General features: G+C 41.0%; 6 protein-coding genes across 15 annotated transcripts; 3 read left to right on the top strand and 3 right to left on the bottom strand.

Moving 5' to 3' along the window:
• Nucleotides 1-5,151: 5,151 nt before the first annotated feature.
• Nucleotides 5,152-110,506, bottom strand: LOC127570908 (uncharacterized). Of its 4 annotated transcripts, XM_052016830.1 has the most exons (8): nucleotides 105,399-106,568; nucleotides 95,986-96,057; nucleotides 88,967-89,038; nucleotides 51,469-51,540; nucleotides 42,455-42,526; nucleotides 38,166-38,240; nucleotides 14,176-14,300; nucleotides 5,152-6,827 (listed from the first exon to the last, which is right to left on the bottom strand). In XM_052016830.1, exons 1-8 carry the CDS (start codon nucleotides 105,770-105,772, stop codon nucleotides 6,292-6,294), a joined length of 1,398 nt encoding a protein of 465 aa, XP_051872790.1. In that variant the 5' UTR covers nucleotides 105,773-106,568; the 3' UTR covers nucleotides 5,152-6,291. The 4 variants fall into 4 exon arrangements, 3 of the variants coding, with proteins under 3 accessions (XP_051872790.1, XP_051872791.1, XP_051872793.1); XM_052016831.1 differs by lacking the exon at nucleotides 88,967-89,038; XM_052016833.1 differs by lacking the exons at nucleotides 38,166-38,240; nucleotides 42,455-42,526; nucleotides 51,469-51,540.
• A 137-nt stretch (nucleotides 110,507-110,643) lies between these two features.
• Nucleotides 110,644-127,694, top strand: idi1 (isopentenyl-diphosphate delta isomerase 1). The gene is made up of 5 exons (XM_052016834.1): nucleotides 110,644-111,227; nucleotides 112,676-112,845; nucleotides 116,516-116,608; nucleotides 119,912-120,042; nucleotides 123,798-127,694. Exons 1-5 carry the CDS (start codon nucleotides 111,073-111,075, stop codon nucleotides 124,113-124,115), a joined length of 867 nt encoding a protein of 288 aa, XP_051872794.1. The 5' UTR covers nucleotides 110,644-111,072; the 3' UTR covers nucleotides 124,116-127,694.
• A 94-nt stretch (nucleotides 127,695-127,788) lies between these two features.
• gtpbp4 (GTP binding protein 4) lies at nucleotides 127,789-150,653 on the bottom strand. The gene is made up of 17 exons (XM_052016829.1): nucleotides 150,530-150,653; nucleotides 145,612-145,782; nucleotides 143,418-143,521; nucleotides 142,468-142,604; nucleotides 141,462-141,562; nucleotides 139,602-139,694; nucleotides 138,860-139,051; nucleotides 137,750-137,815; nucleotides 137,400-137,489; nucleotides 136,392-136,502; nucleotides 135,721-135,795; nucleotides 135,589-135,640; nucleotides 134,686-134,786; nucleotides 133,065-133,265; nucleotides 132,185-132,250; nucleotides 130,737-130,880; nucleotides 127,789-129,569 (listed from the first exon to the last, which is right to left on the bottom strand). The coding sequence occupies exons 1-17, from the start codon at nucleotides 150,575-150,577 to the stop codon at nucleotides 129,417-129,419; spliced, it is 1,905 nt and encodes a 634-aa protein (XP_051872789.1). The 5' UTR covers nucleotides 150,578-150,653; the 3' UTR covers nucleotides 127,789-129,416.
• A 33,188-nt stretch (nucleotides 150,654-183,841) lies between these two features.
• Nucleotides 183,842-263,266, top strand: larp4b (La ribonucleoprotein 4B). Of its 2 annotated transcripts, XM_052016826.1 has the most exons (17): nucleotides 183,842-183,985; nucleotides 207,903-208,033; nucleotides 216,231-216,366; nucleotides 218,532-218,696; nucleotides 220,034-220,127; nucleotides 221,004-221,140; nucleotides 221,224-221,327; nucleotides 222,790-222,900; nucleotides 224,201-224,254; nucleotides 224,339-224,545; nucleotides 235,715-235,824; nucleotides 240,271-240,525; nucleotides 240,944-240,989; nucleotides 246,224-246,400; nucleotides 252,157-252,290; nucleotides 255,545-255,656; nucleotides 259,179-263,266. In XM_052016826.1, the coding sequence occupies exons 2-17, from the start codon at nucleotides 207,953-207,955 to the stop codon at nucleotides 259,470-259,472; spliced, it is 2,217 nt and encodes a 738-aa protein (XP_051872786.1). In that variant the 5' UTR covers nucleotides 183,842-183,985; nucleotides 207,903-207,952; the 3' UTR covers nucleotides 259,473-263,266. The 2 variants fall into 2 exon arrangements, with proteins under 2 accessions (XP_051872786.1, XP_051872788.1); XM_052016828.1 differs by lacking the exon at nucleotides 240,271-240,525.
• A 63,231-nt stretch (nucleotides 263,267-326,497) lies between these two features.
• LOC127570339 (disco-interacting protein 2 homolog C) lies at nucleotides 326,498-830,837 on the top strand. 2 transcript variants are annotated; one of them, XM_052015786.1, is made up of 38 exons: nucleotides 326,498-326,753; nucleotides 603,273-603,344; nucleotides 611,940-612,050; nucleotides 626,327-626,452; nucleotides 633,212-633,424; nucleotides 641,356-641,487; nucleotides 661,416-661,535; nucleotides 667,756-667,953; nucleotides 677,779-677,870; nucleotides 679,880-679,990; nucleotides 699,742-699,865; nucleotides 704,498-704,607; nucleotides 708,022-708,124; nucleotides 710,279-710,343; nucleotides 712,794-712,887; nucleotides 713,111-713,230; nucleotides 716,851-716,965; nucleotides 719,052-719,191; nucleotides 722,626-722,762; nucleotides 727,953-728,161; nucleotides 731,172-731,286; nucleotides 732,311-732,512; nucleotides 732,859-732,968; nucleotides 734,594-734,674; nucleotides 735,592-735,715; nucleotides 735,992-736,113; nucleotides 746,918-747,029; nucleotides 753,268-753,377; nucleotides 758,017-758,115; nucleotides 759,374-759,504; nucleotides 768,991-769,159; nucleotides 771,995-772,165; nucleotides 798,986-799,047; nucleotides 814,846-814,903; nucleotides 819,118-819,192; nucleotides 821,236-821,410; nucleotides 827,455-827,578; nucleotides 829,373-830,837. In XM_052015786.1, exons 1-38 carry the CDS (start codon nucleotides 326,669-326,671, stop codon nucleotides 829,623-829,625), a joined length of 4,770 nt encoding a protein of 1,589 aa, XP_051871746.1. In that variant the 5' UTR covers nucleotides 326,498-326,668; the 3' UTR covers nucleotides 829,626-830,837. The 2 variants fall into 2 exon arrangements, with proteins under 2 accessions (XP_051871746.1, XP_051871747.1); XM_052015787.1 differs by lacking the exon at nucleotides 758,017-758,115.
• A 19,620-nt stretch (nucleotides 830,838-850,457) lies between these two features.
• On the bottom strand, nucleotides 850,458-990,559 carry zmynd11 (zinc finger, MYND-type containing 11). 5 transcript variants are annotated; one of them, XM_052016510.1, is made up of 15 exons: nucleotides 990,205-990,559; nucleotides 939,028-939,163; nucleotides 919,616-919,775; nucleotides 915,204-915,365; nucleotides 902,097-902,174; nucleotides 890,781-890,873; nucleotides 888,367-888,454; nucleotides 886,724-886,779; nucleotides 884,919-884,996; nucleotides 882,411-882,529; nucleotides 871,837-872,044; nucleotides 869,974-870,039; nucleotides 866,895-867,167; nucleotides 863,526-863,711; nucleotides 850,458-852,204 (listed from the first exon to the last, which is right to left on the bottom strand). In XM_052016510.1, exons 2-15 carry the CDS (start codon nucleotides 939,141-939,143, stop codon nucleotides 852,082-852,084), a joined length of 1,806 nt encoding a protein of 601 aa, XP_051872470.1. In that variant the 5' UTR covers nucleotides 939,144-939,163; nucleotides 990,205-990,559; the 3' UTR covers nucleotides 850,458-852,081. The 5 variants fall into 5 exon arrangements, with proteins under 5 accessions (XP_051872470.1, XP_051872469.1, XP_051872472.1 ...); XM_052016509.1 differs by having other exon boundaries at nucleotides 869,974-870,042; nucleotides 990,205-990,557; XM_052016512.1 differs by lacking the exon at nucleotides 990,205-990,559 and adding an exon at nucleotides 929,140-929,252 and having other exon boundaries at nucleotides 869,974-870,042; nucleotides 939,028-939,149.
• Nucleotides 990,560-1,144,136: the final 153,577 nt, after the last annotated feature.

Here is a 1,144,136-nt window from a genome sequence, read left to right as displayed (position 1 = left end):
AAAACCAGCGGTTATTGTTCGCCTTTTCTTGCCGCTGAGTTTCTAGTGCGTTATTTTTTGTCTGGTAAAAGTTGAGGTAAGTTGCAGAAGAAGGTAAAGACAAATAAGTGAAAGTAAAATGAGGAACAGACGCAAAAAGAGGAACGTGAAAATGAGGGAAGATTGAGAAGCAAAACATCTAAACGAGGGAGGAGAAAAGACACAAAACCACGAATGCTGGAAGAACTAGGCCGGTCAAGCAGCATCTGTGGAAAGCACCTCTGGGTTGCAACACAAAAGACTACACGACATACGTTAATGGAGGCACCAGGTGATGGAATCTGGAGCACAAACAATCTGCTGGAGGAAAACTCAGCGGGTCGAGCAGCGTCTGTAGAAGGAAAGAAATCCTGATGCAAGGTCTCGACACTAAACGTCAGCAACTGCTTTCCCCCTTCAGATGCTGCTCGACCTGCCAAGTTCCTCTTGCTGATTGTTGGTGGAGCTACGTTATGCAGATCAGGTGATGAGGACTATGAATACTGACCACCAGCGAGGCAAAGCTCTGCTTTAAAAACTATCACCCCTCCACTCTTCCTCTAGTTCTGATGAAGAATCCCTGACCTAAAACATTATTTTTCCCCCATAGATGCTGCTTGACTACCTGAGTTCTTCTACCATTTCTGTTTTTGTTTCAGATTCCAGAATCTGCGGATTTATTTGTTTTACATTACTGAGGAGAAACTAGTAGAACAATCAAAAATAAGGGAAGGAGAAGTAGCAAGGGATGAAAAATGAAATAGAAATTGGTAATTGGTTTAGTATCATCACGTACTGAGGTACAGTGAAAAACTTTGTTTTGCATGCATCCATACAGATCACCACATCATTACATTGAGGTAGTACAATGGAAAATCAATAACAGTGCAGAATATAGTGTTATAGTTACAGAGAATGTGCCGTACAGGCAGACAATAAGGTGCAAGGGCTATGATAGGGTAGATTGTGAGGTCAAGAATCTATCATGTAATAGAAATGCAAGACAAGGTGATTACTATTGGGACTGGTTGATGTAAGTAACAGGAGCATAATCATCACAGAGAATTTGCCGCATATTGAATGAGAGTGTAAGTAACAGATGTTTGTGATTAAGCTCCTCAGGCTTCTACATTCAAATACGTCATGATTGATTGGTGTATCTAGTAAAAATATGTCTATCAAGAACAGTCCAATTTTTCCAGCATCTACAGCCATTTGGAGGATGCAGTTCCGACTCCTACTAGCTTCTGTCTGTAAAATAAAAAGTGTTTCTTGATTTAATTCCAGAATGGCATACTTCTAATTTTATGATGAACTCTTGATTCCCCCACTGGAGAACAAGGTTTCTCTATGTCAACCTTGACAATTCCTTCTTGACATTTTAAGCAACCCAAATGGATTACCCCTCATTTTCTTGTACACCAGAGAATACAAAGTGATTCTATAAACTAATCCTCCTAATCCATGATTTAATTATGGATAATCTGCACTGCATTTTCTCCAATACCAACATATTGTTCCTTCGATGTGATTCCAAAATTGAATGTAATACCTAGATGGGATGTGGTAAGCTTCATATAATTTAAGTATAATTTGCTCTACTTTGCCCACAGATAAAATGTCACGAACCAGCAACAAAAGAAACACACTGAGCATGATTCAGTGTTAAAAACTATTTTATTAATCACTACTTATGACCATACGTAAAATAAAAGTAAAAATGTTAGTATGTTAGAATTCAAAAATGTTAAACCTTCAACGTTAACCCCAAAACTAAACTCTTCATGTGTGTGTGTGACAAAGTCCCAAACTCCAAGTTCCGGAATGGTTCTTAAAGTTCAGTTCCGCAAGCCATAAGGTGAAACATGAGCAAGGGCTTCTTCAACAACCACCGTTGTCTGAAGATAAGACATAGATGTAGAGAACGTAGGGAGAGTAATTACGAAATCCAAATGTTCCACGATGGAACCCAAGCGACACTCCAGTGTTTACTCGGTAGTGACTTCCTCACCCCGAAAAGCATCCGAGTCGTGGTCGTCCACACACAAATACCTGTTTCCTTCTACAGGTCAGCAACAAAGTGAACTCCACCGGATTACTTCCAATTTCCATACATGGATTTCAGTGGCAGACACAGTTATTGTTTCTCATCCATCCATAGAGAAAACTAGCAGGCTGGTGTCTCTCTCCCTTCTCTCTCTCTCTTCTTCTGACTTCTTCAACAACGTCATTATGTCCTTTATCTTTTATTGACGTAAGCATGCCCCGCACACGCGCGCGCACACACACACGCACACGCACACACTCTATCTAAAAGGGACATTCACTGAGTCCGTAACAAAAAAAACATTAGATCAACCTGTTGGATTGCTTTTATGTTATAACAGCCATTTGACCCGTCAAGCTATGCCAGGTCTAAGTAGAAGAATTTGCGAACCCCATTCCCCTATAGTCCTGCAAACTATTCCCTCCTAAATGCCTGTCTAAATCCTATCTAAATGCACTGATGGATTTGTGAGTTCTAGATCATAACTACACCCTGAGCAAAAGTTTCTTCTCATATCCTCCTTGTATTTTTTGCCCAAAATTTTAAATCTCTGCCCTCTGAACCATCTATCAATGGAATCAGCTTCCCATTGTTACTGTAATGCAATCATTATTTTGCATACTTCTATCAAACCTCCTTTCATCTTTCTGTGCTCTTAGTCCCAGTTTCTTCAATCTAATCTTACAGTTGAAATGCATCATTCCTGGATTCTTTCCAGTAAATCCTTTTTGTACCCCTTGTAAACCTTCACATTTTTCCAATAATTTACTTTCTTGGATCTAAAGTGCATAGTTTTGCCCCACAATAAATCAGTTTGCTGCAGTTTTATATCGAATTTTATCATGGCCAATGAAAGCGCAAAAAGATAACAGCCATTCACTCCCTTACCATAGCTCATCTCAAAAAAAATCAAATAGATTAAGCAGACATAAAATCTTTAAGTTTCTCTTATCAGATTATGTTTGGTCAAATCTTAGACACTCTGTTCCTCATCTTTAACAATGTGGTGTGAACATTTGTGAGTAGTTTTTTTCTGATGTGTCTCAGCCATTTAGCAATGCTAAATTTGGAAAAATTGAGAATTAAACTCTCTCACTAATAAAATCTTTTGTGCAATGATAAAGCTCCTAGTAATGCATAATTTTGAGTGGTTATTGTTGAGCAATCAGATCCCAACATCCTAAAAAAAAGATTGTGGAGCCATTCCATAAGAATTGTTATGGTCAATACACATGAAAAAACTTTGACTGAGAAAAGAAAGAAAATATTGACTAAATGGCACAAATATAAGAAGAGTTGAGGAACATAAGGATCTGGATGTTCGTGTACATGAATGTGTGATAGTGCCAGGACATGTTGAGGTGAGATTAGAAAAGCCTATGGCATCTTTGGATTTTTAAACAGAGGCACAGAGTACAAAAAACGCACAGGTTACATTACATTACATCCATTTCTTATCATCTCACTTTAAGAAGTGAAGGTACTAGAGATAATGCCATAAAGATTTAGTGGAATGATTCCAGGGAAGAATAATTTTGCATAAAAGATTCAACTGAAGAACCCGAGTTTATTCTCCTTAGAGCAAAGAAATTAGCGAAACTTGTTGGAGATACACAGGATTATGATGGATTTAGATAGTGTAAATAAAAGAGAAACTGTTCCCATTCACAGATAGTTCAAGGAACAGAGGCTACAATTTAAAATTGATGAGCAGTAGATATTTGGTAGAGGGGTTGGGGAGAATGTGAGCAAAAACCTTTTTTTATGCAGTGTTTTTATGTTCTGGAAGGAAACGACACTTGGGGGAATGGGGGGGATAATCTGCAGAACTATAGGGAAGGAGCAGGAAATAGAGCTGACTGGATTACTTTACCAAGTGCCAATGAAGACTCAATGGGCCAGAAAGGTGCACTCTGTAATACAGAATATTCAAGAAACATTCTATGATTCTTTGTTATTATGAAAGCACTTTCTTGTAAGTGTGTCCATGATGAGGTCATTAAATAACCAATTACCACTAATTAAGTACCTATTAACTTTAGTGCATGATTGTAAGCCCAACACAATGAAAACTAGTCGATGTGGTAAATGAAAATTTATCTTGCCAAAAATGTAGAATGGATTCTATTCACATTAATTAATCATAGAGACTAATTAGTTGATCAAATGTTAACAGAATCATATTAAACTCAGATACTGAAGTTGGACAAAGCATCTAATGGTTATAAAAAAGGATAGATTCATGGCAGATTAAATTCTTCCACACTGAAAGAACAAGTAGTATCAAACGTGGTTGGAAAAAGTCTGAAAGATGTTTGGAAGTCATGAGTGACTTGATGATGGCCAGGAAGCAACAAAACAAACAGAATGCTCAACCAAATTTATGCTCCTGATCCGTTGCAGTCATGCTAAAGTTATATTGTGGTCTTGAAAGCATGTGGAGCTGCCCATTTTGATGATCAGGTCTCATTTCCTTTTTTTTGGTATGTTGGTATTTGAAAATTGCATTAGGGTCACATTGCTGTCATAGGTTGCCAATTTTCATTACAGTGACGGTCTCATTTGTTAGTAACGTTTGGCCATCAACATGGAGGTTCCATCCTAACCTGAAACATTGGAGCAGTTGATTTTCCACTGAAATTCTAAGCATGTCACCACCCATTTCCAAAAACAGGAATGAAAATTGGGACCTATATCCAGAATTCTCTTTCAGATGTCGGAGCAAAATCTATGGAATCGTTAAGTGAGTGGCAACACAACTAATATTGGAGAATGAGCTGATGGCCTTCTTTATATACTTGCCTTTAATGCTACCTTTAAACTAGGAGCTAGAATTTTTGTCTGCTATGATGCTGAAACCTATGAACCCAAAACATATAATTTTGATTTACTTATCCATGCAGTTCTTTATTTGATAATTTGATAATGAAAATAAAACAAAGAATTCAACTGAGTTGAGAAATTCAGTGTGGGAGGTAATTTATTTTTAACCCAAATGGTACAAAATTTGTTTTGGTGAGATTTGTATTAAAGAAGCAGTTGCAAAGCCAGTGAAAACACAATGTACTTGCTGCTGTTAAAATTTATTAGTCTGTTTAAAAGTACAAACATCACTTACCATGATGTGTGCAATGTATGTATAATAAGTTACTACATTTACAAGCAGGCGTATATTGTGAACAATATTTCCTCAGCATTTAGAATGATGTGTAGTGACATGAAAAATTCTGAATCTGATGTTTACTTGAAAAACAGAACACAATTAAATCCTTGAACGGTGTAACAGGAAGGAATTATTGATCAGTCCTTCCATTATTTCCTTTCACAAACAAGGAAACAGATTTAATACAAGTGTAACATTTATGTTTCAAACTGATAACAATAATTTGATTAGCAGTTGAGCAGACTAATGTTTTTTTTGGAAATTTATAGCTTTAGTTTTAATATATATTTTAAATATTAAAATATGGGCTTCTGATAAATCTATTTAAAATTTTAACCTTTTTCTGATATCAGATGCCCAAACTCCTTCTGCAAAATTAAAAATGCATTTTCTGTTATGGATTTATTAAAGTAAATAAATCTAGTGTGCACAAATGTTTATAAGCACACTTCATCTACATGCATAAATATATTTCCCCTCTGTGTCATAAACAATATAAATAGAATTCTAAAGGTCTTTTTTTTTCATCTGCCAAAATTTCATACTTCCTCCTTGTTTCTTTGCTTACCGTTCTCTACCTTATTTGTTTCATTGGGAAGATTTCATGTCTCTCGGTTTTAAACATTTTGAGGACACATCTGATTTTCCCAAGTGAACCTTATTTCCTTGATGGAACTGGAATCCTTGATAAATTTTCTATGACAACAGTGAAACATTTTCAAGCATTTTACTTTATTGCACTGAACGGGAAGCTGATTGTAAGCTTCTAAATATGTTGATACATTTTGGTTTAAAAGAAAATGCTACAATTAATTTAGATATGAAACAGCAATATATTTGTCATAGAGAAAAACCTTAAATAATGTTGCAGTCTTGTATGGGCTGGCAACCATAAAGTATAAAAGACATTAATTTACCTTAACTGAAATATTGGCCCCAATTTATTTTTGGATTATTTCACAACCACAATAACTGAATTATTTTGTATTGTGTTAATGACTGTATCACAATTTAATATCTGATTTTCCTGTTCTGTCAAATTCAAACAATGTTTCTTTCTGTTTTAAGACTCAAGTTTAACTCGATATTGTTCATAACTGTTGTTTGCAATTCGATCAGAAGCATAGTGATAGAGTGACTTCAAGGCTTCTTTCAATTTATGCAATCTGCCTAAAGTATTCTCTTCATTTCCTCCATCAGGCAGTTCTGGTCGTTCTGATTTTGAAGATAATTTAACCAAGTTGATTTGCTTCAGGTTCTCTCTTTGTGTATTCCTGGCTGATTCCTCACTCTTTAATTTGTCCTTTAACATTGTGTTTTTCTTCAACAATTCTTCTTTCAGTTCCTCACTCTGTTTCTCACCCAGTTGTAAATCCTTATTAAGAACTTCAAGCCCTAATTCTGGTTGTGATTGGGTGGAATTCAGAGCAAGTGCACCAGAATTTCGAGAGCGTTCCAATTTAATTTGCTTATTTTGAGATCCTTCACCACGTTTGTCTCCAGGTAAAGATGAAACTGTGCCAGCTTTAACTGCCTCCATTTCTTCAATAATTCTCTCTTTATCTTTCAATACATTGGTTTTCTTTACTTCCTTTGTATCTGTAATTAACATTGTTAGTACTCATTAATATCTACAATCTGGGTTAAATAAGATTCTGCAAACATCTTAAAAGCAGAAATAAGTAAACGCTACGTGCAATAAATACCTTTTATGCTTAGAATGATAATTAACAGTATGTTTTAGGTACATTTGTTTTCAAAAATAACATTTTATTGGTGCTACAAGTTATGCATCCAAAAGTACATTAGTATTGAAAATAACTAATACCTGAAATACACGTTATTGTTTATGGTAATTAACAGTGCACACAATAAGCTGGCATTTCTAACATTGTTAATGCATGTAAGAGTTAAAAAAGAATTGTATTGTACTGCAAATTAGGGATGCCCATTTGGGGTGGTTACAGCCTTAGGATGACGTCAGATCAGTTACCAGCCATGTTAGTTGATGTTTGGTTGTTACCATCTTGATTAAAGTACTGAGCAAGGCAGCTCAAGTACTTGCCACCTGTTTCAAATGTGAAATCAATATATGCAAATTGACATTCTATAATGTTCACAGGACTTCAATTGCCATTTCGAGGTATTAATTGACAGAAATGTGCACCTTGAACATTCTGTCATTTGTACATAATCAGATTTTCCTTGGGGCACAAGCTAAACAGGAAGAAAGAGCTGGAATACATCACCTGGACCCATCAAAAAAAAAACAAGTCCACTGCCACCCTGTGCAAGGTGAATTCTGTTTGGGATCACCATACCTTCTCCACACTTCCAATGATGGCCAGCTCAATTTAGGAGCAACACACAAAAAGCTGGAAGAACTCAGTAGGTCAGGCAGTATATGTGGAGAGAAGTGGACAGTCAATGTTTTGGGTCGAGACCCTTCATCTGGACTGAAAGAGCGGTGAGATAGCCAGTATAAAAAGGTGGAGGGAAGGGGAAAAGAAGTGTTTTGACCTGAAACATCGATTGTCCATTTCTCTCCACGCATGTTGTCTGACCACTTGAGTTCCTCCCGCTTTTTGTGTGTTGCTCCAGATTCCAGTATCTGCAGTCTCTTTTGTCTCAGTTTAGGAGCATGTTGATTTCCTGCTATCCCCAGTTGGTGACCTGCCCCAAGCCAGCCGCAGTTCAGATGGTGAGATCAGATGGTTTAGATCTAACAATGGCTCAAGCCTCATAATAGTAATAGAAGGTGGTAACAAGCCCACTCCACACTCACCAAGTTAAATACTCCAATAATACTTTGCCTGCAGGTGTCCGTGATGATCTCACTACCTGAACCATTTAGTAAAGTTAGGTTTCCATCAATGTCACAGCCCTGATTTTAACTTGAGGCAGAAAACAAACAGGTAAGGGCTGAGGTAGGAGGCCAACCAGTTTGATCTTGGTAGTATAACATCCAAGGCCAATGTGCATCCACTTCTTCTGCTGCCAGGCATCCAGCAGCAGGCAGCAACAAGCTGTTTCTAAACTGAAGTAACAGTACATGCAGCACTGCAAGAAGCTGAGGCTTGGGAGTTTACATAAAGCTTGTGATTAGGAGCAGGGAGCAAAACTTTACTGTGACTTAAATGATTCTACATTTACCCTGGAAATTATCCATGTAAATTTGTCACACTTAATTCTGCAAGTCACACTGATCTCTGGCAGTTCTAGACCTGTGGGAAGTCTGCCCAGCACTGACCTCACGAAGCAGCTGGAGTTGGAACTGGACGCACTTGGGATCATCTGAGATGCTGAGAGCATGATAAGAGATTAAGCGAGGTGGTCACATCTGAGGTATAGGCAAGAACTAGTTGGATGACTACCAAGAAAGATAAAGGGAGTAGGCAGAGTGCAGGAATCCAAGTGGCCATTCCCCTCTGAAACAAGTATATCATTTGGGGGGGGGGGGGGGGGGTAACCATTCAGGAGAAAGCAGCAGTAGCCAGGTCCGTGGCACCATGACCTGCTCTGGAGTGCAGCAGGGAAGGGTGACGGCAGACAGGACTTTAATGATGGGAGGGGGACAGACAGGAGATTCTGTGGCCACGAAAGGGACTCCAGGTAAGGCGGATGCACTCAAGGCATGGACACGTGGGACTAATATTATAGCCATTACAGGAACATGGTTAAGGGAGGGACAGGACTGGCAGCTTAATGTTCCAGGCTACAGGTGCTTTAAATGGGATAGAGGTGGAGAAAAGAGAGGAGGGAAAAAAAGGATACCAAAAGTTTTTTCAGACATATAAAAAGTAAAAGGGAGATAAGAGTGGACATTGGACCACTGGAAAATGATGCTGGAGAAGTAGTAATGGGGAACAAAGAAATGGTGGAGGAACTGAATAGGTATTTTGCATCACTCTTCACTGTGGAAGACACCAGCAACATTGCCAGAAATTCAAGAGAGTCAGGGGGCAGAAGTGAGTGTAGTCACTGTTACTAAGGAGAAGGTGCTTGGGAAGCAGTCTTAAAGTGGATGTCACCTGAACCAGATGGACTACACCCCAGGGTTCTGAAAGAGGTAGTTAAAGAGATTGTGGAGGCATTGGTAGTGATCGTTCAAGAATCACTAGAGTCAGGAATGGTTCCAGAGGACTGAAAAATCGCAAATGTCACTCCACTCTTTAAGAAGGGAGGGAGGCAAAAGACAAAAAAAATTATAGGCCAGTTAGCCTGACTTCAGCAGTTGGTAAGATTTTAGGGTCCATTATAAAGGATGAGGTTTCGGGGTACTTGGAAGCACATGATAAAACAGGCTGAAGTCAGCATGGTTTCCTTAAGGGGAGATCTTGCCTGACAAATCTGTTGGGATTCTTTGAGGAAGTAACAGGCGGGATAGAGAAAGGAGAGTCAGTGCATGTTGTTTACTTGGATTTTCAGAAGGTCTTTGACAAGGTGCTGCATGTGAGACTGCTAAACAAGATAGGAGTCCATGGTGTTACAGGAGAGGTATGAGCATGGATAAAAGATTGGCTGGCTAGCAGGAGGCAGAGTGGGAATAAAGGGGGCCTTTTCTGGTTGGCTGCCGGTGACTAGTGGTGTTCCTCAGGGGTCAGTGCTGGGTCTGCTAATTTTCACATTACGTGTTAATGACCTGAATGATGGAAATGAGGGCTTTCTGGCTAAGTTTGAGGATGATACAAAGATAGGTAGAGGAGCAGGTAGTGTTGAGGAAACAGGGAGTTTGCAGAACAACTTGGACAAGTTGGGAGAATGGGCAAAATGGCAGATGGAATACAGTGTAGGGAAGATATACCTTAGAAAGGGAGGGAAGTTCAAGGGAGACGTCAGAGGGAGGTTTTTCACCCAGACAGTGGTTGGTGCATCGAATGCGCTGCCTGGGGTGGTGGTGGAGGCTGATACATTGGTCAAGTTCAAGAGATTGTTAGATAAGCATATGGACGAATTTAAGATAGAGGGATATGTGGGACGAAGGGGTAAGGTAGTCTTAGGAGTGGTTTGAAGGTCGGCATAACATGGTGGGCCGAAGGGCCTGTATTGTGCTGTATTGTTCTATGGAAGTGTACGATCATGCACTATGGTAGAAGGAATAAAGGCATAGACTATTTTCTAAATGGGGAGAGAATTCAGAAATCGGAGGTGCAAAGGGACTTGGGAGTCCTAGTGCAGGGTTCTCTAAAGGTTAACTTGCAGGTTTAGTCGGTAGTAAGAAAGGCAAATGCAATGTTAGCATTCATTTTGAGAGGACTAGAATATAAAAGCAAAGATGTAATGCTGAGGCTTTATAAGGTGTTGGTCAGACCACATTTGGAGTATTTTGAGCAGCTTTGGGCCCCATATCTAAGGAAGAATGTGCTGGCATTGGAAAGGGTCTAGAGGTTTATGAGACTGATCCTGGGGATGAAAGGGTTAACGTATCAGGAGTGTTTAACGGCAGTGGGCCTGTACTCACTGGAGTTTAGAAGGATGGGGGGGGGGGGGGGGGGGGGGGGGGGATCTCATTGAAACCTACTGAATATTGAAAGGCCTGGATAGAGTGGACGTGGAGAGGATGTTTCCAGTAGTGGGAGAATCTAGGACCAGAGGGCACAGCCTCAGAATAAAAGGATGTCCCTTTCGAATAGAGATGAAGAGGAATTTCTTTAGCCAGAGGGTGGTGAATCTGTGGAATTCATTGTCACAGACGGCTGTCGAGGCCAAGTCATTGGGTATATTTAAAGCGGAGGCTGATAGGTTCTTGATTAGTAAAGGCGTCAAAGGTTATGGGTAGAAGGCCGGAGAATGGGGTTGGGAGGGAAAATTAAATCGGCCATGATTGAATGGCGGAGCAGACTCGTTGGGCCAAGTGGCCTAACTCTGCTGCTATATCTTATGGTCGAGGAGGGGCAGTTGCATTTTTGATTAAGGGGAATATCATGGCAGTAGTTAGGGATGAAATTACTGAAGGATCATCCAGTGAGGCTTTATGGGTGGAGCTGAGAAGTAAGAAGGGGATGATCACCTTGTTCAGGTTGTACTTTAGGGTTAGGGTTAGGACCCCAAATAGTCAATGGGAATTAGAGGAACAAATGTGAGGAACAAAGAGAGAGTTGCAAGAGTAATAGGGTTGTCATAATAGGGTATTTTAACCTTCCTAACATGGACTGGACTGCCATAGTGTTAAGGGCTTAGATGGGGCAGAATTTGTTAAGTGTGTTCAGGAAAATTTTCTCAGGCAATATGTAGAGAGCCCAACTAGGGAGAGGGCATAGCTCGACCTACTCTTGGGTAATAGGGCAGGGCACATGACTGAGGTGATAGTGGGGGAGCACGTTAGGACTGGCATCCATAGTTCTATTATTTTAAAATAATTATGAAAAAAGACAGTACTGGTCCACAGGTTCAAGTTCTCAATTAGGGCAAGGAGAATTTTGATGGTATTAGACAGGACCTTGCAAAGGTTGGTTGGAGTAGGTTGTTTGTGGGCAAAGGGACCTCTGGCAAGTGGGAGGCTTTGAAGAGTGAGATAATGAGAGCTCAAGGTCTCCATGTTCTTCCAGAGTGAAGGGCAAGGCTGGCAGCAGTAAGGAACCCTGGATGACAAGAGATATTGAGGCTCTGGCCAGGATTAAGGAGATGGCATGGATCAGGTACAGGCAGCTGCTATCAAGTGAATCTCTGGAGAAGTACAGGGGATGAAGGAGTATACTTAAGAAGGAAATCAGGAGGGCAAAAGGGGGCATGGGATAGCATTGGCAGAGAAGATTAAGAAGAGAATCCAAAGAGATTTTATAAGTATGTAAAGGGAATAGGGCCCCTCAAAGACCAAAGTGGATATCTTTGTGTAGAGCCGCAGGAGATAGGCGAGGTCCTCAATGAGTATTTCTCCTCTGCTTTCACCATGGAGAAAGACATGAAGTCTTCACAACTAGAGAAGGTTAATGGGGCTGTCTTGGGGATAGTCCGCATGACAGTAAAGGAGGTGCTGGACATATCAAAAGGTTTGTAGACAAGTTGCCAGGGCCTGACCAGGTATATCCAAGAACACTGTGGGAGGCTAGAGAAGAAATTACGGGAACACTGGTAGAGATATTTGCATCATTGTTAGCCACGGCTGAGGTGCTGGAACACTGGAGGATAGCAAATGTTGCGCCTTTATCTAAGAAGGGTTGCAAAGAAAAACCTGTAAGCCTAACATCTGTGGTAGGTAAGTTACTGGTGAGGATTCTGAAGATACACATGCATCTGGAAAGACAAGGGTTGATTTGGGGTAGTCAGCATGGCTCTGTGCATGGGAAATCATGTCTTACAAACTTGATTGAGTTTTTTGATGAAGTGACCAAGAAGATCAATGAGGGCAGGGTGGTAGACGTGGTCTATATGGATTTCAGTAAGGCCTTCATCAAGATTCCACATGGTAGGCTGTTCTGGAAGGTTAGATCACATAGAATCCAAGGAGAGCTGGCTAATTGGATACACAATTGGCTTGATAGTAGGAAACAGAGAGTGATGGTGGAAGGTTGTTTCTTGGACTGGAGGCCTGTGACTAGTGCTGTGCTTCAGGGACCGGTGCTTCTGTTTGGTATTGTTGTTTGTCATCTATATCAACGATTTGGATGAGAATATACAAGGCACGGTTAGTAAGCTTGCAGATGACACTAAAATGGGTGGTATCATTGACAGTGAAGATGGTTATCAAAAATTACAGGGGGATCTTGATCAGCTGGGTAAGTGAGCTGAGGAATCGCAAATGGAGTTTAATTCAGATAAGTGTGAGATGTTGCATCTTGGAAAGTCAAATCAAGGTAGGGCTTTCACAGTAAATGGTAGGACCCTGGAAAGTGTTGTCGAACAGAGGGACCTAGGAGTTCAGATACCTGGTTGCCCGAAAGTGGCATCGCAGTTAGACAGGGTGGTGGAGCAGGCTTTTGGCACAATGGGTATAGAAGTTGGGATATTACGCTGCAGTTGTACAAGATGTTGGTGAGACCGCACTTGGAGTATTCTGTACAGTTTTGATCACCCTACTATAGGAAAGATGTCATTAACCTGGTAAGAGTGCAAAGGAGATTTACGAAAATGATGCCATGACTCGAGGGACTGAGTTATAGAGAGAGGTTGGATAGGCTAGGACTTTTTTCCTTTGAGCGTAGGAGACTGAGAGGTAATCTACAGAGGTGTATAAAATTATGAAGGATGTAGATAGGGTGAATACAGTCAGTCTTTCTCCCAGGGTTGAGGAATCAAGAACTAGAGGGCATAGGTTTAAGGTGAGAGGGGAAAGATTTAATAGGAACTTGAGGGGCAACTTTTTTTACACAGTGTACACTTATGTACACAGAATAGTACATACATGGAATGAGCTGCAGAGGAAGTGGTTGAGGCAGGTACAGTGACAACTTTTAAAAGACAGTTGGACAGGTATATGGATAGAAAAGGTTTATAAGTATATAGGCCAAACGCGGGCAAATGGGACTAGCTTGGATTGGCATCTTGGTCTGCATGGACCAGTTGGGCTGAAGGGCCTTTTTCCATGCTGAATGACTCGATGACTCTAATTACAACCTCCTAGAAACTCTAGTTCTGAATCTTCCAGTCTTCAGCCTGAGCAGCAGAAAGACCCTAATCATCCAACCAACTCTGTTTATCTGCTTTTCAAACTGCCATTGTTCTGCTGCTTAATTACTGATAAGACCTATTACATGTAAAACTGTATAACGTTAAAATGAGCAGAAAAGTAAGTCTCTCTGCCCCGGTCCGACTGCATTCTACGTTCCTGTACCGTTTTATCTGCACACAATGGGAGGCTAACTACTAATAACTGATATTTTAAACAAAGAATAAAGTTGTGGAAAAAATAGAATTAATTTTGTAGACAATGTGTTTATAAACCAATAATGCGTAGGACAAGTTCTCTATTGTATAAACAATTGCAAAAAGAGCAGTCATGACAACTTACAACATTGAATCAGCGATACAGTGCAAAATATATTCTTGCAGTTGATCTCCACATTTCTTGTAAGAATAAGCTTGTCCAGATGTGGAAACTTGCATAAGCAACATTTCAGAGTATGGGATATATAACTGCAGAATGAAAAAGTAATCAAGGTTAAAACAAAGAAGTTTTGAATCAACAGCTAAATCTATCTTATGCTTTTCAGAATAGTAATACTGTTTTGTAGAAAATCTGCACCAATTGTTCTAAGTTGTTCTAATAAGGAGCATGAGAAACAGGACCAGGAATAGGCCTTAAACTATCTTGAGCCTATTCATTTACCTCAACTTCACTTTCCCATTCTGTCCTTACATCCCTTGATTCCCTTGTGGTCCAAAAAAATCTTTTGATCTCAAACCTCAAACATGATTGAGCAACCACAGTGCCTTGAATGAATGTCAAGATCACCACTAGTGTTACCTATGATGGAATGTTAGGAGATACAGGAGTTGATTGTTGCTTTCACAGATTATTAAGGAGGATTGTGTCAGATCTGCCATTCAGTAATATCATGGTTGATCTTATCTCCACATAACTCGTGATTCACTTTGTGTCCAACCCATATCCAAAAAGAAGATGGCAAGGAGCAGGGAGGGGAACATTTTCAAGCTCGCACAGGAGATTTGAGCCCTCCTTCGTCAGGGATTGACAACAATCCCATCACCCAGTGCCTCCCCTTTCAGATGACGGTTGCTGTAGAGGCCACTCAAAGTCTTTCTGCTTCCACGTGATCTCCCCCTGACCAAATACAGGTCAGCTGTCTGCCACATAGGAGGAGATTGAAGCTCTAAAGGACCTGCAATATGCCACCAGCGGGCAGCCTGATGACCTCAACTGAAAAGTAATGCCATTCGTAAGCAGATCACTGTTCTCACTGAGCGGTGAGATGCCATTTGTGATCAGATTCCTGTTCCCAATGGATGTAGGGAAGTACACTCGGAGCAAAATGGTGCTGCCCATTGGTATTTTGCTATTCCGCACAAACAGAAAGATGCTGATTGCTAGTAGACAATTCTGAACTGAGCAGACATGTCACATGTAAGTAGATCACTCTCCTACAGGAACAGAAATATGAAACAGGTAGACATCTTTCTTTTGCAAGTCATGTTCCTGTCACTGCCCTTCACGGTGAGCAGAGTCCTGTTCAGATTGCGCAGAAGGGACCAGATCCATGTATTCAGGGTTTGTTAGCTGGCTTAACTACAGGTCTGGTAGTTGAAACAATGGTGGAACAGTCCAAGTGCTAGTAGATAGTTGCACCATTGTTTACCCAGTCCACAGAGTGGTCATCTGGTGTACAGAATGCCCCCTTCAAGAGACACCTCCCACCATTGACCATCAGGCAGCTGTCTCCACCTGTGCCCCACAGCCAGCCATTCCCGATTGTTCTTTAAGTAGCCGTTCCCATCATTCTAAAATTTTGCAAGTCAAGGCCATTCAACCCTTCGAGCTTAATCCCTCTAGCCCAAAGAAAACTGTCAACTCCTTCTTAAACATATTTAATGATTTGGCTTAAACTGCTTTCCATGGTAGAGAATTCCACAGGTGCACCACTCTCTCAGTGAAGAAATTTCTCATCTGTCTTAAATGGATTTCCCCTTATCCATGTACTGTGACCCCTGGTCTTGGATTCCCCTGCCATCAGGAACACCTGTCCTGCACCTAATCTGTCCAGTCTGGTTAGAATTGTGTAAATTTCTATGAGATCTCCTAAACTCCAGTAAATATAAGCTTAATTGACTTGATCTCTCTTCATACATCAGTCCTGACATCTCAGGAATCAATCTGGTAAACCTTCACCGAATTCCTTCATCAAAAAGAATGGAAGCAGCCAGGCTGCAGCCATATGAGGGACATCCTTTTGCCACGAGCACTAACCACATGTGCCCCTTCACACCCAAGTCCACCCACATGGTTGTGAAACAGGAAAAGTTCGAGGCCATTAAAGGTCAAACCCAAATGTTATGATGTTCAATTCTAGTATCATTTGATTTTTTTTTGTTTTAAGCAAATCTGAACAAATCAGTGCTGTTGAAATGTATCCTCATTTCGGACAAATAACATCCTTCATACAGAGATATATAATACTGATGTGGCAGCTCTGGCATTGTTGCAAACCCCACCATGCCTCACCAAGCAAGGCTGCCAATGGAGTACAGCCAGTGGTGAGACACCCATTAAATGATAGCTGAATGCTGGAGAAAGCAGTCCCTAATAGTTTTGTCATACTTCATTGAATTTGGAAGATGCTTCAGCAATCTGCACTGAGTTCTAAAGCTACCTGGTCAGGTCTCCAAACTGCAACTGAGCGTGTCTTTAAATAACAAGAAAAGTTGTAAAGTTGCATGATGTAATCCTAGTGGTACTGAGACTGTGCCAAAACAGGCATCTTTGACTTCCAATTCATGTCACTAAAGACGAAAATGGGTCATGTGCAAATCGTGACATCAATAACAAAGCATCTGATGCTAGAGAAATGTCAGACAGACTAAAGCGAACAGTACAGTCTAATTTTGCGATGACCATTTTCACCAGACCGCGAGCACAATCTATTCCAGGTTAAACTAATTTATGTGATTTGTCTGTAAAAAAAAGATGCTAATTGATCTGATTTGAAGTTGAAGCAGTTGAAGCATAGCCATCTTCAGCTGCTTCCTTAATGACCTTCCCTCAATCATAAGGTCAGAAGGAGGGATGTTCGCTGATAAGTGCGCCACGTTCACCACCATTTGCGATTCCTCAGATAATGAAATAGTCCACATCCAAACGCAGCAAGACCTGGGCGATATCCAGGCCTGGGCTGATAGGCGGCAAGTAACAATTGTGCCACACAAGTGCCAGGCAATGACGATATCCAACGAGAAAAACCCAGTTATCGCCCCCTGACATTCAATGGCATTACCTTCACTGAATCCCCCACTATCCTAGGGGCTGCCATTGACCAGAAACTGAAATGGAGTAGCCACATATACAATGTGGCTACAAGAACAGCTCAGAAGCTAGGAATCCTGCGGTGAGTAACTCACTTCCTAACTCCCTAAAGCCTGTCCACCATCTACAAGGCTCAAGTCAGGAGGGTGAAGGAATACATTCCACTTGCCTGGATGTGTGCAGCTTCAACAACACTCAAGAAGCTCGACGCCATACAGGATGTAGCAACCCACTTGATAGGCACCCCATTCACAACCATTCATTCACTCCACCACCGATGCACAGTAGCAGCAGTTTGTACCATCTACAAGATGCACGACAGCATTTCACCAAGACTCCTAGATAGCATCTTCCAAACCCACTGCCTTTACCAGCTGGAAGGAAAAGGACATAAAAACATCACCACCTGGAAGATGCCCTCCAAGCCACACACTATTCCTTCACTGTTGCTGCGTCAAAATCCTGGAACTTCCTCCCCAACGGCATTGTGGATATACCCACAACTCAAGGACCGCAGCAGTTCAAGAAGGCAGCTCACCATCACCTTCTCAAGGGCAATTAGCAATGGGCAATTAAATGCTGGCTCAGCCTGCAGAGCCCATATCCCTTGAATGAATAATAAAAACAAATTCCTGGACATATTTTTTGTTAATTTACTTTTCAGGATGTGGGAATCACCAGAAAGGCCAGCATTTGATGACCATCCCTCTTTGCTCATGAGAAGGTAATAGGAAGCTGCCTTCTTGAACCAGTTCATTTTCTTCCTGGTGAGTGTAGAGCCACAGTGCTGTGTGATAGGGTATTCCAGTGACAATGAAGGAATTGTGACCGATTCCCATATCTGGATGGTGTGTGACTTAAAGGAGAACATGTAGATGATGGTGCTCCCATCCACTTGCTGCCTTTGCCCTTCTTGGTGGTAGAGATCATGGGTGAAGATACTATTGGAGTAGCTGAGCTAAGTAACCAAAGTGCATTCTGTCGGTGGTGCACACTGCAGTCACTTTGTGTCAATGGTGGGGATAATGAATGTTTAAGGAGGTAGATGGGATGCCAATCAAATGGACTGCTTTGTCCTGGATAGCGTCGAGCTTCTCGAGTGTTGTTGGTGCTACACTCATTCAGACAAAGGGAGATTATTCCGTGTAGTCTTATGATGGAACAACTCTGGGATGTCAAGAGATGATCCCTGGGATCATCTCAGGATACCCAGTTTCTGACTGCCACAGTAGTTATATTGCTAGTCCAATTGAGTTTCTGATCATTGGTGACCCCCAGATGTTGATGGTGGTGAATTTGGCAAGTACATGGAACTAGGATGTGGTGGCCATTACAGAGACTTGGCTGTCACAAGGGCAGGAATGGGTTTAGATGTTTCAAAAGGGATGGTGGGGGAGTGGCATTGCTAATCAGGGATAGTATTACAGCTGCAGAAAGGTAAGACGTCCTGGAGGGATCGTCTACTGAGTCAGTGTGGGTGGAGGTCAGAAACAAGAAGGGAGCAATCACCCTACTGGGAGTATTCTATAGACCCCCCCCCCCCCCCCCCAATAGCAACAGAGACACTGAGGAAGAGATCAGGAGGCAGATTTTGGAAAAGTGCAAAGATAACAGGGTTGTTGTCGTGGGTGATTTCAACTTCCCTAATATTGATTGGCACCTCCTTAGTAAAAAAGGTTTGGATGGGGTGGAATTTGTTAGGTTTATTCAGGAAGGACTGCTGACACAATATGTCAACAGGCCAACTAGAGGAGAGGCCATCCTGGACCTGGTACTAAACAATGAACCTGGTCAGGTGTCAGATTTCTCAGTGGGTGAGGATTTTGGAGATAGTGAGCACAGCTCCCTGACCTTTACCCTTGCCTTGGCGAAGGATAGGAGCAGACGGTATGTGAAAGTATTTAATTGGGGGAGGGGAAATTATGATGCTATTTGGCAGAAACTTGGGAATGTAAATTCCCAGATGTACTCAGGGAAATGCACAATGGAAATGTGGAAGTTGCATGGGGTTCTGGATAGGCTTGTCCCATTGAGGCAGGAAAATGATGGTAGAGTGAAGGAACCATGGTTGAAAAGAGATGTGAAATATCTAGTGAAGAGGAAGAAAGAAGCTTACTTAAGGTTTAGGAAGCAAGGATCAGACAGGGCTCTAGAGAGTTACAAGGTAGTCAGGAAAGAGCTTAAGAATGGACTTAGGAGAGCTAGAAGAGGGCATGAGAAGGCCTTGGCGAGTAGGATTAAGGAAAACCCCAAGGCGTTCCACTCGTATGTGAAGAACAGGAGGATGACTAGAGTAAAGGTAGGACCATTTAGGGATAGAGGAGGTAACATGTGCCTGAGGTCAGAGGAGGTAGGGGAGGTCCTTAATGAATACTTTGCTTCAGTATTCACCTGTGAGAGAGACCTTGATGTTTGTGAGGACAGTGTAAAACAGGCTGATAAGCAAGAACATGTCAATGTTAAGAAGGAGTATGTGCTGGAGCTTTTGAAAAACATTAGGATAAGTAAGTCCCAAGGGCAGGACGAGATATATCCCAGGATACTACGGGGAGCAAGGGAAGAGATTTGAGCCCTTGGCAATGACCTTTGTGTCCTCACTGGCCACAGGAGTAGTACCAGATGATTGGAGAGTGGCAAACGTTATTCCTTTGTTCAAGAAAGGGAGTACTTGGAGAAGCATAGTCTGATTAGAGATAGTCAGCATGGCTTTGTGAGGCGCAGGTCATGCCTCACAAGCCTGATTGAATTCTTTGAGGATGTGACAAAACACATTGATGAGGGTAGAGCAGTGGATGTGGTGTATATAGACTTTAGTAAGGCATTTGATAAGGTTCCCCATGATAGGCTCATTCAGAAGATCGGGAGCTATGGGATCCAGGGAAACTTGGCTATGTCGATTCGGATTGGCTTGCTCATAGAAACAGAGGGTGGTTGCAGATGGAGCCTATTCTCGCTGGAGGTCGGTGACCGGTGGTGTTCCGCAGGGATCTGTTCTGGGACCCCTGCTCTTCATGATTTTTTTATAAATGACTTGGATGAGGAAGTGAAAGGGTGGGTAAGTAAGTTTGCAAATGACACGAAGGTTGGTGGTGTTGTGGATAGTGTAGAAAGTTGTCAAGGGTTACAATGGGACATTGATAGGATGCGAAGCTGGGATGAGAAGTGGCAGATGGAGTTCAACCTGGAAAAGTGTGAAGTGATTCACTTTAGAAGGTCAAATTTGAAGGCAGGGTTAATGGCAGGATTCTTAGCAGTGTGGAGGAACAGAGGGATCTTGGGGTCCAAGTCCATAGATCCCTCAAAGCTGCTGTGCAAGTTGATAGGGTGGTTAAGAAGGCGTATGGTGTCTTGGCCTTCATTAGTCAGGGGATTGAGTTCAAGAGCCACGAGGTAATGTTGCAGATGTATAAAACTCTGGTAGACCCTGGTAGAATATTGTGTTCCGTTCTGGTGGCCTCACTATAGTAGGATGTGGAAGCTTTAGAAAGGGTGCAGAGGAGATTTACCAGGATGTTATCTGGATTGGAGAGCATGTCTTATGAGGATAGATTGAGCGAGCTGGGGCTTTTCTCTTTGGAGTGAAGGAGAATGAGAGGTGACCTTTCTCTTTGGAGCAAAAGACAATGAGAGGTGTACAAGATGATAAGAGGCATAGATTGTGTGGACAGCCAGAAACTTTTTTTCCCAGGGCAGAAATGGATAATACAAGGAAGCATAATTTTAAGGTGATTGGAGGAAAGTACAGGGGGGATATCAGAGGTATGTTTTTTACTCAGAGAGCGGTGGGTGCGTAGAGGAAGATACATTAGGAACATTTAAAAGACTCTTAGATAGCCACACAAATGATAGAGAAATGGAGGGGTATGTGGGAGGGAATGGTTAGATTGACATTAGAGTAGGTTAAAAGGTCGGTACAACATCGTGGGCCAAAGGGCCTGTACTGTGCTGTAATGTTCTATGTTATTACCAAACATATTTGTGGCACAGGTGCTACTTGGCACCTCTCAGCCCATGCCTGAACATTGTCTTGATCTTGCTCCATGCAGGCATTAATTGTGTCATGTGCCGAGGAGTTCCGAACAGAATTGGACATTGTGCAATCATCAGCAAACATCCCCACTTCTCGCCTTGTGAAGGTAGGTCATTGATGAATTAGCCAAAGGTGATTGAGCCTGGGACGCTGCCATGAGGAACACTTGCAACACGTTAGGGGCTGGGTTAATTGACCTGCAAAAACCAGAACCATTTTACTTTAAGCAAGGTCTGACTCCAACTACTGGAGCTTGTTTGCTTTGATGCCTACTTGCAGTTATACCAGAGCTGCTTGTTATCACAAGCAACAAACAATCTGCTGGAGGAACTCAGCAGGTCGAGCAGCATCTGTAGAGAGAAAGAAATTGTCAGCGTTTCAGGTCGAAACCTTGCATCAGGTCCCAAAACAACAATTCCTCTCCCCTGACAGATGCTGCTTGACCTACTGAGTTCCTCTAGCAGATTGTTTGTTGCTGCAGATTCCAGTATCTGTAGTCTCTCGGGTCTCCTGCTTGATACCACACTTGGTCTTGAAATCAAGAGAAGTCACTCTTACCTCACCTCTGAGGTACAGGCTTCTGGATTACTCATCTGGTAAATTAACCTCTGTTCCACCATCATCCCATGACACATTTCTTAAATGCTTCCAATTATGTTTTCCAAGTTGGACAAAATCTTACCTCCGGTATGTACCACTGCTTATGTGTACATAACTAAATCTTAGCAGGAAAGACTTGTGTTTATTCTCCACCACCAGAAATAGAGCTAATGCATACTGGAACTCACAAGTTGCTTCACGGTACTGATTACCAATATCCTCACCCATTTAAAGCTGGAAACAACTCACAATTGGTTTTGAAATATTGGGGGGGAAATTGGCCAAGGAATGGACAAAACTAATATGGCATTAAGTAATCTATAGATGGCCTAATCAAGCTTCATGCCTCAATTGGGCCCCAAGATTGGACAGATGCCACAGCAACCATCGCGGCCTCAGCTTGCAACAAGTAATGCACAGGTGCTGCGATCTTCATCAGTTCTGCCTGTCTGCTAAACAGCAGCATTTGTTAATCAACATGGCTAAATTGATATCCCAGCCAGAACCCTCTGAGTCACACATGTTCTCCAATCTTCTGTACACTGTATCACTTGTTTTTCTGTTACAATGAAGATCATAAACTATTGATCCAATTTCTGTTGATGTCATCATGTACGTAAATACAGTGTAAGATGAATCACAATGGGAAATGTCATGTCCCAATTCTCCGGTGGTCAGGCCTTCCACTGGAAATGGCTGCAAGTGCTTCAACAATAGGCAAAATGCTCTTTTATGCACAATTTATGCTTCTAAAGGGCACACTGCTTTTTTTTCTAATCCTGTTTTATTAGCTAAAGTATTTTGGTATTGGTATTGATTTATTATTGTCACTATGTACCGAGGTACAGTGAAAAGCTTGTCTTACAAACCAATCGTACAGGTCAATTCATTACACAGTGCAGTTACACTGAGTTAGTACAAAAGTGCATTGATGTAGTACGGTAAAAACAATAACAGTACAGAGTGAAGTGTCACAGCTACAGAGAAAGTGCAGTGCAATAAGGTGCAAGGTCACAACAAGGTAGATCGTGAGGTCAGAGTCCATCTCATTATATAAGGGAACCGTTCAATAGTCTTATCACAGTGGTGTAGAAGCTGTCCTTAAGTCTGGTGGTACATGCCCTCAGGCTCCTGTATCTTCTACCCAATGAAGAGGAGAGAAGAGAGAATGTCCCAGGTTGGGTGGGGTCCTTTAATTATGCTGGCACTACACCAAGACAACAAGAGGTAAAGACAGAGTCCAAGGAAGGGAGGCTGGTGTCCGTGATGTGCTGGGCTGTGTCCTACAACTCCCTGCAGCTTCTTGCGGTCCTGGGCGGAGCGGTTGCCGTACCAAAGCCGTGATACATCCAGACAGGATGCTTTCTATGTGCATCGGTAAAAGTTGGTGAGAGTCAAAGGAGACAAACCAAATTTCTTTAGCCTCCTGAGGAAGTAGAGGCGCTGGTGAGCTTTCTTGGCTGTGGCATCTGGTGTGATTTAACCCAGGACAGGCTGTTGGTGATGTTCACTCCAGGAACTTGAAGCTCTCAACCCTCTCGACCTCAGAACCATTGATGCAGACAGGTGCATGTACACCGCCCCCCTTTCCTGAAGTCAATGACCAGCTCTTTTGTTTTGTTGACATTGAGGGAAGGTTGTTGTCATGACACCATTCACCTAAGCTCTCTATCTCCTTCCTGTACTCCGACTCATCGCCTGTTTGAGATACGGCCTACAACGGTGGTATCCTCTGCAAACTTGTAGATGGAGTTAGAGCAGAATCTGGCCACACAGTCATGAGTGTATAGGCAGTAGATTAGAGGGCTAAGGACGCAGCCTTGTGGGGTACCAGTGTTGAGAATAATCGTGCCAGAGGTATTGCTGCCTATCCTCACTGATTGCGGTCTGTTTGTTAGAAAGTCAAGGATCCAGTTACAGAGGGAGATGTTGAGTCCTAGGTCTCGGAGTTTTGGTGAAAAGCTTGCTTGGAATTTTGTATTGTATTTGGTTTTATAGTATTTAATCAGAATTGTCAAGCTGTGGTAGGAAGACAGTTCTCAGTCATCATTCAGCAATCAATCCTGAACACAATGCAATGCACGTAACAAAACTGAAGCTCAGCAAACGCCATAAAGTTTCCCCTCACCAACACTGCAACCCCGTCCACAGATTGACTCAGTAAGTTTGTGAATCGAATAGCCAAGCCACAAAAAGCGGAAAGATCCCAGGCTCAGTCCTTTGTCTGTTCTGAGTTGGTCTGAGGTGGTGGCATTATGCCCATGAGATAAGCGAGAAAAAAATCAATCAGGATTCCCATTTCTATCTAAGAAGTACTTGCTTGAAATGTACAATGCCAAAATTAGGTTAGGAGTGTGTTGGCTTTACTGGGATAAAAACAGAAAATGCTGGAAAAACTCAGCAGGTCAGGCAGCATCTGTGGAAAGAAAAAGTTAACTTTTCAGGGCAAGGACCTTTCACCTGAAACATTAACTGTTTCCCTTTTCATGGATGCTGCCTGACCTGCTGAGTTTTACCAGTAATTTCTGTTTTTTATTTCAAATTTCCAGCATCGGGAGTTTTTTTATCTTTATCTAGCTTTACTGGATTTCTATGGGTCAATTAGGCTATCAATGGTCCTGGTAAAGAATCAGAGATATATATTCTTTGTACGCAAGCTTAATGTATCATCATTAATGTTCAGAGGTATTGCTTCAGCTAACCAGCTGTTTAAACTACTATAAAAGCTAATCTCACAGCAGACGGTTTATGTCATGATTATTGCATAAAATCTGCTGAACCAAAAAATCCTGTGAAAGCTGATTTTTTTTTAAAGTAAATTTTACTGGCCTGCCCAATTGCTTTTCACATTTACATGATTACTGACCAATTGGTGAGCTATATTTATATTAAATATTCACAGTAGCAAGCAGTCAGTGAGACTGCACCAGGGGATATGGCTGGTTGCCATTCAAAATCCTTCAATTTCACAAGGTGACAGCAGGCAATAAAAATACCCCTTCCTGTTACAAATTGAAAGCTGACATTGCATCCTTCAAGGATGGTAACTTTCCAATTAAAGATCACCAGTGTATGTAGGAAAATCAAAGGCAACCAGTCATGATTTTTGATATCCCTCATGGAAATCATTCCATATATTTATTTTTCTCTTCATCTTGTTTGACCAGAATGCTGTAATTGTGTTGCTTTTATCTTTATGCCCCTAAGAAGTAAATTTATTTCAGATCTGAATGTCAACATTTTGACATAAGGAAGTTTTTGATAAGCCCACTTCTTGTAACCTTTTATTCATGAGCAGAAAAAGATAACAAAGAAGTATTAAACTGCAGCTGAGGATTAACTGCAGTATGTTGAAGACTGTGGGATAGAAAAGCAAATACCCTGTTAATTACAATGTCATACAAGTATCAAAAATGACAAATTCCATTAGCCTGATCTTCATTTCTACTGAACACAAGTATATGAGATCATGTTTTTTTAATCATCTATAATTCTTTCACTATATAATTTACATTTTGCATCTCTCCTCTTCCTCAATTACCCATTGTTATAATCATATGAGGGAAGAAAATGAGACTATAGCAGGTAGTTCTAATTCAAGAAAAGGATGATTGAATGCCTTGCACTGTATAATTTCCATGATTCATTCCAACCATCACACTGTGCTTACTAACCCACAGTAAGTCCCAGCTAAGGAACTCAATTTTAAATTCTCAGCCATTGTTAAATCCCTCCAGCACTGGCTACATCACTACTTCTGAATTAGACGATATTCTGAATTAACACTATATTCTGCAATCTTTTTTTTAACTTTTGTTCTTGTGTATGGAATGATCTATCTGGATGGCATGCAAACAAGAGCTTTTTACTGTATCCCAATACATGGTGACAATAGTGAACCAATTACCAATATAATTATTCCACTGTTCCTGACCATGCTTTCAGTCACCAAAGCTCTCTGTTCCTCAGCTCTGTGCCTCCTTACATCCCATTCCTCCTTTTGCTTCTTAAAACTTCTCTTTAAGTAAGGTTTCAGTTAGGTGCCCAAGTATCTCCTAATGTGGCTGGTGCCAAGTACTGTTTGACATCGTTCCTGTGAATAGCCTTGAGGAGTTTTGCCATGTTAAAGCTCCCGCATAAACACAAGCTGTTGCTGTTGCTGTTGTGCAACTTTATTTCTATCCTTTGTTAATGCCACTTGTGCACAAAATGGAAATGTTATTTTCCCTAAAGCTTCTGGCTTCTGTTGCCTGCACAGAGGTTGACACTATATGAAGAATGATGGTCATAAACCTCCTTCATGATCATATTCACAACAATTTAGTTCGAAAAAATTATGTTTTTTTAAAAAATGTTCTTCTAAAGATGTTGCTGGTGGTTTCACACCTCGGGAAAGCAGCCAACATAATCAAAGACTCCTCCCACTCCAGACATTCTCTCTTGTACGCCCCTTCAATAGGGCAGAAGATACAAAAGTTTGAAAACACGCACCAAGGATAGCTTCTATCCCGCTGTATAAGGCTATTGAACGGACCTCTTGTACGATAAAGATGAACTCCATAATCTTCCATAACCTCGTCATGGCCTATTGTCGACCTGCACTGCATTTTCTCTGTATCTTTAACACTATATTCTGCACTTCTTTATTGCGTTTCCCTTGTTACTACGTTGTGAAATGATCTGTATGGATGGCATGAAAAACTAAGTTTTTCACGGTATCTCAGTACATGTGATGATAAACCAATTACTAATTACCAATTACATGTTTTGGGAAGGAATGTAGATTACAGATCATTTTGATTGGAGTTACAATCAATCCTTAATCTTTAGGTATCAATCAGAGATGATCTTCATTAAAAACACCATATTGCTCTACAAATAGGATGAATTAGTCTTTGGTGATCACTTGAAATCATTTGAGGGAATTGGGAGCCTATTTTATACCATACTGTAGATATGTAGAAAAAGGTACATTATCTAATTCCATGCCTCAAAATCAGAAAATAAACTGTAACTGATGATGGCAAACTTTATTCCAGGCAAAGCAGATCTTTCTCAACTCCAAAATGTGCTACGTACCTAGGCCAAATTCATTCATTACTGGGTGTTAAGACGTCATTACATATCTCCTTAATGCTGTTTTGTAAAACTCTTAAAAGACTGTGAAACTTATTAGCACCAGTTGAAATACATTTTTTTGAGCTGCCTTGTGTTTTGTCATTGTTTCAGGAACAGTGGGATGTTACTGGTACTAGAAAGGCTGAAGAAGAGATGTACTAGAATGGCTGCAGGGATGAGAGACTTCAGCTGAAAGGTTAGAGTGGAAAAGTTGAGGTTGTTCTCCTTGTATTCACCAATTACAGGCACAGGAGATAAACAATTATGTAATAATAAATCGACCTCTGGTATCTGATGAACTGTGACTGACCAGATCAATACGAGCAGTGACTTTTAGTTTCGAAGATTTGGTTTCACACCATTCTATGATTTATCTTCATGATGTGAATGGAAAATAAATATTTGCATGGTATAAATGGGTTCCCAATTTACTTATGGTCATTTCAAGTGATCACCAAAGACTAATTCATCCCACTGTAGAGCAATATGGTGAATGTTTCCACGAAAATTATTCTCTGGTTTGTAACTAAAGCAGAAATGAAATGCTTAAAAAGAGGGAACTTTGGAAAAAGGCTTGGAATTAATGGAAAGTGGTGCAGTGAAGAACATTAATACCACTTCTAGGAGCATTTTCTATGATTCCAGCAAATTTCTCCATCACAGAGTGATAGAGTTATACAACACGGAAACTGGCCCTTCAGCCCAACTGGTCCATGCCGACCAGGATTCTCATCTAAGATAGTCCTACTTGCCTGTATTTGGCCCACCTCCCTCTATACCTTTCCCATCAATGTAGCCTTTTATGTGTCTTTTATACATTGTAATTGTACCCACCTCTACCACTTCCTCTGGCAGCTCGATCCACATGACCACCACCACCTGTGTGGAAACAATTGCCCCTCCAATCCCTTTGAAATCTCTCTCCTCTCACCTTAAACCTATGCCCTCTAGTTTTAGACTCCCCTACCCCAGGAAAAAGATAAGGTGAATGGTCACAATCTATGTCTCTCATGATTTTATAAACCTCTTTAACCCTCGGCCTCCAACACTCCAGGGAAAAAAGTCACAGCCTATCCAGTCTCTCCTTATAGCTCAAGCCTTCCCAATCCTTTAACATCCTCGAGAACTTTTTCTGCACCATTTTTTGTAAATTCAGGGAATGGTTTTAGCACTGAGCTAAGACAATGTGCACTCAACACAGAGCCAGCTAACTTTTGGCCAATTTTAAGAATTAACATGTCCAATAATTCAATTTGGTAAGAGTCTTTAAACATGCAATTGACCTCACTTATTATCTATTCACTGCTTTCATGCAATTAACCAGGATGTCTAAAAGCCACTGATCCAATATAACAAGTGCACTTACAAGGTAAATGAACATGGGAAATCATGACCCAAAATTTACAGGCCGGATGACAACAGGGAAAACAGGACTTTTTAAGTCAACATGCTGGAAAGGATCAGAAAAAGAGCACATTGAGCTTAAATCTAAATTCAATCTATGCGGCATTGAGGGTGCTAAAGGAATTATTTTTCCAGTCGCTTTTCATCAAGCGGTAGATAAACTTATGTTACTCCTCTGAGCCTTCATCAGAAGGCACAGATAGTAATACTATACTGCACATTTATATAAAGCTTAATTTCAAGCACAGATTGCAAACCTCAAATGAGATCTCATTTAATTAATTATCTGGCATGAACCAAACATTTTCCATTGTCAGCTTTATCAATGAATTAGCCCTTAAATCTCATTATGGTCTCAGGTAATTTAGTGAAAATCTCTTTCATGAATCCAGCAGAATCCATTTAACCTGGGAGTAAAATTAAGCTAATACCATTCAGCTATGGATCATGTCTAATTGAACCAGACAAAGAGAATAATTCTTGCTTTTTGAACCCTTCGTCTTTTTTAATGTATTGTTTGGAATGCAGGAATCACTGGGACGTTCAATATATTTTGCCCATCCCCAATTGCCCTGGATAAGTTAACAGTGGGTCACTACCTAGAGCCACTGCAGTACCTTACAACTGAATGGTTTGCTTGGCCATTTTGGAGGGCAGCTAAGAGTCAACATGTGGCTGGATGTCTAGAGTATTATACAGGCCAGACTGGGTAAAGACAGCATATTTTCTGTTCTGGAGAACATTAGAGAACCAGATGGATTCAGGAGTTTCATGATCGCCATTAATAAGATTTTTTTTCAGATTGATATAGAGATCAATAGATTTTTTAAATATTAAGGGAATCAAATGATGTGGGGTTAGGGCAGGAAAACTGTGCTGAGGTAAAAGATTAGACTTGATCCTATTGAATGACAGAGCTGGGACAAGGAGCCAAATGAGCTCCTTCTCCTTCTGTTTCTTCACATTCTTAATTTCCACAGCTATCATCATGGGATTTGAACTCATGTCTCAGGCTTTATCCAGGTCTCTGGATTACCCGTGCTGTACCTTAACCATTGTACCACCACTGTACCTGGTAGTATTTGACAAACAATGAACAATCTACAAAATGTAATTTGTCCACCGTACTTCCAAATGGTTTTAAAAGCACAAGGGTAAACAAGATGAGCCAGCAAAAATCTGTGAAAAGCAATAAAGGTCAGCAAGCACAAGGATGATGGGTGAATGGGACCTGCTGCCAGCTCGAACCTGGGCAGGAAAGGGGACAAAGGAACAAATGAGAGTTTCAGCAACAAATAAACTGAGACAGAGGTAGATTTGGGAGATATTACAGAAATGGAAATAAGTGTTTTCAGTAATAGTGTCGATGTGTCATCTAAATCAGAGTCAAATATAACACCAAAGTTGCCAATGAGAGGGATGGAATCAGTGGACAGGGAATGGGCCTTTGAGATAAGAATTGAAGATAAAAGCTTCAGTCTCTACCATGCAAAAGATGTACTAATTGAACTTTTTCAATATTTAAGCATGTGAAAGGGGGCTTGAAATAAAAATTATGACATTGAGAAAATGAAAAACATGGAATGGTTAACAGACTAATTAAAAGTAATAGTTGTGATTAATAGATTGAATTGTCAGAAGGGTACACTCCAGAGATTAGTTTTTGGTCACTACTTTTGTTTCAAATATACATCTTAAGTAGTCCAGAGTAAGCAGTAAATCTCCGGCATTTGCCGATGATGTGCAGCATACCATGATAAAAGCAATTCTTCAGGATATCAGACATATGGTGAAATGGATAGATCTTTGAAGGAAAAAGCAAGGAATTGGGAGCATGAAATCGTGGAAGGTACTAAGGATGTTTGTGAACAGAGAGAATTATCAGCTCAAAAATATATCTCTTTGGAAGCTCAAACAATGATTGATAATGCCATAAAAACAGAAATCACAAATGGGAAATTGAGTATAAGAGTAGGAGAAACTATAGCAAATGTTCATCAATAATAATTACTTTATCAATATAATAAAATAACAATACTATTAGATTCCTATACGTATATAAATTGGATACCCCAATATGGAAAGAATATTTGAGCCATGAAGTCTTTGCACCATGGATCTGCAAAGACGCTGTCAGGGATAAGCAACCGCAGTAATGGGCTTAAATGAAGATTTTTTTCCAGAGTGTGTGGAGTTTCAATAGCATGAATAGGAAAAGATGATTTCTTCTATTTGAGTGAGGTCAGTGAAAGTGGATCACCAACTTAATATTACCATCAAGAGAACAAAGTAGAGAAATTAGAAGTCTCTTTTCCTAGAGAATCTTTGAAGTGTGAAATCCATTGCCAAAGGATCTAATAAAGAAATGAACCTGCATTTATATATACCTTACATTACTCCTGAAGTTTTAGAGCAGAATTTTTCTTATAGTTATTATTGTAATACAGCAATCAATTTTAGCGGAGGATACTCCTACAGACAGCAATGTGGCAATGATCAGGTAATTTATTTTAGTAATACTTTCTAAGGGACCAATATTAGCCAGGTCACCAGTAATAATATGCCTCCTCTTCGTCCCAAACAACGCTGTGGGATCTTTTATGTCCACTCAAAAGAAGATAAAACCTCTGTTTAAATCTCAACCAAAGAACAACACCCTTGATAGTATACAATTCCTTCAGCAAAGCGCTGTAATAGCAGCATAGAATTTGGTACAGGCTTTTAACCCATACTATAATCTGAAGAAAGGATGTTATAAATTAAGCCACAGGTGACCCAACAATAGCTGAAATGGATATTTGCATCCTTTCATGAAAAAAGGAAATAAAATTTTGAAGCAGATAAAGGCAATTGTTACTGAGAAAGTAATTCTCTAGTAAATGCTAGCACGTATTCCTGGGCGTTCTGGAAGTTTCAGCTTCCTGGGCGTTAACATTTCAGATGTCCTGTTATGGGCCCAACACATAGTTGCAATCACGACGCAGGTGCAAAAATGCTCTACTTTCTTAGAAGCTTAAGGAGGTTTGGCATGTCACCAAATACTCTGAGAGACTTCAACAGATGCACTGTTGAAAGTATCCTGACTGGTTGCATCATGGCCTGGTACAGCAATTCCAACGCAAAGGAAAGCAAGAGGCTGCAGAGAGTAGTGGACGCAGCCTGGTCCATGACAGGCACAGCCCTCCCCACCACTGAAGGCATCCACATGAGGTGCTGCCTCAAGAAGGTAGCATTTATTATCAAGGATCCCCACCATCTGGGTCATGCCCTCTTCTCACTGCTACTGTCAGGCAGGAAGTACAGAGGCCTGAATTCCCACACCACCAGGTTCAGGAACAGCTACTTTCCTACTACCATCAGGTTTGAGAACAGACCTGCACAACTCGATTCCTACCTCAGCAACATAACACTATGGACCACCTCTTGCACTACCTGTACTTGTGGTTGTGTTCATTCATTCCCACCCTCCCCACCCCCCAAGAACTTCCTTAATTCAACAATCAACTCAATCAACTCTTTCATCATGCTGAAGTTAAGGCTAGGTTGTTGTTTTGTTGTTGAGGTAGATCAGCCATGGTCTTCTTGAATGGTGAAGAAGGCTCAAAGGGTCTGACAGCCTACTCCTAATTCTTGTGCTCATATGTTCAACTGACCATAGACTCAGAATGACCAGTTGGCTGAGTTTTAGGTCCAGATATGTGCAAAGTTGTCAGGACTGTCAGGCAGGCTATCACGGTCTTGATGCCGTATGCAACAAGTTACGTATATGATGTTCTGTTGTATTGCCATCACTTGTAGACTAAAATAAAAATAATACCAGATATGACTATCCCTATCATTCAAAACATCATATTCTAATCTTGCCCATTACATTAACAACGAGTAGTCCTATTAACCATTATTTATGTATAATTTGAATACTTTAGAAATGCTTGGACATGAACCAAGTTAAAGTACATTTTTCCTCCTAGTGGGTACAAGGGCAGTAGTAGATCTGAAAAGTTTAGGAACTGAATGAGTAGAAGGATGAGTAGGCAGTGAATCTGTCACTTCAATCAAAGATTAAATCAGCATGACTAACTTGAAACACTACGTTCTGTATTCTATTCTTCCTTTTATTAGCTCAATGTAATTATCTATGGCATGATCTGTCTGGATGGCATGCAAAACAAAAGCATTTCACAGTATCTCGGTAGGTGACAATAATCAACCAATCCAAAAGTTTGGCAGCTGGGGTTCTGCATCCAATAGCAAATCTTTCACTTCACTACTACATTAATCCTATAGTCAAAGCTTCTAAATCTTCGTTCAAATTTATGCCAGATCTGAAAGACAATAAGGTTACAACCAGCAGAGCTGGGGTATGTGGTAGGGTGATGGTGCTGGACCAGTAAGATACTGGACCAGTGATCCAGAGACCTAGCCTAACAATTCAGATACCCAAGTTCAAATAAGTTGATCTTCATTTTTTTAAAAAATTCGTCATTAGAAATGATGATCACAAAACTACCAGGCTGTTGTAAAAACTCATCTGGTTTGCTAAACATGCTGCAGGAACATGCTGCAAGATACCTCTTCTGCTTTTTCTTCTTGTTAGGGAGTTCCTTAGAATCAAAGATGACTTCACACCAGTTTTGTGGTTCTGAGGTGACTAATGAGGCCAATGTGAAAACCACAGACTCTTCCACAGATGGGCCAAGGGTTGCCTGACAGGGGAGAAGAGTGATAGTTTATGAGGTACTGCACTCCTTCCGTCCCTTCTGCAGGGTTCCTGTGTGCTCCCAATGCGTGTTCCAAATACCATCTTGAATGCTCATGTTCCACTTTGAGCAGTCATGCATCAGATTCCCAGGAGTCAGCTGGGATGTAGCATTTCTTCAAGGAGACTCCAAACACGTCCTTGAACCTTTTCCTCTGTTGACCTGGTAATCTCTTCCTGTGACAGAGCTCAGAATAGAGTGCCTATTTCTGGAATCTGTTGTCAGGCATGTGAATCGTGGCCTGGTAGCAAAGTCACTGTAGGTTGAACAGCTTCTCATTAGTTCCGAAAAGTAGCTCCTCTGCTGTTAAGGGGGTTCGTTGGAGGAGAAGTGCAACACTGCAGTGAGAAAGATTGAGAAAAGTGCTGAGGCAACAATGTAGCCAATGTAACTAGGGTCTCAATGCTGGGGATATTGGCCTATGAGAGGACATATATGTTCTTTTATCCTTTCAGTGAATTTAGAGGATTTTGTGGCGTCAGATCTCAGAAGTATACAGGAGGGCAGAGATCACGGCTGCCCATTGTACCATAAGTTTTGTGCTAGGTCTGATACCTTGATCTTAAATACCTTTTTCCACAGTTGACCAAAGGCTGTGCTGGTACATCAAAGGCAATGGTGAATTTCATCATCAACATTTACCTTCACTAGGAGCTGGCTCCTGAGATATGGGAACCATGTGTTCCAGGGTCTCAGTGTGAATCTTCATTGTTGGAAGGCTGTGCGGTGCAGGGGCAGGTGGGAAGAAGACTTTTGTCTTGCAAATGTTGAACGTAAGGTCCATCCTCTCGTATGCTTCACTGAATGAGTTGACGATGGCTTGGAGCTCGCCCTCTGAGTGTGTGCAAATGCAAGCATTGTCTGCACACTGCAGTCGACCTTGGTTCTGTTGTGAAATTGCTGTAAGTTGAATAGCTTCCCATGAGTTCTGAAAATAGCTTCCCTGTCATAAGAGCTTAGTTGGAGGCAAGGTGCAATGCTGAGTCCAGAGAGCACAGAAACAGGCCCTTCAGCCACTGAGTCCCCACCAACCATCAAGAATCCATTTACACTAATCCTACATTAATCTCACTCCCTCTACATTTTCATCAATTCCCCCAGATTCCACTTCTTACCTACACACCAGGAGAATTTACAGTGGCCAATTAATCTATCCACACACCTGTAAGAGGTGGGACGTAACCGGAGCACTAGGGAAGAACATGCAAACAGTAATACAGACAGCAGGTCTCTGGCACTGAGGCAGGGCTCTACTTGCTGTGCCACTATGCTGCCCATACCACTATACCACTCTGCAGTGAGAAAGGTTAAGAAAAGTGCTGGGACAATAATGCAGCCTTGTTTTACACTGGTCTTCGCTAAGATTGTTTCTGTTGCATACCCCATTGATTTGTATCGTGGCTTGCACACCATTGTAGAGCAAATGAAAAATGGAGACAAATTTCTGCAGGCAGCCAAATTTGAGGAGGGCATGCCACAATCGTTCCAATCAACGGAGTCAAAGACATCAGTGAGGTGAAACACAGCCTTGCATTATGACCGGTGCTACTCAATGCATTTTTCTTGATATTCTCACGGTATGAAGATCAAGTCCACCATGTCTCCAGGTGGACAGAATCTACACTGTGATTCTTCGAACAAGTCTTTGACCACCTGAAGGAGGTGGTTGAGGAGGACCCTGGCAATAACTTTCCCTGTGGCAGACTCAGCAGAGAGACACCTTTGTCACTACCACAGTCAGACTTGTATCTTTTCTTGAAGATGGTCATGATTATGGCATCTGAGGTCCCCTGGTATATCTGCCATGACACAGACATTCTCCAGATATAGACAATCAGATTGTGGATTTGTGAAACTCTTCACTGTCCAGTTTTAGGATTTCAGTGAGGACACTGTCTGCTCCTGAAGCCTTATGACTTGTTTAGTTGGGATACAGTCTTTGAGATGTTGTTGGTCTGAATAGTTTGCTGCAGGTTGAAGGCAAAGGTGCTCAAGAGAGTCACGGTTGAGATCTTCATAGTGCTCCTTCCAGCAGGCATTATCTGCCTCTCTGTCCCTGAAGATTTCACCACTGTTCTTGGCTCTTATTTGGGTGGAGCCCTGGGGTTTGGCCATGGGTGACTTTTACAGCACTGAAGAACCAGTACATGTCTTGATTGTCAAAGTTGTAGAACCTCCTGGGTTTTCTCCATCCCCCATTTTTTCCTTCGCTCCCATATTTTCTGCTGGAACTCTGTCTTCAGATGTCTGTAGAGCTAGTTCTTTTCCCTTGAATAAAGATGGAGCTTCATGGGTTTCCTCCGGGTGCTCCTTCCACATCCCAAAAGATGTGTGGGTTGATAGGTTAATTGACAATTGTAAATTGCCCCTAGTGTGTCGATGAGGGTTAGATTCTGGGGGAGTTGATGGGAAAGTGAGGGGAATAGAATGGGCTTAGTGTAAGATTAGTATGAACAGGTACTAAATGATTGATATGAATTCATTGTGTGTACCAAATACAACAGACCAGGTTGAAGGAGGTGCACGTGAATCTCTGCCTCACCTCGAAGAGCTGTTTATGTCACTGGAGAGTGGTGAGAGAGGAGGTGAAGGAACAAGTGTTAGACCTCCTACGGTTGTGGGGGAAAGTGCCAGGGGACAGGGACGGTAGGGTGGGAAGGGATGAGCACACCAGGGAGTCACAGAGAAAGTGGTCGCTTCAGAAAGCAGCGGTGGGGGTGGGGGGAGGAAAATGTGACTGGTAGTGGGATCCCATTGGAGCTGACAGAAATGGCAAAAAATGGATGCAGAGGCTAATGGGGTGAAAGGTGAGGACCAAGGGAACTCCATTTCTATTCTGTCTGGGGAGAGGGGTGGGTGAGAGCAGATGTGCAGGTATTGGAGGAAATGTGTGTGAGGGTTCCACCAACTACTGCAGAGTGGAAGACAAGTTTCTGGAAGAGAGCATTTCAAAAGTCAACAGAAAGCATCATCTTGAGAACAGATGCAATGGAGATGGAGAAACTGAGAAAAAGGGATGGCATCCTTACAGAAGACAAGGTGTGAGGAGGTGTAGTCGATATAATTGTGGGACTCAATGGGTTCATAGTTGATACTGGTGCTTTGTTTGTCTCCTGAGATGAAACCAGAGAGATGCATAAAAGGAAGAGAAATGTAAGAGACTGTCCATGTGAATTTGAGGGCAGGGAGGAAGCTGGTGGCAAAGGTGAGAAAATTGACAAGTTCCACACGAGTGCAGAAAGCAGCACAGATGTAGTTGTTGATGTAGCAGAGAAAAAGTTGGGGAAGGGTGCCAGATTTGGAACAAGGACTGTTCCACGTAGCCATCAAAAAGACAAGCATAACTGGGGCCCACGCAAGTACTCATGGCTATACCATTGACTTGTAGAAAATGAAAGGAATTGAAAGAGAAGTTGTCGAGGGTAGGACCAAGTTTTTCCAGGTGGATAAGAGTGTTAGTGGAGGGGAACTGGTTGGATCTTTGTTCCCATAAAAGGCGAGTCCATAAGACCTTCCTGATGGGGGATGGGGATATATAGAGACTGGTCGTCCATGGTAAAGATGAGGCGGTTGGGACAAGGGATTTGGAAGTTAGCAAAATAGTGGAGGGCATGAGAGATAGGTGGGGAGAGTCAAAGTATTAAGGGGTAAGTTTAGTGGGGCAAGAGCAGGCAGAAAAAATTGGTGTACCAGGGCAGTCCTGTTTGTGGAACCCAGGTAAGAGATAGAAGCAGGCACTGTGGGGTTGGGCATTATCAGGTTGGAGGTTGTGGAGGAAACATCTCCTGATGTGATGAGATCTGTAAAAGTCCAGGAGACAGTGGCCTGGTGTTCATACGTGGGGTCATAGTCCAGGAGAAGGTATGAGGAGGTGTCCAAGAACTGCCCTCTCCTCTACAAGGTAGAGGTCACTGCACCAGACCACAATGGCACTGCCCTTGTCTGCAGAATACATCTGCCCATCACCAATATACCAATCCACCTGGGTTTCTTCTCCCTTGGTTCATATTTCCCATCCGCTTCCCCACATTCCCCCGCACCCGCCCCCCCCCCCCACCACGGTTCCATCCGCTCATCATCCCTCTCTTATTCCATCTTGTTCCATCTATCACCTACAAGCATCTCTACCCTCCCTGTCTGATCTTCTACTCATTGCTGCCCCCACCACCATCACCACCACCATATCTATTTCTACCTATCATCTGTCAAACTCTATCTCAACACTCCACCGTCCCCCTCCCTCACCTGGCTCCATTATTTAAACAACCCCCCCCCCCCACCATCCTCATTTGGTTCTACCTATCACCTCCCTGCCCCTGTCTCATCCCTCCCTCTCACTTCTATATAATGGCTATCTTCCCTCTACACCCTCTGTCCTGGTGCAGGATCTGAACCTGAAACATTAATCATCCCTTTGCCTCCACAGATGCTGCCTGTCCCATTGAGTTCCCCCAGTAGATTATATTTTGATCCAGATTCCAGCATCTGTAGTCTCTTGTGTCTCTTAGGCACTACGCATTTTGACGCTGGAAGGTCAGGCACACTACCATGGAAATGCCAGGTTCATTTTCTCAACTACCACAATTTCACCTGAAAATAATCACCAGTAAGATCTTCTCCAGATAAAATTGAATTTTGCACACAATGCTTAAAATGTGGGCACTTCACCATCTAATTTCTATGCTCTAGTTGTCATTGATCTGAATGGGGAACTACTCCCTGGTGCAGGATCTTTATGTAGGTTTCCCATGATACAAGAAATGTCAATAATTTTGTTGGCAATTCTCTGCGAGAAAACCCAGGCCAATATCTTTTCTGTACCAAGTGCTAATGGATTATTATCCAGAATGCATATTTCACAATTTTGAAATGATTCTATGTTAAAACTTAATTCCTAAAATATTGTAGAATATTCATCTATGACAGTACATGATTTCTTAACTTTTATGAAACTGTTTGACCTATGCATTAATATTTAATAATGCCTCAAAAACTCATAACTCATGAACAGATAATTATAAAGACTTGAATATGTATATATTAAATATTTAACTAAAAATGCAGCATTCTGTAAAATCGTTAGATGTACGTTAGGCTACAGATATACTTACAGATTGACGATATTTGTTGTGCTTTCTAAAATACTTTTGAGTATATCAAGAGAAATAGAAGTTGCACGAAGGTCCCTAAAAATGAAAAAAAGGCTATTAAACTTACAAATTTCTGACAATGTTTTAAATATAAGTGACCTGAGAAATATCTATTACATCTATCACATTGATTTTGTGCGCATTCTGTACGTATGTGTAGGAATGTACATATTTTATATGTACATACAATTGTATATATTGTTTCAAGACAATAATGTTATATACTCCCATATCTCTTAATTCTTATTTTTCTTTCCAGTTCTGCAAGTTTCCAGGCAATTCAGTATCTTCAGACAGTATCTGCAGACAAGAGTTACGGTTGGCAACCTGTTCCATTAATATAACCTGAACAGCAGGAAATGCATGACTGCAATGCAAGATACATTTTCCTCAATCCACTTGACATTCTTTCTCTCTCTTGTAACAAAGTCTGTTTCATGTTTTTCAGAGTAACACAGCAAAAATTAGTAGATACACAAATCTATTTTTGATCTTTCCTCTGCAATGAATCACTTCAATTTTAAAGTGAAATAGCATGTGCATATACAGGTGACCCCCACGTTATGGGGGGGGCATTCCTAATGCACAATTTCCCATACTGCAAAGCCACATCATCTGTGCATGTATCAAGAAATGAGAGTTGAAAAAAATGAATTCTGTGTTAATTTACTTATGTTTTTCTACACACAAATTCTGTAACAGCAAATTTTATTCCATATCTCAAATTTTTGGTTCGTGATTTGTGAATCCTGTAAGGGTGAATTTCCGTGAGTCAAATCAGGGGTTGCCCGTACAATTAATCCAGAGACCTGTTTCTTCCCCTGAATAAAGCTTATGTGATTTGCTGAACGAATTACATAAATCCATCTCATTCATCCTTTGACTTTTCACCATGAACATAGAGTAACTTCTTTTTTCAAACTTGAATGTCATTTGCAGTTTTCCCATTCCAATATAAAATTCTGGGGTTTGAATAAAGAAGACAGGAAAGATGAGATGTTTCAACTTGAATACATTTATTCAGGGCTGGTCCAATGACATAATTGTCAATGACATGGAGGGACAGGTTTTAAAACTGTTAATGGTGTAACTGACTTTAGGCTATAGTGTAAAACAAACAATATTAATGCAACTGCCTGTTATAATTTTTTGCCATTTTCACTTCCATTACGTTCAACGGTGCAATGGATTAAGATGGCTGAATCCATATAGCCCATTTTACATCTTCCCCCAAAGTCAAATTCCTTTAAAAGCTACTATACCCTCTTTTCCGACACCTTACAAAACTGAAATTACGGAAAAAATTTTAGGTCTTAATCCTTATCAGAAAGGCTTGATAGCAATAATCTATGATTTAATTATGAAAATACATCCAGAATCACTGGACAAAATTAAGAATGAATGGGGAAACGAACTCCAGACATCTTTACCTACAGAGACATGGAAGAAAATTCTTCATTTAGTTAATACATCTTCAATGTGTGCCAGACACTCTTTGGTACAGTTTAAGGTAGTTCACAGGACCCATATGTTAAAAGATAAGCTAGCTCGTTTTTATCACCATATAAATCCTATATGTGACAAATGTAAATCGAATGTGGCTTCTTTGACACATATGTTTTGGTCCTGTCCTCTTTTGGAAAAATACTGGAAAGACATTTTTAACATTATCTCAAATGTATTGAATATTGATTTACAACCTCACCCTATCACTGCAATTTTTGGATTACCAAGGATAGAGTCTGGCCATTTATCTGCTTCCACTAACCATATGATTGCCTTTGTTACATTAATAGCCAAACCATCCATTTTGCTTGAATGGAAGGATCCAATACCCCCTACTACTTTTCAATGGTTCTCTCAAACTATATCATGTTTAAACTTGGAAAAAATTAGGAGTGGTAATGTTGATCCTTCGCTTAAATTTGAAGATATTTGGAGTCCATTTATTCAATATTTTCACACGATATAGATCCCCTTTCAATAACTTTCCAACTTAGAGGAATGGAGTTGATGACATAATATTGCTCTGTTTCTACTGAGAAATTTCAGTCCAGTCTTTTTTTTCTTTTTTTTGAAATGTTTCTGTTTAGTTTGGTTTGATATATTGTTTATAATTTTTCTTATTGATTTGGGGATTTTTTTCTTCCTTTTCTTTTATATATATAATAAATCTTTTTATTTCCTCTCTTTTATATTATATTCATTTACTAAGAGATTGTGGGATCTACAGATTTTTTTTTATATTTTATTGTTTCTTATGATTATCTATGCCATGATTGTTCTCCTGATCTCTTTGTATTACATGTACAAACATTGATGTTATATATTAATCTGCATTAATTTGAAAACTAATAAAAAGATTGAAAAAGAAAAAAAAATTCACCTCCAGACATTTTTGATCTCAGAACTCCCTCTTCATTTCCGGAAAAGTTTACATTTTAATAATAAAAGTATCCCACTATAAAATATCACAGGTAAATTAATAAAACCTCAATAAAGTATCAGTAGAAAAAGATTTCAATAAACATTGAGGCACAGAAATAGAAGTGGTAATGGGCCACTACACTGTGAGGAAGGCGATATCAGCAGATAGGCATATGTCACACGGGGGAACATTTTGCAGATCTGAATTTACTTATTCATTTTGTTTGGGACAAAATATTTATGTCCTAATTAAAAAAGCTTTTTTTTAGTAGTAAAATGTTTCCCTAATTTTCCATAAAGCACTGAGTCACATTACATGTGTGCCAGCATGTTGCCTTCTATGTGAGCCTAGACAATGAAATATTACAACTTGCAGATGTCATGAAAATTGGCAGTGTTGTTGACAGTGAGGAGAATAGTCAGAGATCACAGGATAATGTTAATCAGTTGGTAAAACAGGCAGAATAACGCCAGAAAGAATTTAATTCTGGTAAGTGCAAGGTGATGGGAGGACTAATAAGAGTAAGACGTACACAATGAGTGTTAGGGCCTTAGGGAATATTGAATAGAGGGATATGTCCTAGAATTCCAGAAAGTGGCAGCACAGGTAGATAAGCTAATGAAGAAGGTCTATGGGATACTTGTCTACATTAGCCAAGGCACAGAATATAAGAGCAGGAAGGTTATGGTACAACTTTCTAAGACGTTGGTTAGGCCACAGCTGAAGTACAGTATACATTTTCGGTTGTCATACTATAAGAAAGGATTCCTTTGGAAAGTGTACAGAGGAGGTTCACCAGGAGGTTGCTTGCGATGGAGTGTCTCAGTTACGAGGAGAACCAGATAGACTGGGGTACTTACCTTGCAGCAAGCTGAGCGAGTGGGGACCTAATAGAGGGATACAGAATAATAGAGGGATACACATTAATAGAGGGATACAGAGGGCATAGATGGAGTAGTTTGGAAGAAACGTCACCATAGCAGAAGTACAGTATCTAAAACTATAAAGCATAGGTACAGGGTAAGGAGTAAGAGGTTTGGGGTGGGTGAGCTCTTTGATCATGTTGGCTGCCTTACCGAGGCAGCGAGAAGTGTAGACACAGTCCATGGAGGGGAGGCTGGTTTCCGTGATGTGCTGAGCTGTGTCCACAACTCTCTGCAGTTTCTTGTGGTCCTGGGCAGAGCAGTTGCCATACCAAGCCGTGATGCATCCAGATAGGATGCTTTCTGTGGTGCATCAATAAAAATTGGTCAAGGTCAAAGGGGACGTGCCAAACATCCTTAGCCTCTTGAGGAACTAGAGGTGCTGTTTGGATTAGTACAGATAGGTACTTGATAGTTGGTATAAATCTAGTGGGCTGAAGGGCCTGTGCTGTATGACACCATGGCTTCATGATTGTGATTCTATGTAATCCATCCAACCCTCACAATAGCTTTCCACATCAGCCACCAGCAGTCATTACTTAATGATCAACAGCAGGAATTTTGATTAAATTCATTTTTCCAAGTTTCAAAATGCTGAGATGAGATTTATCTTCAATTTGATCAGCTAATTCAACCCAGGCCTTTCTGCATTATATGGCTCAATACAGACATCACATGCAATGCATTTATCTCCTAAACCACAGAATTACCAAGTTCAAATTTAAATTTGAAACCATTTAAATATTAAAAACTACAACTTAATACCTATAAAAAGTTAACATGAAAGCACAAAATTGTAAAGAAGAAATTGTTTAAAAGTAATTCACATACATATTTAGAGAATTTTTTAATTAACATTTAATCATGAATTTTAGTAATAATAACTGAAACATACTTACAAGTAGATTACTGAATTCAAATGATCAAAAGCTCCTTCACCTATTAAGCTTAAATAGTTATCACTTATATTCCTGAAAGAGAACACAAACAGTTAAATGTTTCCAAAAACAAAAATTATGGTGTGAATTTCTCCATATTCAAGCCTTATACAATTGTTTTATTTACAACTACATTTATGTAGAAATAATCTATTAGAAGTATGGATTTCATGTAGCGATGATATTATTCAAAACAACCTCTGTTCATTTTACTTGTCTTTAAGTCTTGGTTTCTTGCATTTATCACTTGTAAAAGTAGAGGAATATTCCAAATAGACTCTTCTAATTTTCAATAAAGGTTTAAGGGGAAAAAATACATTATGGAAGAACAGAGTGAACTAAGATGAGTGGAACTTGAGGAGTGTATCCAAAAATTCCAGCAGCAAGGGAAGCCATATTGTAAACTTTGAAGCTGTGGGGAGGATAATGCCAGCATACCAGAGGAATGGAGAGATGTCCAGTGTGAACGGAAAGAGAAGGTGGAAGAAGAAGTAGGTGCCAAAATTAACACGTTGGGATATATATGTGAGCTGGCTGGAAGATGAGAAGACTTGGGATGGGAGTCCATTTCATCCATCATCCCAGTGCTCATTGATTTACATTGGATCCCCATATGTCATTTGAAACTTCTCATTCTTCTTTATAAATCCCTCCATGAACTTGGACTCCTCAACCTTTGTAACCTCTGGAAACCCTGGGAACTCTGCATTCCCTCAAAGCAGGTGTGTTACACCCCCCACAACCCCACTTCCTTTCTTATAACAATGGGAACACATTGTTGACTAACTTTACAACAAAAGGGATAGAGTATAAAAACTGAGAAGTTCATACAGCTATATGACATCAAAATTGGTGGTACAGTGGACAGTGAAGGTTGTCTAAGGTTACAACAGGATCTAGATCAACTGGAAAAGTTCGCAAGGGAAATAGCTGGTGGAATTTAACTCAGACAAGTGTGAAGTGATGCTTTTTTGCAAGTTAAACCAGGCCAGAGCATACACCATGAATGGCAGAGCCCTGGGGAATAATACTGAACAGTAAGACCTTGGGGGTACAAGTAACTGAAAGTGGCCACACAGGTAGACAGAATGGTGAAGAAGGTCTATGGTACACTTGCCTTCATCAGCCAAGGCATCTGGCATCAGAGATGGATGTCATGTTACAGTTGTACAAATCATTGGTTAAGCCACACTTGGAGTATTATGTGAAGTTCTGGTCGCTATGCTATAGGGAGATTGTGATTAAGCCTGGGAGGGTGCTGAAAAGATTCACAGGAACGTTGCCTGGACTGGAGGGCTTGAGTTATAAGCAGAGATTGAATAGGCTGAGAATGTTTTCCCTAGAGCAAGGGATGCTAAGGGATGACCTTATAGAGGTTTATAATATTATGACGGGTGCAGGTAGGACAGATAGTCACAGTCTTTTTCCAAGAGTAAGGGATTCACAAAAGGCTAGTCTAGAGATTCAGCATGTAATTAATAAGCTTAAGAGAATGTCATTTATTACAAGGGGAATTAAATATAAATGTAGAGAAGTTACATATTAATTTATATAGGTTATTGGTGAGACCACATCTGGAACACCATATAAATGTTCCTTACTTAAGGATATTAAATCGAATCTTTCAATTCAGAGCAGCTTTATATCCAGAATAGGTGGGCTATCTTCTATGGGTGAACAGACTAGGCTCGGTTTCTGCTAAAGTGTAGAAGGTTGAAATGGAACTTGACTGAAACATTTAAATTCCTGAGGAGTCTTAACAGGGTGAATGTGGAGAGGATGTTGCCTCTTTGTGGGATAATCATGAACAAGTCACTGATTAAAAATAAGGGGATGCCTATTTCAGACAGAGCTAAGCTGAACTTTTTTCTCTCAGAGGGATGTGAGTCTTTGGAGTGTTTGGAACTCTTTTCCCCAAAGGTCAGCAGAAGCAAAGTCTTTGAATATTTTTAAGGCAGGGGTAGATAGATTCTTCATAAGGGGTTAACTCTATTGTCTAACAGCTCCAGGGACCCAGGGTTGTCCCTGACCTTGTGTGCTGTCTGTCTGGAGTTTGCACATTTGCCCCGTGGCTGTATAGTTTCCTCCAGATGTCTGATTTCCTTCCACATCCCAAATCCCAAAGACATGCTAGTATGTTAATTAACACTGTAATTTTTCCCATTAATATTGGTAAATGGCAAAATACTCAAAGGGGAGTTGATGGGCACGTGAAATAAAAATGTTGCAGTGATAGAGGGAAATGAGAAATGGGACTGATGGGATTGCTCTGCTGGGGGCTAGCATGGATCCAATGGTCTGAGTAGCCACCTTCTATGTTATAACAAATAAGAGATAGATTCTTGATTGGCAAGAGGGTGAAAGGTTAATAGGGTAGGCAGGAGTGCAGAGTTGAGGTCAGTCATGATCCTATTAAATGGTGGAGAAGGCTCATGGGACTCAGTGGCCTACTTCTGCTCCTAATTCACATGTTCATACATGGTGCTTGTGAGTCTCAAATGTCTGGCAATTATGGGTAATGTAACAAAATAAACAACTATGATGACATAGTTAATACTGGAGGAACTCAGCAGGTCAGGCAGCATCTATGGAGAGAAATAAACAGTTGACGTTTCCAGTTGAGACCCTTCATCAGGACTGCTGGGTGAGCACACGGTCGAAGAGCCAGAGAGCAGCAGAGATCACCGCGAAGGAGCAGTGAGAGAGGGCCTCACAAAACTCCCTTCGAAGAGAGGAGGAAAACTTCTTCAGGGTAGGCATACCTCAAAGAGACTTCACAGGGGAGCAGCAAAACAGACACACAAGAGATTCTGCAGATGCTGGAATCTGGAGAGACAGGTTCTCGACCTGAAACATCTCTCCATAGATGCTGCCTGACCTGCTGAGTTCCTCCAGCATTTTGTGTGTTTTGCTCCAGATTCCAGCATCTACAGAATTTCTTGAGTCTCCACGATGACATAGTTGTTTATTTTGTTGCATTGCCCATAAATGCCTCATGATCTGGAGCTGGTAATTGTCGGTAATTGTAAAGGATTCCACAGTATTTATAATCAAGGTTTAATGAGCACAAATTTGATGAAATAATGAAAAACTTAAATATAGAAGAATGCTAAAATTTAAATGTCTATGTACTTTCCTGCTGGTTATGTCAGATGTGTGTTCAATACAGTGTCCAGATTATATTTCCCTTCAAATGATTGAATCATTTATTGTTTCTTCACTTCCATGATTCTTCAGTCTCCCGGTTTGTCTATATCTTTTCCAATCTTGTTTTAAGAACATAAGACAGAGCTAAAGTAGTTCATCTGGCCCTATTAGCCTGCTTCCACCATTCATTAAGATCATGGATGATCTTCTGTCTCAGAGCCATTTTCCAGCACTATCCCCATATCCCTGGATTCCCTTAATTTCCAGAAATCGATCCTGAAACAATACAATGACTCAACCTCTGCAACCCTCTGGAATAGAGAATTTTAAAGGTTCCGAATCCTCCGATTGAAGAAATTTCTCTTCATTTCAGTCCTAAATGATAAAACTGTACCCCAGTCCTAGAAACATCAGGCAGGGAAAACATCCTTCCCACACTGAGCATCTCAGCTCTTTAAGATTTTAGATGATATCTCTCATTTTGCTGAACTCTACGGAATACAGCCCCAATCTATTTAAACTCTCATGCAGCAAACTCATCATCCCTGGAACCAGTCAAGTGAATCTTCAATGGTATGTCACATTGCAGCTGTACAAAATGTTGGTTAGACTGCACTTAGAATATTGGGTATGGTTCTGGTCAACATACTGCAGGAAGGATGTTGTACAATAGAGAGGGCGCAAAATAGATTCACCAACTTGTTGCCCGGAATGGAGGGCTGTAGTTTGAAGAAGAGATTGCATAGGCTGGGTTTATTCTCACTGGAACACAGGAGGCCGAAGAGTGCTGTACATTTCTATGATTTTATACACTGTACACCCTTTCTCAGGTATGAAGACCAAAATTGCCCATAATACACCCGGTGCAGTTTCACAAAACCATGCCCTGAAGATAGTTATACTCCAAGGTTTGCTGCCTATTAACCATTGCCTATTTCTGAGATTCCCTTTATAAACACCCAGCTGCACTAGGTGAGTCACTGACTACAGTACTTTATTTGAATTGAAATGTTTCCCATAGTAACAAGATCCCCAATCACAGTTAGAATGGCAACCCAGTTTTCACTTCTAAGAGCAACTCTCAAAATGCTAACTTCTCGTTTCCCTTCATAGACACTGACATATTCAACGCTCTTGTTTTTATGTTCTCATATTTCCTTATGAGATACGAGGAGGCCATTCTGCCCATGCTGGCTCTCAAAGAAATCCCATCCCTCCACCTGTTTTCCAGATAACTATTCTCTTCCAATTGCAGTAAAACCACACTACCACACGGGGGGGTTTAAGCTAGATTGGCGGGGGGGGAGGGGGGGGGGGGTGGTGGTGGGATTGCAGGGAGAGTGGGATCCTAAGCAGCAAAGCAGCAGAGAGGCAAATGAGAGGCTAGAAAGTAATACAGAAGTCAGGAAAGTTTCCTCATGCAATATATAGAGGACCATACTAGGGAAAGGACAAGGCTCAACCTACTCTTGGGTAATAGGGCAGGGCAAGTGACTAAGGTGACAGTGGATGAGCACTTTGGGACCAGTGATCATAGTTCTAGTAGTTTTAAAATAGGTATGGAAAGGGACAGAACTGGCCCATAGGTTGAAGTTCTAAACTGGGGCAAGGCGAATGTTGACAGTATTAGACAGGAGCTTGCAAAGGTTGATTGGAGTTGGTTGTTTTGGGCAAAGGGACCACAGGCAAGTGGTAGCTTCTAAAAGTGAGATAGCAAGAATTCAAAGTCTACACATTCCTGTAAGAGTGAAGGGCAAGGCCGGCAGGAATAGGGAGCCCTGGATGACAAGTGATATTGAGGCCCTGGCCAGGAAAAAGAAAGAGGCATGGGTCAGGTACAGGCAGTGGGGATCAAGTGAATACCTGGAGGAGTACAGGGGATGCAGGAGTACACTCAAGAAGGAAATCAAGTGGGCAAAAAGTGGGAAGAGAAGATTAAGGAGAATCCAAAGAGAGTTTATAAATATACTAAAGGAAAAAGAGTAACTAGGGAGAGAGTAGAGCCGCTCAATGTGTGGAGCTACAGGAGATGGGCAAGGTCCTCAATGAATATTTCTCCTCTGTTTTAACTGTGGAGAAAGACATGAAGACTTGGAAACTGGGGAAAGTTAGTGGGGATGTCTTCAGGATAGTGCTGGACATCTTAAATGTAAGAAGGTAGACAAATCTCCGGGGCCTGACCAAGTATATCCAAGAATACTGTGGGAGCCTAGAGAAGAAATTGCAGAAGCCCTGGCAAATATATTTGCATCATCATCATCCATGGATGAGGTGCCAAAAGACTGAAGGGTAGCGAATGTTGTACCTTTATCTAAGAAGGGCTGCCTGGGAACTACAGACCAGTAAGCCCAACATCTGTGGTAGGTATGTTACTGGAGAAGATTCTGGAGGGACAAGATATACATGCATATGAAAAGACAGGCATTGATTAGGGGTAGTCAGCACAGCTTTGTGCGTGGGAAATCATGATTGAGTTTTTTGACGGAGTGACCAAGAAGGTCAATGAGGGCAGGGCAGTTGATGTGGTTTATATGGACCAATAAGGCTTTTGATAAAGTTCCAAGGCTGCTCTGGAAGGTTAGATCACATGGAATCCAGTGAGAGCTGGCTAATTGGACACACAATTAGCTTGATGGTAGGAAGCAGAAGGTGATGATGGAAGGTTGCTTCTCGAACTGGGGGCCCAAGACTAGTGGTGTGCCTCAAGGGTTGGTTCTGGGCCCATTGTTGTTTGTCATCTACATCAATGATTTGGATGAGAATGTACAAGGCATGGTTAGTAAGTTTGCAGATGACACTAAAATAGGTGGTGTCATAGACAGTAAAAAAGATTATCAAGAATTAAAGTGGGATTTTGATCAACTGGGTAAGTGGACTGAAGAATGGCTAATGGAGTTTAATTTAGATAAGTGCGCGGTGTTGCATTTTGGAAAGTCAAATCAAGGTAGGACTTTCACATTAAAAGGTTTGGCCCTGGGGAGTGATGTAGAACAGAGAGTCCTTGGACTACAAGTACATGGTTCCCTGAAAGTGGCATCACATGTAGACAGGGTGATGAAGAAGGCTTTTGGCATGCTGGCCTTCATTGGTCAAGGCATGAGTATAGAGGTTGCGAGGTTATGTTACACTTGTACCGGACGCTAGTGAGGCCACACTTGGAGTATTTTGTTCAATTTTGGTCACCGTGCAATAGGAAAGATGTTATTAAACTGGCAGTAAAGGTTTACAAGGATGTTGCCAGGACTTGAGGGACTGTGTTATTGGGAGAGGTTGGACAGGCTAGGACTTTTTTCTTTGGAACGTAGGGTACTGAGTGGTGATCTTATAGAGGTGTATAAAATCATGAGGGGCATAGATAGGGTGAATGCACTCAGTCTTTTTCTCACGGTTGCGGAATCAAGAACTAGAGGGTGTACGTTTAAGGTGAGGGAGAGAGATTTAATAGGAACTTGAGGAGCAACTTGTTTTACACAGAGGGTGGTATATACATGCAATGAGCTACCAGAGGAAGTGGTTGAGGCAGGTACAATAACAACTTTTAAGAGACGGACAGTTATATGGATGGAAAAGGTTTAGAAGGATCTGGGTCAAGCGCGGGCAAATGGGACTAGCTTGGATGGATGTTTGGTCGGCTTGGACCAGTTGGGCCGAAAGGCCTGTTTTCCTGCAGTATGACTCTATGACTTTATGATCTACCTGCACTAGTGCAACTTACAGTAGCCAATTAACCTACCTTTCAACCTGTGCATCTGTGGGATGTGGAGAAAACAAAGTACTGAGGAGAAAGCCAGGCAGCCACAGGGAGAACAAACACCAAACACACACACACACACACACACAAACACTGAAGGTAAGACTCTAGCCCAGGTCATTGGAGCAGTGACACAGCTGCACTATCTGCAGCATTGCTGTACGATCCACATTGACACACCATGTACTTCCATAACCTTCTGCTACTGTTCAAGATTTCAGTATCTTCAATCTCTTCTTCACAAGGTTACTGGATCTAATTTAGATGACAGGTGGATTGTACTGAACCCTTATGAAAAGAACTAGGGCACTTCTGAATGACAATTAAAAAAGTAACAGAGAGATCCCGTATGCAGTGTTAAGTAATGGCAGTTTATTAACTGTAATCCCTGGCTATTGATCTGTGATTCTCTGAGACTAAGATGTTGGGTCACAAGCAATCCAGGTCCAAAACCTAAAATAATTCTCGAAACGTTAAATATCACAATATTTCTCCTGTGCTCTTGTGCCAAAGTTAGCAATCCAGCAAGCGCTTGCTTGTTGCAAAGAAGAATTGCGGTTATACATGAACAATATCTAATTATGTAATGCTTTGCAGAAATCAAACAGTTGATAGATTATTCAATTATACGTTTCTGACCACACGCATTCAAGAAATGTGGTATGGACTCTGATCCAAGTTTTGTGTTATAAGCAGGTTTAATTAAGCAGTACATATTGTTATTTTTGCAGCTGAGAAAAGAGCCTTAAAACCTGTATCAATGATCGAAAAATCTGCATTGCTCTTTGTTGCCTAAGCTGTAAATTTCATTAAAGTTGATTTGTCATCCACATCCTATATTGCATCCTAGAAGCGTTTGTCCTTTCACTTGTATGGATGATCACAAGAGGCGGTTGAGGATTTGTTTCCAGCAAAGTAAACAGAATTTCTGTTTGACCTTTGTAAAACACAACGTCTGCATATATTTTCTATACGAAGTCACAATTTCGGTTTAAAACAGCAATGGCTTGATCAAGGGCTGACTTTGCTGCAAAGCACATGAGATTGGAGAGATGAAGCTTAAATTTGCAAGAATTATAACACGTTTTACTCTTGGATCTCTTGTGACCCAACATCTCAGTCTGCAGTCAGGGATCAGGGTTTCTCACCACTACTCAATATTGTATAGGGGATCTCTCGATCTCTCACTAGTTCCTTATTTAACGTTTCCAGGCTAATTGTTTCATTGTCAGTTTGAAGTGCCCCAGTTGCTTCCATGTTGAGCCAGTAGAATCTGCCAGTTACTTGAAACTCTAAGTAACCTGATGAAGAAAAAAATCTGCCAATGCTGAAATCTAAAACTGAAACAGAAAAATGTGGGAATAGAATGACTCAGTCAAAGGGAAAACAGAAGTTAGCATTTTGAGGTGCCCTCGCAAGTGAAAACTGAAAAATATGACTGAATAGATACAGAAGAACGGGGCAGTGAAGAAAGGAATAAAAACACAATCGTTGAGAATTTACTCTTTTTTCAGCTTTCAAGTATTTGTTTTCTCTCACATGCCATTAATAAGATATTTTTTGGTTTAATAAACTCTTAATTGAATCACCTCCAAAATGTCAAATGTATTTTGCATTATTGAAGATAAGGTTAAACACAACATTGTGGTTTTGTTTATTTGCCAAGAGTTACAAAAAACATCTCTTCAAAAACTCAAATCCACTGTTCAAGATTGTTATTAGTTATCAAATGTAACTACTTTAGTGCATTGCTCCACTGATACTAGTTAAGAATCAGCAATACCCATGCAGTATTTGTTTAAAACAAGTAATTCAGTGAAACAACAAGGAAAAAATAGAAGTAAACAAATATCATTCTACAAATAAAGTTATAAATGCATACTGTGATACTGAGTGTTTAAATAAGATTCAGTGATAATCACAATTTTAAGGTCATGCTACTGAGCACAATATTTGGTTTAACAATAACATTAAGTTTTTAACAATTCCAACATAAAACTAGTGGAGAAATAGAACACAGAACATTACAGCACAGTACAGGCCCTTCGGCCCACAATGTTGTGTCGACAATACTTACAAGAAATGTAAGCTTGATAGCTGTGAAAAGGCACCAGGACCCAAAACCAGTATGTTATTATTGCTTAGATCCCTGGTAAAAATCATAAACACAATATGTCATTTGGCAACAAAATATTCATTAAAACATCTTTCTTGGCTGCATAATGAAAATAAAGTCATGTGCCCAAATGACTCAATGTCAATGTAATAAGTGGCAAACATTAGCTTGGCAATGTATGAAATACTGATCTTTCTCATTGTATGCCTGCCCATAAATATGTTTCATTGCTATGTAAAAATAATGACAGCAGTAATATTTTATGCTTTATTATTACTTTTCCATAGCAATTTCTAAATTCCAATCAGCAAATGTCAGTTAAGAAAACACACATTTCAAGGCTTAAAAGTTTCCATTTCTTTCCCACATATGCTGGATGGAATAGGTCACCAACCCAGAGATTCCAGAGAGAGCGAGTGTCAGCCAGCTTACATGCAATATCAAGCCCACAATATTTGAGTGGATTGGCACATTCATCATATCGATGACAGACACTCTGTACAGTGAAATGGCCACCAGTCGTGACCTGTTAGACATCCATATCTCCATTACAAGAAAAGCTGTAAATGAGACATGAAAATGGCAGACAGAGGCACAAACAAATGAGGGATCAGAACTCCTTGAGGCTGACTGTTCAGGACATCAAATGAAACAAGAAGAAATGAGAAGAAAACCAGAGAAAACAGAGGCCAGCAAGCCCTGCACCTTCTTAGCCCGCTGCTTTTGCCTGCAGCAACTGCAGCTGAGATGGCCACACTACAGTGAGGTTCCTAACCCAACCAGGTGCTGTTCAAAGATGACCACTTGATCACATTTGATCAAGCATTCCTCATTCTATGGAACTAGAGACAATACATTCTACAGAGGCAGGAATTTCAGATATAAAGCACCACTTTATGCTAAATTTGTAAGTTATGAGATTGTCTTCTAAAAATAAAGCCAGATTAGTGCAGGCTTTCTGGATAATAAAGTGTTCTACTACCTTTATTGGCGTAGCATTAATCAAAAAATTGCCAATGCATTCTGCACTCTTTATTTTCATGGGTTTTATTTTGTCAATTTTCTGCCCTTTGCTCTTAAAGGGCACTGGCACTTGCTGGAATCTGATTTCAGAGGTACTCGTTCTTAAATGTATGAACATAATAGCTAGTGATGGCATGCTGACTGGCTGCAGGGCTAACAGAGGTGAGTCTGGCCTTATCCTGATCCAAAATATATAAATGAACACTTTCCAGTATATTTCATGGGCTAACCATAAGAAGCAGGTCAATAATCCCATTCAAATTTAAGGACACTGAGATCAGTAAGTTCAGTATAGACTAATTGGTATCCAAATGATGTGCATGGATCACATTCTACATTTTTGGCGAAGAACAAATTTCAGTTTCATGACAAGAGTCTATTCTTTGAAAACATAGCTCAGTATTTTTTAAGATTGCACAAGGAAACCATTATAGCTCTATGCTACTTGTATTGAAAAGAGTTCAAGTTGCTTGACAGCCAAGTGCAACATAAGGCATTAGTATTTCAGGTTATAGAGGAGAAAATCAGTTGGGGTTCTCAACCATGTCACAGCTTAGTGATTATTAATGAGAATTTATCAGAGTTTTGATAGAGTAAATAAAAAGAAACTACTTTCACCAGTGGGTTGCTCACCTGTGTACAGATAATTATCAAGAGAACAAGAAAGGAACTGCAAATAAATATTTTTACCCAATAAATTGTTGTGATCTGCCTGAAAGTGTGGAGGAAGGTGACTCAAATATAACTCAAAAGAGATATGACGGACTAAATGATCACCTTCTGTGCAGTTTCAATCTATGATTCTATTATAATTAGTAAAATGTGTCGCAATTTTATTCTCAGGAGAATAGGTGAGTGTATAAATTTCTTTGGAGGTCAGTTAGCTTTGCAGTAACGTGTCTGGCAATGGACAGCTGGCATCAAATCAGACTCAGTAATCCAAAACCTGAGTCAAACTATTGTTACGGACTCAGTGAAAGTCCCTTTAAGATAGAGAGTGTGTGTGTATGTGTGTGTGGGGTGTGCTTACGTCAATAGAAGATAAAGGACGTAATGACGTGGTTGAAGAAGGCAGAAGAAGAAGAAGGAGGAGAGAGAGAGAGAAGGGAGAGAGACACCAGCCTGCTTGTTTTCTCTATCGATGGATGAGAAACAATAACTGTGTTTGCCACTGAAATCCATGTATGGAAGTTGGAAGTAATCCGGTGGAGTTCACTTTGTTGCTGACCTGTAGAAGGAAACAGGTATTTGTGTGTGGACGACCACGATTCGGATGCTTTTCGGGGTGAGGAAGTCACTACCGAGTAAACACTGAAGTGTCGTTTGGGGTTCCATCGTGGAATATTTGGATTTCGTATTTACTCTCCCTATGTTCTCTATATCTACGTCTTATCTTCTGACAACGGTGGTTGTTGAAGAAGCCCTTGCTCATGTTTCACCTTATGGCTTGCGGAACTGAACTTTAAGAACCATTCCGGAACTGGGAGTTTTGGACTTTGCCACACACACACACGAAGAGTTTAGTTTTGGGGTTAACGTTCAAGGTTTAACATTTTTGAATTCTAACATACTAACATTTTTACTTTTATTTTACGTATTATCATAAGTAGTGATTAATAAAATAGTTTTTAACACTAAATCATGCTCAGTGTGTTTCTTTTGTTGCTGGTTTGTGACACTATAAACCAATAATGACTGATCAATGATCTAAGCTGATTGATGGATCCTGGGGAGGAATCATCATTATTAGTGAGCCAAAATCTTTCCAAAATGCCTCCAAACAATCTTGCAAATAATGCCCTAACAGGCATAAAGTTCTCCTCGCAAAGCTTTCTGCAAAAACATCACACTCATTAAAATTCAGCATTACCCTAATGAATATTTGGCTTTTGGCAAACTGCATGCAAGTTTTATCAACTAAATGACTTTTGTCCATATAAAAATAGCATTTATTCCTCATGAAATAAATAGAAACTTTCGAGATGGATTTCGATAGTGATTCTTCCCACTTGTCCACTTGTGCACGAGGTGAACCCAGAAATGGCATAAATAACATTAGACCATAAGACCATAAGATATAGGAGCAGAATTAGGCCATTTGGCCCATTGAGTCTGCTCCACCATTCAATCATGGCTGATATTTTTTCAACACCATTCTCCTGATCCTGATATTTATCCTTGGAATTTGTGTTTTTTCCACTTCAGTTATAGCAGGCATATGTGAGGACGCCTGCAGAAATTCACATTTTACTGTGCCTGCTCAGTAGTTTGGTTTGGTGACTCACTAGTACATGAGTTGATGAATTTCCACATGATGAGCATCCATTTTGTGTAAAAACAAAAAATGATTTTTTTCATCATGTTTGATAAGTAAAAGGTTACTAAATTCTATGGTCTTTTTCCATGTTTTCCATGTTAGTAATGTTAATATTATTGCATGCCTATTGAACAGCTACTAAAAATATATATATTTGTGTATATTACATTTTTGTACTCATCATGACTACAATTTGACTTCTTTAAGTGTCACCCAAAGGATCTCATCATCTTAGCAGAATCAGCAGATAATGAATGAAAACACCTTCTGGACGAGCACATGATTGTGAACTCTGAATCAAGGTTAAAGGGTTTAACGCAAATGTATTTTTGGTATAAGGGAAGAAATTAAACAGTTGGAAGTGTCTTCATGACCTGGCTCCATCTGCCCTTTTCTACTACTTGTCTGCTTCTACCTATCACCCACCTATCTGCGTCTCCCAACTCCACCTCTCCCCCTCACCCACTTGGCTCCTTCTGCCCATCATCCTTAACCCCTCCTCAGTGTACCAATCACCTCCCAGCCCCAGTCTCACCCCTCCCCTTCTCCTCTCTTCTTTATATCAGCTATCTTCCCTCTCCACTGTCAGTCCTGATGCAGGACTGAAACAATGATAATTCCTCCTCCTCCCCCCCCCCCCCCCCCCCGCAACACAAATGCTGCTTGACCTGCTGAGTTCCTCCAGCAGTTTGTTTATTACTCCAGATTCCAACATTTCCAGTCTCTTGCGACTCCATAGACCAAATAAGTGTTTTTATACCAAATGTATAGGAGGTATTATAACTGAATGAGCTTCAGGCAAAAATTGAACTTCGAAGATACAACATCTTAGATGTTACAGACATATAGCTGCAGGACAGTCTGAAATGGGAACTACATAAGGTCTGCAAGAAATATAGCTTATCTATTTGGCTTGATATTTCACTTCTAGACATCAACCCACTTCTGCCAAATATCTTAACAGGGCAGATCTTTTACTTAATAGCCAGCTCTTAAGCTGGGAAGACTGCCTGCTGAACCTGCACCAGTTCCCACTGAAATGATCAATAAGATTGCTGGGGAAATGGTAAGTATACTTTTTTATTTGATTTAATAGAGTCATAGAGTCATTGATAGATAGAGCATATGTCTCAAAACAGAGCTCAGGTTTCTTTTGATTCCTCTTGAGCGACCAAATCAGCAATGAAAGACTCAACTACACAAATAGTTTGATTAAGTAACTTTATTCAGCTATTGACTAAAAGAACAAAGAAATTAGCAACTCAAGTAATTTTGGTTAACTCTTAGCTACAGATCTAATTTACCTTTTGTAACTATAGCTACAAACCTAGTCTAACTGAAATAAAAGAACAAAGAATCAGATTTCTTTATTTGATTCTCCACTAATAAATCAAGCTCAAGGTTGCATGTAATTTATAGTGATAATTATCAGTAATTAACAATTAGCAGCACTGCTTGTGTAATCTTAACCACTCAGTCTTTAGCCACCGGGGAGCTCCAACACTTCGACGAGACATGAAGGGGTATCAAGGTCGCCAGGCACTGGTCGTGATCCAGCCCATGGAGAAGCTCTAAAACATCCCTTGTAAAGGCTTATTATTATACAATTCATGGTCTCCCTTATCTCCCCTACAAGTAAATAACAACTCCATAATAAGGCAAGACCACCAATACGCAATTTACTGGGAACCACCACATGATTTCCAATAAATCTCTCAGACAGGCCTACCTGTGTAACCAGAGCCTAAAATGAAACTTAAGTCAGCCATCTGGTTGACATATTCGGCCATTATATAGCTATTGCAACAGGGAAATCACTAATCCTGTTTCATCTTACCACAGCACAGAAACAGGCCTGTTAACCTGCTGAGACTATGCCAGCCATCAAGTACCCGTTCATTAATCCTGCCATAATCCATTTTATTCTCCCCACATTCCTATCACTCCCCCCCAGATTCTGCACATTAAGGGGAACTCTACATTTTATTAAAGGGTTTAAAGCAAATATAAATTCTTGATATAAGTGACAGATAATGAACCTTGTGCCTGGCCTCAACAACTGTCAAAGTCATTCTGGGAGTATTGCTGGAGGAAAAGCCTAAGAGATGCCAGACTTCACCCATCACCTGGAAAAACTGTGCCCAGAACTTGCAGTTACAGCATGGCCCAAAGGCAATAAACTGGCAAGTCCCGGCAGCTTACCAGTCAGAAGAAGATTGGGCCCAATCTCTTTATTGTTATGATTCTGTTGATAGTTATTAACTTTATTGTTTTTCTGTACTTGTTCTTTTTCATCCTGCATATCCATGCTGATTTACACACCATTTCTTCGGCAGGCATTTTTACTGTATTAACATGAATGAAGAACACTATTCTTTCCAAATGCATTCATTCCCAAAATTTCAAACTGTGGCTTTCCAACTCATCAGACGAACGTAGTGTCTTCATGGAGGCAAATGCCCTCCATATCATGTAGGGAGGGCAGGAGAGGCGGTTATCTCTGACAGGGTAAAACCAGGGTAACAGGATTGAACCATGTTTATATTTTATCTCCATGATCACCCTAGTTTTTGCCCTATCAGAGACAGGACCCCTTCCACCCCCTCCATGCATCTTAACAAGCTTCTTTGGTTTCCTTCCCACTTCTGATGAAGGGTCCTCAACCTGAAACATTAATTCTGTTTCTCTTCCATCTGCTAAGTATTTTCAGCATTTTCTGTTTTTATTTTGTGGTATTTTTGATTTTCATTCCAGATTTTAGTCCAGTAAACCTTCTCTGAACTGCTTCCAATGCATTTACACCCTTCCTTAAATAAGACCGATACTGCACACAGTGCTTCAGACAGGGTCTCACCAACGCCCGATATAACTGAAACTTAACCTCCCTACTTCTGTTTTCAATAAACAATAAAATTCTATTAGCATTCTTAATTACTCTGTACCTGCATACTACACTTTTGAAAATCATGAACTATGACACCCAGATCCCTCTGCAATTTAGTTCTCTGCAATCTCTCATGATTTCAATAATATGGTTCTCTTTTATTTTTCCTGCCAAATTGGATAATTTCAAATTTTCCACATCAAACTCTAGTTGCCAGATCTTTGCCAACTCACATAAACTGTCATATTGGTTTATAGCCTCCTTATGTTCTCTTCACAATTTACTTTCCTACTTATCTTTGCAGCTTCAGCAAATGTAGCAACCATACCCTTGGTGCCTTCAAACTGTAAAAATGTTAAGGCCTGAGTACCAGTCCCCATGGTACACCACTCATTACATCTTGCCAACCAGAAAAATACTCATTTATGCCTACTCTCTGCTTTCTGTTAGCCTGCCAATCTTCTATCAGTGCCAATATGTTATTCCCTACACCATGAGCTTTTATTTTCCATCATAACCTTTGATGCGGCATTTTATCAAATACCTTCTGGAAATTTAAATACAGTACATCTACTGGTTTTCCTTTATGTTATTTCTTCAAAAAAACTCTAATAAATTGGTCAAACATGATTTCACTTTCACAAAATGTCATCTGATTACCTTGAGTTTTTCTAACTGCTTCGCTAAAATATCTTTCATGATAACATCTGTCATTGGAAAAGTAGCTAAGTTATCTGCTTGCAGATATGTGTTTTGCCTCCCTCCCTTTTTGAATAAAGGAGTTGCTTCTGTGCCTTACGTTTTCTGTGATTGCTATTTCTGTGATTTCTACACAGAGATGCAAGTCTCCGATACCTAAGGGTTTAAACAATGGGAATTCTGTTGATGTTACCTTTGTGAACTATATGGTGTCGGAAGTAGCTTTCCAACTGGATGAAAATATTTTGGAAGGTGGGAGAAAAATGTGGGAATGATGAATGTGTATTCAGGCAAGACGAATGTGACAACTGCTGTTCCCAGATCTCAATTTTCACCACATTTATTAATGATTTGAATGAAGGAAAAGGGTTTTGCATCCAGGTTTACTGATAACTAATATAGAGAACACTTGGTGCAACTAGGAGGTAACTTACGGAAAAGCTTTGACACATAGTCTAATTTGGATATATATCAGACTACTTTAGAACCATAGAACACTACAGCACAGAAAACAGGCCGTTCGGCCCTTCTAGTCTGTGCCAAAGCTATCCAAGAAGTGATACAAAAAGATTCTGCAGAATGTACAAATCCATTAAAGTTGGTAGAGAGATACAAAATGAAATCAATGAAGCTAGTGGATACAGACCTCCACATTAAGGGGACTGGATTATAAATGGGACAAAGCTATGCTTTAGATACTTGGTTTGTCCCCAGATTGTCACAACCGTAGAGGAAACTTGACCCAAAAGCAGAGCAGCAGAGACAATTTCTCAGTGAATGATGACTTTAATAATAGACCACAAAATAACAAGCGACAAGGGGCCCCAAAACAGGAGGGAGAGCAAGGCAGGGAGACCTATTAGCTGGGTGGAGACTGGGAGAAGCCTGCATGTGCAGGCTAGGAGGTGTCCGTGGGAGTAGGCCTAACACAGGTGGACTATCCTGCTACACTTTGGGTACAGCACCTCAGGAAAGACAGAGCCATTAAGAGTCATACAGCACGGAAACGGGTCCTTTGGCCCAACTGGTCCAGGCCGACCAAGATTCCAATCTAAGCTAGTCCCATTTGCCCGCGTTTGGCCCATATCCCTCTAACCCTTTCCTTTCCATGTACTTGTCCAAGTACCTTTTAAGGATTTTTAATATACCTACCTCAATCACTTCCTCTGGCAGTTCATTCCATAAATATTGAATTGCCAGGGAGTACAGTACAGGTGCAAAAGGGTATTACAAAATTTTGAGTTATATTTTGAAGATTAGTTGCATAAATTTGCTTTATATAGAGAAGTAAAGGCTGGTCTGATGGAGACGTTAAATGATTTCCATAGGGCAGAAAATATAATCTCTGGTGGGACATTAAGAAGGAACAGAATCTTAAAACTGGAGCATGGTCATTAAGGAGAGATGTCAGGAGCATTTTCTTCATAAAAAGCTCACAGCAGTGTGGAATTATGTCATACAAAGGCATGTGAATGCTTATATCACTCTATTTTTAACAGTAAAGTTTCAAGGGACATGGACCTAGAATATGGTCAATCGAGTTGAGGGACGGAAAGCTGCCATGTAATTGAACAGTACAATAATCTCAAGGGGCAATGTGGCCTACTTCAATTATTATATTCTGCATTATGAAAAGACATTGCTCCAGATTTTAACCTATAGTTGAGTTCTTTGCTATTGTGATATAGGACACTAGATCCAATGGATTTCCTGAAAACCCAGCAAAATTTAATAGCAGGATTCCTTTAAGAGGGGTTCATGTGAACAGGCAACCTGTGACAGGCAGTAGGCCTGTTGGACAGCAAGCCTGCTTCAAAAAGCTATAAAGAAGAAGGTAAGTAAAACAGACATCATTGGCACAGTGTGGTTTATGTCATCGTGATGATGAAAACCGTATATTGGGAGGGAAGCAGCTGCTGTTGGTCAGGTGTCCAATGGTGGCCAATGATAGTAGGAAGAAGTAAAAAGGCGGTGGGAAATTATTTATTAGGCTTGTTGGACATGGAGGAAACATTTCTATTAATCCATAAGCGTCACTGTTAATCTTTAAATTCGATTCACAACTCTTTGTCCCTTCTTGCCTGCTTTTAACTATTAAGTTTCCCATGATCAAGCAAACATGGCTCACTGTGGTTAAAAATAAAATTATCATTAAAGCAAAGGCAATATAATATTTAAATTATAAGCCTACTTGTTGTGAGAATAGTTCCTTGAAACACCACCATTTAAACCATAAACCAGCTGGTTCAACATATGTTTGGTTCCAAGTTCAGACTTTTTGAACTGATTAATGAAAAGTACAAAAATGAACGTTTCTTTAGAATAAAATCAACTCTTCCAAGTCAAGTTTATTGTCATGTGCACAAGTGCAGTGAGGTACAGTACAATGAAAAACTTGCTTGCAGCAGTGCCACAGGCATGTAGGTACAGACAACACAGAATATAAATTATACAAAACGGTGAAGAGAGAGAGAAAAAAATACTGCAAAAACAAGACAGTGCAAAAAAAAAGACACAGAGACAAGTCTATATTGGTGCAAGAGGTGGTCTGTAGTGTTTCATTGCCAAAGTAGGGTTAGGGTTGTGCAGGTTGGTTCAAGAACCTGATGGTTGCAGGAAAGTAGTTGTTCCTGAACCTGGTGGTGTGAGACTTCAGGCTTCTGTAACTTTTATGTATGATTTCATAATCTGGCCTTTTCTTAAATTGCTCAAGATGCCAGTAAGGAAATAAAACACCTCAGATGTGTGAGAATGGGAAAAACAAACACAATAAACAGAAGAAGAACAGAAAATGCTGGAGAAATTCAGCAAGTTAGATAGCATCTGCAGTTGTTTTGATCACCAACACATGAAACATCTTCAAGACAAAACAGAAGCCAAGGAACCCATAAAGAAAAGTAGTATTTCATTGACCCGACTGCACAATCTCCAATTTTTTTTGCAGCAAGCACCTGTTCAGATTGCCACATGTGCAGTCGAAAGCATCCTTTTGGCAGACCCGCCAGAGAATCAAACTCAGCAACAAAGAAGGAACAGCAAGATATATCTATGCCAGGGGAATTCTGAAACTGCTGGTCACTTGTGCCTGCTGCTCTTGTCTTTCTGAGTTGTGAAGCTGGAAAGTTTGGAGGGTACAGTCAAAATGTCTCAACAGGTTGTTACAATGCATCGTGCAGATGTGCTTGTGGTGGAGAATGCGAATGTTTAGGTTGAAGGATAGGGTGCTGATCAGTTAGGCGTCTTTGTCACCAATGGTTTATAGAGTCGTGGAGACACTTGGCTCAGAAATGGCCCCTTCTGCCCAGCACATCCATGCCAACAATCAAATAGCATACTGATCCCATTTTCCAGCATTTGGCCAATAGCTTTCTATGCCTTGGCAATTAAAGTGTTCATCTAGATGCTTCTTAAATGCTGTGAGAATCTCTGCCTCCACCACCCCATCAGTCAGAGCTTTCCAGATTCTAACCAAGCTCGGGGTGAAAAAAGTTCTTCCTCAGATCCCCAATAAACCTCCTACCCATTCCCTTAAACTTATGCCCACTGGTTTTAGACATCTGTTATGGAGAAGTATATCCAACTCAAGGTTGAAACTCTCTAGACCGGCACCCTTGGGACTTGACTGGTGCTGGACCACAGAAATTGCCCCCGATCATCTTCCTCTGAGCAGAATTGTGCCGCGGGTTGTGTAAGGGTTCAGAGAACTGTCTGTAACCCAAAGTTTCCATAAGTTGGGATCGCTGTCAGCTGGAATCGCAAAAGTAACACTGGTAGGTTAATTACCTACAGATTAGTACAGATCTTAGTTTATTTTAGATTTTAGTTAGGACTAGTTAATTAGTACAGATCTGTACTACAATTCAAAACATGCCGGACCACAGGAATTGCTGGACTAGAGAGTTTCAACCTCTCTGTCCTATCTATGCCCCTCATTAGTTTGTACACCTCAATAAGGTTCTCATTCAGTTTTCACTGCTCCAAGGAAAACAAATCCAGCTTGTCTATTCTCTCCTTATAAGTCAAGGTCCCCATCCCATTCACATCCTGGTGAATATTCTCTGCACTCTCTCCAGACCAATCTCATCCTTCCTATAGTGTGGTGACCAGAATTTTACATAGTACTCCAGCTGTGAACATAGAACATGACAGCACAGGAACAGGCCCTTTGGCCTACAATGTCTGTGCCAAACATGATGCCAAATTAAACTAAATCTCTTCTTCCTGTACATGATCCATATCCCTCCATTCACTGCATGTTCATATATCTGCCTAAATGCCTCTTAAATACCAGCCCATGGCTGAGCATGGATCGGCATGTGGAATTATGATGTTGTAGCCATTAGAGAGCCCATTCCAAGCACCTACCACTCTGTGTAAGAAAAACTTACCCTGCGCATCTCCTTTAAACTTTCCTTCTCTCACCAACCTCTCCTTCTAGCTCATATCCTCTAATCCAGGCAGCATCCTGGTAAACTTCTTCCTCACCCTTTCCAAAGCCTCCACATCCTTCCTGTAATGGACCTAACTAAAGTTAGAACAAGGAAAGAGGTTCTACTGAGGAACTTTGAGCAGCTAGGGACTAAATTAAAAAGTCAAACCAAAAAGGTGGTAATCTCTGGATTGCTACCTGAGACTCATGCAAATTGGCACAGGGTAAATAAGATCAGAGAGTTAAATGCATGGCTCAAAGATTGGTGTGGGAGAAGTGGGTTTGAATTTGTGGGACATTGGCACCAGTATTGGGGAAGGAGTGAGCTGTTCTGATGGGACGGGCTCCACCTGAACCACGCTGGGACCAGGTCCTGGCGAGTCCCATTAGGGCTGCAGATAGGGCTTTAAACTAAATAGTAGGGGGGTAGGTTCAACAGATCAGAAAAGTATGGATGAAATAAAAGGGAAGGAGAGTGCAGGAGAAGTTACTGAAGTCTCCAGAATAAAGAATAAGACAAAGTTGAGAAAGGGATAAGAATTTAATTTCAGGTAACATGGAGACAAATTTGAGAAGGGTGGTGAATACAGGATTGAAGGTGTTATATTTGAGTGCACACAGTGAACAAAATAAGGTAGATGACCTCATAGCACAGTTGGAAATTCGCAGACATGACGCTGTGGGCATCACAGAGTCGTGGTTGAAAGAAGATCATAGCTGGGAGCTAAACATCTAAGGATGCACATCCTAGCGAAAAGACAGGCAGGTGGGCAGAGGGGTTGGGGTGGCTCTGTTGGTCAAGAATGAAATCGAATCCTTAGCAAGAAGTGACAAAGGATCAAAAGGTGTAGATCCTTGTGGGTAAAGTTAAGAAACTGCAAGGGTAAAAAGACCCTGATTGGAATTATATACAGGCCTCCGAACAGTAGCCAGGATGTGGGGTACAAATTACAACAGGAGATAGAAAAGGCATGTAAAAAGGCAATGTTACGGTGGTCATAGGGGATTTCAATATGCAGGTAGATTGGGAAAATCAGGTTGGTACTGGATTCCAAGAGAAGGAATTTGTAGAATGCCTACGAGATGGCTTTTTAGAGCAGCTTCTGGCCTAGCCCACCAGAGAAAAGGCAACTCTGGATTTGGTGTTGTGCAATAAACCAGATTTGATTACAGAACTCAAGATAAAGGAACCCTGAGGAGGCACTGATCATAATATTATCGAATTCACCCTGCAGTTTGAGAGGGAGAAGCTAAAATTGGATGCATCTGTACTACAGTTGAGTAAAGGTAACTACAGAGGCATGAGAGAGGAGCTGGCCAAAGCTGATTGGAAGGGGACCCTAGCAGGGACGGTGATAGAACAACAATGGCAGGAGTTTCAGGGAGTAATTCAGAAGATGCTGGATCACTTCATCCCAAAGAAGAAGAAGCATTCTAAAGGGAAGATGAGGCAACTGTGGTTGACAAGGGAAGTCAAAGACAGCATAAAAGCAAAAGAGAGGGCATACAATATTGCACAAATTAGTGGGAAGCTGGAGGATTAGGAAGCTTTTAAAAACCAACAGAAGGCAATTAAAAAAGCAATAAGGGGAGAAAAGATGAAATATGAAGGTAAGCTAGCCAATAATATAAAAGAGGATACCAAAAGTTTTTTCACATACATAAAGAGTAAAAGAGAGGCAAGAGTGGACATTGGACTGCTGGAAACTGACGCTGGAGAGATAGTAATGGGGAACAAAGAAATGGCAGACGAACTGTGAAAGACATCAGCAACATGCCAGAAATTCGAGAAAGTTATGAGGCAGAAGCGAGTGTAGTCGTTATTACTAAGGAGAAGATGCTTGGGAAACTGAAAGGTCTGAAGGTAGATAAGTCACCTGGACCGGATGGACGACACCCTAGGGTTCTGAAAGACGTAGCTGAAGAGATTGTGGAGGCAGTAGTCATGATCTTTCAAGAATCACCAGAGTCAAGAATGGCTCTGGAGGATTGGAAAATCACAAATGTCACTCCACTCTTTAAGAAAGGAGGGAGGCAAAAGATAGGAAATTATAGGCCAGTTAGCCTGACTTCAGTGGTTGGTAAGATGTTAGAGTCCATTGTTAAGGATGAGGTTTCGGGGTACTTGGAAGCTCATGATAAAATAGGCCAAAGTCAGCATGGTTTCCTTAAGGGGAGATCTTGCCTGACAAATCTGTTGCAATTCTTTGAGGAAGTAACAGGCAGGATAGACAAGGAGTCAATGGATGTTGTTTACTTGGATCTTCAGAAGGCCTTTGGAATGTGCTACACATGAGACTGCTAAACAAGATAGGAACCCATGGTATTATAGGACAGGTACTAGCATTGATAGAAGATTGGCTGACTGGCAGAGGGCAAAGAGTGGGAATAAAGGGGACGTTTTCTGGTTGTCTGCCGGTGACTAGTGATGTTCCGCAGGGGTCGGTGTTGGGTCCGCTACTTTTCATGTTATATGTTAATGATCTGGATGATGGAATTGAAGGCTTTGTGGCCAAGTTTGAGGATGATACAAAGATAGGTGGAGGGGCAGGTAGTGTTGAGGAAGCAGGGAGTCTGCAGAAGGACTTGGACAGGTTGGGAGAATGGGCAAAGAAGTAGCAGATGGAATACAACATAGGGAAGTGTACGGTCATGCACTTTGGTAGAAAAAATAGAAAGAATAAAGGCATAAACTAGTTTCTAAACGGGGAGAGAATTCAGAAATCGGAGGTGCAAGGGGACTTGGGGGTCCTAGTGCAGGATTTCCTGAAGGTTAACTTGCAGGTTGAGTCAGTAGTAAGGAAGGCATATGCAATGTTAGCATTCATTTCGAGAGGACTGGAATATAAAAGCAAGGATGTATAATGCTGAGGCTTTATAAGGTGTTGCTCGGACCACATTTAGAGTACTGTGAGGAGTTTTGGGTCCCATATCTAAGGAAAGATGTGCTGGCGTTGGAGAGGATCCAGAGGAGGTTTATGAGAATGATCCCGGGGATGAAAGGGTTAACGTATCAAGAGGATTTGAGGTTCTGGGCCTGTACTTGCTGGAGTTTAGAAGGACGAGGGGGGATCTCATTGAAATCTACTGAATATTGAAAGACCTGGATAGAGTGTTTTCAGTTGTGGGAGAGGCTAGAACCAGAGGGCACAGCCTCAGAATAGAAGTACGTCCCTTTAGAACAGAGATGAGGAGGAATTTCTTTAGCCAGAGGCCGGTGAATCTGTGGAATTCATTGCCACAGACGGCTGTGGAGGCCAAGTCATTGGGTATATTTAGAGCGGAGGTTGATAGGTTCTTGATTAGTTGCCGGGAGAAGGCAGGAGAATGGAATTGAGAGGGAAAATTAAATCAGCCATGATCAAATGGTGGAGCAGACTTGAAGGGCCAAATGGCCTAATTCTGCTCCCATGTCTTATGACCTTCACCAATTTACAAATTTGCCCCATTTACTGTGACCTGTCTCTATCCCATTCCTTAAAGTCAGCCTTGTCTAACCTAGAATGAACAGTTCTTTCCCAATACTCCCTTTCAAACACAACAATGAAATCAATCATTATATGGAAATTATTAAATAAATGTTTGTACAGGCTGTTAATCTGACTTGTTATTCATTAATGAATTTTATTTGGAGGCTAGTCCTTTACTGTTTCAAGGACATACAGTTTAGAAAACAATACTGAACACATGGTATTTATTACTTTTCAGCATTGGTTTGTCTGTTTATCATAATTTAAATGGAAGTTAAATATTCACCCCAAAACAAAATCACATGCCATCTCTTTTCTACATTAATACATTCTCCCTGATCTAAAAACTGCTAAAGTTGGCAAGCTTTACAATTCATTGAATGTGAATCTAAATCAAACATATCATGCACAAGTGCCTTCAAAAGACCTTAAAGAAACTACACAAGTAGAGAGGTGTCAATTAGAGCTTTCATTTTTGATAACCACTGTTCCCATCACCAAGGCTGAAAAAAATAAACAGATTGCCCATCTCGTGAAAGTCTAATTCATTCTTTGAACCATTTATATCCTCCACAGTAATGCACGGTGTGACAAACTCCTGAAAGCCACAGAACATAATTCCATGGGATTCCTTCCAAATATCTACTGCAGCAATGACCTTTACAATATTTTTCCAAGATAGCTGCTTGTTTTTCAACTAAATTTATGCAGTCATGGGGAGATAAGTATATCCCCCTGAAAGAACTATGTTTGTTAGGCATAATCCCCAATGAAGGTTATGCCTAACAGCACCAATTCACTTAGGTTTGAAAAAGATCTAAAATTTACTAATTGTTAGTTCCAAAAACACAATTACATAGCCTAGGGAACATTCTGTATAGATAATGAACATGAAAAGAACGAAGAAGCCTCCATCCTCACAAGGATCCACAACACATCAAAGGAGCTTACAAGTATAATACAATCAAAGCAGAATGGCAGTTACACAAGAACTGCAGCATTGGCTCACATGTTAAGCTAATTGCTGTGTAGAAGATCAACAGCAATATTTAGTAATATTACTCTGATTAATAATCAATTAGAACCTGGCTGATAGATAACAATGGACCCAGTATTAAATCTCTGCAAGATTAAAAACTGATTTCTCCCTATCACTACAAGGTTTATAAAATAAATTTGACATATATAACATCATATCCTTTAAGAACATTCCTAAACCAGTTACTATCTTAGGGTCAGTAGCAATCAATGTGAAATAGCTGACAACACATCCAGGATGTGAATTCAAGGCTCATTCCAGCGCATCATCACGTGATCTAGGTTAGCACTTTGGGTGCAGTAGTGCATTGTCAAAAATGTTAACTTTCAGACAAGACTTTAAACTAAATTCTTGCCTCCTTCTTCAATGGATTGAAATGATTCTATGGCACTCTGGTGTAGGGATGTAGGAAGTTCTTCAAAGTCTTGGTTAATATCTTTTTCTCAATATCATCCTTATGTCCTGGCATCACAGCCATTGGCTCCCACAGTTGTTTACAATGCAGTGAACACTTGATAAAGTAATTTTCTGACATAATGAAATCCTGGGTTTACTACATACATGTTACCTTTTCTGTTAGTTTTCTTAGTTGCTCTTTCTTAGAAACCATCTAGTTCTACATAACATTTTCTTTTCTCTATCAACATTTATTACCTTGATTCCAAATTAGATATTTATCTTGCTATATTTAAGATATGATAACTGACAAAGCACAATTAAATTTAAATGTGATCATTCACTATGTAACCAGCATTCAGAACTGCTATAAATGGATATTATGCAATTTACCTCAGGGCAATATAGGATTATTTTATCCCAAGTGATACAACAAAAAGTTCTAACCATGTCTTGACTTGGTATCAATGTGACCAATGTGTGCTTCAAAATTAAAATTGGATTAATCATAAATTTATTTCACCAAATTGTGGCTCTTGACTTTTGATAATTGACTTTTCATCTTGGTGTCAAAAATGCATAGAAACTCAAAACCGATATAACATGACTACAATATGTAACCATTCCTTCAAAAGCATTTGATAAAGTACCACGTTATAGGCTTTTCATCATGTGAAGCTCTTGGAATAAATGGGCAGTAGCAACAAAGAAAAAAAATTGGCTATTCAGTACCTGGAGGTTGGTGCCAAGATTATTGCTTTTCTTGAAATACAGTAAAGGCTTGGATTTGAGTATACAGTTCAATTCAAATTTACAGATGACACTAAAAATTAGAAGCTTAAGTGGAGGATAGTAATTGTCATCAAGAAGATACAGACAAACCATTGGGATGGGCAGATGTAACTTAACGTAGATAAATGCAAAATGTTACATTTTAGTGTGAAGGTGTGAACAAGGAGAGGTAAAATAAACCAGAGCACAATTCTAGGAAGTGCAGTAAGCAAACAAAAATGGGATATGTGCACAGAAGTTATTGAAAGTGGGAGAACAGGTACAGAAAACGGTTAAAAGAGCATATGGGATCCTGGACTCTATAAAAAGGATGTCACAATGGCCATTTTTAAAACACTGGCTCAACCACATCTAGAGTATTGTGTCCAGTTTTTTTTAGGAAAGATGCGCAGGTCTTTGAGAAGATACAAGGGATGTTTACCAATATGATTCAGGAGAAGAGAAACTTTAATTACATGGATGGACTGGAAAAGCTAGTGTTTTTCTCTTGGAACACAGGAAGTTAAGATGGGGCCTGATAGAAATTATGAAAGGTATATGGAGAGAAATACATTGCAGAAGGGTCAAAAACCAAAGAACATAGAATGAAGGTGATTGCAAAAGAATCAAAAAGTAACAATTTTTTAAAGCAGTGGTGGGTTGGAGTCTAGAATGTGCTGTGAGGAAGGGGAGCAGAAGGCAGATTCAATTAAGGTGTTCAAAAAGGAACTAGATGAGAACCTTGTAAAGAAAAAAAATCATGGCTAATATGGGGAGTGGGATTGCTCTTGCTTAGAAATATCATGGACCTGTTGGGCCAAAAGGTTTCTTTCCATGCTGTAATTTTCTCAAATTTTGTAACTAAATTCATGCTAATAGAAAAATGTTATTTTTGTTATGAATGTGATATGGGTTATCCTACAAATTATGTAAATATTTAACTTAATATCCCATGAAAACTGAAAATATTGAGAATACATATGTAATCAATGTTCAGAAAGGAAATGACTGTGCTAAATTCCTCATCAAATGTCCTGCTATCTAACTTCACAAAGAATGGTTTACTATACTAGAGAACAGGAGAGCTGATGCTGCCTCTGAAATTATATTCTTGTCTGAGTCACTATTTTTGGAAGGAGATAATTGGAATATGGCATAAAATACAGTCTATAAATTACTTACAAGACTTTCAGAAAACGTAATCCATGTTTTGTCCGAAAGAGATCCCTTTGTATTGCAAACAACTTGTTGTTGCTTATATCACTTTGAAAGAAAGGATGCATTTTAATATATAATTTTTCCATACCTTAATATGATTTAAATTGATTTTAATATTTTAATTAAACTTACATCAGTTCAATTTCTGGTGTAGGCTGGAACATATAATCTGCAATAAACCTAATCGAATTATAAGATAAAAACCTGTGATATAAACAGAGAAGAAAAATGAAGGTATACGAAGTTCCATTAAACATGTGGCCCTTCAGTCAACTGGATAAACAAGAAGCATCGTGATCAACAAACACAATGGCCTGCAATGTCCCTCACTCAACCCCAAAAATAGTGCTGTACAGATGCACGTGAAAATCAGCTTAGACCAGAATGGAACATTATTACACACACTTCTGGAGGTCTTTGCGCAGGTCAGGAAATTCAACTCCTGGCTTTTTGGTGGGGTTTTCATTTGCAATATCACACTTTCCTTATTATAAAGCTCCCCCTGATAACATGCTGCAGTGCCCAAAATCAGTCTCAAGTCTGAACAATCAGATTTTGCTAACCCCATTTTCCCCAAAACCCTATTTAAAGAGCCAACATTCAAATTGTATTATTTGTCATTACTGAGATCTGTGACCTCCTATAACCTCAAATGCAGCCTCACAAGTATACATGGCTTTACACATTTGGGACAAGGTCACAGTCACTCTCAGTTTCCTGGAGTCAGGATCATTCCATGCTGCTGTTACTGACCTCTGCCGCACCTCACAATTTACTACTAACTGCAAGATTTCATCTACTATTTCTTCAGCCTGCAGAAACAGGCAGTGGGACTTACCATTATCCAGGCTTTGCCAAAGCACAGGCATTCATTTACTGTAATAATCTAGGATTGCTCCTTACAGGCACCTCTCTATCGACTGCATGCTGGAAATGTCTGGCTATAGCCCTGAAAGGTAGTCCCCACTCTGATCCCTGCTCAACTGATATACCTGTACAGGTGCCTCTGAAACCCTGCAAGCGGTCTCACTCACTCCCACTCCTATCATTGCAGCATCTGTCCACAAGTACCATCACTACCTTATGATTGGAAGAGTGCTGCTTGAACTCCAGTATAGTAAACCTCCAATAATCCGACTGTTTGAAAATCCTAATGGTTCAGCATTTGGCTCACCAGGTATTAACTCCGACGTTCCCATTGACACACCTATGCCCTGGTTCCCTCCTCCCTTTAACACACTGAGCCTCTGGCTCTCATTGAGGATCCTTAGGTTGATACAAGAGACACTGAGGAACAACTTCAAAGATGAGAATGTGAATTATACACCCTCGCCATTCATTATCCCTCAATATCATCAGAACAGATTAGTCATTCTCAACTGCAATGTGTGGGAGTTGCCATGTGTAAAATGGATGGTGTACTTTTTTACAACCTCAAGTCAAAAATTAAATCATTAACTTCAGGAAGTGGTAACCTTTTCAAAGGTATAATGGAAATGCAAATCATTCTTTTTAACCAGTAGCTAATAAATCCACCTAGCCACTCTGATATAGAGGAACATACCTTGAAATCAATTACAGATGGAGGCTGCTATGGAAATTGTTCAAGTGGCATCTACTTTAAATGCTCTTGAAGTGCCCTGAACTACTGAGATAGAGCAAACGTTTTTCAAAAAAAAATCATTTGGATGATTTGTTGATGGCTTGGAAACATTTACAAAACAACCAGGAGGAAAGGTGATATATTATCCATAAGTAAGGCTTGAATTATTTGGTTTAAAATGATGGTAACTAATAAAAAAAAATCAACCCTGAGAACCAAATGAAAAATATTTTTTGAAAGATATGATAAATCTCCACATTGACAATAGATTTTATAATGTTAACCAAGCATCTTGCAAGTTGCAGATGTGTGAACAGACTGCTGTTCAATTGAACAGGGACAAGAAGTTGACACAAGTTTTTTTTAAATGAACAGAAATCCAAATTCTGCCAAACAACAACTGATAAAAAGCACCCTTCAGATTATCAAAAATAAAAATTTTTAAAAATCAAGCCATAATGTATATACAATGCCTTCAAGTGGCATCACACAACAACAAACTTTTATAAATACTTATGCAGTCACAAATCTTGCATGGCCTTGCTTGAAGTTACTTTGTATCACACATTGTTCTGGCAAGAAGAAACTAATTAGCTTTTATATTTTTTTTGGCTCTGATCATTAAGTTTAAAGAAATACTGTATACGTGCCTACAAGCTTCAACACAACTGTATCCATTCCTATAGGCAAAACAGAGGTTGATATTTAATTTATAAATAAAGATAATTTCTATAGCTATGTCGGTAGACAGCAAAAACTACTTTCATTTTCTAGTAGATTTTGTGAAGATTGACTAATATGCTTAGAATTAATCCCCATCAGAAGAACTCTTATGGCATTCCCTGCATCTTTATATATATTCTAGAAAGATTTCATTGAGAGATGAAATTTTGATTCCTTTGTTCCAAATCAAACTTCACAAGAGTACTCAAAAGTAAAAGTGAAGCTATGTGCCTGCTGAGTAGTCTCTTATGAAGAAGGAAGAGATAGGCAAGCTGAATCTGTGGGAAAGACTTGGACAATTTCATGCAGAGATCTTATTAAGAATGCTATTCCCTGACTCTTCTAGTATTCCTGTACATCATGCAATGGGCCATTTATTATTTTCAGTATCTGAAGCTGATACATACTATAAATTCTATAAGATACTTGATATATTTTTTTCATCAACTAGAACCATAGATTGCAAGATGACTTTTAGCATCTCTTCAGTCCTTAAGACTTGCTCTTTATGATATTTGGGATTACAGAGTTTATAAAGGTTTTTAGGGACATAGGGAGCAAGGGTTCAATTAATGGCAAGTGGCCAGCCGTGAACCTGAGAAGAATGTTCCATGAACTTTGGTTATCTGTTAAAACTTCAATCATGGAAACAAATTTACTTCATGTTATCAGATTTATAGCTCGAGCGTTTTAAATTAAGAAGATTGTGAGGGCTACCAAGTTTATTTTACACAGGAAAATTATGTGGGATTTTGAGGATATGAATTTAGAAAAGCTGGGTGAAAGAAGTCACCTTTATTAAGATATGCTTCTGATATGGGCTACTGTGATGGCATTTATTCAGCATTAAATGCAAAGGTTAATTAATCATATAATTTTATCAGTTATTCTGCATTTTCCTCAGAAGTTCCTCCAGGCAGTGAGCAAGATCTAGGCAACATTTTAGGCAAGGTCTGACAAATGGCACAACATCTGCCCATCAAAGGTGGCAGGCAGTGACCATCCGGCAAGAAAAGGGCAAACCACCTACTCTTGACATTGAATTGCATTATTGTTATTGAGTATCCCACCATCAACATGCTGGGAGACCACTGTTGACCAAAAACTCAAGTGGACTAGCCACATTGGTACCATGGTTACAAGAGCAGTCAGAGGTTAGGTAACCTGTGGCGAATGACTTACCTCCGGACACCAAAGCTTTTTCACTATTTGCAAGGCGCAAGTCAGGATTGTGATGGTATACTCTCCACTTGCCTGAATGATTGCAGCTTCAACAACTCCAATGAAGCTTGACACTTTCCAGGAAGAGACAGCAATGCACCGCCCTAAATATTTATTCCCTTCACCACCACTGCACAGTGGCTGCAGTATGTACCATCCACAAAATGCACTGCAGTTACTTACCTTAGGATACTCCGACAGCTGCTCTGAAAGCTCTGACCTTGTACCAAGGAAGACAAGAGCAGCAGGCAATGGGAACAGTTTCACCTCCAAGTTGCACACTGTCCTAATTTGGAAATATACCATATTCACCCGCAGTCGATGGGTCTGAATCCCAGAACTCTCGACCCAATAGCACTGGGAGTACCTTCACCAGAAGGACTGCATGGACTAATAGGATGGACAATAAATGCTGGCCTTCCCAATGATACTCAGATCGTGAAACAAAAATGTAAATGTTTCCCTGCTGTGATGGCTTAGCAATTCATTCGTGACCTATTCTTGACATGTGTTTCTTTGGATCACATTGAAGTACACAGGCAAACGACGTGAACATCCCAGTTCATGTCAGAAGTGGGTACTTGTGTGATATACATGTGTAGGTGGGTAAAGGACAGTATGAGTCAACCCTCAAAAAGCAAAGCTCAAATTCATTTCAGAAACAAATATAACCACTATATCCAAGGTGGTTATAAAGTGCAGACCCAAATACACAAACACTGAGAACACAGAACAGCATAGGAAGAGGTCTTTCAACGCACCATGTCTGCACTGATCATGATGCCAATCTAATTAACCTCATCTGCCTGCACAAGGTACGTGTCCCTCTATTCCCTGCCTGTTCATGTTTCTGTCTAAATGCCTCTTAAAAGTTGCTATTGTATCTTCTTCTACGACCTCCCCTGGCAGTGCCCCAGACACTGAAAGAGTGTACAATTTTAAGGGTGAGATATCATTGCCGAGTTAGAGGTTTACACGAGTCAGACTGAGCCAGTTAAACATCGTAACAATATTTCAGAGAAGTCAGAGATATACAACAAAGCTATTCAAACAACAAGAAAGTTGGGCTAATTGGGCATTTTTGTTCAATGTAACAAAGATTTTGCAGTAATCTTTCAGTCTTCTTGAGATAATTGATCAGAATGATCTGTCCAAAGAAATTATTCTCATGAAAGGTTAGAATTGCATTAAGATTTCAGACTTAACTTTCTAATTAGTCAAGGAGCTTACACTGTACACTCCTGCCACATGTAGTCTTGGACAATGGTGGAAAGATAAAAAAAAATTATAGTGAAATGCAGGTTCCCTAAAAATCCCCACAATCAAATGACAGCACAGCCCAGCACATGAAAAGCAAGTAAAGCTTGGAATATTTGCTACTATTTTCATATAGACATGCTGAATGGATCTTTTCCTCTTCCTCATGTTCTTACTGAAGCCAGTCTTCAACTAATATGATTGATTCCACATGATAGTTAGAAATGGCTGAGTGCACAGGATATAACATGGACTGTGACAATATCATAATGGTCAAGCTGCAGTCCAGAACTAGCTGTGCCTACAGCCTAGACACTCCAGTGCATCTAAAACATAAGCATCTACACCATAAAGTGAAAAAGTACAGTTATCAGTGACCATGAGATTAAAAGTGGGAATATCTGCTGATTGTTAAACAGTGGATAATCTCATTCACAACCCTTCAAATAATGAAGCAGACCAAGCACATAAAATTCAGATGCAGGTTGGCAAGGAATACTTGTGCCACTATTAGTTTTCTTCCCTCACACCTGCTATCTGTATTTGGCCCGAAACTTTCTTCCCCTGTCACAGCCTCATGTTGGGCACCATGCTGTGGGTAGACTTTGGGATACCTACTATCTATGTTCAGTCCTGACCCTGTCCGGATCACGTAAAGCTAGTCAAGACTCATTGAGCAACAAGTTTCTTGTAACTAAGTAACACCATTTATAATATAGTGTAAAATATTACAAATAATATAAGGTATTATAAGAAATTACAAAAGACCTACTCAACTTCAGATTATATGATAAGAAATGTTACTAACTATAATAAAATGCCATGCATTGCTACAACTTCTGTGCTCTATCTTACACAGCTTTTAACTCTTGATGAACTAATTCAATCCTATGCATTAAGCTTTACCTCTGATTCCAGATACAACTCACCCTGGTGCTGGCCTCCATCTGTACAGGTCGATCAGACCTATCAGAAGTTTCTTTGCATAACTGTTCAGGTTTGCCTTCAACCACCCCTTCCCCTTTTTATAATACATAGGAATTACAGCCCATGACAACTGAGTATTGTAAATCTCTCCTGTTGTGATTGGTCTTACCATGCCCAGTTTGGCAGGCATGGTAGTGTAGGGGCAGGCACGGTAGTGTAGCGGTTAGCGTAACACTTTACAGCGCCAGCGACCCAGATTCAAATCCGGCCACTGTCTGTAAGGAGTTTGTACATTCTCCCCATGTCTGCGTGGGTTTCCTCCAGGTGCTCCGGTTTCCTCCCACATTCCAAAGACGTACGGGTTAGGAAATTGTGGGCATGCTATGTTGGCGCTGGAAGTATGGCGACACTTGCGGGCTGCTGCCAGATCACTCTAAGCAAAAAGATGTATTTCACTATGTGTTTCGATGTACATGTGACTAATAAAGATATCTTATATCTTGTTCCTTATAAGTCTGTGCAGCTAACCCCAATTAGAACATAGAACATTGAACAGTACAGCACAGGAACAGGCCCTTTGGCCCACGATGTTGCGCTAAACTAATTAAACTAGTAATTAAATGCACAACTAACTAATCCCTTCTGCCTATACAATGTCCATGTTTCTCCATTCTCTGCATATTCATGTGCCTAAGAATCCCTTAAACGCCTCTATATTTGCCTCCACTACCACCCCTGGCAGTGCACTACAGGCAACCACCACTCTCTGTGTAAAAAAACTTGCCTCACACATCTCTTTTGAACTTACCCCAATGATACCACCGTAGTGGGCCATATCTCAAACAACGATGAGTCAGAGTATAGGAAAGAGATAGAGAGCTTAGTGACATGGTGTCATGACAACAACCTTTCCCTCAATGTCAGCAAAACAAAAGAGCTGGTCACTGACTTCAGGAAGGGGGGCGGTGCACATGCACCTGTCTACATCAGCAGTGCTGAAGTCGAGAGGGTTGAGAGTTTCAAGTTCCTTGGAGTGAACATAACCAATAGCCTGTCCTGGTCCCACCATGTAAGCTCACCAGCACCTCTACCTCAGTAGGCTAAAGAAATTTGGCTGGTCCCTTTTGCCCCTCACCAATTTTTATCAATGCACCATAGAAAGGATCCTATCTGGTTGCATCACAGTTTGGTATTGTAACTGCTCTGCCCATGACTGCAAGAAACTGCAGAAAATCGTGGACACAGCTCAGCACATCACGGAAACCAGCCTCTCCTCCATAGACTCTGTCTACACTTCTTGCTGCCTCGGTAAAGCAGTCAACATAATCAAAGACTCCACCCACCACAGACATTCTCTCTTCTCCCTCCTCCCATCAGGCAGAAGATACAAAAGCCTGAAAGCAGGTACCACCAGGCTCAAGGACAGATTCCATCTCACTGTTATAAGACTATTCAACGGTTCCCTCGTATGATAAGTTGGACTCTTGACCTCACAACCTACCTCATTATGACCTTGCACCTTATTGTCTACCTGCAGTGGACTTTCTCTGTAACTGTAACAGTTTATTCTGCTCTTTGTTCATTTTTTATCGTGTACTATCTCAATGCACCATAGTAATGAATTGATCTGTATGAACAGTATGCAAGACAAGTTTTTCATTATATTTCGGTACATGTGACAATAATAAACCATTTTACCAATTTACTCCTCTCACCTTAAATGCATACCCTATAGTATTAGGCATTTTGAGTCTGGGAAAAAGATACCAGCTGTCCACTCTACCTCTACCTCTCATAATCTTATAAACTTCTATCAGTATCTTGGTTAGCACAAACATCATGGGCTGAAGGGCCTGTTCCTGCGCTGTACTGTTCTATGTTCATCCTGGCATTCTGCCCACTCTGGATCTCTTCATCTCTAACTGCTGATGGGACATTAACTGTCTCAACTTCACCACTCCCGTTACCTATTCCAACCTCACCCCCTCTGAACGCGCTGCCCTCTCCATATTAATCCTAATCTTACTATCAAACCCACAGACAAGAGTGGTGCTGTTGTAGTCTGGCCAGATGTCAACTCTCGGACACCTTCCTCTTACTTATCCCTTAACCAGGACCCCACCAAGTAGCATCAGGCCATAGTGTAACAGTTAGCATAACGCTTTACAGTGCCAGCGACCCGGGTTCAATTCCTGCCGCTGTCTGTCGGGAGTTTGTACGTTCTCCCCGTGTCTGTGTGGGTTTCCTCCGGGTGCTCTGGTTTCCTCCCACATTCCAAAGACGTACAGGTTAAGAAGTTGTGGGCATGCTATATTGACGCCGGAAGCGTGGCGACACTTGCGGGCTGCCCCCCAGAACACTATGCAAAAATTGCATTTCACTGTGTGTTTCAATGTACATGTGACTTTTAAAGATCTTATCTATCATTGACCTCACCACCTCTGGAGATCTCCCCTCTACAGCCTCCAAACTCATTGTTCCCCTACCCTGCACTGCCTGTTTCTACCTCCTACCCAAGATCCACAAACCTAACGACCCTGATAGGCCCATTGTTTCTGCCTGCTCCTGCCCCACTGAGCTCGTGTCCTCATATCTTGACTCCATTTTGTCCCCCCAGTCCAGTCCCTTCCCACCTATGTCCGTGACACTTCGCATGCTCTCCATCACTTCAACAGCCCTGACCGCCTCATTTTCATCTGTCCCTGTACACTTCCATCCCCCATCAGGAAGGACGTAAGGCTCTCCACTTCTTTCTCGACAACAGACTCAACCAGTTCCCCTCTCCACTTCTTTCTCAACAACAGACCCAACCAGTTCCCCTCCTCTGCCACCCTCCTCCATCTGGCAGAAGTGATACTTACCCTCAACAACTTCTCTTTCGGCTCCTCCCAGTTTCTCCAAACCAAAGGTTTGCACTTGCATGGGCCCCAGCTATGCCTGCCTTTTCGTCAGTTATGTGGGACAGTCCATGTTCCAAGCCCAAACCAGTAACGCTCCCCAACTCTTATTCTTGTGTCTCCATTTTGCTGTTCTATGTTCCATAAGTCTTTTCTTACTTCTTATATATTATATGATTTGTAATATTTTACATTAATAAGAGCATTACTTAGTTTCTGAGGTGGGCTGCTCAAAATCTTGGCCAGCTTTACCCAACTCAGAGGTTCAGGGCCAATTGCAGATAATAGGTATCAGGGAGGACTACCTACACTAAACATGTGCTAAGAAATTTCCATATTCCCTTATGACATATCAGGATGCCACTTTGGCCCATTAAGTGCATGCCAGCTCAAAGGGCAATCCCATTTCCCCACTAATTACCCTGTAGCCTATCCTCCCCACATTCCAAATTGAGAGCTGAACAACCTTTCCTTTAACTTTAATGGCAACATTTCAGTGTATATGTTTGCACCGCTCAGAAACCATTGACTGTGTATACCGATCATAACCCATTGGTGTTTCTGAGCCGAGTCAAAAACAAGAACAGAAGGCTGTTAAACTGGAGTTTAATTTTGCAAGAGTTTGATCTCATGATAACTCACATTAAAGGCAAGGATAATGTGATTGCTGATTGTCTTTCTCGATGTTAAATGGGAAACATGTATCTGTACTAATCTGATAGTCTGTAGTTGTGTAGCATGATAATTATTAACATTACTAACTGTATGCGCGGTTAAAATTTTCTTGGGAAAATTTTTTTTTAGGTGGGAGGTGTTACGGACTCAGTGAAAGTCCCTTTAAGATAGAGAGTGTGTGTGTATGTGTGTGTGGGGCGTGCTTATGTCAATAGAAGATAAAGGACGTAATGACGTTGTTGAAGAAGTAAGAAGAAGAAGAAGGAGAGACAGAAGGGAGAGAGACACCAGCCTGCTTGTTTGCTCTATCGATGGATGAGAAACAATAACTGTGTTTGCCACTGAAATCCATGTATGGAAGTTGGAAGTAATCTGGTGGAGTTCACTTTGTTGCTGACCTGTAGAAGGAAACAGGTATTTGTGTGTGGACGACCACGGTTCGGATGCTTTTCGGGGTGAGGAAGTCACTACCGAGTAAACACTGAAGTGTCGTTTGGGTTCCATCGTGGAACATTTGGATTTCGTATGTACTCTCTCTATGTTTTTCTACATCTACATCTTATCTTCAGACAATGGTGGTTGTTGAAGAAGCCCTTGCTCATGTTTCACCTTATGGCTTGCGGAACTGAACTTTAAGAACCATTCCGGAACTGGGAGTTTTGGACTTTGTCACACACACACACGAAGAGTTTAGTTTTGGGGTTAACGTTCGAGGTTAACATTCTTGAATTCTAACATACTAACATTTTTTTTAACTTTTATTTTACGTATTATCATAAGTAGTGATTAATAAAATAGTTTTTAACACTGAATCATGCTCAGTGTGTTTCTTTTGTTGCTGGTTTGTGACAAAATGCCCCACCATCAACATCTTGTGAGTCATACTAACTAGAGATTTAAGTTAATAGTGTGATTGCAAGTAGAAGTCAAGAGAATGGGCACTCATCGACTAACTCCCCAAAGCCTTTCCATGACTTACATGACAATAGCCACAAGTTTGATAGAATAATCCACACTTACCTAGATAAATGCAGCTCCAATAACAACTTCTATTCACTTAGTGCCTTTAATATAGAAAAAAAATCCCAAGTCACTTCACAGGTGTGTTGTCAAGCAAAAAAAAATACTGAGTCATATAAATGAGATATTACAAGAGATGATAAAAAAATTCATCGAAGAGATAGGTTTAAGAAGTGTGTTTAAGGAGAATAGAAAGGTTGAAAAGTAGAGAGATTTAGGAGAAAATTCCAGAGCTCAACGTCTTGACAGCTGAAGGCACAGCAGTCAACAGTGGAGAAATTAAATTTAGCAACGACCAAAATTCCAGATATCTCTAAGGGTTAAAAGACAAAAGGAGACTGCAGAGAAAGCTTTAAACATCAAGATGTTGCTTAAACAGGAACCTTTATAGGTCTACAAGCACTGGGATGATGGGGAACGGGATGGTGCAACTAAGGACCTGAGTTTTAGATGACCTCAAGTTTATAGAGAGCAGAATGAGGGTGTGCATTGGAAGGGTTACATCTGAAGGTAACAAGGGCATGGAAAAGTATTTCAGCAGGTGAGCTGAAGAAAAGCCAGAGTCAGGTGAAAATAGACAGACTTTGAGATAGCAGACAGACAAGGTCTGAATCAAATCAAATCAGGATCACGCAGGATCAAATATGTCACCAACATGATAAAAGCAATCTCCTTCATTCAGGTAGTTGCCGGGGAAAGTATGAGTTGATGGCAAGAGAATGGTTGGGACGGGGCGCTATCATCTTCAGTCTTCCCAATATATAATTGGAGGAAATTTCTGCTCATACAATCCTGAATGTTGGATAACAGTCTGACAGTTCAAAGGTAGTGATGGGGTTAAGAAGTTTGGTGATAAGGCCAAGCCATTTGTCACCACTGTTTCAAAATTCCATCACATGGGAACTAATGCTTGTTTTCAGATGATGTTGCATGCATCTGAGAAGCAGGAGTGGAGCAAGTTTAGCTCCTTGGGGAACCCCAGAGGTAATGATGCGCATTTGAGAAAAGCCATTACTGGGATTCTCCAGCTACAGGCAGACCGATAAGCAAAAAAACTGCAGATATAGGAAATTTGAAATTTACACAGAAAATACTGGAAATGCTCAGCAGGTCCTGAAGACAACACTTTCATGTTAGTGGTACAGGGATGACTTCCTTTTTTCTTAATGATGGCTTCCTCGCCACTATAATTGACAGAGTTCACAACTGCATCCATTCCACTCCCTGTTCTTCTGCTCTCATCACCTTGCCTCTTAAAGAATAGGCCTCCCATTGTCCTCACTTCCACCCCACTAGCCACTACATTCAACAGATCCATAATTTCTGCTGTCTTCATTGCAATGCTACCACCAAGATCATCCTTCTTTCTCTCCCATTTCACCATTCCAAGCGGATCACTCACTCTTCCATCCCTACTAATATTCCTTCCACTAATCATGTCATTTTCCTTCCGACCACAGGTAATGCAAGACTTGACCTTGGACCTCTTCACTTTCTACCATCCAGAAATCCAACACTCCTTCCAGGTGAAACAGTGATTCATTTGTTCCTCATCCAATTAAGTGTACTTCATTCAGTGCTCAAAATGTGTCCCTCTCTGCACTGAAGAAACCAAATACAGACAGGATGACTGCTTTGCAGTGCGCCTCCATCTATTCTGAAAGGGTGACCCCAAGCTTTCCTGCCAATCTCCTTAAGTCACTACCCCATGTCAATATCATATTTTCATATCTTTTCATATTTTCCTATGACATAGAAGGCAGTATTTAAGTGTCCTGTTATAACATCTTTTATGTTAGCTTCCAACATCTTCCCAATGAGAAATGCTAAATTAACTGGCCTGTGCTTCCCTGCCCCACACATTTTGAATCACAGAGTTACAGTCTTACTTTTCAATCCAATGGAAACTTGCCCAAATCTAGAGAACTTTAGAAAATTAAAACCAACACATGAACCATCTCACTAACCACTTTTTAAAATGCTCTATGATAAGTGCATTAGGACCCAGATACTTACCAACCTGCAGCTCGAATACCGACCCCTGTGGCACACCACCTATTACATCTTGCCAACCAAAAAAGACAATTTATGCTGAGTCTGTTTCCAGTGAGCTAGCCAACATTATATTCATGCCAATTTGTTACCAATGATTTCTTAGGACCACTTCCCTGCTGATTGTAATTTTCCAGAGTTCCTCGTCCCTTTCCAATTCTTGATTTACTGGGACTTGTACGTGTATCAATAGTAAAGAATAATGCAAAATAACTCTTTAATTCATTTACCATCTCTTTATTTTCCAGTGTTAATTTGTCAGAGTCGCTTTCAACAGTACCAACATTCATTTTGTTAACTTTTTTTTATACACAGTATATCTACAGAAACTGAATATCTGCTGCTAGGCCAGGCCATAGAATATAAAAGTTGGAATGTTATGTTGCAACTTTAAAAAGCACTGTTTAGACTGCTCTTGGGAGTACGGTGTGCAGTTCTGGTCATCACAGTATAGGAAGGTTGTGGTTGCGCTGTAGAGAGTACAAAGGAAATTCACTAGGATGTTGCCTGGACTGGAGGACTTTAGTTGTAGGGATAGATTGGATAGGTAGGGCTTGTTTTCCCTGGAGTGAAGGAGGCTGACCTTATAGGAGTATATAAAATTATAAGAGGCATAGACAAAGTAGATAGTCAAAATCTTTTAACCATGGCAGAGGTATCAAAAACAAGACTGCATCAATTTAAGGTGAAGGAGTTTTAAATGGGATTTGAGGGGAAAGTTATTTTTTTATACAGAGACTGCTTGATATCTGGAACATGCTGCCAGACTTGGTGATGGAGTCAGATACAATCACTGTGTTTAAGAGACGTTTAAACAGACCCTTAAACAGGCAAGGCAAAGCAGGATACAAACCTAATGCAGGCAAATGGGATTAGTGAAGATGGGCAAAAAGGTTGGCATGGATGTGGTGGCCAAAGGGCCCATTTCTGTGCTGTACAACTCCATGACACAACTTGTCTGCAGTGTGTGGTACCTACAAAATGCACTGCAGCTACTTGTCTAGACTACTCCAACAACAACTTCCAAACTTGTGACCCCTCCATCCAAGAAGGACAAGAAGGTATGAAGGAACATGAGCCCCTGCAGGCTCCCCTGAAATTCACTCATCATGTTGACATGGAAACATAACACCATTATCGTTGCAGCGTTTGAGTCCTGGAACTCTCTAGCCAACGACACTCCAGAACACCAGTGGGACTGTGATAGTTCAAGAAGAAAGGTCACCTCAAGGATAAGAAGGCAATAAATGATGACCTTGCCGGAGATGCCCTCTTTGCATTAATGAATAAAAGAAACATTTAAGTTTTCTCCAGAACAGTGTCCTTCTTGAACTCCATGTAAAATTTTCTCATATTGCAATCAATTCTCACCGGACAATGCCTAACCAGAGGATTAATAAATAACCCTATCTAATATATTTGTCCAAATATACTTATCGCAGCACGCCCACCCATGTGTCATCAGCAAACCTGGATACATTACACTCTGCCTCCTTCTCCAAGTCATTAATAGACATAGTAAGTAACTGAATGCCAAGGAATCATCCTTGGGCATTCATTATGTCTTTCCAGTCTGAAAAATACCATTTATTCTGACTTTCCATACTCTGTGTGATAATCAATCTTCAATCCATGTTAACACGCTTACCCCCATACCATGAGTTCTTATCGTGTGCACTAACTTTTTATATGGAACCTTATCAAATGCCTTCTAGAAATCCAAATACACTTTATTGCCAGATTCCCCTCTATTGATGCTGCTTGTTGTATCCTCGAACAACTCCAGCAAATATGTCAAACGTGCTTTTCATTCTTTCTTGATTACAGGCTCCAGCTACTGATGTTAGGCTAACGGGCCTATAGTTTCCTACATTTTATCTACTTCCTTTTTGAACAAGGGTGTCACTTTCGCAGTCTCCAATTCACTGGTATCCTCCCAGAAGTTTTGAAAAGGTGTAACCAATGGCTCTACCATCTCTGCAGCCACTTCCTTTAAAACCCTCCGATGCAGGTCATTAGAATTAAGTAATTTTTATGCCTTGAATACCATTAGTCTTTTAGATACTTTGTCCCTTGTGATAGGGATTGTTACAAGTTCTACCCTCCTATTTAAAACCAGCCCATCTGTTATCAGTGCAGTGTTTGCAGTGACCCCACTGTGAAGATTGATGCAAAGTGTTGGTGTAAATTGTTTGCCACTTCCTTGTTTCCCGTTATTAATTCTGTAGTCTCACTCTCTAGGGGTTTCACATTCACCTTAGCTACCCTCTTCACTTTTCATATATCCACAGCTCCCACTGTTTGTTTTGATGTTGTTTGTCACTTTACTGTCCTAATCAATTTTCTCCTCCATAGAACATACAGCACAGGAACAGGCCCTTCGGCCCATGATGTCTGTGTCCTTCATTGTTAATTTTTTGGGTCCTTCACTGCTGGTAGCTGAAAATAACCCAATCCTGTGGTCTACACCCAGCTTATTCCATTTTGTATGCTTTAATTTTTGATTTACTATTTTCCTTGACCTTTGTTAACCACAAATGGTTCATCTTTCTCATTGAGTTTGTTTTTCTAATTGGGATAAATTTCTCCCACTATTCATCACTGACTTTACCTTTAGCCTATTGCCGTTATTTAAGTTTGGGAGTCAAGGTGTTCACCCGCAAATTGTATCTGGAATTCTACCCTTTTATGACGATACTTCCTGGAGGATCCTTAACTATAAGATTTCTTATTAACTCTACCTGATTACACATGACCAAATCTAAAATATCTGTTCCCAGTTATGTTCCGTTACATTGCTCTATAAACAATCACTGATGCACTCCGCAAATGCCTCTTCCAAAGCATCTTGCCAGTTTGATTCGTCCAATTACAGATTAAAATTACCCATGATAATTTTAGTTCCCTTTTTAATATATCTTTGATATTTTCCCATTCATGCTTTGTCCCACTGCAAGGCAATACCATGGAAGCCCACAGCCTACTCCCATCCATGTCTTTTCCCTTGCTACATGCATATTTCCACTTAAACCAATTCAACATCAGAATCCACTGTATCTATTTCACTACTCACAATTGCACTGATACCTTCTTTGATACTACCCCACCTCATTTTCCTCTCTATTTGTTCTTTTGGAACATCAAATACAGGCCGTCCCCAGGTTAAGAACACCTAACTTATGGACACCTGTACATACAAATGAGCTAAATTCGAAAGTCTGATGTATGCCCATACATTCGATCCTACGAACGGCAGAATTAATTTCCTCTGTCTCTCTCTCTCTCGCCACTTTTAATACTTGTTCTCTCTTATCAGTCTTATATGCTTTTAATGCCATTCTTTATAATACTGAGGAGGTGTAGTTAGCATATCGAGTGTTTTTTGTGTATTTTCCAATTTACAGACAAAATTGACTTATGGACATCTGTAAAAACAAAACCCATTTGTTACCTGGAGACGGCCTGTAACCTGAAATATTGATTTCCTAGTTGTTCACCCTGCAACCACATCTCCGAAATGGCCATTATATCAAACTCATTTATTTCTGTTTGTGCCATCAATCATCAATTGTTACTTACTCCATTTCCAATTTCTGCTGCACACCTCTGCTTCTATTTTCTGCCCCTTCCTTCCACTCTTTTATTTTCATTCACACTTTCACTACTCTGTGTCACTGCTCTCTCATTTCTTTGTGATATATTAAATTTTCTGTCACTAAAACTCTCCTCTCCTCTGATCAGTTAAAAGCCTATTAACCATATACACTGGAATACAACATTCCCAAAATACCACTTCTCCATAATGCCTATTATTTCGAAACCATTTATTAGCATTTGTACCAATAGTTTGCTTTAAACATTCAGATGCATTTCCTTTAATATTAATGTTTCACTTTATTTCCTTGATTTGACTTTTTTCATGCTACTCTAATACTGTCAAATTCCATTTCTTCCTGTCATATTCCACTAATCATTACCCAAATTGCTACTTTGTTCTACGAGGTTGGCTTTATCATGTTTCCCTTATCCAAATTCATCCTCTTTCCCACCACCATCCCACAGCACACGCCACCATTTTACTTCATTTTAAACCCTACTCACAACTTGATTCATAAGGAGTTTAACACCAGCCAAGTATAAGTACAGCCCAGCCCACTGGGCTGTACTTTTTCTATTTCCAGTACTGTTGCCAGTGCCACCTCAACAGCATTGGCCCCTTCACCAACAGGGCCTCCCATACCAACTAAAAAAAATCAAAAGCATCCATACATCCCTTTTTTTTTACTCTTTCACTTTTTCCTTATTTGTAATAAATTTGAATATGTAGGATTATTCGTGTTCTTCGGCAATAACTTCCTGAAGCATTATTGAACTATTGTCTTTGAATTCAAAAATGTGACAAAAAATTAAATGGTAACACATTAAAATGCTACTTTTAAAAAGTTGCTGATTATTCTGGTGCATCATTCTAATGAATCATCCTAATATTTGAATAAATTACAGCAAAAATATTTAAGTTTTTTTGTCAAAATTTTCATTGTTGTTCATAAACTTGACTTTGATGTTTGTATTGTTCCAGTGGTCATGCATTCTCATCTCTACTTCTACTATTCGTGGCAGGATCTTTAGCCATTTTATAATAAGATCCATATTACATTGAATATATATAACACAGAAACAGGCCATTCTGCCAAACAGGTCAATTTTGCTGGTTAATCTCTATCCCTCTTCCAGACCTATTAGTATAATCTTCTATTCATTTCTCCTTTATCTAGCCTTCTACTTAAAGCTTTATCCTATGGGCCTTACTACTCTACTAAGTGGAGAGTACCACATTCTACACACATTCTACCATATTCCATCACACTATTCTGTACATATATCAAATTCTTCTTCTTTTGTGAGGAGATCAAAACTAGGGACTACAAAAAGTTTGTCATTAGTAAGTCCAATGAGAAATTTAGGAGTACCTTCCTTCCTCAGAAAGTGATTAGAATATACCATCTACCATCTAGAGTAATTGATATACATAGTAGATAAATATTTTAAGGAAAGCTAGATAATGGAGGAAGGAATAGTGTATACTATTGAAAGAGCAATAGAGAGTAAACACCAATATTGCAGAATGTTTGGCAGAATTGTCTATTTCTGTGCTGTATAGTCTATGTAATCTGTGTAATATTATAAGATGATTGTATTTTGCAACTGAAACCTGACTAAGTTGTGACAGTATCCACTTTGATTTTAAAAAATATTTAGAGGAGCTAAATGATAAGCTCAATTTACAGAATTGTCCTTCTGCATTAAATACACTTGAAAATTTTGTTTTTTTTAGGTTTACACATATAAAGATAAGGATCATGAGTAATAGAGGAAATAGTTTTGTTGTTTTATAACCACTGCTATCTATCTCTAGAATGGCCATATATTTTGTACATACTGCTGCAACAATGGACCAAGGACTCCACACATATTGTTATCAAAGTGACCTCACATGAAACAACTGATTTAGTGTCATTTAGTTTGGAATTACTGATTCAAAATTATTGAAAGTATTTAGTTAGTTCATAGGGTGTAGACATCATAACAAGGACATGATTACAATCTAAAACTAAATGCTCCCTAAACTGCATGGGTTTCCAAGTCATTTCAAAGGGTATTTAAGAGTGAACCATCATAAGGGGTGTGGAGTCAAATTTGGCCAGGCTATGTCCAAATGACAGATTAACTTCCTTTTGTAAGCCAAATGAGTGTTTCTTACAATCCAGTTATTTCATTGTCACCATTACTAATGATAGTTTTTAAATCTAAGTTTATTTGAATAATAATTTTGAGGACAGCATGAAAAGTGCAGCAATTAGTGCAGCTGCCTCACAGTTCCAGGAACCCAGATTCAATCCCAACCTCAGGTGCTGTTTGTGTGGAGTTTGCTTGTTGTTTCCATGACTTTGTGGGTTTACTACGTCCCAAAGACATGCAGGAAGGTTAAATGACCCCTTAGTGTAGGTTAATAGCTAAAGGAATCAATAGGGGTGCTGATGGGTTTGTGTGAGAACAAATAACTTATATGGGTACAGGAAAATAAGGAGAGGGGAAATGGACTTAATGGGATTACTTCCCTGGGAGCCGGCATATGGATCCAGTACCCCAAATGGCATCTTTCTGCATTATTAAAAGTGTAAAAATTGTACTTAATTTCCACGGCAGATGTGGTGCCATTCAAATTCAGGATGCAGTACTGTAAATGGAATGTAGTAGCACTACAGAATTATGATCACCAAAACATTGGCTGTAAGTTGTCAAATATAAAATCCTTTTGTTACAGCTCATAATGAATTTACCACAGCTTTTCTTAAGGTTTTCACTATCATCACCAGGCTGTTAAATTTGCACTTGATCACAATCAACCACAATGTATCCTCAAACCTTCATTATTCATAGCTTCTTCTGATATCACTATAGATAGATTTTCTCATCTATTTTCATCTTTAATCCTCATTCAGTACTTCAGTTCAAGTTTACCTCTTGCTACCAGTAAATCAGGTAATCTGGACTGTAATAACTCAATTATTGTTAATATTCTTTGATAATTAACCAACAGGAGGTTAAACTGCAAAATAACATGACAGACATTATTCTCCCTCTTCCCACCTCATCTTGGGATGAAACAATCTAGTAAAATGACATATTTTGTCAAAAATCAATGAAACTCCACTTGCCTGTAAGCAAGCAGATTTAAGTAGCATAGATAGCCACCTTCATCTTGTTGTAAAGCAAAAACCAAATATCACTATAGTTCATTAAACATTAAAAGCAATAAATAAATTGTGAAACTTACAAGTATTTCAATCGTGCAAGACCTTCAAAGGATTCTGGAATCAGATCTGTTAAACGATTTCCCTTTAAATTTCTGAAAGTTGATATATTTTATAATAAGCTTCATGTAGTCAAACAGCATGATTGTTTAATTATCCTAAAAATTCACCTGTGGCCTTTACCATTACATTGCTGATCTTTGACTCAACTGAACTATTTTAGTCACCATAGCTCACAGGAGGTGAAGTCAATGGTGTGATAATTAAGGGGTTGGCTAATAAGTTTAATTGCTAAACTCTATGTATTAAGCTCTACCAACCTTACTGCTGTGAAATGCTTTCATGCAACTTATTTTAATATGTCTGACATTTACTCCTGAACCAGAAATTTAATTGGGGATGCTCTAATTAACTCAGACAAAAGTTACTTAATAGTATTAGTAGACCCAAATTAGAACATAGAACAGTACAGCACAGAACAGGCCCTTGGGCCCACAATGTTGTGCCAACATAGCTATTCCCTCCTACCTACAGAATGCCCATATTCCTCTATTTTCCTCTCATTCATGTGCTCATCCAAGTCTCTCTCCACTACCCTATCGGGCAACACATTCCAGGCATCCACCACCCTCTCAGTAAAAAATGTACCCCTCACGTCTGTTCTGAACCTACCCCCCTCACCTTAAATGCATGCCCTCTGGTATTGGATCGCTCAATAATGGGAAAAAGATATTGCTTGTCCACCCTATCTATGCCCCTCATAATTTTATACACTTCCAACAGATCACCCCTCAGCCTCTGCCGCTCCAGAGAAAAGACCCCAAGTTTGTCCAGCCTCTCCTGATAGCACATGCCCTCTAATCCAGGCAGCATCCTGGTAAACCTCCTCTGCACCCTCTCTAAAGCCTCAACATCCTTCTTATAATGAGGTGGCCAGAATTGCACACAATACTCCAAATGCTGCCTAACCAGAGTTCTATGGAGATGCATCATAACTTCTTGACTCCTATACTCAATATCCCGATTAATAAATGCAAGCATTCCATAAGCCTTCTTGACCACCCTGTCTACCTGTGTAGCTACTTTCAATGAGTCATGGACTTGCACCCCAAGGTCTCTCTGCTCTTCAACACTGTTAATAGTCTTGCCCTTAAGAGTGTACTGTCTCTTGACATTAGTCCTACCAAGGTGCATCACCTCACATTTATCCTGGTTAAACTCCATCTGCCATTTCTCTGCCCTCATCTGCAGCTGATCTACATCACGCTGTATCTGCTGCCAGTCTTCTACACTATTCACAACTCTCCCAATCTTGGTAACATCTGCAAACTTACTAACCCATGCATCAACATACTCGTCCAGGTCATTTATGTACATCACAAACAGCAGAAGTCCCAACACAGTTGCCTGCGGAACAACGCTACTCACAGGCCTCCAGCCCGAATAAGTCCCTTCAACCACCACCCTTTGTCTTCTACGGGCAAGCCAGTTCGGGATCCACACAGCCAATTCTCCACTGACCCCATGCATCCGAACTTTCTTGATTAATTGATTATGTGGGACCTTGTCAAATGCCTTACTGAAGTCCATATAGGTGACATCAACAGCTCTACCTTCATCACAAGATCACAAGATAAGGGAGCAGAAGTAGGCCATTCGGCCCATCGATTCTGCTCCAAAGAAAAGGGGGAGAAAAATGAGAAATGGGGGGGGGGATGGAAAAAAAACTATTCTAACCCCAATTTCCAGCCTTATCCCCATATCCCTTGATACCTTGACTAATTAGCTATCTATCTATCTCCTCCTTAAATGCCTCCAATGATCTGGCCTCCACTGCTGTACTTGGCAAGGAATTCCATAAATTCACTACCCTCTGGCTAAAGAAATTTCTCCTCATCTCTGTCTTAAACCTGTACCCTCTAATTCTAAGATTGTGCCCTCTGGTCCTGGATTCACCCACCAAGGGAAACAGCTTGGCCACATCTACCCTGTCCAGTCCTTTCAACATTTTAAATGTTTCTCTGAGGTCCCCTCTCATTCTCCTGTACTCCAGTGAGTACAGTCCAAGAGCTGACAAATGCTCGTCATATGTAAGCCCTTTCATTCCGGGAATCATCCTCGTAAATCTTCTCTGAACGCTCTCCAACGTCAGCACATCCTTCCTAAGATATGGGGCCCAAAACTGTACACAGTATTCCAAATTAGGCCTCACTAGTGCCCCGTGGAGCATCATCAACACTTCCTTACTTCTATACACTATACCTCTTGAAATGAATGCCAACATAGCATTCGCTTTCCTTACCGCCTATCCGACCTGGTGGTTAACCTTTAGGGTATCCTGCACGAGGACCCCCAAGTCCCTTTGTACTTCTGTACTTTGAATTTTCTCCCCTTCTAGATAATAATCTGCCTGTTTATTTCTGTTTCCAAAGTGCACAACTGCACATTTCTCAACATTGAATCTCATCTGCCATTTCTTTGCCCATTCTCCTAAACTATCCAGGTCTCTCTGCAACCTTCCTGTCTCCTCAATACTCCCTACTCCTCCACCTATCTTGGGGTCATCTGCAAAGTTAGCCACAAAACCATTTACTCCATCATCCAAATCGTTAATGTACAGAGTAAAAAGAAGCGGCCCCAACACCGACCCCTGCGGAACACCACTAGTAACCGGTAGCCAACCAGAACAGGATCCCTTTATTCCCACCCTTTGCTTTCTGCCTACCAGCCAACACTCCACCCATTCTGTTATCTGAGCTGTAATTCCATGACCTCTCATCTTATTAATCAGCCTCTTGTGCGGCACCTTGTCGAAGGCCTTTTGAAAGTCTAAATACACAACATCTACCGCCTCTCCCTTATCCACCCTACCTGTGATTTCCTCAAAAAACTCCAATAGGTTGGTCAGGCAGAATCTTCCCTTCACGAAACCTATCTTGCCTTGCACCTCTAGGTATTCCATAACCTCATCCTTGATTCTAATAACTTTCCCACCACCGATGTCAGACTAATTGGTCTGTAATTTCCTTTATGCTGCCTCCCACCTTTCTTATACAACGGAATATACAGCATCAATCTCTCTCGTCACCCTGTCAAAAAACTCAACCAGATTTGGAAGCACGACTTGCCCCGCACAAAGCCATGCTGGCTTTCCCTAATCAAGCCATTGGATTCCAGATGCTTGTATATCCTATCTCTAAGAATTTTCTCCAGCCATGTCCCTGCAACTGACGTGAGACTCACCGTCTATAGTTCCCCGGATTTTCCCTTGTTCCTTTCTTAAATTGAGGAACAACATTAGCCACTCACCAGTCATGCGGGACCTCACCCGTGGTCAAAGAGGACACAAAGATACTGGTCAAGGCCCCGACAATTTCCTCTCTCACCTCCCTCAGTAACCTGGGGTATATCCCATCGGGCCCCAGGGACTTGGCCACCTTAATATTGTTTAGGAGATCTAACACTACCTCCTCCTCGACCTCTAAATGCCCTAACATGTTTCCGCCCTCAGTTCCAATTTCTGTGTCGTGCATGTCCCTTTCCTGGGTAAATACTGAAGAGAAATACTCATTCAGAACCTCACCCACGTCCTCTGCATCCAAACATAGATTCCCTTCTTTATCCTTAAGCAGTCCTACCATTTCCCTCGTCATCCTCTTATTCCTGACGTAGGTATAGAATGTCTTTGGATTCTCCTTAATCCTACTTGCTAAGGACTTTTCATGGCCCCTCCTGGCTTTCCTAATTCCTTTCTTGAGTTAATTTCTAGCTTCTCTATAGTCCTCACGTGCTTTGTCTGATCCTAACTTCCGAAGCGCTACATACTTGTCCTTTTTCTTCTTGACTAAGTTCATTACTTCCCTGGATATCCAAGGTTCCCTTATTTTCTCATTCATGTCCTTCCTTCTAATCGAGACATACCTATTCTGTACTCTGTGTATTTGATCCTTAAACACTTTCCACATGCTTGACGTGGACTTACCAGCTTTACCTAGTTCCTGTCTTATGTCTTCATAATTAGCCCTGCTCCAATTTAAAACCCTCCCGCTAGCCCCATACCTATCCTTATCTATAGCTATCCTGAAAGTTAATGAGCTGTGGTCACTGTTCCCCAATTGCTCACCCACTGATAGGTGAGTCATTTGGCCAGTCTCATTACTCAACACCAGGTCCAGAATAGCCTCTCTCCTTGTTGGACTGTCAACATATTGATTTAGGAACCCCTCCTGGATACACCTAACAAATTCTGCCCCATCTAATCCTCTTGCATTAAAAAGGTCCCAATTTATATCAGGGAAGTTGAAGTCCCCCATGACCATAACCCTGTAATTTCTACACATTTCCATAATTTGTTTGCATATCCATTCCTCAATGTCCTGGTGACTATTGGGAGGCCTATAGTATACCCCCAAGAGAGTGATCGCAACCTTCCTATTCCTGAGTTCTACCCATATGGACTCTGTATCCGAGCCCTCCATTATATATCCCTGGACTGCAGCTGATATATTATCTCTAATTAGTATTGCAACTCCTCCTCCTCTTTCACCCCACCCCTCTCGATTCTTCCTAAAACTTCGAAACCCTGGTACATCGATCACCCATTCCTGTCCCTCCCTCAACCAAGTCTCTGTAATGGCCACAACATCATAGTTCCATGTACTGATCCATGCTCTAAGTTCATCACTCTTGCCCATAATACTCCGAGCATTAAAGTACAAACACTTCAAACCATTCATCCCATCACATCTGTTATCAGGCATCTGCCTAATACCACATTCCCCGACATCAGCCCTCTTGCCCATTACCTCACTTACTGACCTGTCTTTCCGGGTCCCATCCCCCTGCAAAGCTAGTTTAAATGTTTCCCAGCAGCATTAACAAACCTCCCTGCCAGGATATTGGTTCCCCTCCAGTTCGGGTGCAACCCGTCTCTCTTGTACAGGTCACCCCTTCCCCAGAAAAGGTTCCAATGATCCAAGAACTTGAAACTCTGCCTCCTGCACCATCTCCCCAGCCACTCATTTGTCTGTACCATCATCCTGTTCTTTCCTTCACTAGCTCATGGCACTGGAAGTAATCCAGAGATTACCGCCTTGGAGGTCCTGCTCTTCAGCCTCCTTCCTAACTCCCTATACTCATTTTGCAGGACCTCTACCCCTCTCTTGCCTATGTCATTGGTACCAATATGCACCACTACCTCTGGCTGCTCACCCTCCCCCTTCTGCAACCGCTCCGAGACATCCAGAACCCTCGCACCCAGGAGGCAACACACCATCCTGGTGTCTCTTCGGCGGCCGCAGAATCTCCTATTTGTCCCCCTGACTACCGAGTCCCCTATGACTATCACTCTGCCTGACTTCTCCCTTCCCTTCTGAGCCTCAGAGCCAACCACAGTGCTACTGGCCTGGCTGCTGTTGCCTTGCACAGATAGGTCATCTCCCTCAGCAGTATCCAAAGGTGTATACTTGTTGCTGAGAGATATGGCCACAGGGGGACCCTGCACTGACTTTTTTCCCCCCTACCTCTCTCAGTTCTCACCCATCCACTACCTGAATCCTGCCGTCGGGGTGTAACTACCTGCTCAAAAGTCCAAGCTATGATTCGCTCAGCCTCCCTGATACTTCTCAGTTCATCCAACTCCAGCTCCAGCTCCTTAATCCAGTCTTCCAGGAGCTGAAGTTGGCTGCACTTCCCGCAGGTGTAGTCATCAGGGAGACCATCAAATTCTGCCAATCTTCTGCCTAAATCACATAGATTCAACAGACAACTGAGAGATTTTCTGCACAGGTCTTTATACCGGAATTGTTACTGCACAGGATAAATACATGATAGTAGTAATTACATATTTCACATAGTCAACTAACTTCCATTTTTGAAATAAAATCCTGCTTCATAGGAATTATGTAGCCAGCAATAATGAGACATCTCAACATTCATAAGACTAACTTATCTACGTGGAAGTTCATAGAAATTCTGACCAGCATCACAGATTGACATATTTATTACTGATAATTATAGAACATAAAACAGTATAGCACAAGAACAGGCCCTTCAGCCCACCATGTTTGTGACAACCATAGAAGCAATCTAATTAATCTCATCTGCCAGCACACGGTCCATATCCCTCTCTTCCCTGTTGTTGATGTGCCTGTCTAAATGCCTCTTAGATATTGCTATCATATAAGCAACTCCCTGAAAGATGCATAAATATTCTTCACATCCTACTTTGCAGATAGCTTACACTGAGAATCGAGGACTAAAATGAGGACTGCATTTTTCTTCACAGTTTAGCACAGCTTTCAGACCTTTGCCATGCCTTTTCTACATTCACTTTTCCCATGATTTTCAATAGACCTCAGTTTGCCTACATCTTCCGTCCTGTTTACCCAATATTTCTCCTATCTGTACTGAGATGCATGAACTCCCAAACTCCCATTACATACACTTAAAATCCTCATCTTGATATCCCTCAGCTTCTTATTCTATCCTATTTCCTACCTTTTGGCCTACTAGCCTTGAAACACTTTCTCAAAAGCTGTCATTACAAACTAACTTTTTGTCACACCCCTAATTCTTATATCATTTGGATCTACTCTTTTAATCTTTCTGTCTAATTATTCTCTCAATTAAAGATCTTTATAATGTTTTTTAAATTAAAGCTGTTATTGGAACCCAAGAATTGAAATTCTGAGTGAATGTCAAAAAGAGCAAAAATATCACTCGACTGAAACAACAGATAGCTTTGTGACACAGAAACGATTGAATCAGTACTAAATAAAACAGTATAAACTATAGTAATGCAAGGGTTGACACATTTCTCAGTAACTGCTCATTGTGAGGATAGGAAAGTCAGAGCTCCCTCGTGTACTTCAAAATGATCTTATATGGCATTTATGCTTTAATAAACAATCATAATGTTCTGTTAATCATCTGAGAGTTTGCATTCATTTCTTAAACTGACAATCAGGTGAAGTTAGGGAACAATGAGTAGAATATAACTTCTACTAAATACATTGATATTACGAATCACAAACATACTTACAGATATTCTACACTTGGATAAACAAGCCAGCTGTCTTTCCATATAAATGAAATGTTGTTATCACGAAAATCCCTAAAGTAAAAATAAACACTGTAAAACATTATAGCTCAAACTAAACATCATTAGTGAAGAAAATTGTTGAAGAATATATTTTAATTACATTTCTCTCATGTCAGTACTCTCAGTTATCCAATGAGATTTTTTACATAATGTGCCTTATTAGCCATGTAAGCCACACATGCATGCCAGGGTACCAATTTCACAAATAGCAATGTAATTCTTAGTGTGTGAACTGGGACAATGTTTGTTCATAATCTATTTCATTACTAAGCAATTCTGTCAAACTCGACCCTCTGTAATAAAACATCCACACACATACACTTCTGCAAGGATGCTTGGATAGTCATGAAGATCAAATATTCAAGCCAATTCCCTTTTCCTCTTCATCCTAACTCACCCCAATCTAGGACCATTCCAATAAATTGTAATGCTCTGTCATCGCAAATGAAATGAGCTAATAGTTTTTTTTTCTTGGTTGCTTGGCTCGTTATAGCACTATTTGACTTTTCTATCTACCAGGCCACCAGGTAATGAGATGTGTTTCAAAAATGAGAAGAATTATTTAATGTGGCAAAAGTGTCTTAAAAAACAGAAAACTGGTCTTATATGTTATTGCTTATGGCTATATATCAAGACTAAAGGCCTATTTGCCCTGCCCCAGCCACATCACAAAATTAAATTGGTAAATTAGTTTATTATTTGTACCGAGGTACAGTGAAAAACTTGTCTTACATAGCATTCATACAGATGAACTCATTACAACAGTGCATTGAGGTAGTACAAGTTAAAACAATAGCAGAATGCAGAATAAAGTATTATAGTTACAGAGAAAGTGTAGTGCAGGTAGACAATAAGGTGCAAGGTCATAACAAGGTAAATTGTGAGGTCAAGAGTCCATCTTATCATACTAGGGGACCGTTCAATAGTCTTAACAGCAGGATAGAAGCTGTCCTTGAGCCTGGTGGTACTTCCTTTCAGGCTTTTGTATCTTCTGCCCGATGGGAGGGGGAAGAAGAATGTCCAGGGTGGGTGGGTGTGTAGAGTTGACAGAGTCCATGGAGGGGAGGCTGGTTTCTGTGATGTGCCCTGTGCTGAGCTGTGTCCACAACTCTCTGCAGTTTCTTGCAGTCACGTGCAGAGCAGTTGCCATACCAAGCCATGATGCATCCGGATAGGATGCTTTCTATGGTGCATCAATAAAAATTGGTGAGGGTCAAAGGAGACATGCCAAATTTCTTTAGCCTCATGAGGAAGTAGAGGTGCTAGTGAGCTTTCTTGGCTGTGGCATCTATGTGGTTGGACCAGGACAGGCTATTGGTGATGTTCACTCCTAGGAACCTGAAGCTCTCAACCCTCTCAATCTTAGCACCACTGATATAAACAGGAGCATGTGCTGTAGGCTCCACTGTGAGCATTAAAACCATTTCCCAGGCACCGGTGAAAAAACACAAGAAAAAAAGGTTCTCTGATTTGTACATACTTTTGTTTAAATTTTCTCATTCGTATAATTTCTACTTAAAACACCACTGTCTGAGTTTTGAGTGATTCACATTTTAGCTCCATCCTTACCCGAAAAACGATTCCCGCTTTAATCACTCTCTAAATTATTGGCATCAGTCCCACTTAATGTTACCTTGTCCAAAGGTTAGGGAAAATGCAAAGGCATGGGATATGTGCTGGGAATATGGCAGTCTTCTGAGTGGGTAGCCAAACCCCATGTGACTGTCTGAGCTGATAGATGCCACTATGGAAAGAGGATGACCAATGACGCAGAGAACAGCATATAGTTCTAATATTTTAAAAGGCTATAATTGATTATGGCACAAATAGTGACGAGGTTTCAAACATCTTTTGTAGTGAAAACTGGCACTGGCAGATGTATGTGTAAGACCCTTGTGTTGCCATCTCATTGGCTAGTTTTATAGGAGGGTTCAATGAAGATTGTACATTGACCCAAAAGTTTCAACTTCCATTGGTAACGGAGGAAATGTACAGTGACATCCTTAGGTATGCCACCAATGCCAGGAAAACTTCAGATGTGTTAAGCTGAATATCATATGGTGGTGCCCAGGGCAATTTCCCAATGGATACATTTTCATCCAGAAATGATCACTGGCATAATCTAACTTAGATTTAATTGCTTTCATTTATGCATGATAATACAAATGCGCCAATTTCTACACTACAATGTTACCAAACCAGCTTGATCACCATTTGTCACAGACCTTTAACCAAATGATCAATGAAACATTAACTCTTCCTCTTATGCAAATTTAGGAGCAAATAGTCAGGATCCCAGCACCAATCTCTCTGGTACACCACTGGCCAAAGATTTCCAATCACAAAAATAACCTTCCACACCCTCTGCCTCCTATTACTAAGCCACTTTGGATCCAATTCTCTGAATTGCCCTCAATCCCATTGGCTCTAACCTTTTGGAACAGTTTCCCATGTTGGACCTTATCAAAAGTCTTAATGAAGTGCACATAGAAAACATCAACCACACTACCCTCATTAATACACTTTGTTATCTCTTCAAAATTTCAGTCAAACTGCTTAAACAGAATCTCCCCCTGACAAAGCCATGCTTACAACCTTTGACTAATCCATGCCTTTCCAAGTGTATATTAATTGAAAATTTTTCAATAACTTCCCTATTACTGACATTGTAGACTCACTCGAATTACATGACTTATCCCTGCTGTTCAACATTTGTTGTCCTCAGTTCGTTTGGCACCTCACTTGTGGCCAGTAAAGAATTAAAAATCTCTATCAGGGGCCCAACAATTTCCTCCCTTGCTTCCCACACCAATTTGGCAACATCCCATCAGGCTCCATCCAACTTTATGCTACTAAGACATCAATTCCTTTTCCAGTTCTTCCAGATTGCACCATTCCTCCTCCTCAATTCTCCAAGTACAATGACATTCTCCTTAATGAATATAATTGAAAAGTATGTACTTAAACTCTCACCTACATCCTTTGACTGCACACACAGATTGCCCCTTTTGTCCTGAAAGTACCCTACTGTTTTCCTTGGTTAAACTCTTGCCCTTAATATCTTATAATTTGCTTTGACATTTTCCTTAATTTTGTCTGGCAGTGTTACTTCATGTCCCTCTTTATCCCCGCCAGATTCCTTCTTTAAGTACCACCACCCTCCAACCCACCCCACCAATAATAGCAAGACTATCTACATACTGGCTCATAAGGCTCTCTTGGACACACTTTAAAAGTTTCATCCTCAATGTTACTATTAAAAGGCTTACTATTTACCTACTTTTCTTCCAATTTTGTAAGGTCAGAAGTACGGATGTTTGCTGATGATTGCACAATGTTAAGCACCATTTGCGACTCCTCAGATAATGAAGTAGTCCACAACCAAATGCAGCAAGATCTGGGCAATTTCCAGGCCTGGGCTGATAGGTGGAAAGTCACACCAAACAAGTGCCAGGCAATGAATACATCCAACAAGAAAAATCCTACTATCACCCCGCAGACATTGAATGGCATTAACATCTCTGAAACCCCCACTATCAATATCCTAGAGGATACCATTGACCAGAAACTGAACTAGAGTAGCCATTGTCACGAACCAGCAACAAAAGAAACACACTGAGCATGATTCAGTGTTAAAAACTATTTTATTAATCACTACTTATGACCATACGTAAAATAAAAGTAAAAATGTTAGTATGTTAGAATTCAAAAATGTTAAACCTTGAACGTTAACCCCAAAACTAAAGTCTTCGTGTGTGTGCGGCAAAGTCCCAAACTCCAAGTTCAGGAATGGTTCTTAAAGTTCAGTTCCGCAAGCCATAAGGTGAAACATGAGTAAGGACTTCTTCAACAACCACCGTTGTCTGAAGATAAGACGTAGACGTAGAGAAATATAGAGAGAGTAAATACGAAATCCAAATGGTCCACAATGGAACCCAAACGACACTTAAGTGTTTACTCGGTAGTGACTTCCTCACCCCGAAAAGCATCGGAATCGTGGTCGTCCACATAAATACCTGTTTCCTTCTACAGGTCAGCAACAAAGTGAACTCCACCGGATTACTTCCAACTTCCATACATGGATTTCAGTGGCAGACACAGTTATAGTTACTCATCCATCGATAGAGAAAACTAGCAGGCTGGTGTCTCTCTCCCTCCTCTCTCTCTTCTTCTGACTTCTACGTCATTACATCCTTTATCTTCTATTGACGTAAGCACGCCACACACACAAATACACACACACTCTCTACCTTAAAGGGACATTCACTGAGTCCGTAACACCATATACACAACGTGACTACAAGAGCAGGTCAGAGGTGAGGAATCCTGTAGTGAGTAACTCACCTCCTAACTCCCCAAAGCCTGTCCACAATCTATAAGGCTCAATTCCAGAGTGTGATGGAATACTCTCCTCTTGCCTGGACAAGAGCAGCTTCAACAAGAAGTCTGACACCATGCAAGACATAGCAGCCAGCTAGATGGGCAGGCCAGCCACAATCATTCACTCACTCCCACTGATGCATAGCAGCAGCACTTTATACCATCTACAAGATGCATGCTGCAACCTCCCTAAACTCCTCAGAGAGCACCATCCAAAACCTCAACATCTACCAGCTAGGACAAGGGCAGCAAAAGTATGGGGACACCAGCATCTGGAAGTTGTCCCCCAAGTCACACACCATCCTGACTTGGAAATAAACCGCCATTCCTTCACCATCGCTGAGTCAAAATCCTGGAACTCTCTTCCTAACGGCATTTAGGCATACCCATATCTCAAAGGCTGCAGCAGTTCAAGAAGGCAGCTCACCACCACCTTCACAAAGGCAACTAGGAATGGGTAATTAAATGCTGGCTCAGCCTGCGGAGCCCACATCCCTTGAATGAATACAAATAAAATTAATCAGTATCTCAGCACTCATGAGGCTCTGAACAAATTCAATTAATTTGATAATAATTGTTCCAGGAAAATCTCCCTATCAGCTGATGACCAAAAACTCTAACGCCACAGACACAAAGTAACCATATATTTTTAAATAACTATAATGCATTTCCATGAACAAATAACATGAAAACAAACAATAATTACTATGTTTAATAAACATTCAGCTCCAACAGAACATCAATTGTTAACAAAACAAGTAGGAAGCCCAAATGGTGAGTGGTTTGTGCTGTAATGAAAAATGGAAATGTTAAATAAAAGGGAAATGAAAGCTGAGGATTTTCATTTAGGAAAATTAGATGTTTATTAAGTACCTTTTTTGTCGTGTGAAAGGCTTGGCACCACTGTGATTAGATCTTGATTATTTTCAGAGATAGTAAAATGATTAAACCATTGAATAGAGGATCCAAATCAACACCATATGTTGCATGATGATCCAGAAGGCTAAAAGTCTTTATGAATTTTTGAAAGCTAAGATGAAGCAGAAGTAACTTCTGTGGCAAGGTGTTGGTGAGATCATTCGTTACATGTATTTGGCTGAACAACTGCTTAACTGTAGTGAGACTGGGCGATTTTACAAGGAAATGCCACATGGCACATACAGTGCAGAAGAGAAATCACACTCAGAATAATTATAATGAACACTCAGGCATTGAAAGAGATTTAGCTGTATGAATGTCTAACTGGAGGACCTGGGTCACAATCTCCATATTCGTGGTTTAGTTTTGGCACTACTTAATCCATCAGTTGAAGGAGTATTGCCAAGCCAAAGGAGTACCCTTAAAAATCTTTGATTCTTAACAATACCCCGGGCACCCTGCATATTTGGATGATTTTCTCCCAGATGTTAATGTTACGTGCATGCCACCAAACACAGCATCACTGTTACAACCAATAGATCAAAGAGGTTATTGCAACCTTCAAGGTATTTTACCTGCCTAGGACATTTGCTCAAGCTATCCAGTTATGGAAGGGGAAAATGGAAAGACTTTGAAGAAATTTTCGAACAAGTACAATATCTACAAGATCATCAATATCAATCCTGCCAGACATTAAGTTAACAAATATGAAAGGGAGTTGGAATAAATTATGCAAGGGAAGGGTTTTAAGGAACAGTTGGTGCAGTAGCCAATAAAGTTGAGCTGGTTATCAACTTGACCTTGAAGCAGAAGTTAACAACATCAAAATCTTGGTGGTATCCATTCTCAAGAGCTGGACCATGTGGACTTAATGGAGTTGGATACTCAAAAGATCACTGAAGAGACCCAAGCAGATGAGGCACTCAAGGTTGAACCTCAAGATTCACAGCAAAAGACTTGGCTGCAGCATTCAGACACAGCAATTTGGACTGCAACGTCATGAGAAGTTGGACCCTATTGCCAGCAGGTTCATGGAAATCAGCAGAATCATCCAAGGCTACAAGGTCATCTACAGGAAAACTCTGATAATCTGCTATCCAATGGTTGATTAATGTTTCTTGGGCTCCCTTGAAGCTCATTTGAGCCCCATTTCTCATGGTCCTCATAAATTCACTGGGGCCCTATTTTCCACACTGTCTTTAAACTTACTGGGTTTACTGGAACACTTATTACACCAGTGTGTAAAATCTAAGAAAAAGTGAATTAAAAGTATATTGGGTTATTAATAGGAGTAACAACCTGAAAATCTGCCAGTCCAGCACTACCAAAATCACAAGCATGCCGGATTAACAGAGTTTTACTGTATGATTAAAAAAAGACCAACTTGCAGTCCTTCCTGAACAGGTTCTTAAGAAGACTGTGTCACCAGTACTGACACAACAATCCCCAGTCCCATTATCCTCTTCCTCTACTTGCTCATTAATTAGCCAGCATCCTACCACCACCCCTTTGTACAAGCAAGCCATCACTGGGAATTAATGTTAAATTACTTTCTAGTTCATCTTTTATTATCTTTACTTCTACAAAATTTACTTAATCCATGATTTTTTTTCCATTTTACTGCAGAGTACAGTGCATTCATACTGTGCATATGATAGGATAGAACCTAAAATATTAATGGTGCATATTGCCCTTAATTAGCAGCTTCCAGAACCAAACACATCTGTAAATTGAGGACTTCCTATATCATACCTTAGGAGGCAAAGATTGGCTTTGGAGGGAGTAAAGGATAAATTTTACCAGAATGACGCCCAAAGCATTCAGTTATAAAGAGGGATTACACAAATTAAGGCTTCCATAGAACATAGAAGGTTAAGGGTTGGCTAGCTTTCAAGATATTAAGCAGAACTGATAGCATAGATAGAAGCTGTTTCCATTGGTTTGAGATTTTAAGCAGTAATTAGGGATGAAGTGGTGGTGATCAACTGCTTTTCTAAACCACTGCGCTTCTTCAGGTAAAGACATCCCCACGTGCTGTTGGGTAAGGAGTTCCTAGATTTACCCCAAGCAACAATGAAGGAGCAGCAATATATATTTGCAAGTCAGGATAGTGAGAGACTTGGAGGTGAACCTGTGGGTGATAGTCTTCCCATGCACCTGCTGCTCTTGGCTTTCTTGGTGTAGAGGTCACAAATTTGGGTGGTGCTGTCAGAGTAGCCGAGATGAGTAACTGCAATGCATTTGGTAAATTGTACACACTGCAGCCACTGTGGTGCAGGGACTGAATGTTTTGAGTATTGATGGGGTACCAGTCTCCTTTGTCTTGAATGGCATCAAGCTTCTTGACAGGTGTAGGAGCTGCACTCATCCGGGCAAGTGGAGAATGTTCCAACACACTCCTAACTTGTGCTTTATAAATGGTGAGAAGGTTTTAGAGTGCTGGGAGGTCAGTCACTCACTACAGGATACACAGCCGTTGATCTGCTCTTGCAGCCGAAGTATTTCTGTATTTGGTTAATACAAACATACGAATTAAAAGCAGGCGTACGCCACTCAACATACTCCACTCAATCATGGCTGATCTGCTTGTAATCTCAGCTCAGCATTCCCACCCCTTATAATCTTTCAATCCTTTACTTAACAAGAATTTATCTACTCCTGCCTTAAATATTCAAAGACTCTGCTAGTTCTCTCTATTTCTACTTCAAATACACAAGTATTTTGCTCAGATTTAAGGCTGGAGGACTTCTCACAAAAAGTCATCAGGAACACCACCAATGTATCTTTTTTTAAATGAGCAAAGAATCCCTCCTTCTGGTCTCACATACCAATGAGTTTATGTTTGCAGATGCTTGATAACTGGAACAAATGAATGCCACTGGGTCTGACTTGTACACATTGGATTCCTCTTGCCAGAAACAAGTTATTTGGAAATAAAAAGAGGATTTTCATGCATCTTGATGCAGAGTGAGAGTCTTGAATTATATACAATATAGTTTGGAAATATTAAAATAAAGAACTTAAAAATAAATCACATAAGATATAAATTAAATTCAATGTTTAACTTTATGATGCTTCTGGCATACAATAAATCACCACGTTGCGTAAAAGATGACAAAACAAAAATGTTCTTGGTGAATTCAAATTATACGCTGGGGAAGAGTAAGTCTTGCACCTCAGGGCTTTGGCATACTACACAATTTTCAGTGCAACATAGCCACTTTTGTATCCTATACAAAGCCATTACTCACTGTCATAAAAGTGACAACAAAACTGATAATGGTAATTTTATTTACATTTTGAACTGCAAGGAAATCAAACATTGAAAGGGAATCAGGCAAAAAAGCAGACCCAACCATCAGATTTGTCATTATTTCAGTGAATAACGGAGCAAGCTTGAGGGGCTGTTTGGCCCAATCCTCCTATTTCTTATGTTGCTATGCTCCAAGATTTTTTTTATTTTTTAATCCCTATGTGATTTGGGAATCGGTGACAAAGTTAGCACTTTGTCCCAGCCCTAACAGCTCATTGCAGTGATGGTCAGCCACTTTCAGCTGCTAGAGTCCTTGTGGTGGAGGCACTCCCACAGTCCTGTTGGTCTGACAATCCTTGCAATTTGGTATGCCTGCAATTCAGCTCGCTGTGCCAATCGAAAGGATATTCACAAATCGACCATGTTGTGAATCTGTATTTCAAATCACCCAGAGGTTGGAATTTCTGAGGTTTCTGTTATTGTTTTACTTTGTACGACCTCAATGCACTGTGTAATGAATTGATTTGTATGAACAGTGTCAAAGACAGGTTTTTCACTGTACATCGGTACATGTGACAATAATAAACCAATTTACCAAGCACACCATCTACTAAGAAATGGGATGGAACATGTGTACTGTTGAAAAGGGAATGGATGGGGTGGGTGGGGGTTGCTTTTTTATTCTCAGGTCCGAGGTAAAAAAATAATTTAGCTGTTAGATTTAAGAGAGACTTGTTCATTAACTTGAATATCCTGATTATTTACGAACTGTCAGGGGAAAAAAACAATTATTAACACCTACAGTACGGTGAAGGGCGTCAGGACATTGCCGGACATGGTGCCCCGGATTCCTGTGGGCACTTGCGTGAGGGTGTCCGTGGCGTTCTCCGTGTGGTTCCTGGACCCGTCGTGGGGCGACCTGCTGCTCTCGGTCGTCGCGGCCGACTCGAAAGTGGAGGAGGACTGGTCGTGGGCGTGCGAGCCCACCGGCCCCTCCGGGTGGCAGGAGAGGATGTTGATGTAGCAGCGGCACATGGTCGGGCAGACGGCGTGCTGCTGCTCGGCCTCGCTCGAGTCGTTGTGGTGCAGCACCACCATCGTCTTCTTAGGCTCCGAGCAGCCCGACAGCACCAAGAGGCACGAAGTCAGGGTCACTAGGCCAAGGCCTCCCACCATCTTCCTTCCTCCCCCCCGTCACCGAAATAAAACATTTAAGAGACCCCGGCCCCCCCAGTTGGGGCGGGGTAGGGCAGCTCGGCGTCCTTCCCCGCTGTAATTCTTATTCCTTTCCTCCTTTTCTTTCCCCCCACCCCCGCCGGACCGCGAACGCTGGCCGTCGCCGACACTGGATCAATGGAGCCCAGCCGTTGCCATGGTGAGTCCGGCTGCCGGCCACCCTTCGCTTGCCGCCGGGTCACCGACCCCCTGCCGCCGGTGCAGCCCCCCTCCTCCTCCTCTTCCCCTTTGTTCGGGAGGCTCGTCGCCTAGCGACGGGCGCCGCGTCATCAAAACAAAGGGAACGCCCTGCCGCCCGCGCCCCGGCCACGTTCCAGGCCGGGGGGGGGGGGGGGGTTGGGTCTCATTTTGGCGGGAAAGAAGACCTTGCAGATTAAATGTCGTTTCCTTACAGCTGCCACGCCGGATTGCGTGCAAAAGAAAATGTATTTATTTTACGAGCACTCAGCATCAGTTCTGGTCAAGGTTTCTTGACCTAAAATATCGAATGTTTCTCTCCCCACGAATTCCGCGTGACCTGCTCAATGTTTCAAGCATTTTCTGTTTTTGCTTTGAATTTCCAACGTCTGGAGTTTCTTATTCCTCTCGCTACAATCTGTATACTGTGATTCGATTGAATGATACCTCTACTAAATATACTTGTAATAGTATATTCCTTTCCCGTTAACAAATTTGACCAAAACCAGAGACACAAGAGACTGCAGATGCTGGAATCTGGAGCAACGAACAATCTGTTGGAGGATTTCAGCAGGTCGAGCAGCATCTGTGGGAGGAAAAGAACTGTGGACGTTTCGGACCTGTGCAGGATTTCGACCCGAAACGTCGACAGTTCCTTTTCCCCCATAGACGTTGCTCGACCCGCTGAGTTCCTCCAGCAGATTGATGTTGCCCCAATACCGGGCCACGTCTCACTGTTGTTAGGCGAGGGAGTCAGTGTGGAGGTTCTTTATCACCTTAGGGACATCGTGGCTGACATTGATGCCATTTCCCCACATTAGCCATCCATTCGGGAAATGGTCAAAAGGAGAAGATGAAAATCAGAAATAATCAAAAGGAAGAGTGTTTTTCTAAAAGCGAAAGAAAAATGTAAGATGCCGGAATTGTAAAATAAAAACAGAGAATGCTGGAAAGACTCATTATACCAGACATCATTTGTGGAGAGAGAAACAACGTTAAAGGTTCAAGTTCATGACAATTCGTCAGAAACAGAAAAAGTTTGAAAATGAATATGTTTTAAGGTGCAGAGAATGGGCTGAGGGGTGCAGAGAACAAAAGGAATATCTATAATAGGCTACAGACCAAGAGAGATTGAATGACATAATTTGTGGTGACACCATTGAAAAACAGTGGTGAAGGTTTGTTAATTGCGGCTGAGATGTCTGGAGGAGATGTAAGTGGAAGAGAAATGAAAACATGGTATATAGTGCAAATGAAACAATCCTGCAGCTTTCAGGTACTAACCCTGAAGATGCCAGATATCTGAAATAAAACAGAGAATATAAGTATACAGAGTAGCAGCATCTATTGAGAGGGAAAACTGAATTAATGTTACAAGTTGATGACCTTTCATCAGAACCAGCCAGTTCTGATACAAACCAGAAAGGCTGGTGATCTGAAACCAGCATGTTCCTACTCTAACCTAAATAATCCATGTCTAATCCTAACAGCAATTACCAATATCATAATGTCATATGAACTCGCAACTTGGCGCAGAGGTAAAACTAAATCTGAATGTTCATAGTTTGTATAGCTGATAACGGCTCTCCAGCCAGTAATGCTTACATTGCAATGTGAGTAGACACAGGGCAGATAGCTATATAACACACTTAAGTAAATGGAGTAGTCATTGGAATGGAAAACAAATATGGGCATGTGAGAGTGAATGGGTTGTGGGAAAATGGGTGAGGAAATGGGACTGATGGAGTTGGTCTGTAAGCAAATTGACCTCCTTCTACGACATAAGGTAATATAAGCAAATTCAGCAGCAAAATATTCTACAATGAATGACTCAATGTTATAATAGAGCATTTATGGAAAATGCTCTATTATAACATAGGATTCCATCCACCTACTACACACACATTTCACCCACTGTATCCCGTCACTCATCTGGTTCCATCTCTCCCTTAATGGTTCCCATTATCTCCTTCCTTATTTATCAGATTCCAGCACTTGTAGCCTTTGTGCCCCTGCCAAATCATGCTGTCGTCATTTATGGCAATATTCATTGGTATGAAAAGATTGGTCATGTCAAATCCAATTACAAGATTCTGAAGAATGTGTTGTTCTGTGAATTTCATAAAGTGCCTAAAAAATGAGGCCAGACTGCAACATGAGTTCAGGATATATGCAAAGTCAACTTTGTATCCCCATGGATGATTGGAAAAAGGAATTCTGCTCCAGTTGGCGAAGTCAGCTTACTGATGGAGTGATGCTGTCTGAACTGGACTGGGTTGGTTTTTGTGAGACCTACATCAGAGGAGGAAAATATGTGCTGCTCAATTTCAGACTATTACTGGTGGATGGATGTGGCCTCACACATGGACAGCACATCTGCTGGAGGAACTCAGCGGGTCGAGCAGCATCTGTGGGTGGAAAGGAATTCAGTCCTGAAGCAGGGTTTCGACCCGATACGTCGACAGATTGAATATTCTCCCTGTGACTGCATGGGTTTCCATGGGTGCTCCAGTTTCTTCCCACGTTCCAAAGACAAGCAGATTGGTGCTTAGTAGGCCACTGTAAATTGCCCCTACTGTGTAGGTGAGTGGTAGATTCTTGGAGGGGTTCATGGCAACGAAGGGAGAATAAAAATGGGATTAGTGTAACTGGATGCTTGGCAGTTAGCACGGACTTGGTGAATCAATGCACCAGGCGGTATAAATGCAAATAACACCATATCCATTGGTTTCCTCGTCTACAATAGTTACATTAGTTCCATACTGAAAGAACTTCATTAGAACAGAACAGTACAGCACAGGAACAGGCCCTTCGGCCCACAATGTCTGCGCTGAACACCATGCCAACTTGAACTGAATCTCTTCCGCCTGCACAAGATCCACACCCCTCCACTCCCTGCAGATCCATGTGTCTATCTAACAGCCTCTTAAACACCACTATCGTATCTGCTTCCACCACCACCACCCCTGGCAGCCGATTCCAGGGACCTACCACTCTGTGTAAAAAAAACTTGCCACGCACATCTCCTTTAAACTTTCCCCCTCTCATATTAAATGCAGGTCCCCTAGTACTTGACATTTCGACCCTGGCAAAAAACGATTTGACTGCCTACCCTATCTATGCCTCTGATAATTTTATTATTCCTTTCAGATTAGTCCAACATGATTTCCTTGTCTGCTTAATCATTTTATTACTTGCCCAGTGTCTTAACATCACACCCTTCCCTTATTATACATTCGAGCATTTTCCCACCAATTACCACCTTCTCCCCTTTCCTAAATAGTGAGGTTACATTTATTCCCCCTCCGATCTGCAGGAACCAACAGCATTTTGGAAAGATCATAATTACAGCATCCACTATCTCCAAAGCCACCCAGTCCAAAATCTTGGGATGAAGATCCTGGAACATCAGTTCTCAAGCTCTAGCAGTTCTTTTCTCGAATCCTGATTTCTTTTACTTTTCATTTGTACTGAACACTTGATTCTCCGATACTTTTGTGTCTCCTTCTATGAAGACAGACATAAATGTTTGATTCCTCCACCATTTCCTCATTCCAAATAGGCGGGGAGGGGGGGAAGAGGAGAGGGGGGGAAGAGGGGAGGGGGGGAAGAGGGGAGGGGGGGAAGAGGGGAGGGGGGAAGAGGGGAGGGGGGAGTTGGGAGACAACGGCCGATGAGTGATAGGCAAAGACAAATAAGGAGGGGGGGAAAAAAGCAGATGGAGCCAGTTGGAGGAGGTTCGGGTAGAGACAGAGGCTGGAAGGTGATAAGTGGAGACAACAGAGACCAGAATCTGATAAGTAAGGAAGGTGAGAGAACTTGGGTGGATCAGAAGGAGAGATAAATGAGGGGGTGGGGTTACCTGAAATTGGAAAATTGGGTGTTCTCATGCCATTGTATTATGGACTACCCGGGTAGAATATGAGGTGGTGTTCTTCTAGTTTGCGTTTGGCCTCACCCCGGCCGCAGAGAAAGCTGAAGGCAGGCAGGTCGGTGCAGGAGCGGGGAGTTGAAGTAGCATGCAGACTGCAGGTCCTGGAATCTGGACCGAAAAACCAAACTGCAGGAGGAACTCAATGGGTCAGGCAGAGTCTGTGGAGGCAAATGGACAGTCGACATTTCTGGTCAAGACCCTTCATCTAGTACGGATGGCCATTGCAGACAGAGTGCAGGTGTTCCGCAAAACGGCTACCTAGTCTATGCTTGGTCTCCCGAAGAGACTACATCGAGAGCATCGAATGCAGTTGACAATGTCGGAGAAGGTGCACTCTGATGACTCCGGCTTCTGCCCTCTTCCCTTCCAGTCCTGATGAAGGGTCTCGGCCTGAAACGTTGACTGTTTATTTCGCTCCGCGGCTGCTGCCTGACCTGCAGCAGTGTGTGTGCGTGTGTTGATCCACATCCCAGCATCTGCAGAATCTCTTGTGGGCACGCAAATCCTCGCCTCACATGGAAGAGCCGTTTAGATGGTAGCGAGGGAGGAAGTGCGGGGACAGATATTGCACCTCCTCCGGTTTGTGGGGGGGGGGGGGGGGAGACAGGGACGAACGAACCGGGGAGTGGTTCCGGTGGAAAGCCGGAAGGGTTTGGGCGGGGAGATGTGACTGCTGGTGACATCCCTTTGCAGCTGGCGGAAATGACGGCGGATCCCCGGCCCCGCAGGCGACGAGCCGCTGCTTTAAGGCGTGAAACGTCAGCGCGGAAGCAGAATGCGGAGGGGTTCAGCGGCAGGAGGAGGAGGACAACAACAACAACAACAACAACAACAACAACAGAGTGCGGCGGCTCCAGGCCCCGGCAGAGAGCGGCAGCGCTGACGTAGGTTCAACTCGATACATTGGTCCGAACGTGACCATTGTTGCCGCTCACCCGGGTTCCATTCCAGAACGCGGCTGCCGCGGGTGGTTGATTGACAGCCGGGTGGGTTGGGCCAGTTCCCTCCCAGCCCCCCACCCCGCCACCTCGGCCGGTGACGAACCCGGAGCTGATTGGCCGGCCGATCGGACGATCGAGGGGAGCCGAGCCGAAGGGAGCGAGCTGATTGGTCGGGGTGGATTGGGGCGATGCTGCGGACGCTGCTGACTCGCTGGCGTCACGGAGCCACCGGGCCCCTCCTGCGGGGGAAGCGGGTCGTGCCGGCTGGTGCCGCGGGAGCAGCCGCTTGGTGCCGACGGCCTCTGCAGTGTCGCCGCAGCTCGGTAACAACCCAGCCTTCCGGGTAAGTATCGGTTTCATGGACGGCTTGCATGCAGTGGGCTTTTTAGTAGCCCGTTATTTCTTTTGCTCTCTCCATTTATTTCAGTGGGCAAATTTATAGTTTCAATTGATTTGTGGGGCTGGGTTGCTGAGACTTGAATGTGGTGCATGAAGTCTGGTGCAGACTAGGTGACTGTTTCGCAGAACACCTGTAACCGCGATCTGCATCTCCCCGTTGCCCGTTACTTCAGTTCCCCCTCCCACACTATCACTGATATGACGGTGCTCGGCCTCCTCCACTGCCAAGAGAATTCCAAGTGCAAACTGGAGCAACAGCCCCTCATTTTCCGTCTTGGAACCTTGCAGCCTAATGGCATGAACATTTGAGTTCTCCCACTTTAAGTAATCCCCACACCCCTTCTCCACCCCCCCCCCCACCCCCACCCCACCATGCTTCTTCCCTTTCCTATCTCTTTTTTTCTTACCTTTTTTTCCCCTTTCTCTCCTTGCCTTTGACCCATTCCCCCAGGGGATCTGCTCTCCCCTCCTCCCCCGCACCTGCCTCTCACCATCTCTTACCTGCATCTACCTGTCACCTCCCTGTGCCCACCCCACCTCCCTTTTGTCCTCCTATTCACTTCCCTGCTTTTCCTTCCTATATATTGGGCTTCCCCTTTTCCTATCTTCAGTCCTGAAGAAGGGTCCTGACCTGAAACATTGACTACCTGCTTTTCTCCATGGATGCTGCCTGACCTGTTGAGTTCCTCCAGCATCATTGTGTTTTTCATCTAGATTCCAGCATCTACAGCCCTTTGTTTCTCAAGTGTGATAATATTTTCAGTGCAACTTTGATCTAACAGATCATGGACGACATTAGCTGTGGAGAGAAAGATGTTTTATTTTGAATTTCCAGCATCAACACTTTTGTTTTCCAGAAGACATGACATCCAGTCTAGATAAATGGATCTTCACTTGTGATGATTATTGGCCATCTGGCTCGCTGTTGTTGTCCTTTCAGTTCTAATCAGAATGGAAATAGGGTGTGAATGCTGGATCCCTGATTACACCACCAGGGAATGGAAGCTAGCTCATTAGTATTCCTCCCCTAAAATCTGAGGGGGTGGTGAAGTCTTCACCTGTGTAAATTTGGTTGCAATTTAGGCTAGCTTGAATTTGCTGTTATTGGAAGGGTAAATGTAATCTTTGTAACCAGCCACAAAACTATTCCTGGGCACTTATTTTCGAGGAGCTTGGTAGCCATCTGATATTTTAGTTGAAAATAGATGGTTGCAGTGAGAAGATTGTTGATCCTTAGTGCAATATCACTTTTGTCAACTTATCTCTGGGTATCTACATATTGTAAAGAAAACCTTGATCAATTATGGGTAGATATTGCAATTGCAAATCATTAGAAGACTGTGTAACATTGAAGTAAGTTCTCCTTGATTCTGTTTCTTCCTCTGACTTTAGGTACATTGGAAAAAGGAACACAGCAACCATGCCAGAAATCAACACTGACAACCTGGATGCAAAACAGGTCCAGCTCTTGGCTGAAATGTGCATCCTGATAGATGAGAATGACTTAAAAACTGGAGCAGACACTAAAAGAAATTGTCATCTTAATGAAAACATTAATAAAGGTGAACTTTCATGTATTATTGAATGTAAATACAAGGTGTCGATCAATAGGTAAGTGTGGTTGGAAAGATTAGCACTACCATTTGTGGAGGCAAGCTTTGTGGCACTGCTGGGAGGGATGAGAGGATTTTTAACCTGGACAACCTATTGTCATTGAAATGTGGGTTTGTGTACATCCAGGTCCCTTTGTTCTTGCATGTCTTTTATTACTTTACCATTTAGTCTATATTGTCTCTTTATTCTTTCTGCCAAGCAAAATGGTTTACACATGGTACCATTTGTGCATCTTGCTGTCTTGAACTGTTCACCCAGCATTTTGCAGTAAAATGTTGTCTCCAAGTTACTTCACTAATACGAGATAAATGGGGGAAATTGGCTAAGTTGGAGGAAATGCATGGGCACAGATCTCCTGGCCAATTGTTATCCTTTCAGGCTAATCATTCTGTATTCACTGTCTTCACTATTGCGGGATCCACATTGGACCCAGTGTTCCCTTTTTGCAGATGGGGGGGGGGAGAAGAATAATGCTTTTTTTCATGGGAGAGTGGCATTAAAGCCCCTGTTTCCATATTGCTGTTAAATAACTTAGTTGCTTGTTTAAAGGCCTTTGACAGGTTTGTTACTTGGTTGAGGAGATAGACATTTCTTTTAAGATTATACAGCCTTGCACAATCCCCATATTGTCACCATATGTAGGCTAGCTTCAGCTGATGACTGAGTCGATGAACACGAATTGCTGCAAAGCTTGTGCTCCTGCTTTGCCTCTGTAAATCCTCTCTTCCACCACACTCCAAAATGGTTCATAATCGAGTACCAAGCAGTTTGTTTACTCTCCTTCCTTGATGGTTCAATACACAAAGAGGCTTATTTTACAAAGCCTAATGTACTTAGAAACAGTGAGCAAACATTATCAGAGATGTATTTCACTGCCAAGAAGTTGAAAGCCTGGTGGAAATAAAGGAGACTATCATTAATATTGAATTGAAAGGGAGGAAAGACAATTTGCCATTTCATTGACCATTGTGGATTGATAATTAAAGGAAAAGATGGTAATTGGGGCTTGAAAGTGGATAAATCCTCAGGACCTAATGACATGTGTCCCAGACAGTTTTGGGAGACTATGATGATTACTGGAGCTCTGAAAGATGTTTTTTCTGGCCAAAGAAGAGGTGCCAAATATGATATGATAGTCACATTTTGTATTTTATAGCAGGTTTGATATAGTAATTTGGTGAAAGTGGACTCCAAAAAAAGTCAGAATGAATTTGATCAAAGCTATTGTCAAAGAGTTTGGCTTTGAGCAGGCTTTTGAAGAGAGAAGTCTTCAGGTTTATGAAAAGCACTGTGAGATGGTGTATGATAATGATACCATAAGAAGAGAGTAAATCAAAGCGGTTCAGAGGTAGAGATAGATAGTGGGGTAGGGCAAGTAGAGGGTTGCAAATGAGGCAGAGTTGGAATGCATGAAGAAAAAAGACAGGTAAGGAATTGATGGAACTTGCTGAAGAGAAGGGTGTAGGACAGGATGTGAGACCAAGTTTTGGATGAATTAAAGTTATGGGCAGTGGAACTCAAAGCACAAAGCCTTTGTAATTCAGCCAGAATTCAGGGCATTTGTGTGTTAGTAAAATGACACGCAGCGATTTACCTTTCAATGCATCTCCATTATCTTTCAAGTATAGTGTCAAATGATTACTTATTTTTTTTTTATTTTGAATTCTGTAAAATGAAACATTGAAAGAAATGAGGATAATTAAAATCTGGTTCTCCTATAACAGCAGGCACTATAGTATAGGGGCAGGCACCATAGTGTAGAGCCAGCGACCCGGGTTCAATTCCAGCCACTGTCTTTAAGGAGTCTGTACGTCTCCCCCGTGTCTGCGTGGTTTTCCTCCGGGTGATCCAGTTTCCTCCCACGTTCCGAAGATGTACGGGTTAGGAAGTCGTCGGCATGCTATGTTGGTGCTGGAAGCGTGGCGACCCTTGCGGGCTGACCCAGAAAACTCTGTGCAAAAAAAAAATGCATTTCACTGTGTTTCAATGTACATGTGACTAATAAAGATATCTTGTATCTTATAAATGTCTGGAGGGCAGTGAATGTGGTGTCTTTATTCAAGAAGGGCAGCAAGGATAAGCTAGGTAATTACAGGCCAGAGTGCCTAACATCAGTGAAAGGGAAATAAATCCTGTCCCCCACAGACTTTCTTCCAATAATCTTTAACCACAGCCTTTTTCAGTTGAAGATGTCATATGGCTCTGAGAAGAGGTCCTGTCTGCCCAATTTGATTGAATTTTTCGAGGAGATGGATCATGTAATTGTAGTCTACATGGACTTCATAAGTTCACAGGGGACACAAAGATTGGTGTTGATGATGAAGAGGCGGGTCTTTGACTACAGAACAACATTAGTCCATTGGTAAGATGGGCAGAGAAATGCCAGGTGAAATTTAAGCCTAATAAATATACTGTCACACTTTTGGGCACACTAGTAAGGCAAGGATATACCCAATAAATGGTAGAACCCTAGGAAGTATTGAGACACAGGGGGACCTTGGTCTCCATGCCCAAGGATCCCCAGAGGCAGCAGCAAAGGTAAATAAGGTTTTTAAGAAAACCTACAGGATACTTTCATTAGCTGGGGCACAGTATATAAGGGCAGGGAGGTTATGGTATAACTTTACAGATCGTTAGCTGAAGTGCCATATGCGATTCTGATTGCTGCTCTAGAAGAAGGATGTGATTGAAGTGGAGATGATTCACCAGAATGGGGCATTTCAGTTGTGAGGAGAGACTGGGTAGGCTGAGTTTGATTTCCTCTGAGCAGAGAAGGATGAGGGGGAATCCATTTGAGGTATGCAAAATTGAGGGGCATACCTCAAATGGATTCTCCCTTGGCAGAGGGCAAAGGTTAAAGGTAAGGAGATAAAGGGAATATGAAAGAGAATCTTTTCACCCCCCTACAAGATGGTTGAAATCTGGCGTGCACTACCCAAGAGGGAAGTGGGGACAGGTAGTCCGACAACATCAAAGTATTTAGATGAGCACTTAAAACACCAAGGCATAGAGGGCTAAGTTGAGTCGTCATAAATGGGATTGGAATGTGATAAAATTCCACTAATCCATCATGCTTGGGACTTTGGTGTTGGACTAGCAGATTTTCTGTACGCAGTAACATTTCAGTGAAACCTGTAAATTTTAAGGGGGTACAGGCCAACACAACCAGGTGAGTTTCAAGAGAGCATGGGAGCTGAGGCTGTAGCTCATGGATATTGCAAATGTCATCCGGTGACCCAGATGCCAAACCATTGGGATTTCCAAATGGTTTGATGGTGGATTGTTGGAATTTTATTGCAGCTGACAGCTGGTGTGGGCAAAATGGGCCAGTGCTCTGACTCTAGGAGTTTAACAGGATCTCCAACTTCATGACAAAGCATTATCTTCAAATTCTACTACAAATTATTAATCTCACCACAAAATTTAGGTTACTTTCAACATGTTTTTTCTCTCTTTTCCCACGTCCCCATTCTATATGGTGATGTAACTTTATTTCCACTGGGAATGTCAGTGTGGCACTGTGGTGATTTGGTTTAGGCTGTTGGGACCAAGGCCATGCTGTGATAGAAGTGCAGTTGTTAAGGATTACCAATCTCTTTTTTTATTTTCACTTTCTAGGTTTGCTTCACAGAGCCTTCAGTGTTTTCATCTTCAGCAGTGAGGGGAAGCTTCTGCTGCAACAGAGATCTGATGCAAAGATCACTTTCCCGGGTGTGTAAGCATTCATGTTTTTTCTTTCTTTCTTTCTTTTTCAATCTTTTCATTAGTTTTCAAATTAATACAGATTAATATATAACATCAATGTTTGTACATGTAATACAAAGAGATCAGGAGAACAATCATGGCATGGATAATCATAAAGAACAATAAAGTATATAAAAAAAATCTGTAGAACTAACAATCTCTTAGTGAATGAATATAATGTAAAAGAGAGGAAAGAAAAAGATTTATTATAAAATATAAAAGAAAGGAAAAAAAATCCCCAAAATAAGAACAATATATCAAACCAAACTAAGCTAAACAAAAAAAAATTCAAAAAAAACTGGACTAAAATTTCTCAGTAGAAATAGAGCAATATTATGTCGTCAACTCTGTTCCTCTAAGTTGAAAGGTTATTACAAGGGGATCTATATCATGTGAAAATATTGAATAAATGGACTCCAAACTTCCTCAAATTTAAGTGAAGGATCAACAGTACCACTCCTAATTTTTTTTCAAGTTTAAACATGATATAGTTTGAGAGGCATTCACGTTTTTTCAGGTCCATTATTTTGTGCAACACACAGGATATTGGAAGAATACAGCAGGTCAGGCAGCATCTATGGAACGTCGACAAATTTTGGTCAAGACCCTGCATTAGGACTGAGAGTAGAGAGGGAAGATGGTCAGTATAAAGAGGTTGGGTTGGGGGGTTGATGTTGGGAAGGGGAGACAAGAGCCTGAGGTGATTTGAGTGGTTACTTCATATCCTTGGCTTACACTGGTGTCCTTCAGGAAAAGGAAAGACACCGAGAAGGCAGATGATGAAAAGCGTATTCCCCTGCCTGTAGAGTCTGGAAAGAGTCATGGAACTATTGCATAGTGGATAAATTCCTAGATTAGTCCAGAGGCTTGGATGAAAACTTCAAAAAAAAACTGATGCTGGAAATGGTCAGCAGACCAGGCTGCATCTGTGGGAAGAGAAACGGTTAACATTTCAGGTCAAAGACCTTTTGTCACAATTAGGAGGGAGACAGGGCGGCACGGTAGCGTAGCAATTCCTGTCACTGTTTGTAAGGAGTTTGTACGTTCTCCCGTGTCTGCGTCGGTTTCCTCCCACATTCTAAAGACGTACGGGTAGGTTAATTGGGGGGTTTAAAATAGGTGGCGTGGACTCACTGGGCCGGAAGGGCCTGTTACCATGCTGTAAATAATTTTTTTAAAAAAAGCTCATTAAGCTTCAGGTAGTGTAGGGGAGTGGATTATGTGATAGGGTTTTAAAAAAAAGTGACCGTGGGGATGAGCAGTAAACAAGGTTGTCTGGCCAATGAGTGAATGGGAGCAATTGGAGAGTGAGAACATCGACAAAAGAATGAAGGATCTGTGAAATGTAGAGCAGGAAGATGTGCCTGTCTGGTCAGGCTGGGCATGACCCCAACTCCCAGAGGGGGAAATAAGACGGGTGAATAAAAGGCATTCATGCTTCTTGCTCTCCGTTCTTGCTTTTTCCATTTGATGGCAGAGGAAGTTTTCTAGTTTATGTTCTGTTACGTAATAACGTAGGGGTGATTTTAAGAATGTGTGTTCTATGCCTGCCCAATATTGAATGGCTGGGTTTGAAGAACAATCAACATGAGGCTTAACACGGGAAGATCTGAATAAGGGAGAAAAAAAATCATCCTTTTGCAGTGTTCGGTTAGAGGTACACTTTAGTCATTATCTATTGTCACCCTCGCTGGATGTGCTGGGCTATAGTATCCACCCTGTAGTGTATGCTAAATGGTGCATTCTGTCCAAAAACCAAAAGCAGGGGATGTTAAGCATAATGGATTATCGGTGAGGGATTTGCAAAGTTGTTCCAGGTGAAGGTATTCTGAGAAGAAAAAATAGGTTCTGATCTGAAGGATGTTGTCTGAAAGTGAATTAGGTAACACTATCTAAAAGGGGATTGGATTAATGGTCACTGATTTAAGGCTGTGAGGGATTGCCTTCTGCATTGTATTATTCTAATTTAGAAGATGTATAACAAAGTCAACACCTTTTGACTCTTGTTGTATGTTTTTAATACAGAGGAAAATTTTCTAATTCAATGAAGCAAATAGTTAATTGACTAACTTCCTAAATGTACAGAACAATTAAAATTGCAGGGAATATTTACTTGTCATTGATTCCTTTTTCCACTCTGGTTTCTAGACTATTGGCAGCAGCTTTTAAATTGTCTGCTGCACTCCCCTGTGATCAGTACTTTCAACGTAGGTTGATGAATCTCGGGATATTCTAATTCAGGTGGTGAAATACAGATGAATGTGTCTATGCTGACGGTTTAATGTCAGGGGGCTGAGGATTACTGATTGTGTATCCTCCGGAAATAAAAACATTTTCTTCATTATCCGTTTATTAATTCAAAGACGTACAGGTGTGAACTCTACCATTTTTCAACAGTTACTTTATTACTTGTGTACCGTACAAGACAACCAATCCATTAGTCATCTATCAAAATATTGCTGCCTTTTCTTTCACATACAAACATACATTTAATTTGAACTATCTGAAGAAAGAACTTGTATAGTACCTTTGATGCCTTCAACCTAGCTTTGTAGTTTTTAATAGTTCTCCTGGTTTCACATTTGTAGTGAATTCTCACTGTGGCAAGATGCCTCAAGTAACTGTATGGGAGGGGGAGAGAAACTCTCCAGTGCTGTTAGCATCACTGAATGATTGGCTAAGGAAGCCCATCAGGCCTTCAGCATGCATGTGAGATGGTAACAGTAAAATGTTTAATGTTTCAAGTTGAAAGGTGCAACCTGCATCCCAGTCCTACTCTTTCAGTAAGTATCGATGTTTGCTGGGATTGTGTGTGCTCAAATCTTTAATTGGGTCTTGAACCTTTCTAATTGAAACCAAAAGTACCATCAATGACCAAGATGCCAAACTAGATGGTTTTCTTTCCCCAGAGATGTACAGTACAAAAGAAATTATTGAACAATCTGCATGCAAGTATTCCAAATCCCACCAAGTGCCCATCATTGGGTTATCATTACAACTTTGAGCAGCTTTTCCTGTGACCCAGTGTTTATCATTTGCACATATCTGATGAGCCAGTGGGTGTAACCTGCAGTATCTCCATCTTTCCCCTCTTCTCTCCTGGTAATGGCAGAATGAGATGCTGTTGGAGAGTCCATACTGACCAATACCTTGGACTTGCTAATTTTTTTGTTTAGAATGATTGAAGTTTGAGGTTGGGCTGCCAGGCAGTCATGTAGTGAAGATTTGGATCTTTGGTTAACAATACATTTTGAAATCTTTTATTTTCAGGTTGTTTTACAAACACTTGCTGCAGTCATCCTCTTAGCACTGCAGCAGAAATGGAGGAGAAAGATGCAATTGGTGTAAGACGAGCAGCCCAGCGCAGACTGAAAGAAGAGTTTGGCATACCTGTGCAACAGGTGAGATGCTGCAAAACTTTCTGCATCAAAACTTGCAAATAATCAAAATTTAAGGCTGGAAATCTGAAATTAAAAATAAAAATGCCAGAAAACAGTCAAATCAGGGAGCATCTGTGGAGAGAGGAACAGTTGAGGTTTTGGGTCAGACCTGCTTTGTTAGAATTTGTGACAAAGGATCTCGGACCTGAAACATTTAACTCTGTTAATAACATAGCTAGGATATCAACTGAGCAGTTTGTCAGAAACTACCTGTTCTACCTGTACATGAAACCTTCAAGCCCAAACTCTTCCTTGTACTTGACAGATTTCCTGTCAGGAAAGTGGGCTGATTGACAGGTTTGTCTTCCAGTTGGAGGAGGCATTAAGTGTAATCTCTTGGGAGGCAGGAGAGAAGCACTCCTGCATATCCAAGCAGTGCCATAACGCTGACACGTTTCTCAAAGTCTGGGGGAGCCAGCTGACTAATGCTTCACCTGTGAAGCAGGTTAAAATAAGCTACTCTCTCAGTTGACAATACAGAAATCTCACCTGGAAGCACATTACCTGCCTATCCTGCTTGTTCTGCCTCAGTTCCTTTTGTTAAAGGAGCCTTCTAAATGTGTGTTTCCTTTCCTACACTTCCCCTCACTGCCAGCACCATGCTAGGGTTCTGCTACCTTGGCCTTCCCTCCCACCAGGTCACTCCTCACCACATCAATGCAATCCCACAACTTTCTATAAAATCAAAAACTGGAAACTAAAGACCAATTCGTCAAACTTTAGTGGGGAAAGGGACTCTTTATAAAGGATGATTTAGTGGGACACTTGGAAAAATATCTATATTGTTTAAAGTCAGCATGGATTTCCAGAAGGGAAATGGGGTTTGAGAAAGCTCCTGGAATGCTTTGAGGATGCAGCTCGTAGATTAAGGAAGGGAAAACAAATGGACTTAGTGCATTTGGATTTTCAAAAAGCTTGTGACAAAGTCCCACTATAAAGTTTAGTGTGAAATTAGGACACCTCGGTGGACATTGTGGTTAGCACTGCTGCCTTGCAGCGACCCAGGTACAATCCAAACCTTTCAGAACATAAAACAGAATGGACCTTTGGCCCATAAACCTAGTCGCCATTCAATCTATCCCCCCTCTCTACTTCACCTCCTATAACCCTCTTTTTCTTTCATCCATGTGCCTATCTAAGTCTCTTAAATGACCCGATCATATTGGCCCCTACCACCACCCCCAGCAGTGCATTCCAGGCACCCGCTGCTGTTTTTTTATATATAAATATAAAACAAAATCTACCTCTGACATCTTCTCTGAACTTTCCTCCATGCACCTTAAAGAGGTGAGCTCTAGTATTGGCCATTGCCATCCTGGGGAAAAGATGCTGGCTGTCCACGCCTCTCATAATCTTGTATACTTCCTATCAAGTCTCCTCTTATCCTCCATCACTCCAAAAAGAAATCCTAACTCACTCAACCTCTCCTCGTAAGATGTGCTCTCCAACCCAGGTAGCATCCTTGTAAATCTCCTCTGCACCCTCTCCAAAGCTTCCACATCCTTCCTATAATATGACCAGAACTGAACACAATATTCCAAGTGTGGTCTAACCAGAGTCTTATAGTGTTGCAACATTACCTCTTGGCTCTTGAACTCAGTCCTGTCTAATGAAGTCCAGCACACCATACACTGCCTTAACTGCCCTATCCACTTGTGAGGCAACTTTGAGGGATCTATGTACTTGAATCCCAAGATCTCTGTTCCTCCACACTGCTAAGAATCCTGCCATTAACCATGACCTCTGCCTTCAAGTTCATTCTTTCAAAGTGTATCACTTCACACTTCTCTGGATTGAACTCTATCTGCTGCTTCTCTGCCCAGCTCTGCATCCTGTGTAAATCCTGTTACAACCTTCTCCACTATCTACTACACCACCAACCTTCAGGTCATCTGCAAACTTGCCAACCCATCCTTCCACTTCCTCATCCAAATCATTGATAAAAATCACTGTCTGTGGGGAGTTTGCATGTTCTTCCTATTTCTGCATGTGATCCTCTGGCATCTTAGACAGGCTATTGAGTCAATTGGCTACTGTAGATTGACCTGTGAGGTACACAAGTAGAAAATAAAGGGCAAGGGCAAATGAGACAAGGTAGGTTGCAGGGCTATGAGGGAATAAGAGAAGTTGAACAGATGAGATTGCTCTGGGAGCTGGCAGGGATTTGATGGGCCAGATGACAGCCTTGTGTTGTAATGAGCATCCTCCTTTTGGGGAAAAAAAACGTACAATAATATTGACATGGATTGAACATTGGTTTGCGCATAAACTTTTGGAACAAATGGGTCTTTATCAGGAAGGTGATAAATGGGAAATCCACAGGGATCAGCTCTTCATGACATCAATGATTTGTATGAGAGAACAAATGTAATATTTTCAGATTTGCCAACAAACTGGGTGGGATAAATGAGAATGCAAGGAGCCTTCAAGGTGACTTTTGACGGTGAGCAAGTTGGGGGTGGGGTGTGGAATACAGGTGTGGTATTACATGGACAAATGTGTAGTTTTGTTATAGTAGAAAAGTGCATTATTTAAATAGTGTTAGATTAGGAAGTGTTGACATTTAAAGACTTGGTGTCCTTGTACACCAGGCACTGAAAGCAAATACGCAGGTTCAGCAAGCAGTTAAGGCAAAGGGTACACTGACCTTCCTAGAAGGATTTGAGGACAGGAATGGGTATGGACATGCAAGAAACTCCAGATACTGGAATCTGGAGCAACAAACAGTTGGAGGATCTCAGTGGGTTGAACAGCATCTGTGGTTGGGGGTGGAGGGGGAGCGGTGGTGTGGAAATTGGAGGAATTGTTGGTATTTTAGGTGGGGACCTTGCTACAGGAATAAATGTCTTGTTACAATTATACAGAGCCTTTGACTCCACAACTGGAGTATTGTGCAACTTTAGTCATCTTATCAAAGGAAGAATATGCTTTCCAAAGGGGGAGTGCAGTGAAGATTCACAAAACTATTTCCTGGGACTGCCATATTTGGAGAGTTAAGATCAACTTGGCTAAATGAAAGGGGATTTAATTGCAACTTGCAAAATTCTGCAGAAGTAGATAGATCAGACAGGGAGGTTGTTTCTCTTGGCTGGGTTGTCGAGAACAAGTGTTCAGTGTCAGTATATAAGGCAAGATATAAAACTGAGGAAATTTCTTCACTGAGTGAGAACTTGTGGAATTTACTACCACAGGGCTGTTGAAGCCATGTTGTTGATGATTAAATCAGGGAGGGGGGAGGAATTTTTAGACACAAGGCATCAAGGTTAGAAGACAGCAGGAATTGTATTGAGATACTGATCAGCCATTGTCACACAGCATGGGAGCAGTGTTGAAGGGCTGAATGGCCAACACTTGCTCCCATTTGTCCATGTTTTTCTAACCCTCCCTTTCCATTGTTCAGTCCTCAAACTTTCTTTACTGTTTGGTGATTCCTTTACTGGGCAGATCACCATTCAGCTCACAAACCTAATTCTGCAGAGAATTAACTAACTTAACATGACTGACTTTATTGCCCAAATGAAGAGTGCTGTGTAGTTTGTTCCCGCTGATTGTGGCAGAACCTAATCAACAAGTAGACAGTATAACATTTATCTCTGAACTAATGTTTTTGTGATGAACACTGTTCATTAATTCAGCAGGTCAGTGTGTGTATACCAATGACTTAAAATGCTGCCTCATGTAATGTGTTTTCTTCTGTATTTAACTTTTGACACCAGGTCCCTTTAGAAGAGATGAATTACTTGACCCGTATTCACTACAAGGCTCAGTCTGATGGGATCTGGGGAGAACATGAAATTGACTATATAATATTTATACAGAAGGATGTAACTTTGAAACCTGACCCAAATGAGATCAAAAGTTATTGCTACGTAACAAAAGAGGAACTGAAGGATCTGTTGAAAAAAGCAGAAAACAAGGAAGTGAAAATCACACCATGGTTCAAACTCATTGCTGAGAAGTTTCTCTTTACATGGTGGGACAGTCTGCACAATCTGAAGCAGTTCATAAATCATGAGGAAATTCACCGAATGTAAAATGCATTTTACTTGTTACTAAATTGCCTTATAAAGAACTAATCAATGTGTGTAGAGCCACTGATCTTTGTAAATCATTCAAATTGAGTTCTGAGCAGAACAGATGCTTTTCCAGTGTGTGCAGATGTAATGAGACTGGGATACTGCTGTTCCAAAAATGTGCAATAACTGTCTAAGGTAATGATCCTAAATCTGCTGCAGTTGAGGTGAAGCTTCTAACAGGCAGATGATAAACTTGCAAGTTTCTAAGTTTTTTTCCCCCACTGTCTAATTATGAAAGGGGTATTTCCTCAATTTATGAATATCCTTTGCTTACAATTAAAATGCTACAGAAAAACTGACAACTTAGCTCAAACTGTTTTATAGAGGAATAAAAATGAGTAGCAATGTTCAGTGTCATGATTCTGTCTTCATGTCACAAGATAACATACAGGTTGTCATCTTCAGAAACAATAGCCAAATATGTAAAAATGCTAGTTGCTCTAACTGGTACATAAGTTATTTATTCAACTAATCCATTGAATTTGATTTGTTACTGAAGGTATTGTAATGGTACAAGGTACTTAAAAGGAAAATCAAAATCAGTTTTGAATATTGACAACAGGTAAATGCACTTCCAGCAGGTGAAGGTTACTGGATGCATCATTGAATGAGCTGTTATTTTATTTAAATAGGTGATAGTATGTAGAGCAGTTAGTACTACTTTCTCAGTTCCAGGCACCTCAATTTAATCCTAGCCTTGGCTACCAGTTGGAGTTTGCATGTTCCAGGTAGTTTGGTGAGGTGCTTCTGTTTCCCCTCACATCTAAGCTATGCAGGTCAGTTAACTACAGAGGGTAAATTAATCCTTAGTGTGGGTTAATGACAAAAAGCAATGTTAATCAGTATACTAGACAAAGTTACAGGTTGGTAAAGGAAGGCTCTCCAGGAATCCAGTATGGAGCTTATAAAAGACCATTCTGATTGTGTTGGGATAAGTGAGAAGAAATGGCCTATTCATTTGCAATTATAAGCAGAGTTTTATGCACACAGCATGGATTACTACAAATCTGTACTAAATTTGTATGTAGGTCCAAGTTCGAAGTAAATCATTACACTTTTTTTTATAGAAACTTCAGGTGGTTGTTGGAAATCTGGAACCAAGATGTATACCTGTTACTAAAAGGGAAAATACAACCTAAGGATTTAAGGAAAAAAAAATCAGTGATTAAAGGATTCAATGCTGGCCTCTTGTAGAGAGGTACAGCACAGAAACAGGCCCTTGCCACATACAGTATACCACAAAACAGAATTAAACATTTGCTTAAAATATTGTGTACTTAAAGCACCAGCAGAGTTTATCTAATACTATCTACACACTTGACCCCATTCCCACCAAACTATCAATTCCCCATTACAGCTGCTACTGTGGTGTTCTTTACTCTCTCAATTCAATCTTAATCAAGCCTTGAGAAGAAATCAGGCTTAAACTCGCCTCTCTCTAATTGATACTGCTGAATTTCAGACAGAAACTGCTGTGCTTAAAAACAAAACCCATGATCATCCTGTCCCAGAGATACCAAGCAACAGCTTACAGGAGATGCACAAATTCATGCCTTTCAGCCAATTTCCAGAACTCCATCACAATTAGTGGTACATCCTGGTCCATTGACAAGACAGACTCACCAGTACTAATCATCAATTCAAAACCTGGACCTCTACCTCTCTCTACAACTGGATCATTGACTTGATTGTCAGGAGACCACAGTCACTGCAAATCAGTAACAACACCTGCTTGCTGACAACACAGATGCACCTCAAGGATGCCTGCTCAGCCCACTGCTCTACTCTCTACACTCATGACTGTGTTGCTCAGCACAGCTCAAACACCATCTATAAATTCAGCAATGACACAGCTGTTGGTAGAATCACAGGTGGGGACGAGGCAGCGTACAAGAGTCAAATAGATTGTTATTGTGACACCACTCAACCAGCCAATCTCACACTCAACATCACCAAGACCAAGGAATTGATTGTGGACTTCAGCAAGGGGAAGTCAGGAGAACACACACCAGTCCTCATTGAGGGGTCAGCAGTGGAAAGGGAGAGCAGCTTCAAGTTCCTAAGTGTCAAAATCACAGAGGATCTATCCTGGGCCCAACACGTTGATGCAGTCACAGAAAAGGCATGCCAGTGGCTCCACTTCTATAAGACTTTGAAGAGATTTGGTACGTCACCTATGGATGTACGGTGGAGAGCATTCTGACTGGTTGCATCACAGCCTGGTATGGAGGCTCCAATGCACAGGATCGCAAGAGGCTGCTAGATTCAGCCAGCTCCATCACAACCGTCCCCACCATCAAGGACATCTTCAAGAGGTGGTGCCTCAAGAAGGTGGCATCCATCACTAAGGACCTTCCCCATCCAGGACATGCCCTCTTCTCATTACTACCATCAGGGAGGAGATACAGGAACCTGAAGACCCACACTCAACAATTCAGATATAGCTTCTTCCCCTCCACCATCAGATTTCTGAACAGTCCATGAACACTACCTTGTTATTCCCTTTTGTTTGCGCTGTTTACTTTTGTAATTTTAAGTCCTTGCACTGTACTGCTGCCGCAAAACAACAGATTTCATGTCATTTAAGTCAATGATAATAAATATTCTGATTCTGAGAAGTGAGAACAAAGACCAAGAAAAAAAAATATCAGGAAAGAGTAGCCTATGAAATCCTCAATACTAACTCAGGATCACTGAGGCCACATTGCATCTCGTCAACAAGGCAAGGAAACCAGCTGATCACCACCTACAGAATTCCATGTTAAACAACATTCAGCCAAAGCTGTGAAGGGCAACAATGCATTCTGGATGAAGATTTTAAATGCCCATCAAGAGTGGCCAGTTCAGTGATCGTGCTCCCATGTCTTGAAGGACAAACTGCCAGACCAGGACATGGAAGAATTCTAGGACTCTTCAAAGAGGTTGCAAGGTGCCTGACAGAATCTAGCTTTTAAAGCCATCTCAAAATATGGCACCTCTGACTGCTCCTGGAGGGCTGCGCTGTTCAAGTATATTGGAGCTGAAAGCAAAACCCCTGACCACAACTCAAAGACATGAGTTATCAGTGAGCAACGGGCAAAACCTAATGCTTTAGGTATTGACCATATAAGATACCATGAATATTATTGCAGGTACTTTTTCAAAATTCATTAATCATTTGCAACTCCTCAGCAAACAAAACAGCAAGACATAGACAAGATTTACGAGGATGATTCCAGGAATGAAAGGGCTTACGTATGAGGAGCGTTTGTCGGCTCTTGGACTGTACTCACTGGAGTACAGAAGAATGAGAGGGGACCTCATAGCGACATTTAAAATATTGATAGGAAAGGACAGAGTAGATGTGGCTAGGCTGTTTCCCTCGGTGGGTGAGTCCAGGACCAGAGGGCACAATCTTAGAATTAGAGGGTACAGTTTCAAAACAGAGATGAGGAAAAATTTCTTTAGCCAGAGGGTGGTGAATTTGTGGAACTCCTTGCCACGTACAGCAGTGGAGGCCAGATCAGTGGGGGCGTTCGAGGAGGAGATAGGTAGATATCTAAATAGTCAGGATATCAAGGGATATGGGGATAAGGCTGGAAATTGGGATTAGAATAGGTTTTTTTTCTGCTTCTTCTTCTTCCCCCATTCCCCATTTCTATTTCCCTTTCCTTGGAGCAGACTCGATGGGCCGAATGGCCTGCTTCTGCTTCCTTGTCTTGTGGTCTTGTGATCTGGACAACAGTCAGGCATGGGCTGATAAGTGGCAAACAACATCCTTACCACAGAAGTGATCATCTCCACAACAACCTTTCCCTCCGTGTCAGCAAAACAAAGGAGCTGGTCATTGACTTCAGGAAGCAGGGTGGAGTCAGTATCAATGGTGGCGAGGTGGAGATAGTTAAGTGCTTCAAGTTCCTGGGTGTAAATATCACCAACAATTTGTCCTAGTTCAGCTGGGAAAGCACACTAGGAAGGCTAAGGAAATTAAGCATGACCCCGATGACTTTCACCAAGTTTTACAGATGCACCATAGAAAGCATCCTATCCAGGTGCATCACAGCTTGGTATGGCAGCCACTCTGCCCAACAGCGTAGGAAATTGCAGAGAGTTATGAACGCAGCCCAGTCAATCTCCCCTCCATTGACTGTCTACACTTCCTGCTGCCTCAGGAGAACAGCTAACACAATCAAGGACTCCTCCCACCCTGGTCATTCTTTCTTCTCCCCTCTCCTGTCAGACAGAAGATACCAAAGATTGAGAGCACAAATGTGTGGCACGATCTGTCTGGATGGTAGGAAAAACAAAAGCTATCTTGGTACATCTGACAATAATAAACCAATCCAATCACCATCAACCCTTGATATTCAATGTCATTACCATCAACATTCTGGGAGATGAATCCTGACCAGAAACTCAATTGGACCAATCACACACAAAAAAAATCACAGCCATGACCGGGTGAGAGACTGGATATCCTGCAGCAAGGGACTCAATTCCTGACACCACAAGGCCTTTTCCAACATCTACAAGGCACGAATGTGATGAAATACTCTTCACCCAAAAGTACAGCTCCAACAATTCTCAAGAAGTTCAACACCATCCAGAACAAAGCAGCCAGTACCCATATCTGCAACTCCAAAGCAGGGAAAAACAAGATCCTCCAAAATAATCAGAACAACAAAAACTGTACTGAAGTTAATACAAAAGGTACCTTGTAAATATATTGTAATCCAATGGATGGGCAAAATTATTTAATAGCTTTACTTCTGATCATTAAACTAACCCACTTTGAATAGCAGGTCCATTCATTCAACACAAGACATTTTGTTAAGTTCATAAATGCAAGAATTTATAGTCATGTTTACAATGTACATTAAGAAAAAATTATAGGCAGGAAATCAAAATCCCATTAAAAGTGATCACTTGATTCTACTTGGCATACTTCAGAGTAGAGTTCTGCCAGTTCTTCCCAAGTTATACTTTTAGTTTCAAAACAGACATTTGCTGTCCTAATCTTTATTTCTTTTACATACTTTATATTTTTCTAAGAAATATTACATATAATGCACATCATCTAATAAAAAGTCTTCAGAATTTAACACTCAAATTCTTTTTATATATGAATCATTAAAGGCACAATTATGTTCTGATGAGCAATCGTGACTGAAAGACTCTAAATGATGTAACATTCCACCATTTTATCACAGGTTATTTGAGAAGCTTCCGATGCATTACGACCAAACATGAAAGTCCTATAATTTGATGCACAATGTTAATTTATCTATGGTCTGTTTTGCCCATTTTCCGCTTGCCAATGAAAAGATGCTTGGGTTTAAGATCAAATACATGTCGGTCGGCCTCTCCTTTCTTGCCCATGCGATTCATACCCTGCTGAGAGTTCTTCATCATCTTCCTCACCTTATTCAGCATCTACGTAAGCAATAAAGATATTCAAAGTCAAAAAGGGGAGAAAACGAGTGGGATAAACAACATTGTCAAAGGCATAACCTATGAGGAAAGATTTTTAAAACATGGAGCAGGGTGGGTTTTAATCCCTAAAGCATTTTATGTTTAAAATGATCAAATTTTCAATTCACTGTGTTCCTCTGAAAAACAGTGATTTTGAACTTTCAGCAGATGCAAGTATTTGGATTTGAGGAAAGAGCAAAATTTCATGTGCAGGGTGGGTTTAAAACCAAATAACTAACTTCTCAATGCACTGCTGAAAGGGAGGGAAATACAGCTCCAGCTGGACAGGATTCAGTGGTGCAGTGGCAGGGGTCAGGTTACCAAAGTGACACCCAGATTGACAATCCAAAGATTGAGTGCAAATATCACCATGGCAGCTGTGGAATTACAATCACTCAACTGGAATTTAAAAAAAACAAGGATCAGAGTCTCAAAATATGGGGTATTTAGCACTGAAGTGAGGAGACATTTCAGCACAAAAGGAGGTGAACTTTTGGAATTCTATTCACTGCAGGCTTAGTTATCGATTGTATTAAAGATTGAAATTGATAAATTGCTGGATATTAGACGAAGCAATGGATACAGAAATAGGGCAGGAATATGGTGCTGGAAATAATCTGCCATGAAGTTGCCGCATGGTGGAGCAGGCTCAAGGGTTGAAGAGCCTATTCCTGCTTTTTTTATTTTCTTATGGGTGATTAAAGCCCACAAAACAGATGCTGAACTGAAGCAGAAGCACAACACACACAAAAATGTAGATGAGCTATCTCATTGACAACATCCTTTATCCTATCTCCTGAAACAAGGGTGGAGATTGTTTGAGCAATTATCGATAGTCCTAAGACGAAAGCAGCTGAGACTTCCTCAAAGGAAACAAGGCAAAATAATACCCAAATCTTCAGGAGGCAAGTCAATCATGCCAATCTGTGTTCAGGAATGCCAAAGGTACATGAATCTTGATTAGTCACCACAGTTCTCGAGCACATCCCCTGAAGGATCAGTTTTTCACATTTTCTCTTGCAGATCACTGGTGGCTAATTCAATGATGTGCTCACTTCTGCAGAACTGATACCAACCACTTTTGCTTCTCTACACTACAATCAGTTTGCGTATGAATTGGGAACTAACCTTTCCATCACGCACACCAGAAACATCACGGGGAGTACGAGAAGTGCTACGACTGCGCGCTTTAGACGTTGGTGGCTGAGATTCTTCACGCTTGCGCTTCCTGGTGACACTTCTAGACCGCCGAGCTTGCTGTGCGTAGTGTGTCTGAACAGTGTGCAAACAAAAATGAATTTTATCCATACTTCAGTAACTTTCAAACACTCAATATAAGAATGTCATAAAGGATTAACAACTAAATTTGTTACCTCCATTAAATATGCAAAATCCAATTTAAGAATATTCTAATTTTAAGCAACTTTCTGCAATGCACAAAAATATTAAATCCCAAAGAAAATTAATTACAAATTGGCATTACTTTTAAGGGATGGCATAGTTTGTGACCTTCAAGGCACTGAATTTCAAAACAGACTATACTTTGTTTCCTTTCAATACCTGCAGTATATTCACCACTAAACAGGAACAAAGGGAGGAATAATCTCAGGAGTTTCAACTAAGAGAAGCAATAGCTCCAGCTCTCAGCATAATTACTGGTCACATTAACTTTGCATTATCTAGTCTTCACTTGGGTGTCAAAATGGCTCTGTTACACTGATGTGTTGACACATAACGGAAGCCATCATATAAATAAACAAACCATATTACAACATTTTGTCAACTCAAAAGTCATATTGACTGATAGTAAATATAAATTGCTATATTATTCTCACATGTACAGAGGTACAGTGAAAAACTTTGTTCTGCATGTTGTCCATAGAGATCATTTCATCACATCGGTGCATTGAGGTAGTACAAGGTAAAACAATAACAGAATGCAGAATAAATACATGCCATATAATCTGGATAGAGTGGCTCCCCAGGTTACAATGATCCAATTTACCAAAATCTGACCGTATGCAAATTCTCCCATACACTTTTAAAGCACTTGTCAAGCTAGTAATAAGTAATGTTTCAAGGCTTAATACACTAATCACTGGATACAGTATATATTCAGTTAGTTTAATGATAGGTAGTGTTAGGGTGATTCAATGAAATGAAATTATGGCAAGTGTACATTGAGCAATATACACAAGTTACTATAGAAAATGGAGGCTTCAGACTTCTGGCGAAATTGGCTTATAGACAGTTCTCAGGATCGGAACCCTTGCCTAACGCAGGGACCACATGTACAGTTATTTCAAATGCAAATTTTAGGCAGGCGCCACAAGCTATTTGTTAGTCAAGAGGATACCTATTCTGCGAGATTTTCTAAAACAAGTACTTTGAGAATCAACAAAATTGTCTTTGTAATCAAATACCAAGGATCCTTCATTTTTTTTGTGATGCATCCCCAAAGGGCACTTTTATACAAATTTCACCAACAGGAGATACCAATATACAGCAGCTTTGACAACAGAACTAAAATTTTGTAAATACACAGTTTAAATAATATTCATTAAAATCAACTTTACCTCATCTTTGTTGGCCATATCCAAACCAAGGGATCCCATCTCCTTTTCCAAAGTTTTTCTTTCAATCTGTAAAATATTTATAAAGAAACAAACTCAAAATAACTAAAAATTTGATCAGGAAACTCCATTGTCGTATACATAAAGCTTCCATTGTTTAAAATGATCAAACTTAGTCCCTACCAAATCACAAGTGTTTCCCCGAAAAATATTGGCTTTGAACTTTCAGCAGATGAGAGTATTTGGATTTGAGGAAAGTGCAAAATTTCACGTACAGAGTGGGTCTAAAAGCAAGTAACTAACTTTCCAACGTACTGCTGAAAGGGAGGGAAATACAGCTCCAGAGAGGAGACAGGAAAAAATGTCATATTCTAATTTTTATAAAAACCCTAACATATAATTGAGGGGAAAAGACTCCACACCTGTAAAACCTTTCAGTGGTAAAAGATTTTGAGCAATAATTATGCTATTAAAAGCAAAATTCCTTCAGACACAAGTCATTCATAGAATAGAACTGATAAACAAGCACAGGGAATTCACACTACTGCAATTATTTTGCAGAGTTCAACCGAGGATTGCAACAGTACACAACATGGAGCATCAGGTATCTGTTGCCAATTCTGATTTTTACATTTAACTGTGCACGTTTAAAGTTGCTGCCGATTCACTTTGGAATCACACCAATTGTATCACTATTAGTAATAATGCAAGGGTAACAAACGGAATGAGAGTCCTACTAGTCCCGTAAGCTCAAATATTACTTCGAGGTAGGAAAAAGAAATTGACCACCAGCACCCTGACGTGCACAAGAACTTCTACACATGACCTACAGTAAGAAAATATTGTTTGAAGGAAAGTCATGTAAAGACATTTAAGTACTTGCCTTTTTAGCAGTTCTGGGCATTTTGGGACCTTTTTTGGTTTGTTTTTCTCTGGACATCAATATTCGCATCTTTTTCTTCTCTCGTATCTGAGCAGCCAACCGTCTAATGTCTCTCATTTCTTCATCCTCACTCTCAGAATCTGAATCGTATTCCCCTGCTAATTGTTTCAATTCTTCTTCTTTTTCCAGGTTTTCAAGTTTCTGAAAAGTTACAGTTACACTATTTTTGTTTTGAAAGAACTGGACCTCAAATCTGAACTAGTTGATAAATGACACACAGGTTAAAAATATACACTAAAACAAACTTTCAATGCTGAAGGTATTTCATTACAAATTGATAAACCTTTTTTTAAACCATCCTATTCCATACAAACATTTAGATTAAATCAACATTCACAAAGGTTGTTTAATTCAGCTAAATATAACAGAATCAATCTGCATCAATAAGGTGGAAAGAAGCATAATCCCAGTTTACAAGTAGTGAAGTGTTGACCAATACTCCAGAAGCAGCTACTGGACGAAAATTTCAGCAATTGGAAGAACCAAGGGATTGGACAAGTGGTAGGTATCGATTATTTATTCATTTGATTAGCCACAATTAAAGAGAAACTGTTTCCTTTGGTAGGTGGGCTAGTAATCCAAGGGCAAAGGTTTAAAATATTGACCAAAGAATCCAAGGGGATTCTCCCAAATGGCTTCCTCTGCCCTACAAAATTCTAACAATATTATCCATTTAGAATGAGGGGCCAGCATAGAACTAAAAGTCTGAAATGTATTCTTTATCCATGAAACCTTTACAATACTGAGAATTGTAAAGAAACTTATTTTTTCCCCCTAGTGTTTAACATTTCATTAAGAACTTTAATGACTGAGCATTGATAAGTACTTAAGAATTCTCTTTCCATCAAGGATCAAACCACTATTCCCTTTTATGACTGCACTGCTGGAGTAAATTAATACATTAAACGCTCAAGGAATTTTCAAAGATATTGATAAAACACACAGTGTAATTGTAATTAAGAACAGAATACCATCTCCATGTATTAAAATTCAGAGTAGGCCAGCCAAGTATTATCATTTTGTGATGGTATTTAGAGTTGAAAAGATCAATAAAATTTGAAGTTTAAAAAAAATCTTTTGAGGGACTAGAAGTCACTGGTAAGACCAGCATTTATTCTCCATCCTTAAATACGCAATTACATTGGTGGTTGACAATTACAAATCAGCCAGACCAGATAAGGATGAGGGACTTCCTTCCCTGAAGGACATTGGTAAACTAAATGCATTTTTCTTTTAGAAACACAGCAATCTAATAGTTTCATGATTATTATTCCTAATACTAGCTTTTCTATTGCAGATTTAGACAATTATTCGATCTTCAATGCTTTAACTTCCATGGTAGGAGTCAGGCAGGTCCCAAGATCAACAGCCCAAGCCTCTGCTTCATTAACTTAACCACAATGTCAACACACAAATATAATTTTGATAGTATGTCCAACAAGCTTCAATTTATAGCACAATAAAACTACAATGTTGACATTATCTTTGGAAATTTTAATTGACCTACAAAATAATCTTGACAAAATACCAAATTAAAATGAAAATGCAAAACTTAACTCACCTTCATAATTTCAGGGTCAATGTAATCAGCCACATTATGACCTTCCCATATTTCAGGTATCAGATCTTGTTTCTCACACTCATTCATCAAATCCCAGTATTCTAAATGAAAAAAAACAAGGTGTAAAGAAACTTTGGTACATCAGTGAAAATCTAGCTACTGCCAACGAAAAGACAAACTAAAGCTTAATTTCCAGTCATTTGGGTACTCGGTGTTTGACTGCAAAGTAAATTTTGCCATTGCTGCTGGAAACTTCTGGAAAGGACTCTGGCTCAAATTGGCTTCCCTTTGAAGTAACGAACCACAGTCAAAACTGTATGCCAGGTCTTCAAATATGCACTACGCTTACAAATTTTTTTCTATTCACACAAATGTTATGGAAGTGTCAAGCTTTCAAGTTTGTCAGTGAAAGGAGAAGCTCAAAATATCACAGAACAAGAGACAGCTTTAGCCATGATGCCAGTCTAATGGATAAAAACATTAACAATGGACACTCAATCATGTTTTGCCTGGCAATTCCACATGAAAGGAGCTCACTGCCAGTTCAGACCAAGGTCATGCACTTTGACTGAATTTTGTTATTATTATCTGGGCATTTTAGTGATCGTGTTCTACATATAAGATGCAAAAGCTGTCTTTATGCTATCCCTCCTCGATCCTCTATTACAAATTACCATAAAAATGTAGTTCTAAAATCACTGAATAATGATGTTCATATCTGCTTCTAATTTAAACTTTTGTCACTTGGTTTAGGTTACCTTGTAACAAAAACAATTTACATATTTTCATCAGAATAAAGTCTCTCAAATTTGAATAAAGTACACATAACTTTTTATAAAAATGTATGATTTTAGTCTGCTACAGATCATCAGAAAACAGTGATTATTCCAGAAAAGTACTTACTCTGGAGGTCCAGAACATAATCATCACCCATCTCCAACTCCAAGTCCCGTTCCTGTCAGAACAGAGTGTCTTACATGAAAATGTAGTTGCAGAAACTTGAATCAACTGTTTAAGACCTAAAATCATACCAACCGATTTGCGCTTTGGCACATCCACCTCCATTTTTCTGCGTGTGGTAGCTCCTTCAGGTATCCAGGGTGGTCTCTCCTGGAACAGTACAAGACAAAACCATCTTTAATACCAACTTAACACAAGATGTCAGAAGATACTAAATTTATGTAGTGCAAATTTTCAAAGTGGTGCTTTACATGAGATAGATAATCAACCCATTAATTTCAGGTAACACAATCATAAAATAATAACAAGACTAAATAGCTCCTGGTTCACCCACTCATCTGTAACAATTCAACCTGGGTAAAAATCTCAATTGGTCATATTATTGTAAAAGGTAGGCAAGAGACAAAATAGAACGCAAGAATAATTCCTACAATTTCATATACAGTGCTTTCTGCTGGAAAATCCCTACCTGACCTGCCTCATAATCTCCTTTAAACCTTTCCCCCTCACCTTAAACCTCTGCCCTCTAATATTTAACATTGTTAGAAATTAAACTAAAAACTTATCTATTATAAAAGTCAAATAATAGAGCATAATGACCTCAAACGCAAAGGGTGGTAGGAAGATGAAATTATCAACTGCAATCAAGTATATATATATTTTTACAGAAGTATTACAGAATTGTAACTCAACACGTAATTAACAAGTCTATATTATAGCAATGGCAGGGAAGTGTTTTAACTCACCTTATGATCCCTCTTTGTTGGGACAGCTAGATGGAGTCTGTTTAGTAAATCATTCACCTTTTTACCTTTCATCTTGGTATCAACACGATGAGCAAGCAGTCTGTCACAAGCCTGGCAAAGAATACGTAGACCAATTTTAATAAGGCATAAATATCTAACATAAATAATAATTTAAAAAATCATAAATACAAACATAGCAACATAAAATATTAATCCTGTGGACTAATTTAAATTAACCTAATCAAGGAGGGCAGCAGGGTGGTGCAGTGGTAGAGCTGCTGCCTCACAACTCCAGTGACCTGGGTTCAATCCTGACCTGTGTAAAGTTTGCCTGTTCTCCCTGTGACAACAGAGGTTCCACTTGTTCTCTGGTTTCCTCCCATTTGTGGGTTGGTAGATTGCAAATTGCCCCTAGGCTAGGTGAGTGGTAAAATCTGGAGGGAACTCATGGGAATGTGAGGGAGAATAAAATGGGATTATTGTAATTTAGTGCTGATGGTCAGTACAGACTCAGTAGGCCAAATAGCCTATTTCTGTGCTGTATGATGCTATAATTCTAAGTAGCTGTAGGCAGATTCCTCCATTTTCGAAAACAAAACATTTTGCTGCAGAACTTTTAAAACTTGCTGCCACCTTCATGCCCCTTTCAAGATTAACAATTGCGGGCTGGTTAACTTTAACCTTCTTCTAAAGGGCTTGGAGGGACTGAGCAATGGACAAAATATAAGACTACAATACAGGAAATAAAACTAATTACCCAAGTATTCAATTGCAATTTAATGGAAATATCCAAGTTCCTCTGAATATATTTTCATTATGACTTAAAGATTAGTTTTAAAATATAATGATGCAGAAAAGACTCAACTATAAACCATATCAAATGCAGAAAGAACTATTCACAGAGGCAAGAGGTTCTGCAGATGCTGGAATCTGGAGCAACACACAAAATGCTGGAGAAACTCAGCAGGTCAGGCAGCATCTGTGGAGGAAAATAAACAGTCTATTCACCTCAGTTTTAACTTTAATGATACCCTCCTCTGTCAAAGTACTCGTCTCTGTAACAGTGATTCCTTCTGCCATCAAATCTGCGAAGATTTTCTGTAAGGATAAAGTGTAATTGTGATTAAATTGTCACATAGTTCAAACTGAACAATGAAACAAAAATACCAAAGTGTTCTCAATTCTGTCTTCAAGAAATGGATGGTGTCAAGCAGCATTTCATTAAAAATAAAATTGAATACAAATATGGATGACAGTTTCATAAAATGATTTTTAAAATTCTTAAAATAGAGATCAGATAAGCCATCTGATGCGACGCTTGGCTTTAATGCTGAAATATGATACTCAAACCTACTTACCTTCTGTTCTTCAGAAAGTTCATCTATCCTCTTTATATCAGATTTGTTTGCAATAATAATCAAGGGCTGAAACAAAGAAAATCAATAAAATTAAGAACACCAATTTTTCTCAATTGCAAGATAGAACCATAGAACACTACAGCACAGAAAAAGGCCATTCAGCCCTTCTAGTCTGTGCCGAAACGTTATTTGGCTAGTCCCATTTACCTGCACCCAGTCCATAACCCTCCAGACCTCTCCCGTCCGTGTATCTATCCAATTTATTCTTAAAACTCGAGTGAGCCCGCATTTACTACATCAGATAGCAGCCCGTTCCATATTCCCACCACTCTTTGAGTGAAGAAGTTCCCCCTAATGTTCCCCCTAAACTTTTCCCCTTTCACCCTAAAGCCATGTCCTCTCGTACTTATCTCTCCTAATCTAGGTGGAAAGATCACAAGTAAGGTTTAAAAAGACCAACACAAATGAACAATTCAGCTTAACAAAGCCACCATTGTCTTCACTTTAAAAAGGAAAGGGTATGCAAACTTGTGGAAAGCCATAAAGCAAAGAAACACCGTGTTCACTTTTCCACTTCCAGCATATGTGGTTTTTTTGCTCCAACTGGTTTATGTAATGCCTTTCATAACTTTGGTTCAATCCCCCAAAATGCTTTACAGCCTGCAAATTGCTTTTAAGTGTGGTCACTGTCATAAATCAGATATCCACCAGCTAATTTGCATTCACCAATAGCCTCACCAAACAACATTGAAATAAAACACCGGGTAATCTGTTTTAGTGATGCTGGTTACAAGATAAATATTTGTTAGAATTTGGGATAAATCCTTTCTTTCTTGCATGCTGTTGGGATGCTTTTCATTCAAATTACCCAAGTTAGACTTTGTACATTTTCATCCTTTGTATACCATTTTAAAAACTGCATATACTTTTCCAAATTAAACCAATGGAATTAACCCAGATACAGATAAGGCATTCTCTAATTTCGGCAAAAGATGAAGTGTTTTATTCCCATCCAATTTTTAGTGAAATTACAGTGCGCACAGCCTTTGCATATGCCATCACAACTAAAATTTCCAACTAAATGTTACACATTCAAAATCAAAGCTTTACCTTATTGGCAAAGAGAGGTCTAATGTTTTTGAAGAGATCCAGTTGCTCTTCTACAGTGTGGCCACACTGCTCAGACACATCCATCACATACAGAACAGCAGCACGGAGATGAGCCAGTGCAGTGATTGCCTGCATCTCAATCGTATTCCGCTCCTCCAATGGATGATCCAAAATACCCGGAGTATCAACCACCTGAAGCAGAAGGATTATCACTCAGTACCAGCCTGATCTCTGATTATTTTATTTTTCATTTAAGAATAGAATGCAACATAAATCATCTCTGAAAACCTCCCACCACATTTACTGAATTAACTGCAAATTGTTGATTCTAATCCAGCTGGGGAAAAAAGTCTTTTCACCCAGTTCTATTAATGTGACATTACTTATTCAGAACTGTACCATATCAACCAAATCTAATACATTTGTCATTTGATCAAGGTGTCCCTCTAAGACCACATGAATTAACAGCAGCAAACAGCTACATTCCAAAGTCAATCAAAGAGCCAGCATTTCTCTACATACTGGCAGCCTTTGAAATTGCTGATAATTTCTTGGGTCAGAAAAGCAGTAGAATTCAACCATCATTCATAATACTTTGCAGTTCAAAGAACAAACTCAAAATATATTGATGTGTGGACTTTTATGGTAAATTTTGGAGGTACACTACGCGAGTCGATTCCATGCTGGACCAGGCCTATAATTTCTACCATAAAATTAACGAAACAAGTTTGTGAAAACGAACCTGCCAGCGCAAATACTTGTAATCCATGTGTCCCACAAACAATGACTTTGTGGTAAATGCATATGGTTGCACATCAACATCCGCTCGAGTAATCTGCAAGTAAACTTTAAACTAGTTAACTTGTATCTGCAACTTTTTAAAACATGAAACAGAAATTGGAATTTTTAAAAAATGCTAAGGATATATTTATTGCATGAAAATAAAACTTTGTTCAGCTTTAAAAAAATGTGTAGTTTACATTATGAATAATCTTACCCATTCTTATTACAGAATCTGCAAATCTGGCATTGTCTCGTGACTAGAATTATGGTCCAAACAATCCAGTATTTACTTAACGCAAAATAATCACAAACTAACAACATTTCTCAGACACAAAAAAAAACATAAGAAACATTTGCACTTTATGGCTTCCTTCATCAGAATCATGTGTGAAATATAGTTATTAGCTTAAAGCATTTTTCCCTTAAAACTTAACTTTTTAACCACATACCAATTAGCCCAAAACTCTTTCAGGAGTATAAAAAAAATATTAAAAATATCACGATGTGATTTTAAAAAGTTCTGATTTCCTGGAAAGCAGACTGTCCTATGAAAGCTGTTCAATATCAAATTCCTGAAAGTCACGAGGCTAAATGCTCATGATCAGAATTCTGCTTTCCCTAACATCACAAGACATAAAAAAGGTGTAACAAACTTCAAAAAGACATTACTAGAATGCCATTGATCAGAAATGATGCATGAACATTAAAGCAGCCTTGAATTTATGACTATGTTGAAGTGGCTCAAATGAGATAAATGTTGGCATTGTATATCCTTGCTATCTTTTGTACACATAAATGAAAGTTACATGGATATTTTGCCATTAACGTTTACCACTTTATTTATGCTTGGACACATTAGACTTTTAAGAATTTGCCCAAACTAGAATTTTGAAACTGTGAGGCATATGTTGTTAAAAAACATTTACAAAACACCTTTTAAATAACAATGACTTAAGGTGCAGTGAGTTTAAAAATGACTGACTAAAGGTAAAAAAAAAATTTAAAAAGTTAAGTTAAAAACAGGGTTACCAGTTGAAAAGAACCATTGTTCCCCAAACAGCAAAACAGATGAAATTACTGTGTTTTTCCAGTGAGTATTTATGGGAAATATCAAGGAGAACTCTGTTCTTCCTCACAGGATGTTTTACAAACTCCAGAAGAGGCAAAGAGGTTCAATGTCCCATCTATAAAAATAGCAGGTATATACTGCAATATTCCCTCAACTCCACAATGAAGCAATACTGCAAATTAATGTGCTCACTTAAAATTGGAACTTGTACATGCTACTTTCTAACTTGTGGGAAATGCTGTAACTGAACCAAACTAACATTGTTTTTATTTTTGAAAAGTGATCGATCAAGAGTAGAAAAGGATATATGTTGGGATACAGTACTAGAGAAAAATACAGAGGGAGAGCAGCATGTGGCCAATAGGAGTGAAAAACAAGTAGTTGACATTCCTATCCAATGATACCTAACATTAAATTAAATCTGCTTGGGCTACAAATGTCTGCGTGTAACCCAATAGCATTTCTTTACCGCTACCAGCTTTGGATAAGACTGGGTGCCAAACTTAGTTGGACAGTGTTATCTTAGGAATAATTTAGTTACTGCATTGAACAATGGGCAAATTAATCATCAACAAACTTAAACAGCTTTTCAAATACTACTACTGCAAGGCATTCATCAAATCAGTAACTTAGATGTTGTACATTCTAAACATTTTTGCAAATTATGTAAATGTACTTTTCTTTTAAAATCAAACTGTTTTAACAGATGATGAATGATCCACTAAGATTTTTTTTTTGAAAAGCACACACCTTGTTGATAAAGCTGGATTTTCCAACATTAGGGTACCCACAGAGCAACAGAGTCCTCGTGTTGGGATCAATAGATGGCAGACGAGAAAGATGCTGTCGCACTGAAAGAAATATTAATGCACTTAACAGAAACTAAGATACTGGACATTCTATTCACTAAAATATACAAAACTGTTTGAAACAAAAGGGCTCAAACTAATCCCGTCTTATAAATCGTGTGTGTCTGGGTAAGAAGCAATTACTTTTAAACAAATGAAATTCTATTGAAAGATGTAGGTAAATCCATTGACATGAATCTTCAAAAGGTGGCCAGGAATAGAACCATCACAACAAGATAATTTCACCTACAGGTCTGATGGCTGTAGAATTTATTCATTTGCATAATTTTAAGAAGTACTGTCACACTATTATTACTATTACTTGAGCAAGTAAATGAAATACGAGTTAATCTTTGTGAACATTGTAACATCAATGCATTTCATATACGAATTTACTTTTGATAATATGATGACTTATCATTTAGGCTTGAGCAGTTTACAATAATTATTTTGCAATAGTAACATTTTATGAATTGCAATACTATAAAGAATTACAGTGTGGTTAAGAGAAAAGCAACTCTTCTTCAACCACTGCTAATAGGATACTTGAACAGGCCTCAACAGACAAACAGGATAAAAAAAAATTTGCATCTCATCCAATGGAGCTCATCTTGGATGACAAAATTATCTGTACTGAACACCATGATCAGGAGACTTAAAAGGGAAACCGACGGGTTAATATATTGAAATTCCCTGCTAGTTGGGAGTCCAGAACTAATGTACATATTAACACCTGGGACAAAGTGATGGCAAGGAAATTTGGCCCAAGGAACCAATAAATTCAGCTTAAATTTATTCCCTAAATGTTGAAGTAAGGATGCTACAACGCTTAATATCATCCCAAAAATCTACCAGTAAAATGATCCCAAGCCATAATAAAAACAAGTACAAGAAAATCTGGCACTTACCCTGCTCTAAATATTCCAAACTTTGCTTCTGCCTTTTGAGGATAGTGCACATGCGCCCCAGCGCCGCACGCTTCAGCTGTTTACAACGGTACAGTGAATCGCCATATTTCATCAAACGTACATAGTCCTTAGCAACACTAATTGAAAATCAGGTTTTTCGTTAAGACTCAGTTAAACATTTATATAATATAATCAAAAACTAGTAAGCAGATAAGCTATAGACCATGTGCAGCAGATGGGATTAATTTGGATTGGCATCACGGTCGGCACAGACATTATGGATCAAAGGCTCTAAGACTTCAATGTACTTTGTCAATTATGTTTGCTGCAACATCCCATTTACTTACTTATTATATACATGTCTTCCACTGACCGTAAAGTAGCCCACCTTTTTCCAACCTCAAAACTTTGCCATCAATCTTCTTTCCTCTTGGCTCCCACATATTACTTATAAGGTATTCTTAGAAAACCAACCAGGTTTTCATTGGCATACTTGAAAGACTCATTATCTCATGACACTAAAGATAAAAGTGGCATCACCACTTTAAAGATGCAACCCAGTTAACTCCTGATGAGTTATTAGATAAAATATTACATTACATAAATCAATGGAAGAATTAATTTTAAAATGTTTGATCTTATCTTGTCACTTTGGTCTTTTTAAAAAACAAATCAATTATATACTTTGCCACAACCATCAGACCATATGGAAATTGACAGAACAACAATTTAATTGCTTGAATGGGCAAGGCAAAAAATATTTTTTTGTAAATATAAGAATGCAAATTCACTTGAATTAAGAAATGAATCTTTCAAGCTGAAATTGCAGTATAGCACTGTCCTACTGCTTATAGTAGTCCAAATCCTTTGGTTTTCAGAACAAAACAATTATCTTGTGTATGAAGTCTAAAATCATTACAATAGTTCTTGTATGAAACAATAGATCTTACTTGTCAATAAGGTTCTTTGCGATGTTAATCTGTCCTAATGCCAATTTGTAGTGATCTTTGTCATACAGCACATTCATCAAGTCAGCATAGAAAGGGTGTACATCCTATAGAGAAAGAAGTTTTACAATTCCTGACACGAGTTCTTTGAAACAGCTGCTATAAGTGATCTACAGATTTAAATTTGTTATACAAGTTATTTGATTGAAATTCCAGAAATTTCAAGCTATTGCTCACATTATTTAATGATGAATTCTTAACGTTGAAAATGGAATTCTTGAATTTTATAATCCACACTAACACAAGCATATCGTGGGATTACTGTAGATGCATTAAAAGAAACAATTACTATCAAAAGATACTTCTGCCAGATGTTCCATTTCATTGACATTACACAAAGTAACCTCTGATTGATTTTAGGATTAAAAAGCTTTAACAGCAATGATTGTAAATGCACGTTTTTAATAAGAGAACCCATACCCAAAATGTACATTGACAATCGACCCCTGAATAATACAAGTAACACACTCCTGAAATAAAAACTAAGTTGAAACCATGCAACTCAAGCATCAAGTCTAGTGAAAAGGGGGTTGGGTGGGTGGTTGGGGGGGCGGGGTGGGTATGTGTGAAAGGACCTACGACCAAGATTTGATAACCTTTTTTTGTAATAAAAGGATACTTAAAAACAGAGTAATGGAATTTGTAGTCTTATTAAAACCTTTACACTGCTACCCCACAGAGCACTGATTATAGTGCTCCTGCTCCTCCAGTCACAGGTATGTAACCCAGCCATACATTTTAATAACCACTCAGGTTGCATATGGCAGTAGTGGGAACATGACTTGAATCTCTGTTGTCCCAATGCCTGTTGGTAATCTGACACGAATCCCTGCCTTCCCCACGGCAAGGAAACAGTGCACATCTTTGCTTTCTATAGGCACACCCATAATGAATCATCAAAACCCATTGTAGAACTTGTTACCACAGAGAAATCTCCAGACTGGAGAAGAGCTGTGCAGCCAAAGAGGGGGAGATAGTTGTTTCCACCACATCCAAGAGAAGGTGATAGTGAGACCATAGGATCCATGTGGTACGTCAACACATACCCAGCAATCACCTGCTCAGGGTGCAGTCACAAGCTCATCAGCATTGAGCAGCCACACCACTTGCTCTGGCCCATCCAATACCAACCCTCATTGGCAACAAACTGTGGGATGATTCATTGTCGTGGAACTGCCAGTGGAGAGCAGGAACCTGTACCAGGTTCACAACAGCGGAGAGGTACTGGTAAACAACACAAAAGCGAAGCAGGGTACTGCACAAGTTGAAACGTTGGTCATATTGATTAAAGTTTATATACATGAATCAGTGTCACTCAAAACCATGTAACTGGGGCTCCAATTGTACCATGTTCACACAGACTGCATATTAACATTACACTTGAAACACAAATGGGGTCATTTCATCTAATTTTGGTACAAATCCTTAAGTTTGGCCATGCATGTGGTCTAGAATACAGGAGCTCAGTGTAACATTACAAATTTATGAGCAGTGATAGTTATCAGAAGTATATAAAGATATTGGAAAGGGTCCAGAAAAAAATTATGTGAATGGCTCCCAGAATGAGGGAGCACATTTACAAGGGTTTGGAATAGCCCTGCTGCCTAACTGCTCCAGTGATCTGTGTGAAATCTGCTTGTTCTGTGATATAGCACAGAAGAAGCCATTGGGTACATCAAGCCCTCTCTCAAAGAGCCGTCCATTAGTTCCCCACAGCTCTACAAATATTTCCTCTTCAAGCAATTAACCAACTCCCTTGCAAAAGGGATTGTACAGTTTAGATGCCTGCAACTGATCAAAAATTCCTTAAATGAGTCAAAGGAGCAAATAATCCTATTACTGGAATATTGGAATTATCCTGTGCTGCTTTTCTTGACTTGCAGAAATTAAAAACCAAGTTTTAGGCACCCTGTATTCACCCTCCCAACTTTTTGGATGGAAAAATTCATTTTTAAACTTAATGACATCCAGAAAAAAAATCATTAATTAAATTGGACATTATTACATAAATGTGTACTTAATAAGTATTTTAAAAAGATACTTACAATTTATTTGCTATTAATCTAAACTTGTTTATACTTGCAGAAAAAAAACATTCAACACAAATGTGCCAAATTCACAACAATGAGTGACTTACATCAAGTTTTGGAAAATCAGTTAGAATTTGAGAAAGACGGTCGTGATAGTTTTGTTGCGTAAACTTGATCTTTCGCATGTAAAAGTGACGAATTCTGTTAATTTGATAATGTTTGTGAATCACAGTTGGCGTCTTCCGTTGGGTTTTTGACAATGTCAGGTCAATGAAGTCCTAATGCAAAGAGAGAAAAAAAAGTTGGACCACCAGCAGCAATTCCAATTGAAACTACATTCTATATGTTTGCAAGCTATAAATCTGTTATTTGTAATAACACAGAGGTTCCTTTGAAAGATTACAGCAATTTTAAATTTTCACCATGTTGCACTTGAATATCACATTAACTGCATTATCAGATTTTTACAATACATTTATTTGACTTTTGAACTGTATCCATTACAGAGGAATGCTATACTATCATATCTTCTATATAGTCATTTAAAATGCATGTTGCCTGCAGCCTCTCATGTACTATATGTTATGTATTCAAGCGCCTTTCCTATGGCATGTCATCTGCTTCAAATCAGAGTCAAAGAAAATTTACGACACATGAATCTTCCACTTGGCCCATCGAGTTCATGCCAATCGAGAAAGCCGCACAGCTGAATTAGATTTTCGGGTGCCTAGTTCAAGCATATATCCACATACGCCTAAGTGTGATGAGGATTTCTGTCTCTACCTCACTTTCTGGCAATGAGTTCCAGAGCTCTATTGCTTCTTCTGGGCGAAACAAAATGTAGTTGCTTCCCACCTGCAAAATCCTCCTATGAAGTACTTCAAATATATGCACCCTGTTTTTTGAATGCTCTGCTAAGGGAAACAGGTCCTTTCTGTTTACTCCATCTATGCCCCTCATATTTTTATACCTCTTAATTTAAAAAGACACCAACTCATCCAATCTTTCCTCGGAGGTACAATTTTCTAGCTCTGGTAGCATCCTCGTGTTTCTGGAGGTTATTATTGTTTCACCATCCCAAAGTGGCAGAATCTTGATGTGCAAGTCCGAAGGTCCCTAATTGTGGCAACAAGGTAGGCAAGATGGTGAAGGCAGCATTTTGGAAGCTGGCATTCAATAGTTGGGGCAGAGAATAAATGAGTGTGGAGGTCACTGTAGAACTTTATAAAACTTTGGTTAGGCCACAGCTGGAGTATTGTCTGTAGTTCTGGTCTCCAATTAAAATTTTCAAAATTAAGAAGTATAAAAATACACAAATTATGTGAAAGTGCTGGAGACTTGAAGATTTACCAGGATGTTGCCTTGAATGGTTTGTTTCAATTTTGAAGAATGATTAAATAGGCTGGGTTTGTTTCCCTTGGAGCAGAGGAAGCCAAGGGGGGACCTGATAGAGGTATACAGAAGTACAAGGGGCAAAGGTAGGATGGATGAGAAACCTTTCCCCGTGGCACAATGTCCAAGTTCAGAGGGCAGAGGTACAAGGTGAGGAGTAAAAACGTTAGAGGGGATCTGAGGGGGAAAAGAAAATCACCCAGAAGTGGTTGCAATCTGAAGTGAAGTGTTTAGAAGATCGAGGAGGCCTGTACTCTCAACATTTAATCAGTATCCAAGTGAACACTAAGGCAGAGAAGCAATGAACCAAATGCTGGTAAATGGGATTAATATAGATGGGTTCTTGATGGTTGGCATGGATATGGTGAACCAAAGGGCTTGTTTCTGTGCTGTATTACACTATCACTTTCAGTGCATCAGAAATTAATGCCAAAGGAGAAGTTAGAAGGGTAAACGATCAAGAGAAGAGTTGAGAAAAGGAAGCAGAACTTAAGAAAATTGAAGTAATGTATTGAAATGAAACGGCCGAATCCGCTGGAAAATTGATGTGCCACCCCTGGACCACCCTCATGGTTTTCTGACACCTCGTGCTGCGAGAAGGCCTTTTTCACTCTCTCTCAAAATGTCTACAATCAGAAAGTGGAAATACATACAACTAAAAACTGCAGAAAAAGAAATTTAATACTCATTCAATTTATGTGAATTAACTGAAAGCATGATTACTAAACCTAACATAATATAAGCTTATCTTTTTAATGTAGTAATCTGAGTACATCAGATCGATAAGATTAGGAATTACACTTGGACTCAGTGACAATTGAGACACAGAGCAGGTCAGACACGCAGGCTACAGTGCACAGGTGAGCAACTCTAGAAGACACTGACCACACTGCAGCTTTCATGTTTCTTCACGGAACCAAATTGCCTGTGTAGGTAAAACAGACCTCCATACAGCCTTAGGGCTCAGCACACCATCTTCCCATCTATTCTCCACCAGCCTCCAATGTGTGGGACCAAGTCCTGTTTACCCACATCACCTGCTTCACATGATGCTATCACCAGATAGTTTCTCTTCCCCTTCCACCATTCTTAAATGAACATAACACCTTGGTTTATTCTTGTCTCCAACAACACCCACTCCCCCTCTCACAGCAGTTCTGTTTGAAGCTGCAGGAGATGCCACATCTTCCCTTTTACCATCTCTTCTCACTATCCAGGGACCTGAACACTTCTTCCAGGTAAAGCAGTAATTCACTTCTTCCAATTTAATATCCTGCATTTAGTGTTCAATTTATTTTCTTCAACATCAGAAATAAAACACAGGTTGGTGGGTGACTGGTTTGCAGAGCACCCCACTTAGCCTGTGTGTGACCCTGAAGTTCCATTTGCCTGTCATTTCAATTCTCCATCTCACTCCAACATCTCTGCCTTAAACCTTTTACACTGTTCCAACTAGGCCCAACTCAAGCTCAAAGAAAAGCAAATCAGCTTCTGACTAGGCAAATTATAATTCTGGACTCAAAATTTAATTCAACAATTTCAGAAATCCAGCTGTTTTCATTTGTATTAAAAATGACTAGTTCAGTATTCACACCCTATTGCTTTGGAATTACTTCTCTAATATTTCATCATTTACTCAATAAGACACTTTTAAAAGTCAATTCTTTAACCAAGCTTTTGATCCCCAAGCTCATCACATTTGCTTTGCTAAAACTGCATAGCATCCTAGATCAGTTTAGTCCATCGAAAGTACTACGTGAACACAACTTTCTGGCAATAACTTCAAATTCGGATAATTGACGTAAACTTAACAAGTCAACTTTTTGTCACACACCAATCCTGATGTTCAATTTGCCACAGAGTAGCCATGATTAAAATAATTTTAGAAGCCATAAGCTTGGTCAAATTAAAATCAAATATGCATCAAATATCCTACCACAAAAAGAAAAATTTATAGTTCTTCTGAATTAACAGTATTGAATTGAGAATGGACTGCACAACCAACTCTGGCCTAGAAGTGCAAAACAAAATTACTAGGCTTACCCATAGCCCTCTATTTTACTCCATGTACCTATCCAAAAGTCTCCTAAATGATTATCTTAAAAGTAATTTCTAAGGTCGGGACATGTTCGGCACAGCTTTGTGGGCCAAAGGGCCTAAATTGTGCTGTGGGTTTTCTATGTTTCTATGACACTCTTGATACAAATCACTGATAAGTCCAAACACAACATTTTTTTCCAACAAGCCTGTCCTATGAAGATAAAAGACACTGGATCTGTTTCAAAACACTGGATGTTTCCCTCCCTACAGATGCTGACTGATCCGATTACTTCCAGCCTTATTTTTATTTCAGATTACTGCATCTACAATAAAATATTTTCTTTTGTATAATGAAGCTAAATGATGGAACAAAATTATAATTGCTGCCTGGATATTTCACATTGCTAAATAACTAACATTCATCTACTATAATAAAAAATCCCAGAACAGTTTAGAGAAAATCCAGACTCAGCAAACTTCAGATTATTGTGGCAGCAGAGACCTTTAAACACGAGGGTGTCATGTGACAGTGCAGTTGCCGTTTCTTAAACTGGTTGTGGGAGCCTCAGATCCAATCAAAGTACAAACTGATGGCAAATGATTAACATAAAACGTCCAATATTGGCAGACGAAGGAGCCAGTGAAATGAAGTTACTCTAAGCATTATAAATGCCCACTGCAATTGATGACAGGATACTATGAAGAGTTGCAATAGTTTTCTAAAATCCCAAAGTGAACGGGGCCTTTGCAGCACATGGGATCCAAAAGCCCACCTGAACCACAGATCAGTTCACCATCCCCGACATGGCATATGGAAAGAATGTGATCACCTTCCCCAAATCTTCACCTCCACCAACTGCCTCCCAAGTGCCCACCACTCCCTCTGACTCCCGCCCAAGTGCCCACACCCCACTGACCACATTCGTGTGCCAACCTCACACTGACTGCTACCATCTCACCAGTACACCCCCGTACCACCTTCCCTCCCTCCATCAGCCCCCCCAATCCCTCTACCACCTACATCCCCCCGACCATCTACCACCCCTGTCCCCCACCACCCCCTGTAGCCCCATCCCTCTACCACCCGTCCCCCCAACAGCCCCTTCCCCCAACATCCCTCCGACACCCCCGTCTCCCCCACACCCCAGTCCCCCCGACACCCCCGTCTCCCCACCGCCCCAGTCCCCCCCCCGTCCCTCCGACACCCCCGGCTCCCCCACACCCCCGCCTCCCCAACACCCCAGTCCCCCCGTCCCCCCGACACCCCCGGCTCCCCCACACCCCAGTTCCCCCCCTCCCTCCAACACCCCAGTCCCCCCCACGTCCCTCCGACACCCCCGCCTCCCCCACACCCCAGTTCCCTCCCCCGTCCCTCCGACACCCCCGCCTCCCCAACACCCCGGTCCATCTAACCCCCCCCCCCCCAAACCCCGGCTCCTCCACTCCCCCGTCCCTCCCGAGCACCGCACTGAGGAAGACACACGTGTCCGGCGCCTCGCAGCCCAGGCCCGGTGCCCTCCGGGCCAGCGAGCAGCCGGTCTCCGTGCTCCCCCTGCGCCCAGCCCGCTCCCTCCTGCCGGCCGCGACCCACACCTTGGCGCTCGGCACCACCGTGATCTTCTTGAAGTTGTACAGCGCCATCGCCGCTCCACGAGTGCCGGCCCCGCCGGGACGGCCAACGAGCTCTGCCGGCAAGATCGGCCACGTGCCTTCCGCAGCTCCTCCTCCGCTCAGGAAAACCAGCGCCTCCGTCCTCCAGCGACCAGCACATGGGAAGTGCAGTCTGTGAGCTTCGCAGCGAGAAAATGAAATACAAAGTCAATCTGGGGATTGACCAGAAAATGGGGTGGATTCAAGAAATCCATCCTTGACTGATGGAATGAAACGAATGCAGAAGGTGCTGAAAGATCATTAACCTGAAATATATTCTCTGTTTTTCTCTCTCCGCAGATGCTCCCCAAATTATTGAGTATTTCCAGCATTTATTTTCTTTTAAATCTAAAGTCTTCTTGAGCTGATGTCAAAATGCTTCTTAGTAGCAATCCCGTGAAGTAGAATATAGAACAGTACACCACAGGAGCAGGCCCTTCAGCCCGCAATGTTGCGCCAAACTAATTAAATGAGGAACTAAACTAATCCCTTCTGCCTACAATCTCCATATCCCTACATTCTCTGCGCATTCAAATACTCATAACCTTGAGTCATTTTACAACTTAGAAATCCTTTACAAATTCGAAAAGCAAATTTTCATTTTGAATCTCTGGGGAAAACAGTTATTTAAAATGATTCAGCTGTCTTTTCCTCTTAACAAATTTATGGTTTTCACTGACAGCCCTCTAAAGACTGAAAAAGTTACAAATGATCTACATCTCAGAGTTTTAGGGAAATGTTTATCGAGATAAGGAGTGCTCTGGTTATCATCTTCCATAACTATTAAACTGGTTCTTCCAGACTAAGAGGCAGCAAATGTGACCCTACTATTTAAGACAGTAAGAATAGGAAACTTTTGACTTTGTAGTCTTAAGTAGTTTGGAGAATGTTGGCATTTACAATAATGCAATATTCACGTAACTTAGCAAATAAAAAGTGAAAATCAATAAAACTGCAGATGGTGGAAATTTGAAATAAAAACTGAAAATGCTGGAAGATCTCAGAGGTTATTCAGCAGCTGCATAAAGAGAAACAGTTAACGTTTCAGTCTGAAGACCCTTCATCAGAACTGAGAAAGAGAAAGCAAGTAAATCTAAGTAGCAGAGAAGGTGAAGGAGAGCAGTGGACGAAACAGAAGGAATGTCAATATTAGGGTGAAATGACGTAGCCATTGAATGGACAGTTAAGCTCTTTTGTCGGTGAAATATGTTGCTAATGTTGTGAGGCCTGGATGATGTTGCATAGTCTGTCCTACTGGGACATGCCGAGCAAGCCAGAATATGCAAATGAAAGCAAAAAAAATGGGAGAGAGGGATGACAAGCACGAAGTCCTGATACAAACAGAAGGAAAGAGCAAGTTGCTTGAAGATTTCTCAACTTCTCTTTCTCAATTCTGAAAGGTTAGAAAATTATAATAAGATTGTACGCATTCAATATGGATTTGTTAAAGGGAAATTACACTTTATTGAGTTCTTTGAGGATATATCTAGTAAAGTAGATGAGGAACCAGTGGACATGGTGTATTTGCATTTTTGGAAAGCTTTCAATAAGCTTCCATACAGGAGGTTGCTAAACAAAGTTCGGGCACATGGAATTGGGGGTGATATACCAGAGCAGATTAAGAAATTATTAACAGACAAAAAGCAAAGAGTACAAATAAATGGGTCTTTTAGGGCTTTGCAGGTTGTGACCAGTGGGTACTGCAGGAATTGGTGCTTGATAAGGCAGGGCAAGGGACTGGTCCAAGTTAATGTCCTAATTTGGAGCAAGGTAAATTTGATGGTATTGGACAAGAAATTTCAGATGGTCTGGGCTGCATTTATCCATGAATCTGTATCATCAAGTGCGATTATCTGAACATTTATTTTCGCCACAGCTTGTGGGACCTTGCTGTGTACACAATTGCCTGTCAAGTTCCTACATTACAACAGAGACCACATATCAAAGATATTTCATTAGCTGTAAAGTGTTTTCAGAAACCTTGAATGCACGAAAGGTGCTGTATAAATTCTCATTTTTCTTCCACAGATTTTCAATTTGGGACAAGACTTTTGATTAGGGGCAAAAAAATCCCAAAAGCGTCTCTAAAAATGTCCATACCTGAGCAAATAGAGAGAGGATTTAGACTTGCTTTCCCCATTTAAATGCTGCCTCAGTTATACTAAGGAGTCTTTTATTACTATAGTTAAAAGGGAGATTAGAGAGTCATTTTAAAGATAGAATGCAAAGTATGGAGACATGAGCCCAGAAATTCCAGTTTGGCAGCTATACTGCCGGAAGCCAGAGAGGGTGGGACAACCATCCACACATCTCTTCTGGCAGCTACCAATATCTTTGGGAATTCCCATGCTACAAGGATTTCTATTTTCTTATCACAGAGCACATTGGGGTGGTGGACAAGTCAGTCACTCCAATAAGTGAATTCTGGCTGCCTATTGCAAGTATGATTGCCATCAGCACACAGTAACGTAGACCTCACCCAAGGCCATTGCATGCATGAACCATGAGGTGTACTCTGTGGCATCCCAGATCAAAATATGATGCCTAGTTCCTCCTCCATCAAAAGCATTAGCAACCACTGAAACAGGTCCACAGCAGACACCATCTCCCTGGCCCTACACTCATCTCTGGAGCATTTGGATAATAAAGACACCTACATCAGATTACTATTTATTGAGTACAGCTCCACATTCAATACCATAATTCCAAGCAAACCCATCTCCAAACCTGGGACTCAACACCTCCTTAGCAATTGGATCCTTGACTTCCTGATCAACAGACCGCAATCAGTAAGGATAGGCAGCAACACCTCCACCACGATTATCCTCAACACTGGTGCCCCACAAGGCTATGTCCTCAACCCCCTACTTTACTCCCTATGACTGCATGGCCAGATTCTGCTCCAATTCCATCCACAAGTTTGCAGATAACACCACTGTAGCGGGCCGAATCTCAAATAACAATGTTGGAGTACAGAAAGGAGACAGAGAGACAGAGAGCCTAGTGGCATGGTGTAATGACAACGACCTTTCCCTCAACATCAGCATCAGCTGGTCATTGACTTCAGGAAGGGGAGCAGTGCATATGATCCTGTTTACATCGGATGATGCTGAGGTCGGGAGGGTTGAAAGCTTCAAGTTCCTAAGAGTAAACATCACCAATAGCCTGTCCTGGTCCAACCATTTTCTTGACCACACCATGGATAAGAAAGCGCACCAGTGCCTCTACTTCCTTGGGAGGCTATAGAAATTAAGCATGTACCAGTTGACCCTCACCAATTTTTATAGATACACCATATAAAGCATCCTATCCAGATTCATCACAGCCTGGTAAGAGAACTGCTCTGCCTGAGACTGCAAGAAATTACAGAGAGTTGCGGACACAACTCAGCCCATCACGAAACCAGCCTCCCCTCCGTGGACTCTGTCTATACTTCTTGCTGCCTCAGTAAAGCAGACAGCATAATCAAGGACCACCCCCCCCCCCCCCCCCCCCCCGGACGTTCTCTCTTCTCCCCTCTCCCATCGGGCAGAAGATACAAAAGCCTAAAAGCACGTACCACCAGGCTCAAGGACAGCTTCCATCCTGCTGCTATAAGACTATTAAACGGACCTCCTATACGACAAGATGGACTCTTGACCTCGTCTCTAGCTCGTCATGGCCTTGCACCTTATTGTCTGCCTGCACTGCACTTTCTCTGTAACTGTAACATTATATTCTGCATTCTGTCATTGCTTTTCCCTTGTACTACCTCAATGCACTGATGTGATGAAATGATCTGTATGGACAGCATGTGAAACGATTTGTTTTTACTGTACCTCGGTAAAAGTAACAATAATAAACCAATTTACTAATGTAATTTACTAATTTACCAAGCTATGAAGGACAAATGAGTTCCACCCAAAATTTTAACATTGTCCCCCACAATCCTGCATCACCTAATTCCATCACCAGTGTTCATGTAAGCCAATCTCAGGTGTACACATTGCAAAGGAAGTACAATCTTTTGGATAAGACACTTGGCCGAGGCCACATCTGGCCCCTCAGATGGATCCTGTGACACTATTTGAAGGAAGTGTATAACTGAGGAGCAGGGGAGTTATCCTTCATGCCATGAACAATATTTATCCCTCAGCCATCCAGGGCAACACAAGGATGATCCAACATTCTCAGAATTGCATTCAGGCATGTGTTACACATCACAGAGCTGAACTGCACATGTCCAGACTCATCTGTTCATTATTTTACAGATTCATGGATTTATACAAGGAAACACGTCCTTTGACCCAACTCACCCATGCCGACCAAGATGCCTATCTAAGTTAATCCCATTTGCCTGCATTTGGCCCATATCCCTCTGAAGCTTTCCTATCCATGTACCTGTTCAAATGTTTTTTCTTAAACAGTGTAATTGTACTCAGCTCTACTACTGCCACAGGCAGCTCGTTCCACACATCCACACAGTCTGTGTGAAAAGTTGCTTCAGGGCCCTTTTAACATGTTCCCCCTCACCTTAAACCTATGCCTTTTAGTTTTAGACTCCCCTACCTTGGGAAAAAAGACTGTGACCATCCACCTTATCCATGCCCCTCATAATTTTATATATCTCCATAAGGTCACCCCCTCAGCCTCCAATGCTCCAGGAGAAAAAAAAAGTCCCAGCCTATCAAGCCTTCAGTTACCCTTCTGATCCCCTTTAAGTTTTTCCCCTCTCACCTTAAACCTATTCGCTCCAGTTGTAGATTCCCCTTCCCTGAGAAAAAGACTATCTATGCCCCTCATAATTTTATAAACCTCTATAAAGTCACACTTCAGCTTCCTTCGTTCCAGTGAGAATAAACCCACCCATCCAATCTCTCCTTACAACTCAAGCCCTCCAGTCCTAGCAACATCTTTGTGAATTTTTTCTGCACCCCCTCCAGCTTAATCACATCCTTCCTATAGCACGTCAAACAGAACTGCACACAATACTTCAAGTGCGGTCTCACCAATGTTTTTGTGAGGACGACATCCCCTTCTCCCAGTTCCTCCTCCTCTGCTGCATCTGTTCCCATAATGAGGCTTTTCATTCTAAGACATTGGAGATGTCCTCCTTTTTCAGTAACTGGGGTTTCCCTTCCATCATCATCAATGCTGCCCTTATCCGTATCTCCTCCATTTTCCACATGTCTGCCCTCACCCCCTCCCCCTGCCGACATAACAGGGGCAGGATTCCCCTCGTCCTCGCCTACCACCCCACACACCTCCACATCCAACACATTATTCTCCTCAACTTCCGCCACCTTCAACAGGATCCTACCACCAGGCACACCTTCCCCTCACCCCCTCTCTCTGCCTCCGCAAGGACTGCTCTCTCCGCGACTCCCTGTCCACTTGTCCCTCCCCATTGATAACCCCCCCCCCGGCACTTATCCCTGCAACTGCACCAACTGCTGCACCTGTCCCTACACCTCCTCCCTCACCATCATTCAGGGTCCCAGACAATCCTTCCAGGTGAGGCAGCTCTTCACCTGTGAGTCCGAGGGTGTCAGTTATTGCATCCAGTACTCCCAATGCGGCCTCCTGTACATCAGTGAGACCTGATGCAGATTGAGTGACCCTTCATTGAGCACCTTTGCTCCGTCCACTGCAACAGCCAGGACCTCCCAGTGGCCACCCACTTCAATTCCACATCCCACTCCCATTCTGACATGTCTATCCATGGCCTCCTCTACCGCCATGTTGTGGCCAGACGCAGGTTGGAGGAACAACACCTTATATTCCATCTTGGGAGTCTCCAACCTGATGGCCTTAACATCGATTTCTCTAACTTCCGGTAACCCCACCCCCACACACTCCTTTTTCCCTCATTTCCATGGCTCCCTTTCCCCACCTTGATGACCTGCCCATCTCCTCTCCTCCCCTCTCCATCCTTTATTCCATGGTCCGCTGCCCTCTCCTACCGGATTCCTCCTTCTTCAGCCCTCGGCCTCTTCTACCTATCACCTCTCAGCTTATTACATCTTCACCCCCTCCCACTACCTTCTGCCTATCCCCTGCCTGCGTGTACTCCTCCCCCCACCTTCTTATTTTGGCTTCTGCCCTCCTCCTTTCCAGTCCTGATGTAGGGTCTCAGCCCGAAACATCGACTGTTTATTTCCCTCCATGGATGCTGCCTGACCTGCTGAGTTCCTCCAGCACTTTTTGTGTATTGCTCCAGATACATCCAGCATCTGCAGAATTTCTTGGGTCTTTTTTGTACAACTGTAACATGATGTCCCAATTCTTTAACTCACTGCCACAGCAGATGAAAGCAAGCATGCCATATGCCTTCTTCACCACCTTTTCTACCCGTGTTACCAGTTTCAGAGAACTATGTACTTGTACCCCTAGGTCTTTCTCTTCAACAATTCTTCCCAGGGCCCTGCCATTTGCTGTCTATGTCCTGGCCTGGTTTAACTTCCCAAAATGCATGATTTTGCACTGAGATCTGTGTTAAATTCCATCAGCCATTCCTTTGCCCACCCTTCCAGTTGATCGAGATCCTATTGTAACCTTAGACGACCTTCTTCACTGTCCACTATAGCACCAGTGTTGGTGTCATCTGCAAACTTACTAATCATGTCGCCTGCATTCTCATCCAAATCATTAATATGACAAACAACAGGGGACCCAGCACCATTCCCTCCGGCACACCACTGGTTACAGGCCTCCAATCTTAAAAAAAACCTTCACTACCACCCTCTGCCTCCTATCACCAAGTCAATTTTGTATCCAATTGACTATTTTGACCTGGATCCCATGTGATCTAACCTTCTGGATCAGCCTACCATGTGGGACCTTGTCAAAGGCCTTGCTAAGGTGTACATTGACAACGTTTACCACTCTGCCCTCGACAATCCTCTTGGTCACCTCTTCAAAAAAACTCAATTATTCATCGGTCGGGGCATTGAGTATAAAAGTTGGGAAGTCATGTTGCATAAAATTCAGTTAGGCCACATTAGGAGCATTGTGTGCAGTTCTGGTTGCCACACTACAGGAAGGATGTGGAGGCTTTGTAGAGGATGCAGAAGAGGTTCACCAGGACATTGCCTGGATTGGAATATATTAATTATGAAGGAGAGGTTGGACAAAGTTGGATTGTTTTCTCTGGAGTGTCAAAGGCTGAGGGATGACCTGACAGAAGTACATTAAATTATGAGGGGCATAGATAGGGTAGATAGTCAGAGTCTTTTTCCCAGGGTGGAAGTATCAAATTCTAGAGGGCACAGGTGAATTAAATTGTTAAGTTGGTTTATTATTGTCACATGTACCAAGGTACAGTGAAAAACTTTTGCATGCCGTCCACACAGATCATTTCATCACCTCATCGCTTCGAGGTAGCACAAGGGAAATCAATAACAGAATGCAAAATACAGTGATACAGTTACAAAGAAAGTGCAGTGCAGGCAAACAATAAGGTGCAAGGCCATGACGAGGAAGATTGTGAGGTCAAGAGTCCACCTTATCATACAAGAGGTCTGCTCAATAGTCTTATAACAGTGGGACAGAATCTGCCCTTGGGCCTGGTGATACATGCTTTCAGGCTTTTGTATTTTCTGCCCGATGGGAGAGGGGGAGAAGAGAGTATGTCTGGGGTGGGTGGGGTCTTTGATTACATTGAAGGTGCAAGGAGGAAAGCTTTAAGGAGATTTGCGAGGGAATTTGTTTTTACACAGAGAATGGTTGGTGCCTGGAATGCATTGCCAGAAGCGGTGGCAAAAGCAGGTATGATAAGAATGTTTGAGAGACATTTAGACAGCCACATAAGCAGGAACAGGCACGAAATTGAAGTTGGTATATTATTGTCACATGTACCAAGATACAGTGAAAAACCTGGTTTTGCAAGCCATCCATACACATCATTTAAATAGATAAGTACATAAGTAATCCAGTTCATGAGCGAGCAGATGGGATCAGTTAGAATGGCATCATTACTACCATCGGGGAGGAGCCTGAAGACCCACACACGCTTTAGGAACAGCTTCTTCCCTTCTGAAATCAGATTTCTGAACAGTCCATGAACACTATCTCGTTATTCCTCATTCGCATTACTTATTTATTTACTGGGGGGGGAGGGTAACATAGCAATTTTTATGTCTTACACTGTACTGTTGCCACAAAATACATATGTCAGTGATAATAAACCTAAACCTGATTCTGAGCTTGATTCATGGTTGGCGTAGACATGATGGGCTGAAGGGCCTGTTCCTGTGCTGCTGTTCTGTTTTATGTTAAATTCATGAAACATTGTTTCCCACGCACAAAGCCATGCTGCCTATTCCTAGTCAGTTCTTGCCTTTCCAAATGCACATAAACCCTGTCTCTCAGAATCCCTCCCAAAAACTTTCTTAGCACTGATGTAAAGCTTATCGGCTTGTAGTTTCCGAGCTTCTCCTTGCAGCCTTCCTTAAGTAAAGGCACAACATTAGCCATCACTTAGTCTTCTGGTACCTCACCTGTGGCAAACAACGATACCTAAATCTCTGTCAGAGCCCTAACAAATTTCTTCCCTTGCTTCCCACAATGTTCTGGGATACACCTGGTCAGGCCCTAGGGATTTATCCGCCTTTATGCACTTCAAGATTGCCAACACCTCCTCTTTCGTATTGTTGAAATGTTTAAGGATATCATTGTCCTCTTCCCTGAACTCACTGGCTTCCATTTCCTCCTCCACAGTAAATATGGACAAGAAGTATTCATTTAAGACCTCACCAATCTCCCATGGCTCCACACATAGATTTCCACACTGATCCTTAAGGGTACCCACTCGCTCCCTAGTTACTTGCAGAATCTTTTAGAATTCTCCTGCATCTTATCTGCCAGGGATATCTCATGGCCCCATTTTGCCTTACTAGGTTCCTTCTTAAGTGTACTCCTACATCCCTTATATTCAAGGGACTTGCTTGATCCCAGCTGCCCATTTCTGACTGGAGCCTCAATATCCCTCATCAACCAAGGTTCCCTAATCATGCCAGCCTTGCCCTTCACTCTAGCAGGAACATGCTGATCCTGAACTCTTCCCATTTTGCTTTTGAAAGCCTCCCACTTGCCTTTCCCTGCTGACAGCCTCTCCCAATCAACCTGTGCAAATTCCTGTATAATGCCATCAAAATTAGCCTTCCCCCATTTAGGACTTCAACGTTTGGATCAGTCCTATCTTTTACCATAACTATTTTGAAACTAATAGAATTATGATCATGTCCCAAAGTGCTCCCCCACTGTGACATCAGTTATTTGCCCAGCCTCATTTCCAAAGAGGAGGTTAAGTGTAGTCCCTTCTCTAGTCGGGCCATCTGCATATTGCTTCAGAAAACTTTCCTGGACAAATCTAACGAATTCTGTGCAGCTAATCCCTTAACGCGATGGCTGTCCCAGTCAATATTAGGAAAGTTAAAATCACCTACTATTACATCCTTATCATTCCTACACCTATTGTTCGATATACAGGAGGTCAGTAAGGAAGATTGTGGACATCAAGGAACTTGCAGTAAGTCCAAAATTCCCCTTTGCAAATGAACTTTTATTTGCATGGAATCATGGGTGCACAATAGACTGCTGTTCATGGGAGCCTGCAATGCACAAAGTGGCTGCTGTCCTGAACAAGAGAATACACCCTAACCAGCCTTCCCAGGTGAGAGAAGTGATTTGCTTGTGCTTCTATTAATTATGTTGGTCCTTACATCCAGCAGATTGTGAAACTGAATAGTGCCTGTTTTGGGGCAGTGGATCAAGGAGTGACTTGGAAATAATTTTTCATTGAAATCAAATTTTGTGGGGTACCAGAACATGGCATTAGCCAGTCTATGTGGGGGGAGGAGGGGAAGGAATTGTCGATGTGTCGGGTCAAGAACCTGCAATGAGGAATGAGGATCTCCCAACAGGTGCTGCTCGACTCACTGAGTTCCTCCAGCAATTTGTTATTAGCTCCAGATTCCAGCATCTGCAGTCTCTTGTGTCTGTACTATGTTGTCTAATTTCTGACCAACTATCTCTCTTTAAAGATTAATTATTTCATTCCAAGTTTTGAAAGCAAATTTTAAGAGGATCTCACCTTTTTTTAAAAACCTATTTTGAACTGATTCTTGATGCTTGACTTTGTACATATTCAGTCTTTCACTCATAAGCATGCTTCTCTGTAGAACAGTTCATTATAAACTCCCCATGTTTGAATTATCTGGTGTAACTTAAATCATGCAACCTGAAGTTCAGTGAAATGGCAAAAAATGAATTAATTGTTTGATTAGAAAACACAATACTAAATTGCTTAATACATAAGATCTTAATTTGTCTCATTGAGATTGAGAATTTGGCTGTGGCTTTGAGGATATAGTATTTTTAGAAAGAGTGTGAATCCAAACAATTTTGTTTGGAATTTTTTCCATGCACCCTATGTTATACTGAAGATTGTGGCATATTTGTAGATTATATCCATGATTCTATCAAAAAATCAAAACTTAAAATGTTAGTTTATGTGAATTCATGCTGTTGTGAATAAGTTTAGATCACTCATGAACTCCAATTTCAATGAAAAACTGCATAAGCAAAAGTGTAGAATGTGAAGGTATTAATAAATACTTACAGTACACACCGTCTCACGTTGAAGATTTTTGAAGAACTTTGAAAGGTATCATCCATACTTGTGTAAGCAGACACTGCAGCTGCTCTGCACCACCAACATCCCATAGATAACAAAGAACGTCAAACTTCTACAGATGTACTGTTGAAAGTATCCTGACTGGTACGGCAATTTGAATGTGCAGGAACACTAGAAGCTGCACTCTGCCCAATACATCATGGGCACATTCCTCCCCACCATTGGTAGTATCTGCAGAAGGCGCTGCCTCAAGAAGGCAACATCTATCATCAAAGATCTCCACCATCCGGGCCATGCCATCTTTTCACAGCTACCATTGGGCAGGACGTACAGAAGCCTGAAGTGCTGCACCACCAGGTTCAAGAACAGCTACTTCCCTTCAACTATTTGGTTCTTGAACCAATCGGCAAAACCCTGATCACTACAGTTTAGCAACACCATGACCACTTTGCACTAAGATAGACTTTGTTTCTTTGTTCCAGTTGTGTTTTCTTGTAAAAAATCGGGTATAATTTAGGTTTAATTTATATTTTTCTTGTGAATGCTGCTTATATGATTCTATGTGCCTGTGATGCTGCTGCAAGTAAGTTTTTCAATACACCTGTGCATATATATACTTGTGCATATGATAATAAACTCAAAGACTTTTGTTGCTAATAGATATTTCGGACAGGAACTCAGGAGAAACCTCTGATCTTTTAGTAGTGCCTTGGTATCTTTAATACCCCAGCACAATCACAACCCAGACAGATTCTGTGCTAAATTTGAAGATGTTTACAATTCTTTTTCCGTTATTGTTACTTTTCTGTTATTTCCTGAAAATTGAAATTGGTTTAAAAGGCTGGTTGTAATTTTCCTCTTATCCATTCTCTGCGTCTGTGTGCGCATCTACAGAGCTTCTTACCATTTGTAATCATGCTAATACCATTTCATTTTTAAAATATGTTCACACATTTTTCCTTTTGACTCAGCCTTGATAAGGAGAAATTAGAGCCCAAAAATCTGGAAGAGTTTCCCATAGTTAAGAAGACCCGATCCATTGCTTGCATGTTTGAGCTCAACTAAATTTGATCGATTGAGGACTTTTCTCATTCATCCATAAGAAAGTGGACGTCGTTGGCACTGCCAGCATTATTGTTCATCCGTAATTACCACTGAACTGAAGAGACAGTTCAAAATTAACCACATTCATAGATCTGAAGTTACATAAACTTGGTAAGAATAGTAGAATTCATTTCTTGAAGGACATTAATGAAGTATGTGTGTTTTTTCAATAATCTTGTAGCTTCGTGGATATTGTTACTACAACCTAGGTTTTTGTTTAATTTCAAATGTATTTAATTTCTTGAAATTGAATGGTGCCTGTTTCAGGCAGTGGACTAATAAATGACTGGTGAGGCCCTCCACTTGGAAATGATTTTTTCATTGAAATTGAAATGTGTGACGCACAACAACATGACATTACGTGGTCTAATATCTAGGCAACTATCTAAAGTCCAGATCTTTGGCTGCTGGTCTTGTAATTTAACCACTGTGTTACCAATAATCACTGGTATACTTGCAATCTTGTCACCTGTGTGATTTTTGCGCAAGATCCAATCCACAGGTTGGAATTCAAATCAGATCTCCAGGGACACGGGTTTGATCCTGAACTCGGGTATTGTCTGTCCAGAGTTTGCACGTACTCTATGTGACTGCATGGGTTTCATCCAGCTGCTCCTTTTCCTCCCACATCCCAAGGATGTGGTAGTAAGTTAATTGGCTACTGTAAATTACTCTTTAATGCTGATTAAAGGGAAAAAAATGAATCAAAGAGGAAATGAATGGACATACATGAGTAAATTGCAGGGGTACAATGAGATGAAGGGGAAATAGTACAAATACAATTGCTCCCCTGAGAACAGCCATAGACATGAGGTGCAGAAGGGCCTCCTCCTATCCATTATAAATCAGAAGGTTTATCCCCAAAAATGGGTACAGGATCATAATTCATGATTAATGCACCCACTGATTGAAATTTAGGCAGAACTCTTAATTAGTTCTGCTTCCACATTTGCAAGATATCCTCAGACAACACCTCCTATGTGGTTCATTAGCTGTCTGCTTCGACAACGTCATGCTTGTGTAATACTAATTAAAACTAATCTGAACCTTTCAAATTTGATGTATACCATCCTTGCTATAGGATCTGAAATCATTGAGGACAGTGTGTTTTTGCAACTATTAACAATGAATGATCATTGGAAAATGTGGGTTTCCTGCACTGGAGATCTTAGCTGAAGGACTGGATTATTATGTGCCCAAAAGAGGAGGCTTTGTAGGCACTTAGAGAGCCATGGGTGCCAGTGTTAGAAACATAGCCCCAGGATTTACAGAGTGAGTGCAAGAATAAGTGTAATGAGCCCTCACAAGTGTGCAAAGTCAGTGGATGAATCCTCAAATCCCATTTTACACTGCTAGCATCAAGCTACTGCTCAATTTGCCAAAACTCCATCACCAACAATTTCTGCATGTCAGGACTCATACCCAACAATTCATTAGTTTCATTTCATCCTGCACATACCCATTACCATGGCAGGCCTTAACCCACTACACACAATGAACGTGAATTGAGGCGATTCAATCATGAAAATAACATCACCAAAACATTTTGCTTGATACCCACTGACACTCTTTGACCTACCTTGCAGGAAAAGATGGCACAAAGCATGAACTAACTGCCCCTGAAGAGATGGCATTCACCATAATGAGAATGCCCAGAGCTGAAGCCCTGATTACTGATGAGACTGATCCATGAAGATGACTAACTCTCACTCATAATCCCTCCTTCTATCATCTCACTTCTTTCTCATCTCTCAGTCTCTAATTACTTCGTAGCAGCTGAGGATACAAGACATGATCTTCTCACTTTCTTCTATCCTTTCATTATCTTGCCTCTTTTCCCTTTCAGACACTCAAGAACTACAACCTTGCCTAGTTGTGGAGGAACAGCAAGGTGACAGCGCAGATTTAGAAACACTCTCACTCAGTTTCTCAATCACAGCCACTGGTTCCGATGTTGACCCTGCATTAATTTAGACATCAGGCAGAATGTACAAGTGGTAATACCTGGAACTCTTGTGCTCTGAGATGAATGTGCCAGCTCACTGGAGGATGGGGACAGATGATGTTATGTGGCTAGAAATATTAAGAGTTTTTGAATGTGAGGAACATTCAGAATATCCAACTACTTTGACAGCTGGCTAAGTCAGGGACAGGTCTTGTGATCCCATTATGTTGTGGAAGGCCCGCTGGGAAAAAAACCAGCTAGCATGGACAGCTCATAACTGATTTAAAGTCTGCATTATAATAACTAGTAGCTGAGATAAAGTTGGCATGCTGCATGCATTCTACACAGTGGGCATGAGTTACTTGGGCAACACGTTCTGACATGCTTTGGGAGCTCACCATTGCGAACAACATAGTCATATAGAGTCATAGAGCTATACAGCACGGAAATAGGCCCTTTGGCCCAATGCGTCCATGCGACCAAGTTGCCTAACTGAGCTAGTCCAATTTGCCTACGTTTGGCCCATATCCCTTTAAACCTTTCCTATCCACAGAACTGCTCTGATGGTTTTTAAATGTCATAATTGTACCCGCCTCTATCACTTCCTCTGGCAGCTCATTCCATATACTCACCACCTTCATGTGTGAAAAAATTGCCACTCAGGTCCCTTCAAGTCTTTCCCCTCTCACTTTAAACCTACTCCCTTCTAGTTTTGGACTCCCCTACCCCAGGGAAAAGTCTGATAAGAGTTCTATGTAACCAATCCTCAAAAGCAAACAAATGGAAACTGACAAATAGTCACAACGCACATCCACTTTGATGACTAATTTCAGCAAAAAACATCTGAAAAGACTGAAGTCCAAATAAATTTTGGGATCATGGTACACTGATCATGTCACCTTTAATCAGAATTTGTGCTTTTCAATTTTCCTCATACGATGTCTTATACTCATACAAAAGCTTGAAAATTATAGTCCCAATTCCAGCTGAGTGTTTTTGTGTGTGGGTGTGGAGGAGATAGGAAAATGTTCCCAACCGTGGCAACTTGAAGCTGGGAGGATTTGCGTGCAGGGCCTTATCTGTGTAGACTGTGTAAGGCTCCCATTTGAATGCAGAGAGAAATGATATCTGGTCAGTGGGCTGAAGCCAAACTTTCCTTTGGAACCTGCATGATTCTCCTGCCCCACCCAGCTGCACAAAAGGTTTGCTTTTTGGGTCTCTTCTGGTTCTGAATCCTCTTGCAGTTGGTTGGCCTGCAGCAAAGTCAAAACAATGCCTCTGGGCAGGCCTCCAGTTAAAATAATAGATGGGCCTCCACAATTTCAACAAGGTCAAGTCAGCATGTTTAAAGAAGAACCCACTGGTTTCCAGCAATTGTCTATCCTATATGCTCGAAAGAGCAAACTAACATCAGAAAGTGCCAGAAGAACTGAGAACCTCAGTGATTAATCCCATGGTTATTGTAATGGTCTGTCTACTCCATCAATTTCCGAGGACAGTCAGGATTAAAAATGCCAAGAGACACAAGAGATTGCAGATGCTGGAATCTGGAGCAAAAAAAACCAATCTGCTGGAAGAACTCAGTGGGTAAAGTAGCACCTGTTGATGTGGGTGGTCAATGTTTCGGGTCAAGACTCTGTCCTCAGGACTGAGAGTGGAGAGGGAAGATGACCAGTATGTAGAAAGTGGGAGGGAGTGGTGAGACAGAGGCCAATAGGTAATAAGTGGAACCAGGTGAGGTGGGGGATAATGGGCAGATGGAGCCAGGTGGGGGAGGGGTAAGGGCAGGTGTTGAGACTTGGGTAGGTGATAGGTGGAAACAGATGAGGGAGGGATGATGGGCAGAGCGAACCAGGTAGGGAAGGGGAGGGGATAGCCAAGGTGAACCAAGGGAGAAGAAAGCCAGGTGGATGGGTGATGGGCAGATGGAACAAAGAGGGGGAGGATAACAAGTCTTGGTAGTGGGGGGGGGAGGGGGAGGAATGGAAGAAGTGAACGAAAAGAGAAGAGAACTTGGGTGAATGTGGGAGTGGGAAAGGAACACAGGGTTACCAGAAAATGGAAAATTCAATGTTCATACCATTGGGTCAGAGGCTACCCAAGTGAAATACGAGGTGGTGTGTCTATACGGGGAGGGGTGGTTGGGAAGGGATAGCGGACCAAGGAGTCATAGAGAGAGCAGTCCCTGCGGAAAACAGAGAGGGGAAGATGCGGGTGGTGGTAGGATCCCATTGGAACTGGAGGAAATGGCAAAGGATGATATGCTGGATGTGGAGGCTAGTGAGGTTCCATCTACTACCTACCGGCCTCTTTCAGATCTCTCCCTTTCACTACTATATATTGGCTATCTTCCACCCTCAGTCCTGAGGCAGAATGTCAACCAGAAACATTGACCTTCCCTTTGTCTCCACAGATGCTGCTTGACCCGATGAATCAGCAGTTTATCTTTTGCCCTTATGTTTTTACGTTGACATTCACTTAAAATAGCCTTATAAAAAAAAGATATCATTGGAACAACCAAAGGCCTATGCTTTGGATAATTATACAAAAATACAAAGCAATAAACAAAGATACATTGTAGTTCTGGCATCCACAGTGAATACGCTGACAAGGTCAGAGTTTAATTCATTCAACTGACACAAAGTCCTCAGTTAACCTCGCAGCGACAAATACTATTCACATTGCAGCTTGCCACTGACACAGTAACATTGCTAAAAACACTGGCATGGATAGGGCCTTTCATCACTCTAAGCTATCCCAATATGCTACACAGCCATTGAAGGATATTTGAAGTGTGATTGCTGTTGTATTATAGAAAATACAGCAATCAATCTACACACATTTCCACAAACAATTGTGATGACAATAGAGGAAAATATATTGACCAAGGAATAACTTCTCTACCCTTCTTCTAAATAAGTCTCATAGGCACTTTTATGCTCAGCTGACAAGACAGATGAGGCCTCAATTTAATATCTCCAATGTTGCACTGCAGTGCCCGTGTGGATTTCTCTGTTCAATTCACTCCTGAACCCACAAATTCTGAGACAGAAGAAATATGCTACCAACTTTGCCACAACTTGCAAACTACAGAATGAGGGAATTTCCATAACACGTCCTATTACAATAAACAGCAACACACAAAAAGCTGGAGGAACTCAGTGGGTCAGGCAGCATCTATAGAGGGAAAGGGACAGTTGATGTTTTAGGTCAAGACCCTTCATCAGGACTCGACCCGAAACTTCGACTGTCCATTTTCCCTCTATAGATGCTGCCTGACTCGCTGAGGGCCTCCAGCTTTTTGTGTGTTGCTCCAGCTTTCCAGCATCTGCAGTTTTGTGTCTCTGTTAAAATGAACATCTGGTATTAGATTGTTTTGTCACAGCAGGTTCTGAATGGTGGTGAACAAATAAACAGCCAACTAGAGGAGGAGGCAGTGAGGCTCAATATCTAAGATAAGATATCTTTATTAGTCACATGTACATCGAAACACACAGTGAAATGCCTCTTTTGCATAGAGTGTTCTGGGGGCAGCCTGCAAGTGTCGCCACGCTTCCAGCGCGAACATAGCATACCCAAAACTTCCTACCCCAACGTCTGAGTGCAAGGGACAAGGCTGAAGCTTTTGCAACCGTGTCCGGTCAGAAGCAAATGGACGAAACATGTTATTTTCTTCCAAAAATCCCAATGTCACAGAAGGGAGTCCTCAGCCAATTAGATTCATTCCTTATGATATCAAGAAACAGTTGAGCAAACTGGATACAGCAAAGGCCATGGGACCAGACAACATTCAGGCTATAGCACTTAAGACCTGCACTCCAGAACTAGCCATGCCTCTAACCAAGTTGTTCGAGCATTGTTATAACGCTGGTATCTATTTAACAATATGGAAGAGTGCCAAGATGTGTCCTGTTCACAAAAATCAGGACAAATCCAATCCAATCAGTGTGCTCTGAATCATCAGGACAGTAATGGATTCTGTCTTTGACAGTGCTATCAATAGGCATTTATTCACCAATAACCTACTCATTGATGCCTAATTTTAGCTTTGCCAGGGCTACTTGGCTCCATACTCCTTTGCAATCTTGGTCTAAATATGGACCAAAGAGCCTAATTCTAGAGATGACTTGAAAGTGACATCAAGGTAGCATATGACTAAGGCATCAAGAAGACCTGGCAAAACTGAAGTCAATACGAATTGACATCGTGCCCCACACAAAGGAAGATTGTTTTGTTTGTTTGAAGTCAATCATTCCAGCCCCATGGCATCCCTGCAGGAATTCTTCAGGGCAACAACTTTCTTCCATCATTAGGGCAGAGTAGGATGTTCACTAATGATTGTACAACATTCAATTCAATGAATAACTCTTCAGAGAATGAAGCCTGTATGCAGCAAGACCTAGCCAACGTACTGGCATGTGTTGAGAATTGGCAAAAAATGTCCACAATAAAGAAGTGTCAGGCAATGACAACAAACAAAAGTCCAAAAACCATGCTAAGTGTCACACCCGCCCCTGCACCTCCTCCCTCACCACCACTCAGGACCCCAAACAGTCCTTCCAGGTGAGGCAGCGCTTCATCTGCAAATCTGTCAGTCATTTATTGCATCTGGTGCTCCCAGTGCAGCGTCCTCTACATTGGTGAGACCCAACACAGATTAGATGACCACTTCATTGAGCACCTTCACTCTGTCCGCTGCAACAGTCAGGATCTCCCGGTGGCCAGCCGTTTTAATTCCACTTCCCATTCCCACACTGACACGTCTGTCTACGGCCTCCTCTACTGCCACATTGAGGCCAGACGCAGGTTGGAGGAGCAACTCCTTATATTCCACCTCGGTAGTCTCCAACCTGATGGCAACAACATCGATTTCTCCAACTTCTGGTAACCACTGCCCCTGTTTACCACCCCCCCCCCTTTGTTTTCCCTTTTCCTGTGGCCCCTTCACATTCCCCTCACCACCTGCCCACCTCCTTCCCTTTATTCCATGGCCTACTGTCCTCTCCTATCAGACTCCTTCTTCTTCAGCCCTTTGCCTCTTCAACCTATCACCTCTCAGCTTCTCACATCATTCTCTTTCACCCCCCCCCCCCCTCATTTGGACTCACCTATCACCTACCAGCGTACTCCTCCCCCTACCCTTTTATTCTGGCTTCTGCCCTCTTCCTTTCCAGTCCTGATGAAGGGTCTCGACCCGAGACGTCGACTGTTCATTTCCCTCCACAGATGCCGTCTGACCTGCTGAGTTTCTCCAGCATTTCATGTGTGTTGCTCCAAACACCTACCCTTGACATTCAATGGCATGACTATTGCTAAGCTTCCCCACCATCAATGGCCTTATAGTCATCATTGACCAGAAACTCACCTGGACAACTTGCACAAGTACTGTGACTACCAAAGCAGGTGAGAGACTGGAGCCCTGCGAGTTGTTACTCACCTCCTGACATCCTAAAGTTTCCCACCATCTATAAAGCACAGGTCAGGAGGGTAACGGAACATTTTCCACTTGCCTGGATGAGTACAGTTTCAATAACACTCAAGGAGCTTAATACCATTCAAAACTAAAGAATCCAGTTGGCTGGCAGCCCATCCATGACCCAAAACATTCAATCACTCCACCACTGCCACACATTGTCTACAGTATGTACCATCTATGAAATGCACTGCAGTTACTCATCCAGACTACAGGACAGCACCTCCCAAACCCACAACCTCTACCACTGTGAGGTTGTGGGTTTGGGAGGTGCTGTCCTGTAGTCTGGATGAGTAAGGGAAGCAGGCACATAGGAACACCACCACCTGTGGGTTCCTATCCACGTCATCCTGACTAGGAAATATATAATCGCCAAACCTTCATCGTCACTGATTCTTAACCGTGGAACTCGTTACTCAACAGCATTGAGTATAGGCGACCCCACCCCCCACCCCCAACCCCGTTACAGCCGTTCTGCTAACACAAATTTGCCCTTACAGAATTCTCAAATCACTACCCAAGAACTTGAGATATGGAATATAATTAGCTTTCACAGAATTTATCTGGGGAAAAAAGTAAATCAATAAACACATATTTTTCCCCATCCTGTTTCTTCATGTATCTGCAGGTGACACGGCTTTGCGTTGTGGAAAATCATGATACAGAACACCCACCCTCCCCTCTCCCTCATCAGAACTGCTTCAGTTCAAGTAAGTGTCTCAACACCTAAACACTGCAAAATGATTATTTAATTGTATTTTATGGAAGTGTAAGATAGAAATTGAAGTCTATTTGTTACATTTTGGACCAGTGATACTTCTTTATTGTGATTAGTCTCAGTAACTGGGTATCATCTGAATCAATACACCTCCAGGGAAATTGCTCAAGCTGAAAATACTATTTATTTTACTGCTTCCATGTTTAACAAAGATGTCCTGAAGAAACAGTTAAATTCTCAAAAAATTGTAATTGTGCGCCTTGAGAATCTGAATTATGCAGTGGAATGAACATTCACTGGTTATAGCTGGAAGGTAGTTCCAATCTAACTGAAATTGATGTGCCTCCTTTTTCATCTATAAATGAAATGTGTTCAGTCAATCCTATTCAGAACAGTAACAACTTCAGAGTGGAATGAACTTTCAGATTTAGCATTCGCCATACACTGTTCCCATGAATAGGAATTCAGATCCAGAAGTTGATGGACTCCATTCATGTTTCCTTCAAATCTACCTTATCGCATGTCTGCAACAAAGACGGCACATATATTTCGGTTGCGAAATGGGAATGCGGGAGTGGGCAGGCCGGTATTGAGGACAGGCTGCAAGGATTTTTGAAAGCACTAATTTTAAGCAGCTACGTTTTGCACCAGAAAATTATTAGAGATGTGTCTTGTATGCCACATCGGTCGGGCAATAGTTAGACATTCTGGCAGCCACTTCTCACTGGCATTCTTGCTGAATTTTAATGAGAAGTGTAACATCTGACTCCATGACCCTGTTCTGAAATTGAACAAAATGGATAGAAGGATATGCCAAGCATGCTCGCTTTGTCTCCACAATAACCAGCAGTCTATAAAATTACCAACAAAAAGGAGTCTGGGGTGTTTTGCAGAGGTTCAGAGGAGAGAGGCTGAAGAGATCTTTGAACAGAAGTCTAGAACTCATTTACTGTGTTATTGAAGGATTTCAAGGTTAGAAGTAACCATCATCATTTTACTTGGAAAAGTAGTGCGAAGTGCTTTAAGATATTTCAATGTGACATTTCAAGTGAAAAAAAAGTTGTTAGAGTTACAACAAAGATATGAACAGAACAATGTTTATCTTATTAATAAAAGGTAATATAAATTAGAGTACAGTTAATTATTTTCAGATTAAGTCACCATAATCTTATCTGACACGTTATATGCAACCCTTTGAAAAGTAACATTCTGTTATTCATGTCTATGTTGTGGACATCTTTGGCCAGCATTCAATCCACGTACCTGATTGTCCGTGAGGTGTTGGTGAGCTGTTCACTGACCACTGCAGTCCTTTTATGAAAGTACTTGTTGTTAAGTGGAGAATTCCAGGTTTTTGACCCATCAATGTGAAGAAACTACAATAGACTTCCAAATCAGCAATGGTCTTCCCATATGCCTGCTATCCGTCTTGATAGTAGACGTTATGGGTTTGGGAGGTGTTGGCAAAAGAGCCTTGGCAAGTTGCTGCAGTGCATTTTGTAAATGGCATAAACCGTAGGTACAGTGTGCTGAATGGATGTATAGGATATAGATGGGGTGCCAGTCAAGCAGGTTGTTTTGTCTTGGATGATATTAAGCCACTTGACAATTGCTGAAACTGCATATATCTAGATAAGAATATATTCCATCTCACTTTTGATATGCCTCACAGATTCCACAAATGTAAGTTAACTTCAAAAGAAAGTTTACTTTCCATTTACTTGACTTTTTGTCCCATTGGATTTTTTTTTAATAATACCAAAATGAAAATATTGCAGATAAGAAAATCTGAAATAAAAACAAAGAATGGTGGGAAGACTCGGCTGGTCAGGCAACATCTGTGGAGAGAGAAATAGAGTTAATGTTTCAGGTCAATCAGCTTTCATGAGAAATGGGAAAAGTTAAAGATGAGCATAAAGGGGGTGGTGGGAGGAAGAGAGAACAAAAGAGAAAGTGCATGAAAAATTAAATAATGAAAAGGTGAAAGAGGACGGTAAAGAACTGAAATGTTGGTCTGGAGGAGGTGTAAGTGGAAAAAGCAGTAACATTATCCAAAATTACCCAAGGAGGATACTGTGAATGCTGGAAATCCAAATAAATGGTGACAATACTGATTATCTGAAATTACTGAACTTGGTGTGGCGCCTGGAAGACTGTGTTGTGCCTCATTGGAGATGCAGGTCCTTGAATGAGTGCTGAGCTTTGTTGGCACGGTGTAGGAGTCAAACAAAAGGACTGAGAGTTGGGTGGAACACCAAGGTGACAGGCAACTGAAAGGTTAGGATCACCCATGTGGGCCAAACAAAGGTAGTCCACAAAACAGTCATCCAATCATCAATGAATCTATTCAATGTAGAACTAACCACATAGTGAGCAGCATATAAACTGCACAAAATGGGAAGCATTGGTAAATTACTGCTTCGCCTGCCAAAAGTATTTGGAGAAAAGGGAGGAGGCAAAAGGGCAGGAGTTGCATCTCCTGCAGTCACATAGGAAGGTGCTGGAGGTTGGGAGAGGTGATAGTGGAAATGGAAGAATGAGCCAAAATGTCTCAGAGAGAAGTCGAAAATCAAAACAGAAAATGTTGGAAATATTGAGTTGATCAAGCAACATCGATGGAGGTCTCTGATTTCTGCATTATCATAACTTCAAGAAAGCAGTATTGGCACAGTTAACCCAGTGCTAGACTTCTTCATTGATGGTAGCCCATTGGGAAGGGTGGTTGCAGAGACAGAAAGAGCTCCACCTACTCCAAAGACAACCTATGTGGATGGCAAGAGAGAAGTTCAGCAGGTCTGGGGAAGGTTTGCAAGGGCAGGCATTGAAGAGATCTAATGTAGCCTACAGGTACTGTGCAGAGTGAACCATCACGCAGCAGTCATCTGGATGTCATTAGTGATGTTTTATTTTAACCCAGAAATGACAAAGATTAAAAGATTTCTCATCCAGTTGATAATGGATACTGATGTTGGCTGGGAGGCAATCTCAGTGAGATGGATGATGACAGTCAGGTAGATGGTGAACAAGGTGGGGTGATCACGTAACCTTGTTTGACTCCAGTCCAGATGTGGATGGCAACATTCTCACGTCCTCCATTCAGGGCACTGGCATTCATAATGAGCTGCAGAAGTCTCAGCATGGTGACAAATTACAGTGGGTTACTAAGGTATTAGAGGCGAACCTCAGAGATTCATGATTTAATGACTCAAACACCTTGATTGTGTCAATGAAGGCAAGGAACGATGATTTTGTTCCCTTCATTTATCTTGGATCTACCTGGTAAAGAAGAACTTGTCCGCAATACCGCTGCATGTACAGAAGCTGGAATGAGTTTCAGGGAGGATCTTGTAAGTGATAGGACAAAGACGCAGGGCAGGATCTAATCTGCAATGGATAGGAGGGAGATCCCCTATAGTTCCCACAGTCAGATTTGTCCACCTTCTTAGAGATTGTCATGACAGTCATATTCTTGAGATCATCAGGCAGAGGATGAACTGGTGAAGTTGTGACATGAGTTATAGAGTAAAACAGCAGAGAAACAGGCCCTTTGGCCCAACTGGTCCATGCCGACCACAGCATCTTCCCTGCTAATCCCAGTTGCCCGCGTTTGGCCCATAATGCTCCAAGCCCCTCCCCTCAATGTGCCTATTCAAATGCCTCTTAAATGTTGCAAATGTACCCGCCTCGACCACTTCCTCTGGCAGGTCATTCCAGCTACTCACTACCCTCTGTGTAATTACCTTTCAGGTCTCTTAAATCTCTCCCCCTCTTACCTCATATCTGTGCCCTCTAGTATTGGACTCCACAACCCTGGGGAAAAAGACCATGATCATCCACCTGATCCACAACCCTCATGATTTTATAAACTTCTATGATGTCGCCCCTCATTCTCCTACGCTTCAAGGAATAAAGATCCAGCGTGGCCAATCTCTCCCTACAACTCAGGCCCTCTCGTCAGGAAGCATCCTCATGAATCTCTTCTGCACCCTCTCCAGCTTGATAATGTCTTTCCTATAATGGGGTGACCAGGGAGTCAGAAGCCATCAGTATGACAGACCTCTACAGCTAGTCTGTATGACTTATTGAGTTTTCATCTGTTGGGTGGCCTGCTTCAGCTTTCCAATGGTTGGTGGATCGCCAAGGAAATCTTCCATAGAATGTCGTGCGAGTCCTCTGAACATGGTGGACTCGTGATTGAAAAGGAGTTGGAAATGTTCCTTCTGATGCTTGCAATGACATCATCTTCACTGAGATTCAGAGGGGCTTCCTTTGTTGGAGTGGGGTCCAAAGGCTGTCCTGGCTGATCTGCCTCAGGCCTCACCTCATCTTCTGTGCCATTCCTCCACAGCCCTAAATTCTCTAATTCTTCAAAAATGTATCTACTTCTTTAAATACCTCCAATGATTTTGCTTCCATAACCTCCAGGGTAGAGAATTCAAGGAATTTGCCACACTCTGTGAGATGTGTGAATAAGAAGCAAATTATTTCCATGAACATCCTTCAATTTTTCTTCTGAAGTGTAGAGATCAGAGTAGGAAGAGGTAAAGTCAATGCAATCTTGATTTGCTGCAATGCATCTCTAGACAGCATTAACCACAGCCACCAATGAAGGGAGTGGATAGTTCGTCCAATGTGCTTGATGTCAAAGTAATTGCTTTGTCCTGGGTGGTGCAGAGTTCCTTGTATGTTTCCTTGACTATAGGAGTGGCAATTATTCCATCACGCCACAGGCTTGAAGCTTGTAAACAGTCGAGAAGCTTTAAATGGCAAAAGATAAGCCACCCAGCACAGAGTATCCAACCTTTGCACTAATCCTGTTGATGATACTGATGGTCCAATTAAAAGTATGATCAGTATTGGTCTCCAATATTTAAGGTGCAGGGACATGACAAAGGTGAAACCAGTGAAGGCAAAGGAACAATGGTGAGGCTTTCTTTCACTCAAGGTGGCACTTGCACAGCAGGGAGATTACTGGTCACCTTTCAACTGAACTCTTGATATTATCCACATCCTGGTATAAACTGCAACAAGTTTGTTTATCAAGGGAGGAGTTGTAAATGAGGCTGAACACCATGGTATTGCTTGTGAACAATGCCTTATGTTGGAGGGTATGGCTGAGAATGTTTCCCCATAAAACTCCTGCAGCATTATCCTGTGGCTATGACAATTGGCCTCATCTACCCTATAACAGGCTTAAACACTTCCATCACCTTACTGGTGATTAGGAATTGTCACATTGGACAGTGACTGGTTGAATTGGATAGATCCTTCTTTGTGCTCATTCCTGGGTAATTTTCTGCTTTGTTGGGAAGATGCCAGTATCAGAGAAACAGCTAATAGTGATACATGGGTCTTCAGTGCTACAGCCAGGACATTGTCACCATCCAATACCTTTATTGTGGCCATTGTATTCAGTGATTAGGGATGGTTTTGCTAAATATTGGTAATGATGATGAGATAGGGAGTTGGTGACAGGAGAAGGAAAATTGCAAAATAGACAGATTAAAAAAAATCACACACTTCTATTGTTTTGGCGAAAATGTCTGTAAACATTTCAGTCTTAAGACTTACATTCACACAATGTGCTCCATCATGGTTAAAGAGGGGACAGAGATGTTCATAGAGCCTACGCTTCATCCTGTTAATTACCTCACTGTCCAGCATTAGTCATGATAGGATGTGTTACGACTGGAGATCTTCATTCTGATTAAACATTCAGCAGCTTTACCGCACCTCAGTCTACCATAAGCTGGGTTCAGGTTCAGCTATGCACCTCTCAAGTCCCCAGTGCTTGGTACTTTGCTTTGTCTTACATAGGCACATGAATAAACATGGCAACAAACAAGGTGGATCAGGCAGCATCTATGGAGGGAAATGGATAGACAGCCTTTCGGATTGAGACCCCTTATCAGTGGAGGAGGCCAGAGTCAGGCTAAACACACACGAGAGGAACAGCACCTAATATTCTGCCTGGGTAATCTACAACCTGACAGCATGAATGTTGAATTCTCTAATTTCAGATAAACTGCTCTTCCTCAGTCCCTTTTCCCCTCTCTGCCTGATCTACCTCATTCTTCCTACACTCACCCCAGCCCCACATCACCTTGTTTCTTGCCCGTCCTCCACCCACTCCATCTGCCCATCACCCACACACTCCTCTCACTGGTTCCCCTCCACCCTCCCCACCTCCCTTAATTGATTCCATGCTCCACCTTCCTCTCCTATCAGATTCCATCAAGTTCAGCCCATTGTTGCCTCCACCTATCACCTCCCAGCCCCTGTTGCTGTTTCCACTCTCCCCTTCTCCATCCACCAACCACCGCTCCTCATCTCAATCCACGTATCGCTTGCTAGCAGCACCTTCCCTTCTCCTTTTTATACTGGCTATCTCACCTCTATCTTTCAGTCCAGATGAAGGGTCCTGATCTGAAACATTGACTGTCCATTTCCCCCAACACATGCCGCCTGACCTGCTGAATTCATCCATCATCTTGTTTGTTGCTCCAGATTCCAGCATCTGCAGTTCCTTGTATCTCCACGTGAATGGACATTCCTCTCATTCTCGTTTTGAAAATAATCCCAGTGGAAAACAAGAGGAAATGATTTGAATAGTTTGAAGAAACGTCATAGATTTGAAATATTAACTCTGCTTCTCACTTCAGATGCTGAGACAATTGTGAGCATTTTCTGATGTCCAATTTATCGTAGATTTATGTGGTTTATTCTTAGAATTCTTGAAAAATAAGTTTAAAGCACAATATTCTTGTACACCCAGCATAAGAAATGTCTAGAATAAGAGCAAACCTGTAGATAAATCCTGTTCATTATTTTGCAGATAAATGACTTTTCAGGACTTTGAGCCAGATGGAACATAGACCAGTACAGCACAGGAACAGGCCCTTCGGCCCACAATGTCTGCCAATCCAACTAATCCCATCTGCCAGCACATGATCTGTATCCTTTTATTCCTTGCCTGTTCACACATCTGTCTAAATGCCTCTTTAATTATCATACCTGCTTCTATCACCTCCCCTGGCAGCATTTTCCAGACACCTATCACTCTCTGTGTAAAAGAACTTGCCTTGCACATCTCATTTAAACTTTCCTCTCGCACCCTAAACCTACGTCCATTAGTAGTTAATATTTCCACTCTGGAGAAAAAAAAAGACTCTGCCTATCTATCCTTCTCATAATTTTATATATTTCTATCAGGTTGTTTAGCCCCTGATGCTCCAGAGAAAACAATCCAAGCTTGTCCAACTTCTCCTTATAGCAAATGCACTCTAATCCAGGCAACATCCTGGTGAATCTTTTCTGCAGCTTGGAAGCCTCCACCTTGCTTCCTATAACGTGACAACCAGAACTGCGCACAATGCTCCAAATGTAACCTCAAAGTTTTATACAGGAGCAACATGACTTGCCAACTTTTATACTTGATGTTTCGACCGATGAAGGTAAGCATACACTTTCTTTACCACCCCATCAGTCTGTGTTGCCACTTTCAGGGAGCCATTGACTTGCACCCCAAGATCCCTCCGTACATCAATGCTCCTAAGGGTCCTGCCATTTATAGGCAATCCCCCAGTTATGCAAGGGTTACATTCCTGAGAACTCACCATCACCTACTTTTTCAGTAAGTCAGTGCATGTCGTGGGTACAGAAGTTATTGGCAAGAGGAACTTTGATGCGAGTTGGGATATGGATGGCAGGATTTTGGTTTATCTCAATCCTATGGCATTGCTATATTTTATACCATATTTAACGATGTAAAATGTCTCTGGGTGTATATAGCTACAGTCAATCTGTTCCTTAATGTATTAAAAAAGGAATTGTTATTGATATTAATGCAGTAGATTTCTGCAAGGCCACCCAATAATTCACCCACAAAACCTGGTTCAACAAAAATCAAATAGGATTGGGAACTGGAAACTATTATCAGAATAAAATTGCCCCATATTATTGAATAGTATCCATTCATTAGACTACATAATTACCTAAATCATATCACTCTGCATATATTTCCTATAATTCTATGTTCACGCCAACTTCCCATAATTAAACTATTTGTTAATGAATACTAATTTGCATTTCTGTAATAACTTTCCTACCTTGAAAGATTTTAAAATTTAAGTCAGGTCTTCTGTAACCCAGGGGGCCCCTGTACTGTATGCCTTCCTCTTGCATTTGACCTCCCAAAATACATCATCTCACACTTATCTGGATTAAACTCCATCTGCCATTTCTCTGTCCACATTTCCAACTGATATATTGCTGAATCCTTTGACAACCTTCCTCACTCTCCACAACTCCACCAATTTTTGTGTCATCTGCAAACTTACTAATCAGACCATCTACCAAATAATTTACATACATTACAAACAGAGGTCCCAGCACTGATCTTTGCAGAACATTACTGGTCACATACCTCTAATCAGAAGGGCACCCCTCCACCACTACTCTGTCTTCTACGACCAAGCTAATTTTATATCCAACTTTCTAAATCATTGTGGATCCCATGTAACTTAATTTTCTGGACCAGCCCACTATGAGGGACCTTGTCAAATGCCTTAACTAAAGTCCTCACTGACAATATCCCCTGCCCCATCCTTATCAATCAAAAAGTCATAGAGTACTACCACACAGAAACAGGCCCTTTGGCCCATCTAGTCCATACCGACCTGAACTTCTACCTAGTCCCATCTATCTGCACCCAGACCTTATCCCTCCAAATCCCTCCCATCCATGTACCTATCCAAACTTATCTTAAATGTTACAATTGAATCCGCATCTACCATTTCCGCTGGCAGCTCGTTCCACACTCACACCACCCCGAGTGAAGAAGTTTCCCCCTCAGATTCCCCTTATATATTTCACCTTTCACCCTAAACCTACGTCCTCTGGTTCTAGTCTCACCCAATCTGAGGGGAAAAAGCCTGCATGCATTCAGCCTATCTATACCCATCATAATTTTGTATACTTCTACAAGATCTCCCCTCATTCTCCTGCACTCCAGGGAATAAAGTCCTAATGTATTTAACCTTGCCCCATCTCTCAGGTCCTCAAGCCCCAGCAACATCTTTGTAAATTTTCTCTGCACCCTTTCAAGCTTATTGATATCTTTCCTGTAGGTAGGTGACCAGAACTGCACACAATACTCCAGTTCGGCCTCACCAATGTCTTGTACAACTTCAACACAACATCCCAACTCCTGTACTCAATGCCCTGATTTATGAAGGCCAAAGTGCCAAAAGCTCTCTTTACGACCTTATCTACCCGTGACGCCACTTTTAAGGAACTATGGATCTGTATTCCCAGGTCCCTTTGTTCTACTGCACACCTCAGAGCCCTACCAGTCACTGTGTAAGTCTTACCATGGTTTGACCTCCCAAAGTGCAACACCTCACAATTGTCTGCATTAAATTCCATCTGCCATTTTTCAGCCCATTTTCCTAGCTGGTCAAGGTCATACTGCAAGCTTTGATAGCCTTCCTCACTGTCCACTACACTGCCAATCTTGGTGTCATCTGCAAATTTGCTGATCCAGTCATCTTTTGCCGATGACTGATCATCTTTTACTTACGATTTGCTGATCTTCGTCATTTCCTCAAAAACTCAACCAAATTTGGACCTCCCCTACACAAAGTTATGCTGACTATCCCTAAAAAGTCTAATACTTTACCAAGTGCAAGTAAATCCTGCCCCTAAGAATCTTCTCCAATAACTTTCACCACCACTGATGCAAGACTCATTGACCTATAATTTCCTGCATTATCCCTTTTGCCCTTTGCAACATTGGCTATTCTCCAGTATTCTGGGACCTTGCCTGTGGCCAAAAAGGATACAAAGATCTCTGTTAAGGCTCCAACAATCTCCTCCCTTGCCTCCCTGAATATCTTGGGATAGATTCCATCAGGCCCTGGGGATTTATCCACCTTAATATTTTTCAAGACACCCAACAACTCCTCCTTCTAAATATCGACATACCCCAGATCATCTACATGATCCCTCATCTCACCATCATTCACATTCTTCTCCTTGGTGAATACCAATGCAAAGTATTCATATAGTACCTTGCCCACTTCCTCCAGCTCCACACAAAAATTCCCTCCTTTGCCCTTGAGTGGACCCACTTTTTTCTTTGCTACCTGTTTTGTCCTAATGTATGTATGAATGCCTTGACATTCCTCTTAATCCTACTCACCAAGGACATTTTATGGTCCCTTTTAGACCTCCTAATTCCTTATTTAGGTTCTTCCCTGCTTCCTTTATATTCTTCAAGGGCAGCCTTGTCTGATGTCAGCTTCCTAAATCTTACATATGCTTCCTCTTCCACTAAACTTACAATATCTCTTGTCATCCAATATTCCTGAACCTTGCCACCCTTAGCTTTCATCCTCATAGAACTATGCTGGCTCTGAATTCTAACCAGCTGGCCTTTACAAGACTCCCACACATCAGATGTGGATTGAATCTCAAACAGCTGCTCTCAATCTACTTTCATCAGTTCCTGCCTAAAACTGTTGTAATTAGCCTTCCCCCGATTTAGCACTTTCACCCTCAAACCAGTCTTATCCTTACCTACAGAATCTTAAAACCTACAGAATTATGATCACTGTTCCAAAAATGCTCCCCCACTCTATCTTTGATCACCTTTCCAGGGTCATTCCCCAGAACAAGGTATGGCTCCTTCCCTAATTGGACCATCTACTTATTACTTCAAGAAACTCTCCAGGATGAACCTAACCACCTAAGTTCCCAGACCCTGTAGAGTCATATGGTCTTTCAGCATGGAAACTGGCCCTTCGGCCCAACTGTTGCATGCCTACCAAGACTGGTATTGGTATTGGTTTATTATTATCACTTTTACCGAGGTACAGTGAAAAACTTGTCTTGCAAACCAATCATACAGGTCAATTCATTACACAGTGCATTGGTGTAGTACTGGTAAAAACAATAACAGTACAGAGTAAAGTGTCACAGCTACAGAGAAAGTGCAGTGCAATAAGGTGCAAGGTCACAACAAGGTAGATCATGAGGTCATAGTCCATCTCATTGTTCAATATTCTTATCACAGTACGGTAGAAGCTGTCCTCATGTCTGGTGGTACGCGTCCTCAGGCTCCTGTATCTTCTACCCAATGGAAGAGGAGAGAAGAGAGAATGTCCCGAGTGGGTGGGGTCTTTGATTATTTGATGTCTGTCTAAGCTCATCCAATTTGTCTGCTTTACCTAAAGAACGGTAAAGATTTAGCCAAAATAGTGAAGGCTTCTTAGATTCCTTGTTAAGTTTTGCCAAATCCAGTTAAAGTTCTCTATAAAGCAAGTTTGAAATAAGAATGTTGGCTGGCAATTCTGGTGGACTTTCCTGTTTGAGACAAACAGGGCTCTTACATATCCGAAAATAACTTTACACAAGCTTTATATCTTGAAATCCAAAATAATTGAGTTGTAATGATAAAGTCCACTGACATTTAAACATTTTGTCAGTGGGAAACTGAGGCATGATTGTTATTGTTTTTACATGAACAAGGTTTGTGTGTGTTTTGGGATATAATCATTGATACCCCTGTGAAAGATGGTGTATTTATAGAAGCACCAATTCATATTTAGATATCAGGTGTAGGTTAGCCAACAACCTAACCTGAAGAGCAAAGTTCTCCCAGTGTTCAAGGGTCAAAGTCAAAAATAAGCAGTACACTATTTAAGGACTTAAATGAGGAGAAATGATTCACCACCCTATGATTGAAGACTTTGGAATTCTCTACAAAAGAGAGCAATGGAGGCTCAGTCATTGCTTACATTCAAAACAGTTAAGAGATATGGGGACAGGAAAATGATGTTGAGCTAGCTAAGTCGTGATCTTGCTGAACAGCAGAGTAGGCTCAAGGGGCCAAATGGCCCATTTCTACGTCTATTTCGTATGCCCTCTAAGGCATTTGCCTTTCGACCAACTCCACTAAAACAAAATATGACATTTCCCTCACTGTTGCGTATTATTCATTCCTGTGGTCAGAACTCGCTAAAAGTAACACTAAAAATGAATTAAGTATTTGCTTTTTTTCCCTTGAAGGGTTATCAATAATTTTCTCCCTCCCCTGGCACTTTAAAAGCTCACAGCGTATTGTATGAATAAAATTGTATCTGTAATCTTTTAGCATTTGGGCTTAATGTGAAAGAGCAACACACTCGTTTTACTGTTTAGCAGAGTGCTTTCTAGCTGGGATAAGGTTTGCAGCCAAGACTTTTCCTACCACTAGACGCGGTGCAATCTCTTGAGCCGGAGCAACCAACGCACGCGTACAAGCGCGCTATGCCCGTGACGCAACTCGAAGCCCTCGTTAGATTCATTGGTACTGGTGTGGATTAGTAATAGGTCAGAGGAATGCAGCCTCATGCAATGATGGCTGAAAAGAGCTGATTTCATTTCCAGGTGCACTCAAGCGTCATTTACGCACTGCGGCACACGGGAAGAAGGCGGGAAACTCTGTACAGGTCCAAGAGAGACAGACCGAAAAACGCACATATCCTGTCTCCGATATCAATATGTTTAAAGAAGCCGAGCATAAGTAGGTTGTTTGCAGAAAAGATAAAATAATTGCTTCGGGTTTTCTGCTTTGCATCACATGAGAATGAATGGCAAATGGCTTTTGTTTTGCACTTGTGCTATTTAGTGATTATTGAACGCGATTAATAATGATACCTCGGGTGTCTTGAGTTTGGAAGTGGGGCACAAAACAGCTGTACGGGAGTTCCATGAGCAGTGAGGGCATGCGCACCACCACAACCTCCCATCCGCTCTGGACAAACCATCATTGATCTTACGGTTGGACTTCAAAAAACGTGCACCGAAAGCGATGCAAAACAAGTAATACCAAAACACACACACACACACACACACAATCATTTCTTTGCAAATCAAGGGAGGTGCAACGGCGTTGGAATCCTGACCCACCGCCGCACTCGTATTCCGCTAGGTTCCCATTAATTAAAACGAAAGGGGGGGGGGGGGGAATGAGAGAGAAGAGGGCGGGAAAGCGAGATGATTGACAGGCAGAGCCGACAATGGACGGCGGCCGGCCGTGCGGAGCAGCGGAAAGAGGCAGGACTTCCGGCGCTAAGTTTGCCGGCCCCGCCCCTCCCCCTGGAGCTGCCCGTCCCCCCCACCCCCCCCCTCCCTGCCGAGGCGAGCGATCGGACGACGAGTGCTTTTTCCAACCGGACCCGAGTGGGATTAAAACGGCGAAAAGCCCGGCGCCCAGGCCCCGAAACGTGTCGTCGAAGGCCTCCTCTTGTTTTCTTTTCGTCTTCGCGGGATCGGTTAGCGGCGCAGCGCCGGGGGGTCGGGCACGAAAATCCGTGCATGTGTGCGTGTTTGTGAGGGGAGAGTTGGTGCGAGCCGTATCCAGGGCCCTGTCCTCCTCCTCCTCCTCCTTGTTGTTGTTTCCCCGCCGCCGGGGGGAAGGGAAGGGAAGACGCGCACACGCTCTCGCACTGCATCAACTCGGCAGCCCCAGGAAGTGCAGGCGGAGACCGACCGACCGGCAGGTGAGAGCGGCCGCTCGGTGGGTGATGGCTGGGGGAAGGGGAGGGGTGAGCGTGGTGGAGGGGAGGTGGGGGTTGGTTCGGCTGTGAGGGGAGGGTGGGGGGGGGGGTGGTGAGGATGGGGCCTGAGGCCCTGGTGGCGGGAGACATGGCGGTCGCCATGTTTGCTGGCCCGGCCCGGCCCGGCCTCTGGCCCCCTCGGCCCAGTTTTCCGACTCTAGCCCTGGGGCTGGTGAGCACTATTCACTAGTCCGGGCCCGTGGATAGGCCTCGGCCGGCGCAGGCCCTTCCCTCTTCTCCCCCCACCACCCCGTCTTCGGCTTGGACTCCCTTCCGTCTGCTTCGGTCGGGGTGAAGCTGAATGGGTGGTGGGGAGTGGGCTGTGCAGCGAGCTGGTGGAGAACATGTGCTTCCCTCTAATGAATGGCGAGGGCTCAACCACACACACACACACACACACACACAAAGCAGAAGAGCCCTCGCCGTGAGTGATTCTTTTTATTTGCACTTCGCTGAAGATTTCTGGCTGTGTGAGTGACACGAGTATCACCCATATGTTTGGAGATTACCCCCCCTCCAAGGTCTCTCAATGCAACCTGAAGGGTTCTTGGGTACTTTTGTACCCACTCTAACCCCGGTCCATAAGTTCCCATTTCTTTTAGGCAACAGTTATTGTTACGCCCCACTCTTCCTCAACCCCCAGCCGCCCTTTCTGTTCGGATGATGGGCGAAGAAATCCAACCAGCGACGCCGTTTTGATTGCAGGCTCGCTGAATCTTGTGCGATTTAGTGATTATTCTACGTGTCTGTAAAGGCCGCTTGTCAACTTGAGGGAACGAAGCTTGCCCTTTTGCCCACTTAAAAATGTCAGCGAGACTCGTAGCTGTGTCAGCTAACTACCAGACCGCACTGCGTCTGTTGCTGCCAGAGGTTTGCTGCGAAAAACTTTTCTAAGGATATTATGTAGGCTTTGGCCTACGAGAGCGTTTAAACTTTATTTTTAAACATCGAAGTCCAAAAGTGCCTTAAGCTTTCTGCTGAATATGTAATTAAACTAGGCCTTGTTTTTTCTGTTTTGATTGTCCTTAACGTTTCAGCTGTAGGCCCCAAAAATGGATATATCATCAGCAGGCAGACGTGCACTAAAAAAATGTTTTCTGAATCGTATTGATGTTCCTCTGTTGGATGTACAATGCCAGAATTCAAATTGCAACTTTTCAGGCACGGCTGATTTGATGAGTTTGTTTTAAAGAATTGTTTTAAATTTAATTCTTTGAACTTTGTGCCATTCTAATTGTGGCTGAATATTTCTGATTAGGAGTAATTTAAGCTTGACTTTTCAGTGTACACCAAGCTCACTTCATTCCCTTGTATAGGAGTAGCTGGTATTTTGTCATAAAAATACCCAAACAGCGAAATTCAATTTGATAATTTCTCTTGTATGGCCTTGGACCATTTTGCGACTGAAAAGATGTTATTTGATAAATGTATAAGTAAGCAGTTTGCATGTTATTGCTGGGGCAAAATTAAAGCTGATCAGGATCTCATTTTGAGTGTTGGTCCTGCAATGTACTAATCTAAAATTATGGAATCTGATTGTTTCACAGAAGAGTTGTGTAGGACACGTGGTGTACAACTTCTCATGCTTCCATTTGTGTATTACCCAATCATCTACATTCATAAAGTTCACAGTTGTGTAAATAGTGGGGGATTCTTAATTTGCCCTTTTTCATTGGAAATACAAACCCCATCAATAATCCTTTTATCTAGAAATGAGAAATTGAAGGACTGAAAAGTGTAATGTGTGCAAGATGCCACTGTTGAGGGAAAAGGGAAGAATGAAATGAGGAAGTACTCATTTAGTGACAGGTTTTAACACTATCTGATGGTGAATGAATGAGGGAGACTAGGATCGTGTTTGAGCAACAGAGTTTAATTTCAAAATAGTGAAAAGGTGGGGCAAGAAAGGCACACCACACTTTAGAAGCATTAAATGTGCTGGGATGAATTTAAAGATCTGGTTTACAAGCTCAAAGTGTATTAAGGATAAATAGAATGCGGGTTGCTCCTTTCCTGTTATAAAACTTATGCGGTAGCATTCATCAAACTGAGACCAAACCCCATCAGTAGATAGGAGGTATGGTGATCATAATCTTGGTAAGAGGGTGGCTTTTGACAGATGTCTGGTATTTTTAGGGAGTAAACTTCAGAGCTTGGGACCTTGACATTTGAAGACATGGTTGTCCTCAAGATGGAGCAGAGATCTCTGAAATGTGTAATACCAGAGAATGTTGGAGGTGGGGAGGAGTTGAGGGCAAGGTTATGATCCCTATCTTGAAGCTTGGTCAAAGAACTGGATTTTAAGAGAGTCGCTACTCGAGGCTGTGGTGGCTCGGTCATTAAGTATTCAAGCAGAGATACTGATGGTGTAATGAGTGGATGTTAAAGGTGTGTACAGCTGGAAGGGCTTGGATTTGAAGAGGCACCACTATATAATTAATTTTAATTATGAGAATTTATATTTTTTTGGGTGGAGTAAGGTGAAGGCACATCAAGTGTGACCATGGTGCAACTTCACTACAACTGTGAGAAAGGTGAAGACAACAGATGGGTGGGTGGGCAGAAGGAGCCCATGTAAAATTTCTGTTTTCTTTATTTTCTTCGACTGTGTCAAATAAGTGAGTACTTCAAAGGTAAGCAAAAAAAAACTGCAGATGCTAGAAATGTGAAATAAACACAAGTTTGGGAAATACTAAGGCACGTCAGGTAGAATCTATGGAGAGGAAAAAACAATGTTCACATTTCTCGTTGACCTTTGATCACAGGAATGATAAAAGCTTGTTGAAACATTAACTCTGCTCTTTCCATAGATTTTACGTGACCTGCTGAATATTTCCAGCATTTTCTGTTTTTACCTTTGTAGTAGTGATATCTGTTAGATTTCATAGTGCAATTAGTTATTCCTCAATTACATGCAAATACCTTCCATGGCAGAATACATTTATATCAATGTGCACAAAATTGATGACAAAGTCTTAACTAGATCATAAGACATAAGAGTGGAATTAGGCCATTCGGCCCATTGAGCCTGCTCTGCTGTTCAGTCATGGCTGATTTATTATTCCCTCTCAACCCCATCCTTCTGTCTACTCCCCGTAACCTTTGACGCCCTTACTAATCAAGAACCTATCAACCTCCACTTTAAATATACCCAATGACTTGGCCTCCACAGCCGTCTGTGGCAATGAATTCCACAGATTCACCACCCTCAGGCTAAAGAAATTTCTCCTCTTTGTTCTAAAGGGATGACCTTTTATTCTGAGGGTATGCCCTCTGGTCCTAGACTCTCCCTCTCCACGTCCACTCTATCCAGGCCTTTCAAAATTCGCTAGGTTTCAATGAGATTCCCACCCCCCCCAATCCTTCTAAGCTCCAGTGAGTACAGGCCGAGAGCCATCAAATGCTCCTCGTACGTTAACCCTTTCATCCCCAGGATCATTCTCATGAGTTTCCTTCGGACCCTCTCCTACAGAGTATAATTAAGAATAACTATTATACTTGATAATATCGACAATTACAAGATAGTAACGTACGTGGGTGGGGTTCAAGACTTATGAACTTGTGAATCTAGGGCAACATTCACTTGCTACAGGTCCAGTGCCAAAATGTTCCTGGCATAGTTCCTGTTCTAAGCTTTTTCATTACTGTTGCAGATATACAGAAACAGATGTCCAATGAGGACAAGATAAGTTATGATGCTGGTTAATCAGATTCTTTGAATAACAGATTCAATGACTGGTGTTCTGGAAGGCTGCTAATATGTGCTGTGGTTCTGCATCTTCTAATGGGTTGACTGTCATGTAGACATTGAATGTACTGAGATATTTACTCATTTGTTCTATAGTACTTGAGTCAGTACGAAAAAAAACGGAATGTCTGTCCAATGGCTCTGTGGACCCAGTTTTTATGTAGTAAGGTGCTAAAGTACCGATTGTGGAGCTTGTTTCATGTTCTGGGCCTCAAGTATTTTTCATTCATTCCAAACCCATCGTCACAGTCTCGGATTGGTGATGATATTGCCATCTGGTCAAAGCAGAAATTGGGAACAACTGCTGCAAAACTATTGAGCATTTTTTTTTGAATGATTGAGAATGAACAAGCATTTGTCAGAGTTGTACAGCACAGAAAACAGTATTTTGGCCCAATTCGTCCATGATCGTGATGCGTATCCACACCATTTGCCTGTATCCCTCTACTTTCCTATCCAAGTACCTGTCCAAATATCTTTCTAAATGCTGTAATTGTATTTGCTTCTACCACTTCCTTTGGTAGCTTATTCCATATAACCACCACCCTCTGTGGGAAAACTTGCCTCTCAGATCTCCTTTAAGTTTCTTCCAACTCACCTTAAAACTATGCTTTTCTAGTTTTAGACTCCCCCACCCTAGGGAAAAGACTGACTATCTACCCTATCTGTGCCTCATAATTTTATAAACCTCTAAGGTCTCCCTTCAATCCACCTTAATGTGTGCCAATATATCTAACACTTCCTCTTGATACAGACATATCAGTGCACCCCTCCGCATCCTCCTCCCTTGGAATACTGATGAAAAGTATTCGTTAAGGACCCCACTCATCCCTTGGATCCACACACTCCCTAGCTACCCTCTTCTAATATACAGTACTTGAAAAGGTTTTGGGATTCTTTTAATCCTGCTTTCCCATGCTATTTCATGCTCTCTTTATGCCCTCCTAATTTGAGTTCTGTTACTCTATATTCTGTTATTGTTTTTACCCTGTACTACCTCAATGCACTGTATAATGAATTGATCTTGTACGAATGGTATGCAAGACAAGTTTTTCACTTTACCTCAGTACAGGTGACAATAAACCAATACCAATGTATCCCCAATAAACCTCGAAGGACTCGGTCAATACCAAATGCGTGGTGTGCTTCCTTATTTCTGATCGAACCTTCAACTTCCTTTGTAAACCAAAGTTCCCTAATGTTAGCATCTTGCTTCTTGCTTTGCAGGGACATTCTGACTCTGAGTTTCTATCTGAACTTTAAACACCAACCCCCACCCCTCGACAACTTATTTATGTTGTTTTTCCCTTGAGCAGATGCTCGCAATCATCTTTTGCCAGGTCCTGCCTTGTGCTGTTGAAATCAGCCCCCAATTTTAGACCTTAATTCTAGGGCCAAACTTTTCCATGAATAGATTCAGAATTATTAAATTTTGGTCACTGATTCCAAAGGGTTCCTCCACAGACATGTCAACTACTTGCCCATTCTCCTCTACTAATCCCCCACTACTACAATCCTTCAGTTTTTTTACCTCTACTATGATTTGCCTACCTATTTGGCAAAGTTTCGAATTTAAACAAAAACTTGAAAGGTTGCATTTATTGTTTTGAGATTGAAGATTAATACAAGTCTATCTCAATGCTAAGACTCCTTAACTTGTGTTTTTTGTGAATAAATTTCTAGCAGTATTGGTGCTGCCTCAAGGGGTTAAAAGTAGTCTTATGAATTATCAATGGCAACTCTGAGATGTTACTACTTTAAAATGTGTTTCTTTTCAAGTTCTACATTTTGTAGCTAAATCTTTTGCATTTAGTTCCTTTATGTCTTGATTAGTTTCGGTTACAAAATTGTATTTAGAATTTTGCCTGTAATAAGGTGTATGTACCCAGATTTAACAGATAACAAGAAATGGAGACAGGTACAATTCATTCAATCTTTTGAGTGTAATCTGCCATTCAAAAGGTCCTGGTTGATCTACCTCAACACCAGTTTCCTGCACAAACCCCACGTTTGATTATGTTACTATCAAGAAATCAATTGATCTTGAATCTACTCAGTGACTGAGCCTCCAGCTCTATTTCCATCTCAACCCTGAATGGCTGCCTTATTTTGAGACTGAAGCCCCTGGTTCTAGTAGAGGGAAAACATCATCCCTGCATCTAACCTGTCATGCCCCATCACAATATTGCTTCAGTGAGATCCCTTCTTCTAAATATGAGTACAGGTCCAATAATCTCTTCCTGAGGGACAAATCCACTACTCTAGGAATTGATCTGGGTAAACTTTACTGCAAGTATATCCTCCTTGGATAGGGAGACTAGACCTGTGCACATTCCACATGGAGTCTTGCTATACCTTAGTAGAAATGGGGGTAGACATTTCGAGATGCGTCCAGAGAGAGACAGATTGGAAATGGGACCTTTGGCCCAACTGGTCCATGCTGACCAAGATTCCTATCTAAGCATTTCTGCATGACAAGGTCATGGTGTCAAAATTGGCCATTCAGAATGGCTGTAAATTGCTTCACCCAAAAGTAGTGACCCAAGAGAACTTTGGAGACTTGATCATTGAGTAGATTGAAGACACAAATTAATGTTGAAGTAATCTTGGAATATGGGATTGGTGCAGAAAAACTGCAGAGCTACGTTCAGCCAAAGAGAAGCAGGCATGAGGAGTGGAATGGCTCACCGTGAGCCATTCAGCTGCCCCCAAAACTGTAACTCGTGTTTCATGTTTTGAAGACTGTAACCTATAGTTGCAGTCCATTTTCTTCCACTTGGTTCCTGACTGCTGCATTTGGGTAGATTTAATAAGGATCAGCTTGTTCTCTGGTATAATTTTGAGAGTTTTGCGAAGACTAGGCATGAAATTGGAGGATTTGGGATTGCGGCTATTATAAACATTGGAATATTTACGAATTGGGATAGATTACACTTAAGAATTTAAAACCAATTCTGAATGTGCTGGATGGTACATAATAGAATGTGGGCAGTGGAGCTTTTAAGCTGGTTTAGAGTGCATGATAGATGTCAGAATGGAGCATTGAATTATTATGTTTCAAGGTTTCACTATTGAATGGTATACTGTGGAGGTGAAGGTGTAAGTTGTGGAAATTGGTTTGATCAAGTAGGAATGCAAAGTTGTGAACAATTTAGCTCAACAATCAGAAATTTGACAAGTATAGAAGACCTATAGTTTGGGCGTTAAACTGGAAGAAATTATAAGTGAATTCGGCTGAATAAACAGTGTAAGATGGGAATTTATAGTTTGGGAGTTGATGAAGAGTTGAGAGTAATTTGTTCAATCTTTCCCTTTGGAAGGGCAATGGGTGGATGCTGAGAGGATCAAAGATCACCCTAGGATTAAGGTGAGTGGGGACTGTCAGTATTAAAGCTGGGACTCCTTAAGCTTGGTTCCATGTTTAAAGAACTTCTGTAAGATTTTTTTTTAAACAGCTTGCTGATAAAACTGCAGCAAAACTAATGAAATCTGAAGTTTATTTCTGTGGAATGCTTTAATGGATAATTAAATTGGGACCATTTCTTCAAAGGAGACATTGGTAAATGTTATGACATACAGTAACTGTTCAACTGGTGTGCTACTGAAGAGCCTAATAATTATATTTTGCTGTGAATTAAATTATACTGCTGGTGTTCAAACTTTGGACATTGCCTTTTCCTGAACACTTGCAATGTCTAAATATTGTCAGTCCAGCAAAGCAGCAAAATGATGAACGGCACTCATCTACTGCAATGGCCTATAGATAATTTAATAGATCAAATGTGGTCTAGTCAGAATGTTGCATATTATTGAGATGGAAGAGTGGGTAGGAGAAATGCATTTCATAGTATTTTGCATATAAACGTGCAGTTAAGCATGGCCAAATGTGTTGTATGAAAGTGTGTATTTATTTTTATCATTAAACAATTCACTGATAAAAGGATATTCTAAATTCAAGTCTCCAGTGAGAACATCAAGAACTTTGTTCAGCAGCAATATTATTCATGTTGCTCAAGACTCTTTAGAAGTGCACACTATATTGTGTATATGATGTTTTCTATTTGCTTTTTGACTTTAACATTGCTGAATTAGTATTGAACCTGCCTTCCAGGATTGAATGTTCATTGCTCTTGACATCTAGATAACAGACATGAGACTCCATTAAATCCATCTATACTCAGCTATGGATCATTCACTCCCAGACAGTCTCCATATGAAAATTTCTTTCTGGATGGCTTCTACCCTATAATGCATTGTGTACATTTGTAGAGTACTGTGTAACTTAATGTGTTGTTACCATGTTGCATCAAGTACTATGGGTACAAGGCAGCTGACTGCAGGGCAATATGTGCCATACATTGGCACCACGTTTATAGTAGCTGCTACTATACTGTTCATTGCCCCGACAGCCACTTTAGTGGTGTATTGATATCTTGGAAGACTTGCAAATTGGTGCAGATCTAAAATAATTTGAATTCAATGCAAACAAACCAAATGAAGCAGCACCAACACTACCTTAAAGATGCCTCGGTCCAGAATTCCACTTCATTTGACACATTCAGTTATTCAACAAAACCTGCCTTATTGAATATGCCTAGATTGTTATAAAAATGGAAGTTGCTGTAGCATGATTAGAAAGCTTATGATAAAATGAGTTGTAAAGTTACAGGGGAACAAACACATCTTTGATTGTTTTATTTATGCAGCTGCAAGGATATTGCCTACCAATTACAGTTGTCTCTTACTATTGGCCTCTATTGACTTCTGGAATAATGACTGGCAAATACAACTGGCTGATACATTTGGTTCCGTTAAATGCTACTGAATGAAGACCATTTTGCCACACATTTGGACTCTTAAGGAGTAATATTTTTGTATCACTACAGCATTCTGTAGTGTTGACTAAACTTGAAAAGTGCAGGTTTCTGCTGACCTTTGTTCTTGATTAATATAAATCATGGATAACTATTTGTGGATCTAAAGACATTGATTACCCACAATCTTTACTATTTGTCTACATATAATTGTAAATACTTCTGTCATTTTCTCTAACCCACGTACTTCACTCCACCAGTACCACCTTTCTTTTAAGGAACCTCTGGAAAATTGTAGCTTGAGGCAATGGAACACTCTTACAAATGATTTGTAGAGTGTGTTCCTGACACAAACTTGGTAGTCCTTGCAACTATGTAGTGCATGAGTAAGGTAAACTTTGAATGCTTGAATGTTTAAACTGACATACTGTGTGGCAATAAGCAATTGTGTACAAGGAAGCACAGTGGAAGTATTATCGCTCAATTATTAAGTGGCGAATCCATTCTTTATAGTTTTCATAAATTTATTTTAAGGAAAACAGCAGGCACATCTAAATCAAGACTGCTCTCTAAGTTCTAGGTTTGGTCTTCAATTTCTTGGGTAAGATGCTGATTCATGTCAGTGCATGATTTGCTTTGAGTTGTGTTCTGTTGAACTTGTAGTTAAGTGGGTAAAATAGTGATGTTATGCTAGTCTGCTGTATGATACCTGAGATGATTTAAGTGTGATTAAATTGAGTGTCTATTTTCGTGCAATATTGAATATTATTACATTTTCTTTTATTTCTTCTGTTAATGCACACCACTCTGCCTTATCAGTACCACCTATTTTCAGGAGCTTTTGGAAAATAATAGCTTGAAGCTAATTGATTAATTTTCTAATTGGTTATTTTCCATCTTGATTTACTGGTTTTGTCAGTTCTTTTCATCTGTTGTGTTTCAGCAAAATAGTTGTCTTCCCATTGCTGCTACCTCTGACTCTGCAGGAATGTAATTCGGGTGTTTATATAAAAAAAATCATTTCCAATTTGGGTATTTGAATTAATTACTGACTAATCTTATTTCCACATAGAGAACAGAATGAAATAATTTATCAGATTTGGAGGCAGAGTGACATCTTGTGTTCAAAGGATATGACTGTCGTATAATTATTATAGATATGGACTGTTAGCAGTGGAAATTGTGGTAAGTGAAAGGAGCAATGATTACGTAACGAAAATAAAAACAGATGACGCAGTTTCTGGCAGAATTGCCATGGATAGCATAGTACAAACATTTGGTGAAAACTGGAGTGTGTTAGTTACCGTAGCTTGCAGTAAGTGACTGAGGCAGCGATACAAGGACAAATACTTGCTGTGGCATTGTTGTGGAGCATTGAACGCATGGTCTGATGCAAAAGTGACTGCAGTGGATATTTTGGCACTAAACATAACGTAACTTATTATGATCAGAAAGTCTGGAGTATCTCAGTTACCTTAAATGTAGAACTTGTAAGTGCCTACATGTGATCATCCTATTACAAAGTCTGTATGGATAGAGCTAGTCTGCTTATAGTTATGCATGAAGCTAGAATTTTTGATTTCACAGTAGGGGTTTGTACTGTGATTGGTGTATCATTCGATGTGTCAGTTTTCCATTGGTGCGATGATTCTTCAGGTTCATCTTTTGGTGTATCTGTAAGCTGAATAGTTCCAGTTTCTCAATGTCTAATTTTTTTCAAACAATAAAATTGTATTGGAAGAACACATATCTGAAAGGTTTCTGGAATTTTCACTTTTTGCTTCCCGATATTGTGCATGTACTTCGTTACTGAAGCAGCTAAACTGATTCTCTTGGTTTGGTTGGCTTTGCTCATCTGGCAGTATTACCTAGTTAAGTCCACTGCCTAAAGCATTAACTTGAATGGCATTATTTATGGAAAAATTCCATAGCCCAGGGATGGCAGTTTGGCACTGAAAGCTCTCAACTTTGTTTGAGGTGATTGGAATCCTGACGGAGGATAATATCCATGTCTTTAGATCAGAAGGAAGCCTGATAATTGTAATTGCAGATCTGTGATTGAGGATTGGGTATTTTCCATAAAAGAGCACTGGCAGATCTGGGATACATCCTTGTCATCTCTGAAGAGAAAGGGTGTCAAAAGCTGGGTTTACCCCTGTTGGGGGTGGGGGGGGGGGGGATGGTGGGGGAGACATTTTGCTTCAGTGTCTACTTTGTGAACTCGCTTCAAATCTTCTTTAAATCTCCTTGTTTTACTAAACTCATGAGAGTACAGACATCGTTTGCTCAGTCACTCTATATAAATCAATTCTCCATTCCACTGGTGATAAAACAAGTTGAGATGGTATTTTCTAAAATTAGATTTTAATAGAGAAATGCAGTACAGGCTCTTGTTTGATTCTGAGCAACTGTAAGACAATTGTCAATATTTTAAGGGGTTCCTGAAGCAATTTACCAGAAATAAGATTGAGGCAATTCAGTTATACAGAGGGATCATAAAAAGTGGGGTTGTTCTCTTTGGAGCAAAGTAGGATGTGTAGATTTGAGAGAAGTGTTGAAAAGTTGTTTTGATGGAGTAAATGAGGAAACTTACTTCTCTCCCTTTCTCCCCAACCACCACCAGAGTAACCTCAGGGTAGACATTTCTGGTAATGTTTAAGAAAACATTCTTTGTGCAAAGTTGTCACTTCAATCTGGAGTAGGCTACTGAGAATGGATTAAGTACTTGTTCAAAAGTGAATGACATAGTACTTTGCAGAGTGCAGGTGAAAATGCAGAAGTGAGATTTAATCAGAATATTCTAAAGCACAGGTGAGATGGGTCAAGTGGGCTTCCCTGCTGTATCATTCCATGGTGCTGGTCTGCACAGGCTTGGATGTCCTGCAGTTAGATCTGTTGTTGGTCAGTATTGTTGCTCTTAAATTAGCCATAGGAGTCTATTTTGGGATTCTGATCCATTGCAGTGCTTTCTGGAGCATTTTTGTTGAATTAAAGACTAAAACTTTGTTAATCCAAAATAGGCACCATATTTGTTCTCTGCCTGTTGATTAAGATGTCTGCAGCAACTTTGACAGTTTTTGAGTTTGTGTGAGATTTGTAAGCTGCCAGGAGCCTTATGAAAATGTGCTATTATTGGGTAATGTAAGTATTTTCAATGTTTCCAGTGGCTTTGCGTCACTGCTAAAGTTGGATGTTTGGGCATTATTTTTCCACAATTCTCAAGTCTTTTTTCAATTTTAATTTTCACACGGCCCATCTTCCTCTTGCAAAGCTCATCAGTCTACTATTGAATCTGTTGCTTGGGAGGGGGAGTAAATTTAACAGGTGGGGCAGGCACACAGGCACATCCCTGGCAAAACAAAGATAGCCTTAATTTTCAGTTAATTGGTTTCTGATTGCAGAAGACAAAACTAATCGTACATTCTGCATGTTTTGTTTCCAGTGTCTTCATTGACATCAGATGCCCTTCAATTATCAGCTTGACAGTTTTAATTGAGTACTGTAGCGGTTGCTACCGCGGAATAAAACAAGACTCACTCGGAGGATTGCCAAACAGAACTGGTTTATTTTCCCGCCTTGTGCGGGCCCTTTAAGGGAGAAAAACTCCCGCCCAAAAAAACCGGCAATGACATAAGTCCTACGTCATCAGGACTTTACCGCGCGCGGGTTCTCCCCGTCGCTCGGAAAGATGAGGCCCGCCGCCATCTTGGGCCTCGTCGCTCCGACGCCGCGCGACCCGACTGCCGAGCCGGTTCGCCCGACTAGACGGTGAGTCGCCACAGTACTGAGATTTTGCAGTGATGGTTAACTTACCTGTGCTACTTTTGAAATGGAATGCCAGCCCACTGACTTATTCTGTGTGGCAAACGTTTTGCATATTATGTTATGTTTAATATAAAATTATATAATTTAATACTATTTTAAGAAATTATCTTTGGTCAATCATTATTTACAGCCATAAGTGCCACACACTTGCGATCAGTGAATGATTCTAGTGAATCGCTTTTCAAAACAGTAACCTTGTTTTGCCACAGCTAATTTATGCATTTGAACTTTTAATACAATTCTGCAAAGTTAGTAAAAGTAATAATTTTGTTATCTTTTAGATTATTAAATCTAGAGGATACCAATTTTGTTCCCATTAACCCACTTTTGTGTTAATGGGAACAAAATGGCAGCAAATATCCCAACTTCATATAACCTAAAATCGTGTTTTCCAATGGTAAGTTATTTAGCACAATAACTACTTTAATTCAGTATTTATATCCATCAATGGATAGTCCAGAAAAAAAATCTGGTTTGCCAAAACATTGAGTTTTAATGGAGCGATTAGAATAAAAAATACTATCTGTACTACTTGGAATTTTAAAGTCTGGATCATGTTCTACTTGCTCTTCACCTGCTTCCATCTATCCATCACCCACACACTCCTCCCACTGGGTCCCCTCCCCACACTTCCTATCTGCCTACCACACCTCTTATATGGTTCCTCTTCACCATATCAGATCCCATTATCTGCAGTCCTTTATCACCTCCATCTATCACCTCCCAGCCTCTTATCTCCACTCTTCCTCCCACCTGACTCCATCTTCCAATCAACCCCTCCTCACCTCGATCCACCTATCACTTGCCAGCTTTCATCACAACCCTCTGCCCCACCTCTTTACTGGCCTTCTACTCTTTGTGTCCAGATAAAGGATCTTGACCTGAAACGTCAACTGCCCATTTGCTTCTATAGATGCTGCCTAATCCACTGAGTTGTTTCAGCAGCTTTTTTCTTTGTTCCAGTGAATCATGCATTGGAAAATATTCTCAACCCTCTGTTAGCCGTGCGTTGCTTCCACTTCCATGTTATTCTTGAGCGATTTCGGCTTTGTTCAGTTGGCACTTCAGTCAGTGGTCTCGGACAGGATGTAATCAATTCAGTTATCATAGGAGTAGTGGAATCTAAATGAATGCTACATTATTAGAATTGGAAAAGCTTGGTATTTTATTTATAGCTCAGAACCAGTCCTGAAAGAATTAGTAGGTCCACAGCTGAATGAGTAGAATTATAGCTTTGACAATGATTTTAAGCCACTACTCCATATTAGTTTGATCAGATACAAATGGCTGGAGGAACCACTATAATTTTCAGTGAAAGTTGTCAATTTAGATATGATTTAAAAAAAAATTTGAATGCAGAACAATAGATTGGAAGAAGTGCAAGTGAATTGCTGCCTCGTGTGGAACATCTCTTTGGGTCACTGGATAGTGCAAAAGGAAGAGGTGAAGGAGCAGTTGTAAGGGAAGGTGTCATAAGAAGGCAAGTAGTTGGTGAAGAGCAGGCAAGGGAGTCAAAATGACGTGCCTGTTAATTGCTGAGAGGAAAGTGGGGGAGGATAGGACCATCTGCCTTTCTGTCCTCACCAACCACTCTCAGACTAGGTGATTACTTTGCAAAGCAACAAGTTCAGTCCACAGTAGTGAAGCTTCCAATTGTCCTCAGTTTAATTCTTCATTTCACTCCCACAGTAACCTGACTGTGCCTTCTGCACTGTCGCAACAAACCCTTGAGCAAGATGGAGGAGCAGCACCTCATTTCCCTTCTGGGCAGGTTCTAGCCTTCTGGATTTCACTGAATTTTCCAGCTTCTAATAAATCACTTACTTTGTATTAGAACTGGTCAGAGATGAGTTGTGCAATATTTTACACTATTATCACCCTCTAATTGTCCCGATTGACAGCTGACTTCTTATTCCCATATCAAATGGCCTCGGCATGCCACTGATGTTCCCTTTGTCGTATCCAACCCTCTTTAAATCTCTTCTACCCCCCCCCCCCCCCCCCCCCCAACTTCTCTGCAACTTAAAACCAACTTGTTTTCTCTTTCCTAGCTCTGAAGACTCTTTGACCTGAACTATGGATACTGCTGAATGTATTCTGTTTTCACTGAGATTAGTTGGCTGGGATACTAGGGAATTCTCTGCTGTTAGTGATATAGATGTTCTTTGGCCTCTTTTTAATCTTTTCAAACAGTTGACACATCCAGAAATGTTTGTCCAGGATCACAGTGCAATGTATAGATTATATTTGTGAAATTCAATGTGGAAATCGTAGTTGCTGTTTGTGATTCCAGCTATAGTCTGGCTGTTCCACTTGTAGCCATTTCAGATGTTTTAAAATAAAAAGGAAATCTGAGAACAAAGGTTGACAGAGAAACAAGGTGATTGGCAATGATTTTACAGGCCTGTGTACTGAGAAACGGTTACAAGAGCTGTTGTTGGTGGAAGACAGAAGAATCCACTCGGCAGTGTCCTAGGCCCAATTGGTTTCAGTTACTTCAATGACTTTCCTTGCATCCTAAGGTCAGATATGGGAATGTTTGCGACAAGGTTCAATTCCATTTGCAAACTCAGCAAACGAAGCAGGCCATGCTTGTTTGCAGGATGGGATGGTGCTGGACCTAATCCCAAGGAACAAAACCAGGTAAGTAGATGAAGTGTCAGACAAGCTACGCTTACATTCACTGAAGTTTAGGAAAATGAGGAGGTAATTGATTGAAATATAAGATCCTGAGGGGTCTTGCTAGGGTGGAAATGGAGATGATGTTTCCTCTTGTGGGAGAATCTAGAACTACAAGTTACTTTTTAAAAATGAGGCATTGTCCATTGAAGAAAGGTGATATTTTTAAGTGTTTTGGGACTCTTGGAAGTAGAGTCTTTGAATAGTTTAAACGTAGAGGTAGATTCTTGATAAAGAGCTGAAAGATTACTGGAGTAGGTGAGAATGCAGGGTTCGGGTTTCAATCAGATCAGCCATCCTTTCATAGAATGGCAGAACAGGCTTGAGTTGCCAAATGACCTGCTCCTAGTTTGTTAATGAAAAACGCTATGATGCCGGAGGAACTCCAGCAGCCAGGCAACATTCATGGAGAAAGCAGGTGGTCAACATTTTGAGTCAGGAACGTTTGACCTGACCCGAAATGTTAACTGCCTGCTTTACTCCCCGGAAGCTGCCTGGCCTGCTGAGTTCTCCGGCATCATGGTTGTTTTTCATCTAGATTCCAGCATCTGCAGTCCTTTGTTTCCCTAATTTGTTAATGTTTTTGATGCTTGATGACACAAGATGTCACAATAGGGTGGTTGTCGACCTGTGATCACTAGTTCTTATGTCGGAGCTTTCTTGATGAATTTGTTTGTTTTGCCACTGACCCTAGCTTAGAATCATAGAGTAATACAGCGTGGAAACAGATCCTTGTCCATGCTGACTAAGGTGCCTTTCTAAGCTAGTCCCACTTGGCCTAAATCCCTCTAAACCTTTCCTATCCATGTACCTGTCCAGAAGTCTTTAAAATGTTGTTATTGTACTTCCCTCAACCACTTCCCCGGCAGCTTGTTCCATATACACACCACCGTTTGTGTCCCTTTTGGAAATTTTTTCCCCTCTCACCATAAACCTATGCCTAGCTTTTGATTCCCTTTCCCAGGTTTAAAAAAAAATCTTATTATCAATACCCCTCATGATTTTATACACCTCTATAAGGTCATTTCTCAGTCTCCTGGGCTTCAGCCTCTCCTTGTAACTCAGGCCCTGGCAACGGTGCTGAGGTCAAGAGAGTTGAGAGCTTCAAGTTCCTGGGAGTGAACATCGCAGTCATCTGTCCTGGTCCAACCACATGGATGCCACAGCCAAGAAAGCTCACCAACGCCTCTACTTTCTCAGGAGGCTAAAGAAATTTGGCATGACCCTATCGACCCTTGCTAATTTTTATCGATGCACATAGAAAGCATCCTATCTGGATGCATCACGCCTTGGTATGGCAACTTCTCTGCCTTTGACGGCAAGAAACTGCAGAGAGTTGTGGACACAGCTCAGCACATCATGGAAACCAGCCTCCTCTCTATGGACTCTGTCTTTACTTCTTGCAGACAGCATAATCAAAGACCCCACCACCCTGGACATTCTCTCTTCTCCCCTCTCCATTGGGCTGATGCAAAAACCTTGAAAGCATGTACCACCAGACTCAAGGACAGCTATCCTGCTGTTATAAGACTATTGAGCAGTTCCCTAGTACGATAAGATGGATTCTTGACTTGCAGTCTACCTTGTTATGACCTTGCACCTTATTGCCTACCTGCTCTGCACTTTCCCTGTATCTGTAACATTTTATTCTGCATTCAGTTATTGTTTTACCTTATAGCACCTCAATGCATTATGCAATGAATTGATTTGTGTGTGTGGTATGCAAGACAGGTTTTTCACTGTACCTTGGTACATGTGACAATAATAAACCAATTTACCAATTCTCGTAAATCTTTGCACTCTTTCCAGCTTAATGATGTCCTTCCTATAACAGTAACCAAAACTGCACAAGGCTTTTGGGTTATTGTTTTCCTGCACAGTCTTAAAATGTAGCTTGAATTACACCAGAGTTAAGGCAGTGATCTAAGTATTTGCATTCTTTAGAATGTATATATAACTAAAACAAGTCAAGTTTAAACCTGGAACACAATGTAGTTTACAATGCCTTAGACATTTACAAAGCCACTCCCCAAATTTCCAGAGACAGCCATTTTGAGGGCAGAGCAAATGGTTGCAGATTATTATTGCACTTGAGTTTGGTGGGCCTCTACAACATGAGGAATGTTGCATTGTTGGAAATGCTATCCTTTGAACTGGATATTAAAGTGAGGATGCTTGCTCCAGAGCTATTTGTAAAGAAGCAGAATACTTGCTAAGAGGGGATTCTCTTAAAGATTAACTGGAGTTAATTTTTATCTTGGAATGTTATTGAGCATAAAATAACTCAGATGTTTCATGGAAAATAGAAATTTGATAATCTGGCCACTTTGTAGAGCCCTCTGCAGTAATGTATCTAAATTGCATTTATTGCCCTGATCTGCTTAAGAAATACTGAAATTGCTTAAGGCACTCCTTTATGACTAAACTGACCACTTAAGAATTTTTGATTCTGCCAATTAACAAAATTACTAGTTTAAAATTTGATTCTTCTACTGAGACTTGCACACTTGGCAGTTCTGGGCTTCAGGATAGGTAGCAGAAGGAAGTGTATTTCATTCACCAAAGATATTTGAATCCAAAAATGCTTATGCAGATATTCACTGACCACCTGCAAAATTGAATGTGGATAATTAAGAACAGCATGTTCTCAACTCCATTGTGTCTGATTCTATCTCTTTTGGCACATCGGACTCTGTATTGCGTCACAAAATTCAAAGTATTTGCACACGTTAACAAGTAATGTCAAAACTATTGTTCTCTTTAACTTCAATACCCAGTCTAGACAAAAATGACATCTTAAAAGCAAATACACTTGCAATTTTTTTTGTTTTAGGGAGAGGGGAGATTCGGGAAGTTGTCCTTCAAAACCACAGCAAAGCCAATTTGTCATCTGTCAGTTCCTTCAACATTCTGGACCGAAAGTGTTTTGATCAGACTGCCTGAGCTCTGTAGTACAGCTACTTCATTTAAAGATTCTTGGTTTTAGAGTCCACAACAGAGTACATTGAAATCTCATTTCAATCTGCACTGCTGCAGCTTCCAATGGTTGAAAGGTAAATACCTTGGCCATGGTGGCTGTGACTATATTGTGACAATCCCTACTTTTCTTTGAACTATTTTAGCCACAGCTTTGTTTAAAAGTCATGACATTACAAATGACTTTACTTCTGCTGACATTAGCTTCTGTGTGCTGCTTGTGTACAGGCTCTAGATTATCACTAATATTGTGAATGCTCCCCCACTTTGAGCAGTCAAGGGTCTTGGATTCCCAAGAGTTGGTGAGGATGTTGTTAGTTTTTGAGTAGACTTTTGGTACGTTCTTGAATTTTCTGTTTGACTGGTATTCCCTTTTCAAAAGAGTCGGAATAAGATGTTTCAGCAGTCTGATGTCAGGCATGTGAACAATGTGGTCTACCCAACAGCTGACTGAATGTAATTGGTGTAGTGGAGACTTTGGGCTGAAAGAAGGCATGGTGGCACGTTTACTTTTCCTTCCAGTGACATAGAATTTTAAAGGCAACCTTTTTAGTGTATTTCAGTTGCGTTGGGTGTTGTAGAAATGTAATGGACTGCTAATGGTACTGGTGTCCATGACATTGCTAGATCATTGGAAGAAAACAAATCTGTATGGTTTGCTATACCAGAGGAGGAAAGGGATCTGTTCTTTTCCAGATCTGGCTAGTATAATGTCAGACATATCTACCAAGTTGGCTGACTTTGAATCATAAAATCAGAAGGTGCATCTAACATTTACCTTGGTTCTTGATAGGACAAAAGCACAACCTGATCAACCTTGTATTTGTCCCTCACATACCAAAATGGGGAGAACTGTCTTGCAGACTAATTCGGCACAGACACGTATTTGCAGAATTTAACCTTTCAACCAATGTGTCAAGGGGCTGCATTGAGGTTCATCCTACAGTCATTAGAGAATTCTGTGATACTGCATCCCAATGAAGCCACATGGGATCTGGTCAAAAAGACGAGAAGCTTGATGGGTGCTGCTAGTGTTTTAGCTGAATCATCCATTTATCCATTGTTTTCAAGTTCACGCTTACCTTGGTTAAATTTGTTAGATCTTTCAGCTATATTGATAGCCTTCATTTTGACTACATTGATCTTGCATACTACTTTTGAAGGAGTATCGAGTGTAATGGGCATATTGCTTTCTACAAAGGGGACATGAATCTTATTCTTTGGCTGGTTGCCTCACTGCTAACGAAGGTTGGCAAGTTTGAAACGATATGACTGTTCCTGCAGCATCTGATGAGAACTGGGGGGGGGGGGGGGGGGGGGGGGTGTAAACTTGATTTCTACATGCTGTAAATATTTCTGTTGGCAATGACTATCACACAGCCCTTCTGGAAATAAACTCCTTCACTTTGGATGAGGATGTCTTCCATTGTTTTGTGGCCATACCAACATGGTAAATGAGGGAGATTGCAAACATAGCAGTTCAAAATCAGACATCCTTGAGTTGATATAAGCAATAATTAGAATTGTATACTACTGCAGTTTAACTTTGTGGCTTGGATATCCTTCACTGCAGAATAATCATATCAGTCTCTGTTCAGTAAGTGTAGAAGAGCAGCACTATCTACCAAAAAAAAAGTACCACCGTGGTCTAGTAACAAGGTGTAAGTGTGTTATACAATAGAAGCAACGTGCTGCAGACAAGGTTCTGATCCCACAGTCTATTTGGATTAAATCTCTGCGATCGTGCCATAGGTAGTCATGGGTGATGTTGATCAGTTGAACAACAATGGGAGGAGGCCTCCAAGAATATTTTCATCAATAGCATATTCCAGTCTAAAGTTAAAATGTTTTTCACCCAGCAGGATCCATTTAGGCCTCTTTTTGAGCTATCAAAGAAGCCAATCTTAGCAAATTTGATGCATGCCACATGCTGTCCAGAAACCGCATCACACTGGATAGAGCAAAGACTTAAAACCCTGTTGTGTACTTCACACCAAGCCACTCCTCTCATTGAGTGGCTTCAGTGCTTCTAACATGGGCATATACTGAACCAGATGGAAGATTGCCAGCCCATATCTTGTTCCCAAACCAGAATGAAAACAACCTGACCAATTACTGACTGACCAGCCTAGACTTTAATCTGCAGTACTATTAACTGATGCTCAACTGCAGCCTGCTAATTGATAAACTAGAGCCATTATTTTCAAGTCGGGGTACAACTTGGTCAAATTCCAGAATCCTCTATCTAATGACTGTAGGGGACTTGACTACACTGATCAGGATGGCCATTTGCAACCAATTTCAGAAAGAACTTTTGGGGTTGGTCAATAAATGCTAGGGGTTTTGCAAATGGCTTTTGTTCCATAAATAGCAGAAACTATCTGTCCTTGTTCTAACCACTTGTTTATTTTGTAACTTCTTTGGCAGTTACTTTTCCTGAATTCAGTCAACCTGTGTTCTTGTATAGATTAGAAATGCTGAGGACCCTAGGCTGCTTTTGGCATGATACTCAATACGTGCTGCATTAGCTCATTAGTAGCACTTTTATGCAATTCTTTATTCGTGTTTCCACAGGCAAGGTGGACTCATTTAGCACTAAAATAATTTTTAAAAGGGTATTTGTGAGATGGGTTTTAAAGTGAGATTACTGATGTGGGAAAGGATGGGTATATTCATAACCCATCAGAAATGAGGGTAATGATGCACCAAAGTGCAAATGTTAACCATTGCCAGATAGGTGAGACCCCCCCCCCCCCCAAAAAAAAGGTAAACATGGTAGAAAAGGAAAAATACAAAAAGAGCTGGAAATGCTCACTTGCTGCAACGTACCTAGCCTCTGATCTATTCTTGTATACATGCTCTTTATATGGCTGGTCTAGTTGAGAGTTTGGGTGATAGTGATTAACCTACAGCCATCATCCTCTGTGCGAGCTATGAATTCAGTCATGGGAGTGTTTTCCCCTTGATACCCATTAATTTTTGTTTCATTGGGCTTTCTTGCTGCCATAATTGGTGGTCATGATGTCAGGGGTAGTTGTACTTGCCTCACTTCTGGAACTCTGCTCTTTGGTCTATATTTGGACCAAGGGTCTAGTGAGGCCTAGAAAGGTCCTGATCCAAACTAGGTCATTGAAGTAATGCTTTTTTTGAAAAGCACTACATATGTCACCTTTGAGAGTAGACTGGGCAATATGTGCTCCTGTTGGTAGAAAGGTTGAAACCCCCTGCTCATGTGAAATAATACATTGTCTTGATTTTGATCCTACCACATAATGAAGGCTGTCATTTATCCATGAATACCAGGAAAGAAGTAATGTTAAATACAATTTTTATGCAGCTTTTGTTATTTCATGTGATAAAGTATCTCAATTTCTTGAGGGCAAGAGTTTTTAAAATAAAAATTGATTGTACCATTCTGGTCACTTCATTATGGGGAAACGTGGAGGCTTTGGAGACAGTGTGGAAGAGGTTTGCCAGGATGTTACCTAGATTAGAGTATGAGCTCCAAGGAGAGGCTGGACAACTTTAATTTCTCCGGAGTTTTACACGAGGCTGTGGGTGATGTGATGGAAATATTTAGAATTATGAGAGGCATAGATGGGGTAGGTAGTCTTTTGCTTTTCTTCCCTCCCCGCCCCACCTCGTAAAAACCTCTGGTTGTATTTCTAATGTCAAATCTTTGTTGTTAACCCTTGTCATTCAAACCTGTGAACTCCTCTGACCAGAAGTATGACATGAGAAGGGAGTAATTCATTAAGCCTGAAGCACTATTGCGGGATGCAGGTTGATCTTCTACCTCAAATATACCTTCCTGCATTATCACCTTCCAGAGTGTGGTGTCCAGGATTGTGGACAGCATCTAATCTAGGTTTAAGCTATGGTTTCATACGTTTTGCATAACATAGCGTATAGGTTTTGCTTCTGTGCAGTGCCAGGTTCCCATATGCTTTATTAATTGCTTTGATATTCTGGGCTGTCATCTTCTAGATATAACGAGGCCAGTTTTTTGGCACTGGCTTGAAAATTATTTAATCTACGTGGCTTCCTCCAACCAAAATTTTAATTTGCATTGAATTTGACCTATATATGGAGACAAGGCTCCTTTCCTGAAGAAGGGTCTTGACCTGAAATGTTGACTGTCCATTTTGTTCCATGAATGTTGCTTGATCCACTGGATTCCTCCAGCATTTGTTGTGTGTGTTTGGCCATAAAAAAAATATACTGGCATTCCCTGGGCTACGTAAATGTTCCCTTCCTGAGAACTGTCCGTAATTTCTCTCAGAGTAACATCTGTTATCTTCAGTTACCTGTATTGTATTGCTATAACTTCATTCACACTTCCTATAATTTCATTTCATCAAATTTTCACCCTAACATTTCCCATAACAAATATATACTGAATCCAGTTATTAATGAACACCACAAAACATTATTATCACTATCTTCAAAATTGCTTTAAAAAATGTATGGGATAATTTGCATAGTTGGATTTACTTAAGTCAGATCATCTGTAACCTGGGGACTCCCTTTATCATGTAACAAGCCAAGTCCAGTGTTTAATATTAATAGCATTGGTCTTAATTGAATCCACGGGAACATCCCTTAAATACCTATCTTCTCCCTTGGCTAGTTCTGTCGTGTGGATGCTCATCCATTTACTCCCATAACTTCCTTAGAAATTATATTTACAAAGGTGTCTGGGTATTTTTAAGAAACCGGTGGAAAGATTTTGCAAATTGAAACTAAGAGTCAAATCTTTGACTCTAACTACATTAGTAGTTCTGGTGAATGCCCTTCAATCTAAAATGTTATTTCTGGTTCTGCAGATGCCTAACTTGCTGAGTTTTGGCAGTTTTTATTTATTTTGCATTAATAGTTTGTGTATTTTTGTCATTTAGTTCTTCTGTACAATATGTTTGTACGAATGCAAGTAATTACTTTTTCTTAGTCGGGTGGGAAGTAAATGTTGGTAGTGATATCCATATTTCAGATTTAACTTCGAAGGGAGCATATTTTACAAGTACTGCAAAGGGAAAAAAAAATTATTTTAACATTGCACAGGACCCTGAAGAGAACTTTTTTATCCCTGAATATTAGTTTAATTCCTTGATATAAAGCTAATCATAGTAAGAGGATTTGCTAGTGAACACAAAGTGAATTCTTCTGTTATGAGCAGTGCTCCATAGTTCTGCAGTTCAAATGGGGTATATGCAGGGTTTGTGAAACAGGAAGGATTGCTAAATGTAGAAGGGTATAAGTGAGTGTAGCATCAGACATGTTTAGTTCCATTTGAACCTTTCTCTTTATAAACAGGTTCCTCTTATAAATCGTAGATTGTTGCAGGTCAGTCACTGGATATATTTAAGTCTGTTAACTCCCTTCTAGATTTTTTTTGCTGGTGCCAGTAGAATTCTATGTGCTGATTGATTACTATACAAAATTTATGGACACTGCTTTAGTAGCTTGCCGCAGAGAATTGCACATTGCAGCATGATTTTTCCACTATCTCCATTAATTCTGAATATTTTAATGTTACTATCTTATTGGCAAGTTTAAAAAAAAATTCACCGCTACCTAGTTCATTATAACTCTTTACCCTCACATGATTTAGTGGTGGGGAGATGGGCGGCGTGGGGCAAGGATTGTTCTGTTCTCAAATGTTAATACCAGCAGTTTCATGTCGCTGGTAATGTTTGATTGAATCCACTCTGTTTCTCTTTTTCTGTCGTATAGAAATGGAAAATAAAATGGGATTGATTCTTGCTTTGAATGGACTCGTAAACTTGAGAGAATTGCTCATGGATATTTTAATTCACAGGTTCTTTGACGAGCAAAATTCTCTCTACGGAGCCAGAAAGCAGACGGCTCATGACTTCTGACCAGGACACTAAAGTTGTGGCTGAACCGCAGGTGCAGCAAGTCCAAGAGGTTGTTGACAGTACCCCACTGGTAAGTTGCAGGTGTTGCTAATTATGCTACTTAAATCACTTGGATCAGTATGTTTTTGTTGGATCAGTTATAAATCTTGAGCTTGTTCAAATAACTTCTGCAGGTCTTGTGAAAGCAACATTAGCTAGAATCAGCTGTGGTTTGGTCCTCTAATTTGACTAATAACTTGGTGGTGGATGTCCAACTGCTTTTATATAATATTCTTCCCTTGATAGCACATCTAATGTCTTGGATACATTGGGTCAGATGAAAAATGAAACTTGCACCATTATCAGAATTCACTGCCCTTGTGCATCAGAGATCAAACCTGACACTCCTCTGCAGCATTGAGGGAGCATGTCATTGTGGGAGGCATCTCTTTCCAATGATTCTAAACTGATGTCTTGAATTTTCTCTCAGGCATTAGAGTTATGCTTGGTAACCTGGCCAATATTTATCCTTAATGTTACTAAAATTAAAACATTATTTGGACATAATGCATTGGTTGTGGGAACTATTTGATTGCCTTGTTTTTCTGCATTATAATGGTAATCATAATTCAAAAGATGGCTCTAAAGCACTTGGGACATCCTGAGAGGACCTGCAGAAATGAAACCTGTGTTTTTGTTAGTGGTTCAAAATACTTTCTTAAAAAAAATTCGGGTTTGTTTTCCTTGAGGCCTGTTTGGTCAATTAAACCTGAGTTTTAATCTGGCAAGAACTATGCCATAATTGTCAGAGGGCTGTTACTAGTTGGTAAAGGCATTTGTTCCTGCTGAATTTAAATTCTGGTTCTAACTCATTACAGATAATTTCTGGTGAGCATTCTAATGTATTTGTTTTCGCAAATAATATGTTCTTTTACTTGAAACCTAAAACCAGGGCTCATTTTGCTTCCCATCCTCCATGGAGATGAAGTCCCAAAGCATCAGTTTGAAGATGAGTGAGGGTGGTGGGAAGTGTTGAGGTGATAGACAACGTTTATTTCCTCTGCTAATACCTGAAATGATGAAAAGGACTATATTAGTGCAAGGTTAGAGATTTGGGCCTGGATGCAAGCGCATATTCTTGCATTATTACTGCATTTACAGAGAAAAGCATGAGCTTTTACGTTTGTGTGGAAACTATCACATTCTTGTCCTTTAAAGTAATGCGCTTTGAAATTGTAAAGAATACAAATGTGATAGTCAGTTGTGCACACCAACCTCAAATGGCATTGAATTAGACCTTTGTGAGACCATGTTATCGAAACCATGGTCAGTTCCCTTGCTGCCTGAGTGTCCTTAAAATCTACCTAGAACAGGTGGGTTGTTGACGTAAACTCTCATACAAAAGTATGCAGTACAGTGGCTCAGAACTCTCACTACTACATTCCAATGTGATACTTGAATATTTTGAAGTGGTTTTGATCATCTTGTACAGATAAGCTAAATTGGCTGAGAGCTAAACTATTGAGTTACACTGATCCTGGCATATTATTTGAATCATTCTGTATGGAATAATTCTGAATTTATTGATCCTGGTTTACTTTGACTGGAGAAACCTTGTGCTTATCTTCGGTAGGGAAATGCATTATTTCTTGTTCCTTGTAGAGTTAATTTTAACTTTTGTCGGGTGCCAGATTTTCTGATGTTAAGCAAAATGATTTGGTATTTAACAGAATGCTTTCTAGGCTTCTGCAACCTAACCACCCCCACACCCCCCCCGAAAAGAATGCTCTTGTCAGATGAATGTTTTCTGCTTCTTGGAAAAGATGTTTTCGTTTGATTGTAATTTTCTGTAAAGTGAATTGCTTGTTCAGCTAAGGTACTACTTTAATCAATTGCCTGTGATCCATGAATAACTCGTGTCCATTTTTAACATTTAAATCTGATGGAGTTGCAAACTTAAAAGTTAGTCTGCATGCAATTTTCCATGAAAATGTTACCTTAAGTTCAATAATGCACCATTATAACCATTTGGGGCATTTTGTAGTATTTGCCAAATGGGGGCACTTAGCACGCTGAGCTGTTTCATGGAACCTGAAATACAGGTTCTTGTCAATTTCCAATGTTGGGTGTACTGTCTTTTGGGAACAACTGGTTATTTTCAATTACCCAAGGGCATCAAGCTGTGACACTGACATTTGAAAGTGGTGATCATAAGAAGCAGTAACCACTTCCCATGGTTAAGTTCCACAAGTGAATCCACCAATGGCTGCATTTCTAACGGTTGACTCCCGAGAACCTTGGCGAATTAATCATTATTTAAATCTGGAATCCAGGTGGTGTTCAACTTCATCCTGCTTCTGACCTTATTAGAATTTTATGTGGATTTACTGGTATCTGTATTACAAAATCCATTAGCAAACTGGGAATTAGTAACGTTATTAATTTTGGAATGTTAACTGAGTAGTGCTGTCAAGATTTGAGTGGCAGGAGCATATGAATCTTTAACTGTCTTAGAAGTGTTAATTTTAGCATATGGGTGATTGCTAGTCTGCTTCTGTTGGAAGTTTGTTTCACAGCACATGGCTTTAAAGTGCAGCATTTTTGCAGTGACTGCTCAGCATGGTTTGCTGCTTCAGTAAAGAGATTGTTGGTTAGCACTGTTGGAGGGAGGGTAGAAATGCATTTTGTCAAAAATTAAAGGTGAATTAAATATTGAAAAGTGAAATGAATACTGAAAGCTGAATCCTGGGGTGACACTTAAATGACTGAAAATGGGGACACAGATTAACAAACTCTCAAAATAGTAAGCTGAATGCTGTACAGACTGCAAATATAAGTATAAATGCAAAGGATAGTTGAAGAGCAGGCACACAATCTGGGTCTTATTAATATTTTTTTTAAACCACGATCAGTGCCTGGTCCAAGCTGAAAATGCTGCAAGGAAGGTTGGTGAAGATTTCCTGATATGATTTTAATTTGAGTCTGGAAGCTATTGGTCTATGAAAGGAAATTACTGGCTGGTAAACAAATCTGAGAAGGGAGCAGAGAAAGTTGCAATGATAAGATGGACGAAAAATGTATGGAGAGTTGGACACATGAAAATCTTACAGTAAGTGGTCTCTGAACCATTGTGCAGGAGAAAAATTAAACTTGCACCTTGAACAAGAGGATGCAAATGGCAAGAATATGCTTAGTTGCCAGATATCATTGGCAATTTGTACTTGCAGCAGCAAGCAATTGAGTGTCACTCGAGGTTAATGTTGGAGCACGTGGTGGAAATTGAATTCTGTCAGTCTTGGGTATTACTAAATAACATAATGTGAGAATCTTTCTTAGATTTTTTTCTGACATGGATATTAAATCTAAATCCAATGAGTTAAGTAATATTTGTGCAATATATCTGGTAGATGTGGAAAATGAAGGGGCATCTGCTTCAGATTTGGGCTGCTCAGCTGACTGAAAGCCAAGCCTAACGTGGTCTGTTGATGATCCTGTGGCCTTTTAAAGATACTGCTCTAGTTGGAGCAGCTATGGGAAGTAATTAGCATTATAGAATTTAAAATAAAGCTGTATGGTTCCCCTGAAGTGCAGAAAATGCTGCTGTTTTATTGATTTCTGTAGTATGAAATGACAAAAATGATTTTTAAAAAGTCGATACGCAACTGAAATGTAGAATGGAGACTTAATGGAGGTGTTTGCTGCTTTACAAATGTTCTTTTCATGAATTCTTAAATCTGAGCAGCAAGTAGTGAAAGTAATAGGTGCTACATTGCAGTGACCTGCATTCACTTTTGGCCTCCAATGCTGTCTGTGTGGAGTTTGCTCTTTCTCCTCGATGCTGTTTGTCTCCCTCAGGCGATCTGATTTCCTCGCATATCCCAAGAAATGTTAGTTGGTTAATTGCTCCAGCTTAACAAATCTGGGTGTCAAGGGGGTTGATATGTGAGAAGAAAAGGTTAAAGGGAAAATTGGTGGGAGATTGGGATTGTTCTGTGAGCTGGCATAGACTGTAGGTCAAAATAACATCATGCTATAAGGAAATATAGAAATTAACCATATGGACTTTTGAGTATGAGTCTTTGATTTGTTATTCTATTTTACACTATAAAAATAGCATTCTACTCTGAAAGAATATACTGAACACTTGACCCAGCCTTTGATGAACAAAATCTCGAAACCATGCGTGTGTTTTTTTTCAAGAATCCAACCTTTGTTTTTAATCAGAATACCTTGTATTCACTATGAAAACTTAATTGAGATAAGTTACTTAATTAGCTTGGGCACATTTGCTTCAAAATATTCAAATGTTTACAGCCTTGTTAACTTTCAGTCAAAGTCCCCCTGCAAAATCTAACACTAAATGCAAACTTTATATTGGAATTTGAAAGCTTAGCTGTACAGCAGCATGATGGGCTAAGAAATAGGGGGGAAAAATTACCTCTGGCCAGAAGGAAAAAAAATGATGAATGCTACCAAAATGGAATCATTCATCATATAACTTGATAGTGTAAGGGCTGTTGTTGTTGGTGTTTAGAAGGTAAGCTAATTTTTGGCCATGTAGTCAGTATAACATCTAATATGCTGGAAACAATTTCCCAATCAGAAGAATGAAACTAAATTACAGCATAATTGAGCTGCTGATTTAGGTAATGGACATGTATATGTGTGATCTTAAACAGATTATTTGAATTTTAATTTTGTTATCCATACTTGGTATTGGAAAACAGTTTGAGAGTATGACAGTTGAAGGGATAGAGATTGAATTCTAGTTCTTGTCTGAAGATAGATGCTCAAGTGTGTAACAGTGATTCTACCAGTGAGAAGCAGATGCTTGGAGAGGCTGCGATGAGCAAAGCATAGGAAAACTGAGATTAGTGTGCATTGTGATATTGCAAGGTGATTTCAAATTGACTGCTTTGCGCTTCTGAAGAAAAAATGGAAAATGCAGGACTCTAGCTGACTAAGATGCTGTTTTTTGGCGCACATGTTGATAAATGATGTCCATACTATTTGACATTGGCTGCAATACCTAACTTTTTAAGAGTTGGGTGAAACTAGGAAAATTTCTTATGAAATTACCAACTGTTGAAACAAATGCCAAAAGCAAGGCAAGTATGTTTAAATATTTTCAGCAGTCAGAACAGAATTGAAATAACGAAATTGATTTTCCCACCCACTGGCAGTCTAAAAGATGAAGAAATGTGTTGAATAGATCTTTGGGATTCAAAATCTTCCTTTTCGGCATCTTTCATGTGCACTCAATGTAGAATTTGGAAGTTTAGAAGTGCTGCAAAATGTCCATCCACAGATTGGGGACATGACCAGCTTTGCAAATGGGCATTTCCCACGCCCCTTAATTTTTTTTTCAGATTTTATTTACATCGTGGTAACAGCCCTTCCGGCCCAACGAGTCCGCACCGCCCATTTTAAACCCAAATTAACGTACCCGTACGTCTTTGGAATGTGGGAGGAAACCGGAGCACCTGGAGGAAACCCATGCAGACACGGGAGAACATACAAACTCCTTACAGCGACGGGAATCGAACCCCGATCGCTGGCGCTGTAATAGCGTCGTGCTAACCGCTACGCTACCGTGCTGCCCTGATTGTAGTGGAAAAGTTGGAACTTGAAAGAAATGTGATGCTGACTGGTTAAAAATGACTGCTGCAGACATGCTTGACACAAGTTGCAAAGCCATGCATTTGGAGGAGTCCACTCATCTTTGAAATTGAGAGAAAATGGTATTAATTGGCTACTTTTACTGGCACTTCAGAAGTTGCAGATCATTGTTAATTGAAAAATTGTGAATAGTTTTGGAGATGATAGATTAATATCTGAGACAAGAAATTCTGCAGATGCTGGATGTATCTGGATGGAGATTAATATCCATCGGGTTCATATGAAGTAACTAAAAGCTTGGAAGAAATCTTGAAAGGGAAAGATTGTTCATTTGATGTGCTGTGCAAAAGCAGTGTAAGTATCAATGTGACGACAGTCATTTTGAGAGAGTCTGGCGATGAACCTCGGAGCACGTAAAGGGTGGTGTAGGATGACCATGGATTATTAATCCTCAGACCTGACTCCCTGCTTGAAGATGTAACTAAGCATATATTTTCTGAAAAGATGAAGATAAATGTAGACAATTTTGGTTACATAGGGAGCTCAAGTTTCTCTGGAATTATCAAAGGGATTGTCCTACAATAAATTAATGAGACAACTCGGCATAGCAAAGAATATTGTCCTCAAAAACCGTTGCCCTCTAACCAGTTCTGAAATAGTCTATTCTTGGAGTCATTTCACTGACAGTGACGAGACTATATGTATTTTTCAAATGATACTTAATCCCTCTGACTTGGTGAACTTTGTAAGGGGCAGAAAATTTGCATTTTTGTTGAACCTTTAGAAAGAAGACCATTTCAGCTGTAGCTGAATTCTGGTCAGAAAACCATGATGGCATTAGCGGATTCGGAGAGACTTGAAGGCGCTGATGCAGAGAGGCTTAGTTAACGATTATCCCAGGCTGGTGTTGATATCTTAAGAAATAGAGGTGAGATTTAATCAGTACATAAAATTGAAAGGTCTAAATAGATCCTTTCCTCTAAAGAGAAAATAGGGGAAAGAGAGAACAGTAAGGAGGGAACATAGATTGAAGGGACTAGGTAGAAGGATTAATGAAGAGTTTAATCACAGATATTTTTCATTTGAATGGAAAGGTGATACAGGTGCATCTTGGACTTTAAAAATGATCTGAATGAGCACTTGAGATGCTGTGATTGAATGGAATGCACAGAGCTTGGAAGTAGGATCAAATTTAAAATATTAAACAGAAAATGCTGGAAGCACTTAGTACGTCAGACAGAATGTTTGAGGAATGATCTCGGATTTTAAAACTCTTCATCAGCATCAGCTAGCATGTATCTAGTGGGCCAAATAGTCTTGTGCAATAAACTGTTATGGTTCTTAGTCATGACTGACAGATGAGTTGACTTCTGTGGCCAGCTTACTAGGGCCTTCTACTGTGTTATTTGATCTAAAGGTGGACTTAAACTTGTGGCCTCCAAGCCAATCCTAGCATAACAGCATAACCACTCAGATTTTTATCTCATTAAAAAGCACTGCTTATTTGGGTTGATTTCAGAAGCACTGAGAATGGTATTTTCATACTGTCCAAGAAAATTTGGTGCTTGAAGAAATTATATTTAAATTTGATCTTGTATTGTCCTTTATTGCAAGAAGGTTGGAGTTTTAGAAATGGGGTAATATTGTTACAATTGTACACAAGCTGATGAGGCCACAACTGGGTGCATGGTTTTGGTACCATATTTAAAAAGGGTTATGCTAACAACACAGGCAATCCGAAGGAATTAGGCTAATTCCTAAAATGATGGGGTTCTATCTTGAGCAGCTGAAAAATCAGATTTATATTCTTTGGAGTTTAGAAGAATGAGGAATAATATTGAAAATAAAAGATCCTAAGGAAGCATGCACAAGGTAGATATTGGAATGTTTCCACTAATAGGAGAATCTCAAATAAAGGGACAAAGTAACAAGATGAGGGGTTGGTCATTTAAAATTGAGATGCTTAGAAACTTGTCTGGAATTCTCTACTCCAGAGGGTGGAGGCTGAAAGCTAGATTATTGAGGGTATTTCAAGAAGAAAGTAGATTTTTTTTTTTGGAAAGATCTGGGAATGGACGACTATTGGGATTTCAGCCATGATGAAAATGGCAGGCGAGGCAGGCTTGAGGGCCTGAATGGCTTCCTCGTGCTTGTACTTTATTTTCATTTGAAATGAAAATAATATCTAATTGCCTGCAGATCTGGAGCCATGCATATATTGAACAAAATAAAAACTGTTCACTGAAGGATGCACCAAGTCGGCCAGTGTCGTCTGTTGCCAAATGCGCTTGCTTCTGTATTAAATTGTTTTCTGTGAATCTGTTTTCCAGTTTTGTATTTAATTCTGTAGAAATTTATTTAACTTTTATGTTGGTTTTGGAGCACTGAGAAACACTTTTAAATTTATCTTAAGTGGTGCTCAAATATGATTTGAGACTTTACAATCAGTGAGTTGGATCTTCCTGCACTGGGTCTGCTCTTTGAAGTCTCTGCTTCCATTTTCCATGCTCTGCTTCTCCCCAACTAATCCCCAGTCTTATGGAATCTTCAGCCAAGGTTTTGGTTGGCCCTCCTCAAGTTTTAGTGTCTGTTATATCTTTTCTCACTTTGCTTTGCAGATATTTTCTACCTCAAGTATGAAATGTAAAATAAGTTGTTTGTTTTGACAGGAGTCTGTGAAGGTTTCAGAGTTGAATCCTAATGCCAAAGTATGGGCAAATCATATGCTAGAACTGGATGCTGCTGCAAACAATGCCTGTGAAGTTTGGGAAGAACAACTGGGGGCTCCGGAAGCTTGCCCAGAAGGTATGGCATGCTCCAGTTTAAAAAAAACTCATTAGGACCTATACTCGTACATAATTGGCTGTCATTTTTTAGCATGAAAGCAGTTAACTTTCAGTTTGTCATGCTGATTGTTAAATAGCCAGCACTGGTGGAGCAGAAATTTCATTTCACCTAAATATTGGGAATTTTGAAACCAAGGGAATTTTGAAACCATTGGCATTGTCGTCTTCGAGATTCCCCAGCACCTCCCCTCACTTTTCATCCCTCAGTTCCCTGGGTAGAGGTTACCTTTGACCATAAACTCATCCAGCCACAAATTTCATGGCTAGAAGAGTGGATCAGAGGCTGGGTGCCATGCAACAAGTGATTTGTCTCCTGATATCCAAAAGCTTTTCGCCACATGTGAGGCACAAGTCAGGAGAATGAAGGAATATGGAGATGCAAGGGACTGCAGATGCTGGAATCTGGAGGAACTCTGGGTCAGGCAGCATCTACAAAAGGTTTTGTGTTGAGGCACTTCATCTGGACTGGAATCCAGTCTTGACCCCAAACATGATGGAATATCCTTCAGTTGGCTGGATGAACAGAGCTTCAACATCTTGGAGTTTGATGCCAATTAGGACAAAGCTGCCTGCTTGATATTAGTACCAAATGCATCACTCTAAACATCTATTTTTCCACCAATTGCATGTAGTGGCTGTGGTGTGTGTGCGCGCAATCTGCATCATGTATACAAGTGTAAAAATTACAAGCAATCGGCCACTTAGACTCTTGAACTTGCTCAGCCATTTAATAAGATCATAGCTAGACATTGTATAAAGGATCTGCCATAAAACTATTCAAAGACTCTGCTTTTACTCTTGGAGGAATAAAATTCTAAAGAATTGTGACCCTCTGAGGAAAAAACTGTAACTCGTCTAGCAATTGGCTGCCCCTTATTTTTAAACAGAGTTCTAATTTCTTCTACGAGGAAAAGCATCTTCTTGTCTATCCTGTCAAGACATCTCCCAACTCATGGATACAAGCATGGCCTTTATACCCTTTTCCTTTTGTTACATACCAGCAACAATAGAAACACACCGAGTCATGTATAAGTGTTAAAAACTATTAATAACTAGTGATAAGAAAAGTAAAAATGAAAAGATATTAAACATTAACCCCAAAACTAAACTCGTAATGTGTGTGTGGCAAATTCCCAAACTCCAAGTCCAGGAATAGTTCTCAAAGTTCAGTTCAGCAAGTCATCAGGTGAAACGTGAGCAAAGGCTTTTGCAAAACCACCGTTGACTGAAGAGAAAATGTAGAGAAAAATTACAAAATCCACATGTTCCACAATGATTATCTTAATCCTTAATCTCCAGTGATCTCCATTGCTTTGTTCCGAAGTGTCTGCCACCCCGAAGGCACTTGAGACGTGGCCGCCCACAGAAATACCTGTTTCCCACTGCAGGTTAACGACAAAGTGAACTCCACTTGCTCCAAAAATCCATGCATGGATTGTAGTGACAGATAGCTATTGTTCTTCATCCATTGTTACAGAGACCAGCAGTCAGTGTCTCGCGCCCTCTCGCGCCGACTCACTGAGCAAAACAGCCAGCCCATTGTTATAGTTTTGATAACACCACACACATTCCCGCGCCATCACCCCTCCCCCCCCCCCCCCCCCTTCCAGGTGCCTTAAAGGGACATTCACCAAATAGCAACCTGACTCGTAACACTTATAAGGAATTCCCTGGGTCAGTCTAGTGAAACATCTGAACTGCTTTCAAGACATTAACATCCTTCCTTCAAATATGTAAACTACACCTGCAGCAGTATTTCAGATGTCTCATAAATATTGTACATAAGTCTAACCTCTCTATATTCAATTCTCCCAGCAATAAATGATAACGTTAGCTTTCTTAATTACTTGCAAACTAACCTTTGACAAAATGTGCGCTGGTTTATCCTGATTCCTCTATATTCTTGAGCTCTAATGTTTAGAACATTTAGAAGTTTGCAGAAAAGTGGAATTAAATGGATAGCTCTTGAAAGAGCTAATGTAGCCAAAATTTTGTCTCCCTTAGTGCACAGTTCAGGAAAATCTTGATCATTTGGGGAAGAAGTTGGGGTGGGGGGGGATAGCTGCTTGATGTAGGTGATGAAAATGTCATGCCTTTTATGTCATACAATATTCTATTTGACAGGATTTGAGACCAATGGTGATGCTGGCAAATCGTTTCAGAGTCCACCACAGGAGTCCTCTTTGGCTGTTCCTTCCTCGGAGCAACCTGATCTGGATGCCGTTACACTGCAGTGCTCTGAATCTTACTACTCGGAGTATGATGCTATGCATGGCACCAGACAAACAGGTAACAAATGACACTGCAATTTAATTATTATCCATTTGATTCTCTTGGGTTCATTTCATAAGTAAATTTCCACTGATGTTTTTCATTATTCTCACCCCTGTTTGGGAAAAACTGCCATCTGACTTCAATTTTGATTTTTTTTTTGGTCATTTTATTGGGCTGTGAACTTCCATAATGTGCAAGCATGTCTTGGTTTCTTTTCACTTTGAAGTTATAATAAATGCATGAAATGCATTGGCTTCATTGTCAACTTTGGTAAATTATTTTGTGCCATTTGTGTACACGGTGTAGTTGTTTGAATTACATTCTTGTCAGATTGCAATCCAAATTGAAATTTGAAAGTTTTTTGTGATCCAAGATTTCCTGTTTGCATGGTTGGATTAGTGAAACGCAGCTGCTGAACAATGGGATTATTTAAACTCTGTTTGTAGTACTTCAAGGTTGTTAATTGGACGTAATTGATTCTATTATGAGTATATTTGATTCTGATGGATATGGCATAAATAAGAAATAAAAGCGGGAGGCCATTAGACCCTTTGTCCCTGTTCTGCTGTTCGGCTTGATCATTGATCTTTTGTTTCATATTGAGAGAATCAAAGGATGTGGGGTTAATGTCTGAAAACCTGTAAACTTCAGATAAGAACAATTAGTGACTTGACCCTTGACAGTGGCTGTGGGTAGAGAAGATCAACAGGCTTCCTGGATGAAGAAATGCATTCTCAGCTTGGTTCTGAATGGCCAACCCTTAATATGTATCTGGACTCCCCAGCCAGGGAAAACATTGGTTGTGCATCTGACCTCTCCAGTGCCATAAGAACTTTGTATGTTTCAGAAAAATCCTCTCATTATTCAAAACCCAAGAATATAGGTCCCATTCGGTTTAATCTTGCTTTGCACTACAAGCCTGACATCCTAGAAATCTTCTCTGCACTCTGTCTATTGAATGTCTATCCTTTAGGTAGCAAGACCAAATCTATACACACTATTCGTGATCTAGTCTTATCAGGACCTTGTGTAATTGGACCAAGGCATCACTACTTAGAACATAGTTTGTCTTTTGTCATTGCTTGCTGTTGGCATGTTAACATTTTTCCCCTTATAATGACCAATAGTCTGCTAATGAGTTAGTGCTAGCCATTTCAGATACAATTCCATTTGCATTCAGTTTTTATATTTGAAGGAATCTCTAAGTTTCTCAGGTTGGGTAGGAAATTAAACTCCCTCCACTTACCAATGCAAAGCCTGCCATAGTTAAGAATCTGAATTATTGATTTAAAATGTACTGGATGTGACCTGGCGTACGTATCTGCTAATGTACCAAATTTATTGCTTTGTAGGAGGAGGAGATCAATCTCTATTGGAAGCTCAGACTGTTGGTCAAGAAGACCTGAGGGAATTGCTGAAAAAGACACTGGAGTTCTGTTTGTCTCGGTGAGTCCTTAATGGTAGCTTTTCAATGTTGCTTTGACCACAGGAGAATTTGATGTTCACTGTAGATTTGAGTGCTTTTCACTGTAGCTAAAAACCATTTGGATGATAAATTCAACAGACAATTTTTTTTGATTGGGTAGTTTCTTGTCAAATTAAAGATGTTATTACTCCCTCAGCTCCTACAACTCCTCCACACCCAAATAGGGTATGATTTTTGAGTATCGTTAAACATCTGGCTAAATTTTGCATTGAAAGCTTCAGTGAAATATTCTGAGCTCAAAACTATAACTGGTGCCTGTGTGTGTTCAATGTCCTCCATTGATTGTGGACAAATTGAAGTCAATGAATCAAAAAAAAAATCCTATCAATGAACCCTGCCCTCAAGTTTGCTCTTCTCCTTTGCTGATTGCTTTTGAAATGAAGAATAAGTTATGCAGTTTGAAATGTGTGTGGAAGAGTATTGAGAAGACTGAGGTCAGGGGCATTGTTGATTAGCTAACGGGTCTAATAAATTGACAAAGAATTTTTCTCTTCGATAAGTGGCTTGGGTTGGAATGTACTGATGGGGAAATGGTGGAAGTAGATTCAAACATAGTATTCAGAGGGGAGCTAGGTAAGTATCTGAAAGGAAAGAATATATAGTGCTGTGAGGAGTGGAGTGGGCAACCAGATTACTGGGCAGCCCTTGTATAAAACCATTGTGGACTTGGTGGGACAGATAGCTTCTTTCATGCTGTAACCATTCTGCTTCTGTGACATTGAATGGGTACTTAAATACAGCTTTCTTAATTTGCAAACTTGATATTAATCAAATGTTGAAATGGACACAAAATTAAAATGTTGGTTATTCATACTGAGTGTAATTATTTTCTGCAGTGAAAATCTGGCCACTGACATGTACCTAGTCTCCCAAATGGATAGTGATCAATATGTGCCAATACTGACTGTAGCAAATCTTGACCATGTGAAGAAACTGAGCACAGATGTGGACTTGATTATTGAAGTTTTGAGATGTAAGTATAACTATGTTCAATGGTTTTTTAAAAAAAAGTATTTTGTAAAGGGTTGTTACTGAAGATATCTGTAATTCATTTAGCATTGCCTTTGGTCCAAGTTGATGAGAAAGGAGAGAAGGTCAGGCCAAATCAAAACCGCTGCATTGTTATTCTACGAGAAGTACCGGAGTCGACACCTATTGAGGTAAGAACAGGTTTACACCAGAATTCAACAATTATGAATCCTCAAACTATCAAAAATAATACCCAGACATTAGTGTATGATGGGGTGTCATGACTGGTAAGTATGTCCAATTATTTTCAAAATCTTCGGAAACATGAGAAATATAGCTAATACCTAGGCAACGTGTACTAGATGAGGATCTAGATCCCTGATGTTGTATTCCCCTCCAAAGATCAATCTTGGGAGGGGAATTCAATGTCACTAATAAATTGCAACAGTAGCATTGTACAAAGGTTTTAAGTGAATTCAGGCTGGTAAATATTCCTAAATGTTGAAAATGTTACTAGGGAATTCCACTAGCTTCAATGGAATAAATAGTGATCCCTTCAGCTTATTACAGATGTGTTAAGAATGCAGTCATCAATACTAGTATGTATGGAAGGTCTAATTTAAACCTCACACATTAAGACAGGAAATATAGTAATAGGCCATTTGGCCATTCAGACCTTCTCCACTCATTTCACTACCCTGCTACCACTTTCTCCCCATTTCCTTTAATCCCCTTGGCAAAAATGTATGTACCTCCTTTGTGAATGCATCTAAGACTTGGCCTCTACTGCCTTCCACTGGTTAACTGCCTCTTCAGGTGAAATTTTCTTAGTTCTAAATGGCAAATCACCAGTTACTGTAACACCTTGTTCTGCTGAAGAGCATCTTTCCTGCATCTAGTCTGTTATCCTGTTAAAATTTATAGACTTCTATGAGATCCTCATTCTTCTGTACCCAGAGAACACAGGCCCAATCAATCTAAATTCTCAGTGTACTTCAGCCCTGCCATTGCAGGAATCAGCCCAGTTAAACCTTTGTCACACTCCCACCATAGAAGGAATGTGCTTCCTCAGATATGGAGACTAAAACTGTGTGAACGTCCAGATGGGATCTTGCCGAAGCCCTGTACAGCTACTGCTGTAGTGAAATGAAATTTGTTGGTCAAATGGGAATAAAACAGAAAATACTTGGTATATCAGGCAGCATATGTGGGGAGAGAAATGGTTAATGTTTCAAATTAAAGGTTCTTCATGAATTTCTGAAGCTTTGCTTTTCAATTTGGCCAAGATGAACTTTTTTCACTTCAAAAGCATATTTTTCTTTTGTTCTCTATTGCCATTTAGCAATTCTAAATAAGCTACGTGTTTTTAGACCATAGAACAGTCCCTTGAATAGAAGGCATTTGCCCTGAGCAGTGGCAGAAAGTTATCTCTTGTTTTTTTTATTGTAACTTCCAGGAACTCTTGTGCATATATGCTTATCCCTGGAGTGATTGGGTTAAATAGGTGTTGCATGTTTTATGAAATACTTGCACAATAACAGTATCTCTTATTTGTACATGAGAATTTAATTTTTTGACAGCAATGCAAAAAAGTAGCTAGAAATAGTCTGCATGGAATATTTCAGTAACCAGCCATCTTTTTATTTCCCCCAGGAAGTTGAAGCACTCTTTAAAGGAGAAAATTTCCCAAAATTCATGAGTTGTGAATTTGCCTACAATGACAATTGGTTTATCACCTTTGAATCAGAGGCTGATGCACAACAGGTAAAGTCAATTATTGTCGCTGAGATTTTTGGAATTTTGACAGGTGCAAAATTGTTCAGTTTTTATGCAGAAATCGAGCTAATTCACTGACTTAACACAAATGCTGGAGGAACTCTGTAGGTCAGGCAACATCTATTGGAGGGAAATGAGCAGTTGATGTTTCAGGCTGAGACCCTTCCTCAGGACTGCCAGCCCTGAGGAAGGGTCTCAGCCTGAAACGTCGACCGGCCATTTCTCTCCCTAAGGAAGGGTCTTGGCCTGAAATGTTGACTGTTCATTTCCGTAGATGCTGCCTGACCCGCTGAGTTCTTGCAGCATTTTGTTGCTTCAGATTCTAGCATCTGCAGTCTCTATTGTGTAACTCATAGCTTAAGGTCTGGGAATTGGTATAGTCTTAAAGTAGTTTTGTATCCGAGGTGCAGTGCATCAAGCACACAGCCTTTACTACTTAACCTTTGTTTAACTTGAGCCCAAATTGGAAGCCTGACTGGCATCTGTTCGTAAGTATTGAATTCTTCAGGCATTGTCTTATTCAGTTTGATATGTCCTATGGATGTGATTTTCACTAATTCAAAGAAGCTGCATTTAGAAGAAGGCAGTGCCAAATTGGTGCAGTAGAGGGCGACTTGGGCCTGAGATGGATTGAAGAGCACTGTGGCTGAGCAAAGGTTGATACTTAGTACAAGGTTGTTGAAATGGATAGTCTTCAATTTCGTAGGATTAACCTTAATGACAAAAAGGGAACTAAGTATAAATGTCCCACTTTGTCATTGAAGCAGCAACCATATTTTTGAAGATTGTTATAAATTAAAATCAAATTATTAATGAGCTTTGAACTGCAAGCAGATCATTGAAGTTGACAATTTTTCAATAGAAATTGTGACAATTGTGAATGCTGCTTGTCAAATCCCAAGCAGTCGGTCCCTTTTTCCTGTTAGAGACTTGAAGGTTTTTTCGTCATCTTCAAAGGAGATGTATATTTTGTTAAATTATATCCCTGCTGATATGTGATTATATTTTAAGGGGAGTAGTTATTTATTCAGCTTTTTGGCCACTAAACAGGAATTAATGATATCAGTGCTTTCAGCAGTGTAAATGTTTGCATAATTGTTAGTGCTCTGCCAGTTTCATTTCTAAATAGCAAGTTACTTGAAACTTGCCATATCAAATGGAATAGTATTCTTAAAGTCATAACTGAGCTGGCATTGTTAACTGAAAATTTTCGTTCTTCACCTTGAACATCATGCACGATATTCTGTTAAATGGAGTAACCGTTTGTGTTCTGGCTTATTTTGGTCAGGCATACAGATACCTTCGTGAAGAAGTAAAAACCTTTCAAGGGAAGCCCATCAAGGTAAATGTTTCAGACTCATTTGGTTAATTCTCTCCTTCAGTAATGTGAAGTATGAACTTGAACTTGGACCTTTTTATTTTGTAGGCAAGGATAAAAGCAAAGCCAATGGCTATCAATACTTTTCTACCAAAGAATGGTTACAGACCTCTTGACATGAACCTATACACTCAGCAGAGGTACACGTCATTTTATGTGCCTCCTATCTACAGCCCTCAGCAGCAATTTCCACTTTACAGCCTTCTCGCTCCACAGTCTTGGTCTACAACCCACAGCTACCTGGATCCAACATTGGTAAGCATGATGCATTTGGAATTTTTGGATATTCGAATTGGCTTTGTATATTTGAATTACTGGGCGTTTGGAATTCCCTAGAATATTGTTTTTGTTTTACAACAAAATAAGTATATCAATTCCTTGCACATTGTTACCTTTGGCTTTTACAAACTTCATTAATATTGAGGAATATTACAGAGAAACTATTTGGATCTCTTTGAGTTTCCATTGGAAGCAAAGGCATGTGATTGTTTTTAATACAAAATGAATCATTTACCAGTGGTCAACACTGTGGTGCTTTCTGACTTTGTTTACACTTCAGGGGAAAATGTTTGTTTCCTCACTTTTTTCCTAAGAACCTTTTGGGCTGTTGGCAGCTTCTATTTTCTTACATCAGGTCTGGAAGAATTGGGATATGATCTGGGGTGAAAGTGGATGGTGCGGACAGCAACCTCCTGGGATAGAAAGTAGCTAGAGTTGCCCTAAATTTTGCCCATTTGTCTGTCCCCTTTGCCAGCTGTGTGGGAAAGTAATAAGATAGGAACATCAAATTAGGAGACATCTACCCTGGCATTTATCAAACTCCTTGCTAATCATCTACTTCAGCTCCATTTTTCTGCACTATCTCCATATCCCTGGATTCCCTTGATGTACAGAAATCTATTGATCTATTTTGAATAAACTCACTGAGCCTCTGAGGTAGAAGATACCAAAGATCCCTCTCATTCTGAGGGAAGAGATTTCCTGCTCATCTTGGTCCTAATTGGCCTACACCTTTAAGACCATCTTTTAAGACCATGACTCTCGTGGTAGACTCCTTCAGTGGGAAATGTTTTCCCTCATCCACCTTTTGGAGCTCTAAGAATTTTGTAATTCAATTGCCTAAATATAGGCTTGGTCAGTCTCTCTTTGTACAGTACTTGGTTTTTATTTATATATATATATCCTTTTGAGTATGGAAATCAAAACTTGGTGCTCCAGGTGCAATCTCACCAAGGACCTATGTGATTGCACCAAGATATTTTTACATTTGCACTGTACCATTTGCCATTTTTAGTGCTTACTCCTTCAATGGCTTGTGTTCAAGGACACTTGGATCCCTTCAGGCATCAATGTTTGCCACCCTGCTATTTTAAAAAAAAGACTAATTTTCTGTTTTGTGCACCAAAGTGGCCAATTTTTAAAGGTTACATTACAGCGGTGTTAACAAAAAGGTTTCCTGCAAAGGAAATATAACATCTGGATTAGACTACAAATTAGGATTATTTCTTGGTTTGCCAATTTTTTTTATCTGGAGGACTGTTAGGTGCCAGTTTTGCTTAGTTCTTTAAACCTACTTTTGCAGATGTTGGAAGATGCCCATTGTGCTGGATACAGGAAAAAGTAGTACCTTGCTATAATGCATTAGTTTACATTGTGGTTTGAAGGGGGACTTAATTGAAGTCATAAGTTTTCTGAATAGATGCTTAGCTTGAAGCTTTGTTCTTTTGAAATGACTGCAGATCAGTGACTTATTGGTAGAAATCTGAGCATTTTGACTTGTCTACAGTATCCAGAGGAAAAGCTGCTTAATAGTGCGTTTCTACCTATTATTTCAGGATAGAACTGCAGTTGCTTTGGCTGATGGTGACTATTAAACCAAGATTAGAATAAACTGAGATGGAAGGATTTGCCATTGAAAATACCAGTATTATTTTGGTTAGTTTCAGAAGTCTTGCATCAACTTGAAGCAATAAAATCAGCCCTTTTCTCTAAACCATAGACCTCTTAGTAGAAGTTTTTGATTTTAAAGGGTCAAAAAAGAAATTTTGGGTATTTAATGCAATTGTGTGAAATTCCAGAATACAGACCTAATAATAAATCTAGTTTAACCAACTATTTACCACTGGTACTTTTAAAAATGCCCAACAGCAGTATTCTGTTTGGAAGATTGCCAGTTTTAATTCCTTGCTCTCTTTATACAGCATCTCTTAACTATAGTTTTATGATAGGTCTTCACTGTGACCCTATTTCTCAAATGGCCTGCTCTGAATCTCTAATCCTTAAACTTCTGAACTTCTGTTTCTACAGTTTATCCAATTTTTTTTCAAGGCTTGGAGAATCTTAGTTGTATGCAATATAGATATGTTCTTTGAATTCTCCAGCTAAAATTGGACATTGTTTATCCACATTGCTTTATGATCTGTGGCAAAATGTGCATTTGAGGATTGAAGACCCAAAATGATCACTTCGTTACTAATCTGCTGTTGCAAATTCTTTAGTTCAAGAAGGTGTGGGTGACTAAAGAGGCCTTTGTGGAAACTAGTTCTTGCCTTTTTAAATAGACCTTTCCAGTTTATTGACTGACATTGCCACTGTGCTAAATGAGTGATTCAGAAGAGATCAAAATCAATGGTCCATGAGGTGAGCTAGCAGTGTTGTATTCTTCTGTAGTCTATACAACTTTTGCTTCACTTTTAAGCTGGTGTACGTTACCTGGTTCAATGAAGACTGTTGGAGCAGCAGCAGATGCAGGTAAAATAAGGTGGCATGTGCTGAAGCTCCAAGGCTTTAATAGTTTTGTAAAAGGACAATATACATTTCAAAAGAATATTTTGTATGGCACAGTTGTGCAGCTGGTAGAGCTGCTGCCTTGTAGCTCTAGCAACCCAGATTCAATCCTGACTGGTGCTGTCTGTGTGGAGTTTCCACCTTCACTTGATTGCATGGGTTTCCTCCAGGTGCTCGTTGCTAGGTTAATAGCTACTGTAAATTGTCCCTTGTGTAGATGGGTAGCAGAATCTGGGGTGAGTTGATTGGAAATGTGGGGAGAATAAAATATCAGTGTAAAATTAGTGTAAATGGATACTTCATAGTCAATGTGGACTTGGTAAGTCAAAGGGCCGGTTTTGTGCTCTGACTCTGAACTCCAACAAATTTGCTGGGGTTCTTTGAGGATGTGACACTGGATAAAGGGAACCAGCTGCTTAATGTGGATTTTGCTAACCAGTAAACTTTTGATACATTGCCAAGTGAGAGGTTATTGCACAAAATAAACGTTTGAGGATTGGATGTAATAGTATGGATAGAGGAGTGACTGAGTAAAGTAAACGATGTTGCTTTTGGGTTGGCAAACAGTAATTAATGGGATGCCACAGAAATCAGTGCTGGGCCTCTACTATTATTACTATATTAATAACTTTGAAGAGACTTTATCTACTTTTATTAGTAGCAAGTACATTAACAAGTTATGAGGACAGCCTGCAAAGGGAAATGGGTTAACTGGGCAAGAATTTGGCAGATGGAGTATTAAGTGAGAGAATGTGAGATTATCTACTTAGTACCACAACAATTTGTTGTTTCCCTGCAATTAAATTTTCCATTTTCCTTCCAAACGGATGTGGGGGTCCTAAGGTGTGAAAATAATGATTGGCATGCAAGTGATTAGGAAGGCTAATGGAATGTTGCCCTTTATTTGCAAGTGGTGGAGTGTATAAAATTAGGGAAGTCTTTTTGCAGCTCTACAGGATGCTGGTGAGACCACCTGAAATGCTGCATACAGTATTGGTCTCCATTAGTGAAGGTTGTGCAGAGGAGCTTCACTGGGTTGATGTATGAAGATATTTAAGAGTTTACGTCAATATTTGGAGTTGAGAAGTACGAGAGGGTGTTATTGAAGCACACAATACTTTGGTATGATTACAGGGTAAATGTTGAGGATATTTTCCCCTTGTGATGGCATCTAGAATTAAGGGGCATAGTTTCAGAATAAGTAATCACCCATTTAAGACCAGATGAGAAGTTTTCTTGATGGGTGACGATTGACTGGATTCTTTTGCCCAAAGCTTGACAAAGGTTTAAACTACAAGGGAGTTGTGCTATGGACTCAGTGAAAGTCCCTTTAAGATAGAGAGTGTGTGTGTATGTGTGTGTGGGGCGTGCTTACGTCAATAGAAGATAAAGGACGTAATGACGTTGTTGAAGAAGTCAGAAGAAGAAGGAGAGAGAGAGAAGGGAGAGAGACACCAGCCTGCTTGTTTTCTCTATCGATGGATGAGAAACAATAACTGTGTTTGCCACTGAAATCCATGTATGGAAGTTGGAAGTAATCCGGTGGAGTTCACTTTGTTGCTGACCTGTAGAAGGAAACAGGTATTTGTGTGTGGACGACCACGGTTCGGATGCTTTTCGGGGTGAGGAAGTCACTACCGAGTAAACACTGGAGTGTCGTTTGGGTTCCATGGTGGAACATTTGGATTTCGTATGTACTCTCTCTGTTTTTCTACATCTACATCTTATCTTCAGACAACGGTGGTTGCTGAAGAAGCCCTTGCTCATGTTTCACCTTATGGCTTGCGGAACTGAACTTTAAGAACCATTCCGGAACTGGGAGTTTTGGACTTTGTCACACACACACACACACGAAGAGTTTAGTTTTGGGGTTAACGTTTGAGGTTTAACATTCTTGAATTCTAACATACTAACATTTTTTTTAACTTTTATTTTACGTATTATCATAAGTAGTGATTAATAAAATAGTTTTTAACACTGAATCATGCTCAGTGTGTTTCTTTTGTTGCTGGTTTGTGACAAAATTGGGGGCTCGTCCGGGATAGTTCCCAAGGTTAACGAGTGTCGTCTGGGATTGTACCCCAGATTGACGAGATTTGTTCGAGATTCAATCCAAAGATTTTTGAGGGAGGTCTGATAAATTCTTTGTAATTGGCTTGTGTGTGTGGAAACCAGCAGCAATGGATATTAAGGCATTTTTGGAGTCACCAACCCAAAAGGGATTGGAGGTGGCGAAAAAGGATGATTTGATAAAGATTGCTACAAGGCTAAACCTTACAGAAGTAAAGCAGTCTATGAGAAAGGCAGATATTCAGAGATTGATAGCTGGCCATTATGTGGAAAAGAAAGTGTTTGAGAAGGAAGTGTTAAAACAGTTTCCTGGCAGTGAAATAGCAATTTCTGAGGCACAGGTGCAGCTGGCAAAGATAGAGGCTGAACGAGAGCAAAATAAATTAGAAGCTGAACGAGAACAAAAGAAATTAGAGGCCGAACAAGAGGAAAAGAGATTAGAGGCTGAACGAGAACAAACCCAGTTAAAGATAGAGGCCGAACAAAAGCTAACTCAGATGAAGATAGAGGCTGATCTAGCAATGAAGCAGATGGAATTGAGGAGGATGGAGCTGGATAACGAGGAGAAAAAGAGGCAGCATGAGTTACAAATGAAGCGTAGGAGTTCGGAATCTGATTCTGATGATGGTTTTTCAGCCAGCAGGGAGGTTCGATTAGTCCCTCCGTTTGAAGAAGATCAGGTTGATCAGTATTTCCAACATTTTGAAAAGGTTGCTGTGAGTTCAAACTGGCCAAGGAAAGGATGGGCTCTTATGGTACAGAGTGTGATTAAAGGTAAAGCTCAAAAAGCTTATTCTGCTTTGTCTGCTGAGGATGCAGCTGATTATACCAAGGTAAAACAAGCTATATTGAAGGCCTATGAATTGGTCCCTGAGGCTTATAGACAAAAATTCAGAGACTTGAGGAAATCTGCAGATCAGACTTATATGGAATTTGCCAATGGAAAGAGAATATGTTTTGAACGATGGTGCCTGGCTAAAAATGTAGATGGGGATTATGATAAATTGACAGAATTGATACTGGTGGAAGACTTTAAAAGATGTGTTCCAGCTGAATTAACAACATTTAAATGAAAAGGCAGTGGAAACTTTACAAGAAACTGCTAGGTTGGCAGATGATTATGCTTTAACCCATAAATCCAAATGGGGACAACCTAAAACCTTTCAAAAGAGTTACAAAGACAATCCAGGTAAACCAGAGATTAAATTGGGAGGTAATCAAAAAGGAAAAGATGAAAAGAAGCCAGGGCTGGAGAAACCTGTTGAGCGTACTTGTTATTACTGTAGGAAACCTGGCCACGTGATATCTAATTGTGCCCTTTTGAAGAAAAAGAAGGAAGCTGGGCCCAATGCTTGCTTTCAGGCAATTAAAAATCAAAAAGGTTTAGGAGATGCTGTTAAAGATCAGTCCTTGCAAGAGGGAAAAGCGGAAAAGTTGGAGGAGGTGAGAAAGGAATTCCGTTCGTATGTATCAGAGGGTTTTGTTTCACTGAATGATGAGTCACCCCAGGTGCCAGTGAAAATTCTTAGAGATACTGGGGCTAGTCAATCTCTCTTGCTGGACAGTGTTTTAAATTTTGGTGAAGAAAGTGACACTGGTGAAGTAAATCTAGTACGAGGCGTTACAGGTGAGACCATGTCTGTCCCTTTTCACAGGGTGATTTTAAAGTCAAAGTTCGTAGAAGGACCAGTCGAGATAGGGATAAGACCTAGTTTGCCAGTGGAAGGAGTTTCTTTGTTATTGGGAAATGACCTTGCAAATGGAGAAAGTGATCCTGTGGTACGGTTAACAACCAAACCAAGGATTGATGAGTCTGAGAATGATCCAGATGTTTACCCATCATGTGCGGTGACTCGAGCTAGAGCTAGAGAATTAGCCAAGACAGACAGTCCGGTGCAGTCTGATGTGGTTCCTTGTGACAGTCCTAAACAGGAAGAAAATTATGATGCCTTATCTGAGACTTTTCTGTCTTCACTGGAGGATCAACATCCTTATAGTGAGCCTGAATTTAAAGATTTGTCTTTGTCAAGGAAGGATTTTATGGTGGAACAGACAAAGGACCCTGAGTTGACAGAATTGAAAGAAAAAGCTCTCTCATGTGAGGAGATTGAAAAGGTGCCAACTGGATACTATGTCAAAAATGGAGTGGTAATGAGGAAATGGAGACCTCCTCATGTTCCTGTTACTGAGGAATGGGAAGTTATTCATCAGGTTGTTGTTCCAAAAGTTTATAGGGATGAGATTTTAAACCTGGCCCACAGTATGCCTTTGGGTGGTCATTTTGGTGTGAATAAAACTGTAGGGAAGATCTTGAAACAATTCTATTGGCCTGGTTTGAGAAAAGATGTGGTGATGTTTTGTCGAACCTGCCACACATGTCAGATGGTAGGTAAACCAAATCAAAAACCCCCTGTGGCTCCTTTGAAACCAATTCCTGCTTTTGGTGAACCCTTTTCGAAGGTGATTGTGGACTGTGTTGGTCCATTACCAAAGTCTAAGACTGGAAATCAGTATTTGTTAACCATCATGTGTGCCACTTCTAGATTTCCAGAGGCAATACCCCTTAGAAATATTAAGGCCAAGACGGTGTCAAAGGCTCTTGTAAAATTTTTTACCTTGTTTGGTTTGCCAAAAGAAATCCAATCTGATCAAGGTAGTAATTTTATGTCAAAAATTTTTCAACAAATAGTCTATGAGCTGGGAGCAAAGCAGATTGTATCATCTGCATATCACCCAGAATCTCAAGGAGCTCTGGAGAGATTTCATTCTACTCTCAAAAATATGCTGAAGACTTATTGCTTTGAAAACACCAAGGATTGGGACGAAGGTATCCATTTACTTTTGTTTGCCGTTAGAGAATCGATCCAGGAGTCAATAGGATTTAGTCCGTTTGAGCTTGTGTTTGGACATCGGGTGAGAGGACCTTTGGAGTTGTTAAGAGAGCAATGGGTTAATGAGGAAGTTCACTTGAGTCTGTTGGACTATGTCCAAAAATTTAAAACTCGGTTGGAAAGAGTCTGCCAGCTAGCGAGAGAGAATCTGAAAACAAGCCAGATAAGAATGAAGACATATTTTGATAGACGTGCTCGGCCTAGGACATTCGCAGTGGGGCAAAAGGTGTTGGTATTTTTCCCTAGCCAAAATAATCCCTTGCAAGCTCGTTTTTCTGGACCCTATGTTATTGAATCTCGAGTGACTGATCTAACATATATAATCAAAACACCAGATAGACGCAAGAAAACCCAACTCTGTCATGTAAACATGCTAAAACCTTATTATGAGAGGGATTCAGTGGTGGCCTTGGTGGATGATGTAAAGGTTGTTTCTAGAATGCCTGATGTTGATGTTGAGGAAGGCCAATTTAGACCAAATATTGTTCCATCGAAACTAAAAAACCAAAATATCCTGGAGAACCTTGAAACGAAGTTGGACCATTTACAAGTTTCACAAAAACAACAGATGAGAGAATTAATTTTAAAATTTAAAAATCTGTTCCCAGATGTTCCAAACAGAACATCGATAATTACCCATGATGTTGATGTTGGGGATGCAAAACCAATCAAACAACACCCATATCGAATGAATGTGGAAAAAAGTAAACTTGTTGATCAGGAAATAAAATACATGTTGGAAAATGATATTATTAGACATTCTACTTCAAATTGGAGTTCGCCCTGTGTTATTGTACCTAAACCTGATGGAACTGTTAGATTTTGCACAGATTACAGGAAAGTGAATGCTGTAACAAAGTCAGATGCTTACCCTATTCCTAGGGTGGATGATTGCATAGACAGAGTGGGAAAGGCAAAATTTCTTACAAAGATTGACCTATTAAAAGGGTACTGGTGTGTTCCATTAACAGATAGAGGAAGGGAAATTTCAGCCTTCGTAACCCCTTCTGGATTGTATGAATACAATGTTTTGCCATTTGGAATGAAAAATGCTCCGGCAACATTTCAAAGAATGATTAATTCAGTGATTCATGGGTTAAAACATACAGATGCCTACATTGACGACTTAGTGACTGGGAATGATACATGGGAGGATCACATCTCTGCGTTAGAAAGGTTGTTTGAAAGACTTTCCAAGGCTAACCTTACAGTTAACTTGGCTAAAAGTGAATTTGGCCATGCCACTGTGACGTATCTTGGTTATGTTGTAGGTCAAGGCAAGCAAGCTCCTGTTCAGGCAAAAGTTCAAGCAATATCTGAGTTCCCTATTCCCACAGGTACGAGGACTGTTAGAAGATTTTTGGGAATGGTTGGATATTATCGAAAATTTTGCTGATATTGCTCTTCCCCTAACTAATCTTCTGAAGAAGGGAGTAAAGTTTGTTTGGACAGATTCTTGTCAAGAAGCATTTCAGAAGCTGAAAGCCATTTTATGCTACCATCCTGTGCTCAAAACACCTGACTTTGAAAAGCCATTGTCATTAGCAGTAGATGCCAGTGATGAAGCTGCAGGAGCTGTGTTGTTGCAGAAGGGTGACCTTGATGATATTGACCATCCTGTAGCTTACTTTTCAAAGAAATTTAATGAGCATCAAAAGAATTATTCCACCATAGAGAAAGAATTACTGTCGCTTGTTTTAGCCTTGCAACATTTCAGTGTATATGTTTGCACCGCTCAGAAACCATTGACTGTGTATACAGATCATAACCCATTGGTGTTTCTGAGCCGAGTCAAAAACAAGAACAGAAGGCTGTTAAACTGGAGTTTAATTTTGCAAGAGTTTGATCTCATGATAACTCACATTAAAGGCAAAGATAATGTGATTGCTGATTGTCTTTCCCGATGTTAAATGGGAAACATGTATCTGTACTAATCTGATAGTCTGTAGTTGTGTAGCATGATAATTAACATTACTAACTGTATGCACGGTTGAATTTTTCTTGGGAAAAATTTTTTTTAGGTGGGAGGTGTTATGGACTCAGTGAAAGTCCCTTTAAGATAGAGAGTGTGTGTGTATGTGTGTGTGGGGCGTGCTTACGTCAATAGAAGATAAAGGACGTAATGACGTTGTTGAAGAAGTCAGAAGAAGAAGGAGAGAGAGAGAAGGGAGAGAGACACCAGCCTGCTTGTTTTCTCTATCGATGGATGAGAAACAATAACTGTGTTTGCCACTGAAATCCATGTATGGAAGTTGGAAGTAATCCGGTGGAGTTCACTTTGTTGCTGACCTGTAGAAGGAAACAGGTATTTGTGTGTGGACGACCACAGTTCGGATGCTTTTCGGGGTGAGGAAGTCACTACCGAGTAAACACTGGAGTGTCGTTTGGGTTCCATGGTGGAACATTTGGATTTCGTATGTACTCTCTCTATGTTTTTCTACATCTACATCTTATCTTCAGACAACGGTGGTTGCTGAAGAAGCCCTTGCTCATGTTTCACCTTATGGCTTGCGGAACTGAACTTTAAGAACCATTCCGGAACTGGGAGTTTTGGACTTTGTCACACACACACGAAGAGTTTAGTTTTGGGGTTAACGTTCGAGGTTTAACATTCTTGAATTCTAACATACTAACATTTTTTTTAACTTTTATTTTACGTATTATCATAAGTAGTGATTAATAAAATAGTTTTTAACACTGAATCATGCTCAGTGTGTTTCTTTTGTTGCTGGTTTGTGACAGTTGAACGTTTGGGGGGCGGGGGGAGGTGTGGGGAGAGAATGGGAAAGGCTCGGAGCTTGTTGGCCTATTCTGCTTGGGCTAAATGTTCTAAGGCAGAATGACTTAATAGCTAAATAGTGTGCTGGTCACTAATGGATCCAGTAGGTCAGATAAAGCTCTTCAACCCAGCTTTCTCCAATGACAAATGGAGTAATGCCCCTAATGGGGTGAGGCTGCTTGTTGAATGTTGTCAGTCAATAATAGTAACATTGTTTAAGAAAATGGACTAAAGTACTTACAATTGCCTTTGGCTGGAAATGCAAAATGGATAATCTATCTCTGCCTTTAGTCAGCTTGATTATCAAGAATGCCATTGTGTAGTTGTGATTTTTGGGTGGGGGGTTGCGTTTGGGGTAACTGGAAATTTGCTACAATCTGGTGTTATAATTGGCACACAGCAAGACAAAAGTGGTTCTTGAAGGTGGGCAACTCAGACCCAGGGCACTATTGTAAGAATCTGAAAATCAAACTAAATTTATTTACTTGCCTTTTCATGATTTTCAATGGATTTGTGCAATGGGCCCTATGTTTACAAAGCTACATCAATTTGTCTTTATAGTTTGCTTTACAGCTATTTTTAGTTTAAGGTAGAGGATATCATGCAAAAGCATCACAGCTTTTTCCTCAGTATAACTTCATAATTCCTGTCTTTACTGAACACCAAGAATAGAGTTGTCCTTTACATGATTGGAGTGAACTGGCCTAAATTAATACCTTGAAAGCATCATCAACAGACGAATCCTTAAATTGTAAAACAAAATACTATAGTTGTTTAAGTTCAATACTTTAGTTGTGGATTGTTTATTCCATATTTATTGTTTCTACACCCAATCTATCTTTTTTTAAATGTACTGTGCATTGAATTTACTAAGTGTGTCTTCAACTTGTTGGGTAGGTATCTCCATTCCCAAATGCTGGCTTCATAAATGGATTTACTGCAGCCCCGAATTTCAAATCTGCGACAGCTCCTTTGACCTCACTCAGACAATATAATCCTAGAAACAGGTAAGATTTCTTGAATATATTTCTAAAATTATTGCAAAACTAAGATGGAAGCAAGCATAGCATGTAATGAAAATAGAAAGGTGCTGGTAATAGCCTTGTAGTGATGGAGAGAATTGCAGATGGAATGTGGGCTGCCCGAGACGCGCATGAAGAGAGCAAATAGTGCTCCATAATGTTTGGAAGCTTTGTGCCAATTCCTCTCTTTCCACACCACCCACCCCCCACCCCAGTGGATTCAAGTTAATATTTACAAAAAAAAGCTGGAGTTCATTTGAATTGGGAGCATGGGTAGACAACTTAGACCCTCAAGCATACCCTGCAGTCTAACAAGATGTTGGCTGATCTGATTGTAACCTTTCACTCCCTTGCATTTCTGTTTTCCACTGCCTTAAACTATTTGAAGACTGCTTCCACTCCCTTGGAGGAAGAGAATTCCAAAGAGACAACTCGGAGAAAATTTTGCCTCATCTGTCTTAAATGGCGGGTACCTTATTTTAAACAGTACCTTCCAATTCTAGGTTTTCCCACAAAAGGAAATGTTCTCTCAACATACACCCTGTGTCGACTCAGGATTTTGTTTTAATCAGTTTGCTTCTTAGCAGATACAAACCAAGCCTGTCCTACCTTATAAGCAACCTTCTTTTTCTAGGTGTCAGTCTGGTAAGTGTTTGAAAACTTCCAGTGGTTTAACATTCATCCTTAAATAAGGTGACCAATATTTTACACAGATGTCTTGCCCAGTGCCCTATATAACTGAAGTATAACATCCCTCCTATCGTCTTCAATCCCCCCCACCCCACCCCCAAGCAATAATCATTAACATACTTCCAGCATTAATTATTTGTTATCAACATATTCGTGTTTTGTGATCATGCACTAGGACTCAGATATGTCCAATCTTGTTTTGCATTCTCTCAGCATTCAGATAATTTTATTTTCCTGCCAAATGAACAAGTTGGCACTTTGCCACATCATACTCCATTTGCCAGATCTTTGTCCCGAGTTGTTTGTTCCTTTGTGGTACTCTTCACGAATTTTGTTCCTCCTTACCTCTTTTGTTTCAACAGCAAATTTAGCAACCGTGCCTTTCATGCCATGCAAGTCGTGTAATCATAGGCATTAAGCACTGAAACAGGCCCTTTGTCCCAACTGGTGCACGCCAATCAAGATTCCCATCGAAGCTAGTCCCGTTTGGCTCATATCCCTCTAAACCTTTTCCCATCCATGTACCTGTCCAAGTACCTTTTAAATGTTAATGTACCTGCCTCAACCACTTCCTCTGACAGCTCATTCCATATACTGACCACTCTCTGGGTGAAAAAGTTGCCTCTCAGGTTTCCATTAAATCTCTCCCCTCTCACCTTTAAACCTATGCCCTCTAGTTCTTGATTCCCCAATCCTGGGAAAAAGACTGCCCTGTCTATGACCTTCATGACTTTATACACCTCTGTAAGATCACCACCCCCCCCCCCCCCCCCATTCTCCTATACTCCAATGAAAGCAGCCCCAACCTGCTCAACCTCTCTCCATGACTGTCCCTCGAGTCCCAGCAACATGCTCATAGGTCTCTTCTGCATTCTTTCCAGCTTGATGGCATGAATTTAACAGTCATTTATGTAACTTGTGAAAAGTTGAGGCCCAGCAGTGATCCCCATGGTACCTTTTTGCTTTGCATCTTGCCAGCCAGAAAAAGGACTAATTTATAGCTACTCTGTCTTACTGAATAGATTTCCCATTCATGCCAAAATTTTACCACCTACATGATGAATTTTAATTTTTCAATCTTTGATATGGCACCATCTCCATAGTCCTTTGAATATCTAAACATAGTACATCCACAGCTCATTATAGTGCCATACAATGCAAAAACATGCCCTCCAGTGCACTGAGTCTGCACTCAGTACCAAGCATCCATTTATAGTAAAATTATTTTATTCTCCCCACATTCCTTATCAGTTTCCTCTAGATTCTAGCGCACACTTGAGAGCTATGCAGTGGCCAATTTAACCAATTTGCTCATCTTTGGGATGTGTGCAAAAATCCTCCACATTCACAGGGATTACGTGCAAACTCAACACAAACAGCACTTGATTGAACCTGGGGTTGCTGAAGCTGCAAAGGAGTAGCTCAGTTAGCTGTGGTACTCAATTGGTCAAACCATAACTTCCATGTTGCCTTCAACCAGATTAACTTGAATTCTGCTTAGTATCCTGCCATAATGTCTTTCATAATAGTTCAGTGACGCACACCAAGTTTACTTGCCTATAATTTCCTGCTTTCTATCTTCACTTCTTGATTAAGATGTATTTCCCTACAGACATTTCTGAACATCTACTTGTTATTACTTTGATTTCATAACTTCAGATTCCATACTGGAATATTTTGGTCATCATTAAATGTGTCCTTCATTTTTCCCATTTTCTTTGCCTCCACTGTAATAAAATTCCTAAAACACAATTTTGATCAGAGTGTGTACTTTCAAAATTTGTGGTGTACAATTTTCATGCAAAATCAGTAACCATTCTAAAGAATTGTGAAGTATTGCTGACATTTCTGGAGTTCACCCTATTTGTGTTACCAAAATATTTTGCACGGAAGAGAATAAAGATCAGAAGGCTAACCCCATTTAAAGTTTTATTTTCTTTATGGTTTCCTATGTCCTGCTCTAGTTTTTAGTTTGGAATCTTATGTTGGTATTTATTTGAAGAAAAAAATTGATCAAAGCAATAGTGACCACTGTGTTTATATTTTGATATTTAATAAAGTAATGTGCGTGTAATATGCTCATTATGGCTACAGAGCTCCCAGTGCATTTTGTCTTTTAATGATATATCTGGAAAACAAGTTGATGTATAAACTGCAATTTTAATGATTTGAAGTTGTCACTAGGCTTCAGATCCTATCTGAAATCTGGAGGTTTCTGGTTCAAGTTTCCTGTAGTACATTAATATTATAAACAGGTTCACACATTCAGTTTATTTGACCTGGTATCTTTGACTTAAAATGGGTGTACAAAAAAAATGGTGCAACAATATATTTACATTATTAATGATGGTAACAAACTTGCAATGTATCTTAACGTTGCTGCAGTGAAAGTAGTAACTTTCATATAATTTCCAAATATGTCATGTGACAGAATTATTAGCTGCCAATTTATATCTGGGATTCCTAATCTGTACTTTTAGTTGTATTAGTCAATACAAATAAAAGGATGTCAATTAGTTCCTGTTACATCTATTCACCTACAGTGCAAATATTGAGGCAGGGATGAGAAGTAGTCATTCAACATCTTAAAGTATTGAAAGATTAGAATGTTTGAAGGTATGACAAAGACATGGTAGCAAATGATCCAGTGGAAGCAAAGCTGACTATCCTGTCCCAGCTGGGCAATCAGCTATCAGACGAATTGAGGGATTAACCTGAGCAGGAACGGATTTAGACAGCAGATTTTTTTTCTGAAAGGGAATGAATGCATCTCCTTTCAGTAATTATTGCATGGGCTGGAACTAAGTGACCCTGGGGAAGCAAGTTGGAATGGCAGGCAGCCATGCAACTCTGCTATTGAAAGTGCATCTAGGTGCACCAGCCATTTGACCTCCTGGGATGACCTGAACTGAAGTATATAATGAATATATTGTTTTTTTTAAAGTGCACTTTATTGTGCATGCCAAATCTGCAGTGGTTAAAATCTTGAAGAAAATGGATTACTGCAATTTGCTTGACCTGTAGTATCTTTATGCGGTGTTCAAATGGAAGAAATGTTGCTATTTTGGAGAATTTTCACACATGCATTCAGTTTGCATATGCCAATCCAGCGTATCAGTTTAGCTAGCCAGTGCCACACTGTCTGCTCCACCTTGCATAGATTTTTTTTGTATTAAATACTGTCCTTGAACCTCGGTTTGGTATACCTCAAATTTTGATAAGTGACTAGGTTGCAGATACATTCCCCTTCAGGAAAGGGTCAAATTTTGTGAGGCTGTTCAATTGCTTTGGGTGGAGTCTTGCACTTCAGCCTCTTCAGCTGGTTGCAAACTTGAGTTTAATTGGGATGGTGTGTGTTTCTATTCTGTTATAGCGGGTGATTTTTTTTTTAACCTGTTTCTAACAACAAATTATGCAAAAGTGGTCTTGATCATCCTATTGCCAATCATGTCCATAATAGACTTGTATCTGGAATAGTTAGTAATGGAACAATAGCCAGGACGTGTAGGAGCATGGTACCTGTACCATCTCCAGTTCTTCCCAGACATGTTTTCTATAATGAATCCTCCTGGTCACCCAGTGTTGTATGGCCTGCAGTTGTTTTTCTTTCAGTAATGGACAGAAAAATACTATAACTGAGGAAGAATGATTAGTTATTAAATATTCTGCCTTTGGTTATGTGGTCTGAAAACCAGTAAGATCACATTCTAATAAATCACCCTACATTGAATTTATGATCAGGAACCACAGCAAATCTCATCTCCGCCCCACGTTGCCGAACACAGATCGTGGACCGGGACTTTTAGAGAGCCCAACGATATTTAATTTTTCGACGGATCGTCTGTTGAACGGTGTTCGAAGTCCTCAGATGCGACCGACTGGGCCCAATAGGACACGGATCCATAGCAATGCAGCTTATAATAAAAGAGATTTTGGAATTGCCAGGTCAGCGGAGCAAATCAATGCTGATTCATCACCCAGCATGGGTCGAGGAAGGTGAGTTTGATTAACCAAAATAAGGAAGCATCAATATCAAGTTGACCCCCTTTTTGTTTCAAACATGATCTGTTTTTAGTCAGACAAATAAAATGTAGATATTCCTCAACCAGGAATGTTGAACATCCTCCAGGTCAGCCTATAGTGCCACCTTCTTTTCATTTTTAAACCTGTAATTAGCAGCTGATAATGATTATGCTCCACGCACATTGCAAATTGTATTCATAGCCAAAAAGACCACAAATGTTTGAGTGATTTTAAATATTGCAATGAAACAGTTAAAGAAATCGAGCAGTGTCTCAACAGATTTGCATTGTTATGCAAAGTAAGCCTTGAAGGTAGACCATCTTATGAATTGTCATGTGGAAACCAATGTTTTGTCCGAATAATTAAGATTTTATGGAATTGTTTTTTCCAGGAAGAATTCGTATGGATACAGGAAGAAAAGGGAAGACAAATTCACGGTATGTTTTTTTGTATTGGAGTTTTTGACTGTCATTGAGTTTCAGTGAGACAGGATTGCCTCTTCATGACAGCTCGAATTTGCTTTTGTGTACCTTGCCTATCCTATCTGACGTGCTCAAGCTGAAAGGGCTGGAAATGGTTTGAGAGCATTAACAAAGTTTTCTCTCTAATTTGCTGTGCCAGAGGTTCACACCAGAACTCCAGCTTTCATTCCAAATAGCTTTACTGTAGTATGACACAACCACGCTAAATGTGGAATTTTTAAAACTGGTATCGGACAAGTTGTGTTGCCACATGGACTAACTCCTTGCAGTTGAATGCTTCCTTCCATTCTCCCAATGAGAGAGAAACCTAAATGCTTATTAGATATTAACGCAAATTTGGAACATACTCAAATGATCAGCTTTTCTTCTGAAGCTTGTTACTGTTGGTATGTATGTGCATAACTGGCTGCACTTGTTGTCATTTATGGTTGCCATGACAACTGACATGATCAGCCACTGAAGAAAACCTTAAACCTGCAACAAAGGGCTGAAATAGCATCGAGCAGACCAGGCAGGAGTGAAGGATGCCAGTGTGCCAGCTTCAGTGGATATTTTCTGGTGGTGGTTCATATGATTTGAATAAATGTTTGGGTTAACCCAAACGCATTAAAATGTTTGGGCAGTTAACCAATAGTGCCTCGATAGCAAACGATGACCATGTTTTTGAATCACTTTATATTCTCTTCACCCACTTCCTTTTGTCCTGTTGCTTGTAGTTTTGCCTACAGTTGTCTAGGCTCTAAGCTAGTGTCCCTTTCTTTGAAACTTCTTCATCTCTATTTAACATGTGCCTTTAAAGGCTTTGCTAAAACATTTGGTCACTCATTCCAGTGTGTTTTTCAGGCACATTTCCAATTAACTAATGACTTAATTGTGAAGGACTATTGGATGTTTCACAATCTGCTATAAAACTACATAATCTAATTTGTTGATCAAGTGAACATCATATCTACTCAGCACTTTTAATTTGAAAACGTTATGTGGGAGAGAGGAATCCAATGTTAGTGAGACTTGATTCAGCTCATTTTCAGCTAGGGTATAACTAAGGTGATTTTGTTTTCGCTCCACACAACTTGCTCTAATCCTTCAAGTTAAAGAGAAAATATATTGCTCTCTCTGCAAGGAAAATAGATAAGGTGAACTCATAGTACCTAAATATATTGTATAACATCACTTTCTAGCACTTGGCACTTTGTTGCTTTTAATATCACATTTCAATGTGTTACTCCTTTAAGAATCATCTATTGTTGCTTGGGTATCCTTTCATCTATCTTGTGGCATTGATGGTAGATTGCTAACTTGGATAACTTTGTCTCTAATTTCTAATATTCCACGATGTCAAGGTAAGCCATGGTCCTTTCATACCCTTGTTTATTAGTGCAATCTATTTGCATGGTATTCTAAAGTCCTTGTACTTCAGACATATTTGCTTCAATATCAGACACTTACAACACAGAAGGAAGCTTTCCAGCCTTTTTTTTCCCCACGTTGGCCAAAGAGAGGATTAATTCCACTTCGCAGATCTTGGTCCACATCCTTGGCCTCCAACCCCACCCTCCCACCCCAAAAAAAATGACAACTTGCCCTATTCCTTTTGCATATTAACTTGCAGATGAAATTTCTTATTATTGACCCTCTGCTGAGGGAAATTGGTCTTTCCACTTCACCCTGTGGCTCCATTTTATCAACTAAATCTTCCTTTTATTCTTCTGTTCCAAAGAAAGCAATCCCAGCAGCGTCTCCTGTAACCAAACTCGTGGCTTGTCTACCTTCTTCAGCCTTATTTTAGTGCCTTCCCATTGCACTTGATGTAATTACAACGTCTGCCATTGACTTGGAGAATATGGTTCTTTACACTTTTGCAGTAGATGTATAATGTTCCACTTTTCCTTTGTTTTTGCAGGGTCTGATTAAAGTTCATAAGTATGTTGCCATTTTTTGATTAAATCAATCTCAGATGTTTCATTATAATATGTTATTACAAGTAATTAGATTCTCTGGTGACTGCACATTGAAGAATTTGCATAGAATTTTGTGATCAACTTTTTCCATCTACTTTTTAGGGCAATTTTTTGTATCACAAATTATGTTAAAATTGAACATGTTGGATGGTTTAATGGCATTTATTCCCTCGAGTGCTCGACAGTTTTACTTGGTTTCAGTAATTTGACTTCTGATAACATCAAATGTAGGCTTAATGTTAACTGAATTATCCAGACTTTCCCAAAGTTAAATCCTGTGGAAGACCCATACTGTGGGCTTAGTTGTACCTGTTGAAAGTTATTCTACATCAAAATAATATGGACCCAGATTAAATTTGCATTTTGGTGACTGAATTTAATTCCAGGTACTGGAGATAAAAACACAGCAAACTTAAGATGAAGAAGCTGTATCTCATTTCCTGTGCATTTCTCGAGAAATATTGAATTTGCAGAATATTCTGATTGGATTGTGGGCATCTTTAAAGATGAAAGAATGCATTTTATTTGAACTTTGTCTGACAATGCATGACAAACTTGTAACACAGAAGTCATTCAGTCTTTGTGCAATATTTAGCTAGACTGAACCAAAACAGTTTCACTCTCCCTTTGATTCTGACAGTCATCTTTGCTTGAGAACATTTCTCTTTCCATTTAAAAGTTGTCATGTTCTCTCATTTATTCCATGTTGCAATGCATTCCATGTTCTAGCAATTACAGAAGCATTTAAATTGTTGCTCTGATCTTTCATGAGTGGTACAGTCGCCAGTACTGCTGTCTCACGGTTCCAGGGATGTGGATTCTATCTTGATCTTGGGTGTTGCTTATGTAGAGTTTGCCCATTTCCTCTGTGACTCAAAGTTGAGGTTATTATATGCAGCAGCATCACAGGCACCTAGCATCAAGTTGTTCATTACACTTGTGCATATGACAATAACCTCAACTTTGAGTTAGAGAAAACATGCAAACTCCACATAAGCAACACCCAAGTTCAAGATGGAATCCACATGGTTTTCTTCTGATAGATTAATTGGCGAAGTGTAGGAAATGGCAGAAAGAATCAAAGGGGACATGGGTTGCAGGGAAATGGGACCTGCATGGACATGATAGGCCCCTACATTATTATTAGACATGAGTAACAAGTCACAACATCTTTTAATTTTCACTTTTGGCTAAAACCTCCACTCTATGCAAGGAAGTATAATTATGGAGCCTGATGAAACCTGTTGCCAATCAAGGGCATCAAAGGCCCAGTCAATCTTTTTCCTTGAGAGGAGAGATACTGAGGCACAGCCAGTCAATGAATTATCCTCCAGATGTGCATTTGCTTTATTTTTGGTCTTGCAACTCCTTTTGACTCTCCATTATTAACTAAAAGATAAGATTCCTCCAGTGTATTTTGATTTTTGAGGGTTTGTAGGAATAAGCTAAGTTGAATACAGCTTGGATAGTTTTGACAAGCTTAGTCTTTTTGACTAAGGATGACTGTGCCCATGCCTAATTGCTGTTGATAAAGTGGCAAAACAGCATCCTGAACCACCAGAAACTAGTTGAAGATGCTCCCACAGCTCTGTTATATAGTGAATTCCAGGATTTGGAGCCAAATTGAATGTCAATAGGGAAATCACTTGAAACATGAGCACTTCATGGTTGTATGAAATCCAATAATATCTTTGAAATACTAAACGAAGCATTAAGGAATTAAATTGTGAAATCTTTTTACAAAGCAAAGCGAAGTAAGCAATAGACTGACAATAATCGTGCAATGCAGATTACTAAGTAGTTTCACTGTGGAAAACGAAGTAGAGCAGAGGGTAGGTTATTAGTCACCAGAAAGAAGGAAGTTGAAGCCAGGATCAAGAACTTTTCAGCATGCTCACTATTTTGTTTGGGGGGGGGGGGAGGTGAGGTGGAGAACAATGATACAGGTGCAATGAAAAACTTGATGCTATGTGCTCGTGATGCTGCTGTAAGTGTGCATATGGCAATAACAAGGAAAAGCAATGAGTAGAATAATTAAAGAAATTTGTGACATTGAAGAGTTTACAAGTTAATGTTTGGAATTGATGTTGTGCATTCAAGCTTTTGTATTTAATTGGTTGAAATCTCAAAGGTTGGCTAAATATATCTGAGGTAGTACTTGTTTGAGGATTTCCTTTCTGGTTGCAAGCTGCCTGTTGTTGCTTTGGACAGAAATGCAACATTGGATTTCTGGAGGATCTTTATTCTGCTCCCTTTGTATCAAGTTAATTCAGTTCATTTCTCAGAGCATTTTACCGCCAAACATGCAACGTACTGCTTTGGCATATTTTGCTTCCTTCTAAAATGAATAATGCTGCGAGGAGGAGGATAATGCAACTGATTTTGAGCTACTATTGAGTTGAAGTTTTAATGTCATTTTTCAGCAGTGCATTACCACATTATCTGATCAGCCTATTGTGAAACCTTGCACTGATTAAATTGGTGTCCATTTCCTACTTGGTAGCAGTAATTAAATTTCTATTATATTTCCAAGGCTGATTAGAACTTTGAGATGTCATAGTGATATGTCCAGAGGTTGATGATAGAATAACCTTATTAACACCTTTCTGTGGTTGCATTCAACCAGATTTGGTGACTTTGCTTTCTAAAATCTTGTAACTAATGTTGTTCACAGTCATAGAGCACAAAAACAGCCCATGTTGACCGCCAAGTATCTCATACCATTTACCAGCATTGGTCCATCACCTTATCAGATTGGTTCAAGTGCTCATCTGGATACTAAAATGTTGTGAGAGTAGCTGCCACTGCCACTCACTCGGGCTCTGTGTTCCAGATTCCAACTACCCTCTGGGTGAAAAGGCTCTTCCTCAGATACCCTCTGAACCTCTCTTATATTTGCCCTAACCCTATTCCTTCTAGTTTTGGATAGCATTGCAATAGGGGGAAAGTATCCTAATATCTATCCTATTTATATCCCTTATCAATTTGTATACCTCTGTCAGGTCACCTCTTGGACTCTTGCTGAGTTGCAAGATTTGGAAAAATTCTTGACACATTGTACATGTTCGTGTTGCAAATAGTACGCAGTTACCATGTTTTTCTTGAATTGATCTGGTTTTAAGGCTTAGTGGTTTTCTTTCTTGGACGGTTTAAATCAGGACTCGTTTTAAGTGTCTCCTTTCTGGGGAAAGGTGCTTATCATTTGTAACTAAATTTTTATTTTGGCAGAGATCCCAGACTCAGTCCCCTCCTCCACCAAAGCCACCATCACCCAACTTTGAACTAGGTTTGTCCAACTTTCCTCCTTTGCCTGGTGCTGCAGGCAATCTGAAGACCGAAGAAGTTCTTGAGAACAGGCTATCCAATGTCAAAATAATTCCAAAAGAGAAGACACAGATATTACAGGTATTGTGGTAATTGCTTTTGCAGAACATTTATATTGAGATGAATTATAAGTATTGTTTAAAAGGAAAAACAAGTTTGAAGTAAAGGACTTTCTGAAATGTGTTGATGGGAGCAGTCAAGTGATGGTAATTTTAATAAATGCAGCTATGTTGCATTTCACCAGGACTGTGGACTCAATATTACAGGTTACTGAATGTTCCAGAATTGGGGAAAGGAAAGGTGGGTTGGCATTTTTACTCAAGGTGTCCATGTGGTGGTGAGTAGTGAGATACATGCAGTGGATCATGAGCTGGATTTGTTTGGGTGGAAGTAAGATGGGAATTGTCTATAGGACCCCAAAATCTTGCAGGAGGGCAAAGTGTAAATTGAGAAATATCAAAAGGAGGTAAGAAGAGAACTCTAATTATCAAGGGTGATGTTTATCTGCATGTTCATTAGACTAATCAAAAATAAAATTCTTAGAGCCATACATTACGGAGGCCACCTGGGACTGGGCTATTTTAGATTAACTCATGTAATGAGATAAAATTAATAAGAAACCTTTCACTTAAGCATCCTATAGTGATCGCAGATTGGCAGAATTCCAGATGCAGCATGAAGATGTATCTGGTCTGAAACCAGTGTTCTTAATTTAAGGGCAATTATAAAAGTACAAAGGAAGAGTTGTTCAGAGTGGACTGAGAAAATAGGCCAAAGGAAAGGTCAGTTGATGAAAAGTAGCAGGTATTAAAGCAGCTTTGTCACAATGCTTAGGAGAAATTTATCCCAATCATAAGGAAGAGCTATTCGTGGTTGAGAGGAAGTCAAGGAAAATATTAAGTCATGATCTAAAGCATACAAAGTGGAAAAAGTTAGCGGTAGATCAGAAGGTTGGGAATCTTTCAGGAGCTAGCTGCAAGCAATTTTTAAAAAAAATTAAGGGAGAAAATTGAGAGAGTAAACTGGTGAGTAATATCAAAAAAAAAACAAGTTTCTATGCATATAAATGAAGAGGGTAGCTAAAGTAAATGTGGCATTCCTGAAGAGTGAGACTGGGGAATTAAGATCAGGAAACAAAGAAATGGCAGATAATTTAAGCCAATATTTTGCATTAGTGTTCATGGTGGAGGACACTACAAATGTTCCAAGGATAATGTGGATAAGCTTCAAGTAGGAGGGAAGAACTTGTACCAACTATCACAAGGGGCAATTTATAGAAAAATCTAATGGATCTCAAGGCAAACAAGTTGCCAGGGCCCAAGGGTTTGCACCCAAGTGCTTCAAAGAAAGTGGCTGCAGAGATGGTAGAACCATTGGTTGAAGTTTTTCAAAACTCACCAAGTTCTTGGAGGATGTTTTATTATACTTTATTTCTTAGAAATGGATTCCAGAAAGATTAAGTTCAAATGAAGTCATTCCAGTCTAAAATTTCTGAGCAACTACGGGTTACTGAAGAATTTGCACCATTATTGAAGAATCTTTGCATTCTAGAGCTACACAGCACGGAAACAGGCCCTTCGGCCCAGCTCGTCCATCCTGACCAAGTTGCCTACCTGAACTAGTCCCATTTACCTGCATTTGATTCATATCCCTTAAACCTTTCTTATATGTACGTGTCCAAAGGTTTTTTTAAACTATGTAATTGTACCTGTGTCCTACCCCTTCCTCTGGCAGCTCTGCCCTCTGTGTGAACAGGTTGACTGACCCTTTTGGGTCCCTTTTTAAAATCTTTCCCCTTTCTCCTTGTACCTAGTCTTAGACTACCCTACTCTGGGGGAAAAGACGAACCATTCACCTTGTCTATGCCCCTTGTGTTTCTATATACCTCCTCTATGGTCACCCCTCAGCCTCTTGCACTTCAGAGAGGAAAGCCACAATCTATCCAGTCCCTCCTGAAAGTCAATCCTGCTGGTTCTGGTAACATCTTTGTGAACCCTTTCCAGCTTAGGGACATCCTTCCTGTAGCTAGGTGACCAGAACTGCACACCATACTCCCAAGTGTGATCTCGCCAACCTCTTGTACAGTTGTAATACGTCCCAACTTTTGTACTCAATGCCCTGACTGATGAAGGCAAGGATCCCAAATGTCTTCACCATCCTGTCTACCTATGTCACTACTTGCAAAGAACTATGTAATTGTAAGCCTAGGTCTGTATGTTCTACAACACTTTCCAGGGCCCTGCCATTAACTGTGCAAATCCTGCCCTCATTTAACTTTCCAAAGTGCAATACTTCTCAGAGGTAAATTCCTTCTGCCACTACTTGGCCCACTTTCCCAGTTGATCTAGAGCCTGTTGTAATCTGAGATAACATTCACTATCCACTGTACTACTATCGTGGTTTCATCTAATCGTACTAATCACACCAGCTACATTACTATCCAAATCATTAAATGAAAGGATGAACAACAGGACCCAGCACCAGTCACAGGCCTCCAATTTGGGAAAAACAGCCTTCCATTACAACCCTCTGACTCCTACCACCAAGCCAATTTTGTATCCAGTTAGCCTGCTCACCATGGATCCCATGCAATCTAACCTTCCAGACTAGCCTACCGTGCGGCCTTTCTAATGTCCCTGTAGATGACGTTTTCTGTCCTCCCCTCAATCTTCTTGGTCACCTCTTTCAAAAAAAAATCTACCCCGAATCAGTCCCTGCTTTTCCAAATGCAGGTGGCTTCCATTTCTCAGAATCCCCTCCAGTAACTTTCCCACCACTGTAAGGCTTACTGGCCTGTAGCTCCCTGGCTTGTCCTTGCAGCCCTCCCTAAATAAAGGCACAACGTCAGCCACCCTCCAGTCTTCCAGTACCTCATCCATTGTTAACAATGATACAAATATCTCTGCCAAGGCCCCAGCAATTTCTTCCCCACCTTCCCACAATGTCCTTGGATACACTTGGGTCAGGCCCCAGGGATTTATCCACCTTTTATGTGCATTAAGACTGCAAGCACTTCTTTTGTAATGTGGAAATGTTCCAAAACATGACTGTTTTCTTCCTTAAGTTCCCTGGCTTCTATGGCCTTCATGGTAAATACAGACAAGAAATACTCATTTAAGACCTCGCCTGTCTCCCATGGCTCCACACATAGATGGCCATCTTGATCCTTAAGAGCCCTATTGTCTCCCTGGTTACCCTTTTTGCCCTCAATATACTTGTAGGATCTCTTGGGTTTCTCCTTATCTTACCTGCCAGAGCTATCTTGTGTCCTCTTTTTGCCCTCCTGATTTCCCTCGTGTATTCCTACATCTCTTGTACTTGAAGGATTTGCTTGATCCCAGCTGCCTATACCTGATGTGTACCTCCTTTTTCCTGACTTGTGCCCCAATATCACTTGTGAATCTGGATTCCCTTATCCTGTCAGCCTTGCCCTTCACTCTAACAGGAACGTGCTCACACTAAATCCGCATTTCACTTTTAAAAGCCAGACATTTTTTTATCTTCAAACAGCTTCTCCCAATCTACCTTTGTAAGTTCCTGTCTAATGCATCAAAATTATCCTTGTCCCAGTGTGGGACTTGTGGACCTGTCCTATCCTTCTACATAACTATTTTAAAACTAATAAAATTATGGTCACTGGTCCCAAAGTGACATACTAGACCATTGTCCAGCCTCGTTTCACAATAGGAGGTTGAATGTTGTCCCCCCCTCTAGTTGGGCTATCTACATATTGCTCAAACTTTCCCGGATACATTTAACAAATTCTGACCCATCCAAGCTCTTAGAACAACGGCAGTCCAGTTAATATTAGGGCAGTTGAAGTCGCTACCATTGTAACCATACTGTTTTTACAACTATCTGTGATCTCCCTACGCACTTACTCTAATTCCTGCTGACTAATGGGGGGCCTATAGTACTATCCCATCGAAGTGATCACTCCCTTATTTCTGAGTTCCACTCAAATGGCCTCATTGGGCTATTCCCCTGGGATATCCTCTCAAGTACAGCCGTGATATTCTTCCAAATCATTATCACATCACCACCACCTCTATCACACCTGCAGCATCTGTACATGTGGAATGGGATAAAGGAATTGAGATTTATTGCAGGTTATTGTGGAGTGCTGCTGTCTCTTAAAAGTTATTTGCTGGTCACTGCCAGCTTTCTCTGCAAGAGAACCAAGTTTTACAGTCACAATTGGTAAATTGGTTTATTTACTGTCACATATACCAAGGTACAGTGGTGAAAGTTGTCTTGCATACCATTCATACAGATCAATTCATTGCAATAATGCATTGAGGCAGTACAAGGTAAAACACTAATGGAGTGCAGAATAAAATGTTGCAGTTACAGAAAGTGCAGTGCAAGAGAAAGTTTTACAGCCATATTTGGTAAATTGGTAAACCTCTGTGTATGTGACAATAAACCATAAGGTGCAAGGTCATAACGAGGTTGATTGTGAGGTCAAGAGTCCATCTTAACGTACTAGAGAATGATCCAATAGTCTTATAACAGTGGAATAGAATCTGTCCTTGAGCCTAGTGGTATGTGCTTTCAGGCTTTTGTCTTCTGCCTAATGGGAGAGGGGAGAAGAGAGAATGTCCAGGGTGGGATGGGTCTTTGATTATGTTGGCCACTTTATCAAGTCAGAGTGAAGTGTAGATAAGAGTCCACGGAAGGGAGGCTGGTTTCCATGATGCACTGAACTGCGTCCACACCGCACTTTCTTGTGGTCATGGGCAGAGCAGTTGCCATACGAAGCTGTGACATTATTCCATACCATTCAAGAATATACATTACTTCATCAGTCACACATTGAGAGAGTTTAGATGATGGTCAAGGTCAAAAATACTTTCTGAGCAGGATTGCAACACATTGAAGACGCAGCCAAAGAAAATGGTCTTGAGGGGGTTTTTGAAAGTGGAAAGATGACAAATCAAGGGAAACAAAACGGGGAGTTTTAAAAGGCATTGTAGCTAAGTAAGCATCTGCCATTACATAATCAGTGAGCAAGGACAAAGTTTGGCACTGCAGAAAAAAAGTGTATGGGCACCTTTAGGATAAGTGGAGGGAAGGTGAGGCAGGAATGGAAAGTAAGACAGCAGCTTTTGAAAATAATTCGGTAGGGAACTGAAAGCTTTAAGAATATTGAGGGTAAATTGGTTTATTATTGTCACATATACTGAGGTACAGTGGAAATCTGTTTTGCATGCCATCCATACAGGTCATTTCATTACAACAGTGCATTGAGGTAGTACAAGGGAAAACGAGAGTGCAGAATAAAGTGTTAAAGTTACAGAGAGCGTGCAGAGCAGGCAGACAATAAGGTGCAAGGCCATAACAAGGTAAATTGTGAGGTCAAGAGTCCATCTTGTAATAGGAGCTGTTCCATAGTCTTATAACAGCGAGATAGAAGCTGTCCTTGACCTTGGTGGTATGTGCTTTCAGGCTTTTGTATCTTCTGCCTGATGGAATGTTTGGAGTGTGTGGGGTCTTTGATTACGTTGACTGCTTTACCATTAAAGTCCTTCACATGAGATGCTAAAATAGGGTACTGCCTGCTTTTAGCATTTGAGGAAAATGGAGTTCTCCTAAGCTCTGTCCAATATTTATTCCTCAACCAGCATTACTCAAGCAATTGGTCTTGTGCTTGTTTATAGAGGTGACTGTATTTCAAAAGTAATTGTGCTCTAAAGTATTTTGAGAGGTGCTATGTAAATGCTTTAACTAAATTGCCAGCAGAAAGATGAGAATCGTATTGCTGCTTGACTGTTAACTGACTTTGCTATTTCCTGTGATAAGTATTTTGGGCCTAAATAGGATTATTTTTTTTAAAGTGTGTAAATGTGGATGCAAGTACTAACACTATACCTTCGGGAATACCACGGGAGACGTTACCACCCATATCTCCAACTGCACTGCCAGTGAGTTCTGAGGCTTCTCCTTCACCACCTCATTCTCCAGAAATCAAGTAAGTTATTTAATTCCTCTCAACTTGTTGGTATTGATAATTCCAGTAGCAAAGAATGGTTGTGTACCTACTTGTGATGGACTTGGTTAAATATACTTGAGCAATAATCTAGTGAAGCTACACTAATAGAAATTATTGGAACTGTGTAGATATCTCTCGCAGAATTGTACATGTGAAATAAAAATTGGTTGGGCATTATAACATTGAATGCTGTATATTAGTAACCTGCGTAATTCTTCCTTCTGAAAAATGCTAATTGATGTGTCTTTGCTTACCTAAGTAAATCTGTGACCTAATGTGCTAGCTACTGGAATTTTTCTATGGACTGTTGATTCTGAAACCTGCTTGCATTGTGTCAACCGGAGGTTATGCAGAATGAGATTAATGTTTAAAAGCTCTAGAAATAAATTCTCTTTATTCCAGTGTTTGGAAAATACTGTAATATATAAGCTGTGTGTTAGGCTTAGCATTGAAGGGGTGGCAATAGTGAAACAAATATGCATTATAAGCTCAAGTTTTTAATTGATCTTCCTAATTATCCATATTTCCTTTTGTTGATTTATTCCCTTGCTATATACTCCATCAACACTTAATGTTGAATTCTCAGTTGGAGAAAACAGTTGTGAGTATCATGCTCTGTTAATGTGTGGCCATCAGGGTTATCTGCATAAATGAGTTCTTTAATTCTTCTGGAGAATACTAAGCAGTTCTGTTTAATTGGGTTTCCGTAATTTTTAACCCCAACTGCTACACCCCAACCCCCACCCTATCTTTCTCTCTGTTCTATGTTTGATTGTAAAATCTGTCCTAACTAACAGCTGTGACAGTTGGTGCCATTCTTATGGCAGGTAGTTGAGAGTTCAAGCCCCACTCCAGAGAAGAGCATAACAATTTAGGCTGGCTCTCTGTAGAAGCACTGAAGTAATAGTGCACTGCTGGAGGTACTACCGTTTGGATGAGATGTTAAATGAAGGCTGTGTCTTTCCCACCTGATGCAAGACCAGTGGTTCTGAAGAATGGCAGATTTATCCTTTGACCCATCCAGTATTTATTCCTCGATAAACTCCTTGGGGGGGAGGGGGGGTTGTGGGGGCACTGTTTCAGGGGGAACAGGGAAGAACATAATCTGCTCATCACTTTATGGCTGCTTTCCTACACTTCGACAGTGTAGAAATGAACTTTAATAGCTATAAAGCACTTGGGCAATTTAAGATCATGGTGCTATGTAAATATGAATTATATTTGTCAGATTGAATTATTCATGGCAAGTTCCTTCATACCACCATAGTTTAATTTGCTCGAATTGTTAGAATTGCCCAGCTTTTTTGAAACTTATGACTGGAGTTGTGCTAGGTGACTGGTACACATGTCATCCATTTTCACCACTTATTGCTCCTCCCATGTCCCATGCTTTAGAATAATTCTTTTGTCTCAGTGAGACTTTATCTGTCAGCCATTATGTTATCTGCTTGGGCCAAATGTACAGTTTGGCACAACCTGAACAGAACCAAAGATACTGTGTGGAATTGTACTGGAAGTACTCAGCTGATTGGGAATCATCTGTGGGGAGATGGACTTGCTTGGCTCTGCATTTTTTTTTATGGAATATGCCTATTGGTTGTGCAGTTGTCTAGATTAGGAATGTTTCCAATAGTCTTTGTAATTTATCTTTTGGGATGTGGGTATTCCAGGAGAGACCAACATTTATTGCCCAAGCTTAATTAGCCTTCAAAAAGTGGTGAATCATGTTGAACCACTGTACTCCAATGTGATTCAACCCCTTGATCCATTAAATAAGGTCATGGCAGATCCAACCTTTGCTCAACACTACTTTCCCATTTCTCACTCCATACCTATTGACTTCCTTGTGGTTCAAATCCCATTAATTTTTCTTGTACTTCGTGTATCTTGTGTTAAGGATTGTTGCAAGATCTTCCCTCCTATTTGAAACTAATTTGTTATGTTTGGTCTGTGTGCAGTGTCCTCCACCATAAAGACTGATGAAAATTATTGGTTTAAATTAGCTGCCATTCCTTCCACCAGTATCGCTCTCCAGAGACGCTTCACACTTGGCTACCCTCATCATTTTTATATATTCATAGAAGCTCTCGTTTGGTATTCTCTCTTTCCTTATAAGCTTCTTCGTCCTCTGGTTCCTGAATATTCCTGGTCTAGCACCAGCTTTTGTCACTTCACATGCATTTTTTTGATTTAATATTTCCTTTGACTTTTTTTTGTTAACTGCAAATGGTTTGTTTTTTTATCCCGATTATGAAGAGCCACTCAATTGCTGCTGAGCATATAAAGTAACTGCTTAAATGTCTGCAGTTCAGATTCTGATCTCTCTTTTAGCCTATTTTCCCAGTCCACTGGAGACAACTGTTCATAACTTTGCTATTGCCTTGCTTTAAATCGAGGGCACTGTTGATGGGCCAGAGATATTCTTCCTCGCATAATTTCTGGAATTCTTCAATGTTGTGATCACTACACCCTGGAAGACCCAAAACGATCTCTTAATAATCCTACCTCTTTACGAATGACCAAATCTAAAATGGCCTGTTCCTGGCCAGGCCCTGTAACATATGACCGTATTCCACAGTACCCTTGCCAGTTTCATTGATCTAAACAATATGTAGGTTAAAATCACCCATCATAATTGCAATTCCCTTCTGATTGCCATTGCTATCACCCCTTTATACTTTGTTCTCTCGTGGGCCTATAGACCACCTGCTCACATCTCTAGCAACACTACAGTCCCCAGCTCCAGATTTTGGCTGCTGCTCTGGGCCCTGTTCCCTCTAAGCTATTGGAATATAGTCAGGAATGGTAGCATTAGGGTTAATGGGAGCTGCCACTGGTGCTCAGGCCTTGCAGTGAAGAACACTGACGTATCAGGCAGGAACACAGTGTAATGTTTCAACTGAAATTTGGTAGTTCTGGCAGTACTGCACTGGAGATTAGATTACATTTTGTTTCTGCTTAAATCTACGGAGTGGACTTTAACCTAGAACTTGTTATTTCTAGAGCGTACGCAGTTGCATTACTCACAGCTAGCTTTTGTAGCTTGAATTGAATGGTGTCTTGTGTACCTTGTACATCTTGCTTTATTGAATCCCAAATGAATGGTTTGTGTTTTGCATTCTGCACTGGTCACTTTGTGGCTCAGATGGTAGCCTGCATGAGCTGCAATAGTTTTTTTAGGGAGAGGATTTATTATTGGTTATTACAAAACTTTAAATGTGTTATTCTTGTAGTGAAATGAAGAATCAAGAAACCAAGCAGAGAGAAACACAGACTCCCTTAGAAAGACTGACCACACCTCTTTCCACTGCAAGTAAATCAGTACAAGTCAATGGAGCAGCCACAGTAAGTGTCCTAAAGGAAGGAAGTTGATATTTTGCATCATTATATAGTATAAAATGAAAATGCTTTTTTAAAATTGCAATCTATTTTGTTCTGATGAGTTGGTTCCAGTGTTGGGAATGATTGTACATTGGCAGAATGAAGCATAGTATTCTGATGTTTCATTGGTGTCAGTAGACTGCATGCATTACACAAAGTCCTGATTGTAGCACAAAAATGGCAGTGCAAAGTAGAATCAGGAAATGTCCCACATTTCCTTTTAGTTTTGACAGATTTTGGCTTTAACATGGCTTTGAAAACTGGCATTAAAACCATATTATAGAAGTGAAAGTTCACATTTATCCTCTAATTGTCGAGAGAATCATTTCACACAGAAACTGCCCTTCAGCCCACCATGTCCATGCCTATCGATACTAATCCCATTTACCAGTACTTGGTACGTAGCCTTATATTGGTTTATTATTGTCACGTACTGAGATACAGTGATAATCTTAGTTTTGCAAGCTATCCATACAGATCATTTCAAAACACAAGTACATCAAAGTAGTATAAGGGAAAAGCAATGATAGAATGTAGAATATAGTGTTACAGTCACAGAGAAACTGCAGTGCAAGTAGACAAGATGATGGGGTTGATTGAGATCAAGAGTTCATCTTTGATGTACAAGAGATCTGTTCAAGAGTCTTCTGTCTGGGATAGAAGCTGTCCTTGAACCTGGTGGTGAGTGTTTTCAAGCTGTTGTCTCCTGCCCAATGGAAGGGAGGGAAAAGGAAAGATAATGTCTGTGGCGGGGGGGGGAGGGGAGAGGGGGTTGATTTTTGTGATGGACTAAGCTGTGTCCACAACTCCCTGAACAGAAAATTCCAGGAGTTAAATTCAGAACACTGCATAGGTGCAGATCTACCATATTGGCTTAAGTGCCATCAGTGAGTAACTGGTAATATAAACTAAACTTAAAACAAACATTGAGGGAGCCTAAACTGTGTTTTGAGATGAATTGTGTATGTGGTACCTCTACTGAGGTGAACTAACTAGGATAGTTTTAGTGAAGTGGTGAAGGAGATATTTGTTCATATTGTACTTTAGAAGCCTGCAATGAATTCAGAAGGCATATTTAGTGTGAAATGAACTGCTGTAAGCCTATTGGAAGCAAAATGAACCTTCATGGTCTACCTACATTCTGTGAAGTCTTGCGTGTGCCCATATATATTACAGCCTTGCACATGTTCAATATAGCATCAAAAGGCCCAAACCTGCTACTGTTGTAACATTGTTCACCAATAGTAGATTTTGTGAACTAGCCGACTTCCACCAACCTTCAAACTTTGAACTGTTATGAACTGTTTTCCATCCCCTCCCTACACAAAATAAAGACAATGCTGGAAATGATCAGCCACATCTGCACAAAGAGAAACTGTTAATGTTTCAAGTCAAACACCCTTTGTCAGAACTGGGAAGGAGAGAAGAATCTTGATAACTAACAGTGGGAGGAGGGGAGGTGAAGAGATGAGAGTGACTCTGCTAAGGTAATACTGGGTTGAACATGAGGATAAACTTTAAACAAGGTTATCTGATCGATGGGAGCAGACGGAGAGTGAGAACAGATAAAGCAGGAGTTTGAAATGCAGAGCAGAATGATGTACAAGGCTGGGCCTGTGCTCTACTTCCACACAGGAAAAATAAAGGGAGAATAAAAAAATCAGGCTGAGCCATTAACACAGATGGACGACTGACAGACAGAAATCAAGTTACTTGAAGTTGTAAAATTCGGTATCAAGTCCAGAAGGCTCTGTGATGCCCAGACAGAAAATGAAGTGCTGTTCCTCCAGCTTTTGTTGTGCTTACAACCGTACAGAAAGCCACAGACCGATAAGTCAGAGTAGGATGGCAAAATAAACTTCACCTGTATTATATGCATATTTTGGATTCGGCACTAGTTGATCAATGAAAACCAATCAAAAAAAAGTTACAGATGGGCAGTTCCCATTTTCAGTAATGGCTCTGTGGAAAGCAGTTTTTAGAATCTCAATCAAAAAGTCTAAATCAACATTTTTTAAAAAACTTGCCATGCTCAAGTAGTGAAGAATTTCATTATTTCAAGCTGACAATATAATTTAGTACTTGAGATTGATTCTCTCCTCTGCAGTCAGTTGTATTGGGGCAACTAGGACTAAGCAAGTTTGACATTGCCATTGAAATGTGTGTCCTGACATTTTGAAATTGCCCCTTATTGGCACTTATGGATATGACTCAGACCTAATGGTCATTACTGTTTATCTATAAAACTGCACGGGGATTAGTGGCCAGTTGTGTTTGGGAGAGTAGAAAACAAATTAACGTGGTAAAAGTACAAATTTGGCTTATTATTCCTTTGTGTTGAGAGCTCAATCGTATGAGCATTTCATGAAGCTACTTAATTTGACATGCTGCTTCACTAGATTTTTAACAGTAAATTCTAAACTAGTAGGAGTTGGCACAGTATCTGGTAGTTGTTTAAGCTTTGTTTTATTAAAAGAATCTGTTAAGAGTGATATCTTTGGTAGGGTTTGAACCCATATTCTGAATTGAGAGTCTTTCACGCTGTTTCCAACAAAATATCTTGTGAAGTTGAGCAGACATGGAATGGCTGGAGGCAACATGGGATTTGACATTGAAAGAATGTGCAATAAAGGTTGGTTATTTAGACATCCAACAACTATTTTGTGATTCATAATTGCAGAAATGGAATTGGGTGTGAGCATTATGGTAGATTCCTTCAGGAATGTGGTTATTCAGGAAGGTACTATTTGCAATTTACTTTGTTACTGGAAATTGCACACTTCATGTTGAAATTTGAAGAGAACCTTCACTTTAAGTATCCTCCTTGTTGGCATAGCTGAGGTAACATTCTCCCCAGAGTTGGGTCAGAAGTTCAAGCTCCATTTCTAAACTGAAGCTCAAAATCTTGACTTGCACACAAACTTGAGTGCTGCACTGTACTTAAAAAATGAAAAAAGGGTATCTTCAAATTTCAACAAGTTGTGGGAGTTCCATTTCAAGCAATTATAATTAAATTGCAAATGGTACCTTTTTAAATAACCATCTTTTGGCTGAGGCCATAAATCAAGGCTCCAGTCGATCCTTAAATATCTTTTTTAAAATGCCCATGACATTCAACAAAGTCAGGGAGTTCTCACAGTATCTTGATCAATTTTCTTTCCATAACTTGAATTTTTAATATTTGTGTGACCTTACTATAATATAATGAAACATGACAATAGTTTTTGCAGTTCAAATTGGCTCTAATTTACTCTGAGCATTGAAATTATGAAATGCCCTGTATGGCTACAGGTTCTTGGCATGAGTTGCAAGCTGTTGAGAATGTTCTTCTATCTTCCCTGTGGAAAGAAGAAATTTGGGCCACTTTAATGTGCTAAACTGGAGATGGGGAATGCTTCAAAGAAGTATGCTAACTGTTAATGAATTTAAATTATGCTATAAATAATGCAAATTCATAAGATTGATTTCTCCTTTGCAATTCTACAGGAACTTCGAAAGCCTAGTTATGCAGAGATATGCCAGAGAAGTGCTAAAGAATCTTTAACACTACAGCCACAGAAGGAGCAAAAACCCAACACTGCAGTCAACAACAAAGATGACAAAAAAGCTCCAGAGGAACCAGTTGACAAAGAGTCTAAACACAAAGACCTACCTGTTGGGAAAACAAACCCAGGGAAGCCCAGAGACCAGCGAAGACAATCGGGCCGAAGAACACCCCCTCAGGGCATCAACAAGCGTACAAATAAAGAGCAGCATACTCCCCCAAAATCACCCAACTGAAGGTGCAGAAATTGTGGCATTGATTAAAGGGGCTGGTCTGTTCAAGTGTAATTCCCCCTCCCCTCCCCAAGTCTCCCAATCAGAGCACCGAGGTTGTTGAAATAATGGGTTGCTGGAAAAGTGGTTGAAGGCAACAAAAAGCACTTTTTTTTTATTGGGAGTGAGAGTGTAATACTACTTGCCTTAGGGTGCCACTTTTCAATATTTGGTGAAACATTGTGTAATGTCTACTGTAACTTAATCTCTTGCTCAGTAATAGATTGGGAAAGGATTTTTTTTACCAGTTGAAGGCAGGGGGAGTAAATGGAACCATGATCAGCAAACTGGCTTGAACATTATGCTGTGGGCCAGAACGTGGTCTTTTATGTTAAGTGTGGTTTGTTTTCTGTAATTATACAGGGATAAAATATGGGGAGCAGTAGACGTTGGGTCTGCTTTCATGGTGTTAAGCAGTGTTGCAGGTGGTTTTTCTATTCCACAAATCTATTTAGCGCAGAATGTGATCAGTGTGCGAGTGCTGACATAGAATAAAATTATTTTTTTGTTTCTACATAGAGGCTAGTGGCTTGAAGTACAAAAATAAAATCTCAAACCCGTTAGGCATTTGTGGGAATTAATTGGAGTAATAACCTGGATGGTAGATTTAACAGGGAATAAAATGATGTTGAATTTTTTTTTTCTGTTATGGCTGAGTTTCCATTGTTCTTGAAGCTTGAGTTTACTTTTGCACTGTAAGTGGGCAGTTGATTTTTGGATAAGGGTAGGCTACTGTCTAATGTGTAACACACAGTGATTATGAATCACTGCAAAAGACTGGTTTGTGTACCTCTGTGCTCTAACATAGGTGGTGACAATTGTTTATTTTTAATGCTCTTTTCCAAGTGCTTTTTTTAAAAAGAAACTCCCAGTCAATACACTGGCACCTTTCTAATTTGGTACTTGTGGAGTACTTGAAATGGGGTGAGGATTAAAGTTTGGAGTGGAATTCCCCTGAATTTTCATGTTTTTGTCTTGCCAGTTTTTTTTTCTAATAGCGATTCATCTCTGCTGTGTGTAAAATGTTAGATTAGTTGCTGAGTTTTTTTAAAAAGAAAATATAATTTTGAAGGATGAGTGCACTGAGTCTACTGCCTTCTACTAATGTTGCAGGTGATATGTGGATGCTTGTTTTGCTACACAGGAGTATTGGCTTTTTAAATTCCTATGGCTAGTGGTCATAGTAATCCAGACTAACTTAACTGCTTCCAAAAGAGAGCAGTACCGCACTAGGCACAAACATGCTAGTCATAGGAGAAAATGGGTAAGTTATTCCATAAAGGTTATTATTATTTCAACAACTGTGTTCTTTTCATGCTATAAATTAATTTCCATCCAGTGTCAAAATAAGAAACTTGAATTTCATTTTAAACTTGAAAATGACTTTGCCTTAACTTTTGTACGAGACAGATTTAGATGTTGCTATAACTGACCCAGAGGGTTGGAATGGGCAAGATAAGGTTACTCAGTTACATCTACTGTCACTAGTCTTACTGGGTAAATCAGATGTGTGCAAACTAGCAGTAAATAGCATTTTTTTGTAATATAATTTATGAAAGATCTTAAAAGTTGGGATCCTTTTTTCAGATTGTTAAAAACCCTGTAAATGCAAAGATAGTCAATACTGTATTAAACTTGTGCACTTGGAAGTGTGTGCTTTGCTTGTACAGTTGTAAATAATCAGAACATATAAAAGGTACCTTTAAAAACTGATATAAAATATTGATATTGTTAGCATATCCTCAATGTTGCTGTTGAGCTGGATGTAGCAAAAAAAAATTAAGTGTTGTAGTCTGGATTTTTTTTTTCCTGGTGTGCTAAACTGATCCTGCGCTCACTGCAAAAGGGGAAGTTGGGGAAAATCAGCAGTAAGGTAATTGGCCTTTTTCCATTTAATTATCTTTCCTCTTTCACTTTCCTCCACCCATCCCCAAAAAAACTAATTAAGCAGGTTCAAAACATGGCCTGGTAATTTGCATCATTATTTTAAATCATTAACATCTCAGGTAATTGTTTAAAAATGCACATGTCAAACAAGATGAAATTATGTATGAACTTAAAATATATATATAATTGAATGGTAGAAATTAATTCAAACATTTGTGCCATTACATTTTTTTTTGCTAAACGTGCTCTTTCCCCTGGGGCCAGTGTGTGCAGCAGTTTGACAACTTGTATAGGTTTAAAGTCAACTGTGGGTTAATTTGCTTGGCTGCTGAAAGTATGGTGATCAACAGCTGCATCCAGTGAGAACTGCTAATAACACAACCAATTCATTATCTTGTAGCCAACTGGTACATTTTTATTGTGATGTTCAGCATCCTGCTATAAGTGTGAGTGCACTATTAATTATTTGCTGTTTTTTTTAGTGAAGGGCACACAATTACTTGATTTCTGTTACCGGAGCATGGAGTTTTGATTGTATCTGATTAGACAGTTGTAGTGGGTACTGTTATTTTCATAACAGCAGCTGAAATTGAAATTACATTGTTTAACTGTCACGGCTATGGAGGCTTGCTGTGTTAACGCACACGGGCATAAAAATGATCGAGGCAGGATAATCGAAACAGTGGATAAAGCACTAAAATTTAGTAATCCACCAACATGAAACAGCTACCTGTTTGTGTTGCACCTCAGTAAAGTTAGATAAAGATATCAAAACCACATGATGTATTGTGAATGCCACAATAGTACTGTTCAATTGATATGTCACTGAGCTGGTAACAATTAGTTGTTGCAGCCAATCATAATGACCCCTTTTGTCTGTCTGCATGTAGTGCAGTTTATAAATGCAGGAGATGGCCATGATGCCTGTTGCTGTATTTACTTCAGCTTGTTGCAATTTTGTGTACTGTAACCAATTACACTAACAGTGGACAATTGAAGATTTTAAGGGGAGGTAATGGCAGAACCTGCTTTGGAGGAGAAATATATTGGAAGCATTGAGGGTTTTTTGTTTGTCTTTAAAATGCTGCAATACAAACTGGAATCAAGCTTACATGTAAACTATTGGTAATTTAATTTTTCTTTGTGTCATACAATGCAAAACTGTCTCATTTGAAAATGTAGCTTCTGAAAATAAATTGAGTTAGCAATTGTAAAATCAATTTCCTGTGTTAGTGTTCTCTGCAATATGAATGATATTGATCCCTAAACTGCAACTGTCCTATTTCATGCTATCTTACAACAATATAAATGTTGACATTTTTAGTAGTTTCTGCTACTTTAGGTTTACATTACATAGAGCAAAATGGACTGTGGTAATTCAGCACCCAAAGTTGTGTGCATTAAGTGTGCACTGAAGTTCTTGAGCTTTAAAATTGACTTCATTAAATAATGGGACTTCTGCCATAGTTGATAACAAGTGGTAAAAGTGATAAAAGATAAATCTGAACCACTAGTTCAAACAGCCTAACACAAAGCAAAACTGAAGGCAACTTTTGGACTGTTGTAAATTCATTATTTTTAATTAACACTTGAATCACTAGATTAAAGTTTGAAATAAGAGTCATTTCTGCAAATTGAGAGAAGTTATTCTAGAGATTGTTTATCTGTTTCATTATATGGGGAAGATGATGGGAGGTATATGGCGTTCTTTTCCCAATATCAAATTCAAACTGGTTTCTTGAATGCTGTTTTGCATTGACTATATTTCTAACTTGGAAATGAGTTGACTTTTTGTTCAATGGTCCAACTAAATATGGTGCGCTTAGACTGGCACATATGTTGTACTAAATAATTAAATGTTTAATGTCTGACTGAAATGGTCTCTTTCATCCTCCACTTATTATTGAATTTTGTTGCCAGGAATAATTGGGTTTGGTTTTATGGTAAATCTTGTTCCTTACAACTTTGTATCATGTTTATGAATTGGGGCTTTTATTTTGCACCGTGTTGTGAAAATAAAAACTGATGGAATTGCCTGTATATTGTGCTTTCCACATTAGGCTCACTGACGTTGTCCTCCCTCACCCACCAAAACTAAGCTTTTAATTGCGTAAACATTTTTAGAATTTAATAACTGCTTGATCTTAGAATCCTCATGAATGCCACTTGCCTTTAAGTTGGGACCTTAACTGGCTCGTCTGAATTAAACAGTAAGATTGGTTAATTAAAGCAGTAAATGATTGCATAGGAATGGTGCAAGCCCATAGAAATGAAAACCTTTGTAGAAACAAAACCAGAATTTCCCTTTGACAACTTAGAGCACCTACATGACTTACCAAAGTCTGCACTCCAGTATCCTCTTCTTCTTAATTGTCCAGTCACAACACCATCCTTCTCCCATCTTCTCCCCTTTTTCCCCAAACCTGAAGTAGGAAAAGGACATGCTCCACAAACTAAATTTTCCACATTCTAAGGTTATTTGTTTGGAGCCACATGTGAGTGAAGAAAATTTCTATAGTCTGTCAGGCAGAAGTTCATTGGGTTGTAGTTGAGTTCCTGGCTTCAGCTGGTATCTCTAAGTATTAGAAACCTCATCAATACCCCTGCCTTCTGCACCCAGTGAAGTGAATCAAATTTAAATATACAAGTGAGTATATGAAAAATACTTCTAAATGAGATTTTCTCCCTGGTGTGTGTTGCCACTGCAAGGAATTGACCTCTGGGGTAGCTTGCTTTACTGTTTTAAAAACAGGCTTGTGTGTTTGCAGGATCAGTCATTTGTATATCCATATGCACATTGTCACATCACCTTAAGGAACTAGTTTGGGGAATCTGCGTCTTTTTACTTGCAAGTGGGTCTCTGCATTCTGTAGTTGAAATGGACAGGTCTGTCCAATGGTTAGAAAGGGAAAGCTATGCACTGAGCTGAGCTGACCTCTCCTGGCAGGAGGTAAGTTAGAAGTACATTTGCTATGGCTCGTGGCTGCCTTTTCTCTCTGACGCGCATGCACACACTTTTGTGCAGTCATTTACATACTGCCAATCACTGAATGTAGCAATGGCCAGTAAAAGTGGGTGAAGATTTGAAACTCATTTCCATCTACCTTAATCTCTTTATATTTGAGTGATGTCTTGATCAAATTTGAGTAATGTAGGTGTAAATGAGTTTGTCATGAGGATTAGCATTTTAAATCTGGCAACCTTCCAGCGATAAAATCATGAAGATCATTTAACTAGAAAATGACTGCGTCTTAAGTTAGCATGTCGTTATCATCGTGGTTTTTAAATGTGTTGAGGGTTTATGCCTTCAACATCTTCAGGTGGTGAGTTCTAACTGCCTGCCAGCCCTGGGTGACTGCAGAGTTGATGGACATTTGATGGATGGCACAGTCGTTCAGCTGGTAGAGCTACTGCCTCACAGCTCCAGCAACCTGGGTTCAATCCTGACTTCCGGTGACATCTGTGTGGAATTTGCATGTTATCCTGGTGACTGCATGGGGTTTCCTTCCACATCCCAAAGACATGGATTGGGAAATTAACTGGCCACTGTAAATGGTTGCTAATGTACAGGTGAGTGGTTGAAGTTGAGGGTTGATAGAAATGTGAGGAGAATAAAATGGGATTAGTATAAATGGGTGCTTGATGGCTGGCACAGACTCTGGCCTGTTTCCATGCTGTATGACAATCATTTGTGGGATGTGCATAATTGACAAGGTTGGATTTATTGCCCCTTAAATATTGCTGTAGTTGCTAAATGAAAATTGGATCCCCTCTGATTTAAGTGTCATAATGGTTTCATACCAAGACTTGCCTATTTCTTCACTGCATAGAATGAGGCCATTTTGGCCCATCAAGTCTATGCTGGCTCAGAACAATTCCATATCCCACTAACTTTCACGATGAACTATTCTCCCCATGTTTTAACTCCCCACACCTACAAAATGAGGGCAATTTACAGCAGCCAATTAACCTTCTGACCCCCCCACATCTTTGGGATTTGGGGGGAATCCAGAGCACCCAGGGGAAGCCCATGCAATCACAAGGAGAATGTGCAAACCCTACACAGAGCCAGAGGTCACCGGAGCTGTGAGGGAGCAGCTGTTAGCTGTGCCACTGTGCTGACATACAGTGAAAGTTCAAAGTCCATGCAGAGATGATTGGGAACTTGTAACCAAAGTGCATGAGGAACCCTGATGTTCAGTAGTTAATAATGTTCAAGTCACACTTATAAACAAACAGGAACTCGTATTTATCATCAGTAGGTGTTTCATACTTGTATCCTATCTCTTATCCAGTAATCTTATCACTTGCTGGCTACCCAGAAGCTACAACTGAGTACACCTCAGAGCCCTTTAGTATTGCAGCCATGTCCTCCAGTCAATGCCAACTTTTTATTTTTTGCGAAGTACCTTTCTTCTTGGACTGATGTTCAATGTGAAGTTGACACTGAACTGGGAGTGTCGGATAAATGTACTTGTTGAAGCTGGTCCAAGAGTTTGGTGGCAGCCTGTGATATCCTCTTACTGGGACAATGTCTGGTGCAATGAGAAGTTCCAAGGGCAGCTGCACCTGGGAAATTTATGCTCTCATTTGAAGAGATCTGGACAACCTGGGCGTTGGCAATTTTATCTGCATGCCCAGTGTCATTTGCCTCCTCTCACTATGTTCCTGCCCCTGGAGTTAAATATTTTGTTTTCCTTTCTGTTCAAACCACTATTTTATCTATTGAATCCTCTTTATTTCTCATTATTGCTTCATTTTTCCCATTCTGTCATTGTTTAGCATTTTAAGTGTAATTTCCCTTTCTTACTCTGTAATTTTGCCTCTGCTTCTCTAGGCATTCATCTGTAACATCTCCCAGGTCATGATATGAAATACTAACCTTCTCCTTCCAAACTCTCATCTGATTGGCTGAATGTCACTAGGAGGTTTTCTTTTTGGATATGCTACCCCTGCTACTGTGCCAAGTTAAATTGGAATCTTGCTCATTATTTATTCCCCTCAGTTTGTGCATTAGTAGTTTAAAGTCATCGATTTATTTTCCAGTTTTGAAGCAGGCATCTCATTTTTAAAAAGTCTATTTTCTATTTTGGTTCTTGGTATATTATTTGTAATAACGTTTATCAATTTTACTCTTTCAGTTATGAATTGATGTGCTTTTCGGTCAAAATTCCCGAATAATTTGACTGCTCTGTACCAAGATGTTGCCTTCCTTGGTGAGCCAGTAGGGGGTGCTCAGAACCTGCTTCATGGGCAATAAACATAAAGAGCTCGGGCAATAACTATTTTAAAGAAGCTGTCTTGATCATGGCTGTTTTCAATAATACAAGGGATTTACAATAAACTTCCAGCCCTTTCCCCATTTCATATTTGTCAAATCTTATCAATTCAATCTTTGGGATGCTTTTGCAAGTTGAAATATTTCTGCCAAACTGACAATCATTCATTTTTCTTGGTGTCCATTCTCTACACAGGACCCTCAACAATGAGTGTTGGCAGGCTGTCAGCTCACTTGGAGATGAGGAGAGAGACGCCAGCCAATTGTTTGCTTAACATGGTTTGCACTCAAACTCTGGATGGGGATCAAGAAAGATCAGGAGGATTACAGCACCCCTAGTGACTACAACAATTGAGTCATAGTCATACAGCATGGAAAGAGGCCCTTCATCCCACTAAGTCCATATCGACTATCAAGCACCCATTTCACTAATCCCTTTTCCCACATTTGTCCACTCCCACCAGATTCACCTACACCGGCAATTTAATTACCAACCTATAAACCTTTGGGATATGGGAGGAAACCCATGCAGACAGAGGAAGAACATGCAAACTCCATACAGTGCCTGAGATGAGGGTGGAATGTGACTTGCTGGAGCTGTGAGGCAGCAGTTCTTCTAGCTGTGATACTGTGCTGCCCGGTGTCATCTCAAAAATGGGTCTTCAAGCTTGTAGGTCTGTGCACCAATGGAACCAAATGGAGATGTGAGAAAGCAGCACTGATCATCTCTCAAAGTGAAATATTACTAATAATGGAATGGTGGATTTAAATCTACTGCTGTCATAATGTGTTGAAGCTCCCACTTGCTAAATACAACACAAATACTACTTTCAGCTGAAGTCTTGATAGTTATTCGCGTTGTTAGAACTTTAGAACATAGAATATTACAGCACAGTATGGGCCCTTCAGCCCACAATGTTGTGCTGACATTTTATCCTGCTCTAAGATCTATCTAACCTTTCCCTCCCATATAGCCCTCCATTTCTTTATCATTCATGTGGCTATCTAAGAGGCTCTTAAATGTCCCTTTGATGCATATTCATCCTTTTTCAGAGCAAGCTGGAAAGCTAGTGTCACCCCAGATGTGAAACTAGAGAAACAAAGGCAAGTTTCAATTGTAAAAGGCAAGGAAATCTTTGAGTATTAATTTGGAATTAATTCTTATCCCTTGGCTTATCCTGGACTAACAATTTGAAGTGTGGCAATGATGAATACAAAGTACACCTAGGAAACTAGTTATAACTCCACAGAAAAATGGTTGACTTGACTGCTTTTCAGCTTTAAAGAATGTTTTGTTTTGAAAACGTTCAAGAACGAGTTGATTAGGTTTATTAAATTGTGCAGAGATGTTCATCCTGTTAGTCTGAGCAAGTCCTCAATGATCCTCCCCACCCCACCCCACCCCACCCCAAGTTGCATGAAGGACCATGTGGTTAACACACTGCATCCTTCCCTGTGCACATTGACTACAGTAATATCCCATGACTGCAATTCCTGTTTTGCTCAGGTCAGTAAGTTATTGGTAGCACGCTTGTTTTCCAAATTAGATTGTTCAGTTCCTTTCCCTAGACCAAGGCTTCAGCCAGCATTTCGGTTCAGTGATGAGGGAGTGTTGTACTGTTGGTAATGCTTTGTGTTTGGAACTAAACAGAAGTCCTCCCTACCCTTCAGTGAATGTACTACATTGTGCTATTTGCCAAAGATGTGGCAGTACTTTGTCCTAGTCAATATTTGATCATCATTCAACTACTGCAACAGATTATTTGGCATCTTATTTCAATGTGGTTTATGGGACCTTGTGTCTAAACAATGTTTCCCATGTTACAACAGAGACAACATGTAATGAAGTACTCAATTGCCTTGGGATGGCAGTTCTTTTATACAAGTACTCATTGTTAGAAATACACCACATTACTTTACAATAATTTTTAAAGATCCAAATGTCACACCAAACTTTTAACAGGTGATAAACTTGGGCTTGCTTAGATCACTTATCTCTTTCCAATTAAGAGGTAGGGCAATTTAAGGATGCTGTCAACGATTTTGGAACAGCTGTTTCCCCTCTGCCATCAGATTTCTAAACAGTCCATGAACACTACATTATTCCTTGCACTATTTACTTTGTAATTTATAGTACTTTTGCATCTTTGCACTATACTGCCGTAGCAAAACAACAAATTTCACTACATACAAGTCAGTGACGATAAACCTGATTCTGATTCAGAGAGTGGGGTGAAGGGACGTGCAATATAAACTAGCAAAGTGACTGAGGGCCGAGAAAATGGGGCTTAACATGTCAAGATAATGAGGGTGCAAGGGTGGATGTTAAATTCCAATGTGTAAGCACCAGTGTTCCTTAAGTGACCTGTGCTTTTTCAGACTGACAAGGAGCTGTTGAGCTTAGTGGTGACAATGATGTCTGCGTTATTTTGAATGAAATGAGCAGTATTTATGTGAAAGTAGCAGCTTTGGTGATATTTTGCATTTTGGTTCAATTCTGCGTGGGAAGGGATGTCATGGGTGGATGAAAGAATTAATACAATACTGCTTTGTGGTCTCGAAGTTCAGCTGAAAAAAAATTGTCTCAAATCCCTTTTCACTGGCAGTCTGACCAGCAAGGTTTGTGATGGAGTTTGGTATTTCCACTCTGCATTTGAATGCCTACCTATGTGGTTGACTCTGGAGCAATTAAAATAGTCTTTAATAGTGATAAAAATGTCATGTGAAGCCAGTCACACACAGATGCATGAATGAAGGGATAATGTACCATTTAGTGATGGAGGTATGGTCTCGATACTGGGTTCTGTAAAATTAAAGTCTGGAGGGGGTAGATGATTTTAAGAGGCGATGGTGGATTTGTAAAGGTGTAGGGCTTTATCTAGTCAAAAGGAGAGATTTGACAGAAAATTGGGGGTAGGTTGAGAAGAAAGGAAATAGTGGAGGCAGCCACAAAAGACAGGCATGTATTTTGCAGTAATGCCAATCTCTTTGCCACTGATTCATGTGTTCTGAAGTTGCTGTCAAATAGTTCTGCCTGTTTGCAGCCATTCCCAATAGTATTGTTTGTGTTGGCATGAAGTTGAATTTGCTATGAAGTCTTGCTGTTAAAAAAAATATTTAAAGTTACTTGTAGTCTGAATTAATGGTATAATAACTCATTAATGGAATCTGGCAAACTTTTGAGAAAAACTTGCATATATGTATTATCATTTCATCATATTTCAAAGCATATTGGAATATAGATGTTTTATGATTTCAGCTTTTTATATCCAATCTTAGCATAGAATATATTGTTTAAAAATTAATTTAAAGTTGTTCATTAATCCTTGCTCCCTGGATGCTTAATGAAATTGGATATTTAGCCAACCTGATGTCATCACAGCTGCTATATTGCCAGGGATCCCTTTGAACTTTGCAGCAGATGCCAAAAGAGCAGTTGTTCTTGACACAGATTGCAAGATTTATGTGGGCAATTTTCTTCCAGATTAGCAGGAAATGCCGTTGTGTCAACATGGGCTACAAATTCTCGGAATATCTGCAAGTGCTATGTATTGGTTTGTCACGTTGGGTGGTGGGAGAGGCCATGGAAAGTTTAATTGGTGATGTATCTTATGAGACGTGGGCCTCCAGTTGTCTCTTTCCAGAGGTAGTTTGAAGATTTAGCCAAGGGAAAAAGAGACATAAAACAATGGCTTTATGATGCAGACCAATCTATTCATGATCAATGTGCACAAATTTATGATTCATTTTGACTTTTGGAAGTGGTACTGGAGAATGTAATGGCAGAAGATAGCGATTTGCCAAGAGTAAAGTAGGTGGATAAACAGTTAGACTAACGGTGTGTATCCTGATGTGCGTGACTGGAGAGGTTGTTGAATGAGAGATTAAATAAATGGTATAACTTGGATAAGGGGTGCTTTGGAGGGTAGAACAAAATGAGAACTCCAAGAGCCGTGAGATGTGGAGATAGCAGTAGTGCTGTGGAGTAGAAAAAGCAAGAGGCAATTTGACAGCAAAGGAAGGACTTGGGGCTGTAACACAAGGTCTACCAATTGGATAAGTGGTTGCCCTTCGGGGAGAAGGAAATGAAACTCGATCTGGACTTCTGTCAGGGCTAGAATGTTGATGGATGACGTTGTCTGTTAATGTGCAGCAGCCAGTACTTAAGTTCAAGTTTATTATCATAGGCATACGTACCCAGGGTATAAATGCCATGAAAATTAGCTTTTTGCGGCAGCAGCACTGTACACTACAGACATAATCGCTTGTGTGTTTACCTCACTTTTCGATACCCTGCAATTACAAAATTGAAATGCTTATCACTGATTGGCCGCCTTTAAATAAAAGGAAACACTCAACATTGGTGAAACAATGTCTAAATTAGGCTAAAAAGATTCAGAATGGCAGAAATTCACTTGTATAAAATTCACTGAAACAGTGCTCTTTTACACAGATTAAAATTTGCATAATTTGATTTTTGGACTGAGGAGGCAAGTCCATTTCAACAAGTGACAAGCCATCTTCAACGCTTGTCTGGATTCTGACTTTGACACTAAACACTGGTAATTTTTAGTTGATGTGGGGTAAAGCTGTTCTTGATTTTGTTCAACCAGCCATAAGATGTAGGAGCAGAATTAGGCCATTCAGCCCATTGAGTTTGCTCTGCCATTTGATCATGATTGATTGATTTTTCCCTCTCAACCTCATTCTCCTGCCTTTTCCCTCATAATCTTTGGCACTCTTACTAATTGAGGACCTATCAATCTCTGCTTTAAATGTACTGTCTGTGGCAATGAATTCCACAGATTCACCACCCTCTGGCTAAAGAAATTCCTCCTCATCTCACTTTTAAAGGGACATCCTTCTACTCTGAGGCTGCCCTCTGGTCCTAGACTCTTCCACTGCTGGAAACTATCCTCTCCATGTTCACTCTATCCATAGGTTTCAATGAAATCCCCCCTCATCCTTCTAAACTCCAGCGAGTACAGGCTCAGAACCATCAAATGCTCCTCGTATATTAGCCTTTTCACCTCTGGGATCATTCTTGTAAACCTCCTCTGGACCCTCTCCAACACCAGCACATCCTTCCTTCGATATGGGGCCCAAAACTGCTCACAATACTCCAAATGTGGTCTGACCAACACCTTATAAAGCCTCAGCGTTACATCCTTGCTTTTATATTCCAGTCCTCTTGAAATAACTGCTAATATTGCATTTACCTTCACCTGCAAGTTAACCCTTAGGGAATCTTGAACTGGGACTCCCAAGTCCCTTTGCACCATCGAATTTTGAATTTACTCCCTGTTTAGAAAATAGTCTACACCTTTATTCCTTCTACCAAAGGGCACGGCAGTAGACTTCCATACGCTATTCCGTCTGCCACCTTGCCCATTCTCCCAACCTGTCCAGCTTTCTGCCGACTCCCTACTTCCCCAACACAACCTGCCCCTCCACCAATCTTTGTATCATCCGCAAACTTGGCCACAAAGCCCTCAATTCCATCATCCAGGTCATTAACATATAACGTGAAAAGTAGCGGACCCAACACTGACCCCTGCGGAACACGAGTCACCGGCAGCCAACCAGAAAAGGCCCCCTTTATTCCCACTCTTTGCCTTCTGCCAGTCAGCCAGTCTTCTATCCATACTAGTACTTTTCCTGTAACGCCATGGGCTCCTACCTTGTTTAGCAGCCTCATGGCAGGGCCTTGTCAAAGGCCTTCTGAAAATCCAAGTGAACAACATCCGCTGACTCTCCTTTGTCTTTCCTGCCTGTTACTTTCTCAAAGAATTCCAAGAGATTTGTCAGTCAAGATCTCCTCTTAAGGAAACCATGCTGTCTTCGGCGTATTTTATCATGAGCTTCCAAGTACCCCGAAACCTCATCCTTAATAATGGGCTCTCACACTTTACCAACCATTGATGTCAGACTAACCAGCTTATAATTTCCTGTCTTTTGCCTCCCTCCCTTCTTAAAGAGTGGAGTGACATTTGCAATTTTTCTGATTCTCCGGAACTATTCTTGACCTGGTGATTCTTGAAAGATCACGACTAATGCCTCCACAATCTCTTCAGCTACCTCTTTCAGAACCCTGGGGTGTAGTCCATCTGGTCCAGGTGACTGATCCACCTTCAGTCCTTTCAGCTTCCCAAACATTTTCTCCTTAGTAATAGAGACTATACTCACTTCTGCCTCCTGACTCTCTTAAATTTCTGGCATGTTGCTGGTGTCTTCCACAGTGAAGACTGACGCAAAATGTTCATCTACCATTTCTTTGTTACCCATTACTATCTCTCCAGCATCATTTTCTGGCAGTCCAATGCCCAATCCTGCTTTTTATATATCTGGGAAAAAAAACTTTTTGTATCCTTTTATATCATTGGCTAGCTTACCTTCATATTTCATTTTTTCTCCTCTTATTACTTTTCTAATTGCCTTCTGTGGCTTTTAAAAGCTTCCCAATCCTCCAGTTTCCTGTTCATTTTTGCAATATTGTATACCCTCTCTTTTGCTTTTATGCTGTCTTCGACTTCCCTTGTCAGCCACGATTGCCTCATCTTCCCTTTAGAATGCTGCTGCTGCTGCTTTGGGATGAACTGATCCAGCATCTTCCGAACGACTCCCAGAAATTCCTGCCATTGCTGCTGTACCGTCATCCCTGCCAGGCTCCCCTTCAATCAACTTTGGCCAGCTCCTCTCTCATGCCTCTGTAGTTACCTTTACTCAACTATAATGCCAATACATCCGATTTTAGCTTCTCTCTCTCAAACTTCAAGGTGAATTCTATGATCACTACCTCCTGAGGGTTCCTTTACTTTAAGCTCCCTAATCAAATCTGGTTTATTGCACAACACCAAATCCAGTATTGCCTTTTCCCTAGTGGGCTCGACCACAAGCTGCTCTAGAAAGCCATCTTGTCGGCATTCTACAAATTCCTTCTCTTGGAATCCAGTGCTAACCTAATTTTCTGAATCTACCTGCATATTGAAATCCCCCATGACCACCGTAACATTGCCCTCCTTACATGCCTTTTCTATCTCCTGTTGGAATTTATACCCCACATCCTGGCTACTGTTCAGAGGCCTGTATATAATTTTCATCAGGTTTTTTTTACCCTTGCAGTTTCTTAACTCTACCCACAAGGATTCTACATCTTCTGATCCTATGTCACTTCTTGCTAAGGATTTGATTTCACTTTTTTACCAACAGAGTCACCCCCACCCCCTCTGCCCACCTACCTGCCTTTTCGATAGGGTCTGTATCCCCTTGGATGTTTAGCTCCCAGCTGCGATCTTTCAGCCACAATTCTGTGACGTCCGCAATGTTGTATCTGCCAATTTCTAACTGCGCTGTAAGCTCATCTACCTTGTTTCGTATACTGCGCACATTCAAATGTAACACCTTCAGTCCTCTTCTCAAATTTGTCTCCGTGTTGCCTGAACTTAAATTCTTATCCCTTTCTGTACTGTCTGTCTTGTCTTTTTTATTCTGGAGACTTCAGTAACCTCCACTGCACTCTCGTTCCCTTTTACTTTATCCATATTTTTCCATTCTGTTGAACCCATATCTTGGAGTGTCTTGGTTTATGATTCGTTCACCAACTCTATCAGTATAGCCTGCAGGGTTGTTCCTTTTTCAGTACACAGGGAGTCTCCACGTTTTAATTGCTCACATCTCTAGTGTTAGTGTGATGGATTGTCATATGCCTCGTTCTTGCTCCTACTAATGCCGCTGCCTCTCCGCCACCACACCAACCATTAAGATATCTTTATTAGTCACATGTATATCGAAACACAGTGAAATGTGTCTTCTGCGTAGAGTGTTCTGGGGGCAGCCCACAAGTGTTGCCACGTTTCTGGCGCCAACAATAGCTTGCCCACAACTTACTAACCCATACGTCTCTGGAATGTTGGAGGAAACCGGAGCACCCAGAGGAAACCCACGCAGACACGGGGAGAATGTGCAAGCTCCTTACAGACAGCCATAGGAATTGAACCTGGGTCACTGGTGCTGTAATAGCGTTATGCCAACCACCGCATTCCGTGGATTCTGAGTCTGTTCACAGTGCCCTGTTTAGGTGATTCTTGTGTAATCAATGATTCGAGAACAAACTATCAATGAAGGAATTTCCAAGACTTTCAAGGGCAGTGGTTGCAGTATCTTGTAAAGCAATAACATACATGCCAACTGCATATAGGTTACCTGGTTCAAGTTGATCAGTTTTATGGCTGAAAGAGGATTAAACAACAGTTATGATTCATTTCTCCCCTGTCCCCATCCCCACCTCTGGATGGATGGCTGGCAGTTATCTTTAAGCTTTACATTGAACTGAGCACCACCCAGGATGGATGCCCTTCTGCACTCTCTTCCATGTACTGTGCTTCTGTGACCACGGGCAAAGCTTTCATATCTTGATAAAACGTACAGTTACACAAACTATCTTTCAGGTGATGAACCAAAGGAAGAGGTTCCACCAAATGTATCTAATCAAAAATTTGTCCTGATGTTGCAGTTTTCAAGATGCCTGCAAAGCTTCTGTTTCCTGATCATTGTTTCATAGAACAGAGAACAGAGTACAGCACAGTACGGGCCCTTCAGCTTATGATGTTGTGCCGACCTACATAAACACCTACTCCCTGATCAATCTAACCTTTCCCTCCTATACAGCCCATAACCCTCCATTTTACTTACTTCCATGTGCCTATCTAAGAGTCTTGCATCAAGAGAGTTGATGGCCATTGTGGTATTATTTACTAACTATGCTCCTGTTAACTGATTTACATTTGTTCTATTTGCCTAACTTATTATTTTCTCACATGTTGTCATTACTAACTGATCTTACATGTTCAGTTTACCTGTAGTATCTTACAAGTTAGCTTAATACTCTTGTCTCATTTAGGCTGGTGCTTCCTAAGGAATCAGCTTCTGACCCTTCTGGTGATAGTTTTCCTTTTTTAAAAAAAATTCTGTTTATGTTAAACTATTTTTGAAAAATATTTGCAAAGCCAGGGAGAATTAAGTGAGTAAACATTTTGTCACATTAAATTTTACACCAGAATTAAATCTTAAGTGTACAACTTTTTAAAAATGCCAGCTTGTAAAATTTTCTATAAAACTGAGAGACTATTAAAAATAAACATAGAATATTTGAACTGAATACCTGACAAACATAATTATTTACAAAGAGCTGATCTGCTTGTTTCCTTGTGTTAAGTTCAGGCTTCCCTGCCACCCTCTGACTGGTTTCAAGTGTAACTCATCAATCTACACATTTTGGGGATAATCTGAAATGCTTGCTGGAAATTATCACAAATTAATTTAGTAAATGTTTGCTTCATTATGCCTTCACTCTGAAAGCAAACTGCTGACCTACCATTGATGAATAGAGTGGCAATGTTTAATTGATGACTTTTCGTTTTTATTGCCTCTGGCTTGATTTAAGTCATGCTGTGACTTAAGTCACCTAGAAGATGAAGTATGTGTCACAGTTGATCTGCATTAGCTTGGTGAACCAGATATGCACATAACATTGTACATCTTGTCATAGTGCCTAAGTGGGAGACAGGACTTGCACAATGTGATGTCTGCGGTTATGTGGCTCACAGGAAGTGAGGCATTACTGTAAGATGATTCCATAGCAGTTATGTGTGTTCTCCAACACACATGCCTGACCTTGTACAGTCTTGCACTTTGCTCCTCCTCGCAGCTTCGCAAAAGTTGTTCAGCGTTTAGGCAGTATCAATAGCACAAAGCTTTACATGTGTACTAACAAGGCATCCTTGATTTGCAGATATAAAACAAAGTTGTTTGATCTCTAGAAATTGTTGCCACTAGTAATGTTACTTTTATAGCCTTGTTGCCATATTGAATGTGGTAGAACCTCTGGTTATTACATGGAATATATATATATTACACGGAACAGTGGTGGTGGGGATTCCATGACCACTGATAAGAAAAATGCTGATGTTTGTCCAAACTGGGACAGTATGCCTTTGGCTGATAGCATTTCCTTTATTCAACATCCATATAAGGTCACTGTAATGAATAAGAGCCAGAATCGCTCTTTATATTGCATTACCAAGAATGCTTATACAAACCTCAGCGGAGAGTGTATTTTCTTTCGGTTTGGTGGACAGGCAAGATGTGTTGGTTGTTATCAGCGTTTGTGAACCACTCCCTTTTTCCATAATTTGTTGGTGATCAAAGTTTGTGGTATTCAAGATAATCTTCCACATTAACATCAGTTTCATTTGCAGAAAGATTTTTTAAATTGACAACATTTTAATAGTTCTTAAACACTTCTTAAAAATATCTTTGCCTTGTAGTTTAGGACAATGATTTTGCAGCCATCTTCAAAGAAGGCTGTTGAGATGATGCAAATGTCAAAACGTTTGATCTAATGAAGTTTGTTTTTTCCTTGCTTTCACAATGTAGCACCACTCACTGGTTGTGTCACTATGAATGAATACTGTAATGTATTATTAGTGTTATTTCTTAGTAACACTAGAATATTTTTGCACAAAAAATTAGTTTTGCCTCAAAGAATTTATTTTTCAGAAAATTGAAATGTTGCAATTATTTGAATGAACATTAATCAAAAATATTGTTTAAAAAGGTGACTGAGGTACATTTTAAAAAAAACTGCTTTTTTAAAAATCTTGTTTTAAAAGTTATCCTTAAAGCCTAATAATTGACAACGTGATTTGCTAATAAAACATCTGAAAAGTTAACTGTTTCTTTCCACCAATGCTGCCTGACCTGCTTGGGGTTTCTAACAATTTTTGTTTCCAATTTACAGCATCTGCAGTTTTTTGTTAATTTGTATTTGGAGAGCTTTGTTATTCTTGTGCATAGAATAGTTGTCTGTCTCAGCAAAGGACCCTCCGTTATAAGTTTAACTAATTTTAAAGACTATACCTGTAACATTGCAGTCTTGGGTCCTGGAACGCATTGGAACCCATAACCTCCTGTTTCAGGAAAGTTAGATCATTGGGTTGCTGCCTCCTACTACTATTTTCTTGTGGGTAGTGTCTTCCCAATTGTCAATAGACATAAAGGATTCCTTGAGACCATACTTACTCTTATCACTGTATCTAATCTGTGGCCTTGGTCTGCACAGTGGGCAGTTCAGTCAGTCAGACACAGTCTTTTGCAGGTACAGGCTGTGTCTCAGCCACTGAAATCTGAGTGCGTCATGTAATCTACATAGATTTTTAAGCCCATTCTCCCAAGGATTTTGCTGTTCATAAGTTGTTGGTCTCGAGACTTTAAAGGTGGAAGGTCCAACTTTGAGAGTGTAACCAAAATTTCACAGCCTTAAAGAAGGCAGAAAGACAATTTTTTTGTTTGGGTTAGGGGTTGTGGTGAAAAAAGGGGAGGCAAGTTTGCCAAATGTGATGGAAGTTTTTTTGGGTGGCATAATACAAATGGAAATCATCAAATACTAAACACTGATGGGGTTTGTGCTAGAGTATTTTTTCCCTCTGGGCCACCTGACGTTAGATACATTTATGCTTAAGAGCTTGATTAAAATGCTTGAAAGTTAAATGTAGTGTGTCCTGGTAAGTTAATTACAATTTATTTTTAACTCTAATTTCTGCTTAAGCATGAGTGACCAGCAAAAATTAACAAATTTGAGACAAAAGGCAAATTGTAGCCTCAAAGTTGATGAGGATGCAAGATTGGAGCCAACATTCGCATTAACAAACCACCACCTTTTCTTATATTTTAAAAACAATTATGTTAGCTCTTGTACTTTAGCTTAAGGCAATTCAAGAGTTTGGCCCCTGAGTGTTTCCAGTCTCTCCACTTGACTGAAGTCTCTCATCCTTGAGCCTTTCTGTTCTCTTCCCAAGGTCTTGGCATCCTTCTGAAAATGTGGTGCCCAGAATTGGACATAATACTCCAGCTGCAGCCTAACTAATGTTTTATAATGGTTTAGTGTGACTTGCTTTTGTGCTCGCTTCCTCTATTAATGAAGGCAACGATTATTTTTATCCACAGGCTTAATTTGTTCGACCGTGCACCCTGCAGACCTGTTTCTGTAGCTGCTTTCAAATGGCACCATTTACTTTGCCTGTCTGCCTTCTCTTCCCGAATGTAACATTTTATTAGTAGTCTGCATTAAAAATTTTATCTGTCATGTGGCTGCCTACTTCAATATTCGCACCAACTTTCCACACCAATGCCTTTTGAGATGTCTCCTTTTATCCTTAACCATGGGTTTCCCTGTACTGTAGTTGACAGGGCCCCCAATTGCATGTCCTCTGTTTCCTGCACATTTGCTCTCGGCCCTTGTCTGCCCAGCCTGAACACTCCACCAGCCTCCCCATTTGTTCTCCCCTCTCCTTTCAGCATGCTGAAGGGATTGTTCCCTTTGCAACTCCTCGGTGCACTCTTCTGTCTCCAGCCCCTTTGCCTTCCTGTCTCCCATGCAACCCTAGGAGATGCAGCACCTGTCCTTGTATCTCTGCCAGGACCCAAACCGTCCTTCCAGGTGAAGCAGCGATTCACTTGCATTTCTATTGACTACAGCTCTGCCTTCAATAACATAATTAAAAAAAAAACTCCTCTCCAAACTCCTAGACCTGGGACTCGACACCTCCCTTTGCAACTGGATCCTTGACTTCCTGGCGAACAGACGGCAATCAGTCTGTTTGTCTGCCTACACTGCACTTTCTCTGTAACACTATATTCTGTATTCTGTTATTGCTCTTCCCCTGTACTGCCTCAATGTACTGATGTGATGAAATGATCTGTATGGATGACGTACAAAACAAAGTTTTTCCACTGCCTCAGTCCATGTGATGATAATTTGGTGTACTGCATTTGAGCTTCACGATATGGTGGTCTCTGCATCGGGGAAATCAGATGCAATTGGGTGACTGCTTTGTAAGGCTTATCGTTCAGTCTGCCAGTGTGTTGCTGAGCTTCCAATTACTAGTTACTTTAATTCAATGTCCCATTTCCACTTTGTATTTGGCCAGCTAAGTTGTTTTAATAACGTCTAGTGTAAGCTTAAGGAACGGGGGCGTCTTCCATCTGGGCATGTTGCGATCGGAGAGAGAGCACAGGAACAGGCCTATTGACCCATCAAGTTCATGCCAACTGTCAATCACCCACTTACACTAATCTGATCCTATTTTCTTCATGGTCTCATTGACTCCACCCAGATTCCATCACTAACTGGGGGCAATTTACAGTGACCAATTAATCTATCAACCCACAAGTCTTGGGGGATGTAGAAAGAAACCCATGAAGTCACAGAGAATGTGGGAACTCCACACACACACACACACACACACACACACACACACACACACACACACACACACACACACACACACACACACACACACACACACACACACACACACACACACACACACACACACACACACACACACACACACACACACACACCAGTGGAGGTTAGGATTGAACCCAGGTCTCTGGCACTGTGAAGCAGTGACTCTACCAGATGCACCATCATGCTGTCCCTAGGGATTCGATATTGATCACTTTTCTTCCCTCTCTCCACAGATGTTGAAGGTTTCAGTGTCAGTTTATTCTTTTGCTTTTCTTTCCTGTCTTTCATTACTGGTATTTAAATAACATTTACCTTGAGAAACATTATCAAACAAAGATCTGCACCTTATCCCAGGTAGTCCCCCTCTTCACTCCTCTCCCTCTTTGCGACTTGAAATACAGTTCTTGTGTTTCCAGTTCCGATGAAGGGTCATTGACCTGAGGCATTCTCACCCCCCGCACCCCCCCCCACCCCCCATGGATGCTGCCTGACCTGCTGAATGCTAATGACATTTGCTGTTTCTATTTTGCAGATTTTTAGCATCCACAATTTTTTGCTATTTTTTTCTCTCTGGTCGCTGTGGACAGCACTTGCTGCTTATCAGAACAAGTCTTGATGTTGGGGTTCTGAATTGAGCAGAGACTACTATTATTTGAAGAGCGGTGAGTGAAACAGCCTACTCTGCAATCATTGGTTTACACCCGTCGTCCTGACTGTATGATGGATGGAAGGGCATTGATGCAGCTTTGATAGTTACGGGTTAGGATACTGCCCTGAGGAACTCAATGCCTTGGGGGTAAGATGATTACCCTTCAACCACTGCAGCTACCTTCCTTTGTGTTAGATATAACTCCCAGCCAGTGGAAAATGGCCCCACTTGTCAATTTTACAAGGGGCAGTTGATGTAGAGAGCAATCACTGATACATTAGAATTGGTTTCTTATAGTCACTTGTACTGAGGTACAGTGAAAAACCCATCTTGCATACCATTCATACAGATCAATTCATTACACAGTGCATTGAGGTAGTACAAGGTAAAACAGTAGAATGCAGACTGAAGTGTCACAGCTACAGAGAAAGTGCAGTGCAGGTAGATTGTTAGGTGCAAGGTCATAACGAGGTAGATTGTGAGGTCAAAAGTCCACTTTATCGCACTAGCGGTCCATTCAATAGTCTTATAACAGCAGAATAGAAGCTGTCTTTGAGTCTGGTGGTACGTGCTTTTAGGCTTTTGTATCTTCTGCCCAATGAGAGAGGGGGAGAAGAGAGAATGTTGGGGATGGGTGCGGTCTTTAATTATGCTGGCTGCTTTACCGAGGCAGCAAGACTTCACGTCTGGAATTCAGCTCAGTCTATGATTCGACCAAGACTTTAGTGAGGTCCAGTGCCAAGTGGTTTTGGAGGAGACCAAACAGGCTATAGGTGAGCAGGTTAGTGGTGAGTTATGTCTTCGATAGATCTAATGACATCTTCCATTGAGAGTAGACGGACAAGGTGGTTATTGGCTGGATTGGATTTGTTCTTTCCCCGAGATAATAGTTCTAATTTAGAGGAACCAAGGTGCCATTATAATACATCCCTGTAACCTGACCCCTCTGGTATATGGTCACAGGAGAGTGAGGAAGTTCTTAGTTAAGCTGAGGCTTGATGCACAACATGAAATTGTTTCATTTCACAGCGAATGACAAGGCAGAAAAAAATGACTTCAAATAAAATTTTATACTTTAGATGTGAAAAGGCAAACAATTTTAACAAAATGAACAGGAGTGAATCAGTTGCCCGTTGCACACCCTTTTGTTTTCCATTTGAATGTTCAGGTCTCACTTCAAAAATAAAGATGAACCTAATTGTATGTATTTTATCAGCTTGTTCTTCATCCGATCAGCTTCATTGATATTAAAGTGGTGGTCACTCTATAAAGTTAGTTTTGCAGCATTTCCTCTCCTTATCCATTGTATTTTGAAGTAACACATACTTGGTAAAGTGGAGGGAAAAAGAAGACAAAAAATAAGGTGGATGATTGGTATAAAGAAGCCACGGTATGTTTCTGCAGTACCCCCAGGCTCTATCCAAAGTAAGTCTATTGAGGTAGCGGGCATCCACGCTCTCTCAATGACACCAGAAAGATATGACTAAACATGTACAAATATTGTGATCAGATTCCTTTAGTTCAATTGGCACAACGTGTCTTTATATACTGTATTGCTGTAAAAAGATATCAAGCTACACCTTGTTACTCCCTTCCCTTGCCTTCTACATGTTTCAAAAGGACTATCTAAACCCATTGCAATGTTTATTTGGAAAACTGGTTGCTTATACACTTCAATAACATCTTCCTGACGGACGAGACATTCCCCTGTATTTTCCCCCCTTCTGAAGAAAAGTGAGATCAGTAACTTTTTTGCTTCTCCACATATTCTTTGAAAATCCTCCAAACAAAATCCAAATGTGCACATCGTATTGAAGGGTAACTACTTGTTGAAGTTGGGGGGGGGGGGGGGTGGGGGGGGGGCGGAGTTGATTACCTGAAGAGCTGATTAATAGAAAGAAAACAATTGGGGTAATTTTTGAGCAATATTCTGCTGGAGGAACCCAGTGGGTTGAGCAGCAGCCGTGGCGGGGGGGGGGGTTGAAGGAATTGTTGACATTTCGGGTTAAAACCCTGCATCGATAATTTGAGGTGGAGATGCGAATGGACTGATGGAAATCAAAATCGGGTGGGGGTGGATAGTTTTCCCTGTAATCCATCTCTGTATTCCCGTCAATTCTCGCTAGATTCTACCACTCTAACTACACACTAAGGGCGATCCGCATATCAACTTGCATGTCTTTGGGAAAATCCACGCCGTTCTTGGGGAGAACGTGCACCAGAGGTCGGGATTGAACCTGGAACATATGTGGTGATGCCCACATTATTTCAGTTGCTCTTTCAGACTTTTTTTTTGCCTGATTTGGCATGTGGTTACAGGCTTGCTTATTCCTCCTGATCATACCCCCTGTTGCTGAAAGAACTTTGCAGAACAGGAAATTTGAATTAACATAAATATCTTCATGCAGTGGCAGTAGTGATGTGGATTTAAAACTGGCAAAATTCTAATGCAAGTTGAAATGATTGTTGTGACTGCTAGTGATCTGAATAGCATGTAGGAACACAGTGTAATGTTGCTCAAGCCACTGGACCACCTGCATATATTGAATCCTCAAATATAGCCATGATCATCAGTTGCTATGGCAATTTGCACTGCACTATGCATCACAGCAGTAAGCTATCAGACATTGTGGCATTTACACTCCAGCTTTACTGAGCTTTGGGAAGAAAATGTGATGTAAACACAGCCTGATTGGAACATGGATTTACTCTAGCCCAGCACTGATGTGAAGGGATGTACAGTTTGCACTGACCTTGCAGTGGAATTCTTGCTGACTTGGGCCATGCCACTGTGGAAATACATGAAGTATTAATGATTTAAGTTGCATTACTATTTGTGATCCAGTTAAATTTCCCATGTAGGATAACAAAGATCAAACTGGTGGACACCATGTTTAACACTAATGAAATACAATTAATTGGCAGCAGCTAAGCATGAAAATCAGACAGTACATGAGTGCATCTATTTTAAGGAGATAATCCTGGTGAGTTGAATTCCCCTGGAACTGACTGATCCCCACTCAGATGAATTAACACATTTCCAGGGCAGAGTATTTGGCGTGTTCTAAAACTAGCCTCTGATCTCTTAAGCTACAAAGAGGAAGATCAGCTAAAGGTCCCCACTCAATTGTCTCTTTGTGACCCCTGTTTGAAAGTGCAGCCTTTGAATTTGCTCTGATAACTCTCTTGTTTTAGAACATGGACATGTATAGCACAGAATATGTACATAGATCCATTGTGTCTCTGTTGGCTCTTTGCAAGAGCGATACAGGTAGACCTCTTTTTTTTTACCTGCAGCATTGTGAACTTCTCATTATTCTAGTGTATGTGCCCCATTGGGAAGTTACCAATGAATTTAATTTCTCTATCCACTCAGGCAGTGGATCTGTTTTTATTTACGATCTGAGCTTTGATGGAAGGCCAGTATTTGCTACCCATCCCTCTTGTTATTGTCCATAATTGTCATGTGTTTTGCAGATGGGCCACACCTCAGCCCTTGTCTGCTGGTGGTGGAGGTAATGAATGTTCAATATGACTGGGGTACCAACGGAGCATAAGATATAGGAGCAGAATTAGGCCATTCGGCCCATCGAGTCTGCTCCACAGAATTGCTCACTATGTCTAGTGTTGTCCCACCCAGGAAGGAGGAGAACGTTCCATCACACTTCTGATATATGGATGGTTAAAACACAAAAGCAGAAAATAAGAACAGGAGTAGGCTACTTGGCCCTTCACTTCCTATCCACCATTCAGTGTGTTCATGGCTAATCCTCTATCTCAATGCTACTTTCTCCCTATAACCCTCAAACCTATAAATCTATCTCACGCTTTAAATACAAATACATTTGACCTCCGCCTCTTCCCCAGCAGTGTACTGCACAGGTTCACCGTGCTCTGAGCAAAGAAATTTCCCCTCACCTCAGTCTTAAGTGCCTTACCTCATTATCCTGAAAGTGATCCCTCACTGCAGACTCGCTAGCTAGGGGAAATGTCCTTTCCACATTCAATCCATTTAGTCCTGTTAGAATTTTACATGTTTCAATGAGATTGCCTGTTGTTCTGCTAAACCCCAGTAAATACAGACTTGGTTGACCCAATTACACCTCCTTTGATAGTCCAACCCTCCCTCTGCTAGAGATTTTTTTTTAGGATGTAACTGGTAGAATATTCCCTCTATGGCAAGTGTATCTGGTCTTGGGTAAAGAGATCAAAATTATACACAATAATCCATGTGTGGTCTCCCTAAGGCCCTGTACCATTGTAAAAAGATGTTCTTGCTCTTATACTCAAAATTATTTACAATGAAGGTCAACATTTGTTGTCATAATTGCTTGCTTCACAAGCATGTTTGTTTTCAGTGATTCATTTCCCAATCTCTCAACATTTACATAATCTTCTCCCTTTGTCTTTCCAACTGAAGTGGGAAACATTTGTCCACCTCGTACTGCTTCTGCTGTGCATTTGCTCACTCACTCAAAGACTAAGTCGCCTTGAAGCCTCTTTACATCCTCCTCAGAGCTCTCAGTCCTACCCAGTTTTGTGTTGTCAGCAGACTTAGGAATGTTACATTCTGTTCCCTCATCCAAATCACTGATGTATACTGTGACCAGCTGGGGCCGAAATACTGATTCCTGAGACATCCCACCTGTTCCCTGAGAAAATCCCATTTATTCCGACTTGTTTCCTGCTTCTCAAACAATTTTCAATCCATGCCCATGTATTACCTCCAAACATGTGCTTTTTAATTTTGTGCAGTGATCTCTTGTGGGACTTCATGAAAGGCCTTCTGAAAATCCTCAGACGTCCCATCTACTGGTTACCACTTATCTTCCCTCGATGGGAATTCCCTCAATGACCTTTCCCTCAATGTCACCAAAACAAAAGAGCTGGTCGTTGACTTCAGGAAGGGTAAGGGGGTGGGGTGGTAGTGCACATGCTTCTGTTTGCGTCAATGGTGCTGAGGTCAAGAGGGTAGAAAGCTTCAAATTTCTTGGAGTGAACATCGCCAATAGCCTGTCCTGGTCCAACCGTGTAGGTGCCGCAGCCAAGAAAGTGCACTGACACCTCTACTTCTTCAGGAGGCTAAAGAAATTTGGCAGGTCCCCTTTGACCTTCATCAATTTTTATAGATGCACCATATCTGGATGCATCATGGCTTGGTATGGCAACTGCTCTGCCTGAGACCACAAGAAACTGCAGGGAGTTGTGGACACAGCTCAGCACATCATGAAAACCAGCCTCCCCTCTATGACTTCTGTCTATACTTCTCACGGCCTCAGTAAAGCAGCCAGCACAATCAAAGACCCCACCCACCCTGGACATTCTCTCTTCTCCCCACTCCCATCAGGCAGAAAATACAAAAGTCTGAAATCACGTACCACCAGGCTCAAGGACAGCTTCTATCCCACTGTTACAAGACTATTGAATGGTCCCCTTGCATGATAAGATGGGCTCTTGACCTCAATCTATCTCATCATGGCTTTGCACCTTATTGTCTGCCTGCACTGCAGTTTCTCTGGAGCTGTAACACTTTTTTTTAAGCTTTTTATTTATACAGCACGGTAACAGGCCCTTCTGGCCCAACGAGCCCACACCCCTAATTACACCCATGTTAATCTACTAACCCGTACGTCTTTGGAATGTGGGAGGAAACCAGAGGAAACCCACGCAGTCACGGGGAGAACGTACAAACTCCTTACAGACAGTGGAAGGAATTGAACTCCGATCGCTGGTGCTGTAATAGTGTTACACTAAGTGCTACACTACTGTGACGCCCAGTTCTGCATTCTGTTTTTGCTTTTCCCTTGTACTACCTCAATGTACTGATGTGATGAAATGATCTGTATGGATGGCATGCAAAACCAAGTTTTTCACTGTACCTTGGTAAATGTGACAATAATAAACCAATTTACCAATTTTATCTGTTCTACCTGTTACGTCTTCAAAAAGCCTCCAGTAGATCAAGCATGATTTCCCTTTCATAAATCCGTGATGATGTTCTCTAATCACTTTGATAGCCTGTATCACATCCTGTATAATAAACTCCAGCATTTTCCCCACTGATGTTAGGTTTTAGGGTACGTACTTAATATGACACAGAAGACAGCCTTTTGGCCCATTGGGTCTATGCCAGTTCACAAAAGGACAATCTCATCAGTTCCATTCTCCCTATCCTTATTTCCTTGTACACCTGTTTTCTCTCTCTCACTTGCCCAACAACTGCCTTTCGATTATTTTGCCACTTGTCTACATTGCTAGCACATCTTTGGCATGTGACAGGGAAACAGAACATCCAGTAGTGACAAGTGTGGTCATGGGGAGTGTGTACAAACTACCTGTATCAAAAGGTGCATTGCTCGTCACAGGACCCCCACCTTCTGACTTGCTGTTGTTGATGATATTTATGTGGCTTTCAGATGAGTTCTGGTCATTGGCGAGCTCCAGAATGTTGAGAACAGGAGTTGGAACATCGTGTTACAGCTGTAAAAGATGTTGGTAGGACCACATTTGGAGTACTGCATGCAGTTCTGGTTCTCCTGCTGTAGGAAGGATGCAGTTAAACTGGAGAGGGTGCAAAGAAAAATTTGAGGATGTTACTGGGACGGGAGGATTTGGCTTATAAGGAGAGACTGGTAATTTATCCCCCTGGAGCATTGGAGGCAGAGAGGTGACATTATAGAGTTTTATAAAAATCATGAGGGGTGTAGACAAGGTGAATGGTCACAGTCTATTCACCAGGGTAGAGGGGTCCAAAACTAGAGGGCATGGGTATAAAGTGAGAGGGCAAAGATTTAAAAGGGACCGAAGGGGCAACTTTTTCATACAGAGGATGGTGGGTATCTGGAACGAGCTGCCAGAGGAACTGGTAGAGGCAGGTACAATTACAACATCTAAAAGACATTTGGACAGGGATGTGGATAGGAAAGGTTTAGAGTGATTTGGACTAAATGGGACTAGCTCAGTTGGGCAGTTTGGTGAACATGGATGAATTGGGCTGAAAGGCCTGTTTTCTGTGCTATATAGTTCTATGACTCGAAGAGGGTGGGAGACTTATCAATAGTATTGCCATTGAATGTTAAAGGTAGTTGGTTAGATTCTCTCTTGTTGTGCTATCATCAGTTCTGGCCTTATGATGGAAAGAAGGTGATTTGTGAAGTAGCGAAAGTTGGTTGGACTTTAGGGTTTCTCAGGGCGATGTCCTGTGGTGATTTCCTGGATATGATTGACTGTCAAAAGGTGTCTTCTATTGGGTGAGGTAAGATAAGATATCTTTATTAGTCACATGTACATCAAAACACACAGTGAAATGCATCTTTTGTGTAGGATGTTCTGGGGGCAGTCCGCAAGTGTTGCCACGCTTCTGGTGCCAACACAGCATGCCCACAACTTCCTAACCTGCACATCTTTGGAATGTGGGTGGAAACTAGAGCACCTGGAAGGAACCCACGCAGACACGGGGAGAACGCACAAACTCCTTACAGACAGTGGCCGGAATTGAACCCAGGTCACTGGCGCTGTAATAGTGTTATGGTAACTGCTACACTACCATGCCTACCACCAACCATTGGAGTTTGTTCACATTGATGCCCATTGTATTCACTTTTATCAGACTTCCTTGTTGTCAAGGCTGGTCACTCTGACAAGGTGAGATTGGGTAGCATAAGTGACAATGGCCCGGATGATCTTCATGCCTTTCATGCCCGCTTTGATAGGGAGACTGTGACACACCTACACGAGCCCCCACGCCTCTGGATGACCCTGTAATCTCCGTCTCTGAGGCTGACGTCCAGGCATCCTTCAAGCGGGGAGTCCACAAGAAGTGTCTGGTCCAGACGATGTAGCTGGTCGAGTACTAAAGATCTGTGTGGAACGACCGGCTGGAGTATTTACTGACAAACTCAACCTCCCACTTCTACAGTCTGAGGTTCCCACCTGCTTCAGAAAGGCATCCATTGTACCTGTGCCCAAGAAGAGCGTGGTGACCTGCCTCAATGACTACTGTCTGGTGGCACTTACATTAACCACAATGAAGTGCTTCGAGAGGTTGGTTATGGTGCGAATCAACTCCCGCCTTGGAGATGACCTGGATCAGCTCCATTTTGCCTGCCGCCACAACAGGTCAACAACAGATGCGGTTTCTCTGGCTCTTCACTCTGCTCTGGACCATGCGGACAACAGGAACTCATATGTCAGGCTGGTGTTCATCAGCTTGGCGCTCAACACAATCATCCCATCCAAACTCATCATCAAGCTTCAAGACCTGGGCCTCTGTGCCTGCCTCTGCAACTGAATACTTGACTTCCTCATCAGCAGACCTCAGTCAGTGAGAATTGGTAACAACATCTCCTCCTTGATGATCATCAACATAGGTGCACTCAAGGCTGCATGCTTAGCCCCTGCTCTGCTCTTTATACACACATGACTGTGTGGCTAAGCACAGCTCCAGTGTCACCTTCAAATTCGCCAACAACACCACGAATCGCAAGTGGCGATGAGTCAGCCTACCGGAGCGACTTAGGACGCGTGGTTGAGCAGTGCCGCAACAACAACCTCTCACTCAACGTCAGCAAAAAGAAAGAGCTGATTGTTGACTTCAGGAAGGGGAACGAGGGCGAACATGCACCAGTCTACATTGGGGGATCGGTGGTGGAGAGAGTCAGCAGCTTTAAATCCTGGGCGTTAACATATCAGATGACCTGTCCTGGGCCCTGCACTTGGATGCAATCATAAGGAAAGTGCACCAGCATCTTTACTTTCTCAGGAGATTAAGGAGGTTCAGCTTGTTGCCGAACACTCTAATAAATTTCTACAGATGTACTGTTGAAAGTATCCTGACTGGTTGCATCATGGTCTGGTATGGCAATTCCAATACGCAGGAATGTAAGAAGCTGCAGAGTAGTAGACTATCCCCACTACATCACAGGCACATCCCTCCCCACCATCGGTAGTATCTACAGGAGATCCCCACCATCTGGGCCATGCCATCTTTTCGCAGCTACCATTGGGCAGGAGGTACAAAAGCCTGAAGTCCTACAAGACCAGGTTCAAGAACAGCTACTTCCCTTCAACCATTCGGTTCGTGAACCAACTGGCAAAACCCTAATCACTGCAGCTTAACGACACTTTGACCACTTTGCACTAAAATGGACTTTGTTCTAATTGTGTTTTCTTGTAACAATTATTTATGTTTAATTAATGTTTTTCTCGTGAATGCTGCTGATGTGATGCTATGTGCCTATGATGCTGCTGCAAGTAAGCTTTTCATTGCACCTGTGCATGCATGTACTTGTGCATCTGACAATAACCTCGAGTTTGACATCTAGAATGTGGCTGTTGTATCTTGATTTGGACCAAGGCTGTAATGAGGACTGGAGATGGGCATCTTTGAGCAGCTTATTGCTGAGTTGGTGCTGCTTGATAGCACGGTTGACAATGGTTGCTATTGATTGATAGTTGACTGATTTGGATAGATTGAGTTTATTTATTTGTTGTGTGTAAGGAAAAAAAAATCCTCTCATCTTTTTCTGGCAATTGTCTTAAATTGGTCTCTTCCAGTTATCAACACTCTTGCTAATAGGAATATTTATAGATTATATCTATACAACCATTACTAATTTTGATCACATTTTGTCGAAATTCATGCATGAAGAGCGGCATCTTGGTTGAGATATCAAAGAGCAGTTGGCATGTGTGGAATGATTGTTCTGCATCTTTGGAACAGAAAATTGGTTTAAAAAAAAGGTAGACTGGAAAGGCACAAGTGAAATGACTTTATTTTCTACTTCACATGCACACTTGTGTATATTTGTCTTAAATTTGCTGCTACTTCAGTAGGCTGCCTCTATTATTTTATACTTGAATGAGTAAATGTTTCATGAGTGGGTTACATCCAAACTGTGCCCATTTTAATTGGTATTTACTTGTGTGCATTGCTTTACTGAAGAAAAAAACACATTTTTTAAATTAATGCTGACCTGGAGGCATTAATGTCATGTTCTTATCTGTTACTGGAACAATAGGCAGCTATAACTTTCTTGGTATTTAGAGTAAGCACTGGGTAGTATGCCTTGGGGAGTAAAGGGAAATAAAGTCAGTTTATACTGTACTTGTGCCACATGTCCAATTGTTCTGTGATAGAGCAGCTTTGGTGCAATTCAGTGAAAGAGACATGCTTTGTTTTTGGATGTGTGATGGGGAAGGAAAAAGTCTATCAGATTGGAGAAAATAAAACAATTTGACAATAGTTGCATTCTGCACATGGTTTAGAAAAGAAAACATAATTGGAGAATTGTGTCATGAACTAACATTTGCACTGCACCTCAGCTCTTTACAGGCAAATGATTTTTTTTTTTAGTTTAATTCCGGTTGTAAGGTAGAGAAGTGCAGCAGCCAGCTTATATAAGACAATTTAGTCCTGATGATTCTTGTCAGAATCTGGAGCTTTTTAATGCAATAATTCACTAAATCCTAGAAAGGGATCAACACTTAAAACCTTTAAAAACTTCCCTACTCACTAAATTCCCCAGTTTTCATACTCTGTAGAAGCGACATTCTGAGGCACTAGACTCTGTGCTGTTTGCTCCGTGCTGGTTTAAGATGGGGAGATGGGAAATAATCCATTTTGGTTGGAGGAGTAGAAAAATGGAATAAAATGGAGAGATGACAGAATGTTCTGGTACAAATAGATTTGGGTGTCCAGGTACGTGAGACACCAAGCTAGCATGCAGATGCACCATGTAATTAGGAAGTCGAATGGAATATAAAAGTGATGACATCTTGCTACAACTGTGTGGGTTGGTGGGGTCACGCCTGGTGTAGTTTGTACAGTTTTGGCCTCATCTAAGGAGGGATACACGTGCATTCGAGCAGTTCAGAGAAGATCCACTAGGTTAATTCCCAGGGTGAAGAGGCTGTATAATGAAGGAAGGTTGAGCAGGTTGCGTCAATAGACATTAACACTGGAGTCATTAGACAACATGATTGGAGTTGCAAAGAATAATACGTCATCTTATTGAAATGTAAGAGAGAACGTTTCCTTTCATGGGATTATGTAGAACTGGGATATTAATTCACTATAAGGGAAACAGAGGAATTTCTTCTCTGTAGGATGTGAATTGCTGAAATTCTCTACATCAGAGGACAGTAGAGGATGAACCATTAAATATATTGAAAGCTGTGATGGACAGATTTTTGGTGGATAGGGTGAAGGGTTTCGGGGAACAGGCAAGCAAGTGAGTCCTGAGACCAAGATCAGGAGATATAGTCGAGGTCTACTATTTGTATGTTCAACAGTAGGCGAGAGAAGGAAAATTCAATGCTTACTCTCACGTTTGACCTGGAAACAGTTCCTTGATTAACCATCAAGAAGGCAGGTGCTGAATAATTAGGGTAAAAACCTATTAGATAGACAGTCCAATAACCTGTAAAGGTATGCATAAACTTTAACATCCCACTAGGACTGAGAACATCATGGTCATAAATGCATTGCAACTAAGCTATATAAGACTGTTGTCTAAAGGTAATTAATGTGATTTTTCCGTTCCTTGAGTTGGTTGTATTTTCTTTTGTATGTCAGCCAGACATGATCTTCATTTCAAAGGTGTGCGAGTCACCAAAGCCAGAACGCTCCCAATTCAAGGCCTCAACCTGTGCTGTTAGATGATCTCAACTCGGCTGACAGCAGGAGGCCAAAAATGGTTCTTGGCACCGTCGTACTTGGGAGTTCCAGGGCCTCAGTCTGGAGAGCATGCATGGGTGGACAGCAGCCAAGGCCTGGAGAAATCTTGACTGTGATGTGCCATCCCTCAATGCCAAGACTAGTACATGAATAAAGTGCCAAAGGACAACCAGTGGGCATGGGGGCCAACATGGACCTGCTTGATTATAGACCTGGCAGAGTAAGGACATGAAGAAGGATCCCAAAACTGGAGGCAATACTCCAGGTGTGATCTCACCAACACTGTGTGCAGGATTTGTTTACTTTTATTCCTTCCATATTGCAGAGATGTTGAAGGCAATGGCAATGCATTTTCAGCTACTCTGCTGGGATCAGATAGTGTGAGGCAGGGAGTGGACAAGAGAGCTCCTGAGGTGGACATGATTCAGAGACTTGTTGGCCTGGATTTTAACTGCCAGTGTGTTTCTGATGAGAACTTGTGGTGGTGAATTAACATTTCAGCTACAGATTGAGGCCCTGATCATTTAGTTAAGTTTAAATTCCACTGACCGAATAGTTTCTGCTCCCCCACTAGGGGAAGTGTTTAAAACAATCATTCGAGGAGGAATGAGGGCGTGGACCGCCCAGAAATCATAGTCATAGAGTCATACAGCACGGGGACAGGCCTTTCCGCCTGACTGGTCCATGCCAACCAAAATACCCATCTACGTTAGCCCCTTTTGCTCCTTGAAGTTCACCTATCCAAGTACCTGTCCAAATACCTATTAAATGTTGTTAATGTACCTCCCTCAACCACTTCCTCTGGCAGCTCATTCCATATACTGACCAGCCTCTGGGTGGAAAAAGTTGCTCCTCAGGTTCCTTCTAAAACTCTTCCCTCTCACCTTAAACCTATGCCCTCTAGTTCATGATTCCCCATCCCTGGGATAAAGACTATGCACATTCATCCTGTCTATGTCCCTCATGACTTTATACATCTCTGTAAGATCAGCCCTCATTCTCCTGTGGTCCATTGAAAAATGTCTTAACCTGCTCAACCTCTCTCCATATCTCAGTCCTTCCAGTCCCAGCAACATCCCCACAAATCTCCTCTGCACTCTTTCCAGCTTAATGACATCTTCCTATAGTATGGTGATCAAAACTGAAAACAATATTCCACATGTGGCCTCACCAACGTCTTGTACAAATGCAACATAATATCCCAACTGCTATACTGACTGATGAAGGCCGGCATTCCAAAAGCCTCCTTCACTGCCCTGTCTACCTGTGATGCCACTTTCAGGGAACCATGTACTTGTACCCCGAGGTCCCTCTGTTCTACAATGCTCCCCAGGGCCCTACCGTTCACTGTGAAAATCCTACCCTCATTTGTCTTCCCAAAATGCAACACCTTGCACTTATCCAAATTAAACTTCATTTGCCATTCCTCAGCCCACTAACCCAGCTGATCAAGATCCCTCTGTAAATCCTGATAACCAGCTTCATTCTCAACGACACCATCTATTTTAGTGTTATCTGCAAACTTACTAACCGTGCCTTGTACATTCTCATCCAAATCGTTAATATAGGTGATAAAGCAATTGACAGATCATCAGAGGAAAGCTAATAGTATCACCAAGGATGCCTGCCACCCTGGCCATTCCCTTTTCTCTCTTTTGTCTTCTGGGAGAAGATACAGAAGCTTGAAAGTCCAGACAACCCAGACTGAAGAACAGTTTCTTCCCCACTGCTATCAGACTCCTGAATCAATCACCTCTTTCACATCCCCCTCCTGGTGGTGCTGCCACGCTCTTGAACTCTTAGTCTACCTCTCTTGGTTATTCCGTTGTTGTCACTGTAGCATTTCTTTTTGCACTACTTCAGACTCCACCGCATCTTTGCACCATTCTGCTGTTTCATGCTCATTGTTGTATTTATGATTACAATATATATTGTTTACTCTGTGAGCTTCACACAAGCAAGGAAGTTCATTGTGCATTGGTGTTGATGACAATAGACTAACCTGAAGCTGAATCAGAAGGAGTAAAGAACAATGGATGTTGTAACTGCTGACCCATTTGTACTACTACTGGTGGGTGGGACTAAAATCTTCTCCAGCTGAGGTATCAGAAAATCTATTCTTCTACTCCTATATTTTCCAGCATTGTTGAATGGAGTTTTTAGGGACTGATTGGCATTTAGCTCAGAAATACGTAATGGTCTGTGTATTCCACTCAGAGAAGCGATGGTGCTTGCTGCAACTTGCAGAAAAGCTTCCCACAAAGAGAAAAGTAAAACATTTAATTTGTAAACATATTAGAGTGCCAAATATAGATTGTAAAATACAAATGAGATAACAGTAGAAGGTGAATTATAGACACATATGTATCCTTTTTCAAATCCAGTGTACTTTGAAGTATTTATCTGAGGAAATGACAATGCACAAAAGCAAAATGAGTAATTTTTAGGACCAGAAAGTGGCAGAGATTGGAGGCTTATGACTGATAGGCAGCAAACAAGATTTGATGGCGTAATAAGGATCAAGTCTCCTGCTTCCCGAACTAATGCATGATTTTTTTTCACTGACTCTTCCATTTTACGAGCATTAGGTTTCTTTGTCTGCCCTTCAAAGGCAGCAGTGCTGTATCCCTAACTTCCATCCTCCTTTCTCAATAGATGCCAATTTGTTTTCCTCTTGCAGGCATCAATTTAAACCTTTGACAACTTATCCACGATTCTCACAGAAACAGGTCTATGTCTGTGTTGGCCATCAAGTACTAATAAACTATAATGATAATACTGTAAGTAATAATACTAATCCAATTTTCCAGCACCTGGCCCATGACCTACTATACCTTGGCATTTCAAGTGCTCATCTGAATATTTTTTGTGTGAGAGAACGTGCCCCATCAGCCTTGGAAACAGTGAATTCCAGATTCCACCCACACCAGGTGAAAAGTATTCTACTTTAAATCCCCCACCCCTGACCTTAAGTCTATTCTCTCTCTCCATAAAACAACTCTGCTCAAGGGAAACACTTGTCATTATCTATCATAATTTTGTGTACTTCAATCAGATTGCCCCTCCAGAAAACTCTGAAGAAAAAAAATACAAAGTTATGAAGAGCATAATATAGGACAAGTAGTGAGAAACTTTCCTCCATAACAGAGGTGCATAAAACCAGAGGAGATAGGTTTAAAGTAAGGTGTAGAAGGGATCTGCTGAACAATGTTTTCGCCCAGATTGTGGCTGGAATCTGGAATGCAGTCTCTAAGGCTGGTGAAGGCAGCTACTCTCACAACATTTCGGAAGTATTTCAATGAGCACTTGAATAACAAATGGAAGGTTATGGGCTAAGTGCTGGAAAATGGGATTAGTATAGATGGGTATTCGATGGTTGGCATGGACATGATGGGCTGAAGAGCTGGTTTCTGTGTTGTATGATTCTATGGTTCTAAAGTAATCAAATTAGGTTAATCTCACAGCTAAAGCACACTATCCCAGACAGCATTGTGGTGAATCTCCTCTACTCCCTCTCCAGTGCAATCACATCCTTTCTATAAAATGGCGGTCACAACTGCACACAAATCTCCATTTGTGGCCTAACCAATGATTTCAAAAGTTGTACCGTAACCTTCCTGCTCTTATCCTCAATGCTCTGCTTAATGAAGGCAAGTATGCCCTGTGACTTCTTAACCACATTATCTATCCATGCTTCAGTGATTCTTGGATGTCTGCACTTTGTTTTGCAGTGTTCCCTAGAGTCCTACCAAAGAAGGATATGAAGGGTCCTAATGTGGTCAAATGAGATTGATGTAGATGGTCAAAAACTTTGGGGTGGATGTCGTGGGCCAAACAACTCTATGACAATCAACACACAATCTCTTCCTCAAAAGTTCAATCAATTTAGTCAGAAAGGACCTCTCCTTAACAAAACCATTTTGGCTGTCCTTGAGATTACTCCAGATTGGTTCTTTCCCTCAATTATTTTCCAATAATTTCTCTTCTGTTGGAGGTTAAAAAAATCTTTGTCACTAAGCTTGCTTTGGGCTACTTATGGTTGTATTCTCTCATCACTTGACAGTGCATTCTGCGTCTACCTAGTTTCACCTCTGTAATATCACCAGTTTTAGTCTCTTCCCCAATATTTAACACAGCCAAGGCAGCTGAGCATTCATCTACTTGGGCCCTAGCTCTGGAACTCTCCCCACAAATTATTTCTCCCTTCTCATTCAACCCTACCTCACTGACAAAGCATCCCTAACATTTCCTTGTGACTTGGGGATCTGACTAGGTAAATAGCCCTGTGAAGCATCTTCAGATCGTTAATTGTGTTAAAGAAGTTTAAATAACACAAGTTGTTGACACCTAACTCTTCGTTTCCAGCATTCTCTGCTTATATTTCACTTTTCTTCACCCTGTCACAGAGATCATAAAATGCAATTGTATTACTATCGAGGTCCTGTTGTATGGTTCTGCCTACTCCTTTAGATCACCATTAGTTACTTCCTTCCAAAGCGAACTGTTCGTCTTTATTACCATTGTTTTCTGTAGGTCAGTTCTCAATCCACTTTGACATTTGTCATCTGCCCCATGAGCCTTAAACAATCCTGGTAAATCTTGAATAAAAAATTATGTCTTCTGAAAATCCAAGTTAGCTACTATTTACTGAATTTCCCTTATCAGGACGATTTAACTCCTGAATGAGTTCCAGTAAATTTTCAGGATGTGATCTATTATTTCTGAAACTGCACTGACTGCACTGTCTGATAGCTGTCCACTCTGGATGTTCATTTATAAGATCTTGCAGAATGCCCTCAAGCATTTTCTTCACTATGTATTCTGTGAAATGATCTGTAACTATCAGATTCATGCCCTACAGCTTTTTTTTGAATACTTATGCTATATTTTTGGTTTTTCAGACATTATGATAGTAATTAAGGAGTCAAGTTTTAGATTGTCACAATATTTAAGGAGGTCTGAAAAATATCAGAATAAAAACACATTTTGAATTTTCATTTCTTAATTCTGTGTGATTAATTGGTCATTGAGGTTGTGCTAAGAATGTGGGTTAAATTCCCAGTGCAAAATTCCCAGTCTCCGCTTTGGAGACTGCTGAGGGAGATGACCTGGCGGGGCTAGCAGCAGTAGCCAGCTCTGCGGCACTGGGACCAGTCCTGCTGCTCAGAAGGGAAGGGAGAAGAGGAAGGCGGTAGTGATAGGGGACTCGATAGTCAGGGAAACAGGAGGTTTCTGTGGCAGTGAGCATGAATCTCGGATGGTATGTTGCCTCCCAGGTGCCGGGGTCCGGGATGTCACTGATTGGGTCCACAGGATTCTAGAGCGGGAGGGAGAACAGCCAGAAGTCGTACATGTTGGTACTAGTGACATAGATGGGCAGAGGGATGAGATCCTGAAAAGGGAATTTAGCCAGCTAGGCAGAAGGCTTGACGGACAGGACCTCAAGGGTAGCGATCTCAGGATTGCTGCCAGTGCCACGCGATAGTGAAGGCAGGAATAGGAGGAGATGGCAGATAAATGCGTGGCTGAGAAGTTGGTGCAGGAGGGAGGGTTTTAGATTTTTGGACCATTGGGATCTCTTCTGGGGAAGGTGGGACCTGTACAGAGAGGACGGGTTACACCCGAACTTGAAGGGGGCCAATATCCGTGCGGCCAGGTTTGCTACGGTGGTTCAGGAGGGTTTAAACTAGATTGCGAGGGGGAAGGGAACCAAAGGAGTAGGTCAGAGGAAGAAGGGGATGGGGAAAAGTCAGATCTGACAGGTAGAGAGGCTTTGAGGATGGAGAGGCAGAGTACAGGCTATAAAAGTAGTAGGTGGAGGGCTGAAGTGCATGTACTTGAATGCGAGAGCATCAGGAATAAGGGAGATGAACTGAGAGCTTGGATAAGTACATGGGACCATGATACTGTGGCTATTACAGAGACATGGCTGACATCGGGGCAGGAATGGATATTGAATATTCCTGGTTTTCAGTGTTTTAAAAAGGGATAGGGAGGGGGGATAGAGGAGGAGGGGTGGCGATACTGGTCCGGGACACAGTTACAGCTGCAGAAAGGGTAGATAATGTAGAAGGATCCCTCTCCAGAGTCAATATGGGTGGAAGTTAAGAATAAGAAAGGGGCAGTTACCCTTCTGGAGTATTCTATAGGCCCCCGGTAGCAGTAGGGATACTGAGGAGCAGATTGGGAGGCAGTTTTTGGAGAGATGCGAAATAACAGGGTTATTATAATGGCAGACTTCAACTATCCAAATATTGATTGACACCTACTTAGTGCCAAGGGTTTAGACGGGGCGCAGTTTTGTTAAGTGTGTCCAGGACGGATTCCTGATGCAGTAATGTTGACAGGCCGACTAGAGGGAATGCCATATTAGATCTAGTTTTAGGTAATGAACCGGGTCAGGTGACAGATCTATCGGTGGGTGAGCATTTGGGGGGCAGTGACCATTGCTCCATAACCTTTAGAATTGTCATGGACAGGGATAGGAGCAAAGAGGACAGGAAGGTATTTAATTGGGGGAAGGTGAGTTATGAACTTGGGAGGGTAAATTGGGATGACATTTTTGAAGGGAAATGTACTATGGAGATGTGGTCGATGTTCAGGGATCTTTTGCAGGATGTTAGGGATAATTTGTCCCGGTGAGGCAGAGAAGGAATGGTAGGGTGAGGGAAACGTGGGTGACGAGAGAGGTGGAACAACTAGTTAGGAAGAAGAGGATAGCATACATATGGTGTAAGCAGCAAGGATCTGACAGGGCTCATGAGGAATATAGAGTAGCAAGGAAGGAGCTTAAGAAAGGGCTGAGGAGAGCGAGAAGGGGACATGAAAAGGCTTTAGCAAGCAGGGTTAAGGAGAATCCCAAGGCTTTTTTCTCATATGTAAAGAGCAGAAGATGGCTAGGGTAAAGGTAGGTCTGATTAAAGACAAAGGTGGGAGGATGTGCCTGGAAGCTGTGGAAGTGGGTGAGGTTCTCAATGAATACTTCTCTTCAGTATTCATCAAGGAGAGGGGTCTTGATGATGCTGAGAACAGTGTAGGTGAGGGTAATGTTCTGGAGTATGTAGATATTAAGAGAGAGGATGTGATGGAGTTGTTAGAAAATATTAGGACAGATAAGTCCCCAGGGCCTGACGGAATATTCCCCAGGCTGCTTCGTGCGTTGTCAATGGGGATGGTACTGGAGGATTGGAGGGTGGCGAATGTTGTCCCCTTATTCAAGAAAGGTAGTAGGGATAGTCCAGGGAATTACAGACCGGTGAGCCTTATGTCTGTGGTGGGTAAGCTGTTGGAAAGAATTCTAAGAGATAGGATCTATAAGCACTTGGAGAACATGGACTGATTAGGGACAGCCAGCATGGTTTTGTGAAGGGAAGATCTTGCCTCTCAAGCCTGATAGGGTTCTTTGAGGAGGTGACCAGGAAGATTGATGAGGGTAGTGCAGTGGATGTGGTCTACATGGATTTTAGTGAGGCGTTTGACAAGGTTCCGCATGGTAGGCTTCTTCAGAAGTCAGAGGCCAAGGGATCCGGGGAAGCTTGGCCGTGTGGATTTAAAATTGGCGAGACTGTAGAAAGCAGAGGGTTGTGGTGGAGGGAGTGCATTCAAATTGGAGGGGTGTGACTAGTGGTGTCCCGCAGCGATCGGTTCTGGGACCCTTGCTTTTTGTGATATTTATTAATGACTTAGATGAGGGGGTGGAAGGCTGGGTTAGCAAGTTTGCAGATGACACAAAGATCGGTGGTGTTGTGGATAGTGTGGAGGGCTGTAGAAGCTTGCAGAGGGATATTGATAGGATGCAGAGCTGGGCTGACAAGTGGCAGCTGGAGTTCAATCCAGAGAAGTGTGAGGTGGTACACTTTGGAAGGACGAACTCCAAGGCGGAGTACAAGGTAAATGGCAGGATTCTGGACAGTGTAGAGGAGCAGAGGGATCTGGGGGTTCATATCCATAGATCACTGAAAGTTGCCTCGCAGGTGGGCAGGGTAGTTAAGAAAGCTTACGGGATGTTAGCTTTTATAAGTCGGGGGATCGAGTTTAAGAGCCGCGAAGTAATGATGCAGCTTTACAAAACTCTGGTTAGGCCACACTTGGAGTACTGTGTCCAGTTCTGGTCACCTCATTATAGGAAGGATGTGGAGGCGTTGGAAAGGGTGCAGAGGAGATTTACCAGGATGCTGCCTGGATTAGAGAGTATGGATTATGGGGAGAGATTAAAGGAGCTAGGGCTGTTCTCATTGGAGAGAAGGAGGATGAGGGGAGACATGATAGAGGTATACAGGATGTTGAGAGGAATAGATAGAGTGGACAGCCTGTGCCTTTTTCCCAGGGCACCAATGCTCAAAACAAGAGGACATGGCTTTAAGGTAATGGGTGGGAAATTCAAGGGAGATATCAGAGGGAGGTTTTTCACCCAGAGAGTGGTTGGTGCATGGAATGCGCTGCCTGGGGTGGTGGTGGAGGCTGATACATTGGACAAGTTCAAGTGATTGTTAGATAAGCATATGGAGGAATTTAAGTTAGAGGGATATGTGGGAGGAAAGGGTTAGTCATAGGTGTGGTTTGAAGGCGGCACAACATGGTGGGCCGAAGGGCCTGTATTGTGCCGTATTGTTCTATGGTAAGACTTGAGCACTAATATTTGGCATCCCCGTGTAGTGCTAAGTACTAATCAGTAGGTCAGGCAGCATCCATGGAAAGGGAGGCAGGTTAACACTTCAAGTCAAAGACCCTTTGTCAATTTTGAGGTCCTGTCTCTGGTTCAGATGTTAAAGTAAGGCCTCATCTTAAGTGGATGTGAAAGATCAAAATGTACTGTTACAAAGAAGAGCAATGAAGTTACCTTTGAGTCCGAGTTAATATTAAAAGTCAGATTAACTGATCTTGATCACAATGCAGTAGGTGGTAGCTGTTTGCACTTTTAATTGCCTTATTTCCAAAAGGACCATACCTCAAAAATATTTTATTAATTGTGAAATATTTGACAGATTTATTGAATGGATTCTTTACGTTTTCACATAGGACAACTGAAACAATTTCCATTTCAAATAAAAGGCAGGTTGAATAAGGAAGTAAAATCCCAAGGTACGCAAAGGAATGTGACAAGTTAGATGAAAAATTATCTCAGTGAGAGAGAGCAGGTGTAATGTTCAATCAAAGTTTCAGGTTTATTATCACTGACATATGTTGTGAAATTTGTTGTTTTGTGGCAGCAGTACAGTGCAAGACATAAAAATTACTATAAGTTGACCATGAGACTGTGCAATGGGATTCCACTTGTCTGAAAACTAGGTACCCTATTTTTTAAAAATGCGACTAGCAGTTAAAGAAGGGGCAAGGTTATTATCAACGTGTCTGCATGGGTTTTCTCTAGGTGCTCCGGTTTCCTCCCACATTCTAAAGACGTACAAGTTAGGAAGTTGTGGGCATGCTATGTTGGCGCCGGAAGCGTGGTGGCACTTGCGGGCTACCCCCAGAACACTATGCAAAAGGACGTATTTCACTGTGTGTTTCAATGTACATGTGACTAATAAAGGTACCTTATCTTAACTCTTTCAAGAGGACCAAAGTATTAGGCTCAATACACTGGTTAGGTAGAGACAAAACTGACACACAGACTTTGCTCTGGAAACATGAGGTCATGTAATTGGGGCAGGCAAACAATGAAATGAATACACAATCAGTGGTTGGGTACAGACCAGTGTAGAGGAACTGAGGGGTCTTGGAGCCCATACCCAGACAACTCTGAAAGCACCAAGCCAAGTCAATAAGGTAGTTAAGAAGGCTGACAGAACTCTTGCTGAGGCACAGAATAGAAGAATAGGGAGGTCATATGAAACAATAATTAGGAGTCAGACTAATTGTGCAGTTCTGGTAACCATACTGCAGGGAGGCAGTGACAGCACCAGACAGGGTCCAAAGAAGGTTTGTAAAGATATCGCCAGAGGTAAAAAGTAAAACTATGAGGAGACACTTCTTAGGCTGTGGCTGTTTCTTTTGAAATAACAGAAACTGATGGGACATTTAATTGAGATACACAAAATTATGAGAGACTCAGGCAAAGTGGACAGAAAGGATTTGTTTGTGTCAAGTAAACGTGATGACCATCTACAACACCGCACTCCACTCTTGACAGGCAATGGCAATATCACTAGTCTCTCATCATCAACTTTATACGTCATCATTGAACATGAGTTCAACTGGACCAGCCACAGTAATACCATGCCTACGAAAGTGGGTCAGAGGCTGAGTATTGTGTGGCGAATGACTTGGCTCCTGATACCTCAAAGCCTTCCCACCATCTGCAAGACAGCATGATTGAATCTTCTCCATTTGCCTGGATAAGTGCAGCTCCTGCAAGACTGAAGAAGCTCAACACGATCCAGGCCAATTAACTACCAATTCACCCCAAATATCTATTCCCTCTAAGTATAGTGATTGCAGTGTACATTATCAATAAAATGTACTGCAATTACTCACTCGGCTACTGCCACAACACTACCTCTACAATAAGGAGGACAAGGGCAGCAAGCACATGGGATCTCCAGCCTGCAGTCATCAGGGAAGCAGTATTGTTGGAACTGTTTCCAGGTCCCGACGGATTTTATCTTAAGCTCTTAAAAGAAATGGCCTGAGAAATGGTTGATACATTGGTTTTAATTTTCCGAAGTTCCCCAGGTTCAAGGAAAGTAGCTCCTTTGATGAAAAAGTGAGGGAGACAGAAAGCAGGAAACAACAGGTCAGTTAGTTTAACCCCCTGTCATAGGCAAAAGTTAGAAGGTATTGTTAAAGTCAGGAAAAGTTTTTGTGAAAGGAAAATCAGGTTTGAAGAAGCAACTTGTGTTGAGGGAAAAGAGGAACTAGTGGATATACGTTACTTAGATTTCCAGATGGTGCTTGTAAGGTGCTGATCAAATGTTATTGTGGAAAATAAAACACTTTGATGCATGTATTGACCTGAATAGAAGATTAGCAGGCTAACAGGAAACAGAATAGGCATAAATGGGTCTTTTTCTGGTAGGCAAGATGTAATGAGCGATGTGTCATAGAGATCATCACACCTGGGTCCTCATCTTTTTACAATTCATATAAATGACTTGGATGAAAGCTTCAAAGGTATGGTTGCTATATTTGATGATGACACAAAGGACGGGCCTCTTGGCCTAATTCTGCTGTTTATCCATAATTTTGTCTGTTTGTAAGATTCAGAACTATTCATTAGTACCTGTGAGGATCTTTGTTTTCCTGGATGTTACCTCGATCTCTACGGTGACCCCATTACAAAAATGAAGGAATTGTGAATGTATTGAATCCTTATTTTCTTAGGACTGGATTTGCTTGGATTGTAAATGTTAGAATAATCAGGAGATTTCCCCGGGCAAGTTATTGAACCAAATAACATTCAAATGGCAAGATTGCTGGCCCCAAATTAGAGCACTGCTCTCACTGTCAGATTTAATATTTTCTCTAAGTCAATTCTCCCAAAGACAATTTAAAACAACGGGGCAAAATGTAACAAAGACAATGACAAACATTTTGAAATCTTTAATGTCCAAAAAAAAAGCAGAAAATTTTACACCATGAGGTTCTGATACTGAAGCAATGTTTAGAAGCCAGACTGTGTGTCAATGCTGCATTTTTGTTTATCCTTGTCTGTGACCAATGGCTTGTTCTTGTCTACCTGTCTAAGTCTGGGTTTCAATTTCTTTTAATTGTGAGAACCCAGCTGTCTGGTAACCGGTGCCGACAAGTAAGCCTCAATTTACAAATGTTTGATTTACAAATTTACACTATAACTCCATTGACTCTGTGAGCTATGTGTCTTTGATTTATGATTCTACTTTTTCACTATAATGAATAGCATGCCATTTATAGGTGTACACTGCATCAAAATACACATAATACATTTTACCCAACCTTCTTGATTTACAAAATTTCACTGAGCAAAACATTTTTCAGGAATGCGTCCCTTTTGCAAAGTAGGGAATCGCTATAATCCTTTCCAAGAACAATTTTGTACCAACTTCCAGTTTGAGAGATTTTTCTGCTCCCATTCTAAAGGTTAGTTCCCAAAAGACAATGATTCAGAAACTTTTCATTTACCCAGTTTGCCTGGACTGGGGCCTTTTGTAAATGCAAATTATAAATAACAGAGTAATACTACCTGGAACTTTCGAGCTCCCCCCAGCTCACACTACCTCCTGACTTGGACAAATTTCTGCAAAGCCTTTGCGTCAAAATCCTGGAACTTATGGAGGCCCGAACACCGATCCCTGTGGCATTGGCTAATAGGTCTCTCTTCATTACTGTAGATTATTTGATCAATTATCTCAGGGTTATTTGTGGAACAATGCCCACAGATTAGCTGCCACATTTCCCTACATGACAATGTGGCTATATAGAACATAGAACACTACAGCACAGTACAGGCCCTTCAGCCCACAATGTTGTGCTGACATTTTATCCTGGTCTAAGATCTAACCCTTCCCTCCCACATAGCCCTCCATTTCCTTATCATTCATGTGTCTATCTAAGAGTCTCTTAAATGCCCCTAATGTATCTGCCCCCACAACCTCTGCCGGCGGTGCATTCCATGCACCCACCACTCTCTGTGTAAAGAACTTACCCCTGACATCCCCCTTATACCTTCCTCCAATCACCTTAAAATTATGTCCCCTCATGTTAGCCATTGTCACCCTGTGAAAAAGTCTCTGACTGTCCACTCAATCTACGCCTCTTGTCATCTCGTACACCACTTTCAAGTCACCTCTCATCCTCCTTATCTCCAAAGAGAAAAGCACAAGCTCCCTCAACCTATCCTCATAAGACATGTTCTCCAATCCAGGAAACATCCTGGTAAATCTCCTCTGCACCCTCTCTAAAGCTTCCACATCCTTTCTATAATGAGGCGACCAGAACTGAACACAATACTCCAAGTGTGATCTGACCAGAGTTCTACAGAGCTGCAACATCACCTCGCGGCTCTTGAACTCAATACCCCAACTAATGAAAGCCAAAACTCCATACGCCTTAACAACCCCATCAACCTGCATGGCAACCTTGAAGGATCTATGGACGTGGACCACAAGATCCCTCCGTTCCTCCACACTGCTAAGAGTCCTGCCATTAACCTTGTATTCTGCCTTCGAATTTGATCTCCCGAAGTGTATCACTTCACACTTATCGGGGTTGAACTCCATCTGCCACTTCTCAGCCCAGCTCTGCATTCTATCAATATCCTGTTGTAATCTACAGCAACCGTCTACACTATCCACAACACCACCGACCTTTGTATCATCAGCAAACTTACCTACCCACCCTTCCACATCTTCATCCAAGTCATTTATAAAAATCACAAAGAGCGGGGGTCCCAGAACAGATCCCTGCAGAACACCACTGGTCACTGACCTTCAGGCAGATTATGCTCCATCTACCACCACCTTCTGTCTTCTATGGGCGAGCTAATTCTGAATCCACACAGCCAAGTTTCCCTGGATCCCATGCCTCCTGACTACTCGCCAAGGACTTCTCATGCCCCCTTCTAGCTCTCTTAAGTCCATTCTTAAGCTCCCTTCTGGCTACCCTGTAACTCTCCAGAGCCCTGTCTGGAGGGTTACTAAACTTCGGGTAAGCATGCTTTCTAAACCTTAGGTAAGCTTCTTTCTTCTTCTTGACAAGATATTCTACATCTCGTGTCAACCAGGGTTCCTTCACTCTACCATCCTTGCCCTGCCTCTATGGGACAAAGTTATCCAGAGCCCCATGCAAGTATTCCTTAAACAACCTCCACATTTCCACTGTGCACTTCCCCAAGAACATCTGTTCCCAATTACGCTCCCAAGTTCCTGCCTAATAGCATCATAATTCCCCCTCCCTCGGTCAAATACTTTCCCATATCATCTGCTCCTATCCCTCTCCCTCTGTTCATATGTAATTCATTAACTATAATGTATTATAGAATATTTAGAGTCATACAGGAGTGAAACAGGCCCTTTGGCCCATCAAGTCCACACTGACCCTCTAGCATCCATTTAAACCAATCCTACACTGAGAAGTTGCCACGTAAGAGGCGGGTGCATAAATTAGGAGCCCAAGGTAATGGAACAAGTATGTTACCATGGATTGAAAACTGGCTGCCACATAGAGTTGGAATAAATGAGCAAGAAATAAACTGTTGGAAGAACTCAGCAGGTCAAAGAACATCTGTGGATGCAAAGGGATGGTTGACATTCTGGGTCGAGACCCTGCATCAGGGTTTCAACATGAAACGTTAACTATTGCTTTGCCTCCACAGATGTGGTTTAACCTGTTGGATGCTGCCTGGATTAAAGGGCAGGTACTGTAGGGAGAGGTTGTTTTCTCTGCAGCAGAGACCTGATAGAAGTTTGTAAGATTACAAGAGGCATAGATAGAGTAGACAGACTGTATCTGTTTTCCAGGGTTGAAATGTCTAATACTGGAGGGCATGCATTTAAGGTGAGAGGGGGTAAATTCAAAGGAAATGTGCAGGGCAAGTTTTTTTACACAGAGAGTGATGGGTTCCTGGAATCCACTGCCGGTGGTGGTGGTGGAGGCAGATATGATAGAGGTATTTAGGAGGCTCTTAGATAGGCACATGAATGTGTAGAGAATGGAGGGATATGGACCATGTGCAGGCAGAAGGGATTAGTTTAATTAGGTGCCATTAGCTTAATTAGTTCAGTACAACATCAAGGGCTGAAGGGCCTGTTCTTGTGCTGTACTGTTCTATGTTCTATTTCCTCTCATTCTTCTAAACCTGTGCCTGTGATGCTGCTGCAAGTAAGATTTTCATTGCATCTGTGTATGCATGTACTTGTGCATGTGACAATAAACTTGACTTTGACTTTGAACCAATGAGTACAGATTCAATCTGCTTAATTGCTTCTCATAAAACAATCCCTGATCACATGAATCAATTTGGGCAACCATTTTTGCATTCTCTCTGTTGCAAGTATATTTTTCCTTGAGTAGGAAGACCAGACCATTAAACAATATTCCAGTTGTAGTCTCACTTGAGGCCAATAACCAGAAGAGCAAACACAGAGCAGGCAGTACTGATCAATCTTCCTCTTAATCAAATGTCACAATGAAGTCAGTTGTACCATCTCATTTTATGAACCCTTGTCCTCTGAATTTACAATGATGCATGGAAATCCCAACTGACTGGACTGAGATAATATCAATTGTTGATGAATACATTATTTGTTAAAGCTGATATTCCGTTATGAAAATCATTGGTGATAATTTGAAAACCAGGTCACCATCACCTCAGGTTACCAGCTTCTCCTTTTCTCTGGAAGAAGAATCCACTTGATTCCGAATGACCTAAAACTCTACTGGGTTCATTGCTGATGTAGACAGCGATGTTAAGCTCCGGAATAGTTTATCTGACACTTGCATTAAAGACAATCTAATTCAATGTCAAAAACTAACCAATGCAGATGAAATGTGTATTTTCTTATTTAGGATCCTACTCTCCACAGAGTTTTATTTTGCTATGATAATGAAAAATCCAATGTTGGATTGAAAACAAAGAAGCTCAATTTTGAAAGGTGTGCAGACCTGATTTACATACAGTATATCAAATGACCAAAAATTCTATCAGTTCATGGGAAGACTGTAAGTCATATAATTTTTGAATTCACTTTGACATTCATTTGAGAACTGAGGCAGTTATAGAAAGTAAAATGTGATGATAAAATAGGTGAAAATAGCTTGTGATCCTAGACAGATTTTTTTTTACATCTTTTGTTCCTCACATAATTAAAGGTTGCTTCTTGTAGTACGTTTTGTTGACAATGCCAAAGTTTGAGAGTTAAAAAGATGAAAAGAACTTTAAAAAAATAAGGGCGAAACAAAAGTATAGATTTTCAGAAAGCTGTGAAACTAACTTTTGCCCATTGGTTGAAGAAACATTAATCACGCACACAGCATGAAGAGATCTCCAAGTGAAAATGATTTGCAGAAGTTATTCACCATTCATTGAAATGAAGAAGTCAATGTAATGGGCCAGTATTCAAGTGTATTTAGCAATAACTCAAAACAAGTAATTCTGATCTTACTTGGATTGTCAGTGAGAATGTTTTATGAGTTATTGGACAATCTATCTTCGAGAGGATTTTGATAAATTGGTGAAGCTTTATAAAGAGGTGATGGATGAGTCCAGGATTTGTGGCTGTAATCTGCAATGGGAAGCTCAAAGAAATGAACAATTATTACTGAGGAATAAAACTGAAAAAAAAATCACCTAGGATTCTCAATTAATTCAAAGATTGCATTTTGTAGGAATGGAATTAGTTGACATGATTATAAAAGTTCCTTGAATTTTTTTAAGTTGATTGTTTTTGAAGTTCATTTACAGATTTGACATTTATTGCCCATCTCCAATTCCTTGTGAGAAGGTTTGTGGTGAGTCACCTTCTTCAGTCACTGCAGTTTGTATGGTGAAGCTACTCCCACAGGTTATGAGGCAGGGAATTAGAGGTGGCCAAGGCAAAAGCAGCACCACAGTGGTTAGAAATGCATAAGTAGACATGTTACAAAATGGAGAATAGTCACACATTACATCACAAAATGGAGAATTTACGAGGTATGGTGGGATTTGACCACATTTCATTTTGTGGTCTCACAGACAGATCTGATCAGCTAGGTCTCCTTTACCAGCAAAGGGGTTGTTCGAGCTGGATACACAAGGTAACTGAATACTCGCCCATTGTTCTGGCTCAGAGCATCACGGGATGACCCAGAGCTGTCTATTGTCTGTCCTTAAGATGGTTAAACCTTCCCCTTGTATCTTATAAGGCACCTGGTTTGGGTATGCATATAATGAATGTAATCAATTGTTGGTATTATTGTTCTACAGCCAGTTGCGAATGAATTGGATAAAGAGATTAATAGATGTTTTCCTTTGCGTGGGTATTGTCTTCTGAGGATCTATGCTCTCTAAAGTTTAGAAGAATTACGTAATCTTTTAGAAACAAGTAAAGTCTTCATGGATTTGACAAGAAAAATGGAGGAATGACATTGGGGTGTCAAAATAAAGGATTGGCTGTTCAGGACAGTTAAGAATAAATTTTCTAAGTATATGTAGCACAGAGACTGAGGACATTAAGGGAATCGAGGGATATGGAATTAATGGAGAAAAGTGGCACTGAAATTAAAAGTCAGCCATGAATGACAGGGCAGGATGGAGGGACCAAATTACCTCCTCCTGCTTCTATGTCTTAGGTTCTTAGGTGCTGGGGAATTAGCTCAAATGGGAGGGAGTTCGCTTAGCATGCAAGAGGTAGTAATTTTGATGCCCATATTCTCCATTCCTCTTTTGGCCGGGTGGCATGGTAGTGTAGCGGTTTAGCGTAACGCTATTACGGCACCACCGACCCGGGTTCAATTCCAGCCACTGTCTGTAAGGAGTTTGTACGTTCTCCCCGTGTCTGCATGGGTTTCCTCCAGATGCTCCAGTTTCCTCCCATATTCCAAAGATGTATGGGTTAGGAGCTGTGGGCACACTATGTTGGCACTGGAAGAGTAGTGACACTTGCAGCCTGCCCCAGCGCATTCTCAATAACGCAAAAAGATGCATTTTACTGTGTGTTTTGATGTACATCTGACCAATAAATAAATATCTTAAATATCTTAATATCTTATGACATTTGGAATATTGTCGAGGCCATGGTCTTCCCTGCATTCATTGTGGCTCACCACTTCCTGACACCTTGTGGAGTGAACTTATTGGCTGAAAGATGGATTCTGTGATGGTAAGAACCTCAGGAGACAATTGCTCTTCCTACTTTACAATAGGGGCTACAGTTATGAAGTAGTTTATTGGCTGCAAAGTGCTTTGGCTGTCCTGCATACGTGAAAAGCATAATTTAAATCTGAATCTATACAGGGGCTCCCTGAGTGATGGAAGACATGACTTACAGAAATCCACCTTTAAGCAACTTCTCCCCATAAACTTTTAAAGGATTTTTCAAAGTAGGAAAGTTGGTACAGAAACACAAACGTCTTCAGGAGTTATAGAATAGGGATAGCAAATAGTTAATTCAAAAAACAATCTTCAAAAATAAAATGTGTAAATGTACCTCCCCGCAGTAATTAGACACCATTATCTTTAAGAACATGGGATGCCAGTTCCATGCAGGAGGCCACTTCAGAGATTTGCTTTGGAAACTGACAAGGCAATTTCTTCTATTGACACTTGTAAAGTACTTCATCAAAGTAACATCCAATGATACTTTAAGGCCATCAAAACTAGCTGTTGGATATGGGCAATTCTGATCCTGTACCATTGTAATTACACAGGGGAAGGCAATAAATAAATGTTCATTTTAATTGCCCCACATTGAAATTGTTCATTTCTGACGTATGAATAAATCCATTTATGGACCATTCTCAGGAAGGGAACCAGGGACTGCTGTATTCTCTTTTTAAAAAAAATTCTCCTATACACTTCATTTTGCCATAGAGTTTAGAGAAGGCTGTGATGGGATAACGGGTGGAAGAGATTTAATGACAGAAGTGGTGGACATGGGTGGGAAAGGATAGTGAATGACAAATGGCCACTGGACAGCTGCAAATAGGAGGCAAATACAACATGAAATACAGCATTAAGTCCAACCATTCAGATAAGCAGCCATTCCAAACATGGCCCCAAACATAGACAATTCCTTTCCCCCCATTAGGGATTATTCTGGAGTTAGAAATTATGGATAGCAGATATTAATTAAAATGAGAACCAGTCTTCAGAAAATAAAAACTCTTCACAATTTAACTTCAACTGATACTTCAAGGCTATTGAAACCAATCATTGGGTGTTGGGACAGTCTGAATCTGTCCCATTGAAACTACGCAGGGGAAGACAATAGACGAATGTTCATGTTCATTGATGGTCATTGAAAACTTCAGGATGAGATCAGGAAAGGCATTAAGTGGCCATATCCTGTATTAACACATCATTAAGGACATATTCTGCCATTTAATTCCACTTCCCATTCCCACACCGTGTCTGCCAAGTTGACGCTACAAGCAGATTAGAGGAACAGCACCTCATATTCCACCTTGGTAGTCTCCAACCTGATGGCATGAACATCGATTTCTCTAACTTCTGGTAACTACTCCCCTCTGCCCCTTTTTCCCTTATCCCACTGGCCCCCATCACCCCATCTCTTTGCCTTCCTCCGCCCTCTCGATCTGACCATCACCCACACATTCCTCCCTCTGGTTCCCCTCCTCACCTCCTTCTCTTTATTCCACGGTCCACTGTCCTGTCCTATCAGACTCCAGCCCTTTATTACTTCCACCTGTCACCTCTCATCATTCCCACTCTCCCTCTCCCCCACCTGCCTATCACCCCCTCCCCCCCCCCCCCCCCCCCACTTGCTGGAGACACAAGAGAGACTGCAGCTGCTGGAAATCTGGAGCAATGAACACAAAATGCTGGCGGACCTCAACAGGTCAGGCAGCATCTATGGAGGGAAACGAGCAGTCGACGTTTTGGACCGAGACCCTTCAAGGGTTCCTCCAGCATTTTGTGTTCGTTACTCCCCTCACTGGATCCCTCTGTACTGTACTACCTCAATGCGCTCTGTACTAATTCAATGTAACTGCACTGTGTAATGAATTGACCTGTACGATCGATATGCAAGACATGTTTTTCACTGTACCTTGGTACAAGTGACAATAATAAACAAATACCAATACTTATTGCCTGCTAGCTCTTGCTCCACCCCTCCCCCCCACCTTTTTATACTGGCTATCTCCCCTCTCTCTTTCCAGTTATGATGAAGGGTCCCAACGCAAAACATGACTGTCCATTTCCTTCCACAGATGCTGCCTGACCTGCTGAGTTCCTTCAGCCTTTTGTGTGTTGCTCTAGATTTCCAGCAGCTGCACCTCCTTGTGTCTCCTGCCACTTAATGCTCAGTTCAGGACATGCCTGTCTTGTCACTCAATATTCTGGCTAGTTGTCTATTCAGGGAACCATCCCTCAACACTGAAACAAAACAGGTACAGTATATTTTGGGTGTTTGGTGTTTGTGCTCAGAAGCTCTCAGACCAGCCACCAGTATTTGAATTTTCAAATGCATTCTGCTAGTTAGGATGTGCTATCATTGTAAATATGTAATTCTGCATAGTTACCTGTCCACATTCAAAATGTTAAAGTAGGTAATTATAGCCATTGGAACTGCGGATAATCATTTATTGTTGTCATTGTATTTAAAAAGTATAAATCATTGTGTGAGGAGCAGAGAAATAGATTCTCTCCAGAAGATCTGCTGTGTTGAATAAAGACCTTTTATATCTCCCAGCTATAGCTTCCATGTGGCTCATTTCAGCAGTCACAACACCCCCCACAGATGCTGCTCAGCCCGCTGAGTTCCCCCAGCAGTTTGTTTTATTTGAAACACCACCTTTATCATTAAATCTCTCCTGGTCTCCACCCGAACACAGACCTTCCCTTTTGTTCTCTCCAGCCCTCCCCACTTCCTCTGCAAAGTAATTCTTCACCTTCAACTTTTTCCCACTTTAATGAAATTGACCTGAAACATTGACTGTTTTTCTCTCTCAACAGATACTACTTGCCCTTCCGAACATTTCCAACTTTTCCTGTTTTACTTCAGATTTGCTTCCAGGCTTTTTGTGTGGGGATAGCAGGAATTGCCAAAATTATTCGCTCTTTGTGCGGGAAATGTGTGCATTTTAATTTCTTAATCTTTTCTGAATAACTCAGGTACAACTAACCCTTTCTATCTCTACAAAGTTCACTCAAAATCCTCCAGAAATTATGCTCAGATTTCTGTCTGTTGGAACTTAACATTCTTCTTGTCCAATTTTCATCTTCTCTAGTTTTTGTACTTTTTTTTTTTATTCCAGTAAAAAAATATGGAGACCAAAGCAGCTCTCTATCAGTTAAACTCATTAATGGAGTAGTAAGATTCCACAATTTTCATTTTAATTCTGTAGAGACAAGGTATTGGTATTGGTTTATTAATTGTACCGATGTACAGTGAAAACTTGTTTTGCATACCGTTCGTACAGATCAATTCATTACACAGTGCATTGAGGTAGTACAGAGAGCATTGAGGTAGTACAGGGTAAAAACAATAACAAAATACAGAGTAAAGTGTCACAGCTACAGGGAAGTGCATTTCAGGTAGACAATAAGGTGCAAGGTCAAACAGGGTAGATTGTGAGGTCAAGAGTCCATCTCATCGTATAAGGGAACTGTTCAATAGTCTTATCACAGTGGCATAGAGGCTGTCCTTGAGCCTGGTGGTATGTGCCCTCAGGCTTCTGCATCTGTCTGATGGGAGAGGAGAGGAGAGAGAATGGCCCGGGTGGGTGGGGTCTTTGATTATGCTGGCTGCTTCACCAAGGCAGCAAGAAGTATAGACAAGAGTCCATGGAGGGGAGAATGGTTTCCGTGATGCACTGGGCTATGTCCACCACTCTCTGCAGTTTCTTATGGTCCTGGGCAGAGCATTTGCCATACCAAGCCGTGATGCATACAGATAGGATGCTTTCTATGGTGCATTGATAAAAATTGGTGAGTGTCAAAGGGGACATGCCAAATTTCTTTAGCCTCCTGAGGAAGTAGAGGTGCTGGTGAACTGCTTTCTTGGCCATGGCGTCTTGTGGTTGGACCAGGACAGTCTATTGGTGATGTTCACTCCTAGGAACCTGAACTTCTCAACCCTCTCGACCTCAGCACCATTGATGTAGACAGGTGCATGTACACCACCCCCTTTCCTGAAATGAATGACCAGCTCTTTTGTTTTGCTGACATTGAGGGAAAGGTTGTTGTCATGACACCATGTCACTAAGCTCTCTATATCTAGGCTGAAGGTTTCCCAACCAGAAGTGCCAAACAGATGATTAATTTCGGCTTCCTCCTGAGAACCCCACCATTGTAGAAGCCAGTTTCCAGTCAATTCTGTGTGATATCAATAAACAGCTAAAAGCACTGGATATAGCAAAAGCTGGGACCACAGTCCAGCCGTGGTACTGCAGATTTGTGCGCCAGACTAGCTGTGGTCAAACTGTTCCTGTACAGTCGCAACACTGGCATATACCCAACAATTTGGAGAACTGTCCAGGTATATCATGTCTACAAAGAGCAGGACAAAACCAACCTGGTGGAGTTCTGCCCAATCAGTCTCCTCTCAGTCATCAGCTAAATGCTATCAAGTGGCACTTCCTCAACAATAACCTGTTCACCGATGCCCAGCTTGGGTTTCGCCAGGGCTACTCGGTTCCAAACCTCATCGAAACCTTGGTCCAAACATGTCCCAAAGAGCTGAATTTCAGAGGTGAGGTGAGAGTGACTGCCCTTGACGTCAAGGTAGCATTTGACTGAGTGTGACATCAAGGAGCTCTGATAAAACTGGTCAATGGAAACTCACACAAAGGAAGATTCTGATTGTCAAAATCATTCATCCCAGCCCCAGGAAATCATTGCAGGAGTTCCTCAGGGCAGTATCCTAGGGACAACTATCTTCAGCTGCTTCGTCAGTGACCTTCATTCCATCATAAGGTCAGAAGTGGGAATGTATATGATGATTGCACAATGTTCAATTTCATTCACAACTTCCCAACAAATGAAACAGCCCATGCTTCAAGCAGCAAAACCTTGGCAAAATTTCAGGTATGGTCTGATAAATGGCAGGTAGCATGTGTGCCACAAAAATGCCAGGCAATGACCATCTCTAACAGGAGAGAGTCTACCCTTCACGTTCAATGGCATTACCACCATTAGGTCCCCCACCATCAACATCTTAGGGCAGCATGGTAGCAAAGCGGTTAGTGTAATGCTATTACAGCGCCACCGAACCGGGTTCAATTCCGGCCACTGTCTGTAAGGAGCTTGTACGTTCTCCCCGTGTCTGCGTGGGCTTCCTCGGGGTGCTCCGGTTTCCTCCATTCCAAAGACGTACAGGTTAGGAGCTGTGGGCATGCTACGTTGGTGCCGGAAGTGTGGCGATACTTGCAGGCTGCCCCCAGAACACTCTGCGCACAAGATGCATTTCACCGTGTGTTTCGATGTACATGTGACTAATAAAGAAATCTTATCTTTTCTTGGGGATCACCATTGACCAGAGACTCAACTTGGACCAGCCAACTAAATACCATGGCTACCAGAGCAGGTCAGAGGTTGGGTTTCTTGCAGAGCCTCTTGATGCCCCAACATATTTCCACCATGTGCATGGCAGGAGGCTGATGGAATACTTGCCGCTTGCCTGAATGGTTGCGCCCCACAAATTTCAAGAAGCCTGATGCCATCCAGGACAAATAAAACTATTTCTAATAACGCATCTGCTCAATGCCATACCCAAGTGTGGAAACTTTGGTTGAAGACTATTGGGCACAAATATTGTAACAACATTTAACACTACCGTGTCAGTGTTCGGCTCATTCACTCTTTCTATCACATGTTGATGCCGAGACACATTTAAGGGTCTGCACAACACATTCAGTGCAGTGCTTCCATTTAACTTCTGGGATCAGGAATATAAGTAGAATTTCTTTATTTTCTTTTCCAAATAATGAAGATGTTTCAAACCTCTAGGAAATCTAGTAATTGAAGAACTTCAACAGATCAGGAAGAGTTTTAAAAAGAGGCTGATTGAAATGGAGCTCTCAGAACAAAAACTTTCACAGAGCGACAACAGATCCCAGCCCAATGGCATTGAGTGACTGATGAGATTGCTTTTTCAGTGATCCTTTCTGAATTTTGAAGTTGCAGTAATGCAAGACTTCAGAAAGACTGAAGTGGTTCAAGAAGGCAGATCCATGAGAGGATGCAATAAAGGGCCACGCGTGCCTGACGTTTACCACCAAATATGTCTGCAACACTGGCTCACTTAGGTAGTAATTATCCAGGACGACTCCCTTTGTAGGCTTGAAGTTTGCAGAGAATCAGATGTGATCTGTGCCATCTACTATGAGACCTGGAGCCAATCTGCACTATTGTGAGTTGCAGTCAAGTTTATTCCTACTGTCTACTTCACTGTCTTTTTCTGTGTTCGTTTTCATTATTCTGACTTCAGTTCCTTCCTCACATAACCATAATCTGCAGCATCACCCTGAACTCAACGATTCAGGAACAGCTTCTTCCCCTCCGCCATCAGATTTCTAAACAATCGATGAACCCATGAACACTACCTTGTTATTCCTTTTTTTTGCACTACTCATTTATTTTTGTAATTTATGGATTTTTATGTCTTTGCACTGTACTGTTGCCACAAAGCAACAAATTTCACATCATATATCAATGATAATAAATCTGATTCTGATGCCTTGTAATGCACAGAGAAATTGCATGCCTACATGTATCTTCCCCATAGCAATATCCTGAATCAACTGCAGACAGTGAAGTATTTTTGAAATGTAGACTTTCAGCAACCAATTTCTTCACAACAGGTTTCCATAAATAGCAATTCAAATGTAAAGTACTGCAGATCCTGGAAATCTGAAATAAAACAGAAATCCTGGTCTGCCTAGTCTGCGTTTGGACTCGCCAATGTAGAGGAGGCCACACTTGGAGCACCGAATGCAGTAGGTGATATTAGGGGAGGTGCAGGTAAAACTCTGCCTCACCTTAATGGCTGTTTGGGTCCCTGGATGGAGGTGGTGTAGGGGCAGGTGTTGCACCTATGGCGGGGGCAGTGGAAAGTCTCTGGGGTGGGAACGGGATGGGTGGGGAGGGAGGAGTGAACTAGGGAGTCATGGAGGGAGCAGTCTCTGCGACAGGCAGAAAAGGGTGGGAAGGGGAAGATATGGGGTCCCGTTGGAGATGGCGGAAGTAGCGGAGAATGACAGAGAGCTCCGAGTGGGTGTGGGATGGAGAGTTAAAGGTTCAGGGTCACACTTGGTGGACTGAATGCAGGTGTTCTGCAAAGTGGACATGCAATTTATGTTTGATCCCCCACAGTTGAGGAGACGAGATCATGAGGACTGAATGCTGAATACTAAACTGAAAGAAGTACAAATTGCAGTTTACTTGGAAAGAGTAATTAGGGTGCTGGATGGTGGGAAGGAAGAAGGTATTACATTTCATAGAGTAATAAAGTCATATAGCATGGACATTCAGCCCATCATGTCCACACTGACCAGTGGGCACTGATCCGTATTAATCCCATCTTCCAGCACTTGGCCCAGAGCCTTCTATGCCTCGGCAATTCAAGTCCTCGTCTCAACACTTCTTAATGCTGTCAGCCACTCTGCTTCCACCGCTCTCTCAGGCAGTGTGTTGCAGATACTCACCACTCTCTGGTGCAAATGGTCCCCCTTAGATCCCCTCTTTGCTCCAGGCACTGTAGGGAGTGAGTATCAGTGGAGGAGTAAACCAATGGGTGCTGGGTTTTACTTTACCCTGCACATAGTCACGCGATAATGACCAGATGACTATCATCTTTGCTGACACTTCTGCCATTATTCCAAAGAATCTCATCCACGACCATGTGAGAATTTGAATTCAGTTTAAAAGAAACTCAAGCAGCTTTAGTGACCACAGAACTGTCAGAGTGCTGTAAAAATCTGACTGGTTCACTGACATCTTTTAGGGAATGAAATTTCTGTCATCCTCTAGTCTGGCCAACACACCACCAGATCCATACCGTTGTAGTTTGACTGTTAACCACCTTTTTGAAGTCAGTCTCACTTTATTCTATGTCAGTATGTTAATATTTTTGTGAATATGCTGCTGATGTTAATTTAAAAGTCTAATTTCCTCCACCATTCCCTGTTAACAGCAGTTCTTCAGAGAATCTTGTGCAGAAGGGGATTTCTCCTCACTTGTTGCTCCAGAGTTATCTTGAGACATGTCTGCTTAGACAGTATCTGTTAAATGCAATTTTCAAAGAGAATGCTTTAGCATATAAAGGAGACATCTTTATAATCTTATGTTCTACTTAGCGAAAATCAAATAGAAAATGCTGCAAATATTCAACAGGTCAGCAGCCTCTGTGGAGGAAGAAACAGAATATCTTGCACAGTCATCTTATTTCACTGTCTGGTATAATTTATGTTCTGTGTATTGTCGGAACCTGTGTGTCTGTGATGCTGCTGCAAGCAAGTTTTTCATTGTACCTGTACCTCAGCATACTTATACACTTGACAATAAACTTGACTTGATGATTTGGGTCAGATAACCTTTTCAAGAGAAGAAAAAAATCTTGAATGCTGAAAATGTGAAATGCAAAAAGATTGATATTGCTAATTATCTGAAACTAACAGTTGAGTTTTAAAATGTTTAATGTAACAACATGGAAGATGTGTTGTTCCTCAGGCTTAATGTTGAGCTCTATTGGTCCACTTAATTCAACTTTTCCACAGGGCACAAGTGTCAGTTTGATGTCCTTTCATCTATTTACTAACCTGCAAGCAGGAGGTGCGAGAAACATCCAAGGAGATCAATCATGTTTAAGTTGTTAATGGAGCTATAAAAATTATGGCACTGTTTATATTTTTAAATAGCTAACTTTGTATTTGGAGAAATTTGATTATTGTACTATTAGAATCTTAATGATCTTTTTGCTTCTATGTATTATTGTAAACCATAAATAAGTAGTGTTGAGCTGCACACTGTGCAATATTCTCTGTTAATTTTCTGACTAATGTATGGGGCTCCTCATATCAACCCATTTACAGGAACTGTAGTCTGGTCATGAACATAAGATTCAAGATGGGGAAAATAGACAATGCTGTTACATTGACCTCTTCTAGAAGACCATTTGGACATGATCCTTCCCTGCAGGTTGGCATCAATGGTAACCAATGACAACCTCACGCCTTTGTTCCCTTGTACAGTTCAACAATAAAGGACTCCTTCCATTTCACTGTTCTATTCCACACACCATTATATACTGTAGTTGTGTAAAATAATCTCATTCAGCTTCTCACAAGTTGCAAGTGTCTATGTTTTTATGTGGCCTTCCCTTGTAACTCAGTCCTGAAACATAAAGGATTACAAGTTAATCCATCTGCTGGAAGGACATGTATTATCCATTCAGAATTGAACTGACTGGCTTGCTAGGCCATTTCAGAAGACGGTTATGAGTCAACCACACTGACCAGTCTGGAATCACATAAATGCCAAACCAAGAGAGGAAAGCAGATCTCCACCTCTGCAGGACATCAGTGAGCCAGGAAGGTTTTGATAACAACCCAATCGCTGGTCACCATTACCAAAACTACTTTTGCACAGAACTCCAGATTTAATTAACTGAATTTTAAATTCCCCGGCTGTCAGAGTGGGATTCAAACTCACGTCTCCAAATCAATGTCCCAGGACCCCGGATACTAGTCCAGTAACCTAATCACAAAGCTGCTGCACACCTAAGCAGTCTTTTACCACCAGGTTAGATGTTTTCCTCACTTTTTGGTGATCAGAATCCAAAGGGCCATTCAGTTATGAGTTTCCAAGTGAACCTCAGGGGTCATGACATAACAACTTTAGAATTGTGTTTTACTGATTCGAAATACATTTTATTGTGTTATTGCTCACTGCTCTACATTGTTCATTCAAGGGTTGATTTTACTGTCACCTCTGAATCTCCTGTAGTTTTGTCTTCAGTGATTTCCCTGATCTCCATACTGTACTGGTATACAAGTTCCATTCCATCCTTCAAGCTTTTACTTCTGCATTCTGCACTTGAGCTGAAATCTGGGTTATTACTTCAGTGCTGATCTGTGGAAGTGATTGGTTGAGACGTTGAACAGGGGCTACGTTTGCTTGGGCAGCTGGGCACCAAAAGATCTCACAGCACTATCCGAAAAAACAGCCCATCCCCAACACTCTACCCTCCCCTGACCCCAGCTCCAACCCCTGCCATGTCTTCACTCTCCCCTCCGACCTTCCCTTCCTCGAGGTGGAACGTTCTGTCCTCAGCAGGGGCCTGACCTTTGTCCCCGTGTCCGCACCTCAGTGAGTTCTGCGTCCGCCACGACACCGAGCTCTTCTTCCGTCCATCTTCTTCAGCCCTTTGCCTCTCCCACCTTTCACCTCCAAGCTTCTCACATCACGGTAGCGTAGCGGTTAGCATAACGCTATTACAGCGCCAGCGACCCGGGTTCAATTCCCGCCACTGTCCATAAGGAATTTGTATGTTCTCCCCGTGTGTCTGCGTGGGTTTCCTCCGGGTGCTCCGGCTTCATCCCACATTCCAAAGATGTACGAGTTAGGAAGTAGTGGGATGCAATGTTGGCACTGGAAGAGTGGCGACACTTGCAGGCTGCCCCCAGCACATTCTCAGTAATGCAAAAAGACACATTTTCACTGTGTGTTTTGATGTACATGTGACTAATAAACAAATATCTTAAAAAATTATCTCTTCACCCCCCCCCCCCATTGCTCACCTACCTACCTTCCTCCTCACCTGGACCCACTTATCACCTGCCAGCTTGTGTTCCTCCCCCTCCCCCTACTCTTTTATTCTGGCTCTGTCCTTCTTTCCAGTTCTGATGAAGGGTCTCGGCCTGAAATGTCGACTGTTTATTCCCATCCATAGATGCTGCCTGACCCGCTGAGTTCCTCCAGTATTTTGTATGTGTTAGCCCAGGCTAACATTTTACCCCTCAACATTACCCATTGCAAGACCCCCTTCCCCTCTGTGCAATGTGCATTAACTAGCAACCTCTCAGAATGTTGTTTTTGGGACTTTATTACATACAAAAGGTTGCGTGGTTCGACCTTCTGTACTATTTACTTTGCTTGAGTGATCTGAATTGAAGAAGCAATCCTTCATCATCAAATTGTTTTTTCTATGGTAATTTGATGTGAGGAGTGAAACATTTTGCTTTACTGGGGTTCTCCTGCTGTTTAGGGATTTCTCAAGGGCTATCAGCAGACAAGAACCATGGTCTTTCAATAGGTTTGTTTTCAGTGACCTTTCAAATAATGAGAAAATCATGGATACTAAACACTTCATGTATTCCTCACTATAACGTTTCTGTTGGTCAGACCTTGCTCCACCATTAATTAAAGGTGGGGACATGATTAGATGACAGGAAAATTGGCGGTGCTGTGGGCAGTGAGGAAGGTTGTATAAGGCCACAGCAGGTTATAGGTCAGTTCGAAAGTTGTGCAGAGCATTGCCAGATGGAATTTAATCCCGACAAAGGCGAGCTGATGCATTTTGGGAAGCCAAAGAGGAGTAGGACAAGTTTTTTTTACATAGAGATTGGCTGATATCTGGAATGCACTGCCAGAGGAGGTGGTGGCATCAAATACAATCATTACATTTAGGAGATATTTAGACAGACACTGAAGTAGGCTGGCATAGAAGGAGCAACAAACAATCTGCAGGGTTTTGACCCAAAATGTTGACAATTCCTTTCCTCCCACAGATGCTGCTCGACCCGCTGAATTCTTCCAGCAGATTGTTTGTTGCTCTCAATGGAACTTGTTCCCCCATATCAGGTTTGCTTGATTCTAACTTATCTCATTTAAAGCATTAAACTTTTTGGAGCTAACCTATAGCTGCAAATGTATTGCCCTACCGTACTTAGTAAAACTAACCACGTTTCTGGGGTTCAGAAGGGAATGTACCAAGGAATAGTAGATATCATAGAAATGTACAGCATAGAAATGGGTTCTTCATTCCATCTTGTCCATGACGACCATGACGTCTTTCCACACTAAATCCCACTTGTCTGCAATAAGCCCGTATCTCTCTACTCCTTTCCTATCCATGTACCTGTCCAAATGCCTTTTAAATGTTGTGATTGTATCTGCCTCTGCCCCTTCCTCAGGCAGCTCATTCCATATGCCCACTGCCCTCTGCGTGAGAAAGTTACCCTCAGGTCTTCTTTAAATTTAATTAGTGTTGTTTAATTTATGTTTTTCTTATGAATGCAGCTTATACGATGCTATGTGCCTGTGATGCTGCTGCTGCTAGTAAATTTATCATTGCACCTGTGCACACATGTACTTGTGTGTGTGACAATAAACTCAAACTTGACTTTTCTCCCCCTCACCTTAAACCTGTACCCTCTAGTTCTAGGCTCCCCTGCCCTCAGAAAAATATTCTTCCTATTTCTTCAGAATTTTATAAACATCTGCAGTGTTACCCCTCAGCCTCCTAGTTTCCAGTGAGAATGAACCCAGCCTATCCAATCCCTCCTTATAACTGCAGCCCTCCGTTCAAGGCAACATCCTGGTGAGAATCTCTCCTGCACTCTCTCTCTACTGCTACCACATCCTTCCTGTGGCGTAGTGACCAGAAATGAATACAATATTCCAAGTGCAGTCTAACCAAGGTTTTGTACAACTGCAACATGACTTCCCAACTCTTATACTTAGTCCCCTGGCCATGGAGCTAGCCTGAATTGCAATGATGGACAGGAGTACAGGATGGAGTAAGGGCTGGTGTGGAAGAGGCCACCTGGCAGTAGGAAACCAGCATGCTTTGTCCATTGTCAGCGGTCACACTTTGCAATTGATCTGGTTGCGGGGCTGACCAATGAGGCGGACAACATTCAAGACATTGGCCTTGCCAATGATGCTATATAACTGAAAAACACCATGATGCTGGAATTCAGCAGGCCAGAGAGCATCTGTGGAGAAAAGCAGACAGTCAACGTTTTAGGTCAGGACCTTTCTTCAGAATGATCCTGTTTTTCATCTAGATTCCAGCATCTGCAGTCCTTTGTTTCTCCTGCTGTATAACTGTTGAAAGTGACAACACACAAGCACTGGGCGGTACAATGGCACAGCTCCAGAGACCCCAGGGCTTGATCCTGAGCTCTGGTGCTGTCTGTGTGGAGTTTGCACATTTTCCCTCAAAATGCAGGGGTTTCCACATTCCAAAGACACATGGATTGGTCAATAAGATGGCCACAGTAAATTGCCCCTATGTGTAGGTGAGTGGTGGAATTTGGGGAATATAAAATGGGATTAGTGCAGGATTGGTGTAAATGACTGGCACGGATTGCAGGACGGTGCCCGTGAAATACGAAATGCTACAGTTATTCCTCCTCATGAAGGACTTTCTGGGGAAAGATGTGTTGCAACCTCACTGGGACAAGGTCGCCCTTCACCAGTTCGATAGCCGCCTGCACGCCAGATGTTTCCTGCAGAGTAAGACTGAGGTGTGGAAGGTGCCGGGCTCCAACTCCCGGTGCAGCAGGCGACCTGGGTCAGTGACTGCCCTGGGTCAGATCTAACACAATGCTCCCCCTCCACCATCGACCGTCCACCAGCTGCTGGGGTTCCTCTGCCCCTGGAGCAGGTGCGTGTCCGTGAGCCCGAGTTTGCTGCTTGAACTGGCTCTCCGTTAATTCCCATCTGCACAGATACTGGCGAAAGTCAGCACTTTAATATGAAAACCATTTTAAACAGCCAAAAGGCTTTAAAACTTCACAACAGGCAAAAACAAACACCCCAAGGCAAAGTATAATAGATTTGGGGAATCTCCACCTGGCCCTGCTTCTTAAGGATTTGCATCACAATTTTTGTTATTTTATTTTTCTGGTTGGTTTGAGAATGAGTAAAACTGCGGAAAAAAATAGTTGGTCATGGAAGACCTCTAACACAATGGCCTCTGATCAAAGTCCTGAGACATTGTCTCAGATCCTTCACAGATGCACATGACCAGTTGAGAATTTCCAGCATCTTTAGTTTTTTTTTGAATTTAAGATTTCCAGGATCTGTGGTATTTTGCTTTGCATTAATGAGGCTGGTCTCCATCTGAGGCGAGGACTATAATACCTCTACCTTACTCATTGTGGCGTTTGGCAAAGGATGTCCAACGGTGAGACTGGAAATTGAAGTGCTGATTTTGGGCTGGAAAACCAGCTGCGCAACAAACAAGTCTGAATTCTAAATTGTTTTCTCTCTAATTTTCAAACATTGATATTGTTTTATATTTCCATCCCATATTATTTTCCCACCTTGAGTCACTTTCTAGACAGATTGTTTTTCTTTGTCTTCTCATACACAATCTATGCTTATTTGCCTATTTATACTTCCTCTACCTTTCCCAGCACTTGCTCTTACCTTTCCCTATTGTGAGTCCGAGGGAGTCATTTATTGCATCTGGTGCAGCCTCCTGTACATCGGTGAGACCCGATGCGGATTGGGTGACCGCTTCGTCGAGCACCTTCGCTCCGTCTGCTGCAACAGCCAGGACCTCCCGGTGGCCACTCACTTCAATTCCACACCCCACTCCCATACTGACATATCTATCTACGACCTCCTCTACTGCCATGTTGAGGCCAGACGCAGGTTGGAGGAACAATACCTCATATTCCACCTTGGGAGTCTCCAACCTGATGGCCTCAGCATCGATTTCTCTAACTTCTGGTAACCCCTCCCTTTTTCTCCCCCCCCCCCCCCCACTCCTTTGTCTTCCCTTATTCCCATGGCTCCCTTCCCCCGCCCTGATGACCTGCCCATCTCCTCCCCTCTCCGTCCTTTATTCCATGGTCCACTGCCCTCTCCTACTGGATTCCTCCTTCTTCAGCCCTTGGCCTCTTCTATGTATCTCCTCAGCTTATTACATCTTTTCCCCCTCCCACTACCTTCCCCCCCTCACCTGGACTCACCTATCACCTGAACTCGCCTATCACCTGCCTGTGTGTGCTCCTCCCCCTCCCCCCACCTTCTTATTCTGGCTTCTGCCCTCTTCCAGTCCTGATGAAGGGTCTCAGCCCCAAAACATCAACTGTTTATTTCCCTCCATGGATGCTGCCTGACCTGCTGAGTTCCTCCAGCACTTTTTGTGTATTACTCTGGATTCCAGCATCTGCAGAATCTCTTGTGTGTCAATATATTGTCTGACTAGGTTTTGTATAAACTACATACTCCCCCTCTTTCATGTATTTCATTTTCCCTCATGTTTTTTTTCCACATTGGGGCCTTGATTCTTTATCTCTTATTGTTTACTTTTCACAAGAGACACAATTTTCCCTTTGTTTCTTTATCTGAAATGAATTGTTACTCTTTCACATGTAAGCATTTTCCTCGCTTTTCCATAATCATGCCTGTTTCTCATCCATGTCCCTTTATCAAATGTGTAACTTTTTTGTATCGTGCAGACACTTTGCATCTTGCCTCTTACACTCACACATATATCTTTATTTTTCAAAGAGAGAAAACATTTCTCAACATATCACATATGTACACATTATTTCATTACTCTGAGGGTCACTAGTACACAGTCACTTACCACACATTTGGATGAAGGCTTTTGTGGCGGATTAATATAAGGTTACTGCTTTTGCTAGAGCAATGAAGAATTCCAAGCCAACATTTTAAACCTTTGCCTCCTTTTAGTTTCAGGGCCCAAAGTACCTTTCTTTGTCTGAGAGGTATTGTTGTTTTCCTTCTCACCAAATACAATGTCTGCTCTCACAGAGTGGCTTATTTCTTAAGCAACATACAAAACACTGGAAGAACTCAGCGGGTCAGGCAGCATCTATGGAAGGAAATGGACAGTCAACGTTTCGGGTCGAGACCCTTCATCTGGACTCCAGCTTTTCGTGTGTTGTGACAGATTCCAGCATCTGTAGTCTTTTGTGTCGGCATATTTCAGGGAAGATATTTCCCCTCTGATTCTCCATCTAATTTCTGTTGTACGGAATGATCTGTCCGGACAACATGCAGACAAAAGCATTTCAACTGTATCTCGGTACATGTGGCAATAATAAACCAATTACCAATTTATACAATGGATATTCCTTTCTCGGGTGCATTGATTATCTCGTCCTTGGCAAACGAACATACCAGTTGCATTATGTTTCGATTATAGACACAAATATTTTCTTTCACGCACCAGGCTCTCATGCAGAGACACACTGTATCTTTCTCAGACAAATTATCTTTCCTTACAGCAACATTGTATCATTCTCTCACTGCATCGTTCTCCCAGACAGATAAATGGCATCATTCTCCCACAGATACACTGTAACATTGTCTCAGGCCGCTACATTGTATCTTGCTGCCACTCTAAGTCACACATTACCTTTTATTTTGCCCTGCTTCCTCACGCCTCGCACTCTGCACCCTCCGCCCTCCGCACTCACTCGCCCCCTCTGGTGGCGGACTCGCTCTGCGTGAGCGCGCCCGGCGTCCCGTCGCGTGCTGCGCTGCCCCGGGAACGCGCGGGAACGCGCTCTCACCCTCTCCTCCCCCCCCCCCTCTCTCTCTCTCTCTCACACACACACACACATATACAAGACAGAGCCGGAGCAGACATGGCGGTGGTGTGAAGTGGTGGAGATTCCTCCCCCTTTGACCAACACTAGCACCCCTCCCCTTCTGCATAATATCATGCATCTCTTTTACCTCGCTGCAAAGTGCTGAAGTGTGGCTTCGACACTCGGACACAAAGAGAGAGAGAGAATGGCGGATCGCAGCATTGATAGTCTGGTTCTTCCTCTCGAGGTGAGGGCGAAGCTGGCCGAGCTGGATTTGGAATTATCCGAAGGTAAAAGCCGATTTTTCCCCCCAACCCTTCTCTCCCTCCATGGGGCTTCTCTCGTCTGCTGCCTCCGTGCCCTCTGTCTAAATCTGCCTGCCTTATCTCTTGTGTTCAATGCTCACACCTTCACTTTGATTCTCTCTTCCCCCCCTCCCCTCCTTGTTGCTCCACGATGTATTAATGATACCGTGTTGCCTTTCAGCTGAAGCTGTGACACTTCATTGAAGGCGAAGGAGGTGAAAAAATAATATTAGGGCCGGGCTTTGCTCTGTTCCTCGGCTAACGGTTTCTTTCCTCTGATCTGCAGCTGTTGGGGCTGTTATTTTTCCTGATTTTTGAAATAGGGAGAAGTCAAAATCGGCATTTTAAAAAATGCAACCCGTGGCGTCAATTCGTATTGTTTTTCATTGGGTGTAACGATTAACGAGCATCAATTTATCCACCAAACTTAAGATCGCAGCATTAAAAAAAATCATTTGACTCGAGAGGCGTGTTAATCAAGTGTGTGTGTTGTGTAATGCACAACAAAGAGATGTTCGGTTTAGGAATATATCTCAACTAGTACATTGATGGCAGACGGTATAATTTGACTGTAATAGCGGGAGACATGGCACAGTCCCGTACTGAACCCTACATGGTGAAAACAGCTGAAAGTGGGAAGATAATTAGTGTCACAGTGTACTTCGAGGTCGATGTGGCATTGTGTTGGATTTGATGCTTGCCGGTTTGTAACCTCAATAAATACTGTAAATAATGAGTACAGTTTTGATTTTCAAATTAAATCGGAGGCTCCCGTTGTCTTGCTGTGATACTTGGACAGCGGTACCCGTAACACATTGGGGGTAGGGGTGCGGGGGGGTGGGTGGGTAAAACCCCTTTCTTCCATTGAAGATACATTTAATAAGATCTCGGTTCCAGATCGACGGTTCCGAGCAGTGTCAGCTCATTGATACTTGCAGGTTTCGAGTTCCTCCTTATCGCCGCGGTGCTTTGAAATTGCACGGTTCTAGATAGGCAATTCACTGAAGGTGGGTTCATCTTTCACAGTCACCACGTTCTCCCCTCGGTTGGCTTTGTACAGACTTCCGAAACAGGAATTAATAGAAACCAGCAGCCGGCGGCAGAGAAGCTTTGGTGAATTGTTAAGGATCAAACTGGCAGCGGCGGAGTGACCGATCCAGTTTAACCCTTTTGTGTCCTGCCCTTCCCGCTGATTAAGACGTGCACCATTCATTATGTACTGTCATGTATTCAAATCTAACCGTCTCAGCAGGACATTGTGAGCAATTCGCGCTTGTTTTAGTCTTTTAAAAAAAACGTTCTGTCTGCTCACTTATTATAAACAAACTTCGTGTGTTTTGTAAGGTTTGAGCTCCAGGAAAATCCAAAGCTGTTGACAATTTTCGCAGAAGTGTAAACGCGCCGGATGTTTTTTCTAGTCGAAATCTGATACTTTAAACGACGCGCCCTTCATATCAAAGTGTAACATTGTGATCTTTCCTGGAAACTTTTTGCGTTCACGTGTTTGTGCGAACGTGTGTGGAGGGTGTGTGTATGTAGGCTGTGTGTGCGTTTTCACCGTGTCACTTTCGGTAACTTTTGGAGCAGCAGTGATCGGGAAGCAGGACTCTGATCCAAACCTTTTATGGGTTGTGTGGTTTTGACAACGCATTGGTTGGATCCGTCCCAACCTTTGCAAATTAAATACTTAACGGTTGATTGGGCGCAAGTAGGAAGTGAAGGGATACCAAATGCAGCGCTTTTTTTTATTGCAAACGCGGAATCTCGTGACATAAAGTCGTTACAAGTGACGACCATTCTGCAGTCTGATTAGTTGGCAGTTTGAAATTGTCCATATGTGACCTCCACACTACGTCTCCCCACACTGCCTGCGCAGACTTAGAATTTTATAAGTGCGGAGTTTATGCCATGAAGGTTCTACATAGGCTGATCACTTGATTTTCAAGTGCACCGCTAATGGATGTTAACATTGATTTTTCTTCCTGCTTTTCAGATTTTGCATTGTAAAGTTATTTACTACGCACTATATATTTGAAGCGAATTTAACCCTTCTTCAACCGCGTGCAAAATAGGTTCCAGCTTAGCTTGGCATCAACCTTGCATCAACAATGATGATAAGTAATTATTTAAAAAAAGACAAAGATAACATGAGTAGGTGAGCAGTTCTACCAGAAGATAAATTCAGGTATTGTGATTCAGCCATTGAAACGTAGTCATTGAACTGGTCACTGTTATGGAATAATTAATTGGTTTATTATTGTCACATGTACCAGGGTACAGTGAAAAACTTTTGAATGCCCTCCATACAGATCATTTCACCACATCAGTGCATTGAGGTAGTACAAGGGAAAACAATAACAGAATGCAGAATAGAGTGTTACAGTTACAGAGAAAGTGCAGTGCAGCAGACAATAAGGTGCAAGGTCATAACAACGTAGATTGTGAGGTCAAGAGTCCATGTTAGCATACATGAGGTCCATTCAATAGTCTTATAACAGCAGGATAGGAGCTGTCCTTGAGCCTGGTGGTATGTGCCATCAGGCTTTTGTATCTTCTGTCTGATGGAAGGGGGGAGAAGAGAGAATGTCTGGGGTTATTTGGGTCTTTGATTATGCTGGCTGCTTTTCCAAGGCAGTGAGAAGTATAGACAGTCCATGGAGGGAAGGCTGTGATGTGCTGAGCTGTGTCCACAACTCTCTGCAGGAACGAGATCACCAAAGTGAATGCAGGGCCTTTGGTATTTTAGTCAAATGCAGAGATGAATATTCAACAGTGTTAATCCAGTGATTAATTTTCAAAGTCAGGAATATTCTTGACACAAGAGTGCAGAGAAAAGTGGCTTGCTAGTGGGATTGGAAAATCTCTGCACTGTCTTTAGAAATTGTTGCTTAAATGGAAGACCCAGATCACTAAATAATCCTCTCTAATTAGGGGAAAAAGTGAATGGTGGGAGACTGGAAAAAAAATTGCAGTGTTAAGTCATGTCTTCTCAAATTCTTTGGTTAACATGCACAGGTGTAAAGTTAACATTTTGGAGGATTGCTTATTGATTCCCTACCCCAGTCATGTTAGAGTGACTGCATTAGTTCAGCAACTATCCTATTTGCTTCTCTAACCCCTTTCACTGTTTAGGCTGCAAAACTGGGACTTTATTCCCTGTAGTGAAGGAGGCTGACGGGTGACCTTGGAGAGGTATATAAAATCATGAGGGGCATAGATAAGGTGACCGGCCAAAGTCTCTTCCCCAGGGTAAAGGCATCAAAAATTAGAGAGAACATAGGATTAAAGCGAGAGGGGAAAGACTTAAAAGGGATCTGAGGATCAGCTGAGAGTCTGAGGGTTCACGTAGAGGTTGGTGGGTACGTGGAACGAGCTGTTGGGGGAAGTGGTAGAGGCTGGAATAATTACAATATTTAAAAGTTACATGGATAAGAAAGATTTTGAGGGAAATGGGCTAAACATGGGGAAATGGGACTAGCTCAGGCAGGCAACTTGGTTGGCACAGAGGAGTTGGGCCGAAGGGCCTATTTCTGTGCTGTGTAGCTCTGTGATTCTATGAGACACAACCACCGTGATGTGTGAATAGTCTACAGTGATCAGAGTGGTGGGAACTCCTGACTTTGGTCCTGTGGAGTGACAGAAATTGCCCATTTGGCACTCAGCTCACTGCACATAGTCAGCTTCTCTACAACTAGAGGTGCCACTTGCTCTGCAACATCTGCACTTATCCCAAGTCCAGTGGGTTACAGAACCAGCTGAGAGTATTTAGAGAAATGTTTGGATCCTTGTTTAGGAGTTGAGAAAATGGAGAGAGTATATATACTTTTGGAGAAATTCTTTGATTTTTTTTTCCATTCTATTATTCTTTACAGAAAGAGGTTACAATTACCATGACTATCAAAAATATTTTTAACTTCACATAGGTTTTTTGAGGTCATAGTAACCATTGTGTACCTTGTGATAATTTATTTAAAACCTCTTGCAATTTGGGGTATTTTGTTTTCTGTTTCCTCCTGCAAACAACTAGTTTTTGAATATGATTAAATTTCAGGTGTTACTTATAAAATTTAATAAGTTGTTGATTATCACTTAGTCCACTGAATTGTATCCTTCACTTTGGACCATTTCACACTATGGAGTATCCTGGTTCTGCATAACTCTCATATAATGATCATTGATCCCAAATCTGCCAATGTCTGTCTCCTGCACTCTCATTCTCAGAGATTGCTTCATGTTTTTGATGTCTCTGATCCTCAGAACCACCATGATTAAGAAGGCCATAGACTGAATCTCTGCACTAGTCTTTTTTTGATAGCCTTTTGTCATAGTGATAATGGTAAGTGAACTGCAAGCTGGTTCTGACGTCTTTGGAGAAAGGGGAAAAATAATGAAGTGTGTGGATCTTGCTGCCACATTCGTTGTTTCTAATGTTACTCATCCCTGTTGTGGCTTCATCTATTTGCTGTTATGTCAGTGTGCTGGCTAGCTTTCCATCCTGAAACCTCCCTAAACCTATTCAAAGCCATTGCATTTTCCAAACCTGCATGGACATCCTACTCACCGATACCCTTTTAGCTCACTGATCAATATTGGCTTCTGATTCCCAAGTGGCTCCCAGTTTAAGGTTCCCATCCAAGTTCAAATCTGTGCCTGCCCCCCCCCCCCCCACCCCATGGTCTAGCTGTATATCCTTAGAGCTGAAAAGGACTCCTCGTCCATTCTTGGTATTAAGCTTTGGAATATCCCCCATCACCCTTTCCTCCTCTTTTTAAGATCCCATTTTACACCTAACTAGAGTCATACAGCATGGAAGCAGGCCCTTCGGCCCAACTCATCCATGCCAACCAAAGTGCCCACCTAAGCTAGCCCCATTTGCCCACATTTGGCCCATATCTCTGTAAGGCCATGTACCTGTCCAAATGTCTTTGAATTGTTGTTACTATTGTTAACACTGACAAGCCTTTAGTCACCTTTCTGGATGCCTTCTCCTTTGTCCCATTGCCCTTCTTGTCTGTGATGTGCCTTGATTCACTTCTTGGTGTTACAGCCACCATATAAATTCAGTGCAGTTGCTGTTTGTGGATTCTGAATAAGGATAGAGTCATGGTTTGATTGTGTTGTGACTAATGTCAACCAGCCATTTGTTCAAGATACCAAAGAGTTGACAAAGGTTTTGGAGTTATAACCCATCAGCAGCTATTGTGATCATCAGAGGAGATGAGAATAATAATGGAGCAAAATCCATTCAAGGGAGAGATGTCCAAGCGGTGATTTTATATTAGAACCTTGCAATACACAGCTTTCTGGGGATTCAACATTTGCAATGCTGTTATAATTGCTTACTGGCTGGATAATTGTGATCATGTGCTGTGGATTCTCCTGAACTCTTTTGGTTTGGGAAATTAATAGAAAGAATAAATCTATTAATTCAGCCAAGATATGCATTTGACAAAACAGTTCAGATAACTCATTTTGACAGTGACATAATTGCAATTTAAAGTTCATTAGTACTGTGCAATCAATGTAAATCAGTTCAATTCTGGATAGGGATTTGAATTTAATTAAGCAGCATTCTTAAATTTTAGTTTGGATGCTTGCACTTCAGGTTATTGTAACAAGGATCTCTCTTGACCTTGTTATGCTGCTCAGTTTAGAGGAAGAGAAAGGGACACAAATGCATTAGTAAATTCATGCACCATCAGAAGCAAATCCACTTATGCAAAAGTATCATGTTAACACAAGAACTTTATATTGGATTGTTCAAGCAACTAAAATCTGTAAACTGTCTTTCACAGAGATGTTGAAGAATTCGAATAGCTCACTCTATAAATAGACACATGATAATCAATCCAAAAGAGGGCCTTAATTTTAGTTAGTAATGCACCGTCCTGGAATTAATCTGTTCAGATTAATTGGTTGCTGTTTACACATGGTAGGGAGGAGTGAAAATATTAGATTTACTACTTTAATATTCAGGTACTGCCTCTCATGGAACATGACTAGGTAGGCTAGGGTAAAGCTGAGTTGCCCCAGCAGCCAGTGCCCCTGTTTATCTGAGTAATGGTACATGGATTAAGAGTCAGATTGGTATTGGTTTTATTATTGACACATGTACCGAGATAGTGAAAAGCTTTTGCTTGTGTGCCATCCAGTCAGATCATGCCATACATAAGTACATTGAGGAAGTAAAAAGAAAACAGAATGCAGAATATAGTGTAGCAGGTACAGTGAAAGTACAGTGCAGGTAAACAAATAAAGTGCAAGGGTCACAACGAGGTAGATGGGAGATCAAGATTTCATCTTAAGTGAGGTCCGTTCAAGAGTCTGATAACAGTGGGATAGAAGCTGTCCTTGAGCCTAGTGGTGTGTCAGGCTTTTGTATCTTCTGCCTGATGGGAGAGGGGAGAAGAGAGAATGTCCGGGGTGGAGGCTCTCAGGGTTTCTGCTTTCAGGGAGGGAGAGGGGGAAAATAAGAGGGAAAAGGTAGATGGGTTGTATTTTGATAAGAAAGGGAGGTGAAAAGTGGTAGACAGGAATGCAGAGTGAGGTTGCAGTAAGATTGGCCATATCTCCTTGAACAATGGACCAGGCCTGAGGGGCCCATTGCTTGTTCCTGCTCCTAATTTGTATATTCATATTTGAAAGAAGTATTTTGCATATTTATTACTCTCAGCAGCCTGGAAGAGTCCAACTGGCGTGAAATGTGACTTGTGACTTGAGCCAAAGCGAACCCACTTGCCAAGACCAGGCATTCCTGTGGCTGTCTGAGTTTACATTATTGTGGTATTAAAGTCAGGATGTAACTTTTTGTCAGATCAACGGTTGTCAATAAAAGCTTGAATTAGGATCTTCCCCTGGAAACTGCTTTTGTGCACTCTGCCGTATCTGAAGGAGCTGCATACTGTGAGGATTCCTTTTGTTTTTACAAATCCGTACGTTCCTGTGGAAATAGATACCTTCTAATACCTAGGCCTGATGGAAATGGATGCAAGTTCACCCTTCTGGATGATGCACGAGTGCTAAAAAGATGTCTAATCTCATACCAATGATTAGAAATGTAATCACATGCTAACTATATATTTAGATTAAAGAGGGTGCTTTTGTCAGAGGGTTGACTCTCCATTCTATTACACACTGACCTTATCATGCTTTGTGTATTTGCCAGAGATTTGATTGATCAAGATTTATAGCAGTTTTATGTGAATAGAATAAAATTTCCATAATGTCTAATACTGTCCATCAGCACATTTCAGTGATTGATGGTTTTGCACCATCTTCATTCAGATGTTCTCTTGAAATTTCTTGTAATAGCAATGGATTTTAAATTCTGCTATGTATGAACTCACATTCATTTGAGGTGCCTTGATCTGTAAATAAACATTACCTCCTAATTAATCTAGTTTTCTGTTTGGCAGTCTGCATATTCATTCTTAAATAGTGCCTAATACTTAGAATCTTCTGCGTTACTGCAAATCTGCCAACACACAAGCAACCCTTCATATATGCACTTTGGCTTAAGGTATTTGTAGGATTATCAGAACTAAATTGCTCCCTTTTGTGGAAAAACATAACATTTTTGAAATATATTTTCAACTTGGGTAGGTACAGTCTGATTATATGATCCCTCAGCATTCCCTTTATCCAATTTCAGCTTTCATCCTCTCACTAAGCCTTGGATATGGATGCTGGAGAAATAGGTAGCCCCTGATATATGTATTGAGGGGTTTTTTTGTGTGGCATTCTGGTTAGATAATTTTAATTCTGGGCCAGTGGAGTATCACTCTCATAGCCATTGGAGAAATTGTACACATGGAATTGGTTTGCCATATTTCCTGAGGAGAAACAGGAAGCTGCAGAATGTTGTGATTCTTGATGTTGGCGATGAGGTGGGGGTGCAGTTGCAGAGAGAGAGTGAAAGCAGGCAGCCTTCGGAATCAATCACTTGATAAAATTTTAAGCAGGATGCTCACATTTCTGCCCAGTGTGTTCTGCAGTCAATCAAGCTCCTGATTCAGCAGTTGAAAAAAAATTTGGACCACCATATGGTGTGCAATTAAGAGCTAAATTATTTGCTTTTGTTTTTTTTTGGTTCAGTTCGGGATGTTTTATTCAGTTATTGTTATAGTTTGGCAAAATTAGGTATTTCTAATTAATTTTAAAAAATCAAGTAAATGTGTCAACTTTCAGTCCCTATAATAAATTGAACTAAATTCGTAACAGTATTAATATTACCTGCACATTCGGTTAGCGTAACACTATTACAGCGTCAGCGACCCGGTTCAATTCTGGGCCTCTGTTTGTAAGGAGTTTGTACGCTCTCCCAGTGACTGCGTGGGTTCCTCTGGGTGCTCTGGTTTCCTCCCACATTCCAAAGATGTACGGGTTAGGAAGTTGTGGGGCATGCTATGTTTGGCGTTGGAAGTGTGGCGACACTTTGTGGGTTGCCCCCAGAACACTCTACGCAAAAGATGCATTTCACTGTGTGTTTTGATGTACATGTGACTAATAAGATATATTATCTTATATTCATTTTGTTTTACTAACCTGGGTTTCACCGCCACATCCCCCAGTGATGTGACTGGGTATTATGTGTTCACAAACAAATGCAATTGGCGAGTAATGTGTGTGCACTGAGTTTCAGAATCTACATTCTTAAAGCAAGAAGGCTAGTTGGCATCATAAACTATATTGTCAGCTCAGTTTTATCACTTACATTTTTTTTAAGCAGGTTTGAGGGTGTTTTTTCTGACCATTTATGAGAAACCACAGAAAAACTAAGGCCAGAGTATAAAATTTAATTGGCTGGTATGGTTTTGGAAGAAGATGGTTGAAGTATCTTGTTTTATGACTGGAAGGTACTTATCTATCTTCTAGACTTCAGTGATAAGTTGAGCTGTAGTTTTATTGGTTCTTGGCCAAATACTTCATGATGATGGAGATGCATTTTCTTCCAAAGGAAATTGCATTGAGTTATGTGTATGTCCTGCTACAGGTTGCAGTAAGATAGATTTTCTTTGCCTCCTCATCTGCCATTTTCCTGGGTAAATTATGGAAGTTGAAGTTGAGTTAATGTTTGAACTTTGAGATATAGGAAAACACAGAAGTTTCTGCAGACATATTTTGTGAAATATTGTGATATTTTGTAAAACGTTTGTTTAGAGCTTTGTATTTTGAGATCAGTGAACAAGTATTTACCTCCTTATCAATCCATGTTTTGTGGTATTATAGAAAATGGCCACGCAGCAGTTCAAACCAGTTTGTTCCTGTGCTTTCAACTGATCTATTGACAGAGCAATACAGCTGAAACCGAAGTTGCCTCTGGCTAAAGGAACTTTAAGAACCTATTTAACATACAGATAAATTGGAGAAGTGTGTGGATATCCTCTGTCAAGTTGTGAAAAAGGGTTAACTGCATTGAGAATTACTTGAGTGCTGCCTGCGTATTTTTTTTGTTGTAACCCTGAAGACACAACTGAATTTAAACAGACCCTGTCATAGTTTTATTCAATTTTAATTCCGGTGGAGGTTTCCTTAATTTCAGTTGTCACTAGGATGTCCAATCTTTTCAAGCCGTGATAAACCTTCCGAAACAAAGTGCATTGAATTTCCCTTGTAGGCCACAGTTGGTAAGATACCTTACAAAATAGGCCACCGTGTATTTTTAAACAGTTTTCTAGTGCTTTCAGTTCACAAACCAGATGAATTTGGATAAAGTTCATAACTGGAATGCTCTTAAGTAATCTGCAAGCCGGTGTATATTTTGTTGGTTGGAGATGGAGGAAGAGGTCATGTGTTTGTGTGTTCCATATGGCTCTCTTGTTTATCATGCATATTAGTCACTGTGTCTGAAAGGCCTGCTGAGTAAGTGGTTGGCAACATCTGCTAGAATTGTGGATCATTGGCCTACATGGTTCTCCCAATGTGGAAACAGACAGGGATTCAGTTTTTAATTTAGTGGGGAGGGAAAATATTTCATTCTGTAGCTTTTTTTAGACTGTGCCTTGATTTGACTGCTGTTCAGTGTAGTGCTGGCAAATATGACATGAAACCATTGAATAAGCACATTTTTCTAAGGATCAGCATGCATTGCTAGAATAGCAGTTTGAGATGTGATGTCTCAGTTGGGCACCTCACTGGGTTGAGTTGGTTATGGGAGAGCTCTGGAGACGCACCTTAATCTGCCTTTGAAGGTGTGAAGGTCAAATGAAAATGAAGCTGAATGTTTGCTGTCTAATGACATGGATTTAATCCAAGCTGCAAATTTCTTCCTTAATCCATGTAGCATTTTATGTGGCTGAAGTGACACAGCTTGTTCAAGTGTGTGTGTGTGTGTGTGTGTGTGTGCTTAGTACAAGCAGGCTATGTGGCAAATAACACAATGTGTCAAATTGGTGGTTTCCTATGTGACAGAATGTAATTACTGCTTCCCTTTGAGCTGCCAAACAGGGCAAAAATATCCTAAGTGGTTGTGTGCTTGGTTTCATCTGCACTGAATATCTGAAAACCAAAGCTCATCAATTGCTTTCCTCTCACCTTTGTAACACAGCAATCACTGCATTTCAGAAGAAATTCATTGGTTGTAACCTTGGCAATTTATAAACTTTTTTTCTCTTTTTTTTCTCCTTGTATTCATTCAGATTGATTATTGCCAAAGATTCTTTATGTATTTGTATATGGATTGGTGCTTTCTAGTTGGAGCAGGCAAAATGGGTCTCCCTTGCATTGCATTTTAATCAGTTGAGGTGTGTTGTTATTAATGTGCCATGTATGGGCATATTATCATAAATGCCTCCTAAATTTGGAAAATTGGCCCAGCCACTATTTTCTTTAATTAATGCAGAAACGAAATACTGTGGGTTCGATAAATCTGAATTATTTTTATTCATTTTTTTAGGGTATGGCTGACACTTGTAAAGGCATTGTACATCCTGAGTTTATAACTGCAGTTCTTTTGATGACAATACTCCCAAGGTAGTGTTGGGTAGTATGTAGATCCAATGGTGATGAAGTATTGGGGATGTATTTCTAAGTCTGAGTGTTGTGTGACTTGCAGAAGTGGTGTTCCGTAGTGCTCCTTGGAGGTTAGAGGGCACGGGTTTGGGAAGGGCTGTCAGAGTAGCCAGGGTGAGTAACCGCAGTGCATATGGTAAACACTATACAGAGCAGCCACAATGCACTGGTGGTGGAAGGAATGTATGAATAGTGGACGGGGTGCCAATCTACCTACTAATAAAATCAGTAAAAGCTGGATAAATTCAGTAGGCCGTGCAGCATCTGTGGAGAGCAAAACAGCTGATGTCTCTTATTGATGACAGTCTGGCAGAACTCTGCTATAGGTTTGTTTGCAAGTCATCGAACTGAAATGCTAACTCTGCTGCTCTCTCTGTATATACTGCCTGACCTGCTGAATATTTGTGTCATTTAATATTCCCAGCATCAGTACTGTTTTGCTCTTGTATGTTTTTCATTATACTCGAATGCTACCATGTTCCCCAGAATCAGTCCCGGCATCACATATAATGAACCTTGTTTACTCTGAAGATGGCAATAAAATGGTCAGTGTAAGAAAAGATGCACTTAAGAAAAGCCTCAAGGCTCGTAACCTCACTCAATAAAATGGACTAAAACAGAAGCCATTTCTGCTGCTTGCTTTGTGATGGTTGCCTTGAGTGCTTTAACATATTACTTAATGCACAAAAATCAGGTGTAACAGCTAATTGGACTGAAGTGGTAAGGAAGCAAATGCAATGGCTTTCAATGATGGCAGCAGATTGCACAATATGTTTCAGCTGTTACGTGTATTAGGTTGTTGAAAACTTTCCGTGAGTGAAAGACCTATACAAACAATTAGCTTTGCAGTTTTTTGCAAAGAATTGCACAGCTCTGAAGAAGGCCATTTGGTCTAGCAGGACCATAAATGGTGCTGATTCTTTACTTCTTTACCTCTTCCCTCCCCTTTCCCATCAACTCTCAACATTTCCTTCTCCCTTCTATTTATTTGATTTCTTCTTAAAAAGCAATTCTCTCGACAAGGATGATTCTGCTGAATTCCAGACTCAATTTCAAGCCTCTGGGTATTTCTCTTCCTCAGGGGAAGAAATGCTCCCTCTGTCTTTCCTGTCGAGCCTTGTCGAAGTTTCAAGGTCACCTCATGGTGTTCTCTTTTCTGTGGAAGAAAGAGCCACTCACATCATCCTTTCCTAAATCAATAACCTTGGAGTCCCAGGATCATCCCTGTTTTTTTTTGCATTTTTCCCAGTGACTTGTTATACTATGGCAATTGGAATTGAGCACAATTAACCCAGTGGTCCAACCATGGTGTGATACAAGTTTGCCATAATTTGTCTGCTTCTAGTGAATAATAGTTAACTTCCACTGTGGCAGACCATCTATGTGAAGCAATAGTGACCCAGTTTTGATCCTAGATAAAGCTTTGAAGGGTAGCTAGTTAGTAGGCAGGTCAGTCTGTTCATATGAAATCTGCATTATTAACTGTAAGTAATGAGTGAACATGATTTTGATAATCCATATTAATTGCACTTTGAGTGTGTTACTAGTATTGATGTTACATTTGGTCATGCCCATGCCACTTCTTTAGAAACTGAAACTGAATTGTGGGGAAAAGATGGGAGCTTTTTAAATCTGCAAATGAAACCCTATTTTTAGAAAACAGATTTGAAAGCTGCATTTCTCCACGATTCCATTTATGAGCCATTAATCATAAAGTAGGCATTGTTTAAAATTTCAATAAAAATAACTTTTGCTCTCTATCATTTAATTGCATATGCATTCAGTTGCCAATAGCTTTTTGAGGCGAGGTGTTTCACAGAGATTAAATGTTGTGAAAATGCCATGTTGTTGTTTAGGTAGAAAATATTGTTCTTTTTATTTACATTTCCCACCTTATTCTTCTGCTCTCTCAGCTTCAAAGAGAATGAATGGGATTAAAGACATTGAAGTTGTTAGGAAAAGACCTTGTGTAATGCAAGATCAAATTTACAAGTAATGGAAATTCATACAATCATAAATTTATAACTGGGAATTATTTCTTCACTTTAACGTTAATCATGTCAAGATGAAAAGTAGAAGTTTGTGCTGAACCTTTTGCAAATTAGTAATGCGTCCTCAGCTTGGGGTAAGTAGACCACATGCAGATTTGAAGAATAGGCGTAAACAGTCTTTTTTTTGGAGAATGCCGTATAAATCCAAGTAACCACCAGGGAGTACTTCTGAAAGGGGGACATTTTTAGCAATTATTCCTCACTATAAGAGTGCAACTGGTAGGAAACTGTCCTAGTGGGGATTTACTCCGCAAATAAACTAGGTCGGACTTGCCAGTCCATTTTTGTTCAATAATTTGGTATTTAAAAAAAATAGCATTATGAAGAACCACCTTGTGTATATTAATTCCTGTTCATATTTGTAGAATTAAAAAATATTAAATGGAAACAGTGCAGAGAATGCACACTGTTGTAGCTGATTCCACACAAGTTGTATATTTTTAAATTATTATTTCTGATGGGCACGAGGATCCTATAGAATAATGCCTTTAGTTATTGTGTTTTATTGTAAGTATAAAAAGTGGAAACTATTACATAATTATGCCAAGTCAAAACCTTTCAGACTTCACTCTCTTATGCGGCAAGTTATCCTTTGGGCAGAAGGTAGATTCCAATGTAACGTTTGGGGAAAACGTTGTTAATACTTTCCACGAAGAGTGACCTGTCTAATATATCCTCCGTTGCTGCAGAATACTTCCTGGGAAGAGATTTATATTCTAAATGGCTTATTTCAGAACAGTGTGTTTTGTGCTCATGTTTGAAGTATTTTTTGCTTGGAATTAAATTCTGGAGTTCCTCCCACTTAAGAGATGTCGAAACTGTGTTGGTGCTCTCAAGATGTTGTGGAGTGTTTTAATGTAAGCTTAAACTAGGCTAGGCATTTAATATAGGCTGTTTCTAAGTTTCTGGTGTTGGAACACTTTCATCTATGATTTTCAGTGACTACTATTTTGATATGAACTTTTTAAAGTAGTAAATTTGAACTACCTTCAGAAACTTTATTGATACTATGTGAATAAATAGAACATCTGTAAAACAAAAGTCTTAAAGGAAATGCAGTTTTGACCAGTTAACATTTTAAAAAATCCTCCCCCCCCCCAATAACAACATATTCTCTCAAATAATGCTATTGCATTTTAAAGAAATATCCCCAACCCTGAAATTTAATGGTAAACACGAGCATTTCAAGGTGATAACTTGGTGTATTGAAAACCTGATAATCAGACAAGCTAGTAAGCAGATAACCTGATCTGTTGTTGAAAGAATTAAAGTTTACAGCTAAAATTGAAACTTAGTTTGCCAGATTTATGAACTGAAACTTGTGAACAAATAATTAGCAGACCACATTTCCTTTCAGGATATGGATTTAGTATTTCATTACACTTTTCAATATAGTTAAGGGTTATTAACAGGTCTGTGTTTCTGATGGCGGAACTATTCACCGACTGAACATGGTTAGTATTTTAGCTCGGTTTAAAACTTAGAGGAAGTTTTAAAAAATTATTTTAACAGGATGTAGGTGGTCCTGGCAAAGTCATCATTTATTACCATATGCTGCAGAATATTCAACCTCCTGACCTGTTCTGCAAGGTATGTTTGGATGCTTCAGTTAAGGTTCTAGTCCCACCCAAATGCTTGCTACAGCATTTCTCCCCCACCCCTTTTCTCCCCTCCTCAACTCAACTCCAGCTCCATTGATTGCTTAAACTAGTAGGTTTGGTCTTGAAATGCCATTGATTATCAAAGGGAGCTGGTTAGACTCTCATTTGCTTGAGATAGTTAAGTGTCTGGTACTCATGACATGAATGTTACTACCTACTTATCATCATAAGACTGGATGTTGTCCAGGTCTTATTGTATGTGGGCATAGACTGTTTCATTATCAGGCTGAGCTTCCAGCTCCTTAAGTCTTTGGAAATAAAAGTGCTAGACAACTGGTTTACCTGTGGGTATGGAGATTACACTGGCGTCTATCTATATAATAATAAGCAGATCAAAAATAATTGGTTGGCTGTGAATTAGGCCGTCTGGTCTATGTTGATTCTTTTGTAGAGCTAGCAGGTTGTCCTTGCGCTGCACTTCAATCTGGAAGTTTCTCCCCTCAACACTTTACCCAGTTCGCATTTGAATTTGCTTTTGTGTTCTTTTAGTCACTGCTTTCTAACATGAGCTGTTCATATAATCTTTATTCTCTGTTTCTTTTGCCAATTAGCATAAATTGCATCTTCTGCTTATCAGCTCTTTCTAAACAGTTTCTTATTTATTTCATGAACACCCCTGTCAAATCTCCTTTTAAACAACTCCGTGGTAAGGAGAACAACGCAACTGGTACAAACTACTAAATCTCATAATTTCCTCCAAGACCTTGACATCCGTGCTAATTTTATGCAATGCTCCAGATCAAGAAGGCTAGTGAAGATTTATAAAGATTTAACATAACTTCCTTGCTTTTGTACTCCATGCATCTATTAATAAAGCCAAGATCTATTTGCACTTTAACAATTTTATCAATTTGCTCTGGCACATTTGAAAGATTCACAATAACCCAAATTTCTCCCCCCTGCACCTGTTTCAAAATTGTACCATTTAAATTCTATTGCCTCTCATACTTTCTCATGATTTTTGTTCTAATTTGACCTTTTTTGTCTTGAAAAACAACAAAAATACTGTTTAGTGGTTCAAGCAGCATTTATCGATTTTTTTTTTTGTTTCACATTTTCAGCACTTGCATTTTTAAAAAATCTTCATCTTCTGTTTGTCATTGTTTTGCCACCTGTCTTCACAATTGACCATCATTCCCTGCTCCTCCAGTGATTTTCCACATGTGCCAGTAATTTTTTTTTATTTTCAATTTAAATGATGCACTGAGCCATACTGCATTGAGAGGGACTGGAACTGTGATGAGGTTTTCTGTTTTGTAGTCCAAGCAGAATCATTAAGTTTTGAACTTAACTTATCAAATTTTGTGGTAGATTATGTTCCTTTGGTATACTCGAGTTCCTGTTTAGGAAATAAACTATTATTAAGATACAAAATTCTTGAAGTGAAATCCCTTCTCCTTCTTACCCTTCATTATTTCTGCATGAATAGAACTTTCATTGCTCAAAGTTCAGGCTCAAACATTTCTGATTAACATTAAGAGACAAAATACTGATTGTAATGTTAATGTCTAGGTTAGTGGAAGTGATAAATATCTATTCATAACTGTCTTGAGAGGCATTTCTATTGCAGAAAGCTTCTATTTTCCCATCATATGCTGGCTTCATTGGTGCCAAATTGACCAATTTATCTGGAGTTGAATTTGCAACAGAGATGTGAGAAAACCAATATTTATGTCCATAAATCATTCAAGGTCATTTTCTATGCTAGATATATAGCTTTCTCACTGTTAAGCTTCAAGTGTTTTGTAAAGTAGGTCTGAGAACTCGTGATGGGACTGATGCAAATAATTTGTTGGGCACATATTTTAATTGTTGGTTACCCTTTGCTATCGGCAGGGCATGATGAACCCTTTATTTAGTGAAATCTGCCCCTTCCACCTTCACTGATACTGTGTTGCTAATAGTGGAAATGCGTTCTTCCTGTCAAAGGCAAACTAAATTATACAGTGGATTAATCCTATTTATGGAGCTAATCTTCAGAACTAATGGGAAACTTCTCAACCTACAGTGACTGCATTTCAGCATCAAGGTCACCCGAACATCAGTAGATGAACTGCAGTGTGCAGATGGCACTTGTGTTTGCATGAGTTCAGAGGCAGAGCTTCAATCTATTGTTGACTTGTTTAGTGAGGTATACATGGGCTTTATACTCAATGTTGATAGGACAACTATCTTCTACCAACCTGCCCCAATCATCACGTTGTCCTCTGCCAATAAAGGTTCATGACGAGACTCTGGAAAACGTGACCACTTCCCATATCGGAACCACCTCCCAGCAATGGCGGACATTTCGTATTTTCTTGATGATGAAATTCACCACAGATTTCACCAGCACATCCTTTGATCAATTGAAGAAAATCATGATTAATGATCAAGTTATCAGATCTACCAGGGAGCAGTAATTTCCACCCTTGTACATGTACCTTGTACCCTTCTGAGACTTGGACTGCCTAGAGCAAGTACCTCAATGCACCAATATCAGTGTCCTCTCCCAGGCCAACATTCGCAGCACTGAGGCTCAAGTTACACTCCGTTGGGCAGACATGTGTGACTCCTGAAAGAGAGACTCCATTTGGAGCTTTGTTGTAGGAATGGGTTACCAAGAAGACGGGAAATGATTCAGGGATGTGCTCAGTGTCGTCTTGGAAAAAAATGCAACATCCCCACTGATTCCTGAGAATCTCTGGCTCATGACTGCTCAAAGTGGAGAAAGAATGGTATTGAAGTCCTCAAATCTGTGCACTGGGGCCACACGAAGCCCTGCGTAAATGGTGGAAGGAGGGTATCACCTCAGTAACCATGCTGCTACCTGCCCCATCTGTGGAAGTACCACACACACACACACACACACACACACACACACACACACACACACACACAGCATATATATGAATTATATTTATTTATCTTTTATTGAGCTTATTTCTGAATGTAGTAGATATTATTTCAAAAATACATTGATCTTAATTTCTGCAAAAGAAAGTAAATATCAAATTTTATAAGATTATCTACTTTCAGCCCTGAAATTAAAGACTTGTATTTTGTTAATACAGTGACAATAGCTCCCAAACCTATGACTTTCATTACCTAGAAGGACAAGTTCAGTGAGCCCAGGGGACCATCCTCTCCAAATAACACACAGTACCCTGTTATTCATCATTGCTGGGTCAAGAACCTAGATCCCTACTTGAAGAACCTGGGGGGAGAACCATCTTCACAGGAACTGTAGCTATGAAACATGTCCATCTTTAAGGGCAACTGGTGGGTGGGCAACAAATACCCACCTTGTTAATGATGCTCATGAACCAAATAAAGATGAGATATCTTTATTAGTCATATGTACATTGAAACACACAGTGAAATACATCTTTTGCATAGGGTGTGCTGGGGGCAGCCCGCAATTGTCACCACGTTTCCAGCAAACGCTAGACCATAGAACCTGTGTCCTGTTTTAATTGCTGTTATCCAATACCACTGAAATGCAGATACTCCCAGGGTAGAAGAAGTATCTTGCTTGCCTATTGACTGGAAAATACTTCAATGCTAAGTTAAATTGAACATATTGTAGGGTGATGGTCTGGGCAATGCAAATGCAAGTCCAAGAGCAGTACAAGTTCAAATGCAAACTAGGAAATTGAATTCAATAAATCCAATTTGTGCCTGATATGTATGTAAAACAAAATGATGCAGAAGCTGCTGGATTGTCAAAGAACCATACTGTGTTTCGTGACACTCCAATCTCTTGTTACACTGTTGATTCCTATGATCCCTGTTCTATGTTTATTCCTTGTTCAAAATTACTTAAAACAGCTTATCTGATCACTGTCACCTTGCTCTCTCTGGGAGCTGGCTGCTCATAAATTGGCTGCTGCATTTTCTACGCCTACCATTGTGATTACTCTTCATTTTCTACAATGTGCCTTGAGAATACCTGCAAAAGTGGTGAGGGGTGTAATTGTAAGCAGTAGTCTGTACTTCTTAACACACACACAGTTACACACACAGAACATTACAGCACAGTACATATTTGCTCCTTTGGTAGCTGTTACTTAATCAGCTGCATTTTGTGCCCTCTGAACTGGATTAACAAGTCGGTGCAAATAAGAATTGGTAATGAACCTGATCTTGCTGGTATTACTCACATTTTCAAGGTTTTGGTTTGTCGGTCAATTCATCCTCATCGAGGTCCAGACATCACTGATCGATCTCCGTACAAGTATATCTATTCCTGTTCCATTTTCTTTTGTGGAACTGAGAATAAATTGCATCTGAATGCTGTGACAGCCGAAAATTAGCTGTTTCTGCACCAAATTTATCTTTCTTGTGTAAATTGTCTTAGTTTATTGAAAGGATGAATTGCCTTTCTCTCTACAAAGGGTTGAGGGTTTGCTTAATCAGAGGTGTTTGAAATTAAAGAAGGGTTTGATAGTGTGGGGAAGAGCAATGCTGAAACCATTGATGTAAGATTATCACACAGAAATCAAATTAGGAGTTCAGGAGGAACCTCTATCTAGAAACTGGCAAGAAGGAGGAGCTCGCTACAAGAGAAAGTAGGTTCAGGTGAATACTATTGATGCATGCAATAGGAAGTTAGATAAATATGAAGGAGAATAGCAGAGAGGACTCTGTTAGATGAGCTTGGTTGGAAGAAGGTCGGATTGAGGCACAAATGGGGTGAAAAACCAAATGCCCTGTCTCTATTGTATTTTCAGTATAATTCTGTATACGGTATCTTTCTCATCTAGCTCTAAGAAATTTGCATCATGAGGATTTGCATTTTAAGATGGATATGATTCACCATCTTCGTTTTGCCCTGGTTATGGGATGAATGGGATGTCATTGCATCAGTTTTATTTCAGGGTTAAACGCTCCCATCTTTTCCATTCTGTATTGTCTGGTGCTGTAAAACAGAACGTATGTGTCAGGATAGTTTGGTCAGCAGATTGCTACGTTCTGAAGATCAAAACCCAGTCCATGTGCCAGGTGGGTTATTTATCTTCGCGTGTGAACTGACTTGAGAAGGTTCCTGTCGTTAACTCTGAGGGATCATAGTATTTGTGTCTATTCATCTTGATCTAAATTGAGTGCGATGTCAATAGATGAACAAAGGAATAAGTAGTTTTGTCAATGTGGACGCTTTATGAAGGAACATGGTCCACTACTCCTCAAGTTAAGATTTCCCTGCATGAGAAAATGGATCTGGTTATCTTTTCATGGAATTTTGCAGCAGTAACATTGGTAGTTTTGTTTAATTACCTGAGATTTGATGTACAAACAAGTATTTAATCTGTTATTTGGGGGGGTGGGGGTGGGAAGCTTTCTTCAAAAAAAATAATTTTCAAAATATTCTTCTTAAAGAACTTGTCACATCATGTATTATGTGAAATATTGTGCTCTATGGAGTTTTTGAATTGCTGCTCTTACGTGGCAATTATAAGCTTCCAGGAGCCTCTGACGCTCTGCTTTCTTCACAATTACCTGTCTTTAAATTGCTCTTTCGCTGCTTGCTGGATGGGAGCTTTTTTTTAAACTAATGAGTCATACCTGCCTACGCTGCAAGATGCCATGCCATGTCTGGAGCAGTCAGAAGCTCTTAAAGCCCTGTTGCAAATGACTGTAGCAGAAAAAATTGCCTTTTCCTTGATTTCTTGTGGGGGAATTGTGGACGTTTATTGCTACTCTTTTTCACTGAATCTAATGGTGAAACAGTTTCATTGGAATTTCAAATTCAACTTGCAATCCCTCCTCTGTGCCCTGTTAAGAATAATAAGTTCCATCTTCAATTATATGAACCTTCACCATCAGTTCCTTGTTTGTAAAAACCATTCCTCTTCAGCTGTCTTTTCCTCCTACCTGCTATTCCCCTGATTCCGTCCCTCGCTGCCACATTTGTTTTCCACCAGATTTTACTGTTAATCTAAGGGCTTGCTGGAGCCTGCTGTCAATAGGGAACCATTTCATCTTGAAGTTACTACCTCCAGTCATGAATTAATTACCATGCTGTTTAAACTGGGCATCGGGTGAGGGACCAGTCTGGGACTGGAGCAGGGTTCTATTCCCTGAGGTAATATGAAGTTTTACAAATAAAGGTAATCTGAACCAATAGTCCTGCATACACGCAGCAGGCCAGGCAGCATCTGGGGAAAGAGAAGCAGAGCTAATGTTTTGTGTCAGAGACCCTTTGTCAGAACTGCAAAAGAGAAATTAAAAAAGGGTGGTTTTAAGTTGCAGTGAAGAGGGCAGGAGGGATAGGTGGAACTATGGAAACATCTGTGGAAAAAGTGAGACCAGGTCAAATGGGTTAATGGGGGCAGTTAGAGGATGATCGTGCTTCTTGGTCTGTTATGTGCTGCTAATAGCCGGGCTATGGATCAGGTTGGGGAGAAATGGAGAGAGAAGACTGAGCCTGTATCACAGATTGATGACTTACAGCAGAAATAGCCAGTTCTGATGCAGACAAAGCGAGTTACCTAAAATTGGAGAATTCAGTATTGAGTCTGGCAGGTTGCAGTGCTCCCAAATGGAAGATGAGGTGTTGTTCCTTAAGCGTTTGTTGGGCCTCATTGTAACGGTGCAGGAAGTCAAAGACAGGTTGGAGTGGACGTGAGGCGAAGAATTAAAGTGACAGGCGACAGGAAGGTCAAGGTTGTGCCTGGGTTCAGGTGCTCTGCAAAGCAGTCACCCAATCTGTGTTTGGTTTCTCCATTGTAGAAGAGACCACATTGTGAGTGCTGAAAACTGTACACTACATTGGAAGAAATGCAAGGGGTTTGTTGCTTCATCAGGAGTGACTGTTTGGGTTCCAGGAAGGTGGGAAAGGAAGAGTTGAAAGGGTAGGTGTTGCAATTCTCACAGTCGCATCGGAAAGTGCTGTAAGACTGGGCGTGGTCGGTAGGGACTGAAGTGCAATCCAGGGAATCGCCAAGGGGGAAAGGAGGGGAATATACGTCTGGTTGTGGAATTTTGTTGGAGCTGGTGGACATCGCGAAGTATAATCCATTGACTGCAGAGGCTGGTGGGGTAGGCAGGGGAACTCTGTTCTCGCTCTGTCCAGGAGGAGAGGCAGTAAGAGAAAAGAAGAGGTGCAGTCAAGCTCTCCATCTAGAGTGTTGTTTGCCTTTGTTCAGATTTCCAGCGTCTGCGGTTTCTTGATTTCCAGTCACTCTGCATTGGTAGGTCACAACCTCTCCACCCTTGACCATCTCTGACAGATAGATCAGTCTGGTCTGTCTTGAAATGGGTCCAGTTACTTGATGGATTTATATTTTGCTCTTGCCATGATTTTTTTATTCCCTGATCTGTTGACCATTTCAATGCCGTGTGCATGTATTTCATCTATCTATGCACAAGACCATTCAGTATTGATGGAAAGACGAGTGGACCTAGACAGGAAAACGTTCTTCCCTGTAGTTGGATAGAGTGAGGGGAATTTATCCAAGATCGAATGCGAACATGGGCAGCCTCGTGCTGTATGCATGGCTTAAAATAGAACTTTAAGTTCTGTAATGGTATGCTGTCATCTATTTAAACTGGAACATAGGTCTCTGCAAGTCTGTGAATCCTGTTTCCCTGGAGATGCCCAACTTGAAAACCACATACGTTTTGAGTTGCATTCTATTCTTAAATTAGAAACTCTCCAAGACCAGCTGCAAGGCTGTTGTATGAAAAAGTGTAATCTCAGGCCATGGCTGAGGCCTCATTGAGTCGGTTCAGAATGTGTAAAGGATTGAAAGCATTGCTCTGAGGCTTCACAATGGATAGCGTTGGTGCCGTTTGGGGCTTTGTCAGAGCAGGTGACAATGCTGAGTGATGAATAAAGCAATTATCTGACATTGCTCCCATTGTGGGGAAAAAAAACAAGAGACTGCAGTATTCCTGTCACTGAGTGGAGTTTGCTGATAAAGTTAGCTTGGTATATTGTGTGACTTTTTAAGGATGCGATTTTTCTTGTGGCCCTATGGAGTTCTTAAACATTTCTGTGGAATTATTTTCAAGCAGCTGTATGATGATGCAGAAGCCATAAGTTTATTAGATTTGTCATCTCTCGTACCTTAAAGGGAAGTGAGAATGCATTACCAGCCATGAAAGCTAGCTCAATAAAGACTGAACAATCTTGCAATGTCAGACATAAGGGGCCAGCCATTTAAACCTGAAGTGTGTAGAAATTTCTTCTCTCGGAGGATAGTGAATCCCTGGAAGGTTCCACCCCAGAGGGTGGTGGAGGCCAGATCGTGAGGTATGTTGTGGAGATAGATAAAGGAATTGCAGATGATGGGGAACTGGCACAGAAGAGGAGTCGAGGTCGGCATAGATCAATCATGAGGGACCCTGTGGCACACTCCTACTCCTATTTTCCTGTGTTCTTGTAACACCTTAACTCATTGATTTAAAAAAAACACTTTGCAGATGGGCAAATCTATCTTGATTAATTGTCTATTAATTTGCATCTGTTGCTATAAGACAAATGCAAAACCTATTGTTCAAGGAATGGAAAGGAGGCGATGAGCTGGCTTGGGCACATGTGTCATACGTACCAGAGACGCTACCCCAGAGCAGCCTCGCGCTGAGCACCAGACGGGAAATGCGAAAGGAATGGTAACAAGGGGACAGTTGAAGAATGACAGAGAAAGAAATGAAGGCATGCAGCTGACATGGGATGTCCTCATTAGGCAGCCCACAGACTGGCTGCAATGATGCACTCTTGTGAAAGCCTTACCTGCCACTTGAGGCACAAGAGAATTAAAAGAATGAGTTAATGCTCATGTCTAAATCAAAGTAAGCAATTACAACAAGTTCATTCCTATGGGACAACTTTATATCTGTAGAACTTTCAACTAACACCTTAAATACTGAGAATCTCATTCTAATGTAACTAATTTTAATTGACAGGCAATTGTAATAGAGTGAAATAAGCTTATGGTTTGCCTCTGGTAGTTTTGATGATTCATTAAGCAGTTCACTGTGTGTACTGTTAATGTTCAGAATAAACTCTGTTGCTTCTAAGAGAGAAAACAAATCTGGGTACACATCCAGCTGCCTCTGTTATTCTTCAACTGTGTCCTTGGTATGAATCCTTTTGCTTTTCCTGTCTGAGATTGGATGTTGTTACTTAAAATGGACGGATATTAGGTGTTGCGGCAGATGGAGCCTTTTGCTTTGATTTTGATGGCCATGGTGATGTAGAAATTTCTTTTTGATGCTTTATGTTCGTTCTTGCTGCTTGTGTTAGTGTGAAGCACAGTTTGTGTTAAGCATCGAACAAAGCCAGGGCATTTGGGCTATTGAATATATTCTTACCAGTGCATGAGGAATTTGTTTAATCACTGCTCCAAACTCTTCATATTCCTCTGCAGCAAAACATCTTTCAGGTTTCTGTCTAAGCTTACAACTCATGATTCACTCTCAACTAATTGCTTTTCTTGGCCTGACATTTCTGTTTCGCCAGCAGTTGACAAACCATCATTTTTTACATTGCATTTTCTCATCTAGGTCTGTATTTCCAACCTTGAATCCAATTTCTATTTTTATCAAACTCTCTTTGAAGAATGATTAACTGATTTTTCCTTTGAATCTGCTCACATATGGGGAAAATGGTTCTAACTGCAAACTCTGCTTTGTTAATTTGCTCTAATATTTGCTAGCCTTGTATGTCGACTTGTAGGCTTTAATGTTTGCCATAATTATTGATAAGTATCACTTCAGATTCACTGAGTTTGGAAAGGAAAGTGAAAATTTAATTTGATTTATTGATTCATGTGATCAGCTTTGCAGCCTGTCCAACTTCTGCATCTCCTTTCTCTCTCAATGAAGAACTGAACAGAGTGAATTAGGGCACTGAGTGGAGTACACCAGGGGTCAGTTCTTGGCCTTCAATTGTTTACAATTTAGAATCAGAATCAGATTTATTATCACTGACTTAGATGATGTGAAATTTGTTGTTTTGCAGCAGCACCACAGTGCAAAGACATAAAATTACTATAAATTACAAAAATAAATAAATAGGGCAAAAAAAAGGAATAATGAGGTAGTGTTCATTGTCTATTCAGAAATCTGATGGCAGAGGGGAAGAAGCTGCTCCCAAAATGTTGAGTGTGGGTCTTCAGGCTCCTGTACCTTCTCCCTGATCGTAATAATGAGAAGAGGGCATGTCCCGGATGGTGAGGGTCCTTAATGGTGGATGCCACCTTGAGGCACTGCCTCTTGAAGATGTCCGCGATGGTGGTCCTGGGGGGGTGGGGTTGTGCCTGTGATGGAGCTGGCTGAGTCTCCAACCCTCTCCAGCCTCTTCCGATCCTGTGCATTGGAGCCTCCATACCAGGCGGTGATGCAACCAGTCAGAATGCTCTCCACTGTACATCTGTAGAAATTTGTAAGAGTTTTTGGTGACATACCAAATCTCCTCAAACTCCTAACAAAGTAGAGCTTCTGGCATACCTTCTTCAGTTTTTCTAATGACCTGGTGAAGGGGGCAGAATATAGGGTATTCAGGTTTGTTGATGACATGGAAATGGGTGGAAGGGCATGTTGCGATGACGATATTGTGATTCTGCAACAGGATATAGATTGAGTGAGTGGGTGAAAACTTGGCAAATGGATTTTCATATGGGAAAGTGTGAGGTCATACACTGTGGTAAGAGGAATCTAAAGGCAGATTATTATCTAAATGGAAAGAGACTTCCAATGAGTGAAGTTCAGGGGGATCTCCTTGATCTTGGGCATGAATCATTGAAAGGTAGCATGCAGGTGCAGCATATAGTTGTGAGAGCAAATGGCATATTGGCCTTTATTACAAAGGGGTTGGAGTTTAGTCATGGGTAAGTTTTGTTGCAACAGTACAGGGTATTGGTGAGAACACACCTGGAGTACTGCACACAGTTTTTGTCCCCTTCCCTTTGAAAGAATATAGTAACGTTGGAGGCAATCCAAAAGAGATTCACCAGGATAATTCCTGGGATGAGGGTTGACCTATCAAGAGGGCACAAGTTGGGACTGTATTCTTTAGAGTTAAGATAAATGAGGGATGGCATTATTAAAATACAAGATCCTAAGGTGAATGATGGTTGACATCGTGATGTTTTCTCTAGTGGGAGAGTCTTGAATAAGGGGGCATACTTTCAAGATAAGGGGCTGGTCATTTAAAACTGAGTGTGCAGAAATTTCTTCTTGCAGAGGGTAACAAATCTCTGGAGTTCTCCACCCAGAGAGCTGTGGAGGCCAGATCATTTAAAGTGGCAATAGATAAATTTTTCAATGATCAGGCAATTGAATGCTACGGGGGTTCTGGAACAGGAGGAATTGTTGCATGGGGTGGATCAGCCATGATCGTGTTGAATGGCAGGGCAGGCTTGAGTTGTACTCTACTTTGCCTTTGCTTCTACTCCTGCTACTTTCTTGAGTTCTTCTTGTGTACAGTTCGACCCAGGCTTTCTCACTACATTTGTGTTCTGCTGTTTGGGCCATGTAATTCAGCAATGCAGCTTATTGCTGCTTGGTGTTGATTGGGTGTCAAGACCTACTAACTCTCTCAACAGCACATTTTTTCCCATTTGAACACCATAATTAACAGCATTAGTGCAGGCAGGGTTGTGTAGCGGTTAGCATGACGCTCTTACAACGCCCGTGACCTGGGTTCAATTCCTGCCGCTGACTGTAACGAGTTTGTATGTTCTCCCCATGTCTGCATGGGTTTCCTCCCACATTCCAAAGATGTACAGGTTGGGAAGTTGCGGGCATGCTATGTTGGCACCGGAAGCATTGTGACGCTTGCGGGCTGCCCCCAGAACACTCGACGCAGAGATGCATTTCACTGTGTGTTTTGATGTACATGGGACTAATAAAGAGATCTTAAATATTAAGTACCACCATTCTGGTCACATTTTGTTTTGTGCAACACTTGCTTCATGAGACATAGCCAGAAAGGCCAGCATTAATTGCCCATCCCCTGTCTTTTGAGAAAGTCGGGAGTGAGTAGTCGTCTTAAACTACTGTAATCATTCCGCTAAAGGTCCTCCTGCACTGCTGTTATGAAGGAAATGGAAGGATTTTGACCATGCAACTGTAAAGGAGTGGATTAATTTCTGAGTCAGGATGGTGTGTGAGTGGGAGGAGAAGTTGGAGGCAGTGGTCTTCCTTTATCTTTATTTCCCTGTTGCCTTCTAGATGGTGGGTGTGTATTAGGGAGGAGGTGTCAAAGGAGTTGCAATTTCTGAGCTGACTTCTGCTATTTAATGTAGTTTCATTGGAAAGAGTAGTCCCCACACCACCCCATTCTCCTGAAGGGTACGCATAGCTCCTTAAGTAAAAACCTATTGTTTCCTACTCTCCAGGCTCTTCTATCTAAAATCTAATTCAGAACATAATCTTATTACCTCCACCCCAGCTGGGTGCAAACTTTGATAATTTCACATGGGCTCCTTCAGTGAATTAAAACAATTCAACCCCCTTTGTAGAAACGTCCTTGGAGTGTGGGCACCTGCTTAATTTCTTCGAGTTGATGCGATAGTGGGGACACACCATGAAGTTAACCACTTCAATTAGGGCACCTCAGACACACCTCAGAACCCACCTCTGAATCAACAGAAATCAAATTTAGTCTGATGTTAGAACTTAAATTCACTCACCCCTCCCCCAGAAAAAATTATTCCACAGCAATCTGGCAAATCTTGAAACATAATCCATTGTGCATGAACAGTAACAAGTTTTCAGTTTTTTATGTTTTGTCCTTTCCTGAATTAAACATTTAAGACCTTGTTTTGATCCTTGAGCTGTGGGTTAATATGACTCTGCAGCACTGAGAGTTAATCTTGGTGTGCAAAAACAAGACCTTAGTGCAGAAAAAAAACGTCTTCCCTGTCTTGTATAATTTATGTACAATTTGTATTCTGTGTGTTGTCTCTACCTATGTGCCTGTGATGCTGCTGCAAGCAAGTTTTTCGTTGTACCTGTACCTCACTGTACTTGTGTACATGACAATAAACTTGACTTAATCATTGTAATCTGAATTAAAGCTGGTATTTCCAGTGGGTTTTTTTTAATGGTTAGCCTGGTATGTCAAACAGAAAAACACAACACAAACAAGACCGGAACAATTTGTGGTGAAGGCCAATCTGCATGTCATACTGTATGTTAACATGAATCTGGCTCAGAAAATGTTCCTCCCCAGAAAGGGAGTTCCAGACACTTGTGTTTGGGAAAGTTTTCCACAAGTACATTGCTTTTGGAATTGGATCATCATAGAATGTTGCAAAACAGTTGGAACTGTTTTTTTTTTGCTTTGGTTTGAATATAACTCTCAAATCCAGTGGTGTTGCTAAAATTCTGTAGCGACAGCTGTGCCCTATTGGTGATGGGATTAGGCCATTTGGTTCATTGAGCCTATGATAACATTTAGTTGGCTCGATTCTATCTTTTTAATTCCAACTCTCTGTTCTTTCTCCATTTCTAATGTTAATAGTGCAGTTGGGTGACAGGAGAATCAGTCGGTGGGGGGGGGGTGGGGGAGGTGATGAGCATATCAGAGGCAATAGATGGGGAAATAGGAATGCTCAGAGCTGGCAGACACTCGATGGGCTAAATGGCCTCCTTCATGTCATAAGAAAAAATGAAGTAATAGGGAAGATATAAAAGCAAAATGGTAGAAATACGCTGCAGGGAGGAAAAAAAAGTGAACACTTAATGTCGGTGGCTTTCTGTTACAACAGACAGCCAAGTTATTCATCTGAGGTACTAACTGTTGCTCTTTCTCTGGCTGCTGCCCGAGTTTCTCCAGGACTTTGTTTTGTCTCAGCTTTTCATCATTTGCACTGTTTGGCTGTGGAAATGAGAGAACCCCACATAATTTATATAAAAAAAATCATTTGAGGGCACTGGATACAGCAAAAGGTTGTACCTGGTCTTGCTGTACCTGTATACTAGCTTTTTGCGAATCATGCGCCAAGATACTCACATCTCAGTGTGTCTCAGAGCTCTGCAATGGATTGATCTCAGGATATGAAGGGAGTTGAGGGATGTGTGGATAGCATGGCAAAATGGCTTTGAGGTAGAAGGGGTCCAACGTAGAGAAAGCTACAGAGCAAATGTGGGTAAATGGGATTGGTATAGATAAGTACAATGGACAACATTGACAAGGTGGGCTGAAGGGGCCTGTTTCTCAGCTGTATGATTCTATGAATTGGAATTGGTTTACTATTGTCACTTGTACCGAGGTACAGTGAAAAATGGTATGTAATACCATTCATACAGATCAATTCATTACACAGTGCATTGAGGTAGTACAAGGTAAAACAACACAGAATGCAGAATGAAGTGTCAAAGTTACAGAGAAAGTGCAGTGCAGGTAGACAATAAGGTGCAAGAGTCTGCCTTATCGTACTGGGGAACCGTTCAATAGTCATGATAGCGGGATAGAAATATCCTTGAGCCTGGTGGTACGTGCTTTCAGGCTTTTGTATCTTCTGCCCGATGGGAGAGGAGAGAAGAGAGAATGTTTGGGGTGGGTGGGGTCTTCGATTATGCTGGCTGCTTTACCGAGGCATTGAGAAGTGTAGACAGAGTCCATGGAGGGGAGGCTGGTGTCTATGATGTGCTGGGCTGTGTCCACAACTCTCTCCTGCTTGCAGTCATGGGAAGAGCGGTTGCCATACCAGGCCATGATGGATCCAGATAGGATGCTTTCTGTGGTGTATCAATAAAACTTAGTGAGTGTCAAAGGGGACATGCCAAATTTCTTTAGCCTCCTGAGGAAGTAGAGGCGCTGGTGAGCTTTCTTGGCCATGGCGTCTGCACGGTTGGACCAGGACAGGCTATTGGTATCTACCTCATTATGACTTTACACCTTATTGTCTACCTGCAATGCACTTTCTCTGTAGCTGTGACACTTTATTCTGCATTCTGTATTGTTATACCTTGTACTACCTCAATGCACTGTGTAATGAATTGATCTGTATGAACGGTATGTAAGACAAGTTTTTCACTGTACCTCGGTACAAGTGACACTAATAAACCCATTCCAATTCTGCTGTTTATCTCCCATGTTGCACCATTGTCTTCTGTGCCTACAGCCTTCAAAGCCCTGTACTGATTCTTAGTCTAAACCTCCATACACTCATTTTCCTTGTCATCCTTTTGAGATTCCCTGAAAGTATGCCCATCCCACCTCACACAGCTTCCTTTGGCTCAGTTTTCTTTGGATGGTTGTATGGGATGGCTTTCTAGGGGCAGAATGTAATTGAAGAGTGTGTTAAGTGGACAGTTTGCTAATTAAGGAGTTTGCTTCTGGGTTAACCAGTATTTTCGATTGAGAACTGTGACCTTGAGAGACTACTCCTAGGTATTTACTGACCATCTGATTCACTGAACATATGTTCTTACATTAGCAACCAAAGAAATGGGAGGAGGACAATAACATTTGGCCCTCCAAGCCTGCTCTGCTGTTCATCAAGGTCATCGGTGACATTCTATGTTAACACCAGTTTTCTGTCCTACGCTCATATCCTTTGATTCCTTTAATATCCAAAAATCTATCGATCCCTGTTTTGAATGCAGTCAGTGTCTGAGCCTCTTAAGACGGACAACATAGAGTATTTCAAAGATCCACCACCCAATGAATGGAGAAATTCTTTATCATTTCAGTGTTAAATTGTCTACTGTTTATTTTGCGACTGTGACCTGTAGTTCATGACTCTTTTAGCTCGAGGAGTATCCTTCTTGCATCTATCCAGTCAAGCTCTCTCTTACATTTAACTGGGTTGCCTTGCATTCATCTAATCACTAGAGAATAGAGGCCTAGTGTATTCAGTCTCTTCTCCAGGACAGACTCTTCCATCCCAGGAACCAGTATGTTAAATCTTTGCTGCACTTCCAATATAGCAAATGTATCTTTAGGTAAGAAAACCAAATTGTACACAATACTCTGCATATGGCTTCACCAAGGCTCTATATTAGCTGTACAAGGATTTGCATTCAAGTCCTTCTGCAATAAAGGCCAATGTATCACTAGCCTTCCTAATGGCCTGCTGCACCTGTATGTTATCTTCAAGTGATTTGTGTGCCTTCAGGTGTCTTTTGAACATCAACATTTCCCAATCTCTCACTATTAAGAAAATACCTGGGATTTCTACTTTTTTTACTGAGGTAGACACCTCACATTTTTCCACATTGTACTCTATCTGTCATGTTTTGCCCACTCGTTCAACTTGACTATATCCCCTTAAAGCCTCTTTTCATCTTCATCACTGCTCACGTTCCCATTTAATTGATTTTATATCATCAACAAACCTGGAAATGTTACATTTTATATCCTCAGCTAAGCGTTTCGATAGATTGCTTGGGCTGCAACTATTCACAATGACCTCTGAAGTACTCAATAGTCAAAGCCTGCCCCAACCTGAGAACCTCTTGTCTGTTAAGCCCAGTTCCATGTGTTTAACCTCGTTCTTCGAACTTCAGTGTGGGACTTTAGTTGCTGCCTTCCGAAAATCCAAATAAACCACATTCACTGGTTTCCTCTCATCTGCTCAATCAGATACATCCTCAAAGCACTCCAATAGATTAGTCAGACATGATTTCCCTTGCTGACTCTTCTTAATCTCTTATATAAGAATCTGCAACTTCTCCAGTGCTGGTTGGTTGATGTATGTTATGTTAGTCAATGTGAATCATGTGGCCAATTTCTGGAGCTGGGTTGGAAGCCCCAAAATCAATGTCATCAGCTGAGCTGATCTGAGATTAACTTGTTTCATGTAACAGTTTCCAATCTTGACAGTAAATTACTAAGGAGCATAAGAAAACAAAATTGCCACTGGGCTAAAGGAGATGATGTGACCAAAAGCTAGTACAAATTTTTGAGAAAGAAGTCGAGGTGATTGTGGTCCTGGCAGCTGAGGGCCCTACTATCAGTGGTGGGGCAAAGAAAATCAAGACTGCATAGGAGGTCAGAGAGTGGAAATCTTGGGGGATTGGTATGGTGGGAAAGATGAAGGCTATTCAAAAACCTGGTGACATATTTTGGATTGAGAACCTGGGACGATGAATGAATGAGAATTGCTGAGAGTTAGAATTTGGATAATGTGAACAACTTGCATTAAACAAGTGCTTTTAACATTGTGAAACAATTGGAATCAAAATTGACACCAGACAGGTGTTGGGGATATTGGTAATTGGTTTATTGTTGTCACATGTACCGAGATACAGTGAAAATCTTTGTTTTGCATGCCATTCAGACAGATCATTTCAAAACATAAGTATATTGAGGTCATACAGATGGAAGAGCAATAACAGAATGTAGAATATAAGTGAACAAAGTTCAAAAGAAGAATTGTGAGCCGCATGATGCTCTACTTGAGAAAAAGCCTGAGAAATAATTTTATTAATCAAACTATGGGGAAAGAGCCAGACGTTAATCACCACCAGAAGTTTCAGTTAGTTGCCTTTGACAAGCTAAGTATGCTCTACTTTGTTTGGCTGTTGGTGATTGTGGTTATCCTTTGCTTTTCAGAAATGCTGCCACTAATTCATCATATTTTACTTCAATAAAGTGGTAGTTAGTAGATTAGCTGCATTTTATCAATGAGGCCAGTTGAATGGTTATTTATTTGTGTCAAAAGTGCATACTCTCAAAGTAAATCTGGATGATCAAAAGTAGTATAAAGGAAGACTGTTAACAAAAATAATCTTTCTTCCCCCTGGCTGACTGCTAATGAATGTTCCATTGTTTTACTGTGGAATGGGGACTCTGAGCTATTTATCGCATGAGGTACATGAGCCTCAATTTCAGCACTGAAAGCACTTCATTGTTCATTAAAACCAATTTTTCTTTTTTTTTGTTGTTGCTCAGATCAATGACAAAAACTTTGCAATAAAATCCATCTCTTTATTAATAAGAATCAAAAGTTCCTCACTGGTGTTCCCCAAACAAAGTTTTCTCAATAAACATATTGTAATTGTTGCAATGCTGATTGTGTCCAGTATTTGCAAGTTATTTCATATTATTAAAATGTAGTGAAAAATACTGAATTCCCAAATCATTTAACAATAAGTTTTTCTTAAGATGTGAATAAAAATATTGAAGATTCTTAAGGTTTTACATTATCAGGCTGAAAACAACTTAAAAGATAACTTAATAAATAATATCAAACAGTGTCAATTCCATCAAGCAAATCTAATCTAATTGAATGGTCTTCTCCAAAAGTATTTGCATGTTGGCACATCATTGACTCTGGTACATAAGCAAAGCTTGATCACCTCAGCACTGAATGATACAATGATAATAAATAAGCACATGGCCATTTGTTAGACATGGCCGACAATTGTTACTATGCCTTTGGTTCATTGATCATTTTGACGTGTTAATTGTGAACACCATTTTGAGCTAAATTACAAGAACGAGATAAAGTCTTTTATCTAAACTTGCTAAATGCACAGTCTTGACTGACATTAGAAAATTGCCATACAAAATTGATTAATACCTAGAATTGCTTTCTTGGCAAGTAGGAGTGGCAAAAATTCCAAGCTTATTCAAGAGACACTTGGGTGCTGTGATGGGGGTCGGTAGGTTTTTACGGGGATGATGGACGAATTACTCTACCTTATTTATACCTACTTCTGTACTTTATTAATACTTCCAAATATTCTTGTGAGTTTAAATAACTAATATATTGCAAGTACAGTCCTTGGTCTAAACCTTGGCAAATTATCTGTTGAAGGAAAATGAGGTAAAACTTAATTGGAGAAAAAAAGCTTCTTACACGCACAATTTAATTAATGGTTAGAATGAACTCCAAGTTTATTCAGTCTCTTGTATTATTGTATCTTGCCAGTTAATTAAACAGTTTAAGTAGGCACTGCCAACATTCATGGATATTCACTTTGTTAAGTCAAAGCTTGGTTTTAGAAATGGGTTTGAAAAAATTGCTGTCTTCACAAAGTTTCTGGCAAACCTTTCTTCCTTTCACAAACTTGATGATGTAAAACATGCCAAAGCACATTGTTATGCAAGTTGTGCGTGGTAATGGGATGATAAAAATTATTTATTTGACTTGTTCATTCCCTGTTCCTCTCAAAGCAGAGGAAAGTTGGCACTGCTTTGAAGAGTGATGTTTTAACATTGCTAAATACTTTAAATGTAAATGTATTTATTTGTTATGATTTCCTTGTGAATTTATCCAAAGTTCTATAGCTGTTGGCCTAGGCACCTCTTTGCTAACTTTTAAAAGAAACTGTTAAAATCGGTCTGGTGAGGTGGGGTGACCCTCTTATGCAGGTCATTGCAGCTAAAATTGATATTGTGCTCACCCAAGAGGATATTGGACAGGATCATGCTCAATTCATTCTAGGGCCCACACTTTTTCTTCCCACACCCAATGCCTTTCCAGCAGCTGAATGAACCAGATGAAGCTTGGAGGTAACAAATTAGCTTGAGTTCTAGCTGCCGCGGAGGTGGAGTGGGCTGTGATTCCCAACCAGGCCTTGGGCAGTGGATCCTGAGGCCTTGCTCCAGAACAGCCTGATGGCCTTTTAATAGCTTGCTCTTGTCAAAGGCTTTGTATAACTCTTATGTGTCTTTGGTAATCAGAAATATGCAAGAAGTTCAAATAAATATAAAAGATTTAAAAAAACGTTAAAAATATAAAAAAATATTAGCTTAAACTGAAATAAGAAGAACTAGCTTTTTATCAAGGTCAATGGCCCCATTCAATGGAATGTTTTGTTGTGCTGCTTATGCCAGCCATCTGTGGCATAAAGTGCCAGGCTAGATATGAAGTGCATTTGCCCCTCAGGTTAGTATTCTTGTGCACAGTCTCTGGGCTTAGAGAAGCTGACTGCTGGTCACATCCCTGACTCCCAGTACAGGTGCAGATGTCGGAGATAAGCTGACCAAGGAAGAGGTGATTGCTGACACAAGAGTCTGCAGATGCTGGAATCGAGAGCAACAGACAATCTTCTGGAGGAACTCAGTGGGTCAAACAGCATCTGTGGGAGGAAAGGATTGGGAGGAAGAGGTGCTTGCTTTTGTAGTTCTATACACAAGGATCAAGGTGTTCCAGTGCATGAATTGCAAAACTGTAGCAGGCAGTTGTTGCAAGTAATTAGGAAGACAAATGGCATTTTGGCCTCTATAGCAAAAGGGGTTGAAGTTTAAAAGTAGGGAGGTTCAGTTACAGTTGTTGGTGAGGCCACACCTGGAATACTGTGCTCAGTTTTGGTTCCCTTGCCTAAAAAGGATATAGTAGCATTGGAGGCAGTCCAAATGAGATTCACCAGGATAATTCCTGGGATGAGAGGATTGTCCTGTCAAGAGAGACGACATAGTTTTGGGCCTGTATTCTTTGGAGTTTAGAAAAATGAGGAGTGACCTTATTCAAACATATAAGATCCTAAGGAGGCTTGACAGGATAGATGTTGAGAGACGCTTTCACTAGCAAGAGAGTTATGAAGAAGGGGACATGATAAGGGGCGGTCACTTAAAGCTGAGGTAGGTAAATATTTGCTAGGTTGAGGAATAGATGGGTATGGCAAAATGGCGCAGAGGAGGAGTTGAGACCATCATAGATCAGCCATGATCATATTGAATTGCAGGGCAGGCTTGAGGGACCTGGTGGCCTAACTCCTGCTCCTGTTTTCTTGTGTTCTTGTGAGCTGTCAGCCAGAGGTGAGAATGCAGGGTAAGAAGGTGAGAATTGGCTTTAATATCAGCAGGGATCGCTTGGTTATTAGTAACAGTTTGTGTTCTTGAGCATGTAATCTGAGCTTCATCCAGCCTTGAAATAATGCTCTATCTACCTCCTCAGGTGAACAAGAAAATCCCATCGTGGTACTTTGAAGAAGATTGAGATTCTTAGTGAGACCTGCAAACCAGTTCCGAATCTGACTGGAATTCTCCCGGTTAAAGTTTACTCCTCAACAAAAACCTAAAACAGAAGGGCAATTTAGTTGCTATTTATGGCAGCTTGTTGTGTGTGAATTATTTTCTACAAAACCATAAGGATTAGTTTTTAGAAGTACCTAATTGATTGTAGAGTGATTTGGTTCATTGTAGGCTGTTTAAAGCTGAGTTTTCTATTAATCTTTTTCCTACTTTCTACTTTACCTTTCATTGCTCTTCATCCCATGTTCCCCACGCCCCACTTTCCTGTAATTATAGTCTAGATAGATGTTCGTGCATGGTATCCCATTAAGTTGACAGAGACATCAGAGGAGCAGTTGAATATTTCAAACGCTTAAGTAAATCTTTTCTTGAAATCCGGTACACTCCATGTATTGTTTCAAAATAGTTAAGCTTTTCCCAATGTAAAATTCAACAGCTGCCACTGATTTGAAGATCTACTCCACTCAGTATGGGCACGCATGTGTTCAATCCATGGGTACCCTTTGCAAGGTTATTTTTCTTCAGGCTCTCTCTCCTGCAACAATCACAGAGAAGAAGAAGTTACTGTAAGTTATGATAATAATAGCATCCCCTTCAACTTGTGAGCCATCCTGACTTGGACTTCTTCATCGCTGGGTCAATGTTTTGAAATTCCCTAATGATCACGTTGAGGAATGAATGTGGTGTTGGCATCATTGTCCATATCCAGAGGACCGAAAAGGACCACTTAAGTCTTCACTTGGAATTGCATTGCCTGAGCCTGTAGTGTTCATATCTTGCACTGGTCTGCTGACAGCTATCTATGCTGATCTTAAATAGGTGCTTTTTAAAACAGCATCATTTTGGTTGTAGTCAAGTGAACATTATTGTCATTAGTAATTCTGATAAATGCAGAAAGACTTGCAGAATAAAAGGCGGCTTGCAGAGCTGCTGCCTCACAGCTCCTGCGGTCTGGGTTCAACCCTGACCTCAGGTGCTATCTGTGTGCAGTTTGCATGCCCTCCTTGTAACCACAAGAGGATTTCCCCAGTGCTCGGGTTTCCTCCCACATCCCAAAAATGTGCAGGTTGGTAGGTTAATTTGCCACTCTATGTGGACTTGTCTTTGTCTTTTTTTTGCACTAAGATCTTGCTTTTGCACATTCTGTTTTTCCCACTGTATGGTACAATTTTTTTGTATAATTTACAGTTTGTGTGTTGTCTGTACCTACATGCCTGTGATGCTGCTGCAAGCAAGTTTTTCATTGTACCTGTACCTCACCATACTTGTGTACTTGACAATAAACTTGACTTAAAATAGCTCCTAGTGTGTAGGTGAGTGGTAGAATCTGGGGGAATGGGGAGGGGGGGCGGTGGGGGGTAAATTGATGATAGTGTGAGGGGAATAAAATGGGATTAGTGTAAATGAGTGGTTAATGGTTTGCATGGAATCAGTGGGCTCCTGGGCTGGTTTCTGTGCTGCATGTTTTTAACATAAAGTAAAAGTTGAACTGTAATAAATGGTTGTAACTTGAGGTCTAACTTTGATTTAACTGTTTATTAATTTAACTGAACTGAAAGTGTTGGATCTCTTATTTTTGGGGTTAGCTTGGAGGAAGAGAATTATGTTCCACATCTATATACTGCTTATAAGTTTTGACAGTCAGTTGTCTGGTGTTTCTTCCTCAAAATTTGGTTAATTTCTGAGCAACAAAAAAATTCCCAGTGTAACCAATTTTGTGTTCTGTCATCAAGAATAAATAATTGTGTTTCCATCTGTAGTCTTGGAAACACAGATACTAAGTGGCATACTTTAGTGCTTGGCTTGTGGATAATTACCACTTTTATGTGGATCAAAGGTAGCACTCTGGTCATTTGTCAAGTTTAAAAGATACTGCCTAATTAAGGCTGACACCTTTATGGAGTTAGATTAAAGAGCCTATACCATTTCCCGTGACCATAATTTTGTAGATTTTGTTTAAGATCACCTTTGAGGCACAATCCGATATCTTTCAGAATAAAACAAATCTGTTTTTGCCCTTTTAAAGAATTTATATCTAAATAAATGCTAGTTGTAGAAGCTGTGTAAGTTAATAAGACATTCTTGGTGGAGTCACATAGTATTTTGATTAATGGCAGTAACGGTCTATCAGATGTATGAAATAAAATATAATTATTGCCCTACTAACACTGTCATTTTACACATGGTCATGCTGGGAAAATTGCAGCTGCGAGTTCTCGCCCACCTACAACCTCACCCAATTTGCCTAGAATAGCATATATTACTGGGAAACGTGTAGAGGGTTCAGCTGTTCATTGGTATTGGTTTATTATTGTCACTTGTACCGAGGTACAGTGAAAAGCTTGTCTTACAAACCAATTGTATAGGTCAATTCATTACACAGTGCAGTTACATTGAGTTAGTACAAAGTGCGTTGATGTAGTACAGGTAAAAACAGTAACAGTACAGAGTAAAGTGTCATAGCTACAGAGAGAGTGCAGTGCAATAAGGTGCAAGGTCACAACAAGTGATGCGAGGTCATAGTCCATCTCATTGTATAAGGGAACCGTTCAATAGTCTTATCACAGTGGGGTAGAAGCTGTCCTTGAGTCTGGTGGTACGTACCCTCAGGCACCTGTACCTTCTACCCGATGGAAGAGGAGAGAAGAGAGAATGTCCTGGGTGGGTGGGGTCTTTGATTATGCTGGCTGCTACACCGAGACAACGAGAGGTAAAGACAGAGTCCAAGGAGGGGAGGCTGGTGTCCGTGATGCTCTGGCCTGCGTCCACAACTCTCTGCAGCTTCTTGCGGTCCTGGGCAGAGCAGTTGCCGTACCAAGCCGTGATACATCCAGATAGGATGCTTTCTATGGTGCATCATGAGTCCATCATGAGGTGGAGAGGCAACAGTGAAACTGAATGATAAGAATCTCTTTTGAAAAGTTGGAAAGTGATAGTAAAATGTTCATGAAGGAAGGTAGTTTGTTTGTTATATTACTTTCTTTCCACATAAAGCAATGTGGTAATTCTGAGCCTTGACAGTACAAATTTCATAATCACTCAGTTTAATATATTTGAAATACTAAACCAAAAACTAGGCTGAAGAATGCAGATTTACTAGAGAGATCTGAAGTGGTGCAGTTGGTAGAGCTGCTGTCTCACCACCTCAGAGACGTGGATTCAATCCTGACCTCGGGTGCTGTCTGTGTGGAGTTTGCACATTCTCACTGTGACCGTGTGGGTTTCCTCTGGTTGCTCCAATTTCCTCCCGCGTCGCAAAGATGTGCGGGTTGGTAGGTTAATTGGCCACTGTGTACAGGTGAGTGGTAAAATCTGGGAGGAATTGATGATAATGTGGGGAGAATAGAAAACTGAATTAATGTTGGATTAGTGTAAATGGATGGTTAGTGATCAGCGTGGACTCAGTGGGCTGAAGGGCCTGTTTCTGGGCTGCATCTCTCTGTGACTCCAGGAAGGTAATGTATATAGATGAAGACGTGTAGAATTATAAAAAAATAGTCCAGCTTGGTTTAAAAATTAGTCTCTATAATCCAATTTACTGCCAGAGAATATCTGTGCTAAAGCTTCTTAATCATAGAATTGTTGAGGCATGGGAGGAGGTTATTCAACCTGTCATATTTGTCCTGGCTCAATCCTGTCGATCTCATTTCCCTGCTCATTCTCTATAGCCTTGCAAATAATTTTCTCTAAGTGTGTATGCCATTCCCTTCTGAAAGCCCTGATTGCTTCTAGCACCTTTTACTGGTAGTGAGTTCCAGATAAAGAGCCACCCTGCATTTAAAGCAAAAGTTCTCACTGGTATTTTCTTTGTACTGGGCCAAAATTTTAAATCTGCACCCCTGGACCTTGAACCAGCTGCTACTGGGAACAGGTTCCTGATCAGACTAGTCATTATCTTGTACTTCTCTGTAAAATTTTCTCTCAATTTTTGTTTCCTTCAAGGAGAACAGTCCAATGTTCTCCATTCTAACCTCAGCTGAAATCTCTCATCTTGGAACCATTTATCTTTCCTACATCCTCTTTATTCTCTTCTGGTAGGGTCCTGGGGAGTGCTGTAGAACAGAGAGATCTAGAGTAAAAGTACATGGTTCCCTGAAAGTGGTGTCGCTGTTAGACAGGGTGGTGAAGAAGGCTTTTGGCAGGCTGGTGGTCTTCAGTTAGGGCATTGAGTATAGAAGTTGGTATGTTGTGTTGCAGTGTACAAGACATTGGTGAGGCTGCATTTGGAATACTGTGTTCAGCTTTGTTCATCCTGCTGTAGGAAAGATGCCATTAAGCTGGAAAGGGTGCAGAGGAGATTTACGAGGACATTGCCGGGAATCGAGGGATTGATTTATGGAGAGAGGTTGAGCAGGTTGATTTTTTTTCATTGCAGCATAGGAGATTGAGGGGCATAATTAGGGTGAATGCGCAGTCTTTTTCCCAGGGTTGGGGAATCGAGACTTGAGGGCATAGGTTTAAGGTGAGGGGGAGTCTGAGGGGAATCTGAGGGGCAACTTTTTCACCCAGAGGGTGGTCAGTATATGGAACAAGCTGCCAGAGGAAGTGATTGAGGCAGGTACATTAACAACACTTAAAAGGTGCTTGGACAGGTACGTGGATAGGAAAGGTTTAGAGGGATATGGGCCAAACTTGGGCAAGTGGGACTAGCTTAGATGGGAATTGGGTCAAAGGGCCTGTTTCCACACTGTATGACTCTATAAGTGTGGTGATCAGAACGGGACACAATACTCCAGGTTTGGCTTCAACAGTGCTTGTTACTGGTTCAGTGTAATTTCCCTTCCCGTATGCATCTGTTTATGAATCCCAGTTTTACTAACTACTTTCCCAATATGTTCAGCTGCTCTCCTGGATTTATGCACACATACACTGGGTCCCTCTGTTCCCATACACCTCTGAGAACTGCAATGTATAGCCTATATTCCCCCTCTCTGCCAAAGTGTATCACTTCACTCTTCTCCATATCAAATTTCATTTGACACTTGCTTCCCCATCCTCCCAGTCTAGCTGTCATTTTGCAGTCCATTACTATCCTCTGGAGTGGAACATTTATCTGAAATTCATCTGGGAATTGTAATTGTAAAAACCTTCAGTGGGAAAATGGCAGGATCAGATCACCCTAATTAGTCGGGAAGTAATATTGGGTGGTGTATCAAACACAAATTTCATCAAGCCAGTTTCTGAATGGGTTAAAATTGTTGCTTTAGTTATAAATATGCACATGTAGCCATCTCTAAATATAATAGTTGACATTATTGTTTGTAAAATAAAATGTCTGTTGAATAATCCCATACTATCTCCCATCCCACGAGTGGTCAGCTAAACAATTGGAAAGGAATAGAGCTTTTTGAGGATAGAATAGGAAGTGTTAGTTATAGTGGAGGGAGGTTTGGAATGCAGTAAATTAACAGCACGAATCAATTGAGCCAAGCGGTCTGTACATGTGCTGTGGACTCTGATTTCACTAAGGAATTTAAACATACATTTGTTTTATACAGAATTGTATTAAAGATCATTGTGGAATGGGCATTGTAAGTTATAAATAACAACACATTTCCATATAGTTAGATTTAGTTACTTGGAGTATATCTTTATGTGGGTGGACTCAGACGGAACTTGATTTGTTGAAAATTGTGAGACATTGAAGGAAGAGAGAGGCTCAAGGAGTTGTGGTGGTTCGGTAGTGATTGCATACGAGAACTTAGTGGCAAAATGGTCCTGTCCCTAAAATGTGCATTCGGTTTCCCCACCTGTGCAGCTTTTGGGTGGTTGGATGATGAATCCTTCTAAAGCTCCCCCTTTTTGGTGATCTTCCGACTCTTGGTGTCGTCCACACATTACAGGTTCTGATTGGTAGTTATTTCTTTTCCACATCTGGCGGGGAGTTAGGCTCAGCCACACAAAAAAAGATGCATTTTTTCAATACGAAGAATTTGTGTGAACCCATGAGTACTGGAGAGTTCCTCACCCTGCCAGCAGTGAGTTGAAGCTGAATGTAATTGGATAGGAGATATAGTATTTCCAGTTATAGCAGCAGTGTCCTCCCAGATGCCTCTCCAAAGTTTTGACAGCCACAGTGAACTGAGTCTTGTTTGATGCTTTCTGGTGTCCTTTCTTGAACACACTGTCATGGGACCTTCAACAGTGATTAAAATCTTGCTGAAGTGCACGGACTAATATTTTGAAATAAAATTTATGCGTTATTTTAAAAGATTGCCCGATTATTTTTGTCCCCCGTTTTCTAATTGCTGTGTCATAACTAGTGAAGATCACAATTTAAAAAGATGCATTCAAAGCCTGCAAAAAAGCAGGTACGTAAAATGCACAAGTTTCACAGTTTTGTCTCTGTGAATAAATCTGCATGACTTTATTGCTGAAATGTATTGTGCAATCATTTACAATTAGAAGTTAATTGGAAGATGTTGTTTGCTGTAATGTTTTAAAGAATGATTAAATATTTTTTAAAGCATTGATTCTTTACAATTACTTATAGTTTGGAGCTCGGAACAATGATTCCATTTGGTTGGACAGTAAATCATTGCAGGAAGTCTTTGGGCAAGCCAGGTTGGGCTGTTGGGGTGCGTCAGTCACTGAATTTTGGTTTTATTTGAAATGTCCTGCTGAATACACAAAGGAAATGCAGACAGAACGGGCAGTGTAGCCACAGGGCGATTCACAATAGAGTCTGTGACAGGATCTCATTAGTGGAGCACGTTTTGTGCTTTGTCTTTGCCTGGTGGTAAATGTGCCATCTGCTAGCAGAAATCTCCTGGATCAGTCAAACACAATCGAGGCACCGCCCTGAAATATGTATCTCCTTTAAAACCAGGGAAAGAAACATCAACCCTTGGGCATAGAAGCTGTTCTTTTCGTGGAAGAGACCAACTGAAGCAAAAACAAAGCAGATGATCCCAAACTGTTCATGAATATTGAGGATGCCATACTTTCGGAGTACGTGATTTGTCTACCTTTGGTTGACTGTCCTAGGGTGATATTTCATGTTGGAGAAGTAGACATGCACATATGGTTCTTCTTTTTGCCTTTTTGAGATCTGTGCACTCCGCAACAAAGCTGAATTAGCAGAATGTGAAGATATTTGAAACTTAAGCAGAAAATGTTGGAAATACTCAGCAGGCTAGGTAGCACTGGTGGAGAGAGAAGCAGTTAACGTTTCAGGTCAGTGATCTTCCATGTCTCTCTGCACTTGAGTATCTCCATCATTTAGATCTCATGTTTACAGCACCTGCAGTATTTTGCCTTTCTGAAGGTTCACTTTTGGGAAGGTTCACTGCCCTCTCAGTAAACTTCTCTCAATTCTGAATGGCTGCCTCCTTATTTTGAGATTTCAACCCCTGGTGCTGGACATCACAGTCAGGGAAGCATCAACTCTGCATCCACCCTGTCAAGCCCTGTAAGAATGTATATGTTTCACTGAGATCACCTCTTGTTCTTCTAAACTGTAGAGAGGGTCGTGATGCAGGGTTTTGACCTGAAACATCGACAATGCCTCCCCCCCCCTCACCTCCCAACAGATGTGCTGCTCGATCCACTGAATTCCTCCAGCAGATTGTTTGTTGTAGGAAGTATAAGCCGAGTCTGGTTAACCTCGCCTCAAAGGACAATAACCCAATCCCAGCAACCAATCTGATGCATCTTCATTGCACTCCCTCTATTGCAAGCGTATCCACCCTTGGGTAGGGAGACCAGACGCGCACAAAATATTCCAGAAGTGGTCTCACCAGGACAATTTCAGTATAATTTCTTCACTTTTATACTCAAATCCTCTAGTTATAAAGGTCTGCATACTGCTTGCCTTACTAATTATTTGCTGTACCTGCATAGATTCTTGTAAAAGGACATCCTGAACCCTCTGAACACCAATACGTTTCAATCTCTCACCACTGAAAAAGGCTTTAGGATATTGCACGTACCTTTCATTATGTAAAAATGATCAGTTGGGACAGTCTTCCTGTGACCACCTTAAGTATGTAAGATAAGATACCTTTATTAGTCACACGTACATCGAAACACAGTGAAGTGCATCTTTTTGCGTAGTGTGTTCTCGGGGCAGCCCGCAAGTGTCGCCACGCTTCCGGCGCCAACATAGCTTGCCCGTAACTTCCTAACCCATACGTCTTTGGAATGTGGGAGGAAATCGGAGCACCCAGAGGAAACCCATGCAGACACGGGGAGAACGTACAAACTCCCTACAGATAGTGGCGGGAATTGAACCTGGGTTGCTGGCACTGTAAAGTGTTACGCTAACTCCTACCGTGCCTGCCCATCTGACTGTGCAGAGTATGATGCCAGGTCTGCACTGTGTGACTTGATTTCTCAGCTGAAGAGATGGTCTTATGGAGTTGGCCAGCATATTTGGGTTACAGAAGGGAGGAATTGCAGTGACCCTTGTTGGAAGCCATGATGAGTGGGATTGAGAATAAAACCAGCCTCGGCTGCAAGGCTGCTTATGGTTTACAGACCTGCTGATGCTCTCTGCTTGGGGTTGTTGGGGCAAAAAAAGGTGAGAGGTTCTATAGAATCTCTGCAGTAGCCCTTAAACCTCTCCCCCAAAAAGATGATGATTAATCCTAGCACTAATCATGACCACCTTTTGCAGGCACGATTAAGGGTTGGTGGGTTGTACGGGTGGGAGTGAAATAACAGGGCATTGATTTATCATGTTGCTGTCAAGTTAGTGGATCTTTGTGTAGTGCCTTACTGTCTATCCATTTGCTCTGACCATTCATATGTGATAAAGCAAAGAAAACTGCTGACAACACACATGCTCAAATCTATTTTTGGACTGGCATTTTTCAGATCTACAGTTAACGATGGAACCATTGAAAGAATTGGCTGTGTAACTCTAGAATGTGTTTTATATGAAATGGTACATTGGAAATTAATTAATGCTGACCGTAAATGGACATTGCTTTCTGTTTTGTGCTTGGACATTGGCTTTGGTCACTTTACTGAGTTTTGCATGGTTATTTTTCAGTCTCCCTTTTAAAAGTCGATGGAGCATATTATAGAGTTCTTTATTCTGATAGCAGTCATCTTCCCTGTTTACTTTATATTTCCACCATTTAGTTTCGATAAGCATCACTGTACTTTGTTTTGTATTTGATAGACGTGAGATTAATGTCAATGGGTTTAAGAGAATGATCTTTGCATGTTTTACCATAAGCACAGCTTTATACGGCATTGGTGGCCAATTCTCAGATGAGTGAATTACACAAAGCAGAGATTGGGAACTTTGAGTAATCCCTCTCCTTTATCAGTGACCCCAACAGCTCTCTCAAATTCAGCAATCTGTTCTTTGTCACTGATATTTATGCAACAATTGGCCCTCTTTGTAACTACATTCTTCAAGACAATGTGCCCAGTTTATTTTTATGACTTGGCAGACTGAGTTGAGGGCTTAATGAAAAGCCTTTTTATTCTTGAATGATGGCATGTGCTTCATACTTTTTTAAAAAAAATACTTTTCAAACTGCTTGCAGTTCACATCATGATGCATATTCACAAACTTGATGATCTAACAAGTGTATTAGCATTTTCTTGTGCTTGTGGCTGCTGTGAGACAAAGCTCTCAAGTTTTGTGAATTCACATTGAACTGCAGTTGTGCACAATTTTAAACCTTTCTAGTTTCTTTCCTCTATATATTGAGGGTTTATTTCTACCACTCTTCGTAATTGAAAATTGCCAGATAATTTGAAACTGGCGGACAATTTGAAGCTGCCAGAACATAGAACAGTACAGCACAGGAACAGGCCCTTCCGCCCGCAATGTCTGTGCTGACCATGATGCCAATCTAAACTGCATATCTGCCTGTATGTGCTCTATATCTCTCAATTCCCCTTCTGCTTATGTGCCTGTCTAAATTCCTCTTAAACATTGCCATGGTATCTGCTTCCATCACCTCCCTTGGCAACATGTTCCAGGCACCTATGCAAAGTGAAATGTGAACAGAGAGGGTGCAGATTGTCTATGATTGTAATCTCTGTGCTTAAATACACAACTTCCTCATCTAGTCTCTATATATAGGGGTCACTGGCAAGGCCAGCATATATTGTTTGGTTCTCGTTGCTCTTGAGAAAATGTTGCTGGTGAATCAGCTTCTTAAGCCTTTGCAGCGTGTGTTTTGAAGCTAGTTGCACTGTGTTATGTGGAGTGTTGGAGGATTTTGAACATCTGATGATATCGGCTTTTGTCCAGCTGTGGGAACTGACAGGGGACTGGAGTCACAGAGTTGTATGACACAAAAATGGGTCCTTCAGCCCATTACGTCCATGCCAATCTTTTTGTACATCTACACCAATCCCATTTGCCCGTACTAGGTCTGTATCCTTCAATGTCTTGCCTATTTAAGTTCCTGTCTAAATGTTTCTTAAGCATCGTGATTGTATTTGGCTCTACCACCAACTCTGGCAGTGAGTTCCAGATAACAAACACTTTCCGTGCAAACCAAAATTACCCTCAAATTCCCTTTAAAACTCCTTCCTCTCACCTTAAACCCATGTCCCCTTGTTTTTGATACCCCTAGCATGGGAAAAAGATTCTGACTATGTCTCCTATCTATGCCTCATATAATTTTAAATATCTCCATCAGGTCACCCCTCAGCTTCCTTTGCTTCAGGGACATCTATCAGATCCCTACCCATAACTAAAGTCATGCATTTTGGTGAACATCCTCTGCACTCTCTCTAGCGTAATCACATCCTTCCTGCAGTGTGGCAACCAGAACTTCACACAATACTCCCAAGTGCGGTCTAACCACCATTTTGTAAAGTTGCAACTTTTATATTCTGTGCCCCAGCCTATGAAGGCAAGCATGCCATGTGCCTTTGTCACTACCCTGCCTATCTTTGTTGCCATTTTCAAGGAACTATGGGTTCCCCTGAGTCCCTCTATTCATTAACATTCCAATAACAGTGCAGTGGTGTTATCTAACGTGTTGCAGCAATGTGGAGGGGACAACGTTGGGCCATCTCGCTCTGATGGCCTAGCCATCTAGCTCCAGTGTGTGTATGTGAGGCCACTCCTCAGCTCTTTGTCTGCACACTGCAGCATCGATGTACCAGAACATGCTTGGGTCAGCTGAGTGAGTGCACTTGACCTCCTACCACAACCCGGACTCAGCACTTACACCAGCTTCTGCTGATGCATCTTGTACAGCCTCACTCATTTGGATTGGGTCACTGACCTGTATGGAAAAGGTTGTGAAGGCGTATGTTTTGTTTTTGAACTTGTGTTTAAATGATTTTTTAAAAATACTTGTTCAAAGGATGTGAGCTTCACAGGCTTAATTGCCCATCCCTGGTTGCCCTTGAGAAGGGTGTGGTGAGTTGCCACCTTGAACCGTGAGGTGTGGGTATACCCACCGTGCTGTTAGGGAGACACTTCCAGCATCTTGACCCAGTGACGGTGAAGGAATGGCGATATATTTCCAATCAGGATGGTGTGTGGTATGGAGGGCAACTTCCAGCAGGTGGTGTTCCCCATGCTTTTGCTGCCCTTCTCCCTCCAGCTGTGGTGGTGGGTTTGGAAGCTGCCATCTAACGAGTCTTGCTGAGTTGCTGCAGTGCATCCTGTAGATGGTACAAACTGCTGCTACTCTGTTTAATGAATATACTTAAGTTGAATATGTTTTTAAATAAATTTAATATTTTAAAACCTGTTAAACATATTAAAATTATCTCTATGTATCATAAATGATTCTAAATGTCCCTGATTATAGATATTTAGAAACTGGAAATGGCCTTTGACAGCACAAGACCATCAGAGTGGGTCCAGGGTGACACTCCTGCAGGGTTATCCTAGACGTCTCCCCATCGGTTCCTGTGAACTCTTGGGTGGTTTAAAGAGTCACGAGCTTGTGCTGCCTGAGGCTGAATCTGTGCTCACGGACCACTCTCCGTGTGTGTCCTCTGTGCCAGCGGGGCCTGGATGACACTGGGAGCTGTAGACCGCATGGGTGTGACTACAGGCATCTTGTGAATGTGAGTCTCAGCCTAGATTGAGCACAATCTGGCTTCTTTGTTATTTGAGGTGTGATCGATTGTTACTGGCACTGTATTTTGCAGTCTGTGTGAACTACCTTTCGCTTGTATGCCGTTGGCATTTGGGGTCACAGCACATATGCTACGATAGCAGGGCTCCTGCTCGCATTAAGCAGTGATTCAGTGAATAGAGAGCAATGCCTATAAACTGTGACTGTTAAAGCACACGTAACTGCTCAGACATACAGCTGAGCACATTGTACACAATGGCTGCTTTCTTTATTGTCGTACCCGAGTTACTGCACAAGCTCATAGTCTTAAAGCAGAAATACGTGGTGTTATTGAAAAGGAAATATACTAGCATAGCATAATAACTCCGCGTGCCTCTGTTAGTTAAAAGAAACTTTCTGATTTTATTCATTATATTGTTTCATTTCAGTGTCTCTCAATTATAAGGGAAGTTTCCTTTTGTATGTTGGATAATAATTTGTGGATTCAAGGGTGTTGGCTCACCAGCCAGCATTGCTTTGATCTTGATGTTATCCATTTCAGATTCACTGACAGTGGATGGTTTTGAAGACTTTGAAGAAAGATGCATTTCGTGTGAAGCTTTGTGGACCATGTGCTGTGATCATGAATTCTTTAGCAGTGGTCATTAAAAATAGCTGCATCTCATATGGCATTGTTTGCTTGCTCTATGATTAGTGTGTTTCACAAGAACTGTATCCTCGGGCTATAATGAAGTAGATATGAATTTTATGTTTCTCTGTATTTGCTTTCTTCCTATTTTTCTTGTCATCCTTGAGAAAATGTTGATCATCTATTTTGCAGGGTACATCTGGAAGACACATATATGTATCGGTTATGTAAAAGGATATTTTCATTGATTGTGGCAATACTTTGTAGATTTTTTTGAAAAAGATAAAGTTCTTGATTTTATGATCTTCCTTTGATACAAGCATTACAGATTACTTTTAATGTTTACGTAAATCTCTCCAGTTCACCAGTGGTTTATGGCCAGCAGATGTGTTTTGTGATGTATGAAATCTAAGTAGTTTGCAAACCTCCGAAAGTCATCAGTGTTGAATGGTGAATGAAAATCTAAACAAATTGCAGATGCTAGAAGTGTGAAATAAAAACTGAAAAAGGTGGAAACCCTCAACACATCTGTGGAAAAAGAAAACAGCCTTGTGCAGGGGAGGTCATGTCTCACAAATCTGTTTTTTTGATGAGGTAACCAAGGAGAATGATGAAGGCAGGGCAGTAGATATTGTCTATGTGGACTTTTGACAAGGTTTTTCATATTGAGGTACATGGGATCCAAGGCATGTTGGTCGACTGGATGCAAAATTGGCTGCGTGATAGAGGCAGAGGGTGGTGGTGGATGGGTGTTTTTCTGACTGGCAATCTGTAGTAAGTGGTGTACCACAGTGTTCGGTGCTAGGACCTTTGATGTTTGTAACACATATAAATAATGTGGTTGAGAATGTAGGGGGCATAATTAGTAAGTTTGCAGATGACACAAAAATTGGAGGAGTCTTAGAAAATGAAGAAGGTTGTTTAAAAGTACTGTGGAACGTAGGTCAGCTGGAAAGTTGGGTGGAGTGGTCGCAGAGGAAATTTAATCTAGACAGTGCAAGGTAATGCACTTTGGAAGGTCAAATTCGGTTAGGACATGTAGGGTAAATGGCAGGGACCTTGGGAGCATTGATGTGTGGAGAGACCTTGAGGTGCAAGTCCATAACTCCCTGAAAGTGGTGATATAGGTGGATATGGTAGGGGAAAAGGCACTTGGTATGCTTGCCAAAGTATTAAGTGCAAGAGTTAGGACGTTACATTGGTTATACAAAATGTTCGTTAGACCACACTTAGATAATGTCTATAGTTCTGGTTGCCACACTACAGGAAGGATGTCATAGCAACAGAGAGAGTGCAGAAGAGATGGAATGGAGGGCTGTAGGAGAGATTGGATAGGCTGGGTTTATTCTCAATAGAAAGTAGGAGACTGAGGTTTATAAAATTATGAAGGCATAGATAGGACAGATAGTCAGAACTATCTTTTTCCCGGGGCAGAGGAGTCTAGAACTCGAGAGTACAGCTGAGAGGAGAGAAATTTAAAGGAGATCTGAGGGGTAGGTTTTTCACACGGGGGGGGGGGGGTGAATATCTGAAGCAAGCTGTCAGCGGAGATGGAGGCAGATACAGTTACAATGTTTAAAAGGCGTTTGGACAGGTAGATGGATCGGTGAGGAGTAGAATCAGATTTATTATCACTGATGTATGTCGTGAAATTTGCTGTTTTGTGGCAGCAGTACAGTGCAAGACATAAAGGCAAAAATTACTATAAGTTATAAAAATAAATAAAAAGTGCAAAAGAGGAATAATGAGGTAGTGTTCATGGACTGTTCAGAAATTTGATGGCGGAGGAGATGATGTTTCTGAAACGCTGAGTGTGGGTCTTGAGGCTCCTGTACCCCCTCCCTGACCGTAGTAATGTGAAGAGGGCATTTTCCGGGTGGTGAGGGTCCTTAATGATGGGCCTAATATGGGCAAATGGGATTAATGTAGGTAGCCATCACGGGTTGGCGTGGGTGAAGTGGGCTGTAAGGGTCTGATTCTGTGCGGTACCTTTCTTTGAGTCTACAGTTTTTCTATGATTCAACCTGCACGTTAACTCAGTTTTTCTTTCTATCGATACTGTCTAACCTGCTGAGTGTTTCCATTGTTTTCTGTTTTTCACTGTTGAAAGGTGTTCTGTTATCCACCCTCACCGTTCTTAGAACGGCAAGCAGCACTATAGCTGCCGCCTTTCGTTTTGAGATGGCACTTTTTGCAGAGGCCTCACTGACAACACCTACACCAGGGAATGTACTATGGTCATCAACAATTACAAACTAGTGATCAGAGTGTAGATCAGCAAAGTCGACTCTGATATCAGTTTGGGTTATTCAGCCATTTATGTTGTTCTTGCAGGTTTATCACAGTGGTTGCTTGATATATGAGATATTTGTTGATATTGCATTCAACCAAACAACAGGTTATCCCTTGGGAACCATAATTTTCTCTTACTCATTTAATTTTCATCATCCATTCATGGCTTTTATGAGCTATGTAAATGATCCATTCTGTTAGTAACTGTGGAATGAAAATGCAATATTGTAGGTAAGATCTGAGAAGTACATTCATTGTATACTTAGTGCAAGTATTGTGAGAGTGCAGTCTCAATGATGTCTTTCCAGTTCTTTGAATTGTTTTAGAAATTGACAGAACCACATCTTACTGCTTTAACCTTGCTCTTTGTCATAGCTTTGGGCACTATGTTCACACCGATGTTGTGGGGTCAGTTATAGATGTTGCAAATGTGATTGGCTGACACTGACGCTTGCTCAAAACTCCGAGTATCATGTTAACGGTCTTGAAATGTCATTTGTAATAAAAAAACTTTAGTCGCACCGTAAATGGTGTTGTAATGTTGTAAGTTCCAAGGCGTCAACATCTCGCAGGATCTGTCCCGGGCCCAACACATTGATGAAATCATGAAGAAGGAGTTTGAGGAGATTTGGTATGTCACCATAAACTCTTGCAAATTTCTACAGCTGTATGGTGGAGAGCATTCTGACTGGTTGCATCACTGCCTGGTATGGAGGCTCCAATGCACAGGATCGAACAAGGCTGCAGAGAGTTGTAGATTCAGCCAGCTCCATCACAGGCAGAAGCCTCCCCACCATCGAGGATATCTTCAAGAGGTGGTGCCTGAAGAAGGCAACATTCATCATTAAGGACCCTCGCCATCCAGGACATGCCGTCTTCTAGTTACTACCATCGGGGACGAGGTACAGGAGCCTGAAGACTCTCACTCAATGATTCAGAAACAGCTTCTTCCCCTCTGCCATCAGATTTCTGAACAGTCCATGAACACTACCACATTGTTCCTTTTTTCCACTATTTATTTATTTTGTGAGTTATAGTTTTTTATGTCTTTGCACCATATTGCTGCTGTAAAACAACACATTTCAAGTCATATAAGACAGTGATAATAAACCTGATTCTGATTCTGAAAATTTGTCGTTAACCTCATCTTATAGTGAGTATAGGATGAAGGTGAAGATTCCATCATCATGTTAATAGATCTGCCTGGATCAACTAGTATGTTGATGTGCAAGTTGCAAACTACCTTTGCTGAGTACTCTGATGATTGTGTTGAATTACAGATGTGTATCCAGGATCAATAGAATTGTTGATGACTTCTGCTACAGCTTCAACATTTTCTATGTAGTCGGAGTTCTGATATATTCTGGGTTTGCTTAATGCCATAGTTGCACAGAATGGCTGAGTTTTGCACATAACTTACTGTTGCCTCAACAGATCTTTCCACTTTGTGGTGGTGGATGTTTTGAGTTCTGCTCATCTTGTTGATGCTGTGATTGTTTTCAGTGGAAAGCCCTCCTCTAGTACTTATTTGTTCCTGTGATTCTGTTCACAATAGTATTTCATGGTCTTCTACATCAACTGCTCTGTTGTCTAAAAGTAACGGCAACCTTGCTTGTTCAAGCTGCTCACTTGATATCATCTAGAAAGACTTCCCACGAAAGTAGTTTCAATGTGTATCCTTCAAGCTCCGCATTTTCAGCACTCTTTCACAAACAAAATATTCATATTTTGCAGTAAGATATCTCAGACGTGTAGTATTGATCAGTTTCTTTTGCTTTTTACCTTGTTCATCAGAGCAATGACCTCACATTCCATTTATTGCGGTCAGGTAAAATTTGAAGCTTTTGCTGCCATGTAGTGATTAGTTGTAGGTGAGAATATTTCATAAATATCCTGTTGTCCTTCACCACCAGGATGCTTTTCTCCTCTGCAACTTATGATTCGAAATCCTGTCATTGGCCTTCAAGCCTGCACAGCCTCTTTTCCCAGCAGGACGGACCAAGGATAGTTGGGAATGCGCCTCGAATGGCGTGGGATTAGGCACAGTCAACACCATCCTAACAGTATGTGATTACATCATAGCTGCACTAAACTTTTCAATGTAAGAGATCAACAACAATCTCATTGAATGAAGGAGCAGGCACAAGATGCTGTATAGCTTACTTGTGGTTCTATTTCTTATTTACTTGTGCGTGGGCACAGCTGCAAGAAATCCTATATATTGGTTCAGAAATCAAAGCAAAAGTTCCTTCTGGGAAGATCTCACACAAAATGTTGAAACTGACTACATCTGGGTGCACAGGTCTTTCATCCTCATTGCCAGTGTAAGCTGTGATGGCTTGTTCTCCTGTGTCTGTGATCATTCATGTAAACTCTCCCACCCCCAAACATAATGAAAACAATGTCTACATTCTTTATTGTCACACTGTGATACTGGGCATGCTGGTGTGATACATGTTTATCAAGGCTTTATATCAATAACAATATTACAGTGCCTTGTGATGAACTCTCGCAAGTTTACCTGCAGCCTCTGCACCGGTAATCTCAGCTAGTCCTCTGCTTAAGAATTGCGAAAGGTCCACAAAGGGTGTTGCACTGAGACATGAGTGAATCACGTCGTTGCTCTAGTAGTTTGCATTATTGAGCCCTTAACCCCAGATAGCACAGTTCCATGCAGCCTACTAGAAAGGAGGCCTTTCCTGCAAACCAACAGCTTTCTGGTTGGTGCTCTCCTGAAAACCAAAATGCTATTGGCAGTCATTTGAAGTAAGGAGCCAAGTGTGTTATCGATCCCTTCTGTAAATTTTGCGTCCTGTTTTTAAAGTTGGCTTCGAGGACGTCTACATTGCACTATTGCTAATTGACATATTTAACAACTGCCACAACCTAATTGATATCCAGTATTTCCCCTTGCTCCATTTTCAGCATGTATGTTGGAGCTTTACCCTGGTGAATGCTATCGTACTTCATTAGCTCTGTGTGAAGATACGATGAGATACATGGAGAACTGGAAACTGAAGGGGATTGTTAACGGCTGCTAATGTTGCATGATGCACCTCTGATGCTTGTTTATATCTAAAGCTTATTTTTAAATTTAATAGATGCACATTGTGTCATATAATTATTTGAAAATAGTTCCCTTAACTTAGGCCATGTGGTTAAGACAGCAGGATGTCTACAGTAAAAAGATGTAACATAGTTGTTTGTTCTTTTATAGTTAATTGCTGCAATCTTACTGCCGTATTATGGTTGCCTTCTTTGGTTTGTGCAGTGTATTTTTCTCCTCTCTTACATTGGGGATAATGGAGTGAAGTGATCTTGATCTGACACCTTTGACAGAGGGTTATGATTACTGTGGCCCCGCAAAGCAAAAAGCTACTCAGTTCCAGGAGAGCAGGGTACTGTATTCATCTGCAATGCTCCTAACTTAGAAATCGCAAAGGTGCCTGCACACCCTGCAGTGGGGGTTAACAAAGGCTTCTCAAGTATTGATTGATGTGGTTAATATTAGAACCATAGAACAGTACAGCACAATATAGGCCCTTTGGCCCACCATGTTGTGCTGACCTTTAAACCACACCTAAGGCTATCTAACCCCTTCCTCCCACATATCCCCCTATTTTAAATTCCTCCATATGCTTATCTAAAAATCTCTTGAATTTGACCAACGTACCTGCCTCCACCACTACCCCAGGCAGCGCATTCCATGCAACAACCACCCTCTGGGTAAAAAAACCTCCCTCTGATATCTCCGTGAACTTCCCACCCATTACTTTAAAGCCATGCCCTCTTGCATTTAGCATTGGTGCCCTGGGAAAGAGGTGCTGGCTGTCTACTCTATCTATTTTGAATACCTCTATCATGTCTCCCATCATCCTCCTCCTCTCCAAAGAGTAAAGCCATAGCTCCCTTAGTCTCTCCTCATAATCCATACTCTCCAAACTAGGCAGCATCCTGGTAAATCTCCTCTGCACCCTTTCCAATGCTTCCATATCCTTCCTATAATGAGGCGACCAGAACTGGACACAGTACTCCAAGTGTGGCCTAACCAGAGTTTTGTAGAGCTGCATCATTACCTCGCGGCTCTTAAACTCGATCCCAAGTCTTATGAAAGCTAACATCTCATAAGATTTCTTAACTACCCTGCCCACCTGTGAGGCAACTTTCAGTGATCTGTGGATATGAACCCCCAGATCCCTCTGCTCATCCACACTACCCAGATTCCTGCCATTAACCTTGTACTCTGCCTTGGAGTTTGTCCTTCCAAAGTGTACCACCTCACACTTCTCCGGATTGAACTCCATCTGCCACTTGTCAGCCCAGCTCTGCATCCTATCAATATCCCCCTGTAAGCTTCGACAGTCCTCCACGCTATCCACAACACCGCTGAACATTGTGTTGTCTGCAAACTTGCTAACCAACCCTTCTACCCCCTCATCCAAGTCATTAATAAATATCATGAAAAGTAGAGGTCCCAGAACCGATCCTTGTGGGACACTGCTAGTCACAGCCCTTCAATCTGAATGCACTCCCTCCACCACAACCCTCTGCTTTCTACAGGCAAGCCAATTTTGAATCCACATGGCCAAGCCTCCCTGGATCCCGTGCCCTCACACCTTCTGAAGAAGCCTACCATGTGGAACCTTGTCAAACACCTTACGAAAATCCATGTAGACCACACCTACTGCACTACCCTCATCAATCTGCCTGGTCACCTCCTCAAAGAATCCTATCAGGCTTGTGAGACATGATCTTCCCTTCACAAAGCCACGCTGGCTGTCCCTAATCAGCCCATGATTCTCTAAATGCTCATAGATCCTATCGCTAAGAATCCTTTCTAGTTGTTCCAAGGACTTTAGGATAACGGTGCAGGAGGTATTATAATGGATGATAGTGAGATGGCAAGGGAATTGAATGAATATTTTGCATCGGTCTTCACCATGGAGGACATAAGCAATGTGCCCATTAGTCAGGAGTCTCACGAATTGGAGCTGAGTTCAATTGAGATTAATAGGGAGAAGGTGCTTGGAAAACTAAAGGGGCTTAAGGCTGATATGTCTCCCGGACCGGATGAGGTGCATCCCCGGGTTCTGAAGGAGGTGGCTGTGGAGATAGCGGAGGCGTTGGCGATTATTTTTCAGGAATCGATAGATTCTGGCATGGTTCCGGAGGACTGGAGGGTAGCGAATGTAGTTCCGTTGTATAAGAAAGGTGGGAGGCAGCACAAAGGCAATTACAGACCTATTAGTCTGACGTCAGTGGTGGGAAAATTATTGGAGTCTATCCTCAAGGAGGAGGTTACCGAATACCTAGAGGCGCAAGGCAAGATAGGACCTAGTCAACATGGTTTTGTGAAGGGGAGGTCCTGTCTGACCAACCTATTGGAGTTTTTTGAAGAAATCACAGGTAGGGTGGATAAGGGAGAGGCGGTAGATGTTGTGTATTTAGACTTTCAAAAGGCCTTCGATAAGGTGCCTCACAAGAGACTGATTAATAAGATGAGAGGTCATGGAATTATGGGCAGGGGAGCAAAATGGGTGGAGAATTGGCTGGTTGGCAGGAAGCAAAGGGTGGAAATAAAAGGATCTCGTTCTGGTTGGTTACCGGTTACTAGTGGTGTGCCGCAAGGGTCGGTGTTGGGGCCTCTCCTTTTTACCTTGTACATCAATGATTTGGATGATGGAATAAATGGTTGTGTGGCTAAGTTTGCGGATGACACCAAGATAAGTGGAGGAGTAGGGAGCATAGAGGAAATAGAAAGAATGCAGAGGGACCTAGACAGTTTAGGAGAATGGGCAAGGAAATGGCAGATGAGATTCAATGTTGAGAAATGTGCAGTTGTACACTTTGGAAGTAGAAATAAGCGGGTAGATTATTATCTAGAAGGAGAGAAGATTGATAGTGCGGTAGTACAAAGGGACTTGGGGGTACTCGTACAAGATACCTTAAAAGTTAACCACCAGGTTGGATCGGTGGTTAAGAAAGCGAATGCTATGTTGGCATTCATCTCGAGAGGTATAGTGTATAAAAGTAAGGACGTGTTGATGAGGCTCTACGCGGCGCTAGTGAGGCCTCATTTGGAATACTGTGCGCAGTTTTGGGCCCCGCATCTTAGGAAGGATGTGCTGACGTTGGAGAGGGTTCAGAGGAGATTTACGAGAATGATTCCAGGAATGAAAGGGCTTAAGTATGATGAGCGTTTGTCGGCTCTTGGACTGTACTCGCTGGAGTACAGAAGGATGAGAGGGGACCTCGTAGCGACATTTAAAATGTTGACAGGTAAGGATAGAGTAGATGTGGCTAGGCTGTTTCCCTTGGTGGGCGTGTCCAGGACCAGAGGGCACAATCTTAGAATTAGAGGGTACAGTTTCAAGACAGAGATGAGGAGAAGTTTCTTTACCCAGAGGGTGGTGAAATTGTGGAACTCCTTGCCACGCACAGCAGTGGAGGCCAGATCAGTGGGGGTATTCAAGGAGGAGATAGACAGATATCTAAATAGTCAGGGTATCAAGGGATATGGGGATAAGGCTGGCAAATGGGATTAGAATAGTTTTTTTTTCTCTCTCTTTTTTCCAACCCCATTTCTTTTTCCCTTTTCCTTGGAGCAGACTCGATGGGCCGAATGGCCTGCTTCTGCTCCCTTATCTTGTGATCTTGTGAAAAGAAGTCTGTTTTTCAAATATCTTTTTAAAAAAAAATCTTGTTTAGTTCTGTATGTTTGAAAATGCAGGAAATGTAATCACTTATTTGCGTGCTATATTGCATATCTAGTCTTATGCTGCTTCTCCCATGAAGAAGAGTACGCTAGGGCTTTTTCTCCCTTTTCACTTTTTGTCAGGTGTTGTGGCACTGACCTTTTGTAGAAGCCAGTCACCCAGTCCCAGCATGGATGAAGATAAGGGGCTTAAGTTGACTGTAATTGACTGACTCTGTGCATTTCTAACTTAGTTTCATATGTTTGGTTTGATGTCTGTTTCCTAATGTATGGAGCTCAGTCTACAAAGGGAGACTTGCCATCTCCCCTGTCTGTTGCACTTTTAAAATGTAAGGATGCTTTCAGCCTGAATTGAGTTCTATTAAATCATGTTTGCACAAAATATTGACTGATTTACAAGTTCACTTCATGCAGGTCAATACTGGGAGCAGCATGTTACTGATAGAATTAATTCTATTGAAGTGCTTTAGTTTTTCATTCCATTTAAAAGATCCTCAGCAAGGTTTACAAAATAAATTAACCTTTTGCTTAATTTTCTTAATTAATTTTCTTTCCTCTTTCATGTAAAGTCGAGGTTTTAAACATACAATCAGGGATCATTAGACTGTAAGTCAGTTAGGAAACCCTTAAGTGAAGATTTGCTAGTTCTGACAGTAAAACAGTTTGATTTTATAATCCAGTAATAGGCTACCTTTTGGTTTAAGGTTAAGTGACGAGGTTGCTTTTGAACTGTATGGTTGAATCAAAGGAAAGCTGCTGTAGTGACAGTAAATATCTTGCTTTTCCTGGTAACAGAATGAACTTGCAATATACTGAGCTAGGCAGGCGCTGGCCAAGAATCCTTTGATTGCAAATTGTCGCTTCATTTGGTCCTTCAATTTAATTGAAAATTCTGAAGTGCATACAATTTTTGCTTCACTAGCTCCCGATTAGCATTCATAATGGGGATGAGTGACCATTTCATTTTGCTCTGCAAGTCCTATTTAAGTTGGAAGGTCTTTTCAGATGCTGCAAATCCATAGTAATTCACATTAGGCATGGAAAAAAAAGTATTATCAACAATTAAAATGTAGTATCAGAAGAACTATTGTTTTGCTTTTGATGCAGTACAAGTATTCCATCATAAGAGATCCTCTTATTTTAATGCACTTTTTAACATTATTTAAGATAGAGATAACATGATGGCCTCAGAAAAATTATCATGCTGGAAGACAGCTTTGTGTTCTGAAAGAGAATTGCAATTTCATTTTATGAAGAGTGGCCAGTGAGAAATATCAATTGCTATTTTCAATCAAATAACAGCAGTAAAATTCAAACAGTGGAGATTTCAACAAATGAATAATAGTAATTTGGTAAAAAGTTGATGAGTAGACAGTTCAAAAGGTATTAGTGCATGATTTGATGTGTACATTTTGCAGTTGGTTTCGGAAACTGCCACGCACAAGTGATTGATGTTCTGTCTATAATACATTTACATTTTGCTTTGAAAATGTGCTGACTTTGTAAGTTGCTACATCGTGGTTCAGAGGCCATTAAGGTTAAAGGTGTCACTTTTATAGTGTATTGATTTTGTTTTAGTTTAAGTGTTTTTAAAGTTCTTTTTCCTCTTTGATCCCTCATCCAGAATTATATCTAAGACCACCAAAGCTTCTGATCCCAGTCCTGCTGTCAAAAAGGCATGCGAGGACCCCAAGGTGACTTCCTGCATTGATCTGATGTAAAGCGAAATTAATGTAGTAGTTCTGTGCTAGTGCAGAATTACTTCCTCAATCTCTGCACCATAAAATAAGAAATGTGCTGCTTGGGGATGTGGCCATGGTGGCATTTATAGCTCATACTTGGTTGTCCTCGAGAAGGTAGTGATGAGCTATCCTCTGGAACTGCTGAAGTCTGTTAGCTGAAGATACCCCACCATGTCGTTAGGCCAGGATTGTCAACATTTTGAGATGACAACAAAGAAGGCTACAGCTTGCATTGCCCTCCAATAGAGTAATTCTAAATGTTTGTTTTGATGTCATACATTGCCTTTTGGTTCTTTAAAAGAGCAGTTTGTGTGGGATTTCAGCAGTGCATTCTGCACTAAAAATAAGTCATTAATTACTTGAATCTTAAACAAAAATAAAGACAGTTTGCTCAAACTGGTCTGTTGTCACTTACTTGCAATGGTATGGAATCTCTCTCTCTCCATTCGTCATGCATTAACTTCAATTGAGAGGCTAAGTGACCTACAGCAAGGACTTCATTAATGATCATCTGTGGCAGCTGGCAAAAGGCATGTTGTCTCAGCCCAAGGGCAGCATTACCTCTAATTTTCTCTCCTTTTTAGGAAAGTGCCTGACCTTCATACAATGAATTTAATGTTGGAGGAGGGAGAAAAGAGAGAGCAGAAACTAATATTGATTTTCAAAATTTTCTTGTTGTACTTTGCAATGATCACCAGAGGTCAATGTTTAATTTCTTGTCTGTGTGGTGAGACGTGGGCTTAAATAGGGACAGTGGGAGGCTTAAGCAACCAGAGTTTCAACTCCTATCAGTTATCATCAATCCTGAAATGTACACGGGTAATTGAGATAAAGAGAAAGTGTTGGAAGCACTCAGCAGGTCGAGCAGTGTCTCTGGAAAGAGTATCAGAGTTAACGTTTCAGGGAGAACAACTTTCAGAGCTGGAAGAGTGAGAAAGCAAGTTAGTTTTAGGTTACGCTGACGATGTGGGAGGGATGGAGAGAGCAAAGGGAATACCTCTGTCTGGGTAAGGCCAGGGTTGCGCTGGTGATTCTGCTGTTTACAAAGCCAATTGGTAGATAGATTAGTGAGGGCAGCTTAGAGCGAGAGAAAACAAGGTGACGTATACAAGCTGGAAATGCCAGTCAGAGCTGCTGGTGAGACCTGAAGCCAGATGGTGAATGCAGACAATACCAAGCATATCAGGAGTGAGAAAAACTGAGTTAGTGCCACATCTTGCAGCAACACTGGCCAGTTCTGATACAAACAGAGAAAGCAAATCACCTGAAATAGTTGAATTTGATATCTGAGTCCCAAAGGCTACCAAGTGCCCAGTTGGACTATGAGGCGCTGCTCCTCAAACTTGCGCTGGGCATCATTGGTACAGTGCAGCACAGGACTTCGCAATGTACAGAAAAATGCATGAGTACTTAACAGATAGGTCTTTAGACGGAGAACTAAAGTGACAGGTTTACCCCAGCAGGCTGAACGAAGGTGATCCGTAAAGTGGTCACCAATCTGCATTTGGATCTTACGGTAGAGGACACCACATTGTGAGCACTAATTGTGTATTGCTTTTGGGGCTAATGATGTCTCCTCCACATTGGACAAACTTATCACTATCAACCAGATAGCTCTGTAGACAAAACATAATCAAAGCAACCATGGCTTCTCCATTATCAGAGATCTTCCTTTTTCCCAAACCCATATGTCTCTCATCCTTTCTGCACCTTGAAACTAACATGCTCTCTCATTTTCCAAGCTCTCATGAAGGGTCTTTGACCTGAAATATTAATTTTGTTTCTCTGTTACCTGAATTGCTGAGTATTTTCAACATTATCCATTTTTATATCAGAGTTCCTCCATTTGCAGTTTTTAAAATTTTCAATTACTGAGATAGAGAGTTGAGCTTTGATCAAAGGCTCTTCACCCTACCAACGGCCCCATAAGAAAATTCTTAAGAGATAGCCATGTAACTGAGCTATCAGACTTCTGGTACATTATGGAATTGTTCTCCTGTGTCAGGATTGTTCTTGATTGGAGCAAAGGGGAAAAAAAATGGATGGAAATAGAATTTTTATTGCAGCTTAGGGAATTAAATGGAATGTCACCTGCTTGCTCAAGGTAATTGGATTCCTTTTTGTCTTCATTTCCACTTAACATAACTTGGAGAACCCACATGACACTTGACGAATAACCTCTTTGTGTTATTCATTCTGTCCAGAAGAAAGTATGGAATAGTAATTGGTTATAATTTCTGCAGTCAAGCAATGAGGGGGACAAAAAGGTTAAAGCAATCATCCAATTATGTCAGGAATCAAGGCACTGGAGACAGCCGTTTCTGCTGGATCCCATTAGAACAAACTCATAAATCCCATTCTCCACTCCTTCCACTTGGTTCTTCAAATTATCCTCCATCAACTACCCATTCATTTCCCTCTTGTTTGATCTAATTGATTCTACTTCCACCACCGTTACTGGCAGTGAGCCTAGATCATTACTATCTCTGTATATTTTTTTAGAAAACCTTCTTGCCTCCTCTGGTATCTTTTGGTCAAAATGATAAGCTTATGCCACTTGGTCCTTGAACCACCTGCTGAAGGAAACAGGTTCCATCTATTTACTCTTTCTAAACTAGTCATGATTTTGTACACCTCCATTAAATCTCCTCCGAACTAATTTTGGTCCAAGGAGAACAGCCCTAGCTTCTCCAGTCTAACCTTAACAGCTGAAATCCCCTATCCTAGGAGCCATTCTTGTGAGTCTCTTCTGCACCCCACTTAAGCCCTTCACAACCTTCCCAAGATGGTCAAGTGACCTGAAATGGATGCAGTGCTCCAGTTTTGGCCTAACTCAATGTAACTGCACTGTGTAATGAATCGAACTGTATGATCAGTATACAAGACAAGTTTTTCACTGTACCTCAGTACAAGTGACAATAATAAACAAATACCGATAATCAGTATTTTGTATATGTTCAACACATCTCCCTTCTTTGGTGCTGTGTGTATCTGTTTACGAAGCCTAAGATCCTATACCCTTTGCTAAATCACTCTTTCAACATGCTCCACCACTTTCTGTGATTTATTCATATGTACGCCCAGGTTCTGTGTTCCCTTTAGAACTCTTTCATTTATTCTGCACTATATTGTTTCTCTTTTTATTTTCTGACAAAATGTATCACTTCACACTTCTTGAGACCTAACATGGCTTAATGCATCTGGTCCAGAATACGACTGCCTTCCTCTTATGCTGTCAAGAACAGCAAGTTAAATTACACCCTGGATCATCAATCACTTTCTTCGTATTTGTATGCCCTGATGTTAGTGTTTTTCTTTGTCTTGAGAAAATAATTGAAATAATGGGAGTGCTTTATGTTTAGTTTTGAACTGCAATACTCAAGAATTACTGGAATATTTGTTGGCAATGTTGCATGCATGTGTGTAAATGCACTGGTGTGCAACATGATTGGATGGTGCAGATCATCATCTGCTAACTGTAGTAGTGTAGATTGGTTGGGTAGGAAGAATGGTCAACATGCTCCAAAACCATACAGTTAAATCTTTGAAATGCTGGCTAGATGTATACCATACTTGTTCCAAAAAGCTGGAATACCATACCTTTTGTCATGCTTCAGGATGAGCAAACTAATATCAGACATTAAATTTATTTTACAATTGCCAAGAAGTATACATCTTGCAAGTAGTATTCCACCTTAGCATGCAGATATCAAGTTCTCAAGTACTGATATTTCAACAGTTTAAATTACAGAATGGTTATGGCATAGAAGGAGGCCATTTGGTCCATTGTGTGCATGTTGGCTCTTTAACGAAGCAACTCACTGGCTCCACACCCTGACCCCTTCTTTGTAGTTATTTTTCCTTGCCATATATTTAATCCAATTCCCTCTTGAAGGTCACAATGGAACCTGTTTCCACCACATCTGCAGGTAATGCCTTCTAACCATAAGAATGTTTTTCCTCATGTTGCTTTTAATTCTCTTTAATTTATACTCATGATCTTCAGTCCTTGCCCCCCTCCACCCATGAGACACCCTCTCAGCAGCCACTCCACTGAGAACACTCTGCATTTTATATTTCATCAGATCTTCCCTCAATCTTCTCCTCTCCAAAGAAAACCATTCCAGCCTCACTTGTCCATCTTTGTAACCGTTGCCATCATCCCAGGAAGCATTCTCATAAATCCTCACACCCTCTCCAATCCTTCCCGCAATGAAGCGACAAAACTGAACACGATGCTTCGTTTGAGCCTGGCCTGTTATTTTAGAAAGGTTCAGCATAACTTTCCCGCTTTTATACTCTAGGCCTCTATTGATAAAGCCCAGAACTGTGAGGATTGAGGCTAATGTTCAATGTTTCAAACTTATCATGTCCATGTTGCAGCAAAAATTCCCTCATGCTGGGAAAACTGTAAGTTTCAATCACCGATGTAGAATTCTACTTGAATGTTAAATTTTTTTTCTCTGCCATGATTATTGATTTTAAAAAAAAATAGCAAATACCACCCCAGATGTTTTTGGTTTTCCTCCTGTATTCCTCTGTTTCATTTTCTTCCTTACCAGCAGGCAATATTCCCTGGCAACACAACCGAGAGAGCCATGTCTCGCTCAGTCTCTGAGCCAGAAGGGAGTGCATAAGAACAGAACAAGTATTCAAATTGCATTCCTTGTTCAGGGAAAGTGCCTCTATCATCTTACTAACTGCTGCTGTGAACTTAGTTTGCAAGATACTGCATTGTAGGGCTCTCACAAGAAGACCTCCTTAGCTTCTGTTGAACACCTGCCTCTCTTTAAAAGCCATAATTCAACAACTGTAGAGGCATGCACTGTTTATATTTAGTAGTTGGTTTCTGAGCAGAATATCCCGAAATAATGGTACAGATCAATTGGCACAAGGATGCAAGTTCAAAGCCTTTCTATTACCTGTCACTGATGTTACAAGGTTAACCAATTTGCATGTGGCCAAAAAATGAAAGGTATAAAATTTGTGGTTGAGAGGACAATAGCTGGTGGTTTATTCAAATAACTTCGTGGATTATTTTGAGCATCAGATGCTCTGGGTTGATTGGTACTTGTTTGTGATGTCATCAGAACCACCCAAATTAATGGTTGTTCATGATTATGCTGTTTTTAGAAGCATTATTTCTGAATATTTATGTGGGCGGTTGTTACTTATTACAAGAAGACATTTCTTACTGATGCTACTCACAGACTTTTTGAAATACGATCCCCTTGCAGCATACCTATGATTGAGTTCATGGCTGTAGCTGTTGCACTTTTCGTATAATAATTCAGTCGAAGCACTTGGTTTATCATTTGAAAATGAGGGGGCATTGAAATCATCTGTTACATTTGCAGCAAAGCTAGGATCACGGATTAGAATAGTACAGGAGGTCGGCTCGGTCCGTGCCAGCTCCCAGTTGACCACTCTGTCGGTCGCATTGCCCCACTCTCTCCCCATAGTGCTGCAGATTATTTTAACACAGAACATAGAACAGTACAGCATAGGAACAGGCCCTTTGGCCCACAATATTGTGCTGAACTAATTAAACTAGTAATTAAACACCTAACTAAACTAATTCCTCCTGCCTACACAATGTCCATATTTCTCCATTCTCTGCACATTCATGTGCCTATCTAAGAGCCTTTTTTATGCCACTATTGTATTTGCCTCCACTACCACCCCTGGTAGTGCTTTCCATGCACCCACCACTCTGTGTGTGTGTGTGTGTGTGTGTGTGTGTGTGTGTGTGTGTGTGTAAAAAAAAATTGCCCCACACATCTCCTTTGAGTTTATCCCCACTCACCTTAAATGCATGCCCTCTAGTATTTGACATTTTGATCCTGGGAAAAAGATTCTGGCTGTCTACCCTATCTCTGCTTCTCATAATCTTATGAACTTCTATCAGGTCTCCGCTCAGCCTCCACTGCTCCAGAGAAAACAACCCAAGTTTGTCCAACCTCTTCTTGTAGCACGTGCCCTCTCATCCAGGCAGCATCCTGGTAAACCTCAGAATCAGGTTTATTATCACTGGTTTGTATGTCGTGAAATTTGTTGTTTTGCGGCAGCTGTACAGTGCAGACGTATAATTACTATAAATTACAAAATAAATAAATAGTGCAAGAAAAGGAAAAGGAAAGGACCATCTTCAAAGCCTCCACATCCTCCTTATAATGGGGTGACCAGAATTGAATGCAATACTCCAGATGCGGCCTAACCAGAGTTTTATAAAGTTGCAACATAACTTCCTGGCCCTTGAACTCAGTGCCTCCACTAATGAAGGCAAGCATGCCATATGCCTCAAGTGATTTTTCTCTCAAGTAATTATCCTTCTTAAAAACCCAGTGATTCCAGTTCCAGATAAAAACCACCCGATGCATTTTTGTTTTGAAAGTTTCCCTCTAAGCCCCTGGTATCTTTCAGCCAGAACTTTAAACCTGTGCCCTTGGTCAATGAACCATTGACCTGAAACGTTAACTCTGTTTCTACAGATACTACTGACCTGCTGAGTGCTTCCAGCATTGTCTATTTTTGTTTCTGACTGGTAGTCTCAGTCTATTTACTCTCTCTGGGCTAGTCCTGAATGCACACAGCTCCTTCCAACTTCACCTATATTCTGTGGAGAACATCCTCAATTTTGCGACTTGAACTTATAGCCACAATCACTGACCCCAGATCCCTGGCACTACTTTAGATGAAAATCAATTGCAGTTAAACTCTGTATAGATCAAATTATGCACTCTCTGTTTGACTTCAGCAGAGTTTCATTTGCATATTTTTTGTTATCTTTGAACACGAACACACCAGCTGTGACTAAATTGGACATTTCTTTCTCATCAAATAATGGTTTTTCATTTCTTTTTCCTGCCTGGTTGAACTGAAGTGATGAACTGGCACATCAACCTTGGCCCTTTGCATAAGTCTCTTAGTATCATGATAGAAGTTTGGTTGAAAATTCTGTCAATGTCTGTATTCCTATAAGTCTGCACAATGGTTTCAGCCTTCAAACTGATATCAAAATTTGCATGATCTTTTTGACTTGCGTACACAGGATTCATGAGCCTATTCTTTATCTCCGATTGCTTTATCTTTGTGCTTTGACGAGTTCCACTCTTGCAATTTGTGACACTGACTTCATGATCATTATCTGATTTCTGAGCCAGCTGAAGCTATAGCTCAACTTTAAATTTTGCACTTGTTCATCTTTGATATTTAGACTAATTTAAGATACTTTGCTCAAAAAAGCCACTTTGTTCTATTCATCTATAATTAAGGTGTTACAAGCTAAATTGTATATTACATGGTTATAGGGCAGATTGGACTAGCCTGGTCCTGGATAGCTGCAATCTGTTAAATATCAAGCAGGTTAGGATAAAGGATCCTGCATAAAACTAACCAATCATTTGTGATTTTCTTTTCTCTAGTAACAACATGTGACTTTGAACACTCATTTGTAGTGCAGTTTCATTGCTTCAGCTTATCCTAAAGAACTTCGCAGCTAATGAATTAGTTTTGAACTGTAGGTACGGTTATGCAGTCAAAGTAAGCCAGTCAGTTTGTGTATACAAAGATTCAACAGGCATTCTGAGGCCATTTTTTTTTCAGTTCAGATTTGGAGGATAAACGATGGCCAGGACATTTTTGCAACTTATATTGCCATGGGATCTTTAAGTTGCCTCTGAAGATTGAGAGATCATGAACAAAGCACTGAATCATTTGGCCCATTGTATCCCTCCCTGCCAGGTCAAAGAGATCTGTTGGGACTAATCCCATTTTCCAATCCTATTGGCTGCAGCACATCAAGTGCTAACTCAGATACTTCACAATGTGATGGGGTTTCTGCCATGAACACACTTTCACATAGATAGTTCCAAAGTCTCCGCTGCTTGATGGATAACAAACAGTAATAATGAATGACTCGTTGAATGATGCAATTTAAATTGTTATATAAGAGTCACCATCTTTAATGTGGAGCCCATTGACTATTAAGTCATGAGCTTATGAATTTTTTTATCCATTGACTTTTGGTATGACATAGGGAAAATCAACATTTATTGTCCATCCCTAATTGCCCTTCAGAAGATGATGATGAGCTACCTTCTTGAGCCACCGCAATGTTTTTGGTAAAGGTATTCCCCACAGTGCTGCTGAGAAGGGAGTTCCAGGATTTAAACCCGCAAGGAATGCCAATACATTTCCAAGTCAGGATGGAGAGGAACTGGAAGATCTTTCTAAGTGGCTGCTGTCCTGGTCCTCCTCAGTGGCAGAGGTTGTGGGTTTTGGAGGTGACGTCAGAATAACTCCAGTGAGCAACTGCAGTGCATTTTGTAGAAAGCACACAGAGCAGCCATTGTGTGATGGTGGTGGAGGGAGCTCACATTTACCGCGGTGAAGAGGGTATCAGTCAAGTGGCCGCCTTTGTTCTAGATGGTGCTCAGTTTCTTGAATGCTGTTGGAACTGCACTCATCCTGCCAACTGGAGGGTATTTCATCACACTCCTGCCTTGTGGCTCGTAGGTGGTAGAAAGGCCTTGTGATTTGGTAATTGGTTTATTATCGTCACATGTACTGAGGTACAGTGGAAAAACTTTGTTTTGCATGCCATCCCTACTGATCATTTCATCACATCAGTGCATTGAGGTAGTACAAGGGAAAAGCAATAACAGAATGCAGAATATAGTGTTATAGTTACAAACAAAGTGCAGTGCAGGTAGACAATAAGGTCATGGTGAGGTAGATTGTGAGGTCAAGAGTCCATCTTATCGTATAAGAGGTGCATTTGATAGTCATAACAGTGGGATAGAAGCTATCCTTGAGCCTGGTGGTACGTGATTTCAAGCTTTTGTAAGTTTTGGCTGATGGAAGGAGGGGGAGAAAGAGAGAATGTCCGGGGTGGGTGGGTTCTTTGATTATGTTGACTGCTTTTCCGAGGTGTAGACAGAGTCCATGGAGGGGAGGCTGGTTTTTGTGATGATCTTATGTCCACAACTCTCTGCATTTTCTTGCAGGATATCGAGCCTCTGACCTGTTCTTGCAGCCAGAGTACTCAAGGAGTTTTAACCTTTTTGATTCTTTTTCTTTTTTAAAAAAAACTTAATACACGTTAGAAATACGAATAAAATGTTTTCCCAGACAGCCCTGACTGTCTTCAGCTCTGGGCTTCAGGGCTGCTGCTTTCTTAGATTCCAGTTTGTACATCAGCAAAGCAACTTCTCAGTTAGCAGAATCCTAGAATGTTGATGAGTGCACCATCCGGGATGCAAGTTAAGAATTAGTTGTTTCATTCATGGAACAAATGATTCATGGAGCACCCGGGGGGGGGGGGGGGGGGGGGGGGGTGGTCAGCTTTCAATATATAAAAAAAATACAATTATGGTGTTTTTTTTAAGGCGCAGCCAGACTTCCCCTCTGTCACAAAATCTTACAGCATTGAAGGAGCCCATTTGGCCCATCATGGCTGTGTCAGCTCTCTGGCACTCTCGCTCTTTCCCCAGAGTCCTGCAATTTTACAATGAAATCCAGTTCTATCCTGCAAAAGTCTTCTTCTGTCTGTTTCCATCACCCAGGTTTGGCCAAAAGGCCTGTATCTGTGCTTTATTGCTCTACGACTCTATGTAATGCATTCAAGATCACCATAATTAACTGAGCTTTAAAACAACTGGGTGGGTAAAGATGCTAAGGTTTTAGTTGGAAATCAATCTGTTATACTTTGCTGTGTACCTTACAAGACCTCAGGATCTTAAAATTTTAAAATTCTTGTCTCTCTTATTCCCTGTACTCACCACCCCTGGTTTTACTCAGTTCCTGCTTTTCGTTCCACCAACCATTCTCTATTCAAGCTTGAAATAGGACCATGGAAACCATAAAACACTATTCCTGACCTCTCAGATTTGTCATGTGGAGGATCAACTGGTGCCCTGTAAATGTTGAGTTATCAATGTGGTGTTCCTTATCATCTGGTGGATGGCAATTGTCGAATCCTGACATGCAGATCCAAATAAAAATGTTAGGAACATTAATGGGCATGCAAAAACTAACTTGAAATCCATTTTTGTACAGGGAACTTTGGATATATGTTGATTGTACTTGCATATCTGCAGGTGATCTTCTGTGAAACAGCACATGCAAAGGGTACTAATCTGTTGCACTGTAACCCAGATTTAAGTGGGATTAAAGTACTTTGTGGATTTGCAGATATGAATGGAGCTATGTAAATGCAGTTTCTTTATTAAACCCTCCTCTGTATCATGTGTTAGTTGTATTCTGTAGCAGCTGCCTCTTGTAGAATTCAATCAAATCATTTCAGAACTATTACCTGCCATTATCGTTTTTGAGAGCTTAATATATCGGGTTTTAGGAGCAGATTGGCAGAGTGTGAGCCAAAGGCCACAATTTTAATTTTTGTTTGGATGACCTTTTATTAACCACTAAAGCTTCTTTTGTAGTTTATTGTGTTTGAAGCCAGAGATTTAAATTACAGATCTGCTATTCACTTACTGCTGTCCCTCACTTGATATGATTTTGCAACCATTTAACTTAATAAAACAAATTACCATTAAATGTATTTGGGAGTATCCTGTATCAACTCGTGCAAAAGCCGAATGCAATCCGTTTCGAAACAATGGAGTCCTGCTCATTCTGGCTGTTGAGCTCACAGAGCCCTGCTGTCTCCCTGTAGAGTAATCCATTCTCCTGCCCCATCCCCATAGCCCTGCAAGTTTATTTCCCTTCAGTGCCTATCCGATTTCCTTTTGAAATAGTTTCTGCATCCATCATTCCCATGTGCAGCAAGTTCCAGGTAATTACCACTCGCTGTGATTTTAAACAAAGAATATTCTTTACATTCATCTTCTTGCTTTTGTCCAAATCTTCAATATGCGCCTCTGGGTCTTTGACTGTCAGCTAATGGCAATGATTTTTCTTTGCCTACTTGATCAAAACATTGTCATCGTCGCTGTATGCCACTTTCAAATCTCTACTCAATCTCCTTTCGATCCTTGGGGAGCAGCCCCAGCTTCTCCAGCCGATCCTTGTAGCTAAAATCCCTCGTTACTAGAACCATTCTGGTAAAACTTCTCTGCACCCCTTCAAAAGGCTTCACATGCTTCCTAAAGTGTGGTGACCAGAACTGGATGTTCTTGTTATTCTTAGTGAATTCCTTGGGATCGAGGATGACTTGCTTCCTATCTAGTTCTGTGGATTCTGGGGTGACTGATAGACACTGTAGGACCAAGAGATGAAGTGATAAGTGCTTGACAGGGATGCCGAGTGGGTGGTTGCGAAGTTGGGTGCATCCTTTGGCTATATACATTGGACTTCTGTGCACTTCTGGTGAACATACTTGAAGTTCTTAAAGCCAAATTGAATGTTCCTTCACCATTTTGATTGGCCTGTGAATCCCATGAGCCAGTGAGTATGTTAGACCAATAATGTCTTGCCACATCAAACCTGGGAGTAGAATGCTTATTTTGGGGCTCAGATGTTGGCAACGTGAAGAAGTGGCTTGTCCATCAGAACTGACCGAATGTAATTGGGGCCTCAGTACCATGGATATTGTCCCGACATTGGATAACTTATTCTGCCTGTGGTTCTGGATTTGGAGAACTTTTCTGAGGCAGTGAATCACTCCAGTGCTTCGAGGTGCCTATCGTGGGCTGTCCATGTCTCAGAAGCACACAGGGGAACAAGGATCATTGCTGCAAAGTTGACCATGAGCTTTGTGCTGAGTTTGAAGTCTTTACCTTTTACTGAGTTGGCCAAAGGCTTGTGCTGGTGCACTAACGATGAATTTCACCATCAATTCCTGCCTTCGCTAAGAGACGGCTCCTGAGGTATGGGAAGTGGAGCGGGGCCTTGTCGTGGACCTTCATTGTCATGAGATGGCATTGTACAGTGGGGACTGGGGCTGACCTTTGTTTTGCAGCTGTTCAGTGTACGATCTATCCAGCCATGTACTTCAGTGATCAAATGTTCATTGACCTGGACCTTGGCCTCTGGGTGTGCGCATCGGCAAGAGTCAACTCATGTTGCACCTCAATGATTGAAGTTTGACTGACCTTGAATGCGGAATGTTTAAATTAAGATAAGATAGAAGATATCTCTATTAGTCACATGTACATCGAAACACACAGTGAAATGTATCTTTTGCATAGTGTTCTGGGGGCAGCCCGCAAGTGTCACCACACTTCCGGCGCCAACATAGTTTGGGGTGGAGAGTGAGAATGAAACCATCTAAGAGAAAAGGACACAGCTGAGAAACATCGAGAGTTTCCATGTTAATCACCTTTCTCTTCACAAATGTCAACTGACCAGTTGAATATTTCCAGCATTTTCTATTTCTATTTGTGATTTCCAGCATCTGCAGTTCTGTTTCAAGATGTCAAACACTTTGGGACGCAGGATGACCTAAGACCAGGTGCAAAGTTCAGACCCAGTTATGCAGTAGATTCATTCAAGCTGTATCCCTGGCCCACAAAGACCCCATACTTATCCAGTTCAATTTCATTCAGTTCGAATGACTCACATATGCATCAGTGAACCATCTTCAAAACCCTTGTTCTCATTAAGTTGCTCCACAGACTTGTCTGCTTCTCTTAGATAAATATTTCCTACCATGTTGGAACAGGGAGCTTGGAGTTCAGGTATATGGTTCCCTGAAAGTGGAGTCACAGGTAGACGGTGGCGAAGAGGGTTTTTGGCATGTTGGCCTTCAGTCGGGGCATTGAGTATGGAAGTTGGGAGGTCGTGATGCAGTTGTACAAGATGCTGGTGAGGCCACGCTTGGAGTATTGTGTACAGTTTTGGTCACCCTGCTATAGGAGAGATGCTATTAAGCCGGAAAGAGTGCAGAAAAGATTTACAAGGATGTTGCCAGGACGTGAGGGACTGGGTTATAGGGAGAGGTCGGACAGGCTAGGACTTTTTCCTTTGAGTGTAGGAGACTGAGAGGTGATCTTATAGAGATGTATAGATATGGTGAATGCACTCAGTCTTTTTCCCGGTGTTGGGGAATCAAGAACTAGAAGGCATACGTTTAAGATGAAAGAGGAAAGATTTAATAGGAACTTGAGGGGCAACTTTTTTTTTACACAGAGGGTGGTATATATGTTGATTGAATAAGCTGCCAGAGGAAGTTGTTGAGGCAGGTACAATGACAACTTTTAAAAGGCAGTTGGACAGGCACATGGATAGGAAAGGTTTAGAAGGTTGTGGGTCAAATGCTGGCAAATGGGACCAGCTTGGATGGCCTCTCGTTTTCACCCATCTATGGACCAACTCTCTCTGCCCCATTAAAATTATATTTCTCACGGCCTGTACACAACCCCAATGATCCAGGTGTGATCCTGATCTCCGGTGCTGTTTGTACATTCTCCCTGTGACCAAGTTGGCTTTCTCCAGATGTGCTGGTTGGTAGGTTACTTGGCTGCTGTAAGTCGCCCCTGGTGTATAGCTGGGTGACAGAAGAATTGGTGGGGATGGAAAAGGATTTGCATGGGTGGGAGCATGATGGTCAGTGCAGATGCAGTGGACCAAAGGGCCTGTTTCTGTGTTCATTGTAAACTGTTCGGACAATCATATACACGTCGAGCAGAAATTGTCAATGGATTTAAAAGTAAACAGCATTTGGTAGGCTGGGAGTCTCACTGAGCTGCACTGTACTCAATGCACACTTGAAACCTTTGCCTAAAAGCATACTACTTGATGTATTTTCAAATAATTATTTAATATGCCCCTGCATAGAGCTACTTGCTTGTTCTGATGACCTATGTAAAATTAAATTTTAAAAAATGTGTTGAAGTGGGGGAGAGCAAGGGGGAAAAATGTGAAATTTGTTGTAATCAACTCTCAGTGGGAGCTCAGTGCTGGACACTTCATCTTCAACTATTTACAGCTGACCACAGATTATTGCTGGAGCTAATTCGTGCACTCTCCCCAAAATAAAGGACAATGCAGGGAGATTAATGACCCACTGACATCCCAAGCCAATCTAGTTAATCAAAATCAGGAACTAATTTAAAACTTTACTGGCACCAATCGATGCTATCTTGGCCAAGTCACGCACCACTTTCTTAAAAAAAATTAAAGTGTGTTTGGGAATTCCAGCATGACAACACTTAATCTCTTGTTGAGTGTTTGGCTAGAAATGTTTTGGCTGGGGCGCCTTCTCACTTCAGAGACCTGAGCTTAAGATCTAGGTGGAAAAGCCAGTGCAGGGCTGTGAAAGTGCTGCCTTACAGATGATATGTTAAACTCTCAGATGGAAGTGAAACATGCCATTACGTTATTTAAAATGCATGCATTGTCTCCATTTTCAGATTTCATTATGACACGGTGGGGGTGGGGGCACTTGGCCCATTGGGTCTATGCCAGCTCTCAGAACATTCCCATCAATCCCCTTCCTCCACTTATTCCCCTGTAAAGTATTCTCCTACCGCCCACCTAACCAAGGGGTATCTTTCAGTGGTCAATTCATTGCTGTTGCACTCGTCAATGATTTCTTGCCCTTCAGCTCCAAAGCAGATGGCTTATTTAAATAGATGAGGTAAGTGAGAAAATTCCACATGAAACAGTGAATTATATTTTCTTTGTTCCCCACTATACATTTAAAAAGATGATTTTTGTAGGAAGACGTGCGTGATACTTGTACGGTGCAGTTTCACATTTGCTACTTCTCTGCCTCCTGAGACAAGCTTAAACACAGATATTTCTTGTTGACTGGCAAGTTTAAATGACTTGGGTCTTTGGACAACAAGTTACCCACAGAAATGCAATCCAGCCCATTGATAGTAAGTGCATAACCAAGCTCAGACAGTACCTGATGTTAAGTATGCAGTGTGAAATCTCTAGACAGCCTCTGCCGCTGAATTGGTCATTGTGTTTCCCTCCCACTTTGCACCCTGCGAGTTATATGTTGCCTGCAGGAGAAAGAAGCAAGGGATCTTGCATGTGAGTCCACCTTGTGCTTTTTTCAGAAGTTTTCATACATCTATTTTCTTGGGATGTATGTGACAGTGGTAGGGTAACAACTGTATTCCCTGAAGGCATGTAAAATGAGACCGGAATCACTGAATGAACTGATTGGGTGTTGCATCAGTTATTTTTCTGTTGCCTCAATTCCAGATCCGGTGGATTCAGCTTTCCCTCAAAACAACCACCACTGCATCTTTCATTTTTAAAAACTCATTCTGTGGGATCACGAGCTCCCACGCCTGAGAATTTTTACCCCACTTTGACCTTGTGGATTTTGTGTTGTGTTACGTAACATACTGAGCTAGTGCTAATTCTTTGAACATGACAATGGAAGGGATTCATCCAGTTTTACTTTCTTTCCCTTTTTCCCCTTTTTCAGCAATTGTTTCTTGGAATCTATTCTACAAATCTACTATTTAGGGAACATACTTTATTAATACAAAACTCTAGAGCTGCTCACCCAGATTTGACTCGTATTCGTGTTCTCGAGTTGTTCAGATGACAATTGCTCATGGGAAAACTTCTTTGTGCTTCTTGGTTTACCATCTTGCATTGTTTTATTTTCTGCTGTGAAAAGTACAAATAGCAGAAATCTATCAATCCAAACAGCACCAGTCATGTAATTATCCTTGTGTGGTTCTGTGAACACTGCCAACTGGAGTAAGAATCGTGATATGGATGATGATATATTGGGTGCTTCCTTCAATACTGCCTTAGTTAATGTCAGATCATTTGATGTGCCTTCATTTGTTTTAATATTTGCCTTTGATACTATGATGACAAGTATTGGCATTGGTCTGTTATTGTCACATGTGCTGAGATACAGTGAAAAGCTTTTGTTTGCGAGCCATCCAGATAGATCATAATTAAGTACGTCAAGAGTATCAGATGGTTTTACTTCTCATATTTCATCTCTTCCTTAACTGTTCATGATTTATCCTGACCCATTTTTGATTGCACTGTAAATAGTTAAACAGAAAATTTAAAAAGCGTTCACTACTAGAAGTGCTGTCTTTCAGGTTTATAAATGGCAACATATCAGGGATCTCTAACTAACCTGGTACTTGTCCTCTGATAACACTGTTCACCCTTAGAATGTATCTTAATGCTCTTCATTCACTTAAGAGACAAAAGACTTCAGATCTTATTGTTGAAGCAATGTTACAGGCCATCCCCGGGTTAAGAAGGCCTGACGTATGGACCTCTCTACATACGAGGGAGCTCCCATAATCTTACTAAATTCAAAAGGCAACATAGGTACCTGTGAATGGCAGAACTGGTTTTCTCTCCCTCCACTTTTAGTAATTGTCCTTTCTTATCAGTCTTTTGTGCTTTTTATGCCATTCATTACAATGCTGTGGAGGTACAGTTATCACATCAAGTGGTTTTTGTGTATTTTCTGACGTGGATAAAATTGACTTATGGCTGTCTGTAAAAATGGAATCTGTTCATTACCTAGGAATGGCCTGCACCAGTTTTGATTACAGCAGGATTCAATGATCAATGAAAAGAAATGCACAGCTTATTTCCATGCGTCCTAAATTGATCGAATCTGTTGACTGTGACATCTTCTATTGACTCCTCCCCCTCCCCCACCTTCTTATTCTGGCTTCTGCCCTCTTCCTTTCCAGTCCTGATGAAGGGTCTTGGCCTGAAACGTTGACTGTTTATTTTCCTCCATGGATGCTGCCTGACCTGCTGAGATCCCCCAGCACTTTTTTGTTGTGTATCTTCTATTGAGAGGTTTAATTTACACACAGCCCTTTCAATCTCTTATTCACTTGGACATAGATGAAATATTCAGAGCAACATTTGAACATATTTGCCATGGAGTGAGTGACTAATCATTCTGTCAAGCTGTCTGATGCAAAGAATGTTATGAAGGTCAGGACCTCAAATCTGGTCTACCAGGCAGCAATGATGCCTTTCTCTGAGACCTGGAAGATCTGCGTCAGGGACCTTGAGGTACCAGAAGGATGCCGTCAATGCTCTTTCTGCAAAATCCTTCAAATCTCTTGGCAGGATATGGGCACTTATCCTCGCATGATCCTCAGAATGACTGGTTAAACTTGGTCAGCTCCGATGGGCAGGACAGACGACAGGGTCCTGAAACGTAATCTGTTCCAAGCGTTGTCACGATAGGAGATTACCAAATGGACAGAGGAAGAGATTCAAGGATGTTTCCAAGTTTCCTTGGAAAAACTGTAACATCCTCACCAATTTGTGGGAATCCCTGGCCTATGACAACTTAAAATGGAGATGATGCATTTAAGGGTGGCACGGTAGTGTAGTGTTTAGTGTAACGCTATTACAGCGCCAGCGACTCGGGTTCAATTCCGGCCGTTCTATGTAAGGAGTTTGTACGTTCTCCCTGTGGGTTTCCTCCGGGTGCTCTGGTTTCCTCCCACATCCCAAAGGTGTACAGGTTAGGAGCTGTGGGCATGCTATGTTGGTGCCGGAAGAGTGGCGACTTGCGGGCTGCCCCCAGCACATTCTCAGTAATGCAAAAAGATGCATTTCACTGTGTGTTTCGATGTACATGTGACTAATAAATAAATATATTAAAATATGGCAGTGGGAACCTAGAATCCCTTCACCAGGAACACAAAGAAGTCCTGTATAAATAGTGGAAGGAGTGCCCTAGCTACTTGCCTGCCCTTTCACGCAACTCCTGTGCTCCCTGTGGCAGAATCTGCAGGTCCCACTTAAGCCTCATCAGCCACTTCAGAGCCCACAGAAGTGGAGTTGAAGCAAGTCATCCTCGATGCCGAGGGTCTCCCCAAGAAGAATACTGTCACATCCTAAGTCAGCATTTAATATAATGGCTGCCTCTAACTGGTAAATTAGAAAAGGATGAATTTCCCACAAGTAATATTTAACATTGGATGAAGCAAATTTGAGTGAGTTGGTCATTCTTAGGGGAAAAACTAAATACTCTAAGGGTTGTCATTTTGTCAAATATATTGTTGCCTTGCACTAATGTCTCTGAGCGATTGGGATCCTAGTCATGAACTCGTGCAGCATTAAATAGTTCACAGTATGGTGCATATGAAAAACATCTGAATTTATTTTCTCATTGAGATGTCTGTAAGATCATTTACATAATGCCAGCAAATATCACTCTGAAAGTGGATGTGTGTGCACTTCCAAAGCAGTGGTTGAAATATAATCTTGGGGCACATTAAAAAAAAACATATCTGCAATGGGAGTTTTCATTTTCAGTATTTGGTACTGAAAATGTCCGGGGGATAGTTGAGCTGCCTTTTTTAAACATGATGGAAAAGGCATGATTTGGAACAGCTCTTAAAGTCTCATTGGTCTGACTTGAGGAAAAATAATATTGGATGACTGCCAACTATATTTCCATCACATGATGCTGTTATTTCCCATTTTCTCTCTCAATTTGTTGAATCTGTCTCAGAGTTGTAGACAATGGATCGGAGCTGATCTTTGTTGTGTATGTAGATGTCAGGTTGCTACACACTAAAGCAGAGAGGGAGAGAGAGATGTTTCAGGTGGGACCATTGCTCAGATAAAGTACTCCTTCCATCATTCTTTCCATCAGATATCGACAGGCTTTTCATATGTAGTTCCAACCTTCTCTGATTTAATGTGCTATGCTGAAATGTGTCCCTAATAAATTATAATCATGCATAAAATCATTTCTGAAGCTACATATGTGTATCTTTTGCAAAATTGTAAATGTATGTCAAAATTTGGTTGGTTTACCCCTGCCCAATATACAAATATTTGTCATTTCAGCAGTGTCACAAATGGTTTGTGCCCGAATACATTTGCTTTATGTCTGCTTGCATGGCTATATATAAATTCAGCTGTTTGGTATGACTCTTCATGCCAATTGCATTGCTGACATTTCATGTTGCTGGCCAAGTGAAATAGTATTTACTGTACAAAAGAATTTAGTTTGTTGCTACAACAGCTGTAAACTGCTCGGCATAGTTTCAAGAACAGATAATTGCATTCCAGGTTAAAATTTACTCCTGGAAAGGGTGCCCATGTATTAACCAGCACTGAACAATTTTGTTCTTGGTCAGGATTTTAACTAAAGCTGCCCCTATTTAATTTCTAAAGAATGTGATGGTGTTTTAAAGCTTTGCTTGAAGCATTAGTGGACAATGGTTCTCATTTTACCTGTTGAGATTATCACACAGGTGGATTCTCTTCTGATCCTGTAATCATTGGTGTTTTTGTTTTCTAGGCAATTAGTTAAAGTACTTCATTCATTGATTGTGAGTGAAGCAGTCTGGAAGGTTTTATCTAGAGATCAGCTTGGGTATAAATTTAAAACCCAACCTGACCCCTGCTGATTTGAACCCAAACTGAGCCTGAGAACCTATATTTTTTTTTACCTCTCCCGACCCAAAATCTCCAAGGGTCTTCATTCCTTGCTCTATCCCCAGTCCCCATTCCAAACTTGAGCATGTGGCTCAGCTTCACCTGACCTAGCATTGCAGCGCTCCTGAATGATGTCCAAATTTTAAAACTTGGAGGGTAGGTGGAATTCTTTAGCAAGTGTGTATTGTGTTCAGTTCTGGTCGCCTCATTTTAGGAAGGATGTGGAAGCTTTAGAGAGGGTGCAGAGGAGATTTACCAGGATGTTGCCTGGATTGGAGAGCATGTCTTAGGATGATAGGTTGAGCGAGCTAGGGCTTTTCTCTTGGGAGAGAAGGAGGATGAGAGGTGACTTGATAGAGGCGTACAAGATAAGAGGCTCAGATCGAGTGGACAGTCAGAGACTTTTTCCCAGGGCGACAATGGCTAACACAACACACTGCCAGCAGAGGTTGTGGGGGCAGATACATTAGGGACATTTAAGAGACTCTTAGATAGACACATGAATGATAAAGAAATGGAGGGCTATGTGGAGGGAAGGGTTAGATAGATCTTAGAGCAGGATAAAATGTCGGCACAACATTGTGGGCCGAAGGGCCTGTACTGTGCTGTAAATGTTCTATGTTTCATTCATTTCCTTCTCCTCTCCGTCAAACACAATGGCTTTCCATTTCTGAGACCCCCTGAACCCAAGTCCCATCTTCTGACCCTTTTAGCAGTAACTTTTCCCACCACCTGGCTGGATGTACCTGAACCTGATCCTTCAGCCTGGGAGACTGCCTCACAGCATCCATAAGGTGACCCTTAATGGAAGGGATATGGGGTTAATGGAGGAAGGTGGGGCAGAGGTACCAGGTCAGCCATGATGGTGAAGTAGGTGTAAGGGGCCAATGACCTACACCTGCTTTTTCCTAAATCCTAATATTTGACACCAACCCATCCCTTAAATGACTGCACGTTTCACTCAAAGCATAAGTAAGGTGGATGGTCACTGTCTTTTCCCCAGAGTAGGTGAGTCTAAAACTAGAGGGCATAGACTTAAGGGGAAAGATTTAAAAGGAATCTGAGGGACAATTTCTTCACGCAGAAGGTGGCAGGCATATGGAATCTGCCACAGTAGATGCAGGTACAATTACAAGGTTTAAAAAACATTAAGGCAGGTACATGGATAGAAAAGGTTTAGAGGGATCTGGGCCAAATGTAAGGAAGTGCGACTAGCTCAAGTAGACAACTTGGTCAGCATGGACAAGTTGGGCTGAAGGGCCTGTCTCCCTGCTTTATAACTCTATGACTTGAAAAAGACTTGCTTAATGCAAACATATAGCAGTGTATTTAATCATAAAGTCATACATTTATTCATGAAGTCCTGAAGATAGGAGCCAGCCTGACCTGAACCTGAAGACAAGCAATTTATTGTTAGTGACTCTCTTGTTTGGGGGAATCAGTGCCTGCCCCCACTCTTCTTGCCCCACCGCTTGTTTGAGAGAATCTAGAATTAAGGGTTGCCCACTTAAGACCAACATAGGACAGATATTTTTTTCTGAGTATGTGAATCCTTAGAATGCACTTCCTCAAAGTCTTGAGACATATCTAAGGCAGAAGGTAGATGGGTTACTGGGAAATAAGGGGATGAAAGGTTATCAGAGATGGATAGGAATGTGGAGTTGAGGTTACAGTCGGCCATGATCTGATTGGTAAATTGGTTTATTATTGTCACATGTACCAAGGTAAAGTGAAAAACTTTCTTTTGCATGTCATCCATATAGATCATTTTATCGCATCAGTGCAAGGGAAACCAATAACAGAATGCAGAATAAAGTGTTACAGTTACAGAGAAAGTGCAGTGCAGGCAGGCAATAATGTGCAAGGTCCAACTGAATGGTAGAGCAGGCTTGAGGGGTTGACTCCTAATTTATATGTTTGTATGTATTCCATTCATTGGTGTCTCTTGGAACCAACGGGATAGTGTCACGTGCACAAAGTTTATGTAGTCAACCCTTATCCAAAATAAATAATAAACATTTAAAAGATATTTGGATAAGTACATGTATAGGAAAGATTCAGGGATATGGGCTAACCATGGACAAATAGGACTGACTTAGATGGGCACCTTGGCATGGACAACTTGGGCTGAAGGGCTTGTTTCCATGCTGTATTACTCTGTGACATTAAACGATTGGATGAGATTCAGTTAGTCTGCAGTTTTAAGGGCAGCAATAACCACTCTGTGATAGGCTGTTTGGAGAGAGAATTCCCTGGAGGGTTTATTAGCACAGAGTCCGAGGACAAAGACGAGTGATACAATGGTAAAAACCAGCAGCACTAGCTTCATCTGAAGAGACGTTCACACGCTGTAGCTAGCTGAAGAAATATGCATCCTTTGGCATTGCGTATGCCTGCCAGATGTTCAGGATCACTTGTCCAAAGACTCTGATTTTCAATTTTCATGGAAAATATGCTAATATTGTAGAATAAGATCCCTAGACCACTGCTTAAAAGCTTGGAATCTCCAATAATAAAACAGAAACATAAGTCACTGGCTCTGTTTGCTATCAAAAATTCAGGTTAAAAGTGCTTCTAACTCTATTCATTGTACAGTGAATAAACACAATTATTTAAGAAAATCGCTATTTGGCAGACCTGACTGTCGATAAATGCTTTGTTTGGTCTGGTTTGGCACGGTGACTTAGTAGAAAGAATTCAGTGACGGAAATAATTTTACCCACAACCTCTGATTACATATTGGCTCCAGCAGCCTACAGTTTTGAATTGTTGGCTTAGAGAGATAAGACAATTGCAGACCTTTTTGGCATCTACTCTAGAACCCTTGGCATACAAGCTTTATCACATTACTTCATCATCCATGCTAACATATTATATGCTCCCAGGTGGTAGGGAACATGAATTAAAAATCATAAAGGTTGGTTATTGTCTAGGATTTTGTGAGACCCAAATGATTCATAAACAAAATTAAGTGTGCTACATTTTTGTATATTAACATTAATATCTACTTACTTTAAAAAAGAATTGGATATAGATATTTTAAGATATTTATTTATTAGTCACATGTACATCGAAACACACAGTGAAATGCGTCTTTTTGTGTTACTGAGAATGTGCTGGGGGCAGCCTGCAAGTGTCACCACGCTTCCGGCGCCAACATAGCATGCCTACAACTTCCTAACCTGTACGTCTTTGGAATGTGGGAGGAAACCCACACAGACATGGGGAAAACATACAAACTCCTTACAGACAGCAGCAGGAATTGAACCCGGGTTGCTGGCGCTGCAATAGTGTTACGCTGGGTGTTTTTTTCTGCTCAAGTTTGTCCTGATATTTTGTTTTAAAAATCCCTCTTGTAGGTGGGAACCTTTGCTTCCATTAGTGCTATGTGCAGAGGTACCCATTCTGTGACTTGTTCTGAACCTGAAAGGTAGAGTGGGGGGTGTGGCGGAGAGACATGTAATTTGCAGCCAAATATGACGCAATTTTAATTCAGAAAGCACTTGTGCGCCCATGCTTTCAGCACAGGTTACTGGCTTTCAGCTGAACAATAATGCTTCTTAGTAATTATACCTTGCATAGCCAGCCAAGCAGAGATTAGGAACAAAGAGGAGTCTAGATATCGAAGCAAGGATTTGTCTAGCCTAGATGGTGCACTGAAAGGTACATAACTTATCCATATCATTGGCCTGAAATGTTTTGAAATTTTTGTTATTTATGGTCATAATTTAGTACGAGACCGACTGGTAGACAATGTGAATCTGTCCCCTTTCATATACATTTGAGAGCATTTATCCTTCAAGAAAGCACACAAGGTGGAAAGAAAGATAAACTTCTAGGCATCCTCACAATGTAAAGATGTTCAAAAGCACATTACTTTGGCTGTAATGTGGGGAAAAAAGGTGGACAGCAAGCTCAGAAACAGGAATATGATCGTAACTAAATTATTTGTTTTCCGGTATTAGATTATGGATAAATATTGGTCAGACACAAAGGATAACTGCCATCTTTTTCATCCAAATGATGCTATGGGATCCTTTACTTGAGTGAGTGGAGGAGGCCTCCTTTTAATGCCTTATTTGGAAAAATGGTAGCTCAATTTGTATAGCACTCTCTTAGATCTGCACAGGATTTCATGAAAGATTCATGCTTCAGTCTCTTTCACAATCAATGTTGCAGAGCTGTTTGGTCATTGAAATACTTGAACAAAGAGGCACTGGTTATTACGTAGAGAAAAGTGTACTGAGGAACTTATGTAGGCACAAGAAACTGCAGTTGTAATCTGGAACAAAAAACGAACTGCTGGAAGAACTCAGCAGGTCAGGCAGTACCTATCGAGACAAAGGGATGGTCAGTGTTTTGGGTTGAGATCTAAAACATTACCGTCCTGATGCAGGGTCTCGACACGAAACACCAACCATCCTTCTGCCTCCACAGATGCTTCCTGACCCACTGAGTTCTCCCAGCAGTCTGTTCTTTTGCTCATAGACTTGTGTCTTTGGACACGTGTATGGTGACACCCAGTTTTAATTTGGCATCATTTCTTTTGACCCCTTTGTTCCTGTATTATAAACTACCTGTCTGAGATCCTGTGCTCGATGAGCAGAAATTTCTTCCAACAAAATATTGTGAACAAAGCTATCGTCTCCAAGCCACCATCTTCATTCCTTTGCCTTGCAACTATCAGGAGTAAACCAAATTGCTCAGAACACCTTGAGCTTTGAACCATCTCTAACACTGGCTGTTTCCACTTCTGTAACTTTGTCCTACTCTGGCTTTGCTTCAACTTACCTGCTGCTAAAATCCCAATCAACGCCATCAATACATATAGATTTGATAGTCCAATATACTCATGGCTGGGAATACTTGTCCTAAACTCTATAACCTTGGTCATCCAAAACTCTGCTGTCTATCCTGCATTGTCCTATCACCCTTGTGTTCCCAGATCCATATTGGCTTCCAGTTAAAATTCTTGCCAATCCTTTCAAGCCTTGACGTGATCTCACTTCTCCCCGTTGCTCCAGGCCTTTCCCTTGGGGACATCCACAATCCGTTAGCTCTGTCTTCCTCTTCATCACTGAATGTAACTGTGCAGCACTGACTGCCACTGCTCCGAAGCTCTCAAATTCTTTTCCTACGCCTCCCCGCCTCTCCATCAGTACCACTCTTTTGTTTTAAGATGCTCCTTAAAACCTACTTTAAGCAAGATTTTAGTCCTCTTCATGGATATCTCCTTGTATGGTTTGGTGTTGAATCCCGTTTGAGAGCATTGCTGCAATGTGCCTTGGAGTGCTTTTTTTCCCACATTAAAGGTGCGATATAAATGCAAGTGGTTGTTGAACCAGCTTAGAAATAAAATGTATTTGGAAAGTTCTGTCAATGAGACAGAACTTTCAGATTATCAGCTAGATTAATTTGCACAATGGTCTCAATTTCATTGTGAAATTAGAAAACTCAAGAGACATTAAAGACTTGCTATGAATGCCAACTGCTCAATGAAATATTCGGTCAATGAAGCTGTTATGCTTAGTCAGGTGGTAGCACATATCTCAAGAGGTTTTGATTACACTGATAACTTAGTTTGGACTCGTATCTTTGGAATCCCTGTCTGGGCTTCTACGTTTAACTTAATTCACAATAAATGTGCAGAAAACCTGTGCTGGTAAGTAAACAAGTGGGAAATTGACCTGAGCCATGGTATTTTGCTACTGTCCTTTCTGAGTATTCTGCGTGATTCAGTGATTTAAGTCATGGAGAAACTTGGAGAGCTGAGCTGTGGAGGGTGGATAATGGAGACGTAAGTAAGGTATATTGAAAATACATACTGCTTTTTCTGTTCAATAAGTACAAGAGGAGAAAATAGTTTGCCTGATTCTGTTTTTATTTACACAAAGTATTAATCGTTTTAACATTTGCTAAGCTGAAGGTTTGTTCATGCGCTTCCATGAAGGATTAAGTCCATTTATCACTTTTGTAATTCTTAAAATAGGAATTGTTATGCAATAAGTAGAATAGAAATTCAACTAGATTGGACAAATTAATTGATTCAAATGTCTTATATTGACCTATTTTTCACCAACAATGTTAATTTTATACGGCACCTTTTTTTACATGTGTCGTATACTCTTAAATGCTGCAGAATTTCCTCTTCTGAAATGTGAGCAAGGGTTAAAGGATTTAACATAAGTAAGGCAGCAGATCATTATGAAAACTGTAGATCTTGAAGTATTAAAACTAAGCATTGCTTGAAATTATGTAGTTTAGATTCAGACGAGTTTATCATATGCACAAGGGTGCAATGAAAGTCCTTGTTTGCGTGAAGCTCAGTGTAAACAGCGTACATGGTAATACTAAATATAGTAAATACAATGATGAGCACAAAAGCAATGGTATGGTGCCAAGTCTAGTAGTGCAACTGAGGTAGTGCAAAAAGAAATACTAAAGTGACATAATGGAAGAGGTAGAATTAAGGGTTTGGGAACATGGCAGCACCACTGGAAGGGGATGTGAAAGAGGTGATTGGTTCAGAAGTCTGATAGAAGTGGGGAAGAAACTGTTCTTGAGTCTGGTCATCTGGGCTTTCAAGCTCCTGTATTTTTTGGAAGGTAGAAGAGAGAAAAGGGAATGGCCAGGGTGGCAGGCATCCTCGACATCCTGAAGCAATGCACTTGAAGATGGATTGGATAAAAAGGATTTGATGAGCCTGTGTTGGACTGGGAAGTGTTTTCCACTCTCTGCAGGTTCTGATGATCCAGAGCAGAGCAGTTGCCATACCAAACTGAGATGTAACCTGTCCGGATATAGCGCATCTGTTGAAGTTCAAGAGAATCCACACTGTGACATCATACGTATTTCACACAAATGCACCAACTGTGATGTAGGTAAAATCCACCAGCTATTCTGTGATAGTAGTGTCCTGTGGCAAGGGTATGACCAGTTTTCTATTGCCACTAATTATATTCATTGAGCAAAGAACATTAGCCAACATGCTAGAAGAAATAGCTTATCTTCAGTATCTCCAATAGCACCTGAACTGGTTGAATGTATCGTTCAAAGGATGGCCTCTCCAATTGTATGGCACTCTGTGTGTTGCATTTGCTCTATCACGTTAGCTTAGAATACACCTACAGCCTTTTGATCCAGAGGCAAGAATGTTACCAAAGGAATTGTTGAGACATGAATGCAAAATAGAAGTTGGGCCCAGCATGATTAAAATGATGTATTAACAATACTTCTGAGCAGTACCCATTGTTATGACTTGTCATTAAGTGCAGGATGATAGGTTAATTTCCAAGTATTCATAATTATCACTATTATGCAGCATGTGGTATTGCCTGTAGAGGTTTTATATATCATGAAAAATGGCTTTTTATTTTACACTTGAGATTCAAGTTGAGCAGCAGCTTTTTTTGGATCAACAATTTTTATACATGTCTTATAAAAAAATATTGATCATGCAAGCATATTTGCTTCCATACAAATGAACATTAATTAAAATTCTTCATGTTGTGGTTAAACTTCACTAGCTTGCATTTGTCAGTCTGTCCATCACATCAGCGCTGAGCATTTAAGCATCAAAGTCGCTCACTCACTTGCAGCGTTCATAACGAAAAGCCAGCGTGCAACTTGTCGTATTTTCTCTGGGCATTATCAGTTGTGACAGTGATTGTGTATGTGCTCAAAAATCCTCAACTCAATGACACCGAGCTTTGCCCATAAATCTCCTGGAAATCAGCAACACTTAAGCTAATCGTGCTTATCCATCAGCTACAGAGTTTCTTAATTAAGATCATTTAAGAAGTAATTTCTAAACCAATATATTCTGTATAAAAGAAAGCTGGTGCTATTATATATCAGCTTTCATATTGTCATTCCAAAGTAGTTTAGTGCCAATGAATTTTGTTTTCCTGAGTTAAATGTGGCAGCTACTTTGTATCAATGATCTGTGAACAGTAAATTAAATAAATAAGATGATGGTATTGGTCAAGATATGAAAGTTTTTAAGGTGCATATGAAGCAGAAGCTTGTGTTTGATGCTGTTGCCTTAAAGAATACATGGTGGGGATTTTTCATATAGATTCATCAGCACTGAAACAGGCCCTTCAGCCCACCACATCCATGTTGACTCTTTTGCCATCCTATTACTAATCCTATTTGACCGCATTATACTTCTGATATTTTCTTAAAACAGAGAAGGAGGCTAATCAGTCCATTGGGTCTGTGCCAGCTCTGAGTGATCCCATCAATACCATTTCCCCCACTTCCCTGTGAGCTATTCTCTTATCACAAATACATCAATCCCCTCCGAATTCTCCTACTACGCAACTGTAAGAGGGGCAATTTACACTGACTAATTTAGACTGGCTTACAATTTACCAGCCAGTGTGTCATCGGGATCTGCAAGGAAACTGGATCACATAGAGAATGTGCAAAGTCCACAGACAACACCTGAGGTCAGGATCGAACCTGAGTCACTGGAACTGTGAGGCAACAGCACCACTTGCTTCACTACTATGCCATTCATCCTCCTGTGCCTTTGCTTTCTGGTAGTCTAGAGTTGGGATGTTTGCTGATGGCCTGTAGTGTCACGGTAAGAGCATTGTTCTTAGTATACGCATCAATGTACACCAAACAACCAACCAGCTAGTTATTAGTAGATCAGAGGCCTAGACAAATGGTCCAGAGACCTGATTTCAAGTCCCACCTGGCAGCTGGAAGTTAAAACAAACAGCTACTCATAGTCATGATGACCACAAAACTACAGGATTGTTGACAATATTCTAACTGGTTCACTGATACCCTTTGGGGAGAAAATGTGCCATTCTTAGCTGAGCTGGTCTATATGTGACATGTCAATGCTGTTAACTCTTTAAAATGCCCTCTGAAATTACCACTCTGTTTAGGGGAATGAGGGATACGCAATAAATGCTGGCCACCTGAGAAATTAATAAGTGAAAAAAGTTGCTTATTCACGTGATTTGCCTATGATGTATAGTTGATGTTGTTTAAAAAAAAAGGCAAAATAGTATGTTTATCAATATATTAGAAAAGGAAATCTCCATTTAGCAATTGCCTCCCTTAATAGTTAGCGGTGTCTCAATTACTAAGCTCATTGCGATTTAATAAGGTGTGAGCAATTGATTGTAACCGCTTGCATCCTTGACTTTGGCAGAAATCAGCAGAGCCTTTTACTTCAGTTGGTACAGGGGAAATAATGAACTGCACAACACCATCCGTACATTTAATACATTATAAGTGGTCGCTTTGTGATTGACTCTTACAGTAATACTATTTGTCTGATTATTAGAGAACTATCCATGCTAAAAGTGTGGACTGTAATTACAGCTACATTTATATATTTTTTAAAAAAAAGCAATGTGATTGATATATATTAGTGAGATTGTTTTGTGAATTTCAGAATCAGGTAATTGGTTTATTTCTCTAGTGGACTTATGTACAATATTGACATAACTCCTTCCACACTGTTGTTCAACAATTTGCCAGGGTATTTTCAGTTTTACTTCTCAGTCCAGTGACCACCTCACCATGTAGAAGACTCCTTTCCACCTGGTGGAAGATTACCACCTGCAAGTTCCCTTACGTGTTGCATATGTCCCAGGTGACTCTCACCAATTTTTACAGATGCACCATAGAAAGCATCCTATCCGGAAGCATCACAGCCCAAGACCCGCAAGAAATTGCAGAGAGTTGTGAATACGGCCCAGCCCATCACGTAAACCAGCTTCCCCTCCATTGACTCTGTCTACACTTCCTGCTGCCTCGGTAAAGCAGCCAACATAATCAAGTACCCTTCCCACCCTGGACGTTATCTTCTCTCCCCTCCCATTGGGCAGAAGATTTAAAAAAAAGCTTGAGAATAAGTACCACCAGGCTCAAGGACAGCTTCTATCCCACTGTTATAAGGTTCTTGAACAGAGCTCTTGTACACTAAAGATGAATTCATTCAATCTACCTCGTCATGGCACTTGCACTTGTTTACCTGCACTGCACTTTATTTGTAACTGTAACACTATATTTTGTGTATTTTTTTTCCTTTTGTACTACCTCGATGTGCTCACGTATGGAATGATCTGTCTGGATGGAATGCAAATAAAATCTTTTCACTGTATCTCGGTACATGTGACAATAATAAACAAATTACCAATTACATTATCCTGATTTGGAACTTTATCACTGACCCTTCATCATTATTGGGTGTAAGTCCTGGAACTCCCTTCAGCAGAAGGACTGCAGTGGTTCAAGAAGGTAGCACCTCACTGCTGTCTTGAGGACAGTTAGAGATAGGCAATGAATGTTGGCCTTGTCATAGATGCCCATGTCCCATACAAACATAATAATTTTTCTTAAGAAAATATGGAAACTTCACCCAACAATTAACTGGAAGAAATCTTTCTGATCAGTAAACGTGATATGGAATTGTGATATGGAGATGTTCTGATGGAGAGAAAACGTGACACAGGAAGACTGATGCAACAGGATGTGCATGCACACATTATATATTTGTTAGGGTAGTGATTCTTCTGGCTGCCCCACAATTAAATATTTAATACATTTCTGGATGATTTATTTACATTGAATATACACTTTAGATCCTGCTTGTGTACTAACTGGTTTTATAGCTGATTTGCTTGCATCAACGTGGTATAACATTGGTAAAATGATTGTGCTAGTAATTGGACTAAAGGTTGAGAGACAAGTTTAATTCTGACTACCACAACTGGATTAAATTAAATTAATCATTTAATCTGGAATTATTTAATATAAATCAGTTATTGTGGCCACAAACCTACCAGATTGTTGTAAACCTGCCATTGCTACCCTGTTTTGCCTATAAATGGTCCAGACCCTTTCTCCAAATAAGGAATGAGCAAATGTGCCACTCATATTGAACCAAGCTGAGGTAGTTCATGAAGTTAGATCATCAACACTTCCTGAAAGCAAATTAGGGATGAGAATTGAATGTTGTCCTTGCAGTGACACCCACATTTCTTCAGAGAATAATAATTAAGAACAAACTTGTGAATGCAGGAAAGGCTGAGGTTAATTACGGTTATTTTTGTTGATTGGGGAAATTTGTAGATTTACTTTGCCAGATACTTGCACATTTCTAATTCAATTTAAACATCTGTTGCTATTGTCAATTAGTCTTTGTTGACCTTAGATGGCCTTTAGATGTGCAGTATTTTTAAAGCAGCATCCTTGAAAAATAGTCCCTGACCTGAAGCATTAACTGTTTCTCCTTCCTCTCACATGCTGCCCGTCTTGCTGTGTATTTCCACCATTTTTTGTTTTTATTTCAGATTTCCAGCATCTGCAGTCTTTTGATTTTCTGTACAGTTGGATTTGAGTACAAAATATCTTTCTGTACCTGGATAGGGCCTTGCTGAGACCTCACCTGGAGTTTTGTGAGCAGTTTTGGTCTCCTTATTTGTGGACGGGTGCTCTTGCCCAGGAGAGAATGCAATGAAGGTTCACTAGACTGATTCCTGGGATGGCAACACTGATGTTTGAGGAGAGTTGGTTCAGTTAGACATATGCACCGGAGAATGGAGGATGAGCAGAAGGTTTTGTAGAGACCTATAAAATTAAAATAGGACAAAGCCTAGGTACAAGGAAGATTCTTCTGATGGTTGGAGAGTCCAGAACCAATGGTTACCGTCTTAAGATACAAGGTATGTCATTTTGAACTGAGATCAGAAGAAATTTCTTCACCCAGATGGTGGTGTGCTTGTCGAATTCCTTACTACAGAAAACAATGGAGACAGGCAAGTCATTAAATATCTTCAAGAAGGAAACAGAGATGGTCCACTGTCCTCTCCTATCAGATTCCTTCTTCAGCCCTTCGCCTCTTCCACCTATTACTACCCAGCTTCTCACATCATTTCCTTCCATCGCCCCGTCCTCCACCCACCTACCTGCCCCCTCTCACCTGGACTCACCTATCACCTGCCAGCTTGTGCTCCTCCCCCTTCCCTCTACCTTTTTTTATCCTGGCTTCTGCCCTCTTCCTTTCCAGTCCTGATGAAGGGTCTCGACCCGAAACGTCGACTGTTCATTTCCCTCCACAGATGCTGCCTGAACTGCTGAGTTCCTCCAGCACTTTGTGTGTGTGTGTGTGTGTGTGTGTGTGTGTGTGTGTGTGTGTTGCTCCAGATTCCAGCATCTGCAGAATCTCAAATGTTTCTTAATGCTGCAAAGATCAAGGGATATGTGGAGAAGCGGGGAATGTGGTACTGAAATGGATGATCAGCCACGATTGTTTTTGAGTGTTGAAACAGGCCTGAAGGGCCAATGGCTGCTGCTGTTTCTATTTTCTATGTTGCACTGAGTTTATAGAAGGAATTACTGTACAGTGCAGAATCCTTAATGGCATACTGTCAAGGGGCAGGCACAACAATATCCTGCAATGCTAACGAACATGGAGCAGCACTTATTGGTATATGTGGTTATGAGGCACTTCAATTATGAGGAAAGGTTGGCTTCCGCTCTTTGAAAGAGAGTAAATGTAGGATTGTTTTCAAGACTTGAAGTGAGTTACCAGAGTCAATCTGGTCAAGTACTTCGAATTAGTTTAAAAATCTCAGAATGGGTGTTGGATGGTTTAAGGAGAGTATGTACCCTTGGGTGTTTCCTACAGCATCTGCTGCAGTTGTGGTGCAGAAGAGAGATGGCTGATGTCCTCTGTGAATGCCTTTACTGCCCACCTTTTGAGTGCTAGAGGTCTTGTTGCCATTGATCACTTTACCAGTCACTAGTTATCTGTTCCTCATCTCTCAAAGTATGAGCATGACAATGCTCACTTAATCTTTACATCATCATCAATCATCACTTTCATCATTGCCAGCAATGGGGGATGGAGTAGGTGCTAAGGGCACAAATGAGGAGTTAGGTTGTGCAGAGACAAAAGAGTGGTTGAATCAGAATCAGGTTTATTATCACTGACTTGTATGTCGTGAAATTTGTTGTTTTGCAATAGCAGTACAGTGCAAAGACACAAAATTACTATAAATCACAAAATAAATAGTGCAAAAAGAAAGGAATTAACGAAGTAGTGTTTGTGGGTTCATAGACCATTCAGAAATCTGATGGCGGAGGGGAAGAAGCTGTTCCTAAATCGTTGAGTGTGGGTCTTCAGGCTCCTGTACCTTCTCCCCAATGGTAGTAATGAGAAGACAGCATGTCCTGGATGGTGAGGGTCCTTAATGATGGATGCCGCCTTCTTGAGGCGCCGCCTCTTGAAGATGTCCTCGATGGCGGGGAGGGTTGTGCCTGTGATGGAGCTGGCTGAGTCTACACCCCTCTGCTGCCTCTTGCGATCCTGTGCATTGGAGCCTCCATACCAGGCTCTGATGCAACCAGTCAGAATGCTCTCCGCTCTACATCTATAGAAATTTGCAAGAGTCTTTGGTGACGTACCGAATCTCTCAAACTCTGAATGGAGTAGAGCCGCCGGCGTGCCTTATTCGTGATGCATCAATGTGTTGGGCCCAGGATAGATTCTCCGAGATGTTGACACCGAGGAACTTGAAGCTGCTGGTTGACTGCAGTTTTTGACTCTGTGGGACATAGCAAGAAAGATGGCTCAAGATACAACTATTCATACAATGGGAAGGTTAGGCTGATGTTCGGCCAAAGAACTGGTTCATTGGGATTAGTTACCAATTTCCGAGAGTTATTTTCTTTCAAATACAATTAAATTTATACTTTTTGGAACATGAGCAAGTGAAATCTTTTTCATTTCTCATGGCAGGTGCTATCACAACGTTATTCATTGTTGGATTTAAACTATTAAGATACCGTCACTTCTCCTCCAACCTATCCCAGTAAAGATCAACCGTAATGAAATTTTGTATTTTGACTATTGTAGTATCCAAGTGATAAAAGTGCTGTGTTAATGTCAGTGCTGATATGATGTTTATCCTGATAAACTCCACCCGTGTAGATTTCTTTTATGTTACCTTCAATGATTTACTTTGTTTCTTGATGTTTACATAGTTATATGGCACACAGCCATATACAATACATATTGTAACTACTTCAGATGCAGATTTACTATGGATAATTGGGAATCTAAATAATAATAATCAGTAGTTTTCAAAGTTGGTCAGTGTGAAAGAAAAGCCTTTTGAGAAGACGGGTTATTGGAAATATTAATTTTATTTAATGTAATCTGTATACTGATGTACATACCCAGGAAATAATGGGATGTTATACATCAGTGATAAAAGAGAAAAAAACATTGAAGGAAAGTAAGACGTGTAATGAAAATCTAAATAGTTGAATAATTTATTGCATGTCTTAAGTAGTCAAATACTTGATTCTGTTTTTCTACTGGTTTCGTTTAGTTTGGTAACCCTTCTCTTCAGTTCTCTTGGATAACTATTTCCTCTCTTCCGTCACCTGGCCAGCACTTCAGGTTGATACCTCGATTGAAGTCTCTTAGAACTTGTAATAATGTGACATTTGAATTCTGGATTTGAAAGTTAGGGTGAGATGAGTTACTGATCTTTGCGACCAAAATCGTGAATGGGCATTGTATGAATAGAATTGTAAATATATTTCTGACTTTTTTTTGGTGTCAGTCTGGGTAAGCTGTTTGCTTTCAATAGCTGCCTAAGTCAATGCCTCCTAGTTTTGATTTACTTAAAAAAATACAAAAAAAGGGCTTAAAATATTGAAGCACAGATTTCACTGGCCCAAACCATAAAGGTATAGCAATTAGGTGGTTGAAAGGCATTTGTGTTCCAAGCCTATGGATGATCAGTGTTTCAGTGAGTTAAAATGTTTATTTGTTTTTGTTTACTAAATACACAAATTTCATGCAGTATCATTGATCTTCCATTCATTGGGTGAAAATAAATTTGACTGATGATTACAGTGGATCACTGCATGAGATGAAGATAGGACTTCAAGATGTTGCCTAATTCACTGTATATTAAACAGTCACTAAAGCTATCTCCTGGAGAAACAAAATACCCTCTAGGTCTTTTTTTTAATATTGCAATATAAGACACAACTTTTTAATGCAGATGTGGCTTCTGTAAGTTTATCTCAGTTACAGATCTAGGAAATGAGTAAATGGTAATGATCAACGCTTGTTGTGTTATACCAACACAATAAGCAATGATAGCTACGCTTAGGGAGTAAAAGGACATGGGGACAAGGTCGGAAATTGGGTGGAAGTTCACCCTTGATCTAGTTGAATGGCGGGACAAGTTCTTGGTCTCGTGATCTCCTGCTGGTCTTCTTCTTTGTGTGGAAAGAAAGGAAGCTTGAAATATTAAATCATTTGAAATCCTGATGAGGAAGGACATGAATAGAAGTGGTCTAATATGGATTAAAGTGGATTAGTTTTGTACCTTACCAAAGTGGCCTTAAGACCATAAAAAATAAAAACTGGAGTATGCCATTGTGCTCGTTGAACCTGTTTCACCATTCAGTAAGGTTGCGGGCGATCCATCTCATTCCATCATTGGACTTGCTTTTGTGAAACAAACTCTGGGGTGGGTGGGGGGGGGGGGGGGGAGTGTTCTTTTCATGAAAACTGTGCAAAAGACACTTTTCTGACTGTTGACATTAAGACGTTTACTACCTCATCTGAGGATCCAACTTGCAGGAGTGTGAATGAAAACAAAATTAATATATGGAAATTAAATTCTACAACTCAAGTGTCACATTAGTGGCAATGTCTCAGCTAATAATTTAGTGCTCTTGTGTTGCCACAATTTGGTAAATCTTGCCTTGTACAGTTGATTCTCCAGTATCTTTTCCAAAAGCATTAGTAGAAGGAAAGAGGGAAGAATTAAATTGAAATTGGTTTTGAAAAAGAGCACTTGTCATTATAACACTCTCTTCATTAATTAATGTGCTTTAACTGAGTGTGTTAATTTAGGAACTAGTTAAGATCAATTTATTTCATTTAAAGTGATTGAACTATTTAATCATCCACTGGATTTTGAACAATTTTTCAAAATACCCATATGACTAAATGATTAATTGCTTGCATTAGAGTCCAGGAGTTTAATATTAAAATCTTGGTGACACCAGGATTATCCAGGAATGTTGGTAACTCTGCTGAGAAATTAACCTGACAACTTTTCTTTTAATGCCAAAGACCAATCAGTAATGTCTATGGTGTCATGTTTATATCTTGCATCATCATTAAAATACTCATATTGAAGTTTCTTGCATTATTTGGTTGGGGAAGGGAAGAAGCAAGGATTTAATAAAAATGGAGTGAATGCACATTTCAAGATCAATATAAACATTTGTTCTGCTATTGCCTTTTCTATTTCCTTTGAATTTTGTAATACTAGTATTCTTAAGGAATTTGGTCCTTAAAAAGTAAGGAAAGCATAGTCCAGAATTTGCTGTGAAAAGCATCAATGCCTATCCTGACCTCAGAGAATGATTCCCATGAAGAGCTGGCAGTATCTGTGGTGAGAATTCCTTTTTTCCATTACTGCTTTAAGATGTCTATTTGTTAAGATTCCCAGAGTCCAGCAGATGTTGTACAAGCTGACTGAGCAGTCATTCACATTAAAGAATGCCAGGAAGCAATAATTTTATAAATGTTATGCAGAGTGCTAAGTAAAGATTTGATCATACATCTATGATTAAGATAGAAGCTGAAATGCTATAAATAAAACTTTAAAAAAATAGATCAATTTTGTTTTATTTGGTAGATTTATAATCATTTTTTTGAGGACCATAAGATATTAAGATGCCATTAAGATAGTAAGATCTTGTGTCATAGAGTATTTTACAGCAGGACTAGTTCATAAACAAGTTGAAATCACATCAATTCAAATGGCCTGTTTCACTGAATTCCACAGAAGAAGTTTGAAACAGCATATCCTGGTGAGGAGACCTGAATGCAAGCTCAGCCACTTTGGGATTTGCACATTAAACTACGAAATTGTGGAAATTGGAGTTGGTTTAAGCACATCACAGATTTGCTACGACAAATTGTAGGCTTTTTAAAAAAACATAAGAGGAGCAGGAGTAGACCTTATGACTTCTTGAGCAGATCCACCTTTCAGGATACAACATAACTTGGTCTGAATTAGCCTTCAGCTCCACTCTCCTGTCTGATCTCCAAACCTCTTGACTCTCTAAACTCTTTAAAAACCCATTCATCTCAGCCAATGGTAATAACTGTATTAAGTACTTTCATTTAATTAAAGATTTTACCATAAGTTTTATTTTGCTCTTGACTATCTAAGTAAATTCAATAATAACACTTAAAAGGAGCATCATTTGTGAAAGTAGCCAACAGTTCTCATTAGAATCAATGAATGTTAATAATGTGCCATTTTTACAATCATGTCAGTGATTTTCACCCCACTGAAACATTGACTCCAAGTAAACCGAAGCATATCTTTTAAGGGTTGCTTCTATTTTTAATGTCAGTCCTCTTCTTTTGAAGAAGATAGTATTATGGGCTCAGGCAAAAATTAATCACCTTGTTCAAATTGCATTCCTCATATATGAGTCTGGAATGATATCTTATTGGGCTGTTTGCACTGTTAAGTGCATCGCAATGATCCAGTTGTTTGCTCGCCAGATATTTTGACCTTTGCAAGGTATTCATAGAAGTAGCAAAAAAAATGGTTTCCTTTCCTTTTATTTCAGCCCTTTTCCTGCAAACAAAATTTTTGCCTTGGCTAAGGTGAGCTAGTTCCACATAAATCAATTAATGTAATTCTAAATCATGCCCAGTTTGCAGCATGGTGTATTTTTAGTCTAACCCATTGAATATTTGTTACCATGTACAGTTATATTTGTGATGGTCCCTTACAACCTCCAGCCTGTATTTTGAACAAAATGATTTTGGTCCCATTAAGAGAATTGCACTGATCTGAAATGACTGTAAAGCTTAATTAGTTGTAGCCAATTGTCAGTTTGCTTGTTCCTGGCAGTGTGGATTGCTGCTTTGCACCATGCAGTCAGATTTTATTTGTTTATAATGTAAATTCAAACCATTTGAGGGCTTGTCATAAATTCAGCTATATTTTAAATTGCTCAGATGGTTGGTTGTAACCAGCACAATATGTGGTTTTGAATCTGTGGTTCCAAAGATTCTTGTTGATCTATTGTTTAGCTATTCTTCACTTGTCAAAGAACAGCTAAACAATTCAGATTGCAGCCTGCCCTGGTCTGGCCTTATAAATTTCAAACTTAAATGGTGTATTCTGTCCAGCATTTGTGAACTGTTCAAGTACCCTTAGGGTAATTAAAAATGTTGGATTAAAAAAAAAGGATTGATTGTTATTAATGCTAAGAATTGAATAATTCCATTAAAATGGCTGTCTTGAGAAGCACGTCTTGAACCAAAATATTTTTAAGGGTTGCAAAATATATATGATCTTCAAATCATGCCAAAATCTTTCCAGAAACCCTAGACCAATTTAAAGCTAAGATTTAGGCAACAATGACATCAGGAGGATGTCTAGCGCAATGCTTCTCCACCGAAAGAATTGTGCATTGTCCCTTGTAGGTGATGCAGCGAAATTTGCTGAGTTATTCCATGCACTTGATGATGTGACACTATCTCTTACAGTGTGCCTGTGATACATCTGCAATGGAGTTTTATCAGTTTCATAAAATTATGGCTTTTTTTAATGGCTTTTTCAAAACAAGTTTACTATTTCCACACTATCAGTGTTGTGCATATTGCTGCTACATTAATTAGGAATAAGTTTCTAACAATAAATCTCCTATCAACATTGGAGTTTTTTTCAGATATGTTGGCAATCTGATAGGGCAACTACTAAGTAAGTTACTCTCAATAAGATAACTGATCCTGCCACACTGTTCAACAAATTCAAGACCGTGAAAGGTGGGAGTTGTTTGGGATGAAGGCACCAGACCATTCTTTGAATTGGAGAAATGCAAATACAATATCATGTGCTTATTTATATTATTGAGAGATCCCCTGCAACTGATATAGTGGAATTCAGTTCTATCAATGGATTGTGCATTGTTTGTCTGATACATTGTATGTTTGTATAACCGAGTAGGGACATAAAATACATTAATCAAGAATGCTGAAAACATTAACAGTGCCCCAATAATATACTTTATGCTTTTGTTTCGTTGATTTCTAAGAATATGTTGGGACCGCTCCTTTTTTACCTTGTACATTAACGATTTGGATGATGGAATAAATGGTTTCGTGGCTAAGTTTGCAGATAACACCAAGATAGGTGGAGGAGTAGGGAGTATTGAGGAGATAGGAACGTTGCAGAGAGACCTAGACAGTTTAGGAGAATGGGCAAGGAAATGGCAGGTGAGATTCAATGTTGAGAAATGTGCAGTTGTACACTTTGGAAGCAGAAATAAGCGGGCAGATTATTATCTAGAAGGAGAGAAAATTCAAAGTACGGAAGTACAAAGGACTTGGGGGTACTCGTGCGGGATACCTTAAAGGTTAACCACCAGGTCGGATCGGTGGTAAAGAAAGCGAATGCTATGTTGGCATTCATTTCGAGAGGTATTGTGTATAAAAGTAAGGAAGTGTTGATGAGGCTCTACAGGGCACTAGTGAGGCTTCATTTGGAATATTGTGCGCAGTTTTGGGCCCCACATCTTAGGAAGGATGTGCTGACATTGGAGAGGGTTCAGAGGAGATTTACAAGGATGATTCCAGGAATGAAAGGGCTTACGTATGATGAGCGTTTGTCGGCTCTTGGACTGTACTCACTGGAGTACAGAAGAATGAGAGGGGACCTCATAGCAACATTTAAAATGTTGATAGGAAAGGACAGAGTAGATGTGGCTAGGCTGTTTCCCTTGGTGGGTGAGTCCAGGACCAGAGGGCACAATCTTAGAATTAGAGGGAACAGTTTCAAAACAGAGATGAGGAGAAAATTTCTTTAGCCAGAGGGTGGTGAATTTGTGGAACTCCTTGCCACGTACAGCAGTGGAGGCTAGATCAGTGGGGGCGTTCAAGGAGGAGATATCTAAATAGTCAGGGTATCAAGGGATATGGGGATAAGGCCGGAAATTGGGATTAGAATAGGGTTTTTTTTTTGTTTCCCCCCCCCCCCCCCATTCCCCATTTCTCATTTCTTTTTTTCCCTTTTCCTTGGAGCAGACTCGATGGGCCAAATGGCCTGCTTCTGCTTCCTTGTCTTGTGATCTTGTGATATGGAATTGAGAAGCTTAGCAATGGACAAGACTGCAGACCAAGATCTGCAAGGTTGGATTGGTCTTATCTGTTGTTTATCAGCTGGCATGGACATGAAGGCTGTTGTGAGTGAGGAAACAGGTTCGGGGGGTCTCAAAAGCAAGGATTCTGAACACAGTCTGGCCGTAAATGATTTATTTACAAAAGACAAGCGTGGGAAAATCACAGTGGGGATAAAACACACACACACACACACACACACACACACACACACACACACACACACACACACACACACACACACACACACACACACACACACACACACACACACACTCAAGGAAAACCAGTATGATACCCACCATCCATTGACTCAGTGCAGGCATGGCTCTATGCTACTAGGGACACTAACTGAAATGCTCTCAACCCTTAAACAGTGTACACCTCAGCAACGATTTCTCCAGCGCCGTTCCACAGTACTCGGCCTGGAGTGAAGCAGGGTGGTCCCTCAAAGATGGCGAAGAGAAAGAGCTGAGCACATGTGGCGCCCTTTATAGTGCTGGAGGGCTGGGGGGTCCAGCCCAAGTAATTTACAAAGGCCAATGGCTCGGTGCCAGCAAGGACTAACTGATTACAAAAGCCAATGGACCAAGGCCAAGTACAAAGGTACTTAAAGGGACCATTGCGCTGATGGGTGGGGCGGGGCCAAACCTTGATTGGCAGTGGTGTGTCGTCCGACCAGGTAGTGGGCAGTGCTGTCACGTGACAGCCACAACCCTCCACAATATAAAGGCCCAAATGGCAATCTCCTGAGTAATCAGTTTCAATGTTTCTGTGAATGGAGAACCATGCTGTCTTAAATGATGAAGTCCATCCTATTAATAAGTTACCTATGCAGTAAAGTCAAGTCCAAAAAGGAAAGTCAGGAAGCACCCTGCTTTTTCACTTCCAGGGTGCATAATTACCGTGTTCACTTGGCTTCTGCTTCCTCTTTGCTTTTTTTGCTTATGTCATTATTACCATTAGCTTCATGGTTTTGATTTTATTTTGCTTGTCAGTTTTTCTTCTATAAATTCACTACAACTTTTTGTGCCCTGGGTTTGCCCGGTGTCCAAATTCAACAAATCCCATTGGTAGTTAGATGTCACTGTGTAATACAAGTGTGCAGAACGCGCTTGATGTGTGCTTGGCCTCTTCAGAGTTGCAAATGCACATTTATGAAAGCAGTTCATGGTGCGTGTCTGTGAGGCTGTCCCTGGGCAGTAACAATTATGTACTGCATCCAGTGGGTTATCACATCTAGCAACTTTACAGCACATTAACTGTCACCAGAATTGATGTATTCAGTTATTTCCTGCAAAGGGAGTGAAACCAGTGGTGCTTGAACTGTTTGATTCCAGCCCCATGGCGGTCTGAGCTTGAATTTATGGATGCAAACACCTTCTTTATGTTATGAGGGCAAAGCTTTCTTTTGGCTTTTGGAAATGCTTGTGAAAGGAGCACTTTTTTTGTGAAGATTTTTCACCTTTTTGTTCCAATTTTGTCAAAGTTGATCCTAGCAATAAGATGCCAATTGATTATTATGAGTCAAGTAATATTACATTATTTGCTTTTGCACTGATAAGTTAAACTTGTCCTGTCAGGTTATTGATAAATAATGGGCCTTGCTTCCACAGTGAACCTTGAACTCTCTGATATCCTTCTATTTGCTCTAAATAGCCTTTCTTGAATATCTCAGCTCCATCACCACCTGTGATAACTGCTCTCTGGATATTCTCAGTCTTAATGAGTATACCATTGGCAGCAATGCCCCCAGTCTTGGGAATGCTGTCCTGAAACTTCTCCAACCCTCCTCTTTGTATGGTGGTCCTTAAAACCTTTCTCTATAACCAGCTTTTCATCATTGGCTGTAATACCTCTTTCGGTGGCATAGTATCTATCAAGTTTTGTGTTGTGTCAATGGATTTACTTCACGAAGGGGGCCTTACAAATACAAATACTGGAACAAGAATAGGCACTGTTCAACTGAAAGAAATTATGGCTCATCTGTGTTTGAACATTAAAGAAGTATCTCACAACAGGAACACCGGAATGATTGATTTAGTCAATTATAGTGTGCCTTGGGGTTGTTAAGCTGAGTTGGATATTGGTAATGTGGAGGAATTTCTGTGTGATGTCATGTTATAGTGAGAATGAAATGCACAGATAAAGAGGAGGAATGAGCCAAGAATGGATTATTCTTGGGAGACACGTGTGCCTAGGTAAAAAGAGAAGCCATTGGTAGTGATGATCTAGCTCGGAGGGAACAGGTACAAGTTAAGCCAAGCCAGGAGAGATCCACTGATCTAACTGTTGTCCATCTGCCAGAGCAGTGTGCTTGATTGGTGCCCCGTCACTAGATTCAGTATGTTTTCATCACTGGCATAGATTGCTGGCAATAGGTTTGATCTGAAGGACTTACCGGTGCCATTTCGATGATGCCTCCCTTTGATGTGTTCCAAGAAGAATAAGAAACCGTATTATGCTGGAAACACGCTCATAACTTTCATTATTCAAACCTGGATGTACAGTGCTTCGTTGTTTAATCATTATCCTGGAATTACTTTGGTTAACACAATTGGGGGAACACCAGATTAGTGGATTATGAAAGTCAACACCTTTCATGAGCAGCTAGGGTTGGCCTTGGCAGCATCGCCCACATTCCAAAAGCAAAAAGAAGTGCTTTTAAGAAATACTGCATCATTTTCAGCACTTTTAGATGCTTACTAACATACTTGTGCAAACCTGCAATCTAACTAAGGTCTGGTAAAAATTCACCTTCTTGATGCACCGACTTAGTGCAATGTATTTAACATTGCTGCTGTTCCTGCCCAGCAGCCAGGCAGATGGAGCCAAGAAAAGCAGCCCCGAATGAAAGCATAAATAAATGATGCAACAACATCTTCTGGCCTGTCAGCACTCGACTTCCACAAAGTGCCAACCAGCACTGTATGCAACATTTAAGAGATGTCACTATTGAAATGGTCTGAGTTGTTTTCAGTTAATTTTTAATACGATTAAAGAAAGCCTCAAACATCCGACTGAAAGAAATAAAGCCTTGGTGCCAGCAAACCTCATTTTTATTTTGTCAGCTTTCCCATTTAACATTCCTGAGTCATGATCAGCCCTCTGACATCCTGAAGGATGATTTGTTTTAAACCTTCTATGTCTTCATATTGCTGATGTTTCTTTACAACCTGAAACAAATGGAGAAAGGGCGATGAGCAGTGATATAGTGCTGTGTAGCCTTTAGCAAATGCTGACACGTCCTGCAAGATTGTAAGTTGCCATTTAATAATTATTTTAAGCATCAGCCGCCTTGAGTTTTTATTGCAGATTGAACTACCTCAAGGCAATGATTTATAACTGAGTAGCTCACTCCAGTGCATTTTTATACAGCAGAATTATCTTCCAAGATTATTTTTTCTTTGTCAGTTTTTCTGTCTCTCAGTTTCCTGCAGCTATTGACTTCTTCCTAGGAAGTTTTTCCACAGGCACTGTTTGCTCTTCTGCACCGTGTCAATACATTTGTCATTCGTGGATCATCTTTGGTACTGATTATGTGATGAAAGATGGGCATTGAATCTGAGCTTTGCCTTGACCTCACCAATATCCTTCTATTTGCTCTGAATGGCTTTTCCTGAACCTAATCATGCTGAGGCCAAGATAAATCCTCTTATTTAGGGTGGCCAACTCTGGTAGAATTATTTGTCACATGACCTCCTGATTCCATTCACCGCAGTGATTGGTCACCTGACATATCTACTCCACAACACTTACCCATATCGATTAACAAGCAGCTTCATAAACTGATTGGATGATTCTTGGCAGCCAGTCAGGCACTCCTCCCATTTCCAGTGCTTTTTATATCTTACAATGAAAATTTTAGAAATATTTTGTAAAGTGTTTCTCGAATTTTTCTCTTGGAGTTTTCTGCAGGCATTTCCTTTAATATCTGGAGACTCTGGGACAGTATTGATGGAGGCTGGGTTAGGGACGTTTGTTGGTTCTGTCCATGTACATTAACTAAGGGGAATTAGCTTGTGGAATTAGCTTGTAAACTGGGTTGAGTCCAATTCTATACGCACCAGAGGTTTCCGGCAGTGCTGTGTGGCTGGCTATTGTATTGCCACTTCTAGCTGAGTTTTATTTTGCTTCCAATGACCAGGGCACTCAGTCTAACTGTAGTGTACATATTGCTAAGCCAAGATAAGCTGACACAATAAAAATTAGGATAGAGCATGGGACCTTTTGTCGCATAGTTACACTCTGGGTGATATGTTTAAGACCTGAAGTACAGAGATATGATGACTCTGTTTATTTTGAAATGTAAAGCTAATGGTTCACTAGTACTTCCTTAACTTTTTTTTGCTGGGATTTGTTCGATGAACAAATTTTCTTTGCCCTGGCATTTGATGTATATCTCCAATTCAACCACAGGCATAAATATGTTTGAAACCATTTTGTACCCAGTTGGTTTGTTTCCTGTGTCTGTGGGGACACTTCTGGTAAAATTAACTCCTGTATCTTTTCAAATTGTTGAGCAACAAATCCCCTTTTGTATGAGTTGACTGATCTTAATATTTGCAACTAGCTATGATATACCTCATGGAGAAGATGCTATCCCTGGGTAGGATGATATCTTGCGCACCAGACCTAATTTTGCATGATTGGATTCTCAACAAGTTAAATTAATTCAAAAGATTTAAATTTGCATCGCAGGAAACATGAAATTGATGAGTGTGCACTATTGCGTTCAGTATCTTAAATAATGGATCTGCTGATACAAGAGGAATTAACGACAGCATTAACTTGGAAAATTGGAACAAATTTTATGTAATGGTTTTAAAAATTATTGTTATCAAATACTTAAAAGTTTTATTAGACCCTTTTGAAAGCAATTGACTTTACATGATTTGTCTTGCTTTGTACACAGATAAGAATGGGAAACACATTAAACTGAAAAGACACATTTGCGGTTGTAAGCTGTTGTGCAGTAGATTATTGACAATAGTCTACATCAATGACTTGCAACCAAAGTAACCATGGTATTGAACTTTATGGGATGAACTATAGATTATCGACCTCTCCTCATCTGAAAACATTGAATCATGGTGATGTATAGCTTGCATTATCCTGCCCAAACATCCGTTCTTAGTCTAAGCACATGTTGTGGACCTCACAATTGAGACAATTCTGTTATAGAGTCATGCAGCATGGAAACAGGTCCTTCAGCCCAACTTGTCCATGCCATCTGTGTTGCCCAGCGAGCTAGTCCCATCTGCCTGCGTTTAGCGTGTAGCCCTTTAAACCTCTCCTATCCATGTGCTTATCTAGACAGCTTTTAAATGTTGCTAATGTGCCCGCCTCAACCACTATTTCTGGCAGCTCATTCCAAATACGCACCAATCTTTGCATGAAGAAGCTGCCCCTGATGTCCCCTTTAAATCTTTCACCTTTGATCTTAAACCTATGCCCTTTTGTTTTCAGCACCCCTCCCTGGGAAAAAAACTGTGTGCTCTCACCCTGTCTATGCCCCTCATGATCTTGTATACCGCTATCAGATCACTTATGCTCCAGGGAATTAAGTCCTGGCTGACGCAACCTCTACTTGTAACTCAGGCCCCCAACACCAGGCAACATCCTGGTAAAACTTTTCTGCACTCTTTTTCTAGTTTAGTAACATCTTTCCTATAATATCGTGACCAAAACTGTACAAAATACTCCAAGTGCAGCCTCACCAACGTCTTATATAACCTGCAATATAACTTCTTAATTCAATGCCCTGACTGATGAAAGCCAGAGTGCCAAACACCTTCTTCACCACCCATCTACCTGTGATGCTGCTTTCAGCAAACTGTACAATTGCGCTCCTAGGTCCCTCTGTTCCATAACACTCCCCAGGGCCCTACCATTCACTGTATAAGTCCTACCCTGGTTTGGTCTCCCAAAATGCAATACCCCACATTTATCTGGATTGAAAGCCATTTGCCAATCCTCAGCCCACATGCCGAGCTGATCATGATCCCCCTGTAATTTTTCATAAGCTTCTACAACACCACTTATTTTAGTACCATCTGCAACCTTACTAACTATGCCTTGTATATTTACATCCAAATTGTTTATATAAATTACAAACAACAGTCCTCCAGGTACTACATGTGCTTTCAAATAGCAAGTAGTGGTATCTGATCGGAAGTGAGACTTGCGGCTAAATTATTCGTCCCTCATCAGATCTTGAATTTGGTCCTTAAGGGTTATTTTGTCTAAATTCCTTGCTGACCATCCCAGCTTCTTTTCATGGGTTGGGATAATTCCCAACAGAGAATTGATATGAGGTTATCTCTATTGGGTGGCAAAGTTGTTTGACGTCTGTTGCAAAGGTACAGTGATATCTACTGGTTAGGGGCAAATCCAAAAATTTGTAGGATGATTTATAACTTTTTCTTGTTGGAATAGCTCCCACTTAATTCCCAGTTTTAGCCTTCCTCTGTCATTTCTGTGGTAAAAACTTCATTTATGTAGCTGTATTAACTGAAGATGTTAATTATGTGCAAAACCTCCAAACTTCCTCGAATATACTTATTTCACTGACCCTTGTAGTCAGCCCAAAGAGGAAATTTTGTAGTATGAGGTGCAATCAAAATCAGATGCAGGTGGTAAAATGGAAGAAGAAAGCTGGCAAGACCTGTAACTAAAAGTAAAAATATAAATTATTATCGGTATGGTTTATTATTGTCACTTGTACTGAGGTACAGGGAAAAGCTTGTCTTACAAACTGATCGTACCGGTCAATTCATTACACAGTGCAGTTACATCGAGTTAGTACAAAGTGCATTGATGTAGTACAGGTAAAAACAGTAACAGTACAGAGTAAAGTGTCACAGCTACAGAGAAAGTGCAGTGCAATAAGGTGCAAGGTCACAACAAGGTCAATTGTGAGGTCATAGTCCATCTCATTATATAAGGGAACCGTTCAATAGTCTTATCACAGTGGGTAGAAGCTGTCCTTGAGTCTGGTGGTACGTGCCCTCAGGCACCTGTATCTTCTACCCGATGGAAGAGGAGAGAAGAGAGAATGTCCTGGGTGAGTGGGGTCTTTGATTATGCTGGCTGCTACACCAAGACAATGAGAGATAAAGACAGAGTCCAAGGAGGGGAGGCTGGTGTCCATGATGCGCTGGCCTATGTCCACAACTCTCTGCAGCTTCTTGCGGTCCTGGGCAGAGCAGTTGCCATACCAAGCCGAGATACATCCAGATAGGATACTTTCTATGGTGCATCGGTGAAAGTTGGTGAAAGTCAAAGGGGACAAACTAAATTTCTTTAGCCTCCTGAGGAAGTAGAGGCGCTGGTGAGCTTTCTTGGCTGTGGCATCTACGTGATTTGACCAGGACAGGCTGTTGGTGATGTTCACACCCAGGAACTTGAAGCTCTCAACCCTCTTGACCTCAGCACCATTGATGTAGACAGGTGCATGTACACCACCCCTTTCCTGAAGTCAATGACCAGCTCTTTTGTTTTGTTGACATTGAGGGAAAGGTTGTTGTCATGACACCATTCCACTAAGCTCTCTATCTCCTTCCTGTACTCCGACTTATCGCTGTTTGAGATACTGCCTACAATGGTGGTATCATCTGCAAACTTGTAGATGGAATTAGAGCAGAATCTGGCCACACAGTCATGAGTGTATAGGGAGTAGAGTAGAGGGCTGAGGACGCAGCCTTGTGGGGCACCAGTGTTGAGAATAATCATGCCATAAGTATTGCTGCCTATCCTCACTGATTGCGGTCTGTTTGTTAGAAAGTCAAGGATCCAATTACAGAGGGAGGTGTTGAGTCCTAGGTCTTGGAGTTTGGTGACAAGCTTGCTTGGAATTATTGTATTGAAGGCAGAGCTGTAGTCAATAAACAATAGTCTAATAGTAAATGTTGTTGTACGGGGTTAAGGGCACAGGAATTTTAAAAAAATATTTATTTTTCTGAATCAGGGTTCATTGACAAGGCCAGCATTTATTGCCCATCCCTAATTGCCTTTTGAAATGACGCCAATTAACCGCCACTTTGCATTACTGCAGTCCTTCTGGTGAAGGAGTCCTAACAGTGCTGTTGAGAAAGAGAGGACAGGACTTGGGCCCAGTGATGATGGTGATGACAGGCCAGATACAGGGAAGATGTTTCCCCTGCCTGGGGAGTCTCGGACCAGGGGACTCAGTTTCAGAATAAAGAGTAGGCCATTTAGGACTGAGGTGAGGAGAAATTTCTTCATTTGGAGGGCTGTGGAGGTTCAGTCGTTTAAAACAGGGATGGATAGATTTCTGGACATTAAGGGAATTGAAGGATATGGACATAGAACAGCAACGTGGTGCTCAGATAGAAGATCAGCCATGATCTTAATGAATGGCTGAGAAAGCTGGAAGGCTGGTCTCCTCCTCCTCCTCATTCTTACATTCGTATCATACATTCCAAGTTAGGATGGTGTGTTTACTTGGAAGGGAACCTGTAGGTGGTGATGTTCATATGCACCTGCTACTCTTGTCTGTCTTGGTGGTAGAGGTTGCTGGATCAATTGGTTTGCAAGCAGAAACTTGAGGTCACTGAACGTTGGTGATCAGTAAACTGGTTGTCAATCTGTGGTAAGAGACAAGAGGCAATTACATTGTGAGAGGTGTATGCAAGTTTATCGGTTTGGAAAAATCCAGATAAACTGCTATACTACCTGGAAGGAATATTTGGGCCTGAGACAGTGGAGAGAAGAAAGTGAAAGTCCATGCGTTGCATTTATGCTTGATTGTGGAAACTGCAGCAAGCATTGAATGTAATGGGAAAGTGTATAAGGGGGGTCATGGAGGGAACATTCCCATCACAAGGTTAAAAGTGGAATGAAGAAAAAGGTGAGTGTGATTCTGTAATGCCATGCAAGTTGATGAAATACTACAAGTATTATGAATTTTTGGGAATGGTGGGAACACCATTTGGCTGAACAAACGTATCAGTTCTGATTGATCTCAGCCATAATATCTATCTGAATTCTTGTACATTATTCTTTCTAAATCTTTAAGTGTTGATTCCTTGTTACATAAAGGTTAATACACCATAAATGTATTACATTTTTGTTCTACCCACAGATATGTTGGACTTCCTTTTCTGCTCCTAATATTTAATATTTAACCATCATTTTCAAACTCAAATGACACAGTATTTATTATCCTGGGAAATAAGTATAACACTTCCATTTGTTAACAGATTTCTAATTCTTGTTTAAAAGAACTGGTGATATTGTCCTTTAATTGTTTTCAGGTTTCAATCTTCAGTTGAGAAGTGAGGGTCTGTTCTTATGTTGAGGTGATTAACAGAACATGGGAACAGGCAACCTAGTCCCCTAAGCTATTAGACACATGAAACTGCAGGGAATGGAGGGATATGGATCATGTTCAGGCAGATGAGATTTAGTTTAATTTGGCATCATAGATATCATGGGCTGAAGGGCCTGTTCCTGTGCTGTACTATTCTATATTCTGCACCTTTCTGGGCTGTGACCAAGGTATTGGGCAACTTGTTGCAATAACCCACCCCCTCTCTAACATGGTCTTAATGTCTTCCATTTATATTCTAGTGAGCTGGAGAGGTTTAAGTCAGGGCCATCTACCACAGATGGGTTCTTGCATCCACAAACTTAAATATATTGCATCCAGATATGCAAGCTGTTCTGCTGCATATATTATTTATACCTACATTTTAGTCTGTTGCAATTTTTTTTACATTGATTTGCACTAAAACATTAGAGAAGGCTTTAAATATTTACTGGCTGAAGCATACCCAAGTCACTTCTAGTGTTGAAGAACCTCCCCCTTCCCTTGCACTAAGTCCCCATTGCCATCAAAATGTTCATCTTTGCGCTGACTCTTGATTATGACAGTTCTCCTTGTTATTTACCATTTGACAGACATTGTGAGGTCTTTGCAGTTGTGAAGGTCATGGCACAATGAATTGTTGGTTGGTGAGGTGGTCATCAAAGAACAAAGATTTAAGGGATGAGAGAAAACATTGACAAATTTTTAAATAGTCATTCAGGCAGAGGTGTTCAGTGTGTGGAAATTTTTGTAAAACATTGCTGATGCACAGTCCATAAATTCATTCATATTTTTGAATAGCTGCTTGAGTAAGGGCAAAGGAAGTAAGTGAGTGTGATTGAACTAATTGCTTCATAGGGAACAAACATCAGTGCAAATTCAACTGGCTGGATGGCTTATTTCTCGGATGCAACGTTATTTGATTTCATTATGGCTAGGGCTGAAGCCATTAGCCTGAAAGTATCCTCGACTAACAGTGGCTATTTTCTCCTGTGCTTTAGGAAGTATATTGCCATAGCAACACTAGATGTAAGATACTTGACAGATCTTTGCCAGTGAGATTGGAAAGTTAATTGTACAGTAATGTGGGTAAGTTGCTTGGGATTTAGTTGCAAGGAAGAAACACTAAATATTAGATGCTAGGGTCAAATTTTTTGGCCTTTTTCCTATTCTGGTATTGAATGAGTTTATCCCTTTCTTGTTTACCAGCTCCATTGACTAATAAGCTGTCATAATTTGCTGAAGTCGCATGTTTTATAAGCTGATGTTCACACATGAATCTCAATAGTCAGTGGTCATTAAAGAGGACATCGTACCCAAGCCTAGTATTAAGAAATAGAAGCAGAATAGAAATAGAAGTTTAATTATCGTATGTCCTGATGAAGGGTTTCGACCCGAAATGTCGACTATTGATTTTCCTCCACAGGTGCTGCCTGACCTGTTGAGTTCCTCCAGCATTTTGTGTGTGTTGTATCGTATGTTCCTGTTCATTTTGCCAATGAATGTCAATGTCCTCTGATTCCTATAGTGTCTAAAAGTCTATTAATCTCAGCCCACATAACAATGAATTACCTATAGCACTCTGAGATAGAGAAGTTCAAAGTTTGCAACATATAAGATTTTTTTTCTCAGTCTCAGTCCTAAATGGAGATCAAAAAATAGAATGCTGGAAGAAGTCCTTGACCCCTGTGGGTGAAGCTTGAATTCTTCCACATTCTGGTTTTCTTGCTTGACCTGCTGAGTTCTTCAAGTGTTCTGTTTCAGTTGTAGATTGTAGCACCTGCAGTCTTGTTTGTCATCTGAATAGAGACCACTTAACCCAAGAGCAAGCTTCCTTGTTCAGAACTCACCAGTACAGAAAACTGCCTCTCGACATTCAATGTGACTCTCCGTCTCAGAGTTTTGTACACTTAGTGAGATCACACCTCATTCTTCTAAACTCTGATGAATAGAAGCAAATAAGATAAGATATCTTTTATTAGTCACATGTACATCGAAACACACAATGAAATACACCTTTTGCGTAGAGTAATCTTTGTCCATCTCCCTTCGTAGGACAATCTCCTTGTCGCAGGAAGAAAGTTGTTCTTGTTTGACAATTAACCGTACAATTCCATCTGATTAGAAGTTGGATCTCTGGCCAATTTTCCCTGTCACTTAACCAGGAGTGGTAACTGTCAGATAACCAGTGATCGAACCTAGCACTGTTCTTAATCATCAGCTTAACTACACATTTGGTAGAATTGCTGAACAGTGGGGAAGCAGAAAGCTGCAGTTTATGCATTCATTTCCACTTGTTGACCTTCTGTGAGAGAAGCTATGCCAACAAAACTTCAGATTCAAAAATAAATTCTTCTCATTGATATTTAGATGCCATTATTTGCTTTTGCTTAACTATTCTGTGTGTACTTTGTTAAAAGTGCCATTGAAAGTAATTGAGGTGGAAGATGTGCATTAAATTAATGTAAATGCATTTTTTGAACAGTTGTGGTAGAGGAACCATGTAGGCTTTTAGCAGAAAAACACTTGCTGTCACAAGTCAAATGTGTCTTGAGATTTGGCAAGCAAACTGCATTGAAGCAGAGTGATGTTGCTGTCACCGTAAAACAGTGTGGATAGTGTCAGTTTTTGTAGGGAAATTAATGGAATCCAAATCTGAAACAAAGGTTCTGACAAAAACAATTACAGTACTGCCATTTAACTTCAGAGAGAAGTATGTTATTAGTAGCTACAGTGCTCTATGTTCAATAATGATGGTCGCTAAGGTACTAATTCCTAGACGAGAGCTATAATTATAATATAGGGGCAGACTGCATCAGTATAGCTAACAGGTTTGTCTCTTCAAAGATGTATGGTCATAATTCAATGATTTGCCTTGATATGAGAAAGCTAAGACGACTCACAAGTACATATGTTAAAAGGAACCCCCAACAAATGTGAAATCATGGCTGTATGTATAATTACAGTTTTGGATTTGTGAATATTGCTTGTCGTTTTTAAAAGTCGACATAGAAAGAATATACTGATTTTTAACGTGGCTGAGTTATGTTTTTGCTACTGTTTCTCAGTGTTTTGAAAGGAAGACAGAAGCCTGTGTCTATATCATCTAATTGTTCTGGATATCTGACTTTCAGATCACAATAGGACTGTTATTAGAGAATCCATTGGACTGTATAGTGGTACAGCACTAAAAGAGGCCAATCTGCTACCCCAGAGGACTGTGCTGGGTGTTTTGAAGAGCTGTCCAGTTAGTCTCACCTCTCTGCCCATTCCCTGTGGACCTGTAAATGTTTTCCCTTCATATACTTATCCATTGTTTTTTGAATCTTAATGTTGTCTGACTGCACACCCCTTAAGGCAATGTGTTCCAGATCACAAGAACTTTCTGTGCAAAAGCAAAGTTTTCTCATGTGACCTCCATTTCATTTGCCAACAAGCTCTGGTTTCTAACCCTTCTGCTGCTGGAAGAGTTCCTTATTCACTCCATTGAAACACTCTTAATTCTCAACATCTCCATCAAACTATGCCTTAACCTCCTTTGCTGAAGAACAACCACAGCGTGTCAGTATTTGCACTGAACTGAAGCCTTTTGTTCCATGTACCATTTTAGTAAATCTACTCTGTCCTCTTCTAAGCCCTGACATGCTCCCTCATTTTGGCAAGAACTGAACACTGGTTCTACTCAGTTGTGCTTTGGAAAATACTGTGCATGTCTAGGGTGAATAAGAATAGAATCACAGAGTTAAACAGCACAGAAACAGGCCCTTCAGCCCAACTTGTCCATGCTGATCAAGGTGCCCACCTGAGTTTGCATGGGTTTGGCCCATATCCATCTAAACCTTTCCGGTCCATGTATTTATCCAAATATCTTAAATATTGTTATTGTATCTGCCTCAACTACTTCCTCTGGCAGCTCATTCCATATATGCACCACCCTGTGTGTGAATAAGTTGCCCCTCAGTTCCCTTTTAAGTCTTCCCCCTCTCACTTTAAACCTATGCCCTCTAGATTTTGGTTTTCTTTCCCTGGGAAAAGGACTGTATGCGTTCACTTCATGATTTTAAGATATCCTTATTAGTCACATGTACATAGAAACACAGTGAAATGCATCTTTTGCATAGAGTGTTCTGGGGGCAGCCCACAGGTGTTTCCACGCTTCCGGTGCCAACATAGCATGCCCACAACTTCCTAACCTGTACGTCTTTGGAATGTGGGAGGAAACCGGAGCACCCGGAGGAAACCCATGCAGACATGGGGAGAACGTACAAACTCCTTACGGACTCCTTATACACCTCTATGAGGTCACCACTCAATCTCCTACATTCCAAGGAATAAAGTCCTACCCTGCCCAACCTCTCCCTATAACTCAGGCCTTTGAGTTCTGGCAATATTCTCATAAATCTTCTTTTAGCTCTTTCCAGCTGAATGACATCCTTCTTATAACAGGATGACCAAAACTATACACAATACTCCAAGTGTGGTCTCACCAATGTCAAGAGAAAACAGCACAGAGGAAGAAAGAACTCTTGCTAGATTGCTTGACGTGAACAGTTTCCTTATTTTGATTATTGTAAATGTAACCAAGCCTTATGATCTGTAAGTTATTATCCATCAAGTGCAGTTTGAGGAAGAACAGGTTAGAATACTGTCCCCTCAGTATTTTAAAAGACAGAGTTTTGGGACTTTCCAAAATGGGAGTTGCAGTGATTATAAGATGTTCCTCAAGTTGGTTCTCATGTATGGAGTATTTTTCTGCCAGTATTTTGTCTGTTACTTTTCCAGAGCTTGCTTCAAATGAGATCATTTGATCAAAAATTTTGTTCATGCAAACTATTGGATATGTCTCAAACAGCTTAAAACTACAATTTTAGAAATTGTTGAAGTTTTGTCCTTCTGGGGGTGAGTCGATTTAGAAAGGGATTACTCGATATTCTAGTCCAAAGTTCCCATCTCAACCTTGACTGTTTGGTCAGTATGTGCTTTGCAGATTGTAAATGCTGGTGACATTTACAAACCAAATTAATTATAAAAAAATAATACCATTTGTAACAGTTGTCAAGCAGAGTCAAAGCAGTTTATGTAATTTTATGCACATGGAAGCTGTGTCGGAAAAAGCCTAGAGGTAGATCCAATCTGTTCTATCTAATGGTTATGCCTTATATATTGCAATACATACATTATCCAAGGTATTTCTTGATGTATAAAAAAGGCAGCGGCTGCATTTTGTCCTTTAGAAAGTTTTAAGTCTGCAAACACAGCCCTTGCAGAGATTGACCAAAATGGGGCTTTCAAAGAACAAAACCAGTGACACAAGTTAAGCCCCCAAAGACATTATGACCCTAGCTGGGTTTGGAAGAGATCAACTATCAACTGTATATGTTCAATTATAAATATTGCTACATAAATTATATACATTATACAATCCACTCCACCCAGAGGCCATATAAGATAAGAGATAAGATATCTTTATTAGTCACATGTACAAATGCACAGTGAAATGCATCTTTGCGTAGGGTGTTCTGGGGGCAGCCCACAAGTGTTGCCGCGCTTCTGGTGCCAACATAGCATGCCCACAACTTCCTAACCTGCACATCTTTGGAATGTGGGAGGAAACCGGAGCACCCGGAGGAAACCCACGCAGACACAGGGAGAACGTACAAACTCCGTACAGACAGTGGCCGGAATTGAACCCGGGTCGCTGGCGCTGTAGGAGATGGAGGGTGATGTGAAAACTAGATTAAAAACTGGAGCCAATTTGGGGAAAACAAATCTGGCAAATTCATGTCCATCCTATGAGCTATCAGCCTCTTCCAGAATCCACCATTCCCTGGAAAATGAACCACCTTTTGATTCAACATGGATCAGACTTTCTAGAACATTAAATTGTAACCCATGCTGATGGAATGACACAAAATAGAATTATGTAAAATTTCTCTCACACAACTCAATAACTATTTAGCCCATTGAGGCTATTCTGGTTGAAAAAGTGCTACCCCACACTAATATTCCATCTTCCAACACTGTGTCCAAAGCCCTGCAGGTCAGGGCAGTGATGAGGGCTTCTGTCTTTCCCACCCTTTCTGGTGTGAGTTCCAGACCTAAAATGAAAACATTTTCCTCATCTCCCACCTCACCCTTCTACCATTTACTTGAAATCTCTGCATTCAGGTTTTTGACACCTTTGCCGTAAGAAACAGGTCCTTTCTACTAAGTAATTTAATGCCTTAATTAATTTGTTTCTCAGCCCTGTTTCTCCCAAAGAAAACAACCTGAGCTTATTGAATCTTTCCCCAGTACTGCAGGTTTCTAGTTCTGGCAATAGTTTTGTAAATCTCCTCTGCACCCTCTCCAGTACAATCACATCTTCCCTGTAAAATGGTGACCAGAATTTTATGCAGTGTTCTAACTATTTTGTATACAGTTCTAGCATAACGTCTCTGCTCTTGTATTCTATGTGAACTTCTGCCTGACCTATTCAATTGGAACATATTGTCAACCTTGATTAGATCAAGTTTCAGTAATGTGTACAGCCCTACCTCTCTCTGCCTTTCCAGTTGAGTAAGTCACTTAAGAATAGGAGTTCCTAGTGTCCCTTCTCTCTTTACTTAAAGCCTCCATCATCCACCATGTGAAGAGGTCAAAACTGTGCACTCTGCTCCAAGTGAGGCCTCACTAAAGTTTTATGTAAGGACAAAATATGCCTTACAGGCAACTCTCCTATGAACCATATATTTCATACACTTGATTTATTTATTATTTTATTATTTTATTTTTCAGGATCTTGGCATTGTTGGCAAGGCCAGCATTTATTGCCCTTAGCTAATTGCCCTTGGGAAAGTGGCAGTAAGCCAACACCTTGAACTGCTGCAGCCGTCTGTTCAGCATGCCTAAGTCCTTCATTTTCTTCAGCTTCCTTAATGTTCTCTGAAGAGTGACATGCATATTGTGACTTCACCTTGTCCACATAATGCTGGAATTTTCCCAAATTAAATGTGACCCCAAAAAATCGTAAATCAAAATCTGCTGGTCACTATTGTTTCTGGCTCTACCCCTGCACAGCCTGGAATCAGTTGCAAATTCTGCCCAGCTAAACCAGAATCTTACTGCTCAGAAAGAGGCCCTCCAACCCATCATATTTTTTTTGAAAGAGCTGGCAATTTCCTTTGTTACTCCATTTTTTTTCCCCATCAAATATTTTCCCGTTTTGTAAGTTGCTGTTGAATCTCTACTGTTCTTTAAGGCATTTTGGCTCATTATAGGCTGGATCATGCATACTCACAAGATGTGTTCACACCTCTCCCCAAAATGATACCTAACCTTTTGTGGTCCCTCAGGTCTAATGGATTTCCGGGCAATGCTGCCACAACTGTCCTGTGGAGTGGGACGGTCTGCATGTGGGGGCTTGACCTCAGGTGATGGATCCTAAGGACCACACTTGATGACCTGTTGCCTTTGAAGGCCTTTTCAAGTGTCTTAAGTATCTCTATTTTAAATGTCTTAGGAATAGATTAAAAAATCTTTAAAAATTTTAGGTCAGGGGAGTGATGAGGGCTTCTGCCTTTCTTTAATCATCCTTAAAAATCTACCTGATATAAATAAGTAAAAAACATTAATTAAGATAAAGAAAATTAAAACATTTATTTGCACCTTAATTTGGCTCTGTGTTCACACGTCTCCATTCCATCGTCTGTGATTGGCTTGACTAGAGACAAGGTGAGACTATAAATGATGCAGAGGCTGCTGGCTGAGAGAGGGAGGTGAAGGTTTCTTAAAGTTAAAGTTGCGTTTATTGTCATCTGCACAAGTAGATGCATGCACAGGTGCAATGGAAATCTTACTTGCAGCACCATCACAGGCACATAGCATCATACAAGCAGCATTCACAAGAAAAACATAAACTAAACATAAATTATACGCATATTTTACAAGAAAGAACACAATTAGAACAAAAGAAAACAAAGTCCATTTTAGTGCAAAGTGCAGCTGATTTATCTCAAGGAGATGTAACTAGAGAGAGAGAAATGAGAACGGAGAAGGAAGGAAAAGTTAACAATGCTGGAACTGTGAGATAACCAAAACCCACTTAATTATTAAACATAGTGGGGAAGATAAAGATAAGATATCTTTATTAGTCACATGTGCATCGAAACAGTGAAATGCATCTTTTGCGTCGTATTCTGGGGGGCAGCCCGCAAGTGTTGCCATGCTTCTGGTGCCAACATATGTGGGAGGAAACCGGAGCACCCAGAGGAAGCCCACGCAGACGTGGGGAGAACGGACAAACTCTGTATAGACAGTGGCCGGAATTGAACCCAGGTCACTGGTGCTGTAAAGCATTACGCTAACCGCTACACTACCGTGCCTGCCAAAACACATTGAGGGTGAGCAGGGTAAAAGAGACAAATGGAAAACCTGGATGGAGAGAGGAGCAGAATTCTTCAATTTTGGTATTCTTGGAAGCTGCTTTTAACCACTGCTCTTTCTCAGCCAACACCAACATCAATTGGGTCATTCAATTTCTCTTTGAACAAACAGCACCTTGAACCTGCTTCACCATTCAATAGGATCATAACTGATTCAATCTGTGCCTCAACACCATTTTTGATTTCCGTGTAGTTCAAATGTCTGTCAGTCTCTGCCTTTACTTTACTTAGTGATTTTTGTCTCCAAAGCTGTCTGGGGTGGAAAACGCTAAAGAAAAGTAAAGAGGTCTCCATTTAATGGGAAACTCTGTATTCTGAATCAATGCTCCATTCTTTCAAGTATCCCTATGAGAGGCAACATCTCAGCATTTACCCTGCCAGTTTCCCTGAGAAGATTATATGCATCAATAAGGTCACCACCCATTCTTCTAAACCCCAATGACTACAGCAACAACCTATTCGATCTTTGATAATCAGCCATCATAGTCTTGGAGTTGTACAACACAGAAATGGGCCCTTCAAGTCACCATGTCTGTGTGGACCATTGTACCTATCTCTACTGATCCCATTTACTCGTGTTACATCCTTGGCTTCTATGCTTTGGCAATTCAAGTGTCTGTCTAGATGCATCTTAAATATTGTAATCTTATCTGCTTCTACCATGTCTTCTGGCAGTGTGTTCCAGATATCAATAATGCTCTGCGTGGAAAAATTTTCCCTTCTCATCCCCTCTAGATCTCCTCCCTCTCAGCTTAAACCTATGCCTCTTGTTTTAGACACCTCCATAATTGGAAAAAGATTCTTACTATCTACCCCATCTATCCCTCTCATAATTTTATGCACCTCCCTCAGCCTCCTTCATTTAAGGAAAACAAGACCAGCCTATTTATTCTCTCCTTGTAACTAAAGTGCTCCAGTGCAGGCAACGTCCTGGGAATTTCCAATGTCTGTGGAAAAAGAAGCAGGTTTTGGGTCAGAGACCCTTGGTCAGAACTGAGAAAGAGAGAAAATAAGTTAGTTTTAATTTGCAGAGAGGTTGGCGGAGGGATGGATAGGACAATGGGAATATCTATAGGGTGAGGTCAGGATTGCCATGGAGATACATTATACAACTCATTCGGTCCATGGGTTAACGAGGGCAGCTCGAGAGAAAGAGAAAATGAACAAAAGCTACAAAACGAGAGCAGTTGGAGAGTGAGAACACAAACATGGGAATGTAATAGTCATGAAATTTAAGATTCCAGGTCTGTGCCCAACTGGTCAGGTTGTGCTTATGGAAAGACTCGCTAAACGCTTAGTGTGTCATGGACTGGAAATGTCACCGCAATGCTCTTAGCGGAACCTGTTTTGGAGAACATCCACGGTACAACATAAGCAAATACTCCCCAACTTATCTGAAGTTGAATCCAATGTGAACCCTGTATTTGCAGAAAGCAGAGGTATTTAACAGAATGGTTTGCCTTGCAGTTAGCTGAGCACAGCCATTAACACAGCTTTATGGAAGAAACCATGGAGTTTTATTTAAGGACATTGGAAATTGGAGCAGCAAGCAGCATGCTGTACCCATTTTGAATCTGCTGTACCCATGTTGAATCTGCTGTCCTATTCATTAAGATCATAAGTTAATTGTCAGCTCAACTCCATTTTCCCCTCCCTTCCCACATCCCTTGATTCTCCTAGTGTTTAAAAGTCTGCCAGTCTCTGTCTGAACATTGTTCCTGAATGCCCGCAGCCCTATGTGGCAGAGATTTATTATAGAAAAAAAATTGAAGCATTATACCCTTCTTCCAATTTCTCCTTATTATACAAATCCACAGTGGGTATGGATTTAGTCTCTGCGGCAATATGATGTCTTATATCTGTAACATAACTATTTTTCATTCCAGGCTGCTATGTGCAATCCAGCAGTAAAGGACCACGTCTTCTGACACTGTAATCACTCCTGAGCATTTTATTGTTTCTGTCAAGCAGATAATCACACTTAATGCGCCTCACTGCTGCAATGAAAGGACAAGTCATAGTATAAGATCTGTATATTGCTGTAATTCTGTGGGAAAGAAGTTATAGACCTGACGAGGTATGTGAGGCTTATATTTTACCTAGTCTGTAGGCAGATAAATTATTGAAAGAATGTAGAATTGAGGGCAATGAGGAACTGGCATAGGAAGGAATTGAGGCCTGGAGCAGATCAGCCATGATCATAGACCAGGTGTCTTATTCCTCTTTATTTGTGTTTTTTTTGTAGTCTTGTTTAATATACAGTACCATAAGGTGACAGGTTCACGAATTTTCAATGTCATTTGTGATATCGTATGTTGGACTGCCTTTACCAAGAAATTTGAGAAACAGTCACACGTTGAGTGTTGTAGAACACTTTTATGAATATTTGATTGACATTTTAACAAGGTCAGTGCGCTGGGATATTTAACTTGGACTTTGGCCAGTGATCCCCTTTGGAAGTTATTTCTGCCATTTGGAATGTGGACTGGGTCATGCCACAACTTCACAAAGGATGTTTCAGGTTGAGAATTTCCATCAGGCAGGTGTCAAAGGATGCAAACCGGCAGATGTGGTTGCTGCCTGATTGAGTGCAAGGCAGTATCCAATGTCTTCCACTCATTGCATCTTTTAAGCTTTGATTGACATTGCTGCAGACAAAGGACAATGCTTTGTCATCAGTTGACCAGTTTGGAAAATAAAAGCGGAGTGTTATGTGTGTAGCCCAGTACATCATGTTTTCCCGCTTCCTATTTTGCTGTATGGAACAGGGCTCACAGGAACACGCGCGAATTATTTTCTCATATAAAGCTTTTCATCACAGACTCATGATTGAAAGTCAGTGAAGAGAATTGCTAAGTATTTGAAATTTATTTTAGTTTTTTTTTAAGTAGATCGATAGGAGTAAGGTATTGTATTCTATCTCATTTAAATTTAGTTTGGCTTTGATTTAGCTTAATTAAAATGAAATATTGTCCTTTGGCCCACGAGGAACTGGAATACCTGGTTGGGTGGGTAATTTTAATTCCAGTGCAAACTCCAGTATTTGTTGCTTGGCTCACGACAGTTCTATGTATTAAGACAACATTTCACGTTGTAGAATGTCGTGGCGAGCCTTTGGAAGCACAAGTGATCAGAGAAACCATTATTTGCTTTTGCCATTTTGGTGAACAAGTGGCAACCTCACGGCATGCTAACTGCAATATTTTTTTAAAGGCACGTGTTATATTCTTTCAATGATCTAAAGTTCTATTTAAACTTACATCTATAACAGCTATATGACTGCTTGTTGCACCCGTTGCACATTTTCAGCTGGGGTTGGATAATGATGAGCGAAACCTAAGCCTTCACGAATATTCACCCCAATTCTTTCCAAAGCTAGTCTATTCCTCATCGTGGGCTGCACACCACATAATTAGAATGGGTGTGAAACAAAATCACTTCCACCCAAAGCCTCATCTAAGAGTGTAAATGCAGCACAGCTCCTTCACCCTCTGCCCTGTTCTTATATTAATGGCACTGGGATTAATTCCCACAAAGTTCAAACAGCAACACATCAAGGTTTCTCCAGCGATGTATTAAACCTGTGAGTATCATCATCGAGAAGGGCAAGAGGGCAGGTGTGATCAGCTCCAAGCCAAACACCATCTTAGCTTGTACATGAATTCATTGCTGCGTTCCTGACGGTTCTACCTAACTACGCTGTGGGAGAGCCTTAACTACATGGACTGTATCTTGTTAGGAGGAAACCCACTATTGCTTTCCCAAGATCACCTATGCATCATAGTGATTAAGTTGCTGGTGTTAAGATGCACTTCCATTTTTACTCATTTTCAGGACTTCAGCATAATTAGCACCACTGGCATTTAATTATCAAACAATTCCATTCTGGCTGGATTAGTGATGTCTCTCTTACAGCTACGAAGATGAAAATATTATCAAAGCTGGTTCATATGCATCATTTTGCTGTTAATGAAACAAATTTGGAAGGAAAAAGGTTTTAAAGACTTTAAATGTTGAAATGCTGAAAGTTTTTCACTAGTTTGTGGAGATCAGTTGAATGTGTCCATCCTACAGTCATTTTAAAGCTGTATCTATGTCTTGAAGCTGATTTTTCAAGCGACTATCTTAAAAGCAGAATTGTTTACAATACAGCATTTCCTCTTAGATAATGCTTTCTGTTTGCTGATGAGGAAAGAAAAATTATTTCTGTCATTTCATTTTTGGAATCTACCGTTCTCCTTTTGAAGTAGATAATGAATGCCTCAGAACAATCAGAAATTGCAGATCCATTCTCCTTCCCTTAGGACTGTTCATCTCTATTTTTTCTGGAGACTGATGCCATCAGTGCTTGAGTTTTGTTTTTTAAAAAAAGTATCACCATTCACTCTGTGAGTAAGTGGACTGGGACCATGTTGTGGAATGTAATGCTTTATTATATAACTTAATATAGTAATTTAATGCTAATATTTAGTACATTAATATACAATTGACATGTGCTTGGATTATATTGATAAAATCACATCTTCCTTTGAAAGAATACTTTTAAACTTCTATTTATAATGTTTGTTTGGAGTAGTTTTGGAGTCTCACAAAGTTCATCAGTATGGAATAAATCAGCATGTTTTGGAATACACCAATGTGCAGTAAATGTGGTCATCTGAAAGTTACTGTAGGGTTTGCCTTGTTCCTCCACTGGTATCTTGCCAGCAGACTCGGCATTGAAATCCACAGGGATGCTTGAATTCATGTATTTAGCCACTAATTAACCAGTTATCATGCCAAAAATGTTTTTTCAGTTTAGGTGATTATTTTAATATGACATGTTTTAATTATTGACAAACAGCCTCTCTAGTCCTGAAGATTTAATTTTACAAGCATGTAGTCTCATTTCATTTAATTATTTGCCTCTTGAATTGTTTTCCCTTAACCCATCTTTCTTCCCCCTTTTTATTTTGCAACCTTTGCATGATTTTTCAGTGAATTATATGTTCCGATTAATACTTCTTGATTTAGACACGATCAGAATTAGTGAGGAATCTTCAGTCTGGCTGCAGATTCTGATGCAGATTCTTAATCAGCTCATTGTGCTAGGAAGGTGCTTAGCTGGATCAAATGTCTGGTGATGACTGAGGCTCAAGCCGGCAAAAAGTCTGAGTACCTTTCAGTGTCATGAAAAGCAAGCGCTGTTCTTCACCACTGACCTTACAGAATGGGCCATGGTCGCAGTGTATGCTTTTGCATTATTTGCAAAACAAAATGAGAGCAATTGATTTGGCGGTTGGTCTCTCAAAACAAGAAATAGTTTGGTTGCTCAGGGAGAAGTATATCGGGTCCATGCCCAATGGTTAATGTTATAAAGGAGGTCAATGTTTTTTTTGTGTATGTAGAGCGGAAATAGTCGTTGCTGTATTGAAGATTTAGGATCTAGTAAGAAGTCCAAAGGAAGATGTTTGCCACGTGAATATTTGAATGTGGAGAAGTTTTGTCCTAAGGGGGTTCCAATGAAAATCAATGGTTCCCACTGGCCAGTGTGAATAACGTTGATAAACTGGAAATGGCTTTCAGCAATGCAACACCTCTGTACCCTCCACAATTCATTGTCTTGTTGTTGCTTATACTAATATTAGAATGACATTAAACTCAAAGCCACGCTCTTTCCAGTGAAGGGCACGCTTCGCTGTTTCCCTACTTTTGGTGGAAACCATTCCTAATATTGACAGCTTTTCATCTCATTTCACATTTCCAGCAATTCTTTAGTCGGGATAAACCCAAAATACACCCAATTTCCCCATCCCTCCCCTTTTAAGTCTGATATACAAACCAGGTACATCTCCCCTTCCATTCACTTCTCCTGCAGCAATGTTATTGAGATTAGAAATTTATCACACTGGGGGAATGAAACCTGTTTTCAACAAACAATATGATGTTCTACTTCAACAACCTTAGAAGAATTTCTAATACTCAGTTAAATTCCCTTGGGTTTGTAGCTGAATGGTGTGGTGTGGATCGAATGGATTTCAGTAATTGTGTTCCAGTTTCTCATGTTTTCTTCATCAGTCTTCCTCAGTGCAAAAGAAAGTGTTTCAAACTTTACAGGCTTTATCACTTAAACTTGGTGAACTTCATTACCTGATCAGCCATTTTGTCTTCAATGGCTTACTGATCACATTACTGAGCCCCCTAAATCTGTTGTAAAATTTTAATTTATGATCCAATAAAGTACTAGAGCTTTTGTAGGCTGCAGTTTAAACTAGACTGGGTGTTTTTTCTTCTTTATAGCCTGTAACATGCATTAATTTTAGTTATTGGTATTGGTTTATTATTCTCTCTTGTACCAAGATACAGTGAAAAACTTGTCTTGCCTACCGTTCAATTCAATTTCTCTCATTGCTTTTCATCTCATTGATGTGGACGCTGCTACCTAAACCTGACACCAGCCCTGCTCACAACCACAAGTTAGCACCTGTCCCCACTATATCCCTTTTTTGTTTATTAGTCAGTCACTTTTTTGTTTCCTCCTGTTCTCCATTTTCAGCACAACTGTAAGTTAAACAAAGGACTTGTATTTTTATTTTCCAGACTGCAGCACGTAATAAAGCACTTAATGACCAGTAAAGTGCAGTTTGAAGTGCTATCACTTCTTGTGATGTGGGGAACCATTCAGGTTAATTTGTGCATGACATAAAGCAATGAGAGAAATTGCCAGATGGTCTATTCTAAGGTTTTAGCTCAGGAAGTCAGTGTTGGCCAGTGTGTACGTATAGTGTTATGTGATCTATTACTGCCACTTGAGTGAGCAGACTATGCCTTGGGTTAAATCTCATATGTATACTGACTCTTAATAACAATGTAGAATTCTCCTGGCAATGTAGTAGGTTATCAATTTTGATTATGTGATCAAATTTCCAGGGTGACATTTGATCGTGTTTATCGAAAAGGAACAAGTTTTACTAACTACGCCAAATCTCTCACTTCAGTGAGATAATGCATTAGGATTCTTAACTACTAATTCCAAGCCTGTTTCAACTAAATATTTTAACTATAAGAATGTCATAAATTGTGACTAACGTGATCAGAAAATGCTGATGTACTTCCTAATATTTCTGCTTGGTTCTCATTTTTCAACTTTAATCATATTTTTGTGATTATTCTTAATGAACCTTGTCACAGGATTCAATGAAATTTCAAGTGTATAATTATTCTTTCCCTCCCAATATTCTATCAATATTTTGTTTTAAAATTATTATGAACTGACAGCATAGGCATATAATGCAGTTCAACTGCTCGTGCTCCATTCAATCATCTGTATCTTACCCTACAGGCTTCCTCATTTACACTGAGAGGACCTTCCTCTTTAGGATAATTGAGCAGCAATTTTTCATGTGTCTACACTGACGGTGCTAAATCATCCTTATGGCTCAATGCTTCTTGCTTCAACTTTTGAACCTCATGGGTGCCTGCCAAGCTTGAACTGATGGTCCAAGTATCACTTTGGTAACTTGCTCACCTAATTAAAGTTGATAACCTGGTACAATGCCAGGAGAATTCTACATTGTTATCAAGAGTCAGCATGCACTATGTATTTGTTATCTACACCATCAATCAGGCAAATACAGAGATTTCTTAGAGTCCAAGCCAAGCTTTTGTAATCGGCGTAGGTACAAGGCTGATTTGGAACAGTTTTGATATTCAAGGTACGTTTTCAACTCCATATGATTCAAAAATATCTCAACTTGGAACATCTGCCAAATGAGTTTATTTATCATTTATCTACTTGATGCTTAAAGTCCTAAAAGTGGAATTAAGGATGTTTGAAATGACTGCAGGAATCTAAAGTAAAATTTATAAAGACAAAAGATGAGCTGCAAAAATTAATGATTCACAGCAAGCCACGTGTGTAAATCTAAAATAAAAATGGAAAATGCTGGAACCACATAGCAGGTCAGGCAACATCCATAGAGAGAGGACCAGAGTCGATGAAAGTTGAAATTGAAACTTGAACTGCTGACACTTTTTCTCTCCACGGATGCTGCCTGGTCTTCTGGGTATTTACTGGAAATTTCTTGTGAGTACAACTGATGATAGGAGTCCTGTCCATCATATCTGATCCTTGGCACTTCTGTTGTACACGAGACACTGTGGAAAGATTAGTCCAAGGGCCATGGTTTTGCTTTGACTGGCTTTGAAGTTCATTTTGCTATGAAAGGGTTTGTTCCCATTGACTCACTGGTTTGGGAAATGGTTTGATGCAATAGCAGATCAGTAAAAATCTAATCCTGTTTCTTGTAAAAATGTTTTAAAGTGCCTTTTGTCATAGATTTGCTTATTGCAATTATAAATAGATTATAAGTAGATTGTTGTGCAGAGTTCCATTAATTGACAGCTTACAGCTGGAGTTTGTAAAATAAAAAATACAAATTTAAGTGGAAAAACAAGAAGTACTTACGGAGTTTTGAAGATAGTTGGAGCATGATGGGTTGATTCTTTCAAAATCAAATAACGGCAGTTGCTGGAAATCCGAAATAGAGAGAATTGCTGGAGACACTAGGATGAGGCAGCGTCAGTGGAGAGACAAATGGAGTTATCATTACAGGTTTCCCTGCAGTGGAAAGACTGGCTATCTGAAATTATTGACTTCAATGTTGTTTCCAGAGGAGTATAACTGACCTTAGTGGGAAGATGAGATGCTGTTTTACAATGGAACAGTGTTAAGAGGTCAAAGTGGATGGAGAATTAAAGTGACAGACACCTGGAAACACAGGGTCAACCTGGCGGGACCGAAAGGGGGTAACTCTGGAAAGCAGTCCAACCAGTTAGTCACCCAATCTGTATTTTGTTTCTCCAACATGTGGAGACCACATTGTGAGCACCAAGTGCAGCCTGGAAAATTGGAACAAGTACAAATGAATCGCTGTTTTACCTGTGGAAATAATCAGGCCAGGTAGCAACAAGTTCAAGTTTATTGTTATAGGGCATACATGGGGTATAAATACCATGAAAATTAGCTTTTTGCAGCATTTAACGTTTCAGGTAAATGACGTTCTGTCAGAACTGGGAATAGTTAGTGATGTGTATATTTTAAGGTAAATGGAGAGGGGCGAGAGATCAAAAGGCAAGTTCAGTGATGCGCTGGAATTCAGGAGAGATTAAGTGACACAAGGTTGATAGTTCAAGTTATAACACTGAGGTGAAATGACACACAAATTATATGGAGTTATCAAATGGCTTTGGAAGGAATGCTAGAAATCTGAATAAAAGTGGTGGATCACTCTCTGAAATTGTTGAACTCACTTTTGAGTCCAGAAGGCTGGAAAATGTCCGTTGGAAGTTTGGGTGCTCATCTCTGAGTTTATGTTGATTTTGATGGTACATTGTTGGAGTCTGAACATGGAGATGTCATTAGTGGGAGGTGAGTGAGAATTAAGGTGAAGGGCAACTGGAAATTTGGGGTTACACTTGAAAATTTGCTAAGTGGGCACCCAATCTGTGTTTAATCTCCCGAAATGTAGAGGAGACTAATTGTAAGGAATGAATACACACTCTTGCTTCTGTCCAAAGAACAATATCCTAGAGGAAGCATTTTTCCATGCTGACCATTGAAGCTCTGCTGTTAAGGGACCTGTTGGACAAGGTAGGTCTTGCAATTGGCTGTGAATGTCAACATAGCCCTTAATTTGCTGATGCTAGTCCCATTCAATCTGATCTAAGGGCTATCAGATACCCACGTTTTATACTGATTGCTGCTGGTGTCACTTTTTTTTTGGTCACCAGGCCTTGCAATAGTTTCCTCTTCCTTGTTGAGCTCAGCACTGACCATAAAAGAGTTCAGGATTTTCTGACTCAGACCTAAATGTTCATTTCATTATCCTGAGACTTTGACCCCGAGTTCTGGATGGTCTGGCCACTGGAATTGGCCTTTCTGTCCCTTGTTGTCTTATAAGAATTCCATTTTATTTCAATGAGGGCAACTCCTATTCTCTGAAACACCAGAGAAGATAGCCCAAGTCTAAATTCCTCTTTAGGACTTCCCTTTCCTCCTCGGAATTCATCTAGTGAAACTTTAGTCAACTTACTCTAAGATAGGGATAACCTTCCTTAGGTAAAGAGATCAAAACATTGCATAGTAGGTGTGGCTTCAACAAGACAATTCTTTTGCAATTGTGCCGAAACTGCCTCTGGTGCACCCTGTTGCAATAAATGTCAATGTACAATTGAATTCCTTATTTACTTGTTGTGCACGGACTTCCTTCAATACGCATTCAAGAATGGCCAGTCTGCTGATTATCACCATTTACTTGCTGCTTGTGGTTTGAGAAATGTACTGCTTTTCTATTTTTTATTGGTGATTTTTCAGATTTGATCACACGTTTTTGACTGCAGAATAAGGTTTTTTTCTGTTTCATTGCAACTAATGAGAATTAGAACTGTTGAATCTCAATTCATGAATCCTCTGACAGTTAGTGGAAACGCCTCGACCTGCTGATCAATATAGTTAAATAAAAGGCAATCAGAGAGCATTATTTACAGTACATTATTACTACGTATGTGGTTGAGCTACTGAATATTTTGAGTTCTGTGGAACTTTTAAGCTGAAATTGAAGTATTGCAAGCAAGTAGTTTAATTTATGTTGCTGCTTGATTAAACCCTCTTATTTATGACATTCTCTGACCATAACTTCTTAAATGATAATGCCAAATAGAATTTTAAAGTTTAGCTTTCTCTGCAAGAACAGGTCCTCAGATTTGTATGTGCTTATACTTTGGTTTCCTCATGATTTCTTGCTGTTGTTGACATAGTGCGCAGTTCAGCATTTATTGCATTGGTAGTACTTCAGAAACTTTTAAAATTTGGAAGCTTATGTCCTTAAAGATTAACAATAGATTTATCTTCAGAAAAGACAATTCTATCTAAATAATAGTGGTGAATAAGATGAAATATTGCTTAGTTTATGCAGATTTTGTACAACTGTACAAAATTGCCACTGGCCAAAGCTGCAAGTGATTTCATCCAGATACCAAGGTGATAGCATTATGGAATTAGTATTGAGAACTGTGCTCAGGAAGTTCCTACGCATCACTTACTTTTTTTTGGGAGGGGGGGATGCAGGACAGGATGGACTGGCAAATGAAATGGATTTTTAAAAAAAACACTTGAAATTGTTATTCTTTGCTCATATGTGATTGACTACGTTTTACTATTAAAGCAATAATCGAAGAAATGGTTGCAACAGAACTTTATGTCTACCACAGGAAGTGATACAATGGAATTTCCTAGGCATGGCTGCGAAGGAGAAAGGCACAATGGCATCGGCCTAGTATCCAAACATTCAAGTGAGCTGCACGTAATTACTGACAGCACCTTTCTTCAACTAGATACAAAACCTAACTATAACGGTGAGTAACCCTTCACCCCATCCACAGTTATAAGTAGGGTAGAATTGTCCTTCAGTACTTAGTTGTGTTTTTCATTTGACTTCTGTTTGCTTTTTGTGGTTTGTTACCATTTGCTTGAAATGTACTGCACCCAATAGCTTTGTTGTTTCCATCTTACAGTCTTTCTATTGTTCTTGCATTAAAATTCATAATCAAGGAAGCATCTCCATAGTCCTCATTGTCTCATGTACTTCATCTACAAAAAGCATGCTCTGTTTTTGTTGTGATGTATACGTTGGTAAAATAAAATTAAATCCTAGACCTTCTGCGAAGACAATAATTGGAATTACCAAGACTTTGTTACCTGCTGATTACTGTTGAACAGTTATTCAGCTGGTTTGTATCAATGTATTGGTGGGAATGGTCACCTCACACTTCTTTTGGAGACCCTCCATGATGTTGAGTGGCCCTGTTGTGATAAATGGAATAGACAACAGATCTGCCAAGTGAAAACTGAGCATCGATGATTCCACTACATCCTGTAACCTCAAAGCCTGGCACAGTTCTATTACAGTGAAGATAAAGGGACAACATTCGTTCGGTGAAGAATGCAGTTGAACTTGTTGAAAGCAGAATCAATACCTAAACATGAGATGCCAACCTGGTGAAGCTGCAACTCAGTACTACGTGTACTAAAGAGCAAATCACATACAATAGACACAGCATAACCATCTCACAACCAACAGATCAGACCAAAGTTCTCTTGTGAATGGTGATGGACCATCAAGTACCTCCAAGGGCAGAAAATGCTCCAAGAATGATGGGGTCCAAAGTGTGAGTGGCAAGGAAAAGGCTGAAACATTTGCAGCATGTTCAGCTGGAAGACACAGTCTTCAGCCAATTTGATTCACTTCATGTGAAAGCAAGAAATCATGGAGAATAGTAACCACAGTAAGGCTATGGCTCAGATAATACCTGCATTCCTACATAAGCAATGCTCCAGCTAAGCTGATCCAATACTGCTACAACACTGCCATCTACTCAATAATGTGGAAGATTGCCCACTGCCTACTCAAAAGCTTGACCCCCATCCAGTAATAACCATTCACACAACACAATATGGCTGCATTGTGTCATCTACAAAATATCTGTAGGTAAACACCTCACCTTGACAGCACCTCCCAACCTGTGCCTCTACTACCAGACGGACAAAGGCAGCGGAAAAACAATCACCTGCTGGTTCCCCTTCAAGACGCACATCATCCTTACTTTAAATAAATTATCACTGAGCCGAAAGTTTGGAGCTCCCTCCAGGACAGCCCTGTGGGAATACTTTTACCAGAAGTACTGCAGGAGTCCAAGCAGATGGCTCATCACCACCTTCTCAAGGGTACTGCCCAGATCACATAAGATGAATAAAGCAAACTCTTGATCACTTTAAAAGTGATATTTACAGTAAAGGGAACTGGTTTCCAAATACTGCATATTTGCATGTTTCAAATGTGTGTGGTAAGTTGACAGTGACATGGCTGTTCAGGCTTGCTGTTGCAGATGCAAAAGGACATCAGGATCTGTGTTTCCGCTGTGACATTTTGGCGCTTGAAAAGGATAAATAAAACATCAGTGATTGCCAATTTATTTTATGAGTAGCAGGAGGGAGTGTTCTCCCTATTGTTCCTTCTTGGTAAGATGCTCCTCTTCCTTCCAGCAGGAGCTTCCAATTTATCTCCAATAGTTATGAGTTCCATTCCATAATCAGCTTCGGAGTGGAAGAGGTGTCGTGTTTTCTCATCTTGTCTTGGACAAAATGTTTTTGTTCTGTTACGTGTTCCATCAATCAGCTGCTGAGAAGGGGGAAAGACAAGAAAGCTTACTGTGATGTTGCGGTGTCTGGCAACAGCGAGAGGAAGCTGCTGTCTGAGACTTTAGGTGCTCATTTCTCACTTTACTTTTATAAACGACGCATAACTAACTTAACCTTAAAGTAATCTCACGTTGTGGAACTGCAGGATGATTTTTTTAACCTTCCAGGTTGTAATAGGATTGCTGTGTCGTGACTGATAATTTAGGGTATAGTGACAGAGCAAAGTTACTGGATGAGAATATAGAAGGCTGCAGCAAGGGATTTAAACTTAAGTAGCATCTGGACAAAAAAGGCTAGTATCTCTTAAAATGTGGGCTTTTAAAACTCAATCTGGTTCATGAATGTCTTTCTGGCAATGTAATCTCGCATCCTTGCCCAGTCTGTGTGTGACTCCAGTCTCACAACAAATTGGTTGACTCTGAACTACCCTCTGAAATGGTTTACATTCGGGGGACAATTAAGAATAGGCGATAAATATTGGCCTTGCCGGCAACACCTACCTACTGCAAATGAATAAAATTACAGAACAGCTTCTGAGCTGCAATACTGAAAGTTGAAATCATTTACTTTGATTTTTATACTTCACGACCATCATTTATACTGAATTAACAATTTATGAGTATAAGAAACTGGATTATGTATTTTAAAATGTACCTTTCTGCGGATGAAAGTCTACTTTTTTTTGCTTTGGATGTTGAGGATAAACTGAGTTCACAGCTGCCACCTCAGTGTTCTATCCCACAACTGATTTGTCTAAAAATTTCCTCTTAGATATGGGCAACAATTATTGCCAATCACAAAGCTATCCTGTGTGTAATTATTGAAAGATAATTAGCAGTCCTTACCATTCCTCTGATCCAGCTGGCAGATTAGAACTGCAGCCAGTTTGTGTCCCTGTAAAACTGTTGGCAGCTATTTGACATTTGTAATCTGCTTTGAATGGCTAGAAGAGCATGGACCATTCCTAAGAACCACTGAAATTCTGATTAATAGAGCAGTTCATTGTGGAAGGTTGTTTACTTTCCAGTTTACTTTGTGATACATTATAGACTGGTGTTTCTGAATGCCATTGGTGTGTGTTCCTCATTCCGTGTAAAATATCAAAGGAATGCCTATCCCAAAACGGAATGCAAATTTCAGTGGTTAAGTGGAAGGACAAGTTTTTGATGACTAAGGTGAACATATAATTGTCTCTTCATCATCTGAGGAATTGGAGACAGCATAGATAATACAGAAGAATGGAGAGTGCAAAGGATAATACAGAATACTATAAAACACATTAAAAGCCATCAAACATGTTGCACAGTATGTAGTTTACTGAATATGCAAAGTGAATCATGGAGGTTCTTTAAAGAGAGTGGATCATGTAGGTCGTAGAGAGATACAGCATGGAGAAAGGCCCTTCAACCCACCAAGTCTGTGCTGACCATCAACTATCCATGCTAACCCGACAGTAATCCCATTACTTTTCGTTCTCCCCGCATTCTCATCAGCTTCCCCCAGATTCTACCACTTACCTACACTTCCAGGGACAATTTACAGCAGCCAATTAACCTATCAACCTGCACGTCTTTATAAAGTGGGAGGAAACCAGAGCACCCGGAGGAAGCTCGCACGGTCACGGGGTGAACGTGCAAACCCCATGGAGTCTGCCAAGGTTGGGACTGAATCCGGGCTTCTGATGCTATGAGGCAGCAGTTCCACTGGCTGTGCTACAGTTGGGCTCAAAGTATTGTAATTAAACGTAGATGACTGTCCAGCTTGGGGGGTGGGTGGGTGTGCGGGGGGCGGTGTGGGCGCTTGACGTAATTGTGTGGTTGATTTGCAAACTGGAAGAGCAGTTACTAGGGAGTTGTAGTGATTGTGTCCCTGAATGAGGTTGGGTGGAAATCAACTATGTAGTAGAAATTGAACGAAGTGGTCAGCGGGCCAGGCAGCATCCATGGAGAGAGGGACAGCGGCAATCTGCTGGACACAGGGAAGAAAAAGTACAAAAGAACAAACGGAAACTATCCGGCAGCATCTCTGGAAAGAGGGGAAAAAAAAACAATAGCACGTAAGTAGATGAGTTCTCGAGGGCGGCAACATACCCAGATGGATGATGAGGTGCTGCCCCTGGAGATTATAAGGAGTGGTTGGACAAACTTGGATTGTTTTGTCTGGAATGTTGGAGGCCAAGGGGAGACCTGACAGAGGTTTATAAAAATGAAGAGGCACATATAGGGTAGATCATCAGTCTTTTTCCCAGGTTAAATACTAGAGGACATAGCTCTAAGGTGAGAGGGGGGAAAGTTTAAAAGAGATCTGCAGGTCAAGTTTTTTTTTTACACAGAAAGTGGTAGGTGCCTGGAGCAGACTGCCGGGGAAGTGGTTGAAGCAGAAATGACAGTGGCGTTTAAGAGGCTTTTAGATAGGCACATGAATAGGCAGGAGATGGAGGGATATGGATCATGTGCAGGCAGAAAGGATTAGTTTAATTAGACATCGTGGGCAGAAGGGCCTGTTCCTGTGTTGCACTGTTCAATGTTCTTTATATTGTTAGAATACTGCAGGTGGTCAGAAAGGGAATGGGATGGAGAATTAATCAACGCTGTTGAATGCACAAAGTCTTTTCACGAAGTGGTTGCCCAATCTGTAGAACAGACCATGTTCTGAGTGCCAAATGCAGTGCATTAAATTTGAAGAATTGCAAGTGAACCTCTGCTTCACCTTGAAGGACTACTTGGTGGGAAGGGAAGAGATAAAATGGCAGGTGTTGTGTCACCTGAGGTGCATTAGAAAGTGCCAAGAAAAGGTGGAGGTGGAGGAACCGACCACAGGATTATGGAAGGTCGGAGAGAAAAGTCCTTTCAGAACGCTGAAAGGAGATGGTGGAGTGGGGAGGGCAGATGTGTCTGGTGATTGAATCCCGATGAATGGGGCAGGACTTATGGAGGGTGATCCACAACTCATTACAAAAGCATTGGAATTAAAAATGGGGAGGTTTTGTTGCATTTGTACAGGGCGTTAGTGTGGCCTCACCTGGAATACTGCATACAGTTTTGGTCCCCTTACCTAAAGTAAAAATATCATAACATTGGAGACAGTACAAAGGAGATTCACCAGACTAAATCCTGGGATGAGAGGGTTATCCTACCAAGAGAGACCAAATCATTTGGGCCCGTATTCCTTGGAGTTTAAAAGAATGAGGGGTGACCTTGTTCAATCATGTAAGAACCTGGGGTGGGGGGGGAGGTAACAGAGTAGATGTTGGGATGTTTTCACAAGTGGAAGAGTCTCAAACAAGGGGACATAACTACAAAATAAGGGGCTGTCATTTAAAACTGAGGTACGTAGAAAGTTCTTCTCTCAGAGGGTGGTGAATCTCTGGAATTCTTTGACCCGGTGAATGGCGGAAGCTGGATCATTAGAAGTATTTAAAGTGGAGATGGATAAATATTTGATAGATTGATGAGTAGAAGGGTTATGGAGAAGAGGAGTTGCCGCCAGCATAGATAAGCCATGATGATATTGAATGGTGGAGTAGGCTTATGGCCTACTGTTGCTCCTATTTTCTTGGGTTCTTGTGGTTTTGTGTTGAATGTGGAGGCTGGTGAGGTGGAAGATGAGGACAGGGAACCATCTTTACTCTGGCTGGGAGGAAAAGGTGTGAGAGCAGGTGAGGGAAATAGAGGAGACAGGGTTGAGTGCTGTCTCTGCAAAACTGGAGAGGAAACCAAGGTTAAGGAAGAAGGAAGACATCTCAAAGGCACTGGAGTGTAGACCTTGTCATCAGACCAGATATGATAGAGATGGGGAAACCGGGAGAATAGAATGGAGTTCCTACCAGAAACAGGACAGGGCAGGAGAAAATAGCTGGGGCAGACTGTGGACTTATAATGGATATTGCTGGCCAACATGTGTCCTGAGATGGGAATAGAAATATTAAGAAGGGGAAAGAGTTTAATATGGACCATGTGAACATGTGAGCAGGCTAGAAATTTTGAGCTGAGATGGTGAAATTCTTGAGTTCCATACAAATGCCGAAAGCAGTGTTGACGTAGTCATCAACATAACGGAAAGAAAATTGAGGGAGCGGCCTGATTTGTTTCAGATTTCTGGTAACTGCAGTTTTTTGCTCCAACTGAGCTCTGTAAAGGCGTGATTGGGCGTGACTGAAACACTCTGTACTCCTGAATGCCTGTTCATAGTCACAGTTTTAACTGAAGCATGTAAAGCATTTGGAACTAAACTCGGCCAATGGTATCTTTACGAGAAGAGGGAACAAACATTGGATTTTAGTTAAAGTGACATTGCAGAATCCTTGGAATAATCATATCTGGTGAGGAACAGTGGACTAAAATGGAGTGGGGAAGAATCTATTCCTCACAAACCATAGTAGTACAACTCATCCAGGATTCCTTTTCTAACCAATAAAGATCAAAGTGACTCTGTTCTACACCTTGTGATGCTCTGAAGATGTCAACTCACTACATGCTAGGGCAGTCAACTTCATAACAGATCTGTCCCTGACCAACTGCAAGGGAACAGTTTAAACGAGTGACAGTATAAATGGCCATGGATTTTCTGGCGAATACTTCAAGGCCAAAAGTACATGGTTGATTTAGTATGTAAACAGACAATACTCTGGCACTGTAGTGCATTAACTAGCAAAGCTTGACTGTCCTGAGGTAAAGCTAAATGAAAATCAGATCAAAATATTTTTGATGTCCTGACCAATGTTTATCTGTCAGCCAAGAGCTCCACCACCAGATATTCTGGCCATTTACCTATTGAATGTTTCTAACATCTATTGGTGCCATTTTTTGTCCACTTTATACTAGTTATTACACTGCAAATGCACTTCAGTGCTTGCAAAAAGCTTGGAATGCCTTGAAGATGTGTTTAGTTGTTACATAAATGCAACACCTTCTTTTGTGGCAAAACTCATTTTCACAGTTCAGTCTCGGCATCTGTCAAGGGATGGATCAGAACTTGTTTTGCATTGTGAATATCTGGTGATAGACAGGTTTACCCCTGCAACAGGGGTTGTTCTGCTTAAGATCTGTTTCCTTCCCACGTGCAGACTGGAAGCTGAACAATCATTTACTGTTCCCGGATATGTGGATTTCTGTATGGATTTTCTAGAATCCAAAAGATTCAAGAGTACATGCACACACATCGGTCTTACAAGAGCGATTTTTAGTAACCATGACAATGCATAGAGACAGAATTCTGCTCCCTCAACTTTCTCAGCAGGAAGCGTCAATGTTATATTTACGTCTGGAGAAAATGGGCTGGATTATGCTTGATCTGCATGTGTTTCATATTCGCCATCTCCTATCCCCACAGTGCATGCAGTCCCCTTGCTGCACTACCTCTTGCATACCCACAGAACAAATCAAAGCTCCAGATCTCCCTGCTGTAATCATCTTTCAAAGCATTTCTACACACTTAATGTGGCAGAAGTTTGGACTTTGCACAAATGGCATTTGATGCTGGGCTAATTGTTAATTTTCAGTTTAGGATTGATAGATTTTTGTTAACCTAATGCATTAAGGGAGATGGGGAAGACTTGCGGAGTTATGTCACGTCATCTGTAATTTCATTTAATAGTGTAAACAGATTCAAGGAGCAAAGTGTTGAATTCCTGTCCCTATCAGAATGGATGCCATTCAATGAAAAAAGACCTTACTGGGTAAATAGTCTTTGCAAGATCTTAGTTTTAGTTACCTTACTTTTTCATTCATTGGGGCATGGACTGCACTGCCTGGGGTGGTGGTGGAGGCAGGTACATTGGTCAAATTCAAGAGATTGCTAGATAAGCATACGGAGGAATTTAAAATAGAGGGATATGTGGTAGGAAGGGCTTAGATAGTCTTAGGCAAGGTTTAAAGGTCGGCACAACATTGTGGGCCGAAGGGCCTGTATTGTGCTGTACTGTTCTATGATTCTATGAAATTGATGCTGTATCCTGTTTAATAATGCTATTTTCAATAAAATTGTATGCATTGTTTTACAAAAGAATTCCCAGTAACCTAACATTTGTACGGTATTTTGCTGTGCAAATCCTAATGTGCAAACAACAGGGGCAATGCATAGTCTTATTAAAAGCTGTTGACATTTACTGGGAAAGGTGATGTTGAGCAATTTTTAAAATGTTCCAATTTATTTTCAGTCAATGAAATGACGCATTTGTACGATGCATGCAGTTATCTTGGAACATGCATGGAACTGCTCAGCAACCCACGAATAGTGACATAAAATAACTTAATACCAGTACATATTATTCCCCTTCAGGTTTTCTGCTTCCTTGCTTGTTTGTTTTCTTCCATCTTTAGAAAATAGCTTCTCTCCACAAGGGTGCACATCATGCCAAGATCTAAGAATGAGACAGCTTTATAAGTGGTTATCTTACAATTGTGGAAAATTTGTGGCTGAATATCTTCTCTATGTGTAAGGTAGCAAATGTAATGTCACCTGTTGCTACAGGGATGGGGAGGTGCTTGTCAGGCAGAAGGACATTGTTGAGTTAAAGTGAAGTTTCTCTGACCCCTCTTGGTGAGCTGTGCTCAAGAGGAATCTGAGTTTGGCTTCTTTTACTTGTATAGGTAAATGATGTCCGCACAAGAATTGGAATTGGTATATTATTGTCACATGTACCAAGATACAGTGGAGAAACTTGGTTTTGCATGCCATCCATACAGATTATTTCAAAACATAATTACATCAAGGTAGTACAAGGGAAAATCTATAACAACGCAGATTATAATGTTACAGTTACAGAGAAAGTGCAGTGCAGAGAGACAATAAGGCGCAAGGGCCGTAATGAAATAGATTGTGAGGTCAAGAGTTCATCTTAACATAGAAGAGGTCTGTGCTGGCTCCACTGTAATCATTTAGGTCCAAATAAATAGGAATTGCATTATTGTATTGAGACATAGAATGAAAGAAGGTAACCTTGAAATTGTGAGAAAAATTAAACAACATGGAACATCGTACAGATAAATTTCATTTTATTTATGTTTGATTTACAGATTTTTGCTATAACTCTGTTGACTCTTTAGGGTACAAGTCTTCTATTTATGGACCCTCCCTCACTATGAGAAAAAGATGCCAATTTTCACCCATTATGCATTATGTATTTCCTTGCATGCTATTGTGTCTTCATCCTGGATCGCAAAGGGCTCAGAGCACTATTTGTCATCAGGATTCATCATAATTTATTCTGTGAATCCTTCAAGATGACTTCAAAATGCCCAGCCCTTCTAAGGATTGCACTTCCCTTAAGAAATCACTGCAAAATAAAGATGTTAATACTAAGCTGGATATAGGTAACAAGTAAAAAAGGTAAATGTTTCGTGGACGTCAGATGTTTGTTAAATCTTGTAGCATCAACAGTGTGAACAAAAGAAAAGTTAGTGCCCAAAATTTTACCCTTGGAAATGTACCAGGTGTTACAAAGGCCAGAGGTACTATAATGGAGGGAATGGAAAAAGGTTTACGTTTATTGTTACATGATCAGAACCCATGGCATATGCCCCTAGCCCTAATGAAGATGCAGGGAAAAGCGAGGTCTCTATTAGAAGATCTGAAAGAATGTGAGGCCAGTCAAGCCTAATTTGAACATTTCAGGAAGGAGGAGGAATCTGCAAGTGGAACTACTGCAGTGGTAAAAATTTTTCCAAGGAGCTGAAATGAATCATCCAGGAAAGTGTCTACTCTCCTAAACAGGTGTTCAGTATGGATTAGATGGAGCTTTTTTTGGAAGAGGATACTCTCATACTCTTTTTGTCAGGAGAGATGAAGAAACAGCGTTCAGCTTCAAGACAGTCAACAATGGCTTTACTTGCCTCTCCTTGGAGGCAACCCTCAAATCTCTCTTTTTACTGCTCAGTGAACCAAAAGTCCAAAGGGATATTCAAAGCCCAATCTCCCAGTGGTGTAGCAATTTAACAAAAAAAAGCCAGGGTGACCCTTTACTTTTCTGAGATTATAACATCATTTCTCTCCTCCTTCATTGAACAAGATTATGCAAGGACAACAGAGCCTCGTTCATCGTAATCAATACCTCTGGACATCTAGTTAACATGAGGGCAAGGCTGATAATATCCAGGTAGCATTTTTGCCTCTTTATACCGCTTCATCATTTCCAACCAAGGTCTAGAATGTTATAAGTACGTTTGAGGGTTACTACTTGCAGTGTGCAATGAGGCATTCTGAGGTGGAGTGGCAATGACAAACCCACCATTCAGGAAATCTGGAAGACGTACAATATCAGACCAGTTGTAGATTATTTCAGTGCCTCTTGCAATCATGTAACCCATGCAACAATTTAAGAGTGTATGGAGAAAGCTATGGCACCACTCTTGGTTTACAAACCTGAAAAATGTATGAGAAGGCATTGTCAAGTAGGCACATGAGACAGGGTTGATGAAATAGATCGGGATAATGTGGAAGAATTACTGGAACCTCATTGCAAAGAGCTTACCACCGGGGGCCTGTCAAGAGTTGAGCAACAGAGATCTTAAGAAATACAAGAAGCCACCAGTGTAGCAGAACCACCACTGAAGTGACTAAGTGTGAAGAGGCATTTGGAGCTATCCTTCTACATCCAGAAAATAATTCCTACCTTTAAAGGTGCTGATCCCAATATGGAACATAGCATGTTTCAAAGTACTGTGCTTTGCCATGAAGAGCTTCATCAGAAGATTTTGGCTACTAAAGCTTTGGGGAACAGTGTATCTGAAATATTTTCAAGTGGAATTGGATGATTGCTTGAAAATAGGTGTGGGGAAAGTAGTTGAGGCAGGTACAATAATGTCATGTAAAAGACATTTGGATACGTACATGGATAGGAAAGGTTTAGTGGGATAGAGACATAGAGAGGGTGCAGAGGAGATTTACAAGGATGTTGCCTGGATTGCGGAGCATGCCTTATGAGAACAGATTGAGTGAACTCAGCCTTTTCTCCTTGGAGTGACGGAGGATGAGGGGGGACCTGATAGAGGTGTATAAGATGATGAGAGGCATTGATCACGTGGATAGTCAGAGGCTTTTTCCCAGGGCTGAAATGGTGGCCACAAGAGGACACAGGTTTAAGGTGCTGGGGAGTAGGTACAGTGGAGATGTCAGGGGTAAGTTTTTTATTCAGAGAGTGGCGAGTGCATGGAATGGGCTGCTGCAATGGTGGTGGAGGCGGATATGATAGGGTCTTTTAAGAGACTTTTGGATAGGTACATGGAGCTTAGAAAAATAGAGGGCTATGGGTAAGCCTAGTAATTTCTAAGGTAGGGACATGTTCGGCACAACTTTGTGGGCCGAAGGGCCTGAATTGTGCTGTAGGTTTTCTATGTTTCTATGATATAGGCCAAACATGGGCAAATGGGACCAGCTTAGGTGGGCACCTTGGTCAACATGGATGAGTTGGGCCAAAGGGCCTGTTTCCATACTGTGTGACTCTATGACTCTAATAACCAGGGGTGTGGAATTAGAAAATGTGTCTCAGTTTTAATAGGTTGTGTTCTGCAGATTAATGTGATGGTACAAGAGAGTTTCTGGATTCTAGGTAGCAAAATATAAAGATGCATTTCATCTGTATAAGTGAAGAGCACCTACGTCATTATATTGTTTTAATGGGTCAAAAGTACAGCTGAGGTGGAACATTTGAATGTCGCTATTTCTACACAATTTTTTCAATTGTTCCTGAGTAAATATACTGTTTGATCCATTGTTTTGTTAATATTTAAACAGAATGAGGGATAATCCGCTGGTTTTTAGATGACACAGTATTTAGATCTACTCATCCCAGGTGACCATTGTAACACAAGTTGTTTGGCATATTTGGAGAGAACAGAGTTGATTTTTGTATTTCCTTCATACAGCCACTGTTATTGAAAAGATTTCCTGGCACATTGATTTTTATGTTGAATTATTAGTTTACTCATTCTATTCATGTTTAAGAAATTAAGTTTCTGTTGAACATTGTCCAGATGGCAGATATTGTATCACCAAATCATTGATCTATTGGTGCAGACTCTGTGAGCAAATCCCTCAGAATAAATATCAAGAACTTGGCAAGTCTCTGCTCCACCACCAGGCCATAAAGAGTCCAGCGTTGGAACGCAGCTGGGAAACTGCTCATGAAATTCGGCTAGCAAGTGTGGGATTTCCATATTTATGGGGGAGTCCTGGACTTGCTGATGCTAATGGGTATAAATGCCAATAGTTTGGCTGGCAGTTCCTAGCAAGTTCCAGCCCCATTATTTTGCCACAGTTGACTGCAGTGTTACATGTATTGTGCTTCACTCTTTATACAAAGGAATGACATGACATTGAACGCTTCACTGCAGTATGAAGATACTCGGATCTTTAAATATAAATTGCATATTTGTAGCAGAAAGTGATATAGTGCTAGGAAGAAGTGCAGAGGACATCATTTTGATTGTCTTTCATGTGGGCAGATGGATGACTTTGTAGGCTGAATGCCTATTTTGGTTTTAAGGAAAGATCTTGGTAGGAATTGTTATTGATAAACTGAGAAGAAAGTTAGCTGTGGTGCAGGAACTATTTTCAGAAGTCATCTTGAGTGATTTTTAAATGTTTATGTTCTGACAAAGGGTCTTCAACTTGAAGCTCTGTTTCCCTTTCTATCAAGTGCTCCCTGACCTGCCGAGTGTTTCCAACATTTTCTTTTTTTATTTCAGTTTTGGACAGTGGCATCATGAAAAGCTCTGTGTAAAATCAACTTTCCTGTTTCTCTTCCGGGGACATACTTGGACACGAAGCCAGAGAATTTAAGTAATGATGGTACAGCCAAGACTAAGAGATCCACAAGTGTGTACCCAAGGTTCACTGCACTTAACCAAACTGCCTTTCCTACCCCACTATCTGGCCAATGTTATTCACCTTAAGATGATGAGGCAGAGGGATATTTCTACCCAGATTTAAAATATTCATTTTATTCCAGTGACTACTCCACTGATGGCCCTGTACTTCTGTTAGTGTGCCAGGCCAGTTAATCATCAGCTGGGGTGCAGTATTCCCAGCTGGGTCGGGTATCAGATCCTTTGATCCTGTGGCTTTCACAGTTGCTGCATTTCAATCTATTTACAAGTTCAAATGCAAGTTTAAAGTTACATGTACAGAACTGTTGCCCACCCCGCAATCTGTCTTACTCCTTGTCTAGATTGTTTCTTTCAACAACAGTAAATATCTTCAAGTTTGGGTTCCTATACTGCTGGATTCCTGAGACCTCAGGACTGGATGTTACAAAACCTCTCTGCTCCGATTCTGCTCAACTACAAGTTTTAATGTGCATTTAATTTATATTTTCTCTCAAGCTTGGCTTGCAATTTCTGAACCTCTCTAGCATTCAGGGTGGTGCTTCTGCTGCTGGAATACCCTGTAACACCCGGCTGCTGTTTCTCTTGGTCTGTTGCTCAGATTTTACCATAACTTTGTTGAGTTTATAAGCACTGTGGCTGAACTAGCAACGTGCAGACTGGTTTGACTCATTAGCTGGCTCCAGGCTCAGGTTTCATGCTTCTGGGCCAAAGTGTATTTCCCTGCCACATCTGGTGGGATGCACGGCCATCAAACTTCACCACTGTTTCCTGCTGCTGTAGTTGACCCTGCCCATCTCCTTCGATCTTCACCTGCACAGACGTACTTCCACCGATGTGCCTTCTAGTACTGCTTCTGGACATGGATGCTGAGACGACATTTCCTCCGGCTGGAGAATTCGGAACTGGGGGGCGTGGCCTTGAGATTTGGAGTTCAGAATTTAGAACCAAGGTGAAGAAATTTCTTTGTTCAGAGCTTCATTTATCTTTGGTATTCTTGACCACAGAGTTCTCAGCCACTAAGTATATTCAAGATCAATACATTTCTGTTGATTAAGGAAGTCCAAGGATTTGCAATGGGGAGGGAACATGGTTTTGAGTTGGAGGATTAGCCGTCTATCTTGAAACAGTCTTATGGTGCCATGGGGCCAACTATGTTCTTGTAGACTTCACTTTCCCTATACACCTGTCTCCAAACCTGAGGCAAATGTTTTTACATGCTGCTTGTGGAATCTGCCATCGCCATTAACCCATCTGTGGACCACTGACATTAACTATCCATTCCACTTTATTATCTCTTCTCTTTTTTTCCTAATGATTCAGACTCTGGGGTCAGCAATGAAGTTACGGACCTTGAAGAAAGCAGCCCACAAAGGTCTAGCGATACCTTGGTATGGACGTCCCCTTCTTCGATGTTGTTTCAAGAAACATGGAATCTTATCAATTGTGACCTTTATCAAGCAGCCAATCAATTTTAAGATTCAGACAGCAAACCTGAAGCAATTTTTAAAAAAAACAATTTTTAGTTGAAATGTAAAATATTTTACTGAGTGCTAGGTATTGGAGTGCACACACAAAGCTCAGGTAGAAGCTGAAACACAATTCACAGGTCTGGACTATGATTGAATATTGTCCACTTGCCTGGAAGCATGCAGCTCCAAACAGAATTGACGTTATTTAGGACTATCTATTTCCTCCTTGAACGCCCCCACTGATCTGGCCTCCACTGCTGTACGTGGCAAGGAGTTCCACAAATTCACCACCCTCTGGCTAAAGAAATTTTTCCTCATCTCTGTTTTGAAACTGTACCCTCTAATTCTAAGATTGTGCCCTCTGGTCCTGGACTCCCCCACCAAGGGAAACAGCCTAGCCACATCTACTCTGTCCTTTCCTATCAATATTTTAAATGTCGCTATGAGGTCCCCTCTCATTCTTCTGTACTCCAATGAGTACAGTCCAAGAGCCGACAAACGCTCCTCATACGTAAATACAACCTTAAATCTCTCAACAGATTTGTTGAACCTTATTCCACTTTCATATATCCATATTGATTCTGCTCAATCCAGTATTATTTTGCCCTTGCCCTGTAACCACTTCCTAAATAATAGATAGCGCCACAAAGTTCAGGAACATCAGGCACATGGGAATACCACTGCCTACAGTTTCCCCTTCAAGTAGTATTACACCCTGACTTGGAACTATATCACCAGTCCGTCATCATCACTGGTCCTTTCCCTGGAGCATTGTGGAAGTGCATTCACCAGTAGGACTGCAGGACTTCAAGAAGCCTGTTCAAGGTCAATTAGAAATGGGCAATAAATGCTGCCTGGCCAGTGGAACCTGCAACCAGGAAAATGAATCTTAAGGGAAAAGTTTGGCAGGAACTTTTATTAATCTTTATTAAAGCTTTCAGTTAATTGCCATTTGAGATGAAGGGTCTCAACCTGAAGACTGTCAACTGTCCATTTCCCTCTATGGATGCTGCCTGACTCGCTGAGCTCCTTGTGTGTTGCTCCAGATTCCAGCATCTTGTGTCTCCAGTTAATTGGCATTAACTCAATCAAAAAAAGTTTTTTAAAAAAAATGCAATTTGCAAAAAATAACATTAAGGGTGCAGCTGGTAGAGTCACAGTCTCTCAGCACCAGAGACCCCAGCTCAGTCCTGACTTCTGCCACTGTCTGTGTGGAGTTTGCATGTTCTTCCTGTGACCAGGTGGGTTTCCTGTGGATACTCTGGTTTCCTCCCACACCCCAAACACGTGGGGGTTGATAGGTTGGAGACATGAGACTGCAGATGCTGGAATCTGGAGCAACAAACAATCTGCTGGAGGAACTGTGGGTCAAGCAGCATCTGTGGGAGGAAAGGAATTGTCGACGTTTCGGGTCAAAACCCTGGATCAGTGGAGAGTTGAGATGGGCAGTATAAAGAGAAAGGGAGTGGGAAAGGAGTCCAAGATGATTGGTGGTCTGAGGAGGGGTGTAAGATGACAGGCAGGTTGCAGCAGGTAGGGGAGGGGAGCGGAGGGTGGAGTTGGGAGACAGTGGCAGGTGAATGATAGAGGGAGGCAGACAGAGAGGGGAAAAAATATGGAGAGGCAGATGGAGCGAGGTGCGGGGAGGGGAGTGTGAAGATTGGAGCCAGCTGCTGGAGGGAGATAGACAGCAACCCAAAGTTCTGGACCCTGATAAGTAAAGCAAGTGAAGACTGTTCATTGCCCCTAGTGTGCAGGTGAGTTGTAGAATCTGGGAATAGTTGATGGGAATGTGGGAAGAGTGAAAAGATGGGATTGCTGTAGGATTAGTGTAAAGCTGATGGTTGGTGCTGGCTTAGTGGGCCTGTTTCTGTGCTGCATGTCTTTATGACTATAACTCTAATGACATATAATACCTTTTAAAGGCCATGTAGGACCAAGCACTGATTACTGCTGGATAATATTTTCTGTCCAACAGATTGTGCCTCTGTTTTTAGCTTCTCATTCCTGTCAGGATGTAAGGATTCCACAATGTTATTCAAATGAAATTTTCATCAGCAGTAATTCTCCCATTGCCCATCTTCTTCTGATTACCCGGCTACTCCTGACTGTTATAACTGCGGTTCTCCCAAAGGTGTCAATAACTTTGCAAATGACCTTGTTTTGCTGTTCCCGAAACTCTCAATCATCATTAAATTTAATTTACATTACTGGGTAAGTCTGCTATGGTACTTCAGTCCTTGCTACAAAAACTGTTCTTTCAGTGCTGCACTTGTAACATTAAACGTCTCCACTTGTCAGATTAGATTGCTGTTCGTTCTTTAAATTCATGAAGATACAGAATAAGGAAGAGCCTTTATTTTGCTTCATAGCTCAGAACAGATGACTACTCATGCAAATTGACAAGCCAGTTGCTGCCAGTATAGTCTGTAAGATGGTTGATGCCAGAAGAAATTGGTTTAATTTTTAATGGCTATTATTTTTCAAGTTGTAAATGTTCATGCTTTCGTGTGACTGAACACTCAGCTCTCTTTGACGTTGGTTTATGACCATTGCTTCATGAGCAATACCTTTTTTGCCTGCATGTATTAAAATGATCTCCATCCTGAGAATTAATAATACAACTTGTTATTTTACTATGCACAAATAAGAAAGGATTTGGGTTTCAGTCAACGATGGTGAGGCAGACTTTAGACTTTGACCTAAGTAGGTCACTTCTTTGTGTCATGTGATTTTGGCACCCTTTTATACCAAAGCCTGTTCACAAAAGCCTCTTCTTTTTCCAAGCTTATGGTAATTGCATAAAGAAGGAAAAACTGAATTCTTCTTTTCATTGAGTCCAAATATTTCACCCAATATGTCACAAGTAAAAGTTGGTTATATAAGGAAGCAGCTCATGTCTAAAACTGCCCTTTCTGAAGCATCTTCAAAAATGAGTTATTTTCAGTGGCATAGCCATTCAGTTGAAGGACTTCATATTTCACATCTGACTACAATAGTGATTTTAAACCTTGACAATATATTTATAGACAGCTTGCTTAGCAGTTTTTAGAATTGTTGCAAATTACTGCTGAAATGTGAGAATAGAAACAAACTATATTTCTTACATGTGTGCTTATAATGAATTCATTGGCTTTCAACTCATTATCATAGAGTCATACAGCACAGAAATAGGCCCTTCGGCCCAACTGGTCCATGCCAACCAAGATGCCCATCCAATCTAGTCCCATTTGCCTGCATTTGACCCATATCTTTCTAACCCTTTCCTTCCATGTACCTGTCCCACTGTCTTTTAAAAGTTGATATTACATTGTGTGATAGATTTTGAGAAATGATGAAATTCCCAGTCCCAGACAAAGAAAAGCTTGTACTTCTATAGCAAGATGACCCAAAGCACAGACCATCCAATGATGTACCTTTGAATTATCGGAACTGTTGTTATGTATGAAATATGGCAGTTAATTTATGTGCAACAAGCTCCTATGAATAGCATGTGAAGATGACCAGATAACTAAAACAGAAAATACTGGAAACACTCAGCAGATCAGGCAGCATCTGTGGAGAGAGAAACAGAGTTGAGATTTCAGTTTGGATGAAGGACCTTTGAGCTGAATTGTTAATCCTATTTCTCATTCCACAGATTTTCAGTATTTTCTATTCTTATTTCACATAGCCAGCAGTTTTTGTTTTGATTTTCCAAGTGTCTTGATGGGGTTGAATGAGGGAGCAATATTGCCCAGGATACAGGACAATGCTGATAATGCAATGGTATCTTTTCTGTCCACTTGAGAGGGCAGATGGAGCTTCATAAAGAAATCTGAAATGTAGTTGATTTGAAAATATGTTCTGGTAAGAGACTTCTGTTTAGTTTTAGTTGTTGGTTGAGACGGAATAAAAAGATCTTCCATTAAAATGTAGATACAGTGTCTTATGATCTGGACAGTGCAGCAAGGTACAATATTAACAGCAGATATGCAGAGTTTTATTCTATTTGGAGTTTTAAAAACATTCATGGGGAAAATCTTTGAATAAAGTAAAATTAAAATGAAGTCAAATTGTAAATGTATTTTATAAAAGTACAACAAAACCACAAGGGCAGCATGTTTTTGATCCAACTGGATGAGGAATGTTGTCAAAAGCCACATCAGGAGATCTTATAAAAGGGGAAGTCAAAACACTGCACTTTAAGAAATGTCCCAGAGGAGGGATGAGAAAGTGTAAGGGAGATGTCCAGGGTTTGACAGCTGAAGGGAGTAGAGACTGAGAATTAGGGAGGTACAAGATTGGACTTTGTGAAACACCTATACGTGAGGCTATAGAGTTCATGAAAGTCACTGAAATGGATAAACAAACTGAGTGTGCATATCTCCCAGTTTATGGACATTTCATTTAAGTGATAAGCTTTGCACTTAATGGAGTAGGAAATGCATTCCTGCCCAACGTGACATCTCATCTTGTTTGCTCTGACGCAGCCCAGTTGGTTGTAGGAATTCATTGTGCTGTAAACCATATGTTCTGCGTCTCTGTAGTGCAGCATGTTGTTCCTTCAGCAGTAGCACTATGCTCAGATGATATGCTGCAATTTATAATGAAAGAAAAATACCACTTTCTTTCCTACTTTAACTATTTCCTCTATTTTGTATATATCTGACGAGAAAAGAAATATTTAAATAGATGAATCTGATGAGCAGCAAATGTGGATGAAGCTGAAGTGGTTGAGAAACCTGGCAGTGGTTGGAGAGAAGAATGAATAAGTTCACATCGATGACTTTGCCTCAAAGGTTTCTGGCAAAAGATATAGCCTTTGATTTACATTGTATTAAAAATCAATACCAATAGACTTCAATTCACAGGGGGCGATATGATTAATGAGATGGTTCTATTTTCAAAAATCACAGGCTTTGAGTCAGTGAATTAAAAAGATTTCTCAATGAATTATACTTAGCAGTTAGATTTTTAGAATCAATGCTTTATAAGATATGTGTGCGATTGAAATTTATTTCCCGTTGCCATTTCAAGTACTTCTAGATGTTAAATTGTTTGGAATTCTATCATAGAATGAAAGAACACAGAGCCTGTCCATTGTAAAATATGCTTTTCAAATGCAAAGTTGTGGGTGACATGGTGGGGTAGCAGTTAATGCAGCTGCATCACAGCTCCAGGACCTGGGTTTGATCCTGACCTTCGGTGCTGGGGCATTTGCATTTACTCACCTTGCCTGCAGTGGTTTTATCCCCCCAGATACTCCAGTTCCCCCCACATCCTAAAGACATGCTGGTAGATTAATTGGTTGCTATAGTTTAGTGTGGGTTAATGGCAAAATGAATCAAAGGGGAGTTAATTGGCATGTGAGTAAGAGAATAAGTTGCAGGAGTACAGGGGAAGGGGAATGGAACAGAAGGGATTGCTCTGCTTGGAGCTAACATGAACCCAATGGGCCAAATAGCCTCCTTCTGTATCATATACATAAGACGTGATTAAGAAAGCATGGAGTAAACCTTCATTCAGTGATATTTGAATATGTTGGCCTACAGTTGTACCTCAGTATAGGCATTAATAATTTCCAGTATATGAATACCACATAAATGTAAGTCCAAAAACTGCAAATGCTGGAAATCGGAAATAAAAGCAGAATGTGCTGGAAGCCCTCAGCAATGACCCCGTAAGTGGTTTTGTTAGAGTTCAGAATCTTTGAATTGTCTGGAAAACCTCATCACCTATTGTGAACATTTAAAGGTTCTTCTACACTTCAAAATGAGGTTTGTATCATATGAAATCTAATTTCAAAAATAGGTATTTTCATGTAATGGTTAAGCCTTTTGACACGTTAATTGGTTCTTTCTGGTGTAGAGCCAATGTTTTAGATGAACTAAAAACAGAAAAAGCAGTAAGTCAGCAGGTCGGGCAGCATCTGTGGAGAGAGGAGATTTACCAAGTAATTTCCAGGAATGGAATATTTCAGTTATGAGGAGAGACTGAGTAGGGGTTCGTTTTCCTTGAAGTACAGGAGGCTGAGGGGGTACCTGATAGAGATGTACAAAATTATGAGGGGCATACATTGGATAGACACTAAGAAACTTCCCCATAACAGAGGTGTTTAAGACCAAGGGACGTGGGTTTAACGTAAAGGGTAAGAGAGTTAGAAGGAATCTGAGGAAGAATTTTTTCACCCAGAGGGTGGTCGCAGTCTGGAACACACTGCCTGAGAAGGTGCTGGGGCAGATACTCTCACAACACTCGGGAGGCATCTGGATGCGTGCTTGAATTGGCAAGGCATAGTAGGCTGCAGACCAGATGCCGGTAAATGGGATTAGTATTGAGAAGTGCTTGATGGTCAGTAGAGACGTGGTGGGCCGAAGGGCCTGATTTTGTGGTCTGAGTCTATGAGAAACGCAGTTGGCCTTTCAGTTTAAAGAGCTGAAAGGCCAACTTGCATGTCGGAATTGCTTGCAGCTTGGTAAAGAAAACTGATTCCAAATCCTTCCCAAAGGTGAGATTAAGCAACATAGCCTCTGAACTAAAAGGCGGTGTTAAAGGAGGTAAATGATTGAAACCTTGGTAGGAGTGTGTTTTAGATAGTCTTAAAGGAGACTGAAAGGAAAAGGACTGTGTACAGGGAGCTGGGTTTGGGGATGGCGGGTGGGGGTGCTGTTGACTGTGAAGTTTGTGTGGGATGCAGGTGGCTGAAGGTGTGGCTGCAAGATATGGGGGAATGGGAGAGACAGTGTGATGAGATGAGGAAAAGGACCATCCAGTGGAGTTCCGCAGAGGTCAGTGTTGGGACTGCAACTTTTCACTTTGCACCTTAATGGTCTGGATGAAGGAACTGACGGCATTGTGGCCAAATTTGCAGATGATACCAAGATATGTGGAGGAACAGGTAGTGACACAGAGGCAGGAAATCTGCAGAAGGACTTGATCAGGTTTGGAGAGTGGCCAAAGAAATGGCAGATGAAATGCAGCGCAGGGAAGTGTACCGTCATGCACTTTGATAGGAAGAATAAAGGTGTAGACTATTTTCTAAATGCGGAGAGAGTTCAGAAATTGGAGGTGCAAAGGGACTTGAGAGTCCTAGTGCAGGGTTCCTTCAAGGTTAACTTGCAGGTTGAGTCAGTAGTAAAGAAGGCAAATGCAATGTTGGCATTCATTTTGAGAGGACTAGAATGTAAAAGCAAGGATGTACTGCTGAGGCTTTATAAGGCATTGATCAGACCATACTTGGAATATTGTGGGCAATTTTGTTGCCTGGAACGGATGGACGTAGTTATAAGGAGGGATTGGATAGGCTGGATTTGTTCTCGCTGGAACTGGAGGTTGAGGGGTGATCTTACAGTGGTTTGTATAATTATGTGGGGGTAAGATAGTCAGAATCTTTTTCAAAGGGCGGGGGAGTCTAGAACAAATGGGCGTAGGTTTAAAGTGAGCGGGGAGGAATTTAATGGAGATATGAGGGGTACGTTTTTGCTCACAGAGGATGGTGTATATTTAGAATGAGCTACCAGAGGAGGTGGTGGAGGCAGATACTATCACGACATTTAAAAGGCATTTGGAAGGGTATTGGATGGGAAAGACATAGAGGGATATGGGCCTAATCTGGGCAGGTAGAATTAGCGTAGAAAGGCACTGTGTGTTTCAATGTACATGTGACTAATAAATATCTTAGAGTAGATGTGGCTAAGCTGTTTCCCTTGGTGGGTGAGTTCAGGACTAGAGGACACAATCTTAGAATTAGAGGGTACCGGTTTAAAACAGAAATGAGGAGAAATTTCTTTAGCCAGAGGGTAGTGAAATTATGGAATTATTTGCCACGTACAGCTGTGGAGGCCCAATCATTGGAGGCGTTTGGGGAGGAGATAGATAGGTATCTAATTAGTCAAGGGATATGGGGACAAGGCCGGAAATTGGGGCTAGATAGGAATAGTTTTTAGTGTAGCTCATGGAGCAGACTCAATGGGCCAAATGGCCTACTTCTGCTCCTTCGTCTTGTGATCTTGTGGTCTTATCTAGACAAGGTGGGCCAAAAGGGCTCGTTTCTTTGCTATACGTTTCTATGATTTAATGAAAAGATTTCTAAAGGTACAGATGCAAGTACACAATGTGAAAATCTCAAATGCTAATCCAGTGGTAAACTTGGAGACCAGAAAATCAGTGTGTCAAAGTTAAGAGTGTGCCTGACGCGCTTTAAACAACTGTGAGCCAGTTCTGTAGTTTCTAAAACAGCATATCTGCCTTTTCAAAGATGTTATCGAAATGTGCAGTTTGGCTCTGTTAAATATTACCAGGTATTATTCACCCTGCCTTGCCTACAATTAAAAAAGATAACATTAACTTATCAGCTTAAGGTGATCTTCTCCCTCTTAAGCATTCCCTTGAGACTGAGGATGATTTGCTGCTTCTCCAGTTTTCTGGATTCTGAGGTGGCTAATGACTCCAATGTGGGAACTGCAGACCCTTCCACAGATGGGGCAGGAAGTGACTGATGGGGCAGGCAGCTGAGTTTGTGAGGTAATATGCTCCTTCCAGCAAGGCCTCTGCAAGGCTCCTGATGCATGGCCCCAAGGTTCTCAATACTATCCTTAATTATCCTCTCTCACTTTGAGCATTCATGTGCCAGAGTTTCCCAGGAGTCAGTGGTAATGTTACATTTTTTCAAGGCAAGTTTGAGCAAATAAAAATTTATTATAACAGGAGCCCTTAAGTAATAATGTAGCACCTTACCTGAGAAATAGGATTTAGTACTCGTAACCTGCTTGTACAAAGCTTCTGTTTTCATATTCAGAAAATTTGAATGACTGTTGAAATTTGGTTTAAATTGTATGGTTGGAAACAATCCAATCAGTGGCTACTTGCTGTTAGAAATCTCTCAAAGACTTCCATGCTTTGAATATTGTTGATATGAAGGAGGTGCTAGTTCATGCACAGATACTGATGAGATGAATAATTTGCTTACTGGTTACATTGACTGAATATTGTGACACAGAGTATTCCCTGTCCTTCAGCAAATTTGGCTTTCCTCTGAGCTGAAGTAGGCAGGGGTTTAGCTGTTGCAGGAGCTGGAGGTGTGGTGGCTGCCACAGTCCATCAGTGGTAGTCTGTCAGTAGCTAGTATATGGACATAAGACCATAAGATACAGGAGCAGAAATAGGCCATTCGACCCATTGAGTCTGCTCGTATCATGGCTCGTATCAAAATATCATGGCTGATATTTTTTTTCTTCAACCCCATTCTCCTGCCTTCTCCCTGTAACCCTTAATCCCCTTACCAATCAAGAACCTATCAACCTCTGCCTTAAATACAACCAACGACGTGGCCTCCACAGCCGTCTGTGGCAACGAATTCCATACATTTACCATCCTCTAGCTGAAGAAATTCCTCCTCATCACAGTTTTAAAGGGATGTTCCTTTATTCTGAGGCTGTCCCCTGGGATCCTAGACTCCTGCTAACGGAAACATCCTCTCCACATCTATGTCCAAGCCTTTCAGTATCCGGTAGGTTTCAATGAGATACCCCCCTCATCCTTCTGAACTCCACTGAATACAGACCCAGAGACAGCAGATGCTCCTCATATGCTAAGCCTTTCATTCCTGGGATCATTCCTGTGAACTTCCCCTGGACCCTCTCCTGGGCCAGCACATCCTTCTAGAGATATGGGGCCCAAAGTTGCTCACAGTATTCCAAATGCGGTCTGACCAATGCCTTATAAAGCCTCAGCGTTACATCCTAGCTTTTATGTTCTAGTCCTCTCAAAATGAATGCCAGCATTGCATTTGCCTTCCTTACTACCGACTCAGCTTGCAAGTTAACCTTAAGGAAACCCTGAACTAGTATTCCCAAGTTCCTTTGCACCTGCGATTTCTGAATCCTCTCCCCATTTAGAAAATAGTCTATGCCTTTATTCTTCCCACCAAAATGCACAACCCCACACTTCCCTATGTTGTATTCCATCTGCTACTTCTTTGCCCACTATCCCAACCTGTCCAAGTCCTTCTGCAGATTCCCTACCTCTGTGACGCTACCTGTTCTCCAGCTATCTTGGTATTGTCTGCAAACTTGGCCAGAATGCCAGCGGTTTCTTCATCCAGATCATTAATGTATAAAGTGAAAGGTTGCGGTCCCAACACTGACCCCTGCGGAACTTCACTGGTCACCTGCAGCCATCCTGGAAGGGACCCCTTTATCCCCACTCTCTGACTTCTGCCAGTCAGCCAATCTTCTATCCGTGTCAGTCTTAAACCTGTCCCCCAAAACTGAGCCAAGGTGATGACACTTTGATAAAATAAAAATGTTAATATGCTGGAAATAGCAAGTCGATCAGCAAGTGTAATGGGATAAAGTAGGTGTCAGATATCAACCCTTCATGGGTATATAAAATTATGTGGGGTACAGATAGGGTCGACTTCAAGAAACCTTTCCCTGTATCAGAGGTGGATAAAATTAGAGGACATAGATTTAGGATAAAGGGTGGGAGATTCAGAGGGGGGATCTTTTTCACTCAGAGAGTGGTGAGTACCTGGAGTACACTGCCTGAGAGAATGGTGGAAGCAGAGTCACTGACAGCATTTAAAACATGTCTCGAGGAGCACTTGAATCATGGGTGCTGGAAGATGGGATTAATACGGAGGGGTACCCACTGGTTGGCATGGGCATGGTGGGCCAAATGGTCTGTTTCCTTGCTGTATGACTCTGACTTCATCTGAATGTTTTTTTTTGTTCTAGTGTGCTGTGGGATGGCATTGTGTTTTTCTCAATAATTTGTGATGCACCTGATGTACCCAGACTGAGTTGTTGCAAAGGTGGAGAACTGCAAACGTCATCTCCTCCTTCTGCACCAGCCCAAGCCTGGATTGTTGTCTAAATCAGTCAACTGTGTCCATTGGCATCAAAGGAGCTTCATATCAAGTGCATCACCTATTTAGGTCAGCTGAAGTAGCTGCAGGTGCATTGTTACTGTGCCATCATGTTCTTCGGGTCTGTTCAATTCTCTGAAGATTATGGTGAGTCTCTCCCTTTTTCCCCCCAGCCCTAATTGGATTGTTACTTGAGCATTTAGACAGAATAGGAAGTGCAGAGGCAGAAGCTGACAAATTTCTCCAGCGCCTGAAAGTTAAATGATCTGTTAGATCACTCATTGTAGGATGACCAAATTACGTCGACTCTAAATGTGGAACAAAACGTGGCTTGGAAGTGTGGTCCTTTTGATCTTTTGTGGAATGTTCTGAAATGAGATCTCATCCCAATTGCTAGCAGATTTCTTTGGATTCTTGCTTTCTATTGTCTGCCTTTTCTCCCACTCCGAACTTCAACTCTTCCTCTGTGTCCTGTATTCCTGTTATTTTACCCCTTGCTGATATCACTGCTATTTAAATATATTTTGTTCCCCACCCAGTCACTTCAGGAGATCTTGATAAATATTTCCCTTTGCTAGTTGACACACCCCCAACCGCACTTTCCCTTGCTCTTTTTACAAAGATGCTTTACAACTTCAAAGGTTTGAAACCTGAAATGTTGATTTTTGTTTTTTGCTGCTGACCTGCTGAGCATTTTGTGCCTTTTCTGCTTTTATTCTTTTGATTTCCAGCACCTGCATTTTTTTGTTTTCTCATATTTAGCTTCTGTTTGGTCAAGTTTTTTCCTTTGGCTTACAGCTCCACAGCTCAGTGTTTGAAATGATATGGAAATCACTTGTATTGCTGTCTTTTCTTAAAAACAAAACCTCATCACGATGAGATCCTGTATTCTGTGAACAACAGTTGGATGTCCTGTCTCCTCCCTGTTTTCAAAGCTTATGTGGGTCACTGCTTGAAGCAGTTGTTGTAAATCCTAGCAGATGTCACTCTTCATTGGTTTGAGGCAAATTAGTTTGTCTGTTCTCTCTTCCTCTTTTAAAAACTGGGTGGGGTGAATGGTGATGGAGGATGCAATCATCATTATCCAGCATTGATCCTGGGGGCATTGTGAAGGAGATTGGTAATTTGGCAGAGTAAGGCGTCAAGTAAGTGTTCTTATAGTATCCTCCATGTTTGTTGATGTTCTTCCAATACAAATGTTTTTCTTGCCAACATAGTTTTTGAACCTGCTACTGATCTCCATCAACCAACGGCAATACAAGAATAGCAAAAAGTTGGGAAAAAATTCATAATTAAGAGAACTGAATCCTGATTATCATTCATTTTTGTACCTGAACCAAAACATGTACTTTGATCATTTTCCTGTCATGAACAAACTTCTTAGAGTCACTCTGTTATATGGCATGGAAAAAGGCCCTTTGACCACGCTCATCCATGCTGACCAAGATATCTGTCTGAGCTAATCCCATTTTGGCCGATATTCCTCTTGGCCTTTTCTATCCATGTACCTGTAAAAAAAAAGTCTTTTAAACATGCAATTGTACCCGCCTCTACAGCTTCCTCTGGCAGCATGTCCCATATACTGTATGTACCACCCTCTGTGTGAAAAAAGTTGCCCCTCAAGTCCCTTTGAAATTTTTCCCTTGTAACCTTAAAGCCTTCTAGTTTTAGACTTGCCTATCCTGGGAAAAAGACCAATAATCATCCACCTTATCTACTCCCCTACAGGGAAAAAATGTCCCAGCCTCTCCTTATAACTCAAGCCCTTTAGCCCAGTAACATCTGAGTGAATCTTTTCTGCACTCTTTTCCAGTTTGACGACTCTTGTAGTTGGGTGACAGGGAGTGCAGTGAGGGTAGACAATAAAGTGCAAGGTCAAACAAGGTAGACTGTGAGGTCAAGAGTCCATCTCATCATATAAGGGAACCATTCAATAGTCTTATCACCATGGAATAGAAGCTGTCCTTGAGCCTGGTGGCATGTGCCCTCAGGATCCTGTATCTTCTGCCTGATGGGAGAAGAGAGAATGACCTGGGTGGGTGGCGTCTTTGATTACGCGGGCTGCTTCACCAAGGCAGCGAGAGGTATAGACATAGTCCATGGAGGGGAGGGTGGTTTCCCTGATGCGCTGGGCTGTGTCTACAACTCTGTGGTTTCTTGTGGTCCTGGGAAGAGCAGTTCCCAGACCAAGCCGTGATGCATCCAGATAGAATGCTTTCTATGGTGCATCAGTAAAAATTGGTGAGTGTCAAAGGGAACATGCCAAATTCCTTTAGCCTCCTAAGGAAGTAGAGGCGCTGGTGAGCTTTCTTGGCTGTGGCATCTATGTGGTTGGACCAGGACAGGCTATTGTTGATGTTCACTCCTAGGAACTTAAAGCTCTCAACCCTCTAAACCTCAGTACCACTGGTGTAGACAGGTGCATGTACACCGCCCCCTTTCCTGAAGTCAATGACCAACTCTTGTTTTGCTGACATCGAGGGAAAAATTGTTGTCATGACACCATGTCACTAAGATCTTTCTGTATTAGCTGTACAAAAAAGTTCTTCTTCCTTTTTGAGAAGATGACTAACAATTTTCAGTAAGAAATATTCACTTGATCTGAAGTATGGGTAACTTTATGGTTTCTCAGTAACAATAATTGACTAGGAGCTTGCTTCTTCCCATTAAAACAACGTCCATGAAAACAGGAACACAGGGTGTTTTGTCTGTAGTGCTGGAAGTAGTTAATCATTTACAATGATCTGCTTTTGCCAATCCAAAAATAAACTTTCCCTTCAGTTTTGTTGGCAAGCCCAGCAGTTTTTTTTGAGAGAGCATCTTTCTCAGAAGAGTGTACAAAATAGCTAGTTGTCATTTTTGTATCATTGAGTTAGATGGACTCCAGTTTGGTCTAAATTATTGCTTGGGTAGACCCACTTGCACTCCCACTCTCAGCATAGTTGGGTCATAGGTTTACATCCTCCCATGTGACTTGTGCTGTGGAGAAAGTATACCTTTTACAAGGCCTGAAGCTTCCTCACAGGAAGGGAAGGTTAATCGGAAGTGGAGCTATTCCCAAGCTAGTCTTATACAAGAAAAAAATAATAAAAATAGGAAATTCACAACACATTTGTTAACATTTCAGGAATAGACGTTATGTCAGAACTTAATCTGATAAAGAATCCATGCACAAAACATTAAGTCATCTTTTCTGTTGTAGATACAGAAACCTATTGACTTTCTGCCTTTTGAATTCTTCTTTCGAGTTTCCCGAAGTGGCAGCTTTGACATGGAAAATACCTCCCAGATTCAACTTACCACCGAGCTACTTCAATGTGCTATAACCATATTTTTCAAATCATTAAGCTATATCTTTGATTTCTGAATTTTGTTAACCAAGTGGTGCCTTTGTGTGTTTGGAGAAGCATACACCTGTGTATTGAATAGGAGATCCTTTCAAATTTGATGATAGTTTTGAAAGAGAAGCCTTTATATGTTGATATTTAGGGATTTGAGGAATATTTTCCCGACCAAAATTTAAGAGTAGTTGGTGACAGAGGGAGAATAGAGTCTTCTTGTGTATTGGCTTGCCTGTCAGTTTATTGTGAAGGTTAACTGAGGTGAACACATGAGCATTAGGTTAGTTTTGTCATGTGCATGTCAAAGACCCTGGAATTTTAAAATTGGAAGTGTTTCAAAAGTCGGATTAGCAAGTTGGCTTTCATTTTACTGAAATACTGAAAGGATGTAGAACACAGAGCAGAGACAGGCCCTTTGGCCCAGCATGTTTGTGCCAACAATGACACCAATCTAACTAACCCCAGCTACCCACACATGATCTGTATCCCTCCATTCCCTTATTAAACAAAGGAACGACACTGGCTATTCTCTAGTCTTCTGGACCCTCGCCCATGGCTTTAGAGGAGTGAATGTCTAATTCTTATTCAGCTTGGTGAATAACCTATATCAGAACCAGTATGTTGTCCATGTGGAAACTTTCCAATTCAACACAATTGCAATGCAAACTATCATAATCGTCCTCATTGGTCGACTTGTGAAGTTTACATAGCTGAATAATTTGAACTGCTGATCAACTCTTGGGATATTGCTTATTTTTGCCCACAAACAAGAAAATGTAGTAATACGTAATTTGATCAAGCTAACAATGCGCCGTGGTCAAGTAATTTCATATGATCTATTAGAACACACTTTTTCCCGACAGTAGTGCTCAGACAAAATAGAGCTCTTTTTCTGTTTGTGAAGCCATCAAATTTGGACAAAGTATATTTAAGCCTTTCATGTGCTTCCATTATAAAATATGAAAACAGTTGAGCAATCGTGTAGTATTAACCAAAACATAGCTTCTTTCCAGTGGATTAATTTACAAAGAATGGTGTTTCAGTTACAGTAGAGAAATAAATGTTTGGCCCAAGTGATTTGTGTTGCACACGAGCCTCCCCCACTTAACTTCATCTCGCCCAATCTGCATAACCTTGTACTCTAGACTCTTCCATCTACTTGCCTCACATCCCCCAATATCAACCTGTTTTTCACAACAGCTACTCCATGTCGGAGCAAGTTCTACATTCTGGGCACTCTCTGGGTAAAAGACCTTTCTCCTAAATTCCATATTGAAATTATTGACTTATAACTTTGATTGCAAGTTTTGATAGCCCCACAAGTGGAAATATTGAAATCTTCATGGTGAATTCTCGTTAAATGTTAATTGCTGATGCTATGAATTAAAAATTTGTATTTTCAATGTTTAGGACGTTGTCATCTCTCTTCTTTAGGAGTTGACTATTGGAGTCCTAGAGCTGTACAGCATGGAAAAAGGCCCTTTGGCCCTTACTTGTCCATGCCAACCAAGATGTAGATTCAACCTAATCCCATTTCCCAGCACTTGGCCCATATCCCTCGAAACTCGTATCATTCATATCGACTATTGTTCTCTTATTTGCACAGAATTGAGGTTGTGAGAGTGTAATGGTTAAATTATCGGATTAATATAAAAGAATTTGGATTATTGATGTGGGGCTGTGTATTTGAAGCTCACCACAGCCGCAGTGGAATTTTAAAGTCAAGTAATTTAATAACTCTGAAATAAAAAGTAAGTATCAATAATGATTGCGAAACCACCAGGTTGTTGTAAAAACCCGTCTGGTTCACTAACTTGCTGCAAGGAAGAAAATCTGCCATCCCTACACAGTCTGGCTTATAAGTGACCTTCACTCTGTGATATAGTTCTAGAATATGGCTAACACGAGGGGCCATAATTTTAAGGTGATTGGAGGAAGGTACAAGCGGGATGTTAGGGGTAAGTTTTTTTACACAGAGAGTGGTGGGTGCGTGGAACGCACTGCCGGCAGAGGTTGTGGGGGCAGATACATTAGGAACATTTAAGAGACTCTTAGATAGACACATGAATGATAGAAAAATAGGGGGCTATGTGGGAGGGAAGGGTTAGATAGATCTTATTGCAGGATAAAATGTCGGCACAACATTGTGGGCTGAAGGGCCTGTATTATGCTGTGGTGTTCTATGTTCTAATTTAGCGTCACCCATTTAAGGTGAAGATAATGAGGAATTTCTTTTCTCAAAAGGTTGGAAATCTTTGGATTTCTCTATCCCTCGACCGTAGTGGCTGTATCACCGAGTATATTCAAGTCCGAGATAAAAGTACTTTTGGCAAAAGGGGATTTGAGGATTTAAGGGTACGTGCAGGAAAGTGGAGCTGAGACCACAATCAGGTCAGCCCTGACCTCACCGAATGGTACACCAGTCTTGAGACCTACGTCTGTTCCTATTTCTTCTCTTCTTAGACCAACCAATGTGGTTGACTCCAGAGCAGTGTAGCAAACCATTCAGTCCAGAGCCAACTACACCTTCAAGTTTATTGTCACAGACATACATACCCAGGGAATAAATACCATGAAAATTAGCTATACAGAAATCCTACGAATGAATGAGGGAGAAGGAAGCAGCCCGATAGTGAATGCCATGAATGTCGTTCTATCATTAATTCCTTGAGCAAAATTGCAGGTCAATATTCCGCAGCTTGTTAGATGACCACAAAGACTGTGCATTTAGAGTCTGGGAAGAATAATCTGTCACAGCTTCACCATAAGGATACTTCTAAATCATCAGAACTCTTACGACATGGGAAATCTACTTCTGGCTCCACCTATCAGCCTTCTGAATTCAATCATTTGCCATCGCAGAGGCAGTGCCTCAAGAAGGTGGCATCCATCACTGAGGACCCTCATCTTTCAGGACATGCTCTCTTCTCATTACTACCATTGGGGAGGGGGTACAGGAGCCTGAAGACTCGCGTTCGATGATTAGATATTTAGATATTAGATATTTATTTATTAGTCACACGTATGTCGAAATGCACGGTGAAATGCTCCTATTTGCATTACTGCTCTCTTCCCCTCCGCCATCAGATTTCTGAACAGTCCATGAACACTACCTCGTTATTCCTTTGCACTATTTATTTATTTTTTTAATTTATAGTAACTTTATGTCTTTGCACTGTACTGCTGCTGTGAAACAACAAATTTCACGTCATCTAAATTAGTGATAGTAAATCTGATTCTGATCTCAATGTAAAGAGTAGGATTAATGTTTACCAGAATGTAGAATTTATTGAATCATCAAATTATTACTTAAAGTAAGAGCATGATGGGACACAGGAGGAAGGATTGTGCACATCCTGCCAATTAGTCCTACTCCCCTGCTCTTCATAGCGCTTTTAATGCTTTCTCTTCAAGTATTTACCCATTTTTCTTTTTAATGTTGCAATGAATATGAAAACAACTTTAATGCTGGCTTTCATAGCAAGAGGATTTGTGTATTGGAGCAAGGATTTCTTGCTGTAATTGTGTAGGGCTTTCATAAGACTGTACCTTGAGTGTAGTTTGGCTTCCTTATCTGAGCAAGGTTCATCAGACTGATTTCTGGGATGATGTAGGAGAAAAGTTTAGGTCAACAACATTTGTATTCACTATACCTTAGAAGAATCTCATAGAAACCTTTAAAAATTCTGACAGGACTGGACAGATTAGATACAGGAAAGATGTTCCTGATGGTGAGGGTGTTCAGGACCAGGGCTCACAGTGTAAGAAAAACGAATAAGTGATAAGCCATTTAAGACTGAGAAGAAAAGTTTCTTCTTCTGGAGAGTGGTGAACCTGCGGAAATCTCAACCACAGAACGTTATTTAAGTTCTTAAGGCTTGAAGGATCAAATGATTTGGGGAGAAAGCTGGAAGGTATTTTTGGTATTCTGCATTTATATTCCTGAAGGATTCTTCTCTCTGGAGAAAAGTTCTGGTGATGTGTGACAGAGTGAGTCTCTGGATCTGTCCCAACCCCATATTACTTTGCTGAGTTGGGATTTATCTTGTTTACGTAATACATTACATTATAATCTTGTTAGACTGTTAGATCTACATTCAGATTGCTGCTGTTCCTTCCCCATTGGAGTCTACCATCCCTCCAATTACTAAGCAAGGCAAATGACCTGATTGTGAGTCTAAGCCATGTGGCAATTGATATAACCTTTGTTGCATTGGCTTCAGCTTGAGCTTGAATTATGGGAACAATTAATCCACGTCTTGCAGGTGTTATTAACTTTGCTGTCATTAAATCTGAGGTACTAATTAAGGTACCAATTCACAATGCAGCAAAGGGGAAAGAGCAATGTCTACATAACTTTGTTTTCATTATGAAAAAGTCAACCAAAATTTTTTAATATATGTGCAACTAATGTTGAGTTTCAATTATGTTTTGATAGGAGAAACGCACAGAGGTGCACGTATTTAAACAACAGTTAAGTGAACTGGCATTAATGTTGACGGACACTTTTCAGGTTTTTTGCCATAACTACGGGTACATCTGCTGCCAAGTACAAAATAGAATTGCTAGGAACATTCAGTGGGCCAAGCAGCATCTGTGGAAGGAGAAACAGTTAATGTCTCAGACCTGGGACCCCTTGTCAGAATTGGAAAAGAGAGAAAAACAAGTTAGTTTTCAGTAGCAGGGAATGTGGGGGAAGGATGGATTTAACAAAGGGAATATTGCCGATAGGATGACACAAAGTGGGTTAATAGGGATAGTTAGCGTAGCAGTTAGAAGCAAATTCTGCTTATATGTCTTTTGATTTTTTTTTGATATGGCAGATTGTTTTGACGACCAAAGCTAAAAATCTATTATTATCTTATTTGTTCTTTTCCTCAAAGGTGCCACAACCATGTTTCATGTGCATACTGTGAACTGTTTTACAAATAAAAATTTGTTCCCTGCACTTGTGAGGTCCTTCATCCCGTGGGTTGGAAAGGAGATTGCGGCACGGAAGGAGTATTTGTGATACATCATTTTGATGTCACCCTGTTACTTTCATGAGACCAATTGTGCCATTGGAGTAGAAGCTTAAGCATGTTCTGTTTCAAATGGTACTCATGGGGCTCCCACTGGGAACTGATTAAGAAATGAACAGGAATTTAGTACTTACAATTGAATAAATTATGCAAATTAGTGTATTAAATAACAAGACATGGGCAGTACTGTAAGATAAAAGATTTTAAATATATTCATTGCATTTAATCAGGTAAGTTAAATTCCCCATACAGTGCAAGGATTGGGTGTTTATATTAACTGTTAGTTTTGATATAATTCTGTTGAGTGATATTAGTTTGCTGCCTCTTGAGAGGCTTTTTAAAAAAAAACACCTTCATCAATTAGTTTTGTCAGATATTGGGTCAAGTTTGAAAGCTGGCATATTTCACATTCTTTAAAACTGGCCTTGTCATCATTGCACATCATCTCATGTTCCTTAAGAAGAACTCAAAATTATAAGAGGCACAGAGAGGGTAGATGGTCAGAATCTTTTTTCCCCAGGGGAAAAGATGTCAAATACTAGAGTGCATAGGTTTAAGGTGAGAGGGGGAAAGTTTAGAGGAGATTTGCGAGGGAAGCTTTTTTTTACAAAGAGATTTAGAGGTGCCCAGAACGCACTGTCAGAGGAGGTGGTCAAAGCAGATTCAATATCAATGTTTAAGAGGCATTTAGGCAGACACATGAATAGGTAGGGAATAGAGGGATATGCATGCAGATGGGATTAGTTTAATTTGGCATCATGGTCAGTGCAGATGTGGTGAGCTGCTCTTGTGCTCTACTGTTTCTTTGTTTATGTTCAATCTGTGATGATTGCATATATTTAAGGTCATCCTTTCTGTGAAGTCATTTGTGGCTGCACAGTATCACCACATTGTTGCTACCTCATGGATCTGAGTTTGGTCCTGATCTTGAATGTTGTCTGATTGGAGTTTGCATGTTCTCCCTGTGGCCATTGGGTTTCAGCTTCGTATGTGGCACTTTGTCAAGTTCCCTTTGGAAGTCCACATATACCACATCAATGGGAGTCCCTCTATCGACTCTGCTTGTTACATCCTCAAAGAACTCAAGCAAATGTGTCAAATGTGATTTATCTTTCAGGAAACCATGTTGACTTGGTTTGAATATTTCAAGGTTTCCTAAAAGATTAGCTATGTTTTCATTGAGTATTGGCTTTTCAACAGATATAGATGTAGGTAGATTGAGTGAGTAGGCAAAACTTGGCAAATGGAGTTTAATAAGATAGATAAAATATTTATTAGTCACATGTACATCGAAACACACAGTGAAATGCATATTTTTACGTTACTGTGTTCTGAGGCAGCCTGCAAGTGTCGCCACTCTTCTGGTACCAATATAGCATGTCCACAGTTCCTAACCCGCACGTCTTTGGAATGTGGGAGGAAACCGGAGCACCTGGAGAAAAGCACGCATACACGGGGAGAACGTACAAACTCCTTACAGACAGTGGCGGGAATTGAACCCAGGTCGCTGGCGCTGTAATAGCGTTACTCTAAATGTGTGGTCATGCACTTCGGTAAGAGAAATCAAAAGGCAGATCGTTATCTAAATGAAAAAAAGACTGCAAAAGAATTAAGTACGGAAGGATCTAGGTGTTCGTATGCATGAATTACAAAAAGTTAGCAGACAGGTTCAGCAAATAATTTTGAAGGCAAGCGACACATTGATCTTTATTGCAGATGGGGTTGGAGTTTAGAAATCGGGAAATTGTCACAATTGTACGGGGTGTTAGTGAGGTCGTATCTGGAATACCGAGTATAGTTTTGGTCCCATTATCTTAGAAAGGATAGAACCATAGAACACTACAGCACAGAAAATAGGCCATTCGACCCTTCTAGTCTGTGCTGAAACGGTATTCTGCTAGTCCCATTTACCTGCACCCAGTCCATAGCCCTGCAGACCTCTCCCGTCCATGTATCTATCCAACTTATTCTTAAAACTCAAGAGTGAACCCGCATTTACTACATCAGATGGCAACCCGTTCCGTACTCCCACCACTCTTTGAGTGAAGATGTTCCCCCTAAACCTTTCCCCTTTCACCCTAAAGCCATGTCCTCTTGTACTTATCTCTCCTAATCTAGGTGGAAAGAGCCTACTCGCATTAACTCTGTCTATACCCCTCATAATTTTGTAAACTATCAAATCTCCCCTCATTCTTCTGCGCTCCAAGGAATAAAGTCCTAACCTGTTCAATCTTTCCCTGTAACTCAACTCCTGAAGACCCCGCAACATTCTAGTGAATCTCCTCTGCACTCTTTCAATCTTACTGATATCCTTCCAACAGTTAGGTGACCAGAACTGCACATAATACTCCAAATTTGGCCTCACCAATGTCTCATAGAACCTCACCATAACATCCCAACTCCTATACTCAATACTTTGATTTAAGAACGCCAGGATGCCAAAAGCCTTTTTTTAAAACCCTGTCTACCTGCGACGCCACTTTCAGGGAATTATGTATCTGAACTCCCAGATCCCTTTGTTCCTCTGCATTCCTCAGTGCCATATCATTTACTGTGTATGTCCTACCTTGATTTGTCCTTCCAAAATGCAACACCTCACACTTGTCTGCATTAAATTCCATCTGCCATTTTCTGGCCCATTCTTCCAGTTGGTTCAGATCCCTCTGCAAGCTTTGAAAGCCTTCCTCACTGTCCACTATGCCTCCAGTCTTAGTGTCATCAGTAAACTTGCTGATCCAATCTACCACATTATCATCTAGATCATTGATATAGACAACAAACAACAATGGCCCCAGCAGGCCTCCAGTCTGAGAAACAATCATCCACTACCACTCTCTGTCTTCTCCCACACAGCCAATTTCAAATCCCGTTTACACCCTTTCCATGGATATCTAAATCCAGTTTACAACCTTTCCATGGATACCTAGCATTTAGCATGGATACCTAACATAGGATATCGTAGCATTGGAGGCATCCCAAAGAAGATTCACCTGGCTAATTCATGGGATGAGCGGGTCGTTCTAACAGGACAGGCTAAGCAAGTTTATAAGAATGGTTGAACTTTTTGAAATGTATAAGTTCCTAAGGGGCAAGATAGGGTAGATATTGAGATGTTTTCACTTGTGGGAGAGCTTTGAATGAGGGGACCTTGTATAAAGATAAGGCTCCAGTCATTTATAACCGAGATACATAGAAATTTCTTCTCACAGAGGGCAGTGAATCTCTGGAATTCTCCATCTTAGTGAGTTGTGAAGGCTAGATTATTAGAAGTATTTAAAATGCTGGTAGGTAATTTTTTGAAACATAAGCGGGTTTGAGGGCTATGAGGATCTGGCACAGAGGATGCGTTCAGGCATAGGGTAAATCATCCATGATCATACTGAATGGCAGGACAGGCTTGGTGCCTTACTCCTTGTATTTTCTTGTGTGTCCATTCCCACCTCCTGACCCCACAAATAAAGCAACAGGCAGTTGAAGCTTGTTGAGCTAAGGACATATTCCTGAGTAACTCCAGCAATGATCTCCCAAAGCTGAGCTGATGGGCATCCAACAGACATCTTCCTTTGTGAAGGAGAATTTCAGCTGGTGGAGTGTTATGCCCAGATTCCCATTAACTTTAGTTCTGATGGGCTGTTGATGCCACTAGGACCAATGCTGCTGTGTTGTCAAGAGCAGTCACTCGGCTCAATTCTGGAATTCATCTCTGTTGTCTGTGTTTGTACTAGGGCTGTGACAATATCTGGAATTGGGTGCTTCTGGCAGAAGCCAAACAGAGCACCCACTAGCAGGTTATTAATGAAGAAATAGTGCTTTGTAACACCAAATCTACTTGGGCTCTTTGTAGATGTTATGTTAAAATTGGCAGATCTATTTTCAGTTCACTTCTTTTCATAATGAGAAATATTTATTCATAAACTATATTGTACAGATTTGTTTTACACAAATGCCTCTTAACCCATCCCAGTTAAATGATCAGGAGCCTAACAGTGGAAACCTATTAATGATGCAAGTGTGTTTGAGTACGACAATTCTTTTTAAATCTGAATACCCATCTTGCAATTGTTCCCAACCGGAGATGTATTAATTGTTTGCAGTATCCTAGCTAATTGTTGAAAGTGTTTTATAACCGTGAAAAACAGTTTGCGTGTTGGTTTTTAGGGAAGGGAGGGTAGTGTTTTATTTTGTGATTTGTTATTGAAGTAGTGTAATACATCTTCAAACAGTAAAAGGCAATTTTAAATGATGTTATGAAAAGGATGAATATCAGTCAATGTTCCTGACTGGAGGAAATCACTTGATTTGAAACAATGATTGCAAAATAAAATAAGGTAAAATCTATTTAGATCCATGCGTGATTAACAGTGCCTTTGTTAAATACCGCTGTGCTGACTTAGTGAATTCATGGCATGCTATATCTTGAACTCATGCTAATTGTACTTAATCTGGAGTGTATTAAGGACTTGCAGTTTTTGTTTATTCTTGTTTTAATATTGCACCAATCCTGTTATGTTTCATTGTTAAATAGATGCAAGTGTTCTGAAAGTGAACCTTGAATATCCCACGTGGAAGGGAATATTTCATTGAATCAGACCCCAACTCCAATCCAACTGCATTCTTGCCATTTCTTTGGTTCTGCATTCCCTCCACCACCACAATCATTAGGAAGTACATCTCATTTATCTTTTGAGCTCCTGCCTGCAATTTTTTGCTTATTTATTCCACAAGATTGTTACCTTTTATGAATAAACAATAATCTTCTGATTTCCTGTTATTTAATGCACTCAAGTTAACTGAATTGAATGCATATAGTAAAAATTATCACAGAAAATCTAATCTTGAATTGTATTTGGGTACTATTTCCAATGTTGCAGTGTTCCAGAGGAGTGCTTGAATGTAGGTTTTACCCTGCCTTGTTCATTCATATCTGCTCAATTGCTTATGGCAGTACTGCCTCCATTGGATCATTCCTAGGCACAAGAAGGCATACTGATGCATTGTGTAAAGTCTTGCAAGGTACTTGAATCATGCCTGTGGATTTTGAGGTCTGATGAGCCTATTGCAAATGGTGTATGATGTCTACAAAATATTCCCTCAAAGTTTCCACTACAATTTCTGTAGTCAAATAAATGCATGCAAGTCATTTCTGAGGATATAGGAAGTAAAAGGAGGAGAACTAGGATCATAGAATAAGACAGAGAATTATGGTATAATGGCATGAATTGCAAATTAGACTACATTTGTGTCAGAGGAAATTAAATTCTCTGAGTCATAAAAATGATGATTCTTCCCTCCCTCAACTCCAAATCTAACTACTTCGGTTCTCCATCTTCTAACGACTATAACATTGTCTTTCCTAAGACCTTTATTTATGTAGAACTGTTTGTCACATTGTTAGTAACCTAAAGTAGATTGCTGTTTTGATCCCTTGACCTAAGGAAGGATATATTTGCCATGAGAGGGAGTACAGCAAAGGTTCATCAGACTGATTCTTGCAATGGCAGGAGTGCCTTACGAGGAGAGATTAGGTTGACTGAGTTTGCATTCACTGTAGTTTAGAAAAGTGAGAAGGGATCACATTGAAACTTATAACGTTCAGACAGGGCTAGACAGACTGGATGCGAGGATGATGTTTCTCTTGGTTGTAATGTCTAAAATGAAGCGTCACAATCTAAGTATATGGGATAAGATATTTAGGGCTGAGATGAGAAATTTCTACACCGAGAGGGTGATGATCCTGTGGAATTCTCTATTACAGAAGGCTGCAGAGACCATCAATGAATATATTATATTTCTAGATGCAAAAGGCATCAAGGGGTGTGGAGAGAGAATGGGAATATGGTATTAAGAAAGATGATCAGCCACGCCTGTACTAAATGTCCATTTTCCATCAGACTAGTGTCTTGGGATATCTTATTTATGTTAACGTGCTATATGAATGCAAGTTACTATTGAAAGCTATAAAAAAAAAAGCAATTAAGCTGAAATGCAGCCTGATAAATTTGTCAAGATCGTAAAGTCACTCAGAAGGTTGTCACATTGTGTTCAAGGAATATTTTTCCAAAATGTCAGTTCTACAATGGCAGCAGTAGTATTCCATTTCTGAGCCTTCACAGCAGTTTATATTGAGTAGGCAATTATAATTAAGGTGAAGAATTGTTGAAATCCGTAATGAACTACTCAGAGGACCACACTTGCTGTATCGCACAACATTTCCACCGATCAGAAAGCTCCCTGTGATGATGCATTCCTAAACAGCAAGGATGTGGTTTTGCTTTGCTTGTTTATCTTGCAGCTCAAATTTGCAAGGAGTCTTGGTGAATATCAGTGATTTCAAATCACACGGCAGTCACTTGGAAAGTTAAATTCAGTTAATTAGATGTGGAATTATGAAGCTGGTATTAGTTTAGTGACCGTGATACTACTGGATTGTTGTTTAAACCTAGCTAATTCACTCGTGCTCTTCAAGGAAGGAAATTGACTACTCTTACATTGTTCAATCTACATGAAGCTATGATCAAAGTAACATGATGTCTGCCCTAACCAATCCTTGAAATGGCCCAGCAAGCCACTCAGCTGTAGTAGACCCCTGAGACTCTTGTTATGCAGACAGCAGTGGTTTAAGAGGGTGGGTCACTGCCACCTTCCCAAGGGAATGTAGTGAATGGGCATTAAATGCTCAGCTTTCCAGTGAGAAACACAACTGATGGATTTCAGAACAGTCAATTTGGTCATAATGCGGAGTTCCTATTTTGTTATCAAAATAAGCTAATTTGATTTTGAAACTTTTGTAGGAGAAGTAATCAGTAGAGCTATCGATCCGAGAAAATTTAGCCAAAGAATATAGTGTTAGTGGGTTTACTGAGATAAGTGCTACCCTAAAGAGAAATGAAGTGACTGACTGTATGAGTGCCTTGCATTAAATATTATGCATTTTATACATAATTCATGAACATATGAAGTACCGTTTGCTGATGTGATGCCAAACGAAGGCAGGTTTTCTGGCTAAGGAGGAGAAAAGAGGCTGCGATGCACTTTAATGGCACTTTGACAGAGTAGGTATAGATAGGAATCAGAAAGTAGACTGCCTACTCAACCCCGTGGAGAAGTCTGAAACGCACGGAAGTGTTTTTTTTAAAGAGAAATGAATGTACTGTCTTTTAACACTGATAATATACTCAGTACTTTTTCTTACTATTGATTGTGTGGCTCCTTATTCTATTTGAGCCAGATTCCATTAAGTAAATTAGAGTAGAATGAGGTTTACTGATTACAACATAGTTTATCTACAGGAAAGGAGCATGCATCTGTGCAAAAGTTTCCCACTGTGATCTAACTGGAAATGTAAACATTGTTATAGGTTATTGAAGTGATCTCATCATTGTACAGTATGTAGATGCACCAGCATATCCTTAAGTTCCATTGTTAGCTGGGCAAATGTTTTAGCTTTGAACATTTTGTTACAGTGGTTATAAAATAGATCATTATGCAAAGAATAATTTGCACAGTTCAGCAGGTTGTACTCCTTTGGAAATTTCAGTTTTAGTTACGTGACGCCAGTTTTAAAATCGTCAGACTCTGCAATAAATGCTGTTTCATTCAACTTCTGCTCCTGTACGAGGAAGAAATAAATGGGTCTCCAACTGTGCAGTTGAATTCCATACATTTGAAACTTGGAGGTTAAGTTTTGGTTAGCAACTTTAAATTTAAAGGCTAGGTCAAGTTGTTACTGTTCTGAAGCAGTGAGCAGAATTGTGCTAAGTGTGGCTAGCACTCCTGAAGAGGATACTGTCAACTCCCCAACCCACAGGGTTGAGACTTTGACGATTCCAGAATGACCTATTACTAATGCCTGGACTTGCGCAGAGCTGCTGCAAGGCAAGGGTGCATTGAGTTTCTGAGCCTGCCACCCCACTCATTCTGTGGACTCCAAATGGCTGCGCCCATTCCTGATGGGATTCCACAGTGTTATTGTGGAGAATTGTTTCTTTAATCATGTGCCAGTCAGCCTGGTGTAGGATCAGAATCCCCACTCATTTCAATGGCGATTCTTTGGCTGGAGACTGAGGCAGGCGAGTATTTTGTTTCATAGAACCAGAAAATGCTGGAAATACTCAGCAGGTCAGGCAGCGTCTGTGGAGAGAAAAACTTTGACATTTCAAGTTGATGACCCATCTTCTGAACAAGAAAACATTGAGAAAACAAGCACATTTTAAGATGCAGAGAGGGGACCGTGTGAAGAATCCGTGATTGCTGTTTAAACTGGTTCTGATGAAGGCTCATTGACCTGAAATACTAATTCTCATTTGTCTTTGTACAGATACTGCTTGACCTGCTGAGTATTTTCTGTATTTACTGCCTTTATTTCAGATTTCTAGCATCTGCAGATTTTTTTGCTTTCTTTTAATTGTTTTGCTTTTTTACAAATATTTAAAAAAACACTTTTTAAAACAAATAATTATTTAGACTTGCAGTAGTTTTTAAATGCCCCCTGAATATCAGACACACAATAAAATTATAAAGAGAAGAAAATCCTTCCAGACATTGGCAGGAGTTAAACAGTACCCCAGCTTTGTCTCGTATCAAAGGCTATCAGGTTGTTCACTCTCTAAGGTCTATTCACTCTGACACTCTGCTCCCCAACTCCCAGGTGCAGAAGGCAGTGAGATCAGGCCTCTGCATCCAGCTCAGTGAGCACTTGCAGGGAGTGAGGAAATAACCAAGGGCAGCAATGCCATGCAACTTCCAGTTTAATGCTCCAGTTCTTTTTAAATCAAACTTCAATGAGAATAGTGTCTCTTCCCGAAGACTGATTAACACCACCAATGTGAATTGTGGGATTCTTCTATTGCCCAATAGATCAGATATAAGAATGAGCAGTGACTTGTAATATGTCAGTATTGTTACCTTGGCTATAACTTGCCTTTAGGCTGATAATGCAGTGAAGTATGTTTCACAACACCAACACTTCACTCAGTCTTGGGTTTAACTGATGTTGATCTAAGACTCTGGAATTTGCATTGCTGGCATGGGGCAATCTTAAATGCTCACCAGTCTGCAATTAGTTCAACATTTTGAGAGGCTTTGGAGTTTAATGACACAAAATTAAATCGAGCACTTTATTTAGTAAGCTTGAAACATGAGGCAAAGGCAAAATATTTGCCTTTACTAAAATTATCCAACACAGGCAGCATAAAGCTGTTGGGAAGTTCTCCTTCCGTACCTATGCTAAATGAGTACCATTATAATTTGCAGTTATGTTTGTTAAACTCCTTGGAATATATTTCTGCATTTGGCATCAATAAATCCTGCTGTTGTATGCTTTAGCATAAATGCCTAATGTCAGTAGGCAAGGTGGAGATTGGTAGGGTGCAGAGTGGCACAGTTGATAGTGTTGTTCACTCACAGGTCTAGTTTAACCTTGGCATCCGGTGGGGATGTGGGGAGTTTGTACGTTCTATCTGTGACCACATGGGTTTTCTCCCACATCTCAAAGATGTGCAGGTTGATTTAATTGTCAACCATAAAGTTGAGTTAGTGTGTAGCAAAGTAGTAGAATATTGGGGGTGGGGGGGGGGGTGTAATTGAGGGGAATGTGACAAAAATAAAATGGGATTAGTTAGGTTTAGTGTAAATGGATGCTTGAGTGTCGGAGCAGACTCCGTGGTCTGAAAGATCTGTTTCCGTGCTCGAACTCAACTTTGTAAGTTATTTAGGAATAAAATGATATTGAGATTTTTGTTCTTTACTTAGCAAAAACAATATTTAATAGTGCTGCAATGAAAGAAAATTATTTGAAGTTATAAATTTGAGATTGGGAATAACACTCTGACTGTTTCAAAATAATTTGGATTTTTACATATATGAGCACAAAATTTATATGGTAAAAGTATGATTTGCATTGTTTTAAAATACTGCCAGGCTTGAAAAATATGTATTTGATGTGAAGGATCCCTTCGTGATTAGGCCCAGCAACTGGGGATTGGCTGTAAAATATGTATAGTTCAGTGTTCAGAAGTAAATCCATGCAGGTGATTGGTTCAGCTATTCACCCAAAAAAATTAATAACTTATTTTTAAACTGCATATTTCTATCATCTGATTTCTGTCCATTAGATGTAACATTCTAGGACTGCAGTTTGACTTTTTGATGTGTTTATGTATTATTCTGATAATCTGACATATATGTTTACACAGCAAAGATTGCATTACCAATTGTAAGAAATTGTGCACAAGTATTTAGGTGGTCAAAATTCGCATCCCCTCACATAAATACGTATGTAAATAGTATACGTATCCAATTAAAACTAGTCAGGGCAGAGCAATGTTGGTAAAATTAGTTTTGTACGAAGGTTAAGTAAGGTCATCTTTTATTGTTGGGGTTTTAGAATTCGACAGCGATTTTAAAGTCTCTTGGTCATGTATTCACAATGATGAAATTTTGACTTCTGTTACTTGGACTGCTTTACTTTAATGGTCTCAGAACATAAACAGCTATAAGTTTCTTCTTGGCACTGTTGCTTTCAGTTTGGCTAACAGTGTAGTTGCAACATTTACACTACCTTTGATTCTGAGTGCATGCAAAATTCTGCTGGTGGCTTTTTGTTGTTTTGAGAGGTTTAGAGTGCAGAGCTAAAGAAGAAAACTTGAAGCATATTCTGAGGCTCACTACAAGAATCTGGCAAGAGGTTTGAGTATTCAAGTTGTGTCAAATTAAGCTTCATAACACGGAAGCATTTGTAGTGTCATTGTTAAAAGTTGATTTATATGGAGCACATTTTTTTGCCACTGTATATAAACTACAGTTTAGCTCAGCCATAAACAGTGTAATATTTTGTGAACATCTGTCATGTTCCTTCACCTGTGACAATTGTTGTCAAACAAATAATTCTGAAAATTTGCCTCTGGAATTAATGAGCTAATCAGCAACCATGAAGCTTAAATTCATGGTTTTTCATAACAACGGATTAGTTTTGCATAATTTATTGGCAGAAGTACTCTTTGATTATGTCATTCATTGCATAGCACGTCAATACATATAATATGTGCGTGTGTGTGTAAACTCGGAGAAAATGTTGGTTATGAGACAAGAAATAAAGATGGCACTGTGTGCCATAGATTGAAAAAGGTTAGCACTAAGGTCACTTCTGTGATTTGAATTTGGGCATAAAGGATTTCAGCACATAATGTTGAAACAGAAGTAAAGAAATGGCAAATACTAGTTGGGCAGATATAATTTAACATGGGGAATTAAGAAAGGGTACATTTTGTTATGAAAACATTGATGATCATGGCAAAACGATGAACTTGGGAAAAGCAAGTGGACAATTTCTTGGATATGGTAACAGATACAGTAAATTTACATAAATGAGGCACGGAATAAGAGAGCTGTGCAATTATTTTGATACTACATCAGTTACCACACAATTTACGTACATGCATTTATTGAACACTGGATTGTGGAATAGGTATTAATGTCATGAAAATATTTTAAAATGTGTTCAGCAGGAGAGTGTCAGCGATGTGGAACGGATGATTTCAACTGTAATGCAAAAGGTTGTAAAAGATACAATGGGAGGTTGTTTTTGATTCTGTGAATAACTTTGATAAAAGGAATAAAAAATTATTTATCTGATTCAGTGAGTAGGATGTAAACAAAATGACAACAAAACTGAGAAGTTTGTACCTGGAGCTGTATGAATCCCACTGTAATAAGATATGTATATAGAAATGTGGCAATTTAAAATGATGATAAAGCTAATGCAAAGGAAGGTTGGGAAAATTTGGTGAAATAGTTGTTGATGTATTGAATGCACTATTAGAGGAAGACTGGATAAATATTTGAACTAGAATGTGTAGCAGAGTCAAGGGGGAAGTGAGGTGGTGGGGAATTGTTTTGTATTGCACAAGCAAAGTGGTGGTGAGTAGACAGTGAGACAAATGTCAACCAGCTGTGCTGTAATTTGGGGCCAGAGGTTGAATGTGAATCATCTTCGTATGCATTCCATTTGAAAATTTAGATGCTGTAAAGAGAATTGAGAAAGTTTGCATTTGCTTCATGGGTTAATAAAACAAGTAATTCATTTAAGATGTTTCAAGGATAACTTCAATACAAAAGTAAGATGGCAAATTTGGATTGATATTGAGAAAGCATTGAAAAATTCCATAACATCTCAATAATGTGATCTTTATCAGTCCTCGTTTTTATGCTTTTTTTTCTCTTTGGCTCAGTCTTTTATCTTTCTGTGTGTTCTGATGATATGTCATTCAGCTCTTTATTGTTTAAGCAGCTACTCAGGTATCACATTTAGTGCTGCCTTTTGTGTGCTCTCTCTGGGAAATATTTAGCCTCCAATTATCCCTGACGTCAGTGAGAAAAGGTGCGTTGAGAGAGGAGAAATAACTGGTATTTAGAAGGCAAGACGAAGATAAGTGAGGGATGGAAGTAACAAAAGCGGAGGTGGCAACTGAGGTAACTTGCCCACACGGTTAGAAAGTTCTGGACAAAGAAATCCATGAAATCTTTACAGTTGGTATTGGAAGTATGGATAGGAAAGGTTTAGAGGGATATGAGCCAAATGTGGGCAAATGGAGCTAGCTTAGATGGGCATCTTGGTTGGCATGGAAGAGAGGGGCTGAAGGGCCTGTTTCCATGCTGTATTACTCTGTGTCTCTAAGTAGGAGTAAAGGGGAAAGGATTGAGGATTTTGAGGTGTTATTATATAAAGGAAATGAGTCACGAATCATTCTCATCCTAGAGCATGATCCAGGAGGATGCGGCCAGTATCCTAGGTCTTGCCATCTTTTCTGGTCTCAGAATTAGAAAGAAAGAATTTACATAAGGCAGCATATTTTAACTGAAATGTGGGGAAAAAAATCCATATATTGCCATTTAGTTATGTGTCTGCCAAATTAAAGCCCAAGTGATTTATACCCTCATGATTCCTGGCGACACGAGCTACCAATTGGAATATGTACCTAATTGTATCTGAGCTTTTACAGCCCCACACAGGAACTCTCCAGTGTTTAGACCCCAGAGAAAAGACGATTCATTATTCACATCTGCAAAACTGAGTCTCTCTCTCTCTCTAGCTCCCTTTCTCTCTCTCTCTAGCTCCCTTTCTCTCTCTCTCTAGCTCCCTTTCTTTCTCTCTCTCTAGCTCCCTTTCTTTCTCTCTCTCTAGCTCCCTTTCTCTCTCTCTCTAGCTCCCTTTCTCTCTCTCTCTCTAGCTCCCTTTCTCTCTCTCTCTCTCTAGCTCCCTTTCTCTCTCTCTCTAGCTCCCTTTCTCTCTCTCTCTCTCTCTAGCTCCCTTTCTCTCCCTCTCTCTCTCTAGCTCCCTCTCTCTCTCTAGCTCCCTTTCTCTCTCTCTCTCTAGCTCCCTTTCTCTCTCTCTCTCTAGCTCCCTTTCTCTCTCTCTCTCTAGCTCCCTTTCTCTCTCTCTCTCTAGCTCCCTTTCTCTCTCTCTCTCTCTAGCTCCCTTTCTTTCTCTCTCTCTCTAGCTCCCCTTCTCTCTCTCTCTCTAGCTCCCTTTCTCTCTCTCTCTCTCTAGCTCCCTTTCTCTCTCTCTCTCTCTAGCTCCCTTTCTCTCCCTCTCTCTCTAGCTCCCTTTCTCTCCCTCTCTCTCTAGCTCCCTTTCTCTCTCTCTCTCTCTAGCTCCCTTTCTCTCTCTCTCTCTCTAGCTCCCTTTCTCTCTCTCTCTCTAGCTCCCTTTCTCTCTCTCTCTCTCTAGCTCCCTTTCTCTCTCTCTCTCTCTCTCTAGCTCCCTTTCTCTCTCTCTCTCTCTAGCTCCCTTTCTCTCTCTCTCTCTCTAGCTCCCTTTCTCTCCCTCTCTCTCTCTCTAGCTCCCTTTCTCTCTCTCTCTCTAGCTCCCTTTCTCTCTCTCTCTCTAGCTCCCTTTCTCTCTCTCTCTCTAGCTCCCTTTCTCTCTCTCTCTCTAGCTCCCTTTCTCTCTCTCTCTCTCTCTCTCTCTCTCTCTCTCTCTCTCTCTCTCTCTCTCTCTCTCTCTCTCTCTCTCTCTCTCTCTCTCTCTAGCTCCCTTTCTCTCTCTCTAGCTCCCTTTCTCTCTCTCTCCACTTCTCCTTTTTGGACACGGCACCCAGATTTTGTGTGTGAGAGTCAGTGAGCAGGGTTGCTTACACCACTGAGGTGCCAGGCCAAAACATGCAATATTGTGGAATTAGCAATTTCTAGAAAAGTCACACTTTGGATTAGAGGTATGAGGATTAGCAACAGTCATCATGAAACTACCAGATTGGTCTAAAAGCACATCTGATTCACTCATGTCCTTCAGAGAAGGAACTCTGTCATCATTACACATCTGGTAGAAATGTGACTCTGGACCCAGCAGTGTGCTTGACCCTTGACTGCCTCTTCCATTCAGTGACATGTCGGGGTAGAGAATAAATGCCTAAGGCCCCGTGAATGAATAAATACACAGAAAATAAATATAATGGAAATAAAATTGCTGGTATTTATTTGTGAAATAGCCAATTGATCCTTGGAACAACTATATAGCAATTCTCCATTAAAGAAATCTATGGGAAGATTTTAGTGAGTTTCATCTGAGAACTGGTCATTGGAAATTAATGGAATTTAATTTTCTGTACAATTAAATATTCACATTTCACTTTTTTTGAAGTGCCATATCTAATGTAAAGGGTTAAGTTATTAACAGGTCAGCTTTAATATTTTGTTATTTGTTGATTACTATAATATTAGAACATAGGACAGTGCAGTACAGTACAGGCCCTTCAGCCCACAATGTTGTACTGACCTATATAAATCAACTCCATGATCAATCTAACCCTTCCCTCCTACACAGCCCATAACCCTTCATTTTTCTTACATCAATGTGCCTATCTAAGAGTCTGTTAAATGTCCCTATTATATCAGCCTCTACCACCACCCCTGGCAGTGCATTCCAGGCACCCACCACTCTCTGTGTAAAAAAAAACTCTCCTAAACTTTGTGGCTATATTAAACAAAACATGGAAATCACACCACAGTGCTGTTTGGAAGTACGGATATTTGGTCCTTGGAGTGTGCTAGATCCCTGCAGGTGGTCCCAGGGTGTGTGTGTGTATTCATAGGTGTCCTTCCATGCAGAAAAAGTTATAAACCTCTGATCTAAAGAAATATTGTTTCAGGATCTGCTTCCAAAACTGTAGCATGCTGTGATTCCATTCCATTGCATCATCAGCAACACATTTTGGAACTTGTGTGTGTGTTTTTCTTTAATGGTACTGTGAAAATTTATGGTGTTGTGATTTTTTTTCCCCAGTGGTCATTGTAGTGGAGTTGGAGTGGAATTTTCAAATTGGGCCTTTCCAGGAACCTTGCCTGCCACACAACTCCCAATACAATAACAATTCTTTATAGATTACCAGAATAAGAGGAAATGAGTATTTAAGTACAGAGAGCTTCAGTGTTTACCCTCGTGGAATAATTCTAGTGATTTAACTGATTGTTTGCTTAAGATACATTTGTTTTTATTTCAAAAAAAATACAGGCTCTGATCAAGTACATCCTCATTTTTCGATGAGCGGAATTGCAATTTTCCAAGCCTGCACATCATGTTGCTTTTCTGCATAAACCCAGTAATGCAGATGAGCCTATGTACAAAAAAAAACTACACTGCTGAGTTCCCAATAGAGTTGAAGGTTCAGTCAGTAAACTGTAAGTGTGACCATATCTGCACTTGTTTCTAGCAGCTTTGACCAAACTTAGTTGGAGTCCAGAAAGAATCTTAAAAGCTCTTTTTTTGACCCCTTGTAGCCCAGTGGCACTAGTGTACCTGAGGAGCTAAAATTGGATTTGAAAAGTTGTTGTACCCTCCAGAATGATTTAGTCAGGCTGCTGTTTTAACCATCAATTTCTATTTTATTTGTTTTTAATTATTCAGGACAGACACCCAGCAACACAATCTTGGGTTTAGTAATCCTGAGGCCTGGACTAACGTTCCAGAAGTATGCATTCAAATTCTACCATTTTAGCTGAGGGTTTCAAAGCCAAAAACTGCTGAAGCTGGAAATCTGAAAGAAAAATAGAAAATTCTGGAAATACTCAGCAGGTCGGGAAGCAGCCATGGAGAGAGTAACAGAGTTGATGTTTCAGAGAAAGAAAGAGAGGACACTTTATGAATTTAGCCTCTTTAAAAGTGGATAAATCAACAGGCCCAGTTATCAGCACAAGTACCAAGCTAATATTAATGGTGACCATGTCAAAACAGCATCTGCTTCATTTGCCTTCCTGAGCTGCCCTATCAGTGACTCCAGACCCATACAAGGTGGTTGACACTTAAATGACTCTTGTAATAGCCTGGTAAGCCACTCAGTTATGACAGACTGCTACAAAGCAGTACGTATTGACCAATCCTCTAGCTCGAGAAAGGAGTTAGTGCTGGGTACGTCCTCCTCACAAACATCTAGGGAGAATTTTCCCATATACTACACCAGCATAGGCCTGGAAAAATATCATTCATGGAATTGTGCCTTTTTAGACAATATCCCAAACTCCTCTGGTGTCATCCTGGTACAGATCAGATGACCAGAGGAGACCATATCGCAACAATGATCAGAAGGGAATGACTTTGAAAGCCTTCAACTTTGACTCCAACTCCAGAAAGCCTCTTGGTAGCAGGTTGATCCCGCTGATTATTAAGGCAGGGCATATTCCCTCAAGTAATGCATTTAATTGAATATCACTTAAAACTAGTAGTGCATACATCAAGAGCAGGTCCTGCATAGGGGACTTGTGTCCATTCCAAGGATGGTTTGGTGGAATTACTACTGTCCAAGTTGTCTGTGTCCTGAAGGATCTGGCTGCCAGCTTGGGCTTAAGGCAGGTGCTAAGAGAGGCAATACCAAGGGAGAAACCCAAATGGCAATCTCCACCAATTTACCTACCAGAGGTGCATCTGTTCATGATGGAATTATGCAATGGTCATTCCTACCAGTGCCACAGGAGGCAAAGTCCTGTCTTCATGCTAAAAATACCATCTTGTGTTCTTTTTCTAACATTATTCCTCCTTAAAAAAGCATGATTCTGAATGGATCCATCAGCTGTATAGGTGCCATGGACCATCAGCAGCAGAATTGCATCAGTCAGGACCTGTAAGTTCATGCTCTGGTATATTCCTCATACTATAAGCTGATGCACTATCACACTACCTGCACCATAGGGAACTAAAAATGAGGAACCAATCAGTTGAAGCTGCAAAATAGGAATGTTTGCATACTAAACAGTAGAAACAGCATGATGTAGCCAGAGATCCAAGCAATCACACACAGATTCAGATGAGAGCTCTGGTGGTGACCAGTTAAACAACTGAAGGAAGGGGAAGGCTTCATGAACCAGTACAACAGACACAGACCGAAGCCCATCCAGTCATCTACAGCTAGAAGCGTGAGTGGTTAATCCATCTCTGCCTCTTGCTGAGGTTGCCACCATCATAGAATCTAGTCTTCAGACAATTGGATTCAAGTACTGGTTGAGTATTGAATGTAGCAAAAGCAATGGGCCCCAAAAACATTGTTACTGCATCTCAGAATCACAGAAACCACAGACAACCTCGGAGACACAAGAGACTGTAGATGCTGGAATCTGAAACAACAGTCTGCTGGACGAACTCAGCGGGTTGAGCAGCATCCTGATGCGGGGTTTTGACCTGAAATGTCTACAGTTCCTTTCCTCCCCCAGCTGTTGTTCGACCTGCTAAGCTCCTCCAGCAGATTGTTTGTTGCAACAGATAGACCCCACTTGGCCTAGCCATGTCATCTTGGATACAGGTGAATGCTTGGTCCGTTACCTTGTAGTTTACAGCTCTTCCAGTGTTTATCCAAGTACTCTTAAGTGCGGTGAAGCTTTCTGCCTTTGCCACCCTTTCAGACAGTGAATTCTGGCCCCCAACACTCATTGAGTGAACTATTCCCATTAATCTTGTGCCAATCGATTAACTTAAATCTACGTGCCCCAAGTTACTGATGTCTCTGAAATAAGTTCTTCTTCATCTTCCAAAGACCTCTCACAGTTTTACACATCCTAATTAAATCTTCCTTCCTTTGTTTCAAAGAAAGCAACCCCTGCCTGAACAGTCTATCCTCATACCAATAATTCTGTAGTCTTGGCAACATCTTGAAAAACCTCCTCTACACCTGTAGCCAAGGACCAGCAGACAATCATCATCACAGTGATGATTCTGTAGTCTTGGCAACATCTTGAAAAACCTCCTCTACACCTGTAGCCAAGGACCAGCAGACAATCATCATCACAGTGTCTGCTTTTTCCTCCTCAGATTCTTGTAAGGGCCTGGGATAAATTTCATCTGGGCCCTATGATTTTTTTGGGTGCTTTAAAGAAGATAGAACTTGGAATGTTTCTTACTTTCTCTCTCTGTTTATCATTTGTTAATTTGCATTCTTCCTCTTCAGCATCAGCACCGATATCATCCCCCTATTCTGCAAAGACAGATGCACTTGGATCTTTAGATGGGATCTTTTACCTTCACGTATGGACAAGATTAACCTTGAATTTACATATCAATATCTTTTGAACCCACTTGCTTTCCTAACTTTCTATTCTGTTCCAGACTTACTGCCTGTGCTGAGCTCTCGTTATCTGCTCTAAGCTTCCCTGTTTTTTGCTTTATCCTGTTCTGTATTTTTGTCCTTGAGGCCTAGAATTGGCAGCTCTCCCTTCAGTTTGTTCTGAACATTCACTATTTCCTCCTTGAACGCCTCCTGCAGCTTGAATTATCATCAAGAGACTTCTCCCAGTCCACGTTTGCTAAGTCATGACTCGGCCAGGAAAATTGGCCTTGCCCCAGATTAGAACTTTTACTCCTGGCCTGTCTCTATCCCAAAAGAGCCCGAGTAAAATTGAAATTGGTGGGAAAACTCTTCTGGTACAAACGTGAGGCCAATCAGCTCAGCTACAGGGGTTTATGAAACCAGTGTCCCAGGCCCTACAATCTTCCATTGTTTCACCAACAATCCTTTCTCCGTTCAGCAGGTTGGAAGTGGGGATGTTTGCTGATTATAGCATCATATTCATAACAGTCACAATCTTCATTCCCTGACAAACTCTGTTCCCTGGCAACTTACTGAATATAGACCAGTCTTTTGACAACCTTGGCATCAAGCTTAGCTAAGACCATCTACTCCCATCTCTGCAATATTACTCAACTCTGCCCAGCTTAGCTCATCTACTGCTGAAACCTTTGCTACCTGACCCTTCAAATGATTATCATTTTCATGTGATTGCATTTGCCTCTCTATGACATTTCCGATCACGAGTGGTGAGTACAAAAAAAAGTTTGGCTGGACAGATTTGTAATGTGTTCAAGTAGCTGTATGTTGTGCTTCCAATGGTTGGTGCAGTTCTTACATGTGCAACCATTCTTTGAGAGGCAAATGCCCAGGTAAACTTCCTGCAGAGTTGTCATTTTTAAGTCACAGGCACATAGTTTCTCCTTTTTATTGTGGCCTCTGTGCTCATACTGTGAAGTATCTTAGAAGTGAATGTTCTTGTTGGAAAGCTGTATTCACAGTTGTGCTGATATATAGTTCTGCTTGGTCTGTAATTGGTTCCTGATTATATTTTCTAATAATACTTGTCCAGTTGCATTAAGTACTCCTCAACATTGAAGGAAATTTGGCTGTCGTTCAGCAGGAAAACTGATGTATTTCCTGTTTACGTTTAAAGAGTTGAAGTGAATATGCTGAACTGTTTTTATAATATGCCCAAAATTCAAAACATTGTTATCTTTCAGTTATATACTTTAATAATTAAATTTAATTTATAATGCACTATTATATAATTTATAAAAAGTAATAAGCAACAATATATTTCTACAGTTCAGCTCAAAGGATATTACACTCCAATCCAGTCAAGCTTGTGCCTTCACACACATCCTACTTGAGTTGAGAAGAGCTCTAGAAACGTTTCCTAACTTTCAACAATGATGATTTCAAAAAAAAAATACCCATAGGATTAATCTCATGGCTCAGATGTTAGTTCCTCACTTGATAGACAAGTTCAGTGAGTGCTCCATTGTACAATGTTGATCATAAACATGAGCACTCCAAGGAGAATTAGCAATGAATTTAAAGAAAAAGAAATTTGTTTTCACTCATCATGTGCCATCCGAAGCCCTTTATAAACAATGGATTACTTAGTACATGGCTGTGTGTAGCCACTGTTCTTCAGATACATGTGGCAGCAATATCTTGGGATGCATGAAGATGTGGCCAGTTTTATTTGAGGGAGGAACATTGGCCATTGTTGGGAGAATCCCTCTGCTGCCGGAGAGCTCTTTTGATTGATCCACCAGGATGGATTCCTAAAAAAAACACACACTGGACTTCATTGAAAAGAAGGCATCTTTGATAATGTAACATAAACTTAAGGCTGTACTTAATTATCATCTTACATTAGGTATTCTAATTCTAGAGTGGGTTTGGAGCCAACAGCTTCAGAAGATTTTAAAAGTATCATGATGTGGTAATTGGTTTATTATTGTCACATCTACCAAGATGCGGTGAAAAACTTTTGTTTTGCATGCCATCCATACAGATCATTTCGCAACATAAGTGCATCAAGTTAGTACAAGGCAAAGGCAATAGCAGAATGCAGAATATAGTGTTACAGTTACAGAGACAGTGCAGTGCAGGCAGACAATAAGGTGCAAAGGCCATGGCGAGGTAGATTGTGAGGTCAATAATTAATCTTTGTCATATAGGAGGTCCATTCAATTATCTCATAACAGCGGGATAGAAGCTGTCCTTGAGCCTGGTGGTGCATGTTTTCAATCTTTTGTACCTCTGCCTGATGGAAGGGAGGAGAAGAAAGAATGTCCGTGGTGGGAGGAGTGTTTGATTATGCTTTTCTGAGGCAGCGAGAAGTGTATACAGAGTCTGTGGAGGGGAGGCTGGTTTCCGTGATGGACTGAGCTGTGTTCACAGCTCTCTGCAACTTCTTGCAGTCTTGGGCAGAGCAGTTGCCATACCAAGCTGTGATGCATCCAGATAGGATGCTTTCTATGGTGCATCGATAAAAAGCGGTGAAGGTTAACAGGGACGTGCTGAATTTCCTTAACCTTCTGAGGAAGTAGAGGTGCCGGTGTGGTTTCTTGGCCATTCAAATCTCTGCATGGTCTGGCCCTCTCTGTGACCTCCTCCTGTAAAGATCAATGCAATGTCGCTGCTACTCTGAGTCTGCCCTCCCTGACTGAGCATTCCTGATGCTAGTTAAATAAAAATTAAATTAATGCATGCACCATTCTGCCTTCATCTGCCAAGACAAACTATGGAATTCTGTCCCTAAACCTACCCATATCTGCTATCCATCTTTTGTCCCTTAAAACAGTACTTAATACCTATTTTACCAGCTGAAATTTGACTAAATACACACAACCTCTGACTTTTTAAACTTGGTCGCATCAGGACCACGCTCCCACAAGCAAGTCATTAAGCGGACATGAACTAGTGTCCTGACATTGATGTATTAATCTCCGCTTGTGCTTGGCTGCTGCTCTCTCCATTGCTACCGTCATTGCTGGGTCTCTAAGTGTTTAATGAATATAATCACAGCACCCGGACATGCTGGGATCTCTGCCACGTGTGACCACTTGCAGCACAGAATGCTATCGGCACTGGTGATGGACAGAGGAGGGTGTGGCCACACACACACACACACACACACACACACACACACACACACACACACACACACACACACACACACACACACACACACACACACACATCACCCCTTTCCCGGTTTCCCCTCTCCTCCATGGTAGTCCTGTGCCTCTGTACTATGGTTGCCATGGAGCATGTACTTTAAGGCACTGAGTCACTTCCCAGTAATCAGTGTGGGGATGATGCTGCAGCTGCAAGATCTGCATTCTGCTGCCATTGGGAATTATGCCAGTACCATTTATTAATGAAGGAAAAAGGGTGCAAACCACCCTAATGGTTTTTTTAAAAAGTAAATTTTACCACGGAGTCATACAGCACAGAAACAGGCCCTTCGGCCCAGCAGGTCCATGCCGACCTCTTTACCAATTTGCTGTTTTTCACACTGGTTCCACTGATTGGACTAGAGTGAATGAAGCTCCCATTTAGCATGTCAACAAGGAGGTGAAGTTCAATTTCTGAGCACATATGCCTCAGTCTGTGTCCGTGGAAGATACAACGTGATAATTTTTACTCCAGGGAGGAAACATTTCCTCGAACCTTGGCAGGAATTAATCCATGGAACAAAAACGAGGGCCTTGGTAATCCACAGCATTTACCAGTCTTCACTTCTCGCCTCGGTTTTGCTTTGTTCTGAAGTTGGCAGAGACCTTGAAGAGGAGTAGGGACTGTGCAAAATTAGCACATTACTAATTGAGGGTTGAAAGGAGGAAGGTGCAAATCCAGGAAAAGTGTGGAATGTTAGTCAGCTACTATCTGAAAGACAAAGCAGAATACAATTTATACTTTCAAACTGGAAGATGTATTTTCCCGCAGTTGTATAGGATGAGTCATTTGTAGAGAAATAACTGTGGAGCTCTGCAGTTTAAAATTTGAGCAGTCTAGAAGCACTAATTTGGAACATAGAACACTGCTCCAGTAGTTCTCATTCTGTCATTGATTGAAATGGACCATACAAAGGTTGTAATGTGTGATAGTCGGGACTCGATAGGCCAAAAGGCTGGTTTTTGCTATTTATGACTCCGATAGGCGCTGCCCCTATAGAGTTCCTTTTAGCCCAAAGTGGGTGCATGAGCGAGACTGTAAACTGTCAACACAGAGAAAATGTAGGAAGGAATTTGTATTCCATCACTGATTGACAAGATAACCTGGACTATTTATGGCACTGCTGCAAATAGTTGATGGATCAGTTGAATCAGTGTGATACACCACAGTAATTATAAATATTTTATATCAGAACTGGATGCTACCCAACTTGGGGGTGGGGTAGATAACAGAAGACAATAATTGGTGTGTTTAGCTAAAAGAATTGGTAAATTATGCCGAAAATGCTGTGTTCTTTACATATTTCATTTTGTATATTCTAGTGCAAAACATTCTCTTGGATTAAAACTACTTTGAACACACCGACTCATATGAAGTGCAATCCTTTAGGAAAGAATGAGGGAACCTCTGTATGGTTTGAAAAGAAGCTGGCTTGATTGAAGATAAGGTGCCAGCAGTATTTTAATGTATTACGATTTTGTGCTAGTTCTGCAGTGTATTAGTAAACTTAGAGGAACTAAGTTTCATTATCATGTTGAATATTTAGAAGAAGACTGCTTCCTTTTCTGGATCTGTAATTTTACCTGCTAAATGTTTTCTTTGGGAATATGATTCTATTGAAAGCTTAGGAATCCTGTGCTTAGCAAGATGGGAAGGCAAGGATTAGTGAGCACCGAATGACTCATGACAGTAGAGAATTTTAAGAATCCATCCCAGTTGCTTTTATGTGAAGTAAAATTGTTACAGATTGGATAATGACTTGGCTGCCAGTACGTTAAGCTCCATGGGTTTATAAATGATGTGAAGATATTGTACATGTATTAAAGTCTGTTTCCGGTATGTGATGTGCGTCCATTTGTGACGATGCTATTTCAGAATTATATACTGCATTCTCCATTTATATATATAGCAGTTTTGTTTATTTAATTGCTGTAATGAATAGTATATGCCTGGTTTACAATTTAATGGAATGAGCTGAGACTGGGGGAGAAGGGGTGTTCATGCACTGGTGCTTACCTGTAGATATTTCAGGCAGAAATGGATAGCAATTTATAAAATCATATAGGTACAAAGGCAGCCATTTGGTCTCCTGTTCTCTGCCAGATCTTTGAACGAGCTCTTAAATTGGCCCCACTCCCTTATTCTTTCCTTTTTCCCTACAAATCTTTCCTTTTTAGGCACTTAACAAATTCTCTGTTGAAATTTACCATTAGCCATGCTCAGACATTTTTAATGCAATGTATTCCTAACAACAATAACTTGTTATGCTTTATTTTATAACTATGATTTCTCATCTTTCCTCTGATTATTTGGTCAGTTGGAGTTCTCTGGTTTCTACCTCTTTTGCCAGACCAAATGCGTTCCCCTTTATCCAATTGAAATGTCTCAGAATTTTCAGTGCATCTGTTAGCTCTTCCCTTGATCACTTTCCACTGTTTCTCCAGTTTCATCGTGTAACTGAAGTGCCTCATTGAACGGGACAACCTGGTGACTGGCCACCATCCCAACCAGCCTACATGAAAAAATGATTCTATCTGGGGCTGTTGAATGGGTTAACAAATTATGATCTTATTAATCAATAATGGAATACCAATATATTTGAATGGTCCAGATCTCTATTATTGCCATGAAGTTGTAACCCCATGTGGTTAATTGCATCTGCAGCTTAACAACATTGCTTATTGTGCTTATTGTATTTAAGTACATGCACTGCAAACCTTTGTTGGACCTTCCTGTACTCACTCTTAGTCTGGTCCTATCTAAAAACTTCTTATTTCATGTTCTGTTGTTACTTCTCTCACCCAATTGTTAATGCACCTTATTTTTCTCTTTTCATGGCTTCAGTTCCTGTTGCTGGTCTCATAATCCATTAGCACCACTTCACAAAATTACACTATTCTAATTTACTTGTCTTTTAAAGGTATGATCCATGGTACCTAGTTAAGGTTAGAACATAGAATAATACAGCACAGTACAGGCCCTTCGGCCCACAATGTTGTGCCGACATTTTGTCCTGCTCTGAGATCTATCTAACCTTTCCCTCCACATAGCCCCCCATTTCTCTTTCATGTGTTTAAGAGTCTCTTAAATGTCCCTAATGTATCTGCCCCCACGACCTCTGCCAGCAGTGCATTCCACGCACCCACCGCTCTTTGTGTAAAAAAAAAACTCATCCCTGACATCCCCCTTATATCTTCCTCCAATCACCTTAAAATTATGTTCCCTCGTGTTAGTCTCTAAAATGTGAGTTTTATGTGAGTTTTTTCTTGATTTGGACGTAAGATCAGATAACGGAGCTAACTATCATTAATTTTCCAGCCTGGCAAAATCTTCTTATATTTTTTATAACATTTTGAAAATGAGCAGAACTACTAACACTAATCATTGCTTGGGGTCTGGGCCATCTTTGGTGTGTAAATGCATTTAGTATTGTATTTTTTATTATCTACTGCCGGTTTGTTGGGGTTTGGTGTCGGTTTTCAGCTGTGAGAGAGTTAGCAGGGCTGCAGTAAATTTCGAGCAATGTTGTCAGGGCTTTTCAGGTTCTCCGGGGTGATGGCTTCACTCTTCCACTGGGCTGCAACTTTCTCTCCTGTGCCTCTTTGTCACCGTGCAACTCGCATGTGCCATGTGGCGAGTCGAGGTTCATCACCTTGTTCTTTTTAAGCAGTATTTTTCACTTGAACGTGTGCAATTAACAGATGATTATGTAAATTATCATATTATTAATGCTGATTAATCATCAGTCCCTGATATATTTGCACTCACCCACACTACTATATAATATAAGGCAGCGGCATTCATCACCAAGAACCCTCGCTACCCGGCACATGCCCCCTTCACGTTACTATCATCGGGGAGGAGATACAGGAGCCTGAAGACCGACACTCAATGCTTCAGAAACAGCTTCTTCCCCTCCACCATCAAATTTCTGAGCAGTCCATCAACCCATGAACACTACTTCATTATTCCTTGTTTGCACTATTTATTTATTTTTGTAACTTAAAGTAATTTTTATGTCTTTGCACTGTACTGCTGCCACAAAACAACAAATTTCACAACATATGTCAGTGATAATAAATCTGATTCTGATATCCCTTCAGTTCCCTTTCTTTTGTTCACCCATCCAACCCAATCTTGAGTGAATATGTAGCTTCCGCCTTGACCATTAATACCAGAAGTGAATTCTCCACTTCCTCACAACTCCATGAGTAATGAAAAAAAGTTCTGTTGTACCATCTGCTCCAGTATACTTTCCTTTAATCTATTGCTCTGTGACCTAGACCCATCAACATCTGGAAATCATCAGCTTCAATCGATCCTCCCACAACCCCTTCCTCATAATGTTAAATATTTCTATCGTGCAGCAGTCTACGTAACAACAAGCCAGGCTTTCTCAAGGAGGTGTCTGCAGTTTTTGTTTATGGAATCTGTTTGGGTTTGAATCCAGTATCATTTGTTGAGGATGCAGGGCTGAAACGTGAGTGGGCTTTTCAGTTGTTGGTCACTGAGGACATTTACATTGAACCTATTCAAGGCTTTAATGTTTGCAACATGGTCATAATATTTGCTCAAGTTGTATTCTACCTCCATTTGGCATCAGCTTCAAGTTTTAAATATCATATACTTTATAGTGTCCATACATTGCAGACATGGTTCTAAACAGATTTTGTATCTGCAATTCTGCATCATTGTGGTGCATTGCATTGAATCTGTTGAGCATTTTAATTAAAGAAAGAAGTACGTAATCTTTAAAATGAATAGCTTTGTTGGCATTGATTATTGCAGTGCAATTGAGATTTGTTTTTAAATGTTTGCCCTATTCCCTTTCCCATTTCCCTTGATTTGAATGTTACTGCTAACAGGTGCTCCAATGAATGTGATGGCCAAAAAATAGTAAAAATCAACACAGTTAATTCTGACAGCTTTGTGTAGGCAGTCCTGGGACTTGAACTTGTGACCTTTCTTTGGATTATGCGTTATGAAGATTCTTCTATATAAACCAGAAGGTGTGCTAAGTTCCAGGTTTTGTTTTACTGTTGTTGGTTGCTCTTTCACTTGTCATGTGATAATTCAGGCATGAGAAGACTTGGCTCAGTGTGCCCCATGGTTTTTTTTATTTTCCCACACATCATTGGGGTTATTGAAATAAAGACCAATTGTTTGCTGTATCATGAACTGCAATGAGATTCATTTTCCACACCAATTAGTTGCACCGTCCATTGCATTAAAAGGTGACGTGTTTTAAATGAGAAAAAACAAAACATGGAAATACTCAGGTCAGGCAGCATTGGTGAGGAAGAACCAGTGTAATGTTTCAGTCCTATGATCTTTCATGTTAATACTGTTTCTCTTTCCACTGATGCCATCTGACCTGCTGAGTATTTCCAGTCTTTTCTTTTGGTTTCAGATTCCCAGCATCTACAGTTATTTGCTTTTCAAATGTAATGACAGTTCACTATATATTCTTGATCTAGTGCCATAATGGATTGTTGTTCAATTTTTTTAATGATAAGGCTTATAGATCATTAAAGTTTTAGTTGCTGCCTCATCAATGGATAAAAGAAAATGCCCCCATATCAAAGTGAAAATGATTAAACGGTGTAAAAATGTTCATAATTAACAAACTACAAACCAGTATATGCATGATTTGAGGCATTTTGAAGTTTGTCCTCAGTTGCTCCTGCAAAACATGCAAAATAATAGTGGCCATGAGTTCATCGAAGTCAATTGAACCGAATTTTGGATCCAACATTACAACTTACTGCTATATTGTGTGGTTGAATTTCTGCACCCATGTATCAATGTGCAGAAAATAGAACAATAATTTTTCACATTTATGAGATGCCGTGGAGTTATTTTACACACATTATGCAGCTATGATCCTAAATGTACACTGTGAGAAGTGTAGTTGTAGAAATGTAGAACAATGTTGGGTACCTATTTAATCATGTTTTGGCTAGATAATAGGTTCTTTGAAATGAATTGGAAATTTTCCTTCAACTTCAGCCCAACTGATCACCAACTGGTCAAACGCCTACGACTCTCTTCCCATAAAACCGCTCTGTCCTGTGAACTGACTGAAAAGAGAACCCTCACCATGATAATTGCCAACACTTCCGGAGACCACGGATGGTAGGCCTCAGAAGATGGTCCATCCTTCCTGTTACACAGTGTATCGGCCCAAGACTGATGGAGAGTGACTTCGCTTTCAAAAGGGAATTGAATTAGTACTGGAAGGAAAATAAATTACGGAACTTTGGGCAATGAGCAAGGGTGTGGTAGAGAACCAGCACACGCACACAATGCTGAATGGCTTCCTCCTTTGCTTTCATCATTTATGATATAAAATTAAAAGTTGGCACTGTAAGCATTTTTAAATGACACATGTCTGGCTGCCAGACATAATAAAATGCTCAGCTCCTGAATTAAAACGCACAGGCCCTGTGATCATTGGCTCCAGGGCTGAGTCTGCCACTAAGACAAATTTGGATCTAAGAAGTTGTAAATGTAAGAGCTCCCTCCAATGGTATAAAGCACATGCTTCAGTGCTATAATTTGCTTGATGTCTTTGTCATTTATATCAGTGCTTTTGCAGGTCCATAAACAGACCATATTGTTGAGTGGAGTAGGAAATATGTTTAGTAGCTTTGAATGTATTTCATTATTTCTAACTTTAACTGTGTAAGTGCATTGCTTGAGACATCCTGCTTTGCAGTTTTGCTTGTCAGATTGTTCAAAATGTTTGAGGAAAAAAAATGGCTTAATTGTGTTCAGTTCTGGTCGCCTCATTATAGGAAGGATGTGGAAGCTTTAGAGATGGTGCAGAGGAGATTTACCAGGATGCTGCCTGGATTGGAGAGCATGTCTTATGAGGTTAGGTTGAGTGAGCTAGGGCTTTTCTCTTTGGAGAGGAGGAGGATGAGAGGTGACGATAGATATGCACAAGAAGAGGCATAGATCGAGTGAACAGTCAGGGACTTTTCCCAGGGCAACAATGGCTAACATGAGGGGACATAATTTTAAGGTGATTGGAGGAAGGTATAAGGGGGATGTCAGGGGTAAGTTTTTTTACACAGAGAGTGGTGGGTGTATGGAACGCACTGCCTGCAGAGGTTGTGGGGGCAGATACATTAGGGACATTTAAGAGACTCTTAGGTAGACACATGAATGATAGAGAAATGGGGGGCGATGTGGGAGTTAAGGGTTAGATAGATCTTAGAGCAGGATAAAATGTCGGCCCAACGTTGTGGGCCGAAGGGCCTGTATTGTGCTGTAGTGTTCTATGTTCTATGAATACTGCCTCATATCATCTCAGGGAATCCCAAAGTGCTTTATAGCAAATTAAGAGCTTTCATTACTAAATCAAGTTGAACTCTTCAGAGTCCCACAGTCTGCAATGAAATAGTCTGTGTTCACTGAGAGATAAATATTGACCTGGGTAATAGAGGTCATACCTCCCTTTTTGGTTCTGTTGAGTCTGCCTGAGGGAGAAGGTATCTGCTCAACATTTCATCCAAAAGGTGGGACTTCCAACAGCGTGACCCTCCCTTGTTGGTGCACTGGAATGTCGAGCAAGACTCTATACAGCCTTCAGACTCTGAGAGATCTGCTGCTAAAGCCAGCTTTGTGTTTTAGCTCTTTCATGTTAGGCACTAACAAACTCATATTTTTAATTTTATAAGATAGATTTTTAAAAGACGCACCCTGATTGTGAATATATAAAGGCACCAGAATGCTGTTTATATTGTCAAGTCCGAAGGGAAAAGCATTCAACTATATTCTTGGAAGGTTTCACTGCATGTATAGTCTCTACCATAGTGCTTTCAGTGAGGTGTTTATTAATGAATATTATACTCGTCAGTACAATAGAATGTCACAGACTTGGAAACACTTACAGCAAGAGGTGCCACAGATCAAATCACAAGCTCGAAGCAAATTGTAGGTTAACTGTCTTTACTATGTACCTCTGTCCCCATATCAAAGAAGCACTGCTGTGAGATTGTCCCATTTCTAATACCATCCACCGTACTTTCTTTGAGCTGATTTCCTGTTTATTTCCAATTACTGCAAATTAGGGGCAGTTTTGTGCTGTGGACTTGGGCTCATTATAATTTAGATTAAGATTGCACACTCTCAATGCAAATTGGCTTTTACATGAATTCTTTTCTGGGCAAACATGGCAGTCAATTTCAACACAGCAAGGGCTCAGACACAATAACTGAGGTTGGTCAGGTTGTTTGAGGGAAAATATTGGCTAAAGCTGAAAGGACTCCCTGCTCATCTTGGAATAGTGCCCTGAGACAGTTTACGGCCAGTTGAGCAAGGATACAGAGGCTTCATTCAAGGAATGCTTTAAAAGACAGCAACAACGTCATATTCCTTCAGTCCTGGGCTGAATTGTCAGCATTTACCATGTGCTCTACTCTTGGAAAATTGCATGGGTAAAAGAGTGCTGTTAACTGTGCCAAGCTAGCATTGACTGCAGGTGGAGAATAGAAGTGAGGCTGAGACGTAAGAAATTAAGGAGAAATGTTTGGAAGATTATGCCTCATAGAAGTAGAAAATAGGGGAGGAGGTGAGAAGTTCAGTGGAACATTTGTTGAGAGTAGATATGTGGAATCAGGAATGGAGCTCGGAAAGTGAGAGAGAGGGCAGAAGGAGAGTGGGATTTGGAATGAGCATCAAAAGAAAAAAATAGTAGACAGAGTCCACGTGCAGAACTATTAAAGTTCATTCTACAAAGTGCTATTTGCAGTCAGAAGATAAAATAGCTGGAAACATTTATCACTTTGGCAATTGCATTAACTCTTATATGAGACATTGGCAAAGGAAATTACAATCTTCAGACCCTGGAGTCGGTTGGTATACACTGTCACAGCACAGTTACAGCAGGAAACCAATCAATTCACTGAGTCTGTAGTGGCTGTATGCCAGAGTAATTCAACCAGTCTCGCCTCCCTATATCCTCTTCCCATATCCCTGCAAATTCTTTCAGCTATTTATCCAGTTAAATCTGCATCCACTGATGCCCTTTGCAGTTTAAGCCATACCCTAAACACCTGCAGTGTTTCAAAAAAAATCCTCTTTGCTTTTGGTTATTTTGTCAATTACATTTGTTCTATGAACCCTCATTCTTTACCCTCATGCTAATGGGAACAGTTTCTTTCTCCAGTCTCCAGTTTCTTTCGATCTATTTTGTCCGTGCCTTTCATGACTTTAAATGCTTCTATCAGACTTCTCTGTTCCAAAGAGATCAATCCCAGCTTCACATAACCAAAGTTCCTCACCCCTGAAATAATTTCTGTAAATCTCTTCAGGACCTTCTTTAAAGTCTTTACATCTTCTGAAATGTATGTGTGCAGCTGTGCACCATTCTCCAGCTGTGGCCAAACCAGTGTTTTATAAAGGTTTATCATGACTTCCTTGCTCTTGTGCTCTGTTCCCTCTGAAAGCTCAGTTTTTTTTTAACCACTTTGTCATTCTGCCCTATCATTTTCAATGATCTATGCACATATATCCACCAGACCTCTCTTGTACCCCTTTTTGAATTGTGCCCTGCAGTTTATATTGCTAATCCTTGTTTGTCCCACCAAAATGTATCAGCTCATCTTGTAGCTATTACAGCCCCAGTGACCTGGGTTCAATTCCAGCTGCTGTTTGTAAGGAGTTTGTATGTTCTCCCCGTGACTGCTTTGGTTTCCTCTGCGTGCTCTGGTTTCCTCCCACGTTCCAAAGACGTACAGGTTAGGAAGTCATGGGCATGCTATGTTGGCGCCAGAAGTGTGGCGACACTTGCGGGCTGCCCCTAGAATGTTCTACGCAAAGATGCATTTCACTGTGTGTTTCGATGTACATGTGACTAATAAAGATGTCTTAAATTTCATCTGATACTAATCTACCCGTCCCGTATCTCCTGGAAGTCAATTACTATCCACAGTTCACCATGCCTCCAAGTTTTGCATTATCTAGAAACTTTACCCTCTACACCCAAATCCACGTCAGTTATATGCTTTAAGAAAAGCCGTGATCTTCAGATTGACCACTGGGGAAATTCCACTGTACACTTCCCTCCAGTACAAAAAACAGTAGTTCACTACTCTTGATCTATAACCTGCCACTTGGTCAATTTTCTATCCATGCTGCTACAGCCCCTTTCATTACATGAGCGTCAGCCTTCATGACAAAACTATTATGCGGCACCTTATCAAAGTTTGCAAGATTGTATATACCACATCACCTGCATTTCTCTCATTGACCCTGTTACTTAATCCAAAAACTTATTATTAGTGAGATACAATTTGCCTTTAAGAAATCCATGCTGGCTTTCTCTATTCTCCAAGTGACTTCTGGTTTTATTCATGATTATTGTTTCTAAACTTTTTCCCACCACTGAGGATAAACTGATACGTCTGTAGTTATAACTTTTCCCGAACAGGTTTCTAACATCTGAAGTAGTCAGGTCCTTGAGCACCATTCCTGAGCCTGTACACATTCTATAGATCTGCAGGTTCCTCCCTTACATCACCTCAGCAACCCAAGATTCCCTGATACCACCCCTGCAATGATATGTCAGAGGTATTAGAGACAAGGGGCAAAATCGGGTTGGCATTGGTTCATTGTCGAGATCCTTCATCCGAAACGTCGACTGTCCATCTCCCTCCACAGATGCTGCCTGACCCACTGAGTTCCTCCAGTTCCTTTGTATGTTGCTCCAGATTTCCAGAATCTGCCGTCTTCTCTGTCTCCATTTAATTGTAGCTCCTGGTGAGCCATCTATATATAAAAAAAATTTCTTCTGTTGCAAAGTCAGAGTTATTTGATTACTTGTCTCTCATTTCTTTCCTTTGAACTTTCTAAATATATTTTCATCAGCAACGGGCAGGTTGTCTTTTGAGGAAAGATTTGACAGGCCTGGCTGGAGTTTAGAATAAATGAGCAGTGACTTGGTTGAAGCATACAAGTTCCTGATGAGTTTTGACAGTGTGAATGTGGAGAGGATGTTTCCTCTTGTGGGAAAACCTAGAAGTAGAAGTCACTGTTTAAAAATACAGGGTTGCAAATTTAAATTTGATGTGAAAATATTTCTCTGAGCATCATGAGTTTATGGAACTCTCTTCCTCAAGGGCAGTGGAAATAGTGTTCAAATATTTTTATGGCAGAGGTAGATAGATACTTGATAAGAAAAGTGGTGAAGAGTTATTGAGGCAGGCAGGAGTTGAGGTTGTAATCAGATTAGCCAAGATTTTATTGATTGGCAGAGCAGGGTTGAAAGGCCAAGTGGTTTACTCCTGTTCCTAATTCATATGTTCATATGCAGTCTAGTTTAAATTTGTTATCTGTTGGAATTTTTCAAAATTAAGGTCTATTAAGTTAATACTACAATTTCACTGCTAACAGATGTATAATCCATTGCAATTTTCCACTTTGTATAAAGGGAAAATGGATTACAGCAGAATAGAAGCAAGATATTGCAGTTGTTTTCTGGTAATCTGAGTAAATTGTAATGTTTCATTAACCACTGTTACCACCAGTTTTTAAGTGCTGTTCCTGTTACACTTACAGGATAAGTCAGTGTGGAGAAGTTAAAGTACTACTGTGGAATGTTGCACCCCATTGCGATAATTCACACAGAGGTTTGGTAATGTTTTCTATAACCAGCCTGTATAAATAATATTTGTTTGGTGATGAATCTCACACATGGGTGCTGTACTCTACAATTTGCACCTTTGTATATTTTCAAAATGCGTGTTGCCTCCCTGGAGACCATTGTCAAGGATGTCACAAAATTGTAGGAGGGCATTCTAAAGGGGGAGGGTAACCAGACGGAGATGATGGTTCACCCTGGCACTACAACATTGATGAAAAGAGTGATGGGGTCCTACAACACGAGTTTAGGGAGCTAGGTAGAAGATTGAAGAGCAGGGCCTCTAAGGTTGTAATCTCTGGAATATAGTGCAACATGCTAATGAGTGCAGGTCAGAAGAATGTGCGAATAAAACGATGGTGTGGGAAAGAGGGCTTTAGCTTTCATGTGAGACCATTTTTTGGAGAAGGTGGGACTTGTACAAACTGGTTGGGTTGCACCTGAACCAGAATGGTTCCAATATTTTTGCAGGGAAGATTTAAACTAATTTGGTGGGGTATGGGGGCACCGAGAAGATATGCAAATCGGAGGGGGGGGTGGGGGGGAGGGGGTGGGTGCAGAGGGGAGGTACAGTCAAATAGAAGGACAACTAAGTCAGAGTAGGCAGAGAATGATGAGGCACATGGGAGGGGTGCAAGTCTAAAGAGCATCTATTTTAATGCATGGAGTCTGACCGGTAAGGCAGATTAACTTACAGCATTGATTATGACATGGATATATAGTATTGTTGCTTTCAATACTGTTATTGTTAAAGGAGGGAGAGGACTGGCCACTCAACATATCAAGAGTATAGGACTTCTCAGATGTGACAGGGATGGGTGCTAAAGAGGAGGTGGCATTGCAATATTAATTAAGGAATCTGGTACTGCAGTAAAGAGGGAGGATATCCTCGATGGCTTTTCAAATGAGGATATATGGGTTTAGAGTTTAGAAACAAAAAGGTTGTGTTGTGGGTATATTACAGGCCTCCAGATAGTTAGTGATAGGTGGAGAAGGAGATATGTAGGCAAATCACGGAGAGTTGTTAGAATAAATGGTTGTAGTAGTAGGGGTTATCAACTATTCTGAAACTAACTGGGATCACTTTCGGGTGGAAAGCTTCAAGGATGTGGAATTTTTAAAGTGCATTCAGGTAAAGGTTTTAAGCCAGTATGTAGTTAGTTAGTTAGTCCTACTGCAAAGAGTTGTGGACACAGCTCAGCACGTCACAGTAACCAGCCTCCCCTCCACGGACTCTGTCTACACTTCTTGCTGCCTTGGTAAAGCAGCCGGCATAATCAAAGACCCCACCTACCCCAGACTTTCTCTCTTCCTCTTCCCTCCCATCGGGCAGAAGATGCAAAAGCCTGAAAGCACATACCACCAGGCTTAAGGACAGCTTCTATCCCACTGTTAACAGACTATTGAACAGTCCCCTAGTATAATAAGATGGACTCTTGACCTCACAATCTACCTTGTTATGGCCTTGCACCTTACTGTCTGCCTGCACTGCACTTTCTCTGAAACTGTAACACTTTATTCTGTTATTGTTTTCCCTTGTACTACCTCAATGCACTGATGTGATGAAATGATCTGTATGGATGGCATGCAAAACAAAACTTTTCTCTGTCCCTCAGTACATGTGACAGTAATAAACCAATTACCAATTACTGAAGAAGGACAGTCCTGGACCTAATCTTGGGGAATGTAGCCAGGCAAGTAGCTGGACTGTCAGTAGGAGAGCAATCCAGAGGTGGTGACTATAAGTCTGTCATTTTCAAGGTAGTTATGGAAGATGATAAGGATGGGCTGAAAATTAAGGTCCTGAATTGGGGGAAGGTTTCAAAGATAGAAGTCCTATCTTTGAAACCATAAGATAGGACCTGGCAAAAGTAGATTGGGAGCAGCTACGTGCATGCAAGTCTAAATCAAGTTGAAATTATTCAAAGAATGAAATGGTGAGAATTCAGGGACAGTTTCTTCTTCAGTAAGGCCTTCAACATATTTCCACAACATTTAAGAAGTATCTTGAATGAGGACGTAAGACACTATGGCCTAAAAGGCAATGGGCCAAATGCTTATAAGTGGGATTAGAATAGGTGGGTAGTCAATGGTTGACATGGTCATGGTGGTCCAAAGGATCTGTTTCTCAACAGTGTGACTCTGATTCTAGAACATCATGTGAAATTTTATTTGCTTGGCTTCTATCCTCTCCTCTAGATAAAGAAAGCACCTGTGACATTTTTGCAAATGAATAATTTACTTTTTCTTTTAGACAAAAACCTAGACCAAATGCTCAGAATAACCACCATCACAGAATGGTGAAAATATTCCAATAAATCCATTTGGATTTCTGTGTTCACCATTTCAAACACCCACTACAGAAGAAGAAGCAGAAACAAAAATTGTGTCTTATTATTAAAATGTTACACAAGATTAATGATGTAAAGCTCACAAATTTAATGATGGGGTGTTGTCAAGAAACAGTGTTCTGGGATACCGGTGGGTTAGTTAACACTGATACAGATTTTCTGCAGCAACATTGGCTCAGAAAGTGAAGGGAGTTCTATTTTTGAAGGGTGAAGGCTAACAATGTGTGGGAGAGAGTTCCACAGACAAGCAGAGTGACTTGTATTGCTTTACTACTTCCAAAGAACGTTTTATTGTAGCTTTAAAGAGTTGAGTTGGAGCAGATATGTCATCCCTTGAATGTGAATGATACTCATGATATGTTCTAATTCATAACCTTGTATGTGCACTTAAAAGCAGTTGTGTGCTGCTGGATCCTGTTTATAAGGATGTAACGAGCAAAAGAGGCAAGAGCAGGCCATATGGTTCTTTGAGACTGCTTTGTGATTCATCAGGATCATGGCTGATCAACTTCAACAGCATTTTGCAGCACCATCCCCATACCCCTCGATTCCCTTAAAGTCCAGGAATCTATCGATCTCTGTCTTGAATGAACACAACGACTGAGCTTTCACAGTGCTCTGGGGTAGAGAATTCCAAAAAATTCACCACCCTCTCAAACTGTGCCCCCCAGGTTCTAGATTCCTGAGCCAGGGGAAATTATCCTCCCTGCATCTGGCCTTTCAAGTCCTTTAAGAATTTTGAATATTTAGATGTGATCTCCTTTCCTTCATCTGCTCATGTGTCTACTCAGTCTCTCCTCATGCAGCATCCCTGGAGCCAGTCTGGTGGAAGTTCACTGCACTCCTATGGTTGGTAAATAATTTCTTGGGAAAGGAGGTCACAACTGTGCACAATACTCCAGGTGTGCTCAGATCAAGGCCTACATAATCACAATAAGACTTTCTTACTCCTTGTATTCAAATCTGTTTGATATAAAGTCCAGCATACTGTTTGCCCTCCTGTTTGTTCGCTGCACCTACGTGATTGGTTCTCAGTGGCTTGTGCACAAACACACCTAGATCCCTTTGAAAATCACTACTACCCTTCCTCTCACCATTTAACAAAGACTCTGCTTCTGTGTTATATTCACAAAGTGGATGACCTCTTGTCCATATTGCAGTTAATCTACCATGCTCTCAATCAGGGTGTCCATATCGCCTTGAAATATCTTTACTTCCTTCACCGAATTCTCAATCCCACCAGTCCTCAATTGTCAACGAACTTAAAAATATGACATTTGGTCCCCTCGGCCAAATTATTGATATAGATTGTGAATACAGGGGCTCCTCGGGTTAAGAGTGACCTGACTTAGGGAAACTCTACGCAAATTCTCCCATACCATTTTAAAGCATTTTTCAAGCTAGTAATGGTATTCACTAATGGCTGGATACTGGATATGGATGATACACTGGAGGAGGACATTTAGTATAAATTGGCATCAAGGTCAGCACAACATCGTGGGCCGAATAGCCTATTCATTGCTGTACCATTCTGTGTTCTACATATATATTCCATTAGTTTAATTATGGGTAGTGTTAGGGTGATTATTCAGTGAAATGAAAGAATTAAACAAGTGTAGGTAGGGTGATACATTATGGATAGCTATAGAAAATGAACGTATCTGATTTACAGAGAAATTGGCTAATGGACAGTTCTCAAGAATAGAACCCTTGCGTATCCTGGAGACTCTCTGTAGTTGTGGTTCAAGCACCGATTATATGGTACTCCACTTGTCACAGCTTGCCAACCCAACAACAATCTGTTGATTCCCACTCCTTGCTTTCTATCAAGTAACCATTCTCAGTATACAAGTAGATCAATCTACAATTGAAATCTAAATCAGCCATGATTGAATGGTGGAGCAGACTCGATGAGCTGAATGGCCTAATTCTGCTCCTATATCTTATGGTAGTCCATTGCTCCCAATTCCACGTGCCCTAAACTTGTTGTCCAAGGCATTCTACAAGTATGTGAAGAGCAAGAGGATAAGATGTGAAAGAATAGGGCCTATCAAGTGCAGCAGTGGGCAGGTGTGTATGGATCCGGAAGGAATAGCAGAGGTACTTAATTGAATACTTTACGTCAGTATTCACTATGGAAAAAGATCTGGGGGATTGTAGTGAGGACTTGCAGCGGGCTGAAAAGCTTGAGCATGTAGATATTAGGAAAGAGGAGGTGCTGAAACTTTTGGAAAGCATCAAGTTGGATAAGTCGCCGGGACCAGATGAGATGTACCCCAGGCTGCTGTGGGAGGCGAGGGAAGAGATGGACTCCGGAGGTATTGTTGCAGCTATATAGGTCCCTGGTCAGACCCCACTTGGAGAAGTGTGCTCAGTTCTGGTCACCTCACGACTGGCAGGATGTGGAAGCCATTGAAAGGGTGCCGAGGAGATTTACAAGGATGCTGCCTGGAATGCAGAGCATGCCTTATGAACGCAGGTTGAAGGAACTCGGCCTTTTCTCTTTGGAGCGACAGAGGATGAGGGGGGTCCTGATAGAGGTATATAAGATGATGAGAGGTATTGATTGGGTAGATAGTCAAAGGCTTTTCCCTAGGGCTGAAATGGTGGCCACAAGAGGACATAGGTTTAAGGTGCTTGGGAGTAGGTATAGAGGAGATGTCAGGGGTAAGTTTTTTACTCAGAGAGTGGTGAGTGCATGGAATGGGCTGCCGGCAGCGGTGGTGGAGGCGGATACGATAGGGTCTTTCAAGAGACTGTTGGATAGGTACATGGAGCTTAGAAAAATAGAGGGCTATGGGTAAGCCTAGGAATTTCTTGGGTAGGGACATGTTTGGCGCAGCTTTGTGGGCTGAAGGCCCTGAATTGTGCTGTAGTTTTTCTATGTTTCTAACCTCCTGCGTGGGACTTTATCAAAAGGTTTTTGCAAATCCACTGGTTCCCCCTTATCTATTCTATTAGTCATATCTTCAAAGAGCTCCAGAAGATTAATCAAATATGATTTTCCTTTTGTAATTCCATGTTGACTTTGCTCAATCTTATGATTTTCAATGTGTTCTGTTATTACTTTATAGAATCTTTCCTCGATTCCAGCATCATCTCTACCAATGAGATTAGGCTAACAGGTTCCTTGTTTTCTCTTGCCCTCCTTTGTTGAATAATAGTGTCACATTTGCTACCCTGCAATTGACAGGAATAGCTCCAGAATCTATAGAACTTCAGAAGGTGATAACTAGGGCATCCATTGCTTCCAAAGCCATCACTTTCAAAATTTTGAGATGTACATCATTGGGTCCTTGGGACTTTACCAACCTTCAAGCTCCCTAACTTCTCCAGTTCTATTTCTTGACTAAGTATTTCCTTCAGTCTTTCATCCTTGCTACACCCTTGATTCTCTAATATACCCAACAGGGTTTGTGTATGTCCTTCTCTGAAGACAGATGTGAAGTAATTGTTTAATTCCTCTGCTATTCCTTACTCTCCATTAAAAATTCTCCTGTCCCTGTCTGCATTTGCCCCCGCTTGTCTTTTTCTTCTTACCTACCTATAAAAATTCTTACAATTAATCCACAATGGTCATTTCCTGGTCAATAAGCAACCATCAGACAGCTGGCCAGGGTGCTTCCAGATGTGATTCATCCGGATGCTGCTTACATTTGCTGAGCATCAGTTACGCATCAAATAACACCACCTAGTCCGCAGTGGCTATTTGTACATTTACCCTCAGAAATTGGCTGTTAATCTACATCATTCAACATAAAGTGCAAACCCTAGTGCAGATGTGCAAGGTGTTGACACCCCGTTATTCCACTGATGTCATGCCTTCATTTTTACTTAACAGTGTATTTCCAACAACGTTGCTGAGTGTCCCATAATTTTCAGCAGCCCTACCTGATTCACTGCACAGGTTGATGCTGCAGCTTCTGCCTATGTAGGGTCTCGATCTGTAGATCGAGGAAGGTGCTTTTGGCCAGACCCTCTGAAGATGTGTGTCCCCCATCCCCATCCTTGTGTTTTACCTCATCACTATCCTTTTCTGTAGTTCCTTGGCCACCGTGGACAAGTTGGGCAGATGGGCCTGTTCATGTGCTGTACAACTCTGAATCTTCCATGGAGAGAGCTTTTTGTTCAAGGTTCTGACTCACTTCCATCCTCTACAGTGGTAGTGACACCACAGATGTGATTTCTGCAGGCAGAGTTTCCAAGCAGGTAAATTTTTAATGCATGATTCTGAGTGAAAGCCACCATAATAATTTTTAAACTGGAGATTTTTACCATTTTTTTTGTGGTTTGCTCAAACAAGCAGCATCACAGCACTATTTAATGCAGCAATAAGGTGAACTCCAATTTATAGAGTCATTGAGAGAGAGAGAGTATGGAAACAGGCCCTTCAGCCTATCGAGTCCATGTTGGCCACCAACATTACACTAATCCTGCACTAATCCTCATTTTTTAAATTCTCCCCATATTCTCATAAACTACCACTCACCTACACACTAGGGGCAATTTGCAGTGGCCAATTAACCTACCAACCTGCACGTCTTTGGAAAACCAGAAGGAAACCCATGCGGTCACACACAGACGGGACCGGAGGTCAGGATTGAACCTGGCTCTCTGGTGCTCTGAGGCAGCAGCTTTACTTGCTGTGCCACTGTGTCACTATCGTGGAAAGTTTAAGCACACTTGTGAGTATGCAATTGTATCTGGCCAAGTCTCTCTGTTCAGTTACAACTTGCCTTACACTTCATTGGCTGGAGATGGAATTTTTTTTCCCTCCTGAGAACTTTGTAGGTTTAGTTATTATGGCCAGTTTTTCTTGTGAAAAAGCAAGACTACTATCCCCTCTCCCCTTCCCCCATCTGGCTCTATCTGCCCATCATCCCCCACCTCACCTGGTTCCACCTTCCTGACCGGCTCACCCCTCCTTCGCACCTCTTTATGCAGGTCATCTTCCCTCTACACTCTCAGTCCTGATACAGAGTCTCGACCCGAAACTTCGACTACTCCTTTGCCTGCACAGATGTTGCTTGACCCACTGAGTTCCTCCAGCAGTTTGTTTTTTTGCTCTGTATTCCAGCATCTGCAGTCTCTTGTGTCTCTGGGAGTACCACTCAATTCTGAAATAGTTATCTGCTCTGGAAGGTCAGATATATTATGTATTAATTTCATTTTAAAAATAAATGGTTGCAAAAGTCATACAGATTAGGATTCTACACACTTTCCCTGCTTTGTATTAGCTAAGTGCCATACTCAGAAAGGCCAACAATGTTGTTTGAAAGCTATTATTCCTCAACCAGTTAAGAAATGTGAAATTTGTCGATAATGGGCATTCCTTGTGTTCTGTAGTTTGTACCTTTGGGTTGCATAGATCACCATCTGGGAATTCAAATATTCCAAAAAGTTATACCTTTTTTGTATTTTGTATACGTCAACACAAAGAACTACCAATTACAGCTAATTAGTTAGTACAAGGATCCAAGTACTGTGGTCAGCGGGAGTGTACTTTCATGTCAATCAGAAGGTTGTAGATTCAAGTGCAGCTCTGGGGACCTGAGCATTTAACCTAGGTCAAAGCCTGTGTGCAATATTGAGGGAACTGTGTGTGGGAAAAATGTGGTGCTGTCAGAGTACTTTCATTGCCACTCACCATCTTCCTCTCATCTGTTCACCCAGTGATGAAGCCTCTCAACGTGCCACTGGGAGTTAGAATCTCCTGCTGTTTTCCTTTAGCAAGAGCCCTGCTTCCAGTGATTCAGTTCCAATGTTGGTGCAATTGGGCCAAAAATAGCAGGAGGCTTTTGGCTGAGTGGAACCTGGGAAAGACCAGAATCTCTGGCTTGGACTGGGACTCTGGGCAGGGTACGTCAAGTCGAGTATATTGTCATGTGCACAAATATGGTGAGGTACAGGTACAATGAAAAACTTGCATGCAACAGCATCACAGGCACGTAGGTACAGACAACACACAGAACATACATTATACCAGACAGTGAAAAAAAAACCATGCAAAAGAAGACATTAGTTTGGCCAAACAATTAAATAAAAATGCAGTATTTCCTAGATATTTTCTTAAAATAATTTTAAAAAAAGATCTGATTTCTGCTGAGTGTTTCCAGCATCTTCAGATTTTATTTCAGTTTTCCAGCATCTGCAGTTTTTTTGACTCTCCGTTAATCTATGCTTCTTGGTTTACTGGCTAGCACAGCTATCAAACAGTTGTAATTTTGCTGAACATTACTGAAATAGAAAAATATAGGAAAAAATTACTAAATTTTAGTCATGCTATTGAAATTCTTTCTGGTGCACAAAGAAAATAAATACCTTTTAGGTCAACTCAATTTTGTGTTAAAACTGTAACCAGTCTCTCCCTGTTATTCCCTGTCCGTGGAAATGGAGTCAATGAAGTTGTGGCAGTAGGTGACTGCTGGCAAACTGCAGGAAGTTGGCACACTGCCACTGAACTCCCTGTGGAGCAGTTGGAGTGATGCAGGGATGGAGATGTGTTTCTAAGTCGGGATGGAGATGTGTTTCTAAGTCGGGATGGAGATGTGTTTCTAAGTCGGGATGGTGTGCGACTGCAGGAGATTTGCAGATAGTGATGTTCCCGTGAGTGAGGACACTTGAGAAAGCTCGGGAGTTCTGCCCACGTATAAGTAGTCCTTAGTGGTATTTTGGATTGGTAGTCTAATCCTCCCTGCAAAAAGGGAGCGAAATAGATAGTTGTCACTTGCGTGCGCGTACACACACACACACACACACACACACACACACACACAAGCACGCATGTGCACAAGCAAACGTGCACACACACACACACACACAAGCACGCATGTGCACAAGCAAACGCGCGCACACACACACACACACAAACACCACACACCATGCCTTCAGAGTGGGTGGATTGTAGGGTGTTTCAAGAAGAAAAGAAAAATAAAATCAAGCGGTTTGCCACTTGATGGTTACCGATTTGCAACTGAGCAAAGCTGAAGGGATTCAAGAATGATCTGTAGTGTGGGGAAGCTTGGAAATTGTGTGGGGGGAAAATGTTTGACATAAAATAGATGTCAAATGACACCAAAACAGATCTATTTTGTTAAGTTGACAGGAGCTTGGAGAATTGCCCAGTGCAATGGTTTTTAAAATATCTAGGTGGCTTTTTAATTGAGGTGGTGTTTTATTGCCCAGTCTGTCAGTATGAAAGCTTAGCATATGCCAGTGTCGCAGAGGCTGTATGGAACAGTACCTTATTGTACAGTTGACTTGCACACTAGTTTTTGGTTGCAAACCATGTTCCTGCCCAACATTCGGCCTGTGGGCCATCTTCCTTGAAAATTGTAGCACCATGCTTCAATGTTGGGATGCAGATGTCAGAATATTTCTTAAATATACAATTAACAGCAAATTCTTCATGGACTGCTTGATTATTTTGTTTTGCATAAAATGGAAGGAATCTTCTTCAGGCAAGGACTGATCGATGACAGGTAACATTGGTGCTTCAGAAGTCCCAGGCTATAACCATCTCCAACAAGAAGTCCAACCACCAACTCTTGGCACTCAATAATGTTATCATCACTGAGTCCCCTACCATCAACATTTTTGTGTCACTATTGATCAGAAATTCAATTGGACCAGTACATAGATACCATTCTGTAAGAGTTGGTTAGAAGCTGGGTATCCTGTGATGAATGACTCATACTGTGACACACTATCTACGAAGCACAAATTAGGAGTGTGACGGAATACTGTCTACTTGCCTGGATATGTACAGCAGCAATAACTCTCAAGAAGCTGGACACCACATTCTGTTGGTGGCAACCCACTTGATTGGCACTTCATCCACCTCTCTTAAAGTTTATTCTCTCTGCAACCAGCACACCGAGGATGCAGTGTGTGCCACCACTGCAGTTACTTACCCAGGTGAGTCTGGCAACTCTCTCAAACCCATAATCTCTCCATGCAAGAACAATAAGGACAACAAGTGTATGGGAGTACCATCCCTGTGGAGCTTCCCTTTCAAGTCATGCAATATCCTGACTCGGAAATATAGTGCATTGTTTTTTGGGGTCCTGGAATTTCCTGCCCAACTGCTTTGTGGGAGTATCTTTACCAGAAGGACTTAAGCAACTCAAGAGGGAGGCTTGCCACCATCATCTCAAGGATAATTAGGGATGGAGAGTAAATACTGGGCTTGACTGTGACACCTACAAAGAGTAAAATGAATATTTTTTTAAAAAATCACTCATGGAACTGTGGGTAGTTGCATTTGGGATTGTTCAAGTGAACATAAAGGACTAGGTGGAGACATAAGAGACTGCAGATGCTGGAATCTGGAGCAACACACAAAGTGCTGGAGGAACTCAGCGGGTCAGGCAGCATCTATGGAGCAAAATGGACAGTTGACGTTTCAGGTTGAGACCCTCATCAGTCCAGATGAAAGGTCTCGACCCAAAACGTCGACTGTCCATTTCCCTCCGTAGATGCTGCCTGACCCACTGAGTTCCTCCAGCGTTTTGAGTGTGTTGCACAGAGAGTTCGGTGGAAGCTTTAGCATCTTGATTGTGTGAATTATTGAGATATCTTCATTAAAACTTGGATAACTTTATCTATTTATGGCACTACCTTGCCACCTCTTGCTGGAGTATGTGTTAAAAGTTGCAGAAATGTGTTGGGGTGACCAGGAAGTGGTGAAGAACAGCTCAGGACTGGGAACTGACTCTGAGAGCTGTGGTAGGGAATGACCTCTGCAGTACTGAGCACTGTATCTCTACTGATATCTCTTTTCCAGTCGGAGCCAATCACCTCTTCCTGTTTTGTTGTCACTTCTGCCAACCTTGACACGAGCTTTAGACTCTTCATTGCTCATTCTGTACTTATTCTGGTTTAGACTAGTTGGCTAGGGTGCTGCATCTGTGCTATCTGTGCTACTTCACTATAGTGAATGATTGAAGGAATATTTGGTTAGCCAGAGAGCATTCTCTCCATATCTGTCACCCCTGCCCCTTGCGACCTTTCCTCCATTTCTGAAGGCACTGAGTATCAGAGTGTAGTTTTACGAAACCCTGGCAGATGTTGGTACCTTGCCCAGGAGACAACTCATCACTAGTATGTCTAGACAGTAAGTGTTGGCTGACTACTTTCATTTGCCAGTAAGTGAGAGAGTTTAGTCTGAGCCGAACCTCACTGATCTTCCCACATTTCAAATGCTTGTGAAATGATGAATTTCTTTCTGTCAGTGAGGGACCAAAACCAATAGTAATGCCTCGTCCCCAACATTCCCTCCACCTCGTCCTCCAGCTGTCTTGAGGATGAAGTGAATTTTCAAGGGCCAGTGATCCTAATTTAACACTTCAAGAGTCAGTACCATAAGGCTGAGTCCAAAATGGTTCATCTTCTTTTCACCAGGTTGATCATCTTTGACTCTGATAATTCAGTTTAAGTATTCTGTCAGGAGAAATGGCTATCAACGTTTTATGCCTTTGTGGCCTCAATCAATCATTTTAGGGTTGGGGTCAAAAACTACATTTTGAATAATATCTCTACTACCTTACCCGATGGTTTTTTAAAAATCCAATTTTCAGGATTTTGGATGTTGCTGGCAAGGTCGGCATTTATTGACCATTCTTGCTTTTCCTTGAGGTGGTGGTGGTGAGCTGGCACCTTGAAGCGCTGTGGTCCTTTGGGTGGAGATGATCCCGAAGTGCTGTTTGAGGTGGTGGTTCTAGGATTTAGACTCAGTGATGATGAAGGACTGGTGGGGTCAGGATGGTGTGAGACTTGGACGGGGTTTTGAGCGAGTTGTGTTTCCATGTACCTACTGCCCTTGTCTTTGGTGGTAGAGGTTGCAGCTTAAGAGTTCTAACTGCAGTGCCTTTTGCAGATGGGACCCACTGTGTGACTATACAACAACCCTCTGTAAGTGGTGATGCAGGTGGACAGGGTAGTGAAAAACCCATTTTGTATGTTTGTCTTCATGGGTTGAGGCATTGAGTATGAGAAATGGGATGTCACGTTGCAGTGTAGCAGTTAGCATAACGCTATTACAGCACCAGTGACCCGGTTCAATTCCGGCCACTGTCTGTACGTTCTCCCTGTGTTTGCGTGGGTTTCCTTCGGGTGTTCCAGTTTCCTCCTACATTCCTTCAGGTTAGGAAGTTGTGGGCATGCTATGTTAGCGCTGGAAGTGTGGCGACATTTGCAGCTTGCCCCCAGAAAACACTACGCAAAAATGCATTTCTCTGTGTGTTTTGATGTTCATGTGACTAATAAAGATATCTTTGATTGTGTACAGTTCTGGTCACCACACGACAGGAAAGATGTGGTCGTAATAGAGACAGTGTGAAAGAGATTCACCAGGATGTTACCCGGAAAGGAGGGCTGTAGCTATTAGGAGAGAATGGATAGGCTGGGTTTATTCTTACTGGAATGTAGGAGGCTGAAGGATGACCTTATAGAGGTTTAAAAAATTATGAGGTGTATTGATGGGGTAGATAGTCAGAATCTTCTTTCTCAGGGCAGGGGAGTCCTGAATTAGAGGGCATAGGTTTAAGTTAAGAGGGGAGAAATTTCTCAATCGTAAAGATCTGAGGGGTAGGTTTTCGACACAGAGGGTGCTGAGTGTTTGGAATTAGCTACCAAGGGAGGTAATGGAGGCAAATACTATTACAACATTTAAAAGGCAGTCGGACAGGAAAGGCAAAGAGCGATATGGGTCTACTGCAGGAAAATGAGATCAGCGTAGATTGGCACCATGGTCAGCATGGACGAGGTGGGCCAGAAGGACCCGTTTCTGTACCATATGTTTCTATGATTCTATAATTATAGTGGTGAATGCTTGGCATGGTGGGTAGACTGTTAATCAAGGGGGCAACAGTGTCTGAATGGCAGTTAAGTGTTGTTGGTGCTGCTCTCATCCAGGTAGGTGTCAAGTATTTCATCACACACCTGACTTGTGGCTTGTTGATGGTAGAAGGGGTTCGGAGTGTCAGGGTGTGAGTCAATCACTACAGCCTTGTAGCCACTGTATTTGTATGGGTGGTCCTATAGTGTCTCTGCTCAGTGGCACCTTGCCCCCTCCCCCCAAGTGTTGATGACAGGGGTCTTGGTAGTAATTATGCCCATTGAATGTCAAGGTTAGATGGTTAGATCCCTGGTGGAGATGGTCATTGCCTGACACTTTTGTGGCATGAATACTGTAGCAAATATTTAAACATTCTAAATGTTCAAAGGACATTTAATAAAAAAGTGAACTTATGTTGAGGTTGTGTTTTTTTTTCTGAATTCAAGACATGACAAGAGCTTTAAAGCTATGTTTTAAAATACAGTCAGAGATTTAGGAAACTTGGCAGACAGTGGACACACAGTGGGCTTCTTCTGTAATGATTGAAATAATGACAAGGTATATCATGTAAATGATGTTGATCGAGAGAGAAATTTTAGCTGGGACATTGAGGATAACCCTCAATCAGACTCTGAAGGGGTTTTGGGATGTATAACATCCACAAGAGAGTTGTTGGGAGGGAGGTTTCATGTTTCATCCAAAAGATAGATGATAATGCACAGAACTCCACTGGAGCATCAGTGTAGACTTTGTGCTTGAGTAGCTGGAGTGGATCTTGAACCCATGGCAATCTGACTTAGAGCTACAAAATATAACCACAGTGGCACAAGTGACCAGGTAACCACTTGACTAGTCATACTGCTCAATCATGTTGAGAGGTAGCCGTCAGTCATCATTCTTCAGACAGGAGAGGAGTGTGCCTCTCCCCTTTGATTTGGCAGTGAGAGCTAGTGTGTAGGGCAGCACTGACACTGGTAGCCCAGGCCTGATGCTGCAGAACCTGCAATGTCTACAAAGTTACGACTTAGGTCAAGGTCAAAGTTGAGTTTATTTTCATGTGCACATGTATGCACAGGTGCAATGAACAGCTTACTTACAGCAGCATCATGGCACATAGCATCATACAAGCAGCATTCATGAGAAAAACATAAATTATGCACAATTTTTTTTGCAAGAAGAACACACAATTAGAACAAAAACAAGTTAGTTTTAGTGCAAAGTGATCAGAGTGGTCATTGTATTGCTAAACTGTAGTGGTGATTAGGGTTTTGCCGGCAACTGGTTGAAGAAACGTAGCTGTTCTTGAATGTAGTGGTGTGGGACCTTGTTCAAGGTAGCATGGTTTTGCAGCAGTTAGTGCTGCTGCAGCACAGGTCCAGGGTGCAGGTTCAGTCCTGATCTCGGGTGCTGTCTGTGCAGAGTTTGCGTGTTTCCGTTCCCCGGGGGCTTCAGTTTACCCCCACATTCCAAAGCTATGCTGGTAGTTAATTGGCCCCTGTAAATTACCCCTTAGTGAAGGTTGATAGTAAAAAGGATCAAACGGGAGTTGATCGGCATGTGTGAAAGAGAATAAATTTCAGGGTTAGTGGGGAAATAAAGAGAGGGAGGATTAGGCTAATGGGATTGCTCTCCTGGGAACCAGCCTGGGTACTTTGGCCTGATATGATTGTGATATGACATGAACGAGGAGGAAAAGAACGGACACTGGGGTTACTTATAGTTCTCCGCAAATGTTAAGAACTCAATGACCTCTGATGTTGCTTCTCTTTCTTCAAAGGCAGTTTGCAACCCAGAGCTGCAGCTTGACCTCTGCTGGCTTGCTGCATTGTGCAACTTCCAATGCTGCAGCGTGCTGTGACTGTGACCTTTTTACAGTTTATTCTGGGCCACAGGGAAATAGCTGCAGCGATGCAGGGATTTGCTCCAGACACTCGTTAATTTATATATTGGATAGTGAATCGTTTTCTGGTATAAAAAGCAGAACTGAAATGCTGCTGATGCTATAAATCTGAAGCCTAATCTGCTGAGTGTCTCCAGTATTTTATGGAAATGTGGTTATTTACAGCTGCAGAGCCAGAATTATATGTAAGATGAGGGTTTCTTTCATATGTTTGGGATGAAGCTGTTTTATTTCTTCAGTGTAAGGTTTACTCTGGTCCTTTAGTTTATTACATCCGTGTACATTTGTTCCACATGTTACAATTACATCCACGTACATGTTGCCACATGTACATTTCCCAGCATATAAAGGAAGAGACCTTTAAAAGCACTGACTTTAAAGCAAAGATATATGATTTTAAAATCATTACTGTTGGCCGGAGATTCAGATAGACACTAGGCATTTACTGTTGCTATTTAAGAAGCCAACTCTTTTTGCTGTTTAACAGGGACTTTCAGACTAACACTTGCTACCAGGATCATGTTACCCTCTAATGTGTTACAATACCTTCCTTTTTACCAGTATGTAAATGAGAGAATTTACATTTATATTGCCCTTTCATATTATCGCATGTAAGAAAATGCTTAATTGTTAATGAAGCTCCTTTGGAGTTGAGTCTCCATAGCAATATAAGCATTTCGCTCCCAGCAATGAGATGTAGGTCAGACAATGTGCTGTTTATTAAATGAAAATGTAACAGATAGAAGCTGGAGTAGGACATTTGGTCCCTTGTACCAATGAGGTGACTAAAGAAGATTAGGGAAAGTCACTTTCTGTTTTTGAATAGTTTCATTGGTTCTTTCATATCTCTCTCAACTATTTTTGATTTTGTCTCGGTAACAGTATTAATGAAACTACAAGATTGTTGTTAAAAACCCACCTGGCTTGCTTATGTCCTTTGGAGATATCCTTAAGGGATATGGGGGAAAAGCTGGAACAAAGTATTGAAGTTGGATGATCAGCCATGGTCATGTGGAATGACAGAGCAGGTTTGAAGGGCCAAAATGGCCTAATTCTGCTATTTTTCTGTATTTTCTAAAACTCCTGTTCTTGCTCAATCTGGCCCATCCATGACTCTAAACCCATGTCTGATCCGGTTATTTTCGAATCTGCAGGTTCTTTCAGGAGTCCAAGAATGAGTTGAAAACAACTTGGTGCTTCACAAAGTTTTATTGGAAAAGTTTAAAACAAAGAAACAGTCACAGAGCACATGGCACTAGCTTTACTACTGGGAGATGAGCCAAGACAAAGGAACCAAAATGAGCTCGGGGGAGGGGAAGTGAGCAAGAGAGAGATTAACGAAAAACGACAGCTTTTCTACCTGAGATAAGAGGTACTCCTTAGATAACAATAGTCCAATCAGAAAACCTATTTCGATACCTGTGGCAAAACCAACCAATGAGAAAACATGTATTCACGTGATGGACAAACCAATAAGCTAAGAAGCGGCTATACTTTGTACAGCCACTTGAGGTGTATTATACACCATACATGTTAAAAAAAACTACTTAAAACAGTCGAATCCAACACCCACTTGAGGGTGCCTTTCAACTGTCTCCTCAGTTCAGGGCAATAAGAAATGGATAATAAATGCCAATGTTTAAGCATGTTTTCTAAGCAAGGTCAGAAAGCAAAACAGATGACTTGTATTGAATGCACTGATGATATAATCCCCAGTCTAATAATGCCACAGGGCATAATATATCCGCATGCATAATATTTTTAGTGTCTAACAAATCTCAAATACAATCTTTGATTATGAACTATGTATTTAATGCCCTTGCAATAAAGCAAGAGAACAGCCACTGTGAGAAGTATCTTTTTTAATTTGTAACACTCAGCTCCATGCGTAGACACGTAGCTCTGAAAATTCAAGTTGCATTATATGAGAACGTAAGGAACGGGAGGAGGAGTGGGAGACGCAAGAGACTACAGTTGATTGAATCTGGAGCAACAGACAATCTAGTGAGAACTCTGTGGGCCGAGCAGCATCTGTGAAGGGGATAGGACTTGTCGTGTTTTGGGTTGAAACCCTGCATCAGGACTGATAAGGCAGGGTTTCAACCCTAAATGTTGACAATTCCTTTCTCCCCATAGATGCTGCTCAACCTGCTGAGTTTCTCCAGCAGATTGTTTGTTGCTAGAAATAGGCCGATTGGCCCCTTTACTCTGTCCCAACAAGTAATGGCTGATCCAGTCACTGCCTCATCACTTTTCCACATGTTCTCCATACCCCTATATTCCACTGTAATGCAAATATCTGTTAATCTCCATCTTGAATATAGTTTCTATAAACTTGCATTTTTTCTCATCTTCATGGTTTCACTATTCCACTGAGAATACAGTGGACAGCCATGGTAGTGTAACGGTTAGTGTAATGTTTTTACAGCACCAGTGACCCGGGTTCAAATCCGGCCACTGTCTGTAAGGAGTTTGTACGTTCTCCTCGTGTCTGAGTGGGTTTCCTCCAGGTGCTCCGGTTTCCTCCCACATTCCAAAGATGTACAGGTTAGGAAGTTGTGGGCATGCTATGTTGGCGCCGGAAGCGCGCCGACACTTGCGGGCTGTCCCCTGAACATTCTACGCAAGAGATGTATTTCACTGTGCGTTTCGATGTACATGTGACTAATAAAGATATCTAAAACGCACTCCAAACAATTGGAAAACCCATTCTTAACAGTTTTGAAGAAAAATTGCACTCTAATTATAATATCATTTGCGAGTGTGTTGGGAACATTAATAATTTCCCACACTAACCTGCTTTTTCAATCATAATTTAACGGGGAGTCAAATTCAAACTTTGTCGTCTTTTTTCCTCCAAAGGTAGAGTTGCTGCATCTACCTTTAATTAAATATTCAAAGAAAATTCCTCAGGATTTTCAAATCACTTTGCAGCCAATGAATTTTTTTTTCCCCAAAGTGTTATCTTTGCTGTAGTGTTGGAAAACACCAAGCTTTTGCCTTTTGTATAATAATTGTGGATACGTTTTTCCAGTGCCTTGGATCAATTAACTCCACATCTCCCCCCCCCCCAACCCCCAACCCCACAGGGGGAAAGGAGACTCTTTCAAAATAAATGTTATGAACAATGTTGATGGACTTCAGACCTGGATGTGATTTGACCTCAACCTCTGACATCTTTTCCAATTAACAATAACAGTTGCTTAAAGTCAGTGACGTTATTATCTGATGACTGAATACTTTAAATTCCTTTTTTTATTAAATATGGTTATATAACTTTTATCAGCATTTAGAGGTTTGCATCCCAAGATTCAGTTTGTTTATAATGAGATCCATGGTTTATGGCCACTGAACTAATCATAGTGCAGTTTTATTACTCGAGTTTTCCTCGAATTTTTACAAGTGCTTTGGGGATCATATTCTGTAATTCCATTTATTTTTCCATGAATGCCACAAATCAGAAACCTTAGTAATAACTTTAAAAATTGAAATAAGTAGCAGATATTCTTCAAGATGGCATGATGTTCTCCACAGTGAATGAAGAACGAAAACAAACCTTCAGTTTTGGCAAATATGTGTTAAAAGCACAAAGTAATTTTGTTGTTTGGAGATTTTGTTGTTTGTTGAAAGTTACACTTGAAGTGGTTCCAATAAAGCCAAATCTGATATGCAGCTTGGAGAGACTAAAGTAAATAGTCCAGCTGTCTACCTGAAGGCCTCCTTGATGGGAAGAATTGGTTAAAGACTAGCCAGTTTGGCATGGTGCCTCCAAATTAGCTAGATTGTAGAAAAATCCCATAGAAAACTCAGGATAAGGTCTCTGTGCCAGTTCCCATTTTTTGGGATGTACATATGGAAACTGGTTCCTATTTGATTTCTGTATTTAATACTCAGGTAGTTGTGGTTTTACTATTTGTATTATAAGAGAAGGTATCTTTATTAGTCACATGTACATTGAAACACACAGTGAAATACATCTTTTTGCGTAGTGATTTGGGGGGCAGCCCGCAAGTGTTGCCACAGTTCTGGCGCCAACATAGATGCCCACAACTTCCTAACCTGTACGTCTTTGGAATGTGGGAGGAAACTGGAGCACCCGGAGGAAACCCACGCAGACACAGGGAGAATGTACAAACTCCTTACAGACAGTGGCCGGATTTGAACCCAGGTCGCTGGTGTTGCGAAGCGTTGCACTAACCTCTACACTACTGTGCCTGCCTCTATAAACCATTGTGCACACCTCCTTCCATGTCAGTTTGCCAGCTGCTTAGTGAATGGGGCTGTGCTGATGCAAAAAAACAAACTGCTGGTGGAACTCAGTGGGTCAAGCAGCATCTGTGGAGGCAGAGGGATGGGTGGTGTTTCGGGTTGTGACCTGGTATCAGGACTGAGAGTGAAGAGGAACCCTTTTTACAGATTCCTTCTGGAATAAACTCATATAAGCAGCTAATCATGTTACACTTTCCAGGTCATAGCATAATCTTCCTCATATAATTCAACATGTAAGTAGGAACTTCAGAGATTATTGGGACTGGAGAGCATAACAGGCAGGTATATGACAGGCAATTTCCTAGTGCACTATAAATACCTTAAACTTTATTTATACAGCATGGTAACAGGCCCCTTCTGGCACAACGAGCTTGCGCTGCCCAATTGCACCCACGTTAACCGACTAACATGTACGTCTTTGGAATGTGGGAGGAAACCAGAGCACCTGGAGTCACAGGAAGAACGTACAAACTCCTTGCAGGCAGCAGCGGGAATTGAACCCCGATCGCTGGTGCTGTAACAGCATTACGCTAACCACTACACTACTGTGCCGCCCATGTATACACTTCCTGATTGTGTGGGCCATTGCAAAATTTCACGCTATGCAACTGCTGAGGATTTCAGCCAAGGACATTTAGAAATACCAACACCAATGGAGACACGAGAGACTGCAGGTGCTGGAAATCTGGAGCAACACCAATGTTCCACTTCCTCCCTCCCTCCCATCACCTACCCTTGCATGTTTAGGACACAGCCTAGCTATTGAACCTGACATCAGCTATTTCAACCCAGAGAAAGGTCAAACTGAAGCTTCTTTATTCTGTTGTGCTTAAGAACACAAGAAAGAGTAGGCGTAAGTCAATTGGTCCCTTGAGTCTGCTCTGCCATTCAGTAAGATCATGGTCGATCTGATCTTGGCTTCAGCCCCACTTTTTTGCATGTTTCCCATCAACCTTTGATCCCCAAGGCTAAATATCTATCTCTCTCAGCCTTGGATATATCCAATGTCTCTCCCTCTATCGCTCTCTGGGATGGAAGGTTCCAAAAGTTCACTACCCTCAGAGAGAAGAAATCTTTCCTCGTCTCCTCGTGAATAGTGACCCTCCTTCTAAACTTTGCTGCCTAGTTTTATATTTCCTCACCACAGAAAACAACTTCTCTGTATCTACCGTGTTGAGAGATCCTTAACACATATGAATTTCATGTAGATGGGAAATGATGGAGGGACCCCTTTACTTTCCCCTATAAGCAGCGGTAAAAGAATTCTTCTTTGTGGAGAAACAAGAGAGACTGCAGATGCTGGAAATCTGGAGCAACACACAAAAAAATGCTGGAGGAACTCAGCAGGTCAGGCAGCATCTATGGAGGGAAATGGACAGTCATCCAAGTCCTGATGAAGGGTCTCCACCGAAATGTTGACTGTCCATTTCCCTCCATAGATGCTGCCTGACCTGCTGAGTTCCTCTAGCTCCTTTTGTGTGTTGCTCTTCTTTGTGGATGCAGAGACACATTGTTTAGTTATGATGAGAGTGACTTTGAAACTTACAGATGAACTATGAGCACCTGGCAGCTAGAGGCATGAGTTAGTTGGCAATGTAATATGATAAATATTGCAAAAAGGTTTCTGAAGAAAGATTATTCTCACCAAATCTATTTGTAGTCAAAGACAATCAGTAGAAACTGTTGTGGGATTGTAATTCCAATGGATTACTTCACCTAGTCCTGTGTATATAATGGGAATGTTTCATTGGGAGATCCCAAGTAGCTTCAATAAAAACATTCATGGCAATGATTGAAAACTTCATCTGAAATGCATGGTTTATGATAGTATAGCTATCTATGGTTAAGTCGTAAGTGACAGAAGAACAGCTTCAGAACTAACTTGTAAAGAATTCTGAAGATGCGTTTAATTAAGCCACTTGTTAGAATTTCTTTTGGGTTAATTACAAGTTGTTCCCACTTTATTAATTAACCGCATTGAATTGATTAAAGAAATGATGGCTTTTCAATATTTATTCTGGTTCCTTGTTCAAAACAAGAATCTGTTTCTGGAACAGAAAGAAGTTAGCTTTTTAAATAATGGATCATCATTTCATTCTGAAAAATAATTATTCCATGGCATCTTGTCTTGAGATTAATTTGATTAATGAAATCCTGATCAGAAATTCTCTTGCAATACTTAGAGACTTGTATGTGTAACGTAAATAAAGCCAAGAGTAAATTTGCTGTTCTGGATTAATTAGAATCCACATTAGTCACACAGCATTAGCTCTGATGCTGATAATCACCTTGTTTATTTAAAACCCTGTTTTGTTTTTGGTATTGGTATTGGTTTACTATTGTCACTTGTACCAAGGTACAGTGAAAAACTTGTCTTGCGTATCATTCATACAGATTAATTCATTACACAGTGCATTGACGTAGTACAAGGTAAAAGCAATAACAGAATACAGAGTAAAGTGTCACAGCTACAGGGAAGTGCATTGCAGCTAGACAATAAGGTGCACTGACTTGATTCAGCCCATTTTGATGTATCTTCATTCTTAACCCACCTCTCTTCAACAAGTGTACAATCTATTAAACAAAAATCTTTCCAGAACAGGCAAATATTTGTAAGCAACATCTGTGAAATCTTCTCCCCGTTTGTTATTGGGTTGCGTAGGATCCTCAGTAAGTAATGGCTGGTGTGTAGCCATTACTTTCAAGCTACTTTTGAACGACCTTGAGGTGTTGTAAATCAAAAAAAGATGCTGAATATCTGAAATAAGAACAAAAAATTGCTGGAAACATTCAGCAGGTCTGGCAACGTCCATTAAAAGAGAAATAGAGTCGACATCGCAGGTTGAAGACCTTCTGTTTGGTTTTCTTTTCACAGGTTGTTGTGTGAAAAGGTTCTTTTGGAATCTTAAAGCTGGAGGGCTCTGGACACAGGCTTTGGATTTTAAAAATAGTTTAATCACAAAGGCAAATGCGGGGACAGAATGAATGGGAATAGATGCACATTCGCACACACACACACACGCAGGAGACCACAAATGTGAGGGGAAAATCGCAACGAGGATGAGATACTCACACACACAATAAACAAGGTACAGCTTATCGAGGGATAAACACTTCAATGCCTGAATACCTTGACCCAAATAAGCATTAGCTCTAAAGCTCCCAAACCACATGGTGGTGCACACTCTTACCAGTGGTCTCTTCAGCGTTGTCTCACCATTCCTGGGGAAGTCAAAAGAGGGAGGGCCAAGGGATTGCAACACTCTTTATAGTGCCGGGAGGCTGGGTGGAGCCTGGCCAGGTGATTTCGACAGGCCAATGGTTTGGAGGTCAAGGACAAAGGTGCCTGCCAAGGCCAATGGTCAGGCAGGTTCAGGAAAAAAGGTGCTCTCCAAATCCAATCCCTATGCCCATACCTGATGGGTGGGGTGGAGCCATGCCTTGATTGACAGTGGTGTCACTTCCGATCCGAGGAGCAATGCTGTCCTCCGACCAGAGGGGTTAGTGTTGTTACTGTCACGTGACAGCCATGTGCTCTCCTACTACACAGGTGCAGCCTGGCCTGCTGAATTCTGCTAACGTTTTCTTTTTATATTTTTAGGTGTTAGGTATTGGCCAAGACATGGAGGTAACTCCCCAACTCTTGGATGTAATACCGTAGGTTCTTTTGTGCTTACCTGAAAGGACCTTGGGTGGTGGCATTATCTGAGAGAAAGACTTCTACACTGCAGCAATCACTCAGTACTGCACTGGAGTACAAGCTTTGCATTTTGTCACTGGATTGGGACTCAAAACTGTAACCTTTTGACTCAAAGGCAAGAATGGCAGCAATATTGTTAGAGCTGACACCATCAACAGCAAGCTGAACCTTTTTACAGCTCCTTTAAGATAGTAAAATATTCCAGAACAAGAGTCAAAGAGAAGTGAGACTAAGAGAAATCTTTACCCTGGAAAACCCCAGCATCTGGTATTTTTGTGAATAACTGGAGATGTATAAAATCCAGGGAATTTCGAGGTGCAGCTCACTGCCTCTTTCCCGCTCCCTCTCCCCTTCTTCCCCCTGCCTTCCAACCTCTTCCAGGAGCAAAATAATAAAAAGAAAAGGCCAATAAGGGGAAAAAATACTCTGGAAAAATGATTGGAACCAGTTCATGGAATCATATGGGCCAAATGTTATGTACAGTCTTATCTACAGTACTAATTCTTCTCTAATCATTGACATATTCAGTGCCATATTAAAATGGAAATGTATTTCCTATTTTTTAAGGAAAGTAAAATCTGCTAATAGCCTGTCGCTTTCAATTCCTAGAGCCTGTTTAAACCCATGCGGCGTTCATATTCTTTTGTTTTAACTGAAATAGTAAAGACATAGAAGAGACGCCAGCATTTGTATGGTGCCTTTCATAAGTTTAGGATGTCCCACAACATCTTACAGCCAATGAAGTTGTAATGTAGGAGTGTGGCAGCCTTTGTGCACAACAAGCTCCAGCAAATGATTTGAGAATGATCAGATAATCTGTTTTTAGGAGTTTATTGGTGATTAAAGGAACTGAGTCATCTTACTGGCAGGCGTGCATTGGGGTAGTAGTTTTCCGGCAAAGAGATGCTTGGTAAGTGGGAGACCTTCAAAAGTGAAATATTGAGAGTACAGAATTGGTATGTTCCTGTTAGAATAAAAGGCAAGGCCACCAGATTTTTTGGTTATCAATGGATATTGAGGCCCTGGTAAAGAGAAAGAAAGTGGTACATATCAGGTATAGGCAGTTAGGATCAAATGAGGCGCTTGAGGAGTATAAGAAATGCAAGAGAACGCGAGAGAAATCAGGAGGGCTAAAAGAGGACATGAAGTTACTCTGGAAGACAAGGTGAAAAGGAATCCTAAAGGTTTCTATAGCTAATTAAGAGCAAAAGGACAGTCAGGGACAAAATTGGTCCTCTTGAAGATCAGTGTGGTCATCTATTCATGGATCCAAAAGAGATGGGGCAACAGACTCAAAGGGCGGAATGGTCTAATTCTGCTCCTATGTCTTATGGTCTGAAATGAATTTTTTGAGTCTGTATTTACTCAAGAGACAGACACAGAGTCTATAGAACTGAGGAAAAAGAGTAGTCAGGTCATGGACCGTATCCGGATTACGGAAGAGGAGGTGCTGGATGTCTCGAGGTGAATTAGGATGGATAAATCACCAGGGCCTGACAAGGTGTCCCCTCGGACCTTGCGGGAAGCTAGTGCAGAAATTGCAGGGGCCCTGGCAGAGATATTTAGAATGCCCTTTGCCACGGGTGAGGTGCCGGAGGACTGGAGGAGAGCTGATGTTGTTCTGTTGTTCAAGAAAGGCTCTAAGAATAAGCTGGGAAATTATAGGATGGTGAACCTGATATCAGTCATGGGTAAATTATTGGAAGGTTTTCAGAAGGAAGGATATATAAGTATTTGGATATACAGAGCCTGATTAGGGATAGTTAACAAAGCTTTGTGCATGGCAGGTCACGTGTAACCAATCTTATAGAGTTTTTCGAGGAGGTTACCAGGAATGTTGATCAACAGAAGGCAGTGGACATTGTCTACATGGACTTTAGCAAGGCCTTTGACAAAGTCCTGCATGGGAGGCTGGTCCAGAAGGTTAAGTCGCTTGGCATTCAGGGTGAAATAGTCAATTGGATTCAACGTTGGCTCAGTGGGGGAAGCCAGAGTGTGGTAGTAGATGGTTGTCACTTTCTGATTGGAGGCCTGTGACTAGTGGTGTGCCACAGGGATCGGTGCTGGGCCCGTTGTTGTTTATCATCTATATTAATGATTTAGATGACAATGTGGTAAACTGGATCAGCAAATATGCAGATGACACTAAGACTGGGGGCATAGTGGACAGCGAGGAAGGCTATCAAAGTTTGCAAAGTGATCTGGACCAGCAAGGAAAATGGGCTGAAAAATGGCAGATGGAATTTAATGCAGACAAGTGTGAGGTGTTGCACCTTGGGAGGACAAGGCAGGGTAAGACTTGCACAGTAAATGGTAGGACACTGAGGTGTGTGGTAGAACAAAGGAACCTGGGAGTACAGATCCATGATTCCTTGAAAGTGGAATCTCAGGTAGATAGGGTCTTAAAGAGAGCTTTTGGCACACTGGCCTTCATAAATCAGGGTACTGAGTACAGGAGTTGGGATGTTGTGGTGAAGTTGTATAAGACATTGGTGAGGCTGAATTTAGAGTATTGTGTGCAGTTCTGGTCACCTACATACAGGAAAGATATCAATAAGCTTGAAAGAATGCAGAGAAAATTTTACATGGATGTTGCTGGGACTTGAATTATAGGGAAAGGTTGAATAGGTTAGGACTTTATTCCCTGCAGCACAGGCAAATGAGGGGAGATCTTATAGAGGTATACAAACTTATGAGGGGTATAGATAGGGTGAATGCATGCAGGCTTTTCCCTCTCAGGTTGGGTGAGACTAGAACTAGAGGTCATAGGTTTAGGGAGAAAGGTGAAATATTTAAGGGGAATCTGAGGGGGAACTTCTTCACTCAGAGCGTGGTGTGAGTGTGGAACAAGCCACCAGCGGAAGTGGTGGATGCGGGTTCAATTGTAACATTTAAGAGGTGCATGGATGAGAGAGGGGTGGAGGGCTATGGTCTGGATGCAGGTAGATGGGACTCGGCAGAAAACCAGGCTGGCATGGACTAGATGGGCCGAAGGGTCTGTTTTTGTACTGCAGTACTCTATGACCCTATTGGTTCTTTCAAATAGTGCCATTGGTTCTTTAAGCTGAGAGAGAAGTCAGGGCCTTGGTTTAGTGTCCTATCCAATTGTCAGGACCTCTTACAGTGCAGCAATCGCTTAGTACTTTACTGGGATGTTGGCCAGGATTTATGTCTGTGGATTGTGACTTAAGCCTACAATACTTCAACAAATATGAGGATGCCAACAGCTATTCCACCAACAACTCTTGTATTGATGACACTGATTGGTATTTGTCCATAATTCCGTAAGATAATTTAATAATCAGTCATGGGAGCACCATCCAACAAAATTAAATGCTGAGTCAGCAAACAATGTGCTGGAGGAACTCAGCAGGTCGAGCAGCATCTGTGGGAGGAAAGAAATCGTCAATGTTTCAGGTTGAAACCCTGCATCAGGACTGAGAGTAGAGAGGCGAGATGGCCGTTATTAAAGGGGAGTGGTGAGAAAGGAGTCCCAGGCGATTGGTGGACTGAACAGGTTTGGTAGTGGCGACTCCATCTATCCTATCAGCTGCCAGCTCTTTCTTCACCTCTTCCCTCCATCTTTTTATACTGGCTATATCCCTGATTTCTTTCAGTCAAGATGAAGGTCTCAACCTGAAACGTCAACTATCCCCATAGATGCTGCCTGACCCACTAAGTCCCTCCAGTGCTTTGTGCATTGCTCCAGTATGTGGCTGGCTGCTCTCTCTCTGGTGTACTGAGCGCCGTCTGGTTTTGCACCATGGCATACGTTTCTGTTCTGCACAACCTGGAATATATTTCCGAATGTGAAAATACTTGCACAACTTCAGGTGAAGTGAACTTTGAACATATGAGACTGAATTTAGGATGAAACTGGCACTTTGCATCAGTTTTTTTGCATGAGGTTTGTGGATTGTGTCTGGTTGTCAGCTTATTTCACCACTTCTACGAACAGCAGATTTCATTCCCAACCAAATAGTTTGATGCCTACTAATTGTTTTTGAAAAATCTTTAGAGATTAGAGTTGTTTGATTCAGCTACTTATTTGACAAATATTGTGCTTAAAAAACTGGAGCATCTTAAAAAACCCATCACAAATTTTGTTGAGCAAAATTGTCTGAAGGGTTTATATTTCTCCAGTTTAATAATTTGCAGTAAGTTTCTCTGGCCCCTGTATGTCCCAATTCAACTTTCCCATTAGAGAAGTGATTTGCAGTCTGATATAAATCTTTGAAAACCTGAGTTTCAAATTGTGGAAGCATCGGAGGATGATTTGCCATTTCTCTATTATTGATGAATTGTACTGTGTGCTTCATTTCCTCCTTTGGGTTGTGTTGGCACATCATTCAAGTACATAATGAGTGAATTATATCAAATAACATTTGTGTTTAGAAGCATTCCCACTTGCTCAATGCTCTCAAATGACTATTTCAGGAATCCATTTTGCTTAATGCTGTATTGTTAGGCTGTTGCTCCAGGCATGCAAATGCATCTTTTGTCTAAGTGAACTTCTGCAAAGTAAACTGCATGTTAAATTTATTTCCTTACAAAAAGGTGAGTATTCATGTTCTGTGACATGGTGCCAGCAACATTTAGTTGCATTGTTTTCTGCACATTTTTGCTTTAGTTTGAATAGTTTTTTTTCCCCTTTGACACCCATACCATATGCCCCTTTGTTAGTTTGACAGGCTGTAAAGGAGGAGAGATTTTCTCACACATGCTGGCATTCCTTAACTTTACCTTTCTTTTAATCAGGCCAATTAGAAACCTTTGCCACTGAGAAAATTTGCAGCATTGCACAATCTATGACTCTAAGATTGAAAACTAAAATTGGGAAGAGTGGGGTGGGAGGGGTCCTCTCTGGTGTCCTGGCTGATCCTATAGAGAATTTATGTTTCCAAATCAGTTCAAGAAACTGGTTTTAGGTATAAAATTTACTTTCAAGGCAAAATGTCTCTGCTGTATCTGAAGGGTCTTGACCAGAAACGTCAACTATCCATTTCCCTCCAGACATGCTGCCTGACCTGCTGAGTTCCTCCAGCATCTTGCGTATTGCTCTAAATGTCTCTGCTGTTTGTTGCTGTTAGAGTCTCTTCATTTATTACGTGCTGCAGGAGTTTATTCCACACATTCTACTCTACATTTGGAAGTAGGAGCTAAACCCATCAGTGTAAACCATTGCGTTTGTGTGAGCTCCCTGCAAACGTCATCCCAAACTAATCTGTGTCCTATTGTCTGTTCCCTTTCTCTCTGTATTTGAAACAATTATCTGCCTTTTCCTTAAAAAGATGGACTCTTGACCTCACAATCTACCTCATTGTGACCTTGCATCTTAGCTCTACCTGCACTGCATTTTCTCTGTAACTGTAACACTTTATTCTGCGCTCTGTTATTTTACCTTGTACCACCTCAATGCACTGTTGTAATGAATTGATCTGTATGGACGGTATGCAAGACACTGTGCCTCGGTACATGTGACAATAATAAACCAATTTACCAAAAAGTAGAAATGATCTCGACCACAACTGTACCCTGTAAAGAATTCTCTATCAGCAATTTTTTCTGATCACACTCCTTACTCATGTGCAGCCATTTTAAATGGTGGTCACCACCATTGGTTACCAAATTGGGGAAATTGGCAAATCCTTATTTAGTCACCTGGCCCCAATCTTCTAAGTGTAGGTTGGAGCGCAGTCTTCTGCGACTATTGTGTCCTGACCTTAAGATAATTGCAATGGGGCAGTGTGATCTTCTGCAGATTTCGCAGTTCCACTATTTAATCAGCTAGTACCACTGTATCAGATTAGACTAGGCACAAGTATAATGACCGCATTGAAATGAAAGTAAATAAACAGCTGCCCACAGAATGCCAGGGCAATCTTTATTATTTGATTCAAGGCAGTTTTTTTAATGTTATAAGTTTATAATAATTCTGCCATTTTTTTAGTGGCTCCTGAGTCTTTTAGAATGTTCAAAAGTTGTACAAGACATTGGTGAGGCTGTATTTGGAATATACACGTAGGCAGGACATAGGTGAGATCAGGTGATAGGCGAGTGCAGGTGAGAGGGGGAAGGTAGGTGGGTGGGAGAGGGAGGGAAGATGTAATAAGCTGAGAGGTGATAGGTAGAAAAGACAAAGGGCTGAAGAAGAAGGAACCCGGTCAGAGAGGGCAGTGGACTATGAGGTTGAACTGGGTAGATGAAGAGATGAAGTTTCCTCTGGAAGGGGTATCCAGAACCAACAGTTCTGGTCTTTAAGCAAGAGGTCAGCCATTTAAGGCAGAGGTTACTGCACTCAGATGTTAGTGAATCCTTGGAGTTCTCTGTCCTGGAGTACTGTGGAGATTCAATTGCTAAGGATATTCAAGGGATATGAAGGGATATGGGATTAATGCTCAAAAGATCAGCTGTGATATTAAATAGCACAGCAAGAATGGAGTAATACAGCACAGAAACTAGCCCATGTCCACCAAGGTGCCCACCTAAACTGGTCCCATTTGCCCGCGCGCGTTTGGGACATACCGCTCTAAACTCTTCCTATCCATATACTTATCCAAATGTCTTTTAAGTGTTGTTATTGTACCTGCCTCAACCACTTCCTCTGGCAGCTCATTCCATATGTGCACCACCCTCTGAATGAAGAAGTTGCCCCTCAGGTCCCTTTTAAATCTTTCACCTTTCACCTTAAAAATGTGGTGCTCAATGGCCGACTTTTGTTCAATTTGTTATTGTGGTAAGAATGTGTTATTGTGTTCGGCCTCTCCAATAAGACTATGCTATGATGGACTATACTGGAAAAAACAATGTGGTCTAAGGACTGCTGGCAAGTAGCCTTGGGGTCAGCAGAAGATCTGCCTCATTAAAATCCTTCATAAGCTCACAGGAAAAAAAAACCCTTATAGTTCCTGCGATCTCTGTTTTAGTGTGTGTAATCTCTGAACCTTGAAATTATTTACCTTTTCTTTAATCCATGGAACATTATTTTTGCAATTTTGTCAGCATGATCTATGATGTTAGTTCTTGGATTTGCTGCCTTAAGTATTTTAACATGTTACACAGACAGCATTTCTTATTACTGCTTGTTTGAGAATTTCTAGTTCTATAATGTATCCTGTTGGAACAAAACATTGCAAAACGATTTTATACTTAAATTTGAGGAAAAAGATTTTAAATGTAAAATTGTTCAACTTGATGTCTGACTTGGCTGTTTTCCCCAAAGAAACATCATGCACAAACCATTTTTCTCCTTTTATAGTCATAAAATGTCATGCACCTTAAAAAATTGACATTAGTTCAGGTACTATTTAGAATTAGCTTCACAAGAATATATCATTGCTTTGAAATTGAATATCGGTGCTATGATTAAGGAGTTTCCAGATGATGCCAACATTGGTGGGGTGGTTTCCAGTCAGGAAAAAGAATTCAAGCTGCAGGAAGACATTGACAAACTAGTTGTTTGAACAAAAATGTTGCAAATGGAATTCAATCCAGAGATGTATGAGGTAATACATTTGGAGGGGGTTAAAGAAAAGCCATGGAGTGCACAGTAGGTAGTCAAATGTTCATCCAACATTAAGAGTGAAGAACAACTCCTGAGTCTTTGAGTTAAATCTCACATATTCCCTGGAGGTAGCAGGCAAATAAGGTGGTTAAGAAGGCCCATTCAATACTTTCTTTCATTGGCTGCAGTGTGGAACATGAGAACAGGGAGATCATGCTAGAATTGTATAAAACATTAACTAGGCTGCAGGTAGACTACTATGTATACATTACAGGAAGGATGGGAAAACTCACCAGAGGATGCAGAGGAGATTTATCAGAATGTTGCCAGGATTGGAAAATTTAAGCACCCTGTGAGGTCAGCAAAGTTTGGTTGTTTTCTTCAGACAAAAGCTGAAGGGAGATTTAATTGAGTTAAGTAATATTCTTAGAGCAGGCAGGTCCTATTTCCCTTGGCAGATGGGATAATAATTTGAGATCATGGATTTAAAGCACTTGAAGGATGATCAGAGAAAAGTTGAGCATACATTTTTCCATTCCATTCTGGAATTTACTGCCTGAAAGTGTAGTGGAGGGAGAAACCATCATCACATGTAAAAAAGTAAATAAACACAGAGTGCTGTAATCTCGAGAAACAAAGGACTACAGATGCTGGAATCTAGATAAAATACGATGATGCTGGAGGAACTCAGCAGGCCAGGCAGCATCCGTGGAGAAAAGCAGGCGGTCAACGTTTCGGGTCAGAACCCTTCTTCAGGACTGAAGATAGGAAAAGGGCCCAGTATGTAGGAGGGAATTTGCAAGGCTGTAGGCTAAGTACGAGGTAATGTAATTAACATAAATAGCTCTTTTTTTGGCTGTCATGGACAGGATTGGCTGAGTGGTCTCATTTTGTGACCTCTAACTTTTAATTCCAGTGATTAACGTGCTGGGTTTTATGCTGTTGAATTCCAAACTCTGGAACCTTTTGAAGTCAAATGTTTACCTGAGGCAAACCCTCTAATGAACCTTATGCTTGCCTCAGGTTTTATCAAAGTCTGGAATTGTGCTGAGGCACCTTGGAGTCTGGTCAAAGGCCTGGTGTTGTTGTGACACCACTCAACCAGCCGATCTATCTCACTCCTGTATGCTTCATCATGGCCATCTAAGATTCTGCCAACAACGGTGGTGTCATTGGCGAGTTTATAGATGGCGTTTGAGCTGTGACTAGCCACACAGTCATGAGTGTAGAAAGAATAGAGCAGTGGGCTAAGCACACATCCTTGAGGTGCGCCTGTGTTGATTGTCAGTGAAGAGGAGATGTTAGTACTGATCTGCACTGTGTGGTCTCCTGATAAGGAAGTCGAGAATCCAGTTGCAGAGGAAGGTACAGAGGCCCAGGTTTTGAAGCTTGTTGATTAGTACTGAGGGGATAATGGTATTTCATCTTTTAGGACATAGGTGTCATTGGCAAGGCCAGCATTTATTGTCTGTCCTAATTTGCTCTTGAACTGAATGGCTTACTGGGTCATTTCAGAGACTGTTTAAGAGTCACACATAGGTCAGACCAGCGAAGGGTGGAAGATTTCCTTGCCTGAAGGACAGAAGTAAGCAGGTTTTATGACAACTGGTAGTTTTTGCAGTCAACATTATAAGATAAGATATTTATTAATCACATGTACATTGAAACACACAGTGAAATGTGTCTTTTTGCGTTATTGAGAATGTGCTGGGGGCAGCCTGCAAGTGTCGCCGCTCTTCCGGCGCCAACATAGTATGCCCACAGCTCCTAACTTGTACGTCTTTGGAATGTGGGAGGAAACTGGAAGAAACCCACACAGTCACGGGGAGAACATACAATCTCCTTACAGACAGCGGCGGAACTGAACCTGGGTCGCTGGCGCTGTAATAGCGTTATACTAACCACTACGCTACCGTGCCACCCCATTACTTGGGCTAGTTTAGGTAGGTAATAGTAATACAATCAATATTGAGTTCTTGTTACATAGAACATAGAACAGTACAGCACAGGAGCAGGCCCTTTGGCCCACAATGTCTATGCTGACCATCTTGCTAATTTAAACTAATCCCATCCACCTGCACATAGTCTATTATCAGCCCATTCCAGATGAAGGGTCAACTGTCCATTTCCCTCCATAGATGCCGACTGACCCACTGAGCTCTTCCAGCTTTTTGGGTGTTGCTTCAGATTCCAGCATTTGCAGTCTTCACTCCATTCCCTGCCTTTCCAAATGTCTCAACATTATTTGTCTCTTAAATGCCTCTTAAATGTTCCCATAGTTATTCATCATTCTCCTTGGTTTTCAATGATGTGTAATTTAATAATTCTCTAATAGCTTGCTTTCAGCATGTAGGGGCTGATTTTATGTTTAAGTTCTGCCTATCAGATACATTTTTATAATTATTTACAGTTTCAATATTTTGGTGCAATACAATTGCTCATTTACACTATGCCAGTTCAGAAATGTAAAAAGATGAAACCTCTCAATCCAACTATTTAGTTCCCTGGCCACTGTCCATGTTTTATTCTTTCTAAGTGCTGTCAAGTATTGTTTTGTGGGAAAGACCTGACAGAACCTTAGCTTTTAAAACATTCTTACTACTGATTATTGGCTGTATATTGCCTGCTTTTAATCCCCTCCCCCATCTAACCCTCCTCAGAATGTTGCTTTAAAGTACAAAAAAAGTTAAGGTGACCTGCAGCACTTTGCTATTGACAGTTCCTTGTGGTAATGTTAGATTGCAGATCCGTTGTAGCTTGAACTTGCTTATGAGCTCACTATGAGTCATAACACTGGAAATCAAAGCGGTGATCCTGAAGAAGTCTCATTAATTGTTTTCTCTGGAGATGATGACTAACACTTCCTCAGCTGATGTCACCAGCACAGTGCAGCCCCCAGATTGTCATATTATTACCCATGGTGATAACAGAATTTTCCCCCTTGTTTACAGACATGCCTTAATTCATATGGCAGCAATATCCTTTTGACTCAGAGGTTATAATGCTGAAAACATTAAAGCCTAGGATTCAGTTACTATGATGCAGAAGGAAGCCATTCAGCTCATCAGATCCATGCTGGCTCTCAGAGGACCAATCCCATCAGTCTTATTTCTTGGTCGCCCTTTAACCTATTCCCTGTCACAAACCCATCAACTCTTGTTGGATTGTTTTGCCACTTAACTACTCTAAAGCCAATGATACCACTGTTGGCAGAATCCCAGATGGTGATGAGGAGGCGTACAGGAGTAAGACAGATTGACTGGTTGAGTGGTGTGGCAGTAACGACCTCAGACTCAATGTCAGCGAGGCCAAGGAATTGATTGTGGACTTCAGGAAGGGGAAGTCGGGAGAACACACACCAATGTTCATTGAGGGGTCACCGGTGGAAAGGGTGAGCAGCTTCTGGTTTCCGGGCGTCAACATCTTAGAGGATCTATCTTGGGCCCAACATATTGATGAAATCATGAAGAAGGCACACCAGTGGCTCTACTTCATTAGGAGTTTGAGGAGATTTGGTATGTCACCAAAGACTCTTGCAAATTTCTACAGATCTACAGTGGAGAGCATTCCGACTGGTTGCATCACCACCTGGTATGGAGTCTCCAATGTGCAAGATTGAAGGAGGCTGCAGAGGGTTGTAGACTCAGCCAGCTCCATCACAGGCCTAACCCTCCCCGCCATCGAAGACATCTTCAAGAGGCTGTGCCTCAGGAAGGTGGCATCCATCATTAATGATCCTAACCACCTGGAACATGCCCTGTTCTTGTTACTACCCTTGGGGAGGAGGTACAGGAGCCTGAGGACCCACACTTAAGGTTTCAGGAACAGATTCTTCCCCTCCGCCATCAGATTTCTGAATGGTTCATGAACACTACCTTGTTATTCCTCTTCCGCACTATTTATTTGTTTAACTTATAGAAATCCTTATGTCTTGTACTGTACTGTTGCCACAAAACAACAAATTTCATGACATATGTCAGTGATAATAAATCTGGTTCTGAACTTATAGTAGCCACTTAACCAATCAGCATAGCTATAGTCGATCAGAGGTCAATTCTACATCCAATTAGATAGTGATTGACCACGGGTTTGAGCTTCTGGTGTAAAATATTCAATTTTTGCAGCAATGTTTATCATAAAAACTGGAAACCATTTCCTTTATTTTCAGCAATGCTATCTGTGAGCCAGAGCTAAATTTGGAAGTGAATGGAAGCCGAGGGTTTATATGTATTGAGAACGTTTTATACCAATACAATCAGAGAGCACTGACCAACAGCAGAGCAAATGTTTGTTCCTGTCTTAATGGTGGTAGATCCAAGAGCATGAATGAGCTTCAGGGGATTAGATGTCTCAAGGTGTTTTAAGACATCTGATCAAGGGGAGTGGGTGGGCAGACTGCTGTCATTTTCAAAGTGAAGTAGGCAGCCAAGCAAGGAGTGAAATGGACATTGACATGAGCCTAGATATAGCAGGCAGACTTGGAGATGACATATGAGCAGGTTGATTAGGAAACAGTCCAATGTCCTGGAAGCCAGCATGAAAAGTAATTAAGATAAGATAAGATACCTTTATTAGTCACATGTACATTGAAACACACAGTGAAATACATCTTTTGCGTAGAGTATTCCGGGGGCAGCCCACAAGTGTCGCCATACTTCTGGCGCCAACAAAGCATGCCCACAACTTCTTAACCTGTATGTCTTTGGAATGTGGGAGGAGACCAGAGCACCCAGAGGAAACCCATGCAGACAAGGGAAGAACGTACAAACTCCTTATAGACAGCGGCCGGAATTGAACCCGGGTCGCTGGTGCTGTAATAGCATTACACTAACCGCTACACCAAAATAATATATGCACAGTTTAAATGTCCAAAGGTTTGAAGCATGTCAGACTGCTCCCCACTGTGCCACCTTGGCTGAAGACTGAATTTAGAGGGCTTGAGGTTAAATTGGAAATAGCACCAACTACTTTGGGGATCAGCTGTGCAGGATTTAGTATTTTGCTTAGGCAGACTCTTGGGTTCACGATGATTTGCTCCACTCCAGTTCTGAGGTGGTTGATGAAGCAAGTGGGTTCCTGCAGGCTCTGATACAGATGAGGAGATTTGGGAGGTGGTGTGTTGTTTCCACTGTTTATGCTGGGGTTCTGTGTCCTCCCGACAAAGGGATCTTACATTCTCAGTGCTATCCCAAAGACACCTTCCCATATTTGAGTGATCACAGCCAGGGAATGGCTTTTATCGCTGGATGGCCAAAGCTGGCACGTTGAAGACACGATAAGTTTCATCGCTGAGGTGTGTCTTTGATAAGGGTTTGCTGGCAAGGTATGGGATTCTCCTGATGCAGGGACTTAATTCAAAACATTGACCATCCCTTTGTCTCCACAGATGCTGCCTAACCCACTGTGTTCCTCCAGCAGTTTGCTTTCTGCTCCAAATTCCAACATCTTCAGTCTTGTGTGCCTCCATGGGATTCTCTTGTCCGCTTTAGTGAATAAGTCATTGATGACCTGAAGTGCGCTCCGAATGCAAGCTTTGCCTTTCTGCTGCAGATCAGTGAGTGAAGTTGAAATAACCTTGTGCCTGGAATGGAGGCAACAGTGGTTGCATTGTTTCCACTTACCCTATAGACTAGTTCCACTCTAGAGGGAAGCTTGTTGGAGGTGAGAAAGATTGAGGAAAACGTTGTGCTTGCTTAACACCAGTTTGCACAGAGATTAGGTCTGCTGTGGACCCATTGAGCATGACTTGCTAGATTATTTTGGTAATTGGTTTATTATTGTCACATGTATCGAGATACAGTGAAAAGCTTTTGTTTGTATGCCATTGAGTCAAATCATTCCATACATAAATATATCGAGGTAGTACAAAAGGAGAGAAAATACAGAATGCAGAATATGTTGTTACAGTTATAGAGAAAGTGCAGTGCAGGTAGAAAAATAAAGTGCAAGGGCCATTATGATGTGGATTGGGAGATCAGAGTTCATCTTGAGTGTGTAAGAGTCCATTAAAGAGTCTGATAACAGCAGAATAGATGCTGTCCTTGAGCCTGGTGGTACTGCTTAACTTTTCTAAGGGGTAACTTACAGTTAGATCGTGGCTTGTACGGCATCACGTCACAGGCATAGAATGGAGATGAATGTATGAGGGCAGCCAACTTTGGGAAAGATCTTCCACAGTCTCTTTTGACTGGGATCAAAAGCTTTAATGAGTTGGAAAAAAAAGAGCACGCCTACTGGCTGATGTTTCTCCCTGTGTTTCTCTTGGAGTTGTCCTGTGATGAAGATCATGTCTGTTGTGCATCTGGATGGACAGAATCAACATGATCTGGGAAGTAGCTCCTTGGCTACTGGGAGGAGATGGTTGAGGAGGATCTTTGCCATGATTTTCCCTGTGGCAGAGAGCAGGGAGCCAACTCTGCAGATGTTGCAAATGGATTTGTCTCCTTGCTTGAAGATGGTCACAATTGCTATGCCTCTGAGGCCACCAGTCACATCCCCCTCAGTCAAGTGCACCTGTGTCAGGGGAGCTGACTTCCCCCTAGCCGCTTTAAAAAGGTCTTCTCCATTCTTGGTTCTGTGGTAGTGGAGTGGACCAATGAATGTTTGGTTTTGACAATGCTAAAGAATCTGCGCACGTCATGGTTATCAGAGAGTTGGTGGATCTCGTGTGCTCTTCCAACTATCTCCTATTCTTTCAGTTACAGGTTGGAACTTGACCTTTTAGAGCTGTTTTTCCCCTGAGGTGTGGTGGAACATCCAATCCAAGAAAGACTTGCTCTAGTGGTTATTAGATTCTGGGGCCCCAGTCTATCCAACAAGTCCCAGTGTTTCCCACTCACTTCTGCACAAATGTTGATTATGGTGGACTTCAAGGCTGTCCTGATACCATGGATAACAAGGCTCCAGTTGTTTGCAGGTCATCAGGCTGTGAGATGTTAACTGAGAAGAGCTTTGCTGGGTCCTTGAGACCTCCAGTATTGGTTTTGTTGCGGCCTTTGTTTTGGGGCTAAGCTAACGGAGAACAGAGCAGCTTAGGCAGTGGTCAGCTATCAGTACCTCTTATGATGTGTGTGACATGTATGTCTTTGCTGCCTCTTGCTTGGATGATGACATAATCAAAGAGATGCCTGTGATTGGAGCAGTGGTGTTGCCATGAGGTCTTGTACTTGCATCTGATGGAACAGGTTGTTGGTTGTAATAAGACCATATTCCAAGCATTCTGAGGATCAGGTGTGCAGGGATTAGTAGTAGGTATTGGACATGGGCATTATGCAGCAAGAAGTGCATTAAGCAACAAGCCTTTATAAAAAGAAAAATGTACTTTCAATGTGGGTGATGCCAGCAATTATTGCCTGTTCATAGTTGCCTGGAGGAAGTGGTTGTATATCTGTGAGCTGCCACAGATCTTGTGATACCGGTGCTCCCTCAGTGAAGCTCAGCAGTATGGCACTTCGACCTGATAATAGTGAAGTGATGATTTATATTCAAGTTACAATGGTTTGAAGTGCTGATGTTTCTATGACATCTGGTGTATTCCCTTTAATTGCAGGGAAAGCAGGAATAGTTGACTCAGCTTTGAAAGAATCCCACCACGTCTTTAAGATTGTATCCGCTTGTTGGTGACTGTTTCTCGTATGTAAATGTTGTACTGGAGTATTTCCCTGATGAGTGCAGCTGCAACAACACTCAAGAAACCTGGCACCCTTCAGGATAAGGCTGTCTGCTTGATTGGCACCAAACAGCTGGCTTAACCATCCACTGACTGAACTGCCATTGTGCTACGGTTGGATGGTGCACTACTCACAGGACGTACTGCAGTCGCCAAGGTTTCTTCGAAAGCACCTCCCAGATCTGTGGCTCCCACCACTCAAGACAGTGCCATCACCCAGGTTCACTGCCAAGTTTATATCATCCTCACTTGTACATATTTAACTGCTGCTTCATTGTCATAATCCTGGAACTCCCCATCCAACAACATTGTTTGAGTATTTTCACCAAAGCTGGAGGGCAACTTGCATCCATTTCCACAAAGGCACCATGGGATGGGCAGTAAATGCTGGTTTCCCCAGAGTTAACATATCTTAAGCATGCATTTCTTTAAAAAAAAATGCAGATTCCAACTTACCATATGTAGTGCTGAAGAACATCTGTTGGCCTATCAGCTACAACTAAACTGATAAGTCAGCTGTTTCTGTATCGGAAGTATAGACTTTATTGCAATCAAATGCAGCAACACACTGAGTTTTCAAGGACAACTGAATGCCATCAAGCACGTTTAGTGCATCTTTGAGTTGGCATTTTACACTCTTAGTACCAATGTTTGAATGGCACAGCAATTTGCTGAACATAATGACATGAGGGAAGCCTTGATAACAGGTTCATATCTGCTGAACAATATTTCATTTAGCATGACTAGACTCTTATTTAGATCTTCTAATGAAATGCAGAACTTGTGTTACTTTGTGGGTTATGTATTTGACTTTCTGCTTATAGTCATGTTAGAATTGAATGCTTCCCATGAATTGGAGTGTTAAACATGGTACAAATCTGACTTCTAAGGGCAGTGTCACTTTTGAGTAAAGAACCACATCTGGAAAGGTAGATAGTAGCTGCAATGGAAAGGCGTGCAGATATTGCTATATACAGTATAAGAAATATCAGGCCAGCAAATGTTGCCTGGAATAGGATTTAAATAATGTGAATCATAGTGTAATAAACAGTTTAAATGTACAATGGGTAAAAAATTTTCATTTGGATATAAATTCTGATGGAATTTATGCAATAACTATTTCAAGTATAGATGAGGTGAGATATCTTTATTAGTCACATGTACGTCGAAACACACAGTGAAATACATCTTTTGCGTAGAGTGTTCTGGGGGCAGCCCACAAATGTCGCCACACTTCCGGCGCCAACATAGCATGCCCACAAACGTACAAACTTCTTACAGACAGCAGCTGGAATTGAACCCGGGTCGCTGGCGCTGTAATAGTGTTACACTAACCGCTACACTACATACACCCAATTTAACAATATTAATAATCAGATATGTATGTAGGTCAACCTAAAGAAGTAGTTTAATTTTTAAAAATAAATGTAGGATTGAATCAAAAACTGATTGCCAATAATGTGCTGCAATAATGTAAAGATATCCATCATGGAACATTTTATTTCTTTACTCTTGCTTCAAATTGGATGAAGCAAAAGGGGAAATAATTGGTCACTGCCTCGGCACACAATAAATGCCAGCTTTGAAAGAGTAGGAGAAGGCTGACTAACCTATCAGTTGGAAATCAGGCCTGTGTATGTGTTCAGAAATCTATGAAAGCATTAAGGCATGCTGACAGAGTGGATAGTGAAGCATATGGAATCCTGGGATTCATCGAGGCATAACCTACAAATAAGCGAGACTATGCTGAAGCATTATAAAATACTGGTTATCATATCTAACTGGAGTATTACCTTTTGGTCACGACACTTTGGGGGAGGATGTGAAGGTTCTTGAAAGGCTGAGAAAAGATTTTGGAATGAGTCCAGGGATGTTCTCCAAGGAAATAGTAGATTGAGAGGAGATCTGATAAAGTGGTGTAAGATCATGATGGTTTAAGACAGAGTAAATAGAGAAGCTGTTCCCATTAGCAGATGGTTCAGGGACTCGGGGATCCAGACATAAAGTGATGGGCAACAACTGCAAGAGAGATGGAAGTGGTTACTAACTAGAACTTGCTACCTGTCGGTGTGGTGTAGGTAGAGTCGATCAGGTCTTTCAGAAAGGAATTGGGTGGGCACTTGATGGAAAATAATATGCAGGGCTACCGGTAAAGAGCAGGGGAATAAGACTAACTGGATTGCTCTACATGGGGTAGAACGTCAATCTCCTGTGCAGTTGTAACATCTACATGATCTTATCACGAGAACTAATATTCAACTGCCTATGCAGAAATTAAAATGTGTGGTTTGTACAAAAAGCATACAAGATTGTTGGTAGCAAAATGTACCTTTGACATAAAAAACAGTATTAATTACATAAAACATATTCTTAAAAAGGACTTATTTGTTTAAAAAAATATAGATGTTGGAAGGTTAAATTGAATTGCATCTTTTTTATCAGGCTTGTAAACTGTTAAGATTAAATCCAGTTTAAAGAACTGCTAATGCAAGCTTTTACCTGCCCTACTGTCTAGTTCCATTTCTTAGAGACATCTGGTGCACTATAGATATGTTTATTACTGTGTACATTGTTGTACATGAGTTTGACCCGAGCGAGACTTGAACTAAATGTTAGTTTACCAAATAAGTGTCATTTTATACATTTTTTGGTGGTCTGTAGCTGTTTGAAGACTAGATCAAACCATCTGAGATGCTTTAAAATCGTATTTTAGCTTGAGTTTTTGTGGCCACAGTACTTGAACAAATTTGGAAATGAGCTAAAAGGAACACAGAAAATGCAGGAAATACTCAGCAGGCAAATGAGCCACAGGCATCATGTGAAGTTTCAAATTCTCTGACACCACTTTCCAGCAGGGTTTCATATCCTAGTCCGTAACTCCTAACAAATGATATTGCTAGTTCTTCTCCAACATATGTGGGACTGGTACTGCAGAGTAAGGATCAGATCATCTTTGCTGTAAGAATATTACACTCTCTGGGTCCTTTGGATTTAAAGAAGTGGTCATGGAAATAGTGAATCCATTGATTGCCATATTCTAAGGTTCCATGGATTGCTGGAATGGTTCCAACAGATTGGATAGTTGTAAATGCAACTGCACTATTTAATAAAGGGGTGAGAGAGAAAATAAGAACTACTGACCAGGTAGCTTGACATTTGCAGTAGGGAAAGTGCTAAAATCTATTGTTGAGGAATGGTGGAGCACACTTAATAAAAATAACAGAATTGGGCAGAGTCAACATGGATTTATGTGTGCTGCAGTGTGCAGTGGATAATGCTGCACCATGTGACACATGACACAGCAGATAGTGCTACTGTTGCATAGCTTCAGTCATCTGGGCTCAATTCTAACCTTGGTTGCTGTCTGTTTGGAGTTTGCACATTATCCTGGGTCCTCTAATTCCCTCCCACATCCCAATGACATGCTGATTGGTTGATTGGCAGCTGTAAAATTACCCCTAGTGTAGATGGGTGACGGGAAAATCGGGGTGTAGTTGATAGGAATGTGAGAGAGAAATAGAGTCATAGAGTGGTACATTATAGAAACAGGCCTTTCAGCCCATCACATCTGTTTTGACCGTCATGCCTCTCTAATATAAATCCCACTTCTCCGCATTAATTCCATATCCCTCTTTGCCCTGCTCATTCAAGTACCTGCTCAGATGCCTCGTAAGTGTTGTTACTGTTCCTGCCTCCACCACCTGCTCTGACAGCTTATTCCAATTATGCCTAGTGTGAAAATCTTACCTCTCGGATCCTTTTTAAACCTCCTCCTTCTCAACTTCAACCTATGCCCTTTAGTTTTAGACACCCCATGGGAAAAAGACTCTGGCTATTTACGCTATCTGTGCCTCTCGTAATTTTACATACGTCTGTCGTGTCAACTCTTAACATCCTTTGCTCCAGGGAAAACAGGCCCAACCTATCCAATCTCTCCTCATAACTCCAGCCTTCCGTCCCCGGCAACATCTTTGTGAATCTTTACTGTACCCTCTCTTGCTTAACCACATCCCTCCTATAGTGTGGCGACCAGAACGGCACAGAAAACTCCCAAGTGTGAACTAATCAACGTTTTGTACAACTGTAACATGACTCCTCCACTCTTGTACTCTGTGCCTTGGCCGATAAAGGCAAGCATGCCAGACACCTTCCTCACCACCCTGTGGGGGAATGGAAAAGATGGGATAACCAGTATACAGTAGACTCTGCGCCAAATGGCCTCTTGTGTTGCAGACATGACGTAAGAATGAAAGAGGTATGTTTGATATCTGCTAAAGTGTTTGTGTTTGTCACTGGAGCAACAGATAAAGTGGAGCCAGTGAATGTGGTATATTTGGCTTTTCAGAAGGCATTCAATATGGTACCACAAAAGAAGTTAGTAAAGTTACAGTGTGTGGGATTGGGGGTGATATATCAGCATAGATTGGGGATTGATTAATGGAAAGTGGGAATAAACAGGTCATTTTTGCTTAGGTGGCAGTGACTGATGGGGTGTAACAAGGATCAGTACTGAGTCTCCATTTATTCCCAATCAATTTGGATAAGTGGTGATAAGACTATTGAACAGTTCTCTTATACGATGAGATGGACTCTGACCTCACGATCTACCTTGTGACCTTGCACCTTATTGTCTACCTACACTGCACTTTCTCTGTAGCTGTGACACCTTACTCTGTACTGTCATTGTTTTTACCTGTACTACATCAATCCACTCTGTACTAACTCAATGTAACTGCACTGTGTAATGAATTGACCTGTACGATTGGTATGCAAGACAAGTTTTTCACTGCACCTCGGTACAAGTGACAATAATAAACCAATACCAATATATCCGAGTTTGTCCTGATGAAGGGTCTCGGCCTGAAATGTCGACTGTTCATTACCCTCCATAGATGCTGCCTGACCTGCTGAGTTCCTCCAACATTTTGTGTTTGTTTTCCAGATTTCCAGCATCTGCAGAATCTCTTGTGTCTCCAAGTTTGTTGACTGTGACAAAGGTGCAGAGAGGCTTCTGGGGGATATAAATAGGCTAAATGAGAGCATGGCAGATGGACTGTAACGTGGACAGTTGTGAGGTCATCCATTTTGCTATGTAACTAAAGGAATAAAAGGCAGTATTTGTCATATGGTGAGAGGCTGAAAATTGTTGGGATTCAGAGAGACATGGATGACCTGATACGCAAATCGTTGAAAGTTAATGTGCAGGATTAGCAAGCAATTAGGAAGACAAATGGTATTTTGGGCTTTATTGTGAGTGCGAGTAAAGATGTTTCACTGCAATTTTATAGGGCTGTGGTATGACCACACCTGGAATATCGTATACAGGTCCTGATCCTCCTTCCTCAGGAACAATAAACTTGATAAGATATCTTTATTAGTCATACGTACATCGAAACACACAGTGAAATGCATCTTTTTTGCGTAGAGTGTTCTGGGGGCAGCCAGCAAGTGTCGCCACGCTTCCGGTGCCAACATAGCATGCCCACAACTTCCTAACCTGTACATCTTTGGAATGTGGGAGGAAACTGGAGCACCCGGAGGAAACCCACGCAGACACAGGGAGAATGTACAAACTCCTTACAGACAGCAGCCGGAATTGAACCCGGGTCACTGGCACTGTAATAGTGTTATGTTAACTAGCATAACACAATTACAGTGCCAGTGTAATCGTGTAATAACAACCGTGCCTGATAGAGGGAGTGCAACAAAGGTTTACCGGATGGATTCTTGGGATAGAGGGATTGTCATGTAAGGAAAAATAAACCAGATTGAGCCTATACTCTCTGGAGTTTAGAGGAAAAAGATCATATTGAAAATGCAAAGTTATTTTTACAGGGCTTGACAGGGTAGATGCAGGGTTGATGTTTCTGCTTGTTGGTGAATCTAGTACCAGGGGTCAATGTCTCAAGATAAGGGGTTGGCAGTTCAGGACTGAGATGAGAAGTAATTTCTACACCCAAAGGGTAGTGAATCTTTGAACTTCTCTACCAGTGAGGACTATGGAGACTGAATGGCCGGGTATATTCAAAACAGATTGGTAGATTTTTGGATTGTAGAACAATGGGGTGAATGCCGGAAAATGGTAATGAGATAAAGGATTGACCATAATTACTGGTAGAGCTGACGAGAGGGACTCTGCTCCTAACACTCAGATATATTATCACTGACTTAAATAACATGAAATTTGTTGTTCTGTGGCAGTAGTATAGTGCAAGGACATAAAACTACTATAAATTACAAAAATAAATATATGGTGCAAAAGGAAGGAATAACGAGGTAGTGTTCATGGACCATACAGAAATCTGATGGTGGAGGGGGAGAAGCTGTTCCTGAATTGTTGAGTGTGGGTCTTCAGACTCCTGTACCTCCTCCATGATGGTAGTAACGAGAAAAAGGCCTGTCCCAGATCATGAGGGTCCTTAGTGACGGATGCTGCCACTTTGAGGCACTGCCTCTTGAAATGTCCTCGATGGTGGGAGGGTCGTGCCATGATGGAGCTGGCTGAGTCTACAATCCTCTGCAGTCTCTGCATTGGAGTCTCCATACTAGGCTGTGATGCAACCATTCAGAATGCTCTTCACTGTACATCTTTAGAAATCTGTAAGAGTCTTTAGTGACATACCAAACCTCCTCAAACTCCTAATGAAGTAAAGCCACCGGCATGCCTTCGTGATTCCATCAATGTGTTGGGCCCAGGATAGATCCTCTGAGCTGGTGATGCCCAGGAACTTGAAGCTGCTCACCCTTTGCACTGCTGACCCCTCAATAAGGATTGGTGTGTGTTCTCCCGACTTCCCCTTCCTGAAGTCCACAATCACTTCCTTAGTCTTGATGACGTTGAATGCGAGGTTATTGTTGCGGGCGGCACCACTCAACCAGCCAATCTATCTCACTCCTGTACGCTGCCTTGTTGCCATCTGAGATTCTGCTGACAACTGTGGTGTCATCGGCAAATTTATAGATGGTGCTTGAGCTGTGCTTAGCCACACAGTATTAAAGGAGAAAGTTAATTTAACAGACTTGCACTACATTGAAACTTCTAATAGCAGTGTTGGTGTATTTCATTAGTTTAAAAATCCTTGGGATCTTCAAAGAATATTCCTGTCAATTAAAAATAAATCAAAACAGCCATCTATGGCACCAGGAGCCCAGTGTTCTGTCTGAAGAAATTGTGCATCTGATCTCTGGGCTGATTCAGCGAGTGGAGCGACCTCCTCCAATAATGTGAGGAGAACAAAGTACTTCATCATCCTCATTAAAAACCGTGGAAGCAGGTGGTTGTGGATCTCCAGCTTAATTTGAAGCTTTTTAAATTTGAAGATGATGTCTTTGTTTCATTATATTTTAACCCATCGTAGAGTATATCTTTTGGGATAAAATTACCACTTGCAATCACTCAAACCTTGAAACTTATGAGGAGTAATTACAGCAGAATAGTGTTCACTGATGCTCCTGATGAGTTGGAAAAGTTGAATCCTATGTTACCAGGTAGTCTTTCTTCTTGTACTTCGGTCATTCTTGAGAAATTTTTCGGAAACAATTTTTAAATGTGAAAGCATGTGGAAATGAAGATTTGATGGGCACCAGACTACATTTTGGAATAACAACAGGAATAGACTTGTCACTGATGTCACAAATCTACAGAAACGCTATAGTTGGTTGCTGAGCCCACAAGAGTAGGATCTAATACAGCAGCTTGCTTGAATTGATTTCATAGCTAGTGGCCTTCTACTTGCTTTGGATTTTGGAGCTGTGAAATGAACCACTAGTGGTGAATATTTCCAGTTCTGATGTTTATTGATGAAACACCTGAAGATCTTTGTCTGGCAACTCTGCCTTAAGGAACACATGTCCTGGAAGGGTAATGAATTGTCTCCGACAACCTTACCCTGGAATCTCAGCTCTCTTGCCCATATAGAGTGGACTTGGAAGGGGAAGTTGGGAGAACGTGCACAAGTCCTCATTGAGGGGTCAGCAGTGGAAAGGATGAGCTCATAGAGCACAATCTGAGGAGCGGCAAGTGGATTATGGGGCCCTCTATCACTGCAATCAATAGTAGATTGAGGAGTGCAGGGATTGGCCAGATTAGATTTCTTCTGTTTACACCACATAACTGAGTACATTGTCCTGTGTTGTGGTTGGACCAGCTCAATTTGCCTGTTGCTGCAGCCAGTTGCAAGCATGTCTTTAGCACTACAGTTGAGATGTTATTATGACCAAAGCTTTTGCTGTATCCAATGTACTCAGCCATTTCATGTGGGATAAATTCAGTTGGCTGAAGATGGGCTTCTGTGATTTTGGCATGGTTTTATAACCACAGAAACTGGGAATTTTATATCTAAGCTGTTAATTTCTCATCACTGGTGAGTTGTTTCATCCCATGAACTTCCAAATTGCCAATCATTAAAGCCAGATGCCCACCACAGACTACAGTAGAATAGGAGAATGAGGACTATAATTTAGTGCTTCCAGTAGAGCACATTGGCAGAGTAAGAACTGGTGCACTGGGGAATTGAATGGTAAGAAGTAACTAGTTTAACTGGCAGCTGGATTTATAACATAGATTTTATTTGTATTTTAAGTCTTGCAACAGAGTCAAAAGATTTTTTAAAAAAAGAGACGGGGTAGTTGCTTATCTGAGCAGCAGACTGTTCAATATGCCTGTGGAATGACTTCCTAAATCTTTCTGCAGGGTTGACTGGGGAACATTGAGTTTTATAATGAGGCAGATAATTTCATTGTTAAGAGAGTTAGTTGTATGGCAGCCAGTTGAATTGTCAATTCATATCAATGTGGAAACAAACACAAACTAAAAAGTAATAATTAGTTTGCAAGATTACAGAAGGCAATTTGGCATAAACATTCAGGATTTTATTTTGTACACTGCTCATTTTTCTCTGTATTGTAGGTCATATTTAAAGGATTTTATTCTAACAATTCAATTCTAACTATTCAGCTTTGGTGTTACAAATGATTAGCTTGAAATAATTTGTAAACACATTCATGAAGTTAGAAGTCTTTATCTGTGAGAATTTGAAATTTCTGCTATATGGTTGATAAACTTGTTAAACACTGATGGATTGCATAATTGGACAGAGCATGTCCATAAAAACTACTTCAGCAAGTTCCTCTAATGGCTCATTTGGTAAAACTGCTTTCTGTCATACCATAGAGTGCTGAACAAGTAAGGATTCAAGCTCTGAGTTAATTAGCTTTAAGCAGAATTACATAGCTGGGTTAAGATCGGCAGGTTCTGTTCTGTATCACTAGACACCTGTGAAATCATGCATATGCATACACTGAGTAGATTGTGCCTGGTCAAAGGTTGGTTCCTAAACACTTTTGTTCAAGAAACTTGTATATTCACATAAAATTTAACAAAACAGTTTTGATCAGATGTTGTGTTAACATACTGACAGAACTTGATTAATATGGTCTGGTCTCTGCTGGTTAATTCAACCCAGGATGACCCAAGGTCAATCAGCACTGCTAAATTCATATTGATGGCTGTCTTCAATATACTCCTTGTAAAAGGTTACCAGACTTGTGGTTATGGTTCTCCAGAGGCCCAGAGATGTCCAGGAATATTGAGTCTCTTGGATTTGCGGCCCTGTTGTTCCTCATTAATGTTTTTGCTTCATTAGCTTTCTGGAAAAATAATTTCTGATGAGTTCTTTACAAGTCCATCAAATAAATTACCAAAAATTGGGAATTGGCAGCTGCAGCATATGTGAGACTGCTGTGCAGCAAATTTCACAGCAGTAACATGCTACATCATGGAAGTGAATATGTTTAATGTGATCATATTTCATGCCACCATAAGCTGGCTATCTTCACAAAATGTCACAGCAGTCTTGAATACTGGCAGATATTCATTGCTGTGATTAGGTATGCAGGCACAGCATTATCTTTTTTAGACCAACAGATGATCGTGAAATTGAAGCAACTGTGGTATAAATTAGCTATTTTGTACTTGTCTTAATGGAATATGCAAGTCTGTTATTTTCTTCTATCATGGACATACCCAACAGGATTACTTTTGACCACAGAGCACACTATATTGTAATTCTGAATAGATTCATGGAGTTTCCTATAGGAAATCAGCAGTGGTACACGAGGCTTAGCCAAGTCGATTACAAATGCCAAGTACAAACATATAGAGACATTTGTTTATCTCATTGACTGTTGTGCATGGTTGTTGTTCAGATTGGTGTATGAGGGAATGTTGGTGGATTATTTTTTTGAAACATTATTTTGCCAATAGATACAAAGTTGTAAAACTGAAATTTCAGATTATTTGGATGAAAAGAAGATGCATTTCAGTTGTGCTCCAGATTAATGAAGGAAGTGCACAGGCATTCACTTCCACTAAGTGCATTGAGTGCTCCCCTTGTGAGTGACTTTAAATTACTTAAATGCTTCAAATGCATGGGCAACAAGCAAGCTGGCTGCATGCTTACTTGAATCCTTGACTGCATATTATTGCCTTTTATAGCAAATATACAAGACAAATTGCCTGTTATGTTTCAATGACAACAGCAGCTACAATAAAACTGGAATATCAAAAGCTCATGGGCATTTAATTATAGTGTGACTCATGCTGTAGCTTTGAATTGTGAAAGTGCTTTTATTGAGACTTTTAAATTATATTTTTTGCAATGTACACAATGTCCTTTAAAAGAATAATTTAGTTTATTATTGGATCCATCTGGTATTAGAAGCCAACCTAAGCTCCAGCCAAGCTAAACCTCTATACAAAGTATTTCAATGTATAACAAGTAACAAAATATCCTTAGTTTTCTGAAACCCATTGTCAACTGGAATTAATTATATGTATGCTTTTCTCTGGATAAAAAAATATGAAATAGTGTTTCTTTTACGATGCTGAAACAACACTTGATTTGGAGGAACAGGTTTAAGGAGCAGCAGTGAAAGTGATGATTAGAATCATAGTCATACAGCACAGGACCAGGCCCTTTGGACAATGCCCGTACCAACCATAATGTACCCATTTATAATAATGCCACTTACCTGGTCCATTGTCCACTATGCCTTGGCGATTCAAGTGCACATCCAGATTCTTTTTAAAAATGTTGTGAGAGTACCTCCCTCCACCACCTACTCAGACTGGGTGAAAATACTTCTCCACACCTACCTATGCCCTCATAATCTTGTATACCTCTATCAGGTCCCCTCTCACCTCCTCCGCTCAAAGGAAAACAAGCCTAATCTACCCAGCCTGGCCTCATTAACTGAAATGTTCCATCCCAGACAACAGGTAAATCTCCTCTGTGCCCTCTCCAGTGCATTCACGTCCTTTCTTTCACACTGTACTCCAGCTGGGTCCTAACCAAAGTGTTACAAAGTCATTCCATTTATCTCTCTGTTCTTATTCTCTATGCCGTGGGTAGTGAAGTCTCACATCCCATCTGCCTTCTTCACCACCTTATCTACTGCTGCTGCCATTTTTAAAGATCTATGAACATCTATTTGCTATCAACAACAACACCAATTTTTTGAGTTTTCCGCAAGTGTGCTTGTTACACCTCCCACGTTGATATGCAGATCATTATTGAGATCAAAGAGCAAGGGTCCAAGCACTGATCCCTGTGGTACATCACTGGTCACAGGCTTTCAGTCACAAAAGTGACCCTCCCCCATCAGCTTCAGCCTCCTTTCCTAAATCAGTTTTGGATCCAATTTAGCAATTTGCCTTGGATCCCATGGGCTGTAACTTTTTGGATCAGACTTCCAAGCAGGATGTTGTTAAAGGCCTTATTGAAGAGCGTGTAGACTATATCAACTTCAGTTCCCTCATCAATATGTTTTGTTACTTCAAAAAAACACTCAGTCAAATTAGTCAGACAGGATCTCCCACCAACAAATTCATGCTGACCTACCTTGATCAAACACCACCTTTCCAAATCATAAGATTAATCCTGTCCCTACCACTAATGTTTTGTTTTACCTTGTAAGGGGCAGTTAATAATGTTCCTGAATTGTACCTTTGAATGTCCTGGAAAAGCCAAACTCCATATTTTTATCAAATCTATTCACTAAAATTTGATTATAGGCTTTTTGCTTCAAGTAGCCAGCAGAAAAATGATGCACAATGCCATTAGAATGTTAATATATCAGTCCAACCTGTTGTTTTTAACCTAACAGACTGCAGATAAATAACAAATGCCTGTCAGTTTTCTGGACACAAGCCCGCTCAAAGCTCCTATGCCATTTGATGCTGGTGCTGATATTTGTCCTTGGTCGTTTGTGATATCAACATGATATACTTTGTAAATCTGATTCCCTTGAAGTCAGTGGATCCAAATTTTGGAATTAAGTACAGTGTGCAGTTGCTACTAAATTGTGTGCTTCATAACAACAACTGAAGACAGATTCTACACCAATGGATCGAATTTAGGAAACAGTAAACCCATTTGGCCTGGCACTACAGTGTTGTTTTCCAAAAAGTTCATTGGTGAATATTGAACTCCAGAAGTCAAACCCAAAAATAGAACTCTACTTCTAATATTATTGCATTCCCCCACTCACCAAGAGTTTTCACAACAAGCTTAGGACTCTGCAAGTCCAATAAGTCTGTGAGGTTTGTGGGGCAAGACTAACAAACCATTAGCGGTTACATCAAGTTCCACTGTGGTAGATCAAAAATCAGATTTAGTAGATCAATAATCATATTTAGTAAATCTGCTACTGGATGGAGGGAAAACAGGTGAACATGAAAAATGTGGAATTTTTACTTTGCCTTTTGTGGTATCACCACCTTTGCCCTTTCCATCTCCAGCTGAAACCATCCAGCCTCCTTAAATTAGCACCAGAAAAGATGGTCACTATTTTATTGGAATTGCAAGGGGTTTGACTTAACAACAGTGATAATATTTTGAACTTGAGATGGTTTGTAACTTGAAAGAGATTCGCCAGGATGTTGTCTGGATAGGAGAACTTTCATTATGGGGAGAGATTGGATAGGTTGGGCTTGTTTTCCCTGGAGCAAAGGATGCTGAGGAGTGACCTGACTGAGGCATATAAAATTATAAGAGGCATGGATAGGGTAGATAGAATCTTTTTCCCCTGGTCGGGGCATCCAAAATAAGAGGGTACAGGTGTAAGATGAGAGGAAGGGGATTTGAGGGAAAGGTTTTTACACAGAGTAGTTGATATCTGGAGCATGCTGCCTGAGGTGCCTGGTGGAATCAGATGGAATCACAATGCTTCAGAGACATTCAGACAGGCACTTAAATATGCAAGGCATAGAGGGATACGGCCCTAATGCAGACAAATGGAATTAGTGTAGATGGGCATAAAGATTGGCATGGATGTGGTGACAGAAGGGCTTGTTTCTGTGCTGTAAAACTGTGAGAACCTGGAGGTGTTGATGTTCTCAAGCATATACTTCCATTGTCCTGCTGAGAAGAAGCAGCCTTGGAAGTTCTAGCAAAGAAAACTTACTAAAATTGCTGCTAGGGTGTAAATAAGTACTCAGAGTGTGGATGGGTGCAATCAACCAGGATTTTTTTTGTTCCAGATGGTGTTATGTTTCTTAGTCAAAAGTCAAAGTCAAAGTCAAGTTTATTGTCACGTGCACAAGTAGATGTCTGCACAGGTGCAATGAAAAACTTACTTGCGGCAGCATCACAGGCACATAGCATCATAGAAGCAGCATTCACAAGAAAAACATGAACTAAACTTAAATTTCACACAATTTTTATAAGAAAGAACACAATTTGATCAAAAAAAAACAAAGTCCATTTTGGTGCAAAGTGATCAAAGTGGTCGTAGTGCTGAAAACTGTGGTGATTAGGGCTTTGCTAGTTGGTTCAAGAACCGAATGGTTGAAGGGAAGTAGCTGTTCTTGAACCTGGTGGTGTGGGACTTCAGGCTTCTGTACCTCCTGCCTGATGGCAGCTGCGAAAAGATGGCATGGCCCGAATGGTGGGGATCTTTGATGATAGTTGTTACCTTCTTGAGGCAGTGCCTCCTTGTAGATACTACCGATGGTAGGGAGGGATGTGCCCATGATGTATTGGGGAGAGTCCACTGCTCTCTGCAGCTTCTTACGTTCCCGCGCATTCGAATTGCCGTACCAGCTCATTGTGCAACTAGTCAGGATACTTTCAATAGTGCAGCTGCAGAAATTTATTAGAGTGTTCGGTGACAAGCCGAACCTCCTCAACTTCCCAAGAAAGTAAAGACACTGGCGTGCTTTCCTTATAATTGCATCTATGTGCTGGGCCCAGGACAAGTCATCTGATATGTTCATGCCCAGGAATTTAAAGCTGCTGATTCTCTCCACCACTAATCCCCCAATGTAGACTGGCACATGTTCGCCCTCCCTCCCCTTCCTGGAGGCAACAATCAGCTCTTTAGTTTTGCTGACGTTGAGCGAGAAGTTGTTGTTGCGGCACTGCTCAACCAGATGAGCTATCTCGCTGACTCATTGCCACCTGCGATTTGTCCACCAACAGTGGTGTTATCGGCGAATATGAAGCCACGCAATCGTGTGGAAATCATGGTGGAAAGGCTTCAAAGTTAGGAGGCAAGTCACATGCTTCAGGATACTGACCTGCTTTTGTAACCATGCTATTTATGTAGTTAAGTTTCTCGTCAGCAGTGATGATATTGATAGCGAGGAAATAGATGATGGTAATAACAACTGTAAGCTATTGGGAGGTGGTTAAATTCTGTACTGTAGGAAATGGTCATTGTAGGCACTTGTAATTGCAAGTATTATCAGTTAGAAATGATTGTTCACAAATAAATAATGAATAATAGTTGTTCAATTGCCAATATACAGACATTTTGAGGATAACAGTGTTGACTCCTCATGCATGCTCTACCATTCAATAAAATCATGATCTTCTATCTCAGCATTACTTTCCTGTACTATCCCCATATCCCTTGGTTCCCTTAATATCCAAATATCTCCATCATTGTCTTGAATATACTAAGTATATACAAGTCCTCTTGTATAGAGAGTTCTGAAAGGCCACCATGTTCTGGGTCAAGTGATTTCTTCTCAACTCAGCCTTGAATGGCTGTCCCATTATTTTGTGATGCTGACCCATAGTTTTAAGTACCCACCGAGTGGAAACATCAACCCTGCTTCTGTATAGTAGGGTTGAATATGTCTCGGTAAGCTTACCTTTTATATAAGTTCAAGAGAGTATAGTCCAGTCTGCTTTATGTCTTCTTGTTGGACAATCCCTCCATCTGAGGAATCAATCTGGTGAACCCTTGTTCCACTCTTTTTTATTGCAAGTCTATCCTTCCCTACGTAGGGAGACCAGATCTGTGCACAATATTCCAGGCATGGACTCACCAGGGCCTGATGTAGTAGCATTAAGATCTCTTCAGTATGTATGCAAATTAACTTGCAAATAATGGCCAACAGGCTGTTTGCCTTCCTAATTGCTTGCTTTACCTGCATGTTAACATTCAATGATTTTTGTACAAGGACACTCACCAACAATTTTCAGTCACTCACCATTTAAAAGCAATACTTAGTCTGAATCTTTTTTCTCTGTCAAAGTGATCTCACATTTTTCTACATTATGCTCCAGCTGTCATGTCCTTGATATCATTTTGGTCTATGTCCAGATAGACATTTACATCCATATAGACATTTACTACCAAATCCCCTGAACCTTCTCTGCACTTTCTTTTCAACTTGATCTGTCATCCGGTTTAGTGTTATCAACAAGGAGATACTGAGAGATTGCAGGTGCTGGAATCTGGAGCAATAAACAAAAGGAACTCTGAGTCAAGCAGCATCTGTTGGGGTATAGGGATTATCAAATTAAAATCAGGTCTCAGGGTCTGATGCACAGTCTTGACCTGAAATATTAACAATCCTTCCCCATCCCCACAGATGTTGCTTGATCCTCCGAGTTCCTCCAGCAGTTTGTTGTTTGCCGGTATTGTCAACAGATTTGGACATTTGATCCCTTCATATAAGCACTGATGTAGATAGGGTAAGAGAAGATACATTGGAGCTCCAGTGTTGATTCCCGTGGCACCTCCCAACCTGAAAATTATCTGCTTATTCCTACTGTATTTTGTGTTCAGGAGGATTAATAAATTCAGCCTTTCAAATATTACCCACGTCAGGGGAACAACAGCAGTTTTAATTATTATAGTTCATTTCATGCAGTGAAAATGCTTTAAGATTCTTAGCAGGGGAGTTGCCAGGCAAATTATAACTAAATATATATCCACATGTGCAACAAATGGGGACATTTGTATTTGTTTGTAAAAGAAAGCTCTGAAAGATTTAAAATAATCTTTTGGTGCCGAGAGGTCTCAATGAATATTTCGCTATGATGAAAATCAAAAATTCTGATGAAGGGCCTTCGACCTGAAATGTTAACTGTTTCTCTTTCAACGGATAGTGCCTGACCTGTTGAGTTTTTATCTAGCTGATGTTTACTTGCAACAGTCACACTGCACTGTGAGAATGAATTGGTTAACTGTCCAGTTGAGAACTTTGTCTTTAGTTAAAGCTAGTAAGGAGGGGATCAATGCCTGCTCTAACGGCTCACACAATCAAGCCACTGAGGCTCATTGTCCAACTCATGCATGACGAATAACTGCTAGTCATGGTCCTACGAGGCAAGTATTAACTCTGTTACTGTACAACAGCATGACTCATTACCTCCAGGAGACCAGCAGGCAAAAAGTGGCCATCCAGGAGTAAACTCGAAGCTCTTAATTGCAAAATAAATTACAGAACCGAGCACATTCACTGATATTTAGAAAGAAGTCAGCCAAAATAATTAAATGAGTAAAAGAAAAACTGGACTAAATTACACTGAGGGACTCTGGATCACATAACTGAGTCATTCAGTCACTGAGATGACATTTTAGGATTTTCTGTGAATTATTTTAACTTAGAGACAAGGTGTTATCTTTGTCAATTTTGTGAAGAATTGATAATGATTCACCAGGATGTTGCTTGGAAAGAGGCTGTAGTTATAAGGAGGGATTGGATAGGCTGGGTTTATTTTCACTGGAATGGAGGAGGCTGAGGCTTGACATAATATCAGAATCAGGTTTATTGTCACTGACATGTTGTGAAATTTGTTGCTTTATAGCAGCAGTACACTGCAAGACATAAAGGTTACTACAAGTTACCAATGAAGAAATAGTACAAAAGAGGAATAATGAGGTAGTGTTCATGGACTGTTCAGAAATCTGATGGTGGAGGGGAAGAAGCTGTTCCTGAATCATTGAGTGTGGGTCTTCAGGTTCCTGTACCTCCTCCCTGATGGTAGTACTGAGAAGAGGGCATGTCTTGGATGGTGAGAGTCCTTAAAGATGGATGCTGCCTTCTTGAGGCACCTCCTGTTGAAGATGCCCTCAATGGTGGGGACGGTTGTGCCGGTGATGAAGCTGGCTGAGTATACAACCCTCTGCAGCCTCTTTCGATCCTGCACATTGGAGCCTCCATACCAGGCTGTGATGCAACCAGTCAGAATGCTCTCCTCTGTACATCTATAGAAATTTGCAAAAGTATTCGGTGACATACCAAATCTCCTCAAACTCCTAATGAAGTAGAGCCACTGGTGTGCCTTCTTTGTGATTGCATTGATGTGTCGGGCCCAAGATAGATCCTCTGAGATGTTGACATCCAGGAACTTGAAGCTACTCACACTTTCCACCACTGACCCCTCAATGAGGGCTGGTGTGTGTTCTCCTGACTTCCCCTTCCTGAAGTTCATAGAGGTTTATAAAATTATGAGGGACATAGATAGTGTAGATAGTCTATTTCCCAGGGCAAGAGAGTCTCAAACTTGAGGGCATAGGTTTAAGGTGAGAGGGGAGAAATTTAAAGGAGATCTGATGGGCAAGTTTTTTTGCATTGAGGTTTGTGGTTATCTGGAATCAGCTGCCAGAGGAAGTAAGATAAGATAAGATATCTTTATTGGTCACATGTACATCGAAACACACAGTGAAATTCACCTTTTGTGTAGAGTGTTCTGGGGGACAGCCCGCGTCACCACGCTTCCAGCACCAACATAACATGCCCACAACTTCGTAACCTGTACGTCTTTGGAATGTGGGAGGAAACTGGAGCACCCGGAGGAAACCCACACAGTCACGGAGAGAAGTAGAGCCAGATACAATTACAACCTTTAAAAGGCATTTAGACAGTACTTGGATAGAAAAGGTGTATAGAGGGATACGGGCCTAATGTAGGCAAATGGGATTAGCATAGTTAGGCATCATGTTTGGCATGGATGAGGTGGGCTGTAAGGACCCGTTTCTGTGCTATACAGTTCTATGATTCTATAGGGATGGTGTGGTTATATGCACTTGGTGTCCTCGTTAGTATGGCCAGCAATTATAGGACAATTTCTAATTGCCCTTGAGCTGATGGTAAGTCACTGATCAATAGTAAACAGGGGAAAAATAATAAAAGCTTTACATAGAAAAGATTATATATTAGTACATTTAAATTGAATTAAAAGTTGTGACTGAGAAAACAAATAAATGCAGAGAGGCCCTAAGTGGATGTCTGGCAGTGCTTCAACTTTAGGGAATTCCTGCTCTTAGCAATGAATTCCTGGAATGTGTTGGAGCTTGTTAACATTGTGAATTTAGTTTTTTTTCATTAAAATGTAGCGTTTCTTTATCAGCTTCTGTGCATGTTCTCAGCATCTTTTCTTAAAGTCATTTTTCAGATGAGTTCATTGTTGGCAAAACCAGCACTTATTGTTGTGCAAAGCTAATTGCCCATGAGAAGATGGTGGTGAGCCATTTTCTTGAATTGCTTTAGTCGCACAGTGCTTTTGGACTGGGGGGGGGGGGGGGGGGGGGTTCCAGGATTTTGACCAGTGATGGTAAAGGAATGGCACACATTTCTAAGTCAGGATGGTGTGTGACAATGGAGGGGGACTAGCCGTTAGTGGTATTCCTATGTGCTGGCTGCCTTTGTTCGTTTTGATAGAAGGGCGATGCAAGTTTAGGATGTGCTGCCAGAGTAGTCTCATTGAATAACTGCTGAGTATCTTGTGGATGATACAGACTGCAGCCACGATGTGCCAGTGTTGGAGGGAATGAACACTTCAGTTGGTGGGTGGGTTGCTAACTGAGCAGTTTGCTTTGTCCAGGATTGTGTCAAGCTTCTTGAGTGTCGTTGGAACTGCACTTCATCAAAGCATGTGGAGCAAATTCCATCATGCTCCTGACTTGTGCCCAGAAGTTGGTGGAAAGGCTTTTGGGTGACCTGAGTCACTCACTGCAGGTTACCCAGCCCATGCCCTTGTCTTGGAGCCACAATATTTACACAGTTGGCCCAGCTGAGTTTCTTATTGATGGTGACCCCTTGTCGATGGTTGTCATGAAAATTAAGGGTAGGTGATTAAACTCTGTTGTGTTAGAATGATAACATTATGGGTTCAAGCTCCACTCCAGAGATTTGAGTACATAGACTAGTATTTCAGTGCAGAACTGAAGGCCTGCTGCATTGTCTGAAACGTGGCCTTTGAGATGTGACAATAAACCAATGTCCCTTCTGATCTCTCAGGTGGCTGCAGGGTTGTTCTTGCTGAAGTTGTGGCCAATGTTTATTGCTAAAACAACATAACAACCGGGTAAATCTATTTGATTTTACCAGATTGCTGTTTGTTGGATAAGGCTATTGACAAATTGGCTACCACTTTTCTCATGTTACAATAATGACTGCAATTCTAAAGTAGTTCATAGGTGGTAAAAGAAAACTGTGAGTCATCCAGATTGACTCCTGAGGTGGTAGGACTGAATTATGAAGAGAGATTGGGTCAATTAGGCGTAACTAGAGTTTAAAAGAAACCTGCAAAATTCTTGCCTGACTGGATTTATTAGATACAGGAAGACTGTTCCTGTTGGTGGGGAGTCTAGGGCCAATGTTCACAGTTTTAGGATAAGGGGTAATCCATTTAAGGTTAAGATGAAGAGAAATTTCTTCACCCAGAGAGTGATGATTTATGGAATTAACTATCACAGAAAGAAGCTGAAGTCAGATCATAAAATATATTTAAGATGGAGTTAGATGTTGTTCTTGGGGCTAGAGGGAAGAAGGGATTTGGTAATTGGTTTATTATTGTCGTATGTACCAAGGTACAGTGAAAAACTTTATTTTGCATGCCATCCATACAGATCATTTCACCACATCAGTGCATCGAGGTAGTATAAGGGAAGAAATCTGGAAAGGGGAATTAATCAGCTATGATGATATCTTGAAAGGCAGAACAGGCTCCAATGGCCTACTCCAACTCCTACTTTCTGTGTTTCTATTCTGAGGTTGTGTAAACCACTTCATCATGCAGATGGCTCTTTTAATTGCTCTTCTGTGAAAATGATCCGTAGGTAAATTGTGAGGGTGTCCTTGCCTCCCTATGCTGCTTAAAAACTACCTTCAGCAGTGCAAAGACCTGCCATGTTCAGTTTTTAGATAATGGTTGGAACTTATGAATTGGCAGAAACAGGATTTCAGTTTAAATCCCAAGCAGCTGATCCACAACAATTAGTAAACCCTTGTCACCTCGTTTTTATGTTTGGGTTAGGATTTGTATGGATTAGGATTTTTGTATAACGAAGATCAATGGTAAAACACCTGGAGATTGTTTGTGGAATAGCACCTACTCATACAGAGAGCTTCAGAGTGAAGGAGAATGTATTTTATAATTACATGTGTGCTATTAAAAATTAGCTTAGTATTGGCTAAAAATAGGTGAAACATGATTCTTTCTAATTGCCTCCTGTATTTACAAACTAAAAATGAACATTTTTCTAGGGCTGCCGTAACAATTAGATTTAATCAACATTTCAGTTCGGCTGTCTCTGTGGGGAAGTATTCTTCTTTTGTACATTATATACATTCTTTGAAAACTCAGATGGTTCAGAATACAAATAGTTAAAATGTATTGGCAAGGCTTGTGCACATTTGTAGTAGAACAGCTTTTTCATGGTTACAAAACAGTTTCAGAATAGGATTAATTAGAAGGCTAATAGTAATCATTGGTTCTATCACTGGTTTTGCAACTTATAGAAATAAAACTTCTGTGTTAGATAATTTGGATTTAGTTAATGGTGATCACATGTCTACGCGCTAGATATTTGGAAGTGATTTGTGCTTCAGGAACAAGAAGAGAGTTCAGGTGGAACTTCAGTCTTGAAAATGAATGATTCCAATGAAATTAAATCATTAGCCTCTAGGTAGCAAATGTAGAGTTGTTCAAAGGTGATGAAGCTATTTCCAGATTAACTAATATGACACATTGAATGTAAAATTTGAAAAATAATTGGAAGAATGTTGTAAAATTATCAGAGTAGATTTTCCTTCTCAATTTCCAGGTGAAGAGAAGAACAGGCAGTGACCTGTTGCCTCAGGTATCTTTTCTACCCTGCCACCTATCCACCACCTTTTCACCTGGAATTTGAGAATTTGCCTTATGCTGAAAATGGACCTCAACTGGGACATTGCTTACACTCAGTTACCCAATGAAATGGAATGGATATTTCTGGTTTTGCTCTTGTTGCCTCACAGCCTGGTTATTTGGTGTCTAGTGTGGAGTTGCTGGAAAGAACCTGGACTAAATATCTGGCTCCAGAGTGTGATGGATTCCTGGTAAACTGCTGAGAAGGAGGTGACTGTATAATCAACTCTTCTTCCTTTCTTCCCCTTCCAGCTCCATCTTTAATCAGTTAACGATCCCGGGGCAGTGGTCAGTATCACAGAATCGTTTTATCCAGCCCATTTTTTCCAACCCTATGACAACCAATGGCCAACGACGTAGGGTGGGAAGATATTGAGATTCTCTTTGAGACACAGCTCTGTTCAATGCATCATCTATGTAGGATCTCTGTGGCATAGTTAAAAATGGAAACAAAACATATAATTAATTCAATATAAAACTTTTCTATGTAGTGTAAAGCTGGTTCTTTAATTTTCCACGTAAGCTGGCTATGAAAGGGTTTAAACGTCTGTTCCTACAGGGTGCTGCTCCATAGTTAATTTGCTTCCATTATATGTCAAGAGTGGCTAAATCATCATCAGTAAATGGAGTGTTTCTTGTATATCTATTGTAATTTAGTTTTAGCATTTATGGTAGCATAACGGATGAATTATCCTGAGTAATGATCTTGAGACATAAATTCAAATATCACTTTGGCACCTGGGAAATTTAAATACAGTTAATGAAATAAGAAAAATTTCTGGAACTGAAATATCCATTATAATGAAAACAAAACCTTTGAATTATCATAAAAACACATCTGGATCATTAATGCCCTCTAGGGATGAGGTGGTCCTTATGCCATTCATGCCTGTAAGTGACTTCACATCCTCCCCCTCGGCAATGAGGTTAACTCTTAACTGGCCCATGAAATGTCTAGCGGCCTATTCAATTATGCCAAATCACCCAAGGGCAATTAGTGATGGTTAATCAATTTTCGCCTTACAGTGATGCCCACATCACATATATGTGCGGAAAAAAACTAAATGACAGCTTAATCTTTCAAATTTGTGCCTGCATTTTTGGATCATATCTGACATTAGGACTGAAATGTAATTGCTTGTAAATGGCTTCTAAAGTTTGTATTTTTTTGTTCTTCAAAATAGATGATAATTAAAAGAGATGGAAACAGTAAATTCACAAGCAGTCTATTTATGTGCTGGACTGTGGGATTGCTCTCTTTAGGCCAGTATTAAATGTAGATACAATAAGAGATGCAATTAACTTAGGATGTGTTTATTTCATTCAAACCTTGTGAAATTGCCCAGAACAAGTGGTAGATGTGAAAATCATGATACACACGTCTGCAATTGTGCTTTAAAAAAATCTGTTTGATACTGTATTGCATTCATCATAGAACGTTTTTCAGTGTTGCTGACAACTTCTGAGCTTTTAGTTGCAATGAACATTGCATTTACTTAATATGCTTATTGACTTCAGTAGGAGGGATGATGCGACTCTGATACTCAGCCAGAAAAACCATAATGTCTTTTTATTAAAATAAATGTTTGTGACCAATTATCTTCGTTCTATTTCCTTCTAACTTTGAATTGGGCCATAGCTGTCATTAACTACCCAATGTATGTTTTCAACACATGTTTCAATGTATTTTTATCACCCTGAAACACTTCATTTGAGGGGGCTGGCAAGCAGCTACTGACATTTGTCAGCTTCTCTTGTGTCCATCTGTGGACAGCTGGTAACAGGTGTTGATGTAGAAACTGGGATGGCTCTTTTGTTCACCACTGGTAGTTCACACATTGCCTTTGCTAAATGATATGCCAGAAAAAGGTGGCAATGATTTGCTCCGTACATATGGCCTGGAGAATTTACTTTTTGCATGCAATCTATAAACCTATTGTACAACTGATAATAACAGTGGCAGATTGGACCCTCTTGTTCATTACCAGTGTGTAGTGGGTTATTAATTGCCAAAGCAATTCTCAGAAGTTTTTGCAGCCGAGAAATTAGGAGCAGGAATAGGCCACTTGGCCCCTCAAGCCTGATCTGTCATTCAGTGGGGTCAGGGCTCAACCTCGACCCTGAAATTCCTCCACCCACAATAACCTTTCACCCCATGATTATCAAGAATATATCTACCTCTGTCTCAAAAGTACACAAAGACTCTTGACACCCTGTGAGAGAAAATTTCACCTCATCTTTGTCTTAAATCGCAACACCTTATTTTTAAATAGTGACCCCTAGTTCTGGATTCTCACACAGGAGGAAGCATCCTCTCCATATCAACCCAGTTAAGTCCCTTCAGGATTACGTTTGTTTCAATCAAACCATCTCCAATTCTCCTGAACTCCAGTGGATACTAGCTTAGCCTGTCCAGAATTTGTCACACTGATGAGGGTCTTTGCCCATTCACTAAATGTGTCTATAACACCTTGCAGCCTCCTTATGTCCTCCGCATCTTTCCTTCCTGCTTATCATCGGTGTCATTAGCAAATTCTGCAATCATATCTTCAATGCTTTCATCCAAGTCATTTATACAGATTGTGAAATGTTGAAGTCCCAGCAATAATCACTTGTGGAATGCCGTTCTAGGTTCCAGTATTGTAACATTGCATGGTCTTTCATGGAGAACTCTAGAAATCCCATTTTCGTATGGCCTGTCCTCTTCTTGAGTATAAATCCAGTTTAGCTTTTGATATGCGATGTGGGAATAGTAACCTGTTTTCTGTTCTTGAGGTTCTTTCCAATTTAAGATGATTTATTACTCATTAATTAGATCAGTACTTCAAAGACTGTAAATAACTACCAAAATCAAATTTCAACAACTGCACTATTTACAATGTATTTGGTTAAAGGTAGAGATGAAGAAGGGTTTTGATTGCTTTCTAGTTGACGATTCTTAAACCAAAACCCACTTTCCTTTGGCTGTTGACCAGCGTTATTTATCGTTGTCTGTAATTAGCTGCAGAGCTCGCCAGGAGATCTTGCTAAAGAGTACTGATGGTAGGTCGTTGACCTGAAATATTCATTCCTTTTCTCTACGGATTCTGTCTGACATTTTTAGCATTTTCTGTTTTTATTTCAGATTTCTAGTATCTGCCTTTTTTTTTAAAGTCTTACCAACCTCCATTGTGAACTCTGTCCACAGGAACATCTCCATGGATGAGTTTACTTTTGATTCACCATGTTTTGGTTTTGCCTGCTTCAGCAAATATTCAATTTACTCTGCATGTAATGTGGAGAAGCATTCAACAGACCACAGTATCAACAGTGTTTTGGAGTACCTTGTATCCCGATGAGTTTTTTTAATTTAAAAGATATATGCGAAAGAAGAAACAGTGCAAAACTTTTATATTCATGGTCTTTATATTCATTAGTGTTAACTTTTTCTTTAAAAATCCATAGCACCATTACCACTCATGTGGCCCCCTTGGATGATCCACCATTTCAGCATTTGAGGGCTTCCCCACCCAACTCTGCCCTTCCATGTGCAGTAGCGGAAGGAGCCTGGTCTGTGATCCTTCCCCACAGAGCTTTTGCATTTGCTGCATTGAGCTTCAGTGCGTCCCTCAGCACATACTCCTGCAGCCTGGAATGTGCCAGTCAGCAGCATTCCCTTACGGACATCTCGCTGTGCTAGAAGACCAACAAGTTTTGGGCAGACTAAAGGGTGTCTTTCACCGAGTTGATGACCTTCCAGCAACACTTGATGTCTGTCTCTGTGTGTGCACCTGGGAACAGCGTATAGATCAGAGAATCCTCTGTTACACAGCTGCTGGGGATGAAACAAGACAAGGACCCTTGCATCCTTCTTCACACCCTCTTAGCAAATCCACAGACTGCAAAGAGGTGGGTGATCATCTCTTCCCCGCAGCAGCCGTCCCGAGGGCAGCACGCGTTGGGGATGATGTGTCATCTGCACAGAAAGGATCTGACTTTGAGGGCCCCTCTCACCATTAGCCAAGAGAGGTCTTGGTGCTTGTTGGTGAGTTCTGGTGATGAGGCATTCTGCCAGATGATTTGGACAGTTTGCTCAGGGAACACCACCTTCCCCCCACACCCCCCCCCCCCCCAAATCTCCAAAGAGTCCCTATCCCACAGTGTCTGAAGGACGTTCCGTGCTGACCACTGCCTGATGGACTTGTGGTCAAAGATATTTACTTGGAAGAACTCTTCCACAGGTGCTCGTTTTCATGTTCTCTCATCTTTCCTGAGCTTTCTGCTGCTGTTCCTTCTTACCCTAACCATAACCCTACCCCCACATGCATTACTCAAGTTGCCACCTTTCCCTTGCTTTTCTAGTCTTCAATTTTTTTCAGAAATGTCTTTTCAGCTTAATTTCACCTTCTTCCCCGTCTGGTTTCTGTTGCATTCCTAGGCCATTGTCATCGTTACTCCTGAGTTTAATATTTAGGTGTGCACAAGGTTGGTCTGATATGATGTGCCCTCCAGTTATTTCCTGTGAAGAAGTGCCAATAGCCTCTTTGAGATTTGCCATTAGCTTGGGTGACACTAAAAGTCTTGTAGTTAATTTCTTTGGTGTCTGCTAGGCTTGTTTGTTTCTTAAACTGTTTTATAACTTCAGCTGGAGACATTGCATTTGCTTCTTAAGTCTTTGCTCTACATCAAAGTTTGCTTGTGTAGTAACGGAGACCTTTTCTCAGGTGTAATTAAATTTGACATTGAATGTTTCTCTTGGGGAGAAGCATAGCTACTGTAATGGTAATGTCCTTGCATTTTCTGTGCCTGAGAGTGAATTCCTCCCCCCCCCCCCCAGATATATGGGTCATTCCCTGCATAAGCGCACTCTGCACTAACCCCTCAGTTGTACTTTTGTGGCTCTGTGTGTCCTAATGTACTGCCAGCATCTCAGCTTTGGTCGTTCTGTGAGTGGTGACTGGACCACTGATGTGGAGTCCAAGCCCTGCCTGCAGGCAGCCCTGATAGCCTTCTGACAGATCTTACTGTCAAAGGCCTTCTCCCAAACCCTATACTTTCCAGTAAGAGCTAAACTAGGAGGGAGGGCACAGATACGAAGTGTATCTGACCCACAGCTCAGTAAGGTAACAAATGCCCCTGAGTTTTGTGGAGGTGGAGTGAGTGATCAAGGTGCAACTGTCCAACCTCCCAACTGCTCCAGAGAGTACAGATGCAAGAGGGCCATAATGGAAAATGTAGAGAAAAAGATGGTGTAATTGGAAAAAGCAGAAACATTACTGTAGCCAAATGCTGTGAATGCTAGAAATTTTAAATTAAAGTTTTCCAAGTGCTAATTATTGAATTCAGTGTTGACTCCAAAAGGTTGCAATGTGCCTTGTCTGAAGATAAAGTGTTCTTCTTCCAGTTTACATTGGCATCCCATTATTATTACATGGGTGCAGATATAAGATGGAATCACTGTAAGTGCAGGTAATATTGTCAACTGTTACACTGTGGATGGTGTGCAATCTATTTTTTTCCTCAATCATGATATGACAGAAGGTCTTAGATGAGCAGTGGAAACATCATAGTGTTGTAGGCTGCAGACTAGTGCTGGGAAATGGGATTAGCGCAGATCAGTACTTGGTGGCAGATATAGAAATGGTGGGCTGTAGGGGCTGTTTCTGTGCTGCACGACTTTATGACTCTGTAAAATAACTGAATGCACTAGTGCAAACAAAAATCAAATTTAAATATAGGTCCTTGTTTTGTATATTTGTAAAAATGAAAGTAATGCACTGCTACTAATTGCCAAAGGTTAGCTGAATATTTTTGGGGTATTTCTTTTTCTCATTCATACTGCCTGAATATATTTATTTCTGACACACTTTTTTTAATCAATGCGGGATCTTGTGGGCGATACTGTCTCTCCACTTCCTTCCCCTCCCCCCCACCGAGTGTTCCAACATGTGAGGTGCTGATTGAAGACCTTGTTGAGTTTTCTTCATGTGCAAGTGAAGATTATATGGCACACACAAGCCTTCATTACTGTAATTAGCTAATTGGAATCGACTCAAGTGCTGACTTTCACACAGCAGAGAAACAGACAATTTCAGTTCATGTAACTAAAGGACTAAACCAGAAAATCAGGTTGCAAAGATTAAACTGGAAACTAGTTGCAGCAGCCAGAGCAGCTGAGGGGAGGAGCAAGCAGCTTCTTTTTAAGCTGTGTTATTAGCTGTGTGTGTGGCAACTCAGTCAATAAAAGGAAGGTAGGGTAAAGTGGAGCAGCCATTTTGGAGCGGCCATAGTGAGAGTGGGAATCTGAGGCTTTGGCTCAAGAAGCTTCGGTGAAGAGGCACAGGTGAGTAGCAGGTGAGAACAAGTAAGGTTTTTATAGTAGTTAAGTAAAAAGACATCAAATTATAACTAATTAAATAAAGTAGGGATGCAGGATCAGGTGATGTGTTGTAGCTGCATGATGTGGGAGCTGGTGGACCCCTTTTGCGGTTCCTGGTGACCACATCTGCAGCAGGTGTTGGTTGCTCAAGGAACTCAGGCTCAAAGTTGATGACCTGGAATCTGAGCTTCAAACACTGCAACACATTAGGGAGGGGGAGAGTTACCTGGACGCAGTGTTTCAGGAGGCAGTGACACCCATTAGATTAACTACTTCAAATTCGGTCTGTGGTCAGGGACAAGAGGGTGTGACTGTGAGTGAGGCAGGTAGGGGGATCTAAGAGGTAGTGCTGGAGGAGCCTCAGCCCTTGAGCTTGTCCAACAGGTCTGAGATTCTTGTTCCCTGTGTGGATGAGAGTGGGGGCTGTAGGGAGGATGAGCAACCGAACTGTGGCACCGTGGTTCAGGGAGCCATTCAAGAGGGGACAGAGAAGAGAAATGTAGTTGTGATTGGGGATAGTATAGTCAGGGGAATATACAGAATTCTCTGTCGCAAGGATCGAGAGACCTGAAGACAGTGTTGCCTGCCTGGTGCCCAGATTCAGGACATCTCATCTGACCTGCAGAGGAATTTGGAGTGGGAGGGGACAGATCCAGTTATCATGGTTCATGTGGGTACCAACAACAGCGGTAGAACAAGGAAAGAGGTTTGACTGAGAAAATTTGAGCAGCTAGGGACTAAATTAAAAAGTCAAACCAAAAAGGTGGTAATCTCTGGATTGCTACCTGAACACCATGCAAATTGGCACAAGGTAAATAAGATCAGAGAGTTAAATGCATGGCTCAAAGATTGGTGTAGGAGAAGTGGGTTTGAATTTGTGGGACATTGGCACCAGTATTGGAGAAGGAGTGAGCTGTTCTGATGGGACAGGCTCCACCGGAACCACGCTGGGACCAGGGTTCTGGTGAATCACATAACTAGGGTTGTAGATAGGGCTTTAAACTAAATAGTAGGGGGTGTGTTCAACAGATTGGAAGAGTAAGGATAAAGTAGAAGGGAAGGAGAGTGCAGGAGACATTACTGAAGCCTCCAGAATAAAGAATAAGACACAAAGTTTAGAATGGAATAAGAATTTGAGAAGAAGGGTGGTGAATACAGCACTGAAGGCGTTACATTTGAATGTACGCAGTATATGAAATATGGTAGATGTGCTCACAGCGCAGTTAGAAATTGGCAGATATGACGCTGTGGGCATCACAGAGTCGTGGTTGAAAGAAGATCATAGCTGGGAGCTAAACATCTCAGGATGCACATCCTAGCGAAAAGACAGGCAGGTGGGCAGAGGGGTTGGGGTGGCTCTGTTGGTCAAAAATGAAATCGAATCCTTAGCAAGAAGTGACAAAGGATCAGAAGATGTAGAATCCTTGTGGGTAGAGTTAAGAAACTGCAAGGATAAAAAGACCTTGATTGGAATTATATACAGGCCTCCGAACAGTAGCCAGGATGTGGGGTACAAATTACAACAGGAGATAGAAAAGGCATGTAAAAAGGGCAATGTTTCGGTGGTCATGGCGGATTTCAATATGCAGGTAGATTGGGGAAATCAGGTTGGCACTGGATTCCAAGAGGAAGAATTTGTAGAATGCCTACGAGATGGCTTTTTAGAGCAGCTTGTTGTTGATCCCACCAGGGAAAAGGCAATACTGGATTTGGTGTTGTGCAATAAACCAGATTTGATTATGGAGCTCAAGGTAAAGGAACCGTTAGGAGGCAGTGATCATAATATGATAGAATTCACCCTGCAGTTTGAGAGGGAGAAGCTAAAATCGGATGTATCGGTATTACAGTTGAGTACAGAGGCATGAGAGAGGAGCTGGCCAAAGCTGATTGGAAGGGGACCCTAGCAGGGTTGATGGTAGAGCAGCAATGGCAGGAGTTTCTGGGAGTAATTCGGAAGATGCTGGATCAGTTCATCCGAAAGAAGAAGCATTTTAAAGGAAGGATGAGGCAACCGTGGCTGACAAGGGAAATCAAAGACAGCATAAAAGCAAAAGAGAGGGCATAAGATATTGCAAAAATTAGTGGGAAGCTGGAGGATTAGGAAGCTTTTAAAAACCACAGAAGGCAACTAAGAAAGCAATAAAGAGAGAAAAGATTAAATATGAAGGTAGGCTAGCCAATAATATAAAAGAAGATACCAGATGTTTTTTTCAGATATATAAAGAATAAAAGAGAGGGAAGAGTGGACATTGAACCGCTGGAAAATGATGCTGGAGAGATAGTAATGGGGAACAAAGAAATGGCGGACGAACTAAATAAGTATTTTGTGTCAATCTTGACTGTGGAATACACCAGCAACGTGCCAGAAATTCAAGAGAGTCAGGAGGCAGAAGCGAGTGTAGTCACTATTATAAAGAGAAGGTGCTTGGGAAACTGAAAGGGCTGAAGGCAGATAAGTCACCTGAACCGGATGGACTACACCCCAGGGTTCTGAAAGAGGTAGCAGAAGAGATTGTGGAGGCATTAGTAGTGATCTTTCAAGAATCACCAGAGCCAGGAACGGTTCCAGAGGACTGGAAAATCGCAAATGTCACTGCACTCTTTAAGAAGGGAGGGAGGCAAAAGACAGGAAATTATAGGCCAGTTAGCCTGACTTCAGTGATTGGTAAGATGTTAGAGTTCAGGGTGCTTGGAAGCTCAAGATAAAATAGGCTGAAGTCAGCATAGTTTCCTGAAGGGGGGATATTGCCTAACAAATCTGTTGGGATTCTTTGAGGAAGTAACAGGCAGGATAGACAGTCAGTGGATGGTTACTTGGATTTTCAGAAGGCCTTTGACACAGTGCTGCACATGAGGCTGCTAAACAAGATAGGAGCCCATGGTATTACAGGAAAGGTACTAGCATGGATAGAAGATTGGCTGACTGGCAGAAGGCAAAGAGTGGGAATAAAGGGGGCCTTTTCTGGTTGGCTACCAGTGACTCGTGGTTTTCTGCAGGGATCAGCGCTGGGTCCGCTACTTTTCACCTTATATGTTAATGATCTGGATGATGGAATTGAGGGCTTTGTGGCCAAGTTTGCGGATGATTCAAAGAAAGGTGGAGGGGCAGGTAGTGTTGAGGAATCAGGGAGTCTGCAGAAGGACAGATTGGGAAAATGGGCAAAGAAGTGGCAGATGGAATACAATGTAGGGAAGTGTACGGTCATGCAGTTTGGTAGAAGGGATTAAGCGTGGACTATTTTCTAAAGAGGGAGCAAATTCAGAAATCAGAGGTGCAAAAGGACTTGGGAGTCCTAGTGCAGAATTCCCTAAAGATGCAATGTTAGCATTCATTTCGGGAGGACGTGAATATAAAAGCAAGGATGTAACGCTGAGGCTTTAAAAGGTGTTGGTCAGACCACATTTGGAGTATTGTGAGCAGTTTTGGACCCCATATCTAAGGAAGGGTATGCTGGCATTGGAGGGGGTCCAGAGGAGGTTTACAAGAATGATCCCAGGAATGAAAGGCTTAATGTATGAGGAGCGTTTGATGATTCTGGGCCTATATTTGCTAGAGTTTAGTAGGATGAGAGGGGGGATCTCATTGAAACCTACCGAATATTGAAAGGCCTGGATAGAGTGGACGTGGAGTGGATGTTTCCAGTAGTGGGAGAGTCTAGGACCAGAGGGCACAGCCTCAGAATAGAAGGATGTCCCTTTAGAACAGAGATCAGGAGGAATTTCTTTAGCCAGATGGTGGTGAATCTGTGGAATTCATTGCCACAGGCGGCTGTGGAGGCCAAATCATTGGGCATATTTAAAGCGGAGGTTGATAGGTTCTTGATTAGTAAGGGCGTCAAAGGTTATGGGGAGAAGGCAAGAGAATGGGGTTGAGAGGGAACAATAAGTCAGCTATGATTGAGTGGGGGAGCAGACTCGAAGGGCCGAATGGCCTAACTCTGCTCCTATGTCTTATGGTCTTATAGAAGTTGATGCTGAAACACTTTTTTTCCTGGTGCAAATGTCCCATCCAGATATTTTCTGCTTTCTTTTCAGATTTGTATCATCTTCAATTCTTTACGTTAGTACATTTTTGTGTTCTTTAGTACTTGTAAAGTTGAGGGGAGATTTGATTGAAACTTTATTCAGGGAAACTGATGGGGGTAAATGGAGAGAAATATAGAGAGATTTTGAGGTAACTCCTGGAATTTTGTCCTCCTCTTCCCCTTAGCCTCTCATTTCAGTTGTATTGTAACATTTACACCTTTAACATATGCACATGGTGAAGGATGGCATCTCTGGAGGGGCGAGTTGGAGTCACATAAATAAAACGTCTTTTTTGTCTTGTCTTTGAAACTGTCCCACCTCAAAGAGGAAGATTTCTAATTAGCCTTTAATAGTGACAGCTACCCCATCGTATTTTCAGTTCCATTTTATAATGAGTATACAGCAAGGAGATTGTGTATGTGGACCTTATAGTGGTAAGACCTGAATTATTGATTCACAACTCACTGAACCTGAGATTTTCATCATACCTAAGAAATGATTTTCTGTGTTCATCCTCAGACTCTTTGTAATGCAACAATATTATTCGGCAAATGTTCTGTGAACAATCTTACCACCTGAATAATGCTATTTTAAGTCTACTTCAACAAATTAGATGTGGGTTTTATTGTTCTTCAACCAGTAGAATTCGTTTCCCTACATCCAGCTCATCAACTGCTCTTAATATTATGAAAATTTCAACTAACTCAACATGGCAGATTCCAGGGAACACAACATACTGTACTAATTTAAAGAACTGCAAATGTCGCAAGTCTGAAAAGGAATCAGAAAATATGTTGGCAGGATCATCATTTTTAGGAAAATTGACTTTTGGACTGTTGTGTTTTTTTTAAACTTTTAATCAAAGTGATTTCCAGATAACTACAAGAAATTGTGCTTTGAATTGTCTTTTTTTTGCTGTGTGAAACCCAAGCAAGTAGTTCAGTCAACTCCATTTTGGGTAATTAAAGTAATGAAGGCTTGTGTATGTTACAAGTTATGTGATCGTGAAGTTAGATTTTAATTCATAAAGATCAGTAGCTAGAGAAATGGCTCTTACCACAGAATACAAAAAAATTGTTACTGCAGCCCCAAATCTGTAAGTTCCAGAATCTGATTCAGTGAAAATATGCCAATATCTGAAAAGGCATTTTTACACTTTTCAAAATTAAGTTTAAAATGATCCTTTATCTCTGAGTTCATACTCTCCTCCTCATATATTTACAATCTTAAACATTATACATTTGAATGAAGTACAGGAAAATCATTTCATAATTTGTTGGTTGATACATTTATCAAGTATAATTGGAGATGAAAAAACAAGTATAGCTTTGAATTAGTTATTTAATGTAATCAATATGTATATACAATTAGTGGTTTTACTTGAGGATTGGCTTCATGCATAATAACTATAAAACACTGAAAGCAGGTCCATGGGTTACAAGAACACATTACCATTGCAGGGTCTCTCAATTAACTATTAACACTTGTTTGATTTCATGGAATAGACAAACTGTTGTGCCTTTATTTAAAAAAAAACACTTAGAGAATTATTTGTATTCAGGATATGAGAAAAAGCTGATGATGTTTTCTTTTTAGTAATACGGTGGCACATAGTACTGTTTTGTTCTCTTGGTAAGTGATAGCTCCAAAGGGAATAATGATTAATCTGAAGGTGTAAGAACTGTTTTGTTTACTGCTGCTCTGTTTCTCCCAATTGCTATAATTTTCATCTTAGTGTGACATAAGATTGTCTGGCCCATTAAATAAAGACCATTCAATTTTAGAAAGGTATAAAGCAGTTCAGCAGCCCTGAAGGAATTATAACTAAGTAATGGCATTTTGACTGTATGCATTATTGTTGTCCTAGTGGGAATGCTTTTAAATTTCTGGATCCCAAAACTGATTAGGTCCCTGTTATACTCAATGTCCATTTGTGATTGAATGGGGAGTATAATGGAAGGCCAGTCAACTGCTGACCCGATGAATGTAGAATTTTGCCTTAATGCATCAGAATTAAGCTGTCTGTATGAAACAAAGTTAACAAAGGAACAAAAGAATAGGGAGCCTATTCAACCTTTCCTTATATGCTAAAGCAGCAGTCCCAAGTACCACTTTGCTGTATTTCCTCTGTAGCAAGTATATCTCTTTTTGCCAACTCACAGACACCATGGGCTTTCCCGATTAGACTTTCTCCATGTTTCCAAATATGTTCTACATCTTCATGATGAATCTTACATTCATTCCATACATTTATTGAATATAAGAAGAGGAACATGATTATTGTCCTTTAAGCTTCTTTAATATAGAATTTGAATGCAATATACTAACAGTGCACAAAGGGCTCTCATTCTCAGTGCCTTCCTTAAATAAAAAAGCTGGAATGGTTCAAATAATCCTATGATGAAGGTTGATATTCGTTGGTTGGTTAGTTCCTAGACATAGGTTAAGCTGATGGGTTTGGTGAAGACGGAAGGACGGGAGGCTTGCTGAAATATAAACGCTAACACAGATCAGTTGCATTGAATGATTGGATTCTGGTCTCCAATGCAGGAACATCTGAGCTTCACTGTTGTGTGTTGTTCCAGATTCCAGCATCTGCAGAGTTTCTTGTGGTTCCAGCATCTGCAGAATATCTTGTGTCTTCACTTTTTCAGTAGTGTTTTTGGCATCTGATTGCTGCTACATTATCTCTTAAATATATGAAGTGGTCCTGCCTGAGTTAACTATGAATATGATGAATGTACCGGTGGTTTTGTACAGCGATATCAAACAACATATGATGGACATATGACTTGAAGCTTGCAAATTCTCGCCAAGACTGAATGGATTTGTGAATTTGACTGATTTAAGACAATTAAAGAAGACCAGGTTTCCCTGTTCCAATGCCTGAGGCTTTTCATTAAGTAATTTAGATTTTCCTCAGTTTCCCTGGTGTTTACTGCCAACCTCCCTCTTGGTGCTGGTTTCATTGGGGACTGCTTGAGTGAGGGTCTAACTCCCCTCCCCTCCCCTCCCCTCCCACCCACTTAACCCCCACATCCCCCAATGATTCCCAGCCCAAACATGTATCCAATCCCAGATCACCATCCCCCTGCCCACTACTACCTCACCTCACCTGCCACCTCTCCCAATCATATGGCCGCAGCACCCTTCCCCTGACTCCAGGCAAGACTCTCTGTTTAACCTTCTCCCCTGAGCAATCTGTAGCCTACCTGAGTTTTTCCAGAGCTGTTAGAGGAACGGTCATTCTGCAAGCTTCCTAGTGTATGGCCAATTCAAACTACATCATGCCTTGGATATCTCGCATGATGGATCTTTGAGACTGCAGATGAACCCTAGGTAATACTGGCATACAGCTCTCAATGCCCCTTAGCCCATGTGGAAGAATTTCTACCCTTTGTTCCAGGAAGATAATTAATTGAAACTTCATGCCATAAGTATACTTATGTAAAAGACTGCTCCTGTACGCACAGCCAGATGTACACCACTGAAAGTTAGAGAGGTGGCATCCACATGTGTACAGCACCCTGTAGTTTCAACATTGCAAGGCTGAAGCCTACGTATGTGGAGAGTTTGCAGTATATGTGTCCGCTTTTTCAAAACGTAATGATTTAAGCAAAGTTTTCACACATTCTGTTAACTCTGGCTGGTAAGTGGGATACTTTAATTGACCCGCAGGCAAATTTACATTTTCTCTTCAGTTTAACCAGACGTCAGTAAATATTAATGAGGCCTGAGATGGAAGTGGAGATTAGGGGAACATTTCTAGACAAAATATTATTTCTTGTAAACCCTGAAATGATTCGGTTGTGGTGAAGGACAGGCCTTGCTTTGTTTGGGATATTGTGTGTGATAGGCTATCGAGCCAGCAGCCTGAGAGTGCTTTACTAAACCCGCTGTCTCTGCCAGCATTGTCAAACAGGTGTCTTTTCTGCATTTCATTTGCCAAGACAGAATTGTGAATGGTCTAGTGAACCAAGAACCACATGGGATCTGATGAAAAATGTTCCTGTAGGGCACTGCCAAAAATACAAGCGATATGGTAAATAGCATACAAAAACCTTGTGACTTTATCAGAGTACTGTATCTGGAAGAGACTGCATCATGCTATTTTACTGAAGGGGTTTTATTCTTTCTGAGTCATCTGTCAGCCAAGTGATATTGAGTTTGGTCCTTGAGATGAGGGAACAATAATCTTTTGGAGATGATTGGTAGCAAAGAGTAGCCTTTGTGGTGAGTGAGGGATCCCTTGGGATCAAAGCAGATTGATAAAGGAGCTGCAGTCGAGAAAGACACTCAGTTAATTTTATGAAGAAGCCAGAAGTAACATGTCACGAGGTCGTTATTATTTGCTGTCTGAACAAATTAATCACGTTATTGCTGGCCAAAATGCAGCTCTTGAATTTGTTATAAAAAATGTAATATTTACCAAGGCTTTTCTGCTAACACTTTAGGGAACAATGCAAAATAGGAAATAGAATAAGAATAAAAAATATTTTTATTTTGTATTTTAATATACTCAAACTTCTTCATTCCACTGCCATCAAACTTCTTCATTCCACTGCCAACAAAGATTTGTGCTCTAACCAATCCTATTTCAATGTAAATTAAAATGTAATTGAAACAAAAAAAACAGAAGACTGGAAGAACACGGTGGGTCAGACAACACTAGCACATAGAACACTACAGCACAGTACAGACCCTTCGGCCCACAATGTTGTGCCGACATTTTATCATGCTCTAAGATCTATCTTACCCTTCCCTCCCACATAGCCCCCTATTTTTCTATCAGGAGGCAAAAGGTGTAAGTTGGCATTTCGGGTCGAGACCCTGTATCAGGACTGTTCCAGATTCCAGCATCTGCTGTCTCCTTTGTCTTCAGAATGTAATTGAAATTTGGGAACTTCATGCAAGTTGCATGATATCTGCACCTGGTGCACGGAGATATGTGTGGTGGTGTCCAGCAGTGTGCAGCACACATCTGGATGCCAGCTCTGTAATTTCCAATGGTGCACATCTGGCTGTTCGTACAGAAAGCGGCTTCCATATCACCTGTGGGCCTACTTCCATGTGGCTTGAAAGGGGCCCATCGAAGTAGGTCACAGGCCAGCACAAGGAACCTAAAGAGTATCTTATTTCCTTAGAACATTGAAGTTGGTCATTTATCCCATCAAATCTGTGCTGCCTATCACAGGCATCCCAATAATCCCATTCCTCCCCTTGTTTCCCTGTAAACTATTCTCTCTCATATGTCCAATAACTCCCCATCCACCTCCACTAGGTGTAATTTGCAGCGATCAATTGACCTACCAACCTGTATATCTTTGGGCTGTGGGAGGAAACCAGAGCAGCCATGGGGAAACCCACATGGTCGTAGAGAGAACATCCAGATTCCAGGGGTGGGTATCTGTCCACCTTTCAGGTTCACTCCTGGGTGCCTGTCCCTTCAAACAACTACCTGTCCTCTCCCACCCCCGTCCTCCTGATCCATCTCCACCGACCGATGACCTGATCCACCAGCTTGAAACCAAAGCTGCAGGCCAATAGCCAAATTGAGATGCACTTGCCAGTAGGAAGCATAAACCGCGATCAGGAGACCATACTGACTTTTGCCTCCTGGCCAGGGACGCTTGATCCCAATTCTTGCATTCACCAACACTCATTTGTCGGAGATTTGCTAACTCAACATAGGCTAATGATTTAACTTGGAAACCTTCATGTCTAATGTTGCAAGTGCTGTTGTTATCCTATTCTTATAATGTAACAAAGATTAATCAGAGTATACTTGCTGTTGTCTCTGGTTTAGACTCTATTTTGCAACATCGACATTTTTTCATCAAGTAATATTGAAACCCCTGGAAGCATAGTGGTTAAATTACTGGAGTGTAAAGAGTGGCATGGACTTCTGGACAACAGATATGAATTTGGCAAGCAGCAATGAAGTTTAAGTTCAAGTGTGGGTCCTCCCTAGGTTACGGCAGGGTTCCGATCCTGTGAACTGTTTGTAACTTGAACAGCTCGCATCGGAAGCGTGACCGTGAACTGATTTCCGAGGCGGCAGAAAACGCCAGCAAATCCATCCTGCCGATCTCCTGAACGCTCACTCGTTTGTACAGATAGCATTTGTAACCTGTGGAGGTCCTGTAGTTATGTATATTTGGAATGAAATGTCAGTATCAGTAATGGTGATCATGTTCTTCAGCAAAACAAGTCTGCTGTGTTATCCAGTCTCGCCTATTAGTGACTCACAGTAATGTAGTTGACTCTTAACTCTCCCCTGAAATGGCCTGGCTTTCCAGTCAGCCCAAGGGCAATTAAAGACCAGCATTAAATGTTGTCCCTGCCCAGGACATTGACATCCTGTGAATAAATTAACATAAAAAAAACCCTAACAAAATTCTGATCTCTTTTGGTCTTGCGGGTTTCTAATTCTGATGTCCTGCAGGGAGATGTCAGCAGGAGGCTGACCCTGCAGGCGGTGGATTGTACAGGAGCACAGGCAAAAGCTCTCAGTCTGTGCCTGATCACTGGGGATAATCTGTCAGCAAATGATGACACGCTACATGTGAAAGAGTCTGAGCGGAGAAAGATACAGTCCTTAGAAGCAAGTGAAAGCACAGACACTTAGCAAATGTGACCTTTCCTTAGAAAAATGTCATTTATTTCTGATGGCTTGACAAATTGGGGCTGTCTGGTCTTTAACAGGATGTCATTGAATCTGCACTGAAGGCAACGTACTTAAAATGCCATTTTGAATCACACGAAAGGAAATCTTTTGACCCTTGTGTTTTGTTTTCCTGTTGTTCTTCATCTGGAGCTGCCTGCCATAATCTTCCTTTTCAATTATTTATCCCGTTCCCTTTTAGATGATGATGCAGTGTTAAGAACAGGGGTAGATGCTGGCCTTGTCAATGACATTTCAAAAGATGAATTTGTGTATATATATTAAAATAAAGTTTAGTAATCCAGTTCTAATAAGCTTCTACAAAAAAAATCTTGATTTTGTTTTCTTGCTATTTGATAATCCTTAATCTTTGTTCTTTTGTTATCAAAAAAGCAAAAACAAATTTTGTTACTGAATGAAAATCTTTTGTAATCTCACATCTTTGTTAAAGTAGTCTTAAGTTGTTTTTTTCCAGAAAAATAGCCCCTGATATTTATGATTTTATCAGGGCAATAACCTCTTCTTTGAACTGTTCTAGTGAATTGCTTTACTATTTTCATGCTGGTAATATCCTTGGTTAAACGAAGTGCTCAAAATCACCAATAGAAAGCAGATTTGAAGGATATACAGTAGTATCATACTGTACAGAAGAAAGTCATTCAGCGCATTGAGTCTATTTTGGCTCCCCGTTGTGCAATTGCATGGGTCCATGTCCCCACTCTTTCTCCATAGTCCTGCGAATTACTATGTACTGCCTATCCAAATCTCCTTTGAAACCTCTGACACTGTTTCTATCATTCCTAGAGGCAGTGTATTTTAAAATCATCATTACTGTCTGAGTAAAACATTTTCCTCACATCCTCCTTGTATCTTTTACCTGAAATGTTAGATCCATTTCCCCTGTTCCTTGAACCATTTGTTAAAGGGAAACCCCTCTGCTTACTTCATCTAAACCAGTAATGGTCTTGTACACCTCCATCAAATCTCCTCTCAACCTTCTTTGCCCCAGGGAGAAGTGTACCCAGGACAATAGAACACACTGTGTGTCAGTCCTTGGTCCAAGTCTCCAATCACTTATTCCACTTGTGCATGGCTCTTGTAAATTCTTTGTAAGATATGTGACAATCAGACCAGGTAACTGTTGGTCCAGCAGGTTGAGATCAGTACAGTTAAATATATTTGGGAAGATCTTTAATGATGCATGTGTAAAATCTTGGCTAAATGAATTAGATTTGACTAACATGCCTTTACTAAAGGAAGCTCAAATCATATAAATAGATTTAAATTTTTTTTGAAGTAGTCATGAAGCTCATGGATAGGAAAACCTAGTAGACACTGTTTATTTTGACTATAAACAGCTTTTAATAAAGTGGGATTGATGGAGAGGGAGAGAAAAGTACCACTTTGTCTCAAAGGCAGGGGAGAGGAAGGACACCAATATGAACTGAGAAGGTTAGAATAAAAAAATTAGTGCACCTCTAGAAACAGCTCCAAAAGCGGTAGAGTGCCTTTGTAGCATTGGAGGCAGTCCAAAAGAGATTCACTGGCTAAGTCCTGAGAGGAGAGGACTGTCACAAGAGGTTGGGTCTGTATTCTTTTGAGCTGAGAAGAATGAGCAGCAATCTTCTTGGAAGAGATAAGATCCTAAGTGGGCATGACGGGATAGATGTCAAGATGTTTTCACTCGTGAGAGAATTTCGTTTGAGGGGATATAGTTTCAAGATAAGGGGCTGGTCATTTAAACCCGAGGTATGTAGAAATCTCTTCTGACAGAGGATGGTGGATCTCTGGAATTCTCTGCCGCAGAGAATTGTGGAGGCTTGATCATTAGAGGTATTTAAAGTGGAGCTCAGTAAGTTTTTGAAAGTTCTGGGAATTGAGGGCTATAGGGGTTTGAGCACAGAGGAGGAGTTGAGGCATGAGGTAGATCAGCCACTATCATATTGAATTGGGGCAGGCTTGAGGAGTCAGGTGGCCTACTCCTGTTCCTATTGTATTCCTATGTCTGTGTAAGGCACTGCTGAGCAGATGAAGATGGAATATTGACAGCTGAGAACTTTTGATTAGGTGATAGTCTGGTTGATCTAAATCCTAAATCACTCTTTTTTAATTGTGTGTGTATTCTAGACCCTCCATCCTTCTTGAATCTGAAATACTCCCTTAAACGACTCCTGTCACTTTTGATTTAATTCTTAAGGCCCCAATCTTCCACTAGCAAATTTTCTTTCCTCATAGCTTGCAGTGTTTTGTTTTCAGAAGATGGTTTGCTTATCATTTCAGACATAAGAAAGTGTATTGCTGCTTGGTGACTGAAGCAAAGGCTGGCTTAAGCAGTGCTGTGATTGGATTGCCTGCCCTTGTCTGCTCTCACATTGGTCTAGGTAATGATGGTGGAGCTTGTTCTCAAGGGAATATGCTAAATATAAATTTGTCTGAGTTGTGATGCTTTGAAAAGCATCCAACGTAGCCTATTAATTAGCTATCAAGAAAAAACAGAATGGTGTTTTCAGCAGAATATGTAAGATATCAGTTGCCTGATGTTTACAGTCAGAACCAAACCAGGCTAAAAAACAAAATTTAGGTATTGTTACTCTTGTTCATTAGATCTTTGTAGTACTTGTGTAATGAATGCCCTTTTTTGGCTAATTTGATATGAAGGGTGAATTCCATCTATAATCGATGGTTTCTGTACAGTTCTGAGAGCGGTGGAGGTTCTTTTGTAAGGGGGATAGTGAGCAGATCAGTGTGGAAATAAAGCAATAATTGATCCTTCAATGGCAGTGAACATTGCAGTTGTCATCAGACCTTTTCACTCATTGCACTCTTGAGAAAAGCCATTTGGCCCATTGAGACCATACTGGCTCAATGGAAGAGCAATCCACCTTGTCCCACTCCCCAACCCTTAGTGCATAGCTTGGCAAACACTTTCCCTTTAAGTACGTATCGAGGTTAGAAATGTCACAAGAAGTGCTTTTATGCAAACTGTTATTTGAATGTGAGATTATTTATAGCAAATACTACTGAAACTGAGTTAATTGCAGAAATGGAAAACATTACTTTGGAAAAGCAATGCCAGCTCTGGCACAGTGTACCGAATGGCCTCTCCTTGTACTTAAACTGTGTGCGATGCAACAGAACAAGAAATAATTACCCGTTCAAATCACAATGCACGTTGCTTTTTAAAATGCACACGGATGTTTTTGCTCTTCCCTCCTCAGGGTTGAAGCAACGATTTTCACTTTATGGTCTACTTTCAGTAATTTGATAATGTGTAAGATACATAATTCAAGGAGAACCATTTCCACTTGTATCAAAAGTGTTGACTTTTCTGCACTGTTTCAGATAATGCATTTTGGTTGACATAAAAATTGCTTAAAAGGACCCATACCATTTAAAAATACAACAATTCCTATTTTTGAGTATGAATGATTTAAGAGAGTGAATTCTAAAGTTCAGGTCAAGTGAGTGTACTGCATAAACACTGAAACAATTTTCTTTTCTCGGGGTGGTGTCTGCTGCTCTGCAACCAGCTCTGGTGACCAGAAAGTGGGTTCACTTATTTATTCGTTCATGGCACATGGGTGCTTTGGTTAGGCCATAACTAATGGCCCCTGAACTGGCGATAAGTCAGTTCCATGAGAATCAATCACAGTGCTGTGGGTCTTGGTCCAGCAGCAGACAGCAACTTTCCTCCGAAACATTATTAGGGAACCACCAGTCCAGGACTCTGGGTACTAGTGCAGTCACTAGTGCAGACCACGGCAGGCACGGTAGTGTGACGACAGGCACGGTAGTGTAGCGGTTAGCGTAACACTATTACAGCGCCAGCGACCCAGGTTCAATTCCGGCCACTGTCTGTAAGGGGTTTGTACATTCTCCCCGTGACTGCGTGGGTTTCCTCCGGGTGCTCCGGTTTCCTCCCACATTCCAAAGACGTACGGGTTAGGAAGTTGTGGGCATGCTATGTTGGTGTCGGAAGCGTGGTGACACTTGCGGGCTGCCCCCTGAACACTCTACGCAAAAAGATGCATTTCACTGTGTGTTTCGATGTACGTGTGACTAATAAAGAGATCTTATCTACCATATTCCTCTCAGCTCATGCTCTAACAATGAATAGTGGTGGTGCTGGGATTACTGCAGGAGTGATACCCTTACAAATGTGATGTTAAATATCTTCTTAATAAAATCATTGTGGTTTTTGTGGCGAGCTATAATGCAAATTGTATCTTTTCTTGTTTAGATCATTTTTTAAAAAAAGATTATTGTCTTTTTTACTTCCACATTGATAAAAAAGAAATGCTTGTTATTCAATAGTTTTGATCTGTAAAATTTTGAAAGCTTTAAGCTGAAGAGTTTTTATTAAACTACTCCATCACTTGAGGCCTAGTCTTCATTTGCAGCTCACTGTATTTTGTTTGATGGATGTATTATCCAGGCTTCTGCTCACTGTTAACCTGCCTACTCTTACAGCTACTAACAGATCTACTATGAGCTTCCAGCATTTTGTTTTCATTTCAGTTTGCCATATTTTAATATTAAATTAACACATTTCTTACATCTGTGGGTTACTATATTATTGCATCAAAATAACCTCACAGAACCATAAAAGTTAAGTGTGGCTGTGCTAAAAATAAGTGGGATGAGTGCAGCCAATGGGCCAGATTGTTTACTGGATGGTTTTAACTTTAAAAAGAAACTTGCAATAACTTGGTGTGATCTCTATTTTTATGTCACTCTGCATGTAGAATTGCAAATAATTTTGCTGACACACTTGTAATTATGTTGCAGTAGTATATTTTCCCACATAGTTAAGCAATTTTTATATAATAATTAACTGTTGCAAACTGAAATTAAAGCAAAATATTGGAAGCCCATATTAATGGTAATAAGAAAAGGTAAATTAACATTTTGAGCAGAATTTCTTTGTGAGACCTGATCAGACTAAATAGGGTTTTACTCACAATGTTAACCAATTATTTTTGTTCTCCATTTTCTGATGCTGATGGAAGTGCCTTCTATTTATAGAACTTCCATCTTTATTAAATTGAAATGATTGGACTTGGTAGGTAATTCATTCTGACAGCAATTACAAGCCCATAGCCAATGCATAATTCATTGTTGATTGCTTTGATGAAAGTGCCTGTGTTATTCTGCTGGTGCCCAGCCAGCATGGATTTAAGCCGTGAATCCTTGACCAGTCCCACTGAAACAAATTGCACCAGGTTTTATCCAGAAAAATGATCACTTACGTGGCTAAGGATTTCAGAAGTCTGCGACCCAGCATGCCCTGATTTGGTACAATGTGCCAGAGCAACTGTTGTGATGGCAACGTATCCCGCCTTGGTACAGAAATTTATTCTGCAACCTCCCATTTAATAATGGCTTTTTTTCTTTCATTTGCAGGAGACATCACACAGAAAGGGTATGAAAAGAAGAAATCAAAACTACTTGGAGCTTACCTGCCACAGCCTCCAGGTATGTTACCTACAGAAAAAGCATAGCTGCTTAAACGGCAAACCAAAATGAAATATAAAAAAATAGTAACTTGCCTAATTATCACAGGTTGAATTTGCAAAGGTCTCAAATTCAAACTGGGAGATGTGCATGCTGTAATTTTAAAAGTAGATTTTCAGCTTGTTTGAATTATAAAATGAATTTAAATGACTTGAGATTGTTATTTATATCAGTACTCTTCAGTCATTAAATACATTGAGCATTGTGAATTAATAGAAAATGTTTAGTAATGAGCAGCCTACAGCAAAGTCTAAGCCATTTATTATTTGAGCATTCGAGCACAGTGTAAGAAAAAGGAACAAGAGTAGACCATTTGACCCATCGTGCCTCTTATAGAGTCATAGTGTAATACAACACGGAAACAGGCTATTTGGCCCAACTCGTCCATGTTGATCAAGATGCCCATCTAAGCTAGTCCCATTTGCCTGCGTTCGACCCATATCCCTCTGAGCCTTTCCTATCCATGTACCTGTCCAGGTGTCTTTTAAATGTTGTTATTCGACTTGCCTCGACCACTTCCTCTGGCAGCTCATTCCTTATCTGCATGAAGAAGTTGCCCCTCAGGTCCCTTTTAAAACTTTTCCCCCTCACCTTAAACATATGTCCTCTGGTACTTGGTTCCCTTTCCCTGGGTTAAAGACCATGTACATTCACCCTATCTATGACCCTCATGATTTTATACACCCTATAAGGTCACGCATCAGTCTCCTATGCTCCAATGAGTGAAGTCCAAGCCTGCCCAACCTCTCCCTCTCATTCAGGCGCTCAAGTCCTTGCAACATTCTCGTAAATCTTCTTTGCACTCTTTCCGGCTTGATGATGTCTTTCCTATAACAGGGGAACCAAAACTGTGCACAATACTCCAGGTGCAGCCCCACCAACATCTTGTACAACTGCAACATAACATCCCAACTCCTATACTCAGTCCTTTGATTACTGTGCCAAACACCTTCTTCACCACCCTGTGTACCTGTGATGCCACTTTCAAGGAACTACGTACTTGTCCTCGAAGGTCTCTCTGTTCCACAACACTCTCAGGGCCCTCCCGTTCACTGTGACATTCCTACCCTGGTTTGATTTCCCAAAATGCAACACCTCTGGATTCAACGCGATTTGCCATTCCTCTGCCCATTTACCTAGCTGATCAAGATCTTCCTGTAAAGATTTTTGGAAACCTTCTTCACTGTCTACGATACCACCTATTTTAGTGGTTCTGCCATTCAGTATGATTGTGGCTGAACTTCTACCTTAGTGCCCCGTTCCTGCAGTGCCTACAGCTCTTCATTCCTTTCATATCTAAAAATCCAAGAGCACCTTGTGGTTTTGACTAACATATTATTGGTCATGACAGAATCATAGTGAAGATAAAAGGTGAGCTTTTATTGGCTCATTGATATGGTTGTGGTATTTTGCAGAATTTTTAAGATTTAACAATGGCAGAAATAATAAGTCTTATGTTCATTTCTGGTTTTGCAATTCGTCTGATAATGAAGTTGCACAGGTCAGTCTGTGGCAGGATAAGGATAACACTATTACCTTTGCACCAATAAAGTGCCGGGGCTACAAAGAGGAGATTTTTGTTACCTCTTTAAGGCATTCAAAGACATCCCCATTGTCAAGCACTCCATTATCAGTGCTTACCACATCACTGACCTAAACCAAAGTGGACCAGCCATCTTGCTACAAGCACCAAATGAAAGTTAGGGACTTGTGCAAATGTCTTTCCATCTGAATCTTTAAAGCCTATGTAGCATGAACAAGGTTCAAACTCAGTGTGCAATAGAAAATCCACAACTTATCTGGTTAAGTGCACCTATGTAACATTCCAAGATGCAGTAGTTTGCATGATCTACTGGCTGCATTTGGGGAATTCACAATGGGTTAGTTTAACAGCAGCATCCTCCCTTATGACCTCTATCGCCAAGGGAATCAGAGCAGCATTGTTGTGGAAGCACAATTATTTCCAGCATCTCACCTGCCATGGTCTCATCCACAAAAACCTGGCATTTCAAGGAGAAGGCTCACAATCTCCCATCCTTGGAGCACCAAGGATGGGCAGAACAGGTACCTTATCATTATTAGTGCATTCCCAAAAAAACGTGATAAACAGATTTGTTGGATTTGCAAATTACTTTTGTAAATCTTTTTCTCCCTTTGTTTCTGATTTGTAGAGATGGTCCTCCTTCAAGGTGAAGCATCGTAGTTCAGTTCCTTTGCTGGGACAGTGATCTTCCTTGCATGACACACAGAGAACATCAGCACTCTGTACTCAGCATCAGCACTCAGCCTACTTTTCACCAATAGTATTATGTGTGAGATTCAGAGCTGTTTTGAACCTAGAATACATAATTTAAAATAGAATTTACAATACATAAGCAAGCAGTTAACCCAAATGAATTTGTTCATATTCCTTGTCTCACTTTCTTTCACCCAACCCCATCCCCGTAAACAACTTCTTTCCTGTCTGAAGTAGTTATTCTGCTTCCTCTTAAAGCAAATAATAGTTTGCCTCAACTATTCCACATGGAAGCATGTTCCACATTCCCAATATTTCTATTGATTTTCTGTGTCTGCGTCAGCTACAGTCATTTAATAATGAAAATAATTCTTTCTGAATTTTATTGGTTTTTGAAGATGCTGAATTTCTGACAGTGATTGATCTCACAATATGAGTTGTGTACCTGACACTGCTGACCTTTACCTTGCACACTTGAGATTATTGACTATTGAACAAAGGGTCGGGGTGGGTGGGTGGGGGAGGCGGAGGGTGGTGGAATAATTCTGAGGGCAACAAGATCAAGTGTTACAAACAATTTGCAGCACTATTTCATTATCTTTCGATTCAAGTTTGTGCATAAATGGGCACAGTTAGCTCATCGTATCAATACAACTAATTAGTTTTAATGATCTCTGCAGAGCTCTCCCTGTAGATCTTTGCGTGATTATAATATCTAAGTTTGGTGTGTGAATTTCAGATTGCAAACAATTGTCAGCAAATTATCTTGGAAATTCATTCAGATTCATTGTTAACTGCTGGATTGTTAGTAGTTCCAAGTTCTCAGTAGTGCTAAATATTACAGTAAATTGTTCTAAAATAATTGCACCTGGTCGTACATTTGGCCCAGAACCTTAACCTGAACTCCTTAGATGTGGGTTCATTTCAAAATTTACTTCTTACATCCTGTTGTAGATTACTAACCATCAATTCTTCACATCTGTCACTTTTCTTCTTTAACTTTTATATTGCTCCAGGCTGCAGCTATTGGTGCAAAATATTAAATACTTCTCTTGCTTTTTATTCTTCTTCCTTTCAGAGGTGGCAGCAACTATATTTTTTAAAGATTTCTCATGGCAAAGCTATATTTTCCAGACATGTGCATTCAAACCACACAGGAAATTGATTCGGTCTGAAGAGTCATTTAAGCCAGAAAATACCCAGTGCAAACCATTCGCAGTCTTATCCACTACTATTGAACATTGTTGATGTACTCCAGGTTAAAGAGAGAGTGCAAATTGAAAATGCAGCAGGGATCGCATGATGAGTCTGTATAAAAACTGATTCGGCCACTGCTGGAGTATTGTGTGCGGTTCTGCATGGAGAATGATTTGAGAGAAGTTGTTGAAAAGATTTACTAAAATGATTTTAGGAATGAGGGATTTTAATTATGCAGATAGACTGGAGAAATTGGGGTTGATCTCAGAACAAAGGAAGCTGTGAGAAAATCTGAGAGTGCTGTTTGCAGTCATGAAATTATCGACAAGAGTGGATAGAGAGAAATTGTTCCTATTGGTGTAGGAGTTGAGAACAAGTGGACTTTCAAAGAAGGTGATTGGGAAAAGATTCAAAAGTGACACAAGGAGAAGATGTTTGAAGCATTAGTTGGTTCAGGTCTGAAATACAACAGGGGTGGTAGGTAACACTGAAGGCGGTACGTATTCACCTCATCATCATCTCTGCCTCCATTGGTGTCAATAGAATGACTTTAAGTTGTTGAATATTCTGCTCCAATACTACTGGATAGTGAGTTTAATGCTACTGATTGGGAATGGATTTCTAAGTGCTGAGCTGTATATTTTACACAGGTTGATGATTTAGTCTGGGTGTTAAAGACTGCTTTCACTGAGGGCCACAACAATTGAGAAGAATGAAATGGATAATCATTATAACACTTATTTAGTGAGCATTTAGTGATTTAGTGAGCATTTCGTCTCCTGCTTTAAATCCCACTTGAAAACTCCTTGGCTTTGACAGGCTCTTTGTAAAGTTTCCAAAACTACATTGCAAAGACGTCTGCCAAATTTAAGTCCCCTAGTAGCTCAGAATATCTATCTGTTGGTCAAAGGTTATGTTGTTAATGTGAATGGTTGAGTCTAATCAATATTTTGCAGCAGTGTTCAAAGACAACAGTTTGTACTTTTGCTACAATAATTCTCAGTTTTGCTCATGCATTCTGTTCATCAGTGAATGTTGGATATTATCTCTCCGGCTCTATGAGTAGAATTTTATCTTATGACTATGTGAATCCCAAACACAATTGCACATTAATTTATTTAACTGATAACTAAGGACCAAATAAACAGAGTAAAATATTTTTATGTTATGATTTAGGGCAATTGCAATAGAATTACTTGAATAACAAACCAGTTGGGGATATTGGATTGAGTACCCGATGGAAAAATAAGCAAGTGTATTGTGTTAGTCTGATGCCATAAAGGAATTACCTTTAAGTTGGACTCCTGAAGCTTTGATGTGTTGATGTGGTGATGTAAGGTTCCCTGTCTAGGTGTAATCAATTATCCATGTGCAAATTGCATCCAAAACTGCACTGATTTGATGAGGCATTTCTTTTTCCTTCAAGTTCCTGCTTCACATTTTCAAAAGGCATTTGATAAGGTGCCACATAGAAGTTTATTGCGCAGAATAAGAGCCCATGTGATTGAGGATAACGTATGACTAAAGACTGGTTACAGACAAAGGTTGAGGATAATGTATGACTAAAGATTGGTTACAGACAAAAAACAAACAAAAGTTATGTATAAAGAGGTCATTTTCAAGTTGCCAGGCTAACTAGTTGAGTTTCTTGGGAATGAGTGCGAGGGCTTAATTATTTGTAGTCCATATTAATGAGTTACATGGAGATGCTCAGTGTCACATATTCATATTTCCTGACATTACAAGTGGTAAATGGTAGGAGACTAAGGAATGTTTTTAAGCAGAGAGATCGAGGCAAGTTCATAGTTCCCCGAAAGCAGCAACACTGGTCATTAGGCTGGTTCAGAAAGCTTATGACATCCCCTCCTTCATAGGTCTGGGCATAGAATAGAAGCATTGGGATATTATTTTACAACTTTACATAACACTGGTTAGGCTGCACTTGGAGTATTGTGTGCAGTTCTAGTTGCCACACTATAGAAAGGGTGTGACTGTGCTGGATAGAATGCAGGGAAGATTCACCAGGATTTGCCTGGATTGGAGGACTTTAGTTATGGGGAGAGGTTGGGCTGGGTCTGTTTTCCCTGGAGTGGAGGAGGCTGAGGGCTGATCTGATAGGAGTATACAAAATAACGAAAGGCATAGATATGTAAAACAATCTTACTTTTGATGCCCCTACCATGGGAAAAAGAGGGCATAGGTTTAAAGTGAGAGAGAAGTTTTAAAGGGGATCTGAGGTGTCAGTTTTTATATAGAGAGTGGTTGATATTTGGAACATGTTGTTAGAGGAGATGGTGGTATCAGATAAAAGTTTAAAGGAGATTGTGAAATTGAGAGGACATTTTTATTTACACAGAGAGCAGTAGGTGCCTGGAACATGCTGCAGGGGAGCTGCTGAAAGCAGTAGGCACGGTAGTGCAGTGGTTAGTGTAAAGCTATTACAGTGTCAGCGACCTGGGTTCAATTCCGGCCACTGTCTGTAAGGAGTTTTTACGTTCTCCCCATGTCTGCGTGGGATTCCTCTGGGTGCTCTGGTTTTCTTCCACATTCCAAAGACGTACAGGTTAGGAAGTTGTGGGCATGCTATGTTGGCGCCTGAAGCGTGATGACACTTGCGGGCTGCCCCCAGCACACTGTACACAAAAAAATGCATTTCACTGTGTGTTTCGATGTACATGTGACTAATAAAGATATCTTATCTAAATTTAAGAGGTATTGAGACAGGCAGACGGACATGCAGGGGATGGAAGGATATAGACCATGTGCAGTCAGATGGGATTGGCTTAAATTGGCATTGTGGTTGGCATAGACATTGTGCACCTCAAGGCCTGTTCCTATGCTGTATTTTTCTATGTATTATATTTAAGACACATTTAGACAGACACAATATAGTCAAGGCATAAAAGGATATAGGTTTAGTGTGGGCAAATGGGATTAGCATAGATATGGGATCCATATCTTTATATTGGTCAAGAAGTGATTGAGTTGGAGGAAGTCATTTCCACAAAATGGTGAAGAACTCAGCAGGTCAGGGAGCATCTATGGAGGGAAATGAACAGTCAATGCTTCAGGTCAAGACCCTTCATCATGACCCAAAACATTGACTGTTTATTTCCCTCAGTAGATACTGCCTGACCTGCTGAGTTCCTCCAGCATTTTGTGTGTGTGTTGCTCCAGATTCCAGAATCTGCTGAATCTCTTGTGTGTTGGATGTTGTATCCATCTGTGTAATTTGCCAGTAGTGCGAACAATTCCACCTAACATACCATCCCAACCATGGAAATGGCTGATTTCAGCCATTCCAACAAGTCCTTGTTGATTTTTGTTACAAAGGGATCAATCACATCAAACATTCCCTCCTTCTTATTAACGCATACTCAAACTGGATTGAAGTCCAACATGTAGGTCGTTTTTTTGGCAGTGGAATGTACCATCAAAGAGTTGAGATGAATTTTTTGCTCTGTCTGCTACACTGGCAGAATTGCTATTGGGCTAAGGTTCACTTAATATACAATTGAGAATTTTATGCATTGTAATGGCCTCAAGTATCATTTGATTCTTCTACATCATCTTGTAAGGCAGTGAAAAGATCTGTTTTTGTGTTGACAGAAGGTTTCATAGCTTCACAATGAATCATCGATGGGCTAACTTGTTTTATGTACCATGTGGCTCCACACTCCACGACTGGCTTCACCCTGGAAGAGCTGTTACTACTTCATCGTCTTTGCAGGCATTTGCAGCCTAACTTAGAGGGGATAGTAAAGGGGCATCAACTGAAGCAGTGGAAGAGAAAAACATTTTCAGTTGTGTGCTGGTTTTAGTCATGAGCAAAAATGGCATTCAATCATGGGAACTCAGTGAAGTAGTCCGCAAATTAATTGAGTTTGTATCCAGAATTATGTCGGAAATGTCCACGTAGACCTAACGATTACTGTGAGAGTCATCCCTGCAGACACTGAAGTAATGTATGATGAATCCAGTCATCGCATCAGCACAGAGTTAAGAATCAGTAAGCAGCAGTGAGTCAAATGGTGGTGAGTTCCTCAGTTTGAGCAAGGGATACGTCAAAATCAAGGACACAATTGAGATTAAGGTGACAAAGGAACCCAGTCAATAGACTGAATCTGCAATGACTCAGTACAGCTCTGAAAAGTGTTTATGCATGTTTTCTTCAGAGTGATGTATTTGCATATTGTTATGTAAATTAGACATCAGAGGACAGTGATGTCCTCACACATGTGAATTTCATGCTGTTTGAGTTAGAATCATAGAAATGTACAGCACAGAAATAGGCCCACCTCATACATGCCAACTGTGGTGCCTATCTACAGTAATTCTATTTGCCTGCATTAGGCCTATATTCCTATCTTATCCAAGTACCTGTCTAAATGCCTTTTAAATGTTGTAATAGTGTCTGCCTCCACTATCTCTGCTGGTAACTTGTTCCAAATCTTCACCACCCTCCTTTAAATTTCTCCCCTCTTGCCTTAAAACCTATGCCCTGTAGTTCTTGACTCCCTTGCCCTGGGGTAAAGACTCTGATTACCTATCCTTTCCATGCCCCTCATAATTTTGTAAACCTCTAAGGTCACCTCTCAGTCTGCTATATTGAAGTGGGAATAAACCCAGCCTATCCAATCTCTTCTTAAAACTACAGCCCTCCATTCCAGGCAATATCCTGGTGAATCTTTTCTGCACTCTCTTTACTGCTCCCATATCCGTCCTGTAATGTGGCGACCAAAATTATATACAATACTTTATGTGCAGTCTAACCAATGTTTTGAACATTGAATGGGAATAAACGTTCTTGCTTGGAGCTGCTGCATCCTGTTATGGCAGAACTCCAGCAGCATCCAAGGTCCACCTTTGGATTCATTGAACTCTGTCCCTGCAGGAATGTTCTCAGACACCCTGATACATCAGCACCAGGTCCACACTGCCACATCACTTCTTAGGGTGAGGAATTCACTCTCTGTTATTGTGAGGAAGGTCCTGCTTGGTTTTGGATGTAGAAATAGGACTGATGAACTAAATATTACTAGGATCAGAATCATCATCATCAGACTGAAGATTGTACGGCTAAAAAGAGGATTGTAGTGACTGTTGACTTTCTGTTGTTACAGGAGTGGAACCGTCCTTGCCACAAGAGCGGCGAACACCTGTCACACCATCCTCCTCCTCCAGATACCATCGCCGTCGGTCGTCAGGGTCACGAGATGAGCGGTACCGGTCAGGTCAGCAGTTAGCTGAATTGTCTCTCTTCCTACACAAGTGACCTGCTTTGTATTTCCGTATGAATATTTCCTTTACAGTTGTGGAATCAACCAAATTTGTAGAGGCTGTAATGATGTTCTTAAGTGATTCTCGTCCTCCTCCCAAACTTGACCAAAATGTACCCCCTGCAAAATATTGGAGAAACAAGGGACTGCAGATGCTGGACATCTGGAGCAACACATAAGATGCTGGAGGAACTTAACAGGTCAGGCAGCGTCTAGGGAGGGAAATGGACAAGATGAAGGGTCTCAAACCGAAATGTTGTCTCTCCATTTCCCTCCGTAGATGCTGCCTGACCCACTGAGTTCCTCCAGCATCTTGTGTGTTGCTCCCTCCAAAATATTTGTTTGTTATCCAGCAGTGGTTGACATGAGCACTGTTGTTCTGACAATAATTCCATTTATTTGTTTTTAAAATGCTGTTGAGTGATGTTACAGTCTCATGTCTCTCTTGACTTTCTAGAATTATTAGCTTGTTAAAGTAAAAAATCCAGTTCAAGCTTCAGAACTATTGATAGCATTAATAATGGAAGCAAAAATTAAGACACTGCAGCTAAATCACATGTATAATAAATTATTATACCAAAGGTGCATTTTATGGCAAGGTTCATTGACAACATTTCTTTACATTTATGTTAGAGCACTGAAATTCTGCAAATCTCGCTTCCCTGCATCACCACACCTCCCAATCAGCACTCACTCCACATCAGAATTTAAACACTAAGACCTTTTCAATACTTTTCTTTCCTTATGATCATGTGTCCCGGTCTCGTCCCTGTGCTTTTCTGCCTTGGGTGATGTCATCCTTTAGATTTTCCTTCCACCTCCAGTAAGGTGGAACATTTTCATGGTTTATTATTTCATAATTTAATACCGCATCACTAATATTGCAATTAACCCCAGATAAATATGTTTGATAATGAATGATGGCTTCACAGAAACATTGAAACAAAAGATACCTTATGCATGCTTCATAATTAGGATTTATGATTTAGAAACAATTTTATGATGATTGCACACTTGTAATAATTAGTACTCCACACAAACTGTAGTGTGCTTGACTAAATTATGTTTCCTATTTGGCAGTCCCACGAGAAAGGAAAGCATTCTAATGTATAATTCATCTTAAAATGTTATTGTAAATCAAGTAAAACAAAGAACATATCCATATAGTACAGGTTTGAGCTCCAGAGTTTCTGACCACTATGATTGCTTTTTATATTTTTAATTAATAGTATAAATCTCATTTAAATATTGTTACCTTTTCTGCTAACTGTGTGCCTGCTTTTCTACTCCAAGCTTTGAGCGGTGGATTACTAATCAAATAATCAAAGTTAATTCCTGACATAATGACCAAATGTGTATCATGAGACAAACAACAGAGAAGGAGTCAGCCATTTGGCCCCTCAGCTTGACTCCCATTTGATTAGATCAAGGCTGATCTTCTACTCCAGTCACCATTTTCCTGCCCTATCCCATATCCCTTGATTCCTCTAACACCCAGAAACCTATTGATCTCTGTTTTGAATGCAATCAGTGACTGAGATTCCACAGCCCACTGGGGTAGAGAGTTCCAAAGATTCATCGCCATCTGAGCGAAGAAATTTCTCCTCATCACGATCCTAAATGGGCCTTTTCCTTATTCTGATACAGTGTCCCCTTGTCCTAGGCTCCTCAGCATCCTAAATGTCCTCCCTGTGTCCACCCTGTCAAGTCCTGTAAAAATTTTGTAAGTTTCAGTGAGATCACTTCTCATTCTTCTAAACCAAACTCAGAGAATCCAGGCCCAGATCTATTCAATGTCTGCTCATGAGCCAACCTGGTGAACTCCCTCAATGGCAAATAACTACTTTTTTTTAGGTAAGGAAACCAAAATTGTGTACATCGCTCCATGTATAATCTCAATGAGGCCTTACATAATTATAGTATGACATCCTTACACTTGTACTAAAAGCCTCTTGCTGGAAAGACCAACATATCACTTGCTTCCTGAATGCCTGCTGCACCTGCATGTTGGTTTCTTGTGATTTGCGTAAAGGACACCCAGGCCCCTTTGAACATCAACATTTTATTTTAAAGCTTTCAATATTAAAAAAAAAGTAATCAGTATTTCTGCTTTCACCATTGAAAGATTAGCAAACTAGGCTATTGAATAGAAAATGCAGTTTAGAGAATTGAAAGTCTTTGTAAAGACTCGTGGTGCTGGGATCACCACATTCTTTATTATTTACTTAAATAATTCAGGCTCAAATCTGAAACACTATTGCAAAATGCAACACCAACAAACTGGGTTTTATAATTATGTCATGCACTTCCATGAAACTATAGAGAAAGACGTGAATAAACTTCAGGATGGCATGCCATTGGTAAATTAACCTCAAAAGAGAGTAATGAGGGTGTGGCAGGAGGCAAGAGGATATGTAATCTTTCAAAGATGCGTGAGTACAGAACAACAAATCAATAAAGTTATTATTAAGACCATGGAAAAAGTAAACACATTTCTGGGATTCTTTCCTGGAGGAATAGAATTGAAATGATAGAAATGGAAACTTGGTTCAACTCTACATGGAGTGTTATGAAAAATTTTGACCTTCACAAAACAAAAAAGATATAGAGGCACTAAAGAGGCATAAAAACCATCTATTAAGATGATACAAGTACTTGACATAGTAGGAAAGACTGAACGACCTGATGTTCTTTTCTCTAGAAGTCAATGTTTACAAAAAGGGTTTATGCAGAAATGGTGTTACAACTTTCAGTAAATAAGTACAACTTTAAAGGAGTGGGAACATTTTGGAGAATTGTAAATGGGAGATATTTGCAAAGTTTGGAAGCTGCTTAATCTGATGGAATATCTGAGAAGTCTGTTTGCAGCTCCCAGGATCAGCTGCTACAGTGAAAGACATTTTATATAAAAGATAAGTCAGGGTCTGTAAAATAACAACAGAAAATGCTGGAATAACTCTGATGAGGGGTCTTTGACCTGAAACGTTAATACTGTTTTACTTTCCACTAATGCTGGTGGTGGTGTTAGCTGAGAGAGGGTGGTGAAGGTCTGTTAATAACAACTAGTCTGTTTGGAGGAGGTATAAGTAGAAGGAGCTGAATGAGAACAGAGGAAAGAGGGGGTGGGTGGGGGTTGGGGGGAAGAACTTTTGGAACTGCAAGGTTTAGAACACCACAGCTGGAAATCTGAAATAAAAGAGATTCACAACAGGTTAGGCAGCATCTCTGAAGAGAGAACAATGGAGTTCACATTACAGATGATGATCTTTCTTCAGACTGAAAGGCAGCTTATCTGAAATTGTTGAATTCACTGAGACTTGTGGACTGTAACATTGCAAATCGAAAGATTAGATGCTGTTCTTCAAGCTCACATTGGGCTTTGTTGGAACAGTGCAAGAGGCTAAGGAACAAGAATGGTGAATTGGAGGTGAACGATGAATGGGTAACTAGAAGCTCACAGTCACCCTTGCAGACTGAGTGGAGGTGTTCTGCAAAGACGTGCTCTGCTGTCCGTTTTCCAATGGTGAGGAGACCTCACTGTGAACACTAGATTAGAAAAAGTGCAAGCGAATTATTGTTTCACCTGGAAGGTACGTTTGACTCCCTGGATTATGGGAGGAAAATAAGGAAAAGAGCAAGTGTTGCATCCTCTGCAGGGTTAGCTTGTCACTGCTTCTCCTCAGTTCAGGCCAATTAGGGATGGGCAATAAATGCTGACCTTGGTATTGGTTTATTAATGTCACATGTATCGAGACGCAGTGAAAAGCTTTGCTTTGTGTGCCATCCAGACAGATCATGTGATACATAATTACGCTGAGGTAGTAAAAGAAAACAGAATGCAGAGTATAGTGTTACAGTTACAGAAAAATTGCAGTGCAGGCAGACAAATAAAGTGCAAGGGCCATGACGTAGTGGATCTGAAAAAGGTAGCTGAAGAGATTGTGGAAGCTTTCAAGAGCCACTAGTTTCAGGAATGGTTCCGGAGGACTGGAAAACCTGAAATGTCACTGTACTCTTGAAGAAGGGAGGGAGGCAAAAGACAGGAAATTATAGGCCAGTTAGCCTGACTTCAGTGGTTGGTAAGATGTTAGGATCTATTATTAAGGATAAGGTTTTGGGGTACTTGGAAGCAAATGACAAAATAGGCTGAAGTCAGCATAGTTTCTTTAAAGGGAGATCTTGCCTGACAAATCTGTTGGAATTCTTTGAGGAAGTAACTGGCAGGATAGACAAAGGAGAGTCAGTGGATGTTGTTTACTTGGATTTTCAGAAGGCCTTTAACAAGGTGCCGTACATGAGGCTGCAAGACAAGATAAGAGCCCATGATATTACAGGCAAGGTACTAGCATGGATAGAAGATTGGCTGACTGGCAGAAGGCAAAGAGTGGGAATAAAGGGGGCCTTTTTTGTTTGGCTGCCAGTGACTCGTGGTGTACCGCAGGGGTCGGTCTTGGGGCCGCTACTTTTCACATTATATGTTAATGACCTGGATGACAGAATTGATGGCTTTGTGGCAAATTTGCAGATGATATGAAGACAGGTGGAGGAGCAGGGAGAAGGTGTTGAAAAAGCAGGGAGTCTGTGAAGGACTTGAACAGGTTGGGAGAATGGGCAAAGAAGTGGCAGATGGAATACAGAGTAGGGAAGTGTACGGTCATGCACTTTGGTAGAAGGGATAAAAGCGTGGACTATTTTTTAAACGGGGAGTGAATTCAGAAATCGGAGGTGCAAAGGGACTTGAGAATCCTAGTGCAGGATTTCATAGAGGTTAATTTGCAGGTTGAGTCAGTAGTAAGGAAAGCAAATGCAACGTTAGCATTCATTTCAAGAAGACTAGAATATAAAAGCAAGGATGTACTATTGAGGCTTTATAAGGTGTTGGTCAGAACACATTTGGAGGATTGTGAGTAAATTTGGGCCCCATATCTAAGGAAGGATGTGCTGATGTTGGAGAGGTTCCAGAGGAGGTTTACTGTGGTACTGTGGTACTGTGGTCCAGCGGGGAAAGAGTAATGCAGTGGTTATTGGGTATTCTATAGTGAGGGGAACAGATAACAGATTCTGCGAAACCGACAATGAATCCTGGATGGTGTGTTGCCTCCCTAGTGCCAGGGTACGGGATGTCACGGACTGGGTCCAGAATATTCTGAGGGGAGATGGTGATCAGCCAGAAGTCTTGGTTCATTGTAGGTACCAATGATATAGGTAGAAAAAGAGAAGAGGTCCTGAAGGAGGAATACAAGGAGTTAGGGAGAAAGTTGAGAAGTAGGACCTCTAAGGTGGTAATTTCAGGATTACTACCTGTGCCACGTGCTAATGGAAGTAAGAATAGAAAGATCTGGTAGATGAATGCGTGGCTGAGTGACTGGTGCAGGGGACAGGGCTTCAAATTTCTGGATCATTGGGACCTTTTTTGAGGGAGGCATGACCTATTCACTAAGGATGGGTTACACCTAAACTCCAAAGGGTCCAATATCCTGGCGGGAATGTTTAATTTAGCTGTTGGGGAGTGTTTAAACTAATCTGGAAGGGGGATGGAAACCAGGATGTTAGGATACAAGATGTTAGGGTAAGGGAGGAGATTTATAGAAACAAGTCCAAGATAGTGTGCAGTGAGGATGGTAAGAAGGACAGGCAGGTGAGAAGTCAGGATAATTTGCTGAACAATAGAAGTACAACAAAATCAGTAGCAGATACTGGACTAAATGTACTATATTTAAATGCATGTAGCATTAGGAATAAAGTAGATGACCTAGTGGCACAACTAGAGATTATTAAATATGACATTGTGGCAATCACTGAGTCATGGCTTTATGACGGATGTGATTGGGAACTGAATGTCCAGGGGTACACAGTGTATAGGAAGGATAGGCGGGTAGGCAGAGGGGGTGGTGTGGCCATGATGGTTAGTAATTATATAAAATCAATAGAAAGGAAGGACATTGGGTCAGAAGAGGTGGAATCCTTATGGGTGGAGCTAAGAAATAGCAAGGGTAAAAGGGCAATAGTGGCAGTTATATATTAGCCCCCTAATAGCAGTCAGGATGTGGACTATAAGTCGCAGTTTGAGATAGAAAAAGCATGTCAAAGTGACAACGTTAAGATAATTATGGGGGATATTAACATGAAGGTGGACTGGGAAATCCAGCAAGGCAGTAGATCTCAGGAGAGTGAGTTTGTGGAATGTCTACGGGACGGCTTTTTGGAGCAACATGTTGATGAGCCCACCAGGGGATCGGCTGTTTTGGATTGGGTGCTGTGTAACGAACCGGAGGTGATTAGGGAACTAAAGGTAAATTAGGTTGTTATAATTAGGTTGTTATAATGGGAGACTTCAACTTCCCAAATATAGACTGGAACCTGCTTAGGGCCAAAGGTTTAGATGGAACGGAATTTGTTAGATATGTCCAGGAGGGATTCCTGACGCAGTATGTTGACAGGCCAACTAGAGGGAATGCCATGTTAGATCTAGTTTTAGGAAATGAACCGGGACAGGTGAAGGATCTATTGGTGGGTGAGCATTTGGGGGACAGTGACCATTGCTCCATAACCTTTAAAATTGTCATGGACAGGGACAAGTGCAGAGAGGACAAGAGGTTTTTCAATTGGGGAAGGGCGAACTATGAGGCTATAAGGAGAGAACTTGGGAGTGTAAATTGGGATGTCCTTTTTGAAGGAAAATGTACCATGGAGATGTGGTCGATGTTCAGGGATCTTATGCAGGATGTTAGGGATAAATATGTCCCGGTGAGGCAGAGAAGGAATGGCAGGGTGAAGGAACCGTGGGTGACGAGAGAGGTGGAACGACTTGTTAGGGAGAAGAAGGTAGCATACGTGAGGTATAAGCAGCAAGGTTCAGACAGGGCCCGTGAGGAATATAGGGTAGCGAGGAAGGAACTTAAGAAAGGGCTGAGGAGAGCTAGAAGGGGACATGAAAAGGCTTTGGCTAGTAGGGTTAAGGAAAATCCCAAGGCCTTTTTCAAGTACGTGAAGGGTAGGAGGATGGCTAGGGTAAAGGTAGGTCCGATTAAGGACAAAGGTGGGAGAATTTGCCTGGAGGCGGCGGAAGTGGGAGAAGTTCTCAATGAATACTTCTCTTTGGTATTCACCAGGGAGAGGGGTCTTGATGATGGGGAAGGGAGTGCTGGTAGGGGTAATGTTCTCAAGGTTGTAGATATCAAGAGAGAGGATGTGTTGAAGTTGTTAAATAATATTAAGACAGATAAATCTCCGGGGCCTGATGGGATTTTCCCCAGGCTGCTTCGAGAGGCGAAGGAGGAGATTGTTGAACCGCTGGTAAGGATCTTTGAGTCCTCGTTGTCCACGGGGATGGTGCCAGAGGATTGGAGGGTTGCGAATGTTGTCCCCTTGTTTAGAAAAGGTAATAGGGATAGGCCAGGGAATTATAGACCGGTGAGTCTCACGTCTGTGGTGGGTAAGCTGTTAGAAAGGATTCTAAGGGATAGGATTTATGAACACCTTGAGAATCATGGACTGATTAGGGACAGCCAGCATGGCTTTGTGAAGGGAAGATCTTGCCTCACAAGCCTGATAGAGTTCTTTGAGGAGGTGACCAGGAAGATTGATGAGGGCAGTGCGGTGGATGTGGTTTACATGGATTTTAGTAAGGCGTTTGTTAAGGTTCCTCATGGTAGGCTTCTTCAGAAGGTCAGATGCCAAGGGATCCAAGGAAGCTTGGCTGTGTGGATTAGGAATTAGCTTGCATGTAGAAAGCAGAGGGTTGAGGTGGAAGGAGTGCCCTCGGATTGGAAGGCAGTGACTAGTGGTGTCCCGCAGGGATCGGTTCTGGGACCTCTACTTTTTGTGATATTTATAGATGACTTAGATGAGGGGGTGGAGGGCTGGGTTAGTAAGTTTGCGGACGACACTAAGATAGGCAGTGTTGTGGATAGTGTGGAGGGCTGTCGGAGCTTACAGAGGGATATTGATAGGATGCAGAGCTGGGCTGACAAGTGGCAGATGGAGTTCAATCCGGAGAAGTGTGAGGTGGTACACTTTGGAAGGACAAACTCCAGGGCAGAGTATTGAGTGAATGGCAAGGTACTTGGCAGTGTGGAGGAGCAGAGGGATCTGGGGGTTCATATTCACAGTTCATTGAAAGTTGCCTCACAGGTGGAAAGAGCAGTTAAGAAGGCCAATGGGATGTTGGCTTTCATAAGTCGCGGGATTGAGTTTAAGAGCCGCGAAGTGATGATGCAGCTTTACAAAACTCTAGTTAGGCCACACTTAGAGCACTGTGTTCAGTTCTGGTCGCCTCATTATAGGAAGGATGTGGAGGCATTGGAGAGGATGCAGAGGAGATTTACCAGGATGCTGCCTGGATTAGAGAGTATTGAATATGAGGAGAGGCTTAAGGTGCTAGGGCTTTATTCACTGGAAAAGAGGAGGATGAGAGGAGACATGATAGAGGTATATAAAATACTGAGAGGAATAGATAGAGTAGACAGTCAGCGCCTCCTTTCCAGGGCATCAATGCTCTAGATGAGAGGGCATGGCTTTAAGGTTATGGGTGGGAGGTTCAGGGGAGATGTCAGGGGGAGGTTTTTCACCCAGAGAATGGTTGGTGCATGGAATGCACTGGCTGGGGTGGTGGTGGAGGCAGATACATTGAACAGGTTCAAGAGCTTGTTGGATAGGCATATGGAGGAGTGTGGGATGGGGGGATATGCGGGAGGAAGGGGTTAGGTAGTGTGAGGGTGGTTTGATGGACGGCACAACATGGTGGGCCGAAGGGCCTGTTTTGTGCTGTATGGTTCTATGGAACTAGTGATCACAATATGATTGAATTCAGTTTCAAATTTGAGAAGGATAAGCTGATAACTGGTGTATCGATATTTCAGTGGAACAAAGGAAATTACAATGGTGTGAGAGAGGAGTTGGCCCAAATTGATTGGAAGAGTAAGCTAGCTGGAGGGCCGGCAGAGGAGAAATGGATGGAATTTCTACAAGAAATAAGGAAAATGCAGGATAGATATATTCCAAGAAAAATGAAGGTTTTGAATAGAAAAAAGGCACAAATGTGGATAACGAGAGAGGTGAAGGCTAAAATAAGAGCAAAAGGGAGGGCGTACAAGGAAGCAAGAATTAGTGGGAAAACAGAAGACTGGAAAACTTTTAAAAACCTGCAGAAAGAAACTAAGAAGGTCGTTAGGAAAGAAAAGATGAATTATGAAAGGAAGTTGGCAGATAACATTAGAAAGGATACTAAGAGTTTTTTTTTAAATATATGAGGAGTAAAAGACAGACACAGGTTGATATAGGACCAATTGATAACGGTGCAGGAGAGATTATAATGGATGCTAAAGAGATGGCAGAGGAACTAAATGAGTATTTTGCATCGGCCTTCACTGTGGAGGACATCAGCAATATACCGGTTAGTCAGGGGTCTCAAGGAATGGAACTGAGTTCAGTTAAGATTACTGGAGAGAAGGTGCTCGTAAAGCTAAATAGATTAAAGACTGATAAGTCTCCCGGACCGGATGAGGTGCATCCCCGGATTCTGAAGGAGGTGGCTTTAGAGATTGCGGAGGCACTGGTGATAATTTTCCAGGAATCGATAGACTCTGGCATGGTTCTGGAGGACTGGACGGTCGCAAATGTAGTTCCGCTGAATAAGAAAGGTGGGAGGCAGCATAAAGGAAATTACAGACCTATTAGTCTGACACCGGTGGTGGGAAAGTTATTGGAATCGATCCTCAAGGATGAGGTTATGGAATACCTAGAGGTGCAAGGCAAGATAGGTCCAAGCCAACATGGTTTCGTGAAGGGAAGATCCTGCCTGACCAACCTATTGGAGTTTTTTGAGGAAATCTCAGGTAGGGTGGATAAGGGAGAGGCTGTAGATGTTGTGTATTTAGACTTTCAAAAGGCCTTCGACAAGGTGCCGCACAAGAGGCTGATTAATAAGGTGAGAGCTCATGGAATTACAGGTAGGATAACAGAATGGGTGGAGTGTTGGCTGGTTGGCAGAAAGCAAAGGGTGGGAATAAAAGGATCCCGTTCTGGTTGGCTACCGGTTACTAGTGGTGTTCCGCAGGGGTCGGTGTTGTGGCCGCTTCTTTTTACTCGGTACGTTAACGATTTGGATGATGGAGTAAATGGTTTTGTGGCTAAGTCTGCAGATGACACCAAGATAGGTGGAGGAGTAGGGAGGATTGAGGAGACAGGAAGGTTGCAGAGAGACCTAGATAGTTTAGGAGAATGGACAAGGAAATGGCAGATGAGATTCAATTTTGAGAAATGGGCAGTTGTACACTTTGGAAACAGAAATAAACGGGCAGATCATTATCTAGAAGGGGAGAAAATTCAAGTGCAGAAGTACAAAGGGACTTGGGGGTACTCGTGCAGGATACCCTAAAGGTTAATCACCAGGTCAGATCGGTGGTAAGGAAAGCAAATGCTATGTTGGCATTCATTTCGAGAGGTATAGTGTATAAAAGTAGAGAAGCTTTGATGAGGCTCTACGGGGCACTAGTGAGGCCTCATTTGGAATACTGTGTACAGTTTTGGGCCCCATATCTTAGGAAGGATGTGCTGATGTTGGAGAGGGTTCAGAGGAGATTTATGAGGATGATTCCAGGAATGAAAGGGCTTACATATGACGAGTGTTTGTCGGCTCTTGGACTATACTCACTGGAGTACAGAAGAATGAGAGGAGACCTCATAGAAACATTTAAAATGTTGAGAGGACTGGACAGAGTAGATGTGGCCAAGCTGTTTTCCTTGGTGGGTGAGTCCAGGACCAGAGGGCACAATCTTAGAATTAGAGGGTACAGGTTTAAAACAAAGATGAGGGGAAATTTCTTTAGCCTGAGGGTAGTGAATTTATGGAATTCCTTGCCACCTATAGCAGTGGAGGCCAGATCATTGGAGGCATTTAAGGAGGAGATAGATAGATATCTAATTAGTCAAGGTATCAAGGGATATGGGGATAAGGCCGGAAATTGGGGTTAGAATAGTTTTTTTGTGCTCATGGAAGCAGACATCCACCCCCCCCCCCCCCCACCATTTCTCATTCTTTTTTCTTTTTCATTTTCCTTTTTTCTTTTCCCCTTTTCTTTGGAGCAGACTCGATGGGCCGAATGGCCTACTTCTGCTCCCTTGTCTTGTGATCTTGTGACAAGAATGATCTCGGGAATGAAAGGGTTGATGTGTGAGGAGCATTTGATGGCTCTGGGCCTGTACTCGTTGGAGGTCAGAAGGATGAGGGCGGATCTCATTGAAACCTACTGAATATTGAAAGGCCTGGATAGAGTGGAAGTGGAGAGGATGTTTCCAGTAGTGGGAGAGTCTAGGACCAGAGCGCACAGCCTCAGAATAGAAGGACGTCCCTTTCGAACAGAGATGAGGAGGAATTTCTTTAGCCAGAGGGTGGTGAATCTGTGGAATTCATTGCCACAAGAGGGCTGTGGAGGCCAAGTCATTGGGTATATTTAAAGTGGCAGTTGATAGGTTCTTGACTGTAAGAGCGTCAAATGTTATGGGTAGAAGGCAGGAGAACTGGGTTGAGAGGGAAAAATAAATCAACCATGATCGAATGGCGAAGCAGACTCGACGGGGCCAAATGGCATAATTCTGCTCTTATGTCTTACGGTCTTATAGATTGGGAGATCAAGAGTTCACCTTTTAGCATATGAGAGGTCTGTTCAAGAGTCTGATAACAGCGGGATAGAAGCTGTCCTTGAGTCTTGTGCTCTCAGACTTTTGTATCTTATTTCCTGTGAATGGAAAAAAGTTGTCTGAAATATTGCAAGTGGAGGGAAAGAATGTAGATTGTGAATGAAAATATAAAATATGTAGTACAATGTCTGAAAATATTGTGAGTGCAGGGAAAGAATGTGGATTTATATGGTGGTTTTCCTTCCCTTTGGCTAATGGAGATGGTTAATTAATTTTCAAATATTGTCATTGTCCGAATACACTAATCCTCACCCTCTTCTCCTCTGGTAAAGTGCCCTATGGGATTATTTGTATCCACCCGAGCAGCACTCTTCATTCTCAAGTACAGAACTGGGGCTTGACGTCATGACTCTGAATTGAGAATCTTTCCTCTGATCTGAGATGAGGAAGCAAAATCCTTTTGGAACCATGGGAATGAAAACAATTTGCCAGAAATGAAAAGTGTAGTGCGCCATATTAGATTAATATCCTTGAGTTGTTCCAAAGATGGCTTTGCAAATCGGGACAAAATGTCAGAGTTTCTACACTTGGATGCTTCCCCTTTTTTGTTTAATTCCCTTGGGGAGTATAAACCAGTGATGGTTCATTAGCTGGGTTTGGGTTGATGGGCTGCCTTAAGGTTTGGGTTGATGAATGCATCTTGCCGTTGAGCCCAGGCTGAATTTTATAGTTTTAGATTGTTGGAAGAGGAGGAGTAGACTTGGTGAGTAGTGCCAACAACACTGAGTTCCAAATTACATCTGAACCAGGAGAACCTGTTGGAGCTGAAGATTGTAACCAAAGCATCATATCAGTTTTCCAATAACACTACATCCGTCCAGCCTTCTGTTAATGTTATTGTGCCACTCTCAAATATAATCAGTCATAGGGTCATAGAGCTTTATAGCATGGAAACTGGCCTTTCAGCCCAACTTGTCCATGACGACAAGTTGAGCAACTGAGCGAGTCCCATTTGCCTGCTTTTGGTCCATATCCCTCAAAACCATTCCTATCCACGTACCTGTCCAAATGTCTTTAAAATGGCATAATTGTACCTGCCTCTATCACTCCCTCTGGCAGCTAGTTCCATATACGTACCACCCTCTGCATGGAAAGGTTGCCACTCAGGTCCCTTTTAAATCTTTAGACTCTCATTTTAAACCTATGCTCTCTAATTTTAGTCTCCCCTACCCTGGGTTAAAGACGGTGGCTATTCTATTCACCTTAATTATGCCCCTTATGATTTTATAAGCCTCTATGAGGCCACCCCTCAGCATCCTACGCTCCAGGGGAAAAAGTCCTACCTTATCCAGCCTCTCCCGATAACTCAAACCCTCCAGTCCTGGTGACATCCCCTTTCCAGTTTAATGACATCCTTCCTATAGCAGGATGACCAGAATTGTACGCAGTAGTCCAAATATGGCCTCACCAAAGTCTTGTACAGCTGTAACATGACGTCCCAACTCCTGTACTCTACATCCTGACCAATGAAGTCAAACGTGCCAAACGCTGCCTTCACCACCCTGTCTACCTATATTATCATTTTCAAGGAACTATGTACCTGCACTCCTCGGTACCTCTGTTCCACAACGCTTCCCAAGGCCCTTCCATTTATGTGGAAGTCCTGCCCCGGTTTATCTTGCCAAAATGCAACACCTCACATTTATCTGAGTTAATCTCCATCAGCCATTCCTTGCCCCACTGGCCCAGTTGATCAAAATCCTCTTGTAACCATAGACAACCTTCTTCACTGTCCACTACACCATCAATTTTGGTGTCATCCACAAACTTACTTATCTTGCCACTTATATTCTCATCCAAATCGTTAATATAAATTACAAACACCAGTATACCCAGCACCAATCCTTGTGGCACACTGCTGGTCACAGGTCTGAAATATAACCCTGTACCACCCCCTGTCTCCTACTGTCAAGCTAATTCTGTATCCAGTTGACTCGCATGCCTTGGATTCCATGTGATCTAACTTCCAGACAGCCTACCATGTAGTACCTTCTCAAAGACCTTGCTAAAATCCATGTAGATAATGGCCTCTGTGCGACCCTTGTCTATCTTCTTGGTCACCTTCAAAAAAAAAACTCTCATTCATGAGACACGATTTCCCACCCACAAAGCCATGCTGACTACCCCTAATGAGTCCTTGTCTTTCTAAATACATGTATATCCTGTATTGTATACCCAGTCCAGCAAAGTGGAGAAATAATTAGAGTTAATGATACAATGAAAGGGAAAATTTGGTATATTTCACCTTTTCTATTTCTATCAGCAGGGTATCTGCATCTTCTTGGGGGGAGAAAAGTGACTTAGGTTATTTTTTTGAAATGTAGCTCTTTAAACCCCATGTGTGCACTGGGACCTGACTGTATGAAGACTCTGCTTAATTAAATGATGTTTGCATAAGTAGCCATTAATGATTTATAAATGAGTTGTATGCCTTTAACAAGAGTATTTTTCATGTGATTTTGGTTCAAAAGGGGATTTTATGTAGATTTAATTTTTTGTAAGTTTTAATACTTGCTTCCTTCTTTTTTCAGACGTACATACAGAGGCAGTACAAGCTGCTCTCGCGAAACACAAAGAAAGAAAGATGGCTGTTCCTATGCCATCTAAACGGCGCTCATTGGTGGTACAAACATCAATGGATGCCTACACACCTCCAGGTAAAGTGAAACATTTTTAATCCATTGAATTACGATTTGCATTGTCCCTGCCTGTAATAAATTTAGCAAAATGATCTTCCAGAAATCACTGATTACTCTGATGAGAGGAATGTTTGAGGACCAGAAAGGCAACCATTACTCCTATGTTAAAGAGTAGCAGAAGTGATGCCGAAAATCAGTGTTCATTGTGTCAAGTCATAGGTTGAGTGAGCTAGGGCTGTTCTCTTTGGAGAGGAGGAAGATGAGAGGTGACTTGATAGAGGTGTACCAGATGGTAAGAGGCATAATTTGAGTGGACAGTCAGAGACTTTTTCCCAGGGTGACAATGGCTAACATGAGAGGGCATAATTTTAAGGTGATTGGAGGAAGATACAAGGGGGATATCCGGGGTAAGTTTTTTACACAGAGTGGTGGGAGCGTGGTTGAGGCAGAGGTTGTGGGGGCAGACATATTAGGGACATTTAAGAGACTCTTAGATAGACACATGAATGCTAGAGAAATGGAGGGCTATGTGGGAGGGAAGGGTGAGATAGATCTTAGAGCAGGATAAAATGTTGGCACAACATTGTGGGCCAAAGGGCCTGTACTGTGCTGTTATGTTCTATAAAAGATTGCACATATGAGTTTATGAAGGGTAGGTCTTGCAAATATATGTTATTGTTCTTTTGAGGAACTTGCTAGAAGCAAGGCAGAATTTCAGACAAGTGTATCATATGCTTATCTGAAATTATATCTTCTACCGATAAAATCAGTGTAAGTCAATAGAAATATTTTACAGTGAGTACATAATTTGTTTCCAGAATCCAGACCTTAGTAATACTTGAAATGTCATCCGTCTGGGCGAATGTTACCAGTGACTCCAGAGGATCCTCAGAAATCCCTCTTGTTTATCATCTGTAATAAATAATATGGAACCTATAATAACAATCTCAGTGGCTAAACCTCTAATTATTATAAAGCTAATGATGGACCAAACATGATAAAGCAGATTTGAATGCTTTTGGGAGTTGGCTGGAGTTGAAGCTGGATAATAATGTTTTCACTGAAGAACAAAACTTTAACATTGGAGTTTTTAATGTCCTGAAGGGACTAAATCCTGATCTGGCATTTCATGACATCCAAAACAGGAAAAGTAAAAAAATATAACCCGAACTAAAATTCAAAACTAATCTGCTGAAGCAATATTTTACCAAACAAATGATCAAAATATGGAATGAGCACCCAGGGGACATGCTCAGAGCAGGTGATTTGTTCATTCATATACAAATGAGGCAGAACATAACATTTTAAGGTACAACATATGAATAATCAAAGTCGAGTTTATTGTCAGATGCACAAGAACATGTCTGCACAGGTGCAATGAAAAACTTACTTGCAGCAACATCACAGGCACATAGCATCATATAAGCTGCATTCACAAGAAAAACATAAATTAAACATAAATTATTCACAATTTTTACAAGAAAAAAATGCAATTAGAATTTTAAAAAGTCCATTTTAGTGCAATATGATCAAAGTGGTCATAGTGTTGCTATACTGAGGTGGTGATTAAGATTTTGCCGGTTGGTTTAAGAACCAAGTGGTTGAATGGAAGTAGCTGTTCTTGAACATGTTGGTGTTGGACCTTAGGCTTCTGTACTTCCTGCCCGATAGTAACGTGCTTGGGAGGAAGACAAGATTTTTACCTCTTGTGCCCAAAGTTGACCATTATTGGGGTTTTCTATAATGTTACCAACAGATAGTGTGAGATAAACAAACCGAATTGTAGTCTTCATCTTTGAATTCTGTGTTTCTAAGGGGACCACCATGCAACTCTAGTGTAGGAGCAGAATAGTAGTTCAAACATTACATTATAATAATCTTTATAGCACTGTGTATCCTGTGATTTAACATTGCAGAGATTTCTTAATTAAAAAGTTCTGAGAACATCCATCACACTTCAAAAGTGTTAAGAAAAAGAAACAAAGGCAATTAATTCATGTAATAGCTGATTACTTGTTATTAGCTGATAAAATTAAAGTTTTCACAGTAGCCTGGAGCAGGAACGTTACAGCAGTTAGAATTCCTAGCCATGATGGGCACAGTTTAATCTTAAAATTATGTAATAGCTTTTTCAGTCATGAATAAAGCCAAATTTCTAACTGACTGTGACCAATGTCAACTGAAATGTGTAAAATAATATGTAATTTTCACATGGTAGTGATGGCCAAACATTTGTTGCAATTGGCGACAAAGTCATAAGTTGAACTACTCTGTGCTAATGCTGTAGTGACACATTTATGTCAAAATTTACTGAAAGCCCAATGAGAGAACGATCAGCATTGTGTGTCAATGGCTGACATGCAGCCAAGGTACTGAGGTGCAGCATAAATTAGCTGCTGTTCCATTCCAATATCTCTACCAAAGTGCAGGAGATCCAAAGCTTCGTAGTTTGTGCGAGAAATCAAGAACACAAAAGAGGATTTAGCCACCTTGTCCCTCAAGCCTGTACCCGCTGTTCACTATGATCATGGCTGATCTGCATCAGGCATCATTTTGCCTTCTGTGCTAGATCCTCATGGCCTTGAATTTGAATCAAAGAGTACAGATCCAGCTTCTTTTGCTCGGGATGGGACAATGCTGTTATCCCAGGAATCAGCCTAGTGTGGGTTTCCGATTTTGATATTTTAAAAATTGATTCACTCAAGCAAATGCTAAGAATCGGGTCTAGTAGTATTATGAAGTAATCTTCCACTGCCTCATTAAACAGTGATTTAATGGAATGAAGGATGTAACTTTGGTCATGGAATGTGTGACAGGCAGATGGTAATTGGTATTTTCACCAAGGCACAAGCTGCCTTTGTGACTAGCAAATCGCACATCACTATAGAAGAGCAGGAAGTTCTTCTCTCACTCTGGCTATGAGTTCAACCACTCAACACAAAATATCCAGTCATTTATCCTTTTACCATTTGTAGGACTTTTCTGTGTGTAATCGTTTGCAGTGTTCCAGCTATGACTGGATTTGAGAACGCTTGGTTGTGAAGCCATTCCGTCCCGAGGATGTAATGCAAGTTCTCTTCCTTAGAGCACCACAAACAGTCCATAAAACCCAAAGGAAGTATCCCAGCTCAGTTGATATTTCCGGTTTTGTTATAAGTAGATGTTGAGTAATTAAAGTATTGGTTCCCATCATTCTTCAACAATCTGTCTCTAGCTTGACCTGTTCATTATTCTTGTTGTCCATGACACTAGGGCCACTTGTTCAAAAATATTATTGCTGATATGGTGCGCAAGTGTTATTGGTTCTGCCTCCAGAGGTTTAACCAGCTGCCATTAATCACTGCATAGATGGGGTTTCTGCTCTCACATCCCTCCTCCTCAAGAGGATAGATTTATTCTACTGTTACTTCAAGAATTAGGAAGACCTACATATGGAAGATAACTTTGCATTTTTCATTAAATTGCAAATGATTATTTGAATAGGTTATCATCTGTGGCCTGATGGCCACTAACAGGATAATTCCAGTGACAACAGATTACTGGAAATGTTTATGTTTTAGGTGAAAAGCCAGCATTATTGCCCGTCCCTAATTTCCCTTGAAAGTGATGTTGAGCCACCTTGAACAGCTGCAGTATTTCTATTGAAGGTAATCCAATAGTGTTGTTGGGCAGGGAGTTGCAAGACTTAACCCAGCGAGGATGAAGGAGGGGCAGGAGAGTTCCATATCTGGAGGGGAATGTGCAAGTGGTGTCTTCAAATTTGCCCAATGACCAGATTTGGGTGGTGCTGTCAGAATACCTTGGTTGAGTAACTGTAGTGCACTTTGGAGATGGTATACACTGCAGCCGTGATGTGCCATTAGTGGAGGGAATGCAAGTTTAGTGTTGTGATTAGAGTGCCAATCAAACAGGCTACTTTGTCCTGGGTGATATCAAGGTTCTTGAGTGTTGCTGGGGTTGTATTTAGCCAGGCAAGTGCAGATTGTTCTATCAGGCCCCTGGCATGTCTTGTAGATTGTGAAAAGTTTTGGGCTGTCAAATGATGATTCACATCCTTTAGGGGTACCCAGACTGTGATCTGCTCGTAAAGCTGCTGCTGGTCTGGTTGAGTTTCTAGTCTGTGATGCTCCCCCTCCACCACTCCCAAGTATAATGATAGTGGGGAACTCAGCAATGGTAATGCCAGTGAGTATAACTTCAATTGAGAAAACAATTTTGTGAAAGAAAAGTCAATTCAAGTGGGTAGGTTTTGCAATTTAACATACCAAGTGTATTCTGTTCTGTGTTAACACTTTGAGGACCAAGATTGCATATCTGCATTGAATTCAAAAATCCAACAGCGCTTTTTAAAATCATTTTTTGAGGAGCAGTCATGAATGTGGAAAAAAATTGTTATGATTGCATAGCATGTACCAACATTACTTTTAAAAATTAATAATGCTATATAATGACTATATTAGCAAATTACCTGAAACTAAACTGACTCCCTCACTTTGTGTTCAAGTGAGCCAGTTCCATCACAAGATCAGGCAAAAACTGTTACATTTTGCCTGATCCACTGTAGTAATTAAACTTGGAAATATAATTGCCATCAATTCCAATGCAGAAGGGATGCAAAGTTAATTTTGAATTGGTGCTTAGAGTGTCCAAAGGATTTTTTAAGAGTTATTAGGAAAGTGTCAAGTATACATCTTCATGCCTTGGCTCTGGAGTGCTGGTAACTTAAGGTTATTGCTGCAGAAAAAGTTTCTGTGGTTAGCATTATTTGAACTTAAACGTTTTTTGTTCCTATAGTTCAGTTGAGTATTGGAAGGAAAGTACATTTTGAAAGTTCAATCTATGTTTCAGTAAACCAGGATCTGTACTTCCTCTTATAACTATTTCACATTTGGTTTTATTTGTAGTGATGAACAGCTCTCAAAGGTTAATTAGAGGAGCAAAAAGGCAAAATACTGAACTGATTATAACATATGAGCACCTTAGCAGCCAGCATAATCAAAGACCCCACCCACCCGGGACATTCTCTCTTCTCTCCTCTTCCATCGGGTAGAAGATACAGGAGCCTGAGGGCACGTACCACCAGACTTAAGGACAGCTTCTGCCCCACTGTGATAAGACTATTGAATGGTTCCCTTATACAGTGAGATGGACTATGACCTCATGATCTACCTTGTTGTGACCTTACACCTTATTGCACTGCACTTTCTCTGTAGCTGTGACACTTTATACTGTTATCGTTTTTTACCTGTACTACATCAATGCACTCTGTACTAACTCAATGTAACTGCACTGTGTAATGAATTGACCTGTACGATCGGTTTGTAAGGCAAGTTTTTCACTGTACCTCAGTACAAGTGACAATAATAAACCAATACCAATACCAATATACTTAACCCACATCCCTGATGTTCTCCCACACAATTTCATCTGTCCACCTAGTTTTCTTCTCCCTTTAGAGTCATAGATTTTTTTTAGATATCTTTATTAGTCACGTGTACATTGAAACACACAGTGAAATGCATCTTTTGCGTAGAGTGTCCTGGGGGCAGCCCGCAAGTGTTGCCACGCTTCCAGCGCCAACGTAGCATGCCCACAACTTCCTAACCTGTACGTCTTTGGAATGTGGGAGGAAACCGGAGCACCTGGAGAGAACCCACGCAGACACGGAGAGAACGTGTAATACAGCACAGGAACAGGCCCTTCGGCCCAACTCTTCCATGCCAACCAAGTTGTCTACTTGAGCTAGTCCCATTTCCCCATGTTTGGCCCACATCCCTCTAAAGCTTCCCTTTCCATGCACTTGCCTAAATGTCTGTTAAATGATGTAAGTGTATCCACCTCTACACTTCCTCTGGCAGCTTGTTCCACATACCCACCACCCTCTGTGTGGGAAAAAGTTCCCCCTCAGATCCCCTGTAAATTTTTCCCCTCTTACCTTAAACCTATGCCCTCTAGTTTTAGACATCCCTACCCTGGGAAAAGGACTGTGACCATTCAACTTATCTATGTCCCTCATGATTTTATAAACCTCTATAAGATCACCTCTTTGCCTCCTATACTCTAGGGAACAAAGTCCCAGCCTATCCAGAATCTCCTTATAGCTCGAGCCTTCCAGTCATAGTAGCATCCTTGTAAATCTTTACTGCACCCTTTCCAGCTTAATGATACCCCTCCTATAGCTGGATGACCAGAACGGCACACGATATTCCAAGTGTATTCCAGCTGTTATATGATGTCCCAGTTCTTGTTCTCAATGCCCTGCAAGCATGCCAAATGCCTTCTTCCCTGTTTTGCCACTTTCACAGAGCTATGTACCTGTATCCCTCGGTCCCTCTGTTCTACAACATTTTCCAGGGCCCTACCATTTACTGTGCAAGTCCTACCCTGGTTTAAATTACCAAAGTGTAACACCTCGTGCTTTATTCACCTTTCCCATCACCACCAACCACCCACCACCACCCACCCACCTCCCCCCCCCGCCTGGTTCTATCTGCCCATCATCAGTCCCCCATCTGGTTCCACCTATCACCTACCAGCCTCTATTCCTCCCACCCCTACCTTGAACTGCTATATGCTGGCAATCTTTCCTCTTCCCTCTCAGCCCAGATGATGCAGGGTCTCAACCCAAAATATCAACTCACACCTTTTGCCTCTGCACTTACTGCTTGACCCGCTGAGTTCTTCCAGCGTTCTGTTTTTTGTTCCAGATTCAATCATCTTCAGTCTCTTTTGTCTTCACACTTAACTCAATGTATTGATGTTTCTTTTAACTTCTAGATACCTCTTCTGGGTCAGAGGATGAGGGATCAGGGCAAGGTGACTCCCAGGGAACCCCTTCCTCCAGCCAAGGCAGTCTGAACATGGAACACTGGATCAGTCGAGCAATCCATGGCTCCACAACGTCATCCACCAACTCTTCCTCTTCCACACAGAGTGGCGGGAGTGGTGCTGCTAATGCACTGGCTGATGTCATGACACAAACACGCATCGGTTGGTACAATATCCGTAGCTGTCTGTGTTTATTCATCATTGTGGCCATTTGCTACCTCAGTTAAAGCAGAATTCTTTGTGCCTTGGCTTTTCAAAAACAACTCGGGTAACGAGCAGTTTCTCTGATTTTTTTTGCTGTTCGAAGCATATTTCAATTAGGGGAAATCCATTTTTTTTGTTAGAGTTGTACAGCATAAAAACAGGCCCTTCAGCCCACTGTGTCTATGTCAATGACCTATGCTAATCCCACTTGCCTGCATTAATTCCATATCACTTTCTCAGTTGATCTAGACCCTGTTGTAATTTGAGACAATCTTATTCACTGTCCATTTTGATGTCATCTACAGCGCACAAAGCCACGCTGGCTATCCCTAATCAGTGGAGGATATGTCCTCCATATCCCTCTAAGTCCTGTGTCACAGAATCCCTTCCAATAATTTTTCCACCCCTGATGTAAAGCTCACAGGTCTGTAGTTCCCTGGCTTATCCTTGCTGCCCTTTTTAAAGGCACAACATCAGCCACCCTCCATAGAGTCATGGAGGAATACAGCAAGGAAACAGAAGTACCTGTCTAGCTGGTTCTTTAATGTTGCTACTGTTCCTGTCTCCACCACGTCCTCTGGCAGCTCATTCCAGACACCAACTACTTTGTGTGAAAAATGTACCCCTCAGATCCCCTTTAAACCTTCTCCCTCTCAACATAAACCTATGCCATCTTGTTTTGGACACCTTTGCTGTAGGAAACAGACCTTGGTTATCTCTGCTTCTCATAGTTTTATGTACTTCTATCTTGTCACTTGACAGCCTCCTTTGCTCCAGGGGAAAAATCACCCAGCCTATCCTATCTCTCTGTATAACTCAAGCCTTCCAATCCAGGCAGCCTTCCCCTGAATCATTTGTGCATCCTCTCCAGCCTAATCACATCTTTACTGTAGCATGGTGACCAGAACTGCACACAATACTCCAAGCAAGGCCTAACCAATGTTTTGTACACCTGTAACGCAACCTCCCAATTCTTGTAATCAATGCTTTGGGCGATGAAGGCAAGCATGCCATATGTCTTCTTCGCCATATGTCTTCTTCACATCGTCTGCCTGTGTTGAAACTTTCAGGGAACTATGTACTTGTACCCCAAGGTCTCGCTGCTCAACACTTACCAGGGCTGCCATTCACTATGTATGTCCTGGCCTGGTTTAACTTTCCAAAATGAATCACTTTGCACTTGTCTGATTTAACTTCCATCTGACATTCCTTTGCCCACTTGCTCAGTTGATTGAGATCCTGTTGTAACCTGAGACAAACTTATTCACTGTCCACTATACCATCAATTTTGATGTCATCTATAACACACAAAGCCACGCTGACTATCCCTAATCAGTCCTTGCCTCTCCAAATGGAAATAAGTCCTGTCTCACAGAATCCCTTCCAATAATTTTTCTGCCACTGATGTAAAGCTCACCAGTCTGTAGTTCCCTGGCTTATCCTTGCTGTACTCTTTAAATAAAGGCACAACATCAGCCACCCTCCACAGATTCATGGAGTAATACAGCAAGGAAACAGGCCCTTCGGCCCAACTCGTCCATGCCGACTGTGGTGCGCACCAAGCTAGTCCCATTTACCCACATTTGACCCAAGCTCGTGGGTGACTACCTCACCTGTAGCTAATGATATTGTGCTATGTTACTTGTGGCTAATGAATGAATATTAATGAATGTTTCAAAGTAGTAGGGCTGTAGTTCGTTCTTTGGATACTGACTTTTATTGGAGCTTTCAAAAATATATGCAAGTATATAATAAATGAGTTGAAATATTTTTAAAAAAGCTGCAGATGCTGGAAATCTGAAATAAAAAACAACAAATGCTGGAAATACTCAACAGGTCAGGCTGCATCTATGGGAAGAAGGGAGAGGAGGTACAGGAGCCTGAAGACCCACACTCAGTGTTTCAGGAACAGCTTCTTCCCCTCCACCATAAGACTTCGGAATGGTCCATGAACCCATTGTTATTCCTCTTTTGCACTATTTATTTATTTTTGTAGCTTATAGTAATGTTTATAAGATAAGATATCTTGACTTGTCACATGTACATCAAAACACAGTGAAATGCATCTTTTGCTTAGAGTATTCTGGGGGCAGCCCGCAAGGGTCGCCACACTTCTGGCGCCAACATAGCATGCCCAGAACTTCCTAACCCATACTTCTTTGGAATGTGGGAGGAAACCCACACAGACATGGGGATATCTTTATGTCTTTTGCTGTACTGCTGCCACAGAACAACAAATTTCACGACATATGTCAGTGATAATAAGCCTGATTCTGATTCCGAGTCATTGGTTCAGATCGGAGAAGCTTCATCAGAACTGAAAAGGAGACAAAAGAAGCTTGTAAAGACGCAGGGAGTGTGGAGTGTGTGTATGTGTGGGTGGGGGGGGCAAGCAGGGGTGTGATGTCTCTGATGGGGTAAAACAGGGTGACCATTGGAGATAAGCTGGTTATCTGGTTAATGAGTGAATGGGAGCAGTTGGAGAGTGAGAATATAAGAAAAAGAACATAGTATAAAGAATGTGGGAGTTGTGAAATGCAGAGTGGGAGCATTTGCCCAGCAGGCCAAGCTGGGCATGCCCTCCACTTCCAGAGAGGGAGAGAAAGCAAACAAGCCAAGACATTATCACAGATGGATGACCAATACAGGGAAATCAAATTACCTGATGTTGTAGAATTTGATATTGAATCCAGAAAGCTGCAACGTGCCCAGACACAAGATGAGCTTGGGTTGCAGCTTTCTGGACTCAATATTGAATTCTGTAATTTGAGGTGACCTGATTGCTCTGTCCGTGTCAGTCTTCCTTCTGTGGTATTGGCTCAGCTTGTTTGTTTTATATTCTCTCTGGAAGTGGAGGACCTGCCCATCCTGCCCATCCAAGCATGCCTTCCTGCACTGCATTTCACAACTCCTATATTCTTTTGTCAGTGTTCTTCGTCTCTAACTGCTCCCATTCACTCACTGACCTAATAAACCTGCTTCCATTTATCCCCATGGTCACCCCAGTTTTACCCTATCCGAGACATCCTTTCACCACTCCCCTAACCCGTACAGTTTTAGGAGCTTCTTTTGTCTCCTTTCCAGATCTAACAAAAAGTCTTTGACCTGAAACGTTAACTCTGGTTCTCTTCCCACAGCTGTGGCCTAACCTGATGAGTATTTTCAGCATCTTCTGTTTTCATCTTATAATAAATTTGTGAACCGTGATATATTTTGCAAAATGAACAGGGAAGTACAAAGGTAAAAACAGCGTTTGAGTTATCAAGAGAGTTTGTAAAAAAAAATCTGGCCTATTCAAGCAAGAAAGCAGGCAGTGTTACGTAAACAGCTCAAGGGAATGGAAAAAGTAAATCTGAAGTGCACTTCCTGCGGCAGTAACGTATCCAAACTATTTCGGGAACTATTAGATGCTTCTGTGGAGGCTCTGTGGAGCACAAGGGTATAAGAAAGTACACCAATGACTTTCCTGACTCTAATTATATAGTGATTTTTATTCAGCAGCATAGCATAGTTGATAACAGTCTGCAAAACACTGGAGGACACTTTACCATATTAAAAGGAAGTTGCTGTTGTTTCCACAATTTTGCTTCCAGGGAATGAGAAGATCAAATAACAATGATCCAGCCAATCTGTAATTTTCTAATGGAGAAAACTGAAGTTAATAAAATGGAAAACATGTGTATATTAAAAGGATTACATCTTGGAAGTACAATTTGAATATTCTGTTAGAGAATGAAATTTGACTTGCAGTTAATGCAAATTATATAATAATTTTGCTATTGGATGTAGCTATATTATTTGATGAAATTTGATTCATTAAAGGAGTTGTCATAAACTGTGAAATAAAAACCAGGACCAGCCTTTGAAGTATGAACATGCTGAGCTGTTGGCACCTGGTTCGGGATTGTTGATGAGTTGAGGTTGTAGAAGTAATCCCTTGGTACAACACCCTGTTACTCAATAATACGATTAAAGGTGTCAGCCATAGAAAGCCAGCTATTTGTGCTAGATGTGATTGCAAAAAGAGCTTGCAAAAGCTGTAGTATTACTCCTGTGCAAGGCCAGAAATGCATGACTTGAATACTCTGCTGCCATTTTGATAAATTGGACTTAATATATTCCACAGTGAAATAACTCCAGTGAGTAAAATTCAGTGAAAAGGTCATGGAGATGATCTGTTTGTTTAAGTTATTGGCAACATAAAAAAATATCTGGAACTCCTTATTGAAGGAAAATGAACAGATGGCAATAGTTTTGTTTTATTTTTCCTGAACATTTCATTGAATGTATGGATACACTTGCTTGCTGGTTTAAGTGGAAGTTTTAGCCTAAATTTCTAAACACAATCGAGCTGCCATGCAATAAAACAGGTAATTGGGATCAACCTCTTGATAAGTTGAAATTGTTAACTATGCCTTGAATAGTATATTTAATTGATACAATTATTGTATCCATCTTCTTAAAGTTTGATTTACACTTGATTCTGAGAATGAGGGACAGAACCTCAGTCAATTCAGTCACAAGTAAGAGAACATGTGTAGAGGGCTGGATTCAGGAAAAAAATCGTTACTACACTGATTCCCATCAGCTCGTTTAGTTTTAGAAGTTGATTTCATGAGAGTTTTAGTTAATATCATGAACGTCAGAACATTATATAATGGCTTCAGCACAGGAGACTCTGTACAGCAATTCATTCAGTCCCTTCCCCCGTTCTTCCCTGTAGCCCTGCAAATTATTATCTCTCCGGGTATTATTCAATTCCTTTTGAAAGTTCTGAGTCTGTTTCCACTGTTCTTCCAGGCACTAGGTTACAGACTGCATCTACGTGTAGGGAAGATAGGGAAGATGAAAAATTCTTCACATTACTAACCCCACCCTCAAATCTTGCATCTGTACCCATCATCTTTAATCTGTACTTCCTGGTCCTTACACTAATGAGGACATCTTTTCTCTATTTACACTATCTAAATCCATTGTGATTTTGCTTGTCTCAATAAAATCACTCTCAAATTGCTTCCTGAAAATATATTGTCACCATTTGCTTTCTCGACAGCTAATGTACAAAATAAGACACATTTTATAATAATGTTTGCATTCATCTGGAGATAGTCAATAAGCATGAATGAAGTGAGAATGAGGGCATTCACGATGTTATCGAGCAGAACTCTCAGTGAGTACACCACTAGGACCTGATAACAGATACTATGGGCTTTGAAAGATATCCGAGAGGGGATTGTGCAGAATCTGACCACAATTATTCAGTCCACAAACATTTGGAGAGTTAACAGTGCCATTGTCTTATTCAGGAAAGGAGAGAGGAATTAATTGTTCCACTACTTCCAAAGTTGTTTAAAACTCTAAAGAAAAAGTGCACAATGTTGGAAATACAAGGCAGGCTATGCAACATATGTGCAGCAGAGTTAACAGGTCGGATTGCACAGATGGTTAGTTGACGGGACCATTGAAAATCTCCAGCTCACTGCTCTGCTTGTGTCAGTGCTGTCTGAACCTGCAGACTGGATTATGGAATTATGAAATACACTGGAGGTAAGATGCTCTAACCCTGGACTCATCACTGAGCCCAGGGCATTTCGTAATGGACTGGATACACTTTGTATTTGGTCCCTCAGCCCTATGTCAGTCACAGATAATGCAGCCCCATTCAATAGTACTGAATGTTCATTAATTTAGTTTCCACCTTAATTAATTGTTTTGTGCCAATTAATTAATAGCATTTGATTGTTTTTTTTTATAACTGGTATTATTTTTAAGTTTTTTCATTATTATAATGTTTTTCAACTGACTCTAAATTTCTCTGATCTGCAGAGACATTTAGAAACAGTGAGAAAAATCTGTCAGCACAAGATGTCAGGAGGTCATCAGTGTGGTATGGGGGCAGGGCCTCATTTTGTTCTGCCTAAGGCCAGTGGCTGTGTCAGTGGAAACCACATGGCCACATAAGGTTAGCGTGGCCACGGAGGTATCACAAGGGTGACCAGGCTGTGTCCAGTGTGATCTAGCCCAGTGTTTCGGGGTAATGCCTTTACATCAAAACCAGGTAATTTTTCCTCTTGCCTTTTACCAAACCGGTTCAGATTTCTAGCATCTGCAGTTGTGATTTGATTTCCAGGCAGATTAACGTCATTCGCAAGCAAACCAATTAACACGAAATCACTGAGTATTTAGGGATATATTGACAAATCAGGGAGAGCTAACACACGTTATTTATTATGTGTGTAACATTTTTTTTACAATTGGCTATTTACATGAAATGTAATAGATATACTGTGCGGATTTTCAAGATGGACAAGTTAGAAGATTACTTACAAGAAACTTGTTGGAAGAATTCAGGAGTATGTTATTCAGGAACATCGTAAGCTGAATCGATACTCCGATTAACTTGGTTCTCTTCTTGCTTTTTGATATTAGCCATTCTAAAGTTTGCTAACCAAGTTACCATGCCAACAATTAAGACAACTAAACTAACTCATTCTTTAGATGCAGTTAAGAACACTATATATTTACAAAACCTTCGCTGCTCTGTAAAACATGCTTGAGCATCTCACTGTACAGTACAAATATCTCCAAAATGTTAGCGCTTTGCGAAATTTACAATGTTTGGTGAATTTTGAACATTCAATTATTTTAAACACTGTTTTTAAGACACAGTTAGTTAGATTTTTCCATAGTAGGGGAATTAAAGGTAATGGGGAAAAGGCAGGTAGGTGGATCTGAGCTGACAGCCAGATCAGCCATGATCTTAATGAATGGCGGAGCAGGCTCGACTGGCCAGATGGCCTCCTCCTGCTCCTATTTCTTATGTTCTTGTGTTCTTTTAAATCTGCACTTGATAAGCACATCTCTCTAATGAAAAATAATATTCACTACCAGGCAACTTGTATTTTGCAAGACCCTGTGAGGAAAATTTGCCTACACTTTTCATTTAAACTTCCATTTTAATTTACATATGCCATAAACTAGTATTTAAACTGTTTTAATCAGGTAAGTGATTCTGGAGCATGATGTTGCCCTCTTACACATTACTTCAAACTTACTTGCATTTTGGGCAACAACAATGTTGTGCCTTCAACATGAATAAATAATTTTGTTCTAGTTGTGTTCTTTCTTGTAAAAATTGTGTGTAATTTATGGTTACCTTATGTTTTTCTTGTGAATGCTGCTTATATGATGCTATGTACCTGTAATGCTGCTGCAAGTAAGTTTACTCATTGCATCTGTGCATACATATGTGACAAATTTTGAATAAGTATCCCGAGGCGCTTCATAATACCATCAAAAGGCCCATCAAAATCTGAAACCTAGCTACATAAAGAGATATTAAGAGACATGAGCTTTAAGGAGCATTTTAAAAATGGAGAGATGTGTAAGGAAGCAGGATTGTCCATTGAAGGAATTCCAGACATCATTTACTCTAACTGCTTTTTTTCTGAAAAGAAAACAGAGTTTAAAAGAATTGAATGTTCAAAATTCATCAAACATTTTTCAAAGTGCTTATATTTTGGTGACATTCGTACAGTGAGATGCCCAAGAACATTTTACAGAGCAGTGAAGGTTTTGTAAAAATATAGTGTTCTTAACAGCATCTAAAGAATTAGTTAGTTTAGTTGTCTTAATTGTTGGCATGGTAACTTGGTCAGCAAACTTTAGAATGGCTAAAATCAAAAAGCAAGAAGAGAACCAAATTAATCTGAGCGTTGATTATTTGACACCGTATTGATCTTGCTAAGCAAATTTTAGTTTTATTTACATATCAAATGTTGTATATGTGGTTAATCAAATGGTTTTCAAGGAAGCATAACTGCCTTTAAAGGCAGTTAAAAATGTTTCTTTTTCTTTGACTTGTAATGTGTGATCTTTACTTCTATTAGAAAACCACTCTGCACCTCCAGATATCACCACTTACACTACAGAGCACTCAATACAAGTTGAACGCCCACAAGGATCAACACCAAGAGCAGTCCCAAAGTATGGCAATGCTGAGCTAATGGAAACTGGTGATGGTAAGTGTCCTGATGACTTGTTTCATTTTGTACACAGTCTATTACACAGCATTTAACAGGTATTAATGTTTTCCAAAAATGATTCTGAATTTCAGCTAAAGTATGTGGATGTGGTCAAGTATAATTTACTTGAATTAGTATAAATAATTGGCATAACTTCAAGCTTCCATTAATGTTAATGATTAATTCATTTATAAGTGATAATAAGGATGGTTTTAATAAATTGATTCTCCGACTAAGTAGTCATTCATCATTAGATTTTTTCATCATATGTGGGAAAAAAAATAGATGCCTGGAAAAATGCTTATGTAAAAAAAATGAATTGCGATGAATCAAGATCCATTTAGAAACGATGTGATAGATTTGCAGAGGCTGGTTCTTGGTGCAACAACTGTGGAATAAGCATTTACACAACCGATCCCGGTTGACTTGAATTACTGATCGCTGCTTGGAAGTTATGAAAATGTTCATGTATGCAGTGGATCTTTGTATGTCTTTGTGAGCAATGTTGGAATCACATTGATGAATTCTTGAGAGGTCCTGCTGTGGGTGTCCATGGTATATGATGGGGGAGAGTGAAAAGGAATGGAGCATTATAACTGTTTTATATTTATTATGGGTCATGGGCCTCACTGAAAACACTGGCATTAGTTGGCCTGAGAAGACAGTGGCGACTTTCTTCATCTGTTGGTGGGTGTGTTCCAGTCAATGAGAAGGCAAGACCTTACAACAATGCAAAAATCAGCAATGTGTGATTTGGAGATGAACTGAAAGTTGAAAATGCTTTATGTTGAAAATGGTTTGAGTTTTGAAGGCAACATGTAGTTCACTCTTTTTAATTTTGCTGATGCATTTATTAGTAATTAAAATTTTATTTATTAATTAGCTGTTGGTGTTGGAATTTCCTGTGGGGGGTGTAATAAGGGTGCATACTTATTGATGTACCATTTCGCTAAATTCAATTGATGCCTTGATTTCAAAGTCAAAGTTGAATTTATTGTCATATGCACAAGTACATCTATGCACAGGCGCAATGAAAAACTTACTTGCAACAGCATCACAGGCACGTGGCATCATATTCACAGTATTCAAAAGAGAAACATAAATTAGACATAAAGTATGCACCATTTTTACAAGAAAGAACAATTAATACAAGAAAAAACAAGTCCATTTTAGTGCAAAGTGATCAAAAAGTGGTCATAGTGTTGCTAATCTGTAGTGGTCAGGAACGTGCCGGATAGTTCAAGGACAATCTCATTGACACAAGCACAGGGTAAAAATATATCCAAAGAATCAGTCCGTGAAGAAAGTACATCTACATTTTAAAGATGAAAATATAAATTTCAAGCCACTTAACCCATCATCCACCCAGTTTAGGAATATTTAATCAAGGAATCTTTTGCATTTGTAATGCAGTTCTGGTGGCAGAGAATACATTCAAAATATTCCTTCACAATCTAGGCTTGTGCCTTATAAATGGTTGAAAGGCTTTGGGAAGTCAAAGTGAGTTCCTTACTGCAGGATTACCAACTTCTGACCAGATTTTGTAGCCACAGGTATTTATGTGAGCAGTTCATGAATCACAAAGAGTGAGCAGGCAGCTCCAACAAGTAGTTAAGAAAACAAACAACATTTTGGCCTTCATTGCAAAGGAGTTATTTAGAGTTTTAAAAATAGGGAGATTTTGTTGCAATTGTACAGGGTGTTGGTGAGGTCTCACCTGGAACACTGTGCACAGTTTAGGTCCCCTTGCCAAAAGAAAAGCTACAGTAACATTAGAAGCAGTCTAAAGGAGATTCCCCAGGCTAATTCCTGGGAGGAGAAGGTTGTCCTGCCAAGAGCAACTAAATCGTTTGGACCTGTGTTCTTGAAGTTTAGAAGAATGAGGCGTGACCTTATTCAAACATTCAAGATCCTAAGCAGGCTTGACAGAGTAGATGTTGGGATGGTTTTACTAATGCGAGAGTCTTGAACAAGGGGACATAACTACAACATAAGGGCCAGTTATTTAAAACTGAGGTACCTAGAAATTTTTTCTTGCTGAGGATGGTGATTCTTTGGAATTCTCTGCCCCAGTGGGTGGTGGAATCTGGATCATTAGAAGTATTTAAAGTGGAGGTGGATAAATCAAGAAATAGAGGGGTATAGGGAAATGGCACAGAAGAGGAGTTGAGGCCAGCGTAGATCAGCCAGTATCACATTAAATGGTGGGATAGGTTTGAAGGGCCCGATGGCCTTCCCCTGCTCCTGTTTTCTTCTGTGTTTGTGTTCAGTTGAGTTTCTGGTCAGTGGCGATCGCCAGTATGTTGGCAGGATGCTTACCAATGGTAATACTATTAAATGGCGAGAGTATGTTGTTAGAATCTCTTTTGCAGGGGATGTTAAACTGCATGATATTTTTGTGATGCTTTGCTACTTGCCACTTATCAGTTCATGCCTGAATGTTGTCTAAACCCTGCTGCATGAACTCTTTGAATTGCTGAAGAGTTGTGAATAGAATTTAACATTGTGCAATCAAGTGTACAATGGAATGTACACTGTATGATGGTAGGAAGGGCATTGTTGAAGCAGCCGAAGATTGTTGGGCCTAGAGCAATCCTATGAAGAACTCCTGCAGCCATGTCTTTGGGTTGGGCTGTTTGACCTAAGATAACCACAACTAGCGCCCTTAGTATGAGATAGTTTTCCCCTGATGCTCCTTGATGCCACAATCCATCAACTGCTGTCTTGATGTCAAGGGCTGTCACTCTCACCTCACCTGGAGAATCTAGTTCATCGGTCCATGTTTGATTCATTCATGGGATGAAGACATTGTAGACCAAATCTATTGCTTGTGGCTGATTTGTCCTGCACTGTGTGGTAGGCTGGGCCTAATCAGAGAGTAGCTTAGATTAATAGTTTTTTTTAAAAAGTGAAGTGAGGTGAGAGAGAATAAGTTTCATAGCTAAAGGGGAAAAGGGAAGGGAAATGGGACTGATGGGTTGCTTTGCTGGGAGCCTGTAAGGATTCAATAAGTTGATTGCTGTAATAAGAAAGAGTAAACCACATTACTGTGGTTTACTCTGTAGTAACTTGTGAGCTGGATCACAAAAGGACAGCAGATTCCTTTCCCTGAAGGACAAACCAAATCATAAACCAAATGGTTTTTTAGGACAACCCAGTATTTCCCCCTTCTGATACTATTATTTTATTTCAGATGCCATGATGATCATGGTGCCAATTTAAACTAATCCCATCTGCCTGCACATGGTCCGTATCCCTCCATCCCCTGCCTGTTTATGTGCCTGTCCTAAGTGCCTCTTAAATATTGCTATCATATCCGCTTCTATCACCTCCCCTGGCAGCGTGTTCCAGGCACCTACCAATCTCTGTGTGTAAAAAAAATTGCCTCGTAAATCTCCTTTAAACGTTTCCCATCTCACCTTAAACCTATGCCCTCTAATATTTTACCTTTTCACTTGGGGGTGGGGGGGGGGGGGGTGGGGAATGACTCTATCTGCCCTATCTATCCCCCTCACAATTTTATACACTCATATTTGGCTTCACATACTGACCTGTTGTTATTCAAACAACCTGGGAAATTCAAGTACAGCACAATTGCATACATAACGCACTCGCACCTGAGTTTTCTAAGTCCTTTATCTTGCAATTTCCTTGCAGCCCTGATTACAAGGTCTCTGGGTGCAGGTGCAGGTGCACTGAAATTCCTCACCACGGTGTCAGCTCTTTGAGCTCCTTTATTCCAGATGATCTGATCCGACCTCAGATGCTGGCTTTTAATTGAGCGATGTTTCTTGCTCCGGGTTATTATCAACGTAATAAGCCACGCGTGTTTAAAAATTGGCCACTTGGATTAAGATTGATGCTTCAAAACCATGTTCCTCTTCATAGCACGGAAATAGAGCAACTCCTGACTTCTGTGGTCTTGTATGAAGTGTTTTGTCATATTGTGCATGAACGTTATGTTGATGTTTCTGAGGGAAAAAAAGGACAAGAAAAATATAAGTTTTAATGAATTAATTCAAATTTGAGTAACTGCATTATTGGACATGAATGTCCTGTTTATGAGATTTTTGATTTCTGATTCTTTATCAGAAGAAAATGTTTAAATCCATAAGGCACCAGCTATTCAGACAGGTTGGGTGTAGACTCATGCATCATCTATAAACTGCTGAGCTCTGTTGACTAATTTCTTACAGTCATACAACATGGAAACAGGCCCTTTGGCTCAACTCATCCATGCCAACCAAGATTTCCATCTAAACTTGTCCTATTTGCCAGCATTTGATCCATATCCCTCTAAACTTTTCCTATCCATGTACCTGCCCAAATGTCTTTCAAATGTTGTTATTGTACCTGTCTCAACCAGTTCCTCTAGCAGCTCATTCCATATATGGTCCACCCTCTGTGTGAAGAAGACAACCCTCAGGTTCCTAGTAAATCTTCCCGCCCCACCTTAAACCTATGCCCTCTGTTTCTTGATTTCCCTATCCTGGGAAAAAAAAACCGTGTATATTTACCTTGTATATGCCCCTCATAATTTTATACACCTCTAGAAGATCACCTGTCAGACTCCTATGCTCCAAGGAATGAAGTCCAAGCCTGCCCAACCTCTCCCTATAACCCAGTCCCTCAAATCCTGGCAACATCCTTGTAAACCTTTTCTGCACCCTTTCTAGTTTAATGGCATGTTTGCTAAAGCACGGTGGCCAAAACTGAACACAGTACTCCATGTTCAGCCTCACCATCATCTTGTACAACTGCAACGTAACATTCCCAACTCCCATATTCATTGCTCTGGCAGATGAAGGCCAGCATACCAAAAGCCTCCTTCAGCACTCTGTCCCTCTGTATTGCCACTTTCAGAGAACCATGTTCTCCTAGAACTCTACCACTCGCTGCTTCAATTCAAATCTAAGCATTTCACTTTAAAAATATAAGAAAGAGGAGAAGTATTTGGCCACACACGGCCTTGGGTTTGTTTTGGCCATTCAGTAAGATCAAGGCTGATCTGATTTTTGCCCTCTACTTGCCTGCCTCATCCCTATAATCCTTGGGTCCCTTGTGGTCCAAAATGTATCTCTGACATGAATGTGGCCAATGACTGGGCATTTGTAGCTCTGTGGGGTGGAGGATTCCAGGAGCTTGAAACCCTTCGGGAAAAGAAATTCCTTTTCTTGTGTCTCAAGTGGTTGCCCCTTTAACTGGACAAAATGCCCTCCCCCTACTCCCCCCACTCCTAGTTCTAGATTCTCCCCTAGGAGAAGCATCCTCACAGCACCTTTATAGAGGAGGGACATTGGAAATCTGGTCAGATTCCCAACATCTATTATTTTGTCTTTGTCTTTGAGGAAAAACTTGGGCAAAACTCACAGCTCAACTGTGCCACTGTTGGTATTGGTTTATTATTATTACATGTACTGAGATACAGTGAAAAGATTTTGTTTGCATGCTACAAAGGCAGATCACACCATACGTAAGTACAAGTAAAAAGAAAAACAGAATGCAGAATATAGTGTTGCAGCTACAGAGAAAGTACAGTGCTGGTGAACTAATAAAGTGCAAAGGCCGCGACGAGGTAGATTGGGAGATCATTTAGCATGTGAGAGGTCTGTTCAAGAGCCTGATGACAGCAGGGTCGAAGCTGTCCCTGAGGCTGGTGGTATGTGCTTTCAGGCTTTTGTATCTTCTGCCCAATGGGAAAGGGGAGAAGAGAGAATGACCGGGGTGGGAGTTATTTCACAACTGAGGCAAGTTAAATGGAAGGCACCTGTGAAGAGAAAAGGTACAGTTTATAAATCCCAATTAAGAATAGAAATAAGGAGACACAAGAAATTCTGCAGATGCTGGAATCTGGAGCAATACATACAATGTGCTGGAGGAACTCAGCAGGTCAGGCAGCATCCATGGAGGGAAATAAACAGTTCTCTGATGGGGGAGAGGGGCAAGATGTAATAAGCTGAGAGGTGATAGGTAGAAGAGGCAAAGGGCTGAAGGAGGAGGAATCTGGTAGGAGAGGGCAGTGGACCGTGGAATAAAGAATGGGGGAGGGGAGGGGAGGAGAGGAGGTGGGCAGGTCAGCAAGGTGGGGAAAGGGAGCCACAGGAATAAGGGAAGACGAAGGAGTGTTGAGGGTGTGAAACAGAAGGGGTGGGGTTAACGGAAGTTAGAGGAATCAATATTGAGGCCATCAGGTTGGAGACTCCCAAGGCGGCATATGAGGTGTTGTTCCTCCAACCTGCATCTGGCCTCAACATGGCAGTAGAGGAGGCCATGGATAGACATGTCGGTATGGGAGTGGGATGTGGAATTGAAGTGGGTGGCCACCGGGAGGTCCTGGCTGTTGCAGCGGATGGAGCGAAGGTGCGCGATAAAGCGGTCACCCAATCTGTGTCGGGTCTCACCGATATACAGGAGGGAGCGCTGGATGCAATAAATGACACCCTCAGACTCACAGGTGAAGCACTGCCTCACCTGGAAGGATTGTCTGGGGCCCTGAATGGTGGTGAGGGAGGAGGTGTAGGGACAGGTGTAGCACAGTGCAGTTGCAGGCATAAGTGCTGGGGTGGTGGTGGTTATCAGTGGGGAGGGACGAGTGAACAAGGGAGTCAGGGAGAGAGCGGTCCCTGTGGAAAGTAGAGAGAGAGGCTGAGGGGAAGATGTGCCTGGTGATAGAAATAAAACTGCTGATTACAATTAAGGGCTCGATCGTGGAGCTTTAACAAGGTTGAGTGTCTAAAATGCCAAATTTGGCAAATAATTGATTCAGTTTGTGTGTGTGTGATGGGAAAAGCCAATTTTCCTTAATGTTAGCAGACTTCAGTTTGATCGCTTGAGGAACTAATAGAGCTCTCACTGCTTCTCTGAATTAGACTGAAATCAATAAGGACAGAATTGTGACCTGCAAACCGGCTGAAATATTGAGAGTTTAGAGTTGGCAAAAACCGTGTGACAGCAACTTGCTGTTTTAGGGTTATTTGAATTCAATTTGAGAATGATTATTTAGTAAACCATTGCAGCCCTACCATCAGTAACTGAGAAAGAGTTGCTGCACGTTTCCAGTATGTATTAGTTTACCATTTCCATAGGGGAGAGGCAAATGTAGCTGTGGTCATTTTTTTTAGAGAGGAAATTAAATAAAAATGTAAATAATAGATTTGAACTCAAAAAAAACAGTATGTGAAGTCAATGTAGCTAAATGTAATTACAATACTTATGAGCCATGGCCTGATCAAATGGTAGAGCAAAATTGAGGTGTTGAATGGTCTTTTCCTATTCTTTTTTTCCATTCTTCAAGATGGCCATATCCTGCAAAGGTAGGAAGACTACTAATATCTCCATTGTTTCCAGCATCTGCAGCTTGTTGATTGTTTTGAGCAACCAAAGCAAACCCACGAAGACAAAATGTTGCTGTGATTTGGAGAATAGAGAGCTCAAATAGTTGTAAATGTCATTGTTCATAACTATATCAACAAATATAGGTAGGGTACAGAATATTTGTCAGTACAAATGTTGGAGATCAGGAAAAGAATAGCTCAGTCAGTTTTCCCCTAAAGTCCCCATACCTGTGTATCTGCATCTCCCCATTGCCCGTCACTTCCACTCCCCCTCCCACACTATCACTGATATGACAGTCCTCGGCCTCCTCCACTGCCAGGAGAATTCCAAGTGCAAACTGGAGGAACAACACCTCGTTTTCCGTCTTGGAACTTTGCAGCCGAATGGCATGAATATTAAATTCTCCCACTTTAGGTAATCCCCACCCCCCCTTCTCCACAACCACCCCCCCCCCCCACCATGCTTCTTCTCTTTTCTAGCCTCGTTTTTTTCTACCTTTCTTTTTACCTCTCTCTCCTTACCTTTGACCCATCCCCCAGGGAATCTGCTCTACCCTCCTCCCCTGCACCTGCCTATCACTATCTACCTATCACCACCCTGTGCCCACCCCGCCTCCCCCCTTTTGTTCATCTATTACTGCTCTGCTTTTCCCTCCTATATATTGGGCCTCCCCTTTCCCTATCTTCAGTCCTGAAGAAGGGTCCTGACCCGAAGCGTTGACTGCCTACTTTTCTCCACGGATGCCGCCTGGCCTGCTGAGTTCCTTCAGCATCGTCGTGCTTTTTATCTTTGTATTTAATTGGTAATTGGTTTATTATCATTGCATTACAAGATACAGTGAAAAACTTTGTTTTGCATGTCATCCAGACAGGTCATTTCAAACATCAGTACATCGAGGTAGTACAAAAGGAAAATCAATAACAGAATGAAGAATGTAGTGTCACAGTTACAGAGAAAGTGCAATGTATGTAGACAACAAGGACCATGATAAAGTAGACTGAGAGATCAAGAGTTCATCTTTATCGTACAAGAAGTTTGTTCAAGAGTCTTATAACAGTGGGATAGAAGCTGTCCTTGTGCCTGGTGGTGCATGTTTTCAAGCAAGTGAATCAGGAAGGCATATTACATGATGAAGTCATAAGTTTTGTGGTTTTAACACACATTGGTTGTTGGTCTGTAGTAAAATATGCACATGTTCTGAAGCTCATGTTCTGAAGCTCCTCGTGTGCACTAGAGATTGCTATAGATAGTACTTAACCGCTCTATAGGACTGGCTCACAGACCAAATACACCACAATTGGTGACAACTGATCATAATAACCCATGCATGGTGGCTTCAGAAAACAAATAGTAGTTTAAAGAAATTCTTGCTGCAGATGCAATGGCAGAGAATCACCACACATCTGGTTAAATTAAGGCAACAAAGTTTGATGCGTCAGAAGAAAGGAGAAGCAGCAATGACACACAAATTCAAATTTGGAACAACTAACCAGATCAGCAATACTGACACGACTCCTGCATGGAGGGAGGGTGCATCCAGTGGGAAACTGCAGAGAGAGAGCTTGTGTATTGAAGCTGATATCAATAGAACAGATGTGAATTGCAGAGCTACAAGTGGAAATGGAAGCAGCAAGATTTCAAGATAGAAACACAAATAAACAACCAGCCTGTAGAAATGAATACGCCGCTGTGATGTGAATATTCTGGTGAATTTATTGGGTCAAATAAGATAAGATATTTATTTATGATATTTGTGGGCAGGCACAGTAGTGCAGCGGTTAGCGTAACGCTATTACAGCGCCGGCAACCCATGTTCAATTCCGGCCGCTGTCTGGGAGGAGTTTGTACGCTCTCCTCGTGTCTGCGTGGGTTTCCTCCGGGTGCTCCTGTTTCCTCCCATATTCCAAAGACGTACGGGTTAGGAAGTTGTGGGCGTGCTATGTTGGCGCCGGAAGCATCCCCCCAGAACACTATGCAAAAGATGCATTTCACTGTGTGTTTCAATGTACATGTGACTAATAAAGATATCGTATCTTATTTATTAGCCACATGCACATCTAAACACACAGTGAAATATGTCTTTTTGCGTTACTGAGAATGTACTGGGGGGCAGCCCGCAAGTGTCGCCACTCTTCCGGCGCCAACATAGCATGCCCACAGTTCCTAACCTTTACATCTTTGGAATGTGGGGGGAAACCGGAGCACCTTGGGAAACCCACACAGACACGGGGAGAACGTATAAACTCCTTACAAACAGTGGCCGGAATTGAACCCGGGTCCATGGCACTATAATAGCGTTGCGCTAACTGCTACACTACACGCAATACATTGTGTGTTCTAATGGTCAACAAGTAGATTTAGCTAATAGTTGTAGCTGATTACACAGAGCAATCTATTGCTAGGCAATGATTGGCTTAGAAGAACTGTGTAAGATGTGGATTCTGTCTACATTGATGTTCATTCGAGACAATAACCTAAAAGTTGACATGGGCAAAGAAAACACAATCTTTACCTGGCAACTAATGGATAATGACACAGCTGTAGAAATCGCTGAGACTGCACAGCAAGATACCATTCTGAAACACAGCTGAGCAGATTCTGAGGTTGAGCCAATTCTGATATGTCCAGATGTGGAACTGCAAGTGTTTTACAATGGAAGATTCAAACTGTCCACTGATCAAGGATGTCCAAAGTGGGGTATAGAATAGTCAGCCCTCGCGTCCTGAGAAGATGAACTACAGATTGAGTAAACTCAGATTATGCTAGCATTATAAAGGTGAAAATTGCTGCTAGAAGCTTCATATATAGCCCAGGTACTGGCAAAGATCACGAAGATTTAATGTCCTGTCTAAGCTCCAGAACAAAATCAACAAAAATAGCAGTTTTTGTCAGAAAGCTGACAGCATCTCTTGCTCATCTTTATCGATACTCATTTCAAATGGAAGTTTTTAGATGTGTGGGATTATGCATGATTGCAGAATGTACATTTGAGGAGCTGAAATTGTTTTTTTGCAACACATATTGCACTGAGGAGTTGGTGTGAGATAATCAGCCTCAATTCATGTCCTTTCTCTTTGGAGGTTTCACGAGGTACAATGGTATCAAGTATTCAAGAGACCCCCATACCATCCAGCCTTCAAATAGTGCAGCTGAAGGATCTGTACACACTCTTAAGGAAGCCTCAAAGAGACGAGATGACTAGGGTTATATGGGTTTAATTATAAATCATTGTTTAGTTAACTTCTTGTTCAAGAACTGTACAACTTTACAATTTGCCAAGTTGTTGATGTTTTGCAGACTTTGAATGTGCATGAATTTGTTACAGCCCAGACTAGAGAGGACATTGTAGCTGAAACAAAAGCAAAATCATGATTTGCATTATAACAATTCATAGGAAAAGGCAAAGAGAAGCGGTGCAGACAATGCAAGAAGTGAGAGTATTGAGACTGGCAAATAAGTATGACATGGAGAAGTGGGGTATTGGTGAGAAAGTACAAACATGCAGTGCTCAACCGTAACTTCTGTGTAATGGAGAAAAAGTTAGTGTTCATGTTGACCAAATGATAGCAGTGAGAAACAAACCAGCGAATACTCGAAAAACGTGTGATGGGGAGCTTGCTCCAGAAGTGGATATAGAGAACCATGTACTGAAACACTTTTTCAAGGAGTATAGTATAATTCTATCTAATGAGGTATGTGGATAACTAATTTAATGATATATTATCACACGTGACCTAATCAGATGTTATTTGTAGTTAGTCTGTAATAAAGTGCTTCTCCATGTTTTGAAGCTCCTGATATCTTTTGGTGATTACTATAGATGGTACTTACAAACACTTCCGGTTTGGCTCCTAGACTCTCTCCAAGTACAGTACAATACCTATTTTGGATTCTATTAGTTCCATTTATAGTTAGCTGTTCCATTTATAGTTATCTGGGATTTCTTTTGCACAATAGCTATAGAAGATAGAACATCAGACAGCGTAGGAACAGCTCACAGTGCTGTGCTGAACTAATTAAGCTAATGACGGCAAATTAAACAAATCCCTTCTGCTTGCACATGGTCCATATCCCTCCATTATCTGCTTATTCATGTGCCTATCTAAGAGCCACTTAAACGCCTCTATCATATCTGTCTCCACTCTATGACCACTACCCCTGGCAGCTCATTCTAGGCACCAACCACTCTCTGTGTAAAAAAAAACTTGCCTCGCACATCTACTTTGAACTTACCCCCTCACTTTAAATGCATGCCCTCTGGTTTTAGACATTTTCACCCTGGGAAAAAGATACCAGCTGTCTGCTCTATCTATACCTCTCATAATCTTATAAACTTCTATCAGGTCTCCTCTCAGCCTCGACCGCTCCAGAGGAAACAACCATAGTTTGTCCAACCTCTCCTTATAGTGCATGCCCTCTAATCCAGGCAGCCTCCTGGTAAACCTCTTCTGCACCCTTGCCAAAGCCTCCACGTCCTTCCTATGTAAAAGTACCTTTTATGATTATAACTGAAATAGTTTATGCTAAGTTACAACCTTGCTGTTGACAAAGTTTGGAATGGCACGAAATTCATATTAAGATAGCAGAATAATAACCATTAAATTGATTGTGAGATGAAAATCTCATCTTGTACTCGTCATTAATTTGGTTAAACACTCCTGGAAATGGTGTTCTCATTGTTTCCCCAAATAAAAGAAAGTCAGTGAGTACACATATCTGTCGCCAGAACCAGTAACATTTTGCATAATATTCTAATTAGTAAGCACAGAGCAGTGAGATCACAAGAAAATCAGCAGTGCAAACTGAATTGGCATTTGTATTGATGTTGTCCACTTCTAAATGAATCATTCAGATCCCCGAAGGTTTTACTTCAGAGTTTAAAAAAAACATTTGTTCCTAATGTCTGATATTTGCCACAATTGCCAGCTGTGTTTAATTTTAGTGTAATATTACCACAGCCAGCACCTCATTGCCAATATTTTGATATGCTTAACCAACAATAATTTTTTTTAAACTGCAAAAGAATTAATGTTTGGCTTCATTGCACTGCTTTCCATATCAAGTATTTTCAAGTATCCCTTTACATAGGGAAATAGTTGGGAGATTGGTAGATTCATTTTTGTCCTTAAGAAATCATCCTCCCAGAGGAAGTGGTTGAGGCAGATATAAAAACATTTAAAAAGTATTTGGATGGGTACATCGATAGGAAAGGTTTAGAGGGATATGGGTCAAACACAGATGGGACTAGCTTGGATGGGCATGTTGGTCAGCAGGGACCAGTTGGGCCGAAGGGCCTGTTTCTGTGCTGTATGACTCTATGACTAAATGCCTTGTAGAGAAGAAGCTGATGTCCCATGAGGTCTGAAAGAGGCAAATTCAGCAGGTTGGAGTCGCAAATCCAGTTGCTCCATGGTGTTGATTTACTGTCGTTAAATGGGTGCAGATAATCCTGAGGTGTTATCGGAGATGTGTGGAGGTCAGTTTGCCCACCACTCCTACAATTATTTGTCCAGACATGCACAGATAGGCCTATCAAAATAAAGGTTTAAGAAATTGAAGATTGTTTCAATCTCTCCTCAGAAACGAAAGAGAAGGCAAGAGTGTTGTTGATGCCTTTTGCAGCAGTTGGCCCTCTGAATTATCAGCATCCAACAATGTAGGCTGACATTCAACACCAACGCTCCCCTGTGTGCAGCCACATACTTAGAATCATAAATTATTTAAGCACAAAATAGTGTTCACAGAAAGCCATTCATCCCATGTAATTCTGTGCCAGCTCTTTTGTAGAGGAATTCTGTTAGACCTACTTCACTGTTGTTTTCCTATATCCCCTTCAAGTATTTATCCAAACCTCTTTTGAGGGCTACTGTTGATTTCATATCCAGCGTCACATCATAAGGTTCGTTCCAAAATCCCAACCACTTGTTGCGGAAATATGTTTTTCCTGAGGTTCTCCTTGATTTTTTTCAATCACTTTAATTTTATTCCCTCTGGTTATTGATGTAGGAAAGAATTTCACTCTGTTTATTAAAATTACTAATGGTTTCAAAAACCTTTATTATGCCACCATTAAGTTTTAACTTGCAGGGAAAGACTGTGGAGGTATAAGTCTGTTAGGAAAGAGGCCAGTGTTACCATGGGGATAAATTGTAGATGTCATTCAGTCATTGGATAATTGGGGGCAATTAGAGAATAAATGGAACAAAAGCAATGAGATGAGGACAGTTAGAGAGGGGTATACAGACAATGGAATGTGAAAAGATTTTCCTGGGAGTGGAGAAGGCTGAGGGGGTGCTATTTAAGTTGTACAAAATTATGAGGGTAATGAGAAACTTCTCTCATAACAATGGTATGACCACAGGCCCTAGGTTTCACATAAGAGATAGGAGCAGACTTAGGCCATTTGGCCCATTGCGTCTGCTCTGTCATTCGATCATGGCTGATTTATTTTTCCCTCTCAACCCCATTCTCCTGCCTTCTCCCCGTAACCTTTCACACCCTTACTAATCAAGAAGCTATCAACTTCTGTTTTAAATATACCGAATGACTGGGCCTCCACAGCTCTCTTGTGGCAATGAATTCAATAGATTCATCACCCTATGGCTAAAGAAATTCCTCCCCGTATCTGTTCTAAAGTAACATCCTTCTATTCTGAGGCTGTGCCCTCTGGTACTAGACTCTCCCACAACTGGAAACATCCTCTCCACATCCACTGTCTCCGGGCCTTTTGATATTTGGTAGGTTTCAATGAGATCCCCCCTCATCCTTTTAAATTCCAGCGAGTACAGTCTCAAAGCCATCAAATGCTTCTCATACATTAACCCTTTCATCCCCAGGATAATTCTTGTAAACCTCCTCTGGACCCTCTCCAATGCCAGCACATCCTTCCTTAAATATGGGGCCCAGAACTGCTCACGGTACTCCAAATGTGGTCTGACCAATGCCTTATAAAGCCTCAGCAGTACATCCTTGCTTTTATATTCTAGTCTTCATGAATTGAATGCTAACATTGCACTTGCCTTCCTTACCACTGACTCAACCTGCAAGTTAACCTTTATGGAATCCTGCACTAGGACTCCCAAGTCCCTTTGCACCTCTGATTTCTGAATTCTCTCCCCATGTAGAAAATAGTCTACGCCTTTATTCCTTCTACCAAAGTGCGTGACCGTACACTTTCATAAACTGTATTCCATCTGCCACTTCTTTGCCCATTCTCCCAGCCTAAGGGAAGCAAAATTTCCCTCACCTAAGGGGAGGGGATTTGAGGAGGACTTTACCCGGAGGGTGGTTGAAATCTGGCACACAGTGCCTGGAAAGATGCTGGAGACAACATTTAGGAAGTATTTGGATGAGCACAAAAAAACAAAATGGCACATAAGGCTCAGTGCTTGAAAATGGATAGGGCCTTGATGGTGGGCAGAAAGGCCTGTTTCGTGCTGTATGACTCTGAGCTGAGGCCATGGATAGACTTCACATTCTCCTGCTAGCTTTTCACCAGAGATGGCTGGCATATGCCATGTTATTCCATTCACTTGAATGTGTTGCTAACCATGATTGAAAAGTTCCATGCAGACAAGTGGCTTGTTGCTGTTTACTTGATTGTGGCAATAATTAATTTCTCATTTAAACATATTTTAAGTACAGTTGTTATTTTTAAATATGTCTTAAAAATCATTTAAATTCTTTTCAAGAGTTTTGAAATGCCTCTGATCCATTTAAAAACAGTTCAAAGGGTTTTGACAGCAGTGGTGGTGTGGGGTGGGGCCTCCCAGATCAGTTCTGGCCTCCTCTACTGCCACATTGAGGCCAGATGCAGGGTAGAGGAGCAACACCTCATACTCCGTCTCGGTAGTCTCTAACATCGATTTCTACAACTTCCAGTAACCCCTCCCCTCTGTTTTGCTCCCTCCCCCCTTTGTTTTCCCTCATTCCTGTGGCCCTTTCACCCCTTCTATTTCCCCTCCCCCCCCCCCCTCACGACCTGCCCACCTGCCTCCCTTTGTTGTACTGCCCTCTCCTATCAGATTCCTCCTTCTTCAGCCCGCCCAGGTTCTCACATCATTTCCTTTCATACCCCCTGCCCCACCCACCTATCTTCCCCCCCTCACCTGGACTCGCCTATCGCCTGCCAACTCATTCTCCCCCGACTCCCCCCACCCTGTTTATCCTGGCTTCTGCCCTCTTCCTTTCCAGTCCTGATGAAGGGTCTCTGCCCAAAATGATGACTGTTCATTTCCCTCCATAGATGCTGCCTGACCTGCTGAGTTCCTCCAGCATTCTGTGCACGTTGTTCAGGTTGACGCTTGTGGTCTGCTCTGTCTTATGGGATGGCTGGGGAATTGGGGCTCCAAAGAAATACATGAAAAACACCAGGGCAAACATGGGTCATGGCTAGACTGCAGACAATACTGACCAATGATTTTGTGGAAAGCAACGTTTTGGAAATGAGTGAATTAAAAAGTGAGTTTTCAGGAAGCAATATTGGCATGGATATTGTAAGAACCTCATTATTCAAAATAGTAACATGGAGTAACAGTAGTGAGGTCATGGACCGTATCCGGATTATAGAAGAGGAGGTGCTGGATGTTTTGAGGCGAATTAGGGTGGATAAATCCCCAGGGCCTGACAAGGTGGCCCCTCGGACCTTGTGGGAGGCTAGTGCAAAAATTGCAGGGGCCCTGGCAGAGATATTTAAAATGTCCTGAGCCACGGGTGAGGTGCCGGAGGACTAGAGGAGAGCTGATGTTGTTCCATTGTTCAAGAAAGGCTCTAAGAATAAGCCAGGAAATTATAGGCCGGTGAGCCTGACGTCAGTTGTGGGTAAATTATTCGAAGGCATGCTCAGTGATAGGATATATAAGTATTTGGATAGACTGGGCCTGATTAGGGATAGTCAACATGACTTTGTGTGTGGTAGGTAATTTCTAACCAAACTTATAGCGTTTTTCGGGGAGGTTACAAAGAAGGTTGATGAGTGAAAGGCGGTAGATGTTGTCTACGTGGACTTTAGCGAGGCCTTTGATAAATTCGCACAGGGGAGGCTGCTCCAGAAGGTTAAGTCGCTTGGCATTCAGGATGAAGTAGCAATTGGATTCAAAATTGGCTTAGTGGGAGAAGCCAGGAGTGGTAGCAGATGGTTGTCTCTCTGACACGAGGCCTGCGATTAGTGGTGTGCGCAGGGATCAGTGTTGGGTCCGTTGCTGTTTATCATATATATTAATGATTGAGATGATAATGTGGTAAACTGGATCAGCAAATTTGCAGATGACACCAAGATTGGGGGCGTAGTGGACAGCGAGGAAAGCTATCAAGGCTTGCAGCGTGATCTGGACCAGAAAGGAAAATGGGCTGAAAAATGGCAGATGGAATTTAATGCAGACAAATGTGAGGTGTTGCACCTTAGGAGGACAAACCAGGGTAGGACTTGCACAGTGAATGGTAGGGCTCTGAGGTGTACAGTAGAACAGAGGGACCTGGGAATACAGGTCCATGGTTCCATGAAAGTGGTGTTACAGGCAGATAGGGTCATAAAGAGAGCTCTTGACACATTGGCCTTCATAAATCAGGACATTGAGTACAGGAGTTGGGATGTTATGTTAAAGTTGTACAAGATGTTGGTGAGGCCGAATTTAGAGTATTGTGTGCAGTTCTGGTCACTTACCTGCAGGAGAGATATCAAAAGGCTTGAAAGAGCGTAGAGAAAATTTACAAGGATGTTGCCGGGATTTGAGGACCTGAGTTATAGGAAAAGGTTGAATATGTTAGCACTTTATTCCCTGGAGTGCAGGAGAATGAGGAGTGATCATATAGAGGTAGGCAAAATTATGAGGGGTATAGATAGGGTGAATGCATGCAGGCTTTTTCCCCTCAGGTTGGGTGAGACTAGAACTAGAGATCATAGGTCTAGGGTGAAAGGTGATATATTTAAGGAGAACCTGAGGGGATCTTCTTCACCCAAGAGGGTGGTGTGAGTGTGGAGCGAGCTGTCAGTGGAAGTGGTAGATGCGGGTTCAATTGTAACATTTAAGAGAAGTTTGGATAGGTACATGGATGGGAGGGGTTTGGAGGGATATGGTCTGGGTGCAGGTCGATGGGACTAGGCAGAATATCAGGTCGGCATGGACTAGGTGGGCCGGAGAGCCTGTTTCTGTGCTGTAGTGCTCTATGACTGAGTATTGAATATTGACCTGAATCAGGTCAATGTGTACTTGGCTTAGCATCCACGAGAAGGATAAACTCTATTATTCCATTAAAAAAATAGCATGATTATCCAAGATTATGTTCAAACCCCAGATAGGGGTTTGAGTCTGTAACGTGTTGGCATTAAACGATGATTGTTGGAAAAATTAAAAGCTATCTATTCCATTTCCCTTTTCCTTTATTGGTGTGAAGTAGGCTTGAGAAGAGAGGGAATGAGAGATAAACTAAGCAGACCGGAATTTTTATTTCCCCTGAGAGCTCAGCAAATTTACAAAGTGACTTGTTCGCCCATACAAACCAAACAAAATGTTGTTTTTAATTCCCAGATTACTGATCTCTAATCTCAACTGCGACAGTTTTACTACAGTTAATACCCTTGCAAGAGGAATAGGGAGATTGGCGAAGAGCCTTGTTCTAGATTGCTATTCTGTAACTGTTGCTGGAAGGACACTTGTATAAATATTTGACAATGGGATTACTTCAGCTGTGATACCACATGCAGTTCAAGAGTTGGCCAAAATATAACATTAAACCCAACCTTAGGGGGAGATAGGAGGGTGCTTGTATATTATCATAACATTTTTTTCCATTAACTTGCTATGGGATTTCCCCCCCCCACCCCCCCCAAAAAATGTCACCACATTAGAGGTGGCTACAAGAGCAGGTTAGATACTGGGAATACTGTAACCCAAAAATGAACTAATGACACCTACCACCATTTCACAAACCCACAGCCTCTCCATGGATCAAAATATTGAATTCCCTACCGAACGGTTTAGTGGGAAAACCTTCACACTACTGCTATGGTTCCAGGAAGAGACGGACCACCACTTTCTCAAGGGCAACTAAGTATAGCTAGCACTTTCTGGCATTGCAAGTGAAACCCAGGTGCCATGCTAAGTAAAATAACTGACTTAGTGAGGAGTAAATTTCTTCAGGCGAGGTATAGAAGTAATGAGGGAAAGCAAGTAACAAGTGATTATATTGACTCTGGGTGTCACTGAGCAACATGTGGTTTATTAGAGCTCCGTTTCCCTTCGCTGAGGAAAATTGTCATCTGGCATAGAAGGAGGCACAGAAAGGTTCACGTGCACCTCCTCCAACTTCCTGCACCGCATTTGGTGTTCCTGATGTGGCCTCCTCTACATCGGTGAGACTTTGCACAGACTCGGCGACCATTTTGCAGAGCGTCAATGCTCCGTCTGCAATGGCCATCACAAGCTCCCAGTTGCATACCATTTCAAATCAGTTTTTGCGAATTACGAAGCTCTGCTTCCTCTCATCTCCATTGGTTTATAAAATGAGCATTATGTCATCATAATCAATAGGTATAACACTCATCATAATAGTTTAATCTGCACTGTGAGGTGTTCTGTTTATAATGCAAATTTTATATTGTTCCCAGTTGTACTTTAAGTAAATGGATGGAAAAGGTAGCAATGGGTTTTTCCAATTAGCTGCTATCAACATATGTTTAACTGTTTGATTTTACAATGGAATATGTTCTTTTGAAACACAAGAGCCACTTTTCTTCAGTCAGGTTACCTTTACTGAACGGAGACTGTTTAAAATTTAGAATGCTTCAGTAGAGTGACCAGTGAATAGCACATTTTGTCCCAATGTTTTTAGATTCTGCTCAGAGTGGTGAGGGAATGCTGCTGACTGGCACATTGCTGGCTGCAGGAGTACGTGCTGAAGGGTGCACTTGAAGTTTGGTGTAGCCAATGCAAAGGCTCTGTGGGAAAGGACCACGGTCTTGGCTCCTTCTGCTCACTGCATATGGAGCGGCTGAGTCAAGTGGGGAAGCTCCTCAAACAAGGAAATGGGGGCCACATGAGTGGCAATGGTGCTATGGTCTTAAAAAAAAAATTAACACTACTGAATGTATTGACCATGAATTTAAAAAGGTTTGCACTGTTTATTCTTTTGTATATATTTTTATTATGAATAAAGTTTATTTTTGAAATTTAAAAAAAAGGAATGGGAGTGAATGTTGTCGACTGGCACATTGCAAGGTGCCGGTGTAGATGCTGAGGGATGCACTGAAGCTTGGTGTGGCTACCAACAAAGTCTTTCTTGGAAAGACCCGAAGTCAAAGGTCCTGCCACCACTGGACACTAAGGGACTGGATCCTGTATAGCAGCCTCTCAAAATACTTTATAGGTATATTGCTTGGAGAGGAAACATGAGTGTCATTGATGTGTTGTAACAGTATGTATTGGTTTGATGGCATAGTGAATGTAAGGAAAGAGGTGTACAAATTGCATTGTGTTTCCTGTATATTTATTTCATGGTAAAGTGGTACCAGCTCTGCAACACTGGCCATGTTCTGACAGCAGACGACTATGATCCTCAATAACCCAATTAATGTGTCGAATCCTCTCATGCAGGAGTACCAGTCAGCAGCCGCGTCTCCGCAAAGATCCAGCAACTTGTGAACACCTTGAAACGGCCAAAGCGCCCGCCATTACGGGAATTCTTTGTTGATGATTTTGAAGAATTATTGGAAGGTAAGTGTAGTCTGGTTAGTTATTGATATTTACTTCTGGAATTGTTATGAATGCACGTGTGTCTAAAAACCTTCCGGTTATGGATTTCACATGCACTACAAGGACTTGCGAAGTTAAATTGATAAATTGGTTTATTATTGTCACATGTACCGAGGTACAGTGAAAAACTCTGTTTTGCTTGCCATCCACACAGGTCATTTGATCACATCTGCGCATTGAGTTAGGACAAGGGAAAACAATAATAGAATGCAGAATAAAGTGTTACATTTACAGAGGAAGCGCAAGGAAGACAGACAATAAGGTGCAAGGCCATAGCGAGGTAGATTGTGATGTCAAAAGTCCATCTTATTGTACGAGGGGATCGTTCAAGAGCCTTTTACCAGCGGGGAAGAAGCTATCCTTGAGCCTGGCGGCACGTGCTTTCAAGCTTTTGTGAAATGCATTGGAAGATGTGTGTTCCAGTACCATTCCATGCCAGGATCTTTCATCCCTCAGCTCACTGACCAGGTCCCTCAGTGGTATGCTCCTCAGGTCCCTTTTAAATCTTTCCCCTCTCATCCTAAGTCTATGCCCCCTATTTTTGGACACCCCCTACCCTGGGGAAAAGATTGCTACCACCTTATCTATACCTCTCATAATTTTAAACATTTCTATAAGGTCGTCCCTCATTCTCCAATGTTCCAAGGAATAAAGATCTAGCCTGGCCAACCTCTAACTTAGGCTCTCTAGTCCTGGCAACATCCTCCTAAATCTTTTCTGCACTCTCTTTCTAGTTTAACCATCTTTCTTGTAACAGGGTGACCAAAACCGTACACAGTACTCCAAGTGCGGCCTCACCAACGACTTATACAACTGCAACATAATATCCCAGCTCCTGTACTCGGTGTCCTGACTGAAGGCCAGTGTGCTAAATGCCTTTTTCACCACCCTGCCTACCTGTGATGCCACTTTCAATGAACTATGCACTTGTACTCCTCGGTCCCTCTGTTCCATTACACTCCCTAGTGCTCTACTGTTCATAGTACAAGTCCTACGTTGGTTTGACTTTCTAAAATGCATCACACCTGTCTGTATTGAAGTCCATTCGTCACTCCTCAGCTGACTCCCCGAACTGACTAAGATCCCCTTGTAATCTATAAAAACCTTCACTATTAACAAAACCTCCCAATTTCATGTCATCCGCAAACTTACTGATCAAGCCTTGTGCATTCGTATCCAACTCATTTATATAAATAGCGAATAACAAGGGTCCCAATGCTGACCTCTGTAGCATACTACTAGTCACTGGCCTCTATTCTGAGAAGCAACCTTCACCCATCACCCTCTGCTTCCTACCTCTGAGCCAATTTTGAATCCACCTAACTAGCTCTCCCTGGATTCCATGGGACCTAACCTTCCAGACCAGTCTGTCATGTGGGACCTTGTCGAAGGCCTTGCTAAAGTCCAAATAGACAACTTCCACTGCCCTACCCTCATCTACCCTTTTTGGTTACCTCTTCAAAAAAAAACTCTAAAAGGTTCATCAAGCATGACTTTCCACGCACAAAGCCATGCTGATTCCTCCTAATCAGACTCTGTCTATCCAAATGCTGGTAGATCCTGTCCCTCAGAATTTCCTCCAGTAACTTCCCCGCCACTGATGTCAGGCTGACCGGCCTGTAGTTCGCTGGCTTGTCCTTTCTACCCTTCTTAAACAACAGAACAATATTAGCCATCTTCCAGTCTTTGGGAACTTTATCAGTGGCTAACGATGAAGCAAGTGTCTCTGTGAGGCCTTTGCAATTTCTTCTCTAGCCTCCCACAAAGTCTGAGGATGCAATTGGTCAGGCCCTGGGGATTTATCAACCTTAATGCACTGTAAGGCTGTGAATACCTCCTCCCTGGTAATATAAATTTCCTCTAAAACATCTCCACTAGTCTCCCTTGTCTCTTAAGCAACTATGACTTGCTCCTCAGTAAACACCGAGGAGAAATATTCATTAAAAATCCCACCCATCTCCTTTAGCTCGAGACATAGGTGGCCCTGCTGATCTCTATGGGAACCTACTCTCTCCCTAGCCACCCTTTTGCTCTTTATGTAGCTATAGAACTTCCTGGGATTGTCCTTAACTTTACATGCCAGATCCACCTCATACCCTCTCTTTGCCCTTCTGATTTCCCTCTTAAGTATATTCTCAATCTTTTTATAGTCATCAAGGGACTCACTTGTCCCCGACCTCCTAAACCCAATGTATGCTTCCTCCTTTTTCTTGACCAGAGCCTCAATATCCCTCATCAGCCAAGGTCCCCTAAACTTGCCAGGTTTACCCTTCACCTTAACAGGAACATGTCGCCCCTGGACTCTTGATATCACACTCTTAAAAGCCTCCCACTTGCCATTCATTCTTTTCCCTTCAAACAGGGTCACCCAATTGACCTCTGCCAGATCCTGCCTAATTCCCCAAAATTAGCCCTGCTCCAGTTTAGGACCCAAACCTGTGGACCTATCATATACTTTTCCATCTCTATCTTAAAATTAATAGAATTATGGTCACTAGAGCCAAAGTGCTCCCTGACTGCCACTTCCGTTACTTGCCCTACTTTGTTTCCTAGGAGGAGGTCCTGTATTGAACCCTCCTGAGCAGGGTCCTCTATATATTGACTCAGGAAACTTTCCTGGATACATTTCACAAATTCCACACCGTCCAGCCCCTGAACACTCTGGGTATTCCAGTCAATACCAGCGAAATTAAAATCTCCCACTAATACAACCCTACTATTCTTACAACTATGAGCAATTTCTCTGCACACCTGCTCCTCAAGTTGCCACTGACTATTTTGGGGTCTATAATACAGCCCCACTAGAGTGACCCTGCCCTTCTTGTTTCTAAATTCTACCTATATGGCCTCACTGGATGAGCCCCCAAGAATGTCGTCTCCAAGCACTGCTGTTATGTCGTCCCTTATCAAAAAAGCAACACCTCCACCTTGCTAATCTTACCTCTGTCATTCCTGTAGCATCTGCATCCTGGAATATTAAGCTGCCAGTCCTGCCCTTCTCTCCGCCATGTTTCTGTTGCGGTTATAATGTCCTTAGAGCCAGTCCACGCTCTGAGTTTGTCCGCCTTACCTGTTAAACCTTGTGCATTGAAATAAATGCAGTTTGACTGGGTATTGCTTTTTATGTCTTTACTGTGCCCCTGGCTATCTTTATTACTAAACTTGCTCTCGCTGGCTACCGCTTTATACCATGACTTGCTCCTGCTCGGAGTTCCAACCACAACCCCACCTCACCCCCCCACCCCCGTCCAATCTAGTCTAAACCCTTCCTTGTAGCATTGGCAAATTTCCCTGCAAGAATACTGGTTCCTCTCTGGTTCAAGTGCAGCCTGACCCTCCTGTACAGTTCGCCTCTAACCCCATGGTCCAAGAACCTGAACCCCTGCCCTCCTGCACCAGCTCCTCAGCCACAAATTCATTTAACCACCTTTGGACCCATAAATGCATAACCACCCGTTCACCAAGCTCCCAAAGTTGTCTTTTCCCTGACTAGAGGGTTTGAGCATTTTCCCCTGACAACTTTTCATTGAAGTATCAACAGTACATTCAATCAAATGGAATTATCTTTTACTCTGCACTCTGTTCCACAACCTTCCTCTCCAGTGCTGCCTTCCATTAATAATTACATAATTCCTTCAATACTGCATTCTCTTGATTAATGCTTATTAGATAAATGCATTGCCCAATGTGGCAGAGGCATGGATTTACAGGATAACTCACCTACTGCATTCAGTTAAGGGCACTGGAATTCGGGAAAGAAACTAACTTGGAGGAGGGCAATACTATGATCTTAGTGGAGAACTACTGGGACTTAAAGGATTGAATTATGAGAAGAGGTTGTTTAAACTTGACATGTCATCATCTGATCCGAGAAAGTTGTTGGAGGGGTTTAAAGGGATTGTTAGAATAGATGAAAATTATTATCCCTACCAATAGAATTCTGAACAAAGAGACATAATACTAGAGCAGGGTCATTTATTAATGCCATTGGGGTGCAATTCTTCAGGTGAAGTGAAGTGCAAATCTTGGAAGCCTTCCTCCTCCTCTCCCCAAAGGTAACTGAAATTTTCAGATATGGGAATGACCAACTTTTGTTATAAATGAGCATCAAGAAATGGGCATCAAGGCAGGTAGGTAAGAGTTAAGTTGTGTTTAGCCGTAGTGAAAATGAGTGGTGCAGAAGAAGTTGAATGGCTCCTGTTTCTATGCTGCTGAATTCTTTAGAATTAACCCTATCTTTACCATGCCTCCTCCATCACTGACTTGAAAAATGAGGGCGGCAGGGCCAAAAAATCACCAAAGGGCCCAGTAGTGGTTGTGAGACAGCAGCTAGTTTTGATCCTACCTTGTGTGTATGACGTGGACCAGGGTGGCCAACCTATAGTAGAAAACAATGAGGGGCATAGATAGGGTAGCTAATCAAAAACTTTTCCCTATGGCAGAGGTGCCTAAAACCAGAGGGCATAAATTTCGGGTGAGAGGTTTAGAGCAAGAAGTTTTTCACCCAGAGGATGGTTGGTATCTGGAAGGCAGAGCCTGACTGGGGGATGGAGGCAGGTACTCTCACAACATTTAACAAGTATCGAGGTGAGCACTTGAATCACCAAGGTATAGAAGGCTACAACCAAGTGCTGGTAAATAGGATTAGTGAAGATGGGTACTTGATGGTTGCCATGGACATGGTGGGCCAAAGGGCCAGTTTCTGTCCCGTGTGACTCCATGACTTTACTTATCCACTGAATCACGGCAGGCAGGCATGGTAGTGTAGCGGTTAGCGTAACACTATTACAGCACCAGCGATCAGGGTTCAATTCCCACCACTGTCTGTAAGGAGTTTGTATGGTCTCCCCGTGTCTGCATGAGTTTCCTCCAGGTGCTCCAGTTTCCTCCCACATTCCAAAGATGTACAGGTTAGGAAGCTTTGGGCATGCTATGTTGGTGCCGGCAGCATGGTGAGACTTTCAGGCTGCCCCAGAACACTCTACACAAAGATGCATTTCACTGTGTGTTTCAATGTACATGTGACTAATAAAGAAATCTTATCTTAAAAGACCTTGTAGATTTTACATTTTCTTTAAAATCACTTGCCATTCATCTACCTGCTGAACACACTTCAATAATTGGTAATTGGTTTACTATTGTCATGTACTGAGGTATAGTAAAAAAAACTTTGTTTTGCATGCCTTCCACGCATATCATTTCACCACATCAGTACAATGACTTAGTACAAGGGAAAAGTAATAACAGAATGCAGAATATAGTGTTATAGTTGCAGAGAAAGTGCAGTGCAGGCAGACAATAAGGTGATGTCAAGAGTTTACCTTTATCATACAAGAAGTCCATTCAATAGTCTTATAACAGCAGGATAGAAACTGTCCTTGAGCCTGGTGGTACGTGCTTTCAGGCTTTTGTATCTTCTGCTTGATGGAGGGGTCTTTTAATTAGAGACTTTACCAAGTTGGCTGCTTTACCGAGGCAGTGAGAAGTGTAGACAGATTTTTTTTACTTTGAGCGAATTCCCCAGAGAGAGCTTCCTCAAGGATGCTGGCTCCACTGAGACCCTGAGCAATGTAGGTCTCATCCATCGTCAATCACCCAGAAATGGAGTCATAGAGTAATACAGCATGGAAACAGTCCCTTCGGCCCAATTTATTCATGTCCACCATGGTGTCCACCATGGTGCCCACCAAGCTAGTCCCATTTGCCTGTGCTTGGCCCATATCCCTTTAAACCCATCCTATCCATGTACTTATCCAAAGTCCTTTGGTAGACACTGAAGCCGCCACCACCCCCACCAATATATCTAAACTGTCCAAGACATTAAAGAATATTGAACTACCAAGATTTAAACACAGTATTAAAATGTAAAATTATAGTAAACAAAATAAATTTTAAATCACAAGAAAAACATAAAACACAAGGTTGTTGAATTAACTCAATTTCCTCTCTATTTTGGCTGTTCCACTCCATTAAAGTGACTGGAAGTGCTGGACTTGCACCAGGTTTCGTGGGCAGATTTTCCAGTGTAACTGCTGGGAAATTACAGATGTTCCCACTCCCCCATTGAGCTCCAGCATCAGAGTGTACTTGGAAGGATGGTGCACTGATCGTGTGGTCGATTTTTCAGAAGTTCGGAGAGTTAGACGAAGTTCTAAATTCTAAACTCTAAATTCTCTTGTAGTTCAACAGCCAGACCCTAACCAGCCGAGACCAGAGGGAGCTCAGATGTTGGCCATCCGAGGAGAGCAGCTTGGTGTAGTAACTAACTGGCCACCCTCCCTCGAGGCAGCTCTTCAGCGCTGGGGGACCATCTCTCCGAAAGCACCTTGCCTGACAACCATGGACACAAATGGAAAACCACTTTATATTCTTACATACGGTATTTAGCTATTTCTAGTCCAGATCTTTTCTTTTTGCATGAAAATCAAAAAAAAAACTGCACAAAATCTAAAATGAAAAACAGAAAATGCTGGAAATACTCAGCTGGTCAGGCAGCATCTGTGAGAAGAGAAATGAAGTTAAAGTTTCAAACATTAACTCAGTTTCCCTTCACACAGATGAAGCCTGATCTGCTGAGTATTTCCAGCATGTCCTGTTCTTTTTATTGCATAGTTCATTGTCTAGAATAATATGATCAGAACAAAAAAATATTGCCAAAGAATGTTTTCTCTTCAAAGGTGGAGTGATCAGTTTGCCTGGTCCATCTCTCTGGGAATGTAATGGCATTAAAGGAATGTTATTCAAAGATTTCTGATATCGCTTTGACAGGGTGACTGGCACTCAATATGTAAATTTTCTCTTTTATCTATGTCATATGATTACTCACTAAGATTACTTTACATGTATGATCAGGCCTATAAATGTGATGAAATATTAGTAGCAAGGAGAAGCCACATATAAGCCTTCGATATACTGTATCAAGCTTTGCATACCATTCTAGTTCCATTTAGAACATAGAACATAGAACAATTACAGCACAATTTAGGCCCTTCGGCCCACAAAGCTGTTCCGAACATGTCCCTACTCTAGAAATTACTAGGCTTACCCATAGCCCTCTATTTTACTCAGCTCCATGTACCTATCTAACAGTCTCTTGAAAGACCCTATCGTATCAGCCTCCACCGCCGTTTCCGGCAGCCCATTCCACGCACTCACCACTCTCTGAGTAAAAAACTTACCCCTGACATCTCCTCTATACCTACTCCCCAGCACCTTAAACCTATGTCCTCTTCTGGCCACCAATTCAGCCCTGGGGAAAAGCCTCTGACTATCTACCCAATCAATACCTCTCATCATCTTATACACCTCAATCAGGTCCCCCCTCATCCTCCGTCTCTCCAAGGAGAAAAGGCCGAGTTCCCTCAACCTGCTTTCATAAGGCATGCTCCGCATTCCAGGCAGCATCCTTGTAAATCTCCTCTGCACCCTCTCTATGGCTTCCACATCTTTCCTGTAGTGAGGTGACCAGAACTGCAACAATACCTCACAGCTCCTAAATTCAATGCCCCTATTGATGAAGGACAATACACCATATGCCTTCTTAACCACAGAGTCAACCTGCACAGCCGCTTTGAGCATCCTATGGACTCGGACCCCAAGATCCCTCTGATCCTCCACACTGCCAAGAGTCCTACCATTAATACTATATTCTGCCATCATATTGACCTACCAAAATGTACCACTTCACACTTATCTGGGTTGAACTGCATCTGCCACTTCTCAGCCCAACTCTGCATCCTATCTATGTCCCTCTGTAACCTCTGACGGCCCTCCAAACTATCCACAACACCCCCAACCTTCGTGTCATCCGCAAACTTACTAACCTACCCCTCCACTTCCTCATCCAGGTCGTTTATAAAAATCACAAAGAGTAAGGGTCCCAGTATAGATCCCTGAGGTACACCACTGGTCACCGACCTCCAATCAGAATACGACCCTTCAACAACCACTCTTTGCCTTCTGTGGGCCAGCCAGTTCTGGATCCACACTGCAATGTCCCCTTGGATCCCATGTCTCCTCACCTTCTCCATAAGCCTCCCATGGGGTATCTTATCAAACACCTTGCTGAAATCCATATACATTACATCTACTGCTCTCCCCTCATTGATGTGTTTAGTCACATCCTCAAAAAACTCAATCAGGCTCGTAAGGCAGGACCTGCCCTTAGCAAAGCCATGCTGACTATTTCTAATCATATTATACCTCTGCAAATGTTCATAAATCCTGCCTCTCAGGATCTTCTCCATCAGCTTACCAACCACTGAGGTAAGACTCACCGGTCTATAATTTCCTGGGCTATCCCTACTCCCCTTCTTGAATAAGGGAACAACCTCCACAACCCTCCAATCTTCTGGAACCTCTCCCGTCTCCGCGGACGACACAAAGATCATTATCAGAGGCTCTGCAATCTCCTCCCTCGCCTCCCACAGCAACCTGGGGTACATCTCATCTGGTCCCAGTGACTTATCTAACTTGATGCTTTCCAAAAGTTTCAGCACCACCTCTTTTCTAATATCTACATGCTCAAGCTTTTCAGGCCGCTGCAAGTCCCCACTACAATCCCCCAGATCTTTTCCGTGGTGAATACTGATGTAGAGCATTCATTAAGTACCTCCGCTATTTCTTCTGGATCCATACACACTTTCCCACTGCTGCACTTGATAGGCCCTATCCTTTCGCATTTCATCCTCTTGCTCTTCACATACTAGTAGAATGCCTTGGGGTTTTCCTTAATCCTGCCCGCCATGGCCTTCTCATGTCCCCTTCTGGCTCTCCTAATCTCTTTCTTAAGTTCCTTCCTTTTAGCCTTGTACTCCTCCAGATCTCTAACATTACCTAGCTCTCTGTACCTTTTGTATGCTTTTCTTTTCCTTTTGACAGATTTATTATAGCCTTCGTACACCATGGTTCCTGTATCCTATCATGACTCCCCTGTCTCATTGGAACGTGTCTATACAGAGCTCCACACAAATATCCCCTGAATATTTGCCACATATCTTCTGTACTTTTCCCAGAGAACATCTGTTCCCAATTTAATCTTCCAGTTTCCTGCCTGAGACCCTCATAATTCCCTCTACTTCAAGTAAACACCTTTCTAGCCTGTCTGTCCTATCCCTTTCCAGTGCCAACGTAAAGGAGATAGAATTATGATCACTATCACCAAAATGTTCACCCACTGAAAGATCTGACACCTGACCAGGTTCATTACCCAATATCAAATCAAGCACAGCCTCTCCTCTTGTAGGTCTATCTACATACTGTGTCAAGAACCCTTCCTGAACACACCTAACAAACTCCACCCCATCTAAACCCCTCACTGTCTGGAGATGCCAATCGATGTTTGGGAAATTAAAATCCCCCATCACAACAACTCTGTTATTCTCACACCTTTCTAGGATCTGCTTCCCTATCTGCTCCTCAATAACCCTGTCGCTCTTGGGTTGCCTATATAAAAAAAAACCCCAGCACCATTATTGACCCCTTCCTTTTCCTAACCTCCACCCACAGAGACGCCGTAGACAGTCCCTCCACAACGTCCACCTTTTCTGCTTTTTCACCTTTTCCACCTTTTAAGACTGACACTGACAGGAATCTGCTTATTTTTTAAGATTCTCCTTGAGAATTCCAATAAAATACAATTCATATTTGGACAGGCACATGCTATATCACTTAAACTGTTATTTAATGTCAGTATTACATGGATTTATTCTTTCTTCCATTCTGTTGGTATAGTTGTAGGATTAAACATCATAGTATCAGGGTGGTCACTATGTGGACCCCATAGCCATGGTTTCTTGCTGAATTTTTTTTGCCTATAGTTTTTTAATGACTGTCCAAGGATTAGTTTCATAAACCATAAAACGTCAAATTTGTGAGTTCCAACTGTGGCGTCCTATGGTCTCCTGAAAATTGGCTCAAGCCCTTTCATTTGTACAAGGAGCAACAGAATTTAATTGGCAAAATATAAAACGGTAATGATTCTACGGTCAGTCTGATGCCTGATTATTTTCAGCCTGTTGATAAGACAAAATGCCTCAGTGTTGTTGACCATGGCCATGTACAATTTCAGCTGTGGACCACAGCAAGGTAGCGGTGAGCTCTTATCTCTGGTGAAGTGTGGGTGAGTGTTCCACTGGAGGCTGGCATTCATTCAGCTACACATGGTATATACCCCACCAGTTCTTTTTACGGAATCCTCTATTGACTAGAAGGATAGAATATTGCCTTTTGGATGGGCAGAGAGGAGAAGCTTAATTTATGGCTACAGCAGGTACTTAGAAGCAATACATTTGATAGCAGAGTTTGTACATAAACCCTGTGAGCTGTCAGTCTTTAAACCAAGATGGAGGTGAGAATCAGAAAAATATAATTCAGGCCTGAGTTTGCTGCAACCTTACAATACTTTGGGATGCCTGACACCATAGCAACCCAGCCATTTCTTGAAATGTAACCTATCCACAATAAATTTGATTGCTGGTTTGATGAAGTAGATTGCCATTCATCACTTTTGGATGACACTTAAATTAATCAAGGAATAAGAATCCTGACTCAACTTTTTTTTTTGATGCAATTAAACTATCGCTACTGAATATTAAATTCATCTCCATTTTGTAGTGGTGTGATTTTTGTTCAAAAGGTGAGATTTTGCAGGTCGACCACTTTTACCAGTTACTTAATCCTGGAAATTATTAGTTTTATTTGACATCAGATTAGAGGACAGGTTTTAGGTATCAATGAAACTTTTCTTTCCAATCTTCAGTTCTGTTTCTGTAGGATGTGGGTAAATTTGACATCTTCCTTGGTGTACAATTGACATCAAATTGTTTACAGCTATTTCTAGACTTGCCTACGGATGAAGCAATCACTATGTCATGGTAAGAGAATATCAACAGGAGTGTGCAGAGCTGATATGAGATTGAGTTTTAAATTAGTCATGATCCTGTTTTTTTGACATTGATTTCCTGAGTGATATTTCTTTCTTTCTGAATCTTCTTCCGGAATACTTTCCATATTTTACTGAAAAATATATCAAATTTGTTATGCCGAGAGTCATTAACTCAAAATTACTGTAAACCTATTCATCAATGCGAGGTTTTTCCACTGAGAATACATGAAATTTAATGGCTTCAATTTAAGGCTTTCTAGTTTGTTAGTGGCTATATTCAAATATGCAGGCAGGTATCGAATTACGTTTTAAAATAAAATCCAAATTTGTTTCATCATTATGTAAGTAAGAATTATGTATTTGGAGAAACAAAGTAAAATACATGTTTTTTCTTTCTTCCCCTTGAAGAAATGCATTGATAAAATCCGATTACAAGGTTGGAATGCTGAACCAAAGTGGAAGAAAAATGTGCTCAAAAATAGTGTTTTTGTGAATCAGCAGAAGGAGCTAATTGTACAACATTAGTCTGTTAATGTCATTAAGCGACATGTAGTAATTGACTTCCATTTTAAGAATTTAATGTAATGTATTACATGCAGTGTGATTCATTACAATCTCTTCTAACCTTGCAAATAACAAATGTGCTTCAGTGACAAATATGCAAGGAAGGTAAAGATCACTTGTTACGATCCTGTTTTGGAATGTGTCCAGGTTTCTTGTAAAATCATAGCATTAGCCTGCCTTCCAATGACAAGGGATGGTATTATAAGACACATATTAATTGCCGTATTAATCAGCTTGCTTCGGAATGGGAAAAGGTGAAACACTGAATTGAACTGAAAGCTCACGTGGAATGCAAGATTTCTTTAGATAGAATGAACAACTAGATACAGGTCATGTTTATTACACTTCATAATCTGACACTAGCATTTGCTTTGAAACGGGCAAGTCAGTAGCATGTTATACTCTGTCTGTAGTTAGATAAATGTGCTTACAGCATCTATCGAAATTCTCTCAATGCTATTCAATGAAGTTTCCTATTGAAGTATTGCGTAAAATTCTAAGCACAATGCTTTACAAAGGATGCCAGAAGTTCAATGACATGGTCCCAGTAATGTGGGACTTCAATTACATGGAGACACTTCACAGATTGGACTTTCTTTCAAGCAGCAGCAAGATTGAAGGAAGGATATGGTAGAGTTGTTTGAAATAATTAAGAGTTTTGATAAAGCAGAATTTTGATAAAATACCATTTTCCACTGGCAAATAGGTTAGAGAACATAGGATGCAGATATAAGGTAACCATAGAAAGATCAAGAGGCAAGATCAGAATCAGGTTTATTATCACTGACATATGTCATGAAATTTGTTGCTATAAAAATTACTAAAGTTACAAAAGAAAATAAACAAAATAGAGCAAAAGAGGAATGACGAGGTAGTGTTCATGGGCCGTTCAGAAATCTGATGGTGGAGGTGAAGAAGCTGTTTCTGAAACATTGAGTGTGGGTCTTCAGACACCTGTACCTCCTCCCCGATGGTAGTAATGTGAAGAGGACATATCCCAGTAGTGAGGGTCCTTAATGATGGATGCTGCCTTCTTGAGGCACCGCCTCTTGAAGGTGTCCTCAATGGTGGGGAGGTGATGGAGCTGGCTCAGTCTACAACCCTCTGCAGCCTCTTTCGATCTTGCACATTGGAGACTCCATACCAGGTGTTGACGCAACCAGTCAGAATGCTCTCCACCGTACATCTGTAGAAATTTGCAAGAGTCTTTGGTGTCATACCAAATCTCCTCAAACTCCTAATGAAGTAGAGCCGCTAGCATGCCGCCTTCACGATTGCATCAATGTGTTGGGCCCAGGATAGATCCTCTGAGATGTTGACGCCCAGGAACTTGAAGCCGCTCACCCTTTCCACTGCTGACCCTTCACTGAGGACTGGTGTGTGCTCTGCAGACTTCCCCTTCCTGAAGTCCACAATCATTGTCGAGTGTATTAACCACACTGACTGAGAAAAATTTTATTCAATTAATTCATATGCAATCATGATCGAATCATTGTGATTTTCGGAGAAATCATGTGCTTTTGTTGGGAGAAATTGGTGTAGTTTTTGTTTCCTCCATAATTCAAATACACCCTGCTTGCTGACTAAATTGGCTTTAGATGTGCAGTAGGCTATTAACTGTGACTTGTTTCTCTTCCCCACTTCCAACTTGTTGTCTGATGCGGTGCTGTCAGTAAATACAATTTCTAATGCAGCAGGTTGTTATGATTTGGATTGCACAGCCTGAGAGCAAATCTGATAATTTCCAAAATTAAACTGGATGAGTATTTGAGGAGGGAAAAAATGCTGGAATTTGAGGAAAGAGCAGGGATGAAGCTGATCGGTTAGCCTTTACCAAGGACCAGCACAAGTAGCCTGGGTTTATACAATTCTACAATTGTAAGCCCCACTTTTGACAGACAATGGAGTGATTTGAAAGATTTAGAGAGCAAAGCACCTGTACCATATGGAAGAGGTTAGCTCCCAGTATTGCCGGGAAATCCAATATTGGCTAGTGTGACAGAAGATTTGTTTAAATTACCCTATGGTAATGAGGGATAAATTGTCCCGACATATTTTGATTCAGATCATAATCCAGTACATGGAAGCGAGCAGTTCAATTTCACATAGTGCAGTATGTGCACTTGGAAGTGCCCACGATCGATTTTACACTTCAATTCAATTGCACATCGCATAAATAAGTATGCTAAATGATTGAATTTCTAGGCTAATCTGTTTCACCAAACACTTAACTCCTATTTTGCTACCAGTCTGATTGCATAGGTGAAATTTGATAATTGTCATGAAATTGCATCTATTTTGAATGAAGTGCAGATGATGGTTAAAAATATTATTGCTTTGAAAGGTCACTCCTATCAATTTTCAGGCTCATGCATTATTGACCAGGTTAATTGATTTGTTCATTTTGTTTTCTTTGAATTGAAAAGAAAGCTGCTTGGCAAATTATTTATTAGCTTATAGAACAAAAGCTCTAAAAGGAACTTCAACTGCAAACGTGACAAGGAAACAGAAACATTGACCAGTTGGTCAGATCTTCCACTTAAAGCTGACTGTTTTGTTACTGTTTTGTTAACTGCTGGTTGTTACCCACTTTGCCGTCTGGGTGTTCATGACTCCCCAGCTGATGCCAGTCCCGAGGCACCTGGGCTGCTCTTTAGAGTCATAGAATCCAAGGGAAACAGAGCAAACTTGCACAGCTTTCCCAGCACTTCACCTGGTACCCACTGAACTAGCACAGTTCCAGCAGTCCTGTGTGGTAAAAATTGCAGCAGACAGAAGGATAAAGTTCCCTTTCAGTTCATTTAAGTAAAGTGACCTACATTTATTTACTTATTTTCAATTATGTTTTACCTTTTTCTTATTGGATTAAAGTTTAATATTTTTTCCAGTGTTCTTAAAAATCTCAGTGACAGCTTTGACAACTACTAAGCTTGAGGCCAGGTATCAAAATAATCCCGGGCTAGAGACTGGCACATGCGCTTGGGGAGCCTGTTCAATGCTGGTCCTCGATGATCACCTTCCATGTAAGAGCGGGTTCCTAGGGCAGGAGCTTGACCGGTCAGCCCAATATCTTTAAACCACCATCCTAGCAGATGTTCTGACAGTGAATAACAAAGGATATGTTTCATCCATACCGACTGGCAATTAAAAACTTCTTGTTTTCTTTATTCATTCTTGTGAAGAAGACATCTAAATTTATAGAGGACAATTTCTGTTGCAATTACAAGGAGACATTGTTTGACTGCACAAGAGAAGCTCAATAGATTTTCTGCAATATTTATTTTCTTGTCCTCTGAGAAATTTCAGGATCAAGGGATGGGTCCATCATGTGCATTGGCAGACTGCATCTGGAGTGATGTTTTGCCCCATTATGCAGAACTACTTAAACCTGAGTATTTGTAAATTCTGTGTTCGGATATAAGCTCCAATTGGAAAGATAATTCCTACACAGTGGGATATGTGGTTTGCTTCCATTCTGTAACTACTGATTGCCAGGGCTATATATATGTTTGTAGCTCTAGAGATATAGATTTAAAGCAAAATAAATATATAAAGAGGGCAAAGTATTTTCATCCAGTTTAGAGGTTGGGAGGGGGTGTGGTGGAATATGGAGGCAGTCTAAAGGAGATTCACCAGGCTGATTCCCGGGATGAAAAATGTATGATGCTGGAGGGACTCTGCAGGCCAGGCAGCATCCGTGGAGAAAAGCAGCGGTCAACATTTCGGGTGAGGACCCATCTTCTGCTGAGTTCCTCCAGTATCATTGTGTTTTTCATCTAGATTCCAGCATCTGCAGTCCTTTGTTTCTCTAATTCCTGGGATGAGTGGCTTGTCCTATCAAAAGATGTTGGACAGTTTGGGTCTGTGTTCTTTGGAATTTGAAAGAATGAGAGGTGACCTTATGCAAACATATAAGATTCTAACAAGCTTTTCAGAGTGGATGTTGAGATGTTTTCACTAGTGGGAGAATCATGAACAAGAGGACATAGTTACAAGATAATGGGCTGGTCATTTAAAACTGAGGTGTATAGAAATGTCTTCACTCAGGTGGAGGTGGGGAAATACTCGAAAGATCAAGGAATTGAAGGTTATGGGGAATTGGCACAAAAGAGGAGTTGAGACCAGTATTGATCAACCATAATCACATTGAATGTTATTGGAATTGGTTTATTGTTGTCACTTGTACTGAGGTACAATGAAAAACTTGTCTTGCATACTGTTCATACAGATCAATTCATACACAGTGCATTGAGGTAGTACAAGGTAAAACAATGCAGAATGCAGAATAAAGTGTTACAGCTACAGAGAAAGTGCAGTGCAGGTAGACAGTAAGGTGCAAGGTCATAACAAGGTAGATTGTGAGGTCAGAGTCCATCTTATTGTATTAGGGAATTGTTCACTAGTCTTACAACAGCGGGATCGTAGCTGTCCTTGAGCCTGGCAAGCTTGAAAGGCCTGGTGGCCTACTCCAGTTCCTATTTTCTTCTGCTCTTGTTAAATCTCCTTATTCACTTGTATAATGTTTTGATGTAGTATGGGAGATCTTTCCTCTTTAGTCTTTTTGCATGATCTGTTGAGTGTTCATGCTTTTGTTTAGTGTTGAACTTTTGATGTGAACTATAAAGCCATCCTCCTATTTCCTACATAGTGTGGCGTGGCATGGATTGGATCTCATATGAATCAAGGTGAAAAAGCATAATGCTTATTTGTGGCTTTTCTTGTTAGTAATCATTTGACATTGCTTCTTACCATCAGGGAAGCTGTGGACAAGGAGTATGAAAGTGGCCTACAACATCCTGCATAAACTGGGCACCAAGCAGGAACCAATGGTCAGGCCTGGAGATAGGGTGAGAATGATGCTCTAGTCTAACTCAGATTTGCAAGCAACTGTTTCAAGGTTTACAATGTCACTTTTTAACTTCAAATGCTTTGTGATTTCATATTTTTGAATCCAGCAAAGGAACACACTGCTGGATGTCAGTGGGTGCATTTACGGCAGAGATTGATAAGTTACCGAGAGAGGGCAGGATATTGGGGTTAAAAAAAATCAGCCACAATTGAATGGTGGAACAGACTCAATAGGCCAAATGGCCTAATTCTGCTCCTATATTTTATGGTCTAATATTCCTGTTCATAGAATAACATCACCATATTCACGCAATGGAAACTTAAACTTAGAAGATGGAGGGTGGCGATTTAAGATTTACACAGATGATGACGAGAGAATGGGGAGGACTGTAAAGGAAGTGATAAGGGTTGATTGTATCAGCAAATTGGAAAGAATAGCATCTGGCAAAGAAAGGTCAATCAAAGGAAATGAAAATTATAACAAATGCCAGGTCCTTATAAGTTAATGTGGCTTCATTAGATAATTACGATTTTAATTCTCAGATATTAATGGTTTGTTACATTTACATTTCTTTAATTCAATTTACTGAATAATTCAGAGTTGCTGTATTTCTGACTGGTGTTTGCTGTAGGTCTAGCATCTCAGCCCTTGGAATTCCTCAGGGTAGCATCTTAGCCACAACTATTTTCAACAACTTCTTTCCATCATAACATCAAAATAGGACAGTTTGCTGATGACTGCCCACTGCTCAGGACCACTTGCAGTTTCTCAGATAATGAGGTAACTCATACACATATGCACCAAGACCTAGACAATATCCAGGTTTGGGCTGATATGTGAAAAGTTGCTGTACAAATCCCACTCGATGACTGCCTCCAATACAAGAGAGATGTATCATCTCTCCTTGACATTTAATTGCTCTTTCCAAGCACTTTACAATCAACATCTTGGGGTCATTATTGACCAGAATTTCAACAGGTTTATGTCCACAAAGCCCATAGCCATGACAGCATGTTAAAGCTGATTGTTCTGTGATGAGTGGCCTTCTGACTCTCCTGACTCCTCAAAGCCTTCCCACTATCTCCGAGGAAAGCTTTGATGACTGCAATTCCAGCAACACTCAGACTTTTCACCATTCAGAACAGAACATTTCCCTGACAGCACCACCTAAAGCATTCAGTTCATCCATCATTGCCATACTGTAGATGCAAAAGATGCTCTCTTTAGGATGCAGGGTATAATTTCTCCATGTCTCTTTGTATGCGTTTCACCTCCACCACCCGGAAGGACAAGAGCAGCATTTCCAAGCTGAATGCCAGCATTTCCAGTTACACATCATGCTCATAGGTATCATCTCCCTTTATCGTCATCCTTCAACTATCTGCCTGATAGGAGTATCTTCATGACATGGACTGCATCAGTTCAGGAAAACTTCAGTGGAGCAACTCTGTACATGCAACTGATGCTGCTCCATCAGGACACTTGTATCTAGAAATTAACTTTGGGCACTAAACTGAGAGTTATTTCCCTTTCTTGGGCATGCTATCTTGTTCTCTGGTGTCTGACCAGCAATTATCAGTCAATGCCACTTTAAAACAAAATAACTATTTGAACATCAATTATATCCCTTGAACCAAACAGTATAAATCAGAAGGATTTCAGTTCAGCTTTGCTGTTTTTGACTATCTTGAGGATGTGAAAGTTACATGGATAGGAAAGGATTAGAGGGATGTGGGTCAAACGTGGGCCAATGGGACTAGCTTAGATGGGCCTCTTGGTTGGCATAGACAAGTTGGGCCAAAGGGCCTTTTTCCGTGCTGTACGACTCTATGATTCTACCAGGCAAATGCTTTCTAATTTATTTTCTCAACAGAAATTTGTTCATGCATGTCTAGATTATAATGGGAAATTGATAATTCCACTGGATAATTTGGGGCCAGGGTTTAGGTTTCTGCATTGAGTTTTCCTCTTTTGCACTATAAAAATGCCTTTATTATTTGCTTTCAGGTAGCTCTTGTTTTTCCGAACAATGATCCTGCTGCTTTTATGGTTGCTTTTTATGGTTGCCTGTTGGCGGAGGTAGTTCCTGTTCCAATTGAAGTGCCCCTTACAAGAAAGGTAAGACACTTTTTCTTGTAAAACTGCAAGTAATTCTTCAATCTTAACTATAGTAGCACAGGCAAAGGTTACCTTAAATTATCCCTGTGTCTCTGTTCCCTAGCAGTAGCGGGTTACAACCAGCTAATGAACTAATCTGCACGGATAGCATAACGCTATTACAGTGCCAGCAACTTGGGTTCAATTCCGGCCACTGCCTGTAAGGAGTTTGTATGTTCTCCCTGTGTCTGCGTGGGTTTCCTCTGGTTTCCTCCCACATTCCAAAGACGTACGGGTTAGGAAGTTGTGGGCAGGCAATGTTGGCATTGGAAGCATGGTGACACTTGCGGGCTGTCCCCAGAACACTGTACACAAAAAAGATGCATTTCACTGTGTGTTTCCATGTAAATGATAAAGAGATCTTCTCTTATCTTTTTAGCATCTTCATTTTCTCTTTCACTCTTGTTCACTAAAAGCACAAGTATGTGAATAATAAAAAAATATCTGCAAGGGGAAAGACTGCTTAATATTTTGAGTATGGACTCTGTCAGAATTAGAATTGAAAAAAATGACACATCTATTAAACTGAACAGAACAAAACAAAGAGGTTGGGGTGGCAGTTGGGGAGTTGGGAGGAAAGGAAGTATAGATGATTCATCAGAGTCTATCCTTAGAGATTCTGCTGAAAGCCTAGAAGTAATGACAATTGATGGAAGATGTACGAAAATCAGCAAGGCATGAAATCAGAATGATGGCTGAAGAGGAGAAACTGTTAAAGCATGGAATGTAAAATGGAAAAAAAATGCGGAAAAGTTACAACTTTCCACAAGTTGAAACAAGAAAGGCCAATATGTTGAGTTCAGACCAGACAGGTTTATCATCCATCCCCAAAGTTATTTTTCTTTATTCTGGCGATGTTTTTCTTCCCCTCCAGTTAAAATTCATGAAATGAATTTGTCCCAGCGCCATGCCTAAGAGTAACACAGCTTGATAAAATGTTCAATAAGAAGTCTGCTGGAACTCTAGAGCAAAAAATGTAAAAAGCATGAAACAGCAAATCTGTCAGTTTCCATGGAAAGAACGGGCAGGTTAATTTCCCAGGTGTGGACTCTCAATTAGATTCTTAATTTTACTGAGGGTCTATTCCTGAAGAATTAAATAATCCATTCTTTGCAAACCTGTTTTATCTGGATACATTTGACTTGTGTAAACGACGAAGAAAATGCCTGCATGAAATATGACTATATTGTTTTGCCTTAAATTAGCATCTTTAGTGTCCATATTACAGGAGGGATTTACCAAATCCACTAGCCACATTATCTTTCTAAATTATCTGTAACCCTTGCACTTGTATAAGTATTCAGGAATTATGTGATATTTTTAGTGTTATGTTGAAATATTTTGCTTTAGATATTTAAATTTTAATCAACTTTTTGATTTAAAAGAGTAACATATTTATAGTTATTTTTAATGAATGCCTTCTGATGAAACTGCATAATGCATAATAATATCCTGCTCCTGATGCAAGTTTCAGGGCAGTGTTTTGGAGTTTCATTTGCTCTCTGCCAGGGCGTTAGACTGGACATTAAAACTTAAAACAGTGCTAACAGTTTCCACCCCTAAAGTCATGGGAAGGAAGAAGAAATGAAAGCATGACGCCTGTTTTTGTTCATATGAAATGACATCTAAAGTATTTGTGGACAATCCTATTTGTTTACCATAGAACTATCAAAAATCATTTGAAATGTGATATTTGCTCCATCTAGACTAATTTAATAGACAATTTATTTTAAGATTAGTGTTTGAACAGGGATTTGGTGATTCGGCTATACCTAATAAACCAACTATATGTGTAATGGAAATTAACTTCCATGGAAATTAAGGAAAACTAAACTTTTCAACTACGATTGCATATTTAAGTAATTAATGATAGCTTAATGAAGTTCTTGTATGGTAAAAGTTAATTTGTTTCTGGACAGAACGTATTCTGATATGTTGTTAAAAGGAGAGGCTCTCTATAAATAAATGGAAAAAGCTACTTATTCAATACTTACTCCAGGTATAGCCTATAAGTTTTTAAACCTGGTCCTACATTTGTCACAAAGATAGCCAAAGTAGTCATTCTTCCTGCGTTAGACCAATGGTGTTGTCGGTGAATAGCTAAGGCCAATACTTCCACAGTGAGTTCACGTTCCCTTCCCGGAATGCTAAAACATTCTCGTATTCTTAACTTACCTCTCTGTTATTATGTTGTTGTCAACGTAGCATTTCTTTTCGCACTACCTCAGAGTGCACTACAATCTTTGCACCATCCTGCTGTTTTGCGCTCGTCATTGTATTTATTATTACCATGTTTGCTCTGTGAGGTTAGTGCAAACAAGGAATTTCATTGCACCCTGGTGTACAGGACAATAAACTAATCTAATCCATTGCACTTCCAAACAGAAATTACTGAGTAAATAATTACATAAATGTATGCTCCTGTTATGGGGCAGGCAGTGAAGGTGGGTGTGTGAAGAACTTTTCTCATTTTGTGCATCATTTTAGGTAGAGAGAAACTTTTTTTCCAAGCTCATCACGATCTTGACTCCCTGACACTCTAATTAACTAAAATGAGTGGGCGTTTAACGGTGGCCAAGGATGTTAGCCTGTGAATAATGCAGTGATTGACAGAAAATGGGGGAGCGTGAGGGGAGATCAAGAACACTTGGGATTTTTCTATGGCTGATTAATGCTAGAAAACAAGCAAAATCTTAAAAGTAAAGTGGTATGAATCACAATATTGACTCAGGAAATAGACTATAACAAGACATATATTCTGGGACTCCACTTTTTCAGTACAGGTTTTACTAATGTACTTTTTTAGTTCCAAGCTGAAGCATTCAAAATCAGCACACTCATTCTCTGAGCATTGTTTTTCATTTGAGACAGGATTATTTGTTGGTTTATTGGTTTATTATTGTCACTTGTACCGAGGTACAGTGAAAAACTTGTCTTACAAACCGATCTTACAGGTCAATTCATTACACAGTGCAGTTACATCAAGTTAGTACAGAGTGCATTGATGTAGTACAGGTAAAAACAATAACAGTACAGAGTAAAGTGTCACAGCTACAGAGAAAGTGCAGTGCAATAAGGTGCAAGGTTAAAACAAGGTAGATCGTGAGGTCATGAGGTCACAGGTCATAGTCCATCTCATTGTATAAGGGAACCATTCAATAGTCTTATCACAGTGGGGTAGAAGCTGTCCTTAAGTCTGGTGGTACGTGCCCTCAGGCTCCTGTATCTTCTACCCGATGGAAGAGTAGAGAAGAGAGAATATCCCAGTGGGTGGGGTCTTTGATTATGCTGGCTGCTTCACCAAGACAATGAGAGGTAAAGACAGAGTCCAAAGAGGGGAGACTGGTGTCCGTGATGCGCTGGGCTGCGTCCACAACTCTCTGCAGCTTCTTGCGGTCGTGGGCAGAGCAGTTGCCATACCAAGCCGTGATACATCCTGATAGGATGCTTTCTATGGTGCATCAGTAAGAGTTGGTGAGAGTCAAAGGAGCTTGTTTTCTTGATTTTAGGCAATTTATTTGAGGAGAATGATAATAGATTGTACTGTCTTGAACTTGCTGTGAAAACGTAGTAAGAAAATTGCTGCTGTGGTGTTGGTCTTTTGCTTTGCAATATTATAGCTGCATACAGTTGTTATTTGTGAAAAATGAATCTCCCACTTGCTAAACAACTGATCTATAAAAGATTGGACCACAACTATACACCATCTGTTATCCACATATTGCTAATGTCCCACAGGCATAGCAATGTTACAAATGCATTATTAACTAATTTACTGTAAGGTGATTTCAAGAATTTATTTTTAAATGTGTCATAGAATCCATTTAACTGTCACACGTAGTAAGTGTTACTCCCTGAAATGGAATCATTTTTAGTTGATGTGTGTGTTTACAAACTGTTATGAAGGTTTCTCATCTTTGTGCTTTTCTATTGCTGTTTATTTTTCATAATGAAACCTACTTGAATACACTCTGTATACTATGTCCCTGCAAAGTCTTCTACCCTCACTGTCACCCTGTTTACCTGGGTGCTTGCAGTTGGGGCAGCCTCAATATGCCCCTGGTCTATGTCTACACAAATCATGAATTGTTCCAGGTTAGACAGGAGAGAAGCAACAAAGAAAGAGGTTCTCAAAGCTTCCATTCTACGAGAAAGATGTTTGTGAAGGGGAAAAGAGGAGGCGAAAGAAACTTATCTCAAAAGTACACTCAATGGAATATACGTAAGGAAAATATTTTGTAAATTAGTAAACGGGGAAAAAAATTAAGAGGTTTGTTGGATGAGCTTTTTTTCATTCTTTGCTATTCGTAGATACTTCCAGATGAGAAAATTAGATGACCTCAATAATTTTAGATTGTGGAATGACGTAAAACTTAAGAAAAGAATTTTAGAAATAAAATTAGAGAAAAGGATGGCACAGTGATTCAGGGAAGAATGGAAGTAATTAGGTTTTGGGTGGGGAGAGCATTAAAAATTAACCTTGAGAGAGACTGGTTTGGTTGAATAGTCTTTTCTAATTCCACCATTGATGTGTTGCAAAACGTAGAAGATTCTGACTGTCTACCCTACCTGCAGTGCTCATCTATAACTTCTGTGAAATGGAGGAACGGTTAGTGTTCATGTTGACCAAATGATAACAGTGAGAAATATACCAGAGAATACTAGAAAATCATGTGATGGGGAGTTTGCTCCAGAAGTGGCTATAGAGAAGCACATACTGAAACACTTTTTCAAGGAGCATAGTATAATTCTATCTAATGAGGTATGTGGATAACTGATTTAATGATATTATCACACGTGACCTAATCAGATGTTATTTGTAGTTAGTCTGTAATAAAGTGCTTCTCCATGTTTTGAATCTCCTGATATCTTTTGGTGATTATTATAGATGGTACTTACAAACACTTCTGGTTTGGCTCCTAGGTTCTCTCCAAGTACAGTACAATACCTATTTTAGATTCTATTAGTTCCATTTATGGTTGGCTAAGTTCCATTTATAGTTATCTGGGATTTCTTTTGCACAATAGCTATGGAAGATAGAACATAAAACACAGCATGAGAACAGGCCCTTCAGCTCACAGCGTTGTGCTGAACTAATTAAGTCAATGACACCAAATTAAACAAATCCGTTCTGCTTGCACATGGTCCATATTCCCTCCATTATCTGTGTATTCATGTGCCGATCTAAGAGCCACTTAAACGCCTCTATCGTATCTGCCTCCACCACCACCCCTGGCAGCACATTCCAGGCACCCACCGCTCTCTGCGTAAACAAAAAACTTGCTTCGCACATCTCCTTTGAACTTACCCCCCCCTCACCTTAAATGCATTCCCTCTGGTTTTAGACATTTTGACCCTGGGAAAAAGATACCAGCTGTCTGCTCTATCTATACCTCTCATAATCTTATAAATTTCTATTAGGTCTCCCCTCAGCCTCCGCTGCTCCAGGGAAAACAACCCAAGTTTGTCCAACCTCTTCTTATAGCATGCCCTCTAGTCCAGGCAGCCCCTGGTAAACCTTTTCTGCACCCTTTCCAAAGCTTCCACATCCTTTGTGTAATGGAGCGACCAGAATTGCCCTCAATTCTCCAAGTGTGGTCTAACCAAAGTTTTGTACAGCTGCCGTGTGACTTCCTTACTTATGCGCTCAATGTCCTGACCAATGAAGGCAAGCATGCCATATGCCTTCTTTACCACCCTATCTACCTGCGTCGCCACTTTCAGGAAGTTGTGGACTTGGAACCCGAGATCCCTCTATACAGCAAATCTTATATTGACAAAGGTTTTTCTAGCTACCCGAGAGTAACATATGGATTCAAAACTGCGCCCACTTTAGTGTTCCCAAATAAAGTTTATCGAAATTGTTCCATCATTCATTGCTGATATTCATACTTTGAGCCTTTCAACACAGAATGTTATTTGGCAGATGTAACTGTTTCCTCCACATCTCCGTTTCTCTCTGCCTCCCCTATTTTGTCTTGTTCTTTTTTAAACTGATTACTGTCTGTTATTTCTTTCTTCCTCACAAAGGTCCAGATTAATCTTAATTCTGTTGGTGGGATAAGGAAGAAGAGATGTATGAATGCTATATATGATGTAAGGTGATTGACAGCTCATTACTGAAAGAAGGGTTTTTGATTGTTTAGGGGATAAACATTTCTCTTTGGTTCAGAGGTTGTTGGTGGGTGAAGCTGGAGCAGACATGTCAATGGCAAATTAGCATCCGGGGAAAAGAAGCACATGGATATGCTTCTTTACCACCCTATCTACTTGCGTGGCCACTTTCAGGAAGTTGTGGCAGGTGGATGAGTTCAAACCTTGATCAATGCTGTGGTCCATGATCACTCTATTATGGACACCAGCCTGATTGGTTACATTTCCATTGCAGAAGAAAATAGTGGCTGAAATGCTGTAGGCAGGTGAACTGTACTCTCAGCAGCAAAATAACAACTTGTGATCTTGCTGATCCAATTTGCACTTTCAGCACAATTACCTGTTGATGGGTGTGGTCAAAATGGTAAACTAGAAAAACCTCCAAGACTCAGTGATCATAACCATAAGCATTCTGCTTGGAAAGATGTAGAGAAGACCTAACTTGACCCCCTAATTTCGTAACCCAAAGCAGATAGGATAATGCCATCATAATATAGTCATCAAGGGCACTGATTCAAATATTCTCTCATAACCTGGTCATGCTGAAAGCTCAGCTTTCTTAATTGGTTCGAAGACTGGAACACAAGATTTTCAAAATGGCATTGAAATAGAGAAGACCAAACTGGTTAAGATTCATACTTAGTCTTTATGCTTTTACTCTTTTATAAGCTACCGGCTCCTACGTCCTGAGCATTGATACCTCCCTTATTCCTTCTTGCAATGAGATCATTTTTCCAATTTTCCCACATTTCCTTACATTGTTAGATCTTTACTCCCAATGGACTTGGATTACGATTCTCTTGCTAATCCTCAATCCCAATACTATACAAGCACTCAAATAGCCAACAGAAGACACAAGGGACTGCAGATGCTGGAATCTGGAGCAACACAAAAAGTGCTAGATGAACTCAGTGGGTCAGGCAGCATCTATGGAGGGAAATGGAGAGTCGACGTTTCGGGCTGAGACCCTTCATCAGGACTGGTAGAAACACACAGTGCAGGGTTGGGGAATGATGAGGCTGCAGAGGGAAGATCTCCAGAGGTGATGAGGTCGGTGATGGTGCGGGAGACAGTGGCCTGATGCTTCTCGGTGGGGTCCTGGTTGAGGGGTAAGTAAGAGGAGGTGTCCGAGAGCTGCCGTCTGGCCTCGGCAAGGTAGGGGTCAGTCCGCCGGACGACAACAGCACCGCCCTTGTCTGCAGGTTTGATGGTGAGGTTGAGATTAGTGTGGAGAGAGTGGAGGGCAGTGTGTTCAGAGGGGGTAAGGTTACAATAGGTGAGGGGAGTAATGAAGTTGAGACGGTTAATGTCCCATCAGCAGTTAGAGATGAAAAGATCCAGAGTGGGTAGAAGGCCAGAATGGGGTGTCCAAGAGGAGGAGGGCTTAAGGTGGGAGGAGGGGTCATCGGTGGCGGGTGGGGAATCCTTTCCAAAGGAGTAGGCCCGGAGACAGGCAACGGAAGAAGAGCTCGATGTCATGGCGGGTGAGTTATTTCTCATAACTCTTCCCAATGGTTGTACATCCAAGGCAGCCTAGCTTGACCTTTCTGATGCTGATCCAAATGAAAAGCCTCGGCTACAATGCTGATCTACTTCAATATCCCTCTACCCCCAAATATTTCCCCCTATCCTATTCCATCTGATGCTATACCACCTTAGCATCACCTAATGCTTGGTCCCAACAACATCAAACCCTATTGCCTCAACTGCCCTACACATGGCTCATGAAACATGAATCTTCTATAACCTACTGCTATACTTTGTATAAAATAGGTAAGGAGAAAGTGGCCACAAACACACCATGGAGCTCAATATACTTGGTACAAGCACTCACTCTTACAGAACTTTATCCATTGGACATAAATACTTCTACAGAACACTGTACTCAAAACCACAATTTGACATATTTAGTCACCATGAGTCAGTGGCCTTGATAATATATCGTAAGATAAGATATCTGTATTAGTCACATGTACATCGAAACACACAGTGAAATGCATCTTTTGCATGGAGTGTTTTGGGGGCAGCCCGCAAGTGTCGCCACACTTCCGGCACCCATGTATTACAGGAGGTAAAACAACATTTCCTCCAACTCGCTGTGAGCAATGCCACAGGAGATCTGCGTGCAGAAGGGTTTAGTTTAATTTGGCGTCATGCTTGGCACAGACGTGGTGGACTGAAGGGCCTCTTCCTGTGCCGTACTGTTCTATGTACATTTGTTGTCTGTCACGTCACACTTTGTTTCACAATTATTAGCAAATTATTCAAGTCAAACGTCTTGCAGCTAATTGGCATAACTTCATATATTGTTTGGGGACACAAGAGACTGCAGTTGCTGGAATCCGGAGCAACAAACAATCTGCTGGAGGGGCCCTGATGCAGGGTTTCGACCCAAAACGTCAACAATTCCTTTCCTCCAGCAGAAGCTCCTTGACCTGCTGAGTTCTTCCAGCAGATTGTTTGTTGCTTCGTATATTGTTTTGTTAGTATTTTTTGTCAGTATTTTGTGAAGGAAAGTACCCCGCCAACAGAAACTGCTTAAGTAATTTGGAAAATAGAATGTCTCTACTTTATGATTTAAAATATGATCTAAATGTTTTCTAAATTTTTAATGAAAACCAGATATATTATCATATGTTCTCATTTTCAAACTGAAAAACAAATGAAGCTCTGACATTAACCCTACTATCCTCACCAGAACATTAATCCCCAGTTGAGTGGAGATTCTATTCTGGAACTGGTTCCAAAAGAAAATTGCAGAACTCAAATTTGATGGATGAAGAAATCATTCAGGGAGAAGATGGCACTTATTCAGAGCAATTTATTTTTTGATTCTCAAATACACAGCTTGTGCTGTGGAGGCTGAAGAGAAGCCAATTTAGCATCGCTTTTCTGAGGAAGGGCTAAAATGAACATTTATAAGGCAGGTAATCTAATGTTGATTGTGTGCAAATTATGAGGTTTGTTAATGAGGAACTTCAGTTACATGGAGAGACTAGAGAAATTGGGATTGTTTTCTTTGGGGCAGAGATTCAAAAGTGTTTTGATAAAGTGGTGCTCTTTCCACTGGCAAGATAGTCAATGACTAAAGGTCAAAGATTTAAACCAAACAGCAAAAGAGATGCATCTTACAGTTTTAAACTCGGTAGATTACAATGGACTGGACTGTTTGAAAGATGGTAGAAGCAAATTTAGTGGAATATTTCAAAAGAGAGTTGAATATGATCTTGAGGTGAAGACAATTATATGGCCTTCAAGAGATTATAGTGGTTGGTTCGTACTTGTTAAGTGGTACAAAAAGGCACAACAAGATTCAAAGCCATATTATACCTAAGATGGCATGTCCTCACACAATGGAGGATTGACGTGAACACAAGCAGCACTAGTTGGGAAAAGCTACAGGCTTCTCAGTAGTTGTCAGCCCTATATCCTTACCTACCCCTTGCACCAGGTGAAATGCAAACACACAATCGCTTTTTCTTCCTCAGATGGTTTCATTGAAGCCAGCGTTTAGCATAGGCTCCAGCTGTGGCCCCTGCCTGCAAGTTTCCACTGGGTCTAGACTCTTGGGCACATTCCAAACTCCCCTGACTAGGGGCCTGCTTGTGATTAACTTCTCGATCCTCTCACTCCTGAAGGGCACGTTCCTTTCAAAGCAGAATCCTCAATCTGAATGTCTCAATCCAGTCCTCTCCCAGGATCACTGGCACGCGCACACTCACTGGCCAGAACTATGATAGGTAACTGAATCCAGTTTTCCTTGCCAGACACCCAACAGTCCATCTCAGCCAAGGACTCAGAGGCTGTGTCAGGAATGGGCGCAGAACACCATCTTGGGTTCCTCAATAGGAGAAATGTTACAAATACGTGCCTCATTCCAGCACAGAACCACACTGCTGCAGTAGCTATTCAGGTATTTGTGAACATACCCTGAATCAACATTGTGACTGTACAGGTATCATTTTCTTCAGGTGTGCAATAAATACCACTGAGTATTCCTGTCTCTACCTCCTGACTCCTCAACATGAACATTCACAGCCAATTTGTTCTGTAGACCAGCCTCCCTACTTCCAAGGCACACAGGGCTGTCGGCTGCTGGAAGGACTTGTACCATTTGCAGTGTGCCCTGTTTTGTGGCGGTTATAACACCAGAACATCTTGAATCGACATCCATGGCAAGACCATTTACCTTTCCCATCCAGATGACCCACAACCCGCTCACCTTCAGCAGTCACTAGACCTGCTGCTTTCCCACTGACACATAATATGTCCCTGACTAGCAGCAATGTCACCTTTGTCCCCTTGCATATCATTGTGCCCTTCTGTTCTGTGTCCTTCCCTAGAACCTCAGTGATGCTGTCCACCTTAAACAACTACATACAGTCCAGACATGGGGACAATGTCTGAGTCTGCTTCTACTTCTTGATCCTCATGATGCACCTCATGCGTCCACTTCCTGCTGTTCTCACCCCTCATGGAGTCAGTTGGATCTCTGACTCCTGTTACTCTCACAAGCAGCAACATCCTGTCCTTGCCTCCAAGGTATCAGGTGTCTTTGGTGTTGCTGCAACTACCATCACTCAGAACTGACAGAACTAACAATAGAATATCCTTTATTGAGGGCAGCCATTTTCAAACTAAGTAACAGCACCTGCTTCAACGATGTATTAAAGTCATGGTACACTCACACTTGTATACCTTGTCCTAAGACGAGAACGGCACAAAATGTTCCAATCTTAGTCTATATGTGGATTCATAATTACATTTCAATATTAAGATAAGATATTTATTTATTAGTCACGTGTACATCGAAACACATAGTGAAATGCGTCTTTTTACGTTACTGAGAATGTGCTGGGGACAGCTCGCAAGTGTCGCCACTATTCCGGCGCCAACATAGCATGCCCACAGCTTCCTAACCTGTACGTTTTTGGAATGTGGGAGGAAACCAGAGCACCCGGAGGAAACCCACGCAGACACACTTACTTCCTGTACCTCTGACAGTGCAGTAGTTTTAATTCATTCATACATTTGATGTTATAAATAAGCTGCTGGAGGAACTCAGTGGGTATACATTGATGTGCTGCTTTAAATATCTTGTCAGGTTGAGCCCGTCCCATACCTCTTTGCCTTTCATCAACATCCAGCTTCAGTCCATTTTATTTTAAAGTAATGATATATTTGTTCAAACCATTGTTTAACATATTCGTACAAACCAGAATTAAAATACTCCATGCAATTCTGGAACCCTTTTACAAAAGAACATTGAAGCTGTGGAGAACACAGAATACAGATTCCAAAAGATGATGGCAGAGGTGGGAAACTGTTCTAAACAAGAGCCGTCATATAACAATTTCCACTGGAGCAGAGATTTAACTCTGGTTATAAGAATTGTGCAATGCAAGTGTATTGGAAGACGGACCGCTTTAAGCCAGAAAGTAGCTCAAGGAGATCATTGCATTCCTTAAAAGAAAATAGGATTAATGCTTGGAGTGGCAGCATTTCCAAGACAGTTTGGATAAAAAAACATGGTAGAATTAGTTTTTAATTTGTCTGGGAAGGAGCAGACAGTAAAGCAAGCCTTCCTGTTTTGTTAAATTCTTTGCATTAGTGAATTAGACTTGCTCTGTACTGCTAAAAAGATATTGAGTCACCTTAGGAGAGGAAATTGTATTTAGCCTGGAGAATCCTTTCAACATTTTAAACACGTACAAGTTTGGATATATAACTCCTTTCCAGGTTTTCAGTATATACAATGGAAGACTGAGGTCCCAGGATACATTACAACAAAGAATGCTCCCATCATCACTGCTCTGTCTCCTCCCTCTCTACATCTCCTGGTAAATCATTCCTGGCAGAATTAAATAACATATTATCAAACCTGGAAGGGCTGATTTAGTATGTATATGATTTGTAAATATCCACATATGCCTGGTATATCTTATTTGAATTGGTTGGCTTAAATATATCGGCAGAAGAACAATAGTTTCCAACTTAACAGGTAGGGTACATAAAGTGAACATTTGTTTCCGGAACTGGAGGGCTTGAGTTATAACGAAAGACTAGATAGATTGGGGCTTTTCTTTCCCTGAAGCGTAGAAGGCTTATAAAGGTATATAAGTATATGACCTTATAGAGGTGTATAAAATCATGAGGGGTAAAGATAAGGTGAATAGTCACTTCCTTTATCCCAGGGTAGGGGTGTCTAAAATTAGAGGGCAAAGGCTTAAGGTGAGAGGGGAAAGATTTAAAGAGATCTGAAGGGTAACCTTTTCATAGAGAGGGTGGTGAGTATGTGGAACAAGCTGCCAAAGGAAGTGGTAGAGGTGGGTACAGTTACAGCATTTAAAAGACATTTAGACAGGCACATGGATAGGAAGGGTTTAGAGGGATATGGGCCAAATGCAAGGAAATAGAATTAGCGTGGATAGGCAGATTGGTTGGCATGGATGAGTTGGGCTGAAGGGCCTGTTTCCATGGCTTTGGGGTGGGAAGTTGACAGAATAATATTCTTGACAATGTGTCTGTAATTGGCCTCAGGATATATTTATTCATCTTATAATTTAAAAGGGACAAGCCACTTTAATCGTGTCCAAATTAGTATTAGTAATGGTGTTGAATAGAACTGAAGGTCCCTCTCCCTGTAGCATGATGAGTTTGTGAGTATGAACAATTAGTAGCCAGAAAACCTGGGACTCACCTGAAACCTTGTGCTTTTAGTACAGAGGCTGCTCAAAGTGGTATTGAGAACCTTGAGTACATGCATCAGATACACACAAAAGCCCTGCTTAAGTGGCAGAAGGAGCGCACCACCTCACAACCATGCCACTGCCTGGTAGGGAAGTTACTGGAGAAGATTCTTAGGATCTACTCACATCTGAGAAAGCATAGACTTATTCGGGACAGTCAGCATAGGGGAGGTCATGGCTTACAATCCTGATTGAGTTTTTTGAGAGGTGACAAAGATGATTGACAAAGGTAGGTCAGTGGATGTTGTCTACATGGCATTAGTAAAGTATTTAACAAGGTCCCTCATGGTAGACTGATTCAGAAGATTAAGGCATGTGGGAGTCACAGATACTTGGTAAATTGGATTCAAAATTGGCTTAGTCATAGAAGTCAGAGGGTAGTGGTGGAGGGGTGTTATTCTGAAGGGTGAGGTCTGTGATCAGCGGTGTTCCACAGGGATAAATTCTGGGGCTCCTGCTGTTTGGGAAATATATAAATAATTTGGGCAAAAATGTAGGTGGGTTGATTAGTAAGTTTGCAGACAACATAAAAACTGGTGGAGTTGTGGAGAGTGAGGAAGGTTGTCAAGGGATACAGCAGGACATAGACCCGTTGGGAATATGGGCAGAGAAATGGCAGATGTCCAAAGCGTGAAGTGTTGCACTTGGAAAGTGTACAGTAAATGGCAGGACCCTTAGGAGTATTGGTGTACAGAGGGATCTTGGAGTGCAAGTCAATAGCTCCCTGAAAGTGGCTACACAAGTAGATAAGGTGGTAAAGAATGTGTAGAGCATACTTGCCTTCATCGGTCGGGGCATTGAGTATAAAAGTTGGAAAGTCACGTTACAGCTGTATAAAACTTTGATCAGGCCACATTTGGAGTACTGTGCTTGTCACTGCATTACTGGAAGGCTTTTCAGGGGGTGCAGAAGAGGTTCACCGGGATGTCGCCTGGATTAGAGAGTGTTAACTGTAAGGAGAGGTTGGACAAACTTGAACGTTTTCTCTGGAGTGTTGGAGGCTGAGGGGCGACCTGATAGAAGTATATAAAATTATGAGAAGTGTAAATAGGGTAGATATTCAGTCTTTTTCCCAGGATGGAATTGTAAAATGTTAGAGGGCATAGCTTTAAGATGAGAGGGGGAAAATTTAAAGGAGATTTAATGAGGCAATGTTTTTTTTACAAAGGGAGTGGTAGGTGCTTGGAATGCACTGCTGGGAGAGGTGGTGGAAGCAAATACGATAGCAACATATACGAGGAATTTAGATAAGCACATGAACAAGCAGAGAATGGAGGGATATACAGCACCTGTGGGCAGATTTGCATTTTAAATCTTTTTTTTTCAACTCTCCCTTTTTTTCTCTCTCCTTACCTTTGACCCATCCCCTGCTGGATCCGCCCTCCCCTCCTCCCCCACACCTGCCTATCACTATCTGCATCTACCTATCCACCACCTTGTCCCCACCCCGTCTCCCCGCTTTTGTCCACCTATCACTGCTCTGCTTTTCCCTCCTATACATTGGGCTTCCCCTTTTCTTATCTTCAGTCCTGACCCGAAACGTTGACCGCCTGCTTTTCTCCACTGATGCTGCCTGGCCTGCTGAGTTACTCCAGCATCATTGTGTTTTTCATCTAGATTCCAGCATCTGCAGTCCTTTGTTTCTCTTGCATTTTAAATTGGCATCATGGTTGGCACAGATATTATGGGCCAAATGCTCTATTCCTGTGCTGTGCTGTTCTATTTTCTATCAGGCACATCTTATGCCCCATCAGTGAAAGATTCTACAGATCCCACATTGGCCTCATTAGGCACCTCAGAATTCACAAAATAAGAGTGGAAGCAAGTCATCTTCAATCCCGAGAGACTGCTTCAGCCTATGTAGAGGTTGGTTTGTTAAGTAAAGTCACTGCCCACCTGGTTGTTCTCCTTTCCTCGTGCCAGAAGACACTGGCAAAGCAGAAATCACCTAGAAACTCTGTGCACAATCCACATTTAGACTACAAAACTAAAAGTTTTAAAAACTCCATTCATCTCATTGACTACTGCGTAAAGCTATGTTACTCTTTGTGTCAGGCAGTGTTCATTGATCATGTTTGTCACGTACCAGCAACAAAAGAAACACACCAAGTCATGTATAAGTGTTAGAAACTATTTTATTAATAACTACTTATGATAATAAGAAAAATAAAAGTAAAAATGTTAGAATGTTAGAAGTAAAAATGTTAGATCTTAAACACTAACCCCCAAAACTAGACTCAAAGTGTGTGTGTGGCAAATTCCCAAACTCCAAGTCCAGGAATAGTTCTCAAAGTTCAGTTCAGCAAGCCATAAGGTGAAACATGAGCAAAGGCTTCTGCAAAACCACCGTTGACTGAAGAGGAAATGTAGAGAGAGAATAGAGAGAAATTACGAAATCCAAATGTTCCACGATGGAACCCATACAACACCTCAATCACTGATGATCTCTATTCCTTTGTTCCGAAGTATCTGCCACCCTGAAAAGCATTCGAGACGTGGCCATCCACACAAATACCTGTTTCCTTCTACAGGTTAACGACAGTGGACTCCACTGGATTATTCCAAAAATCCATACGTAGATTGTAGTGACAGACAGTTATTTTTCATCCATCGATACAGATACCAGCAGGCGCTCTCTCTCCCTCTCTCCCTCTCTCTCTCTCTCTCTCCCCCTCTCAACATAGAACATAGAAAAACTACAGCACAATTCAGGCCCTTCAGCCCACAAAGCTGTGCTGAACATGTCCGTACCCTAGAAATTACTAGGCTTACCCATAGCCCTCTATTTTTCTCAGCTCCATGTACCTATCCAACATTCTCTTGAAAGACCCTATCGTATCAGCCTCCACTGTTGCCAGCAGCCCATTCCACGCACTCACCACTCTCTGAGTAAAAAACTTACCCCGACATCTCCTCTATACCTACTCCCAAGCACCTTAAACCTATGTCTTCTTGTGGCCACCATTTCAGCCCTGGGGAAAAGCCTCTGACTATCTACCCAATCAATACCTCTCATCATCTTGTATACCTCTATCAAGTCCCCCCTCATCCTCCGTCGCTCCAAGGAGAAAAGGCCGAGTTCCCTCAACCTGCTTTCTTAAGGTATGCTCTGCATTCCAGGCAGCATCCTTGTAAATCTCCTCTGCACCCTTTCTATGGCTTCCACATCCTTCCTGTAGTGAGGCGACCAGAACTGAGCACAATACTCCAAGTGGGGTCTGACCAGGGACCTATATAGCTGCAACAATACCTCTTGGCTCCTAAATTCAATTCCCCGATTGATGAAGGACAATACACCATATGCCTTCTTAACCACAGAGTCAACCTGCGCAGCCGCTTTGAGCGTCCTATGGACTCGGACCCCAAGATCCCTCTGATCCTCCACACTGCCAAGAGTCCTACCATTAATATTATATTTTGCCATCATATTTGACCTACCAAAATGAACCACTTCACACTTATCTGGGTTGAACTGCATCTGCCACTTGTCAGCCCAACTCTGCATCCTATCTATATCCCTCTGTAACCTCTGACAGCCCTCCAAACTATACACAACACCCCCAACCTTCGTGACATCCGCAAACTTACCAACCCACCCCTCCACTTCCTCATCCAGGTCATTTATAAAAATCACAAAGAGTAAGGGTCCCAGTATAGATCCCTGAGGTACACCACTGGTCACCGACCTCCATGCAGAATACGACCCTTCAGCAATCACTCTTTGCCTTCTATGGGCCAGCCAGTTCTGGATCCACATTGCAATGTCCCCTTGGATCCCATGCCTCCTTACTTTCTCAATAAGCCTTGCATGGGGTACCTTATCAAACGCCTTGCTGAAATCCATATACACTACATCTACTGCTCTCCCCTCATTGATGTGTTTAGTCACATCCTCAAAAAATTCAATCAGGCTCGTAAGGCAGGACCTGCCCTTGACAGAGCCATGCTGACTATTCCTAATCATATTATACCTCTCCAAATGTTCATAAATCCTGCCTCTCAGGATCTTCTCCATCAGCTTACCAACCACTGAGGTAAGACTCACTGGTCTATAATTCCCTGGGTTATCCCTACTCCCTTTCTTGAATAAGAGAACAACATCTGCAACCCTCCAATCTTCCGGAACCTCTCCCGTCTCCATCGACGATGCAAAGATCATCGTCAGAGGCTCCGCAATCTCTTCCCTCACCTCTCACAGCAGCCTGGGGTACACCTCATCCGGTCCCAGCGACTTATCCAACTTGATGCTTTCCAAAAGTTTCAGCACCTCCTCTTTCCTAATATCTACATGCTCAAGCTTTTCAGCTTGCTGCAAGTCCCCACTACAATCCCCCAGATCTTTTTCCGTAGTGAATACTGACGTAAAGTATTCATTAAGTACCTCTGCTATTTCTTCCGGATCCATACACACTTTCCCACTGCTGCACTTGATAGGCCCTATTCTTTCGCATCTTATCCTTTTGCTCTTCACATTCTTGTAGAATGCCTTGGGGTTTTCCTTAATCCTGCCCGCCAAGGCCTTCTCGTGCCCCCTTCTGGCTCTCCTAATCTCCTCCTTAAGCTCCTTCCTATGAGCCTTATACTCTTCCAGATCTCTAACATTACCTAACTCTCTGTACCCCTTGTAAGCTTTTCTTTTCCTTTTGACTAGATTTATTATAGCCTTCGTACACCACGGTTCCTGTATCCTCTCGTGACTCCCCTGTCTCATTGGAACATGCCTACGCAGAACTCCCCACAAATATCCCCTGAATATTTGCCACATTTGTTCCGTACTTTTCCCAGAGAACATCTGTTCCCAATTTAATCTTCCAATTTCCTGCCTGAGACCCTCATAATTCCCTTTACTCCAACTAAACGCCTTTCTAGTCTGTCTGTTTCTATCTCTCTCCAGTGCTAACGTAAAGGAGATAGAATTATGATCACTATCACCAAAATGTTCACCCACTGAGAGATCTGACACCTGACCAGGTTCATTTCCCAATAGCAAATCAATTCTCTCTGACTATCTGCTCCAAAACGTCAGCACGTCCTTATCTCCTGTTGTTGTCATAATCACGCCACACACACCACTGTGCTATGTCTTAAAGGGACATTCACCAAATAGTAACCTAATCCGTAACATGTTTTAATCTTGTACTCCCACAAGGTCCCTCCAAAATGTGATAAGTTTGTGATGGATTGCAAAGATGGTTTGGAGTGTGGAGATGACTTTTAGCTCAGGGAAATGCTCATCTCAGTGAAGCTGCTATCTGCCCTTGTATTAGCAAGATGTTGTTTGGTTGAAAAAAGCCAAACAGGTTCACTTTCAGGGCAGGCAGTCTGCTTCATTCAATGAATACAGAAAATGCTGGAAATACTCAGCAGATCAGACGGCATCAAGATCGATCAAAAAGTCATAGACCTGAAAAATTAACTCTCTTTCTCTCCGAGGTTGCTGCTTGACTGATTTATTTTATTTCTGATTTCCAGCATCTGCAGTTTCTTGTTTTTCAACCTGATTTCCTTATCTGACATTACGTCACTCCAGTCCTATACCACTGCTATCCAAAGTAGTGCAGCAAACTATTCAGCCCAATCAGACCAATAAAACAGAAATCCTCTGAAACTGCTCTCTTTCCCTGAAGAAACCAGAAGCAGTCTAGAAGATCACAGGGGTCATGTGTTGAAGGTGGTGTTGATGTGATCTCTGCCCTGGTCTAAAAATCTAATTTCTCAAGGAGTACAAAGAAGCAGCTACCACCACGCTTGCAATATATACTGGATATTCCTTGCCTTCCAAGAAAACCAGAAACTGAATATCTGGCGTATTCCCATGCGTAGTTTGGTTCTGCAGTGGCTACAGCTGAAGTACTGGACATGGCAACATGCTCCATAGTGAGAATGCTCACTGATCACCATTGTGGCCGGCCTTTGTCAGCTAGGCGTTCTGTGTAAGGTGAATCTTAGATGAGTTTATTCAGCTGGCTTTAGGATACCCTTTTACCTGGAGCAAGAGAAAGCAATTTAAAGACATGATTAGATGTGGAACTGAATTAGGTGTGGAATCGAATGTCCTTGAAGACCATCAGTAGCAGGCACGGTGAGTCATTGCAGTGGGTTAAAGATACCAATACTTGAGTATTTGCAAAGGATGCAGAGATGAGTTTCTGTGACCCCTAATGCTGTGAGGAAACGAAGTCCAGGATATAAGCCTTTGAATGATAGAGATTGTGCACTGGTGAAGTAAACTGACTTCCCTTGGTCATGTTTACGAGTTCACGGGAGCTTTTCCCTGTGGTGCATTGCATTCCAGAGTGCTGTAGTGTGCACTGGTTGTTCTATGCCCTTCAGCAGACCATTCCATCTAACCAGCAGTTCAAGCAACAGCACTTCCAGCGAACAACTTGCAAACCTGCAGAGTGGTAATAAATCTATTAGAAGCAATGTTGTCGCACCAGTTTTGCCCTATATTGAAAACAAGGACCAGAATGAAAATTTCACAGGGTTAGTGGTGCATTCCCATGATGGTATTCTTTTATGGGAATGGAGTTCAGCCCAAGGATATCATTAATCAATACCCATCAAATGTACATGTTTATTAAAATGCAGACTGTCAAAGAATGCATAACTTTAATTTGGTGTACATCTTAATTGTGTGAATTCAATAGTTGTAATAAGTTAAATTACAGTGTTTCTGTTTCTAAAAATGTCCATCTTTCTCATAAATCATGTCTTTCCTCTCCTATATCAGCCTGAGGATTTTTAACATTTTCAGTTTTGAAATCTGAAATCCAAGGACAAACTTGTTTTTTTTTCATCTCCCACCAGGATGCTGGAAGTCAACAAATTGGTTTTCTTTTAGGAAGTTGTGGGGTTACTGTAGCACTAACCAGTGACGCTTGTCACAAAGGTTTGCCTAAAAGTCCAACAGGCGAGACCCTACAGTTTAAAGGTAATTGGTGTTCTTTTCTTTTCCCTTCAGATTTACTCTTGCCGGGTTAGTTGCATTTTGTTGTGATTAACTTTGTGGACAAATCTAATTTCAAATATTCCTGTCTAATAATGAATTGTGAATTGTATTTTCTTTGATGCAATTTCCCTACAATATAACATGACATTCTTTTTTCTTTAAATGGTAATTTAATAACACCACCACTGAAACATCAAAAGCTAATTTCTAAATTAAAATTTGACAGTCCTTGTAAGATACAAACATATTAAGGAAGCTTGAGTGTAGAATTTACATTTTGTAGTTTTGTGTGTGCACTATATATGTTTTCATCAACTTAATTTTGACAAATATTAACCCATTTAAAACAAACATTTTAATGCTGATATTGCAAGTGGATGAGTATTTAGGTAATGTGCAGCTTTGAAACTGAGATGTTTGAAATATGATACTGAGATGGATGTGAACTTAGTCCATTCACCTCTGGAGACAAACTGTAAATCTATTCTAAACTAATGGGATCAAAATTTCTTCTTAGGCGGGAAAAATTTTAAAAAGAATTAACATTGGCATTTTAAGTTCCAGATGTTTACTGGGCACATTTCCAAACCCAACAGTGTCTATAATTTGATAGTAATTGACAGCCTTATTCAGAAGCTGAGAGGATTTGCTAATGTGAGACATTAGAATTTCACTTACATTTGTAAAGTGGTGCTCTCTGCACTTGGATATAGTGCTCATTAAGACAGAATAAAGAAGGCTTTACTCTGCAAATATATCATGCTGAACATGGGTTCCAGGTGCCTAACTGTATTGTCATACCTCTTCTATGTGCATGTTTGTGTAAAATGTATTTATGTGCATTTCTGATTGTATTGTAAAGATCCAGCAAAAAAAAGTCAAATGTAATAAATTTGCCATTGTTCATTTTCTCATGTCAATGATCTGTTCAGGCTACATGAAAAAAAAACTGAGGTCAGAATTGGATTTGTTGGATAGCATTGTTCTGATGAATAATAACTTCCACAGATTGTACTTCTATTAGACTTGTATATATTTTATAATTTGTTTTATAACAATCAGAAAACCAGTACGCAAAAGTTGCATGCAATGTGTTTAATATTAATTAATTGCTAATTTAGGAACTTCAATGTATTGAAGTTTTCAGAGTTGAAAATTTATTTTTTAAAAGACTGGATGGATGAAAAGTGTATTGAAGCCAAAAAATAAATATAATTAGAAAGGTATTACCATATTAAACACATTAACATTCACAGAAAACTTTTAAAATACAGTCAGTGTAATGAAATAAACCAAACTTTTTCAATGGATTTGTTGAATTTGCTGAATGCCTAGGATCTGGAAAAAAAAAGGTTTAAACATTGGATTGAAGCTCACACTGCAGGTAAAGTTGCATTTGACCAATGATAAGACAATCCTATAGACCTATTCTATACACTTCCATCCCGTGTCAAGAAGGTCTTATGTCCCTCCACTTCATTCTGGTACAAAGATCGAAGCAGTTCCTTTCCACTAATACTCTCATCTGCCCGGCACCTGTTCTTACTCTCAACAACTTTTCTTTAAATTCCTCCTCTTTTCTTAAAAATCAAAGGTGTAACCAATTGGCACTCACATGGGACCCAGCTATGCCTATCTTTTTGTTGGCTATGTGGAACAGTCCTTGTTCCAGACATACTCTGGCACCCCTCCCTAGCTCTTTCTCTGCTACATCAACGACTACATTGGTGCTGCTTCCTACACTTGTGCAGAACTCGTCAACTTTATCATCTTTGCCCCCAACTCAGATTTACCCGGACTATATCTGACATTTCTCTTCCTGAGACAGAGCTTCCCTACTCCTCACTTTTCACCCCACCAGCTTCTGCATCAAGCACATCATTCTTCACCATTTCCATCAGCTGCAGTGAGACCCCATTCCCAGCCACATCTTCTCCTCCCTACCACCTTCTCCTTCTACAGAGACTGCTCCCTTCATGACTCCCTGGTCCACTATCCCTCCCCACCTACCCCTCCCTGACCCCTGGCGCTTTCCCCTGCAACCATAGGAGGTGCAACATTTGTTCTTGTATCCCCCTCCCTCACCATCATTCAGGGTCCTAATCAGCCCTTACAGCTGAGGCAAAGGTTCATGTGCACCTCCTCCAACGTCGGCGCTCCCGACGTGGCCTTCTCTACGTCGGCAAGACCAAGTGCAGACGATTAAGATTCAGATCTTTATTCGTCACCTGTATATCGAAACACACAGTGAAATGCATCTTTTGCGTAGAGTGGTCTTGGGGCAGCCCGCAAGTGTCGCCACACTTCCAGCGCCGACATAGCATGCCCACAACTTCCTAACCCCTCCGCAATGGCCATCCTGAGCTCCCGTTTGCAAGCCATTTCGACTCCCCTTTCCATTCGCACACCGACTTATCCATCCTCAGCCTTCCCCGCTGCCAAGGTGAGGCCCAACACAAACGAGGGGATTACCACCTCATGTTCCGCCTGGGTAGTCTACAACCCAATGGCATGAACATTGAGGTTTCTGATTTTATTAATTCTTCCCCCGCCCCCCGATCCCGTGTTTCCCACCCCCTCTCTCTCCTTCTGATCTGCATCTGGTCCTCCCATTTTTGACCCATTCTCATATTTTGCCTCCAGCCCCCCCATTACCCATTTACGTTCTCCTACCCCTCCTGATTCCATTCACGCGCTACACACACATTTTACTCTCAGGATTACAACCAACCCCCAATTTGGTTCCATCTGTCTACTTCTCCCCTAATGATTCCCAATATTACCTTCCTTACTTATCAGATTCCAGCACTGGCAGCCCTTTATGTTCTTGCTTAATACCCTCCAGCAGCTGTCTCCACAATTACCCTGCCCTCCCTCCATCTGACTCCATCTACCTCTTTTTTTGCCTGCCTCCATCTGCCTCTGCCTCCCAACTCCACCCTTCCTCCTTGCCTACCTGGTTCAATCTGTCCATCATCCTTCATCCATCCTCAGCCCACCAATCACCTTCTGGCCCCTGTCTCTCCCCTGCCCCTCTCCTCTTTATCCTGGCTTATCTTTCCTCTCCACACTCAGTCCTGATGCAGCCTGAAACATTGACAATTCCTTTCCCCCCCCAGATGCTGCTCGACCCGCTGAGTACCTCCAGCAGATTGTTTGTTGCTCCAGATTCCAGCATCTGCAGTCTCTTGTGTCTCCACTTCTCCTCCTTTTCTGGATCTCACTGTCTCCATCTCAGGAGATAAACCAACCACTGATAGCTGCTACAAACCCATGGGCTCCCACAGTTACCTTGACTGCACCTCTTTCCATCTTCTCTTCTGTAAGGATGCCATCCCCTTTTCTCAGTTTCTCTGTCTCCACCAGATCTGAGTTGTTCCGTTCTGAAATGTCCTTCTTCTTCAGGAAATGTTGACGGAGCTCTCGCAGGCATTTACTGCACATCTTCTGTCACCATCCCCCCCCTCCCTACCCCCCCAAACAGAAATGAGATGGAGTTCCATTGGCCCTCACCTTCCATCCCACATCCTTCCCATTTCCGCCGGTTCCAATGCGCTCTCACCACCAGTCTAATATTCCCCTCTCCCTCCCTTTCTGTTTACTGCAGGGGACACTCTCTCGGTGACACCCTGGTCCACTCATCCCTTCCCACCATCCCCTCCCCGATCCCCGGCACTTTCCTCTGCAACCATATGAATTGCAAGACGTCCTTTCACCTCCTCCCTCACCACCTTCCAGGGATCTGCACAGCCCTTCCAGGTGAGGCAGAGGTTCACAGACATCTCCTCTAACCTACGCAAGTCTATTGCACTCGGCATTGGCCTCCTCTATGTTGATGATACGCCCTGTCTGCTACCAGAGGAACAGCACCTCATATTTCACCTGGGTAGCCTACAACCCAACAGTATGAATGTTAAATTTTCTCATTTCAAGTAACCCATAACCTGCGTTCCTTTCCCACTTCACCAGTCCACCCAGGTTCTCTCTCCCTCTGTTCCATCCCTCCCGTCTCATTACCAAGATTCATCACCCTCACCCACCTGGTTCCATCTGCCCATCGCTCACATACCCATCCACCTAGGTTTCTTCTTTCTTCTCCCTTTGTTCACCTTTCCTATTCCCTCCCACACCTGGGTCCACCTACCCATCATCCCTCCCCTACCTGGCTCCACCTGTCGCATACCAGCCTCAGTCTTTACCTTCCCCTTCCCCTGCCCCACCTGCTCCATCTACCCACCATTTCCCCTCCCCCACCACCCATCCAGTTCCACCCGCCACCTACCTGTCTCTCTCTTTCCTTTTGCCAAATTCTCTCCACACTCTCAGTCCTGACACAAGGTGTCGTCCATCCCTTTGCCTCTACAGATGCTGCTCAACCTGCTGAATTCCTCCAGCAGTTTGTTTTTGCTCCAGATTCCAGCATCTGCAGTCTCTTGTGCCTTAATAATAGAATCCTGGCTGTATCTGAGCCATAACATCTTAACATCAAGGAGAGTTATAATTTAAGTCTCAATAATGATTTGTGTTGATCAGAGAGTTACTAACTCACTTCTCATGGTAAAGGTCATTCCAGAAAAGGTTTGGCTGACTTTGCCTTTTATCATTTTGTTTCAGGTTGGCCACGGTTGCTGTGGTTTGTAACAGAATCTAAGCACCTGTCGAAGCCCCCACGGGACTGGTTCCCTCACATCAAGGATGCAAACAACGACACTGCATACATTGAGGTGAGGGGAACTGAAGTTCAAAGCAAAGTGATTTGTGACCAATTGATCAATGAATGTCATTCATAATTTTCCATTTATAAGAATTAATTTGTTTAAGACATTCAAAGATGCATATAAAAATAAAGATTTATTGCATTTTCTCCTTTGCTAGTGATGTTTAACTTATATTAGATTTTGGAACATGCCTGCTATGATTAGGGTACATTTATAAAATGCAGGTTTAAAAGTTGATTGCTTAAGCCAATATCGTAGCCACACAGTCTGAAATACCCACAGATGTAAATTAATATTGTCACTCACAATTTTAAGTCAATTATTTTGATTACCTTTTGGCAAATATACAGATATGGTGACAAAAGGGAGGGGTAAAGTTTACATAACTGCAGATTTTTTATTGTGTTCTCCTTAGGCTGGGCTAGAGTTTGGGACATTAAATAAAGCACACCTTTTTGATAGGAATAAAGAGCATTCATGAGATCATACATCAGTATAATACCACGAGGGCGGCTGTACGCCATATGAGGAGACTTCACACGAGTGACACAAGGTGAAGTTCCTCAGGGGTTCTCGTATTCTGGTTCCATAACTTCAGCAGAACCCAACAAGAAATTCCTGTTGCAGTTTCAATACAGGAGTCCTCGGATTATTTAAGGGTTCCGTTCCTGAGAACTGTCTAGAAACCGATTTTTCTGTAAGTCAGAAACAGTCAATTTCAATGAGGGTCGATTAACGTGAACATCTATTTATTGTCCTCCCTTGTGTAGTTACAATGGCACAGAATCAGAATGTCTCACATCAGTGGCTAGTTTCAATGGATGTTACATTGTTTGATAAAGTATTTTACAAGTGCCTTGTCAGTTTCCAAAGCAAATATTTTAAGTGGCCTCCCACTGAGGACTGACAGCCGTGTTCTTAAAGTCCATGGTGTTAATTGATTACTGTGGGGAAGTTACATGTGAACAGTATTTTTTCGAAAACGGTTTACCTTTTTGAATCTACTAGTTGTTATTCCATAACTCCTGAAGAAGTTTACATTACTGTAATTAACTTTTCTATCTTGAAAAATTAAAAATTTATGGGTGAATTCGCGAGAAATTGGATTTCCATAAGTAAGGTCTCCCGTAACCCAGGGAGTTCCTGTATGTTGTTTTTTACCCTCAACTTTAAGGTGTGAAAAGACAGGAGAAACTGAAAGTTGCCTTTAGCACCCTGCTGTGGCAACCAAGCAGCAGTATCGATGAGCATTAAGGACATGTTTACAGGCTGGACTTTCATTCTTATATTTTGTCCAATCAGAAGAGCATTGGTTTAGGAAGAGTAGATGTGGAGATTCCAGATTCATTTCCTTAAAAAAAATTTAGCAGGACAGTTCCTGTACAACAGCAAACAAAGAAGTGGTCTTTGTTCAGCCTTCACCATGGAAGACATTGCTAATATTCGTAAGGTATTAGATGGGTTAATTTCAGATAACATGGTAGAACTGACAAAAATCCCAATTGTAAGGGATAAAGTATTGGAGAAACTCAGTGGGCTAAAGGCAGACAAATCGCCAGGAACTGATGGATTGCATGCTCGGGTTTAGAAGGAAGCAGCTGCAGAGATAGTGGACCCATTGGTTGAAATCATTCATAACTCCAGAATGGGATCAGAAGATTGGAAAATGGGCAATGTGACTCTCTTCTAAAAAGAAGAAAGGCAGAGGCAGGGAACTACAGGCCAGTTAGTTTAACAACTATTATTGGCAAGGCACGAGGGTCAATAATCAAAGAGGAAGTAGCATTTAGGAAAGCTAAATATAATTAAAGCTAGTCAACGTGGATTTATAAAGATAAATCATATTTGACAAATTTGCTCAAATTCTTTTAGAATATAACGAAGAGTTGATGGAAAAGAGCCTATATTATGTAGTGTGTTTAGACTTCCAAAAAGTTTTTGATCAAGTATAAAATTAGGAGGGTGATGCATAAATTAAAAGCCTGTGGTGTCAGAGGAAGTGTGTTAGAATGGATTGAAAACTGGCTGTCTCATAGAAAAAGGGAGTTGGGATAAATGGGTCGGTAACATTGGAGGTGATACAAGCTAATTCCAGGGATGAGAGTGTTGTCCTATCAAGAGAGACTGAATAGTTTGGGCCTGTAGTTCTTGGAGTTTGGAAGAATGAGGGCTAACCTTATTCAAACATGTAAGATCCTATGGGGGCTTGACAGGGTAGATAATGGAATATTTTCACGAGTGGAGGAGTCCCGAACAAAGGGACATAACTACAAGATAAAAGGCTGGTCATTTAAAACTGAGTTACGCAGAAATTTCTTCTCACATAGGACAGTGAATCTCTGCCCTGGCAGGTGGTGGAAGCTGGATCACGAGAAGTATTTAAACTGGAGGTGGATAAATATTTGATAGATCGAGGAATAGAGAGGTATGGAGAAATAGAACAGAAGAGGAGTTGAGGCCAGCATAGATCAACCACGATCATATTAAATGGCGGGGCAGGCTTGAAGGGCCTGGTGGCCTACCCCTGCTCCTGTGTTCTTGTGTTCTTATAAATGTTATGTGAAATGATTAGTCTGGCGTATTTCAAGCTCTGAAATAGCTTTGTGATCAGGAAAGTGAAACTGCATCAGCTAGATAAGAGTCCAGTTCTAAATTGTATCACAGTGGAAAGATCATGAAATGTAATTCATGATCGCAGAAACCTTTTGGGGTTAACAAATCTCAAGATTCAAAGGCAGTAGTTTATATTTTTAATTTCATTTAGAGGGAAGTAGCAAACATACACTAGACTTTTTTTTTGAGTTGTTGCTTCTTTGGAAACATAAACAGGTTTGGAATCAAGATAGAATTGATTATTTGTGTTGAGTCTTTTAAATCTACTACATTTTGCTCTGGTTACATTTAACATTCCTATAACAATAACCTCCAATTATAACATGGAATATGGAAAAAACATTCTACAGAGCTTCAGGGGAAATTGAGCCTTGGATTAGGAGATTGTTTCTTGGGTTACCTGTCTTTGTAAAGATATGACTGACAATGAATTATAAATATGTAAGAGCACAGGAATGAGCATTTTAGTTCAATTCACTTTGTGATGGTGAGGGCAATTTTATTCAATGCTCTTGGAACCATTTAAAAAAGGTGGTAAGATGTGTATAACAAACGTAAATTTAGACCAAATCTCTCTCTTTAAGCAAGATATTAATAATAAATATTTGGAATAATGTAGCAAGAAAGTGCCAAAATAATGGCAGAGTGGATTGGGATGGTTCAAATGACCTTTTGGAGAAATGGGTTTATCCAAACTGTTCCTACGGCTGATAAATGTTGAAAAAAAATCTGGTTGCAGACTTGCAAAATACATTGCACTGAGTGCCCCCAACTCCATCAACATCCTTGGTCTGTTTCTATTATCAGTACAAGACCTGTAAGGATGGCAGCGTACTAGGCGTCACTGTGACCAGAATTGCACTCCTGACCCATTGTCAGGCTCTGACTCAAGCTTGCGCATACACAGAAGGTAAGGGTATCTTTCCCTCTTCCTATTACTTTAAGCAAGTAAGACCAGAGCTGCAGTGTAACTTTGTTCTGTAAATGGTGAGACACCAATGCCTTGCAATGAAATGTAAGTCAGCATAAGTTGATCCCTGTATAGAAAGGGAGGACCTAGGTGGGGTGTGGATGAAACACCAAGTGAAACCCACAAGAATAGCATGTCTTGAACCGAATAAATTGCAAACTATTAACAAGTAGATTGATATCATAACTTCCTTACCTATTTTCCGAATGAATGAATCTGAAGAAATTGCTAAAATACTAGCATTATCTATTTCTAATGTGAATTCTTGTTTTAATATTGGCTTTCCTTAATGTGTGCTGATAATTTTAGAATGTTAATAACATGGATAATGCCAGTTGTATGATTTTCTGCGGTTTTGAAAGTCAATTCTTCGGAATCATGACATGTTATTTGTTGGCACTTGCTCAGATTGATTTTAAATTAATAATGAATAGGAAATCTATGCCACGTGTTCTCTCTTCAGAGCTTAACACTCCTCCCCAACTCCTACACCCATTTAAGTGAGTGTATTAGAATTTGCAGTGTGACTGCTTTAAAAAAATCCTCCTGCTTGTTTAGAACAAAATTCGTTTTCTGTCAATGGGTTCACAGACACTGAATTGTGTTGTTTCTCATTCTCATTTCTCATATTTATGAAGTAGAAGGAGGCTGTTTGGCCCATCAAGTTTATACTGACCCTCAGAACAATCCCACCAATCCCATTCCCGCACATTCTCTGTTACCTATTCTCGCTCATGTGTCCCCTTTATTCTCGTGCCACCATCCTTAGATTTACCGTAATTTACCAATTAACAGTCGCCAATTACCCTACCAACCAGCATGTCTTTGGGATGTGGGAGGAAACCGGAGGACCTGGAGGAAACCTACAAGGTCACAGGGAGAACGTGTAAACTCCACACAGCACCAGAGTTAGGTTTGACCGTGGGTTGCTGAGGCTGTACGACAGCAGCACTACTTGTGGCAACATTGTGCTGCCCTCAGGAGTGCTTCTTTCAAAGTCCATATTATTAAACTTAATGAAATATTCACAGTAATCTGGTGCCACAGTATTTTTGTGAAGATGTGTCAGTAAAATGTTGAAAGATTGATTAACAATAAAGCTAGCACATTTGAATTTTGTTTTGGTAGTTTATGTTTCTTTAAATGGCCACTAGTTCTGCAAGTGGTCACTTGAGCCATTTGTGATACCTTCAAGTCACCACACGAATCAAAACCCAGATTGTTATTTATCAATAATTGGTGATTAATCCAAGAATGCATGCATGAGTTTTGTCCAAATAAAAGCAGCGCACTAATTTAGGGAAAATGGGAAGATACATAGACAATAAGCTTGACCTTGTCATGTTTTTTTTAAATTATTACCCTCCAAAACAAATGCAAATGACCCTTAATTATTCAAAATACCTGATAGGAATCGAGCTGAAATATGGAAGGCTACAGAAGGAAATGCAAGATATTTCTAATGCTCAGTAAATGTATCCTGAAGTTTTATTTAATAAATACATTACCAAACTTTATCCAGGAAGCAGAACACTAAAATCATAGGGAAAACTATGCATAAAAACTGGTTTTCCAAAATATCATCTCTTGGTTATCATGACCCAAAATACAGAGAAACTGTTCTCTTCAATGACTGATGTATGTACCACACAGACCCAGTTCATCCTTGTATTGAGGTTGAGTTAGATGGCTTCGGTTGATGAGGCAGGAGACCCTCTGCCTTCATTCCAGCCAAACAAGGTAAAAACATGTGGTAATTGTGCTGATGTTTGTACAGTGTTCATTCTTACATATCTGCCAATGGATGCACAAGAAACAGTGGAACAAGAACTGAGGTACATTTAGTTGTAAAAGAGCCAGCAATGAGTCAGAGCACTCTAAGCATGCACTGTTCCACTACATAATGTGACAAACACTAAATAGCTGTGTGTGTCTGAATGCATATCTCCCTTCTGGAAAGAATGAATATGTGGAGAAAATTGGAAGGAGTAATAAATACATTGTGACATTTGGATTTGAAATGAAATATATTCTATTTTTTATTCTCTTCAGAAGCTTTACTTTAGCTGAGATAGTCTTATCTTTCTTAAACAGCGGAAACCATTGTGAATGTATTGGATTTTAAGAAAGATGTTGGTTTGTGGCATGGTATTCTTACGGTAAGTTTTTTATTAAGTACATGTATGTAGATACAGCACATCAGAACTTGGTGTTTTCTTTGTGTTGAAGGTTGTGAGTTTCATCAGACAGAGAAATCGTTTTGCATCATGTAAACACAAAGTTTCCCAGAGCAAGAGGAGCTTATTTGGTCCAACCAGCCTGAGTTTTGTTTATCCCACCCAGGGATCAACACAACTTTGCTGTCTTTCTCACCATCTACTTCCATCTCATCTCTTCCGTAGCACCTCAGTGAAGTTTTGGAATGACGGTTGGTTTCTTTGGGTTTGTGAGTGATGCTACTGACATCTTAACAGCTCCTCACATCAGAGCCAACTTTACACATCTTCATTTCTGCCATCTTCTCTCAGCCTGTCAATGGTCCTGAAAAAACATATTTTATATGATTTTGCTCTTAGGTATAAGATGTACTGTCATATTCACCAGTATTAGATTGATGCATTGGATTTTATACTTCAGTCAAGAAACTAAATTTGAGTTGCATTATAAGCAGTAGAAATTCAAAGTGATGTAAATGGACAGAGAACCAAGGAGAACTGTGAGTGGGTAGTTCCCACGAGGAGGCTCCCATGTGTGATAAATTTGCAAGTGAGGGAAGTAAGATTTAGAAATTCAAGATGTGATGCATCGTGATTAAGTACTTTGCAATGTGAGTGTTGCATGTCATTTTGATGTGATAAAGAATTCTATATAAATAGATATTATTCAGATTTGTTTCTTTTATTGAAAAAGCAACAATGCTAATGGAAAGCAAAGAAAGAGACATACCTTAAGTGAACCCATTTGTGATATGTTCAATAATTATATCCATATCTGAGCCACTTCAGAGGATTGCACAGAGTGAAGATTTAAAAGGTTGCTTGCCAAGTACTGCCAGGACCTTTAGTGGCCACAGTTCCACCTTTCACTTAAATTCTGTCTTCTCAAATTGTGTGTAGCATTCAATGCAGACTTAGTGAAGAAAACTGGAAAGTCGTAGCTTGACCTCTGTAAAGATGAGCTGTGGTTTGAAAATTAATAGACCAAAAAAAATGTAGATGCTAGAAACCCGAAACAAAAATGGAAATTGCTGGAAATACTCAGCAAGTCAGGCAGTATCCGTGGAGAGAAAAGTGAAGCTAACATTTTAGGTTCGAGACTTTCATCAGAATTGGGAAAGTTGGTAATTAAATATTTATTGGGTAGAATGGGGAGAACATAGAACAGATCTATGACAGACGGACACCCAAGAGAGACTGAATGACATAAAGGAGGGTACCAGCTGAGTGCGGAAGTGAAAGCTTGTTAATCACCGCTGATCTGGCTGGGCAAGATGCATGAAAAAGAGAGAAAACAAAACGTTGCAATTGGCAACATCTGTGGATGGAGAGAAATAGAATTAACGTGATAGGTTGATGACCAACATTATCATCAAACCTGGTGATGAAGGCAGCACTGTTGTTCTTTGGTGAACTGATCTCTATCTCATAGTCTGAATGCCGGCTGCTGGGACCAAGACCCCACCATAGAATATATGGCCATTATATCCCAGTCACTGGCCTTATTTATAAAAGATCTTCCCTCTATAGTGTCCATGATTTTTTCTTCTTTTACTGTATCCATTTATTTTGTCATATAGAGTAATTTCTAAGTCCTTGCGCTGTACTGCTGCCACAAAATGACAAATTTCACATCATGTAAGTCAGTGATAGTAAACCTGATTCTGATTCATAGTCCTTCACTCCTGCACTGGCAACTTCTACCTCCTCCCCAAGAAGTAAAAGCAGGACAATCCTGAGACGTCTGCTGTTCCTACCTGCTGTTGTCCCCCAGAACTTACTGTAAATCTCTGTTAATCCCACATGCTTGGGACATTGGTAGTGCAGACATTCCAGACTAATGAATTTTAGTTTATTAATATTCCAACACACTTTTTGTTAAATGGTACACAGTAACAATTCTAAGAACCCCGTAGGTTTAAAGGGAGCAATGGAAATAGAACCAGGTAACTTTAAAGGGAGTGTGGGAACTTGGGCCCCGGTGAGTTGGCAGAGAAAATAGGAATCAAGTAGTATTGTTGAATACTAAGTTAATTCCTTCAATTTTTAATTGAAGTGGATTGAGGTATTTGGACCTCACAATGCAGTAAGCATAAAGGGCTTTTTTTTTTGTTGTATTGAACTTACGATCTGGGAGTCTATTATGAAATATTTATGTAGGTTATCTAATTTGGAAAATGTATCAAATGGCTACCAATAAAATAGATGGACTTCTACCACAATTTACAATGTGATTGCTATGCTTAAACATTCTGGTACTGCTGAAGCTTCAGAGTATTTATTACTTCTGTATAGAAGGGTGGTTTAGTTATGAAAGAATGCTAAATGACGCTGAAATGCTTACCCATGAAATGAAGTAATATTTTCTTACGATGTTTTACTGTGCCCCTCAGAGTGTTATGAACATGATGCATGTCATCAGTATCCCATATTCATTAATGAAGGTGAATCCCCTATCATGGATACAGAAAGTCTATGCATATAAGGGTAAGTGCACAGGGATTGTTTAAAGATGATTGTATGGAAGGAATTATTTAAAGATAATACCAGATTGAATATTATTCCTGATTTCACATTGAAAGCACATTTTATAAAAGCTTTGACTGTTAACATGATAAAAATGTGTAGGATAATGCTAAGATTTGAATTTTGCTTTGAAAAGAAGAGGGAGTTTGGAGAGAATGATGCATTGCATTCCCTGTAATTCCAGCCAAAGTAGCTTGTGTGAAGTCCAGGGATATGCATTGGGCCTTGGTAGCACACAGAGATCAGCGAGACATCAACCTCACCTCACTGCGGATGCTAATTGTAGCAGATGGAGCCAACCCTTGTAAGTGGCTGTCTTTCTTAAAAAGCCTGCTGATATAAAGCAAAATGCATTGTATATGGTTTGATAATGTAGCTTTCAATGCTTCAAACCCCATGTAGTATTTATAGTACTGTAAAAATTGCTTTTAAGTGCAATTTAGAACAATCACCCTTGGTTTCCAGTGCTATCACCTTCTGTGGGAATAGAAAGTGGCAACAAAGTACCATAATTGATGGCAGAAATCTTTGGCTTTGCAGAATAATGGAAAGTACATTATTTTGGACACAGGATTATCTCACCTATATGTTATTTTATAACGTTGATTTAGAAAGCAATAATGATCACCTCTAAATTTATGTGCAGAAGTTTGCAGGAACAGCATTAGTGGTACCTCTCTGGTGTTTTAAGTTATCTGTGGAAGGTTTTCTCTGACACATCCTGGAGGGTGGGGATCACTGTTGTTCAATGGCCAGAGAGCTAGATTTGAAGCTTGATTTTCGAGCACTCTTTACCTCATTCCACTGGTGAACAAGAGGCTGCTGTGGATTACTCCATCTCCTCTCACTGAGAGGAAGCACCCTTTACAGCTGTCTTGTTGTGGATCTTGATTTGTTGGGGAGTAATGTTGTGTGACAGAACTAGATTGTCATCCAGGTGTTTAATGTGAAGATTATTATTTCATATGTTTCAATAAAGGAGCCAAGGCTGTGGTCTCCAAATGTGCACATACACAAGCATAGTTTGTGCACTGTAATTCAATGACTGAAGTTGGGTGATCTTGCTTCTGGTTTGGAGATGGCAAAGTTTGATTAATTCCAGCAGCTTAGTTTGTTTCTGGGGAGCTTGTGCAGGTGAGTTGCTGTATAACAGCAAGGAGGATTGAGAAGAGGATTAGAGCGATGGCACAGCCTTGCTGAAGGGGTTGGACATCCGGCGAATCTGTTGGTTCAGATCATTGGCTTGCACGTCATTGTGTAGCAGACAAAGAATGAACCACAAACTCAAATGATTCACGTCTGACAAATCTGTTTGTTCCTTGAAGTTGTAACTAGCAGAATAGTGGGAATCAGTGGATCTGGTGTTTTTGGACTGATAAAAGGCCTTTGATAAGATGCTAAATAAGAAGATATTAAACAAAATTTGAACTCATGGGATTGATATTAAATATACTGAGGAAGACAGAGAGTAGAAATAAATGGGTAATTTTTGTGTTGGGAGGCTGTGACTAATGGGTTGCTGCAGAGACTGTGGCTGGGATCCCAGCCATTCATATTCAACAGCAGTGGTTTGGATGAAGGCACAAGTGTAATACGTGCAAGTATGCTAATGAAGCCAAGCTGGGTGACTGTGTAAGTAACGAGGAGAGTGCCGAGAGGCTTCACAAAGACGTAAGTAGGCTAAGTGAATGAGAGATGGAATATAATGTGGAAAAATGTGAGGTAGAATAAAATTGGAAGTACTCTTAAAATGCCGAGAAATTGCAAAGTGTTGATGTTTTGGATAGACCTGAGGGTTTGTACATGAATCACTGAAAGTTAACATAGTACAGAAAATAATTACAGAGACACAAGAGATTCTGCAGATACTGGTGACGTTTTGAGTTGAGACCCTTCATCAGGACTGGAAAGGAAGAGGGCAGAAGCCAGAATAAGAAGGTCAGGGGAGGGGGAGGAGCAAAACAATTAGGAAGGCAGATGGTATGCTGGCCTTTATTGGAAGACAACTTGAATACGAGAGTATTCAACTGCATCATATTGCAATTATAAACGGCTCTGGTGAGATTGCACCTGTAATATTGTGTCTGGGTCTGGTCTTCCTACCTGAGAAAGGATGCACTACAATAGAGGGAATGCAGCAAAGGTCCATTAATTTGATTGCTAGGATGGGGGAATTGTCATATGAGGACAGATTAAACAGACTGAGTTATACTCTAGAGTTTAGAGTAATGGGAGATGATCTCACTGACATGTTCATAATTCCTACAGGACGTGGAAGGGTGGCTACAGGGGTGATGTTGACTAGGGTGTCTAGAACCGAGGGTCACAGTCTTAAAGTAAGGAATTGGCCATTCAGGACTGAGTTGAAGAGAAATTTCCTCATTTAGAGGGCAGTGAATCTTTGTAATCCTCTCCCCAAGAGGGCTCGACTAAGTATATTCAAGACAGAAATTGATAGATATTTGAATGTTCAAAGAATCGAGTGAGGGATATAGAATTAAGGCAGGGAAAACACACTAAAGGATCTCACGTGATCTCATTGAATAGTGGAGCGAGATGGCCTGCTTTTGTTTCTGAGGTCCTTTTGTTCAACAGCTTGGGCAGAGGGGTCTTCAGCAGCACCTGCCAAACTTGCAACCTCTGCTCACCGGAAGGACAAGAGCAGCTGGTATTTAAGAGTACCATAGCTTCTGATTTCCCTTCAATTTGCCTATTAGCCAGACTTGGAAACATATTGCTATTCCTTCATCATAAGTGGGTGAAAAGGCCAGAGCTTACTCCCTAACAGAATCTAGACAGCAGTGGTTCCGCGAGGTTACGACTTTTGAGTACAGATGAAGAATATGTAATCATTCCTTGTAATTTTCACATTCTGGTAACATTCTGGTGAACCTTTGTTGTACTTACTCCAAGGTCAGGTACCTTTCTTCTGTTCCTAAAATCAAACACGCTATCCCAGGCAGAGACTGAATAAGACCTTATTCAATAGCTCACCTCTATTGTATTACAAGGTATCTTGAAATGAAGGCCAGCATTCCTTGGCCACTTTCAGAGCTTGTTTTCTCACCACTCTTTTCATGCCTTTTCTCTATGGCAATCACATATTGAATCTAATTCATTGGTTTGAGGGCCCTTGGGTCAAAAAACCTTAAGGGATACTTTACCACAGTTAATTTTTTCTTCAAAATGAGCAGTTTGTTTTACTGCATCACAATTAATTCACCTGGATGCAGGAATTGTGAGATTTCTGTAACTTAAAATGATAATTACTGAATCACAGTCTATTATGTTGTTTAAAAAAATTTAGCAACTGGTATTGTATATAAAATTATTTCATTGAGCTGTATGTAATTTCCTGTGCCTGCATTAATTTTTACCAGCAATGGATCAGTCATTGTGCTGATTTGGACACTGTGCAGAGAGCTTTTTTAAAGATATCATCTTCGTTTGGTGATCTGCTTTCTTCTCATTGGAAGTGATTAAGGGATTTTTTATTATTATTATTATTATTAACCACAGAGTGATTCCAGACTTAGGAATTTCCTAACTGCAAGCAAAAATCCTAAAACTCAAGTTCTGCCTGATTTCTGCCATTGTTATTTTGGTTGTAGGAGAGAACTTGATCCATTCCGTCATTGCAGAGAGGTTCATTTGCTGCTGTGATGGAAGGGAAGCTTGTTTCAAGAGAACTGAACATTTTGTGTGGAATTGCTTGTGCAGGAATTATCAGGAAAGTTGTAGTCATGGAGGCCTCTGGAGAATTTTGAGCAAATTTCAAATGGCCTCATTGTTATATGCAGTTGCCCTGCATTTAAGTTCCATTTAGCAGTGAGAAAAATACAATAGTGCTTGCATTGTGTGATTTAGATTAGTACCTGAATTGTTAAGGTTATTCTAATAATTTGTAAATGTTTTACTCCTTAGGGTCTATTTCTTCCTGTGATGCATTCCTGAATGTTTTCCAAAGCAAAGGATTGCGTCCTGAAGTAATCTGTCCTTGTGCTAGTTCACCTGAAGCTCTTACTGTAGCTATCCGCAGGTATGTCATTGATTTGTTTGATAGTTTAAGTAGAAGGGCTAGGTTTCAGCATCTTGGTCATTGTTTTGATGACTGGCCATTGCATGTGAAAAGTGTAGCTTTCAATTGACAAAGCAATTCGGATATTAACAATTGTAGTTGATTTTAATACATACCATACTTATCCTGCCTTGCCCTACATAGACTTTCTGGCTACAGGTATGCACAGCAGATGGGTTCACAGCTACTGTCTCTTTTAATAATTACTCGGCAGAGGAAGACGTACTTCACACTTCCCACCATTAACTGAGGAAAAATCAGTATGGTGTTGGATAAAGTGAAAAGCTCAGCCTCACTTCTTTAAAAACCAGACAGGAACAATTCTTTTGCATGTCATGTGGAAAGGTCAGCATTTTTTATTCAGTATTCCAGAATTCGAAATAAAAAGTAGAATCTTCCTATTGCACTAAATTGAATTGAGTGATAATTTATTCCTTGGGAAAAAATCAGAATATTTTTCTCCTCTGGAATGGACCACGGGCAGTACAGTGGTGCAGCTAGTAGAGGTTCTGCCTCACAGCTCCTGCGACCTGGGTTCAATCCTGTGCTGTCTGAGGAGTTTGCATGTTCTCCCTTTGTGTGGGTTTCCCATGTTTGCTGCAGTTTTCTCCCACATCCCAAAGGTGTGTGGACTTGCAGGTTAATTGGCCACTGTAAATTACCCCTGATGTGAATGTGCATGATAGAATCTGGGGGGAGTTAATGAGAATTTGCATCAAAGAATTGGTTTAGTGTAGGATCAGTGTAAGTGGGTGCTTACTGGCCAGTGTAGACTCGATGGTCCAACGAGTCTGATTACGTGCTGTCTGACGTTATGATTCAAAGCCCCATCAGTTCACTCCAGAGGCCCTAATTTGCTGTTGGCTGCAGTGTGAAAATAAAAATGTCCTTTTGGTTTCAGACTATAATTCCAGACTATAATTTAAGTGACATGTTCACCAAATGAACAGTTCTGTTTCTTTGTAGAAAAATGTAACACACTTAAACAATCCTTTCACTGTTGATCCAACATCATTCTTCACACCATGCCATGTATAAATCTTCTTTAGAAAAAAATGTATGATATTTTCCATTAAATTTTAAGTGTGTGAATACATAGTGGGAGGGGAAAGATTTAAAAAGGACCTGAGGTGCAACTTTCTCACGCAGAGGGTGGTGGGTATATAGAACGAGCTGCCAGAGGAAGTGGTACAATTACAATGTTGAAAAGACACATACACAGGTACATGAATAGGAAAGATTTAGAGGGATATAGGCCAAGGGAACTTGGGGTTCAAGTCCATAGTTCACTAAAAGTGGCTATGCAATATGGATAAGGTGCTAAAGAAGGCATATGGCATGTTTGCCTTCATTGGTAGGGGTGTATAAGAATAAGGAAGTCATGCTGCAGCTCTGTAAAACTTTAGTCAGACCACACTTGGAGTATTGTGTGTAGTTCTGGTCACCCCCATTATAGGAAGGATGTGGAGACTGTGGAATGGGTGCAGAGGTTTACCAGGATGCTGCCTGGATTAGAGAGTATGAGCTATAAGGAAAGGTTGGACAAACTTGGGTTGTTTTCCCTAGAGTGTCAGAAGCTGAGGGGGGACCTGATAGAGGTTTTTAAAATTATGAGAAGCATTTACAGTCAGAATCTTTTCCCTAGGGTAGAAATAAACACCAGAGGACATGCTTTTAAGGTTAGATAGAGGAGGGAAGGTCAAAGGCGACATGAGGAACAAGTTTTTTTACGCAGAGTGGTAGATTCCTGGAATGGGCGACCAGGGGTAATAGTGGAAGCAGGCAGTTTGGTGGAGCTTAAGAGATTTTTAGATAGACACATGAATATGAAGGATATGGGTAATACACAGGAAGAAGACAATTAGTATAAATTAGCATCAAAATCGGCACAACACCATGAGCCAAATGGCCTGTCCGGTGCTGTACTGTTCTATGTTCTAAATGTGGAGAAGTGGGACTAGCACAAGTAGACAACCTGGTTGGTATGGATGAGCTGGGCCAAAAGGTCTGTTTTCGTGCTGTATAACTCTATCACTCTATATTTTAGGCCAACAGATGATACCAATCAGCCTCCTGGTCGAGGTGTTCTCTCCATGCATGGCTTGAGCTATGGGGTTATAAGAGTGGACTCTGAAGAAAAGCTGTCTGTTCTGACTGTACAAGATGTTGGAATGGTGATGCCTGGAGGTATGGCTTGATGGAATACATTTATTTTGTTGCTTTATCAACTCAACATGGAGATTAAGCTAATCAGCTGTAAATGGATTGTGCTTTGTGTTATGTTTTTCAGTAAATTATTAAAATGCCTCTGAATTATTAAATACATCTTTAAAGTAGTTGGTGTGCAGCATCAAATGTAGCAGCAATGTTTAGGAAGATGATGTCTGTAGAATACATTTCCATGCTAATTGTGTTGAATAGTTGGATGATGAATAGAGAAGATGTTTAAATGAATAGTTGAATTAATTATATTACATTATGCTAGTGCGATGCTAACTTGTTTGTGATGTGCAAGCCCTTGACAGTTATTTACAGAATTTAAAACAGAAGAAATAAAATTTCTTCATTCATAATTATCTTACAAATGTCTAAGTGAGCACTTAAAGCAAAAAATGCATACTTTATCTTTTACAAAATGTAATTTTTGTTTAGTTTTGCACATCCCCACAAGAAATGAAATTAAAGTAACAATATTCCACCTGATAGCGGAAAGAAGTAGGTAGAAAAGGCAACAGTAAAAGTGGTCACTTAGCCTAAGCAGTCCATCCTACTGGCCTTAGAGCTATAGAGCATGGAAACAGACCCCATGGAGGTCATCAGGTACATAATCTCACTTTCCAGCACTCAGCCAGTAGCCTTTTATGTCATGGTGCTTCAAGTATTCATCTAAATAATTACTCAGTGTCGTGGGAGTACCTTGCTCCACCACCCCCACAGGCAGTACGGTCCAGGTTTCAACCACCATATGGTTGAAAAAATTCTTCCTCAGATCCCCTCTAAATCTGCTATCCCTCACCTTATGCTCACTGGTTGGAGACACACCAACTGAGGGGGAATTTTTTCTCCCTATCTAAGCCACTCATAATTTTGTCTTCTGCACAATGGGTGTGTTTTTTCATTAAAAGCAAACTCTCAGTCTCTCGTGGCCTCTCTATTCCCTTGCCTCAATCGACGGTTCATGCATGAGAGATTTTTACTTGGTGGAGTCCTGCTGCAGTGCACAGACAAATGTGTTATTGCATTTCAATTATACAGTATCTGAAATTGAACAATTCAGGATGCTCATCCAGCTGAATAGACCCATCCTTTTTACATGGCCTACCTGTTATCCAAATGCCACATAAGGCATTTCTTCTCTACCTCCTTAACTTTATAATCTTCAGTGCCTTTATTGAATGTACCACCCGACCCAACTCCACTCCAGTTTTAGAAGTGATTGAATATATTAGGTCATCAGTTGAGATCTATTCCTGAGATCCATCAGTGCTGTGAGATTTTTTTCTCTTTGTCTTGAATTGAACACTAGTGAAACCTGCTTTTAAAATACTGCATGGTCACTTTCTTATCCTGCACCCTTGGCAGACAGATGCTCCTTGTATAGTGTCAGATTCAAACTGCACATATTCTGTCTTTCCCTTGATATTGCACCAGTTTGTGCTCAGATTCTCGAACAGGCTTAGACACAGACCTGTATGTCTCGGAGTCTTAATCAATACAATTCTTTGTGTGTCTTCCAGTCCATTAGTATCCTTTTGAAGTTCATTTGTATCTTTTTGAATGTACAATGCTTCAAATAGTTCTCACTTTTCTATCTGTGTTCCAGCAATGATTTGCAGTGTTAAAATAACTGTTTTGAATTAAAAGGCTTCAAATTGCAGAGGAGTATTTAATTAACCCCATTTTCACTAATAACAGCTTTATGTTGGCAGAATGGTAATCACTTCCAGTTCCTTTTTCCTTTTCTTTGGTTGCTAATGTATCAATGTTCATTATGTCACATTCGTCTGTACCTGAAATCAACTCTGTAGCTCATTTGTTTAATTTCTCCATGCTCCTTTCAAGTCTCGCAGGTTCAGTTACACAATCATTCCGTTTGTTATCTTATTTGGTATTCGAGGCACATCCTGGATTGTTAGTCGCTGCCTTCCTTAGACAAATCTATATTTATTTATGTATTTGTTGTTAATTTTGTAATAATCCTGTTTAACATTAGCAAGTGGACATTCCCCCTGAATACATTCTGAAAATCAGATGGCTTTGGTCTGCCACTTGAATCACTTTCTGAAAGGACTCCAGAGATTGTATTAAAGCCATTGTATTTATTTCTCACAACTTGCTGTAATGGATGATACAATCCTGTAAAATATTCCCATATGTACTTCTTGCTTTTACGTCAACTAATTCATCTATAGTTTAAACTGTTTCCTGTATCAAATATCCCTAAGAGTAGGCTAGAGTACATTTCTCTTTCCTTGTTTAAGCAGCATTGATAACCGTCAGAGGGTACTGAGAGCCGCCAAAATGAGAGTGAGCGGGTCCAGGGGTTGCAATATGAATTGGTTGCAGATGCTAGAAAACGGAATTAAAACAGGAAATGCTGCATATACATTCAGCAGGCCAGGCAGCATTCGGAGATAGAGAAAGAATTAACATTTCAGGTTAATAACCTTCCATCTGGTTTAAAAAAAAACCTTCAACCTGAAATGTTAATTCTGTTCTCTGGTCTTTGGCCAATCCACTAATGGGAACAGCTTCCCTCTACTTACTCTACAGATGTTGCCTGACCTGCTCAGTATTTCCAGCATTTTATTGCAAAACTCTTCTTTATAATTGTGACATTTCCTCAAACTGGTTTGTATAATAAGCAGTGATTCCTCATTCTGCATTTGCCTCATTTTCTATTTGTTGTCTACTTAATTAAACAAAATAAAGCCAAGGAAACTGTATAGATTCACTTGTAGTTTTATTTAAATACAGTTTGAATGTATAGTAAATTTGTAACATACATTAACAAAGGAATGATTTAGGGTAAGGATATGAAAGAATGTGGTTTTAGGTATACCTTGCTTATGAAAGTTTTGTTGCTGAATTAAGGTTACCAATCCATGTGCCCTTCTGCAAGTGTGAAGTGTGTTGTAAAGCCAGACTTATTACTCTGTGGACATTAGGTATTGTCCTTAGTACCAAGCTTAAATAAAAGTGAAGGATTGTATTAGGTCTGACTGGAGGGGGAGCTCTTTGTGTGGCACATACCTCTATGGAGGGAAGTGGTCAATCGATGTTTCATGTCGAGACCTTTTTTCTGGACCATCAGTCCTTCAGCAGTCCAGATGAAAGGTCTCGACCTGAGACGTCAACTGCCCATTTCCCTCCATAGCTGTTGCCTGACTCACTGAGTTCCTCTAGTTTTTTGTGTGTTGCTCCAGATTCCATCATCTGCAGTCTCATGTCTCCAAATGAGAACTTCTGCTGGAATTGAATTAACAAATTAAATATAATTACCAATGCCTTGTTTTGCATTTGACGTAATTGATATTTGCTACACACTCAGTAGAAGTGGAACTTTAAGTCTTTGAAAGTTTTGTTGAATTAATCTTACCAATCCTTGTGCTTTTCTGCAGGTGTGATGTGTGTTGTAAGACCAGAAGGAATCCCATTGCTCTGTAGAACGGATGAAATTGGCGAACTCTGTGTCTGTTCCATCGCTGCGGGCACATCCTACTACGGTCTATCAGGGATGACAAAGAACACTTTTGAGGTACAAAATATGTCTACATTTACTTTCTCAGGAGATTCTACTGCTGCAGAGTGCAGAAAGAAATTTGTCGTTGCTCTGGCAATCATGGTGTTGGACAGTCTCGATGGGTCAGCTCACCTTCTCGTGGTTATTAGTTTCCCTTTGTACAAAGGTTGCTGGCCCTGCTGGCTGGATTGCTGTTGGCCCAGTGGACCAGAGGGCTGTGAACCTAGTAGGGAAGAGGGCTGTTGACCCAGTGCCATTTGGCTGTGGGGTGAGGTGGGGGTGCGAGCTGGAGGGGTCGTCGGCCTGGTACGTTGGGGGGGGATCATTGGCCCAGTGGGCCGAGAGAGGCCATCAGCTCAATAGGCCTGAAAGTTTGGTGTGAATAACAATATTAGTTTTGCACTAATGGCCAGGGGATTAAGCATCAGACGAAAATCAATCTGCAAATGAATCTGCTTAACAGTTTTCTTCCCATCTTTCTCTTGCTTCCTGAAAGAGAATTCAAATCTTTCTTTCTTTTTCAATCTTTTTATTAATTTTCAAATTAATACAGATTAATATATCAATGTCTATACATGTTCTCATAGAGATCAGGAGAACAATCATGACATGGATAATCATAAAGAACAATAAAGTATTAAAAAAAATCTGTAGATCCAACGATCTGTTAGTAAATTAACATAATATAAAGGAAAAAGATTTATTATAAAATATAAAAGAAAGAAAAAAAAATCCCCAAAACAATAAGAAAAATTATAAACAATATATCAAACCAAACTAAGCTAAGGAAAAAAAAAATAAAAAAAAACTGGACTAAAACTTCTCAATAGAAACAGAGCAATATTATGTCGTCAACTCCGTTCCTCTAAATTAAAAGGTTATTATACGGGGATCTATATCATGTGAAAATATTGAATAAATGGACTCCAAATTTCCTCAAATTTAAGCGAAGGATCAACAGTACCACTCCTAATTTTTTCCAAGTTTAAACATGATATAGTTTGAGGAGAATTCAAATCTAACACCATAAATGGTTTGCACTGTAAAACATTTACTGAGATCTACTGAGTCTTCGATGCACTCAGTTCAAGTTCAAGTTTATTGTCATGGGCATACATACCTAGGGTATCAATGGCATGAAAATCACCTTTGTGCAGCAGCACAGTACATTACAATCACGACAAATGCAAGTTAACAAAAACTTAAATTAACATAAATTATACATGGCAAAATAAACATAATGACATTAACGCAAAAAGAAACATAGTCCAAGGTAGCATTAGGGTTTTTCAGGTTGGTTCAAGAACTGATGGTAGTGCCTCCAAGCAGGGAAATAAACATAATTACCCCACCCTCTTCTGGACAGTGACAAAACTATTGAAGCTCTCCTTATCCTCTCTATACATTGTGAAGGGAAGCAGAAGATGTGGATAGATTTCGAGCCATTCCAATCCTCAATGCACTTCACTAGAAATTCATCCCAGTAGGTAGCACTAATTGCATGTTGTAGTCATGTTGTACTCTCCCCGCAAACTGACTTTCCTAGTCTTCAGTGGAATCAGTTTCACAGGCAGGACACCACATGATTATATAGCACATTTAATGCCACTGACAAGGGAGGGATTTCCAACCCACTATGTCCTCCACAACTAATCACAAATGCTGATACTCAGCACTAAATAAACAGAACTGTCAGTGAAATTCGGCACTGGTACATTCAATGCTATCAACCCAGCAGCTTTAACTCACAGCTGTACTATTCTACAAGCTAGCTAGGAGCCAAAAGTAAATAAGAAACTCTAAAATTATGAGATTAAACAAAGTCTTAATCTTATTTCTATTTTATAAATCAGTTTGAAAATAACAGCACATTCTGTAGCTGTGCATATGGTGCATGAAATAGTGAATTTCTTGAAGGTCAAGAGGTCAGATTCCACTTTTGTACCTAAATTGTGCCCAAAGTTACACTAATTTTGGGAATTGTTTTTCTTTCGGTTTTTACTAATTTGCATAACACTAATTGTTGTAGCTGCCATGAGTTAGTGCAATCGGGTAGCAGTTTGAAGTATAATTCTCTTGAAATTAGATATGTTTGAGCAGGTCTTTATTTGCCATTTGTGCACAGAGGCCATTTTGGATGTGTTAGATGGCAGGAGTGATCATTTCCAGGTTGATTGCTGACCCTTGGTAAATAGGCCCAGGCACTTCAATTGGAGCACAGCTGCCTTTTGCCTAATAGCAGCCGTGTGCAGTTGCACCGCTGCTGGCAGAATTGGAGCTTTTGGGGAAAACCTCTGACCCTTGTGGGTTTGGTCGCAGTGCTACCCAGCGAATGAGTCTCTTGCAGCCTGCTTGCAGTGGTACCAAAAGCTTGAAAACAGGCATCACCAGGCTCAAGGACAGCTTCTACCCTGCTGTTAAAAGACTATTGAACAGTTCTCTTGTGCGTTAAAGATGAACTTTTGACCTCGTAATCCACCTTGTCATGGGCCTTGCACCTCATTTTCTGCCTGCACTGCACTTTCTCTGTAACTGTAACATGATTTTCTGCCTTTCCCTTGTACTATCTCAATGTACTTATATTTTGAAATGATCTGTGTGGATGGCCTGCAAACAAAGCTTTTATCTTGGTACATGTGACAATAATAAACCAATACCAATACCAGTCACTTGCACCCTGCTTACAGTGGTACCAAGTGTAGATATCTTTATTAGTCACATGTACATCGAAACACACAGTGAAATACATCTTTCTGCATAGTGTTCTGGGGGCAGCCCACAAGTGTCGCCACACTTCCGGTGCCAACACAGCATGCCCACAACTTCCTAACCCGTACATCTTTGGAATGTGGGAGGAAACCGGAGCACCCGGAGGAAACCCATGCAGACATGGGGAGAACATACAAACTCCTTACAGACAGTGGCCGGATTTCAACCCAGGTTGCTGGTGCTGTAAAGCGTTATGCTAACCGCTACACTACCGTGCCTACCTTGTCTACCACCAAGCCACTTGGGGCCACTTCCTGAATGGAAGTCATCAGTCAAGTTCATCGTATGGGGCAGGCCCAGATGTACAGCAGAACATTATTTTCTCCTTCCTGCTCCTGCTCCTGTGGTTTCCCTCACTTCCATGGCTACCTTTTCTGCCACTGTACTGTGACTGCCATGAGAATACCTTAAGTGCTGACTCACTTCCCAGCAGTCAGTGCAGCAGTGATGTGGCAGCCGTGAACTCTGCATAGAGATTCTGATGAGAATCACTGAGCTTCTGTTTTGTACCATGAAGAGTTAACAAGAAACTAACAATGGCAATTAATTCAATCTGGAGTCTGGGCTCTGGTGCAATGTATTTCAAAGCAGCATGAATGATTGTGCACAATGAATTTAAAATTCAGCAGCCTTTCACAAGATTCTAACCAAATCTCAGAGCATAGCACTGGAAAATGCTCAGTTCAAACTAAACCTCGGGCCCAAGGTATTTTTGGTTCTTGTTTTATGATTATTTATTGTGTGTATTGTATTTTAGTTGACACAGTCATTTTTTGTGGCAATTAGGTAATTTTTTTTCCCAATTGCAAAGTCATTATTTATTTATTTATTTATTTATTTATATTACTACTTGACTTGATAGAGGTGTACAAGATGATAAAAGGCATTGATCGAGTGGATAGTCAGAGACTTTTTCCCAGGGCGAAAATGGCTAACATGAGGGAACATAATTTTAAGGTGATTGGAGGAAGGTATAAGGGGGATGTCAGGGGTAAGTTCTCTACACAGAGAGTGGTAGGTGCGTGGAATGCACTGCCGGCAGAGATTGTGGGGGCAGATATATTAGGGACATTTAAGATAGACACATGAATTATATAAAAATAGGGGGCTATGCGGGAAGGAAGGGTTAGGTAGATCTTAGAGCAGGATAAAATGTCAGCACAACATTGTGGGCCAAAGGGCCTGTAATGTACTGTGGTGTTCTATGTACTGTCTCACTTCCAGTTGCCAAATTATTCAGAGCAACCAACTGGGCTTCCTCATGAAGTTCCAATGGTGTTCCTAGATTCTCAGGAGGAAGAATTCTTAAGGGGTTAGGATGGCAGGTTGTAACCTCATATAGTAGATATCAGGGCACCCATTTACTGATCTGGGAGGTCCCTGCTAGGCAAGCATCCATATTCTCCATTTCACAGATTGCCACGTGCCTGTTCCTAATCTGGGTCAATAGGCAACCTGTAGCATCTTTTCTTGTGGGTGTCAGTTGAAACTTTATCTCTAGCTCCAGCAAGTTGGAGTCTATTGCCTTGTTTCCGAGGGATAGCTTCCTTAATTCAAAAAGCTGCAGATGCTGGAAATCTGAAATAAAGACAGTGGGGAGAGAGAAAAACTCATGTTTTTTTCATTAGTTCCATTAGGAAGGGACATGCCATCTCATTGAGGTATAGAAAGTTCCTCAAGCATCTGGCATGTGTTTGAGTGCATGCTGGACACTGGGCACCACACAGAAAGCTGGATGAACTCAGCGGGTCAGGCAGCATCTGTGGTCAGAAATGGACAGTCGAGGTTTCGAGTCGAGACTCTTCATCTGGACAAAGAAAGAGGGGAGGCAGCCAGTATAAAATGGTGGAGGGAAGGGGTGGAGCAAGAGCTGGCAGGTGATAGGTGAATCCAGGTGAGGGGGAGGGATGATAGGCGGATGGGGGGAAAATAGAAATAATGCCAGAAGCTGGGAGGTGATAGGTGGAGGCGACAAAGGGCTGACGATGATGGAATCTGGTAGGAGAGGAAGGTACACCATGGAATCAAGGGAGGGGGGTGGGGAGGGCAGGTGGGAACAGTGAGGGTGTGGAACCAGTGGGAGGGCTGTGGGCAGATAGAGAGGGTAGAGGAGAGGAAAGAGACTGTTGCTGGCTGCAAGGTGTGTTGCTGCCCTCTGGAGGACCTCTTGCTGTCTTCCAGAGCAGCCACTGCTGCCTTCCACAGGTTGCCTGCTCCTGCCTCATAGACTGCCCACCAATGCTTTAAATTAGATTTACCAAAGAGATTTGATCTTTCATAAATATTACTTCAATTGTTACTGCCCTTTCTCTTCACACTTCTTAATAAATGTCCATTGTGTAACTTCCTTGTTATTTGAAGTAATTTAATGTTTATCTGTTTTATTGATTCTGCTCCCCATCCTCCATTCCCCACCACATTTATTTCCTGCTCCAGATGTTTCCCATGATGAGCTCGGGTGCTCCGGTCAGTGAATATCCATTTGTCCGAACCGGACTCTTGGGCTTTGTTGGCCCCGGCGGAATGGTCTTTGTGGTGGGAAAAATGGATGGTCTGATGGTTGTCAGTGGGCGGCGACACAATGCCGATGACATTGTGGCAACAGCACTTGCAGTGGAACCAATGAAGTTTGTCTACAGAGGAAGGTCTGTGTCTGTGCTCAGCTTGTATGATATTAAGCCTCAGAGATGATCCTGCAAAGTGTTTTGCACTGAGACTGAATTCTGAATGGCAGCATAAATCGTGCAATTCACATTGATCAACGTAAACATTTTGATGATTGGGTATTTGATGGGAGATTGATTGCGAACAATGGGTTTTAGAATTAACTGTTGCATTTCTTAAGTTTAATTATCTATAAAAATTCTGGTTGAGAAAAATCAGATGCCTGGAAATTCAATCACAAATGCTATTTGTATTTTAGCATTATTCAACTGCAGTTTCCTTACCTGAAGTGGGATGGGATAACAACTAATTCAAGGTCATCTTGCCTTCATCTGAGTACATACTGACATGAGTCACACTTGTGTCCCTGACACCATGTCTATGTCAGAGGTACACTGATGATGTCATGCTCTGTACAGACCTCCTTTTAGAGCATTACAATGAATATGGACATGTTGGTTTGGGAGTGTCCAAGGACAACTTTCTCTTCCCAGTTCCGTGCCTGCCAAGTAGATCAACACCTTACCTTTATATTTTGGAGCCTCTCCAGACCTCTCCTCCACTATCCCCTCCATCACCCCCCTGATCTCCAGCTTTCTGGTTCTCCCTTGCTGTATTGCCAATCCCCAATTTCTCTTCTGGTCAAATGCTAGTCCTTTGGTCCATTCCCCACCAGCCAGCTTCTGAACCACTGTGTTTAAACTTCCACAGAAGCTTTTCATAATTGGCAGACAAAATTTAGATCACGTGCTTATCAACTTTGTTTTATGCACATCAGTTGCTTGGAAAAGACTATTGTGCTGATCACTCACCTCTAGGTATTTGTGATTCTCCACAAAATATAGAAATGCTGGAAAATGCTCAGCAGGTCAGGCAGCATCTTTGGAGAGCAAGAGAAACAATGTTGATGATTCAGGTCGATGATCTGCAAATGAAAAAAAAGCTGCTGCTTGGCCTGCCTGAATTTTCAGTTTTTGTTTTACCATCTGTGGTATTTTGCCTTTGTATTCATTGTTCACTGCACACACAGATTCATGGAGCTATACAACACGGAAAGAGGCCCTTCGGCCCTGCTCGACAATGCCCACCAAGCTACTTATCTACACTGAATTTACCTGAATTTGGCCCATATCCCACTAAACCTTTCCTATTCATGTACCTGACCAAATATCTTTTCTACCTTGTAATTGTACCCATGTCCATTGCACTCAATAGTATCATACTATTGCACTGAGTAGTGTCATTTAAGAAGCACTTGGATAGGTACATGGAGGGGCGGGGCTTAGAGTGATATGGGCTGAACACAGGAAATTGGGACTAGCTGCATGAGCACCATGTTGGGCCGAAGGGCCTGTATCCATGCTCTATAGCTCCATGACTCAATGACTCTATCTACCACTTCCTCTTGCTGCTCGTTCCCTGTACTCAACGCTTTTTATGAAAAGTTTGCAGGTACCCTTTAAATCGTTCCCCCTCACCTTAATCCTATGCCCTCTAGTTTTAGACTCCCCTACCCTGAGAAAAAGACTATGATTATCTACCCTATCTACGCCCCTCATAATTTTATAAATCTCTATAAGGTCGCCCCTCTGACTCCTTCATTCCAGGGAAAAAAGTCCCAGCCTATCCAATCTCTCCTTGTAACTCAAGCCCTCCAGTCCCAGCAACATTCCTGTGAATCTTTTCTGCAGCCTCTCCAGCTTAATCACATCCTTCCTGTAGTTTGGTGACCAGAACCGCACACAATACTCCAAGTGGTGTCTAACCAATACTCTGTACATCTGTAACATGGTGCCCCAATTCCTATACTCAAAGCCTTGGCCGATGAAGGCAAGCATACCATACGCCTTCTTCATCGTTCTGTCTACCAGTGTCGCCACTTTCAGGAAATCATGTACTTGTATCACTAGGTCTTGTTATTCCCCAGGACCCTGCCATTCACTCTGTATGTCCTGGCCTGGTTTAACTTCCCAAAATGCATCACTTTGCACTCATCTGAATTAAATTCCATCTGCCGTTCCCGGCACACTGTCTCTATTGTTCAATATTCTATTACAACCTAAGACAACCTTCTTCACTGTCCATTCGACCACCAATTTTGCAAACTTATGAACCATGCCACTTACATTCTCTTTCAAGTCATTAATATACATGATGAACAATAAGGTCCCAGCATTGATCCCTGCGGAACACCACTGGTTACAGGTCAATGATCTAAAAAGCAACCCTTCAGTAACACCCTCTGCCTCCTACCACTGAGCCAATTTTGTATCGAATTTGCTATCTCACCCAAGATCTAGCGTAACCTTCTGAACCAGCCTACCATGCAAGACTTTGTCAAAGATCTTGCTAAAATCCATGTAGATCAACCTTGTCAATCCTCTTGGTCACCTCCTCAAAAAGCTCAATCAATTTGATCAAAATGGTTCTTTTACGTTAACTTGAAGGAACAAAATCTTGTATGATACAATTAAATCTATAGAATTTTAACTGAATTTTTATTTGAACTTTTAATCATTATAGATATGTCATTCAGGAAATGGACACGACTTGCACATGGAAACACTTTGGCATTAATTAAACTCTTATTATCAACAAAAAAAGGGTTCAAAAATTATATATTCACTGAGAAGGGAAATTGCAGACATAATAGCCAATGGTAAAGGAACAAAAATAGTTATAAATAACTGTGAAACAATTCATTAAGTTAGATGCCAGGACTGTTTGAGTCAGGGTTTATGGTGGGACATTAAGCCTTGTGAAAGGCCACAAGTTTGCATATTGATCCATTTGACTCTGAGTTAAATTACAGTCAGCTAGGTGAAGGGCTGAACTATGACCGGAAAATAAAGGGATTGTCACAGTTTAAGGTTGGACTAATAATACAAAATGAATAAGAACTCATTTCAAATTAAATAACTGTTGTTGGATTACACATTGTAATATTTCAGTGCTAGTCGTTTAATTTGATTCATCTTTGTTTGTTAACAGAATAGCTGTGTTTTCTATAAATGTTTTGCATGATGAGAGGATCGTAATCATTGCTGAACAGAGACCAGATTCTACTGAGGAGGATAGCTTTCAGTGGATGAGTAGAGTCCTTCAGGTAAAGATGATCACCAAAACTGCATTTGATTGAAGTATGGCAAATAAGTATCTGACATTTTGACAGCCAATTGAGAGTCTAGTCACTGGGTTGGAGATCATGCATATGGTTTAAAATTACTCCTTTTATTATTGTGTCCACTGATAATTTCTGCGACTGTGGGAAATTGGATGAGGATAGGATTAGGCTTGCCAGTGATGGCCCTATCAATAAATTGTCCAATAAAATTGAATAATCAGATGCATGATTTGAGATTGGAGTATATAGTCAAGCTGCATCAGCAATGTGTATGCTCTTGGAATTGCACACAGCTTTCAGATAAGGAGAGATAAATGGAGAAAACTAAATGCAAGAAGAAATACTTTCACATAAATGTTTCCTTTTACACAGTTATATTTTTGCAAATGTTGTTCATCTGTTGGATCTTGTGTTGAATGGAATCCTTTCAAAATATGTTGGTGAGACTTAGACATTGTTGATGATTATAAATTTCCTTCACTTACATTAGCATTGACTTCAGAAAGATATTTTCTCCTTACATTTCTACTGGCAAATGTTTCATTAACAAGTTAACCTTTTTTTATATATACGTGTCACTTTTATTTCATTAACTTAGATTAGCCAGTGGTTACCTTTGAAACCATGCCTTTCACCAAATATATTGATCATGTTTCTAATGTTCCTGACCACCATCCTTGAGGTTTACAGCCATAGTGTGATCAGCATGTTATAGTGTGTTCTTTGGGGCTGATGTAGAAACCTTGTGTTCTGCAATGGAATTCTTATGTTGTAACTCTAAAATAGCAAACTTTAATCAAAGAAATGCTCATGTACTAATAAACCTTTCATGATAGAAACAACAATAGCAATGAATTTATATGAAAGTAAGCCAAATATGCCCTTCTTCTGTACAGATGTCATTCAAATATGTTGGTGATGCTTATACTTTTTTTTTGAAAATGCTTGACTTGTGCAATTAGGAAAATGATTGTTGTGTATAACTTTCAATAATGATTTTTTTAAGGCAATCGACGGTATTCATCAAGTAGGGGTTTACTGCTTGGCTCTGGTACCAGCTAATACTCTTCCAAAAACTCCTCTGGGTGGTATACACCTCTCTGAAACCAAACAGTGCTTTTTAGAAGGTTCTCTCCATCCATGCAATGTGTTAATGTGTCCACACACTTGCGTAACAAATCTACCCAAACCAAGGCAGAAACAACCAGGTAAAGATCTTTGCTTCCACAAGCTCAATGTTAAATTATATCTATGAAAAATAATTGAAGGGATAATCAGTGAAGGGATTTGTATGTGACAAAGGGTAGAATATCCTTATCTTCCTTTTAGTATAGTTTTGTTTTTGAGTCTGCAAATTATATTGTAACTGGAGCACCAAGTTAAAACAGATGAAATATTGTTAAGAGTTGCATTTCTTAATATGATTATGCACCAAATATTTTGATAAAGTATGCCACCTTGTATTGACAATAAGGGTGCAGACTTACTACTCGTTCTGTTTTGGTGGTTACTATTTGCTGATGTAGTTCTTCTGGGATTTTATGCTCATTGCAGAGATTGGTCCTGCTTCTGTAATGGTAGGAAATCTGGTATCAGGAAAGAGAATTGCCCAGGCCAGTGGAAGAGATTTAGGGCAGATTGAAGATAATGACCAAGGTAGAAAGGTGAGTAGTACTGTTTTGTGGCAGACTCCAAACAAATCATGCTCTGAAAAGTCTTGACTCCAATTTACGCAAAAATGAAACTGACAAAATTACAGATTTTAATATTGCATAAAGGTAAAAAATCTGCAACCCTTGCAGTAGATCGCTGCTGTGGGAATGGGTGGCGTGTTGGACGGTGAGTGATGTGGATGGGCTTGGTGGGGACTGTGGGAATTGGATGTTGTGTTGGATAGTGAAGTGACGATGGTGGGGATGAAGGGTTGGGGGTAGGTGCAGGCTACATCACACCCTTCCACTATTATAATGGGATAACAATCCCAGTCACCAGTACTGGCTCCTAGGATGCAGTGTTAGACCTCTCTGCACGATTATTCCTTTAATATGCCTTGCTAATCAGCCAAATTTCAACAGCAATTCCAGTCAGATTAGAAAATTACTTTAAATTACATTTGACATTATGATAATTAATCTGACTGGATATACAGCTTTAATGTCCAATGCTGTTTTTAAATTACAGTCGAACTAAATTTTTACCATATGTTTATGCCCTTAAAGAGCATTTATTAAAGAGCATTTAAACAGAAATGAGTTGCAACATTATGAGCTTACAGACAAAAATAAACACACATTCAAATTTGCAATAATTGTTAATGCCACAAATATAATTAATTACTTGTCCAGAGGGGGAGGGAGGCACAAGATGCACGTGGACAATTATACAGGATGTAAAGGAAGAGACCATGTATGACAAATGGCCTGAAGAGAATTACTTATTTAATCAGGTTACAGAGTGAAAAGATGTTTCCTTCCCACTTCCATCTCTTGTTTTTATTACTAAGCTCTACCTGTCTACAACTTATTGTTTCACTTTTGGTTTTTTGCTTTCTTGATTCAGCTCGTTTCTGGTCAGCTAGGCTGTGGAAAAAGATGTTTTGAAACTCTATTTCTCTGCCGTTTCTTTCATTCTGAGACATTGCGGTCTTCAGTTAAGGTCTATCAATGGTGGGGGGCGGGGGGGGGGGGTTTAAACTGGTTCATTGGAATGGCCTGAACAAAATTAACTGACTGAATGAGTATCTGAATTTCAAACAGCTGTCTGTGTGACTGCATACGTAGACATTGGTCACGTACAGAGTTTTTGAGCTGAGGTTTGTTTTATAGATTTGAAGAAATACCTGATTTGAATTAAACAATCTGTCCCAGCCATTTCACAGGCATTAACCTAAAGCATATTCAAGACCAGAATCCAGAGACTAAAGCATCTTGTACAGAGCTCTGAAATGTTATGTTTCTATTTTTTTGTTTCTCTGGCACTTGCTATCACCCTGCTGAATCTTCAGGTACACCTGTTTAAAATAGTCCCACACCTGTATTTTTTCTGCTACATTTATGACAACAGTTATGATGTTGACTTCTTTTTCCCATTGTAAATCTCATTTTCATTTGTTAGGTTTAATGGGGAAGTGGGCCAACGGAGCTTATGACCTCTATTCGTCCAATTATTTATAAACTAAATCAATGAATCAAGTTGGATTTCAGCACCAATGTAGCATCTTACTGCACACAATCCATATCCTCATAGCATTCCATTTTTTAAGCCTGTTATCACTATGTTCTTGTTATAGTTTATGTTTCTGGCTGAAGTTCTACAATGGCGTGCACAAACTACTCCTGACCATGTGCTTTTCACACTACTGAACTCTAGGGTAAGTTTTGCATTGTCTAATCATTGAATAAAGGAAGTTATCTATCTCCTGATGATCTCTGAATAGGTTAGAGGCCACTGACAGGAAAAGAAAGCAAACAAGGTATTTTATTTCTTTCGTAAAGAATTGAAAAGTAGAGATAAAATGTTAAACATGTAGAAGCGTGGCTCAGAATACCCGGTGTATTGCAATTGGTCCACATGTAATTAAAAGACCACAGATTCACTTGAGAAAGTAATAAAAAAGGTAGTGGAAATCTGCAAAGATTGAACAAATTGATGGTTGACCAAGGCTTTCAAGATTATGAATAGATTTGATAGGGTAGATTTGGAGAAGATATTTCCAAATGAGTGAGAACCGAACTAGGGGGCCAATAATATAAGATGGAAGAACAATCTAGTCGGGAATTCTCCACCAAGCGCACATGGAACTCAAGGCATTGAGGTGAAAAGCGCAGATACGTGTATATGCAGGGAGGTGGAGACGCAGATGAGGGAGAAAGGAATAGGTGAAGAGATTTGGGTGGAAGCCCACAGGGAACACAATGTGGATCAATATTGACTAAATGGCCTGTTTCTGGACTGAAAATATTAATTCTACCATTAACTGCTATTCCTATAAATATAATGTAATCATGATCATGGATGCAAGATGGCGCCAGAGTGTGGTGACTCGTAAGATGCTCTCTGCAGATCTACTCTCATCAACTGATACCAATACCAATCTTCTGTTCAGTATATAAAAGGGATGTAGGTTCTGCTTGATGAACAGATGTTCAGAAGTTAACATCCAAGGTGGATCCTGATGAGGGGTCTGAATGCTGTTCCTAATTCTTGAACCTTCCAAAATTTCCATTAAAGTGATCATTGAACTGTGAATGAAGTAATCACAATTCGCCTTTTATTTTTGTTTACCAGGGAACAATAGCCAATTCTTTAACATGCCTTCAGCTGCATAAACGAGCAGAGAAAATAGCAGTTATGCTGATGGAGAGAGGACACTTACAGGATGGAGATCATGTGGCTTTGGTTTATCCACCAGGTAGAGTCAGATTATAATTTTTGTTTAAACCCTTTAATACGTCCTTCTCCTTTTCAGCCTTTCTTGTGGTAAATGTGTTCATTGTCTAAATGAATAATGTTCAGCTGATGAAATACAGGGAATTCCATTTAATTAAACATTTTTTGAAATGGTTTAGGTAGCTTTTAGAGACAACCTTACAACTTAGTTTGCTGTGAGATCTATGCTGCGCTAACATGGGGCTTTGTAATTTAAAATGCAGATACTGAGATGAAAAATATTTTGTCCTTCATGCAGGAATAGACTTAATTGCAGCATTTTATGGATGCCTGTATGCAGGTTGTGTGCCAATAACTGTTCGACCTCCACATCCACAGAATATTGCTACCACGTTACCCACAGTGAAGATGATAGTGGAGGTAGGTGAAGATTTAACATTCTGATATGTTGTGTTTGAATGTTCACCCAATTCTTCCTCCTATAATTATTCCTGCTGAATTAGTTCTGACCAGGTTACAGGTACTCTGTGTTTAATTATGATGCAATATTATAATAATTTCTTAAACAATGAAGGTTAAGTTCAGTAAAATCGAATGCAAGATTTTCCTCCAGAACCCAAATTAATCCTAATCAAGCTTGTCCAACAATTTGCCTTCAGCGGTAAATGTTCTTGTTTTGAATGGTTCTGATATGCTCTGTGACTCTATTGTAAAGTAAATACAATCAGTTATGTCAGAATTGTTTCTGAGAACTAGCTTAGATACCATCATAACTGGCAACTACAGGAAGTGCTTGGCAGTCAGGCAGCATCTGGGGAGACAGAAACCTGCACTTCCAAATCACTGAATAAACCATGGTCATCATTATTCATTCAAATCACTGCATCCTTTTTTCAGCGATTAAAATTGCCTTCCATTGTGTCATTGGGATGTACATTCTGAACAGACAAACTCAGACCCACAAGCTTCCAGCTACTTACAGAACACATTCCTCCAGTCTGGATATGAGCTTGATAATGGTGACTGTGCTTTAGATATGTAAATAATTTACCACCAGGTTGCTAAAAACCAGTTGGTAGGTATACTGTATGTTTGTGAACGTTTATGGTCACCAAAAGGTTATGGTACTACATTGGTGATCCAGTACATTTGGTACATTAGGCATGGTAGTGTAGTGGTTCGCATAATGCTATTACAGTGCCAGCGACCCGGGTTCAATTCCGGCCACCTTCTGTAAGCAGTTTGTATGTTCTTCCTGTGTCTGCGTGGGTTTCCTCCAGGTGCTCCGGTTTCCTCCCACATTCCAAAGAAGTACGGATTAGGAAGTTGTGAGCATGCTATGTTGGCACCGGAAGCGTGGTGACACTTGCGGGCTGCCCCCAGAATACTCTATTGCAAAGGATGTATTTCACTGTGTGTTTTGATGTACATGTGACTAATAAAGATATCTTACAGAGGTGCGAGATCAACTTGCAGCGTTGTAAATTGTGAAACTGATTTCATTAAATTTGATCATTTGTGAGCTAAACTCAGAAAATAACAATTAACCCAACGGGTTTACTGAGGTCCTTCAGGATGGCAATTCTATGCTGTGATTGACTCCGTTAACTCTGTTCCTCTCTCCACGGATGCTTCCAACCAGCTGAGTATTTCCAGCATTTTCTGGTTTTAATTTGGTCTTCTAGCATCCACAGTTCTTCACTTTCAGGTATGTTGTTACACTGGTAATGCCTTTCCATAATGCTTACATTCTCAAATAATTCCCCAAACTTTCTTTGTCTATTTCTTTGTTCCCCACGCTTATCAAAAATTTTTGTAAATTACTGCTGTAATTAGTTTTTTGACTTGATCACAGAATACAAACTCCACAAACAAAATATTATTTACTGTTAATTAGAATCAAGCATATTATGTGCATATTAAGTTGCCAGGCTACTGAATCTCGACCCTGGAGAATGTCAATAAACATAGAACGTAGAACAATTACAGCACCATTCAGGCTCTTCGGCCCACAAAGCTGTGCCGAACATGTTCCTACCCTAGAAATTACTAGGCTTACCCATAGCCCTCTATTTTACTCAGCTCCATGTACCCGTCTAACAGTCTCTTGAAAGCCCCTATCATATCAGCCTCCACCACCGTTGCCGGCAGCCCATTCCACACACTCACCACTCTCTGAGTAAAAAAAAATTTACCCCTGACATCTCCTCTATATCTACTCCCCAGCACCTTAAACCTATGTCCTCTTGTGGCCACCAGTTCAGCCCTGGGGAAGAGCTTCTGACTATCTACCCGATCAATACCTCTCCTCATCTTACATAATCAGGTCCCCCCTCATCCTCCTCCTCTCCAAGGAGAAAAGGCCGAGTTCCCTCAGCCTGCTTTCATAAGGCATGCTCCGCATTCCAAGCAACATCCTTGTAAATCTCCTCTGCACCCTCTCTATGGCTTCCACATCTTTCCTGTAGTGAGGCAACCAGAACTGAGCACAATACTCCAAGTGGGGTCTGACCAGGGACCCATGTAGCTGCAACAATACCTCTCGGCTCCTAAATTCAATTCCCCGATTGATGAAGGACAATACACTATATGCCTTCTTAACCACAGAGTCAACCTACACAGCCGATTTGAGCGTCCTATGGACTCAGACCCCAAGATCCCTCTGATCCTCCACACTGCCAAGAGTCCTACCATTAATACTATATTCCGCCAACATATTTGACCTACCAAAATGAACCACTTCACACTTATCTGGGTTGAACTGCATCTGCCACTTCTCAGCCCAACTCTGCATCCTATCTATGTCCCTCTGTAACCTCTGACAGCCCTCCAAACTATCCACAACACCCCCAACCTTTGTGTCATCCGCAAACTTACTAACCCACCCCTCTACTTCCTCATCCAGGTAGTTTATAAAAATCACAAATAGTAAGGGTCCCAGTATAGATCCCTGAGGTACACCACTGGTCACCAACCTCCACTCAGAATACGACCCTTCAACAACCACTCTTTGCCTTCTGTGGGCCAGCCAGTTCTGGATCCACACTGCAACGTCCCCTTGGATCCCATGTCTCCTCACCTTCTCCATAAGCCTCACATGGGGTACTTTATCAAATGCCTTGCTGAAATCCATACACATTACATCTACTACTCTCCCTTCATTGATGTGCTTAATCACATCCTCAAAAAATTCAATCAGGCTCGTAAGGCAGGACCTGCCCTTAACAAAGCCATGCTGACTATTCCTAATCATGTTATACCTCTCCAAATGTTTGTAAATCCTGCCCCTCAGGATCTTCTCCATCAGCTTACCAACCACTGAGGTAAGACTCACCGGTCTATAATTTCCTGGGCTATCCCTTCTCCCCTTCTTGAATAAGGGAACAACATCCACAACCCTCCAATCTTCCGGAACCTCTCCCCTCTCCGTGGACAACACAAAAATCATCGTCAGAGGTTCTGCAATCTCCTCCCTCGCCTCCCACAGCAACCTGGGGTACATCTCATCCGGTCCCGGCAACTTATCTAACTTGATGCTTTCCAAAAGTTTCAGCACCACCTCTTTTCTAATATCTACATGCTCAAGCTTTTCAGGCTGCTGCAAGTCCCCACTACAATCCCCCAGATCTTTTTCCATGGTGAATGCTGACGTAAAGTATTCATTAAGTACCTCCGCTATTTCTTCTGGATCCATACTCACTTTCCCACTGCTGCACTTGATAGGCCCTATCCTTTCACATTTCATCCTCTTACTCTTCACATGCTTGTAGAATGCCTTGGGGTTTTCCTTAATCCTGCCCACCAAGGCCTTCTCATGTCCCCTTCTGGCTCTCCTAATCTCTTTCTTAAGTTCCTTCCTTTTAGCCTTGTACTCCTCCAGATCTCTAACATTACCTAGCTCTCTGTACCTTTTGTATGCTTTTCTTTTCCTTTTGACAGATTTATTATAGCCTTCATACACCATGGTTCCTGTATCCTATCATGACTCCCCTGTCTCATCGGAACATGTCTATACAGAGCTCCACACAAATATCCCCTGAATATTTGCCACATTTCTTCCGTACTTTTCCCAGAGAACATCTGTTCCCAATTTAATCTTCCAATTTCCTGCCTGAGACCCTCATAATTCCCTTTACTCCAAGGAAACACCTTTCTAGCCTGTCTGTCCTATCCCTTTCCAGTGCTAACGTAAAGGAGATAGAATTATGATCACTATCACCAAAATGTTCACCCACTGAAAGATCTGACACCTGACCAGGTTCATTACCCAATATCAAATCAAGCACAGCCTCTCCTCTTGTAGGTCTATCTACATACTGTGTCAAGAACCCTTCCTGAACACACCAAACAAACTCCACCCCATCTAACTGTCTGGAGATGCCAATCGATGTTTGGGAAATTAAAATCCCCCATCACAACAACTCTGTTATTCTCACACCTTTCTAGGATCTGCTTCCCTATCTGCTCCTCAATAAACCTGCCACTATTGGGCAGCCTATAAAAAACACCCAGCACCATTATCGACCCCTTCCTGTTCCTAACCTCCACCCACAGAGACTCCGTAGACAATCCCTCCACAATGTCCACCTTTTCCGCAGCCGTGACACTATCTCTGATCAACAGTGCCACTCCCCCACCTCTCTTGCCTCCCCACCCGTCCTTCCTGAAACATCTAAAACCCGGCACTTGAATCAACCATTCCAGCCCCAGAGCCATCCAAGTCTCTGTAATGGCCGCCACATCATAGCTCCAAGTATCGATCCAAGCTCTAAGCTCATCCGCCTTGTTCACAACACTCCTTGCATTAAAATAGACACATCTCAAGCCTGTCTGAACACGTCCCTTCTCTATCGCCTGGCTATGGTACTTACTCCTAGCCTCCTCTATTTGAGAGCCAAACGCCTCTTCCCCAGTCTCTCCAGTACGGATCCCACCCCCCAACAATTCTAGTTTAAACTCTCCCCTGTAGCCTTAGCAGGGTTATTTTATTTTCTGAGTTTAGCTTGCAAATGATCAACTTTAATGAAATCACTTTCACAATTTACATCACTGGAATTTGATCTCGTGTTTCTGGGTTGCTAATGAAGTACCATAGCTTTCAGGTGACATAAACATTCACATACTGTATACTGTATTTCCCTACCAACTGTTCTTTTAGTTTATAAGTACAAGGAATCCTGATGGTAAAATATTTACAAAACAAAAGCACAGTCGCCATTACCACGCTCATACCCAGACTGGAGGAATCAGTTCTGTAAATAGCTGGAAGCTTGTAGGTCTCTTTGCCCTTTCCTGATGACCCAATGGAAGACTATTTTAATTATTAAGAAATGGATCCAGTGATTTGAATGAATAATGATGATCATAGTTTGTTCAGCATTTGGAAGTGTGGTAACTGGAAATCTTCTACTTAATTGACCATGACGATATATATAATTTGTGAAATTTTCTCATTATTTATCTCTGACCTTCAAATTATGAGGTCATATTAATTCTTGTCTATCAAGCACTCTGCTTTATCATTGAACAGAGCTTTAGATGTTGCAATATCTTTCCAGTGCTTCAAGGCTATGATTTACGGTTCGTTTACTCTACTGCAATGCCATCAATGATAGCCATGTCTTTGATGCTCCCCACTATAATGTAAAGGAAGTCATGCTGCTGGTTCCAGAGGGGTAGAGAAACAATCTGGAAAGCAGCTTTCATAAGGTATTCGAGCAGAGCACTGGCTTCACAGCGGGTATGCTGTCTGCTGCTATTATTTAAACAAATAAGTACGATTATATTGCACCTTTCATTACTTTGATACATCCCCAAGGACTTTGCAGTCAATAAAACACTCACAAAGTGTAGTCACTGCCATAATATAGAAAGTGTGCAAGCCAATTTGTGCATAGCGAGTAGGAACACGAGTGAGCAGTTTGCCTCTTGTGTCTTCTCCCTTTTTAATGAGGTTATGCCTGACTCCATATTATCCACCTTTTCCACATGCCCCTTCAAACTATTTATTATTGTAAGAGATATTGGCTGAGGAATAAATAATTAACGTAGCTGAAAATATTTGCCAAGAATCCCGCCCAGCCATTTTTCAAAATAGTGACACCTTCACCTTTTACAAGGCAAAATGGGACCTTAGTTTAACATCTGATCCAGAAGGTCACTCTTTGAACGAGTAGCCTTCCCTCAGTACTGCATTGGAATGTCAGCCTAAATTTTGAAATTGCATCCCTTGAGTAGAATTCAGGTCCACAAATTTCAGGATGCTTTCGCAGATCCATAACTAATACAGCAATCTTTCACTTAATGCACCATACCATATTTATCAATATTATAATTTTGCAATGTCAAATTTATCAGTTTGGTTAGGAGAAGCTGAATTGCAGTCAGTGTACGTTAGAGATGCTGTGAATATAAACCAGCAGGTGGTTTTCTGTTGCTGACTTCCCTGCTCCTGTAATGTGGAATTGAAACCCCCATCTGGGACTTTGAAACAAGGATCCATTTTCTTGCTTTGTCTGTTGCAATGTTAATGGAATGGATTTCACAGCATGGGTGTTCACAGAGCAGGTCTGCTGCAGTCAGAAGAGAAGGGGTGAGATCTGTCTTTTTTTTTCAAAATACAGTTTCCAGCTGGCAGATAAATAATAAAGACAGTTTCAATTACTTTAGATCTGGCAAACCAAAATTCTTTGTTAAAGTTTGTATCTTGGACTTAAGAGGTCAATATGTATTGTAGATGATGAGACTGCACTATTTTAAGCTTTTTTTAAATGAGGTAGCAAGACCCTGAAGTGTTATATGTAAGGAATACAATGTAAGATTTGATTAAATTTTAGTTACCAGTTTTGCTATTTCAAAAATTTAAGTTATATTAAATTTTGCATGAAAATGTGGCTGTGGTATTATACAACCTTAAACAACTAAATCATGCTGTGTGCACTTTTTTGATAAAGACAGTTCTTCATAGCACACAAAAAGAAATACCTCCAGAATACCTGGAAGGGGAGTTTCAGGGGTTGCATCAAAATAGATTCATAGTTAGGAAACCTTGTTTACCAAGTTCCTATGTGGGAGCTTATTGAAAGTCTCTGAAATCCAAATATACCACATCCACTAGTCTTTTCATCTACACTGCAAGATACATCCTCAATGAACTGTATTGTGGATGTATTGTAAAATACATACTTTCCATATTGTCAAAAGACATAGAAAGAAGTCTATGCTGACTCTCAGAGCTGTCCCTTCAATTCCATTCTCCCACTTATTTGGCTGTAACCTACACTCTTGCATGCCTGTTAATCTCACCCTGATTCCCCTACCACTTGTCTATTCCGGGGTTAATTTACAGCAGCCACTTAACACACCAGCACATTGTTGGGATGTGTGACGACGAGTTACAGGGAGAATGTGCAAACCCTACACAGACAGCATCGTGGGGTATGAGGTTCAGGATCAAGCCTGAGTCACTGGAACTGTACTGCAGCAGCACTACCTGTCGTGCTATGCTGCATAATGACACACAATTATTACTAAACCTTTAAATTAATAAGGGTTTGGAATTGACGATTTAATGAATCAGAATGAAATTTTTAAGCCATCATTCATCACAACTGCAATTTTCCTCCAACCTCATGTATATTGATAAGAAAACTTAAATAAACATCAAAATACTCCCTCATCTTTAGCTGGACAGTCTTGCCATCACATTGCATTAGTCCAGGATGGTAGCTTGTCTAATGAAGTTGCTGATGACAGATTGCTGGGGATTATGTTTCCGCTGTGTCATCACTCTTGCTTACACACAGGCTGGGAAAAGGCTTAAAAAAAAATGACTCATTCGCAGATTAGTCATTGAACTGGAATATCTTTGCATGGTATGACTTCTTAAAATCCTTAATTTAATGGAGTGTAGCTCTTCACTTAGAACCCTTTAAAAAAAAAATAGAAGCATCCTGCCCCGAAGCCTCCTCTGACAGATTATTGGTTTATCTGACATAGAACACTACAGCACAGTACAGGCCCTTCAGCCCACATTGTTTTATCCTGACCTTGGCCTCAACTCCATAGAGTTAGGGTTATACAGCACGGAAACAGGCCTTTCAGCCCAACTCGTCCATGCTGACCAGGATGTCTACCCAAATGTCCCATTTGCCTGCACATTGTCCATAATGCTTTAAGCCTTTTCTGTTCATGTACCTGTCCAAATGTCTTTTAAACATTGTAATTGTACCCATCTCTACACCTTCCTCTGGCAGCTTGTTCCACATACCCACCATCCTCTGTGTGAAACAGTTTTCCCTCAGGTCCCTTCTAAATCTTCCCTCTCTCTTTCCTATAATCCTCAACCCTCCTATAGTCCAAAAATCTAATCTCAACCTTGAAGATGTTCAGTGGTGCTACTTCCACAGCTCTCTGGGTAAAATTTCCAACCCTTTGAGAGAAGAACTTCCTCTGCATCCCAATTTTAATTGGAAGGACTTGTTATTCTGAAACCAGGGCGACCCAGTCTCAGAATAAGTGAGAGGCTATCTACTACTGAGTCATGGAGTATTGTGTACAGTTCTGGTCACCACATTATAGGAAGGATATGGAGGCTTTGGAGAGGGTGCAAAAGATGTTCACCAGGGTGTTGCCTGGATGAGAGAGTATTAGCTATAAGGAGAGGTTGGACAAACTTGGGTTGTTTTCTCTGGAGTGTCGGAGGCTGAGGGGAGACCTAATAGAAGTATATAAAATTATGACAGGCATAGACAAAGTCTATTTCCCAGGGTGGAAGTATCAAATACTAGAGGGCTTAGGTTTAAGGTGAGAAGAGGAAAGTTTATAGGAGATTTACGAGGCAAACAGAGACTGGTTGGTGCCTGGAATGTGCTGTCGGGGGTGGGGTGGTGGAAGCAGACCTTTAAGAGGCATGGACAGGGAGGGAATGGAGGGATATGGACCAGGTGCAGGCAGATGGGATTAGTTTGAATTGACATAATAGTGTTAACCCCTTCCCCCCCCCCCCAACTCTGGCCTCTCTTAGCCATTGCAGTAACCTTTTATGTGGTACCTCACTGAATGCCTTTTGGAAATCTAAATACACTGGATCTGTCAGTTTCTCTTTATCCACCTCAGACAAAAACTCCAGCAAATTTTTCAAACACGATTTCCCTTTCATAAACTCATGCTGAATCTGCTTGATTGTCTCATGATTTTCTAAATGCCCTGCTATTACCTCGTCAGTAATGGATTCCAGCATTTTCCCAATGACAGATGTTAAACAAACTGGCCTAGTCTCCTGCCTTGCTGCCCTCCTTTTGTGAATAGTGTTGTTACATTTACTGTTTTCCTATCCTCTGGGGCATCTCTGGAATCCAGGGAATACTAATAAACTATCCATCCGCTATCTCTGCAGTTACCTCTTTTAAAATCCCAGGGTGGAGGCCCTCAGGTCCTGGGGAGTGGGTGACCTTTAGCCTCTTTAGTCTGCCTAACACTTTTTCCCTGGTGATAGAGATTCTTTAAAGTTCTTTCCATTATAGCTTTTTGTTTATTATTAGTGGAATGCTTTTCTCACATTAAGACCAGCACAAAATATGTATTTAGAATCTCTGTCATTCCTCTATTCCCCATTCTCGGAGGGACCAATGTTTACTTGCCCACTCTCTTCCTTTTTTCATACCTGTTGAAGATCTTACTTTTTCCTTTTATCTTATTTTACTTCTCCCTCAGTTTTTAAGTTATCCTTTGTCGATTTCTAAAAATGGCCCAGTCGTCTTGCCTACCGCTAATCTTTGCACATTCTATGCCTTTTCTTCTAATTTGATGTCATCCTTAATTTCCTTAGTTAGCCACAGACAGTACATTCTTCTTGAAGAGCCTTTCTTTCCCATTTAAACATAATTTTGCTAAGGTTTATGAAATATCAACTTAAATGTTTGGCACTGCTGCTCTTCCCTCTTGCCCTCACAACCCTTTCCTCTTTCAGATACATATCAACCAATTTCATTTTGAATGCTACAATTAAATCTCCCTTCACTACTGCCCCTGATGGTGCATTCCACATCCTAATCCCTTGCTGCATGTCACTTGTGGTTCCTCTCAATCACCTTCATTCAGTATCCTCTAGTTCTTCACCCTCTGTCAATGGAATCCATTTTTCTCTATCGAGGCCCTTCATAATATTAAGACTTCCACCCAACCTTCTCTATTCTAAGACAGGAAAGTTGTGTTTTGAGGAAAGTTTTATCCTAACCAACACACTGGGAACCTCCCTAATTTTACACTGCATTTATTACAATCCACCTGATGTTGGTTTCCTGCTCAACTGAACGAGTTAGGTTAAAGTTGCTTCTTACTTATTTAGTAACCCAGTCATTCAAAATTATTGAATAGAATATTCTGCAGAGATCTTAACATGTATTTTAATGATTATCACAATTGGTAGTGAAGCTTCTGAGGTTGGTACAACGTATAATTCTATATAATAGTTCAGGTTTGTATTAGGATTCAAAACACAATGTGTACCCTTCTAGAGATTTAACAACTTGTTATGAGGAATGAAAGGAGCTTGAAATTTCATTTATGGTTTTTGTCCACAGAACTGTCTGATTGTAGTTTTTTTAAGAGAAGCATGATGTGCTTTAGAGAAAGAAACCTGCTCCAGTCTCACTTATATGGTTCTACTCCTCAACACAGATGTTGCTGAGTCATAGATACCCTCTGTAGCCTCTCAGTTGCAACAAGCCAGTTATCCCTGTGGTAACTTTTCTGACACCTCCTGCTTAAAACCCAAAAGGTCAGAAGGATCGTGAGGCCCCGCTTTCGCGGTCCGTATTCGTACTGAAAATCAAGATCAAGCGAGCTTTTGCCCTTCTGCTCTACGGGAGGTTTCTGTCCTCCCTGAGCTCGCCTTAGGACACCTGCGTTACGGTGTGACAGGTGTACCGCCCCAGTCAAACTCCCCACCTGCCACTGTCCCCGGAGCGGGTCGCGCCGGATTGCAACGGATTGCGACAGATTGCAACAATCAGGGAGGAACAATAAATCGTTGGGAATGCTCACATCCTGAGATTGATTTTCTTTAAACAATGAATTGAAATAATATTAATTTAGTTTTATTATAACAATCAAAGGTTTTATTTTTAGGTACTTTGTAAGTTAAATCACCCTGAAAGGACCAAATTGATTTTGTTTGGTATTCTCTGTACATTGCTTACTGAACAGAGCCGTTGTTTTACAGGTCAGCCGATCAGCATGCATTATGACCTCACAATTGATTGTAAAACTTCTAAGGTCGAGAGAAGCAGGGGCAGCTGTTGATGTAAGAACGTGGCCTCCTGTCTTAGACACAGGTAGGAAATGTGACTTCAGAAACTAAGTGCAAATGGGAGAAATGCACTCTTTTCCATGTTTGGTAGGTCACTTTCAACTTATTAACCTGGTTTTTATAGGCTTCTATCATGGGAAGTCCAATTAATGTTGCATAAGCATTCAGTGATGCATTTTGAACAGTTCTAGGTAAGTGCAAAGGCTGCAGAGTTTAAATTGTAATTAAACAAAGAACTTGGTTGATGAACCCTAATATTATTCCAAGCATTTAGATAAGCAGCATTAAGATATGTGGCTATAAATTCAGTGTCTGACAATTTATTTTCAATTATGTGAAAGTGTTCATTGTTTAAGGTGCTTATGATGTCCTGCTATCTCTGATATCAGTGCAGTGTAATGGAGGTATGTACAGTGGAGCAGCTATTAGAACTGCTGCCTCCCAGATTCAGGCCAGTGCTGTCTGCATGGAGTTTGCATGTTCTCCCCACGACTGTGTGGGTTTCCCTGGAGTACTCCATATATCCCAAAGATGAGTTCGTAGATTAATTGGCCACTGTGAATTATCCCTAGTGTAGGTGGGTGGCAGGAGAATAAGGGGATGTTGATGGGATTGTGGGGAGAATAAGTTAAAGGGAAATAAGTGGGGGAATGGGATTGATAGGAATTCCCCAAGGGTTGGCACAGACTCAATGGGCTGAATAGCCTCTTGTATTGTAAGGAAGTAAAGAAATATAATTTCAGCACATCATCAAAGTTGAAGTAAACTCAGAAGAAGCAACACACAAAAAATGCTGGAGGAGCTCAGCAGGTCAGGCAGCATCTATGGAGGGAAATGAACAGTTGATGTTTCCGGCCGAGACCCTTCATCGGGAGTCTTGGGTGAGGAAGGAGTCCTGATGGAGGGTCTTGGCCCGAAACATCAACTGTTCATTTCCCTCCATAGATGCTGCCTGACCTGCTGAGCTCCTCCAGCATTTTTTGTGTGTTGCTCCAGATTTCCAGCATCTGCAGTCTCACTTGTGTAAACTCAGAGCCAGTGTTTACTGGTGAAACCGGCGTTTGGTTGTTAAATTTCAAATATTGGCCCAAGTCACACTGGATGTTCCAAAGGGAACCGCTGGCCGTTGTCTGTGTGGGTCTGGGCACAACTCGGACCTGTGTACATGCAGGGCCGATCCGATCACGGAAGGCTGACACAAGGTGAAAGTGGGATCCTGTCCCATCGGCCCATCACTCTACTGTTGGGCACACCACTGAGCGCCAGTTTATTGAGGAGGGGGATATCACCAGGGATGGTGGCCACACTTATTTGAGTGGGGTGTGCCAACCCTGCAGAACAGGTAGGTGGTTGGATTATTTTACTTTAATGTTTTAGAACATAGAACACTACAGCACAGTACAGGCCCTTCGGCCCACAATGTTGTGCCGACATTTTATCCTGCTCTAAGATCTATCTAACCCTTCCTCCCACATAGCCCCCTATTTTTCTATCATTCATGTGTCTATCTAAGAGTCTCTTAAATGTCCCTAATGTATCTGCCCCCACAACCTCTGCCGGCAGTGCGTTCCATGCACCCACCACTCTCTGTGTAAAATAAAAACTTACCCCTGATATCCCCCTTATACTTTCCTCCAATCACCTTAAAATTATGTCCCCTCGTGTTAGCCATTGTCGCCCTGGGAAAAAGTGTCTGACTGTCCACTTGATTTATGCCTCTTATCATCTTGTACACCTTTACGTATTAAGTATTTTACGTGTTACTTTATGTTTTTACGTATTTGTTGATATTTTAAAGTGTTTATAATTTCTACTCTTTTTAATGGTTTTTAAATGTTTCTATTAGCCATGCCAAAACCCAATAGAATATTCTAGGGACAGGGGCCCTTGCAAACACTGCCTGAGCTGCAGCTCATAACCCAATCAACCACTGACTGCCTCTGGGGTGAGGAAGGTCAGCTTGTTCTGCCCTCTCGTTCTGGGAAAGTAAGGCCAAGTGACCCCAAGTACCAGGCAGGATCCAGGACAGTACAGCAAAATACTGAAGAAGAGGGGTGGGGGAAACTTGGAATTACCGAATTTTGATTGGTGGATTGGGACAGAGTTCACCCAACATGTTTATTATACACATATCCTTGTGTGCTCTGCAAGGCAGTATATTGGTACATCAATGCGATGGACACAATACACTGTTCTGATTCTTTAGGTTTTAAATTGTATGGTCCATTGGTCAAAATTTTCAGATGAACCAAGTTGGTTGAACTCGGTGATTCCCCTCTGCAGAGTAAGTAGAGTGTGTTTGAACTAAATACAGGGTTTACTGCCTGAATTGATGTAGTGTCTACCAGAAAGATAATTTTCCTCGACCCATTTGGCAAAAAAACAAAACTACCTTCCCATTACTTGGATGAATTGAATAATCAGCAGCTTATAATACATATTTCAAATTTGTGCATCATTGTTTTGTGTATTTTCTTTTAACAAAACAGTGCAAGTTGACAATTGCTTGCCTTACTTTATCATAACTGGCTTTAACTGAAATTGCTTATGATGCCTTCCTTGCAGCCTAATAATGCATCATCCTCATTGATGCTGAATGTTACCATTATCTGTTGACTTTAAAAGGGGAATGAGACCTTTCAACAGTCTGAAGATGTTATTTCAAGGTTCATTATGTAAAGAGTTTAAAGGCATGGTACTAAGATTGGATGAATAGCCAGAGAGGATTGTAACATGTTTATATTTATAACCTTTGGATCTTGTCATCTCCGATAACAAGGAGAAGTAAATCTCTTTTATCTCTTAATATATCAGCAAGGGAATGAAACTGCAAGTCAAGGTTAAAATAGTGCAATTCTATATCACTGGGATTTATGCATTTTGGTGTTTTCATTACTGTACTGTAAAGCTTTAATTTTGACATTGTTCTCATCTGTTTCTATTAAGGTAATAAAATAGCAACAGGATAGGATTTATTTACATGCAGGTGAAATTCCAAAGCTGACCAACCTGTTAGGCAAGCATCAGAAAGAGTTGAATTGCCAGTCCGTAGGAGACACAAAGCCATTTAATGTAAATTAATAATTTATTTAATATTGCGTGTAAATACACTGTTGTGAAACTGGTTTCCAGTGTACAACATCATGCAACTTTTCATTTCATTGGTGGTGGGAAAATTGCTAGAAAGGATTCTGAGAGACGTGATTTATTTGCATTTGGAAAGGCAAGGACTGATTAAGGATAGTCAGCATGGCTTCGCGCGTGGGAAATCGTATCTCAGAAATTTGACTGAGTTTTTTGAAGAGGTGACGAAGAGGATCAATGAAGGCAGGGCAGTAGACATTGTCTACATGGACTTTAGCAAAGCCTTTGACAAGGTCCCACATAGTAGGCAGGTCCAGAGGTCAGATTACATGGGATCCAGGCTGAGCTAGTCAATTGGATACAAATTTGGCTTGGTGGGAGGAGTCAGAGGGTCATTTTTCAGATTGAAGGCCTGTGACCAGTGGAGTGCTGCAGGGATCAGTGCTAGGTTCCCTTTTGTTTGTCATATATATTAACAATTTAGATGAGAATATAGGTGATATGATTAATAAGTTTGCGGATGACACCGTCATTGGTGGTATAGTGGACGGTGAAGAAGCTTGTTTAAGTTTACAACAGAATTTAAAACAACCGGATAATTGGGCAAAGGAATGGCAAATGGAACTTAACTCAGGCAACTATGAAGCGATGCATTTTGGGAAGTTAAAACAGGACAGGACATTCATTGTAAATAACAGGGCCCTGGGGAGTGCCGTAGAACAGAGAAACCTCAGGGTACAAGTACGTAGTTCTCTGAAAGTGGCAAAACAGGTAGACAGGGTTTGGCGCGCTAACCTTCCTTGGTCGGGGCAACGAGTACAAGAGTTGGGATATCATGTTACAACTATACAAGACATTGGTGAGACCGCACCTGGAGTATTTTGTGCAGTTCTGGTCACCATGCTTATAGGAAGGATGTGATTAAGCTAGAGAGGGTGCAGAAAAGATTCACAAGTATGTTACTGGGACTGGAGGGCTTGACATATAAGGAGAGACTGGATAGGCTGGGACTGTTTTCCTCAAGTGAAGGAGGCTGAGAGGTGACCTTACAAAGGTTTATAAAATCATGAGGGGCATAGATAAGGTGGGTGGTCACGGTCATTTTCCTAGGGTAGGGGAGTCTAAAACTAGAAGACATAGGTTTAAGGTGAGAGGGAAAAGATTCAAAGGGAACCTGAGGGGCAAGTTTTTCACATAGAGCATGGTGGGGATATGGAAGGAGCTGCTAGGGGTAGTGGTAGAGGCTGGTACAATTACAATATTTAAAAGACATTTGGGCAGACATATCAATAGGAAGGGTTTAGAGGGATATGGGCCGAACATGGGGAAGTGGGACTAGCTCAGGTAGGCACCTTTGTTAGCATGGACGATTTGGGCTGAAAGGCCTGTTTCCAAGCTGTATAACTCAGACTCTGTGAAAGGTTTATCCAGTTAGTTTTGCCCCACCGAACCATCAAATATTTCATTCTCATGCTTTTATCCAAGTTTGTCCAACAGACTTCCTTCCCTGAAGGAAAGTGGTGAACCAGATTATGAAACAATGATAGTTTTGCAGTCACCTTTACAGATCCTTGTATTTAAATTCCACTTTTAATTATTTGAATGTTTGCTTGAACTTAAATTCTCCAGCTGGGATTTGAACTTGTGTTTGTGGATCAGTGGTCCAGGCATCAAAATGTTAGTCTAGTAACCACAATCGTACTGTACCATATTTCCTTTGAAAGTCACTTTGTTTAATCAGCTTCAACAACCCTTTCAGACTGTACATTTTTATTAATGTAATGAGTTATTAACCCACTTCTGGCTCTTCTAATAACTACCTTAAATTTGAGCTTCTGGCAACTGACCTTTCTGCCAGTGTAAAACTGCTTCTCATTGTGTACTTTCAGCAAAGCTTCTCTCAGTTTGAACATCCCTGTGCAAGTTTGAACTGCAACAAGCAGTTAAGAAGGCAAATGATATGTTGGTCTTCATTGCAAGAGGTTTTGAATATAGGAGCAAGAGTGTCTTGCTGCAGTTATATAGGGCCTTTCTGAGACCACACCTGGAATATTGTGAGCAGTTTTTTGTTTCCTTACTGAAGAAAGGATATACTTGTCCTAGCAGGAGTAAAGCAAAGGTTCAGCAGACTGATATCTAGAATGCAGGACTGTCACATGAGAAAGAGATTGGTCGACTTGTTCTGTTGTATACTAGAGGTTAGACAATTGAGAGGGGATCTCTTTGACATATACAACATTCTGACAGGGTTAAACAGACTAGATGCAAGGAGGATATTTCCCCAGAATGAGGTGTCTTGAATGAAGAATCACAATCTCTAGAACATGGGATGAGTCACTTAGGAATGAGATGAAGAGAAATTCCTTCACTCAGACAGTGGTGAACCTGTAGAATTCTCTACCCCAGAAGATGGTGGAGGCCAAGTTGGTGAATATACTTAAGGAGGTAGATAGATTTTTTTGAGACGAGTCATCAGTGGGTAAGGGGTGGTAGTCGGAGTATAGTGTTGACATAAAGAATCAGCCACGTTTGTACTGAATGGCCTACTCCTGCTTTGATTTTTAATGTTTTTGTTTCTGTTAGGTCTGCCCCTAGCCTTAATGCCACGAAGGATGAATTCAAGTTCATTATCATAGGCATGCATTCACAGGGTATAAGCGCCATGAAAATTAGCTTTCTGCTAGGACAGCACAGTACATTGCAAACATGACAAACATAAATTAACATAAACTTAAATTAACATAAATTATACACAACTTACATGAAAAAACAAACAAAATGAAACAAAACGACATTAGTGTAAACTGAGGGAAAGAAAAAGAAATATAGTCCAAGGTATTATTAGGGTTTTTCAGGTTAATTCAAGAACCCGATGTAGTGGGGGAGAAGCTGTTGTTGAACCCTGAGGTGTGGGTCTTCAGGCTCTTGCACCTCCTGCCTGGTGGCAGCAATTTTTTCTTGATTGACTTTGGTGACTCAGGATCTACATGTTGTTGTGTAGAGGATTAACAAGGTAGTCTGTTGTTATTTAGAGAGCATGATTTTGAAGTATAGCTCAGAGGAAAACAGTTAACTATAAGTGTGGCATTTTCAAATGTTCAAATGGTGGTAAGCTTACCCATCGTCTGCATATAAATAAAGGTTCATTCAGATCCTTAAGTGCATTAATTTCCTTTCAGATGATTTGCCAAAGAGACGTCCTTCCCAAATTTACAAACCCTCAAACCCCGACACTTTGGCCTACCTTGATTTTAGTGTATCTACAACAGGAATGCTGGCAGGGGTGAAGGTAAGATAACAGAGAAGCTTTTGTCTCCTGTCTCATGAGTCTTTGTCTAAATGAAAACTCACCTGCTTTTATATTGCGCATCTTGTTTCCATCCCAAATTACGAATTATATTTGAAATGAACTAAGTAAACAATAAATATAGAATCAGGGTAACTTTGAAACTTCTGTCCATTTTAAGGGCAATTATCTGGAGTAAATACATAGGTGGCTGAGCATATCTGGCGGTGACCTTCTGCACTGTGGAGCAGTAAGCTACAGGACATCAGCCTGTAAATTGATAAGTTGCCAGCCTGGCCTTTGCTGTCTCAGAGAGAGACTTTGCCAAGTGGAGGTCTGTCCTCACCAGAATCCACACAGACTCTTGGAGTTATTTTCCAGAGTGAAGTTGCTACAAGCTTAACATACAATTGGCTTTTATCCCAAAGCTGGTTTGGGAGCTAATGATACTGAATGAAGTGGAAGGACAGAAAATATTTATGTTTAACATCTCCCTTATTTTATTCCCAGATATATGCCCTGACATGGATTTGAGTAGCTAAGTAAAAATATATTGAGCATGTTTTAAATTGTGTTGATATGAATTAAATTACTGTATACCATTTTGTGTCATTCATCAGCCTCTTTGAAACATAACTAAATAAGATTTACTTTTTTCACATTATTGTGATTTTTTTGTTTACTCGTTTGATGAGCCATTTGAATTAGACTTGCCATGTTGAGGCATTTTCATTGCCATTTATCATTGGATGATGTTATTTTCTCTGCCTGTTATTGTTGGTTGTTTGCTTTCTTTTACGAGAAGTAGTATTTATTGAGAAAGAGGTCCTATCAGAACGATGTCCTTGTTCATAATCAACATGACTCTGTAAAAGACATTTTTGGGATTGTCACTATTAAACCAAAATCAGACAGGTCACAATATGGAAGCTAAGCAGAAGATGAGATTGTGTCAGGAGCTCCGATGATAGCTTTGTCTACATAGACAACTTTAAACTTGGTGAAGTCAAAGCTAAAAATAGAAGATAAAATTAATCCATATTTTAAAAATCAGTTATACATTTGTAAATATTCCTATCAAAATTACTATTTAGACCCAACTGGGGGCAGAAGGAAATCCTAACAATTTGCTAATAACCCAACCACGTTGCAATTAAAAAAACCATTTGCCTCAGGAGATGTTTGATTTAGGCCATTAAATACTAATAAGACTATTACCAACCCAAGCATTGACATAGTGACCTTGATAATCTGCTGAATAAAATATTATATTATGAAATGGATTTTCCATCAACTGCATTGCTAGCTATTAAGAAATATGGGAGGAGAGCAGGAATGTGGTATTGCGATACAGGATCAGCCATGATCATATCGAATGGCAGAGCAGACTTGAAGGGCCAAACAGTGTTTCCATATAATGGGATTGCAAAACAGGGGCTTTTTTTAAATCCATAAAACATGCATTTCACTAAACTTTGCTTAAGATGGTGGTACACATGAGAGACATATGGGTAAAATAAATTATATTTTAAATTATTCAATTTAAGACATCATATTGCAAGATTTAACTTGATTAAGTTGCCAAAGGAATTTTTAATGAAGTGTATCAGTCTTAAAATTTTGCCAATGATTATTTTAGGCTTAAAAATTCACAAACAATTACTCTTTTGTTCCAAATGAATCTTTTAATATAGACAAAACTAGGATTTATGTGTCAAGCACACAAGTCTGCGTACAAGCCTTGCTGATAACATTGTAAACACTGTATTTCCTTGACGTTTTGTTGTCATTTTTTAATGTTTGTGCTAAGGTGCTCATAAGTGCATCTGTAACATATAACTGTTTTCCCCTGTTTATTTTTAAAATGGAATAAATGCTTATTTTAAATCTCACGAAATGCAATGTTCCTCTAATTGTTTGGTTGGTAAATTTGTTGCCTGGTCTGGATTGAAACCACACAGCCCAGGAACGTCTCAATGTGATCCTTGTTCTGTGCTGAGTTGTTTTCACCCATAATAGTTGCCCTCTGTATCAATGAGTTTTCAAGATGATGATTTTTCAAGATGATTGTAATTGTGGTTCCTGGCCCTGATATCTATCCAGTGACTTCTGCTGTAAAGTTTGTGGTTTACACAGGTGAACGTATGATGCGGATCAGTTGGAATGCAACCACGGTTGAATAGTCTGTAAATATTTACATTCTATGTTCATTTTAAAGAATATCTATGATGATGTATTTATACAGTGGCAAGCATCAGCTGTCTCCTTTGGTAAGAGAGAAGGAATAGTGGGGGGATGGCGGGAGAAATATATTTTTGAGCCAACTGTTGCAACAGCTCACAGGGTGAGATCATATGAAAATGGAACAATGTCACAGCTTCCATTAATCAAACTAGCTCTAAAAACAACAGCAAAGCATCTTTAGAATGTCTACAGGTTGTGGAATTAAAAACGCATTGTAATTTCTCTAGATCAGCTAAACGATTGGACCGTGACATTGTTCTTGCATCAAGATATTGTGGAAAAAAATTGTAAATTGTTTTTTTTGTATTCTTTAACTGGCTATGAATTACTGATCATTGCTGTTTTTGTGTTTGGGTAAATTCAAGCTCTCTACTGCCAAAGAATCTTTCTCATCTGTGTGTTCAAATCCTGTGTCAGTGGGGTGTTGTAACTGTGTAAGGGAGCAGTTTGCAAGCTTTCTTGAATATCAAGAAAAATAGCACAACTATATAAAAAAATTGTAACATGTTATTACATATATAGAAATTCCTTTTTATTAGTTTTTCCTTGTATATGTAAATTGTTTACTGTATGCTAAATGTTCCAGTCGTTTAGCAAATATTCTTACTGTCTGTGGTTTAGCATCTAATCCAGGCCAGGCTGGTGAACTGAAAGTCACTCTGATTGTAAGGTCTTGCCTGAACTATTTTTTGAGTGAGCATGGGCTGTCATCACAACTTGGTGCTAATCTGGCATTCTGCTGTACAGCGGGTGCAGAACAGTCAGACTAAAGAGTGGTTAAATGTCACAGTGGTCCTCAGCTTTGGGCCAAGGCATGCCATTTGAGCGGAATACAGAAGATATTAAACAGCAAAAATATTTGCAGCTCTCACTGGAGGTGCATGAAGAAAGATTCTCAGTTTAGTCTGAGCACAGAAAATCTGTGCACATAAAAAAAACCTTAACTTGTCCCTTTATGCATAATTTGCAGAGAATGATTACTGGGTGGTTGTTTGCATCAACAACTTTTTCCCAGACAAAAGCTAAGATTCAGATAATGGCAAATTAGATTATTCTTTTGGTTTACATAAATGCAAAACACTGCATATTTTAATTGCGCAATTTAATTTTGAGCTTTTTGGGAACTATTTGCAAAATAAACTTTACTGTGTAACTGGAGGCCTGGATATATATGTAATTCATTAAAAAGTGCCATGGTTTTGAGGTTTTTATGTTATTTTCTGCCCTCATTGGCTGAACAATGGTATTTCCTTGAATTACACTTTTACAATGCAAAATGATTTAAAGGTTTTAGGGATTGCTCTGTGAAGATTTGAACAATGAAAGTACCTGAAGTTGCTGCTTCCAGTCTGTTACCTTTATCTGATAGAATCTTTCCAAATTAACTTTAGACTTGTGCACAGTGAGCTGAGAGCAAATATTATCAAACCAAAGCTTAATTATCACTTACTTTAATTTTATATTGCACAAATGCAATAAATTATTGTTATTTTGCATTAGGTATCCTAGTATTCCAAGAAACTGTGTGTAGAGTGACAGCAGGAGCTGTTCTGCTTATTAATCTTTATCACAGCCCTTGAAATTTGCCCTGGAGCGTGAGAGCAGGCAGTGACAGAGATATGAGGGCTCCGTTCATTGCCAGTAACAGCACCAAGTCCACTGCAGCCAAAGACGCTTCCATTTTGCGCTCCCTAGATTAGCTGTGAATTCTCAGATGACTTTGTCATCACTGTGAGCATGTGACTTTCATTACTCATCACTGGGCTGGATTCATGCTCAGGCCTGTAGAGTTGAGAGGCTTTGTTTTTGACTGTTGTTTTATATTTCGAGCATGGATCTTGGCATGATTAATAATTAAAAGCGTGTTTATTTTAATTAACCATAAAAATCCCCAAGATATTTGTTAGCATTGAGGCAACATTATTTTTCCTATCATTCCCCGAGCTCCCTGCCAAATTAATTCACATCAAGACACTATTGCAGAAAGATTACAGTATTTTTATTTGCACTGAGGGGGAGATTGGAAATAATTCCATTGTCCTATCTTTATATAAAGAGACAGCCTGCTCTCAAACAAGAGGATGAAATAATTTGGCCTGTGCAGACCTCCACAGACAACTTCGGTATTGGTCACTTTACATGGAGATGCACTTGAGCAGTGTGAGAAAACTACCCCTCTCAATCAAAGTAAAATGACTTCACTATACTTAACAGTTCTTTCTCTCCTAGGGGAAGACCGAAGTATGAATGTTGATAAAGAAATCTGGGATTAAAATTGGGTTGTCCCAATTGAGATTCTTAACCTTTTGCATTGCAGCTGAAACAGTTCCATTGTGTAAAATGTAATGGCTTTCTTATGTGCAGACTACTAAGAATTCTTAGTTTGAATTAAATGTAGAAAAACTACTGCTGGGAGGTTGAAGACTCTTACACAGGAGCACCTGGCATATATACACAAGCCTTGCCCTCTATTTCCATCAATCAGTTCACTCATAATGTGAGTCCTTTGATAGACTATTGCTATTTTTATTCATGAAAGCCATCTCTCCTGCTTTATGAATGTTAGTCAAGCCTTCAAAGACCTGTTTGAGTCCCTAATGTTATTTTTGGATGATCTTATGATTTCATATTATTTGAATTGTGTGAATTTAATGTATTTTCTATTGTTAACATTAAAGTAATTGAAAATGGTGTTGTTCTTCAAGCTAATTGATAAACTGGTTTAGATGTTTTCAAATATGTGCAGTTGATCGTTGCAAACTATAGATCTTAAAATATTAAAATATTTCAGACAAATGAAAACCCAAAATATAATTGTAAAACTGAGTCTATCTATATTTAAAATATTGTCCAGTTAACACCTTGAGTCATTTTAAAATTAAGAAATCACAATCTTTAAGCTCACGATCTTCATTTCGTTAAATCAGAGGTTTCTAAATATGAATACTTTCCAGTATAACCTATCAAATTGCAATTTGATTCTGCACAGATTATGGTTTTTACATACCATGTATAGCTAAGTTCCTTTCTATGTGCATTTCGGTGCTGGTTCATTTTTCAGGATGCATACCTATATTTGTACGCATTACAAATCCCTCTCATGAAAATTACAAATACCTATTTTGTAGTATAATCTTTAAATTGTAGCTTAAATACTGCACAACATTGCATGTTTAAGAGAGATGAAGCACTGATTTAAAATTTTAATAGAATGGTTTAATTTACAAAAGGAGCTTTAAAAGCCCTATTGGTTAGACTTTTTTCCATGAATGCATGTGCAAAATCTGAGAGTGAGCTCAGCTAGAGTTGCCATCCAAATTGCGAAGCTGACTCAACAGTGGATGATGCCAATCAGCAGTGGGATTGACTGGCCCCTCAGGCCACTTAGTGTGCATGTTCAATTGTATGACAAGTTACAGTAAATTTTTAAAGAAGTACGACAGTGTGTTGTAGGGTAATCCTTTTTTTATATAAAGACCACAGATTACACTAGGTTTCTGATAGGCTCAATCTTTTTATCTAAAAGTAAATGTAAACCAGTCAGAAGGAAAAAAAAGCAGTTTTGAAAGAGTACTAAAATATTAATTGTTTAAAAGTGTCTAAGTGCACTATTTTTGAAATTATTTAAAATTACTCTATGACAGTATAGTTTCGATCTTACACCAATGCAACTTTGAGGGAAATTCTCAGTTGTAGAGGAAGAAATTTTATGGAGATGTTGGAATTTCTAATGAGACACTTCCTTTGCCTGGCAGATGTCCCATGCAGCAACCAGTGCCTTGTGTCGATCAATTAAGCTGCAGTGTGAGCTCTACCCTTCCCGAGAAGTAGCAATCTGCTTGGACCCCTATTGTGGACTCGGATTTGTGCTTTGGTGCCTCTGCAGGTGAGAAGCTGATGTTAATAAGCACCTTTTATCCATTCAATCAAGGATCCCAGTTACCCACAGTGGTAAAATTAATAGTCAAGGACATGATGAACCCATCGGATTGTCACCACTTGTATACAGAATTATTGGAGGTCTAGATAAATCAATGAGGAGAAACTCGTTTCCCCTGGTTGAAGGGCAATCAGTGGGGGTTTAGATTTAAATTAATTGGTAGAAAGATTATGTCCCCTCTTTTGGATAGCACTTTCTTACAAAATGGCCCCAAGTGTAATCTTTCGCTGGGAGCCTGGCTAGGAGCAGAAATCCTCACTGCGTTTAAATAAAAGAGGTTTAATGGTGGAAGTGTAGCTTTTGCTGGGACCCTGGCTCTTGACAATTTATGGCGGCAGGGAGTAACTTAGGGTCCAAAGACTTAGAGAATGAGGGAGATTGACATATGTGGTCCATTTTTGACAGAATGGACACAATGGGCTGAATCACTTCTTTCTGTGCCATAGATTTGTGATTACTGATGAGAGAGTGAAACTCCACGGAACTGCTTGGAGTACTTGCACTCATTGTCCTCCTTGATCATCAGAGGTCAATCAGCCGCCTGATTGAAACTTCTGCGGCGGACCTGCCCAGTGTTGGGCACTTGTGCTGGGTTGGTGGCGGGTTGGTGGTGTTCTTTCACATTTATGTTTGAAGAAGTCCTGAAAGTCCAGCACTGGCGTGGGCAAGAACTGACTGCAACACCTTTCAAATCTGCTGTCTGTGCTGCCAGCTACCCCTGTACTCTACCCAGTTATCAGACTGGCAAATCTACCTGTTGAGGCTGGGGTAGGTTAAATCTGGCACAAGTGAAGCAGCCGATTAAAATAAATGGGAGACTTTGACTGCTGGAGGAAGAAAAGTAGCAGTGTTTGTTTGATTTAATTTTTGGTTTAAGTATTTTGAAGTGTATGAGTGTATGATTTTAATAATCTCTAAACTTTTTCTTTAAGTGGGTCCTAAGCAGTATATGAGTAGCAGGGATAGCTTTGATAGCTGGTGAGTTGAGGGTAATTGGTTTATTGTTGTCACATGGACCGAGATACAGTGGAAATATTACATCAAGGTGGTGCAAAGGGAGAAGCAATAACAATGCAGAATATAGTGTTACAGTTATAGAGAAAGTACAGTACAAGTACACAAATAAAGTGCAAGAGCCATGATATGCTAGATTAAGAGTTCATCTTTATTGTATAAGAGGTCCGTTCAAGAGTCAGGATAGCAGTCAAATGCTTGCCCTGCGACAGACCCTAAGTTACTCCCTGCCATTATAAATTGCTGAGAGCCAGGGTCCAGGCAAAAGCTACACCAGGGCCACCCAGCGTTTGTCCTATTGGCTGATGGCCAGTGACTTCAGGGAATGGAAGGTCCTCCCTGTTGTTATTTTTCTGCTTTTTCTGACATCCGCCACAATCCAAGTTGATCTATATTTGACCAATCTCAGTTGCATTTCTCAGCACAAGCTTGACACGTAACTGGCATCCTTATAGGATCATTAATAGATGTTGGTCTTTGCTAGCTGGCACGTCTGGACAGGTTATATAACACTCTGGGGAAGGAAATTAATGATCCCAGAGAAATCCCCAGTTGGAACCTTTCAGGATATAAAGTTCATAATGGCTAGATGTCAGACACTGTTGATCCTACTGACTTTTGCTCTGTGTTTAATCCTACACATACACACATGCGTCGGTTGAGAGCAATTAATTTGCAGTTCCAATGGCATGTCACTGAATCGCAGAATCAATAGAGAACAGGAGGCCGCTCAGTCCATCAATTCTGTGCCAGTTCTTCACAGAGCAATCCAATTAATCCCATTCCCCAGAGCCCTGCAGTTTCTTTTATTTTCAAAGATTTATCCAGTTGCTGTTTGAAAGCTGCAGTTGAACCTGTGTCTACCACACCCTTGAGCACTGCATTCCAGATTGTAACTACTGCCTGTGTAAATAACAAAGTGTTGTGTTGTGTAACCTGTGGTCTTTTAATGATCATTCCAAATTAATCTTTTTTCCTTCTTGGCTCCTCTTCTAATCATAGCAGTTTTTCTCTATTCATCCTGTCTAAACCTGTCAAGGTTTTGAATACCTCTATCAAGTCCTCTCTTCACCTTCTTTGCTCCAAGGAGAAGAGAACCAGATTCTCTAATCTGCCTTCAGAAATGAAATAAGCCATCCATTGAATTGTTCTTATTAATCTTTTCTGCAGGCATCCAATGGCCTATGCATCTTTTCTAAATGCAGTGACCCAGAGTTGGATGTAGGACTCCATATGTGGCATGACAAGGGTTCAGTTTAATGTTCTTCTCCCTTTACTTGAGAAGCCCAGGATTCCATATGTTCCGTTAACCTGTCCAGCCCTGAATCACTCAATTTCTTCTTGAGATTGTGCAGCTTTGCAAAATCATGGGTTTAATGACAAGTTGAGGCAATTGGAAACACTCTTGCCTCTGAGCCAGAAGTTAGTAGATTCTCCTGGAACCTGATCAAATAACGCAGGCTGACACTGCAGTACTGCACTCAGGAAACAACAGGTCTACATGAGGCTGGGCACCAAAGCCCCATTTACTTGTTCAGATGTACAAGGTCCCATGATCTTATCAAATCATGCAAAGAAGGCTTTTGGCACACTGGCCTTCATCAGTTAGGGCATTGAGTATTGAAGTTGGAATGTTATATTACAGTTGTACAAGATGTTGGTGAGGCCGCTCTTGGAATATTGTGTTCAGTTTTAGTCACACTGCTATAGGAAGGATGCCATTGAGCTAGAACGAGTGCAATAAAGATTTATGAGGATGTTGCCAGGACAGGATAGGCCTTTGTTCATTGGCGCATAGGAGAATGAGGGGTGATCTTATAGAGGTGCTTAAATTCATGAGAGTGAATGCACACAGTCTTTTTCCCAGTGAATCAAGAACTTGAAGCCAAAGGTTTAAGATTTAATAGGTACCTGAGGGGCAACTTCTTCAGCCAGAGGTTGGTCAGTATATGGAATGAGCTACCAGGGGAAATGGTAGAGGCAGGTACATTAACAACATTTAAAATTCACTTGGACAGGTATATGGATAGGAAAGGTTTGGAGGGATATGGACCAAATGTGGGCAAATGGGACTAACTTAGATGGGCATCTTGGTCGGCATGGATCGGTTGGGCCAAAGGGCCTGTTTCCGTGTTGTATGACTCTGTGACTCTAAATGAACACAAAGCTCTCAAACTAACATTCCCTCCCCACCCAACTCCAGCAACCAATGGTGCCATGTAAAGAATTTTATCTCATGACCAGCAAACCAAATTAACCTGATAACTATTAAAAATTTAACTTAGCACTTACATTATTGATTATCTGAGTTGTTAAACTGTAACTTGTCTTTTACAGGTTCTTCCCCTAAAGTAGGGATCCAACTCTTGTGGCTTTGAAATGTTTCCTTTCCATGCTCTATGGTTCTTCAGCATAGCAAGTGAAATATTTTGCTCCTTTCAACTTGCACAAACCCATGAGTAACATTCTGTATCTTGTTGTTTGGCCTAATTAGGTATTAAATTGGAAACATTGAAATAGCTGAAAAAAACTATACATTGTAATTATCTTTTCAATGACCTTTAAATTCAGCAGATCAAAAGGAATGCTATATTTAATAAAGCATTACTCTCCTAAGACTGTCATTTGCTGACTTTCCCAGACGGATTGAAAATGCATGTAAAGTAGCAGATGGCCAAGTTACATTAGGAAAGCGAAGCCCATTGCAAGTTAGTTTTAGTCAAACAACTCGCATACAAACCACCCCAAAACTATTGAAAGACTCCTTATATTTTATTGATTGAGCCATTGACCATCTGTGATGCATAAGAACAATTTGTGCATAGGTTTGCTTTGATATTTTAACAGTGTCCAGCATAATGATAGATATTTATGCAGCATTGATTGATTTGCTTATTGAATTTATGTTCAAAGAAAGACAGATAATATTCTTACTGTATGCTGTTTCCTTTTGTTAATCCTTTTGTTGTTTGGCTTGTGGCATCAGTTCCTTTTACAGATATGGATTTGACTCATTTTGGAACTTTTCAGTGTCTACTACATATGTAAAGCCAAGAGACTAATGACTAATCTTTTCCTGACTCAAGTTCTTGTTAATCTAGGGGTAGTGCTTTTGATTTGCCTGAGTTCCCAAAGTGTCTGTTTTTAATAAATAAATTGCTTGCATCTGGGTTTCCAACAATGCAGTGGATTGATTATTTTAAAACAGCAGTAGTAGGTAACAGAAAACTTGTCAGTGCATTAAAACAATATCTTAATTGGGACAGCAAAGCACCCCAAATAGTACCGTTAGCAGGGGACCTTCCTCTGGGAGGGGAAGGGTAAGCCTCGTCAAGGGCAGGAAGGGACGGCCTCCATTCGGAAAGTTATTTTCACAAACGATTTTGTTTTGCCTGGTGATTGAAAATTTATGTGGCTAATTTGACAATGAAAATGCTTCTTGTGTACAGAACACAACTCGGAACACAAGTATTATAGAACATAAGAATCAGAAGAGGGAGCAGATTATTTGGCCCCTTATGCTTGCTGTGCCATTCATAGAACATAGAACATTACAGCACAGTACAGGCCCTTCAGTCCACAATGTTGTGCCGACATTTTATCCTGCTCTAAGATCTATCTAACCCTTCCCTTCCACATAGCCCCCTACTTTTCTATCATTTATGTGTCTATCTTTCTTAAATGTCCCTAATGTATCTGCCCCCACAACCTCTGCAGGCAGTGCGTTCCATGCACCCACCACTCTCTGTGTAAAAAAACTTACCTCTGACATCCCCCTTATACCTTCCTCCAATCACCTTAAAATTATGTCCCCTCGTGTTAGCCATTGTCGCCCCCGGGTACTCCCAGTTTGCTCCCAACATCCCAAAGATAGTTGGGTAATTGGCTGCTGCAGATCACCACAGTGTAGGTGGGTGACAGGAGAACTGGGGGAAGTTAATGGGAATGTGAGAGAGAGGAAAACAAGTGCGGGAAGTGATTGATGGAGTTGTTCTGAGAGCCAGCATCGATTTGATAGGCTGAATGGCCTCCTTCTATGTTGTGAGGAAAAATACGAGTCTCTTGGGTAATGAATTCCTAAAATTCACTACCCTCTTGATGTAGAAATTCCTTTCTGTCTTTTCTGAAAGACTGACCCCTTACTTTGTGACACTGACTGCCTGGGGAAGTCTATGTCCAGCCCGAGGAAGTCTCTGCCCAGCCTGCTCGGGGAAGTCTCTGCCCAGCCTGGGGAAGTCTCTCCCCAGCCTGGGTAAATCTCTGCCCATCCTGGGGAAGTATCAGGCCTGCATCTACAAATGTGAGAGCTTCCAAAGGGTATAAATAGATTAAGCAAGTGGGCAACAAGTTGGCAGATGGACATAATGTGGGAAAATGTGAGGTTATCCACTTTGGAAGAAGGACTTAAAAAGCAAATTATTACTTAATTTTGAATCTACAAAATGTTTCAGTACAAAGGGATCCATGGGTCCTGGTGCATGAAATAAAAAAGATTTGGTCCTGCAGGTACAGCAATTAATTTGGAAGGCTAATGAAATGTTGGCCTTCACTGCAAATGATATGGAGCATAGCAGTTGGGAAGTTGTTGGTGCAAGTTTGCAGGGTGCTGCTGAGCCCGCACCTGCGGTACTGTGTACAGTTTTGGTCCCCATTTCTATTTGCATTTGCTGCGATGCAGAGGAAGTTCACAAGGTTGATTACTGGGATAACAGGTGATGTCTGACGAAAAGTTGAGCAGATTTAGAATTTACTCATTGGATTTCAGAGGAATGAGAGATGATCTTATTGAAACGTAAGATTCTGAGGGGAATTGACTGGGAGGATGTTTCCTCTAGCGCAGATATCTAGAACTACGAAGCATAGTTTCAGAATAATGGATTACCTGTTTAAGGCAAAGGTGAGTAATTTCCTCTTTCAGAGAGTTGTGAACCTCTTGAAGTCTTTACCACAGAGGGCTTTGGAGGTGGAGCCATTAAATATATTCAAGGCCAAGACAGACAGATAATTAAACTGAAGTGTGGATGGATATGGGGAGAAGGGGGAAAAATGATGTTGAGGCCAAGATTGGATCAGCCATAATCTTTCTTGAATAGTGGAGCAGGCTCGAGGGGCTGATTGGCCTACTCCTGCTCCTGTTTCTCAGGTTGTTATGTACCAGGTCAAGTCCCATGAGAATTTTGTATGCTTCAGTAAGATCATCTCCCATTCTTCCAAACTGAAGAGAGTATTAGCTCAGTCATCTTAATCTGTCCTCACAGAGAAATCCCATCATCCCAGGAATTAACCTGGCTAGCCTTCTCCAAACTCCTCTGTTGCAAGTACATCATTCCATAGACCAAACCTGTATGCAATATTGCAGAGGTGGTCTCACTAGGGGCCTATATAATTGGAACAAGGTATCTCTACTCTTCTGGTCAAAGCCTCTTACAATAAAGGCCAGCATACTATATCCATTCCTTATTTTTTGTTGCACCTATATATCTGTGCCTCCAAACATCAACACCTTTCAATCTCTCACCATTTAAAATATTCCACCTTTCCACCAAAGCAGAAGCCCTCATGTTTCCCCACATTATCTACCATCTCCCTTGTCCTTGCCCATTTATTTAACCTCTATGTCCTCCAGGAGCCCCTCTGCACCCTCTTCACAGTCCACATTGCCACGAGTTTAGTGCCATCATTGAACTTGGATATATTGTACTTGAAGGAGATTGTGAACAGCCAGTGCCCTCACACCGATCTCTGTGGCACCCACTGGTCACAATCTCCCAACCAGAAAATGATTCATCTAATCCAACTCTGCTTTCTGTCCATTACTGAATCCTCAGTCCATGCTAACTTGAATATCATGCGATCTTATTTTGTTCATTATTCTCTTTGTAGCACCTTATTCAAAGCCTCTGAAAGTTCAGATGCACCACAGCAACTGGTTTTCACTTATCTGTTCTGTTAGTTACAATCTCAAAAAAATTAGATCAGTCAAATGTGATTTCCCTTTCATTAATCCACGTTGACTCTGCCAATCCTTCTATTATTTTCATAGTGCCCTATTACCTCCTTGTTATTAAGAGATTCCAGTATTTTTCCTAACACTGAAGTCAGGCTAATTGGTCTATTGCTCCCAGTTTTCTTTCTTCCTCATTTCTTAACCAGTAAGAACCATTCTAGAACGTGTGGAATTCTGGAAGATGGCAACCAGTCCATCCATTATCTCCTCAGCCACCTCCTTCAATACTAGGATCAGTTGGGTATCATTAATTTCTCCAATACTGATTTTTCACTAATGCTGTTTTTTTGAGCTCATTTATTCTCATTCTGTGGTTCTTCACTATTTCCAGTAGATTTTCTGCGTCCTCTTCCATGTACTTGTTTAATTTCTCTAGCATTTCCTCGTTCTCCAATATAATTTCCCCTGATTCTGTCTGTGAAGGACCCACATTAACCTTTGCTGATCTCCTTTTTTCCTATGTATTGAAGCTCCTGCTGGCTGATTTTGTTTCCCTCTGGCCAATCCTCATATTCCACTTTCCTCTTACTTATCAGTAGCCTTTTATGTCTTGTCAGTTCGGGTGCTCATCCAGACACTTATTAAATGTTGTGAGACTGCTTGCCTGCACTACCTCCTCAAATGCAAAAATATCATTAATTACATATTTAAGCATTATTTAACCACTATAATTATTAAGTTTCTAAAACTTATTGTATCTTATGTTAAGATTGCGAAGTACAGAAATGGGATCCCTGGTTCTTCCACAATACTTGAATTCAGATTAAGCTATTAGGATAATTAAAATCTAACTGGTTAGGGAAATATCGCCTCTATTGTAGGGCATTGAATTTGCTGATATTTCTGAAACTCTGATAATTAAAGTAACAATTTATCCTTGTCCTGTTACTCCACAGGCTTCCTTTAGAAATATTTAAGCAAATCCCTATTACATTATCTCTGTTTCAATAGCCACTTGTAGAAAAAATGCATGTTCTTACAATCCCTTTATGGCCAAGAAACTGTTATAATTTCCCTCCCTCCTTGTTATTGATTCTTTAACACTTGGGAGCAACCATCACTATTGGCTCTCCCAAAACTTCTCATAGCTTGAAAGTTTTATTAGATTTTGTCAGAAAGGTCCCATCTTTACAAATTTTTCCTCTTGACGGTAATCTTTAATTCCTGTTATAATTTTGGTAATTTTCTGAACTCATTCACGGACATAAATGTATATCAATGCTCAGAACTATACATATGCTCTAATTATGAGCCAACCAAATATTTGGTCCAAGTCAAGCATTTTTTTCATTGCATCAATGAAACCTATATTGTAAATCTAAATCAGTTTGTCTCTTTATGGCCTTTTCTTATTTTATTTCTGTGTTAAAGATCTATTTATCTGCTTTGTTAATCTCTCCCTTCAACTCCTGTATTTATGATATTCTACTGCAAGATCTTCTGCAGATACTTTATTATGTTGTATTGTTCATCTGTTTCTCATTTACATCAAGGAGGTAACAGAATATATTCTTGAAGTGGACTGCTTCCCTTATTTGTCAGTTAGGAAAACAATTAATTAATATTTCCCCTCTACTTTCTCTTTCCAGTTTCACGAGTCAGAGGATTCATTGCAATTGGCAACATTTTAATATGTTCAGAAAATTCACAAAGACAATTCACACAGTCCTCATTATCCACTGATTTGCTGTCCACAAATTCGCAAGCTCTCCAGATTTGGCCTTGTATCACTGGGAGTGTCAGTGAGCATTACAAGGTTCTCCAAAGCCCTCTGCTGTGGTGTCAGCCTGCTAGGGGAACTTCTGCCTGAGGTTCCCTGGGCCACAAGTCCAGCCTCTCCCTAATTAGGATGGGATCTGATTGTGTGGATTGGGAGCAGGGCTGAGATCTGAGTAACAAGTGCAATGCCTGGAATTTCTCCCACTCTCGCCAGCTTCAGACAAATCAATGATGCAGCTCAAAACTAAGAGTAGTGGCACTTTGTCACCAGTACGACTTAGTCTTGTGGGAGTTGAGGGGCCTCTAATTTACAGAGATCATTAGAATGAAGGTTGCTTTGGAGATAAGGGAGAATCTCAGCAAGGCACCTCCCTCCCGCCACTTCCACCAAGGATGAGGGTATTCGTGTTAATACCTTTACATAAGGGAGAGCCTTGCTGGTATCCACATCTTTCTAATCATCCATGGGATGCCTGTACTGCTGTTCCCTGCAGATAATGAGGACTGAGTGTACAATGTTGTAGATTTTGCCAAAAACACTGGATTTTCTCAAATGTCAAATGTAATTTGAAATGGTAACTTTTGAAATGTTAGAAACAACAGCTATGAGCAACAGCATCATTGAGCATTAGTTAAGCTTTAGCATTTATTTGTCACCATGTTAATATCCAGGTTTCTGGTTTTTTTTGCAGTGTCTACTCAGGGCATCAGTCCATCCTAATCCCACCTTCAGAATTGGAGATAAACCCCTCACTCTGGCTTCTTGCTGTCAGTCAGTATAAAGTCCGAGACACCTTCTGCTCCTACTCTGTCATGGAACTCTGCACAAAGGGGCTTGGCTCGCAAACTGAATCACTCAAGGTTAATGATTTCTTTTTTAATTTCTGTGACAGCTAATCTTCAATTTAGAATTTACTCTGCAGGTGTATTCGAATGTTGTAGGTCTGCTTTCAATCATTGCGTAACTATGCAGTGATCTGGATTAAATGAAACGTAGCTCGGAACTTTGTAGAAATAAACTCAAATTGTGTATAGCTACCTTTATGTATAGAAATTGTGTAGAAATGAACTCAAAACTCATCAAAGTCTTGAAAGTAAGTAGGGTGAAAAGATGACAGAAGTAATTTCTAATGTTAGCATTACATTAGGAGAAAGTACACCTATAAAGTACCACCTATTTTCTAACTGTTTTCAAATTAAAATACTCTGATTTTCTCAAATGCCAGATGTCATTTGAAATGGTAACTTTTGAAATGTTATAATTTCAAATTAAATATACTGTTGTAGCAACTAATGTGAAAACCTGGTGTTTACTGAGAGTTTAACAAAGAACAACTATTAAAAGAATTCATGCACAGGCACATTCCACTCCTCAGAACTAGGGTGGAAGCAAGTGTTCTTCAACCCTGAGTCTCGTAAAAATGGGAGGATGATGCATATCTGGTGGCAGAGGGTTAGTTTTGGAAGGGTACCTTACGACGGCAGTTAAGTTGTTGGATTGGCTACCAGTGTTCTGGACTGTTGATTCGGAAATGAATTTGAATCCATCCACCACGGCTGGTGAATTTAAATTCAACTAACTAAATAAATAAAGAATTGCAAAAAAAAAGCTGACAGATTGTTGTTAAAAAAATCCATCTTGTTCACTAATATCCTTCAGGGAAGGAAATCGGCTGCCGTTAGCTCATCTGGGTTGGACCAAAGTAGTTGATTTTTATCTACCTCTTCAACTCAGGGGCATTTGGCGATGGACAATAAATGGTGGCAATTCCAGGGATGCCCACACCCTGCACAGGAAAGCTAACGTGGCCCCACTCAGGCACCAGTGGAGCAATGCCGCAAATAATATTGAGCTAAATTCCTGTTGGAAACTTTGAGGAACAAAGATCATTGCCTCTGCCACGATAATGGATGAATATCTGCCACTGAATGGACATGACTAGAAGCAAATGTGTGGTGGCAAGTACGACTGGTGGTCACACTCTTGCACGTTTACCACTAAAGCCCAAACCTAATTTCTGCCCCTTGGATCACTGTAAATATTCCACACATCAGACTTATTTCTACTTATTATAGCAGAGTAGGAGGCCACTAAATCTATTGGGTCCCTGCTGGCTCACAGTAGAAGCAATCCCATCAGTGTCAGTCACCTTTCTCCTTAATTCCCAGTAATAGTGCAACCTATTCTCTCTCATTGCCTGAATGCACTTGGGAATCATCAGTGTCATCAACTTTTTATTGAGATGATAGATCACCATTATGTTTCTTTTAAACAGAATTAAATTTAGTATTTTGGGATCCACTTGTTTATACGGGGAATACTGTTCAAATAATGTAGGCAATGAAAATGATGAGGATAGATTTTGAGAAATTATTATGTTAAGCATTGCAAGAAAACTAAAAAAGGACAGCTAACCTATTTCTCTTTTCGTAAATTTCTTTTGATGTTGGGCTTTCCATCATCTCCGCCTGCCTTTTAAAAGCATTTCTGAAAAAAAAGGCAAAAAAAGCATGCCAAGTTGATGAAAATGATCTTAAAAATACACATTTTAAATTGGTAAATTGGTTAGACCCCACTCAGCCCGGACTTTCTCTCTTTTCACTATACCTCGGTACATGTGATGATAATAAACCAATTTAAATTTAATTTAATTTAAATTCAATTTAAGCATGTACCAAGATACAGAGAAAAACTTTGTTTTGTATGCCATCCGTGCAGATCATTTCATCACATCAGTGCATTGAGGTCATACAAGGGAAAAACAATAACAGAATGCAGAATAAAGTGTTACAGAGAAAGTGCAGTGTAGGCAGACAATAAGGTGCAAGGCTATGACGAGGTAGATTGAGGTCAAGAGTCCATCTTGTCGTACTAGGGGATTATTCAACAGCGGGATAGAAGCTGTCCTTGAGCCTGGTGGTACATGCTTTCAGGCTTTTGTACCTTCTGCCCGATGGGAGAGGGGAGAAGAGAGACTGTCCAGGGTGAGTGGGGTCTTTGGTTATGTTGGGTGCTTTACCGAGGCAGCAAGAAGTGTAGACATTTTAAGGGGCAGTTGTTGTACAGCTTGCAGTGTGAAAATTATTCCAACTAGGATTCAGGAATAAATCTCTGCTTTGTGGATCAAATTTATCAGAAAGCCACCAAATTTTCACTTACAAAGTGACTGCATACCTTCTGGAGAGCTCAGAATAAGACATGCTGAGTCAGCTGCAACTTCTAGGTCCAAAAGATCGATCATCGGAAATTTATGGCACAGAAAGAGTCTGTTTGTCTCTGTGCTGGTCAAAAAGGAGCTACTGATCCTCATCCCACCTTCCAGCACAAGGTGCACAGCTCTTCAAGTGCAGATCCGAGCATTGTTTAAATGTCTCCACCACCCTTTCAGGCAGTCACTGGTCTCCCATCATCTACTAATCCTTCAGTTTAAAATCTGTACTCACTGGTTTTGATCCTTCCAAGGGAAATAGGTCCATCCTACTTACTCTGCCTAGCCCACTCATCATTTTATATACCTCAACTAAATCTCCCCTCAGCCTCTTCTGTAAAGCTAACACAATCTGAGAGGCAAAGTTTCCACCAAATGTACCAGAATGTCAATGGCAGAGTTTGCTCTGTGACTTTGAAGAGTATCACATGATCAGATATCTTATATTTATTAATCCTTTTGATTACTTGTGCTTTTCTGTGTTTAGACCAGGGGATTGGACCTGTCTCGTGTGCGGACATGTGTCGTTGTTGCAGAAGAGCGCCCTCGAATAGCGCTTACCCAATCGTTTTCTAAGTTATTTAAAGACCTGAACCTTAACCCAAGAGCAGTTAGCACGTCATTTGGCTGCAGAGTGAACCTTGCTATATGCCTTCAGGTAAGGATTTATGCATCTATAGTTGTGAATCCATTTATCATTATAAAAGCTGTAACTTATGAATAAAAATGACAGACTTTTTAATATTTATTACTACTTGGTTGGCTTTTCAGATCTTTAAGTTTGTCTGCTCCTGCTCTGTGTTTATTTCTCTCTCTGTGACATCCAGCAATTGCATGCTTTATGCTTCTTTGTGAAAGTGCAGCTTTTAAAATGTATGACATTTACAGAATTCTGCATTCGTGGTTTCATAGCACTGCTGAGTCTCTCTATGGGTTTTTCATTCAGAATAGGCATAGCAGTTGTGAAAGGATGGCAGAGGTTGTTTCCAATATATTGAAGACAAACAAATTAGCCCGTTACATCTGTGTATCAGAATTAACGAGCCTTGGCTCAGAGGCAGTTGACAAAATCTTTGTGTTTTATTGCTGAGAAATACACAGGAACATTTCCAGTTGCATGTCCAATGTATTTTAGATCCAGCTGTGGATTTGCTCCCAAGCCCTTGAAGGCAGCTGAGCCAGTAAAATGCTCAAAGTTGAAGAGAGGCTGTGACTTGGTAATAATCAGAGATAACTGAATGAAGTCATTGAGATAGGGAATTAGTCTACAGTTTGGGTGGGAATCTATGTATTCTCTCTTCTCCAGCAATGAGTTTGTCCCTGGATCTGGCAGCAACATTAGTCACAACAGCTTGGATTTTGAGGTCGGTGGCAAGATGTTGGCAGTCAACACTGATCTCAAAAAGCCACCACTGCCATGTGGGCTTCGTCCATCCTGATGTCACTGCAGGATAGATATGGAGCCCAGCGGCAGTGATGTCATCGTGCAGGCTCAGCAGTCAATCACATTGTCATGCTAAACTGGAATAAAATTTGACTTTTTAAACATTTTTACGGACTGTAGGATAAAGATTGGGACATATCACATGGAAGCTAGCACCATAAACCAGTAAAACAAGGTCAAATATAATTTATATATTAAAAACTTAAAGGATTTTGAAATAATTATCTCAAGGGATTAGAATCAACATATGTACAACTAGCATTTTTAAGGACATTGAGGTTAATATAGAGTAGGTATGGCTTAGCAAACAATTATAAACTAAGGTGCATGTCACTCTACAAGATAATCCCAGTGATTTTTGTTTTTGCAGTCAGAATGGTTTGTCAAAAAATGTCAGGTGGGGTACTTGTCAATTCACCGACTTCTGCTGTGAGGAATTTACAAAATAGGAGGAGGAGTTGTTTATCTGGCCCTTCAAGCCTGCTCCGCTGTTCATTGAGATCATTACTGATCTTCCACCTCAGCACGATTTTCCAGCACCATCCCCAAATCACTCGATTCCTGTGATGTTCAGAAATCTATCAGCCTCTGCTTTGAATTGACACAAATGACGGAGCCTCCACATCCCTCCAGGGTAAAGAATTCTAAAGGTTCACTTCGCTCTGAGTGAAGAAATCTCTCCTCACCTCAGTCCTAAATGGCCTACCCCTTATTTTGGAACTGTGCACCTGATCCTAGACTCTTCAGCCAGGGAAAGCATCTTCCCTGCTTCTCGCCTGTCAAGCCCTTCAAGAATTTTGTATGGATCTAAACTCTATGGAAGACATTGGACATAGGACAGCACAGGGACAGGCCATTCAGCCCACCATGTCTGCACTGACCATGATGCCAATCTAAACTAATCCCATCTGCCTATACGTGACCTGTAACCCCCACCCTCCCCCTATTCCCTGCCTGTTCTTGTGCCTGTCTAAATTCATCTTAAGCATTGCTTTCATATCTGTTTCTACCACCTCCCCTGGCAGAGTGTTCCAGGCACCTACCACTCTCTGTGTAAGAAGACTCCTCCATGTCTCCTTGAAACTTTCTCCCTCTCATCTTAATATTTGACTCTCATATTTGACTTTTCCACCCTGGGAAAAAGACTCTATCTATCCCTAGCTGTGGCTCTCATAATTTTATATACTTGTATTCAATCACCTCTCTGCCTTTGATGCTCCAGAAAAAACAACCCAAGTTTGTCCAATCTCTCCTTATGGATAATACACTCCAATCCAGGCAACATCTTCTTCTGCACCCTCTCCAAAGGCTCCATATCCCTCCTATCGTGTAGTGGCCAGAACTGCACAAAATACTCTAAATGTGGCCCGCCCTAAGTTTTAGAAAGCTGAAACATGACTCCCCAGCCTTAATACTCAATGCCCTGACTGATGAAGACAAGCATGCTATAGGTCTTCTTTACCAGCCTATCTACTTCTGTTGCCACTTTCAGGGAGCTAGTGACTTGCACCCCAAAATTCCTCTGTACATCAATGGGTTTGCCATTTACTGTATACTTTCTTCCAGCATTCGACCATCCAAAAATGCATCACCTCACACTTGTCTGGATTAAACTGCATCTGCCATCTTTCAGCCCAAATTTCCAGCTGATCTATATCCTTCTGTATCCTTTGACAACCTTCCTCACCCACCATCAGAATTAGAATCAGATGTATTATCACTGACTTATATGACATGAAATGTGTTGTTTTGCAGCAACAGCACAGTGCAGAGACATAAGATTACTATAAATTACAAAAATAAATAAATAGTGTAATGAAAAGGAATAACGAGGTAGGGTTCATGAGCTCACGGACCGTTCGGAGATCTGATGGCGGAGGGGAAGAAGCTATTTCTGAATCATTGAGTGTGAGTCTTCAGGCTCCTGTACCTCCTCCCTGATGGTAGTAACGCAAAGAGGGCATGTCCCAGGTGGTGAGGGTCCTTAGTGATGGATGCCATCTTCTTGAGGCACCACCTCTTGAAGATGTCCTCGATGGTGGAGAGGGTTGTACCCATGATGGAGCTGGCTGAGCCTACAACCCTCTGCAGCTTCTTTCGATCCTGTGCGTTGGAGCCTCCATATCAGGCTATGATGCAACAGGTCAGAATGCTCTCCACCGTACACCCATAGAAATTTGTAAGAGACTTTGGTGACATACCGAACCTCCTCAAAGTCCTCACGAAGTAGATCCGGTGACGTGCCTTCTTTGTGATTGCATCAGTGTGTTGGGCCCAGGATAGATCCTCTAAGATGTTGATGCCCAAGAACTTGAAGCTGCTCACCCTTTCCACCACCGACCCCTCAATGAGGACTGGTGTGTGTTCTCCCGACTTCCCCCTCTTGAAGTCCACAATCAATTCCTTGGTCTTGCTGATGTTGAGTGTGAGCTAGTTGTTGCAACACCACTCAACCAGCCGATCTTTCTCACTCCTGTACGCCGCCTCATTTCCATCTGGGATTCTACTAACAACAGTGGTGTCATCGGTGAATTTATAAATGGCGTTTAAGTAGTGATTAGCCATGCAGTCGTGACTGTAGAGACAGTAGAGCAATGGGCTAAGCACACATCCTTAAGGTGCGCTTGTGTTGATTGTCAGCGAGGAGGAAATGTTATTACCGATCCACACTGACTGTGGTCTCCCGATAAGGAAGTCGAGGATCCAGTAGCAGAGGGAGGTACAGAGGCCCAGGTTTTGAAGCTTGTTGAATAGTACTGAGGGGATGAATAGGGCAAAAGATGTACTTCACTGTGTTTCAATGTACATGTGACTAATAAAGCTATCTTCTCTTATTTTACGATGGTGTTGAACACTGAGCTGTAATCAGTAAACAGCAGCCTGACGTTTACTAATCACACCACCTACATTTTCATCCAAATCATTTACATATATCACAAACAACAGATGTGGCAGCACTGATTCTTGCCGGACACCACTGTTCAGGTCAGGAAAACACCCCTCTACCGCTACCCTTTGTCTTCTAGATCAGGCCAGTTTTGGATCCAATTTACAAACTTGCCATGGATCCCACATGACTTAATCTTCTGGACCAGCCTGCCATGAGGAACCTTGACAAATGCTTTACTGAAGTCCACATAGACAAGAGACACACAAGAGATTGCAGATGCTGAAATCTAGAATAAGAAACAGACTACTGGGGGAACTCAGCGGGTCGAGCATCATTTGTGGAGGCAAAGGGATGGTCAACGTTTTGGGATGAGACCCAACATCAGTCCTGAACCATGAAGTTCCTCCAGCAGTTTGTTTCTTACTCTATAAAGACAATATCTACTGCCCTACCCTCATCAATCATCTTTGTCACTTCTTGAAAAAACTCAATCAAATTTGTGAGACAGGACCTCCCCTGAACAAAGCCATGTTGACTATCCCTCATGTCCTCATTTTTCCAGATGTGAGGAAATCCTATCCCTAAAAATCTTTTCCAGTATTTTCCTTACCACTGACGTAAGGCTCACTGGCCCATAATTTCCTGGTTTGTCCCTTTTGCAACAGTGGAATGACATTGGCTATTCTCTGGTCTTTTAGCACTTGCCTGTGTTTAAAGAGGATGCAAAGATCTCTGCCAAGGCCCCAGCAATCTCCTCCCTTGCACCCTTCAGTATCCTGGGATAGAAACAATCAGACCTCAGGGACTTACCCACCTTAATGTTTTTCAAAACACCTTAAACCTCTTCCTTCTTAATATTGAAATGCCCTAGAATGTCAACATATCTCTCCCTAATCTCATCATCATCCATGTCCTTCTCCTTGGTAATTACAGTCCCAGTTTATTCAATCAGTTGTATGGCAAACTAGAATCATTACACATACTATGGTAGTGTGGTGAATCACTGACAATGACTTCTGGAATTCCACATTCAACATGTGCACTCAAAAAATTGCTGTCAGATTACCTGTTATAACCGAGAGATTAATCTCTTCAGTTTTCATCACAGATTCTGGGCCAAATTCCTGTACATTTTAATACACAGATACCTTTTCAAGGTTTTGCATTGAGTTTTAATCCAAGATGCACCAAATTTGGTTATGTAGTATTAACAAATCATGCATAGACCTCAGAATTATTTCTCCGATTAGAACAATTACTGATGAAAAATATGAATTTTAAATTCAGGAGCTTTGTGACAATCTGACATTTGCATTTCACCTCAGGGATGTTGTAGCTTAATTTTCCGTGGTGATCTGATGGACCCACGGTCATTACTCAAAATACGTAGTGTGTTTTGATTCACTATATCCTCAAGCTCCAAAGCTTCAACGTGCTGCCGCTCATATTCCCAAAAGTGCATTCAACTCAAATTACAGTCAGCGGCAAAATCTCCTTCTGTTGTATAAGGCATGCAAAGGAAATGTCTGTTAGAAAATTAACAATGATCTTGTCAAAGTTAACAGGAGGCCCCTGGAGAAGAGGTTTAAAATATTTACTTTAGGTTTTGCCTCTATGAGTGATGTATAATATTTAGCAGAGATGGACAGGAATGATTAAGGTCATTATCTAATAGAGAGTGAGAATGTTCCATTGATCAGAGGGAGGAAAGCAAAAGATGAGGGAGGTATGATTCTCAACGTACTCTGCAATAACGCTTCCTCTGAATCAGCAAACTGAAAATATTAAGTAAATTTGTTTATGCTGAGGAAAATAATTAAAAATGTATTCATTTTGTGGAAAAACAATTTGTCTTAATTTAACAATGATAGCTGTATTTGTCTTATCAGCCTGAGTAACTGTAAGAAATTATTAAGACTCTAGGAATAATATTTGTGTTTGATATTTTACCAGCATAACCCTGTGGCCTCATATTGTAGCCAAGGCACAGAGCTAAAGCACTTCAGTGTAATTGAATTCATAGCAAGAAAGAATGTGTTTATTTCTGTGCTTCAGTGCTGTTATACAGGGTATCTGAAAATAACTGAAGTGCAAGACAGGTACAGCAGATCTGCACCAATGACATATCATGAAATCAATTCTTCTGTAATTAAGTATAGAAACATTTATAATTTAGCTTTCTACAAAGTTTAAATACAGAGATGAATAAAGCAGATGTTCCAATTAATGTGGTGCACTTTTTGGCAATATAAGGGGTAGTGCAATGAAGCTTTACAACTTTAGGTTATAGTAAATCGAAATGCAACAAGTGTACAGAAAAAATGAAAGTCATTATTTGGATATCCCTTTTCTCTTCCTATCTTGTGTTATTGTTTGATAATGAAAGAGAAATAAGTAAAAGAATAGGTTGCAAGGCTGAAGTAAGGTGCAAGGAGGTTTGTATGGAGCATTAACTCAGCTCAGCTGGTGACTTGTTTCTGTGTTGGAAATACTTGGTGAATACCACTCTGCATGTGGTATTATGGACAGGATTATTCTGTCTGTGATAAGAAATCAGCCCACAAAGTGGGCTTCTTGGAGACAATTTCCCCTTTTCTGACTCCATTTCCAATCAGGCATGAGCTTCAGCAGATCCGTGGTATCCAGTAGAGTGTTGACATAAAATTGGCCGGGGAAACTAATCAACTAGTAAACAAAAGGTTCTAATTATTAACTAACATTATGGAATATTTTACAGAGAATGAAGTAAACATTGGGACTTATTCCATCTTTTAATCCATGTGCACAATATAACATTTATAAAATAATTTTTAAAATAATGCACTGCTGAAATAATTGTTCTGAGAGAATGAAGCTTCACATTTCCACACTCTCAAAATCAGTTTATGAGAGCCAGATTGATTAATAATGATGGATAAATATGTCATTAGATACTCAGTTGCACCTCATTCAACAAGGTTCAATATGTTGGACAATAACTGTTCTTATGCAGCATAGTTCAAAGGATTTGCCCCAACAGTTCCAGATGTCATTTATATGCTGTTGAATGACGTGGCATGTTACACAGTAATATACACTGCAACGTTTCCTGAGAGTTTTAAAAGCTATGCAGTTGTGAGGATATATTATATGACAGGCCTGGTCCTCTTGCTTTTCATCCTGTACGCTGGCTCCTGTGGGACATGTTTTAAACATAGAACACACACCACGGGAACAGGCCCTTCGGCCCACCATGTCTCTGCCACCCATGACGGCAATTAAACTAATCCCAGCTGCCTTCACATGGGACACCCCTCCATCCCTGCCTGTTCATCTGTCTGCCTGAATGCTTCTTAAACATTGCTATCATATCTGCTTCCACTAGTAGTGCGTTCCAGGTGCCCACCACTCTCTGTGTAAAGAAAAGACTTGCCTTGCAAAACTACTTTAAACATTTCCCCTCTCACTTAAATCTATGCCTTCTAGTATTTGACATTTCCGCCCTGGGAAAAAAATCTCTGACTTTGATCAGGTTGCCCTCAGCTTCCGGTGCTGCAGAGAAAACCATCCAAGTTTGTCCAACCTCTCCTTATAGCCAATACTCTCTAATCCAGGCAACGTCCTGGTGAACCACTTTTGCACACTCTCCATAGCCTCCACATCCCTCCTGTAATACGGTGACCAGATCTGCACAATGTGGCCTAATCAAAGTTTTATAACGTGACTTCCCGACTTTTATACTCACTGCCCCGATAGATGAAGGCAAGTATGCTGTACTCCTCCTTTACAACCCTATCCATTTGTGTTGCCACTTTCAGGGAGCTATGGAATTGTATCTCAAGATCCGTCTATGATCCTGAGGATCCTGCCATTTACTGTATACTTTCCTCTTATATTTTACCTCCCAAAATGCATTACTTGTCCAGATTAAACTCCACCTGCCATTTGTACACCCAAATTTCCAACCGATATACATCTTACAGTATCCTTTGAAAACCTTCCTCACTAACCAGAACTTTGCCAATTTTTATTTTTGTCTGCAAATTTATTAATCATTCCAACAACACGTTTGTCCAAATCATTTATATATATCACAAACAACAGAGGTCCCAGCACTGATCCCTGCAGAACACCACTGGTCACATACCTCCAGTCGGAATAACACCCCTCCACCACTACCCTCCGTCTTCTATGGCCGAGCCAGTTTTGATTCCAGTCGACCAGGTCTCCATGGATTCCATGTGCCTTAATCTTCAGGATCAGCCTACCATAACAGAGCTTGCTGAATACTTGAAGACAACATTCACTGCCCTACCCTCATCAGTCATCTTCTCCGTATCATCAGAAAAACTCAGTCAGGTTTGTAAGACATAACCTGACCCACACAAAGCCATGCTGACTATCCCTAATAAGTCTATGCTTTTCCAGATGTGAGTTGGTCCTATTCCGAGGAATATTCTCCAATAATTTCCCTACCACTGCTATAAGGCTCACCAGCCTTTAATTTCCTGGTTTGTCCCTATTGCCCTTTTTAAACAAAGGAACAACCTTGGATATTCTCCAATCCTCTGGGAACTTGCCTGTGGCTAAAGAGATTACAAATATCTCTGTCTCTGTTTTGACTGTCTTTCTCCTGGGAAGGTGTTCCTAACAGACAATAAAACATCAGTTTGCATTTAACGTTTTTAAAATGGTAGAACCTTCAAGGGCAATCCCTGTATTTCATTGCATGCATAAACAACTGAAAGGCACTGAACATGCTTTCAAAATAGCTCATTAATGTAAAGCCAAAACACACAAAATATTCCAGATGATTCATTGATTTTAATTTAAAGTGCTTCTTAAACTTTTTTGCCAGTGTATTTTATTTGGATATCAGCATGGGAAATTTTTGAGTTTCTTATGACATCCTGCAACCTGTGGCGATTGCTTCTGAAGGAACTGTCAGCATCATGTGCCCTACTGAGCTCTACAGGTCCAGCTTTTCAGAACTGAAAAGCAACTGTGCGAATTCAAGTAAATGAATGACAGCACTCATTTATGAAAAATGCCATAGTTCTGTGTATTTCTACAACCCTGTGGTTTACCAAATCCATGCTGCTGCCTTGATTTTGCTTTATTATGACAGTTCAATGCATTCTCACCTTCGCCTTATTTCTGGGATAGCAATTGTAGTTGGGATTAATATAAAACAATATGAGTTCTCTCTTGGGCCGTATATTCATTCCAGTGACTCACACAGTGTTGGTCTACCAATCACAAATTAGTATTGTAAAAGCACTTAATAACAGGACCAATTAGCATCTTTCTCTGTGTATAAAAGTTGTTTCTGTTGCTTAGCAATATGTTTCCATGCTCTCTCTCTAAAGAGTGCTCACAATGAATAATATGTAGAATTAGTTTCTTCTTGCTACAGTTGCAACTCCTGGTGTGCCTGATCCTTGCTGTTGCCTGCTACAGAGATGGGACTATGCCTGCAATAGGAAATGAGCCTTGATCACAGATATCTCTGGGAGCAATCAGGCAACGTCCAAGCTGCAAGACACAATACTGCAAAATAATTCCTAGGAATCCTTAATATTTGCAGTTTGCAGAGGAATATTGCTTAAAGTAGTACTCTTGACAGAGACTTATCTCAAAGGAGCATTTTCCCCATGATCACATTTTACCATTTTCAAATTTGCACTCCTGAAATCTATTTTCACTTTGTTTCTGTACAGCCATCTGATGGATCACGGCTGTTGGCTCATCTGATCAAAGCACATGTGCTTTGAGGTGATAGATGACACAAATTGGTAGGCCAGATATACGTAATCAGGGAAGGAAATTTGTGCAGAGGTCTTTGTTCATTTTTTTGTTGGGGGTGGGGGCGGAGGGGAAATGTGGACATTGCTCGCAAGGCAAGGATTAGTTGTCTATCCCTAATTGCCCTTGAGAAGGTGGTGATGAGTCAACTTTTTGAACGACTGTGGTGTTTCTGATGAAGGCATTTGACAGTTGTCTGGGCAGGGATTTTCAGCATTTTGATTTGGTGTTGATAGAGGAAAAGTGGTATATTTTGTGAATTGGAGGACATATACCTCCTGCCCTTGGTGGCAGAGGGTGCTGGTTTTGGTTGGAGTAGTCTCGGCGAGTAACTGCCATTATGGTTCACTGGTGGTGAGTGAAATGAATATTTAGGTTGGTGGATAGAGTTACTCACCTTAGGATCGGTAGCCAACCTATTTACGTGGCTGGTCCAGCTGAAGTTCTGGTCAAGGGTATCTTCCAGGATGTTGATAGTTGGGAATAGTAATGCCATAGGATTCAACAGAAGATGGTTAGACTCCCTCGTTGGAGGTAATCATTGCCTGGCACTTCTGTGACACAAATGTTACTTGGCGCTTAGCAAAGCCTGCCTGAATATTATCCTAGGTCTTGCTGCATGCAGACACGAGCTGCTTCATTTCCTGAGGTGTTGATACAACAACCAAAAATGGCGAGGCAAATGACACTGTCCAGATAAACTCCTGACAGTGCTGGGTAGTATTAAAAATGTCAAAGGTTTTACAGTTAAGCATTAACAATCAAGTAATGGCTTTATGACCACTCTTACAAATGATAGAAAAGCATTTCAATCATTGTTCCCTGTCCATAATGTAAAATTACAAATGTAGAATTGCTACATCACAGAGAGAGGCAAATCCACCCATTGAGTCTGTGCAGACTCTGTTAGTCGGTCTCTTTTCCTTTAGCCCCCACCCCTCATTTTCCCTTTACCTGTTCCCAATTTTCTTTTGGAAGCTCTGATTGACTCTGTTAAAATGATCTGACAAGCTGTGAGTTCCAGATCGTAAGCAATCTCTGATTAAATCTGGATAAATCTCTGGACCTGGTGCTAGGCAATGAGCCTGATCAGGTTTCAGATCTCTCAGTGGGAGAGCATTTTGGAGACAGTGACCATAACTCCTTGACCTTTACCATAGCTTTGGAGAGGGATAGGAGCAGATGGTATGAGAAAGTATTTAATTGGGGGAGGGGGAATTATGATGCTATCAGGCAGGAACTTGGGAGTGTAAGTTGGGAACAGATGTTCTTGGGGAAGTGCACAGTGGAAATGTGGAGGTTGTTTAGGGAGTACTTGCATGGGGTTCTGGATAGATTTGTCCCATTGAGGCAGGGTAAGGATGGTAGAGTGAAGGAACCAGTTGACAAGAGATGTGGAATATCTTGTCAAGAGGAAGAAAGAAGCTTACCTAAGGTTTAGAAAGCATGGATCAGACAAGGCTCTGGAGAGTTATAAGGTAGCCAGAAGGGAGCCTAAGAACGGACTCAGGAGAGCTAGAAGGGGGCATGAGAAGGCCTTGGCGAGTCGGATCAAGGAAAACCCCAAGGTGTTCTACACATATGTGAAGAATAGGAGGATGATTAGAGTGAGGGCAGGACCAAACAGGGATAAAAGAGGAAACATGTGCCTGGAGTTGGAAGAGGTAGGGGAGGTCCTAAATGAATACTTTGCTTCAATATTCTCCAGTGAGAGAGACCTTGACATTTGTGAGGATGGTGTATGACAGGCTGATACACAAGGGCATGTCGACGTGAGGAAAGAGGAAGTGCTGGAACTTTTGAAAAACATTAGGATAGATAAGTCACCGGGGCCAGTTGCGATATATCCAAGGTTATTACGGGAAGCAAGGGAAAAGATGGCTGCGCCTTTGACGATGATCTTTGCATCCTCACTGGCCACAGGAGTAGTGCCAGATGATTTGAGGGTGGCAACTGTTGTTCCTTTGTTCAAGAAAGGGAGTAGGGATAACTCTGGGAATTACTGTCCAGTGAGTCTTACTTCAGTGGTGGGCAAATTACTGGAGAAGATTCATAGAGACAGGATTTATGGGCATTTGGAAAAGCATAGGCTGATTAGGGACAGTCAGCATGGCTTTGTGAGGGGCAGGTCATGCCTCATGAGCCTGATTGAATTCTTTGAAGATGTGACAAAGCACATTGATGAAGGTAGAGCAGTGGATGTGGTGTACATGGATTTTAGTAAGGCATTTGAGAAGTTTCCTCATGGAAGGTTCATTCAGAAAGTCAGTAGGCATGGGATACAGGGAAACCTGGCTGTGTGGATTCAGAATTGGCTTGCCCATAGAAGACAGAGGGTGGTTATAGATGGACCGTATTCTGTCTGGAGGTCGTTGACCAGTGGTGTTCTGCAGGGATCTGCTCTGGGACCCCTGATCTTTGTGATTTTTATAAATTACTTGGATGAGGATGTGGGAGGGTGGGTTGGTAAGTTTGCAGATGACATGAAGGTAGGTGGTGTAGTGGATAGTGTAGCAGGTTGCTGTAGGTTACAACAGGACATTGATAGGATGCAGAGCTGGGCTGAGAAGTGACAGATGGAGTTCAACCCAGAAAAGTGTGAAGTGATGCACTTTGGAAGATCGAATTTAAAGGCAGAATACAGGGTTAATGGCAGGACACTTAGCAGTGTGGAGGAACAGAGGGATCTTCGGGTCCATGTCCATAGATCCCTCAAAGTTGCCGCGCAGGTCGATAGGATAGTTAAGAAGGTGTATGGTGTATTGGCCTTCATTAGTCAGGGTATTGAGTTCAAGAGCCACGAGGTAATGTTGCAGCTCTATAAAACTCTGGTTAGACCACACTTAGAACATTGTGTTCAGTTCTGGCCGCCTCATTATAGGAAGGATGTGGAAGCTTTAGAGAGGGTGCAGAGGAGATTTACCAGGATACTGCCTGGGTTGGAGAGCATATCTTATGAGGATAGGTTGAGTGAGCTTGAGCTTTTCTCTTTGGAGAGAAGGAGAATGAGAAGTGACTTGATAGAGGTGCACAAGTTGATAAGAGGCATAGATCGAGTGGACAGTCAGAGACTTTTTCCCAGGATGAAAATGGCTAACGTGAAGGGGCATAATTTTAAGGTGATTGGAGGAAGATATAGGGGGATGTCAGATGTAAGTTTTTTTACACACATAGTGGTGGGTGCGTGGAACGCACTGCTGGCAGAGGTGGTGGAGGCAGATGCATCAGGGACACTTAAAAGACTCTTAGATAGCGACATGAATGATAGAGAAATGGAGGGCTATGTGGGAGGGAAGGGTTAGATAGATCTGAGAGGAGGATAAAATGTTGGCACAACATCGTGGGTCAAAGGGCCTGTACTGTGCTGTTATGTTCTTAAAAAAAACTTTTCCTTCTCATCCCCTTTAACTTTCGCCTATCACTTTGAAATTGCTCCCCCAGAACTCAAGCCATGTTCTTCTCTCTATTCATCATCAAACCTCCACTCAACTTTCTTGCTCCAAGCAGAATACTCCCAGTTTAATCATTTGAAATTTCCTTCGACTGGGATTCTTTGAAATGACTGGTTGTCAAGAGACTGTGATGCTCTGCTGCACATATTTTATCTGTTGCTGATCTATAATTTATTGGAATTGACCTTTTTTTTAAAAAACATTGAATCCTAACAAATCTGTGAGTTAAACTTGTAGCCATAAACATTTGAGGAATGCCATTCAGTAGTCCCTGCAAGAATTCAAATAAAGGCAGCAACCAATAGCTACTTTCCATTTCAGTAGCACTGAAGTGAGGCTATATATTTATATATTTACTGATGACATTGCCTCAGTGTCAGTTTATCTGAAGCTGCCGCAGTTCAGGCAAGAAAAAAACATGAAATGGAATAATATCTATTCAGGTTATCAAATTCAATTCTTCCACTGATGATGGAAATACTTAGCAGGTGTGGAGAGAGAAACACTTAACGTTTCAAGTAGTGACCTTTCGTCAGAATTCAGGTCATTGGTGACCTATGTTGTGACCTGCTTTGAACCTACTCAACTTCCTGGAGAAATGGCAATATTACCTCGTTGAATCCCTGTGCCATTGCACGCCAGGGTCCCTGTGTTAATTCTAGACCGTGAAGAAAATGGGGATGAGGGTGGATTTCCAGATAAAGAAACCAGGAGTACAGGCGTCTAATGGAGTTGGATATCTTCTACATTTCTCCAGCAGGCACCTTGGTTGAGAGCAGCAGAGAACCAGATACTAGTTACATAGTTGATGGCAGAGGCAGGGAGATTTGAAAATAAGGGTGGAAGATGGGAAATTGGGGATGGGAAGCACTGCCCATGGAATCACAGAAGGTTTATGACACTGAAGGCTCAACAGGTCCATATGTTGAAAAGGAACTCTCCAACCTTCCAGCACTTGATCCACAGCCCTGGAGGTTATAGTTCTTCAAACATATCCAAGTGCATTTTAACTGTAATAACGGTTTGTTCTCCTACCAATCTTTCAGTCAGCAAGTTCCAAACTCCTCTCACCTTCAAAGTGAAAGAGTTTTTCCTCCTCTCCCCTCTCACTCCTCCTTCCATTTGCCTTATATCTATGACCCTGGTTTTTGACCCCTCTGTTAAGGGAGATATATTCTTTCCATTTGCTCTATCGAGGGCCCTCATAATTTTATACAGCTTGGTAAAGTCTCTCCTCAGCCTCCCCCATTCAAAAACAAAATTGCAGCTTAACCAATCTTCTCTCATAGCTGCTATTTTCCAGCCAGTGCCATCCCCACTGCACCCTCTCCAATGCATTCAGTCTCCTGTACCGTGTGACTAGAACTGGGCATACTACCCAAGGAGGATTGCGAGCATTGTATATAACTCCAGCATAACCTCTTTGCTGCTGTGTGCTGTGCCCTGGCAGGTAAAGCAAAGCATTCCTCTTTATCAACTTCTGATCTGTTCTAGTAAAGGGATTCATGAATTCCAAGGGCTCATTTCTGTACTGTGTGATTCTATGATCCTGCACAACACTCAGTCCTGATATGTCACCACGATCTGCATCTCCCCATTGCCAGTCACTTCAACTCCCCCTCCCACTCCATCACAGATATGTCAGTCCTCAACCTCTTCCACTGCCAGGAGAATTCCAAGAGTAAACTGGAGGAACAGCACCTAATTTTCCCTCTTGGGAACTTACTGCCCAACAGCATGAACATCGAATTTTCCCACTTTAAGTAAACCAACCCCACCTCCACCCCACCATGCCTCCTCTTTTCTTCCCTTTCCTAACCTATCTCTCTCTTTTTGCCTCACCTATTTCTTATTTTTCCCTCTCCTCTCTTCCCCCCAATGCTGCCTGCCTCCATACCTTTGACCCATCTCCTGGTGGATCTGCCCTCCCCTCCTCCCCCGCACCTACCTATCACCACTATGTGCACACCCTGCCTCCCCTGTTTTGTCCACCTATCACTGCTCTGTTTTCTCCCCCATATTTTGGGCTTCCCCTTTTCCTATGTTCAGTCCTGAAGAAGGGTCCTGATCCAAAACATCGACCACCTGTTTTTCTCCACGGATGCTGCTTGACCTGCTGAGTTCCACCAGCATCTTGTTTTTTTTTTCATCTAGATTCCAGCATCTGCAGTCCTTTGTTTCTCTACTTAATCCTCCCATTTGAGTTCGGGGAATCTATCTCTCTATATTTGTTCACTTTCCTTTTGTCCCTCTGAAGTTATTTGAAAATTCAAAGAAAATTTATAATGGGGGAAGTAAAATTGAAATGAAAAAGCTGCCTGTCCATCTGTTTCTGTCTGCGCTCATTTTGTACCCCTTACTCTTGTTTAGCGTTAGTATTCCTGAGTATGATGAGCAGTTGCCATGCCTGCCAACAGTCAGTAAAAGTAGTTTGCCTCATAATTCAACTTTCTTTTTCTGTTTGTAACCTGGAGTAAAATCAAATGAATAAAGACTCTATAGAACCATAGAACAATACAGCACAATACAGGCCCTTCGGCCCACCATGTTGTGCCGCCCTTCAAACCACACCTAAGACTATCTAACCCCTTCCTCCCACATATCCCTCTATCTTAAATTCCTCCATATGTTTATCTTGCAATCTCTTGAACTTGACCAACGTATCAGCCTCCACCACCACCCCAGGCAGCGCATTCCATGCACCAACCACTCTCTGGATGAAAAACCTCCCTCTGACATCTCCCTTGAACTTCCCACCTATTACTTTAAAGCCATGTCCTCTTGTTTTGAGCATTGGTGCCCTGGGAAAGAGGCACTGGCTGTCCACTCTATCTATTCCTCTTAATATCTTGTATATCTCTATCATGTCTCCCCTCATCCTCCTTCTCTCCAATGAGTAAAACCCTTGCTCCTTTAGTTTTTCCTCATAATCCATACTCTCTAATCCAGGCAGCATCCTGGTAAATTTCCTCTGCACCCTTTCCAAGGCCTCCACATCCTTCCTATAATGAGGCGACCAGAACTGGACACAGTACTCCAAGTGTCATCTGACCAGAGTTTTGTAAAGCTGCATCATTACTTCACGGCTCTCAAACTCGATCCCACGACTTATGAAAGCTAACATCCCATAAGCTTTCTTAACTACCCTATCTACCTGTGAGGTGACTTTCAGTGATCTGTGGATATGAACTCCCAGATCCCTCTGCTCCTTTACACTGCCCAGAATCATGCCATTTACCTTGTACTCCGCCTTGGAGTTTGTCCTTCCAAAGTGTACTACCTCACACTTCTCCAGATTGAACTCCATCTGCCACTCGTCAGCCCGGCTCTGCATCCTATCAATATCCCTCTGTAAGCTTCGACAGCCCTCCACACTATCCACAACACCACCGATCTTTGTGTCATCTGCAAACTTGCTAACCCACCCTTCCACCCCCTCATCTAAGTCATTAATAAATATCACAAAAAGTAGAGGTCCCAGAACCGATCCCTGTGGGACACCACTAGTCACAGCCCTCCAATCCGAATGCACTCCCTCCACCACAACCCTCTGCTTTCTACAGACAAGCCAATTCTGAATCCACACTACCAAGCCTCCCTGGATCCCTTGGCCTCTGACCTTCTGAAGAAGCCTACCATGCGGAACCTTATCAAACGCCTTACTAAAATTCATGTAGACCACATCCACTGCACTACCCTCATCAATCTTCCTGGTCACCTCCTCAAAGAACCTTATCAGGCTTGTGAGGCAAGATCTTCCCTTCACAAAGCCACAATGGCTGTCCCTAATCAGTCCATGATTCTCTAAATGCTCATAGATCCTATCTCTTAGAATCCTTTCTAACAGCTTACCCACCACAGACGTAAGGCTCACTGGTCTGTAATTCCCTGTACTATCCCTACTACCTTTTTTGAATAAGGGGACAACATTCGCCACCCGCCAATCCTCCGGTACCATCCCCGTGGACAACGAGGACTCAAAGATCCTAACCAATGGTTCAACAATCTCCTCTCTTGCCTCATGAAGCAGCCTGGGGAATATTCTATCAGGCCCCGGGGACTTATCTGTCCTAATATTTTCTAACAACTCCAACACATCCTCTCTCTTGATATCTTCATTCTCTAGAAGATTACCCTTACCAACACTGTCCTCAGCATTATCAAGACCCTCTCCTTGATGAATACTGAAGAAAAGTATTCATTGTGAACCTCACCCACTTCCACAGCTTCCAGGCACATCCTCCCACCTTTGTCTTTAATCAGACCTACCTTTACCCTAGCCATCCTTCTGCTCTTTGCGTACGAGAAAAAAGACTTGGGATTCCCCCTACCCTACTCGCCAAATCCTTTTCATGTCCCTTTCTCGTTCTCCTCAGCCCTTTCTTGAGTTCCTTCCTTGCTACTCTATATTCCTCATGAGCCCTGTCTGATCCTTGCTACTTACACCTTTATGTATGCTGCCTTCTTCTTCCTAACTAGTTGTTCCACCTCTCTCGTCACCCACGGTTCCTTCACCCTACCATTCCTTCTCTGCCTCACCAGGACAAATTTATCCCTAACATCCTGCAAAAGATCCCTGAACATCGACCACATCTCCATAGTACATTTCCCTTCAAAAATGTCATCCCAATTTACACTCGCAAGTTCTCACCTTATAGCCTCATAATTCGCCTTTCCCCAATTAAATATCTTCCTGTCCTCTTTGCTCCTATCCCTGTTCATGATAATTCTAAAAGTTATGGAGCAATGGTCACTGTCCCCCAAATGCTCACCCACCGATAGGTCTGTCACCTGTCCCAGTTCATTACCTAAAACTAGATCTAATATGGCATTCCCTCTAGTCGGCCTGTCAACATACTGTGTCAGGAATCTGTCCTGGACACACTTAACAAACTCCACCCCGTCTAAACCTTTGGCACTAAGTAGGTGCCAATCAATATTTGGAAAGTTGAAGTCTCCCATTATAATAACCCTGTTACTTTCGCATCTTTCCAAAAACTGCCTCCCAATCTGCTCCTCAGTATCCCTACTGCTACTGGGGGGCCTGTAGAACGCTCCCAGGAGGGTAACTGCTCCTTTCTTGTTCCTAACTTCCACCCATATTGACTCTAGAGAGGATCCTTCTACATTATCCACCCTTTCTGCAGCTGTAACAGTGTCCCACATGGTCTTTCAAAAAAAAATGATCACTTGCAATAGTTACAAGTCATGCAGGTGATTGTGAGAGGTTGAGAGGGTCTGAACCACCTCTTTGACCAACTATCCTAATGTTTTCTTGTGGCTTAGAGTTCTAGAGTTAAACAGCACTGAAACAGGACCCTCAGCCCAGCTTGTCCATGCCAGCCAAGATGTCGATGTCAAAGTTGAGTTTATTATCATGTGCATAAGTACATGTATGCACAGATGCAATGAAAAACTTACTTGCAGCAGCCTCACAGGCACATAGCATCACATCAGCAGCATTCACGAGAAAATCATATACTAAACATAAATTATACACAATTTATATCTGAGCTTTTACCTTTGTTTGGCCCATATCCCTCTAAACCTCTTCTATCCATGTACCTCTAAATGCACTTTAAACATTGTAATTGTACCCACCTCTGGCAACGTTCCATATACTCACTACTCTGTGTGAAAAGTGTCCCCTTGAGTCTCTTTCCCCTCTCACCTTAATTCTATGTCCTCTAGTTTTAGATTCCCATATCTTGGGAAAAGACTGACCATTCACCTTATCTATGCCCCTCATAATTTTATATACTGTACCTCTGTAAGACCACTTCTTAGCTTCCTGTGCTCCAGCGAACAAAGTCCCAGCCTATCCAGCCTCTCCAAACTCAAGCCTTTGTGAATTTTTTCTCCTTATAACTCAAGCCTTTGTGAATTTTTTCTACCCAGCTTAATGACATCCTAACTATAGCTTGACAATCAGAATCATGCACAATACTCCGAGTGTGGTCTCACCAATGACTTGTACATTTAGAACGTAGAACATAGAACATTATAGCACAATACAGGCCCTTCGGCCCACAATGTTGTGCCGACATTTTATCCTGCTTTAAGATCTATCTAACCTTCCCTCCCACACAGCCCTCCATTTCTCTATCATTCATGTGTTTATCTAGGAGTCTCTTAAATGTCCCTAATGTATCTGCCCCCACAACCTCTGCCGGCAGTGCGTTCCACGCACCCACCACTCTCTGTGTAAAATCTTACTCCTGACATCCCCCCTATATCTTTCTCTAATCACCTTAACATTATGCCCCCTTGTGTTAGCCATTTTCGCCCTGGGGAAAATGTCCCTGATTGTCCATTCAATTTATGCCTCTCATCATCTTGTACACCTCTATCAAGTCACCTCTCATCCTCCTCCTCTCCAAAGAGAAAAGCCCTAGCTCACTCAACCTATCCTCATAAGACATGGCTCTCCAATCCAGGCAGCATCCTGGTAAATCTCAGCACCCTCTCTAAAGCTTCCACATCCATCCTATAATGAGGCGACCAGAACTGAACACAATACTCCAACTGTGGTCTAACCAGAGTTCTATAGAGCTGCAACATTACCTCACGCCTCTTGAACTCAATATCCCGACTATGAAGGCCAACACACACCATACACCTTCTTAACAACCCTATTGACCTACACGGCAATCCCATACTCTTTGTAACATGACATTCCAACTTCTGCACTCAGTGCCCTGACCAATGAAGGCAAGTGTGCTAAACGCCTTCTTTACCACCCTATCTACCTGTCACCACTTTCAGGGAGCTATGTACCTGTATCCCTAGGTTTCTCTGTTCTATAACACTCTCCAGGACGCTACCAGTTACTGTGTAAGAATGTAATAATAGTTCAATGAAGCACATTCCCTGAATACTGAATTATATGTCGTGCTTTTCAAATACATAACAGCTGTACAGTAGTAATGAAACATAACTCAAGAGCATCTATTTATTCCATATTTCCAATATTTGGCTATACAGATCCTACTGTTCTTAGATATTTTGGTTGGTAATTTTTACTCTATGTGATTGCTGACCTGCATTGGCTTCAGTTTTAAAAAATCTCATTCTCATTTCCAAACTTCCCTATGGTCTCATGTGTCCCTATCTGCAATGTCATCTATGGCTGTAGCCCTCTGAGATATCTGAGATTCTTCAATTCTGACCTCTTGAGCATCTCCAAATGTAATTGCTCCACTATTGGCAGCCATGCCTTCAACTGTCAAACTCTGGAATTCTCTCCCTCAATATCTCAACCTCTCTTCCCTTCGACAAGGTTGAGAGTGGCTAATCCACCTCTCTGACCAAACTTGTGGCCAACTGCCCTGATATTTCCTTTGACTTAGTGTCAAAGTTTGTTTGATAAAACCCCTGCAAAACATTTTAGAGCATTGTACTCTTTTACATGCTCTATGAATACATCATTTATATATCAATTAGTTACAATTCATCAGCACTGCTTTTAATTTTGCTCGTAGTCTGTTGAATGATTTTATGGTCTCCTGCTTAGGAGAATTTCTTCCATCCCTTGGTTTCTTTGAAGTCTCTTAATTTTAAACAATGTTCATTATTCAATTTTCGAATACATTAGGCCACTGAAACTAATATTTTTCAATGGTTTCAATATTTCTTTTCCTCCCAAATTTTCACCATAACTGTTTAATTCATTCTTGACTCTGTTCTGTGAATCTCTTACCAACTTATCAATGATTTTTGAAGCTAGGCTGGCTGGAATTGTTGAATATTGTAATTACCTTATACTAGGTGACTGATACTACTTTTCAGCCCTCGAATTCGAGTCCCATCTCCAAGGTGCTTTGAAGTGACCAATGCACATGCTGTACGGTTGAACAATTTTCTGAATGGAAAGCCTGTTACATAATCCACCCAATCATCTTAATTAGAAAGCTGCCCTAATGTTGAGGATGTTCTGCTTTGGTCCGTTACAGCACACAACCAGTCTCCACCTCTCCTCTAATTTTAGTGAGGAGAACTACCCGAATACCAGATCAAATGTGTCATTGAGCAAAAAGCATTTGCCATAGCTGTCCTTCAGCTAATGAAAGGATGTTGCAGTCTTCCATCACTGAGTTGCAAATATGTTCTTAGGGAGTTTAGTTCTTCTGATCATGATTATGAAGAATAATGATTGCAACATGTGAAAAGTGTGAATAAAAATAGATGAAGTCATTGAGTTTTATGGAACTGTGCTGTATGTGTGAGAGGTTCAGTAAATTCCAGTGGATGGTGGTTTTGAATGTGTGTATAGATATTAAACATGTATCCTATCCTCTTCAATTCTTTAACACTAGTTACCCTGGAAAGATCCACATGACCTGTCTGTTCACTGCTGTGACCGACATAAATTATTGGTTTCATTTTCTGAAATTATTGGAAAGAAAGTTACATCATCTTTTCACTGGTCAAAAGCACGGTGGAATAAGTGAGATGAGCGCTCTTTTCTCAGGATGATACCCCTATTATTAAAGTTTTCATGAAATTGTTAGAAAAATGACATAAAGTTTCCACAAAATCATAATAACTAGCACAAGAGGAAAATGAATTAATTGTTTTATAGATTGAAAGCATCAACTTTCTGTCAGTCATGTCTTCACTTCTAAAATTGGGCATTAAAGGAACTGGTCTGGTTCAAAAGCTCTGCAGTTTAATATAAGGCCTGACTAACTATTTATGAGAATGTTGAACAAATGGTGAAACTACTTGAGAACAAATGATACTCTGCTGCAATGTGATTGGATTTGGCTGTGGACTTGTGATTGTCCTCAAAGCAAGTGTGTGCCATGATGAAGTTCTCAGGTTGGGTGTTTCAGGAAACAATTTAAATCTGAGCCAAGGCAGAGGGTCACCATTCCTCTCTGGAGGAATTTCATGGCAAAGCTCAGGAACAGGTTCAACAACCCCTTTAAACGCAAGAAAATCCATAAAGTGAAGACAAAAATATTCAACTGCTGGGAAAACTCTGGGTCAGGCAGCATCTGTGGAGGGAAATGGGCAGTCAACAAAAATCTTGCCTTTTTTTAGGTTTACTTTCTAAAATAAACAGCTATAGTCTGGGTCTTTGCATTTCCAACAAAGGATGTCACATTGTTTATAAACTTACAAATCTAAAATTAAATTTTTTTCCAGAATTTGAACTACCATTATCTTTAACTCTGTGTTTGAAGATTAGCTGTCTCCTTAAATTGTTCTTTGATTTATCTATATGTTAATATGTCATGTTTGCAATTTCTTTTTTTTGAGGATGTAATGTTAAAATTGTAGTTAACTTTGCAGAGGTTGTTGTACGTTGACATTTGTGTTTCTTTTCCTCTTTTATCCCTTGCTTAATGAATTTGTTTCCATAATTCCCACCCACGTTGCTTTTTTTTGTCTGGTTGTGTTTACCTTCCTCCTCTCCTCATCCTGAAATCCCTGCTGCTATAGCCTCACAGGCTGGGGAAGCTGACCGAGCAGGTAGGGAATCTTCATGTTCCCTATTTACCCACCAATCAGCTTCCAGCAGTAGGTCAGACTAGAGCTGAGTCTGGAGATCTGGGATGTTGGCTATGCTATCTAAAGCTTTCCTATCTATCCACTTCATTGCCTATCAACAATTGCAGGATCTTTGTCAGTGAGTTTTAAGGATACTGTTTGATATTGAATCTATTATTTTAATACTTCTCATTAGGCATAGAAGTATTGAGATTTAAAAATGACAGGTTAAACCATGGTAAGTTTCCATGCAGCTTACTTTTGGGAATGTCCCCCTTTTTTCTGTTCACGTGGTTCCACTGCTGTTAATTTTCATATTCTCTGGATGACAATGGAGGAAAATGAAATGAATAATCTCCCTGCTCAGCACTAGTCTGTTTGCTGCTGAAATTTTTTTTACAAAAGTTAAATGGGAAAATCTTCCACTAACTTCTGAAAGGACGGTAAATTCTCTATCGTGTACCTCTGAACCTGTGTTAGACTGGGACTAACCTGCATGTCCAGGTCTTTGTTGGGGTTTAATGGCAGGGTGATGCCATGATAAAGTACTGGACCATTTAAGTGAAGGATGTTTGGAGCATTGAGGCGATCCTGTCAAACAGTGGTTGAAATTTGATCCCCATTATCAGTGGGTTGCATGATATCTGCCACATTCTGCCAAAAAAAATCAAAAATAACAAATGGTATGAAGAATTCCATCAGGCAGAAATTTCACATGAGTCTTTTAATGTGGTATTTATTTAAATGAGACTTTGTTTGTCTTTTTGGTAATATTTTCTCTTTTTATCCCACAAGTTCTTGGACTGTTTACTTGTGTAGTTAGAGGCTCTTTCAGTGCCCCAGTGAGGAAAATGGAGTCAAGGCAAACTGGATGAGAGATCTCCAGCTTTGAATTCCAATCAAGCACCAGATTTGAACCATAATTTCAAATCCAGTGCGGTGGTTTGGCATTTTTTGCAGGAAAGGTATTACAACTGGGATTGGAACTTTCGGGTCTGTATGTTTCTGGCACGGGCCTAGTGTTAATTTGTGCTGCCCATGATCACACCTTGCTTGAACTTTCTTAATCCAGGTCTGGGGGATCTAACCCGCTGACCAAGAACATCCCAGGCGGGGGCCTCAAACATTATAGTGGAGAAATCCAACCTCTGAAACTCTCCTAAGTTTTGACAGCTGGCAAAGCCCCACCCAGAGCTGTCAGTCTTTAAGTATTTCTGAGTCTCCATGGCATTAAAAATGAAATAAAGAACTTTTATAAATTCAAAACGCATTACATTTTAAAAACTCAACTAAAAATACTTTAATTTATTAAAATAATTGAACAAATCAGAGTTTATTTTCCTAAAAAGTGAATGTTTTGCTTTCCTTTCCTCAGCCTAACAACCCTCCTCCACCCCTGAAATTAGTTGCTCTAGGATCCTGCATCAATTCTTACCTGATGCAGGAATCTCAAGAACTGTGTCCCCAGAATAATTCCTGTGCTTGATTAAATAGTATCACTGGACTCTGGGGAGTGCAGCAGAAGAGCACTACTATCAGTGTGTGAGTTCAGGACTTCAGTGTTTGATTACACATGTGTAGAAGTCTTGGACTTGTAAACATTTAAACATGAAAGTTGGCATTCACCAGCAAAGTCTGTGTTGAACATTTCCAGTATTGAAACTAACTCTAAAGTAAAACCACATCCACGTCATCAACCTCCCTCAGCCCTAAATGTAGGAGGTGGCTCTCTCTGCTTGTGAATGTTCCCATTTCCTACTTGAGCCTTTTTCATAGTAATTTTTGAATAATATTGTCAATTGGTGCTGAAATTGGAGCAATTTTTGCTGCCTCTTACAAGGAGAATCGAAACCATTTGGAACTTACTGACATACAAATGTGCAGAAAACAGAGAGTTTGTAATTTTGCCAGCCTGGCCCAGATTTGAGATGTTTTTATGTGAGGTTCAAGTGTGCTAAACATGACACAGTCCTACTGCCACACTTGATATGTCCGGTGACAAATTGTTTCTTTGAACAAGGCCATTTAAAAAAAAATTATGGAGCTATTGAAATGTTCGTCTTGTAGAAATGTGTAGAAGCACTTTAAAACTTTATTATGTATGCTGTTTAGTACATTTTGAACTTGGGATTTGAATGTAACTCTTTGTTCTTAATTTAAGAGCAAATGAGATGTTCAGCAGATCGCCACAACACAAGTTTGTGACTTCAATTCTATATTAATATATTATAATAATAATAATATAATAATATAATTATAATAATATATTGTGCTCTTATAAGTCATTTCTTTTTACTTTGTTGGCTTGACATGGGTGTTGTAGGAAGCCCATTGTCTCCCTCAAACTGTGAGTGCCTTTTGCTTAGGTTCTGGAGTCCCATATAGGCCAGAAGGGTTAAAGTTGGTAGATTTCTTTCCATAAAGGATATTGGTGAAGGCACTCTGGTAGTTTTGTGGTTACCATTACTCGCTTTTAATGTCTTCAGATCATTATTCTTGGTCTCCAGACTATGTGTCATGTGGTTTAACCACAATACTACCATATCCCTTATGACTGGTCCTCAGAATTTTGAGTTGCGCTGTACCATGGAAGGTAAAATAGGAACGTCCTTCTGCTGCCAGCTCATGCTGATGCTGAGTAGCTGAAGCAAAATGATTCGGTTGCAAAGTACAGTAGCCTCCACTCGGTAGGATTGATGAAGGAGGAAAAGCTGAGGAGCTGAGTGAGGGTCCCACAGATGCTAAAGGGTAAGGTAATAAGATATCAAACAAAGTTGTTATCTGTTGAGAGAACCACTGCAGCGCAAGTGGGCAATAAAAGGTTTACTTGGGAGTTCCAACCAATCCATCTGTGAATGTTACAGTGGAATTCATGAATTTCCAATTTTATTCTGTCCTGTCCTTTCCTAAGTTGTTCCCAATTAAGTAATGAGCAGACACTAACGCATTAAAATCTATTTCATGGAACATAGAACAGTATAGCACAGGAACAGGCCCTTTGGCCCGCCAGGATGTGCCGAACTAATTAAGCTAATGACACCTAACCCCTTCTGCCTGCTCGTGGTCCATATCACTCCATTCTCTGCATATTCTAAGAGCCTCTTAAATGCCTCTATCATATCTGCCTCCACCACCACCACCCTTGGCAGCGCATTCCAGGCACCCACCAGTCTCTGTGTAAAACTTGCCACGCACATCATCTTTGAACTTACCCCTCTCACCTTAAATGCATGCCCTTTAGTATTAGATATTTCGAGCTAGGGGCAAAGATATTGGCTGTGTACTCTATCTATGCCTCTCATAATTTTATAGATTCCACATTGTAATTTTTGGTTTCTGCAACATCAGCCGTACCTGAATGTTTTAACGAAAAGAATCTTGCTAACAGTCGTACAATGACTTATGGATAAGGTTCTCCCAAAACAAGTGAAATTGGTTTCTGCACTCGCATGTGGACAGTTGCATGCTCATGGATGTTCTCTCATTCTTACACACATACTTAAAAGGTTTGGCAATAGTCAAGTCTTCCGCTCACTCAGTTAATTTTTGATCATTTTCATTATTTTTAGCTTCATGAATGAACCAGGTGTTTATGACATCTGGATTGGGACAAATTTTTATTGGAAGTCTTGTGTAATTTGTTCTGCATTATTGAAGTGCACAATAAAAAGTTTATTAAGGGATATTTCTTGCATTTGGTTATGAGCGGCTTTTAAAACTTTGGAAAACAGTTTTGAACTCCCAAACAGAATGTATTCACTTTTAGCAAGTGGATTGGCAAAGACCCTGTTATGATGTAATTTACTTTTGTTCTAATAAAGAAATTAGGTTGACTTAAAGAGAATGGAAGGTTGATGCTCTATCATATTCTTGCACTGTTTCGTTGCAATTAAAAATTGACCTGCTGTGGCGTGCTTTTCATTGTTGCTGTTGCATGTTAAGCATGCCCTCTGAGCTGGCTGTTGTACCAGTGAAGGCTACTACATGTGCCAAAAGTCTAATGCATTTGTCCATGTGTGTTGATGTTTATTGCATCTTTTCCCTGCATGAATTTAGCTAATTACTTTTGTCATGGTGTAATTTTGGCATTGTTTGCATAATTTGTGTTTACAAGTTTCATGGCCAATTAAGAAATGAAAACCTTTGCATACACGTTAACTGTGAATGAACCAACAATTTGTATTTTAACTGAGGATACTTTAAAATATTGGGTGTATATTTCAATCAGTAAAACCAAATTATGGAAATTGTGCCTTTGCTACACTTGCATTAGTAAGTTAGTAAAAAGCGTTGATAATACTATTGCATTGAAGGTTTCATCTGAAAGTTTGATTCAAGCTAGCTTAATTCTGAAGAAAGACACTGCTGCTTTTCTGTGTTCGTTTCCTAACCACTTCATGCTGTTAATTGCAGGGTACGTCGGGACCTGATCCCACAACTGTTTATGTGGATATGAGAGCACTGAGGCATGACAGGTAATTGAAGCAATCATAACCATATATTTTGATGAGACATTAACATTTTCCCACAGGTAATCAATAGCATTGAAAAGGCCTGCTGAATGTATCCTCACATCTGGCTGCCAGAGGAAAGTTGTATGGACATGTTAGGGCAAGTTTGAAATGATATAAACAACTGACAGTGTGTAACAATGCAGTGAATGAACTTGAGGTGAAAATTTTGCCATCTAATTCCTTATACATAGCTTGCAAGGGAATTTGAAGGAATGAGCCTCCCTTATTTTTTTTCTTTAAAACTATTGATTTCTGGCAAACTTTGGGGAATGGGTACTCACTTTGAGTGATAGGGTTGTACAGCACAGTAAAAGACCCTTCAGCCCATACGTGTCAATGCCGACCAAGATGTATTTTCAAGCTAACCCCATTTCCCAGCACTTGGTCCATATCCCTGTAAGCCCTTGTCATCCATATACCTGTCCGCTTACTTCCTAAGTGTATCTAATGTACCCTCCTCAACCACTTCCACTGACAGCTGGTTCCATATGTCTACCACCCGCTGTGTAAAACAAAAAGTTGCCCCTCAGGTTCATATTAAACCTTTCACCTCTAACCTTAAAATGAGGTCCTCTAGTTTTCAATTCCCTAACCCTGGAAAAAAGGACTGGTCACCCTACCTATGCCCCTCATAATTTAAATACCTCGATGTGATCACCCCTCAGTCTCCTACATTCCAAGGAGTAAAGGTCCACCCTGTCTAACCTCTCCCTATAATTCAGTCCCTCGAGTCCTTACGACAACTGCTCCTATTTGCAACCTGAGCTCCTACTTGCTTTGCCCTCTCAGTATAGTGGAATACTATGATGCTGCTGGTTTCATAGAGCTACGTTTATTTATGTATTTGTTCTTTGATCATGGCAAGGCTTCACTTAGTGTCATTGCTCTTTGCACTGCATTGGATAACCCTCTGGTACGCTATCCTATTTGCTTCTCTAACTCCTTTCACTCTTTGGGCTGGAAAGCTGGGGTTTTTTTCCCTGGAGCTTATAAAATCATGAGGGGCGTGGATAGGGTGACTAGCCAAAGTCTTTTCCCCAGGGTGGAGGTGTCTAAAGCCAGAGAGCATAGGTTTAAAGTGAGAGGGGAGAGATTTAAAAGGGACCTGATGGGCAACTTTTTCGCACAGAGGGTGTTGAGTATATGGAATGAGCTGCCAGAGGAAGTGACAAAGGCAGACACAATTACAATATTTAGAAGGCATTTGGACAGGTACATGGATCAGAAAGGTTTAGAGGGATATGGGCTAAATGCAGGCAAATGAGACTAGCTCAGGTAGACAACTTTGGCACAGATGAGTTGGGCCAAAGGGCCTATGTCTGTGCTGTATAGCTCTATGACTCTAAATCCACCAGTATTCCCAAATGAGTATGTAAGACCATTGAGTTTTGCTCTGATCTGGTTGTGTAGCCATTTATCTCTGCTACAGCATGGTGTTTAGCAAGTACGTGATCCATTGTTTCCTACGCAACATCCATTGGATGTTAGCTTCAGAGCAAGGGCATAATTTAGCGCCAACATCACAGGTGAGGATGAAGGTCATTGCACTATGTACATGTTTAATTGCATGTTTAGCATTTCTTACCCAACACGATGGGAGGGATACAAAAGACGAAACTGCACTACTGATCAGAGAGAATGTCACAGCGGCACTCAGAGAGGACTTCCTGGAGGGCTCATCCATTGAGGTGATATGAGTAGATCTCAGGAGTAAGAAAAGTGTAATCACTGTGATGGGGCTATATTATAGGCCTCCCAATAGCCAGCAGGAGATAAAGGAACAGGTATGGAGGCAGATTATGGAAAGATGTGAAAGCAACAGAATTGCTGTAGTGGATGAGTTTAACCTCCCCAACACTGACAAAGACGTCCTTAGTGCCAGAGGCTTAGATGGGGCAGAATTTGTTAGGTGCATCCAGGAGGGTTTCTTGACACAGTATGTAGATAGTCCAACCAAACTACATATCTTGTATTGGGAAGCAAGCCTAGCCAGGTGATCGGAATTTCAGCAGGAGAGTATTTTGGCAACAGTGATCATAACTCCATAAGCTTTAAGATAGTTATGGATAAGGATAAGACTGGACCTTGGAAGAGCTAAATTGGGGAAAGGCTAATTAAAACAGTATTAGGTGGGAGCTGGGGATTGCAGACTGGGAGCGGCTGTTATTGGGTAAGTCCACATCTGACGTGTGAGAATCGTTTAAAGGCCAGCTGATCAGAATTCAAGATCAACGTGTTCTTGTGAGGAAGAAAGTCAAGGATGGCAAGGTTTGGGAACCTTGGATGAAGAGAGATGTTGTGAATATGGTCAAAATGATAATGGAAGCACTTGTAAAGTCTATGAAGCTGAAATTGGACACAGCCCTGGAGGAATATAAAGGGAGCAGGAGAGAACTTAAACAGGGAATTACAAGGGCTCAAAAGGGACGTGAAATGTCCTTGGTGAATAGGATTAGGGAAAATTCCAAGGCTGTTTATACATACATTAAAAACAAGATGGTAGCTTGGGAGAACATAGGACCACTCAAGGAATCAAAGAGGGAATTTATGCCTGGAGCCAGAGAAAGTAGGCGAGATGCTAAATTAATACTTTGCATCGGTATTCACCAAGGAGAAGGGTATGGAGCATAGTGAGATCAGAGAGGGCTCTGTTGATATTCGAGGGCATGTTGATACCAAAAAGAAGGTGCTGGGTCTTTTGAAGAACATTAAGATGGGTAAGTCCTCAGGGCCTGGCGAGATCTATCCCAGGTTATTGAGAGAGGTGAGAGGAAATTGCTAAGGGCTTGACAGAGATCCTTGTATCCTCTTTAGCCATCGGTGAGGTCCCAGAGAAGAGCCATCGTTTTTCCTCTGTTTAAGAAGGGCAACAGGGACAAACCAGGAAATTATAGGCCGGTGAGCATTGGTAGGGAAATTATTAGAGAAGGTTCTTAGGGGTAGGATTTACTCACATCTGGAAATGCATGGACTTATTAGGGATAGTCAGCATGATTTTGTGCGGTGTAAGTCATGTCTTCCAAACTGGATTGAGTTATTTGATAGTTGAGGAAAGTAAGGCAGTGGGTGTTGTGTACATGAACTTCAGTAAAGCTCTTGATAAAATCCCTCATGGTAGGATGATCCAGAAGATTAAGGCACATGGGAGGCACAGAGAATTGGTACATTGAATTCAAAATTGACTTGGCCATTTAAGACAGAGGGTAAGGGTGAAGGGGTGTTATTCTGTCTGGAGGTCTGTGACCAGTGGTGTTCCACAGGGATCAGTGCTGGGACCTCTATTGTTTGTGATATGTATAAATAAATTGAACGAAAATGTAGATGGGCTGATTAATATGTTTGCAGACAACACATAACTTGTGGAGATGTGGATAAAAGGAAGGTTGTCAAAGGATACAGCAGGATATAGGTCATTTGGAAATATAAGCAAAGAAATGGCAGATGGAGTTTAATGTGGACTAGTGTGAGGTGTTGTACTTTGGGAGGTCAAATGCAAGTGGAAAGTATACAGTAAATGGCAGGATGCTTAGGAGCACTGATGTACTGAGAGATCTTGAGGTGCAAGTCCATAGCTCACTGAAAGTGGCAACAAGTAGATTGGGTGGTAAAGAAGGTATTGGTATTGATTTATTATTGTTACTTGTACCAAGGTACAGTGAAAAACTTGTCTTGCATACTGTTCGTACAGATTAATTCATTACACAGTGCATTGAGGTAGTACAGGGTAAAAACAATAACAGGATACAGAGTAAAGTGTCACAGCTACAGGGAAGTGCATTGCAGGTAGACAATAAGGTGCAAGGGCATAAAGAGGTAGATTGTGAGGGCAAGAGTCTATCTCATCGTATAAGGGAACTGTTCAATAGTCTTATCACTGTGGGATAGAAGCTGTCCTTGAGCCTGGTTGTATGTGCCCTCAGGCTCAGGTGTATGGCATACTTGCCTTAATCAGTTGGAGCTTTGAGTATAAAATTTGGGAAGTCATGTTACAGCTGGATAAAACTTTGGTCTGGCCACATTTGGAGGACTGTGTGCAGTCTGGTCGTCGCATTACAGGAAAGATGTGGAGGATTTGGAGAGGGTGCAGAAGAGGTTCACCAGGATGTTGCTTGGATTAAAGAGTATTAGCTTGTAAGGAGAGGTTGGACAAACTTGGCTTGTTTCCTCTGGAGCATTGGAAGCTGAGGGGCAACCAAACTGAAGTATATGAAATTATGAGAGGCATTGATAGGATAGATAGTTAGAGTCTTTTTCCCAGGGCAGAAATGTCAAGTAGTAGCGGGCATAGATTTAAGGTGAAGGTGGGGGGGACTTTTAAAGAAGAGTAGCAAGGCAATTTTTTTTGCACAGAGAGTGGTAGATGCCTGGAATGTGCTACCAGTGGAAGTGGTGGAAGCAGATACAACAGGAACATTTAAGAGGTATTTAGACATGAACATGCAAGGAATGGAGGGATATGTATGCAGGCAGATGGGATTCGTCTAAATTAGTGTCATGGTCAGCACATTCATGGTGGGCCAAAGGGCTTGTTCCTGTGTTGTGCTGTTCTATGTATGTAATGCAACTGTGAAGCCGTAGATATTGTTGAATTCAGATAGATTTAAGTGGGATTAGCCGCTGGCCACTTCTTCAGCCAGCAGGGACATGATGAGCTGAATGGCCTCTTTCTGCGATTCCACGTTGTGTGGGAATTTTTCTATCTCCCTATTTGGGCATAAATTGGTAGTGACATTTGGCTGCATCACAGCGCAAGAGGAAAGTTCTCTGGCCTCTCCTGCCTGTACCTTGTCGGACCTGAGCATGGCTGATGTGGACCTCGTCCATTTGGCTGACTTCTCTTATTCCTTGACAACAATCTGGTCTCAGTTTTGATGCTTTCATCATCACTATGGGAGAGAAAATTACTGTTTCATACCACCCTTTCTGTGAGGACAAAATGCTCAGAATCAGGTTTATTATCACTGACATATTGTCATGAAATTTGTTGTTTTGCGGCAGCAGTACAATGCAAGACAAAGACACAAAAACTACTATAAGTTACAAAAATAAATAAATAGTGCAAAAGAGGAATAACGAGGTAGTGTTTGTGGACCATTCAGAAATCTGATGGTGGATTTCTGATTGAGGAGGAAATACTCCTGAATGGCTCAGCTCCAATTTTAACCATGTGTACAGGCCATCCCCAGATATGGACGACTAACTTACAGACACAGAGGAGCTCCCATAATATTATTAAATTGAAAAGTCTGACATACATATATACATTCGTTCCTACGAATGACAGAACTAGTTTCCTCTCTGTCTCTCTCTCCACTTTCAGTAATTGTTTTTTCTTATGCCATTCATTACATCACTGTGGAGGTATGGTTACCATATCAAGTGATTTTTTTTGTGTATTTTCCCACTTATGGACAAAATCGACTTATAGAAGTGTATAAAAACAGAATCCATTCATTACCTGGGGACGGCATGCACTCCTTCTACAATTCCCCAGTGGCAATTAAACATGTACATAGTGCAACTACACTGCACCCATGTATTAAATTCTTTTTTTTCTTTACCTTCTTATTTTGATAGCCCTTCAACAGTCAACATTCTAAACTTAAGGGAATACAAATCCTCTGTTGTTCTAGAGATTTTGAATGGAACCCTTTACTTAGAACATAAAACAGTATTGCACAGGAACAGTCCTTTCACCCACGATGTTGTGCCAACCTAATTAAACTGGTAATTAAATGCCTACACAAAACTAATCCCTTCTGCCTACACAATGTCCATATCCCTCCATTCCCTGCACATTCATGTGCCTATCTAAGAGCCTCTCAAACTCCTCAATTGTATTTGTCTCCATTACCACCCCTGGCAGCACATTCCAGGCACCCCCTACTCTCTCTGTAAAAAAAAACCTTGCCCCGAACATCTCCTTTGAACTTACCCCCTTTCATCTTAATTGCATGCCCTCTAGTATTGGACATTTCGACACTGGGGAAAAGATACCAGCTGTCCACTCTAGCTATGCCTCTCCTAATCTTATAAACTTCTATCGGGTCTCCCCTCCACCTCCACAACTCTGGAGAAAACAGCCCAAGTTTGTCCAACCTCTAATTACAGCACATGCCCTCTAATCCAGGCAGCATCCTGGTAAACCTCTTCTGCACCCTCCGCATCCTTCCTATAATGGGGCAACCAGAATTGAATGTCTTTCTAAGGCAATTTTTCCTCTGACCTACATAAAGACAAAAATCGGGATACATCTTGACATAGCTCTTAGATGTGGGCGAGTGGTGAAATGGAAGTGTACTGAAGGGAGTTTACAGTGGGATGGAGTTTCCGGTAGTTTATGTAGGTTTGTAGCATCTATAGATATATAAAAAGGAAAAGTTTAGCAAAAGTCCATGTGGATCCCTTACAGACTGAGGTAGCAGACGTTATATTGGGGTATGAAGAAATAGCAGATAACTCAGAAGAATATTTTCCAATAAAAAGAACATTTCATGGATGAATACACTGTAAAGTTCCCAAAGTGGTAGAGGGCTATCAGACTGGAGTAAGTCAAAGCTGAAAGGAATCAGCATTAGTTTTACTACAAAAACAGAACAAAACAGTATCATGAGCAATTCTGGTTGTCCCATTACAGGAAGGAAGTGGGAGGCTTTGGAGAGGGTGTAGAAGAGGTTCACCAGGATGTTGCTTGGATTAGAGAGTATTAGCTTATGAGGAGAGGTTGGACAAACTTGGATTGTTTTCTCTGGAGCATTGAAGGCTGAGGGGCGATCTGATTGAAGTATATAAAATTATGAGAGGCATTGATAGGATAGATAATCAGAATCTTTTTCCTAGGGCAGAAAAGTCAAATACTAGAGGGCATTGATTTAAGGTGAGAAGGGGGAACCTTTGAACTAATTGCCCCTTAGTGGGGCAATTTTTCTTCACACACAGAGTGCAGCCAGTGGAAGTGGTGGAATCAGATACAACAGGAACATTTAAGAGGCATTTAGACAGAAGAGGGTATGAGCTATAAGGAGAGGTTGGACAAACTTGGGGGTTTGTTTTCTCTGGAGCAGTGGAGGCTGAGGGGAGACCTAATAGATGTTTATAAAATCATGACAGACATAAGGTAGACAATGAAAATGTTTTTCCCAGGGTGGAAATGTCAAATACCAGAGGAAACTCATTAGAGGTGAGAGGGGGAAATTTTGAAGGCAAGTTTTTTTGTTACACAGAATAATAGGTGCCTGGAATGGGCTGGTGGGGGGAGTAGTACTAGCAGATTCGATAGTGGTATTTAAGAGGCTATTAGACACATGAATATGTAGGGAATGGAGGGATATGGATCATGTGCAGACAGAAAAAGAGTTAGTTTAATTTGGCATCATGTTCAGCACAGACATGTGCAGTACCATTCTTTGTTCTAAAAAATAGATACTGGAGAAATTAATAGAGCTAAAAGCCAATGAATCCCTAGGACCTGTTTACTGGCATCCCAAGGTTTTGAAAAGGATTTCTATCAAGGTAATGGATAGACCCGTTGTCTTCTTCCAAAATTCCATGGATTATTGAATAATTCCTACAGACTGGAAAATAGCAAATGCAACCCCACTATTTAATAACAGAGGGAGAGAGAAAACAAGAAACTACTGATCATTTAATCTAACATCACTAGTGGGGGAAAATGCTATTGTCTGTTATTTTAAGGAAGTGGTGACATGGCAGTTAGAGATAATAATAGGATTTGACAAGAGTCAACATAAATTTAAGAAAGAGAGATCACAATCTTAGCTTTTTTCAGATTGTAATCAATGGAGTAGATAAGGGGGGGAACTGTGTTTGGACTTTGATAAGGTGCCATGCAGAGATTATTAGAAAAAAAAAGCACATAGAATTGGGAGTAATATGGTTTGAGGATTGATTAACAGACAGATCAGAATAAAAATTTTTATGGTGGGATACTGTGACAATTGGGTGCTGCAGGGATCGGTGCTGGGTCACCAGCTGTTCACAATCTATATCAGTGATTTGGATGAAGAAACCAAGTGTGATATATCTAAGTTTGATGATGATACAAAGCTGGGTGCAATTGAGTGTTGTGAGAAAAATGCAGAGAAGCTTCAAGGGGATATAGACAGACTAAGTGATTGGGTGAGGACATGCCAATTGGAATATAATGAGAAAAAGGGTGAGATCATTCACTTTGGTAGAAAAAAGTACAAAACTATATAATTTTTATATGGTGAAACATTGATGCTCAAAGGGACCTCAGTGTCCTTGTACATGAATGACTGAAAGTTAACATGCAGGGAAACAAGCAATTAGGAAAGGAAATAGTAGGTTGGCCTTCATTGCGAGAAAGTGTGAGTGAGAGTTGAAGACATCTTACCACAATTACATAAGGCTGTGGTGAGACCATACCTGGAATATTGTATCCAGGTCTCAGCCCCTTACCTGAGGAAAGAAATATTTGTGATGGAAGGAGTGCAATGAAAGTTCAGCAGATTGATTCCTGGGAGGAGGTGAGATTGTTGTCCTGTGAGGGGACATGAAACGGTCAGGGGCTTGAGTTTGGAATAATGAGAGGTGATCTCGATGAAACCTCGTCTTACGAGGTTTGCCAGGGTAGATGTGGAATTGATGTTTCTCCTTGCTAGGGTTCTAGAAGTGGGGTTACAATCTCAAAATAAGATACTGGCTATTCGGGACTGAAATGTGAAGAAATTTCTTCACTCGGTAATGAATCTTTGGAGTTCTTCATACAAGAGAACTGTGGAGGCTCAATCAGTTTATTCAAGACAGTGATTGATAGATTTTTGAAGACAAAAGAGACCACAGGTGCTGGAATCTGCAACGAGAAGCAGAATATTAGAGGAACTCAGTGGGGTCAAGCAGCATCTATGGAGGGAAAAGGTGTCTATTAAGGGAATCGAGGGACATTGGATTATGCAGACAAGTGGTACCAAGATAGAAGTTCATTATTTTATGAATGGTGGAGCAGGAACAAGAGTCCAAATGGCCATTTTCTACTTCTGTTTCTTATATTTTGTACATTGAGTGCAATTCAACCATAATCAGTTCAGCCAAACACAGACGTTTGCAGAATTTCAAACACAATCTTTTACGTTGGAAATCATCTTTGCCTATAACACTGGCCCACCCCCAGATCAAATTACTTGGCATGCTGTTACCCCTAATTGTGCCCATGTGCCTGCCTGCATGCAGGGTCTCGTATATTAGGTATCGAATCATGTTTTAAATTTTTTATAAAATAATTAATTCACTGTAGCTTTCTATTGAGACCAATGACACCAGATTTCTGCTTGGATCTTTTAAACTCATCCAATTATTGAAAAGCAGATTAGTCACAGGTTGTGGACTAGCTACTATTAGGAAAATTATTTTTTTTGTGTGGTTAAGTTTGTAGTGTTACTTATAAATCTGTATCAGGTTACTACTCCTCGATACATTAGGGAATGTTTTGTAGCTCTCATGACTGCTTTGGTTACCACTAGTTCATAGATGTCTTTACACCTCATTACACAAAGAGTTTGAGTAATAATTTGAACCATAAAATCACAAATCAGGGAAGTAGTATGCTTTAGAATACAAGTTATGGTTGGGTAGCTGATAGTGCCAGAATTGACAACTCCATTTATTTTTATAGGGTCACCTTAAGGGGCTGTCACTAGTGATGTCCATTTTTAGTAAGTGTTTTTGACTGAAAAGGTCTGCCAAAAGCATTACCCGCTATGGGACGGTTGGATGCTTTTGTCATTATAAACCATAGCCGATACCCTCACATGGAATTTAACATCTTTGTTCTTGTATTTCATTATTGATTTGGGAAAGTGATTAATGAAAAGAGCGCTGTTTGGAAAAAATAGCTTACTGTACAGAATATGGTCTACTGATTAGATTAGCATTGATATTGTCATTTGTTATATTGATTCAGCGACAAGTAAACTATTAGGAAAGGATAGATGAAATGAACTAAAGCACTCAATTGGAATTTGGTTAAAATTGAGGACTTTAATATGTACGGCAGGGGAACCCGTGGGAAATTCAGTAATATATTAACAAATAACAATTTACTTACTGTCTTAGTGGGAATAAAAAAAGAAAATTCTGGAAATACTCATTAGGTCAGGCAGAATGTGTAGAAAGAGAAACAGTGTTAACATTTCAGCTTGATGATCCTTCAGAACTGCATTTTTATTTCAGATTTCCAACAACTGAAGTTTTTCTTGCTTTTTGGCTTCTTAATAAATTGTTCCCAGTGATGAGGGGTTTTAATATGAAATAGTGCAACTTGCATATTAGTGAGTAAAGAGAAGAAACTCCATGGTACAAGTTTAATCAGAAATTATTTCTCAAAGTGAATGTTATCCTGTTATAAATCATGAATAATTGTAAATAGTATGTATTAGAAATTCATAATGGAGTTTGCAGAGAAACTCAAGTGGAACTTTTAACCCTAAGAGGGATAAATAATATGGAAGGTCCTTGAAGTGAAAAGAAAATTTGATACACCTCACACCAAGATGGGTGGTATTGTAAGTAGTTTAGATAGAAATGGTTCATGAATATATTCAAGCAAATGGGCAGAACTGTGATAAATTAATTACAATATAAGCAAATTGAAAACATCCACTGTGAACTTAGAATATTTTGCCTGATCCTTAAAAAAGTTGTAAAAAGCTAGAGACATTGCAGGTCCAAAGAAAATGTGTGTACATAATTAAAATGTTCTAGAGAAGTACGGAAAAAGGTAATATACCTAATGAAATGCTGGCCCTTGCATCTTGAGGATTGCAAAGGGGTGGGGCTAATTAAAACCCTGATTAGACCACACCTCGAGGATCTGAAGCAGTTTTGGGTTCCACGCCTTGGGAAAGATGCACTAACCTTGGAGGCCATGCACCGTTTATTTTCCAGGTGAACATTATCAAATACCAACATCATCCTCGCTTCTTGCCTGTACATGGAGAGGAGGAGGATGAGAGGTGACTTGATAGAGGTGTACAAGATGATAAGAGGCATAGATCGAGTGGACAGTCAGAGACTTTTTCCGAGGGTGACAATGTCTAACACAAGGGGACATAATTTTAAGGTGATGGGAGGAAGATGTAAGGGGGATGTCAGGGATTTTTTTTACACAGAGTGCTGGGTGCGTGGAATGCACTGCCGGCAGAGGTTGTGGGGGCAGATACATTAGGGGCATTTAAGAGACTCTTAGATAGACACATGAATGATAGAGAAACGGGGGGCTATGTGGGAGGGAAGGGTTAGATAGATCTTAGAGCAGGATAAAATGTTGGCACAACATTGTGGGCCGAAAGGCCTGTACTGTGCTGTAATGTTCCATGTTCTATATTTTCATTATTAGCTGGTAGTTATGACCTGGTAAGATTGAGGTTTTAATTTTTCATGTTCAGTCTTCAGCTAATGGCATTTAAAACATGGTTGTGACAGTTCTCTCGGTAGCTGTGCTATTTTTCAGACTCTTCACGGTACTAAGCAGAAATATATTTAAGTGCTAGTTCTCTCAGCAACAGTCAGCATTTGTTGCAATGTGAACTAACTTTTGCTGTGGATTCCAGGAAATGGAAATGTAAGGTATTTGAAATTGTTCAAGCCAAATAGAAAATGAATCTCTTTGTGAACAGCAGTTCCTGTCAATTTGCCAGAACCTAACAGAAATTATCCCTCATGTATATCAATTTTTATCTACGAACCTTATGACTGACTGACATTTAATAGCCCACAGAATCAAGCATCCAAATGTGTTACATTAACTTTCCAAACTGGCACTTTTTACAACTTGCTTGATATTACTGGAATCAGCATCAGACATGGCACTTTTTTTTTAAACTTAAATTCTGCAAATGAACATGGGTCTAAAGGAGGAAGTATTCAGATTAAATGTAATACTGCTTCCTGAGCTGCATTTAGATGTTTTGTACACTAGTTGGATGTTGTGTCTTCCCATTAACACCAGGTCTCTCTAATGACCTTCTTATTCATTAATTTGATCCCAACATTGGTTGCACAAATTACAATAAAACATGTCAGTGTGAGTCATAGAGTCACACAGCAGGGAAACAGGCCCTTCGGCCCAACTTGTCCATGCCAACTGTGTTGCCCAGCGAGCTAGTCCCATCTGCTTGCATTTGACCCAGAGCCCTCTAAACCTCTCTGCAGCATGTACTTATCTAGATGGCTTTTAAATGTTGCTAATGTGCCCGCCTCAACCACTATTTCTGGCAGTTCATTCCAAGTACCATGCCACCCTTTGAAGAAGCTACCCCTGGTGTCCCCTTTAAATCTCTCATCCCTGATTTTAAGCACCCTCCCAGGGAAAAAAGACACTGTGCTTTCACCCTGTCTATGCCCCTCATGATCTTATGAGGAAGAAGAAAACACAATGCACTGGTGTTCAGAGCTGGTGTAGAGCAAGACTACTGTTCAACCCTAGACGTGCCATGGAAAAGGCAGTCTGAAAGGAGTGGAGTAGGATTGCTGTTCATTCTCATGTTTTTATTTATATAATTTCTCCTTGACCTTTTCCATTACTGCCTATCCTTTATAAATATATTTCTTTCCACATCTTTCGTCCATCAGGTTTGCGTGACAGTTTGGGCTGGATTTCGTGTACTGTGCTCTTTGCTGACATTTTATTTATTTTTTGGTTTACTTGCATATTTTATTGCTTAAGTTATGAAAATATTTCTGTAGCCTCTACGCATGGGTTATGGAGTTTATTCAGTTGCAAGGCCTCTCCTTATCTGACACCATGTTTTCCACACAACCTGTCCCATGTAACCCAGTGCGTTGCCAGGTTGGCAGCCCCAAGCCAGCAGCTCCAGCTGAGCAAAGCGAACATGTGGATGCTCAGCAGGGCTTCATAGCAAAACCCACCACAGGGTGGATTCCCCTCGAAGCCAACGGTCATCCATGTCAGGGGGAGGAGAGATGGGTGCCACCAGGTCACACTGCCTGACGCAACTACAATACAGTGCAACTCCATGAACCTGCCACTGGTGAGTTGAGACCCAGGCCAAGGAGGAGAGTCTGGCACAGAGCAGGGTGAACGAGGCTTGGTGCAATGTCTAAGATTAGCCGTGTCGCAGTGGCCGGGGTGAGGCAGGACATGAAAGGGGTTCATGGTTTAATAATGATTCACAACAAAGCAACCCTCTGTGCAGTGCCAGAAATTTAGGGGAGTATCAGGTTCCAAATAACCTTGTAAAAATGACAATATAACAAATGAACTGCCCAGGATCACTGGGGGGAAAGATCTACACAATCTCAGGCAGCTGGTGAGTCAACTCTGCCAACAAAATAAGGCACGGAGCTGGGGGGTGAGGTAAATCGCAAAGGATCCAGCCAGTGGATGCAGTGGATCATGATCAAGGTCCACATGGATGTTGTGGGCCAAATGGCCTGGTTCTGTGCTGTATGACTCTAACGCTATGACACAAGGGTACTAGGCAGTGAGTGAGGTGAATCGGGGGTGGGGGGGGCGCGGTGGTGGTGGTTGGCGGTGGACCTGGGCAGTGGGCGAGGTGAATCACGAAGGGCCCGGGCAGTGGGCTATGGTAAAAATGAAAAGCTTGTCTAGTGTGAGCTTCATGTCCTCAGAATATTTCAAAGCACGATACTGCCAGTGACAGGGTTTTTGAAGTGTGGCCGTACAGGAAAGATGGTCTCCTATTTGCATGAGCAAATCCCATAGCCAGTGGAATAATGATCTGATAATATCTTTCAGTGGTATACTTGAGGAATAGTATTAGCCAATGAAACGTGGATAGCTCCCCCTGCTGTTTGTCAGAATAGTACCATTGGCTGGCATTGCATCCTCCCAATAAAGCAGATTGTAACTGCATTTAACGTGACCTTCCTACTTAAGAGAGGGGGCTGAGAGAAAACAAAGAATTACAGAGTAGTTAGCCTAACATCGATAGAAGGGAAAAGGCTGGAAATGATAATTAAGGAAGTGGTAACAGGACATTTGGAAAATAATAATAGGATTGATCAGGGTTAGCACAGGTCTATGAAAGAGAAATAATGTTTGACAAGGTTGTAACCAATGGAGTAGATAAGATGAAAATCAATGCACAATGTGCTGGAAATGTGAAAGAACAGCACAAAATGCTGGAAACACTCAGCAGGTCAGGCAGCATCTAAGGAAAGAGAATCAGACTTAATGTTTCAAGTCGAAGACCCTTTGTCAGAATTTGAGTGGATAAGCAGGTTGTATCTGGACTTTCAGAGAATCTTCGAGAAGGTGCCACTTGAGATTACTGAGCAATTTTGGACCAATGACATTAGGGGGTTTCATATACTGGTTTGTCTAAGGGTTGGTTAATAGACAGGAAATGAAGAATAGGGAATGGAGGTGTTCTGCAAAGCCATGCCCCAATCTGGATTTGGTTTCTCCATTGTAGAAGAGGCAACACTGTGGGCACCGAATGTAGTACACTGAACTGGAGGAAGTGTAAGGCAATTGTTGCTTCACTTGATGGGAAGGGAAGAGGTAAAAGGGCCCCTGTTTCTTTTCACACATTGGCATGGGAAACTCCCATGAGGAGGGAAGTGGTTGGTTGAGAAGGAAGGGTGTGGAGATAATGGTCTGGTTGGAATGCTGACAGTGGTGGAGTTAACAGAAATTCTGAAGGATGACCTACCAGTCAAGTTATCTGTAGGGAAACACTTAGCGACCAGCTCATAGGAAGGAGGGAAACATGAGTGTCATACGGTGAACTGCACAGAAAGACTGAAAGACTTAGAGGGAAGCAGCCAATTGTAGTGTTGCTTGGTAGTGGGGTGAGCATGGTATGGCCACCATTTCAAAAGGTGAAATAACTATAGTTTTCCTTGGATAAAGTTTAACCAAACTATAGTTTGTACTTTAGAGATCAATGCCAACAAAAAAGCCCAGACAGACAAGCTGTTTGAAAAGTCTGTCCTGGTGGAACAAATCAATTAACTAAAATGTGGGAGGCAAGGTTTTAAATGATTTCTGCTGCTTAAATTGCATAGATCACTGGAAGACAAAGCACTGATATCGATGCATGCAACTGCACAGAGTCTGATTGAAGTGTATTTATGGAAATGGTATGTCTATTGATTAGCTTAATGCTTATTGAGGCCTGCAATTCTATAGTACATTTAACAAATAACAAAAAACATACTTCAAAGTTTATTGCATCAGATCTAAAGGAAATTGCATTTACATTTTAAGCATGTATAGCACAAATCTGAATTATAATTGAGTGGATAATTTTGCAGTGGTGAGATGGCATTTAAAATAATGGGCAATCAAATAGTAATTGTGAGAGCTTACAAATTACTCCTCATCGTTGATAAGTTAAGTTTTTAAAACCTTGTTTCCATTATTATTGGAATATAAGATGGGGAAATTGTCGGCTATGGCTTATTGTTGGCAGATTGGATAAAAAGTTATTGATTCTAAAATAATTTAACACAGATGTGAGTTACTGTGACTGTGGTCAAAAAATATTACAAGGATAAACTTACTGTATAAAAGGGAGACCCGGGGGTTGATAAATAACAAAGCAGCTGCAGTTGCTGTCTTTTCCTTCCTTTGCTTGCTTTTTCTACTTTTAATATAACAGCAGATTGTGTTACATTGGGAGAAATCTTTTGAACCTGCTACTGAATATATTTTTGGGAATTTAGACTCTTGTACTACATAGACGTGGCTATTAGCAGAAGCCTACAAGACATCCCCTTTGTTGCTTGCAGGGTCCGTTTAGTGGAAAGAGGATCTCCCCACAGTCTACCACTAATGGAGTCCGGAAAAGTGAGTAACAGATTCTATTTTGCAAAGATGGATTTTAAAAACAAGAAGCAAGTATTCAGGTGTTTGCAGTTAAGTGTGTGTTGATATTTCCAGAAGCACAAACTGAATTTTATGCTCAGCAAGGTGAAGGATGTGTGCGCTGAAAGGATCAAACGTAGTGGAAAGAAAACCGAAAATGAGGGCTAGTAATTCTGCCTTATCTTCAGATAAATGTACAACACTGCATTATTATATCATCTTGGATGCCGGCCAGCTTTGTGCTCAAGACTACCAGCTGAGTTTCTTTTGTGAAGTTTGTTCTTGTCCACGAGGCACTAAATTGAAACTAGTAAAAATTAACGTCATGTGCGACTCCTGCAGTTGGCAGAGCTTGGTTGGGTTCAGCCAGAGTGGAAAGAAGTGTGTTTTGGCAGTTCTTCCCTCAATATTTAATGAAAACATCCTGGTTGTTTATTTATGTCGAAGATGAGCTGCCTTCATTGGAATTCCTTCCCTGAGAGCAGTGTCGTCCTCTACTGAAGTTCATGCCTGCCATAATCCAATGGTGGGGGCAGTGCACTAATTGCAAAGGATCAGGAAAGAGTCGTACAGTTATTCAGCATTGAAAACAGGCCCTTCGGCCCAACTCATCCATGTCGACTAATTTGCCCAACTGAGCTAATCCCATTTGCCTGCATTTGGCCCTTATCCCTCGAAATCTTTCCTATCCGTGTACCTGACCAAATGTCTTTTAAATGCTGTAATTATTCCAGCCTCTGCCACTTCCTCTGGCAGCTCATTCCATATCTGTATAGGGGAGAAAGTTGCCCCTCAGGTCCCTTTTAAGTCTTTCTCCTCTCGCTTTAAACCTATATCCTCTAGTTTTAGACTCCCCTACACTGGGGAAAAGACTGTGGCTATTCACCTTATCTATGCCTTTCTAAACCATTATTAGGTCACCCCTCAGCTTCAGGGATAAAAGGTCCCAGTCTATCCAGCCTCTCCTTATAACTCAAACCCTCCAGTCCTGGTAACGTCCACGTAAAAAGATTTACAAAGGTGGAAGGTGAGTCAATCCTGGGACTCAGTTGCATAACTCTCAGCAGTTGACTGGGGCAGGTGAGGTAGACGATTAGCAGCTTTTTTTATTTATTCATTTATTGGGATGTGGGCACCCTTTGCCAAGGTCACATTTATCGCCCATCCATCACTGCCTTTGAGAAGTTGGTAGTGGGCAACTTCCTTAAACCACTGCAGCTCATCTGTTGATGCTTTCAGGTAGGGAGTTTGAGGATTCAGCCCAGTGAAGGACCAATGATATGTTTCCAAGTCAGCGTGTGGTGTGACTTGGAGGCGAACCTGCAGGTGGTGGTGTTCCGGTGCATCTAAAACCCTTGTCCTTCTTGGTGGTAGAGGTTGCGGGTTTGGGATGTTCTGTTGCAGTAACCTTGGTGAATAACAGCAGTGTGTTTTGCGGGCGGTACAACAGCCATTATATGCCAGTTGTGGAGAGAACAATTTGGTTAATGGGGTGCCACTCAAATGGCCGCCTTTATCCTGGATGGCGCTGAATTTCTTTAAGAGTTGTTGGGGCTGTAGTCATCAAGAAGATGAGAGTATCCCATCAAGCTCCTGACTTGTGCCTTGTAGATGTTTGAAGATACAAGCTGGAAAAGAAATCACATTTATGATTTTAACTGCAACATTTTCAAGTAGAAATTTGGTTATGTGCCCTAAGCACACTGTGCAGAAGCTGCCACAGATTGGATTTCACCTCTGAAATTGGCTATATTGTGATTCAGAAGCAGATGCAATATTGCCCACAACTATGTTGACACAGCAGGCAAGGACGAATTCCTGCCCTACAATACCTCTCACAACCCTTGCCCCTGGTGCCGGATAGGTGCAGTTTGTTTGAGGTTTGCTACACCAGATCAGGACACTGCATTTCCAGATTTGATGGGTTGGGGCAATTGTCTGAACAGGTAGCCCCACCCCAATAGGGTATCACCATCTGGCATCTGTAACTGAGGACAGAATATGGATCCTTTTACAAGCCCACAAAACCTATAATGGATCCATATTTCTGTCCAAAAGCCAGTGGTCTTGACTTCTAGTTAAAGTGCTGAAAGAACGGCTGCCTTCATGCTTCTGTGGCTGCCTTTTGTTTTGTTCCCTTCCTCCCTTGTCTGCAGTGGTGGCTGCTACAATGCTCGTGATACCTTGCTTGGGTCACCTTCTAACTGGGTGTCCTTTTGTCAAATCCCAGGAAGAGACGATCCAGAGGACAAGAATTGCTCTTGCTCTGACCTTGGATCTATGCCTGTAACATTTGTGATTCATGTGTACCCCTTTAGCAACTATACAATGTTCCAGTGAGAGTGTTGAAGAGGCTGGAAGTGATTGCCTGTCTGATAGTTGGCACAGGGTAATTCTCTCTCCCTGTAATTTCTTTTGCTTTTCAAAAAAAGTCCAGTTTAAAACACAAAATGCTGGAAACACAGGTAGCAGCTGTGGAAAGAGAAATTAAGTTAACATTACGGTTAGTTGACCCATCATCAGAACAGTGAAGAAGAGAAATTAAGTTGGTTTTAAGTTGCAGGTGCATTTAGTGCCTGGAACTTAAAACTAACTTGTTTTCCCTCTTTCCCTGTTCTGATGAAGGGCCTTTGACCTGAAAAGTTTCCACTCTTTTCACAGCTGCTGTCTGACCTGCAGAGTGTTTCCAGCATTTTCTGCTTTTGTTTCAGATTTCCATCCTCTGTAGTTCTTCTAAATTTCTAAATTTTCTTTATTAGTTTAATTTACCAGCTACCCTCCAGTATCTTAGAGAGTGACACTGATAAATGGTGTCAGAGTGTTAGTGGATATCACCATAAAATTTTAGAAGCCGTGTCTTATTCCAGACATTGAACGTCAGGCAAGGTTCCTCCCACAGCTAACATGTGAGATACTACACCATGCAATAAATAATGACTCGGGCCACTGGATTTGCAATGCAAGTAACCTGTCCAAACAATGAAGACAGTGACAAGAAAACTTTACATCCCATATTGAGCTGCTATGCAAAATAAACCAAAACCAACTAAAGTAAAGACGATCTTGCATCTCATTGGCCACAAGGATGGAATATTAAACCAAACAATAAACCACTCAAATGAAACCCTGGAAATGCATTACAGTCGACCACTCTAAGTTCTTTACTTGCAGTCAGGAGCAGGGGGAATCCTTTGTTACTTTTTTAACAAAGGTAAGATTGATTACCTAAGGTTTGCAGATCTGAAGGGCTCCCTGCCCATTGTGGTGTCTGAGGTTCAGCCTGAGGAAGCAGCTACTATGTGAGACACTGGAGCTATCGAAGCCAGGATAGAAACATTGGTTGGTGAACAGAGCGAGTAGATGTAATGAAGTGGTGGAAGACGAAAAACAGATTAGGGAAAGTAAAGGGTGGCAACTTGAGTGTCTGAGAGGGAAATGCCCTGTGTATGCTATGCATTGGAAAATCCTTTCCACAAACAATGGGCAATTGAAAGTCAATGAGGTGGATAAGATGAGCTGTTGAGGGACTGAGACGGGATCTGATTCATGGTACCAGTTGAACACAATGTACCTGACGCTGAAGGAGGTAGAACTTCTGTTAAAACCAAGACATTGGTGTGACATCTTGTCTTGGGCTATAATGGTATTTAATTTAACTTCTATTACAATGGGGAAGCAAACTACTTGGTATTGATGATCATTCATAACTTGTAAGGAGGATTTCTGTATAGTCAAAAACAGTTGTGTGTTTTTGCCTGAACAAAATTATCTGCCAATTCTCCTGTGTAAGGAGTATCAGTTGTTATCTATGATAAGAAGGACATAAAATAATTGGAAAAGACCAGGAGTTTTAGGGAGACAGGGTATGGGTTGTGGTTGCAGTTATGAACAGGTTCTTGAGAAAGGAATTTTATTTTCATTTGAAGTCAGGAAGTTGAGAGATCTGAACTGAACCTTTATGGTTGTGATCAGTACTGATGAACTCGCATTGCCATTGGCAGTCAGGTTCTGAAAATCATGTTTTAAGAATTCTCTGTAGGCTAATGGTTAGTTGTGCAAGTTTGGTTCAGGAAGCTGTGCTCATAATCCAGCATGTATGAAATGTACAATGGTGCCCACTGTGAATTTGTACTTTTTAAAAGAAAAGGGTCGTGTATTACACTGACTGATGTTGTGTTTTGTAAACTGTCTTATAGATCCTTCCTGGAGTGAGAATAATTATTGCCAACCCTGAAACAAAAGGACCACTTGGGGACTCGCACCTTGGCGAGGTGAATTGTCCACAATTTCTTTATCCACTAAAAACCGGTTTCTTTGTGATGCAATTCAACTTATCTTATGAATGGCTGATTTAATTGCACATTGGGCGGTGAAAACTCTACGCTATCGCAATGTGCACCCACTCTGAATGAGTTAACGTACTGTAGCTGTTCAGTAAACTTCTGAGAAAGTTGGGTCAGCAGCTGTGTGGGATTAGCCGTGTTTTGGGGGATTTCACAGGCGTGACGTCACCTTCTTTCTCTGGTCGTCTTTCCACTTGCTCTTCGCCAGCTCTCGGCACTCACTGCCTAGGGCCAGGCCAATGTCAGCAATAGGAACAGCCCATTTGTACGTTAAGAGTTTGTTCATCTGAGCAGCTAATTGTATTTAACCCTGCCGTGCGATTTCAGATGTATCTTGCTCGGTTAATCTCACTTTTTGGTTACAGAGGTTTCCTCAATTGCTGTTCATTTTAATTTTCATGACGGAGTTAGGTCTTCTGATTCCACTGTCTGTGGGTCCACAGCAAGTGTGGCTGCTGCAGGGAGTTGAACAGGTGTCGCAGGGCCGGTTGCTTCACCCTGAGGGGGACACTTCTGGTTGTACTCGCTAAAGTCCCTTCGCCCTCAAACAGGGTCACCTCGGCACCTTCCCCTCCCCCTCCCCCTTCCCTTCTGGGTCCACTAAAGACTCTTGTTTATTTTAATTATTTTAAAATGAACAAGTTTTCACTTGCAAAGCCCCTTTCACGGACCACCAAGGAGTTTACAGCCAAAGACCCGTGTTGTAACATAGGTAATGTGGCAATGAACTTATGCACAGCAAGTTCCCATGAAGTATAATGTGAGAGAAAACTATTCTGTCTGTGCTATTTTGCTCTATTGTCCTGGAGATCGCAGCTACCTCCTCTGCTTTTCTTCAAAAGAGTGTTGTGGGTATTTTGCCACTCAACATTGTGTGCAGCAAGTGCCTCAAGTCTATTATCTCATACAATAGAGAGCATCTTCCCTCCTTGCTACACTGTGGTGTCAGCCTGGGCTGAAGTCTCTGGAGTCAGACTTGAACAAGAAGCAAGGGTGCCCCCAGCTGAACTACAGATGGTGTCAATAAAGCTAGATTTCGAGCCTCTAAACAAAGTACTAACTTTACACTTGCATCCACCTCTCGGAATACCTCTGGCCTTCTCTCAGTTGGGCGAACTTATTTTCCTTGCGTCTTTTATGGTTCAGAGAGCTGCCTCTCTGCTTAAAGTGCTGGTGACATTCCTGTAAAATGGGGTTTCTATTTAATGTTGTGAATAAAGATCACAGCACGATATGGACTTGTGTGATTGTGTAGAGTCACAGAGCGATACAGCTCGGATACAGGCCCTTCAGCCCAACGAGTCTATGCCGACCATGGTGTCCACCCAGCTTGTCCCAAGTTCCTGCATTCGGCCCATATCTCTCCAAGCCCCGCCCCTCCATGTACCTATCCAAGTACTTCTTAAATGATACTATTGTACCTCCCTCAACCACTTTCTCTCGCAGCTCATTCCATATACTCACCACCCTCAGTGTGAAAAGGTTGCCCCTCAGGTCCCTTTTAAATATTTCCCCTCTCACCCTAAATCTATGCCTACTAGTTTTGGACTCCCCTACCCTGGAGAAAAGACTCTTAGATCCACCTTATCTATGCCTCTCATAATTTTAAACACTTCTATAAGGTCGCCCCTCAATCTCCGATAGGCACCGAGCCCAAGGGTATTCACTTCCCCTTTAGTGGAAATTACTGTTGGAATGTGAACGCCAATTTTATTTGAAGACTGAGGAAGCTCCCTTGTAACTACCTCTATCTCTCTCCAGTGTACTTTCTTATTTTTCATCCTTTTATTTGTGTCTTAATTTTCTCCTTTGGTTCTTTCCACCTTCTCCCACCGTACTTCTGTAAACATTAATGTGTTTGTTATTTATGATATTAAAGGCATTGTGGAGATTGTGCAACAGATTGCAAAAGCAGTATTTTGCTGGATTGAGACGAAAACAATGATTCACATCTCTTTCCCAAATGAACAGATTTGGGTTCACAGTGCTCATAATGCGAGTGGGTATTTCACCATTTATGGAGATGAATCTCTTCAGTCAGATCATTTCAACTCCCGCTTGAGCTTTGGAGATACACAAACAGTATGGGCCCGAACAGGTTACTTGGGATTTCTTAGACGGACGGATCTTACTGACGCCAATGGAGGTAAGGGCTGGGAAGCACAGCCAGATTTTAAAAGATTTTCATTATTTTTTCTTTGTAGTCATGGAGATGTACAGCATAGAAAATGACCCTTCAGCCCATCTACATTAATCCCATTTACCTGCATTAAGTCTATGCCTTGCCTATTCAAGTGCCCGTCTAAATGTCTCTTCAATGCAGTGATTGTATCTGACTCCACCGTCTACTCTGGCAGTGAGCACTCTGTGTTTAAAAAAAATACTTTCCCCTCAAATTCTCTTTAAAACTCCTTCCTCTCACCCTACACCTATGGTCTCTTGTTTTTAATACTCTACCATGGAAACATATGATGAGTATCTACCCTTTCTGTGCCATCTGGCCATCTGCCCTCTTTGCTCGCAGTCCTGATGCAGGGTTTCAACCCCAAATGTCAACAATTTCTTTCCTCCCCCCGCTGCTGCTCGACCCGCTGAGCAGATTGTTGCTCCAGATTCCAGCATCTGCAATCTCCTGTGTCTACCCTATCTATGCCTCTTATAATTTTATATAGCTCCATTGAGTCACCCCTCAGTTTCCTTCACTCGAGGGAAAGCCAGCCCAGCCTATTCAATCTCTCACCATAGTAACATCCTCCAATCCAGGCAACACCCTGGTGAATCTCCTCTGCACTGTCTCCAGTGCAACCACATCCCTCCTATAGAGCAGTGACTAGAACTGCACACAATACACCGTGCAGTCTAATCAGTGTTTTGTAAAATTGCAACGTAATGTTCCAACTTTTATATTCTATGCACCAACCAAAGAAGGCAAGCATGCATATGCCTTCTTCATACCCTATGTTGTCACATTCAGGGAACTATGGGCTTGAACCCCAGGTCCTTCTGTTCATCAATGTTCCTTAGAGCCCTGCCATTTATTGTATATGCCATTTCCAGATTTAAGATATCTTTATTAGTCACATGTACATCGAAACACACAGTGAAATACATCTTTTTGTGTAGTGTTCTGGGGGCAGCCCGCAAGTGTCGCCACGCTTCCGGCGCCAATGTAGCATGCCCACAACTTCCTAACCCGTCCGTCTTTGGAATGTGGGAAGAAACCGGAGCACCCGGAGGAAACCCACGCAGACACGGGGAGAACGTACAAACTCCTTACAGACAGTGGCTGGATTTGAACCCAGGTCGCTGGCACTGTATCCTAGCTTGTCAAGGATACAGCAGGATATATGGGCTGAGAAATGGCAGGTAGTGTTTAATCTAGACAAGTGTGAGGTGTTGCATTTTGGGAGCTTTGGGTCAAATGCAAGAGGAAAGTATACAGTAAATGGCAGGACCCTTGAGATCATTGACGTACAGAGGGATCTTGGGGTGCTAGTCCATCGCTCCCTGTAACACAGGTGGATAAGATGGTGAAGAAGGTTACGGCATGCTTGCCTTCATTGACTATAAAAGTCAGGAAGTCATGTTGCAGTTTTATAAGACTTTACTTAGGCCACATTTGGAGTTCTGGTCACCACACTACAGGAAGGATGTGGAGGCTTTGGAGACGGTGCAGAAGAGGTTCACCAGGATGTTGCCTGGATTGGAGAGTATTAGCTATAAGGAGAGGTTGGACAAACCTGGATTGTTTTCCCTGGAGCATCAGAGGCTGAGGGGCAACCTGATCGAAGTGTATAAAATTATGAGAGGTGTAGATAGTCAGTCTTTTTCCCAGGGTGGAAGTGTCAAATACTTGCATTGCATAGATTTAAAGCGAGAAGGAGAACGTTTAAAGGAGAGGTGTGAGACACTTTTTACAGACAGCAGGAGGTGCTCGGAACACGTTGCTGGGGGAGGTGATGGAAACAGATATGATGGCAACAGATATGATGGCAACACTTAAAAGGCATTTAGACAGACAGATAAACAGGCAGGGAATAGAGGGCTATGGAGCATGTGCAGGCAGATGGGATTAGTTAGATTGGTATCATGGTCGGTGCAGACATGGTGGGCTGAAGGGCCTGTTCCTGTGCTTTACTGTTCTATGTACCCCTATTTGACTTCCCAAAATGCGTTACCTTGTACCTGTTGGAATTAAATTCCATCTACCAATGCTCTGCCCAACTGTCCATCTGACCTATATCCTGCTGTAGCTTTAGACAACTTTGCCTGCTATCCACGACACCAATTTTCAAATCGTCAGCTAACTTACTAATCATACCTCCAAGCTGTGGCTAAGTTGTTTCCCTTGGCGGGTGAGTCTAGGACTGGAGGGCACAGTCTTAGAATTAGAGGGTACCCATTTAGAACAGAAATGAGAAGATATTTCTTTAGCCAGAGGATCACGGATTTATGAAATTCGTTGCCACATACAGCTGTGGAGGCCCAATCATTGGGGGTGTTTAAGGTGGAGATTGATAGGTATCTAATTAGTCAAGGTTTCAAGGGATATGGGGAAAAGGCCGAGAATTGGGGCTAGATGGGAATAGTTTTGCTCATGGTGAGGTAGCGGTGCAGACTCGATGGGCCGAATGGCCTACTTCTGCTCCTTTGTCTTGTGATCTTGTGAAGCTGTTAATATCTATCTCAACCAACAAAGGTCCCAACGCTGATCCCTGCAGTACACCACTGGTCACAGGCTTCCATTCAGAAAAGTACCACTACCCTCCGCCTCCTATCACTGCCAGTTTTGGACCCAGTTAGCCAGCTCATCTTGGATCCCATGTGCACCAGCCTACCATGTGGGACCTTGTCAAATGCCTTACTAAAGTCCATATAGACAATGTCCACTGCCTGCCTTCATCAATCTTCTTAGTAGTCACCTCAGAAAATCCCAATGAAGTTAGTAAGACAGGATTTGCCATGCACAAAGCCATGCCGTCTATCCCTGATCAGCCCCCACCTTTCCAAATGTACACAAGTCCTATCCCTTAAATGTGTATAAGCCAGCTCACCGACCAGAGGTTACCTGGCTTATCCTACTGCCCTTAAATAAAGGGACAACATTCGCCATCCTCCAGTCTTCTGGTACCTCACCAAAAAGATGCAAAATTCTCTGTCAAGGCCCCAACTGTCTCCTCCCTTGCTTCCCATAGCAACCTGAAATGGATCTCATCTGGCCCTGGGGATTTATCAACCCTTACGTGTTCCAGAACAATTAACACCTCCCCCTTCTGATTACTGACATGCTCCAGACAGTCAATGCACCCCTTCCCCAACTCATTTGGCAGGCACAATAGTGTAGCGATTAGCGTAACGCTATTACAGCGCCAGTGACCCGGGTTCAATTCTGGCCACTGTCTGTAAGGAGTTTGTACGTTCTCCCCGTGCCTGCGTGGGTTTCCTCCGGGTGCTCCGGTTTCCTCCCACTTTCCAAAGACGTACGGGTTAGGAAGTTGTGGGCATGCTATGTTGGCACCGGAAGCATGGCGACACTTGCGGGCTGCCCCCAGAAGACTCTACGCAAAAGATGCATTTCACTGTGTGTTTCGATGTACATGTGACTAATAAAGAAATCTTATTTTTCACGTCCTTCCTGGTGAATACAGCCAAAGGCCCTCTTAGTGGACAATTTCACTAGCAGCAAAACTGGGTAACTTTCAGATTTAGACTGAGAGCTTCCCTGCAGCATTCACATCACAAAAAATGCCAGGCAGTAACCATCGCCAATAAGAGTAGCTTAACTATTTCACCTTAACATTCAGCATTACTTTCAGAAACTCACCATCAATACCCTGGAGATCTCTATTGACCATCAATTTAACTGAACCAGCCACACAATAAAGTGGCTACAAGAACAGGTCAGAGGTCACTGTTCAGCAAGTGACCTCCTGGCTTCCCAGTAGCTACATGGTACAATTCAGGAGAGTGTGCCTGCATGACTGCAGCAACAATAACTCCGGTCAGGAAGCAGGCACACTCTGCTGGCTCAGCACCTCATCAATCATCTCAAATCTTCACTGCCTCCACAACTGGCGTTGGTCAGACTGCTTTTGGAATCCAGGAAGTCCCCGGATTACGAACGAGTTCCATTTTTGAGTCTGTTCGTAAGGTGAATTTGTATGTAAGTCGGAACAGTTACGTGCAGTTCACATCTAACATCAATTAGTCCTAAATCACTACAATCTTCAGTTATTTATTGCGATATATTAAGATCCAGAATTTTGATTCCAGTTTCATTATAATTGCACACATAATGTGAAGCAATCTAAAATACAGCATAACTTGTCATTGCCGGGACACGTGAAGACTGTCATCAGTGTTATGTACGTTTGGTGTCATTCATTACAGTACAGTACCGTGGAGGTACAGTTACCACATTGAGTGAGTTTTGTGTATTTTCCGACTGACGGACAAAATCGACTTAAGGACATCTGTAGAAACGGACCTCGGTCATTACCCGGGGACGACCTGTTGGGGGAGAGCGAGTGCTGGATAGATAGATGGATAGAGTGGGAGATAGAGAGAGAGATAGATATAGTGGGTGGGGGCAACGGGAGAGGGGGCTGGTGACCATACATGGCGTCCTTCATCATTCGGAACTCCTCGAACATCCCTGCCCCGAAATAGCGGTACAGACTGTAACACGTGAAATCCACGACCCAGCCGTTCACCACCTCCATCACCTGGAAAAAGTCAACACTGACAGGCAAACAGTTCTGTGCCCAATTCCGCGCCTTTCTCCCGCCGTTCGTAAGTACGGGTGTTCGTAACCCGGGGACTTCCTGTATTGTGAGGAATTTTGGGCCCCATATCTAAGGAAAGATTGTGCTGGTCCAGAGGAGGTTCACAAGAATGATCCCGGGAATGAAATGCTTAATGATGGCTCTTGGCCTGTACTTGGAGTTCAGGGGTATGAGGGGGTATCTCATTGAAATGTATCAGATACTGGAAGGCCTGGATAGAGTGGACATGGAGAGGATGATTCCATTAGTAGAGTCATCGAGGATCTTTGGGCACAGCCTCAGAATAAAGGGATGTCCCTTTAAAACAGAGACGAGGAGGAATTTCTTCAGCCAGAGGGTGGTGAATCTGTGGAATTCGTTGCCACAGATGGCTGTGGAGGCCAAGTCATTGATGTATTTGTGGCAGAGATTGATGGGGGGGGGGGGGGGGGGGGGAGGGGTTAAGGTTTACAGGGAGAAAGTGGGAGAATGAGGTTTTAAAAAAAAGCAGACTCGATGGGCCGAATGGCCTAATTCTGCTCCTATATCTTATGGTTTTATTGTGTATCATCTGCATGACACACAGCAGCACCTCGTCTAGGGTTCCTTGACAACACATCACATGGTCATAAGTTTCATGTACAAGGGCAACTCAATGCAGCCACTTCCAAATCACACACTATCAATAACATGGGAATAGACTGTTGTTCCTCTGTTACTGCTGAAATTGCCTACCTAACATAACTGAGGCAGTACCTCCACTACAGCAATTGCAACAGTTCAAGAAACTTAAGGGTAATAAGGATTGGCAGTAGAAGCTGGACTCTGCCCAAGACCACCTGCTGCCTCGGGAAAGCAGCTAACGTAATCAAGGACCCCTCCCACCCCGGTCATTCTCTCTTCTCCCCTCTCCCGTCAGGCAGAAGATAGAAAAGCCTGAGAGTACGTACCACCAGACTCGAGGACAGCTTCTATCCCACTGTTATCAGATTCTTGAATGGACCTCTCATACATGAAAGATAAACTTTTGATCTCCCAATCTACCTCATCATGGCCCTTGCACTTTATTTGTCTACCTGCATTGCACTTTCTCTGTAACCGCAACACCATGTTCTGCATTCTGTTTTTTTATGACCTCAATATAATTTTCTATGGCACAATCTGTCTGGATGGCAGGCAAAACAAAAGTTTTTCACTGTATCTTGGTACATGTAACAATAATAAATCAATATTCCAATACTTACCAATGTTACTAACATGCAGTGAATAAATACAATTAAAAATAAATGTTTTTACTATTCTCCCATCATTCCTGCTCCAGCTTTATTTGAGCAACTGAAGTGACATTTACAATCTGTGTACAAAATAAAGCCACGATTAAATTTCAAAATGGGTTTGATGAAGTCCATGATTTGTATTTTGTCAGAACGCCACGATGCATTGTATGTTGTGGGTGCTTTGGATGAAGCAATGGAGTTGCGAGGAATGAGATATCATCCCATTGACATTGAAACATCTGTGATTCGTGCTCACAAGAGCATCACTGAGTGGTAGGTCTTTCTCAGCCTGGCAAGCAGTTTCCGTGCAATGAGAATGTTTTATTTTCTCGCTTTTAATGCACTTTGACCTATTCCTGCAAGTCATGAAGTTGGTTTGTTCATCAAAGTGCTCTGTAATGATGTTAACTTCCTTGTTTATATTTCATGTTAATTTGTGTGGTCAGCTCATTCTCCAATGGCTAACAGAATCTACTTACCTTAGATTCCGGGGACTTTTATCTTCCCACAAAAAGTGATCAACTGAGAATTCAGGGCAGTTCTCAATTGTGGCTTCATTCCCTGAGTGAAAAATAGAAACATCAATCGAAAGATACAAATAATTTTAAAGTTGTCTAAACTTCTGAAAGTAGCATCAATCTGTGAGGCTACAGATCAAGAACTGTGAAGTGAAAGTGTCCAAAGTAGCTCCATTTTTGACCAGCATTGGACATATAACCATACATGCACACTATGTATGTATTTGAAAAGAACCATACACGATTCTTCGCATTACAACCCCTTCTATGCAAAAAAAGATATTCAAGGCCATGAAAATTTAAAATAAATGTGTGGGAAAATAAATGCAAAGTCACAAAAAAGTCAAGGAATGCAATGATTGAGTAAGTGCTCAGGCAGAAAGAAAATAGATAGGAAGTATCACCTTTAACGTACATTATTTACTAGATATCTACTGGTGCTGCGCCAGGAGATATGGTCACAGCACATCTCTGAGTGACTGCTGAAGAAGACCAAGGTCACAGCATATATAAAAAATACTGAAACCTTTACAATGTACTGGGTAGATTCAGCAGGAAAGTGTCAAGGATGAGGAATCTAGCTTTGGGAAGAAGGATTCCTCCTGCCACATAAGACTATGACAAGACTTAAAAGCAGCTTTGAAAATTAGGGTAATGTGAATAGGGAAAGGTTGTTTTCTTTGCCAATGGATTTAATGCTAGACAAATTGTCGGTTTAAAATCGGCATATGAATATGGATGCAGATTGGGGAAATTTCCTTCATAGTTTCCTTCACAACAGATATATTACATGGGCAGTGTATTATATCTCTTGTGGGAAGCATACATGTTTGAAGTTGATGAAGACACAAGGTTAAAGGGAAAGGCTGGGATGTGTTTTAGATGGTTCTAGTAAGGAATTGGTACAGGGCATGAATGTTTGAGACAGACTCTGAAATAATGTGGGTATAACCTAGTTCACTGTATTTAATCCTACATACATTTCCAATATTATAAACTGTGGTTATTTCCTTCTTTGTAGTAGTGAGATTATAAAGTTTGCAAACGATACCAAACTTGGCAGTGTAGCAGTGAAGTTCTGAAGACCTCCGAGAATTGTGCATGCACGGAAATCAAAGACTTTCTGTGGCCTGAGTCTTTGATTTCCCGCCATATTATTAGGCACTGGGGACCTGGTGGTAACAGCTGAGCTGCTTGAAAATGAAATAAATCAAATAGGGAGAGGGCAGATTGAAGTGAAATCTTGCAACAAAAACTAAATTGGCAAACAGATTGGAACGTGGCTGGATGGGTTGACCGCGACAAACCAGGTCCTGATCAGAATCAGGATTAGGTCAAGGCTAAGGACACTTTGTAGTGTGGGACACAGCGGGATAAAAGAAGAAATGCAGTTAATATCTCCTGCAAGGAACAAGTATTTGCTTCTGGTGAAATTGAATAGTGAATACAAGACAAATAACTGAAGATATGTATTGAATCCAAATTATTATTTTTAAGTAAAGCACTGCACTATTACTTCCTTATATCTCTCTTTTTTGTTTTCCTCCAGTGCGGTGTTTACCTGGACAAATCTCTTGGTGGTCGTTGTGGAACTAGATGGATCAGAACAAGAGGCTTTGGACCTTGTTCCCCTGGTCACTAATGTGGTTCTGGAGGAACATTACCTTATTGTAGGAGTTGTAGTTGTGGTTGATGTCGGAGTGATCCCAATAAACTCTCGTGGAGAAAAGCAGCGCATGCATCTAAGGGATGGGTTTTTGGCAGACCAACTCGATCCTATCTATGTGGCCTACAACATGTAGCCTCTTGTCTAAGGCTTCCATTAACTATGTGTATGTACATATGTAAAAAGAACTCTTGGTGTTCACCACAAATGTGCAGAAACCGAAAGACAAATGGTTGCTCCAGAGGGGGACTTTCTGCACGCACAAGCACTAGTGACTCGTCACAAAGATGTGAAACTTTCCTTTGTACCACAAAGACAATGATTAGTACACAGCCCTTTGAAGGTCGAAATCCCGTCATGGAATCTATTTCTTGCTTGTTGGTTGATTAACTGCTTTTAAAGTAAGTGTACTATCTGCGCTCTGTATTTTTAAGTTATATCAGCTGAAGTTGCTTACGTTTTTTAATCTGCCCTCTAAGGGGGTGCTTTTTATGTATTCACATACTGTGGCAAAAGCAAGTATTTTAGGTTGTTGATTCTTGAGATTTGGTCAAAAATTGTCAAAAAATTGTAAACAAGGAACCTTCTACCTAGAAATGATTGACTGAAGATATTTTGTTCCTCCTTTTTTTCTTGTATGTCTGGTATTTGATATTAAGAGGTACGAGAGTAACATCTACCCTGTCGGCACCTTAATAGTTGCAACTAAGTTATGAGCTCCCTCTCAAAGCAGGACTTGAGAAAAACCTGCAAGGGCAATCAGGAGGTGTCTGCTACCTAACAACAGGGGTGTAGATTAGAGGTGCATCCAGTAAAAGGGTTCAGATATGTTTTCATGTGTGATGATTATCATTGTACTACAAAAAAAGGAGAAAAATACTGAGTAACTTCATATCGTGTAATTATGTACAAAACAGTTTTAATTTATTTTGTTCTTTAGAAGTATATTAAGAGAGAGACATCTGAGAATGTTTTACTCTTTTAAATGTTTGCTATTAAGAGGCAAAGTGTTGCATTATTTTATGTGGATAGCTTCACATCTGCACACTATATTCGAGGTAACTCATCAGATCTATGGTTTTACCAATGGAAGAAATATTGAAAAAGCAGTAATTCTTACTTGCATGGTGTCCCAGTTTTTAAATGAACGTAAGGTCGTGTTATTCACTCGGTCCACCTCAGAGGTGCAGTATCTCAGCACGTGATGTGACGTAACGCAAGCACCTTCCATCAGAAGATAAAGTTTGTGAAAAGATCTGTGGACATCTTTATGCTTGTGAATTAACTGAAGTTTAAAGTGCACTAAAAAATATTTTAAAAAAATCAATAAAAAAATTGTATTGTGCCAGATTGGCTGGTGTTCATTAATAACTTTGTGTTCGCATGTGCACACATACACTGACGGTTGTTAGACTCTCCACATGTGGCAGGTTACACAGAGTAGATTGTTTGGTTTTCCAGGACATGCACATACTTAAATATCCTGTGTGCTTCAGATTCCAAGCTGACAGCTATTTATGATAGTTTCAAACTTTTTACTGCTGCTAATTGTGTTTATAATAAGACATTTTCTTAACCTGTTATGGAACTTAAAGAGGAAAAAAAATCACAAAATAACTAACTGCAAAAGAGCCATTTTTCAAGTAAACCTTTTTAATTATAGAAACTAATGTACAAGAAACGGTGTTAATTTTTTTACACTTAAAATCTTTACAACAATATTTTGCAATAAAATGTCAGATATTTAATTTTTTTTCTAAGAAGATGCAGTGTGTACACAAAATGGTGGCTGGTAACTTTTCCCTTACTCCATTTTGTTGTAACCCCATGTTCCATTGTAGGTCATTTGCCACTTGTCAAGCCAAACGTTCTCCCACATACTTCATGTCAGGAGACGGAGTCTGGTCTACAGTTGATTTCTGAGCTCCTGGAAATATTGCTGGGTTCGCGATTAACTGGTAAGAAGTGCTAGATAAACAGAGACAGGTTGACAACATTTTAAAAATTCATTCAAATGCTAAATTGTGTTCTGACAGCAGCACTGCAGAAACTTGACAGAAGATTCACATGTTTAGCGTGACAGGCAGCCTGGAGCTGCCTAGTTGGGTACGAAACACAGAATACTGCCTTAATGAGTGACTGAGCCCTTGGCTATTGAATATCCTCCAGTGTATGAAAATGGCGTTTGCCATTACTGGGAAAGGAATTAAAGTGGAATAAGTAGTAGTCATACTGGTCCCAGTCCCCCAGAACCAAATCCAGCACATTGGGTAATATTGCCTTAGTAAGGTTTATTATATTTTTGATGCCAGGTTTGTTGCGTCCTCTGCTACCTGCCATTTGTAAAGAGAGTCTAACATTTACTATTTGTAGTAAAGTAGGTTTCTTGTTTTGTTGTGAGAGTGGAAGAAGCAACCATCCAGAGTCCTACCAGACTCAGCAATAAAGAAGGCTTGTCCCGTATTAGAAAACTTACTATAGATAAACCATGCATTAGAATGTATAAAAAAAACTGTTTGTCTTGTGATCTAGTGCTTTGAAGTAAAAGAAAACCATGTAATCAAATGATGCACATGCACAAAATGGAAGGTACATTAAGATCATATATCAAAAACAGGATCAGATTCCTCACGGTGCTTGTTATTATTATCCTGCTTGACACTTTACCCAAGGGAGGACTGTCCCTTTTATCAGTTGAATGTTAGCAGCGTTCAGTCATATCGTCTAGTGACTGGTAGAGAATGTCATGTACTCAACCAATCACAATGGATTTTACTGTGCAAAGGACAACAATCTTTCTTGTATGTTAAACCACCAGTACGCTTTGTACATCTGTGATAACGCCTGTTTTATATTCAAATGAACAAATAAAAGCTTTTATTTTTGTTGCTCTGAAAACAATTCATCTGTCTTCATTCAACAGTCTAAATTTCCTCACAATGGGCTTAATTAGCTTACACTCTTGTACCCTTCAATTTGCTTTCTCAAGATTAGACAAGATCCTTTGCCAGCAGAGTTCTAATAGCTATTGTTTTGGCTGAATGCAAGTAACAGGAGCATGACTATTTATAGAAAATATGCACCATAAAATAAGAGTTGGCACAATAAACAAATAAATAGCCTGGTATAACAGATAATCCCAAATTGGTTCTATAATCTAATAATTAAATTGCCCAATCCTCCAAATATTTATCCAAGCCACGATTAATTTTTCTTCACACTTTGTCTTACTGGTAGTTGATTTGTATATAATGCAATGAAATTTGAACAGTCTGCACACTTTCCTCCTTTAAGCTTGTTTCTGTTCTCTGATCCTAGACTTTATGGCAATTGAACATTTATCAGGGTAATTTGTGTACTGTTATCAAATGAGAATACTGTATTTAAAAGGGCACTATATAAATGCAAATTGTTGTTCCTCCATCTAGCTATTCCTTTAAGAAGCTTATATATTGATATTAATATCTTCTCTGAGTTATCACCTTAAGAGAAAACAGGTCAATATTTTGTCACGATTTGGATATTTTTACTTCTGAATTTAGTTGCCATTTACAGAACAGATCCTAATGGCAAGATATCCCACTATAGAACAGTGAGAAAAATTGCTAATTATACCGAAGTAAATTTGAGCCTACACTCTCTTCCAGGTTTGGCCACACAAAAGTCTTGCACAGACATCTGACGTTTGAATTCCATTCCTCCAGCTAGACATGCCTTTCTTCAGAGTTGAAGGGTTGTGTTGATTTCGATGAATGATCCAACAGAACTTTCAGACCCTTCCCGTGTTGTCCATTTGGTTTTATTCCCATCCTCTGGTCTCAATACCTTGCATCTTTTCCATTCAGTGCATGTGCCTTGCATCAGCCCACCTTTCTGGATTCCCCTTAATGATATAGAACAAGGTTAATTATTCCTTAAACTTCCGTCTATAGACATGATTTAGTCCAGGGTGTAGAACGAAACATCCAAAGTTGTGCTTGCACTGCAAGTGACAACAGGCCCAGCACTCACCACACTGATAGCTTCATTCACAGTCAAACTTTCCTCTATTTCAGCTCATTTTTAATCCAAGTCAGAATTTGGCCTATTGGTTCCTGCACTACCCCTGCAACCTCATTTAAGGTTTGCTGTAGGGCTAACTACCATCTGATCTTTGGGCATTAGTAGCGGTTTGTAATGTTTTGCGACTGATCATACAAGGATATGATTGATTGATTTTACTAAAACCTTTCTTCTAGTCCCCTCCTGAATTTAATCTGGGAAAGTGCCTTGTTTGCCTTTTAATTTCCTATCAGTATCCATCAAATCTGAGATTTCTATTTTAGTACTTCCTCCATTCGAAGTACTGGGGAGACTGATTGATAAACAGCTGAGCACACAGCTGTGCTTCTGTATATCTGTTATTCTTTCAATAATTTACTACCTTGCTTTTAAGATCTATAAATACTCCAACATTTTCTTTTTTGCCTGCAGTTTGCAGCTGTACTTATAGAAACACTCGACATTTCTTTCAATGTTTCCTTCAATTCTAATATTTTCAGATTTTTAAGAAACTGGTCAGGAGCATTATAAAATAGAAAAAAAAGTATTTCTCAGAACATCTATAATCAGTAGATTGTTTTAACCAGAAGTTTAAGGTAAAAAAGCTCACATAGCTAATTGTGTTGATCACTTATAGTCACTGGCTAGGTTTTGAACCTACATTTGAGCCACACTGGTGTATTTGCTACTGTGAGCAACTGATGATATTAGATACATTAGAAAGCAATGAGTCATTTACATTGGGCCAATGCTATGTAGGTCAAACTGGGTGAAGGTGGAAGGTGCCCTTCCAGGAGAAGAGTGGACCAGGTTGATTTTGATTATAAAGAGCAGCCTGCAATTAACATTTTTGGGGAGCTAACTAACTCATGAATAGACAAGTTGTTGAGTTCTATTTCACAACCTGCCGTTCATTTGAACAGCCAGCATCTGGATGCTGATCCAATATCATAAACTCTAGAGTGTTGTTTCATTATAAGCAACACTTAAGTGAAGTTAGTTTATTTTGCATTTGTAAACTATATTTTCAGAATTGAAATTGAAATACATTATGTGTCTTTTTATAAATAAAAGCTCTGTTGCTACACATTAGAGCTCTGTGTGTCTTTATCTGCTAACACCTTGCCCAACTTTCCTAGTACTGATACCAACTCATCACTGGCAATGGATTTGCTTCCTCAAGCACAGTGTTCTTCCTTTTGAAACCAGTGTTGCCCTGTTCCACAAAATCCATTCTTGGCCCATCCACCTACTCACTCATTCACTCCCTGACTCCACTTTAAGCCCTTTCTTTACCTTAACCATGTCAGTGCCTCCTGGTTCCATGCTCAGATGTTGCAAAACTACAACACATACTATAAGATGATGACCTTAGTGTGCTGACTCTCATTGTCTCTTATACTCATGCTGCGCTTGATGTACTAAGGAATAGATACAGCACAGGAAGAGGCCCTTCAGCCCACGATGTTGTGCCAAAATAATTAAACGCCTAACTAAACTAATCCCTTCTAACTACACCATGTCCATATCCTTCCATTCTCTGCACATTCATGTGCCTATGAGCCTTTTAAACGCCTCTATCATATCTGCCTCCACTGCATTCCAGGCACCCACCACTCTCTGTGCAAAAGAAACTCACCCCGCACATCTCCTTCAAATTTAGTCCCTCTCACCTTAAATGCATGCCCTCTAGTATTAGACATTTCAACCCTGGGAAAAAGATACTGGCTGTCTACTTTATCCATGCCTCTCATAATCTTATAAACCTCTATCAAGTCTCCCCTCAGCCTCCGCTGCTCCAGAAAAAACAACCCAAGTTTGTCCAACCTCTCCTTATATCACATGCCCTTTAATCCAGGCAGCGTCCTGGTAAACCTCTTCTGCATCCTCTCCAAAGCCTGGACATCCTTCCTATAATGGGGTGACCAGAATTGAATGCAATACTCCAGATGCAGCCTAACCAGAGTTTTATAAAGCTGCAACATAACTTCCTGATTCTTGAACTCAATACCTTGATTAATAAAGGCAAGCATGCCATATACCATCTTTACCACCCTATGCAGCCACTTTCTACGGACTCGGACCCCAAGATCCCTCTGTACATCAACACTCTTAAGCGTCCTGCCATTAACAGTGTACTGTCCCTTTACATTTGATCTCCCAAAGTGCAACACCTCACACTTCGCCGGATTAAACTCCATCTGCCATTTCTCCACCCATGTCTGCAACTGATCTATGATGTCCCGCTGTATCCTTTGGCAATCTTTTACAATTCCACAGCAATCCACAACACTACTAATCTTTGTGTGGGAATCCACACCATCACTTAAAGAGTGATTTCCATTTTTCCTGCCCAATTGTAGACACAGCTCCAGCATCATTTCTTCTCACCCATCATGATCTACAACCTCCTCCGCCGAGAACAACAAAGGCAAGAGGTACAAGGGAACATGACAACCTGCATGGTTTGTTCCCCCGCCCCCCCCCCCTCCAAATCATGTACAGTCCTAATTGGAAATACCATTGTTCCTTTTTGCTGGGTCTAAATTCTAATGTCTTACTCAACAGCACCATGGGACTGGCATCACACGGATTGCAGTGGCTCATCACCAGCTTTTTGAGGGCGATTAAGGATGGGCAATTAATGCTGGATTTGTCAGTGATCCCAAGCAAACAAAATAAGATATTGATCTTTATGCATTCACTGCATTGTTCTGATGGAATCATCCTCCCCTAGTTGTGGGAAGCTTCTACGCGACTGCTTTGAGTCAGTGGACTGGGCCACATTCAAGGATTCAGCTGCCAGCCTAGATGAGTAGGTCACCACCATCACAGACTTTATCAGCAAGTGCATTGAGGACTGTGTACCAAAGAGGATGATACGGGTGTTCCCAAACCAGAAACCATGGATGAACCAGGAGATCCACTCCCTACTGAAGTCAAATCAGGTGACCCTAACCTTTACAAGAAATCAAGATATGACCTCTGTAAAGCTATTAGAGATGCCAAAAGGCAATACCAGTCCCAGACCAGCCGTTAGTTGTGGCAGGGTTTACATACTATAACGGGCTACAAAATGAAGTCAGACAGCATCGCTGACAACAGCACATCCCTTCCTGATGAGCTTAACCCATTCTATGCATGTTTTGAACAGAACGGGATTGGTATGTCACCACCTACCCTGACAGCCTCCAACGCACCTGAACCCACTGTCACCATTGTGGACGTAAGATCAGTCTTCCGGATAGTGAACCCGTGGAAAGCATCTGGCCTGGATGGTGTCCCTGGCTGTGTCCTCAGATACTGTGCTGATCAGCTCCCTGCTTCAGTCTGAGGTTCCCACCTTTTTTTTTTAAGAAGACTGCTATCATCCTGGTACCTAATAAAAACAAGGTAACATGCCTTAATGACCACCGCCAGGTGGCTCTGATATCCACCATCATGAAGTGCTTCGAGAGGCTGGTCACGGCACGCATTAACTCCAGCCTCCCAGACAACCTTGACCCACTGAAATTTGCCTCCCACTGAAACAGGTCCACGGCGGACGACATCTCCCTGGCCCTACACTCATCTCTGGAGCATCTGGACAGTAAAGACATTTATGTTAGGCTATTGTTTATTGACTACAGCTCTGCCTTCAATACTATAGTTCCAGGCAAACACACCACCAAACTCCAAGACCTAGGACAACTCCCTCTGCAACTGGATCCTTGACTTCCTGACCAACAGACCGCAATCAGTGAGGTTAAGCAGCAACACCTCCAGGACAACTGTTCTCAACACTGGTGCCCCACAAGGCTGAATCCTCAGCCCTCTACTCTACTCCCTATATACTCAAGACTGCGTGGCCAGATTCTGCTCTAACACCATTTTCAAATTTGCAGATGGTACCACTGTAGTGGGCCGTATCTCAAATAATGATGAGTCGGAGTACTGGAAGGAGATACAGAGCTTAGTGACATGGTGTCATGATAACAGCCTTTCCCTCAATGTCAGCAAAAGAGTTGGTCATTGACTTCAGGAAAGGGGGCAGTGCACATGCATCTTTCTACATCAATGGCGCTGAGGTCGAGAGGGTTGAGAGCTTCAAGTTCCTTGGAGTGAACATCACCAATAGCCTGTCCTGGTCCAACCATGCAGTAGCCACAGCCAAGAAAGCTCACCAACACCTCTACTTCCTCAGGAGACTAAAGAAATTTGGCACGTCCCCTTTGACACTCACCAACCTTCATCGATGCACCATAGAAAGCATCCTATCCGGATGCATCACTGCCAGCATAATCAAAGACCCCACCCACCTGGGACATTCTCTCTTCTCCCCTCAGGCAGAAGGTACAGGAGCCTGAGGGCACATACCACCAGGCTCAAGGACAGCTTCTGTTATAAGACAATTGAATGGTTCCCTTATACGATGAGATGGACCCTTGATCTCACAATCTACCTTGTTATGACCTTGTATTTTATTGTCTACCTGCACCCCACTTCCCTGTAGCTGTGACACTTTACTCTGTATTCTGTTATTGTTTTTACCGTGTACTACCTCAATGCACTGTAATGAATCGATCTGTACGAACGGTATGCAAGACAAGATTTTCACTACATCTTGGTACAAGTGACAATAATAAACCAATACCAATACTATGGATTGCCTTTTCCATTCCTTAAATAGACAGACTAAATTGATTTTGCTTAATGCTAACCCAATTTCAACTCATTGGATGATAGTCTAATTTCATTGTATGTAACTCAGTACTAGTAAAAAGCTAAACAAAATTATAGATCAAATACAGTCTCTACATCGGTCATCATCCTAAAACATTAACACTTACTATTTTCAGAATGAGAATTTATTATAGTTCCTATTTTTCAAAATTTGAGCATGTGCATATTTTTAATGGATACAAATATTGTGGCTTATAGATGGGATAATCATACTGGCAATTGTGCACATCATAACTGCCGTTGACTGTTGAATGCATAAAACTGTTGGAGGAACTTCATTCCTCCAGCAGTTTGCTTTTTGCTCCAGATTACAGCAGTCTCTTGTGTCTCTATTAAGAATGCATGTTTGGCCAGGACTGACGTTGGAGGAACTATTCTTGGCTTTCAATGACAAAAGTGATGATGCCTTTACTGTAAATTCTGATGGAATTGAGCTTTATTGCCACCAACCATGGAATCTTTAAGCTGTTTTTTGTATAACATGATTGATTTGTTCAAGAGATCGACAGCAGACAATCAAAATGATTTGGTTCTGTTAATAAACAAATAGGTTGTACATTATATGCTGTTGTTAAAAATGTAAGTCAGTATTTAAGTACTAGTTGAGGATGCTCCAAAAATCTGTAAATATCTCTTTCTCCACCCCTCAGTTTAGCAGGACAGGGAAAATAAACAATCTTCTACTGGTACTACAACAGGGAATCAGGAGCCGCTTATTCAATCTTTCAACATGTTTTAGAAAATGTTTCACATGGAAGATGCCCAAATTAAATTGTCACAGGAGATGTAAGTAGATGTTGGAGAAGGGAGGGAGGAGGACAGAGGACAGTTCATGCTCAAGGATGACTTGGACGAGGAAGTGGAGGGGGGGGGGGGGGGAGTAGTAAGTTTGCAGATGACACGAAGGTTGGTGGTGTTGTTGATAGTGTAGAAGGTTGTTGAGGGCTATAACAGGATATAGACAGGATGCAAAGCTGGGCTGAGAAGTGGCAGATGGAGTTCAACCCGGAAAAGTGTGAAGTGATTCACATTGGAAGATCGAATTTGAAGGCAGAATGCAGGGTTAATGGCACAATTCTTGGTATTGTGGAGGAACAGAGGGATCTTGGGGTCCAAGTCCATAGATCTCTCAAAGTTGCCGTACAAGTCGATAGGGTTGTTAAGAAGGTGTGATGGCCTTCATTAGTCAGGGGATTGAGTTCAAGAGCCATGAGGTAATGTTGCAACTCTATAAAACCTTGGTTAGACCACAATTAGAATATTGTGTTCAGTTCTGATCGCCTCACTGTAGGAAGGATGTGGAAGCTTTAGAAAGGGTGCAGAGGAGATTTATCAGGATGCTACCTGGATTAGAGAGCACATCTTATGAGGATAGGTTGAGCGAGCTAGGGCGTTTTTCTTTGGAGAGAAGGAGGATGAGAGGTGGCCTGATAGAGGTGTGCAAGATGATAAGAGGCATAGATCGAGTGGACAGCCAGAGACTTTTACACAGGATGGAAATGTCTAACATGAGGGGGCATAATTTTAAGGTGATTGGAGGAAAGTGCAAGGGGGAGATCAGAGGCAAGTTTTATTTTGTTTACACAGAGAGTTGTGGGTGTGTGGAACATGCTGCCAGGGGTGCTGGTAGAGGCAGATACATTAGGGACATTTAAGAGACTCTTAGATAGGCACATGGATGATAGAAAAATGGAGAGGTATGTGGGAGGGAATGGTTAGGTTGGTCTCAGAGTAGGTTAAAAGGTTGGCACAATATCGTGGGCTGAAGGGCCTGTACTGTGCTGTAATGTTCTATGTTCTAAGATCCTTGCTGCTTCTAATCTGCACCAGAGTTCCAGATACTGACACCAACCACGTTCATAATTTTACTAAAGAATGCCAGCAGATTCTATGGTGATTTTATGTTCAAGCTGAAAAAAAAGTGACATGCATTTCCTGATGGCAGATTTTCTTTTAGGAATCGACTGGAGATAATAGCCACACTATTTCCAATATTTTGATGGTATAATTCAGCAATTTAAAAACTGTAATTATTAGCATGATGGAATTACAGTATTACAGGAGAAAAGAAGTCTTGTTTTGTCTCTACTCATACATCAAGGTAAGAGATGAATAGGTCTGGCTGAATACAGTTGAGCATCACACATAGATGTAAATATTACATGGACTCCCAACAATAGAGACAGGGGAAAGAAATCTGTAACATTTTAAACTTCTTAAAAATCATTTGGAAAATAAATGCTGCGCAGTATTCTGCCTGTGGTAATGAGACTTACGTTCACCAACTAGTGGACAGTCACTAGTTTATATATGCCCTGGATCACCTCTTAAGATCATTCGTTTTACTGCTCTTTCTCCATATCCCCGCAGTTTTTTCACTTTCAAGTATTTATCCAATTCCCTTTTGAAGGCTTCATTTAAATCTGTATATCTCACCATGCAAGGCAGTATATTCCAAAATCTAATCATTCAAACTTTATTTGAAGTAACTGACGTGAAAACCATGTGACTACGTTCCACCTCTAGGACCCAGACAGTTTAATACTGCAGTGATACGAGAACATGCACATCATCATTCCCTGGCATGGTCCATTGGAATGCTCTATGTTATTGCATTATATGCACTCATCTCAATCCAGAACATGGGCAGTATACTGACTCCCAAATTCATCATATTTTAACACCTTCAGATATGCTTCTTTAACTGAATTGTTCAGCAAGGTTTAACTTCTGTTAGTCCCGTAACGTATATTGGGCCCAGAGAACACATGGCAACCAGATTCAATTGGTTTACTGTGGTGTAACGTTTCCACCTTTCTTCAGCTCACTCAATTGGTATGTCCTTCTGTCCCATTCAGGGCAGTTCAGCAATGAACTTGAAGGAATCATGGAAACATAGAAAATAGGTGCAGGAGGAAGCCATTTGGTCTCATTCAACATCATCATCCACTTCAGAACACTGTAACTCTATCTTCTGCCCATATCCCCCGATCCTACTACTATTAATATATCTACCTCATTCCAAAATATATTTAATGACTCTGCCTTTGCCGGTACGAAATTATTCTCTTGATCTCGGTTATAAATGCCTGCCCTGTGACTGCTGGCTCTGGATCCTTCCAGCCACTGGCAACATCTCCTCAATCAACCCTGACTAGTTAGTCCTGTTAGAAATTTTTTATGTTTGGATGCAATCCTCCTCATTCTTCTATAATCCAGTGAACAGAGGTTTAACCAATTCAATCTCCCCTGATAAATCAGTCCTGCCATCGCAGGAGTGAGTGTAGTAAATCTTCATTCCAATCCCTCCAGATAAAGAACATCCTTCTTAAGACAACTAAAGCTCCAGATGTGGTCTCTCCAAGGCCCTGTACAACTGCAGCAAGACATCCTTGCTCCTGTACTCAAATTCTCGTGCATTAAAGGCCCACGTACCATTTTTGCCTTCTAACCACTTGCTGTACAAGGATTCACCCCCAGCTTTGTCTCATCTGCCTGCCTAGAAATGTTATCTTTGGTTCCCTCATCCAAATCAGTAATATCTATTGTAAATAGCTGGGGTCCAAGCACCAATCCTTGCTGCATCCCACTAGTCACTCCCTGCCACCGAGAAAAAAAAATCCCATTTACCGGTTTATTGCCACCCATCCCATGGGCTTTAATTTAAGCTGTAACCCCTCCACTCTTCCCCTAGTTCTGAGGTAGGGTCCATGACTCAAAACATTTACTGGTTTCTCTTACCACAGGTGCTTGCTTGACTGGCTGAGTTGTGTTTCGGTCTTTCTCACACTGTTTCTTTCCTAATACGGATTTCCTTCGGTTCCTCCATGGTATTGATGTTAATTTGGTTTAACCAATCAATACATAGATTACCGTCACCCATTACAACTGCACCCTTCCTGCATTCATTTCTAATTCCCTGTTTAATTCCAGCCCTTACAGGTTCCATATCATGATTTTCCAAAACATCCTCATCACATTGATTGCCTCTGTTACTAACAGTATATGGAATTACAATGTTGTGGCCATTACAGAGACTTGGCTATCGCAAGGGCAGGATTGGCTGCTTGATGTTCCAGGGTTTAGAAATTTCAAAAGGGATAGGGAGCAAGGTAAAAGAAGTGGGGAAGTGGCATTGCTAATCAGGGATAGTATCACAACTCCAGAAAGGGAGGACATCATGGAGGGATCATCTACTAAGTCAGTGTGGGTGGAAGTCAGAAACAGGAAGGGAGCAATCACTCTATTGGTAGTATTCTATAGGGCCCCCAGTAGCCACTGGGACACTGAGGAGCAGATAAGTAGGCAGATTTTGGAAAGGCTGCTGTCATGGGTGACTTCAGCTTCCCTAATATTGATTGGCATCTCCTTAGTGCAAAAAGTTTTGATGGGGCAGAATTTGTTAGGTGCGTCCAGGAAGACTGGACAGGCCGACTAGAGGAGAGGCCATACTGGATCTAGTACTAGGCAAGGAACCTGGTCAGGTGACAGACCTCTTGGTGGGCGAGCATTTCGGAGATGGTAACGACAACTCCTTTAGTATAGCCATGGACAGGGTTAGGAGCAGATGATTTGGAGAAGTTTTTAATTGGGGGAGGGCTAATTACGCTGGTATTATGCAGGAACTTGGGAGCGTAAATTGGGAACAGATGCTCTCAGGGAAACGCACAGAAGAAATGTGGAGGCTGTTTAGGGACCACTTGCATGGGGTTCTGGATAGGTTTGTCCCACTGAGATAGGGAAAGGATGGCGGAGTAAAAGAACCATGGTTGACAAGAGAGGTGAAGCATTTAGTCAAGAGAAAGAAGGAAGCAAAAATCAGCTAGGGCTCTTGAGAATTATAAGGTAGCCAGGAAGGAGCTTAAGAAGGGACTTAGGAGAGCTAGAGGGGACATGAGAAGGCCTTGGCAAGTAGAATTAAGGAAAACTCCAAGGCGTTCTACAGGGCAGGCACAGTAATGTAGCAGTTAGCGCAACGCTATTACAACGCCAGCAACCTGGGTTCAATTCCAGCCACTGTCTGCAAGGAGCTTGTATGTTCTCGTGTCTGCATGGGTTTCCTCCAGGTGCTCCGGTTTCCTCCCGCATTCCAAAGACATACCGGTTAGAAAGTTGTAGGCATGCTATGTCAGCGCCGAAAGTGTGGCGACACTTGTGGGCTGCCCCCAGAACACTCTACACAAAAGATGCATTTCAATGTACATGTGACTAATAAAGATCTTATCTTATGTACATGAAGAACAGGTGGTTGACTAGAGTGAGGGTAGGACCGCTCAGGGATAAAGGGGGAAACATGTGCCTGGAGGTGGAGGAGGTAGGGGAGGTCCTTAATGAATACTTTGCTTCAGTGTTCACTAGGGAGAGGTACTTCAACAAATATGAGGTCAGCGTAGAACAGGCTAATGTGCCGGAGCATGTTGAGGTTAAGAAAGAGGTAGTGTTGGAGCTTCTGAAAAACATTAGGATGGATAAGTCCCCGCGGCCAGACAGGATATACCCCAGGTTGCTACAGGAAGTGAGGGAAGAGATTGCTAGGGCATTGACAATGATATTTGTGCCCTCCCTGGCCACAGGAGTGGTATCAGAGGATTGGAGGATGGCAGATGTTGTTCCATTGTTCAAGATAGGTAATAGGGATAATCCTGGGAATTATAGACCAGCGAGTCTTGTGTCAGCGGTGGGCAAACTATTGGAGAAGATTCTTAGGGACAGGATTTATGAGCATTTGGAGAAGCATAGTCTTATTAGGAATAGTCAGCATGGCTTTGTGAGGAGCCGTTTGTGCCTCACGAGCCTAATTGAGTTTTTCAAGGTGGTGACAAAACAAATTGATGAAGGTAAATACACTTTAGAAGAACAGACTTGAAGGCAGAGTATAGGGTTAATGGCAGGATTCTTAGCAGTGTGAACAGAGGGATCTTGGGGTCCAAGTCAATGGATTCCTCAAGTTGATAGGGTGGTTAAGAAGGCGTATGGTGTGCTGGCCTTCATTAGTTGGGGGATTGAGTTCACGAGTCACGAGGTAACATTGCAGCTATGTGAAACTCTGGTTAGACCACACTTAGAGTGTTGTTTTTTAGATCTGGTCACCTCATTATAGGAAGGATGTAGAAGCTTTAGAGAGGGTGCAGGATGCTGCCTGGATTAGAGAACATGTCTTATGAGGAAAGGCTGAGTGAGTTAGAGCTTTTCTCTTTGGAGCAACGGAAGATGAGAGGTGACTTGATAAAGGTGTATAAGATTATGAGAGGCATAGACAGAGTGGACAACCAGCACCTTTTTCCCAGGGCAGCAATGGCCAATACCAGAGGACATCCATTTAAGGTGAATGGAGGATAGTTTAGGGGAGATGTCAGAAGTAGGGTTTTTGTTTTACACAGAGTGGTGGGTGCCTGGAACGCACTGCTGGGGGTGGTGGTAGAGGCTGATACAATAGAGACATTTAAGAGGCTCTTAGATAGGCACGTGGTTGTAAGAAAAATGGAGGGTTTATGGGCTGTGTAGGAGGGAAGAGTTAGATTGATCATGGAGTAGGTTTATATGGGTCGGTACAACATCGTGGGCTGAAGGGTCCATACTGTGCTGTACTGTTCTATACCACTCCACCTCCTTCCCCTCTTTGCCCATCATTCCTAAAGACTGAGCATCCCAGATGGCCAGTTCCTGTCTTTCAGTACTGTTAGGGAGAGGGGAATTGTAATCTGCATTTCGAGGGCAGTAACCATTAATACAAATTAGAGCCAGCCTTGAAACTATTTCAAATGTAACCCACAGCGTAGTCAGTGTTGAAATTAGATGAATAGCTATGTGAACAAACTACACCGTCTGTGAAGAGAACAAGCCACTTAAGAGATATGATTTGGAAACCGACAAGACCATAAAACATTTCAGTATGCATTGAACAACTGCATAAACAATAGAGCTATGTTAATTGGCCTCATCAAACCAGATATCTTAAGCAAAGATATTTTGCACCATTGTACAGACAAAGTTTCCAGACTGCCTATTTTGACAACATGCATTGTCATATTTAGACCATAATATAGGAGCAGGATTAGGCCATTCAGCCCATCAAGTCTACTCTGCCATTCCATCATGGCTGATACCTATTTCAACCCCATTCTCCCACCTTCTCCCTGTAACCCTCTTACCAATCAAGAATCTACCAATCTCTGCCTTAAATACACCCATTGACTTGGCCTCCACAGCCCTCTGTAGCAACAAATTCCACAAATTAACCACCTTCTGGCTGAAGAAATTCCTCCTCATCTCAGTTTTAAAGGGACGTCCCTTTATTCTGAGGCTGTGCCCTCGGATCCTAGACTCTCCCACTAATGGAAACATTCTCTGTTCCATTTGTTGTGTTAATCACTACTTGAGGTATTTGTGTACCCAGCCCTCACAATATTAATTTTGAGAGTCTGATTTTGTCCTCAAAAGATTTTAGACCATCCATGTGAATGACTATCTCAACAAAGGTGTTTGATGGCCTTGTCAGTTAAGGTACGCTCCCATTGTAAATATATAATTCTATGGAAACATTTGTCTGCACCCAAATACTGAAGTAAACTGTGCAATTGTAACTGTAGAAATTATATTCAATCACCTGCTGTCTCAGTGCATTTTGAGTTCTTACGGGTTCTATTGAGAGATTCTCCCAGGAGGTTCCACCAAGAGAGTCTCCACCTGAATGTCTGCTTGTGCTGAATAAAGAACTATTATACCTACAGTTCTGGTTTCCATGTGGCTCATTCAGTCACTCTGTCTCTACACAATAGCAACAATATTGTAACTGTATACATCTATTTGTCTAATCTGTTGCATTATACGTGTTGGTCTACTTAAACATATCTCATTCCCCAGAGTCAAAGCCTCAGATATGATCATCTTGCCTCCTATAAAGGATCTGATCTAAATTTATTTTGCTTTCCTGGTTCAGTATTTTGGAATGGAAGTGAAATTCCAATGGCAACGAGACTCTCAAATTGCAAAAGTATAAACATACTGTGGCAATATTTTCCTGGTGTTGTTATATTTCACCTCATATTTTAAAATATTTTGCCCTTTGAGAATAATGCTTAGAATACAGTTATCCTGAGTTTCTTCGAGGGTGACTGTATTCTAATGTTCTGGGTTTGCAGGGACAATGCCAGAGATTTACCTCCGGTAAACTGTGGTTGGCTAGAACACTACTGCCCTCAACTGTCAAGTCATGGCTCATTCCAGACAGCACTGAAATATTAGCTTTCGAAACAATGTAAAACACTTTCCGTTACATCTGATATTTTTCCACTTTTCCAAAACCATTGAATATACTCCATCACATTAGAACTACCTTTGCATCTTTGGTGGTACAGTAGTGATTGCAATGACAGCACAGTTCCACCTTATTCTACTGTCCCTACAGAATACCTGATGTTTTTCTGAGCTTTTTATTCACTTGGTTTCTTTCAGCTCTCAGGCTTTTGTTTCCAGTGATGACAATTGTTCCCTTCAGTTACTTGATCAAGAAAAACCTGTAAAAGGATACATATAATTCAGCCAACTGTGAACTACTAGAATAACATAAAAGTGGAGCATTTTTAAAACGATGCCAGACTGGAATATGTTCAAATAGACACCAGTGTCCTTGTCACCCATGTGGGTGGAGCAAGGAGTTAGGAAAGCAAGAGATACATTGGTCTTTAGTACAAGACTTTGAGCACAAAAAGTAAAGGTGACCTACTGTAAATTAAATAGTCCTTGGTGAGACCACACCTGGAGTATTGTGTACAGTTTTAGACACTTCTCCTAAGGATGTACTTGCTTATTGGAAGGAGATGCCTGGAACGCACTGCTGGGGTGGCAGTGGAAGCAAATACAATGGTGGTGTTCAAGAGGCTTTTAGAAAGGCACATGAATATGGAGGGATATAGATCATGTGTGGGCAGAAGGGATTAGTTTCATTTGGCATCATGCTTGGCACAGACATCATAGGCTGAAGGGCCTGTTCCTTTGCTGTACTGTTCTATGCAATGGCAAGTCCATCATACAATGGATTAGGCCTCAATACTCCAGAGTTCAGAATAAAAGGGTGTCCTCGAAACTTAGAAGGTCTTAAAGAGCTCGGCAGAGTAGATGTGCAGGGAAGTTGTTTCCACTGGCTGAGTCATTGAGAAATAGAGGTCATAACCTCAGAGTAAAGGGATAAGCCATTTAAAACCAAAGGACAAACTTATTTACTCATGTGGCGAGACTAGAATTCTCTATCCCAGAAGATGTGAAAACTCTGTCATAGGGTTCATTCAAAGTAGCGACCAATACGTTTCTGGATATTACAGGAATTGAGGGATATGGGGATAGTGCAGGAAAATGGAGCTGAGGTAGATCCTCAGTCATGAACTTAATGAATTGCAAACACCAAAGACGTGAAACAAACTGTGCTCCAAGTTTCTGTAGAAAGGGATTACCAGGCAGACAAGAGGAAGACTCAAGAATGTGCTTATCGCCTCCTTGAAGAAACACAAATCTCCCCTCTCCCCCACCTTTTTAACTTCTCTGACCCACGGCCACAAAGTGAGGGAGCACTTGGGACAGTTTTGAGAGCCACAAGCCCATGCATCTGAAGCACACAAGAGGCCCTGCACAAGTGCAAAAGGAGCAGACCACCCCTCAAACTACCCAGCCACCCTGTTGGTCACCTTCTGTGCCATCTGCAGAGAGTCTGCCATTCCCACATCAGCCACCTCTGAACCCACAAAACCAGAGTAAATCACCCTTGAATTTGAGGGCTATCTAAGAGGAGAGCACCCCGAGTATTGAGTTGAACTTGGATTGTATCCTCTGGAGTGTTGGAGGCTTGAGGGGAGACCTGGTAGAGGTTTATAAAATTATGAGTGGCACACATAGGATAGATGGTCAGAGTCTCTCCCTCCTCACCATCCACCCACCCAAGCTGAAATGTAAAATACTCAAGGACACAGCTTTAAGCTTTGGGGGGGGGGGGGCACACACGTGCGGGGTGATGTTTAAAGGTGGGTATGCAGGTTAAGTTTTTTCTTTTATGCAGAGATAGGTTCCCGGAACATGCTGCCAGGGGAAGTGGTGAAAGCAGACATGATCGAGGTGTTTAGGTGGTTTTCAGACAGGCACCTGAACATGCAGGGAATGGAGGGATATGAATCATGTGCAGGCAGATAGGTTTAGTTTAATTTGGCATCAAGGTTGGTACAGACAACAGGTAAGCAGAATTGTTGGAGAAGCTGAATACCGATCTATTGCATCATTTTTATTTTCATCTTATAGATGGACTTATTCTCCAGCCTCAAGGCCATCCTCTCCCTGCCCCCACCAAGCATCACCATTTTGAAGAATGGCAGAGAAGACTTGAAGGGCCAGATGAATTATTCCTGCTTCAAACTTCCATGTCATTAGGTTTTATATGGACCTGTAAATCTGCATGAAATGGTGGGACAGAATAGTGTAGTGGTTCTAAGTCAGAGGCCAGCTTCAAATGCCAGAATAACAAGTCATGGACTTTTATTCAACAAATCTGGTAATATGGAATTCTACCTACCGTAGTCTGAAAATCTGCTGCACTTGTATGGATGGGATCATTTTGTCTGGACCTTGACTGGCTTAAATGCACTTGAGCCAGTTTCTGCCAGGTTGACTCTTATTGCCACTCAATTACCGAACAACTGCTAAGAGAAACCAAAAAGTCCCTAGGTGAGGGACAAACAACTAAAAAAAAATGGCCCATAGACAGGGAGCAGATTTTTTTTTCCAAATTTTGGGTTAATGACAACTGAAAGACATCATTCAAGCTCTGCAGGAAGTAAAGGCAATATTAGGTACTAGTTTATATAGGTAAACACAGTTTAGCTGCTTTGTCCCAGGCACCACACTAAATTTGGGGGTTGGATGCTTTTAAGTATGAAACTTCCTAACACCTGAGGTCTACAGTTCTCCCCCTTAGTCTTTTCAATTCTTGGTAGTAAATTGAACGATAGCCATGTTACTCAGGTTTCATTATTGGTAACTAAAACTCCGCGGCTGTTGTTGAGTTGCATACTTATTTATAAATATTTTAGCGAAGATTTCCCATAGGGAAATGAAGTAATGAGTGAAGTTTTAAAAAGTGATAAACATTAGCAGAAAATTTTTTTAGTCTCTAAATGGTGGAGTTAACAAATCAATGAGGCAGTAACACAGAAAATGGAAGCTCTAGAGAAGTATACAGAAAATAAAACTGGAGAGCCTGATAAGAAAAAAACGAAGCACCTATGGTTGAAGAGGAATGCAAAGACAAAAATCCTACTTTACATCGTACTTTGGAATGATGAATTCAGAGTGGTTCACTGAAGAACAAATTACCAGCAACAGATCTTGGCATTTCTTAGCATTAACATTTATGTACAATTATAGAATTACACATTTGCAAGAGAAGTGTTGCAAAGATTTAAAAACAGCACAACTTCAAAAGGTCCACGTTAAAACATCCTTTTTGCAAATTTCCAAGTCAATACATTTGGGTAGTATTTCTTATTGACAGCTACCTCTGATGCATGTGAACATTAAAACCTTGTCATTGGAAACCTTTACTGCAAGAATGTATTAGTTTTGTTTTGCAGATTCTGACTTTAAGAGTATTAACAAGTATTTGAAGCGTGAGGTTAAAAATAAAGCAAAATTAAAATGGTGAAAATACTTAGGATCTGTGGAGACAGAAAGAGTTAATGTTTCAAATCAACAACCTTTTAGTTCTGATTAATTTTTATTCCCTCTGCCTAAATCTTTATCGAGAGTGCTTCAGCTGTGCAGTAGTTTGAAGACAGGAGACTGCAGATGCTGGAACCTGGAGCAAAAAGAAATCAAACCTGCTAGAAGAACTCAGCATCTGTGGAAACAGAGGGATAGTTGACATTTCAGATCCGGATGCAGGGCCTTGACCTGAAACGTCCACTATCCCTGTGTCTCGACAGATGCTGTTTGAGCTGCTGAGTTCCTCTTGTAGTTTTTTTTTTGCTGTCATAGTTTGAAAACTATTAAAGGGGCACAACAGGCTGAATGCCTTCCAGTTTTGTAAATTTCTATGCTTCAGTGAAATATGTTAAAAACAAGGAATTTACCAATAGTGGCCCAGAGGAAAGTGCAGCTTATCTGGAAGTATTACAAATAGTACACCGTGTAATATAAATGGAGTGGGGGGGGGGGGGCAGCAGGGGGAAATAACTGAATTAAAAATCAAGTGAAGATTTTTCACATTGGGTTGGCCAAATAAAACCTTGTTAATAAACTGCTTTGAAATGGCCATAGCAACAAAAATCTGCTTTACAACAAAAATCATGAAGCGAATTAAAAGTCCGCACTCTGCATTGCCAGGTTTATGGAATGATGTTGCTGCTTGTATGGATTTGCATCTAAATAATTATTAACTGAAGTAGACCCACCTCTCCTGATGGGAAGACGACATTGCATCAGTCCTTGCCAATTATTTTTATTTTATATATTTATATATAAATAAACACCAAAAGTTAAACATTCAAAGTACATCTCTGAAATACATTTATTGCCCAATGTAAACACAGATGATTTAATATATTGCCAGTAAGAAAAACTTACAAAAAAGCCCAGAATTTGCCATGTCCTAATTGAACTGCCATGTGATGCCACACTAAAATGAATAAATGTGCAGAGTGGCTAAACCTTACATGATGGAGTTACAAATGGCAACTATATTTAGCTATGAATTGATTTTAACGCATCTAAAACAATCCAGAGCAGGTCAATTTAGTGATAATTTAAAACAAAATCAGGCCACAGTCATGTTTAACAGAGTGTTTATACTGCATAATTTGAAGGTGCAATGGTGTCACCAAGACATGAAAACAGAACAGTCAAAGTTACACGTGTCTTACTTTCATGCAGCTACTAGTAAAAGGTTTAAACAGCCTTTGGAATGATTCTATATTTAAATTATTTTCCATTTTCTGCAATACCACAAAACATTTACTGGTATATGTTTTGTACCAGACACTCAGCAAGGTACAGACCCACCACAATCACAATGTCTTTTATAAATGGATTGACATGCAGTTACGTAATTCTGTCTAAGGTGACAAGGACTGTAAGCAAACAGGCAGCAATAGCTAAATACAATCCAAAAATCTAATAGCTGCTGAGAAAACTAAGTGCTTCATTTTATTTTATACAATTCAACTGCAAGACAGACGATCGCACAGATATTCAGTGAACACTGGTGCAGAAAGCAAAATTTACTGTAATTTTTCTGTTCATATCTACTGGTACATAAAGGTAGTATTTGGCAATTTTACATGCGTGTGGACTCATTTGGGTTAGGAAATAAAAGAAATGTGCAAATTACAAAACCAGAACTAAATGTTCATTCCATCTCTAAGGTCCAGCTCATTAGAAATCCCATTTCCCTGCTTTAATACATGATCAACATTCATTTTTTTTTATTAATAAAAGTAGCATACGTAAGAAAAATATAAAAAAGCAGAGTTGGGAAATATTAACAGTTATTTTTTTTAAAGCAGGTTTATTACCTGCTAAGTCAACCCTGTCCCGAAGTACTGATCACATGACCACTGATGTAAAAGAATTTAAAAACACACACAAAAAGGTATCTGGTTACAATTAAAACAGGCCATCTTGGTTCGGCTCTCTGATTATAGTGGGTGGGGTGGGGGAAACTAAGCTTGTAGATTAAAATGCTGGTGCAAATGGAAAGCAAGATTCACAGAAACATGGTTCTGAAATAAAACCAGCACTGTCTGTGAAAAGGAAACTGTTTCTTAGTATGGCTCTTGAGAAGGAGAAAACTTTCATCTTTTCCGACGACAGGTTCGTTTGTGCTCGGCATGCCAGTGCTCCTGCTGACATTTGATTGAGCAGTAAGAGGTGTTCCAGCAGCAGTGGTACATGGCTTCTTCCTCACAGTTGTAGCACTGAGAGAGAAGGAAAGGACAATATTAATTACAATGCCTGGTGAATTTTCCAACACCATTTCAGAGACAGTTTTAAAGAACAGCATTTCCCGCTCTGATATGCAATGCAGTGATCAGAATGGACATTTAAAAATTAAACCAAACTGAACAATGAGATCTGATCATACTGTAAATCCGGATTTCTTCTGTGATCAAATATAAAATGCTTCAATACACCTGTTGAAAACTGTCAAGATGCAAGCCACAATATTACCCCTAGAGGGCCCTGATGCACAAATTATTAGTCTACTTAAGGAAAGTACTCTAGCATGGCAACAGATAATTGAGAAACTGTTTTGCTAGTCAAGCCCTATCACCAGTGCCGCATGTGAATGAAATTGATATTATGCCTTTTCTTAAAAGTAACATTCCTTCACCTACTGCATTTTTCCATCATTAGTCACCCCAGTTCTTAAAAAAGTTGTGGTAGTTTTCCCATACTCTTTCAACACACACACACACGCGCGCGCGCGAATCGACTTACATACTGTTCAACAGACATCTGCTCTCCCAACTCTGCATGCTTTGACCATAGTCTCGTCGATAGTATTTATTTAGTTGAATGACTCCAGCTCCAACTCATGGCTAACGCAGTGTTATTAATAAATATTCAAATTTCAGTACAATTATTCTTCAAGCAGATTTCTTCAGTAGTAACTGATTTTGAAAACTGGTGAAACTGAACTTCTCAACCTAGCTTTTTAATTATCATCTTTAGTAGTATTACTAAAAACACTTAGCCACGTGTAAAAATATGACAGTCAGAATGGCAGTTCTGTAACAGACAGGTTTCTCCATCCTTCCATCTACCCTATCTATGCCTCTCAGAATTTTACACTTTTATATACCCCTCAACCTCTGCTCTGTGAAAACAACCTACATTTTCCCAGTCTCTCCTTGTATACTCTCCAATCTAGGCAACATCCTGGTAAACCTCTTCTGCACCCTCTCCAAAGCCAACACCAACAATTTGAATAAGCCTTAGTCATGCAAGTTATGTTAACCTGCTTTGACAATGTTGACCGAGATTTTTTTAAAAATCCCGGTTCTTCAATTAGTCCCATAGGATCTCATACTCCTGAGCAGGTGTCATACAAGTTGAGACACAGAAGGAAGCCATTCAATGAAATTCACATGAGCATTTTGAAGAACAATCCTGTTAGTCCTATTCCCTCTTCTTCCCCCACAGCCTTGCAAAATTACCCAAGAAGTGCCCATCCAAAGCCAACACCGACAATTTAATAAGCCTTAGTCATGCAAATTTGAGTCAGGAAGTCACATTGCAACTGTACAAAACTTTGGAGTACCGAGACTTTGAGTACTGTGCGCAGTTCTGGTTGCTGCATTACAGTAGAGTGGCAGCTTTGGAGAGGGTGCAGAAGAGGTTTACCAGGATGTTGCCTGGATTGGAGAGTAAACAAGGAGAGACTGGAAAAACATGGGTTGTTTTTGCAGAGGCTGAGGGGTGACCTGATAGAAGTATATAAAATTCTGAGAGGCATAGATAGGGTAGATAGTCAGATTTCTGCCCCCAAGGATGGAAAAACCAGTATTATGGTGAGCGTGGTTGGGGGGGGGGGGGGGGTGGGGAGGTGGAGTTTAAAGGAGATTTGTGAAGCATTTTACTTTTAAGAAAAGTGGTTGGTGCCCAATACAGGCTGCCAGGGGAAGTGGTGGAAACATGTAAAATAACAAAATTCAAGAGGCATTTAGAAAGGCCTATGAACAAGCAGAGAGTGGGGTAGAATATAGACCATGTGCAGGCAGATGGAATTAGCTTGGATTGGGATTGCAGTCAGCACAGACATTATGCCGAAAGATAGTGCACTTTGGAGCATAACCACTTTCTGAATAATACAAATTCCTCACAATCTTGCACTTGTACCTTTGTGCTTCATTTTAAATCTGTCTTGTGTTCACTGAACAACCTGCTAATGGGAACAGCTTCCCTCTACTTACCCCATCTAAACCAGTCACGATCTTGCACACTAGCAGATTTCCTCTCAAGATCCTTAACCCCCTGCACCCCCTACTAGCCCCACAGAACATCAGCCTCTCTAGTGTACGGTTATAACTGAAATCAATAGTCCTGAAACTACTTTAGAAAATCTTATTCACATCCTCTCTAGAATTTTCACATCCTTCCTAAATAGTGGGTTGATTAGATCTGCAGTTCTGATCTAACCTGTGTCAAATAATGATTCAACAGGATTTCCCCATTTTTGCACTCTGCCTCCAATATAAAACCTAAAATTTCCTATACTTTCCTGACCACTAGCTCAATATGCTCTGCAATTACTGAGGATTTATACACAGATACACTCAGATCCCTCTGTTGCTGCACATCCTAAAGAACACTGCCACTTAATCTATATTTCCCTCTCATTCCTTCTCCCAGTGTATCAAATGTTGAACTCAAAAATCAACAAACATTCAACCTAGATTACATGGTTAGATTGCCAAAGTGGGCCTCAACCTAAAACTCAGCCCATTTAAGAGGCTGGGGAACTATCACAGAGCCAGGCTCACGCCACATCAATGTATTCCTTGCATTGATTATCCAAAAGGGATTTTGTTCTCCAAGAAATGCACGACCATCATAGTTCTTACTCAAAAGAATGCCTTTGAACATGCAACACTGTAAAACAAGTTTACCTGTGCTTCAATGAATCATAGAATAAAAGTACAAAAATAAATGTTTAACACATGCCCTGAGCCAGTCCCATGAAACTATCCACTCACTCCTGTGCCCTCTCTCAATCCTGTAAGTGTCTTTCCTTCAAGCACTTATTCAATTTTCAAAGTTATTATTTAATCTATACCAGCCATCCTTTTAGGTAATGCATCTCAATCAAATCTTGCTGTGTAAAGACTTGTCTTCAAGTCTTTTTGCCTATAGCCTTGTCTGATACCTGCTGTTGACTGACTTTTGATGGAAGCAGTTTCTCTTTACTTTTTTCCCCCCAATTTTTATTGAATTTCAAATGAATATACATAACATGATTATACATACGGTGCGAAGAGATTGGGATAATAAGTTTATATAAATAAATAGAATATATATGTACACACACACACACGGAGTAAAATATATAATCCAGACCTCCCGCTCTCTTGCTAAGTGAGTGTGATACAAAAAAATCGAAATTTAATTATATGAAAAGAGAACCCCCAAATAAAAAAAAATAATACACAAAAACAAGCCAAAAACTTCAAAAAATAACTGGACTGATATTTCTTCGGTTAAAAAACACATTATGTCATTAGTTCCACTTCTCTATATTCAATGGTTACTGAAAGAGATTCGAAAAAGGTCAGCTTATATCATATGGAATAAATGGACTCCAAAAACTTACTCAAATTTAAGTGAAGGATCAACAGTACCACTATTTTTTTCTAAGTTTAAACATGTTATAGTTTGAGAAAACCATTGAAATGTGGCAGGAGGTATAGGGTCCTTCCATTTAAATAGAATGGATCTCTTGGCCATTAGTGTAACAAAAGCAATCATAGGACAAGCAGAAGCAGATAAATGGCCAGAATCCATCATTGGTAACCCAAAAATTGCAGTAATAGGATGGGGTTGTAAATCAATATTCAATACAGTTGAAATATATTGGAAAGAGGACAAGACCAAAACATGTGTCAGGGAAGCCACCTCTGAATTACATCCGTCACATATAGGATTTATATGGTGATAAAAACAGGCTAATTTGTCCTTAGACATATGGGTCCTGTGAACCACCTTAAACTGTATCAAAGAGTGTCTGGCACACATTGAAGATGTACAAACTAATTGGAGAATTTTCTTCCATGTCTCTGTAGGTAAAAGTATCTGGAGTTCTGTTTCCCATTCATTCTTAATTTTATCAAGTGTGTCTAGATGTATTTTCATAATCAGATCATAAATTATTGCTATCAAGCCCTTCTGATAAGGATTAAAATCTAAAATTTTTTCCATTATTTCAATTTTATATTGTATCAGAAAAGGGAAAATAACTTTAAAAATTGCTAATCTGTAAATATCGAAAAAATGTGATCTAGGCAAATTGTATTTATTAGACAGCTGTTCAAAAGGAAAAAACAGTTATTGATGAATAAATCACGAAAGCATGTTATTCCATTTTCCATAAAGAAAAAGCTAAATCAACTCTGGATGGTTGAAAGAAAAAATAATATTGAATAGGACTTGATAAAATGAATTTATTCAATCCAAAAAATTTACAAAATTGAAACCATTTTCGTATTGTATGTTTAACTATTGGGTTCGTCATTTGTTTACTCAATTTAGTAAGAGCAAAAGGGAGTTAGGCTCCTAAAATATAAACTAATGAAAATCCTTGTACGGATTCGTACTCAAGATACACCCATCGAGGACATTGAATTACATCTAAATCTTGTGCCCAGAAAATTAAATCTCTAATATTAAATTGCCCAATAGTAAAATCTAAAATTAGGCAAAGCCATACCGTCATTCTTTAATTTTTGTAAAAACTTCTTACTTAACCTTGGGTTTTTATTCTGCCATACATATGAAAGAATTTTAGAATCAATAGTATCAAAAAAGGATTGAGATAAAAGTTGGAACCACCTGAAATAAATACAAAAATTTTGGTAAAATATTCATCTTAACTGCATTAATTTGGCCAATCAATGATAAAGAATGGGGACAATTTAGTAAACAATTGTTTAACATGATCAATTAAAGGTAAAAAGTTAACTTTGAATAAGTCCTTTTAACATCCAATGATAATTTTAACATCCAGATACGTAAAATAATCAGTCACTAATCTAATTGGTAATTGCCTATAAATTGGGACTTGCATATTTAATGAGAAAAGTTCACTCTTATTAAGATTTAATCTATAACCAAAGAAAACACTAAACTGAGCAAGCAATGATAATGCTGCAGGGATAGATTTCTCCAGGTTCGAGATATAGAGTAACAGGTCATCTGCATATAGTGATATCTTATGGGTCCCCTTTCCACGAGTGATACCAAATATGTTAGAAGAGTCCCAAAAAGCAATTGCCAAGGGTTCCAAGGCAATATCAAATAATAAAGGACTTAAAAGGCAGCCCTGTCTAGTGCCTCAAAAAAGCCTGAAAAAGAGGGATCTCTGATTATTACTAAGTATTGAAGTCATAGGTGTATGGTAAATCAATTTAATCGCGGATATAAAATTTGGGCTAAAATTAAATTTCTCAAGTATGTTGAATAAATATTCCCATTCGACTCTATCAAACGCCTTCTCGGCATCTAGCGAGATAACACATTCTGGAATTGAAGATGAAGGGGTATATACAATATTCATTAACCTCCTAATATTAAAATGCAAATAACAATTCTTAATAAATCCTGTCTGGTCATCAGAAATAGTTTGTGGAGGTACCTTTTCCAGTCTAGAAGCCAATATTTTGGAAAAAATTTTGGAATCCACATTCAATAAAGAAATAGGTCTATAAGATGCACATTCAGTGGGATCTTTATCCTTTTTAAGAATTAAAGAGATAATTGCTTCATAAAAGGATTGTGGTAAATTACCTACTGATACGGCATCTTTAAAAATTTTACCTAACCAGGGAGAGAGAAGATCAGAAAAGGATTTAAAGAATTCAACTGTATACCCATCTGGACCAGGTACTTTACCCGAATTCATTGAAGAAATTGCTTTGTCTTCCTCTGAAATGGGTGCATCTAATATTGAACATTCATTAAGTGATAGTTTCGGAGTCTTCAAATTCCTTAAACATTCGTGCATTGATGTAGAATCCTCAGGAAATTCTGACTGATGAAGTATAAAATTCTTGAAAAAATTTATTAATTTGATTATGGTCCACCATGTAATTACCATCTCGTTTACAAACTTTAATAATCTGACGTTTAATTGAAGCAGCTTTCAGTTGGTTGGCCAACAATTTACCAGATTTATCACCATGTATATAAAACTGACTCCTGGTTTTAAGTAATTGATTTTCAATTGGAGATGTTAATAATAAATTATGTTGTAATTGAAGTTCAGTTCTCTTTTTATAGAGCTCCAAATTAGGAGCAGAGTATTTTTTTTAAAAATTGATTTCTTTAATCTTATCAGCCAATATACGTAATTCATTATTAGTTTGATTTTTTTTTCAGTCCAGCAGAGTACGAAATAATTTGACCATGGATATAAATTTTAAAGGTATCCCATAATATCCCACTGGAAATTTCTTCTGTAAAATTAGTTGGAAAGAAAAAGGAAATCCGTTCTTTAATAAAATGAACAAAGTCTAAATCCTGCAATAGAGAAGGATTAAGTCGCCATTGCAGTTTCTCCTTTTAGTTAAATCCTTTATAATATTGAAAAGCTCTATTAAATTTATCCTAAGCCATTGATCTGCTAAGAAAAACAACCCCCACTTTTCTTTTTTCTCCATGTAATCAAAGAACTGTGATGCACTCGGAACTGGCCACGATATACTGTACTTCAACTGAGGCTTGAGCAATGAATTAGTAATGTAAAAGCACAACTTCCTTGACTTTGCACCATATTTTTGTGCATGCTTTAACATGCATCTTACATTAACAAAATATATGGATGTTTTTCTGGTGGACTTACACGTTTAATTTTGCTACTTGTTCTATGCCAAATATTTGTGGTTGCAAATGTGTCATAGTTCTACAAATATACAGCCATAATTACACTATCAGACAGGGATAATTTTGGGACTTATACAAAGCTACCGGGAGGTAGGCAAGGAGTGTTTCTAAACAAACTCTGGCTTGCTAAAGTACAGTTAAGACAACTCATTTAATGCATTGTGAAACCAAAGCTTGCTCAAAAGGCATTTTATTTCAGGACAGTTGTTAATTTAATTTTAGCATTTTTAATTATAGAACATAGAAAACCTACAGCACAATTTAATTTTAGCATTTTTAATTATAGAACATAGAAAACCTACAGCACAATTCAGGCCCTTCAGCCCACAAAGCTGTGCTGAGCAGGTCCCTACCTCAAATTACCAGGCTTACCTATAGCCCTCTATTTTTCTCAGCTCCATGTACTTATCCAAAAGTTCCTTAAAAGACCCGATCGTTTCCACCTCCACCACCATTGCCGGCAGCCCATTCCATGCACTCACCACTCTGAGTAAAAAAACTTACCCCTGACATCTCCTCTATACCTACTCCCCAGCATCTTAAACCTGTGTCCTCTTGTGGCAACCATTTCAGCCCTGGGGAAAAGCCTCTGACTATCCACACAATCAATGCCTCTCATCATCTTATAAACCTTTATCAGGTCCCCCCCCTCCTTATCCTCCATCGCTCCAAGGAGAAAAGGCCAAGTTCCCTCAACCTGCTTCCATAAGGCATGCCCCGCAATCCAGGCAGCATCCTTGTAAATCTCCTCTGCACCCTCTCTATGGCCTCCACATCCTGCCTGTAGTGAGGCGACCAGAACTGAGCACAGTACTCCAAGTGGGGTCTGACCAGGGACCTATATAGCTGCAACAATACCTCACGGCTCCTAAATTCAATCATCAATTCAATTTCGATTGATGAAGGACAATCCACCATTTGCCTTCGTAACCACAGAGTCAACCTGCACAGCCACTTTGAGCGTCCTATGAGCTCGGACCCCAAGATCCCTCTGATCCTCCACACTACCAAGAGTCCTACCATTAATACTATATTCTGCCATCATATTGACCTACCAAAATGAACCACTTCACACTTATCTGGGTTGAACTGCATCTGCCACTTCTCAGCCCAACTTTGCATCCTATCTATGTCCCGCTGTAACCTCTGACAGCCCTCTATACTATTCACTACACATCCAACCTTTGTGTCATCCACAAACTTACTAACCCATCCCTCCACTTCTTCATCCAGGTTGTTTATAAAAATCACAAAGAGCAAGGGTCCCAGAACAGATCCCTGAGGTACACCACTGGTCACCGACCTCCATGCAGAATACGACCCTTCAACAACCACTCTTTGCCTTCTGTGGGCCAGCCAGTTCTGGATCCACACTGCAATGTCCCCTTGGATCCCATGCCTCCTCACTTTCTCAATAAGCCTTGCATGGGGTACCTTATCAAACGCCTTACTGAAATCCATATACACTACATCTACTGCTCTCCCTTCATCGATGTGTTTAGTCACATCCTCAAAAAACTCAATCAGGCTGGTAAGACAGGACCTGCCCTTGACAAAGCCAATGCTGACTATTCCTAATCATATTTTACTTCTCCAAATGTTCATAAATCCTGCCTCTCAGGATCTTCTCCATCAGTTTACCAACCACTGAGGTAAGACTCACTGGTCTATAATTTCCTGGGCTATCTCTACTCCCCTTCTTGAATAAAAGAACAACATCCGCAACCCTCCAATCTTCTGGGACCTCTCCCATCTCCATCGATGATGCAAAGATCATCACCAGAGGCTACGCAATCTCCTCCCTCGTCTCCCACAGCAGCCTGGGGTACATCTCATCTGGTCCAGGCGACTTATCCAACTTGATGCTTTCCAGAAGTTCTAGCACCACCTCTTTCCTAATATCTACATGCTCAAGCTTTTCAGCCTGCTGCAAGTCCCCACTACAATCCCCCAGATCCTTTTCCGTAGTGAATAGTGATGTAAAGTATTCATCAAGTACCTCCGCTATTTCTTCCGGATCCATACACACTTTCCCACTGCTGTGCTTGATAGGCCCTATTCTTTCACATCTTATCCTCTTGCTCTTCACATACTTGTTGAATGCCTTGGGGTTTTCCTTAATCCTGCCCGCCAAGGCCTCCTCATGTCCCCTTCTGGCTCTCCTAATTTCCTTCTTAAGCTCCTTCCTGTTAGCCTTATACTCTTCCAGATCTCTAACATTACCTAGCTCTCTGTACCTTTTGTAAGCTTTTCTTTTCCTTTTGACTAGATTTATTATAGCCTTTGTACACCACGGTTCCTGTATCCTCTCGTGACTCCCGTCTCATTGGAACATGCCCATGCAGAACTCCCCCCAAATATCCCCTGAATATTTGCCACATTTCTTCTGTACTTTTCCCTGAGAACATCTGTTCCCAATTTAAGCTTCCAATTTCCTGCCTGAGAGCCTCATAATTCCCTTTACTCCAAGTAAACACCTTTCTAGTCTGTCTGCTCCTATCTCTCTCCAATGCTATCGTAAAGGAGATAGTGATCATAATTCTATCTCCAAAATGCTCTTCCACTGAGAGATCTGACACCTGACCAGGTTCATTTCCCAATACCAAATCAAGCACAGCCTCTCATCTTGTAGGCTGTGTCAAGAATCCTTCCTGAACACACTCAACAAACTCCACCCCATCTACACCCCTCACTGTATGGAGATGTCAATCAATGTTTGGGAAATTAAAAGCTCCCATCACAACAACTCTTGTTATCACATCTTTCTAGGATCTGCTTCCCTATCTGTTCCTCGATATCCCTGTTACTATTGGGCAGCCTAAAATAAACACCCAATAAAGTTATTGACCCCTTCCTGTTCCTAACCTCCATCCACAGAGACTCTGTAGACAGTCCCTCCATGACATCCACCTTTTCTGCAGCCATGACACTAATCTCTGATCAACAGAGCCACTCCCCCACCTCTTTTGCCTCCCTCCCTATCCTTTCTGAAACATCTAAAACCCAGCACTTGAAGTAACCATTCCAGTCCCTGAGCCATCCAAGTCTCTGTAATGGCCACCACATCGTATCTCCAAGTATTTATCCAAGCCCTAAGCTCATCCACCTTGTTCACAATACTCCTTGCGTTAAAATAGACACATCTCAAACTGGTCTGAGCACGTCCCTTCTCTGTCACCTGCCTATCCTCCCTCACATACCTACTACTAGCTTTCTCTATTTGAGAGCCAAACACCTCTTCCCCAATCTCTCCAGTTTGGATCCCACGTTATAGAATGAGGAAGAACATATTAAATTTTGGGGTAACTACTAACAATTGACAAAACATTCAATTTACAAGAATGTGCATCTTTCCCTTAATGGTAAGTAGTGAAACGTATAAATAAACTGCATGGCAGGCAGTTATCCTTTGCTGCCCTGAGAAGTGGTCTACGGTGAAGATTGAGCTTTCAAAAAAAGCTTGTCAATGCCTCCCCAAATGACAATGATGGGATGGTATTATAAGACCAAGTCTCAATGGTCTACGTGAGCTGGTAGGCAAATTGCAGGTGATGGCTGTCTCATACACAAACTGTTCTGGTCCCTGGCTTGAGAAGTGCTGCCACATCCACAGGTACTAAATGCCTTAAGCAGGCTTAAAGGTGGATAAATACTCAGGGCCAGATGAGATTTATCTCAGCCATTATGGGAGACTAGGGTAGATATTGTTGGGGCTCCTGCTAAGATTTTTAAATCTTCACTAGCCACAAGTGAGGCAACAGATAACTGGAGGATGGCAAAAGGATGTATCCTTTTCAAGGGCAGCAGGGAAAAGCCTGGCAATTATAGATCTGTGAGCTTAACGTCAATAGTTGGGAAATTATTGGAAAAATTCTGAGGGACAGGATTAGATATCTTTATTAGTCACACGTACATCGAAATACACGGTGAAATACATCTTCTTGCGAAGTGTTCTGGGGGCAGCCCACAAGTGTAGCCACGCTTCCAGCACCAACATAGCATGCCCACAACTTCCTAACCCGTACGTCTGCATTTTGGGAGGAAACCGCAGCACCCGGAGGAAACCCACGCAGACACGGGGAGAACATACAAACTCCTTACAGACAATGGCCGGAATTGAACCCGGGTCACTGGCACTGTGAAGTGTTACGCTAACCACTACACTTTGGAAACACAGGCACTCATCAGTGCATGCCAGAACCATGATCAGCAAGTTCACAGATGACATGAAGATTGGTGGAGTTGACGACAGTGTGGAGGGTAGTGTTAGGCTACAGGGTGACATTGATGGTTTGGTATAATAGGCTGAGAAATGCAGTTTAACCCAGATAAACATGAGGTGGTGCATTTTGGGAGTACTAATGAAGCTAGGACATACACCATGAAGGGCAAGGTCCAAGGGAATATGGAGGAACAGAGGGACCTTGGTGTGCAAGTCCATAGATCCTGAAGGTGGCAGTGCAGGTAGGTAACATCAAGGTCAGTACTTACTCCCCACTGAGTATCTCAAAAATGGATTAGTTGACCATTATTAGAATGCCCCTAGTAAGAACTTGCTAAATTCTTCTTTGCTGTCACATTTCTGAAATTTTATATTGTGAATGATGTTGCATATACATCAGGTTTGGTTCCTTTTACTTACCCACTGCTTCTTTTTGGTCTGGGAGATGAACTGCTTATGCTGTGTGGCCAATTTTTTGATCTCTTCCATGAATTCCTCTTTGCACTTTTCCTTCACTTGCTTACATTTTCTGTCCATTTCGGCCTGCATGTTGACAACAGCTTTGTTCACTGCCTGACGCTTCTCCTCCTCCATTTCGCTGCGCAGCTGCAGACATTTTAAGAAACAAAAGTCATGCATGTTCAATTGTGTTAATCTTTTAAAAAGCTGTTCAACTATGGAGCACCTCACCAAACAGACACTGACTAATTCACAGCATAATTTCAAACGTTAACGTTTAATCTCCAATTTGACTGGAAAGCCATCTTTTGGAATTGGCTTTCAACAAACCTAGCACCACATTTAAAAGACACAAAAGCCTTTCCCCAGAAGTGCAGACTAGAAGCTGCATTGGAAAACTAGCAATTTTAAAAAGAGAATTGTTCAGATAGATTATGGACAAAATAATGTTTAAAAGTAGAAGAATATGAACACAAGAAAGAATTTAGAAAATAAACTCTCTACTTTCTAAACTCTTTGGTGCACATTGGCATTTAAATATTAATAGCAGTAAGCCAATCATGTTTGAAATATTTGCTTCCACTCCACTTTTCCATGTTCTGAAGTGCCTGACATGGACAATGTGGGAACAACAGGCTCCCATAGATGAGGCAATGTTGAGGGTGGGTGGGCGGTTTGAGTAGTGGTATGCTCCATCCACCATTTACACAGGGCTCCTGTGCTCGGACTCCAGGTTTTCAATATCACCCCAAATACTTCTCTCATCAATTATAGGCCAGATATTTCCAGCAATCAGTAGGGATGTTACATGTCTTTAAGGAGACTTTGTACACATACTTGAATCTTTTCCTATCTGCCTGTTAACTACTTCTTGTGACGGAGCTTGGAACAACTGCTCAATGGAACTGACAGTGCCTCAGTGCTGGGGATGGTGGCCTGGGAGAGGTCATTGACAATGGCTCGCTTAACCATCACATGAATTTGGAGAATTTTGCCAAGACAGTGCTGGTGATATGTTGCCAGTGCCTTGAAATACCTGCTGTAGGTAGTCTAGGTCTCAGCAGCATTCAAAAGGGCAAGGATCACTGTTACCCGCAGACCTTGAGTTTTGTGCCACGTCTGATCCTCAAACACCCTTTTCTTCATCTGACCAAAAGGCTGTTATGGTACATTGATGATTAAGTTTGTCATCACTTTCAAAGGCTGTCTTTGGCCAAAAGAGGCTCCCAAGATTAAGAGAAGTGACCAACGTTTTTCCAGGATCTCACTAAGAACCATTATTGTCAGAGGACAGTGCAGCACCTCAGGTTGTAGACATTTGGGCTCCAAATTTAACAGCTGCAAGACAATCACTTCTATGGCCTGGTGATTGCAGCTTGGCCTTTGAGCGGAGGTGAACAGTGTGATTGCTGAGGTCTGGATGACTTTGGATCTGGAGTGTAGATGCTATAGGTAATTTTGAAGCTTAGCTCCACTCCCCTTGGCAAGTCTGTTGGAGACAAGGTAGAACAACGTGATGAGAAAGATTGAAAAAATTGTTGGGGCCATTACACAGCTGGTCTTCATTAACATTGGTTTTGTCATAGACCCATTACTTTGTGTGGTGGTTGGCAAATGCAGACAAATTTCTGTGGGCAGCCAAACGATGTTCCACAGGCCCTAACACTTCAGTCAGGTCGAAATAGTGGCTAGCAAGGCTCTCCGCTTTTCTCTTGAAGTTGTTGCATGCTGAAGATCATGTCTATTGCGTCTCTAGAATCCACACTGATTTGGGCAGCAACTTACCAACCACTGGGAGGTGGGTGTTGAGAACGACCCAGTCAATGAATTTTCCTGCAATAACAGCAGGGAGACCACTCTATAGTTACTATACAGTCAGACTAGTCTCTTTTTTTTAAAGAAAAAAAATCACCACAATTATAGCATCCGAGGCCTCTAATATACTCATCTTCCCAGATGTGCATGGCAAGATTGTGGATTTGTGAGTGAAGCTCTTCAGACAAACTTGGAACTTCGGCAGGCAATTCCATCTGTTCCCAAGGCCTTGTTTTTTTAAGCTGGAATACTGCCATTTTGATATTTTATTGGTCAGGAGTGGTGGCAAGGCTGAACAGAGACAAAGGGTGCTCACACAAGGACAGAGTTGGAGTTGAGGGAATCTTCAAAGTGTTCCTTCCAGCAAGCTTTATCTGTTTCTGTCCCTAATAAATTTGCCCTCAGTTCTGGGTTCTGAGTGGGGCCTTAGGAGTTTTGGCTGTTGATAGCTTTTACAGCACTAAACAATCTGTGCATGTCACAGCTGTCAGTCTCCTGTGCTCTTTTCATCCACCATCTATTCTAGGTCATGGGTCTTCTGCTGGAGCTCTGCCTTCAGGCACCTGTAGAATGGTTTCTTTTCCCTTGAGGAACAGTGGAGCTTCCAATCCAGGAGCAGCTTAGGTTTGTGTTAATTGGTTGCTTTATTTCCTGATCATACTCATCAAACCAGTCCTGGTTCTTCTTGTTATGGAAGCTGGGAGTCTTTGCAGATGCCATGCTTTGCAAATGCCATTTATGGAAAAATTCAGGGCAGCCAATAAGCTGTGAACACCATGGTTCACGTTGGCTGAGAATTGACAGATTGTCTTTGAAGCTGTCTGAAATGAGTTACTTTTGTGGACTCAACTGATTATGGGACCATTTTTCACTCTCTGACTGACAGTACTGCTGCGTATTTCCAGCATTGACCGTTTTTAACTACAAGCTTTTCTACTGCTTCAAATTCAGATCATTACATGAACAGAGAAATCAATGATTTCTTGACCATAACTCTGTAAATGGTACACGCAAGAAATACCCAACTACAAAACTCCAATGTGATGTGCTATTCTGTAAAACAAAAACACTTTTTAAGAACTGGAACTTGGTACCTTGGAATGGAACAAATACATATGGACCAAAGCAGCTTATTATGTTCCTAACTAGAGAGGTAGTTGCATTCTATAAAGTTTAAAATGTACAAAGGTAGGGAAAAGATATGGTAAAATCTTCTCTGCTCTCCAAATAAAGCCAAATATATTCAAGCTTTTGATGCCTCAGAAAATGGATAGGATGTGGTGTCCATTTATGTAAAAAGGACATTTATCTACTTGCTCTACCCACCCACCTCCCCTTATGACACTTGAACCTCCTATCACTTACATGATTAATTCAACTAATAGTACATTTAATGCTGTGTATTTCAAAAGTCTGAGGGTTTTAGTTGATGTCACACAAAATATTAGGAATATTTCTAAAAGTTACTTCAGTCTTCAAATGAAATAGAAGGTTTGAGACAAAAATAGCCTGTACCTTTTCTAATGCTTCTCTCACAACTCGTTCAGTCTCCCTTTTGTGCTCTGCTTTCATACGGTCTTTAAAATCATTAAATATTTTGGTGTACTTTTCATGGCACATGTTTTGACAGGGGATGTCATTATTAGTCTGGGTGCTCCGATGTAACATTCTTGGTGAGGAGGCACTTGTCTTCTTTGTTTGCGTTGCAATTGAAACTTTCTCTGGTTGGGGTGGCACTGTAGGTATTTCTTGGCTGGAACTAACAGCCTCAATTTCAGGTTCTGGTTCCTAAAACAGGAAGAAATCATATTAATAACATTAGAATTGTGCTTTCCTGTACCCATTTCTATTGTCAGTAAAATCTTTAGTACATAGGGCACAGGGAGAAAAAAAAACAGATTTTGTTAGGGATGTTCTAGCTTGGTGGTTAAGTTACTTGACATAAAATCCAGAGATCCAGACGGAGGTTCTGCAGATACAAATTCAATCCCAACTTCAGTGCCACTTTCTTGTGCTAACCTCATTAATATCCAAATATCTATCCACCCATATTGAAAATATTCAGCAATTGAACCTCCATACTCACTTGGATAGAGAATTCTAAAACTTCATCACCTTCTGGATGAAGAAACTTAAGTTATTAGATTTTTAGACATTAAGCAAATCAGGCAATATGGGGTTAGTGTAGGAAAGTGCCATTGAGGTAAAACAGAGTTCAACAGGAAGAGGCCCTTCAGCCCATTGTGTCTGCGATGGCCATCAGGTACCCATCTATGAGAGGGCATTTCAAATCCTCATCTAAATACTTGTTGAGAGAGTTCCAGCCTTCACTGCCTCTTCAGGCATTGTGTTCCAGATTTCCATCACCCTCACTAAATGAGGGACCAGCCATGAGGGTTGAATGGCCCACTCCTGGTTCTCTTTCATATGTTCTTGTGATCCAAGGACAGATATTTGAAGTTTCCCCATCCCTCCACTCAATATACTCCCATTTATTAGGTACTTCCTTGCCAGGATCTTATCAAATAGTGAAACAGGTTTGAGGGGCAAGTGGCCTCCAACTCCTACTAATGTGCATGTTTCTTTGTTCATTCCTCTAAACATGGAGTATGGACCAGTCTGCTTAATCTCTAATTGGAGAGAACCACATCCCAGGAATAAATTTGATGAACTTTTGCTGTGCTCACTATGTTGCAAGTAAATCCTCTCTTGGGTAAGGAGGAACCAGGTATGATATTGCAGGCACAGTCTCACCTACATAATTGCAGTTGGTGTCTTTACTCCTGTATTCAAATCCCCTTGCAATAAAGATCAACATACCTCGTCTCCTTAAATGCTTGTTGTACCTTTGATTCTTGTTCAAGCAAGGTTCCACTGAACACCAACACCATTTAATCCCTCATCATTTAAAAACTCCACTTTCCTACGTTTTCTACAAAAATGGACAACCTCACATCTTTTCTCAATATTCCAACTGCAATGTTCTTGCCCATTCATCTAGCTCCCTTGGGCCAAGATTGCTATAACTGCCCAGCACTTTGTGGGCTACGGCTAAGTAGTGTACCAGCATAACAATTATGAGATATAGAGTCAGAATCAGAGCAACACAGCATGGATACAGGTACTTCGGCCCAACGAGTCCATGCTGACCATGGTGCCCCATCGAGCTAGTCCCAATTTCCTGCATTTGTCCCATATCTTTCTAAGCTCTGCCCATCCATATACCCATCTTAAATGATACTATTGTACCTGACTCAACCACTTCCTCTGGCAGCTTCTGAAAAAATTGCCCTTTGGGTCCTTTTTAAAATCATTCCCCTCTCACCCTAAATCTATGCCCCCTATGGGGAGTTCCGTAGACTGAGGTTAACATAAGCCCAGAGTTGCACTATAAAAAGGATGAAAATGGAATAGCAGAGCTTTAATAGGAAGCGATACAAAATATAAAAGTCAGAGGATATAATGGGAAACTACACAAGATCTTCATTTATAAGCGCACAACTGGAGTACTATACAGTTTCAGGCTCTCTGGAACAATACTGAGGCAATAAAATAGATACAGTGCAATTCACTAGGGTGCAGCCTGATGTGCCATAAGAAGCAAGACTTCAAAACTGCAGCAGTAGTTTTAGAACAGAGGAAATTAAAAACAATTTGATAGCAGGTTAGGGGTGAGTCTGAAGATAGAAACAGATCCATTTCCAGTGATTCAAGAATCTAAACAAGGCTACAAAGGTAACTGATTAAATGCAAGAGATTTAGGATAGGAAGCAAGGGAAATGACTATTCAGAAGGTTGTGAAATGCCAACTACAGCTACTGGCCAAAGCAGAGATCACATTGATATTAAGGTTAGTTAAAAAGATGAAAGTTGTGGGAAACAAACAACTACACAGGTTGGAGGTGTGCACGCATGTGCATGTGAGCATGAGGGTGGTGGTGGGTGAAATAGAGTACAGTAAAGGCCATTCGTGCCACAATGTCTGTGCTGGCCATGTTGGTTTCAACTGCACATATGCCTGCACAGGCTCTATATCCCCCAATTCCCTGCTTGTTCACGTATCTGTCTGCCACTTAAATGTTGATATCATATCTGCTTCTATCACCTCCCCTGGAAGCATTTTCGGGGCACTTACTACTCTGAAGAAACTTACCATGTATATCTCCTTTAAACTATCACCCTCTTAAAGCTGTGCCCTGTAGTATTTGACATTTCTACCATGGGAAAAAGACTTTGACTATCTACCCTATGCCTTTTAATTTTATATACTTTTATCATGTCACCCCTCAGCCTCTGACACTCCAGGGAAAACAATCCAAGTTTGTCCAACCTCTGTGGGAAATGGGTAAGTACAAAGCTTAAAACCATCGCTTGCCTTAAAGATAACCACCAATGCAGACCAGTTTAGCTGAATTGTCCAGGTTGCAATTTCCTTGCAATTCCAGGCAACTGATTTTCTCAATTAGTTTTAAGTTTTTGTATTACGTCTGTGAAACAACTGCACTTACTAACACACAGTTCCAAGAAAATCCTAGCTAGGAGAATAAAATATAATTGCAGCTTCCCAGACCATCATAGTTTTGGTTAAGCTTACTTCATCTTTGGCGTCTGAGTGCTGACTCCGTCTGGACTTCTTGCTCTTGGGTTCTTGTGTGCTCTTCTGCTACAAGTACAACAAATATTATTTGACACATAGATGTTGAACCAAGATCAGCTGCAATCAGCTCCATTTCACTAGATCTGAAAAAGCAGTCATGGTAATAAAAACATTCTGTAATACCTTTAACCTATCCTTAATCACAGTGAAACAACATTCAAAATAAACAGAGCCTTATCATTAGTCAACTTCTTGTAGCAGAAGGATATCATTATGTGAAAATATGTTTATGATCATCCAAATAAATGCATCTTTTGCCATTAGTGATGTGTATTTAAAAAGATTTGCAACAAAGTTGAGAAGACAGTTGAGAGCCCTGTCAACTCTGGTAAGAGGGGAAGCCACAGTTAAGGGAACTGGAAGACCTCTCAAATCTGGGAGATCTTAGAGTTAATAGAACAGAGACTTATGAAAATTGAATGCTCCTTAAAGATAGGGCAGGAGGTGGTGTAGTTGAGGTGTCTGAGGGCTTATAATGGATACTGACCACCAACTTATTCCCCCAAGATGGAGATGGAGATAGAGATGTCAAAAGGAAGTGTCAGATATGGACATGGGAACATGAGAGCAGGTGAAAATTGGCAGAATGTGAAAATCAGAATTGTGAAAATACTTGTTCATCCCAAAGCAGCAATTGACAAAGAGGGTAGAATTAGCAGCACAGAAAGCGTTTGTAATGAAGAGGAGAATAATACCTTCAAACTATGCAAAATTTAACTGGGGAAAGTTGTTTCTCGTCCAAGATGAGATGGCCAGCAACCAGTCTGACATGGAGACTGGAGACGACAGAAGCTGGAATCAGTCTGACATTATGAAGTAAAAGGGTTATTGTCAAGGTGTGCAAAAACTAATACTTCAGATGACATTACCAGACTACAGGAAGGAAGGTGTGCGTGCAAAAGAGGTAATCACTGGGCACAGAAAACAAGTTCTTGGAGGTCATGAGATGAAATGGGAGCTGGAGGGAAGTCCTTGCTGGCTGTGCTCTGACCACAACTGAATGGCAATACTGAAGTGAAGAAAATTCTAGGGTTGGACTTTCTCTTACTTAAGAATATAATGATCAGCAGGATGTTTGGTATCATCTTAGAATAAAATAATGCAGAAAAATATTTTTATTAACTAGAAGCAATTGCTAAAACATTGAAGATAAATAAAATATCATAAAGCATTTGCTAATGCTCTTGTACCCATACCAGTTCAGCTTTAAACAAGTAGCCAGCAACTGCCTGAAGGATATTAGTGAGCCTGATATTTTGATAAACCTGATAAGTGTTTTGGCCTTTTTCCTAATTCCATGCAAAATATTATTTAGTTCACAACTTGCACTGACAACATATGAATCTATAATCTCAAGTTACTGTCCAAAACCATAATCCTACCACTTCTATCAACTTTTATTTGTCATCTTCTGAAGACAGTGAATTGAACTAGCTTACAATACTTATTGCCACTAACATTAGAACCAAATAGCTATACACAAGTAGGTAACCAATGCTAGCAATTTATTCAATCCAGCCAGTTCCCAGTATAACCCAGTACTGATGTCCACTCATCCAGGTGTGAAATAATCTACTCTAAATTTCCCTCCCCTTAACAAAAAGGAAAACGAATGCTAGTATTGGTGTGCCAAACTATTTGAATGAAAGCTTCCTTATGAATCAAATGTTTTTAAAGTTTGGCTCCAAGTCATTATTTGTCTGCTCAGGCAACAAGAAACGTCATGTACATTTAAAGAGGAACTTCCTTCAGAATGGTCCCAAGTAAAACAGATCATATTAAAAACAATGCTAAATGTACCTGTTCGTTACTTGTGGAAGAGATGCTGGACTCTGCTTCTTCATCCATTTTATCCTCTGCTTTACTCTTCCAGAACCTCCCTTCACGGACAAAGCGCTGGTGCAATTCAAGCTCATCGCAGGCTTTCTTCCAACCAAGACTCCGTTTTACTGCCAGCTGATGAACATTAACACAAATATCCTGGATATTCTCTGATGGAATCCATGCCCTGTAGCCAAAAAGTCCATCTCTCAATTAATCTACAAGGCTAGCAATTTAACAAGTACAGCATTAAACTAAGTTTTTTAGCTGCCATAGTTTTATGTGAAGGAACCTTTCTGGGTACAGCTCAGAACAGCCATGCAAAATCTGTGCTAGTAGCTTGTTAAATGGCAAGTATTTGATCTCAGGCAGCTCTTTTAGTTGATAGTTAATAACTCCACAGGGAGCTACAAGAGAAAATGAATCAAAATTCACCCACAGTTGCATCATAGGACTTTCAGTGGACAATTATAAAGGTTGTAGATACTTTCAACCAGTTGATGGATAATAAACAGTATGTAGGCAAAGAGTTAAATCACAATTGCAATCACTATTTTAGAACTAATAGTCAATGAATGGACGTGAGAAAAATTATAAATGGCCATAAGTCTGATGTGACTTTAAAAGTAATTTTTCCCCATTTACTCCTCTTGCGTTATTTGGAAGCATTGTGACAAGAATATATCCCCAAATATTCAAACTCATGTCACAATTTCAACTTCACACTGAGCCGAAGGTAACAACCCTAGAAATGCTTCAGGACAACAGCAATTTGACTTTTAGAGACTAGGTAATGAGATGTGGTTTACATAAGTTTCCACTCAGGGGAAATTTGTGCCACAAAGTATTTCTTCAGCAGCAATGCTTAATTTTGGAAAGGTGAAGCCAAGAGGATGAGTTAGGCTTTACCTATATTAATTGAAGAAACTGAATGTTGCTAGAATTTCTCTTTAAAATCTGATTAAATAAGGAGACAACAGATTTGGCTTTGAAACTACATTCTATTCAAAAAGCATAAAAAACTAAATGCTGGAACATTCAGGTCAGGCAGTATCTGTAGAGAGTAGAAACAGTGTTCAAATACTTCAGATAGACCACCTTTCATCAGAATGCAGAAATGTTAGAAATCAAACGTTAAGTTGCAGAGAAGGGGGAGGGATGTTGAGAACAAAATTAATGTCTGTGAAAATATAAAAGCAAAGGCTGGAAATCAGAAATAAAAAAGTAGAAGAATCCGATACAGATCTTTGAGGTTTGTAAAATCATGAGCATAGATAAGCTGGATGGTCACAGTCTTTTCCCCAGGGTAGGGGAGTCTAAAACTAGAGGGCATAGGTTTAAGGTGAGGGGAAAGATTTAAAGGGGATCCAAGTGGTAAGTTTTTCCACACAGAGGATGGTGGGTATACAGAAGGAGCTGCCAGGTACAATTACAATGTTTAAGAGACATTTGGATGGGAAAGGTTTAGGAGGGATATAGGCCAAGCACAGGTAAATGGAACTAGATCAGGTAGGTACGTTGGTCATCATAGATAAGTTGGGCTGAAGGTTTCGGTGCTGTACAATTGTATGACTCTATAGGTAAAACTTCAATAATCTGCTATCTGACTATTCAGATATCCCAATAATTCGGCATCTAGTTCACCAGGTGAACTTTGCTGCACTGCCTTTCAACTCACTGGAGCCCCAGTTTCCATGTTCTTTCAACTCACCAGGGCCCTGGTTTCCTCAGTTTCTTTAAACTGACCAGGACACCTTTGCTCACTTTAAATTTAGCTGGTTTACTGGAAGATTTATTACAATACCATTTAACTCCTAATGAAGTAAATTTAAACTTTGTTGGGATATTAATATGAAATAATGTCCAATAGCATGGAAAATCTGCCCATCCCGAATATGCCAGATTATTTCAGTTTCTCTACAATTTTCAGTAGGTCAGGTAGCATCTGTGGAGAGAGAAAAAGAGTTAACATTTCAGAGCTCACTGACTTGAAATGTTAACTCTCCATAGATGCTGCTGAGTATTTCTAGCAATTTCTGTTTTACTGTTAATGCCCATCATGGGGCAGAGATTAAGAGACACCAAAATGACACAGGTGGTCGTAATGTGGTAATGTCGTAATGTCAGCTGACAGAGGGCAGTGAAAGCCTGTTAACTGCACTGCTGTTTGGAGATGCAAAGAGATGACAGTGAATTAGAATGGAGAGAGATTCTACACTAAATACAGGTGATACAAGAATATAGTGCAACAAAAGGCAATTTAAGTACATTTTTTTTTCCACAAAATCAACTGATTTCCAACAGCACCAGTGGCACCACTCAGTTTGTAGGTTCAAGCCCCATTCCAAAGATATGAATATAAAAACCTAGACAGACTTTCCAGTCTGTTCAAGAGAGTTACACTGTCAGAATACATTAAATTGCTTGGTCTCCCAAATGAACCTTAAAACATTGCAGGCTATTGACCTGAAGAGCATGGGAGTGATCTCCAATGGCCGAGCCAACGTTTATCCCTCAATTACCACAGTTAAAACAGATTCCTTCATTCATACCACAACACTGTGGAACCTTGCCATGTGCAAATTGGTCATCATTACATAAGTGACATTTCACAAGTACTTTATTTGACCACAAAATGTTTTGAACATGCAAAGGATGTAAAAGGTAAAATGTAAATGAAAACGTTTTCACTATGAGGCCAAGCCAATATTTTCAATGACAAAGAAATTCCCAACAATTATGCTTAAGAAAGGATAATTTCAGAAAAAAACCAAGAGAAGTACACTTGCAGAGTTTTCGGAGTTAGAGCAGCAAACGGTCTGCAAGCAATAAAACAGACCTTACTGATAAATAATATTAAATTATATGCAGTTGAATATTAAGACAAATAGCTTCAATGATAATTTTGTGACCAAAGTCCAAAACTGTCTTATGCAGAGCGCTGGATTTAGGACATCTGTTAAATTAGAATGACAACTATAACCAGGCCAACCTGAATTTTATAAAACATTATTGCCAAAAGCTGCAATATGCAAGACTGAGCAGTTTATAAGATAGGATTTATTCTCCTCTCAATTTTCCAGTTACCATTGCCATCTGCCTGCTTGTGTATTTTAAATATAATTAACATCCCAAAGAGCTGAAAATTAGTCACTGGAAAGAGCTTGGTACACTCAGAAGACAATCAATGGAAACACCACTGTCAACATTGTTCTTCAGTCTCATAGTACTAAAGATGTTTGTTCAAGCAATGAATTCATATTTACTTAAGCGGTCAAGTTCTATCAAGTTTTCACCTCTTTGGAATGACCTTGTGCTACAAATTACATTCCCCCATAGGGCAAGTCATATCCAAAGCTGAAATAAAATGTTTTGTTTTGTGCATCTTATATAACGCCTACATAGACATCTGAAGTTTTGAATGCTGAAATTGATCTTGAGAACCCAGTCAAATCATTGCACTTCAGTTAAAACCAATAACTTGGTCAAAAAGTGGCATAATTGCTGTGAAGTAAAATACTAGACCAATGAGATGCATCTGTGTAATTAATACAGATAAATGATGGTCCAATAAGTGCCACACAGTTTAGGATTCCTGTGTAAACAAAAGTTTTGATGTTACTGGATGATCTTCACTGGTGATTCCCCAGTTATACTCAGATGTGGATTCATCATGGAGTCCATTGGCTGCGTGTGAATTTGCTACAATTCCCCAGCACAAACACTGGGCAATCTGCCTGCTGAATCTGCAGTAAGTTAGACCTGGCACAGAAGCAGTTAGACCAAAGATTTTAATGGAGAAGACCAGTTGGAAGAGAAATAGATAAGCATTGAGCAATTAAGTGCCTTCAAAATGTTTTAAAAATACAAATGTAAAAATTAAATTGCTTCATTAATAGCTTCTTCATGTTTTTGATATTTCTGAATTCCACAATATTCCAGCTTGATAGTCGACTAAGTTGTGCACATCATATAAACCAAGTCCCTGGGGTTGCAGAGGTTCTTGCCATTTAGATTTAACTCCAGCAAACTGCAAGTTTGTACGTACAGGAAAATTAAGGCATTCAGCAATCAGATTGTAGGGAAATCACAATGGTTTAGAATCTGCTCACTGGACCCCAGTTCCTGTGCTCCCTCTAACACACTCAGGCACTGCTTCCTATAATCCCTTTAAACTCCAAGCTCGCTGGAATATCTGCACTGTCACATCAAAAAAAAGTTAATTCAAAGTGCACTGGAGTATTCATTTGAAAAGCATCTAATTGTTCAGAAAATCTACCAGTCTGGTACCAAAGTCTCAATCCCGAGTTAACAAAATTGTACTGTACCATGTTGTGATGAGCACAGACTGCTTGCCACAGGCAGCAAGACCTGGTCTAAAACTCCTGATTGCCTTTGATGGGAGCTAAATTGATTTCTCAGAATTAATAACCCCGAGGGGAGTTTAACCCCGAAGGGAGTTTATCAATGAAATCCCACAGCTAGAAACTTTGTCTTGATGTTATTCTTAGTTATTAGAAATGTCATAGGACAATCCTATGTACAGCAGTGACAATGCCACCAACTACTCGCAGAACATGGCTGTGTAAATGAAGACTATGCTTCATAAGAAAATTCCAGATGCGTGCCAAACGACGCAGTAAAAGGGTCTTACAAAATAAGGGAAGGAATGAGTCAGAGTAGTAGACAGAGCCAGCTGGGGAAGCCAGCTAGCAGTGTAATCTATGCAGCTAGAGCATTGTATCATTTTTCAAAATAGATTTGATTAAATTATTTAAGTAGCTAACACAAGTCAATATTCATAGCAATTTTTAATCAGCCAGTCCTCCAAAGTAAAAACAGGCATAATTAAAAAGATTTAGTCTGCATCGTAAATGTCCCTTTTCAGTCCAAATATACTTTGTTCCAAATCTTGATAGCCCACAAGTATTTACTTGGAAACACAATGACAAAAGTAAACCTGCTATTAGAGTAACATTACCATTGTTAAATATTCTAAACATATGCAAAAATACATTAATGCAAGGAAGCAGTTTAGGATGTTATGTACTGCAGTTATGTCAATATTCAGTGGTTCAAATTTCAACCTTAAGAATAATGCCTCTTTTTATTGTTCCAATTCTGTCTCACCATATGAAATCACAATACTGATCATCTCTAGGTTACTGTAAAATTGAGGCTCTAATTCAACCTGTCACAAAACAATTATTCAAAAATGCAAGGTCCTTTTAAAAAAGTGTGTAACCAATTCACCACAACAATATCAATTATTTTCATGTTTTGCAAATATATAATAGCAGATAACCAACTTGCACAAGTCTGTAACCACAGGTACATTGTGGCAAGTGACTCACCCCCTGACACTCAAAGGCCTTTCCACCATCCCAAGGCACAAGTCAGAGCATGATGGAATACTCTCCCGTTGCTTGGATAAGTACACCACCAAAAACTCTCAAGCAGCTTGACATTATCCAGGACAAAGCAACAAAATCGTGGGTTTTCCTACTTCTATCCTTTTACTTATCCATTACCCTATGACAGGCTCATTCAGAAGGCCAGGAGGCATGGGATCCAGGGAAAATTGGCTGTGTGGGTTTGGAATTGACTTACCCATAGAAGGCAGAGGGTGGTTGTAGATGGAGTGTATTCTGCCTGGAGGTCAGTGACCAGTGGTGTTCCGCAGGGATCAGTTTTGGGACCCCTGCTCTGTGATTTTTTTAATAAATGACTTGGATGAGGTAGAGGAAGGGTGGGTTAGTAAGTTTGCAGATGACATGAAGTTTGGCAGTGTTGTGGATAGTGTGGAAGGTTGCTGTAGGTTACAACAGGACATTGATAGGATGGAGAGCTGAGCTGAGAAGTGGCAGATGAATTCAACCTGGAAAAGTGTGAAGTGATTCACTTTGGAAGGTCGAATTTGAAGGCAGAATACAGGGTTAATAGCACAATTCTCCACACAGTGTGGAGGAACTGAAGGATCTTGGGGTCATCTATAGATCCCTCAAAGTTGCCGTGTGAGTTGATAGGGTTGTTTAGACGGCGAATGGTGTGCTGTCCTTCATTAGTCAGGGGATTGAGTTCAAGATCCACGAGGTAACGTTGCAGCTCTATAAAACCCTGGTTAGATCACACTTAGAATATTGTGTTCAGTTCTGGTCACCTCACTACAGGAAGGAAGTGGAAGCTTTAGAGTGGGTGCAGAGGAGATTTATCAGGATGCTACCTGGATTGGAGAGCATGTCTTACAAAGATAGGCTGAGCGATTTAGAACTTTTCTCTTTGGAGTGAAGGAGGATGAGGGGTGACCTGATAGAGGTGTGCAAGATGATAAGAGGCATAAATTGAGTGGACAGTCAGAGACCTTTTTCCCCAGGGTGGAAATGGCTAACATGAGGGGGCATAATTTTGTGATTGGAGGAAAATACAGGGGGGATATCAGGTGTCTTTTACACAGAGAGTGGTGGGTGCATGGAATGCACTGCCAGGGGTGCTGGTAGAGGGAGATACATTAGGGGTATTTAAGATACTCTTAGATAGGCACATGGATGATAGAAAGATGGAGGGTTATGTGGGAGGGAATGGTTAGATTGATCTCAGAGTAGGTTAAAAGGTCGGCACAACATTGTGGGCCAAGGGGCCTGTATTGTGCTGTGATGTTCTAGGTTTATCCTTTATTTCTTGGCATCTATTGCATTTTTAACAGTTATAGCCTTGCCCTTATCCTTCTCTTCTCATTTGCTGTCATCATTTTGTTTTAATTTTCCCTTGAGTCAGCCCTTCATCTATCTCTACCCCCAGCACCCTACTCAAAACCCCACACAGCATGCTATCAGTTTACTCCATTTCCTCGAGAGGTTTTTAAGTACCTTCCCACTATGAGCATGACCTCATCTACAGTTTCATGCTCCTTTTACTGTGCATTGTAATCTTGCTATTGCTTCTGGAATATCTTTCTTCACTCTCCATATCCTGATCAAGGTCCGCCATATGCTCTGTTGGTAGAATCATCGAACTGTACATCATTGAAGGCCAATTAATCTATCAAATCCATATCAGGTTAATTGTGGAACATTAAGAGCTTCAGCCAGCACCATTATTATTTAAAATCATGGGTGCTCTGGTCACTGGCTTCAACTCCACTTCCTGCTGATCCCTATAACCTTCAGTTCCAAAAATGTATTATTACAGAGCAATCCTGTCAGTCTTTCCCTATAGCCCTAAGAAATTATATTTGAGTGCATACTCAATTCCCTGGCAAATAGTTCCATATTTGAAGTGTTTCCTCAACTGCCCCTACATTTTTGTCCCATCGCGTTTTGAATGTGTCCCATTGTCCTTGAACTGTACACTATTTTCTTATCTATATTTGATTTTTTTTTACAGTTCTATCAGCTTCTCCAGTTTGAACTAGTAATTGAAATCCTTCACTGATAACGTTCCAAAAAATCTCTTAACATTCCAAATCTCATATCCCGTGGAACCTTCACATCCTTCCTAATGTGTAGTGACCGGAAGTGGAGGCCTAGAATTTAGAACATGAACAGAATACCAAATCTATTTCCCCGCTCTATCTACGGAGGACAGGAAGATTTCAGCAAGCACTTCTGTAATATCCCCTCCCATTTTCTTCAACAACCCAGGGTACATCCCAACTGGATCAGATGAGTTAATCACTTTATTCACAGCTTTTCTAACATCTCCCCCTCATTCAAGAACTCTATCTATACATCTACTAATATATCGGCAACTTTCCTCTTGCTTGCTGTTTGCTATTCAAAATCTTTTATAAGCATATTAGAAGCAAGAGGGTAACTAGGGAAGGAGTAGTTCCCCACAGAAATTAATGGGAAAATCTATGTGTGGAAGCAGAAGATACAAGTGGGGTCCTAAATAAATACTTCTCATCAGTATTCACCAGTGACAAGGACGTGGAGGATGGAGAGTTAGGGAGAGGTATGCTGATATCCTGGAACATATTTGTATCATGAAGGAGGAAGTGTTGAGAGATATTGACACTCAAGGTAAATAAATCCCCAGGGCCTGACAGGATCTATCCTAGGATGCTGTAAGAAGGGAAGAGATTGTTGGGGCTCTAATAGAGATTTTTTCATTTTTGTTGGCCTCGGGTGATGTAGCAGAAGACTGGACGATAGCAAATGTTGTTCTCTTGTTCAAAAAGGACAGTAGGGATAATCCAGGAAATTACAGGCCAGTGAGCCTTACATCAGCAGCTGGAAAGTTGAAGGTTCTGAGGGATGGGTTTTATGTTCACTGTATTTAGCTACCTTATCTGGGTTATGATCATCCATTCTTAGATTACATAATAGGTGACTCTTCAGTCAGAGTGACCAGGTTGCATCCATCTCCTCTCCAGCTACTACAGCTGCTTCTGATGCTCATTTACCCTTTCATAGGTCTTGTTTGTGAAATTTGCTGGATACGCTCTCATTCCCCTCACCCAAACCAGCCCAGATGGACTTCCCAGTTTAGCCACAGACAATATAACCATACAATAGGCTCCAACCGATTTAAATGGTAACAGATGGCATACCAAGAAAGTCCTCACCCAACAAGTATAGTAATAGTGAAGCTATAATATGCGATATTATTACATCCAGTGTTTCTGAATGAGGTCATGCCACAGGTAGGCCAATATGCTTATCATAGATTTATCTGCTCCAAGTGAGTAAATCATTCTGCTCAAATTCAAATATCGTACGATTCTCTTTGAAGTCCATCTTTTTTTTAATTTTGTTTGTTCCATTGCTTCTTCAAAGGATTTTGAAAGAAACACGGATTATTTTACTCCAAGCTAATAATTATTCTGAAACAGATTTGGGGGGGCGCCGCCAGACTCCACAGTAAATTAGCAATGAGTGGCCAGAAATGCAGATCAGTGACCCTCTCTTGCTTCTACCATAACTTTGAATATTAGAGCAATGATTTGCTATATCAGGTAATAAATCCATAAGACTAATATACATGTTCTTGCTACAGTTCAACAAAACTGAATCCAAGTAGGGTCCAACAGTGTGCTTTACACTTTTTATAGACAATGAAACTTAGAGGACAAATTTGTAACACTTGCCTATGCAAAATGTGACCACTCAAAATGGAGCAGCAGCATCTGGAAAGAGACAGATCTCAAGGCTCTCTGGGAGCAGACAGAGGCCATGTCCAAATGAGGAAGGAGCACACAAGATCCCTGACTACCCACCTGCCCCACACGTGACAGAGCTCAGAGATCCCACAGAAGACCTTTCAGCCACCTGAGAACTAGAGAAGTCATCCTTGAGCTCAAAGGACAACATAAGAAATGCATTAATGCGTGTTAAAAACAGTAGTGGGCCAAGGAATCGGAGATGGAATTTAACTTGGACAAGTTGGAAGTGATGCATTTTGGGATGTTAAACAAGGGCAGGACATACACAGTTAATGATGGAGCCCTGGGGAGTGCTGTAAAACAGAAACCTAGGGGTACAAGTACATAGTTCCCTGGAAACAGTGCCACAGGTAGATAATGTAGTGAGGAAGGTACATGGCACACTTGTGTTCATTGAGTGGGGCACTGAGTACAAGAGTTGGGATGAGATGTTACAGATGTACAAGATGTTGGCAAGACCACACCTGGAATACTGTGTGCAGTTCTAAAAGGATGTGATTAAGCTAGAGAAGGTGCAGAAGAGATACGCAAGGATATTGCCAGAACTATAGGGCTTAAGTTATGAGGAGAAACTGAACAGGCTGGGTCTGTTTTCCCTGGAGCATAGGAGGCTGCAGGGTGAACTTAGAGCTTTATAAAATCATGAGGGGCATAGATCGTCAGTCTTTTTCCAAAGGTAAAGGAGTCTAAAGTCAGCAGGCATAGGCTTAAGTTGAGAGGAGACAGATTTAAAGAGGACCCAAGAAGCAGGTTTTTCTACAGTGTTAGGTATATGGAACGAGCTGCCAAATGAAGTGGTAGAAGTAGTACAATTAAACAGTTTAAAAGACATTTGGACAAGTACACAGATAGGAAGGGTTTAGCGGGATATGGGCCAAATGCAAGTACATGGGACTAACTCAGGGAAACACCTTGGTCAGCATGGACAAGTCGGGCTGAAGGGCCCATTTCTGTGCTGTGTAATTGTTATGACTCTAAAATGTGAGCACTCAGTGGGTCAGGTCGTAACGGTAGGAAGAGAATCAAAGTTTCAGGTCAAAGACCCTTTCTGACCTGCTGAGTATTTCCAGCATTTTCTGGTTTTATTTCAGGTGCCCAGCAGTTTTAAAAAAATGTTCACATTAATATGGGTATTCAGGTCAACATTTAGTCTCACTACAACTACTGGGCAAGTTCTGGGAAGTAGGGACTTGCAACTACAGGAATAGACCCTCATGTGGAAACCTGCAGTATAAAGATCAGTACAAAATAAATACATGAAAAAATACACACTTAGGAAATAAAATGCCTTGAACTTAGGCCAGAACAAGATGAATTAAAGTTCCTTAGCTTTGATTTTAAAAAAATTACAAAAGTAACCCAAACTAAAGCAGAAGTGAAAATATTGTACCTCTGATGGTGATGTCCAAAGAAGCGCACGTCTACCTGATTGTCTTGACGTTGCATGACTTTGGCAGGCCAAAATCCAAACCCCTTCATCCGTGCCCAAACCAACTCATGATTGGGAACCTAAATTAAAACAAATAAGATTCCTGCCTTATACAAATACAGAGCAGCCAAGTCTTCGCAACATCCAATTTCACCAGGAGTTGTGAACCAGCTTCTAATTAGCTTTCAAGATAAAAATAAGGGATGCAATCTACACTGAATAAGCTGAAAGGAGTACAGTCCACAACGTGTAAAATGAAGGGCTGAAGTCCTCAGTGAGTAAAATGGGAGATGACTGAGTCCCCTCCCAAGTAAAATGCGAGGGGATGCAGTGAGTGATATTATCCTGAGTGTATGTGGGGGAATCAGAGGGAGTTAATGGGCATTTGAGAGGGAATAGTTTACAGGGAAACAAGTGGGGCAATGAGATTACTTTGAGCCAGCATAGACTCAAATGGGCTGAATGGCTTCCTATCTTAAGGAAATGTAAAACTGTTCCAACAAAACATCTGAATAGAACAAGTAATCTGTGTCATGTGCATAGCCCAGCACATTTCATTGCAACTGGCAGAAAGAATATGGATGTCACAAGTTGTTTGGATAATGAAAGTTCAGAATGAGGGGAAAAAAAACCTGAGATTTGGGGATTTATTACACAAAAATAGCATTTATCATTTTTCTTAAATGGATAAATCACCAAATGAAAGCAGTGGGGAAAAACTTTTTCACCCAGAAAGTGGTAGCGTTCTGGAACTCTGAAAAGGTGGTAGAGCAAAAGAGCCTCAGCACATTTAAAATGTATTTGGACATGAACCTGAAAAACAGTGACCTACATGGTATGAACTAGTGTTGGAAGGTGAAATTTGGCTGCACAGTTCTACACAGACATGGGTTGAATTTATGTCCTTCAATGCTGTAAATTCTGTGATTTTGTGACCTAGAGATCATTAGGCAAATTTACTTCAAGACAGTGGCAAGAATATTAGGAATATGGCTATTTATTTTGTCTCAATTCAATGAATACATATCTTATGCTCTCGCAACTGTAAGCAGTATATTTGGTATCATTTGTTAGATTTTAAAATATTTAATTTCTATTGATAACTGTAATTAATGTCAGTGGATAACAAAAACAAAATCATCCTTCAAGAAGCTGAATTGCCAGTTGGCCTGGAGATCAAAGTTTCCTCATTCCAAGTGTAAAAGATGTAAACATTTACAGCAATTTTCCAGTGGGTGCTCATCCTCAGAACAAAATTATAAATAACTGATGCTCTCACAAAAACTACCCAAGGCATCTCATGCAAGGGCAAGGAGAGCTTTGACATTTTAATTCACAAACAGTGATACAATGTTAACTTTGTCACAAACCAGCAACAAAAGAAACACACTGAGCATGATTCAGTGTTAAAAACTATTTTATTAATCACTACTTATGATAATACGTAAAATAAAAGTAAAAATGTTAGTATGTTAGAATTCAAAAATGTTAAACCTCGAACGTTAACCCCAAAACTAAACTCTTCGTGTGTGTGTGTGTGTGACAAAGTCCAAAACTCCCAGTTCCAGAATAGTTCTTAAAGTTCAGTTCCGCAAGCCATAAGGTAAAACATGAGCAAGGGCTTCTTCAACAACCACCGTTGTCTGAAGATAAGATGTAGATGTAGAAAAACATAGAGAGAGTACATACGAAATCCAAATGTTCCACGATGGACCCCAAACGACACTCCAGTGTTTACTCGGTAGTGACTTCCTCACCCCGAAAAGCATCCGAACCGTGGTCGTCCACATACAAATACCTGTTTCCTTCTACAGGTCAGCAACAAAGTGAACTCCACCAGATTACTTCCAACTTCCATACATGGATTTCAGTGGCAGACACAGTTATTGTTTCTCATCCATCGATAGAGAAAACTAGCAGGCTGGTGTCTCTCTCCCTTCTCTCTCTCTCTCCTTCTGACTTCAACAACGTCATTACGTCCTTTATCTTCTATTGACGTAAGCACGCCCCACACACACATACACACACACACTCTCTATCTTAAAGGGACTTTCACTGAGTCCGTAACAACATACTGTCAGTGCAACCCTGCAACTGATTCAAGTTCAGTCCAGAAAAATAAAGACAATTCTTCGCAGTATGTTAAGTCCCTGAGTAACCAATTTCAATGCTTCCAGTCTGTTCCTGCTAAATAAATGCTGATAAAATGAAACAAACCTTTATAAAGAAATGGTATACTTATTCAAAATAGTCATGTGGATGATATGCAAAAGAAATTGAAGATCCCATACTAATGAAGCAACTTTTACCATCTTTGGATACGTCAATGTAGCAGTATAGAATAAACTTCACACAAAATTGCATCTACTGTCCCCACATAGTTCAACATTACAAAATTATCCATTCTCCGATGCCAATAGCTCATTGTGCGAGGAATTAAGTTTAAAAGCAATTTATTAATCAACTTACACAAGGATAGCAGAACCAATTCTCTGGTCGTGCATTTGATAAGTAGAAACAGTTCTTGCAAAGTTGAAGTTCTGCTAACTGGAAAATGAAAGGAATATTAGCACTAATGAAAATTAGATAGCTTGGAATTGCTTTAAATTCCTCACCATATTCTTAAATTAATATATTGAATTGACTATTTATACAAATGTTATTAGTTATAATAAAAAGGTTATTGAAATGCAGAAATTACATTTGCTGTAAATCTTAAAGAATGCTCAAAATTCTCAGCAGATCAGGCAGAGTGAAAGAGCTTTGATGAAATATCAGATCTGCTTCCCTCTCCATAGATGCTATTGTCAACTGAATATTTCTTGCATTTTTTATTATAACGTCAAGTAATTTTTTTTTTGATAATCAGTTTTTGCATCCAAACACTCAAAATGGTACTGAAGCATATAAAAGCTGCAGGAAAACATCTCAGCTGCTATAATTATTTTTGTGTATAAGTAATCTTCCCTTCCTTAAGGTACTAGTCTTTTTAAAAAGTCCTGAGCTTCAAAATTATTAAATTGGTATTTTGCTTTAATAACTGAAAAGATTTCCCCAGATACACCATTTTACTGAAAATGTTAGAGATATTAAATTCATAAAAGAATTTAGTTATATTGAAAATTCTTGATAGAATGTTGCTAACCTTTGAAATGTGTGTATGTTTAAGAAATTCTATTAAAATAGCACATTTTAACACTTCGTCTAAGACTCAAATTAACCAAGGAGCAATAATGTCCACCAAGGCAGGAACTACGAGGGGATTTGAAAAAATATCTTCAAACATACAGAATTATGCCAGGGTAGATATCATGGAAACACTGGTTACAAAGTATATTAACAGACTGCATTTACACACCACAACATCTGCAATTCTGATATGGTAAATAAAATATTTTTAAAAATGGCTTTGAGTGCAATTCAACAGTCATTTTGAAAAGTATTCATACCTGATAATTGTATTGTTAAACAAAGCAAGATGTGGCAATATGGTATGTTAACAAGGTAAACCCTCCCAGTTAATATTCTAAAATGACTGGTTCAAATTATTTTCCACAGGCTTAGGCCTGGTGATTGTACAAACTATGTCAGGTATAAATACACTACATTATGAACCAGTCAATGCATCAGAATGTTGTGTTATAAACTACTGGTCAAACTACCTTTATGAGATTTATTATAATTACTCAACCTTGAGCCCAGGAATAAGTTAACAAGTGAGGTTCAATCTTTATTGTTGGGTTAACTTCAACCTGCCTACTGGATGAGCAATGCAAGTTTCAAATTATACAATGGGATCAGTTAGACTATTGAACAGCATCTTGGACTGCAGGTACATGATCCAGTCTACAATGGCAATCAGAACATGAATGTAACATTAAACAGTATCATTCTAGTTTCCAGCATCAGTCCTATAGGGCTCAGTTGGATTCCAAGTGCCTGATCTTGCAATGGTTTTTAACAGTCAAGTTAAAGTACAGATGAGCAGTAGATAAGCTGTAGACAGTCACTCATCCACATCCAATGTGTGCTGCATACCTTAAAATGTCTCTTGAATAATCAAAACCATGCTTCTGACTGCATGCAGATGGTCAATGAATTGTAGACGAGAACTTTGGCAAAAATTAGTTCTAAACTGTTTTTACATTAGCATAAGCACAGTTGATCTTATGTTTTGTGGCTGTGTACCATAACCACCCCTGACAGAAATTGGTCCAAGTGTAGCTACTGAGTTTGGCCAAGAAATTTATATGGCTTCATATTTTATAGCTTACCTCATGGCAAGTGTCTTTGAACAGAGCCCTGGCTACTTCTGCCTGGTCACTATCAGCTGCCAAAAAAAGATGCAATTCAAAAATTATACTACTTACAGTAACATGATACAGTATTTATTGCAATGGAGAAGTTGGCCAAATGACTGAAAGAAATCAGGAAAAGAACAGACCAATGGCAGCATTCTTGCCTCAAGAGAAAGACATTATAGGCCCATGGATTCAAACAGAAAGTTTAGGCCGACATTAATTGTGGCACTGAAGGGTAATGTAGTCAATGTCCTTGCCTGTTCTAGGTGTACATGAAACATCCTATTTGTTGAGAAACTTGCGTAGGTCCTGGCTAACATTTCTACTTTAAGAGCAATACCAAGAACTGTAAGCAAATTGTCCATCATGGCTCCCAACATTATAAAAGTAATTATACATTAAAGTGCTGTGAAGCACATCAAAAAGTATTTTTCCTTCCTTTGATCGGCATTTGAAAAGGAAAACGAGGGAATCTAAATTAGAATGCAAGGATATTAAGAGTAAAAAGGAACCAAAAATACTTTCCAAAATAAAAAAGACTAATGGACATAAAAGCAGTAATAAATGTGGCTGCATATGGACTACAGTTGGCAATTAAAACACATCTGGAATGAAACAGGAAAGTATGAAGGAAATAGAGAAGCATTCATTAGAGACAACACCACAGAAGAAATTCATAGTCTAAACAGAATTCTGTTTGATACTGTGCTGAAATAGCAAGTGTTCAGTTACATTAATGCAAATGCACACAGCACTAAAAAAATGGAAAGGAAGCAAATTGATTGACAGGGTCCTAGATAGTTACAACTTCTCATACACAATGCTAAATTTACCAGACAGACACCAGCAACAATCTCAACAGAACAGAGACATAAAAGACCGCAGATACTAGAATCTGGAGCAAAAGACAAGCTGCTGGAGGAACTCAGTGGGTCGAGCAACATCTGTGGAGGCAAAGGGACGGTCAACATTTTGGGTTGGGTCCCAATGTGGTTTCTTGACCTGAAATGGCAACAATGCCTTTGCTTCCACAGATGCTGCTTGAGTTCCTACAGCAGTTTTTATTTTCAACAATAGATTCCTGGAGTTACTTTTTCCCAAAAGATTAATCAATTCCCCTTTGATTATTAAATACCCTATATTATATTGCACAACTGACTCATTTATTCTTTACAAAAATGTAATGCTTATATGATAAAGAAACAGAACGATTGAAAAAGTGGAAAAATACAAATCATCTTCTACCATGACATTCTAAAATCAAAATAAAAGTTTTTATGTTATTCAGATTTCTCCAGATCAGATAGCAGCCAAGTGATAGCCCAAAAGCTCTTCGAGTGTAATTATCAAAACAGCAGCTGGAAGGAACACACAAGTAGCTAAAGATCATATCAACCCCTCAGTAGCTTTTATTCCTTCCCTGATAAAAGAGATCAAGAATGAAAGAAAAAAAATCGCTCCCCTGTCATGAATTCAGAGCGACTAGAATTCTCAGTTCATCTAATTCAAATTGATTTTCAGTATGGGTTAATTCCAGTAGTATTAACTATCCCATTGCATAGCACATCAGCAGGGTAAATAATCAATTGGTAGTAAAGTGTATACAAAAATCTTACCTCCATAGAAAAGTATGGTATTGTGAAGCAGCAACTGGGCATCAGCTTTAAATTCATCAAAACTTTTGTATTTGTTTTCATTCAATTTCTGGAAAAGAAATTTAAACAATTTTAAAGACATCACTTGAGCACTAAAGTACCACTGATTTAGCGTGACTAAGTCAGTCAAAACCTATTATATCTAAAGGGATTACAATGTTTTTTTTCTTTTATTGATATTTTGGGAATACACATTTCATCTAAATTTCAACTTTGAAGCAGTAGGCATTGAGCTTTGCCTGTTATTACAATTTTAGAATTTTAAGTTTACTTTATGGTAGGCTGGAGAGACGAGCAACACCAAAATCAGAATTCTGGTGATAGCTGCATAATGATCAAGTTACTCAAAACAAGAGGGTGCAATCTGGCACATTGTTCCAATGCTGGTCCTTATCCATTTAGTCCATAAGACCATAAGATATAGGAGCAGAATTAGGCCATTCAACCCATCAAGTATGCTTTGCCATTCAATTCTGGCTGATTTTTTTTCCTCAATCCCATTTTCCTGCCTTCTCCCTGCAACCCTTAACCACCTTCCCAATCTTATCAATCTCTGCCTTAATTACACTGAATGACTAGGCCTCCATAGCAAGGAATTCCACAGATTCACCACCCTCTGGCTGAAGAAATTCCTCATCTCAGTTCTAAAAGGATGTCCCTTTATTCTGTGGCTGTGCCCTCAGATCCTAGACTCTCCTACTAACAGAAACATCCTCTCCACTTTCACTCTATCCAGGCTTTTCAGTATGCAGTCAGTTTCAGTGAGATTTCCCCCCCACCCTTCTGAACTCCACTAAGTACAGGTCCAGAGACATCCAATGCTCCTATGTTAAGTCTTTCATTCCCAGCATCATTCTTGTGAACCTCCTCTGGACTCTCTCCAGAGCCAGCACATCTTTCCTTGGAAAAGGGGCCCAAATTTGCTCACAATATTCCAAATGCAGTCTGACCAACGCCTTATAAAGCTTCAGTAGTACATCCTTGCTTTTATATTCTAGTCCTTTTGAAATGAATGCCATTCATTTGCCTTCCTTACTAGCAACTCAACATGCAAGTTAACCTTAAGGGAATCATGAGCTAGAACTCCCAAGTCTCTTTGCACCTCCAATTTCTGAATTCCTTCTCCATTTAGAAAATAGCCTATGCCTTTATTCTTCTTACCAAAGTTCATAACCCCACACTTCCCTACGCTGTATTCCATCTGCCACTTTTTTGCCCACTCTAACCTGGCCAAGTCATTCTGCAGACTTCCTGACTCCACCACACTACATATCCCTTCACCTATCTTTGTATCATCTGCAAACGTGGCCACAATGCCATCAGTTCCTTCATCCAAATCATTAATGTATAAATTGAAAAGTTGTGGTCCCAACAGTGACCCCTGTAGAACTTCACTAGTCACTGGCAACCAGGCTCAAAGGAACCCCTTTATCCCCACTCTGCATTCTGTCAGTCAGCCAGCCAATCTTCTATCCATGCTAACATCTTGCCTCCTAGCATGGGCTCTTATCTTGTTTAGCAGCCTTGTGTGTGGCACCTTGTCAAAGGCCTTCTGAAAATCCAAGTAAATAACACCGACTGACTTTTTTCTGCTTGTTACGTCCTCAAAGAATTCTAACAGATTTGTCAGGCAAGATCTTCCCTTAATGAAACTGTGTTGACTTCATAAGACATTACAGCACAGAACAGGCCCTTCGGCCCACAGCATTTTATTCTGCTCTCAGATTTAACCCTTCCCTCCCACATAGCCCTCCATTTTTTTATCATTCATGTGCCTAAAGAGTCTCTTAAACGTCTCTAATGTATCTGCCTCCACCACCTCTGCTGGCAGTGCATTCCACGCACCCACCACTCTAAAAAAAAAACGACACACTTGCCTCTGACATCCCCTCCAATCAACTTAAAATTATGCCCCCTCATGTTAGCCATTTTTACCCTGGGAAAAAGTCTCTGGCTGTCCACTTGATTTATGCCTCTTATCATCTTGTACACCTCTATCAAGTTACCTCTCATCCTCCTCTCCAAAGAGAAAAGCCCTGGATTGCTCAACCTATCCTCAGAAAATGTGCTCTCCAATCCAGGTAGCATCCTGGTAAATCTCCTCTGCACCCCTTCTAAAGCTTCCACGTCCTTCCTACAGTGAGGCGACCAGAACTGAACACAATATTCTCTGGCACTTTTTCCTTATTTACCAAAACCTTCACAATTTGAATAGTACCAAACCTCCCTTTAATTTTCCCCACTTAAAGGAACGTAAACCCAGTTTCTCTAATCTCTCCACGTTAATGAAGCCATTGATCCATAGTTCTATTATTCAAAAATGATGGGTATTTTCAGAGATACAATACTTCCAACTACAGTCATTCCTTACTCACCTCCTGTATGCTGGCAACATCTATAGGTGTGTGCACCAATCTTCTGTACATTGGATGCTTACTTTCTTTTCCCTTTTTACCAAGCTCTGTGGCCTGCAAAAATAATAAGTATTATTAATAACCGCCTTAAAAATGTAACAAAACTAAAAAAGCAACCCTGCCAGTTTCAAAACACAAAATTCACTATTCAACTACTGAAAGTAATATAATGTATATTGGCATTTATATTAGCAGTAAATACACAAGGCATTAGCAAAACTAGTTTTGACCTGGAAATGTGAAATAAAAGCAGAAAATACACAACAGGTTGGACAGTATCTTTGACCTGACTTATTAACTATTTTCCATAGATGCTACCTCATCTACAATGCTTCTAGCATTTGTTTTTTCTTTAATTGTTATTAGAGTCCTCAACTGCAAACCTTTACTCCAATTCCCCCCACTCAACAATATCTTCTCCCCAGATTGTCAGCCCACTCAGTCAATACTGGGTGCTTGGTGCTGAGAACCCTGGAATAGATTAGATAGGGGCATAACAAGGGTACAGTGCTGATGGATACAAGTCTACTTCTGGTACTTAATGTGATACTTTGTACTGTTATTGTTTACCTGTACTACATTAATGCACTCTGTACTGACTCAATGTAACTGCACTGTGTAATGAATTGACCTGGACGATCGGTTTGTAAGACAAGCTTTTCACTGTACCTCTGTATAAGTGACAATAATAAACCAATACACTTTCAAGACTCTTAAAGAGGGCAAATAGTCCTAGTTATCATTGCTACACCACTGGTAGCTTGGCTCTTAGTAATGGAACTCGCTGCTTAAATTTTCACTTCCCTTTTTCTATTTAAGAGGTTTCTTAAAACCTCTGAGCAAGCTTTGGGTTAAGTGGCCCTCAATGCACTCCTATTCTATAGGATATAATCCATGGACATGACTGGTTGTTTCAGGAAGGAAGACGGAGACCTCATGAGTTGTACCATATAGCCCATTACTGTATAGGACTGACATTATGGAATCTATAATATAGCAACTCAGGTAGGACCTTAATCAATATGTATTAAATAGGACTCCTCCTAATATTCCAGTCAATAGAGCTACTGGCAGTAATCCTTCTAATATTCTCACAAAGTACAACAATATGCATACAAGACCATTAGCTCCAGGGATCAATACAACTTTTCGTTCAACTTCTTGAAAATCCACAATGATTGTAACTCTCTGGATCTTTGATCATATTACCAATTTTGTTAGCTGTGAAGAAATGTATTGCCATTGTCTAAAATGATTTAAACTCATTTGGAAATGGAAACACCACCCAAATTCAGTTAACATTATCTACTTGAAAAGGCAGAATCAAAATACATGAACAGTCACAGGAATAAACAATCTTAAAAAAACCATAGAAACGATCTAAAGAGCTGCACGTTGTGCAGTGAAGGAGGCTTCTATTAGAATTGTAGAAACATAGACCAGAAACAGGCCCTCTCTCCACTTTGCCCATGCTGACCGTGATACCCATCTATTCTAATACCATTTGCCCACATTACATCCATATGCTTTTTCTAACCAAGTACCTGTCCAAATGCCTTTTAAAAGTTGCAATTGTATTTGACTCCACCACCTCCTCTGGCAGCTCATTCTAGGTATTCACCACCCTCTGTGTAGAAAAACTTTCCCCTCAGACCTCCTTTAAATTTCTACCCTTTTATCTTAAACTTGTGAACTCCAGTTCCAGACTCATCTGTCCTGGGAAAAAGATTCTGACAAATCTATCCCATCTATGCCCTTCATCTTTTTTTTAAAGAAACCTCTACGAGATCCCACTAGAACATCCCTCAGCTATGTTCTAGTGAGAATAAACCCTGCCTATCCAATTTCCCTTTAAAACTACAGCATTCCATTCTAGACAACATCCTTTTGAATCTGTTCTGCACTCTTTATTGCCACCACATCCTTCCTGTAGTGTGGCAACCAGAACCATACACAATGCTGAGCACAGTCTAACCAATGTTTTTGTACAAATGCAACATGACATCAACCTTTTATACTCAATGCCTCAGCCTATGAAGGTAAGCATGCACATGCCTTTTTCACTACCCTATCCACATGCGCCACTAATGTCAGTGAGCTATGGGCTTGCACCCAGAGGTCATTCTGCATATCCACACTCTTAAGGTCCTTGGCATTTACTCTTTATGACCTACCAGAATTTGGCCTCCCAAAGTACACTACCTTATATTTGTCTGGATTAAATTTCATTTGCTACTGTACCACCCAGGGAGATTGTCATTCCTGAATTTTCCCTGATTTATGAATTGCTGAGTGTTCAAATAGTTTCATCATAATTCACAGTAGTTCACAATTCTCAAATCATGAACTTTGGATCCAAAGAATGATGCAACAATCTCTAGAATTCAGAAAAACAGTTTTAAGTTTCACTGACTGACTTACTAATCTTAACATCTTTGCCATGTTTATTGTAACAGCAAGTTGCTAAAAAGATGATCTTGTTTTTTCTGATTAAAACCTTTCATGATGCAAGACCCAGGTTCCTCCTTAATGATGAATTCCAAGCAATTCTACAATCAACTCAGGCAAAATAATGATTGAGACTTCCCTTCAAATGCAACGTTCAAGTAATTCCAGATTAAAAATACCAATCTCTACAGTACGAATCCATATCACCACTTAAATCTAGTGTTCTGCATGATGAAACAGCTGCAGATCTTTTTTCTGCTATTGACTATAGTTACCTTATACCAATATAATAATGATATCTAACAAATCATTCTCAAAGCAAAGTTGTTTGTTCCACAAAGTTAGTGAGGCGGTCTCAATATGTTTAGTCTAGTTTCTAAAACTCTTAATTTTTTTTTAAAAACAGGAATACACCTTTACAATCCAATGGAAAATAGTCATTAATTTGCTTCCAATTAGTGCTATCTTGACAAAGATTTGGAGAGAGAGACTGCAATGACTAAAAGAATTCATGGGTCTCCTGGTCACATCCTTAAAAAAAATTGATTCCTACTCATTTTTGCTTATTAGCTGTGTCAATAATGTTCTTCATCTGCTCCTTTGAAGTAATATTTATCTCTGGATCATCACACAACAAATGCAACAGTCATGGAACTAGCCACATGCTAAGGTGATCACCTAAAAACCAAAATAATAAAAAGCTGATTGGGTCCAAAAATGGAACAAATCAAATCAGTAACTCCATTCTCTGCTCAATCTTCAATGCCTTACACAGCCTTATAACTTTAGTACCTACTGCATGCATGGCTTGGGAAATAAGGTTTCCATTACAGCCACAGCAAATCCCATATAGATAACTTGCAATGAGTGGAGCCAGCAGTTTTGAACATTCATCTCTAGCATTAGAGATTCACTATTATTGAAACACTGGCCTGGTATCTGCAGTAATAAAGAAACAGTCAGCACTTCGTGTCTCTGGTGAGTATACTTGTGTAAAGTGTATCCAGCTGCAGCTACTGACTGACTGCATCTTGCAGCTGGACTCACAGGAAAATGTGTCATTCTGAGATCATCAAGACAGCTTTACTTAAGAGGTCACTTCAAAAAAGGTACAGACAGCAGGTAGTTGGGTGACCACTAGGAAAGGTAGAGGGGGTAGATAGGGAGTGTAGGATTCACCTGTGGCCATTCCCCTCTAACAAGTATATCATTTTTGGATTCTGTTGGGGGCTGGAGTTGGGGGACAGTGTTACTTTTCAGAGGAGCAGCAACAGCCAGGTCTGTGACACAACAACTGGCTCTGATGCACAGCAGGGGAGGGTGGAGTCAAGGTGATCTGTAGTAACAAGAGACTTGATAGTTAGGGGGACAGACAGGAGATACTGTAGCCACGATCGAGACTCCAAGTCTTGATGGTATTTTGCCTCCCTGGTGCCAAGGTCAAGGATGTATCTGAGCAGTTGCAGAACATTCTCAATGGGGAAGGTGAGCAACCATAGGTCATTGTACACATCAGTACCAACAACATAGCTAGAGAAAGGCATGGAGGTTCTGCAGTGTGACTATAGAAATATAGGCAGAAGGTTAAAAACCAGGACCTTAAGGGTTGTAATCGCTGGAATACTCCAAGTGGCACACATTAGTGAGAGTAGGAACAGTAGACGGCAGGTGACTGCATGGCTAAAGAGCTGGTGCAGGACAGAGGGATTTAAGTTCTTAACCATAGAACCATACAGCACAAAACAGGCCCTTCGGCCCACCATGTTGTGCCGTCCATCAAACCACCCTCACACTATCTAACCCTTTCCTCCCACATATCCCTCTATCTCACATTCCTCCATGTGCCTATCCAACAAAACTTGAACCTGTCCAATGTATCTGCCTCCACCACCACCCCAGGCAGCGCATTCCATGTACCAACCACTCTCTGGGTGAAAAACCTCCCCCTGACATCTCCCCTGAACCTCCCACCCACAACCTTAAAGCCATGCCCTCTCGTCTTGAGCATTGGTGCCCTGGGAAGGAGGCGCTGGCTGTCTACTCTATCTATTCCTCTCAATATTTTATATACCTCTATCATGTCTCCTCTCATCCTCCTCCTTTCCAGTGAATAAAGCCCTAGCACCTTAAGCCTCTCCTCATATTCCATACTCTCTAATCCAGGCAGCATCCTGGTAAACCTCCTCTGCACCCTCTCCAACGCCTCCACATCCTTCCTATAATGCGGCGACCAAAACTGAACACAGTACTCTAAGTGTGGTCTAACTAGAGTTTTGTAAAGCTGCATCATCACTTTGCAGCTCTTAAACTCAATCCCACGATTTATGAAAGCTAACATCCCATAGGCCTTCTCAACTGCTCTATCCACCTGTGAGGCAACTTTCAGTGAACTGTGAATATGAACCCCCAGATCCCTCTGCTCCTCTACACTGCCAAGTACCTTGCCATTTACCTTGTACTCTGTCCTGGAGTTTGTCCTTCCAAAGTGTACCACCTCACACTTCTCCGAATTGAACTCCATCTGCCACTTGTCAGCCCAGCTCTGCATCCTATCAATATCCCTCTAAGTTCCGACAGCCCTCCACACTATCCACAACACTGCCGATCTTAGTGTTGTCCGCAAACTTACTAACCCAGCCTTCCACCCCCTCATCTAAGTCATTGGGATCTCTTCTGGGGCAGAGGTGATCTGTACAAGAGGGACAGTGTGCACCTGAATTGGAGGGGACCATTAGCCTGGCCAGGTGATTTGCTTGTTACTCAGGAGGGTTTAAACTAGTCTGTGGGGGGTGGGGGTGGGGTACTAGGGTGGCAGTTGAGGTAAATATAGAAGTTAAAGCAGGCCAGTCCAGTAGGCAGAACAGGGAGTGAAGGTGGTCTGATAGGCTGAGCTGTATTTATTTTAATGCAAGAAACCCAACAGGTAAGGCAGATGAGCTCAGGGCAGGGATAGTGATATTATAGCTTTTAAAGAAAAATAGTTGAGGGATGAGCAGGACTGGCAGCTCAGTGTTCTGGGATACAGATGCTATAGGCACGATAGGGGTAGAAGTAAGAGAAGTTACATTTTTGATTTAGGAGAATATCATGGCTTGAGAGGATATTCCTGGGGGAAAAGTCCAGTGAGGCTATATAGGTAGAATTTAGAAAAAGAGGGGGATGATCATTTTGATGCAATTGTACTGTAGGCCCTCCAATAGTCAGCAGGAATTAGAGGAACAAATACATGAAAAGACTGCAGATATATCAGATATATGTAGAGAGTTGTAATAATAGTCAATTATAAACTTCCGTAATATTGACTGGGGCTGCCATTGTGCTAAGGGATTAGATGGGCAGAATTTGTTAAGCGTATCCAGGAAAGTTTTCTCAGGCAATATGTAAATGGACCGACTAGAGTTATCGGGAGACTAGGGGGTGGCTAATACTGTGCCTTTAAGGGCTGCAGTGGCAAACCAGGGAACTACAGGCTGGTGAGCTCAACCTCAGTGAAGGGTAATTTACTGGAGGGGAATGCGAGAGACAGGATCTATCTGCATTTGGAAAGGCAAGGACCGATTAGGGTTAGTTAGCATGGTGCGTGTGTGGGAAATCGTGACTCAAATTTAATTGAGTTTTTCTTAAATATAAGAGGTGACTAAGAGGACTGACAAGGGCAGGGTGACAGACATCGCCTACAATGGCTTTGGCAAGGCTTTTAACAAGGTCCCAAATAGTAGACTGGTTCAGTAGGGAAAAAAAAAATCACATGGGATCCAGGGTGAGCTAGCCAACTGGATACAAAATTGGCTTGGTGGAAAGAGTCACACGTGATGCATTGTCTTTCAGATTGGAGGTGACCAGTGATGTGCTGCAGGGATTGATGCTGGGTCTACTTCTCTGTTACAGATATAAATATATATTAATAACTTGGATAAGAATGTTGGTGGTATGATTAGCAAGTTTACAGATGACACCAAAATTGGTGGCATGGTAGACAGTAAAGATTGTCTAAGGTTACAACAAGATCTCAATTGGGAAAGTTGGCAAAATAATGGCAGATGGAATTTAACTCAGGCAAGTTGGAAGCAAGGCATTTTGGGATTTTAAACCAAGCCAGTGGTTTGGAACACAGCAAATAACAGAGCCCTGGGATATGCTGTAGAACAGAAAAACTTGGGGTACAAGTACATAGTTCCCTGAAAATGGCAGAGTTAGACAAGGTGGTGAAGGCAGCAAATGGCATGTTTGCCTTCGGTGGATAGGGCACAAGAGTTGGAATGTCATGTTACAGATGTACAAGATGCTGGGTGAGACTGCAGCTGGAATACTGTGCACAGTTCCGTCACCATACTATAGGATGTGATTAAGCTAAAAGGGTGCAAAAACAAAAGATTCACAAAGATGTTGCCAGGACTGAAGGATTTGAGTTGCAAGGAGAGAATACGTAGGCTGGGACTGTTTTCCCTGAAGTACAGGAGGCTGAGGGGTGACATTATAGGAGGTATAAAAATCAGGAGTGGCTTTGATAAGCTGGATGGTCACAGTCATTTTCGCAGGGAGTGGAATCTACTACTAGAGAGCACAGGTTTAAGGAGAGGGGGAAGGACATAAAGGGGACCTGAGGGGCAAGTTTTTCCACATACCTACCACCCTGTGTGGAATGAGCTGCCAGAGGAAGATAGGTAGAGGCAGGTACAATTACAACTCCTAAAAGACATTTGAACAGGTTCTTGGATTGGTAAGGTTTCGGAGGAATATGGGCCAATGGCAGGCAAATGGGACGAGCTCAGGAAGGTACCTCAGTCAGCATGGATGAATGGGAAAAGCCGACTGCAATCTCTGGCATCCATACTTTTACCACAAATACACATAATACCCAAAAGGTTCAACAGGAAATAACTTTTTTTCCCCTAAACATCTGTGGGCCACTTTCTCCTAATGATCAAGCTGCATAATCTCTTCACCACTGACTGCAAAATATAGGCCAACATCAAATTTAAGTGAAAGAAAATCAATTCCTACCTTTTATCTGAATAAGACCTTGGGTCTTGAAAAAAGCACACAAAACTATTGACAATTCCATTTCTGCAGCTTTTTCCCCCATAAGAATGCCAAAATAATGAGATATTTGCCAATAAAGAATTCAGTACATTATGTCCCAAAAACCTTTCCATATCAGACAGATAATACTGTACCAAATTAAAAAAATCTAAATAAAAAGTAACATCAAAACACTGGGGGGGGGGGGGAAGAGAGAAATCAATAGATATTTTAAACTGATCCATTAAGAGGAGTTTGGAATTAAGGATAGTTAAAGCATGCAAAGTACTGTTGGTTGCTTGGCAACAAGATAAACAAGCTTCTTTTAGTTGGATGGACTTTAATCTGGCCACTTTTTTTTTGTGATCTTAACACAAGAGCATAAACACAAACAGAAGCCAGCCACCTGGCACCTTAAGCCCTTTAAGTCCCAGTTCCATTTTCCTGCAATCTGTCAATCTTGACTTAGAATGAATTCAATAACAGTCACCACAACCCTGTAGGGTACAGAATCCCAGGGATTCACCATCCTCTCAGTGAAAAGATTTGTTATTTCGGTCCTAAATTGTGACCCCTTATTCAGAGTCTGTGACCCCTGGTTCTAGACTCAGCCAGGTAAAATGACTTCCCCACATCCCCAACAAGAATCTTAAATTTCAATGAGATCTTATCTCATTCCTCTAAACTCTAGAAAACAGGTGAAATCTACTTGCTCTCTCCTCACATGGTAAACCCACTAACCCAGGAGCCACTCTAGTGAATCTACATTATATTCCTTCCAAGGCAAGCACTTTTTATTAAGGTAAGGAGACCAAAATTGTCATAACATTTCCAGGTTTTGTTCTCACTAAAGTCCCATATAATTGTAGCAAGACATCTTCTGTCCCGAAAACGTTTTGTAATGAAGGACAACATACCATTTGCCTTCCTTACCACTTATTGCATCTGCAAGTTAACTTCACAGTCCCTTAGTCACCATAGAACAAGTACAACATTCATATAACTATCCATGTTGCAAAAGTCATGCTAATCCGATCACCTAAATACTAAAAACAAATACTGAAAAGCCAATGGTTCCATTTTTGAACCCAATCAAATTGGGAATTCCATTCTCTGCTCAAGTTTCAATCCCATCAATATATCCTATGCTGCCTTATAAATTTACTACCTCCCACATGTATGGCTTAGGAAATGAAGTTAGTTACTGCTAACCCCATGTAGATAACTTGCAATGAATAGAGTCAGGAGCTTTGAACTTCATTAGAGACTCACTTTTATTGAAAGTGGCCTGGTATCTGCAGCAGTAAAAAAAAACTGCCAGCACTTGCAGTCATCACTAGCAAAAGCTGACTGCAATCTCTGCCATCCATACTTATTCCACAAATACAGGTCACCACCCCCACAGATTACAGCTTTATTCCATTCCTGTGAACTGTTTGTAGCCCAAACAGTTCGCAAGTCAGAAATGCAGCCACGAACCAGGTCCCCAGGCAGAAGATCCCTGCAGCCCCATAGCAGCCATCAAACTGGAGTGCCAGTCTCCTAAGCACTTGTTCATATGCTTGGACTGTACAAAAGTCAGGCATTCATTTGTAAACTGGGGAGGACTTGTAATATCAATGATTCAACAGGAACCAACTTTTTTTTTTCTAAAAAACTGCTGCGATAGTTTGTGCAAAGTGCAAAACCTTAGGTGTTGAGGTAGTAAACTACTAATGTTCAGTTCTAAATTATAATCCCCTAAAGCAATAATTTTAAAAATGTGAACATCATTCCCTCAGTTTTAAACTTGGATAACTTTAAATGATTGTTTAAAAATTGAAATGTAACCTTCACCTTTCTAAGATTTATTTTGTTCCCTAGAATGATCCAAGATTATAGTATATACTTCTCACTTTCCAATTTGACATCTGAAAGGAGTCTACAGTCTGAATGGCTCTCAGCCTGCTTGATAACGAAACATGCGATCAGCTTTCTCCTAATCATCAAGTAGCAGAGTTTCTTTGTCACTGACTACAAAACACAGGTTGGTATCAAATTTAGGTGAAACAAAATCAACTCCCAACTGTCACCTGAATAAACAAGACATTAGATCTTAGAGGGAAAAAAAGAGGAAACCACTAATAGAGTTCCATTTCTGTAACATTTGCAATAAGAATGTTGAAGAAATAGGATGTTTGCCAATTAAGAATTCCGTATATTGTGTCCCAAAAACCTCTCCATATCAAACTGATTATACTGTACCAAATTAAAAAAATTAAATAGAAATTAAAACATTTTGAAAAGAATCAACAAATCATTTTTAAGTAACTACATAGAGACTGGAATTAAGGACATTTTCACCATTCAAAAGTACTGTTGGTTGCTTGGTAATGACAAATATGCTTTTAGCTAAATGGCCTTTAATCTGGCCACTATTTTTTCTGATCTTAATACAAGGAGATAATTATGAACAGAATCAAGCCACCTGGCACCTTAAGCCCTTTTATCAGATCATGGTTGAACTTCTAACCTAGTTCCATTTTCCTGCACTATCCCCATCTCTCGATTCCTTTGAGATCCAGAAATGTGTCAAAAATCTTGGTTTTGAATGAACTCAACAGTCACCACAACCCTCCAGGTTACCGAATCCCAAGGATTCACCATCCTCTCAGCAAAGAAACCAAAACCGTACACAACAGTGCAGGTTTTGTTCTCATTAAAGTCCTATACAATTCTTGTAATGAAGGTCAACATACCATTTGCCTTCCTAATCACTTGCTGCAACTGCATGTCAGCTTTCAGTCATGTGTTCAAGGACAGCCCAAACCCTTTAAACATTTCCCAATCTGTCACCATGTAAAAATAATCTGCTTTGTGCAACAAACTGAATAACCTCACGGTCCGCCACACTATACTCCATATGCCACGCTCCCGCCTATTCACTCAGCTCGTCAATATCCCCTGAAGCTTCTTTACACCCTCCTCCCTACACACAACCCCATATCGTTTTATATCAGCAAACTTGAAAACATGACATTTGGTTCAGTCAAATCATTGATATAGATTGCGATCAGCTGGATTCCAAACTCCAATTCGTGTGGTACTCCACTAGGCACAGCTCGAGAAAGACTTATTTCAACCCTTTGCTTCATCTATTAACCAATTCTCAATCCATGCCAATATAATATCCCAAATTTCATGTGTTCAAACCTTTTTGACCAACCTCCTGAATGGAACCTTAATGAAAGCCTTCTGAAAATCCAAACATCCATTCACTGACTTTCCCCTCATCACCTCTGATGCCTCAAAATAAAAAACTTAAGTCAAACATAATTTTCCTTTTGTATATCCATGCTGTATCAGGTGTTCACTTTTAACAGCCTTTAACATAGATTTTATTTTCCCCCGTTATTCTTGTGTGGCTAATAGGCCAGTAGTTCCCATTTTCTCCCTTCCCTTTCTCTTAAATAATGGGATCCAATTTGTTACCTTCCAATCCACAATAACAATTGTATAATCTATGGAATTTTGGAAGATAATAACTAATGCATCCAGTAACTCTCTAATAACCCCTTTCAAAATTCTGGGATATAAATCATGTCCTGGCCTTTCGGTCTCACCCACTTCTCTACATTTTTAAAATACTAATAGTCGCGTAATGCAATGTAGAATAAATTACAAATATTCTTATAATGCAACTTTTAATGCAACTTATAATTTGATCAAGATCAATGGAAACACCTGCAGAACAAAATAATTTTGAACTCATTAAACATGTTTTTATTTTACACCACAGGATCCTGCTCACTTGAAGCAATTACTCACCCTTTCCTTCATGCGAGAAACAATGTAACCCAAATATCTGCCCATTGCCTGCTTGGTTGTATTCTTCTTTTTCATGCTCTATTGTGATGAAGAAAAGTTAAATTAGTGAAGAAATACTCACTGACTACTGTTAACAACAAGCAGAAACTTTGTTTCTGTAATCTGAATGTTGTCTCTCAAAATACACGTGCAGCAAATATCACATACAAGATTTAGAAAACAAGTCTATTCCAAAATGTCTATTTAAATGAAGCTGAAAATAAACTGCAAGCTGTATGCTCGACATTTGAAAATCCTTCCAGTTTACTTAAGTAGAAAGCCACCCACAACAAAAGCAATGATTTATTTTATTAATTTGAAGGCACTCTAGCTTTGAAATGGGCTACAATTATCTTATATCAATGAGCTTAGCTGGTGATACAAAATTACCCAAAATTCCAATGCTCACTATATCTCAGACAAGTCTTATTCAATGAGAACTACATTCACCACTGATCCACAGTGGCTTCCTTCCAGTGTCTAGGACCTCCAATTCCACTCACCTTGCATACATTCCACAGTACCTACCAGAAACTGCCTTATCAACCATCTGCACTCCACCCACTGCATCAGCCTTCCCAAAGTCTCTGTTGCTCCATCTCTATATTTTTCAAATTCTAATTTTTCTCTCATATTTTCTTATGATAAAAAGGCCATTAGGGCCATGGAGTCTATGCTGGATCTCAGAGCAATCCTATCAACCCCAAAGCCTCACGTATTGCCCTGTAAACTCTCTCACATGCTCATCAACTCCACCCTAGCTTCTCTTAATACCAACCTACATCAGCAGTCGGTTAAAGTAACCTCTTTAGGAGGTGAGAGGAAACTGAAGCATATGGTTACAGAAAGAAGGGACAACCTCGACAGAGATAGCAATGGAGGTCAGAACTGAACCTGGGTCGCCAGATCGGAGGCATCAGCTCAATCTACTACACCAACGTGCTATCCATATTTAAGACTGTACTTTTTAAAAAGAAAACAATAGGAAGGATGTTGTTAGGCTGAAAAGGGTGCAGAATGGGTGTTACCAAGAGTGGAAGGCTTGAGTTGTAAAGAGAGACTGGATAAGCTGGGGCTTTTTTCCCCCCCTGGGGTGTAGGAGGCCAAGGGTTAACCTTATAGAGGTAACAAAATCATGGGCATTGATAAGATGAATGGTCACAGTTTTTTTCCTAGAGTGGGGGAGTCTAAAATTAGAAGACATAAATTTAAGGAGAGAGTGAAAAGATTTTTTTTTAAAAGGGACCTGAGGGCAACTTTTTCCACAGAGGTGGTGGTGGTTATATGCAAAGAGCTGTCAAATGAACAGGTAGAGGTGGGTACAATTACAATGTTTAAAAGACATTTGGACAGATACATGGATAGGAAAGGTTGAGGGATGTGGGCCAAATGCAGGCAAATGGGACTAGCTCAGGTAGGCACCTTGGTCAACATGGATGAGTTGGGCTGAAGGGCCTATAGAACTCTAGGACTTAACAACATTCTGCCTAAAGTTAATCACAGGCCTTGTATATTGCCCTATGGCTCAGTCTTGATATTTGTTTGATTATTGCGGGAGATTGCGATTTTATTTCTTCCACATTGAACATACAAGTTGCTGCCCTCGAATACATTGGCATACGATCATATTTTAAGAGTGCAGTAAGTAAATGTGGTAATAATGGCCAGTGCGCAGTTCTCAGTTTTCCTTTCTTCATGAGTAGTTTTCACTTTACAACAGTCACTGCAAGTTAGGAAAGTGCTTTGTGAGGAGCACAAGGTAAACATTGCCATGCAGTGCTTCCAATTAAACAAAAAAGCTTTAATATGAAATCCTGCCAGTAAAAATTATAGCCATCATGAAACAAAATACAAGATACTTTTGGGGACTTCAATTTTAGAAAACGTCTTTCTTAGGTTTAAGATTTAACTTTCCTCCTGCAAATTTTAGTTCAATAATGAAAAGTCAATTCAAGTTCCAAAATTGACCTTTCCTGCTCTGATGCTGGATGAGGCAATGAATTCAGGAGCACAGCATAAGCATCCTGGGTTGAGGCTCCACAAGCAGCTGGTTCTTCGGTGAATGCCAGTCATGGTCACCAATTCTGATTGAAAAGTTCAGGGAAATGGTTTGGCTGCTTTGCTTTATTTTACCTCAGGTGTTTAATTAATTTTTTTTAATACGTAAAAAAAGTTACACAAATTTCTACAAAAGTAGAAATTTTTATTTAAAAATCAATGGAAGTTTTTCAAATGTCTCTGATTAGATAGTTCAGAGCCTTTTGACAACAGTGAAATGACAAACAGTCCAGAGGCAGGGCTTCAAGTTCCTACCACCCGAGACGTACTTTTTGCTGGATTGCCTTGTGGGTTGGTTGAGGCAATGAGGCCTCGAGGACTAGACCAGCATGGCCACAGGAAGAGAGCACAGACAGCATGTCAGATCATGGAATATTACTACAATTTTCTTGAACTTGGGATTTATATTTTTACAATGTTTCATTATAGAGTGCAACATGCAAAAAAAACTAAAAAGTATTGACACTATTTCTTACAGTAACTCACATTGCTTTATGATTAACTCAAAGGGGTATGAACAAGCAGGGAATAAAGGGATATGAAGCACATGCAGGTATTGGTTATTAATATCACTTGTACCAAGTTACAGCGAAGAACTTGTTTTGCATACTGTTCATACAGATCAATTCATTACATAGTGCACTGAAGTAGTACAGAGTGCATTGAGGTAGTACAAAGTAAAACAATACAGAATGCAGAATAAAGTGTCACAGCTACAGAGAAAGTGTAGTGCAGGTAGACAATAAAGTGCAAGGTCATAACGAGGTTGATAGGATTAGTTAGATTGGCATCATGGTCAGCAAAAACATGGTGGGCTGAAGGGCCTGTTCTTGGGCTGTTCTGTTCTATGTTCTATAGAAATTAGAGATATTTTTATTTGAAAGCCACAATATAACTAGTTAACTATGAACAAAATCAAAGCTCAGAACTCATCAAATCCATTCACAGACTGAGATTAACAATCAAATAAACCAGGTATTTTCTTTACTTCACAGATAGAAGTGGCAGTCAGTGGAGTGGTATGCTCTTCCTGTGAAATGTGGGAGGTTAGGGAATTGTCAAGTGTCCTTGACAACTACATTTACAGCAAGTATGTCCAGCTGCAGTTCCTCTCAGACTGCATGGATTGGTTGGAATGGCAGTTGGACTTATTAGGGAGCATACAGGAGGCAGGAAGTGTTATACACAAGAGTTACAGGTAGTCTAAGGTACATGGTCACACTGCAGGTTAAGCCAGATGGGTGACCATAAGGAGAGGCAGGCAGATAGTATAGGAGTCCATTCTCTAACAGTGATACTGCTTGGGATTCTGTTTGGGGAGTGGCCTCTCAGGAGAAAGTAGCTGCAGCAGCCAGATCAGTGGCACCATAACTGGCTCTGTTGTACAGCAGAGAAGGTCAAAGTCTAAGAGATAAGGGTCTCTATAGTCAAGGGCATGGAGACTCCAGGATGGCATGTTGCCTCTATGGTGCCAGGGTCAAGGATGTGGGTCAAGCAGCATCTGTGAAGGCATAGAGATAATTGACATTTTGGGTCAAAAATTAGGGTGAGACCCTAAGTAGTAGTGTAACAAATGAAAAGTTGAATGAAGTACAAAGAAAATCCAGTAGACAGAGCAGTCAGGGAAAGAGCTCAGGTTCAGCATGTTCCTGTAAGAGAAGGGCAAGGCTGGCAAGATTCGGAAACCTTGGTTGACATGAGATATGGAGGCTCAGTTTAGGAAAAAGGCAGCATTTATCGGGTCTAGGCGGCTGGGATCAAGCAAGTCCCTTGAAGAGTATTTGGGATGTAGGGGTAAACTTGAGGAAATTAGAAAGACAATGGTTAGATAGACACATGAAACTGCAGGGAATGAAGGGATATGGATCACGTACAGGCAGAAGAGATTTAGTTTAATTCGGCATTGCGTTCAGCGCAGACATTGTGGGCTGAAGGGCCTGTTCCTGTGGTGTACTGTTCTGTTCTAAAAGGGTGCCACGAGACATCCCTGGAAAGCAAGTTAAAGGAGATTCCCAAAAGATTCTATAACTATATTAAAAGGGTAGCTAGGAAGAGAGTAGGTCCCCTTAAGGATTAGTGGGGTAATGTGTGTGTGGAGCCATGGGAAACAGGCACCGTCTTAAATGAATACTTTTCACACGTACTTACCATGGAGGAGGACATGAAAGCTAGTAGTTCAAGGGAGGATACAGTGATATTCTGAAGCATGTCAGCTTTACAAAAGGTGGTGATGGACGTTCTGAAAAGCATAAATGGATAAACCCTTGGAGCCTGACCACGTGTATCCCAGTATATTCTGGGAAGCAAAGGAGGAGATGGCTGGGGCCATGGCAGAGATTTTTGTATCTTCGCTGACCACAGGTGACTGGAGGATAGATAATATCATGCCTTTACTTAAAGGCAGCCAGAAGCAGCCAGGGAACTACAGACTGGTGGGAAAATTATTGGAAGGGATTCTGAGAGGCAGGATTTATTTGCACTTGAAAAGGCAAGGACTGAGTAGAGTGTCAGCATGGCTTTCTACACAGGAAACAGTGCCTCACAAATCCTATTTTTTCTTTGAGGAGATGACCAAGAGGATTGACGAGGGCAATGTGTATAGTCTACATGGACTCTGGCATGGCCTTTGACAAGGTCCAATATGATGGGGCTGTATGGAAGGTTAAAACACATGGGATCCAAGGTCAGCAGCAAAATTGGTTTATAGGAAGCAGACAGTGGGAGTGGATACTGGTTTTGCAGTTTGGAGGCTTGTGACCAGTGGTGTGCCACAGGGATTGTTGCCTGGTCCTTTGTTGTTTGTCATTTATATGAGAATGTAGGTGGCATAGTGGAGAGTGGAGGTTGTCCAAGGTTACAATGGGATATAGATCAACAGGGTAGTGGGCAAGGGAATGACAGATAGAATTTAACTCAAGTGCAAAGTGATACATTTTGGGAAGTTAAAGCAGGACAGGACATACATAGTGAATGGCAGGGCCCTGGGGAGTGCTGTTGAACAGAGACCTTGGGTTACAAGTACATAGTTCCCTGGAGTAATGTGTGCAGTTCTGGTCAATGTACTATAGAAAGATATCATTAAACTAGAGGGTGCAGCAAATATTCACAAGGATGTTGCCAGGACTGGAGGGCTTGAGTTATAAGGAGAGACTGGATAGGCTGGGATTGTTTCCCTGGAGCAAAGGTTGCTGAATGGTGACCTTCTTAAAAAAAAATCATTGATAAGCTGGATGGTTAGTCTTTTTCCCAGGCTAGGAGAGTCTAACTCTAGAAGGCATATGTTTAAGGTGAGAAGGTGGTTTAAAAAGGGTCTGAGTAGAAGATTTTTTTCCCCCCCCATACAAAGAGTAGATGGTATCTGAAATGAGCTGCCAGAGGTGGTGGAGGAGGCAGGAACAGTAACAACATTTATGAGATATCTGGACAGGTACTTGAATGAGCAAGGCATATATGGATATAGAATTAACACAGGCCAGTGGGATTTGTATAGACAGGCATGGCCAGGAAAGACACAGTGGGCCAAAAGGCCTGTTTCAATGCTAAAGTGCAGCGACTATGGGAGTGGTGAAGGGGTGTTTATCTGACTGGAGGTTTGTGACCAATAGTACTCTGCAAGGATCAATGATTTAGTTAAAAATGTAGGTGGTCAAATTAGCATGTTTGCAGAAAACATGAAAATTAGTGGAGTTGTGGATTATGAGGAAGGTCATCAACAGATACAGTAGGATATAGATCAGTTGGAACTTTGGGCAGAGAAGTGCCAGATGGAGTCTAACCCAAACAAGTGCAAGGTGATGCATGTTGGGAGATCAAAGGAAAGTATAAATGACAGGACCCTTCAGAACATTAATATACAGAAAAACCTTGGGGTGCAAGTCCACGTCCCTGAAAGTGACAACAAAGTGAATAGGTGGCAAAGGCAGCAAAGGGAACACTTGCCTTCATTGGGGCATTGTATAAAAGTTGGCAAATCAAGTTGCAGCTTTATAAAACTTTGGTTGGTCCACATCTGAAGTATTGTTCTGGTCACCAAGTTATAGAAAGGATGTGGAGGCTTTAGAGAAGGTTTACCAGGATGTTGCCTGGAGTGCAGCTATAAGGAGAGGGTGGACAAATTGGGCTTGTTTTCTTGTTCTCTCGTTTTCTCTTGAGCAAAGGCTGAGGGATGATTGGATATGACTATAAAATTATCTACCTGATTTATGCCTCTCAGGAGTCTTTCCTCCCCCCAGAGCAGAAATGTCAAATGCTAGAGGGCATAGGTCTAAAGTGAAAGGGGAAAAGTTTAAAGGAGATTTACGAGGCAAGTTTTTTTTCCAAAACGGAATGGTAGGTGCCTGGAATGCACTGCCAAGGAAGGCGGTAAAAGCAGATACAACAGCAACGTTTAAGAGGCATTTAGGCAGACGTGATAAGCAAAGAATAGAGGGATACGTATCAGATAAGATTGGTTTGGATCTTCTTCATGGCTGGCATAGACATGATGGGCCAAAGGGCCCGTTCCTGTGTTGTACTGTTTTATGTTCAATCTTGTCATCTTCAGATATCCTGTGTTCATCATCACTTGCATTGTTTCACCCTCTTTCAACCCCACTTCCTCCCAATAGATGCCCAAACACACAGTTATTGACATCTCAGTTACCACAACCACTCCAATTCCACCAATGGCAGATTTGACACCAGCAACATCTGCAACTGTCTCCCATCTTAACTATTTATGAGGCAGATCATGTTTTGAGGAGTCCAAAGAATGTAAAGTTGACCATAGGCATCATCTAACAAAATCTGGATGCGGCTCAACTATAATAACCTTCTGGGTCTCACCACATTCTGCTAAGATGTCTGCAATCATTCATGAATGAAAGCATAACCTCAACTTTTTCTCAGTTAAAAACTATTTCCCGAAACAGTTCAAGCAAAAAAATTGTACATGCTGGAAATTGAAAATAGGAAGTAAAAGCAGAAAATGCAGGAAATACTCAGCTGCCCAGGCAACATCTATAAAGAGATAAAGAGTTAATGTTTCAGGTTGATAATCTTGATGAAACATCTCTTGGAAATGGTCACTGTAACTCCGTTGCCTGACCTTAAGTATTTACTGTATTTTCTGTTGTTATTCATTAAAGTGCTTTTCCTACTCTCCAAGAACAGGGGATGCATAATCTGTTTATTTACTTAAGTAGGGACTTAAGCTGGCAGCCCTTGCCTAATAACTGAATTTCCTCAGTCTTTGCCATGTTTTTCTCAAATTTCCTAGATTTAGCACCTCAACTCCTTCAAGCTCTTTTCATCCACAAAAACTGTTCCAATCCTACATTCCTTTCTTCTTAGCACCATCTGCAAATTCACCCAGCATTGGTGCCTTAAGCACAATCACTCAATTTGATAACTGCCATCACTGCCTTCCCAGTACAAAATCTATCTTATCAGAACCATCCATCACTTCCTCTTCAACCTCCACTTTCATTCAGAAGTCTGCAACTACATCCTTCGGACTTCCTCTAATACTTCTAGATCCCTTTTCAGGCAGGGAGAAGGAAATTGTGCACAGTATTCCAGGTGTGGCCTCACCAACAACTTGTACAACTGGAACAAAACCTCGCTATTCTTAAGCTCCAACCTCTTTGCAAAGAGGCCCTCTGAACTACTTGGACCTGCCTGCTAACTTTGCAATTCATGCACTCTAGATCCCTCAGAATTTCACTCATTTGCAGTATCTCTCCACTTAGATAATATCCTTTTGATTTATTTTACAAAAGTGCGCAACCTCACACTTCCATCATGAAATTCCATTTGCCAGGTTTTCACCCACCCAATATCCCTTTGCAGAATCACAACATCCTCATCATAACATGCTCTTCCATCTATTTTCACATCAGCAGCAAACTTGGGAAACCTTGTATTTCATTCCTTCCTCCAGTTTTTTCTTTAAATATATTAAAAATATATACAAAAATAAAAGAGCCAAGAACTGATCCCTGGGGTACTCCACTATTTAACTTCCCTTCAGCCTGAAAAGGACCTATTTATTCCAACTGTTTTCTATGTGACAGCCAGTTTTCAATCCATGCTAACACACTTCCTCCAATGCCTTGGACTCTTAATTTATGCACCATTGTCAAAATGTCTTTTGGAAATCTAAATACACTGCATCTAAAGGTTCCTCTGTCCCATCCTCAAAGAATTCGAGCAAATTTTTCAAGATCGATTTACCTTTCACATTGACTAGGTTTGATTATGATCAGCTTTCCTAAATCATTAGTTATTTCATATTTGATTATTGACTCACATCTTGCCAACAAGAGATGCAAAACTAACCAGTATATATCTTGGCCCTGCCTTCAGTCTTTTTTGAACAAGGGATTCACATTAGCTGTTTTCCCCAATCTTCTGGTACCCTCCTTGAATTTAGTAAGTTTTGAAAAATTTCAATCATTAGGTCCATTTTTTCCTCATGTCTCTTGGTTCACTATTGCTACAACCACTTCCCTCAAAACCCCTGGGTGCAGGCCATTGGACCCTAGCAATTTGTCCACCTTTAACCCTATGAATTTACCTAGTACTTTCCCTTGTAATTGAGATTTTTTTTGTTTACAAGTTTCTCCCTATTATTTGAAATTAACCCAACTGTCACCTGAGGGATACTTGCAGTGAAGAATGATACAAAAAAATTTAACCTGTCTGCCGTTTCCTGTTATTCCCCAGCCTCAGTCTCTGGAGGTCCCACACCTACCTTCACCACCTTCTTTTGATTTATACTTGCACATAAACTCTAATTGCTTGTTTTGATGTTACACAAGTTCTCTCTCAAAAATCAAAATTCCTCTCCTTTACTGTCCTTTGCTGCTGGATTCTAAAATTTTCCAGTCCTCTGGCTCATCACCAGCCCTGGTTTTGGTCTTACGATGTTCATCCTCAAACTATATTTGGCATTATATCATATTATGGTCCCTACCTCCTAGGGGATCTTTAAACCACAAAATCTGTCATTAATCCTTCATTTCTCATAACCAAACCTAAAATAACTTGTTCCTGGGTTGGTTTCTTAAAATATTGTTCTAAGAAGTGATTCCTGATGCACTCTACTAATTTTTCTTCTTGCCAGTTTGGTTTGTCCAATTAATATGTAGATTAAGATCTCCCATGACAATTACAGCTCCTTTCAAACATGCCCTGGGTACTTCCCCCATTTATGCTCTGCTCTATTAAGAGGTCACATTTTGGGGGACTATACGACTGTTCTTACCTGTGCCTCCTTTAATCTGCTATTCATGATTTCAACTCAGCCGCAGCCATTTATCTCTGTAAGATGCAACTCCTCCAGCCATTGGAGTGCTCTCTACTTCATGCCCACTGACTTAATACTTTTAACCAGGAGCCCTTGATGCTACATTAACCACTGCCTTGATATCAAGGACAGTTACTTTCCTCACTTTTGATCTACGTTTGGACCATGGCTAGGGTGAGATCTGAAGCCCATGACCTGAACAAAATCCAAATGGGGCATTGGTGAGCGGGGCATTGGTGAGCAAGTGCAAATCTTGGGTACTAGAGCTTGGGTGTTGTTGAGTCCCATAGCCTTTGTATCCATTGCTTTTGGTCACGTTTTGATATATCAAATCAAAAACACTGCAGGCACTGAAAATCTGCAATAAATACAGAAAATTTTAGAAACCAGAGGTCAGGCAGCATCTATGGAAAGAGAAGATTTGTCATTTTAGGTCTGACCCAATTCATTGGAACCAAGAGTGAAAATAAGATAGTCTAGGCAATAGAGAAGGTGGGGGGAGGGCAATGGCTGGAGCAAAGAATTTCCCTGATAGGGTGAAATAGTGTATCCATTAAGGGGAAGTTAAGAACTTTTGTCAATATCCTATCCCACCTCTTGTTAAGGACTGCATTCTGTTCTCTCAGTTCCTCCATCTCTGTTCATTTGCTCCAATGTTGAGACATTATGCACATTCCTACTAGCTCCTGCATTTATCAGATCAACCTTTAATTTCTGTCAGCTACAAGATTCCACAAGCAGATACATTCTCTTCCCTCAGCACTTTGAAGAAATCACTCCCTGCTCTTTGTTCCAACCACCCCATAGTTTGCCATTTTCCCATGCAACAGCAGGAGTTGCAAAACCTGTCTTTCCTTTCTCACCATCCAGGGACCCAGTCTTTTGGTGTTCACGATGTGGCCTCCTCTACACTAGAGAAACAAAACAGACTGGGTGATTGCTTTGCAGAGTACCTGCGCTCTGCCCCACTCTTACCTCTGTCTGTGGCATCCTGCACTATTATAACAAGACCCAGTGCATGCTCAAGGAACACCACAACTAACTTGCTTTTTTTTTCCCGCTCCCTGGGAATAGAGGACATGCCCAGCATGATGTGCATTTTGCAATTCCCACATTCTTTTCTCTGTGTTCCTACTCTCCAACTGCTCCCATTTACTCACTGATAAGATAACCTTGTTAACAGCTTATCCCCATGGTCACCCTGATTTTTTTACCCTATCAGAGGCATCTGCTCCCCACCTTCCTTGTAGCATCAGCTTCTTTCCAGTTCTGATGAGAGCTCTCCAACCTGAAATGTTGGCTCTCGTTTCTTTCCCACAGATGCAGCCTAACATGATGAGGATTTCCAGCACTTTTTAGTTTTAGATTTCCAACCCCTTAAGTTTCTTCGATTTTCACTTGTATAACACACTGTTTGCGTCAGAACTGGATATTTTTTCCTGCCACCCCCTCTTCCTTTTTCTTTTGTTTGTAAATTCTAGACTGCTGGTCACATTCCAGTAGCTCAAATTTTACAACACTGGCAAAACTTTACACATTGAAGCTTAACTGCTCGTAATAGCCACATTATTTTACCTTACTGGAGAAAATCCCTTTGCTCCACCCATTGCCCTCTACCACCACCTCTGCTACCTAAACCAACTTGTTATCTTTTCAGTTCAGATGAAGGGTCAGAGACCTGAAACATTAACCATTTCTCTGTCCATGGATGCTGCCCGACTTGCTGTTTTCTCCTAGCATTTTCAGTCTTTTGATTTCACGTGGAATGAATCCAATTAGTCTGCCATGGAGCTCTAGCTGTAATTTTCCTATCCTTTTCACTCTCAGAAATGCACTCAAGACTGCAGCAGAAACATATCCACTTCAGAGGCCTCCCATTATTCAATGGCTTGCCTGCCAAACTTAGATTCCAGTTTATTCTCATCCCATTGCAACTGGCCTTGTTCCAATTGATTTCTTTCTTCAAATACCTGTGGTTTATTTCCTTTTCCTCAGCTGTTCCGAGTTTGATATTATGTTGCTATTTCCTCACTATTACTTGCTCCATTTGCCTGGCACTTTTCCCAGAGGCAATTCAGCAATGCCAGATTTCTTATTGGGCAAGAAATTTACTGACCAAGAAGCTCTCCTATTTCTTACCCTCAGGTTAGAGATCCATAGATTCATGGAATGTGGAAACTGGTCCTTTGGCCCAACTCGTCCATGCTAACCAAGATGCCTATCTAAGCTCACCCCATTTGACCCATATCCATCCAAACCTTCCCTAGCCATGTGCCTGTCCAAATGTGTTTTTTTTAAAACGTTGTAATCGTACCTGCCACCATCACCATTTTAAAACTAATTATGGTCACGGGTCCCAAAGTGCTGCCCCACTGACATATTAGCCACTTGCCCATCACATTTCCTAAGGAAATGTTGAGTACAATGTCTGCTCTACTAGTGCCATCTACATGTTGCTTCAGAAAACTTTCCTGGACACACTTAAATTCTGCCCCATCTAATTCCTTAGCACTATGGCAGTCCCAGACAGTATTAGGGAAGTTTTAAAAAAGAATCACCATACTAGTACAAACCTATTGTTCCTACATTTATCTGCAATATCCCCACATATTTGCTCCTCTAATTCCCATTACGTGATTCTACATTTGGATTGTTGAAGCCTCCCGATATCACCACTTCTGATTTTTGCACAATTCTGCAATTTCCCTGAAAAATTGCTCCCACCAGTTGGTGACTTATAAACTAGTTCCAGCGGTTTAACCACATCTCCATTGTTTCTAACCTCCAAACCATCCTTGATCACTCCAAGACACACCCTCTCCTGCACTGCAATATTCCCTTTAGTTTATACTGTCACTGCACTTTCTTCCTCCCATCGTTACTTCTTGAATACTTAGTAGCCAGAAATATTTAATGCCTTTCTTGACCTCTTTAAAACCAGGCCTCTGTCATTGTCACAATATTGGAATTCCATGTGGTTAATTACACCTGCATCTCACCAACCTTGCCTTGTGAATTCATACACCTGCATTATACATGTCCTTAGACCTTCTTGTATTCTTAGTTTGGCTCTGTCCAAAAACTTCATTTCTTGAGAAATCTCTGCCAACCTTTTTTGTACCTACCCCCACCATTCAATGTTGCTTTCCTATACCTAACCCCTGCCAGTTTAGTTTAAACTTCCTCTACAGCATTCAAAGCTTTTTTTGAGGACATTCCTCCCAGCTCAAATAATCATCCCAAATATGGTAACAATCTAATTTTGGTACCACTGGACAACAAAATGTCAACTATTTCAAATGTATGAAGTGCAAAAATAAAATTTCTTGAGATAACTTACACCCATTTTCAAAATTACAATTGTCATTCAAGAAATTCAAACAATTATCACTCTAGCTTTCTAGATAATGAGTGTCTCTGGTTATGTCATCATTGTATTAAGCAGACCGAAATGGGAAACTGAAAATGGGTTTGCATCCCATTAACCTCAGCTACTTGTCCTAAATATATTCTCTGGGCCAGTCATAGTTCTCATTTTATAATGCAAGCCATTAATGCAGAATTGATAATGTTTACAGGCTATTAAATATAATTGAATCAAAAATTTATAACTTGTATTTACATAAATATCATGAGAATTCAGAAAAAATAATGACTAAAAATGCAAACTTCCTAAATATGCTGCATTTGCTTTAAAATTTTCAGATTACAGTTGTACTCACCCTACACACTTGGCACTGCCAATGTGAACTGCTATCTTGTGGCCGGAATTCATCTGGTAGACATTTTGGGTGATACACGCGGAAGCAGGAATCACAAGTCAAGACCTCTCCTGCCATGTGACACTCCATACAATACCAATCATGGTTTTCTGCATTCCAGTCCTGCAATGGAAAGTGTAATTTACTTTAGATCAAGCCAGAACAAATCCAATACAAAAAAGTTCTAAGTGAACAGAGACACATATGGGGGGAAGGACGCAAGTCAGAGATAGCCTTAAAATATTGAATGTTATAACACTAGTTGCAAAGTAACATTGGTGTCACTGTAAAATCTGCAATAAGCAACAGCCTCTACACACCAATGGAATTCAAGTCACTAAGTATACATAGGTCACAAACTGTGACTAAAGTTACATTAGCACTAAAATAATAATTTTATTTCTCAGTGTGAAGCATACTTTACCACTTGCTCCAGCTTTGCATAAATGATAGGCAAACTAGAATGGAAATGCATCAGTTCTGATTTCTCTCAAGTTCTTGCTAATGTGGCAAAAATTAATAGGTGGATAGTTTAAACCTTTATCGTGGAGACACTTACGCTAAAACCCTATTATATATCTAGGCCACCAATACCCAAGAATAAGCTGCCTGACCTGGTGAGTATTTTCAGCATTTTGTTTTTATTTCAGATTTTCAGAATTGGCAGCCTTTTGAACAAGCAGCATGTTAACGGTATACACCAGCCATTTTCCTCTGTTGACCAGTTTCTAGTTAGTTCAGTTAGCATGGTTCAGTTAGTGAAGAACTCTGCACACTGGCTTCTAAAAGCCATCAATCTAAGGAGACAGCTGCAGGACCATCAGTTTTAAGCTTACAATGTTCCCAAAGGGCTCAATGCAGACAAGGGGAGCTTTAAGAAGTCTGGTTTGATGAAGGTACAATTTTATATTTCTGCAGTCTATACAGATTTTAGCAAATCTCACATGGAAGATTTTAAAATCAAGGACACTAAAAAGTATGGGATAGAGGAACATCCCATAATCCCAGATCCCTGGATACAGCAGAACAAGCTGAAAGCATGGATGAAAGCAGCACATCAAATGCTTGCTAATGCTTGCAGAGGTATTGAATACAAATCAGGAAATCACTCAAACTGCACTAAATATGAGATATCTCCCAGCTACAGCAATGCTGTTCTAGTCACCGCACTACAGGAAGGTATAGCAGCAGAGAAGGGACAGGGGAGATTTACAATAATGTTTCAGGGCTGTAGAATTAGTGACAGCTAAGATTAGGTTATTTTGAAACAAAGGACTCCAAAGGGAGATTTAAAGGAGGAAATGTACAAAACTAGTGGGACCCAAACAAAGTAGTTTTGGGCCTTGCACTCACTGCCTGAAAGAGTGGGGGTGAAAATCTTCAGCACATGTAGCAGGTAGCTGATAAGAATTCAAAAGTACGAGAACCAAAAAGGTCATGTTTTAATTTAAATAGCTCCATTTTAGCTAGCATGGACTATGTGGGCCAAACAGTTTCCTTCAGTGCCATAAAGGACAAGGAATCCAAGCTGTAGTCATACTACGTCAAGTGCAAAATCCAAGCAGCAACTATTTCCTAAAGGTGGTTCATATCTCTTGCTTTTAGAGCAGTCAGATCAACTTCTGGAAACACTTGGCAAAAACCAGAAGTCTAAAAGGAAGAAAAAGGTTGCATTAGGAGGGGCTGTTAGCAGGTAAAGGAAATCAGGACAGTGGGAGTCTGAAAAATGGGGAGAGTTCAGGGCCAACAAGTTCCTGTTAGAGTGAAGGGCATGGCTAACAGATTAGGGAACCCTGGTTAACTAGGGATATTACGGCTCTGGTCAGGAAAAAGCAGGAGGCATATGTCAGGTAGAGGCAGTGAATCCCTTGAGGAATACAAATTATATAGGAGTACATTTAAGGAGGAAATCATGAGGGCAAGATCCCCCCTGGTTAGCTGGTCTGGAAGGTTAGATCACATGGGATCCAGGCTGAGCTAGCCAAAATTGGCTTGGTGGAAGGAGTCAGAGGGTAGTGGAAGAGGGTTGTTTTTCCATATTGGAGGCCTGTGACCAGTAGTGTGCCACAGGATTCAGAGATAGGTTCCCTGTTGCTTGTTATATATTAGTGACTTGGATGAGAGAATGTAGGTGGCATGATTAGTAATTTGCAGAGGACAGCAAAATTGATAGTGTAGCAGACTGTGAAGGCAGCCAAGGTTGCAACAGTATCTAGATCAACTGAGAAAGTGGGCAAAGGAAGTTAACTCAGACAAGTGCAAAGTGATACATTTTGGGAAGTTAAACCTAGGTAGGACACACACAGTGAATGGCAAGGCCCAGGGAGTGTTGTATCTCTTGGGTCTCCCTGTTCCACAAGTACATAATTCCTGAAACTCAGACAGGGTGGTGAAGATGGAGTATGGCACATGTAGCCTTCATTGGTCAGGCACCAAGTACAAGAGCTGGGACATCTGTTACAACTTAAGACGTTGGTGAGAGTGTACTTGTGTGCAATTCCGATTGCTATCCAATAAGAAAAATTTGATCAAGCTGGAGAGTGCAAAATGATTCACAAGGATATTCCTGGAACTGGAGAATAAGGAGAGATTTGATAGGCTGGGACTGTTTTCACTGGAGCAAAGGAGGCTGAGGGGTGATCTTGGAGGTTTATAAAATTATGGTCAGTCTTTTTCCCAGAGTAGGGAACTCTAGAGCTATGTTTAAGTTGCAAGGGGAAAGACAAAGAGAACCGGAGGGGCAACTATTCTCCCCCCCCCCCCACACACACACACACACACACACACACACACACACACACACACACACAGAGGGTGGTGGCTACATGGAATGAACAGCCAGAGGAAGTGGTAGAGGCAGGCACAATCACATTTAAAAAGGTACATGGATAGGAAAGGCTTAGAAGAATAGGGGCCAAATGCAATTAGTTTAGATTAGGTCAGGTAGACAACTTGGTCAGCATGGACAAATTGGGCTGAAGGGCCTGCTTCTCTAAACAGTCTTAACATCCAAACTTTAACTTTGAGCAAATTAAGAGGAAAGAAGAGAAAGTCTTACTTAAAATGGTAATTAACTTAGCACTCTTTCATACAATTTTTTTTAAAAATATGGTGGGAAACATACAAACAGGCTAGAACTGGTAAAAATGTTTACGATCTAGACCATCACCCTCAGCTCAATCATTCTGCAATTTGCATTTAAGACATTTGAAAAGACATTCGACTAACTTTTGATTCTTGTGAGAAATATTGGTTTAGATCAATTTTTAAAGCCATAGTGCTGGAAGAAGGTTAAATTTAAGTTTAAAACCATACGCTAAGCAGACATTTGCGGCCAGTGCCAGAAACTCCACAGTAAATTTGCTTGCACATATAAATTTGGAATGAGCTACGAAGCCATGACAATGTCTCAATATTCAATGTGAGTTTTTTTCAAAAAAAAGCATTATGCAAAAAAACTAAATTCTACTTGGTCTCAATCTCAAACAACTGGTATTACTGGTTAGTCTGAACCGCATCAACTTGGCCTGCAATTTCGTTAAAGCTCTGTAGCTCAGCTTGCCTGACAGCAGTTACCCATTATGGAAAATTGGGTTATTGTCAGCAGACACACTGCTCCCTATAACTTAGGGCAACAAGCATGAGAATAGATTTTTTGGTCTTTTCCATATTATTGTTTTAAAGCTGAAAGCCAACAAAATGGACTTTGAAAGGCATTGATATATGACATGCAATTTTTAGGCCCTATCAGTGCCAAACAACTTCTTATTTGGAGACAACTGTAATAGTAGTTACACAATATTGAAAGCTGCAGTATACTACAAGAAATATTTCTGCAAAAAGGTATTTTTAAAAACACCAGAAAGGTATTTATTAAACAAAAATACTTTCATATTTTAGTAAGCGATGAATTTAGGCCAATTTTCCTAAATTGTCATTTACTGCGTGCTAAGTATTATAGAAGTTGTCTTAAACACTGAAAACCGTGAGTTTCCAAAGATGTGCCTACTGCACTAGTGACCAATCTTGCAGGCTTACTTGGGTTGTAAAATCACATACGACTGCACAGGATGATGCACTTCAGATGACCTAAAGAGAGTAGGCACAGTCTAAGTAAACATTCAGAACCATTTCTCCGTGTTATTGTTCTCGTCCATTTTACACCAGATCACTGTTTCATAAATCATGCTCCTCCAGGAGGATTTTTAAATCATACAATGATACTGTAATATAATGCAGCTTTACTGTTCTTTAACAATGATTTTGCATCCTTGCAAGCAACTGTGTTCTTTTTCTTGATAGATAATTCTTTTCAGGTTGTTATAAGTCACTCTGATTACAAGTGGCCAATGCCGGATAGTAATAATGCTTACAATCTCATCCCCGGGTAGCCAATATCCTTCCTGTTCGATGCCTGCCTTTGAACCCTTACAGCCCACAGTCAATGTTTCAACAATCAGGCCGTCTTTTACCGCAAGACCCAACTGCCGATTGGCGTCCTTTGGATGCATACTGTGAAGGCGAGACATGAACCTATGGGAGAAACCACAAAGACCACCATAATCAATCATCACTGTTAAATCAGAGTGTTTCCTAAAAACAAAACTAATTTAGAATTATAATCTCTTAACAGAAATTCATCTTCTAGTTACTTTTATTCTGTGGATGTAATTTTTCAGTTTCGTCTTATTATTGAAGTGGTAGCATAGCAAATATACACATCAGGATACTGTATAGCAAAATAAGATTAATTTCCAGAGCTCTAATTCTAGTTTAATTTTGAAATTTGTAAATCAACTAATGTAATTAATTGCTTGTATTTCCCCTCAATGACTGTAATTAGTACTTTTATAACACTGCTGCAACAATCACAGAAAATCAGTTGCTTGCACTTAGAATACATTTCTCAGGCAAGAGAGTTACTGGGCACGATATAAAGTTGAAAATTCGAACAACAGTAAAACTCAACACTTCAGCACCCCTGAGCTTGGATTGTGCTGGATTAGCAGAATAGCACATTTGGATGTTACTCTTATTAATATTCACACACACCTCTATTTCACTTTAAGAAAAAAAAAGTTACAGTCATAACTAAATTTTCTGGTGAACCAGGAGTGGTAAATATACTCCAGCCCCTGGCTCAAGCTGTAAACCAACCCACGATCCTGTCCTTGAGTGTTCTGGACCCCAAACCCAGTACTGGCTGCATACCCAGCCCACAGAGTGGCCCCTGGTCCTGGCTGCACACCCTGCTTGCTCTCTGGATCCCTGGCTCACATTCCTGATTAATGAGTGAATCAGATACTGGACCAGAAGGATTATTGGAGCTTTTTGTATAAGCATATGGCATAAAAATAGTTAAACATTAGCATTACACAAGATAACCCATTTCAACTTGTTAACTCAGGCAGAATACAAGAACTAAATATTTATTATGTCTTAGTGCACATACCAAAACTACTTTTGCTAAAATTTTACTCAGTAGCAATAGTCCATCCTGAATCTGAAGATCATAAGATCAAGGCCCTCTACAGGGTCTTGAGCAGAATATCGAGGTTGACACTGGGGCATCAAGGGGTACTGCATTGGTGGAAGCGCACTCAATTGCAAAGTTACACTTAGAGTTTCCCTTCTTACATATCATCCTGATCAACACCAACCTCCACCAATGTCAACAAAATTTATCTTGGTGTAGGAAATTAGCCAGTTTCCTCCTTTATAGAAATGACTTCACAAAGTACATCTTTATCTCAAAGATTTTGAGGTGCCCCCAAGGTATTACATGAATGAAAGCTCCTTTTTAGTGTGAAGTAGGAGGACTGAAGGTACTTTCTTGTGAACCTTGTTAATAGATTACTTGAAGGAGATTAAGGGAAAGTCAACAGGCAAGTATAAGAACGTCAGACCAGTACTTGTTTAATATGAACAAACACAAGACACACAACCCCCGAAGTCTGTCATTTAATAAAGTGGTCTCAAATGCACATTCCCGCCTACCTGCAGCAATCTTTCTCACCTAACTTATCAAGAAACTTCCTGTCTTAAAAACGCGCCTTAAAATTGGAGGAAAAAGATGCTTTAATTACCTTAAATGGGCAGCCCCTCCTCTTCAATCGTCACCCCTAGTTAGAGATTTTTCACCGAGAAAATATCCTCTCCACATTCACCCTGTCAAGATCCCTCAGGATCTCATTTCAACTCAGTCTCTTGTTCTTCTGAACTGCCAAGGATACAAGGCCAGTCAGCCCACCCGTTCTTCATAAGACAAAAGGCCCATTTCAAGAGACTGTTTAACAAGTACTTAACTGCTTAAAGTGACCAATATTCTACACTGCACTCTAGATGCAGTCTCAATGTTCATTGTAAATGAAACACTACCTTCCTAATTTTTTGTATTCAATTCTTTTCACATTAAACAATTTCTATTAGCTTTGAATTATTTGGAGTGCCTGCAGATTACTTTTTTTAAGCAAATCATGTGATAGAATCATGCAGATTTCTCAGCATCTCAGAGTTCAGCATTTTTTAAAATGGTTAGAGATTACATTTCTCCCCCCCCCCACCTGTGGTATTTTTATAGATTTTATAATTCATTCAAGGGATGTGGGCTTCGCAGGCTGATCCAGCATTTAATTGCCGATTGCCAGTTGCCCTTGAGGTGGTGGTGGTGGTGAGCTGCCTTCTTGAACCACTCCAGTCCTTGAGGTGTGAGTATACCCACAATGCTGTTAGGGAGAGCATCCCAGGATTTTGGCCCAGCGACAGTGAAGGAACAGTGATACGTTTCCAAGTTAGGATGGTGTATGGCTTGAAGGACAACTTCCAGGCAGTGGTGTTCCTACACTTTTGCTGCCCTTGTCCTTTTAGTTAAGTAGAGGTAGTGGTTTTGGAAGGTGCTATCTAAGCAGTGCATCCTGTATACAGTACAAACTGCTGCTACTGTGCATCAATAGTAGAATGAGTGAATGGTGGAAGAAGTGCTTATTAAGCAGACTGCCATGTCCTGTATGGTGTCAAGCTCCAGGTGTTGTTGAAGTTGCACTCATCCAGGCAAGTGGAGAGTATTCCATCACACTCCTGGCAGGAGTGTAAATGGTAGAGACTTTGGGGGAGTTAGGAAACAAATTTCTCGCTGCAGGATTCCTAGCCTCTGACCTGTTCTTGTAGCCACAGTGTACATGGCTACTCAGTTCAGTTTCTGGTCAATAGTAACCTCAAGGATGTTGATAGTGGAGTATTTGGTGATGGTAATGCCATTTTTATGTCAGGGAGTGAGTGATAGCTGGATTTTCCCTTGTTGGATGTCATCATTGCCTGGCACTTGTGTGGCACCAAGATCACCTATCAGCCCAAGCCCAGATATTGTCCAAGTCTTGATGCACTTGAATGTCGACTGCTTCATTATCTGAGTCCTGAATGGTGCTGAACACTGCAGTGAACATCCCTACTCCTGACTTTACAACTGAAGGAAGGTCATTAAGATGACTCAGCTTAGGACACTTCCCGAGAAACTCCTGCAGAGATGCCCTGAGGCTAAGATAACTGACCTCCATCCACAACAACCATCTTCATTTGATTTCAAACCCCACCCCCCTCCCCCAACTCCCATTGATTTCAGTTGAGCCAGGGCTCTTTGATACCATACTCGATCAAATGGTGCTTTGACGTCAAGGGCAATTACTCTCATTTCACCCCTTATGTCCATGTTTGGGCCAAAGCTAAGCAACAAGTTGTTGCAAAGCAAGTGCCGTTTGATAGCAATAAAATTCCCACATTATATTCCATTTGCCAGATCCTTACCCACTTAATCTAGCTACATCCCACAGTCCTCATCATAACTTATTTTCCTACAAGTCTTTGAGTCATTTTTACTTTCTCATATTTAAGGTACTATTTTAGGCAATCTAAATAAAATTGGGAGAAAGAGAAATTGTCCTTTGAAGAATTGATAGTAATGGAAACAACTCAGCAAAACTGACTACACAAAAACTTGAGAATTCATTTGCCAAAAAAGTGATTGGAACCTAGAGAACACAAATCATCAGATGATCTAAGAAAAGTAGAATTCATTCTCTTGGAAATGCAGACGGCAAGTCACAAATTGTTGTCTGGAAACAACATAGCCATGTTTCTGATCATGGAAAAAAATAGGGGTCAGTGATAAGGGACATAAGAATACGGGCACAGAAAAAGCTGGTTCAGAGGGATTACAGTTCATCTCAATAGGCTTTGAAGGCAACTCTAACCACTTACAGGAAAAAAATATTAAAAAAGAATCAACAACAAAGGAACATCCATTTGCTTGGCTTCCCAACTCATGTCACATCATGGCTCTCTTCATCTAATGCAGTGGTTTTCAACCTTTTTCATGCTGCGGACCCCCAGGACGTCCTTGTTAGATGGCGGACCCCCAAAGCCCACAAAATCAAACAATTGATAATTCATGCATACAACACTTAAATTACTGCACATAGTCACTATTGAAATAGTGACCATTTCAATCACCGATAATTACCAGTGGTGTCTTTCAGTGTTCAGTTCAATGTGAAGGTTGTGCCTGTTTTGCACTGCTGAGTTTGTCCAAACGTGGTGGTATGTGCAACAAACATACGAGTATGTCATCCTCAATATTCAGTCTTGACCCGTATTTGGTTTTCATGGCAGTGACTGCAGAAAATGCTATTTTGCACAAGTGGTTGCAAATGGTAACAGAACATTGATGGCTTTGCCGGACAGCAGTGGATACTCCTGGGAACAGGCTATCCAGAACAACAGAGACATTCGGTTGAACTGCAAGCGCAAAGTCCTGTCAGATGACAGTTCAGCCAATTGTTCTTGTTCACGTCCAGTTAAATCAGTAAGTGTAGCGGCTAGCTACACACTACGAAATGAAGACACAGAGTCGCTGGTTCAAAATCAGAAGTCGAATGAATGACACGGGCACGGTGCACCTTTAGTATCCCAAAGCTTCCCGCGCTACAGTTCCCGCGCGGGTCACCTGACCTTCCCACGCACGAGCTTTCCTAGCCCAACGATGGGGAAGGAGGGCCCCTCGCCATCTTGGATCGGGGCCTCCGACGACGTTCGCCATGTCGGGAGCCAGTTCGATGCCGGTGCAGTGAGTCGCTACATAAGCATGCATTCAAACGGATTTCGAATCCAATCAAACATGCTCGTGTCATCGTTGCCGAAATACTCATGGAAATAATGTGACAGCTGTTGAATATGGTTCAAAACAGTGCTCGCAATGGCCTCTGTCTTAGTCTCGTTCACTGTCAGAAAGTCAGCTAGCAACAGAAACATATCATAGATGCCTTGCTCGCATCTTCCCTTCCAGATATGAAGTTTTTTCTGGAAGGCATTGATTTTGTCATGTGTTTTCAGAACATTTGAGCCAGGTCCTTGCAATGATAGATTTAAGCTGTTCAAAATGTTGAAAATATCTGCAAGATAAGCTAATCTGGCAACCCACGTCTCATCTGTCAAGAACTGTGCCAATGATCCGTTATGCTCATTTAGAAAAATGAGCAGTTCATCTCGCAATTCATATACACGCTGCACAACGCATATCCTTTGCGGCCAAAGCCTCACGGTGAATCATGCAGTGGGTTGCTGCTACACGTGAAGCTACTTCTTTCACTCATGCGGCTAGACCCGACTTCCGTCCCTTCATTGCGGCAGCACCATCTGTGCATACTCCAATACACTGTGTCCACGCCAATGTTGATTGTAGAAAAGAAAAGTGTCAAGCACATGGAAAAGTTCTTCACTGGTTGTACGCCCTGGGAACACCTTGCAAAACCAAAAGTCTTCCAAAGCCTCTCCTTCCCAGCAATATCGAACATAAACCAACAACTGCGCAGTAACATCAGTACTTTCATCGAGTTGAATCATAAATCTGACTTGCTATCAGCTGGCTCTGTATATCTTCCGTCATATCGCCAATTCTTCTGCTTACTGTTATCAGACAGTGGAATGGCTTTCAGTTTTTGACTGGATTCTTTTCCCAGTACAACTTCACACATATCTACTGCTGCAGGCAGTATAAGCTCTTCTCCAATTGTGAGGCTTTCTGGAACGTGCTATTCGTAATGCTACCAAATATGATGTGCAAAGAGCCTTCTCATTTACAGTGGCGCAGGCTGTCATTTTGCCTTTCTGCTTGAGGTACAGCTCCTTTTGCCGCTCAAAATATTCCTTCAGCTTAGTGGCAATATCTGGATGCACTGTTAAATGGCACTTCAATTTCACTGGTTCCATTGCATTGTTGGACAGTGTTTGCAAACACACGGAGAGGTTGGTCTGCATTTGTTCCCACTGCGATGAAGCCATATGAAATGCATTCTGGATCATATTTGCATTGTTTTCTCTTTCGGTCACCCTTATCCCCTTCGTCATCAGAATCTTTGTTTCTGGTCAGATTTTCTCTTCAGAAATTTCTCCATACTCAGCAATACACGCTGGAGAGTTTAATTACTATTACTGATAAACAAAATTATCAAAACTAATGTAAAATTTACACACTTGCACACTTTTCATTTAACAGTGACATCACTGTGGTGTAAACACACAGTAAGCAATATTAAGGCACACCAACAACGTCGCTCAGTCTTGCTAACACTCCAGTGCACAACAGAATAGTAGTAAGTAGTGAACACTACTGATTACACAAATTGAATATTAAGCGGGAGCTTACCAGAAGAGGACACTGTCTAAGTCTCTAAGATTGTCGCCTATAACAGACAGAATAGATATGGCCGATTTTCTGAATAGTGGAAAACTGGAGCAAGCAAACTACATCTTTGTAACAGGTCGCTTTTCCATTTTTTTTCTTGGCTTGCTTGCGGACCCCCTGGCAACCTGCAGACGACAGGTTGAAAACCTCTGATCTAATGTATATGGTGGAAACTGCCCAAGCATCTGCAGTCACCATTCTTCCTCACATCTGGAATGCTGATGTGAAGAAAACTGGAGGCTGAAGATGCATTTAATACTTACAATACCCCTGGAAATAGCACAACTATATCTGAAGAAATCTTTATAACAATTTCTAGAAGAAAAAATTTATTCTTCCGTACACCTCCTTCACCCCAACATAATTTCACCCACCCAACACATTCATCTTCACAACTAACTGGTTACATTCAATTGTCAGCTTCCAAGGCCAGAATGCAGCCATGTTAAAACAGGAACAAATGCATGAAATCAAAAGAACGAATTTATCAATTTTGTGCACAACTCAAAAAAGAATTATTTTCTTACGAAATAAGAGATGACCAATTCAGTACGAGTCATCGATAATACTTGCACAAATGTGAAAGGGGGAAGGCAGAAATCTGATCCAGGGAGGCATACAACAAAGACATTTTAACTACGCAGTTATGTACCTATTCTCGGAACAGAAAAGGCATTTAGGAGTCCATGAATTATTCTGCAACATGCCATGAAATTCATTCAATAATGAATCAGCTTCACCTAATATGCACATTCCTTTTAAACTTAACAGCGTAACTTGTTAACAAATATTAAGTGTGTATCTATAAAGAAAACAAGATGGAAATCATTTCAAAGTGGCAATGCATCATAGATTCAGTCAATAATAAATTCACAAACTTCAAGCTTCTGGAAGACTGATTGCAGGCATTCCGTTCACACCAGCTCTCATTTGATTTCCCAGTCTGTATGATTTTCTAATTGTTTTAATCACAGAAGGGGAAGTTCAAGGATTGTGAAGCATGTAGGCCGAGTGTTTGAAATTCTCAAGTCAGCCAGGTTCAATGGAGCAGGAAACAGAGTTAATGCTTCAAGTCAGAGAGAAAAGGACCATCTGATGAGTGGCTAATAATTGGAATGTTAAGCCTGCCTGGCCAGAAGATTCCTAGAATGAGTTTTATTTCAGATTTCTAGTTTCTGCAGTAATTTGCATTTGTAGGCTACATGTTCCACTGATCCAGTATCATGCACTTTTGCCAATAAGAATCACTGAATAATGCAACATCATGCCTTTGGTCTCGAAAGGAGTAATCCAGTGAATCACAATTCATTGCTTCTCACCCTTCATCCCACCAATGCCCACCCCCTCACTGCCCTGAAAATATTTTTCCTTTCATATTTAGCCATTTTGGATGTTACTGTTGAACCTACTTCCAGCACCTTCCCAGGCATTGCATTCCAGATTGTAGTCACTAGGTGTACAAAATATTCTCTCTGCACCTCAAGCTCTTTTGTCAATTATCTATATTGTCAGGTCACTGACCCTGCCACCAACAGAAACATTACAGGGAGGGATTAGTCTTTAGTCATCAGTACTAAATTTGTGAGCATATAAACTGGCACATTTGGTTTCATTAAAGCCAGTGGCGTACTAAAAACAATTACAGATACTTAAAAGAATTGTGTACCTCAGCACCGCCTGATACATACTCTTTGAAATGGTACAATTTAGTTTATTACCTTTATTTTTCCCCACTAAGATTCATCACATCATACTTCCCCACATTAAGTTTTAGGGACAATGAAAGCTGAAGTTGCAGAAGTCCAGCCATGATCTTAGCAAAAGGCGAAGCAGTCAAATAGTTGAATGACTGACCCTGCTCTCATTTCTTATGGCCTTCATTAGGAACAGTTTACCGTTGAAAACAGACTCAAGATACATTTGTTGCAAAGTTAAAGTACAATAGACACAAAACTCAGTGCAAATAAAATTTGTTTAGCTATTAAGAAAATTAGTTTTGCTGCATTACAATAAATAGACTTTTATAAATAGAATAAATTTGACTTGCTCATCCACAACCCATTTATTGCTATAATCTTCATAGCGTCATCTTCTCATCAACTTGTTCCAAAGAGATACTTTATAAGCTGCCAAGAACACAAGAACTCAGGAATGAGAAGTAGGCTATCTGGCACCTTGAGTCTATTCTGCCATTCACCAACTCAGCACCATTTTCCAGCACTAATTGCCTCAATCCTTGATTCTGATTATGTCTTGATTAGATGCGAGTACTTTGAGGAATTGCCAGAAATGCTAGATGAGACAAACTCAAGGAGCTGTGCCCATTGAGAGAAATACAAAGAACTCAAAACTATTTAGTTGAAAAATGGAGAATTGGTCCTTGGCCAATATTGCTCCTTCAGTCGTCATTACTAAAAATACCTGTTTATTCATTCACTTGCTATTTGAAGTACATTATATCAAAAAAAAAGCTGCCATATTTATATACATAACTCCAACTGAACTTCAGCAATAATTCAAAGGTTGGTTTGGGATGTTATCATACATAAAAGCACAACACAGCAAACTTTTCATTTCATACTCTTTGATAAAATTAATATTGAAGGCAAGCCAAGAATCTGACAATAGTGAAGGTATACATCTAGCATACAGAGTTTGCAACAGCTTGCTGCAAGTAATGGAATGATTTATTCTGTAAACCTGAATTACAATAAGTTCATAAGCAGGAGCAGGACTACGCTAATCAGCCCCTTGAGTCTGCTATACCATTTGATAAGATAGCAGCTTATCCAATCTTGCCCTCAACACCTTGCCACTATTTGCCCATACCCCTCCAATCCCCTACAGTTTAAATGTCTATCAAATACACAGAATGCACAATATTTTAAGGAAATTAAGAATTTTCACAAATTTAGATATTTATAGGAAATACCCATAACAAAGCTTAAAATAATGCTGATAAAACAATACAGTTATGCTGGTGCTTAAGACACACTACTTCCTAGAATGCAATATTACAGCAATTCTGAGTTGAATTGCTTTGAAAGTTAAATGTAATTTTGTGCCTAACAGTTTAACTTACACAAGTTTAACACAACTTACAAGCACCGGATGGAGTTGCTAACACCAAGCTCCATCTGGATAACAAAGGTAATGACATACCGTGCAGGTTTTGTCCAGGTGCTCCAGTCTCCTCCCAATCCCAAAGATGTGTAGGTTGCTAAGTAAATTGGCTGCTATAAATTGTGCCTTGTGTGGGAGGTGAGTGGTAGAATCTGGAGGAGTTGATGAGAATGCAGGGAAAATAAAATGGGATTAGTGGTGGCCAGCGTGGGCTGAATGGTTTGTTTCTATGCTGTATGACTATAATTTTCAGATAGAGTTTGATTAGTCCCACTCAGAAAGGCTGCTTTGTAAGACTGAAGTCCATGGAATTAAAGTCAGCAGCAACATGAATAGGAAATTGGCTTAAAAGGCAAGCAGAGAAATGGTAGACTGTTCACTTAGACTAGAGAGCAATTGATAAAAGTGTCTGAGCAGCTAGTGCTGCTTTTTCAATACTTTTTTTTGATAACTTAGACCTGGGTATGCAGGGTAAACTTTCCAAATTTAACAGTACAATTTGTCAAAAAGAATGAGACACAAAGGCTAAAGAGAGAGAGCGGAGAGTGCCGGAAAATAACGAGCGAGTTTTTTTTTCTTTCTAGCGTTCGGGACAGCGGCGAGTGACTGCGCAGGCGCGTGACGTCACTCGGAAGCGCGCGGGCGATTTAAAAGTCGGAGGTTCGCCTTCAGTTTTCTTTCCAGCGACGGGAGAGCGGAGAGTGCCGGAAAATAACGAGCGAGTTTTTTTTTCCTCTTTCTAGCGTTCGGGACAGCGGCGAGTGACTGCGCAGGCGCGTGACGTCACTCGGAAGCGCGCGGGCGATTTAAAAAGCAGACGAGCATATCCAGCGGGCAGCTGAGTGAGAGGGAACAGAGTGGGTTAGGCTTTGGCTCAACGGGCTTCGGCGAGAGCGGGAAACAGGCGAGATTATAGAGAGGGGGTAAGTTATTAGTTTAGCTTAGTTGTTGAGCTCAGTGATATTCAGCAGTATGCATCTGGGATTAGTGTTGTGTTTGGAGTGTCAGATGTGGGGCCCGTGGGAGACAACCAGACTCCCTGATAACTACATCCGGGCAAAGTGCACCGAGATGCGGCTCCTCAAGGAACGGATTGAGAGTCTGGAGCAGCAGCTGGATGACCTTCGGTTGGTTAGGGAGAGCGAGCAGGAGATAGACAGGAGTTATAAAGAATATGTAGACAGCACCTCAGTGGCGGTCCCCCTCAAAAACCAATATCTCATTTTAGATTCGGTTGGAGAGGATGACTTCATAGAGGAAGACCTCAGCAGCCAGGACCTTGGCACCGTGTCTGGTACTGTGGTCCAGCAGAGGAAGCGAAATGCAGTGGTTATTGGGGATTCGATAGTAAGGGGTACGGATAGCAGATTCTGCGATACTGACAATGAGTCTCGGATGGTGTGTTGCCTCCCTGGTGCCAGGGTACGGGATATCACGGACCGTGTCGAGAATATTCTGAGAGGGGAGGGTGAGCAGCCAGAAGTCTTGGTACATGTAGGTACCAATGATGTAGGTAGAAAAAGAGAAGAGGTCCTGAAGGAGGAATACAAGGCATTAGGGAGAAGGTTGAGAAGTAGGACCTCAAGGGTAGTAATCTCAGGACTACTACCCATGCCACGTGTCAATGACAGGAAGAATAGAAAGCTCTGGCAGTTGAATGCTTGGCTGAGTGACTGGTGCAAGGGGCAGGGCTTCAGATTCTTGGATACCTGGGACCTTTTTTGGGGGAGGCAAGACCTATTTGCTAAGGATGGGTTGCACCTAAACTCCAAAGGGTCCAATATCCTGGCGGGAATGTTTAATTTAGTTGTAGGGGAGGGTTTAAACTGATCTGGCAGGGGGATGGTAACCAGGATGCTAGGTTACAAGATGCTAAGGAGAGGGAGGAAGTGTATAGAAACAAATCCAATGAGGATGGCAAGAAGGACAGGCAGGTGATAAGTCAGGATAATTTACTGAATAATAGAAGTACAACAAATCAGGATGTTAGGATACAGAATGTTAGGATCGGGGATGAGGATGTTAGGATACCGAATGTTAGGATAGGGGATGAGGTCTACAGGAACATGTCTAAGATAGTAGGTAGCGAAGATAGAAGGATGGACAGGTGGAAAGTCAGGATAATCTGCTGAACAATAGAAGTACAATAAAATCAATAGCAGATACCAGTCTAAACGTACTATATTTAAATGCACGTAGCATCAGGAATAAAGTAGATGACCTAGTGGCACAACTACAGGTTAATAAATATGACATCGTTGCAATCACTGAGTCGTGGCTTCATGATGGATGTGATTGGGAACTGAATGTCAAGGGGTACACAGTGTATAGGAAGGACAGGCGGGTAGGCAGAGGGAGAGGTGTGGCCATGATGGTTAGTAGTGATATAAAATCAATAGAAAGGACGGACATTGGGTCAGAGGAAGTGGAATCCTTATGGGTGGAGCTAAGAAATAGCAAGGGTAAAAGGACAATATTAGCGGTCATATATAGGCCCCCTAACAGCAGTCAGGAAGTGGACCATAAATTGCAGATTGAGATAGAAAAAACGTGCCAGAGTGACAATGTGAAGATAATTATGGGGGATTTTAACATGAAGGTGGACTGGGAAATCCAGCAAGGCGGTAGAACTCAGGAGAGTGAGTTTGTGGAATGTCTAAGGGATGTTTTTCTGGAGCAACTTATTGAGGAGCCCACCAGGGGATCGGCTGTTTTGGATTGGGTGCTGTGCAGTGAACCCGAGGTGATTAGGGAACTAAAGGTAAAGGAACCACTGGGAACGTGATCACAATATGATTGAGTTTAGTTTCAAGTTTGAGAAGGAGAAGCTGATAACTGGCGTATCGATATTTCAGTGGAATAAGGGAAATTACAAAGGTATGAGAGAAGAGTTGGCCCAAATTGATTGGAGGAGTAAGTTAACTGGAGGGACGGTGGAGGAGAAATGGAAGAAATTTCTACAGGAAATAAGGAAAATGCAGGATAGATATATTCCAAGAAAAAAAGGTTTTGAATGGAAAAAAGGCACAGATGTGGATAACAAGGGAGGTGAAGGATAAAATAAAAGCAAAAGGGACGGCGTACAAAGTAGCAAAAATTAGTGGGAAAACAGAAGATTGGAAAGTTTTTAAAAATCTGCAGAGAGAAACTAAGAAGGTCATTAGGAAAGCAAAGGTGAGTTATGAAAGGAAGCTGGCGGACAACATTCGGAATGATTCTAAGAGCTTTTTTAAATACATAAGGAATAGAGAGACACGGGTTAACATAGGACCAATTGATAACGGTGCAGGAGGTATTTTAATGGACGATAGTGAGATGGCAAGGGAATTGAATGAATATTTTGCATCGGTCTTCACCGTGGAGGACATAAGCAATGTGCTGGTTAGCCAGGAGTCTCACGAATTGGAACTGAGTTCAGTTGAGATTACTAGGGAGAAGGTGCTAGGAAAACTAAAGGGACTGATAAGTCTCCCGGACCGGATGAGGTGCATCCCCGGGTTCTGAAGGAGGTGGCTGTAGAGATAGCGGAGGCATTGGCGATTATTTTCCAGGAATCGATAGATTCTGGCATGGTTCCGGAGGACTGGAGGGTAGCGAATGTAGTTCCGTTGTATAAGAAAGGTGGGAGGCAGCACAAAGGAAATTACAGACCTATTAGTCTGACATCAGTGGTGGGAAAATTATTGGAATCTATCCTCAAGGAGGAGGTTACCGAATACCTAGAGGCACAAGGCAAGATTGGACCTAGTCAACATGGTTTTGTGAAGGGGAGGTCCTGTCTGACCAACCTATGGGAGTTTTTTGAAGAAATCACAGGTAGGGTGGATAAGGGAGAGGCGGTAGACGTTGTGTATTTAGACTTTCAAAAGGCCTTCGATAAGGTGCCTCACAAGAGACTGATTAATAAGATGAGAGGTCATGGAATTATGGGTAGGATAACAGAATGGGTGGAGCAGTGGCTGGTTGGCAGGAAGCAAAGGGTGGAAATAAAAGGATCTCGTTCTGGTTGGCTACCGGTTACTAGTGGTGTGCCGCAGGGGTCGGTGTTGGGGCCACTCCTTTTTACCTTGTACATCAATGATTTGGATGATGGAATAAATGGTTGTGTGGCTAAGTTTGCGGATGACACCAAGATAAGTGGAGGAGTAGGGAGCAGAGAGGAAATAGAAAGGATGCAGAGGGACCTAGACAGTTTAGGAGAATGGGCAAGGAAATGGCAGATGAGATTCAATGTTGAGAAATGTGCAGTTGTACACTTTGGAAGCAGAAATAAGCAGGTAGATTATTATCTAGAAGGAGAGAAGATTGAAAGTACGGTAGTATAAAGGGACTTGGGGGTACTCGTACAAGATACCTTAAAAGTTAACCACCAGGTTGGATCGGTGGTTAAGAAAGCGAATGCTATGTTGGCATTCATCTCGAGAGGTATTGTGTATAAAAGTAAGGAAGTGTTGATGAGGCTCTACGGGGTACTAGTGAGGTCTCATTTGGAATACTGTGCGCAGTTTTGGGCCCCACATCTTAGGAAGGATGTGCTGACGTTGGAGAGGGTTCAGAGGAGATTTACGAGAATGATTCCGGGAATGAAAGGGCTTACGTATGATGAGCGTTTGTCGGCTCTTGGACTGTACTCACTGGAGTACAGAAGGATGAGAGGGGACCTCGTAGCGACATTTAAAATGTTGACAGGAAAGGATAGAGTAGATGTGGCTAGGCTGTTTCCCTTGGTGGGCGAGTCCAGGACCAGAGGGCACAGTCTTAGAATTAGAGGGTACAGTTTCAAGACAGAGATGAGGAGAAATTTCTTTAGCCAGAGGGTGGTGAAATTGTGGAACTCCTTGCCACGCACAGCAGTGGAGGCCAGATCAGTGGGGGTGTTCAAGGAGGAGATAGACAGATATCTAAATAGTCAGGGTATCAAGGGATATGGGGATAAGGCAGGAAAATGGGATTAGAATAGTTTTTTTCCCCACCCCATTTCTTTTTCCCTTTTCCTTGGAGCAGACTCGATGGGCCGAATGGCCTGCTTCTGCTCCCTTGTCTTGTGATCTTGTGAAAATTCTAAAGGGCATGTAGGAACAGAGAAACCTAGGTGTATGTGTATAAATCTTTACAAGTGGCAAGGGATGTGGAAAGTGCAGTAAGAATACAAGATCTTGGGATTCATACTGCAGGCACAATGCAACAAGTTACATCACATTGAACCTGTAGAAAACACCAGTCAGTCATTACTGGAGTACTGCAACTAATTCTGGTCACAATATTTTATGAAGAATGTGAAGGTTTTGGAGGATACAGAAAATATTTGCTGAAATCGTTGCAGGAATAAGAGATTCCAGCTTCATGTTCACAGTTAAGCTGAGGATATTCTCTGGAGGTCATATTGAAAAGAGACTATTTGAATAGGTAGATATATGCAAGCTATTCCCCATACGGCTCAATGACCAGGAGCAGAGATTTTTAAAAATCTTGCTAAAGAAACAGGAGATGCAAGTAAAAAATGTTACAAGTAGTAATTATCTAGAAGCTACTGTAAGAATGTTGGAAACAGAATTAAAGGGGAACTGGACACACACAAGACAAAATAAGGGCCATGGGGAAAACAGGAGTGCTTTAGTAGGAGAAGGCAAACATTTGGATCACACTTTGCCCTGAGTGTAGTAATTCGATGCTCCTATGGTTAAAATTCTTTTGTGTCGTGCACTATAAGAGCACATTATTAGGTCTAGAAAAAGAATGCTACAAGATTTGTCGACTTTTGTGATAGCACATATAAACTAACACTGTCAAAACACCAAGATGTAAATTAATAGTTCTGGCACAGGACAAAATGCATCAAATATACATGCTAACCAGGGGAAAATAAAAGGCTACATTAAAGGAATCTGCCAGTTGTGGAAATAAAGGATTGTTTCCAAACTTGTGCACCTTCTGCAGATTAGCCACACCTGAAGAGAGCATACAGCAAACACTGGACTGGAATATTGAGATGCTGGTTCCCTGATGACACTACTTAACAAATTATCCTTCTATTCAAAAATAGCATCAGATATTCTAATTAGCACATTACCTGATGCACCCAATTTATGCTCATTCGATCTCCAGTATTTTGACAAAGGAATGCTATAAACCATTTGTATAGAATATTTGAGTGCTCACAATGTGATGTGATTCTGCAATTTAGCAACTTGTTAACAAAAACCTCGTTTTAAAATGGTGTCTTTTCATCTCTGGCTTCTCAAATGTCTGAGACATCATTAGCCTGAATTCACAATTGTATCTCAAGACATCCTCTAGCAAGTCCAAGGTCATCCCAAAAACTGTGCATCCTATTCCTTCTTCAATCCTCATTTGCTGATTGCCCAAGTTGAACTACTACAGGTTAATCTCAAAATGAGATTTGAACTCTACATTAGATCCATTACTAATAATGTCTGCACTCTGAAACACTTACTTCTGAGTAGAGCTATTCTTCTTAAATTGCATGACTGCATGTTTATATAGTATGTAATCCCGTTCTCTTTGAATGCTTTCTAGCTTGTTGGCAAGCAGAAATGAAACCAAGATGCTGAATCAGCATTTTATATTTTGAAATTTAAAAAACTGAAAGAATAAAGCAACTTAGCAATTTCTTGCCTACTTATCCTATTGCTGGATCAAAACTCTGGCATTTGTGGGCTTGCCTTAAACAACTTAAGGACTTTTATTTTCCAAAAATACTTAATGGTTAAAAAATGAGTAACTGGTGAAATTTATTATAACATGTTAAATGTCAGCCATCATTAATTGTAGCTCCTTATGCTGACTCCACTTATGTATTATTGTAATATTTGAAAAACTAGAAATGCACACTTTTAACCCTCTCTGGTAATCCACTTTACCTTGAAAAGCCTTTATATTTCCTTCTTTTACTGCCATTTATTTTTGCTAGTTTGTATAAATAGGTTCAGATTGATTTTTTTCAGCAAAATGAGATAAGGGAAAGGAAATTGCAACATGTACCATGATTAGATTAGCACAGAAGGCCTTCTCTGCAAGTTGTTTCTGTGGTGATCTTGTCTGGAATAGAATATCAAATGAGAAGGGTCAATATAGATAGTGAGGGGAAAATGAAGCTGTACTTGAACAGAATTTTGAAGGTGGCAATATAGATTGTTATAGCTGTTTAAAACATACAGGGTCCTTGACTTTAAAGTTTATTTTTTTTATATATATATAAAAAACCACTAAGAAAAATATTAAGACCTTCATGAGTGTGTAGAAGATTTGCTCTTCATACGAGGTACATAGCAGCATCCGCCTTAAGAGTCGGAAAATTGCAGATTCTAATTCCAATCCACTTAATACACCAATACTATATAGAGGGGATGCTACGCACTGGAGATGTTGTCGTTCAAAGAGACTTAAACCAAGCTCATTAGATGGATGTAAAAAAAATGGCATTATTTTGGGGAGAAAAAGTTACTCCCTGGTTGATATTTATAATCCCACCCCCAAAAACCTGAAGTATTATCTAAGTCATCATCACATTGCTGTTTATGTAGGTTTGCAACTACACAATGGGGACTATATATCAAAACTATTCCACTGACTGAAGAGCATTTGTGGTACATGCAGGGATGCTGAAAGCACCACACAAACAACTTGCTTTCACACACCCCACCTGGCCCCTCCCTCTGAATATCCACCTTCTTTATTCTAGTATTTCAAGATTTTGTTGCGATGTAACTTAAATGGATCCAGCAAAAATATGGTCCTTGCCACATGTTTGGCACTGTGAAAGATATGTCTTGAATGAAGTGTCAAAGAGGTTCTCCTGTAGTTCAGCAAATGGGAGTGTCTTCGCTTGCAATCTGTCTGGAAAATTCTGGTGCTTTTAATTGAAAAATATTAAGTTTTTGAAGCTAGAAATGTAAATATTATCCAAGGTATGTCATCCAAATATCATGTTATTCGATAATAGATTTGAACTCCTGGTCAGAGCAGGAAGAATTTTCATGAGAGGTCAGAGAGAGACCAACCATAATTTTGTAGTAATAGATCATAGATGTGCTGCCTTGTTCTTGATGTTGATAGCAGCAAGTTGAAATAGCTCCCTTTCCATTATTTTGTGAAGTTTCAAGTTCATTATCATTCTTTTACCCAAAACAAAAGAGCTAACAGTGGAGTTTTGTAGGTGTAAAATAATTTTTTCAAAAGTAACCTATAGGGTGTAACTATCTAAGAACAGAGAACTAACCAACACTTGATATGTTATTAGGCCTGGCAAAATATTTTCCAAATAGTTTTAAGCCTATTGGATTAAGAATTCACTGCATTCAAACAGGTGCTTTTATTTTGTTTATAAATAGAAATATTTTACTCTTTGGTATTTAAGAACGAAATTGCAGGCCAAAAATTTCTAACATCTCGGATTCTTATCTGTATGTTCCTTGACTTCAGACATGATTTGAAAGGTCAGAAAAATAACTAATGCACAGAGAATAGAGGAATATTCAACTGCCTAACTAGGTGAGAACTACCCATCTATCCTAGCCCAGTTTACTATAGCCTGCTACAACGCAGACCTCTCAACACTCCAGCATTTGGACGCATGTCCCTACTCTCTGGAAAGCAATCTAAACTCATTTATGTTCAAATGCACATTGAACTGGTAGAAGATCCCAAGCTTATAAAATGTAAGGCACCATTCCAAGATGAGGAGCAAAGTTAAGATTGATGGGGATAGGAAAGGAGTCCCAGAGAACAGGTACACCTGGTCCTAAGGGTGGAAAGTTAAGAGGCAAAAATTTGGAACATATTGGTAATGAAGATCAGTGAAGTGACTGCAGCAACAAGTTGAGAAAGTTCATAAAAAGGGTGATTGGGAGAATAAAAGATTGGGAGAATGGGGAAAGACGTGGCAGATAGAATACAGCATAGGGAAGTGTACAGTTATGCACTTTGGTAGAAGGAATCAAGGCGTAGACTATTATCTAAACAGGAAGTCAATTCAGAAATCAAAGCTGCAAAGGAACTTGGGTGTCCAAGTGCAGGATTCTCTAAAGTTTAACTTGCAAGTTGAGTCAGTAGTAAGGAAGGCAAATCCAATGTTAGCATTTATCTTGAGAGGGCTAGAATATAAGAGGGTGTAATGCTGAGGCTTTACAAGGCATCAGTCAGACCACATTTGGAGTACTGCGAGCAGTTTTGGGCCCCATATCTCAGGGAGAATGTGCTAGCATTGGAGAGGGTCCAGAAAAGGTTTACAAGAATGATCCCAGGGATGAAAGGGTTAATGTATGAGAAGCATTTGATGGCTGTGGGCCTGTACTCACTGGAGTTTAGAAGGATGTCAGGGGATCTCATGGAAACCTGCCAAATATTGAAAGGCCTGTATAGAGTGGACGTGGAGATGTTTCCAGTAGTGGGAGATTCTAGGACCAGAGGGCACAGCCTCAGAATAAAAGGATGTCCTTTAAGAACAGAGATGAGGAGGAATTTCTTTAGCCAGAAGAGGTGAATCTGTGGTATTCATTGCTACAGGTGGCCACAGAGGCCAAGTCATTCAGTATATTTAAAGTGGAGGCTGATAGGTTCTTGATTAGTGAGGGTGTCAAAGGTTACGGGAAGAAGGCAGGAGAGTGGGGTTGAAAGGGACAAATAAATCAGCCATGATCAAATGGCAGAGCAGACTCAATGGGCTGAATGACCTAATTCTGCCTCCATGTCTTATGGATTTGTAAAAGAGCAGAAGCATTTCAATTCAATATCTAAAAATGGGTTGGCATAGACAGGTGTCATTAGTTCACAGAATTTAGTAGATGGAATGAAGCAAGCTAGAGGTAGTGGAGAGAGCATTACAAATTTCAGTCTTGGGGCCCTGCTTTTCATAGTTCAAACTTTCCAGTAACTATTTTAAAACAAAGGTTTTAATTAAAGACATACTTTGTTATCCTGTCCAAATTTGCAATTTGTTTCTGATTTCGGATGACTTCAATAGCATTCCAGAGTCGCTGGACCACTTGCGAGTCTGACAGCCTCCGTTTTGTTAGACGAGCCATGGTCTTATCTAGTCAGTGAGCTGCATCGAAAGAATAAAAACAACAGGGTTAGTCAAGAGTAGTGGCACTGAGCTAAAACCCTGCTCATTTATTCAGTTGCAGAAGGCTAAAATTCAGATTATGATTGTGATTGGCTTTTCTTTTTAATGCTAAAAACGAAATAAAAATTTTGGATGCAAATTTGATGCCAACAATTGAACAACCTTAGGAAAAAAATGTGGACACCAGGGGCAAGTAATCTTCTAAAAGGAAAAACAATCTGAAGCTTGGGCATGCAGATGCTGCCCCATGACATTAAAGTCCTGTACACAGCCTTTGCAAAAGCTGGGAAATTTAAATTCCTGCACATACCTCTGCTGGAAACCTATGATTTATGATTACAACTTACCTGAATCAAAAAAATACATTGTTCACAACATAGCTTATTGGGCTACCTTCAGAATAACTAGTTGCTATGGGAACAACACCTCCATCACTCAAGTTTCCTCTTACACTGTTCAACACAAGCTATCCCTGGGTGATGAACACTACATACGAAGGAGCTAAATGTTGTTCAAAAGTCTGACATACATAGAAACTTTTGTTCCTACAAACAGGAAAATTAGTTTCCTCTCTTTCTACTTTTAGTAATTGTTTTTTTTTAGAAAAGTATTGTGCATTTGATGCAATTCATTTCAACACTGTAGAGATATGGTAACCATATCAGGTGATTTTAGTATACTTTCAGACTTATGGACAAAAAGAAATCGACTCGTGGACATCTGTAAAAACGGAAGTCACTCATTACCCAGGGACAGCCTGTACTATTCTGCATCTGCCCTTCAGGAAAGCTCAGCTTAACAAGTAACAGTGTCTAAAATGTAACAAAATGTCTCACACCTCTTCAGTGTTGCAACATTCATCAATTAAGAAGTTAGGGCACATGTCCAAAACCTACCTCATTGATTAAGTTTTAAGGTGTACAATAAAGGAGAATAGTAGTGGTAAATTAGTTTAAGAAAGGGAATTCTGAAGCTTAGACAATGGAAGTCATAGCACTGCCAACCAGTGATGGAGGAATTAAAATTGGGGTTATTCAAAAGGATAAAATTGGAGTGTATTTGCTCCAAGACTGACAGAGACCTAGAGGTACACTTACACAGTTCCTTGAAAGTGGCCATACAGTGAAAGTGGTGTTAAGGGCACTTTCCTTTATCAGTCTGTATACTAAGTACATGAGTAAGTACATGGAATGAGCTGCCAGAGGAAGTAGTAGAGGTGTGTACAATTACAACATTTAAAAGACATTTAGACTTGTACAAGAAATTTCACCACACCCTGGTGTATATGACAGTAATCTAATCATAGAAAAGGTTAAGAGGGAAATGGAACTAGCTCACTTAGGCAACTTGGTCAGTTTGGGCTGCAGGGCCTGTTTCTGTGCTATATAACTGACTCCAAGGGGCATTGTAGGGTTGGAGGAAATAGAGATCAGAAGGGGCAGAGACATAAACAGTGAAATAGTCTTCAGGATTGCAGGCATGGCCTCACTAAATCCTTACATAGTTTCAAAATATCCCTACTATTCAACTCTTTCACTGCAATAAGCACTTGCCTTCCCAAATGTTAGGTTTAAGATGAGGTACGAATTTTAAAGGGGATCTGAGATGCAAGTTTTTATTAAAAAAGAGTGGTTGATATCTGGAATGCGATAACAGGCATTTAGACATACACTTAAACAGGCAAGGCATAGAAGGATACAAGTCCTAATGTATGCCAATCCCATTTTCTGACAGGGGCAAAAAGGTCAGTATGGACATCATGAGTCAAAGGACCTGTTTCTGTGTTGTACAAATCTATGACTCTATGTTAACTTACATTTTTCTTCATCTCAATTCCTTCTAAAAATCAATTCACTTACTTTACATTAAAAAATTGTTTTTCATTCTTCCTGCCAATGTGGATTATTGCACATGTCCACATCATTCACCAGAATTACTTTTAAAAAATAGTCTAAATAACTACACTCTTCACAGCTCATTTCCCCTCTTCACAGCTCATTTCCCCTTAGTTTATATTGTCACCAACCATTTTTCAAGCTTTCAGATACAAGGTCAACCACCTGAAACACTAATGGTTCTTCTCTCCACAGATGCTGCTTGTGCATCTCCAGCATTTTATTTTTGTTTTCCAACATTTGCAGCATTTTACACTTGGCTTAAGATTGGTTGCCTTTTCATTATAATAGGTTGTAACCAGCTGAAGCCTTAACACTGATCCATACAGCACTCCATTAGCTATTGACTGCCAATCTGAAAAAGGCCATTGTTTTCTGTCCATTAACCAAATGCTCACTAATACATTACTCAACTGCAACAGTCCAAATCTTGTTCCACATACACTGGTGACACTGTATCAAATGCTTTCTGAAAATCCAATACACTTAATCTTCCTCCTTATCTACCCTGCTAATTACACCTTCAAAAACTAATCTGTCAATGATTTTCCTCTCAAAGTAGTGTTGATTCTGCCTAATGCAATTTTTTTTAAGTGCCCCAGTTCCACCTCTCCAATAATCGATTCAACTAGATAATATTTTTAATACAAGTCAGGCAAGGGAATAGAACTTTTCTAAATCAGTGCAAAAGAAATGGATTAGGCCTTTCCTTAATCATTTTCTAATATCAGAAGGTAAATAGGCAAATTACAAATCAATAAGCCACTCAAAAAGAACACATTACACCTGAGCTAAGAAAAATTGGACCAACTAATAGGGAGCACATCAAAAAAAGTATACACCATGAACCTGTATGCCCAGTATGTTATACACTAAACAGTGGCTAGTGTCAATTCACTTCAAAGTAATTCAAAAGCAAAAAAACACTGCTAGAAATCCAAAACAAAAAGAAAATGCTGGAGCTAGCTGGTCAGGCAGGATCTGTGTAGAGAGCAAAAGATTTAATGCTTCAGATCAATGACCTATCTAAATGAAGTACAAATCTTAATAGATCAGCATCATTTAAAAAGACAAAGTAAAACTTCCTTGGCTCCACTAAAAATGGGCAAGTTGCTTCAATTCTTCCAGGTTTTTTTGTTTCAAAGTGCTGTTACGGACTCAGTGAATGTCCCTTTAAGATAGAGAGTGTGTGTGTGTATTTGAGTGTGTGGCATGCTTACGTCAATAGAAGATAAAGGACGTAATGACGTTGTAGAAGTCAGAAGAAGAGAGAGAAGGGAGAGAGACACCAGCCTGCTAGTTTTCTCTATCGATGGATGAGAAACAATAACTGTGTCTGCCACTGAAATCCATGTATGAAAGTTGGAAGTAATCTGGTGGAGTTCACTTTGTTGCTGACCTGTAGAAGGAAACAGGTATTTGTGTGTGGACGACCACGATTCGGATGCTTTTCGGGGTGAGGAAGTCACTACCGAGTAAACACTGGAGTGTCGTTTGGGTTCCATCGTGGAACATTTGGATTTCGTATGTACTCTCTCTCTGTTTTTCTACATCTACATCTTATCTTCTGACAACGGTGGTTGTTGAAGAAGCCCTTGCTCATGTTTCACCTTATGGCTTGCGGAACTGAACTTTAAGAACCATTCCGGAACTGGGAGTTTTGGACTTTGTCACACACACGCGAAGAGTTTAGTTTTGGGGTTAACGTTCAAAGTTTAACATTTTTGAATTCTAACATACTAACATTTTTACTTTTATTTTACGTATTATCATAAGTAGTGATTAATAAAATAGTTTTTAAACACTGAATCAGGCTCAGTGTGTTTCTCTTGTTGCTGGTTCGTGACAAAACTGGGGGCTCGTCCGGGATCTTGCACTGTCACAGCTGGTTCGTGACAGTGCAAAATGCTGATTTAGTTTCTTGGGTTCATTTCTACTCATCAAAAAGCATCAGGGGGAGGGGGGAGGAATTGTCCATGTTTCGGGTTGACACCCTGCATCTGTACAAAGAGAAGTTGGGGGGGGGGGGGGGTGGAGGAGGGAAAGCAAGCTCAATACTCCCTTTCAAATGCAATTTAAGTGCATCTCCCAGCAGTGCAAGACTGGCAGTCATAAACAGCCTTACTAGGTTTGTAACTCCCAGAGCTGGCAAAAGCTGGGCCCTAGTGGCTAGGTGGCCTCTTAATACAGGTTGTGCAAGCTGAAAGCAGGTAAACTAATGAAAAGACATTTCTGTATTTCCCCCAATGTGTATCCCTCAAACCAACAGCAATAACGATCCGATAGCTAGCAAGTTGAGTTTCAGTTCTGCCACACATCTAACCCGAAGAATATTATTCCATTTGTGGGTCCTCAGGGTACATTCGACGCCAACCAGCATACAACAGTGACTACACGTCAAGCATAGTTCATCTGTTGTGAAAGGCATTACATAGGATCTGGCCTGCCAGTCAAACTCACTACTCAGTCCTCACCAGTTCATGTTTATCCAAGTAGGATCGTGATCCAAGTGAGCAGCTTCCTGCAAGGAAGGCACAGCGAGGCCACAGCGGCAAGTGGTGCACTGTCCCAGAACACAAACTCTTTTTCCTCCAATTCATTTATTTTTCAGAATTAAAGTCAAGATCAACACATTTTGCCAATCCCCAAATGCTATTGAGAAGTTTGTGAGAAGATGCAGTCCTTTTGATAGAACTCCAATGTTGCTTTTGAATAAGGAGGTCCAGGATTTAAGACTAGGGGGGTGGTATGCCCTGCTACCTTTGTCTTACTTGGCAATAAATGTTGGAAGTGCTGCCCAAGCAGCCCAGGTGATTAATCATAGTTTGTGTGTATGGCATACACAGTGCAATGGTGGTGGAGGGAATGAATCTTTAACATAGTGTGTAGTGTTGCTTCAAGTTTTGTTGGCACAGCATTCATCCAATAAAGGAAAAAACTGTCTAGTGGTGTACCAGAGGGATTGGTTCTGGGACCTTTGCTGCTTGTGAGCAGCAGGCAAGCAAGGAATTTCATTGCACCCTGGTGTACATGACAATAAATTAGTCTGATCTGATATACATTAGGGACTTGTATGTGGATTTAGGAAGAACGAGTCGCAAAGTTGTGGACAACACAAAAACTGGTGCTGTTGTAGATAGTGAGAAAGATTGCCCAAGGCTACAGCAGGATATAGATCAGATGGAAAGTTGGGCAGAGCATTGGCAGATAGATTTTAATCCTGACAAGTATGAGGTATTGCATTTTGGGAAGTCAAATAGGGGTAGGGCATACATAGTAAACGATAGGGTACTAAGGATGTTGATTAACAGAGACCTGGGGGGTCAAAGTCTATAGATCACTGAAAGTGACAACTCAGGTGAATAGGGTGGTGAAGGCAGCATAGAATGTAAGAGTTGTTATGTTATGTTGCAACTTTACAAAACAGTGGTTAGGCTGTGCTTGGAGTACTGTGTCCAGTTCTGGTCACCACACTGAGAACAATTGGTTGCACTGGGTGAGAGTGCAGAGAAGATTCACCAGGATGTTGCCTGGATTGAAGGATTTTAGTTACAGGGAGAGATTGGATAGCCTGGGCTCATTTCCCCTAGAGCAGAGGCTGCCAAGGGGCAACCTAATAGAAGTGCAAGATCATGAGAAACATTTTCAGGGTAATTAAGAAATCTTTTCCCCATGGTAGGAGTATCAAAATCAAGAGGGCACAGTTTTAAAGTGAGAGGTAAGAGACTTAAATAGGAACTTACCTTGAAGTTTTAATTTTAAATATACAGAGTGGTTGATATCTGAAATGCATTGAGAGGTGGTGCTGGAATCAGATACACTTGCTTTGTACAAGAGGGATTTAGACATTCACTTCATTAGGCAAGGCATTGAAAATTACAGCCCTAATGCGGACAAAATGGATTACTGCAGATGAGCAAAAGGCTTGACATGAATGTGGATTGAAGGGCCTGTTTCTGTGTTATACATCTCACTCCATGTGAGCCTTTATTGCAAAAGGATTTGAGTACAAAAGAACATCGGAGCCCAGGTGAAACAGCAGATTCAATCATGTTCAAAAGGAAGTTGGATGAGTAGCTGAAAGAAAGTTTCCAGAACTATTGAGCCAGATAAGTTGCTCTTATATACACACTCAATAGGCAGGTGGTCATCCTTTGTGCTGTAATTATTCTTCAATTCACTTAAAAGTAACAAAGATGTGATGCTAAACCACCAAAAAAACCCCATCAAAATAATAAACCAAAGCTTGGTTGACAGGCAAGTACTGTAACAGCAAGGATGAACAGAGGAACTTGCAAGCATGAACTAATTAAAAAAATAGAAGTGCAGGCAGACAAGAGCCAGTGTTGGCCAGCAAACACCAGGGTGGTGAGGATTGCAAACTTGATTGTGAAATCATAGACGAGCTAGGGCAATAATGGTGTAATCAAGTTTAGAGTATGAATGAGGGTTCCAATAGATGTGCTGAAGGAATTGAGATGTTTGAAGTGAAAGGTATGAAGGAAATATGTTTCCAAATCTGAATTTTCACAATTCAAAATATTAAAAGACAAAGAATAAACACCAAAGCATTGTCCAATTTGGATATAAATAAAGGAGATAAATTGAATAAAGCCCACTTCAGCACTTATACAAAAAGTGATGCCTTAGATAGCTTGTCTGCTTCTATTTTGTAATTACAAAAGACCAGCTAGCAGGATTGAGAGTCACATTCATGAGCCTTAAAGTCTGACCACATAGCATCACCAGCTACTCAAAGTTATGGCTGCAGCACACACTATTGGCCAAACCCACAGTTACACCGCCAAACACCTGGAGTTCAACAATCCCTCCCATTACATACTGGTTTATTTGGTCTGCAGGAGAGCACCTGATTGGTAATTAGTTCACTGATGATGTCCACATTACTGAGATGCATTGCTGGTGTTAATAGAACAGAGTAGTACAGCAAAGGAACAAGCCCTTCAGCCCACAATGTCTGTTCTGACCATGATGCCAACCTAAACCAATTCCACCTGCTGGCACCTGGTCCATATCCCTCCATTCCTGCTTGTTCATTTGCCTGTCTAAATGCCTCCTAAACATCAGTATCATATCCATCTACATCAATTCCCCTGGCAGCGCATCCTCTGGCATCTACCTCCCTGTAAAAACAAAACTTGCTTCTAAACTTGCACCCCCTTGCCTTAAAGCTATGTCCTCTGGTGGATGACATTTCCACATTGGGAAAAAAAAAGACTCCAACTATCTATGCCTCTCAATTTTATATACTTCTATTAAGTCAGCCTATGACACTCCAGAGAAAACAACCCAAGTCTGTCCAACCTCTCCTTATAGCCAATGCTGGTAACATTCTTGTGAACCTCTCTGGTATCCTCTCCAAAGCCTCCAGATCCTCCCTGTAAAGCAGTGACCAGAACTGCATATGATACTCCAAATGCAGCCCAAGTTTTATATAGCTGCAACTCGACTTCAACTTTTATACTCAGCACCCCAACCAATGAAGGCAAGTATGTAATACACCACCTTGACCACCCTTATCCACTTATGTTGCCACTTTCAGGGAGTGGTGGACACACCAAGATCCCTCTGTACATCAATGCTTCTGAGGGCCCTTATTTACTGTATGCTTTCCTCTTGCATTTGATCTCCCAAAATGCAACACCTCAAACTTACGTGGATTAAACTCCATATGTCCATATTTCCAGCTGGTCTATATCCTACCAAATCTTTTGATAACCTTTGCCACTATCCACAACCTCTTGTCTGCAAACTTACTAATCAAAGATTATCCGGGGGTGGGGGGGGGGGGGGGGGGGGGCGGGGTTTACTCTTTGGCTACAGACGATTCATTTTGGAAGGAACAATAGGGCCAGAATGTACACAATGAATAACAGGACCTGAGGAAGTAGTGAGGAACAGAGACCTTGATGTGCAGTCCAAGGATCCCTTAAGGTGGTAGCACAGGTAGATTAATGTGATTAAGGCAGTGTATGGTATACTTCCCTCCATTAGCCAGGGAAAAGAATACAAGAGCAAGAAGGTTATGACATAACTATGCAAATCATTAGTTTGGCCATAGCTTGAATACTCTTAGCATTTTTTATTGCTACATCATAAAATCATGGTACAGCACAGAAAAGGGCCTGTTTATCCCACTTGCCCAGGCTGATCATGATGCCCATCTACACCAATTCCATCTGCCTGCATCAGGTCTGTATCCAAGCTTTTCCTATCCAAATGCCTTTTAAACAAGGCAACTGTATCTGCCAATTGTATAACTACCACAACCTGCATGAAAAACTTGCCCTTCAAATCTCCTTTAGGTTCTCCAACACCCCAACCCACCCCACCTCAAATCTGGGCCATCTAGTGTCATAGGCCAAAGAGTTGCTGCTCAAATACTGCACATAAGCTTAAAACCAAAGAGAAACTTAAAGCAGAACCTATAAAACAAGGACCAATGATTTTACACTATTACAATGGCATGTTTTGAGGGAGGAAGGAGGCATCAGCAAAGTCCCCATTTGGGAAAGCAAAGTTTTTACTAATTTGCAACCAAAAACAATAAGGTCCAGGCAGAAGTAAAATTCATACAACAGCCACTTCAAGTGTTTGTAAGAGTTTGTACAAAACTATGCCTTTGAAAGGAAAAAGGCCTCAAAAGCAACTCTAGATGCTCTATGCATTAAAAGGGGAATGAAAAAGCAGTTTTCAAATAGAGGTGATGGGAATAGTGTAGCAAAAGTCTTATGGATATCTGAATATATTTTTTGTTAATCTTTTACAGATTTCAGATTAGTTTATTGTTTATATACAACAGGGTGCAATGAAATTCCTTGATCATACGAAGCCCAGAGTAAACAGCATACATGGTAATAATATACATTAAATAAAGTGATGAATGCAAATCAAAAGTGCAAAGATTGTAGTGCAATCTGAAATAGTGCAAAAAGAAATGATAAAGTGACGGTAAAGAGAAGTAGAATAGAGTGCAAGAACTTGGCAGCAACACCAGGAAAGGGATGTGAAAGAGGTGATTGGTTCAGAAGTCTGATAGCAGTGGGGAAGAAGGCATTCTCAAGTCTGGACATCTAGCCTTTCCAGCTCCTATATATTCTCCCAGAAGGCAGAAGAGAGAAAAAAGGGAATAGCCAGGGTGGCAGGCATCCTTGATGATACTATTAGCCTTCCTGAAGCTAAACAACATGAAGATGTACTGGATGGAAGGAAGTGACAAGCTTGCGATAGATTGGGCAATTTATATCACCCTGCAGGTTCTGTCAGTCCAGAGCAGAACAACTGCCATACCAGGCTGAGGTGCAACCAGTCAGGATACTTCCTACAGCGTATCTGTACAAGTCTGAGAGAATCCTTGTGGACAAGCCGAATCTTCTCAGACACCTAAGAAAGTACACATGCTGATGAGCTTTCTTGATCATTGTATCAAGGTGGAGGAACCAGGTGAGGTTTCTGGTGATATGGATGCCTAGAAACTTGAAGCTGTCGACCATCTCTAGAGCAGCTCCATTGAGAAGGACTGGGTTTTGTTCCCTCCCCTCCCTTAGGTCAACAACCAGACGTTAACGTCAGCAAGGTGAAAGAGCCATCTTCAAAACATTGAAACTCCTTCGTTTTCAGCTGTTTCCCTTGCATAATAAAAAGATTTATTATGCGCAATTCCAGTTGTCACATTACAGGAAGGATGTGGAGGCTTTGGAGAGAGGTCTAAGAGAGATTCGTCAGAATGTTGCCTAGATCAGAGTGTTAGCCACAAGGAGAGGCTGGACAAACTCGGATTGTTTTCATCAGAGCATTGGAGGCTGAGGGGCAGTCTGATAGTTAGATTAAAAGTACGAGAGGCTTGGGATAGTGAGAATCTTTTTCCTAGGATGGAAATGTCAAATACTAGAGGGCATAGGTTTAAGGTGGGGGGGGGGGGGGGGGGCAGGGGTGGAGGGAGGGAGAAAGAGGGGAGGGAGTGTGTGAGGCAAGCAAGTTATCTTTAAAAACAGTGGTAGGTGCCTGGAACACTGCCAGGGGAGATGGTAGCAGCTATGACTAACATCTAAGACACATTTAGACAAACAGATGAACAGGCAGGGAATAGAGGGACTCTGACATGTGCAGGCAGAAGGGATTAGTTTAATTTGGGATCATGGTCAGTGCAGTCATGATGGGCCAAAGGGCCTGTTCTGTTCTTTATTCTAAAAAGAAAAGTTGACAATAATTCATGATTCTTTTACTTGCATACCACCTTTGAAGTTCAGTAAGCTCAAGGCAACTTTTCTTCTTAGAGCCCTGAAAGCATGGCAAAGATCTACAAGACTGGTCCTGATCATGAGGTTTGATTGTGAAGAAAGGATTTCAAAAATTTGGTTCTTTAACCTTGAAAGGCAAACTACCAAGGAAGCACATTATACCTTTAAATGACATGCTGAACTCAATGGAAATATCTAAATTGGATAATGCCAAGACAGAATGTCAAAAAAATCTGATGAATACAAACAGTCCAGAAAGAAAGACAGAAGGCTGAAGGGAATAATAAAAGTCTTCAAGGAGAAAACTAGCAGATATGCCATTGAAGTTAGAACACTGTATAATTACTAAAACAGATTGGGAAATTTTTGATCCCACAAAACATTTGCAACGCATTCACTAATGCCATGGACAAAGTCAGGACAAATAGGGGAGTGAAGTCAAACAGTTGTATTTCCTTTTATGAAATCACTTGAAACTTATGGTAACACCTTGTGGATGTCATATTGCGCTTCAGTTTAGGATTCGAGTGTTAGTATCATATTTCTGTTTCCATTACAAGATATTAAGGGTTATACTTCCCATCTATACTGGGTTGTGCTCCACCCTGAACAGTTGTGTTTCAGATATCACTATGCTAATACAACAGCTTCCTGAAAGGCATTAACTTGAAGGAAAAAACAAAAAAGGTGGCAAGAGATGCTTGTAGTCCCAAACATTGGGACAAATCCAAAGTCTAGCGAGAGGACGAAAAAAGTAAATAAACTGAGGGAAAACTAGTGGGAAATAAAAATTGACAATAAGAGCTTAAGTACAGAAAATGAGAGAGATCAAAGTGAACAAAGAGCCATTACAGAATGCTGGGGAAATTGAATGGCAGTGGCAGTCTTTACAGAAGATACTATAAACATCTGGTTAATATTAAATAAAGATCCAGGATAGCAAATTAAATCCCACCAGCACCTGTAGAGAATTAGTATTATGCAATCTAATGAGGCTAAAGGCCGATAGGTTCCCAGCTTTGCATCCTAAATAGCTAGTCCTCCAAAAATCCTTGGGCTCTGGGAAGGTACCAAGGACTGGTAAAATGCCAGTGGATATTTGTATTCAAAGAGGTTGGGAGGCAAAAAGCAGGTAACAATTAGACCAACATCTATTATTGGAAAAATGCTAGAATCAATTGAGGTAACGGCAGAACATTTGGAAAGTCATCATCTGAATAAGTATAGCTTCAAGGGGAAGATATGCCTGATGATATTGTGCCAACCTCTATAAACCTACTCCACTATCAATCTAACCCTTCTCTCCTACTCAGCCCATAACCCTCCATTTTTCTTACATCTGCGTCTTTTAAATGTTCCCATTGTATCAGCCTCTACCATCACCCCGGCAGTGCGTTCCAGGCACCCACCATTCTAAAAACAAAACCTACCTCTGACATCTACTCTAAACTTTCCTCCCCTCACCTTAAACAGATGTCGTCTGCTATTGGTCATTGCTGCCCTGGGGAAAAAGGTGATGGCTGTCCACTATCTATGCCTCTCATAACCTTATACACCTCTATCAAGTCGCCTGTCATCCTCCATCGCTCCAAAAAGCTCTAGCTCGAACAACCTTTCCTCAGAAGATATGTTCTCTAATCCAGGCAGCATTCTGGTAAATCTCCATTGTACCCTCTAAAGCTTCCACATCCTTCCTATAATGAGGTGACCAGAACTGAACACAATACTCCAAGTGTGGTCGAACCATGGTTTTATAGAGCTCCAACATTACCTCACGGCTCTTGAATTCAATTGCCCTGACTAATGAAGGCCAGCACACCATACACCTTCTTAACAACCCTTTCGACCTGCACAGCAAACTTGAGGGATCTATGGACGTGGACCCCAATGATCCCAGTCTATGGATCAACCAAAAAGCTACACCTTTATCGGTATAAAAGTCAGGAAGTCATGTTGCAGCTGCACAAAACTTTGGTTAGGCCACACGTGGAGGTGTGTGTAGTTCTGGTCACCTCATTTCAGAAAAGATTTGCAAGCTTTGGTGAAGGTGCAGTGAGTACTCTGTACCTTGTACTCTACTTTCAAGTTCAATCTTCCAAAGTGTATCACTTTACACTTTTCCAAATTGAACTCCATCTGCCACTTCTCTGACCAACTCTGTATCCTGTTGTAACCTACAATAATCTTCTGCACTATCCACACCTTCAATATGTGTGTCATCTACAAACTTTCTAACCGACCCCTCCACTTTCTCATCCAAATCATTTATAGATATATATATATTGAACAAAAATCATAAAGAGCAGGGGTCCCAGAACATATCCCTGCAGAACACCACTGGTCATCGACCTCTAGGCACAATACGCTCCATCTGCTACCACCCTCTGCCTTCTGTGGGCAAGTTAATTCCAAATCCATGCAGCCAAATTTCCATGGATCCCATACCACATGACTTTCTAGATAAGCCTACCATGGGGAACCTTGTCAAATGCCTTACTAAAATCCATATACACATTTACCACTCTGCCTCCATCAATTTGTTTTGTCACCTCCTTGAAAAACTATTAGGCTCGTATGGCACGACCTGCCCCTCACAAAGCCATGCTGACTATCCCTAATTAGACCATGTTTCTCATAAATCCTGTCCCTAAGAATCCTCTCCGATAGTTTGCCCACCACTGACACAAGACTCACTGGTCTTTAATTCCCAGGATTATCCCTATTACCTTTCTTGAACAACATTTGCCATCCTCTAATACCGCTTCTGTGGCCAGGGAGGATGCAAAGATCATCGTCAATGCTCCAGCAATGTCTTCCCTTGCTTCCCAATAGTAACCTGGGGTATATCCTGTCTGGCCCCAGGGACTTATCATAATGTTTTTCAGAAGCTCCAGCACTACCTTTTTCTTAACCTTGACATGCTCAGCACATTAGCCTGTTCTACACTGACCTCACATTCATCGAAGTCCCTCTCTCTGGTGAGCACTGAAGTATTCATTAAGGACCTCCTCTACCTCCAGGCATGTTTCCCCCTTTATACCCAAGCGGTCCTACCCTCACTCTAGTCATCCTCCTATTCTTCACGCATGTGAAGAACGCCTTCAGGTTTTCCTTAATCCTACTCACCAAGGATTTCGCATGCCCCCTTCTAGCTCTAAAAGTCCACTATCAAGCTCCCTTCTGGCTACTTTATAATTCTACAGAGCCCTGTCTGATTTTTGCTTCCTAAACCTTAAATATGCTTCCTTTTTCCTCCTGACTAAATGTTCCACCTCTTGTCAACCATGGTTCCTATACCCTACAACCCTTTGTGTCTCAGTGGGAGAAATCCATCCAGAACCCCATGCAAGTGGTTCCTAAACAACCTCCACATTTCTGCTGTGTATTTCCTTGAGAACATCTGTTCCCAATTTACTCTAAGTTCCTGCCTAATATCTAATTAGCCCTCCCCCAATTAAAAACTTTCCCATATCATCTGCTCCTATCCTTGTCCATGGTTATGTGAAACATCTCCAAAATGCTTGCCCACAGAGGGGTCAGTCACCTGACCAGGTTCATTGCCTAGTACTAAATCCAGTATAGCCTCTCCTCTAGGCACCCTGTCCACATACTGTGTTTGGAATACTTCCCAGACACACCTAACAAGTTCTGCCCCATCTAAACCTTTTGCACTAAAGGAAATGCAAATCAATTTTAGGGAAGTGGAAGTCACCCATGACAACAACCCCGCTATTTTTGGAACTTCCCAAAATCTGCCTGCTTATCTGCTCTTCAGTGCCCCAGTAGCTATAGAATACCCCTACAGTAATTGCTCCCTTCCTGTTCCTGACTGCCACCTACTTTGACTCAGTAGACGATCCCTCCATGACATCCTCCCTTTCTAGAGCTGTGATACTATCCCTGATCAGCAATACCACTCCCCCACTTCTTTTACCTCCTTCCCTATCCTTTTTGAAGCATCTAAACCCCAGAACATCAAGCAAACAAAACTGCCCTTGCAACAGCCAAGTCTCCGTAACGGCCACAACATCGCAATTCCACGTGCTGCTCCATGCTCTAAGTTCATCACCCTTATTCTTAATACTTCTCACATTAAAGTAAACACATTTCAACCCATCCAAATGACTGCATTTATGCCCTTTCCACTGCTTATCCTTCCCCACAGTCTCTCTGCACATCGCATCTACCTTTACACCTCCTGTCATCTGACCTATCACGCTGGTTCCCATCCCCCTGACAACCTAGCTTAAACCCTTCCCAACAGCTCTAGGTTGGCAGGGGGATGGGAACCAGAGTGATAGGTCAGATGACAGGACAGAATAGGAGAGAAACCTTGCTACAACCGTACAAGGCACTGGTGAGACCATATCTAGAGTATTGTACACAGTTGATTCCCTTTTTAAGGTACATCATTGGACCTAGTTCACATGGTGTTCACCACGATACACCTTAGAGGAAAAGTTAAATGGGGTTTGTACTTGGGCATTTAGGAGAATGAGAGGATATAAAACACAATATAGCCAAAGATCCTGACGGAATATTCCCCAGGCTGCTCCGCGAGGTGAGGGAGGAGATTGCTGAGCCTTTGGCTAGGATCTTTGAGTCCTCGTTGTCCACGGGAATGGCACCGGAGCATTGGAGGGTGGCAAATGTCGTCCCCTATTCAGAAAAGGTAGTAGGGATAGTCCAGGGATTTACAGACCAGTGAGCCTTACATCTGTGGTGAGCAAGCTGTTGGAAAGGTTTCTCAGAGATAGGATCTGTGAGCATTTAGAGAATCATGGACTGATTAGGGACAGCCAGCATGGCTTTGTGAAGGGCAGATCATGTCTCACAAGCCTGATAGGGTTCTTTGAGGAGGTGACCAGGACGATTGATGAGGGTAGTGCAGTAGATGTGGTCTACATGGATTTTAGTAAGGTGTTTGACAAGGTTCCACATGGTAGGCTTCTTCAGAAGGTCAGAGGGCATGGGATCCAGGGGAACTTGGCTGTGTGGATTGAGAATTGGCTTGCCTGTAGAAAGCAGAGGGTTGTGGCGCAGGGAGTGCATTCAGATTGGAGGGCTGTGACTCATGGTGTCCCACAAGGATCAGTTCTGCGACCTCTACATTTCGTGATATTTATTAATGACTTGGATGAGGGGGTAGAAGGGTGGGTTAGCAAGTTTGCAGAAGACACAAAGGTCAGTGGTGTGGTGGATAGTGTGGAGGACTGTTGAAGATTGCAGAGGGATATTGATAGGTTGCAGAGCTGGGCTGAGAAGTGGCAGATGGAGTTCAATCCGGAGAAGTGTGAGATGGTACACCTTGGAAGGACAAACGCCGGAGTACAAGGTTAATGGCAGGATACTGGGTAGTGTGAAGGAGCAGAGGGATCTGGGGGTTCATATCCACAGATCATTGAAAGTTGCCTCGTAGGTGGATAGGGTAGTTAAGCAAGCTTATGGGATGTTGGCTTTCATAAGTCGTGGGATCAAGTTTAAGAGCCATGAGGTAATGATGTAGCTGTACAAAACTCTGGTTAGACCACACTTGGAGTACTGTGTCCAGTTCTGGTTGTCTCATTATAGGAAGGATGTGGAAGCGTTGCAAAGGATGCAGAGGAGATTTACCAGAATGCTGCCTGGATTGGAGAGTATGGATTATGAGGAGAGACTAAGGGAGCTAGGGCTTTACTCTTTGGAGGAGGAGGAGGATGAGAGGAGACTTGATAAAGGTATACAAAATATTAAGAGGAACAGATAGAGTAGACAGCCAGCGCCTCTTTCCCAGGGCACCAATGCTCAATACAAGAGGGCATGCCTTTAAAGTAATGGGTGGGAAGTTCAAGGGAGATATCAGAGGGAGGTTTTTCACCCAGAGTGGTTGGTGCATGGAATGCGCTGCCTGGGGTAGTGGTGGAGGCAGGTATGTTGGTCAAGTTCAAGAGATTGTTAGATAAACATATGGAGGAATTTAAAATAGGGGGATATGTGGGAGGAAGGTGTTAAATAGTCTTAGGCATAGTTTAAAGGTCAGCACAACATGGTGGGCCGAAGGGCCTGTACTGCGCTGTATTTTTCTATAGTTCTACAATATTCTTAGAGGGCTTGACAGCATAAATGCTAGGAGGATGGTTTCCACCTAGAAAATCTAGGATCTGAGGACAGCACAGTAATGTAGCAGGTAGAGCTACTGCCTCTCACCTCCAGCAACCTGGGTTCGATCTCGACCTCCAATGTTGTCTGCATGCTCTTTACTACTATTCAGTTTCCTCCCACACTCCAAAAATGCATGGGTTGTTAGGTTAATAGGCCATTGTAAACTGCTCTCCAGTGCATAGGGAGTGTAGAATCTAAGGGGAATTGATCAGAACGTGCAGAGAATAAAATGGGATCAATGCAAATGGGTGCTTGTTGGCCAGTATGTATTCAGTGCACCAAAGGGCCCATTTCAGTACTGTATGTGTATATGTATGTATGTATGTGTATATATATATATATATATATATATATATATATATATATATATATATATTTTATATTATGTTAAGGACATTGCCTCAGAAATCAGGTGGCACCTGTTTAACACATAAGAACTGCTGCTTTTGGGTTGACAGTTTTTTGTTGGAATTCCCTTCTGCAAAGAGCTTGAAGATATTTAATGCTGATTAAGGATCTCTTAAAAATTGATCTCAGCAAAGGAATTAAGGGTTATGGAATTAGGATGGCACAGTGGAATTGAAGAAAATGGAATCATCCATGACTTTATTGAATGGCAAAGGAAGACCAAGGAGCTGAAAAGGCCTACTGCAGTTCCTATTTTTTACCATCTTAAAGCTGACTGGGGAAATACATTTCCTTCATAATGTTGCTCCTCTGTTTATTCCAGAATGTAAGTACCATCACAGCCCTCTCATTTTTTGGCTACAGTCTAATTTCATTTAAGCATTATTCATTGGTTCAATTAATTCTCAAGATCAGCATTTTTTTATTAGATCCTGGCAGCACAAAGCAGTTGTTCCTCCTGACCACTTTCACTCATCCTGGTATCCCCTACATTGTTAGCAATGACCTTCTCCCTAATTTTGCCATTCTAAGGAAGAGATCAGAAAGATCACACAAATGTAATGGGGCGATTTTCCTTCCTAATGACAAAGAAATTAAGTCTACATGTAGCCACTTAACTCATCATACCCAATGCTAAAGCAATCCAAAACTAAATCTATTTATTCCCCCTCTACTTCTGGACATTTTCCTCCCATTTCAATAATGAACTTGTTCTTAATAATGTACTCCAAGGGGCTTCAGATGTTAATCTGCTCTCTCTCAAAAGTGGTAGTGATTGCTCCATCAGCAATTACCCAAGCATGCAAAGATCTAATGAATCTGCAGAAAGATATTTTACCTAACCACTCATGTACAAGGAGAATCTTAAGTTATTTGCTCTTTACCAGTAATCAATTAACCAGAAAAATGTTCTCAGTCCTTCATTTTAATTCTACAGAAATGCTCCCATTATCTTGGGGTTTGCCTCCTTGTGCAACCCCATGCAGCTAAGGATGACTTTCTTCTACTTTAGTTGTGGGTTCTGAGGTGATGAACAAGTCTTATGCAGCATCTCATGAATTGATTGGGTTGACAAAGTTTAACGCTGAGTGAAAAGCCAGCCAAGAGAACACTGGAATAGTCAAATTTGGAGAAAGCAAAAGCACATCTCAGCTCAGATGTAAATGGGATGAAGTAGGGTGAAGATAGGTGATGTTATCGGGTGGATGTCGTTGAAGCGGACACAGGATTACAAACTCAAGGTCAAATGGATGTGAAAGCTGTATACAGTCTGAATGCAGAAGCTGGAGAAAATACAGGAGGTATCAGAACAAGTGCAAAGTGAGCAACTTGCAATGACTCACCTTTAAACACTTCCAGTATCTACAAGGTGCAAACCACAAGTGTGGTTAAATACTAACTCAAATGAGGACCAATGCAAAAATGCAACACCATCCAGTCTGCTAAATTTGTCTTATTACAGACTTCAGCATCAACCTGCTCCATTACTAATACAGCATAGCTGCTGCATATATAAACTTGAGAAAACACTACAGCAACTCACCTAGAATACTCCAGCAACAATGACTTCCAATGCAGTATTTAGCTAGGGAAGGATAAAAGCAACAACATCATGGATATACTATCATGCAGTGTTGCACCAATGCTTGTTCAAGTTACACACTGCCCTGACTTAGTTAAGCATCATCATTGACAAAACATCCTGGAATGCTTTAAAGGAAAGACCACCCTGGGAAATCTATCACTGCAAGCATTGCAGCAGTTTAAGGTTGACTTCTACCACAATCCAAGAAAACAGTGATGGGCTACAAGTGCTCACTTCCAAATACAATTTTGCACAGAGTCCACATGGTCCATTTTGTGAACAAGTCTGCAACAGCCTTAACAGTAGCCAAATTGGATACGAGTCTAAATTAAAAAGACACTTAACCCTAACCCTCAACACTCAGCAGGTCAGGCAGCAGCTACAGAAATAAAAGGGTCTGAAGTATCCAAAATTCTTTTTCCACAGATGCTGCCTGACATGTTAAGTGTTTCCAACAGTGTTTTTGTTTCAGATTTCCAGCATAAACATTAAAAAAATATTTTCATGAATCTCTGCATTAGGCAGAGGTAATTGGAAGCTAACAATACTAACTCACTTGTTTGGAGCTTCCTGACTTGCAAGTCAATAAGAATTCTTTCACAATATTCTAACCAGACTTTCACAAACCTCCTAGCAACACCACTTACCACATCCAAAAGCATAAATAAGACAAATGCCCACTAAGAACAAGACAACAATACAAGAATGGCTGAATATTCATATCCCTTTTAGAGGCTTCAAAGTGTAGTACTGCATCTAACACCTGGTTTAAAAAGCAATCTACAGCCTGCTAAGATATCTTCATACTTCAAACATTAAAGAAAGGTCACCGGAAGTAGAAGAGTGGTGAGCAGACTAGTATGCACGTTTGTCATGCATGGAGCTTAGTTTTCCCAACTAAAGAGCAGAATAAGGAGGCATTAAAAATATTTATCCACTTGCATAGCTTTCAGAAGTGTAAAAGATACAATTTGTAGTATCATGTAAATAGGAAGTTAGAGACTATACAACTTTGTGGTTAGTTCACACCAATGAGTGGAGAAACACTACATTACTTGGATTAGCTGCAACAACAGGAAGAGAAGAACAACCTCTTTTTACTGCTATTGCGTTTGACTTTACATCATTGCTTAGCACTCCTGTGGCTACTATTTTTTTCAAAGTATGATTTGGTTTTAATCAAGCAAGAATAAAAGACAAGGCTGGAATGAAGTTCACTACTACTGGAATGGCAATTTCTAGGCTTAAAAGGTTATACAAGTAATTTCCTCACATTTCAGAATTCTATGGAAGTGAAGCAGCAATTGTATCAATTGTTCTAGAAGACTGGTGGGTGGCTAGCTAATGTTGTACCATTAAGAGCAGTAAAGACAGGCCAGGGAACTAGCCTGACATCAGCAGTGGGCAAGTTACTGGAGGGGATTCTGAGGGACAGGATCTGCCAGCATTTAGATAGACAAGGTCTCATTAGGGATAGTCAGCAGAGCTTTGTGTGGGAAATAATGTTTGACAAATCTGTTGGATTTTTTTTGAAGTGGTAACCAAGATGATAAATGAAGGTAGGGCAGTGAATGTTGTCTATATGGACTTTAGCAAGGCCTTTGACAAGGTCCTGCATGGTAGGCTAGTCTGGAAGGTTAGATCTCCAAGTGAGAGCAAACTGGATTCATAATTGGCTCAATGGTAGGAAGCACAGGATGATGGTGGAAGGTTGTTTCTCAGACTGGAAGCCTGTGTCTAGTAGTATGCTACCAGGGAAGGACTCGTGCTCTTTGGTCCCTCATTCTATAACACTCCCCAGGGCCCTACCATTCATTGTACAAGTACATAGTTTGTTGAAAGTGGCGTCACAGGTAGACTGTGGTAAAGGCAACATTTAACGTGCTGGCCTTCAGTCAGGGCAATGAGTACAAGAGCTGGGATGTTAGGCTGCAGTTGTAGGTGAGGCTGCATTTGGAATATTGTGTACAGTTTTGGTTACCCCATCATAGGAATGACATTAAGCTGGAAAGCGTGCAGAAAAAAGATTTATGAGAATGGGTCCGAGTTACAGGGAAAGGTTAGGCAAGCTAGGACTTTATTCCTTGGAGCGTACGCGACTAAAGTCCTCAGGGGTTGTGTAAAATCATGAGAGGCATAGATAGGGTGAACAGTCTTTTGCCCAGGGTAAGGGAACCAAAAACTAGAGGGCATAGATTTGAGAGAGAGGGGAAAGATTTTTTAAAAATGGACCCGAGGAGCAACTTCACATTGGAGGGGGCACACATATAGAATGAGCTACCCTTGGTAGTAGTTGAAACAGATGCAATATCATTTAAGACATCTGGATAAATATATGATGGGAAAGGACAGGCAAATGGGACTAGCTTAGGTGGGCACCTTGGGTCAAAAGGGCCTGTTTCCATGCTGAATTACTATCTAGGAAAAAGTCATCCACAGCATGAAAATAGTCTCCATTGACACAGAACCTTTTTGCAAATCCAATAGGCAGAAAGGCAAGTTTAACATTCAGAAATTTCCAACAAGGAATTTCTAAAAGATTAGGCACGGCACCCTGGCTTATTTCCAACTATTTCCTAAACAAGGAGAATGCCAAATGCAGAAAGCCGGTCAGACCAGCTAATTCAGTAATAGCCCTTTCAAATTCCAGGTTTAATTCCCAGTCCATTGAGAGTCAATAGATTTCAAGTGAGACAATAGCTGGAGTGCTGCAGAATACACAAGTCACAGGGACAGATAACATTAGCTCAATTTAACTGCAAAGCCAAACCCAACTCCAATGGGCAAAACATCAGGCTGACTGACCGTTGGCCCGCAACTTCAGATGTGTCGATCAGCAAAGTTACTTATTGAGCTGATGACCTTTCAGCTGCTGGATCCCCAGCAAATTGGGTCCATCGCGATACCACTGAATAGTATCAAGCAGATCTAATGAGTCTTGGACCCGTTAAACTCTTGCCACAGCTGATGACTGACCTCCTGAGTGTTCCCAGCACTTTGTTATGTGGTAGGTATTTCAAGCTTTGGCAACATTCAGTTAGGAGCACCAAGAATTATCACATCTTTCTTCTGAGACCATTACTAAAACCAGTCTTCATCCAATTCACTCAACAATTTCCAGAAATGGTTAAGAGCACTAGATATAGTAATGGCTAGAAAACCAAAATGACACTCTGGCTACAGATCTGCATTCTAGAACTAGCTCAACTCCAGACAAGCTATTCTCGTACAATTATTGAAACTATAGATCAAGCACAGATGAAAGCTGAAATCCAGACTTGAAGCAAGGGTGACTACCCCAGATATCAAGACAGCATTTAACCAAGTGTGCTATCAAAAGGCCCTGGTAAAACTGGTCAGTGGGGTTAAAGGGAAAAACCCTCCAATGATTGGATCAAACCTACACAAAGGCTGTGGTTGGAGGTCAATTACTCCAGTCCCAGTAAGCATCTCTGCAAGAATTCTATAGGGCACTCTCCTAAGCCCAATCATCTTCTATTTCAATAACCTTCCTTCTGTCACAAGGTGAGAAGTGGGGATGTTCACCAATGATTGCAAAATGTCCATTTCCATTTGTAACTGCTCAGCAAATAAAGCAATCTATGCTTGCATGCAGCAAGACCTAAACAACATTCAGGCACAAAAGTGCCTGGCAAGCTCCTTCATCAACAAAAGCCTAACCTATCCATCCTTGAAACTGTCATTCCTCCACCCTCAACACCCTGGGATAGAGGGGGAGGGGCAACGGCAGCAGCACCGTTTGGTGAAAAACTCGGGGCACTCGCTTTAAAAAAATCACTAAATTACACCTCATTTAACATGATTCTGCATTATGAGCAATATGCACAAGTAACAAAATCAATGAGAAGTGGGGAGGAAAGGGGCTGGAGCCAGTCATGTGACCCTGTGTCCTACATTCCAGGGGGGAAAGTCACAGCCTATCCAACATCTCCTTATAACTCAAGCTCTTCAGTCCCAGTATCAGCCTCATGAATGTTTTCTACACCCTTTCCAGCTTAATAACATCCTTCTTATAGCTGGTTGACCAGAACTGCACACAATTCTCCAAGTGTCATCTTGTTAATGACTTGATGTCAACTCCTGTACTCAATGTCCTGACTGATGAAGGCAAGCATGCCAAATGCCTTCACCACCACCCTGTCTACCTGCATCACCATTTTCAGGGAACTATGTACCTGTACCCCTCAGTCTCTATTTTAAAACACTCTCCAAGGCCCCACCATTTACTGTGCAAGACCTGCCCTGGTTTAATTTCCAAAAGTGCACTTGGCAGAATTAAATTCCATCTGCCACTCTTTGGCCTACTTCTCCATTTGATCCAGATCCCATTGTAATCTTAGGTAATCCTTTTCAGTATACCACCAATTTTCATGTTATGCACAAATTTATTAACCATGCCAACTACATTCTTATCCAAATCGTTAACACAGATGACAAACAGCAGACCCAGTAATCAATCCCTGCAGCACAACACTGATCACAAGCCTCCAATCTGAAAAACAACTCTCCATTACCACTCTCTGACTCCTTCCACAGAGCCAATTTCTAATTGGCTAGCTCACCCTGGATCCCATATGATCTAATCTTCCAGACTAGCCTATCTTGCAGGACCTTTTCAAAGGGCCTTGTTAAAGTTCATTTTTGTAAAAGCTTTATCATAATTTACTCAAGGCTTTATAATTGGCTAATAACTGCCAATTGCTAGTAATTGGTTAATGTGCAATAAAAATGCAAAATTGTTGATAGGAAGAAATATAAATTACAAGTAAAGGCTCCTCTCACCATTTGAGAGAGCATGCCAGGCAAATGTAAACCCATGTGAAAAATATCATGGAGCAAATGTTAACCTAAAATGCACAACACCAAATTCAATGCCAAGTTTATTTTTCTGCACTGATAATTAAATAACCAAGCACCCATTGAGCTGAATTAATCTTGTGCACGGGCTACATCTACTCAAAATGAGCACTCCACCATTCATTCCCACCCTCAAATAACTGAAATGGTTTCATGTAGCAGCAATGTCCATCTACCTTTCTCTGCCAACAGTAATTCCCTCTGCAGCTAGATCAAACATCCCTCAAAAGGATTCAGATCTTCAAGACTAATTGAGGTTCAACCCTACTCTCTGCCAGCATCTCTATTGGAGATGGCTATCAGTTATGAAGTCACCATGTACTCAGAAGCAAGATAACATCACAGAGCTGTGTGTCAAAACAGCAGAGTTTTAGTATGGACTCATTGAACAAAATAGATACTATAGAAGTTTTCTTCAGTTGTAAAACCAGTCAGCATCTCCAAAAGAGCTCCACAGAGACACGAGATTCTGTAGATGCTGTAATCTGGAGCAACACACAAAATGCTGGAGGAACTCAACAGGTCAGGCACCATCTATGGAGGGAAATAAACGGTCGATGTTTCAGGTTGAGACCCTTCAGGACCGCTGAAGGGTTATCAGGTAGAATATCAAAAGCAAACTCAGTTCTCTTGGGTTAGACAATGAATCAGCATTAGTTCATTAATGGCTGTGGAACTTGCTCTTTTGATCGGTTTACAGGAGGTGTGGTATTGATTGTACAAAAGAACAAAGGGTTCACATCTTAAAGGATCATTCTGCAAAACTTCCCACTAAGACCAAGTAAGACCAAGTCACGTAACGATTCTCCTATACTCCCATTTACACCTCCCCGGGCCCATCTTCTGTTTTATTTTTCCTTGTACAATTTAAGCATTCACAGTTCCTCAACCTAAAAGACATTGAATAACAACTACAATGCCTTTTGGTACAAATCAAAGGCCTTTCAGAGATCAAAGGCAACATAAAATGATCAGTTCAGTTACTCAAGTTGCAGTACAGCAGATATTTAATTCATCTTTAACTAGAATAAAAAAAAGACTGCAGGAGGAACTCAGCAGGTCAGGCAGCATCTGTGGATGGAAACAGACAGTCAATGTTTCCAGCTGAGACTGAAAGAGAGAGAGAGAGCATGGAACCAATAAGAGAGGTGGGATGGATAGATAGGAGAAGTTGGGGTGGGGGTCAGGGAACCCAGTGCAAGGTGTGTGTGGGTGATGGACAAAGTAGGTTGGGGGAGGATTGGGTGGGTGGAGGAGGACCTGGGTAGATCGGGAGAAGAACATTAAAAAAGGGACATATGGGGGGCTGGGTGCCTGAGTTACCTGAAACTGGAGAGAATTCAATGTTCATGCTGTCAGGTTGTAGACTACCCAGGTGGAATACAAGACACTGTTTGGCCCCACCCTGGCAGTGGAGGTAGAGAACAAACAGGTTGGTGGGGGAATGGAGAGGGGAATTAACATGGTTAGCAACCAGGAGCTTCAGATGGCTATGGCAGATGAAACAGGTGCTTGGCAAAGCTGGTATACCTCCCCCCCCCTTTGAAGCTTTCCTCTGATGGGAGTTCTGTGAGGCCCTGTCCCACTGCTCCCTTCTACTCTTCCAGTCTGGATGAAGGGTGTCAACCCAAAACATCAACTGTTCATTTCCCTCCACAAATGCTGCCTGACCTGCTAAGTTCCTCCAGCAGTCTGCCTTTGCTGCTTCAGATTCCAGCATCTGCAGTCTCACATCTTCATTTTTAAGCAGGTCTTCTCCAAATCCATTTTCTTGCTCTGTGTACCTTTTCATATACTTACTTTGCAATCATCTTATAAGTTAAAAGTGAATCAGTTACATTTTTTCCTCAATTAAGCACTTCACTTACCTGCTTGTAATCTAGTAACTAAAATTAGTTTGACTGGTGGGCGTGTGGTTGGGGAGCAGCGTAGTTCCTGTGTCACCTGAACTGAATGTATTGTATATTCTTAGAATTCCTTTCATAACCTCAATGTCTCAACAATGCTTTATTGCCAATGAAATATTTTCTTTAAATTAGGTCATCACTGCAGTGAAAATATGGGGGCCAATTTTATGCACAGCAAGTCCCACAAATTGCAAAGTGATAGTGGCCAGATAACACCCATTTTTGCTATTGCTTGAGACACAAGAGAATCCATTAGAACTATCCTGCTCTTTTCAAATTACTGCCATGTATCTTATCACGGTGGACAACCTCTGCTTAACAATTCGTCTTAAAAAAGGTACATATGTAATAAAGCAGGACAGTCTGTACTGAATAACAGCCTTGATTCTGTGCACAAGAGCCAAGTATGTCATTTGAACCCACAAGTATTTCTCTACTCAACCCATGACTATGCATGTTTGGGACAGAGATAGGAGATCACAGAGCATATTTCTGCTTTCACCAACTAAATGTTCAAATTAATATAATGGAGCACTCCCAAAAAAATGTCCTCCAAAAACTATGTCTTCTACAAATTTAGAAGACATAAAATGTGGGTATTAATGTGCCAGTTTCAGCTCTAAATCATCCAAAGATGTTAAATTCTGACAACCAGAAAGCCAATAATTAAGAATAATTCTTTATGAACACGAAATTAGCTGCAATTTATTAATCCAAAATCAATTAAATCAACTATAATTAATGTCTGGGTCCAATAATGAAAGGGTATAGATAATACAGCACAGGATATTATTCAGCTCATATCTCAGACAGTGGTCCTACACTAGTCCCATTTTATTCTCCCCACACTGCCCCACAAATTCTACCACCCACCAGGGACAATTTTCAGCAGTCAATTACCCTACCAACTCAAATGACCAATTCACATCTTACTTCGACTGAAGTTGTGTAAAAAGATCTGATGCCTCCATCATGGTCAGAAATATTTCAAATTTTATATGGTGATCCATTTCTAGTGCTGCATATTAATCCAGACAACAAATTTCCATTGTCATTAAAACAAACATTCAGACTATTATCTCGCTGCTGAGCAAAAAAATCTACTACATCTGGTATTACAGAAATGATAATAAATCTCATGTAAATTCTTTTTTCTTTAAAATTATTGCTCTTCCCTTACTGCTGTGCTTTTGTGCTGCTAAATTTATTACCTTTCAGAATGGTGTTGTTATTTTTATATATAAAAGTAGTCTCCAAGCTTAGATCTTCTGCTGTCCCTTTTGTAAATTCTAACTAGTCACATACATCCTAAGCCAAGAGTTGGGAGCAGAACTCAAGACTGGCTTTTCAGATCTTTCCTGCATTATTCTCCAGCAAAACAAAAGCCCACATCTGCATCTCTTTCCACTAGTATGCCTTGAAATCATATTGTCACTTCAAGCCTAAACTTCACTTGTGCTGTCTTTGCCGGTCACCACTCTTCAGTTTACTATTAGTTTTAATAAAAATATGGAAAGTTGTCAGTGGGTCACAGGGCCTGTTTCCACACTGTATGGCTCTGACTTCAACTACAAGTCCCCACTCTCATCTCATTTGCTTTTATCCTTGTTATATTCTGCCTCTCTCAATAAGTATTCAAGTCTCTCAAATGATATGATCTTTGTGGCAGAATATTCCAGGTTTTAATTTCTCCTTTGTTCTTCCAGAATGTACCTCAAGTCTACATCTGCTTTTTAATAATTCACCAACCACTGGAAACTACTTTTGATTTCCCTTTTGCAGAGCCTTTCAGATCCTTGCTGACTTTTAATTCTCCATTTCAGCGATAGTACAACCAATTTTTGAACCTTGCATAACCCTAGCAAATCAATCTTCATTGATCCTTTCAATGGCAGCATCCTCACTTCAGAAGGTTATGGGTTCAAGTCCCATTCATTAATTTATAGGATTGCATTCACACTACAACTTTAAAAATAGCTTCACTTTGCAGAGGTGAAAATTAAAAGAACTAATGCTAATTAAGCCTCATATCAGCACCAGAGAAAATAGTTGAGGAGTAAGCCACACACCGATTTGGAACTTTGCCTTTAACAGTATGGGATATTTAGATCAAATGTCATAGCACAAAATAAACTGGAGAGGGGCAAGCTTCTTTAAATGAAGTACACTTATGAATTAGGAGTAGGCTACTCAAATTAGTTTTACCAGTAAGATCACAGCTGATCCGACTAATCTCAACTCCACATTCCCATTTATTCTAGTAACCCTTTACACTCCTTATTAATAATCTAGCCACATCTGTCTGCCTTAATAATGTTCAAAGATTCTGCTTCTGCTACCGTTTGAGGAAGAGAGTTCCAAAGACTCACTGAGGAAAAAAAGTGTTTCATCTGTCTTAAATGGACGGCCCTCTATTTTTAAACAGTGATCTTATTTCTATTGATCTGATGATCTAAATTCTCACAAAATAGTTAAGATCTTTTTCAGAATGTGTTAATACCCTTCACGATCTTGCAATTAAGTCACTTCTCCCCCCCTTGTAAACTCTAGTGGATGCAAGCTTAGAGTATCCAACATTTCCTCATAAGACAACGTTCTCATTCTAGGCCACAGTCAAGCAAACCTTTAAACTATTTCCAACACATTGTCATTCCTTAAAGAGCCCAATATTGTATATAGAACTCCAAGTGTGATCTCACCAATGTCCTATATAAATGAAGCATAATCCCCAACTTTTGTAATCAATTCCCCTACTAATTGATAACATTGTATTAGTTTTCCTAATTACCTGCACACTGCACCCTTTATGAAACATACACAAGGAATCCCAGATCCCTCTGCATCTGAGCACTACAATCATTCACCATTTAAGACTTTTTAATTTCAAACTTCTGTACCCCACTTGCCAGAACTTTGCTCACTCACTTGCCCAATCCTTACCTACAAGGCTTTGCAGCCTCCTTACACTCTTAACAATTTAATTTTCTACCCATGGAAAAGCAAATGTGACCACCATGCTTTAGTATCTACCCAAGCTATTTACATAAAACTACAAATGGATCTTGCTAATCAGACAAAGGACCAGATATGCTGGTTCTGACAAAGGGTCTCTTTCCACATATGCTGTCAGATTGTCCAGCATTTTGCTTTTATTTCAAATTTCCAGCACCTGCAGACTTTTTGATTTCCTTGTGGCTGCTGAGTTTCAGGTTAGCTAGCCAATCTTCTATCCATACATACACCATAGGTTTTTAATTTCTACAATAACCTTCTAAAACCCCTAGTGCAGCCATCAATTCCCTTCTATCCACATCACTTTACTTCTATGAAGAACTTCAATGTTGGTCAAACACACATCCCATTTCACAAAACCATGTTGATTTTGCCCAGTAACCTTGAATTTTTCTCAGTGCCCTGCTTTCACATCTTTAATAATAATTAACATTTTCTAAACAATATTAAGCCAGCAGGTCTCTAGTTTCCATTTTCTATTTCCCTTTTTGAACAAAAAATTTTATCTTTTAATAAAAGAATCTAAGAGTCATTATTTTTCCAATCTAATGGAACCTTCCCTGAATGTACAAAAATTTGGAAAATTAAAACCAACACATAACTAAGTCTCCAGCTACTACTTTTGAAAGCCCAAGAGGAAATCAATCAGGACCAAGAGATTTGTCAGCCTAGAGTTCCAACTACTTGCTTGATACCACTGCCTTGATGATTGTAATTTCCCCCTAGTTGCTCCCTCCCATCCAATTCCCAATGTACGGCTATTGCTGGGATGTTACTTGCATCTACTAGAGTGAAGACCACTGCAAAATAGCCACTTAACTCATCAGTCATCTCTTCATTTTTCATTATTAATTCCCTAGGCTCACTCTATAGGATCAATACTTACACTTAACATTTTTTTTTTCCAATTTCCATCTTGCATTTCTGCCTAGATTTACCTCAACTTTTCCAATCTTAGTCTATTTGCCATTTTAAATTCTGTTCAATCCACTGACCTGCCCTTTGGTTCTGCACAATTATATAATTCTCTAACTTTTTTGGTTAACCACAGGTGGTGGGTTCTTCCCTTGGAATTATTTTTCTTGTTGGAATGTCTGAGTGCATCTTGACTGGCTGATCCCAGTCCCATAGCCAATTTTGCAAGTTCATTTTTTGTGCCCTCATAATTGCCTTTATGGTAAATATTTTTGGACCCATTCTCTTTCCCTCAAACTAAAAATAAAATTCAAATGTATTATGATTACTTCTACCTGGGGCACTTTCACAATGAAGTCATTAATTACACTATCTAGTGGCACGGTATCAGATCCAATATAACATGTGCACCACTTGACTCCAGAACATGCTGTTCTGAAGGAACTATCCACAAAACACTAACTCATCTAACTACCTTTGCCCATCTGATTCTTCCGATTAAAGCCACTGATTATCACTGTAGCTTTCTGGCAAGCATTCCTTCACTTGTACCACATCCTACCGTGCAATTACTGTAAGGGGGTCCTTACAGTAACTGCATGGTAGGATGTAGTATAACAGTTACTGTATTGCTTTTATTTCTCATCTCCATATAAACCACTTCTATATTCAGATTTCCTGAATTTAGATGATTTTTTTTTAAACTGAGCTGATGCCATCATTAAGAGACACTCCTCCACTTTTTCCCCAGCTTCCCAATCTTTCTAAATGTACCCTTCAATATTCAGGTGCCAATGTAGATCATCCTACAACAGGTCTCTAATGGGTATCATGCCACATGCTTTCAGAAACAGTCTTCAGTTTTTTTTCCCCTTCCCTTTAATTATGTCATCTGGTCTTATCATAGAACATAGAACAGTAGAGCACAATACAGGCCCTTTGGCCCACAACGTTATGCAGACCTTTAAACCCCGCCTAAGACTATCTAACCCCTTCCTCCCACATATCCCTCTAATTTAAATTCCTCCATATGCTTATCTACTAATCTCTTGAATTTGACCAATGTACCTGCCTCCACCACCACCCCAGGCAGCGCATTCCATGCCCCAACCATTCTCTGGGTAAAAAAACCTTCCTCTGATATCTCCCTTGAACTTCCCACCCATTACTTTAAAGCCATGCCCTCTTGTATTGAGCATTGGTGCCCTGGGAAAGAGGTGCTGGCTGTCTATTTTATCTATTCCTCTCAATATTTTGTACTATTGAGTACTTCCTCTTTACTTATGAAGAATTTACTAGAATTTCACCTTCCCCTTTGCTGAATCCTCCAAGTCAATTTCCTTTGTGAATACTGATGAAAAGTATTCTTTCAGGACATTACCTACTGGCTCCATGCAGGTTGCCCATTGTCCCTAATGGGTCCTACTTTGACCCTCACCGACTTTATTTGGTGCAACATAGAAAGCATCCTATCCAGATGCATCACGGCTTGGTATGGCAACTGCTCTGCTCGAGACTGCAAGAGATTGAAGAGAGTTATGGACACATCTCAGCACATTACGGAAACCAGCCTCCCCTCCATGGACTCCGTCTACACTTCTTGCTGCCTTGGTAAAGCAGCCAACATAATCAAAGACCCCTCCCACCCCAGACATTCTCTCTTCACCTCCTCCCTCCCATTGTGCAGAAGATTCAAAAGCCTGAAAGCACGTACCACCAGGCTCAAGAACAGCTTCTATCCTGCTATTATAAGACTATTGAATGGTCCCCTAGTATGGCAAGGTGGACTCTACCTAACAATCTACCTTATTATGGCCTTGCACCTATTGTCTGCCTGCACTGCACTTTCTCTGTAACTATAACACTTTATTCTGTATTCTGTTATTGCTTTCCCTTGTACTATCTTAATGCACTGTTGTAATAAAATGATCTATATGGATGACATGCAATACAAGGTTTTTCCACTGTACCTTGGTACATGTGACAATAATAAACCAACTTACCGATTTATTCTGGTGACCCTAACATAGAATGCCTTTGTATTTATCTTAATCTTGTGTGCCAGTGAGTTTTCATGACATCCCTTCCTTCCTAATTTCCCTGCACTTTTTAGACTCTTGATGGGCCTTCTGTCTTTAGTTGGCTATACCTGTCATATTATTTGTTTTTCTCTTCATCCAGCCCTTGTCATCCCTTGACATCTAGGGTTCCCTGTATCTTTTAAATTTGGCTTTCACCCTTACAGGACTCTGCTGCCTTCTTAAGATCTTTATTCCCTGTTAGCATCATGGGTTATCATTTCCCATATTAATACTTTTATCTAGTCCACTTTTTGACTAACGGTTACACAGAACATTACAGCACAATACAGGCCCTTCAGCCCACGTTGTGCTGACATTTTATCCTGTTCTATTATCCATCTAACCCTTCCCTCCCACATAGCCCTCCATTTTTCTATCATTCATGTGTCTAAGAGTCTCTTAAATGTCCCTACTGTATCTGCCCCCCAACAACCTCTGCCAGTAGTGCGTTCCACACACCCACCAGTGTGTAAAACAAAAACTTGCCTCTGACAGCCAGTCACCTTAAAATCATGGCCCCTCGTGTTAGCCATTTTCAACCTGGGAAAAAGTCTGAGAAGCAGCCCTAGCTCACTCAAACTATCCTCATAAGACATGCTCTCCAATCCAGGTGTAGCATGCTGGTAAATCTCCTCTGTACCCTCTCTAAAGCCGCCATATCCTTCCAAAAATGCCACCAGACTGAACACAATACATCAAGTGTGGTCTAACCAGAGTTTTATAGAGTTGCAACATTACCTCACAGCACTTGAACTCTATACCCAACTAATGAAGGCCAACACACCATACACTTTCTTAACCACCCTATCAACTTGCTTGGCAACCTTGAGGGATCTATGGACATGGACCCCAAGATCCCTCTGTTCCTCCAACAATGCTAATCAGTCCTGCCATTAACCTTGTATTCTGCCTTACAAATTCAATCTTCCAAAGTGTATCACTTCACTTTTCCGGGTTGAACTCCATTTGTCACTTCTCAGCCAAGCTCTGCATCCTATCAATGTCCTGTTGTAACCTACAGCAACTTTCAACACCATCCACAACACCACCAACCTTCAGTCATCTGCAAAACTTACTAACCCACCCTTCCACATCCTCATCCAAGTCATTTATATATTTAAAAAAAAACAAAGAGCAGGGGTCACAGAACAGATCCCTGCGGAACACCATTGGTCACCGACTTCCAGGCAGAATTCACTCCATCTACCACCACCCCGTCTTCTGTGGGCAAGCCAATTCTGAATCCACACAGCCAAGATTCCCTGGATCCCATGTCTCCTGACTTTCTGAATGAGCCTTCCATGAGGAACCTTATCAAACACCTTATTAAAATCCATGTACACCACACATCCACTGCTCTACCTTCAATGTGCTGTCACATCTTCAAAGAATTCAAATCAGGCTCATGAGGCATGCCCTGCCCCTCACAAAGCCATGCTGACTGTCCCTAATCAGCCTATGCTTCTTCAAATGCTCATAAATCCTGTGTCTATGAATCTTCTCCAGTAATTTTCCCACTGAAATAAGACTCGCTGGCCTGTAATTCCCCAGAGTTATCCTTACTCCCTTTCTTGAACAAAAGGAACAACATTTGTCACCCTCCAATCATCTGGCACTACTCCTGTGGCTAGTGAGGATGCAAAGATCATCGTTAAAGGCACAGCAATCTCTTCCCTTGCTTCCTGTAATAACCTTGGATATATCCCCTCTGGCCCCAGTGACTTATCCATCCTAAAAGTTCAAAGGTTTCAGCACATCCTCGTTCCTCATGTCAACATGCCCTAGCGTATCAGCCCATTGTACACCATCCTCACAAACATCAAGGTCTCTGTCACTGGTAAATATTGAAGTATTTATTAAGGACCTCCCCTACCTCTTCCAACTCCAGGCACATTTCCTCTTTTATCCCTAAACGGTCCTACCCTCACTCTAGTCATCCTCCTATTCTTCACATACGTGTAGAACGCCTTGGGGTTTTCCTTAATCCTACTCACCAAAGCCTGCTCATGCCCCCTTCTAGCTCTCACAAGTCCATAAAGCTCCCTCCTGGCCACCTTGTAACTGTCCAGAGCCCTGTCTGATCAATGCTTTCTAAACCTTAAGCAAGCTTCTTTCTTCCTCTTGACAAGATATTCTATGTCTCTTGTCAACCATGGTTCCTTCAATCTACCATCCTTACCCTACCTCAAATGGGACAAAACTATCCAGAACAATTACCACAAATATTTAGTTTAAAATTCACACTACTTCCCTAGTCTTCCCTGGAAAACTAACCTCAGCATGGTTCATGTATAGTCTGTCCTAATGGTACAGTTTCCATTTCCCACAGTTATACTGCCAGTGCCACATGAACCAGAACCCATTTCTGCCACGAGTCTTTGAGCCACACATTTCTCTAACCTTATTTAGCTTTTGCCAATTGTTACTTTGGAAATTTGCTTCTTAATAGAGTGCCTTGTTCCTCATACTGACTATGCAGAACCTTTGTCATACTGGTACATGTACCACGACAATTAGATCCTCCCTCAAGTTCACATTATGATGAAACCCAATGTCATGCGACTGCATTATCAGTAAGCATGATCTACACTATAATTAACCTAGTTTTTAAAGAAAAACTCTAGAATATGCTTCATCCAAATTCCTGAAATAGTCAGAAGAATAATACTCAATCCTAACCACTTCTTACCCAAAATAAAACCATACAGGATATTCAATAAAAATAAATCTTGAAACTAGCTGAATGTCAGTGACAAATAACTGAGTGTCTCCATTTGTATACATAAAATTGTTGTACATAGGCTGGTCAGCTGGGAAAACTAGTGTTCAACTTTTACTCTTTTTTAAAAAAAGAGTAAAATTTTGAAGGTGGCACAAGATTTTTTTTTATTACCACAGGCCTTGAAAGTGTACAACTGCTGCATACAGTGGATTTGATCATCATCATCATCAATAGGACAGACAGCCTCTGCTATTGATAGAACTGATATTTACAAGCCAGTTTCACCACTTGTATATTGTTATGAAAAGGTGCCATGCTGGTTTTGAAATAACCTTTATACACTTTTGGCAGAACATTTTTGAATAAAGAAAAAATTTAATGCTATACCAAGGAGTGCGTTTATAGATAATACATTGTTCAGAAAGCCATCTAATACTTCATTAAAAGACAGCCAAAAAGTTCTAAATATTAAATTCTGGATGAATTAAATGATTAAAACTTTATACCTGTGAAGCGCCAAGTACTACAATACATGCACAGTTGTTAGAACTACTGCTTCACAGCTTCAAGAACTCAGATTCAACCTGATTTCTAGTGCCATCTGTACAGAGTTTGCACATTCAGCCTATGACCTTGTGGGTTTCAGAGTGCACCACTTTCCTCCCACATCCTACAAAAAGCGTAGACTAATAGACGAATAATTGCAAGTTGTCCCTCACGTGTAGATGAGTGGTAAATTCTCGGGTCTTGATGAGAATACAAGGAGAATAAAATGACTCAAGAGTAGGATTAATGTAAAAATATGTGCTTGATAGTCAGTGTGGACTTGGTGGATTGAAGGGCCTTTATCAGTGCTGTAGCACTCTGCGAATCTGCTACCAATACTAAAGATTTGCCTAGTCATTTACCAGTGCAACAATGGAGAGAGTCACTTACCAGTGCAACAATGGAGAGAGCCATTTGTCCTACTGAGTCTGTACCAGCTCTTTTGAAGAGCAATACAGTTAGTCTCACATCAGACACTCTTCCTCCCTTAGGTATTTATCCAATTTTCTTTTGAAAGCTACTAACAAATCTGTATCCACCTTCCTACAGGGTATATTCCAAATCCCAACTAATTCTGTAAAAAGGATTTTCTCATGGCTTCACTAGTTCTTTTTAATCACCCAAAATCTATGCCTTCTGGTCATTCTGCCTTCCCACTAGTAATTATAAATAAAGAAAGTCTATCCAAGCCATAACTTGTTTCAAAAAACACCTTTATGAAATTTCTTATCTGGTCCAAAGAGCACAGGCCAAACCTCTCTATTCTGTACATATTACTGTGACACCCAAATTCCTACTCATATCCTTTCCCAACCATCACATCTTCATTAGATCTGACGACTAGACTGGTCACTGTACTCCAACCAATGCAAATTCAAAAATCGGCAACCAGCCAACTTATGTGTTGCAACAAGTCTATGATTCTAACAAGTTGGTCTTTTATAGGTTTAGAATAAATTTCCTGGCTTTTGTATCCTTAATTACAAAGCCCAGGGCCCCATATACTTTAACTGGTTTATTAATGGTCTTCTCAATTTCAGTGATTTGTGCACAAACCCACATGGCAATCTTTAGTTCCACAAGTTGATTGATATGATGCTGAACGCAGTCTTGTGTGGCTCAGAAACCCTACTCTGACATGGCAATGTTTAATCGCTCGTTGCACATTAAGGCAACATATTGAACTTCAAAGACTTGTAACGCTCAAAAAAAAAACTGCATCTTATAAATTGGCAGCTTCTTTTTAAGGTGTGACCTCCCAATCTAGATTCTCCCACAAGAGGATACTTCCTCTCCAAATCCACCCTGTCAAGACCTCTCAGGATCTTATCTTTCAAGCAAGTCTCTCACACCCTTCCAAACTCCTATAGGTACGAGCCTAGCCATATCCAGACTTTCCTCAAAATGACCTACAATTCCAGGCGTCAGTTTGCTGTTTAACAAAGCATGCATCTGTGCACTAACACACACCAAGAAACTACATAACAAGTATCAATTTGCTAAAAATTTTCAATCTCAGCTAGGTATATGGCAGAAATTAAATAGTGGAGCAGGGGAAAAACTCATGTATCCAGAAAACCTTAATGATACTGATATTGAAAAACATGGTGATCACCAGCCCTTCATGCTCAATGAATAATGCCAAAGAAAGGAACCAGTGAATGGTCAAGAATTTAAGTACTGGTAAACACTTTGCACTGCATCGTAGCATTCAACTGTTAGTCATTTGTTCTTATAGTTTAGCATACTAGATTTTATATCCACACATTGGAACTACGAATATTGGCAACTATTTTCCCCAACTCCATTTTATTCCCAGAGTGAAAGCCACAATCGCCACAGCAATATTGCACTTTCAGATTCAATTCAACTTCCTTTCCATGATTTCCCATCACAACGCACCTCCCCTAACCCCCACTAATGCTTCACTTGCAAAGTTATACCATTAAAAAAAATAATTGGCCAGAGAAGAGGGAGAAACAAGCAAAGGTCATGTTATATTGCTTCAATTGTTAAGCCTCCCTGCACCTAAAAAGTTAGCAACTCCACCATAATGAAAAATATTGAGCAAATAATATTTTGTAACTGAGTAACTATTGAAAAGAATGTGGAACTTTCTAACAATAAGTAGCATCAGATATATTAATGAATGCAAAAGGTATGAAAAGCAAAGCAATAGGTTAATTGGAGAGAATGCAGTGAAAGCAACAAGGAGCATGACCCATTTCAATGCTGCACACAAGTATATATGAAATCCACCAAAAGCATTTTATCTTAACGGCTCAGTGCTGTACATGGTGGAAAACTGAAACTTCGGTAGTTTTGCTGCATCTTAGGATTTGCTTTGGTGCTATTATATGCAGTATTAAAAACAAAAAAGTCTCAATTTAAAAATATTGTTACGCTTGCACACTCCCATGTTGCTTGATGCATTTCGTCAGGGTCAACAAATCAAAAACATCTTTAAAATTATAAAGAATAAAGGCCAAGAATGTCAACTCTTTTAACCTCAGAAATAGAGGGAGAAGAGTAATAAACAGCCGGATAAATAACTCTCTCATAGCTGACTTCATGTAGAGTTTGTGCAACTGCAAAGAAGAGCACTCAGCACTTTTAACAGGATTGAAGCTGACAAAAGTCCTCAGTTAAATGTTTTGCCAGTTGCACACTGGAACTCCCTTCACAGGTGCAACCAGTCCAAATCAAATATTGACCCATTCACACTCCTATGTAATTTCCCAGTCTTCACATACCCTCCTCCAACCCTCCCCTTTCATTTTCCTTTTCTACTTTTGTCCTCTGATACAAAGGATAAAAAAATCAGCAAGGTAAAGTGGGAATTGTGAGAAATAGAAATTGGTTATTCAATAATTGGACAGCAGACAGCTTGGTACACAAGAAGTCATAACAAAGTAATAAATAATTTATTCCATGCTTCTAACAATTTCTATTATTAACAAATTTTAACATGTTAAAACATTTGGCAATAACACAAAATCTGAAAGAGTCACGTGAAGAGACGAGGGAATTAACCAAAAGCTTGCCCAGTTGAAAAATCAAAACTGCAGATGCTCAAAGAGGCAGATTTCGTGTTTCAGGTTTAACACACAAATAGAGCAGGACTGTGGGACAGGCTTGAGGGATCGTGGCTGATCTGCGTCAGGCTAACTCCTCTTCTGTGCCAGTTCATCATACGTTGAATTCCTTGATCTTTCAAAATTTATCCATCTCCTCCGAGTACCTCCAATGATCTAGACTCCACAACTGTCTGGTTTAGAGAATTCCACAGACAACCACCCTCTGCAAGAAATTCTTATGCACCCCAGTTTTACATTGCAACTATGACCCACTGTCCAACATCATCCCACTAGTGGAAAAATCTTACCATCTACCCTATCTTGTCCCTTTAAGGTCTCAATTCAATAATTTGGTCACCATGGACCAGTTGAGCCGAAGGTTTTGTTTCCCTGCTATACAACTCTGCAACTATGACTAATAAGATCACCCCTCATTCTTCTAAACTCCAAAAAAAAACAAATTTAATTTCTTTAGCCATTCATGACAGGAATAACCCACTCATCCCAGAAACTGGCCTAGCAAGTCCCTCTTAGACTGAATCCAAAGCAAGGCAGGGGGTGGTGAAGAAAGAGGGAACTCTAGAGATTAGACAACTGATGGAATGAATTTGTTGCCTAATATTGGGTCCCAGTTAAGCCATGCCTCCATTTTAAAGTTGTCTTCCTTGGTTTCAGATCCCTCCATGGTTTTGCACCTCCCCTGCACTCTTAATTCTTGCCTCTCAGCATCCCAGATTTTGATTGCTGTCCTATTGCCAGTCATGCCATCACTTGTCACGATACTAATCTCCGGAATTCCTCTCTTCCCCCACAATCACAACCACCACCCCATGCCGAGCTTTGGAGAGGCAAGAATTAAATGAATGCAGAGGAGGTAGCAGACTTAGGGAAGTGTAACACCATGGAGGGATCTGAAACCAAGACAAACAATTTTAAAATTGAGGCATGTCTCCATAACTAGGACCCAACATGGCAACAAATACAAAAAACAGATGAACAGGACACCAAGTTAGGACATGAGCTGTAGCACATTAGATGCCCTTGAGTTAATAAAAAGCAGAATGCATGAGGGTGACCAGGAATTCTTAAATAAACTATTGGTAAGAAAAACAGACATCCTGACAGATACAACTACACAGCATCTTTCATAAACCTTTCATGTTATCTCAAAGGTGCTTCAGTCAATGAAGTACGTTTCAAATACAGTCCCTGAACTGCAAATTTGAATATGGAACATTTCGGAAAGATACAAAACCTAATAAATGTGCATAAAAGCACAGATACTAATAGTACATGACAATAATTTGAGCCCATTGAGTCCCAAGAATGATGTTCTTCGCAAACTGCTATCACTTTTTTCTTACAATATCTTCATCCCTGGAAACTGCATTGGGTATAATTTCATACAAATTTAACATCCTTAAGGAGATACAGTCTGAGAAAATATTTGAGAATATTACAGAAGTGCTTAGCTGACATCTCCTTTATTCCCACCCTCCACCCCCCCTTCTATCAGGCTCCCAGCAATGACTTCAAAGGTTTCACCTCAAACCTAGGCACAGGGGTGGTTATGAGTGAGAAACATTGCACTCAGTGCAAACTTAGGAATGCAATGAATTAGGATACTTATAAAATCAACAATGCACTTTTAATTGCTGTGAAAAGTCAGGTCACAATGGAGGAGCCCCTTAATTGAAAATTGTTTAATAAGTCTGCTCCAAATAAATTTCTGCAGAAACCACAAGGGCTCAGTATTTCCACCAACAATGGTACCCAAATGAAGATAATACCTATAAAAATAAGCCAGAAAGATCTGGCTCTAAAACAGTTTTTGACAATCTCAAGAGTGCCAAAACACTTTTTAACCAATTAAGCAATGTTGAAGTATAGTCACTGTTATTATATAGGAAGCAGCCAATTTGGGAGTAGCAAGTTCCCACCAACAACAGTGCATCAACTACCAGACAATCTATGCCAAAATACCAAACAATGCAGCAATGCTTTCCTGGAATATTAGCCTCGATTGCAGCTTGGTTTAGCTCATTTTGATCAGCTTAGTGCCTCTAATCACAAAGGTTGACAGCGCTGAGCAATCTCACTCAGTGTCCAGTTGTGTGAACTGCCATTAAGGAAAAAAAACAAAGCTCACAGGGAGTTTAAATTTATTAGTGTCACATTCACTTAAGAAGGGTTCAATACAGAGTTGAACCCAAAGTGATTTAAACTTGGTAACATTTGGACATAATGGGCACCTTGTCAGCAACAGTGAGTTACAGCAGTAACACTACGTAAAGAGCTGCACCGCACAGGACTTATTGGCAAAGCAGCTTTACAGCTGTCTTCAGCACAACAGCGTGCCTTAGGCACTGCTTGCCATTTCAGATTTCTTATGTGGCATCAGCTCCATTAGAATTTTAAGCATGTTTTTAAATTAATTCTCTAGTCTCCATCTACTGTTAGTTACTCAAGTGTCAAATGTGAGAATTCTCATTTGGAGTTCCTACGTTGAAACATATTCTGATGGTACTAAAATATCATTTAGGACCATGGATAAAGTAACAAGAAAATACAGGTGGTCACAAATTTCCTTCTATTTCAATTATTATTGATTTAAAATAGGACAAAAACCAATTGGGGTCTTATGTTACTTCACTAGCAAATCACCATGCTGCTGATAAGGTGATCTTATCATTAGGTTTAATAATTAACTGTAGATTTTTTCACGTTTGTTGCCTTGGTTAATTTCCACTATTCAATGACCTTATGACTTTCACAGACAGTAGAAAATAAAAGCAATAAAACTGTCAATCACAAGGTCATTTGCAACCATAGCTCTTGTCTTGTAATAGTCTCCTGCTGGTTTGCTGACATTGTGAACTTCAGATAAAATTGTTTTTCCAGATTCTATATATTTTTCTTGTCAGTTGGAATAACCAGCTGTGGACCCTACTAGACATTTTACTTAAAGAATATATATTATTTATCACCCAAGAGCATTTGGTAGATTTTAATGGCCTGCACATAGCAAAAGGAACCAATGCTTATACAGACAGATGCTCGAAGACAATGTCTTCCCTTCTCCCACAATCCAGCTTTTAAAACCCAAACTTTTACAGCGTGTTCAAACTTAAACTTCATCATCACAAAATATTTTAAAACATGACTGCTACTCATCAACTCTCCCAATCAACTTAGGTTTTTTTTAAAAACTGTGCGCCCATAGCTTCCACTTCCAGGTCTAATAAACAATTAAAATTAATATATTATTTTTGATAACTCTCCAACAAAACAGATTGCCTGCACTAGTTGCCACCTAAACAAGTACATTAAAGTTATCCAGCAACAAGAGCTTCAAAACAAAACCATATGAGGTCTGTATTCAAGTTATTGAAAAGCAAGAAACTGCAGATGCAGAAACCTTAAATAAGAACAGAATACTTAGGTCAGGCTGCAACTGTGGAAAGAGTCGTCAATGTTCAGGACACTGACCTTGCATCAGAACTGAGAAAACACATCTGATTTCTAAGTTAAGTTGCAGACATGGGGTGGTAGAAGGACTGGGTAGAGAAAGGTAGAGAACAAAATAAGTGTCTATCCAGCCCTTCCCTTCTGTGCAGCTTAAAACATGGTTTGATTTCCAACTTCTTTCAGGTCTTTGGGTCATCAACCCAAAAAATTGCTGCCCTATCTTTTGAGTATTCATAGCATTTTTGCTTTTACCTGATCTGCTCATACTAATTTTTTTAGGTATATAAATCAACCAGTATAAAACCTGTAAATTGTCCACTAAATGACATGGCTTGTAGTACAATTAAAGGTGATCACAATTAATGAAAAACCTCAAAAGTCAAATCACTCAATATACACAGCTTGATGCACAATTACCTTTACTTCTTTCATTTGTATTTTACAAATGTCTGATGGGTGCAAAAGATATTTACACTTTCTAATGAATCTTAATCCTAACCATTCAATTGGGCGAGGCCCCCAAATTTCCACCACGCTTGCACCCGGAGATATGGGAAATCTGTGCACAAGCCAATTATTGAAGTAGTTTGGTCATAAGTTGGATTTTGTGGGCAACTACAAAATGTTCAATCAATACAGCCACCTACTGACTGAATTTTACTACAATCCCAGTTTGTTCAGAGGCTCTGCTAAAAATCACAACCAGATTTTCCAGGCACAGCAGGAAGTAGTCATTTTTCTGATGTTTTATTGCTTATACAAAAATTTTTGCTTGGTGAGAGCTGCATTATTTAAGGATAATTCTGTGGCACAAGTTCTAATCATATTAACATCTGAAAAACTTTCCTGACCACAAGTTAATAAGGTATTTAAGCATGTGTCCCTAATGTGGATGGAAAAGTTAAATTTTAATTTTCATACTCAATGCGAATTCACCATTCTCAGATCCCAATTCTAAACTATGCCTTCTTTTGGGCCTCAATGAGGTTGGCAGGAAAATATCAGCACAACTTCAGCTGTATGGGCACAATTTCAGATTCAGATTCATCCTCAGTCTTTACCAAATGAGGAAGTTCCTTACTCTGCACACTCAATTTAAACAGACAGCTGCCAATGGCTACATATTGACAAGCATCAGCAGCGACTGTTCAGTAGCACTTGTCTCCAGCAGAAGAGATGGCTCAAAAGTAAAATACTGCAGGTGCTCGGCAAAATGGAAATAAAATCAGAAAGTGTTCATCTCCAGAGATACTGCCTGATCTAAATATTCCGGCGTTTCATTTACAGGTTGCCATTTAAGTTCAACGCCAATGACTAGACACAAGTGATACAATACATGCTGCCTTGTGTAGTTAACCAAGATAGCAACACTAGGCTGATTAAGCCAAGATAAAATTCACTAAACATTCTGGTGTACAATGAGCAATGCCATCATTTGAATGAGCTGTTTGAAAAGTAATGATCACATGCCCTGAAGAATGCACAAGAAATCTCAGGATGCAATTTCAAAGAATATGACTGATCTGCACAGTGTCCCAGTCAATATTAATCAACCAATATCCAAGGAGTTAATCTGGTCATTATCCCATTGCTGTTCATGAAAACAATGCTGCTCCATTATCACAACTAAATTTTGACAGTACTTCAACTACGAAGCAAACTATGGAACAGGTGGAGATTGAAGGTGCAATAGAAATTCAAGTCTTTTTTATACCATTGGGGAAAAGAAAGTCTTTGAATCTCAGTCTTACAGGCTAGAAAAATGGTCTATTAAACCAAGTTTATGAAAGATAGAATAAGAGGCCACATAGGAGTGCACCTGAACTGTCAAGTCGAAAGATTATTGATATATAGATGAGGAATCTAGTAGCAAGGAAGCAGAGGCACAGATGGAGTTGGGCAATGTCACAAAGGTAGAAATGGACAGTCCTTGGATTAGTTGCATGAAGGAATACCAGCATCAGCCTTGGTGTCAAGCTGGACATGGCCAGTTCAGACCTATATGTATGCCATACCGAGACCATCAATGGCATGCATACAGTTCTAAACTGAGGTATCTAAACTAAAATAGACATTGAACTCACTAACCTATAGTTTCCTAGCCTATCCATTAAACCCCTATTAAAAAAAGACAAGTTGCATTATATTTGTATCTTTCCAATCAGGTAGTACCTTGTTTTTAAATAATTTTTACAGAAGTGACAAAGATATGATTGATTTTACTGGTTACATTAAATAGCTTATCTATAGGACACAAATTCCATTAGCAACATTTATCTTTATTATTTAGTAATCCCTCCACACTTAAGAATTTCAAGCTTTTTAATTGGGGGAAACAGCTGAATGAAAGCATAAAATTGTCCATTCTAGACAAGATTTACCACCTCCAGGTCATAGTATATGAATAATGAAATCAAGTTTCTTTAAAATTCAAAGCAATTATTCTTAGAAAATCTAAATGGCTTGTTTTTGAGAATGTTTTAAATTCAAAATAGAATTTACAATAAATATTGGATATTTCACACAAAAAGATCTTGCAAGTTATTTTTATTTAAACATTAGGGTTGACACAATTTCATCTTAATTCACTTTGTTTTAAATACCTTCCCAGTTTTTCTTTTGCACTTTGGCAACTTTTTACAGTGGAAACTTTATTCCAGAGTGAACACAGACAGGGTAATAAAACCTCTAGTGTAAACCACTGTTGTCCTTAGGAACTGGGAGCCAGAGTTTTTCCACTCCCTGCTGTGCTGTAAATCAGTACCTATTTAAGGGCCTCCTATTAATTATGTGCATGTGATCCAAGTTTCATTGCTGAATAAAATAAATCTTACTTTTGTTCCATGGTCTCTCATGGCAGTTAATCTTAGCTGTCCCCACTGGAATCATTATAACTTATATGCATTCCCCCACAGACCTGCCAACACTGATTTTTGAATAAATAGGTAGCCTTTTCCTTCCAGCTGACATTTCAAGAGTCAAAAGTCTCTTGTACACAGTAGCAAAAGCTGCAGCTTATCAACTCCCTCTGGAAGTCAGATATGGAAGAGAAAGTTTTGCCTTAGATCTGTCAGACTTAAATAAGTCAATGGCAGAGAAAAAAAACAGATGACCCATGAAAGTGAAAGGCAGTAAATGACAAAAAAAAAGACTTGGTAAACAAATTCAGGATAAATTTCAATGCACATTTTAGCAAGATGACAAAATTTCTTCTAGTTTAAAAATCAGCTCAACTATAAACCAGTTCAATTTTCCATTCTTCATGGGAGATGAAGAAAAATGTCAAATGCCGGTAAGTGAGAGGGGGTGGTAGAGATCAGAAAAAGCCAAAAGGGAAAGAGAGTTCAAACAGTAAGTCCAATCTCACAAGCTACAAGTAATATCCAGTGTCCAGCACAGGGGAGGTCACTGACTGCAACGTCACAACATACTGGGCTCAAGTAAACAGGATGGTGTTGGTAGGTTATGCAGGCTAGAGACAGCCTCAACACAAATCCAGCAATTTGAACTGGGTCAGGCAGGTTAGCCTGAACACTTCCCTTGAGGCCACTGCACTATTACAGAAAGAGCCAGACAGCAGAAAGAAAAGATGGTCACCTGAAGTCAGCATCAGGCATCCTAAATTAGGGAAACAGGGTAGTCTGTTGCTTCAAAGGTTGGCGAAGCACAACCTAGGCAGATATAACTTTTTTTAAAAAATATGAAGAAAATTAATACAAAATGGTAGCCCAACCTAAGCAGATTACACAAGTGATCTGAAATTAGATAGGTGCCCATGTCAAAATTATAAATTGCTGCTATAAAAAAATTCAAAAAAGTATAATGCAAGGAAAAGTTAGTGTCCAGCCAGTGAACAATATACACAAGTAAACAGCTCATGATATGGCCCATAGCCCAATAATCAATGCTTTCTAAAAAGATAGTCTATTAATATACTAAAACTAAGGTAGAAGTGGGTCAGAAACAAACTCTACAGTACCAGACTACGCATGTCAGTTAACAGAAATTGATGAACAAGATTCGTGATGTGATATGGGCAATCAGTAAACCAACAGAATTCTCATAGCAATGTTCATGGGGTAACTGCATCTTCAGTATTACCATGTACAAAGTATTAATTTCTACTAACTGAATAAATTAGAGATTCACGATTACAATGCTGTGAAAGTGAAAATTACATTTTTTAGGCTCAAGTACAGTGTGTTGGAGTAGGATTACATAATGGAAGCAGGATCTTCAGCCCAACCTGTATTCCATTCCTATCCAACTGCTTTTTAAATGCTCGATTGTACCTGCCTCTACCAACATCTCTGGCAGCATATCCAGTGTGGAAAAACTTGCCCCTCAGATTGCCTCTAAATCTTTCCCCTCTCACCTTAAACCCATGCCCTCTAGTTTTAGACTCCCTTACCCTTGGAAAAAGGCCATCTACTCTTTCTATACCCCTCAATTTTATAAACCTTTATAAGTTTACCCCTCAGCCTCCTGTGCTTCAGGAGAACAATCCTGGCTTATCCAGTATCTCCTTCTAACCAAATCCTCTATTCCAGGCAACATTCTGGTGAATCCCTTCTGCACTTTCTATTGCTACCACATCCTTCCAGTAGTGCAGTGACCAGAAATGTACACAATACTTCAAATGCAGTCTAATCAGTTTTAAAACATTTTAATGCAACAAACAATGTGCTGGAGGAACTCAGCAGGTCATGCAGCATCTACATTGTTTGTTGCTCCAAATTCCAGCATCTGCAGTCTCTTGCGTCTCCATTGGAATATTTTATTGTCCCTTTTTGCACAGAACAAAAAGCAAAGTTGGTTAAAGAACAAAGTTATAAAATGAAATATGAACTACTGGATTTGACAATGAACAGTTTTGTCAATGGATAAACATCAGGGACAACATTGAGTCTGGCTGTACAGGCTCAAAAGGCTGAGGAGCACACAATGGAAAGAAAAATGGAACATACAAGTTGACAGTGAATCTTAGGTTACAGAAGTATGTAATGAGGAATGTTGCTCTTTAGAGTCTGAGAATACATAGTAGTGACAAGAACCAAGACCTGTATCCCTATTAGTATATTATTGTCACATGTACCAAGGTACAGTGAAAAGCTTCAGAGTGCCCCATACACAAGTGTATTGAGGTAGTAAAAAGGAAGACAGAATGCAGAATATGGTGTTACAGTTACTGAGAAAGTGCAGTGCAGGTTAACAAATAAAGCACAAGGACCACAATGAAGTAGATTGGAAGAACAGGAGTTCATCTTTTAGCATAAGACAGGTCGGTTCAAGATTTTGATAACAGAGAGATAGAAGCTGTCCTTGATCCTGGCGGTAGATGCTCTCGAGCTTTTGTATTTTCTGCCTAACAGGAGAGGGAAGCCAAGAGAATGACCCGGGTGGAAGTGGTTCTTAATTACATTGGCCTCTTTCCCAAGGCAGTGAGAAGTGCAGATGGAGTCAATAGAGGGGAAGGTGGTTTTCATGGTGGACTGGGCTGTGTTCACAACACTGCAATTTCTTGCAGCACAGATGTCATGCCATGCCAAACTGTGATGCATCCAGATAGGATGCTTTCTATGGCACATCTATAAAAAATTGGCAAGAGTCATCAGGAACATGCTGAATTTCCTTAGCCTTCCAAGGAAGTAGTGCTGGTGTGCTTTGATTCCACTGTTCACTTTACCATCAGCATTTCATGCCAATGATCTCAACCTTATTACTTAAAAAGTATTTTTTTGCCCTGCCCTCAAGAGTTACCAGATTCCTACAAGTCTCAATGTCCTTAATCCACTCTCAGATATTCAGTTTCCCTGAGTTAGTTCAGTCTCCAAAAACCCACAATAGTACGGGAAGCACTTGGGGGTTCCAACCACCATAAAGTATGTGCAAGTGAACAACTGGGCAGTCCAGCTAGCACAATGAAAATGCAGCAAAGCAGTGCCTTGTGAAGCACCTAATGGATGGTTCATAAAAGGAAAAGAGAAACACCATAATCAAATGAGATAGGGAGAAGCAAGAATTGCTATTCACATCTTTTTCCAGTTGGCACATACTCAAAGTTGTTTCTGTGTTTCACATTCGGACATTTTACTTTGGAATGTTTAGTTAGATTAAAGTGTTATATAAATGCTGAGATCATGACCTGCTGAGCTTGAATCACAACAAAGGAAAATGGCAGCTAGGGAAGGGGATGCTCATTGGGAGGGAGAGGTTCAGTTGAGGTAGCCTTTAAAAGACTAATCTTATTTTGGAAGACTTCAGCTATATTTCCCAATCAGCCTATTAAATCCTTTAATTTCTGCTGTCTGCTTTTTCCATTATGTGAAAGTGCATATAATAATTGTTTGAAACTCAGTTTCTAGGATTAGCAGTAAACAATTCAAAAAATAGTCAGTGTTTAAACACTAATGAAATGTCCCACAGTCCCTAATGCAACTTGCATTACTGGTGGAAATCTTGCAAAATACACGACCACCCATCTTCCTGCTACACACCCAGCTGGATCACAAACTTCCAGTTGACTAGCTCCTATCAGCCATATTTACTTACAAGTGATTAACTTTAAAAAATAAACCACGTCTCTGTTACACAAATCACAGTAAAGTTCCTACTCAGCTATTTCCTCACCTCTGACCATTATCTTAAAACTTAACTCTTAGCCAGATATTAATATAAAAAGGCTTCCACAAGAAAATATTCTAAATGCATTCAAATGGTTCATTCCAGGAGTCTGATATTTCCAGATGATAAGCGTGCATTTTACCCTAAGCACACTTCACTACTGGATTAGGCACTAGCTTCAACATAGCAGACATTGACTACAAAACGCCCAGCCAGTTGTTTCTTACTCTGATGTCCAGTGAATGTGAATAATTTGCATCAACAAATCTCATGGCAAAATTTTGAAACAATGCCAAGCTTGAAATAGTCCAAGCAAAGGCTTCAAAATTAAAAATTTAATTAATGCAATAATGCTCATGTGTCATGGGTACCATCTCATCAAAATTTTTGATTGCTGATACATTACCGTAATAGCTCAAAGAAAATATTTTATTGTTCTGTTCCATTGCACTTTACTTCAGTATACATTTCCTGTGAAGTTAAATAAATTATACTTGTTTATTTGAAGAAGTCTGGCCTTTGATTATACTGTTGCTTACAATTTATGAGTTTTGATCTTGGTAATGGTGCGATTCTCCAGCAATGTATGGCTGGGCAAATAGCAATACCATTCTTTGACATCGTTTCACAGAGTAACATCTATATGATTCTACTATAAAAATATTGGGCATAGTGAGACACAAAATACACCAGAAATATTATACTGAAAATAATTTGAGATATGACACAAGTACAGCACAACATTTGAGAGGATTAGGCAATTTTGAAATGATTCCCCACAATTTCTCCTCCTCTGGGGTTTTCCATGTATCACGTCTGGGCCTGTTGCAAATAATTGATAAAGACTAATTGCTATGTTTAGTCAATAATTATTGTTGTGTGAACTAGCTGCACGTTCTGCCCCTCTCTCCCAGCAAACTGCCCTGACCTCAAGTCCTATGTTCTGAGCTCTTACCTATTTTGACTGAAACTCTTTACAATTATTTACTTCTCAACACTGATGGCAAAGCAAAGGAAGAATAATCAAAAGCATATTTCAAAAGAGAATTGGATTAAATACTTGCAGCAGAGAAAACAGCAAGGCTATATATTTTTAAAAAATGGAGATTGAATGGATAGCTCTTTGCAAGAGCAAGCACAGGTCCAATGTACTGAATAGTCTTTCCTGCTTCTAATGATCCTTAGTTACACCAAGCTCAGGTGCTGTAAAATAAATTTGGTAGGACCAACACAGGAGGCATTTGCACACCATTATACCAGATCTGTGGCTCCCAACACTTTGAATCAAAGCCCCACATTCACACTCTGCAATTCCCTCCCAACCTATAAATTTTGCTTTTATGTACATTTTAACAAATTAACTCATTATTCAAGTTCACAGATCCACTGATTTTTGCTATTCCCCATCCAACCAAAGGTGTCACACACCCCAGGTTGGGAATTACTGTACTAAGCTCTGGGCAGAGCTACCTCACACCAAAGGATTACACAAACACATCAGCATTTCTAGTGAGAAAATGCCAGATGGCAGGAGTTTCAATGGGCGAAACTGAGACTTGATAAGTTGCAAATATACAGCATACCTGAAATTCTACTAGCAAGGAGCAACCACCTGAGTGACTGGATTACATTGTACCCAGATCTAACAGCTGCTAATTCAAAAGCTAAATGCCAACAACAACCTGCATTTAAACAGCAAAGTTTTTCACAGCACTAATTACATGAACACTGATGCCAAGCTAAATAAAGGAGGCAGGTTAAATGACTAGAAGTTGGCTAGAGCCATGAACTCAAAAAAGGATTGAAAGGTTTAGTAAGGAAATTTCAGAGTTTAAGGCCCTAGAGATCTGAAAGCATAGCTGTCAATAGTAGGGTGAAAGGAGCAGGAGAAACAACATAATAGAATTAGAGATGCAGGGTTTGAAGGATTGTAGAGTTGAAAGCTGTAACAAATAACAAGATTCAAAATCCTAAAGGACACTAAACTCAAGTATGAGAAATTGGTGATAGGGAAAACACAGGATGGTGTGTATTAAAATACAGTCAGACCACGAGCCAATTTTCAGATGACAAATGAGATGCTGGACTTAAATAATCACTTCTGTGAGATAACAAAAGCACGGATGAAGAAGCCAAGAGAGGAACAGAAAACAAAGTAGAAACATATTGTGGATCGGGAAGCTCAACAGTCACAAAGTCTGGTTCAGCACATAGTGGTCAGGGAAGCAGATGGAATCAACAGTAAAGGAAAAACGTTTGTGGCAGCTGAACCATCTTTGATCTTTCCAACATTTAGGTGAATTGCAATTCATCCAGGACCGACTGGTAGCCTGACAATGCAGAGCTGGCAAGGAGGGGAAAGAAAGGTGTCAAGAGATAACTAACTCGCAGTCCGATTACACAGAGCTGTGAAGGGGGCCAAGGGTTGGGGGTCATCCACATGTACACAACATATGTTTTCAGAAACAACTGCCAAAGGGCAATTTGGAAATTAGAAGGGGGGGGGGGACAATGATAGATGCAAGGATAAGACAAGATCTGTGCAAACCCAAAGAAAATCAGGTACAGGAAACCAAAATAAGTACGTTAGCATAACTATTAGCAACAAGTAAAACAGTAGCCAAAGCTTCAAAGCTGCAGGCATGACATATTCCACTTAATTTATGGGACTACTACACACAGCAGGAACTGAAGGTTGTATTTTAATCCTAGAATACATGCCTGACAGCATTAAATGCAGTTGTAAGTGCAGCACATGTGAAACAGTTTTTCCAAACACACATAAAAGAATGATTTACCCCCACCCTCTGGGAAAAAAAAGATAGTCACAGAACTTAAAGCAGTGGCATGCCTTTATCTGAAAATACCTTGATTTTCATCCTGTCTCCAGATTGCAAGGAGAAATTATTGACACCCCTCGGGAAAAAAAAAGTAGAACTCGTGTGACCAAGACTGTAAAATGCAATCGCTCTGCCCACCTCCCCCAAACGCTCACTTGCGGAGACTGGACTGAAGCTATTGATTTTAGGCTTCAAACTCTATTATCAGGGTGCAGTGGACTGCTCGTCTGATGCCCCCCTTGCCCGGCTCACCGTGACCCCCCCCCCCCAACCATCAGAAGGGGTCTGCGGACGGCGACAACCGCCCTCCCTGCCGTCAATTCCCGTCAACTTCGGCTCCTCGCCCGGAGAGTCTGGGAGGAGTGGAAATGATGCGGGGGAAAAAAAGAGAAATCCGCCGCACTAAAGTGATATAAATAAAACAAAGAGGGAGGGAGGCCTAGTCACCGACAAGTGGTGAGGAGGAGGAGGAGGAGGAGGAGGAGGAGGAGGAGGAGGAGAAGGGGGGGGGTGGGGGGTGGCCTCTCTCTCCCTCCCTCCGCCCCCACCCTACCCCGGCTCGACAGTGACCCGAGAGGCGAGGCTCCCAAGCGCCTGGGCTCAGGCGCCATGTTCGTCGCACCGAGCAAGCGACCCGGGCCGCCGCCGCTCCGCCCTCACCTTCGCCACTCGTGCTCCGGCCGCGATCCGCCACCCATCCACCGGCGACGCCAGGCTCCCGGGATCCGCCGAGCTTCCTATCGGAGAGGGGAGTAGGGTGGATGGGAGGGAGGGAGGAGGGGTGTCGGGGGTGGAGGAGGTCAGTTGGCGGCTCCTTGCTCCGGTCCGCCTTCGCCGCCGTCTCTCCCTCGGGCTCGGCCTACGTTCCACATAAACACCGAAGCCACGGCTCAGCGGCAGCCGGCGCCCTCCGCAGGCCACGTCCCCGTTCAGCAACCTCCCTACCAGCCGATCCCTCCCTCCAATCCAAACATTCCTCCAATCCGATCGCGCCAATCTGACCTCTCCTCCAATCGGATCCCTCCTCCGGTCTATCTGACGTCCCCCTCCAATCCAAACATTGCTCCAATCCGACCGCACCAATCTGACCTCTCCTCCAATCGGATCCCTCCTCCAGTCTATCCGACATCTCCTCTAATCCAAACATTCCTCCAATCCGATCCCTCGCTCCAATCCAGGCGCTCCTCCAATCACATCACTCTAATACGATCCCTCCTCCAATCGAAAGGAGCTCCAATTCGAACCCTCGAACACGACCCCCTTCCAATCCAAGTATTAATTCGATGTGATTACGCTGATCTGACTCTTCCTCCAATCGAAACCTTCCTTCAATCCGATCACTCCAATTCGAAATTTCTATAATCCAACCACGCTTCTGATCCCTCCTTCAACTCAAAAAAATGTTCCCATTCGATTTCTCCATTCCTTCAAGCCACTTATGTTTGCAATGCACTGTACTGCTGCAAAAAGCTAATTTTCATGCCACTTATACCCTGGATGTGCATGCCCATGACTATAAACTTGAACTTGAAACTGTCTCCTTCCAATTTGAATCTCTACCCTCAACCCAAATGGCCCTCCAATCTGCTCTAATCTAGCCCCTCTTCCAACCAGTTGTTGCCTCCAAACCAAACCCTCTCTCCAATCCTATTCTCCTCCAATCCCTTCCCTATCATCCAATCCTCATCTCTAATCACATCTCAACAATACAAGCTTGCTTATATTTCTAGGGACACAGAAGGAGGCTATCTGGTTTGTTGTTTCCATACTGGTTTCCAAGGGAGCCATCCTATCAGCCTGTTCCCTCTTCTTATTTCTCTATAGTACTGCAATTTAATTTCTTGCACACACCCATCAACTCCCCTAGCATTCTTTTTGCCAATGGTAGAGAATAGTGTTTTTTCAGATAAGAAGGAACAACCAATGTATGGGATTATTGGTCTTCTTAATGTGCAAATAATACTGTAATAGTAAATTTCAAAAGGAAATTGAATAAATACTTGATGCAGGAGGAGGTGGGGAGATTGAATGGGATGGGGAAAAGAAAGTGGGGATAGAATTGGGGGAAAAGATAAGAAGTGGAGAGAACGGTGGGTGGGTAATTGGAGGAGCTAGAGACTGCAGGAGATGTGCAGGAGGGGATAGGGAAACAGATTGGAGGAAGGGTAGGGACTGAAGGCTTCGGTAAGTGGTTGAAGGAAGAGGTGAGAATTGGAGAGAATAAAAACAATTTTATGATTCCGCAATAATTGGGACAATTGTACAATGTAGAAAAAAGGAAAAGAAACTTTATTCTATGGTTGTGGTAACCTAAGACATGACAGTGGTGAAATGCTCCTTTTCCAGTATCCTCTCTGCTTTCAAGAGGGGAGATATTTATGGGTTGGGGTTTAATATTTGTGGGACCCCTATTTTCTTTCTGCTGATAGCTTTGGATTCTCTTTCCTATGATCTTGGAAGATGCTTAATAGTTTGCAAATCTCTCTACTGACATCACACATTTTAGACTTTGTTTCTTTGCTAACAACTTACCAACATTTGAAATATGCAATCACTTATCCATTGTAATTATATTGCTTTGTATAGGCCTGTTATTCTTTGACTGTATCTGTTTCCACTATCCCTCAGGGCAGTGAATTCCAAATCATAACTATTCATTGTGTGAAAAAGATATTCCTTATGTCACCTTTGATTCCTTTAATTCCATGTCCTTTGGTTCTATTTTGCCTTGAAGATTCTTTGTCGTTTTATTTTTTTTCTCCACTTCCTGAAAGCAGAGAAGGTACTAGAAAAGAAGCATTTTCCTGTTTCAGACACCCACAGACATTCCTATCACAACCATAGAATAAAGATTCCTTTCCTTTCTTTAACATTATAAAATTGTCCCAATTACTATAGAATCATAATAATGTTACAGTAAAAAGGGAAGGCTAATTGGGCCATTGGTCTGTACGGCTTTTATAAAGCAAACCAGTTAGCAATCTATTCCCCAACTCTCTCTGCACAGCCCTGCAAATTCCTTTCCTTCAACTATTTTGAATTTGCTTCCACCACCCCTTCAGGCAATGAATTCCAGATCATAACTACTTATTGTGTGAAAGGTTTTCCTTATGCCATCTTTAATTCTTTTAAATCTGAGCCTTTGGTTGTCAACCCCTCTGCCAATTGAACAGTTGGTTTTTTATTCACTTGTCCAAACAATTATGATTTTTAACACTTCAATTAAATAAGTTCTCAGTCATCTCTGTTATAAGGAAAACAACTCCAGATCCTCATCTCTATCCAAATAACTGAAGTTCCCCATCATAGGGTCACTCCTAGTAAAATGTTTTCTACGACCTCTTACAGGCCTTCACATCCTTCCTAGAGCGCAGGTCTCAGAAGTGGACCCAACATTCCAGCGTATTATTGAGGTTCTGGATAACCTCCTTGTTTTTCAACTCTGTATCTATTTTTAAACCATAGAATCTCATTTGCCTTTCGAACCACTCACTCCACTTTGAACAAATATTGATGAATGCCCCTCTGTCCCCCAGTGTTATATTAGGGTGATTGATTTTCTGTTTTATAATTTCTCGATAAAAAGATTAAGTTCATTTTGTATCATTTTGCCATCCTTCTAGCCTTGCCAAGTCTAGTCAGATCAGGTGTGCCTCCCTAAGAAATCAATTTATTGAAACAAATTCTCTGTATACAAGATCAAGAAGTGATCTCTCTGTTGTTTCTCTCACTCTATGGATAGCCAATCATTTCCTGGAACCTCCAGGTGATGTGCCAGATGCCTTCTAATACAAAGGAGCCCACTATTGGGGCACAAAGCAGATAAATATCTCCTCAAGCTCAGAGGTAGTCCCTGGTGCACCTCAATTTCTAACACAGAGATTTGCCCCATCATAGATTTTTAGAGCTAATAAGAGGAAGCTAATTAGACATTACTGTTTGTTGACTTAGGAATGTTTGGGTCTTGTGGATTGGTGTTTGACTGTTGTCTCCTTTACCTAATATTGAAGCAAACCACAGTGAAGAGGAAGGATCTCTACCTTGCTGACAGTCAACACAGGCGCACCTCAAGAATGCGTGCTTAGCCCACTGCTCTACTCTCTCTACACTCATGACTGTGTGGCTAAGCACAGCTCAAATGCCATCTATACATTTGCCGATGACACCACTGTTGGTAGAGTCTCAGATGGTGACGAGGAGGTGTACAGGAGTGAGATAGATTGGCTGGTTGAGTGGTGTCGCAACAACAACCTCGCACTCAACATCAGCAAGACTGAGTGTGAACTTCAGGAAGGGGAAGTCGGGAGAATACACACCAGTCCTTTTTGAGGGGTCAGCGGTGGAAAGAGTGAGTTCCTGGTGTCAACATCTCAGAGGATCTATCCTGGGCCCAACACATTGATGCAATCATGAAGAAGGCATGCCAGCGGCTCTACCTCGTGAGGAGTTTGAGGAGAATCAGCATGTCACCAAAGACTCTTACAAATTTCTATAGATATATAGTGGAGAGCATTCTGACTGGTTGCATCACAGCCTGGTACGGAGGCTCCAATGCACAGGATCACAAGGGGCTGCAAAGGGTTGTAGACACAGCCAGCTCCATCATGGGCGCAACCCTCCCCACCATCGAGGACACCTTCAAGAGGTGGTGCCTCAAGAAGCAGCATTCATCACTCAAGACCCTCACCATCCGAGACATGCCTGCTTCTCATTACTACCATCAGGGAGGAGGTACATGAGCCTGACAACCCACACTCAATAATTCAGAAACAGCTTCTTTCCCTCCGCTATCAGATTTCTGAATGGTCCATGAACCCATGGACACTACCTCGTTATTCCTTTTTTTTTACACTATTTATTTATTTTTGTAATTTATTGTAGTTTTATGTTTTTGCACTGTACTGCTGCTGCAGAACAACAAATTTCACATCATATAAGTCAGTGATAATAAATCTGATTCTGATTCAGATCCAGGTTTGGTCTCTGATCTGTGCTGAATGTTTTAATTGCAGTCAGAGATGGCAAGGACCTTATGGTTGACCTCTGTGATCCTGGGTTGAGAAGGGATAAAAACAGCCAAAGAGGTTATTGAAAGAGGCAGGAGAGGAGCTTGCTGGGGCCTTGATGAAGGTTTTTGTATCCTCACTAGTAACAGGTGAGGTCCCAGAGGACTGGAGAGTAGTCAATGTTGTTCCTTTCAAGAAGGGAAATAGGGATAATCCAGGAAATTATAGCCTAGTGAACCTCACATCAATGATAGGAAAGCCATTAGAGAGGATTCTTAGGGATAAGATTTACACGCATTTGGAAAAACATGGCTTGATTAGGGACAGTCAGCATGGCTCTGTGTGGGGACAGGCCATATCTTACCAACTTGAGTTTTTTGAGGAGGTGATGAAGGTGATTGATGAGGGTAGGGCAGAGGATGTAGTTGACATGTCTACATTGACTTTAGTAAGACGTTTGACAAATTCCCTCGCGGAAGGCTGATCCAGAAGACTAAGATGCACGGGATCCACGGTGAGTTGGCAGTTTGGATTCAGAACTGGCTTGCCCATAGAAGACAGAGGGTAGTGGTGGAAGGGTGTTATTTTGGCTGGTGGTCCATGACCAATGGTGTTCTGCAGGGATTGGTGCTGGGGCCTCTGTTGTTTGTGGTGTATGTATAAAAGTATATATATGTAAAAATCTATATGTAAAGATTGGTGGAGCCGTGGATGATGTAGAGGGCTGTCAAAGGGTATAGATCAGTTACAGATACGGGTGGAGAAATGGCAGATGGATCTCAGTCTGAGCAAGTGTGAGGTGTTGCATTTTGGGAGGTCAAGTGACCTCTGGGAGGAAAATATACAATTAATTCCAGGACCCTTAACAACATTGATGTCTAGAAGGATCTTGGGGTCCAAGTACATAGCTCCCTGAAAGTGGCCACATAAGTAAATAGGATGAAGAAGAAGGCATAATGGCATGCTTGCCTTCATTGGTCAGGGCATTGAGTATAAGAGTAAGGAAGTCATGTTGCAGCTATATAAAACTTTGGTTAGGCTGCACATGGAGTATCGTGTGCAATTCTGGTTGCTCTATTAGAGGAAGGATGTAGAGGCTTTAGAAAGGGTGCAGAAGAGGTTTACCAAAATGCTGCCTGGATTAGAGGGTATGAGCTATAAGTGGTTGGACAAACTTGAGTTGTTTTCTCTGGAGCATTGGAGGCTAGGGGAGAGACCTGATAGAAATTTATAAGATTACGAGAGGCATAGATGGGGTTGAAGTGTCAAGTACTAGAGGACATTCAGTTAAGGTGAGAGGGGAAAAGTTTAAAGTTGTGTGGAGCAAGTTTTTTACACAGAGGGAAATAGGTGTCTGGAACAGGCTGACAGGGGTAGTGGTGGAACCAGATCCGATAGTGGCCCTTAAGAGGCTGTTAGACACATGAATATGCAGGGGTGGAGGGATATGGATCATGTGCAGGCAGAAGAGATTTAGTTTAATTTGGCATTGTGTTCGGCACAGACATCGTGGGCCAAAAGGCCTGTTCCTGTGCTGTACTGTTCTATGCTTTATGTTCTAAAGTCATGGCTCCTGGTTGATATTAAATACTGGAAAGAATGAGTGTGACAATATTGGGTAAGGAATTGTCAGGTCATTTGTGATGCTTTACATGATCAAATTGCTTGTCATCTCTCACTTATACATGAATAATAATGACTTTTACATGTTACTGAAGGACAGGCGTTGCCTTTGAAATGATAACATCTCTAAAAAGGAACTGGAAGTGGGTTGGGGGGGGGGGGGGAGAACAGGAGCGAAAATGATGTCTGGCCATTTTTTAAAGAGCTCCGGGATTTGCAATGAGGATTGCTCATCTTAATTTTAAAGTGGAAGTTCAGAACTTCACTTCATTTGCCTCATAGAATGAAGTCTATAAAAAATCAGATGCGAGTCTTACAGGTTGCGAGTTTGAAATTAACCCACCACTGTAATTCGAGCTGCTTTTAGCATTCTCCCCATGGATGAAGTGCTAAAAGCAAATAATGATAGCTGTGCTTGATTAGAGAGTTCCTGTTGTTGCATTGGGATTGCTAACTGCTCTTGTTAATAGCTGCTGTCATCAGGTGGAGAGGAACAGGTGCAGCATTCCTCAGGGGAGACTAAATTCAAAAGGTGAACATTTTCTTCCAGCCAGACCTGATGTGGGCTTGTGGACACCTGATCAAGCTGTGCAACAAGTGAGGCCAGCACGCTGCCAGCTTTACTCTTAACACAGTGTAAACAAGTTCGCCATAAGGAATGTGTGAAGAAATAATTGTAGAGTTGCAGAGAGTGAGAAGGTTGTGACAGGGTGTTTCAGCAAGGGTGTGTCAAGACAACAGGAGACTGGTTGTGTGCAATGGGGGGTGTGCTGCTGAGCAGGGTGGTTCGATATACATCAGCATATAAAATTTCAGCTCAATTCCATAATCAAACAGGAGAAAATAAAACAGATGAGAATGCAAGACTAGAATAATACATGAAGTTTTATATTTTGCAGCAGCCATTCTCTTGCAGCATCTTTATTCAAACTGGTCAAAGTTGGAGAAAGGACATAGCCAGCTTCTAATGTGGGCAGTCATATCTGAAGGTCTACGTTCATTCCTCGTTTTTATCCATGAGACTCATATGCATCACTCTTAACAAGAATCGACATTAAGATTTTTACTTCAGAATTTGTTCAGTTGGATTAAACATCAAATGTCCTTGCCTAATGCTCCTTATGTGGAGGGCTATCTGGGAGGGAAGAGTTAGATAGATCTTAGAGAAGGATAAAACATTGGCACAACATCGTGGGCTGAAGGGCCTGTACTGTGCTGTAATGTTCTATGTATGTGCAGAAAGACATCTTAAGTTAATTTACAGAACAGAGGGAAAGGATGATCCAGGGAGAAAGAATACGGAGTGGAACGGAGAGCATGATTGAAACTTTGAAAGGGTTTCAAGAGGCTGACAAAGTGAGAAAGCGGTGAGTTTTAGTTCCCCACTTGGGAAGCTCCATTTCAATAAAATGTCAGCGACATATACTGTGCCAAAAGTGGGTTGTACTTACTTTCATTCTCACAATGTGCAATGGCATCTAAATGCATCTGATTCTTCTTCCACTGAATTTAATGGATGAAAATTCTAGTGGTTTCAATTAAGGAAGTGCTATATTCTCCACCATATTTTCCTTCTGCACATTCTGTAGGCAATGTTTAAAGACTTGGTGGTAAAAAGGAAATTCTAAGGTGTGTTTTTTGAATCAAAGTGAAAATTGCCCCGTGTTGCTTAATCAGTGCATGAGTTGCCAGGGGGTCGTTGTTTTCAGAGGTTCATTGAAAGCCACTTTGTGCAGGATGGTGCTGCCAACAGAACAAACTTATTCACATCATTGTCACCGAGTTCTCTGTGCTGGACAAATGACAATGCCATAAGTCATCTCTTTGAGGCAATCACTGAATTCATAAGTAAGATTCTTGTATCTCTTAAACTCAGGGTAACCGTAGCAGCCACTGCATCTTGTCTCACATGAATAAGAGACTGTTGAATTTTCTGATCTTTTCAAGTAGAGCAGGAACAGAGTCAGGAGAGTTCCTCACATCATCTGTCTGCTGGATAAATCTCAGAAGAAATTGAAATGTAAAGGACCACAGGCCAAGCATCCAGGATATTCAGAATGCCATGGCTTTCTTTTACTACTAGCTGGTGAATTGTGAACCACAGAGTGGGCACGCAGAAACATCTCCTACTGGATTCCTTCTTCTTCAGTCTCTTGCCTCTTCTACGTATCACCTCTCAGCTTCTCACCTCACTCGTTTTCATTGCCCCTCCTCCACCCCACTGACTTGCCGCCTCTCCAGGTGAGAGGACTCACCTAGCACCTGCCAGCTTGTGCTCCTCCCCCTCCCCTGACCTTCTTATTCTGGATTCTGGCCTCTTCCCTTCAAGTTCTAATGAAGGGTCTCGACCCGAAACGTCGACTGTTTATTTCCCTCCATAGATGCTGCCTGATCTGCTGAGTTCCTCCAGCATTTTGTGTGTGTTACACAGAAGCATTAAATCATTAACTTCAGTGGAGGGAGAATCAGATAGCAAATTAATAGCACATTTTCCAGTCTACATCTTACCTGGGCAAAGCCTAAAATCCAAGTAGTAAAGACAGGGGTTTACAATCAGAAGCATGGAGACGACAATAATAATAGGAGTGCAGGACTCTCTGACACTGATATGGGCTGCAGCTCTTTACATGAATCTTAATTCTTAGAAGGACATATGTTATCAACTTAGTGTTCTTTGTTTGGTTGGCACTAATTGTGAAAGTTAGCATTCACATTATGAACAGCTGTTTGCAGCTGTTCATTTTCAAGACTATTGGCCACAGTATGAAGTGCTATGACACTACAATTTAAAATGCTCCATCTTGAACATTGATCTCCATTGTGTTTCTGGCTCCCCCATCCCTTATTATTGCTAATGTATTGCTAGGTTCTATGGAACAGCTCAGATTGTATTTTGATCTGTCTGGTCTGATCTCAAACCGCCTCTAAATCTGGTAAAATTGAAACAATCAAAAAACATGGTCACACCCCATGATTGGTACCACAAAATTAACTTTTGAACTGAAACCCCCTACCCACTCGTCTTAGGCTGAGAGGTAGGAAGGGCTTCCTGTATTGGTATATGCAACAAAAACATGCATACAGTTAACATTTTAATTTCTCCCTACATGTTCACTGTCTCCAGGTGGTATAAGATGCTACCATAATAAGATAGACAGATGGTTAATCTGCTTACAGTGTCCCAGGAGTAGACTGACATTGTATATAATTAGATTTTAGTTCTGATAAACTGCATTTTATACTTTATGTTGAAATAATGCGTCTGCAGTAATACTTTCCCTGTTCTTCATAATCACTGGAATAACATAAAAACCACATACAATAAATCCAAGTGAATAGTGAAATGGAATCAACATATTCCATCTGTTATCGGGATTCGGTGCTTTACAACATTTTTTCAAAGCCAAATGAACAATAATGCACTTATGCATGATGGTTAACATTAGCTCTGCCAATTAAAAGCTAGATAACATTACATTTCAAATGGCTCATTTAGTTGGTTGTGATTAGTGATCAAATAAAGTTTAGAGATCATTCTGCCAAACTAGAATAAATGGAAGCAATAAAATCCTTCCACATCACTGTTCAACAGAACTATCATTGAATGGCAGGTATCTTCACAGAGAAGATGGCAGTTATCATTTTTTTCCCCTTTCATAAACTTGGTGGTCAAGATGTTATTGTTCATTTTGTTAATATCACTAAATCATGGCCTTGAAATTAAGTCAAATTCTGGTAGGATATATGGAATAAAGAGCAGAGGAGCATTGATGTATAGAGAGACGTTGGGGTGCAAGTCCATTGCTCCCTGAAAGTGGCAACACAGGTGGATAGAGCAGTGAAAAAGGTATCTGACATTCTTGCATTCATAGGCTGAGGCACTGACTGTAAGAATTAGGACGACATGTTGCAGTTTTACAAAACATTGTTTAGACAACACCTAAAAGTTCTGTATACAGTTCTGGTTGCCACCTGACAGGAAGGATGTGGTAGAACTAGGGAGAGTGCAGAAAAGGTTCATTAGGATGTTGCCTGGAAATGGAGGACTGCAGTTATAAGGAGAGATCGGACAGGCTGAGCTTATTCTCAATGGAATGTAGGAGGCTGAGGGGTTTATAGGGGCATGGATAAGATAAATAGTCAGTACCTTTTTTCCCAGAGCAGGGGATTCTAGAACTAAATGGCATTGCTTTAAAGTGAGAAGGTGGAAATTTAAGGGGGATCTGAGAGGTAAGTTTTTCACACAATAGTGAATATCTGAAACGCGATACCAGAGGAGGTGTTGGAGGCAGATACCACTACAAAGGCATTTGGACAGGTACTTGGATAAGAAAGGCATAGAAGGATACAGGCTTAATATTGGCAAATGGGATTAGCGTCAATAGGCGTCACGTTCATCATGGACGAGGTGGGCCAAAATGGACAGTTTTCAAGCTGTAGGTTTCTATAATTCTATGATTCCAAATGTAGTAGGCCACAGACATACAAATGCCTGTTCATATGAGGTATTTTTTCTGAGGTATTTTAACAAATACGTTAACCTATTTGAAAATGGTTAATGAAATCTTCTGCTAAGTGAAAGTTTTACCTCTATGATTGTATCCAATTCATAGGTCATGGTTTCCAATCCCACTCTGAAGATTTAGGCACAAAATCTAGATCCATACTTCTCTGCAATAATATGTGAGTGCTACGCTGTCAGTTTGGTAGACTTAAAGGATCCCAAAGCAATATTTATGAAGAATAGGCATTACCCAACGCTTATCTCTCAACCAAGTTAACTAAAACAAGGTTATCTGGTTTCTTACCTATCCACTGTTTCCACTGCATTTCCCAGCATCACAGTGTGATTTCAAGGCCATGATTTAGTGATATTAACAAAATGAACAATAATATTTTGACCACCAAGTTTACGAAAGGGGAATAAAATGATTACTGCCATCTTCTCTGTGATGATACTTGCCACTCAATGATAGTTCTGTTGAACAGTGATGTGGAAGGATTTTATTGCTACCATTTATTCTAGCTTGGCAGAATGATCTCTAAACTTTATTTGGTCACTAATCGCAACCAACTAAATGAGCCATTTGTAAAGTAATATTACCTAGCTTTTAACCACACTTCAAAACTAGGAATACAAAATAAAACAGGAAATGCTGGACATACTCAGTTGGTCAGGCATCATCTTTGGAAAGAGAAACATTTCCAATCAATGAGCTTTCATCAGAACAATGGTTTGCTTCTGGATCTGAAGTGATTTGAATATTCTGAGATTACAGAAGGGTCAATATCAATGCAAATTATTTACAGAGTTTTCTTTTGCCGAGCAGCAATGAACAAAAGAGAGTCAGATACTTTTTTGTGAATTCTGATCCAAGGATGGATTTATTTTTGGAATAGCTTTAATAAACCAAGGGGGTAGATTTACATGTCCTGGACTCCAGGTGTAGAGTTGTACCACTGTGGCAATTTTTCTGACCTGCTATTCCACCAGTGCAGTTGTTCTCTGCAAGTTAAGGCTTAGTGTAAATTTACTAATAGGTTTCGCACAACATTTCTAATTGATCTTCCATTCCCCACTAGTTAAAAAATATTTCACTATGTTTAAAAAAAATCTTGATAATTTATGTCTTTGAAGGACAGAGCTCCTTTGGGAAACCACATACAACTATAGCACTAAAAGTAAATACAAAGGGAAGTAACATTTCTTTCTTGAAGCTTGTTAGAATGTGACCTTTAATTATTGAATCATCTTTGAAAAATACAACAAAGGAATTTCTTTATTACTAATGTACAATTAGCATAAGAATATATTCAAAGAATTTCATTTATCAACTATATTTTCAAATTATTTCCTTCTTTGGTAGAAGGTATGGCACTCGTACAAAAATGGAAGCCTAGCTTAGTGCTTGAAATGCTAAAATTGCACTGAGCATAAAGCCAGGCAGGATCTGTTTATGTTCCAGGCAGCACAAATTAAATTTCAGCGCTGTATTAGTGACATCAAGGATTGGATTTATAAAGTAACTCCCGCAACAATTCATCACATAGAAATTAATGATAGCTCCACAAAGCACTTAGTTTTTGCAGCTGAATCCCTGGTGACTTAATATGTGGCTCTACATACATACACTGTTCAAAAAATGTTTGATTTTCAGCAGCAGGAGCTGCAATCTGCTCTGTATTTTATATGTTAATATGTGCAGAAGCTGTATTTCTTGCCAGGGTAGGAGTGTCATCTGAAGCAGTGGAGCGTGAAAAGGACAGCAAGGTGTTAGCTGAGCTGTGCTTTATAAGCATCAGTATGAGAGATGACAAGGAGTACAGTTTCCATACATAGTAATACATTATAAATCATATTAATATATTTTTTCTGCCTTTGCCATGGATATCTTGAGCTGCCTTCCTCTTCTGGTAACAATATATCAAATTTTATTTCATCAAAATGACATTGAACATTCCACTTAGGGTCTTTGCTATGTCTTGCACCTAATTTTATAAGCTCAGGTTGGGTTACACAATTAGGCCTTGGAGATCCAGTCTGGAAGACGTATGTTAAGTTAAATGTCATATAATTTTTATGTTACACTGTGAAGTTCAGAGATAGAATAATTAGCAAAATAAACTAAGAATTCAAATAGTGACAATGGTATAGCTGCATAAAGTGGGGAAGAATGGGCCAATCAGTTATGATGCCCGCACTGCTGTAAGTGACTGAGATTTTGCACATAATTTTTATGTAACTATGTAACTATACACCACTCACTACATTTTCTAGAAAAAAAGATACTCTGCTTTTATTGGCAGAAGTTGTTATAGTTTCCGTTTCCTCTTATCCTTAAGTTGACTCTGCTTTCTTAGAACATTGGCTTTGTTTGTTGTGTAATAGACAAGTTGCTATCAGTCATACACCCTACCATAGCTCCTACGTACTGCCTGCTACAATGTAGTCAATAAATACTCTGATAACCTAAAGGTAGACACAGAAGATTCTGCAGATGCTGGAATCTGGAGGAGCACACACAAACTACTGGAGGAACTCAGCAGGTCAGGCAGCATCTATGGAGGGAAATAAACACTCGATTATTTTGATTCGAGACCCTTTATCAGGACTGGCTTCTGTCCTCTTCCCTTCCAGTCCTGATGAAGGGTCTCGACCTGAAATGTCAACTGTTTATTTCTCTCCATAGAGGCTGCCTGACTTGCTGAGTTCCTCCAGCATTTTGTGTGGTTTAATAACATAAATGTGCTGTTTTTCGCATTCTGCTTCTCCCATTTACATCTCCCCAGACCACTTTTGCTCCTTTATCTGTCCCATTACCACTCTCTTTCACCCGTCATCCAATTTAGCCATTTAATTTTGTCTGCCCTTGTATTAAAACTGCAAGGTTCTTTTGGGTTCCTTTCGAACGATAGAGTTGGTAATGAAAGACACTACAATTTCACAGAAAGTTCAAGTAACTTTATTTAACACAATTAAAAACAACTAAAAACAAAGGAAACTACAGCTCTGACTTGACATCTAAAACACAGCTACAAATCTAATCTAATCTAAACTAAAAGAACAAGACCAAAAACCCAAATTCTTTCACTTAACACTTCCCTGGTAAAATCGAGCTCAAATTGCATACTATTCACAGTAGTATATAGCAACGTTGCGTTGTCTGCCACAGTCTATCACCAAAGGGGAGCCCTGGGATACCTCAGCAAGACGTGAAGGGGCTTGAAAGTCGCCAGGCATTGGCCGCGAACCAACCCGTGGAGAAGCGCCGAAGGACTCTCCTGTAGATATAGTTGAGGAGGGCTTTGCGCCTCACTTGGTCCTGGCATAACAAAGGATTTCACACCTTTTTCTGAACCTTCCCGTTGTTTTTGAGAGTCTCATCAATCATTGGTGCAGAAAAAGCCATTGTTAATGCATAGAGAAACAGATTAAAATTCCGATCTTCTAGAGAGCGAACGGCTCCATGGATGTACAACCGAGACCATTTCGTGACAAAGTCAAACAAGGCCCCAGGATCTTGTCTAATGGGGCAAATTAACCCTCCCCATTGTCTCGCTTGGCTGAAGTACACTATGATTGTTTTGCAAAGCTGCCAGTTTAACTGCTCCCGATTTACGCTTGGGAGCTGCATTCCACATTAAGGTCTGCTGTATCACATAGTTCCAGTAACTCCTGGGAAAAACAAATATTCCTAACAAAGAGAGATGTTTCTTCTGACTCTTTAGTTACACCCAGCTATTTCTTAGCTGTTGCAACAGGGGAATCATTAATCATGTTTCATCTTACCACAGCCCTCTTATCGAAGTTCTGTTTTATTCTCATTTCCCTTAGCCTTTTTTCTCCATCTTAAGATCTATTTATCTCTTACTATTCCCCGTTCTTCTTATTAAGCATTCCTTTGCGGTTGGGATTGATTATTTCATTTCCGATGACACTAAAGTAGGCGGTGTTGTGGACAGTGAAGACAGTTATCAAGAATTACAGCAGGATCTTGAGCAGCTGGGTAAGTGGGCTGAGGAATGACAAATGAGTTTAATTCAGATAAGTGTGAGGTGTTGCATTTTGGGAAGACAAATGAGGGTAGGACTTTCACAGTGAATGGTAGGGCCCTCGAGAGTGTTGTAAAACAGAGGGACCTAGGAGTACAAGTACATGGTTCCCTGAAAGTGGCGTCACAGGTAGACAGGGTTGTTAAAATAGGCTTTTGGTACACTGGCCTTCAACAGTCAGGGCATTGTGTATAGAAGTTGGGATGTTATGATGCAGTGGTACAAGACTTTGGTGAAGCCACACTTGGAATATTGTGTTCAGTTTTGGTCACCCTGCTGTAGGAAAAATGCCATTAAGCTGGAAAGAGTGCAGAAAAAGACCTGGAAGGATATTGCCAGGACTTGAAGAACTGAGTTATAGGGAGAGGTTGAGCAGACTAGGGCTCTATTCATTGCAGTATGGGAGAATGAGGGATGATCTTATAGAGGTATGTAAAATAATGAGGGGCATAGATAGGGTGAATGCACACAGTCTTTCTCCCAGTGTTGGGGAATCAAGAACTAGAGGACATAGGTTTAAGGTGAGATGGGGGAGATTTAATAGGAACCTAAGGGGCAACTTCTTCACCCAGAAGGTGGTCAGTATATGGAATGAGCTGCCAGAGGAAGTGGATGAGGCAGGCACGTTAACAACAGTTAAAAGACAGTTGGACAGGTACATGGATAGGAATGATTTAAAGGAATATGGGTCAAATGCAGGCAAATGGGACTAGCTTAGATGGGCATCTTGGTTGGCATGGACCGGTTGGGCTAGAGGGCCTGTTTCCATGCTGTATGACTCTATGACTATAACTCTATGATGAAACATTAACTCACTCCTTTCCTTCTCCACAGTGCTCCCTGGCATGTTAAATAGTTCTAACATTTTCTGTTTTTATATCCAATGTTCAGCATCCATAGCACCTTGCTTTTGTAAATAAGTTTAAATCTAGAGGTTTATGGGAACCGCTTCTCTTGGCACCTTCACTATCTCAAATTGTTAGAATACTAGCCTGACATACAGGGGCAAAATTAATTTAATTTAAATATTTATTTAAATACTGGGAAGACAGAAGCCATTGTCTTCATTCTACATCACAAACTCTGTTCGCTCACCACCAATTTCATCTCCCTTCCTGGCAACTCTATGAACCCAGACCAGATTGTAATCTTGGTATCATGTTCGACCCTGAGTATAGTTTGAACCTTATATCTTTGCCATCACAAAGAGAGGCTCTTTCCATTTCTGTATGATTGTCTCACTCCACTCTTGCCTCAGGACATTTGGAACAGAAACCCTCACTCTGCTGTTGTTAGCTCTGGGCATGACTATTCCAATGATCTTATGGCTGGCCTTTCCAGTTCTACTACTGGTAAACATGAGGTCTTTCAAAACTCTGCTGCCTATGTTCAACTCACACTAGATCCAATTTACCCATCCTCCCTGTGCTTGAGAACATTGTTCCTGTTACCAGTCATAGGTTATTCAATATGGAAAGAGGCCATTCAGCCCATCGAATCTGTACTGACCATCAAGAATTCGTTTGCATTAATCCTACACTAATCCCAGTTCATTCTCTCTGCATTCCCATCAACTCCCTGCCCCTCCCCCCCAAATCTACCACTCACCAACACACTACCTTCAAATTACAGTGACTAATTCATCTACCAACTAACATGTCTTTGGGAAGTGGGAGGAAGCCAGAGCACTGAAAAGAAACTGACATTTTCACAGGGAGAGCATGCAAACTCCACAAAGACAGCACCTGAGGTCAGGATTGAATCTGGGTCACTAGAGTTGTGAGGCGGTAACTCTACCGTCTGCCCCACTGTGCTGACCACTCCACTTGCAATGCTAAGCAGTGACTCAGTTTTAAAACTTGCATCCTTGCTTTCACATCGCTCCATGGTCTTTCTGCTCTTCTGCAATCTCCTCCATTTGCATAATCTTCTAAAGTATTTGTGTTCCTTCAACTCTGGCATCACTAAATTCAATTCTGCAACCATTAGTGGTTGTGCCTCCAGTTGTTAAGGTCCAGGCTTTAGAATTTCCTTACAGTTCCTCACTATTTCTCTATCTCCTTCTACACTTGTTGCTATCCATCTCTCTTTCCTCCTTCAAGATGCTCCTAAGGCTACCTGCTCTAATTTCTCCTTCAAGGCCTGGAGTAGGTATTTTGTTGGATTATATCTCCGTAAAATCCCTGGGCATATTTTTACTACATTAAAGATGTCATATAAATGGAACTTGTTGTTGTTGCCTTATTACTTTAAACAAGCATCTGTTAGCCATAAAATTTGATAATCATTCAGGCTAATAAAGTTTATTTGTAGGGTTGGTCTCGGTTATAGGGATGGGTGGAGAAGTGAATGGGGGAGTTGATGCGAGGCAATGAAGTGTTTCCAACCCACAGTCTAAAGAGTTTTAACCTTTAGCCAGCCAGGAACCAGAAAAGATAACAAGGAACATAATGATTGATGGGTGTGATGGTGGGGAAAGGTTACGTGGGACAGAGTTTTGGATAAGTTCTAGTTCATTAAGGATGGAGGCTGGGAGACAGGAGCTGTGAAATCTGGAGCTGAGAAACTACATAAACTGCAATAGGGACAGAGGAGGGCAGCTTCAAAGGTTAAACCAGTGGGTAAATGGACAGGCACTTAAAAGCAATCAGTGGGCAGCCTCAGTCTTAGACAGTGAGCATACAGATGCTGGAGAGTAGTGGAAGCCTGGGCTTTTGGGAAGGTATAGGAGCAGAAGAGCTGGGAACCATGAGGGAAAGGAAGACCCAGGGACTAAGGAGAAAGGAGGTGGCTGAAGGGTGAGGAAGTTGAGAAGGAGGGGGACTGAAGGAGGGAAAAGTGAAGGAGGTAGAGATAAGATATCTTTATTAGTCACATGTACATCGAACCACACAGTGAAATATATCTTTTTGCGTAGAGTTTTCTGGGAGCAGCCCGCAAGTGTCGCCACGCTTCCGGCGCCAACATAGCATAGGTGGGGAGATAGATGGAGGGGAACTGAAGGGGCAGGGGAATGAAGGTGGGTGTGCAATGGAAGGACCCAGGGAAAGGGTCTGGATGAGATTGTGTGTGTGTGATCAGGAGGTCCATTTGACCTTAAAATGTGTATATGCTGATATGTGTGTGTGTGTGTGTGTGTGTGTGTGTGTGTGTGTGTGTGTGTGTTAAATCTGTGCACAGAGCCTAGTCTTCAGTTGTCTTGGACCTCTTTGCCATTGGAACAAGACCTCATTCTGTCACCTCCATGTAGTAGCTGGTGTGCAACGGCCACCCCATGCTCAAAGAATTTACAAGCTGACTTCCTCTGTATACAGGCATCTGAGAGCTATGGGGAACTGCACAGTAGAGGAGCTGAGGCCAGCATAGATCAGCCATGATCATATTGAATGGCTGGGCAGGCTTGAGGGGCCTGGTGGTCAACTCCTGCTCCTATTTTCTTGTGTTCTTGTGTTGCACTCCTCAGAACTGGAGTGAAAGTAAGTCATCTTTGATCATGGAGGATTGCCTAAGGGGAGGACTTACTCCACAACATAGCAGAGCTTGCCTCCCATTGACCATGTGAATTCCAGAGGTTCCAGAAACTTCTGGCATCGCTGGCAAAGCAAGCATTTATTGCCCCTCCCTCAACATTCTGGGGATGATGGAGGTGAAGCACCTTATTGAATTTCTACAATCCTTATGGTAAATATTTGTTAACTATGAGGTATGAAATTTCATTATAATATTAAAATTTCCAAACTGTCTCATTGGAGAGGATTGGTTGCTATCCCCTCTGCTTCAGATTGGCATCAGGATTCAGATTCTTAATATTTTAACCAACCCTTACCTGCCCATGATTAGGGATTAAGATTCATTTCCTTCTCAGGATCAGTGTTGGCAAAAGAACATTTAATGAAAGTACTGGAAAAAAACCAGTCAAGTCACTTAATCGTTGGAATTTGGAATTTTTAAAATGTTCTATGAGCGGACCCAAAAACAATGACACATGTTATGTTTGACTGTGACAGGATTATCCACTCCTTTACTCTGTGACCTACTGTGTGTGTCAGTTGTCATTCAAAATTTCATTGACATAATAACCATCAATTGCACCAATAATTTGATCAATTATAAAATATCTGAGTTGTTTCAAACATTTCCATTTGGTATTTAATCTATTCTGTAAGAACTCTATCTGAATCAAAACCTGCAAGTATTTGTGGTTGGGCAGGAATGGGATGCAGAGCCTCTGAACTATGAAAATAAAAATGTGGAATAAAACAAATCTTAAACCAAGAAAGATCTGCTAACATGGAGGTGGTATTCAATGTCAGTGGGTTCTTTTGTGTTGCTGTTCAACACAACAAGTAACAAGGCTAGAGCTACCAACCAAACATCCTTTACTGAAGACACAAGAGACTGTAGGTGCTGGCTATCTCCCCGCTACTCCTTCAGTTCATTTGAAAGGTCTTGTCCTGAAACATTGACTGTCCATTTCCCTCCACAGATGCCGCCTCACCCACTGAGTTCCTCCAGCACTATGTTTTTTGATCCTTTATTGAAGTTCATCAACACCCAACTAACAACAGTGGTTGGTACAACAATATCAGAAGTCATATCACATGGTACACCAGTCTTTAAAGGTCTACTCACATATATACACATATCCTGTACACATTCACTTTCTGACCACAGACAAACACACAATCGGGCATACATGGGTACACTCTTGCTCTTTTCTTCAGTTGCCTTCTCCCAAAACCCCTTATATTTGCAGGCACCCTCACCTAACCTCTTGTCACTCCCTTCAGTCCCCCCCTCATTCTCTGTCCCTTTTCCTCCCCAACTCAAACTCTTCCACCCTCCCCCCGCTCTCCCTTTACTACCCCAATCTCCCTCTCTCCCACCATTCTCCCTTTCTCCTGCACTGTACCTCTCCTCGACCTATTTCCCACTCTCCATCCTCCTCTCTCTCTTTCCTAATTCTTGCTCTTCTGCTCTCCCACTTTGTCCCTGAAGAAGGGTCCTGACCCAAGACATTGACCACCTGCTTTTCTCCACGGATGCTGCCTGGCCTGCTGAGTTCCTCCAGCATCATCGTGTTTTTCATCTAGATTCCAGCGTCTTCAGTCCATTATTTCTCTTGTCCCCACACCCACTTTGGGGTCAGCCAATGAGACCAGAGATGAGAAGAAATTTCTTCACCCAGAGGCTGGAGAATTCTTGGAATTCTTTATCCAAGAGGGCCCTGGAGACTGATTCACACAGTGTCTTCAAAGCAGAGATTGTTAGACTTTTAGATATTAAGAGAATCAAGGGATATGGGGTTAGTGCAGGAAAATGGCAAAAGGTCATCTATAATATTGAACAGACAAAAGGAGCTGAAAGATTCATTCAAGCTTCTATTTCTCATGTTCTTAAAAATATTTACCTGCTTTACATGAACAAATTAACATCTCTATTTAAATAGCTGACAAAGCAATTTATTTGAGATGTGCACAAATTTTTGAAGATGCTGCTCAGTCCATTGTAGTCAGTGACAATTGACAATTTGTAGGATTTATGCATTATCCATCTTACAGCAAGATAGACTAATAAACAATGGCTTGGGTGACCTGGTAATTATATGATTTATTGCTATCTCATGATGCTAAGCCTGGGAGAACAACAGCCTAATCTTATTCCCCATACTTGGTCTACAGCCCTGCAGGTTCTTGCATTTCAAGTGAACTTCCAAGTACTTTCTAGTACATTTTATGCATCTATCAGTCTTTCAGGGAATCATTCCCAGAACCCTATCATGCTCTAGTTAAAAATATCTTGTTTTGTTGAGGAAAGCACGTGGTTGGCCATAGGCTAGCTCCCTGAACTTCAGTACTTCACTCAACCTCATGCCTAGATATGGGTAGGATTAAAGTTGCAGCTACATACACACACACACACACACACACACACACACACACACCGACACACACATACACCCACACACACACCCACATACACACCCGCCCTCACACACACACAAACACACACACACACCCTCACACACACATACACCCACACACACACCCACACACACACCTGCCCACACACACACACCCGCCCTCACATACACACACCCTCACACATGCCCTCACAAACACACACACACGCCCTCACACACACACTCGCCCTCACACACACGCTCACCCTCACACACACGCATCCTGACACACACACACTGACACACACACACACACACACACACACACACACACACACACACACACACACATCCTCACATACACACACACCCTCATGCACACACACACATACACACACACGCACGGAAACAGAATGATCTGGAAAACGTTTCAGTGAAAAGCAAGAAATGGTTAAATGCCAGAAACCACATCAAAATGACAAAGAAAGGAAAAGCCTGATGAAAGAAATTGAAACCATTTATGAGACAGTGTGAATAGATGAGTCTGTGAAGAGGGAGGTAGATCTGAGATGCCGAGTCTGGGGAAGGATGAGTCAGTGTTTGGTGTTGAGACACCATCAAACACAATTCTCATGAGACTGTTTGCTCTCTGCTTTTCCTTCTGATCCTGCTCCACTTTACCACTTCGTTCACTTTCAATTTCAGGAACTGTATTAAATTAGTAATTGGTTTATTATTGTCACATGTACCGAGATACAGTGAAAAACTTTTGTGTGTGTGCCATCCAGACAGATCATTCCATACATAAAGACACTGAGATAGTGCAAATGTACAAAAGAAACAGAATGCAGAATATAGTGTTACAGTTACAGGGAAAGTGCAGTGCAGGTAGACAAATAAAGTGCAAGAGCCATACGAGGTAGATTGAGAGATCAAGAGTTCATCTTTAGCACCCCAAACTGCCCCTACCACATTCTCTGTGTCTCATAAATATCGTTATTTTCTTTCATTTTGTCCCTTTATATTTCCCTGTGTAAATAGCACTATGTCCATTCAACAGTATATTTTCCTTTTTTCATTTAAAGGCAGTTGAATCAAAGAATCATAGAATGGTTACAGCACAAAAGGAGACAATTTGGTCCATTACGTCTGTGCTAGCTCTCTACCTGAGCAATTCTCTACTTCCAGGCACCAGCTCTTTCTCCACTGGCCTTGTACAGTGGTGTAGTAGTTAGCATAATGCTATTACAGCACCAGCGACCCAGGTTCAATTCCCGCTGCTGTCTGTAAGCAGTTTGTACGTTCTCCCTGTGACTGCGTGGTTTTCCTCTGGATGCTCCAGTTTCCTCCCACATTCCAAAGACGTACGGGTTAGGAAGTTGTGGGCATGCTACGTTGGCGCTGGAAGCGTGGCGACACTTGCGGGCTGCCCCCAGAACATTCTACGCAAAGATGCATTTCACTGTGTGTTTCTATGTACATGTGACTAATAAAGATCTTATCTATCTTCTCTAAATTTTCCTCCACCATTTTGTTTATCCAATACCTTTTTGAAGGCTACCACGGAACCTTCCTCCACCACATCTGCAGGCTGTGCACTTCAGATTCCAACCACATGTTATGTAATAAAGCAGATGAGGATAATGCAGCAGATGAGGTGTCTGTGGATTTCCAGGAGGCTTTTGGTAAGGTACCACGTAAGAAGCTAATCTATTCATTACACCTGTTCTGATGAAGAGTCTCGACCCAAAACGTCGAAAGTTTATAGATGCTGCCTGACCTGTGCACTGTGTAATGAATTGATCTGTACGAACAGCATGCAAGACAAGTTTTTCACTGTACCTTGGTACAAGTGACAATAATAAACCAATACCAATCCCAATACCTGCTGAGTTCCTCCAGCATCCTGTTTTTTTCATCTAGATTCCAGCATCTGCAGTCCTTTATTTCTCTTTCTGCAGAATCTCTTGTGCCTCTATTCATCACGCCAGCTTGTTTATATCCTGTTGTAACTTATCACCATTGTCTTGACAGTTCACAGTAATGCCAGGTTTTGTGCATTCCACAGGTTTTTAAGATAAGATATCTTTATTAGTCACATGTACATCAAAACACACATTGAAATGCATCTTTTCGCGTAGTGTTCTGTGGGCTCCTGCAAGTGTCGCCACGCTTCCAGCGCCAACAGAGCATACCCACAACTTCCTAACCCGTACGTCTTTTGGAATGTGGGAGGTAACTGGAGCATCTGGAGAAAACCCACGCAGACACAGGGAGAACGTACAAACTCCTTACAGACAGTGGCTGGAATTGAACCCGGGTCACTGGCACTGTTAATAGCGTTACGTTTACTTATGTCACTCTTAATTCTCTTCCCCTTAATTTATATCTAGGACCTCAAATCCTTGACCACTGCACCAAAGGGAACAGCCTCCACTTTCCACACTGTTCATACCACTCATTATTTTATATGCTTCAATGAAAACTCCCCTTAGCCTTCTATTCTTAAAAAAAACAGTTTTAGTTTCTCCAGCCTATCCTTGTGATGGAAGACCTTCATCACAGGAATCATCCTCGTAAATCTTTCTTGGATCCTCTCTAGTGCCTTCACATCCTTCCTGTAATGTGGTGACCAGAATTGAACACAATAGTCTAAGGGTGCATTAATGTTTCACAAAGGTTCAGCATAACTTCCCTGCCTTAGTACTCTGTTAATAAAGCCAAGAATTTTGCAGGCTTTATTAACTCCAGTCTCAACCTGTGGTGCCAGAAGGGAGATGTGTAGGTGAACCTGTACGAGGGCGAAGTGAGTTTAATGAGTGCGACTAGATGTGTCCCACTCCAGGAAGCAACCGGCCCTTTTAACACCAGGTGCACATATAACCCATGTCCTGCTGCTCCCTCACCCCTTTTAGAACAGTATCCTTTAAATAAGATAAGACATCTTTATTAGTCACATGTACGTTGAAACACACAGTGAAATGCATCTTTTGCGAAGAGTGTTCTGGGGACAGCCCGCAAGTGTCACCACGCTTCCGGCGCCAACATATCATGCCCACAACTTCCTAACCCGTACATCTTTGGAACGTGGGAGGAAACCAGAGCATCCAGAGGAAACCCACGCAGACACGGGGAGAACGTACAAACTCCTTACAGACAGCAGCCAGAATTGAACCTGGGTCACTGGCGCTGTAAAGCCTTACGCTAACCGCTACACTACCGTGCCTGCTTTATTCTATATTGTTTCTCTTCATTCTTCCTACCAAAATGCATCACCTCACATTTTTCCACATTAAACTTCATCTGCACGTTCCACCAGCCTGTTTATGTCCTGCTGCAGTCTATCATCATTCTCTTTGCAGATCATAATAACACCAAGTTGTATGTCATCTCCAAACTTTGGAACTGTGGTTTGCACCCCAAAGTCATTAACACAGATTTTAAAAAAGCAATGGTTCTAACACCAGTCCTTGGGAATGCCACTGTTCACCTTTCTGTGGTCTGCAAAACAACCATTCACCACAGGCTCTGCTGTCTGTTACTCAGCCAACCTTGTATTCACTCTATACATCCCTTTTATGCCAGGTACTTCAACTTTGCTGATAACCCTGTTATGTGGCACCTTGTCAAAAACCTTCTTGAAGTTCATGTATACCATATCGACCACATTTCCATTTTTTAATCTTTTATGTCATCAAGAAATTCTGTCTGATGGTTAAATATGACTTTTCCCATTAGCAAATCTGCACTGGCTCATCTTAATTAATCTACCTCACTCCAAGTGACTATTAATCATGATGGATCAATCTTTCTAAAAGCTTTTTCACCACTGAGGTTGAACTGATTGGCTTATAGTTGTTGGGATTATCCTTTATTGAACAAGGGTGTAATAATTGCTACTCCCCAGTGCTCTGGTACCATCCCCTGATCCAAAGATCATGGTCAATCCCCCCATGATTTCCACCTGTACTTCCCTCAAAGTGCTAGGAAGGGCAATACGGAGTGAAGCTAGAGACTCAATCGGATGCACGACAGCTGTGCCAGGGTTTGCATGCCATTACTTCCTATAAGGTGAAACCTAACAGCATAAATGGCAGTGATGCTTCATTGCATCACTGCATGCTTCCTCTGATGTCTGTTTCAGAGTCCGACGTCAAAACGTCCTTCAAGTGGGTGAACCCTCACAAGGCATCAGGCCCCACTGGTGTACGTGGCTGGCTACTGAAAACGTGTGCCTACCAAGTTCAAGGGCATCTTCGACATCTCACTGCTGCGGTCTAAGGTTCCTACCTGCTTCAAGAGGGCAGTAATCATACCGGTGCCCAAGAAGAGCAAGGTGAACTGCCTCAATGACAATCGCCTGGTAGCACTCACATCTATCGTAATGAAGTGCTTTGAAAGGTTGGTAATGACTAGATTTACTCCTGCCTGAACAAGGACCTTGGCCCACTGCAATTTGCCTACTGTCACAACTGGTCTATAGCGTGTGTAATCTCACTGGCTCTCCCCTCGTCTTTGGAGCACCTAGACAAATGCAAAACATATATCAAGCTGCTGTTTATTGATTACAGCTTGGTGTTCAACACCATCATCCCCTCAATACTAATCACCAAGCTTCAAAACTTCGGCCTCTTTACCTTCCTCTGCAACTGGACCCTCGACTTCCTTATCGGGAGACCACAGTCAGTGCGGATCAGTAGTAACATCTTCTCCTTGCTGATAATTAACACAGACTCACCTCAAGGATGCGTGCTTAGCCCACTGCTCTACTCTCTCTACACTCATGACTGCGTGGCTAAGCACAACTCAAATTCCATCTGTAAATTTACCAATGACACCACTGTTGTTGGTAGAATCTCAGATGGCGATGAGGTGGCATACAGGAGTGAGATAGATCAGTTGGTTGAGTGGTGTCGCAACAACAACCTCGCACTCAACATCAGCAAGACCAAGGATTTGATTATGGACTTCAGGAAGGGGAAGTCAGGAGAACACACACCAGTCCTTATTGAGGGGTCAGCGGTGGAAAGGGTGAGCAACTTCAAGTTCCTGATGTCAACACCTCAGTGGATCTATCCTGGTCCGAACACATTGATGCAATCACGAAGAAGGCACGCCAGCGGCTCTACTTCGTTAGGAGTTTGAGGAGATTTGGTATGTCGCCAAAGACCCTTACAAATTTCCACAGATCAGAGGTGAAGAGCATTCTGACTGGTTGCACCACAGCCTGGTATGGAGACTCCAATGCACAAGAGGCTGCAGGGGGTTGTATACTCAGCCAGCTTTATCATGGGCATAACCCTTCCAATATCGAGGACATCTTCAAGAGGCGGTGTTTCAAGATGGCGGCATCCATCACTAAGGATCCTTGCCATCTAGTACATGCCTTCTTCTTGTTACTACCACCAGGGAAGTACAGGACCCTGAAGACCCACACTCAATGTTTCAGGAACAGCTTCTTCCTCTCTGCCATCAGATTTCTGAATGTCCATGAACCCAAGAACACTACCTCGTTATTCCTCTTTTTGTAGTATTTATTTACTTTTGTAATTTTACAGTAGTTTAATGTCTTTGCACTGTACTGCTGCCACAAAACAACAAGTTTTGCATCATATACGTCAGTGATAATAAATCTGATTCTGATTCTGATTCCAGGATATATCCATCTCATCCTGGTGATTTATGCTTACCTTAAATTTAGTCAACTTTTCCCATACTGCTTTGCTAACAATTTTTAATGTATCCGGTGTCTCATCTGTCTCCCTATTGACTATTACTTTGGATGCACCTTCATCCCTGGTTCAGGTACAAAGTATCCATGTGCCAGTTCCTATTTTTGTCCGTAATGGTCTCAGTCCTCCATGTACTACCCTTTCACCATTTATATGCCCATAGAACACACGTAAAGTTCCACTTATTTTGGCATATAATATTTTCTCACATGGTCTCTTTGCCCCTCTTAATTTTCACACTTCCTCTGATTCTTTAGCAATCAGCCTGATTGGTATTTACGACCCTATACTTGTCATACATAAACTTTTTTTTGCTTTATCTTCCTTTGTATCTCTTCTGTTGTTCAGAGCTCTGAGCTTACATGTTCTACCTTTGCCCCTCATGAGAATTTGCCTCAACCATACCTTCTTTAAAGGCAGTCCATTATTCTATTGTAGTTTTCCCTGCCAAATTTTGGTTCCAATTAACCTGAGCCAGATCTACTCTCATACCATTGAAACTGGCCTTGCTCCAATTAAATATTTTTACTTTAGATTACTCTTTCTCCTTTTCCTTTGCTAATCCCAAAACATATGAAGTTATGATTATTGACTCCTAAAAGTTCCCCTACTGAAACTCAGTGCACTCAGTCCACCTCATTCAAGAAACAGATCCAGCAGTGTCTCCTTCCTCATTGGAACTCTAGAAAATTATCCTGGACATATTTTAGAAACTCTTCACACATTTTGCCCTTAACATTAGTAGTTTCCAGTTTAGGAAAATGAAAGTTCTCTGTTAAAGCTTCTCTACAATATTTGCATTTCTCAGTAACTTCCCTGCATATTTCCTCCTCTACATCTCTCTCACTTGTCAATGACTTATAGAATAAACCCAGAAGTCTGGTGTCTCCACTACTGTTCCTTAGCTCCAACCGAACAGATTCTGTCTTTGGATAATTAAGGAATGATGAAGATGGAGCAGCAATCAGTGACAATGAAGGGTATTGCGAAGTTTTATGAAGATGGGTGGAGAGTGATGACAGGATTTTGAAACAGGAACAGTGTCTGAAGAGAGGAATCCATTTACAACATTTGCGAGAATGGAGGCCAAGAATCTAAATGTTGCCAAAAAGGGAATATTTGCATTCCAACAGTCTGAGCCGAATACAACATCTAAGTTACAAAACAAATGTAAAGGCATTTTTAATGACTGCAAAAGGAGATTTGGATAAGCTGGGAATATTGGTATTGGTATTGGTTTATTATTGTCACTTGTACCAAGGTACAGTGAAAAACTTGTCTTGCATACCGATCGTACAGGTCAATTCATTACACAGTGCAGTTACATTGAGTCAGTACAGAGTGCATTGATGTAGTACAGGTAAAAACAATAACAGTACAGAGTAAAGTGTCACAGCTACAGAGAAAGTGCGGTGCAATAAGGTGCAAGGTTACAACAAGGTAGATCGTGAAGTCATAGTCCATCTCATCGTATAAGGGGACCATTCAAAATTCTTATCACAGTGGGGTAGAAGCTGTCCTTAAGTCTGGTGGTACATGCCCTCAGGCTCCTGTATCTTCTACCCGATGGAAAAGGAGAGAAGAGAGAATGTCCCGGATGGGTGGGGTCTTTGATTATGCTGGCTGCTTCACCAAGACAGCGAGAGGTAAAGACAGAGTCCAAGGAGGGGAGGCTAGTGTCTGTGATGCGCTGGGCTGTGTCCACAACTCTCTGCAGTTTCTTGCAGTCCTGGGCAGAGCAGTTGCCATACCAAGCTGTGATGCATCCAGAAAGGATGCTTTCTATGGTGCATCGATAAAAGTTGGTGAGTGTCAAAGGGGACATACTGAATTTCTTTAGCCTCCTGAGGAAGTAGAGGCACTGGTGAGCTTTCTTGGCCGTGGCATCTATGTGATTTGACCAGGACAGGCTGTTGGTGATGTTCACTCCCAGGAACTTGAAGCTCTCAACCCTCTCAACCTCAGCACCGTTGATGTAGACAGATGCATGTACACCGCCCCCTTTCCTGAAGTCAATGACCAGCTCTTTTGTTTTGTTGACATTGAGGGAAAGTTTGTTGTCATGACACCATCCCACTAAGCTCCCTATCTCCTTCCTGTACTCCGATTCATCACTGTTTGAGATACAGCCTACAATGGTGGTATCATCTGCAAACTTGCAGATGGAATTAAAGCAGAATCTGGCCACACAGTCATGAGTGTATAGGAAGTAGAGTAGAGGGCTGAGGACGCAGCCTTGTGGGGCACCAGTGTTGAGAATAATCGTGCCAGAGGTATTGCTGCCTATCCTCACTGATTGTGGTCTGTTTCTTAGAAAGTCAAGGATCCAGTTACAAAGGGATGTGTTGAGTCCCAGGTCTTGGAGTTTGGTGACAAGTTTGCTTGGGATTATACTATTGAAGGCAGAGCTGTAGTCAATAAACAATAGTCCAATGCAGGTGTCTTTACTGTCCAGATGCTCCAGAGCTGAGTGTAAGGCCAGGGAGATGGTGTCTGCTGTAGACCTGTTTCGGCAATAGGTGAATTGCAGTGGGTCCAGGTTGTCTGGGAGGGTGGAGTTGATGTGTGCCATGACCAACCTCTCAAAGCACTTCATGATGGTGGATGTCAGAGCCACTGGTCAGTAGTCATTGAGGCATGTTACCTTGCTTTTCTTTGGTTCCGGGATGATAGTGGTTTTCTTAAAACAAGTGGGAACCTGAGATTGAAGCAGGGAGAGGTTATGAAAGGCACTATATAAATGCATGACTTTTAATATATTTTATATTTTTTTACAGAATACAAAATATCTCTGTGCTGCTCTGTTGTCCAAATGTAACTCTTAAGGAGCCAATCAAAAGCCAAATGGAAATTTATAGAATCCTGCTGAAAAATTAGTTGCCAGGAAGACCTGTTTGCAGGGGAGAAATTAACTGAAGTTTTGCATTGTGCTTGCATTGCTAAAATTGCTAATTTAATCCATTTGTATTGATAGCATCATGCTCTTTCTTACTCATACTTTGTACTGGACCCTCCAGGCTTTCCTTTAACCTCTTCCTGTTTGTAGTGGGTCTAAGTAATCATTGTCTTGCCAGGTCTCCACATTTTACATATGGCTTGTATCCAGCTGAATGAGAGTTAGATGTGGTTAAAACAAACACTATGGCATAATGTAAAAGTACTCTAAGGTAAACAACTGCATTGCTCAAGGTATGGTAATAGAAGATCTGTTAATAATTCCAGAGGTAGTTTTCAATAGTCACTTTGCTCAATGATCCCTTTACCTGCAGATAAGATCTCAGGCTTGTTCTCTCGTGGTTGATATATAACTAGCAAATCTCTTTTGTCTTTTGCTCTGAGCATGTGAATTAAGAACTTCTTTAAAAAAATTATTTCCCCAAAACGGACAGCTTCTCCCCAACTGTACAATAACTGATTTAGAAAGTTTCATAGTTGTTTGGTGACCCTACATTAAAAAGTTAGCAGAATGACAATAGCCAACAATTATGCTGGTAAGAGTCTTGGAAGAGATTAATTGAAGGTTTGGGAGATAGTAAATACCCTCCCTACACCGACTACCAGATGGCACTTAAAATGAAATTTTAAAAAAGGGGACATTTTCTTCATGAAAAATTATTTGGGAAACTGTTTTATGTTGAACTGGGATGGAACAGAATCAAAAGCGCTATGAGTCATTGGCCTGGGATTTGGACTTTACCCTATCAGAGACATCTCCCCTCCCCCACTCTCCCTGCAGTTTAACAAACTTCTTTTGTCTCCCTCCAGTTTTGATGAAGGGTCTTCAACCTGAAACATTTGCAATCTCTTGTGTCCCACTAACTCATTTGATCTTGTCCTATTAGAGACATTCCCTTTGTTCTCCCCACCCCTCGCCCATCTTCTCTCCTCCTAAAATCAAACTTGTTTTTCTCTTGCTCCCAGTTTTGATGTATGATCCTGAATCTGAAATGTTAACTGTTTCTCTTCCCACAGATGCTGCCTGACTTGGTGAGTATTTCCAGCGTTGTCTCTTTTTATTTTAGATTTTCTGTTTTTGTTCTGAAGTTGTTTTTTGGATTTTGGTCAGATCTGTCAGGAATGTTAAGAGGCAGCACAGGAGCCAACAAACATTGTTGCTTGTAGATCCATGGTTGGAAAATTTGATAGATTTCCTTTCCACCCTTCACTTTGAAAACAGGCAAGACTGGGGCCTGGATTGGGTCTAGGGGATTGAGAGGGTTTCAGTGTAGAGAAATCAGGAGTTAGAGGGAGAGGGGAGGCATGGTAGTGTAGCGGTTAACATAAAGCTTTACAGCGCCAGTGACCCAGGTTCAAATCCAGCCGCTGTCTGTAAGGAGTTTGTACGTTCTCCCTGTGTCTGCGTGGGTTTCCTCCGGGTGCTCTGGCTTCCTCCCACATTCCAAAGGCGTACAGGTCAGGAAGTTGTGGGCATGCTATGTTGGCACCAGAAGCGTGGCGACACTTGTGGGCTGCCCCCCAAATCACTACTCAAAAAGATGTATTTCACTGTGTGTTTCGATGTACATGTGACTAATAAAGATGTCTTATCTTATCAGAGCACAGTCCAGGTAGTAGAGGGATTGGGTTGAGGATTAGCTGGGGGGTTGGGGCTGAGGCACATCTTTGGGTGCCAGAGATCGTTGAGAGGAGAGGGAAGCGTGAGACACCAGTCAATTAAGGGTGCAATAGTCCAGTGGAGGATTCCAATCATTTGTTGGATAGAGTAGAATTGGTAGCTTGGGGTAAGGTTTGTCACCAGGAATAATGTAGCAGTGAGTGTTGTGAGTGATTGCAACAATTGGTCAGGGGTGTGTCGGGTCATGTGATCAGGTGGATGAGTGGCATGAAGGTCAGTGGTTAGGAAGGGTTGGGTTTTGAGATTGGTGTGGGTGAGGGTTACTGATGGGGATGGAGTGGAGTGGAGTCCCTTTAAAGGGATCCATCTGAGATAAGTTCCCAATACCATCCTTATAGTTCATCAGGAAGGTCCCCTTTAAGTCATGCAGAAGTAGGGCTGAAGTGAACCTGCCTCTGTGTGAGTAGCCTATAGATAGCACTAGCCATGCATGTGCATGTGGAAGCTGCAGCAGTGACAGCACTGACCTAATACTATATTAATACCACTGACTTAATTCACCATGGGGGTAGAGTTCAAATCAAGTCTGGAGAGACACAAGAGACTGCAAATGATGGAATCTGGAGCAAAAAACAAGCTGGTGGAGGAAATCAACGGGTCAAGCAGCATCTGTAAGAGGAAATGGACGGTTGACGTTTCGAGTTGAGACATTTCATCTGGAATGCGCATCAAATCCAGTCTAGGTTACTGTGCTAAAAGACTACTGGTTTGTTAGGTATCATGTGTGTGTGTGAAATCAGCCTGGATGACCCAAGAAGACACAGACCACATTGAAAAATCTTGTTCAATTTTGGCACAATTCTAATCAGGTGCAGTGCAGTGGGGGAGGGGCAGGGGGTGCAGGGTGGAGAGATTGCTGGCAAGACATAGTAGTGTAAGATATCTTTAGTAGTCACATATACATCGAAACACACAGTGAAATGCATCTTTTGAGTAGAGTGTTCCGGGGGCAGCCCGCAAGTGTCGCCACGCTTCCGGCGCCAACACAGCATGCCCCCAACCTCCTAACTCCTACGTCTTTGGAATGTGGGAGGAAATGGTTCCTTTTTGGCATTGAAATTGAATTATGATATAACAACATAGTTTTGGATACCAATGATGATAATATTGAATGCACTTCTGAAGCACCCAAATAGCTACTTGCTAAGATTTAAACTCAAGTATTCCAAAAATCAAGAAATGAGCAAGCCTTGATATTACAAGGCACTTCACTGTTCTACGTTTGTGTAATAATGTTAGTATGAAGCATCAATAGTTATATTCATTATAGGAAACCAAGAATACACATTACAGATTACATTGTCTGAGCTTAAATGGGCATACACACCTAGATCTCTTCAGCCTATACATGCTCTATTGGAGGAATTATGTGACTCAAGGGTAAAGCAATCAGTCAGACAACCTTGTACATTTTGTACTTTGCATTGTACTGTGCTTATCAACCTAACAAAATCTTCAAAGGTGGAATGGAATGCACTTCAGGTATATATCTCAACATCAAGCTCAGGAAAATACTTGAGTTTAAATCTTACCAAGTAGCTATTTGGGTGCTTCAGAAGTGCATTCAATATTATCATCATTGCTATCCAAAACTATAAGTTGTTATATCATAATTCAATTTCAATGCTAAAAAGGAACCATTTTCTTTGATTGGAATAAGTTTTTTAATTGCTTCACTTTTGAACACAAAATGTAAGGCGATCCAAAGCAGCAATATATCAAGGATACCAATCACAGATGAATCAGCCATAATAACATAATTCATCATTTTTAAAGCAGCAATTTAACAGCTTTAAGTGATTTTCCAATTGTTGCAACCACTCCTAAGACATTAATTAATTGATGTAATTTAAGAGGTTGAATAATTAGGAGACTGTTTTTCATTTTGTCTTGTTAGTTCTATAATTTTACAGGATCTTGGAGTCCTTTCAAGTGTCCAAATGTCAGTGATTGAATTTATGAATAAATGAGACTAATATTTATATTGTCAATATGGAAATCTGATGAACATGGGTTTCTGCAGTGTCAAACATGCAAGAAATATTTTGTACGAATACAGGTCAAATCTGCTTGTATGCACAAGCTAGGCAGAAAGCACACATATGTAATGCTGTGGACATACCATTATAAATGTAAAATTTGTATATTTATTAAAGTATTCTGTACTGTTATTGTTTTTACCTGTACTACATCAATGCACTCTGTACTAACTCAATGTAACTGCACTGTGTAATGAATTGACCTTTACGATCGGTTTGTAAGACAAGATTTTCACTGTACCTCGGTACAAGTGACGATAATAAACCAATACCAATACCAATACCAAAAGGCAGTTCATACCCTTGTTTATGTTAATTGTAATTTCAGCCCCTCTATTTTCTCACAGTAGTGGCATTTCAGGAAGAAAATGGTGTGCATTTTTGGAATCCATCCAGCTGCATCCCTGCATTCTGTCTCCAGGTCAGCCTGAGTAACAGATGTGAACTTCTCACATCCACTACCATACTACTGAAAATCTGGGTTGGGAATCAAATGGGTGAGCTGGCAGTCTGCTCTATATATCCACCTCTAAAATGGTGACCCTGACAGAGAAACAAGACTGCCACTTTGGATGTAATTATTTGTTGGCATTGTAAAGTTACAGATTTCATCATACTGCCACTGCCAACACCTAATTAAACCCTACAGCTCCTTCAGTACAGGATGGACAGATAAGTGTCATCACAATTTCATCTTACGTTTAACTACTTCCAAGTTATTTCCAGCACTCCTGGGGGGTTACTTCTTTATTTAGCTGCGGTTGTTTATCTTATAATGTCTGGTTAACACTGAATAGAAAATCAAAAAAACTGTAGATGCAGTTCTGACAAAGGGTATTTTACAGATGCTGCCTGACCTGCTGAAAGCTTCCAACATTTTCTACTTTTATGAATAGAATTTTGCAAGCGTATTCCAGCAAGTGGAAATCAGCATTAGATAGTTGATAGCTTATGTCAACCTCTGCCTCCTTGTGTTGGTAGGTTTTTAGCACACTGTAATCCATTTTATTTAAAACTGATTTCTTGGAAACTGCATATCATATTATGGTCTAGAAATTACTGTTGACAATCTTAACAGATAGATACTTAGCATATTCATATCACATTCTTTTGTCTGACATTTTAGTGGAATGTTAATCTATTTAAATAAAGTGAAAGTTAGTGACAAAAAGAATGTTATATGTGTTAAATACCAACTCTTGATATCATCAATAGTAATTTTCAGCTTCATTTGTACTCTTAACATGTACCTTCAATCTCACCTGTTTATTTTTTAATTCAGATTTGATTCAGTGCTTGAATTCATTTACCTAGAAATTGGAGTGCAAAAAAAGCTTAAAAGAATCAGCCCACACAATCTAATTTCAATTTTACCTGGAGTACATTACATTAGTGATTTTTTTTTCAGTGACTTCGTACCAGTCACAAAATTGGACCAGGTACTCTGGTTGGAATCCATCCCAGTATGTTTGACCTTATCCTTTATTGCCTGCACAACAAATGACACCGTCATTCATGCAATACCCACTTCTCTCCATCCTGACATAAACTGGATCTCAAAGCTACAACCAACAACCATCCAGGAACACATTATGTCATCTTATGCTTTTTGCATGATTTAAAGGGTCACTTTGGTGGTGGTGTTGACAGTGAGGAAGGTAGTCTCAGGCTACAGAATGATATTGATCAGCTGATAAGATGGGCAGGGCAGAGGCAGATGGAATTTAATCCTGATAAGATAGGGTGGTGCAACTTGAGGGGGTCTAATAAGGGTAAGGCAAATACCATGAATGGTAGGGCCATAGAGAGTACTGAGGAACAAAGGGACCTTGGTTTACAAACATAGAACATAGAACATTACAGCACAGTACAGGCCCTTTGGCCCACGATGTTGTGCCGACATCTTCTCCTGCTCTGGTATCTGTCTAACCCTTCCCTCCCGAATATTAACCCTTCCCTCCCATTTCACTATCATTCATGTGGTTATCTAAGAGTCTCTTAAACGTCCCTAATGTATCTGCCCCAACAACCTTTGCCAGCAGTGTATTCCATGCACCCACCACTCTCTGTGTAAAAAACTTACCCTTGACATCCCCCTTATACCTTCCTCCAATCACCTTAAAATTATGCCCACTCATGTTAGCCATTTTCGCTCTGGGAAAAAGTCTCCGACTGTCCACTCGATCTATGCCTCTTATCATCTTGTACATCTCTATCAAGTCACCTCTCATCCTCCTCTCTAAAGAGAAAAGCCCTAGCTCACTCAACCTATCCTCATAAGACATGCTCTCCAATCCAAGCAGCATCCTGGTAAATCTCTGCTGAATAACGTAATTGCAAGCTCAGATTTCCCAAGGCTGTAATCACTAAGGTACATGAGATGCTGTGAAAAGACTTTCAGCTATGCCTGGGTTGCTCCCTCCATGGAGGTCAAGGCCAGGTTGACTCTCAATGCCCTCATCATTGAATCATTACATGTGGCCACAGCAGATCCCTGACATGTCCTTCAGCTTGATCCCTTTCACAACGTTAGAGGGGAGGTCAACGAGGCACAGTACCTGTGAACAAACTATTTCTCTGCCTTGATTTCAGTGCAGAGTTATAGGCATCTTGAGGGCTGGGATTTTCAGCATTGCTGATTTCCCAGTGCAGGCAGCCATTGACTGTTCACATTGGGGCACCGTCCAATCACAGGAGTAGGGAGAGCAGGTACCACAAGAGCCACACAAGTTTTGGTAGTAGCTACAATCAATGGTGGACATTGGTCCAAAGCTCCCATCACTGTTTACATCTGCAAGGTGGAGATTCTCCTGGAGGATCCTCCACAGATGTGCAAGCAGCATGTGAGAGATCATTGCGTGTCACCCATGCTGCACTATCATACTTTATGTAGTTGGTTATATCTGGCATGTGGGGAGAGTCACGTGGATTGCTTTGGGGACTCCAGATGAGATTTTGTTGCTTGTGTCAGTCCAAGAGTGCCCTGCAACATTTGTCAGGCAGATGTGGAGACTTAATTATCTGCGTGCTGCACACCCTTGCCATCTGAAGGCATCTTGGGGCAAATAAAGAACGAGGAACATGCAACGAGACCCAGAACCTAAGGGCCACTGGGTGGAAACAGGGGAGTAACAGAACAAGAGGAACAGGAGGAAAAAGGAAGCTATCTCAGGAGTGTCCTCGTTTAGCCTCCACAGCTTTGCTTCTGAGTTGAGCTGAAAAAATTGCTCACATGAGCTAAAGGAGGCTACCTGATACAGAGATGATTTTCAGGTGAAGCCTGCAAAGTCATAGGATGGTTTCCTTCAGCATGGTGAGGTGCTAAATTCACCACCAGTGCTCCAATGTTCCTCTCTGAAAATCTGGGAGCTCTCGCCCTCTCTCCTGCAAATCTTTTTCCTTTATTGCTTTTGGTGCTGTCATGGAGGGAGTGCCTTTAACAACACTTTGATAATGCATCAACTTGTCTGGAGCTGTGTCAATTGAGTGTGGTCCTATCAGGAACAAGCAGGTCCTGTTTTAATACATCTTTCTGGGCGTATAATATCCTAATGCTGTTTCAACTCACTTCTTGGCCACTTCTGCGATTGTTTTGTAGACAATTGATTCAGCGTTAGTGCCAGAGGCAATGTTAGTTTAGTGCAACAGGCCATGAGTACCAATGCAGTCAAATCACTCAATGACTTTTTCTTTTACTAACTCATTTCAAATGTTTATTGCTTGATTTCTGAATGGTCCATGAACCCATGAACATTACCTCGACAATAGTACAATAAAATGGATTGTTGACCTTGCACCTTAATGTCTATCTGCACTACAATTGCTCTAGCTGCATTTGTTACTGTTTTACCTTGTACTACCGTAATGCACTGTGTAATGAGTTGATCTGTATGAACGGTATGCAAAACAAGTTTTTCACTGTACATGTGTAATAATAAACCAATTCCAATTCCAATTCATTATTCCTTTTGCACTATTTATTTATTTTGTAATTTAGGCAGCACGGTAGTGTAGCAGTTAGCACATCGCTATTACAGCGCCAGCGATCGGGTTTAGATTCCCGTTGCTGTCTGTAAGGAGTTTGTACGTTCTCCCGTGTCTGCGTGGGTGTCCTCCGGGTGCTCCGGTTTCCTCCCACATTTCAAAGACGTACGGGTAGGTTAATATGGGGGTTGAAAGAATGGGCGGTGTGGACTCGTTGGGCCGGAAGGGCCTGTTACCACGCTGTAAATAAAATTTAAAATTTAAAAAAATTTAAATTTAAAATTTAAAGTAAATTTTAAGTCTTTGCACTGTACTGCTGCCACAAAACAACAAATTTTCACGACATATAAGTCAGTGATAATAAACCTGATTCTGATTCTGATTGCTTGATTAGATGGTCTTCTGAACACTGCCTCAAGTGACTGATTGGATGCTAATGGGAAAGGAGTATGAGGCTTGGCTAGGAATGGAAAGGATGAAGGCATTTCTGTTGAAGCCAACATTTTTGCCCATCCCCAGATTCCCTTGAGAAGATGGTGGTGAGACCTTCTTGAACCATTGTATTACATCTGGGTGAGGGTACTCCCATGTGCTGTTGAGTAGGGAGCTCCAAGATTTTGCCCCATATGATGATGAACTAAGAACACAGAACAGTACAGCACGGGAACAGGCCCTTCAGCCCACGATGTTGTGCCAAACCACTTAAACTGATGACACCTAATCCCTTTTGTCTGCATATGGTGCATAACCCTCCATTCTCTGCATATGCTTGTGCCTATCTAAGCTCCTCTTAAACGCCACTTTCATATCTGCCTCCACCACCACCCCTGGCAGCTCATTCCAGGCACCCATCACTCTCTGTGTGAAAAACTTGTCCCACACATCTCCTTTGAACTATCCCTCTCTCACCTTAACTGCACGCCCTCTAGTATTAAACATTTTGACCCAGGGATAAAGATAACGGCTGTTCACCTATGGCTCATATAATCTTATAAATTTCTATCAGGCCTCCCCTCAACCTCCGCTGCTCCAGAGAAAACAATCCATGTTTGTCCAACCTCTCCTTATAGCACATGCCCTCTAATCCAGGCAGTACCCTGGTAAAAAACATGAAGGACCAGAAATATATTCCAAATAAGCATAGTGCCTTGAGTCTACAAGTGGTGTGTTCCACTTGTGCCGGTTGCCCTTGTCCTTCTTGCTGGTGGGACTGAAGGTTTGGGAGGTGTTGTCAGGGTGTCCTTAGCTAGTACCTATGCTTCATACAGAGTTTACAATTCCCCCCCTTCTGGCCACGAGCAAGGAATTTCAATGCACCCTGGTGTGTATGACAATAAACTAATCTGAATCAGAAATCTCCCACAGAATCTCCTCTCGGCACTTCACAGAAGAGGCCAGTTGTTGGCATTCCTCCAGCCACCTGCAATCATAACCCCACCAGCATTCACTATAAAAACCTCACTTTAAATTCTGCAAACCTTTAAAGCTGCTGCACTTATATCTTCCAGTTTTGGAATTCTCGGCTCATGCTAACAATTGCATTGGGCTAATTCAAATTATTTAAGTTACCCAACACAATAACATCTATCCAGATCAATAATAACACAAAAAGAGTTGACTAAAGTATATAACTATGTTCTTATTTCCTCTTGTGGGTAGGTCCAAAATAAGAAAACTCAGCTACAGCAAATAAGTCCAATAAAACCCCTTCAGCAGAGGGTGGACAGCATGTAGAACTCATTACCACATATTGTGGTTGAAGCTTCTTCTTTTCCTTGCTTGTGGCTGGAAGAACATCTATAAATTGAATTTAATATTTGTAAACTGCTCCATGGTCTTTTCGGAATGGGAGATAACTTCAAAAATAGCTCCACTGAGTTTGTATGGAGGGCAGGGTGTGATGGTGTGGTACATCGTATGACTAGATTATTAAGTGGCCACATTGCCTATATCTCATTTTGACCAGGATTTGAACTCCCCATACCTTCTGAAGATGGTGAAGTATAGACATCCTCACCTTGGGTTATAGAATCATATGGTGTTAGAGAGAAAAAGCCCAGTAACAGGCTCTTTGAGTCTATGCTGAGCATCGAGCACTCATCTTTAGACACATCCTACCCTAAGCCATTTTACTCTCCCTCACTCCCGTTAACTCCTTCTCCCCCTCTCCCTCCCCACCCCACCAGATTCTACCATGCACCTACACATTAGGGGCAATTTACAGTGGCCAGTTAACCTACCAACCCACACATTTTTGGGATGTGGGAGAAAAGTGGAGTGCCCAGAGGAAACCCACTCGGTCACAGGGAGAAGACACGAACTTCACACAGGCAGCACCAGAGGTCAGAACCAAACTCAGGTAGTTGGAGCTGTGAGGCGGCTGCTCTACTTGCTACACCACTTGTACTGGTCACAAATAAACTTCTAGTGATTGAGGCAAATCGTAGAGCTGCACCTAACAGGAAGCTAAATGCATGCAAGGCAGAAAAGAGTAGGTGGTTACGTTGAGAGATGAAATGAATTAAGGTCTGAGGTTGCTTCAGTGGAGATTAAACACTGATACAGACCCTTGGAATGAATGGCTTGTTTTTGGTAGTGACATTTCTATTTGGTGATATTTCTATTTCTCTCCTGCCAATTGGAGCTGATCAAATTAGACTTTAGAGAAAAATCAAAAAAAAACTGCAAATGTTGGTATTCTGAAATAAATGCTGGAAATGCTCAGCAGATCAGGCAGCAGCTGTGGAGAGAGAAGCAGTTAACATTTCAGGTTTGGGATCATTCATCAGAACTGGGAGCAAGAGAAAAATAAGTTGGATTTTAGTAGGAGAGAAGATGGAGGGGGGAAGTGTAGAACAAAGGGAATGCCTCTAATAGGACGATTAAATGGGTTAATGGAGCACAGGAGACTGCAGATGCTGGAACCTAGAGCAACAATCTGCTGGAGGAACCCAGCAGGTTGAGCAGCATCGGGGGGTGGGGGGCAGGGTGGGGGGGAGGAAAGGAATTGTCAACATTTTGGGTCAAAACCTGGCATCAGGACTGTGGAGACGGGAGGTGGCTAGTAACAAGAGAAGGGGAGAGGTGAGAAAGGAGTCCAAGGTGATGGGTGGACTGAGGAGGGGTGTAAGACGACAGGCTGTTTGTGCCAGGTAGGGGAGGGGAGTGGGGATGGAGTTGGGAGACAGTAGCAGGTGGAGGCAGACAAAGAGAGAGAAACGAAATGAAAAACACGATGATGCTGGAGGAACTCAGCAGGCCAGGCAGCATCTGTGGAGAAAAGCAGGCGGTCAACGTTTTGGTTCAGGAACCTTCTTCAGGACTGAAGATAGGAAAAGGGGAAGCCCAATATATAGGAGGGAAAAGCAGAACAGTGATAGGTGGACAAAAGAAGGGAGGGTGTGGTGGGCACAGGGTGGTGATAGGTAGATGCGGGTAAGAGATAGTAATAGGCAGGTATGGGGGATGAAGGGAGAGCAGATCCACCGGGGGATGGGTCAAACGTAAGGAGAGAAAGAAAAAAAGGGGTAAAAAAGGAGAGATAGGCTAGGAAAGAAGAGCAGAAGCATGGTGGGGGTGTGTGGGGATTACTTAAAGTGGGAGAATTCAATGCTCATGCCATTGGGCTGCAAGCTTCCAAGATGGAAAATGAGGTGCTGTTCCTCCAATTTGTGCTTGGAATTCTCCTGGCAGTGGAGGAGGCCGAGGACTGACATATCGGTGATAGTGCGGGAGGGGGAGTGGAAGTGACTGGAACTGGGGAGATGCAGGTCACGGTTACAGACAGAGCGCAGGCGTTCTGCGAAACGGTCATCTAGTCTGTGTTTGGTCTCACCAATGTAGGGATGCCACACTTGGAGCACTGAATGCAGTAGATGATATTAAGGGAGGTGCAGGTGAATCTCTGTCTCACCTGAAAGGACTGTTTGGATCCCTGGATGGAGGTGATGGAGGTGGTGTAGGGTCAGGTGTTACACCTATGGCGGGGGCAGTGGAAAGTTCCTGGGTGGGAGCAGGATGGGTGGGCGGGGGGGGGGGCGGGGGTGGGGGTGGAGGAGTGAACTAGGGAGTTGCGAAGAGAGCGGTCCCTGCGAAAGGCAGAAGAGGGTGGGGAGGGGAAGATATACTCAGTGGTGGGGTCCCATTGGAGGTGGCGGAAGTGGCTGAGAATGGTGTGTTGGATACATAGGCTGGTGGGATGAAATATGAGGACAAGGGGGACCCTATCCCAGTTGGATCTGGGAGGGGTGGGGGTGAGAGCAGAGGTGCGAGATATGGCAGAGATACGGGTGCAAGCTCTCTCGACCACAGTCAGGGGGGGAACTCCGGTTAGAAAAGAAGTTGGACATCTCGGATGTCCTGGAGTGGAAAGCCCCATCGTGGGAGCAGATGTGGCGGAGGCGGAGAAATTGAGAAAAAGGGATAGCATCCTAGCAAGAGACAGGGTGGGAGGAGCTGTAATTGAGGTAGCTGTGGGCGTCAGTGAGTTTGTAGAAGATGTTTGTGGATAAGGAATCTCCTGAGATGGAGACGGAAAGATCAAGGAAGGAGGGAGAGACGTCAGAGATAATCCAAGTGAATCAGAGAGCAGGGTGAAAATTAGTGGCGAAATTTATAAAACTGTCAAGTTCCGCACCGGTACTAGAGATGGCACCAATGCAACAAAATATTGAGAGGCAGATGAAGCAAGGTGGGGGAAGGGAAGTGTGAAGGTTGGAGACGGCTGCTGGAGGGAGATAAGCAGGAACACAAAGGGCTGCCAGTGCTGGACTCTGATAAGTAAAGGAGGTGATAATGGGAACCATTAGGGGAAAGATGAATCGCAGATAGAAGCAGAACCAGATGGGTGAAGGGTTGTTTAAAGGGGCAGTTACATGTATGTTATCCTTCTTTGTCTATGTAATCTGTTGTTAATAGTGAGATTGTAAGACATGCCCAGTAGTCCAGACTATAAAATAAAACAAGATTTCTTTACTAGTCACATGTACGTCGAAACATCTTTTGTGTAGTGTTCCGGGGGGGGGGGGGGGGGTGGCAGCCTGCAAGTGTCGCCACGCTTCCAGCAGCCCACAACTTCCTAACCCGTACGTCTTTGGAATGTGGGAGGAAACCGGAGCACCTGAAGGAAACCCACGCCGACACGGGGAGAACATACAAACTCCTTACAGACAGCGGCGGGAATTGAACCTAGGTTGCTGGCGCTGTAATAGCGTCACGCTAACCGCTACACTACTGTGAATAAGAGAAACAGAACCAAATACTGACAGACAGAGACTGCAGATGCTGGAATCTGGAGCAACGCACAGAGGGCTGGAGGAACTCAATGCGTCAGGCAGCATCTATCAAGGGAAGTGGACAGTCGACATTTCAGGTTGAGACCCTCCATCTGGCTGACAGACAGAAGTGGCCAGTTCTAATATAAAAAGGATTGAATGAGTGAACTACCTAAAGTTGGAGAATTTGATATTGAGTCTTGCAGGGTGCCACAGGTCCAGACGGAATATAAGGTGTTGTTTCTCAAGCTTGTGTTGAGCCTTGTAACAGTGCAGGAGGCCATAGAAAGGTCAGAGTGGGAGCAGCATGATGAATGAAAGTGGCAAGTAGTTGGAAGCTGAGGGTTACTTCTGTGGACTGGACACAGGTGCTCCTCAAAGCCATCACCCAACCTGCATTTGGTTTCTCCAATGTAGAGGACAACACATTGTGAACACTGAATGCAGTAAACTAGATTGGAAGAAGGTCAAGTGAATTGTTGCTTCGCCTGGAAGGACTGTTCAGGTCCCTGGATGGTGCAAAGGGATTTCCACCAGCTCCACTAGGCATGTGTTCTCCCTTGCTCTTTCTGGTATTGGTTTGGTATTGGTATTGGTTTATTATTGTCACTTGTACCGAGGTACAGTGAAAAGCTGGTCTTACAGACCGATTGTACAGGTCAATTCATTACACAGTGCAGTTACATTGGGTTAGTACAGAGTGCATCGATGTAGTACAGGTAAAAACAATAACAGTACAGAGTAAAGCTACAGAGAAGCAAGATAGCGCCAGAGTGTGGCGACACATCGCAAGCTGCTCTCTCTCCTCTTTCTGCATTTCAAAGGGATTGCTCCCTCTGCCCTTCCATCCCCTCCAACAACTCCCCGTTCCCATGCAACCGCAGGAGATGCAACTTTTTCCTTCCTCTTTCCTTCCCACCATTTGATTTGTGTGAGCCGTGAGAAAATGTTATTCAAATAGCAAGTTATTGTCATCTTATGTTGTAACTTGTGCTTCAGGCTGCTCCGGATTGATCTGTCAGGTAATCAATCCTTGCGTTTCATGTTCCCTACAAGTTATTTACAAAAGCTAGTTTGGTTGCAGACCAAGTGGTGTTCAGGTCAAATGTGTCATCTGGCCCTTATGAGAAAAGCAGGTCATGTGGTTAGTTATATATATTTCATTAGTAAGCAATTGGTGCGTTTTACACTCATGGCACAACAGGCAAGATGTGTCCTGTCCTAACTTACATTTTCCACAGGGATAGGCAGATTGGTGTGGAGAGGAAACAGAGGCTAATTTTCCCTTGTCAGTTAGCCCATTTGGCCCATCAAGTCTGCTCCTTCATTCAATCATAGCTTTTATTTTCTCTCTGTCCCATTCTCCTCGTGACCCTTAACCCTCTTACCAATCAAGAACCTATCAATCTCTGCCTTAACTACACTCAGTGACTTGGTCTCCACAGCCCTCTGTGGAAACGAATTCCACAGATTCACCCCCCTCTGGCTGAAGAAATTCCTCCTCATCTGAATTTTAAAGGGATGTTCCTTTATTCTGAGGCTGTGCCCTTGGATCCTAGACTCTCCTACTAATGGAAACATCCTCTCCACATCCACTCTATCCAGGCCTTTTAGTATCAAGTAGGTTTCAATGAGATCCCCTCTCATCCTTCTGAATTCCATCGAGTACAGGCCCAGAGACATCACACTCTCCTCATATGTTAAGCCTTTCATTCCTGGGATCATTCCTGTGAGCCTCCTCTGGACCCTCTCCAGGGTCAGCGGGTCCTTCCTTAGATATGGGGGCCTAAAATTGTTCACAATATTCCAAATGCGCTCTGACCAACACCTTATAAAGCCTCTACAGTACATCCTTGCTTTTATATTCTAATCCTCTCGAAATGACTATTAACATTGCATTTGCCTTCCTTACTATCATTTCAACCTGCAAGTTAACCTTAAGGGAATCTTGAACTAGGACCCCCAAGTCCCTTTGAGTTACAGTATTCCAACAGTCTTTGCAGTTATACATGTTGCAAAGTGACTGGCAGATTGGTATGGACAGGGAAGATAGACTATTTTCTAGAGGAGCAAAGGACTGCAGATGCTGGAATCGAGATGAAAAACACAATGATGCTGGAACTCAGCAGGCCAGGTAGCATCCATGGTGAAAAGCAGCGGTCGATGTTTTGGGTCAGGACCTTTAAGTAATCCCCACACACCTCCACACCCATCCCCAATCATGCCTCTTCTTCCTTTTCCTAGCCTATCTCTCTTTTCTTCTACCTCCTTTTTTGTCCTCCTTACCTTTGACCCATCCCCCAGTGGATCTGCTCTCCCCTCCTTCCCCCACACCTGCCTATCACTATCTCTTACCTGCATCTACCTATCACCACCCTGTGTCCACCCCGCCTCCCCTCTTTTGTCCACCTATCACTGCTCTGCTTTTCTCTCCTATATATTGGGCTTCCCCTTTTCCTATCTTCAGTCCTGAAGAAGGGTCCTAACCTGAAATGTTGACTACCTGCTTTTCTCCACGGATGCTGCCTGGCCTGCTGAGTTCCTCCAGCATCATAGACTATTTTCTTCCCAGTTAGAAGGTTGTGGAATTTTAATTTTCTACTAGTTTATTTGTGAAGTGAGGAATGAGGAGGTGCTGCTCTGGATCACATAAGTAAACAGTTTGGTTTTGGTTTATTATTGTCTCTTGTACCAAGGTACAGTGAAAAACATGTCTCGCATACCATTCCTACAGATCAATTCATTACACAGTGCACTGAGGTAGTACAGGGTAAAAACAATAACAGAATACAGAGTTGGGGTCTCCCTTCAAGGAGATTCTCACTCCCTACACTGAGCCCATTCCCGTCTACCCACTCACCTGAGGCCTGTAGAATGTTCTACCCTCTTCCCTCTCCACACCAATCTGCCGATCACTTTGCAGAATATAAGTTAGGACAGGACCCATCTTGTCTGTAGTGATCACCCAGTGATATAGTCTGGCTCCTATCTTTGCTGCTTGGTTGGCCTTGGTGTGGAGCCAGCATTGCTAACGTTAAGGGTATAGACAGATTAAATAGACAGAAACTGTCTCCACTTATCACCTCCAACACCTCTACTTCCTCAGAAGGCTTCAGAAATTCGGCATATCCCCATTGACCCTCACCAATTTTTACAGATGTATCACATAAGGTATTCTATCTGGATGCATCACTGCTTGGTATGGCAACTGCTCTGCCCAGGACTGCAAGAAACTGAAAAGAGTTACGGACAGCTTCTATCCTGCAGTTATAAGACTATTGAATAGACCTCTTGTACGATAAGGTGGATTCTTGACTTCACAATCTACATCATTGTGGCCTTGCACTTTATTGTCTGCCTGCACTGCACTTTCTCTGTAACTGTAACACTATATTCTACATTCTGTTATTGCTTTTCCCTGGTATTACCTCAATGTCCTGATGTGGTGAAATGATCTGTGGGATGGCATTGAAAACAAAGTTTTTCACTGTACGTTGGTACGTGTGACAATAATAAACCAATTTACTAATTTACCAGCTTCTGTGGCTGTTTCCACCCTCCCTCCTCCATCTGCCTATCACCTGTCATCACTTTGATCCACCTATCACCTGCCAGCTCTTGATCCATCCCTTCTCCACACTTCTTTCTACTGGCTATCTCCCCTCTATCTTTCAGTCCAGATGAAGGGTCTTGACCCAAAACATCGATCATCCATTTCCCTCCACGGATGCTGCCTTGCTTGTTGAGTTCCTCCAGACTGCAGCATCTGCAGTCTCTTGTGTCTCGAGAGAGAAACTATAGTTGCTTGTGGAGGGGTCAAGAACTAGGGGAAATACAATGAAAGGGTTGGCAAAAGAACCAGAAGTAAAATGAGAAAAATAATTTTATATGCTGGGATCAGTTAAGATCTAAAATAAACAGCCAGGGGTAGAGAAAAATATCAGTAGATACAGAAACTTGATAGATAAGAGAAAGGAACTGATTCATCTGCAGATTCCCTAATGGGGAAGAATATTAGATGTGGCCAAGACTAGTGAGATCATGCATTCATAAATAAAATCAATTGGCAAATATTGGAGGATGCAAAGACATGGGAAAAGTGTAGACAAACGTGAAACGTAAAAGAAAGTGGAACAAAGTGATTGTCAAAAGATACACAAATAAAACAATAGAGAAACGATAGTTACAGATGTGAATGTCTGACTGGCTCTCCTTGACATATGCTCAGGGCTTCAACCAGTGCGAACCATTCGGATTCACTAGGTAACTCTGTGCTGCTGTATGATAAGCAAAATGCCACAGCACAATTGAATGGTAAGTGATAGGAATGCCAGGTGATTGTCAAGTTACCTTCCTGAAGAAAATTACCATGAAGAATGAGTATCTTTGTAGTATGCAAAAAGAAAACCGCTGGAGGAACTCTGTGGGTCAAGCAGGCGTCCGTGGAGGCAAAAAAATAGTCGATGTTTCAGGTGGGGGACTCTGCATCAGGACTGAGAGTGTAGAGGGAAAATAGCCAGTATAAAGGGGTGAGAGGGAGGGGTGAGGCAGGGACTGGTAGGTGATAGGTGGAACCAGGTGAGGTGGGCGTAGGGGGTGGGGAGGAGAGGATGATGGGCAGATGGAGCCAGGTGGTGGAAATGGAAGGTTCTGACAGAGGCAGGAAGGCAATAAATGGAACCAGATAAGAGAAGGATGATAGGTAGATGGAACCAGATGGGGGAGAAGGAGGGTGGGACTTGAAAGACAGTGACTGGTGGGTGATAGTTGGAAACAGCATGCAGTTAGGGATATTATCCCTTTATAGATAATGGTATTGTCCTTTTCTAAACAGTTACATTGCCCATTGCAGACAATGACATCATCCCTTTGCAGAACAGTGACACTGACCTTTATTGACAGTGATATTGATTCTTTATAGGCAGTGGCAGTGTTTGTTTCGAGACATTGACATTTCCCTTTGGAAAACAACTTTCTGAGTGTAAGGTTGTAAGAAAACTGGAACTAAACTTCATTACTTCTTGGGCCATGTTGCTTCCAGCCTCAGGCACTCCTGCTGATTCTTAAGTGTGCTATCCCAGGATTTGGAGAGCCACTTTCACCAGCAGAGTTAGGGCCTTCGATTGTGTTGGTGATCATTCAGAACTCGACACAGGTTTGTATTTCCCCATGGGACCAGAGCCGTTGCTAATTGAAATATGGTCACTTCCTTCTACATCAGCACATTTGATTAGTGATACTGAGAAAGAGAATACACTATTCCTCTAAGATAATGATGGGTGATCATTAGAAGTAATTCTACCAATAGTAACTGATAGACTGAAAGGCCTCATCCTATGCTGCCTTTGAGGACAATGGATTCACTTTGTGGGACTTTCTGCTGACAATCAACATAACTAGTGTTGTGGATTAAATGCTATAAAATTCTGTGTAAACATCATTCGCTGATGAGTTGTCAATAAGATGATGATCATTGATTGTGGCGGTGGCCTTAACAGAGAGAAAACTGTCAGTGCACATGTTTTAAAAGCTTTATTTTATTTATACAGCACAGTAACAGGCCCTTCCGGCCCGAGTCCGCATCGCCCATTTAAACCCATGTTATCCTACCCGTATGTCTTCGGAACTGGATCTGGATACTGTTGGGAGCTGGATCAAGACAAGTAACCTGACAGATATCAATGCTACAACCCAAAACATTCTATATAAATTGAGTAACATTCAAATTTAGGTGTACTACTGTTCCTTTGTATTGTTGAAGAGGGCCCTGTGATTGGCCCAGCTGTTTTCAATATAAAATTTGCATGTACAAACTGCTTTTAATATTTAATGAGTCAAAGGACTTTTATACAATGAATTGCTTTGAAGCATACGATGACAGTTGCCACATGGGTAAATGTTGTTGCAATGTACGATGAATACTTCATAGTGCTTACCAATTCATTCTTAGTACCTTTGTTTGTGCAAGGCAAGATCGTGCTGATTAAGTGCAGAATTGACTATTGTAAAGTTAATTACTGAAGTGGCATTAGCCAACGTTTGATCTGTAAACATTTTGAAACATTTATATACATGCTGTACTCTGTATTATTGATAACATGGGAACAAAGAATTGGGCAGTGCATTGTGTTCAAAGTAAAATCGGCTTGCACTTACATCATGGTTTCATGATCTCAGGATGTCACAGAGTACCATAGCCAATAAAGTATTTTTGAAACATAGTCACTGCAGTACATAAACCACAGGATATAGAATGGTACAGCACAGGAACAGGCCCTTTGGCCCACAATGTTGTGCCAAACTGAACTAGTAACTCAATGCATAACTAAACTAATCCCTTCTGTTTACACAATGTCCACTTCCCTCCATTCTCTGCACATTCGTGTGCCTTTCTAAGAGCCTCTTGAAAGCCTCAATCGTATTTGCCTCCACCAGCACCCCTGGCAGTGCATTCCAGGCACCAACCACTCTTTCTGTAAAAAAAACCTTGCCCCGCACTTCTCCTTTGAATTTACCCCCTCTCACCTTAAATGCATGCCCTGTAGTTTTAAGCATTTCGACCCTGGCAAAATATACCAGCTGTCTACTCTACCTATGCCCATCATAACCTTATAAACCTCTGTCCGGTCTCCCCTCAGCATCCTCCGCTCCAGAGAAAACAACCCAAGTTTGTCTGACCTCTCCTTATAACACATGCCCTCTAATCCAGGCAGCATCCTGGTAAACCTCTTCTGCACCCTCTCGAAAGCCTCCACATCCTTCCTGTAATGGGGTGACCAGAATTGAATGCAGTATTCCAGATGTGGCCTAACTAGAGTTTTATAAAGCTGCAATATAACTTCCTGTAAAATATGAAAAAAATCCAGAAATTTTCACACAGCAAATTCCCACAAATAGTTCTGTGGAATCACTGGATGATCTGCTTTAGTGATGTTGGCTCAGGGAAAAATATTCATCAGTGCCCTTTTGCTCTTTGAGATAGTGCCCTAGGTTGCTTTACATCCATGTTACTTGTTATTATTTATATGGAAAGGATATTATGAGAAATAACTCAGCAGCCAAGGCAAAAACCAAGCTTTAAAGGGCACATGAAAAGACAGGGAATAGAGTGAAAGGAACCTCGTGCAGGCAGGTGGGATTAGTTTCGATTGGCATCATGGTTGGCACAGACATTGTGGGCCGAAGGGCTTGTACCTGTTCTGTGTTCTATGTTCTAAGAAAGGGAAAGCAAGTTGGATAGAATCTCATTTGAGTTGATGTATCTGTTTAGAACCAAATCACACCCTCTGGTAGAGTGATGAAATGATTTCGGAGCCATTGGAGGCCACGGTACTCATGGTAGTGTCAACAACTCACCAGCCAGTTTGCCTCATCAACAAATCTCAGAAGGACAGGGTGGTTAATAGGATTGGGGATTCTGTTCAGATAGGTCTGGAAAATCTTGGAAACCTGCATTTTCAACAATAAAATATTTCAGGACAGACTGTTAATTGGAAGTTTCTCTGTGATGAGAAACGGTATGGGTTTGGTTGAAGTCTGCCACAGTTTCCTTGCACATGATTCAGGGTCTATAACGAGCAGTGAGATGTACCCCATGGAAAGAGAAGTGTGGACTCGGTACTGGAAGCTTAGAAAAGCTACCTGCATAGATTACTCAGTTACTCAGTCGTTGACTCTTGGGCATGCAATTGGTTTCTGCAGGTGTTGGATATCAGTACAGAAATTAGAATGATATTGCCAAGAATTTAAATTAGAAGTGATTTGATTGAAGTTTTCAAGATCATACAAGAAACTGATTGGGTGAACAGAGGGGAACTAAATCCACAGGATGTGATCCAAACTTTGGAATTCCCTCCCCAAACATTTCTGCATCTCTATTTCTCCCCATTCCGTGTAAGTTAGGGTTACACCTCTCAAGAGTGAAGTTCAGAATGCTTCTGCACAGGAGGGTGGTTTCATCTTGGCGATGTCTTCCACAAATGGCAATTGATGCTCGGTCAATTTGTTGATTTTAAGCTTAAGACTGATAGAATTATGTTAACTAAACATATTGAAGTATATGGGGAAAAGGTGGCTTCACGGACGTAGGTTGCAAGTCAGTCATTGTTGCTGTGGCAGGGCTCAGTGGTCAAGTAAACTGTTCTTGATCTTATGTTCCTAGTAACCTAGACAGGCCAAAACAAATAAAAATTTCAGGTCTCCACTCTTCAGAGCTGCCCTGGTTATATAGCTCATATGGAGCAGCCACCTGTACCTCAAGTGAGCCCTTTCTGTAAGAGTATCTGATTGTCTACAATTTAAAATTTCACTCATGTATTTAAGTTGCTTCATGGTTTTAACCATCCTGACTTCCTGAAACCTTGCAACCTGCAGGCATTTCTGTGGCTTGTGAATTCTGTCCTCTTGACTGGACCCAAATCCTTTTACTCTACTGTTCCCTCAGTTGTTTGTGACCCCAAACTCCTGAATTTCCTCCCTAAATCTTTCTGCCTCGCCACTTCTCTCCCTTGTTTTAAGATGCCTGAAACCTGCCTCCTTGAGTTGGCCTGCCATCTCCTTACATGGCAAATTTTGTTTACTGGCTCTTCTGTGAAAAGTATTGGGATATTTGTTTTAGATAAAGGCATATAGTTAATAGCAGCCACAACGTCTGGACTTAAAAGGCCAGTGATCAAGAGCCATACCTCTTTCCCCTCCCCTCAGCCACTCCATCTGCCCATCAGCCACACACTCCTCCCACTGGCTCCCCTCCCCACTGCCCTCCCCACTTCCCTCCCTCGATTCCACGCTCCACCTTCCTCTCCTATCAGATTCCATCATCTTCAACCCTTTGTTGCCTCCATCTGTCACTCCTCATCTTCTGACACTATTCCCACTCTCCACCCCCCACCATCTGCCTATCACACCCCCTCACCTGGATCCCCCTTCCCTCCACATTTTTATATTAGTCATCTCTGCTTTATCTTTCAGTCCAGATGAAGGGTCTTGACCCGAATGTCAATTGCCCATTTTCCTCCATAGACACTGCCTGACCCACTGAGTTCCTCCAGTGTTTGGTGTGTTGCTCCGGAAAGCTTTCAGCTAGTGAAATGAGTAGAAACATTTAGAGAGACAGGTAACTCCACCTCATCACTGTGACGTCGCTGGACTTTGTTCTAAAGGGAAGGAGAGCTGAAGAGGCAAGGCGCCTTTGGAGCAGGAAACCAATATATCTTTATTCATCTTATTTTATCTCTTCTCATAAAACATGGGGAACACTTTACGCCACACACCATTCTTCCTTCCACTGTTGACTGAATACCAATAATATGGTCACAATGTTGCCTCAAAAGTAAATATTTTACTAGCCTTTTTTATCCTCAATTCTATAAAGTCATAGCATTAAAGGAAATAGTTGTGTTTTGTGATCCGTGAAATAGAAATATTCAGATTGTGCGTGATGGCACTACATGTTGTAAAATTGGAAAGTTCCTGTTCACTAATTAACAGACTGAAAGAGTTTGCTTAACTATTGCTTTGCTTGTTGCTCCCTACTGGATTGCATCATGATCTTGAGTTTGATAACAGTTGAATTAACAGAAAGAAAGAGAAAATAAATCTAACAACGGTATAAGACGTTGCTGAGACTGCACTCTTGATTATTGTGTGCAGTTCTGGTCGCCACACTATAGGAAGGATGTGATTAAGCTAGAGAAGGCGCAGAAACAGTTCACAAAGATGTTGCCGGGGCTGTAAGGCTTGAATTATAAGGAAAGGCTGGATAGGCTGGGATTGTTTTCCTGGCAGCAAAGGAGGCTGAGGGGTGACCTTATGATGGTTAATAGTGTCGTGAAGGGCATAAATGGGACGGGTGTTAACAGTCTTTATTCCAGGGTGGGGGAATCGAAAACTAGAGGACATAGGTTTAAGGTGAGAGGGGAAAGATTTAAAGGGGGCCTGAGGGGCAACTTTTTCACATGGAGGGTGGTGGGTATGTGGAATGAGCTTCCAGAGGAAATGGTAGAGGTAGGTACAGTTACAATGTTTAAAAGACATTTGGACAGGTACATGGATAGGAAAGGTTTAGAGGGATATGGGCCAAGTGCAGGCAAATGGGACTAGCTCAGATAGGCACCTTGGTTGGCATGGACAAGTTGGGCCGAAGGGCCCATTTCTGTGCTGTATGTCTCTATAACTTGAGGAGACTTTTAACCCCATGGGTGATACAGTGGCACAATTAATGCTGTTGCTTTGTTACTGCAGAGATCTGTGTGGAATTCTATATTCAACCATATGCATCTCCTCTGGTTAATCCAGTTTCATCCCACATCCCAAAGCTGTGCTGGTAGGTTAATTGGCCACTGTAAATTACTCGGAAGTGTAGATTAATGGCAAAAGAAATCAAAGGGGAGTTGACCGGCGTGTGTGAAAGAGTGTTACAGGAGGAAAGGGGAAATGGGATTAATGGAATTGCTCCACTGGGAGTCTGCAGGAACACAACGGGCTGACTGTTTTCCTTCTGTCTTGTTATAAGTAAGAGAAGTGGACTGAAGTGACAAAAATTGGCCATTCTTCTGTTACATCTGGCCTAATCGTGTAAGAACATTAATGTCCTCTCCCACCCTGTTCAGGTATAAGTAAGATAATTATATCTTAAAGTATGTGTTTCAGCAGTGAAGGTCTGAGTACTACTTTTTGATAATGGACAGGGAAACATGATAATAATATACGTAATTGACAGACACAAAATGAAGCAGCTAAGGCTTTTATTTCGGCAACACAGTGCCTACTTTATTGCGTAAGGTGGGAGCTCAGTCAATGGTACTGTGGCCCTTGTGCATTATTTCAATATTAAAGTCTCAGCCTGTGCCTGGAACAGGTGACTGATCTTTTGTATCCACAGATTAGAGGGTCATAGGAGTCAGAGATGTACAGCACTGAAACAGGCCCTTCGGCCCAACCAGTCCATGCCGACTAAGGTCTGATGCCTAGTTCAGAACACTGGCCTGAAATTTGGCTGCCCTATCTACAGCCAGGTCTGTGTCTCATCATTCAGTCAAGATGATAGGCTAACAGAAGACAGGAGAGTTGGCCAACAAAAAGGGCAGGGTTAATAGAATACCCACCACAGTAAAAACTGCAATGTTTCTTTCAGCTGTCACAAGGAGCACTTTTCAGGGTGATTTGGGTGTTGGCATGAGTAGAGAATGATAAATTTCAAACAATATATTGGTCGATTATGTCAGTCAGACACTCTGAACATAAGTTGCTTCAGCACCTTGGATACAAAACAGACTTTATTTCCAGTTCTAATTGCTGATCAATAGAATGAGAATCTAGGTACGGCTACATCATTGTACCATGAAAGATTACAATAAAAATAACTCTGTCAAATCAAAACTGGATATGCAGAAATTTCATTCAGCCACATGTTTCAGAGGAAGGCATTTCCAAGTTTACAACATGGAAATCAGAAATGACCTTACGTAAGTGTGCACATTGTGTGGCCCAGAGCCAGTTGTTTTCTGGTTCACATTCCTTCCAAATCGAACTCTTGCATAAGTAATCACGGTGAAGACAAGGAGAATTCCCGTTCTGGAACACATTGCATCTTATAGTAAAAATTCTGTGTTTTGCTCAATCTTAAGAAAACTTCTCACTTCGGTTGACAAATTTTTAACCTGAAAAAAAACTTGTTTGTGTTAACTTATGTGCTGCCCGTCTTTGAGGATTGCTTTTACGTTGACCCAGAATGTGCGCAGATGTAACACAGACGTAGCTTCAGATAGGCAGAGATTGAAAGTTACAGGAAGAGGGGGTGGGTGGACCGCCAGCAGGGGAACGGGGGCAGAAGGTGGAGGGAGGCTATTGAAAGTCCTTGTAGCAATCACAAATTCCTCATTTCCTGAATACTTGAGAGACAATGCTCAAAATCCACTGTGATCAGTTGACAGGCTCCACTCTGTAAATCAAAAGTGGCTGAATTTTGATTCATCTACAGCCGGAAACAGGAAACCATATATTTGCAAAGAACCACCATTGAAGTTGCTCAATACCAGTCTACACAAATAGACTTGTGGTGAAGCAACAGCACATTTTCTTCGGTGCCTGATAAATCTGTTGTCATATGACCAAGTTCATGCTTCACAAGTTTTAACTAAAGTACATTATGCTCACTGATAATATACTCTGCGTTTTATCTGAAACCCTGTTCCTCTTGTCAAGATCATTCCAGTACTCTCCTGGTCAACTTTACCCTCTGTAAATTCTGACTTATCCAAGCATTGCTGCTTAGATCCTGGCTCAGACCGGATCTTGTTCATCCCATGCCTGCTGATCTAAAGTCATAAAGTCATACAGCATGGAAACAGGCCCTTTGGCCCAAAAAATCCACGCTGACTAAGTTGTCTTCTGAGCTAGTCCCATTTACCTGCATTTGGCCCATGTTCCTCTAAACCCTTCCTATCCTTGAACCCGACCAAATGTCTTTTAAATGTTGAAATTGTACCTGCCTCTATCACTTCCTCTGGTAGCTCATTCTATATACGCACCGCTCTCTTTGTGAACAAGTTGCCCCTCAGGTCTTTTGTAAGTTTTCCCCTCTCACGTTGAACCTATGCCCTCTAGTTTTAGACTCCCCTACCCTGGGAAAAAGACTTATCTATGCTTCAGCGTTCTACACTCAAAGGAAAACAGTCTCAGCCTAATCAGCCTCTCCTCGTTAACTCAAGCCCTCCAGTCCCAGTAACACCCTTGTGAATCTTTTCTGCACCCTGTCCAGTTTAATCCATATTAGCTTCTGATCCTGCAACAGCTTGATTTTAAAACTCTCATTCTGCTTTTCAAACCCCTCTATGGCCTTGATTTAGTAACTCTCCCACAGTCCACCACAATCTGCTGCCAAAGCCCAGATTCACCCTGTCTAAAAGCAGAGGGCAAATATTTAAGGGAAGTAGTATGAGGTTTAGAGGAAGACCTTTTTTCACCCAGAGGGTGGTTGGAATCTGGAATGCACTGTCTGAGAATATGGTGGGGGCAGATACTCCCACAACATTTAGGAAGTATCCAGACGAGCACTTGAATCACCAAGGTATAGATGGTCATGGACCAAGTTCTGGTGGACGGGATTCGTATAGATGGGTACTTGATAGCTGGCAAAGACGTGGAGGGCTGATGGGTCTATTTCCATGCTGTGTGACTCTAATCCCCACTCTCTTTTTTTTCTGGTTTCCTCCATATCCTCAGTTTTCATCGGTCTTCCATTGGTGCGATCTTCTTCACTGCCCTCAACATCCACCCCACCCCCCCCATCTCCCCGGATTCTGGACTCTGGATTCTTTCCCTAAACCTCTTCACCTTTCTTCTGCACCCTCCTCCTTTATGTTGTTCCTTAACACCTGTCTCATTGAATAGGCTTTTGGTCACACATCCCTGTAAATCTTTTGGTTTGCAGTCGATGTCACCTAATAACATTCCCGCAAAGCACTTAAGGCTTTTTATTTGTTAAAGGCAAATTGGCATTGATTGTTAAGTACAGCTGACACAAGTGTATGATGCAAGAGGTGTGAAAAGCTACACCTTTTGTTAGGTCATCAGAAAGGAAAAACTGCAATGTTGGAAATATGAAATCAAAGTTGAAAATGCAGGAGTTGCCTGAAAAGTTGGTGAGACAAACAAAGTTAACTTTTCCTCAGATAAAGTTAATCTGAAACATTAACTCTATTTCTCTCCTACAGTTGTGGACTGAAATCTACTCTGTTTCATTCACTTTGAGTCAACAAGAACAAAAATATTGAGCTTCATTCATACTCGTCCCTCCTCTCACCAGCCCCCCCCCCCCCCACCACCAAGCCCACTCTCCTCATTTCCCTCTCTCATTTTCTCCACATGTATTCCCTGCACTCTCCCTGGCTCTTCTGCCACCCCAACAATACCTTGCATTTAGATCATAGACTCAAGCAATTGTTACAGATCAGAAAGAAACCACTTTGGTCATCGGATCTATTCCAGCTTCTTGATGGGCAGTTGCATCAAACCCATTTCCCTCCTCTTCTCCAACAGCTCTGCAAATTATTCTTTCTTGCATCCACTGTTGAAGGCATTGCTCGACTGATTCCGCAACACCCACAGGCAGAGATTGATTATAAGAGAACAAAAACATAAGAATTAGGCGCGCGAGTAGTCCATACAACCATTCCAGCCTGCTCTACCATTCAGCAAGATCAGGGCTGGCCTTAACTGCTCTCTGAATGGAAGAATCATTCTTCAAATCCCACTAGTATCTTTTGCCACAATTTTCAACCTGTGCTCCCAGTCCTTGAAACTTCGGTTGATTTGGGTCCTGGTTTATGATTTTCGTGGAGATGGCAGCCAAGGATACCAGGGAATTTCACTGTTCAACAGCCACAAATCTAACGGTAAAGAACAAATTCCAAACCTGTGGACATAAATGGGGACGGCATCATATGACCACAGTGGTATGAGTCAGTATTATAGATATTCCTCACACGATCGTTCTTTTAGAATCCAAAGCTACCAATGACTACCGCCCAGTGGCTCTGACATCCATCGTTGTGAAGTGCTTCAAGAGGCTGGTCACGGCACATATCAATCTTGACCCACCGCAATCCCCTACTGCTGAAACTGGTCCATGGTGGATGCCATCTCCCTGGCCCTACACTCATCTCTGGAACATATGGGTAACAAAGCCACCTATGTCAGTCTCCTATTTATTGACTACAACTCCACCTTCACAACTATAATTCCAAACAAACTCATCTTCAAACTCCTAGACCAAGGACTTGGCACCCCCACAACTGCATCCTTAGCTTCCTGACCAACAGACCATAATCACTAAGGATGAGCAGCAACACCTCCACTTTGATTATCCTCAATACTGGTGCCTGCAAGGCTGTGTCCTCAGTCCCTTACTTTTCTCCCTGTACATTCATGACTATGTGGCCAGATTCTGCTCTGACTCCCATTTACAAGTTTGCATACTTGCACTGTCGTGGGCTGAATCTCAAACAATGACAAGATGGAGTACAGGAAGGAGACAGAGAGCTTAGTGTACTGGTGTCAAGACAACAACCTCTCCCTCAATGTCAGCAAAACAAAAGAGCTGGTCATTGACTTCAGGAAGCGGTCTGGGAGTACATGCCCCTATCTACATCAATGGTGCTGAGGTGGAGATGGCTGAGTTGTGGACACAGTTCAGCACATCACAGAAACCAGCTTCCCCTCCATGGACTGTCTACTATTCTCACTGCTTTGGTAAAGCAGCCAACAAAATCAAAGACCACACCCACCCCGGATATCTCTCTATCCTCTCCCAGTGGGAAGAAGATACAGAAGCCTGAAAACACGTACTACGAGACTCAAGGACAGTTTCTATCCGGCTGTTATAAGACTTTTGAAAGGAGCTCCTATATGATAAAGATAAACTCTTGATCTCTCAGTTTACCTCGTCATAGCCCTAGCACTTTATTTGTCTACTTGCACTGCACTTTCACTGTAACTGTAACACTATATTCTGCATTCTGTTATTGTTTTTCCTTTTGTACTACCTTGATGTACTTACTGTATGTATGGCATGATCTGTCTGGATAGCACGCAAACAAAAGCTTTGCACTGTATCTCAGTATATATGGCAATAATAAACCAATTACTAATTACCATTCGAGAAGAATCAGAATCAGAATCGGGTTTATTATCATTGACATATGTCGTGAAATTTGTTGTTTGTGGCAGCAGTACAGTGCAAGACATAAAGACATAAAAATTACAATAAGTTACAAAAATAAATAAATAGTGCAAAAGAGGAATAGTGAGGTAGTGTTCATGGGTTCATGGACCATTCAGAAATCTGATGACAGAGGGGAAGAAGCTGTTCCTGAAACATTGAGTGTGGGTCTTCAGGCTCCTGTACCTCCTCCTTGATGGTAGTAACGTGAAGAGGGCATGTCCCGGGTGGTGAGGGTCCTTAATGATGGATGCCGCCTTCTTAAGGCACCGCTTCTTCAAGATGTCCTCGATGGTGGGGAGAGGTGTGCCCACGATGGAGCTGGCTGAGTCTACAACCCTCTGCAGCCTCTTTTGATCCTGCACATTGGAGCCTCCATACCAGGCAGTGATGCAACCAGTCAGAATGTTCTCCACTGTACGCCTGTAGAAGTTTGCAAGAGTCTTTGGTGACATACCAAATCTCCTCAAACTCCGAATGAAGTAGAGCCACTGGCATGCCTTCTTAGTGATTGCATCGATGTGTTGGGCCCAAGACAGATCCTCTGAGATGTTGACACCCAGGAATTTGAAGCTACTCACCCTTTCCACCACCGACCTCTCAATGAAGACTGGTGTGTGTTCTCCAGACTTCCCCTTCCTCAAATCCACAATCAATTCCGCCGTCTTGCTGATGCTGAGTGTGAGGTTGTTGTTGCGACACCACTCAGTCAGCTGATCTATCTCACTCCTGTACGCATCCTCATCGCCATCTGAGATTCTGCCAACAACAATGGTGTCATCAGCAAATTTATAGGTGGCGTTTGAACTGTGCTTAGCCACACAGTTACGAATGTAGAGAGAGTAGAGCAGTGGGCTGAGCAGGCATCCTTGAGGTGCATCTGTGTTGATTGTCAGCGAGGTGGAGATGTTACTATTGATCCACACTGACTGTGGTCTCCCGATAAAGAAGTCGAGGATCCAGTTGCAGAGGGAAGGACATCTATTACCAACCTGTCAATCAAAACATAAAACCGCTAATAGTTTCTAACACGCTACTACTGCAGAGCTAATCTGAATAGTATTACAACTGCTGCAGATGATATAGAATTTAAGTGGTTGAGCATTCATACCACATGCTACCATGGTGTAAGGATACAGGACTTGAAGGTCAGAGTCCTGATTAATTGCAAGTCATTAGTGGTGTAAATGAAAACAGCTGCAGACTTTTTCCATGGGGGGGTGGGTGGAATGCCTATGACAGGCAGTTCAATCACTTATCTCTTAATATTATCTCACAATTTATTCAGGAGGAGTTCTAAAGGCTTTAGGACAGATACAATGCATGGTGTGCTACAACAGTCAGAATCTTGACTGAGACATAACTGTGGCACACTCTATTAAATGTGCAACTCTGCTGGGCAAGGATTGGCTGGGAATTGAAACCTAATTGGAACTTCACATGAATACACCAAAATCATTACTAGAGATACTATTGCCCAAATATGATGACATCTCCAAAGATGCCTAAACAGGAATAAGGAATATGCATAGATTAAATCTCTTATTAAAACTGTTCCTTATTTCTTGAATGATCAAAGGAAGCAGAGTTCAAGAAATTGGAAAGAAATGGAGTTTTGATCAAAGTCACTTACAGTGTGATAGTAGTTGTACATAAACCAGAAAATACAGTAAGGCAATTTGATGACTACAAAGTAACTTGAGGCAGTCAATGGTGAACAATATCCTTTAACAACTTCCCAGGTCCTGTTTGCATAGTTGGCAGAGTTTTCTTCATGCAACCTTTTTTTATGTGCTGTGTGTAGCTGATAATGGTTGAGGACAGAGAGAAATGCCTCACTATCAGTAAGCATAAAGGAGTGTACTCCAACAGTAAGTTGTCATAGATTGTCAAATCCCCACCAAAGGTCTTCCAGTTAACTTTGGACAACATTTGCAGTCCATTGACAATTGTCTGTACAATCAAGATAATGTTCTGATTGCTTAAGTCAGGATAGACGATAACCTACACATTTTGGAAGAAGCACTGAAACAACCTCACCATCAATGTGAAGTTGAAACAGTCTATGTATGCCTTTGTAGAGCCAGAAGTAAAGTACCTTGGTTCGAGATAAATATTAATGCACTGCAATTCTTATCATAAGGTTGATGTTGCTATTGACGTCAATGGTCCACAGAATGTCTACAAAGCTTTGTTCTTTTCTGGGCATGGTTTAATATTATTCCAGTTCCTTGTACAATCCAGCTATGATGTTAACAGTGATGGGCCAGCTTCTTATGAAGAACAAAGAAATGAACTGGGATGACCAGCAACCGAAAGTGATTGATCAATGTATGTACAGTTTTAACAGAAAATCACTATGAACCCTAAAGCCAATATGTGATTCTTCCAATTTATGGTGTCAGTGCTGTCAGCCACATTGTGGATCAAGGGTGGGAATAGACTATATGACTTGCTTTGCAAACCCTTAATAAAATCTAATGCAACTAGATTGTATCCCTGCATTAAGAAAGGGTTTGCATTCCTAGAAAACTAGCCATTTCACGAGTTTCCATAACATGAACCCTAATTTTCCCTTTGAATTCCATGTTCCATGTTGAAATCCAAGTTTTTTTCTCAACAGTAGTTCCCTTATGGGTGTGTGATCTATAGGCAAGGGAATTCTGATTGTGTTGTAGGCAAAAGAGAAAGGGTTATTGTTTTAATTAACTAGGAATAGATGTTACATTGTTTGATAAAGTATTGTTGTACAAGTATTAATAGAAAAGATTGCCTTGTCGGTTTCCATAGCAAATCCCTTCAGTAGCCTCCCACTGTGAAATGGCAACTTGTGATTGTTGTCCTTGGTAAATTAATTCAGTTCTCTGTATTTTGTGTTTTTTTTCCACACAAATTCCATAAGAGTGAATTTTTATTTCAGATTTCAGATTTTTTGGTAGTGATTTGTGAACTCCATGAGGGTGGATTTCCATTATCCAAATTGCCGTAATGTGGGAGTACACTATATGTGTAAGTTGGGAAGGGAATGTTAGCTTTTATCTTCGGCATGATGAAATTGCTTCAGTTTTTGCTGGGGTGACCCTGTGCCTTCTAATCAATCACAAACTGTTATTGGAAATTCTGGGCCCTGAAAAAGCAACTCCAACAGGCCCAAGGATGCAGAAGTGGGTAGTTTTATGGTTGTAGTATTTTTATATGATTGAATATCGCTTGTCAAAGCATAAATGTAATTGATGACATTCTGTGCAGATTATTGTATGAATCATCTGATACAGGTAGTGAAAGCTTAATTGTCATGTTGCGACTTGTGAAAGAAGATTTCCTGGTAGCAGCCAATGAGAATGATCTGGTGGCTCAGCTAGATATGTTAGTAAAGCAAGTCTATGAACACATCTCAATTGGCCTGCAAACATGTCAATGTGAAGGTTTACAGCTATTCTTTTACAGTAGGTTTGAACTGGCAACAAACCAAGATTGTTCAAAATGGGAACATTGAGTAGTTATCCAAAGTGTTTTCAGAAAGTGCATTTTAACTGAGCTATATTTAGAACACACTGTATCGTTAACATAAAAGTCATAGCCAGGGATCTGTGCATTGGTGGAATATTAATAAAGTTTTGGAAGAAGTCATATAAGTGTGCACAGTTTGCCAACAACACAGAGCAATCCCATCTAAGATACCATTACTACTGTGAAAATGGCCAATTTAACCATTCTAGTGAGTTCACTTTGTCAAAAGGAGAATGACAATTTCCTTGTTCTTGGCCTGTACCCAAGTTGGATTGAAGTTAGCTGTGTAGATACTTGTTTGACAGCAGAATGAACTGTTGAATCCAATCTTAAGGAATGTAGCCACCAAATGTTTAAAGTTTCATCGAGTCATAGAGTTATACAGCAAGAAAACAAAGCTCTTCAGCCCAAATCATCCATGTTGACCAAGGTATCTACCTGAGCTGGTCCCATTTGCCTGCATTTGGCCCTCAGGTCCTCTTTAAACGTTTTTCCTCTCACCTTAAACCTATTCCCTGTAGAAGGTTTGATATAGGTCTTTGTTACACATGGAATATTGGCTGAAATAATGTTCAACAATGGACCACAGTTTACTCTCCATTTATTTGAGCTCTATGCAGTGTAATGGCATCAAATACTTATTCACTCCTCTGTATCCTCACTTCCAATGCAGCAGCAGAGACATTCGTATATATGCTAAAAGAAGCTTGAAGAAGCAAATGTTCAGAAGTTACTCTAATTTTATGACGTCTCACTGGCAGGCTAACTGCTCTAAAGACTCACACTCTACCACTAGTTTTACTCCGGCAGATCCTGTAATGCTTTGTTATCTGCACATAACTGAGATTGGCACATCCCAGGTCAGAGTGGAGATTAGAGCAAAAGAAATTGAAGCAATGACCTGCAGCAGGTTCAACTAAGTGAAAGAGATGGAGTCACCAAACTAGTGAGGAAGACCAGGCTATTCAGTTGTGACCTTGTGCTTCCAGTTGCCTGTCACTTTAATTCTTCATCCCACTCCCATTCTGAATTCTCTGCCTTCTGTCTTTTCACACTGCATTGGTATTGTGTTGGTTTGTTATTGTCATGTGTATCGAGATACAGTGGAAAACTTTTGTTTGTGTGCCACCTTGACAAATCATTCCATACGTAAGTACATTGGGGTAGTAAAAAGGAAAACAGAATGCAGTATAAAGTGTTACAGTTACAGAGGAAGTGCACTAAACATAGACAAATAAAGTGCAAGGGCCACAGTGAGGTAGGTTGAGAGATAAAGAGTTTATCTTTTAGTGTATGAGAGGTCTGTTTCAGAGTCTGATAACAGCAAGATAGAAGCTGTCCTTGAGTCTGGTGGTATGTGCTCTCAACCTTTTGTATCTTCCGCCCACTGGCAGAGGGGAGAAGAGAGAAAGACCAGGGTGGGAAGGGTTCTCGATTATATGGGCTGCTTTCTTGAGGCAACAGGAAGTGTAGACTGAATCAATGGAAGGGAGGATGGTTTGCACGATGGACTGGGCTGCGTTCAACAAAGCCCAATATCGGCTCATGGCGCAGCTTCGCATCTTCCAACTTGGAACATTACAGTTCAATATTACATGGGTGGTGGAAGCAGGTAATCTCAAACATTTAAGAAGTATATAAACGTAATATTAATAGGGTTATAGTAGGAGAGCGTTTCAACTTTCCCAATATTATCTGAGATTGCTTTAGTGTGAAAGATGCAGAGAGGGTGGAACCTTTAAATTCCATCCAGGAGCTGGTATCTGTACGGTCCTACTAGAGAAGGGGCAATACTGAATAATCTTAAGGAATATAGCCACCAAATAGTTGAAGTTTCATAGTCATAGAGTTATACCACACTTCAGCCCTTCAGCCCAAATTGTTCATGTCGACCAAGGTGTCTTCCTGAGCTGGTCCCAGTTGCCTGCATTTGGCCCTCAGATCCTCTTTAAATCTCTCCCCTCTCACCTTGGACTTGTGCCCTGTAGTTTTAGACTTCCCTACCCTTGGAAAAAGATGCAATGATCCAACTCAATTTTATAAACCTCTATAAGGTCACCCTTCCGTCTCCTTCATCCAGTGAAAACAGTCCTAGCCTATGCAGTCTCTCCTTATATCTCAAGCCTTCCAGTCCCAGCAACATCCTTGTGAATCTTTTCTGCCCCCTCTCTAGCTAAACCAGATCCTTTATACAATTCGGCGACCAGAACTTCATGAAATATTCCAGGTGCGGTTTCACTAGTCAAAGGGAGAGCATTTTGAAGATGGTGACCACAACTTACTCGTCTAATAGGTTCAAATCCAGGGAATCTGGGTGACATTGACAAATTGGATCTAAATTTAGCTTGGCAATGGGGAGCAGAGGGTGATGGCGGTGTTTTGGTCTTGTGATTGACAGCCTGTGATCAGAGATTGGTGCTGGGATGCCTTCTGTTTGTTATACACATTAATAGTTCGAAAATGATTGTAGGAGATACAGTTAGAAAATTCAGACATGACACAAAAATTCAGGTTGGTCTTGACAATTGCTACTCCCTAATCACCAGTCACACCTGATGTTTATAAAACCTTAAATTCCCCCACTAATAACTGATTTTATCCCACATGATCCTTGGCAGCTGATTGTCTTTCTGCAGCGCTCTGTGACGTATGGCTCAATTCAAATACAGCAAAGATGAGGAAGACGAGTTGAGGTACAGATTAGCCATATTTAACTGAATGGCAGGATAGGTTTTAAGGGCAGAATGGCCTATTCTTTTATCCATTTCTACCTTAATCTCATTGTTGATAGAAGGTTGGTTATCTTACTTTGGTTCCTGCTGTTCTGTGTTATTCAGCCTTTGTCACAACATGATTAATGGCTTGAAAGAGACACATCTCAGTGATAAACATAACCTGGATGAATTTTGATAGTAATAAAAACAGAAAATGCTTGAAGTACTCAGCAGGTCAGGCAGCATCTGTGGCAAGAGAAACAGTTAATGTTTCAGGTCCAGGATTCTTTACTGGAACAGATGACCCTTCTGATAAACGGTCCCATGTTTGAAAATTGACTGTTTCTCTTTCCAGAGATGCTGTCTGACCTGCTGAGTGTTTCCAGCATTTTCTATTTTTTATTTCAGATTTCCAGCATCTGCAAATTTTTTGATATGCGTTTGACGAATGTTCAGTTCTTTTCTGAATAGCCAACATTATAATTGTAAATAGTTGGAATTGGAATTGGTTTTTTATTGTCAAATGTACAGTGAAAACTTTGTTTTGCATTCCATCCATACAGATCATTTCAAAATATTGAGGTAGTTCAGGGGAAATTCAATAACAGAATGCAGAATAAAGTGTTACAGTTATAGGGTAAGTGCAGTTCAGGTAGACAATAACGTGCAAGGGCCATGATGAGGTAGATTGTGAGGTCAAGAGTTCATCATTAATGTATAAGAGGTCCATTCAATAGTCTTATAACAACGGGATAGAAGCTATACTTGAGCTTGGTGGTGCATGTTTTCCAGCTTTTGTATGTTCTGCCCGATGGAAGAGGGGAGAAGAGAGAATATCCTGGGTGGGTGGGGTCTTTGATTGTGTTGGCTGCTTTTCCAAGGCAGCGAGAAATGTAGACAGGGTCCATGGAGGGGATGCTGGTTTTTGTGGTGGATTGAACTGTGTCCACAACTCTCTGCAATTTCTTGTGGTGCTGGGCAGAGCAGTTGCCATACCAAGCTGTGATACATCCAGAAAGGATGCTTTCAGTGGTGCATCTATAAAAATTGGTGAGGCTCATCGGGGACATGTTGAATTTCCTTAGCCTCGTAGAGGCGCTGGTGTGCTTTCTTAGCTATAGCATCTACGTGGTTGGACCAGGGCAAATTGGCAACATTTACACCTAGGAACTTGAAGCTCTCAACCATTTCCACCTCAGCACCATTGATACAGACAGGGGCATGTGTTCGGAGCTGCATCCTGAAGTCAATGACCAGCTCTTTTGTTTTGCTGACATTGAGGGAAAGGCTGTCATCTTGGAACGATGCCACTAGGCTCTCTATCTCCTTCCTGTACTTCATCTTGTCATTATTTGAGATCCGGCCCACTAAGGTGGTATTATCTGTGAACTTGTAGATGGAGTTAGAGCAGAATCTGGTCACACAGTCGTGAGTGTATAGGGAGTAAAGTAGGGGGCTGAGGGCACAGCCTTATGGGGCACCAGTTATAAGGATAATTATGACGGAGGTGTTGTTGCCTGTCCTTACTGATTGCGGTCTGTTGGTCAGGAAGTCAAGGATCCAGTTGCAGAGGGAGGTGCTGACTCCTTAGGTCTAGGAGTTTGGAGATGAGTTTGTCTGGAATTATGGAAGGCAGAACTGTAATCAATAATTTCAGATGTTATGGAAGAAAATGGGATCTTTTTTTTTGAAGTATTAAAAGATAAAACTATTCTTTCTTTTCTTTTTCAATCTTTTTACTAGTTTTCAAATTAATACAGATTAATATATAACATCAATGTTTGTACATGTAATACAAAGAGATCAGGAGAACAATCATGGGCTAGATAATCATAAAGAACGATAAAATATAAAAAAATCCGTAGATCCGACGATCTCTTAGTAAATGAATATAATATAAAAGAAAGGAAAGAAAAAGATTTATTATATATATAAAAGAAAAGAAAGAAAAAAAATCCCCAAATCAATAAGAAAAATTATAAACAATATATCAAACCAAACTAAACAGAAAAATTTCAAAAAAAAGGAAAAAAAAGACTGGACTAAAATTTGTCAGTAGAAACAAAGCAACATTATGTCATCAACTTCGTTCCTCTAAGTTGGAAAGTTATTGAAAGGGGATCTATACTGTGTGAAAATATTGAATAAATGGACTCCTAAAAATATTCAATGCAATACATCTTGCAGACAATATTTGGGCTATGATAATCCATGGATACATCAAAATTCATTAATAACACACCATCTACACCCTAAGTTCGGTGAGTCAGACAATTCCAGTCCTGCTTGTACTTGTTCTAAAGACCTGCTTTATGTATTCAAATGTTTTAAGCTCTTCAAGATATTAGTCTGGAAGTTAGACCTCCACTATTGGGTAAGAGATGTCTGAAGTGGATGTTAAGCCTGTCTCCCAACCCATGCCCTTGGCCCAATGTCTGATATATTCCCTTCCCCAGTTGTTGGATCTTATGCCCTGTATCTTCCTGCCTGAGTCTCCTAATCATCCCACACCCACATATCCCAGTCTCCCTCCCTATCCAATACTCCCTTTCCCATGATCCTAACCCCTCTCCCCTGTGTCTCCCAACTTACCCCTGTTGTTGCACTAGGTAGTAAATCTAGAAAACATTCGGGCATGGTCTGATAAGTGGCAAACGACACTCGCGCCACAAACGTGTCTCCTGCCATCAACATCCCGAGGATCACCATTGACCACAAATTCAACAGGACAGCCACAACAATACTGAGCTCCAGGAGTAAGTCAGAGGTCAGAAACGGCAGCTGCTGGAGTCTGGAACAAAAAACAGAATACTGGAAGAACTCAGCGGGTCAAGCAGCAGCTGTGGAGGCAAGAGGTGTAAGTCGACATTTCAGGTCAAAACCCCGCCTCAGGATGAGGGAAGAGGAAAGATCGCCAGTATATAGCAGTACAAGGGAGGGGTAGGGGTGGGACAGAGGCTGGTAGGTGATGGGTGGAACCAGATGGTGAGGAGATGATCGGCAGATGGAACCAGGTGAGAGTAGTAGGTCAGAGACTGGGTATCCTGTGGCAAGTGACTCATCTTCTGACACCGCAAAGCCTTTCCATCATCAACCAGACACAGAGTGATGGAATACTCTTCACTTAACTGGATGAATGCAATTCCAATAAGCTCCAACAAGTTTGATACCATCCAGGACAAAGCAGCCCACTTGAATTGAACCCCATCAAACTTCTAGGCATTCATTCCCTCCACCACTAGTGCTCAGTGAATGCCGTGGGTACTGTCGACAAAATGCACCGCAGTAACTCACCTACGCTACTAAACCAGCAACCTCTGCCAAGACAGGCAAGGGCAGCTGGTGCGTGGGAAGACCAACCATCTGCGCATTCTCCTCCAAATCACATACCATCCTCATGTGGAATTGTATCGCCAGTCCTTCATTGTCACTGGGTGTAAATCCTGGAATTCGCTGTCCAACAGCTGGGAATACCTTCACCAAGGGATGGGCAATAAATGCTGGCCTTGCTGGAAATGCCCAAATCCCAAAAAAATGAATAAAAAGTTAATTGATTGCAACCTCTGTTCAGTTAGATATTGTGGGCTGGGAGACATGTTGCTGGGATCCTATATTTTCTCAGCAACATGTATCCCACCCCACAATATCTAACTGAACCTATTTCCCAAGGATTGCAGTGGCCTGAACTTTGTCCCTGTTTCTCACTCATTCTCTTCGCTGGAAGTTGAAGCCCATGTCACTGAGCTGCACCATGTGTGCACAATATTAACAAAGAACAGAAGTGTTACCAATGAGCATGACGTTGCCCCTGTCTGTTTTAGGGTCTTGTTTAAATATCACTCTTGGGTCTTTATAATGCTTGTCAATGGCTCACAAATCTCTTCAGGCTTTCTTAGATTAATACCATGACTCCCTGGCGACTCATCTCTTTGGTCCTGTTCGCCTTTTGAGTCCTGCCATTAAACTAATATCAAAGTCATTAATTTTAGTTGGTTATTGCTTTGAGCAGCACATGCTGATAACACCTTCTGCTACTGACCTAAGTACTGGCTTTTTTTTTACTCACAGGATATCATTCGATACGCCCATTTGAATGTTGAATCATTTATACAGGAAATACATAATTTTATGTTCATTCAAGGGATGTGGGCTTTGAGGCTGAGCCAGCATTGCATCGCCCATCCCTCATTGCCTTTGAGAAGGTGGTGGTGAGCTGCCTTCTTGAACTGCTGCAGAACTTGAGGTGTGGGTATACCCACAATGCTGTTAGGAAGAGCATTCCAGTATTTTGACCCAGTGACAGTAAAGGAACAGCAATATAGTTCCAAGTCAGGATGGTGTGTGGTTTGGAGGACAACTTCCAGGTGGTGGCATTCCCATTCTTTCACTACCCTTGTCCTTCTAGCTGGTAGAGGTTGTGGGTTTGGCAGGAGTCAAAGAATTCTTAGTGAGTTGCTGCTGTACATCCTGTAGATGGTATAAACTGCTGTGTGTTGTTGTCAATAGGTGATGTCAATCAAACTACACAATGTTCTGGTCTGAGAGTTTTAAAGTTCTGCGCCAGTCTCCATTGGTGGATCAGCGGTGGAGAGAGTCAGCAGCTTTAAATTCCTGGGCGTTAACATGTTGGATGACCTGTCCTGGGCCCAGCACATAGAAGCAATCACAAGGAAGGCATGCCAGGTTCTTACTTTCTTAGATGGTTAAGGAGGTTCAACATGTCACTGAACAGTCTAACAAACTTCTACAGATGTACTGTTGAAAGTACTGACTGGTTGCATCATGGTCTGGTACGGCATTTCGAATGCGCAGGAACGTAAGAAGCTGCAGAGAGTAGAGGACTCAGTCTAATACATCATGGGCACATCCCTCCCCATCATTAAAAGTATCCACGAGGCACTGCCTCAAGAAGGCGACATCTATCATCAAAGATCCCCACCATCCGGGCCATGCCATTTTCTCGCAGCTACCATCGGGCAGGAGTTAGAAGCCTGAAGTCCCACACCACCAGGTTCAAGAACAGCTACTTCCCTTCAACCATTCAACTCTTGAAACAAACGGCACAACCCTAATCACTACCTCAGTATAACAACACTATGACCATTTAGACCACTTTGCACTACAATGGACATTTTTGTGTTCTTTCTTGTATAATTTTGTTTAAGTTGTGTTTAACTTATGTTTTCCTTGTGAAGGTTGTGCCCCTAATGTTATGTGCCTGTGATGCTGCTGCAAGTAAGTTTTTAATCAGAATCAGGATCAGAATCAAGTTTATTATCACTGACATGTGTTGTGAAATGTGTTGTTTTGCAGCAGCAGTGCGTACATCATTGCATCTGTGCATACATGTACTTGTGCGTATGACAATAAACTTGACTTTGACAGCACCAGGAAGACTGTCTAAGTCTGGTCACTGAAGTGCGAGGGAGATCATTCTAATGCTTTCCAGGAAGTTGAGTCCCAAAACTCGGCTGCTTGTGTACCAATTTGCATCAAGTCACCTTTACCCAGCGCCAGTGTATTCTGTGGCATGCACATATCCTGCTCCAGGCAGCACCTCGAGTTTAAACCTCTCTTTTTAAATTTCTGACTCAGTGGATCAAACAGGATCCAGAGTTAACATTGCAGCTCAGTAATTTTTCATCTGATCTCCCTGATGAGAGATAAACTATTGCAAAGGGCAAGACTATATGTAGTTTATGCTGCAAAAGGAAATAAGTGTGAATCTACATTTGAATTATCAGATAATTAGGCAGTTTTTCTTTAATAGTGTACACAATTATGGTCATAGTGTTGCTATACTGAGGTAGTGATTGTGTACATATGTGTATACCTGCCTATGAACTGGTGTCAGGGTCATATAATCATAGAGTCATAGAGTTGTACAGCACAGAAAAAGGCCCTTCAGCCCATACATCCATGCTGACCAAGACGTATATTCAAGCTAATCCCATTTTCCAGCACTTGACCCATATCCCTCTAAGCTCTTGTCGTCCATATGCCTGTTCACATACTTCTTAAATATATCTAATGTACCTGCCTCAACCACTTCCTCTGACAGCTGGTTCCACATATCTATCACCCGGTAAAAAAGCTGCCCCTCAGGTTCTTATTAAACCTTTCACCTCTAACCCTTTCACCTCTAGTTTTTGATTCCCCAACCCTGGAAAAAGACCACTCACCCTATCTATACCCCTCATGATTTTATATACCTCTGTGAGATCAACCCTCAGTCTTCTCTGCTGCAAGGAGTAAAGGCCCAGCCTGTCCAACCTCTCCCTATAACTCAGTCCCTCAAGTCCTGGCAACATCCTCATAAATCTTTTTTGCACTCTTTCCAGTTTAATCACATCCTTCCTATAACAGGGTGACCAAAACTGAACACAATACTCCAAGTGTGGCCTCACCAACGTCTTGTACAATCGCAACGTAACTTCCCAACTTCTATATTCAGTGCCCTGAATGATGAAGGCCAGTGTGCCAAAAGCCTTCATCACCACCCTATCTATCCTAGATCAGGGATCATTTAGGGGATGGACAACAAATCTTAATGACAACGATTACAGACTGTAAATGAATAGAATAAAAAAATTACCTCTAGCTTGTACAAAATAGGAGCATAAGAACAGGAGCAAGAGTGGGGCTGTAACCCTTCAAGCTTGCTCCACTAGTCTATAAAATTATGGCCGACCTTTCACCTATTTCCTTGCCTGATTTCCATTTGAGTATTGAGTCATAGAGCTATAGAGAGGTACTTCTAGTTGTAATATGACTCACTGACCCACCGAGTCTACACCAACCACCAAACACCCATATATACTAATCCTACACTTATTCCATTTACCTTTGATTTTGTGTCCAACTAACTGTCCTCCTGATCCTGAACATGCTGAATGACTGATCCCTTACACTCCTCTACAGTAGAGAATTCTAAAGATTTACATTCCTCAGAGGAAACACGTTTCTCCTCATCTCCATCGTCTTAGAGTCATAGAGTCATAGAGCACTACAGCACAGGTTCAGGCCCTTCAGCTCATCTAGTCCATGCTGACCTGAGCTTCTGCCCGATCCCATCTGCCTGCACCCAGACCACTGCCCTCCAATCGCATCCCATCCACGTACCTATCCAAACCATCTTGCATCAGTCCCTCTTGTACCTACCTTGCTCCTGTTTGAATGGCATATTAACTATTCTTATGATTACTTTACCACTGGAAATAATTTTATTTTATATTTTATTGGTATTGGTATTGGTTTATTATTGTCACTTGTACCAAGGTACAATGAAAAACTTGTCTTGCATACCGATCGTACAGGTCAATTCATTACACAGTGCAGTTACATTGGGTTAGGAAATAGTCTTTAAATTAGCTATTCAAAATGCGAAAAGTCTCATTATTTCCAAATATATTTTAATTCTTGTAACCTAGCAACTCCATATAGAATGTAATGGGGTGCCCAAAATAAATGTATCAATTGCAGTTTAGTAAAGATTTACCAAGGATTACATCTGGAATTTTCTGTCCTTCAGTATTTGTACTGTTAACTTTAGTAATATTTAATGAGTTATGCCTTAAAACCTTTCATAGGATCATAGAGGCATAGAGTTATACAGCATGGAAACAGGCCCTTCGGCCCAACTGGTCTATGCTGACTAAGATGCTCCATACAAGCTAGTCATATTTGCCTGCGTTTCGCCCATAATCTTCTAAACCTTACCAATCCATGTACCTGTCCAACTGCCTTTTAAATGTTGTTATTGTACCTGCCTCAACCACTTCCTCCAGCAGCTCATTCCACATACTGACCACCCTTTGTGTAAAAAAGTTGGCCCTCAAGTTCCTATTAAATTTCTCCCCTCTCACCTTAAACCTGTGGCCTCTAGTTCTTGATTCCCCAAACCTGGGAGAAAGGTTGAGTGCATTCACCCGATCTATGTCCCTCATGATTTTATACATATACACCTCTATAAGATCATCTCTCAGTCTCCCTATGTTCCAAGGAATGAAGTCCTAGCCTGTCCAACCTCTTCCTATAATTCAGTTCCTGCAGTCCTGGCAACACCTTTGTAAATTTTTTTTGCACTCTTTACAGTTTAATGACATCTTTCCTATAGCAAGATGACCAAAACTGAATAAAATATTCCAAGTGAGGCCTCACCAGTGTCCTGTACAGCTGCAACATGACCTTCCAACTTTTATACTCAATACCCTGACTTATGAAGGCCAGCATGCCAAAAGCCTTCTTCACCACCCTGTCTACCTGTGACTCCACTTTCAGTGAACCATGTACTTGTACTCCAATGTCCCTCTGTTCTACATCACTCTCCAGGGCCCTACCATTCACTGTGAGAGTCCTACCTGGATTTGATTTTCCAAAATACAACACCTCGCACTTATCTGAATTAAACTCCATCTGCCATTCCTCGGCCCACTTACTCAGCTGATCAAGATTCCCCTGTAATTTTTGATAACCTTCTTCATTGTCCATTCTACCACCTATTTTAGTGTCATCTGCAAACTTACTAACCATGGCTTGTACATTCTTACCCAAATCGTTGATGTAGATGAAAAACAGCAATGGGCCCAGCACCGACCCCTGATGCACACGGCTAGTCACGTGCCTCCAGTCTGAGAAACAATCTTCCACCATCACCCTCTGCTTTCTACCACCAAGCTAATTGTGTCTCCAATTAGCCAACAATCCCTGGATCCCATGCAATCTACCGTTTCAGAACAGTCTACCGTGTGGAACCTTATCAAAGGTTCACATAAACAACGTCTACCACCCTGCCCTCATCGACTCTCTTGGTCACATCACCAAAAAAATCAAATTCGTAAGACATGATCTCCCATGCACAAAGCCATGCTGACTACCCCTAATCAGCCCTGGTCTCTCCAGATGTAAGTATATATTATCCCTCATAATCCTCCCCAGTACCCTTTCCTTTCTCTCTTTGAATCTTACCATTTAATGTCTTTCACTGTCCTCATTACCATTCACCATATTCACAATATGGCCTCAATAGCAAATTGTATTTGAAGATCAAGACCTCAGATCTGGCCTCAATACTCATGGCCTCCTTGGCAATAGTGATCCTTACCCTCTTATATACTTCTGAGATCTCCACTACCTACAGCAAGCACTTCAAGGCTCTGGAAAGTTACCACTAATGGTGACTCCATAAAATCCTTCGAATTCACTGGAAGGATATGCAAACAAACGGCAGTGTCCTCTCCCAGGCCAACTTTGAAGCCTGAGTTACATTCGGTAAACTATATTGAGCAGGACACATCATTCACCTGCCCAACACAACGCCCCTCAAACAGACACTCTACTGCAAGTTCTGTCACAGGAAGAGACAGTGGAAAAGTTTCAAGGATGCGCTAAAAGTCTCCTTAAAGAAAGGCAACGACTCCTGGGAATCTCTAGCCCATCACTGCTCAAAATGGAGAAGAAACAATAAGAATGGCACTGAGAACCCCAAGTCCACACATCAGGAGCACACAAAGCTCTAGGTAAGCAGCGGAAGGAAAGCACCACTTCAGAAACTACTGATCCACCCATTCCATCAGGCACCCCTTGCCCCAATTGTGAAAGAGCATGCGTTGTGCAACATTGGCCTCATCAGTTGCCTCAGAACCCACAAAACCAGAGTGGTAGCAATCCCAAGGGACAGCTGAAGAAGGAAACAGTGGCAACTTGCTGTGTTCCAATTGACTGCCATGAATGTTGATGTAACAACAGTGACTGCACATGAAAAAGTGATTTAATTTTCAAAGTAGTTTTTTGGGCTGTGCCTTATCTCCAGGGTGGGGACTTGTACGCAAGTTATTGCTCCACCACCTACCACCAATTTATTAACCCGTGTCAGACTAACTACTTTCCTGTCTTCCACTGGGAGATCAAGTGGACTCAGGATCTGATCAGTGACACTATGTTAAAAATGCTCCTTTCTTTGTAGAATAATGATATAAAGATATTTGGCTTGCCAGAAAAAACCATGACCAGTCAGAGATCTTCATCTAAACTCAGCCGAGACCAGCTGAGTTTAGATGCAGAAAACACAACAGAAACACAGATTAGAATGAGTTTTGAATAGAAGGATGGGAGGGTAATTGTGTTAACACGGATTGGTAGTTTCCTTTTGTAATGTTGTTTGCAATGCAAATCAATTATCAACAGCATGACACTTAGTTAGTCAGATTTGAGTGCATGAGCTTCCTGTTATTGACCACATAGAGTCATAAAGTCATGGAGAGATACAACACGGAAACAGGAGCTTCGACCCATTGAGTTTGTGCTGACTATCAGACACTCACTTACACTAATCCTACGTTAGACCATTTTTAAAAATTCCCTCCACAACTCCCCCCAGATTCTATTACTCACCAGCACACTGGGGTCAATTTACAGTGGTCAATTAACTTACCAACACATGCATCTTCGGAACGTGGGGGGAAACTGTAGCACCCTGAGGAAACCCTATTATTTTAAAATACATCCTAATAAATCAAATAACATTGAAATAAGATATTACCATTAAAAAGACATCGCTGTCGACAATTTTAAGATTGCATTAATTTATAGATTAGAATAATTTACCTGAACATGGGAAAGTTCATTCATTACAGAAAATAATTTAAAGCCAAAGATTATGATACAGCATAAATTCACCAGGGTGATACCTTTGCTGAATAATGATACATTCGAGGACATTAATTATAGTTATTGGACATAAGGGGAATAGCTAGATTTATCAGACAAAGTGAGACGTTTTATAGGGTTATATTTAATTATGAAGGACTTTGTTTTTGGGGGGGGTGGAATCGGAAAGGATTACTTCAGCTGGGTAGGGTGGAAGACTTAGTAATGAAGAGTCATCAAGTTAAATTTGTCAAATGAAATGATAGGTTTTTTTCTAACATCGGGAATTGATGGTTACACAGAGATCTTGGGGCAGAATTCACAAATTTGGGAAGAAGCAAGAATAATTGTGTGAAGCAGTAGCTATTGAGCAATGAGAGAGAGAGAGCACCTCCATGAGCTTGGATCTGGATTGTTCTGGCAAAGAAGTAGCACAACCACAACATCCCTCCCAGGCCCTAATCTTCTGTGGTAAGCTGGTTTGTCAAAGCTTGTATTGTCCATTTCATTCATCGTGAGCACACAGAAGTGTGAGATAAGCAGCAGAAGGAAAACACCACCCCATTTCATCAGGCACCTCCAGGCTGTCCTTGGAAGAGTGTGTCATTCCCACATTGGTCTCATGAGCCACCTCAGCACCACAAAAGCAGAAGCAAGTCTTTCTCCATCGCAAGGGAAGGGTGAAGAAGAATAAGGAATTGTTCTCATTCCACTGCAAGGTACTTGAGCACAAATCCTAGGCAGACACTTTAGTGAGGGAAAGCTTCTCTGCTAAAGAACATAGAACCTAGAACAGTACAGCACAGGAAAAGGCCCTTAGGCCCACTATGTCCGTCCGACCATGAAGCCAATTTAAACTAATCCCATCTGCCTGCACATGATCTTTATCTCTCCAGTCCCTGCCTGTTCATGTGCCTGTTTAAATGCCTCTTAAACATTGCTATCATATCTGCTTCCACCATCTCTCCCGGCAGCGCGTTCCAGGCACCTACCACTCTCTGTGTAACAGAACCTGCTTCATAAATCTTCTTTAAACTTCCCCCTCCCACCTTAAACCTATGCCCTTTAGTATTTGACACTTCCACCCTGGAAAAAAGACTGAATATCTATCCCACCTCTGCCTCTCATAATTTTATATACTTCTTTCAGGTCGCCCCTAAGCCTCTTACACTCCAGAGAAATCAATTTCAGTTTGTCCAACCTCTCCTTATAGCTAATACTCTCTAAATCAGGCACATATCCTGGTGAGCCTCTTCTACACCCTCACCAAAGCTTGCACATCTTTTCTGTAATGAGGCGACCAGAACTACACACGTATCTCCACGTGTGGCCTAACCAAAGTTTTATGCAGCTGCAACATGACTTCCCGACTTTTATACTGAAAAAGGTGCAGCTTTTTGGTTGATCCATAGACTGGGATCATTGGGGTCCACGTCCATAGATCCCTCAAGTTTGCCGCGCAGGTTGAAAGGGTTGTTAAGAAGGCGTATAGTGTGTTGACCTTCATTAGTCGTGGTATTGTGTTCAAGAGCCGCAAGGTAATGTTGCAGCTCTGTAAAACTCTGGTTAGACCACACTTGAAGTATTGTGTTCAGTTCTGGTCGCCTCATTATAGGAAGGATGTGGAAGCTTTAGAGGGAGTGCAGAGGAGATTTACCAGGATGCTGCCTGGATTTGAGAGCATGTCTTATGAGGATAGGTTGAGTGAGTTATGGCTTTTCTCTTTGGAGAGAAGGAGGATGAGAGGTGACTTAATAGAGGTGTACAAGATGATAAGAGGCAGAGATCGAGTGGACAGTCAGATATTTTTTCCCAGGGCGAAAATGGCGAACACGAGGGAGCATAATTTTAAGGTGATTGGAGGAAGATTTAAGGGGGATGTCAGAGGTAAGTCTTTTTACACAGATAATTTTTTATGTGGAACACACTGCCAGCAGAGGTTGTGGGGGCAGATACATAAGGGCCATTTAAGAAACTCTTAGATAGCCACATTAATGATAGAGAAATGGGAGGGAATGGTTAATATTTGGGATGGAAGGGTTAGATAGATATTAGAGTAGGCTAAAATGTCGGCACAACATTGTGGGTTGAAGGGCCTGTACTGTGCTGTAGTATTCTATGTTCTATGTTCTATTTATGTCCTATCAAGTGGGAGAGAAGGGGAAATCTCCCTGTGTCCCTGGTCAATATTTATCAACATCAATAAAACCGAAGACCTACTTCTTAACAAATTGCTCTGTGTGGGCTCTGCTGTGGTGAATTTGGTTGTTGCATTTCCTACATTAAAATGGTGAGTGGACTTGAAATAGTATTTAACTGGCTGTAAAGCACCCAGTAGTATCCTGAGATCATTCACATTTCTAATGAGCCACCTTATCAACCCAAGGCATTCAAATCTTCCTCTCCTCTGATAGAATGAGGTGTAATTATTGGCAGAGTTTTCAAAAGTCTAGAATGTTGCTTCTTGCATTGCATTTTAAAAGTTTCTCACCTTTGGACAGATTTAAAAAGATTTCTGGAAAACCCAAAGTGTATGTTCCTGCTAAGCTTTGTGGTACTCCAGATCTCTGTTAGTTGTGTACGTGCAAGCCAGAAATTCCTGTTGACAATTTAATTACATTGAAAAAAATCCTGTAATATTTCACAGATGGCACAAACATGTATTCTCCCTGCTTGCTTATTTTCGTCCTTTCTGTTCTGTGCCTTTGACACTCATGGGGAGAGTTGGATGGTGCATCGATCTCCACAGGTCTGTCAGCGCTGCTTCTGTTGTGCTGACACAGTGCAGATCAATCCCTTTCTTCTGTCATATCTCCTGACATCTTGTCTGTGATTGGTTCCACGCCCACAGGCTACGGTTATGGTCTGTGAATAGGCAGGAGAGGAGCAGCATTCTGCAGAGACAGGAAGATTTGGAAAGCATTTGCCACTGGAATGCAGGAAATGAAATGAAAACAAAAAGTGTTGAAAATACTCAGTAGGTCAGGCAGCATCTGCAGAGAAAGAGAGAGAAAAAGAGGTAACAGACACCTCACCAGAACAATGAAAAGTTAGAAATCAAACATGTCATGTTGTATGATATGGAGAGGGGTGGAGGGAACAAAGTGGAGACCAGGAGAAGCTGAATGACACAAATGGCGATGGTGAAGGCTTGTTAATTGCAGTTGAACTCTCTGGAGGAGATGTAACTAGAAGAAAGCAAATGAAGACTGAGGAGAGAGAGAGAACAAAAAATGCAGAAACTGAGGAATATAAAATACTGCAGATGCTGGAAATCCAAAATAAAACCGAGAATTTTGAAAATATCCAGCAGCATCTGTGAAGAGAGTAAAACAGAACATTGACGACCTTTCATCACACTGGTCATTGCTGATATAAACTGGAAAGGCTGGTTATCTGAAATTGTTGAATTCACTGTTAAATCCTGGGGGGGGGGGGGGGGGTTTAATGTGCCTAATCAGAAGATTTAATGATGTAGTTCCTTGAGCTTGCATTGGGTTTATTGGAATACATGTGAGGTCAAAGGTAGAGAGGTCAGAGTAGAAGTGGGATGGAGAATTAAAGTGACAGGCAATTGGAAACTCAGGGTATATCTTGCAGAATGAATGAAGATGTTCCGTGTTTGGCTCCTCTATTGTAGAAGTGGTCACAGTGTGAGGAATGAGTGCAGTATGCTAAGTTTGGAGAAGCAAAATGAATCATTGCTTCACCTGGAAGGAATACTTGGGTGGGTGGGAAGGGAAGAGGTGAAAGGACAAATATTGCATCTCCTGTGGCTTCATGGAAAGATCCGTGCGAAGAGGAATGGGTACTGGTGGAAGAGTGAATCAGAGGCACTCAGAGGGAGCATTGCCTTCGGAATGCTGAAAGGGGAAGGGAGCAGGAGATGTGTCTGGTGGTGGTGACCACACTTAAGGTGGCGGAGATGACGGAGGATGATCCATTGACTATGGAAGCAGGCGGGGTGGAAGGGAGGACAAAGGGAACCCCATCCTTAGGAGGGGTGGGAGGAGCAGAAGTGGAGAAAATGGAGCAGACGTGGCTGGGAAGGGGAAGCTACAATTACCGGAAAAGGAAGGCACCTCGGAAGCACTTTGTGAGGGAAGTGTAGAAGGCAGAGGGCAGGGGCAGGAGTTAGTCTGGCACAAGATAACAAGTAGATGAAGGAAGAATAATTTCCCAGCAGTGCAATGCCTCCTGCGCCAGCCACCTCTCATTGCCTCTGGGAAAGGTGATGGCAACATTCTGCTGTCTCCAGAAGTCACAAGGGATGATTTTAATCCAATTGGCAGACTCAGATTCAGATTAGTTCATTGTCATATACACCAGGGTGCAATGAAATTCCTTGCTCCTGTGAAGCTCACAGAGTAAACAGTATACATGGTAGTAACAAATACAACAATAAATACAGCGATGAGCACAAAACAATAGAATGGTGCAAAGATTGTTGTGCAATATGAATTAGTGCAAAAAGGAATGCTAAAGTGACAACAACGGAATAACTGAGAGGGATAGAATTAAGAGACTGATAATATGGCAGCATCACTGGGAAGGGGGTGTGAAAGAGGTGATTGGTTCAGAAGTCTGAGAGCAGTGGGGAAGAAGCTGTTCTTAAGCTGTTCTGGGCTTTCAAGCTCCTTCATCTTCTCCCAGAAGGTAGGAATGGCCAGGGTGGCAGGCATCCTTGACAATACTATTAGCTTTCCTGAAGCAACGCGCTGTGAAGGTGGGCTGGATAAAAGGATGTGATGAGTCTATGATGGATTGGAAAGTGTTTACTACTCTCTACAGGTTTTGTCAGTCCAGAGCAGAGCAGGTTCAAAACCAAGCTGAGATGCAACCCTTCAGGATACCTTCCATAGTGTGTCTGTAGAAGTTCGAGAGAATTCTCATGGACATGCCAGACCTCAGGCGCCTAAAAAAGTACACATGATGATGCACTTTCTTGACCACCGCATCAGTATGGAGGGACCAGGTGAGGTTGCTGGTGATATGGATGCCTGGGAACTTGAAGCTGTCGACTGTCTCTAATAGCAGCTCCGTAGATGAGGACAGAATTGTGTTCCTTCCTCCCCCCAAAAAAAAATTCCTTAGGTCAACAACCAGCTCTTTCATCTTGCTGATATTATGGGCTAGGTTGTTGTCCTCACACCATGACACCAGGTTCACAATCCCTGTTTGCTAGTCGATTTCTCACCTTTCTGTGCCAATGAGGTACACCAGCTCTGTCAGAGGCACCTGCTGGCATTTGTCAGGGCCCAGATTTATGAAGGTAGCTAAGTCGTTCTGCTTTCTTGGTGTAGTCAAGGAAACACTTCCCTGCATTATTCAAGGAATATTAAAGAACCCCCGCACTCCTCCCGCCTCCCATTCCCAGCACTCCTACCCCTCTACCTTGCTTCCTGCTGCTAAACCTTCCTCTGCCATTATTTGACGACTTCCCACTTCCTGGAATTTCAGTCCCACCCACTGGTCAGTTCGCAGCATCTGCCGTTTCAGAGAGTAAGGTGTTAACATCACCCAGTCCTCATGTTGCTGACATTAGGTGTGCTTGTCGCTAGATTTGCCTCTCAGTCTGTTCCTGCCCTTCTGAATCTTGATCCTAATTAGAATTCCTACTATTTACTCGTGCTTTGATTCTGTATTACCAGGTATTCATTGTTTCTTTGCCTAATTTTATACATTGCAATTCCCGCAATTTACCAACAGATGGTAGACAAGGTACAGAATTTAAGGAGCAGGCATCATTAGACATTGTCCCCTACTGCCCCTCAAAACATGCATTCATAAACATGGATGTGGACACACACACAAACACAGACACATGAACACAGACACTGAGACACACACCCACACACAAACATACACACACCCACACACACAAACTCAGACACATGCACATGCTCACACACAAACATATAAACACAGGCACGCACACAAGCACATACACACACGTGCACACACACAAACACACACACAAACATACAGTTGTGCACACACATGCACACACACATGCACACACACATGCACATGTATACACATAACACCCTCACGCACACACACACACACTCACACACACACTCACTCACACACCCTCACACACACCCTTACACACACACTCACACACACACACATACACACACTCATGCACGCTCACACACACTCACAGACATACATAAGATTTAACTGAGGTTTGCATGCATGACTTCCTTTCAGTAAAATCAATTGAGAAAATATTACACAGATCATGGACAGATGGTTGAGGGGTTCCTGTGCTGGCTCCAAGCCAATTTAGGTTTGTACATTTGTGCATCAGTGTGAATTACTGAACTGCTTCATACTCTCCAAGAAATAAATTTTACTTAATTTTTTATATGGAATCCACAATAAGTGCAATAACAGTTGTTAACCCAGGTATAACTTCCCTGCTCTCCTCAACGAAAGCAATGGGATCTTTTACATCTACCCAAGAAAGCAGGCAGGGCCCTAAATTGAGGTTTAATCCATACATTGTTGGCTCCAGAGGTGTGACACTCCCACAGTACTGCATTGGAATAGCAGCCTGGAATTTTGTCCTTAAGTGACAGGAGTGGGAATTGAACCAGATGCAAAAGTGCAACTGGACACACAAGAAAATGCAGAAGCTGGAATCTGATGCAAAATAACTAAACCGCTAGAGGAACTCAGCAGGTCAGGCAGCATCTGTGGAGGGAAATAAACCGTCGAGACTCTTCATCCAGTTGTGCTACGGCCAATACTCCAGAAAGAGTAGGTTGCATTTCAAAGCTTGTCTTAAAAACACTGAGCAAAAATCATAAGAAATGGAAGCAGGAGCAGGCCATTTGGCTCCTTGTGCCTGCTCTCTCATTCAATGTTTTCATATTTCCTTATGACATAGTAGAAGGCATTTCGGCCCATCAAGTCTCTTCCAGCTCACAGGGCAATCCAATTCCCCACTAATTTTCCCTGCAACTTATTCTCCATATATTCCCATTAATTCTACCACTCACCTACACACCAGTGTCTATTTACAGAGGCCAATTAACAATAGGTTCATGATTGATATTTTACCTTAGCAGCATGTTCTTGTACTAACCCCATATCTCTTGACCCCCTTAAATCTAAAAATCTGCTTATCTCTATCTTGAATATACTCAGTGACTGAGACTCAACAACCTCTTAGGTAAAGAACTCCAAAGGCTCACTACCCTCTGGGTGAAGAAATCTCTTCACAACTCTGTCTTGAACAGCTTAATTTGAGACTGTGACTCCTAATTTGAGACATCCTAACCAGAGGGAACTTTATCCCTTCATCTACCCTGTCAAGCCCCTGAAGGATTTTGTACACTTCAATGAGGTCATCTCTCATTCTTCTAAACTCATCTGTGTAGGGCCTGTGTAAGGCCAGTCAGCTCAACCAACCTTCACATAACGATCCCACCAGCTCTGGAATCAGTCTGGTGAATCTCTGCTGCCCACAAAGGGCATGGTGGTGAATCATTTGTTGAGTACACCATATAGTTTTCCTTTCTATTGAAGTCTGGGAGACTGGCGGTGTAAAGGATGGTGATTTACTGCCACATGTTTTGTATTCTTCCTGCTGGAATCTCCACCACCACGGGCTCAGCCAAGTGTGTTATATTTTCAGTGTTTGCAAACGTTAAACATGTTGACACTGAAATGGCACTATGGATAAGACAAGATATCTTTATCAGTCACATGTACATCGAAACACACAGTGAAATGCATAGTGTTCTGGGGGCAGCCTACAAGTGTTGCCACGCTTCCGGCACCAACATGGCATGCCCACAACTTCCTAACCCGTACGTCTTTGGAATGTAGGAGGAAACCGGAGCACCTGGAGGAAACCCACGCAGACACGGGGAGAACGTACAAACTCCTTACAGACAGTGGCCAGATTTGAACCCCAGTCGCTGGCGCTGTAAAGTGTTATGCTAACCGCTACACTACCGTGCCTGTCCACATGAGAAGGTGGGAACCCGTTGGTCATTGAACCTGTCCTGCAATATCGTTGGATAATGTCTGCTCCAAGCCTCAACTTCATTTGTCCATTTATAATCCAAACCCCTTACTTCTCTTACCTAGTGAAAATTTCCTGAAATCTTAATTGCCCGCCATGAGAGAGGGAGAAATTCACTTTTGGTCAGAAGTGTTAGACAAGAATATCAGCCACTGCTGACTCCACCAGACACCCTTGTTTCCATCGACTTCAATCAATCCAAATATTTGCAGGTGAGTACAGTTGGAGTTAATAAACTTGTGCTTATATGTGTTACCAAAGGCAAATTTCTTTGTAGTACTTTGGGGCAGGAATTCCACAGTTCCTTATCCATTGATTGAGAAAGTGCTTCTGCTGGAAAATGAAGAACTTAATTTATTCTCTTGAAATTCCTCTTTCATTTCCATGTAGTAACCCCGTTATGACAGTCTAAATTTAAGCCCTTTTAACTTGGATATCTCGGAGGATCCTTTTATTTTCCCCGCATTTTCGGGATTTGACCATCGTTAGCAAGGCCAGCATTTACTGGCATTTGAGAAGGTGGTTTTGAGCTGCCTTCTTTAACCATAACAGTCCTTCTGGTGAAGATACTCCCACACAGCAGTTGGGTAGGGAGTTCCAGGATTCACATCCAATATGAAGGAATGGTGATATATTTCCATGTCAGTATGGTGCATGACTTTCTTTCCTCTTTGGATATCAAAATCTTTGCTGCTGAATGCTTGCCTCTGTTCCCCTGTCCACAACTCTCCCTGACCTGTTGTGTGTTTTCCAGTAATTTATGTTCAGTGCAACAAGAACTACTATCCTCCTGATCTTTCCCTAAATTCTGTGTTATCATTTCTTTTATTTGAAGATTATGGTTTTTCTTACCTATTGATAAAGAAAAGTAAAATACTCTTTCCACAGCAACTCATGTGGGACCATTTTGAGTTTACTGTGAGTTTGCAGGCACAGAAAGGTCAAAAAAACACAATGGATTTCTTTCCTTTAAGAATGCACCGGATTCAGTTTTACATTTTTTCATGACCACCAGCTAGTGTTTATTTAATTATTCGAACTTAAATTCCCCAGCTGTCATGGTGCAATTTGAACTTACATCACCAGAAGTCCAGTCCTCTGGCTATTAGTCCAGAAACCTAACAACTGTTTTTTACTTCTTTGCATTTGTCTGCAATCCAGTGTGTACGCAACAGAGAAGCATTTAATTGCAGGAAACTTTAAGCTTCCTTTGCATCTGGCAGCAGTGAAAGAGCTTAGTCCAGCAGTGATTTATAAGGATAGAAATAATGATTAATTAAGTTCACACACAAACATTTATTAAACATGCATCACGTTCCCATGCCAATGCTTTTCATGCAGGTGTTAATCTGTTTAAAATAAACAGGTCAGGGCCATGTAAAAAACACACCAGCAGGAATATAAAGCAGCACTTGATGCATTTACAAGTGAACGGCAAATGTCTAGGCTTCCACTGGTTACTTGTTCCTGGAATGTGGATATTGAATATTTATTCTCCATACTTAAATTCTCCATAAATTTGCTATCTTGCAGGGCAACTAAGATCCAGTCACATTGGTAATGGTCTGAAATCATATATAGGTCAGAGGGAAGGTAGATTTCTTTACATGAAGGGTGTTAATAAAATAGATTTTCATGACAGAATGATAATTTCATTGTCACCATTAATGATACTGGAATTTCTCAATTAGCAGCTTTAATTAACCCTTCAGATTTAAATTTCCATTGGATTTCAATCTCCAGTTCAACACAACAGGTCTCAGATACCAGTTCATTAAATTAAATCAAGGCACAAGATAGACATAATGAGACACATCCCTTCAACGCAACACTGATCAGCCATCCCTCCAATAGAACGCTGATCCAACAAGGGGCTTTCCTCAATAGAACATTGATCCAACAGGGGGCTTCCCTCAATAGAACACTGATCCAACAAGGGGCTTCCCTCCACCAGAACACTGATTTAATGTGGGACATCCCCCCCAACAGAACACTGATATAACATGGAACATCCCTCCAACAGAACATTGACCAACAAGGATTATCTGTCCAAGAGAACACTGATATAATGAGCCAAACCTTCATCAGATGGTTGATGTATTGAGACACATTCTTCCAATAAGGTAGTTTTGAAAAGGTCAGCATGTTAAAGCAGCTTCATCCATGCATTCCGCTGTGGTGGATTCTGTAGCTGAGCCCTTTTTAGCAAGTTCAAGGATCAGTATTGGAAACAGGTCTCGGACTGTGCTGTCCCATTCCATGTATCTTGATTCCGTTATGCAGGTTGTGAGCAGGCAGTGCTTTGTGTGGAAGATGCAGACCCCATTCTTCCATTCTGTCACCACTTAGGCAGTCTCACTGTGCCCTTGCAAGACTGATGCCCCTTGGCAATATGAGGGCAATTCACCTTTTCTGCATCTTGAGAATAGAGTGGTGTCTGTTGCTGACTCATGATATCCTTTACTCTACCCTACCAGAATGATTCCCTTTCAAAGAGGAGAATATTAAGAAAAACTGCAGTTGCTGGAAGTCTAAAACAGAAACAGAAAATGCTGAAAATACTCAGCAGGTCAGGCAGCATCTGTGGGAAGAGAAACAGAGATAAAGTTTAAGGTTGGAGACCCCTTGTCAGGAGTTCTGCTGGAGGGCCTTCGACCTCAAGTCAAGTCAAGTCAAGTTTATTGTCATGTGCACAAGTACGGTGAGGTCCAGGTGCAATGGAAAACTTGCTTGCAGCAGCTTTACAGGTATGTAGGTACAGACAACACACAGAATATAAATTATACTTAAATTATGAGCAGCATAGATAGGGTGAACAAGCAATATCTTTTTCCCATTATTGAGCAATCCAATACCAGAGGGCATGCATTTAAGGTGAGAGGGGGTAGGTTCAGAACAGACGTGAGGGGTAAGTTTTTTACTCAGAGAATGGTGGATGCCTGGAATGCATTGCCTGATAGGGTGGTGGAGATAAATTCATTGGGGGATTTTAAGAGGAGGTTGGACGGGCACATGAATGAGAGGAAAATGGAGGGATATGGGCATTTTGTAGGTAGGAGGGATTAGCTATGTCGGCACAACATTGTGGGCCGAAGGGCCTGTTCTGTGCTCTACTGTTCTATGTTCTATATAGGACAGTGAAGAGAGAGAGAAAAAGAAAGACTCTGTAAAAACAAGGCAGTGGAAAAAAAAAGACACAATCAAAGACTAGTCCATGGGAGTGCAAGAGGTGGTCCGTAATGTTCCTTTGCCGAGGTAGGGTTAGGGTGGGTTGTGCAGGTCAGTTCAAGAATGAAAGTAGTTGTTCCTGAACCTAGTGATGTGGGACTTCAAGCTTCTGTACCTCCTGCCTGACAATAGCAGCAAGAAGAGACCTAAAGCATTGACTCCTTTTCTCTTCCCACTGTTGCAGCCTGACCTGCTGAGTATTTTTGCCGCTTTCTGCTTTTGTTGCGGTGAACTCACCTCATAGTCAGCAGAGACCCTGTGACTCACAAGTGAGCAGGTTAAACTAACACTAATGAGGCGTCTGCCCAATGTCACTTGAGAGGGCTTCTCAAATCCTAATGGCAGAGTTCCACAGTGAGACTGGCTACCCTTTACCTGTTCAAATTCAAGTTTATTGTCATGGGCATACATGCCCAGGGAATAAATGCCATGCAAATTAGCTTTGTGCATTTGCAGCACAGTACATTACAAACATGACAAACATAAGTTAACCTAAACTTAAATTAACATAAATTATATATAACTTACATGACCCAATAAAGAAAATAAACATAACGACATAGTGCAAGAAAGAAAAAAAAGAAATATGGTAAAAGGTAGTATTAGGGTTTTTCGCGTTGGTTCCAGAACCTGACGGCAGTGGGGAAGAAGTTGTTGCTGAACCTTGAGGTGTGGATCTTCAGGCTCCTGTACTTCCTGCCTGATGGCAGCATCGAGAAGAGGGCAGAGCCCGGATGGTGAGGGTCCTTAAAGATGGATGTCGCCTTCTTGAGAAAGTCTCTTGTAGGTGTCCTCGATGGTGGGGAGAGCTGTACCAATGATGGAATTGGCAGAGTCCACTATTCTGCAGGCTCTTGCATTCCTGTGCATTGGAGTTTCCACACCAGGCTGTGATGCAACCAGTCAGAATGCTTTCCATTGTATATCTGTAGGCATTTGTCAGAATCTTCGATGACACGTCGAATCTCCTTAAACTTCTAAGAAATTTCTAAGAAACTTCTAAGAATTGCAAATTTCCAAAGATGTATGATGGAGAGCATTCTGTCTGGTTTCATCACTGCCTCATGTGGAGGCTCCAATGTGCAGGATCGAAAGAGGCTGCAGAGGGTTGTAGACTCAGCCAGCTCCATCACAGGCACAACCCTCCCCTCCATCGAGGACATCTTCAAGAGGGGGTGTCTCAAGAAGGCGGCATCCATCATTAACGACCCTCACCACCCGGGACATACCCTCTTCTCGTTACTACCATCAGGGAGGAGGTACACGAGCCTGAAGACCCACACTCAACGTTTCAGGAACAGCTTCTTTCCCTCTGCCATCAGATTTCTGAACGGTCCATGAACCCATGAACACTACCTCACTATTCCTCTTTTGCACTATTTACTTATTTTTGTAACTTATAGTAATTTTTATGTCTGCCGCAAAACAACAAATTTCACCACATATGTCATTGATAATAAACCTGATTCTTATTCTGATTCTGAAAATAGAAATGCTGGCACGCCTTCTCCCTGTGAATTATAATCAAGCTTTTTCTACCTTTCTGGTACCTAGGAGCAGGATTGAAATGACCAAACTCATATTGCCACTGATTCTTTGGGGGCACATTAGTCAAAGTAATTCAGAAACATCTGGACAGCTGCCTCTGGGGAAATGAATTTGGATTATAAAGGGCATATTTCCAACACTGAGCCAAAGTTGGCTGAGCTGTTATATTTAACAAAAACATTCTCATAGTGTTTGACTTTCAGCTGTTTCTACTGGAACAGGAAAATAAATTTTTAAAATTGCGCAATGTTCAAATTCACCGGGATCAAGGTCACCCAGACTTTTACCTCAATAAATTTGGATGCTTTGTAACTTTAAGAAATGTGTTCTAAATTAACACGGTGTTACTTAATATTCCTGGATGTGTGGCAAAACCAGTCACTCTGATCTTGTAGTCAGGCCGTCTATGCCAGCTGCTGAGGTTGATGTTGTGTGTGTGCCTGGATGAGGGCAACTTCCATTATTTCCAAATCTCTATAAGATAAGAGATATCTTTATTAGTCACATGTACATCAAAACACACAGTGAAATGCATCTTTTGCGTAGAGTGTTCTGGGGGCAGCCCGCAAGTGTTGCCACGCTTCTGGCGCCAACATAGCATGCCCACAACTTCCTAACCTGTACGTCTTTGGAATGTGGGAGGAAACCGGAGCACCCAGAGGAAACCCACACAGACACAGGGAGACCGTACAAACTCCTTAGAGACGGCGGCCGAAATTACGCTAACCGCTACACTACTGTGCCTGCTCAATGAGACATACAGCATGGAAACATGCCCTTTGGCACACCAAGTCCACATTGACCAACAACCATCTATTTCCACTAATCCTGCATTAATCCCAATTTTTTTATTTTCCCCACAATCTCATCAACTCCTCCCAGATTCCATCACTCACCCACATACAGCGGACAATGAACCTACTAACCCACACGTCTTTGTGATGTGGGAGGAAACTGGTTCACCTGAAAGAAACCAATCTGGTCACGGAGAACATGCAAACTCCACACAGACTGCACCTTAGGTTGGGATTGAACCCGGGTCTCTGACACTGTGAGGTAGCTGCTCTGCAAACTGCGCCATTCTGCTGCCGGTTTGATTCTAGTCCAGACAGACTCAGTCTGGAGCTGGCTGACAGAATTGTCACAGACAGATTTTTTTTTCTATTTATTTACCTCCAGACACTTGTAATTTTTAATTTAGGGGAGAATTTTCACAGAACTGCTTCTGCCTGGAACACACAAACATATAAATTGGAAGCAGGAACAGGTCACTGAACCCCTAGAACCTACTTCTCTACTCACCATGGTCACAGAACCATAGAACACTACAGCACAGAAAACAGGCCATTTGGCCCTTCTAGGCTGTGCTGAAACGGTATTCCGCTAGTCCCATTTACCTGCACCCAGTCCATAACCCTCCAGACCTCTCCCGTCCATGTATCTATCCAATTTATTCTTAAAACTTAAGAATGAGCCCGCACTTACTACATCAGATGGCAGCCCGATCCACACTCCCACCACTCTTTGAGTGAAGAAGTTCCCCTAATGTTCCCCCTAAACCTTTCCTCTTTCACCCTAAAGCCATGTCCTCTCGTACTTATCTCTCCTAATCTAGGTGGAAAGAGCCTACTCGCATTAACTCTGTCTATACCCCTCATAATTTTGTAAACCTCTATCAAATCTCCCCTCATTCTTCTGCGCTCCAAGGAATGAAGTCCTAACCTGTTCAGCCTTGCCCTGTAACTCAACTCCTGAAGACCCGGCAACATTCTAGTAAATCTCTGCACTCTTTCAATCTTACTGATATCCTTCCTATAGTTAGGTGACCAGAACTGCACACAATACTCCAAATTTGGCCTCACCAATGTCTTATACAACCTCACCGTAACATCCCAACTCCTATACTCAGTACTTTGATTTAAGAATGCCAGGATGCCAAAAGCCTTTTTTACAACACTGTCTACCTCTGATGCCACTTTCAGGGAATTATGTATCAGAACTCCCAGATCCCTTTGTTCCTCCACACTCCTCAGTGCCCTACCATTTACTGTGTATGTCCTACTTTGATTTGTCCTTCCAAAATGCAACACCTCACACTTGTCTGCATTAAATTCCAGGTGACATTTTCTGGCCCATTTTTCCAGTTGGTTCAGACCCCTCTGCAAGCTTTGGAAGCCTTCCTCGCTGTCCACTACGCCTCCAATCTTAGTGTCATCAGCAAACTTGCTGATCCAATTTACCACATTATCATCTAGATCATTGATATAGACAACAAACAACAATGGCCCCAGCACAGATCCCTGAGGCACACCACTAGTCACGGGCCTCCAGTCTGAGAAACAATTATCCACTACCACTCTGTCTTCTCCCACACAGCCAATTTCGAATCCAGTTTACAACCTTTCCATGGATACCTAGTGTCTGAACCTTCTGAACTAACCTCCCAAGTGGGACCTTGTCAAAGGCCTTACTAAAGTCCATGTATACAACATCCACAGCCTTTCCTACATCTACTTTCTTGGCAACCTCCTCGAAAAACTCTACAAGATTCGTTGAACACGATCCACCACGCACAAAGCCATGCTGACTATCCTTAAACAGCCCTTGGTTGTCCAAATACTTGTATATCGGATCTCTCAGAACACCTTCCAATAATTTACCTATTACTGATGTCAGGCTCACTGGCCTGTAGGCTGACCTGATTTAAAATCTCAGCTCCACATTCCCACCTACCCCCAATAACCTTTCACTCTCTTGTTTATCAAAGACCCAACTACCTCTGCTATAGAAATATTCAAATATTCTGCTTTGATTACACTAAGAGGAAAAGAGTTCCAAAGACCCCTGACCCTCTAGGAGAAAATCAGTTGCTTCATCTCTGTGTTAAATGCCATTTTGTTTTTAAAACGCAACCTACAGGTCTAATTCCCTGCAAAAGGAAACATTCTCTCCATACCATCCTGTTAAGATCTCTCAGGGTCTTTTATGTTACAATCAGGTCCTCGCTTACTTGTCTGAACAGGTACAAGCCTACCCTGTCCAACCTTTCCTCAGAAGAGAACCTACCTTTTCTAGGCATCAGTCTAGTAAACCTTCTCCAAACTGCCTTCACCGCATTTACATCGCTCTCTCACCTCACTCCAGCCTCCCGACGCTCCACTGGTACCACCTCACTCTCCTGCCTGACCAGGCTCCTGAAGCTCCCCTGGGGCTATCTCCTTCTTTCCCTGTTGCTATTCTTACCACAGCGCCCTACCCTCCTCTAACCTCGTATCCCACCACCAGCCCCAATACCACCCTTCCCCCTTCCCCCTCCCCTCGACCTGTTACTTCGCTTTCCCTTAATCCCTGAAAATCCATCATTCTCTGCCTTGAGTATACTTAATGACTGAGCCTCCAAAACTCTATTGGCTAGATGTTTTTGAAAGCTGGTGCTTGTATGTCTCTGTAATTAATTAGCCCTGCTCAATACACTGCTTTGCAAAGAGGCATGCATTTCTGAGTGGATGTCCTCAATATGATTACTCCAGCTCAATATACTGCTTTGTATTGGGGGATGTGTATTTCCCAAAGGAGATACCTCCATGGCTGTATTATGAACTGTCTGCCGTGGATTAGTTGTCAGCACTCCTGTCTCTGAATCAGAAGGGTATAGGTTCCAGTATCACCCGAAGATGAAAGTCTAAATTGGTTCTCCAGTAATGAAGGAACAATGGACTAAAGGATGCGTTGTGTTTTAGTGAGATATTAAACCGAGGCCGTCTTGTCCATCTCAGGTGGATGCAGTTTCAAAAAGATCAGTAGAGTTATCGCTTACTGGTCAGTGTCTGAACATCACCTAGAAGCCTTAAAACAGATTATCTGGTCATTATCTTTTACAGTCATAGAGTCATAGAATTATACAGCATGGAAACAGACCCTTCAGCCGAACTCGTTCATGCCGACCAAGATGCCTTCCTGAGCTCGTCCCATTTGCTTGCATTTGGCCTCTGACCCTCTAGGCATTTTCTATCCATGCACTTGTCCAAATGTCTTTTAAACATTGTAATTGTACCCATCTGTACCATTTCTTCCATGTACCCATCACCCTCTGGGTGAAAAAGTTGCCCCTCGGCTCCCCTTTAAATCTTTCCCCTCTCGCCTTAAACCTATGCCCTGTAGCTATAGACTCCCCTATCCTGGGAAAAAGATTGTGACCATCCACCTTATCTATGCCCACTCATGACTTTAGATACCTCTGTAAGGTCAACCCACAGCCTCCTTTACTCCAGGGAAAACAGTCCCAGCCTATCCAGTGTCCCTTCAAAACTCAGGCCGTTCCCATCCTGGCAACATCCTCATGAATCTTTTCTGCACCCTCTCTAGCTTATGCACCCTCTCATGTCTATCTGTGGGAGCCTGCTGAATGCCAGTTGGTTGTTACATTTCCTATATTACAAAGGCAACAGCTCTTCAGAGGTGCCTCAATGGGGCACTTCAGGGTGTCCTGAAGTTGTGAAAGGTGCTATAGGGCTTCCCTTCACCATATGGAGGATGGATGAGGTTGGTTTGGCAGGTCTGGAGATCATTTTATTGTAGGTACCTATTTCATTTGCACTCATGCCCAATAATCAAGGATCCATAAACAAACGGGCCTTACTTTTCAATTATCAGGGGCTCCGAAGGATGTGATTCCTTCTGGTAGTCATTGGGGGAAGGAACTCAAGCTCAGTCCTCTAACTGTCTTTCTCAGTCCTGATGAAGGGTGTCAGACCTGAAATATTAACTGTGTCTCTTTTCATAGAGGCTGCCTGACCTGCTGTGTGTTTCCAGCATTGTTTTTCAGAAAGGCTTTTAGGTGATATTCAAGCACTGACCAGAACATAAGCGATAACTCTACTGATCTTTTTGAAACCACATCCACCTGAGATGGACAAGAGGGCCTTGGTTTAATATCTCACTAAAACACAATGCATCCTTCAGTCCATTGTTCCTTCATTACTGGAGTACTGTTTTTCAGATTTCTTTGATTAATATCAAATCGTGGTTGATGATCTACAGAGCAGTTCTGTCAGTGCCACTTGAGGTCACTGCTGCCATGAATTTCTTTTGTGACTGCATCCTTCTGGTCTGCAGCCAATGACCTTTGCAACGTGAGTCAGGTAGCTTTTCCACACTGTAACTCCAGGTCCTGTCAGGAGGAAGAGCCAAACAGGGAGAGTGACCAGGCTCAACCGGTGCACGGATGTGATTTTCCAACCTGGACCAACCTTGCCGTAGATTTCCTCACCGTATGTAACCACCTCCCCTTTACGTATACGTAACCCAATCAGTATCCTCCTCCTCTCCCAGCTGCACTTCTCTGGCAATGGCTTGACTTTGACAGAGAGAAGAAAACATTTAGAATCTGTAGCTTGACCACATTAAACTTATTTGCCCATTCACTAAACCTACATGCAGCTATTATTTGCTCTTATTTCCACCCCCTTTTTATCTTTCCTAAGTTAGACTCCTGCTATAGAATACCAGATATTTAAGATAAGATAAGATAAGATATCTTTATTAGTCACATGTACATCGAAACACACTGTGAAATGCATCTTTTGCGTAGAGTGTTCTGGGGGCAGCCCACAAGTGTCGCCATGCTTCTGGCGCCAACATAGCATGCCCACAACTTCCTAACCCATATGTTTTTGGAATGTGGGAGGGAAATGGAGCACCTGGAGGAAACTCACGCAGACACAGGGAGAACGTACAAACTCCTTGCAGATAGTGACCGGAATTGAACCCGGGTCGCTGGTGCTGTAATAGTGTTACGCTAACCGCTACACTACTGTGGATATTCAGCAGAGGCACAATTCCCACCCTCAACACTTGTTTATTAATGTACAGGCCTCCATATATTTTAACTAAAATAGCATTTGGGTGCTGATGGTATCACTGAGTGGTAAAATTTGAATACTAATATATCACTTCACCTCCCAAGCAGCCGACTCTACCGACCAAAATCTTTGCTGACTGAGCAGATGGCTTGTGGGAGAGACATCTATAATGCAGCACATCTCACACATCCCACCACCCCCGCACACATTCCCCTCACTTCCTCCAGCCACTGTTTGCCTGCTCGAAATAGGCTGAATCAAAGTAGGAAGACATTTGTAAGTCTGTTTGTAAGTCAAAGTTGACTCTCTCTTTCTCTCAGGAGGTGCAATGTTATTGAATAATACCCTGAAGATTGTCACCAGGACAAGGGAGGCACAGTGGCACAGAAAGTAGAGCTGCAGCCTCGCAGCTCCAGTGACCTGTGTTCAATGTTGGCCACAGGTGCTATCTGCGTGGATTTGCACGCTCTCCCTCTGACCACATGTGTTTCCTCCCGGTGCTCCGGTTTTCTCCCACATGCCAAAGACGTGCAGGTTGGTAGATTAACTGGCCACTTTAAATTGCCCCGAGTGGGTAGGTGAGTGGTAAACTCTGGGAAGGACTGTTGAGAATGTCGGATTAATGTAAATGGACAGTTGATGGTTGGTATGAACTCAACGGGCCGAAGGGCCTGTTTCCGTGCTGTATCTCTCTAAGACTCTATGGCTTCATAAATCTTTCAGCTAAGTTCCAAAGAACTGACCAATCAGGTGCAAATCAGCGAATCAGTTCAAACAGTAAAAGAAGTTCTAGGTGGATAAGGAACACTCACCTTGCCATCGAGGACCATATCCTTTGAGAGAACATAACATATAACAGCCAAATCACACAACCAATTGTATTTGAATTGTGAAGTTTGGCTCCTCCTCTTCAGCTAAGACTTCAGCAAATAACCTCACTGCTTTTGCAATTTTAGTGCTAATTTAATTTTGAGACGTTGATGTGATGAAGATTAATACAAGCAAAAAGAAAAATGCGGGTGCTGGAAATCTGAAACAAAAAAACAGAAATCACCAGAAACGCTGAGCAGGTCAGGCAGCACCTGTGGAGAGAGAAATACAGTCAGCATATCAAGTCAACAACCTTTCGTCAGGACATACCTTGATTGGTAGATGGATAAAAATTAGCCAGGCACAAGGGAGACTTTCCCTGCTCTTCTTTGGCTAAAGGTAAAGGAGGTACAGGATGGGAGGGTTCAATGTCTTGATTCAACATCCTCCAAAAGTGCCCTTCGAAGTTGTCAGCATTCTCTCTGCACTGCGCTGAGGTGCCACTCATTATGTGGAGAAGGTGAGTTTAATGGGAACTGGCTACCACTGTATCCTGCTCTCCAGCTAAAGCATCCTTATCCAGAAGGATAGGATCAGGATTTGCACATTACAGGAAACTTTGATTATCTACGCCTGAAAATGAAAACAGCTTTGCTTTTTTAACAAAACAAAACTTGCACAGAACAGACAGTTTATGCTGGAGAGAGAGAGAGATAGATCTCAGCTTGGTGATAACGCTGAAATGCAGTTGGAGTGATGGTGGTTGAGTGGAGCCACTTTGACATGCTGTTAATTTTTAATTGTACTTAAACACAGAGACAAATGGATGTTCACATTATGTTAATTATCTATCACCATATGCTGCTGGTAAGTCGTCTTTTAAACTGATGAAATGACAAATACATCTTGACAAAGAGTTTTAATAGACAAAGTATTTAGCCCTTTGAGACCTATGGGTGAAGACTGCAGTGAATAGATTTGACAGGTTTAGTTACCCTAACACGTTTGATGTGGAATAAAGGCATGAAGACAGGACTGAGTTGTTATTTTAAACCTTTTAGAGATTAATGCAATCCTTTCAATGCAGAGAAAAAGAAAAGGTGGTTGTTGTTTTTCTAAGGAACAATAAAACATAATTATATTTAAAATATCTCCTATCAAAAAGGTTGTGGCTAAATACATGTCTCAAACATGACTGTTAAAAGTGGTGTAACCAGCAAACATAAGAACATAAGAAAATAGGAGCAGGAGTAGGCCACTCAGGCAACCAAGCCTGTCCCAGGCCTCATCTCCTCTTCTGTGCCAGTTCCCCATAGCCCTCAATTCCCCGATCTTTCAAAAACATACTGTATCTATTGCCTCTTTAAGTAATCCCAACAATCTAGTCTCCACAATCTTCTGGGGTGGAGAACTGCAGATATTCACCACACTCTGCATGAAGAAGTTCCAATGCATCTCAGTCTTATATGACTGCTCTCTAATCTGGCAACTATGTCCCCTCTCTCGAGATTCTCCCTCTAATGGAAATACCTTGACATCTACCCTGCTGGGCTCCCTCGGCATCTCAAATGCTTCAATAAGATTCCCACTCATTCTTCTAACCTCTAAAGAATAGAGATTAAATTTCTTCAGCCGGTCATGACAGAACAACCCTCTCCTCCCAGAAATTAGCCTTGTGTATCTCTTTTGGATTGCCCCCAACACCAAGATGTCCTTTCTTAAATAAGGGGACCAAAACTGTGCACCGTTCTCCAGCTGTGACCTCACAATTGTATAATTGTAACTACACTTCCTTATTTCTAAACTCCAACCCTCTAGAGTAAAGGCCAATATGCCAATATACCCTCCTAACCACTTGTCTCATCTACTGCCTAACATTTTGCAATACATGCACACCTAGATCTGCCTGGAATCTTTCTCCACTCAGATAATAATCTGCCTTTAGATTCCTCTTATCAAAATTATAATCTCACTGTCTCCCACATTGGATACCACTTGCCAAGTTTTCACCAGCCCACTTACCCTGTCCGTATCCTGTTGCGGTCACAATATGTCCTCCCATCTACTTCTATATCATTGGCAAACTTGGATACCTTATGCTCTGCCTTACCTTCCAGGTCATTAATATAAACCCCATAAGTTGTGAATAATTGAGGGAAGCAATATATATTGTAATAATTCATATGGCTCATTTATAATTTATGGTATTCACTTAATTAGATAACGATGTGCTTAATTATGTCAGTTCACAATGTACACCGCCTAAAACTGTGAGCAGCTGTGCCTCTCACTCACACTCCCCACTACCTGACCTTTCCCTATCTTCCCTTAACTGTTTAATTCAGCTCAAAAACAATTTGTTCCCTTCATCATTTTATAAACTTTGGACAACTGATCAATACATTCGTCAAGATGTGCCAAAGAATGTGATTATTAGGTTTCCTCCGGGTGCTCCGGTTTCCTCCCACATTCCAAAGACGTATGGGTTAGGAAGTTGCGGGCATGCTATGTTGGCGCCGGAAGCATGGCGGCACCTGCGGGCTGCCCCCAGAACAATCTACGCAAAAGATGCATTTCACAGTGTGTTTCGATGTACATGTGACTAATAAAGATATTTTATCTTAAAATTGCTTAATTCAGCTCAAACACAATTTCTTCCATTCATCATTTTATAAACTTTGGACTAGTGATCAATACATTAGTCAAGACGTGCCAATGAATGTGATTAGATTCAATGACTGGGCCAGTGGATGAGATGGGGTTGGGGACGGTGGATGCAATGGGCAAATTAGCTTGAGTTAGTTCAGGTAAAACTATTTATGAATGCATTGAAGCAGTTGGGACAAGATTGCATAGCATAAATTGGAAGAGGTATTGCAACTGATGAAAGCTTAGCTAATTGCAAAATGTACATCTCTGGCATGCACTCTAAACTTAGAACTGATCTGTAAATGCAGATACGGTTGAAATAAGGAAGGATTTCACCTTCTATGGAGAGTGGGAGGAATTTAACTGTTGACTCCGGGCTTATTGTACGAGTCTTTGTTCTGCACTGCCACCCTGTGGATGTCCAGTCCAGTTACATGTCAGCACCTGCTGGGGACCAGAGAATAGGCCAGTTTAAAATGGATGTCCCTGGTACTTTCAAAGGGAACTCATTTGCCACTCCAGTCCATCGCTACACCCCTACGTAAGCCCCAATCAGCTAATTGGATTAGGTGAATGGGAATTACGGACTTCCAGATTTGAGTGATAAAATGTAAGTTTTATTTTACTTTAATATTTTTATTTTCTATTAGCAATTTAATGTTTCATTAATAATTAACTTAAAAAGCTTTAATTTAAAAAAATGTTTAAAGCAATTTTAATAATTTTGAAAAGTCTCAGCTGGGTAAGGCTGAGGAATGGCGAATGGATTTCAATTCAGATAAGTGCAAGGTGTTGCATTTTGGGAAGTCAAGCCAGGGTAGGAATTTCACAGTGAATGGTAGGGCCCTGGGGAGTGATGTAGAACAGAGGGACCTAGAAGTTCAAGTACATCGTTCCCTGAAAGCGGCATCACGGGTAGATAGGGTGGTGAAGAAGGTATTTGGCATGGTGGCCTTCATCAGTCAAGGCATTGAATATAGAAGTTGGAATATAATGTTGCAGTTGTACAAGACGTGTTATAGGAAAGAAGTCATTAAGCTGGAAAATGTGCAAAGAGCTACAAGAATGTTGCGAGGACTCAAGGGCCTGAGTTACAGGGAGAGGTTGGGCAGGCTAGGACTTTATTCCTTGGAATGTAGGAGACTGAGGTGTGACCTTTTAGAGCTGTATAAGATCATGAGGGACATAGATATGGTGAATGCACATAGTCTTTTTCCCAGTGAAAGGGAACCAAAAACTAGAGGGCATAGGTTTAAGGCGAGAGAGGAAAGATTTAAAGGAACCTGAGGGGCAACTTCTTCACACAGAGGGTGGTGCGTATATAGGACGAGCTGCCAGAGGAAGTGGTTGAGGCAGATAACAATATTTAAGATATTTGGGTAAGTACATGGACTGGAAAGGTTCAGAGGGATATGGGCCAAATGCGAGTAACGGGACTAGCTTTGGTGGGCACCTTGGTCAGCATGGACGAGTTGGGCCTGAAGGCCTGTTTCCATCCTGTATTACTCTATTACTCTGTGACTCCATGACTCTGTACATCAGAGGGATTCAAAACTACTCACTTAGGTTCACAGACTCTGCCATGAGGTGATACTCCATTCCCAGTCTTGCCTTTTGTCAAAGAATGTCACAAGATCACAAGAAAATAGGAACAGCAATAGGCCTGTCCTGGCATTCAAATGGATTATGGTTGATCTGCCCCAGGCCTCAACTCCTCCTCTTTGCTAGTTCCATCAGTTACCCATTCTTTCAAAACTTTATCTATCTCCTCTTCAAGTACGTCCATTATTCTAGTCTCCACAACCCTCAGTGAGGGCATTCCAGGATGGGACCCTTGCAGCTGTACCAGGTTAGTACAGGCATGGAGGGGGTGTGGGAGACTGAAAGGGGTGCTGAAGCAAACATGGTTTGTCCCATATGACTGGAGTGCTGGCTTCTGGACTACCAGGGGTAGCACAGTGGCTCAACTAGTAGAGCCACTGTCTCCAGCTCTGACGACGTGGGTTTAATCCTGACCTCTGGTGCTGACTGTGTGGAGTTTGCACTTACTCCCTGTGACCTTGTGGTCTTCTTCTAGATGCTCCAGTTTCTTCCCATATCCCAAAGATGTGCAGGTTGTCAGGTTAATTGGCCACTGTAAATTGTCCCTAACATGTAGGTGAGGGGTAGACTCCAGGGGGAGTTTATGGGAATGTGGGGAAAATAAAACTTGATAAATATAGGATTAGTGTAAATGGGTTCTTGATGGTTAGTGCACACTTTTGGACAAAAGGGCCTGTTTCTGTGCTACATGATACTGTGACCTCTATAACTCTATGACCTTATAACATTACATGATGGAGGTTTTACTTTCCTAATCATATATCAATAATCTGCCATGCCCAATACCATCGCCAACAATCAGTTGCGCAAAATAAGCAAACACAATTTTACTGTGATGATGGTTCCCTAACTAATTTTACATTCTAGTTCCCCCTGCGTAAATAGTGGTAGATTACTACTTATGGTAAGTACTAAACCACATTTGCAATGAACATTAACTTGCATTCAGATGAATATGACTTAGAATGCAAATTGGGCTCTTTGTCTGGTGCCCTGGAAATAAGATATATCTTGTTGCTGATTGCATAAATATCAATAAGTACTGCATTTGCACTTTTTTACATGTTGGTTCTCAGTTTGTCCTGAAGTTTACCTTTTGAGGAAGAATGGAATAAATCGGACCCTCACACTCTCTTATTGCTGGGCATGACAAAAGAATTTTGTCAAAAGAATAGTATACTTTTTGTTTATATACGGGTTATATTTCCAAGTCAGGGTAGCGTGTGATTTGAAGAACTTACAGATGGTGTTGTGCTCATTCACAAACTGTCCATGTCCTTCCAATGGAGCAAAGGGACTCAATTATGGTCAAAGCTCTGGAGGAACTTAGCAGGTCAGTCAGCATCTATGGAGGGAAATGGACAGTTGACGTTTCATGTCGAGACCCTTTATCTGGGCCCAATCTGAAGGTCTGAGTCCATTCAGCCCTTCAGATCTATGCCAGCTCCCAGCAGAGCAATCCCATTCCTGCTCACCTTATTTCCCTGGAGCCCTACAATTTACTCTCTCTCACATGTCCTATAATTCCTATTTGATCCTGTTACATTTAGTAATCGTAGAGTATTCATGAAGTCATATGACGCAGAAACAGACTCTTTAGCCCTTCAACTCTGCGCCAAACATCAAGCACTTACTTGCACTGATCCTACATTAATCCCATTTTATTCTCCCCACAGAGTCATCAACTCCACCCAGCTTCTGCCAGTTGCCCACAAGCAGATCTTTGGGAAAAGGGGGTGGGGAGCCAGAACACCGGGAAGAAACCCACACAGTCATGGAGAAAGTGCAAACTCCACACAGACACCACCGGAGGTCAGGATTGAACCCAGATCCCTAGAACAATGAGGGAGCAGCACTGAGAGTTGCACCACCAAGCCATCCTAGAATATATGGGAACTTGTGGCAACCTCTTTAGCCATAAGGTAGCGGTGTCAATTTAGAAGCTAGTTGTAGCACAAGTCAAGCATCGACACCATTCTTGATTGCCAAAGAGTCTTCTAATTTTTATGCTATTCCAGACTTATTTAATTTGAAGCAATTCACTACCTGGTCTTGAAGATTCAAACTTACACTGTCTTAGTTCTAAGTTCCATTGCAAACCAAGCTCAACTAGTTCTCTTTCCTTTCACAGAAACTCATTTGGTTTCTCACAAGCCTCTCACTGTCAAAACCTGGAATGGAAACAAATCATCTTCGATTCTGAAGGAGTGCCTAACAAGAAGAACTATCTAAGACTTGTATATCTGTAATAATCTACCTGGTGCATTCTGGTGGAAATGCTCCCCCGCTGCACTTGGGTCACTTTCCAGGAATTGACTTCAGAGTCAGAATCAGAGTCGGGTTTATTATCACTGTCTTATATGATGTGAAATTTGTTGTTTTGCGGCAGCAGTACGGTGCAAAGACATAAAAAAGTATAAATTACAAAACAATAAGTAGTGCAAAGAAAAAGGAATAATGAGGTAGTGTTCATGGGTTCATGGGCCATTAAGAAATCTGATGGCAGAGAGGAAGAAGCTGTATCTGAATCATTGAATGTGGGTCTTCAGGCTCCTGTACCTCCTCCCTGATGGTAGTAATGACAAGAGGGTATGTCCCAGGTGGTGAGGGTCGTTAATGATGGATGGCACCTTCCTGAGGCACTGCCTCTTGAAAATGTCCTCGATGGAGGGGAGGGTTGTGCCTGTGATGGAGCTGGCTGAGTCTACAACCCTCTGCAGCCTCTCGCGATCCTGTGCATTGGAGCCTCCATACCAGGCGGTGATGCAACCAGTCAGAATGCTCTCCACCGTACAGCTGTAGACATTTGCAAGTCTTTGGTGGCATACCAAATCTTCTCAAATTCCTAACGAAGTAGAGTCACTGGCGTGCCTTCTTCATGATTGCATCAATGTATTGGGTCCAGGACAGATCCTCAGAGATGTTAACAGCCAGGAACTTGAAGCTGCTCACCCTTTCCACTGCTGACTCCTCAATAAGGACTGGTGTGTGTTCTTCCGACTTCCCCTTCCTGAAGTCCACAATCAATTCCTTGGTCTTGCTGATGTAAAGTGCAAGGTTGTTGTTGTGACACCACTCAACCAGTCAATCTACCTCACTCTTGTATGCCTCCTCATCACCATCAGAGATTTTACCAACAACAGTGGTGTCATCAGCAAATTTATAGTTTGAGCTGTGCTTAGCCACACAGTCATGAGTGTAGGGAGAGTAGAGCAGTGGGCTAAGCACGCATTCTTGAGGTGTGCCTGTGTTGATTGTCAGTGAGGAGGAGTTGTCATCACCGATCCTTACTGACTGTGGTCTCCCAATGAGCAAGTCAAGGACCCAGTTGCAGAGGGAGTCTTACCCAGAGAAGCAGTCAGGAAATCACTCCCACCTCACTTCACCACTTCCACATATCATTAATATACCTGTACATTTAATATTACAGGGGTCATGGTACTGAACCTTATGCAACACTAAAGAATACATCACCTGTGTTGGTAAATTTGGTAAATTAGTTTATTATTGTCACATGTACTGAGGTACAGTGAAAAGCTTTGTTTTGCATGTCATCCATACAGATCATTTCATCACAACAGTGCTTTGAGGTAGTACAAGGGAAAACTATAACAGAATGCAGAATAAAGTGTTACAGTTACAGAGAAAGTGCAGTGCAGGCAGACAAAAAGGTGCAAGGTCAGAACAAGGTATAATGTGAGGTCAAGAGTCCATTTTATTATACTAGGGAACTGTTCAATAGCATTATAACAGCAGGATAGAAGCTGTCCTTGAGCCTGGTGGTATGTCCCCTCAGGCTTCTGTATCTTCTGCCTGATGGGAGAGGAGAGAAGAGGGAATGTCCCGGGTGGGTGGGGTCTTTGATTATGCTGGCTGCTTCACTAAGGCAGTGAGAGGTATAGACAGAGTCCATGGAGGGGAGGCTGGTTTCTGTAATGTGCTGGGCTCTGTCCACAACTCTGCAGTTTCTTGTGGTCCTGGGCAGACCAGATGCCATACCAAGCCATGATGCATCTGGATAGGGTACTTTCTATGATGCATCGATAAAAATTGGTGAGGGTCAAAGGGGACACGCCAAACTTCTTCAGCCTCCTGAGGAAGTCGAGGTGCTGGTGAGCTTTCTTGGCCGTGTCATCTACGTGGTTGGACCAGGACAGATTATTGGTGATGTTCACTCCTAGGAACTTGAAGCTCTCAACCCTCTCGACCTTGATGTAAATAGGAGCATGAGCACTGCCCCTCTCCCTGAAGTCAATGACCAGCTCTTTTGTTTTGCTGACATTGAAGGAAAGGTTGTTGTCATGACACCATGTCACTAGGCTCTCTATCTCTTTCCTGTACTCCGACTCATCGTTATTTGAGATTTGGCCCACTACAGTGGTTTCATCTGCAAACTTGTAGATGGAGCTAGAGCAAAATATGGCAGCTCAGTTGTGTGTGTATAGCGAGTAGAGTAGGGGGCTGAGGATGTAGCCTGGTGGGGCACCAGTGTTGAAGTAGTTGACTTTATATGACAGTAGTTGACTTTATATGAAGATAATTGACTAGGTTGGAGTTTGCCTTAAGGATATGAAATTCCACGTAGATCCCAATATATAAAATTTTCTAGCTTTGACCGACTTCAAAGCTGTTCATCCTCACCAAAGTAGCGCACTGCAAATTGGACCCAGCCGCTTTCTCAAGTCTGCCCGCACTCCAGCTCTCATCCATTAGTGGAGCTACTGTCAAATTATCTTAGCCAGTGTAAATTATGAATGATTTCAGCATTTTTGCAACTAGGCATTTGTTTAAGAAAGACAATGTTAAAAGGAAATGGATAATTTTGCCTTTGAAAAATATCCAGAATCTCATACACCATTCAAGGTCAAACCTATACAATTTTCTTTCCTAGCATTTCATTACAACATATTTGATAAAGAGCTAGATATGTCAATGCACCATTGCAACTTTACAGGGGAGAGACCCATGAAAAATTATTTCCCATTATTGATACAATAGGAGCTCTGCCTTTCTAAGTATTTAATATTTCTAAATTATTTTCCCTGCTATCTTTCTGCATGCAATCTTAGCAATGAATTTCTTAATTATAAGTTTGAGAATGGATAGCAATCAACGATAATAATAATCATCAACCCACTATAATACAAAGCTTTACTCTTGGCTGCCAAGTTCATTGAGTTGTGCATGTTATCTAACTCAATATTTCAAGGTAAAATTTGCATTGATGAGATTATTGAGCTGCTGTGTAACTCTGCACTGATAGGCTTTCTTTCACTCATATCATTCGGGATTTTTTTTTGCATTTTGATAAATGAATTCATTGCAAATCAGGATTTAATTAACTTTTTGTGACATCTAGCTGAAGTTTTAATTTGCTTGCAATAACATAGAAAATGTTGGAAATACTCAACAGGTCAGGCAGCATCAGTGGCAAGAGAGAGTCAACATTTCAAATCAATGGTCTTTCCTCAGAGCTTTTGGATTTTAATTGCCATATTGCATTATATATTATAATGATGCAACCTACACAAAGTTATTCATGTCAGAACAGAGTCAGATTTTATAAAGAGGCAAATAGTAGGTATTCCTTTTCTATGTGAATGTGATCCTTATTTCCTTTAACAATACTGATGTAGAATATTTCCTTTTGCTTTTCATCCTCTTGTTAAGTCCATTGACTGCCAAAACCTTTATATCAAGAGGTAGCAGAAGGAGATGAAATAGAAGTTTGGGAAGTCATGAAGGCAATGAATAAGCTCATGGATAATAATACACAAAGTAACGGAAGGTTCTGTAAGCATTTAAAAGGTGCAAGTAGAGTTAGCAGAGTGTAGTGGCTGCTACCGTGATGTGAAAACAAGACACTAATCGAAGGGTTTCAGAACAAGAACTGGTTTCTTTTCCCGCCTTGCACGGGCCTTTTAAGAGAGACTGTTCCCGCCCACTTCAAACGGCAATGATGTATATGCTACGTCATCAAACCTTTCCCACGCGTGGGTTCTCCCTGTCGCTCGGGGAAGACGAAGGCCCAATGCCATCTTGGGCCTTGCCGCTCCGACGACGCGCGGCCCGACCGCCGAGCCGGTTCACTTGCTCAGACGGTGAGTCGCTACAAGAGTTTAATTATGGAAAGATGGCTTTTCACAAATGAGGTTGGAATTGGAGGAGAATATTGAACAAGGGAAAATTAATTCAAAATTCTTAATCAGCGAGTTTAGGAGAAATTTCTTCATGAGTTAACATCGAGGAGCACAGGCTGCTTGAATTTTTTTGGGTTGAATTGACAAAAACCGAGAAAACAACTGTGAAGACCCATGTGGAAAATTACTTCCACTGACAGCACTGCATGCTTTTGGACCACACTGCCTCTTGCAGCTGGGGTCCAGTCTTCTGCTCCCAGTCACATCCCTGCACCTCAGTGCGGCCCAGCTCAGTATAGTGCAGTGCTGCACTGCTGCACTCAGAGAATGGCTTTGATAGATTGTGAGGCCCTGCCCTGAGCCACGAGCTGTCAAGGCTGTCACCTGCAGATTATTAAAAAATAAAATTATTTGCATTTAAAAAAAAATTTAAAATAAAGGTAAAAAAAAAGCAGATTTAAACTGAATGAACTAAATCAAATAACAAAAATGTTGACTTACCAATATCTTGCCATCTACTTCTTCCTATTCTTCAATGAGACCATTGTACTTACACCAGGTTTAACCTGGGGCAGATTTCCCACCTCAGTGTGAAATTCACGTTGCCCTGAGAACTGGTTAGGCCACATCTGGAGTACCACATTCAATTCTGGTCGCCTCATTACAGGAAGGATGTGGCGGCTTTGGAGAGGTGCAGAAGAGGTTTACCAGAATGCTGCCTGGATTAGGGGGATGTGCTGTAAGAAGAGGTTGGACAAACTAGCGTTGTTTTCTCTGGAGCAGCGGAGGCTGAGGGGAGACCTGATAGAAGTTTATAAGATTATGAGAAGCATAAACAGACTGTATCTTTTTCTCAGGGTTGAAATCTCTAATACTAGTGGACTAGTATACTAATAATGCATAAGCTCTAGTGCATATAAGGTGAGAGGAGGAAAGTTCAAAGGAGATGTGCGGGGAAAGTGTTTTACACAGAGAGTGGTGGGTGCCTGGAATGCGATGCCAGGGGTGGTGGTGGAGGCAGATATGATAGAGGTGCTTAAGAGGCTCTTAGACAGGCACATGAGTATGCAGAGGTATGAACCATGTGCAGGCAGAAGGGATTAGGTGTCATTAGCTTAAATAGTTTGGCACCACATTGTGGGCCAGAAGGCCTGTTCCTGTGCTGTATGTTCCTGACCTTCTATGTTCTATGTTCTACGACTCTACAGGGGCAGTAGTCAGCAACAGTGTCTGGAAAGCAGAAAATGCCACTGCCATCTTACGTTCAAACCAGTGCTGGACCACAAGGTTTCCACAAGTTTACAATTTGTACAATTACAATGTTTAAAGGCATTTAGACACGTATTTGGATAGGAAAGGTTTAATGGGATATGGGCCAGACGCAGGCAACTGGGACTAGCACAAGTTGGCAACTTGGTCAACATGGACGAGTTGGGAGCCTGTTTCTGTGCTATATAACTCCATGACTCTATGACTCTAAAGAAAGTCAAACAAGCATGAGACAAGTGCTGGCACCAGACTTGATAATGACAGAAAAGTTTTTCTCGTGTTTGACTACAATATACATGGTAAGTTATCGATTGATTGAGGGCCCAGTAACTCATTATCATTCCATCATCTTAAACATGGATGCAACTGCTTAACAAATGGGGGAGTACACTAACATTAATTTCCAAGAAATGAGTGATCAGTCATTCAAACAGTGACTTTAAGGTTGAAAATTACAAGGCCAGGGAAGCAAAAGATTAATATAAATTGAAGCCTTCAAATTTTACTCATGTTTAATTAAGCAAGCTTGTTTTTGTCCAGTAAAATGTGCAAAAACATTTTGGTAAAAGCCAAATGCTGTAACAAGATGGATGTGCAGTTGGGTGAGAGTAACATTGAGCTCTACAGCACAATGAACGGGCCAAATGGTGCCACGGGTTCTTCCCATTGTTATTGCTCCACATGAGCCTCCCTCCCACTTCACCTCATTGTTCTGTTCTATCCCCCCTCAGGGGTTTGTATCGCTTCCTCTTAGGTTCATCCATTCTAATCCCTTCTATCCTGGAGCAAATCAACAAAGCCATGGCAGGTGTTGAACAGACCAAATGGGAATGATGATGAAATGATGAAAAAAATGAGAGTGAGTATTTTGTAACATGGGAGGATCTAACAGGGGCAGGAGGGAATCGAGGATAACTCTGGATAGCACTTCCCCGGGTGAGCACTCCTTACACTGCTGAGATTCTCACTCAGTGGAACATAAACAACATGTATTTTTTCCCTTTGATAGATGAATAAATAACATTTAATAAATTTCACATTAAAGCTTATGAATCAATTTTACTCAGATGTTTAAAATTGCTAGAAGCTGTACTCAAGTAACAGCAGACAAATAAATCAAGACATTTTTCTTAACTTAGAACAGTTTGAAAGAAATTAAACATCTTGAAACTTCAGGAATTCCTCAGAACTTGGAACACACATGTGTGAGCTAATGTTTGTATAGGAACTCAGAGATTTATGGAGTGGTTTAGCAGCTCTTATTCATACAGTTCTCTGATGAATATACACATTCACTTGCTGTGAAACACGAATTGAGATAAAGGAATATTGAAACGTGCCTCATAATTAGACCAAATCTTTGTAAGAAGAAGGCAGATAGATGATAGTTGCTATTAATCAATAGTGACAATGTAAACCATTTTTAATTTACTAGTTCCTTCAGTCAAAATTGGTTGTATAGATCAAAAAATGTGAAAGGTGTCCTGTGCCACAGAGGCTTGCAATGTAACTATATTATTATCCAAATTGTTTCCAACCATTTTTTTTCTCATGGAAGTGGCTTAGCTGTTGGCAGGCCAATTGTAATCTCTTCTGAACTGAAACGTGTGTTTCTGGCATCCTGAGTTAATGTAGCTCCGAGGTTACAATTAACCCCAAGCGATTTCTTACCCAACTGTGCTAGATGTCTGCTATGTCTCTTTTCAGTAAAGAGGCAGGAAGATATCACAATATCAAGCCACACAGAGCATATTTAACTAATACCACCACACCTATTATTAACAATACTCCTAAAACCAGAGGCTCTGCAAGATTAAATAGCAAGAGGGTGATGCTGCAAGGTGTAAGAGGGATAAATGAATAACACGAGGTAGGTCAGGTGTAAATGTTAACAGGAGAAGCAGAATAATTATTAGAAATAACCAGAAGAAAGAAACTATAAACGTGGGAATGGAACTAGGTGGCAGTGTGGGCTGTGAGGAGGATGCAGGGAGGCTTGAGGGGGTTAACAGAATGCACCAGGACATGGCAGATGGAAAATGAAGCATGAAGTATGAATTCATCTGTTTTGGCTCAAAAGTAGAAAGGAGGAGTTTTTATAAGTGGTGAGAAGATTTTTTTTTAAGTAGTGGGAAGATGTTGGAAGATTTTGGTGTTCAGAGGGACCAGGGTCTCCCTGTACATGAACCACTAAAAATCAATATGCAGTTTCAAGAAGTAGTTAGGAAGACAAATGCTATGTTGCAAGAGGATTTGAGTAGGGATGTCCTGCTCCTTTTAGACAGAACCCTAGTGAGACAGTGTCTAGGTTCTTAAGTGGACCCCCAGGATTGAGGATGACTTGCTTCTGTGGGTCTGCAGTGATTAATGCAATGTAAGAACTGCAGCTGGGTTCTCTTTGCCAGTGGATCAAGTTCATGTGGCAGCTGGAAAGCAAAGGCCACTCCACGTTAAAAGAAACCTCACACAGGCAACTATGAAGTTTGGAACCTGAATGTCAGGATTCTCATGGACAATCCCATCTGGAATATTTTATGGAAGTTTGGTCACCCTACCTAAAGAAGGACGTACTTGTGACAAAGGGAGTGCAACAAAGGTTCACCAGGTCGATTCCGGCAATGGTGGGTTTGTCATATGAGGAATGATTAAGCAGAATGGGTCTATATGCTCTTGAGTTTAGCAGAATGAGCGGTGGTGTTATGAAAGCTTATGAAGATCTTACAGGACTTGACAGAGTAGATGCAGGGACATGTTTCCCCTGGCCTGTTGCCTCTAACCAATAGTCACAGTTGCAATTAATTGGGTTGGTCATCCAGGACAGAGATGAAGAGAAATTCCTTTACCCGAAGGATGTTGCATCTTTGGAATTCCCTACACATGGGAGCTGTGGAGGCTTGGTCGCTGAGTATATTCGGTACAAAGACTGATAGATTTTTAAATATTAAGGGAATGAAGAGATATGGGGTTAGGGAAGGTAAGTAGCACCAAAGTAAAAGACAAACCATGATCTTCTTGAATGATGGAAGAGGTTCAATGTTCAATTCCTGCTTCTAATTCTTGTTCTTAAACAGCAATTTCATCTTTTATATTTCATATTTTATATATTTGTAATATTTTTATTCTGGTGCTTTCCAGTTATTAGTTTTCTTCTGCTGTTTACCTCTTGTTATTCACTTGTCCCTTTACCACTCTCTTCATCCTGCATTATCACCTCCAAGCAATCCCTCCTGCCTTCCATTCTACCACTCTATTCTTTGTGTTTACACTGCATGTCCTCCTTACTCTGCACCTTAAAATGTGTTTTATCTCTAACTTACAGAGAGTGGTAAACACAGCCCAGTCCATCACAGGCTCATCACATCCTTCCATTCAGTCCATCTTCACGGTGCGTTGTATCAGGAAGGCTAATAGTATCGTCGAGGATGCCGGCCACCCTGGCCATTCCCTTTTCTCTCTTCTACCTCCTAGGAGAAGATACAGGAGCTTGAAAGCCCGGACATCAAGACTCAAGAACAGCTTCTTCCCCACTGCTCTCAGACTTCTGAACCAGTCACCTTTTTCACATCCCCTTCTCAGTGGTGCTGCCACGTTCTCGAACCCTTAATTCTACCTCTTCCGTTATTGTCACTTTAGCATTCCTTTTTGCACCACCTCAGTTTGCACTATTAGACTTCCATTATTTTTACCATTCCATTATTTTTGCGCTCATTGCTGCAATTATTGCTGTATTTATTATTACCATGCATACTGTTTGCTCTGAGAGCTTCACGTGAACAAGGAATTTCACCCTGGTGTATATGACAATAAACTAATCTGAATCTGAGCTTCTCCCAGTTTTATGAAAGATCACCAACCTGAAACTAAGTTGGTTCTCCCTCCACAGATGCTGCTTCACCCACTGAGACTATTAAGCAGTCAGCTGGGAATAATAATATAATGTGTGAAAACTTAAATGACTGTTGGTAGAGATAGAGGTAGAATCAAGTGATAATACAAAGCTCTGAAGTCTTAAGAGTGGAGAGGATAAAAACATCGGAAGCTTACCTGACTGCTACAATTGTAAACCCATCTGTTTACAATGAAAATACTTCACAGAGAGAAGAAACCTTGGAAAAAATGTCATGAAGTAAAACTGATAAATTACATGCACATCTCTAGAAAATGGATGGACTATTCTCCTATCCCTTTTAAACAATTTTCTGACATTATAAAGCAAACTCCAGACTTACTGTGCTACTGTTTCTCAGTGCCGTTAGCTGCCTTGAACTGACTAACATTTAAAAAATCACCTTTATACCACATTAATGGATAAATGTTCTTTATCCACTTCCGCTTTTGTGTGAGCCCTATTGTTACTCATATAACTTATTTGCAGTGTTATCATTTCTCAACTAAAAGCAGCTAGCATACCAAGGATTTCTCACAAAAAAACTTCATAACTCAAGTCTTCTCTATGTAATTTAACCCTCCGCTGCCTGAATATTTCCTTTCTGTTGCTTTTTGGACAGATATGTTTTTGAATGAACAGTTTCACTGCAACTTATATCAGTAACTGCGCATTGAAAAATAATGCCCTGTCCTTTTTAACATTTCCTGTCTATTTGGTACAATTAAACTCTCCTTTTATAACATGCCTCACCTCACAATGGAAGGTTAAATGGACTGCTCCTAATATTTGGCAAGAAGAAGATCACTAACAAGGGAGACTAACATTTGGCCGAGAAAAGGGGAACAAAGTGAAGCTTGAAAAATTAACAGCATGCAACAATATTTTCCGTATACTGATATAATAAACTTTGAACTCAGAAACACTTAATAAATCACTCTGTCAACTGCTAGCTTGTGCAAGTCAGTTGTTATGTCTGATTAAAGAGCATGGAGCCATTCAGTGTAACGTGTCAAAGATGAGGCTTTCTCCATTTTCTCCATATGGGTTTCTAGAGTCCTAGTTAATCATGAAATGGAGGGAAAACATCTGTTGTTAGGATTTCTAGCAGCCTATGTTTCCCTTTGTCCACCACTGAAACACTTTGTGATAAAAAGCAGCGATCAATGTTTTTGTGAAAGTGCACTTCTGCCACAAGCTATATATTATTACAACAGCAAAAACAATTTGCATTCGTCTGGTATCTTTAATGTGGAATACACACTTAAGTCATAAAGACAAAGAAGAAACCAAAGTGAGAGTGAATTAACAATAGGCCATAGCAGGAGGTTCAGGAAGTTTCCATATTTATTTACATATTTCCAACAACCATTTCAGCCCATTGAGTCTGTGCCAGGTCACAGAGCACTCCCTTTCCACACTAATTTTGCCAGTATCCTGTTTTCCCCACATTTCCATCAACTTCTTCCAGATTCTACCACTGTCCTGCACACTAGGGGCAATCCACAGCGACCAATTAACCTACCAACTTGTACGCCTTTGGGATGTGGGAGGAAACCAGAACACCCAGGGGAAACACACGCGGCCACAGGAGAGCATGCAAGCTCCACGTAGACAGTACTGGGGGATCAGGACTGAACCTTCGCCATTAGAGCTATGAGCCAGCAGCTGTACTGACTGCATAACCGTGCCACCAATGGTGGCAGGTGTGAGGCAGGAAGGTTTATAGAGTGAACTCCAAAGTTTAGAGCCAAGGTAGCTGACAGCAGAGATTGCCAATACAGAGAGTGGGGGGGGGGGGGGGGGGTTGGTAATAGTGGGGAGGGGATAATGGAGTGTGGGGCTGGGGATGACACAAGTGACAAGGACTGGTCAAGCACAGAATTTAACTCAGACAAGTGCAAAGAGATGCCTTTTGTGAAGTTAAACCAGGGCAGGACATACACAGTGAATGATAGGGCTCTAGGAAGTGCTGTAGAACAGAGACACCTAGGGGTACATAGTTCCCTGAAAGTGGCGACACAGATAGGCAAGGTGGTGAAGAAGGCATATGGCATGCTTGCCTTCATGAATTGGGGCACTGAGTACAAATGTTGGGACATCATGTTACAACAAGACGTTGGTGAGACCACACCTGGAGTACTGCGTGCAGTTCTGGACTCCATACTATAGGAAGGATGTGATTAAGCTTGAGAGGGTGCAGAAAACACTCACAAGGATGTAGCCAGGACTGGAGAGCTTGAGTTATATGGAGAGACTGGATAAGTTGTGACAGTTTTCCCTAGAACGAAGGAGTCTTACAGAGGTTTATAAAATCATGAGGGGCATAGATAAGGTGAATGGTCACACTTTACTCCGAGGTAGGGGAGTCTAAAACTAGGGGACGTAGGGGGAAAGTGAGAGGGAAAGATTTACAGGGGAACTGAGGGGCAAGTTTTTCACACAATGGGTGCTGAGTACATAAAATGAGCAGCCAGAAGAAGTTGTAGAGGCAGGTACAATTACAATGTTTAAGAGACATTTGGACAGGTACATGGATAGGAAAGGTTTGGAGGGAAATGAGCCAAATGCAGGCAAATGGAACTAGCTAGGGTAGCAAACTTCGTCGGCACAGATGAGTTGGGTCAAAGGGCCTCGTTCCAAGCTATGACTCTGTGAGTTCTTGGAGGGCGATAGCATTGGAAGATTTCAGTTAATGTAGGTTGCCCACTGTTGGGCTGGTAATTAAAGCGGTCTATTGTGGGTGAGGAAGCCCACAGGTTTGGATGTAAGGCTTGGCAGCAGATAAAATGGGGTGGTGCAGAGAGGGTTTTATGTGGATAACATAGCATTAAACATAACATAGAATAAAACACCAGATTGCACATAAACGTAAAAGCTGATCCATTCATTCAAGTTGATATGAAATAAATGGCACATAAAGTCCACACTGCTTGTTGGGAAAAATGTTTTTAGTTTCTGAAATAAATGCTGGCTGAATTTTTCCCGTTGTGCGTCATAAATAATTTTATTTGATGAGGCAGTCCATTTGGCACAGGGTTCTCCTTTTATTGAGCTGTAATGTCTAAAGGCATCAGAAAGGAACATACTCTGAAGAATGCCAGAGTATCACTTTTCCAGAAGACACCCAGATCTCACAAGCTGCACTTGTTGATTTCAGCTCGGACTCAGTCAGTGGATGCTAATCGTGTGATTCAGAAGGTTACGACTTCAAGTATGATTCCAGGGAATTAAAGTTTGGGCTGAAGGCTTAGTGCAGTACAGAGAGAGGCAATAAACTGAGGCCTCTCCTTGCAGAAATTTTATCCAAAGAGGAATTATCCTAGTGTCTTGACCAGTGGCAGTGAAGTCACAATTTGGCTGGTAAATTCCCAATACTGGAGTATGTTTAAAGCAGTGGTGACAGTAGAGTCATAGAGTCATAGATTTATACAGCATGGAAACAGGACCTTCAACCCAACTGGTCCATGTTGACCAACCAAGCTAGTCCCATTTGCTGGTGTTTGGCCCATAACCTTCTAAACCTTTCCAATCCATGTACCTGTCCAACTGTCTTTTAAAAGTTGTTATTGTACCAGCGTCAACAACTTCCTCTGGAAGCTCATTCCACATAGATACCATACTTTGTGTAAAAAAGTTGGACCTTCACCTCTATAAGACCATCTCTCAGTCTCCTATGATCTAAGGAATAAAGTCTTAGCCTGTCCAACTTCTCGCTATAACTCAGTCCTTCAAGTCCTGGCAGCATCTTTGTAAAACTTTACTGCACTCTTTCCAGTTTAATAACATCCTTCCCATAGCAGGGCGACCAAAACTGAACACAATATTCCAAGTGAGGCCTCACCAGTGTCCTGTACAACTGCATCATGACCTCCCAACTTTTGTACTCAGTGCCCTGACTTATGAAGGCCAGCATGCCAAAAGCCTACTTCACCACCCTGTCTAACTGTGACTCCACTTTCAGTGAAACATGTACTTCTACTCCAATGTCCCTCTGTTCTACAACACTCCCCAGAGCCCTACCGTTCACTGTGAAAGTCCTACCTGGATTTGACTTTCCAAAATGCAACACCTTGCACTTATCCGAATTAAAGTCCATCAGCTGATCAAGATTCCTCTGTAATTTTTGATAACCTCCTTCATTGTCCACTATACCACCTATTTTAATATCATCTGAAAGCTTAATAACCATGCCCTGTACATTCTTATCCAAATCATTGATATAGATGACAAACGACAATGGGCCCAGCACTGACCCCTGAGGCACACCACTAGTCACGGGCCTCCAGTCTGAGATACAACCTTCCACCATCATCCTCTGCTTTCTACCATCAAGCCAATTGTGCATCCAATTAGCCAACTGTCCCTGGATTCCATGCGATCTAATCTTCCAGAGCAGCCTACCATGTGGATAGTATGAAAAGTGCTATAAAAATACTAGACTATCTTATACTTTTAAAGGAAATAAGAGACTTCCTAATATGGATAAAGGGACAAATGGTATATATATTTGGGATGGAATGGGTATCTCTCCCAGCCTTTGTACGTGATTCATATTATTAATCCCACGTGGTCTGGATGTGGTTGTCAGTAATCAGAGAGAACCCATTTATTTCTTATTACAGTCGAAATAGCAAATCACAAATAGCTCTGGTATTACAGAGTGCTTGAGAAAGTATAAACGAAATGGCTCTGGTTTCTGTAATGTTTGAAGAACGCCAAAGGAATGTAGTGGGTGTTGCTGAACTTGATATTTTCGGTGCAATCACTGATTCCCTCACAAGTAACATCCTAAGGGTCAATACTGACCAGAAATGTGACTGGACCAGCAACATAAATACCAAGACTACGAGAGCAAGTCTAAGGTTAGATAGCCAATGACAAGTGGTTCCTCTACTGACACGCTAAAACCTTTCTATTAACTGTAAGATGTGAATGAGTTTACCACATTGTAATTATGATTTTCACATGACTCCTTTCCATGATTCCCTTCCACTAACATTGTGCACTTAGGTTCAGATTCTGTGCTATGACATGTGGCTAAATGCGTAAAGACCTTCATTCTCCTGCTGACACAAAACAAACCTGGATTTTTCCAACATACTGTTAATATCATTTGAAATAAAGCAGGCATGATTATACCCTAATGCTTTACAAGTGCCTTGAGCAAAGCATTATATTTTTTTACGGCTCATAGAAACATTGCACCAAATCTTAACTTTTAAGTAAAATTTGATCATTTGAAACATTGGGTATTAAACAAGAGGAATTCGTCAGCAAAATCCATTATATGCATCCTACATAGGTGACTTGATAGAAGTGTACAAGATGATAAGAGGCATAGATTGAGTGGACAGTCAGAGACTTTTTCTCAGGGCGACAATGGCTAACATGAGGGGGCATAATTTTAAGGTGATTGGAGGAAGATATAAGGGGGATGTCAGGGGTAAGTTTTTTACAGAGTGGTGGGTGTGTAGAACGCACTGCCGGCAGAGGTGGTGGAGGCAGATACATTAGGGACATTTAAGAGACTCTTAGACACATGAATGATAAAGAAATGGGGGCCTATGTGGGAGGGAAGGGTTAGATAGATCTTAGAGCAGGATAAAATATCAGCACGACATTGTGGGCTGAAGGGCCTGTACTGTGTTGTAATGTTCTGTGTGCACCTTATCATTCTGCACTTTTGATGTATGATAGAATTGTTCAGGGTAGGTGTCCATAAACTGATCTTGCTACACTGCTTCTAGAGTGAGTTCCTGTTTAACTGGGGTAATCCTTTGTCGCTATTGCTGGGTTCCATTCTTCCTAAAATTGTCTTCCTCTCCTTTCCCCGCAACCGCTTCACCTTAGTGGAAAAGAAGATCAATTACTTTAAGACTACATGTTGATGTAGTCTTAAAGTAATTGATCTTCTTTTCCATTAATCGTTCTTCATTATTTGGTGTTATTGGAGAAACATTAATTTTTTAACGGAAGATTTGTTAATAATTTTACTACAAATATCAAACATTTCCTAAAGGATGACAACCACAAAGATAAAAGGCTTAAAATAATTTGGTTTTTATAATTCTGTGGAAAGAGAAACAATGTTAATCGTTCCAGGACAATGACCTTGTAACAATTCTGATGAAAGGTAAGTGACCTGAAATATTGACTCTGTTTCTCTCTTCACAGATGCTGCCTGACCTGCAGAGTATTTGAAGCATTTTCTGTTTTCACTTCAATTCCAGTGTAAGCAGTTTTTTTTAGCTTTTCTTTTAAATCTTCTGTTGCTTGTAGAATTTACTTGCAAGGCCATGATTTATTGTCATCGAACCACTGCAGTATTATGTTCTGAAGTTGGGTCGGGATCTTCAAGATCTTGACCCAGTCATGATGAAGGAACAGCAACATATATGTCCATATCTGGATGGAAAAGAACCTTCCACTAAAGGGAAAAAAAGTCAGTGTGAAAGCAAGAATCAGTTTTACAGAGATAAGGAGCAGGTTTGCTGAGGTTCATGGAAATTGGCACACATGGGAACACTCTGTGTTTGATCCGGAGTCTCCGGTAATTTCTGAAAATGACTGGGACTACGGAGCCTTCGGAGTGAATTCCAAGTTACTGCAGGAAGCTGCACTTGTGCCAGATTGAAAGTGTGGCAAGATTCAGGGTAAATCAAATCCAAAAGCTCCCCTGTTTACACTGAGGATCAACACCGACACTTTGTTCAGAAACAGACTTCACACATGCTTAATATACATATTCCTTTAGAAAAGGGGAACCATGAAGGTTCAGGATGCAGTAGATTTAGAACGCATTAAAACTGAAGAATTTGAGTACAAGGCATCAGGATGAAGAGGGAGAATGAAAAACATTTAAAAAGTTCACGAGTTACCTTGAGGTATTTGGTAAATATAAAGAGAATTGATACAGTTTTGTGGATTGACAGGAGGGGGTTGTCAATCAGTAATGGATCAAAGCAACTGAGATGTATTTTCCATTGATCTTTACTGAAGAGTATTTTGCAGAAGAGATAAATCATGGAGGTGTGAGGATTTTATTGTACCTATTCCTCACTGTATTTGTGCATTATACAATAAACTTGACATGGTTTGGATGATTAATATTGCATTGAGAGCTGAGAGTAACTGCAAGGCAACTGCCATCAAAACAGCATTCCCTTGAGTCTAGTGCCAAGGAACCTCAGTAAACGTGAAATCAATGAGGATCAGAGAGGTGGTTCTCCAGTGACTGAGTCATACCCAAGCCAAAGCTGCAAGTCCTGACAATGGCATTCGTATTTTGTGAGTCTTTTCCATGTGTTAACAATATTGCATCTGGGAGTGTCAAGTTTGCAGTTGCTCTGGAAACCAAAATAGTAATTACTACTGGTAGAACAAACACTCTTAATCTCCACTGAATATTTCACTTGTTCATTGTATTTCCTGAGCCATCCAGACAACATTGTGTGTGTTTAAGGTACTTTAGCAATACTGTTAGTTAGGCCAGGATTTTGGCGCATAGTGATAAATGGTGATGAATATAGAAGGGTGCTGACTGGATGATGAGGCCATGGTGGGCTGAGTGGTGTGTTTCCATGCTGTACAATTCTAGGACTCTATAAAGGGATCAAGGGATATAGGGAAAATGCCGGGAATTGGGGTTAGATGGGAGAATAGTTTAGCCCATGGTGAAGTGACAGAGCAGACTTGATGGGCCAAATAGCCTACTTCTGCTCCTTTGTCTTGTGAGCTTGTGAAACCAAAATTGTGCATAACTTGGAGGTGATTGGATTCCTAATCATTTTCTGCTCTTTCTGTTCGATGAAGGTTGTGGGCTTGGAAAATTTTGCCAAAGATGTCCTAGCAACTGGCTGCAATGTATAAAATCTACAGGTTACCATGCAGCATACTGCATCTTGTACAGACATTGCAGCCAAATTCTACTGTTGGTGGAGACAGCAGATGTTCAAGATGGTGGATGGTGTACCAACTGAGCTGCTTGGTGTGTTGGAACTGCAAGTGGAGAGTATTCCATAACACTCCTGACTTAGCCTAATGGCTGGTGGAGAGGCTCTGGGGGTCCGAGAGGTAAGCCAATTATCACGTAATATTCAGGCTTTGACCAGCTCTTGAGGCCACAAGACTTAAATGCATGGTAAAACTGTGGTGGCTTGTGTCTCCTGTGCTGTTAACAGTGAACATGATGCCACTGAATATCAAGAAAAAGCTTCACTGCAGAATTCTGATGAAACTTATTGACCTGAACCATCAACTCTCTTCCTCTCTCCAAAGGCACTGCCTGATTTGCTGAGTATTTCCAACTTTTCAGTTGTTATTTGAGATTTCCGGTATCCATAATATTTTGCTTTCAGACAAAAATTCACCTTTTATTTTCTCCCCCTCTAATGACTGTTATACTCAGAGTTTCCCACAGAGGGAAGCCTTACATTAACAAAGTATTTCTGCTGTAATACTTTATCATGTTTTCCAAAATTGCCAATAAAGCCTGGATTTTGTAATATACATTATTTCCCTGACCAATTGTTAATATTTATTTCTTCTGTCACCAAAAATAATTCATGGTGCCAAATTTTTCTCTGGTTATTTCTTTTCCATTTAGTACGATTTTACTATGTTTTATTTTCATCAATACTTCAAAGGCACTAAAAGATTTTTGGGAGACTAAAGCATTTTAGCATCCAATGCCAACATCAGTCATTCTCAGAACAGTCACACAATGGGCCAAGGGTAATGCAGGACTCTTGGAAACAAGTCTTATCCCCCCTGCAAGTATATTCTTAGCACAGCTCTATTTTGTTAGACAACAAAGAACAGATTGAGCAGCCACAAAGTGTGAATCTGTTGAAGCTGTGGGCTATGCATAACAGCTAATTTGTAATGTACCAGAATGAAGGGGTTATTTTGTGGGCAAAGGTCAAATAAATTTGTCCTTCATGGAGTTTTGAAGGAAGAGAGGTAGTTCTTAATGAAATTCAGAGGGGATTTGAGAGGATTGATGCCATAAAGTAGTTTTCCCTCAGTGGAGGAATTAGCCCTTTGACCATAGACTTGGAATAAGGGTTCAGACTGGTTGCAAGTGTGATGAGGACCGTCTTTAAGATAAGATGAGATAAGATATCTTTATTAGTCACATGTACATCACAGCACACAGTGAAATGCATCTTTTTGCATAGAGTGTTCTGGGGGCAGTCCGCAAATGTCGCCACGCTTCTGGCGACAACATAGCATGCCCACAACTTCCTAACCAGTACGTCTTTGGAATGTGGGAGGAAACCAGAGCACCCGGAGGAAACCCACGCAGACACAGGGAGAACGTACAAACTCCTTACAGACAGTGGCTGGAATTGAACCTGGGTCGCTGGCACCTTAAAGCATGACGCTAACCCCTACACTACCATGCCTGCTCCATCTTCTTTCAGAAGATCATGAATCATTGAAACTCTCTACCTCAGCAAGCTGTGGAGACTGAATTACTGGATATATTTAAAGATGAATATGGACTAGAGGGGAAATCAAAGATTATAGTGATCAACAGTAAAATGGGATTGAGGCCAAGATCAGATCAGTCATGATCTCATTGAATAGTGAGCAGCCCCAAGGGGCCAAATGAACTGGAGCTACAAGAACAGGTCAGAGGCTAAGAATCCTGCAACTCACATCCTAATTTCCCAAAGCCTGTCCACCATCTACAAGGCTCGAGTCAGGAGTGTGATGGAACACTCTCCACTTGTCTGGATGAGTGCAGCTTCAACAACACTCAACGAACTCAACACCATGCAGAACATAGCAGCCCACTTGTTGGGCACCCCATCAACAGCCATTCACTCAGTCCACCACCAACACACAGCAGCAGCAATCTGTACCATCTACAGGAGGCACTGCAGCAACTCACCAAGCCTCCTTTGGCAGCACCTTCCAAACCCACCACCTCTACCAGCTAAAAGGATGAGGGCAGCAAAAGCATGGGGAACACCACTACCTTAATGTTGGTCTCCAAGCCACACACCACCCTGACTTGGAATATATCACCATTCCTTCACCATCACTGGGTCAAACTTCAGGAACTCTCTCCCCAATAGCATTGTGGATATACCCACACCTCAAGGACTGCAGCTGTTCAAGAAGGCAGCTCACCACCACCTTCTCAAGGGCAACTAGGGACGGGCAATTAACTGCTGGCTCAGATTGTGAAGCCCACATCCCTTGAATGAATATAAAAAAATGGACCTCCTTACTATGTGCTAATGTTCTTGTAAACCGCTCACTCCATCTTCACCACCAGAGCAAGACCAAACTCTACTTCAGTGCTGCATGAAAGACCACTTGGTATGAACATATGGAATCTCCTAAACAGATCCACCACACCGTAAAAAAAACAAAAGCAACAAACCATGAGCAGAGTTTAGTGTTTCTTGATCAACAGAATAAGCAAAGTCAGTAATGGATGTTGATACCTAAATCCTGAAATATTTATCAAGTTAGGTTGCAGTAGAGGGAGTTGGCATTTACTGTTATCCATGTTACATCATGTTTCTCACAAGCTCATCGAGAGGCAAACATTATGAGAGTAGTTTTCATTTGTTTTATATGAGTAGGATGTGTCCAGTTCCGGTCACCTCATTATAGGAAGGATGTGGAAGCGTTGGAAAGGGTGCAGAGGAGATTTACCAGGATGCTGCCTGGATTAGAGAGTATGGATTATGAGGAGAGACTAAGGGAGCTAGGGCTTTACTCTTTGGAGAGAAGGAGGATGAGGGGAGACATGATAGAGGTGTACAAAGTATTAAGAGGAATAGATAGAGTGGACAGCCAGCACCTCTTTCCCAGTGCACCAATCCTCAATACAAGAGGACATGGCTTTAAAGTAATGGGTGGGAAGTTCAAGGGAGATATCAGAGGAAGGTTTTTTACCCAGAGAGTGGTTGGGGCATGGAATACGCTGCCTGGGGCGGTGGTGGAGGCAGGTACATTGGTCAAATTCGAGATTACTAGATAGGCATATGGAAGAATTTAAAATAGAGGGATATGTGGGAGGAAGGGGTTAGATATTCTTAGGCAAGGTTTAAAGGTCAGCACAACATTGTGGGCTGAAGGGCCTGTATTGTGCTGTACTGTTCTATGTTCTATGTGTTGGGCAGTGGAGCACCCACAAATTTGGGAATGGAGCTGAAAGATTACAGTGGAGGGAATGCTCTTAGAATGAAAGTGTGTAGGAACCTTCAGTAAAAATAGTTGTTGAACGACATTTTGTAGCATAAGTCTCAATCAAGGTTGACGATAATCTGTGTATACTTTTTGCTTATTTTGAACTCTGCTTTCTCGCCTTCTCCCTCTAGGACTGTATCCTTCCTTCCTTATCCCATTGAATGGCACCTTGCACCTGCCTGAATAATCCAGATAATAGTAAATGCAACTCCAAAAAATTACAGATGCTGGAAGTCTGGAATAAAACCAGAAAATACTGGAAACACTCAGCAAGTCAGGCTGCATCTATGGAAAGAGAAATAGATTTAATGCATAAGGTCAAAGACCCTTTAATTAAGAGCCTGCTGAGTGTTTCCGGCACTTTCTGTTTTGATCCAAATGACTGAATTGTTGCTTCAATTTTACAACTGTAGCTCCAGAGAAACCTTTTCCAATTTTTTGAATGTTTGAGGAACGGGCAGGAAGCATGACTGGATAAAATGTGATCACTACTTGCATGTCTGCAGAAACGTCAAATGTTTCTTCAAACTACGGGAAATATATTTATGGAAGCTTTAAACAAGAGTGAAATATTTCATTTGATGTCCTTTCGAGTTAGTTTCCTGCAGCCGTAATAAACAGTGGGTTAAAGCAAATCAAACTTCCAGATCATGTTGATAATTGTGTATGAGACTTGTGAAAAATTACAATGATATGATTATAATGTGCCAGTTGGTCTACAGCTTTCTGAGCGGAAAGATGTGTGATATATGAGGGAACATGATCAAAGTGTCTTGGAACAGAATGCCAGTGTTTATGATTAATTTATTTTAACATAATGACTTGTGTGGAATATGGTATAACTAATTATGGATGATGAGAAAAGCATTTCAAAAATGATTTACATCTACACGCTTAATGTTGCGCATTGAATGTTGTCATCAGCTCTGTTCCTGGTGAGATTCTTGGTACTGAATGGAAATTATATTAGCCAGGAAATTCCTAGAAGGTCAACATTGCCTTAAGTTAAACTGCTGTTGGCCCCAAACCTTAGTGAAAAGTTCACACCAATATTCTCAAGACAGCAAATTAAGATATGCATAGCGCAGTGAGTCAGAAACCGAGCAGCCAGCAGCCAATACATATGGAAGGCGCTGGGCCCTACACTACGCTGCAGTTTGCTTCTCTTTTGAAAAGTGCAAGAGATAAACTTGCTCTTTCTCTTTCCCAGTTTGGATATAGGGTTTTCAACCTGAAACATTAACTGTCTCTCTTTCTACAGATGCTGCCTGAGCTGCTGAGCACTTCCAGCATTATCTGTTTCACAGTCAGTGGATTATTTGTACACATTTCTGGATTACTAGACCGATAACATAATCTCTATGTCCTGCTGCTTTAAGAGTTTCTCTCTGTACGTTACTACAAGGGCAATGAGATGATAAAAAGCAACAGCCTCTCTGGGACAATAATGAACAATGGGACCAACAGAGTTTAAGGACTGAGAAATTAACCAAAGAAGGTTAAGGAGGTAACTCAACTTCAAGCTAACTACAGAAGGTAAGATAAATAATACATAGAGGGAAAGGAAGATTGGATTAAAGGAGAGAGAAAAAAGAAAAGGGAATTGTTCATAAAAATAATTTCAAATTTGCAACCTCCAATACCCATTCATTGCCCAAAGGAATAAAAATCCTTAGAAACAGTTGATTAAGATTAAGATTTCTTCTATTAGTCACACATACATCTAAACACACAGTGAAATGCATCTGTTGTGAATAGTGTTCTGGGGGCAGCCCACAAGTGTCGCCACGCTTCCGGTGCCAACATAGCATACCCACAACTTCCTAACTCGTATGTATTTGGAACGTGGAAGGAAACCAGAGCACCCAGAGGAAACCAATGCAGTCCTGGGAGGAACATGGAACAGTACAGCACAAGAACAGCCCTTTGGCCCACAATGTCTGTGCCAACCATGATGCTAATTTAAACTAATCTCATCTACCTGCACATGGTCATATCCCTCCATTCTCTGCCTGTTCATGAGTGTCTAAATGCCTCTAAAATGATGATATCATATCTGCTCTGACCACCTCCCCGACAGCGTGTTCCAGGCACCTACCACTTGCCGTGTAAAAAAACTTGCCTCTTAAATCTCCTTTAAACTTTCCGTCTCTCACCTTAAGGAGTGCTTAATTTATTAATTCCCTAATTTGACTTTCTCTACAATCAACATAGCAACTTCATAAAAATCACGGGAAGGTTCGGTGCAAAATGCCACTTGCGCTGGATGATCGCCAGCAATTTGTGGAGTTTGCATGTTCTCTCTGTAACCACGTGGGCTTCCCCTGATATACCAGCTTCCTTCCACATCCCAAAGACATATGGGTTAGTGGGTTAATTGGCCACTGTAAATTGCATCTTGTGCACAGGTGAGTAGTAGAATCCGAGGGGAGATGGAGGGACATTTGTGTTCTGTTTTGGTCGTCCTGCCATAGGAAAGATGTTACTAAACTGGGAAGCGTGCGGAAAAGATTTACAAGGATGTTGCCAGGACTTGAGGGACTGAGTTACAGCGAGGTTGGACAGGCTAAGACCATTCCTTGGAGCGTAGGAGACCAAAAGATGATCTTATAGAAGTGTATAAAGTCGTGAGCGGCATAGATAGGGTGAATGCACTCAGTCTTTTCCTAGGGTTGGGGAATCAAGAACTAGAGGGCATAGGTTTAAGGTGAGAGGGGAAAGATTTAAGAGCAACTTGAGGGGCAACTTTTTTACACAAAGGGTAGTATCTATGTGGAATGAGCTGCCAGAGCAAGTAGTTGAGGCAGGTACAAAAGCAGCTTTTAAAAGACAGTTGGACAGGTACATGAATGGGAAAGGTTTAGAAGGTTATAGGTTAAACAAATGCTGGCAAATGGGACTAGCTTGGAGGGGGCATCTTGGTCAGCATGAACCAGTTGGGCTGAAGGGTCTGTTTCCATGCTGTATAACTCTGTGACTCTATGACTGTGGGGAGAATAAAATGCAATGAATGTAACTGGGTGCTTGATGGACTGTGTAAACTCAGTGGGCCAAAGGGCCTTTTTCTGTCCTGTATGATTCTATAACTTGTGGACATTTGTGGAAAGAGCTTGAAAACTTATGGCCATTCAAGTGTGAGGAAATTGTAGGCACGCACAAATAAGTTGTGGCTATCTTGCATTAATTTGTTTTGATTCTATTGAGACGAAGCCATTAGCTAAGTAGAAACCCCGTAGAATTCCAGCCGACTATTTTCTTGTTGTCAGAGGAAGGTTGAAGACTTGAATTGCTTTTGAACATTCTTTTTGGAGCAGGATATTTCTGCATGAATATATGAATGTTTCAGTAAAATAAAATCACATCCATCAGTCTATCAAATATGCACTTGTTGGTTCCATTATTTTCACTTTTGACAGCACTGTATTTAACTGAACATGTGAATTCCTTTTCTCTAAAGGCCATGCTTTATATTTCTGCATCTACTGAGATATTTAAATGCACAAATCATATTGTCATGTAATATTTTGGAACATTATGAATTTTTATGTGAATATTGGTGTGTTTGGATCAGTTAGCAGACACATTGAGATTGGTGATAAATGGGCAGTAGTTTTGTTTACCTTCTATTGCTTATGCTCATGAAAGAACACCTTAAAAGCAGGGGAGTGAGGAATATAGGAAAATAATACATAGTACAGTATTCTCTGTCCAAGACCACAAGAAACTGCGGAGAGTTGTGGACACAGCTCAGCACATCACAAAACGCAGCCCCCCACCACCTCCCCACCTCCATGGACTCTGTCTACACTTCTCACTGTCTCGGTAAAGCAGCCAGCATAATCAAAGACCCCACCCACCCAGACATTACCTCTTCTCCCCCACCCCATCAGGCAGAAGATACAAAAGCCTGAAAGCACATACCACCGGGTTCAAGGACAGCTTCTATCCCACTGTTATAAACCTATTGAACAGACCCCTAGTACGATAAGATGGACTCTTGACCTCACAATCAAGGTCAAAATCAAAGTCAAGTTTATTGTCATATGCACGAGTACATGTACACACAGGTGCAATGAAAAACTTACTTGAAGCAGCATCACAGGCACATAGCATCATATAAGCAGCATTCATTAGAAAAAACATAATTAAACATAAATTATACACAATTTTTACAAGAAAAAAAACACAATCAGAACAAAAAAAAACAAAGTCCATTTTAGTGCAAAGTGATCAGAGTGGTCATGCTGTTGCTAAACTATAGTGGTGATTACGGTTTTGCTGGTCAGTTCAAGAACCGAATTGGTGAAGGGAAGTAGCTGTTGTTGAACCTGGTGGTGTGGGACTTCAGGCTTCTGTACCTCGTCACAGCCTTGCACCTTATTGTCTGCCTGCGCTGCACTTTCTTTGTTAACACTTCATTCTGCACTCTGTTATTGTCTTTCCCTTGTACTCCATCAATGCACTGATGTAATATGTATGGATAATCTGTAAGGACGGCACGCAAAACAAAGTTTTTCACTGTACTTCGGTACATGTGACAATAATAAATCAATTAATTTACATTGGCAAGGGGGAGATTAGTATGATGGAACGCGGAGAGAGTCAACAAGCACAGAGAAGTTTTAAAAATAAAGAATAACAAAATAAAGAAAGAATAGTCCCATAGAAAGAATACTGGGTTATAAATTTTTTAAGAGCGTTTATTGCCCATCTTTAACTGCCCTTCAGAAGGTGTTGGTGAACTGCTGCAGTCCTTCAGAGGAAGGTACTCCTTGGCAATGAGGGCTCCTGGACTCACACCTTCCAACAGTAAAAGGGTGCTGATATTTTCAAAATCAGGATAGCGTGTGACTTGAAGGGGAACTTGTACCTATTGTTGTGCCCTTCTTGATGCCAGTGGTCAAGAGTTTACTTTCGGTGTAGCCTGGATGAGTAACAGCAGCTCATTTTGTATATGGTAAATGCTGCTGTCATGGTGCAAAGGCGGTGGAGGGGATGAAAGCTCAGCGTAAGGACAAAAGATGCAGATGCTGGGATCTGGGTGCTGGAAGAACTCAGTGGGTCAAGCAGCTTCTGTGGAGGCTAAAGGTGTAAGTTGATCTTTCCGGTTGAGATCCTTCATCAGGACTGAGAGGGAAGAGGAACAATAGCCAGTATACGGCAATATGAGAGGGAGTGGGATAGAGGTTAGTAAGTGATAGATGGAACCGAATGAGGAGGGGGATGATGGGCAGATGGAACCAGAGGGGGCAAGGACGGGACAGAGGCGGATAGATGATAGGTAGAACAAGCTGGGTAGAGAATGATGGGCAGATTGTATTTGGTGAGGGGGAGGGGGTGAACGGGGATGCACGGGTGTGGGTTACCTGAAATCTGTTTAGAGAGGAGTGGTAGTGAAGTTCAAGTCAAGTGGCTGCTTTGTCCTGGATGGTGCAAGCATCTAGACATTATACTATGTGGGGGAAACAGTTGGGAAATCAGTTAAATGGAGAATGTCACCACAATGGTTTGAGCTTTCGGATGTTATAATTGGATGATCAACTCTTACATTCCCATAACATTAACTGGCCTGCTTAATAAGGAGGCACTCAGGATTGAGCTAGCCTCTTACCTGGACTACTACATGTTAATGGACTTCTCCGTTTTAGGTGACTTGGCAGTGCACATATTACAGCCGCTGTCTCACAGCTCCAATGACCTGGGTTCAGTCCTGACCTCTGGTGCTGTCTGTGTGAAGTTTGCACATTCTCCCTGTGAGCGCATGGGTTTCCCCCTGAGTGCTCCGGTTTCCTCCCACATCCCGAATACCTGCGGGTTGGCAGGTTAATTGGCTGCTTTAAATTGCCTGTCAGACATAGGTGGGTGTGAGGAGAATGAAAAAAACATTAATGTTAGATTCGTGTAAATGGATAGTTACTGGTCGATGCAGCCTCGATGGGTCAAGGGGCTGCTTCTGTGCTGTATCTCTCTATGACTATGGCTATGACTATCTTGAGTCGACTAATGATGGCCGCAGTAATGGTGATGAATATTGAACAGGACTTTTGCTAATCTGAATTAAATTGAATGGCTGGGCAGAGTCACAGTGTCTGCTGAAATTCATTGGCAACATTTGTAAAGAAAGGAATGGATTGAGGTTGGTCCTCCCATGAAACTGTGTCCCAGAGGGGTAACCATACTTTTGGAAGGGGCAGAGAAACATTGAAGGCCAAACTGGCAAAACATAATAAACTACTTTTCCCTCATAACCCAAAAGGATTAAAAATTTAATTTCATAAATCACCCTCTGGGTGTGGGACCAGAGCACGGAAGTCCGTGTATTAATCGTCATCAGGTAGCAGGGTCCAACTCTGAGAACAGGTCAAGGACATCTGCAAGTTAAGTAGAAGATGGTTCACATTCTGAATTTGTATCCTCTGAGCAACACACAAAAAGATGGAGGAACTCAACAGGTCAGGCAGCATCTGTGGAGCGAATGGAAAGTTGACTCTTCGGGTTGAGATCCGTCATAATCTAGGAGTCCAGATGAAGGGTCTCAACCAGGACTGTTGGCTGCCCATTTCCCTCCATAGATTCTGCCTGACCCGCTGAGTTTCTCCAGCATTTTGTTTATTGCTCCAGATTTAAGCATCTGCAGTCTCTTGTGCCTCCATTGTATCCTCTGCGTGTAACGCTATTACAGCACCAGCGACCTGGGTTCAATATGGGGCAGCACAGTAGCATAGCGGTTAGCGCAATGCTATTACAGCGCCAGCGATTGGGGTTCGATTCCCGTCGCTGTCTGTAAGGAGTTTGTACGTTCTCCCGTGTCTGTGTGGGTTTCTGCCGGGTGCTCCAGTTTCCTCCCACATTCTAAAGACATACAGGTAGGTTAATTTGGGGTTTAAAATGGGCGGCGCAGATTTGTTGGGCCGGAAAGGGCCTGTTACCACGCTGTAAATAAAATTTAAAAAAAATTTAAATTTAATTCTGGCCACTGTCTGTAAGGAGTTTGTACGTTCTCCCTGTGTCTGCATGGGTTTCCTCCTGGTGCTCCAGTTTCCTCCCACATTCCAAAGACATATGAGTTAGGAAGTTGTGGGCATGCTATGTTGGCGCTGGAAGCGTGGCAACACTTGCGGGCTGCCCCCAGGACACTCTATGCAAAAGATGTATTTCACTGTGTGTTTCGATGTACATGTGACTAATAAAGAGATATCTTGTCTTATCTTGTCTTACCCTTTCGCAGGGGCTTCACCTGAAGCCAATCTGTGACACATGACCTCAATATTCAATTCTAAGCCAATACACAGATAGCCACACACAAGAAGAAGAAATTTTACAAAATATTTACTGTATGTCCTTTCATGATTCTAAGTATCTTTACAATACATTATATTATTGTTGACAACATGTTAGCAAAATATAGTTAGCAAGGAGAAACTTTCCCGTTAAAATAAGGAAAGCTCACTAACAGCTGACTTAAAAATAGTAGTCAAATAACATTGTTGGATATTATTGTGGACCTTAATTAACTTTGTTGAAGGCCGATCTAGATTTATTGTTCCTTTCAGGATGTCATGGTTAGTGATGGTGTCAGAAGATAAACATTAACTGTGGGTAAGTGTTGATTTTAAAAGTGTTCAGCTCTATATCATGTCCACTCTTATCTCAGGCAGCATCTGTGGAAAGAGAAACATTTAATGTTTCTGGTCTGCAACCATTTGTCAGAACTGTCAAACTATGTCAGACCCTAAATATCAACTGTTTCTCTCTCCACAGATGTTGTCTGTCCTGCTGAGTTATTCCATCATTTTCAATTCCTTTTTTTCAGACTTCCAGCATCTGCAGTTTCTTTGATTTTTCATTCAATCTTATCTCATCCTTTGAAACAAAGCTACAGGAATAGGCCATTCAATTGCTTATCCTGATTCTGTCATTCTTTTAGATCACAGCTGAAGTCCTACTCAACCATCTACCAGAACAATACCATTAACGAAAATCTAACAATCTCGGTTTTGTTGTTTTTATTTGAAGGACAGCTTCAACATGTTTTTGAGAGAGGCAAAATTAATTAAGATCAATGGAACACTATAGGCCACCTCTTGCGCTACCATGGACTTGTGTTTTTGTGCATTAATGTCTTGTGTTTTTTTTCTTCACTATCTTGTATAACATGTTCTGTGTTGTTGTCTGTACCTATATGTCAGTGATGCTGCTGCAAGTAAATTTTTCAATGTACCTGTACCTCACCTTACTTGTGCATATGACAATAAACTTGACTTGATTTGACTCACCCATGATCATTAAAGGCCACAGTTGTGAATTTGTCCAGAACTGGTTCCAGGCAACAGATTAGGAAAATCTTCATAGGGTTACAGGTTCCATTATGGTAAGTCTATTCCAGATGGTGCTTCTTCAGATTGACAATGTTTCCAGAGGAGAGAAGGGAATGCAGTTACTAGGCTTTAGCTGTGGTGCTGTACGGAATATAACTCAGCTGAAAGATATTTGAATCATAGAATTGTACAGCACAGAGAGGCCCTTGGGCATCATTTCAATGCTGACCATTTGCTGTTAGCTATTCATAGCATAAATTGTATGTATAAAATCTGATACGTCTGCAATGTGAAATTGCATGTCACATTTCTGCTGAGTTTACATGTATTGTTTAAGGTTGAAAAAAAATCAGCTATAAATTTAGTAAGTGGTACTCAAACTCAGCAAAAAAGCAGACTGCTGGAGGAACTCAGTGGGACGATCAGCATCTGTGGGGGGAGAAGGAAGTGCTGATGTTTCGGGTCGAGACCCTGTATCAGGACCATTGACCTGAAACCTCGACAATTCCTTCTCCCCCCACAGGTGCTGCTAAACCTGCTGAATTCCTCTGGTGGTTTGTTTTGTGTTCCAGATTCCAGCATCTACAATCTCTTGTGTCTCCATTTTGGTACTTAAACTCAGTACTTCCAGAGACTGGTCTTATACAGCATTATACAGTTTTTTGTTGCACCTGTGCACACATGGACTTGTGCAGATGACAATAAACTTGACTTTTAACTTTGATATAATATACCAATATGATCCATTCAGTGTGTAGGTGAAGAGAGTTATTGTGTTATTTGCTGATAGCTTTTCATATACCATTGTGCTGATGTAGTGTAGTGCAGCGATGGTGTAGCGGTTAGCATAACTCTATTACAGTGCCAGTGACCGGAGTTCAATTCTGGCTGCTGTCTGTAAGGAGTTTGTATGTTCTCCCCGTGTCTACGTGGGTTTCCTCCGGGTGCTCTGGTTTCCTCCCACGTTCCAAAGAGGGTTAGGGAGTTGTGGGCATGCTATGTTGGCGCCAGAAGCGTGGCAACATTTGGGGGCTGCCCCCAGAACACTATGCAAAAATGCATTTCACTGTGTGTTTCAATGTACATGTGACTAATAAAGATTTTATCTTATCTTATCTTGTCTTATCTGATCTACATATTTTATACTATAAAATTAAGTCATTCAAGAGCAAAGGTATAAAAAGGGAATCTTCTTCCAGAGCAAAGTACGGCAGATATGAGAAATTTGACATAAAACAGAAAACACTGGAGTCATTTGTGAGGTCAGATGGCATCTGTGGAGAGGGAAGTAGAGTTAACGTTTCAGGATGATGACCTATCTTCATTCCTGACGGGAACTCTGTGCTTGCCTCATTTACACCCCAAATGCAGATGACTATTTTTAACCCCATATGCCTGATTATCAGTCAGGATCTCTCCTCTGGATTGATGTCACACTATTTCACACAATTGTTTTGGTGTGCATTTGGATTACACTGTATTTGCCACATATTGGTAATGGTCGTGTTGTCTAATCTCAGTTGTTAGGGCCCTATAAATAAAACAAATACACTCTGACAAATTGAGTAATGGCCCAGATGCATGAACTAATCAACTTCACACTCCTAAATTGGTCTTGGCTATCAATTTTCCATGCCTGTAAAACATGAATACAACTCTACACTCAGTTCACCGACTGCTAAAACGAATCAAGCTCTCTCTCATTTTGTCTACCTGATTGACAATAACTAAAGTGCACAAATCCCTGAACTACTTTGGACTAGAGTATTATTCTTTAATTCCATTGATTCTGATTAGAGATTCTCTGCTATAACTGATTAGATAAAAAATCTGTGAATAGGCACTTTCAATTAATAGAGGATCCAGTCGACCATGCTAATGATTTTAGAATTGATCAAGCAGTCCCTGAAATGTAGCACATAAGTAGTTTCTGTTTGCCTTTCTGCACAATTCTATTTGTCCTTTGGCATTCTTCAATGAGCACCTCAATGGAAGTGGATGACTTTATTAAAGAAAAGCTCTGTGCACGTTATCTTCTGCACTGTAAGGTCCTGCTACATAGCAACACTTTGCTCGGATTACACAGTTACTAGAGTTTTACTTTGAAATGAAACAGAAAATTGCCAGAGATAGCACCCCAGATGATATCAGTAGAGAAAAATAGAGTTAGCATTCTAGGTTGATGTCCTTCTATTCAGAAATGATATGAAAGCAAAATGATGCAAACTTTGGAAATCTAAAGTAAAATCATAAAATGCTGACATTTTTCAACAGCTTAAACAGCGTCTATGGAGAGATGGACTAAATTGCCTCAATTACCTTTCATCAGCACTAACACAAATTACTTTCACATCCCTCGTAAAGTGCAAAGAATTGGATGCAGTATTTAATTGTATGCCTCTATTTAGAGTCCTGATCCCATTCACTTGATTAGAACATAACAACATAAGATAAGATATTTATTAGTCACATGTACATGGAAACACACAGTGAAATGTGTTTTTTTGCATTACTGAGAATGCACTGGGGGCAGCCCGCAAGTGTCGCCACTCTTCCGGCGCCGACATACATGCCCGCAGCTCCTAACCTGTACGTCTTTGGAATGTGGGAGGAAACCGGAGCACCCAGAGGAAACCCATGCAGACATGGGGAGAACGTACAAACTCCTTACAGACAGCGCAGGAATTGAACCCAGGTCGCTGGAACTGTAATAGTGTTATGCTAACCACTAGGACCAGGAGTAGGCCTCTCAAGACCTCAAGCCTGCCCCAGAATTCAACATGTTCGTGACTAATCTGCCCCAGGCCTCATCTCCTCTTCTGTGCCACTTCCCAACAGCCCTCAATTCCCTGATCTTTTGATAAATGATCCACCTCCTCTACAACCCTCCAGGCTAGAGAATTCCAGAGATTCATCACCTTCTGCTTTGTGAACCAATCCCATTAACTTCACTGATTAGTGCAGGTGGCTAAGTCTCTGTTCTTGCATCCCTTCTAAAATCACACCATTAAGTATGTACTGTCTCTTCTGCTTCTTCCGAGCAAAATTTATTATCTCCTAGGACCTGCAATAGAACACTCACAGTAAAACAAGGAACAAGCCACACTACAATTGGCAATGAAGAGTCAATTAATGATCATCAGTGACATAGGAGACTGCAGATGCTGGAGTCTGGAGCCAAAAACAAACTGCTGGAGGAACTCAGTGGGTCATACAGAATCTGTGAAGGGAAATTGGGAGACCACGTACCAGTTCACATTGGTGGGTTAGAAGTGGAGCGGGTCAGCAGCTTCCAATTCCTGGGTGCTAACATCTCAGATGACTGTCCTGGGCCCAGCACATAGATGCAATCATGAAGAAAGCATGCCAGTGCTGCTAATTCCTTAGAAGCTTAAGGAGATTTGGCATATCACCAAATACTCTAACAGTCTTCTACAGATGCACTGTTGAAAGTATCCTGACTGTTTTCATCATGGCCTGCTATGGGACTGGAAGTCAAAAGGTCGCAGAGAGCAGTGGACACAGCCCAATCTATCACAGGCACAGTCCTCCCCACCATTGACTGCATCTACAGGAGACACTGCCTCAAGAAGGCAGCACCTATCATCAAGCACCCCCACCATCAGGGCCATGCCCTTTCCTCACTGCTACCATCAGGCAGGAGGGACAGAAGTCCAACACCACCAATTTCAAGAACAGCTACTTCCCTCGGATCATCAGGTTCTTGAACTGACCTGCACAACTCTAATCCTGCCTCATCAACGGAAAACAATGGACCACCTCTTGAACTACCACAACTCTCTGCAGTTTCTTGCAACTGCTCTGCCCAGGACTGCAAGAAACTACAGAGAGTTGTGGACACAGCCCAGCACATCAAGGAAACCAGCCTCCCCTCCATGGACTCTGTCTATACCTCTCGCTGCCTTGGTGAAGCAGCCAGCATAATCAAAGACCCCACCCACCTGGCTCATTCTCTCTTCTCCCCTCTCCCATCAGGTAGAAGATACAGGAGCCTGAGGGCACATACCACCATGCTCAAGGACAGCTTCTATCCCACTATGATAAGACTATTGAACAGTTCCCTTATATGTTGAGATGGACTCTTGACCTCACAATCTACCTTGTTGTGACCTTGCACCTTATTGTCTACCTGCAATGCACTTCCCTGTAGCTGTGACACTTTGTACTCTGTTATTGTTTTTTTTTAACCTTTACTACCTCAGTGCACTCTGTACTAACTCAATGTATCTGCACAATGTAACTCAATGAATTGATCTGTATGAATGGTATGCAAGCCAAATTTTTCACATCGGCATAAGTGACAATAATAAACCAATACGAATACCAACACTTATCTCTGATGATTTTTTGCACTAATATCTTGTTTTGCACAGTCTTTTTTTCACTGTCTTGTTTAATTTATGTATAATTTATGTTCTGTGTGTTGTCTGAACCTACATACCTATGATGCTGCTGCAAGCAAGCTTTTCATTGTACCTGTACCCCACTGTAATTGTGCATATGTCAATAAACTCAATTTGACATGACTTGAAATGGACATCTGACATTTTGGGTTGAGACCCTTCATCTGATCCACATTGGTGTCATACACATAGAATCTGCCAAGCTCAGTTCTCAGTGTTTGGGGTATCAGGAACTTCATTATTGGTTGTTCCATCACTTATTGCAGCCTCTTAACAAAACTCACATCAGAGCTCCATGCTGCAACCTCTGCTCCTGCACCTTGCAGTGGTGTGGAGATCTCTGCAGGTGCTACTTCATCAAGGCAGACTACCCAGACTACCGTGTGGGGGTGGGGAGACGATGGTGTCCACACCAGCTGAAGGTCACTACCCTCTCCCCCGTCTTCCCTCATCACCTTTTATGCAGCAGTTCTGTTGTTGCCATTGGGAGATTTCTTATAAACTCTGAGTCACTTCCCAATGGTCAGTGCACTATGAGGAGAAGCTCCCAAGTTCATGAGTACTTCAGAGCATTAGTGCACTAAAAATAAAGTGACATCCAGTCTCTCAGCAATGATCTTTTAATCAATGACCTGACACAGAACACAAAGACCTCATTTTAACGTCACATCTGAATGACAAAGAACTATAATAATAGGTTTCTAATTTGCAGCTGACAACACCTAAAAGTTACTCGGACAGGTAGATGGATAGGAAAGGTTAAGAGAGGTGTGAGCCAAACGCGGGCAAATGGGACCAGATTAGATAGGAATCTTGGTCGGCATGGACCAGTTTGGCTGTAGGACCTGTTTCCATGCTGTATGACTCTATAACGCCACATTCCAGCCACCAGTTTGAACAAGTATGTAGAGAACATGTAAATCAGTTGCAGCTTACAACATTCGAGCATTAAAAAATTGAGTCCACATGACAACTACAAATGATTGTGTATTTTCTATTTGCTTATCTAAAGCCCATTAATTGCTTTATTGGCTTGCTGTCCCGCCCTACATGATCATTAATCAATATAACTTCATTTCTCCGGAAACTTAAACAAGCACTTCATCCCTTACAAATTTCCTTTGTCGTCTAAGCAAAAATTGATTTTTTTTTCCAGAGTGAAACAAGTCACAGCCAGCCAGATGGAGACGACACATTGGTCTGAGGCAAACACATTAACCTTTGCTTTCAGAGTGATTTTAATCTCCTCCTAAATAGCGTTCCCCAAGCTACTTGATTGAGCTCAAATAGTTCAACAGTATCCTTCCTGAAAATACGAGGGGTGTTTTTTTTTCCCTTTAAAGTAGGACAACGAAGGAATGAGTGAAAAATTAATGATTGACTGAATCTTATAAATCTAAACAAATAGGCAGATCCAGAGCAAAGACTTCCCTTCTGAGAAATGACCAAACATCTTTTAGAACCATGCTTGTCATTTTTCTACAGCAAAAGCCTTGCGTTGAACCATAAATGAGAGTGTAGTTTGGAATCGTTTCCATGGTATTACTTATGAACCATTAATTAAGGTAACAGAGTTGAGCTTTAATTACTCATTTCATTTTCCAACTGTCAAGATAAATTAATGTGGCCAGGCTACTGAATAATGCACCACTGGAAGCTTTTGGTTCTGAATTACATCTCAGTCACAATCAGGGCCTGAATCTCTGTATTTGCATTCTGAGTTAAAGAAAATATCTAATATCTTCAGAGTATGTGTGTTCCTTGCTCCTTGCTGGTTGCCCTTGACGTGTTAGTGATAAGCTATCATCTTGAACTATGCAAATCTTTGGGGTGAAGGTACACTCAGACTGTGGGTAAGAATGATGAGACTGTGGCAGAATGAGGGATGATCTTATTGAGGCATATAAAATCACGAGGGGCATTGATAGGGTCAATGCACACAGCCTTTTTCCCAGGGTTGGGAAATCAAGAACTAGAGGATATACAATAGGTTAAGGATGAGAGGGGAGAGATTTAATCGGAACCTGAGGGACAACTGTTTCACCCAGAGGGTGGTCAGTGTATGGAATGAGGAAGTGATTGAGGAAGGTACATGAACAAAATTTAAAAGACACTTGGACAGGTACATCCAGATCAGCCATGATATTAGTGAATGGCAGAGGAGGCTCGACGGGCCAGATGGCCTACTCCTGCTCCTATTTCTTATGTTCTTATGCATGCGGATAGGAAAGGTTTAGAAAGCTATGGTTCAAATGTGGGCCAATGGCTCTATCTTAGATGGTAATCTTGGTCAGCATGGACCAGTTTGGCTGAAGGGCTCGTTTCCATGCTGTATGACTTAGCAATGTTTAGCAATGCAAGATAAGATATCTTTATTAGTCACATGTACATCAAAGCACACAGTGAAATGCATCTTTTTGCATAGTGTTCTGGGGGCAGCCCACAAGTGTCGCCACGCTTCCAGCACCAACATAGCATGCCCACAACTTCCTAACCCGTACGCCTTTGGAATGTGGAAGGAAACCGGAGCACCCAGAGGAAACCCACGCAGACACGTGGGGAACATACAAACTCCTTACAGACAGCGGCGGGATTTGAACCCAGGTCGCTGACACTGTAATAACATTACGCTAACTGCTAAGCATGGGTTTCTGGGATCCTTTTGCCTTATCACTATAAATCAATGCTGGATCAACATGGCATGTGGCTTGGAAGGGACCTTAGAGGTGGTGGTGCTCTTGTGTCTTCTGCCTTAGCCTTTCAATGTCGCAGGGGTAGCACGACTGGGAAGTGCTCATGAAGATGCTGCAGTCTACTTACAGGGAAAGCTTTGTCCAAAATTTACTGTGCTCATCCAGATTTTAGATTTTAGATTTTAGAGTCATAGAGAGAGACAGCATGGAAACGGGCCCTTCAGCCCACCGAGTATCAAACACCCATTCACACTAATCCTACCCTAACCCATTAATTCTCCCCACATTCCCATCAATACGCCTCAGATTCTACCACTCATCTTCACCCTAGGGGTAATCTATGATGGCCAAATAACCTACCAATGCATATGTCTTTGGTCATAAAGTCATAGTGTCATACAGCACAGAAACAGGCCTTTTGGCCCACTATGTTATGCTGACCATAAATCCTCATTTATACCAATCTCATTTACCAGCACGGTCTGTAGCCTACTATATCTTGACGATTCAAGTGCTCATCCAGATGCTTCTTAAATGTTGTGATCTCCTCTTTACTCTAAACTGGATCTTCTGATCAACGTCGCCAAGATTTTCTGCTCACACTCCCTGTGATAACCTGCTCACACTCTTCATAATCTCCCACTCATGTTCATGCTCACAGTCTCCATTATAGTGCAACCCACAAAAGAAATATAATATTCCTCATAATTAGACATTTGATATACAGTATCTCTCTATTTTTACTGTATCACTTTAGTAATTTTATTTGATTTAGGATAGTTTAGTGTTCTTGCAAGACGCATATCCCCAGAATTAGAATCAGAATCAGGTTTATTATCACTCATATGTCATGAAATGTATTGTTTTGCGGCAGCAGTACAGTGCGAGACATAAAAATTACAATAAGTTACAAAAATAAATAAACAGTGCAAAAGAGGGTTAACGAGGTAGTGTTCACGGGTTCATGGACTGTTCAGAAATCAGATGGTGGAGGGGAAGAAGCTGTTCCTGAAATGTTGATTGTGGGTCTTCAGGTTCCTGTATCTCCTCCCTGATGGTTGTAACGAGAAGAGGGCATGTCCTGGGTGGTGAGGGTCATTAATGATTGATGCCGCCTTCTTGAGGCACCACCTGTTGAAGATATCCTTGATGGTGGGGAGAGTTGTGCCCATGATGGAGCTGGCTGAGTCTGCAACCCTCTGCAGCCTCTTTCGATCCTGCGCATTGGAGCCTCCATACCAGGTGATGATGCAGCCAGTCAGAATGCTCTCCACTGTACATCTGTAGAAATTTATAAGAGTCTTTGGTGACATACCAAATCTCCACAAACTCAGTGTCAGCTTATGGCCAGAAGTAGAACATAATGAACCATTTTTGCTGAAGGCACAATGATTATACAGTCATTTGAATGAATGTAGTGGATTACTTCCAGGGCTGTGTAAGGGAATGGGTATACAATTTCTCGTTGAGCATAAGAAAGAAAGAAATTCTTGTCTTTTTGAGATTGGTCCTTTGCAGTGTATTGAAAAGCAGCCATTAATTTGCTTCTAAATCTACGTCACATTGTTATTTTAAGAGAGCATTTGATAGTGAACTGGTGCAGCAATGTGCTTCATAGAAGGAAATCTGTTAACCTTGCCTGATCTGACCTGTATGTCACTTCGGGTCTATCAATGTAGTGGGCTCTTAACTGTCTGCTTAATTCAGGGCTGACGAGGGATGGGCAATAAGTTCTGACATCCTGCCCAACCCGTTCAACCTTTCTTTATAAGACAACCTCTTCATCTTGGGAATCAACCTATTGAACTTCCTCTGAACTAACTCCAATGCAACTAAATCCCTCCTTAAGTATAAAGACCAAAACTATTTTGAGTACCTAAGGTGTGGTCTCCCTACACACTGTACTGTTGTAGCAAAGCTTCCCTACCTTGTCCTCCTTCCCCTTTGCATTAGTCATGATCTAAGAATTAGAGAGGGTTGAGAGCTTCAAGTTCCTAGGAGTGAACATCACCAATAGCCTGTCCTGGTCTAACCACGTAGATGCCACAGCCAAGAAAGCTCACCAGCACCCTACTTCCTCAGGAGGCTAAAGAAGTTTTCCATGTCCCCTTTGACCCTCACCAATCGATGCACCATAGAAAGCATCCTGTCTGGATGCATCACGGCTTGGTATGGCAACTGCTCTGCCCAGGACCATAAGAAACTGGAAAGAATTGTGGACACAGCCCAGCGCATCACGGAAACCAGCCTCCCCTCCATGGACTCTGTATATACCTCTTGCTGCCTTGGTGAAGCAGCCAGCATAATCAAAGACCCCACCCACCCGGGACATTCTCTCTTCTCTCCTCTTCCATCAGGCAGAAGATACAGAAGCCTGAGGGGACATACCACCAGGCTCAAGGACAGCTTCTATCCCACGGTGATAAGACTATTGAACAGTTCTCTTGTACGATGAGATAGACTCTTGAGCTCACAATCTACCTTGTTTAACCTTGCACCTTAATGTCTACCTGCAATGCACTTCCCTGTAGCTCTGACACTTTGCTCTGTATTCTGTTATTGTTTTTACCCTGTACTACCTCAATGCACTCTGTACTAACTCAAATGTATCTGCACTGTGTAATGAATCAATCTGTATGAACGGTATGCAAGACAAGTTTTTCACTGTACCTCAGTACAAGTGACAATAATAAACCAATACCAATACACATGGAAATGACTGATAATTGTGCTACTTGTCTAATCAACTTTACCAACCTTCTCTCTCCTGTTGTACCCTAGAAAAGCAACAGATGGACAAGCATAGCAGGGGATTGTTGAAGCCTCATAGGTTGGCACTGTTCATTGCCATGGAGATTATTGAATGAATGGGTCTGGAGAACATCAGGAAACAAATCCAACAACCTTAATCAAGCTGCCGAATGCTACATCAGTGCTATTAATTGACAAAGAAACAGAGAGATTGATCATTTGAAAGTACCTCAGTGATAACTTCTTCATTCATTTTGAACTTTAAGTTACCCTGCTCTTAATTTTAAGTGTTATGTGATTGGCAATGTTTGGTCAAATACCCCCTCCCAAGTCCACAGAGTCATAAAGAATACAGCAAGAAAGCAGCTCTTTGGTCCATAGAATCCATGCCAACTATTAAGAACCCATTTACACTACTATTTACACCCATTTACAACCACAGCAGATTCAAAGATAGCTTCTATCCCACTGTTATAGACTATTGAAAGTTCCCTAGTACAATAACATGGACTCTTGACCTCACAACCAACCTCATTATGGCCTTGCACCTATTGTCTGCCTGCACTGCACTTTCTCTGTAACTGTAACATTTTATTCTGCATTCTGCTATTGTTTTCCCTTGTACTACCTCAATAAACCACTTTACAATTACCATCTATCTGTTTCTTGTTCTGTTCTCATCTTCTGCCACACAGTTCCCTTCCACTCCTCATCAGGTAAAGTAACATCGTCATCTATGTTCCGTCTCTAAACTTGACGTCAGTAATTTGTAATTGCCACAGTTCACTGAAACACAATGGTGCCTAGATCACATTATCATGTGCTCCCCAAACGGAACACTGGAACAACTCAATGGTTCAAGCAGCGTTTGTGGAGGCAAAAGGTGTAGGTTAGGATTATGGGTTGAGACCCTGTTCCAGATTCCAGCATCTGCATTCTCTTTTGTCTCCATTTCCAAACCAGTCTATGTGGATGCCCATTGGCTTTGAGCCAGCCTCGTATTCCTCACTTTTCTGGTACCACAAGATTGAGAGAAACAACTTGTAAACCTAAGCTCCCAGTACGATTCACCTGAAGTCGATCAAATTGTGCAGGAAATGAGCAGCAGGAATGGAAGAATCTACAACAGTGCAGATAGTGGTTCTAGAAAGTTTTCCTGACAAACTTTTATACTTCCTGCTGCTTTATCTTTAACATTAAGTATGAATTTAGTAGAATATTTTGTGGTGTTATTGAAAACAATTGAAATATTTGCCTTCCAATTCCAAACCCTTCACAGTAATGTTCTCTTTATACCACTTCAATCATATTTATAACTTCAGTGATAAATGAAATGTGCCTGCTATAGAATAAGCAGTTTATATCTTTTGAGGCACCAAGGTTGAAGATGAAGGAAAATATTCTAAACAATTTACTCAACTGGGAAAGGTTGGTATCAAAGCAGATTTCCCACAGCCCTTCACCAGACATTATCACAGCTTGCTGTGTTGCACAATCCATCACAGGCAAATGTATCTAACTATTTGAATCATTATGGAAGAAATGTAAGATTTGCTGAAGGTAGACAGTCCAAGATTTCTCTTGTTTATATTTATGTAAAGTATTAAAATAACCTGTTACATCTGCAGTATCTGTAGGCTCTTTGGTGTCGTTGTTTCCATAAACAAATATTGTACTACCTCAATGTACTGATGTCATGAAAAGATCTGTACGGATGGCATGCAAAGCAAAGTTTTTCACTGTACCTCTGTACATGTGGCAATAATGAACCAATCACCAATTAACAGATGTAGAGCCATCACCGTTATTGAAGGCAATAACACGCAGTGTCTGGAACAATAAGATATCAAAAGTCATACCGTGTGGTTCCCAAAGGTATACATGGATTTATATACACTGCAGAGCTTGAACTTTGAAAGACAGTAATAAATAATACCAACCATCAGCCAGTTCCATCACGGATACAGCTCTCCCAACATCGAGGACGTTTGCAAGAGGTGATGTCTCAGGAAGGCGACATCCATCATTAAAGACCTCCACCATCTGCGCCATGCCCTCTTCTCGATGCTGCCATCAGGCAGGAGGTGCAGTTGAACCTTGAGCCACACCTCAAGGTTCAACTACAGCTTCTGTCGTCAAGGTCTTGAACCAACCTGAAAAACCTTAACACTACCTCAGACTATATTTTTTTTCTTTCTTGCACTAATGTTGTTATGTTTATGTTGTTGTTTACTTTGTACCCATGTATGTTATATATAATTTATTTGAATTTAAATTCATGTTAACTTATGTTTATCATTTTTGTAATGTATTGTGTGCTACTGCATAAAGCTAATTTTCATAGTATTTATACCCTGTGTATTTACGTCTATAACAACAATGAACTTGAACTATTTACATACATAAAATTCTGCAGTCAGTTAACTATTTACACCTGGGAGTGAACATCACCAATAGCCTGTCCTGGTCAAATCACATAGATACCACAGCCAAGAAAGCTCATCAGCACCTCGAAGTAGGCTAAAGAAATTCAGTATGTCTCCTTTGACACTCACCAACTTTTATCGATGTACCACAGAAAGCATCCTATCTGGATGCATCACGGCTTGGTATGGCAACTGCTCTGCCCAAGACTGCAAGAAGCTGCAGAGAGTTGTGGACACAGCCCAGCTCATCACGGACACCAGCATCCCCTCCATGGACTCCGTCTTTACCTCTTGTTGTCTTGGTGTAGCAGCCAGCATAATCAAAGACCCCACCCACCTGGGCCATTCTCTCTCCTCCCCTCTTCCATCAGGTAGAAGATACAGGAGCCTGAGGGCACATACCACCAGGCTAAAGGACAGCTTCTATCCCACTGTGATAAGACTATTGAATGGTTCCCTTATATGACGAGATGGACTCTGACCTCACTATCTCTTCTGTTGTGACCTTGCACCTTATTACACTGCACTCTCGCTGTAGCTGTGACACTCAAAACCACGTCTTCAAAACCATGTCTTATACATTTGTGGCTCCTATTTTCTTGATATCACCTGTATGTACTAAATTGTTCACATAAACCTTTCACAGCTGAAATAGAAACAGAAAGTTTTGGATATGCTCAACAGGTGTGCAGAGAAACAGAGTCTTGGTGCTGGTGATAACCACTTGCTCCTTGATCACCACAGTTGCGACGAGAGGTGCCTGCATTGCTGTGCTTTCATCCTGGGCTGTACTTTCTCTCAGTGTCCCAAGTGGTAATGTTGTGGTCTTTGTATACCATATCCAGAACTATGTCACAGGAGCAGCAGTCTGCAACACTGGTCTACAAGAGTCTGCCAGGTGGACAATCCTTGATGCCCCCTAAATCCACCTGAAACAGAACCTGTGAACCACAAAATGTAAGTGACTCCTGTATCACCTCACTACCCAATGCTACAATACTTTGAAAACACAATCTCTCAATCAGAGTGATTCAATCTAGTCAATGTCCAGGATTGCTGGTGCATGCTCAGAGACCATGACTACGACAGGCGACAGGATCCATCTGTCTCTACTGGTGACTCAACTATTCACTTCCCTCACGACTCGGAGAGCACCTCTTGTATATGTGCTCAATGCTATTTTCCTCTGTCAAAATGGTTAATGTATTTCAGATACACATTTAGTTTTAAGTCAGATCAACTTGACAGTGTATCAATGCACATATTTATAGTTGCTTCCTCAGTCAACAAAGTGGCCTTAAATACATTGTCATCACTCTCCTGGAGTGACCAATGGATTCCATTCAGCATTCCTGTTTCTAGTCCTTCATTGTTTGCTGCTACCGTGTGCACTGTTTTCCAGTGGGAATATTTCATGACCTTTCCCACGTGTCCAAGAAAAAGGCAGACTACTATCTTTACTGACAATGATCTTCTTCAGCAGTGCACCTTCATGCAATAGGTCTTACCTTACATAGGCATTCTGAGGCCAGTGTCACCCATAGCATCCATGGCTTGGCTTCTTGCCTTTTACAGCCAGATCACTTACGGCCTTTATGTTTACTGCACAAAAGGAAACCCACTGGTTTCTTGCTAAAACCACTTGAAGCATCCATGTGACTTGGTCAGGAAGAGAAAGACCATTACCATTTCTGTGGGCTTGATGCCTACTTGCATTTAGAATTATGTCTTGAGACAAATGCTTTTGTTTATATGCACCATCTCCTTACTGGTGGTTAATCTGCATGCTCCCTCAAACATTGTCCTCCATATTAAAGTACTTCACCTGAATTCTTTCATCCATCATTTTGCACATAATATAATCCCACAATACCCAATTCAAAGAGGTCTTGAAATTGCTCCTTTGTGCCAGTATCTTTATGCTGAACAGCTTTCCCCTGACTGTTTCCTCTTGACCCTGATTGCATGTGCCGAACTTGTAACTCAAAATTCTCCAATGGTGCTGAATTAAAATGTTCCATCATTATGTCTTCATAGTTCCTGGTACTTGTGGACTCACCAATGTCACGTATGTCTCTGGCCATTCCACCAACAACAATACGATCTTTCTCCTTTCCTACATCTTGATGTGTCTCTGTTAATGCAATAAGATGCATTTCACTGTGTGTTTCAATGTACATGTGACTAATAAATATCTTTTCCTTGGGATTTTGACAACATCATTCACATTTAGGATCATATCCACTCATTCCATAAAGGGAGCAAATAGACGATTTGTATCTCTTGAGCTTACTGACAAATCTGTCACAATTAAGATCTGCTCTGCTCAACCTAGAGAATCTATTCTCTATTTCCTCTAGACTCCTGTTTTTATGATCAAATTGCAGATAAAAGTTATTTCACCCAGTTTAGATTGTGCCAGCAACCATCTGCTAAAATCCTGTCTATCAGGATATTGAAATATGCTCCAATCACATTAAGAGTGTCACAAACCAGCAACAAAAGAAACACACTGAGTCATGATTCAGTGTTAAGAACTATTTTATTAATCACTACTTATGATAATAAGAAAAATAAAAGTAAAAATGTTAGTATGTTAGAAGTAAAAATGTTAAACCTTGAACATTAACCCCAAAACTAAACTCTTCGTGTGTGTGTGGCAAAGTCCCAAACTCCAGGTCCAGGAATGGTTCTTAAAGTTCAGTTCAGCAAGCCATAAGGTGAAACATGAGCAAAGGCTTCTTCAGCAACCACCGTTGCCAGAAGATAAAACGTAGATGTAGAGAACATAGAGAGAGTAATTATGAAATCCAAATGTTCCACGATGGAACCCAAACAACACCTCAGTGTTTACACGGTAGTGACTTCCGCAGCCTGAAAAGCATACGAATCGTGGTCGTCCACACAAATACCTGTTTCCTTCTACAGGTCAGCAACAAAGTGAACTCCACCGGATTAGTTCCAATTTCCATACGTGGATTTCAGTGGCAGACACAGTTATTGTTTCTCATCCATCGATAGAGAAACTAGCAGGCTGGTGTCTCTCTCTCTTTTCTCTCTCTCTCTTCGACTGACTGACTTCTTCAACAACGTCATTACGTCCTTTATCTTCTGTTGATGTAAGCATGCCCCCCCCACACACACACACACACACACACACACACACACACACACACACACACACACACACACACACACACACACACATAACTAACTCTATCTTAAAGGGACATTCACTGAGTCCATAACAAGAGAGAGAGAGGGACACACACACAAGAGATTGCAGATGCTGGAATCTGGAGCAAAATAAAAACAAACTGCTGGATCAACTCAGCAGGTAAAATTGCTGAGTATGTTAAAAACAGAGATTAATAAATTATCAGATATTAGAGTTGTAGAGTCAAAGAGTCATAGAGCATGGAAACAGGCCCCTTGGCCCAACTGGTCCATGCCGACCAAGATTCCCATCAAAGCTAATCCCATTTTGCCTGTGATAGGTACCCCTCTAAACCTTTCCTATCCTTGTACCTGTCCAAGTACCTTCTAAATATTGTTAATGTACCGGCCTTAACCACTTCGCCTGGCAGCTCGTTCGTTATACGGACCAACCTCTGGGTGAAAAGCTTGCCTCTCAGGTTCTATTAAATCTCTCCCTTGTCACGCTAACCTGTAATTCTTGATTTTTCAACCGTGGGAAAAAGACTGTCTGCATTCACCCTATCTATGCCCTTAATGATTTTATACATCTCTATAATATCACCCCTCATTCTCCTACTTGCCAATGGTCAACCTCTTTCCGTAACTCAGTCCCTCAAGTCCTGGCAACATCCTCGTACATAGAACATAGAACAGTACAGCTCAGGAAAAGGCCGTTCAGCCCATGGTGTTTTTATGAAGACCACTATCATCCCGATACCTAAGAAAAACAAGGTAACATGTGCTTAATGACTGCTGACCGGTGGCTCTGACATCTGCCACCATGAAGTTCTTCGAGAGGCTGGTCATGGCATGCATTAACTCCAGCCTCCCGGATAACCTCGGCCCACTGCAATTCTTCTACTGCCGAAACAGGTCTACAGTGGACGCCATCTCCCTGGCTGTACACTCATCTCTGGAGCATCCGGACAGTAAAGACACCTACATTAGATTATTGTTTATTGACTACAGCTCCACCTTCAATACTATAATTCCAAGCAAACTCGTCAACAAACTCCGAGATCTGGGACTCAACACCTTCCTCTGCAACTGGAGCTTTGACTTCCTGACCAACCGACCGCAATCAGTGAGGATAGGCTGCAACACCTCCAGCACGAATATTCTCCACAAGTACTCAGCCCTCTACTCTACTCCCTATATACTCATGACTGCGTGGCCAGATTCTGCTCTAACTCCATCTACAAGTTTGCAGAGGATACCACTGTAGTGGGCCGTATCTCAAATAATGATGAGTTGGAGTACAGGAAGGAGATAAAGAGCTTAGTGGCATGGTGTCACGACAACAACCTTTCCCTCAATGTCAGCAAAACAAAAGTGCTGATCATTGACTTCAGGAAGGGGGGCGGTGCACATGCACCTGTCTACATCAATGGTGCTAAGGTTGAGAGGGTTGAGAACTTCAAGTTCCTAGGAATGAACATCACTTATAGCCTGTCCTGGTCCAACCACGTAGATGCCACAGCCAAGAAAGCTCACTAGTGCCTCTATTTACTCAGGAGGCTAAAGAAATTTGGCATGTCCCCTTGACTGTCACCAACTTTTATCGATACACCATAGAACGCATCCTATCTGGATGCAGAATGACTTGGTATGACAACTGTCCTGCCCAGGACCGCAAGAAACTACAGACAGTTGTGGACACAGCCCAGCACATCAAGGAAACCAGCCTCCCCTCCATGGACTCTGTCTATACCTCTCGCTGCCTTGGTGAAGAAGCCAGCATAATCAAAGACCCCACCCACCCGGGACATTCTCTCTTCTCCCCGCTCCCATCAGGCAGAAGATACAGGAGCCTGAGGGCACGTACCACCAGGCTCAAGGACAGCTTCTATCCCACTGTTATAAGACTACTGAATGGTTCCCTTATACGATGAGATGGACTCTTGACCTCACAATCTACCTTGTTATGACCTTGCACCTTATTGTCTACTTGCAATGCACTACCTCTGTAGCTATGACATTTTACTCTGTATCCTGTTATTGTTTTTACCCTGTACTACCTCAATGCACTGTGTAATGAATTGATCTGTACGATCGGTATGCAAGACAAGTTTTTTTACTGCACCTCAGTACAAGTGACAATAACAAACCAATACCAATACCAATGCATTGTGCTGAACTAATTAAGCTAATGACACCTTATCCCTTTTGCCTGCATGTGGTCCATATCCCTCCATTCTCTGCATATTCGTGTGTCTATCTAAGAGACTCCTAAATGTCTTTATCATAAATCTCCTCTGCACTCTTTCCAGCTTAATGGCATCTTTCCTGTAGCAGGGTGACCAAAACTGAACCCGATATTCCAAATGTGGCCTCCCCAATGTCTTGTACAGGGGAAACTAAGGGCAATAAGGAATGTAGGGTTAGTGCAGGAAAATGGTGCTGAGGTAAAAGATTGACCTTGGTGGATCAGATGCAAGGGGCTGAATACCCTATTCCTGCTTCTGACGTTCTTATATTTTGTGCATATACTTGCCAAGTAAATTGCATATCAAATACCTAATAAATTCAATCAAGTCTCTCTAATTGAGTGTGCAGCCTATAAATGCATAATTTAGTGAACTTCCAAATAGTTCCATTAAAGCTCTCATCCAGTTTGCTGATGGAGGTGACCGGCAGCACTTCTGTTGTTTTTAATGAACAGGTTATTTACATTTGCAATATATCTCCCTGAGATTAACCCCTAAAAGAGTATCAGAAAATAATTCATAGGGTGGTTTAAAATATTGCCAAATCTGAAATTCTTTATTCTGGCTAGCCATGAACAGTTGGTGTTTACTTATACCACGCCGCCTGTCTTAAAAGCTTCATGATAAAGTCCTTATCATAAGTGTGGGCTCATGTTAAATAGGGTGTACTTTAATCACAGGATTACAAGGCAGATACAGATAAGATAGGTCATTCATTTCATCCTAGCTTAGCAACCTAGAAGGAAAAAAATTACTGCGAATCCCCCTTAGACATCCAAGTGTTTCTTAAAATAATTCAAGAGTTTAATGGTAGGTCTAATCTTTATTGTGAATGCGTGTGCTGTTGCCATTTGGATAGATATTCTTAATGGTGGTTATAAATCAGAGTACACAGTCCTGATGTTGAAGAGGAAACCAAATTTAAAGCAGATTCACAGGTCTGTTTTCAAACTGTAATGAAAGTAGCAACAGGAGTGAAGCATTTGATCTGATAGAAAGCCAGAGAATGTTTGCAAATATTTGGCAAGCTTTTATTCCATGAATGCATACAGTGGTAATCAACAATTCTGAAGAAAGGTTAAAAGGACAACTGATCCTTTGCATTGAATTTAATGGAGGGATAAGTTAAATCATGAAGAATGCAAAAAAAAAGATCTGAAGTTTCCTGTTTTTTTTCCTTGTGGTGAATTTATGCTGCTCTGATATATTAAGTTGTGCCAAGGTTCAAATACTTTTTGCCAACTCAAAAAGTGAGAGACTAAGAGAGACAACATGAGAACCAGTATTGTTATGGCTGAGAGAAGTTGACCAGAGCTATGTTCCAAAATGCTACAAAATAGTTATAGGTGTATTTATTCATTTGCCGAGATCTGGGTGTCGCTGGCAAAGCCAGCATTAATTGCCGATTTATAATCACCCTTAGGAAGGTAGTTGTGAGCTGCTTTCTTGAGCTTCTGCAGCCTTGCTGGTGAAGGTGCTCACACAGTGCTGTTGGGCAGGGAGTTCCAGGATTTAGACCCAGCAAAGACGAAGAAGCAGTGAGATATGTCCGAGTCAGGATGGTAAGTGACCTGTCAAGGAACTTGCAGGTGGTGCTGTTTCCATGTGCATGCTGCTGACTTGTCTTAGTTGGTGGTTTGGTTCATTGGTATGGGAGGTGCATTCTGAGCAAGTAACTGCGGTGCAATTTGTAGACAGTACACACAGCAGCCACAGTGCACCAGTGGTGTAGGGAATGAATGCTCAGGGTGGCTGATGGTGTGCCAAACAAGAGGGCTGCTTTGTTTGGGTGATGATGAGCCCTGTGAGTTATTGGACCTACATTTAGCCAGGTATTGGTATTGGTATTGGTTTATTATTGTCGCTTGTACCAAGGTACAGTGAAAAGCTTGTCTTACAAACTGATCGTACAGGTCAATTCATTACACAGTGCAGTTGCATCGAGTTATTACAGAGTGCACTGCAGTAGTACAGGTAAAAATAATAACAGTACAGAATAAAGTGTCACAGCTACAGAGAAGGTGCAGTGCAATAAGGTGAAAGGTCACAACAAGGTAGATCGTGAGGTCATAGTCCGTCTCATTGTATAAGGGAACCGTTCAATAGTCTTATCAAGTGAAGAGTGTTACATCATGCTCCTGACTTGTGCAGTTTAGATGGTGCAAAGGCTTTGGGCTGTGAGGAAAGGAGTCCCTGCCCACCATTGGTGGTATTTACAGCAGCCGCTGCCTCAAGAAGGCAACATCCATCATCAAAGATCCCCACCATCTGGGCCATGCCATCTTCTCACAGCTACCACTGGCAGGAGGTACAGAAGCCTGAAGTCCCACACCACCAGGTTCAAGAACAGCTACTTCCCTTCAACCATTCAGTTCTTGAACCAACCAGCAAAACCCTAATCACCACCTCAGTATAGCAACACTGTGACCACGCTGTGACTTTGCTACTTTTTTATTCTATTTGTGTTTTTTTCTTGTAAAAATCATGTATAATTTATGGTTTTCTTGTGAATGCTGCTTATATGATGCTCTGTGTCTGTGATGCTGCTGCAAGTAAATTTTTCATTGCACCTGTGCATACATGTACTTGTGCATCTGACAATAAACTCGACTTTGAATTTGAGGAGTTGGCCATTTGGCTCCTCGCACCTGCTGTCCTACTCAATGAGAGCAGGCTTCTTGGGTATCAGAGCAAGTGTGAGGAATTTAATTCTACCTTCCTACACAAATCCTGTATCATTTGATTCCCTTAATATCTAACTGTCTAATGAGCTCTGCTTTGAGCCAGACCTTAGATCTACTGGGTCAGCTGTTTACAATGTTTTCCTTCATCTGTTGTTGCAGTGCATCAGAAGGTGTCCTGTACTCAGTTAGTGGAAGGAGCAGCCTTCACAGAACAGGATCGTTTTTCCTGTTTCCATATACCCTTTGCCACATGTTTACTGCAGAGAGAAACTGCATAGAGTTGTGGACACAGCCCAGCGCGTCACGGAAACCAGCTTCACCTCCTTGGACTCTTGTCTTTACCTCTCACTGCCTTGGTGAAGCAGCCAGCATAACCAAAGACCCCACCCACCTAGGTCATTCTCTCTTCTCCCCTCTCCCATCAGGCAGAAGATACAGGAGCCTGAGGGGACATACCACCAGGCTCAAGGACAGCTTCTATCCCACTGTGATAAGACTATTGAGTGGTTCCCTTATACAATATGGACTCTTGACTTCACAATCCACCTCGTTATGACCTTGCACCTTAGTGTCTACCTGCAATCCTGCAATGCACTTCCCTGTAGTTGTGACACTTTACTCTGTATTCTGTTATTGTTTTTACCCTGTACTACCTCAATGCACTGTGTAATGGATTGATCTGTAGGAACGGTATGCAAGACAAGTTTTTCACTGTACCTCGGTACAAGTGACAATAATAAATCAATACCAATACCAATACATATAGTCAGAACATAATTGCCAAAGTCCAAGACATGAAAATAAAAGGCAGGAGAATGCCTTCCAGCCTATCCAATGCAGTTGCTGGCAAGTGACTTCAGAAAGCCAGATTAAAAAAACTTGACTAATTAATAGGAAAGAAATTCTTCCCTGATAAGTTCACATTGAACTTGAGTACAAAATGTGTATCTATTTTCCATGACCCGAAAATCTTCTGGCAGCAACACAATAGATGTAAAACAGAATAGATATATAGATGTGGGAATCATGAGAGAGGTCACCACTTCCAGCAAAGACTGAATCTCTTCTGGTCACATTGAATAAGGGAGAACATGTTTTAGACAGCATTCAGAAAGAATGCGGAAAACCCAAAGGCAAAGTCATTGATAAGACAGAGCATGTGATTAGACCAATGGAAGAAAGACATATAATCGGAAATAGGAATGCATGGACTCAGCTATTTTGGGCACATAAGGCCAAGTTGTCTAAACATTATTTGGGTTTAGCAAATGGGATAAATTGGTTGATGATATGTAATCAGCCTTTTTTACAATCTCCTGGAGATGCACTTCCATTCAAGACTGTAGGCAGCAAAAGTTTCACTTGCAATATATTACTTGCTTTGCTGCTGTGAATATTTCCATACTTCTATATTTGCTTATGAGATAGATGGAGGCCATTCAGCCCATAGGTCTGTGCCAGGTGGACATCATTAACCTGATTATTAGTTATCAAAATATTCCAGGAAAATAGACATGGTTATTTTATACAATTGTAAATGATGTGGAGGACCTGATGTCTTGAGTACAGGTCAGGATAGAGGAGAATAGGATATTTTCTTCTTCTAGCAAAAAGCAGGATTAATAACTAGAGGGCAAAGATCTAAGGGGATTTCCCTTTTGCCAGCAAGGACATTTCTTTGATGGAAGGCCTTCAATATGAAACGTTAACCCTGCTTCTCTTCCCACAGATGCAGCCTGACCTGCTGAGTATTTACAGTTTTTATTTTAGATTTCCAGCATCTTCCTGTTTTTAATATTCAAGACATTTCTTTCTTACTCGACACATGGTTAGAATTTGGGATACACAGCCTATTGCGATGGCGAATACAGAATCAACAACACCCTTCAAAAGGGAAGGGAATTCAGATTTAGATTCAGGTTCAGATTCAGACTAGTTTATTGTCATATACACCAAGGTACAATGAAATTTCTTGCTCGCGTGAAGCTCACAGTATACATGGTAATGAGAAATACAACAATAAGTAGAGCAACAAGTGCAAAATGACAGAATGGTTCAAAAAAGAAGAAATAACTTGCAGAGGCTTGGTAAAATAACAGGAAAGTGGGATTGTGGATTGTGTTTCAAATGAGCCTAAACTGAGTGGATAGGTCACACGATTCCTTCTGTGTCACACTGTTCCCTGCCTCTATCTCTGAGTGACAAAGAATTGGTATTTTTTACCTGAGTTAGCATATGGCTAATCCATCAGATGTTGCGACTGATGGAGGAAATTAATAAGATGTTGGAAAATTCCTCATGTTTGTTAAAAATGCAATGTTGGGCCAAGTGGCTTCTTTAATGTTGCAATTTACTACTGCTCTCTGGCTCAGAACATCAAAGACAAAATCAGGGACAATCCTTATTTCCTAATGAGATAGAAGGAGGTCATTTTGGCCCATCTAGTCAAGTTCAAATCCAAATTCAAGTTCACTGTTGTCGTAGGCATACATACACAGGGTATAGATGCCACGAAAATCAGCTTTCTACAGCAGCAGCACAGTACATTACAAGATAATGACAAACATAACAACGTAAACTTAAGTTAACATAAATTATACATAACATACACGTGTGCAAAAATAAACAACAAAATAACCAATTAATCTAGTGCAAGTTTGAAAGAGAGAAGGAAAAAAAAATATAATCTGAGGTCTACACTGTTTACGGAGAAATCCTAGTCTCCTATTAAAATTTCCACTGTAACCTGTTCTCCCCACAGTCACATCAACTCCTCACCCACCTCACCCTCCTACCTCCCAACAGATTCCACCACTCACTTACACACAAGGGGCAAGTTACAATGCCCAATTAACCCATCACCCTGCACATCTTTGGGATCAGGAAGGAAACCGGAGCACCTGGAGGAAACCCACGCAGTCACAAGGAGAACATGCAAACTCCACACAGACAACACCTGAGGTCAGGATTGAAGCTAAGTCATTGGAGCGGTGAGGCAGCAGCTTTACTAGTTGTGCCATTGCGCTGCCCAACTTTTATAGACATGCATACTGTGTACTGGATGTATCATTTGGTAGTGAGCTTAACTTGATACTGGATCACTGTGCAGGTGAGCATCTGATCAAGGTACTGAAAATCTATAATTGTCCCTTGATCACAGAAATGTCAACTTGCTAGAATGCCAGAAAATTTAGAACAGATTAAATAGTTAACCCTGCAGCGTGTTAAATCTAATGGAACACCCTTACATATAATACCCACAGAAAATAAAAGCAAAACACTGTGTATGCTTGAAATCTGAAATGAAGATGTTGGAAATATTCAATGAGTCAGGCAGCTTCTGAGGAGAGAGAAGCAGAGTTAAAGTTTTGGGTCAAGGACCTTTGTCAAACCCGGAAAGCAATCATGAAGAAAGCAAATGTGTCACCAATGACAAAAGTAGAAAGATTGGCAAGAAAAAAGCAAAGAGAAGTATGAAGTAAACAAAAAATCTTTTACAAATTAGGTCTTATTATACTGTTTAGGTTTTATGAGAAATATTATGTCCATTTCTGGTCTACTTGTATGATGAAAGACTCTGCTTTCTTGAAATGAAGACAGAGGAAGAACAAAATGCTAATTCCCACACAATTTATCGCACAATCAAGCTCAAAAGAGGCAAAACTCTATGGCTTGGAAAAACATAGATTTAAGATTTGATCGAGATTTATAGGGTGATGAAAGATACAGAATGTGTTTGTGTAAGAGATAAGTTTCCACAGAATAGGCCAGGAGGAGGAGGTAAAGGTAGTGTTAAGTTTGATGTCAGAAGGTATTTCTTCACGAAGGCTAGCAGGCCCACGGAACAGGCTGTTGGTTCATGCAGTGAGGGGTGCCTCTTCTTGTCTGTCACTTGCTGTATGCTTATGACACCATGCAGCTGACTAAGATTTGTTTTTCATTGTTAGTATTTTAAATAAGGATAGTTTCTAGACAGGAATGCTGACAGTTAGCCCAGCAAGTCCCTTGGTCCTCTGCCAGTTCCAACAGATTGAAAAGGACCAAATGTAGCTTGTTCAACTTGTTGCTGACCATTGCTTTGTCAGTTGCAAGACAGACGACTCTTGTTAGCAGCACTTTGAATTTTGTAGTAATTTTTTTATATGCAACTTAAATTATTCTTATAAGTTTCTGACTTTTTTTGCTAGTGTGCTGTGTCCAAGTGAAGCTCTGTTTACATAAGGAGTGTTTATTTATGCCAAGCTGAGGGAAGACTGGGCCTCAAAACTTATTAAAACATTTCTTAATTTGGACTTGACATCGA

Source organism: Pristis pectinata, chromosome 5 (assembly GCF_009764475.1).
Source record: "Pristis pectinata isolate sPriPec2 chromosome 5, sPriPec2.1.pri, whole genome shotgun sequence".
Taxonomy (NCBI): domain Eukaryota; kingdom Metazoa; phylum Chordata; class Chondrichthyes; order Rhinopristiformes; family Pristidae; genus Pristis; species Pristis pectinata.
This window is presented reverse-complemented; position numbering and strand designations above follow the sequence as displayed.

Excerpts from the sequence above, each read along its gene's own strand:
- larp4b (XM_052016826.1), top strand. The coding sequence starts at position 207,953 with ATGACTTCTGACCAGGACACTAAAGTTGTGGCTGAACCGCAGGTGCAG. Across the intron at positions 220,128-221,003 it reads CTGGAGTTCTGTTTGTCTCG|TGAAAATCTGGCCACTGACA; the intron begins GTGAGTCCTTAA and ends TATTTTCTGCAG. Across the intron at positions 240,526-240,943 it reads CCCAGCATGGGTCGAGGAAG|GAAGAATTCGTATGGATACA; the intron begins GTGAGTTTGATT and ends TGTTTTTTCCAG.
- LOC127570339 (XM_052015786.1), top strand. The coding sequence starts at position 326,669 with ATGGCGGATCGCAGCATTGATAGTCTGGTTCTTCCTCTCGAGGTGAGG. Across the intron at positions 633,425-641,355 it reads CATGACACAAACACGCATCG|AAAACCACTCTGCACCTCCA; the intron begins GTTGGTACAATA and ends TACTTCTATTAG. Across the intron at positions 704,608-708,021 it reads ACGACACTGCATACATTGAG|TACAAGACCTGTAAGGATGG; the intron begins GTGAGGGGAACT and ends TTCTATTATCAG.
- LOC127570908 (XM_052016830.1), bottom strand. The coding sequence starts at position 105,772 with ATGGTGGGAGGCCTTGGCCTAGTGACCCTGACTTCGTGCCTCTTGGTG. Across the intron at positions 51,541-88,966 it reads CTTGCACGATTGAAATACTT|GGATCTAAGCAATAATAACA; the intron begins GTAAGTTTCACA and ends GATTTTTACCAG. Across the intron at positions 42,527-51,468 it reads CTATCAAGCTTACATTTCTT|GAATATAAGTGATAACTATT; the intron begins GTAAGTATTGTC and ends GTTCTCTTTCAG.
- idi1 (XM_052016834.1), top strand. The coding sequence starts at position 111,073 with ATGCTGCGGACGCTGCTGACTCGCTGGCGTCACGGAGCCACCGGGCCC. Across the intron at positions 112,846-116,515 it reads TAATGAAAACATTAATAAAG|GTTTGCTTCACAGAGCCTTC; the intron begins GTGAACTTTCAT and ends TTCACTTTCTAG. Across the intron at positions 120,043-123,797 it reads TTGGCATACCTGTGCAACAG|GTCCCTTTAGAAGAGATGAA; the intron begins GTGAGATGCTGC and ends TTTTGACACCAG.
- zmynd11 (XM_052016509.1), bottom strand. The coding sequence starts at position 939,143 with ATGGCTCGTCTAACAAAACGGAGGCTGTCAGACTCGCAAGTGGTCCAG. Across the intron at positions 902,175-915,203 it reads GGCAGTGCCAAGTGTGTAGG|AGCATGAAAAAGAAGAATAC; the intron begins GTGAGTACAACT and ends TCATCACAATAG. Across the intron at positions 872,045-882,410 it reads TTTGGACATCACCATCAGAG|GGCATGGATTCCATCAGAGA; the intron begins GTACAATATTTT and ends TTTTGGCTACAG.
- gtpbp4 (XM_052016829.1), bottom strand. The coding sequence starts at position 150,577 with ATGGCGCTGTACAACTTCAAGAAGATCACGGTGGTGCCGAGCGCCAAG. Across the intron at positions 139,052-139,601 it reads ACAAGTATTTGCGCTGGCAG|GTGGTTGATACTCCGGGTAT; the intron begins GTTCGTTTTCAC and ends CTTCTGCTTCAG. Across the intron at positions 135,641-135,720 it reads ATGTGCCAAAGCGCAAATCG|GAACGGGACTTGGAGTTGGA; the intron begins GTTGGTATGATT and ends CTGTTCTGACAG.